At 34.9% G+C, this 1,153,433-nt stretch overlaps 1 protein-coding gene, 1 long non-coding RNA gene and 1 pseudogene across 2 annotated transcripts in view; 1 reads left to right on the top strand and 2 right to left on the bottom strand.

Moving 5' to 3' along the window:
* LOC134740248 (uncharacterized) overlaps positions 1-348 on the bottom strand; it is a 10,273-nt gene extending 9,925 nt beyond the window's left edge. Inside the window, exon 1 of the long non-coding RNA XR_010127570.1 lies at positions 68-348. This is a non-coding gene — a long non-coding RNA (uncharacterized LOC134740248). The remainder of the gene's footprint in view (positions 1-67) is intronic.
* Positions 349-223,693: 223,345 nt separating this feature from the next.
* LUZP2 (leucine zipper protein 2) lies at positions 223,694-785,968 on the top strand. Its single transcript, XM_063671046.1, has 12 exons — positions 223,694-224,701; positions 465,239-465,356; positions 468,193-468,263; positions 474,279-474,360; positions 499,068-499,130; positions 640,445-640,507; positions 648,952-649,014; positions 704,571-704,645; positions 711,057-711,224; positions 757,677-757,769; positions 784,519-784,596; positions 785,737-785,968. The coding sequence occupies exons 1-12, from the start codon at positions 224,640-224,642 to the stop codon at positions 785,839-785,841; spliced, it is 1,041 nt and encodes a 346-aa protein (XP_063527116.1). The 5' UTR covers positions 223,694-224,639; the 3' UTR covers positions 785,842-785,968.
* Positions 785,969-848,058: 62,090 nt separating this feature from the next.
* Positions 848,059-998,344, bottom strand: LOC129008616 (N-acylneuraminate-9-phosphatase-like; annotated as a pseudogene).
* Between the last annotated feature and the right edge of the window lie 155,089 nt (positions 998,345-1,153,433).

Below are 1,153,433 nucleotides of genomic sequence, written 5' to 3'. Positions count from 1 at the left end.
AAAGCCTGAGAATAAGACATTAATATTCTGAGTTGAAAAAAAAATCACGATAATCCTTTTTAAATACCTTCAGTATTCATTCAAATCTCTGTTTTTCTGAGGCCTAAGGAGAAGAGTTAGAAGTAGCATAATGCCTTAGATTCTCCCCAAACAAGACTCTTATAGGTAAGAGGCCCAGCAATGTTGCTGTTTTGTGAGGTTGCCAAGCAACCAACCCCCCTGCTCCACAGTGGAGCCTTCTGAATGCATTAGTGTCAAGATCAACTAGCCTGCAGAACAATTACAAAGACAAAAAATGAAGACAAGAAATGAAAATGTAGGTGAAGTACCCCATGGAGTAAAAGAGCATTTGGATGTTACAGAGAAAAACTGTAAAATACCTCTCCTTATATCTTTTCTTTTTTTGGAAGGTATTTTTATTTTTATTTTATTTTATTTTATTTTTTATTATACTTTAAGTTTTAGGGTACATGTGCACAACGTGCAGGTTTGTTACATATGTATACATGTGCCATGTTGGTGTGCTGCACCCATTTAAGATTAGGTATATCTCCTAGTGCTATCCCTCCCCACTCCACCCACCCCACAACAGGCCCCAGTGTGTGATGTTCCCCTTCCTGTGTCCATGTGTTTCATTGTTCAGTTCCCACCTATGAGTGAGAACATGCGGTGTTTGGTTTTTTGTCCTTATGATAGTTTGCCGAGAATGATGGTTTCCACCTTTATCCATGTCCCTACAAAGGACATGAACTCATCATTTTTTATGGCTGCATAGTATTCCATGGTGTATATGTGCCACATTTTCTTAATCCAGTCTATCATTGTTGGACATTTGGGTTGGTTCCAAGTCTTTGCTATTGTGAATAGTGCTGCAATAAACATATGTGTGCATGTGTCTTTATAGCAGCACGATTTATAATCCTTTGGGTATATACCCAGTAATGGGATGGCTGGGTCAAATGGTATTTCTAGTTCTAGATCCCTGAGGAATCGCCACACTGACTTCCACAATGGTTGAACTACTGTACAGTCCCACCAACAGTGTAAAAGTGTTCCTATTTCTCCACATCCTCTCTAGCACCTGTTGTTTCCTGACTTTGTAATGATCACCATTCTAACTGGTGTGACATGGTATCTCATTGTGGTTTTGATTTGCATTTCTCTGATGGCCAGTGATGATGAGCATTTTTTCATGTGTCTTTTGGCTGCATAAATGTCTTCTTTTGAGAAGTGTCTCTTCATATCCTTTGCCCACTTTTTGATGTGGTTGTTTGTTTTTTTCTTGTAAATTTGTTGGAGTTCATTGTAGATTCTGGATATTAGCCCTTTGTCAGATGAATAGATTGCAAAATTTTTTTCCCATTCTGTAGGTTACCTGTTCACTCTGATGGTAGTTTCTTTTGCTGTGCAGAAGCTCTTTAGTTTAATTAGATCCTATTTGTCAATTTTGGCTTTTTGTTGCCATTGCTTTTGGTGTTTTAGACATGAAGTCCTTGCCCATGCCTATGTCCTGAATGGTATTGCCTAGGTTTTCTTCTAGGGTTTTTATGGTTTTAGGTTTAACATTTAAGTCTTTAATCCATCTTGAATTAATTTTTGTATAAGGTATAAAGAAGGGATCCAGTTTCAGCTTTCTCCATATGGCTAGCCAGTTTTCCCAGCACCATTTATTAAATAGGGAATCCTTTCCCAATTTCTTGTTGTTGTCAGATTTGTCAAAGATCAGATAGTTGTAGATATGCGGCATTATTTCTGAAGGCTCTGTTCTGTTCCATTGGTCTGTATCTCTGTTTTGGTACCAGTACCATGCTGTTTTGGTTACTGTAGCCTTGTAGTATAGTTTGAAGTAAAGATCTCAATAAAGAAAACTTTATCAATTACAAAAGTCACAAGCATTGTTGGGCTATAAGGAAAATCGGTGATCTTTTTGTATTGCATCTGGCAACCTCTGGTGTGACAAAGAAGATATTTGGGTTTTGTTTTGCTTCTTTTAAAATGCAGTCTTGTATGTTGTAGAAACTTTGCAGAAATGATTTCTGTGATCATTAATATGGTTTAAAATGATATATTAAGGAAGAAACTAGTCTATGGATTAAACAGCCACTCTATTCCTTTGCTTCTTAAGTTTTTTAACCTCTCTGGTGCTATTAAGCAGGGGACCATGCACATCAAGTGACAGTAAAGTAAAAACCAATCATATCCAAAGTCTGAATCATATCCCAAGTCTTGTTTTATCTATAAAACAAGAAGTTTGGAAGAGATGTTCTCCAGGTTCCTTCCAGCCATTTTCCACTCTTCTAGCCTACTATAATTTCTCATTTTACATTTTCCAGAAGTACTTTTTTTCTCATACCAGTAGTTCTCAAACTGAAAGATGGTCTCCATTTAAAGATCATAAAACAAATTATCAAAATGTTCAGTGTTAATTTTTATTATTATAACCACAAAAATAAATAAATATTAATACATATTAGATATATGTAATAGCTCACTAGGGTTGCTATAATAAATTATTATATACTTGGTGGCTTAAAAATAACATATATTTATTTTTTCACAGTTTTGAGGTTGGAAGTCTAAAATCAATGTATTGACCTTGTTAGTTTCTTCTAAAGGCTTTAACAGAGAATGCATTTTACCCCTTTCTAATTGCTAATGGCTTTTACTATTCCTGGGTCCTTGTCTCGTAGATACATCACTCCAATCTTTACCTGCATCTTCACATAGCTTTCTAATTTGTGTCCTGATGTGTCTCAAATATCTTTATTCTTTCTTTTATTAGGATTCTGTTCTTTAGATTTACAGTACACCCTAAATCCAAGATGATCACATATCAAGATCCTTAATTATATCTGCAATGACTCTATTTCAAAATAAGGTTACATTCACAGGTATTGAGAGTTAAGGCTTGTAAATATGTTTCTGGGAGTAGAAAATTTACTACAGTATGATTTCCTTAATACTTTACTTTATTATACAATTTGTAGAAAAAAATCAGTATAAGAGAGAAGTACTAGCAAAACTAGCAGGCAATAAGCTTCATACTGATATTTTAATATGATAAACAATTTTGCTTTGCTTTAATATATAAACAATAAAGTCTCTGATGCTATTATATAGATAACTTATTTTTCTATTATGACTTCAACATGGTGCAGAGAATAAGGTTTCTAATAATTATATTTTAGGAAGTGATAGCTCATACTTTAAAATCTCCCAGAGAGCAGTTGTGAATGCTTGTATAAATTAGACAAATCTTGGTAACACTCTAAAACTGTCTTTTTCTATGATGAGAAGGTTAGCATTGCAACATATGTAATTGTCCATTGAGAACCAATAATAAATAAATGTCTGCATTGTTATCATGATCTATACAATTGATGGCCTAAAGCAAATTTTTAAATATGAAGAAAAAATCTGCATCTTTTTATACATTTAACATATCAAATTGTTCTCTTCGCTTTACAAATTCATGTGGTAGATATTATTATCCTTATTTTGGATGAAACTGAGGCATATAAAAATTATATAACTTGTACAAGATCTCAAAGCCTGTATTTGTCTTGAGTGCTATAGAACCAGATAGTTTTGTTTTGTTTAATTGGGTATACGTACACCTTTGTGGTATCTAGCTCAACTGTTGTAAAGTCATTGCCAATTGTATTGGTTAGGGATCTCCGAAGAGACAGAACCAATAGACTATATAGAGGATAGATAGAGAAATAGATGATAGATAGATAAGAAGGGATTTATTGAGGGAATTCTCTCATAAAATTATGAAAACTGAGAAATCCATTGATAGGTCGTCTGCAAGCTGGAGAACCAGGAAAGCCAGTAGCGTGGCTAAGTCCAAGTCTGAATGCTTCAGAACCAGGAAGGTGATGATCGAACTTTCAGTTTGAGGCCGAAGGCCTGAGAACTCTGCAGGCCACTGGTACAAGCTGTGGATACCAAAGGCCAGAGAACTTGGAGTTCTAATTCTCAACAGCAGGGAAGAAGAGAGTCTCAGCTCCAGAGACAGATGGAGAATTAGCCTTTCTGCTGCCTTTTTTGTTTTATTCAGTCTTTTCATTGTATCATAGCTCTCAGCTGATTGGATGGTGCCCACCCACATAGGCTGAAGGTCGGTCTTCTACTCAGTTTGCTGGTTCAAATGACAATCTCTTTTGGAAAGACCCTCACAGACATATCCAGATATAATGCTTTGCCAACTACTTGGGGGTACCTTAATACAGTCATTGACACCTAAAATTAACCATCACTTAAATCATGATATATCTTAATATGAATGTAATCATGAATGTAAAAGGCCCACATTCCCTATTATTGGATATATTTACAAAATTCTAGTATATAATTATTCTCTCTATAGATTATTATACAAATAAAAATACAGAATTAACAGTACATTTTATAGTGAATAAAAATTAAATAAAATTCATCTGTGGACATCATCAGGGGTCCATTGTTCTATTTTGGTGGCTTCCAAAGGCCAATGGGTCAATGGAGGATCACATGTTTTCACCGACCTTTTGCAAAACAAAATATTTTAAAAATGTTACACACATTTGGTTATTTTATAGAAGAAAAATTATTCACCGTGTTTAACAATTCACATTAATAAGTAGATTATTGCAAGTTGGAATCTTAACATGTAATATAAAAATCTAACATTTATTGACACTTATTTAAATGTAATATATACTTTAAGTGCTATTACTCATGAAGTCTTCACAACTAGTTATAAGATGTGGGGGCCGCCTTTTTGGACTATGAGAATTGGAGTCACACACCAGGAATCATAGAGTAGAGCTGCTATAATATCTGATGACATACCTCTAGAAATTTGTAAATGAGAAAAATAAATTTCTGCATGCATGATCTCTGTTAATTTCGTTATTGTTTTACTGCAGTCTAAACTTATCTTCCCTGACAAAAGTAGTTATCATTTATTTGACAAATAAAAAGCCTACGCAAAGAGTTGAAATGACGAAGCTCACACAGCTGATAAATACACAGGTGGGATGGAAATGCAGCTGTCTGTAATGTTGAGACAACAGCACATACAGTCTTCTAATGGTTTCCCATTCTGTGAAAATAAAAATAGAAAGGTAAATAATAAAAAGGCATGTTTCTAATGAGTGGAGTAATTTGTATAGGTTAATATTTCCTTTTCTCTGCATTTTCCAGTTAAAGCATCAATTAATTGGCTTACTATACAAGACCTATCATTGTTTAGAAAAAAATATATTTCATATGCATTATTTTTTATTTTTACATATCAACCTGAACAAATTTTAGTCCTACAATTTAAAACAAAAATGGATTTTTGTATTAGTAAAAATAACGTTGCTTCATATAAGCAAAATGTTTCAAATTTTTAGACAATGTCAGCAGTAAATTCAATCTTAAATATGTTTTACTTATTACTCAAGCTTTCAAGTAATTTAATGCTTTAGAAATGGTATTTTAACATTAATATTTTTAACACAAAAATAAACATCCAAAAAATTTTAGCAAATTATAAAAAATGTATTCTCTTCATTTTTTGCTGTCAAAACTGCTATAAAATTAGCAACTTCTCATTATTTTCATATTCTTATAAGTATTCTGCAATAGATCTTCTAGAAAAGAACTGAAGCTATATTCATGATATGTTTGAGTCTAGATCATTATTTCTTTGTACCTGAACTATTTTTTGGCATAGTTCACTAAGTTGCAATGATAATATGAATTTTTAAAATTAGACAAACAAAAATCTTTCTAGAGAGTGTTTTTATTGTTGATACCATTATAGTGACTAAGAGCATTACATTGAAGTGAAATGGATGTATATTTAACTCCAAGTGTACCAGCTGTTTGGCTTTGGGCAAAGTATTAAGATTCCATAAACCTTATTTTCTTCATCTGTAAAATTGTGATAATAGGACAGTTTACTACATAAGATTGCACTGTGTGAATTAAATGAGAAAAATACACAAAAAGTTTTTGTCCAGGAACTTAATAAGCTCCTAGGATGTGCAGAGGCCCAAGAAACAGGGAATTCAAGACAGGGAGACATGAAGGATAAATTCTAGGACGATGTAGGAAGAAAATCCGAGAACATCAGCTCTGAGGAGGATATTGTCAGCCACCCTTCCAGTTGGGAGTAGGCCAGAAGCCTGGGTGAGGTCTTCATGAGAATGTCATTGGTAGAATAACTGATACTTATGAAAATATTTCTATGTTGTTTACAGTTCTGAGGGAGAGTCTGGGGAGGCTGAATAATGCACATATAAAAACGTAGGAGAATGGGAAGTGAGGGTGATAGTCATATTCTGATCTTGGGTAGGGATGGGGGAGAAAGGAAAGCAGGACAATCTTTCAGATGTACAGCTTGAAGGAAGGTTGTGTGACGCCAGTGGGCTTGCTTGGGGGAAGCTATATAAAAATTAACCCAGAACTTTTGCTCCTACTGTGTCCGGAATTGGTGGGTTCTTTGTCTCACTGACTTCAAGAATGAAGCTGTGGACCCTTGCAGTGAGTGTTACAGTTCTTAAAGGCAGCGTGTCCAGAGTTTGTTCCTTCTGATGTTCAGATGTGTTCGGAGTTTCTTCCTTCTGGTGGGTTCAGTGGTCTCCCTGGCTCAGGAATGAAGCTGCAGACCTTCACGATGAGTGTTACAGCTCTTAAGGTGGTGCGTCTGGAATTGTTCATTCCTCCTGGTGAGTTCGTGGTGTTGCTGGCTTCAGGAGTGAAGCTGCAGACCTTTGCAGTGAGTGTTACAGCTCATAAAGGCAGTGCGGACCCAAAGAGTGAGCAGTAGCAAGATTTATTGCAAAGAGCAAAAGAACAAAGCTTCCACAGTGTGGAAGGGGACCCGGGTTGCCACTGGGGCTCAGCAGCCTGCTTTTATTCTCTTATCTGGCTCCACCCACATCCTGCGGATTGGTCCATTTTACAGAGAGCCGATTGGTCTGTTTTACAGAGAGCTGACTGGTCCACTTTGACAGGGTGCTGATTGGTGCGTTTACAATCCCTGAGCTAGACACAAAAGTTCTCCATGTCCCCACTAGATTAGCTAGATACAGAGTGTCGATTGGTGCATTCACAATCCCTTAGCTAGACATAAAGATTCTCCAAGTCCCCACCAGACTAACTAGATACAGAGTGCTGATTGCTGCATTCACAAACCCTGAGCTAGACACAGGGTGCTGATTGGTGTGTTTATAAACCTTGAGCCAGATACAGAATGCTGATTGGTGTATTTACAATCCCTTATCTAGACATACAGATTCTCCAAGTCCCCACCAGACTCAGGGGCCCAGCTGGCTTCACCCAGTGAATCCCACACCAGGCTGCGGGTGGAGCTGCCTGCCAGTCCCCTGCCCTGCGCCCACACTCCTCAGCCCTTGGGTGGTCTGATGGGACTGGGAGCCCTGCAGCAGGGGGTGGTGCTCGTCGGGGAGGCTTCAGCCACGCAGGAGCCCACGGTGGGTGGGGGAGGCTCAGGCATGGCGGGCTGCAGGTCTGGAGCCCTGCCCCACGGGGAGGCAGCTAAGGCCCAGCAAGAAGTGGAACACAGCAGCTGCTGGCCCAGGTGCTAAGCCCCTCACTGCCCAGGGCTTGCGGGCTGGCCGGCTGCTCTGAGTGTGGGGCCACAGACCCCACGCCCACCCAGAATTCGCGCTGGCCCTCAAGCGCCACGCACAGCTCCGGTTTCCACCGGCGCCTCTCCCTCCACACCTCCCTGCAAGCTGAGGGAGCCGGCTCAGGCCTTGGCCAGCCCAGACAGGTGCTCCCACAGTGCAGCAGCGGGCTGAAGGGCTCCTCAAGCGTGGCCAGAGTGGGTGCCAAAGCCGAGGAAGCACCGGGAGAGCGAGCAAAGGCTGCGAGGGCTGCCAGCACGCTGTCACCTCTCACTACTAGCATAGCTAGTAAATTGAAACTTCATATGATTTTTAAAAAGCAGAGAGAGAGTGTGTATTTAGTTAAATAACAAAGCCTGCTAGGTTGCTTTAATCTCAGCAGATACCATGTCTGGCACAAATAAAGGATAAAGAAGCCTAATTTGCTACATAAAGAATTAAAATGCGATATAGCAGCTGCTGAAATAACATGCGTAAATCACAACAGAGATACCAAAGAGATTAAAACCAATTGCGGGTGATAGAGAAACTTTTATGGTATAGATGCTTTGAAGCTAGGCCTTGGTATAGAAAAGTAGGATGGGTAGCAGGGCAGATAATCAGCATGTGCACAGGTAGCAATGAGGAAAGAGAGAGCAGGTGAGCGAAAGACCTAGATATAGTGAGAAGTAAGTAAATGATGGAATGAGAATAACACAGTAGATCGATTCCTGATTTTAAAAGACTTTGCTCCAGAACAATGAACTTTGCTTTAAGAAATGAAATGCTTTTAAGCTAGATAAAGTTATTCTCAAAACAGGTGTTTTAGAAAGACACTAACTTTTCTGACAGTGTTTAAATTGTATTGGGATATAAAGCATCATGAGTAGTAAAGGCAACAAAAATTAAAAACAGCGTGAAAAAAATATGTATTAGTTATTAGGATTACCCTAGCAAATTGCCACAAATAGTGGCTAAAAACAACAGAAATCTATTCTCTCACAGTGTTGGAAGCTAGCTGTCTGAAATAAAGGTGTCCATGGACCATGCTCCCAATGAAGGTTCTGGGGATGAATTCTTCCCTGTTTTGTTCTCACTTAGGCTGGTTCACAGCAATACCTGGCACCCATTGACATTACTCCAATCTCTGTGTCAGTCTTCACATGGCCTTCTCCCCTGGGTTTATTGTGTCTGTGTCTCTTCTCTTTTTTTGTAAGAACACTTAACATATTGGATGTAGGGCCTAATTTAGTCCAGTACAACTCAATCTTAACTTGATTACATCTGCAAAAACCTTATTTCTACATATGGTTATAGTCTAAAGTTCTGGGTGGACATAATATTGGGAGGAGTTTGCTATTCAACCTGCTGTAGTTGTCCCTATGTCTCTCCCAAAATTTATATCTGCTTATGTGCCAAATTTATTCTAATCCTAACATCCCTAATTTTTTAGCTAATTCCAAAATCTCACCTAAATATCATCAACTCAAAATGTTCCAAATATCATTAACTAAATAAATCTAAGTCATGTATGCTTGCCCAATTTCGTCTGCACTTAATGATATAACTATTTTTGTTACTAGTCATTGTTATTATAACTATATAAGTTAAATTGTCAATAATTAATAAAAAGAGTGCAAAAATAGATTTTTGGTGATTTATGTCCGGTGGGATAATACACTAAACACAAAGAGTATATGCCATGTAATTCCATTTATATAAAGTTCAAAGCTAAAAATACTAACCTGTACTGATAGAAGTCAGAAGAGTGGTTACTTCTTTGGGACAAGGCATAAAATGGAAATGATAAGAAATATAAGGGAGACTTCAGAAGTGAAGGAAATGTTTTTTTTTTATTTTGAGTTGGGTAATAGTTACAGAAGTGTGTACATTTGTAAAAATATACCAAGCTACATAATTAAGCTTTGTGCATTTTCAGAAGTTATTTAGAAATAAGTCAGCCAGGCACAGGGGTTCACGTCTGCAATCCCAGCACTTTGGGAGGCCATGACAGGCAGATACCTTGTGCCTAGGAGTTCAAGATCAGCCTCAGCAATATGGAAAAACTGTGTCTCCAACAACAAAAAAAAGAAAAATAGCCAGGTATGGTGGCACATGCCTGTAGTCCCAGATACTCAGGAGACTGAAGGGGGAGGATGACTTATCCCTGACGGTGGAGTTTTGCAGTGAGCTGAAATCATGCCACTGAACTTCATACTGGGTGACAGAGCCAGACCCTGTCAAAAAAAAGAAAAGAAAAGAAAAAAAAGAAAGGAAAAGAAAGAAAGAAAGTAATTTGAAGTAATAAATAAATTTTTAAAAGTATAAATTTTCAATATGAAAACTTTTCTTAATGCATTCAACAGACTCAATAAATAAGAGATGCATAAAAATTTATCAAGCAAACAGAGGAGAAGCCAGTGTAAATGACTGGTAGAAAGTCATACTCTAGAAAAATTATTCTTCATATTGCGTCACAAAGCCTTTATTTCCAGCAGAGAAAACATTATGTCTATGGTTTATTAAATGATAATCTCAGAACATCATTTATTAGAACCCAGTTCAAGTGCCATTTACTGATATTGGAACACATATTTATCTATTTTAAGTTAATATATTTTATTTCAGACATGTATGTCAGTTTAAAAAATTATTTCTCACTTAGATGATTTTTCATTAACCCACAAACTTTCTGCAGTGATAGTATTAAAATGAGAAAGTTTTCAGTCTATATACTAACATTATTCCATTAATATGTATGAGAAAAAAATCACTTAAAAAGTCTGACAGCATTTGCAATAAGTGATAGTGAGGATGTAAATATAAAGTTAGATCCTTAACTCTTAGTTCCTATGCTTTATTCCTTTTTAAAATTGATCTGATAACTTTATCTAATCAAGGGAGGCCAGGATTGAGATATAGGATAAAACTGGCCAATTCTATTAAATATATTTTGAAAACCTAACATTTATTCAAATATGTTTAATAAAGTAAACCCGGCTTTATAAAAAAAAAGTTACTTGTTAAGTGAGTTATTCAGTAAAATTTTTAAATAAGAAATTAATTTAAAATTTTAAAAAGTGTAAATATAAAGCTGTTAAGACAAAAATGGTAACGGTTAACTAAGATGATGCAATAAATTCTATGTGGAAAAAAATAAATTTTTTTAATTCCAAGATGATGAATAAGAGGGCTTTAGCTTGCATCAGCCACTTGGAAATAGCAAGATAGTGCATAAAGATCATTTCTGTGAAAAGAAAAAAGGGAATCCACCAGAATTGTTGCAGGGAAGCACAAAGAGATCCAACAAAAGGTTAAAAATCAACACAAAGAGATTTCTAAAGCAATTCAGGAAATGACAGAAGAAATAAATATCTTAACAGAAAAGATGAGCTTCTGGAATTAAAAAGTCAGAGTTTTCTAAACTCACTTAAGAAATTTCAAAATACAAATTAAAGCTTTATCAATAGACTAGAACAGGCAGAGGAAGGAATTGCAGAGCTTAAAGATTAATCTTTCAAACTCATCTAGTTAGGCAAACATAAAGAAAAATGAATTTTAAAAAATTTACAAAGTCATTAAGAAATATGGGATTATGTAAAATGAACAAATCTATGTATTATTGGCATTTTTGACAGAAGGAGGAAAAAGTAAACAATTTAGAAAACATATTTGAGGGAATAATTCAAGAAAATTTCCCTGATCTTGTTACAAAACTATACATCCATATACAAAAAAAAAATCTAGAGAACACCTTTGAGATATTATATATAATGAACATCACCAAGGAATATGGTCACCAGACTGTCCAAGATCAACATTGAAGAAAAAAGTTTAAAGGCATACATCGGATGATGCAAACTTTAAACCAACAATAGTAAAAAGGGACAGAGAAAGGTATTACATAATAATAAAATATTCAATTAAACAGGAAGACTTAACTATCTTAAATATATACTTACCAAAAACTGGAGCACCTAGATTCATAAAACAAGTACTTCTAGACCCCAAAAAACTTACAAAGCCACACAATAATAGTGAGGGATTTCAATACACTGGTAGTGTAAAACATATTACTGAGGAGGAAAACTAATGAAGAAATTCTAGACTTAAACTTGACACATGACCAATTGCACGTAATAAACATCTACACAATACTTAACCCGTCAATTGCAGAATATACATCTCGTCTGCACATGGAACATACTCCAAGGTCGACCGCATGGAACATAAAATGAATCTCAATAAATTAAAAAAAAATTGAAATTATACCACTTTACTCAAAGACCATAATGGAATTTAACTAGAAATCAATGCCAAGAAGATGTCTCAAAATCACACGATTATATGAAAATTAAGCAACTTGCTCCAGAGTGACTTTTGGGTAAACAACACAAGTAAGGAAGAAATGAAAAAGATTTTGAAATTAATGAAAACAGAGAAACAACATACCAACATCTCTGGGTAGTAATCATAGCAGTGTTAAGAAGAAAGTTTATAGTACTAAATATCTGTCACAAAAAAATAGATCTCAAATTAATTATCTAAGATTGTTTGTTTGTTTGTTTTATTATAATTTAAGTTCCAGGGTACATGTGCACAAAGTGCAGGTTTGTTACATACGCATACATGTGCCATGTTGGTGTGCTGTACCCATTAACTAGTCGTTTACATTAGGTATATCTCATAATGCTATCCCTCCCCTCTCCTCCACCCCACAACAGGTCCTGGTGTGTGATGTTCCCCTTCTTGTGTCCAAGTGTTCTCATTTTTCAATTCCCACCTATGAGTGAGAACATGCGGTGTTTGGTTTTTTGTCCCTGCAATAGTTTGCTGAGAATGATTGTTTCCAGCTTCATCCATGTTGCTACAAAGGACATGAACTCATCCTTTTTTATGGCTGCATAGTATTCCATGGTGTATATATGCCACATTTTCTTAATCCAGTCTATCATTGATAGACATTTGGGTTGGTTCCAAGTCTTTGTTATTGTGAACAGTGCTGCAGTAAACATACGTGTGCATGTGTCTTTATAGCAGCATGATTTATAATCCTTTGGGTATATACGCAGTAATTGGATGGCTGGATCAAATGGTATTTCTAGTTCTAGATCTTTGAGGAATCACCACACTGACTTCCACAATGGTTGAACTAGTTTACAGTCCCACCAATAGTGTAAAATAAAATAAATAAATAAATAAATAAAAAGTGTTCCTATTTCTCCACATCCTCTCCAACACCTGTTGTTTCCTGACTTTGTAATGATCGCCATTCTAACTGGTGTGAGATGGTATCTCATTGTGGTTTTGATTTGCATTTCTCTGATGGCCAGTGATGATAAGCATTTTTCCATATGCCTTTTGGCTGCATAAATGTCTTCTTTTGAGAAGTGTCTGTTCATATCCTTCACCCACTTCTTGATGGGGTTGTTTTTTTCTTGTAAATTTGATTGAGTTCATTGTAGATTCTGGATATGAGCTCTTTGTCAGATGAATAGATAGCAAAAATTTTCTCCCATTCTGTAGGTTGCCTCTTCACTCTGATGGTAGTTTCTTTTGCTGTGCAGAAGCTCTTTAGTTTAATTAGATCCCATTTGTCAATTTTGGCTTCTATTGCCATTGCTTTGGTGTTTTAGACATGAAGTCCTTGCCAATGCCTATGTCCTGAATGGTATTGCCTAGGTTTTCTTCTAGGGTTTTTATGGTTTTAGGTCTGACATTTAAGTCTTTAATCCATCTTGAATTAATTTTTGTATAAGGTGTAAGGAAGGGATCCAGTTTCAGCTTTCTATATATGGCTAGCCAGTGTTCACAGCAGCATTTATTAAACAGGGAATCATTTCCCCATATCTTGTTTTTCTCAGGTTTGCCAAAGATCAGATGGTTGTAGATGCGTGGTATTATCTCTGAGGGCTCTGTTCTGTTCCATTGATCTATATCTCTGTTTTGGTACAAGTACCATGCTGTTTTGGTTACTGTAGCCTTGTAGTATACTTTGAAATCAGGTAGCGTGATGCCTCCAGCTTTGTTCTTTTGGCCTAGGATTGACTTGGCAATGCGGGCTCTTTTTTGGTTCCGTATGAACTTTACAGTAGTTTTCCCCAATTCTATGAAGAAAGTCATTGGTAGCTTGATAAGGATGGCATTGAATCTATAAATTACCTTGGGCAGTATGGCCATTTTCATGATATTGATTCTTCCTATCCATGAGCATGGAATGTTCTTCCATTTGTTTGTGTCCTCTTTTATTTCCTTGAGCAGTGGTTTGTAGTTCTCCTTGAAGAGGTCCTTCACATCCCTTGTAAGTTGGATTCCTAGGTATTTTATTCTCTTTGAAGCAATTGTGAATGTGTGTTCACTCATAATTTGGCTCTCTGTCTGTTATTGGTGTAAAAGAATGCTTGTGATTTTTGCATATTGATTTTGTATCCTGAGACTTTGCTGAAGTTGCTTATCAGCTTAAGGAGATTTTGGGCTGAGACGATGGGGTTTTCTAAATATACAATCATGTCATCTGCAAACAGGACAATTTGACTTCCTCTTTTCCTAATTGAATACTCTTTATTTCTTTTTCCTGCCTGATTGCCCTAGCCAGAACTTCCAACACTACGTTGAATAGGAGTGGTGAGAGAGGGCATCCCTGTTTTGTGCCAGTTTTCAAAGGGAATGCTTCCAGTTTTTGCCCACTCAGTATGATATTGGCTGTGGATTTGTCATAAATAGCTCTTATTATTTTGAGATATATCCCATCAATACCTAATTTATTGAGAGTTTTTAGCATGAATGTTGTTGAATTTTGTCAAAGGCCTTTTCTGCATCTATTGAGATAATCATGTGGTTTTTGTCATTGGTTCTGTTTATATGCTGGATTATGTTTATTGATTCACATATGTTGAACCAGCCTTGCATCCCAGGGTTGAAGCCCACTTGATCATGGTGGATAAGCTTTTTGATGTGCTGCTGGATTCAGTTTGCCAGTATTTTATTGAGGATTTTTGCATCGATGTTCATCAGGGATATTGGTCTAAAATTCTCTTTTTTTGTTGTGTTTCTGCCAGGCTTTGGTATCAGGATGATGCTGGCCTCATGAAATGAGTTAGGGAGGATTCCCTCTTTTTCTATTGAGTGGAATAGTTTCAGAAGGAATGGTATCTGCTCCTCTTTGTACCTCTGGTAGAATTCAGCTGTGAATCCGTCTGGTCCTGGACTTTTTTTGTTTGGTAAGCTATTAATTATTTCCTGAATTTCAGAGCCTGTTATTGGTCTATTCAGAGATTCAGCTTCTTCCTGGTTTAGTCTTGAGAGGGTGTATGTGTCCAGGAATTTATCCATTTCTTCTAGATTTTCTAGTTTATTTGCATAGAGGTGTTTATAGTATTCTCTGATGGTAGTTTGTATTTCTGTGGAATCAGTGGTGATATCCCCTTTATCTTTTTTATTGTGTCTGTTTGATTCTTCTCTCTTTTCTTCTTTATTAGTCTTGCTAGCAGTCTATCAATTTTCTTAATCTTTTCAAAAAAACAGCTCCTGAATTCATTGATTTTTTGAAGGATTCTTTGTGGCTCTGTCTTCTTCAGTTCTGCTCTGATCTTAGTTATTTCTTGCCTTCTGCTAGCTTTTGAATGTATTTGCTCTTGCTTCTCACTTCTTTTAATTGTGATGTTAGGGTGTCAATTTTAGATCTTTCCTGCTTTCTCTTGTAGGCATTTAGTGCTATAAATTTCCCTCTACACACTGCTTTAAATGTGTCCCAGAGATTCTAGTATGTTATGTCTTTGTTCTCATAAAGATGGGGAAAAGCAGAGCAGAAAACCTGAAAATTCTAAAAATCAGAGGGCCTCTCCCCCTGCAATGAGCACAGCTCCTCACCAGCAATGGAACAAAGTTGGACAGAGAATGACTCTGACGAGTTGAGAGAAGAAAGTTTCAGATGATCAAACTTCTCTGAGCTAAAGGAGGAAGTTGAACCCATCACAAAGAAGCTGAAAACCTTGAAAAAAGATTAGATGAATGGCTAACTAGAATAACTAGTGTAGTTATTCCAGTTAATATGACCTTAAATGAACTAATGGAGCTGAATACCATGGCACGAGAACTACGTAACGAATGCACAAGCTTCAGTAGGTGATTTGATCAACTGGAAGAACGGATATCAGTGATTGAAGATCAAATGAATGAAATGAAGTGAGAAGAGAAGTTTAGAGAAAAAAAGAGTAAAATGAAGTGAACAAAGCCTCCAAGAAACATAGGACTAAGTGACAAGACCAAATCTATATCTGATTGGTGTACCTGAAAGTGACGGGGAGAATGGAACCAAGTTGGAATACACTCTGAAGGATATTATCCAGAAGAAATTCCCCAACCTAGCAAGTCAGGCCAACATTCAAATTCAGGAAATATGGAGAACACCACAAAGATATCCTCAAGAAGAGCAACTCCAAGACACATAATTATCAGATTCACCAAAGTTGAAATGAAGAAAAAAATGTTAAGGGCAGCCAGAGAGGAAGGTTGAGTTACCCACAGAGGGAAACCCATCAGACTAACAGCAGATCTCTCAGTAGAAACTCTACAAGCCAGAAGAGAGTGGGGGTCAATATTCAACATTCTTAAAGAAAAGAATTTTCAACCCAGAATTTCATATCCAGCCAAACTAAGCTTCATAAGTGAAGGAGAAATAAAATCCTTTACAGACAAGCAAATGCTGAGAGATTTTGTCACCACCAGGCCTGCCCTACAAGAGCTCCTGAAGGAAGCACTAAACATGGAAAGGAACAACCGGTACCAGCCACTGCAAAAATATGCCAAATTGTAAAGACCATTGATGCTAGGAAGAAAATGCATCAACTACTGGGCAAAATAACCAGCTAACATCATAATGACAGGATCAAATTCACACATAACAATATTAACCTGAAATGTACATGGGCTAACGCTCCAATTAAAAGACATAGACTGGCAAATTGGATAAAGAGTCAAGACCCATCAGTGTGCTGTAATCAGGAGACCCATCTCACGTGCAGAGACACACATAGGCTCAAAATAAAAGGATGGAAGAAGATCTACCAAGCAAATGGAAAACAAACAAAAAAAAAAGCAGGGGTTGCAATCCTAGTCTCTGATAAAACAGTCTTTAAACCAACAAAGATCAAAAAAGTCAAAGAAGGCCATTACATAATGGTAAAGAGATCAGTTCAACAAGAAAAGCTAACTATCCTAAATATATATGCACCCAATACAGGAGCACCCAGATTCATAAAGCAAGTCCTTAGAGACCTACAAAGAGACTTAGACTCCCACAGAATAATAATAGGAGACTTTAACACCCCACTGTCAACATTAGACAGATCAATGAGACAAAAAGTTAACAAGGATATCGAGGAATTGAACTCAGCTCTGCACCAAGCAGACCTAATAGACATCTACAGAACTCTCCACTTCAAATCAACAGAATATACATTCTTCTCAGCACCACATCGCACTTATTCCAAAATTGACCACATGGTTGGAAGTAAAGCACTCCTCAGCAAAGGTAAAAGAACAGAAACTATAACAAACTGTGTCTCAGACCACAGTGCAATCAAGCTAGAATTCAGGATTAAGAAACTCACTCAAAACTGCTCAACTTTTGAGAAGTGTCTGCTCATGTCCTTCGCCCACTTTTTGATGGGGTTGTTTGTTTTTTTCTTGTAAATTTGTTGGAGTTCATTGTAGATTCTGGATATTAGCCCTTTGTCAGATGAGTAGGTTGCGAAAATTTCCTCCCATTTTGTAGGTTGCCTGTTCACTCTGATGGTAGTTTCTTTTGCTGTGCAGAAGCTCTTGAGTTTAATTAGATCCCATTTGTCAGTTTTGGCTTTTGTTGCCATTGCTTTTGGTGTTTTAGACATGAAGTCCTTGCCCATGCCTATGTCCTGAATGGTAATGCCTAGGTTTTCTTCTAGGGTTTTTATGGTTTTACGTCTAACATTTAAGTCTTGAATTCATCTTGAATTGATTTTTGTATAAGGTGTAAGGAAGGGATCCAGTTTCAGCTTTCTACATATGGCTAGCCAGTTTTCCCAGCACCATTTATTAAATAGGGAATCCTTTCCCCATTTCTTGTTTTTGTCAGGTTTGTCAAAGATCAGAACAATGAGAACACATGGACACAGGAAGGGGAACATCACACTTCGGGGACTGTTGTGGGGTGGGGGGAGGGGGGAGGGATAGCATTGGGAGATATACCTAATGCTAGATGACGAGTTGGTGGGTGCAGCGCACCAGCATGGCACATGTATACATATGTAACTTACCTGCACATTGCGCACATGTACCATAAAACCTAAAGTATAATAAAAAAAAAAAAAAAACCAAATAAAGAAAATTCAAAGCTTAAAAAAAATAAAAATAAAAAAATAAAAATAAAAACAAAACAAAACAAAAAAAAAAACTGCTCAACTACATGGAAACTGAACAACCTGTTCCTGAAGGACTATTGGGTACGTAGTGAAAAGAAGGCAGAAAAAAAGATGTTCTTATCTAAGATTGTTATGTAGAGAAACTAAAAATCAAAAAGAAACCAACCCCAACGTTAGCAAAGGAAATAAAAAACTAAAATTAGAGAATAAGATCATGTAATTGAGACCAAAAAATCCATAAAAAGTATCAATGAAGTCAAAAATTTCTTTTTTGAAAAGGATAAATTGATAGATCATTAGCTATATTAACAAATAAAATAAAGAAGATCCAAATAAGCACAATCAGGAACAACAAAGGTGACATTACAACCAATCCCACAGAAATATAAAAGATCTTCATATACTATTAACAACACCTCTATTTACACAAACTAGAAAATCTAGAGAATAGGAAATAAATTTCTAAGATGGATTCACATCCAAATTTTACAAGATATACAAAAAAAGAGCTGGTACCAATTCTAGTGAAACTATTTCAAAAAATTAAGGAGGAAGGATTCCTACCAAACTCGTTCTATGAAACCAGCATCACTCTGACATGAAAACCTGAAGAGAAATAACAAAAAAAGAAAAAAACTACAGGTCAATATCTCTGATGAACATGGACACAAAAGTCCTCAACAAAATACTACCAAATCAAATCCAGTAGCACATCAAAAATTATTTCATAACAAATAGACTTTATTCCTGGGATGTAAGCTTAGTTCAACATTCTCAAATCAATAAATATGACTCACCACATAAACAGAATTAAAAACACGAACCATATTATCATCTCAATACTTGTGGAAAAAGCTTTTGATTGAATCCAACATTTCTTCATGTTAAAAACCCTCAACAAACTAGGCATTGAAGGAAAATACTCCAAAATAATAAAAGCCATTTATGACAAACCCATAGCCAATATCATACTGAATGGGCAATACCTGGAAGCGTTCCCCTCATTCACTGGAACAAGACAAGTATGCTCATCTTCACCACTTCTATTCAATGTACTACTAGAAGTCCTAGCCACAGCAATCAGTCAAGAGAAAGAAATAAAAGGCAACCAAATATGAAAAGAATTCAAACTATGTTCTTCACTGATGATATGATTTTATACATGGAAAACCCTACGATCTCCACCAAAGGCTCCTGGAACTGATAAAAGACTTCAGTAAAGTTTCTGGATACAAAAATCAATGCAAAAAAACCAGTTCTCTACAGCAATAACTTTCAAGCTAGGAGTCAAATAAAGAAAGCCACACACACACACACACACACACACACAACCTAGAAATACATCTAACCAAGGATCTACAAGAAGAGCTACAAAACACTGCTGAAAGAGTTCATAAATTACACAAATAAATGGAAAAAGATTTCATGCTCATGGATTGGGAGAATCAATATCATTAAAATGGTCACACTTCCCAAAGCAATCTACAGATTCAACGCTATTCATATCAAATTACCAATGTCATTTTTATAGAATTAGAAAAAAAACTCTTCTAAACTGTATGTGGAATCAAAAAGAGCTCGAATAACCAAAGCCTAAGCAAAACGAACAAAACTGGAGGCATCACATTACTGGAACCCAAACTAGTACTATAAGGCTATAATATCCAAAACGGCATGGTACCGGTCCAAAAACACATCAACCAATGAAATAAAATAGAGAATCTAGAAATCAAGTTGCACACCTACAGCTATCTGATCTTCCAGAAAGTCAACAAAAATAATCTATGGGGAAAGAATTTTCTATTCAAAAAATGATACTGGGAGAGCTGGCCCAGCTGTATGCAGAAAAATGAAGCTGGATCCTTACATTTTACCATATACAAAACATAACTCAAGATGGAGTAAAGATTTAAATGTAAGATATTAAACTATAAGAATCCTAGAAGAAAACCTAGGAAACACCATTCTGGGTATTGGCCTTGGGAAATAATTTATGGCTAAGTCTTTAAAAGCAACTGCTACAAAACAAGAATTGACCAGTGAAACCTAGTTAAACTAAAGAGCTTCTGCACATCAGAATAAATAGAGCAAATAGACAATTTATACAATGAGAGAAAATATTCACAAACTATGCATATGACAAATGTCTAATATCCAGAATTTATAACGAACTTAATTAAATAAGAAAAAAATTAATCTCATTAATTTGTGGGCAAAAGACAGCAGCAGACACTTTTCAAAAGAAGACATACAAGTGACTAACAAACATATGAAGAAATTCTCCACATCACTAATCACTAGAGAAATGCAAATCAAAACCACAAAAAAATAGCATCTCATACCCATCAGAACGACCAAGAAGTCAAAAAACACCAGATTCTGGCAAGGCTACAGAAGAAATTAAATGCTGATAAATTTCTGATGAGAACATAAATTAGCCACTGTGGAAAGCAATTTGGAGATTCTTATAGAGCTACCATTGAAACCAACAATCCCATTATTGAGTATATATATAAAAGAAAATAAATTATTCTACCAAAAGGACACCTGCACCCATATGTCTCTTACAGCTCTATTCACAATAGCAAAGACATATAAACAACTTTGGTATGCATCAATGGTGGATTCAATGAAGAAAATGTGTTTCATAACACCATGGAACACTATGCAGCCATAAAGAGAATGAAATCATGTTCTTTGCAGCAACATGGATGCAGCTGCAGGCCATTATCCTAAGTGTATTAACACAGGAGCAGAAAACCAAATACCACATATGCTCACTTATAAGTGGGAGCTGAACACTGGGTTCTTGTGGACTTGAAGATGTTAACAATAGCCACGAGAGAGCACTAGAGTAGGGAGAGAGGGAGAGGACAAGGGCTTAAAACCTTCCTATCTGGTACTGTGCTCACTCCTCAGCATCACACAATCTACCCATTCCAAGTGTTCACTTTTAGTCAATGATCAATTGTTCTGGGGCTTGTCAATAGAATGTGTTCACACTTAGAATGTTACATAATTATGGCAGTTGCCTTATAGTGGATGCAATAACTTGAGTAATATACTAAATAAAGATCCAGAATAATAAAATTTTGGAGGATCATATGAAAGTATAGTTAAAGTGGTTCAACTAAAAAACTAAAACAAGAATACACTTGTTTTCATCATTCCACAGAATTTATTTATTCTCAATGAGATATTTTCTATCTTCGTTTATTCTGTTTGCCACCTACAAGTTTCTGCAGCAGTATGTGTCTTTTTGCTGGATAATAGTTTCAGTTTTCTTTGTTCTTAAGTTTCATTAGAAATTTCATTGAGATAGTTAAATGTCGTTTTTGCCAATTTTCCCCTGAATTCAGCTAGCGTCTAAGAAGTGATACACACAAGGATAAAGCACTTGATAATTTCCTCTATCTAAGAACTGTGGTCTGCTAAATACTGATAGCTATAGTGAAAATGGAAAAGACCTGTAGCACTGGTTTTGAGACTTTAATGTATATCAGAGTGCCTGAGAAGATTGAATGTTAGTTTTAGTTCTCCAGCATATCCATCCATACCTCCTGTTTTCTTGCACCATTCCTGGCATTACTTGGTTTAGTTAGGGTCTTCTAGTGAACTGATGTTAAAATGAAATTATAGGTACAAGACAGACATTGAAGGAAATGGCTGTACAGATTAAGAACAGAGAGTCAAAGAGGGATAGGAAGCATTCAGACTAAGATGTAAGAGTGACCCCAGTGAGGGGGAGAGGTGATGAAGTATTTGATATAAAGAGTCTCAGACTGCAGCACAGTTCTAAAAATGCTTTCACAAAAGTATTACAGTGGGCCAAAATTGCCTGTTAAAGGTCTTGCATCTTGCAGAAATCTGCCTCCTTTAGTACACCTGCTCTACTCAGTCATTGGGTAGGAGTAGTCTTCATGCAAAAGTGAGTCCAGATGCAAAAGCAGAACAGTTGAGGCCATCAGTTAACCTTGCTCCTGCAGCAGGAGATCTGAGTGGAACATTTCCTTGGCCAACACAGCTTGTCAAAACACACATTTCTGGGCTCCACTCTGAAGTGTTCCTGATTTAGCAAGTCTGGAGGTGGGCCTTGGGATTTGCATTTTTAACAAATTGCATATACTGCAGATCCAGAGACCATATTATGAGAAATGATTATAAAAAAAATTCATTTGGTAACTTCTTATGATAGCTTGAGGTCGAGACTTAAATATATGTGCTAAAATAAACTCTTTTTGTACAAAAAGTTTCTGTGGAGCTTGACTTCAGCAAAATATTGAATAGTTCAATGAGTATGAATGTTAGTTTAGTAAAATGCATAAATTCTGCTGAGATGAGACTGCTTTAATAGCATTTGTCTGGTGCAAAAGAAAAAAGCTGGGACTTCTTTCTGGCTTTGTCTTACTTCTCAGCAAAGAAAACTCAAGTTTTCTTTGTTACATTTTAATAGTTAACATCCTGTATGTTGAAGCAATACATTGAAAATTCAAAATGCATACAGGAACCATGGATTGGAGTGAGATTATGCTTGGGGAAAGAAAAGTTATTTAATTCATAAAATCTGCTAATGATGCAGACCAAAATTCCAACGTATTGTATTCACAGCAGGTTAAAAAAACTGTCTCAAGTATTCTCTTGCATAAGAAAGAATTATAGGGAATAATTCAGATAATCAGTTATTATATTTAGGACTTTGGCAACAGGCAATGTAATTTTACTCAGCAATATTGGGGTAGAAAAAAAAAGACCTAGCATCTGAGACAAGAATGAGAACAAACAAGTTGAAAAACAATGAATCTTATCACCTATAAGGCAACATAGGTTCTCAGTGCTCCTCAACAGAAGATCGAGTCTCTTCTCACTGTTTAAACAAAAGGAATATTAAAGCAAGTGTGCAGTCTATCCCCAGAATCAGTGGGACACCCAATTGCTAGGTCCAGTAGAAGGAATTATACTAAGAATACTATCTCAGAACTAGAATTGAGGGAAAGAAGGAAGGAAATGTGCTAGTAATATTAATTCAACCTTATTAACAAGCAAATCAGACAGTAACAACTAGCAGAGGAGAAAAGTCCCCTGTAGAAAGGGACTGGGCTCTTAAAAGCTTTCACTAGAAGCAAATACATAAGCAAAAACTGAGAATATCCTACAATTAAGAAGAAGTTTCCTAAGACTAGAAGAAAATATAATAACAAAAAGATAACGAAAAAAATGCAAATTTTATTCAAGGAAGAGACCAAGCATCAACCAGATGTTATTCTTTTAATCACACAGTTTAAGGCTTATCAGTTTGTTCATTGTTTTTTTAGTGAATGTGTTTCAAAACTGTCTTCAAAACAAATTGCATATTTCCTGTGTATCATAACACAAAAACATGGGTAGTAAATGGTAAAGTTTTCACTATGGAATGTGGGAACACTATTCTTAGTTTTGATTTACTTCAGAAAGTCTAAGTGAAGAAACTTCTGCATTACGGCTTTATTTTTGTAAGTTTATATCCAAGTTCATTCATGTAAATAAGATGATATTTTAATACAGAAATATAAACAAAGTAAATTCAACTGAACTCTCACCATGAAGTTTTTAAATCTTGAAATTATGAAAAGCCAAAGACTGCTAAGAGCCATGAGTAGCTGAAGAGGAAACAGAGGATTCTTCCATAGGACTTACAGAAGGAGCCTGCCCATGCTGACACCTTGACTTAAGACTTCTAGTCTACCCTAATGTGACAGAATACACTTTTATTGTCTTAAACCACCTACTTTGTGGTACTTTGTTATGGAAGCCCCAAGAAACAAATACAGATTTTGGTATCAGTCATGGGTACTATTGTAACAAATACCTAAAGGTGGTTAATTGGTTCTGGCATTTGGTATTGGCAAAGACTGAAAGAATTTTGAGATGCATGCTGGAAAAAGTATATATTGCCTTGAAGAAATTATTGTCAGAAATATAGCCATTAATTTATATGAATAATATATGTATGAATAATATAATTTATATCAATAATATAACCAGCAATTTTGGTGAGGCCTCAGTAGGAACTGAAGATAGTAGGGAAAGCTCTTATTTTCTTGGGGACTACATACATCATCATGAACAGTATGTTTATAGAAATACAAACATTAAGGGTGCTGCTGGTGAGTTCTCAGAAAGAAATGAGTAGCATGTTATCGGACATTGGAGAAGAGGCAATCCTTGTTAAAAAAACTTTCAGAAAACTTGGTGGAATTAATATCCAGCATTGGGTAAAAATTAAAATTGGATATTTAGTTGACAAGATTTCCAACCAATCTGTGAAAAATATGTTCTGTTATCTCTTTGCTGCTATTAGTAAAATGTGAGCAGAAGGAGTTAAATTGAGGAATACCTTATTAAATAAAAAGAAACAAGAATTTGATGATTTGAAAAATCACCAGCCTATCCACATTACAAAAGATGTTAAAGCATACTCTACAGAGAATGCCTAGAATCTTCAGGGAGAGCATAATCCTGTTACAACTTTCTTTCAGACTTAGTCCCTAACATTTAAATCTTTAATCCATCTTGAATTATTTTTTGTTCAAGGTATAAGGAAAGGATCTAGTTTCAGCTTTCTGCATATGGCTAGCCAGTTTTCCCAGCACCATTTATCAAATAGAGAATCCTTTCCCCATTTCTTGTTTTTGTCAGGTTTGTCAAAGATCAGATGGTTGTAGATGTGTGGTATTATTTCTGAGGGCTCTGTTCTGTTCCATTGGTCTATATCTCTGTATTGGTACCAGTACTATGGTATTTTGGTTACTGTAGCCTTGTAGTATAGTTTGAAGTCAGGTAGCGTGATGCCTCCAGCTTTGTTCTTTTGGCTTAGGATTGTCTTGGCAATTGGGCCTCTTTTTTGGTTCCATATGAACTTTGAAGTAGTTTTTTCCAATTCTGTGAAGAAAGTCATTGGTAGCTTGATGGGGATGGCATTGAATCTATAAATTACCCTGGGCAGTATGGCCATTTTCACGATCTTGATTCTTCCTATCCATGAGCATGCAATGTTCTTCCATTTGTTTGTGTCCTCTTTTATTTTGTTGAGCAGTGGTTTGTAGTTCTCCTTGAAGAGGTCCTTCACATCCCTTGTGAGTTGGATTCCTAGGCATTTTATTCTCTTTGAAGCAATTGTGAATGTGTGTTCACTCATGATTTGGCTCTCTGTTTGTCTGTTATTGGTGTATAGGAATGCTTGTGATTTTTGCATATTAATGCCAGAAAGTAGAACAAATTATGCAACAACATTTTCACTGTAGAAAACATTAAGCAATCTCCACAAAACGGATTAACTAAAGGAGCATACACATACTTTTACTCTTGAAAACAAATGGCACTAACATTCTTACTAATGGTCAGCATTAACTCTGGAGATTATTTCCTTAATACTTGCCAAGACACTAACAATGAGGACTACAGACTTAGAAAAAATTATGCATTGACTAATAGGACTGAAGAGAGTTTAGAAAGCATTTAGTATACAACCGTTTCTCCTCTTATATTGTATATGAAAAAACAGAAGTTCAGAAACAGTAAGTGATATATCCAAGATGCAACAGTGAATTAGGGGCATGGCAAGAAAGAAACTGAAATCCATGACTTCAGGTGAGGCCTTTCCTTTTGAATAATATACTACGTTTGGAAGAACAAAAGCTTTGGAGAAAGTTGCTATCATAGGAATAGCCATCTAACATTCATAAAATAAAATGAGTAAAATACTGGAGTTGAATATGACTGTTTAAGAAATTAATAATGTTTGGCTAATAATAACACTACTGCCTTTATATACAACTTTATTGCAAAGGTGCCTCACATATATTCAAAGAGCTATATTTAACATAGTAAAAACATATTTATAGAAACTTTTAGGTACATAATTGTCAACAGTTTTTTAATAAGAAAATCTTGTAGAATATTTCTCTATGCCAATTTATGTGATCAAAAAAACTAATAACCTTTATTTGCATGTGGTATGCAAACAAACTTGAAATCTTACTTTGTATTTGCACATGGTATGCAAAAGACATAAACTGAATAAATTCCTAACCAATCAAATTAAAAATAGCCTTTAATTATGTCATGCACACTACTTCCTTTTACTTGCACATGAATGAAAAACTAAAATTTACAATAGCATTGTAAATGTCTCATTCAACGAAGAAAAATAAACAACAGTTGAATGATATAAATTGGAATCATTTCTGGAATAGAAACACATTATCATTGAAAGTTTAGGTAGAGCTAGGTAATTTATGAATGAATTTCTCATCTGCATTGTGGGTCAAAATGATTTGGGAATCTAGAATTTCATTTGCTTTTGTATCTTCTGGCACAATATTGAGATTCATTTTATTATTATTATTATACTTTAAGTTTTAGGGTACATGTGCACAATGTGCAGGTTAGTTACATATGTATACGTGTGCCATGCTGGTGTGCTGCACCCATTAACTTGCCATTTAGCATTAGGTATATCTCCTAATGCTATCCCTCCCTCCTCTCCCCACCCCACAGCAGTCCCCAGAGTGTGATGTTTCCCTTCCTGTGTCCATGTGTTCTCATTGTTCAATTCCCATCTATGAGTGAGAACATGCGGTGTTTGTTTTTTTGTCCTTGCGATAGTTTACCGAGAATGATGATTTCCAGTTTAATCCATGTCCCTTACAAAGGACATGAACTCATTTTTTTAACCCAAAATTTCATCCATTAAACATTTAAATATACTAAAATCTCTACTAAATTAAACATACCCCATATATATGCAAATGCAGGCACAGAAATCTTTCTGTTGAATCTGGTTTCTGCTCGATCTCTCTCCTTTTCACAGGCAGAAAGAGTGTTCATTTTATTTCCTAAGTCAGTGGTAATCTCAACCTTTTTTGTGGCTTTGATTGTCATCTATATACTAATTGCTCATAAATTTGATTTCCAGAATTTACCTCTGAGTTCCAAAACCAACCATCCAACCATTCTATTGATATTTCCACTCCAGCATCAAATATTTCCACTTCAAAGGCATATAAATGAAATGTTGTTTAACTAAACCACCTCCCTGAAAACCTGGTTCTCTTTCACTGTTTTCTGTATGACTCAATGCCACTGTACAAATTAAAAAGCCAGGAGTCAACTTTGAAATCTCCATATCTAATGTACCATAAAGTATTAGATACTTTAATTATTAAACATCTATCTGAATTTTTACTCCACTACTTCATTATTTTTTTCATTTTTTTCATCAGCCTTACTGACTTCACAGAATACTCCACTACTTTAATCCAAGAACTTGTCACCTCTCACCTAGATCATGGTACTATCATATTAAAAAAGTCTCGCTCGTTTACTCTACAGCCTAATCACCACAGTCTCCACAGCATTGCCAGCAATTTTTTTCTTTTCACTTAATAAATGCTGTTTTAAAAAAATGTGTGAACATATATGTAATTTTATTTAAATGTGTAATTATACCATATGATTTGTTTGACAGTCTATTTTTCTTTCTTTTTTGCTTTTCTCCATACTCCCTTTCTTATTCCATCTAAACCCACATCATTCCACTCTACTCATGTAGCCTATGTTAAAAAACTAGTACATATTGTACCCTTCCATATTGTTCTCTAAATATCTATACACATAAACATTCATGCATACTTTATAAGTATTTATATTTAATTTTAGTGTTCTTTTAAAATTTGCCATATTTAATTATTTTTTACATTTTTGCAGTTTCCTAAATAACATGTAAGTATTGCTACAAATAATTCATACATCTCTAACTCGTTATTCTCCATGACTACAAAACATTTCCTGGGTTAAGTGAGCAGGAATTTATTCAGGTTTTTTATTATTGACACACCTTCATGTTTTTCTACTTATTTTCTACATCTTCATGTTTTTCTACTTATTTTCTACATTGTGATTTTTTTCAAACCTGAATTCAATTATATCTACCTGAACTCAACCTCTGACCCCCAAAAATCTTACACAGAGAAACACAAGCCCTGTGTGTTTTACCTCTACCTACCTCTGAAGCCTCATTGACTCCTATACACCTTTGTACACTTTGAGTTACACACACATACAGACATACACATGCCTACACACACTTCACTTGGTCTCACTTTGTCTTCTTAAAGAATTGAGCTTTTTGTTACATATCAAGGGATCTTTTGTTTCATTTTTCTAAATAAGATCTTATCTAGTTAAATGTCCCCCAGAGCACCAAGCATCAGAGTATTGCAATTATTATTACTTATTATTAATGTAATGTTACATTAACTTGTGGTTTTTGTCATTGTCAGCCTCCTTGATTAAACTGTAATTTTCACAAATCCAGGAATCTTTTTCTTTTAGTTTTATATTTAACTTCTTTTTTTGCTTTTTGTTTTATTTATTTATTTATTTTATTATTATTATTTTTTTTGAGACAAAGTCTCACTCTGTCATCCAGGCTGGAGTGCAGTGGTGTGATCTCAGCTCACTGCAACCTCCCCTTCTTGGGTTCAAGCGATTCTCATGCTACAACCTCCTGAGTAGATGGGACTACAGGCGTGCACCACCACACCCAGCTAATTTTTGTATTTTTGGTACAGACAGGTTTTCACCATGTTGGCCAGGCTGATCTCAAATTCCTGACCTCAGGTGTTCTGCCCAACTCAGCCTCCCAAAGTCCTGGGATTACAGGAGTGAGCCACTGCGCCGGGCCATTTTAATTTCTTTACATCTCTAGTACTTAGTACAAACACTGAATATACTAGCAATCAGCATATTTGATGAATAAATTATAATAAATACTTAAAATAAACACAAAATAAGAATTAAAATATTATGACTACTGAAAATATAAATTAATATTTGAAGAAAAGTTAGAAGAAATAGATGTTTTAATATTATATTGAATATTATAAACATTTGCAATTACTAAACATAAATTTAATTTTGAAGTTTCTTAATAAAAAAAAGAAGCTTGAAAAAAAAATTAGTTCTTTAGACTAACCAAAGTGAACTTTATATTATAGTACTTAGATGTAAAATAAATATTTCTATTTGGTACTTAATGAGTTACAATTTTCTTGAAATTTTCCTTTTCTTATTACTCTTTTGGAATTAATATCCCTTGGAAATCAGGACAATAATCATAATTGCAACACTTATGAATCCTACTTGATGTCTGATATTGTTCTATGCACTTCACATATATTATAAACTCTTTACTTACCTCAAGGGACAAGTATATTATTTTCATTTTAATGATAATGATATGAAGGTACATAGAAATTAATGTGGCCAACTTCCTACAGCTAACAAGTAGAGAAGGCAGAATGTTTAATCTTCCAGTTAATAAAATTGAAAATAATAATAATAATAAACAGCATAGAAAAATCTAAAGAAGATTCTCAAATGGTTTATGTTCTATTTCTAATCTCCTCACTGCATATTTATTTTTCTGCTAAGCAGTTTAAGACACTGTTTCAGTATCTACTGCTGAATAACAGACCTTCCAAAACTTAATGGCATAAAACAATACTTTCTCATGATTTGGTGCAGTGACTGTGGATAGCTGAGTGGTTCTCAGTTCCTTGCTTCATCAGATGGAGTTGTTAATTCAGCTGCATTAAGGTGATAGCTGGACTAGACTGAAAGGTCCAAGAAGGCTTCACTTACAGAGCTATTCCACCAGGTCTTTCTACATGGGCGCTTGCTTCTTTACAGCCTGAAGGTCTCAGGAAAGTTGAAGTTCTTATGTGGCAGCTGGTTTCAAGAAAAGACTGAAAGTGAAAGCTGCCAGTCCTTGTAAGAGCTGAGCACGGACCTGAAGTGTCTATTGGAAGAACCGTGTCACAAGGTCAGTCTGGACTGCAGGCAAAGCCAGTCCAGATCCCATGGAAGGGAAAATGAACTTTTCAACTCAATGAAAGGGGCAGTGATTACATGTAGAGAAGAAGATAACTGTGTATGGCTATCTTCAGGGACTATAGCTCAGGTAAACACCTATACTTTATAATTATTTTTACATATTTATTTTCCTACTCTTTTGTGATAGTATTGGAAATAGTAGAATATGAAAAAGAAAGTATTATTAAAGAAAAGAAGTACAGAGGAGACTATGTAACCCAAACATTAGTATTTTAATGTGGAATTTGAAATGACCCTGAAAATCCTGATTTTTCTTTAGGTTTATACAAGGGCAAGGGAAATTGAACAACTTATGCCATGGACTAGGGGCAAGAAAGAGGAATCTGTGATTTTGGAGGACTGCTTGTAAGTCAATAAGGCTAAAAACAAATCAAAAGAAAACAAAAGCCAAGGTGCTTGATGAATATATGCAGGACAAGAATGGAAAGAAAAGGGAAGAACAAAATGTAAAGGACTTTGAGTGACAGACTGATTATCTAAACTTGACATTTTTGCCCAGAGCAAGCACTGGGCTTATTATATTAAACTCAGTAGAGGCAATATAACTAAGGGAGAATCATCAAGAGGTTACTTTGACTCACTCAGTGAAGCCCAAATTTTGTCAACTGTTTAATTGTTTTTTAAACACATATTTTCCTGGCCTTGAAATATTACGACAAATGTTTTGGGCAAGGATGTTATTGATAGTGCCAAACAAATTATTTTAGTTTAATTGTTTAGAAAAGTGTCATGCTTAGGGAAAGGCATTAAATGATTTTCCCAAGACTTCTAAAAATATATATCTTCCAATTAAAATAATATATTTAAAAAGCTCTATGGAATAAATGTTATTAGTACCATTAACTAATATAACTAATTTAGAGCCTAATATCTATTACATGAAATCAGGATGAAACAATATTTTCCCATCCCCTGTAAATACACTCAGTCAAACCAATCCTGAATAATAGCAGCAGTACATATATCACTAAAACCAGAGAATTTGAAAGGTGAGGAATTGACTAACTTATTTGACCCAATTTTCAACTTGTTTTTCATTGCCACCTTCAAACATCTGCAGCTTCCTTGCCTCTTTCAGTCTTCATAGAATTGAAGAGAGTTAGGGCCTTACTCTGGATTAGGCTTTGGCATGAGGGAAAGTCATTTATTAAAATTCTTATTTTTTAGTTTTCATTTTTATCCTCTGAAACTTTATTTCTCTTTTGGTTGCTTATGGTCTTTTGGTATGAATATGTGGTTATTATTATTCCCTTTTAATGAAGTCTTGTTTATTCAAATTTATTAACAATGCATTGCAGTTAACTATAATGTATGGATTGATATTAACTGTTTAATGTGTGATGTGGCATTTTAAAAATATGTTAGATTCCATATTTATATACATATGCTATAGCACATATATTTTATGTTTTCTATATTTATAATATGGTGTTTCTATGCTTTATTTTATGATAAAATTTGTTTTTTTATCCTATCCTCCCCAATTACTTTGGAGAGTAGTACATTGGACTTTTTTATTCAGCCAGTGCTTACTTTTACTTGAAAGAAAGGAGAAAAAAATAGATAAATGATACAATAAAGAGGGAAAGGCAGGTAGATAAAGGAGAAACAGGGAAAATGGAAAAGAAAGATGTTATGATCAATACATAAATTTCTATTGTTCAATTTATAAAATTAAGAAATATAACAAAATATTTTACTACCCTCTGTAAAATTCTAGATACTTCTTAATATTTTAAAATTCAAAATATTTTATCAGAACTAGAATAATTCCCTTCTTTTAGAAACGTTTGCTTCTTAAGATATTCTGATTTTTTCAGTCCTACATATTTGGCACAAATTCTTTCCACGACATATATCAACCTTCTTTTTACTGTCAAGTGATTATTTTCTTGCTAATATTGTTTTGTGTAATAGAAAATTGAAAAGGCAGCATATATTTTCCTGGATCCCCACAGCCCACAGCTGGTATCCATCATGCTCTGGATCCCCAAGTTGAATAATTGATGATATGTGGCCTATTTGATTTTGAAGAAATTATATTCTACATGTGGCCTATTTGCTTTTGCTTTAATAAAGCAAAGGGGAAATGTATTAAATTTTATTTGAGTTATTTGAAATATATAACTTGAATTTCTACTTATCATAATTTCTTAAAATGTAAGTGTAGCCCGGCAATTTAAGCATTACCATCAATGGAGAGCAGGCCTTGAATTTTAAGTATCTCTAAAGGTACTATACTTAAGTTTTGCTATTATTTTGGGGTTCAGAAATCATACACCTGACAAAGAGTATCTAGATTTCAGAGGTGTGAAATGCAGATACTGATAAATAGGTGCAATTCTGGAAAGCCTAGCAATTGCCACCCACTGTGCTGAGATAAATTTAAACAAAAGACAAATAAATCCTACTGGTCGTTGGCTAGCACAGTAACATAAATTGATCATTTCAATGATGCATGCTTTTATATAAGCATAAGAGTGACATAAGCATTTGTAAACAGCTCAAATTATTTGTCAACTGTTGAGAAATTTCAGCTAGGACTTAAAGGAGCACAACATAATCAAATCACTGTACAGCCATACATTGGTGACAAACTGAAAATTAAATTAGCCTGGCAAAGAATTGCTCAAAATTGTTAAGTCATCAAATCATCAAATCTCTTCCCAGCAGGGATTTGCTCTGAATAGCCCCATGCTTGCTATTCATTCTTCCAATTTATTATTCTATCATTTCCTCTTTATCCTGCTCCCCTATCAAAAATAATTTCTACCTAGAGCATATATGTGGGAAATCCATAACAAAGCAAGCAGGACACAGGGAAAAAACACAAAGCATGTTAAATTTATTCTGATTGCTCTTCTGTGTACAAAGCCCATGTATCTAGTCACATTTTCAAACTATACTTAAAAGCTTTTGCAAGCTTGTGTTGATATCTGAGAGTTACTTATAAATGAATCATATGTAAAAAGTTAAATTAAAATGGCATTCTATGTTTACAGAAGGCAAGGAGACCATTTTCTCTTCTCTCCTCTCACAAGGGTTTTCTTGGAGGCATAATGAATCCGAGCCCATATTTTAACATTTGGAATAGAGATACACCTCTCTAGGGATTAGGTCCATCATCAGTTTTTACAATGTAGAGATATCACCAAGGTCCAGGCCAGATGACTTCTAAAAATGTAAAAATGAACCTCTGGAATTAACTCATGAGATATACAGGTGACTGTGAACAAGGTGCAGTTCTTTGTCTGAAGAAGATAAGAAAAGTTGTTCCTTCTTGTGCTTTGCTTTATAAAACATGTCCAATTTTGTCTGAATTTCATTATCAGTTTCTCATGCTAACTTACATGCATATAAATCTGTTAATGTTTACTTGATAATAGTTTTTGTTCTTTCTCTCTTCTATATTGGTACAGAGAGGTTTTGTGTGTGTGTGTGTGTGTGTGTGTCTGTGTGTGTCTGTTGACAAGACTGTTTTATTTCCTCTGCAAAGCCAAAGGTGACATGACTCACAGAATTCCACATCAGTTAATTTTAAAAGTTGAACTTGGCCAGGCGCGGTGGCTCACACCTGTAATCCTAGCACTTTGGGAGGCTGAAGAGGGCTGATCACCTGAGGTCAGGAGTTCGAGACCAGCCTGACCAACACGGAGAAACCCCGTCTCTACTACAAATACCAAAAAAATTAGCTGGACGTGGTGGCACATGCCTGTAATCTCAGCTACTTGGGAGGCTGAGGCAGGAGAATCTCCTGAACCCAGGAGGTGGAGGTTGCAGTGAGTCGAGATGGCACCATTGCACTCCAGCCTGGGCAACAATAGCAAAACTCCATCTCCAAAAAAAAAAAAAATTGAACTTAAAGTTGGGGTAGTATAGCAAGTCCTCAGAAATTCTTAAGAAACAAATAATTCTGATAGATATATTGGTAGGACCCTTAGCTATAAATACATTCTAAAATAAGTCAGTAAGAAGACTACACAATCAGTTGAAACTTCAGATGGAGATTCAACATATTACATTCTTAAGGGCATTTTACCTAGATGATCTATAATCTACATTCTTACCTTCCATAATCTACCTTCTAGGAAATTTTCTCCTGAACTATGCAGCACTGTCCACTATTATTTATTGGAATTATTTATTCCTGTAACTGTCTCTTCTACATGATTCTAAAGTAGTGAAAGCCAAAATCTACCTACCTCTACACTCTGGATACTGAGAACCAAAACCACACCATACTGTACATTAACATGACCTTGCTATGCCACCATCTCCACTGACGTTTCTTTGCTCTTTCTGGACTGTCCTGGTAAAGCAAGTAGTTTGGTGGTTTATTATGGGAACTTCATGAAAGGGCTGCCATCTCTTCAATGGAAAACATTAATAAACAGTTTGTTTTCCACAGTTCTTTGAATTGCCTCAAGATCCTTACTTTGTGGTTTCCATTAATCCTGGACTGTTGTATCATAATTCTGAATCAATCCCAATCAAGCCTTTACTTTGAAAGATCCACATTATCAGCTTAAGGAGATTTTGGGCTGAGACAGTGGGGTTTTCTAGATATACAATCATGTCATCTGCAAACAGGGACAATTTGACTTCCTCTTTTCCTAATTGAATACCCTTTATTTCCTTCTTCTGCCTAATTGCCCTGGCCAGAACTTTCAACACCATGTTGAATAGGAGTGGTGAGAGAGGGCATCCCTGTCTTGTGCCACTTTTCAAAGGGAATGCTTCCAGTTTTTGCCCATTCAGTATGATATTGGCTGTGGGTTTGTCATAGATAGCGCTTATTATTTTGAGATACGTCCCATCAGTACCTAATTTATTGAGAGTTTTTAGCATGAAGTGTTGTTGAATTTTGTCAAAGGCCTTTTCTGCATCTATTGAGATCATCATGTGGTTTTTGTCTTTGGTTCTGTTTATATGCTGGATTACATTTATTGATTTGCATATATTGAACCAGCCTTGCATCCCAGGGATGAAGCCCACTTGAGCATGGTGGATAAGCTTTTTAATGTGCTGCTGGATTCAGTTTGCCAGTATTTTATTGAGGATTTTTGCCTCAATGTTCATCAAGGATATTGGTCTAAAATTCTCTTTTTTGGTTGTGTCTCTGTCCGGCTTTGGTATCAGGATGATGCTGGCCTCATAAAATGAGTTAGGGAGGATTTCCTCTTTTTCTATTGATTGGAATAGTTTCAGAAGGAATGGTACCAGCTCCTCCTTGTACCTCTGGTAGAATTCGGCTATGAATCCATCTGGTCCTGGACTCCCAAAAAAATCTTTGCAACCTACTCATCTGACAAAGGGCTAATATCCAGAATCTACAATGAACTCCAACAAATTTACAAGAAAAAAACAAACAGCCCAATCAAAAAGTAGGCAAAGGATATGAACAAACACTTCTCAAAAGAAGACATTTATGCAGCCAAAAGACACATGAAAAAATGCTCATCATCACTGGCCATCAGAGAAATGCAAATCAAAACCAAAATGAGATACCATCTCACACCAGTTAGAATGGTGATCATTAAAAAGTCAGGAAACAACAGGTGCTAGAGAGGATGTGGAGAAATAGGAACACTTTTACACTGTTGGTGGGACTGTCAACTAGTTCAACCATTGTGAAAGTCAGTGTGGCGATTCCTCAGGGATCTAGAACTAGAAATACCATTTGACCCAGCCATCCCATTACTGGGTATATACCCAAAGGAATATAAATAATGCTGCTATAAAGACACATGAACACGTATGTTTATTGCGGCACTATTCACAATAGCAAAGACTTGGAACAAACCCAAATGTCCAACAATGATAGACTGGATTAAGAAAATGTGGCACATATACACCATGGAATACTATGCAGCCATAAAAAATGATGAGTTCATGTCCTTTGTAGGGACATGGATGAAATTGGAAATCATCATTCTCAGTATAAGTATCGCAAGGACAAAAAACCAAACACCACATGTTCTCACTCATAGATGGGAATTGAACAATGAGAACACATGGACACAGGAAGGGGAACATCACACTCTGGGGACTGTTGTGGGGTGGGGGGAGGGGGGAGGGATAGCATTAGGAGATATACCTAATGCTAAATGGCGAGTTAATGGGTGCAGCACACCAGCATGGCACATGTATACATATGTAACTAACCTGCACATTGTGCACATGTACCCTAAAACTTAAAGTATAATAATAATAATAATAATAATAAAGATCCACATTAAATGAAACTTTTTTACTTCCAATTTGCAGCTAACTTTTGACCTTACAGTTTTCTTTTCTCTCTCCATGAGAAGTATTGTCAAAGCTTTGGGAGATACTGTTCTCAATCTATATATCTGTATCTATATTTAGATATTATCTTCCTTTTCAGCTGTTAAAATACATATCTAATGACTAGCATATCACATTATCAAAAATGTGCATTAAACAATTTTATGCTTCATAAGTGTACAATGATGATAATTATTATCATTCTGAGATCTTTCTATTAAGTATCATGGGACAGCTGAGAAAACCACAAAAGGAAAGATTTTTTGTAATTTCGTAGTAACATAGTAAACTTCACTATCACAGAAAAGTGAAGAGTTTCTTCAAGGAAGAGCAATGTGAGTACTAAACTCAAAACAGTATTCCTTTCACTCATATTTACATGAATTATAAATATTTTTCCAATGTAAAGGAAGAGGGGCAGATCTGACTCTGACCTGAAGGGCAGGCTTGATTCAGGAACAAATTACTTTTGTAATACAGATTTTATCAATTTTACTTCATACATTTTCTAATCTGTATAATGGGGGAAACTTACAGTACTCTTGAGAGGCTTTACGAATAAAAATATGTGAGTCATTTAGAATAGATCCTCATATACAGTGTAAATGTTTTATTAGTGTTACCTATTATTATGTGCCTTTTGTAATTTTATCTGTTTAATTTTGACCATTAAAGGTGCATTACTAATGTCTTTGTCTCCATTAAGAGGTGTGCAATGTCAAAAAATACACATCAAATTGTTAACACAGACTATCTGAGATGACTTTTATTTCTTCTACTACATTTCTAAGTCAAGGGTTTCTCCCTAAAATGCCCTTTTCCTTTCTTGTGAATTCTTGCCAACTCCATCATGATTACTTTAGCAATGTTAACAATTAAACACATTTGTGTATTACATGGAAATAGGTTAACTACTACCTAATTATTGGCATTTTATATTTATATATTTTTCCTGGGTGCTTTTATTCCTTTTGAAGACTGTAAGAAAAATTTTAAGACTTTGGAATAAGTAAAAGATATTTTGAATATCTCTACACTGGAATACTAGAGCGAGGTTTGCAGATTGAATATATAACCTTCAAAATTAACAAATAACATGAAATGTATGTGTATTGTTGCCTTAGGTTATTTTACAATGCTCTAGAAATTATAACTGAATAAAACTGAAAGTAAAGCAAACAAATTCTCTTCTATAGATAGACATTTAAATTCTGCCCATTAGAAGTTTTTTGATACCCCAACCCAAGAAAAAGCCAGTTACATGCCCATTTGCAAATTCATTTTAATATTAAAATAAATTTAATATTTAAAGATAAATATTTATATTTATCTATAAATATGCCTGTTGTTTGGATTTTACTTTGAATTATTTCTAACATTTGCAAGTTGTCTCGATTTATGACTTAAATACATTTTTAATACAAATTTATTTTATATCTGCATTAGTCATGATTTTGTGTGTGTGAAAATTATCCTTTAACAAAATTATTTTTAAAGTTAGTGTATCTAAGGAATCATTTGATTTTTTTCTTTTATTACCAGATCATTTTAAGAAAAAAATAAAAATTCTAAAATTATACAGTCATTTAAAAATTGCAATTAAAAAATTGTATTTTTAAGGCATAAGTATCAAAAATGATCAGACTGCTTCTACCAGGACAGATAACTGTTCAAAGAAGTTTCATTCTTTTTTTTTTATTTTTTTTTATTTTCTGGTATATTTTATTCAAAAAGACTTGTGAAATGGGGTAAGTAGGTTATTCAATGGCATGTTATAGCCACACATAATAAGCAACAAACCTACAGATGCAGAGTTTCTACAGGATCTTGATGACTATTTAAAATTAATCAGATATTTTGTTTTTACAAACTCAAAATATAAATTATAATAACATGTACTGAAATATATAATATTTATAACTTAATGTAATCCAACATTGTTTGTCATGGACAGCATTAAGCAGTCAGCTTAAATGATTATGTTCCCCAATATTTTTGCTGAAGAAAAAAACCAATTCCAAAACAAAATTAACAAAGACTGTATTATAGTTTAGATCTGTAACCCCACTCAAGTCTCATGTTCAATTGTAATCCTCAATGTTGGAGGTGGAGCATGGTGGGAGATGATTGGATCATGAGGATGGTTTCTAATGGTTTAACACCATCCCCCTGCGTGCTTTTCTCATGACAGTGAGTGAGTTATTGAGAGATCTGGTTGTTTGAAAGAGCGTGGTGCCTCCCTGTCTTCCTTCCTCCTGCTCTGACCTCATAAGATGAGCTTGCTTTCCCTTAGTCTTCGGCTGTGATTGCAAGTTTCCTGAGGCCTCCTCAGAGGTCAAGCAGATGGCCAGCATCATGCTTCCTGTAGGGCAGGGGTACCAAAGCCCCAGGCTACAGACAGGTTCTAGTCCATGGCCTATTAGTAATTGAGCAGCACAGCAGGAGGTGAGCTGCCGGTGAGTGAGCATTGCCACCTGAGCTCCGCCTCTGGTAATTTGAGTAGTAGCATTAGAATCTCATAGGAGTAGGAACCCTATTGTGAACTGTGCATGCGAGGGATCTAGGTTGCACACTCCCTATGAGAATCTAATTAATGCTTAATGATCTGAGGTGAAACAGTTTCATCCTGAAACCATCTGCCCCTGCATCTCTGCCTTCCCCGCAGGCCCCGCGTTTGTGGAAAAATTGTCTTCCATAAAACTGGTCCCTGATGCCAAAAAGGTTGGGAACCACTACTGTACAGTCTATGGAACCATGAGCCAATTAAAACTCTTTTCCTGGCTGGGTGCGGTGGTTCACGCGTGTAATCCCAGCACTTTCGGAGGCCGAGGGGGAGAATCACCTGAGGTGGGGAGTTGGAGACCAGCCTGACCAACATGGAGAAACTCCATCTCTACTAAAAATACAAAATTAGCCAGCCGTGGTGGCACATGCCTGTAATCCCAGCTACTTGGAGGGCTGAGGCAGGAGAATCGCTTGAACCTGGGAGGCGGAGGTTGCAGTAAGCCAAGATCATGCTATTGCACTCCAGCTTGGGCAACAAGAGCGAAACTCCATCTCAAAAAGAATAAATAAATACATATATAAATAATCTCTTTTCTTTATAAATTACCTAATCTCAGATATTTCTTTATAGCAGTGTGAGAACTAACTAATACAGACTGTTTATGTGTAAATCATGGCAAAGAGTTCCATCTGCCATCACCTTTATTTTAGTAGGGTTTCAAAAGTGATATAGAAAAGAATAAGTTTTTCAGAGTAAAAAAGAGAAAGACTGAAAGTCTCTGATTAATAAGCACTTCTATTAAGGGGGAATTTTGGAAGTGGGAGACCTTCTACTTGGTGTTCAGTTACATTGGAAGTCCTTGGTTGGCATCAACAGGGGAAGTGACAAGTTTGGAAACATTTCCAAAGAAAAGTCATGTTCATTGGTAAAGGCAGAAAGTTTTCTCTGGCTGACCGTATCTAGGAACCATATCCTGAAGTGGGGCTTATGGGGAGCTTCTGGTGGTAATAATAGCCCTGGGCAGATGGGGAGGGTGTTGCCTGGCAAGTGGCTGTTGATCCCTGTAAGTTTTTACCTTAGTTAAAGCCCTGTTTTTTTCTTTCTTGTTATGCATTTTGGTTAACTGTTCAATATGCTATTTTCAATGTTGTTTCTTGGCTTTATACATTACTATTTAAATTTTAATAAATATATATTCTGTGTTTTCCCAGATATGTGCTTTTATTGCAATAACAGCATCCTCTATGTTTTATATTATTAAGAGTAGAGATTGAAATCTCAATGGCTAATGAAGCTAAAAATTACTTCAGAGGCATGTGTGTGTGTATAGCTCAATACGTTAGTTATTTTAAAAATAAACCACACATAATTTAATTGCCTTATTACATTACTTTGGTATCATTTATTTCAATATTTCAAGTGTAACCTCTATTCCACCCATATTGTTGCTGCCATTTAAAGCAAACAATTGCATTTGTTTAGTTGTAAGGAGGGATTAATTAATTTACCAAGGAAGATTTTATGTTAATCCCTAGGACTGATTTTTCCAATAATACCTGTGTCTCTCTGCACAAAGGCATTAGTTCCACAACATAATCTTAAAACCCCTTAAAATTCTGATAAAAAGTTACATGAGAAGACAAAATCATATACACAATACGTAGTGATTAAATGTCCAAGTTTACAATGCCTGTTATGTTTTTGTTTCTTTTAATTTTTATCATGGGTAGAAAGAATAAAGAAAAATGATTTAATAAATAAGCAGAGCCTACAATTTTTGAAGAATTCTATAACATAAAGATGAAACCAAACCTGCCAGAAGCAATCCTTGGAGAAAAGATCTGCATGAAAACATAATCTTACACATTGAAAATATAAATTTAAAATTTACACATACAAGGTGAAAGAGGAAGTGGAGTTAAATAAGTGGTGATAAGGCATATGAGATGGCAGATGACCTCCATTAAGCCACAGACGTACAAATATATTGACAAAAGAGATTGCAAAACTCAAACTCTTACTGCCTCTTCAGAAACACATATTGTGATTCTTCACCAGGAATCATGCACCCAATTATTGCATGTCTCAGAAAAGCCACAAATATCAGCAGGAGAAAATGATCCAGAGAAATGTGGCCTGCTCATTACAAGAGCTGAACTGAAAATAACAGTGGACTGTAAATATTGATTTAATGCATACTCATTATTAAACAATATGCCTGTGGACATGCAATTATTGGTTTAGAGGAGTAGGCAGTGATAAATATGAATCTTTCATACTGGAAATCAAAGTGTTTACATTAACATTTGCCTCAGGGACCGTGGTATCTGTAGATCATCAATATGAAAATATACACTCTGAATCTGTTCACAAGAGAACTCTCAAAAAGAAGCCAGACTGTGTGCATAGCAGGCTAGAAATTTAATTTTTAAAAAAGGCACACATGAAGAGGAAAACATGTACTCTTACCCAAAGAACACGGAGAGGATTGATGTTCTGAGAAGTTACATGGGTTAGTTATTTGCTTGAAAACACGTACTTGCCAAAACACTAGGAATAACAGTGGATTTTTTTTTAATACAGGAAAGCATTTCAGCCTAAGAAATACGTAGATGAATAGAAGCTATTTCTGATTATGTAATACTAATAAGGCTATTGTATATTAAATGCAATTATACATCATAATTCCCTCTCCCCAGAATATAGCCACTACACACACACACACACACACACACACACACACACACACACACACACACACACAGAGAGAGAAAGAGAATGTGATGGAGCACCGGACTTTGCAGAGATAAAAACTTTTAAAATATATTTTGTGTTGGCTGCTGGTGGGAGGGGTTCTTAGAGTCGAGGGAGACATGGTTTTAAATTATATGTGTCAAATAATGTGGATTATGGAAAGTATTAGAACTTGCCTATACTAGCAGGTAAATAACAAAAAGTTTGCCAATAATACATACATAGATAAATTATATACAAAATATATAACTAAAATACAATATATAATTATATAAAATTATATAAATTATATCATATACAAATATAACATAAATTATATAATGTATCTATAACTAATATTTATATGTATATTCAATGCCTATATATTTGTATATCTAATATTATATATAATTTTTATATAATTATAAATATGATTGTATCTATATATTTATCGAATTATATCAATGTATAAATTTTATATCAAATATAAATTTATATATAGCATATATTAATATATAAACATATATAATATATAATTTATGTTATATGTGTAATATACAGATATAACATGTTTATGTGTTGTATATGTTTATATATTATATATAAAATTAGATATTTGATAGTAGATAAAATTAGCTTGTAATTCTCAGTTTCTGCGTAAAACTCTAAGTTAATTTGTTGAGATTCATTAGGCTAAAAATGGATATATCTAGGACTTACAAATGTTTTTCTATATTGCCTTATTATATATATTATATATTATATTTAGTAGTATATCTGAACAAATTGCAGCATTACCAAAAATATTTATAATAAAATATTTTCATATTATATATCTATTAAACTTCTTCCTAATTAATTAAAAATCTCATCAAGAAACCTATGAATATCATATTTTTCTGCATTAGTTGTTTTGTATTCTTCATATATTTCTCAAGTTCTACAGTTATGCAGATAGATCATCTTGTTATGCGAGTGTGTATACCATATCCTAGATCTATCCAAGATATAAATTATCAATAAATATCTGTCTTTCAATCTACAATCCAAGCATTTTATAATTATTTATTCATTACCTAAAACTGAAAATATAATTATTTGAGAATATAAATTATATTTGATAAATAACTGTTTCATTTAGTATTTCCAAGTCAAAATTATGATAAATACACTTGAGTTATTAAAACAACATTCCTAGTTGAAAACTTCAGGAAAAAATTAGGAAAGACTTTTCTTCTTCTAGAACCCTGATGTACTATCTGAAGCTCGTAATTCTGATTTTCTTCATTATTTAGTAACACAAATATTACCATAATTTTGACTAATGCCTGATATTGAGTGTTGACATTAAGTTCTATGACTATTTTCCTGTGATAGATGAATTGTCTGTGTTGCATAGAACAATATGCATACCAGGAAGCATGTATATTGGCCCCATGGAGCCCTGTTTGTTGGAGAAAATTCAGGTGTTTTCCCCATTGACCCATCATTTGGGAGCAGTGTGTAGTGATTGGTAGAGACAGAATCCAGAGAGGGGCCCTGACTCTCTATTTGTAGAACGTAATTGGGGAAGCACCAGCATGTGCCATGATGTGATAATAGCTATGATAAGACAGCAATGTAACATGACAGAATATTGGCTACAGCCTTAGCTGTTACCTCAGCATTTACAATTGAAAAGAGAGTCAGATTCTCTCTGGAATAATTAGGAGACAGAAAACCAAGCCTTGTGTTTGACCAAAATTGATTGCCTTAGGCATGGAGCCTGTTTTAATTAACTTTTTTAATAAGCCAATTTTTTTTTTTTCTGGGAAGCCAATCTTTAGGGGACTATTCTTGGATAATTTAAATGTACCACTCCACTCAAAAATATATGTAACATGTAATGTTCATCCATTTAGAATATTTTAGAGTATCCTTTGCATAGAGTCAAATGTTTCACGTGGTATAAAATCATTATTTCATTACATTAATTTAGTGATTACTAGATTAAGCTGGCAAATTACTTCCGTTTATGGCCATATAGTCATCTTTCACAGTGAATACCATGATTAAAAATTTGATGATGAGGAGAATCTTTCCACATTTGTTTTATTCTTCTTGCAATAGCCCATTCTTGTTATAAATACCCCAAGTATTTTAAAGACTGCAACCAGAGGTTCTATGTTCTATTCCTCCGGAATATACAATTGACTTAGTACTTACTGGTTCTCTTTAGCTATTGTGAATATACCTATTTATTCTTTAGTCCCTAATAACACAGAGAACAAATCTGGCAATAAGAAAGTTGAGGACTACATTTATTTTATCTTATTGTATTTTTTTTTTTAGTTCCCAGATATCTGTTCTTGTATTGCTGGTACACAGAAAGAAACTGTGAGCCTCTCTAAGCAGCATACTCCCTCTTTTGTTACCTCTTGAGGTGCCTCCAATTCATCATGTATATTCTGGGCCAAGTCTGTGTATAAAAAGAAAGATAGGAGATGGTACCAGGAAGAACAAATCACAGTTCTGTAATTTATTGGTTGTGTGACATTAAATGTGTCCCTTCACCATTTTGAACCATGGTTTTCTTACCTATAAAGTAAAAATAAGATCTACCTCTTGGGGTTTATGTGACAATTACATAAAGTGTGTGTGTCTGTGCATTTCTGAGCAGAATGACTGACAGTGCTACAGTACCTTAGTGGTACTAAGAAGAATGCTTATTGTTTTTTGTTTTGTTGTTGTTGTTTTTTTTTTCATGTATCACAAGTGCTTTTTTCATCTTTTTTTTTTCAAAGTACCTCATATAAAGGTATAGAATTAGGGATTTTTCAGGTAAAGTAAGAAATGCAACAGGCATTATGGGAAAAAATCCATATACCCACTTTTGATTTTTAGCCCAGGCACATCAGAACTGACTACATTTCTAATTAAACTTCAAGAAATAATGTTTACATTAAATAAGTCCATAAATCCAAAGCACTGGAAGATAATGTAAAACATTATTCATAATATTCAAAATGAAAATTTATAAGGCCAATATTTATCTATTGTCTTTTCTAAATAATGTTTTCAGAGACGGGATTTGTGCTCTTTTCATTTTGTTTTCTGGGCAAATATATTTGGAAAAATAAAATGGTTTCCTATATCTAATATTTAAAAACTAATAGAAATGAAATTCAAATGATTTCCCAACCAGTTGTCAATAGTCTTAGAAAGTCCCTTTAAATGTATTTTTCTTGTAAAATACATTTGACAAGATGTAAAAATATATTGTAAAATATATTTTTAATCTTCTGAGTGTTCATAATACTGATAAGCTAAATAGTATATAATTTTCAAAAACATTCAAGGATGTAAATTTGAAATTTTTTTACTTTTCCTGCTCCATTGTCGTTAGTCAAGAACTATTGAATCAAGACATATAGACACAGTACTTTAGTTTCCTGTGATTCCTATAATATCTTCTTCAATAATTATTTTGAAGGCTCTTTCTATTCTGTCTCCAACTTATTTTAGCCAGAATTCACATATAGTCACCAAAACACTCTATACTCTCATCTGTGTTATTATTCTATAAACTTGTTAAAATTCATGCTATTGTTTAATCATCCAAAAGGATGATAATTGCTGAGCGCAGTGGCTCACACCTATAATCCCAGCACTTTGGAAGGCTGAGGCAGGAGGATCACATTGAGACCATGAGTTCCATCTGGACCAGCTTGGGCAACATAACAAGACCTTGACTTTACAAAAAAATAATTAAAATATTAACCAGGCATGGTTAATGTTAATATACAGGTTAATATACAGGTTAATATACATGGTTAATATACAGGTTAATATACATGGTTAATATACAGGTGGTATATACCTGTAGCCCCAGCTTCTTGGAAGGCTAATGTAGAGGATCACATGAGCTCAGAAGTTTGAAGCTGCAGTGAGCTATGACCTTGCCACTGCACTCCACTCTTTAATTCTAATCCCCACATGTCAAGCGAAGGACCTGGAGGCAGGTGATTGCATCATAAGGGTGGTTTCCCTCATGCTGTTCTTGTGGTAGTGAGGGAATTCTCACAACATCTGATGGTTTTAAAAGTGGCAGTTTATCCTGTGCACTCTTCCTCCTGGCACCTTGTGAAGAAGGTGCTTGCTCCTCCTTCACCTTTTGCGATGATTGTAAGTTTCCTTCTCTCCAGCCATGTAGTTCTGTGAGTCAATTAAGCCTCCTTTGTTATAAATTATCCGGTCCCAGGTAGTATCTTTATAGCAGTGTGAAAATGAACTAATACAGAGAATTGGTAGCTGGAGTAAGGTACTGCTATGAAGACAAACCAAAAATATGGAATCAATTTTGGAACTGGGTAACAGGCAGAGGTTGGAACAGTTTGGAGGGCTTATAAGAGCATAGAAAGATGTGAGAAAGTTTGGAACTTCCTAGAGTTTTGCTAAATGGTTTTGAACAAAATTCTGATGGTGATATGGACAATGAAGTCCAGGCTGAGGTGGCCTCAGATGGAAATGAGGGAGCTTATTGGGCACTGGAGCAAAGGTCACTCTTGCTATGCTTTAGCAAAGAGAGTGATGGCATTTTGCCACTGGCCTAAAAATCTGTGGAACTTTGAACTTGAGAGAGATGATTTAGGATATCTGGCAGAAAAAAATTTCCAAGCAACCAAGCATTCAAGAGTAAGTTGATTTTTCTGAAGACATTCGGATATATACATACACAAATATATGGTTTAAAATCAGAACTTAGGTTTGAAAGGGAAGCAGAGCACAGAAGTTTGGAAAATTTGCAGCCTGGTCATGTGGTAGAAAAGAAAACCCTATTTTCTGGGGAGGAATTCAAGCAGCCTACAGAAATTTGCATAAGTAATGAGGAGCTGGATGTTAATAGCCAAGACAATGGGGAAATTTGTGATATTTGCAAATATCTGTGATATTTGTAGCAGCTCCTCCCATCACAGGCCCAGAGGTCTAGGAGAAAAAATGGCTTTGTGAGGAGGGCCCAGGACCTCACTGCTCTGTGCACCCCTAGGACATGGTGTCCTGCATCCTAGCTGCTCCAGCCACAGCTAAAAGGGGTCAAGGTACAGCTTGGGCCATTGCTTTAGAGGATGCAAGCCCCAAGCTTTGGTGGTTTCTATGTGGTATTGGTTCTGTGGGTGCGCAGAAGATGAGAGTTGAGCTTTTGGAAACTCCACCCAGATTTCAGAGGACATATGGAAACACCTGGATGTCCAGGCAGAAGTCAGTTGCAGGGGTGGGGCCCTCATGGACAACCTCTGCTAGTGCAGTGCAGAGAGGAAATGTGCAGTTGAAACCCACACAGAGAGTCCCCACTGGGGCACTGCCTGGTGGAGCTGTGAGAAGAGGGCCACCACCCTCCAGACTGCAGAAAGGTAGACCCACTGACAGCTTGCAACATATACCTAGAAAAGCCACAGGCACTCAACACCAGCCCTTGAAAGCAGCCTCAGGGGCTGTACCCTGCAGAGCCACAGAAGCAAAGCTGCCCAAGGCCATGGGAGCCCACCACTTGCAACAGCATGACCTGTAAAACAGGGAGTCAAAGCAAATTTGGGAGCTTGAAATTTTAGTGACTGCCCAGCCAGATTTCAGACTTGCGTGGGGCCTGTAGCCCCTTTGCTTTGGCCAATTTATCCCATTTGGAATGGGAACATTTACCTAATACCTATACACCAATTGTATATTGGAAGTAACTCATTTGGTTTTGATTCTTCAGACTCATAGGCAGAAGAAACTTGCCTTGTCTCAGATGATGCTTGGGACTTGGACTTTTGGGTTAATACTGGAATGAGTAAAGACACTGGGGGACTGTTGAGAAGGCATGATTGGTTTTGAAGTGGAAAAAGGACATGAGATTTTGGAGGGGCAAGGGACAGAATGATATGGTTTTGTCTGTGTTCCCACCCAAATCTCATCTTACATTTTATTCCCCATGTGTCAAGGGAAGGACCAGGAGGGAGGTCATTGGATCATGGGAGCAGTTTCCCCCATGCTGTTCTGGTGATAGTGAGGGAGAGCTCAGGAGATCTGATGGTTTTAAAAGTGGCAGTTTCCCCTGCACTGTCTGTCTCTCTTGGCCCATTGTGAAGAAGTTGTTTGCCTCCCCTTCATCTTCCGCCATGATTGTAAGTTTCCTGAGGCCTCTGCAGCCATGTGGAACTGTGATTCAATTATAATTCAATAATAGAATTCAATAATAGAACTGAGTTCTATTATTACTTCCTGGCATGTGTGCAAATTTCTCCGCAGTCAGACTGTTACTAAGGAAAGAAACCTAGATTTAATCAGCTGTATTTAATCATAAATCAGGAACATAAATTATGATATTATGTTCTTAATTTACTGTTCAAAACTTGCATTTCTTCACAACTGAGATTCTTGCTAAAGAAAAATAACACTAAATTTCTAAAATAAATTAATGCAATCAATTTTTCATATAGCAAGATGCTTCTTAAGCCTCTACACCTTGGTTAAGAGAGTAGAAACTAATCTATCTTTTAACTCAAATTTTAAACTAAAGTGGCTTGGAGTCTATTTTATTCCTCTCCCATTTCTTTTTTATCAATTGATTAATATTTAAGCCTTGTCCTAGCTCTGTTGCCACTTTCCTTTAATTAGTTGGCATATACTATGTGACAGGTATTATAAAGATATGTTCTTATTTATATTTTTATTTAATGTTCATGCAGTTTTGAAAGTGTGTTATAAATCCCCATTTTTAGATGTAGGAGAAAACTGAAGCTCAGAAAATGCTAAGTGCACTTTATGCAAATTAATAAGTGATGGATCTATAATTCAAATTTGTATTTCTAAAGGTCCTGGATTCCCCCATGGGATTGTGCCACAGTTGAAAATATCATGTTATTAATAACCATTTGCTATTCAAACTCTGCCCTACTAAAATCTTCTTCATATCACAGCCAATAATTTGCATACTCAGCAGAGAACAGTGGCTATTAATTAATCATATGTTATTCTGCCATGTATTGTACAGTACATTGTATGTGCTAACTCCAGAATAAATGCTTTTTTTTAAGAAATTCTAGAGAAGAGATAATTGTCACAAAGGTGCATAAGAATTTATGTCCTTAATGACAACTAAGGAAAATAAACTCTGTCAGATTATCTATACTCAGAATCAATTCCATCCCCTTTAGTTTTCTCCATTCTATCACAGAGTCTGGAAGTCTAAGAACTATAGTTTTCAAAATCTCTCTGCAGCGGAGTTTCAAGTTAGAGTGCACCAATGATAGGCTGTTTCACAAGGAAACGTGGGAGGCGGAAGTATTTCCTTTAGCAACAGCAGGCAGCCATGGGCTGTATCAAGGATGTGATTGTGTACCAGCTGCTGGGCCTTCCATGTGAATTTCACTTTCTGAGTGTTTCAGATCACTATGATCATTGTAGACAGCCTCCTGACCTATAACAGAAGCAACTTCCTGATTCTATTACCAAGTCTGAGCTAGTAGTGAGATACCTTGATCACTCCTCCAGCATTTTCAGTTGTTTTGCAAGTAGCTCATTTCCTGTGTGAAATCTCTCATAGTTTAAACATACTAGAAGGCTTTTGTTTTCCTGATTGTACTCTGACTGATATAGAAGACAAGAAAAGTGGCAAAATATAGTGTGTTAGTTGCCACTTATAAGAAGAAGCTTCAAGTCTAGAGAAAGAAACGTTTAACAATATTTTTATTTATTCAGTGGGCTTTATCAACTGAGAAATACTTCCTTAATGCATTCTGAGGTGGGACTTAATCTCTCTCCACACTAGACAAAATTATATAAATGTAACACCACCCACCATGACTTCATACCAGGACCACAAAACCTAACTACTTTCTAGACTCTCCATCAATTCCTCAACAGTTCTGTCCTCCAAGAGGTGGCAATTGTACTTTTCTTTGAATTTATGTCACCTCTATAACGGCTACATTGAAAAAAAGAAGAAAAAAATTATGTTTTAACATCACTATCTCCTGCCATTTTCCTTCTCATACTTGCTTCCTTATTTTCAATTATCTACCAACACTTGCCCAGCTCATATGATAAAACATTCATTCAAGGAGTAGGATACAATTAACTAAGGCCTTATCAAATTATTTATATAACGTCTCAATAAAAGACATTTGTACCAGGATAGACAAAGTGAAGAACTGTCACATTTCCCCCCCAAATCTTCAAAAAGTCATTTTCAAATAATAGAACATGATATATTAATTTCATTGAAGTAAATGTTTTTCTTCTAGCTATTTCTTAAGTGAGACAGGACTTTTGATGGTACTAATAGGCAGTTCCCAGGTTTCATTATTTACTTAAAGCATTTGTTATCTGCTATTATATTATTAGTTGTTACTATTATTATCTTTATTCTAAGGGATGTGTTTTTAACCCATTTCTAGCAAAGGTTATTCTGATTCATTTTTAACTTTGAAAGAGCTTTTATAAAATAATATGCTTTGTGTAGGAAAATCCAATTCAGTAGATCCTTTTCTCTCTTTAATGTGATGCACTTAATGTTGTGAAGCTTTCTATTATTTTCTCCTTACCTTTTGGGGGTAAAAACCAGGTCTGGAACGTGAAAAAAGGTAGACATCTAATTACTTCTATATACTTCAAAGGAACAGTAAGTTTACTTCTAAAGGAGCTGATAAAAGTTGTTCTGGCAAATAAGCTCTGACAGTTAATGGAACTAATTTACAAGTAAAGAGATGTGAGAAATAAATTGTTCCATGGGTATAGGAACTTTAAAATATTGGAGTCATGGAGGTAAACATCTAAAATTGCTCTATCTTCATATTAGAAAATAGCAATTTAGAAAATATCATTTATTTAAAGCTTAAGAAAAACATGTTCTATTCCCAGCATAAGACCGATGGGGATGGGGAAAGAACATACCCTATTAGACTCTCCTTTATATATCCAAGTACCTAGACAACTAGAATTCATTTAATCATATAAGCCCAAAATATAAATACCATCCTAGACATAAGGAAATCAGTGAATATGTCTGACTTGGGAATTTATTCATTGATCACATCTATTATTTTCTTGAAATGCTTTTTTTAATGGGGTTATGGGGTTATGAAAATGATAAGTAGTATTAAATAACCAAAAATGTATATTAAGGCAAGAGCCACACTTCGAGATGTCAGCCTATCTAGAAATTATGAATTGAACCAAAATATATTTTGTTTCCTTCTATTTCTCTATATCCATTAAGACTGAGATTTCCAATGATTAGAACAGGGATGTTGATGATTCTAAGAAATATACTGTGAAATTATTTTTGAAAACAATTAAGTTACTACTGGGAAAGAAAATCTCATTTAAGAAATATAAAGAAGTCCTATGTTCTATTCCCAGGATAACACAATATTAAATGACTTCTGAAAATGGGCTAAGACTGTATAGTAATTTTGAAAGGTAATTTACTTCTTAGATTCCTTAGGGTTTTTTTTTTTTTTTTTTTTTTTTTGAGACAAAGTCTTACTCTGTTGCCTAGGCTAGAGTGCAGTGGCACGATCTTGGCTCACTACAATCTCCACCTCCTGTGTTCAAGTGATTATCCTGACCTACCGAGTAGCTACCTACTGGAGTAGCTGGGATTACTTGAGTAGCTGGGAGTCGCCTAGCGAGTAGCTGGCACTACAGGCGCCCACCACTATGCCTGGATAATTTTTGTAATTTTAGTACGGATGGGATTGGGCCACGTTGACCAGGCTGTTCTCGGACTTCTGACCTCAGGTGATCCACCCCCTTCGTCCTCCCAGTGTGCTGGGATTATAGGCGTGAGCCACAGCACTCAGCCAAATATTTGTTAATAGGATACTTTTATCCAGTGTACCCAAAAAATTTCCAAAGGAAACCTGTCTATCCACAATTGGACATACTTATCTGAAGTTAATTTGATCTGATCCTTCCAAAATGATAGTATATAATACGAGAATAAGGAGCATAAACTTGAATTTTAAAAAACATTAATGTTTTTGAAAAATGAAATATTTTTAATTTTAAACACATTTTAAAGTATTCATTATTGTTATTATATTTAAGTAAGTATAGATTAGTTGATCAATCTATGATATTTTCTAAATTATGCAAATTTATATTTAACACCCTTCCAAAACACTTTGTTTCAATGCATTTTATGTTTAATAGCATTTATGACACTGCTTAACATACAGATATTCTTATTCTCTGTAAATTTATATTGAAAACAATTTTCTAGAACTATTAAAGTATTTTGTAAAAATATCTGTTGAAAAAATAGTGAGATCCTATCGTAAGAAATCAAAAACACAGTAGCAAATGACTTCTCTGAGGCACTGTAATGATGAATGGGTTGGCAGATTGTGTTCCTGAGATGGTTTCCAATGCTGGCAATACATTAGAGTTATCTGGTAAGCATCTAACAAATAAATATGTCTTTCAACTCAGATCTGATGAATACAAATATGTAGGGTGCAGTTTCCACGCATATGTATTGGTAATAAACTTTTTAAGCGATCTGATCTACCTGGTTTAAAAACAATACTTGAGTATCACAGGATTCAATTTTTTAAAAGACATATATGCATCAAATAGCTTTTACTCAGGTAAACAATCTACATGGAATAAGTCAAGTTTCAGGTGCATCACTGAGTTGCAGAATCCTGAATTGTTAAGATTAATATGAAATATAGTCTTTCCATTTCAGCCTAGTTATGAAGTGATTTGAATTCTAGCCCTTCGGGAAAATGAGCTCTATAGTTTCATTCTCACAATCCAGTATTCATATCTACATTCAGTAAAAGTTTACTGAACACCTTCTTGGGGGCAAGGCAATAGTCTCTTGAACTCCTTGACATCTTAGAGTTGTTGCTCTTTAAATTTTATCCCTTTCTCCTAGAATCCCCTCTACTCATCTCTTTTCTCGGCACTAAGCCTTTCAAAGAACTGATTACTTCAAGTGACTCATTTAATCTCAAAATTCCGTGTTCAATGATAAAAGTTGCGGAGCAGGACAAATACACACAGGTAGCAGCTCTGCCTCTCTGAGACATCTTTTAGCATGACCTGTGACCTGGGACCTGTCCAATCACTGCACAACAGAATGCAACAAAAAACAGTAGCTATTCTCAGGCTTTCTAAAAAAATATATTTAATTTTTATTGGACATAGTAGGTGTATATATTTATGAGACATTTTCTTACAAGCATAAATGCATAATAATCACGTAAAAGGAAATGAGGTATCCAGCACCTCAAGCATTTACCCTTTCTTTGTGTTATAAACAGTTCAATTATGCTCTTTTAGTTATTTTTAAATCCACAATTAAAGTATTGCTCACTGTAGTCACCTTGTTGTGCTATCAAATACTAGATTTTATTTATTCTATCTATCTAATGATATTTTCATACCCATTAACCATCTCCCACTTATACCTACTCTCACCCCCCAGTACTCTTCACAGCCTCTGGCAGCCATCATTCTACTCTCTAACTCCATGAGTTCAATTGTTTTAATTTTTAGCTCCCACAAATAAGTGAGAAAATGTGAAATTTGTGTTTCAGTACCTGGCTTATTTCACTTAACATAATGGTCTCCAGTTACATCCATATTGTTGCAATTGACAGAATTGCATTCTGTTTTATTGCTGAATAGTAATCCATTGTGTATGTGTACCACATTTTCTTTATCCATTCATCTGTTTATGGACACTTAGGTTGCTTCCAAATCTTATAATGAATTCTTGCTATTATGAATAGTGCTGCAATAAACACAGAAGTGCAGCATTCTCTTCAGTATACTGATTTTTTTTTTTTCTTTGAGAAGGAATCTCGCTCTGTGGCCCAGGCTGGAGTGCAGTGGTGTGATCTCGGCTCACTTCAACCTCCGCCTCCTGGGTTTAAGTGATTCTCCTGCCTCAGCCTCCTGAGTAGCTGGGACTACAGGTGCATGCCACCATGCCCAGCCAATTTTTGTATTTTCAGTAGAGACAGGGTTTCACCATGTTGGCCAGGATGATCTCGATCTCCGGACCTCATGATCCACCTGTCTCGGCCTCCCAAAGTGCTGGGATTACAGGTGTGAGCCACCACGCCCAGCCCATTCTAGCCTTTTCAATGCACTTGGAATGATTCTCATTCCCATTTGGCTAAGCCAGAACTCCCCTGCTTTTCTTCTATTTCCTGAGCTCCTAGAGCATGGGGAGGGTAGAAAAGGGGGTCATGATGCTGGGTTTAGTGGCTTTCAAACAGGGAGTAGAACAGTGTCTTACATAAGCCTTTTCTGTGAGTTCAAATGTAGGATCCAGAAGTTTGATGAGATGGAACAAGGCAGGTTTTTACTGGAGCAAGGAGGTGACTGGATGAGGAAGGTTATAACAAAGATAATGCTGCCAGTTCATTAACCTTACCACAGCTGCAAAATCAGGGTAAAGAGAGAGAAGGTCTCTAGCACTGTATGTCTCTAGCATGGGGTTCGTCTATTTTTTTTTTTTTTCACATAAAGAACCAAATAGTAAATGTAATTTGTTTTGGTGGATGTATGTACTTTGTTGTAACAACTGAACTCTGCCAGGGAGAAAGCAGCCATAGAATCGGTAAACAGATAGATGTGACTGTGTTCCAATAAAACTTTATTTATGAAAAAAAAAAGAAGCATTCAACAAGATTTGGCCCATGAAATGTGATTTGCCAGCCCCCGTTTTAGCCTGTGATTGGAGCTTGAAGACTTGGCAGAGGCCCAAGCAAGAACAAGGTCTTCTAGTGGACTCTGGATCTAAGAATAGGGATGACTACTTTCCATGTATAAGATATGATTCTGTTTTAGAAGAGTTGACAAGCTCATTGGGAGTATTACATACAATAGCCAAATGTACATTTGCTCAGGCAGGAAGTTATACATTTTAAAAGAAAGTCACAGAGAGCATATGCTATAGAAAGGAGCAAGATATCATTTTATATGCAGTGGTCAAGAAAGACTTTATGGAGTAGATGAGGTTTTACTAACATCTTAAATCACAAATAGAATTTGTGTAAATGTAGGGAGTGAAAAATCACATCAAGTGTGCAAGAATGTGAGCAAAGATGTGAAATTTTGAATCTAGTACCATTATTCCAAGGGACTATTAAAAAATTGGCTATTGGATGTAGTCAGTGTTTACGAGAAAATTGTCTTCTAGACTAAAGTTGTACAGGAAGCAGAATCTGTTAAACTTTTATCTCCAAGACAAGTAGAAACAAAGAGAAGGATTCCTTTTCCCTGGTGATCTATTCTGCAGACACTATAATTTACAGAATCAGAAGAAATAAGTACAAAGTCAAGCTTCCCTCTAATAAATCTGCCTGGACTATGTTGGCAGTGAAAGTTAGCACTTTTTCGTAGTGGACAGGATTTGTAATCTTCATCCCCTAGGACATTCTGCAACATAGAGACAATTCTGCACATCCCTTGTGGGACTTTGCATGATAATGAAGTAGAAAAAAAATAATGTTTTGCTTCCTGGATGCCTAGCTAGATTATAAAATAAAATCCAGAGCTGTATTCACTCCCTTATCTGTATTTTCAAGCTGTTCACAAATGGTAGGTTGAATTATGGTAAGTCTGTACATTCAATGCAATTGTATTGAAACAGGAATAATAGTTAGCTATTCAAATATACAGTGACTATGTTCTCTCAAAACATAATTCTCCAGTAGTAAGCAAAACAAAATTAAGAACTTTTTTTGGAAAATAAATAGCAGAGTAAGTTCCAGCATGAGATTTATTCTATAAACACTTTATCATATCATCCACAACTTTACTAGCAAGTTTTATATTCCTTCCCCATTCATTTTAAGTGTATGCTTAAGTCAGAAATGTAATCTATCTCAAAGGGAAAGAATCTGTGCAGGCTCTTTTAATAGTCCAACATCTTCTCCCTGAGGACTGAAAATTTAAATATGGAATTGCTACTCAACCCAAATTAACCTAAGTCAATCAACCTACAGTTTCTCTCTCCTATACTCTTCTTACTCTGACTACATTGTCTAGAGAAAGAAGAACTGATCAACAGGACTGATATGGCTGCACTTCAATTTTATGTTGATGTGTTAAAAAAATTATTCTGTGTTCTTTACAATAATTCAAAGGATAAACCATAAAGCAATACATTTCTGTCAAATAACCCATTTAAAGTGTTTACTTCAGCTACAACAGTAAATTTTAGCCCTTCATATGATGTAAACTTCCTTAACAGTTGCTTTTTATTAAGTGTATATCTGGAAAGAGCTTTTCTTGCATAATAAACTTTTTTCTTATAATAATTACAACCAAGTACTAGCTACACTTGCTATGTCAGATGTTTTGCTACATTTTATATGCTTTAATTTGTTTAATTGAAATAACAACCATATGTACCACATGTTAATTTGTTCTATGTTTTATTAAACTGAAGTACAAGGAGTCTTAACAATTCAAACCCAGTCCATTTGACATGAGAGCTTATGCTCTTAAACATTATTATTTTTATATACTATTATGTACATGAATATGTTTGTTGACATCACGTATATATGAAGATATTTGTTGCACAGCATATGTTCATTAAATTGAATTATTTAAGTATATTGAACATTTGTACTGGAAAATCAGTTCCTTGTAGAAAAATAATTTTTCAAGTTTTTAGGAAATATTTTATCTCCAAAAAAGCAAAAACAATAGTATTTAATCAATTGGTACTTACTAAATGCCAACTAAATGCAGATAATTTTGTATTAGGAAACCTTGGATCCCATGATTTCTGGAGGAAATAGACCCAGAACACTTAAGAGGCCCCATGTGTAGGCCCAAAGTGGGTTAGGAACTCCCTGAAATTGCATGAAAAGTTTTGAGTGGCTACATGTGCTTTTCTAAGTTGTGAGTTCAGGCTTTTATCACATTTTCAAAGAGCCAGTGACAACCAAAATTAATCACCACTGTTCTGAAGGAAATGGACTAAGGGGTTCTACTTTTGAACTAGGCCACTTAAGATGCCCAGTATAGTCAAGAGAAATCCTCCAAACATACCCAAAGTACTCACTAAGACCTATGGTTCACACAGGAATGGAACTTTCAATTTCTATTGTGTTGCAAATAACAAGTTTTCCCATAGTCTCTGTAATATGAATCAGTATTCTAGAACCTGGGTATAACCACCTCTTTAACTCTTTCCACTTTAAAGACTCAACTAACCCAACAACTACTTGACCAGGAATCATAGGGTGACAGGAAAACCACTGGCATCAACACAATTAGCACTGATGGTAGCTAGCCTCCCTGAACCTTGTGATAAAGATTCTTCCTTCTCTATTAAAAAAAAAAAAATTAGCTGGGCGTGGTGGCACGAGTCTGTAGTCCCAGCTACTTGGGAGGTTGAGGCAGGAGAATCGCTTGAACCCGGGAGGCAGAGATTGCAGTAAGCCAAGATCATGTCACTGCACTCCAGCCTGGTGACAGAGTGAGACGCCATCTCAAAAAAAAAAAAGATTCTTCTTGTGGTCAAAATAATTCCTATTGGATGAAAAGTTAATGAAAAATTGGAGTTTTGGGCCTCTCATTTTTAATTCATTAAATGAGTTTCTCTTCCCTCCCCCTCACAACCTTAGGTACAGAAGTTTTAAGACAAAACAATGTTAATGTGTTTGGCATTCTCTTTAAGATATTCCTTCATTTGTCACCATTCTCATGTTTATTTAGTCTGTGATTCACAGTGTGAATGAACAAGTGTTCAGAAAAAAAAAATTCTGGAGTTTCAGCCTGCATTCTTCATGGGTAGATGAAAAACAAAAGGATAATGCTATTTGAAAACCTGGCTTCCTACATTCCACTTCCAGGTCCATGTTCAAGTGCTCTTCCCATTTCCTTCCTCCTGCTCTTTTTATGTCGTGGTGATCAAAGGATTTCCAGAGCAGTGGTGGTGTATGCTTTAGCTTAAAGATATGCAAATCTTATTTAAAGGAAGCCTATTACTCCTATTGTTTGAAATGTCTCATTAGCAGCATTAAATTCACAGTTTAGCAGAATTATTTCAGGTACTTGAAGTACATGGAGTATTACACATGACAAATGGTTGTGTATACTTTATTTAGTTGTTTGACAATTCTATTATACAGTACTTTAATAAATGAAGTCTTTTGAAGGTTGACAATATAAGCATTACGTTGCTTTTCCTTGTAAGAAAAAGTATTCCTATTTATGTTTTGCCCTAATTTCTGGCGATGTGAAAAGTAAAAATGCATATATAATATTCACTTCTTCAATAACTCATTTTAGTTTGCAAGATAATGTTCAAATTATTATAATTAGAATATAAGGCCATGGGTCTAGTGCTTTGGAGGGCATCATTCCAGCTCTCCTCTGGTTATATCCTTACCCAAGTGATGAGAAATCTGTGTGGTAAAGGGGCTATAGTTTAGGAATATTTATGGGGCACCTGTTTTAGGGAGGTATGATTTGGCTTGTGGGCCAGGGTGGCCACAGGTGTCAGTGACAGGTTTTTTATTGTGCAAGGCTGAGCTAGGTGTGGCAAAAGAGGAGCGGCAGACCAAGGGGCCAGCTTTCTTCTGTCCCTGTCCTCCCACTCTCACTCTCCCAGGTGATCCTTCCTTTGTGATTCCACTTGCACTATATCTTCACCTTTGAGACTCTATTCCTCTTGTTAATTAATAAAAATAGCTACCTTTTATTTTTTCTGAGATATCTTTTATAACATTTCAGTCTCACTCTTGCTTGACATTCCTAGGTTGATAAGTATTTCAGCTTTATGTACTAAACACGTACGCATTAGTAACTGTTAGGACACAGAGAATTGAAATAACAACATCCATTGAGGGGGAAAGGAAAGCAGTGAGTCAAGGAAAGGTTTAGTGTTAAAGCCTGTGAACCAAGTCCAGTGCCAAATAAGTTCTTGCTATACTTATTTGAGTCTTACATTGATGCATTTAAAAAACATATTTTATATTCCTTATCATAATGCAAGGGATAAACCACAAAAGAAACCAATACATGGGGGTTAACATATATATATATATATATCATATGTGATCTAAATTAAACAAAGTAATATTTATTTTATGGCTACTAAAGGTAATGTTTAAAAATACATTAATGTAGAAGGTGTTGTCTATATTCATTCTAGAAAGCTGTATGTTCTCTTTAGAAAATCTACAAGTTTATTCCTTCATACTCAGCCATTACAGCATAAGCATGCTGAGACAGACCAATACAGATAAACTACACATTTAACTAGATATGACATTACTGAAACAAATAATGCAGCAAATAAAAAGGTATTATTGTAGGTGAATGGATAAGTAAACTGTATTACATCTAGATAATGGAATATTAGTCAGTGCTAGAAAGAAATGAGCTACCTACCATGTCATGGAAAGACATGGAGAGACCTTAAATATGTACTACTAAATGAAAAAAAAATCTGAAAAGCTGCCATACTGTATGATTCCAACTATATGGCACTCTGGAGAAGGCAAAACTGTGGAGACAAAAAAAAAAAATTAGTGGTTGCCAGTAGATGAGAGAGAAAAGGAGGGATATATAGGCTGAACCAGAGGATTTTTAGTGTAGTGAAAATACACTGTATGATACTATAATAATGGGTACATGTCATTATACACTTGTCCAAGACAATAGAATCTACAACACCAACAGTGAACTCAAATATTAAACTATAGACTTTGAGTGATTATGGTGTGTCAATGTAGGTTTATCATTTGTATTATAACAAATGTGCCGTTCTCTTGGGCATGTGTTGAAATTAGGGAGTATATGGAAAATCTATGTACCTTCCTCTAAATTTTGGTGTGAAACTAAACTGCTCTAAAAAATTACCTTAACACAAATATCAGTTTGTCCCTTATATAAAGATACAAGCATCTAATACCTAATTTTTAATTGACATAACAATGCATACAAAATTTAATCCTCTCTAAATGGTGTATTGTATAAATTTATTCTCAACTTTATAGAAAGAAAGGAATGCAGTTTCAATCCAGAAGCTCACTAAATATATTGTTACCTATAAGTTTTTATTCATTTTACTGAAGCAAGAGTGAGGAAATAGACAATCATATATTACACAAGTATACTCTAAAAGTTGGGAAAGTGAAGAGACTTAAAAGGAAGATAAGCTGGATACATTTTATTTATTTTAAGTAAGTAATTTTACTACTTTTAAGTAGTAAAATAGTGACACCTGTAGATTATGACATCTGTATAGTTTACGATGTACGCACACACATAGAGAGTAATCACTAAGAAATTTATACAAGGGATATATGCATAAATTAAAATGGAACTCTAAAAAATGTTCAAGTAATCCACAAGAAGGCAAAGAAAAATAAACAGTGCAATAAGCAATAGAGAATGAAAGATAAAATAGATAATAAAATGCCAGTCTTAATCTGTAATTTATGATTACATGATATATATTTATATACAATTATATATAAATATATGATTACATTAAATAGTCTAACAACACCAACTACAAAGTAGAGATTTCATAGAGTGGATAAAAACAGAACCTAATTCTATCATGTCTACATAAACTAAATTCAAACATAAAAATATAGGTGGGTTGAAAGGAAAAGGAAATAGAAAAATGACAAACATTATCAAAACAATCATGAGAAGCTGTATTTATGTTATATAATGTAGGCTTCAGGCAAAGAAAATTTCAAGAGACAAAAAGGTAATTACATAATGATAAAAGGATCAATACACCAAAAATCTCATTAGTTTTAAATGTCTATGCAGCAAACAACAGCTTCAAAATAAAGCAACAAATGTATAGAAATCAAAGGAGAAATAGATCCACATTTATATTTGGCTACTTCAAAATTACTTTTAGCAATTGACAGAACTACCTGACAGAAATGCCACAATGTTATAAAAAAATTAAATAACAAACAGGTGCCAACTGTCACTTATAGAACACTCCCAACTAACAACAATGGAATACATGTGCATTTGAAGCACTCACAGAACATTCACCAAAATAGAGCAGAAAACCTTAACAAAATGAAAAGAATAAAAATCATACAGAGCATGTTCTCTGAACATGATAGTATATGTCGGAAACAGTTACTCAGTAGGACTGTGTTGTTCAATTTTCATGAAGGGCTTGTTCTCATGACTGGCTTTTGGCTGGAACTTGGAACTAAGCTCTTGGAATATTGTAATAATAGTGGTTTGCATACTGAAGATCTTGAACATTCTGTACTAGTTTGTCTGAATAGTTCATATGTTCTACAGCCATTTCACACTGAATGCAACCAATCTTGTCTGAATAGTTCATATGTTGCAATTTATGGTGAAAATCTTCTTTCCTTATTAGAGTCTGGAGCTTGAGCAACTGTTTTAGTGCTATGTACCTACAAGCCTAAAAACAACTACCATGAAATTTCCTAGTACAAAACATTTACCAAGTGTTGTCATGATTTGTTGCTGGAAGAAGTAAGTTTTTCCAAATGAATGAAGTGGGGAAGACTTGGGAGTTTATGCTGGTTCCTACGGAATCTGAGGCCACATTTCTCATCACTACAGATAATGGTTTAGGGAATTTTGTTTTATTTTATACTTGTTTTACCTATCTCTAGCCTCATTATCATCATGTTTATGGGAACTCTGCTGATATTGGAACAGATGTTGGGGTCAGTAGTGGCTTTAGGAGAGATATGTAGGTTGTCATGGAGCCTAATTTTTGAAGCCACATAGAATGTGTTCTAAAGAGATTAAAAACTCATCTTTGAAGCAACCACCGCTACCATCAAATTCTGGTTTGTAGTACTCACAAATGCCTGTAGTATAAATGCAGCAACCAGGACTAATTTCAGCTACCAATGTGACATCAGTGAATGTGTGTTTGGGAAGAAACATGCAGTAGCACCTCATTTTAAGCTGTTTTCAGATACAGATACAAAAGACATAAACAATCTTGAGAGCATATATGATGGAATCATAGATTACAATAATTAGAAAGGGATAACTCAAGTTATCCCTTTTTTTTTGTAAAAGAATAATAACCTGTTTTTAAAAATTGTCTCACAAAATCCCTAAAAATTGAACAATTTTCTCCTGTGGGCCAGTATGAGCCAGTTCTACCACACACCATTGTAGAATCTCATTTCATTTCTAGAGTTGTAATTTCCAAACATTTCACTAAAGTAACATTAAGGGAATGAGAGGAGAGTAAATTAGTACTCAGTGGGTCTATAAATAAAGCCCAAAGAGGTATGATGCAATGAGGATCACTGGGGAGGGGTCCCTTCCCTTCCCTCCCCTCCCCTCCTTTCTTTCTTTCTCTTCCCCCCCTCCCTCCCTCCCTCCCTCTTTCCTTCCTTCCTTCCTTTCTCCTGCCTCAGCTTCTCAAGTAGCTGGGATAACAGGAGTGTTCCACCACCCCCAGCTAACTTCTGTATTTTTAGTAGGGATTCACCATGTTGGCCAGGCTGGTCTCGAACTTCTGATCTCAAGTGATCCGCCTGCCTCAACCTCGCAAATTGCTGAAAATTATAGGGAGGAGCCACCGTGCCTGGCCAGTATCTTAATTAATTTTGATTTTCATTCTCCCTTCCTGTCTTCCTCTCTCCTGTCATTCTCACTGTCTCCCTCCTTTCTTTCTCTCTCTCAACACTCATAATTTTACACTTTAATTTTAACACTCTTATAATTCCATATCAATATTGATGTTTATTTTAATGAAGAATTGCTATTTTAAAAGACAAGATTTCAAATTTGCACACCATTTTCTTGAGTGTCTTTTTCAACCAACATTGGGAAACATACTTTTCATTGGTCTAAAGTTTATCTATGAAATAATAAAACCATCTGAGAGTTATACATTAAAACATGCATTGTTTTGCTCTTTTATATAATAAAATTGACTTAGCTGAACCACCTGAATTGTTTTCTCTTAAGAAAAAACTAGGAAATTTACTAATGTCTTTACTGTATTTATTAAGGATAGATTCCAAAACAATTCATGATTTTAATAACAACTAAGATTCCTCAGGTTTCAATATCAAGAATATTTGTCATCCTCTTTATCTAACACTTAAGTTATTGATAACAATTCCCTTTTGCTCTGGCAAGAAAAAATACAAAAGCAAAACCAAAACCAAAACAAAGCAACAACCCTGCATTTCTTTTGCTTTAGAAAAAAACAAAAACAAAAAACACCTGCATTTCTTGCCTTCTTCAAGACTCATACAAGCTCTTATACAAGAATTACACAATAGCATGTATCTCACATATATATGTTATGAGTTCATCCTTTTTTGCATTAATTTTTTAAAATTTCACTTTTACTACTGTTGTATTAGATACAAACAAACAAATCATTTCAAGTTATTTTTTAATTGAGGCAGAATTCCACACATTGCTTTTCCTAAAGTCATGCAACTAAGTATGCGCTTCATCAACAGTTTTTAAAGGGTATACCTGGTCAGAGATAAAAATAAAAACAAGTCTTCATAAAAAGTTGGAATCTCCAACACAAATATCACCATGATATAAAAAAAATTCTGATTTTTAGAAAGCAATGTTTCTGTTGTCAGTAATGTAGGTCTGTATATTCTCTTCTTCAGATGACAGTAGAAGTTACAGAATGTTCAAAAGATAGTATGGCAATGTAAAATTAATATACAGATTTCTCCAAATTGCATGTCTGTTTTTCCTTTTTTTTTAATTTTTCGAATTATTTCTTAGGAAACAAAACACTGAAATCACAGAATGATTTGTTTTCAAGAAAACTGAAATAACATAACATAAAATGGTAGTGTTTTGTAAAAGTTTATATTATGTGCAAAATACCTACTCTAAAATTTAGTAAAATGGAAAGCAGATGACAATGAACTAGTATGAATACAGGAATTTTGTTTGTAATATGGGGGTTAGTGGTTAAGTACAAGGTTAGTAGTGCCAAGGCAAAGGCATTTTCCATCTAGATTTTACTTGCAAAGTGAAGCCACCTCTGTGGAGTCCCTCACCTCAGAGCCCGTGACAGCACTAACCAAATTAGCTTCTGCATGAATTAGGGGATAATAGACATAAGAATGGTTGACACTGGATGGAACCAATAACCAAAATGAAAGATATTTGCTGAAGATTATTTTCATCTAGAAATAGTTACTATTGAAATATCTTCTCACTATAATTAGGAATGTGCCTATAGTGGTCACTCATACATCATAAAAACAATCTGTGGAGGATTCATGCTTTCTTCCTCACCTCCCTTGCTCTTTTATTTTTAGTTGACAGTAGTAATTGCACATGTTTATAGGATAGAGAGTGGTATTTCAATACGTGTATACAATGTATAATGATCAAATTAGCGTAATTGGTATAACCATCACCTCAAACATTTATCACATTTTTGTGTTGTGAACACCCAAAATCCTGTCTTCTACCTCTTTGAAAGTATACAATAAATTATAGTTAACCATATTCATCCTACAGTTCTGCAAAACACCAGACTTCATTCTTCCTGTCTAGCCCTTCTTTTTTTTTTTTTTTTTTTTTTTTCTTTTTTCTGTGAGACAAGGTCTAGCTGTCACCCAGGCTGGAGTGCAGTAGCGCGATCTCAGCTCACTGCAACCTCCTCCTCCCGGGTCCAAGCAATTCATGCACCTCAGCCTCCCAAGTAGCTGGGACCACAGGCATGCACTACCACACCCAGTTAATTTTTGTATTTTTGTGGGGAGAGAGATGGGGTTTCATCATATTGGCAAGGCTGGTCTCAAACTCCAGACCTGAAGTGATCTACCTGCCTCGGCCTCCTAAAGTACTAGGATTACAGGCATGAGCCACCCCATCCTAGTGAGAGACAGGACTAGCTGGATTTCCTAGGCCGACTAAGAATTCCTAAGCCTAGCTGGGGAAGGTGACCACACCCACCTTTAAACACGGGGCTTGTAACTCAGCTCACACCCAACCAATCAGGTAGTAAAGAGGACTCACTAAAATACCAATTAGGCTAAAAGCAGGTGGTAAAGAAATAGTCAAATCATCTATTACCTGAAAGCACAGGGGGAGGGACAGTGATTGGGATATAAACCCAGGAATTTGAGCCAGCAGTGGAAACCCCTTTGGGTCCCCTCCCATTGTATGGGAGCTCTGTTTTCACTCTATTAAATCTTGCAACCGCACACTCTTCTGGTCTGGTTTGTTCTGGCTGGAGCTGAGCTATCGCTCTGTCCACCACTGCTGATTGCTGCCATTGCAGACCGGCCGCTGACTTCCACCCATATGGATTCAGCAGGGCGTCCGCTGCGCTCCTAATCCAGGGAGGCACCCATTGCCGCTCCTGATAGGGCTAGAGGCTCGCCATTGTTCCTGCGCAGCTAAGTGCCTGGGTTCACCCTAATTGCGCTGAACACTAGTCACTGTGTTCCACGGTTCTCTTTCGTGACCCAGTGCTTCTAATAGAGCTATAACACTCACTGAATGGCCCAAGATTCCATTCCTTGGAATCCGTGAGGCCAAGAACCCCAGGTCAGAGAACAAAAGGCTTGCCGCCATCTTGGGAGAGGCCCGCCCCATCTAGGGAGCTCTAAGAACAAAGACGCACCTGTAACACTAGCCTATAAAAATAAATAAATAAAGACAAAGAATAACAAATGCTGGTGAAGATGTGGAGATGTGTGTAACTGTTGGTGGAAATGTCAATTAGTACTGTCATTATGGAAGACAGTATGGAGGTTTTAGAAAAAACTAAATGTAGAACTACCATACAATCCAGCAACTCCACAAATAGGTATTTAACGAAAGGAAAGAAAATCTGTATATCAAAAGGATACCTGCACCCCCATGTTTAGTGCAGCACTATTCACAATAGTGAAGATATGAAATCAACTTAAATATCCATCAATCAATGAATGGATTAAAAAATATGGCATAAACACACACTGAAATACTATTCATCCATAAAAAAGAATGATATCCTGCCATTCATGGCAACACGAACAAGCCTAAGGACATTATGTTCAGCAAAATAAGTCAGGCACAGAAAGATAAATATTACATATTGTCACTCTTATGTGGGAACTCAAAAAAAGTTTAGAGTTCATGGAAGTAGAGAGCAGAACTGTGGGTATTGGAGACTGCGAAGGGTAGCAGATAGGGTAGGATAGAGAGATTAGTTAGCATATCTGTTTTCCTAATCAGTTTTTATCTGCCTATATTATACTTAAATCCTGAAAACAATTTATTTCATTTTGGCTCTATATATTTTTTATGTATTATTAATAGTAATTGTGGAATATCTGTTCTACTTACTTCAAATGACTGCTGCATCTGAGAACACCATGTATCAGTTAGGAACCTTGGAAAAGTTATAAACATTTATCAAGCATCATTTCTGTTCTCAGATCATTAAGCTTGATTAGCTTCCCCACCACTTCATAAAACAGCCATTATTGATTCCTGGCAATTTGTAAATTATCTTTCTAGTTCATGCCTGATCATCACCATGAAACTCAACCTTCTCAAAGCCAGATTCCTGACTGCAGATACTCAAATTCTTTTGTTCTTCAGGCATCCATCAAATTATTTGCTCTCAAAATCCCCTTATGAAGTTCATTTTTTTCCTACAATTAGAAACAGGAAGTAGCATTGCTATGTGTTAAACTGGATTTGGGAATTTTTTTAATAATAGTTTTTGTGGAAAATTTCCTATTCTGATTCTGGACTCTGCACATTTTGGAACCAGCACCCTCCAGTAAAAGTAGGGACTCTGGAGAGAGATTCAGATATCAGGGAGGAAGAATTTAACAAATTCCTAAGAGAATAGAACTATTAAATTCATTTGTATCTGTCCCATATTTATCATCACCTGTTCATTTGTTCATTCTTTATTTTTAAAATGTATTTGAGTAAAAGTTAGACTCAATATAATATACACATTTAAAGAATAGAATTCACCAAGTTTTGAAAGGTGAATACACTCAAGCAATCATCATCCTAATCAAGATACAACACATTCTCATCACTCTAAAATGTTCTGTCATAGCCCTTTGCTGATTTTCCTCACCCACTAAATAAAAAATGACTGCCCTTATTTCTATTATTAATATCTCCTGTTGTAGAATATCATGTGAAAATATCATACAATATATACTTTTTGAATTCATCTTCCTTGGTGCAGAATATTATTTTTATTAAACAAAATATTTTGAGATGCAAACATTTTGTTGCATTAAAATATCTTATTCTTTTATTTGTCATGCCATATTCCATTGTTTTGAATGTACCCATATTAGTCGGAATTCTCTAAAGGGACAGAACTAATAGGATTGATGTATATATGAAGGGGAGTTTATTAAGGAGTATTGACTCACATGATCACAAGGCAAAGTCCCAAAATGGGCCATCTGCAAGCTGAGGAGCAGGAAAGCCAGCCCGAGTTCCGAAACCTCAAAAGTAGGGATCCCCACAGTGCTGCCTTCAGTCTGTGGCCAAATAGCCAAGCGTCCCTGGAAAACCACTGGTGTAGGTCCAAGAGTCCAAAAGCTTAAGAACTTGGAGTCTGATGTTCAAGGGCAGAAAGCGTCCAGCATGGGAGGAAGATGAAGGCTGGAAGACTCAGCAAGTCCAGTCCTCCCACTTTATTCTGCCTGCTTTATTCTAGCTGTGCTGGCAGCTGATTAGATGGTGCCCACCAAGATTGAGGGTGAGTCTGCCTCTCCCAGTCCACTGACTCAAATGTTAATCTCCTTCTGTAACACCCTCACAGACACACCCAGGAACAAAACTTTGCATCCTTATATCCAATCAAGTTGACACTCAATATTAACCATCACAGTACTTAAACTTGTGTATTTATTCATTTGATGATGATAATGTAGTTTGTTTCTAATATTAGATTTTTACAAGTTAAACTGCCATAAATATTTTTGTGAAAATATTTTGATGCAAATATGTTTTTTTTTTTTTTTGTAGATGAATAAGACTTACTAAGTCATATGGTCAGTGTATGTTTAAATCCAAAAGAAACAAATTTTATCCACAGTATTCGTACCATTTTAACTCTGATAAACAATTTATTAGACATTCCTGTTGCTTCTTAATTGTGGTTTTATTCTGTATTTCCTTAATAACTGTCTTATTATCCATTTTTACATATTCTTTTTAAAAATACCTGTTCAAGTTTTTAAAATTATTTTTAGTTTTTGATTGGTATGTTTATCTTCTTAGATTATTTGAGTTGTAATTTTTACATGTATTCTGGATACAAATAGCTTTTAAAATATATATGCTGCAAGTATTTTTATCACTTTGTGATTTTCATTTTATTTGCAATTACTTTGAAGATGAAATTTTAAAAAATAAAGTTCTCGGCTAGGCGCGGTGGCTCACACCTGTAATCTCAGCACTTTGGGAGGCCAAGGCAGGTGGATCACGAGGTCAGGAGTCAAAACCAGCCTGGCCAATATGGTGAAACCCCATCTCTACTAAAAATACAAAAATTAGCCAGGCCCACCCCTGGTGGTGTGCACCTGTAATCCCAGCTACTCAAGAGGCTGAGGCAGAAGAATCACTTGAACCCGGGAGGTGGAGGTGGCAGTGAGCTGAGACTGTGCCACTGCACTCCAGTCTGGGCAACAGAGTGAGACTCTGTCTCTAAATAAATAAATAAATAAAGTTCTCGATCATTTTAATTATATGCTTATTGATTTTTGTTTGCCTACCCCAAAGTCACAAATTTTTTTCTGTTGTTTTTCTTGAAATTGTAAAATGTTACCTTTATATTGTGTTTACAGTAGATTTAGAATTTTTTTATGGTATGAGTCAAGATTTATTCCATTCACATGGATATTTAATAATCCTAGTACTATTATTTGTTAAACAGACTTTTCTTTTTCCACTTAATCACTTTGGCATTGTAAGTAGAGAATTAAGTATATCAGAGAAAAGGTTTGGTCTTGCCCAAAGACTCAAGGGTAACCACTAAGCCCTTGATACATACTACCAATGATAGTATCTTTGCTTACCTAGGGATACTACCTTTGTTTACCTGGTGAACTTAGACCATGCCAGATAGTCCATACAATGCGATTTATTGTGGAAGCCTTGGGACATATGGTATCATGTAGACCTTTAAAGTATTTAAAGACTAAAATTACTCCTGCAGATGGTCAGTCATGTATGCGTAAAATGACCTGTAATAAAATTTGTGGACATGAAGGCTTGGCTGAGCTTTTCTGTTTGACAAAACTTCATGCTGATAGAAGTAAGCACAGTCTCTATGTCTCCACTGGAAGAAGACCATTGAAAGCTTCCACGTGGAACTCTCTTGGACCCTGCCCTATGTACCTTTTCCCATTGCTGATTTATATCTGTGTCCTTTCATTGTCATAAACCATAACCCAGCGTATAACAGTTTTGCTAGCTTCTATGGGTCCGTGTAGAAAATTATTACATCTGAAGGCAGACTTGGGATCCACCCAAACTGTAAAACACTTATTTATAACTTTGAAAAATAATTGACTATAAATGCTGTCAGTTGGCTTCATTTTTTATTGATATTTTTTTTTTCTGTCTTCAGCTCACACTGTCTTGATTATTATAGGATAATCTACTTTTATACCAGTAATTATAAGCCCTACATGTTTGCCTTATAAAATAGTCTTAGGTAGGCAAGCTATTTTGCATTTCCATACATATCATTATCTAGTAAAAATTCTGCTGATATATTGAATGGGATTATGTTAAACCTAAAACCAATTTGGAGAAAATTGATATTTTAAAAATACTGAAATTTCTTATTCATGAACATGGATATCCTTCTGTTTATCTAGGTCTTTTTCACTTTTTCTCACCACTGCATTCTCACTTCTGACTCTTTCTAAATACATGTCTTTCTGTGTCATCTCTTTTTAATGAAGAAGCCACCATGAGTGCTCAAGAACTGTGTGAATACCAGGCTTTTGCTGCCAGGACAAAAGAGCTCAGACCTCAGGCTAAAGGCCTGACTGATCCACTGACCAGACAACTGGGGGCCTCTGTCCAAATCCAAAGTAATTTCTCAATATAAACTTTTTTTTAACCCTCCAGTAACCATTAAATATTAGGAAGAAGAAGAAATGGAAACAGGGACGGAAGAAAGGAAAGAAATGAAGAAAGAAAATATATTTTCTCTGCCACTTCACTATAACCTTTTAGAGAACAGAGTCTGTGTGTTTTACTGTTCTGTGTCAAATACAATCACACACACACACACACACACACACACACACACACACTATAAACACTCCAGAGCTATTAAATATAATCTGAAGTGAAATCACTAGTATATTATATTATAACTTTTATTTGTGCCCTTTATTTGTCATTTGCCAGGTTTTTAGTATATTTAATATTTTTTTAAAGTGCTACAATCATAGCCTTAATTCATGTAACAATTTAATGTAAGTTAATAGCAACTGTTACAACTTCGAGACTATGTAAAAAACATGTAGAAAACAGCCTCTAACATAATGTTGCAGGACTTTTCCTTAGTTCAGCTAAAGACAGGGTTCTTTATCCCACGGCCACAAAAATTCAGGCTCACAGGCAATTTGAACGGTAAGATAGGGTTTTATCGGGTGAAAAGGAAGAAAAAGGGGAAACAAGGACTCTCGCTAGGCCAGGATCCCCTGCTAGAGCGCTTCCCTCCTGCAGCTTGAATCCCAGGTTTCACCCAGGAGGAGGAGGAGCCCTGCTCCTGCCCACTGCAAAAGGGCATGTACTTCTGTGGCTCCAACCCAATGTGCAGGTTGCTCGGAGTTTCTCCAGGGACCCCCTCCCACCTGGTTGTCTCAGTAATTTAATTGACAAAATTTTTTAAACAGTAAGTGGCTATTCAGATTTTCCTTGAATGCTATAAAAAAATAAGATTTGACTGCCGAAACACATCTATCAGAAAATGACAGCTTATATTAGCAATACTTACAGAAAAGTTTATCACGCGTACATATTATATTTTCAATTGATTTTTACAAGTGAAAATGACATACTTCAAAATATTTTTAGATTGTTTAGCATTTAACCTTCACAACACATTTTTTCTTCATACGGTAGCAACAATTATTATTTACCTTTCTAGCTTTCAGCTTTTTAAAAACGGATGAAGTTAAATCCTATTAGCTTTAAATTATCGGCCTCCTGACATCCTCAGATCCTGTTCAAAGGTATAAAACCTCATTAATTTAAGACTGTTAGAAAAAACTCAAACTCTACCTAGTAAATGTCAAATCAATTAAAATTAGTGCTCATTGCTAAGCTTTTGACTTGTACATACATGAAAATATAAATGGATACATCTATGAAAAAAATTAGCACACAGAAAACTATAGCATATAATCTCGTAGAAGAGAGTCTCATTCTTCCTACACTTGTCTATTCTTTTGAATAATGGCATTATGCAGGAAAGAATTGTATTATGTAGTTTTATGTGAGCATGTTATTTTTATACATTTCTGGTAACCTTTCTATAAATGTTCATGTTAATTGTGTAGATCTTTATATCATATAGTAATGTCTAATCAGAAGCAACCACTATAGAAAGGGCACACAAAAATCAAGTAGACTATATGACTTGGTCAGTTGAAGTCAATCACCTTCTCTTGTCAAACACTCAGCGTTGGCACAATTAGCACATTAATAAAGTAGCTCTGTTGTCAAGTGTGGGGGATCGGCATAGGCCAAATTGCATGGAATTCTACATAGGAAGGTGGCTCTAGCTACTGCATGCTGGCTTACTGTCATCAACAGTATCAAATCTGAGTCCCTAAAATTGTGCCATCCCTCAAGAAAATCAACTGGTGACTTGGTGGAAAGTTGACCTCCCTCGTACCCAAGAAAAGGCAACAATTCATTCCTACAGAAATAGATACACAATCTTGTTGCCCATTTGGTATCAATCAGGACCACTAGTTGAGGAATTAGAGAGTATTTGATCCATTGGCATGAGAGCCCATAAAGCACCGTATAAAACCAAGAGGTACATTTCATACCAAACAATATATAAGAGTGGGCATATCACAAATCCCACAACCTAGAGCCAGCCAACTTCATAAATCTATGGAACTGCCTTTTGAAGCTAAAGATAAAGCACCTGTTTGGATTAATAGTGGGCTAGAATACTTTGCTCTACTCAAGAACTTAGAAAAAAATGTTAAATCGATAATTTTTATATAGTGCTATGTACAGGAACAAAAGTGGAAGCAGGCATGGCTCCACTTACCTTAATCATAGTGGCTCAGGGAATTTGTGCTTTCTGTTTCTGCAACTCTGAGTTCTGCAGGTTTCAAGGTCCTGTTTACCAAGGCATCATCAATTCTAAGACATTTTAATTTCTAATTAAACTTAGTTCTAGTTAAGTATCAATGAGGAAGAAACTATGCTAAATTAACTTGACATGCTATTGATTGTAAAATTTACCCAGATATTGATATAAAAATATATATCTTAATATTGTTGAAACACAGAATATTCTATAAGTTTTGTGAGTTTTATGATGTTTTATGAATAATATCATGATATCTCTGCTTTTTCTCAATTGCATATGTTTTCCTTAACTTTATGCTTTTGAGATATAGACAAATATATGTATGTCGATGCAATTTCTGCATTTTAATGTATAATTTTGTTGCATAAATAAACCAGTTTATTAATTCATTCTCCTATATAGGCAGAATTAGAAGGTTTTCAGTTTTTTTAATTATGAACTGTTCTGTAGTGAACATATTGTCCATGTCTTCTTTCACATATTAGTAAGAGTTGCGATTAAAAATAGTACTAGATTTAAGTTACATTTTCTAGTTGTCTATTGTTTCATAGTATGCAGAGAATATCCAGAAAGTAGGTACAACTTAGCTTTCCCTCATATTTTGCCATTGTTTGCCAAAAGTGGTTGTACCAACTTTGTTTCTCCCTAGATATATCAAAGATTTTCATTTTTCACATTTACATAAACACATAGTGTTAGCAATCTTATTGATATTTTTCAATCTGTTTTCTGTAAAATCATATCTCAGTGTGACTGTAATGTACATTTCTATTGTTACAGGTTGAATATTCTCTTATTTGCCTATTGACCAATTGAGTCTCTTTATTGTCATATTCTTTGCCCCTTCCCCTTTTGTACAAACAGCTCTAGATTTAAAGAGACTGTTATAGTTATCCAGCATTTCTAGAAGTTTGCACATATTTCTAGAATGTAATCTCTGCTGTCCTTTCTTACTCTTTTCCTACATAGCATTGTTACATATGCTAGTTTTATGAATATGTGAAAAGTAAAATTCTACAATGTGTAAAACAATATTGGTGATACATGGGAATTATGTAATATATTTTGGTCATGCTTTCAGCAAAGTGTAGATTTTAAATCTCAGAAAGGAGGAAGCATATAGTTTTATGGATCAGTAAATACCAATAGGTACTTTTACAATGAGTAAGATTTTCAACGAGTGTATCTACTATGCAGTTACATTATGATTGCTGATTTTGATCCCAGATAATCAAGTTTGAACACAAAGTATGATCTAGAAACAGCATGTAAAAGCAAAGGAAATGAACTCATCTAGGTGTCATTTCAGAACTGAGTATAGAACTCCTATACTTTGGTCCACCAGAATTTATCAAGGAAAAACCTTCAACCTTTACATTTTGTGATATGTGAAGAGAAAGCTGGAAAATAAGAACCTAATTCTCTCTCTCTCTCTCTCTCTCTCCACACACACACACACACACACAGAGGGCACAAAGTGATATTATGATATATGCATACAGTGTGGAATTATTAAGTCAAGTTAATTAGCATATTCATCATGTCAAATACTTATCTTTTTGTGGTAAGAACATTTGAAATTCACTTTTTTGGCAATTTTGCCATATATAATAACTATATATATATATAAATGTATAGATGACATATGTTATTCACTACAGAATTTTGGGAATCCAAATGATAATTTAAATGGGAATTTTATCTATGATGAATTTGTTGCAAATACAAAAGAGACTGTTTTTTAAAGTCCGAAGACATTGGTACTTAAAGGTTAAATGTGGAAATCATTTCACAAAAATTTATTTTATGTTTACCTTTATTGTATCTATTAGGAAAGCTTTCACATATATATATGTATGTGTATATATATATGTATGTGTGTGTATATATATATATATACGATTTCAACTATAGAAATCACTATCAAACATAGAAACCTGTTTTACCTGTGTTTTATCAGTAAATTATTTTTCGTTTTAAAAAGACGATGTTGAAATACTCATTCTTCAGTTTATATGTCTCAATGGTTGAAGGAAACTTTAAAAAATACTTTTCTTTAGGTTTTATTGAAAGTTTTGTAAATTGAACATTTTCACTCAATATTCCCATATTTGAATTCATTTTCTTAAAATTAACCTTTCTGTAGAATAAAGAGAAATATTTCCCACTGGCTCCATTTATAGCAGCTAGATGAATGTGTTGCTCAACATATTCTACCAGATTTTTCTCCAGAAATTTTCAATTGCCACATGGAAAGGATATTGTTTTGTGTCAAAATAAAAAAATAACAGGAGCTCAATACTCACAGAAAACATAGAGGCTACACTAATTGGCCACTGATAGGTAATCAATTTGCAATGACAGCTGTTACACAATTAATTAGCTCAACCGAAAAACATGAAGTCAAATGTTTATTTTCCTCTCTAAAAGGTAAAAAATATCCTGGCACAAAAGCACATTTTTAACAAATCCACCTTTATGAGAAAAGTAGGTAAAAAACATCACATCAATATCAAAACTTACTCTAAAAATTATCTGAGTTCTATTATATAGAAATTCATAATTTTCTTTGTACTTGATAATTTTCTGGCAACTGCCTGTAGTGATTATCTTTTCAGAAATGAGCTTTTATATAAGGTATTTCATAAGATTGATAATTACATGTTAATTCAAGACATGGACTACAAATATTTTCTAAAGCCAAAATGTTTAGTCTTAATTCTTCCCCAGAGCACCCTTTTGTTTATTATTGTATTATCATATTTACTGTAATTATTAAAGTGAAAAATTTGAAAATAAGGTTAGTTTTAGTATTAAAACTTGAGGTTTTAACCATAAATGTTTAAAACACCAGTTTGTTTCTATAGACTCTTTGGATAGGGTTGGAGACCTTGAAAACTTGGAGAAATGTTTTGCAATTTCTTCATCTCTTCCTCTACAATAACTTTCTGTTTCCTGAGTAAAATACCACAGTAGGTCAGATAGGCAGATGAAAATTATTCTGGCTGTGATTTTGTTTTCTTTTGTACCATATGGAGTAAAATGGTATCTATGAGACAGAGTGTGCACAAAAGATCCAGCTGCCATTTAATCAAATAGTTCACAGTGCAGGCCAATTAGGAGGATATTCAAAGCAATTCTAGCTACTTGGTTCACAGTTTTAAAATCAGGACTTACGGAAAATACAGTTGAGCAAAGCCAAACAAATTTTAAAACTTGTATAAGTTGAAGTCATTGCATCCATTGGTGCATTCAGAATTGGTAATTGCACATACAAGTAGCTATTCTGTACCAATGAGCATATGCTTGCAGAAGAAAATGTTCTAGTTAATGGAAAATAAAATTGCAGAGAAATGGTAACATCTGTCATTGAAGATTTAGCTCCCAGAATTAATACAGAATAAGCCTTTTAAAACTTTCCACTGCAACCTAAGCATATTTTCTATGTCCTAAAAATGTCCCCTACATTTAAATCTAAGTAAGAATGGCCAAGGACATGTATTATTGAGCATCTACTATATTCTTATTTCACAGGAATGTACCTGAAGCATACATGGATGGTATGTATATATTTATATATATATTGCCCACCCTAAGAAAGTAACATTATTAGAAAGGGAAATGTGTATTTATAACAATAATAAACAGATGATGAAGAGTGCTTTAGGGCAAAGGGCTCTAATGGAAAGATGAGATAACTTAGAGTTAGACAATCTAGGTTTGAACCTCATATTATTAGCAGTAACAATGTAAACTCAGACACGTTCTATAGACTGTCTCATGATCAGTTTCCTCTCTTGTATGTTAAGTAGATAATACTACCATGTCCACAAATGTCTATCAAGCATTCCTGTTGAGCAAAGTAGATGAGAGAAGATCTCTAGGGCTCAGAGAGACAAAAATACTCCATTTATGGCAGTATGAACTTCTACCATGTCCTCTGTTTAGGAAGTATAACTGTTGTAGGGATGAAAATTCAAACCTTTATCAATATAAGTAGCAAGCTCAACTACATTACTGTTTGGCTTCCTTGCCTTCCCCAGCTCCCCAGCTATTGTGTAAGTTACAGGAGGTCAGGAATCTTTGTCTATTTTGTTCACTGAAAAGAACCAAGAACTTGACACATAGTATTATTATCTCTTAAAGGAATGGATAAAAGTGTTAGCTGATGTTTAAGAGAATCCCTGTTTATCATCTTGGGCAGATTTTAGAAGTAAAGATCACACCATAGAATATTGTTTGCAACCATAATATGTTTGCAGTTTGGGTATGCAACTTATAAAACCAAGGCCAGTAGGACTATTCAGGAGTCCCCAAAACGAAAGGAACAGAGCCACTGCTAGAGATATAATCCTTATGGGAATGAGTAAGAATGTTGGATCCCCAGAGCAGAACTTAGGAGATACATAACAAGAGCACTGACTGTTCATCCAAAATAGGTTACTGTTGGATAAAGTAAAAGTCACATAGGATTCAAAGTGGTTAAACCGACATTATTTGTCATTGTTATATGTTAATTTGAATAGTACAAATTTCAAACTTTATCAGAATCCAGAAAAGGCCTAAGATTTTGGTTAGAGTTTGGATGGATAGAAGCGAAGAAAAAAAGGTTCTGATCATTTTATAATTAACAGAAGCCTGAGTGAAGACAAAAGCCAGGATAAGCTTGATAATTTGTAAGAAACTGTAACTAGAGCAAAAGAAGGCTGTCTCATAGCTTCTCTCCTTTTCTCTGTTACTTGTGTGCTGCAGGAAAGTCTACAAAGATGTTCTGGGCCATGAAAATTCAGACAACGATTTGGGAATGGAATTAGCATTGGAAAAAGTATTCCACAAAAGGATTGCCTTCCACAAGGGAAGAGTATACATGTGAATTAACTGAAATATCTTTATCCAGGTCCACAAATTCATAATTACTAACAGATAATATAACTAGACATTGAGTCATTAGGAAACACAGTGCTACTAAGGGTCATTGATCAGGGAAGTAAAATTATAAAAGCAATGTTTAATGAAGATTAATTGATGGTAATACCCAGCAGAAACACAATAAGTTGAAGAAAATGGGGATTTAGAGAAACAAGGCATACAGATAGGAAGGTTAGATACGCCAGGTGTGAAGAATTTAATCAAGCTGGGAGCAATAAAAAAAGAAAAAATAGGATATTATGAAAATACATAGGTTTAAGAAAATACCACTAGTTTTGTTATGTGACTAAATATAAAATAAAAAAGTATGAAAATAACTCCATTATTTTGGTTCTGAATAAAAAGAGGGTACATTTCCCCTAAAGAAATTCATAATTGAGAACGCTGACATCTGTTACACATCTATCATCTACATGGCATTAAAGAAAACATTTTGCATTTATTGTTTTACTTAATACCTACAGCAGCTCTTTGAGGCACACAATTTCCCTGTCACAGATAAAGAAACAGGCTTTTAGAGTTTGGATAATTGGGCCATTTTTTAATAAGAAATACATCTGGAGTAGCAGGATTGAAGCTCATATCGGTCTATCTCTAAAGCCCATATTTTACTCTAATATCATGCTACAAGATACCTTTTACTACCAAAACTTAATGTAAAAAAATAGGAAAGATAATAGTCAAGTTTGAGAAAGAATATTGGCAAAGGTTATTAAAAATTTTGAAGATATAAAGTTTTCAATATATAATCTCATATTAAATAAGTGGGAGTTAATATACATACATATATGATAAAGTGATAATTTGGTGGGCTGAAATTAATGGTTCTCCTTCCTATCATAACATAGAGGCTGTACCAATTAACGTTCCCACCAGCAGTGTATAAGCATTCTCTTTTCACCGCATCCAAACCAACATCTATTGTATTTTGACTATTTAATAATTACAATTCTGGCAGGAGTAAGGTGGTATCTCACTGTGGTTTTAATTTGCATTTCCCTGATGATGAGTGCTGTTGAACATTTTTTCGTGTGTTTGTTGGCCATTTGTGTATCTTCTTTGTGAAACGTCTATTCATGTCATTTGCCCACTTTTCAATGGGATTTTTTTTTTCTTGCTGACTTGAGTTTTTTATAGATTCCGGATATTAGTTCTGTGTCAGATTTATAGCTTGCAAATATTTTCTCCTCTTCTGTGATTTGTTTGTTTATGCTGATGATTATTTCTTTTGCTATGCAGGAGTTTTTTAGTTTAATTAGGTCCCATTGATTTTTGTTTCCATCGCAATTGCTTTTGGGGTCTTAGTCATAAATTTTTTGCCTAGACCATTATCCATAGAGCTTTTCCTAAGTTTTCTTCTAGAATTTATATGGTTTCATGTCATAGATTTAAGTCTTTCATTTATTGAGATGATTTTTGCATATGGTGACATGTAGGGATCCAGGTTCATTTTTCTACATGTGGCTATCCAGTTTTCCCAGCACCATTTATTGATTCTATTGTTAAATCAAAAATATTTCAGAAACAAGTTGTTTAATTTGCATGTATTTCTGTAGTTTTGATGATTCCTTTTGCAATTGATTTCTAGTTTTATTTCACTATGATCTGAGAAGATATGTGATATGATTTTTATTTTTTTAAATGCATTGAGACTCGTTTTGTGGCCTATCATATGGCCTATCTTAAACAACATTTCATGTGCTGATCTGAAGAATGTATATTCTGTAGTAGAGTATATTCTTGGGTAGGGAATTTTGTAAATATCTGTTAAGTTCAAATTGTTCTAGAATGCAGTTTATATCCATTGTTTTTTTGTTGACTTTCTGCCTCAATGATCTGTCTAGTGCTATCAGTGAAAAGTGTTGAAGTCTCTTACTATTATTGTGTTGCCGCCTATTCCTTTCTTAGGACTAGTATTTATTGTTTACTGAATCTGGAAGCTCCAGAGTTAGGTGCATATATATTTAGGACTGTAATATATTCTTATTGGATTGATCTTTTTATTATATAATGACCTTCTATGTCCTTTTACTTTTTAATGTTCTTGCTTTAAGGTCTGGTTTATCTGACATAAGAATAGTTATGGCCGGGCACGGTGGCTCACGCCTGTAATCCCAGCACTTTGGGAGGCCGAGGTGGGCGGATCACGAAGTCAGGAGATTGAGACCATCCTGGCTAACATGGTGAAACCCTGTCTCTACCAAAAATACAAAAAATTAGCCGGGCGTTGTGGCAGGCGCCTGTAGTCCTAGCTGCTCAGGAGGCTGAGGCAGGAGAATGGAGTGAACCCGGGAGGTGGAGGTTGCAGTGAGTCGAGATTGCACCACGGCACTCCAACCTGGGCGACAGATCGAGACTCTTGTCAAAAAAATAAAGAAGAATAGTTACTACTGCTTGCGTTTAGTATCCATTTGCACGGGACATCATTTTCTACTTCTGTACCTTGAGTCTGTACGAATCCCTAAATGTTAGGTAAGTATGTTGAAGACAGCAGATTTAATTTTGTGATTGTTTTAATCATTTCTGTAAATCTGTATCTTTTAATTGAAGCGTTTAGATCATTTATATTCAACATTAGTATTGAGATGTGAGGTACTGTTATAGCTGTTACGTTGATTGTTACCTAAAAATTTGTTTTCTTCATTGTGTTATAGTTTTATAATTCCTGTAAGTTTTATTATTTCAAGATGTTCTATTCTGTGCATATCAACCTTTTATTTTAAGATTTAGGACTTTTAAAACCATTTCTTATAATGCTGGTCTGGTAGTAACAATAACCTTCAGCATTTGCTTTTCTGAAAAATACTTTATATTTTCTTCATTTATGAAACTTAGTATTGCTGGATACAAAATTGTTGGTTGACTGTTATTCTCCTTAAGAAGGCCAAAGATAGAATCCCAATCCCTTCTGAGGTTGTAAAGTTTGTAAGGTTTCTACTGAGAAATCTTCTGTTAATCTGATAGGTTTTCCTTTACATGTTACCAGATATTTTTGTGTCACTACTCTTAGAATTATTTTCTTCAGGTTGACTTTAGATAGTCCAATATAATATATTGTGATGTCCTTGTAGATGTCTTTTTGCAATGAATTTCCCAGGACTTCTTTGAGCTTATTGTATTTGGATGTCTAAATCTTGCAAGACCAGGGAAGTTTTCCTCCATTATTCTCTCAAATAAGTTTTCCAAACTTTTTTCTCTTAGGAACAGCAACGGTTCTTTGGTTTGGCCATGTAACATAATCCCATGTTTCTTGGAGGCATTGTTCATTTATTTTAATTAATTCTTTTTTTATTTTTATTTGAGTGGGTTAATTCAAAAGCCTTGTCTTTGAGCTCAGATATTCTTTCTTCTACTTTGTGTAGTGCGTTGCTCAAACTTTCCACTGCATTTTGTAACTTTCTAAATGTGCCTTCCACTGTCAAGAGTTATGATTAGTTTTCCTTTAATATATTTGTCTCTTTAGAAAATTTTTTATTCATATCCTAAATTGGTTTTAAACTTTTTAAATGTTGGTTTTGATGTTTCTCTTGCATCCTTTGAATATCTTACTAATCAACTTTTTAAATTCTTTATGTGGTATTACAAAGACTCCATTTTGATTTGGATCCATTGCTCTAGAGCTGGTGTGATTTTTGGGGGGTGTTACAAAACCTTGTTTTATCATATTTTTCAAATTAATTTTCTGGTTTATTCTCGTTTGGATAGGCTATTTTAATTATTTTTGAATGTATTTGTGATTCAACTGTGTTTCTTTATTTTCATTTTTTTTCCCTTGAGGATATAACTTTAATGTTTACTGTTTATTGTACCTGATTTGGCTCTGGATACTTTCATGGGTGAAGACTCTGTATGAGTTCCTTGGTTATAGACAGTCTTTGTATGATGGCTTTCTCAGATGATAATTGTAGTGGCAATGTGCTCAGTGTGTGAGCAGGTTCACTGTCTCCTGTGGAGTTTGAGTGGCAGAAGTGTCCTGAAGCTTATCTCATTCCTCAGTGCTGTGCACATTTTTATTTACTCATTTTTCCTCCAGTGTTTAATTTACTAGGTTGAACAGTTCAGGCTTTAGGCCAGTAAGGAAGGTGTCCGTAGGTAAAGGCCATCTGTAGCTAAAGCAAGTAGGTGGCCAGATGCAGTGGCTCACGCTTGTAATCCCAGAATTTTGGGAGGCCAAAGCAGGCAGATCACCTGACGTAAAGAGTTCGAGACCAGCCTGGCCAACATGGTGAAACCCCATCACTACTAAAACTACAAAATATTTAGCTGGGCATGGTTGTGGGTGCCTATAATTCCAGCTACTCAGTAGGCTGAGGCAGGAGAATTGCTTGAATCCGGGAGGCAGAGGTTGCAGTGAGCTGAGATCGTGCCACTGCACTCCAGCCTGGGTGACAGAGCAAGACTCCATCTCAAAAATAAAAAAGGAAGGTAAATGCTAGGCAGGGGTCTCATCCCTGACAGATGTGGCTTGGAAGCTCTCAGTGAAATACACTGAAGTCTTTTCAGGGAGAAAGGAGACAGCCACCACAGCTCACCTGCCAGGCCAGCAGAAAAGTGATCCACCTTCCAGTCCCTCTCTTGACCCAGTTTTCCAGCCATTCAGATTAGACAGGCATCTCTTTTCCTCCGCAGGAATGCTGATGTTTAATGTAGCATTGAAACTCTACCTCTTGTACAAGCCTGAATCAGGAGGGCCCTCCCGCTGTGGGGATTCAGTCACACTGAAGTGTTCCAGTAAGGCTGTCTATAGGTGCACCCATGCCAAGTTCCTGTGGGAGAAGTCCCAGCTCTGTCTGCACTGGTGGGTGAGGGGAAGAAGAAATCCCCATCTCCAAGACCCTTTACAAGCACCAGGGTTGCCTGACTTTTGGAGTAGAGCAGTAGGTTTTCCTTGCTGAGCCTGGCACTGGCACTGTGCCTCTGCTGAAAGAAACCTCCCACAAGCAGAAAGTTTTGGGACTCGAGACCACACACCTGCATTATTTTGTCCCACAGGGTGCTCCTTTGATGTGGTGTACTCCATCTTCCCTTAGGAGTAGGAGTCCCTGAGGGACAGAGTACTGTGAATCCTGCTCCTCCTCTATGTCTAGCCAGCCAGTGGAACTGCCACACTCCAGGCTGCTGCTGAAGAATGTCTCTAAGGGGTCCAGTTACGTGACCTGTCATCAAGACTCCCAGCAGTGGATACAGCACCAGCTGTGAAGGGGGTAGCAGAGGAGTGAAATTGACTCTGTGAGATTCCTTGGTATAAACAGCCTTAGTGTGTGGGCTTTCTTAAATGCCAGTTATAGTAATAATGAACTATTCATGTGGACAGACTCAGGACCTCCTGGTTAGGCAGGGTGATTCAGGCAATGGTGATAGCTGAGATGATGAAAAAGTTTTCTCCTTCCTGAGCACTGTGCTATTCTGCCTGAAGATGTTGTAATGCAGTGGTCCCAACTTTTTTGGCACCAGGGACCTGTTTTGTGGAACACAATTTTTCCACAGACCGGGGGACGTGAATGGTTTCAGGATGAAACTATTCTACCTCAGATCATGAGGCATTCGATTCTCATAGGAGTGTGCAACTTAGATCCCTCACATGCACAGCTCACAATAGTGTTCGTGCTTCTGTGAGAATCTAATGCCACCACTGATCTAATAGGAGGTGGAGCTCAGGCAATAATACTTCACCTCCTTCTGTGAAGTCTGGTTCCTAACAGGCCAGGGACCTGTACCAGTCCATGTCCTGGGGGTTGGGGATCTCTGATGTAATAGACCTTATCAGTTGGCCTCCATCTAGGAGGTGATGCTTGCAATAAAGCACCAGCTGTGGTGGTAGTAATGGGATTTCTGTTTGCTTTGTGTTAGCCAAGGAAGGTGCTGTGGTGTCTCAGGCAATGAGTGGGGCCATAGAGTTCCCAAAAGCTTTTGTCCTTTGTGTGTAGCTACCAGGGTGAGTAGAGGGGCAAGAGCAGGTGGGGCCTGAGCCAGGCAAGACTTTTCTCTGGCTCTTCATGCGTGGCACAAGCAGTGGCTCCAGTGGGGATGGGTGGGCAGTTCTCTGCCCACTGAGGTAATGTTTCAGAGAGGAGCAGAGCTGCCTCTGTTGAAGCAGAAGAGTCTGCATGGGTAATAGGGAATAGCAGGGGGCAATTAGCCTCAGCCAGCTTCCATACACTTGGTAAGGCAGGTGTCACATCCACCGTGTTTCACTAGCAGCACCTAGCTAAGTTCCAGGAAGTCTGTAGTCAGAACTCAAAACTCCCACAGGTCATAGCTTTTCTTTCAGAGACAGAAACCATGGCTTTCAGGCCATGCCCCTCTCAGTCTACCAGTGAAGCAGGGGCACCCAGCTCCTGTGCCCATGGCTACAGCACACTTCTTACTTGCCTTTGGATTCTGGCCAAGGGGGGTGGTCCCTACTCAAAATTATATTGCAAATGTCAGTTGGAAGCTTTTCTCAACCTTTGACAACTGCCTGAGTTAGTTGGCAGATTTCTGCGAGCCCCCTGTGAGGTAAGATCAGGAATGACTTCCTTCTATACCTGCTGGAAATTGGGTTTGCATACAAAGCATGCCCCAGTGACACCGCTTCTTATATACTTCCTACCGCTAACTAAATCAGATCCAGCACTAGGTAGGGTTAAGGCCTAGATTGCCGGGTTCCCCAGTGGCAGTGTATACCCTGGAGGCAGTTTATTCCCTTCTCACATTCTGGAGTCTTAAAGTTTTCTGTCTGGTTCACAGCGTAGGCTTCAGCCTATCACTTCTTTCAAAAAGTCTGTGGTTGCCTTCGGTTTTCCTGTTAATTTTCTATGTCACTTCTTAGAAAAATATTCACAGCATGAATCTGTACACACTATTTTGACCTTCTAACTGGGAAAGGCATACTCACAATGTCTCCAATCCACTATCTTGGAAAAAAACAACCAACCAACCAACCAACGAAACAAACCAAAACTCTGCCCTTTGTTTTAACCACACTATATGTAAAGGTTTTTCTTTCTTAGCTTTCTTTTTTTTTTTTTTTTAAGTTTTGTGTGATCAACTCAATTATCTACTTGCATTTCTATTGCATTTCTATCAATAGTAGAATCTTCCCCAGAAAAATGATTGTCCCTTACACTATAATCTTATAATTAGTCTTTTCCAATCACTGTGATTATCTTTCTATTATGTGTTTTTATCTGTCTATAAAAATGTCATTACTTTTCAAATCACTGCCCCTAAATCATGGATATAACTTTGTTATTACTCTTTATTTTTATTTTTACAGGTATTGACCTGTACTCAGGAAAACTATTAGGCCATCTTTATATAGCTCACTAACAATCATTTTCATTTAACAGTAGGTTTTTACTTTAAAATATCCTCTTGGGAGGCCGGGGGGGCAGATCATTTGAGATCAAGAGTTCAAAACCATCCTGGCCAACATGGTGAAACCTCGTCTCTACTAAAAATATAAAATTAGCTAGGTGTGGTGGTGCATGCCTGTAATCCCAGCTACTCGGGAGGCTAAGGCAGAAGAATCGCTTGAGCCTGGGAAGTGGAGGTTGTAGTGAGCAGAGATTGTGCCATTGCACTCCTGCTTGGGCGACAGAGTGAAACTCCATCTCAAAAAATAAGCATAAATAAATAAAATAAAATATCCTGAGGGTTTTTTTTTTCAATGCCAATAAAACTCAATGCCTTTCTTTTTCCTGGACACACAGCTAAATTCCATTATGCATCCTCTTCTGCAGTTGGGTATGGCAATGTGATTGAATTCTAAATAGTAGACTATGAGAAAATTGATTGAGCCACTTACAGCCCTGGCTGGTGAAAACTTCTAAAATTTTAATATTCTTCCCAATCACTGATTCAATACAAACTTACACTTTGAAAGTACAAGCCACTTAAAGATGGCAACATGACAAATTGGAGGAGAATTGCCAGCTGAAGAATCATTTCTCCTTGCTGTGAGTAAAAAATACACATTCATTACATTTGAGCTATTATATATCTGAGGGTTGTTTCTACAGATACTGGCATTATCTTAATAGACAACTATTATTTTACATTAGAAAATAAAGCAAGCATCTTTCTTTGAAAATGAGCAGACATTTCCTAAATAATGATAGCGTCCAAGTTTTATACTAATCAAGGTTTAATTGGGCAACTATTTCTATTTCATATGTTTGTGTACATATATAAATTATGTATTCTGAATATTTATGATATATATTATATGTAGAACGTATCTAAAATAATATGATGCAGAATATGTAATATGGTAATATATTACATTCTGCATCATATATTATTTTATATAATGTATATGATATGTGGGTATCTATTTGTTTTGCATATATTTTACTAGATCTTATATGTGTATATATCTATATGCAATTAAATTTTTTTCATTAAGAGAGAGAAGAGAGAAAGAGAGAGAGAAAGCACAAGCATATGAGTACTTAAACATTGAGAAAAGGTGGTTTCTACTACAAAGTGGACAGAACAGAAGGAGTAGATGGAATTAGCATTTTTTAAGGCATGTATTAGGTTTGGGTGTTTTAAACTTTTATGTTTAATTGGTACAAGATATATTACAATATTGCAGTCATATTTTGCCAATGAGAAATGCAAAACAACGTATTTTCTTACCTGTGCGATACCACATTTTATTGATTAAATTATATTTAGAAACATTATGCAATTAGAAATTAGAAAGCTGTTTAAGTCTCAAGGTAAATGAAAATTAAAAAGATTGTTTAAATATTTTCCTGAAATTGTTTAAATATTTTCCTGAAACTCTTGAAGATTAATTTTTTATAAAGTACTATATTGAGATTCAAACAAATCCTTATTTGTCAGACACAGATCTTTCGTCTCAAATTTATCTTTGTCGCTTTAGAGATCTTTATATTTCAATTGTTGTTCATGTGCTTTTTGACTAATGACATTCAAAGGAAGCTGGAGTTTGCTCTATGTACAGGTTTCATATCAGGGACAAGGTTATAAGGGTCTTAAGAAAGCATTTGGCATCAAGACTACTAGACTATGAATAGTTAGAAAATACTTTAAGTGTAAAAGCACAGTCATATCTGTATAGATCTCCAATGAATAATTTAAACAAGCTTACTAATAATTTACAGAGCTGAATCATTTAAACACATCAGCAACCATTGGACATATGCATAATTCATTTTTATGGTTATGCTTTGTTTAAAAAATAGCCTTTTTTTTTTTTTTTTTTTTTGAGACAGAGTCTTGCTCTGTCACCCAGGCTGGAGTGCAGTGGCGCGATCTCGGCTCACTGCAAGCTCTGCCTCCCGAGTTCACGTCATTCTCCTGCCTCAGCCTCCAGAGTAGCTGGGACTACAGGTGCCCGCCACCACGCCCAGCTAATTTTTTAGTATTTTTAGTAGAGACAGTGTTTCACTGGGTTAGCCAGGATGGTCTCGATCTCCTGACCTCATGATCCACCCGCCTCAGCCTCCCAAAGTGCTGGGATTACAGGCATGAGCCACCATGCCCAGTCAAAAAATAGCTTTTAAGTGGGAATGTAATACCTCTATCTCTGTCAAATAAATTATTTATTATAATTTAATCCTAAGATTTTCAATAATGTGAGTATATTTCCAAAATCACATGTATCTTTACAAATTATATTATGAATATTCATTTTAAACAGAAAATGTCAAAAATTTTCAGGTGACTGATTGCCATCTTATGTTGCATTAGATTGGTGCAAAAATAATTTTGTTTTTTGTCTTTACTTTTAAAGGTGAAAACCACAATTGCATTACTTTTGCAGCAACTGATATGGTTTGGCTGTGTCCCCACCCAAATCTCATCTTGAATTTTAACTCCCACAATTCCTACTTGCTGTAGGAACAACCCAGTGGGGGTGATTGAATTATGGGGGCATGTCTTTCCTGAGCTGTTCTCATGAGGGTGAATGAGTCTGTCAAGATATAATGGTTTTAAAAATGGGAGTTTCCCTGCACAAGCTCTCTCTTTGCCTGCTGCCATTCATGTAAGATGTGACTTGCTCCTCCTTGCCTTACTTCATGATTGTGAGGGCTTTCCAGTCATATGGAACTGTAAGTCCAATAAACCTCAAATCTCTTTCTTTGTAAATTGCCCAGTCTCATGTATGTCTTTATCAGCAGCGTGAAAACAGACTAATACACCAATCTAATATTAAATCTGGAATAATTTATCTTCAGTTTTAATACAATAAATAAGTATAAAAAACAAGAAACTTATTCATTCTCAAGTTCTAATCTAAAGTAACTTTCAGAAAAATATAGTGGATATGTACTTTAATATATTATTTTAACATAACTTACACTTATTTTATGAAGATAACATTAATTCATTACATATTTGTCACTCTGGCTAGAATGTTGCTTCAGACAAAAATACAAGGCCCAGTGAACAACTTTATGCAAAAAAATGGAAAAATCTAAAGAAACTGAATAAATTACAGAATATACACAATCTACCAAAATTGAACCAAGGAGACATAGAAAACCTGAACGGACCAATAGTTAGTAATGAGATTGAATCAGTAATAAAAGTCTCTTCCCAATCCCCACAGAAAGTCCAGGATGGACCCATTGGATCCACAAGACTGGATGAATTCATTGCTAAATTCTACTCAGCTTTCAAAGAAGTACTAGCACCAGTTCTTCTCAAACCTTACCACAAAATTGAAAGTGAAGGGATTCTTCCAAGCTCATTCTATGAGGACAGCATTGCCCTAATAGCCACAGTAGATAAGGATGTAATAACAACAACAAAATACAGCCAATATGCTGATGAACATAGGTGAAAAAATTAACAAAATACTAGCAAACCACTTCCAACAGCACATCAAAAGTATTATAAACCATAATCAAGTGGCATTTATCCCAGGGATACAAGGATGGTTTAACATATGCAGAGCAATAAACATGATGCATCATATCAATAGAATGAAGGAAATATATGATCATTTCAATAGATGCAGAAAAAGCATTTGACAAAATTCAACATCCTTTTATAAATACAATTTTTGGTTAAGCATATATAGAAGAAACATACCTCAACACAATAAAAACCATAGATCACAAACCCACAGCTAACATGATACTGGGTAGGGAAAAGCTAAAATCTTTTACTAAGAACTAGAAGAACACAAGTATGCCTAATCTAATTATTCTTATGCAACATAATACTGGATGTTGTAGCCAGAGCAATTAGGCAAGAAAAAGAAATAAATGTCTTCAAATAGAAAAGGAGAAAGTGAAATTTTCTCTGTTTGCAGATGACATGATTTTTATATTAACAAAACCTAGACTCCCCAAAAATACTCATAGAAATGGAACATTTACTAAAGTTACAAAATACAAAATCACATTCAAAACTCAGTCATAATAATAATGAGCTAGCTGAAAAAGAAATCAGAACAGCAATTCCTTCTCCACTGACTACAAAAATATAAAATATCTAAGAATAAATTTAACAAAGAGGATAAAATATCTCTACAAGGAAAACTATAAAACACTGGTGAAATAAATTGAAGCAGACAAGAAAGATGGAAAGACATCTCTTGTTCATAAATTGGATGAATTAATATTGTAAAAATGACCATGCTAACCTAAGTGATCTATGGATTCAATGCAATCTCTATTAAAGTAACAATGGTATTTCTCACAAGAATAGACAAAAAGAATCTAAAATGTATTTGAAACTACAAAAGACTGTGAACAGCCAAAACAACTTTTCACAAAAAAGGAAACAGACTGAAACCTGGGAGAAAACATTTCCAAACCATTCATCTGAATAGACAAGAAACTCAAACAACTCGACAGCAAAAAATAAAATAACCTAATTGAAAATGGACACATGTTCTGAATAGACAACTCTCAAAAGAAGACATGGCCACAGTTATATGAAAAAATGTTCAGCATCACTAATCATCAGAGAAATGCAAATCAAAATAACAATGAGATATCATCTTAACACAGTTAGAATGGCCATTATTAAAAGGACAGAAAGTTACAAATGCAGGTTAGAATGCAGAGAAAGGGGAATTCTTATACACCATTAGTGGAACTGTAAATCAGTACAGTCATTATGGTATGCAGGTTCCTCACAAAACTAAAGATAGAACTGTCATATGATTCAGAAATCCCACTACTGAGTGCATATCCAAAGGAAATCAGTATATTGAAGAGATATTTGCACTATCATGTTTATTGTAGCACTATTCACAATATCCAAGATATGGAATCAACCTAATGTTCATCAATAGATGGAGGGCAAAGAAACTGTGACATATATACATAATACCAAACTATTAGCCATGGAAATAATGAAATCCTGTCATTCATGTAAACATGAATGATTCTGGAGGATGTTAAGTGAAATAATCCAGGCACGGAAATATAAAAAGCACATGTTCTCACTCATATGTATGTGGAAGTTAAAACAGTTGATCTTATAGAAGTAGAGAGTAGAATAGTGGTTACTAAAGGCTGGGAAAAATATGGGGAAGGGGATAGAAAGAGGTTGATTCATGGAAATAAAATTACAGCTAGACAGAAGGAATAAGTTCTAGTGTTCCAAAGCACTGTAGGGTGACTATGATTAACAATTTATTGTATATTTTCAAATAGCTAGAAGTGAGTATCTTGAATGTCCCCAACACAAAGAAATGATAAATGCTTGAAGTGAGGAATTTGCTAATTACCTTTATTTTATCGTTACATGTTGTACAGGAGTCAAAATACCACACTGAAAGGCCAGGTACAGTGATTCATGCCTTTAATCCCAGCACATTGGGAGCCTGAGGCAGGAGGATCACTTGAGCTCAGGAGTTCAAGACCAGACTGTTCAACATAAAGAAAGCCCATTTATATAAAAAAAAAATAAAAATAGCTGGGATCTTTGGCATGTGCCTGTAGTACCAGCTACTTGGGAGACTGAGGTGAGAGAATTGCTTGAGCCCAGAAGTTCGAGGCTGCAATGAACTATGATCACATCACTGCACTCAGCCTGGGCAACAGCATGAAACCTTGTTTCTAAGAACTATTTCTCTATTAATATATATCTTTTTATTGATATATATCACACCATACCTCAAAATATGTACAATTATTATGTTTGCATTAAAAATAATAATTAAAATCAATTAAAAATCTGACTTATATATTTAACTTGTGCTATTCTAAACTTCATCATACCTTTGCACTAATTTGAGTATATGCTAAATGCTCACACTGAATAAGTGATTAGATTCCAATAAAAAGATTAATAAGGGCTTCCCATTCACTCAGATTAATGTTCATGAAAAACAATGGAAATTAAGTATAAGGAAGGTATCACATCTTGTAACTTACCAGCAAGCCCAGGGTAAAATGCAGTATCGTTGACTATTAAAGTAATAAATCAATATACAATTAAGCTACACAACAGTAAAAATGTAAAAAAAAAAAACCCTATGATTTTTATTCTTATGATGTATATTTTGGGTACAATGTTTTATTTACTTTTAATCTTTGCAACTATCTCAACAGGAATATAAGATTATGTTCAGGTACAAAACTTTTTATTTTTTAAAACAAATAGTTATAATGCTATCATGTACAAGGCACTATTTATGCACTTCATAAATATGAATTTAATATTACTGCAACCTTCTATGTAGATATGATTGTCACCCACTTCTTGCAGATGGAATCTGAAGCAAAGAGAAAAAAATCTGCTCAAGCTTTCACCATTTTAAGTGGTGGAGCAAGAATTCAAATCTAGTCATCCTGGCTTTAAAGTAGGTATCAGCGTGGTTAAGATATTAACTAAGGACAAGCAGTTAATAATTTAAAAGAAAGAAATATTAATATGAGGTCTATTTGTAATATTGCCCTCAGACTCAGTCAAGAAAGTCCCGTGTCCTGACTTCCAAATTTCACAGGATTCTCTTATGGCCCTGCTTCTGTTGTATTCTTCTCCATGGAGAAATAAATCCATAGAGTAAAGGGCACATTTCACCTACGAGCTGTTCCCAAACCTCCGGGAGCCCCCACACCGGTACTCAAACCTACACGGTTCTGCACACAAGGTTCATACCTGCTTATATAGTCTGCTCAAGCCTCTTCCCCAGCTCCCAAAAGTTGATCACACCTACAGTGTGCAAAACCTTAGGCCCAAGGAATTACCAAAGCTGGCTTTTGAGGGTATGCAAATTGAGGTTGGATATGCAAGCTGAAAGACTTACAAATGTCCTCTTTAGGCCATTCCTGGTCAGTATGGACCAGACAACTAGGAAGAAATGGATGGGCCATGGCTTAGAGGCCTGCAATCAAGTCTTATGTTTTTTACCATGTCCCTGGGAAGAACACTATGGTTTCCAAGACTCAAAATTACAACCCAGGTCATTATGAAGACATTTGTCATGGTAGAAGGGAGACAACATTTTATTTATTGTCTTTTCTTGCCCTGTACTTGGAAACATTGGGGGTTCATCATTTTTGAAAAATACATTCCTATCCCTTATGATATACTATTTCTATAAATATAGTATAAAAGTATATGGATGAAAATAACAGAACACCCAATTTTAGTGTTAATATAGTTGAGGAAATAAATGCTTTACCTTATCCCCTCAACTATATTCTATTGGACAGGTATTTCATGAGTTAATGTCACGCAGGAGAGTCTCAAAGCTGAGAATGGAGATGCAAGCTCATGATCAAAAAATAATGAGGTAACCCTTGAGTCATTTAGCTGGTAGTGCATCTAAAAACAGTACACCTAACTGTAATCGACTTCAGCTTTCTCAGCCTTTCTTCAGCTACTACCATTGTCTCAAACCTTTTGTTAAGTGTAAGGAAACGCATTGATACAAGTTTCTTTGGAAGTTTTTAATTATTGATTTTGAAACTTTTCCTTCTGAAATACCTTCTATATATTTTTGGGTTTCATTATATTTTTATAAAAGGAAGCAAAAGTTTTTCTAGTGATGCCACCAGGTTAGAAATTTCTCTTATACTATGTCTCACAGTGAAGAAATAATATAACGATTGGTCCAAAAATGCTTCCAACTTCAAAATAAGCATAAGTGTTAAAAAATCAATATTATATTAGTTTCTATGTTAGCAGACAGATATGAAGACTAGAAAACAAATATACTAAGACTAACCTGAAAAACTAAGAAGGAAGATGCAATCATAAAATATCATAATTTCTTACCAAAAGAAGAACTTCCAATACAAAAATAGTTATTTTTTAATTAAAAGTCAAAATACTTCCATTTTAAAAATTGAGTTTCAAAAATCCTAGTCATGCATGAGTATAAACAACGTACTACTCTACAGATCCAACCAGAAGATGAGAGCTGTATGCCACGGGAAGAGGAAAAGCTAATACAGAAAAAAATTAGCAGCCTTTTATATTCCATTAAAAGCTTTGCTATGTGATGATTTCTGATAGCTTTTTTATTTGAAAATCATTATTTTATAACAGTGAAATGGAAGCACTTGTCATATCTAGCTAAGTCTCTTAAAAACATCCCAATCATATAGGGAGAAGCCAAACTGGAATGCTTAATTAGAATTCAACTTTTTGTGCCTTTTAAGTGTGCTTTTCAGCAGGTTGCTATTACAAGGTTCAGTTCAGCTGTCTAGTTAGAGACCACCGCACTGACATACAAGGACACCTGTCTTCTTAAATCTCAATCTTTGCAGCTCATCCTTTCCAGTAGGTCAGAAGATATTTAATTTATGATATACCTCCTCAAAAAACTCTCTGTTTTTTATCAAAAACAGGCAATGAATATTTATTGCCATTTGGCACTGCAAACAAAAAAAGAAGTAGAAAACCAACAAAACTGCCTAAATAACAATAAATTTCTGTAGGGGAAAGGGGAAACACAGTGTATCACTTCATGGCATGTGCATACAGTCCCCAGAATGAGGATGTTTAGGCAAACAGAAGATGATCTGCATGTTTCAGTTTTATGTCAAGTAAAAGACAAAAGAGAACAACTTATGTGGGCCATATTTGGTTATTCAAAGAAACATTTAGGAAAACAGAGGGTTGTAGAATTTTAACATCAATTTCTGAATTTCTTATTTACATTGTTTTATTGTGTAAGCTGTGATTAAATAATGCAAGAAACAATTAAAAAGTAAAAAATTTCAACAAATATTTGATTTGTTGTATGTAACAATATGACTAACATTTCACCACCACCATTACCCACCGAATGAATAAATTTGGAAACTGACTAGTCTCATCACAGCAACCTCAAAACTGATGTGGCTAAATGCTAATCAAAAGATGATTTTTGAAACATTTGTTTTCAGTGGTCAAAATAGATTTTTCTTCCAGTGTGAGATATTACACTTCATAGTAGCATGAACACACCTTGATGGCAACACTTAGAAGGTCTATTTATATGCTTGGAGAGAAAAGAATAGTTAACAGTATCAAATTTGTTTCTATAATTTTGTCAAAAATTCATTTAAAGATTTTTTTTTTTAGCTTCAAACAAAACTTTGATCCCATATTGGGATTTGCTAAATCTAACTCGAGAGAAAATGCAATAAGAATGAAATTTAGACGAGCTTCAAAGAGCAATTTATCAAGGAAAAAATGGAAAAAAAATAGAAATAAATGTACAAAGCAACACATTTCAAGAATCTGTACATTTGTCCTTGCGATAGTTTACTGAGAATGATGATTTCTAATTTCATCCATGTCCCTACAAAGGACATGAACTCATCCTTTTTTATGGCTGCATAGTATTCCATGGTGTATATATGCCACATTTTCTTAATCCAGTCTATCATTTTTGGACATTTGGGTTGGTTCCAAGTGTTTGCTATTGTGAATAGTGCCGCAATAAACATACGTGTGCATGTGTCTTTATAGCAGCATGATTTATAGCCCTTTGGGTATATATCCAGTAATGGGATGGCTGGGTCAAATGGTATTTCTAGTTCTAGATCCCTGAGGAATTGCCACACTGACTTCCACAATGGCTGAACTAGTTTACAGTCCCACCAACAGTGTAAAAGTGTTCCTATTTCTCCACATCCTCTCCAGCACCTGTTGTTTCCTGACTTTTTAATGATTGCCATTCTAACTGGTGTGAGATGGTATCTCATTGTGGTTTTGATTTGCATTTCTCTGACGGCCAGTGATGATGAGCATTTTTTCATGTGTCTCTGGGGACTGTTGTGGGGTGGGAGGAGGGGAGAGGGATAGCATTAGGAGTTATACCTAATGCTAAATGACGAGTTAATGGGTGCAGCACACCAGCATGGCACATGTATACATATATAACTAACCTGCACATTGTGCACATGTACTCTAAAACTTAAAGTAAAGTAATAATAAAAAAAAACAGAAAAAAAAGAATCTGTACATTGTTTTTTTTCTGTGGCTATTTAGCCTTTTGGCCTATTCTTGCTAGACAGCATATTTATGAATATTAATGTCTTATTTATGTCTACACCATTCAACAAATGATATCAGGGTAAACTTTCTGTGTGAATGCAAATGGATATGAGAATTGACGGTGCTGGCTACTGAGATAAAACAATAAGTATAGCATAACATTTCTTTCCAGAAATTAACAATTTTATCTGTATAATGATGTTGTTTTGATAGAGAAACAAGTATGGGGCACAGGATATCACCATTAAAAGATATGGACTCTGTTGTGTAGGAAAAATTCAGATTATGGGTTAGAGAGTCATCTCTGTACGAGGCCCATGGATTTCAGTGATTTTACATAATCACACTCAGTAAAGTTAACAATTTTCTCATAGTTTCCCTTATAAGTGTACCAACTAATAAGATCAACAGTTGTTTTGAGTTAGTTTGATTTTAGTATCAAGGTTACAGAAGTGGAAAGCAGATTTTGTTCATATCTGTATGTTTCTAATTCATCAATTTACATCATATGGTATCTTCACCTCGAGTTCCAGAATTTCTAAATCTAAATGTATATTCTACAATAATTCTTAATGTTCCATATTCTTAATTTTAATACTAATTTTGAAAAATAGCATTTATACAAGGTTTATTCTGTATAACATACTGCTCTCAAAATTTGTCACATATTAACTTATTAAATCCTTGTAAGATTTTATATTATATGAGGCAAGTAGTATAATTATGCACCAATTTACAGGTGTGGTCTTTATTATTGGAGTAATAAATCCCCACTTAATTAATTGATTGAATCATTTCCTTATCTACAATTGTTTAATATCTATTATGTTCTAGGCATTAAAATGGACAAGAGGGCACAACCCCCAATAAACCATTCTCTCTTTTCACAGAGCTTATAGTCCAGTAATGGAGCAGTGAAATTAACCAACAACTACAATATAGTTAGTTCTAATAAGTGTATATACAGACTACTTTACGGTCACCAAAAGGGCCCATCTAAGATGACAGTGATGGTCTTGAAACACTTTCTAGTGTATGAACCTCTGGTGGTTGATTGTATGTGTCAACTTCATTTCATCATGAGATTCTCAGTTTAAGTATTATTTCTGCATGTGTCTGTGAGAATGTTTCCAAATTAGATCAGCATTGGAATCAGTGGATTCAGTAGATTGCCTTCCCCAATGTGAGTAGACACCATCCAATCTGTGGAGGCCAGTAATAGAATTGAAAGGCCAAGAAAGCAGGAATTTGACTCTTCTTTCTGCCTGCCTGCTTGAGCTGAGACATCAGTTTTCTGCCCTTGGACTGTAATTTACACTGTTCACTCACCTGGTTCTCAGGCCTTCAGACTCAGACTGAATTACACCACAGGCTTTCCTACATCTCCAGCTAGCAGATTGCAGACTGTGGGACTTTTTGTCCTTTTTAATTATGTGAGCCAATTTCTCATAATTAAATCTTTATATATAAAATAAGATATATACATATCTCCTCAATGAAGTAATAGCTATGTTGAAAAGGGTTTATTTGGGCATCAAAAGTCATTCCAGGCAAAAGGAATACTGTCTATGAACATAATTTGATTATTTGCAAGCAGTCTTTGTATGTAGCCATTTGAATTTTTTATCATTTTATTTTGTTTTAAGTACTAGAACATATGTGCAGGATGTGCAGGTTTGTTACATAAGTAAATGTGTGCCATGATGGTTTACAGCACATATCAACCCATCAAATAGGTATTAAGCCCAGCATACATTAGCTGTTTATCCTGATATGCTCCCTCACCCTGCCCTCACCCACAGGCTCCAGTGTGTGTTGTTCCCCTCCCTGTGTCAATGTGTTCTCATTATTCAGCTCCCACTTATAAGAGAGAACATACAGTGTTTGGTTTTCTGTTTCTGTGTTAGTTTGCTGAGGATAATGGCTTCCAGATCCATCCATGTGGCTGTAAAGGAAATAATCTCATTCCTTTTTATGGCTGCATATTATTCCACGGAGTATATATATGACATTTTCTTTATTCAGTCTATCACTGTTGGGCATTTGGGTTGATTGCATGTCTTTGCTATTGTGAATAATGCTGCAATGAACATATGTGTGCATGTATCTTTATAATAGAATAACTTATATTCCTTTGGGATATACCCAGTAATGGGATTGCTTGGTCAAATAGTATTTTTGATTCTAGGTCTTTGAGGAATTGCCACACTGTCTTCCACAATGGTTGAACTAATTTATATTCCTACCAACAGTAAAAGCGTTCCCATTTCTCCACAGCCTCGCCAGCATCTGTTGACTCTTGACTTTTTAATTATCACCATTTTGACTGATGTGAGATGTTACCTCATTGTGGTTTTGATTTGCATTTCTCTAATAATCAGTAATGAGCTTTTTTTTTCACATTTGTTGGCCGCATGAATGTCTTCTTTTAAGAAGTGTCTGTTTTTGTCCTTTGCACAATTTTTAATGGGATTCTTTGTTTTATTCTTGTAAATTTGCTTAAGTTCCCTATAGATTCTGGATATTAGACTTTTGTCAGATGGATAGATTGCCAAAATTTTCTCCAATTCTGTATGTTGTCTGTTCACTGGGATGATAGTTTCTTTTGTTGTGCAGAAGCTCTTTAGATTAATTAGAACCCATTTGTCAATTTTACTTTTGTTGGAATTGCTTTTGATGTTTTCATTATGAAATCTTATCCTCTGTCTATGTCCTGAATGGTATTGCCTAGATTTTCTTCTAGAAATTTTACAGTTTTGGGTTTTACATTTAAGTCTTTAATCCATCTTGAGTTAATTTTTGTAAAAAGTGTAAGGAAGGGGTACAGTTTCAATTTTCTGCATATAGCTAGTCAGTTTTCCCAGTGCCGTGTATTAAATAAGGAATCTTTTCCCCATTGCTTGTTTTTGTCAAGTTAATTGAAGATTAGATGGTAGTAGATGGACTGTCTTATTTCTGAGTTTTCTATTCTGTTCTGTTAATCTGTGTCTTTTATTGTACCAGTACTAAGCTGTTTTTTACTGTAGCCTTGTAGTATAGTTTGAAGTCAGGTAGCATGATGCCTCCAGCTTTGTTCTTTTTGCTTAGGATTGTCTTGGCTATACAGGCTCTTTTTTGCTTTCACATAGATTTTAAAGTAGTTTTGTTGTTGTTGTTGTTGTTGTTATTGTTTGTTTTTGAGACAAGGTGTCACTCTTGTCATCCAGGCTGTAGTGCAGTGGTGCGTTCTCAGCACACTGCAACCTCCGCCCTCCAGGCTCAAGCGATCCTCCCACCTCAGCCTCCTGAGTATCAAGGATTACAGATGTGTGCCACCATGCCCAGCTAATTTTTGTATTTTAGTAGCAACTAATTTTTGTATTTTAGTAGAGATGAGGTTACACCATGTTGGCCAGGCTGGAAACAGTCTTTTTCTAATTCTGTGAAGAACGTAAATGGTAGCTTAATGGGAATAGCATTGAATATTTAAATTACTTTGGGAAGTATGGCCATTTCCACGATATTGATTCTTCCTATCCATAAGCATGGAATGTTTTTCCAATTGTTTGTTTCCACTCTGATTTCTATGAGCAGTGGTTTATAGTTCTCCTTAAAAATGTCCTTTGCTTCTCCCTTTAGCTGTATTCCTAGATATTTTATTTTCTTTGTAGCAATTGTGAATGGGAGTTTATTTATGATTTGGCTCTCTGCTTGTCTATTGTTGGTGTATAGAAATGCTTCTGATTCTTGCACATTGATTTTGTATCCTGAGACCTTGCTGAAGTTGCTTATCAGCTTAAGAAGCTTTTGGGCTAAGATGATGAGGTTTTCTAGATGTAGAATTATGTCATCTGCAAACAGTTAGTTTGACTTCTTCTCCTTCTAGTTGAATTCCCCTGATTTCTTTCTCTTGCTTAATTGTTCTGGCCAGAACTTCCAATATTATATTGAATAGGAGTGGAGAGGGCATCTTTGTCTTGTGTTGGTCTTTAAGGGGAATGCTTCCAGCTTTTGCTTGTTCAGTGTGATATTGGCTATGGGTTTGTCATAAATGGCTCTTATTATTTTGAGGTATGTTCCATCAATACCTAGTTTATTGAGTTTTTAATATGAAGGGATGTTAAATTTTATTGAAGGCGTTTTCTGCCTCTACTGAGATAATCATGTGGTTTTTGTCTTTAGTTCTGTTTATGCAATTAATTACATTTATTGATTTGGGTATGTTGAACCAGGCTTGCATCCCAGGGATGAAGCCAACTTGATTGTGATGGATAAGCTTTTTGATGTGCTGCTGGATTCAGTTTGCCAGTATTTTATTGAGGATTTTGCATCAACGTTCATCAGAGATATTGGCCTAAAGTTTCTTGTTGTTGTTGTTGTTGTATCTCTGCCAAGTTTTGGTATCAGGATAATGCTGGCTTCATAAAATGAGTTACAGAGGAGTACCTCTGTTTCAATCATTTGAAATCGTTTTAGAAGAAATGGTACTAGCTGTTTCTTGAAACTCTGGTAGAATTCAACTGTAAATTTGTCTGGTTCTGGGCTTTTTTTAGTTGGTAGGCTATTTATTACTGCCTCAATTTCAGAACTTGTTATTCATTTATTCAGGGATTCGACTTCTTCCTGGTTCAGTCAAGGAAAGGTGTAGTGTCCAGGAATTTATTCATTTCTTCTAGATTTTCTAGTTTGTTTGCATAAAGGTATTAATAGTATTCTTTGATGGTTGTTTTTATTTCTCTGGAGTCAGTGGTGATATCCCCTTTATCATTTTTTTTGTATCTATTTGATTCTTCTCTGTTTTCTTCTTTATTAGTCTAGCTTGCAGTCTACTTTATTAATTGAAAAAAACAGCTCATGGATTTATTGAATTTTTTTAATGCCTATCTCCTTCAGTTCCACTCTGATCTTAGTTATTTCTTGTCTTCTGCTAGCTTTGGCATTTGCATGCCCTTGGTTTTCTAGTTCTTTTAGTTGTGATGTTAGGGTGTCAGTTTCAGATCTTTCTGGCTTTTTGGTGTGAGCATTCAGTGGTACAAATTTCCCTCTTAACACTGCTTTAGCTGCACCCTGGAGATTCTAGTACATTGTCTCTTTTGTCTCTTTGTTCTCATTGGTTTCAAAAAACTTCTTTTTTTGAAGTTTTTTGCCTTAATTTCTGCCTTAATTTCATTATTTACCCAGGAGTCATTCAGGAGCAGGTTGTTCAATTTTCATGTAGTTTTGTTGTTTTGAGTGATTTTCTTAATCTCGAATTCTAATTTGATTATGCTGTGGTCTGAGAGACTGTTATAATTTCAGTTACTTTGCAATGCTGAGGAGTGTTTAACTTCCAATTATGTGATCAATTGTGGAATAAGTGCCATGTGGCACTGAAGAGTTCTGTAGATATTGATCAGGTCCACTTGGTCCAGAGCTGAGTTCAAGTCCTATATATCTTTGTTAATTTTCTGTCTTGATGATCTGTCTAATATTTAATGTAAGGTATTAAAGTCTCCCACTATTACACTGTGGGAGTCTAAGTCTCTTTGCAGGTCTCTAAGAATTTGTTTTATGAATCTGTGTTTTCCTGTATTGGAGGCATATATATTTAGGAGAGTTAGCTCTTCTTGTTGAATTGAACCCTTTCCCATTAGGTAATGCCCTTCTTTGTCTTTTTTGATCTCTGTGGGTTTAAAGTCTGTTTTGTCAGAAACTAAGATTGTAACCCCTGCCTTTTTTCTGCTTTTCATTTGCTTGGTAAATATTCCTCCATCCCTTTATTTTGAGCCTATGTGTGTCTTTGCATGTGAGATGGGTCTCTTGAATACACACACGGGTGGATCTTGACTCTTTATTCAATTTCTGAGTCTGTGTATTTTAATTGGGGCATTTAGCCCATTTACTTTTAAGGTTATATTGTTATGTGTGAATTTAATCCTGTCATCATGATGCTAGCTGGCTATTTTGCAGACTTGTTGATGTAGTTGCTTTCTATTGGCATTGGTCTCTATACTTCAGTATGTTTCTGTAGTAGCTGGTAATGGTTTTTCCTAATATTTAGTGCTTCCTTCGGGAGCTCTTTCAAGGAAGACCTGGTGGTGATAAATTCCCTTAGCATTTGCTTATCTGAAAAGGATTTTATTTCTCCCTTGCTTATGAATCTTAGTTTGGCTGAATATGAAATTCTGGGTTGGAAATTATTTTCTTCATGAATGTTGAATATTGGCCCCAATCTTTTCTGTCTTATAGAGTTTCTGCTGAGTGGTCTACTCTTAGCCTGATGGGCTTCACTTTGTAGGTAACCCTGCCTTTCTTTTTGGCTGCATTTAACATTTTTTCCTTCATTTCAACCTTGGGGAATCTGATGATTATGTGTCTTGGGGTTAATCTTCCTATGGAATATCTTACTGGCATTCTCTGGATTTTCTGAATTTGAATGTTGGCCTGTCTTGCTAGGTTGGGGAGTTCTGGATGATATCCTGAAGTATGTTTTCCCATTTGATTCCATTTTCCCCATCTCTTTCAGTTATCCTAATCAGTCATAGGTTCAGTCTTTTTACGTAATCTCAAGTTCTCAGAGGTTTTGTTTGTTCCTTTGCATTTCTTTTCCTCTGATCTTCTTGGCCTGTCTAATTTCAGCACGATAGTCTTCAAGTTTTCAAATTCTGTTCTCTACTTTGTCTATTCAGCTATTGATACTTGTGGTTGAATTGTAAAGTTCTCATGTAGTGTTTTTCATCTCCATTGTCTCATTTATGTTCCTGAACTGGATTTTCAGGTTAACAATTCCAGTAATGTTTTATCTTAGTTCTTAGTTTCTTTACATTTGGTTAGAAGATGCCCCTTTAGCTCAGTGAAGTTCATTATTACCCAACTTTGAAATCTATTTCTGTCAGTTCATCCATCTCAGCCTCAGCCCAGTTCTGTGCCCTTGATAGAGAGGTGTTGCAATAATTTGGAAGAGAAGAGGCACTCTGGCTTTTTGAGTTTTCAGCATCTTTTCGTTGATTTTTTCTGATTTTTGTGAATTTATCTAGCCTTAATCTTTGAGGATGTTGACTTTGAATGGGGTTTTATGGGGACTTTTTTGTTGATGCTGTTGTTGTTGCTTTCTGTTTGTTTCTCTTTTAATAGTCACTCCCTCTTCTGTAGAGCTGCTGCAGTTTGCTGGGGGTCCACTCAAGACCCTATTCACCTTGGTCCCTCCCACACCTGCGGATGTCACCATTGGAGGCTGCAGAATAGTAAATATGGCTGCTTGCCCCTTCCTCTGGGAGCTCTATCCCCAAGGGGCACCGACCTGATGCCCGTGGGAATGCTCCTGTATAAAGCGTCTGGAGACCCCTGTTGGGGATCTTACCCATTCAGGAGGCACTGGATCAGGGACCCACTTAATGAAGCACTCTGGCTGCTCCTTGACAGAAGGGGTGTGCTGTGCTGGGTGGGGGGGAATGCCACTGGTCAGGACTGTCCAGATTCCTCAGAGCCAGCAGGGGGAAAGACTAAGTCTGCCGATCTGCAGAGACCACAGCTGTTCCTCCCTGCAGGAGCTCTGTCCCGGGGAAATCAGAGTTCTGTTCATAAACCCCTAGCTCTAGGGAGTTGCTGAAATTCCTGTAGTGAGGCCCCATGCAGTGAGTAGAGATGGGTCTAGGTCTGGCCTAAAGAGGCAGTCTGGCCATGATCTGCCACAGCTGCTGTGCTGTGCTGTGGGGAATTCCTCCTGGGTCCAAACTTCTAAATCTCCCTGGCACCAGCAGGGGAAAATGGCAGACTGAAGCTGCAGTGATGGCAGCCAGTACTCTCCCCAGGAGCTCAGTCGTCTTAGGCATCAGGCAGCCACAGTGATGGCTACCACCCATTCCCTAGGGAGCTCAGTCATCTTACGCAGCAGGCAGCTGCAGTGATGGCAGCCACCTCTTGCGCTGAGAACTCAGTAGTCTTAAGCTGTCTCCAGCATAGCATCCACTGAGAATCTGCACAGCATTGTGTTTAGGACCCAAGGCCTTGGTGGCGTGGGTTCACGAGGGGATCTCCTGATCTGTGGGTTGCACAGATCCAAGGAAAAGGCATGGTTTCCCAAGCGGGGTAGCACAATCACTCACTGCCTCCCTTGGCTGGGTGGGAGCTCCTCTTGCCCCACCCAGCTCCAGGGTGGGCTTTTGTGCCACCCTGCTTTTCCTCTCTCTCTGGGGATCGCACCAATGGCCTAGCCAGTCCCAGTGAAAGAACCTGGATACCTCAGTTGCCAGTGCAGGATTCTCTCACTGTTTTCATTCTTCTTAGTGGGAGCCTCTGACCATAGCTCTTTCTGGTCAGCCATCCTGGCCAAGTCCAACCATAATTTGAATTTTTGATGAGTTAGGCATTTTAATCATATGCTCTAAAGATGGTAGAAGGAGTGGATCTTTAAACAATGAGACACCATGCTTGAAGAGTGGTTTCAAGATCGTAACGAAATAATAAAAGCAACAAACTTAGCACAGGTCCTGGAGAAGACAGTAAGTGATTAACAATTGTAGCCTTAGATCCGACTACTTTAACTTATACAGGAGGAGACTGTGTTTCTATAACTAGGGCAGCTGCTCTCAATTGTCTATGATACAATTAGATTGACCTGAAATCTTGAAAAAAACAAACAAACAAAAAAACAAAGAGACAGCCGAGGTAAATGACCAGCAGCCAAATTAAAAAGATTTTATTTCCTGTTTAATTCACAGCAAATTTCATGATATGATAAAAATTGTGTCTGCTTATTTAAAAAAAAGATATAATTAAACTTTAGTGTAAGTATATAATTATAATATTTAATTTTTGAGGGGAGAAAGGGAATTAGATCCTAAAGAAAGCTGGAAACACTGTAAAATGTCTCTATCAAAAAGGTCTTGCAAATTCCCATGTTGATTGTTCTCTAAACTGTTAATTTTGCAGCTTAATCTAGTTCTGTGTACATGTATGTCAATTCCCCCAAATGTCTCTTGCTACTAAAATTGTTACAAATATGCTGCTGCAGTTTAACAGACAGAACACGTTGTTTTGATTATAAGTTTACATAATTTATTTTTATAGTTTAATCCGTCCATTATCTAAACATTGTTTCACACCCAACACTTCAAATAGGCAAGGTAGCATAGTATTTAGAGTGCTAAATCTGGAGGCAGACGAACCTTGCCTTCTCTAATTCAGGCAATGCAGGTAATCCTAACACAGCCTTGCTTTCTAGGAACTATTACCAAAATGTTTGCCTTCTTGATTTATCAGGGTTGAAGGTAGTCTCAGTTCCTGTTTTAATTTTTTTCAGATGTGTGTCAGTCATCAGTTCTTGTGAGTCTCATTGTAGGAAACACATTTTACATATCTGATCGTATGAACTCCTTATCCTTTCAGCATTGTCACTAAACTTGGGGCCAGAAGGCAGCTCCTTTATGACTCTTTCTCTTTAGAGACTTACAGCACAAAAGCAGATTTCTAAATAAATCTCTTACTACTATCCTTCTCTTCTGTCTTAATCCATTAATATTGCAGAAGTCGATCAAAGAATTCGAATTCAAGTGGTACAAAATAGATACCCCTTCATTCTCTTTATGAAATATATATGGAGTCAGAGATTCATTGTTTTACTTTCACTTTTATATTCATAAAAAATTCAAAATGGTGGCCAGAATACTGTTCTAACGTATTATCTGAGAGTTTGAAATTAAATTCAATCCCTTCACTAGTTCTTTTGTAATATATGTTTTACATATAATTTAAAAAGTGGAAAACTAAAAGCTTTGAACCCATGTTCAAAGATTGAGATTTGTAAATTTAATTCTAAAAAGAGAAACGATATAAGTGCAAAATTTTAACAAACATTTCTGTAGCTTTCTAATATGCTAACAGTGACACACAGTCTAAGATTACATATACCAAAAAAAATGATTTTTATATGCTCTTGATATCTCCAGCATTATATACGTTTTTAAAGACACTATTTAAATTAATATAATCTCTTCAGAAAAAAAATGAGAAAATACTCAGCTAAGCCATATGGACACATATTATTATTGGTTCTGTATTTTGTATTTTTGTGTATGCATATGAAATGTGCTGCACACTTATTATAAGCTTATTTTTCAACTCAAAACAATGATAAACCTGTACATATTAATAGGAAACAACATAAATATATAAGATAATGGCATAGTGAATTATGGAGTATCAATAAAGAAAAATACAATATTAAAAATTACAGTTTCGCAGACACAGAGGAAAGTCTTATTCATTTTATAAAACAGAAATATACAAGGTGGCTGCAAATATGTAAACAGCATATGCATATGCATGTGTGAGTCTGTTTTCCATTGCTGTTGTAAAACATTACCACAACATAAGTCATCTAAAACAATATAAATTTATTACTTCCCAGTTCTGAAGATCAGAATTTCTACACCAGTCTCACTGGTTTAAAAGCATGGTAACCACAGGATTGTTTTCCTTACTGACATCTCTAGAGAGCATCAGCATTTAAGCTCATTCAAATTGTTGGCTGAAAACAGTTCCACATGGTTGTAGGACTAAGGTCTTCATTTCCTTGAAGGCTGTTTTCTGGAGATTGTTTCCAATCTCCAGAAGCTACCCACATTCCTTGTTTCATTGTCTCTTCTTCTTTCTTCAAAGGCAGAAACATGAATAGAGTCTTTCTCATCAACGAGAATTATAACATCTTTTAAAACCCTATAACATTATCTGGTCAAGAGTGTATTTTATAGCCAAACAAAATAGTGAATGAAATCTTATCCAGTCAAAGAAATAAAGAGCAAAGTACTATTTAACTACTTTTGCCTAAACTCTAACATTCTGTAAACTCATTGAGAGATTAACTATAATCCTGTCACAAAACTTTGTGAAGCAACACTTATGTATGCAGAAGCACAAAATAATGCTCAGAGATTATCTAACATTTGTGAAAAAAACAAAGAAATCCCTAAAATAGAAGAATGTATTTGGAGACTCGTTAAGTAAAACCCTACAGTCTCAGCGAAACTCAAAATCTTATCTGGATGTCTAATCATACTCAACGTTTCTTCCTGTATTATTTCTGCAGTTGCTAAAAAAAGGTTTATTGCTATGGATGTACTTAACATATTTTAGAAATTTGTATCCCCAGAGGTTGTACTAGCCATAAAAACCACAATTTCTAGAACTTAAATAATGTAGTCCACAGATAAAAGTAAACCACTGTCTCCTAGTTAATTATGTTTTGGCGTGAGACATCCTAATACCAGATCAGTTTAAATTATCTTTTTAAATGAGGGAATGAGGGAGAGAGAGATTACTTCAGGGAGAGATGAGAAGTAATTGTTTATCTGGAGCACATGTGGCCAGACACCAAAGAGAATAAGTCAACTAGCATAGTTAATTAATCACTATAAGACAAGATGTGAGCTGTTTAATGCAGAGTTCTTGGGCCGAAGATATAGGAGAGATTTATGTATTTTATTAAATATATACATATTTCTTCCCCAAAACGTGCTCACAGAAAAATGAGTGGCAAGAATCCTAAGCACATATCCCCCTGCAACAGAGGGAAACAGCAATCACTGAAGGGGCACAAAATCCTGCTTGGATTTTGTTTGTTTGTTTTTTGTTTTATTTTGTTTTAAACTGGACCAAAGCTTCATTATGGGATGAGAATACAGTTAGGAAAGCCAAAATTAACAGCTGATGCTGACAAGTTGGGCATTCAGCAGTGACAATAGATAGATCAGTTTGGAAGAGAAGAGTTCCATGCAGTTGAGATAATGTATCACTTCCATATTTGCCACCAGGGCTGCCTCATTCATTATCCCATTGCACAGTTACAGAATCTCCCAGACTAAATTGGCTGATGTCAACTGGAGGAGTAATCCTTTCCACTTAATTATGTAGTAACTTTGCCACAATGAATGTTCTCTACTAGGAAGAGTTATGATCCAAAGATGCATATCCTTTTGGCCAACTTTCATAGATCCATTCACATGCCTCTTTCACCAACTTTTTTGTCCCTAATCTAACTTTCCTTCTCTTTGGCTCTAGAACAATCAACTAAATCATTCTTTCCCATTCATGAATTCATATATATCATGAATTTTAGCTACTTTTTTTATACATGAGATGTACAATGAATTATGGTAACCAAGTACGTCTATAGGAAGACTTTTTCCTTACTATCTTCTTTAGTATCATCCACAGTAAGAGTTTTGTGATACAGCAGTTCATTTGTGGCTTGTACCTGCATATGGTAGATAATTCATGTCTGAACCAACTTTGAGATTTACTTCTTCTGAAAGAGAATTATAAGAGACATCTTATTATAAAATAGGTATGAGCTGAGGAAGAGACATTGACCCCAGGGTGATAGGTGACATAGGGAACGGAGCAACTTGTTCATGGAACTTCCTTATGACTTCCAGACGTGTTCAAGCTCAATTTCATATGTGCCACTTTTATTTTACAATCTATTGCAGTAGGGCTCATCAGACCTTATGAGTTGGTGGTAACACAACCCAGCTCACAATGGCCTATTCAGACTACATAGTCATTTGAGGTCTTAGGTCAGGCACTCCATCTCTATCAAAGTACAGTCTCATACAAGAGCAAAAATCCTTTTTTTCTACCTATCTTTTTCCTAGATCCATCATTTTCTCCATATTTTATTAACAATCTCCAGAAAACTCTGTGGCTGAGGATACTTGGCTGCCATTCTGATCTTGCTGAATATTGCATTAATTACACCCCAAATAATGCAGTAGCTTACAGGATATAAAACTACCTAAGAGTTGAAGATTCTCAAGTTTCTCTATACACATTCTCTACCATCTGAAGTTTCAAGGTCCCACTATTTCCCTACTACTTTTCTGATTTTGCCATTTTGTATATGCCCCAACTAAGAATCCATCTCTGATACCTTAACAATCTTCCATTAGGTTGTGTTTCTGGGTTTTTAGATCTATCTTATGTGAAGCTGCAGAAGATGAGTCTGTCTTTAAATGTTACGGATGAGGCTCTCCAATTCTCACACTTTGCTTTAAATTGTGAATCAGTAGGGCTGAGACTCTCATTTTGCTCTTCGGTGAATTAATTGCACTTATTAAAAATCACTAAATTCCAGACTACATGATAGTTACTAATCCTCCCATGCTTTTCAGTTTCCAGGGACATAAGCTAACCAGGCATTCCCTTTACACTTTATCTGATCTAAGCTCACTACAGGTAAACATCCTGGCAAATACATTGCTACAGCTTTCCAGGGACTTACAAAACTCCATTTACTACCAATAATAATACCCTCATTACCACTGTTTGTTGAATGATTTACTTCTTTAATCTTATCCTTAGAGTCTGTTTCATAGGGCCACAAATGGCATCAACTCTTTTATAATAAAGTTCCTAGAGACAGAGGTAAAGATAAGATTTTTTTTTAAGTTCTTTATAAACAGAGGTTCCTCGGGGGTGGGACAACTGAAAAACAAAACCATAAGTTAGAGAATAAAACAAAATAAGAAAGTAAAACAAACAAACAAACAACAACAACAAAAAAGAAAAAAATGCTGAGAAACAGTACAATGTCAGGAAATGCTTACCTTTGTCTTAATTCACAGGGGGAGATATCTGTAAATAAATTAACCACCAGTATTGTTCTCTCTGAAGGCGTGGAAGTCCCCTTTATGTACCTATAGCAATCAATCACTGGCTGTAGGTCATTCAAAGGAAGGAGGTCAGTGTAACTTCCAGGGTTAGAAAAAGCTCTAGTCAGTGAAGGGCAATCGTCTAGAGAAGGAAGTACACTGTGGGCCATCAGAAACTGACAGCAGCTGGGGAATGGGCATGCCAGCCAGGAAAGGAACTATTGGAAGTTTTAGCACAGGGTATACACGGGCAGAACCTCTGTCTCTTTCTGTCTCTCTCTCTCTATCTCTACCCTACCCTTTTATAAAAACCACGCACACACACACCCACAGACTTGCTTCTTGTTTTGAATAAGAGCCAGCTATTCTTTAGGCAGTAACAAATAAAATATAAATAAAATTACAAGAACTCACTGAGATACCAACTTAGTGGTATTAAATTTTGAAGTGTCTAGGAGACAAGTTCTGAAAGTGATATAGAGAAAGACACAAGGATAAGGTTTGAAGCAAGTACAAATTTGACCTTATCCTGCCCTCGCAGTGATTGACTGTCAAGAAGACTGGATCAGACAATTTAATAGGCCATCTTAAACTTTATTAGCTCTTTCTGAGAGTTCTATGCCAGATCTCCAACAAATAAACAGAAGTACAAGGAAAACCACATAGATAAATTCCCAGTACATCTTTGAGGCATTCTCGCATAAAACGGATATTTCAAAACATAACAGTGCTGAGTTAATCATTGAATGTAAAATGAAATATTAGATCGAATTATCCACATAGACTACATGCCCATAGTTGCCAAAAAGTTTAATGCTCTACTATAGGAGTCAGCAAGTTACAATCATAGGTTAAGTTCAGCTCATGACCTGGTTTGTTTTTGTTTTTTTTTTTCTTTTAACAACATGTGAGATAAGAATAATTTTTTACATTTCAAAAGGTTGTGAAAGAAGAAACTCAATACAGGATCTGGGACAGGACTGTATATGGCTTTGAAAGCCTAAAGTATTGGATATCTGGCCTTCATAGAGAGCATGTTTTGAGGCTGGTTCTATAATTCAGATATGATTCAGGTCTCTTTAAAAATTTCTTCCACCAAAATTTCTTTCACCATAAGAAAGCAGAGCATAAAACACTCTTTAGTAGCAGAACATAATCCATATCCTCAAGTTCTACTGATACTGCAGTTAGACCATGAGTAGTGAGAATAAATACTTTTATATGTTATTCCTTCTTGAATCTGTTATGTCCACAAATGCTCAATAAAATGTTATAAAAATGTGACACCCATAATTTCTGCATAGTCCATTGTTTGTCACACTTCTGAACGCAAAGGAATCATCTGGAATTTTTATTAAAATATGGATTTCTAAATTATATCCCAAGAAATTTCAAATGTGTTATATATTACGCAGATCACAGATATTGGCATTTTAAGCACTCCCTGGTGATCCTGATGCAGCTGGATCATAAACTGCAATTTGAAGACTACACACAGAATAGAAAGAACATAGGTTTTAAAGTCAGACAAATTTAGATTTAATGGTTTACTCTTTAAGTAAAACTGTAATTCGAGCCCATTGAATACCTAAATATTGTGTTTCAGCTACTCTTGTAAGTGTTGAGCAGTGAACAAATCCAAACAAAATCTCTACTCTCATGTCACTTACATGTGAATTGATATAAATAGATTTAAAGAAATTAAGTAAAATATATAGAATGTCAGTTCGATGAGTGCTCTGGAGTAGAAGAAATCAAAGAAATGTAAAAGGAACTGCTGGGGATGAGGCTGGGGAGGGAGATCTTAGTAAATTGTCATTCTGGCAAAGACCTGAAGAAGGTGAGAGAAACAAACGTCATAGAAATACCTAGAGCAAATAAGATCCCAGGTGAGAAAACAGCTAATATGGAGTTTGACACATTCAAGAAATAAAATGGTAAAGAAGTGGTAAGGATACAAAGGAACCTCAGATTGCTGTGTGAAGAATAAACTGTAGGGACTGTGTAAGCAGAATAATGGCCCCCCATGTGTCACCTTAAATAGCAAAGAGAATTTTAAAGATGCGATGAAGTTAAGGATCTGGAGATGTGGAGATTATCCTGGATTACCCAGGTGTGTCCAATGTAATCATAAGGGTACTTATAAGTGAATGATGGAGGCAGGAGGGTAGGAATCAAATAGAGATCTGAAGATGCTATGCTGTTGGCTTTGAGAATGGAGGAGGGAGCCACAGCCAAAAAATGAAGGTGACATTTGGAAGTTTCAAAAGGCAAGAAAAAAGATTCTTCCGTAAAGCACCAGGAGAGAGCGTGAGCCCTGCTGATGCCATGCTTTTAGCCCACTTAGACCTATTTTGACTTCTGGCCTTCAGAAATGCAGGATTAAAAATTTGTGTTTGTGTAAACCATGAAGCGTGTGACACTTTGCTACGGCAGCCACAGGAAAGTGGTGCAGGAAGTAAAGACATTAACATGGAAGATAAGTTGGGAGGTTATTGCATTAATTCACAAAATAATAAAGGATTGACTTAACATAATAACAAAAAATTGGTACAAAATTATTGAATTGTAGATACTCTCTGGTAATTTGAATGAAGGATCAAAATGATTTACAAATGAATTGCATGTTAGCTGTATGAGAAAGATGAAGGTCAATGATGACACTGAGTAAGATATGGGAAATAAGTTGTTGCCAATTATTAAAATGGAGAAAATGTGCAAGAAGCAGGTGGAGGACATGCTTCTTGCACATTGAAGTGAATATGTCAAATACTCCAAGTGAGTATGTCATCCAAGTGAGTATGTCAAATAACCATTCAAATCTGATTGCAGGGATAAAATCTGGGCTCGACAGATAAATTGGTAACCACTTTTAAATAGCATTTAAGGCCGGGACAGTGAAGAAAACCATCAAATGGAGTAAGTGCAGATAGAAACGAGATCCAAAACCTGAGCTGTGGGTCATTCCAGCTTTTGGATATCGTAAAAGTAGCAATGAATTGGCAAAGTAAACTAAGAAGCAGCAACACAGGAGCTAAGACTAATGAAACAGGTAACTGTGCTGCCAAGCCTGGTGAAGGATCTCAGAGAGCAAAAGTGAACAAGTGCATAGAATGTTCATGAGAAGTCAACGTGGGGACTGAGAATTAACTATTGGTTTTAGCAGTGTGTAGGTCAATGGGATCTCGGCAACGGTAATTCCAGTGAAATGTTAGGGAAAAAAAAAAATCTGATGAGAGTGGGTGTGAGCAGCTCTTTGCTAATTTTAAAACCATGGACACATTTTTTAACCTCTATAAATGTCAGCTTCCTCCTCCATAATATGAGATAGTTATTCATATGTTAAAACAATTTCTGTGAAGATTAAATGATATAGTGCTTACAAAGTATGTCTTAAAACTTCTGGCACATAGTGCTAAAAACATGTTAGCTATTTTCCTTTCCTTTCTGTCCTCCTACTATATTCCAGTGAAATAAATATCTTTTCTATTATGTATATTTCATAAAATGAATATGGAATAAAATGCAAATTCGTATAATCCAGATAAGAGGTACATTTACTCTACACTTTAAGACATCAACTTAATCAACTTATCTTCCATAGCTTGGTTCTTGGAAAGTCCAGTGACCGCTGAGGAATTTCTATAAATTTCCATGAGTTCACATTTTCAGAGTTACCACTGGTCTGAATATTTAGCTGTCTCTTGATCAGTTCATCCTATGGATAGTCATTCTCTGTATCAAGTATGGATGTGTTCAGCTGCAAATACTTTAAAATCCAACAAATAATGTCTTAACATTAAAAAAAAAATGTTTAACTCTCTTTGCGAGAAAATCAAGGGTAAGGATTCTAGCCCAGTAAAGAAGTGCAGTCATGACATAGGGAAGCAAACAAAAGCACACTAGACTTTAGCTTTATCATGGAGGTATTTGTTCTCAAGATTTTTACCTCGTAATCACAAAATGACTGCTGTGCCTCCAGACCAGATATTACGCAGACAGGAGAAAGCAGAGGAAAAAAAGGAAAAAATGAGCCTGTCAGCTGAATTTAGTATGTTTTTTACTGTTTATTTTTATTTGACATATGATAATTGTGCGTACATATTTATGGGTACATAGTAATATTTTGATATGTATAATGTATAGTGATTAGATCAGGATAATTAGCATATTCATCATCTCAAACATTTATCATTTCTTTGTGTTGGCAACATACAATATTCTCCTCTGAAAATATATAATCTTATTATTGCTAACTGTAGTCATCCTATGGTGGTATAGAACACCAGAACTTACTCCTCCTATCTAGTTTTAATTTTGCATCTTTTAAGAAAATCCCTGCCTGAAAGAACATTCTTGTAAGTAGATTTCTTTTTTTCCTTTTCTTTAATAACAGATTTTCCTAAATCTATTACCAGAGCAGATTACATGAGGCTGCAGATTAGACCAATGTTTACTAAGGTGTGTTGGATGTATAACTGGGCATAAAAAAAGATGGTTTTGCTTTTTTATCCAACTTGCTGCTCTGTGCCTTTTAGTTGAAGACCATAGCTGACATATCAAATAATTATGCTATGAATATGACTGCTTAAGCCTAAGCTATAGAAAACCATTCATTTCAAGGACTAGTTAGTAAATAATAGTTTGGGTGGTATTTTGTAACGTTTAAACTATAAAGTTAACATGAGAATGGCTAAATCTGAGGAACATTAGATTAGGCCATATTAGGCCATTCTAGAACTCCCTGGAGTCACAAGGGTGCAACCTCAGAGGCGCCCCGGCCATTACCAAGTAGGAAAGACCAGGTCTTGCAGATCCACAAAAGGGTTCACAGAGGAATATGGCAGAAATATGGAACTGAAGAAAGTGGTCTGAGAATTCAGCAAAGAAGATGTAAGCTACATAACTGTTCATGGGATCCAGGCTAAAGCTTAAGTAGGGTCCCCTCTGCCCTCCCCAAAAATCCTCTGCTTCCTTCTTTTTGCACTTTTTTGAAAGATCAGTCCATCTGTGGTCAAAGGATTTCTTTCTTGTCTCTGACTAGGTATTGTGCTATTGGTTTTAAAAGCAGGATCATGTTCTCTTAGGACCAGAATCAGCAGAGATGTCCATATTACCTGGGAGCTTGGAGTTTGGTCTGGGAGGCAGAGCTGAAAGTTATTTCTCCCTTCAAAAGCATCCTGGAGCATGGTTTCAGGAGCATCAATACCCTACATGCTATAGCCACTTCAAACAAACTACCATGTTGTTCCTGACGTCTTCAAATATAGTGCAAAACTGGATATTAGACTCTTCTAATAATCCACTTGATAATGTCAAAAACTTCAATGACAGTTTATTTTATTTTGTTTTATTTTATTTTATTTTATTTTATTTTATTTTATTTTTGAGACAGAGACTTACTCTGTCACCCAGGCTGGAGTGCAGTGGCACAATCTCAGCTCACTGCAGCCTCTACCTCCTGGGGTTAAAGCAATTCTCATACCTCAGCCTCCCACGTGGCTGGGATGATAGGCATGCACAACCACACCCGGCTAATTTTTGTATTTTTAGTAAAGGTGGGGTTTCACCATGTTTGCCATGCTGGTCTCGAACTCCTGGCCTCACATGATCTGCCTGCCTCAGCCTCCCAAAGTGCTGGGATTATAGGCGTGAGCCACTGCACCTGGCCTAGAATTTATTTTTAATGATGACTTTTGATATAATGGCTCCCTTGACCAAAACCTTATATTTTCAACTCCAAAACAAATAGACATACATATATACACATAAATATGAATATTCATGTATACACAACACAGACATACATGCACACACACACATGCACACACACACACATGCACACACACACACACGCACACACACCTCTATGTGACATCTAGAATAAAATTAATGTCGTTATTGTTGTTTTAGACATAGGGATTATGTAATTGAACACGCTTGGAAGTATATTGAAATTAACCAGGCTAATTGTTCTGCATAACACTCAATACAATTGTTATACAAATAAACTCATTTTAGTATACTGATACTGTTTGGCTCTGTGTCCCCACTCAAATCTCATCTCGAATTGTAATCCCCACATGCCAAGTGAGGGACCCAGTGGGATGTGATTAGATCATGGGGATGGTTATTCCCATGCTGTTCTTATGATAGTGAGGGAGTTATCATGCGGTCTGATGATTTTAAAAGCAGCAGTTTCCCCCGCACTCTGTTGCTCTTCTGCTGCATTGTGAAGAAAATGCTTGCTTCTTCTTTGCCTTCCACCACGATTGTAAATTTCCTGAGGCCTCCCCAGCCATGCAGAACCGTGACTCAATTAAACCTCTTTCCTTTATAAATTACTCAGTCCCCAGTAGTATCTTTATAGCAGTGTGAAAACGGACTAATGCATATACTCATGTAAATGTGTTGAAAGGAATATACCCTATGTTAAAAACAACAGCAAAAAACAAAACAAAACAACAACAACAAAAAAAAAACAGGCATCTCTGGAAGCCTAGACTGAAAGTTTAGTTCGTAGTTCTCCATAAGGCGCAATGAAGCCCTCCAACAACTGGAGACATTTGCTGATGTCTGGAGACACACTGGTCATCACAACTGAGCAGGGGTGAGGCACCACTGACGTCCAAAGGGTAGAGGCCAGGGCTTCTGCTCCCATTGCACAATGTGCAGGAAAGTTTCAACAACCAAGAACTAACCTACCCAAAATATCAACAGTGTGGAAGTTAAGAAACTGCTCTAGAAGGATATTTTGATTTTGGTCATTCGATTCAGTATCTTAGCACCTGCGACTGCTGGCTCTAAGCAGGCTTTTACAGAAAGTGACTTTGTTAAGGCTTTTGTTCTAACATCTCTTCTGATACTGTCTTTTTCAGAGCCAAACATTACAGAAATAAATTAGCTTAGTTTTCTGTTTTTGATTTTCATTTTGTTTTGTTTTATATCTCATTGGCTCACAACTGTAGTCATTGCCATGGAGCTAAAATCCAAATAAACCAATACTTTGCCTAATTCAGCTTTTTGTTGTTGACAGAAAATGTACTTGTTGCATTTAAGGAATTGCAACTCGGCCTGGGTGGGTTTTGAACATGTTTCTGTGTGTATGTGTGTGTGTGCATGCCAGTAACTTCTGCTTGCCGATTTGGATCTGCCTCCACCTTGTGCTACCTCCCTCTCTGCCCTGTTGTGCTGATTTGTATCAATTGCATTCAGGTTTTCTTGGAATTTCACCAATGGGATCCCAAAATGCAGTCTGTAAGGAGAAAGAGGAGTAAGGTTAATGCATTTCTTTCCCAACTCCTTCTGTGTAAAGTAAACCTTGAATCACATTACTTTGAGTGTCTCATCTCTTTCCTGATAGAGGTCAGAGTAATTCAGATTTTGAGTATCTGTGTGTCTGTGTGTATACAGTGCATAGCTTTTCCTTTATATTATGCCCATCAAAATGTTCTAACATAACCACAAGAAGTAGTCCCAAAGAGAAAAAAATGAAAATAAAAATACAAACAACAGTTCAAACACAATAGAGCAAGAAAGATAACAGTGCATGCAATCAGTTATATAACTCTTGTAATGCAAGTCTCAATTATCTTTGTTCTGTTAACATGTAAGCATTGGCAATATTTTTTCAAGTTAGAAAACTAAAATTAAACACAAACTATGAATATCTGCTTGTGGTAAAATTCGGCTCTGCTATATCATATTGCCCTTTTGTCCTATCATATACTTGACATATGTCTCCTTCAGTCCTTTCACAGCCTGCATCTGGAATAGCAGTAGCCTTCTAATTCACAATCCAATCTTCAACATTTCCATACTATCATATTCAGCAGTAAGTTGCTATTTTAAAACATCTAGTGGATTATTTATCTTCCCTGATAAAAATATTTTTTTTTCACATTTTCCTACTGAGTACTGCCTAATCTCCTCAATTTGATCAGCAAGGTTTTGTGTAATCTGACCTCAAACTTCCCTTCTTTGTCTGACACATACATGTGTCTTTATAAATATAGTCTATCCACATTAGACATGACAAACACAGTTTATAACACCTTGAGAAATGTCCACTGAACATTCAATTCTTTTTTTTGAGAGGGAGTCTTGCTCTGTTGCCCAGGCTGGAGTGCAGTGGTGTGATTGCGGTTCACTGCACTATCTGCCTCCTAGGTTCAAGCAGTTCTCCTGGCTCAGCCTCCCGAGTAGCTGAGACTACAGGCGCATGTCACCATGCCCTGCTAAGTTTTTGTATTTTTTGTAGAGACAGGGTTTCCCTATGTTAGCCAGGCTTGTCTCGATCTGCTGACCTCGTGATCCACCCGCCTCGGCCTTCCAAAGTCCTGGGGTTACAGATGTGAGCCATCGTGCCCAGTCACATTCAATTCTTAATAACCATAGTTATCTGTTAATGGTTCTTTCAAGTAAAAACGTTGTGAATTTTTCACAAGAAAATGTGGCTAGTCCACCTGGATGTGTTTCCATCATAGCCAGTTTGTAATATAAGTGTTTTATGCATACTTTCTGTTTTAATACACAAGTGTATATAAAAGAGTCAAGAATTAAGAAGATTAATATTTTTACTGCTTCTTAAGCAAAGCATAAGTGAAGTATACCATGACTATTAGTATAATCTGGTGCCATTATCGTGACTAAAGCTGAAGCACCAACAGTTTCCCCATTATTATTTTTATATCATCAGTGGAAATATAAGCATGGAGAAAAAGGCAATAATATCTTAATATTACCAACTTAGAGACCCCCCTTGCAAGATTCTCAGGGGTTGATTGACCAAAGAATATAACCCTGCTATAAAAGCTAAACAGATATTTGATTCTTCAAGCTGCTTCCTACTGTCTGCGAAATCATGGGTGGTTTCTAACAAAACTTAAGAAGTTACTAGTTGAGGAAAGTAAAAGTAGAACCATAATCCTTATGTTCTGGTCTTCCACCTTGTTTGCCCAAGGTTTTCATTGTATGTCTTCAATTCCATGTGTGCTTGTGGAAGTGGAACCAAGATATTGCTGCTCTCTCGAGCTTTAAGTTTTCCATCTGTGTTTGCACAGTGTTTTACATGGCATATGGGAGTTTCTGTCACACTGATTACAGTTATTCATTTGCATGTCTTTCTCCTTTGGTAGAAAGCGAGCTCCTGAAAGGTAGGAAGGTTGTTTGATTCATACTTTCACCCCAATACCTAGAGTTGGCACACAACAGATGTACAAAAATAAATAAGCAAACAAAAAATGAATTTAAAAGTTCCGGAGCATTGGAGTTTACAGCTGTGACTATGTTCTCATTGTAATTACTATAGAATGAAATAATAATGGTAGAAATCTTCTACTGAGGACTTACTATATTTCAAGCATGGTCCTAGGTCTTTGCATGGATCTCACTTAATTGTCACATGAATTCTTTGCATTCATAAATTGTTATTCCCAACTGCTCCCCATCTGCATTTTGTAGAAGCAAAAGTTGAGAATTAAAAGGTGAAGTGATTTTTTTTTAATCCTGCAATCACCCAATATTGGAGTCAGTATTCAGTTATATGGTATCTTAATGTCACAGACTTCACATATAAGAAGAAAAGCATTCTGGGTGTTTGTTTGTTGTTAGATGACATCACCATGCATGTTGATCTGACAGCATCAGGTGAATTTATTCCATGCTGGCAGGGGACTGCTAAACATTAGACAGCTGTAAGTTGATTTTCATGATTTTTCTATGGCTCTGACTTGTGTTCTTATGATTTTTATTGAAATGTATACATATATATATCTGTATGAAACCACCTTTATCCTGATCCTTTTAGCCTCTTTCTGAAAAGCATGTCTAAACTTGTGTCATGTAGCCTGTCTTGTAATATTTTGTTTGGGGATCTTACAGAATAACAGTCAGTGCTGAGGAAGAGAGAAAAAAAAAAGCCTGAAGAGTAGCATCTCAGCTCATTAATGGGAAATACAACCTGAATGAACTTTTCCTGCTCAGGAACTATGATGTTCTTATTCTCTACATACAATACGTTATCTTCTAGTAGTAGAATTCCCCAAGGTAAACTCATCAGAGAAACAAATAAGCCAGGATTCCACTTTTTGCTAACTGTAATGGGAATTATTCCTTCTCAATAACCATAAAATCTGAGGCCCTGATGCAGGCCATACCTTATCATCAGGGAGATACTTAAGTGGGCAGATTTTCTACCAGACATGTATTTAGTAACCCCAAGTTATAATAGTTTGGGAATAATATTTCTCTTAAGGTCAAAGAGAACCAGTGATCTTCTAGTAGACTGGCACAGAATTCCTTGCTAGCTTACAGAATGCTGAGGGTTATTTGTTTGTTTGTATATTTATTAGTTTTGATTCTTTGTTTTGTTTTTCCAAAAACTGTATTCTCCTTACTAGAGTATTGGCTTCCGTGACAAAGTTTATTCTTTCTACACTGCTGTCCTAAGATGACCACTCCCTCTATGTTCCCCTCACCCTTCTCAGCTGAAGCAATGCCGTGCGGATATTGTATGTTGTTGAGAATATATCTCACTAGCTTTCAGACTATGCAATGGCTTTTTGACCATGGCCCACAGTACCATATACATTGTACCTCATGACCCATTTAAAACAAACTTTCACGAAGAAACTTTTTCTCTTACTAAAAGTAATGGGTTCTGGCATTCTCATCTGTAGGATTTCTATGGGTCCATTGAATTGATTTTGTGATTCACGAATAAGTCTTTGCCCTCAATTTGAGACAATGATCTATTCTAGGGTTGTGGCTCTCACAGTGTGGGAATTTTTATTAATAATAGAATATTCCTGAACTTAAAAAGAAACATATTTACTGTAATAAAACCAAGAATTCACTGGTTCTAAAACTTTGTTATGCATTAGAATCACCTGGAAGGCTTAAAACCTGGATTACTGGACTCTACCTCCAGAGATTTGATTCAGCATATCTGCTGAGCAACTCAATAATTTTTATTTTAAACAAGTTTTCGGGTAATGCCAATGCTGCTGGTTCTAGGGATACCCTTTGGGAACCACCGGTCTAAATGGAAAAGCTTGGATTTCCTCCCACTAAGAGTTAATTTTATTAGATCCTTCCTGAGAGTTCTAAGGATGCCCCCTTTGTGGAAATCTAAGGTAAAAGTTTGCAAGACAATGCTCCCAAAATACCACTGAGAGATAAAGGCAGTAAATATAACACTCAAATTTGAGACATTCCCTCCACGTCCCTTAGGACAAAGAACAATGATGGTTGGGTAGCAGTAAAACATGATGGTTAAGAGGCCAGATCTTAAAGACAGATGAACCTGGGTTCAAAGCTACCACTTCTGCGTATAATGCTGGGCCTGTTGCTGAACTTCTCTAATTTAAAGCTTCATCATCTGTAAAGCAATATATTAATAGTACTTTATGCATCATATAAAATTTTGGTGAAAATTAAGTACATTATACATGAAGACCGAAACATTTGACTTATAATTTAGGATGTGAATAGCAGTCTTCTATTTAACATTCTGAAGTGCAACACTTGAAACCACTCAAACTCACACCCACATTATTAGCCCTTTCACCTAATGCATCTTTCCCTAGATTATCCAAAGATAAGTGCTTATTCACGAAAAAGAACCAATATTGATTGACTCAGGACTCAAATATGCCCCTTTACTATGCAGGTTTCTAAAACTTCTCCTGCCACCTGAATTTGTTTTTTCCGAAATAAGCCACTGTGCTACATAGACCCTGACTAGTAACAGAAGCAAAGGTTGCATGAAACAGCTGCCACCACGATATTCCAAGGGATTCTATTCTACTGCTGCAGAAATGTCTGAAGTATGTAGTTAGAACTGAGTCCCGTGTCTTGGGATCTGCTGCTTTCATAAATGCAGGTGCCTGCCCCAGGCTGTAAGGGTCATTGAGATTTGAGATTAAAACCACTTTCCTCTCAGTGCTGTGTTCCGTCACAGCTATATATCAGCAAGATGGGCCTATGTCCACAGCGTGCAACTCTTTAGATGCATTCAGCCAATACATTTCAGATTCATGGGATAATGAACCAAAACAGCCATTCAGTAAAATCCAAAACTAAAAGCCACCAGAAACCAAACCAAGATAAAATCACTTTTTAAAAAATCAGTGCATATATCTTTCATTAGTAATGATTTATCCACTTTCTCACTGTCTGAAAATAATGAAAGGAAATTAAAATCATCATTTTTTTGCCTCAAGGTGCTCACTGAGGAGATAAACACATATTAAATGTTTTTGAATTTAAGGATAGCCATTCTTTTCCACATTTGAATATTTCTAAAATCTAAATGAGGTTTTCAGTGTAGTAATGTTTATTTTCTCTGAAAGCAAAACCTGTTAATAAATCAGTGCTGTGTTTACAACTTGTGGCATATTGGAATCAAAACAAAGACAGAATTTCTCATGCAATATGAGGGCTTATGTAAAGGTCTGGTTGGATATTTTTAGATTATGTATCTAATGGAAGATAATTTTGAATAATATAAATCTTGAGAATTAAAAATGTACATACTTACTCCCGCTCAAACACACACACACATACAAACATGCATATTTTTAAGCATACCCAATACCACCACCATTACTACTGATACCACCACCAGCACTGTTACCATTCATAACTATGGGTCTTAAAGTGTTTTAATGTGTGTGGTGTCTATTTTTCATCTCTAAGAACCAATCTCTTTCAAAAGCATTGTTAATAAACATAGAATAATCTTTTAAGTATTTTGAAATAGGAATATGACAATAAATACCAGCAAAATCCTCATAAATTCTAAAATACAACATTAAGCATGTTAAGAAAATATAAAACTTGCCTCTGTACTTTTCAACTAGAATGTCTGTTTCTTGATACAAATAAATAAGTGTCACTAACGTGTGAAGTTTCAAAACTTAATTTTGAAATTTTAATTGCAGGACTGAAAATGAAAAATAAAAGTCTGTATATTTGTTTAGACTGAGAAGGTGAGAAAAACCAACTTTAAAAAAAAGCAATAGCTTTACAAATAAGCCTACATATACCTAAAAAACGATAGCAAAAAATGAATGATACTGTCTGAGAAACACTGTCATTTGTGAACAAAGGCTGGCATCTGGACTTGCTTTCAATCAGGCAGCTCTGAACTGTGCAAACTGTAGTCTTCTGTTGTGGTTTCAAATATCCATTTTCAAATGCATGCATAGTTTTAGAAATTTGCAGTGATTCTCTGAAATAGATGCAATAAATTTATCCGTACATTTTCAAATCTGTTACATCTATCAGAAAAAACTTTATCAGTAGAAGCATTTTCCTTTACAATATATCTATTATTTCTATCATATTCACATGTGTGATATTAAAAATGCTTATGAATGATGCTCAGTTTTCTATCAGAATAACTCATTCAATGTACATAATATGCAAAATGCATTAGATCTATTTACAGAAGTACAACAAATCAATGTAGTGCAGCCTGAGACTTTAGGTGTGGCATTAAGAGAGCTGAGTAGGATGACTCACTTATTTGTGTGACTTTACAAAATCACTTAAACCATGTAAGCCTTGGTTTTTTATCTCAAAACTGGAGATAATATCTACTTCATCAGATATTGAAAGTGTTTAATTAATAATCTATGCAATATGTCGTGTATGGCACCTGTTAAAACTCAACAACTTGTAACTACAAGCCTTTATTATAAATATGAAAAGAGTAGTAAAAGATACACATAGTATAAATTATATGTTTTGCTTATTTTAAAAATTATGTACATAAAAATCTCTATAAATTTAAATTGCAAATGCCCAAGGAGAGTGCATTAGAAAATGATCAATATCACTTTACAAAGAAATACACTAAAGAATTTTTTTTTTTTTTGAGACAAAGTCTTGCTCTATCATCCAGGTTGGAGTGCAGTGTTGTGATCTCGGCTCACTGCAACATCCGCCTCCTGGGTTCAAGCAATTCTCCTGCCTCAGCCTCCCGAGTAGCTGGGATTACAGGCACCTGCCACCACGCCCAGCTAATTTTTGTATTTTTAGTAGAGATGGGATTTCACCATATTGGCCAGGCTGGTCTTGAACTCCTGACCTCGTGATCCACCCGCCTCAGCCTCCAAAAGTGCTGGGATTACAGGTGTGAGCACATTTCTTGAATTCAATTAAAACCTGATTTTAAACTTTTGCTTTGTGTGGAACTTTGCCAGAGCACACATCATATGTGTCTTTTCAAGATACCAAAATTAGTATGTGCTATAAACCCATAAATTAAAAGTTATCTTCTAGTCTAAAAATTTCTGTGTTTTGGAAAAATTGGTTATTTTATGTAATGAAAATTGTACAGAAAATGTCTATGAGATAAGTGAAATCTAGGCGAACAAGTAGCCATGTAAACGACATATATATATACACATACACACATATATGTTATTTATATATGTATACGCACACATCTATTTGTCATTTTATATATGCGTGTGTCTGTGTGTGTGTTTTTTTGTGTGTGTGTTTGTGTATATGTATATATATGGTACACATATATAATCTTGACTGTGACTGTGGGCCTGATGAGGGAGGGAGCCAAGAGAACCAGAGTGAAGACAGCTCCCTGTCTTCTGCAGATTCGCAGTATATCAGGGAATTTTTAGAATTCTGGCTGGCTGAGTCTCCTGAGAGTTTCTTAGTAAGAGATACCAAGGAGATACTGAGAGTTTAAAAATATGCTTTTAATCTTCTATATCATATAAGCTTTGGCCAAAACTGGAGTTGATGTGAGAGAAGAGCATGATTTTTGTGGACTCAAGAGAATCTGTTGTTTTTACTATTTTCTAGTTCTTTCTGATTTTCCTCCCCACTATTTTTCCCATCCAAGAACTTATGTCAGTGTGATCTATATGAGGAAGAGAGACAGAGGGAGAGGGAGCGTTAAATAAATTACTAATATATCAGTACAATAATGTGAACACAAAACCTTCTGCCTTGGGAGTCTCCTTCAGAGGTGTCACAGCCAGCTTTGTGTAGAAGAGCATATGTTCCACACTCAGAAGGACCCGCAACTTGATTTATTGCTCTATCATTGCCATCTTGAAATTTTTAATACAATTATCTTTGAATTTGCATTTTTTCCCTGAAGTCGGATGAAGCAATAGGACATGCACATGCGCAGAGGAGATATGCACAGTATGTGTGACCCCCTACCCCGCTTTCCTGCTGCTTTCCTTTGCCTATGTAATTCATGATGCTCATAAGCCCAGAATTATACAAGACCCACAAGTCTTTGTGCGATACCCAAAGCCAGTTCAAAGTAAATGTGTTATGTTATACTTATGTAAGGAGTGGGGAAACTTGCTTCAAACCCAGGAAGAAAGCAATGTCATTCAAAGAAACAAGAATGACCAAATAACCCCGTCATAGCTATTCTTACTTACCTTCTTCTCCTGCATTAGACAATTAGTGGTGGAGAAATGATGACATAGAAAGAAAAGAGAAAGATTGGGCAAAATGTAGTTTATTTTCTTTTCAGTACTTCTTTATTCATTAGTAAGCTGAAGGTAGACAGTATTGGCAAATGTGACTTTATCGAGAATTAAAATAAAAACAGCTTATTTAAATGTGTGCATTTCTGCTGTTCTGGTAAGAAAAAAATACATATTCATGCAGGAGCTATGAAATATCAGTTATGTAATTTCACTGATTCTGCATATAAGGTAATTGTTCTTATTTAGAACTAGTATTTGAATTTTTAACATTAAAAAATCTAAAATTAAATGTAAGGCACTTTAAACTGATGTACAATATAAAAGTTAATGGTAAATTTCAGTACTATAATTTAAAAATTTAGTTTTTCTTTAATTAGAATACAGCTAAATAGAAATTTAAAAGTGAGGGGGAAGAGAGACGATAGAGAAAGAAAAATCATTCCATATTTTAATATCATTAACCACACATTTTCCTTGTTTGCGAACTCAGAGCCCTGCATTTTCATTTTGCACTGCCTCCTACAAGTTATGTAGCTAACCCTGTACAGAGTTAATGTAAAATGTAAAGAAGAGAGAAGAGAGAGGGCATTTTTCTTACATCAGCAAAGAGAGAAAGGGAGTACTATGCTATAACCCAAAACACTGTGAGAAAGGCTTTCTTATTACACCCTGGTTTAGAAAGTCCCTGGCTACTCTTACATATGGGTTCTCAAATGCAGTCTTCCGGACTATCTCATAATGTCTTCTACCTCTCACTGACATTGACTGGCTTAATGGATTTCCATATCCTACTGCAATATCCCATTCTGAATGTCATTGCTGCTTCAGTCCCTGGTCTGGAGAAACACTGCCTACCCTACAATTATAAGCTATTCCTTCTACTCAACCCATTACTATCAGTTGCATGTGAATCTCTGGCTGGGGTTCTTCTGGAAGAGGGCTGAGAAATTAGCTGGAAGAAAGGAATCTAGATTTAGTATCCACTTAGCTCTCATCCTGTTATCAGGGTGAGGTTAAAAAACTTAGGATATAGGTTCATTGCCCATTTGTTGTATATTATATCTAGGCCTTATCCATAATCATAATCAGTCGTCTTAAATGTGTTTCTTAAATCTCAAATGTCGTAAAAGGCAATGTGGAAATAACATGAGTTTGGAGGTCTCCCATCAATTGGAATCAAGATTCTACTGCTTATTGGATAAATTAACCACCCTCTGAATATGTTTCCTTATTAATACTCAGTTATATCAAATTTATATATTCATGTTACTTTTCTTAAAAAAGACAGAAAATTTGAATTGAAACAAATGATCAACAGTGATGGAACAATGACAATAAAAGTAAGTAGAAAAGATAATCAACTGCTGTGTGGATATTTGCCATTCTTTTGGCCATCCAATCTGAGTTTCAATCCAGAATTTGAATTTCTTTGTGACATCTAGGAAATCATCTAACACAAAGCCCTCTACTAAAACATAAAACATCGGATATTCACTCTCCTGGTATTCCTGAGAATAAGACCAATTAACATAACCCAGGGTCTCCCAACCACATGTATCCACCTCAAAATTTGAATAACATGCTGTTGATGAAAATAATTAGGAACTATCCAGAATCTTTTCTGCTGAGCCTGGCATCAGCAGCCCTAGCTTTATCAGGTTTCAGAAGCAAAAGTTGTGACCATTCCAAAGGTGGCATCATGGTCTACATCAGTAGAGTAAGTGCCAGTGTGCATGCCCAGTGGCAACAATAGTGGGGTCTACAATGGGGCCACACTGAACCATAATTTGGAGCTTTGTTCCTCTGCTGCATATGTTCCTACCTTGGTTCTAAGTCCTTCATAGAGATTCTGAGAGCTGCCTGATACCCTTTGAATAAATGTTCTACTTGTGTTAGCTAGATTTGTTTCCTGTTGCTTAAACTAATAACCCTGGCTGATGCAGCAGTTAATGTATATGTTCAGCTATTCCAGGGGGTCTTGACAAAAATGTAGAGATGATTATTAATATATTTCTGACAGAAGACTTTAATGCTCTACTTTGGAAAGGCCAACGAAACTTTACTGATGACTACACTCTGGAAAAAAAAGATAGTTTATTTTATATCAAGTAGAAGATATAACTACTGAGTCTGAATGTGCAAAATCATCTTTAAAGGGGTAAGGAGCCTAAGGGAAAGAGCGTCCTTTGCTTTACATCCGTATGGATTATATAAAAATCAACATAAAGTATGGCATTGTTATTCCTTAAAGATAATAACAAATCTAGGGCCAAGCTCACAGAAGAGTCTTAGGAAAGATTTTTTAAACTCAACTCTCTAAAGCTGAGAGGAATTAAAAGGATGGTGGGATTTTAGAATATGAATTCACCCATATCTCTTAATCTGTGCATCTAAAGCAGATTTACTCTAACAATACCAGGCTTGAACATCCTAGCCATTGCATGGAATTTATGTAACCACCTTTCGTGCCTCCTGCTCTGGCATTTCCTCTTCTTTCAGGATATTTCCTGAGATTTTTTGGTCTCAGAGTATTAGTTGGCTTGAGCTGTTATAACAAAATACTTTAGTCTTGGTAATGTATAAAAACAGGATTTTATTGCTCATAATTCTGAAGGCTGGGAAGTCTAAAATGAAGTCCCCAGCATAGTGGGTGTCTGATGAGAGCCCATTCCTCATGGGTGGCACCTTCTGTGGCAAAGGCAAAAAGGCTTCCTGAAGCCCCATTTATAAGAGCACCAATCTCATTTATGACCCAATTCACCCTCATGACTTAATTACCTCCTAAAGGTTCCACCTCTTAATTGTACCACAATTGGGATGAAGTTTCAACATCAGTTGTGGAGGGGACACAGTCATTCAGATTATACCACAGAGTATATGAAAATATCCTTGGCATATTCTTGGTATCACATTTTGCAAAACAATAAGGCTGATTTGGCTGATTATCTTAGAAAATAAGTCATAAAATGACATATTCGGAGCTATCAGTGCTTATAAGTCCCTTCCTAACACAAGATGATGTGTGTAGCATGAAACTTGGGCAAAAAGGAAAAGAAAGGATTGTGGGATTTTAAAAATGAGCCCACCCATAGCTCTTAATCTGGGCTTTTAAGGCAGATTGATTCTAAAAACACTAGCTGTGAGCACCCTAGCCATTTCATGACATTTGTTTAACCTTCTTTCTTGATCCTTGTTCTGGTTCTGCTCCTCTTTTGGGAGGAGCAGATTCTCTGAGATTCTTTGGTTTGCCTCTTCTTCATAGACTCAAGTGTACCCTTTGCACTTTAAGTAAGACATAGCTTTCCCTCTGCTTACAATTTTGAAATTTCTATGATTTAAAATGACACTTACTTTCCAATCATGTTTTTCTGACTTTTGCACTTTAGATTTTCACTTAGTCCTCACTCAGCACTTTCTGACTAAGCTACTTATCAATCCACAGCCAATTCCCCTTTCCTTTGCAAAGTACTAGGAGGGAGGGAACCAGATCCCATACTTAGCAGTAAAAAGCATTCAGCTGCAAGGAATACAATCTCCAACTAAAATAGGCCTGAAAAATAGATGCTATATTATTGAATATGAAATCTGTATGCAGAATGTTTCAGACTTTGTGCACTCAACTAACAGTATCAGGAATAAACTAGATATATCACATCATATCTATCCACAGTGTGGAAAGAAGGTTGGCAATATCTCTTCTCATATTTCCAATATTTCTGTCCCATCTCTAGGCATTACAGACTCACAAGGACAGGATCTCAAATAGGAAATAAGAGAACAGGGATTAAATGGACTTCTCTTTGTATGACTCTCCATTGCAAACAGGAAAGGAAATCTTTCTTAGATCTCTTAAAAAGACATTCCTTCATCTCACTTTGTGTCCTACCCCCTCTAGAAAAATCACTAGTAAATGCCATGGGACTGACCTCTTGGGACTCAAATGAGATCTGTATTCATTTAGCAAGAAAGACAATGCTGATTTAAAAAAAAAAAAAAGAAAAGAAAAAGACAGTACTGATTATCTTTTGGATAGGTGGCATGACTTCCTTAAGGTTGAGAGAAACAAATTCTTGCCAAAACAGTGCCAGAAATAATGATAAAAGTTTAGGAACATAATTCAAATTTCAGAAAATAGGTTGTATTTATTGTGACTAATGACGTAAATTGTAATGATTCAATCTTGAAAGTAGAGCTCTTTAACATCTGGGATAAATGTGTTTGTTCCTGCTTCTTTTCATCATATTCATTCCATAATATGAGGCAGGGGTTATCACAGCAGCAGCAGAGCTGAGACATCCACATGAAGGAGATGAATCATACCAGTGCATTTTTCTTCAGGCTCTTGGATCATGGCGGGTGAAGGGGGTGGGCACACATGTGGAGACGAATGAGCCAAAGGTAAATATAAACCTTGATGAGCCTGTGGAGATGTGGCCCACAGTAATAAGTGTTAAAGAAGACAGAGGGATTCTGCTGAAAACTATTCTGACGGAAACATGGAAAGTGCTACTGACTTGTTGGGATATCTGCTAAAATAGATGGCTTCAGGATAACATCTAAAATGGAATTTACCACAGTGCTGGAAGTCCTCAGTCAATACTAATGCCCATAACATAATTTGTAATTAATTACCTGTGCAAATGGGATTGGTTGGACAGAAGAAATTCCTACCCAGTGGAAACTTCTTTGTGATCTTTTACTCTTCTGGCATATTATCTGTTCCAAGAAATAATCTTAAAATTGAGTTACCAACCTTATTTTATCTTTAATAAATACATTTTAAAAATGTCAATGTAAAATGAACCAGGAATGTTAGCAGCAATCGATTTTTAGAGAGTATATCTGTAGCAGTATTAATAAAACACAAGAAAATCTTTCATTGACATTTTATGGGAAAGTCAGCCTTGTCTGATATGTTGATAAAGGTAAGCATTACACTTCCAAGAATATGTCTTCTGGTCACAGATAATTTTTTAGCACAAATAGGAATATTATCAAAGTTTTCAGATAAAAAATGACAACTTGTTGGAATTGCAGTGCATGCACATTAGGTATAAAGGAACTATATAATGCACTGATTTAAGAAATAGTTTCAATGGAAGTTATTATACTAATTAAGGATTTACATTAAACTTTTTAATATTAAAATTTCACTTAGGTACTACTAAAGAGAATATGAACAGGGCCCTGTGTAGTGAATTAAAGTTGGTTGGCTGTTTCTATGGTCAGTGGGAAAGCAGGTACTTGTGTTTCAGACCTGAGTTCGAGAATCTGTTGTCACTACCAATTGTGACCTCAGGAAAGGTACTCACACTGCAGAGCCTTACTTTGTTTTTCTTGGTAATAATATTAATTGTTTTTTAGATTTATAAAGATTAAATGCGGTCACACATTTGGAAGTTCCAAGCAGCACCTGAGAGTAGCCTCTCTTTAAGGACTATTTATTTCCTTATTTGTATTAGATTCAAAACTTATGATAACATTACCTTATGATTTTATGAGACTCTCTGTTGTATTTTGCATCACTCATATCAATTATTTTTGTATATAAATTTCTAATGTGAAATAATATTGTTTTTACTCTCCATCTGCATAATTGCTGCTGATACACAGAGACACAGGCACATGCATGTGCGTATACACTCACATACATCCCTCCCAGTAAAATATGGCATGCAATTCTACATTATGAAATTATCATCTGGGCTCGGTGGCTCATGCCTGTAATCCCAGCACTTTGGGAGGCTGAGGTGGGTGGGTCACCTGAGGTCAGGAGTTTGAGACTAGCCTTGCCAACATGGTGAAACCCCGTCTCTACTAAAAATACAAAAAATTGGCTGGGCATGATGGCGCAAGCCTGTAATCCCAGCTACTTGGGAGGTTGAGTCATGAGAATCAGTTGAACCTGGGAGGCAGAGGTTGTAGTGAGCCGAGATCATGCCACTGCACTCCAGCCTGGGGGACAGAACAAGACTCTGTCTCAAAAAAGAAAAAGAAAAAAAGAAGGAAAAAAAAAAGAAAGACATGATCATGGTTAGAGATGCCTACAGTGATATCTTTTTCTAGCTGTAAGTTGTCTCACATTATGCAAAAGGCAAAGTATGATTGAAATACACTGCTTTGTACAGGAATAACTAGTAGGCCTATGTTAAAAAAAAAGATGCTATTGAAAATACCAGACTAAGAAGATGAAGAGAACAAAAATAGACATGAATTGTGAGCCTCACCTTTGTTCTAGTCACTCTCTAGCTATTCAATTTCTCCAGCTAATGAACTAAAGAAGACATTTACATCAGTACGAGATGTAATTGGAGAACATTATGTCACCTGAAGCTGTGCAATGATGGTATTTGGTTCCTTCTGGAAAGCAGGGCTTAAACATTGATAAACATTTCCATAAAACACTGTATAAACATGCAGAGAGAGTGAAAGACCAAATATCAAACTGGGGACTTTTCCAGCATACAACTTAAAACTTTAGAAATGAAAAAGCTTTATTACCCAACTTTCTTTTCTTAAAAATACAATAACTGAAAGTCAGAGAATTTGAGTTATTTCTAAAATCAAACTGTTTTCAGAGCTCAAAGCTTAATCCTGTGTCTTTAAATCTGCTGTCCATTTTATTAACTATTAATAATGAAATTACAACTTAGCTTTTAGAAGAAATGTAAAGATAAGCTGTTTCAGAAGTAGAAACTGAAAAATGTAAAAAGGAAGCATGTTTTTTCATATGTACAGTACATTTTTGTGATTTCTTACTCTTTTTGTTGTTACATGGACAAAAATCTCCAATATGTAGGAATTAAGCTTCTCTTTAATTTTATGACACAGAAACATTAGTAATGTTGATAAATAAAAGGTTAAATTAGATGCACTTTTTGAGCCTCCAGATTGGAAATTTCTCGAGCAAATGTATATATTGTTAACGTATCTTTTCATTATTGTAGTGTGTATTGATGCACAGATAATTTTTGATCATGTTTTAATTTTATGTGTATAATTTGTTACCTTTAATTATAAAATATTGTTATCAAAATAATATATTCAATATATTAAGAAAACAAATCGCATCAGTGCCACTTATATATATAAATATGCATAGTTATACATAATTGATATGTTATAATTAAAAAGGCATTTGTGAGCCACTACTTAATTTAAGAAATAATATACTTCCAATAAGCGCCCTGATCCCATCTTTTCCTACTGACTTCTTCATCCAGAAAGTAGTCATTATCCTGAATTTGCTTTTTACTTTTTTAATCAATCTTTTTTCTCTTTAAAACAGATTTACTATACCTATATATCCATTAAAATTAAAAATCATTTTTTCTTATTTTTAAGTCTGTACAGAAATTGTTCTTTATTGTATAGATGAGTAGTTGTGCCTTGCCATTTTTACTCAACATTACCCAGCAGTATGTTTTTAAGATTCCTCTGCAGGGATATGTTACACGATACTAAAATGTAACTTGGTAACAGCAACACTCATGGTATATTTGCCAGCCAGAAGAAAAACATTTTATGAGTAATATTTTCTCTATGGAAGCTAAAGTCTCTAGTGTCTACTATTTCCATCTTTGTGTCCATGTTTACTCATTGTTTAGTTTGCACTTATAAGTAAATATATGCAGTATTTGGTTTTCTGCTTCTGAGTTAGTTCACTAACTAACTCAGCTCCATTCATACTGCTGCAAAAGACATGATTTCATTCTCTTTTATGGCTGTATAGTATTTCATGGTGTATATATATCATATTTTTTATCCAGTCAAATATTCACGAACACTTAACTCGATTCCATGACTTTGCTATTGTGAGTAGTGCTGCAATGAATGCACAATTGCAGGTGTCTTTTTTTATTTTTTTTGCAGGTGACTTTTTAATATAATGATTTCTTTTTCTTTGAGTAGATACCTAGTAGGAAGGTTGCTGAGTTAAATGGTGGTTATATTTTTAGTTCTTTGAGAAATTTCCATACTCTTTTCCATAGAGGTTGAACTAGTTTACATTCCAATCAACAATGTATAAGTATTTCCTTTTCTCCATATCCATACCAGCATCTGTTGTTTTTTGACTTTTTAGTAATAGTCATTCTGACTGGAGCAAGACAATATCTCATTGTGGCTTTAATATGCATTTATCTGATTATTAGTGATGTTGAGCATTTTTCATGTGCTTCTTGGCCACTTGTATTTCTTCTTTTGAGAAATATCTGTTTATGTCCTTTGTCTGGTTTTTAATGGGATTTTTTTTCTTGTTGGGTTGTTTGAGTTCTTTGCAGATTTGGTATATTATTCCTTTGTCAGAGGCAAAATTATTTTTATGATGACACCAAATGTGTGGGCAGGAAAAGTAAAAATGACAACAACAACAACAAAATTAAAAACAAAACCAGAAAAAAGTGAGACTACATCAAATTAAAAATTTTCATACCACAAAGGAAAGAGTTAACAAGATGAAAGGGCTACCTATGAAATGAGAGAAGCTATTTGCAAAGCATATATTCTATATCTGTTAAAGGGTTAAATCCCAAATATATAGGGAATTCATAAAACTTAATAGCAAACAAAGCCAATAACCAGAATAAAAAATGAGCAAAGGATCTCAGTAGACATTTTTCCAAAGAAGACTTTAAAATGGGCAATAGATATATTTAAAGGTACTCAACATCACCAAACATCAGGAACATGAAAATCAAAACCATGACATGCATAGATATCACTCACACCTGTTATTATAGCTGTTATCAAAAAGATAACAGATAACAAATACTGTTGAGGGTATGGAGAAGAGAGATCCCTGGTATGTTTTGGTGGGAATGTAAAATGTTACAGCCTTTACGGAAAATAGTTGACAGGTTTCTTTAAAAAACTAAAAATAGAACTATTGTGTGATCCAGGAATCCCATTACTTGGTATATAGACAAAGAAAGAAATCATTATCTCAAGATATGTCTGAACTCCCTTGTTCAATCTGGCATTATTTACAATGCCCAAGATATGAAAACAATGTTAAGCACCTGTTGACAGACAAATGAATAAAGGAAAGGAATGCTTATTCTTACACAAATAAATATTATTTTGTCTTAAATAGTAAAGGGAATTCTGTCACTTGTGACAAGATGAATGAGCCTGGAGGACATAAAATGTTATATTAAATGAAACAAAACAAACACAGAAAGACAAATACTGTATACTCTGACTGATATAAGGAATCTTAAAAAGTTCAGTTCAAAGAAACAGAGAGTAGAATGATGATTGCCAGGAACTGGAAGTGGAGGAAATGGGGTGATATTGAACAAAGAGTACAAACATTCAGTTGTAAGAGGAATGAGTTCTAGGGATTTAACTTGCAGCATGGTGATTATAACAAATAGTACTATATTGCCTACTTGAAGTTTGCTAAGAGAGTAGCTCATAAGTGTTCTCGCCACACACACACACACGGACTATGTGAAGTGCTGGGTGTGTTAATCAACTTGATTTTAGTGATCATTTCACAATGTACACATGTATCAAATTATCACATGTATACCTTTGAAATATACAATATTTATTTGTCAGTTATGCCTCAATAAAGCTGAAAAATAAGTAACCAGAAAACAATAACAACAATAACAGCAACAAAACAAAAAAGATGAGTGATACGAAAGAATTTGAAATTGAAACACAAAAGTATGTATATCTGCTGGCAGCAAGCAGGGATAAGATCCAGGGAGAAGATTTTGTAAATGCTTTCCAAATTTGGAAATGTTCTCTTTAGTTTCATGTGATTTGGGTCAGAAATTATATTTCTCCTAAACATTAGAATAATTTTATTTTATCACATGCATACTGTACATGCATAGAAAGTGAAGACAAGAATTGAAGCAATTTCCAAATGATTGATCCAAAAAAGTTTTTTCCTGAAAACAATTAGGCATTTCAGAGATTGTTACGGATGAATAGTCATTTACAAACTTCACTTTTTATTTGTGTGATGGTACACTAACTAAATTCCATTCTCACTTTCACTGTAACTACTTCACAATAACACACACTACATTCTGATTGCCTTTTAGGTGTCAGGCACCATTATTGGAGTAAGGAATAAGCAATGATGAAGAAGACAGAATCATCAATTGCCATTGCCCAAAACCAAGGAGATACTGCCTTACCTGTGTTTCACTGGAACTAGAAAGTTTTATCCTCAGTTTACCTAAACATTAATAAAGGATAATTTATAGTTAGATTTTAAGCTTGAAATATAAGCCTAATAGGCAAGCCACTAATTTGGCCTTCCTTAAAATTATGTTTTTGAAAATGTCTATATGGTTTATAAGCAAAGGGCCTACTATGTTGGGATGGTAGAGGGCATATGCTCCAGTGGAATCCCATTGTGGGCAGAACTTAAGCTACTCTTCTCTTGTCCTGAGTAATTCACCTCAGACTTCAAAATTGAAGGCCAAGAACTTATTATTTTTTCAAAAAGTTTCAATTAACTAGGCTGGCCCTCTTGCTGTTCTTAATAATGTAAACCTCTTTATACATCTTGTTTAATTATCATTGTATGAGGTTGGTTCAAACTAATTGTGGTTTATGCATTGTTGAAATTTGCCATTTGATATTGGAATACATTCTTAAATAAATATGGTTATGTTATTCATTTTAGTGGGCATTTCTAGCTTTATGTTTTTGGGAATTACTTTTTGCTGTTTATTTTATGTTTATTTTAGACTATGGAAATGATATTAGACAAAAAGCAAATTGAAGTGATTTTCTTATTCAAATTCAAAATGGATCGTAAAGTACCGGAGTCAATTCGCAACATCAACAACACATTTGGCTCAGGAACTGCTAATGAACATACAGTGCAATGGTGAGTCAAGAAGTTTTGCAAAGGAGATGAGAGCCTTGAAGATGAGGAGCATCTTCCTGGCCACTGGAAGTTGACAAGGACCAACGGATATGGGAGGGAGACAGGGAAGTGCTGGGTAGAAAAATGTGGGGTCCCTGATGAGGCTCCACCGTTGGGCCTGTGCCCACAGACCTAAGTGAGGACAGGTGCTCCTGTTATCGTGCTCAAATGTTGCATTTTCCAAGACCACCCTGGAGCTGCATGCCTCTGTCCTGTGCCTATAAAAACCCCAAGACCCTAGAGGGTACAGACACAAAGGGCTGGACGTCGAGAGGAACACACCGGCAGAAGAGCATACAGGCAGCTGGACATCGAGAGGAATGGAGGAGTGGAAGAGCACACTGACAGGCCCCAGCAGACACCAGCAGGCCATCTACCAGCGGAATGATGTGGACGCCCGAGGGGAACTGGCCAGGACAGTCAGAGAAGAGCCCGGCCACTGAATGGCCCAACTCCAGGGAAAAACCATCTTCCCCCTTCATCCCCCTCTGGCTCTTCATCCATCTGCTGAGAGCTCCTTCCACCATTCAATAAAACTTCACACTCGTTCTCCAAGCCCACGTGTTATCCAGATTTTCCAGCACACTAGTGGAAGAACCAGGGATACAGGAAACCCTTTGTCCTTGCTATAAAGGAGAGGGTCTAATTGAACTGATGAATGCAAGCTGCGTACAGACAGCAAAAGTAAAAGAGCACACTGTAACAAACGCCCTCTGGGGCTGTAAACATTCACCCCTAGACACTGTCCTGGGGTTAGAGCCCATGACCACAACCTGCCTGTCTGCATGCTCCCACTAGAGGTTTTAGCAGCAGAGTACCTAAGAAGCAAGACACACCCCCACTGCATGAGCTGTGAGGGGGATAAGGGAAATTTTCCTGTTTCACAATGGAGAGCAATCATGGAAGTTGATCCTCTTACTGCGAAGAACTCAACGTTGACAATTCTATGGTCATTCAGCATTTGAGGCAAATTGGTAAGGTGAAAATGCCTAATAAGTGGGTGGCTCATAAGCTGAGAGAAAATCCAAAACATTGTCCTTTTGAAGTGTCAACTTCTCTTATTCTATGCAACAACAACAAACCATTTCTCTATCAGATTGTATTGTGTGACTTAAAGTGGATTCTATACAACAACCAGCGACAGCCAGCACAGCGATTGGACCGACAAGAAGCTCCAAAGCACTTCCCAAAGCCAAAATCACACCAAAAAATGTGGTCACTTTTTGGTGGTCAGCTGCTGGTCTCATCCACTACAGCTTTCTGAATTCCAGCAAAACCGTTACATCTGAGAAGTGTGCTCAGCACATCCATGAGATGCACCGAAATCTGCAATGCCTGCAGCTGGCACTGGTCAACAGAAAGGGCCCAATTCTCCACCACAGTGCCCGACTGCACATCGCACAACCAGTGCTTCAAAACTTGAACAAATTGGGCTATGAAGTTTTTCCTCATTGCCATATTCACCTGACTTCTCACCAACCTACTACTACTTCTTCAAGTATCTCTGCAACTTTTTTTTTTTTGCAGAGAAAACGCTTCCACAACCAATGGATGCAGAGTGCTTTCCAAGAGTTTGTCCAGTCCCGAAGCAAGGATTTTTACGCTACAGGAATAAACAAACATTTCTTGTTGGCAAAAATGCAATGATTGTAATGATTTTTATTTTCATTAATAAATATTTGAGCCTATTTATGATGATTTAAAATTCATAACCTGAAACCGTAGTTACATTTGCACCAACCTAATATTATTATTAAGTGCACTGTGCAAGGCAAACATGCATTTAGACCTACTGCACTATACTTTACTTTGCAATTTCCACTTGGAGTGTCTATAATGTCCCTTTATTTTTCTTTTTTATTGGGCATTCATGTAATCACAAGGATGGGCCGTCTCTATTGCCCTAGAGTACCCTTTGAGCCTAAAAAGTGTGGTACATACAACAAACAGAATGAACTGCAGATAAAAATGGAGATACTCTGTATTTAAAGCTTGCTATTAAGAGGTCAGTAAATGGTTCGAGGGACTAATAATCTAGGCTTCAATAATAAGTGTGGTTCTGTAACATGAATTCTCTTCAGAGCCAGGATAATGCACAATGTGCCAGGACAAAGTCATCACATCTGTAGCTGATTAGATTAGCACAGGGTGTGAAAACAATAAAACAGGTTTCATCTGAGACCAGAAAGTGTTTGTGAGGTTCCAAACATGCAGAGAAACTCTAAAAAAGAGGATAGCAGTTATGAGAAAAGATTCCAAATAAACTTCTCCCTGAGTTACTTCTCCAAGTAACAAATACCATTTTTAAGAGCTAACATTTAAAAATATGATTAATATTATTGCTATTATCAACCACTATTACAAACAATACCTTACCACCTGCATTTTTTAAGGTCCTAATATGTACCAATCCACAATGCTTACCTCCCACATGCTGTTTTTTTCTAATCCATGGAACTAGTTCACAAAGTAGATATTATTATTCCAAATTAAGAAGCAGGAGAGGGGAGAGGGGAGAGGGGAGAGGGGAGAAGGGAGAGGGGAGAGGGGAGAGGGGAGAGGGGAGAGGGGAGAGGGGAGAGGGGAGAGGGGACTGACTTCACATCATTCAGATATTATCTCAGAAGAAATCTGCCTTTACTCAAAGACACATATTTTATGTGCAGTTGCATCATATTGCCTCATATACTGCCTGCCCAATTTTCTATATATTGCTTCCATCTACCACATGCATCAATGTCTATCACATTATCATTTATATTTAAAATTATTATTTTCTGAAATTATTTTTTAAACTGCTCATTATTGTTTTTACATAAGAATATAAGCTCCTTTAAGGCAGAGAGTATGTCAGTTTTGTTTGTTGCTGCATGTCTAGAGAATAGAGTGGCGCTTGGCACTTAGTTGGCCTTCAGGAAATATTTGGTGAGTGAATGAACAAGTGAATATCTAATGATAATCTGGTAAGTGGCAGAACCAGGATATAAGCAAACCCAGGTTTTCAGCAGCCCACGCTTACATGTTATTTCTACTACATTTCATAACCTCTTATATCAAAGTTATCAGGTTGTACACACCATGGCATCCAATTCCCCAATTACTGCAAAGACTTGTCTGACTGTAACAAACCCAGGCCTCCAGCTGTGAGAGAATTGCTACTAGCTTCTAGCTTTTATGTTGAAGGTGCAGTCACATCATTTAGGTGAATTTTATTCTTGGCAAGCAGGGAACTTATGACCTCTTTGAAATCTATGAGTTTGTAGCCCAGATTAGACAGTGCTGGAAACACAGCGAAGACACCAGTCTCTCTGTTGACACTTTCAGTGCTATAATTCTTGAACACCTAGGATTGGAGCTGATCAGTGATTGGGAAGTAACACCTTAAACAGAAATTTTAAAGTCATTAATGTTGTGCTGTAATTAATTACAAGTTTAATATAACTGAAAGGATAATGTAGTTATTAAAGTGGCTAACATAATTGTAAGTTGCATTAAAAAAACTGTACACTTCAGAACGTTTAGAATTTACTACAGTTTGCAGAAAACATCTGGGCCACTAGACTCATTCAGTCATGTATTCTTTTATTTCACAAATATTTATTGAGCAAATACTGTGTATTTTTATAACACCGTGAACTATGTACAGTTACAAGGACCACATATCAGAGGGAATGTTAATTAATAAATACGAAAGATTTGTTTTAATTTTCTGTCCCACATAGAATTATAAGAATCACCAAACAGTCCATATTAACAAAGTACTTGCATTGTGCATTTTAATAATTCTTCAAAAATTGTATTGTTTGTGTCTAATTTTGTGCAGTCATTTATCCATGACACTATTTGAAAGACTGACCAAAATTTATTCCACCCGATTTGCTGGTTTGCATATTTTTCATTTAGTTACAAAGTGTAACTTAAGTCTAGCTACCCATATCTGTTTTCTAGGCTTGGAGTTTTCCATTTAAATCTCCTTGTTCAACTTCAATAACAATTTTCCAGTAGAATGGACTAAGGAATCTGGAAAAAGTTAGTCTGGACTCACTTATCTCTAAGATCTGTCTTATCAACCTATCTCATCTGCTTTGTAAATATAATACCTGAGGTCCAGAATTACAATGTCACCAACAATTTGGGCGTGACCTCGACACTGTCTTTACTTCTATTCCCTCCCATTATCCCCATGTATAAAAAATATCCATTATCAAAATCAACTCAAATCCTGTCCTTTATTTCTCTCATGAGTATTAAATTAGTATTTCTAGAATTGACCTGAAGCAAGGCACCCAAGACCCTTCACAACCTGGCTCCAACGTAACTTTTCAGTTCCTTCTTTTGATGCTTTATTGTGACACTTTATAATTAGCCCCACAACCCTCACCCAAGCATACATGTGCATGGGCACACATACACAAACACACACAGTTTGTGCCTCCCTTAACATGTCATTCATTTTTATATCTCCTTAACTTCATTGCCATTCTGCTTGCTTAGGCCTGTCTAATGATCTCCTATTCATGCCTCAAGCTTGGCACAGATGTTTCCACATTGAAGGGACTTTTTCTAAACTAAGTATTCTTGTGGCAATCTGTGCATTTGTCTATTACAAAAGTTATCAAGTTTATTATAATTATAGTCTATTTTTCCTTTGCCTTTTTTAATGATACAATGTGTTTTTTTCTCATTGTAACTCTATAATACTTAGAAGACAGACTCGTATGTATCAGACAAGAAATGTCACAGGAGTGAATTAGATTTTAACACAAGGATGCTGTAATTCTTTCAACTACACATTGTTTTCAAGGAATTAAATGTGAAATGAATTTTAACTTAACAGCTATCACAAACATCAAAGAGTAAATGATTTAATTTTCTTAACATACCATCTTTGTCTTGTTTTATATTGGGAGCCAGAACAGATATTTTATTTTGGGAAATGTTTTCACCACAGAAATATCTATGTTTACCAATAAAACTTTACTTTTGTACGTATCTTGTTGCTTAATAAAAAGTAAGTGCTTACTGTATGATTATATCCAAAACAAGATTTGTTTTCAAAATCTTTGTGATAAATATATGAAGAAAAGCTATCTATCTCCATGAAGTTAAATTAATCAAATCAATGAACAGAAACATACTATATGCCCTAGAATTTTATAGGCTTAAATTTACATTTAAACTGTGAAAAGTAGTATAAAATTGTGAATTGATAAAGCACTCTAGATAAAGTTCCAAAGAAATTTGGAACAATTTGGAACTCCAGGCAAATTATAAATTTACGTGACTCCATTTCTATCCATATATTTCACCAAAGAGATAAAATTGGTTTGATTATGCTGTCCACATACTTCAGGTAAATGGTGTTTGGCATTTGAGGCTAGAGGCAGTAGCTACTCTTGCCCATCCTTAACTATAAACATGCTTTTCTTCACACAACATTTGATCCTGTCGCTCTCCTGATTATAGCTGCTCAATGCCTACTCATCAGCATACAGACATAAATGAAAACTCCTTAAGGTGATATAGGAAGCCTTTCAAAAAACGAATTCCTATCACCTGTCTAAAGTCATGTCCTGGCCATCTACAACTCACATGTTATGCATCAGCCATGTTCCACTGCATGTAGTGACACAATTCACTATTATTTCAGACCTTCATTCCTTGGTACATGCTATTATACCTACTTGGCCTTGCTTGACTTCCAGCAAATCAAATCTCATATTGGTCTTCTATTCCACATGAAGACTTTTCTATTACATTTATTTTAAAGTTTCATTAAGATAATAATCTTTATTTTTCATTAGTTTCCACATATTACTTTTTTTAAATGAACACCTTCTACATGCTAGCCATGACACTAGAAACAAGGGAAAGAGTGATGAATAAGATATATTTATGGCCCTTGATCTTAAGACACTCATCAGTAATACCAGATGAACATGTGCTATGTCAGGTAATGTCCCTCTAGTCAGGTTTGTGAACAGGTTTATGCTCATTACTAAAGCCAACACTTCTAAGTGATTCTTTTCCACTTAGTTAATAGTGTGAGAAAAGAAACTTTTGTTTTGGCCTATGGAAAAAGCAGTCACTTGTGGCATCTGCCTTATAAATGTCAAGACACTGAATATCACCCATCTGAAAGACAGATCATGATCATTCTTTTAGTCCTCGGCTTGGCAGAAATGTTTTTAATGTTCTTTGTGACAGATGACTCTATTTTGTCAATCTATGTGGGAGAAAATGGAGCCAGCATCAGTTTAGACAGCTAAGTTGTAAACATTGGAGAGCTTTTGGATCAAATATTTTAATATGATCACAGTGTGTCCCATGTCTGCCATTCACTAAAGTACTAACTCAGTGAGATTTTGTAATCTGTAAGTGGGGACCAAAAATACAATGATAAATTGAATTATCCACACATTAGCTGGAAGATACTTTTCACTATCCATGAAGATTTTTACAAAGTATATCAAGCAACTCTCTGGAATTGGATAAACAACCACTAAAGTAATTGTTACATATTTGTTACTTTTCTTTGCTTAGCAATAGCCTTTACTGCATTGTACTCTGTACCCCTAAATCACAGGAAAAGAATGCTTTATACTACCCATTACTGTGTGTGTGTTTTTTTTTGTTTTTTTTTTTTTTTTTTTTTTTTTTTAGTAATGGTGTATACCTGTTTTATTTGCAACAAACTCAAACAAAGTTACAATCCCTCACTTCATGGCAAGCCACATTTTATCAATCCAAGATTAAAAAGTCCAGAAAAATTAAAGTAGTTCAGCTTTTCAGTTTCTCAAATTAGCCACTCTACTTTTAGCTTTTATTTATAATCCCAATTTTTCTTACACAACACATTTTCTCTTAAAAAAAAAACTTTGGGGGAAAATAAGATAAAAAAGAACAAACTTGACTTAAACTTTGCTTGTGAAGTGTCTCAACCCTTGCAGGAAACTATAGTGAAAATTATCAGTATGAAGGTCAAAGCACTGTGTCCAAGCCCCTTTAGATAAGAGACTAGAAAGGTGTTGCAAAAAGATCCAGAAAGAAGTTGCTATTGCAAATATCTGCAGACTTTAGAGTAACAATGCCTTCAGTGGATACACCAATTGTATGTCAATATTGTGCACTGTAGACTAGGAGCATGGACACTATCCTCAGTCTATTTTGGGAACAGTTTCCAGAAGGTAATCAGTTCTGGTAGTACAAAGTTCTGGGTATCATATCCAAAGATATAATAATACACAGTTAAATGCATGACAATAGAAATTTAATTATATTTTATTGTTTCCCACATCAAGAGTGCACTGCAATATCTAAGAAAGACACTCCCATCCACCCTACAGTCTATAGGCCTGTAGATGGACAAATCCCCCTGTTTAATGACAAGGCATCAGGGCACTCCAATGGTCTGCTCTGAACTTAGTCTTTTATCAGAAGCCATTGCACATAGCTTTGACAGATTAATCTCTCTGTGTATCAAAGTTTATATTGAGAGGAGCAGCATGAAATAGGCAACAGAGCAAAGGTTTTAAGTTTAAGCAGTGGGAATATAATTCTTATGTAACCTTGGGCAACTCATTTAATTTGTTTGGGCCTTAGTTTCTACCTCTATAAGCTGGAATCATAATACCTAAGATCCCTTGAATTACAGAGAGGGTTTTATATGGTATAAAATATTTAAAATCATGGCATTTGTTGATTTTACAAAATATTAAATCTCTTATCTTTTTATTACAAACCATGGTCAGAAAATGAGATCATCTGCTAATATTAGGCAAGCTCTCTGAAAAAGTCTTTGAATCAAATGAGAAGAATTGTATGTGAATGGACACATTAAGATGACCATTTTTACAACTCATCTGTATGATGCACTTACTCAATTCCAGATTCCAAAGGAAAGTCCAGTTGATCACTTATGAATGTTGAGGGTAAAGGACTTTAAAGATATCTTTAAAAATCAACTTTTAAAATTAAAGATAAAGAGAAAACAGCTTTGGGGAAACATGACCTCTGCTTTTTATTTTTAAAGGAAAAGTGAAGCTAAAGGATTGCACTTTTGAGACATTTAAAAAGGAAATGACAAAAAAATTGTAAAATGTGAAATTATTATTTTTCAACCTTTTTATTCCTACCCCCAATGATCCTCAAATTAAAAATGTGGCTTGAATTAAGGCAGATCTGCTAAACTAACTTACTCCTGACTGAATTATTCTAGACTAATTATTCAAGATTTGCCATAACCATGAGAGAAACTATATCCTGATTTGCTATTACTTTAGACACACTAAATAAACTTTAAATTTTTGAATATATTGATTGTTTAAAAATGTTATTTTGCCAGTCTGCCAGAATTTCAAAGCAATCAGTGGTTACATTAATTGAAATACCAATATTCTTAAATGCAATCATTCTTAAGACAATTTGAGTTTGCAGTAAATAATTTCTTTGAACAATACTACTTATGTTTAACATAAAATATCTCACAACTTAAATCCAAGTCCCATATTTATCAGTGATTGACTTGATACATGGACTGTAGCACAAATGGAAAATCAGGTTACTCAAAAGACATTTGCCAGGCTTTTCTACTCTTGTGGTGAGTAAAATTCATGATTGTAAAATTCTACAATCTCTTTGTTCATTTCCCTCCATGACCTTTTACTAATATTTGTGGGAGTTTTTCCTATCACCTTTCTCTACCTTGCCCACCTATAAAGTAGACATACAAAAAAAAAAAATAAATAAAAAAACTGTTCCTGAGAAGCGGTGCAATCTTCTCAGCTTCTCTTTCTTGCTTAAAGAAAATTTGGGACTGAAGAGTGTGTTTTGTCTAAGTGAGTTCCCAGAGTTCTTATTATGGACTTATTATTTTTTCTTTACACACAACTAAGTGATTTTGTTTTTTTGTTTTTACTTTTTTCCTTGCCTTTTTGCCTTGTAATTCTCTCCCCTTCTTTTATTTATTAGAGGGATGCTTTAAGACTGTCCGACATCCGTTGAACAGTTACACCCTTAATTTAATATTTGTCTTGAGACTTCTTGACTCTCAGTTCCTCTCCATTTGATCATCTTTTAAGGGCTGCTAAGCGTCCTCATGGAAGAGTAGCTAGCTTCTCCCAAAACAAGCTGTCCAAAAGACCAAGACAGAAAGTGCTATTTGTTTTATGGCCTCCGAAGTCACACAGCATCATTTCTGCTGTATTATAATGGTAACACATGCTGCTTCTGATTTAATGTTGGAGAGTCTGAATACTAGGTGATATGGTTCAACTCTGAGCCCTCACCCAAATCTCATCTCAAATTGTAATCTCTATGTGTCAAGGGAGGGACCTGTAATCTCTATGTGTAGAGGCACGGAAGTGATTGTGTGTCTGGAATTGGTGGGTTCTTGGTCTCACTGACTTCAAGAATGAAGCCGCGGACCCTCGTGGTGAGTGTTACAGCTCTTAAGGTGGCACGTCTGGAGTCTGTTCCTTCTGATGTTTGGATGTGTTCAGAGTTTCCTCCTTCTGGTGGGTACGTGGTCTTGCTGGCTCAGGAGTGAAGCTGCAGACCTTCGCAGTGAGTGTTAACAGCTCTTAGGGCGGCGCGTCTGGAGTTGTTCCTTCCTCCTGGTGGGCTCGTGGCCTCGCTGGCTTCAGGAGTGAAGCTGCAGACCTTGGTAGTGAGTGTTACAGCTCATAAAAGCAGTGTGGACCCGAAGAGTGAGCAGTAGCAAGATTTACTGCAAAGAGCGAAAGAACAAACCTTCCACACTGTGGAAAGGGACCCGAGCGGGTTGCCACTGCTGACTCCGGCAGTCTGCTTTTATTCTCTTATCTGGCCCCACTCACATCCTGCTGATTGGTAGAGCCGAGTGGTCTGTTTTGACAGGGCGCTGATTGGTGCGTTTACAATCCCTGAGCTAGACACAAAAGTTCTCCACCTCCCCACCAGATTAGCTAGATACAGAGTGTGGACACAAAGGTTCTCCAAGGCCCCACCAGAGTAGCTAGATACAGAGTGTCGATTGGTGTATTTACAATCCCTGAGCTAGACGTAAAGGTTCTCCAAGGCCCCACCAGAGTAGCTAGATACAGAGTGTCGACTGGTGCATTCACAAACCCTGAGCTAGACACAGGGTGCCGATTGGTGTGTTTACAAACCTTGAGCTAGATAGAGTGCCGATTGGTGTATTTACAATCCCTGAGCTAGACACAAAGGTTCTCCACCTCCCCACCAGACTCTGCAGCCCTGCTGGCTTCACCCAGTGGATCCCGCGCTGGGGCTGCAGATGGAGCTGCCTGCCAGTACCGCCCTTGTGCCCGCACTCCTCAGCACTTGGGTGGTTGATGGGCCTGGGCTCCGTGGAGCAGGGGGTGGCGTTCATCGAGGGAGGTTCGGGCCGCACAGGAGCCTACGGAGGGGGTGGGAGGTTCAGGCATGGCGGGCTGCAGGTCCGGAGCCCAGTCCCACAGGAAGGCAGCTAAGGCCTGGCGAGAAATCTAGTGCAGCACTGGCGGGCTGGCACTGCTGGGGGACCCAGTACACCCTCCACAGCCGCTGGCCTGGGTGCTAAGCCCCTCATTGCCCGGGGCCGGCAGGGCCGGTCGGCTGCGAGTGCAGGGCCTGCCAGCTGCGACTGCAGGGCCCGCCAAGCCCACGCCCACCCGGAACTCCAGCTGGCCCGCAAGCACCGCGCGCAGCCCCGGTTCTTGCTCGCGCCTCTCCCTCCACACCTCCCTGCAAGCTGAGGGAGCGGGCTCCAGCCTTGGACAGTCCAGAAAGGAGCTCCCACAGTGCAGCGGTGGGCTGAAGGGCTCCTCACGTGCCGCCAAAGTGGGAGCCCAGGCAGAGGAGGCGCCCAGAGCGAGCGAGGGCTGTGAGGACTGCCAGCACGCTGTCACCTCTCAATTGGATCATGAGGGTGGTTTCCCCCATGCTGTTCTCATGATACTGAGTGAGTTTTCACCAGATCTGATGGTTTTATGAACATCTAGCATTTCCCCTGCTTGCACGTCTCTCTCCTGCTGCCATGTGAAGAGGTCGTTGCTTCAACTCTTTGCCTTCTGCCATGATTGTGAGTTTCCTGAGGCCTCTTCAGCTATGTGGAACTTTGAGTCAATTAAATCTCTTTTCTTTATAAATTACCCAGTCTCAAGCAGTGTGAGAATTGACTAACACACTAGGAGACAAGGATTATTTATGGCCATCTTGGTAGCTATCAGAAGGACTGATTTTGATGCTGGAAGAGTCTATTCCAAAACTATGTCCTTACAGACATAATTTCCTTGGCAAGGTTGTTCTGCTTCAGGAACATTGGATGAGAACGGCTCATCAAGAGTGATTTTGAATGCCAAATGTGGGCAGGATTGTACCATATGCAGGAATCTACACCAGCATATCAACAACTGATTTCTTCTCTACTGAGAGAAGAAAGTGCTGGCATTAGGCATTGAATGTATCAACATGACTCAAAGTGGCAAAAACAAAGTGGGATGGAGTTACTATCAAGAACCTAGTATTTGAAGGAAAAGAGATGAGAAAGGGTAACAGCTTACTGTCCACATCTAGCGAAGATGATTGTCTTGACACTTTGACAGTTTTATAGTCAAGGACCAAGGGAATTCTAAAGGCACACATAATTAGAGCATTTCAATTTATGTTAGTCCTGAGAAATCTGCCTTTTATTAAGAAACATGAGATTTGATAACATTTTTTATACAAACAGATTTTATACAACAGTGTAGTAAAGTTCTGTATTCTCTTGATTTTATGTCGATTATAGGTGCAATGTTATAGAAAAAAATTAAACTTTAATTTGTATATTTCTAAAATTATATGTTCCTACATGAGGTAATAGAGTTGATATGATTATTTGTAACATAAGGGTTATGATGGTCACCAAAATATCATCAATCTGAGTATAACTTAAACTTTATATGAGATGCCAACTAAGTGCTAAATGTTGGATTACTTTTTAATTCTTTATTTTAAATTCAGACAATTTTCACTGAAAGAAAGGCCTTCTGTATGCAAATGGCCTGAAGCTACTGATTTCAGAAATAATTTATCTCTTATGCCAAAATAAGAGGTGATAATGTGATATCAGATTATTTTTATTTTATTCTGATTCTGAGTAAAATAAAAAGCGTAAGACATGTATTTTTGAGTTCCAAACTTACAGAATTTCTAGGATACTTTCAGGATTCATGGAGAAATAGGACAGCTATTTAAGATGGGAGATTTACCACAGAATTAAAGATATATGACTGTAGTAAGCTTAGAAAGAGTGTTGTCGTGAGATATCAAAATCCCATAATCATTATGATTTTATATTTATTTCATAACATTTTAAACAAAAAGTTGTAACTACTTTAATGTTTTGAAATACATACGGGAAGTGTATTTCTCAGATAATACAAAACATTATTTACCACTTTAAAGTGGTATTTGTCTTGTGACAGTTACCTCTCCAGTGGCTAAAGGTGCAAGGGTTGGACACGGTGTGGAGTGGGCAGAGCAACTTGGACTCCCTTGTGTACAATGTAAAAACACTGGGCATTCATTAATAGAACAGAGAAAAGAATCTTAAGTTCATGGCTTTTATATCCCATCATATAATAGGTCTGAAGGGCTTATTTTTTGGAGACAACTGAGAGACATCAATGACTGTGACTGATAGTAGAGAGCAATAACAAATTTACAGAATTGATTATTTACATATTACCCTGGAAATATTATCAGAATATATTTTATTATGATAATACAGAGCAACATATTTGGTTTGGTATTTATTGAGCTATGTGGCAGATGGGATATGCATTTTTGTTCCCAGCCTGCACTTTTCCTTTCCCTGAAGTAACTAACACATGCTGTGACATGCTGTGACACCATTTTCTAAATACTGGCTTCTGATTACTTCCAAAAGTCATGAAATATTTTTGTGTTTAAGTTATTAAAAAAGTAATGGTATTTTTCCAAGACATGTTTTTGTAACGATTCATAATCTAGTCATTTAAGCATGTTTTGTTGAAAATAGAAACTCTTCGAAGACCCCAAATGTTTATAATATAGAGATCAGATCGGAGTATGGATTATTTATTTTAGTTAACTATTGCTGCATTCAAAACCTACCTCAAATGTAGTGGCTTCATAAACCATCATTTGTGTTTTGCTTATGAGTCTTAGTTTTGAGCTGGATTCAATGGACATAGTTTATCAGTGCTCTATGCTATGTTATTTGGGGTGGCCCAACTAGCCTAGAAGATCTGGTTCTAAGATCACTTACTTGCACGACTGGTAAATTGGTGCTGAGTGTTGATTTCTTTCCATCTAAGTATCACCCTAGATTGGATTTCTCATAGTATTATAGACAAGTTCCAAGAGAGATTGTCCCCAAATACAGGAAAGAGAAACTACCAGTTTCATAAGACCTTGGCCCAGAAACTGCCCTAGAATCAGTTTAATCATATTCTATTGATCAAGTAATCATACAGCCAAGGTACTAGGGGAGAAGATATAGACCCATCTCACAATAAGAGCAATCTCAAAGAATTTGGGGGCCATAGTGTAATGCTACCACATGACTCATTCATTTACTCACTAAGTTCATCATGACTATCCACTGCATTAGTTTTTAAATATTATATAAATCTTAATACTTCTTATTCTTAGAGTGTTTTAAAATTAATCTATTTGGGGCTATTCGTTGAATATAAGAAGAAAAATAAAGCCTGCTGTTGTATTCAACAAAATAACAATAAATTTTGTAATAATAATTTGGCAAATTTACATCAGGATGACTCTGTTAGTTTCTTATTGCTGAAAACAATGCAAGGTTTCATATTTTAGAGCTCTGAAGGCCAGAAGTCAAAATCAATCTCATTGAGCTAAAATTAAGTTATCAGGAGAGCCACCCTCCTTTTCAATGAATTTGAGAAAGAATCTGCTTCCATACTTTTGCAGCTCCTAGAGGTTGCCTACATTCCCTGCCTACTACAAGGCAGAAATGTAGCAACTTCCATTCTCTTTTTGACGCTCTCTCTCTGACTATGACCCCTGCTTCTATCATCTCCCGTCCTTTTTTACTTTGACCCTCGTGTTTTCTCTTAAAAAGACTCTTATGATTACATTAATTCCCTCAGTAGAATCCCCCATGCCAAGGTCTTCAACTGAATCAGATCTGCAAACTCCAATTTGCCATATAAGTTAGTATAGTGAAAGGATTTGGGGTCAAAATATGGACATTCTGTTGGGGTGGGGAGGTTAATTATACAGTCTAGCATAATGTTTTGCCCAAAACAAGTCATTAAAGCAATCAGATAAAAATTATTTTAGCATATCAAACACTGATATTAAAAGTAGAAAACAAAGATTATGTTTCATTTAGTCTTAAATTTTTTATATATAAACTTCTAATTTTTTTATGGTTGAGAAGCATTTACAACAAAAGCCTGAAGGGAAAGGATAACACACATAAAATATCTCAACTTTGGGATACTTTATCAAATCAGTGACAAAACACACGAAATACTAAATAAGATTAACTCATTTATTATTTTAACCAAAATATGAAAAATGTTCAAACATAAGCCAATGCTATAGAAGATGTTTGGGTCTATTTTTTATTATTCAAAATTTTGATTATATTGAAATTTTATGTTTTAGTTGCTCAGTAAAACTCTCACAAATAAACTCCTTTTAATGACATTTCTTTCATAAGCCAACAAATGCTCAAACATGTATAGGCAGTCACAATTCTAAACATTTTAATTTTTAATTTTATTACCAGCTTGTCTGTTACTAAAAGAAAGTTTTGGCAAAAATCATAATGTGATATTTCCTTCATTTATTAATTCACCTTACGGGAAGCAAATATGGCTTTTATTTGATCTTCAGGTATTTGTATTCAAATGTTTTTCAAAGAAATTCTAAGATCTCCAGTTGATACCAAACTCTATAATTACTATTTCTTCTCCAATGCATACATACCTATGATAAAGGTTGATTTATAAATTAGACACAGCAAGAAATTAATACAAATTAATAATAAACCAGAACAATTGTGCCAATATGCTGTAACAAAAGTTAGGTGAACATGGATTCCCTCTCTCTCTCAAAAAGTTATATGATTGTGTTCTTCCTCTCTTTATTTCAAAATATCTTATTGTAGTTTACTCACCTTTCTTGTGATTTGTCAACCTGATAACCAAGAGGTCTCCTAAATGACTAACAGGCAGGTAGCATCTATAGTGTGGATAGGCTGAACCAAGGGGTGATTACATTGCCAGCAGAACAGATTGGACAGTGTGAGATTTCATCATGTTACTCAGAATAACATGCAACTTACAACTTATGAATTGTCTATATCTGAAATTTTCCATTTAATATTTTTTAAATCATAGTTGACTTGAGGTAACTGAAACCACAAAAAACAAAACCACTGATAAGAAGGGAGCTACTGCACTGTCTGTCCCTAGAAAGATCTTTATAGAATTATTAATATAGTTCATTCTAGATCATTGTCTATGAACTTGTCTGTACCCTACTTGAAATTGCTGTGTATCTGATTACTCTACATCTACACAGATTGAATACGTGTTTCAATTAAGGCAAAATGATAATTTAGGCAGTTTTTTTTTATCTGCACTACTGTCTTGCCATTCTGCATCAATTTTCTTCAGAGTCCTCTGCACCCTAAAGTGTGAATAAATCCAAGAGCTTAAATTTACATTTCTCAGATATATTTGTGTTTTAAGATGAATCAAAAGATGTCCTCAGTGAATTTTAGTAAAACAACCAAGAACCAGCCCAATGATGTATTAGAATGTAAGAGGTAGAGATCGGGAAGTTTTGGGTGTGAGCAGAACCCCAGTCAAGATGCAGTGCTCTTGAATCATTTTAAAGGGATTAAGACTTTAAAAAAAGAACTCAGGCATGAGTGGTTACAGTGGTTATTTTTTCTTCCTCTTTTCTTACTGTCTTTTTCTGAAGGCAGGCCCAAATTTCATAGTCGCGCAGCTGTGTGGGCAGTGAAATCTCTAAGACAAACCTTGCTTTTCTCAGCAGTGGACAGGAAAAGGAGTTCTGTAAAGCTGGAGGTTGTGGGAGAAATTCTAATAGAAAAAAGACTGAATAAAGAAACCCTCAGTTCTGAGTATCAGCCAGCACAAAAACCTGGCTTACCCTTAGTTATGTCGGGGGTAGGGGACAGAGAGTCCCTGAGCAGCATAGCAAGTAATCCAGGACTTGTCGATGCAAAACATTTCCCATGAGTCAAAGTAAATCCTGAGTCACATATGTGCTGTTTTGTTACCTGCTGAACAAGCAGAACAAAGAAGAAAACATAGCATATTCCAAAAATATTAGCATACTTCAAACACTCAGTGTCTCATGACAATGCGTCTAAGACCAAATTAAAAATTGATAGACATTTAAACATTGTGACCAATTCTCTAAGGAATAGGAAATAAACATATCACTATCCTTAGACTATCTGAATGATAAGATTATTAGGCCAAATTTTAAAACAGCTATTATGATGTAAAAATAAGGTAACTTAAAAATAAGTATTTATTGTTATTTTAATTCAATCATTATTATTATTAAATATAGTAAGATAGTAAACACACTTTAAATGAGTGAAAATATAGAAGTGTTAAAAAGTGAAATATAAGAAAGAACCAAATGTAACTGTAAAAGTAATAAAATTACAATATCTAGGGAAAAAATCACTGCATGTACTCAATAGCAGAATAAAGATCAAAAAGTAAGAATGAAATAAAATATAGATAAATAAAAATTATTCAATCTTATAAAGAGAAAACAGCAAAGATTGAAAAGAACGTGCACAGACAGCCTCCGGGATAAGTGAGACATTATCAACAGGTCTGGTATTTGTGGTATGGCTATATCCCAGATGGAGAGAATAAAGAGATTGGTGCAGAAAAAATGTTTGAAGTAGAAAAAAAATTTCCCCAAATCTGTAAATTCCTATAAACTTAGGAATTCCAGAAGCTCAGGGAGTCTCAAATAGGATAAATGCACAAAAAAATTCCTAGATACATCATAATAAACTACTGAAAACAAAAAAGGAAGGAAAAGAAAACAAATCATATAAATATTTAGGGAAAATAACATATTACATGTAGGAAAGCAATGATTGAAATGACTGTTAATTTCTCACCAGAGATGGTTGGATGCAGACAACGGTGTTATGTCATCTTTAAAGTACTTAAAGAATATAACTTGCAATTCAGAACTCTAAATGTAACAAAAATATACTTCAGAAATTAAGCTGAAAAATTTTTTTTGATGAATGGAAAGTAAAAGAATTCTTCATTGCCAGACCTGTTGTAAAAGAAATACTAAAGGTACTTACTCAAGCAAAGGAAAATAATATCAGAAGGTCTTATAGGCAACATGGAATTGGATTTTGTATTTTCTTATTTCATTCAGCCACCCTATTTTGTTTATGTAACTAATGTAATTAATTTACATTCAAGTAACTATTGATATATAAGGATTGACTAACGCCATTCTGTTAATTATTTCTGTTTTTTGTTTGTATCCTTCATTCCTTTCTTCCTCTTTTTCATCTTTGTGATTTTGTTATTTTCCATACTGCTGCTTTTGTTTCTTTTTATTTAACATTTATATATCTCTTGTAGATTGTTTGCTTTGTGGTTATCATGAGGAATAAAAAATGATAAATGAATCAAAAGCAAGAGAATAGGAAAATGATATACCATGCAATTACTAATCAGAGGAAAGCTGGAGTGTCTATATTAACATCAGACAAAATAAGCTTCAAAAGAAGAAATATTACAAGGAATAAAGAAGGCCATAATACAATGATGAAACAGACAATTCACAGAGGACATTATAATCTTAAATATGAATGCATCTAACAGCAGTGATTCAAAATAGATGACAAAAATTCATAGACTTAGATGGAGAAATAGCCAAATTCACAGTATCTAACCAAATTCCCGTAAGAAAATTACATGTAAGTTATGTTATATGTATATATGTTAAGTAGACATTAACAACCTAATTCAAAACTCCCTGTGGAAGAGCCATAAAGTCACAATAGACAACTTCGAAAAGAAAAAAACAAAAAACTAATTTGGAAGATAAATGGAACACACTATAGAATCTACAAATAGAAGAACACAATAGATTTAATTAATTTTTGACAAAGATGCAAAGGCAGTTCAATGGATAAAGGACAATTTTTTCAACAATTAAATGATGTTGAAACATTTGAATATGTTTATTCAAAAAACAATGAACCCCAACATAAATATTGTACCTTATAATGAAATATTAACTCAAAATAGATCATAGACATAAGTGAACAACAAACAACTAAAAAACACCTGGGAGAATACATAGAAAAAATCTTTGTGACCTTGACTTAGGCAAAGAGTTCTTAGATAAAACATCAAAATCCACTAAATTAAAAAAAATTTGAGACATTGAACTTTATCAAAATCAAAAGCTTCTAATTTTTAAGAGACACCGTTAAGAAAAGTAAAAGACAAAGACATGTAACAGACTTTGGAAAATATTGGCAAGTCAAAAATCTCAACAGATATTTGTATCCAGAATATATAAGGAACCCACAAAGCTCAACAAGAAAACAAACAATCTAGTAAAAATGAGCCAAAGATTTGACCATATGACCATACAGATAGCAAATAAGCATGTGAATATATATCACTACATACCTAATAGAGTGGTTAATAAAACAAAACAAAAGAAAAAAACTGTATAAACAAGTGTTGACAAGGATATGTATGTTGATGCGGGGAATTAAAAAACCATACAGGTATCCTGAAAAACAGTTTGGTAGTTTCTTATGCAGTTAACCATATGCTTACCACACTTCCAAGCAATCCTATTTAGAGGTATTTACTTAATAGAATTGAAAAGTTATGTTCACCCAAAAACATGGACATGAAAGTTTATATGTGTATAGATATTCTATTCAAAATTACCCCAAACTGGAAATAAGCCAAATGTCACTCACCAGGGAATAAACAAAATGAGTTATATCAATAAAATAAAATACATTTGAACTGTTTGATCTATTACATAGCAATCAAAAAGAATAAACCATTGATGTATGCAATGGCATAGGTGGATCTCAATTATATTTTGCTAAGTAAAATAAGCCAAATTCAGTGGGATGCATGCTATATGCTTTCATTTATATGAAATTTTGGAGAAAAAAATGAAATTGTGGAGAGGCAGAATCAAAAAACAGAAAATAATCAGTGGCTGCTTTGTTAGATGTGGAGGGGAGTAGTTGACTAAAAAGGGGTAGCATTAGAGACTGTTTTTGGAAGGTGATGAAATATCTTTTTGGTTGTTTTTGGATACCAATAGGTGTTTTTTTTTTTTCTAAGCAAAAAACTATACACTAAAAAAAGTAAATTATACTGCATGCAATTTTTTTAACTGAAAAAAATACTATGTAGGTATCTTTGGAGGTAATAACATGATACTGCAACCCACATTCACTCAATCACTTCTATCCTTACCTGATCCATTGCAATCACAGTCTAAAACTTAAGGGGCAAAGCGGGAATGCCTACTCTAGGTAAAGAATGACAAAGGAGGAGAATGAATAGACCTGGGTATCAGATACTGAAATTATGGTTCCATGTATTAGAATTGGCCATAAGAAACAAACTGGGAAGGATGAGATTCAAGTCTTTCTTAAATGATAAAGTTATCTAAGGCTTACATATATATCTTCCAAAGTTTCTCAAACCTTGCCTTTTCAAGTTACTATGCTTCTCGTATATGCAGATTGCATTCTGACTCATATGTGCATCACTGCTTAGATTTGACATCTGTTTACTTGATTATTGAAAGCTTATTACATTTCAATTTTAAAGATCCAAATTTCTCTCCTGTAATCTGACATTCTGAAATTTTCTGGTCCCAAGTTTATGTTGATAGGTCCAAGAGCTCCATTCGAAACACAAGTCACTTCTGCTTTTGTTTATCTTTAACCTGTTTGTGATGGGTTATGGCCTTAGCTGTCTGCTTCACTTACTCATTTTGTCCAGCCGAGTAAAGTTTATTCGTGTATTTTCTTTTAAATGTGAACAAGTATGCATTTCACTAGCCTCGATCAATCATTTTGTCATTAATCCAAACTACTGTCCTCTGCTTTGGGTGATCATTTTCAGGCTGACAACTGCCTTGGGACAAAGGTATTTTCAGCTGTGATCTATGAGAGTGATTGGCAGGAACTGAAGTCTTGCATATCTCTGTTCCTTAATCACAGCACAAGGTGCACTTGGGAATGTCATCACCATCTGCAACAATCTTATTTGAGAAAAACTGCTGCTTAGCATGTCTTGCAATGCAGAGTCTGAAGAAAAAAATCAGTAACAAGATACATGGTTAAATAAAGTCAATAAAACAATAGAAAACACTCCATTTTTATAAATTAAATACCTTCTGACTATAAATTAGACAATGTTTTTCTTGTCTTTGTATACAAGGAAAGCGAATTTTTTAAGCAGAGAAGGTAACATAATATTAGAATTTAACTGTGTCTTTAAGTTGTGAGTAAAAGAAAACACAACCGAAAGAGGCTTAAATAGTAGAGGGAACTAACTAGTCCATGTGACTTGCATATTTAGAAGTATGATTACTGCAGCATCAGTATGATCCAGAACTGGTGACGTCCAAGAACCCAGTTTCATTCTTTCTACTGCTCTGCTTTCTTCATTGTCAGCTTTCTCCCCTTTGCTTCCATTGACGGCTCACATCAGCTGGGGCAGGACGTTGTTCTCTGTTCATATTCTGAGAAATTGCAAGAATCTCTTTCTTAAACATTAAATGAAAATTCCTGACTCCAACCCTCATTGGACAACGTAGGTGACAACTCTTAAGTCAGTCACTATGGCAGTTGATTGACTGGAGCCAGAGTTAGAAGCCCTTCCCTAAAGCACGAACAATCAAAAGGGGTAAGGGATTTTGCTGATTGGAAAGGCCAATCAATGCAATTACTGGAGCTAGGGATAGGTTCAGTGCCACCACTTATGTTTGCTACAAAAAGAAGATGGGTAGATGAATTGACAACTAATTGTTTACCATGTGCAAAGTGCATATAGTAGGTGTTAGGCAAATTTTTTTGTTAGATGAATAAATTATTAATTATAAATTAAAGACAATTCTAGGCTTGCCCGTGAGTAACATTATGGGCAAAACTCACTACTCAACTTCTATTTCCTCATCTTTAATGCGAACATATTAACTTCCATATAGAGTTGCTATGAGAATTGGAAGAGTTAATACATGCAAAAGTCCTTAGCCAATTAAAAAGTACTTTTTTTCTTTTTTTTTTTTTCTTTAAGAGATAGGGCTTGCTATGATGCCTAGGTTCTGGCTTCAAACTCCTGGGCTCAAGTCATCCTTTTGTCTCAGCTCAAGAATTAACTCCTATAATTCTTGAATTACAGAAATTACAGGCACACGCCATACAATTTTTGAAAGTATTTTTTTAAGTATCAAATGTTTTAAGTATCAAGATACCATTTAAAAAATAATTTGCACTATAACACAGCTTCAAATTTTGTTAAAATTGAAATATTTTCATTCAACAGATTTTACTTTTTAATGACAAAACTTTTAAATCTTAGTACTTGAAAGCCAAATGCTATAAAACAGAACAAAATATCAAATTAATTTTTAGAGATTTTCTACTTAAGTACTTGATGCACCAAAAATTCAAGAAATTTATGGCAAGCTCTGTATTTTTTTTTTTTTTTTGGTTAGAAATAAATAGTTCTGGGCAAACACATCAAGAACAAATAAGTTGTTGTTTTTTTAAAAAAGTATTGAAACTTGTATAAAATTAGTCCACTTATTGTTTTAAGTATTTTTATTGACTCTCTTTGTTCTTCTAGCTAACTTTTCTTTAATTTCTAAATCTAGATCTCGACTAAAAGTTGCAAAGTGCAAAAATAAAATCCTAGAAAAAAAATGGTTATCTCAGATCACAGGCAAATCATTATTGCAACGGTCATTTATATTTTTTACCAGTTTAAATAATCTTTAACTGACTACTATACTACTAAAAATAGATGAAGTAAGATTTACTTCCACATACACTCTGTGTGTGTGTATGTGTGTATACATATATATATACATACACACATATATATGAGTTAACATATATAAATTATATGTTAATATACATAAATACAAATGAGTTATATATATTTCAGTTATAAATACATAAGTTATATAGATTTGTTATATACAACATATTTTAGTTTTGTATTTGTGTATATCCATATACATATATAGAGATTTAATCAATCTTTAGTAAGTATTTCTTTAATCTCATCTTTTAAAAAGTATACATCTTAATTCATCTGCTCTTTTAGAATTGTGAGAGAGCACAATGTACCACCTCAAAATATAAAGTTGAGCTAAAGGCAATTTAGAAGAAGCAGCAGACGCAGAAAAGCTCTTTGGCTTTTGTACATATTTTTACAAGGACAGAAAGTACTCTGCCTTCACTCTCTACCAGGGAGAACAAAGGTTAACCACTGAAGACAACCGTTAGACTCTTATTGGCCTGGGGAATGGTACCAGAGCAATCTACCTTAACAGTCTTTACTAACTCCCATTTATCTGCCATTTATTTACCTTCCCACAACTTGCTGCCCCTAGAGACTTAAAGTCCATTTCCTTTGTCTTGTCACTTTTCTAAAAATGTACTTTTCTTTGTTACTATATAAACTGGAATTCAAAGCCACCTTTTTGAGAACTACTCATTTCCTGTTTCCCATTTATGCATGAAAGAAACATGTTAATAAACTTCTGTTTTTCTCTTGTTGATCTGTCTTTTGTTTCAGGGGTCTGTTACAACTTAGAACATATGAGGATTGAAAAAAAGATTTTTTTTCCGCTACAAAATCAATTTCTAAAAGAAAAGTTACACTGCATATAAATCATGATATTTCAGAATGAATAGGCAGTTTATTAGTTTGCTTATTCAGATACGTTTTCCTTCAACCAACCAACCAAACAAATAAGAGTGCACTGAATATACAAGAATTAAAAGCATGCTGATGTTCATTTCTCATAATTAGAATTCTAACTTTAATTTCACAACAGCGCTGATTACCAACGGCTTTGAGAATAAACTTGATGAGAACAGGCAGTTCAGGAAGCCTGATTAATTAACAAATATGAAAGTTTGTTGTTTTTTTTTTCTGTGATGATGTCTGAGATACTTGAACCACTGGATAGAAAAAAATAAAACATGCTTTGAGAGTCCAAGAAAAAAATACTCTGGGAGGCCGAGGCTGGCGGATCATTTGAGGTCAGGAGTTTGAAACCAGCCTGTCCAACAAGGTGAATCCCAGTCTCTATTAAAAATACAAAAATTAGCCGGTCATGGTGGCAGGCGCCTATAATCTCAGCTGCTTGGGTGCCTGAGGCAGAAGCTGAGGAGGAGAATTGCTTGAGCCCAGGAGGCGGAGGTTGCAGTGAGCAGAGATGGCACCATTGCACTCCATCCTGAGTGACAGAGAGACTGCATTTCAAAAAAAAAAAGAAGAATCCAAGAAAAAATGGTGTATGAAACTTAAGATAGCAAGTATATAGCAGCTCGTAACTTGAAAATCCAGTATTTTGGCTTTTTAAAAAATTAAAGGTGTTAAAAATATCAGCAAACAACTGTATAACTGAGAACTCTTCTATTTAGCATGATGATTGTCAAATTAAATTATAAGGAAAAGGTTTGCATCTCAGCACTAACTCTTACTAGCTATGTGAACTAGGGAAATGTACTACTTAACCTACCTGCATTTCTGTCTTCTCACCTAAAAATTAAAAAAAAAATCATACCTGCATGATAACTTTAGCAGGAAAATTATATAGCATCTATAAATAATTTTGTAACACAGACCCTGGAATATCCTGGGTGCTTACACAAGTAGTTGTTAAAATTTTAATGTTACATTAATAAATACAAATAACAAAGTATCTTTTTGCTAAAAATTCAGAAAATTTTTAAGAAAAAGACAAAAAGAAAAAAGATCTTGCAATATCTATACCGTAAGCTACGTTTCCTTAGCACATAAAAATTTCATGCTTTTTGAACTTCTATTATGCATCAAGGCTATAGACAGTAACGGGCGATTTGAAAAGTGGTAGCAAAAAACCTCCTCCCTCAAAGAACTCAATGTAATCTATAAACTAGATTTGTAAGTGTGAATACTCTAATTCATAATAATTGAAGCATTTGGTATGGAAAGATTAATTCTGATTGGACAATTTGGTATATAAATGCTTTTCAAAGCACTTAAGCAACTGGCTGAAGGGTATTTGTGATTGAACCACTCCTGTACTGAGCGCTGTGTTTTATTTACAAGAAAAATCAATATAAGAAGGCAAGTCTGTTCTTTTAAACCATTATAAAAGCTTCAGTCATCATATTCTTTAATGAGAAATATTTGTGATAGCTTTGACTGCATTTTCTATTCAACAGGGGGAAAGTACAGAAACATAGAAGACAGTTTATAACTCCAGTATATCCAGGCAGAATCTTAGTCTCATCCATATTATTTAAAAATTTCGATCTAATTATGCTTTGAAGATTTCCCATGTGGCGATGTAGTTCTTACCAATGTTGTTACGATGCATCATCTGCTGGTGCTAACACAAATTTGAAAATACTATTTGATGTTCAGAGAAGTTGCAACACTCACATTTTATTCCAAATCTACATGATGCTGATTTCAGAAGCGAAATATTATGATTTTTGAAATAAGTACATGCTTTAAAATGACAGCAAACAGATCTTGGAAGACTAGATAATAATTGTAGTACTTTACAATACCAGAATGTATAGAGGTTGACATGTTTTGTATTTTTTTAATATGAATTTCATTTACAAGAATTAAAATCATTGAATTATTCAAGTCATTCATTTTCAGCCATGTATGGCCTTGGACAAATACCAGTCTTCTTTTTATGTCTCAGTGATTCACTTATAAAATGAGGAAAATTTTGTCCTGTCTTCCTCCCTTGTGGAAGTTTTATAAAAATCAGAAGAGATTTTGGCATTAAATCAAGGTTGTCTACTACAATGATTGTCCTCTTTTGAGTCCTGAAGTCCTGAAGAAAGTTGTCCAAGGAGATGGGTGAAAATGGAGCCTATTAAGCCAGAATTTTATTATTATTTTTCTTTACTTTTTTGTGCCACCTCAATATGATAAAAATTTTCAAAAACATTTTCTTGTAAAAGTTTAGAAGTTTTGTTTATTATGTTTACCTTATATAAGTTCTGGGATTTATTTATGAATGATGTGTGATAGAGATGTAATTTTCTGTCATGTTTTCTATTGACAAATAATTTTATTAGCACTGTTTATTAAAGTGCATTATCTTCTGCTAATTTGTAAGGCTACCACTTTCCTATACAAGATTCCTTATATACTAGGTTTTTTCTAGGCTCCCTCTTCAGTTTCATCATTAAATTACTCTGTCTTTGTGACTACCCTCATACCCTTTTAACTCTTCTGGTTTTATAATTATTCTTAATGTTAAGTGCTGAGTCTTTTTTTTTAATCTTCATTAAAACTGGTGTGGCTTTTTGGTCTTTTAAATGTTTCTATGAATTCTAGAAGCAACTAGGTAAAATTTTTAATTAGAATTGCATGGAATTATTGATGAATTTGGGGAAAATCAGTTTCTTTGCTACATTGTTATCACACATATGAACATTGTATATCTTTCCATTTGTTCAGATCTTTTATTTTCTCTACTCATATTTTGTATTTTTCCACCGCAAAGTTCTCTTGTATTGCTATTGACAGTGATATATTTGCTTCTTGAATATGTAATAACATGTAGTTCAACAATTTATTCTGGATTTTTCCAGAACATATTATGTTCTTCACTTTTCAGTAACCATATTTATTTTGAGACTTTGGCTTCTATTAGTATATGTCAGAAATTACTGAGATTATATCATGGCATTTAGCTTCTTCTTTTATAATGTATTTATTTTAAACAGATAATATTTACAAAGAGTAAAATAGCCATAAAACTGATTAAAGACAAGCCATAGAAAATAAGTTTTCCCCTGATTCTGTTTTACAAGGCTGGTTTTATTATTATTCAGTTATGGTGAGTCTACAGAACAGGAGAGGACTGATATTAAAAGTCTAGTTTGTTTCTCACAGTTCTCAAGAGGAGAGGGCACACCACACCAGAGAAAGTCACACAGGGAAACTCCAAGGTAGGTCAAGAGGCAGAGGGAACAGGAGTAATGCATAGGCAAGAGCCTTTATTGTGATTTCCATGGGAAGGAGATGGGGTAAGCAGGTTTAGGATAGGCTAGTTTGAATAATTTCAGGGGACTTTTGTGAATAAAAATTGCCCCGAGTTGTCTAGTACTTAACCTTGGACTACTTAGGGTAGGGGAATAGTGGCCAAGAGTATAAAAGCCCCTAAGATAAAGTAGGTAGTTGGGGTATAGGCTCTGGATTGGTTGGTTTGCATATGAAAGGTGGGCTCACAGGAAAGTTATTTACTGGCTCTAGGAATTAGCTAGCCTTGGGAGGGGCTGTCTTTCCAGAGTCTGCAAAACCCTACATGACAAAGCATTAGAAATACAGAAAATATAAAGGCACAATTAATATTCTATCTCCCTTCTCTAACCACACAGTTCTCTTCTCAAGAAGTAAAAAATTAATAATTTTATTTTCAGAAATAATCTATATGTTTTTAAATATATGTAACTGTACATTCATTTGCACAATTGCATACTGTACATAATAATGCATTTTGCCTTTTAGTAAACAATATATATTGAGATTTTTGAAATATTGGTAAATCTAAATTAACTTATTCATTTTACTAGTTCTTCAGAATTCCATTAGATTGCTGTATTACAATTTTCTTGACCATGATTTTTGTTGAAGAACATATAGTTTATTTAAATATTTTATTATCATAAATAATCCTGCTTTATTTATTTTTTGTTTATTTCATGTAATTAACACATGTATAAGTCTTTATTTGAAAAGAAATAAAAATGCTTATTGAAAGTGTGATGCATTTGGAATAATGATATATATTGACAAACTGTCCTCCATAAGATTGCTCCAATTTATACTCCTAGGAAGTTTGAGAATGCCAGTTTCTCTCACTATCAGAGTCCCTAAAAAGTATTTATCAAAGTCTTTTTGTGTTTGTATGTATTCATATATACAGAACACATATGCATATATTGATATAGTGAGAGTTATTTCTTGGATATTTTATTTAGAATTTTTGTAATTATTATCAAAATATTTTCTATAATGTCTCTTTATCATAGTTTCCTTTTATGGTTTTGATATCAATATTCTAATCATTTCCTAAAATACTTTTCAGAATGTTCTGTCTTTTACATTTTTTGGAATATATAATATGAATTATTTGTTTCTTGAATATGTCATAGAATTTGACTTAAAATTTTTTGTGGCTTTTTTCTTAAATGTACAAGTTAGGATTCATAGACCTCACCTCTAATTTTTATCTATAGAATTCTACTTGTAGTGTGACTTTACAAAAGTTTTAATGATGTTGAAATTAAAAGTTTAGAATTATCTAAGCAGCCAATTCATTGTATTCATGATTTTTAAGAAAGATGTTTAAATTACAGAAATGAGTTCCCAATTAGAAATAGAGTATAATTGCTTTAACAAACAAACCTACAATCTCATAGTTTTTTACACAGAAAATGAAGAAGATTTTGGCATTGCAAATATACTCGTGGCATTAACTTTGACCCCCTAAGCATATTTTCCTTGGTGTACTCTTTCAATTTTTTTCCCAATAATTTATTGGTCTTTGGGAGATAGATGATACAACTGGCGTAGCCTCAGTCTGTCAGAAATATCTACAAGATATCAAAGAACACAACATTACAAGTAAGCATATTCTTTTTTTTACTTTTTTTTTTTTTCTTCTTCTTGGTTGTTTTGTTTTTGAGACGGAGTCTTGCTGTCGCCCAGGCTGGAGTGCAGTGGTGAGATCTCAGCTCACTTCAACCTCCGCTTCCCGGGTTCAAGCAATTCTCCTGCCTCAGCCTCCCGAGTAGTAGCTGGAACTACAGGCAGCTGCCACCAAGCCCAGTTAATTTTTGTATTTTTAGTAGAGATGGGGTTTTGCCATGTTGGCCAGGCTGGTCTTGAATTTCTGACCTCAGGTGATCTGCCCACCTTGGCCTCCCAAAGTGCAGGGAAGGCATACTCCTCTTAATATAGAAAGATAACGTTTATAATCCCTCCCTAGTTTGCTTTGGTTACAGACCTTTTTCCATTTCATCAGGGCTCAAGAGGAGCAACAAGCACCTGCATGGAGTGTATTCTTTACCTCCGTTCTTTTTTGTTTTTAAACATGAGTCCTAAATTTTGTTAATATATGAGGAAAAAAGCCCTTTCTGCAGATGACTGACAGCAGGAATGACTGATGTTATCCTTCATGTAACACTTTGTTCCCTGTCTTAAGTTAGCCTTCTCTTTGATACAGGTGCATTGACATAGCAATAGCTTTAACCCAATAAAGCTGTCACAGAGCTTTCAAAATATTTTACACTAGACCAAAACAAGAAAGTTTCAGGAATTGCCACAAAAAATCTCTTAAATAATAATTTTAAAATGCCTGTACTTGCACTATTGATATCTATTATAGTGTGATAACCAGAGGGATATAAATTATTTGTTCTTTTAATTTTTATTTAACTTTCTGCAGATAATAATATGAGGCTCCAAAGGGTTTACAATGATACCACTTAAAGACTGTGCACTTTTTGACCACCATAGCAGATATTCTTCTGAGTACACCACAGTTCCATTGGCATTATTGAGCTTTTTCCCACATGTCAGAAAACAGGGTGCTTAGCTGCATTCATAATCAAACATCAGCTGCGAAAAATGTTCTCTTTTCTGACAGTTCCATCATGAATATTACCTCTGCACACCAAGACCAGTCAAAATGATAGCGAGAATACATCAGATATAATTAAGCTTTGTATTTGAATACCTTTTTCTCAAGACTCTTTCCAGAGCATGACACTATATTTGTGGAAAGTTAATAGATACAAATTTATATTTAATGTGACATGTCATAGTTTATTTATTCTTTGATCCTCAAGTTATTTTCCCTAGACAGAGTGAATTTAGTAAGATATAAAAAGCAAACATTGGCCTTCTTTTGGAATTTAAATGGACTTAATGTGTGGTTAAACAGTGGATTAATTATGTAACAATTCCAGAGATCATTAATGAATGCATTGCTAGTGTGGGAATTTTTTAAAAAGAAAAGTGCTATACCAGTGCCAGTCAGGTTTACTTAGTTTGATTTTAAAAGCTAAGTTTCAAAATAGTTTGGGCACAAAATGTTGTCTTTATGAGAACATTTTTTTGTTTGCAGTTGTTTTCAGATGCCAAATTTCAAGGGCTGTTTACAGGCTCAATTTAGGGGTCAAGTACTTAATACCCAAACTGGTTAATTGCACCCATTATTACTCAGCCAATGAAATTATAGTAGCATACCCAAACAAGAAAGCACCACTGCAAATGAGTCCTCATAAATTTCTCCTAGGACCTCCTGCACTGAAAATGACATTATTTTTATTTTAATAAGTGGGATAAGTAGCAATTATAATAATATTTTCTTTTTCTTCATTTCCATTAGCACAAAGATTTTTTTTTTCGAATGTCACAAGTGAAAGGAGCCATTTGGCTCCGATTTGGCTCCGATTTCAGTACCAAGGGAGACCACTTCATTGGCTTTTAACAGAATTGGCTAGTCCAGAATGAGTGAGTGTATTCAGATCCACTGAGCCATGAAACCAAATGTGGTGCCACTTTGCTATTATATTACAAGGGAAAAAAACAGACTTTCAAATTTGTCTTCCTTTTAAAAGATTTGATTAATATATGTTTGTAAATAACTGTTTACGTAAGTAAAAGCAAGTGTTAATACTGGCTCAGAGTTTCTTGATTAAGCTATGCAAATAGCATCAATTTATGTAATTTCTATTGAACAGAAAGATATCTTGATAATCATTGAATCCAAACCCTTTGCTTTAAAGAAATAGAAAATGAGGCTGAGAGATAGAAAGGCACTTGCCCGTTGTCAAACAACTGAGACTCTACAAGCCTGCCATGTTTTGCTGCATCCTGTTTTCTGATACTGCAGTGCAGGCCTTTGAATTTCCTCTGTAACTGTGCCATGCAGTTCCTTATACCTAGAGCTCACCATGTCCCTTTCACCATTGCTTTCAAACGTCCTTTTAAAGGAAATTTTTCCTAGCTCTACTCTAATACCAAAAGGATATAATCTTTCCTTGCTCTGTATCCCCATAACCCATTGTTATCTAACCTTCAGGATCTAAAATAGATTCACTTTTTTTATTGTTATGTATGTGCTTGCCTTAACCCTTTTTTTCTACCTTCATTATGCCACAAGTTTTTTTGAGAGCAGAAAATTATTTTACTTAACTTTGATAGTCTATATTGTATCTAATATGTAATCCAGCCTGGGTGACGGAGTGAGACTCTGTCTCAAACAACAACAACAAATTGAATTCTCTAAAAACCTAAACATCTGGAGCCTACAGTCAGAAAGAATGCTGACTAAAGTTGAATCAATCTGATGGGAATATTAAGGCTATTTAATCCCCATCTAGTATATTATATTTACTGTGATACTGTATCATGTATGATGCCGTTGATTGCAAGTAATAGAAAACATGTTAAAATAGCTTATTATAAGGACATTTTATTATTTAAACAGAATATTCCAGGCAGTGTCATTTCATGGTTGTTTAACTGAGCAGCTCAATAAACCATTTAAAACTGCTTATTTCCAATGTACTATTTTGCCATTTGCTTTACACTTGTCCTCAAGGTTGCAAAATTGGAACTATATTTTCAGGTACTTCTTACAAAAATAGCAATATATGCCAGCAAACTGAGTCTATTAATCATCAATTCTTAAAAAATCCTCTCACTTTTCATTGGCTAGAATTCTATCATATGCTCCTTTTTAGTCTGTACCTACAGTGATGAATCAGAATCTTTTGGTTAGCTTAACATTAACAGGATTTATACCTGAGTTCCTTGAGGAAAAACTGGGTATTTTTTTGCAAGAAAAAAATAAAAGTAATTATTGAGAATACAATCAACAATGTTAGGGAGAACACTAAAAAAGAGCTGCTAAGGGATAAAACTTTTTATCGTAATATTCACATTTTAGTATCATCAAATAATTGATTAGAATAATTCAAATAATAAGTTCTATAAGCATGTTAAATATATATTCTTCCTAAATTTATGAATCTTCAAAATATATGTCCAATAATAATCTAGTTTCTACATTTAGTGAAGAGAGACTAAGCAGTTAGGAATCTGAGTGGAAAAATCACACTCAAAAAGTGCTTTTTTCTCTCTCCTCACTCAACGGCAATAAACACAGAAGACTTCTGGAACCAAATATGTGAAGGTTTCTCCTCATCAAAAAGCAAGCAATCAATTCTGCAGTGAACACAGCAGCTAGGTATCCTTCAACTCAATTCTGACACTATCTACCTGGAGATGGCAATATCATATCCCACAGGCTGAGGGCTCTGTCCTACAAGACCATCACTCATTTCTGATTCCAATCCCAAGTCCCAAGTTGGTTTATATGTGCTTCTGACCTATTGGATATAAATCTAGAATCACATGAACCCCTGTTCAGGTTTGATTAATTTGCAAGAGTAGATCACGGAACTCAGGGAAACACGTACTTATGTTTTCTAGTTTATTGCAAAGGATATTACAAAGGATATACATAAAGAGATATATGGGACTGGATATGGAAAATAGTGGGGAGTTTCCATATCCTCCCTGGGTGTGCTACCCTCCAGGAGCCTTCGCAGACATGTTCAGCTATCTGGAAGCTCTCCCCACCCTGTCATTTTGGGGGAATATGAAGGTTTTATTACTGAGGTATGATTGACAACCATGTAGAAATGTGACTGGACAAAAAGGGTATGGTGTAATACTAATAGATTGAATGGGGGAAACCCGGCAAGAGCTGTCTGTTCAGATACTTCTTTGCCACTTGGTATAGCATATCATTCTCCAGGGTTTGGGAAAGAACTTCTTCTGCAATGAAAGTCTTATGACATACAATCAGACAGTCAGGGAATTTGTTTATGACCAGCTCCAAGACAGAAAGGTATAAAAAGAGTCCTGCCTTGAGGACAAAAAGGAACTGGTAAAAGGCAGGCAGGAGAAGGTCAGAGAGAAACATTTTATTTTCTGAGGCCTGCTTCTCAGGTCTGAAGTACCTTAATATTATAACAAAAGACTGCAACAAGGGCTGTGGAAAACTGCCCTTGTTGCAGGCAAGAAACTGCATGCAAGAACTACATGCAAAAATCAATACAAGGGGTCTTCAACAAGTTCATGGAATATGTGCCTTATGAAAAAACTGCATGAATTTTAATTTTTTTTACTTCGATATAAACTCACACTAATTTGCTCTATCTGAAGAGGATCTAGTTTGAGGCACAAAGAAGGTTTAGACATTAGTTTGAAAAGAGACTTTATCAGAGTGTATTAGTCCATTTTCGCACTGCTGATAAAGACATACCTGAGACTGGGTAATTTATAAAGAAAACGAGGTTTAATGGACTCACAGTTCCACATGGGGAGGCCTCACAATCATGGTACAAGGTGAAAGGCACATCTTACATAGTGGTGGACAAGAGAGAATCAGAGAGATCTAAAAGCAGAAATCCCTTATAAAAACATCAGATCTCGTGAGATTAATCCACTACCAGGAAAACAGTATGGGGGAAACTGCCGTCATTATTCAATTATCTCCCACCGCGTTCCTCCCACAACACATGGGAATTATGGGAGGTACACTTCAAGACGAGATTTGGGTGGGGAGACACAGCAAAACCATATCACATGTTTGTGTTGCTCACACAAATCCTTTAAAATAGAAGCAAGAGCATGCATAAAATTCATGGTGAAGCTTGGATGGAAGAATGGTGAAATCACTGATTCTTTACAAAAAGCATATAAGGATAATGGCCCAGTTAAATCAGCAGTTTACAAATGAATAACTCATTTTAAGAAGGGAGAAGACCATGTCGAAGATGAAGCCCATAGCATCAGATCATCCACATCAATTTTCAAGGACAAAAAAATCTTGTTTATGCCCTAATTGTAGAGGACCAATGACTAATGGCACAAATCAGTTTCAGACAAGGGAAGTTTCAATGGCAAATTTCAGTGAGTGGGATCAAGCTCCTGAAGTACTTCTTCAAATAATGTAATAGGAGATAGAACCTGACTCTTAACAGTATGATCCTGAAGACAAAGCACAGTCAAAGCAATGGCTACCAAGAGATGAAAATAATCCAGTAAAAGCAAGAGCAGGTGAGTCAAGAACAAAGGTAATGGCAACAGTTTTGGGAGAATGCTCAAGGCATTGTGCTTATTGACTTTCTGGAGGGCCAAAGAACAATAACATCTGTTTATGAGAGTTTTTGAGAAAGTGAAAGCTTTAGCAGAAAAACATCCAGGAAAGCTTTAGTCTTTCTCCAGTACAACAATGTTCCTACTCATTAATCTCTCATCAAACAGAGGCAACTTGGAGAGATTTTTGATGGGAAATCATTAAGCTTCTGCCTTAAGTTCTGATTTGGCTCTGACTCCTTTTCATTTCCTAATCTTAAAAAAGTCTTTAAAGGGCTTCCATTTCTCTTCAGTTAGTAATGTAAAAAATATAGTATTAACATGTTTAAATTCCCAGGGCCCTCAGCTCTTTAGGGCCAGACTAAATGGCTGTTATCATCACTTACAAATGTGTCTTGATCTTATGGAGATTATGTTGAAAATTGTTTTTATTTTGTTTAAAATATTTATTTTACTTAATTGTTTTCATTCCAATTTTCCTTGAAATCCACTCGTGTGTATGTATGTGTACATAAAATATTACAAGAATAATATAGCACCCCTCCTCAACAATGACATACTTTTCTTTCCGATACCTTTCTTACCCATACCTTGTCTTTATTAGTTTGCTATATGTGTATTCATCTGAATGTGTTATATATAATTACTTTATATATTTATCTTTTTTCCAGATGAACTATTATATGATGTGTGTTTTTGTAGTCTGCTCTTTTCTTAAATAATTTTCTCGGTTTAATTATCTTAATACATTTTATCCATGTTAGTTGGTTGTTAATCCATCTGGAATTGTTATTTGTGGATAGTAAATATAAGAGTTACATTATTTTTATGACTGATTTTCTCGAACTATTTATTAAATTTTAATAACTTTATTTGTTTTCCTTTGATATGTATTATTTCTCCACAGTATATAATGCTAGCCATATCATATAGTATACCCATATCTAAAAGAGTATTTTTAAGAACTCCCTGTTGTATTGATTTCTCCATCTCAGAGATGGTAATTTTTCAATTCATGTAGCTTTACAATAAATCTCAATATTGACAAACCAAAGTGACTCACCTTCTTCAAAACTGTCCCCAAGAACTAGGAAAATCAATAATTGCATCTTCTATAATGCCTCTGATTGATATTTATATGTTTCTCCAAAATATTCACCCATATGTTAAAGTTATTTCTAAGGATTGCATTATTTTTCATTGTTATTATAAACAATACATTTTATATTTCTTTTTTTTTTTGGTTTTTACTGATATAAAGTATGTAGTTGATCTGTATGTTAATTTCACACATAGAAACTTTAAAAACTAAATAATGAAATCTAATCACTTTTCTATGGATTTTCTTATGCTGTGCTATCATAGCTTCTTCACATACAGTTTTGCTTGTTTTCCAGTCTTTAGATATTTTGGTTCTTTTCTTGTATTACTGACCCTGGTTACATCTTTGATTCATTGTCGTACTGAATAGGTGATATTGGGCTTTCTCTTTTTGTTCCTGATCCAAAAGTGAAAGTTTTGACTCTGTAGTTTGCATTTTTTTAAGATAATTCTTATCAAGTTAAGGTAGTTTCCTTTTTCTAAAGGTATTTATTATCAGTCTGAATTGATTTAAAGTTTTTAAGTATTTATTTTACTAATTTTTTATTGAATTACAAAATGCATATAACCACATTCATGCAATCATCACCTAGATCAAGAAACAGAACATTTAACCATACCCACAAAAGAACCCCTCATACTCTTTCAGTCACTTTATCTTTCCTTTCCCTCCTATAAAATAAAAGATGACTACTGTAATTTTCTAAAATCATAAATCAATAATGCCTGTTTTTAATCTTTATATAAATGGTAATAATATAGTAAATGTTTATTATATAAATATTACTATTAAATATATTTAATAATATATTAAATATATAATTAATTAATATATAATATATAAATAGACACATGCCAGAGGTACTCTTTTGTTTTAGATATCTAGTGCTCAGAATATATTTATGATAGCTACATTGTTATGTGTAGTTGTAATTATTCTAATTTCATTGATAAATAATATTCAGTGTTTTAAATACTATAAATTTATCCATTCTAGTGCTGATGGATGTTTGTGATTTTCTGATTTTGTATATCATGAATAATATTCCTCTGAATATTCATGTACTTATATTGTTGAGAACATGTGTACACTTACATTGGACACATTTCTTTTTTCATTTTTTTTCTTTGGTTTTGAGATGGAGTCTTGCTGTTGTAACCCAGCCTGTAGTGCAATGGTGTGATCGTGGCTCACTTTAGCCTCAACCTCCTGGACTCAAGTGATTCTGCTGCCTCAGCCTCCCAAGTAGCCAGGAATACAGATGAGTGCCACCATGCCCCAATGATCAATACAGTCCTAAGAATGAAAATGTTGAAACATAAAGTATGCATATGCTCAGCTTCAGTAGATATTGCCAAATAATTTTCCCAAATGTTTGCACCAACTTACTCATCCATCAGCTCTCTATGAGAGTAAAGATTGCTACATATTTTCACAAAAGTTAGTATCTACGTCCGCCCAGTTATGACATTTACTGAAGATTCCTTATGCCTAAGTAATGCTTCCAGGGGAAAAGTGAGTTCAGATGATCAGTTGATTTCTGTGGTACAACTCTCTCTAGACTGTAGCTCTTAGTATTTAAACTTAGACATTCAACAGCTTTCTGATTCTGTTAGAAGAGTTTAGTATTTTATCTGGCTTTTGTAGTTGTCTGCTCTCCATTCTGTGTGAAAGTGGATATGGCATGTTGGATTTTATTCAATTACTTATGTAAATACATTAAAAAGAACATGTGATTTTTCTTCCTTAATCTAGAGTTTCTAATGCTAAAATATATTTTTATTACCTCAATAAACCCGTTTTGATTATTATTAATTTTTTTTTGAGGTGGAGTCTTGCTCTGTCATCAGGCCGGAGTGTAGTGGTGTGATCTTGGCTCACTGCAACCTCCAACTCCCTGGTTCAAGCAATACTCCTGTCTCACTGTCTCAGCCTCCTGAGCAGCTGGGATTACAGGCACGTGCCACCACGTGCAGCTAATTTTTGTATTTTTAGTAGAGATGCGGTTTCACCATGTTGGCCAGGATGGTCTCAATCTCCTGACCTTGTGATCCACCTGCATTGGTTTCCCAAAGTGCTGGGATTACAGGTGTGAGCCACTGCAGCAGGCCTATCATTAATTTTTAATAAAATTTATCTTTATTTTATTTCTTCTACAATTTGTTGGGTTTATTGCTTTAATTACTTGTTTAACTTAGAATTTTGGTTTGCTAATATATAGCTTTTCTTTGTTTCAAATGTAAATATTTATATATACAAGTTTAGCTATAATCACCATCCATGTATCTCAAAGTATTAAAATTGAGTATTTGAATTAACTGAAATGTTAATATTTTAATATATATTGAATATCTATTGTGAATAATTTTTTCAACTCACAATATTTAGATTTGTGCTTATAATTTCAAAAATATATGGGGAGTTTTGTGTATGACATTACTGAATTCAAACATAGTTGAATCATGCTTAAAAACAAGATCTTTATAACACAACTTATGTGAATTCTTCTGAAGTTTGTTTTTGATCTAATATTTGGTTCATTGTTTAAAAATATTTCTTATGTGCTTGAGAAGAATATGTACTCTATATTTTGGATATGAATTTCTATATATTTTCTGCTTTGCAAATAGTGGTATTATTTAAGTCTTCCACACCTTATTATTTGTTACTCCTGAAGGCTGATTGTTTTTAAAATTTGCTTTGTGAGTTTGTGTTTGTTATTGTTTGTCTCTGTGTCCCCACCCGAATCCCATCGGGAATTGTAATCCCCATGTGTCGGAGGAGGGGCCTGGTAGGAAGTGATTGGATCATGAGGGTGGATTTCCCCCTTGCTTGTGCTCATGATAGTGAGTGAATTCTTACAAAATCTGATGGTTTTAAAGTGTACCACTTCCTGCTTCACTCTCTGTCTCTCTTGCCACCATATAAGATGTGCCTTGCTTACCATTTGCTTTCACCATGATTGTAAGTTTCCTGAGGCCTCCCCAGTCATGCAGAACTTTGAATCATTTAAACTTATTTTCTTCATAAATCACCCAGTCTTAGGTAGTTCTTTATAGCAGTGTGAGAATGAACTAATACATAATATTGGTGCTGGGAGTATGGCACTGCTATAAAGATACCTGAAAATGTGAAAGCAACTTTGGAACTGGGTAACGGACAGAGGTTGGAACAGTTTGTAGGGATCAGAAGAAGACAGGAAGATAAGGGAAAGTTTGGAACTTCCTAGAGACTTGTTGAATGGTTTTGACAATGAAGTCCAGGCTGATGGAGTCTCAGATGGAGATGAGGAACTTATTGGAAACTGGAGCAAAGGTCACTGTTGCTATGCTTTGGCCAAGACTGGTGACATTGTGTACCTCCTTTTAGGATCTGTGGAAGTTTACCTTGACAGAGATGATTTAGGGTATCTGGTGGAAGAAATTTCTAAGCAGCAAAGCATTCAAGTTATTGCCTGGCTGCTCCTAACAGTGTACAGCCATATGCATTTGAAAGAAATGATCTGAAATTGGAATTTATGTTTAAAAGGGAGGCAGAGCATAAAAGTTTGGAAAATTTGCAGCCTGACCATGCGGTAGAAAAGAAAACCCCATTTTCTGTGGAGAAATTAAAGCTGGTCACAGAAATTCGTATAAGTGAAGAGGAGCCAAATGTTAATATTCATGGCAATGGGGGAAAATTACTCTAGGGCATTTCAGAGATCTTCACAGCAACCTCTCCCATCACAGACCCAGAGACCTAGGAGGGAAAAGTGGTTTCCTGGGCTGTGCCCAGGACCCTGCTACTCTGTGCAGCCTTGGGACATGGCACTCTGTGTCCCAGTTCTCCAACTTTAGCCATGGCTAAAAGGGGCCAAGGTACAGCTCAGGCCATTGCTTCATAGAATGCAATCCCCAAGCCTTGGTGGCTTCCATGAGGTGTTGAGCCTTCAGGTGCACAGAAGGCAAGAGTTTGGGAACCTCTGCCTAGATTTCAGAGATGCATGGAAATGCCTGGATGTCCAGACAGAATTCTGCTGCAGGGATGGAGCCCTTATGGAGAACCTCTGTTAGAGCAGAGCAGAGGAAAAACATGGTATTGGAGCACCCATACAAAGTCCCTACTGGGACACTGCCTAGTGGAGGTGTGAGAAGAGGGCCAGCATCCTCCCAACTCTAGAATGGTAGATCCACTGACAGCTTGCACCATGCACCTGGAAAAGCCACAATCACTCAACATCAGCCTGTGAAAGCAGCCACAGGGGCTGTACCCTGCAGAGCCACAGTGGTAGGGCTGCCCAAGGTCGTAGGAGGTTACCCCTTGCATCAGCTTTCCCTGGATGTGAGACATGGAGTCAAATGAGATTAATTTGGAGCTTTAAGATTTAATGACTGCCTTGTTGGGTTTCAGACTTGCGTGGTTTCTGTAGCCTTTTTGTTTTGGCCAATTTATTCCATTTGGAATGGGAATATTTACCCACTGCCTGTACTCCCATTGTATTTTGGAAGAAACTAACTTGTTTTTTGATTTTACAGGTTTCATGGATGGAAGGGGCTTGTCTTGTATCAGATGAGACTTTGGAGTTGGAGTTTTTAAGTTAATGCTAGAATGAGTTAATACTTTGGGAGACTGTGGGAAAGGCATGATTAATTTTGAAATGTTCAAATGACATGAGATTTGAGAAGGGTAAGGGGGAGGATGATATGATTTGGCAGTGTGTGCCCAATCAAATCCCATTTTAAATTATAATCCCCATGTGTCTTAGGAGGGGTCTGATGGGAGGTGATTGGATTGTGGGAGCAGATTTCCCCCTTGCTGTTCTTGTAATAGTGAGTAAGTTCTCATGAGATCTGATGGTGTTAAAGTGTGGCACTTCCCACCTCACTCTCTCTGTCTCCTGCTGCCAGGTAAGACATGCCTTGCTTCCCCTTTGCTTTCTGCCATGATTGTAAGATTTCTGAGGACTCTCCAGCTATGTGGAGCTGTTAATCAATTAAACTCCTTTTCTTTATAAATTACCCAATCTCTGGCAGTTTTTTATAGAAATGGGAAAATGGATGAATATAGTGTTCATCTGAGCTTTCACTGTGAGAATTTTGTAAATATAAGGTCTTATCTGAGGATTTGTCTTTCCACACAGGGTGTGGACTGGCTTCTGTCAGAATTCAAAGTGTTACTATCAATCTGGTCTTAGATTTCCGATTAAATTATTTATATAAGATTGCATTTTTTATATTTTGCTCTGTATCAAATTACCATCAATCTTAGCAATTCTAAGCAAAAAATATTTATTATAATTTATTATTATAACATTTATAAATGTTGAAGTTTGTTTCTTGGTTGTGTGTCATAAATTTAGGAGCCCCTTAGCTAGGTGGTTCTGGCTCAGGATCTCTCATGAGGTTATGGATAAGCCATTAGTCAAAGATGTAGTCTTCCAAAGGCCTTAGTCGGGGTGGATGATCTGCTTCCCTCAAATGGCTATAAGGAGAAGACCTTGAATCCTTGCTAGCTGTTGGCAGGATGCTTCAGTTTGTCTTCACATGGACCTTTCCATAGGACTGTTTGATGTGTCCTCACAACATAGCAGGAGATTCCCCCATGATGAATGACTAAGAAGAGAGAGAACAAGAAGGAAGCTGAAATGAATTTTGTGACCTAGCCTCAAAAGGCATGCATTGCACTTCTGATATATCCTATTCATTATGAATGAGTCACTAAGCCTAGACCACAAGCAAATGAAGAGAATTAACTTCAGCTTCTAAAAAGAAGCAATATCCAATATTTTAGGGCCTATTTTAAATCCACCCCAGCAATTTTTACTGAATTTACACAGAATATAAATTAAACTTTGATGACTAATTAGGGGAGGTATTTAAAAATATTTCTTAGGGGAGACTTTTTTTTCCTACTCAGCCTCAGGGCACAGACAATCTATCTTTTTCTCCCTCTATAGAGGTGCAAGTATTTTATTAGTTCACCCTTTTCATTGAGACCTTCAAGGAGGAGGCTATATGAGGAAATGTCAGTTCCAAATTTCCTTTATGTAACTACAAGGCTATGATTTATTCTATCCACATGCTTAGCCAGTAAAACTGAAGCCGTCTGATCACTAAGACTGCGACATGGATTTAGGCCACCCAATGCATTTTTGCTCTAAGTTTTAGTCTATTTTTTACATTTTATCCCCTGGGAATTTTCCTTACTATTTTGAAAACAAAAGTATAAACTTAGAGATCTGTTTACTTTACATTAAACAGAATTTTTAGAATTTTGTTTTAAAAGATAGTACAGAGCAATCTTTTACTTCTAGAAATAGAAGTCTCTGAAAAGAGATTTACAGTCCAGACGTGCACTACATTTCAACTGGATTGCTAGGTACTACCAATGAATAATAAGATTTCAGCCACCCCTCTGGTAGTGATTCTCACAACCAGTACTATCTGTTCATTGTTTTCAAGAATACCTTTCTTCTGGTCTCTCTTTTGTTAATTATATTACCTTTGGTGATGCACCTTGTTGTTTCACTGGCTTCATGCTTTCTGATGCTGACTGACTCAAGCCTTCTTATCCCACCTTGTACCCGCAAAACACTTCTAAGTTGTCTTCTTAACCTTTCCTCATTCCCAAAGAGAAATTCTGGTGAAAGCTATTAATATAATATTTCCACTTATATAAATCCAGGAATTTCAGGTATCTATCAATCCATCTTTTTAGTTGTTATCTTTCTGATAATAAAACATTAATTCTGTTACTATTGAGCAAAACAACTTTAACTCAATAATTATCTGATTTTTAATATTAACTAAGCACTAAACTAGGCACTGGAAGAATAACTGTAGAAAAGAATCTAGCTCTGTTTTTCACAGAGCTCAAATTAGAAACAAAAGCATAATAGAAAAAGACTATTGGTGGCACAATGCACTAGAATAAACATGTGAATGGAACAATAATGAGAGGAGGGAACGTTTTATGTAAATTGAGAAAAGAGAGGAAAATAAGAGAGAATGCTTAGTAGAGACAAACTTTGAGCTAGGCCTTGAATAATGAAAAGAAGTTCTTTAGTTAAAAATGTGAGCTGATAGTGGCAAGAGGGATGTGTGAAATGGAACAAAGGAAAATACAGACAGAAAGGGAAAGTCTCTAGGCAGAGAAATATGAGCAAGGATGTGGAGACACATGAGCACAAGAAGCATTCAGACGACAGCTGAGATTCAGATGGCTGGAATGTAGGGCGCACAGTGGTAGAACGGCAGACGGGTTTGAGATTTTCACCCGGCTTTTATTATAAAATGGCAGGGATGAAAAATATTCAAAATAGTTCTTGCATAAATTAGTTTTTATTAAATAAATTCGTGAAAGATCCAGAAGTTTGACTGCAAAACTCTTTGATTTCTCAGCAAGGCTTTTAACCATTTCACTAGATTCATGAGTTTCTAAATTCTAGAAAAAGTAAGGGGTTTCTTAGACATATATCACTCTGTGAGTAAGAATTCCTTTAACAAGATGTTAGGTTTTATATGGAAAGTGTCCTTGGTGTGACTCCTCTGAGGATCAATTTTTCTCTTAACTCTATCTGTCTTAGTAAACTTAGCAAATTATAAGTTGACTAAACAAAAGAAACATTCAATTGATAAGAAATAATTTCCTGACTCTAGACATTTCCCCAAGCCATGTAATATTCATCTCTTAAGCAATCATAAATAAAACTTAATACATAAATTCAATTTCCTGGATCTCCTAAGAGAGCAAATGAAAGGGAGAAACAGGCTCTCATTAACATGATTCTCAAATAATGAGAATTTGAAATATGAACTTCGCATCAACTTTGTTTTAGTTTTTTCCTTTGCTATTTACTAATGCTGAAACCTTATGTAAGGCATTTAAATTATTTGTGCTTCAATTGCTTCACCTTATAATAAAGATGAAGGCAGGACACTTGGTTTGATTTGTTCACTGTGGTAGCTTCAACAAGTAGGACAGTATATGTTGTATAAGACCAATAATATTGAATGGATGAATGAATGATCTAACATGGTTGATTCAAGGATTGAATGAAGCAATGTGTATAAAGTTGTCTTCATTCAGTAAAGGTATATTTAAGTAAAAGAATAAGGCAACTGTAAAAACATGGAAAACAAGTAAGAAGCCTTACAATTAGTGAATATGTAAAAACCACAGTTTGAACAACAGCAGTAAATCTGGATGTGGGATGGCAGGAGTCTTTGAAACAGGAATTTTAAATAAAAAATTCCTTTTCTAAATCTGTTTTCTCTGAAAGTTGTCTTAGTTCTATCAGACAGAATTCTCCATTATGTAAGAGAGCTGGCTGCCTAATCCCAGACATAGATAGCTGCATGATCAGAGAGGGAAAAGGTTTTTTCTGTCAGCTCCAATAAGAAATAAAATTTTAAAAAATGTTGGAAAAGTATTCTGATTGGAATGAAGGCATATGTTTTTTATTATCTTAAGAAGGGCAAAGATTTTTCTGCAAAAAAACAAACAATAAAATATTAGCCAAAAAACACCCTTAAAGCAATGCTTGACACATATCAAATATTCAACATATATTATATTATATTGCCATTGTTTACAGTTAGCAGTGGGAACAATACAAGTTTTTGGAACTGGTAGTCAGAAAGTATAAATTTAAATTCCAGCTCTCATGGTAGAAAAATGTCCTCTGGAGCAATTGTGAATGGGAGTTCACTCATGATTTGGCTCTCTGTTTGTGTGTTATTGGTGTATAAGAATGCTTGTGATTTTTGCACATTGATTTGTATCCTGAGACTGCTGAAGTTGCTTATCAGCTTAAGGAGATTTTGGACTGAGACAATGGGGTTTTCTAAATATACAATCATGTCATCTGCAAACAGGGACAATTTGACTTCCTCTTTCCCTAATTGAATGCCCTTTATTTCTTTCTCCTGCTTGATTGCCCTGGCCAGAACTTCCAACACTATGTTGAATAGGAGTGGTGAGAGAGGGCATCCCTGTCTTGTGCCAGTTTTCAAAGGGAATGCTTCCAGTTTTTGCCCATTCAGTATGATATTGGCTGTGGGTTTGTCATAAATAGCTCTTATTATTTTGAGATATGTCCCATCAATATCTAATTTACTGAGAGTTTTTAGCATGAAGCGCTGTTGAATTTTGTCAGAGGCCTTTTCTGCATCTATTGAGATAATCATGGGGCTTTTGTTTTGTTATGTTTATATGCTGGATTACATTTATTGGTTTGCGTATGTTGAACCAGCCTTGCATCCCAGGGATGAAGCCCACTTGATCATGGTGGATAAGCTTTTTGATGTGCTGCTGGATTCGGTTTGCCAGTATTTTATTGAGGATTTTTGCATCTATGTTCTTCAGGGATATTGGTCTAAAATTCCCTTTTTTGGTTGTGTCTCTGCCTGGCTTTGGTATCAGGATGATGCTGGCCTCATAAAATGAGTTAGGGTGGATTCCCTCTTTTTCTATTGATTGGAATAGTTTCAGAAGGAATGGTACCAGCTCCTCGTTGTACCTCTGGTAGAATTCGGCTATGAATCTGTCTGGTCCTGGACTTTTTTTGGTTGGTAGTCTATTAATTATTGCCTCAATTTCAGAGCCTGTTATTGGTCTATTCAAGGATTCAACTTCTTCCTGGTTTAATCTTGGGAGGGTGTATGTGTCGAGGAATTTGTCCATTTCTTCTAGATTTTCTAGTTTATTTGTGTAGAGGTGTTTATAGTATTCTCTGATGGTAGTTTGTATTTCTGTGGGATCGGTGGTGATATCCCCTTTATCATTTTTTATTGTGTGTATTTGATTCTTCTCTCTTTTCTTCTTTATTAGTCTTGCTAGAGGTCAATCAATTTTGTTGATCTTTTCAAAAAACCAGATCCGGGATTCATTGATTTTTTTGAAGGGTTTTTTGTATCTCCATCTCCTTCAGTTCTGCTCTGATCTTAGTTATTTCTTGCCTTCTGCTAGCTTTTGAAAGTGTTTGCTCTTGCTTCTCTAGTTCTTTTAATTGTGATATTAGGGTGTCAATTTTAGGTCTTTTCTGCTTTCTCTTGTGGGTATTTAATGCTATAAGTTTCCTTCTACACACTTACAAGGGATGTGAAGGACCTCTTCAAGGAGAACTACAAACCACTGCTCAACGAAATAAAAAAGGACACAAACAAATGGAAGAACATTCCATGCTCATGGATAGGAAGAATCAATTTTGTGAAAATGGCCATATTGTCCAAGATAATTTATAGATTCAATGCCATCCCCATCAAGCTACCAATGACTTTCTTCATAGAATTGGAAAAAACTACTTTAAAGTTCATATGGAACCAAAAAGAGCCTGCATTGCCAAGATAATCCTAAGCCAAAAAAAGAAAGCTGGAGGCATCATGCTACCTGACTTCAATCTATACCAGAAGGCTACAGTAACCAAAGCAGTATGGTACTGGTACCAAAACAGAGATATAGACCAATGGAACAGAACAAAGCCCTCAGAAATAATATCACACATCTACAACCATCTGATCTTTGACAAACCTGGCAAAAACAAGAAATGGGGAAAGGATTCCCTATTTAATAAATGGTGCTAGGAAAACTGGGTAGCCATATATAGAAAGCTGAAACTGGATCCCTTCATTACACCTTATACAAAAATTAATTCAAGATGGATTAGAGACTTAAATGTTAGACCTAAAACCATAAAAGCCCTAGAAGAAAACTTAGGCAATACCATTCAGGCCGTAGGCATGGGCAAGAACTTCATGTCTAAAACGCCAAAAGCAATGGCAACAAAAGCCAAAATTGACAAATGGGATCTAATTAAGCTAAAGAGCTTCTGCACAGCAAAAGACACTACCATCAGATGAACAGGCAACCTACAGAATGGGAGAAAATTTTTGCAACCTACTCATCTGACAAAGGGCTAATACTCAGAATCTACAAAGAACTCAAACAAATTTACAAGAAAGAAACAAACAACCCCATCAAAAAGTGGGCAAAGTATATGAATAGACACTTCTCAAAAGAAGACATTTATGCAGCAAACAGACTCATGAAAAAATGCTCATCATCACTGGCCATCAGAGAAATGCAAATCAAAACCACAATGAGATACCATCTCACACCAGTTAGAATGGCAATCATTAAAAAGTCAGGAAACAACAGGTGCTGGAGAGGATGTGGAGAAATAGGAACACTTTTACACTGTTGGTGGACTATAAACTAGTTCAACCATTGTGGAAGACAGTGTGGCAATTCCTCAAGGATCTAGAACTAGAAATACCATTTGACCCAGCCATCCCATTGCTGGGTATATACCCAAAAGATTATAAATCATGCTGCTATAAAGGCACATGCACACATATGTTTATTGCAGCATTATTCACAATAGCAAAGACTTGGAACCAACCCAAATGTCCAACAATGATAGACTGGATTAAGAATATGTGGCACATATACACCATGGAATACTATACAGCCATAAAAAAGGATGAGTTCATATCGTTTGTAGGGACATGGATGAAGCTGGAGACCATCATTCTCAGCAAACTATCGCAAGAACAAAAAACCAAACACCGCATGTTCTCACTCACAGGCGTGAATTGAACAACGAGAACACTTGGACACAGGAAGGGGAACATTACACACCGGGGCCTGTTGTGGGGTGGGGGAAAGGGAGAGGGAAAGTGTTAGGAGATATGCTTAATGTAAGTGATGAGTTAATGGGTGCAGCACACCAACATGGCACATGTATACATATGTAACAACCTGCATGTTGTGCACATGTACCTTAGAACTTGAAGTATAATAAAAAAATAAATAAATATGAAAAATGTCTTCTGGTAAACTGATTTGTCCCTCTGAGTCACAAATTCTTTATGTATGAGCTAAGCATGGATAACAACACTAGCCCCCTGGGCTTTTGCTTTGGTAAAATGAGATAAAATTTGGATCTAGTATTTACCATAGTGCCTGACTTATGGTAGATAGTAAAAAAATGCCTGTTTCCTCCCCTGTCTTCTTCATAAGACTGTAGTTTTCTGTGAAATTCTGACATCGGCTGTTAGACCTTAGAGATAAAGGAATCCTCTTTCTAGCTCAGTTCCCCCATTCATAACCTGCCAAAGGTGATGACTAATTCCTTTCTGGTAAAACTGTTGTTTGGAGGAGAAATAAAGCACTATAAATGATAAAACTCTGAGAAGTTATATTTAATATTTAGAAATAGGGGATTATTAGGCTGAATTTTTTAAAATTGCGACATTTTAAAAGTTAACAATAACTCACCTATTGCCTGGAAAAAAACAAACTAAAAAAAAGCATCCTAATGTCATACAACTATTATCTGATTATATTTGCAATTGATAACACATTTTAATGTTATTATATAAATTACTTATGTTGCATAAGCCAGTGGTTATCAGGATGATAGCTACTCGGCGAAGAATAAAAGTAACTAGAAGTAAGTATATCTTAAAGAAAGTCAACTGTTGCTACTTCTGCTGGACTCAGGAAAATCTGTCTCCTCAAAGTGAGATGTGTTAGTAGGTTTTTGAGTATAATCAAGCCCTTCATCCCCTTTAATGTTTCTATTCACATGGTAGATTCTTAATATGTTTCTTTTTATATTTGTATTCATGCAACTTTGAATAATTATTCTTTACTTAGGCTAAAAGAAAAAAAAAAACCCTTTTCATAAAAAAAAAAAAAAAAATCCCAGCTGCCACAATAAGGGGAGGTCTAGAGACAGATTAATTGAACAGTACTTGGGGTGAGGTGGGATGGGAGAAGTTAAGACATTTTGTCAGAAAGAAGATCCAATTACACCCACTAAAACTCCCAGGAACTAATACTTCTAGTCTATGACATTCCTTTTTTTTTTTTGAGATAGAGTCTTGCTCTTGTCACCCAGGCTAGAGTGCAGTTATGTGATCTCGGCTCCCTGCAACCTCCTCCTTCCGGGTTCAAGCAATTCTCCTGCCTCAGCCTCCTCAGTAGCTGGGACTACAGACGTGTGCCACCATGCCCAGCTGATTTTTATATTTTTCGTAGAGATAAGGTTTTGCCATGTTGGCCAGGCTGGTCTTGAACTCCTGACCTCGGGTGATCCGTCCGCCTCAGCCTTCCAAAAAGCTGGGATTACAGGTGTGAACACACCACATCCGGCCTAGTTAATGAGATTCTTAAGGTAAAATGTTTAAGATCACATGTCATGATGAAGTGTTACTGAATGAGACCTTCAGAGAAGATTTGGGATTTTGAGAATATTCTGGAAGGTGAATGAGATGCTGAAGTTCTTATTGGATGAATGATGAGACTTTAGAAAGCAAATGATACTTTGCACAAAATTTTATGACCGAATTTGGTAAACCGTGGCAGAAAAATAAGGTGCATACTCTAGTTTGGATGATTTGATTTTATGATGTATTCCTCCAAGCCAGTCGTTGCTGCACAGTGACCCAATACCTCACCCCACATGCCAAGCACATCACTGTTTCCATGTGTTAGCCAGGTGTGTCCCTCTACCGGGAATGCATTTCACCCCTGCTTTTCGTATTAAAGTGACTTATTCTTCAAGATTTTATTTCCCCTTTCTGTGGATCACTAAAGGACAGAATGTCTGTCCAAAATTGGTAATAAATTCATTCTTTGCATTTCTATTTCATTTATTTGATAACTTTCTTATTTATGTTGTTTGTAGTACTTTTACATGGTATTTGTTTTTAATTAAAATTTTTATTTTGAGATTACTGTACATTCACAGGAAATTTTAATAAATAATACAACGAAATTGTGTGTACCATTATCCTAGTTTCTTCCAAAAGGCAACTTCTTGAGAAACTACAACATGAAAAAGTACAATATAAAGACTAAAATATTGGTATGAATACAGTGAAGATTCAGAACATTTCCATCCCCAGAAAAATCCCTCACATTGCTCTTTGATAGCCACACTCACTTTCCTCCCACCTGTTACCCCTGGAAAGCCCTTGGCAACCATAAATCTGTTCTCCATTTTGATAATCTTGTCATTTCAATGATGTTATATAAATGGAATCATACAACCTTTTGCAATTTGCTTTTTTCACTCTGTACTTTTTTGCAGGTTTATTCAAGATATTCAAGATATTGTGTGTATGAATAGTTTTTTTTAATATTTTTATTTTTTTTTTTTTTACTGAGTAGTATTCTATGGTGTAGATCTTCCACAGTTTAAACATTTATCTCTTGAAAAATGTCTGGGTTGTTGCCAGTTAAGTCTATTAAGCAGAAAACCCTTTCTTAAAAGTTTGTGCACAAGTTTTTATGTGAACCTAAGTCTTCATTTACCTGGAATAAATGTCTAGAATAAATGCAATTTCTGGGCCATACAGTAGTTGAACATTGAGTTTTTTTAACAACATGACAACTGTTTTCTAGACTCGCTATACCATTTCACATTTTCACCAGCAGTTCATGAGTGATTCATATTCTTTCGATCCTGCTAAGGGGTAGTCCAAGTGCAGTGGTGTTTACAACTAACTGATCACAACCAGTTACAGACTTCTTTGCCTTTCTCCACTCCCACTGCTTCATCTGACTAGCCTTAAAGTAAAATTACAAATACAAGTAAATATATCCTGCTAGGATTAGATTTTTGTACTTAAAAATTTTGGCAATTCTGATACGTATGTAGTAATATTTCATTACGTTTTCATTTGCATTTCTGTAATAGCCAATAATGTTGAGCATTTTTATGTGCTTATTTGCTATCCATATATTCTAGGGGACAAAGGTTTTTTCCTGTCTTTGGTCAATTTTCTAATTGAATTTTTTTTATTGTTGACTTTTGAGAGTCCTTTAAATATACTAGATACTAGTTTGTTGTGGTACTTGGTCTGCAAATATTTTCTTGCAGTCGGCATCTTGTCTTTTCATTTTCTTGACAAAAATTTCATAAAACAAAACTTGAAACAAAATTTTTACAAAGTCAACTTAGCCATTTTTTCTTTGTATATATGATGTTATTGATTTCAAGTCGAAGAGCTCTTGGCTTAATCTTAAATCCTAAAGATTTCCTATTTTTTTCAAAAACTTCCATAGGTTATGTTTTATACTGAAGTTCGTCGTCAATTTTTAGTTAATTTTTGTGAGTTTTGAGACTTTGACAAGGTTTATTTTGTGTCAATAGATGCCTAATTACACCAGCATCATTTGCTGAAAAGGGTATCTTTTCAATAATTATTTAATTTTGTCAAAAATAAGTTGGGCATATTTGTATATATCTATGTCTGTTTAATCCATTCTGCTTTTTCGAGCTATACCTCTAACTCTTCACCAACACCACACAGTCTTTATTACTATTGCTGTATAATGAAATTTGACATCAGGTAGTTCCCGTCCGCCCTTTGTTGTTGTCTTTCAAAAACTTTTTAGTTCTTCTAGTTTCTTTGCTTTTTAAATTAAATTTTATAATAATTTTTTCTATATCTATAGAAAGGTTGCTGAGATTCTAAAAGCCATTGTGTTAAACTTGGGTATTAGTTTGTAAATAACTTACATCTTCACTAGATTGTGTCTTCTAGTTCCTGAACACAATATATCTTTCTATTTACTTGTATCTTCTTCGATTTGTTTCATTTCTGTTTTGTAAATTTTAGTTTTGTAGTTCAGATCTGAACTCGGGTGCTGTGGTGCAACCATCAGTTCTCAAGTACCTATACGTATATATAATTTAAAACAGGAAAACAAAGAAAAAAATCCAGAAATTCACAAAAGAGAAACACTTTACTTAAAAGGGAAAAACAATTTAAATGACAGTGAATTTCTCATGAGAAGTTATAGGGACCTGAAAGAAGTAGAACAATATTTTTCAAGGGCTGAAATAATATCAATGCAAAACCAGAAACTTGTATCTAGAGAAAATATCCTTCAGAATCAAAGAGGAAATAAGGACATTCTGAAATGAAGAAAAATGAAAATTTCCTTTGCTGGTGCGATGACTAAAATAGGTTATTTAAATATAAAGGAAACAAAAAAGAAAAGGTCCTGAAATCTTAGAACAACAAAACAAAACATGCTAAACAATAATATGAATAAAAAAATAAACTCCCTTCTCCTCTTGTGTTTTCTAATTTATATTTGACAGGTGAAACAAAATTATATCACTTTTCATGTTTCAAAATGTATATATAGAAAATATTTAAGAAAATTATTATATATATGTATGGAGAGATAGTCCTCAGTGTGACTCCTCTGAGGATCAGTTTTCTTCCTGACTGTTCCTCTTAATATTAGCAAAGTCTAATACTTTTTTCTCTTGTGAGGCTGCCCCTTCCTAGTCTTGTTAGGCTTCTTCCCCCTGTGGTTATTGGCATTTGTGTGTTACCAACCTCTCCTGCTCCAAGTGTAGAATAAACTGGGCAAAAAGAAAACCCAGTGCACTCACCAGTCCATTGTTCCTTGGATCCCCAGGTCCCTATTTAGTTTGCCTTCTTCTCTCCATTTTTCAGATCCTTCTTATATTTGTTTTATATCTAATCTCTGCAATTTTTAGTTGTACTTAGAGAAATAGGAAAAAAAGTATATTTTACCAATTTTTTCAGGATATGTGAATGGTACTTCAAATTATGTATATGTGTATGTTTTTGAAAGCTAATGGTTACTCCACAGCCCCTGAGTTAATGGTTGTGGAGATCTTATTGGTTTTGATGATCTTCCCTTGCCCCTTGAGGACTGTTGACAAAGGTGTCGCTCTACAGTCACACCTTTGCTGCCAGATACTGTTTGTCTAATGATGAGTAAACATCTAACTCAAGCTGGGCCATTTGAAGTCCACTCCCTGAGAGATTTAAATAAAAGACAGGGGTATGTAAACAGGATGAGGGTAAAGATTTACATAGAGGGATTTAAAAAATGTAAAAAGATTGTTCTGATCTCCTTGCATAATAAGAGCTATTTAGAACTGAGTGTGGCTATATTCTCCCATGTAGGCTGAAGAGAGTGGCTCCTTATCTTTTTTCTGGTTCTCTCTTGTCTCTTACTTTGTACTGACAACAGAAGAGTAGCAGAGTTATAGGTGGAGTACTAGAAGGAGAATATTTTAGTATATTTTTCCCACAACTTTGACTCTCTACTCAGAATATACTTATAAACCTGGACCACCTCTGGGAATGGCTAACAGAAAACAGTACATTTAAAGATATCCATTACTTAAAAGCAATAGAAGAAGATTGCTGTTTATTCAGTCTGACAACAGTATTTGTTGTTCACTTAAGAGTGCAGTAATAGTGTAGATCCTTTAGAGCTATAAAATATTTACACAAAAAGGTTTCTAACTCATAATTTTAAATAGCTGCACCAGATATTTTTTGAAGGACTTTGACATTTAGACTTTTATCATTATTTACTTCATTCAGAGAAGAGAGGTTAAAGGTGCCTTTTGGAATTTGCAAGAAAGGGTGCTTATTCCTGCAAGTGTGATGGCTCTGGAAGATGAGAAATTGCTCTTCTGACAAAACATTTGGGAAGAATATAGATATCAAGATCCTGGAAGTCCTATGTAAGATAAGATTCTTAGTTAATGTGAACCTAAGTTGTTTCTTAAAATAAGAAAGTTAATTGACCAGAGGTGCTTTTAAAGCCTGTTTAGAAAATTATCTCTGCTTCTTTTTATTGTTTTTCTCAGTTTTTAACACCTCCTTAACACTTACAGCTACATGACTAACTTACTAAAAGCAATAGTGATAGTATTACTGCCCTGAAAACATTCAGAAAATAAAAGCTGAGAGGTAAAAAGAATAACACAAAACTTAGGGCAAAACATTTATGGAACATAACTTCATTGGCTCTCTATACTTTGTTTACTGTGATTTGATTTCCTTATGAAAATCACTTATACTGTAGGGTATAGTGGGATTGGCAGAATATTTGAAAAAGGATTAGAAAAAATGCCCTTATCTAGAAATAAAATTGAGGGGCACTTAAAATTTTAATCCTAACAACAATACATGTAATAGATCTCGTTTATTTTAAATAATTAAGTTAACAAGCAGATATAACTGATCAAAAAATAATTTATAGAACGGCAACTATGTGACCATATCAGAAAACGAGTTCTCCATATTCTTTGTATCTCCTAATCCCACAGACACCAGTAGAAAGTGCTAGTCAGTTCATTTACAGAGAATCTAGGTGTTTGAAAGAGATTTGGTGACTTGTCCAGTTCCATATTCAGCAAGCAGCACAATCAGGATCTGAACTCGTATCCAACTGTGAAATCTGTTTTATTAATCAAAGTGCTATATTGTGTCTCCCCCTTTCCGCCCATTCTTAATTTTTCATTCTCAACAAAGAGAGATTTAGGAGTTAATAGGTGGGTCACTTGTTCTTTTGTTTCTCTTTAATTCCAGTATTCTGAAATTCCCTAATCACCTTTTAGAAAAAAAAATTGAAGAATCAACAAAGGATAGTTGATCTTAAGTGTTGATCAAGAATAAGGAGCTGAATTTATCCATAAAATTTAAGCCACCATGCAATTTAAATAACTGAATCTATATACTTCTTCTTCACCCAAACTATAATTTTTAATCAAACAAGTTGAGCTTTAAAAGATGTATTCTTTACAAGCCTTGTATTTTGCTTGGCTATATAAGATATAGTGATGAAGTTAGTCCAGTTGATTGGAAACTAAACAGTGTGGTTTTGCCACCTTGTTCCAGGGCAATAATTTTAACAAAGTCAATAGAAACACACTCAATTCAATTGAACAGATATTAAATTTGCAAATAATATTTGTTCTCACACTGCTATAAAGAAATACCTAATACTGGGTAATTTATAAAGAAAAGAGATTCAATTGACTCACAGTTCTGCAGGCTGTACAGGAAGCATAGCTGCTTCTGCTCCTTCGGAAGCCTCAGGAAACTCACAGTCATGGTGGAAAGTGAAGGGAAAGCAGGCACTTCTTACATGGCCAGAACAGGAGGAAGAAGAGAGCAGGGAGGTACTACTCTTTTTAAACAACCAGATCTTATAAGAACTTGCTTACTATATAGTAACAAAGGGGGATAGTGCTAAACCATTCATGAGAACTCCACCCCCATGATCCAATCGCCTCCCACCAAGTCCCACCTCCAACACTGGGTATTACAGTTTGACATGAGATCTGGTGGGGACACAGATCCAAACCATATAACCCAGGCCTAGTCTTCCACAAGAAAAAACTCATATAGTAAATTGGGATTACATGCTGTTATACCAAGTGTTACAAATAAGAAACTACCAGATTTCATATCTGAGTAAGCTCACATCTGGTGGGAAGATTGAGGAGGAAGCAAGAAGGCTCCGTTTAGGAGATATCTGATGTGAGATTTGAAAAATGACTGTTTTAGCCTGTTTGAGCTGTCGTAGCAAAATACTATATACTGGGTGGTTTAAACTACAGACATTTATTTTCTCACAATTCTGGAGGCTGGAAGTCCAAGATTAGGATGCCAGGGTAAGGACTTTTTTTAGAATTGTAGACTGCCAATTTCTCATTGTATCCTCACGTGGACTTTCCTCTGTGTGTGTGCATGGAAAAAGAGAAAGAAAGAGATTGCTCTTCCTCCTCTAATAAGGGTATCAAACCCATTTTGAGTGTCTTGTCTTCATGATCTAATCTAAATCTAGTTTCCTCTCAAAAGATGCACTTCCAAATACCATCATATTGTGTGTAACGGCTTCAGCGTGTGAATTTGGGGGTGACACAAATATTCCGTTCAAAACAATGGTTGTGGTTTTAGCAAAAGTACAAGGGTTCATGGGATAATAGAGGACATTCTTGGCAGTGGGATAAACACAAGCAAAGACAGAGACATAGGAGAGGCTCCAAAATGAGGCATTGTTGACTATAGGTCTAGAGCAGGTGAACACGATGACTAGTGTAAAGTAAGACTGTGGTGAATGTGAGACTGAAGCTTTTGGGTATAATTTTTCAGGAAGTGTTGAGGAATGTCTTTGGCGTTTTGTTAGTTTGGAGATGGAGTAGCTCAACATTAAAAAAGTACAGAGTCACTTCTATAGAATAAACAAGACTCAACCAAGTGGGAATAATGCAGCATTTTCTAGGCCCATAAAGACTCAAAGCAGATTTGTTGTCTGGGGTGACACACGAGGTTCTTTTTCTCACGGCCATGGAGATCAAGTATGCAGACACACAAAGGGTGAGGTTAAGAGCAGATAATTAATAAGTGAAAGAAAGAGAATAGCTCACTGCTGCAGAGAGAGGTCCCAGAAAAATGGGTTGCTGATCTGAGGTGAAATGCAGGGGTTTTTATAGATGAGCTAGTGGGGAGGCAATGTCTGATCTACATAGGGTGCAAAAAACTGGTTAGGACCAGAAGTGCCATCTGCATAGGGCACAAATCTCTGTCAGTCCCCACCCCGATCTTTTATTATGCAGGCAGTTAGCTACTCCATGTTGCTTATTTCTTTCTTACTGTACACATGCTAACAAAAAATAAAGGAATGAGAATCCCTCATGGTGGACATGCCTGGCCCCCAGGTAGCCATTTTCTATTGGCGCAGCTGCCAGGATCTCCCCGTGTAAGCTTCCAACTTCCTTATCTATGTTTGCTGCTCAATCTCTCAGGCTGCTCTTTGTTAGAAAAGAGATGTTTTCTCGGGCCGCATTTTTGTCAGAAGGGAAGTTCTGCCGAGGACTCTTTTGCCCTCATTATCTGCCTAAATAATTTCTTTTCATGTCATGTACTAGCATGACCTTGACATTGATGTAGAGGGGTAAGGTATTAGGAAGAGTCAATGTCAAATGTTTAGGCAGCAGAAAGTGAGTATCTGAGTAGAGTTTATCTCAACAGAAGTGGTAAAAAGGGATATGTTCTAGAAATACTAAGACGTTAGAGTCTTCAGTCTTGACAAATGATTATATGGAGAAGACGGAGTAACTAGGTGCATTCATGAGCACTCTAAAAAAGCCATGAAAAGAAAACAATATGTGTAAAGAACCTGTTGTTCTTAGATTTGCTCCTGCAAGTGAAGGTTTATCATGATAATATACATGATAATAAGAAAGTCTGCAATCTAACAAATCTTTTTTGATCAGGCTGGAGCGCAGTGGTGCTATCACAGGTCACAAGAAACTCAAACTCCTGGGCTCAAGTGATTCTACTACCCAGCTAACTTGTTTTTTATTTCTATTTTTATTTTTTTTAGAGGCAGAGTCTTCCCATGTTGCCCAGCTACTCTTAACCTCCTGGCCTCACATGATCCTCCCTCCTCAGCCTCCCAACATTCTGGGACAACAGATGTATGCCACCTTGTCCGGCCCAGGAACTAACATCTAACGAGACTCCAGGGATTTTTATACTTTCAGGTTTTATCAAAACTGGAACATTCATGATCCAATGCTGTGCAAGAGGTCAAAATATCTTGACCTGATGCATCAGGAGGTTGTTGACATTCATTTTAGGACTCTGATTTAACATGACACAGACATTATGCTATTGCATGTCTTGGTGCAGCTTTTATTACAGTTGCCACTGCAAGCCAATGATCCTCGGCCCAAAATTACATCAGAAAATAAGGGAATCATTTTGTACTTCACCATCTTTGCTGTCACTTCTGCCTCCCAGGCGACTAGCCAGTAATACTTGTTAGAATAATTTTAGACTGAGAATAGTGGAGTCTCAAAAAATGAGGACTTGAGGTAGAAACTTATTTATTTCCTGTTAAAGACATTGGGGGTAAAACAGTCAAGAAGATGTTCTAAGGAAGCGATACTTCTCTCAGTGTGGCTTCTTTTCCCAGGGTCACATCATGGTTATAATACTTCAGCTATTGTGTTTAAATTCCAGGCGTCAGAAGGAAGAAATAAAAAAATGTTTAGAAGTTTTATGAATTTTTGTTTCTTCTTTTTGTTAGCCAGAACTTAGTAGTGATGCTAAGCTGCAAAAGAAATGTAATCATTTAGTGGGGTAGCAAGGTTCCTAATTAAAAATTGAGGTTTATTTATTTATTTATTTATTTACTAAGGAAGAAACATAACAGATATTGGGAGGCAAATTGTACATTCTGGCTAAATTTTATAATAGCTTGGTTATCATTGTGTTACATGTCCTACACTGGTCCAAGCTGTTATATTCGTTGTTAAGAGGTAAGCCGGCAAAAGATTTGTATATGCTCTTCCCTCACCTAGGGATATGGCCTGGCAGTTTTCCTCTGACAAAAACTGCAAGCAAAACAGGCATCATGATTGGTCCCCCCAGGACAGAACATTTTTAAAGAGCAGCTTTCGGATATAGTGAGCTGAGTAGTGACAGTAAATTGATGAGATCAATTTTGTGCTCATTAAGATTTTACTGATGGTGAGGCACAACTGCCCATAGTACTGTTTCTGCAGGCCAAATAAAATTACTGCAAACTAGGCTGTAATAAATATTATAATAGAAACTTGGAGATTTTGCAATCATAGTCTATTTCTCAAAAGGGACAGATGGCCTACTATGATATGTGTAGGCACAGAATTATTCACACTTTTATTCTAGCCATAGGCTTTTCCTGCACTTTCACCCCTGAAATCATCTTTAACAAGGACCCCACATTTACTTAAAAATGGCAAATGGTATTTAGTCAGAGGGTTTTAGCCTTGTTGCTTTCCAATGCACATTTCCACTTCAAAAATAATGTGATAAGGGTCAAAATCATAGCTCATCTGTGGCTTCAAATGAGCTAACAAGGAAAATGAGTTTCCTAGAGAAGAACTACGAAGCCATTTGTTTATTTCTTATCTAGGAACTCCTGTCAGAGAGGCTAATAATCAAGGCATTCTAGAGCGGGGAGGTACCATCCTCTCCCATAAGATTCTCTTGGACTATGTCAAAACTTGGAAACATCATCTGCAACAAATGAGTTGGCTGAGTGCATTAGGCTACACCCAGAAAGACACAGGAGCACTTGGAAGGAATTTCAGAATATCCTGGCAGATTTACACTTGAGGATTTTTGTTCGGAATTTATCTTTTTGATATAAATGTCACACAGATTTTATGTTACACACACACAAACACACACAGTGTACATATTCATTGTGTCTTCCAAACTTCTACTCTTTCTGAACACAAACTATTCACTACAGTAAGAGTGTCCAATGGTTACCATAAATGGCAACTCCTTTGTGCTTATGTTTAGGTTTACATCTATCAAATGAATAACTCAGCATGGGAATTCCTCATCTTAATTGTCAGTTAATCCAAATTCTACCCAAACTCTTGTTTTCAAAGCTCTACTTCTTTACTTCGCTGAATTTGACTTGTTGGTATGTTAATTTCTTCTCAGTATTCTTATCTCTCTTATTGTAAACTTTGTATGATTTACATTTTTCTTAATCTAGAGCAGGCACTTCCATACACTGGGAATACTGTCTAGTGCAAATGATGTTTTTAAGCGGAGGAGTGACAGTGGCATAAAAAATCAGAAGTATTCTGAAGATAATTACTTTACTTTTTCATCCATTCATTCATTTGACAAATATTAATTAAGCACTGACTGTGTGTTAGCAACAATTCTAGATGTAATAAGGCTTTTCAATCTTTTGAATCTTCTGCTAAAAATGGGACATATTAAATAACAAAAATGTAGGAATCTGACCTCCACATCTAGACTCTTCATTAATACTTATTTTAAATTTTACAATTAGTAAATATGTTATTAATCATCTAGTTTGTGGAAGGCACTGTGCTGAGTGATATAGAAAATTTAATACAAAATTTAAATCAGGGCTTCAAACTATTAAATCAGGGCTTCAAACTAGAAACGTAAGTCAAAAGGACTAACAAGAAAAGGCAGACAAAATAAGCTCCTAATATATAGCTTAACAAATAGCTTATTCTTAAGCTATATATTAAAGAGTCAAAGGCAGCAGAGATTATGTTATAATAGAAAGGAGAATTTGAAATGAGCTTTGAAGGAGAAGTAGAATTTCAAGAGATAAGTGGACGGAGGAGAGGTGAGCAGGGAGAAGAACATAAGCAAATATATGTTGGTGAAAATAACAGGGTATGCTTTTTGAAGGAGGCAAAATCTATCTGATTTGGCAGAGAAATTATACTAAGAGTAAAAGGCATGACTAGAAAAATGGCTCAGATTGGTTTATAGAAGTCTTTACATGTCTGGTAAAGCCATAGGAAGCTACTGAAGATTTTTAAGTAGAGGAGTATGAAGAAGAAAATAGGGATTTGAAAATATTAATCTAGCATATTTCCAAGTTCTATTCGTCAGATGTGAAGAAAGAAATCAAGAGTGGCAAAGCATAGGCTTTGCTTAAATATAGCTTAAGCCTATATATAGCTTAAGCCTATATATTTGATGATTAAAATCTACAGCTGATACTTTGTCTTCCAACTCAGGATCTATAGCAGAACTTTTCTCTGGGGTTCACAATCATTTGTTTCACTCCAGTTGTTTAGACAATTACCTTCACCTAGAAACAAACAAACAGCGCCTTCTTTGCCTCATGTTAATGCCTCTTCCTCCAGGCCTTCTCAGTTGCTGCTGAAACCTATGCCTGTAATTAAAATTCCAATGAATGGAAAAATTATTTTCAGTACGTTTGACAAGAAATAGGATGCATTACATCTCAGCCTAAGAAATTCAAACACTTCTTTTGTAAATAGAATAATATAACAAACACACAATGAAAACCAGTTTACATAGGGAATAGTATTGCTTTAACAATATGGACATTTGTAAAGAAGCTGCAGTATAATGGGGTATAAATATTTTATTGCTCAAGGAGGAAGAGGAGAATGTGTGGCTGGTGGTAGAAGCAGAATTGAGGGATAATCTATGGAATGTGCATTTTTTTTATGAACAATTTTCTTTACCTGTTTTTTAAACTTGTTAGAACTAAAGATTCTCATGCATTCAGACTACATTTAAAAATAGTCATTGCATAGAAAAAAATTTCAGGAAAAAACAAAGGCTAAGAACAATTATACCCATACTAATTAATTATTTACACAATAGATTGAAGTATCCAAAAATGCTATTTCATCACCTTTGTAGCTTTGTGTATGTGTACAAAGTAAACAAATTTGATTTCATCCAAACATGGTACAGTTTAAATTGCTTTCACATAATATTCTGTGAATAGACACTGCTGGGTCAGGTAGATGAATGTATTTTACCTAAAACTATCTCAACATACCAGTTCTTACAGTATAATTGTTTACTGTGTTTTCTGATGCCTGACTTCTTTTGATTGCCATTAATAAGACTCAACCATTCTCCAACTTGCCAGTGATTTATTGGATTCTTAGTCTTGTGTCATGGAAGTTGGATTTAAGGTAATGAACTAGCGGACAATGCTCTGTGCATCACAACCAGAGTCTCCTAATTAAATATTATCTCTGTTTCATTAGTCCTCTCAGGTTTTGAGGTATAATTGACAAAAAAAAATTGTATATATTCAAAGTGCGCAATGTAACGATGTGATATACATATACATTGTATAATGACTACCATAATCAAGTTAATTAACACACCATCACCATTCACAGTTGCTATTTGGTTGTGCATATGTGTTTGTGTGTGAGTCTGTGTGTGGTGAAGACACTTAAAATCTCACTTATCAAATGTCAAGCAAACAATACAGTACTGTTAACTAAAGTCACCATGCTGTACATTAGATCTCTAGAACATATCTCGTAACTAATGCTTGCACCTTTTAACCTACGTCTCCTCATTTCCATTACCCCAGCCTCTGGTAACCACCATTCTACTCTCTGCTTTTATTAGTTTGACTTTTTAATATTGCATCTACAAATAAGTTTGGATTCTTAGTCTTGTGTCATGGAAGTTGGATTTAAGGTAATGAGCTAGCAGACAATACTCCATGCATCACAACCAGATTCTCCTAATTAAATAGTATTTCTGTTTCTTGCAGAGTATTTGCCTTTCTGTGTTTGGCTTATTTCTCTTAGCATAATGTCCTCCACATTCATTTACATTGTCACAAAGGGCAAGACTTCCTTTTTTAATCACTGAATCATATTCTTTTGTGCACACACACACACACACACACACAAGTATACCACTTCACCATATTTTCTTTAACGCTTGGACAGCTAGGTGTTTCCATATATTGTCTATTGTGAATAATGCTGCAATAAACATGAGAGTACAGATGTGTCTTCAAGATACTTACTTCATTTTCTTTGGATGTATACCTGGAAATGCGATTGCTGGGTTGCATGGTTGTTCTATTTTTAATTTTTGAGGAACTTCCATACTATTTTCAATCATGCTTGTATCAATTTACATTTCCACTAACATGGTACAAAAGTTCCATTTCTCCATACCTTTACTAACACCTTTTCAATGTACAAAGGTTCATACATCAATGTATAAAGGTTTATACATCATGTTTAATGTACAATGTACAATCTATTTTCTTTTGGATAATAGCTATTGTAACTAGTGTGAGGTGATATCTCCTTGTGGTTTTAATTTGCATTTCCCTGATGATTTGTGATGTTAAGCCCTTTTCACATACCTATTGGCCATTTTAATATTTTCTTCGGAAACATATCTTTTCAGGCCTTTGGAGCACTTTTTGAGTTATTTTGTTTAATGTTTATTTTGTTTATTTGCTGTGCAGAAGTTTTTGTTTGTTTGTTTGTTTTTTAGTTTGATGCAGTATCACTTGCATATTTTTGCTTTTGTTGCCTGTACTTTTGTTGTTATATCCAATAAAATATTGCCAAGACCAATATCAAGGTGTTTTTCTCTGTTTACTGTTAGGAGTTTTTATGTTTTCAGACCTTATATTTAAGTCTTTGAAGTTAATTATTGTATATAATATTAGACAAGGATTCAATTTTATTCTTGTGCATGTGGATATTCAGTTTCCCTGGCATCATTTATTGAGAAGATTATCCTTTTCTTGTGTGTACTGTTTGTGCCCTTGTGAAAGATTAGCTGACCATATATGTGTGTATATATTTCTTAGCTCTCTACTCAGTTCCATTGAATGTGTATCATTTTTGTGCAAATACAATACAGTTTTGATTACTGTAACTTTGTAACATACTTTGAAATTAGAAAGTGTAATATCTCTAGCTTTGTTTTTCTTTCTTAAGATTGCTTTAGATATTGGGTTTCATTCAACTTTTATTATTTTTAAAATTATTTCAGTAGAAACCATTATTGGAATTTTAATAGGGATTGCACTGATTCCATGAATTGCTCTGTGTTATATGGACATTTTAACAATATTAATTTTCCAATCTATGAACATGGGATATCCTTCCATTTATGTCTCTTCTTTATCTTTTTTCATCAATTTTTGACAGCTTTCAGTGTACAAATCTTTCACCTTATTGGCTATCTGTATTCCCAATTTTTTATTCTTTTGTTATTGTAAATTAGATTGCTTTCTTAATTCATCTCTTGGAAAGTGTGTTGTCAGTAAATAGAAATAAAACTGAGTTCTGTATACTGATTTTGTATCCTGCAAGCTTACTGAATCTTTTTTTTTATTATTCTAACAGTTTTTTAGTGAGGTCTTTAGGGTTTTCCATAGACAAGATTATGTTATCTGCAAACAGAGCCAATTTAAATTCTTCCTTTCCAATTTGGATGCCTTTTCTTATTCTTTCCTTGTCTAATTACTCAGGCCAGGACTTCCAATCCTATATAGAGAGAGTAGAAATGGTGAGAGTGGAGACTCTAGTTTTGTTCTTGAACTTTGAGAAAAAGGTTGCAGCTTTTCACTGTTGAGTGTGATATCAGCTGTGGACTTTTCAAATATAATTTTTATTATATTGAAATACAGTCATGCTATATGTAATTTGTTAAGAATTTTTATCAGGAAAAAAGTTTGAATTTTATTAAATGCTTTTCTGAATCCATTGAAATGATCATATTATTTAAATCTTTCATTCTGTTAATGTTGTGTTGTGTATCTTATTTATTGATTTGCGCATGTTGAAACATTTTTGCATCCCAAGGATAAATCCTAGTTAATCATGGTAAATGATTCTTTCATGTGATGTTGAATTTGGTTTGCTAGTATTTTGTTGAGAATTTTTGCATTGATGTTCATCAGAGATAGCAGCCTGTAATTTCCTTTGCTTACAGTGTTCTTATCTGACTTTGGTTTTAGAATAATTCTGGTCACATAAAATGAGTTTAAACCTTTTCTTTCTCTTGAATTTTTTGAATAGTTTGAAAAAGATTGGTGTAAATTATTCTTTAATTGCTTGGTAAAATTTACCAGAAAAGCCATCTGGTCTCCAGCTTTAGTTGTTTGGAGGATTTTAATTACTGATTCAATCTTCTTACAGATTATTGGTCTGCATAGATTTTCTATTTCTTCATAATGTAATCTTTCAAGTTGTATGTTTCTAGGACTCTATACATTTCTTTTATATTATAATATTTGTTGGCATATAATTTTTATAGTATTCTTGAATGAGCCTTTGTATTTCTGTAGGATTAGTTGTAATGTCTCTTTTCCCATTTTATTTATTTGAATGCTCTCTTTTTTATTCATGATTAGTCTAGGTAAAGGTCTGTCTGTCCATTTTGATTATATTTTTATAAAAACAACTTTGAGTTGTTTTTATATTTTCCATTATCTTTCTAATTTCTAGTTCATTTATTTCTGATCTTCATTACTTTCTTTATTCTGCTGACTTTGGGGTTAATTTGTTTCTCTTTTCTTTGTTCCTTGAGATGTGATTTTAGGTTGTTTATTTGAGATTTTTGTTTTTTTCTTCTTTTTATTTTAATGTAGCATTCATTGCTATAAACTTCCCTCCTAGAACAGCCTTTGCTACATTTCATAAATTTTGGCATGTTGTGTTTGTTTGCCTCAAAATACATTTTTCATTTTCTATTTAAACTTTTAACCATAGGTTTTTCAAGAGTGTGCTATTTAATTTCCACACAATTGGAAATTTCCCAGTCTTCCTCTTGTTATTGATTTCTAGTTTTATACCATTATGGTCAGAAAAGATACTTGAGATGATTTCTATTTTCTTAAATTTGTTAATACTTGTTTTGTGGCCCAACATGTGATTTATTCTGAAGAATGTTCTGTGTGCACTTGAGAAAAATGTGAGTCTGCTGCTGTTGAAAGAAATTTTCTGTACATCTGTTAGGTACATTTGGTCTTTGGCATTCTACAAGTCTGCTGTTTTAATTTTTCTTTTCTGTCTGGATAAACTATTCACTTGTGAATATGCTTCAATGTCTCTGCCTAGATTTTTGTTTTTGTTTTTTTGAGACGGGGTCTTGCTATGTTGACAGGCTGGTCCCAAACTCCTGTCCTCAGTCAGTCCTTCTGCCTCCTGCTTCAGCCTCCCAACATGCTGGGATTATGGTTTCTGCTAAATTTTTAACCTTCCCCATAGTTATATCTATTGCTCTATTTGCCAGGCACCAAATTTAAGTGGCCCATCCTGATCAATCATTCTCTTTCAGCCATGTCTAACATAAAATATTATCTCTCTGTGTTAAAATTTAGAATAACCAATGTGAACAATATATTTGGGTGGGGTCCACCCCATTGCAGTTAACTATGAGGAAGAGGATTTAAGGGTGCAGCTCCAAGTATTCTAATATATAAGCTGTCCCCTTCTGAAGACATAGAGGGAACTAAGAAGGAGATATGGAGACGAGAAAGAAAGATCGAAACTGATTCGTGCAACATTTTTTTTTAGAGGTCATCTTATTTGCCAGACTTTTGTGAGTCTGGAATCCAACAGATATTTAATGTCTGTATTGCATTTGTCTAATGGTAGTGGCAGCTACAAAAGCACTGGAGTAGTGATAAAAAGGCACTGCTATTAGGTGAATTTCTGCCAATGAATAGTTCTGTGACCTTGACCGAATCAGCTGTCCACTCAGAAACCCACTTGTCTTATCCATAAAATAGGAACATTGAGTTGAATAAAAGCTTTAAGTCTCTTCTTCATCTAAAATTCAGAAAGCTTCTTTCTGATATTATTAATTTGTAAAATGAGAAGGTTTGCAAGGGTGGCATACTTCAGTGATGGTAAAAATATGTTTTTCAAATATAGTGAGTGTTATATAAATGCAAAGCAGTTACAGGCAGGTTTAGATAATGTTTAGTGCTTTGCTGTTAACTTTCATAAAACCACTACAACATTTGAGTGTTATCTTTTTTCCTTATACGTATATACTATTTTTTTTTAAAGAACTTGGTTTATGAGCATGTGTTTCCTAGAACAGGTCCAAAACATTTGTTCACTTTTCCTGGAAATAAAGACTTTTAAAATATAAATAAAAAGCTGATGCTATGTTGTTCTTCTTTTAAACTTATTTATTTTCATTTGCCTCTTTGATTTCCTGCTGCCCTACTAAAGTCTTGTGGAAACATAAGTCATGCTTTTTACTTTGTTGTACAAGCCTTCCTATTGTCTAGACACTCACTTTATCGCTGCTCTTGAAAAGTTTTCTATCTCTCTTCCTTTACATCTACACTCTTGGTTTCAGTTGATTAGTGCTATTGGAGCCCCTGAGTTGTACTTACAGGGAATAATAAAATGGACTAAAAATTCATGTAGAAGCCGAACTGGAGAAGTGAAAGGGTTTTGTTGTTGTTGTTGTTTTTTTTGCAATGGTCTTGGGTTTTGGCCTAGGAATATCTAGTATTTACTGCAATCTCCATCAGTAACTTCCTGTGTGATTAGACAGTTTCTTAACATTTATGAATTGCAAAGATCATATGAGAAAAATATTTTTAAAATTTACTTTTTTTGTAAAATTTAATAAAATCGTTATTACCTAGATTTCTTGGTGTATTTTGTATGTGATCAAAAATATGAAGTTGCACATTAGTTCTTTCAGTCCAATGCCCCTTGCCATATTTCACTTTTTCTCACTATCAATTATTTTATACATGAGGTAAATATATATGACATATATATTTGTTTACTTTCACTTGTCAGATTCTTTCATTGAGTTTCCAGGAACATAGATATATCTTGTTCATTGATAACATTCTAGCATTGAGGACAGTGAATAGAGCAAAGTATGATCTAAATGTACATGTTTTAAGGGAAAGCATGATATGTATTTGTATTGCAGTTATAATTTATCAAGATTATTACAGAAAATATCTAGATGTTAGAGTTTATGCTGACCTACATACATAAAATAAACACACAAAAATAACGAGGATCAGAAAAAGGCACTGCTAGTTCTTGAACTACAAGCATCCCATACTCACTGGTGTTTTAAAGTGTAGGCCAGTTTTAGAGTTGCAATGCAGAGAAAAATCAAACTAAAATTAAAAATAGAAATTTGGAGGAACAAGGCTTTTTTCCAGTTTTCCAATGGTTTTCCTCTGTAACTGTACCAATATATAAAATTAATGAACTGTTGCATTTTATAACTGGTAGGAACCAGGAAATCTTCAAGCCATTACTATTTTTATCAATACTGCTGAAGATTCATTTCTTGATTGAGCACTTACATCTAGTTAAACGAAGCTTATCATAGAAAGACTGCCTCCTTTTTGTCCTCTTTCAGTTTGCAGTATTATGACAGATATACTTAAACATTCATTTAACATGCATTCATTGTGTGGTTAAAAGTCTCTTTGGGGCCAGATATCATGATATATGTTTGAAACATAGAGAAAGAGCTCACAGTCTGGAGGAGGGACCAAATAAGCGAACTAGCAATTATTATACAGTCTAATATAAACAATAAAAATATACATACAAAATAATAAGGAGGCAGAATAAAGGGTGCATTTATCAGTAAAGGCTTAATGGATTATGTAATACATGAGCTTAATCTTAACAAATATATGAGATTTAATTAGGCTGCAAAAAAGTGCAGTGGTCAGTCAGAGAAACCTGAATATGTGAAGACAGAAAAGTATGAGTACACATGTTGTTTCATGATCCACAAGTAGTTCTGTAGACCTGAGAGATGTTTCATCCTGAGAGGACAGGTCATGAAGCTATAAAGGAGGACAAGATTAGCAGTTTAAAGCCTACAAGGTGCCAGACTGAACTCCAAGTTTATATTTCAGGCTGAGGACATGTAGGTGATAATATGATAAAACAGTATAGGGGATAGAATGAAGAAGGGAAAGCCAAGTAGTTACTGAGCTAGATTTTGAAAGAACAAGTAGATTCAAAAACAAAAACCACAGTTGAAATAGCATTTAGAATTGAACATAAAAATTTCAAAGACTCCATCTTGGAAGTACAGTATAAAACATGGTAAATGATGTAATATGTTGCCAAGATCCACCTTCCAGAATGAAGATGGGTCATGACAGCTATTTGGAGCGCTGATGGCTGACAACTCTCAGTTGTCAACCCCCTTGGGGATTTCTTCTAGTTCTGAAGTAAGCTGCTACCTTGGCTAAGGTCAAGTTTCCTATCCTATGTGTCCCGCATGCAAAGACTGATTGATAGGTAGAGTATAAAGGACCCTCCTAACTCAATATTGGAAAAAACCCTGAAAACCTATGAAGGGTCATACCATCTGTGTTCGTCTGTTTGTATTGGTATAAAGAAGTACCTGAGGCTTGGTAATTTATAAAGAAAAAAGGGTTATTTGGCTCATTGTTCTGCAAACTGTACACAAAGCATAGTGACAACAACTGCTTCTAGTGAGGGTCCTAGGAAACTTACAATCATGGTAGAAGCTGAAGGGGAGCCAGTGTGTCACATGGTGAGAGAGGGAGTAAGACAGCAAGAGGGGAGGTGGCAGGCCCTTTTAAACAACTAGATCTCATGTGAATTCATAGAGTAAGAACTCACTTATTATCACAGGATAGCACAAAACCATTCAAAAGGAATTAGCCCCCATGACAAAAACACCTCCTACTAGGTCCACCTCCAACACTGAAGTCAAATTTCAACATGAGATTTGGAGGAAAGAAAACATCCAAACCATATTATTTCATCCTTGCCCCCCTCCCAAATCTCACACTTTTCTCACATTGCAGGATACAATTATCCCTTCCTAATATTTCCCAAAAGTCTTAACTCATTCCAGCATCACTCAAAAGTCTAAAGTCCAAAGTCTCATCTGACATTCAAGGCAATTTTCTTCCACCCATGAGCCTGTGAAATCAAAGCAAGCTATTTACTTCCAAGATATAGTGGTAGTAGAGGCACTGGGTAGACATTCCGTTTCCAAATAGAGAAATCAGCCAAAAGAGAGAGTCAACAGACCTCGTACAAGTCCGAAACCCAGGAGGGAAGTCATTAAATTTTAAAGCTCCATAGTAATCTCGTTTGACTCCATGTCCCATATCCAGGGCACACTGGGGCAAGGGGTGAGCTTCCAAGGCATTGGGCAGGTCTGCACCGTGGCTTTATAGGGTACAGCCACCATAGCTACTCTCACAGGTTTAAGTTGAGTGCCTGCAGCTTTTCCAGGTGCAGAGTACAAGCTGTCTCCTATTCTCAAATCTGGAGGGCAATGGCCCCATTCCCACAACTCCACTAGGCAGTGCCCTGTTGGGATTCTGTGTGGATGCTCCAATTACACATTTCCTCCTGGTACTGTCCTAGGAGCATCTCACCACAGGGAGCCACCCTTGTAGCAGGTTTCTGCCTGGGTGCCCAGGCTTTCTGATACATCCACTTAAATCTAGGTGAAAGCTGCCAAGAACCTCCTTTACTCTTGCATTGTGCACACCTGCAGACTTAACAGCACATGGAAGTCACCAAAGCTTATAGCTTGTACCCTCAAGAGCAGTAGCCCAGGCTGTACCCATGGCCCTTTGAGCCATGGTTAGAGTTGAAGCAGCAGGGATGCAGGGAGAAGTGTCTTGATGCTGTGTAGGGCAGAGAGGCCCAAGGCCTGTTCCTCAAACCATTTCTTCCTCCTAGGCCTCTGGGCATGTGATGAGAAGTGCTGTTCTGAAGACTTCTGAAATTATTTCGAAGCATTATTCCCGTTGTCTTGGATGTTAGCACTTGGCTCCTTTTAGTCACACAAATCTCTCTAGCAAGTGATTACTCCACAGCCCTCTTGAATTTATCTCCTGAAAATGTTTTTTTCTAGAAAGAAAACTTCTAGAAGTTCTAGAAAGAGAACTACCACATGTCCAGGCTGCAAATTTTTCAGATATTTACACTCTGCTTTTCTTGTTTATATAAGTTCCAACTTTAAGTCATTTCTTTTTGCCCACATTTGATCATAAGCTGTTGTTAGAAGCAGCCATGCCATATCTTGAATGGTTTGCTGCTTAGAAATTTCCTCTGACATATACGCTAAGTAATAATTCTTCAGTTCACTGTTCCACAAAGTGCTGGGATATGGACACAATGCAGCCAAACTCTTTGCTAGGGCATAATAAGGATGACATTTACTCTAGTTCTGAATAAATTCATCATTTCCATCTAAGATTTCATCAGCCTGTCCTTCACTATTCATATTTCAATCAGTATTTTGGTCACAACCACTTTATAAGTCTCTAAGAATTTCCAAACTTTCTCTTATCTTCCGATGTCATCTTCTGAGACCCCCAAGTTCTTTCAACATCTGACTGTTACCTAGTTCCAAAGCTGCTCCCATATTTTCAAATATCTTTATAGCAACACTTCACCCCTTAGTACCAATTTTCTATGTTAGTTTGTGTTGTTATAAAGAAATACTTGAGGGTGGGTAATTTATTAAAATTTAAAAAAAAGAGGTTTATTTGGCTCACAGTTATGCAGATTGTACATGAAACATACTGCCAGCATCTGCCTCTGGTGAGGGCCTCAAGAAGCTTACAATCATGGCAGAAGGTGAAGGGAAGCTGGTATGTCACACTGTAAGAGGGAGTAAGAGAGCAAGGGAGGAGGTGCCAGGCTCTTTTAAACAACCAGATCTAGGCCAGGCAGGTGGCTTATGCCTGTAATCCCAGCATTTTAGCAGGCCAAAGCAGGCAGACTACCTGAGGTCAGGAGTTTGAGACCAATCTAGCCAACATGGTGAAACCCCTCTCTACTAAAAGTACAAAAATTAGCTTGGTGTGGTGGTACATGCCTGTAATCCCAGCTACTCTGGGGGCTGAGGCAGGAGAATTGCCTGAACCCAGGGGGCGGAGGTTGTGGTGAGCCGGGATCACACCACTGCAATCAAGAGGGAAACTCTGTCTCAAAACAAAAACAAACAAACAAACAAACAAAACAGAAAAAAAACAGCAGATCTAGTGTGAACTCACAGATTGAGAATTTACTCACTTCCATGAGGACTGTACCAAGTCATTCATGAGAGATCCACCCCCATGATCCAAACACCTCCCAGTAGGCACACTCCCAGCACCAGAGGTCATATTTCAACATGAGATTTGGAGGAGACAAAACATTCAAAACATATCAGTATCTTCAGAACTCCCCACAGGGTTCCATTAAACTGCATCACAGCTCTACTTCTCCCCCTGCTGAACCGTGCTCTCTGCCTTTCCTTTCATAATTTTAATTCTGAACATACTTTTTAATCAATCTGTTGCACCCTAACTTCCGTCTCAACGTTTGTATTTGGTGGTCATTTTGCTACAGTAACTTAGCATGTACCTCATATAAATCCAAACTTTGAGTTTAGGAAGCTTAAGCCCTAAAGAAAAATAAAGAATTAGTCAAGTGATACTGAAGTAAAGCCAGAAATAAAGAGTTTATTAAAAAACTGTCACTAAGGATCTAGAATGACATCTGTGTCTAACACCCTACTGGGTAAGGACATGTTGGTTCTCTTAGATTTTTCAATCACTGAAGGCATCTAATGAATTCCTATGAAGTATAGTATGCTGTTCTCACCTATGTACTATGGAGAACTGAACTAGCAGTGCCATTATGTTAGCTCTTAGGGAAAATGCTGTATAAATAGACTCAAGCAATCTTTGCTTTTTTAGTGTATTTCAGTGTTAATATTATATATATATATATATATATATATATATATATGAGTGATTTAAGATAAATTAGATTAATGCTAAGGCTTAGGATAATTGCTCACTAGGATTACTTCCCCTAGAGACAGAACTTAATTGCTGAAGGATTTAGGCAGTCGTTCTCATTTGCTTCTGGCATCACCATAGTTTTCTAGTACAATTTTCTGTGTGGAATTTATTTATTTCCTTTGAAAGAGATAGCTGTTATAGATCAGAAAGAGTATGGATCTTGTCTTGAAAAATGCCTAGTTTTGTGAGAAACTAAGTGGTATCTTTAAGTCAACTTTTGGCAGAGGTTTACATAATTATATGAGGTACATTAAATACTGCTTCAGGTGACAGAGAAGGCCCAGTAGATCTAAGCCATGACCGTGCCCTAACCATCTGATTGCATTAGTTGTATTTAAATCCTGGGTCCCTGCTTTGACTATGACTTCTAGAAATCATTTGGGCAGGCTCTTCATGAGAGAAACTGATATTTCCTTTCATAATACTGAATCTTGACTCTGTTGCTGTATTGTGCAACCCTCTTCTGTCTTGAAAATATTATGCTATTTGTCCAAGGCTGTTTGACCTTTGTCAACTTTCAGACCCCATGAGGCTACATGTAATAAGAATGGCTAATCTATAGTGAGTAATTTTTATATGTGCAAGAGCTTTACTTATTTTATTTAACCCCCACCACTTTATAAAGTTTATGATATTATTGTTCCTATTTTACCAATAAAGAAAGAAAGGCAAAGAGAAAGGGGTGAGTAATTTACTCAAGGTTACATGACAAACATATTTTAGAGCCAGAGTTTGATAGCAGTTGGCACCAGATTGTGAGCTTTTAGCTATAACTCTATGTTTATATTTAAACTATAAAATAAGCTACAAATACAAAGTCTTTATGATCAGTATAGTTTCTCTTTATGTACTTGCAGCTTACATGGGTGCTTAGTCAAAACTGCTCTGTGAGCTTTTAGAAAGGGCTAGGGATAGTGTTACCTGACTATACAGAAAAGTCAAGAAAATTAATATAATACCTTGATTTTATTTTCCAAAGTTAGGTGTTTTGACTGAACAGTCACCTTATACTATTTTTCCTTAAATAAATAACAGTGAGATCCTGCCTTTTGTTCATGTGACATCTTTTATCAAAGACTCTCAAAGAGTTCCCCAAGTGTTATATCACTATCTCAGCACCTCTTTATCATACAATCTGGGACTGCAGTAGATGGCAAATAATTGAAGCTCAGCAGTATTAGGTGATTTATGCAAGGTCGCAGACCCAGACCATCATAGATCATACACACACACACACACACACACACACACACACAAAGATTTGAGTTAATTTATTTTCAGTTCTCTTGCTGTATGATTTTAAATCAGACAAGATCCCTTCTCAATTACTGTCCTTGAACCAGAGTTGTACTCTCATTTAAACAGGTCCTAAGACAAAAAGTTAGGTCCTAGTTTGGTACCTCTCTGTGTGTTACAGTAATAACAGGAAAAATGCTTTATAATTGTGCTGTATTTAGTCACAATTTGGTCATTTATACTGCATCATCTGATCTCCCAGAAGTCTAGAAGGTAGTATAATTATTCTCATCTTTCAAGTACATGTACTGAGACGTCAAATAATGATTACTAGCTTAATTTAGTATTTAATACAGGTATTTTTAAAATTTATATCTCTTTATTTATAAAAATAAGGCAAAAAACATTCAGATATTAGGAACTAATAGTATCCCCATTCTACACATCAGGAAACTGTGGCTCTAGTAGTTTGCTGCAATTACAGGCAGCCTGTATTTTCCAATACTGTGCATTTAATCCCCATGCTGTGTGACCTGGGGTCCCTGATAGGAATTAGTGGAGGTAACTTTAGAGTGTGTTTCATCACCACATCACACACACATCACTATTATCGTCATTATCAGTGTCTTAGAATTCCTGAAATCAGACCCTGAGAGAAAGTGTTGTGTGTAGGTTTATTGGAAAGAGCTCTCAGGAGATATATCTGAAAGAATTGAGGAAGACAGATAGGACAGGAAGAGAAGGTGACCTGCAATGCAGCTGTAGCTGAAACCTCAGCAGGTCATTTTGGTGGGTTTTGTTGTTAAGAGATGGCCCTTCAGAGTTTTCCAATTAAGTAAGAAGGTTGAGCCTTTGTATCTGCACATGAGCCTCTCATTAAGAACAAGACAACCCCTAGAAGTGGGAATAACTTTGCACAAGGCAGTTCTCTGCAGTAGAGGAGAGTTCCCCTGAAAGAAATCATCGTTAGACAATGGCAACTGATATTTCCAGCAGAGATGGAGAATACATGGGCCTTGATGAAGGGTTCTCAGCAAAGCACAGTAGCGTCCATTACTATCAATAACATTCATTAGGCATGTACCCTGTATCAGGAACTACACTTGGAACATTACATGTATCCTCCCATTCAGCTGTTGAAACTTTAAGAGGTGAATATCAATATTGTCCTCATTTTGTAATTGATAAATTTGAGAATATTTGCCCATGACTACACAAGTGTGACTTGCACTCAATCACCAAAGTATGTTGCCTCCCTACACTCAAGTTCCTATTCAAAAGATAAGTAAAATTTGACAAGTACCTTAATTTCTCTGAAACTTTACAGATGTATCCTCATCTTAAAATTGGTTGTTGGACAGAATACAGGAAATTAACTGCAACATTAAATATAGAGAATTTTATATACTGCCTGACACATTGAATGCAGTTTATTTTTATACCTGTCTAACTCAAAGAGATTGTTTCTAGTTGTGCCTCCTTAAGACATAGTATTTTCTATCTAAAAATTGTAAAATGAAAATCTCCAATCAATTTAAAACAAAAAAGTGATACTCTATTAAATCAGTGACTTCGTGCATACTTCATGTTGTCTAAAACTACAAGATCACCTTTCATGCCTGAGATATAATTCTGGAAGAGGGCTTATGAACAGTAAATAGCCATTTCTCCTTTCCTACTGTTTCTATCCTATATAAAACTGAAATTATCTTAGCCTGAATGAGCAAATAACATAAACTCAAATTATTTAGCCACCCCTTATCCTGCATTAAGAACTTTCAATGTCACTTTGCGAAAAGGATTTTTTTCTGTCATTATCAGAAGTTTCTGAAATCCATTGCTTAAAAGAATGTGCTATTTCTCAAATTGAAATAGAGGATGAGAGATCTTTCAATTAATTAGGCAACTTTATTTTTCAGCTGTTTTTTTAAATGGTACTCAATACACATTAAAATTAGCAAAGGAAGAAAACTAGCAAGAGATTCTAGGCTCCATCTAGCATGTGAGATGCTACATCTTATCAATCCCTGGATTCTTCACCTTACCTAACAAAATGCCTAGCAGAGCTAGTTCTCAATTACAAATAAAGGGGGATGGTAATAAAAATTAGAATAATAAACTGGTATTCTATGTCCTGTATCAAAAGTTCCAGATAGCTTATCAGCATCCAGGGTGACCTTGGATGTCACCTACCTCCCTGTGCTTCATTTTTTTATTCACTATAATACTACTACTTGTTTTTATTTCCTACGTGCTTTGAGAGTTTCGGAGTGCTGCAACGACCAAGTTTTATTATTCAATTACATTTTTATACAATTGTAACCAAAAACTTATGCGATCAGTTCCTTTCAAAAAGGTACGTTCTCCATTTGAATCTGATTGATTTTGCAGTGAATGGCTGAGATCTCAGCATAAATCCATGTAGCTGTTTAGTGGGCAGCCTGATTTTCATAGACAACAGGAGAATGAAGTACAGTGGATGTGAGCTTAAGAGAAATTATTAAATGAAAAAAGAGAGACCTGAACCAAATACAGCCTTAAATGTTACATGGATTTTACAAGTTACCTTCCCCTTCAGAAGCTGAAGTGCTAAAATACAGTGAAGGAAAACGTGCCCCAGATAATTCCAATGAGGCAATGCATAGCATAGAAATCTCAATTTTTCTAACCTTAAAAAGCAAGAAAACATAAGTGAAAGTTTAGGGAGCCAGTATGGGAAATAAATTTGAAGAGCTGTTGAAAGTGAATGTAAACAAGATCTTCCATAAAAGATGCATCAAACCATTTGCTAACAGCAGAGGGGAGGCACAATAAAATTGGCAATAACCATTACTTTTGAATGTCACAGAAGGCAGAAAAATAAAGTAAAATCAACGTTAAAATGTAATCTGGAAAGACTAACAAACTGATGTTTGAAATAGGCTGGTCTGTTATACATTTATATACGTGGTCTCTTTGTACTCATTGTAGCCCATCCTTAAGCCAATATTGTGACCAGAGTAAAGAATATGCTAGTTAGCAGCCTTGAGGTGCACACTCACTTCTCAAACTAGGACTTAGTATCAGCCCAATTTATACCAAAACTGAGAAAAGACGAGGTGTTTCTCCAAAGGAAAATCAATGTGAATTTACAGCAGTAGGAAAATGGAGGTAGAGCAGGCAGGCAAAACAGCAAATGTCCACTAAGAATGAAAATGATTCCAAGATTTACATATGAGTATATAATACAAACATATATATAAATATATAAACATATATAGAGACACATATATATACACACATATGTGTCTTCACATACGGATTTATGTTTGTCTTTACATATGAATTTACATATAAACATATATGTATTGTACACTGTATATATTGTATACTTTCTTTAATGAATGTAATATCTACAGTCACTTATTTCCTACTCAGAAAAAGTATTGGAGCAACAAATATTTGATGGTCATTAACTCTACTCAAAATCATGTTCAGTTCAGAATTTTTGTTTTTTAATTTTTGTTTTGAGATGAAGTGTCACTATGTTGCCCAGGCTGGAGTGCAGGGGCTAGTCAAAATAGCAATCATAGCTCACTGCAGCCTCAAACTGCTTGCCTCAAGTAATCCTCCCCATCTTTACCTCCAGAGTAGCTGAGACACGTGCCACTGTACCCTACCAGTGAGCTTTTAATATGAAATTTCATATTTGATTTCAGTAGTATATAATGAGGCCTATTGTCTGTCTCATTTGATAAGATGTCATTTAGCCAATACGACTGAGAACTGTTAAATTTCTTGGTCTAGCTTTTTGGAAAAAAATGCCATAAACAATGGTAAAGTGCACGGCTAAAAGGGTCTTATGGAAAAGAAACAAGAAAGACTGAGACAAGTGGGAAATGGGAAATTGGGAACTTCCTAGCAATGGGAAGATAAAATAGCATACAATTTCAATGCTTTGGGTTTTTCACTACTATATTTTTCCCCAGAATCATCCAAAATAGTCGATTTTATTAAAATTGATAACAGACCGAGTGGGGAAAATGCTGTGTGAAGGTTTTTCACTGCAAAAATTTTAAGTTAGACAAGTTTAATTTATAACAATCAAAGCATTTATGATACTGATTCTTCCTACCTTTCCAGTCTTATTTCTCACATCCTATCACCCACTTAAACATGTCCTTCTAACCACTACTGCAGTATTCTTCACTTTAGAACATAAGGTCGTTGTAGTTTCTGAATTATAATAGTATAATAAAGACAAAATCGTTGCATTATTATCACATCTAATATTTATTGAGCACTTCCTATGTCCTTTTGTGTGAAGAAATTTAATCCTCATGGTAATTCTATGATACAGGTACTATTATTTTTTAGAGAATCATGTTAGTGTTTAAGGTCTTAAGATGGAAGAAGAATAAACAGCATTTATGGTTACTCAATCCTTGCCTGCTTTGAAGGCAAACTAGAATCATGATATACACTTGGTTGATGCCTGTGAATGTGGTCCTCAAATTTTCTTTATGTTGGTGATTGATGATGTTATATTGTATGCCTGGGTAACAATGGGACCCGATGTACCTGCTTGTCAGGAGTGCTTAGCAAGACTTATGATGTACATCTGGCATCTATGCTAAGATCCTGAGTTTCAGTAATCATGGCTGACTGCATAATGAAAAAGTGCCTATATGACCAGTCTACCATAAAAGCCTTAACCCTTGAGGCTCTGCCCTTCAATAGGCAGAGATTTCTCACTTGTATTTTGTAGTACTCTACTAGACAGAAAGTGGGTCTTACGAGACTCTGGAGAGGGAAGGAATTGAAAGCCTTCACCTTACCCATTTTAACTTTCATCAATAAATATCTTTTTCCTGTGGCTCTTACTTTTTGTTCTTTGCTGTGATAAATCTTAGCCATGAATACATAATTTACTGTGGAGGTCTGTGAGTCCTGGCAAATCAGTGAACTTGAAAATAGTCATAGAATGAACCACCAAAACAATATTTAATCCTCCTAGTAATTAAATAGTATAGATATTATTATCTTCCAGAAAATCGGGTTACTTCCCAAAGTCTTAGAACTAATGAGAGGAAATGTGCTATTCAAACAGAAGCAATTTGTTTCTAGAACCAGAGCTCTATTTTGTCTATGAATCAACGCTGACAGTCTGTTTAGCCTAGTAAACGCCCTCTTGTGTTATTTGATGTATACATGTGTTACTTTCGCCAAGAAAGTTCCTTAAATCCAAAAGTGGAATAGTATCTTTCACTTACCCTTTCATAGTAAATATACAATTATTTTGTAATTTCCTGTTTACATTAATTATAGCTTCACTGGAATCCTTTTATCATCAGTGATTGATGGAAAACAGAACAAGACCTTGTGTCTAAAATGAAAGAAAATCAATGAAATTATCTGAATTATTAATTAAATTACTTTGGTAGGACTATACGCATTTTCTAGTTCCTCTTGGGTGGTTTTTGGTAAGCTTTATTTTTATTTTTTCATGAATTATTCAATTTAATACAAGTTGTCAAATATATTAGTGTAATATACCCCACCATGTATTTAATATCTGTGAGAGCTATATTACTGTCTATTATCCATGACATTGGTATCACATATTTTCTATTTTGTATCCTTAAACTTGCTATGGATTTATCGATACTATTAAATTTTCCAAACAGTCATTTCTGGCTGTGTTTATTTTCTTTCTTTGATTCTATTTTCTATGTCATTGATTTTTGCTCTTACTCTTATTATTTCCTTTCCTGCAATTACTTTCAGTCCATTTTGCTCTTGTTTTCCAGCTTCTTATGATAAATATTAGACAACTCTTTTTAAATATCTATTATTTCTAATACAAGCATTTGTCTTTTAATCATCACTCTAATTGCATCATAGTTATTTACCTATTATATTGTCATTATCATCCAATTAGAAATCTTTTCCAATTTCATTATGATTTCTTCTTTGATTCATTGGTTATTTAAAATATCAGGAAATTAAGACATTAAGTTTTTAATATAATTCTGCTTGGGACAGAGTAACTATTTTGGAAGTTGCAATTTTTTTAAATGCATAGAGAGTTATATTATAAACATTTTTTCTGTTGTTAATGTTCCACTTGCACCTAAAAAAATGTGTTTACTGAATTTTGGGTGAGTTAGTCCATAAATGTTAATTATATCAGATTAGTTAATAGTATTTTTCAAATATTCTATATTCTAACTGATATTTTGTATAATTATATATTAATTATGAAAATAGCATTTTGAAATATCCATCTACAACTGCATTTGTTTTTGTTATTTTAACGGCCCCAAATTATTTATTATGTATTTTGAATTTTTGTGGGTATATAGTAGGTGTATATATTTACGGGGTACATGAGATGTCTTGATACAGGCATGCAATATGAAATAAGCACATCATGGAGAATGAGATATCCATCCCCTCAAGCATTTGTCCTTTGAGTTACAAACAATCTAATTACTCTCTTTAAGTTATTTAAAAATGTACAATTATTATTGACTGTAGTCACCTTGTTGTTCTGTCAGACAGTAGGTCTTATTCATTCTTTCTGCCTTTTCTTTTTTCACCCATTAATCATTCTCACCTTTCCCCACCAACTTTCCCACTACCCTACCCAGTCTCTGATAACCATCCTTCTACTCTGTATTTCCATGAGTTTAATTGTTTTGATTTTTAGATACAACAAATAAGTGAGAACGTGCAGTATTTGTCTTTCCGGCTGGCTTATTTCACTTAACACAATGATCTCCAGTTCCATACATGCTATTGCAAATGACTAGATATTCTTTTGTATGACTGAGTGTAACTCTATTATGTATATCTACCACATTTTCTTTATCCCATCGTCTGTTGATGGACACTTAGGTGGCTTCCAAATCTTAGCTTTTGTAAACAGTGCTGAAACAAACATAGGAGTGCAGATATCTCTTCGATATACTGATTTCCTTTTCATTGAATTCTCTGAGGATTTTCTTTTAAAATTTTGTTTTTAAGTGTATAGACAGTTAAGATTGTATGGCTTTCTGATAATTTAATATTTTTATCATTATAAATGTCCCTTTTTATCACAAGAAACATTGTGTCATGAAATCTTTTTTCCAGTTGTAATTTATCCATTCAATCTTTCTTATGGAAAGCTGCATTGCTTGTTTTCATGTGTAAAATATATCTTGTGTAGATAGACTTTAGTTGCACATTTATCTAATCTGACAGTCTCTCATTTTTAATTGGCACTCTTTATGTTAATTTAATTTAATTATTGATATGGGTTCATTTATATCTACTATTTTACCATTCACCTTCTATTTTCTTTATTCTGTTGCTCTGCTGTTCCTCTTTTATCAGTTTGGATCAATGTGTTTTTTTGTTGTTGTTGTTCTTTTTTCCCCCTCTACTTTGGAATATTTGCTGCATGTTTTTGCAATTTGTTTTAGTGTTTACTCTAGTGAGTATATTATACATTCACATTTTTCATATTCTGCCTAAGGTTCATGTTTTACAACTGTAACAGAACAAAGATTCTTTCAAGTGTAATTCAATTTATCCCTATTCTTTGTGTTACTGCTGTCTTATATTAGTTCTACATATTTAATACCAATAATATAATGTTTCTTTTTTATTTTTGTCTTTTAAAAAAAGGAAAAAGATGGCCAATATGTACTACTTTTTGAACTCCTTATTTTATTCTAGAAATTTGCATTGTCATGTATCACTCACCTTTAGCCTGAATATTAATTATCATCTGTGCAAGGGCAAATTTTGCTGTTAATAAACTCTTTCAGGTTTTATTTATTGGAAAATATCTTTATTTTATCCTTGTTCTTGGAGAATATTTTTGATCAATATAAACTTCTGGATTAAGTTTCACATTACTTTAAAGATTCTATTTTATTGTTTTTGTACTTCATTGTTTCTGTTGAGAATGTAGTTGTCATGAAAATTGCAAGTCCCTTGTATATAATATCCTTATTTAAGATTTTCCCTGAGACGATGGGGTTTTCTAGAAATACAATCATGTCATCTGCAAACAGGAACAATTTGACTTCCTCTTTTCCTAATTGAATACCCTTTATGTCCTTCTCCTGCCTGATTGCCCTGGCCAGAACTTCCAACACTATGTTGAATAGGAGTGGTGAGAGAGGTCATCCCAGTCTTGTGACAGTTTTCAAAGGGAATGCTGATAGACAACTTCAGCAAAGTCTCAGGATACAAAATCAATGTGCAAAAATCACAAGCATTCTTATACACCAATAACAGAAAAACAGAGAGCCAAATTATGAGTGAACTCCCATTCACAGTTGCTTCAAAGAGGATGAAATACCTAGGAATCCAATTTACAAGGGACGTGAAGGACCTCTTCAAGGAGAACTACAAACCACTGCTCAATGAAATAAAAGGATACAAACAAATGGAAGACCATTCCATGCTCATGGGTAGGAAGAATCAATATTGTAAAAATGGCCATACTGCCCAAGGTAATTTATAGATTCAATGCCATCTCCATCAAGCTACCAATGACTTTCTTCACAGAATTGGAAAAAACTACTTTAAAGTTCATATGGAACCAAAAAAGAGCCCACATTGCCAAGTCAATCCTAAGCCAAAAGAACAAAGTTGGAGGCATCACGCTACCTGACTTCAAACTATACTGCAAGGCTACGGTAACCAAAACATCATGGTACTGGTACCAAAACAGAAAATATAGATCAATGGAACAGAACAGAGCCCTCAGAAATAATGCTGCGTACGTACAACCATCTGATCTTTCACAAACCTGACAAAAACAAGAAATGGGGAAACGATTCCCTCTTTAATAAATGGTGCTGGGAAAACTGGCTAGCCATATGGAGAAAGCTGAAACTGGATCCCTTCCTTACACCTTATACAAAAATTAATTCAAGATGGATTAAAGACTTAAATGTTAGACCTAAAACCATAAAAACCCTAGAAGAAAACCTAGGCAATATCATTCAGGACATAGGCATGGACAAGGACTTCCTGTCTAAAACACTAAAAGCAATGGCAACAAAAGCCAAAGTTGACAAATGGGATCTAATTAAACTAAAGAGCTTCTGCACAGCAAAAGAAACTACCATCAGAGTGAACAGGCAACCTACAGAATGGGAGAAAATTTTTGCAATCTACTCATCTGACAAAGGGCTAATGATCCAGAATCTACAAAGAACTCAAATAAATTCACAAGAAAAAAACAAACAGTCCCATCAAAAAGTGGGCGAAGGATATGAACAGACACTTCTCAAAAGAAGACATTTATGCAGCCAAAAGACACATGAAAAAATGCTCATCATCACTGGCCATCAGAGAAATGCAAATCAAATCCACAATGAGATATCATCTCACACCAGTTAGAATGGTGATCATTACAAAATCAGGAAACAACAGGTGCTGGAGAGGATGTGGAGAAATAGGAACACTTTTACACTGTTGGTGGGACTGGAAACTAGTTCAACCATTGTGGAAGTCAGTGTGGTGATTCCTTAGGGATCTTGAACTAGAAATACTGTTTGACCCAGCCATCCCATTACTGGGTATATACCCAAAGGATTATAAATCATGCTGCTATAAAGACACATGCACACGTATGTTTATTGCGGCACTATTCACAATAGCAAAGACTTGGAACCAACCCAAATGTCCATCAATGATAGACTGGATTAAGAAAATGTGGCACATATACACTATGGAATACTATGCAGCCGTAAAAAATGATGAGTTCATGTCCTTTGTAAGGACATGGATGAAGCTGGAAACCATCATTCTCAGCAAACTATCGCAAGGACAAAAAACCAAACACCGCATGTTCTCACTCATAGGTGGGAATTGAACAATGAGAACACATGGACACAGGAAGGGGAACATCACACACTGGGGCCTGTTGTGGGGTGGGGGGAGGGGGGAGGGATAGCATTAACATGTTAAATGATGAGTTAATGGGTGCAGCACACCAACAAGGCACATGTATACATATGTAACTAAGCTGCATGTTGTGCACATGTACCCTAATAATTAAATAAAAAAAAGTTTTTCACTTTATCTTGTGTTTTCAGCAGTTTGATTATGATACGTTTAACTTTGAATCTGTTGTGCTCATTCCTGCTTAAGTTTGGTGAAACTTCTTGAAAATGAAAATTTATGTGTTTTAAGCATATTTGGTGTTTTTGTCAATATTTCTTTGTATAATTTGTAAGTCCTAATCTTTTCTTCTTATGTCCCTGGAAATTCAGACATGTGCTTATTAGACAAGTTGATATCATAATTGATTAAATCCCTATCCATATATTTCCTCAATTATTTTCTTTTTCCTTAAGATAGGATTATTTATATTTGTGTGTCTTTAACTTCATTCTTCAGTATTCATTCTTCAGTATTCAAGCTGTGCATTTTTAATTTCATATATTGTACTCTCCATTTCTAGAATTTTCATTTGTTTCTTTTTTTCTAGTTTCAATTTCTCAATGGTCTTTGTCTGCTAATTTAAAACTCTGTGTTACTCTGGGTTCTATTGTCATTAACTATTTTTTTGTTGATTATGAGTACAATCCATACTTCGTGTGTCTAATACTTTGATTGCATGCTTGACATTGTGCTGGCTACACTCTGGAGATTTGAATATACCGCTGTCTTTTAATGAATGTTAAATTCTCTTCTGTAGGCAGTTAAAATACTGAAACTTTTTTTGTGTTGTCAGACTTTAAAAATAAATCTTTTTATGGTAAGTCTATATCATTTGTGAGCTTAGTTCTAAGATACGGCTGTTACACTAAAGCATAGCTCTTATTCTAAAAGCCTGTGTTATCTCTTTTTAGTCTCAGCCAAATGCTTGAGGTGTTTGCAAAGTGTTCTTGAGGCTACTGTACTCTGGCTAAATGAGAATTACAGTATTTCATAGTAGTGGAAAAACTCTGGTACCGCTACTCTACTCTCAGCCTCACTGCAACCACAGGTTGACCAAACTAAGCCTTTCAGTGTCTTTCTTTCTGTTTGTACAGTGCAGTCTTTGGCCAGAGACTCATAGTGAACCCCCGTACATGTGTTTGTGGGGTTTCTGGAAAGTTTCTTCTTCTCTGTTACCTTTTCCCACAAATCCTGGGTACTCTAGCAATTCAAACTTCAGACTTCTGCCTCCTCAGCTCAGGAAGACTATTGTTTGCTTTGGACTTTACCTTCTAGTACCATGGTAGTCAATAATGGTCCTCTTTAGAAAGCTGGTATGAGCATGAGCTTTTTTTCTTTCTTTTTCCCCCGCGACCCTGTTATTTTTATTCTCCAATATTTGAAAAGTCACCATTTTTTTTTCAAAATTTTTGTTTATAGAAAGAGGGAAAATCTGGCACTAATTGTTTTTATTCATGCTCAGAAACAGAAATTATATTATTAATTATATTTGGAGCTGAATATAATGGTGGATAAGAGGTGGTCTTTGAAAATCATATCTAATGTCAGGTATAGTGAGCAAGAAGAAGCTATGCACTAAAAATTTTGGTTTAGTTGTAGTCCTATAATGATAAATAATTATAGAAGAAGGACTAAATTGGGTCTTAAATTTTTGTGCCAAGAGATTCACTGAGATACAGACAAACATATGTGGCAAAGGGAAGCCTACACTTAATCCCAGAAAAAAAGAGATGTTATTAATTTTAGAAGTTAGGTGGAATTTAAGTGATCCAGTGAATGAATCAGTTGGACAGATCAGATTCCTTTGTAAATATACTGGAAAATATGAAAATACTAAAAATGGAAAAAGAAAGGCTTGAAAACACAGGTATAAAAGGATTCACTGAAATTTCAATACCCTGGTGGAGTCCCAGTATGATTGTTCTCTGAAAGCAGATTTACAATGTATCTCCTGCCTCTGGATAAAAAGAACAATTTATGTGAAATATCAAGAATAAGGCAAAGCCATACAGATATTACTATGTTTGTCTCTTTCTTTTTCCAAGTGAATAGACCGAGTCCCAGGATACCTGACACATGGTGATGTTAGCAAAGAAAGAACATGGAACTCTTTCCCCAGCAATATGTATTTAAAAAAAGAGATCCTTTAGCCCATATTTCTTCCTAAAAAATTCCCATTCCAGAGCTCCTACATAAACTTCTAACCATCATGTAAACCAGCAGCATTACTTACAAAGAAGGTGGTAGGGAATTTAATGGGTCAAAGTCATTCAATGGAGATGGCTGAGCTCAAAACAATTAGTGATTGCCCTGTTATTAGCTACCTCCATGAGATCACATTTTTAGATTTCATATATGAGTAAGAACATGTTATATTTGTCCTTCTGTGCCTGGCTTATTTTACTTAACATAGTGTTCTCCAGTTTCATCTATGTTACAGAAAATGAAAAGATTGTATTCATTTTTATTGCTGAATGTGTGTATCACATTTATTTTATGCATTCATCTTTTGATTGACCTTTAGTTTGATTCCATATCTTGGCTATTGTGAACAGTGCCGCAGTAAAATGGAGTTGCAGATGTCCCTTCATTGGGAAGATATGAATGGAAAAGGGGTTGATTAACGTATATAAAAATACAGTTAAATGGAAGGGATAAGTTAAAGTATTCAACAGTACAATAGAGAAACTATAGTTAACAATAATTTATTTCATGTTTCAAAATAGCTAGAAGAGAAGATCTGGAATCTTCCCAACACAAAGAAATGATAAATGTTTGAGGTGATGGATATCCTAATCATCCTGATTTAATTACTACACATTACATGCTTATATCAAAATATCACATTTATCCCATAAATATGTACAGCTATTAAGTATTAATAAAAAATAAAAAATTTAAAAACTTGGAAGGTATTGTGTTTAACTTTTTCTATTTTTGTATGAAGCACAGTTACTAGTATTAGCCTATATTTCTTTTTTTTTGTTTTAGGAGGCAACTGGCTTTTAAATAATGAATAATTGGCCTTATGAGAAGAAACTTTCTTGTAAATAGTTTAAACTAGCAATGAGCAAACAGTGAATATGAAAAAAGGAAACAAATTTTTAATAAAACATGTAAATTATCATTTTTTTCTGTTCTTATTCTTTAATGCCCAGATCTACAGGTATCTGAATAAAATTAATAATTATCCTAGGAAATATATAAATAAGAGTATAATTTTATATACTACCCTTACTATCTTTAGTGCAAAGAAAAGTAAGAAATATTTATAGAGTGGTGGAAAACATAAAAATTTACTTGCAATATAATATTATCAGTGTAACTCAAGGCAATCTACCACAGGTCATGAAATTCAGAAAAGAAAGATCTCACCAAGTTTGCGGTGGCAGATGGACTCAAGAAATCATTCTAGAAAGAAGTGATGTCCTTGATGAGTCTTAAATGATTAAAGCAAATACCTGAGTACACTGAGTAAGACAACACTTCATAAAGAAGGAATAACATGAAAAATTATAAAGACTCATTAAGGGAAACTTCCATTAATGTGTTTACAGTGCAACATGAAAGTTAAACAGAGAAAAAAAGGAGGCATGTATCAGTTTTCTTATTTGAGAGTAATTTTCTAGGAGATTTAAGATTATAAAGTTATTTGCAGTTTAGATAGATTATACAAGGGGAATAATTTTGAGGAAAATCCATCTTAAAGTAAAAAGTACACTCCGAATCAAGAGATGGTTACCTCTAATTAAAGCCCAGATGACAGGTGTCATATAGAGGTGGGACAATTGTTATAAATAAATACTTAGGAAGTGAAATCTCTAGGGCTTGGTGATTGACTATATGTGGGAGAAGGTGGAGGTAAAAGTAATAGACAACTCTCAGGTTTAAACTTGGGTGACTGAGTTGACGGAAGTATAAGGAGATATACCGAAGAAGGGTCAGACAGAGGAAGAATGAGGAAGTGTTCAATGTGATTGAATTTGACTTTGAGGTACTCATATAGAACCCAGGTAAAGTCTCAGTGAGGAAGTCTAGCCTGGGGTAAATTTTAAGATCTATACCATAGTGAAGATTGTGAAAACCATAAAAAATAATAAGTTCAACTTGAGAAGAAAATATAGAATTTTAAAAGAGGACGATCAAGGATGAAACACTAGGGGACATGGGAGTTTAGACTATGAGGGCAGAAAAGAGAACAGAAATAAGAAAAAATGTATTACTGTGTGAGAAATGAAATAAGAGGGCCATTAAATTGTGGAAACATAACCTTTCTAACAAATATTGCTAGGAGAACTTGATATCCACATGCAAACAATGGAGCTGAGCCCCTCCTTCACAAATACACAAAAGTTGGATCACAGACCTATCTTTAAGATCTAAAACAATAAAAATCTTAGAAGAAAACAAAAGCATACATATTCATAACCTAGTGTTAGGCAAAGCTGTCTTAGATACGATCTCAGGAGCATAATCATAAGATTCAAAGTTGGTGAATTGAACTTTATCAAAATTAAAAATATTTGTGCTGCAAATGACACTAACAGGAAAGTGAAAAGACAATCCATGGATTAGGAAACATTTGCAAATCACATATCTAAGGGGGATTTGTACCCATTATATAGACAGAACTCTTACTAGGCAAAAATAAAACTCAAAAATTAATAGAAAAAATAATTTAATAAATGTATCTTCAAAAATGTGTATGAATAGCTAGTACGCACATGAAAATATGTTGATCATGATTATCAGATAAATGCCAATAAAAAATGAGATAAGACTTCACATCAGCTAAGATGGCTACAATAATAAAATGATAGATAAATAATTGCAACTAACAAGTTTAAGGTTGTAAAGAAATTGATACCTTCATATATTACTAATGAAAATGTAAAATGGTGCAGCTATCTTGAACAAGAGTTTGGCAGTTTCTCAAAATGTTAAATGTAGAGTTACCATATGATCCAGGAATTCCACTTCTAGGTATATATCCAAGAGAACTGAAAACAGATGTTCACACAGAAACTTTTATGTGAATGATCATAGCAGAGTTTTTCATAATAGTGAAAGTATGAAAACAACCATAATATCCATTAACTGATGGATGGATAAACAAAATGTGGTATACCCTTACAATGGAATATTATTCAGCAATAAAAACAAATTAAGTAATGATATATGCTATAATACAGATGAACTTTAAAACATGAATGTGAAAGAGAGTAGTCATATGAAACCAGATACAGTATGATTTAATTTATATGAAGTGTCAAGATTTGGATCAATCCATAAAGAGAGAAATTAGATTGGTGTCTTCGGGGGATTCAGGAGAAGGGATAAAGTGGGGACCAGTGAGTGATTACTCGTAGGTACAAGGTTTCTTCTGGGCATGATGAAAATGTTCTGGAATTATATAATGATGATGATTTCATAATCTTGTGGATGTGTTTAAAAGCACTAAATTACACACTTTAAAATGGTGAAGTTCTTAGTACCTGAATTAAATCTCAATAAAGCTGTTTTTAAAATAGCTTCTATATCTCCTAATCCTAGCACTTTATAGAGACTCAGCACGACTGCCTGGGTTTTCTTGATGTTCTTTATCAGACTTGGGTACAGTTACCACAAACAATGCTTGCTGACTCCAGTGTTAGGACTCAGCATAGGATAAGTAGTTTAAGATAAGTGAATTGCTATCTGTACTAATGTATCTTTAAAATTCATTTACCAATTCTCCAAAGCCACAAAATTTATTCTGAATTTAATTTTTTATGTGACAATGTGGACAGAATGTCATGGGTGATGGAGATTCCTGGTTTTGTAATTTTCCTAGAAGAAAAGACTTCTGCTGAGAGACACATCTGTACTTGAATTCAAAATAATACTTCAATTCTCTAAATCTGTGGGAGTTTCCAGAATCTCACTTACACCTTTCAAGATGTACTTCCCTACTATGTTGCTCTCATGCCCTTCCAAGTTAGATGTCTTTTGGGGAGATTTTTTCTTTCTTTTTGGCTTGCAGTAAATGCACAAAGGCCAACAAACTTTGTGGTCCTTTATAGATACCCAATATAGATACAGTGTAAAGAAAGTTCATTCTGATTTTTTTATTCATCGATATTAGATAATTTGATTGTTGTTTTATCCCTCTCTGTCATCATGTTTTGGAGACCTAGCCATGTAAATGTACATAGATGTCGTCAATCCATTTTAAATGTTCTTTATTATGCCACTGTATAAATATGCCAGAATGTATCTATTCCCAATTGATTTTCAAATATATCAAGGTATATTTGTTTCCAACATTTTCGCTATTAAAGTGTTACAAAGAACTTTCTTACCCATAAAAAAAAAAAAAAAGAAAGTAAAAAAACTTAGGTTGGGGAAAGTTTTTTCTTACATGTGTACAATGTTTTTCTCTCAAATAAGCATACATTTTGAAGTAATGCAGACTGAATTTGAATGCCATCGCCACTATATAAGTCTCTGAGTGACCTTGAGCAAGTTACTTAACTACTCTGAAACTGTCACCTTAACTGGAAAAGAGAAAAATAATAGAAATAACTACCACATTTGGTTTCTATGATTAGGACATGAGATAATGGATGCAAAGTTGTTATATAAAAAATGTGTTCTACAAATATGAGTGTTATTTCCTGGTGCACACATTTAAAAAAATTGCCAAGTAGCCTTATGTCTTTGTTGAGTATACAACTCAAGTAATCTCCTTCAAAGTGAGCAGGGAATCTATTGTTAGAAAACCCTGGCAGGAGCAAACTAGAGTTTATATTTTACTTGGAATCAGAGTTCTGTTTTAGAAAAGCGTGGTGTCATTTTTTTCCTTTTAAATGATATGCAATTCACATGTTAGTTTATTTGTATATGCTACTTATTAGGCATATACAAGATCAATAATGTTGTGGATCTTATTATTATTGCCCAAGGGGCTAATATTCACTTTTCAAAACTTATTACTCATCTAGTTTAGCAGCTCAAGATTTTGAAGCAAATCTGTTTTACATGCATGTCTTAACCTTCAATCCCATTTAAAAAAATAGTAAATTAGATGGTTAACCTTTTAGATTTGCATCCTCTTTAAAATAAATCTTTACAGCAAATGCATTTTTCCTACAAATGTCTTCGAAAATGAGATTGAAGAGGATGTATCATCTAAATTTTTCTGTAAATAGCTTGCCCCCGAAATAATTGGAACATGAACTGAAACCTCTAGATAGGAATTCCTGGACACAGCTGTCCATTATCTTTTGGGACTTTGGTGCACCTCACCCTTTACTGAACACAACTTTGTGTCAAACACTGGGCTAGGAGTGCTAGGTGTGATGTTTGAGGCAACAGTGGAATTTTTCTTAGGACTTAGTAGAACCAGTTTTTTTTTTTTTTTTTAATATGTATAGTCAGATTTTGATGATATTCAGTCTGCTCATATCTATAATAGTGATATTAACGTCTATTTCACTAGGATGGCTCTTGTGAAGATTAAATTAAATACTGTATGAAGAAGTGCTTTATACACAGTTATATAACCAGGATAATATCCAGATGGAATTCTCATTCTCTCTCTCTCTCTCTCTCTCTCTCTCACACACACACACACACACACACAAATACACACACATGAAATATCATCTTATAAATATCCTAGAATTGAATATCTCAGTAGCAGAGATAGTTGTTCTGTTTCTCAGAATTGCTTTTGCAAAATGGTGTTTTGGATTAGAATTGTGCTATTTAATTTTTCTAATTAAATTTTCTAAATAGAGCCTATTAAATATTGGACGTTTATGATAGAACATTTAAAAATATAGAAAACAAAATGACCTACAAAACCTCTACCTTCCAGTACCATCATTCCGAGCTGATTACTGTTAACGTTTTAATGATTTTTGTCCGCTCGGTCTCCTTGATGAGTTTCACCTGAGGAAAAGGACTCCTTCAGGTGTGTGAACTTGAGCCACTAGGTCCAACCCCTTTGGCAGGTGCTGGTACAGACGACTGAAATCGGAGGAAGATCAGAAATCTTCAAAACCCAGAGCAGCAGATGTCTTAACGGTCCCGAAACGTTCTTTGGTTCTTTGCAGTCAACATTCACGGGTTAAGAAGCTTGCAATGCCATGACGGGTTGAGGTTGCATTTCTGGACGCTGCTTACTCCCGCTTCCTTCCATCTGTTTCAGGCAAATCATTATGCAGTTCTAATTAGAACAATCTTCTAAACACTCTCTCCAGAGCGACGTTCTTCCAAACACGGTTTAAGCAGGCGAGAGACACCTGCCTAGGACCCTACGCGTCTAGAAGTCTCTCCCAGTGAATTGGGTCTCATCTCCTGCCGAGTACGCAAGTTCAATTACTGGCAGATTAGGTTTCTACTCTCCGTGCCCCGCCCCGCGCCATCCTGGGGAGCAGCGGGAATAAATGATCCGCCCCTGGCCGGTGCTCACCCGACTGGCCAGAGCGCAGCCCGGTGACCGAAGCGCGCGGGGCGATCGCGAGGCACCCCCTCCCTCTCCCCGCGCCGCCTCCAGCGCGAGTGACAGCGCGCCCTCCGGGCTCCGGAGCGGCGGCGCCGAACAATCCCGGGCAGGGCTCGCCTAGCCGGTGACATCACTCCTGAAGATACTCCTCGCTCCCAGCGCCTGCCTTCCCCAGGCGTCCGTCCGTGTGCCCGTCTCCGCCTTTCCGCCTCCGAAGAGCGCTCATCACTGGCTGGAGACAGAGCCGGGCACCAAGGAGCGACAGGATCCCGAGGAGAGAGAGAGAAGGCAGCGAGGCAAGGAGGACCCCGGCAGGCAGCAGCATGAAATTCAGCCCAGCGCACTACCTGCTGCCTCTCCTGCCCGCGCTGGTCCTCAGCACCAGGTGAGTCCAGGAGCGTGAGTGACCTGAGCCCAGGGGCGCTGCCGGGGCGAGGCTGGTCCTACTGTGGGTCACCAGTGGGGGCCAAGGCACTTCAGTTGTTTGCATCTCCCGCCTAAGCAAGAGGGACGCTGTATGGTTTGGGCTCTGAAATCCTTCTGAGACAGCAGAGCCCTTTCCTAGTTATCCCAGCCCCCTGGAGAAAGTCTTAGGATTGCTCTCAGTGAGGGATCAAAAGCTTTCTCTTCCGAAGGAGAGAAAAGACATTTTACCCTCCGGTCCTATTAGTATCCAAAAGGTAACACGCGGCAAAAGAACAAAATAAAGAACGGAAATAGACAAGGAGGGAATTGCCACCAGGCAGTGTCTTTACATTGGAGTTGTCTTAATAACCATAGAGCTTCTCCCTTCCCCCAAGTGTGCCTGATTTAAGGAAGAGGAAACCAGAGAAAACAGATTAATCCTGGAAGATGCTAAGACTTGTATAAAAGTTCCTGGACTCCTGAAATGGCCTGTTTCAACGTCTTGGATAAGCTTAGTGATAGGCGTTTTCTTTTGACTGTCTTGTGAACAGGTCTAATTAAAGAGCACAGAAGGCGATTAAAAGTTAGAAGACACTCTCAGAGTGCCGATGCAGAGACCCTAGTCAGAAACAATTAAGTACTGTACTCCATCACTGGCCATGGATGGGACTTTAAGCCCCATTACAGAGGAGCTATTTTTAGTGGAGATTTAAAATGCAGAGATTGAGAAGAGTTTTGTGACTCCCCACTGTTGATCAAGTCCCAAAGTTGTGATGGGTTTGCTTTTTTCTTCCTCAAGCACAGCACAAAGGTGGACTGTTTAGTTGCCCAGGACTGAGTTTTTATTCTGCATGCCCTTAGCATCATATTGGCAGCAACCTCTTTCCCTTGGCTACTATAAAATAAAATGACCCACACAGGATGAAGATCCTTTCAAGTCTACATGAATAGAAACATTATTTGATTGTGCATCTGATGGCAAATAAAGTGGGGATATAGGGTTGTTTCTAATTCTGAAATGGAAAAGGATGAAGAAAACTTACTCTCTCTTACAAATCAAGGCTGTAAAATTCTTGATTCCATTCCTAATCTACACACCTTTCAGGCCTGTGTAACCAAACTTTCCTTTTAGTGTAGAGACTATTTCATTTACCCTCAATAATTGATAAATTTAGTCTTTCCTTGCAAACAAAGCCCAGGTGACTTTTCCAGATTAAAATGAAATGTGAGTTTGATTCTTCATTTTCTCTAAGGTTTGCTTGTCACTTCAGCTCATAAAGTGCAGATGGTTTTAAAGAAAACCAGTTTGCTTCCCAGTGTTATAATTAGTTGCTCTAAATACAGAGCCCATTTTAATATTTGTGGTTAGCTCTCAACCATTCAATACAAATTATGCATCACAGTTATTCTTTAAATTCTTGCCATTCACTCTTATGTTGTGATTTAGTCCTCTAGAGAAAGGAAATTTTCTAACTTTGGACACTTAAGTAGATGCCAGTCAACATATGTATAAAATAGCAAATATTTAAACAATAGAAATCCAGCCCACAGTGATTTTAGACTGTGAACATCTCTAGAGTTCCAAAAGTTCATTTGCTTTTTAAGGATACTGTAATTAAATTGAATGAAAAAGCTCTATATTTTCTAGCTTCGAAAGTTTTAATGTTCAATATCTAATACAGGGTCCAAAAGCCATTATCTTTTCCTTTCATGAAAGTGTTGATTTTGATAGGGATAAATTTCTTTAAAAATAGTTAACACACTTATTACAACAAAAACTGGAATAATCATCTAGTTCACTTTAGCTTTGAAACTTCTGCAATGCTTGTGGTATGTGAAAACTATGGTTATTAAATTTTACCAGAAGAGAATGCTGGGCTTGAAAAAAATGAAATGTTCATAATAAGTAGCATATCTTATTAATGTGATTACTCTGTAGGAATTCATTTTACTGGATACCCAGAATACCCTGTGATATTGAACAAATATGAAAAGGAATGCGGTACTATCAGTGTCATTTTGCCAAGAAGAGAATGTGTTTTAAAGATCTCTAATAGAAGGCCATTCCGTGTATAATATTTATCTGTTCTTATAGGCACATGGTTAATGTGCAGATTAGAACCTAAACTGAGCAGCTTTGCAAGGACAGTTGTGTTAGTAGGGATGAGCTTATTATCCTGCTGGGAAAAGCTGAGTGGCTCAGCCATGGCCACCTGTGACAGTGGGTTTTCTGGCCAAAGACTTCTGTTAACTTAGTTTCTTAGTCAGTAGTCCTGTACGTGAAGCAAATGGTATTTCACATGTTTAGATAACGCGGGATGCATTAGCAGGTGGTGGTAATTGCTAGTTTTTCCTATAGCCTTTGGGTAATCTCACCTGTCTTTTATTGTCAAACTCTTTCAAAGTGTAGGGAATGCAGAACGGAGACTCTTAATACAAATATATATATATATATATATATATTTGTTTCATTATATCTTTCTCTGAGTGCATTGCCTTAATACTTTGCTATTTTATTTCCAATAGTTCTGAAGTTCAGTTGTATTTTAAAGTAATCTGTTCAGTGAAACAAATGCTGCAGGTGAAAAGGTAGTCTTTTGACTGTGTTGTGAACAGGTCTAATGGTATCTAGCCCACAACGACTATCCTGTCTTTTAAATCGAAATTTTTGAATAGAAAACAATCCTGCCTTTTAAATAGACGTTTTTGAATAGCTTTCTCTTTTTGTTTGTTCCTCCTCTTCACCTTTTCTGAAGCAACTTTAGATGCTGAAGCATAAAATCCCATAATTTAATCACAGCGAACATCAATGGCCCCCAATCAGAGTTAATGTATTTGTCCTGAAAGAAAGCTAAATGTTCACTTTACACAAAAGCCAAGCATTTTTCTCTGTTTTACTGGCGAACCCCATAGAGTTTTAAAAAACAAACAAAGAAAAAGAGCTGTTTAATTTCCTGGCATATGGTCTCTCCTGCATAGAAAATGCATATAAATTACCAAAAAAAAATCAAGTTAATGATATGAATAATGTAACTAATACAGAAACTCATTTAAACTGTACACAAATAAATGTGGTCAAAGAAAGCAAACATGTTGGTTTAATAGCTTTGGAGTAGAATGACTATACTTTTAAGATAGCCTTGTTGTATAGTATTAAATTGCTATTCCAAGGTAGGCAGTAATTCACTTCAGAAAGAAGCAGTATAGGTATTGAAAGTAATGGTAGGGTGAAAAATTCTTTAGAAGTTCTTGGTGAAAAGGGACCCATGGAGTGCTGGAGAAGGCTTGTGCTTTATTCTGCTGAACCTCTGTTCCTTTATGCTGTGGTTATACTCTTGATGCCTTTGGATTGTTAACTTTTAAATGACTTAATAAGGAGAGAGACATGGCAGGGGAGGAGTGAAGGTCTACTGACTTCTGGTGGTTTTCCATGAAGCAAGAACTTTGAGCAGATGATCGGTTATAGTCCTCCCAACAGGAGTCACCTTAGAGGTCTCTCCTGGACCCTCTGATCAGCAGTCACACTACATGTTTATTTTGGAATCTATTTTTAGATGATACTATATATTGAAGATGTCCCGGGCTATTTGTTACGTGAATTAAACTAACCTCAAGATCAACTTGATTTGTAGAATAAAGGACAAGAATCACAATAAACACAATGAGAACACACAACAAATATTTTTACCCACATAAATTTGATGCAAGAAGCAGTCTCACCTTAACTCTCCTGAAATATTTTGAGGCAACATGGGTTTTCTTCCTAAGTCCTGTGCACAGTGTCTGCCACACATGACATTTTACAGGATGCTACCTACATTCCTTTATTTGCGATAAAAATTGTACCTTCCATGTAAATGAGATAGAGGAATGGCTTTCTTAAAAAGATATTAACACACAAATATTTTGACTTCTCAAATTGCAGTTTTGCACCTTACTCACCTATTTCCAATAGCAGTTTTTAAAATGACTTAACTGGTGATTATCTTTGTGGATTAAATTTTCTCTGTGATTAATGATAGGGACATCTCAAATATTTGATTTGTCTGTACAGTTGTCCTTAACCAAACTCCATGTAATTGAAAGGAAGAACTTGACCTTCTAACCAGGAAGCAAAGATCACTGAAACCACTGAGGTATGCGTGGTTCTAATGAAATAATGTTTTGTTGTGTGTGTTATAAGAAACTATGTGTGCGGCTGTTTCTCAGTGCCTTCTAGAAGATTTGCTAAAATCCCTTTTACAAATGGTGCTAAATCATTTAAGTAACCTGATTAAACAGGTACTGTTTAAAATTATGGTTCCTTTTCTGAGAAATCCAAAAAGACTCTCTGAACTTGTCTTCATCCCTGTAGACACGTCTTTGATGTTTCATTATCATGCATTAAGAATGGGCCTGCTATCAGTCAGTTATTACATGAACCATCAGGGCAATAAAACAACAGATTAGTTACATATATCCATAATCTAGTCATATATACCAATAATGATATATAAAACAAAATTGGGTAAATAACAACAAAATTTTACACACATTTCTTTTTTTTTTTTTTGACCACACTCATATAACTTTTATTACAATATATTAATTGTTTGATTTCATTAGTAGTTACTGTTGTTAATCTCTTACTGTATCTAATTTACAAATTAAACTTTATCATAGGCATGTATGCATAGAAACATAGTATGTATAATGTTCTGAACTATCTGTGGCTTCAGGCATCCACTGGTGGTCTTCAAATGTATCCCCCAAGGTAAAGAAAGATGGTGACTAGTGTATATTTGAATTGTTTTTGAGATTACTACTTGATACCGAGCCTTTGCAGGTTTGGGGGTATCAAAATGAATGACAAGGTACTCATGGGGGAAGCGTGAATGAAGCAAAGAGTTAATAATGCCAATTAAGTGGTATCTGGGGCAACTTCTACTTTCCAAGGATATTGAGAAGAAAAATATTTTGTAATCAACCTCAATATCCTGCCGCACTTACTATATGTTATTAGGTAAACTTCTTATCCTCTCTATCCAGTTTTCTGATGTAGAACACAGACCTTCTCATAACACCTACTTGAGAAAGTAACAGCCTTCAATTGTAAGGACTGAATGAGTTCATCCATGGAAAGAATTTAGCATATTCCCTAAGTACTCAACAGAGTTTAGCCTGTACAGTTATTATGGTATTATTAATATTATTTTTATGAAATCTTTGTGATTGATTTGGTCATAGCAGAAAAAAGAAAAAATATAGATACAAATCAATTAGGTGACATGAAATTAACAAGAAGCATAGTCATCATCCAAAAGAAAAGAATGATTGGTAGAGAAGAGGGGAAGTCAGAGGTATAACGGGGGTTATTTAGTTATTAGGCTAGTTTTTTTCCAAAGTGTTTTGTTTGTTTGTTTGTTTTTGAGATGGAGTCTTGCTCTGTCGCCAGGCTGGAGCTCGGCACACTGCCATCTCCACCTCCTGGGTTCAAGCAATTCTGTGCCTCAGCCTCCTGAGTAGCTGACATTACAGGCACCTGCCACCATGCCCGGCTTATTTTTTTGTATTTTTAGTAAAGATGGGGTTTCACTGTCTTGGCCAGACTGGTCTTGAACCCATGACCTCATGATCCACCCGCCTCGACCTCCCAAAGTGCTGGGATTACAGGCATGAGCCACCATGCCCAGCCCCTCCAAAGTGTTTTTGATGGTGCTGTGTGCACTTTGGTGAACACCATGAAAATCTGGAATATTTAACTTAATGACTTAGAATGAGATTTAGCACAAAAGTGAATATTTGTCTGTTTGTATACCTAATTAAAATGTAATTGCTCTAAATTCTGATATGAAATCAAAGCTGTGAGTACAAGTGTCAATGAATAAAAGTGGAAGTTTTCAAACTATATAGGTAGGGTAGACTTGAAAGTTTGTATGACTTTATTTTCTACTTCTTCATTGATTTCATCATTTACCAGCAACATTTAAAAGGTACAAATGTTTAGAAAAATTAAAGGAATAAAAGATAGTATTGACTTTTTTTTTCTACTATGGAGAACAAATTAAGAACCACTGATATAGAGGAAGCCCGACTATTATAGTTTTAAAAATGATCATATGAAAGGGATCTTATACTAAGTCAGTTTTTAAATAGCTTTAGTGGTTGTTGAGCGTCAACTAGTTTGCACATACATTATCATAAACTTTCCTAGTTAGGTAATAACATTCTGCTATTACATGAAAAATATATTTCTCTTTGTTTTGCTATAGATTACTGTATGAATGTGAATGTGTTGACAATGACATCTATGAACTGAGTGGATCATAGAAAAGGGTGTAATTTACCACTAAGAGTAGATGAAAGGTACAGATCATGTCAAGCTTGCATCAGAGAAAGTGCAAATATTTACTAAGACGTCTAAGAACTTTGCTTCATGAGTAAGAAGACACAAGGTGAAGGTCACCCAAGTAAACAGTGTTCTCTGAGGATTCTTTCATAAACCCTAGGAGACATAATTATACTGTAGGTAGTGATTGCATTGCAATTATGTCTGAATTGTTTGGTGTTGTTTTCCAGTTTTTTAATCTCTTTAAGTGTACTTTAAAAAGCCTACTATTGGGAAACATACTGTGAACACAAGAATGTGTTCTAGTCCAAAGCCCTACAATTTAGAGGTGAGAAAACTGAAACCCAGGGTGACTGAGACTTGCCCAAGGTTGTAAAGGGAAACAAACTAGAACCCAGAACTTTCCACTATATTCATTATGTTCTGTTATGTGAATGTTCACTGTGACATAGCTATTCTGTAATTAAGCAACATGTGACTAGTTGGTACCTATGAAGAATCCAGAACTATTCTAGTTATTATGGAGTATAAAATAACTTAAAAACAAATTATTGCACCACATGTAATAATCATAGAACGACAGGCCATAAGACAAAGGGAATTACAGTAATAAGAAGTTGAACATTCTGTATTCAGTAGATTTTTGAAGAATGAGTGGCCTAAATAAGATACTAGGTCATTTTCAAAACTCAAAGCGTAGTCATTAATGAGTTCTCATCATTGCACGCCATTTACCTCCCATAAGATACATCTATAATGGTTCCTGCTGACCTTTAAGTTCTATTGTAAGGTGATATTTTTAGTGTCTTTGAGATCTTTCTATTGAAAGTATTTCCTATAACTATAGTTCTCAGACATTTGCTCATATAAATCTCACTTGATAAATCTATGCTGAAATTGTGGTATTTCCCAATGGGCAGCATGCTAACTATCTTGCAAAGATGTGTTCCTAAATATGTTCATACCTGGCTTTAATATAAGATTACATTACATCTTCTTTGGTTTACATTTCTCTACACTTTCGTCACAGCTTATGTGGTGATGTAGTTATAGATATATAACATTTTTAGGTTCAGATGGTTGTAGATTATTCCACCTGCACATGTTATAAGCTCTTTGCCTTTGCATATGTTCTTTAACCATTCTGAAACTTAATTTTCCTCTGTAAAAAGTAAAATAACAATATCTAACATTTAGGGCCATTAAGATTAAATAAAATGTATTTAAGTGTGTCTCAGGGCACAGAGCTGTGCCTTGTAGTCCCTCAGAAAATGCTAAGACGTGCTCATTATTACTACACATAGATATGACGATTTAATATGTTTATTCTATATAGAACACCTCAAGCAATCAACATGTAATTTAATAATATTTTTAAATTCAAAATAAATGAAGTCCTTAAATTAATTTCATAGTTCTAGACTAGTACAGCCAAAATTATAAAATTATAATTTATTTTCTAATAAGATTCTCTTGGGGCCAGGGAAAGTAGGGAACTAACCCAATGAATGGCTTTCATGAAGATGTGAAACATTACCCATTTCTGTGACAGAATGCATTTTAGAGAGTACCTGAAGAGAAAATGCTTTACTCTAATTTCTAATTCTCGCCGATAATTTAATAACTGAAAGTCACAAGCATTTGGCATCTCTTCTTCAGTTTCCTCTTTTTATTTTTTCCTTTCTTGCTTGAAAACGAATAAGACTGAAAGTGTGCAGTGACTCGCTGTCTTCCAAACTAGTTCTCAGAGCTGAGTTAAGGTATTGGTAAGGGCTAAATCAGATTCTGGGACATTCATCTCATGACACCTGTGGAGGATGTGACTTCTTCTGACTTCCTCCTGCCTGTCCTCCAGAGGGTTATGATGGTTTCTGACCTTCAGATTCTGATTCAAAACATACTGCTACCATCTAGAATCACTTACTCCATGAGTGCTGATAAATGGAGTCGGGGAGTTTAGGGGAGGAATGGAGATGACAAGAGGTGTTTGTCGTGTTGCATGGGGTTAAATCCAAAAGAATGTGAGCTCAAACAGAGACTCTGAATCAGACTTACTTGTTATATGAATTTAGAAATGTCAATGGACATCTCTTAGCCATATTTAACAGTGCCTCTCTCATAGATATGTCAAGAGGATTGAATAAGCTAATGTATAAAGAATAGCATCCAGCACAGAGAAATACAGCTCACTATATCGACAGTCTTACATTATCTAATTAAAATTTTACCCTACCAGATTGTACATGCATTTCAGCAAGAGAGATCATTGAGAAAAGCTCATGGGGCATAGGCAAGTTGGAATTGTTGATGAAGAGATTGTGGAGCTCATGCCTAACCTCCTTTATTACAAACTAAAAAACCAAATAAAATGGTATTTTTCCTTCAAGAACACAGATAATTTGGGGCCAATGTGGAAGCCAATTCTCTATTTTCTTAGCCAATTCCAGTTGGGAACACTAATTTAAATACCTATAAGGCTTTTAAGAGAAAAAAAATAAGGAAAGTCAGTATTACCTGACCTCATTTCTATCTGGTGCCTGAAGCTCCAAATTATGTTGCTATAATATGGTTAAATATTAAATACAGGTATAAAATAATTATTACAATTATATTTCCATATTATTTTAAAGAGGGTTCATTGTTCAAGTTTACCTACAGGTGGCAGGACTAAATGTGTAAATCATAAAACAAGGACAGCATAACATTAACAAGACAATTGACAAGTTGAAGGTCCTGGACTTCTAAAATTAAGTAATCCTATAATGGGATAAGTTTGGTTATGACCTGCAGAGAATGGTCCAGAAGAGGGACTAGGATGGTAGAAGGAAAGGAGAAACTTAGCACACTTGAGCTATTGGAATGTAGTGTGCATGGAAAGAGACTATAAGAGTGGAAGGGAAAGCCCCGATCACTGGCTTTTTCTTTATATATAATTTTCTGTTTTCTAATGCTTGTGGTCACTTATTTCCGGCCTTTGAAGTAAACTAAGCATTGGGCAGGAAAGGGTGGGAAAGTCTCTGAATTATAAAAGAAACAAGAAAATGCATGAAAAATTGGAGTAACATCTTAGGAAGACACAGATATGGGCTGAAGAAGCTTTATATTGTTGTAGCTTTTTCCTTCAGATGCCACAGAGAAAAAATGTGAGCTCCTTCTGCATGTACGTTCACATAAAAAAGTGAGGGGCAATTTTTTCTTTTTCTGACATGACAGTTTAGAAAGATATTGAAGTATATCAAATCCCTTTTGTGTGTTCTCTATATATCTTTATTTCAGTTGGCCATTTTATAGAATGATAACATACAGGTTAGACCAAGATTTCTGAGGACTAATCATGTCTCTAGAAGTGCTAGCTACTTACTCTTTGTCACTTAATCCTTACCTATGACAACACATTATATTCATATATGATTCATCACTAGGGACACCTAAGTTTTGCACTCATTAAATGACTGTCCCATATTCCCCCAGCTAAAAATTGGTCAGATCCTAGGTCATTATTCTGAGAATGGCTTTATGAATGAAACTATTGGGCTGCCTATATAGAATCTAATCTCTGTATAAATGTACAGTGAAGAAAAGTAATAATCAGTACTACAAATAAGAAAGCAGAAGCTAAACCATACTGGCAAAGGACTGCATGTTTTCAATAGGCGAGACAGAGTACATTAAAAATAATCTTAAAATAAATCAGCTAACATATTAATTAGTTTGAAAACCAGCAAAATAAAGCCTTTATTATAAATACAAAAGTTTGCCAGGTAATACATGTTCTCAATTTAGAGTTTCTCCAAGTATGCTCCTCATTCTAATTGAATGAGAATTACCTGTGATGGTCCTTAAAAAGACAGGTTTCAGTTCCCACCCTAGACATTGAATTTTCACTTTAATATGGAACTTCCTATATATATGAAAGCTTAGAAACCACAGCTCTAGTATTTCAGAACTATAAAGTCTAGTATACTTTCATCTCTTTGCCATTTACTCAACATGCAAATTGTAGCTGAAGTCAGGAGAATGGGAAGATATTGATGTTTTGGCAAAAATCACACCTTTACACATGTGTATAAATACATTTAGTAAATGAGGATCTCATTGTGCACCAGACGGCTTTTATCAGTCAATTTAAACGAAAATAATTATCTGCCTCACATACCTTTCTTTAAAGGGCTGAGAAAATGCTCAAATAAATTGTGTAAAATATTTACATGGATTAATCAGGGGGCGTAGTGTATTTAGAAAATATGTGACAAAAGGTGAAATGTCTGAGATAAACTACAAAGAATTCAAACTTAACTTTTTCTCCCTCCCTAGCTTTCATCACTGCAAGTTATATAATAAAGAGGCAAAAAAACCAAGACCTACACACGAAGCCATATAAACGCTTGTTCTAGGCTACTTGGGGCAGGAAATCTGAATTTTCAAAATGAGGAGAAGTAATATTTATGTGGTAAAAATTAAAGTTTTGATCATCTCTCTACTCCCCTTAAATGTTGGTTGGTTTTGCATGATGTTAAACATTTTTTTTCTAAGAAATGTGTGAATTAAATAGAATGTGCAACTATGCCAGTCATATTGCCCTAGTGCCTAACCTCTGTATCATTAGTTAATTCTCCTAGAGTGAAAAAAGAAACTCAAAAGATAATATAAATAATAATATAATATTTATAATAATATAAATGAATAATACTTAGCAATTATATAATACTATCAACCAGGTTAATCTTTACAATAAACCTTGAGGTGATTGCTGATGTTGCCCTAATTTTATAGATGTAGAAACTAAGGCACATGAGATTAGATTACTTGACTAACATTATAACTGGTAAGCAGTGGAGTCTAAATTCAAAGGCCAAGTGGCACTAGAACATACATTCTTAATCACTGTACTACAGTGCCTCCTAGGATGTAAAGTGAAGCTCTGGAATGGCCTTAAATTTTTGTGTTGGCTTCATTTGTGGGTTCTAATTGCATGCCCTTCCACAAATAAATAAGTAGCCAAAATTTTATATACAGTTAAAGAAGGAAGGCAAAATGTTACTTTTTCTCAGGTAAGCTCACAAAAGTGACAGAAGATCCTTTCTTTAAAGTTCTAACTAAAATATTTATTTTGTTTTTATGGTAAAAGAAAAATAATCATATATTAGCATGGTAATATCTTTATGTGTGGAGGTTGTTTTTTAAAAAATACCAGTGAACTACAGTTTTCTACTGCCTGACTCCAGATGTCTTCCAAGTGTTAATTGTGGGGCTTAGGAACAAATGTGTACGATCAGGCTGACCTGTGTTCTAATTATAGCTTGGTATCTTCTACTTGTGTGATTCTAGGTAGCTGTCTCCATTCCTCGGACTAATAATTTAATTTTTAAAAATAATTTATAACAGTAGCTAAAGGTTACTGCTTGTTTTCTACGTGTAAGAATTGTACTACAAATTTGTCTAAGGTTACTTTATTTAATGCTTTTCAGTGCCTTATGAAGTGCTTGCTTTACAAAATGAGACATTAAGGATTACAGAAGTTAACACATCTAAGGTCACAAAATTAAAAAGGGGTAGAGATGAGACTTGAGCCCATGATTTAATAGACATAAGACTCAGGATTCTAATTCAAGGTCAGAATCCTGAGACAATAAAAGTTAGCAATAAAATTTTTGATGGCCAGACATTTGGGAAGTAACTCAGAAACTAAGGAGCTGTTGGGACTACATGTAGACTGATGGGACAAAGAACTTGTGTCATACACACGTGACATGTGCGATGAGTGAGGGTTCAGTGCACGGTAGGTTCTTGCCCGCTGTTTGCATGCTGACCCTCAAGACATTCCATGTAGGAAATAGTATCACCTTTGGTTTTAAAGGTGTGAAAAGCAACAAACTCAACATTCATATTTGGTCTGTCTTGAGAGCCTTACCATATAATAATAGCAGCCAGATTTTCTTAGAAAGTCATTTGGCTGGAACTGTTCTTCCACTGGTAATCAGAAGATGGCACTGTGAAGTGTAGTACAGTCACAACTGCTCTAGAATTAACTCATTCATAGACTGATACATTTGCCTCGAAATTTGTGTCTAAAAACAGTATATAATATGTACTACATGATATATATATAGTATATATAATATATGGTATATATTATATATGGTATAGTATATATGATGTAGTGTATATTGTATATATGTAATATATAATGTATATATGTATTATGTAGCATATATTATATGCATATTTTAATAAATATATCACTCATAGACATCTTGCATTTTTCTGAATACTTATCCTTAAAAATACGGTTATATATAACATATATTATATGTTATATATACATAATATATAAATATATTCCGTAGTATATATTATATGCATATTTTAATAAATATTTTAAATATATTACTCATAGATACCTTGCATTTTTCTGAATACTTATCCTTGAAAGTAGGCTCATTTGGTAACACACTATTATTAGCTTGATTCCAGTGATCACCACAGCGTTTCCTCTATGTCTACCTTTCTCTCGAAGGAGCATAGACTTACAAATTTAATAATGTATACATTTCCCCTATATATTCTTTTACTCAAGTGACGTAACGTTAAGTCAATTCTCAAAGACAGCTTTGACAGGTAATGGGCAATATGTGAGGGAGACATAATACCTGGCATTTTTATAGTGTTTTAATTTTAATTGTTATACGCGCTCATAACTCCTCACAACATCTTATGTAGCAATTCGTAATAACCTCATTTTATAGATGAAGAGAATTTTAGTAATGGCAGCCAGGTAGCTTAAACCCAGGGCTCTGAATTCCACATTCACAATACCAAAGTTGCTTTGGAACCTTGAAAGTTGGGGTGCAAAGGAGGCAGATTTACCGAATGGCTAGCTCTTATGTCTTAAAGAAAGAAAACGAAAGAGCAGAGTGTACTGAGGATTTAAATTGTGATGCTACCCATTTTTATATTTGGAAGATGAAGCCACAGGTACCAGCCTGGCAGGACTAAAGAAGATGGTGCCTGTGCAATGTTTGGCATGTTTTGCCATACTGGCTTTGGTTCTATATTGGCTTGGGTGCATTTCATAAGTTCCTGTAAGTACCTACCTGTAACCCTTGCTACCTTAATCAGTTGAGATTCAGGTTTTTTGGAATGCGTCAGAAAATCCCAAATTACAATACCTTAAACAAGATATAAATTTATTTCTCTCACACACAAGGTATATAACAGGTAGGAAATCCAGGGCTGGCTGGTTCTCCATGGCCAGCAAGTGGGCAAACAGAGCTGCATTCTAACTTTCGTGGGCTTCAAGTACTTTAAACTTCATCAACACTTACTGTGTTAAATATATATACATATACCACATCTATATTATATAACATATTGTTTTGTGACTGTGTTGATATAAAGATTAAAATATTAATATTACTTATACACTTCAAGCTAAAAATTCATTTTTAAAAATTCTAATTTTAAAAAAAATTTAAAATATTTGTGGGCCAAAAAAGTATTGTGGACCATTGGCCATTGACTCTGTGCTGCTGTGCCAAGTGGATAAGTTAGCCATGTCAGCAAGGACCCCAGCTCCTGCCAGCTTGTTGCTCTGTTGAGGTCTTTGCCCTCATGATCCAAGGTGGCCACGAGAGCTCAAATCATCCTTCTAAATAGCAGCATGGAGGAAAGACACACTGTTTTCCTTTTATGAATACTCCCCATTTGCTGGTCTTAGTAGAGTAGCTAGTCCCATATAAAAGGGAGCCTGGGACTTGTAGCCTTCTTACCTCTGCCATATATTCAGGTAAGAATATATTGGAAGCTCTGTCATAGTGTCTGTGCCTTCCCTTCTGACTGTTTATGTAATTCGCTGCTATGTAAATCGATTCAGTTGCTACAAAGGAAGTTGTCTTTTTTGTGTATAGTAAGTCCTTATTTAATGTCATTCACAGATTTTTGGAAACCACAACTTATGTGAAATGATGTGTAGCAGGTTTCCTTCAAAGTCCTTTCTGATGTTGGTGACAAAAAATATCATTTTGTTATACGTGACAATTTATGGTGATGTGAAAGCTGGTGTCTGTCACTAGAATTTTTTTAATTAATTAAAAAATAAAAAAACAAAGTACAATGGCAAGTTTTTTGGATTAGAATCACTATTTCAGCTTACAGGGATGGTAAAAGTTCACATCAGTTGGATGTTTGCTAGGAGATAGGGACAGATAGGGACAGAACTAGGGAATAGCACTAAAATAGGAGTATTTATAAGTAATAATCTTTATGTTACTAGATATTTGCCAATGATGAAATAATATCAGTAAATGGTTAAACGTTGAACTTAGGGTATGCTTTCTGGAGGGGACTACTTTAAAGGCAAAGTTCATATGTATTGTATGATTTATATTGTGGTTTAGACATATGAAGTACTTAACTATGTGCTTAAATATTTACTAAATGATTAATTCCTTCCTTTGCTTTATTGCTCTTTCTTGAACTTTTTCTGATGAGTGGAAAGAAAACACTTAAATAATATGATATAGATGATTTTTAAAAATTTTAGTGAATTATGCTGTCTTAGCGAAGTGTATCTCTTATTTAGGCTAACCTCAGAATTACACTGTGATAATATGCACTAGTATCCACATATATTTATGTTTGGATCTTATATTTTCAGAGACTAGCATTTTCCAAAATTCTCTTCCTTAGAAGAAAACATCTGTCAGGGGGATAGTGAATAAAGAAAGTTGAAGGAATTTCTCTGTATTCTTTTGTCTAACTGGGAGAGGGATGCCATGATTACGATAACACAGTGATTACTAGATGATGTATATTAGGCTGAACAGGGGAAGAAGTGAAACCAAGATGGTGCTGGAGGCAAAGGAAAAAGTGAAAGTGCTGAAGAATGTGGTGGTGGTCACAGGCTGAAAAAACAAATAGCGGCGGTGGTAGAATATCGGTAGTATAAACCTTAAGAACCATATTAGAATTCTAACATTTCAGATCTCAGTGAGTCCTTAATATCTACTCCAAACCTTCATTTATTATAAATTGAGGCTCACAGATGTCAAATAACTCATCAAAGTGATACAAATATTTAATAGTACAAGTAAGACACGGGAAAAAAGCAAATAGAATAATACGTTACATATTTTATTGCTGAAGTAGCATCAGTCTTTCATAAAAATTGAGAGAACTTCATCATAATCATGAGGTTACCTAAGTATATAAAGTTTTTTGGAAAAATTACAAATGAATAATTATGGTGCTTTTTGTTTCAAATATCTAAATCATTCTTAACACAAATTTAAATGTTAAAGGAATGATTTTACATTGTTATTTGATCTCTAACACTTAATACAAAGTTCAACATTACTTTTTGTATACTAAATATAGCTTGGCTTGTTGAAATAGGTCTTTTAATTCCTGAATTTAATGGTTATTTTTTTCTTTCTTTTTTTTTTGGAGACGGAGTCTCACTCTGTTGCCCAGGCTGGAGTGCAGTGGCACGATCTCAGCTCACTGCAACCTCCGCCTCCTGGGTACAAGCAATTCTCCTGCCTCAGCCCCTCAAGTAGCTGGGACTACAGGCACACGCCGCCATGCCCAGCTAATTTTGTTGTTGTTGTACTTTTATTAGAGACCAGGTTTCACCATGTTGCCCAGGCTGGTCTCGAACTCCTGACCTCAGGTGATCCACCCGCCTCGGCCTCCCAGTGTTGGGATCACAGGCGTGAGCCACCGCGCCCAGCAAATGATTTTTTTCTATATGACATAGTTTTACTTTCAGTCTCTGTTTTTTCATTACTATTATTTTAAGAAAATAGATGGTATTGATGTTTTCTAATCATGTTTTCTTTCAAATCATGGAAACAAGCTAATATCACAAATTTCTCCTAAAAATAAAATAATTAAAATTGTATTTGCTGATATGCAAAATAGTTAAAAATTAAGTCCTCCTTGCCTGTTTTTGGATTCACAAAAGACTTGATCATATCTTAGCTAAAAACATCTATATTTGAAAGAAAAGCTACAGAGTCATATGATGGTTAGCCTTCATCCTTTAGCAGTCATTGGTAAGGTTTTATTTCATTTTTATGATCAGCCTAGCAAGAGAATGATATAGATGAGATTTGTCCTGGGATAATGACTATGTCTTAAACTATTTTCAGATATTATGAAAACATTAAAATAGCAATAGCCACTTTAAAATTGTGTTGCCGTTTTGACTGTCTCTTTAAATAATTAGAAGGGTAAATATTCTTTCTGAATATTCTTAGGATCTATATAATACATGACTCATATGGTTTTTCCTGTGTCTACTTTCTGACTGTCATTACTTATAGCTACAGTAAGTTGCAGGGCCATGCTTTGGGCACTATACTCTGATTCTAAAGCCTGGGGTGTGCCATGGAAGATCAGTCAATGAATTCCATTAATACCAAGCAATCACTAAATGCTGGTAGAAATGAATAAATTTCTCTTTGGAAGATCACCACCTTTTGTCTCTCTTTGACCTTTCAGAGTCTGAGTGTAGACAGTGTTTATCTCAAAGAAGTGATGAAAAGTTGACAGGCTGGGAAAATAAGAGTTGCCAAACAGAATGCTAAGTGGAGGACCACGTAAGCATGGAACAGATTTAATGTTTTGAAGTGTCCAAGTGTAGTGCATTCTGCAAGCATAGTTAGGATTACCTGGCTATGTTCTATAATAAGAAGCTGATCTGGCTGGGGACACAAGCAGACCTTTGGAAATTAAAATGTTTTAAAGATGAGTGGTGCGCCTAAACAGTGCCCACAAACAGAAGCATGTGGCATATCTCTGCCATTCAGCAAGGGGCTGTGGAAGAGGAGTCTTGATTGGTAGGAGAGAAATCCTCCACTGAATACAGAGAGTAACTAGTTGGTTGTATGTGTGTGTGTGTGTGTGTGTGTGTGTGTGTGTGTTTTCTTTTCTGGCAACTAAAAATTTCAAGACAAAGTGGCAGAGAAAAAGAGAGAGAGAGAGAAATAGATGGTGATGATCAGTCTTTGGTTCCTCATCCATGGTGAAACTGAGAGCATTCTAGCATAAGAATGGTTTCGGAATAAGTAATTTGCTTTACAATTCAGTGACCGTGAACAAATAAACTGTATCCACATCTCAGAGCAGCTGAGAAGGAGAGTAGCCCTGAGGCATTACAGCACAGAAGGAAGAAGGTATATTGTAGTATTAAGGGAAAACACATAACAAGATCGTGCCTCTCCTTCTATCAAGCCCGCTTGTCAATGGAATGATTATAAATTTCACTTTGTGGAGAATTGCAGGGTACCATCGTCATACAGAACCAACTGAATGTATGTTCTTTGTTTATGTAAATAAACTTTATTAACATAATTTTCTTAATTTATTAGTTTTTTTTCCTTTTGATATTCCCAAGTGTGAGAAAAGAAGGTTACGACAACACAGCAATAAGATTACGTGAATCTATTTATCAGGGCAATTGTTAAAAGAATTCTCCCCACTGGTGTTGAAGAAAGAAATATAGTAAGACTTAGTCCTTGAGGTGAAGGCTGTTCTGTAAAAGCGGCCTGGCTCAAGGAAAGCTAAATTCACAAAACTGCCGGTTGGTGCAGGATCAAGCTCTTTAGGGTAGGCGACTTTTTACATGACTTTAGGTCAGAGGTCCTAAAGAGGAGAGTAAATGAATTATTGTTAGTAAGACCAAAGGGTGTGCTGAACAATTGTTGTCATTAAAACCTCTGCTGATTTGAGCTCTTAGTGCTTGCAAGTGAAGGACGCTAGAAGGTCTATTATTTACCATTTCCCCGATTTCAGGGCAGAGTTTAGAACCGGAAAGTTCGTAATAACTTCTTGGAAATTAACCAAGTCCTCTGTTGTAGGAGTTACACATTCATCTAGAATGTTATTTTTATTTTTTTCCTGAGGCAGATTATAAAACCATATACCGTGCCTAGCATGTGTGAGGTAAGAGGAGGGAAGTGGTATTCTAGGGAGACTACACATCCTCTGTAACTTACTCTTTTTCTACAGAAGTTTAGTCTCCTGAGCTGAAAGACCGCATCTGTAAATGACACTTTTTACAACGAGCAAGAGGGATAACTTGGCAATTGGTTGGTTTATAGCAATTAAGGATACATAAATTAATTCAATTAATATTCACAAAGAACTTGATATCTATCAGGGAATATGCCAGGAAATAATGTTAAGTGATTGGGAGCCCAGATGCATTAAAAAAATATATCCTGCATAGAAGGAGAGGGAGACAACAAGTGCAAAGAGTAAAGTTTCCCAGCTCTGGGAATAGCTGTGTAAGGTGTCACAGAAGTAATGACTTTCCTATGGGTTTCAAAACGTAGAGGGAACTTTTTAGCCAAAAATTTTTGCTTGGGAAAACAAATTCCAGGAAGAGAATAGCAATGTGAAAGGTGCTAAAATAAAATAATAATAATGACAGAACTAATCATAGGCTCCCCAGTAGTGAACAAGCACTGACTAATATGTATGTAAAAACAGCAGGCTCTGTGCGTCAGGGTGGGTTTACCTCTGTGGTACAACCTGTGCTCCAGAGCTCCCGTAGGGACCGGGTAAAGCTGTTCTTCTGCTGGGACCACTTCCTTGCTGAAGTTTTTTGTCCTATCATGTTTTTTTCTTTCTTATGAAAGTTCTCATTTATCCCTGATAAATCAACTTTCCAAAGGAGGCCGTGATTATGCTCTGTTTCTGTGAAAACTGACCTGAGACAGAGGCTGATCCACCTGCACTTGAATCCCACTCTTCCACGTGACTAGTTATGTGATCTTGGATGGGCTGTTGAAAATTTCTCATAGTAGATTTTTTTTTTCAGTTTAATTGGGAAAATAATCAATCTTGAAGTCCTCTTTTGAAGATTAACAGCTTAACAGACTTTAAAGACCTGACACTTATACTTGATTAATATATGCTACTTTTCTTTACTGTTAATTTATGGAAATGAATGTAAAACCTAAAATTATTTGTATGGAATTTGGGTAGGACTTACATGAATATGAAATTATATGAGCACTTGTCAATCTGAAATAATTGAAATAATCAGAATCCAGTTTTAATGAGTTTATTCAAGTAAAAATCTGGGAATAGCCACCCAGGTTACAGGGACTCCAGAGAAATGGGATAAGTGCTCCAAAGCTAAAAGTTAAAGTTGTGCTTACACAGGAAGAAAACAAAGACATATAACAGGATTACAGCATTTTCTACACAAGGCTGATTTATGAGTGACAACATTTTAATTGGTTAAAGTTTGTTTTCTTTTTTGTGTGGCTGGTTTTCTTTAAAATTTAAAAGTGTATATTTAACATTCCATCTTAAGACAATATGACAGCATGAAGTTTTTGTGTGAGAAAGGTAAGAGAGAAGTTAATCTAAAATGAAGATCAACCCTGAAGAGGGAAGAGGTCTTTCCTGGTGCTGTTTAGTCATTTGCAATATTTTACAAAACAATGTAGGTAAAGAAGAAGGCAAATCTATAATTAGAGAAACAAAAATTACAGCTTCCTAGGTTACAGCTGCCTAGGTAACAGCTGCCTGTTTATGTGACTTATGTCCCATAATCACATTCCCTTAAGGCTATAAAATTTAGTTTCAACAGCTTAGATTGTGAGTTACTTATTTTTACATACTCAAGAAATAAACTCTGTGATACAATCTATGTGCCAAGCTCTCTATGTGGCTTTATTTCCAGGTTTGATAATTTCTTATTACCATCTGTTATTTTTGTCTTTGAATCTTTCCTAATACAAAATACAAAGATTTTTCTTTATCATATTCTTTGTGTTCTAAGTTGAAACATATGCATGAAATCTTATTTGAAATCTTAATTGAAACATGAATAAGATAATCTTATATCACCTGTCCAAAAACCTATTACTAAAGGTTAAAAATATTGTAGGTACAGGCCGGGCATGGTGGCTGACGCCTGTAATACCAGCACTTTGGGAGGCCGAGGTGGGCGGATCACGAGGTCAGGAGATGGAGACCATCCTGGCTAACACAGTGAAACCCCGTCTCTACTAAAAATACAAAAAAATTAGCCAAGCGTGGTGGCAGGCTCCTGTAGTCCCAGCTACTCGGGAGGCTGAGGCAGGAGAATGGCGTGAACCCAGGAGGCGGAGGTTGCAGTGAGCCGAGATCCCGCCACTGCACTCCAGCCTGGGCGACAGAGCGAGACTCCATCACAAAAAAAAATATATATATATTGTTGGTACATATTAAATTTTGTGTAAGTTTTTTATATTTAAAAAATGTTCTATTTATTTTTTTCATATATCTAAATAATGACTCCAAAAACATTAATCACTTCAATGAGGGCATCAGTCACATCACTGATCATGGTAAATTGTGGAGCCAATATCCATAGTTTGCTTTCTTAAAAATCCTTTTTGGAAGGTTGAATTTATCAGATAGTCTGAAGTGTTAAATGAGAGTTTAATCTTGACTTATTGAAAAATGACATCATTTTGCTTCCCATGGTTATTTTTATGTTGTGTCTGAAGAAAGAAAAATCCTTTTATGTTTCTAGTGTTTATGGTGTATAACAGGCTCTTTTTAATTATAGAAAATTCCTGTCTTTTAATCACTGAGAAAACAATTTTCCTCCCATAAAATAATACATTTTTTCATCATTTGGTTTTTAAAATGACATATTCCAGGGATTATTTTTGAAATATTGGATGCTTATCTAACACTATCCATTAAGTTTCTATTCATGTGGAAAATGAAGTGGAAATGTAGGAGAAATTATTTTTTTAGAGGGAGGGGATAAAAGGCCTATAATTAATCAGCTGTTATTAATGAATAAGATAACATTGAATTCAAACAAATAAAAAATTAGTTCTTATGTGTTAGGTATGACCTCATTTAATTAAGTTAGATAATTTATATAAATGAGATAATTTAACTTACTTAAAGCTTAGCCAAGTTAAGAGACTTTCTTCATCTAATCTATGAGTCAATGGTGAAATCAGAATTTAAGCTCAGAGCTGCATGAATCTAACATCTAGGTTTTTATAACTTTAGCCATGTTTGTTAAAGATCTTTGATTATTTTTTTTTAAAATCTGATATGCCTATTTTCCCCTTGTAACATTGTATATTTACAGTCTGGGCTAACAAGATAACGAGCTATTTGAGGGTGTTTTATCATTTCTATAAGTGTTAAATGAGAAATTTCTTTCTCCTTCTTAAAACAAATGGAAGAGAAACTGTTAAAAATTATTAAATAGTATAGTTACTTAGTGTCCTTAGTCTATAAATAGTTTTTAGAATGTTAAGATGATGACTGACATATCAGAAGATGATAGTGGGTTTTTATGCACATTTATTACGGTTGTTTTCTTCTTGATCTTTTCACTGTGCCTAGTTAAAAGTTAGTCAATAAACAGAACATGGCTTTGTGACCAAAAATTCTCTGAAAAAGAATTTGGAGGGAAGAGACTTTATTCCAGTGAAGAGTTTGCAAACTGGGAAGACTGTATAAAACAAAGGGGCATTCCAGAGAGCAAAGAGAGAGTTCAGCTTTTATAGAGAAAGTTTCTATTCAAGTTCCCAATCAAGTCTATTTATGCAAATGAAGGATTCAAACTTGCATAGTGCTGATTGATTCACATAGCTGAGTTCTGATTATTTTGATGCATATCCTACTCTATTCGTTGGTTCAGGTGACGTGAACAAGGACAGTCAGCTATGAAAGTCCCAAGTTAGGTAGACATGTGGGTTTTCTAGAACTGAGTACATGTGTGAGCTCTAGGTAGCAAATGGCCTTTGGGCTCTATTTTAAACTTAGACACTGTTATCCACTCAGGATTCATGTTGAGGGATTGGCTCTTTCACGTTTACAGTTTCATTACCCAGTTCGCTCTCACAGTCATACCATCCTCTTTATATTTTGACTACAAACCTTATTTTCTACTTTGGCTTCAGACCATTAGGATTGTATATAAGGACTGTTAATAGTACACCTCAACCCAGCTTTATCTAGAATGAGTCTTGAACTTTGGAGACTCCAGTACTTGAATGGAGAATACAGCAGGCCATCTGGAACTGTCTAGGAAATCGGATGTAGTTTTAGGGAGAAAGACAAAGTTTTGAATTTAAGATTCATTCCTTGAGATTTTATTGTTTAGTTATATTTATAATATTTTGTGCTGAAGTCAATTAAACAATTGAAGAAAATAAGTATGAGATCTCCAGAAATGAAATTGTATGGTGAACACATTAGAAGAGCAGGTCTACTATATCTTCCTCCAAAACGATCTTAGTGAAAAGTCCTTGGTAAAGAGTTTCACCTTTCATCCAGGATACAGCTTCAGTGAGGCAGTTCTACACATGTACTGGAATTTGCTGTCTTCTCATGTCTTGGTTAATTTGGAATTTATTTTATTTACTATTTTGATGCGAAAAATTGCACTTCAGATTTTAGTAAATTATTGCCTGTCAATATAGTTGCATTCTAATGATAATATGCATCTTTTTTAAAAAAGGCTTTTTTCAAAATAATTTTGGTTCATGATTAATTTGTGATTACACATAATTTTCTTAATTTTAGTTCAGACAATCTTTAGACATGAAGATACTTGTTGACAGCACAGTACCTTCGTTCCTCTCTAGTAACTCAATATAACAACATCAGCAAATATTGATATGAGTTATTATTATAAATTATTTATTTTCATAATCTGATTTCTTTTATTTCATTAATTTCCTTCGGTTTTTGTCTGATTTCAGAAGCTATATAGTTACGTGATTTTTAAAATGGCATAATAAAGCTTAAAATCCACAAGATCTTTAATTTTGGAGAATTTTGAATGGGAGAATTTTGAAGATTGACCTGTGTACTCTTAAAAGGGGAAGTCAGGTAGAAAGACAGCTGTCAAGAAGATGCAATGGAATTATTACCAACAGAATTGAATAAAACACATTTTACAAAAAAGTTAATATCTACTCTAAAACGCACTAGTGTATGACCAAAAAGCAGTATTTGGAAATGGAACTGTTATCAACAGGAAAAAAAGTGAAGGATTTAAAAAATGACTGGAATAAATACTTATGTCTGTAGTTGCATTTGGACACCATTTTGAAGGAATCACTTCCACAGAAACCAGATGTGATTTCTGTTTTTCTGTCTGGAGAAAGCACACATATAATGAAAAGGTTGTATAATTATTGCACTTGTACAGAAGAATCTCCTCATGTAAATTTAAATTTCAATAAGTTGCTGGATTAAACTTTAGCAAGGGAAAGGAAATTGCAAAACGTGGTCTTGTCTTTCATTCACATGTTTGTGTTACTATGTTAATTATCCTTTTTGGGGGCAGGAGAAGTACAATGAAGCGTAGGCCAGCATAAATGCTACTTATACAGGAACCAATAGCAGAGCCAGACTAGGCTTAGGAAACCTTAATGGTACATTTAGATAGATAATTGCCATAGTAGCGAAACAGTAGAAACTTATTTTTTGTCAGTGCAAAGCAGGTTTACTAATTACCAGTCCCAAGAGAGTACTCCCATTGCCTGGGGAATAGCAAAGATCATCCTTAGGCCAACCACCAAAAACTCAACCAAGGGTTTTCCAGGGTTGCAGACAAGTCAAGAGAGTGGATATGATGCCTCAGTCTGTACCATCATTAGCTCCAGAGGGAAATAGGACAATGCATGTTTTTAGTTCCCTAGATATGTGTTTCTGTACTTTAATATTTCTGTGAATGGGCGTTGCCATTTGGTATAATCTTTTAGGAAAACAGATTATGTGGCCGGGCGTGGTGGCTCACGCCTGTAATCCCAGCACTTTGGGAGGCCAAGGTGGGAGGATCACCTGAGGTCAGAAGTTCGAGACCAGCCTGGCCAACATGGTAAAACCCCTTCTCTACTAGAAATGCAAAAATTAGCCAGTCATGGTGGCATGGGCCTGTAATCCCAGCTGCTCAGGAGACTGAAGCAGGAGAATTGCTTGAACTTGGAAGGTGGAGATTGCAGTGAGCTGAGATCGTGCCATTGCACTTCAGCCTGGGTGACAGAGCGAGACTCCATCTCAAAAAAAAAAAAAAAAAAAAGTGTGGGTGGGGTGGGGGAAGACAACAGATTGTTTTAGAGTAATATAATTGTATCTGATGACCCCAGAGGAATTAAAAGAAGCAGGACTCTGTCCCTAAAGCAAGGTTTCTTACGGAGAAAAATTTTAAAGGCCTAGCATTTAAAAGTTAAGGAAGAAAAACTTGGTTACAAGCTTTGTATACTTGTAATATACCTACTGCATCAATCAGTATGTCATTGCTCACCTTACTTTTCACCGGGTAATGAGACAACTTTCGCAGAAGTTACCACATTTAGCTTAATTAAGAGGAAATATATTTAGGATTAGAAGTTTAATAACTAGATCCAGTGAAGCAGATAACAGTGAAGGGGCAGCTCCTTTGCAATTCAAAACAGATGGTGCCTTTCTTTTTCCATTCAGATTTCCTGTTTCGAAAAAAATGCATATCCATTGAATACCAGCAATGTTTATGACATAGAAGTTAAGACTTCTAAGTCATAAAACATGTTTATGGAGGAATGATGTTAGAAACGTTTCATAGCGAGCATGCATTTTTTTCTTTGACCACTGATTTGTAACCATCACCAAGTGAAATCCTGGAAATATATATATATATATTTTTCGAATCAGTGGAAAGAATTAGAAACTATAGGGAAACCTGTTTTGAATAGCTTAACATTTGGCAATAACTTACCAGGAGATTCTCTACAAATAAAAATGGCTACCTTTCGTAGGAGGATATATTGAGAGAGAACATATGGAGAGAAACTTAAATAAAGTGCTATGGTAGAAAGCTATAGAAGCAACTTGTTGTCCCTGATGCTTTCACAGTAGGACTTATCTTCTCTGTGTCTTTTTCTTTAAATTCATAACAATATTTAGCACCTTGTGTCAGAAGACAGGCATTTGGCATAAATAGTCACATAATTTCTGAAACTAATTCTAAAAACCACCTCTTTTTTAAGTTGCTGTCTTAGATTGCTGTTTTTTTTTTTGTTTTGTTTTTTGCTTTTTTGGGCATATTTTCCTGAAAGAAGCAAAATCTGTTTCATTCATCTAATTATGCAATGCAAAGATAGGAATATCGCTTTGGAGTCTAAGTGCATCTGTAAGCAAGTCTTGCATGTATGAACCAATAGAGGCTTCTCAGTTAGTCTGAAAGTCCTTTGAGGACAGGGTGTGAGTCTTAGGCTTCTTAGTATCCTGCATAGCTCATTGTTCAAAGCTCAGGCCATGTGCTGAATCAGTATGTAGTTTGATAAATTGTCAGGTTTTCTGCATTTGAGGTGACCTTTAAATCTTATTACCAATCCTAAAGCGCTCTATATTGGCTTTTATATAATCCACTCGGAAAGGGTGTGAAATTAAATATACAATCGTCTTTTTGACAATAAGAAACTTGTTATTTTAAATCCGATTTGGGGTATTGATGATACTCAGAATGACTATGAATAAAAAAGATTTACATAGTTAATATATTCTATAATTATGATTTGAAGTAGTCAGTAAAGACCCTTTAAAATGTTTAATCTTCCTACTTCCAATATCTACATTCAGAAAAACACTGTTCTAACACAAACTACCCCAAACTTCTGTGCCTTACCTCGTTCACTAACCCATATGGTAATATTAATGTGAAAATCTTCCCTTAAATTTCTCTCCATGAATTCATATTTGTTGTTTCAATGATTATTTTATCTCATGGTCTCAAAAAAATAATCCTTGACAAGTTATCCCGAGATAAACCTTCCCTGACTTGCTTTCTGTCAGCATCTGGTTCTACAGTGAGAATTCTTCTGGAATGTGCTTTTATTATATCCTATCATTTAATTGCTTTTCCGTGTAAGAAATCTAAATGTTCTTCACATTCTTTGTCTTTATATACGATGCTTAATTTTTCCCAGTCGGCTCAAATTTGGGGCACAAAGAAGTAGCTTATTTTTATTTAAAGTTTAATGTTAAAAGAAAAATATTTATAGGCAATGTAGAAAATGTAAAAAAATGCAAATAAAAATCCTCAACTCAATTATACCTTTATCATTTTTGGTAAATTCTTTATATACCAGAGATCATGTATAGTGACTTTTAATTATGTTTAGTGAATAAACCAATCCATGTTAATTCACTTAAAATATCAAGCTTCTTTTTTTACAAAAAAGAATACTTAGTTGATTTTCTTAATTCACAAATAAGAATCTATTATATATATATTAGATAAATATATACATTGGTAGTGGTTCTCATTTTGTCAGGTAGTACATTTAGATTGACTATTTAGCTCTAAATCACGATCCTGGTAACAGTAATCAAAGGTAAATGAGCCATAGGAGATAACAATCTTATTTTAATTGAGGTCTTACCTGATCTCTCTGGATAGGTAAAGACTCAATGATCTTGGCTTTTATTACAAGCCCACATCATTATGTTGTAATATATTAATTTTGATCCCAACAAAATATCTTTAATCTTAGGCCTTAGAGGCAGTGGGGCAATGAAACCTTAGATAAAAGCGAAATGTTATTTTTATATTTAAGTAAAGAAAAAATAAGGATTTCTTATTATATTCTCTCTGTGTCCAGCCTCTTTGAAAAACCTGAGGTCAGGTGAGGCCTAAGGGCAGTGAAAAGTTGAATTGATCTTCCCATTCATTTATCTCCTGAATGAGTCTGAATTTAATTTACCTTAAACAAAGATGTTGAACGGATGCTTGATATGGAATAAGAGTCTAGTCCTCAAATTAATTTTTGTGGATACTGGAAGTGTTTCAGAAATTGAGCTGGCCAGTTTTATCACTTTCTGTTAGATGACAAAGATGTTAAATGTTATATTTCATTACATAAAATAATAAAATAATGTATTAAAATATTTTTTAATAAAACAGTTTTTATTGCCTACACATTGTAATTCAAGACATAATCAGCTGCTAGTCTCTTGCACTGGTCATCTAAAGCTGGTAAAATGTGACTAAGGTAAAAATGAATAGTCTAATTATAGGAATGACATATCCTCATGAGAACGCAAGTTTTGGTAAAACATGCTGACTGCAAGAGCTTTCCTTTATAGATAAGTGCTCTTCTTTACAAAGATTCCATTATATTGACTCTGAGGCATCTAGTTGTAAAAGTTATTTTTCTTCTAATTCACAGCTCACATTTCTTAAAGGAAGTTTAGGTAATGACAAACCTTTCCCTGAAGTCTTTTGAAAACCATAGAAATTTTTACCAAGCAAGAGCACCGTTGTTTATAATTTAGTCCATTAACTCTTTTAGATCCCTTGACACAGTGTCTGTGGCAGAAGCAACCAATAGCACAGTTCTAACAAGGTGAAGTGATTCACTTAATTATGAGATATTGAATAGCAGTTTTTAAAAATGAGAGTAGTGTGCTAGGACACTGAGGCATATTTGAATGTTCTGTGCTTGAATGTCACCTTATTTAAATTCATTCCAAATCAATTTATAGGACCAAAATCCCATCATTACTACTTCCACTTCCTCTCCGTAAGTTATGAATGTGGCTTAAGGGGAATATACTACAGATGAAATGACAGAACAGTGGGACTTGGTCAACCTCTCTCTCACAATCACTACCTAAGACAGGCTAGGAGTGGGAAATGCAGGGAGGGAACTGGGAAAAGAATTAGAGAAACATTAAAGAAAGTAAACAAACATATTTGCCACTAATGGATTTCTCTTTCATTGATGTTCAGGACTATGATTCTCCAATTTTTTAGATGTTTTCCTCTCTCAGGGCCAGCTCTGCCTGTTGAATATTTTTCCTCACCAATATTGAGCATTTTGCTTTATTTATCATTTCTCATTATTTCCTACTCTGTCTGAAACACTCATTTTCCATATACATATTTTTCCGTATATTTATTTTTTTAAATAGTGCTAATTGGTTAAATCCTTCATGAGGAAGAACGTTAGGCACATGTGAAAATGATGCCACATTTTGTTTACAAATGTAGAGAAATTGCCTGCTTCACATAATCCTAGAAGGTATGTAGCAGGCTTACTTGATAACTCTATTTTCATAATAGTTTTGTTATAATGCTTTTTTGCAGCCATGACTTTAACTCTGAGCTAACTTCCAGGGAGAGGAATCAGTTTGTGAAAATATTGGCTTTCAGGTCTGGGAGCAAAGTTAAGTTAAATTGCTGTAACATGAAGAAAATGTATGTTGTCATAGGTAGGATCAGATTAAAGGTCCTTTAATGTGAGGCAGAGAAATTGGAATTTAGGTTGATATTAGTAAAACCAGGGAAAGATAATAACAATAGATTTTTAATATACTGCTTTTTTATGATTTTCACACAATTAGAATAAGATTTTCATCTGCAAATTCTCTAATATGTTCTATATATATATATACACACAGATATACACACACACAGTCCTCCTAAGCATAAGATATGTATTTAAGAAGGGCCTTTCGGAAATCCTATTTATGTTATCTTTTTTTGTGACATATGTTAGTTGAATATGTATAAAGTAAAAACTTGGATTTAAACAGGAAGGAAGTGGTTAGAATACAAGCAAGTAAGGGAGGTGCTTTGAAACTATGAAAGACAGTCTCACTTACTCTTTAATTTTGCTTTTGTGATACATCTATAGGATATTCTTATAATCCATGATTTTAGTGAAGACACCAGACCAAAATAGCATACATTACCAAATACTGAGGTAATTTCAATATTTTTTACTTAAAATTTGCTTTCTATGTTCATTCATTCTTTCTCTCTGCAGAGTATGAATGACATTTTAAGATAAATATCCGTCTGTTACTAAGCTTTCTGTTTCTCTTTCTGTTTTCTAAAGCAATCATTCTGCTATGAAGTGCTCCACTATCTGCGGGGCTCCAAAGTTAATAAATCAATTAGCACCAATGAATCATTTATATAACTCATGACACTAGCGGGCAAAAAATAAAAAGCTCAAGAGTGCATATTACTTCTGGTACTGACAAAGCATATCTAACTAAAACCTAATTCATTCAAATTTTATTCAGTTGTGATTCATTGACCAAATGTTATGATTTTGGCACAGTTAATGATTAAAGTACAGGATTAAACTTTGGATTTGGGATGCAATTGTTAATCCTACTCTACTCTTTTTTTTTTTTTTTTACAATGCAGTGTAATGTGGAAAGGCAACTGAGATATCAATTATAATTATCAATGTTTATTTAGTTGGGATCTATGATCACAAAATTATGTTTCTTTTCATTTAACTATGTTCCATGGGACGTTGTTAAAACATCTGATGTTTAAAGAGCATTCAGCCAGATTATTGTAATATGTGCTAGTGCTTGACAGTTACTATAATATATTAAATGCTCACGATTAACCTGAGTTTTCTTTCTATTTAAGAACCTGTCAAAGTTAAGTATACTTTTCCTTTTCTCTGTGCTAGACCTTTCTTTGATCTTTTTTTGGTCCTATTGATACAGAAGTTTCATTTCCACAATGGAGTTGGACCAGTCTACAGTTTACTCTGTCCCGTTGTTCTCATCACAAAGCAGCAATATTCAGAAAATACTTAGAGTTCATACTCTCTATTTGAAGGTAGCGCTCTAAGGGGTCTTAAACATGAACTATCCTAGCTTACTTGAAGAAGAGAGAGGTAATCCCAGAGATTTTTGCCCATTGTTAAACTCTGAGGAATCCAATTTTGATGCTTTGTATTATCTTTATTCCAATCCAAACAGTGAGTCAGTGGTGACCCTCCATTATAACTCAAAAACATTTGGGATTCTCTTAGCCAACTTTCTTTCCTTTTACATTGGGAAGAACTAGCATAATTGCCATTCAGATAGGCTTTTAGCAACATATTTTGAAGATATTTCTTTTTTGTTCCTCTCTCAATATGGTTTATCTTCTAAAAAGAGGCACATATGTTGATATACTTTGATGAAACAGAACAGACAATAGTGGGAACTTTTCTGATTGTCTCCATAAATATACAGATTGTAACGAATTCCTATAAGGGAAGTCAAAATGGCACTGATTTTGTTTGTTATAAATAGTTCGAAAGTAATTTTATTTATTAAAATATTGCAGTTCTAAGAGTCAAGAGTAAAGACATACAATCAGTTTCTCTCTGACAAGTAGTTGTACATCTGGATATGTTTTTAAATATTTCAGGCCATAGTAGGTTAATGCTAACTAAAGTGTGAGAATCTCCTTTTAGTATTGTTAAATAAGAATCTCTCTCTCTCACACACACACACAATTTGTTGGCACCTTCTAGAAATTTGTGTTCTTTCAGTTTCTTTATTCTTTAGTTCCACCCCTGCCTCCCACACACAAACCCCACTTAATCCAGCCTTGAGAAAATCAAACTTTACACTGAGCATGTTCTGTCTTATAAATTGGGTCACTCAACAGTCAGCTTCTGGGCTATCGCCTCATTTTCTTTGCAAATGCTTTACTCTCCTTTAAAGCTTAAAAATTTCCCAGAGAAGAGTCCTAAAAATCTTTCAGACCCAAAGCTCAGGATACAAATGGAGCTGAATACAGTGCGATTTATAATTGGTGGTACTAAAGCATTTGGTTTTGTGACCATAGACATCAGCATCTTAACAAGGAGGGAACTGCAAATTCACGGAGCTGGACATCCGTTCCTGGTTAGATGTCTTCGCAGAGGTCTTTCTAAATGACTATTATTGAGAATATGGTTCAATCCTCTATTCATAGTAGATGTAGGCATTTTTTTGATGAAGTATAAGCCTTCCCTTTTATAAAATTTCATGAATAATTGAAAATATAAAAGGAAGTAAATAATTCTTTATAGTCAAAAGCAGATTTCTCAGCATGTTTCAAGGGTTACTAGTTTCAGTAGACATTAATAGGCAATCAACAAACAAAATGATCCTCTTGAGAGAAGCACTGGCTTTAAAAAAAAAGTTAAACAAGTTTCCTTACTGCAGGAATTTCTATAATCTTGGATATACTCATGTACAAAAACCTCTAAAGAGTGGATAAATTTACAGAAATTACCAAATTAGTCACCAAAGAACACCTCAGGGGAGCAGGATTATTTGGATTATATTTTAGAAAGTGTTGTTGTAAATGCTGATGGCACATACTTTTTAAAATGGTGATTCTCACCAGGAGAAGCATCTCTTTTATTATTATTTTATTATTATTATACTTTAAGTTTTAGGGTACATGTGCACAAGGTACAGGTTTGTTACATATGTATACATGTGCCGGACATAGGTAGTGACTTGTCTGAGGACATGCTCATTCTTCATTAATCCTCATCAAAATATTCCAATTCATTTGCCTTTACCCTCTGATCATTTTCTATGGAGTGGCCATAACAAAGCAACTTGGAGATTCTGCTTTCTACAGAGATGAACTAAAATGTGTTGAGGACATCACCCACTTATTCAAGCTCCTAAATGCTGACAAACTATCTTACAACGCTTTTCTGGTTATGCTTCTCTAGCTGCTGAAAATCATTAAATAATTCATAATTGCTATTGGTATAAAATCCTGAAATATAGAAGTGTTATCTCATATTACTAATATTCTCTTTATTGAGTTCAGTGTTATATACATAGTAGGTGATCAGATGGTAGAATGCTGGGTTAAATCCAAATTAAGCTTCAAAACATCCTAACCAGTCTTCTTGGATTTAGCGCAAAACCTATCCTCTGTCTCACCCCTTCAAACTCGCAATGCAAATCAGGCACTTGCTGTCCTTTAATAATAACATAGTCATCCTCCACATCATAGAACTTATTCCAGTTTGTAAGTGTGTATTTGTTTATTGATATGCTTTCCCCCACCCTCTACTGGACAGTAAGTTGCATAAGACAGGATCTATGTCTGTTTTGATCATTTTGTCTTTATACAAAAAAACCTGGCATAGTAACAGGTGCATTGTAGCTATCAAATAATGAAAATTAATGAATAAATACATATATCCATGTATATATTTTCTTCATCTGGTTATTTCACTCATGAGATCAACTATGTAGCAACAAACCCATGAGATATTAGCTTTCCAAGGGGAAAACATAAGTACTAATCATGAGTACTAATCATGGTCCTCCTGAAAGTGTATGCTATAGAGAAAAAAATCTGTAAGTAGGGATTTCTGAGAAGGAATCACATTAGAGTATAAATACAAATATTTAGCATTTATCATTAGGAAGATACATTATTTCTGACAATAAATTGCTTTCTTCAAACAAATGCTAATATGTCCATGATCAGGGTTAGGAATCAATAAGAATAAGACATTTAAATACCTAATATTAAATTATAAGTAAATAAAAATATTTTGTTTAAGATCATTGGTGACACTCTAGCATTTCTCCACAAGCAGTGAAATTTCCCCCATTTAATAGAGCAAAAGAATATGATTGTTTTATTAAGTTAGCCTATAATACAAAATTAGATGTCAATCACTAAATATAGATATCCTGTCAAAAACTGTATAAACAAAATCTATCAAACATTTTAAAATTTTGGAAATTTTATCTTCTTTTTAATAATTAACAATATTTGATCTAATAGGTTATACAGGTTGTTAATAGATATCTCTATTTTATGATTAGGAATCCCCAAAGTATTCAGAGCAGAGAAGACAAATTTGGGGTTTTAAAGTTTGCCTTGAAAAGAAAATAAACACTTCGTTTTTAGATTAGACTTTAGTTATTGTGGAAGCTTTGGTGGAAATGTCCTATAAAACTTGGGTATTAACCTTCTTTAATTTTTGTGTTTTTTCTTTCCATTTTCTGATTGCAAATTTACATACTAGTTAACCTTTATTTAATTCATTCAAAAGCATTCGGATCCTAACATTAAAATATCCAAAAATTTTAAATGCAATGTACATGATTATGAATTCACTGAGGAGATTTACACTATTCTCATTAATTTGGGGATTCAGGGAAAGTTAAATGCATATTTTCACTATTAGCATATTTGACTTGACAGTTTTTCTGCTTGACATCTGTAATAGTTGTTAAGTCTACATTTGATTTTTGATTAAATTATCAGAAATATGCTAAGCTCCAAACTGATCATCATATATACATATACCCACACACATATATATGTATATACACACATACATATATGACATATAAATGTTATATTTTCTATAGTAAACATAAACACCCTGCTTTGATCTCACAAACTGTGTAGTTTATTCGATCTTATAAACTGTATCTCTCCTTTCTTTTCTACCAACTCCAATATGGCTTGTCTCAATTTCATTATACACAACTTTCAGTTTTTCAAGTTTGTCAGTTGTTTACATTTTGCCTTTTTATTTTCATTTTTTGATCTTCACATTGACATGTATCTCAGCAGCAGTTAACCTATTTGATTCCTTCTTTTTACTTTTTTTTTTTTTTGGTGGGGTTTAGGGTTGACTTTCATGACTCCATACTCTCCTGGTTTTGTCCCTAAATGGCTGGCTTCTCTCGTTTCACTGCTGGTTCCTCCTTTTCCATTTGGTCTTTCAGGTCTCGTCATTTTTCTTAGTTGAATTAATCCAATGAATCCAATTACATGGCTCCCTATAACATCTGTGTTCTAATTATTTCCAAATTTAATTTTACCTGAACCTTTCCCTTAGCCACAGATGGCTTATTACCTTAGCCTCTTTTATTATTATTATTATTTTTGTCAGTAGAATTAACTTTAATATTACCATAAAAAAGCAACTTCATAATGCAGTATGTTTCACATTACCTTTGCTTCTCTGTCCTTAAAATGAAGGGCAACATTAACAGTTTTAAAATATGAGAACCTGGTAGTGAGGACTAAACAATGTATATTCCAGTAATTGAAGTCGAATTTTATAGTTGGTCAAAAGTATGTCACTTTTATTTTAATTTTTAAGATGTTTAATTATAATAATTTTAATTGCCACATAAAAATTCTACATATTTGAGTACAGTGTGATATTTCAATATGTGAATATAATATGTAAATATCAAATCAAGATAATTAGCAAATATATCATGTCAAACATTTATCATTTCTTTGTGTTGACAACATTCAAAATTCATTCTCCTAGTTTTGAAGATATATAATAAATTGTTGCTTATCGTAGTCACCCTATAGTGCTATAGAAAATGAGAATGCATTTCTCCTATTCAGCTGTACTTGCGTATCTATTAGCCCACCTCTGGCTAACCTCCCTTTCCCCTTCCTTTCAAACTTCTAGTAACCACCATCCTACTCTCTACTTCTGTGAGCAGAACTTTTTTAGCTTTCACACATGAGTGAGAACACGTAGTATTTATCTTTCTATGCTGGCTTATTTTTTTTTTAACATACCACAAATTCTTAACATCTCAACTTGGATGCCCAAGAGAAATTTCAAAATTATCATGGCCAAAATATGTGGCCATTTCAGTAAATTAAAGTGACATATACACATGAGCTTAAGACAGAAACTTAGAAGTCATCCTTGGTAACTCTCTTTGCCTCATCCTTACCCTTATATTTAATCCATAAGTAAATCTCTTTAACCTAACTTCCCCAAATCGCTCCAATACATATAGTTCTCTTAATTCCAACTGCTACCACCATAATCCAAGCTGCTGCAATTTTGTTAAATGAAGAATTCTGTTTTTAATATTGATTATGAACACTATCAAACAACCAGAGCAGGAAAGAACATAGTAAAATTAACTTCATTATAACCACGTTCACTTTAATCATTATCAATATTTTGCCACTATTTTTTTATTTTTCCACCATTATTTGTGTACCACCCCTTTTTCTCCACTGGAATATTTTATACCGATTACTAGACATACTATGATTCTATTCATTAACACTTCAGAACTTCAAACAAAGCATAATGCAATTACAAATTTAAAAAATAAGAATAAATCATTTATATAATTTAATATATGAGCTGTGTTTAAGTTCTTTGATTGTCTGAGAAATATGATTATTGATTTATTTAAATCAAAGTCTAAACATTAAAATTATTTGACATTTGTTATTTATTCTTTAAATTGTAAGAGTTCCACCACAGCTCTTTGGTTTTCATCAAGATAAATTATTGAAGAAATAACTTCCAGTGAGATGCTAAGATCCTAAGAACCATCTCAATTATATGCACCATGAACACTTTTTCTCTCCCACTTCCATCCTTCATCAAAACACAAAAAACTCACTAAACTAGTATATACTTCTATTGCTGTACTTAATGTTTTATTATAACTTCTTTGCTTACATAGTAATTTCTGTAATATAGTATAAATTGCTTAGAAGGCAATTAAGGTGGGGTGGTGCTGGCATAACAGGCAGTTCAAATGTAATAACTGATCTCCTATAGTTTCAAGATGAATAATAGAGGACCTGACTCTGTTCTAGAAGTTAAAATATTAAGGTTTCCTAATTACATAAATACTTCAGATTATTTAGTCATGCCTTTGAGTTTTTAACTATAATTATATTACCAGGTAAATTATATAATAAAACCTTTCATCAAGAAATAACATCAGACAAATTTTGATAAATGTAAATCTTAATACAGTCTTAATTATGCTGACATTTTACTTTCTTAATAAAATTAGATTTCCTGAGGGCTACATCTTCTATAGTCAATTTGTTCTTTATATCTAACTTGAAAAATACTAACATCACCAGACAGAAAAGACAGTGCTGTATAATCAGAGCTTTCCATTTTAAATTCCAGAGTTCATATTGCCTGTATGTGTAGAATATGTATACTCAATGATTTTCTCCTGTCTGTGGATTTCCATTGGATACCCCCTCCCTCACAAACACCAAAAGCAAGATCTTTCCCTATGGCCTTGCCAGGTTGTTAATTATCTTTTAAGAAGCTTGATTCAATTCTGCGTGTGGGAAGTTCCACGCATTTTCTTTTGTCTTCTCAGACATTGATCAGCCATTCTAAAAGTATTGGATCTTTTTTAACTTTGTACTAAAGAGTTATATCCTACCCATTGAACTCCTTTATGTTGCTGTGAAATTGATATTTTCATATTCATGTATTTATTTACCAAAATAATACTTACATGGTTGTCTTTTCCTTGGTTTCACTTAAACGTGAAACCTCCAAGGTCCTAAATCATTTTATTTGTCTTTCAAACTGCTTTCTTAAATTTTTCTTCTGATGTACTTTCAAAAGAATATGCTTGGAATTGAAAATATTTTGTTCTCCTGATATAAAGCATGTGAAAATAAAACTTATCCTTGCTACTTCTGTTATATATCCTATTTATCTTTTCTCTCCTTTATTCTCTTAGGGGCCTTTACAAGAGTCTCTTTTAATACCTTATAAAAAGGTAATAATTTGCTTTTGTATGAATTCTTGTGCTGCTACTTACCAGCTATTTGAGACAGTTTATTTTAAATTATTTGTCTCATTCTCCGTGTGCACATATAGAAAATCCAGCATAGTATCTTCTCTGCTGAATATTAGGATATGTTAAATAATAGATGTATAACCCAGTCACTTAACATATCTGTGCTCCCTTCTCTATCTCCCTAACATGAGCCCCGTATCTTTCTGCTGCACTGTGTTATGAAAGCCACAAGGACAGTAATCACTCCTTAGTCTCCTTTAAAAACAGGCTCTTATTCAGATAAAATACAGCAATAAACTTTCTCTAAGTCTAAATAAATAAGCTTTGTAGAAATGATAAATAAATTGTTTCCCTTTGTATTTACAATTTGTTGAATCCAGGTCTCCAAATCTTTTCAGTGTCTTAATGCCAGGCAAATGTTGGAGTTTTCAGTTGTTTCATCAAGTTGAAGTTTAGAATAGATATGTTCCTGTTATTCCACCACTTTCTTGAACACTTCTGAGATAAGAAAAAACAAATTAAAATATGTATACATATACATGCATATAAAGAGAGATATATATGCATATATGTGCATATATAGAGAACACATAAATACGTGTATATTTCCATATAGAGAAAGCAACAAGCTCTTTCTATATATTTACATATAGAAAGATGACATACATTTCTCTACATATGGAAAGATATCTACATATAGAAATATTACATATACATTTCTCTATCTAGAAAGAGCACAAGCTATTTTGTAGGTATGTAAATATATAGAAAGCATATATAGAAAGCATATATATAGAGAGATGTATGTAAATATATAGAAAGCATATATATAGAGAGTAAACACATTGAAAAGGATAAAGTAAATAGTCTTCAGTAAGAAGATAATTTAGTATTGAATATGTTTCTAAACTTTCTTGCATGTAGGAAAAATAGAGATTCCACCTATAAATTCCTTAGCAGACTTATCAAAAGGAGAAACACATTATTTCTGAAGAGGAAGAGAATTTTCTACAGCATTTAGTTAGAAAAACAATTGTCATATAAGACCTTCTTTAGTTGTTTTGAATGATGCCGTGCATAATGTCCTTAATAAAATATTTATAACGATAATGTGACTATTTTGTGGTCCTTGGCAATGCAGGTCCTTGGCTGAAACTTTTAAAACTTGAACGTCTAAGAGCCCATTTAGAGATTTTCCGCCATAAACATAGAGGCCTATCTTGGAGATAATGTGGGTCGGGTTCCAGACCACTTCAATAAAATGAATATTGACATAAAGTAAAGCACATGAACGTTTTGCTTTCCCAGTACATATAGAAGTTATATTAATGCTCTACTATAGTCTATTAAGTGTGCAATATCATTATGTCTAAAATATCTAGGCTTAATTAAAAAATACTTCATTGCTTAAAAAAAAAAAAAGTAGTGATCATCTAGATTTTAGCAATTCCTAAATCCTGTTTTGCTAGTGGAAAGTTTTGCCTCAATGTTGGGGTAGCTGTGGCAATTTCTTAAAATAAAACAACAATAAAGTTTGTTTTGTCAGTTTACCATTGCTGTAACAAAAGACTTCTCTTTAACATGAAATACTATTTTATAGCATTTTACCCATAGTAAAACCTCTTTCAAAATTGGAGTTAACGATCTCAAACCCTGCCACTTCTTTAACAACCAAGTTTATGTAATATTCTAAATCCTTTGCCATCATCTCAACAATATTCATAGTATCTTTAACAGGAAAAGATTCCATCTCAAGAAATGACTTGCTTTGCTTACGTATCAGAAGCAACTTCATTCATTCATTCAAATTTTATCATAAAGGTGCAAATTCAGTTGCATCTTTAGATTCCACTTCTAATTTTAGTTTTCTTGCAGTTTCCACCACCTCTGACACACCTTCCTCCATTAAAGTCTTGAATTCCTCAAAGACATCCATGAGGGTTGGAATAAACTTTTCCCAAACTCCTGTAAATTTTGTAGTTTACAGGATTCCTGATAATTTGACCTCCCCACTGTGAATTACAAATGTTCTTAATGGCATCCAGAATAGTGAATCCTTTCAAGGTTTAAAATTTCCTTTGCTCATGTCTATCAGAGGAATCACTGTCTATGGCAATTATAGTCTTATAAAAAGTATTTATTAAATAATAAGACTCAAAAGTCAAAATTACTCCTTGATCCCTGGGCTATAGAATGAACATTGTGTTAGCAGACATAAAAGCAATGTTAATCTCCTTGTACATCTCCATCTGAGTTCTTGGGTGACCAGGCAGTAATATTTTGCAAGAAATCTTTTGTTCTGAACAGTAGTTCTCTACACAAGTCTTAACATATTCAGGAAACCATTCTGTAAACAGATGTGCTGTCATTTGGGCTTTATTTTTGTATTTTTAACATGCAGGCAGAGTAGATTTAGCATACCTCTTAAGGGCCATGAGATTTTTGAAATGGTCAGTGAACACTGGCTTCAACTTAAAGTCACAAGCTGCTTTAATTTCTAACAGGAGAGTCAGCCAGCCTTTTGAAGCTTTGAAGCCAAGCATTGATTTCTCTTCTCTAGCTATGAAAGTCCTCAGAAGCATTTTCTTCTAACAGAAGAATCTGTATTGAAAATCTGTTGTTTAGTGTAGCCACATTCATCAATGGTCTTGCTTAGATCTTCTGGATAACTTCCTGCACCTTCTCAATCAGCACTTGCTGCTTCACCTTGCACTTTTATGATATGGAGATGGCTTCTTTCCTTAAATCTTATGAACCAAACTCTGCTAGCTTTCGTCTGAAGCTTCAGCACCTCTCTCAGCCTTCATAGTATTGAAGAGAGTGAGGGCCTTGCTATGGATTAGATTTTGATTTAATGTTAATTTAAATTTGATTTAATGTTAATTTTGATTTAATGTTAATAGAACATTGTGGCTGGTTTGATCTTCTATCCAGATCATTAAAACTCTCCATTTCAGCAATAAGGTTGTTTCACTTTCTTATCATTTGTGTATTCACTGGAGTAGCATTTTTAATTTCCTTCAAGAACATTTCTTTTGCATTCACAACTTTGCTATCTCTTTGACACAAGTAGCCTTTCAGTCTAACTAGGCTTTTGACATGCCTTCCTTACTAAGCTTGCTTATTTTTAAGTTTCAATTTAAAGTGAGATGCATGGGACACTTCCTTTCATTTGAATATTTAGATGCCTTTGTTGGGTTACTAATTGGTCTAATTTCAATATTATTGCTTCTGAGGAAGAGGAAGGCCCAAGGAGGGGGAGAAACACAAGGGAACAGCTAGTTGGTCGAGCAGTCAGAAACCCACATTTGTTGGTTAATTTTGCATTCAGTCTTCCATGGTGTGGTTTGCGGCAACCCAAAATAATTACAATAGTAACATCAAAGACCACTGACTACAGATCACTATAATGGATATAATAATCATGAATAAGTTTGAAATATTATGAGAATTAACCAAAGTGTGACACAAACAGAAGTGAGCATATACTGTTGGTAAAATGGCACTGATAGTCTTGCTTGATGCATAGTTGCTACAAACTTTCAATTTTTTAAAAATGCAACACTTGTGAAGTGCAATAAATCAAAATGAAATAAAATGAGGTATTATTGTATTTGAGAATAAAACTGGTAACTTTGTACTAAGCTTCTTCAAACAAGTTAATATGTTGACATATACAAGCCTACTGATCTAAATACAATAAAACTCTTGAATCACATAAGAATGTTTAGAAATTCTTGTAGTGTTTTCTAAACAATCTTGAAACTATATAATGAACTGAATTCAAGATTTCTATACTAAAATGTATGTGCTATATTTAAATAAAACACATACGTATTCAAATCAAAGGTTCTTTTATTTTGTAGAACTATAGAACAGGGACTACTAATAGAGGCCCCTTTTTTATAGCTTTTTACCACTTCTGAAGCAAAACGTGTGTTAAATTTTGTACAGGTAATTTTAGAAATTAGTTTCAGTCTAGTCTGTGAAACTAAAATGAAAAGGCTTTTACAATTTTTTACGGATAACTTTTGCATATATTAATTATCATGACATTTTAATGCAAGAATCTGGATATTTGCTATGATAAAAACTAACAAAAATAGAGCTTTATGTTTAAATAAATGTTTTACCTTTTTATGTACATATGCTATATTTTACCGTCTTGCTTTCGTAAAAAAGAAATAAATAGGCTAAGCTTTGTTAGCTGGCAGAGACACAGTATTGAGCTATTTGTGTTGCTTGTTTTTCTTAAGACTAATTACTTATAATCAATGAGGTTTTTATAGGGCCACTTCTTCAAAGAGAAGGAACTAGTACATTTCCTCCATGAGCTCAAACATTACACAAACACACATGCACACACCGCAAGATGTGAATAGGCAATTCATAGATGAAGATATTAAAGCTGAAATTAAACTTATAAATATATACATAAACTTATTCAATCTGTAATGAAATGAAATGAAAGGAATGAAAGGAATAAGGTCATAATTTTTCAACTATTAAGATGAGAAAATTAAAATAGTAATAATGAACTACTAGATATACACCTGTAAAAGAATGGATTTGGACTACGTCACACTATATTAAAAATTAGCTCCAAATGTTAATAGGCATAAATATAAGTGATAAAACTATAAAATTATAAGAAGAAAACATGGAAATAAATCTTCATGACCTTGGATTAGGTACTGGTTTCTTAGGACATAAAAAGCATAAGTGAGAGTGACGGCTGTTGGGCACATACTTTCTTCCTGGGGTGATAAAATTTTCTAAATATTAATATACTAAATTGTACACTTTAAAAATGTTACTTTTTGGTATGTATATTTTATTTTAATAAAGTTGTTAGGCTAAAATGAACTATTCTACAAAATTTCTACAAAACTATTCTACAAAATACACACATATATATGTGTATTTATGTGTTTTATATGTGTGTGTGTGTGTGTGTGTATATATATATATAAAACTTTCAAAAAAGTAAGTCCATTTCTGGTAATTTATTTTGTAAAAATAATTGTGAGAAAGCAGACTCACATAAGTACAATATTTCACAGCACTTTTAGCAAATGAAAATAAATAGATCAAATATTTGTTAGTGGAAATTGATTAAATACATTGTGTTCTTCACATTCAAAGGACATAACAACTTCAAAAAATCAATAATTCTAAAGGTTCTCACCTAGATGGTGTCCATGATACATATTAAAGAAAGAAAACAATTTGAAGATTATATATAATTTTTCATTAAAAAATGAATGTATACAGTAGACATATAGACACGCATTTACCCACAATATCCGGAAGTATATGCCGTAGTCCGTTTATGGCGTTTATCTCAGTACAGTATTGGTTTTGTGAGGAGAAAATATTTCACTTTTTATGTCATCTGTTCTATACCTTTATTTTTAAAATTTGCACATATCTGCTTTCGTATAATTTAAAACATTGGATCTGGAACAAAAAATGTTCTTCTCTTGTTAGAACACAAGTCTTTGTTGTTCTAGAATTGATTATTCATATCTACCTGTAAGTCTTGTATTCCAATTATTTGTGATAATAGAATAGAGCTTTAATGGTGCTAATAAGTCCTTGTTGCCACAGATAATTTGAATGTATGTGTGCTATCTGTTATAATTATGAATAACTCTCTACTCTCAAAATTATTTTAGTTATGGTAATAAATTGTATGGTAATGCTAATTATAATAACTAAAATCCACATCCTGTCTGATCTTCTCTAAGTACAGATGTGTAAGGCAGGAGGATCAGATAGTTTAAGCAGTATCAAATCAAGCATACACTTTGCTTTTGTAAATACTCTCCTCCTCCCCTTACCAATTTTGAGGAAAATATGCCAGGAAGTAAATATTCCTGTATCACTCTCAAAAACTCATTGAATATTATTTAAGCTATCTATGGACATAAGGGGAAAAACAAGTAATCAATAGTGACAAAAGTACATATATATAGGAAGCAAGTCAATACATTTATTAGCCTACAATGCCTTTTAGCTGTTACTTAAGCCACCATTTTGTGGGAGAAATTATTACCTTAGTCACCAGCTAAATACCTAAACATTTAGAAACTAGCTTCTGAAAATTGCTCAATTCAGGTTCATTCATATAAATATGTTTAGAGCTGTATCTGACACATATTAAATGAATCAATAAATACTAGCTTCTGTCATTTTCTTTCATTGTCTCATCTTCATCACCATTAGTATGATATGTATATATACATATGTGTACAAAGACAACATATATATACATACATACGTGTGTGTGTGTGTGTGTGTGTGTGTGTATATATATATATATATATATATATGTATTCTCATTACATGAATTCCTTAACATTTCCCAAGTTAGGGTGATGTGTATGAAAAATTTAATAGAAACCTACCATAAATCTGAAAGTGTTATTAATATTACCATATGAAACTTGCATTGTGGGGAAAAATATACCATTTTGGATTTTCATATTTTTAAAGGAAACATAAAAGCATATCAAGGCACAAAACTAATTAAACCATGTCTCTCTTTACAATTACGACTCTTCAAATACGTTAGAAGCCCACAAGTAGGGGGGTGAAGTGTTATAGATTGAATGTTTGTTATGTCTCTCCCAAATTTACTTATTGAAACTCTATCCCTCCAATATGATGGTATTTGGAGATGGGGCTTTTGGGAGGCAATTAGGGTTAGATAAGGTCATTAGAGGGGATCCCTCATGATAGGATTAATACCCTAATAAGAATAGACTTTGGAGAGAGTGCTTGCTCTCTCTCTGTGCAGATGCAGCAAGAACCAAGACTAAGGCACCTACAAACAAGGAAGTGCCCTCTCACCTGGAACCAAGTCAGCCTGCAGCTTGATCCTGGACCACCCAGCATCCAGAATTGTGAGAAAATAAATTTCTGTTGTTTGAACCACTCAGTGTGTGGTATTTTATTATGGTAGCTTAAGCCGACTAATATAGCATACCAACTGTCCTTTAGAAGGATCCTAAAATAATTTTTACCTTGGTGCTAAGTTAACTCTGGAAAGATGGAAAATGGGGGAGGAGGTACTTGCAGACTAAAATTATTCAGCCACCAGCAGTATCTTTTATATGCTGATACTTATGGAATAATTGTTATGGATAATGGATGCAGTTATGACAGACTTTTAATAGAATCATATCCCTAAATAACACAAAACAAAAAAGAATTTGAAACAAAATAGACAAAACATAATTTAAATTGCTTAGCTATTCCAAAGATGTAAACATGACACTTTAAGAAATGAGGTGATGGCCGGCTGGGCGCAGTGGTTCACCTCTGTAATCCCAGCACTTTGGGAGGCTGAGGCGGGTGGATCACCTGAGGTCAGGAGTTCAAGACCAGCCTGGCCAATATGGTGAAACCCTGTCTCTACTAAAAATACAAAAATTAGCCAGGCGTGGTGGTGGGTGCCTGTAATCCCAGCTGCTCGGGAGGCTGAGGCAGGAGAATTGCTTAAACACGGGAGACAGAGGTTGCAGTGAGCCGAGATCGCGCCATTGCACTCCAGCCTGGGGGACAAGAGAGAGACTTTGTCTCAAGCAAAAAAAAAAAAAAAAAAAAAAAAAAAAAAAAAAAAAAAAAATGAGGTGATGGCATTCGCCTACAGCTTCTTCAGCCCGAAGGATTAGATATCGTATCATTGCTGGCTGCTTGAAGGAGAAATATTAAGTAAGTACATCTTAAACATAATTTGGCACTGTGTCCCTGACAGTTTACCTAGTGACTGTTGGCATCCTATATTCTATTTATAAACTTAATTTAGATCCACTGCCAGAACATCCTTGGGGCTGAGAAAAAGAAGTAGTCACTTTCTCACTTTTACCATCTTCATTTTCAGCCTAAACTTTAGGTTTAATGTGTATGGATGTTTTGTCAAATTTTCAGCTTGAGATTTCCACATGCATGTATATTTGTTCACAAAACAATTGATTATGTTGATTACTGAAGACATGGAAAGTATGCTTTGGATGCAGGTTGGAGGAAGAACATTAAGACTAAAAGCAAAACATTTATTATTCAAATGCTGCCTTATGCCACGTAATCTCAGATGTCAAGTGATTACTGATAATACACTGACAAGAATAATGATAAGAACCTAAGCTTTCAGGAAGACAAAGCATGAAGATAAGTACAGCCTAAAATTCCAAAAATTCTAAAATTAAGCAACTTTACCACCCTCGGCATAACTGTTTACTTCTATTTATATAAGAAAACAAACGCCTGTTAGTTTGTTGCCATAATAGGAAGTTTTGTTATTTATAATCACATATTTCTGAGACAGAATGGATTTATGTTTTTACGGAATTAATGGTGTATCAAAAAGATTAATTCTTATTGAACTTAGTGTCATAAACATGTCAGATGTCCATGCCAAAAAATGTTTCCCTAACAGTGATGCATATTGGAAAGAGAGTCTGCTAGGAAGCAAGAGATAACCTGAACATAAAATTAATAAGGGAAAGAGTGAGGACAGAGAAAATTAAAGATGAGATACAGCAAAGGAACTACAGTATTACTATCCCCACCCCCCCCCCCCCCATACACAAACCACGTGTTCTCTTTGGTAGAAGAGAAAGGTTCTGAGTTAAATTTCAGAATCATGGAGGAGCCCAGCACACATCAGAGAATAGAACATGTATGACAGTCACTGCTGGATTTCAGAAGTCATGAGGTTATACCCACACCTGATGCTTTAGACAAGATCAGCCCTTAAGACACAAGAAAAAGGGAAAGTATGTCTTCAGGAATTCTTATTTTTTTATATAACATATACTCAACTTAGTTATTACTGAATGTTAAATCAATTTGGGGAATTTTCCAGTGTGTGAAAAAAAAAGCTACTTCTTCCTATTATGAGGAGTGTATTGTGGCAGAGACAGTGGGATAGATCTTTAATTTTCATAATCAATGAAACAAAATAATATGGGTGAAAACTGGGGAAAAAGTCTTTATTTGAGTGCTAGCCATAATTATACAGATGATTTTGGCAGTATGCTAGTTTGCTAGTTTAACAATAAATGATAATCACTTTTATTCAGAAAAATAGATGTTCTTTCATGCTTTTGAATGACTGTGTCACTTTTTTGGTGACAATCAATGCAAAAGACTACATTTATTTATTAGTGACACTTCAGAAAATAAATCTGTAGCTATGTTTTCCAAAGTATTATGGGGTTTCTTTCCTTGAAATAATGAACAAAAAGAACAGCACACACACACACAGAAAAAGAAAACTAGAAAAATTTAGAATGGAATTGAAGGTGAAATGAGGACATGTGAAACACCAAGGTTTACTACAAGTAAATTAAAATAAATAAAAGAAGGAATCTTTATTACCGGTGTGTTCATAACACTTTGGGGAAAATGTTATATTAAATATTGGGGGAGATTTTGTTTATTTATTTTCAGATGTGCATATGTTTAATTGTAGGACAGATAACTATAGTAGGTGGTTTCAATTTGTATATGAGAGAACTGATTTTTTAAGAACCAGAAAATGTGTTTGGTTTATTTGAAATATAAATAATACATCTGCGAAAGGTATACCTTGACTTACTCCAGATAACTTAGCAACCCTGTGATATTTCTATGGGAGAACAACTATAGAACGTAGGTCCCTTGAAAGAATACTGTACCATTTTTAAAACTGAATGCAATTTTATTTTATTCTCAGATTGGTATGATTGTGTCTATGTGACCACGTCTCTGAAAAAAGCTATCTCAGACTATGTGCATTATCCCAAAACTTCGTGGTGGCTTCCCAAAAGATGCAGGGCTTCTCAACATTCCATTTGAAATATGGCCTCGAGACATAAAGATAGTTTGTATTGCTATGAGCGAGGAAACAGAGACAAATGGAATCAATGCCCAGCACTTTGGGAGGCCAAGGCGGGCAGATCACCTGAGGTCAGGAATTCAAGGCCAGCCTGGCCAACATAGTGAAATTCCGTCTCTACTAAAAATACAAAAATTAGCCAGGCACAGTGGTGAGTGACTGTAATCCCAGCTACTCAGGAGGCTGAGGCAGGAGAATCTCTTGAACTAAGGAGGTGGAAGTTTGCAGTGAGCCGAGATTGCACCATTGCACTCCAGCCTGGGTGACAGAGTAAGACTCTGTCTCAAAAAAAAAAAAAAAAAAAAAGATGGCTCAAGGGACTGAAATATTTCTAGGTAGCTATATTTAGGTATTGTTACAGTGTTTCACATAAAGATGAAGATATGTCCTGAGAAGTGCATCATTAAGCTGTTCGGTCATTGTATAACTGGCTCAAGTCTGGCTGCTTGCCGCTCAGAAGCTGAAAACCCAAGAAGTGAGGTGTGATGGGAAAAAAAGCAGCCTTATTCAACTGGTAGCAGTTGAGATATGGCCAGGCTCATGCCTTTAAAAGATCATTCCAACTTTTGGTGCTGAGGGAAGGGATCTAAGAAGGAAAACTTGGTGTGAGAAACAACTGGGAGTGATGCGGGAGTGTACAGGTCTGTGTGTCTTGTTCCGATGATCATCTTCAGTAATTGCCTGTCCGGTGGTCCGGTTTTAGGTCCCAGCATCTGTCATACCCTACTATGTGTCCATGAGTTCTCATCATTTAGCTCCCTAGTATAAGTAAGAATACGTGGAATTTGGTTTTCTGTTCTTATGTTAATTTGCTAAGGAAAATGGCCTCCAGTTCCATCCATGTCCATGCAAAGGACACGATCTCATTTTTTATGGCTGTGTAGTATTCGATGGTGTATACATACCATATTTCCTTTATTTTGTCTACCTCTGATAAGCATTAAGGTTAATTCCATGTCTTTACTATTGTGAATAGTGCTGCAATAAGCACTATTTGCCTGCATGTGTCTTTGTGGTAGAACAATTTCTATTCCTTTGGATATATACCCAGTAATGGGATTGCTAGGTCAAGTGGTAGTTCTGCTTTTTAGGTCTTTAAGGAATCGCCACACTGTTTTCCACAATGGCTGAACTAATTTATACTTCCACTAACAGTGTATACGCATCCCTTTTTCTCTGCAAACCAAACAGCACCTGTTATTTTTGGACTTTTTAATAGTAGTCATTCTGACTGGTGTGAGATGATATCTCATTGTGGTTTTGATTTGCATTTCTCTAATGATCAGTGATGTTGAATTTTTTAATGTGACTTTTGGACACATGTATGTCTTCTTTTGAAAAATGTCTGTTCATGTCCTTTGCCCACTCTTCAATGTTTTTTTTTTGTTGTTGCTGATTTAAGTTCTTAAGAGAAGTTGGATACTAGATTAGGTCTTTGCCAGATGCATACTTTGCAAATATTTTCTCACATTTTGTAGGTTGTCTGTTTACTCTCCTGAGAGTTTCTTTTGCTTTGCAGAAGCTCTTTAATTAGACACCATTTGTCAATTTTTGCTTTTGTTGCAATTAATTTTGAAGACTTTGTCATGAATTCTTTGCTCATTTTTATTTCCAGAATGGTATTGCCTAGGTTGTCTTCCAGGGTTTTTATGGTTTTTGGTTTTACATTTAAATATTTAATCTATCTTGAGTTGATTCTTGTATAATATGTGGTGTAAGAAAGGGGTCCAGCTTCAATCTTCTGCATGTGGCTAGCCAGCAGTCCCAGCATTATTTGCTGAATGGGGAGTGCTTTCCTTGTTGCTTGTTTTTTTTTTTTTTGACAGCTTTGTGAAAGATCAGATAGGTGTGCAGTCTTATTTCTGGGTTCTCTCTTCTGTTCCATTGGTCTGTGTGTCTGTTTTTGTACCAGTACCATGCTGTTTTGGTTGCTGTAGCACCATAGTACAGTTTGAAGTTGGGTAGTGTGATGCCTCCAGCTTTGTTGTTTTTGCTTAGGATTGCCTTTGTTATTAGGGCTCTTGTTTGGTTTCTTATGAATTTTAAAATAGTTATTTCTAATTCTATGAAGAATGTCATTGGTAGTTTGATAGGAATAGCAGTGAATTTGTAAATTGCTTTAGGCAGCATGGTCATATTAACAATATTGATTCTTCCTATACATGAGCATAGCTTTTTTATTTGTTTGTGTTATTTCTGATTTCTTTGAGCAGTGTTTTGCAGATCTCCTTGTAGAGATTTTTCACATCCCTGGTTAGCTGTATATCAAGGTATTTTATGCTTTTTTTGGCAATTGTGAAATGGGACTGCATTCATGATTTGGCTGTTGGCTTGCCTGTTGTTGGTGTATAGGAATGTTATGATTTTTGTACATTAATTTTTTATGTTGATACTTTTTGAAGTTGTTTATCAGCTTAAGGACCTTTTGGGCCAAGACTATGGGGTTTCTTTGATACGGGATTATATTGTCTACAAATAAGGATAGTTTGACTTCTTTTCTTCCTATTTGGATGCCCTTTATTTCTTTATCCTGCCTGATTGCTCTGGCCAAAACTTCCAAGACAATGTTGAATAAGAATGGTGAGAGAAGGAATCCCTGTCTGGTGCCAGTTTTCAAGGGAAATGCTTCCAGCTCCTCCCTGTTTAGTATGAGGATGACTGTGGGTTTGCCATAAATGGCTCCTATTATTTTGAAATGTGTTCCTTTGATGACTAGTTTCTTGAGGGTTTTTAACATAAAAAATTGAATTTTATCAAAAGCTTTTTTTTTGCACCTATTAACATGATCATGTGGGTATTGTTTTTAATTCTGTTTATGTGGTGTGAATCACATTTATTGATTTGCTTGTGTTGAACCAACTTTGCATCCCAGGGATAAAGCCTACTTTACTGTGGTGAATAAGCTTTCGACATGTTGCTGGATTCAGTTTGCCAGTATTTTGTTGAGGATTTTTGCGTCAATGTTCATCAAAGATATTGGCCAGAAGTTTTCTTTTATTGTTGTGTCTTTGCCAGGTTTTTGTATCAGAATGATGCTGGCCTCATAGAATGAGTTAGGGAGGAGTCCTTCCTCCTCAATTTTTTAAAATAGTTTCAGTAGGAATGGTACCAGCTCTTCTTTGTACGTCTGGTATACGATTCAGCTGTGAATCTGTCTGGTCCTGTTTTTTTTTTTTGGTTTTTTTGGGTTTTTTTGTGTGTGTGTTTTTGTTGTTGTTGTTGTTGTCATTGTTGGTGTTGTTGTCATTGTTGGTGTTGTTGGTGGTGGTGGTGGTGGTTGGTAGGCTATTTATTGCTGATTCAATTCCAGAACTCATCATTGGTCTGTTCAGGGATTCTTCAGTTTCTTTCTTTCTTGTTCAGTCTTCAGAGGGTGTATGTGCCCAGGAATTTATCAGTTTATTCTAGATTCCCTACTGTGTGTTCATAAAGGTGTTCATAAGATTCTCTGATGGTTATTTGTATTTCTGTCCAAAAACATTCTTTACAGAATTAGAAAAGAAAAAACTATCCTAAAATTCACGTGGAACTAAAAAAGAGTCCAAATTGCCAAAGCAATCCTAAACAAAAAGAAAAAGCTGGAGGCATTACACTACCTGACTTCAAGCTGTATTACAAGGCAGCAGTAACTAAATCAGCATGGTACTGGTGCAAAAACAGACACATAGACCAACTGAACAGGTTAGAGAACCCAAAAGTAAAGCTTCACACCTGCAACCAACTGATCTTTGACAAAGCCAACAATAACAAGCAATGGGTAAAGGACTATTTATTCAATAAATGATGATGAGATAACTAGTTAGTCATACGCAAAAGATTGAAATAGGACCGCTTCCTTTTACCATATGTAATACAAAAATCTACTTAAGGTGAATTAAAGACTTAAATGTAGAACTTAAAACTAATAAAAACCCTAGAAGAAAACATAGGAAATATCATTCTGGACACAGGCCCTGGTGAAACTTTCATGACAATTTCAAAAGCAATTGCAACAAAAGCAAACATTTACACGTGAGGCCTAATTAAACTAAAGACCACTGCACAGCCAAAGAAACTATCAACAGAGTAAACTGACAACCTACAAAGTGGGCGTAAATATTTGCAAACTATGCATCTGATAAAGGTCTAATATTCAGAATCGAAAGTAACTTAGATCAATAAGCCAAAAAAAGAATCTACCTCATTAAAAAATAGACAGACACTTCTCAGTAGAAGACATCTATGTGGCCAATAAGCATATTAAAAGATTCTCAACACCACTTATCATTGGAGAAGTGCACATTAATACCACAATGAGATATCATCTCATACAAGTCAGAAGGACAATTATTAAAAGGTCAAAAAATAATACATGCTGGCAAGGTTGCAGAGAAAAGGGAATGCATATACACTGCTGGTGGAAATGTAAATTAGTTCAGCTACTGTGAAAAGCAGCCTGGAGATTTCACAAGGAACTTAAAATAGAACTACCATTTGACCCAGCAATTTCATTACTGAGTATATCCCCAGAGGATTATAAATCATTCTACCATAAAGACACACACACGCATATGTTCATTGTAGTACTGTTCATAATAACAAATACATGGAATCAACCTAAGTGCCTCTCAATGGTGGGCTGGATAAAGAAAATGTGGTACATACATACCATGGAATACTATGCAGCCAGCAACAAAAAATGAGATCGTGTCCTTTGCAGCAACATGGATGGCGCTGGAATTAATGGATGAAGAGAATTAATGCAGGAAGAGAAAACCAAATAACACATGTTCTCACTTATAAGTGGGAGCTAAACATTGAGTACACAGGAACACAAAGAAGGGAACAATAGACACCAGTGACTACTTGAGGGTGGAGGGTGTGAGGATGATGAGAATTGAAAAACTACCTGTCAGGTACTATGCTTATTATCTGGGTGACAAAATTATCCTAGTGCAAAACTCCAGCGACACACAATTTATTCATGTAACAAACTTGCCCAGCTATCCCCTGAACCAAAAATAAAAGTTGCAAAGAAATAAATAAAATAAAAATAAGAAAATAGCATGAAAGGAGTTTTTAAAATATACTAAAATGTCTGTCAAAATTTTGTAAACTATAGAAACATGGAAAATGCCCAAAATTAAATATCAAATGATATGAGAGGTATTTCATATTCTAGAAGTAGATGTTTGCTAATTGGTTAATTTATTGTATATATTTCATGGTAAATATTTTTCTTCTCAATTTTAAAGGCCTAAAACATTAATGTATACTGCTATAGACTTTACAAATACTGTATACTTAGCCCATGTTAAATTTATTATAAAATTTGTTCTTTAATAAGAAATTAACCGTGGCTTACTGTAACTTTTTTTACTCTACACACTTTTAATTTTAATTTTTTGATTCTTTTGTTACAAAATTTAGTTTAAAATGCAAGCATATTGTACAGCTATACAGAAATTTTTTATATCCCTGATTTTATAACCTTTTCCTATTTTTCAGTTTATTATGTATTATTTACATTTTAAATTTTTAAATTAAATACAAAGACACTAACACAACATTGGCCTAGGCCCTCACTGGGTGAGGATTCTCAATATCACTGTCTCGCATCTTTATGTCTTGTCCTACTGGAAGGTCTCCATGGGCATCAGCACACACGGAGCTGTCCTCTCCTATGATAACATTGCCTTCTTCTGGAATACCTACTGAAGGGCCTGCCTGAGGTCATTTTACTTTTAACTTTTTTTAAAAAATAAGTCTATGGAGTACAATATAAAATAACACTAACAAGTATAATACAGCAAATACATAAACTAGTAGCATAGTCATTTATTATCAAGTGTTATGTACTATACATAACTGTATATGCAATACTTTTATACAAGCAGAAGCAAGTAGGTGTGTTTACATCAGCATCACCACAAACATGTAAGTAATGTGTTACACCATGAAGTTACAAAGGCTACATTTTCACTAGATGATAGGAATTATTCAGCTCCATTGTAATCTTATGAGACCGGCATCGTATATTCCATCTGTTATTGGCTAAAATGTCATTTTGTTGTGAATGACTATAGATAATTTTGAATGAGACAAATTGTATAAATTTAAATACCCCCAGCATTAACTAAAACCACCAAAATGTTCATGTTGCTTTCTATGGTCATTTATGGACATGAATTGGAAGATTCAGTAAAATATAAAGAAAGAAAATTACTGCTCTTTAGAATGCAGGAATAAGACCCGGCCATCATATCCTAGGCTAGAAAAACCTTGTTAGTACATATAAACAGGAGAAAACCCACCACCCTCTTCTGAAATGGAATTCTAAAAATATGTCGTGAGTGACTATTCTTAGAAATATTCCTACAATTATGTGAAATCTTTACATGGCTTGGGATTTGAGAACATGTATGAATCTGTTTTACTGTTGTATACAGTAACACATCAATCTCACTATAATGACTCAAATGTGCTAGCTCTTCTGATACTAATTGCTATAAATGACAGTGTGTTAGAAATATTTTAAAATAGAACCTGCCACATTTATGCATTAAAAACATAAAACTAAGGCATAATTTAAAGAATAATTTTGAAGTTTCATTTTTGTCTTACTTTTAACATTGTATCATGGTTTAGGTAAGAAATCAATTACACACATTAATTCAAGTTTGACTAAAGAAAGACTTATTCTATTAGCTGGATTGGTTGTTAGAACTGCTTAACAAAATATTATATTCTACAACTGAAAGAGTAATTAAATATCTTGGAGTTCAAATTTCTACCTGTTTTTTGAAGTATTTGAATGTATACCAGATGGCCAGGCAGCCCAATCACTTATAGAGGCAGGAAATATATTCCATTATTGAAAACTTCCAGATATTAGCAACTTGAATCTTTCTAATGGGTTAAAACAGGTCACCACTGTAGAGGTCCTTCCTCAATGGATCTATTTTTGTCTCTTGGAACAGGAATGAATGTACCTTATTCTCCGTGTAACATTCTTTTTCTTGTTGTCTAAATGTTTGCAATTGAAAGGAGCATTGACCTTCCAAATGGTTTAACTCTCCACCAAAAATGCATAATACTTGTCCAGGAACAGTGGTTTACACCTGTAATCCCAGCATTTTGGGAGGCTGAGGTGGGAGAATCACTTGAGCCCAGGAGTTCAAGGCTGCAGTGAGCTATGATAGATGGGGCCACTGCATTCCATCCTGGGCAAGAGAGCAAGATCCTGTCTCAAAAACAAACACACACACACACACAATGTATGTTTTTTATACTTTAATTACAGAATAACAGGTATGCTTGTATCTAAATTTGGAGGTCAATAAAATTTATACATTTAGAAGAGAGGAAAAAATATCTTCATGTATACTCAAATATTACATGAGTATACATTTATTCCTAAGAAAATAGTTTTTTAAGCCTATGTTTGGAAACTATAACGTATGTTAAATAACTTTTAGACAAAATAAAAGTCATAAAAATTTGAAATTTTAAAACTAAATGACCAAATGTAATATATACATACCACAAAATATTATTTGTTAATTTAAAGAATAAAGTACTGATATATGTTACAACATGGATGAAACTTGAACACATTATGCTAAGTGAAAGAAGCCAGTAATAGAAGACAATATATTGTATTATTCATTTTTGAAAATATCTACAATAGCCAAGTCCATAAAAATATAAAATGATTATTTGTTCAGCAGCAGTGGCTTGAGTGGGGGAAGGAGAATGGTGAATAACTGTTTAAGGGTACAGGGTTTCTTTTAGTGGTGTTGAAAATTTTATATAATTAGATTATGGTAATGATTGTGCAATTCTGATTATGCTAAATAATACCATTATACTTTAAATGAGTGAATATGATGGTGTGTGAAATGTATTTCAAAAATCTTTTTAAAAACCCAAATGACAAAAGCAACAAAAGCAAAATATATCAAAAGTTGACACAGTCCTAGTAATTCATAATTGGAAATATATAGGAAAATCAAACAAACAAACCTAAAATATAATAAAGGTATGGAAGAATAAAGTAGGCAATAGTAACAACAAAATAGGCTATTTTTAAAATTGCTAAGTTCCTACAAAAACATGCAATACTAGAATTAGCTCAAGGAGAAATAAAAGTCTTGAATAAATACATCTATAATTTTTAAAATAGGAATCACATATGTCACCTCCCTATACCCATTAAACACACACACAAACAGAACAACTACGACATAAACAAAACTCAGGCAACAGGCCCAACTGGCTCTACACATAAATTCTATAATACTGTACAAAAGTAATTCTTATATATGCCCCTCCAGAGAATAGAAAAAACACAAAAACTAATCAGTTTAATTTATGAGGCTAGTGTGATATGGTGGACAAAACATGATATAGAGACATGAAGAAAGAAAAACTGTGGCCTCTTTTCTGCCAAATGTAGATTCAGTATCTTAAATAATATATCAGCTAAACTTACAAAAAGTGTCAAATTATCACAATCAAATTAGTGTTTAACCTAGATATGTGAAGTTATTTTGTCATGTAAGTATATGTCATCTGCAGAAACATAATTTGATACATTTCAAAAATGTTTTAATGATAAAAATTCTCACAAAATTAAGAATAGAGGAACACTTCCTTAACTTGATAAAACTTTGTCAAAACATTATAACAAACATTAAATAAGCAAATATATAAGCCCACCATGATGGCTACTGTTTTATATAGTTTTAGAAGACACAGTCTTCTAAAGCTATAAATAAACAATATTATCTAGACTTTCAGTACTTTAAGAGAAGAAGTAAAGCTGTCATTATTTGCAGCTGAAAAGATCATCTACCTACAAATTCTAAAACAATAAACTATAAAACCTACTAAATGTATTCAGCAAAGTTGATAGATACAAGATCAGCTGGATATAAGAGCAATTCTCTATAACAGCAAACATAAAATGCAATAGAAATAATAAACCGCTCTCAATGGCAACATAAATCATAATATCTAGGAAATAATCAAATAAAACAAGAAAACAAAGCCCTCTGGGTAAACATTTAAATCCTGACAAGGACTATAAATGATATATATGCTGTTAGATAATATGACAGATAAAAAAGTCTTTTATACTAATAATCTATAAATTATATGAAATACCGATAAAAATTTCATTGGATTTTGGAAATTAATGCTTTATTTTAAATTATAAATAAATATGAAAATGAAGAAAAAAATTTAAATTATATATAAAAGAAAAATACCTAATTAAGATATCTAGCTACATTAAAGAAATGTGCCTTACCAGATGTTAAGACATACACGTACTGTAGACCTTGAGGTCACAATAATAACTGTTATGTTATTTTTGCAAAGACAATTGAGTCAATGGGAAAAATAGAGAATTTAGACAGTATGTCTGTATATATAATTATATGTATATACGTGTATATATACACACACATTTCTGTGTGTGTTGAATAATTCAAAACACAAGAAAGAAGGGACCAAAAACAATGTGAAAGTGATATTATTTATAAGTTTGTTAGAAAAAGTAGCTTATATGAAGATGAATAACACTGAATTCCTTTCTAATACAGCATAATAATTTAGAACCTACATAGATTAAAAACTAATGGGTAAAAAGTAAATGTAGAGGAATATTTTGTAATGTAAGGGCGTAAAATATTTCTTTAAGAAAAGCTGAAAAAAGGCTAAAGCAATTATGAGTATTTGACAGCTGATAGAATGGAAAAAGGTATTTTGAATGTTTAAAATCAATTAGAAATTTATGTCTAGAATAGAAGGGTACATATATAATACACATTGGCAAATCAGATAAATCATAGCCACAGGACCTATGAGCAAGAATCCATATAAAGCCACTTCTCAAATGATAAGCTGATGTTTAAAATAGGACCCTTCTCTCTTCCTTCTTAGGGGTTCAATTTTCCCTTAGAGTGAGTTTTGTTATAGACTAGAGACAGAGGAGAAAAAGCTCACTCTTGAGCCAAGCTATGGTACGTATCTGTGCCCACATCATCTTTGGCCTGTGTTTCTCCTTTATATTTTTATAATTAAAATTTTATTTTCATACATGCTTTACATGGGCAGGAAAATCTTTTTAGAGGCAACTTCCCTATTTGTGAGAAAAGATGACTAAAACTGCCATTTTCATGAGTTTCCTTGAGCTCTCTTGGGGCTAAAAAGACTTTGAAAGTATTTCTCTCTAAAGTTCCGCGAAAGAATGCCTTTGTGCAGCCTACGTGAGGGCTGGGAAACGGATTTTCCTCCTGGCACATTTTCTCTCTGCTGCACAGAAGACTGGGAGTTTGATATTTGCTTTTCTTTGTAAATGTGAAGCTGAAGAGCTGATGGCTGAGTTTTAGCTCCCATATCCCATCTACGGTGCTAACAGAGAAGATGTGAAAAGCATAATTTGAAAATTGCAACTTCAGAAAACTGAAATCTCCTAGGTAGACACAGTCCAATTTTCTAAGGAGCTGCTTTCTTCCCTCATTGTTCTAAGAATACATGTATGATATGATTTTAAACCTGTAGGGTACATTGCTGAACTAAAGAGAATATTGTCTTATATGTTCATAATAAAACATGTAATTTTATTAAATGTATTTAGCATGAAAGTAATAAAGTATTAGTTTTCATAATTATACATGCTAGTATTTAACATGATTTTCTGAAATATACTATGAGTTGCACATATAATTTTAAAACTTCAATTTACATTTTATAACATAATTATAAGAAAATTAATTTTTTGCCACTTTCAATGCAGCTTGTAAAATCCTTTGAAAATAATGCGTAATCTCTAGATGTCCTTTCTATCTACTGAGAAAATTCTCAGCATTTTTGTTAAAATGTTTCATGAGTGAATAGTCATTATTGTTTAATTCTGTGAAACCCCATTAAGACGTATGTGTTTGTGTGGTATAAGGCAGTAGACTTATCCTTGGTTATTTAATTTTTATTTTTTTGGTAAGGACTACCACATTAAAAATCTAGAAAGTGTACAACAGACTATATTGAAAATGGGTCAATTCTAAAGTTATCGCTAAAATTTATTTCATTCAAGTCCTGTAATGGTGGTGTGAACAGTAGCCCAATTAGAAAATTGGGAAGATGCAACTTTGCAAGTGGAAGATTAGGGGAACCATCCTTATAATCTTAGTCATAAATGTAGTAAGATATCAATACAATTTGGTTCCCCAAAAAGCTACTATGGTGTCTTGAGGCATGAAGACATGAAGTACTGCATTCATGTCAAAGGAAATAAAGCTCCTACTTGCCTGGCCAAACTATCATTGATGCACTGTGTAGATCTGATTGCTTGTTTGTAAGGCTGATAACCAAAACCGAGCCCAGTCAAGACCACGAGGCAATTTTAAACAGCTTATTTCGAGAAATATTTGATGAAAAAGCTGAGCATGTTTAGCCTAGAATATGGAAGATTTAGAAGTGATATGGAAGAAAGCCACAAGTATTAGAAGCTAGTATGTAGAAGTGGATTTTCCTCATCTGCAGAAGTGGAATAGTAAAGATATGTAACTCAGGACTTTTGTATGAAAAAATGATGACATAAAACACTTAAAGAGTTATCATGGAGTAAATCCTCAATAAATATGCTTGTTGTTTCTGTGCTTTTATAACAAACTTACAACTGCACGAAGGAAAAATCTCTAGCAAATTTCTGCAACACCTATCAGCCATCTTTATTATACAAATGCGCTGTGTTCACATTGCAGATGAAGTAATAAGCAGAAGTTTTAGAGAACTGGATTCAACCTCTCTCTGGTACCTCCACTATCTGTCACGGACTAGTTTAGTTGTTAGCACCTAATTACACAGAAGGATCAAACTCAGAGACATTACATGAAATAAATGCAGTGAGTCCAAAGATATTCATTCAAATAACTGGCTTCAATCATTGTTCTAAGAAATAAATGCTATCCAAGGCTGGGCATGGTGGCTTATGCCCGTAATCCCAGCATGTTGGGAGGCCAGGTGGGACGATCAGTTGAGTACAGGAGTTCAAGATCAGCTTGGGCAACATAGTGAGACCCTGTCTCTACAAATAAAGAATAAAAAAATTAGCTCGGCATAATGGTGTGCGCCTGTAGTCCCAGCTACTCAGGAGGCTAACTGGGAGGACTGCTTGAGCACAGGAGGTCAAGAATTTAGTGAGCCATGATCGTGCCACTGCACTCCAGCATGGGCAACAGAGCAAGATCCTGTCTCAAAAAAAAAAAAAAAAAAACGCTATCTGAAATTAGCTTCCTTTCCCCCTTTTGATCCTGTTTTTATGGTTGATTCACCTACCAGTTTGTATAATGTTTTGCAGTCTCTGCATGAGTGACTGATGATGCTTTTTCAACTGAAAAACACCTGAATTGTAGTTTCAGTGGCATCAGCTAAATACTAAAAGTTTTGTGGATATACTTCCACCCCTGCCATCTCACACAGGATTGAAAATTGGGGAAATAATCCTTCATTGTATATATGTTTTTATTATGTTGAAAGTTTTGTGAAGAACCACACCATTCACTTTCTTAATTTTCCATTGTGGCATATAATACTCTTATATTTAACAACTTAGTGAAACTGTGTCATAAAGGATGCGAAAATTATTATCTAATAGTTTCCCTCAAAGATCTGGTCCAGTGAGAGAAGCTAGGTTTACAAATATCTGTATGTCAAGGAAGATTCTGACATATTATATCAGAGAAAAATAACATTATAGAGATTTAGAAAAAGGAGAAACTGTATTTACTTGATGAAAAGAAAGACTTCATGAAGGATGTGGTATATATGAAGAAAAGAAATCAAGGAATGTGTAGAGTAAGTCAGAGCATGAGAGGTCATTCCAGAAAGGTAGAAGAGTATATGATATTCTCACCAAATGTTCTTCCCTGAGTAGACTACAGGTCATTTATTTGCCTGGAAAACTAATAGCATAGTGGCAATTATCAGATTTCTTCAATAATATTTAGGCCATGATGATCTCTGTCCTATACATATTTTCCAAAGCCCAGAAGGGTTTTTCTCCAACCCTATTTTTTGCCTCTTTCTTTCTTGCACCCTCAACACTAACTTACCCAGAAACACTCAAGCATACATGACACACACATAAGCTCTTTGGCCATATGGTACCAATTTCACTTCCCTAAATCTTCCAAGATCATTTTGGCCTCTGGGCTTTTCGATTGGTTAATCTGTCACCCTGCGATGTTCAGTATTTCATCCAGGCCATGCACTCTACCATTATTAATTAATTCCTCTCTTTCCATGTCTTATTCTAGCTACCACTTCTCTCAGAAAGCCTTCTCTCATGTCACATCTAATGAAGCTTCCAGGTATTTCCATACTATCCTGAATTTCCACAATAGCACATTGACTCCATTGTGTTACAGCTGATGACTTATCTTTATTTGCCTTCATACTGCAGGTGCTGTGACAACCTGAGTCCCATCTCTCTTGCCTCCAGAATTAAGCATTATGGTTGCTAAAAAATAAATAATAATATACATTATTGAATCAATGAATAGAAGAGTTAATATGTAATAGAGATGTCAGCATCTTGCCAAAATATGAATTAATAGAATGTAAAAATATCCTATTTAAGACCAGTGGCATAGGAGCAAGATGATTATGGTTTTAAGTAAAATTATTGCCATATGTAAAGCAGTTGCTTGGTTATGATTATACTTAGAATTTGACTGAATAGAGATCTCTTATGAATATCAGTGAAATAGAAGCAAATAGAAGGCATAAATGAGTGGACAAACTATCAGTAAGGAATGCAAATGGAAGGGAAAGAGTTATTTTGTATTAAATACTCAACAAAGACATAATAAAATTCCAAATCTTGATCAGAAAAAGTCAAAATCAAAACCTGAGAAGAAAACAAGGTTGTCACTTTATTTTATTCCATTAGGGGATATATCAAATTATCATGTCTATGTCTAAGTTACATCTAACATTTATAAGTAAATTTTCAAATAAATCTGTTGCATTTTTCATGGTAGTTTGTACTGCATATTTAGATAGTGCAATGGGTGAATCTGAATGTCAACCTTATGGGATCAGGGATATTCAGATAGCTAATAAAACACTATTATGCTTGATTATTCAGTATGTGCTGAGTCTGTTTCTCTTCTGCTGAAAGGAAAACTCAGGGGGGTTGGCATTTCATTCAAATAATTAAGCTGCCCCATGTGTGTCTGTGAGGGTGTTTGCAGAGGAGATTGGTGTGTGAGTTGGTAAACTTAGTGGGGGAAAATTTGCCCTCAATATGGACAGGCAACATTCAAACAGCTGGGAGTCGAGAACAAAAAAGTAGAGGAAGGGTGAATTCTTGCTCTCTCTTCTGGAACAGGGCCATCCTTCTTCTCCTGCTCTTGGATGTCAAAACTCCAGGTTCACCAGCTTTTAGACTCTGTTGCTCACACCACTTGTCCCCAGGATTCTAGGGATTTCAGCTTTAGACTGAGCCTAACACTGTCAACTGTCTTGGTTCTGAGGCCTTTCAACTTGAGCTGAGCCATGCTACTGGCTTTCCTGGTTCTCCAGCCTGCAGACAGTCTACAGGTGGGATTTTTTGGACTTTATAATAAAGTGAGCCAATTCTCCTAATCTTTTTTTTCATATATCTCTATACATGGCCTATTGGTTCTGTCTCTCTGGAGAACTCTGACTCAAACAGTTTTTAAACATTTGTGAAAAAAAATATGTTCATCACATTTGTAGATAGTATTAAATTAGATATGCTTACTGATATCCTGAAACACAGGCAAAAATGTCAAGACAGTCTTGCAAATTAGAAAATTAGTCACTGGTAGGATTTGAAAATTTTGTTTCTCCCAAAATTCTTGTTGAAACTTTATCTCTAGTTCAATAGTACTAGGAGGTGGGCCCTTTAGGAAGTGATTAAGTCATGAGAGCAGAGCACTGCTGGATGTCATTAGAGTCCTTACAAAAGTAATTGAGGAAGCAGCTTTGCTCTTTTTTGCTCTGATTCTTCTGCCACATGAGGACAGTGTTTGTCACTTTTGTCCTTTTGCCATGTGAGAGCAGACACCCCGTTGGATCAGAGAACAGCCCTCACCAGACATTGAATCTGATGATGGCTTGATCTTGGAATTTCCAATCCCCAGAGTGTAAGAAATAAATTTTTGTTGTTTATAAAATACCCAGGCTCTGATATTTTTTAGCAGCACAAATGGACTGAGACAGTTTCTATCTGGAATAAATTTTGGAAGGAACATGGTCATAATAGTAGACTTCAGAACAAGCAGTTCAACTATAGCATGTAAATAACTGGCTGAGCATATATTAGGACACTCCTGTAGATTACATTTGACCACTATTTGCATCATAATGTATAGAATTGAAATGTATTACAACACTTTAATCAGACCTTCTTTGAAAAAATATTTTTCTAAATAAAAATAAAAAATAAAAAACACTTAAGTAGATTTGTAAAAATTTTGTGTTAAATTACAAAATCCTGGAAACATATTAAAAATAAAAGAGAGAGAAGGAAAAAATCACCTCAAACTAAAACCTAACTGGTAAAAATAATGTTCATTCACAATAGAAAGTGAAGTGAAGATGGTTATCATAAATTTAGTTATCAGACTGGACCTTCTACCCACTTCAGTTGCTAAAAGACAACCGTAGATCTAGGGAGTTCTGAAAGCATTAACCTTGCTCATAAATATTCTCCCTTTTATGACTACCAATAAAGCGAGCGAGTTTATAAACAGACATTATAGGTAGACAGGAAGCATAATCAGAATATATTCTCACATATTTCTATGCCAAGTTACCTACAAGCGATTAAATTTTTTATGACAAACTGCTGTGATAACCTAAAGTACATAAAATAAGTTTAAATAAGTGACAGAAACTAAGCAATTATCTTGTGACTTTTCTGAAAAATGAATATGGAAAGTCAAAATTTTCTCCTTAGAGCAGAATAAATAAAAAATCAGAGTTACAGTGTGTTAGATGATAGTTGAATTTAGTGTGAGTAATGTTATATCTCTAAACTTATGGGAAGGGATAAACATTTGGATTTTACCATGTAAGTCACAACAAAATGCTTGGGAAACAGTGAAGAATGAGACACAGTAGTTGTCTCCAAGACCGGTGTTTTTTTAGGGAGGTAGACCCCTTAGGCTGACTCTTCAGGGAGGTAGATAAATCACGTACCTGTCGGGAGGTGGCAGGATAGGGGAGGGATAGCATTAAGAGAAATACCTAACGTAGATCATGAGTTGATGGGTGCAGCAAACCACCATGGCATGTGTATACCTGTGTAACAAACCTGCACGTTCTGCACATGCACCCCAGTGTGATGAGTGGTATGATTAAGGCTATGCAGACAGTCCTGCTGGACTACATAAGAGAAACTCTTAACCTGGTATGGGATGACAGGCCACAGTGAAGGATGGTAAAGCAGTTAGTCAAGAAACAGTTTCTGTGTTGAGTTACAATAGATGAAAAGGTTGTGTGGAGGTCCAGAGAAGTGATCCAATAAAATAAGCAAAATTTCTGATTATGATTCTACTTTTAAAACATATTGTATAAAGCAAATACAAATGACGCTTGATGTGAAGGGTTAAGTTGGGGCCAAACAATTAAATATGTGACATAGCATGATTTATTCTGAGAGCAAAGAACCCCATTAAAAGAATAAAGAAGGTGACAAGTTGAGCTTTATATTATGAAAAACTCACTATGGTTGTGTAAAGAAAACATGAGAGACAAGAAAAACAGGCAGCATGACAAGTCAGCTTCAACTCTAGGTACACTAAAGAACACGTAGGTAGTTTGAAAAATATAGAGTTCTTTGCCCCATCCCCAAAGACTATTTTAAATCATTTGGTATAGGGTTCTCTTTTAAATAGTTTGGTGTAGGATTCTGGAATAGGTATAATTAAAGGCTCTCCCATGCACTTCTCAAGCATAGCCACAGCTGAAAAATATTAATTTAAGGGCGTATTACAACAGTCCTGTTGAAAAACTGATGATGCCCTGAACTAAGATAACTAGTTAAGCTGGAGAGATCAAGACCCATTAAGACATAGTTTGCAGATTAATTGGTTATTGAGGATAGCATAGGAATGGAGTCCAGGATGCTACCTTGGGCACATCTATAACTGGCAAGAGTATTCCCTGAATCACAGAAAATAGGAAGAGTGTAGAGTTGGGCTATGAGCTTATTAGAACTATCTGGAGTAGAGACATTTTTCCAAAGGAAAAAATGAACTGCACAGCTCTAAAGGAAACACACTCACTTCAAATTTGACAAACAATGACTTCCAACTATACTACAAGGCTACAGTAACCAAAACAGCATGGTACTGGTACCAAAACAGAGATATAGATCAATGGAACAGAACAGAGCCCTCAGAAATAACGCCACGTATCTACAACTATCTGATCTTTGACAAACCTGAGAAAAACAAGCAATGGGGAAAGGATTCCCTGTTTAATAAATGGTGCTGGGAAAACTGGCTAGCCATATGGAGAAAGCTGAAACTGGATCCCTTCCTTACACCTTATACAAAAATTAATTCAAGATGGATTAAAGACTTCAACATTAGACCTAAAACCATAAAAACCCTAGAAGAAAACCTAGGCATTACCATTCAGGACATAGGCACGGGCAAGGACTTCATGTCTAAAACACCAAAAGCAATGGCAACAAAAGCCAAAATTGACAAATGGGATCTAATTAAACTAAAGAGCTTCTGCACAGCAAAAGAAACTACCATCAGAGTGAACAGGCAACCTACAAAATGGGAGAAAATTTTTGCAACCTACTCATCTGGCAAACGGCTAATATCCAGAATCTACAATGAACTCAAACAAATTTACAAGAAAAAAACAAACAACCCCATCAACAAGTGGGAGAAGGACATGAACAGACACTTATCAAAAGAAGACATTTAGGCAGCCAAAAAAAACATGAAAAAATGCTCACCATCACTGGCCATCAGAGAAATGCAAATCAAAACAACAATGAGATACCATCTCACACCAGTTAGAATGGCAATCATTAAAAAGTCAGGAAACAACAGGTGTTGGAGAGGATGTGGAGAAATAGGAACACTTTTACACTGTTGGTGGGACTGTAAACTAGTCCAACCATTGTGGAAGTCAGTGTGGCGATTCCTCAGGGATCTAGAACTAGAAATACCATTTGACCCAGCCATCCCATTACTGGGTATATACCCAAAGGACTATAAATCATGCTGCTATAAAGACACATGCACACGTATGTTTATTGTGGCACTATTCACAATAGCAAAGACTTGGAACCAACCCAAATGTCCATCAATGATAGACTGGATTAAGAAAATGTGGCACATATACACCATGGAATACTATGCAGCTATAAAAAATGATGAGTTCATGTCCTTTGTAGGGACATGGATGAAACTGGAAATCATCATTCTCAGTAAACTATCGCAAGGACAAAAAACCAAACACTGCATGTTCTCACTCATAAGTGGGAATTGAACAATGAGAACACATGGACACAGGCAGGGGAACATCACACTCTGGGGACTGTTGTGGGGTGGGGGGAGGGGGGAGGGATAGCATTAGGAGATATACTTAATGCTAAATGGCGAGTTAATGGGTGCAGCACACCAGCATGGCACATGTATACATATGTAACTTACCTGCACATTGTGCACATGTACCCTAAAACTTAAAGTATAATAATAATAAAATAAAATTAAAAAAAGAAAAATTCTAAAACCTTTTGTTGAAAGCCTATTATATATTTCAGGTACTTTGCTAGACTCTGGAGATATTCAGATGGATAGCACACATTCCCTGTCTTGAAAAGCTTATAACATTATTGGGAAAGCAGACATTTAATTAGGTCGTTTTAATATGTCATGTTAATTGACAATAATAATTGCAGGTATCATATCAAAGATATTTTAAAAACTGTATTACAGCCACAGGTTGACAAGTTTACTTTGTTTTCCACAGTGTCCTAATAACTTATGAGAAATATTTTATTAATTATTTGATAAAATTTTTAGGAAATTGGTATTAGAATCTCATTTCACAAATAAGGAAAATGAAGCCTAGCATCTCAGTACAAGAACTAGAATTCAAACTCTGCTTCTTTTCACTGTTCTTAAGAATTACGAGTTCAGGTCCTTTGCAGGGACATGGATAAAGCTGGAAACCATCATTCTCAGCAAACTAACACAAGAACAGAAAACCAAACACTGCATGTTCTCATGTTCTCACTCGTAAGTGGTAGTTGAACAGTGAGAACACATGGACACAGGGAGAGGAACATCACACACTGGGGCTGTCAGAGGGTGGCAGGATAGGGGAGGGATGGCATTAGGAGAAACGCCTAATGTAGATCATGGGTTGATGGGTGCAGCAAACCACCATGGCACGCGTATAGATACGTAACAAACCTGCACGTTCTGCACATGCACCCCAGAACTTAAAGTATAACAATAATAATAATAATAAAGAATTACGCTAAGGAAAGCACTTAGATGCAGATAAAAGCACTTAAAAATAGAAGTCTTAATTTTGTTTTGGAAGATGCATAAAATTTGCCAAATGAAGACAGGAAAGGCAGCCTAGAAAGATGCAAGAAAGTAGATTTTTTTATATGAAACAATTTGAATTATGTGTGGCTGGAAAGCAATGTAAGTGGGACAATGCTCAAAAATGTTGAGTGGAGATGTAAGGGAATGTTAGGCGATGAGGACTTTATGTGAGGTATCTACATTAGTTTGTGAAACTGAATAATGGAAAAAGTTTTAAAAACACAAAGAGTAACAGAGTGGGTACCAGAAAAAATTAAAAATATGGAAAATAAATATTTTCTTGTAAGCCTTTTGAAACGCAAAGAGTCATTGCCCTTATATATGTAAGTTGGAAGGGCTTCCCTTATACCACAATATAAAATGTGGTAAAGACCAGAGAATTGAAACTATAACATCTTATCTTATGGGTCAAGATTCTAGACTGTAACTTAATGATAATTTCTGAATGAAAGTGTTACTTGTTTGATAAGAAAGGCACCCCAAGGGATATAGTTCACTCTAATTTTTATTTCAATAGTAGATTCTGTTCCCAAAAATGAGTCCCAGGGCAAAAAAAAAAAAAAAAGAAAGAAAAGAAACCCAGGTATAAGAGAATTTTGAGATAGATATAAGTCTATCAGGGCAAGGACCCATTAAAAAGGGGCAATAAAGAAAAGTTATAGGCCGGGCGTGGTGGCTCATGTCTGTAATCCCAGCAATTTGGGAGGCTGAGGTGAGCAGATCACAAGGTCAGGAGAATGAGACTATCCTGGCTAAAATGGTGAAACCCTATCTCTACTAAAAAATACAAAAAAAAAAAAAATTATCCGGGCTTGGTGGCGGGTGCCTGTAAACCCAGCTACTCAGGAGGCTGAGGCAGGAGAATGGTGTGAACCTGGGAGGCAGAGCTTACAGCGAGCTGAGCCGAGATCACGCCACTGCACTCCAGCCTGGGCGACAGAGTCAGACTCCATCTCTCTCAAAAAAAAAAGAAAGGTTATAATTGATAACTGGATCATGAGATAAGCAATGATGAAAGTTTAAGATTGTAGGGCCTAGGAAGTAGATAAGCAACTAGGCTTCTTGCATTCCTGCAAATTACTTGCAAAAATGGCTTGAACAGAAGAAAGCTGACATGTTGACTGTAGCTGACGAATCAGCTTTGAATAAAACACTTGTGTTTGGAAAAGTGAAATGTGATGAAACTACATATGCAAATTGACTAGCTTCACCCACGCAGAGGACAAGGCATTCGGAAGCTATGAACAAGAATGGGTCTGACAATTTCCTCTTTCTATTTGAAACTGGAAATCATTAGGAAGTCAGAATAGTAAGTGAAGAATGTATGGAGACTAGCAAAACACAATTTATAAAACACGTTTATATTAAGAACCAAGCAGTTTCTTTCCATGAAAGAGGACAAAATATTGGCTTATGTTTTATGACATTGAGAATTTTCATGTAAAATCAATTTATTAAATATATGTTAATTGATTATTACTATTTGCAAGGGTTTTTAAATTCAAAATTTAATACAAAAGCAAACTTAAGAGACCCTGCTTTCATAGATCTTACATGTTAGTATGTTTTCATTTCTTCCACTGTAAATTAAGAATAAAATTACTATGTTATTGGTATAGTAAGTACGATTCTGTCAAATTTTGTATAGTTTAGTTACGTCATGCTTTCTTTATTTTGCAGTCCCTTCTATCCTTTTGATTGTCGATGCAGTCATATGTTAACATGGATTCCCAGTTGCTATTTTATGTCAACCTCAATTTTAGAGAAACTAATTCATCTTTCTTAGCATAGGAAATTGGGAGAAGATGAGGAAAAAAAATATAGTATGTGAACATAGAAACATTAAAAAAAACTAGCATAGCAATTAAGACAAATCGCTCCTGCTATATAATTTTGATCTTTATGTCTTCATTTTATTTTATTTTTATCACTTTATTAATTATGTGTTTTATAACTACACTGTAATTACAGGGATTTTTGAAGCAGAGTAATAATTAAATGAAATATATCTTAGTCTCAAGTCAACTCCACTTTTTTCTTAGAAGTGAAAATCAAAGCCTAGGAAAAGTAAGTTAGCTGCCCAAGATCAGAGTTATAGTTAAACCCAAGAAATATTTCAGTTCACTTGTCTCTTAGTTCACTGAACTGCCCCATTACCTGCTTGACACGCCTATGATTTTACTGCAAGATTTTAAAGTGTGTGGGCTTGATGTTGTTTGAATATATAATCCTCCTTCTCAAACACATGTATTCAAGTAAAAACCAAGCTTTGTATTCTAGCTGTGAACTCTTTGCATGCCCTCTAAAGGCTTTAAAATACAAACATCCCAGTTCTGAAAGTTTTTCTTCTATCTCTTTTAAAGAGTAAAACCAGTATTGTATGACCTCTGGTGATCTGGTTTTAGGATGTAAGCTCAAAATATATCACTAATATAGTTAAATTTGTTTTTAATGTAACTGAAATTTTAATTTAGGCCTATAGAAATAAGACAAATTACTATCACAAAAATAATGTTGTTCCTCTTGAACTATTAAGATAATGCAAAAATAATCTTAATGGAGCATACAGATTATTCATTTTTCAAGGTGATATTTTCAGGCACAGTTTGATGTGAAACCTTTCACTATAGTTTTATGTAAACCATCAAAAAGAACAGCACATTTGCATGCCCCAAGCCAGAAAGCCAAGTGAAATGGGGACAATTTTCCATAGCTGGTCAGTCTCATTTATCTAGAAGCTACTGTTGATAAAATGTTTGAGGGGAACAAGAGCTTTGCTTTTAGGTAACAAGCAGATCAACAATTATATTTGTAATCAGCAGAAAGTCTCTCACAGTTTTTTAAAAAATAACATTTGACCTAGTCAGCTAATAATATCCTCTGAGACTGAGTAAATAAGAGTCACTTTAAAATTTTTGTTACCACAGATAAACCTTGTTAGTTGATTCTTACGAGTTTGAGAAAGTATATATTTGAGATAAATTAGGTCGAGTAATCCAAAAAGGAATGGATCCCTTAAAGAACCCTGGAAAAACTGTACTAAAACCGTCTACTTCAGTGATCCCAGATCTGGGATAGACACAGGCATGGAGTAATTAATGGGGACATTGTATCCACAAAATACTATTTTTGTTTGTAGTGTGCTCTATTCCTAGTGAATTAGTAAGATCAATTCTTTAAATAACAAGGAATTCCACTCGTACCAAAAAATTGGGATTGTCACTGATGTACCAGGCAGATGAACATGAGGAAGGCTGGATGTAGTCACCCTCTGAACTTTGTGTCTAGGACTGGCTGTAATGAAGGCTTGCTGTATATGCTGGCCCCCAGAAAAGCAGGTGCATTAAATAGAAGAAATGGCCTCAAGACAGGAACTATTTTTGAATTGTCCTTTATATTTAATAAGACCCAAAAGAGAACCAAAACACACCTTGCAGACAGTGAGTGCAAATGAGAAAATTCTACTCAACATCCTATGAGCATATAAGGGACGTGAAGGTAAATATTTGCCTGGCAGGGACAAAACAAAGTCTAGTCTGAGAAAATTTATGATGGGCTAGAAGGAACACTTGTGTTCAATACCAAAAAAGCATCTGTTATGACCATTTATTCTTGATGAGAGCATTAAAATAAAGGAAATACAAAGCATTATCACATAGGTAATAAAATCTAGCTTTACTGAGTTAAAGGTGTGGTTCCAAAGGTTTCACTGTTTGCCACATAAATATTTTTAAATGACCAAACTGATAATATAGCTAGAAGAAGTTTTAATATCAAGAATACACAAGATTACAAATACATAGAAAAGAAAATGCCAACAGCAAGATAATACTAAAAAGTGCTTTATCACAAAACAAAAGTAAACAAAAAAGTAAAGACTTTATCTTCTTATAACTGAAAAGCAACAATCTAATATTAGGTGGTTTCTTTATAGCATTAAAACACAGAATATTTGTAAATTATGGTTTTTAAGGTAAAGAGTTTTTAAAGCAATAATTCTATAGCTAGTGAAATTGTTCAATAATATTTTAAAAATTGTATTAATAGTACAATTCAACTATCAGTATCCAGAAATATAATACAAAATAATTGTAATGTAAACGATAGAAAATATCCAGTTTTTAGCAACAATAATAAAAAAATTACAAGGCATGTACATATAGAAAAAATGCGGCCCATGCACACGAAAATAAAACAGGCAACAGAAACTGTTTTTCAAGGGGCCTAAATATTGTGCATAGAAGACAAAGACTTCATGAAAAGCTATTAGAAATATGTTAATATAACCAAAAGTAACTGTATTAAAAAATTAAAGAATAGTATGATGACCATAATTCATTAACTAATGACTAGCGATAAAGATGAAAACATTATTTATTTATTATTTATTTATTTATTCATTTTATTATTTATTTATTTATTTATTTATTTTTTGAGACGGAGTCTCACTCTGTCGCCAGGCTGGAGTGCAGTGGCGTGATCCGGCTTACTGCAACCTCCACCTCCCAGGTTCAAGCGACTTTCCTGCCTCAGCCTCCCTAGTAGCTGGGACTACAGGCACATGCCACCACGCCCAGCTAATTTGTGTGTGTGTGTGTATATATATACATATATATATATATATATACACATACATATATATATATACACATACATATATATGTGTATACATATATATATATACACATACATATATATGTGTATACATATATATACACACACACACAAATTAGCTGGGCTTTAGCCTGAGATCCTGTGTTTTCAGGAATTCGCTAGGTAATGTGTGTATATATATATATATATATACACACACACACATAGTTATATATAATGTATATATACATATTTATATATAATGTATATATACATATTTACATATATAATGTATATATAAATGAATATATATATATATATATTTTTTTTTTAGTAGAGACAGGGTTTCAACATGTTGGCCAGGATGGTCTTGATCTCTTGACCTTGTGATCTTCCTGTCTGCCTGCCTCGGTCTCCCAAAGTGCTGGGATTACAGGCGTGAGCCACTATGTCCAGCCAAAAAATTATTTTTTAAGACAAATGGCAATTTTGTAGTTGAAAGGTACAATTACCTAAATGAAATAAAATTGATTAGAGAGGCTAAAGAGTAGATTTGAAAAAAAAATCAGTAAAGTAAAAGTTAAATATAAACAGAGATAATACAATCTTAATAATAGAGAAGAAAAAAACATAGAGAAAAATAAACAGAGGCTTAATGAAATTTGGAGCATCAGTAAGTACACCAACATGCACATGATGAAAGTGCCAAAAAGTAAAATAAATGAACAGATTTTTTTAATAATTAATAGAAACCTCCCAAATGTGATGTAACCATTAGTGTATACATTAACTAAGTTCAATGAATTTCAAGTAGGATGAACTCAAATAGATCCAAACTCAGATACACCATAGTCAAAATACTGAAAGCCAAAGTTAAAGAGAAATTGAAACAGAGAGAGAAAAATGACTCATCATGTATATGGTAACCCCAATAAGATTAACAGAAGAATACTTCTTATCAGAAGCAATGGTGGCCAGGAAGCAGTATGAAAATACTTTCAAACTGTAGAATGAAAAAATATAGTACTCTCAAATAAGAATCTTGTATTCAACAAAGCTTCATTTCCAAAATGAAGATAAAATAAATGAGACTTTATATAAACAAAAACTGAGAAAATGTGTTGCTAGCAGATCTGCCTGAAAAAGAGATCCTAAAGGAAGTTCCTCAGCATGAAAGGAAGTGATACAATATAGGAATTATAATCCACACAAACACAAAAGAACACTGGTAAGAAGGTAAATATAAAAGACTGAATATTTACATATTTTCTTCTTTCTTCTCACCAACTTAATAAAATTGCATAAAATAAAACGTCTAAACAATCTAATCAAAAGGCACAGATTGTTGGACTGGATTTTGAAAAATTCAACTATATGCTTTCTACAGTAGACATTTTAGATTCCAAAATGCGAATAGTTTGGAATTAAAAAGATGGAATATGTTGCAAATTGCAATTGCAAAAAAGCACTAGGAGTTCGAGACAAGCCTGGCCAAGATGGCGAAACCCCGTCTCTACTAAAAACACAAAAATTAGCTGAGTGTGACGGTGCATGCCTATAATCCCAGCTACTCGAGAGGCTGAGACATGAGAATTGTTTGAACCCAGGAGGCGAAGGTTGCAGTAAGTCAAGATTGTGCCACTGCACTAGGCTGACAGAGTGAGACTCTGTCTCAGAAAAAAAAAAAAAAAAAAGGACTAGATTATTATATTAACATGAGACAAAATAGACTTTTTTAGGAGAATCACTGTAACATGAGATGAAGAATATTTAATAATGATAAAAAATTAATCTATTAGGCAGCTATAACAATGAAAAATATTTATGCACCTAAAAACAGAGCCCTAAAATTTATGAGGTAAAAATTGACAGAATTGAAGGGAGAACTTTGCAGTTTAGAAATATGCTCTAATGGGCAAAAGAAAATAAGCATAAAATAATAATAGGAAAATTACTATAATATAATTATTTCACCAGGATGAAAAGTATTACTCAAGCATTTACAAATAGGTTTTATTCTAAGTTATTATGCAAATGTTTCTTAAATTATTAAAAAGAGAGATTTGTAATATTTTCTGTGTCCAAAATTTAAACCTATATAAATTCAGCTGGAGGGGTAGGATGACTTTAAAGTTGTTAATTTTCTTTATTCGATGGAGATGGTAAATAGCCATTGCTTCTTTGAAATTTTGACCTAAGAGAAATAGTAATACATATGTTTTCTTTTAAATTTAATGACAGCCATAATTAGAATGAAAAGCAATGTGTAAACCTTAAGGGAAAAATAAATAAAATCAAATATAACGTGCATAGCAGTGGAGGTTTTAAAAAGACAAAACAAAACAGAAGTTAAAATTTCTAAAATCAATAAACAAAATGAAATAAAAGTATTAACTGTTATAATAAAAATAAAATAGTTAAATGTCATATGAAAAGACCTTTGGGTTAAAATATTCAACCTTATGCTTTCTTTAAGGGAGCCTGTTAAAGCATGATTAAGGTTAAATGCAAAAAGGAAATCTGCATTCGTATCTATATCTACATTTAATCTATCTATATAAATACCCTGTTATACAAAACAAAACACAAATGCAAAAATTAATTCAGCATATAGTATTTTCAAGAAGGAACTCAAAATAAAAATGATATATTAAATCCTTTTTATAATTGATAAGTAATCTAATGGTTATTTCTGAAATGTTATTGTTGATATAAATCACACAAATACCTTTTAAAATGTAGACTTCTATTCAGTAGGTCTAGGAAGGAGCCTGAGATCCTGTGTTTTCAGGAAGCCGCTAGGTAATGTTCATGCTGCTACTCTGACACCACATGTTGAATAGCAAACTTATATACAATTCTCTTTCATCAGATAACTCACTTCTCTACATGCCAATGAAAATAGGAAAATATGCAAACTAGTATATTATATAAAATGTAGCAGAAGAAAATAGTTGTTTGTAATGCTGATCATAGACATGTTTACTTATTTTCTTTTTCTAATTTCACATTCTATATCCAGACTATTAATTGCATACATATGCTGAAAAAATATTAGAATGTAGCTTATAAACAAACAATAGATGCTGAATGAGCATCTAAACTGCTGACATAACTACTTCACTTGGAAAAAGAAAAATAGAATAGTATAGGGAGTCAGTATAAATAATGACTTTTTAAAACAAATTTGAAATATTTATAAGTAATTATTTTATGGTTTTGGAAGACATCAAAATAAATGTTTTACCCTATCCACAAATATGATATTTTACACAAATTTTCACTCAGTGTTTCAAAATTTTCTCACATCATTTACATACTGACAAATTACTAAAGCATAACTAAAGTTACCACCCTGATACAACTCTATCTGGAGACTACTACACTTCTTAACAATGAGAAGAACATAACTTCTTTTTGTATCCAAATTACTCTTTATTCAGATATTTTGAAACATATCAGCTAAGGAAAAACAAACTAGGGCAAAATTCCATGTATATACTATTCTTATTGACTCATAGATGAGAAGACGGTGATAGTACATGGTTCATTCAATAACACTGAAGGATCCAGAAAGAGATGTGTTGATATTTCATAGAATTTTCTGAGATTTGAGGGGGGGAAGTTATTTTCTTAAAAGTTATCTTTTATATGCAAAAACAAATTTTTTGATGGGCCTGATATTTGCATCAGTCATGGCTCAGGCAATTTAACATGTAGTGTTTACTGTATTATTAAGGCATTAACCATTTATCGTAGATTTATTTATTTATTTCCTGTAACAAAAGTAGAAAAATGGCCTTCATGGTAAAATAGCTTGTACATCTTGATTCCAATTTTGAAGCTGACTCACTTTTTAAATTGAGAAATTTATTGAAGACTAATCCTCCATTTCAACACACTGGGGCATGTCCAGAAGAGAGTGAGCAGAATTACAGTCATCTTCAGCAACGGCTTTAATAAATAAATATTTCAATTTAAGAAATAGTACAGAAATTTACAGATGGAAGAATATGCAGCATCCACATATTCTTATGATTTGCAGTCTCTTTTCTATGGCGCTTTAACTTCCATAGATGTCATGTGTCTAAGACAGCTAATGGGGACACCAAGAGGTGGAGTTCTAAATTTTCCACCTACTTTTCATATATAAAATATTCTATGAATAAATGCTTTTAAACTTTTCTTTTCATAAATTAGAAAACTTAAGGCCAGAGAGGAAATGATTTATCTGAAATCATACAGCTAGCAGAGAAATGAAGGGTAATATGGAAAGCAAATACCTATTTTCAAATATTGAAAAAGTTAATGTGAAAGTAATAGAAGTTATTCAACGAAATATCCTAAGACAGCAATACTATGTAGATGGAAGATGAATGTTATAGAAAAATAGACTACTATTCCATAAAAATAATCTTGCAACTTAAGCTGCCTGAAGATCAGATGGGTTGCCACAAGAAGCAGCGATTTCTCCAGCTATAGGGATATTGAGAACAAATCCAGAAAGGCAGTGTTGCTGGTGATGCAGAGGAGATGAAAGCACTTGATCAAAGGAAAAATGGAGTGTCTCTTAAGAACATTCCAGCTCTAAGAGGTTGTAATTTATTAGGTATAAGTAAGTGACCTCCTTTAGTTTTTGCTTTCCTGGCTGTGGAAGATGTTGCTAAAAGCAAATTAGAATGTGTCCTTGTGCTCCTTGTCCGGACAGTTCTTTCAGGTTTTCCTCTGGTGAATACATTTTACCCTCCCACAATGTCCTAGGAAAAGGATGTACATATAAATATTAGTATCTTTATATTTTCCCTGCCTAAATCTTGTGTTTCTCATAGCAACTAAATTTAACTCGAATGCCATTTCCAAATTAGAGTTAGTGGATGCCTTGAAGGTTGTATTATTAACAATTCTCATATGTCATTTGAGTTCAAAAAGAAGAGTAAAATCCCTTAATCCAGTTATTAAGTGTCACTGATGTAAATCAATAAAGAAATTAATAGGTAATTTGGTGTGTGGAAAAAGCAACATGGTCAAATGACTTAATCGCTTAAGAATATCTAAAATTGCCTTAGAAATGTATTTAACTTTGTGATTTTTGAAGTTGAAAATTCTCTTTTTAATTTCTTGAGAAGAAACTACTGCTAGGTCTATTTGTATCTTCTGATTTTTACCAGGTTTAGGTTGGCTTTATCCACCTATTTACTTATATAGGAAAATTATAGCTTGTGATTACTATAATATTACATAACCCCAAACTTTCCTAGTAAGATAATGTACTTCTATGTCCTCTATTTGTGTTACTTTTTCTATATTTCTCTGTGAAATTGTGCAAGATTGTCTTATAATTTTATGTTAATAAGCAGGAAAAATTATGTACATTTTCACTCTGGATTCTCGAGATTTATGTGTATGTGAAGCGTAAAATAATCATTGGATGAAATAAAAAACCATAACCAAGAGCAGATATATGGGATGGAAACCCAATAAATAGTGATGTAATGATGTCAGGCCATCATGCTTACTCTGCTTAGAATAAGCATATAGTAAGATTTATTGTCAAATTCCAACCATTTTAAATAAACTGAATTATTTCAGTTTTTAGAACACTGTAAAAATTTATTTTATCCTTATTGATTTATTTAAGATATAATCTGCAGATTCAGTTTGTTAGTTTAGAATTTACCAACCTTCTTACTATTTCAATCATATTATATAAACTGTGATAGTAATACAGGTCTCAAGCAATTCAGTTTATATACTTTTTTTTGAACACAGAAGACATTTTACTCCAAAGACTCATTAGAGTTTGTTTTTGCCATGTCTAAATATGGAGTTCATTATTCTTTGTGTAAATATAGTACTACTCAAAGTAGAATGGAAAGGGAGAATTCTTTTTCTAATGTGACAATGCACAAACCATGGACAGCCAATTTTCTTTTCACAGTTTATCACCACATATGTAAAACTACTCTGTGCAAGGATAGTGGCGTACAAAAGCTGGAAACAAAACTGAGGGGTGAAGCCTGGAGACTGTGAGACAGCTTGATGTCTCTCTGCATCAGGGATTTTGGATTATAATATCCTCAGTGCCTAAACATTCATAATTTACACTGGGTAGTTCTTAAAAAGGTCTCATTGCTCATCTGCACAATAATTTTACATTATCTAAAGACAAAATATTGTTTTTCTGAAACTTGTAATGTGAAGAAAATTTTATTTTATTTTTCTGAGTAAAGAAGAAAAATCTGTTTTTTCATTCTGGATTCTGAGTGATTCAGTCCCAGAGATGCAACTGATCTTGAGAAATTCAAGCTTAGATATCACGCACAATTTTCATAAGTAGTTAATTCCAAATGAAAGGCTGTAATATTCTTTATTTGACTTCCAGCTGATATGTAAGCAGAAAACAGCATGAGACCATGATAGGTGGGTAAAAAATAAACAGATAAATGGAGGAAATTATTGTAAAGAAAAGAGAAATTGTTTTTTTCAAGTATAGCATTTAAAGCAGGAAGATACCAGAGTAACAAGCACTGGTATGCATTCAAATCAACACCTCATGTTTTGTAAATGCTCATTCTTTCACACTCCTCCAGCACCTAAGAGTCTCAAATATGCTTCTTCATGGTTCTTACAAGGATTGCAAAGCCAGTATATTAACTCAGAGCTTGTACATCACTGTCACCTGGATTTTCATTCCAGCTTTGCAAATTACTAGTTCTTTGCCCATTTCTAAACTTTTATTTAAAGTTTTAAAATGTCAACAATAATCAGGGCTTCTCAAAGTTTTCATGAGGAGTACCTTTTAAAAATGCATTTAAAGCACTTACTATAGAAAGAATACTGCAAATGGTCCTCAGTAGCTTTATTATTATTATCTGGCAGTTGCATATTATTATACTAATAGGAATTCTAGGTTTCCTCCATATTTAGAGTAGTTAAATTCTGGTACTTTACATACGCAGTGCCCCATTAGTGTGCTCTGTTAGGATTAGGAATTTGAAAGTGTTGAGAATTTTCATTAAATAATTCAGCATAAAATAAAAGACACATGGTACAAACCATCTAAGACAAAATAATTTTTGCTTCCTTATGAATATTCCCAAGGATACATATTCTCCAGGCCTAGAAACTTTAAAAAGCACACAGATTACCTGTTTCAATCTTTTATTACACAAGAGAATCTTTTTTAAAAATCTAACTGAATTCTGGTTTTATTTTTTAAATGTTTTTATTTTTTTAATTTTATTATTATTATACTTTAAGTTTTAGGGTACATGTGCGCAACGTGCAGGTTTGTTGCATATGTATACATGTGCCATGTTGGTGTGCTGCACGCATTAACTCGTCGTTTAGCATTAGGTATATCTCCTAATGCTATGTTTTAATTTGTGCTTGAGCTCTTTTATTTTTCTTTCCTTCTCTCTTTTGCTTATCTCTCCTTTCTTTCCTTCCTCTCTCCTTTGTTTAATCCCTTCCTTCTTCCTTTCCTTTCTCTTTCTTTCCTTCCTTTTCTCCTTCCTTCTTTCAATTTTCTTTCTTTCTTTCTTTCTTTCTTTCTTTCTTTCTTTCTTTCTTTCTTTCTTTTTCTTTCTTTCTTTCTTTTTCTTTTCCCTCCCTCCCTTCCCTCCTTCCTTCCTTCCTTCCCTCCCTCCCTCCTTCCTTCCTTCTTTTCTTCTTTCATCTCTCTCTCTCTCTCTCTCTGGTGTGTATGTATTTGTGTGTTTGTTAGTATATTTGTGTGACTATGTATGCGACTTAGAAACTAAACAAACACTTTGCTATCCAGGAAAATCAATAATGCTAAGAATAATGCAAAGAAAAATTGCACTATTCAAGTTAAACATGCAAGGGAGACTTTAATTAAAACTATTGCAATAGAGGAGAGATTGAACTGAACTCCCTCTAAAACAAAAGACAGGCATTTCTTAAGCACTGGGGTGAGTAAGTGAAAAAGTACTGGAGAGTGTTAGCAGGGAGATTGGTCAATGTAGTTAGATAATATGTGTTTGTTAAAGTTATACTATCCTCTCACAGAGACTGGGAGTTGGGGATTTTGTCTTTCTTGATCATTGCATTTCAAAACAACGGCTTCCAATTCTTTGGCAAAGACCTTGCTGAGTTGTAACATTGACTAGATACTGATAGAAAATTTATATCTTAAAAGGGAAGAGAAATAATTTAAAATTGCAAGTTTGTAAAGTAATCCTCTGAAAAAGGGGAGATCAAATGAATATAGTCAGAAAGAAGCTGATGTAATGTTTAGTCAATTTGAGGGGAGAGTTGAGGTTGTCTTGGTCACTACTTTATAGATTACTCTTTGCAAAGTAAAACAACTTGAAACATTTCTGTCATTTCCTCATAAACTTTTCTTCCCATTATTCTCTCTTACCTTTTTAAGCTTTGACCATTTCAAATTTCACTTCATTTTAAAATTCAGTTGACCAAATAGGAAACCAGATTTTATTAAAGGATGGCTATATTTAAAAAGAAAGAAAGAAAAAGGACAGAAGAAAGGAAGGAAGAGTAAATTTTCAGGGAGTTTTCTTAGTCCTTTCTAATTCTGTTTTTCTTATTGTCCATGAAGACTCTGTGTGTTTCCTTCTAGATATCTTTGGTCAGTTGTTGTTTCTTTCCCTATATTTGCCTGGTTGCTTCCCATGTTAGAGAACATTATTTGATCTACATATTTTAGGTGAAATTATCTGGCATTTATAACAACAAGCTCACTTAATGTGACATTATTGCCATATTTCACTGGCTTGGTCTTGATGTATTTATTCATGTTATCAGCATAGATTTAGAATGGAATGTGCATCAAGATTCATGATTCCTATGATATATTCTGCCAAATATTAGCAATTGCTATGTGTTTTTTCTTTTTCAAACACTATATTAAGCACTTTAGCTTGATAATCTATTTAATCCCTGAAGTCTTCAATGAAGCACATTCTCTTATTACTCATACACATGAGAAAATGAGATACTGAGATAAAAAGATCACATAGTTTTTTAACATGAGAGGCTGCATTCCAAATCAGGTTTCTTTTAACCATATTCCATGCTTCTAATCACGATACAACAACCACATCTTTGCTTCCCACCATTTTTGCCTTTCTCTCTTCTCTGCAGTGCTGCATCCCTTTTTATTTCCTTCTATTTTCCTCCATTTTTTTCTCTGTAACCTTTTTCTCTTTCCCTGTAATACTCTAGAAGTTGGAGATTTAAAGTTCATTTGGACAGATAGCCTGCATTCAAATAATTGAAAATCTTCATCTTTATTTTAGCACAATGTCATATATGTAATTTGTTACATATGTATGTAACAAAGTGAATCAATGAATGAAGTAAACGAACCTATACTTAACCTAAAAGGAGTTTAATTCCTCTATTACATTTTTCTAATTTAAAAAATGGACATCTGGCACAGTGGCTCATGCCTGTAATCCCAGCACTTTGGGATGCAGAGGCGGGTGGATCACGAAGTCAGGAGTTCGAGAGCAACCTGGCCAACATGGTGAAACCCCATCTCTACTAAAGATAACAAAAAAATTAGCTGGGCGTGATGGCACGTGCCTGTAACTCCAGCTACTCAGGAGGCTGAGGTAGGAGAATCACTTGAACCCAGGAAGTGAAGGTTGCAGTGAACGGAGATCATGCCATTGCACTCCAGCCTGGGCGACAGGGCGAGACTCCATCTCAAAAAAAAAAAAAAGGAAAAAATACTGTCTAACTTATCAAGCCATATTTGACACAGGTCAATTTTTTTCTATAATCTAAAATATTTAGTTGATATTACAAAAGTTAACTTATATAGTTAGGAGAGGTAGGGAATGAGTAATCAACAAATTTGAGGTTTTCATAAAGATTTGTTAAAGAAAAAACACGCATACAGACAGTGCCTAACTGCCAATGCCAAACATTCTATTTTTGGAGGTAATTGACAAAGTGAAAATTAAAAAATAGTTGTCCAAATAGACCAAGGATAGTAATCTCCTTTTATAATGAATTGTAGATAATTTTTAGAGTGTATATGTAAAAATAGAGGAATGGATAGAACAGTTGATATAAAAGGAAAATGTGGTAAATGCACTTAACCAAATTACTTGTTATATATATGAAACAGTTTGACATATTAGATATGAGTATTGCAATAAACTTATTTTTAACTTCCATGGCTATTTATAAATATAATTGAAATAAATATAGTATTTTTTAAAAGAATCATATATTCAATCAGAAGAAATTGATGGGACTGGTTAAAGAAAAACAACCTATAAGCAATGAATAGATGCTTTATCTTTTCACAGAACATTTAAGCATCCATGCTTTTGCTATTTATTTGCTTAAGTCGTTTTTACTTAAATTTGGCTCTTGAAATCATTAATAATTTTACTATGGTGAATGGTATAATTAATTGCTTATCTGAAAAAAAAATCAGCTGCTGCCTAAAATGATAACACTTCTGCTCTTTTTCAGAGTTTTATACAAATTAAAGTGTTATTCATTTGTAAGTACGAATTCTTATATTACTCATTTTTTAAAATTATGACTTCATGAAAACTGTAGTATACCTTATTCAAAGGCAAACATTATTTTATATATTTTAAAATGAACAGATATGTTAAGTTGGAGTTTTTCAAGGCTGTGGAATCAGAGCAATTTCTAGAAAAAACAGTCCTTTCAAGCAAATGCATTCTGTGTTACTCCCAATATACTAGAGGCATAACATGCCTTGTAAATTCTGTATTTCATGATTAGTTGTATTACTAGAGTTAAAAATAGAAGAAAGATGCAACAATACAGGATTAATGCTATATTTGAATTAAATTATCAAGTATCTGAATGTTTACTTTGTTGTGTCAGATGTAAAATAAAAAGAGGAAAAAGAAAGAAAAGAAAGACCCTCACTTTTAAGTAACACATAAGAAAAAATAAATGTAAATTCTGTGACAGGTATTATAATAGGTAATTTACTTATATGTATATACATGTTTATCCTAATTTACCCCCCCCCAGATTTATGAACTAGTAATTGCTATTACACGTACTTTATAGATAATGGAACTGAAATTCAGAGGTATTTTAATTCATGGTCGTGCTGTGATGATACAGTTAGTGTATCAGAAATTGCAGTTACAAGTAAGAAACTTAAAAAATCATGGCTTTAACAAATGGGGTTTTATTTTGCTCAAATGATGAAAAGTCTGGAGAAAGTCATTTCAGGCCCACGATGATGGCTTCATGATGCCATCAGCGTTCTGTACTTCTTTGTTTCTAAGAGCTCAGCCATCGCTCAGCATGTGTTTTTATGCTCAGAATAAAATCTTTCATACAATGTTTTCTTTCTAGGCTGGGAGAAAGAAAATGAAAAAACTCAAACGTGAATGCTGTTATTTTACTCTTTCATTTTAAAAAGCTTTTTCAGCTTACTTTTTAATTTTAGGAAGCTTTTTAAAATTACTTATTTCTTGAGGAGTAAGAAACTTCTTAAAATTAAGGAGCTTCTTCTTAATTTTAAGAAGCTTTCTCAGAAATCCTAGGCAATAACTTCCTTTTACATCTTACTGTCCAGAAATATTTCATATGGTTCATAATATACTTTTTGTTTTCATAATTTGCTATTAGCAACAGTATCATAATACTTTTATGATAAAGAAAAATGTGAAAGCATATTATTCAGATAACCAGAAATCTTATCCATAGTCATTAAGAGGCAAAGGTGGGATTTGAAACTTGGTTTGTCTAATTCCACATGCATGCATATGTTTATTGCAGCATCATCCACAATAGCAAAGATATGGAGTCACCCTAGATGCCCACTGATGGTGGGCTGGATTAAAAAAAAATGGAATACTACACACCCATGAAAAAGAAAGAAAATCATCCAAGTTTTCCTTTGCAGCAACATGGATGCAGCTGGAGGCCTTATCCTAAAAAAAATTAATGCAGAAACAGAAAACCAAATACTGTATGTTCTCACTGATAAGTGGAAGCTAAATATCGGGTACTCACTGACATAGAGAAAGAAACAATAGACTACTAGAAGGCTGAAGGAGGCAGGGGGACAAAGTTTTAAAAACTAACTATTGGGTACTATGCTCAGTGCTTTGGTGACTGGATCAATCACACCTCAAACCTCAGCATCATGCAATATACCCAGGTAACAAACCTGCACATATACCCCTGAATCTAAAATAAAAGTTGACATTATTTAAAAAAGAAAGAAACTTGATTTGTCTGATTTCTGCTCCAGAAATCTTAATCTCTATTTTATAGAAAAAATTTTCATTTTCTTGATATATAGCACCATTTAAAACCTTAAATATAATTAATACCATAGAGTGCTTTATTAATGCTATATTAAATGTTTGATTACATAAGTTTGAAAAAGATGCATATTCATTAAATCAATAGGAATTTAAAAAATCTTGAAAATATATATAAAAGTGTTGGCACACAGAGCATATAGGAATATTTTAATTTCTTACTTTATTTTTATTTTCCTTTATAACTAAAACCCACAATGTATTTGCAATTAATTTTAACTATTAGTTTTAAAAACTTATTAATTTTTCTTGAGTGAATTGCAATTTATTATAAATAGAACATATTTTGAAACTTCAAGACTAGGAGATATATACATTATAGATATGAGACAGTTGACTTCAGGTTTTGAATAATGTTAAATACTACTATAGCAATTTTTATTTCTGATGATTTCCATTCTTCTAATTTTATAGAGCATAGAAGCCCACCTCTGCACAATTGCAAAGGACCAAATTGTTGTAACTACTCAAATTGCTTATGGTTTTGACTTTTGATTCTTTGCTCTACAAATACCTATTCTATAAACCAATTTACTTGACTACTGATTTATAGTAGAAATAAAATAATTCTGTGATCATGATCATATGAATTGTAGTTCTTAATCCATGTCTCAAAGTCAAGTGGTTCAGATAATACATTGATTAGGTATATTGAGCAGTAGTTAAGAATCATCTGGAAATGAGTTGGTAATTTACACAGAATACAAAGATATATACATTAAAAACCTTAAAAAATTATCAAATCATACATTATATTTATTCATGTCCAATACTAACTGATGACATATTTTATACTAGGCAGTAGTCTTTTAACCTGATAAAGACTGTCTTTTTCCCAGAAACTGCTGAAAATATTTGCTGCAAAGTATATCTAAGCAAGAACTATGGTAATTATACTGTGTTCATGGAATTTACCTTAGTGGTCAGTATGAAACAGGGATAAAATAAGTGTGAATGAATTAGTAAACAAATTTAGTAAAATGAATTGGTTAAAGACTATTTAAATATCCAGGTTTTTTTATGATTCTTAAAAGAAGTACAGGATAGTCTAGCTGTTATTTTCTGTTTAATAGGATTAAGATATCCCTAGTTCCCTGATGTTTAATGATGTTACAGTGTAATCCACAGATGTTTATGCACACATCTGCAAGTCTTTTTTTAATTCAGTTCTCAGGGACCAGTTAACTTACTGAAAAGGAACTTCAGATTTTATTACATTCTGGTGCTGTTTAAGGACAACATTGTTTAAATCCTTTCTAATTGTTTCAAAAGTTGTAGATCAGGCAATTAGAAGTAAAGCAGCTGTGTATCAGTTGCCTACAATACTGAAAAGCTTCCTTTTCCTCCTCTGTTGCTGTCATATCAAATAAATAGGCTGAGAGTTTATCTGTGATAAACGCACTGTATTTAATACAATGGGACAGTCCCTTAATTTGAGCACCTAGCATAGTGTCAACCTAAATATTCTGCTGATTTAATTAGCAAAAGCTCCATGTTAATCACTTTGCAATTAAACTTTTGGAGTCTCACATTGAAAAAGGTATAATCCTTTCACAAAACAAAAAAAAATTAAAATGAGCTCAGTAATAAAGTAATTTGCATTTTTTTGCAAATGTGTTAAACAGTTGATGAATTATTCAATACTTAATGTTCATTCTGTAGACTTAATGAGCCTCTCTAATTTGACTTCCATACCACATTATAAATTTTATTCCATGTTTATGAATAGAAAAGTGTTCATTACCAAAAGGCATTCATCAATATACTGTATGTCATTAATAAGGAAAGCTCTTTTTTAATTTAGCAGGAAATTTTGTTCTAGCATTACAAACAGAATTTCTTCCACTATAAAAATAGTTTTATCTCTATTATTCATTTTACTGCCATATATATTATGAACCAAATATAAGAAAAACTATTTTGTTATAATGATTTGGGATTTTTTCCTAGATTGCATCTGTTGAACCATCTCATAGAATCCAGTTATACATATTTCTCAAAGCTCTGAGGCAGTTTTAGTCCACCTCAGTCTTGTACAGCATAATCTAAAGTTCTAGCAAGTTAGATCCCTGTATATAGAAAGCCTAGCACCACTATATTTCTTCAAAAGTAAAGAAAGAATTTCTCAATCTTTGGATGTATACCCTTTCACTGGCCAAAAAAAAAAAAAAAAAAAAAAAAACTCTCCCCACTTGCTATTGAATACAAGTCTGTCATAAAAAGAACAAACAAACAACAACAAAACAAACAAAAACAGTGATCCTAGTTTGTGCATCTCCAAGACTCTACATTTCATTTAAATGGCAACAGGTACACTAATAATCTAACGTCAATGGGAATATGCAAATATTTGCTGGCTGGGTGCGGTGGCTTACGCCTGTAATCCCAGCACCTTGGGAGGCCGAGGCAAGAGGATCACTTGAGGTCAGGAGTTTGAGATCAGGCTGTCCAACATGGCGAAACCCCATCTCGACTAAAAATACAAAAATTACCCGGGTGTGGTGTCGCTGTCCTGTAATCCCAGATACTCAGGAGGCTGAGGTGGGAGGATCGCTTCAACTCGGGAGGTGGAGGCATCAATGAGCCGAAGACATGCCACTGCACTCCAGCCTGGGTGACAGTGAGACTCTGTCTAAAATATAAATATAAATAATAAATATAAATATAAATGTGCTAACCTTCATTGAGAATTTATTATATACTTGATTTTATTTATATGCTTAATGCACATTTCTTATTTAACTCTCACAACAAAGTTAGCAGTTATGTGCTATCGAATCACCTCATTAAGAGGAAACAGAGGCTCAGAGAATTGATTCACGTTCCCTGATAGTCATCAGGTCACTGATGGAGCAAACACTTGGGCTTTGTTCAGCTTGACTCCAAAGCCCACGGTGGTCCTCCTAAGCACCGCTACCCGCTCTAAACCACGCTGGACATGCTTCCTTCTGCGCTGCAGCCATGATTCTATTTTGAATCATTTCATTTTGGGCTATACAAACTTTGTGCTCTTCTACCACCTAATGTTAGTGAAATGGGTCATAAAGAATAAGCAAGTTCTGATTTCTTCTAACTACAACAGTGAGAATTATGTGGTTATCTAACATAATTTGGTTATAGTTTATTTGTATGTAATAAAAATATTCTTTTTGCAAGAATCTTTTCCAGATGTGTCTGAGACAGACGGTTCTCACATTTTTTAAAAGGAGTGTGGCTCTCTGTAATCCCTAGCTGATTTTTTTTTGCTGAGGGAGACGTTTGAGAGATGAATAGAAATAAAAAACCTATTAAAGCCACAGCACATAGGATGTATGTCACACATTTTACTATAAAATTTAAACTTAAGATTTTCAAAAATGAATTAGACTAACCAAAATGTCTTCTACTTTCTCAACTTTGTATTTATGTAAAGTAAAAATGAAATAACTTTAAGAATATATCTCAAGTTTTTTCATACAATGGGAGCTCAATAAATATTTCCTCCTGCCCTCATTTAAAACCTTATAAGTGGTACCCAGCAGCAGTGTATACAGTTAGAGTTATGTTTTTTCTATGAAATGTGCAACTATCACTCATCACATAGGTCTAGAAGAAATGTGTGCCTGGTTCCGGCAGGTTTTTTTTTTTCTTTTTTTTTTTTTGCTACATTGGTAATTGGTCATTTAAAAATTTTTTGAACATGTGTCTCATCTTGTATGAAGAGTTATAAGTACGAAAATCACCCTAATTATGTCTCTTATAATGAGAGAATAAAAAGGAATATACACAACTAGGGTAGATACTCCAAGTGGATTTACATTTGGAACAAGGGTCTAGAAGAGAAAATAGGACAAATTCTATGCAGCAAACGATACGCAGCCATTTCTTAGACTAGATAGTAACAAGGTGCTTTCGTGGATTTTTTTGTAGTCAACTCTTCATTATCATTCAGCCCTTTTCTTGGTCTTTCATAGCGTTTTAGTAATGAATTACATATGGTTTTTGTAATGATTTACATATAATCATTCTAACATATATATGTACACATAATATCACATATCATTATATGTAATGTACATGAATATTATGTTCATATATATATTCATATATATGCATTCATTCTCCTGGGTCTATTTTAACTTACTGTAGTGTTCAAACAAGCCAGCATACAATGTGATTTCTTAGCCAGTTTGCCAGGAACCGACTTACACTCTGTCCCTTTATTCTCTGCTAGGCCAATGGGCTCTGTTCTTTTTACACAGGGATCTGGATTCTGAAAAGAAGGTCAACTTTAAGAGACAGTGTAGCATATTGGTTAAGAGCAGGGACACTGGGAGGTACCTGGGTTGTGTGAGGAAACTATTAGTAAGTAAATGCTATCATTTGTTGTCATAACGCAACTTTTAATATTCCAAATAACCAGACTATTTGGCACCCCATGCCCAACACACCCAAACCCTAATTCTAAATTTTGTTTCCCTCACAAGAGAAAGTAGACACTTTTCATCTTTCTCATATTCAGTCTTGTTTAGAAGAAAAATAAAGCAGGTTGTAATTTTAAGTGAAGTAACCAGGGGAAGTCGATGTATACCTTGCTTTTTTTTTTTTTTTTTTTTTGAGATGGAGTCTCGCTCTGTCGCCCAGGCTGGAGCCCAGTGGCGCGATGGCTTACTGCAAACTCCGCCTCCCGGGTTCACGCCATTCTCCTGCCTCAGCCTCCCGAGTAGCTGGGACTACAGGAGCCCACCACCACGCCCAGCTAATTTTTTGTATTTTTTTTGGTAGAGACGGGGTTTCACCATGTTGGCCAGGATGGTCTCGATCTCCTGACCTCGTGATCCGCCGGTCTTGGCCTCCCAAAGTGCTGGGATTACAGGCGTGATCCACCGCGCCTGACCTAACTGGCTTTTAAATTGTTTTTAATTTTGTTATTTTATTCTTTCATTAATTCAAATACATATCTGTATAGAGAGAATGCCTATCATATTCTAGACATTAACAATTAAAGATGAGTTAGTGAAAAAACAAAAATCCTGCCATCATTGCGGTAGCCTTATCGAGATACCAACCTCTGGACTTGTATGGACTGACCAAATGAAGCCTGCCAGCTTCTTTGTATCTGTTCTACCACCACACATAAACCTCATGTCTTCTGTGGTCTTCTCTTCAACCCCACCTCCACTCCACCTCAATCACTTAGTAGCCTAAATTCTGGCATAACTTCTAATTATCCTCCAGTATTTGTGATGTTTGAAAGTTGTTCTTTTTATTTAATTACCAGTTCTTGTGCTGAAATTGTCAACCATTTATTTCTGTTCACCAAAGAAGTAAACAGCTGGATACTTTCCATTCTGTAATTATATATCTGATCTATTGTTTCCCAAAGTGGTTAAATATAGATAAATGACTTCATACCTCACAATCAGAGAGCCCTCAGTAAAGTTTTGTTGCAGTATTGGGTTTTTCCCAGTTGTTTAGATCTCCTAAGATAAGTTACTAAATGAAACTATCTTTATATTGGTAATTTACTGTGCTCTGGCATGTGTGTGTATGTGAGCTCCTTGATGACAAGGTTGGTGGTGACATTAGTATCCATGGCACCTACCCTCCAGCCTGCAATTACACAAAGGTGAAAATGGCTTTAAAACAAGTACAACTTTTAAGGAAAATTTAGAGAATTCAAAAGTATGATTGAGAAGACCAAGAAAGTACATAAATACTTGATCCTAACTGGCCAGTAACTTCGCAACCACATTTAGAGTTCCAGATAGAAAAATAGCTACCACTAACAGAAAACTAAAATGAGCTAAGCACTTGTGTGCCTTCCACTTACATAATCTAACTTCATTCTTCTGAAAGCTCTGTGAAGTAGATGCTATCATTCCTGTTTATCAATGAGGAATTATTTTCTCACAGCCCAGGAAGTGGTAGGGCCTGGGTGAGGAGGTCGATGACTCCTACTTTCTGTGTTCAGCACCTACATGGAACACTTAGATGTTCTCTCTGGGTACCCTCAATGCCAAAAAATTACAAGGACAGCATAAACATAGGTAAATTTACTGAAAAATTGAGAAAATATGTGACTCTTTCCTCACCTCGTCTTCTATTCAGTGTTTATTTAACTGACTTGCATGTTTTTAAACACAGTAAGAGGACCTCATTATTGTTTTTAATGAAAAAGTTCTCAAGCATACATCCAATGAAGCTGTATTTGACTGGACCTGTCCAGCTGCCATCAGCCAGAATTCAGAACTGAGACTTGCTTGTAAATCAATAGCCAGTGTCAAGTCTGAAGTGAATTTTATATCTTTTAGTTTTGTGAGTCATCACTTTATGTTTCACTGACTTGCTTAAACCAACAGAAAATATTTTTCCAGCTTAGCTTTTTTTTTGTTTACTCTCATGTTTGCACTTCATATGCTGTTTTACTTATCACACTCTGTTTTAAATAAATGATATATATTTTTCTACTTTAAAATTTAGAATGTTAAAAAACAAACCAACCCACAACAAGAACAACAACAACCACTTCTGTTCTTTTGTGTTCCCTGGGTCTGCTGAAGAAAAAACATTTCTTAAGAGACTGATGAACATAGCAGTGACATACAGGTAAGGGGAGATCAAAACTCTGAATGAGCCACTCTCAGACAAACCTATGCCTATTTTATTTAAGGTTTTGTCTTACTCTTACAAGAAATTAAACCAATGTAATATGATTTCAGAATGATGACTCTAACACTGCATGTTAGATAGTTAATGAAGACAAAAATTAGCCAATTTATAATTAGTCTTGTTCAGGGGCAGAGAAATAAACCACAAGGAATTTATAAATGCACCTATACCTTTACCATGTATACTAAATTTTCCTTTCATTTTTTAAAATATGCCTCCAATCCAACAATATTAGCTCCAATCACTTTTCTTTCTCGATTACCATTTGTGGAGATGTAAAAGAGAGGCCAAACCACAGAGAATTGATGTGAGAAAGGAGGCAAAGTTTTAAAGCAGTTCTCTGTACTTTAAATAGAATAGCAAGTCAACAGAAGCGTGTATGTTCAATCATAGTCTGTAGAAACAAAGAATCTAAATTTTTCCTATTCAATTTCAAACACAAAATTACATATCACATTACGCCATCTCTCTCACCTTTGCTATCTGCTCTTGAAGCCATTATGCTTCTGTTTAGTTTTTCATTTTGTTGTGTTTTTTAGAGTTGTATTTTTTATCTTTAGAAAATTCACATACATATTTTCTTTCTACTAAGACACCTGAAGAGTTTAATTTTCTAAATAAATTCTAAGAAAAATATATCATTTTCTTAGAAATAACAAGACTCTTTTTCAGATGCATTCAGATTACCTCCCAATCAACTTATTATCTTAGTTTTTGTTACCTAAATTTCAAAGAAGTAATGACCATTAAAAAGTCATACATTTTAATAAAATAAACCTTGAATGTTGATTTTTCCCATGCTTAATAAAATACAAGTGACCTTATTTTGGATTATTAAGTTTAGTACTCCATTTTGAATTAGATGGAAAACTGTGAATGGGACAAGCAAGATGCCTTTAGTGTTAAAATTCAAATGCATGAAATTTACAGACAATAATTAATTGTCACTAGGAAACCCAATTCTGTATTATCTACATAGAAAGACTAAATTACAAAAATGTTTTTGGGGTCTATGACTTTTGTATTTATTTTCTAGAATATTATTAATGCCAGAACAGATTCTTCATTATTTAACTCATTATATTAATTTAAAGGCAAATTATATGTTAGGTTTGTAATATCAGCAGTTTCTACTCTTAGGTAGGTAGTATAAATAGAAATAAGAACACAGTTTTATTAACTGTCCCAAATAATTTTTTTAAAAATTACTAGGGAGGTTTTCCTCTGATGTAAGACAAACAATTTTTATTACGACTACTTTCCTTGCAGAAAATTGACTAAATGGGCAACAAATATACAGTCTAATTCTTTAATTTGTACCTTGTAATCCAATTAGCATAAACATAGATGTACGCAGGATCTCTACTCAGAATAAAATGTATTTTATCATAGCCCTGTCATTAACAATATGCACAAAATATTTTCCCAGTGAAAGGACCCAGAAAGCCTTGGAGAGAGATTCAGTGGGAGGTATTAATTTGGGATTGTACAAAGGAGAATACAGTGATGGTTTCACCCAAATATCTCAATTCAGAATTCCCTATCTGGAATTATTTTTATTATTTTTGCTAGGAACAATCACTCTTCCAAAGTGAGAGATGGGGGAGGGTTCAAGGAGCCCGAGAGGGCATGAGCACGATGTCTGAATGGAAAATTTTCATCTTAGCCTTCTGATTTTTAGAGAAAGTTTGTGATCAGCCCATGCCATGGGCTTTTCCATCCATAAATCCTAGCACTGGTGGCGATAGTCTCCTTCAGTTTCATGAAGCTAGCTGTGAAATACAATATGAAGGTTACTGGAAATTTTTTAGAGTTGTTTTGAAAACTTAAAACATCTTGTGATGACTACAATATTCAATAACTATTTTTTGAGTGCCTAGTAGGTGCCTAGCACTGGGATTAATATTGGAGACATAGAAACAACTATGGCACAATCTCTGCCTTTAAGAGTTTTTCAGTCTAGACAGTTTTTTTAAAAAAGTAAGTGAAATATATGTGTTTAAGGCAAACAGCTGTGGGGAGAGAGGGAAAAAACAAGGCATATTATACAGATGTGTCAGAGAGGGGTGGGTTTCAAAATGTTCCATGGATGCTGGACATTATAGATTCATTTTATTTTCCTTTTAGAAAATGGGGAGAGATCATCCAGTAGAGATGTTCACCCTTGACCACCCCTATTAGTTCAAGGTCTGATATGTAGAGAAAACCTGAATATGGGAGGATAGAGGATATCTTTTTATTTTAATTTTTAGCCATTTTATTATTTTGGTATTTTTTAATAAATCTATTTACATCTTTGTTCTTTCTTGTCTTAATTATATTTTTATTCTAGTCACTTACTTTACCTTGAAGGAAGAAAAATCACCTTATTAGATGACTCAACATTTATCCCTTAGTTTTCTGAGTCATCCTTGACTCATAGATCGTGCAGTTTACACAGAAGAGAAAGTCAGGCATTAAAGAAGTAAATGAGAGGCTCCTGTTGTCAGTGCATTATAAATCTTGCCATGAGCAATGACAGTTTCTCTGAAACTGAGATTGACCACAATGCATGGGCTGAGTGGTCACTTGTGTCTTCATTAAACTAGCCCTTTGAAAGCGTCAAGAGCAATGGATTTTTTTTAATTAAAAAATGATTGCAAAGAAATGTAGATAAAGGCAAAAGTACAGGTTTGGAAGAAAGAACCTGACTTCCTTGTCTGTCTCTAATGACCTTGGATAAAACATTTAAGCCAGCAGGGAAATAACTCAGCCTATTACCCATCTCTAAATTCCAAGCTTAGGCTCATTTAGAAACAAACAAAGGAATAATTTTTTTCAAAAAAAGATTATATTTTAAAATAATAATAGTAATACTAATATGAATAATAGCTTCTTTGTGTTGAGCATTTATGGGAGTCTAGGCCCTCCTTAATAACAATTTTACTTTTCTTATTGAAGTTTCACCATTCTGTGAGGGGACTACACTTATAGATGAAAAACTGAGGCCTAGAGAGATTAACTTTCCTAAAGTCTCAATAATTTAAAAAAAAAGAAGATCCTCACTTCATATTCCATGTTATTCTTGCTTCAAAATGCATGTAATGACTGTTTCATAGCCACCTTGGGTCTCAGCTAAGGTTCAAGTAGCAAACAACTCTGTTTCTCTTCTTGCTGGTGGGGTGTATTTCCAGGCTAACCTGGATGTCAATTATCAGTTTGGTAATTTATCCATCTCATTCTGCTCTTCCACTTCGTGTGAATGAATTTATACCCCCAGCAATCTCAGAGCTCACAATGTCATAGCTATTGGACATCCCCTCTGGCTGCTTTCTGGGAATGTTCTCTAGCTTTCTAATCATCCCTAGATCTCTAATTGATCACCAAAGACACCTGCATTTTCTGTTCCTGTCTTTGAGATCTCAGTCGCACCAGGTCTTCTGCTTCCTCCAGTGACCTATCACAAAATACCTCTTCTGTGTGGTTTCCCTAGCTACCCTGTTCCCACCTCGCAAAGTGGCTGTGAGAATAAGTGAGATGATGTGTATAAAAGTGCTTTAGAAATTTAACACCCTTAATTTCCTCCTCACTGAAAGAGGCTTGAATTAGATATTCTTTAAAGTTCCTGTGGCTCCATGACTTCATTATCTGTGATTTATTAACTTTCAATTTAAGTGCAAATTATTTCTGATATCAGACTTCTAATATCTTAGTTTATTGCTAAGGCAGATTCTAGCAGGCATTGTATAAACTGAATGGAGCATAGAATACACTCAAAGGAATTGAAAAGATTCTAACTTACTCCCAAACTGGTGCTTAGGTTACAATTTTTTTAAGGAATTCTTTTAATTTTCTTCAAGCCATGTGCAGTAGATACATAATTATAGGTTAGCATTAAAGAAGTCAGGCCACTGCTTGAAATAATATATAACGGAGAAATTCTCTCTTCTGATTCTGACCTTGACCTGTTGCCTCATTTCTTTTTCTTCAATTTGGCTTATAATTGGATGTTGAACAAGGACCTTTTCAGCTCATCTGATCCCAATCGGAACATTTTCAATTCTAACACTGAATCTTAGGCATGAAGTGACAGCAGCTATGTTCACAACCGAAGTAATTGGGGTTTGAAAAAAACAGTTGAGTGCTTTATCCTAAGTCTGATATTACAGTTATGGTTTCAATATATATGGACTATTTTTTGTGTAATGTGTGTGCATTTAAAATTGTTCTATTTTCTCTTTTGATTCACAAGTATAAAAACTTAACACTTCTGGTATGTGTACTTGGTATTCAACCTTTCTTCAAGACATGTGAATGTTTTATATAATATTATTACAGTAGAATCATCTCCTCACACCTTCGAATCAACACTTAAAGGTGCATAACTGTCGCAGTTTCTAAATTGTGACTTGTCATTCTTAATATGAAAATATAAATAATGCCTATACAAACATTTCTATTTCTTCACCAAGTATAGTGTTTTTAAATTATTTACTTTTTAAATTTACACATTACAGTTGTACATGTTTATGGAGTACAATTTGATGTCTTTGTGTATATCTGTGTTGTATAATAATCTAATCAGGGTAGTTAGTTTATCTATTACCTGATGCATTTATCATTTCTCTGCAATGAGAACATTCAAAAGCCTCTCTGCTAGCAATTTTGTTGCATATCCTCAATTAGAAATGGGATTGCTCATTTTTATTAGTGGTTTTAATTGAACTTTATAATAATGACACTATTATCACTTTTAGAGATACAGATAAAGTATAATGACTAATAATTTTTTACTAATCTGTAAAGATTTGTCCTCTTTTGCTTTGTAAAATGCCACTTAAAATATATCCATGGTGTTAAAAAATTAAGTGTGTTGCCTTAATACTAAACGTAGCTATCATTAAGGCAGCACTTCAAAAAGGTAGCAAATCCAGAATAGGAAGTACATTAATCATTTCCATGCCTTCTAAAATCAACCAGGATATATGTGTTTTTTTCCCCCCATGAATATCTTGTCCCTACCTTCCCTTATTTTCATCATAGATTGCACATGTGGAGTTTTGTAGTAACATCCCTCCTTTGATTTATGTACAGATCTGACATGTAAGAAATATTAAACGTAACTATTTTCTGAACACTGATGCTATTTGCACTAGCAAATAGCTTTACAAAATCCTGGCCGAGCAAGGTGGCTCACACCTGTACTCCCAGTGCTTTGGAGGCTGAGGAGGGAGATCACTTGAGCCCAGGAGGTTGAGGTTACAGTGAGCTATAGTTGTGCCACTGCACTACAGTGTGGGTGACAGAGCAAGCACCAATCCCTTAAAAAATAGTAATAATAAAATGTTTTTAAAACACAAAAACAATATCCTTAGTTCTTCATAATTGTCAGTGTTGCAATATTTTCATGTGGAAACATCCAAGTGGGTAAAAAGCAAGTTCATTAGGAATGTCACACACCAGTTGAAGGGCAGAGACATGCCCTTGGGTGGGAGAGCACTTGAGCCCAGGAGGTTGAGGTTACAGTGAGACTCTGGTCCACCCAAGACCAAAGCTCAAGCTCTTCCCATATCCCACCACAGAAGCCTTTCTGAAGTCAAGGATTATGTATTCATAGTTTTGGATAACAGTGGATTCAATTACCTTCTACTTCTCTAACTTCTGAAGTTATGATATCACAGTTATAATTGCTTTTTCTCTGTATTCCTTTGGGCAGACAAATGCAAATATTCCTTTGGGCAGACAAAGACAAATACAAATATGGTAGCAGAAAACGGCAGTAAGAATGGCCTTTAGAGTCAACTTTGCTCAAAGTCTGACTTTGCCTGTTAATTTGCTTATTGAAGCAGAATAAATGTGAAATCTTTAAAACCTAGAGCCTGGCCACAGTTTCAGATCAGTTTTATCACCTTGAGCAAATCATGTAACCTAGCAGAACTACTGTTTTGCCATCTGAAAAACTGTGATAATAATAGATAACATCTGAACACCACTCTATGAAGTTGAATACAGTCACCTCCACAAGGCAGGCTGTGCTCTGGGAAACAGAGTTACGGCATTCAATAAAATAAAAAGTAATAATAACTTCTTAAAATATGCATTTCTAAGATATTCACTAAAAATGTTTGGAGCAATTATTGTCCAAGGTATATTGTCCTTTAATTAAAAACAAATGCCAGCCAGGTTTTATTACAGTCCATCTCAGCCAAGGATGACTTTCCTGTAATAGACCTGTTATATTTTGTGCAGATTAACAAAGAGCCATTGGGGAAAATGAACTGTGCAGTGAGGGTGTTGGCAGGAAATGGAAAAACCCACCAGGGCACATTCTGTGTGTGGGTGCCTTTCAGATGACAGCACTTTTCACTGTGAGTTGTATTGGTTTTACTCTAAGCAAACACTAGCTACCTTAACTGGGATATTGTTCCAGAATCTTTAGATTTATCTGCCTGACAACAGGCATTCCTAATATGCCATGCTATAATTTTCTTGATGTTTCATTCAATTACAGCTACTCTTTTCATGAATCTTGGTGATTAGAATTTGAGGAACATTTCACATTTGAGTTGAGATTTTGATTTTTTCAGCAACCTGGTAGCAGGAGTACTGTCAGCATTAAAGTATTTGTAATACTTTATGCAATTGTTTATTTAAAAGATAGAATAAAAATGATATGAGCAAAAGCATGTGGCATGCTGATTAAGGGAAGTTGCCTGTTACATGATATTTTTCTAGTTACATTTTCCTCAGTTCTCATTGTCTCAATATAGTTGTTTACATTATGAATGACCTAATATATAACTGGAAGACTTTCCTCAGCCTTATTTATTTTCCCTGAATAGTCTTCTGAATGCTGAACCCTAACGTGAGATCCATTATGCAGCACAGCCTATGTGATCCTACTGATGTAATGGTTGTGTGTTGGAGAAAAGAAAAAAAAAAAAAACTTGTCTGAATGTCTGGGCATCACTCTCTTGATTGAAATGACATAAATTTATTGGCAATGAAGGTATTACTTAATGTTAGGAGAGATAGTAAAATATTTTATTTAAAATCATAGCCATATAATAACAGGGATAGGCAATGAAAACTAAAATTACAAAGAAAAAAGACCAGTCTTTAAGTACAGTGCTCTATAACTGTAAGAACAGAATCCATTACAGACATCTATTGGTGATGCACATAAGTCAAACAATAATCATTCCTTAATGTCCTCCTGAACAGACACAAAATGGTTTAGTTTATTCCTCAAATAAACTTCCACTTTTATCCTGTAAGACTTAATGAATATGCAATTGCTTTAATAGGCTAGTTTTCGTAGTTTCAAAATGTAATGGAAAAGATAGAATAGATATGGAATTCTCTTTGGGACAGCAGGCCTATGCAGAGTTCTAAAGGACAGCTTATACTCAGTAAGTGTCAGGGAGATGGTGGCGATGCTCTGCCAGTAAGACTTTCTGCACTATACACTGCTGTTAGATTAAACTTTCTAAAACTTGCCTGCCTCCCAGTTGCTTTCTAAATAAGGGCATTCAAGGTCTTTCATTGTATGATTCTCAAATTAATTTATAGACTTATTTTGCAACTCCCTTATTCCTACCATGTTCTTGTTTATTTTGACACCTTGATTCTTTCTTTCCCTGTACACTATACCTGCAATAGTTTACATTATTTATCTGTTCTCAATTTCCACACGTTAGGCCTTTAGGAGAGTGCTACTTCTCTCAAAAGCTTAGACAGTCCATTTTTGGCCCATAAGTAAAGATCAACTTTCCTCTGCTCCGAACTCCTTAGCACTGTATTCCCATCTTTGATATGGCATTTTATTACTCTCTATCATATATTGTAAATGTCTTACATTATAAATGTAAATTTTGATCACTAATTTTTGTCATTGTGTATTATTATTCCTGTTGTCTTTAGCTGAGTGGCACATTTTCCCAACAATAATTTATTATTAATATTACTCTTGATGATTAAGCTGCATAGTACTTCTCTAAGGCCTCTCATGAGATTTCTATCAGATGTCCACTGAAGGCTGTTCAAGAGAGCTCGACCTTACTCACATAGCTGTCAGTTGGCTGAGAACTCAGCTAAGCCTGGTGTCCGCAGTACTACAATTGGCTTTTCCTTTGGGGTGACCGATTTGTCTTGGCTTGCCCAGAACATCTCAAATTTAGCACTCAAAATCACATGTCCTGGCAACCCTCACAGTTTGGGACACAATTTGCTGGTTAGTCACCCACTGCAGCTTAGGCTTCCCGCAGCTTAGGCTTCCCACAGCTTAGAGTTTAAGTTCCTTAGAACAGTACCCACAGTGAGGATGTTCCAAGAGGCTCTTACAGAAGCTCCAAGGCTTTTTATTACCTAAATTTAGACATGACATGACATCTCTTCTGCTGTATTTTATTAATCAGACAAATTCCTAAGGCCAGCTTCAACTCAAGAGGAGAACTAGAGTCCACCTTGAGGGAATGACAAGGTCACATTTCAGGAGAGTAATTGGAAGGAGAGATATTGTTGCGGCCACCCTTGGAAGACACAGCCTGCCAAACCATGTATTACATAATCTTCCGGAGGGCAGGATTTACATAGCATTACATTGCTGTTGTATATACCTGCCAGAGTGACTTGCACTTAGTAAGCACTGGATAAGTGCTAAAAAATAAAGACAACAAAATTATCCTAAATGCGCTATCATTTCTTACTTGGATTAAAAAAATACGTTTTACTTGATTTGTGAAGGATTACTGCCTAATTTATGTGATTGAAAGTGAAAAATTTCAATCAAGACAGAGAGAAGGTTAAAGGGAAAATATCCTAGATAAAATCCATATTTGTTATTCCAAGATTAATGCTGAGCATTCTGGAATCTGTTAATGACTTCAGATCTTGGGCAGTGTTTTGACAGAATCATAGGTAGTATTTGGAAGGACAGTAACTAATAGTGCTCTTAAGAAACTCAGGCAGTATACTATCTATGCATCTACAACTACAGGAATCAATAAAAATTAGACTAACAGGGAGCTACCATTTTTGTTTCAGAATTTCAGAATTTTGTTTCACTCTTTTAATGCCCTGTGAAAAAGCATACTCTCAAGTTATTCAGGGATCGATACTTTGATGACCCAGTGAGACATGTCATCCCTGTAGATAAACAGGCTTTCTTACTTAACATACCTTGGAGGTTATTTTTCCAAATGAACTGTAATAAATCCAAGGCCAAATTCTATAAACAAAATAATATTTAGTTGTCAATGATTCACAATTATGTCATGTGTTAATATCTCCTAAGTAAATATTCATATGGAAACATAGGCCTTGATATTTTAACATAGAAAATTGGCATTCAATATAGTGGTTTTGGACACTTTTTTTTTGAGGCGGAGTCTTGCTCTGTTGCTCAGGCTGGAGTACACTGGTGTGATCTTGGCTTACTGCAACCTCCGCTTCCCAGGTTCAAGCAATTTTCCTTCCTCAGCCTCCTGTGTAGCTGGGATTACAGGCATGTGCTACCATGCCCGGCTAATTTTTTTGTATTTTTAGTAGACACAGGGTTTCACCATATTGGTCAGGCTGGTCTTGAACTCCTGACCATGTGATCCGCCCATCTTGGCCTCCCAAAGTGCTGGGATTACAGGCGGGAGCCACCATGCCCACTGACCACTCTTACAGATCCTTAGAAGGTATTTTTCAGGCCTGGGAATTGCAGTGCTTCTCAAATTCTTACACAGAGGCAATTTTAATCTTTGTCAATATATAAGTCCAACTCTATTAGATTCTGAAAAAAAAAAAAGTGGAGGTCACAGTTTGCAAGCAGCTCTGATGGTTTTTATTACATGGGCCAAAGCACAGAAGTTCAGCTCTGTTGACTATCGACATTAAGTATATTTTACAGATCCGGATACCCTCTAATTGCTTTAAAATGTCAGGTCTTCCAAGAAGGAGCGAAGGAGCAAAGGGGCACAGGCACTGGGGAACTAATTGGTATTGGGACATGAAGCTTTTCTAGGTTAGCAGTTTACATTAATCTCAGGTCAGTAGTAACTCAAATTCATTTTCTTCAGGGGCAAAGCGCTCTATGAGAAATCAGGACTGGATGCAGTCCGGGTTCTTCTGGATGGTATGTGCACATCAAAACCAAAGTGCAACTGTCAACTTTTTTACATTAGAGGTTATTCATCATTGAGATATTTAACTTCAATGTTCAAATATTGCATTTTAGGAAATGAGTTTATGCCTCCCCATAGCCAGTTACAAAAGCAAGATCATGGCTATTTATAAATAAATAAAGCTAGGATCAGAAGATTCCAGAGACCTCTGTAGAGATGATGCAGGACTGTAAAACAGCTTACTGCTTTGCCTATTCAATGAAGAGATGGCAAGTGAGACTGACACTGAAATGTAAGCCAGTCAATATTTATTGCTTTTGCTTTGAAGAAGCTTACAGTCAACATAGGACAAGGCTCTGCTCCTGCGGCACCCTGGCTCCAGACTGAGACATGGAGTCAATTTGAGAAGTTTGATTGTTAAGAATGTTGAGAAATTTTTAGTAACATATTTATCTCAGTTTATCTCAGTTTATCTAGGACAGCAAGTTCCACGTGCATATGGAAGTGTTACTCATACCTCCTCCTCTACATGCCAAAGTGACTCAGCTTTATCCATCTCATGGAGAATTTTTAAACTGCAGTAGTAGAACCTTATGGGATACTGGGAAATATCTCCCTTTTATCTGTTGCAGCTTCAAATGTTACAACACATAGGAATATAATCCCAAGGCACCAGCTTTATATTTCTCGAAGCGTCAATTCAGTAACCTCCCACCTATCTCGCACTTTACTTTTCCTCTCTATATCAAACAATATAGTACTTTTAAAACTATCTCCTATGTTTCTACAAATACTCATAGATAAGAAAGAATAAGATGTAAAATCAGCGTTCAAGTTTTGTGGGTAAATTAAGAAAAGATAAATGCTCCTGAAGAATAGGTAAAATTCATAGAGGGTGTTTCATTTGAACTAAACCTAATGAGAGATTTGTAGGACTTTTATGCAATAATAGGATCTAAGGAGGGTATTTCCAGTTTAGGGAACAGCAGCACTGTAAACAATGATAATAGAATAAAGTGAATATATAGACAAAAATACTGATTATTACTGAGACCAAGTGGTTTATTAGCAAGTTAGTGGAGTTTGGTTAAAGTAGACTGGTGCCTTACAACAGAGTGCCTAAAAAGACATCTAGATATTTAGTCAGGAATCCATAAAGACTGTGGCTGTAAGCAATAGGTTCTAATTCCGTGTTAATGAAAAACAGAATTTTTTGGTAGGATTTTAGTGCCTCAGAGAGTATAAAAAATACTACAGTTCTTGGCTCAGGAATCATCAAGAACCAGGTGATCTTCAAGGAGTGGAATGTAGGAACCAAAACTATATACAGTTACAGGAATGATCTGCTACTGATTGCTATGATATGCTGCAAACATTTAAGGTACACCTTTTCTGAATAAGTGGAACTCCAGCAATTTTTAATCTCTGTTTTTCAGCTAAAATGTCAAAATATGAAGAGGTTACGTCCAGTTGGTCTATGTGATCATGCTATGCTGTGATTAAGGAGAAATGGGACCATGGTTTATAGCTTGTTTTAGGGATGAAGTAGTAATTTCAATAAAAGAGTGCCATTATGAGTGCTATTAGAAAGATAAAATGGTTAGAGTCAAAAACAACACTTGTACATTACCAGGGAGTTATTAAGGGCAGACATAAAGTGAAGTGTAAAAATATTAAATAGGTATACTATATGTACAAGAATGTGTATAGACATATACATAAATCTATCTTTTTAAAATTTTAGTTATTAGCATTTGCCTTAACAGTTTATACAGTAAACTGTTCATATGTGCATTTGACTTTATTTTTCAATGCATACAGGAATCTCCGGCACGGTAATACACTCTATTGCTATACAGTAAGTTTCCCTCAAAGTAGTTCCATATGGGATAAAACACATTTTAATTTTCTCTAATCCAAACTCGTAGTCAGCGTACAGCCTATATATTCAAAGGTTCAGTGTTTCCCAAAGTATGTTGCATGCTGTGGTTTTAAAGATTGTTGAGTGCAGATAAAGTTGTGCATGCAAATGTAATCAGATTTTTGAAAAGAATAAGACATGATATGCTTCCAAAAGATAATAATTACTTTTTGTGACAAAAATTAGCTAAGCCTCAGACTCTAGATAAGTGATAGGATTGCCCTTGTAGCTCATGGTTAGATCCTATGATAAATAAAGCAATAAAAGTGCATTTTTCTTGCAGTGTTATTTTTGTTAAACTCCTGCGTCTGTTTCCCATCGGCCTTATATGGTATCATATTAGAAATCAGTTTAGAGTGTAAGGATTTATACTCACTTATTCTTTAGTCACATAAAAGATACTCATCACCAGCCACCATGGCTTATGCCTGTACTCCTAGCATTTTTGGAGGCCGAGGCGGGTGGAACACTTGAGGTCAGGAGCTCAATACCAGCCTTGCCAACATGGTGAACCCAGTCTCTACTAAAAATACAAAAATTAGCCAGGTGTGATGGCAGGTGTCTGTAATCCCAGTTGCTTGAGAGGCTGAGGCAGGAGAATCCCTTGAACCTGGGAGGCAGAGGTTGTGGTGAGCAGAGATTGCGCCATTGCACTCCAGCCTGGGTGACATAGTGAGACTCCATCTCACAAAAAAAAAAAAAAAAAAAAAAAAAAAAAAAAGAAAAGAGAGAGATTTTTCAAGCACCTGCTTTGTGCCCTGTAGATAACAAAATTGTTGGATTGTTCCCTGTAGATGACAGAATTGTTGGACCATCCCCTGGAAATGAGAAAAGGAAAGTGAGAGTTATTTCCCTCAAGAAGTGAGAGACAATTACATAAATAAGACTCATTAGTAAGATATAAGCAATCAAAATGTTTTTTGTACAAGCTTCTGTACAATAAGCATATAAAGAAAAATAAGAGCCTTACTGTGTCAGAAACTTTTATCTGTTGAAACTCCCTAAATGTAGGAGAGTTTCCTAAAACTAGGGGAAGAAAAGGCAGAAGGTGTAATAGAGGGCTTCTATAGAAGCTGCTGCATGATTTAGATTTTTAAGCAAAATCAGATGGATTAAAAAATATAAGTGCATCAGCAGGTTAGGTGCAAGTGAAGATGAGGAGGGACTAATGTGCAAATATCTATATCTCACTGTGTTCAGAAAAAACAAAAGTGATGCTTTCACATGGTCCCTGAAAATAAGCTAATCATATCCAGAGAAAAGAAATATTATTAATAAAGATGACTCCAAGGCATATTATTATGCCATCTTCAAAAATAAAAGCTTGCAATAGTCAGGAATCAGTCTAGTTTTGTGTCTATCTAAAGCAAATCTTTATGGCAAATGGAAAGGCTGCAGCTGTTGACAGCACAATGGGATGTCTTTGCTTCCAGAAAAACAATTCCAAAGATAGGCTTGTTGCCAACACTATAAGCCTGCTGACACCGGAAAGTCAGGGACAAATGAGAGGTTGGTGTAGTAATTATGGTGAAATCTCTGGGTCTATTCAAATGGCCAAATGTTTTGTTGTTGTTGTTTTCATTCTCTAAGCCATTCAGTACATGTGGGAACCTTTTTTTTAAGTCAGTAATGTAGGTAGATAACAGAGGGCAAAATTTCCTTGGTGCTGTACTAATTGGATTATGTACTGTGTGCTTAACTGTCAAATGCTGAACCTCCCTTGGAGCTAGAAAATGTTTTCTTCATCAACAAAGTGATGAAGACATGAAGATAGTCACGCTTTAGGTCTTGAGGCACTTGGGTTTAAGAAAAGATGCTGACAAAGAGATTCTAAAGAGAAACTACTTTTCTAGAGTCAAACCAGGAAGATGATTTGTTATATAAGTTATAGATCCTCAAGTGTGAAATGTATCAACATCCCAGTTCTGATTCAATTTATAAGTGAATTCCCACCATACCATCACTGCCCCGAGATCATCTGACCATCATTCTTGATAGTTTACTCTCCACTCATGCTCAAGTAGAATTCCTTCACATTTGGGCCAATTCAATTGTCAGAAAATTCTTACTTTATTTGCAATTGACAACCCTTGTATGTATCCTCCACATCTCCACCTATTTCCTAGTCATTTTTCTGCCACAGTATCTTCCTCAATTCAAATATAGCAAGCATAGATAATCAATCACACCTGTCCAAACTAAGCAACTAATGATCAATTGACCTTATTCATGTCTGTAGTATTTTGGTTGCCATTTTGTTTATTGTCTTTTCTTTCTCCTCAGTTACCATATTTCACAGTTTTTTCTGTGTTGCCTTTAAAATACAGAAACATCTGAGAGTCTCATCGAATAGCTGAGATATACTGAGATATTTGTCAATATATTCTTACTATTTTGGTGAAACTACTAAATTTGAAAAGTACATTAAAAAAACAAGATTTTTCTCATTCATATGGCTTGTGTAACATTGCAATTTTTCACGACTCAAAGTTCTTTGCATCTCATTTTCACACATAAGCATGGGTTACATTTTGCTGATGGGGAACACATTTCAGTGCTCTTCTTTGTTTTCAAGTAAACTCATATTATTAAAAACAGCAGCTATAAAATATTCCCCATAAAAGATATGTTAAATTTCTAACACCTGGTACCTGTGAATGTGACCTTACTTGAAAATAGGGTCTTCATGTAAATTAAGATGGGTCCTACTGAAGTAAAGTAGGCTCTTAATCCAATGACTGGTGTCTTTATTAAATGAGAGGATATATAATGTAGATTACAACACACACACACACACACACACACACACACACACACACACACAATGGGGTAACATCATGTGAAGTCACAGACACACAGAAGGAAAGAAGCCCTGTTGCAGCATAGGCTGAGATCAGGATTATGCAGCTGCAAGATGAGAAACACCAAGGAATGCTGGCCACCAACACAAGTTAGGAGAGAGAGCTTGATTTCAGATTTCTAGCCTCCAGAACTTTGAGAGAATACATTTCTGTTGTTTTAAGCCACCTAATTTGTTGTACTTTATTATGGAGCAATAGGAAACTAACAGAGGGGGCATGGAAATTTACAGGTTAAAGAAGTTTCGCTGCCATTTCTGGTTATTCCATAGAGAGGAAAGCTCAGAACTCAAAGACACCCTAATGCAAATTCTAGTAATTTCACTTGGAAGATTTGTATTTTTCAGCAAATTATCAAACTCTAACTAAAAATTAGCTCACTTCTGTTCATAAAGATCATGGTTGCTTCCTACCATTTTTAATATTAAGTAAGATTATGTGTCTTAAAGGCCTAGTGCTTTAGCTAGGCCTAAGGAAAGGTCGTATAAATGTAAGCACAGGAACAAAGAGAAGGATGTGCTCATGGTATGCATTTGCATTACCTATTGTACCTGTTTAAAAAGAAGGTAGACACTCTAGACTCAATGAAAAACAAAAAATCCAAAAAGTAAAATTACTGTGGTTATACAATGCCGTTGGCAGGATTTTCACCATGGTGTTACTCATATGAATATGCTACCTGAAAATAGCAAAACAGACTTCACAAATATAATTAAGAGTACTAATCAGTTCACTTTAAAAGAAAGATATTATTTAGATGATCCGATTGAACCCAATCTGATCAAATAAACCTTTCTCTTTGGTGAATAGCAGAGCTTTTCCTTAGGTGAAGACATAAAGGGAAGTCAGAAAGACTTAAAGTGGGAGAAAAAGTGAATATGTCATTCCTGACTTGAAGATGGAGAGGTACAAATATCAAAGACATGGAGATCTCAGTCCTACAAATTTGAGACACCAAATTCTACCCACAAATGGAATGAATTTGGAAATATATCCTTCTCAAACTACTCTTATTAATTTCTTATTGTTTATATTTTGAGGCCCTATACAGAAATGTCAGCTGCGTGGTACTCAATTTCTGATCTATAGAATTGTAGATAACAAATGTATGTTGTTTTAAGCCACTAAATTGGTGGAGTTAATAATTTTTTTAGGCAGAAGTAGAAAACTAACGCATATAACTATGTAAAGATAGAATAAAGATGGTAGTTCTGATTCTCTGTATTGGTTTCTTTTTACTTTACCAGCTTTCTTAATAGATTAAATCCACATTTTGAGTTGATTTAAACAAATACATTTCTAATGAAGTTGAATCTGAAAAGTCATGTATTATTTTATCAGGTAGCCTATTCAAATTAATTTGAATTTTCTCTGCCCAATGTATTTTCTGGAAACACTATTTTAAATTTTAAATTGTTTCAATGCATAATATGAGAAAAAATTAAATAAATTCCATTTACTGCTAGCATTTACCAGCAACCAAGACACAACACCTCAGAATCTCTTAGAATTTCTCTGACTTAACCAAGTATATTAATTCTCATTCATGACAGCAATACAAGACTATTTAGATATAGTTTATCACAAATAAACAGGTATATATATATATATATATACAAACACACATATATATGTACACATATATATACACACACACATATATATACACATATACATATATATGTATAAATCTCTTTCTTTTAAAGTGTATATATATATATATATATACACATCCCTATAAATATGGGGAAAAGAAAGAAATGCATTATGGGCACATGTGATCTTTAATAAAGTTAAAATTGGACCTAATCTGAATAAATTAAAATGCTAAGTGAGCATTTTCCTATTAGAAGATTTAGACTCAGAATTTTGAAAGGGAATTTTTGTCTCACAAATGCTTTATTTCAGATATCATGTGTTGAATTTTGAGAGTGACAATTTCATTCCCCTAACCTAGAACCAAGTAAAAAATATTAGCAGAAAATGCAAATATCAACTTATTTCTGTTATTATTATAGTATTATTATTGAAAACGCCAAACTGAAAAGCACCTTGGATGTATGGGCACAATCAGGTTCTTTTTCATTTCCTCTGTTTTCAAGCTTGCTCACCAATATGGCTTCCCATTGGATAACTTTTTTCTTTATTCCTGGAGGGAAGAAGTAAAGTGAGATTAAGGGAAGGTAGAAGTCTATTACTGTTATTTCACAAAGAATGAAAATTACTATTGTATGGAAGAATAACTATCTAGGGTAGAACAATGTAAGTGTTCATATTAAAATCTTTAACATTGGCAGAATATCTAAGTTTCATAATGTACACATGTTACTGTGATTTCCAAATTTCTAAAGTAAAATGTAGTTATTATCTATTTTTGTATAGCTTCTATATGGCTATGGCACATTCAGGTCCCAACAGTCTATAAAAAGCAGTATATTTGGTTTCAAATGGTATGAGAGGTAGCTTCTTTTAGGATAAACAATGTCCTGAGAATTAATGTGAAACCCCAAGATGAGGATAAAGTGGAGAGGCTATCAAGCTTTCAAGAGGTAAGATTTTCCATCCTGCCATTGCATCCGACTCCACAATGTATTATATCTAAACTTATTTCTGAGTGACCCAAAAAGGCTCAGCTTGACTCATTTTTTGAAGAGAAGACAATTTTCTAGGAGAAGGTTTAATTCATTAACTTCCATGTCAAAGGAATCTTTATGTAAGCCTTCCAGATGTTAATGTTCTTTTGAAATATTTGAATATCATCCAAGTGAGAACCAGAAATTTGACACAGAAATGACAACAGTAAATTCAGGAGAAATTTTATGTTTCTGAAAATGTAGAACACCATTTTTCTCATAACCGTACTTTTCCAAAAAAATATTTTATAAAATGGTAGAGATATAAAAGGGAAAAATTCAAATATCTAGATACATATAAATATAAGTATACAATCCTGTATGTAAATATGCATTGTTGTTCTGTGTCTACATTAGCCTAATAAAATGAAGGTGTGATCTAATTTACAAAATAATTTATTAGCAGAACATGTGGATAAGTATTGCTTCAAATATCTAAGTAAAGAATTTATGTTCTTGTCCAGCTTACATGATTTGTACAAAACCTTCTTGTGAGGCAGTACAAGAAAAAGATACAGGAATATAGGGTTTATAATCATGTAAAAAAGTCATATCCTGTTATTGTCATTTATTTTTATTATTGTGATATTATCCACATTACTATATTATATAACCTCTTCAGGCCTGAGTTTTAAAAATTTTAGGGTAAGATTCAAAAGATATTATCTACAGCACATTCAATTGTGGGCATAAATTTAGATCTGTATTTGCAAAATTCTGTGTAAATTACAATGCAATAATTGAATGTTAGTTTAGCTTTCCCTCCTTTAGGATCAAATAAAATTACAACTATCACTCTGACCACCCCCAGCATACTATATTCTGTGTTATTGTATTTTCTGCCATATCTTAACAGTGTAGTCTGCTTTTTTACTGAAATGTGAGTAGAAAGCATAAATTATTTGATTCATATTTTTATCCTTCATTGCCCACTGCATATAATCCTGCAAGCACATTACTATGAGATGCATAAATGTATTCATTCAGCAGATATTTCTTGAAGATATAATATGATCCAAGTTGTGATATGTGCTAATAATACAAGGTTAAGCAATGCAGAAGTCATTCTTTCTACTCCTGAGTTGAGAGCTTCAAGATATAATGAAACAAAAATAAATTAATAATAATATTAAAACACCATTTAGCTTTCTTTCCTAGTATGCAATTTTTTCCTCTGTGGAAAATATAAAATATAAATTACCTATTATTCTATTGAGAAAGTGAAGACACTAGAAAAAAAAACGGTGGCATAGAGTAAAAGCATAGGGACAACAGTATGGTCTCTGACACTGATTGACTGGGTTCCAATTTTAGCTCTGTCATTTACCATTTGTTTGACTTTGTCCGGTGTATTTAACTTTACAGTCTTTTAGTTATCTCAAAGTAATGAAATGAAGCAAACAAGGAGTAACCTTACATACTTCTCAGATTTTCAGTCATGAGAATGTTCACTTGTTTGACTTTTTTCTTCAAGAATTCCATGCACTAAGATTTAGATAGATCTTCTCCAAATACCCACTATGATTTGGTGGAAGCAGCACCCAGTTGGTGTGCTATGTCTAATATGCAAAAGAACTATTTTACAAGATTTAAAAAAATTCATAGTTATCTCTTTTGGGGGGAGTGGTTTGCTTATAGACATTCCATCATGATAAAGCTAGAAAGATCAAGATCTTCCAAACATGGCTGGATATAGGTAACATCATATGTGTAATAATAATAATTATTATTAATCACCCCCAAAACCTTTAAATTTGTCATTTTTGCAAAGAAGAAAGTAGGCCTCTTCTTTGTAAAAGTTTCCCAATGAGTTCTGATTATTAATAGTGACTTTGAAATTATATTTCACAGAGTGGCATCAGGGTTTTAGGACCATGCTGAGTTTTAGAGATTTCTGATGTAGATATTAATTTGAGCTATTTTACAGAAAGAGCTCCTTTTTAAAAGTAAACATGTTCTCTAATTAAACTCAAGAAATTAAATACAAATAAAAGAATGATGAAGATTCTGAAAATATTAACTTTATTACTCAAAACTTTTGAGGATATGTTATTTGGGGCATTACAATGCCTTGAATCTGAGCTCTTTAAAAACAAAACAAAAACCCTCAAATTTGTTTCCTTTTTAAAAAAGTGACAATAAAGTTATATAACACAATGAAGCTATCTCAATATTTTCTTTTCTTATGTTTATTTCTCTTAAGAATTATGACATAAAATAAAAATAATTATTTTATTGAACAGACATTGATAGTTTTCTTAGTTTTTTTCAACTTTATTGAAATAAAATTGACAAAATACTACTGTCTATGTTCAAGGTATTTAAAGTGAGATTTTGAATTTTGAATTCATTGTAAAATGATTTCCACAATCAAGATAATTAAAACATTTGTATACTTAAGATATGCTCTCTTAGGAAATTTCAAGTGTACATTACATTTTTATTATCATGCAATATGTTAGCTCTCAGAACTTATTTGTCTTATAACTTCAATTGTGTACCCTTTGACCAGCATCTCCCCATTTTTTTCACCCTTGACCCCTGATAACCACATTTCTACTCTCTTTTTCTGTTAATTCAAGTGTTTTAGATTACATATTAAGTGAGGTCATGCTGTATTAGTCTTTATATGTCTGACTTATTCCACTTAGCATAATGTCTTCCAGTTGCATTTATATTGTCACAAATGACAGAATCTTCATATTTTTATAGCTGAATAATACTCTACTGTGTACATATAGGTATACTTGTATATATTCATATGTATATATGCATATGTATACATATATATACCACACGTTTATGTGTATGTGTATGTGGGTACACACACATACACATACACATAAAGATGATCCCTGACTTATAGTGGTTCAACTTACAATTTTTGGACTTTATGGTACTGCAAAAGCAATGCACATTCAGTAGAAACTATACTTCAATATAGTATTATTATATATTACTATAAAACAGACTTTGGGTTAAATGATCTTGCCCAGCTGTAGGATAATGTAAGTGTTCTGAGCACATTTAAAGTAGGCTATGCTAAGCTATGAAGTTTTGTAAAAATGAATTTTTGTCTTGGATTATTTTCAGCTTAAGATGGGTTTATCCCCATTGTAAGTTGAGGAACATATAGGTGTGTGTGTCTATACAAACACAGACACTCACTATCATATGAGTGACAATTCTTTATTCATCAGTCTTTCCAAAGATGCTTAGGTGTTTTCATATCTTGGCTATTATGAATAGTGCTGCAGTGAACATAGGTGGGGGTGAGGATATCTCTGATATTTCTCTGAGTTAGTGATTTTATTTCCTTTGTATATATGCCCAGAAGTGGAGATGGTACATCATGTAATAGTTGTATTTTAAATTTTTGAGGAAACTTCATACTGTTTTTCATATTGGTTATACCAGTTTATACTTCCATCAACAATGTAAAGGTTCTTTTTTCTCCACATACTTGCCAAAACTCATTATATTTTGACTTTTTATTAATAACCTAAGGGATGTGAGGTAATAGCTCATTGATGTTTTGTTTTGCTTTTCCCTAATGATGACTGATATTGAGTAGATTTTTATGTATCTATTGGCCATTTGTATGTTTTCCTATGAAAAATTTGAGTTCAGGTTCTTTAATCATTCTTTATTTGGTTTTGTAGTTGTTTTGCTCCTGAATTGTACGACTTCCTTATATATTTTGGATGTTAATCCCTTACCAGTTAAATTATTTTTTTGTATTCTATAGGCTTCCATTTTATTTTGTTGAATGTTTCCTTTCTGTACAGAAACATTTTAGTTTAATGTACTTCCAATCATTTATTTTTTATTTTCTTGCCTAGGCTTTTGATGTCAAATCCAAAAAAAATTGCCAAAAACAATGTTAAGTAGCTTTTCTCCTATGTTTTCTTCTAATTATTTTATAGCTCCATGTCTTATGTTTCAACCTTTAATCCATTTTCAGATGATTTTGTGTGTGGTATAAGATGGGGATATTATTTCTTTTTTTTTTTTTTTTTTTTTGCATGTGGATATAGTTTTTCCAGCACCATTTATCGAAGAGACTATCTTTTATCCATTATGTAGTCCTGGCACCTTTGTCAAAAATTAAACATATATGCATGGCTTTACTCTGGACTTTTTAAAATATTCCATTGATGTATGTGTCTGCTTTTATGCCAGTGTGATACTGTTTTGATTTCTATCACATTTATATATAACTTGAAATCAGAAAGTATAGTGCCTTCAACTTTGTTATTCTTGTTAAAAATTTCTTTAAGGGTTCAGGTATGTTGTGATTCCATACAAAGTTTAGGATTTTTGTGCATGTGTGAAAAATACCATTGGAGCCTGATAAGGATCGCATTGGTTCTGTCGGGGTAGTATGGACTTTTTCATAGCATTGATTCTGTTTTTTCAAATTTCTCTTTTAATTAAAATATATATACTTAATTCATTGTGGTACATCTGTTGGTACATCTATCTCTATTTTTTTTTTTCATTTTTTATTTTAGTTTTTTTTTTGTTTTGAGACGGAGTCTCACTCTGTCACCCAGGCTGGAGTGCAGTGGTGCGATCTAGGCTCACTGCAAGCTCCGCCTCCCGGGTTTATGCCATTCTCCTGCCTCAGCCTCCCGAGTAGCTGGGACTACAGATGCCCGCCACCATGCCCAGCTAATTTTTTGTATTTTTAGTAGAGACGGGGTTTCACCGTGCTAGCCAGGAAGGTCTCGATCTCCTGACTTCATGATCCGCCCACTTCAGACTCCCAAAGTGCTGGGATTACAGGTGTGAGCCACTGTGCCTGGCCTCTATTTTATTTAATAGAGGTATTAAGGTACAGCCAGCAAAGAAAAAGTTTAATAATCTCTGTCCTGTATTCACCTTCCAACCCAACTGCAACATCCACTTAGAGAATTCACAGCATTGACTACCAATTTAACACAAAGTGAGTACAATTCTACAAGGCAGACACAGAAGGTCATCAGACACTGTACAATTATATGGCATAGAAATAGTGGTTTTAATAAAACTTTTGATTTCTGTTATGTTTAAAGTAATAATTTAATGAACCATGAATTGTAATGGTTTAGAAAATTATTTTGGGTAGACTTTTATTTCTTCTGGTAAAGATCAATGACAGGAACTAAAACAATAACAAACTCTCTTTAAATGTAGGCAATCCTGTGAATACATTTTGAAAGACATAAGCGAAGTAAGAAGAAAAAGTTAAGATTTTTAGAGTTAGGGCATGAACTGCTTCTCCAAGAAAGAGTTGTGATTGTAAGTTTAGTCAAGGAGAAATAACCTGAATTGAGAATGTTTAGTTTATACATATGCACGTGCACACAAATTGATTTTTTGTATACTTTTGTGAACCTTGATCAACAAATATTATAGTGATAAAACTAATACAAACTATAGACTTAAATTTTTTTAAAAAGTATTTCAGTATGATACAGTTATCTTCCAAATAATTAGATTATAGAACAGCAAAAATGTTGAGGAGGGAAAGTGGTCAAACTTCTTTCAGATTTTCATTTTTCAAATATATATATACAGGAGTTCTCCAACCAAATACTTTGGGTTTAGATATCTAGTGGTATTTGCTGCCATAGATGGAGGACTTTCATAGGTGATAGAGGAGATTATTAAAAATACAAAGTGGAGATGACTTCTGAAATGGTAACATAATATCCAGATAACATCAACTAGGAGGGCTCCCTACCATTCTACCCAGCCTCGACTTGTAGGTTGGAAACTATCCCATTTGTGATAGGCTTAGTAGACTACCGAGGCACTGACCACCATAGCCTCACTTAATGCATAAGGCAGAATTGTATGATACAAGCAAGCTTTAAAAAAAAATAGTGCTACCTTACTAGCCTAGTGCCTACTTGTAAAGGAGTCATTTTGAGAGATGAACCCCAATCCTAGCTCTGTAGCAGTGGTGTAGTGTGTTTGCCAAGTTGACAGATTGTGAAAGCAAAGAACTCTGAAACTCTCCACAATTGGAGAAGAAGCAGCTGCTTTCATTTGGAATAGTGTAGGAGGAAGGCTACAACTGAGTGCTCTAGGAAACATAAATTGTGGCAATTAATAAAAGGCTGGGGCGGTGGCTCACTTCCGTAATCCCAGCACTTTGGGAAGCTGAAGCAGATGGATCACCTGAGGTCAGGAATTCAAGACCAGCCTGGCCAACATACCGAAAAACCCTGTCTCTACTAAAAATACAAACAATTAGTGGGACATGGTGGCACGTGCCTGTAATCCCAGCTACTCGGAAGGCTGAGGCACAAGAATCGCTTTAACCCTGGGGGTAGAGGTTACAATGAGCTGAGATCACGCCACTGCACTCCAGACTGGACAATAGAGCAAGACTCTATCTCAAAAAAAAAAAAAAAAAAAGATGGTAGCATAATTTGAGCAACAAGTTAAATTGTAAACCAGCTAGAAATTCATCAGCGAACTAAGGAAAATGCATGGCAAAGAGCCTGCTGGAGGTCACAGCAAACCAAAAAGACTGGCATTAAAGATTATCCTTTTAAAGGGGCCCAGATTTCACTGGATCAGACTGTAGAGCCATTTATGCCCCAGGGAACTAAAAATATATAATGCAATCAGCTGGCAATTAGCCAAGGCTAACACCTGGGAGTAACAACAACTGAGGTAGACAACTTAACAGAAAAATCAAGAGACAGTCAAAAAAACAATCACTCAAATAAACTCACTGTCATTCCAACATAACTGTGTAAATACCCAAGTCTGCACTGACTGAAGAATGGCGTTAGAAGAGGAACGTGGTGGGGAAAAATAGACTTTGCTGGAATAGTCCAGCAAAGTTGCTAAACAAATAGAGACACAAATAATGGCATTCATCAGTTCTGGAGGTTGTGGGGGAAAATCAGTATCCAAAGTTGCTATAGTAAATTATTTTAAACATCTAGGACTGAACAAAACATTATGACACATGCAAAGAAACAGAAAAGGGTAACTTACACAGAAAAAAACTGTAGGCAGCAGAAACTGCCTTTTGAGAGGGCCCAGATGTCAGATTTAACAAACAAAGACATTTTCCATTAAGAAACTGTGATTAGAAAACATTGCTGAATAAGTAAACATTTGATGAATGATTGAATGAACAAGTGAATGAAGTCATCCAACCATGCATTTTGGCCCTACAAGATCCTTGTTTATGGTGGCTCAAAGAGAATATTCAAGAAAATAACACCCCACAGAATCCAGTGGTTCTAATTATGCTCTATGAGTGGTTCCACTTAAAGAGTAAACTTCTCTATTTTCATAGTTTTCAAGAATTCGCGGGCATGCCACGGTGGCTCAGGTCTTTGTCTATAATCCCAGCACTTTGGGAAGGTAAGGCAGGCAGTACACTTGAGGCCAGGAGTTCCAGACCAGCCTGTCCAACAAGGTGAAACCCTGTCTCTACTGAAAACACAAAATGAGCTGGGCGTGGGGGCAGGTGCCTGTAGTCCCAGCTACTCAAGAGACTGAGGCACAAGAATCATTTGAACCCAGGAGGTGAAGGTTGTAGTGAGTCGAAGTTGCACCATTGCACTCCAGCCTGGGCCAGGAAGAATAACTTTTAATGATATTTTGGGGATTTAAGACTCCTTTTTAATATGATTAAACCAGAGTTATACCTACATGATATGTTTTAGGTCTTAAATTGTTATAATGTCCCTTACATGACATAGCTTTGTTTTTTTTTGTTTTTTGTTTGTTTGTTTTGTTTTGTTTTGTTTTGTTTCGGCTATTTGCAGTAACATATAAGTGACTTTTATTTATATTACATTTCTAAATCTTGTGAAGTTAAAATGTTTATATTATTCATTCAAAAATATTCAACTTTTACTTTGTGCCGAGGTTGTGCTAGCTACTAAGACTGTAATGATGCCTATATTCACCCTCAAGCAACTCAAAGCTTAGGGGAGCAAAATAATAACAAAAATGCTTCTACAGTCCACTATTCAAAGGAATGTATATATCTAATTCATTTGATCTTCATAAAATTAACTGAGATAAGTACCATTTACCCCATTATGTATACATACATACAGCTATATAAGATATAAATATTTTGCACACTAATAAAAGCGTAAATATTCATGTCGCAATGTGATATACACTCTAATAGATATAGGTGATCTCAGATAGGGCTTGTTAGATTGTGTGAAAGATACATTGAGTCAGAGTTTGGCAATTATGGAACTAGGGTGGAAAGGGAGGCAGTTACTGGAAAGTAAAAATGGAACTTATGAGACTATGGAGATGGTTCTCTTCATCATAATCGTTCATCATCATCATCATCATCAACATCCCTGGCATTTATTGAGCTCTCCTTTAACACATGTCCTGCATGTTATTAAGTGCCAGATATTAACTATTTCACTCCTCACACTAAGCCAAGATATAGCTATCTCATTTATCACCGTTATACAAATAAGAAAAGGGATACAAAGAGACATAACTGTAATTTATATAAACTGACTCTCACAGGAGCATGACATATCTAGGAAGTGGTTGGAATATTAAAATAATCACAGGAGATAATATAAATGTAGTATTGAGTCAGACAATATGTGTTATGCCAAGAAGCTTAAACTTTGAAAAACATGTCATTAAACATGTCATTGATGACTTCAGGAAGAAGCATTTTAGGATTTATGTTTTCAAAAGATCATGTACTGAAAAAATGTGAGCAAGAGAGACCAATTAGGAGAAAATTGTGAGATTCTAAGGAAGAAAGGGAGTTGAAATAGTGAGTAGTTATGAAGCTAGAAAAAAATAAATTAAAATCCAATTAAATTTAGCATAGAATTGACAGATGTAATGATCATTTGGATGGCACAGGGTTAAAGGGAAAGAAAGAAAAATTAATGTGGATTACACAGTTTTACACTTGGACAAATCAGTGATGGGGTCATTATCAGAGAGAGAAAATGCAGTGGAGGAATAGGTTTGATGGAAGTTAATTTTAGTTTTGAAAATGTTGCATTTTAAATATTTGTGGTATAGGAATAAAACAAAATTCTAGAGTTGACCAAAGGTTTCTTTATTTGAAAAATTAGGACAAATCATGACTTTATAAATTGATACTCTTTGGAATGAAGAATCATTTTGCCATGATATGCTCCCATTAAATGTGATTTACCTTTAGTTTCTATTAAAATTATGTTTATATTGAAAGTAAACTGTCAAGTACCAGTTTTTTTCTTTCTGAAGTATGGTTTGGATTTAGATCTCAACTTAGCTCACACACTCTTACAATTTTGTGAATAGGGCTAGCCTCACCCTACTTTTAAAGATAATTCATGATTAGCAGAATATAAGTAGATGAACATTTGATTCATATGTTTTCTGCTGGGTATAAAGTGGATAATAACATTGTTCATAATCTAATCCATTTTCTTTACATGATTAGTTGTGTCTAATTTTCTCTGTGCAGACAGATTATAGGAGACATTTTAAGTCATATTCTTGTAAAGATAGATAAAGTGTCCATTGGACATGTTTCTTCAATTTTCTTCAGGGAGGTGCATCTTTTCCTTTCTCCAATAGACATCTACCCATTTTTGAAGTTCTTTCACTTGGTCTTTGCTTCCTGCTCTTAGGGAACCCTAGTGGTACTAACAAATGTTTAGCAAACAAGCAGTTACAGCATCTTTGTGAAGAATCCACAGGAAACAAATGTCCATGCCACCTCTTATGTAGAACTTCACAATAAACATTGAGAGACAAAATCTTCTTCAGTAGCTATTTCTCCCTCTCTAACTTCCTTTTGTTACCTGGAGACCCTTTCCTGTATCTCAACACCAAAACAGCTACTGGATAGTGAATCTACTTGCATTGTTGGTAGTGTTTTCCTGTCCTACAGACTCTAAGAACAAATGAAATTTCAGATACTTGGTAAAGGGGTGAATTCTATCTGACACAGAGGTGATGCTTTTATATTTGACCAGAAAAGGATGTTAAAACATACATAGATTGTACTTGTGAATGCAGGTGTGTGTGAATGTGCATGGGTGCACACACGCACTCTCATGCACAAACACACTTCTTTCTCTCTTTCTTTTCCTAATCTATTTAAAACTATCGTAGGTAATTTTAAAACCATAAAATAAAAAATGACATAGGGTAAAACAAAATAATGAGCATATGTAGTTAAATTTTAAAAGTCACTACATTTAACTTTTTTTTAATTTCAGCTTGGAATGTAGGAAAATTTTGTAATTAATAAGTCCCAGTTCAGATTCTTCTGGAAGAAATAAGACCTGGGCATGTTGAATTGGAAAGGTATGTGGGAGGAAGCAACAAAAGCCTAGAATTAGCTGAATCTACATTTCCTTGAAAAAAAATCCAAATATAGAAAATGTGATGACGAACAATAAGTATTAGTGACTTCAAATTTGAGAGATAACATGAAGTTATTATTTTTTAAAAACGAAGGAATGAAAGAGACATTAAAAGAGGATAATGCTCAGTCACTGGACTATCATTCAGAAAATCTTTCTTATTCTGCCAGAATAATTAGCTGTTTATTAAATCTTTCAAAAATGCCCTCTCTGCATATGCGAAATATCTGTGCATCTTAAATATCCAATGAAAACATTTTATCAGTGAATTTAGAGGTGATCCTAATCTACTAGGCACAGTTAACTGCCAACTCTTTGGTGTGTGTTCTATTTACATTTGTGGTAGGTTTCCATCAGCTGTGTTGATGAGCTTGTTTCTCTTGCTACTCTAAACTCATTCATTGTCCAGTACCATAGCACCTGTCATATGATTGACTTAATAAATCATAATAGATGCTTGGTGAATAGATTTTTGAATGGATTCTACCTTTAAAACCTCTTTCTTTAAAAATAGCTACTATATAGCTGTCTAAAAACAAAAATGAAGGAATTATATTTGAATCCTCGTTCTTCCTACCATCCAGTCCATTCCATTTTTGGTAAGTCTTCTCTATTCTAGAAAACATATTGTTAATCAACTTCTTTCCATCTCTGCTCTCCCTCCTACTGTGATTCAAACTATAACCATCTTTTTCTGAACTTCTGTATTACTTTAACTGATGCTCCTACTTTCACTCTTGAGCCACATATAATCTGCATACATTTTGAAATATTCAATTTGTATCATTTCATTTAACCCCCTAAAAAGAATTTGAAAAGGCTTTTTTTATCACTAGTAGTAAAATTTAAATTTCTACATCTGGAAAATAGGGCTCTGCATATTCAGTACGGCTTATCGCTCAGATGTTGCCTTTTACCAATTTCTTCTGTGTTCTCTCTATTGTAGCCACAGTGACCTTTCTATGTCTCAAATGCGTAAAAATTATTCCCGATTTAGATCTTTGTACTGCATTTTCCCTCTCTTGGGAAAACTCTTCCTTGAGAAGGACACATAGCTCAATCTTCTGTGTTTTCAGAAAGCCATTACCTGACCCACCTTAAAGTAGATTATCTTCCTGTTCCTGTCCATTACTATCTTTTGCTTTCTTTACCTTTGTACACATTATTATTTAAAATCACCTTGTTAATTTGATTACTTCTTTATAATTTCTATCTCAACCTCATAGACTTTATCTGCCTCATGCATATTTCTATCACAAGCATCCAGAACAGTGTTAATGGAATATAATCTTACTAGAGATTTATATGTTAAACCTCTTCCAGGTTCAAGAATTAAAATTTACAGCCTGTCATTAAGAAAAAAGGTTGAAATTTCAATTTTGAAATCACAGGTAATTTTGTTATTTATTTTAAAACATATTTTATGGATTTAGTTATTTAATTCAATCTTATTTTTAATTTTGAGGTAATTGTAAATATACATATATGCAGAAGTAATACAGAGAAATTCCATGTACCTTCACCCAGTTTCTCTAATAATGACATTTCATAAAACTGTGGTATCACAAGGATGTTAACACTGAGACCATCAAGATACAGAACAGTTTCATCATCACAATGATCCTTTTTTACTTTTTTATAGCCATACCCACTTACCTTACCTACGCATGCCAGTTCTTGATCCCTGGCAATCTCTAATCTCTTCTCAATGCCTACATTTTGGTCATTTAAATAATGCTTTATAAATACAATAATATAGTATGTAAGCTTTTGAATTTGGCCTTTTATTTTATCCAGTGTAATTCTCTGGAGACTCATCCAAATTGTTGGTTGAATCATAGTTTTTTCTTTTTATTGCTGAGAATTTGGATAAACCAGTTTGTTTAACCGTTCATCTGTTGAAAGATATATGTTTTCTTACCCAGTTTTGGAGTTATTACCGATACAAATGCTTTGAATATTTCTGAACAAGTTTCTATGTGAATATAAGTTTTCACTTATTTGGGATAGATGCCCAGGAATATGTAATTGTTGGTTGTACAGTAGTAGTAGCATGTTCAGTTTCAGCAGAATTTTCAAACAGTTTCCAGAGCAGTTGTAATATTTTACCTTTCCATCAACAATGTATTTGTGACCCAGCTTCTGCACATCCTTGCCATTTTGGATTTATACATGTCTCATATATATATATATATATATATTTATTATATATATAATTCAGCCATTCTGATGTATAGTGATACCTCATTATGCTTTGAATTTGCATTTCCCTGATGGATAATGATGAACATTTTGTCATGTGCTTAACTGCCATCTGTGTATCTTCACTAGTGAAGTGTCTTTTTGGGTCTTTCTTCTGTGCATTTCCTAGTTTGATTGCCTTTTTTTTTTTTTTTATTGTGGTGTTTTGAGAGCTCTTTATATACTCTTGGTACAAGTCCTTTGTGGCATATGTGGTTGGCAAATATTTTATACCAGTATATAGTTTCACCCCTATATACCAGTATATAGTTTTCACCTGTCTTCACCCCTTTAGCAGGGTCTTTCACAGAGGCAAAATTTTCAATATGTATGAAAGAGAACTTACCATTTTTTTCTTTTATGGATAATGGTTTTGGTGCCAATTCTCTGCGTAGCCATAGATGCAGAAGATTTCACCCCACTTTTTCCCTATGTTTTTGTTTGTTTATCCCAGAAGCTGTATTGTTTTACATGTTACACTTAAGTCTGTGACCCATTGTGAATTAATGTTTGAGTAAAGTATGGGCTTTAAGTCAACAATTTTTAATGTTTTTGTTGTTGTTTGGTGGTATTGTGTGTGTGTGGTATTTGGTGTGTGTATGTGTGTGTGTGTGTGTGTGTGTGTGTGTGCATGTGTATGTTAATGTTTTGACCATGGATGTTCAATTCCCTCAACACCATTTCTTGAAAAGACTACCTTTCCACCATAGAAATTCACTTTCACCTTTGTCAAAATGCGGTTGGACATATTTGTCTGTGTCTATTTCTGAGTTGTCTGTGGTGTTACACAGATCGATGTGTCTGTACTTCCACTAATACCACACATTATTTATTACGTAGCTGTATATTAAGTCTGGAAATCTGGTAGACTGATACCTCTGACCTTATTCTTATTTTCAATATCATTTGTTCTGGTTTACATCTCCTGCCTTTCCATATGCAGGTCTACATCTATAAAAATGTTCCTAAGATTTTGATAGGAATTTTGCTAAATCTATATATCAATTTGGAGAGAACTGCAATCTTTGGTTGAGGTTTGTTTTATGGCAAACAGCATGGTAAATCTTGGTATATATTCCATGGGCACTTGAAAAGAATGTATTCTGCTTTTGTTAGGTAAAATGTCATATAAATATTGATTAGTTCCTGTTGGCTAATGGCATTGAACTATTTTATATTCTTGTAAATTTTCTGTATACTAATTCTATCACTTGTTAAAACAGAGGTAGTAGATATTTTATCATATGCTCAGGTGTTCCTGATGTTCATGGTGAGGCTATGCTATTTTTTCATTCTATTTTCTTTGAGATAATTTCTATCAATCTTCATGTTCACTGATTTTTTCCCTCTGTACTTTCTATTCTGCATGAGCCTATTTGTTGAGTTTTAAACTTTGTTTTTTCTGTATTTTTATTTATAAAAATCCAATTTTTCCATATCCTAATTTGCGGTTACCTCCTCTCTTTTCATTTTTTTAGGGTGTGTTCATCATTATTCATTGAAGCATTTTAGTGATGACTTCTTTAAAATCTTTGTGAGATATTTCTAACATCTGTTATCTTCATGTTGGCATTAATTCTTTTTTTGATTCAGTTGAGATTTCAGTGATTCTTAGTATGATAGTGATTTGGTATTAAAACTTGGATAGTTGGGCCGGGGGCCATGGCTCACGCCTGTAATCCTAGCATTTTGTGAAGCCAAGGCGGGCGGATTGCCTGAGCTCAGGAGTTTGAGACCAGCCTGGGCAACACAGTGAAACCTCGTCTCTATTAAAATACAAAAAATTAGCTGGGCATAGTGGCGGGCACCTCCCAAGTCCTAGCTACTTGGGAGGCTGAGACAGGGTAATCTCTTGAACCTGGGAGGTGGAGGTTGCAGTGCAGTGAGCAGAGATTGAGCCACTGCACTCCAGCCTGGGTGACAGAGTAAGACTCTGCCTCCAAAAAAAAAATAATAATAATAATAACAATAATAAATAAATAAATAAATAAATAAAATAAAACACCTGGATCCTGGATATTTGGGGTATTATGTTATGAAACTCTTGTCTTATTTAAACCATTTGTTTTAACTGCCTTCCTCTGATGCTACTCTGGCATGGTAAGAGAAAATGCCTTATTACTACTGCCAGATAGTGGAAGAGGTACCAGTTTCCCAGCAGACCTCCATTGACACCCTATGGAAAAATAGAACTCCTCATTATTGCTGGGCATGTGTGAGGGTTTTCACTATCAATGTGGCCTACACTGATACCACTCAGGGGATGGGGGAATGTAGCCTTTTAACCTCTGGGCAGTGATGAAAGTCCCGAATCTCCACTAGGCCACATATGGAAGCAACACAGCCAAGAATAGGAGAAATGTTTCATTACTGCTGGATATGATGTAAGTCCAGGCTCCCCAGAAGGTCTTCACTAACACCTTGAGGAGAGGTTATCAGCACCCATAGGGGTGAAAGTCCCAACTCCCTACTTAGCCTTCTCTTATATCAGCATATTTCCAGTCTAGGGTGCCTCATGAGAGTGGAGGTCAGACCACCTACTGGGCCTTTGTTGGCATGAGTTGGAGTGGAGCCACCATTTTTTATTTGCTATGCTTGAGTAGAATTGAGAGGTGGTTGCCTATGTGTTTGACATTGCTAGGCTTTCCTCCTGTTTCTAATCCTTTGATAAGAGACAACATGCTTCTGTTGGAGCTTCTATTTGTCTATATATTACAAGTTTCTAAGTTGTATCTTCTTCAATTCCAAGTCTGAGACACATGAGACAAAAAGAAAGCTTAAACAATAGCATTTACTTCCTTGAATTCTAGATTCATCAGTCGGTCTGCTTCCCTCCCTTCACCTTTCAGAGTTTTGTGTTTGTTTTATATATAATGGCCAGGGCTTTTAGCTGTATTTACTGGGAGAAACAGGGACAAGGACATCTATTCCAATGTTTTGGAAACGGAATACACCTAATTTTATACCATTGATTATTGAGCATCCTTGGGTTATTTAAGCAATTTTTCATTTTATAAAATAAAAATTTCTCTGTGAAACTTGCCATAATGCTTCAGCTAGAAGTTTTCATTATATTACTGAAAAATTCTTATTTATTTATTTTTGTAATTCTAACCACTTAGCATTATTATTATTATTATTATTTTTTGAGGTAGGTCTTGCTTTTTTACCCAAGTTGCAGTGCAATGGCATGATCATAGCTCACTGTAACCTCAAACTCCTGGGCTCAGGCTATCCCCCTGCCTCAGCTTCCTGAGTAGCTGAGACTACAGATGTGCACCACCATGCCTGGCTAATTATTTTTTTTATTTCTTGTAGAGACAGTATCTTGCTATGTTGCCCAAGCTGGTCTCAAACTCCCGGCTTCATGCAATCCTCCTGCCTCAGCCTCCCAAAATACTGGGATTATGGGTGTATGTCACCCTGCCGAAGGCCAATTTAGCATTTTAAATGAGATTTCTTTTACATACATTTGTAGCATCTGTTCTACTAGACTCCCAGCTCCTTTAGAAAGGAGACCAGAATTTTCTTATCCTTAAAATACCTATCCCAGTGCCTTATACTTGAAAGACACTGGCACATTTTTTGAATAACTAAGTTATTTGGGCTTCCTGACATTTAATCTCATGAAAAGAATGCTAGCGCTTTTTAGACCACATTATAGGAAAAAGTAGTAGTATAAAAATTATAGTTAGTACAGTTATCCCTCAGTATTTATGTGTGATTGGTTCCAGTACCTTCCACAGAAACCAATATCAGAGGATGCTGAAGTCCCTGATATAAAATCATGTAGTATTTGCATATATCTATGTATATTATCTTCTATACTTTAAATCATCCCTAGATTACCTAATACCTAATACAGTGTAAATATTTGTTATACTGCATTGTTTAGGGAATAATGATAAGAAAAAAGTCTATACGTGTTCAGTACAGATGCAATTTTTTTAAATGTATTTTTTTAATCCTCTTCTAGTTGTATCCATGGGTATAGAACCTGCAGATAAGGAAGGCCAACTGTACATTCAAAATAGGTAGTAATTCTTAAAAATTGTTTAAGCATTTTGGATCTGTGCATGCTAACACAAGCATTATTTCTATTTCTATTCTTCTCTGTTTCTCATTTGGAAGGCTTGCCATTGTTTTCTCTAATGCCAGATGTACTTTGTGGATTCCAGTTTCAAGCTTAATTAAATAGATATATTTTAGTCAGTGAGTCTAAAGCCAAAATCTAATTATCTGTAATTCCACAGAAAACAGTCAACTGAAATAAAATTTTTAAGATGAGAATTTCATTCCATTATTTGTGTGCTTTCCCACTGTTAGGGAATAATATTTTACAGATTTTTGCCATAAAAATTGCAATAAGAATTTTTAACTCAACAAATGAAAGATCTTTTATTTTAAAATGTTATATTCAAATAAACTTTTTTTTTCAGTACAGGGTATTGAGACTCATTTTAAGTTTTGTCAAGGTATTATATCTTTCTACTTCTGAATTTTCTAATATTTAAAGAAGAGGCAATTCTCATACCTGCTCCTTTTTGCTCAGTGGTAATATTTGCACCTGAGGAAAATCACCTGAAGATAATTAGTAAGTTACCAGCTTCCTACACTGCTTACTTTTTAATGTCGTTCTGTAGGTCAAATACTGCAAAAGTACTTGGAAAATGTCAAAATCCTAAATTCAAATCCTAAATGTCAAAGTCACTAAATTCTTGTGCATTTAATTTCATCAGGTAACATACACTGTTTGAACATTTGATCTATCTGTGGACAGCTGCAAAGTAAGTCCTGTGAGAAACGCTCATAAGTACATGCTCCGAAATGGACATATGCACACACTCTCACACACATACACTCACAGTGGGAGTGGGGATGTTGAATTGCTACAATGTAAGTCAAAGCAATTAAGTCATGACTTGATTTACTAGTCAGTTCACATAAATCCAGATTTAATGTTCAGTGAGAACATACAAGATTATCATGCTTGCTCCTAAATGTTAAAAAATGTCCTTACCAGTTGAAAATAGCCTTCTACATGTTGATCCTCCCTGGGCACCTTTACCCCTTCCCTGGAGCTCTTCCCCTTAAAACTCCCATGGGTTAACACATATGTCATGAGAAGCTTCCATGAGCCTGCTCCCATGCTAAGGTAGCTACTAATCTGATACTGGTGCTTTGTTCTCCCTCTAAATTTTATCATCCTTAGAATAGAAAATGTCTCTTGAGCTTATTACACAGTGTCACAAATGAATGCATAAGCAAAATTAGTGCATTGAAGTTTAATTTATGACAGTTTCTGTGTTTGACTCTTAACATTTTATCTTGGTTAATTCCTTGTTTTTAGAAGACAAAAGGTTTGAGATTCAGAAAAAGACACTAACCTGCCAAGGTCACATACCAGTACTGCCTGTAGTCTGACTTTAAAGCCCTATGCTTGCAGCAATATCACATTGCATTTGTAGAGACAGGTAAATCTATTCTTTTTATGAAGTCAGTGAATTTTAATGACTCACTGAGCAGGTCCTATTAATCTCTGACTTGGTTCTTTCCATTGAAGAGCTCATCCCATGAGAACACTAGCAACAAAGATTCTCTTGTGGACCTAGCAATCAAATTCAAATGTCACTGAATTCCTAAATTCTCTCTGTCATTAATTGAAAAGCCTGAGATTCTTACTTGTGAAAGCTTTATGATTCTGTCTTCACTTTAGCTATTTTCTGTATCTGTATTATATTTTTCCGTAAGGTTTTACTATTTCAAATATTTTATGATTCTCATTATTCTCATAGAAGAATTACAAATAGAGTGATGCGGTATCTGCTTTCTCTTCCTCTTAATAGAACATTGTCTTCAAAACTCTTGTTCTTAACTGCCTCAATCTTGCTTAAGTTTGCAAAAAGAAAAATACATGTGAATTCATTCTGGTATGCCTTGTAGTCTCCTTTTCTTATTTTTTATAATTTCTCTTCTTTTTCTCTTTACATACAGTTTCTTGTTAACACTGCAAAACACTCCTTTCCACATACATCTTTTTTTAAAAAAACAAACAAACAAACAAAAAAACACAGTATCACTCTGTCACCCAGGCTGAGGCACAGTCTCAGCTCACTGCAGCCTCTGCTTCCTGGGCTCAAGCCATCCTTCCACCTCAGCATCCCAAGCAGCTGGGACTATAGGCATGTGCCACCAGGCCCAGATAATTTTTGTATTTCTTTTTTTTTTAATTTTATTATTATAAGCTATACTTTAAGTTTTAGGGTAGATGTGCACAACGTGCAGGTTTGTTACATATGTATACATGTGCCATGTTGGTGTGCTGTGCCCATTAACTCGTCATGTCATTTACATTAGGTATATCTCCTAATGCTATCCCTCCCCCCTCTCCCGACCCCACAACAGTCCCCGGTGTGTGATGTTCCCCTTCCTATGTCCATGTGTTCTCATTGTTCGATTCCCACCTATGAGTGAGAACATGAGGTGTTTGGTTTTTTGTCCTTGCGATCACCATGTTTCCTAGGCTGATCTCGAATTTCAGAGCTCAAGCAGTCTGTTTGCCTTGGCCGTGGCTTCCCAAAGTGCGGGATTTACAGGCCTGAGACACCACACCAGGCCTCCTCACAAACTTTAGTCAGGTAGATTTTTTAGGTTGGGAAACAACATGGTCTTATCACAATGATAATCTCGGGGTTTCAGCTCCAAGTTAAAAACTAACTAAACTTAGTTCTCAGTTTAAAATCTGACTAAAGTGCTTATTAACAGTTTAACTTTGGATAATAATTTTATCCAGCTGAGCCTCCATTTAGTCATCTGGTAATAAAAACTAGGAATAATAATACATCCCACTTCCTAGGATTATTTTGAAGACAGAGTTTGGAAATATATGTAATTTACTTGACCAAGTTTTTGAGAAAATAGTTGTTATCCTCTCCACACACACCTTTCACTTTACAAAACTGCCCATCTCTGTCCTCAAATAATTTTTAGGCAAACTGTCTTTTTTACTTTCTAAATATATGTGGAATTGTTTTAAAATCAGTATTGCACTTTAGAAGAAAATAGAAGCAAAACTGTTTTGCAAAGTTTTGGTGATGCAAATGTTACATTTCATCAATTTCCATTCCACCCCGATGGTATGGAGGAAAGAATGTCCAGGCTTCATACTGTAAATGTGCTTTAAAGAGAGAGAGAGAGAGAAAAGGACACACACACACCCACACACACACACACACACACACACAGATTGAGAGAGAGAAGCAGGCATTTACTGAACTCCCCAAAAACAACATAAAGTCTATTCCTTTTATTAATGAAAAGTCCAACCACATTCTCAGAATAGGCTGTACTCATAAAAACTCATGGGAAAAAGAAAAAAAAATTTACAAGACTTAAAGAGGCTTGCAAAACTCTTAAGCCAGTGGTGGCTTAAAATAATAAAATCAGGATTACTTGAGGAAGAATGTCAGTATGCTTACCTACTCATAGTAAAAGTATGTTATCTTTTTTAAGTTTTCTTTTTGTCATTTTTTTGATATGACACAGATTCATATAGAAGTTGAATGGAATTTTGCAGGCTTTTGTGAAAAGAACACAAGGATCTACTTTGTGTAGATGGTCCACTCCTTGTGAGCTGGAAATGTTTTATCACAGCTATGTCCCCATCACTTAGAAAATTGCCAAACATGCCAGGCACAGTGGCTCACGTTTGTAATCCCGGCATTACGAGTGTCCTGTGTGTATTTGGTGCTGGTAATAAAAATAGTAATGATTTTTTTTTGTCCTCAGAACTGATATTTTAGAGGCAGAGACAGAAAAATAAGTCCATTATTACAACAAAATGAAATAAAACTCTTATTCAAAAATAGCAGGTTAAACATTTGTTTATGTCTATTATTTCAAGAGCATATTAAATTGAAAGTTGAAGTATAAAACATATATAAAGTCATATATAAGAACTGAGATTTCCATAATTATTTCCCCGAAATGATTGTAAGGAATGAGGAAGGATAGGGAGATAAGAAAGCTCTTGGTAATGGCGAGAGGTTATTATAGGTGTGGATTATATGGTTCTAAGTTATGGAGGTGTAAATGTATAGTTAAAGAAACGTGTCCGGACTTTTGGAATAGGAAAGGCATACCTGCACTTTTATCCTAGTATGTTATTGGCTGTGTAGTCATGGATGGCTAACTTCTCTCTGAGCTCCATATGTGATAATATAAAGTGCTTTATGAAGTACCTCATACCTAGCTTTTCAAAAAGGATAGTATTATTATAATTGTGCTTATTTTTATTATTGTTATTATTAGGCTGTATTTGAGAAGTAAAATTGATAAGGAAGATGACAGACCATAGTAAAATGAAAAGATCAAGGATAGGATAGGAGAAATAGAATAAATATGAAGAAGGAATGAGAGAGAAGGAGCAATTGGTATGCATGGTGAGCACAGAAGGAAATCCTGTCATTCCCAAATGACATTGACATGGATGAAACTGGATGATGTAATGCTAAGTGAATTAAGCCAGACGCAGAAAGACAAATACTGCATAACCTCACTTATACATGAAAATTAAAATAATTAAACTTGTGAAAATAGAGTAGTATAGTGATTTCCAGGGGTGGGTTGGGGAAGGGGAAATGAGATTATGTTGGTTAAAGGGCACAAAATGTCACATATGCAAAATGAATAAATTCTGAAGAGCTAATGTACAGAATGGTTGCCATAGTTTCAGTATGTATTGTATACTTGAAATTCGATAAGAGGAGAGATTTTATGTGTTCTCATTTCAAAAAAAGGAAAGGAAGGGAAAGGAAAGGAAAGGAAGGAAGGAAGGGAGGAAGGATGGAAGGAAGGAAAAAAAGAAAAGCAGAAAAGAAAAATAAATGCTAACTATATAAGGTGAAACATATATTAATTAGCTTCATTGTGGTGATTTATTACTATGTATACATATAAAAAAATCAATTTGTACACCTTAAATATAATTCTACTTATTTTCAATTATATCTCCAATAAAGCTGAAAAATAAATTTAGAACATATTTAATAAATGGAATGTTTTCAGGAAATTACAAAGTTCAAATGCATTCTCTGTTTGCTGAGGTGAAGAAGAAAGTCCTTGAGGAAAAGTTTAAGAAATATTAGTTTGAAAAATGACTGTATTATCTAAAAAAAAAGAAAAAAAATCGAAGTTTTCCAACTCCAGAAACCAGAATCACAGCCTTCAATTGAAGTAGGGAATAACTAGACCCACAAAAGACATTGATAAAGAAAGAGAGAGAGTAGATTAGCTGAATGGCATGATATTCAAAGAATATATTTGTACAGTACAGTGGAAATGTGGACCAGCAGGAGTCCAGCATGTTTCCAGAAAACATCTTGGAAAAAATCAATGTTTCTAGTCCATTGGTCTTAGAGTGTATGGGGAGCAGGAACATAAATAGTTACCAACTAGAGATTTGTAATGTAAGGGCTGCCATTTACTAACTTTTTAACCTTAAATAATTTACTTAAGGTTTTCTGAGTCTCCGTGTTTTCTAGTATAAAGTGTCAACCTCAGAGGGTTATTTTCCTGATAAATGAGTCAATTTCCATGAAATGCCAAACAGAGAAGTGAATACTGGTGATTCATCAACAAATGGCAGCCATCTCAACTATCTTCTTCCAGTGAGAAAAGGTGGGAATGAAAATGGTCCTGGGGGAGAATCCGGTTTCAGCCAAGGCAAGGAGTATCAGGGAAGAGCCTATATTGTCTCAATTGTGCCATCCTATCACCTGCAAAACAAAAATGCAGAAACTATCATTGCAGCATCCTTAGCAAGCAGCAGGCTTTAAAACACCTACTTACAATCAGGAGGAAATAAATTAAACTGCTCAACTGTGAAGTCTTAAAATACATTCCCAAGTATAATTTCACAATGAATCACAATTACATTTTCCTCCTCTAGATATTCTGTCAATAGTTCCTATTGCCTCTTCTGCTGGTTGACTTTCATCAATGACAAGGTAGCCTTTCAGTCAGTTGTAAGGATGAGATGGGAGACCAGAAATCAATGAAACACATAGACTTTGTAAATGACATAGCCAATTTGATGATCTCCATCTAACTGTTACTGAACTTCAGCCAATTATTTGTAAGGAAAATACTATTGTGTATCAACTCTGAGGGCTAACATAACGATGAAGGCTAATCAATATCAAAATGACTTAAAATAAATATTGAGAAGATAGTATTTTTTTTCTGAACCTGATCAACATTAAACTAATTAATAGACATCATGAAATTGAGAATCTGCTTCACTTTATAATGGCTGAAAAAAATCAAGTCTTGCTTCATAGTCCAAAATGGTATGTCACAAAATACTACAGAAAGTACCATGCTACTCCATGTGACATTTGAAATGACATGTTCTGGTGTTCATTATATTAGGGATCTGCCAACTCTAATCGACAGGGCAAGTCTGTATGCTTTGGGATGCTTTTGGTCTTTATGTTATTAAACTAAAACAAAGAGAAAAAGTTAATAAACACTTTTGATTGAGTAGAAAGACAATAATAAATCAGCCTGTTTAAAACTCTTCTAATACAAGATGTGAGTACACAGATAATACAGGGAGATGCTCCTATAGTACAAAAATATGTAAGATGTTTCTTTATGAGAAATACACTTTGGAATTAATATTTAATACCTCAGAGCAGACATAGGCAAAGGTTTGTTAAATATATCCTAACAAGATTTGACCATAATCAGATAATTGAATATTGGGAAAATGTGCCCAGAAAAAGGAGAAGGTTTTTCAGCTATAAGAAGAAAGCTTATTGATGGCCAGAAATGTCAGTGCTCATTCAGGCACTGTTGTGGGGGACAAGGCTTTTTCTTTAGTATTAGCTTGTCTCCCCAGAATGGCAAGTCTATTGGTATACCAAAAATGGAGATCCAAATTCATTTTTAAAGAAATCAGATATTTAACTATTATAACCGACTTTCTTTCTGTGATCCCAGGATGGCCAAGAACATTCAGATAGCAATTTGCTTTACCATGTAGAGGCAGAACATGAAATCCAGATATTCGCTTGCAGTATGTGAATAACTAGTGTTCTGTTTGCAAAACCCACCTCTGAAAGGATTCTCAACTTGAATTTTCTCTGCAAAATGGAACCTCTCTGAAGTACTGACAATTCCAGTGTTTGAAGCTGCAGGCCTGAGAGACAGACTTTAGAATAAGGTAGCCTTACAGGGTAATGCCACATATGACACCCATTGGATGACAGGCAGTGTTTCTTGTCACTATTCAGAGCATTCTCTCCAGCTTACTCTTCTCCAAATGTAATACAGACAATGACACCCCCCCCTTCAATGTGTGCATATATTTAACTGACATTTACTAATTATTATCACATATTTTAAATAGGCTAATTATAATCAGAACTAGTCAGACAAATTAGACCCTGAAATATTTACTGTCTGGGGCATTTTTAGTCTTTGGCTCCATGTTGAGCTGGTGACAATTCATCCATGATGAAGCGGTTATAAAGTAAAATATTCTCTGGAAGGAGCAGTGTTGCATGGCACACTTTTTTTAAATGCATGCTTTTAAATTTTGGAACACAGATAATTCTTGGAAAATTATGACACATACACACACACCTGGGAAACATGTCTATCTATGCCTGTAGCTGATGTTTATCATTAAAAAACATGCTGGTCTTTGACTATTTATGCTGTTTTGCTTTGTTCAAAACATTGCAAAAATGTAACAATGTACTATGGATTGCCATTGAAATGAGAATTTGTTCCTTCTCTGTTATTTATAGAGGCCCACTCACAGATCTAAGACTTCAAATGAGATCACAGCTTTAATCCTTAAGGTGCTTTTCTTCTTTTCCCAAGTTAGGTGCAACTGAATCCTGATTTATTAGTTTCAAAAGCATTTTCTAAGTAATTACCTCGTACTGCTTGGTCCTTTATTTTATTTTATTTTTTTATTTTTTGAGATGGAGTCTCACTCTGTCTCCCAGGCTGGAGTGCAGTGGCGCCCTTTTGGCTCACTGCAATCTCTGCCTCCCAGGTTCAGGCGATTCTCTTGCCTCAGCCCCCTGAGTAGCTGGGATTAAAGCTGCATGACACCATGCCTAGCTCATTTTTGTATTTTTAGTAGAGTCAGGGTTTCACCGTGTTGGCCAGGCTGATCTGGAACTCCTGACCTCAAGTGATCTGCTCATTTTGCCCTCCCAAAATGCTGGGATTACAGGCATGAGGTCTCGTGCCCGGCCTGCTTGGTCCTTTATACAGGTGAATAAAGATAAGAGAATCTGTGTGTGTGAATACATACGTATACACATATATATATGAATGTAGCAGAATTAACATAAAAGATTATATCTATAAAATGTGCATAACATATAGTATAATATATATTAAAAAGTAATGTAATAAACAAGGTAGTTAATGTAAACTTTCTGTGATAAATTTATCTTATCAGCTGATAATACAAATTAGTTATTTTTATTTCTATAAATTTATGGGATACAAGTGCAATTTTATTACATACAAAGATTTATAGTGGTCAAGTCAGAGCTTTAAGGGTATCCATCATCCAAATAACATACAGTGTACCCATTAAATATTTGTTATTGCCCACTTCACCACTTTGTTACACTTCTGAGTTTCTATTGTCTATTATTACATACTCTACATTCATATGTACACATTATTTAGCTCCAAATTATGAATGAGAACATGCCATATTTGTCTTTCTGTGTCTGAATTGTTTCACTTATAATTCTGGCCTCCAGCACCATTTATATTGCTGTAAAATACATTTATTCTTTTTTACGGCTACACAGTATTCCATTGCATATATATATATATATATGCATTATATATTATACATTATATATATATTCCATTGCATATATATATATTCTATATATATATTCCATATATCATATATATATTCTATATATATATTCCATATATCATATATATTCCATATATAATTCCATATATCACATATATATTCCATATATCATATATATATTCCATATATATATTCCATATATCATATATATATTCCATATATATATTCCATATATCATATATATTCCATATATATATTCCATATATATTCCATATATCATATATATATTCCGTATATATATTCAATATATATATTCCATATATCATATATATATTCCGTATATATATTCCATATATATTCCACATATCATATATATATTCCATATATATATTCCATATATCATATACATATTCCATATATATATTCCGTATATATATTCCATATATATATTCCGTATATATATTCCATATATCATATATATATTCCATATATATATTCCATATATCATATATATATTCCGTATATATATTCCATATATCATATATATATTCCGTATATATATTCCATATATCATATATATATTCCGTATATATATTCCATATATCATATATATATTCCGTATATATATTCCATATATCATATATATATTGCATATATAATATATATTCCATTTATATATTCTATATATAATATATGTATTCCATATATATATTCCACATACAATATATGTATTCCATATATATTCCACATATAATATATGTATTCCATATATATTCCATATATTCCATATATTCCATATATATTCCATATATAATATATATATACATATATATTCCATATATAACATATATATTCATATATATTCCATGTATAATATATATATTCCATATATTCCATGTATAATATATATATTCCATATGTATATTCCATATATAATATATATATTCCATATGTATATTCCATATATAATATATATATTCCATGTATATTCCATATATAATATATATATTCCATATATAATACATAGATTCCATATATATTCCATATATAATACATAGATTCCATATATATTCCATATATAATACATAGATTCCATATATATTCCATATATAATACATAGATTCCATATATATTCCATATATAATACATAGATTCCATATATATTCCATATATAATACATAGATTCCATATATATTCCATATATAATACATAGATTCCATATATATTCCATATATAATACATAGATTCCATATATATTCCATATATAATACATAGATTCCATATATATTCCATATATAATACATAGATTCCATATATATTCCATATATAATACATAGATTCCATATATATTCCATATATAATACATAGATTCCATATATATTCCATATATAAAATGTATATTCCATATATATTCCGTATATATTATATATATTCCATATGTATTCCATATATATTCCATATATATTATATGTATTCCATATATATTCCATATATATTCCATATATATTATATGTATTCCATATATATTCCATATATATTATATATATTCCATATATATTCCATATATATTATATATATTCCATATATATTCCATATATATTATATATTCCATATATTCAATATATATTCCATATATAATATATATTCAATATATATTCCATATATAATATATATTCAATATATATTCCATATATAATATATATATTCCATATATATTCATATATATATATTCCATATATAATATATACATTCCATGTGTAATATACATATTCCATATGTATATTCCACATATAATATATATTCCATATATTATGTATACATTCCATATATATATTCCATAGATAATATATATATTCCATAGATAATATATATTCCATATATAATATTCCATATATAATATATATTCCATATATAATATTCCATATATAATAGATATTCCAGATATATTCCATATATAATATATATACAGATATATATTCCATATATATTCCATATATAATATACATATTCCATATGTATTCCATATATTATATATATATTCCATATGTATTCCGTATATAGTATATATATTCTATATGTATTCCGTATATAGTATATATATTCCATATGTATTCCGTATATAGTATATATATTCCGTATGTATTCCATATATAGTATATATATTCCATATGATTCCATATATAGTATATATATTCCATATGTATTCCATATATAGTATATATATTCCATATGTATTCCATATATATTCCATATGTAATATATGTATTCCATTGCATATATATATTCCATTGCATATATATATACCATATTTTCTGTATCTAATGATCCATTGATGAACACTGAGATTGATTCCATATCTTTGCTATTGTGAAGAGTACTGCAATAAACATAAAAGTGCAAGTGTCTTTTTGATAAAATGATTTATTTTCCTTTGGATAGATACCCAGTAGTGGGATTGCTGGATTGAATGTTAGTTCTATTTTTAGTTCCTTGAGCAATCTTCATACTGTTTGTCAGAGAGGCTGTATTAATTTATTTTCCCAAAATAGCATATAAGTGTTCCCTTTTCTTCACATCCTCACTAACATCTGTTATCTTTTGTCTTTTTAATAATAACCTTTCTGAGTTGGGTAAGGTAATGTACCATTGTGATTTTAATTTGCATTTCTCTGATGATTAGTGATGTTAAGTATGTTTTCATATACCTGTTGGTCATTTGTATGTCTTCTTTTGAAAAATGTCTATTTTTTTTTTTTTGCCAACTGTTTAATGGGATTACTTTTTTTGTTTTTACTGAGTTGTTGAAGTTTCTTATATATTACATATATTAGTTCCTTGTTGGGTATAGATTGTAAATATTTTCTTGCATCCTGTAAGTTGTCTGTTCACTCTGTTAATTATTTTTTTACTGTACAGAAGCTTTTTAGTTGAATTAAGTCCCACGTATCTGTTTTTATTTTTGTTTTTTGTGCTTTTCAGGTCTTAGTCATTAATTCTTTGCCTAGGCCAAGGTCCAGAAAAGTTGTTCCTATGTTTTCTTCTTGGACTTTTATATTTTCAGGACTTCCATTTGTCTTTAATTCATTTTAAGTTGATTTTTGTTTTTGGTGAGAAACAAGGGTCCAGTTTTATTCTTCTGCATAAAGCATTTCAATTTTCCTAGCATCATTTATTATAAAGGGTGTCTTTTCAACAATGTATGTTCTTGTGGACCTTGTCAAAGATTAGTTGGCTTTAAATATATTGCTTTATTTCTGGGTGCTATATTCTGTTTTATTAATCTGTGTGTCTACGTTAATGCCCAGTATCATACTGTTTAGGTTACTATAGCCTTGTAACATAATTTGAAGTCAGGTAATATGATGCCTCCAGCTTTGTTCTTTTTACTTATAATGGCTTTGGCTATTCAGACTATTTTTTTGTTCCATACTAACTTTAAAATTTTTTAAAATTCCATGAAAATGATGTTATTTTGATAGAGGTTGCACTGAAACTGTAGATCGCTTTGAGTAGTGTGGTTATTTTAATAAGATTATTTCTTCTGATCTATGAGCATAGGGTGTTTTTCATTTGTTGGTGTCACCTACAATTTTTTTTCATTAGTGTTTTATAAGTTTCTTTTTGCAGAGATCTTTCCTCTACTTGGTTAAATATATGTCTAGGTATCTTTTTGTAGCTATTGTAAATGGAATTGCCTTCTTGATTTCATTCTCAGCTAGATCATTGTTGGTGTATAGAAGTACTACTTATTTTTGTACATTGATTTTATATCCTGCAATTTTATCAAATTCATTTATTAAATCTAAAAAGTTTTCTGGTGCCCTCTTTAGGTTTTTCTAAATATGATGTCACATCATCAGGAAACATTGATAATTTGACTTTCTCTTCTGATTTGGAAGCTTTTTTTTTTTTTTTCCTCTTTCCTGATTGTTGTGGCTAGGATTTCCAGTACTGTGTTGAAAATGAGAGGTGAAAGTGGGCATTCTTGTCTTGTTCTAGATCTTAGAAAAAGTGTTTTCAGCTTTTCTCCATTACTATGATGTTGGCTATAGGTTTGTTGTATATGGCCATTATCATTTTGAGGTACTTTCCTTCAATGCCGAGTAGGTTCAGGTGTTTTTTTATTGTTTTTTTTTTTCTTTTTGTATCACGAGGTGGTGCTGAATTTTATCAAATGCTTTTTCTGTGTCTATAGAGAGATCAGATAGTTTTTATCCTTAATCTGTTTATGTGATACATAACATTTATTGATTTACATATGTTGAAATATCCTTGTATCCCTTCATTGTAATGTTACATTTTTGTTGTGCTATTAGTTCAGTTTGCTGGTATTTTATTGAGGATTTTCACACCTGTGTTTATCAGGGATATTGGTCTGTAGTTGTGTGTGTATGTGTCCTTGTCTGGTTGGGTCTCAGGGTGGTACTAGCCTCGTGGAATAAGCTAGAGATAATTTTCTTTTTCTTGATTTTTGGGAGCTTTACGATGCTTGGAATTAGTTCTTTGTATGTTTTGTAGAATGCAGCTGTGAATCTATCTAGTCCTGGCTTTTCTTTTTTGAGAGATATTTTATTACTGATTCAATCCTTCTAGTCATTAGTGATCTGTTCAGGTTTGGAGAATGCAAATTAATACGGAAAGAGGGCATATGAATATAATGTACTAATTACCAAACCTGATCAAACAGCCTGCTGCTGCTGCCAATTTCTGGCATTGGAAGTGACCCGCAATAAAAATGTAAGATGGATAGGCTTTTGCTTTTTACTATGGAAGTGGGGCATTTATAGGTATTTAGGATTTTATATTAGTTTTCAGAATAACTGTGTAACGTCATTTCACATTTGAGAATATGTTAATACTTACCAACTCACTAAACACCTGAAAGATAGGCATTTCACTACTGAATTTTTACATAAAATTAGAGGAACTTGTGTGGGTATCAGGACGCCCTTGTGTAAACTCAAAATAGAATATTTATTCATATATTTGGGTATAATGAGGGACATAAAACCTAGGCATCTGATAGCATTGTGAAAGAGCTTGCTATTTTCTGATCCAATATGTATTTTTTACACAAATAATTTGAAATAATCTAGAGCAAATGTCACCTAGAAAATTGAACAGAAGTCTAATAAAGTTTGCATACAGATGAAAAGGTTATTAATTTTTAACTAGCTTCCCCCATATCATTACAATCGGTGCACTGCAAGAAGTGAGTTCTATTATCAGCACAGGTATTACAAGTATGCTTTTTAATGTATGGCCTTAGGAATCCCACGTGGCAACCACAGAATTTTTCTTATGTAAATGTCCATTAATCAGCACATGAAAATTCCTGTCTGCTCATCAGGGCAACCCTAACAGCATCCCCAACAAACATTTAAAATAGATGTGCTCCAAAATCGCAAGTCCTCCCTAGCATATGTGAAAAACATAAACAATTACAGTGGACTGAACTTAATCTCAAAAGGAGACTGGATTGTTCCAACATATAAGGAAATGCAAAATATCACACAGAATATAAACGAAGCTGATGAGATAGCCTGAAGTTGTCAGATATATGTATCTTGCAGGCATTATGGGGATATTAGTACTCACCCAATCTTGTTTGAGAGAACACCATTTCAAACTCCTTTAACCAAGTAATGTATTAAGAAATGATATGTACTGCAACCAATGGATCTCAAAGGAGTAAAACATGTTGAGTTTCTGTTTGTTAAGGAAAGATGGGGCCTTGAAGAATGATAGGATATAGGAAGGAAATCTGAGCAACAGGAGTAAAAGATTATCTTGTTTTGACATGAATTGCCTTTTCTAGTCTGGGAGATTTTCTTGTTCCCTTGATGATGACCATATGTAAAATTACCTTCATATGTATGTGGCATTTTTCCACATTTATTTACACTTATCTTGCACTCATATGCAAAGGCATTCAGGAGTAGAGGACACATAAAACCATTCCACCCAAAAACAATGAAACAAACAGATCTGCCACAATGCTTTCAAGTATTTAAAAATAAAATGAGGATATATAGGTTATTTTGAACCAAATCCAAATATATAAAGGTTGATTTTAGCTGCCACTTTGTTCTTAGCAAAAGATACACAAGTTAGGCCATTGAAACAGTTTTAAATAATTTTCTAAAAGGTCACGTTCTCATGTGAGTTACCTAGCTACTCCATGAAAATCAATCATAATCTTTAAAACTTTACAATAATTGAGAAGAAAAAGCAGTTGAAAAAATGATGTGTTCTTCTTAGTTGTATTTTAGTATATTTTATCATTGCAAAGAAATTCTTGAAGATATAAGCTGAAAATTTTAGGCAAGTAATACAATTCAGAATAAAATATATTTAAAATAATCACAATTTACTTTTATAAAAAGTTTTATAGAGAAAATATATATTGTTAATGTTGACCTTTTATATATTTAAGTATGATGTTTTCTATCTCAAAATGAATGAATTAATATCTCAAGAGGTGGCTGCTTATATTTATACGAATATATAGCAACTACATGAATTTATTTTCTGCTCACAAAATGAATCATTAACTTTCTATAAAAGATATACATTAATACAATCTTATGCTTTGGAATCATCACTTTTGACATCCTTCAAATTTGAAAAAAATTATTAAAATATATATTTTTATTTTATTCTAACACACGTGTGTGTGTGTGTGTGTATAGTCTGTCTATTAAAGGACAATAAAGTCTAAACCTGTTTAACTATTAAAGCAAATAAATGAAGAGCTCAGACTCTGGAGACAGAATTATTGGGTTTTCTATAGCAATCAAACTTACTAGAAGTATGATCTTGGGCAAATTACTTAACCCTCTACTTCAGTCATCTTATATGTAAATGAATTTTTGTGATAATTATATGAGTTCATGTATGACTTAGAAAAAATAAATCTAAGAACTTAAAGGCAAAATATTGATGAAACAGGGCAATAAAAACAGCATAATTTTCAAAATGTGGCACAGATACCCTGGAAGTAGTATTCCATATTACAAGGGTGGTAATGTATACCATAATCAGATACAAACATTATGGTAGAGGTCCTAAACTGGTAGCTCCCATCTAGATTTGCTTTGTTTGGCTATCACAGAATTGGTCCACATAGTTTATTTTCATTGATGTAGTGGCTAATAATTACATATCAGAAGATAAGCCAAGATATGCCAGCTATCAATAACACAGAAAGATCAAGAATTTTCTTTCTGGTTTTTCAAGATCTCATTCCCTATTATTTCCCCCATACTGTAACTAAGTATCATCTTCAAGTTCTCCTAGTGTTTTGCATTACTGCTTTTTTAAAGTTAATTTTTTTCGGGATTTATAACTTCAAAAAAAAAAAAGTAAATGAGCAATAAACTGACGATAGAGCTGTTTGTTTCGCAGCTGATTCTGTTTACTCGTTTGCATTATGAGCCTGGTCAAGGCATTTGAGTTTGCAAGTGCAAGGTGAAAGGGCTTGAATTCACAAAATTAAAGGCGGTACTGGATTTTGTTATCATTTTTTAAAAACACAACATCAAATAGAATAATTGCTTTATTTATTTTCTGTGACTTGGAACAGATACAGGCTTCTCAGTATGAACCTAGTAAGCATGGATGATCTGTACTGGAGATGAGATGAACACACTTGTTACTCAGCTCAAAATAAATCAGTCTCTCATTTGATCTCTGTTAGTCATAATAATAACGTTAAACATAACCTAAAGATATCCTTGTTACCTTTTACCAGGAAGTGTGGGATGGGGGTGAGGGATGAGAAATTATTTAATGGGTACAATGTACAATATTAATGAGATGGTTACACTAAAAGTCCAGATTTCACCACTGGTCAACATACCCATGTAACAAAACTGCACTTTTGTACCCCTTAAATAAATACAAATAAAAAAAATTCTAAAAGATAATGAAATAATTCTACCAATTTCACTTTTTATTTTTGTAAATAAAAAGGAATATGACACTATTTATAATTTGTATAGGAGCATTACCAAAAAAATGCAAACACTTGATCTTATCTTGACATTAAAATGATAAACATAATTGGCATTAAAAATTGATTTTTGAACAATATGTTATAAGAAACGTGTAAGATTTTAAACCTCAAATCAGAAAAGAGTGTGTGTGTGTGTATTCACAAGTCATAAGAAATAAACACATTTCAATCTACATTAAAATATATTTTGCCACCAAACTAAAGACAGTCAAATGTCATTTTCAGTACATTTCTATGCAAAGTATGCTGTTTCTCCTTAAGTAATCAATTTAAATTAAATTAAACTAATGATAACTTCGTTAAAGATGTCAGAATACAGGCATTTCTATCTCACTGTCTTCTATAAAACAACTGAAAACGAAGTTATATATTTTAAAACCTCATCTTTAATGAAATTTGGAGAGAAAAGAAGCTGTCAGACCCTGTGAAACTTGAAACAAATCAACGCAGAGTGCAGGGGAAAACATTTGAGGCCCACAGACAGCGTTGACTAAAAGTGGATCTCAATGCCTTAAGAGGCCCCACAGCAATACTTTACTTGAAATACAAGGCCTGTGGTGCAGGTAGACTTTGCAAGCTGATCTAAGCACAAGGTGACTCTGCGGAATAACAGCAAAAGTGGAAGTGGGGAAAAATACTGCAGAGACATGCTATCCTTACATATTGTCGTTGTGGTGGCTTGAAGAAATCACACTGGGTGGCAATCTACTCTGGAACTTCTGATTATTGTCAGTCGAGAAAAAATAAATTGACTCAATTACCTGTAAAAACTAAATAACCTAAAATAAGTAGGGTTTGTCTGGGAACCAGGAAGATTTTTTTTATTTGTCCAATGGCACTACACACTGTAAGAGAACACTGATCATTATCTGCCTCATTTATGGTATGATGGCATTCTGAGTCATATCATCATCCCAAATTGGAGACAGTTTCAGCCACAGCATATTTATCAGTTCTTTATCAATACTACTTTTCAACAAATACCTACACTGGTAAAAGCATTCCCTATTCAAAACAATAAGTAATTAAATAGAATCAACCTGGAGCTAAGGCATAAATAGCATGCTACTTATAATACAGGGGTTAAGAGGGTGGATTCTGAACCTAGACTGCTTGGGCTCAAATCCAGAGCACTCTGTTATAAAATGAGTGATTTCTCTGCACATCAGTTTTTCCCATTGATAAAGTGGGGGCAAATATTAGCTCATATCATTGTGGGAGTATAAAATGTGATAATATATGTTAAGTACTTCAAACAATGACCACCACAGGGTGTTATTCATCCTTAGTTGATTTACACACGTAAATGCATATCATATTTTCTACATTGGCACAACTAACATTGTCCACAAGTAACATGAATCCAGCCCACAATCTTCACTTGCCTGGCATACTTTAAAAACTATTAAAATGGTCTCTACACTTCTTTCCTATCACCCTTCAAATAATTCATCAGAGCTCAGCTCACACACACATAACCAGAGACATAAGAAAATATAGAAAATAAAGCAAGATTAAAAATAAAATTTTTTACATGAGGTAATATGAAAGAACGGAGGGTAAACAGACATGAAATTTCAACAAATAAAAATGATATAAGCCAATTTTTGCATGTAAAAAAAGATGCTTCAATTGAATTTTAAATATAAAAATTATAGAATATATATTAAAAACTCTCAAAGTGTTAAGGTGATAAAATAGAAAGCTAAAAATATTGATTAATAGTTTAAAAAGGGAAAATCTTGATATTACATTAATATGTAATCTTTTGTATAAAATGCAAAATCTTAAAAATCTATAAAACAAAATTGTAGAGGATGAGCAGAGTGTTAGAAATATAAAAGTATTATAAAATTGTTGCAGGAAGTCAGGGACCCCGAACAGAGACCAGCTGGAGCCGAGGAAGAAGAACATAAATTGTGAAGATTTCATGGACATTTATCAGTTCCCAAAATTAATACTTTTATTATTTCTTATGCCTGTCTTTAATCTCTTAATCCTGTCATCTTTGTAAGCTGAGGATGTATGTCACCTCAGGACCCTGTGATGATTGAGTTAACTGTACAAATTGTTTATAAAACGTGTGGTTGAACAATATGAAATCAGTGCACCCTGAAAAAGAACAGAATAACAGCAATTTTCAGAGAACAAGGAAAGATAACCATAAGGTCTGACTGCCTGTGGGGTAGGGCAGAATAGAGCCATATTTTTCTTCTTGCAGAAAGCGAGTAGGAGAAATATCGCTGAATTCTTTTCCCATCAAGGAATAACCCTGGGGAAGGAATGCATTCCTGGGGGGAGGTTTATGAACGGCCGCTCTAGGAGTGTCTTCTTAGGCGATTGAGATAAGGACTGAAATATGCCCTGGTCTCCTGCAGTGCCCTCAGGCTTACTAGGATTGGGAAATTCCAGCCTGGTGAATTCTAGTCAGACCAGTTCTCTGCTCTTGCACCCTGTTTCCCGAAGATGTTTATCAAGACAGTGCACAGCGAGACACAGACCCTCATCAATAATTCTAATTTTGCCTTTTGCCTTGTGATCTTTTATTGCCCTTTGAAGCACGTGAGCCCTGTGACCTACTCCCTGTTTATACATCCCCTCCCCTTCTAAAATACCTAATGAAAACTTACTGGTGTTGCCGCTCAGGGTTGCCATCGTGGTCCTACCAATATGTGATGACACCCCTGGAGGCCCAGCTGTAAAATTTCTCTCTTTGTACTCTTTCTCTGTATTTTTCCAACTGGCCGACACTTAGGGAAAATAGAAAAGAACCTACACTGAAATGTTGGGGGCTGGTTCCCCTGATATAAAATCATTTTATTTAACTTAGCCCATGACAAAACAAAACTATATGAAAGTAACATTTTAAAAGATAGATCTCTAATATGTAATGTATTAACTTCTGGAACCTACAATCAAATATAGACTTCCTTTAAAATTGTCAATAAAAGAGTTATAAAATAGATTATACATTTAGCTACAAAAAATTAATTTCCCCAAATAGAAATTATACTAGAAATTTAATAAAAATTAAATTTCTAGCTACAGAAGAATAACATTATATATTGACTAAAAATATAGTTTTTAAAAAAAATCAAAATGCAAAAATCCAAATTCTAGGACACTTTAATTAAGAAAGTATTTAAAAAACTATATAGGGAAAAAGTTGTTTGACAAAATCATCCAAGCTGTAATTGCAAGCTAGAAAAAAATAAAAATTCAAAGTATACAGTATTTACTACATGGCTAAAGCAGGGCTTAGTTGATCATTTATAGCCTTAAAAGAAGGATTAACTTGGAATTTTTTTAAAATTATTCATTTTGTTAAGAAATTAGGGCATATTGTGAAAAGAAACAAATAATTTATGATAACGAAAGTGGAAATTAATGAGATATAAAGTAGAAATAATTAAAAATAATTTAAAAATAGGAACTGATTGTTTAAAAAATAAAATTAATAGATAAAACAAATCTTAATATAGTATTAGGGATGAGAATGGGAAATCAATCACAGATACTGAATCAAATAAATATTAACAAAGAAAAGACAATTAATTCTAATAAATTTATGAAAAACAGATAATTTTCCCAGAAAAAAAATTTTTAATAGTTAAAAAAAGATTTTAAAAATCTAAACACACCAAATGCCACAAGGAAAAAGAGAGAAAATTTTCAAAAACTTGTCAAAGACCTGTTATACTAAAAGCTCTAGACTCTTATCTTCTCTACAAATCTTCAGTCTTTTTGGACATTTCTTCATTTATTGAAATATGAAACTTTTTCTCTATAGCAAGAAATTAATTTTCAGTCATGTCACTAGTTGCTTATTTTAGTTAATATATATTTTTCACTAAAGTAGAATCATTTTGTTTCTCTATTTGTTTTCTTAATTTTGCATTCTACATTTTCATATTTCTTTCCTGTTTTTACCTCTGCATTTCTGTGATGGGTCATAGTGATTTTCTCATTAAATTTTTATAGCAACATTTTGTAATACATTATATTCTTCTATTGTGTTGTGTATTTTCCAGCTTCAATTTTTTTCAGCTCATAGATATGTAGTTCTCTCTATTTTATGTCTTCCCTTATATTTTATTTACCCTTTACTTGTCTGTTTATATTGTGTTTTGTTTGTTTGTTTTGAGACGGAGTTTCGCTCTTGTTGCCCAGGCTGTAGTGCAGTGGTGAGATCTCAGCTCACCACAACCTCCGCCTCCTGGGTTCAAGCAATTCTCCTGCCTCAGCCTCCTGAGTAGATGGAATTACAGGCGCCCGCCACCACACCTGGCTAATTTTGTATTTTTAGTAGAGACAGGGTTTCGCCACGTTGGTCAGGCTGGTCTCCAACTCACAACCTCATCTGATCCGCCCGCCTCAGCCTCTCAAAGTGCTGGGATTATAGGAGTGAGCCACTGTGCCCGGCCTTAATGTTTTGTTTTATATGAGTGGTTCTGCACAAACCATCTCTTTCCTCTACTGTGATATGTGTACATTCTCTCTCACTGCAGTTCCACTTTCTTGAATCCTCTCTACCTTCCTCTCCTCACTACCTTGTGTGTCCTTTCTTTTACACCTCAATGCAATCAGGGAGTGCAAGAGTTCACTTCCAGCTCTGTGAAGACTTTATTTAAAGGAATAGATCTGCTTTTTGTTCTGACATTCTGTTAAATGTCTTATTAAAAAGTTATCCATTGTTTTTGCTAATGTTGCTTATTGAAGACAGGTTCCTATCCTCCCATAGAGAAGAGGCATAAGAAAGTTATCTTTTTGACATCTGTATTTCAAAGAGATAATTCCCAAGTCCTTGAGAAAAACAACTCTGGGTTGTAAGTGTAAACCTCAAAGAGCTAAAGAAAGAATTTACAACTGGCGTTTTTCGAAAGTAAATGTTCTAAAAGGAGTCAAAAAGACTCCTGTGTATGTTTAGTCAAGCTGAGTGGAAAGTTAAGGGCATCCTGGTCGTTACTAACTATGTAAACAAATAAATATGCAATATTATACAGTACAAGAGATGACTGGTACCAAGCAGATGGCTAATTATGGGAAGCTGTGAATTTATATAAGGACCTCTGTCCCAAGAGAAAGACAATGAGCAAACATTAAATAGATGCAGTTGTGCGTCTAACAAATCTGATGGTTTGGTTTGAGCCCTTATATTTTTGTGAGATTTATCTGGTTAAATCAGGATTTACATGACTTCTTTCTGTCTATAAAAACATGGCATGTATACAAAAGATAAAATACTTGTATTTATTTAGATAAATGTTTGGCACATAAACTAAATTGTGAAAAATATCGTGTTGTTTGTATCAGTGGTGTAAAAGCATGTTAGAAAATGGTAGGATTGCCAGTTCATATTAAAATTCTTATTGAAATTTGCTTGAGGATTCATAGGATGTTGCGTAGATAAGCATTATGAGTTATGAAGATGACTGTAATAAACTATTAAATAATAGCACATTGTGAATTTTACTGTTTTTAAATTGCTGACTTTCCTAAATTTATTTCTAGCAAAATGAAACATAGTTTACAGAATTTCCTTTTTTATATAAAAGTGTACTGCTTGTCCTAAGGAAAGGTGGTGCTATAAAGTTTTAATATATATATGTATGTATGTATGTATATGTATGTGTATGTATATATACATATATGTATACATATATGTATGTATGTGTATGTATATATACATACATGTATACATATACATGTATGTATATATACATATATGTATGCATGTATGTGTATGTATATATACATATATGTATACACGCATGTGTATGTATATATACATAGATGTATACACGTATGTGTATGTATATATACATAGATGTATACACGTATGTGTAAGTATATATACATAGATGTATACACGTATGTGTATGTATATATACATAGATGTATACACGTATGTGTATGTATATATACATAGGTGTATACACGTATGTGTATGTATATATACATAGATGTATACACGTATGTGTATGTATATACATAGATGTATACATATGTGTATGTATATATACATAGATGTATACATATGTGTATGTGTGTATATACATAGATGTATACATATGTGTATGTGTGTATATACATAGATGTATACATATATGTGTATGTGTATATATACATAGATGTATACATGTATGTGTATATATACATAGATGTATACATATATGTGTATGTATTTATATACATAGATGTATACATATATGTGTATGTATTTATATACATAGATGTATACATATATGTGTATGTATTTATATACATAGATGTATACATATGTGTATGTATTTATATACATAGATGTATACATATGTGTATGTATTTATATACATAGATGTATACATATATGTGTATGTATTTATATACATAGATGTATACATATACATCTATGTATACATATATGTGTATGTATTTATATACATAGATGTATACATATACATCTATGTATACATATGTGTATGTATTTATATACATAGATGTATACATATGTATGTATGTATGTGTATGTATATATGTGTATATATATGTGTGTGTGTGTATATATATATATATATATATTTCACTTGCCTCAGCCTCCCAAGTAGCTAGGAGTACAGGTATGTGCCACCATGCCAGCCAATTTTTTTATTTTTTGTGGAGATGAGGATCTTACTGTTTTGCCCAGGTTAGTCTCAAATTTCTGGCCTCAAGAGATCCTCCCACCTCAGCCTCCCACAGTGCTAAGATTACAGACATGAGCCACCTTACCCTGCCAACATTTTCTAATTAGATTTTTTTCTAATGTCACCATGTTTTTCTTAGGGAAAAAAATCACTACTTAAATAATTCTAAAATATAATATGATATCAACCACTTGCAGTTGATATTTTTAACAATCTGAATCACCTTAATTTGCAACGTTACCATCTTTGCATAGGGACACACAATCCCTTAAGGGCATTAAAATAATGTGTAGTCTCAACGAACAATTTGACTTTTAAAATTGTGTGTTAATTTATGAAAAAGACAAGAAATGTAGTATCTGAGATTTTTAAAATATTACTGTTGGACATCAAAAGGTGATAAGATACATTTAGAAAAGTACCTCATCTAAATTGGTTGAAGAATTCATTCTTCAACTCCCTTCAAATTGAATATTTACTAATTAGAGAAAACTAGTAAAGCAACATTGACATATAAAAAGACATATTTTTCAAACTTCCGGATTAGTCTAATTAAAGGCCATCTTACTACTTCTAGCTTACAAATGCCATAAGTAGTATCATTCACAATGATTTATCTTTGAAAATCTGGGTTTTCTTGAAGATACATACTAATGCAGTGAATAAATAAATTGGCAAAAAATTGCAATTGTTATCTGGGATAACACATTTCAAAATGTCAAAATCAAATAGTTCTCAAATGAATTATTCAGTAGTTTTATAATCAAATAGAAGTTTATCATTATTATTATAATTTTTTGAGATCGGGTTTCAATCGGTCACCACGCTGGAGTGCAGTGGCACGATTTTGGCTCACTGTAACCTCCGCCTCCCTCAAGCGATTCTTCCGCCTCAGCTTCCTGAGTAGCTGGGACTACAGGTGCGTGCCATCACACCTAGCTGATTTTTGTATTTTTAGTAGAGACGGGGTTTCACTATGTTGGTCAGGATGGTCTCGATCTCTTGACCTCATGATCCACCAGCCTTGGCCTCCAAAAGTACTGGGATTACAGGTGTGAGCTACCTCGTCCAGCCAGAAGTTAATATTTTAAGACATAGGATTTTTAGCTAATAAACGTTCATCTTTAGCAGAGTTACACAACAATTAGACTGTTTTGTCACATTCTGCATTTCGTCCTGGGATCTCCTGATTTTTTTTTCAAAAGTTGTCTGTATTAAGGTTAACTCTTTACATTGTAAAACTCTATGAGTTTTGACAAATTCATTGTATCATGTGTATACCATTATAGTATCATACTTAATATCATGTCCCCCAAAATTATCATTTGTTCTACATGTTCAGTCCTCCTCCAACCCACTAAACTTCCCAATACATTTTTATTTGAATAACTCATTTCACATCTAGAAAGGTTTAGAAACTATCATGGGAAGTGGGGAAACTTAAATAATTTTATGTGAAAGCATAATATGCACAGACTTGAATTTAAATAGTTTATTTGGTTGACACAGTGGGGAGTGTCAAAGAAAAATTATTCTGCCATTTATTAAAGAGAATGTAAGGAAGACTTTATTATAGGGACTACTGCAATGAAATTTTGCAATAGGGGAGACAGACTGGGCTCAACTCTGCATGTAAGAGAAAGTGGGATTTTTTTGCCAAGTAGCAGGGTGGAAGTTATTGAATGGAAAACTACTAAGAGGAAATATCAGGGGTAAGGGAGGATTCTGGATAAATCAACTTGACAAGATTCTTGCTGGAGGCAGGTCAGGATGATCTGAGTGGGAGATTGTTGCTAAACTGAATTAGCAGGATTGTTGCCCTGGAAGATAAGACCTAAAGAGAGAGCCTATTTGAGAAAGGATGTAGAGGAGCCTGAATAAAGTAGAGTGAAGAAGAGGGTCTCTTTCAAGAGGCAGAAAAAATTGTGAAGGTTAAAATCTAGGCAAAACGTGATGAGAGCCTCAATTATCAGAGTTGAAAATAGAGTTTAAGACGAGATTAAGGCTGGGTGTGGCGGCTCATACTTGTAATCCCAGCACTGTAGGAGGCAGAGGGAGGCAGATCACTTGAGGTCAGGAGTTCAAGACCAGCCTGGCCAACATGGTGAAACCCTGTCTGTACTAAAAGTACAAAAAAAAAAAAAATTAGCTGGGCGTGGTAGTGCATCTGTCTGGGGGGTTGGGGGGTAGAGAAGAAACTAAGGAGTGGAAGAATTAAGAAATACTTCAAAAGTTAAACCAGGATGATTTCATGGCTGATTGAGACTGGAGAAAGCAAAATAAAATAAGAATTATTTGTGGAACAAGACCTAGGAGTCAATTCTTTCCAGAAGATCACAAAATAAGGCTACTTACCCCATGTAACTACTGTTAGGGAAATGTTAATTTCCTTGCCAATGTGCGGTACAGATTTTGTTTCCCCTTTAAAACTTCTTCCTGCTTCATGCCAACTGCATAAGGCCTACGCATCATTTAATTGAATTTGAATTACAGTGATTAATCAATAATAAGTTGTGTTACATTATCCCAAACAACCCCAAGCACTTGCTTTGTAAGGCTAGTAGGAGATGGTGGGTTAGTTGCATCATCTTTAATTCATATTTAATACACAAATTAGTCACTGCCTATTGAAAAAAAAGATACACCAAATATGAAATAGTTTGTACACTATCTTTATAAGAGTTTCTTCATAAAGACTTCCAGTATTGGGAAATTCTCTGTTTTCCATGACTACATGACTATGCATTTCATCCTGGGATAATTCTAATTAATAGAGTATTCTTCCTTTATTCGTAATGTAATGATGTTAATACAGTTGATGCCAGATCAGCCTAAACTTGAGAGCCACACAGAACAAATTATATTCTCTCTTTCACATGATACCGCTTCCAAATATTCAGGAAGTTTTCACATTTATCCTCCATGACTATTAATTGCTTCTGTAGGTTGAATAATCCCCATCCTAGGACTGAGTATTAAGGAGACTAATTTTTCTCTCTGCTGTTTTCCATTGAACGTGCTACAGTCAGTCTATCACACTTCTAGAAATTCACACTCTTTAGCCAGCACTCTCATTATCCTGTTTGAATGGAAATGATGCTTGACTCTTTCTTATGTTTCTTATAATGTCAATTGCTGGCAGCTGGATCTGCATGAACACTACTGTGTTGGAGCTTTCAGTAATGGCCTACAAGAACAGCATGAGGGAGAGTCCTTCAAAGTCTGCTTTCCCTAGAAATCAGTACAGCCCACTCTGATGCTGTTTACAACTGCGCAATGAAGAGCACATCCTCATCTGCTTTCCTCCTGTTCATGCTGCATCAAGCAGAATGATACACACACTCTCCTCCTTTCCAACCTCTCTTTTTTTTTTTTTTCGCAGCTACCCAACCGTAGCTAGAATAGATGCCTAAAATGATAACAAGTTTATTTGCTGTGGATCATTTGTTTTATGCACATGTTTACCCTCCATGTAGATCACAAAGCAAATGAAAGTGCAATCAAATGGAGGACTCAAGCAGGGGCGGGTATGCAACATCAACACTGATGCCAGTGTTGGAGGCAGCTAAGTTAACAAGTTGCAGATCACAGGAAACTCAATCAGAAATGAAGACAACGGACTTCTTAACTATGTTAGCATATACATTTCTTTATTTTTAAAATTAGTTTGTCTGGGGTTCTTAATTTTATTTGTTTGTTATTTGAATGGAATTTTGCTAGAACTAAGTACAAAGAGAACCACAAAATTGAAGGCCATAATTTTTGGCCAAGCGTTTCAGATAAAAAACAAGTGGGGAAAAAGTACAGCACGTATTCATATTTACTAGGCTGAAGTTTCAGCAGTGACTAATGTAAATCACTTTATAGATCCTGATTCCAATGCCCTTTTTGTTATTTTTCTTTGTGTCTTTTTGTCTAACTTAATTTAAATGTTTCTTTTACATTCCAATCCTGTTTGTGTAAAATATTAGTTATTGTGCAGCCTTCTGGCATTGTGTCTAATAATGACGTGAATTATCAGTTTACTATCAGACTGTTTTGCCTATTGCAAATTTGAGAAAGAAAGGAAATATGTTTTTAAAGAGAGAGACCACAGACAATACAGTCAGGTCTTTAACAATCCCCACCTCCCTTTCCATTGAAGACAAAGAGAAAAAGAGAAAGAGGGAGAGAAAGAGAGTTTTATTTTGAACATATTGTAGTCCAACTAACTCATTTGTTTGAAGGCCCTTTTCTATCAAATTAGAGCTTTGCATAATTATATGGTATTGAATTATGTGGTATTGAACATGCAGTCTTATAGCCACTCATGTTCCTTTAAAATATAGATTGTCATCAGTTTCTTGAATATAAAAGACACTAGAATTATACCATAGCAATGGGGAAACCTCTAACTCAAGAAGAGCACTTGACAGCTGTCATCCTCATGTTCAAATGTTTCTACAAATTTTGGATCCAAAACAAACAGAAGCATGCTGTGTCCAATTTATCTAATTAGCAGAGTACCTGCTAGTTTGCTGTTAACAATCTGCCAGTAATTTTTCTCTTAAAATAGCTTTCACAAAAAATTAAATATATGTCGTACTTGTTCATTTTCAGTTTCAATTGCAGTAATATCTAGCTTGTTATTATGGTGTTATAGTTACATCCTGAGTGAGTAATTATTATGTACACAGCTACAAAAAGTAAACTAAAATACTTAACTTGGACATATACGTTAAGTGTGTGTGTGTGTGTGTGTGTGTGTGTGTGTGTATCCTTAAAATAAAATGTACATAAAATCTCATTCACTTGTTTCATTAACCCTCGTGTAATCAAATAGGTCATTCATTTTAGGAATTGAAGTCTTCTGAACAATGACAGAAATAGGGGTCCTGGAGGATGGCAAACCTCTGTTCAAACCTCACTCTGACTCTCATGAGTTGTGTGGTCTTAGGTTGGTTACAGTTCTGAATTTCAGATTCTTTATAAAATTTGAATGTTGATAACACCAGCTTCAAAGTGTTGCTAACGTGATTATTTGACCAGATTTAAGGGCTTAGCCTAACTTCTCATAAGAACTCAATGAATGATGAATGTTGCTTTCTGTGTTTATGTACACTGAGCACAGGCACAGTGTGCATGTAAAAATGAGAAAGTAATACTGATATTAGATATTTGATTTCAAAAAACCAAATTCTTTATTTTCTACAAATGCTTATAAGAGTTATATTATTGTTCAAAATATAAGAGAGTTTTAAATTTAATATCGAAGAAATTCCAGACAACAAAGTTTAACACATGTGGTTTAGTTTACTTACCTAAACAAGAAGTCAGGAGAAATACTATTATTGACATTGGTTTAGTTGCTTAGTGACACTATCAGAGACTCAGAGTTTCCTATATTAATGCTTTACCATATTGGAATTTACTGCCCTGCTTTCCTAATTAATAGTCTCTTGATTGCAAGATGACTGCTTCTGCTGGAACCTCCATATCCATATTCAAGGAAGAAAGACTGGTTGAGTTTGGCAGGTATCAATGATTTTCATTCATTCCTCTTTAATCAAGAAAGCAAATTATTTCCCACAACTCCCCAAAAGACTGTTGCTGATGTCTCATTGTCCATAACTGTGTCCAGTAGTTTCTCCAAACTGCAAGGTAACTTGAAATGCAAATGTTTCGCTGGATAACATGCTTCCCATGTCACTGGTCTGTGTCAGCAGAAAAGAAGTGTGAAGGAATGAGCATCAAATGAGCTACTTTTAGTGCATGCCAGTCATCATGGGAAATGAAAGTATTTTATTAGACTTCCATACACTAATGTTATAATGTATAATTTATTGTTTTAATATTGAATTACACATGAGGAAGAAGCACTATTGACTTTTCATTGCTTGGAGACCTTGAATTTTAAATTCAGCTCCAGTAGAAGGATTATTTATTAAGAAGTTGGGATTTGCATGAGTCTTTATTTGGATGTTTCTCTTGTGCAACATCTTATTTTGTTCCACTCTTTCCACACACTCATTGTGACTTTACTTCTCTTTCTCAAATATGTCAAGCTCATCCTCATCACATGGCATTTGAAGCTGTTTCTTCAGTCTGAGAAGTTTCCTTCCATCCTCTTACATTATTCAATTAATTTAGCACCTACTTAATTCAAAACACCTTTCTGTATTTTTCTACCTTCAATCATTGCTGTTTTTTTTAAAAATTGGTACAGAATGTATTAACAAAAGTTATACAGAAAGAAAATTATCAAGACTGTGAATGCAGCCAGTATTTAAATAAATAACAACAAAAACAAAAAAAGAAAAAGAAAAGAAACTTCATGCTGAATACAAACCACAAAGATGAATAGCACTGGTTTTTCAAAAAGTGTTTATCTAGACAATAAATTAAAATCCTAAGGAAGTGCTGGAAATTATTTTCTTTCATGAGAAATAGTCTGTTCAACTTGATGAAATAAAGTGAAATGTAATGATATATGAAACATTTTACTAATTGGAAATCACTCACACATAGAGAAACAAATCAACACCACTTTGGGTATATGGTTTATACTCTTAGCTAACTTTCTCAAATAGAATTATTGATCTGCTTCTTTTTTGATTTGTTTAGTTTATCTCAAGGTTGATAGCCTTTATCAAGATTGCCTCTCATTTCTGAAATACTCAATTTAAAAATTTTTACCTGCTTCAGTTATTTTATTCTTTTGTTTTTATTATAGCATATTATCAAATAATTATATTTTAATATCACCCTCTCTCTTTTTGAATACCCTGGTATTCAAGAGCTATATAGTACCTACCATCCCTACCACCAATTATTTTAATGAAATAAGGTGCCTGGATGAAACTAATGATTTTACCAAGCCACCTGTATTCTTTTCTATCATTACTCACTGTAGTCTTACCTTTGAACTTTCTTTCTTCACCTGCTGTGCTAGCCCTGTTTTCCTTTAGCATGACTTTAATTCTGTAAAATTTTGATCTCTTTCTAAGTGTTAGATTCATGTTCACCACTGATGCAAAAAAATGCTGTTTAGATGCACATTGTCTTTATTTCGACATTCCTAAAGCTGGTCTTGCCTTATCTTTATAAACTTAGAGACCTCCCTGGCTCTTAAATTTCTACTATCGGCACATCTCTTCATGTAGGTATCCATGCATACAACCTGGTAATTATAAGTATCTCATCTCTTCTGTCTACCTTGACTGCAAATTGTTTCTAGTTTCTCAGACTTCTAGTTCTTACTCTCCTTTCCCCTAACCTATCTCTTACCCCTGTCTACCCTCTCTAATATATACTACGTATTTAGGGAATTTGTTGTAAAATTCAGCTGCTCGGGTGTGTCTAGCCAATGCCCTCTTTTCCTACTACCCATCCAATAAATTGTGTAAACATATTTAACATCTTGTGAAACTGATACATGAGCTATTTAACACATACATTCTGATTTATAGGCTTAATCTGAGATGGAGGATTTCTTCCAGGAGCCAAAGTACAAGTGGAACCATAAGCCACTGCACATGAATGAATCATGGCAAAGGAATCAGATTCAAGAGTAGGAGTCCACAGTGGAGGCTGTGAATCAGAATGGAGCAATGATCTTGAGAACTGTGTGGATACTAGAAAGGAAACGATAAGGGCTATATGCATACATTTAAATGACTATGTTACTAAATTGTTCTACTCTACAAACTCAGGTGAGCAGGAAATATTCCACAATTTATTAGATTGGTGCAAAAGTAATTGTGGTTTTTGCTATTAAAAGCAATGGCAAAACCCATAATTACTTTTGAACTAACCTAATATTTTATTTAATGGACCCCTCTAAATATTTTCTATCAAGCCAGTAAGGAATTAATTTTCAGTCCCTATCGGGATTTCCTTTTTCCAATAAGGGTATTCTAGTGCATGTGCTTCCTGTCCTGTAACTAATCTTCCCTAAGAAAAACAAACATAAAGCCTAAACTTCTGCTTAAATTAGGGAAAGACAAAACATGGAGAAAACATGCACAATTTAATACTTTGCCTTTTTTAAAAAGTAAAGGCAATAGACTTCCATTTTTTGGGCCTTACTCTCCCTATTGAGAAATAGTGGTGTTGGTGGATGGCCGGAGGGAGGCTCCTCAGTAGAATTTGTCCCATAAATGTTGAAGAACCTAACTAAGTGGGTAATGGTTTTCCAGGGATCCCAAAGAAGTAACTCTTTCACCTTCTTTGAAGAGGGTGATTTTTATTTATGCTGCTCATTCAAACTTGGAACATATTTTCAGTCTGTACAAGCCTCCTGAATGGTTAGGGAGTGAGGGAGGCTTTTAATCAATGAAGTCCACTTGAGTTTTAAATTTGTAATTTAAATTGGTCAGATGTGTAGGACCCCCCAGTGTGAATTTTAAGTCATTTTCTCTTTCTAACAAAGTTGTCACTGAAGCACTATTTAGGAGCATTCATGACATTGAAGTCTGAACTTTTCTGGTGTTCAAAGAGTCACTAATATATTTTTACTTTAGGTAATTTCCATCAATTCCCTTTTGGTACTGTGCCTTCAGTAATAGCGATAGGTGTTATAACCTGAGTCAGCAGTTTAATTTCTGGGGGCGAGGTGGTGGGACTGCAATTCCAATAAGAGACCATTTCTATCATAGGCAAAAGGGCATCCTCACATATAATCTCAAGTTGCTGATGGTTTTTCAAGATGGGATAATAGGATTATTATTAATTTCTGGCTTGCTGAAAGCTTGGGCCACTGTCTGTCCTTCTTCAGAATTAAGTTCATTTATTTTTAGAAATTTATAGTTAATGAATTATTAAAATCACCTCTAAGCTTTATACACACACAGACACAGACACACACATACACACAGACACACACACACACACACACACACAGAGATAACATTTTGATGTTTTCTTACTTCTGCTGATCATCCTATATCTGTTCCAAGCTATTAAGGCCTTCTTGAAACAATGTGAAATTCCATCCATTCAAAATACTTTGCTATTCCCCAAATTGTAGTGTTGTAGATGTGGTAATGTTTCCATATACAGATACATGCTGTACACGGATTTTTAGCCATCCCAGACAGCTTCCTCATGAACAGAAATGTGAGTCAAAAATATCTGGTGATCCAAAAATATCTATATTGTTATTTTATTTAAATTACCTAAAATCTACCTCTAGAACCATATCCCATCAAAAACTAGCAAAATTCTAATGATTTTCTAAAACATCAAGTTACATTTCTTATACCTTTGGGTGTCTTAGCACTATACCAACATACATGCATACACACACGCAGACACACACACATACTAATAACAGACAACTGATCATAGTAAAGTGGGCAACTATTTCATTTACATTTTCAAAGATTCCAAAGAGCCATCATACCAGTAATTGGAGGGAGATCTTCTGTGGTACAAAATTGAAATGGCAGAAGCCAGCTGTGGCAGAATCCAGATTCATGAGGCCAGAAGCAATGCATTCCAGAATGATAATGAACACTCACCAATTATCTCTTAGTGGTTTAAGAAATACTCAAAATTTCTTTGTAAAGGGCTGGAATTCCTACATAATCTCGTGAGATTTAGAGCTAACAAAATTTGTGTTTAACTGTTGAAGTAAAATAACCTGATATTTTTGACTCATATCTCTGCTCTTGAGGAGGCTGTTAAAGTGAGAGCTTGTTTCTTTGTAAGTTGGAGTTCTGGAAACTTTTGCATTAATATGCATCATAAGGTGTTCCTGGACTTCTTAAATGTATTACCTTAGGCAAATTTCTGAACTTTTCTAAGTCTCGATTTCTTCATTTCTTACAAAAATAAAAATAACTTGTGAAGTTCCCAGCACAGTTTCTACAGGTACTTAATAACTGTTAGTGCCTTCCCCTGCTTCTTCTTGTCATACACCAGGGCCATTACACCTTCAGGCTTTGGCCTCGGCTTTTTTCCTTTGTATTAATATTTTCCTTTCCTGTTCTGCTTTCCAACAATTCCAAGTTTATAAACCCAGGTGGATTTTGCTTCATTTATTTTGTAAACTGTGCTTCAGTAACATTACTCAGCTGATACTAACCAATGGGACCATAAACTATACTCTTGAAAAATAGGCAATTATGTTCAACCTGGCATCTTTTTATAGATTGCTTTCTATATGCAGCATATTAGTTCATTCCTTGAGAGCTCATTAGCTAATTGACAGTAGGAATTTTATCTTCTGCTAAAGTGCCCAGCACAGAGATGAACATTTAGCAAAGAGCTTAAACACATATGGACACAAATACAAATACACACACACAGAAACCAAAATACTTATTAGTTATATTCAATTCCATGTGCCTAAAGGGAGAAGGGGCAGGTGATTTTTGTTGAGTGCCTGTTCTATTACTGAGCCGGATAATTTGCATATGCTACATATTCAAATATTCCCAGTAACAAGGGAAAACAAGATTTGAAGAAGCAGAAAATTAAAAATTTTAATTAGCTGGTAACTAAAGTCATATAGTATTTGTGATGATTAATTTTAAATATCAACTTGACTAGGCCAGATATTTGGTCAAACATTTTTCTGTGTTTCTGTAAAGATATTTTTAGTTGAGATAAACATTTAAATCAGTAGACTTTGAAAAAAGCAGATTATTCTCCATAATGTGAGTAGGCCTCCTCCAATCAGTTGAAGGCTTTAATAGAAAAAGACTGAGGTCTCCTGAGGAAGAGGAAATTCTGCCAGCAGACTGCCTTTGGACTTGAATGAGAACTCTTCCCTATGTCTTCAGCCTGCAGTCTACCTTGTGAATTTTAGATGTGCAAAGCCTTTGCAATTTCCTCGGCCAGTTCTTTAATATTTTTCTCTTCTCTCTTTCTTTCTCTCTCTCTTTCTCTCTCTCTCTCTTTCTGTGTGTTTGTGTATATGTGTGTGTATGAGTGTATATATAGATATATGTGTGTACACATGTTGTGCATGTGTGTATATGTGTTTGTGTGTGTGTGTGCATATGTATATCTCCTGTTGGTTCTATTCTTCCAGAGAAAGCTAATCTCTTCTTTACCTGCAAAGAAGAGATTTGAACTGAAGTGTTTTTTGAAACCAAAGTTCAAGCTCTTTGAATTACACCTTCTGTCATAGAGATTCCTTTAAAACATCTCATTTTTTTGTGGGAGCTATGACTACACACAGCTATAATTTAAGAAGATACATGTTAAAATACTTATCAATTTTAACAAAGGGGTCATAAGAAGAAAGGTTATTCAAAATAGGAGAATTCAGTTCAGTAGAGAAGCCTCAATCTTAGATGGACTATGAAGAATGCTTAGGTTCACATATATGTAGAGAGAAATAATATTTCATTTGTAGGAAAACAGTGAGAAAAGATTAAATGTGAAAATCTATAGATAATATTTAAGAAACTATGTATATGTCCTCATGCAAAGTAAAAGACAAATGAAAAAACATTTACTTAAGTAGGAAATAATGCTAGAATAATATTCAGTATTCTAGATGAATGTTAATTGATACCTAAACTAAGAGATTCATAATAATCTCATAAGAAAGAGTTGCAGTGATTGATTTTTCATGAAAAATAATTCAGATGTCAACAATACCTTCACATTTATTCCTATATAATAAATAGTATTAAATATTTATGTTTTGAATGATGCAGTATGCATTTTGACAGTTTTTATGCCTGCTACATTATTTGATAGGTAGCAAATAATCTAGTATCAGAAACTTTAATAAGTAATAGGGTTCAAGCTAGTTGGTGGGAAAAGAGCAAAAATATCAAAAATTTAAGTAACTTTTATTGTATTATTTTTGCTACAATAGAAATAATGTTTAATATGGAAAATTTAGAATTGTGTCAAAGGTTAGAATTAAGGTGCTAAGTCAGAATGGTAGTAGCAGTGGTGGGGAACAAAATATGTGGGGCCTTAGTGACAAATAAGGAGCTGGTTTTTACTCTAAGATGATAAGCACTTATCTGAGAATAGACTCGCAGTGGGACAAGCGAAGGAGCAGAGGCCAGTTAGGAGGCTAGAGCAATATGGCAGGCAAGAATAGATGGTGTTGGCTTGGTCCTTGGTGGTAGTAGGGGATATTTGTCATCATGTTCTGGATATATTTTTTAAGTGGCTTTAATACTATTTTTTACCGAATTGAATGTTGGGAGTGAGACAGATAAGTCACAGGAAACCATAAGATTTCTCTTTCGGTCTGGGTAGTTAAAAGAAGTTTTCATTATACCCCCAAAAAAACGACTGTTGAGGGAAAAGCAGGCAGGTTGGCGGAAGGCAGAACATTCAGGGATTTGATTTTGGATATGAATGTTTTGTATGTCTATAGTACATCCCAGTGTTATGTAGGCACTTCCCTACATAAGTCTGAATTCAGTGAAGAGATCCTATTTATACTAATTTGCGTGTCTTTAGCTTAGCTATGGCATTTATAGCCCATGAGATTAGTTGAGATAGTCTAGAGCATAAGAGTGAACAGAATAGGGATGAATTCCTCTAGCTGATACCTGGGGCATTCCTACTGCACCTACCGCTGGGGTTGAGGATGTGAGAAGAAAATACAATAGAGGTTCAAAAGGAAAGCACACTGAGACAGAAAGAGGCACAAAAGTGATCGGTTCCCAGAAGGCAAGTGAAGAGTTTCAAGAAGAGAGTCTACAAATGTGTAGGATACTGCCCATGGGTTACAGTAAGATATAAACTGAAAACTGACCATTGGTTTTAGTAGTCAAGAGTTCACTAGCAACTTTAACAACATTTATTTCAAAAGAGCAGTGTGGATAAAAGTGCAAATTATGTAAGTCTAAAAGAATAGGAAAAATGTTATTGGACTATAGAAATTTAACTATGTTAATTGGAGTTTGAATAAAGACTTTTAAACAATTATAGTAATTTCTGGATATAATCTTATCTCTATTACTTAGTAATTATGTGTCGTTGAGCAAAATGTAGAAAGATATACATACAAAGAGGTCAGCGCCAAGATAGAAGCCAGACAATTCACACATCGTAACTGGAAGGATGACAATATACAGATACAGAAGCCAGTCGGTAAGAACTTATGAGAATTCCCTTAATTTCAGTGTCTACTTAATAGTCAATAAAATATCCCTAATATTTTATTTACATAAATAATTTCATATTTTGCACTATTATAAAATGTTCTGTTAAATATTCTGTTAGCTGAAACTTTGTCCTCACCCTTAGTAATTTCCTAGAAGTGATGATTTAACTAATTAAACAAATATTTTTTTCTTTTTTATTTTGTTTTGTTTGTTTGTTCATTTTGTTTTTCAGACAGGGTCTCACTCTCTGCCCAAACTCGAATGCAGTTGCGCGCGCTCTGCTCACTGCAACTTCCACCCCTGGGGTCAAGTGTTTCTCCTGCCTCAGCCTCTGTTTCCCAGGCTGGAGCACAGTGGCGCGATCTCGGCTCACTGCAACCTCCGCCTCCTGAATTCAAGCCATTCTCCTGCCTCAGCACCCCCAACCCAACCCCACCCACCCCTGAGTAGCTGGGATTACAGGCGTGCAACACGAGGCCTGGCTAAATTTTGTATTTTTAGTAGAGGCGGGGTTTCACCATCTTGGCCAGGCTAGTCTTGAGCTCCTGGCCTTAGGTGATCCACCCGCTTCGGCCTCCAAAAGTGCTGGGATTACAGGCATGAGCCACCGCGCCTGGCCTACTTTTTTTTCGTAACTTTTTGAATGTCATATGAGTTGAGAATTTAGTGGAAAGATTTTTTCCAAAAAAATAAAGATGTTCCTTGGCATTTACCCTATTTTTTCTCATTTTGTTTGGATTCTTAGACTAAGTTCCTATAATAAACATAAAATGAGCCAAAAAAAATAAATTTTAAAAATCTAGGCCGTACATAATCTTATTGCATTGAAAGCATAGTGTGTTGCAGAAAAAATAAGGTTTATGATTCATTTGGACATTAGTTGTTTTATTGTGAAGTGGCAATTAACCATGCAAAAGAAAAGATGCTTTCATTGAAACATCTTTGTTTCTATTTTACACTGGTGTAATTAAGACTTTGGGCTTATTTGTGCCAACAGAGACTTTTGTTACAAGACAAAAATTGGTCATTTGTTAAAGATATGAAAATGATTAGAATTAGAATTATACACGATTTTATTACTTCAAGCACCGTAAAACCCAGAAGGTTTAGAAACAGCTGTCTGTTTATATCCTGATGTAGTGATATCAAGATTTCAGCTTTTTAAAAATAGAGGTTTTTTTAAAAAATAACTAGAGGTGCAGGGAATATTTTGGATCATTTGGGAAATAAACTGCAATTGAGGGATTGATTGCATGGTGATTTTGAACATTCAGAGGCTAGAGATCATAATCTCTTTAGATTGTAGGTATTTAAGAGGGTATTATAAAAGGTAATAACATGAAAATTGGTAAAATAGTAGGTAAAATATTGTACAGTTCAGATCATAAAGAAATGCATGCAGAGTGGATTAATACCTTGTTGAGTTCATAGATTACATAGGACATCTCAAAAGAAAACAAATGTGTGGTCTGAAAAGCAGGAGGAAATTGTCAGTGTTTGGAATTTAGTGACCAGCCTGCTTGTCCACTGGAGTTTGCTGTATCTAAGTGATATTTTCATCCTGTGACTTTTTACAACCCTTTACTGTGTTTCTTACCAACCTCTGGGATAAGAACAGAAAAACTAACACTCTGTGAGTGCCTCCTAGATGTTGGGCATTTGGTAAGTGAGATATGAGTATGATAGCTCTGTTTTTCCCTAACTATTTCCCTCATTAAAGATTATCCTTGTTTTACAAATGAGGTTAGTGACACTCTGGAATATTAAAGGGTTTGCCCACTGTTACAAAATTGCGATTTGAACAAAGTTCTGTTGGACTTCAAAGTCTTTGTTCATTTCTCTGAGGGATGAAGGCAAATATCTAAGAACTTAATATAATTGTTTAAAAGTTTCTATCATTCATGAAACAGAAATAGGTAACTCAAAATGAAGTTAAATCTATTAGTATTAGATTCTCAATGCTGCTTAGGAGTGTCTTAACTGTCTAGGACAAATACATTGTCAAGTATTTATTGGCTACTAGATAATGTCAAAACAAATATCTCCATTGTATCAATTTTCTATTGCTATGTAATAAATTATCACAAATTTATATGCTTAAGAGGAAAAAAGACCCATGTGGCTAAGCAGAGTAAGTGAGGAATAAATGAGTTGGTAATCAGTTTAGATAGGTAGATAGAGGCTTTGTTACCTAAGCCCATATGAATTATTGTATCAGTTTTCTATTGCTTCTGTAACAAATTACCACAAACTTAGTGTCTTAAAAGAACACAAATTTGTTTTCTTACAGTTGTGTAGGTGAGAAGCCTGGCACATGTGTCACTGAGCTAAAATCAAGGTGTCGGCAGGGCCTTATTCCTTCCAGGAGGCTCTGGGAAAGAATCTTCTTCCAAGCTCCTTTAGGGTTTAGGTATATTAAGTTTTATGCTATTGTAGAACTGTGGTCCTTGTTTCCTTGATGGAAGTTGGCTGAGTGCCATTTTAAAGGGCACCTGTATTCCTCAGCTTAAGGCTCCTTTTCTCCAACTTTAAAGCCAGCAACAGCAGGCCAGGTCCTCTTTGCACTCCGAGCCCCTCTGGTCTCCTCCTCTGCATATCTCCCTCATCTCTCCTCAGCCGGAGAAAGTTTTCTGCCAGTAAATGCTCATATGATTAGATTGAGTTCACCTGGATAATTCAGGCTAATCTCTTTATCTTAATGTCTGTAACTTTATTGTGTTTGTAAAGTCCCTTTTGCCATGTAACTATTCACAGAGTCTGAGGATTAAGGTGTGGAAACTAAGAGCTGGGGGGCAGGATGGAGATAATATTCTGATAATAAAAGTCTTTGCTCCTCAGATATGATATCCTGGGACCTGACTTGATTTACATTATTTAGAAAGATATTAATATGTGGAGAAAAAACAAGAATAAAAGCAAGAAACCTACTTACAAGGCTATTCTAATAGTCATGTTGAGAGATAATGGAGGCATAATTTGGAATAGATGTTAGAAGTTATAGCAGTGCTTGAATTTAAGACATATTTTGAAGGGAGAACTGACAGGACAAACTGATATATTAAATGTGGATTATTAGAAAAAGTAGAGGCCAAATGACTTCTAAATTTGGACTGAGAAATTGAGTAAATGGTGTACTTTTAGAACTAGGATTCAACAACCCTTCATGCTAAAAACTCTCAATAAATTAAGTATTGATGGGACATATCTCAAAATAATAAGAGCTAGCTATGACAAAGCCACAGCCAATATCATACCGAATGGGCAAAAACTGGAAGAATTCCCTTTGAAAACTGGCACAAGACAGGGATGCCCTCTCTCACCACTCCTATTCAACATAGTGTTGGAAGTTCTGGCCAGAGCAATCAGGCAGGAGAAGGAAATAAAGGGTATTCGGTTAGGAAAACAGGAAGTCAAATTGTCCCTGTTTGCAGATGACATGATTGTATATCTAGAAAACCCCATCATCTCCGCCCAAAATCTCCTTAAGCTGATAAGCAACTTCAGCAAAGTCTCAGGATACAAAATCAATGTGCAAAAATCACAAGCATTCTTATACACCAATAACAGAAAAACAGAGAGCCAAATCATGAGTGAACTCCCATTCACAAATGCTTCAAAGAGAATAAAATACCTAGGAATCCAACTTACAAGGGATGTGAAGGACCTCTTCAAGGAGAACTACAAACCACTGCTCAATGAAATAAAAGAGGACACAAACAAATGGAAGACTATTCCATGCTCATGGGTAGGAAGAATCAATATCATGAAAATGGCCATACTGCCAAAGGTAATTTACAGATTCAATGCCATCTCCATCAAGCTACCAATGAATTTCTTCACAGAATTGGAAAAAAACTACTGTAAAGTTCATATGGAACCAAAAAAGAGCCCACATTGCCAAGCCAATCCTAAGCCAAAAGAACAAAGCTGGAGGCATCACGCCACCTGACTTCAAACTATACTACAAGCCTACAGTAACCAAAACAGCATGGTACTGGTACCAAAACAGAGATATAGACCAATGGAACAGAACAGAGCCCTCAGAAATAATGCTGCATATCTACAATTATCTGATCTTTGACAAACCTGACAAAAACAAACAATGGGGAAAGGATTCCCTATTTAATAAATGGTGCGGGGAAAACTGGCTAGCCATATGGAGAAAGCTGAAACTGGATCCCTTCCTTACACCTTATACAAAAATTAATTCAAGATGGATTAAAGACTTAAATGTTAGACCTGAAACCATAAAAACCCTAGAAGAAAACCTGGGCTATACCATTCAGGACATAGGCATGGGCAAGGACTTCATGTCTAAAACACCAAAAGCAATGGCAACAAAAGCCAAAATTGACAAATGGGATCTAATTAAACTAAAGAGCTTCTGCACAGCAAAAGAAACTACCATCAGAGTGAACAGGCAACCTACAGAATGGGAGAAAATTTTTGCAATCTACTCATCTGACAAAGGGCTAATATCCAGAATCTACAATGGACTCAAACAAATTTACAGGAAAAAAATAACCGCATCAAAAAGTCAGAGAATGATATGAACAGACACTTCTCAAAAGAAGACATTTATGCAGCCAAAAGACACATGAAAAAATGCTCATCATCACTGGCCATCAGAGAAATGCAGATGAAAACCACAATGAGATACCATCTCACACCAGTTAGAATGGCAATCATTAAAATTTTCAGGAAACAACAGGTGCTGGAGAGGATGTGGAGAAATAGGAACACTTTTACACTGTTGGTGGGACTGTAAACTAGTTCAACCATTGTGGAAGTCAGTGTGGCGATTCCTCAGGGATCTAGAACTAGAATTACCATTTAACCCAGCCATCCCATTACTGGGTATATACCCAAAGGACTATAAATCATGCTGCTATAAAGACACATGCACACGTATGTTTATTGTGGCACTATTCACAATAGCAAAGCCTTGGAACCAACCCAAATGTCCATCAATGATAGACTGGATTAAGAAAATGTGGCACATATACACCATGGAATACTATGCAGCCATAAAAAATGATGAGTTAATATCCTTTGTAGGGACATGGATGAAACTGGAAACCATCATTCTCAGAAAACTGTCTCAAGGACAAAAAACCAAACACCGCATGTTCTCACTCACAGGTGGGAATTGAACAATGAGAACACATGGACACAGGAAGGGGAACATCACACTGTGGGGACTATTGTGGGGTGGGGGGAGGGGGGAGGGATAGCATTAGGAGATATACCTAATGCTAAATGACAAGTTAATAGGTGCAGCACACCAGCATGGCACATGTATACATATGTAACAAACCTGCATGTTGTGCACATGTACCCTAAAACTTAAAGTATAATTAAAAAAAAAAAAGAACTAGGATTTAAATCTTTTCATATTCTAAACATAATTTTGGCAGCCCATTCAAGCCTATGGAACTGACAATATATTTTTAAATACATAAAATATGCATAAGATGAAAAAAAATTATTGAAATAAAATTATTGAAATATTTTTAAAATTGTGATGTTGTAATATGTGTGCTTCTTTATTAGTGTATTTCATATAATATGGTAGGAAGGATTGTAACATGGTCCCAAGAGTACTGCCCCCTGATATAAACCTCTTCTCCTTGAATATGAGCAGAATCTATGGAATATGATGAATGTCATTCCTGTGATGTGATTAGATTAGATTACATTACATTACATTAGATTAGATTAGATGGCAAAGGTGAGAGGGAGTTTTGCAGTTGTAATTAGGTCCATAATCAGTTCACTTTGAGTAATCAAAAAGATCCTAGGTGGACCGGGTCTAATCACACCCTTTGAAAGAGGATCTAAAGTTCAGAGACTGGAAGCAGCAGACACTCTCCTGCCAGCCTTAAAGAAGGAAGCGACCATGCATTCTACAACTGCAAGAAGGTGAATCGCGCCAATACCTTATGAACTTGGAAGAGGATCCAGAGGAACCTGGTTTGATGGCAATCTTGTAAACATAGGAGCCAGTAAAAGTGTGCCTGCTGGATGCAAATAGTGAAACAGTTAGGTGATTTTTCCAAACCTTATTGTTTTTTTAGTTAGACCACTTTCATAAAACAATGGGCTTCTTATGATAAAAGATATGAAATAATACTGCTTATATAATGACTTAAATTGCAAATTCATATGTTTGGGAGATGTGGGTCATAGTTTTATCAGAAATCTTGACACTTAAAATCTATATTCTTGTTTCTTGGAGAAATGTATTTTCTGCATGGGTGAGAGCCGTACATTGCTCAGTAATTTTACTCTCTCAAAAGAATTGAAGCCATATCATTATGAAAGAAGTATATGACCTTTAGAGATAACATTGACTTTAGCTACCAATTCATATATGCAGGTGGGTTTTAAACCAGAAATATTTGACATTGTTCTTTTTACGTTTTTTTTGAAACTTCATGCTCTAATACTCTAAAAATACAACATGTATTTTTACCTTATTTCTTCAGAAGTGTTCTTTTCTATCTATTAATACATTCAATAATAAAATGTTAAATATCAGGAGAAATGCAACTTGAGCTATTCTGCCTCATTGCTATGTGATTGCTAATTGGAAAAAGAATCCAATGTTGGCATACAAGGTAGAACAAAACTTGGTGAGGATTGTGCCAACTTAGAAATGCACTCAGCACCTGCTGCCTTTTTAAAACAATTATCATCTTTATTAGATTCTGTGGGATCTGTTCAACGGGCTGCAGACAGATGCTTGGATCAGATGTTGCACTTGCACAGCTGGGGCTGCAGAGTCAGCATGAACCTTTCTGCTCCATTCTTGTCTGCTTGTCAGCACAGCTGTAATTTTCAGTACATTGGATTTGAGTGTTTCTAGGACCACTGAGCTCAGTTTTTCTTTGTATTGAAATCCAATGTATTCTAGATATTCTATTCCTTGGTCGATGAAATATAGGTTCAGATTTCCCTATGATTTGGGTTTTAGCCATAACATTTTAAAATAAAGCTTTTATAAATATGGTGAAATAGTAACTATTCATGAACCTAGGTAGAGGGCATTTGCAGATTCATTATACTGTTCTGTTAACTTTTCTTTGAAGTTGGTTAATAAATTAAAAAATAATGTTAATGCTCTTGAGAGAAAGAGTAATGACTGAAGTAGACATATACCACAAAGGAGAGGGGAGGCAGCCTATTTCTAAGAGAAAACCTTAATTTATGGAATACCTGCTTTTTAATTCTCCACAGTAATTTAGGCAGATTTTCCACAATCACCAGATGCATTTGATAGTAAAGTGAGACAATGCCACCGACAGGCAAACAGGGAATTTCAAATCCTAAAGCAAGCAGAAAACCAACCATCACCAACAATTTCTGGGAAATGAAAATAAAAATTAGAACAATATATGAGAAGCATCATCATGATAAACCAAAATATAAATACTTAAACAAGCAGTTAGTAAGCAAATAAGAGACTTTAAAACAAGCACTATTCTTAGCTTCAGAGGCATGAGAAAACATCACATCCGTAAAACAACACAGTTTTCTGTGAAAAAAAAATCAAGAATTGTAGACCATGAAAATTTCTTAAATAATTATTTGAAAAATATATAAAGAAATATTAAAAGGCCTACACTTAAATGTATAGATTTCAAAATAAATAGACTGTATAAAAACATCTAAATACCTAAAGGAATTAAAATATAATATAATTTACAAAATAATGTCCTGACTAATATCTCTCCCATTAATTAACAAAAATGAAAAATGTTTGAGATAAGTGATGGATATTGAAATGGAAACATCATCCTATAAAGTTTTCTAAAGAAAAACAGAGAAAAACAGATAATGAGGACATAAAATATTCCAAAAATAATGTTTTTAAAATTTCCAATAATGAAGAAAAACCTTAATCTTCATAAATTAAGAATTCATACGTAGCTAAGCAAGATGATGATTATGACACATTTGTAGATAACAGGAAACATTTCTGAAAAATAAAATTATACAAAATCTTAAACATTTCTGGGAAAATAAAAAGAAAGTGGCTTCAGGAAAAAATATTTAATTACAATTATTTGTCAAAATGGTAATCCTTGGCAGAAGATAATGCTGAAGTATATGCAGTGGCAAGAAAAAATTATTTTTACCTGAAATTCTAAATCCACATCAAGATACAAGTGTGGGACAGATAATCCTTTAAATAAATACAAAAAAATCATTAAAATGATTAAGTTGTTTAGAAAAATAGGAAAGGGAAAAATCATCTAAACTAACTAAATAATAATAATATAAATAATAAAGTTTTAGTTTTGCGTTCCAAAGATAATCACTTTTAACATTTTGATGTATTTTATCTAGCCATCTACCTATGCATATATTTATGATATTAGTAATTATATTTTATAGGTAATGGATATGGTTTGGATCTGTGTCCCTGCCAAAATCTCATGTTAAATTGGAGGAGGGCTCTGGTGGGAGGGCATTAGATCATGGGGGCAAATTTTCCCCTTGATGTTCTCATGATAGTGAGTGAGTGCTCATGAGATCTGATAGTTTAAAAGTTTGTGGCGCTTCTCCTTTGTTCTCTCTTTCTCCTGTTCCATCATTGTAAGACATTTTTTCTTCCCTTTTGCTTTCCACCATGACTGCAAGTTTCCTGAGGCATCCCAACAATGCTTCCTGTATAGCCTGTGGAACTATGAGTCAATTAAACCTTTTTTCTTCATAAATTACCCAGTCTGAGGAAGTTCTTTATAGCAGTGTGAGAATGACTAATACAATAATTGCGTAATATGACTTTCTTCTCGAGATTATATTTTTTCCCATAGTAAATGCATTTTACAATTTTTAAAAATCTTTTATCTTTCAAATCTTTGTAATATCTAACTCTCATTTCTCTGAGTAGCTATGTAGTGGATATGATTTGGCCGTGTCCCCACCCAAATCTCATCTTAAATTGTAGTTCCCATAATCCCCATGTGTCCTGGAAGGGACCCAGTTGGAGGTAATTGAATATGGGGGCAGTTTCTCCTATGCTATTCTCCTGATAGTAAGTTCTTAGGAGATCTGATGGTTTTACATGAGGCTCCCCCCTTCACTCGGCTCTCATTCTTGTCTTTCCTGATGCCTTGTGAAGAAGGACATGTTTGTTTTCCTTTCCACCATGATTGTAAGTTCCCAAAGGCTTCCCCAGCCAAGTGGAACTGTGAGGATATTAAACCTCTTTTCTTTATAAATTACCCAGTCTTGGGTACGTCTTCACTGCAACATAAAAGTGAAGTAATACAGTAAATTGGTATCAGGTAGCACGGTGTTGCTATAAGGATACTAAAAAAATGTGGAAGCGATTTTGGAACTGAGTAACAGGCAGAGATTGGAACAGCTTGGAGAACTCAGAAGAACACAGGAAAATGTGGGGAAGTTTGGAACTTCCTAGAGACTTGGAGGGCTCAGAAGACAGGAAGATGTGGGAAAGTTTGGAACTTCCTAGAGACTTGTTAAATGGCTTTAGCAAAGAGAGTGGCAGCACTTTGCCCCTGCCCTAGAGATCTGTAGAACTTTGAATCTGAAAGAGATGATTTAGGGTATCATGTGTAAGAAATTTCTAAGCAGCAAAGCATTCAAGAGGAAACAGAGTATACAAGTTTGGAAAATTTGCAGCCTGACAATGAGATGAAGAACAAAAACCCATTTTCTGGAGAGAAATTCAAGCCAGCTGGAGAAATTTGAGGAGCCAAATGTTAATCACTATGACAAGGGGGAATATGTCTCCAGGGCATGTCAGAGACCTTCATGGCAGCACCCTCCTCCCCTACTCCATCACAGGTCTAAGGCCTAGGAGGGCAAAATGGCTTCCTGGGCCAGTCCCAGGGACCCCTGCTCTGTGCAGCCTCTGGACATGGTGTCCTGAATCCCAACTACTTCATTTCCAGCCATGCAAACGGGGACCAACATCCAGCTTACCTCATTGCTTCAGATGATAAAAGCCCTAAGCCTTGGCACTTATATGTGGTGTTGGGCCTGTGGGTGCACAGAAGTACAAAATTGAGGTTTGGGAACCTCCACCTAGATTTCAGAGGATGTATGGAAATGCCTGGATGTCCAGGCAGGAGTTTGCTGCAGGGGCAGAGCCCTCAAGGAGAACATCTACTAGGGCAATGCAGAAGGGAAACATGGGGTTGGAACTTCACACAGAGTCCCCATGGGGGCACTGCCTGGTGGAGCTATGAAAAGAGGTCCTCCATCCTCCAGACCCCAGAATGGTACATCCACTGATAGCTTGCACCATGTACCTGGAAAAGCCAAAGACACTCAACGTCAACCTGAGAAAGTAGCCAGGAGCATGGCTGTACCCCGAAAAGCCACAGGGCAGAGCTGCTCAAGACAGTGAGAGCCCACTTCTTGCGTCAGCATGATCTGGATATGAAACATGGAGTCAAAGGAGATCATTTTGAAACTTTAAGGTTTAATGACTGCCTTATTGGATTTTGGACTTGCATGGAGCCTGTAGCCCCTTTGTTTTGGCCAATTTCTCCAATTTGGAACGGGTGTATTTACCCATTGCATGTACTCCATTGTACCTAGACAGTAACTAACTTGCTTTTCATTTTACAGGCTCATAGGTGGAAAGGATTGCCTTGTCTCAGACAAAACTTTGGACTTGGACTTTTGAGTTAATGCTGGAATGAGTTAAGACTTTGGGAGAGTGTTGGAAGGACAGAATTGTATTTTGAAATGTGAGGACATGAGATTTGGGAGGGGTCAGGGGCAGAATAATATACTTTGGCTATGTCCCCATCCAAATCTCATCTTGAATTGTAGTTCTCATAATCCCCAAATGTCATGGGAGGGACCTGGTAATTGAATCATGGGGGCATTTCCCCCCATGCTATTCTCATGATAGTAAAAAATTTGTCATGCACTCTGATGGTTTTACACAAAGTTTCCCTCTTTGCTTGGCTCTCATTCTTCTCTCTCCTGCCAACTTGTGAAGAAGGACATGATTGCTTCGCCTTCTGCCATGATTGTAAATTTGCTGAGTACCACCTCCCCTGACACCATGTGGGACTGTGAGTCAATTAAACCTCTTCCCTTTATAAATTACCTAATCTCAGGTATTTCTTTATAGCAGTGTGAAAGTGAACTAATACAATAGTAATTCATTATAGTCTTATCATTTGTTAGCTCGTTTGCTTCCATTTTTTTTTACTAATACATGTGTGTAATTATCATTATACATATTTTTTCAAGTTATTTTTAGACAGATCTCTGAGTGTAATTTTACTGATGCAAGTAGTCTGATCATTTATCAAACATTTGAAACTCAGAAAATTATTTTCCAGAAGAATTTTACTAACTTACATTCAGAGAAAGTATGAAGTCTCCACAGTTCACAAACAGGAGGAGCTAGAAATGGGGGAAGGTCTGCTTAGAAAATGAGGTAGAAGCTGAACTCAGGAGCTGGGGAAATATGTTATTAATAAGGAAAATCAATCAAGGGGAACTATCAAAGGCTGAGAACTAGAGATAGAGATGGGGATTTGCAGGGAAAGAAAATCCTCTTAACTAGTGACAGAGCACAGAAGAAATACATGGGTGCCTGTAGTTAACTCCTTTCTCACCAGCTTTTAGTCATTGATTTTATAAGGAAAAAAATGAAAATTACCTGAAAAATACAGACAATCATTGAGGAGAAAATTATACTATATCCTTTATATTAGAGAAGTGAAAGTTTCTAAAGAAACATTTAATCATTGGAAAAGATAGGAAGAAACAAATAGATGAGACCTCCATTGAAAATAGCTCCTGAGATTCAAACGTGAAGTCAAAATGAATGCAGGAGCTATTCTCAGATGATTTCATTTTCTAGCATTATCTATAAAAGCTGTGAAATTAAGAGAAAGTTATATAATTGGATCTTTTTTTCTCACCTGGAAGAGAGGTTCCTCCAGAGATAGATTCAGAGTTTAATCATGGGAAGGGCAGTACCCACAGAAAGAGAGTTCATTATTAAAAGAAGTTTTTATCTTCAAAGTTTGGAAGTTAAGATGATTTTTAGTGTTATTACTAAACAGGGGATAAAGGACTGTTTTAGCCCAAAACCCAAAACTAAAGAAAAACCAGGATCTTGCTGAAAAATCTGGAAAAGAAGCAAAGCATGGTGGACAGAATATATCAACTGACTTATAATTCTGTTTTTATTTTTCTAGTCTCTCTCCGTTATTCTTATTCTTTTGCATTGTATATGTCAGCTAACCCTTTCATCCCATCATCAGTTTTCATGTGAAATAGTTTGTGAAAATATAATAACTTAGAGAAACATTCCTTAATAACAGTACAGTGATATATACCTGTTAAGCATTACTAATATTGCCCATGAAAACCTCCTGACTTTTCGTCTTATATTCAAAATACACAGTACTTCAACAGCCCAAATATACATTTTCTTTTTTTTTTCTTTATTTTTTTGAGACAGAGTCTCACTATGTCACCCAGGCTGGAGTGCAGTGGCACAATCTCGGATCATTGCAACCTCCACCTCCTGGATTGAAGCTATTCTCCTGCCTCAGTTTCTTGAGTAGCTGGGACTACAGACATGTGCCACCATGCTTGGCTAATTTTTTTTGTATTTGTAGTACAGACAGAGTTTCACCATGTTGGTCAGGCTGGTGACCACTCCATGGGCTACACCTTGACCTAACGTCTTTACGTGGGTGTTTGCGCTTACTTCGTGGCCTTCATCAGGGTTTGCTGAAGATGGCGGTATATAGGCTGAGCAAGGGGTGGTGAGGTTGATCGGGGTTTATCGATTACAGAACAGGCTCCTCTAGGGGGGTATGAAGCACCGCCAGGTCCTTTGAGTTTTAAGCTGTGGCTCGTAGTGTTCTGGCGAGCAGTTTTGTTGATTCAACTGTTAAAGTTTAGGGCTAAGCATAGTGGGGTATCTAATCCCAGTTTGGGTCTTAGCTATTGTGTGTTCAGATATATTAAAGCCACTTTCGTAGTTTATTTTGTATTAACTTAAGTTTTCTACAACTCAGGTAAATTTTAGCTTTATTGGGGGAAAAAAATCTAAAACACTCTCTACGCCGATCTCTATTAACTTGGGCTAATCGTGTGACCGCGGTGGTCACTCGGCTCTCATTCTTGTCTTTCCTGATGCCTTGTGAAGAAGGACATGTTTGTTTTCCTTTCCACCATGATTGTAAGTTCCCAAAGGCTTCCCCAGCCAAGTGGAACTGTGAGGATATTAAACCTCTTTTCTTTATAAATTACCCAGTCTTGGGTACGTCTTCACTGCAACATAAAAGTGAAGTAATACAGTAAATTGGTATCAGGTAGCACGGTGTTGCTATAAGGATACTAAAAAAATGTGGAAGCGATTTTGGAACTGAGTAACAGGCAGAGATTGGAACAGCTTGGAGAACTCAGAAGAACACAGGAAAATGTGGGGAAGTTTGGAACTTCCTAGAGACTTGGAGGGCTCAGAAGACAGGAAGATGTGGGAAAGTTTGGAACTTCCTAGAGACTTGTTAAATGGCTTTAGCAAAGAGAGTGGCAGCACTTTGCCCCTGCCCTAGAGATCTGTAGAACTTTGAATCTGAAAGAGATGATTTAGGGTATCATGTGTAAGAAATTTCTAAGCAGCAAAGCATTCAAGAGGAAACAGAGTATACAAGTTTGGAAAATTTGCAGCCTGACAATGAGATGAAGAACAAAAACCCATTTTCTGGAGAGAAATTCAAGCCAGCTGGAGAAATTTGAGGAGCCAAATGTTAATCACTATGACAAGGGGGAATATGTCTCCAGGGCATGTCAGAGACCTTCATGGCAGCACCCTCCTCCCCTACTCCATCACAGGTCTAAGGCCTAGGAGGGCAAAATGGCTTCCTGGGCCAGTCCCAGGGACCCCTGCTCTGTGCAGCCTCTGGACATGGTGTCCTGAATCCCAACTACTTCATTTCCAGCCATGCAAACGGGGACCAACATCCAGCTTACCTCATTGCTTCAGATGATAAAAGCCCTAAGCCTTGGCACTTATATGTGGTGTTGGGCCTGTGGGTGCACAGAAGTACAAAATTGAGGTTTGGGAACCTCCACCTAGATTTCAGAGGATGTATGGAAATGCCTGGATGTCCAGGCAGGAGTTTGCTGCAGGGGCAGAGCCCTCAAGGAGAACATCTACTAGGGCAATGCAGAAGGGAAACATGGGGTTGGAACTTCACACAGAGTCCCCATGGGGGCACTGCCTGGTGGAGCTATGAAAAGAGGTCCTCCATCCTCCAGACCCCAGAATGGTACATCCACTGATAGCTTGCACCGTGTACCTGGAAAAGCCAAAGACACTCAACGTCAACCTGAGAAAGTAGCCAGGAGCATGGCTGTACCCCGAAAAGCCACAGGGCAGAGCTGCTCAAGACAGTGAGAGCCCACTTCTTGCGTCAGCATGATCTGGATATGAAACATGGAGTCAAAGGAGATCATTTTGAAACTTTAAGGTTTAATGACTGCCTTATTGGATTTTGGACTTGCATGGAGCCTGTAGCCCCTTTGTTTTGGCCAATTTCTCCAATTTGGAACGGGTGTATTTACCCATTGCATGTACTCCATTGTACCTAGACAGTAACTAACTTGCTTTTCATTTTACAGGCTCATAGGTGGAAAGGATTGCCTTGTCTCAGATGAAACTTTGGACTTGGACTTTTGAGTTAATGCTGGAATGAGTTAAGACTTTGGGAGAGTGTTGGAAGGACAGAATTGTATTTTGAAATGTGAGGACATGAGATTTGGGAGGGGTCAGGGGCAGAATAATATACTTTGGCTATGTCCCCATCCAAATCTCATCTTGAATTGTAGTTCTCATAATCCCCAAATGTCATGGGAGGGACCTGGTAATTGAATCATGGGGGCATTTCCCCCCATGCTATTCTCATGATAGTAAAAAATTTGTCATGCACTCTGATGGTTTTACACAAAGTTTCCCTCTTTGCTTGGCTCTCATTCTTCTCTCTCCTGCCAACTTGTGAAGAAGGACATGATTGCTTCGCCTTCTGCCATGATTGTAAATTTGCTGAGTACCACCTCCCCTGACACCATGTGGGACTGTGAGTCAATTAAACCTCTTCCCTTTATAAATTACCTAATCTCAGGTATTTCTTTATAGCAGTGTGAAAGTGAACTAATACAATAGTAATTCATTATAGTCTTATCATTTGTTAGCTCGTTTGCTTCCATTTTTTTTTACTACTACATGTGTGTAATTATCATTATACATATTTTTTCAAGTTATTTTTAGACAGATCTCTGAGTGTAATTTTACTGATGCAAGTAGTCTGATCATTTATCAAACATTTGAAACTCAGAAAATTATTTTCCAGAAGAATTTTACTAACTTACATTCAGAGAAAGTATGAAGTCTCCACAGTTCACAAACAGGAGGAGCTAGAAATGGGGGAAGGTCTGCTTAGAAAATGAGGTAGAAGCTGAACTCAGGAGCTGGGGAAATATGTTATTAATAAGGAAAATCAATCAAGGGGAACTATCAAAGGCTGAGAACTAGAGATAGAGATGGGGATTTGCAGGGAAAGAAAATCCTCTTAACTAGTGACAGAGCACAGAAGAAATACATGGGTGCCTGTAGTTAACTCCTTTCTCACCAGCTTTTAGTCATTGATTTTATAAGGAAAAAAATGAAAATTACCTGAAAAATACAGACAATCATTGAGGAGAAAATTATACTATATCCTTTATATTAGAGAAGTGAAAGTTTCTAAAGAAACATTTAATCATTGGAAAAGATAGGAAGAAACAAATAGATGAGACCTCCATTGAAAATAGCTCCTGAGATTCAAACGTGAAGTCAAAATGAATGCAGGAGCTATTCTCAGACGATTTCATTTTCTAGCATTATCTATAAAAGCTGTGAAATTAAGAGAAAGTTATATAATTGGATCTTTTTTTCTCACCTGGAAGAGAGGTTCCTCCAGAGATAGATTCAGAGTTTAATCATGGGAAGGGCAGTACCCACAGAAAGAGAGTTCATTATTAAAAGAAGTTTTTATCTTCAAAGTTTGGAAGTTAAGATGATTTTTAGTGTTATTAATAAACAGGGGATGAAGGACTGTTTTAGCCCAAAACCCAAAACTAAAGAAAAACCAGGATCTTGCTGAAAAATCTGGAAAAGAAGCAAAGCATGGTGGACAGAATATATCAACTGACTTACAATTCTGTTTTTATTTTTCTAGTCTCTCTCCGTTATTCTTATTCTTTTGCATTGTATATGTCAGCTAACCCTTTCATCCCATCATCAGTTTTCATGTGAAATAGTTTGTGAAAATATAATAACTTAGAGAAACATTCCTTAATAACAGTACAGTGATATATACCTGTTAAGCATTACTAATATTGCCCATGAAAACCTCCTGACTTTTCGTCTTATATTCAAAATACACAGTACTTCAACAGCCCAAATATACATTTTCTTTTTTTTTTCTTTATTTTTTTGAGACAGAGTCTCACTATGTCACCCAGGCTGGAGTGCAGTGGCACAATCTCGGATCATTGCAACCTCCACCTCCTGGATTGAAGCTATTCTCCTGCCTCAGTTTCTTGAGTAGCTGGGACTACAGACATGTGCCACCATGCTTGGCTAATTTTTTTTGTATTTGTAGTACAGACAGAGTTTCACCATGTTGGTCAGGCTGGTCTCGAACTCCTGACCTCGTGATCCACCATTCTCAGCCTCCCAAACTGCTGGGATTACAGGCATGAGCTACCGCGTCCGGCCACATGTTCTTAAGTGTATAGATTTAAACATGCAATTTGAATGCAAATATGTTAAAGGGATTAAACTATGCACTCTGTGTAATCGGGAGCTGAGTGAGGAGAAAGCAGAGTTTGTACATTCAAAGAGCTGATGTTTATTCTTGAGATTTCTGACTTGGAATTCAGATTTCTAAGAACATTTAACTCCCAAAAATCCAAGGACATGAGCAAATATAGCAAGTGATAAATAGGCTTAGTCAAAAATATAAAATATACCATCTGGGTAAACAGAATTTTATGGACTCTTGGAATTCAGCAACAACTTGGAGAATGCTTCTATTTGCATTGCCATGGCAGAATTGACCCCTCAGCAACGCGAGTCCTCCAAAACTTAAGTCTTCTGACTCCTTTCAGAGAAATAAATTATCTAATGCAAAAACTGAAAGAATGAGGGTAATTCACATGATAGATATTTTCCTCTTGGAGTTTATTAATTCACTTTTATAAAAATGAGAACTATAGAGCAGTAAAACTGGCAGTAACTAATATCATTGACAGGATGGTAAGTGCTGTAATAAAGACTATAGCAGACTGGAAAGAAAATCTTGTCCTCAAAAGTTCACAGTGCCAGTTTGATTGCATTATTGCATAGTGCAAAGTGAAAGTGATTACATAGTGCATGTGAAAGTTTGATTGAATTATTACAGAAAAAGTGTGGTTTTCTTGCTTCTTTAATCTGGTTTCACATGCTGGTACTTATCTGGAATCTTTGTTTGGAAATAAAACAAACTAATCTCCAACACTGAAGCATAAAGGGAACTTAGGAGTTTCATTGAAGATTCCAGGGTAAATGTCTGCATTTCAGGAATGGCTAGATGCAGGAGGTCAAAGAATGTCCTTGGAATTTGATACATGTTTCTTTATGTATGATAGTTCCCCATATAGTTTTATTCTCAAAGTGGTTTTCTCTCTGTGGAGACAAATGACATGCTGAAAGGTCTAGAAACATATATTCAGAAACTAGCAACCCATGTAAAGAGAATACCATTTTACTCTACTATCACTTGAAAAACTTTGGGACAATGAGCAAATTGGGACCATGTATCCATCACGGAATGAATCATTGTGGCCAAAAGTATGAAATCCTCCAAATGATCAGCTTTCCACATGGCAAAGAGTCATACAAGAGTGACTTCCCTAAACAAAGGAACGTGCTTTTTTCCTAGAAGGGGAATAGATAAAACAAATGTCTATTACACTGCACATCTCTCGCTTTCTATTATTTATAAATAATTTAATTCTGAAACTCAACTTCTCTCATAAGAAATGAAATGTACAAAAAGTACATTAGAAGAAAATGGAGGCAAGGATCAAAGTGTGGCTTTACCCAAGTAAAATCTGAGTAAGTACTAGATTTTCCTGGACATTTAAATGTTGCTTACTTACCATTTTCCAAACATAGGTTTGAAAATGTTGCGGAAAATGTCAAACTTGCACTAGAATTTCTATATTTTTAATTAAACGGCTTTTTCCTTCAACCAGAAAGTTTGGGTTTAAGCACATAGTGAAATGAAATCTTACTAACCTGCTACTAGGCAGGCAGCAAGGTGCAACACCAAAAAAGGAAATCAAAAGAACCAAGTTAAAGACCCAGCTTTGACAGTAACTACCTTTGTGACATTGGAAAAATGTTCTTTTTACTTTAGCTTTCTCATCAGTAAAATTAGAAAATTAGCAAAAGCAATGTGTGTGCTCCCAGGTTTATCCGGAAGTGAAATGAGTAGTTTGTTCCTTCCTACAAATAAATTATTTTTTGTCTTCCAAATTAATTATTTATTATTCTTGTGCCTAGTTGTATTCAGTGTTACTCAAGCATACTTCATCACCCAGTACTTTTCTATCTTATTCCTGGAATAAAAAATAAATTCTGTCTGGGCCTGCTGAATGCTTTCCTAATTGGTATTAATGATTTGCTTTTAAATTAGTTGTGCATTTTTATAGAACTAACCTTTGGGGATTACAATTAATGCTACAATTATTTTAAACCATTAGAGGAAACTGCCAATGAATCTTTTCTATTTTTTTTTTCTTCTTTGTGTTCTGGGCTGTGAAAATGGTCACTCTCAGATATTTAAACATATTTAGATTTGTGCAGGAGAAGAGAGCACATTGTTTGGATTATTTTACACAGGCACAATTTATAGAAACTTACAGTAGCTAAACCTCATTGGTTTTCTTGATAGGATGTTCACGTGCAGTATTTGAAGAATTGTGCTTTTGTACTGTGACGCAAAATAGGCACCTGGTCTCTTTCTAGACTTTTCGAAGGTGCATTCTTTTGGCTTAGGTCATGAATCTTTAAAAATCCTGTCCTGAAGCAAAGAGAGGAGAAATAGAATTTCTATTGATTATGATCAAATTTCCTTTAACTATCTTTGGCTATGAACATTTCACTTCAAATAGCTAATGGTAGGACTCTAGGCATTTAGAGATGACAATAAATTGTATGTTTATCTGGCTACGTTCTGAATTTAAAAAAAACTAAAACATATTTCACTATGGCAATATATTTCCAATGAATAACTTCAGGTAAAAACAATGTAATAAGTTTACGTTGAAGGAGTATAATGTAGTCTAGTTAATGCTTCTTAGATAAGCTGCTTAATGTAGTCTAATTTTTAGTTAAAAATATAGTGTTCATAGAAGCAACACCTGAACTTGGAGTGAAAACAAGACTCAAGTTGAAGCTCTGGTATTGACGGCTCTGTGACCATGGATAAGTCACTTCATTCTCATTAGCATTAAGTATTTTTTTAAATGGCAATTATTTTATCTTTTCTTGTGTAAGGATGATTATGGTCGTAATAACAGTCACAGCCGCTACAAGTTAACCCTATAATGTTGTATTTCCCATTTTATGGATGAAATAAAGCTTCAAATAGTTAAATATTAAAGATTAGTTATATAAGTATATAAACTTAGGCCCGGTTGACTTCAGAATGTGAGTTTTGAACCTGTCTTATTTATCACATCAAATGGCAATTCTTTTAGTTGCATTTATATCACCTGCCAAATTGCCTTGGAGTTCTTTCTAATAGGCTGTTTTTTGAAAACACATAGACACACACATATTTGTCTCGGGGCAGATTTTTAAATATCTATATTGATAAATTTCTAACCAGTTTTGACTTCCAGAGTTTTTAATTAATTTACAAGAAACTCTATTAACATATATGTTATTTTTAATCCCCAAATTTTAGATTTTCTTTTATTTCATCAGAAAACCCAATTAAGTATTCATTTTAGTTTATGTAAAGTTGGTATTTAGATTTATATTTTCCTCAAAAAGAGAAACCTTTTCTAGAATTCCTGACAAAATAATCCAAATTTCTCCTACTGATTTTTAATTTGTTTCTATGTAGCTATCTGTAATTAATCCGATAATAATGTGAATGAATGTAGTTTCATAATGCATTTTTATTTTCTTTTAAAGCTAATTCTCTCTCATTATTATTCTTTCTCAAAGATGTCCTGAGTATTGTGTATATTTTTATCCTAATGAGCATTAGAATAATTTTTTGAATTATTTTCAAAAATTTTGGTAATTTTTGAATTATCAAATGGTAATTAATGTCAATTCAATTTATATTATTAATTTAGGTTTGATAGAAATGACATATTTTTGAGCCTCATTCCAAGAAAAAATTTGTATTTGCATACATTAAGAACTCTTCTATATCTGTGTAGATATTTTTCTTCCTATAGATCTTATTATTGTTTTACTTATTTACAGCAGTTTTAGCAATTTTTTGTAAATTTTATCTGAAGTTTTTCTCCTTGAACTGAAAATATTCCCCTCCCACAAATTTTTAATTGTCATAGCTGCCATTTTATTGATATATTAACATCTAAATTTTGTTCTTGTAAGTAACACTGCCTTGAACATATTTGCTAATGAAAACTTGATTTTAAAATAGTTGGTATTCAAATAGCTATAACAAAATGCTAGGTGTTAAAGTCTGAAGGATTTCTCTCTCTTTCTTGGCCAAATAATCTTTCACCTAATTATTTTTCTCTCTGTCACACACACACACACACACACTTTCACAAATATTTCAGATATTTGATACTGATTACAAGTAGACTCTGATGTTCCCCTCATGAATGTCTTATTCAAAGTGGGATAACTTTAACAGACACACAAGAGAGATGGCATTTTTATGCAAGAGAATCTATGAAGAGTCCCATTCCTTGAAGATTACATGAACCTAATTGAAACGTGTACTAAATCTTCCAAAACAGTATGGCCTTACCAATGACTGTAAAACATAAAGGTAGCCCATGTAATCAATAGGCTAAATGAGTATGGGATAAATATTTTAATTTAGTTTTCAAAGTAATATTCAGGGACATTTATTTCCTTTTTCTTTTTGCTTGCTCTCAGTAGGAAAAAAAAACCACTCAATTTGCCATGCATAGAGCTTATTAATAGACTGACAATAAATGTAGTGAAGGAATGGGCTTTTTGGCAAAATTACATTCCAGAACAGCTGCATTTGTAACTGAGAGATGTCTCTCGTAGGGTATGATTTATTACATGCTGTACAATTTAGTTCTACACAAGTATTGAACCCACTTACACAGTGCTAGGAAAGACTTATTATATATTTGGAATTGTGCTATGATCTCAACTTTTGTTTGCTTACTGAAGTAAATTTTCTACTGAAACATTTAGTTTCTTTGGAAGTAGTTACAAATTCACCAGTATTGTAAAATTAGTCTCCCTGAGTACAATATAGTACTAAACATCAAAAGATACTTAAAATTGTAATTTTTGTGTATTAGTTTATTTGCTATTATTTTGGGAAAGCCACAATAAATTAACTTTCATCTTTGGACAAGATAATTTATATTTATTACAAAGTTACTGTATACATTAACATTTGCTATTATATTTAATTCATTGTATTTAACTGTGTAAATTCAATTGCTCAGAAAACGTTTTTGAGATAAGGCTCCTTAAGATGAAGCACGTTCTCCAAGATTCCATTGAAAACCCCACTAGATACCATTAAAAAAAAAACCTACTGTCTTTGCTTTCTGCGTTCATTGAAATATGGTCGTGCATCTTTAGCTACAAGGATATATTCTGAGAAATGCATTGTCATGGGATTTTGTCCTTGTGCAAAAATCATAGACTGTACTTACACACACCTAGAAGGTATAGTCAACTACACACCTAAGCTATATGGTATATCCTATGCCTCCTAGGCTACAAACCTGTACAGCCATTGCTTTATTGAATACTTTACACCAGGGGTCCCCAATCCCTGGACCGCAGACCAGTACCAATCCGTGGCCTGTTAGGAACCAGGCTGCAAAGCAGGAGGTGATCAGTGGGCGAGTGAGAATTATTGCCTGAGCTCTGTCTTCCTTCAGATCAGCCGTGGCATTAGATTCTCATAAGAGCCTGAACGCTATTGTGAATGGCACATGCAAGGGATCTAAGTTGTGTGCTCCCTATGAGAATCTCACACCTGCTGATCTAAGGTGATACAGTTTAATACCAAAACCATCCTCCCAACATAACACCACCCCCACCCTTCCTCCATCCATGGAAAAATTGCCTTCCATGAAATCAATACCTGGTGCCAAAAAGGTTGGGGACCACTGCTTTAGGCAATTGTAACATGATGATAAGTATTTGTGAATATAAGCATAGAAAAGGTAGAGTAGAAATACAGTATTATAATATTATGGAACCATTGTCATATATCTGGTCTCTTGTTGACCAAAATGTCTTGTGGTACATGACTATATATCCTATTTTTGATTTCATGAAGTCCAATGTGGCTTCAGAAACCAGTCCATGTCCCTTCTCTACACCAGCTTTAGTCCTTACATCTGGTTCTAGAAGGGCCCTAGATGGTCCTTGCAGGGTGCAGGGGTGGTCATGGGTGTTAGGAGATTTATACTTTGATTTATTTCTTCAGCTAAACTTTCTCTCTTCTGTATTTGTAATTTAGAAGACACCTTCATTTTCTTTTCTTCCTAAGACTGAGAAACCCTGTCTTGAATGTTTTAGCTCAGGGTTTCCAAACTCAGCAATATTGACATTGGGCCAGATAATTATTTGTTGGGGGAGCCTGTCCAGTGCATTGTTGGATGTTTAACATATATGACATGTACACATGGTCAGCTGTATCAAAAATGATTTAGACATTACCAAATGTCCCCTGTAGGGCAAAATTGCCCACAGTTGAGGGCAAGGCATTAGCTCTTTCTTTTTAAAGCAAAGGTTCTTGAAATCTAGGATTATTTTATTGTTCTCACTTTCTTAACACATATTCATTTCCTAAACCATCTAAATTTGGTTTCTATGACTATGTTAGTACTGACATTTCTCATCAACATTGCCATTGAACTTCAAACTGATAAATCCCTTGAATGCCTCTGTCTTTTGAATTCTGAAGTATTTAACATTGCTAATCATCTTTCAATTAATGAAATTTTTTATACAGCCACAGTTTATAAGATAATTTAGGGATGAGAACTGCCATTTATCATTAATTTACTATGTATTGGTTACTGTCCTGGACATTGTTTTCTACATATTTTTAAGCTTTATAATAACTGTAGAGTGGGAATTAGTAGACTAATTTTACCATGGGCCTCTTGAAATCTACTTGACCTTTTCTCAGTTCAAATGCCTGTCATGGGTCCAGGCTCTCTGGTTCCACTTTCATTTCCTTTTGCCACTTTCAGGAGACAGCCTGTGACCTTCTGCTAGCCCCGACATCTCTTTCATCCTTTGGGTACTTTTATGTTCTGGTTACAGGATGAAATACAGTAACTTGATTTTCTCCTTCTATGAAGCTTTTCCAGACAAGTGTCCCAACTTTTCATTTTGTCACTTTACTGGGCATCACCGGGAGAATAACAACAACCAACGACACAAAAATAAGGTGAAGGAAAAAACTCTAAAGTAAATGGGAAGTCATGGCGATTGCTATGATCTTTGTTTTCCCACTAATTTAAGATATGGACAGTGATATTTCTTCCCCTCTATTATCTTATTTAGTGCATATTTAAAGAAGGTCACATGCTTATATGCAACCTTTGTCCCAAACTTTATTCCCCCATATTCCTAAACAACAAAATGTTACTGCCCATGGACACAGAGGAAAAAAAAAATCTGTGAGATTTCCTATCTGCATCTTTGTTTCTACTTCTTCCCCTTTTCTTCCTCTCCTGGCTGCTCCCTGCACATTTAACAATTCCATATGTAATATGAAATGGCATTTCGTCTTATGCCTTTTCCCCACAGATGGAGTTAGGTAAGAGGAATTTCAGAAATTTTAGATAGTCTTCCCTTTTTCCCAATGTGCAAGGAAACTATAATGTTGCAATTTTAACTTAAAAATCTAAACTCAGTTTTTACCTAGAAATGTTGTTTTGTAGCACATATATCACAGCCTGACTGCATTTTTAAACTAGTTTCTAGGCAGTTAGCCAATCTTTTGAAACCTGCCTCCTTAAAGTTAGAAATTGTGATACAGTCCTATCTTTACAGTAGATGTGACATTGAAGTTTAGAAAATTAGAGTGTGGTTCAGGTATGAGATAAATCAATGAACCCCTTGCAGTGGAATTGGGTTGTTTGAACACTAATTTTAAGCCATGGACCAATATCTAGGGGAAAATTAGACCCCATTTTCCTAACAGACATACAGAATCAAACACATTTGGCATTTCTAAACTTTGTAGTAGGATGCTTTAAAAATCTGTTTGCTATTAAGGGAACAGAAAAATCTTAATTTCCTTGAGAATTTTTATGGAAATTTTAGAGAACATAGATGATGTTGGGTTATTGGTACAAATTAGATGATCAAATTTTTGCTTATTTGTTAAATTTTAGAGGTTTCACATTATGCGTGTTTGTAAGTGCAGAACTGCTCAGCAGAAAATTAGCTTGCCATAGAGTACTTTCAAAATAGAACTGTCATGGTTAAAAATGGAATATTATTTCTTTGCTCAACCTCTATATTTGAATAAAATTTGCTGTACATTTGAATAAAGTAAGCTCTACATTTGAATAAAAATTGCTGTATTAATGCTCTCTAGTGAACATCAGTGGTAACAATAAGAAAAAACAATTTCACTATTTGAATGATACATTCAAGAAAAACCTGATCGGTCCTTATTATTACTATTAATATTTCTGCCCTACAAATCTCCTAATTATTTTTCATATTTCTTATTTTTTTATTTTTATTTATTTATTATTATTTTTTTTGAGACAGAGTCTTGCTCTGTTGCCCAGGCTGGAGTACAGTGGTGCGATCTCGGCTCACTGCAAACTCCCCTTTCCGTATTGAAGTGATTCTCATGCCTCAGCTTCCTGAGCATCTGGGATTACAGGTGTGTGCCACGACACCTGGCTAATTTTTGTATTTTTAGTAGAGACGGAGTTTCACCATGTTGGTCAGGCTAGTCTCGAACTCCTAACCTCAAGTGATCCGCCCACCTCAGCCTCCCAAAGTGCTGGGATTACAGGAGTGAGCCACCATGACCAGCCTCACATTTCTTAAAGCATAGAAAAATCAACACAATGCTAATTTCAGATTTTACTCTTCCTTATCTTGTGTGGCATAATTGAAAGAGAAGATTAGAAATCCATGAAATAGTATTAGATACTGAAAGAGCTTTAAAAGACAGGTAATTTTTATAGGCTGAAATTCTTTCTATAAAGCCCAAATGACTCCATTGATGTAGCTTCTGAAAAATCAAATAAATAATGTATACACGGTTAATTGAAGATACCCTCCTTCAACGGGTATTTTTACAAATTTCTTCTCCAAATCTCAAAGCATTAGTTAGAATATAATCCAAATGCCTCCAATAAAAGCTGTTTAACACTATCATTAAAGTGTAGCAATCCAGAGATTGTAACATAAATTAAAATGAGAAAAGTGAGAAAAAAGTGAATAAAACTGGCTGTTATAAATAGGATCAGATAATTTTTACTTAATGCAGAAATGGCACTAAACTTTTCTTAGTGGTATGTAATATACTAATATCCTTGATTGAGCCTCTCATAGTTTATTTTTGTTTGTTTTTGTTTGTTTGTTTGTGTTTGAGACAGAGTCTTGCTCTGTCACCCAAGCTGGAGTGCAGTGGTGTGATCTCAGCTCACCACAGCCTCCTCCTCCCAGGTACAAGTGAATCTCCTGCCTCAGCCTCCCAAGTAGCTGAGACTATAGTCACTCACCATCATGTCTGGCTAATGTTTTTATATTTTTAGTATAGACGGGGTTTCTCCATGTTGGCTAGGCTGGTTTCAAACTCCTGAACTCAGGTGATCAGCCCTCCTAGGCCTCCCAAAGTTCTAGAATTACAGGCGTGAGCCACCATGCCCAGCCAAGCCTCTCATAGCTTTTGCAGAACTTACAACTCCACAAAAAATTCTAAATAATAACATTTAAAAATTTCACGGTGAATACAAGCAATAGACTAATAAAATGTGTAGTTTTACCTTTTCTGCCTCCTAATGTATATATCAAATATATATATCATTTTTTGTCTATTTCCACTTTGACAATTGTTATGAAAATCTCCACCTGTAGCTGCCTGGCACTATTTTAACAGCCTCCCTCATGCTTCCACTCTATTTTCTTGGAACTATTCTTCACTTATAATCCATCAAAATCTTTGAAATCATAAATTTCTCTCTACATTAACATTTTTGCCCTTATAATAACAGAATAATTATGAAACAATAATAAAGTACCAATAATTTTCCTGTTCTTATAAAGCCCTGCATGACCCTGTTCTTGTCTGACCTTCCAACTCATCTTGTGCTACTTCTCTCTTCCTGTAGGTATGGTAGACCTTTTAATGTCCTTGAACACTCAAGATTGTTCTGATCTCAGAGCTTTTCACATATTCTTGTCTATCAGGAATTCCAAAGCCCCTGCTCTTTGCAAATTAGGCATTTCTATATTCTTTAAGATTCCTTATGTCACTTTTCTGCAACGTCTTCCCTGACCATTCTAGGTAGGTCTGTCTATATCTATCTTTTTCTCATTGTTCTTTATTCATTTTCTTTAGATTATTTATCACAATTTGTAAATATATATAAACATGTACATGTTACACGCATTCATACATATGTGTGTATATCTTTGTCTCTACCTAAAGAGAGAAATAGAGAAAGAAAGAGAGAGGGCGGGGTGTGGTGGCTCGCGCCTGTAATCCCAGCACTTTGGGAGGCCGAGGCAGGCCGATCACGAGGTCAGGAGATCGATACCATGATGAAACCCCGTCTCTACTAAAAATACAAAAAATTAGTCGGGCATGGTGGCGGGCGCCTGTAGTCCCAGCTACTCGGGAGGCTGAGGCAAGAGAATGGCGTGAACCTGGGAGGTGGAGCTTGCAGTGAGCCAAGATAGTGCCACTGCACTCCAGACTGGGTGACAGAGTGAGACTCCATCAAAAAAAAAGAAAGAAAGAAAGAGAAAAGGGAGGAAAGGAGAAAGGGGGGGAGGTGATTACTACGTAGCTATGTGTATTATTTTTTGTTGTTTTTGACTTTTTTTATTTGACCATTGCTAACTCCATAAAGGCAAGGACCATACTGGATATTTTAATCACTAAACTGTATCCAGTGTCCAGGACAATCAATGGCCAATAGTAACCATTCAATACATTTTTTTGTATTATCTGTGGATGAATGAATGAAAGGAATGAATAAAAGAATGCATGTCTGATTTACACCATTAAGCGATGATAAATCAACCCTTGGGAATTTCAATCCAAACCTTACTGCTATGCAAGGATGGGCTACAAACCCCAGCAGAATTTCCACATCCTTGTATAGCATTTCCTTAGTCTCTCCCTTTTGCTGTATTCCCAGTGCGCTTGTTATAAGTGTCCTACATCAAATATTTAATTAGACACTCTGAATTAAACACCTGTGAAAAGAAGGAAAAAAAGATTAAAAAAAAAAAAAACTGAGATTGTGTCTTGTGTTTTATGTTCCCAACTACTTCTAAGCTACTTAATAGCAGCCTTCAATTTTAGACATAATTTACTTTTAAGAAAAATATCCCAGGTATCTGACATTAAAGCAGGTCCTTAGGTAGATTCTCACTTTAATACATGCCTATTAACTTTGGAATGTATCAGAAGAGAACAAGGTTGTCTCAAAGGCATGACTTTCAGTCCCTCTGGAAAGCACAGCACGTCGCCCAATGTTAATTTAAGCTTGACAAATGAGAGGTGAGTTTATTTGTATGAGAGTTCATATCGTCATTGAGAAGCATTTATTCTTCCTTGAAAGGTTATTTTCTGCAAAGTAAGATATAGTGCTGCATCCAGGCATCCAAGCCTGCACCGCAAGAGAACAATCCTTGGCATTTAGACTAAGTGTTATGTCCTCTAGCTAGGAAATGAGTTGTGAGAGGTATTTGTCATTTCTAACTTCTGATTATAATAACATTGTCAGTAAGCTTATATGGAGACAGCCACTACTAAGCAGGTTTATTTTCACTGGGTCATAAAGTAAGATATGTGTAGAAAGAATTCAGGTAGTTCCTTAAAGAAACTTAAAGTCATAGGAATACAGTGAGCCTCATCAGTGTCAAGTAGATAAGAGCTCATATCTCAGCTCTGATCTTTGTTGCTTTATTTACTCATATATTAGAGCATACCTTTCTCATAATGTGTTAAAATTTTTCATGACATGTTAGGTATTCAACAAATGGTTACTTCAAGTGACAAAAACAATAATAATGTAAAGAAGTTACATTTCACAAAACACCATAGAACTGAGATATGAAAATGTAAAAATTTCAGTATATTTTCTTAATTATTTTTTATTTTATTTATTGTTTATTTAAAAAATATTAACTAGACCTTACTGTATGACAGACACTAAGCTAGGTACAAATTGTTGAATAAAACCACAGCAATGTTTTCCTTTTTGGAGTTACACTTTCTATTGCTTCCATTTTAAGATTTTTTAAATTAACTATTTTAAAAATCCTTTATTTTTAAAAGATATGGTAAGATTAATATTTAACTTTTCCAATATTATCATTCTCATTCCTTTTCAAGTGATACAATAGTTAGTATTTGTCCCCTACCTTTAAGAAAATCATGGGACTTGTAGGAAAAGTGCGAAATATAGGTTTCTCTCCAATGTGTTCCTGTTGGGACCTGTAATTACTCACTATGATCCTTACCTACTAAGACTTCAATCCTTAGTTCAGTTGTATCTGTCACTAGAATATAAACTCCTAGCTATAGGAATTGTGTCTGCCTTATTTGCTGTTACATACTCGTAATATACTCTCACTGGATAACTATTGAATGAATGGATTGCTGTTCACTGTGCTGAGTGATGAAGTGCTATTCCTTGGATACCCTGCCTTCTACCAGAAGATGCTGACAGGAGAAAAGCGAAATTAACATCCACATTCTTTGTAGGCATTGGCATTTACAAACAGTAGGTGATCAATTCATATCACTTGACTGGTAGTGGAGGAGCAAGGAGAAAAGGACAAAAGCTAAGGGAGAGAAAAAAATAAAAACTATAAAAGAAAATAAAAGGAGAAGCGTATCCCCTTCAGGCATACAAAAAGAAAGGCACAGAGTTGCTGATGTCCTTCTGGCAGAAAAGGAGCAAGGCTCATTACTTTCACACTTTCTAAAGTTGCTCCCAGCTTCCCTGGGCTGCTTCTGTAGCAGCACTAGACTTGCTTAGATGGCAAACATGTCAGAAGGTTTTTACATTTTTAAAAAAATATTGCCCAAGGTCCTCTCCACAAAGCATGATTAACAGTACCCTGAATGTGCTTCCTCAGTGGGAAGGCTTTGTCTAATCCAACCCAGACTTCTCAGTGTCCCAGCGTTCCTTTAACCACTTCATTTCCTACAAGAGGAAAGAAATGATCAATGGACTGAAGGTAGGTGTCTAAATGTCATACAGGGAATAGGAAAAAGATCTTCAGGTCCTCTATTTTCTGTCTGCAGAGATAAGTTAGATTTCTTCATTGTGATTGGAGATCATTAGCTGGAAAAATTTTGGTGTGGGGCCAGTAATAACAGTCCTTAATATTCAACACAATTATAATGACTGGCCAGATAATTCATACACCTGATCCCAAATACTACTAACAAATTCCTTATGAAATATATTATTATCTTCATTTTATACGTAGGGAATCAAGGCTCAGAATCTAAACGCAATTGACTTGCTCAAGGTCAACGGGTAACCTACCTGACTTCAAAGTCCATACATTTCCCACTTGTAAAAATGCTTCTCAAACTTTGGACTCCTGTAACAACAACTGTCATGAAAAACAAAGGAGCTGAACTTGAACATTCTTTATGAGTCTTTAATTTCCTTACTTCTCCAAGACCATGTTTCTAACTTTCTGTGATCTTGGGAGACTTCTCAAACATTCATTCATAGAGACATTCTAAGAAAGACGTAGGAGGTTAATAATTACACGTTAGAAGTGTAAGAGGAAATATTTCTTTTGAGCTTTTCAAATCTTAGGAATTCTCACTGTCTTATGGCTCCTGTAGTTTCTATTTATAATGTCCTTACCTTTCTTTCCTCATGCATAGGAGATAGTCGTAGGAACAAAATAGATATTAGATTTTCAGTATAACATATTGGTAAATTATCTAACATATCTGTTCTAATTGTACTCTTAAATGTATTTTGGATTCATCGATGCCTTTCCTTCATCGTAAAGAAATGAGCTATCTAGTTTACAATAAGGATAATTAGCTTCATTTTTAACACATCTTGAATTAATAGACTGGATATTTTTAATGCTTAATATGAAATGTTATAAACTTCACTTTTCTCTCTTCAAAATTCAATTTATTTTGTACTATACACTATTTACATTAGTTCAGCAAGCATCACAAATCTAATTTAATTAGATTTTATGGCATTTTCCAGGAATAAATTGCATTTTTGAAATAAAAAAATCACCCCAAGCTAACAGGTACTTTGGTTAAAATGCAAAACATCTACATTCATGCAGAAACATTTGTAGGTTTTCTTTAGCCAGAAAGAAGAGTTATTGTACTATCACAAATTATTTCCATTGATTTTCCTTATCTACATAACATTTTAAGAAGTTTATCTCAGAATAAACAAAGGTGTCTATCTCAGCACATCTGAAAAACAGTCGAGTTAATGACGATTGAAAATAGTTCTAAGATATTCCACCTTCAACAACTTTTACTGTAAACGTGGTAAAGACTGTGCAACTAATACATTATATGTTAAAAGAGTAGAGCAAGGCTGGGTGCCATGGCTCACACCTGTAATCCCAGCACTTTGGGAGACCTAGGTGGGCAAATCACTTGAGGACAGGGGTGTGAGACCAGCCTGGCCAACATGCTGAAACAGTGTCTCTACTAAAAATGCGAAAATTAGCTGGGTATGGTGGCAGGTGTCTGTAATCCTAGCTACCCGGGAGGCTGAGGCAGGAGAATGGCTTGGACCTGGGAGGCAAAGGTTGCAGTGAGCTGAGATCATGCCACTGCACTCCAGCCTGGGTTACAGAGCAAGACTCCACCTTGGGAAAAAAAAAAAAAAAAAAAGAAGCAAAAATGCAAATTCAGTAGGGTTCAGTATGTGTATATATAGATACACTGAACCCTACTGAATTTATATATATATGTGTGTGTGTATATATATGTGTATGTATTTATATACACACATATATATGTGTATGTGTGTGTATATATATATATATATTTTAAAATCCATATTAAGGAAGGTGTATGATGACTAAGAACTAAGAATAAGAATGTTAGTGGCCAGGTGCAGTGACTCATGCCTGTAATCCCAGCACGCTGGGAGGCCGAGGCAGGTGGATCACGAGATCAAGACATCGAGATCATCCTGGCCAACATGGTGAAACCCCGTCTCTACTAAAAATACAAAAATTAGCTGGGCTTGATGGTGCGTGCCTCTAGTTCCCGTACTCGGGAGGCTGAGGCAGGAGAATCACTTGAACTCAAGAGGCAGAGATTGCAGTGAGCCGAGATCAGCTTGGGCGACCGAGTGAGGCTGTCTCAAAGAAAAAATAAGAGAATGTTAGTGATTGTGGGAAAGCCAAGTATGTGCTCTCATTGAACATCATACCAGCTCGTAACTACTCAGGAGATGGCAGATTAAAGATCTTTCCAAGCTTTTCAGTTTTCCTTTTTTGGTTTTGTAACCAATATTTACAGAATTGTCTTCACTTATTGGAAGACAGGCCAGCAGGCTAGACAAAGAGAAGTGTTGAACCTTATGCTGCTTCATTTCACTACATTTTTTAGTCATTTCTAAACTTCTTGAGCACAGACTAAATTAAAGACTGTGAGTACTTAAAGGATTATTTTGGAGTTGAATTAATGACACAATTCTTCTCATACATCAGTAGGTAGTACAGAAGGTCAGCTTGACTGATTTAGGGGGCTTGTTTATTTAGGAATATTGATTTCCTAAAACTCCTCTGATAATCTGACAATTTACTGAAAACATGTTCATCTAATTTCACTTTATATTTCAACATTCATTTCTACTCTCTTTTAATGGTAATAATTTTAAGATGTCATTAATATAGATTCTTAAATTTGCATAATTTCTTCTCTTTTTACATCAGTCTTCAAAATTAGATGATAGCTTCCATACCATACTTTACATAGCATATGTAATCATGATACTCATTAATCCATCAATTCATTCATTAGAGACATTTACCTTTAACTAAGGAGATTTGGTTTATTTGTCCTCATGGACATAATTTATATTTCTCCTCAATGGCACCTACACATCACCTACTCAGCAGGAGTGCCTCTTGTACTTACCACTGCCCCTAAGCTGACTCAGCTCACTTCCTTTAATAGGTAGGTCTATTATGATAAATCTCAGTTCATGCTGTTTGTCTGAAGGTTCAACTGGCATTGCAAACACAGAAAACCAAAACAGAACCCACCATCCCTTTATTGTTACCTCCAATAAATATGTAAGATCCCATACTGAGCTCTTGATCTCAAGGGACAGCCTCACATAGCAATCATTAATTTTTCCTTATGTTCTATATCAAAATATTAGTCAAACCTTGTGAAATATACTGTATAATACCTCTCCTTTATTCTCCTCTCCTCAATTTCTACTGCTTCAATCTCAAGTCCAATCTTCAAAACTGCTCTTTATAATGTTTTCAATAGCCTTCTAATAGGCCTCCCAATCAGACCCCTTTTCCTTGTATTAAATTCATCACCTGATCATCAATCTGAGCTTTATGAATATTTAATTTGTTTGCATCACTTTACTGCTCAAAACTATTTTTTGATCCTAATTGCCCATAGGAAAAAAAATAAACTTTTTAACCTAGGCCTCTAGATGATCATTTTTCAATCTTATTTCATCTGAACTTCCCTTTACTTCCTTTAGCCTTCACAACAACTAATTTGCATATTTCCTTGGTTTCTCCCAAGCTCTTTCATGGATGTGCATTTTCTTGTAGTGTTCCTTCTGTCCTACAGATTTCTGCCTCCGGTTTCCTTAGGCCTAATCCAATTTTTGTGGCTGTGGCAGATAATGTTTCTTCTGTGCCCTGAGCACTCGTGATTCAAATGCACGCTGATGGTCTGCTGTAAGCTTCAGGGAGCTGAGTCCATAGGAACGGTGCTCAAACAATAACAGATAGAAATTGGAGGGAAAAGTATACTGGTTTTCTTGCCCTTATGGGAGGACAACTCTGAAGTGCCTGCTTTGCCACCCAGTTGAGGTCTCCAGCTGTCTTGCTCTCCATTTGCTCACAATGTCAATCTTCTCCTTAAGTCAACTTAATTGGTTTCCTTTTTCTTCCTGTCTCACTTCCCAGCTCCCCAACTAGGAATTTATGGGATCACCACTCAAATGATTCATATCAGATCCTGTATCAGGGCTAACATAAAGCAACAGTTATTCTTAAAAGTCACCTCCATGCAGCCTTCCTGGACTTTAGTAGCTGGGAGTGTTTTCGCTCATTTTGGATGCTTATGTGCTTCTCTTAAAGTGGATGCTTATGTGCTTATGTGCTTCTCTTAAAGTGTCACCACTTACTGTATTTTGCTCTGTGTGTGTGTGTGTGTGTGTGTGTGTTTTCCATATCTATCCAAGTTTTCTCTATGGGAGAGAGTTGTCTAATTGTTGGGTCACTAATTTGCTGCCTTTTCTCCTAGGATCCTGGCCTCTTGTCAGAGTTTCTAGGGCCTATCCTTAACTTAACCTTACATATCATCCAAAGCCAACTTTCTTACCAAAGCTGCCATTGAGAAAACCAAATTTCTCTGACTTTCTTTTGAAAAGCACTTTGCACATTACAGATTGATGCTGAGATGAATTCTAGGGGCATGGCAAGTGACTACCTGCAACTAAAAACAAACGTTAAAGTCCTTAGCTCTTCATGATCTTGCACCTGCCTAATTATTATCTCTTCTCATCTCTTACCTCTACCCCACATACACCCTCCTCACACAGCATACTGAAATGTTAGCATGACCCTGCAAACCTGCAGCTACCACATGTTCTTCCCATTGTTCCTCTGCATGTGCTATGTCTTCTGGCTATGACAAGGTGAACATTTACTCCTCTTCCACACTGTTACTAATATCAAACATTCTCCTCCTAGAAATCTCTGTAACTGCCCACCCAACAAAGCCTATTTGGGAATCTACTCATTCCACTCCTGCAGCATCCAGGTTATGCCTCACTCATTTCATTGATCATGATAAATGACTTCTTGTCATGGTTTTCCCATGAAATATCATAAACTAAGAAATATTTCAGGACAGAGATTATGCTGTGTTCACTAATGTGTCATTATTGCTACAACAACAATTGTTTATGTTATTTATGGTAGAGATAATACATGCTTGTTGAATGAATAAATAAATTGTTTCCTAAGAAATTTAACTGTGAGTCTTGGCCACCTATTGTCCTTCCTTACCTACTCCCAGATATTTTTGAAGAAGCATCAAATCATTATTAGATTATCCTATACTTAGTTGAACTAGAAATGAAGGGTATCATGCTTGATTGACACTCTTATATAGTGTTGTGATCACTCCTCCCAAATTTACGAAATCATTTCACTCTTCTTTCTTGAAGGACTAAGTAAGCCAAACATGCTGGCAATTACTGAGATGGGGAAATTCTATCTTAAGGTATATTTTCAGTATGCAGTAAAATACTGTGAATGGATATCTTATAACGCATTTGTAGTCATGCTTTTGATAGAATTTGAAGGAAAAAGTGAACTCTGCAAAAAAAAAAATTGGCTAAGTGGCTTACTTTATCATTTGTAGTGTATTGTGGCAGTTTCTAACGTTTTCTTCTCTAGGTCATATTCTCCATGTCACTGTAGTGACAACTAGTGCTTGGAGCATATTGCTCACAAGGCAGTGCCATGACATAAGCAATTCATAGCTATCTTTGGGATACTTCCATGCCAGTAATAGAATACAATAAAAAAGCCACTTTAAATATGTCCTCAGAAGACCCTGTCCCCCATTCGTACACTTAAACATCCCAGCAAATGCATCTTTTAAGATCACTCTCTTACTGTGTTTTTATTCTAAATGTGTAAGTATATCTGTTCAAATTTCATCTGCATTTGCCACACCATTCAATCTCTTCTATGCAGCCCACCTAAATAGCTTCACATTTGTTATTTATAAAGGGAATACCTACTAATTCTTAGGAGTTTTTTTCTCTCATGCTTGCGTCTGTTTCTGTTGGCAGTAGAAATTGTCCAGTGCTAATGAGAACAGCGATTTCCAAAATTCAGCCACTTTTAGGTGAATACTATATAATTCTTATTAACTTACCTATGCTTTAACTTTCTCACCTCATGACTGCCCTTCAACATTTTATGTTAAAGGTTTGACCCTGCTCATGCAGCTTCCCCAAGAGTTGCTTGTTAACATGAAAATTTATATTTGAAACTTCCCAGCAGACTTTTAGCAATCATTTGACCACTGGTCACCCAAAGACAACTTGGTCACTGGTGCCTCAAGGCGACCAGCATTGTTGTGCCACATAAAATGAAATATGATTAAGATTTTAAGTGTCTGAGATAGTATTAGGAAAGAAAAGAAAAACATTACACTACAGAGTTGTCCATGCAGCTAAATTTGGTCTGTTTTAAACAAAAATCTTTATATAGAGATCTCTGTTCTTACAGTAGTTTTAGGTTCCTAACATTTTGATTTAAAATGTCCTTATTCTATAAAATGGCACATGTATAAAATGATCATTGATTTTTAAATGCCTTTGTGTGACAAAATAAAAAAAATTTGAAACTTACACTGATGACTAAATATACTTTTTGGGAATTTTGTCAGTCTTTGAATTTCAAAAGTAGGGAAATCATTGTCATAGGCAAAAATCATTCTTGAGAAACAATGGATAAGGTAGAATTACATAGAATTTACTATGTGCTGGATGCTGCTTTAAATATGAGGAGTAAATAATTTAATCCTTGCAATAAACCTGTGAGAATGGTAACTTTATCAGGTCTATTTTACACATTAAGGTTTAGAGAGGTTGTATAACTTGTCCTAAGTCACAGAGCTGCTAAGAAGCAGAGACAGAGTTTGAACTGGTAGAGTTTAACTGTGATCATGATATCTTTCTTAAGCTCAAATGTTACAAAAGGCAGAACTTATTTGCAAACTTGGCACCCCTACTTGGAGTAACTGAGCCAGTTTAGTCTTGATTTACTCCACTCTATTTCCCGGCACCATTGACTTCCTCCACTCATGCTCAGGCATAACTGAGACTCAGTAACATCTGAATGCCTTTTCCCCAGAGCTGGTCTGAAGGTCTAAATATATTTGAATCAATCAGATTAGTGCTTGAGATAAGAAATCACTAAAAAGCTGGTAGGCATTAACATATTTTTTCAAAAGAAGAGCTTACCCAAGCCTCACTTCTCTAAGCTCTCTTCCTGGGCACAGCACCCACTTAGTTTTCCTCCTGGAGACAAGTTTCTGCTTGGAGCCTGGCTTCACTAAGTCTCTCTTTCTCTCTCTCTCTGTCTCTCTCTCGTCTCTGCCAAACAATGTCATTCTCCCCTTGGGCTAGTCAAGGTCAGGTATACTCTCTTTTTCAGGAAATTAAGCTTATAATGATAATAACAAGAGAAACATTCTAAAGAGAAACAACAAAAACAAGCATTCAATGATGTTTACAAAGTGTCACCTACTGTCTTACACTGTCTTAATGCTTTATATACATAATCTCATTTAGTCCTCACGAGAACCCAGTTACCATTGTGATCGTCATTTTACTAATAAGAGAAACAAATACAGAGAAATTAAGCACTTGCCCAATACTATGTAGCTAGAGAATTGTATGGTCAGGATTTACCCTCAGGAAGAGTGTTTTGGAAGCACTGGGCAACTACTGAGAGAAGGTCCAGAATAGCATTCTGTTATTTATTCTGTGCCTCTCCTGAAAGTCTGATAATTGGAGTTCAAGTAGACATTTGAGATTTTTGTCTTTGCATTATAATTGATTTTGACAAGTAGATCGCCGTCATAAGTATCATGATAAGAAGGCTACTATCCAACTCCCAGGTTATGACCTTTTCATTCCCTTTTTGATGGATGTCTTAAAATCTTATTTCAGGCCCAGAAACTGGAACCTACCACTTGCTGACACTTTTACCACTATTGACTCAATGGTCTCATAGATCACTGCATATAATTAGTACCTGGTTTCCTGCTTTGCTCATTTACTGAGAAATCTGCAGCCACATATGAGAGCCTTAATATCATTTATATTACTGGGAGTTCATCTCTCATGTGTCATCACAGCTCTTGGGTACCACACTTTGTAGCCATTCATACAATCTGAGGTAGGCTCTGCTATCCCATTCTCAAATCTAACCAATCTCCCAGCTAGAAGATCTAGTTAAAGATCTCAGCCCTCCCTCCCTCCCTGTATTGTCTTACTATAGTCAACATACTACCAGCGGTGAATCTGTACGAGTCTGTAGCAACTCAATTCTTGTCTCCTTGGAATAAGGAATTCAGCCAAGGGGTATAAGGCAGAGGGAGAGACTGAGGCAAGCTTTAGGGCAGGAGTGACAGTTTATTAAAACGTTTTAGAGGAGAAATGAAAGGAAATAAAGTACACTTGCGAGAGCCAAGTGTGTGACTTGAGAGATCCAAGCCCCGTCCAACCCTTGACTTGGGAATTTTTTATACATTGGCATGGTTCCAAGGTTTGCATTTTTTTCCCCCTAATTCTTCCCTTGGAGCAGGTTGTCCACATGTGCAGTGGCCTGCAAGCATTTGGAAGGGAAAGCATGCACAGTGAATTTACTGAAGTTGTATGCATCCTTACCTGAAGCACTTTTCTCTTACCAACTGAGCATTCTCAGAGAAGGGTCCTATACCCATTAAACTCTGTTATTTTGTCTCTTAGTGCGTATGCTTGAGCCTGCTCACCCAGCTCCTGAGTGCTTATTGGGAAGCAGCTGATCGCCAACTCCAGGTGCTATCTATTGGGAGACTGTTTTCTCCTGGCACCAGCTATGACCAATTTCTGTTTTAGACAGCCAGTTTAACAATTGCTTGACCATCACTTGATAGTGGCCTGACATTCCTGAGACTGGGTGGGGTGGGGGAGGCCTCTCTTGTCTTGCTCATGTCTGAATTTTACCTACTTTGACAGACCTTTATCTAACTTTATTTTGAATTTCTCCCATGTTATATACCTATAGATATACATTATTTTATCTTTGACAACTTAGAACTGAGTTATGTTCCTGACCCAAAATTGTTCTTTCTTAAGCATTCACTCCTTTTTCATAATGCTTTCCATTGCTACCTGATTTTTTTAAATATTTCTCTCTGTATCCTACATAGACCAATTCTTACTTCTCAACCCCTTTACTAATTTTCTTTCCAGAATTTTATAAACTGTAAAAATAAGGGTAGTGAGGATTCTTAGAGAATATCTAAGAAGGTCTGGAAAAGGTGTTTAACTATTTTCTCATACATGTATTTCTCTATTTTTAGCAAGGATGCTAAGACACTGGCCTAATGGGAGAAATAGATTGGATGAGAAATCACTTATCTTATCTCTGTGATATAGGATTCCCCTCATTATAATAACTATGTTTAATTTTTATAAGATTTTAGTTTTGTAGTGCATCATCATATTACATTAAATTAATAATCACATTATTATTTTTAATTAAAATGTCAGATACCTCAAACTTTTGGAAAAAAAATAAAAAGTCTCTTTTCCAAGGCCTTGCTACAAGTCTTCAAGGTAAGAAGGCTTTTAATGAATAGACTCTGCATACCAGGGTTTATTTGTTTGTTTAACAATTTGTTTTGTTTCTAGATTTTGTTTTAATTCCACTTTTACAAAAGCTCATAGAAGGTGATTTCCAGGGAAATTAATGAGACCTAAGCTCTGGATCCTCCTGTTGCACAAACTTATTTTACAGTCCTGAGAAGTATCCTATCAATGTGTTCACATGTTCTTGGATTTTTGTAATATTTGCAAGAGTAAAATATTTAAACTTCATTTGGTTAAGATTACAATTTATTTGCACTCTGATATCCTTCAAAGTTGCTTCCTTTTGTGTCTAATATTATTTTGTAATAGAATTTTGGTGATCCATCTAAAAGAAGAAGTTGAGTTGAGGCTATATATCGGAGTATGTGTATACAGCTCACAGTCAACTATGTTACTCTCTACCAACTGTGGTGAGAATAGTATACTCTTATCACCAACTGTACCAGCTTCTGGGGTATGATTGGAAGGTACAAGGCTAGTAGACTAACCAGGAACTGAACATGTTCTAGATGCTCAACAGCTAAAATTTCTCATAGTGGGAGAGAAATAATTTTTGAAAGGTACAGAACCAGAAAATGTAATTTGTAAACTGCTTCATTTAAGAGCACAAATTTTAAGATGATAATTCAGTTTTCATCAATGTTTAGATGTTGTTTTCTGCTTAACAACAACAACAACAACATAGATGTTGTTTTCTGTTTAAAAATAATGCAGTTTTCATAATTATAAACATAGATTTTCTTAAATTTTTAAATGGGAATGTCAGGAATTAGAATTTATCAGAATTTCTATGTTTTTTACAGGAAAAATCTGTAACAATACAACAAATAACATGTGTATTGCCACATGTTCTAAGAAGTCCATTGTTTCAGATCATGTTGTTCAGTATCTGATAAATTTTATCCTGAAGATATCTGGAAATCTCAGTCAAAATTGTAGAGAAGTTACCTACAATGCAGAGAAATTACCTCACAAAATTAGTGTTCCCTTAAAAAAATTTACATATTCATCTCTAAGTTAATATTAATAGCAAAAATAGTGGTATATTAAGTAATTTACTAATAAAATATTATCTACTTCTATAAATTTGAAAATGCTTGCGGTTAGTTTTGTAAAACTTGTGAATCATTTTTTTCTCTTTCAAATAAATACCCATTTTTCCCTCCTATTCTGTTTTTTTTTTTTTTCAATGTAACCCCTGTATTTCAAGACCCACCAAATCTGGACTTGCTCCTAAAATATACAGATAGGAAGGTAAAGTAAGTGTCTCCTTCAGGTATATAAAGCCTAGAATTTGGAATATGTAAGGATTTTATGGAATAAGATTTTTTTATGAGAACAATGTTATGAACAAATAAGAAAAAAGAGCAAAGAGTACCATTGTATTAGAAAGATGTACTGGTGGAAGGAGACTTAACAAGTTGTTATTTGGGAACTTGTATACCTTTGGAAAAATATTTATATGTGTGATGTCTGGCCCGAACACTCTTTGATGTTAACTCTATGGGTGGCAACCTGTGAGCTACCAAATGGGACTCTTTTACTCATGTATTTTTTGTGACTTGGGGTCATGATTCATAAGGCCAGCATTCACAAGAATAAACAGTTCAAAGATTCATTTAGTAGATTCATGACAGAATAGGAATATTCTTACCACACTAATTATGCAATTATTTTTATATAGGAAAAGTAACTAAAATATTATATGTTTTCCAAACTTCACAGATAAAATGATCTCATATAGATTATTTCTGAGTAGGTTATATTCATGCTTATGTGGCATTTTATGTTTTTTTTCTACTCTTATTTCTTGATATTTGCTATCACCCACTTATGCATCAGCTTCTTCAGGGATGGTGGAATTCTAAAGCAATCTAATATTTTACAGAGATCAAAAGAGTTTTGTAGTGAAGAAGTAATTGTTGTTACAGAGATTCACAGTTTACCCAAATGGCCCCAACTCATCCTATGCAGAAGCAAAAAGTGCTGAAAAATGGCCGTATCAGGTTCTATCTTCCTGTAACTTACTAATAAGTGCTGGCAAAACAAATAAGTCATAAGCAGGTGATACAAGTAAAAACAAGGAAAGCGGTAAACGCTATTCCAAGAATGTACGGTCTTTTTAGCATGAAATTAAGCTTTTCAAACCCAAGTTTTCAAAGAAAGAAAAGTAGCCAAAATATGAGTTTTCTGTTCACTGTAAAAAAAAAAAAGCGGACACTTTTTTGTTACACTGTAACATTAAGTGTAGTACCAAAAAATTGAAATAAATGTGATATCTCTGCAATATATTTAGTGGCATTATTTTACATTCAGCCCAGTTTCTTCATCATAAAAGTACATAGCTAAAAAGTCAACAAGTTTTTTCAGCCACATATTGTGCCATTTGGCTATATATTGAGAAAAAAATGATTTTTTTCTTACACTATACATAATTAAGTAGAAGTTGACACAAATTAAACTAAGTGTTACTCTTAATTCCTAATTTAGGAGAATATTAAATTACCTTAAAATTCATAAAACAAAGAAAATACATTTAAGGATAAAAACACACATGGCATTTTCCCTTCAAATAACTGCATATGGGAGTCTATTTGATTTTCACAGCTGCTATTTCATTTTTTTCTTTGACATTACCTCATTTTTGACTGACAAGTTTTTTTTATGTTTCTCCCTAGATTTTACAAAATGAGCCTAGATTATATGTTCTTCACTAAAAGTGAGCAAAAATATATTTTTGCTACCATACCAGGTACCATTGAAATAACTGATTAAGAATTCACAGTCTTGGCTTTCTCTTATTTAGTATATTGTTTTTTACAGTTTGATTTTTCTTCCGGTTTTCTTCATTCTTCTGTATTCCTGCATTTTTTATTTTTGTTCAATAATATCATTTTGTTGTTGTTTTTTTTAAGCGTAGTTTTCATACAGCATTGGGTGATTTATTGTACTACTATGCCACTAGAATGGCAATATTTTCTGTGAAATTTAACATAATAGATCATAGAGGCAGCTGATCTTTTTCACAGGACTATCTAAGGAATAAACCTTCATAAATGATAGGATAGAGTGTTTTAAAGATGATTACTTAAGAAGAATCAATATTTGGTTTAAGAGACTGAGTGACTGTTTTCCATATATTTTATCTTAATTAAAATAAATGATTATTGCTACAAATAAAAGGAAATTAAATCTATGTTTATTAAAAAGACACAAACAGGAAGTTTTATTTTCACACAAAGAAAGTTTAAAACTAAACAATAAAACAAGGAAAACTAGAGGTCTTTGTTTTTCATAAAAGAAACTATGCACTTCATTTATTAATCCTTTGAACAAAGACTTATTTTTTTCTGTACTGCATAGAAGCAGCTTAGACTTTAGTGGAGTATAGAACTTATCAAAGAAAAGCAGAGACAAAAGACACAATCACTGTACATTATGCCTATAAAATGGGAGTTGATACATGAATACATTTAAAAGCTGAATAGTAAAAATATAAAAGAGGTGTACAGATGGAGAAGATATAACAATGACCAATAATGGTACGAAATCATGCCTACCCTCTCCAGTTTCCAGAAAAAGTCAGTGTAGAGCAAACAGATTTGAAGAAAAAAAAGAAAAAAATTAAAAGGATTAACAATAACCCAAATATATTTAAGATGAGGAAAAAGAGATGCTTTCATACATATGATTGGTAGACATATAAAATGCAAAATTCAGAGAGCAATTTGGAAAAAAATAAAGTGACGATAAAATAAGGAAATCTCAATTATTTTTGTTTCTTTTCAAAACTTTAGATTTCACTCTAAGTAAAAGGCAATGGTTTTTAAATATTCTAAAAGCTCTAAGCTTCTTAAACCTTCTGACATTTTCACCTCCTACTTGCCCATTGCTCACTGCTTGGCCCATGTAGATCTCTTTGATATTCTTCCAATAAATTATGCGTTGTTCCAGTTCAAGGATTTATTTTGTTTTCTCACTTTAGAATGTTATTTCCCCATATATCTATCTGTTCAGCTAACTTCTTCACCTCCTTTGGTCTTTGCTTCAATCTTACTGTCTCAAAGAGACTCACCTGACTACCTTACTCAACACTGTAATGTCAGTCTTTTGTGTTTGTTGTTTTCAATGATTTATCTCAGGTGTCTAGAGCTCACTTTAGCAAATACTTACTGAATTAATAGAAGTACTTGGAAGACAGTGTGGTGATTCCTCAAGGATCTAGAACCAGAAATACCATTTGACCCAGCAATCCCATCACTAGCTATATACCCAAAAGATTATAAATCATTCTGCCATAAAGACACATGTGCACGTATGTTTATTGCAGCACTGTTCACAATAGCAAAGACTTAGAACCAACCCAAATCCTCATCAGTGATAAACTGAATAAAGAAAAGGTGGCATATATACACCATGGAATACTATGCAGCCATAAAAAAGAAAGACTTCGTGTCTTTTTTGGGGACATGGATGAAGCTGGAAACCATTATCCTCAGCAAACTAACACAGGAACAGAAAACCGAACACCGCAGGTTCTCACTCATAGTGGGAGTTGAACAATGAGAATACATGGACACAGGGAGGGGAACATCACACACTGGGGCCTCTCAGTGGGGGCGGTGTAGGGGCAAGGGGAGGGAGAGCATTAGGACAAATACCTAATGCATATGGGGATTAAAACATAGATGACAGGTTGATAAGTGCAGCAAACCACCATGGTACATGTATAAATATGTAACAAATCTGCATGTTCAGCACATGTATCCCAAAATTAAAAAAAGAAGAACTATGTCCAAAAAGTTTTCTCTATTTCAACATTGCCTAGCAATAAAAAAATATGGATACATTCTAAATGTCTATCAGTACAAGCCATTGTTATATCAATTCTAAGAAATATTATGCAAGATTTAAATAAATGTGGAACATTTATACATTCTTACATGAAATAATACCAAAGACATGTAGTTAAGTAACTAAAGCAAGTTTAGAATTAGTAAAATGTGATCTTTAAATTTTGTTCCTAATTGACATATAATAATTATACATATATAGGAGATACAGTGTGATGTTTTGATACATGTATACATTGTGTAATGATAAAATTATGGTACTTAGTGTATCATTTACCTCAAAAATTGGTTATTTCTTTCTGATGAGAACATTTAGAATTATCTCTTCTAATTATTTTGAAATATGCACTATATCTCTTCTAATTATTTTGAAATATGCACTATAATACTGTGGACTATACTCACCTTACTACACTATAGTACACCAGAACTTATCTGTCTATCTAACTGTAATTTTTTACACATTTTCTTAATTTGTGTGAAGAGATGGGAGTATCTTCCTTTCAACTTTATGCTTTCTAAAAATGTGGTCCAAATTAATATAGTCATTACCTTTTGGGAAAGGAGGCAAACTAAATGTGAAAGAGAATCTATACATTGTGTGAGTTATTTTCAACAAGAATACGATGATGTATGATTTTTAAATGCTAAAATAAATAATAAGATGAGTGATTTTGACAGGTTCAGAGGAGAGCCAAATTTCTTTGGGATGAGATAGCATTCGAGTGAAAATTTAAAATACGCATACACTTTTCTAAAAAAAAGCCTTTGAGGTGGGGAAAGAATGGGAAAATGGCATTTAAGATAGAAAGATATATTGGAATATAATATATGTTCAGAAGCAGAGATTACTTGGGATTGGTATATGTGTGGGTTCAAGAGGAACAGAAACTTCTTTTAGGACTGTGAAGAGCTTATATCCGGGAAAGACAGTAATAGACCTTGCACACAAGGCTTAGGATTTGATACTTTAGTTTGTGTTAAAGGAAAGCCATGGGGACAGTGGTCTTGGTATTTAAATAGGCCAGTGTCTTGCCAAATATGGTGTTTAAAGAAAATCAGACTGACCATTTGGGGAAGGACAAGACTAAATCCTTTTACCTATTTCAACCAGATGTGGTTAGAATTTGCTAAAAAATCTTCTGACAAGGATGTGTCTCTGAAGTTATTGAGTCACCAGACAAACAGAAAGGGTTACTGTAAACTCATTAAACAAAGATTTATGCTTATTTGTTATTTTTTTCCTTTATAGCTTATCATGCAATGTTAATTCAATTATCTTTACAATAGAATGTGAAAAAGCATAATATTGGGAGTTGCCACAATTACCTATACATAATCAAACTCCAATGCTTTCAAAAATTGTATCTTTCATCCCTCTCACATATAACTTTATTTCTCATTACTTCATAATAACATACTCATCCATTTTTTCTATTATATATTTAACAAAAATTACTGTGCACCTGCTATGAACTCTTGACTCTGGTAGGGGATTGGAATAAAATGACAAAAAGAAAAAAAAGGTATAATTTTGGAATTCAGTTGGGAAGATATGAAATGTGACAATGAAAAAACAAATCAGGTTTGATATGTTTTTTGAGCAATCTGAATACAGAAAACTAAAATAGAAAGTTTAGATTATAAGAATTTTTATAAACAACATTAAAAGAATCTTGAGAAAAAAAAAAAGCATGAGATTGTGTAAGTTGTAGATGATCTCTTTGATGAGATAATTCCCATACTGTTATCTAAAATACATGAGAGAACTAGCTGTGCATGGATGAAGAAAATCATTTCCAGATATATAAACAACAGTAAAGAACTTAAATAAAAGAAAAACCTGTTACCTTGGGTTTGGTAAAGATTAGCATGGCTAGAGTTACATAAACTAGGAGAAATGTATGGATTAAATATGAAATTAGGCAAGGTCTAAATGATTAAGGTCTGTTAAGGTCAAGGAAAAGACTTTGGATTTTGTTTTCCATGGATTGTGATGCCATCATGTACTATTAACAAATTAACAAAAGGAAACAAGTTAACAATTAACATTTCTGAAAGAAATTAACCAGGCTACTTGTGAAAAATTGATTGAAGGGAGTGTCATTATTGTAAGCAGAAAAGCCAGTTAGGAGGTTATGGCTTTATCCAAAGTGAATTACAGTGTAAATAGGCAAGTTAAGAGATCTATGTATATGAGGGAGCTTTACAAAGTTTGTAGAAAAATGGAATGACAAGATAAAAATAAGAAGTATAAACTTCATTTTTTAACACATACTCCATGAAGTTCAAGACACTGAAACTTCCTTTGAAAAAATTATTACAGTGTAAAAAATCTGACACAGCAGACTCTATCTTGCCTCTAACCTCACAAGCTAACTACCTTTGCCCATTTTTAGGCCTAGGCCAAGCTAACCATGGAAGAAATTTAGTTTGTAGTTTAATCTTAAAGCAAGGGTGATAATAGCTCCTTTCCAAAACTACCTCCCTCTTCATTTGGGAACCAAAACTGCCTTGGTAAAACTAACGAAAGATGACAAGATTAGAAATCTGAGAGGGGTCTGAATTCTGCTAATGCAGTTAAACAATAACCAGCCATTGTTTCTTAGTTGTCGTACTGCTCTAGAGTCATGTAGCTGGAGGTGATAAGATTTGCAGCTTCTCTGGTTTTTCCTACAGATAACATCACCATTATAAAGCCTAAGATTGGTCTTGAGATATTTTTCAGACTTTTGCATTCTGATAAACTGAATGACACCACTTGGATCCGTGACTCATACTAAGGAACTGACTCAGCTGGTCCTGTGACCCCCCCACCCAGAAGCTGACTCAATGCACAAAGACCGTTGTGATGCTCCTATGATTTAATCTCCAACCAATCAGGAACACTCATTCCCTAGACCCCTTCCTGCCAAATTGTCCTTAAAAAATCCTAGCCTCCAAGGCTGGGGAGGGAGGTGGATTTGAGAAATATCTCCTGTCCTTCCACTTGGCTGTCTTGTGATAATTAAACTCTTTCTTTTTTGCAACACTGCTGTCTCAGTGTATTGGCTTAACTGTGCAGTAGGCAAGAAGAACCACTGAGCTGTAAAACCACTTTTGTAACTAATAAAACCAGAAATTTAGCCGACCCTCCAAAAATGAAGGTGCTGAAATTTTATCCATATTAATGCAGTATTTTTACGTTATTAATTAAATGAAATACTTTGAGCATCCCAGAAAACTGTTGCCAGGACCTTTGTTCCTAACTGATGCACTTTTGCTTTGACCTGAACACTTCAACATTTTGGTAGCCGTTGCAATTATTGTGCTTTGTCTTCAGAATCATACTGGCAAAGCCATGTTTTATCTCCTTTTATAGTTCTTCAAAAAAGTGCTTCAAGATTTTAATCTCTCTTGTTTAAAATGTTCATTGAAAGCTTGGCTCTTGACTGCAATGGTTTTGGCATCCATTGCATAAAAATTTGCTCAACTTTAAATTTTTAGTCAGAATTGTGTAAGCTAGTGTTGGCTAGTGTTTCTGCTGTATAATTGTTGATTCTCTTCAATTAGGACACAAATAGAGAATTTTTTTCTCTAGCAACTTGATGCTGTGGTCTGCTGCTGCCAGCTTCATCCTCAACATCATCTCATCCCTTCTTAAAACTAGTTATCCAGGCCAGGATCACACCTGTAATCCTCTCATTTTGGAAGGCTGAGGCAGGTGAATTACTTGAGCTCAGGACTTTGAGACCAGCCTGGGCAACAACTGGAGATTCAGTCTCTACAAAAAAAAATATGAAAATTAGCTGATTGTGGTGGTGCACACCTGTAGTCCCAGTTATTTTAGAGGCTGAGATGAGAGGATCGATTGAGCCTGGGAGGTCAGGCTGCAATGAGCAGTGATTGCCCCATTGCACTCTATCCTGGGTAGCAGAGAAAGACAGTGTCTGAAAATAAATAAATGAAAACAAACCACAGAAACACACACACACATACACACACACACACACACAAAACAATAACTCTCTCTACTCATTTGCAAACTGCTGATTTCTTTGAAGCATTGTCCCCATAAGATTTCTATAAAGCATCAGTGATTTAACCATTCTTCCACCCAAGCTTCACCATAAATTTTATGTTTGTTCTTGCTTCAATTTTACTAGAATTCATGTTGCTTTGATAGGGGACCTTTTCAAACTGAGGTCAACAAATTTTTGGTGCAAAAACTTTTGAATTCCCTGCATAGTTTTTTTCATAATTCATATTTTTCATGAACTTTTTGAAGTTCCTTCATATTTGAAATACATTTTGGAATTAAAATTGACAGAAATTACAGATGCATTGAATAATAAAGGTAGAAAAATGAATATATCAGATATGAGTATCTTGTTTGAGAACTAGGAAGGTTGTTTTACTGATGAGATAAACAAGGAAAGCACACAGAAGTTTTTGGGGGGACATGGTAAGCCTAAGATATAGATGGAAATGTGATGGTAGATGGATATATAAACATGCAGCTGAGAACAATAGCCTTGGCTATATATATATATACACACACACACACATACACACACATACATATCATAATATATTTAGGTGCTATATATATATTTATACATGTAATTTATATATATATATATATCATATATAAATATATAATTTGGGAGTTAATAGAATAGAGATGATATTTCATAGGAATGTATGATGCCACCAAGAGAGAAAGCGTAGTTGAAATGAAGAGTTTTGAACACAAAGGAATTATAATATACAGAGTCTGTTTGGAGTAAGAGCCAACAAACAACAACAGAAGAGAGTAGGACCTGTCAGTGAGGAAGGATACAGCCAGGAAAAATTTTACTTTTCAAATTTGTACTTGTCACTCCCTCTCCCAAGAAAACTCTTTTTCAGATTACTCTGTGCTTATTTTCCTCAACTTTTTTTTTTTTTTTTTTTTTGAGATGGACTCCCATTCTGTAGCCTAGGCTGGAGTGCAGTGGTGCAATCTCTGCTCGCTGCAACCTCTGCCTCCCAGATTCAAGCAAGTCTCTTGCCTCAGCCTCCCCAGTAGCTGGGATTACAGGCACACACCACCATTCCCGGCAGATTATTTTGTATTTTTAGTAGAGACAGAGTTTCACCATGTTGGCCAGTCTGGTCTCAAACACCTGACCTCAGGTGATCTACCTGCCTTAGCCTCCCAAAATGCTGGGATTACAGGCATAAGCCACCATGCCCGGCTTATTTTCCTGAACTTTTTAGGTCATAGTTCAAGCATTAGCATCTTAGTGATACTTTCCTAGACCATTTAATTTCAAATCAACCACACCTAATACTGACACTTCCTATGCCTTTCTTTCTGTTTCTAGCACTTAGCAAAATCTAACATACATATTTTACTGAGTTATTTATAAAATATTCTGCTGCCATAAGAATATATGACCCAGGAAAGCAGAAATTGTATTTTTTTTAAATGCTATATCCCCCAAACTTAAAATTGGTGCTAAATATATTGACAACGTACCGTAATTTTGTTTTTTGTGAAGCTGAATGGAGCACTTTTATTGGACTATTGGATATTGATACAATATTAAAATAGTTTTATGAAAGAATGGGAGCTGGGGAAATGACTGTGCAATCATTTGGTTGGGGTTCATTCTGCCATTATAATCAGTGGAGGCACTAACTTTGACAGGAGTAAGAAAATATCTTTATAATAAAAATTAGAAGATATATATATGCTGAATGTAAGTAAGGATCGTAGATTTGACTTGAGGAAGATGAGGAATTTTCTTCATATCTTTAATTTCCCCAATGAGCTCTTCAACTTGGTGTGAGTAAAGCAAGAGTTAGGTTTGTGGAGAAAAAGAAGAAAAAAAATCCGATTTACCAGTCAATCCAGTGAATAATACTTAAAAGGAAAATGTGGTAGTATGGCTGTATTAGTCTGTTTTTGTGTTGTTACAAAGAAATACCAAAGGCTGAGTAATTTATAAAGAACAGAGGTTAAATCCTATTCTACCTGGTTATCATCCCTCCGTGGATCTCAGGAGCTTGGTTGGCAGAAGAAGCAGCAGAGACCAGGCAGTCCAGCTTTGCAAAGGCTCTTCGTGTGCTGTGACAGGCAGGCATCCGCCAGTCACCATCCCTGCTGCCCAGATGCCCAAGAGGAACGTCAGTTCAGCTGAAAGGGCAGTAAAGAAATAACTCAAGAGGAGATCTTCATGATTGTCCATTTAATCTACTCCTGCAAAAGTGGAAATGAAGCCAAAAAGGCAGCAGGAAAGGATAAATCTTCAGACAAAAGAGTGTAAAGGAGAAAAGGGGAAGAGCAAAGGGAAAATAGGCAAAAATGGCTAAGAAACTAAAAAAGATTTACCTGCAGAAAACGAAGAGAGTAAAACCACGGAGAACCCAGCATCTGATGAAGCCCAAGACAAAGAAACCAAATCTGATTAATATTATACATAGTGTCTCAACAGTGTTTCCTGTATTCCTTCTTGTACAGTCCAGAAGAATATTTTTATCAACTATTTTGTAAACACAAGTTTGTTAGTAGCTGTCATTTTTAGGAAGGAGGGAATCCTACCTCATCCCATTCTTCAAGTGATTTTTTTAAGAGGTGAAATTATTTGTCGATTGTTTACTTTTTGGTACAACCAGAAAATACTGTGGAATATTGAATTATGGGAGGCTTTGACCGTCTTAGGTGTCACCTTAACATTCCATAGAAGGGATTAGTTTTTATAACCTGTAATACAAAGCATACTAAATGGCAACATGGAGTCACAGTTCTGCATTTAATGTCTTGAACATTTTAAATTATTTCTATTCCCATGTTGTTTTTCAGTTGAATTGTTTCCTAAAGAAAACCACTGCTTGACCATGGCTCTCCCCGTCAGAATTGCGCACACTCTCTAACATCTTTGGTTTTGGTAGCTGTGTTTTCCTAATAACATTGTTAACGTGCTGTGAAATATTGAAAATCTGACTGTGTGGTGTATATACTATTCAGTTGTGAATTGTTGGTAGTCATGTAACAGCTTATCAACATGTGAAGATGCTGGAAATTGATAGTCTCTTAAGTAAAGTTGGACTCCAAATTTTAACCTGGAAAATCACTGGAATAACTTTAAAAAATAATTACAATTTGTGGCTTTTTAGACTTTTGCTATATGTGTTAAGAATTGTGTACAAATTGAAATGTCTGTGGATTGACCATCAACATAACCAATAAAATCTCAATTGTGAAAGAAGAAATAAAAAGAAAGGAAAGGAAAAGAAAAGAAAAGAGGTTTAATTAGCTCATGGTTCTTCAGGCTGCAGAGGAGACATGGCACTGGCATCTGCTCATCTTCTGGTGAGGCCTCAGTGAGCTTACAGTCATGGCAGAAGGCAAAGCAGGAGCAGACATTGTCATATGGTGAGAGCAGGAACCAGAGACAGAAGGGGGAGGCCCCAGACTCTTTGAAACAACCAAATTTTGAAGGAACTAAATGAGTGAGGCCTCACTTATCACCACGGGGATGGTGCTCCTACAAACTAATACCTCCCATCATGCCCCACCTCCAACATGGGGATTACATTTTAACAAGAGATTTGGAAGGCACAACCATTCAAATCATATCAATGGCCAAGTAGTGTGGATTTTCTATGTGAGTGTTGTCATTTCAGATTTAAAGTGTGAAGAGCCAATCGGTTTATATCAGTATCACTAATTTTGCTATGTTGCTTGAGTGTAATCAAAGAGAAGGTAATGCCTGTTCAGCTAGATGGATTTTGCTAGTTAAATGGGGAAAACTTAAGAGGGATGTTAAAAGCATGTACATATATATCCTTTCTTCACAAGTAATTATAATGGTAAAACTAAAACATGGAATCTGTGTTGGGCAAGGAGGCAAGTTAAGATAGAGGCGACTGAAAGACGGAAAAAGTTATGAATGTGAAGAATGATACCTTGCTATAAAGTCAAAGAATTGTGGCAGTGAAAAGACAAAATACATTATTTTCATGTACTCAATCCTCAGGCCATTATCTTACTGTTCATCATTTCTTTTTATCACATTTCTAGGAAGATTCCTCCTATTGGCCTCTGTATCAGTTCATAAGTTTGTAGTGTATCCAATTAACCTGGGAATATCCAAGCAAAACAACCAATGGTTGCAAAGTACATCTTAAAGGTCTGTGCATATATTATGGGTGGTCTGGGTAGACTCTTACTTCTGAAGGTTATTCGCAGAGACGTAGCAGTTTAATACAGAATCAGAGAGAAAGTGATGTGGAGTTTGGAAGGGAAACATCAAGCCTGAATAGCCTGATTCTAGATTTCATTCAGAACAAGGATGAAAAATACTACTAAAATAGACACAGTCAGGGAGTTTTCAGGATTCATTATGCTTGAGTAAAGTATGATTCACATGGCCAAGCACAGTGGCTCATGCCTGTAATCCCAGCACTTTGGGTGGCCGAGGCAGGTGGATCACCTGAGGTCAGGAGTTCAAGACCAGCCTGGCCAACATAGTGAAACTCTGTCTCTACTAAAAATACAAAAAAACTAGTTGAGTGTTGTGGTGTGTGCCTGTAATCCCACCTACTTGGGAGGCTGAGGCAGGAGAATCGCTTGAATCTGGGAGGTGGAGGTTGCAGTGAGCCGAGATCATGCCTTTGTACTCCAGCCTGGGCCAGAGTGAGACTCCAACTTAAAAAAAAAAAAAAACAAAAAACAAAAAACAAAAAAAAAACCAACCAGAATTATTCACAGAATATTTTAACATGTCTAACTATAAAGCTAAAACCATGGGAATAGCCACATAGATGTAAGGTATGCTTATGTAATTTGAATTATAGAAAAAAGAGTGATTTCATTTTCTAAACCAACTGACATTTTAGAACCAAAATAAAAATAAAATAAAAACAAGTCTTAATCTAGATAAGTGTCTGTCTAATCCACCAGCAACACACATATACACATTCATTCTCTCTCTCTCTCTCATATGTTAACACAGGAACACTAGATTATCAGGGATATTTCTCTGCTTTAGTGTCTTTGGAGGAGAAAGGGACAACATAGGAAGCAAACATGATATGGTCATTTTTGGACAAACACAGAGTTAAACTTCTATTTAACTATATTTTGCTAAAAAATAGCTTAATAATCAATGCAATATTGAACAATTTTCTCTTTTCTACAAATTAAAAATATTTCTTTCCTTAGCTACTTTTTCTCTTATGTATTAAAGCATTATCCAAATTATAATTTCCATGTGTATCTGGACAAGGGTCTTAAATATACTAAATCAGAAAAAAAAACAAAACAGGATTATGGAGGAGTAACATGCTTCAACATATTTTTGTGTGTATATGTGCCATGGCATTAATTAGTTTGCACTTACATTACCTTAGAGTCAGGAATATGTCAGTGAGTGGAATTTAAATTCTCTCATGTATATACACATATATGCAAGAATATATATATATATGAGAGAACTTAAATAAGTGCTCCGTGATATTACAACTGTTGTTACAGAACCATAAGTTCAAATTCATACATATACTAACATTTCAAAAAGCTATGTTTGCAAAATTGCTGTCTATCAAATTTTGTGTTGAATAGAGAGACATAAGGATCATCTAATTCTGTAAACTTTCTGAAAACAAAAAGTTAAAGCTGACTCTAAAGTAGCACTCATAGTACAGATATGACTTATCTGTAGTCCCAGGCTCTCTTCAAATACATTAAACTTGAAATAAAATCTTCAGGCAGATTTATTGCTTACATTATTTGATTACCACAAATGCCTTGGGCTCATACATCTTTAGAATGAGCAGCCATGTTTGTCTACAAATATGAACACACACACATACACACATTTACTTGAACAATAAATCTTGAAAGTAAAAGCTCTCAGTATACATCCAAGACTCTTTTGGGGTATTTTTTTTCATTCCTTTTTGTCTTGAAAAACAGTTGATTTAGTAAGAAAATCTTCACTTGAGCTCCAATACCAAAGATAGTAAAGTTTTTTAAAACCTATCTTCCTACAACTACTTTTGTTCTTTTTATATTTTTTATTTCTAAAAGGTTGTTCTTGCCTCTTTAAAAAGAAATCATGAAAGAGAAGTGAAAAGAGAAAAATGGAAGGAGAAAGTAAGAAGTTGTGTAGGGAAACATTTCAAAATCACCTTTTATTTGCCTTTAATTTTTTCTCCAACATTATTATTTGGTAGAAAACAAAATCAATCCAAATTTTAAGATTAACAGTCAAGTAATAAGATTTATGAAATTCCAGAACAGTATATAGTGTTCTAAGATGTGAGAATGGGGGATTTGGTTTCAATGCTGCTGAAATTAGACTTTCCTCTGTACATTTATTGATGCACATTGATAATAAAGAAAGCAGCTGTGCCTGTTGAAAACCACCATTTGAAGTAGCAATTTGGTGACAGAAGATGACATGTGAATTTCCCAGGCTTCAGAACAGAAAGTTGGGGACAGAAGTTGAACAACTGCAATTACCATATTGCAAATGACCTCTGCTAGTTGGAATGCTGCCCACAGCCACTACAACTCACCTTGATTAATAAACATTTCCTACAGTGCCTGGACTGCTAAAAAGTGACATTTTACATTTTCAAGATTGGCTATTAATTTAATCTATGTAAACATCACTCATAATCTGTGATACACATTACCATATTTCAAATAAAAATGACATGCAAATTGAAAATATGACAAACTGGCTACTCAAAATTCCAGCAATGGAAAATATGTGCTCATAGTGCTAAAAAAGAAAAAAAAAAAAAGATGTGTCTGAAGCTTCTCCCTGCCTATTTAGAAAGCATTGAGTGACAGCTTAAACTAGGGTTTGTAACGCCCAGGTTGAGACTACCTATGAGGGCGATGAAAAAATTTTCACTGTGAGCTGTGCAGTGACTTCTACTTGATGCTTCTTTCCCATATCAAGGAAGGAATAGTCATATTCTAAGGCGCATAAAATTACCTCGAAGCTGATGCCTCCGTTTTATAATGTGCTTTTAAGAAGAAGATAATAATGAAGATGATAATTACCATTTTTTCTCATATATTGGCTAGGTGTGGGGTGGATAAAAATGATAAAACTGTATAACATTTATTGAATGCCAGGAGCTTGTTACTTATGTTGTTATAACAGAAATGCCAGCTATGTGGGAAGTGACATCTTGTCTTTCACATGTATTTTTTAAAACTTTTTTAGTCTCTATCTCACTCCCTAGGAAGAAGCAAATCCAGTGTCTATTTCCTTTTAGTAGCACCCGCATTCCTTAAGGTCTTCCATCTCGGCTAATAACGTTGTTAAAATTCGTTTTTCCAACCAAATTCTGCATTCTGCCCTTGTTTCCATTCTCTCCCTGTGCGGCCTTCTCTCAGTTGTCTAATATCTCCTGTGTAGAGAGCCCAGATTAAAGTGCAGCCTAAACTACCACAAAATGGCTGTCGGAACTGATGGATAATGATGAGGGTGGGACGCGAAGGTGCAACTTGAAATCTCGTTTAAAATGTAATACTTTAGGAGCCAGCCTTATTTTTGAACGTTTCAATCTTAATCTACTGGTAGATATTTCCCATGTTCCAAGTTTCTTTTCATTAATATCTGGTTTTTCACCATTTGCTGAGTAATATATTTCCCTCCTCAGATCTCTTTATTTTTTATTCCCTTGTCTCTCATCCCCACCATAATAACTCCTTCAGGAAACCTCTCTTTTCTCCTTCTTGATTTCTGGAAATAAGTAAATCAATTAAAGCACCATTTGTTTCTATAGCACTGTGATCTGGGGTTCATCTTTACACATCCAAATAGTTAATCAAAGCATTTGCTTAAAAAAAAAAGAAAAAGAGAGATAAAGAAAAGAGAAGAAAAAATATATATAACTACTTACTTATTCTTCTTCCTTGTCCCATTTTACTAAAGTATTTACAACAGTCCTTTGATTTTTATATTTGAAATTTAGAAATATCTCTAAATTTCAAATATAAAAATGAGCCTCTAAGATGTTAATTATGCAGCCTAAGTCACAGAGCTACTAAGTTCCAAAGCTTATATTCCAATCTATTCTGTAAAGCCAGAGCTCACTCTTTCTCTCTCTCTCTCTCTCATTCTGTGTGTGCGTGTGTGTGCGTGTGTGTGCGTGTGTGTGAATGTGTGTGCGTGTGTGTGCATGTGTGTGCGTGTGTGTGTCTTTATAATATTTTAGGCCAAATGCACCATGAAGACTACCAGTCTTAAAGATATCGTGTGAAAAACACAGAAAAGCTTAACAGTTGTAAAATGTTGTTAAACGGACAACTAAAAAAAAAAAAATTAGGGAGTATTAATGTACTCCAGAGACACTAGAACTCTTAGATATGATGAGAATTGGCTCACATGATTCTGGCGTCTGAGAAGTCTCACAATCTGCCATGTACAAGCTGGAGAATCAAGAAATCCAGCGGTGTAATTTAGTCTGAGTCCAAAGGCAAGACAACCACAAGTACCAGAGTCCAAGGGCAGGAGAAGGTGGATCTCTCAGCTCAAAAAAAGAGAGTGAATTTGCCTTTCTGCCTTTTTGTTTTATTAGCCCTCAGTGAATTTGATGATACTCACCAACATTGGTAAGGGTTGTTATATATAAAGTTTCGGTACCGCAAAAGAAATAGGACTCGAATATAAAATTGTCTTTTTAATTCTCAGCAAGTCAAGGTACTTCTGTATAGAAGGGTGCACCCTTACAGATGGAATAATGGTGAGTACAAACTTGGACAAGGAAGGGGAAGTGGTTCTTATCTCTGACGCACATGGCCCCTGCTGCTGTGTCATTCCCCTATTGGCTAGGGTTAGACCGCACAGGCTAAACTAATTCTGATTGGCTAATTTAAAGAGAATGACAGGGTGAGTGCTTTGGCGGGAGTCAGGGCAGAGCAGGTAGCAGGTAATTGGAATGAGGGAGGAGCAGGTGATCAGAATACATCAGGATGGAGCAGGTAATCGAAAAAGTTGCTTTAGGAGGAAGTTAAGTTTAAAAGTAGAAGGCGAGAAATTGAACATACTGACATTAATTCTTTGAAAAGAAATTTGGAACTCATATCTAACAGGGTGAATATTCTTTACTCAGCCTAATGATTAAAATACTAATCTCTTCCACAAATAAACCTCATAGTCACACTCAATGATAATGTTTTATCAGCTATCTGGGCATCCCTTAGCTCAGTCAAATCAACACACAAAATCAACCATTAGAAAGAGTCATCTGGATTGATTAAATTCCCTCATTTATCAAAATTTTTATAGTCTTTTCTCCCCACATTTTTAACAAATGCCTCTTGTATATCATCATTGCCAATGTTGCCCTGAAAAGCAGACTCTTCAGTTTTGGTTCAATTCAACTTATGCTGGCAGACTCTCTGTGCTGGGGTTATACTAGGCACAGCGAGCATAGTGCAAAGGTAAAACACACTCTCACCGACCCACTTCTTGTAGGCCTATAAGAATCACCTGAAATGCTTATGAAAACCTGGATTTCTTGGTTTTTAACCACCACAAGAGATTCTTATTCAGAAGCCCAAAGTATAATTCAAGAATTCATATTTCTGCCAAATTCCCAGACAATGATGATACTGCCGGAACTCAGAACGCATGATGAATGACACTGCCCTAGAGGATGTTCTTTGCAATAATTAGGGTGAGTTCAGATGTAATTACCTAAAAGCCTGACAGAGAATTAAAATTAAAAACCCTGTATAAGATCACGTAACAAAAAGTCTGCATGTTGGAGCTTTTAGAGCTGGTCCGCAGCCCAGCTCTATCATTAATTACCAAAGCTGTTTTCATACTTTAAATTAACCAGCTCCATCAAGCTGTCACCTATCTTAGGGATTGGTGTGTCATGTTTCTGAAATGATTGTCACATCTAGAAATAGAAAGAGTTAAGCAAAGAAGAGGATTTTCAGGTCAGCAAAATATTTCCATCTTTATCTCTATTTGTGATAGAGAATAAAACATTCCTGAACATGTGGGAGACTTCTTCCTATCTTTTATGGTCTGGATTTATCACATGACATGAAGCTGAGAAATTATATATGTGGCATTTTCAAATAGTAATGTGTACAGTTTCTACCAGTAAGGGAGAAGAATAAGGCTAATGATTAGGTTACCAACTATATTCAGAATATTATAGAAAAATAAAAAGAGAATATATTTATTTAAATTGGGCCTACACATCATTCTCAAGGAGAGTGTATACAAAGACATGGGGTTATAAAAGAGTACAGAGTATTCAGGAAATGGAATAAAAGGTATTTTTAAAATACATGGATTTGATAGAACTGCAGAGTATATGGAAGGAAATTGTCAAGGACAAGCTAAAGAGAAAGGGCAAATGCAATTTCTGGCAATTGTATTTACATTTTGTAGTTATCATATGCCTATATTTAGTGCAAAATTATTGTTTAAGGCTATCATTGAGGAATTCCATTTCAAATTTTCCAGGAATAATTAGAAGAACTCTTTTTGGATATAAACTTTATTTTCTAATGGGATCTCAATAAATAATAATAATTTGATATAGCACATAACTCTACTGATAAAGAGGTATGCATATAGCCTTCCATTGCACCTTTATTCTCTCTGCAAGTGTCATCGTTTTTGTATTTGGGGCCTCAAAAGCAATCAAAAAAGAGAAACCAGGAATTGCAGAGATAATATAATCAGGTGGTTCTTTCTGTTCACCAGCAGCGAGTTAGTAGACAGGAGCTCATGGATGAAAAAGTTACTTTGGTGTCTGCCTTTCTCAGCTGTTTTTCAGATCCTTAGAACATGAGAAATTTAAATAAATATGAACCAGGATTCAATCCTCCTGTTATATCCTCCTACTTTGGAAAGTTATAGAAATGTGCTCCTCTGATGAGATCCTTTTTATTTGCCCCCAACTTAACTATAATTATCATTTGCTGGAACCATATCCACTTAACATTTTAATAAGGGCTTGTCAGTGTCTTCATTAGTGAAAGTGAAAATCAGTGGGGTGGAATTTCTGAACCACAGTGATATCCTCAAAGGAAAAAAATTGACATAAATGAGAGGTGGTGATTTTATTATTCTAAAGGTGCCTCTGGAGTTGCCCTCTGTAGAATCAGAGATATCATGTAGGTCTTAGAGCTTTTCCCCCTTGTTTTAGAGTTTTTCTCTGGCTAGATACAGTTTGCAGAATGGCAGAATCTGAAACCACTCAGCATAAAAGGCTTGCAAAATCAATATTGCTCCTATCAGTCACCAAGCAGAAGATTCACTTCACACATCAAACAGAATGCAAAGCCATGGATTCTTGTACTCCTAGTGAAATGGGTTTCTGTATAGATACATGAAGTTAATAAAAAACCTAACACATTGATCGTATATTGACAGGGCTATTTTTCTCTGTGATTAATGGTCTCAGATTCTGTGCCAATACAATAGCAAGCTCTTCTGAATTTTTCTACCACTTTCTGAAAGCAGCCTAGCCACAGTTTCTCTGGCATGAATTTCTTTAATCACAACAAATTTCTACTACTTGAATTATCCATTAAGAGTATTATATATCACAACCCCTATCTTGTAACCAGTGAACTTAATACATGTCTTCAGTGTAAATTTATCATTTTTTTTGCAATTATGTATTTGTTTCTATTATACTTTAAATGAAAAACTTTATGAAGTCAGGCACAATGTTTTAGTCATTTCTGGTATTCAAGCATAGCTCAAAAGCTGGCAAGAAGAAATAAGAGAAAGAGAAAGGAAGGAAAGAAGGAAGGAAGGATGGAAGGAAGGAAGGGAGGAAGGAAGGAAAGGAGGGAGGGAGGGGAGGGGAGGGGAGGAAGGAAAGAAGAGAGGGAGAAAAAAGAAAATACTGATGTGCTTAATCAGCTTTAATGAAGAAGAAATGCTAGCATCTAAAGGGGGAACTGGCTATAAAAGAGCTCCATATCCTTCAAGGGCAAGCCAGAATTCCAATTGTGCTTACATAACTGGTGGTATTTTATTTTCTTAATAAAGAGTTAGATAGTTGTTAACTTCTTTCACTTTGGTCATTAAGTAGCATTCATTACATTCCGGTGAGATCACCAGCAAGGGCAGCCTTTCTACTCGGTGAGCATTTAAACAATCTAGGTCAAATTGGGACCAGTATCTCTTCTCCTTGGATACACTGTACCTGCACATCACAGACTTCTAGACTCTCCGCAGCTATGTTTCTGAATCTACCATGGAAAAAACAAGTGTAAGCATTTTTGTTCCTTCTAGGGTAAATCATCACTGACTCTAAGAAACTCCAAGAATCATTTTATATCTGAAGATAACTTGGAAAACAAACAGTAGCTAAAAATCCTAAATGACGCTCTCCTTCTAGAGCAGAGGCTCTTTACAAGGAGACTTATAGCTTATTAGTAAGTGTCCATATTGTCATCAGGAGGTCTATTTCCAGCAGTGGGTTCTTGTGCCTTGTGAAATTTTATATAAAATATTTTAAGTATATAAATATGTGGATATTTTTCCGGGTAGAGAAATATATTCTTATATTTCATAAGAATATCATAGTGGCTGTTACCCCCAAATGTTGAACAATTGCTACCTGTGAACTACTGCAGTGGAGAGAAGCATTCAAACTCTAAAGTCAGGACGTGAGGCAAAATTTAGGCAAGTTGCTCCCTTAAATTTTCCTGAATCTTTCATACAAATAGAATGCCTCTTTTAATTAGTCTAATAGAGATAGCTTTAAAAAAAATAGTTATGACTGGGCTTGGTGTCTCATGCCTGTAATCCTAGCACTTTGGGAGGCCGAGGCAGGCAGACCACAAGGTCAGGAGTTCAAGACCAGCCTGGCCAACATGGTGAAACCCTGTCTCTACTAAAAAAAATATAAAACTTAGCCAGGCGTGGTGGCTGGTACCTGTAATCCCAGCTACTCAGGAGGCTGAGGCAGGAGAATCACTTGAACCCGGGAGGTGAAGGTTGCAGTGAGCCAAGATCGCACCACTGCACTGTAGCCTGGGTGACAAAATGAGACTCCATCTCAAGAAAAAAAAAGAAGTTACATGACCGCTATTGGGGAAATATAATTGAAAACAAAATCTCTCAACCCAGAAAATATCTGTACAAAGGTGGAAGAGTAAGAAGACAATTTTATTACTAAATGAATATTAAGCCAAAATGTGACCTGCATCACAGCCAATCCAGTGTAAGTTTGCAAAGACAGAAAGAAATCTTATATATATAGCCAAGCAGATACAATCTATCACAGCATCTCCTCAATGTAAACAATAACTTAGTCCTCAAGTAAGAGGACTTGAAGGCACCATTTGTTACATACCATAGTTTATTATAAATTCATTTGGTATTTGGTGTGACTGTGTTTGTTATTTAGCTTTGGCTTTATCCAAAGGAAAAATAAACTTCTCCTGTCTTTATGATGAGACAATTTTGTTAAATTAAATGAAGTACACTTGAAGTTAGGATTTTACTATCCCTCAGAAATAGGGAGATGGGAGTGCTATCCCCCAGGATGATTATGTCTCTAAAAAATGGATCCAAGGTCACTGAGAAAGAAATTCTTGGGTGTTAAAGTTGGCAAGAGACTTACTTAGCTTATATATATTTGTAAAAGACAGAGAAAGAGCTTAAAATTTTCTAAAGTAAATACTTTAAGCAAGAGGTAAGAGGGTCTGTTCCCTATTTTCAACAGAAAAAAATGACACCTCTTACTTTTAACTTCTATTTGACTTTACACTAAAAAAAATCTACTTTCATAAATTTTATCAATTTGTAAATTTAATCTATTAGTTCACAGATTGTAGAACTGAGGCCTAGAGAGCTACAATGACGTTCATAATATCTGACTAGCTGATTAGTGGCAAAATCTGTAACTCAAATTTTGATTTTTAAATATCTTATTTAATTAATATGCTAAAACATGCATCAGCACACCTTTCTCCCATGTTTAATACAGAAAGCATTGCTTTAATAAGGATTTTCTGGGCCTGGCGTGGTGGCTCACGCCTGTAATCCCAGCACTTTGGGAGGCCGAAGTGGGCGAATCACAAGGTCAGGAGGTCGAGACCATCCTGGCTAACATGGTGAAACCCCGTCTCTACTAAAAATACAAAAAATTAGCCGGGTGTGGAGGTGTGTGCCTGTAGTCCCAGCTGCTGGGGAGGCTGAGGCAGGAGAATGGTGTGAACCCGGGAGGCGGAGCTTGCAGTGAGCCGAGATTGCGCCACTGCACTCCAGCCTGGGCGACAGAGCGAGACTCCATCTCAAAATAAATAAATAAATAAAATAAAGATTTTCTTTTTTAGGTATAGACATCAGGGGAGTCATGCAGTGACTGCCTGGCTGTGAAAGATGATTAAGCGGATGGAGTAGTCTCACTCAACATATCTCTTCTTGAGCGTGTTTACTTTTAAAAATCTAGAAATTCCCTTTTTAGTTACTATTTAAAAATCGTAATTTCATTTCTTTATACACATACCATCACACATACAACACATAATTTTATATAAAGGCAGCATAGTTTTGTGCCTTATTTGTTTGCCTTTCTCTCTCATAAATTCCGTCTATTTACAGCCCTTCTCTGCTCTCTGTTAAATCATTCTCTTTCAAATTTCTCCCCTTACTAACATAATTCTATATAGGCATAAACATGCACAAACACGTATGTATATACTCATAGAACCTTATTCATTATGACTAGTTTTTATAAATGCATCAAACTTTTGATTCTTTTTCTTCTCTCTCAAAAGTGCCACATAGAAATTCCTCCAAGTCATGTCGTGTACTCTGATTGATGTATTATTTAACCATAGTATACCATACCATGTTGTCAAAGAAAATCAAAGCAGAATAGCAGTTAAAAAGGTAAAAACAAATAGTATTCAGGAACTATTGAAATAGGAGGAAAGAGACCTTGTTATAAACTATGCTTAATTTGGCTGGACTCAGTTGCTCACACCTGTAATCTCAGCACTTTGGGAGACTGAGGCAGGCAGATTGCTTGAGCTCAGGAGTTCAAGACCAGCTTAGACAACATAGTGAGACCCCATCTCTACAAAAAATACAAAAAATTAGCCAGGCATGGTGGCATGCACCTGTGGTCTCAGCTACTCAGCTACTCAGGAGGCTAAGGCATGAGGACAGCTTGAGCCCAGAAAGTCGAGGCTATATTACTCTACTGCACTTCAGCCTAAGTGACAGCGAGATCCTGCCTAAAAAAAAAAAAAAAAAAAAAAAAAAAAAAAAAAAAGTACTGAGATTAATTCCCAACACATCATCATCAAGTGAGGATTTGCAGCTAAGGAACAGGATGAGGATCTGTGATACAAAACTACTAGGAGAAAGTATCAGGGTTAAAAGGGATTCTGGCTAACCTACCAGGGCACTTAGATATGCCCTGGGTGATGTGGGGGATAAGAAATTTGATCAGATATGGAGGGTGATCAAATATTGAGGGTGGAGATTTTGGTTAATGACTTAGCAAGATTTTTTTTACGACTAGGCAATGCAGGCCATGGACGGATTACAATATTTGGGGCATAATTGAGAAAGGGGCTTAGAGGAGCCTGACTAAAATTTGGCCAAGAAGACAGTCTTTGTCAATGTATTCAACATAATTTATTCAGACCTCTTATTTTCTTTCCAAATATTTTTATCTATGATTAAAGCTGCTTTAAACTTATTGTATTAAGGGCTAGAACTTCTACAGATAGATTCCTAGGTATGGGATTGGTAGGGAAAGAGTTATATTTTTAACTTGAAACCATCTTGTCAAAAGTCCTCTAATGCCATAATCTTTGATTGTACATATGTTAGAGACCTTACTTCCCCAGAAGAGACTTTTCTAGACATCTTTACCTAGGGACACAACTAATTCTGCCACACATCTACAATGTCTCTGGGAGATTCTCTTAATTTGCATTAGCAGACCTTGAAAGAAAAATATACAAATGTCCTGGTGGTCACATTGAGTGTTGGCTCTGATACAAAGAAATGTGTCTGAAAAAGAGTGATTTCAGATAGCATAGAAATCACTTAAGAAAATTATTTATGGCTTTGTTCCAAGTCACAGAAATTTTATAGTTTTATGATTTTCTTGTGGGCAGGTATTGCAAATGTTTCCCAGGAAAAAACTACCTGTCATCATTTTAATACCCTAGGGAAACCGAATAGAAGTCACTCTTATTCAGTCTCCTTGATTGTGAATTAATAGGAATCTACACCTTGGAATGCCTTTGTCAACTAGGGGGAGAACAATTTAAATCTTTCTTTTTGATTTGTATTTGGATTGAAAATGTGCTTATATAGTGAGTCCTTCATATCTATGGGTCCAACCATCCAAAGATCAGAAATACGGCAAAAAATAGAAAATAAAAATTAATACAGGCCAGACACGGTGGCTCACCCTGCAATCCCAGCACTTTGAGAGGCCAAGGTGGCAAGATTACCTGAGGCCAGGATTTCGAGCTATAATGAACTAATATACACCACTACACTCTATCCTGGATGACAGAGTGAGAATCTGTTTTTTTTTTTTTTTTTTTCTGAGATGGAGTCTTGCTCTATCACCCAGGCTGGAGTGCAGTGGCATGATCTCTGCTCACTGCAACCTCCATCTCTTGGGTTCAAGTGATTCTCCTTCCTCAGCCTCCTGAGTAGCTGGGATTATAGGCGTGCAGCACCATGCCTGGGCAATTTTTTTTTTTTTTTTTTTTTTTTTTTTTTTTTTGTAGAGACAGGGTTTCACCATGTTGGCTAGGCTAGTCTTGAACTCCTGACCTTAGGTGATCTTCCCACCTTGGCCTGCCAAAGTGCTGGGATTACAGGCATGAGCCACCGTGCCTGGCCAAATCTGTCTTTTTAAAAAAAAGAAGAAAAAAATTACAACCATAAAAATAATACAAAAGTCAATACAGCATAAAAACTACTTACATAGCATTTACACATTGTATTTTATATTATAATGATGATTTAAAGTATATAAGACATATGTCAGGGGGTAGGAGGCAAGAGAAGGAAGAGCATTAGGACAAATGCCTAATGCATGCGGGGCTTAAAACCTCAGTGATGGGTTGATGGGTGCAGCAAACCACCATGGCACATGTATACCTATGTAACAAACCTGCGTGTTCTGTATCCCAGATTTTAAACTAAATAAAGTAAAATTTAAAAAGGAAAACAAAAAGAAAATATGTTTTTCTTTCTATTTGAAGAAATATATAATTTTTGAGTTGCATTGCCTCCTCATAGCCACATAACAAAATACACCTCCAGACATCTGAATCAATTGATCTGCTTGGGGTTGATGGGAAAGTGTATGCCAGAACAAAGATTTGGTATGGAGTAATATTAAACTGTTTATTCTGCCCATAATTAGAAATAGAAACCTTTGTTTTCTGAAATGCTTTCAGATAAATGATAGTAAAAATCTTCATCAGCATGGGCTGCATGCATCCCCCAACCCCTAACCCATACATTCATCTACAACAGCAGAAATGTGTGCATGGAGTTTATCTAAAATATTTGTAGCAGAATTTTGACATTCTCAAGAATCCTCCAATTTTCTGCCAAAATGATTCAATTATTCAAACATTAAGAGAAAAACATGCAACCTAAGGGACAGCCTGAGAAACTTGATAGCCTGGCTACTAGAGATGGAGTGCCCTTGGTGGCATCACCTTCTGTGCACCGCCCTGATGAAGTTTAGATCTCCACCTGAAAGACTGACACAGAAAGCTGAGCCTTTGCCATAGCATCAACAGTTTACACTGTCAGAAGAGCCTAGAGAGTCTACAGACCCCTCTGCACACTTTAACTAAAGAGTCTCAGCCCATCAGCCTTTTGAGAAACAGAATATCTCCTATCTTCTAAACATCTGAGAGACACAAGCAGGACCTGAGGAGTTGCTTAGGTAACTGACATTTACTTACCTCTGCTGACAATGCTGGTATATCTGGGCGTACGTGGACAGAATGAACAATGAAAAATGATGTGTAATCAATAAAAGTAAATGTTTGAAAAAAAAGACATGCATAAATTATATGCAAATACTAGTCATTTTATATAAGGCACTTGAGCATCTGCAGATTATGGTATCCAATTCAAGGAACAACTATATGTGTGTCTGTGTGTGTGTGCATATTTCTAAATATATCTTGGTCGGTGAAGAGCAATTTGTAGAGAAATCCATATTCTATAGAAAGTAATTCAAATTTCTGACCATGTCCTTCAAGAGTTTTCATGATTTGAACCTCACCAACTTCTCCAGATTCTACCTTACTTAAATGAGCTCAGGGAGTATCCTATATGCAACTTGGACTATATTGCTTGCTGATTTATAATTTGCATGAACACAGCACTTTCACATCTACATGGTCATTACTTATATTGTCACCTGTGCTTAGACTTCTTTCCCCTTTATGGTATTTAATCATCCTACGCATCATTCAAGGCCCAACACAAAGATATTTTCTTCCATGAAGTTTTCTGTGACTGTTTAACTTGATGGTGATTTCTTCTAATGTCTTACTCTTATCACATTTTGTCATATATTATCCTCATTTCAATCTTTGTTCTATATTACAGAAATAAAATTTTGAGCCAGTTAATTAGGGATAATTCATTGCTAACATTTATATATATTTTTTCAATGAGCCCTCCATGTAGAAGGATCCAATAAAATGTATACTACTTCGTTATTTATAGAGGGGCTGCATAATCTAGTATTTTTTCATCAATGATATCTAGGGTTGAAGACTATTTTCATCATTTACTATCTGTCTTTGGAAAAATTACTTAAATTATGAACCTACTTTCTTGCTTGTAGAATGTCCACTACACCTATATTTCTGAATGATTATGAGAATTAAATGATATTGTAAAATGTCTACCACACGTCTGATATATACTAGTATATAATATTAGATATTGTTTAAAAATAAAAAATAAAATGAAGCTATAGTTATGCTTGCTATAATAAATAATTATTTAAAAGTAGGCAGAAATGTTGAAGACAGGCTGAATGGAAGTTTGTGTTTCTACAATTATTGTTGTTTTTATTCTATTTCTTTGGGAAAACCAAATCTTGAGATGTCATGGCACTACTCCAGAGCTTTGAATTTTATGCAATTTCTATCCAAAGAAGGCGTTCAAAATACTCTTGGAGGATCTTTTCATTAAAGACAAAAAACAAAAACAATTCAAATGAAATTGAAACGTTGAAAGACTATTCCATGATAAGTGAGTCTATTGTATCTGCATTTAAAATAAACAGTTAGAAATATAAATTATGGCAGGACAGACCTCACAGGAGTGAAAAGAGTCAGGAAGGGTTCAAAGAATGAGGAGGACAAATCACAGGATACAGAAGCCTGTTTTTCAACACTTCTGCTAGTCCAAACAAGGACAATGTAAACATCAAATTAAATAGTAACTACTAGAAGCTGGGGGCGGTGGCTCAAGTCTGTAATCCCAGCACTTTGGGAGTCCAAGGCAGACGGATCACCTGAGGTCAAGAGTTCGAGACCAACTGGCCAACATGGTGAAACCCTATCTGTACTAAAAATACAAAAATGTTCTGGGCATGATGGCGGGCACCTGTAATCCCAGCTACTTGGGAGACTGAGGCAGGAGAATCTCTTGAATTCAGGAGGCGGAGTTTGCAGTGAGCTGACATTGCACCACTGCACTCCAGCCTGGGTGACAGAGTGAAACTACATCTCAAAAAAAATTTTTTTTAATATAAAATAATAATGATTACTAGAAAAAATGAAGAAGTACATGCTTTCAAAAACTCATTATTCTATAAAGGCTGTTGTGCAATCATTTAAAAAAAATAAAACTAATGATTAATTATAAAATAAAGAAGTGGAGTGAATATATGACATGCATATTAAGAAGAGGCATGAACTTTATAGTTCTAGGAGGAGATTTCATGGAAGAAGTGAAATGAAGTACTTTCTCTAACTAGATTGATAAACAGAGTAGGTAAAGGAATTCTAGGCTGATGTAACCATTTAAGCGAAGGTTAGTGGTAAAAATTTATCCAGCTAACCTACATTTATTAAGCATCTCACAATGTGCTATCAAATAAAAATAACGTAGTCTTAATTTTTTTTTCTTATTTTAAAAAACTTTTAGGTTCAGCAGTACATGTGGAGTTTTGTTACATAGGTGAACTCATGCCATGGGGGTTTGTTGTACAGATTATTTCATTACCCAGGTATTAGAATCCAATAGTTGTCTTTTTTTTTTTTTTTTGATACGGAGTATAGCCCTGTGGCCCAGGTGGAGGTCAGTGGCGCCATCTCGGCTCACTGCAAGCTCCGACCCCCGAGTTCACGCCATTCTCCTGCCTCAGCCTTCTGAGTAGCTGGGACTACAGGTGCCTGCCACCACGCCCGGCTAATTTTTTTTTGTTTTTTTTTTTAGTAGAGACAGGGTTTCACCGTGTTAGCCAGGATGGTCTTGATCTCCTGACCTCGTGATCCACCTGCCCCAGCCTCCGAAAGTGCTGAGATTACAGGCGTGAGCCACCGCCCCCGGCCCCCAATAGTTATCTTTTCTATTCCTCTCCCTCCTCCCTCCCTTCACCCTCCAGTAGACCCAAGTGTCTGTTTTCCCTTCTTTGTGTTCATGAGTTTTCAGCATTTACCTTCCACTTATAAACGAGAGCATGTGATATTTGGTTTTCTGTTCCTGTGTTAGTTTGCTAAGGATAATAGCCTCCAGCTCCATCCAAGTTCCCATAAAAGATATGATCTCATTCTTTTTTATGATCGCATAGTATTCTGCGGTGTTTTTGTACCACACTTTCGTTATCCAATCTGTCATAATGTAGTCTTAAGTAAGAAAATAATTTATTCAAAAAGCTATTGCAGTAGAAAGAACACTTCAACCATACAATCTTTAAGCATCCTAGAGTAAAGGCTTTCTTTTATAGAGATAAAGGAAACAGGGCTATCAAAAACTGGCTGTGGGGAAAAGAGTGAGCAGGTTGTGTGGCCGAACAATTGAACAGCAAATGTTTCTACACCATACGCCAATTAATTAATGGTGTAAAAGCTAATCTCAGACTGGTTGTTAAGGTGCTGTTCCATATTCCAATACTTCCTTAAGTTCATAATGCTTGTTGAAACCCAAGGTGAGACAGAGTTCACAGGCCTCAGAGAAGGCGAGAAGCTAGACCAAAAAGCTTGACCACTCTGGTCAAATGAAGCTAGCAGTCCTTTTGTGCAGATTAATCAGTGAAGCAAAAGTTTAGCTAATCATTATGAGACAAAGAGTGGGAATTTGGAGTGTCTGTGAGTGACATCATAACAGGTAAATAAGGATGTCATCCATGAATCTTATCTGGCTCATATGGCAAGGACAGCATTTTGCAGTATTGCATTTTTGGAGACAAAAGGTTTGGGGAATTTCTTAACCATTGGTGATTTCTGGAAGCACGGGGCTCAGATACAGTTCAACATTATAAGTACAAAAGAGTGTGCTAGTATCAAACAACATTTCTGCAGTCAAAGCATTCAATTTTGTGGTGAGACACATACATAAATAATAAAATATTATAATACTAAAGAGAGATGGAGAATACAGAAAACCTTGACAGAAGACTAAGGATTGAAGAGACTGACTTGATGTATTTGGAGATTTTGTGCTGTGAAATCAAGTGTTAAGGCTATACAGTGTGCAACGGTGTGTGGGAAGTTCTTAAATACTAGGAAGAATTTAAACAAATGATTCCTCAGGGAATTCATTTTAATCTTAGATCTAGTTTATTCACAGGAATTAAAATAGACAAAACACATTTAAATATTTTCAATAAATTCTCTTTGATAATTAATTAACTGAGCACAGGGTATATAAGAGGAAATAGAGGAAAGCTGAACAAAAGAAAATGAAGGAGAACAGAGATAGATTCAAGCCCCAGGGAAGATGGCCTTGACCTTGACATGGCCGAAGGGGCCACTGATATTTTGAACTGTAAGTTGATCCAGTTAGAATTTTAAGTTAAAAAGTATAATTTGAATTAAATGGATTAGAAAAGCAAAAAAATATAATTCATATAATGCTATTATATAAACATTCAAATAGTGAGAACCTGAACTAGGATAGTAAGATTGGGTAGAGTCAAATAAAAATGTTCAAATAATTAGAATTGGGGAAGAGATGGGATTTGATTGAGCAAATGTTTATCTTTGAGAGCTAAAGAAAATAATTAGTTAAATCATGGCCCCGAAATATCCATCTTTAGTGAAATTGAGCAAACTTGTCAGTCTTACTGCTGACCAATCTTCCTGCTGAAGGCAACAGAAAAAATTTACAAAATTCAAAATAATAATTCCTTTTAAGGCATTGGAGAACCATCAATGCACGATGTAACAAGTACTCAAATGGCCAATCTCTGAGAAATAAAATATAGAGAAGTTAACACAGCATTTGGCACTATGTAGTTCATTGTTTGCAAATACGCCCATAACTATTCTCCTTATATCCATATACACTTACTTTATGACTTTGAAGCTTTTCCCATCAAGAAGTGAAGTATATTTACCTGATTCTTGAATCTGGCCTGAACTTGTGACTTGCTTTGTAACTGATACTGTATGATTGACAGGATGTTATTCTAAATCTCAGCCTAAACCTGAAAAATACTCCCTGACTTCTGCTAATTCTCTTAGATCCCTGACCAACTGGTAGATGATCTTCTCTAGGCTAGCTTGCTGATAAAGCGAGATCCAGTTGCTTTCACTGCTAAACTGACAGCAATTCAACCATAGAAGTAGAGTCATTGGCTGACGAACAAAAGATCACAAATACAAGAATAAGCCCAACCAAGTGAGTGGCCCAGTTAAGCTCAGACTAACACACAGAATCATGAAGTAAATAAATGATAATAAAATACACAAATTATTAAATATTATGTAATTTATTGGCATTGAAATGCGAACAGTTAGATTATTTGAGTATTTACATATCTATTAAAGCATTGACTAACTAAATGATTTCCCACAAAGGATTTACAGGCCTCATTATTTTAGTTCTGAATTCTCCTCATTCAAGGAAGAAAGGTTACTAGTCTTACACAAATTCTTTCAGATAATAGAAAAAAAAATACTATCCAATTTGTTTCATGAGATAAGCATAACTTAGATACCAAGCTTTACAAGAATATGAGAGAGACATTTACAAATGATTTTTTCTATGAAAATAAGTGTAAAAATTATAAGCAAAATATTAGGAAACTGAATCTAGCAGAAGTATACTGAAATTATTTTGATAGTGTGAGATTAATTTAATGTAATCATTAATCATACATGTGAGATGGATCAATGCAATGAAGTACATTAATAGTATAAATGAAAAATGTATGTGATCACTTGTGCATTTATTAGACAAATTTTTGCTATACTGATATTACATTACAAATTACTCCAAAGCCTAATGACTTACAAAAACAAGCACTTATTTTTCAAGCTCATGTTGGGAGCTTACTGCAAGTGTTTCTGCTTCAGAGTATGGATCAAATTCAGACCTGTTCTCTTTTGTTTGTTTGTTTGTTTGTTTTGTTTTGTTTTGAGACAGAGTCTTTGTCGCCCAGGCTGGAGTGCAGTGGCGGGATCTCGGCTCACCACAAGCTCTGCCTCCCGGGTTCACGCCATTCTCCTGCTTTAGCCTCTCCGAGTAGCTGGGACTACAGGCGCCCGCCACCACGCCCGGCTCATTTTTTGTATTTTTAGTAGAGACAGAGTTTCACCGTGTTAGCCAGGAGGGTCTCAATCTCCTGACCTCGTGATCTGCCCGCCTCAGCCTCCCAAAGTGCTGAGATTACAAGCGTGAGCCAGACCTGTTCTCTTTATTTTCTTACTGAAGAAGCCTGAGTTGAAGCGGTTACCTACGGTTATTTTTTCACATGGCCAATAGCAGGAGAACAAGAAGCTAAGAAAAATAACATAAACGACGTTTAATGTCACTGATAAGCCATGTCCACTAGCGTGCCTTTGGAGTGTGACATGACCAAATGAATGACATATGGATTTCTATTCTGCTTATATTTGCAGCATGGTAAATGTGGGAAGGGAGAAAGGAATTGTTAGCAAATAATAACACCTGCCATAATGAAGCAAGCAACATTTTATAACATTCAAATTTTATTCATGATTAAATGATTAAGAAACTAGAAAGGGAGCATTTTACATCTGATAATGTAAAAGAAAAAGAATATTTACTACAAAAATCCAATAGGAAATACCATATTTGGGGTGAAATATTGAAAATTCTTTCTCCTACAATCTGGAATAAGACAAAGATGTTTATAGTATCAATTCTGTTGAGCACTGTAGAATAGGTTTTTAACTCTTGATAATAAATTAGGACATAAAAGAGAAACTATCATTCTTGCAGAAAGTATGATTGTGTGTATAGAAAATTCAAAAGATTCTAAATGTAAGTGAATGTAAGTGATGCACAAATGTAAGTTATTCACAAAAGGATTGTGCACTGAAAACTATACAATATTATTAAGATAAAATGTTACGATCTCTAAATAAATTGTAGTATACGAAATGTTTATGGAGCAGAAAACTCAACATTTTTAAAATGTCAATATAGTCACCCAAAACCCAAACAAGGTTTTATTTTTATTGAAACTGACAAACCAATTCTAAAATGTATATGGAAATGCATTTGACCGTGAATAGGCAAGACAATCTTGAAGAAAATAACAAAATTTAAATTTTTAGACTGTTGGGTATCTATATACTTTTATAAAGCTTTAATAAATAAGAAACAGTGACACTAACAAAATGTTAAATGAATATCTCAGTTTGATGGATTAAATAATATAGAAACAGACATCTTTTTATTGAGAAAATTTATTTATAAAAAATGGCACTGCAAAATATTGGGATTTAATTATATGTACCCGTGCAATACAGAAAAATACAATTCCAGGTTGTTTGCAGGTCTAAATTGTGAAAAGCGAAATAAGTAAATTAACTAATTACTTAATACACAGGCTTCCAGAAAATACAGTAAGCCAGCTTACATTTCTTAAACTAGGTCTAAAAAGGACAAATCCTGATATAAATATTAATTTGGTCTATATTTGTATTAGTCTGTTTTCATGCTGCTGATAAAGACATACCTGAGACTGGGTAATTTATATAGGAAAAAGGGTTTAGTGAACTTACAGTTCCACTGGATGGGGAGGCCTCACAATCATTGTGGAAGGCAAGGGGCAGCAAGTCACATCTTACATGGATGGCAGCAGGCAAAGAAAGAGATCCATCAGATCTCATGAGACTCATTCACTATCATGGGAACAACATGGGAAAAACCTGCCCCCATAATCCAACCACATCCCACCAGGTTCCTCCCACAACATGTAGGAATCATGGGAGTTACAATTCAAGATGAGATTTGGGAGGGGACACAGCCAAACCATATCAATACTTATATTATCAACAACTCTTCATTAAAAGATACCATTAAGAGATTGAAAATTCAGGGCCAGGCACAGTGGTTCATGCTTGTAATCCCAGCACTTTGGGAGGCCAAGGCAGGAGGATCATTTGAGGTCAGGAGTTCGAGACCAGCCTGGCCAACATGGTGAAACCCATCTCTACTGTAAATACAAAAATTAGCTGGACGTGGGGGTGCATGCCTGTAATCTCATCTACTTGGGAGGCTGAGGCAGGAGAATTGCTTGAACTCAGGACGTGGAGGTTGCAGTGAGCCGATATCATGCCACTGCATGACAACCTGGGCAACAGAGTGAGACCTCATATTAAAAAAAAAAAGAAAGAGAGAGAGAGAGAGATTCAAAATTCAAGCAGCAGAATAGGAAATTATTTTAATACATTTAATCATAAAAGGGCTTATGTGTGGAATGTATAAATACCTCCCACAAATCAATAACAAGCAATGGGCAAACTAATGGAAAAAGGGCAAAAGTCATGAGCGGGCATTTTATAAAGGATATATAAAAATCACCATTAGTAACATCCTCCCTTTATGAGTCACCAACCAGGGAAATTCAAATTATAGCTAAAATGAGACACTATTACAGCACTACTAGAGTTACTGAATTAAAAACAAGTACTAATGACACCAATGTGGATAAGAATATGAAGCAACTGGAATTCTCTACCTCTCCTACCCTGAAACTAATTTGAAAAATTTTTTGGCTGTTATTTGCTAAAGTAGAACATACGCGTGCTTTATGATGCAGCAATTCCATTCTTAGATATATACCCAGCATAAATGTGTTTATATGTTAACCACAAAGCATATGAAATATTCATTGCAGCATTACTCATAATATTCAAAAACTGGAAAAAGACACAAGTGTCTATCAACACTAGAAAAAATTGCTGTACAGTTATTCACCACTACACTATGCAGTATTAAAAATTAATAAACTGACTGGACACGGCGACCCATGCCTATAATCCCAGCACTTTGGGAGGCTGAGGCAGGAGAATTATTTGAAGCCCAGAGTTCAAGACCCTGCTGGAAAACATCATGAGACCCCCATCTCTACAAAAAATTTTAAAAACTTAGCCCTGAGTGTGGTGATGTGTGCCTATAGTTCCAGCTACTCAGGAGATTGAGGTGGGAGGATGACTTGTGATCAGGAGTTCGAGGCTGCAGTGAGGTATGATTACACCATTGCACTCCAGCCTGTGTGAGAGAGCAAGACCCTATCTCTGAAAAATGAAAAATAAAAAGTAATAAATAAAATTAAACTTTGGGTAAAATGTGAAAAATTTTTACAAACTTGATATCATATTAAATGAATCAAACAAAAGACATTTGATGTATATGATTTATATATATATTAATTTCAAACATAAGCAAACAATTTTAAGTCACAGAAGTCTGAATATTGGTTATATGTTGGGAGGAGGGTAAAGGTAATGAATGGGTGCCATCAAAGAAAAGCTTCTAAGGTTAGTTTTCTATCTCTTAAATTTCCGAGGTGTTTAGTTTGCAATACTTCAAGTGTGTCCGTGGGATTTTTGTTTTTCTACATGAATGCTGTATCTTAATACAGTTTATATTTGAAAACAATGGACTAAGAAAGAGTATCACTTGAAAATTACAAATATGGTACTCAGTGATGAAGCATAACTTTTTATTTTGAAGTCAAAGACAAGCCAGGGGTCATGGCTCACACCTGTAATCCCAGCATTTTGGGAGCCTGAGGAGGGCAGGTCGATTGAGCTCAGGAGTTCGAGATCAACCTGGGTAACATGGCAAAACCCCATCTCTACTAAGAATAGAAAAAATTTAGCTGGGGGTAGTGGCGTGTGTCTATTGTCCCAGCTAACTGGGAGGCTGAGGTGGGAGGATGGTTTGAGCCAAGAAGCAGAGGTTGCAGTGAGCTGAGATCATGCCACTGTACTCCAGCCTGGGTGGCAGAGCCAGACCCTGTCTCAAAAAATCAATCAATCAATTAATTAAATTAAATGAAGTCAAGGACAAGATAGAAGGTATTCTATCACCTCCTCTATTCGACATTGTTTTGAATGGCTTAGGCAACATGATTAGTAAACAAAAAGAAATAAAATTATAGCTATTAGAAAAAGATATGACTGTTATTGCTACCACTTTAAAAAGTCAACAGAATAAACTGAATAACTATGACAGCTAATAAAGATGTTCAATGAGGTATCTGGAAACAAAATAAACTTACAGACAGTGACTTTAAAGATGACTAGCAATATCTGTTTAGACAATTAAATGGAGAAACCCATCCACAACAGTAGCAGTAAGTCTAACAAAAAATGAGTAAATGTAAAGAATTTCCGTATTATAAAAATGTACTGGCATAATAAATGAGAGTATATTTCTGGATGGAAAGATGTGTGATTGTTATCTATTTCCCTAAATATAATTATCATGCAAATGCAATTTCAATTGAATTCCCTGCAGGAATTTACAGAAAATTGACATGCTTATTCTAAAATTCATTCAGAAGAAACAAAAGAGAACATTTGCCAATGAAACTGTGAACGAAAACAATGGGGGGATGAATCTAAGAAGTATCAAAATGTTGTACACAGTTTTAATAATTAAATCATGATATGTCATGAAGACAGCAAATGAATCTGAATACAGAATTTAAAAACATTTAGAAAAAATAATTTGTTACATCAAAAAGTGCCATATTAAAATCAGCAGGGGAAGTATTGTATCGAATCGTGTCAGGACAACTGGCTATGCATATTTAAATTATAGTCCCCCTTCTTACTATACATATATATTTGTATATATGTTTATATGTAGATACAAAAATCAATTGGGTAGTTGAGTAAAAATTAAAAATGGATACATTTTTATAACTGTACATAAACTTTTAAATAACATGGGTTGGAGAAACCTAAAAATAGTCCAGATGTCATAAAGAAAAAGGATTTATCTAAATAAATTATTTAAAAGAAATTGGAGAGGGGTAAATGTAAATACCAATAAGAGGTATGAAAAAAAACCCATAAAATGACAATGAACTAAAACCCATAGTGGACAAGGATCTTCCAAATAAGTTAGGAAAATGTAATAGGTTGGAATATGTGCCCCCAAATTTATGTGTTGAAATCCTAATCTCTAGTACATTAGATCTAACTTCACTTGGAGATAGTTTTTGCAGAGGTAATAAAGTTAAAATAAGGTCTTTAAGGCAGACTCTAAATCAATATGACTAGTGTTCTTATGTAAAGGGGAAATTTAGACACAAAGATACACTGGGAAGGAAGATGCTGTGAAGAGACATAAGGAGAAAACAGCCATTTGTAAGCTGATGAGAGAGGCCTAAGACAGATCCTTCTCTCACAGCCCTCACAGGAAACAGCCCTACCAACAACTTGATTTTGGATTTCTAGCCTCCAGAATTGTGAGACGAGATATCTATTGTTTGAGCTATCCAGTCTTAGTTACTTTGTTATGGAAGCCCTAGAAAACTAATAAGTAACTAACTCAAAATTTAAATTGGCAAAAGATATAAACAGATAATTCACAGAGAAAGAAATACAAGTGGTAATATTATGAAAATATAATCAATCTCTAATAAAGTAAATACAAATTACATCAGAAAGAGGGTATCATTTTTCACTCATGCCATTAGCAAATTTTCTTTTAAGAAAAAGGGAGATAAGACAATGTCTGGTTTAGGTGAAGGTGTGAAGAACATCAGAATATACTAAGAAAATTATAGGCTAGAATAGCTGATAGGCAATTTACCAGCACATATTGAAACTAACACAAAATATCTCATATACCCCATAAATACATGTACCTACTAAATACCAACAAAAATTAAAAATTTAAAAAAATAAATACAAGATACGGGCACTGAAGCCAGACCTCCCACCCTGCTCCCCCCAAAAAAAAATTAACATGTTGACTTTTAAAGAAATATTTACACTTTTAGAAACTTATATCACAGAAGTACTCAGGGAATTCTTTTGTGCCCACATATATACGCTTTATTAATTTTTAAGAGAGAAAGAAAAAATTGGAAACACCATAAATTATCAGTGGTAAAAATATATTCAAGTACAACCAAAATGGATAGTAACATATATAGACATGGAAAGTGCTCTAAGACATATGAAGCCAGTTACAGAACCTGAGTGTAGGAGGGTCATATTTACTTTTCATGTAAGCAAGAGAAAATTATTAGAAGATGAACATGCACTCATTTGTAAATGGAAGAAAAATCCAATAAAATGTTAGCCAACACTTTCATTATGGTTACTTCTGCAGTGTAATTTGGTTTCCTCTTACGTAAGGACCTTAAATGTTTGAATCTAAAGTAGTACTGTTAATTAACAATTCTGCCAACATTTTCCTGATAATTTGTGTCCTCTTCATGGTTCCCAATGTATTTACCAGAAAATAGAGAGATTTAAATTGGTTCTGTTTTCCTCATAACATTATTTGAAAATCAAATATGAAGATGAAATGAAATGATGTTATATATTATAAAAGGGAAATGTTATTTATAATTTAATTAAAAGTAAATTTATAGTAAATAAAGTCAACATTTATTTGTGTAATTGAGAAGAAAGAAGTAATATACAGTAAGTTCTTGAAGGACGCAGTGAACATTTAACTGATAAACTCATAGCCAAATCAGTATGTTCTTTCAAAATTGTGGTTAAGATATTAGGCTTTGGAGACTGACTGATATACCACTTTCTTAATAGCGTGTCCTTAGAAGTTATTTACTACTCTTGTGATTCAATTTCCGTGCCTATAAAATATAACACGTTATGCATGTCATTTCATTTACTCTTCAGAACAAATTCATGAGAAAAGCACTATTATTAACCCTATATATAATATGACAGCATATATAATAAGCTGTCAATACGTATAATCTACTATTATGAATTTTGGTCACTTAAGATGATTTTGGAGATGTGTTTCAGGAGAAACAAATTGGGGCATAAAGTAAGGTTATAAAATTGGAAGAAAATAAAAACATGCCTTGCTGTTTATTATTTAACTTTGCCAGTGAGACTGAATGGAAATTTGGGGCATTAATAATTGTCTGATTACTGGCTGATTACTGTTCATCAGTGAAATTCACAAGGCCAGCGAGAAATATTGTGGTTCTTAGCAATGGGCCATTCCAATTTCCTTTTAATGAGAAGAATGTGAAGAGTGCTAGAGACCTACATTTAGCAAATGAGAAAAAGAAAAAAATTGTAATAGAAGTCTATTCTAGATGAGATGCATGTGTTAATCATCAGTAAGGCCATTAGGAGATCTAGTTCCTTTATATTTCTGCAGAATGACTATAAATTCATCATTTTTCTTAGTAATAGAAATTATATATGTATATATTTTCAATTAATTACCTATCATGGGTTCAATGCTTTACACAAATTACTCTATTTAACACATGAAAATATGGGTAAGTTCACTGTTACATTTTACAGATTCTCAGCTAAAGCTGAGAGAATTTGAGCCATTTTCCCACAATTTTACAATTGAACTTGTCGACCCATCTTTCACTAAAAACACTGTTCTTCTTGACTTCCCTCTCAGTGAAGGGCTGTGTGCAAAAATTGCCTAAGCCAGCAACCTGGCATCATTACTAAATAGCTCCCTCCCACCCTTATTCCACAACATGCAGGCAAAAGAATTAAACACAAACACACACACACACACACACACACACACAGTTACACATACAGATACAGTACACTATTAATTCCATTTTGTATGTTTTGCTGAAATCAATCCAAGTTTCCCTGCTTCCCCTGCTTCTGCTCTAGTTAGGCCAGCATAATCTTCTGTCTGGACTATTGCAATGGTAACTTTCTTAACAGTCACCTGTTTTCCTGTTTTTTCCCCTCCTCCAATTCACTCCTGAGTTTTCAACTAGGGAAAATTTTTCAAAACATAAATCTGATCTTATCATTTACTGCCTAAAACCTCTCATTTACTTTCATTTGTTCTCAAAATAATGCCCAAATTCCTAATCATCACTTAACAGTCTTGTGAAATAAGTAGTCATTTCACATTTCAGCAGCAAATCTCCTACTCCCCAGTTAGAACTCCAAACCTTCTAAAATTTATTCACTTTTTGAAAAATTCAACATTTATTTTCTTTAGTATCTGTATGAGTCCATTTCACGCTACTGATAAAAGCATACCTGAGACTGGGTAATTTATATAGAAAAAGAGGTTTAGTGGATTCACAGTTCCATGTGGCTGGGGAGGCCTCCAAATCATGGAAGAAGATGAAAGGCATGTCTTACATGCAGCGGGGAAGACATAGATAGATGTCTAGGTCTATGTCATAGATATCTGGAGCATAGATAGTCCTCATTGGGAAATGAAACTTTTGTTATAAAATGGAGTTTTCAATTTTCCCCTTTTATATGAAATCGTGACAACAAAACCGTTTTAGTTATTGAGGTTTTAACTTCTCTAGATTTTACTAAAACTGTGAGTGTTAGTGATTATGAATGATGCCAAGTGGAACCATTTGGGGGGCTCTCATGCCTGTTCTTTCTGTGTTAGACAGGACTATGAAGAGCTAGAAAAGCAGCTGAAAGAAGTCTTTAAGGAGCGAAGCACCATTCTTCGTCAGCTGACAAAGACATCAAGAGAACTTGATGGAATTAAAGTCAATCTTCAGGTGAGATGAAAACTCATTTTCCGAGCAGTAAAAGAGGAGCAGTCATCTGATTTTCTGAGTGGATTGACATGCATTTTTAAATAGTTTTTAATGTGTTTCTGGGCTTGACCATGGTAGTTATTACTTACTATTATATGCGCCTTAAACAGAAATGTCATTTGAAATATAGTCTAGGAATCTGTGTTTAACAAATACAGAAATGGGAAAATTGTATTCTTGGCAGAGCCATCAATTCCTCAAGCTTCTAAGATCAGTTTGACCCCTGTGTTTTTCATATTATACAATGACAAAGTAATTATGATCAAGAGTTAAATAAATATAGGAATGACTCCTAGAAGAGAATTTTAAATTCCCCATGGGATAATTCTAAAGATTCTTTAATAAACCACATTACTGAAATAGGTAAATGCCTTTAAAAGGCAAGTGGCATCTGTAAAAAACATCTTAACATACTGAAGTCTTTAAAAAATTCTACATAGGGTAAAAATAGTTTCATAAATATTTGATAATATATTGCAATATTTGACATAAACATTGTATTTATTATCTCCTGTATGCTAAAAGCTTTGTATGTATTACATGGTTTAATAATTCTTGTAACATATCTATGAGGTAGATCCTATTGTGACATCCCTTGTTACACATGAGAGATAATGTTTAGGAAAGATATGTTATTTTTGAATGTTACAAAAGAAGCCAGAGTTTACATGTGGACAATCTGGCTCCAGAGACTATTAGTTACTGAACTGAACCATGTTTTTAAACCATGTGGAGTCGCTTCTGTCCACACTCTTCTCCTTAGCTTTCTAGTCCCATTAAGATGATAATAATGATAATGATGATGATGATGATGGTGGTGGTGGTGGTGGTGGTGGTGGTAATAGTAACCACTGAGGCTTATTGAACATGGTCAAGGTCCAGTGCTAGATACTCTTTCTACAATTTGTATTTAATTTTCACATGAAGACTATTAGTCACATTTCATAGGTGAGAAAACAGAATTAGAGAAAAGTTAATAAACTAAGGGCATGCAGATAGTTAAGGGACAGAGCTAGTATTTAAAGTCAATATCTAAGCTCTTCTTCCAGAAGATGTGTTACATATGGAGAAGATGGAAACAAGAGCAAAAAAAAAAAAATTATACACAACCCAGTAGGACACAGAGATGGAAGCAGAATGATAACAGTGCAGGAACCATCGTGTTATGATGGAAGCATGCACAGAACATTAGGGAAAACTCACAAGGATGAAAAGAAATACAGATTGATTTCTGGTGAAGCCAATGCCTGAATTTGTGGTTAAGTGAAAATTCACCAAGTGAATAAGACTGGGAAGAATACAAAGAAACCTGTACCTTCTCAGAGGCATAGAACACTTGACACATTGAGAATATTGAAAGCATATCGTGAAAGGCCCAGATGTGATCAGTATTTACAATATTCCCAGAATACTTAGCCTTTCTATGCCAGTAGCCAAAGTCAAGACATCTCATTACAGTCTAGAAAGTTGCTTGATGCCAATATACAATTTTATAGAGCTGCATTTGCTGAAAGGATAACAATCATACCACTAAACATAACTGCAGTTCTTAAAATGCCTTTTGCTTATTTTTTTGGCTGCCACTGTGCAAGGCTGATTTTGTGACTTGTGCCAGGTCATAAGACCATGATACACTTTGAAATTTAACTCCTGTGAATGATTTTTTTTTTACATTTTAATTCTTCTTTTTGCTTTCCTTGTATTTATGTGAAGCTACTGTTTCATATAAATAAGCTTGTTTATTGGTTGCTTCCCAATGATAACCTCAGCCAGTTGTAGTAGGGAAGACGTTTGTCTTGTAAAGTTCATCCCACTTCATCCCTATTATAATACTTATCATACTACATTAAAATTGTTGATTTCCAACATTAGATTAAAAAATGTGTGAAGGCAGGTACCATGACTTTGCATAGGTCTTTGCATGATTCGTAATAGATATTTGTTAAAGAAATATTAAGTAAACAAGTGTTTGCCCTTTTTGCTATTGTCAGTTCCCTCCCAGTCACAACTATTCTTTTGCAAACAATATTCTTGCCTCTCAGTTTCAACTTTTAATGCCAAGAATGACAGGTTACCATATTAATTAGTTTATTGAATATTAATAAGAAAGTTATTAGAGAAGGCTTAGTAGGATAGATTCTCTTGCAAGAAAAAGCTCAGGAGACTTTTCTGCTATAATTCATAGTCTCTGAATTCTGAATTTGCCGGAGTATATAAACACTAAGGACTGAAGTAGTATACACAATTTATTGTTAATATTCTGTCTATAGAGACCAGTTACAATTTTACATGGCCCTGTTTTTTTGTGTGTGTCTTAATGCATTACTCATAAACAAGAAATCAACAAAATCTAACAGGTGCATGCCCTTTGACTATTTTAATCTTGAATTGTGCTATTTCCTGGCTTATGCAGGAGGTTTGCTGTGTTCCCTAATATTTGTAGAAGCTGTGCCAGACCTAGTTTAACATGCCTGCAGAGAACACAGTAAACCTGCAAAGAATGAATAGAAGATATGTTTTATATTCACTTATAAAGAGACCTAGATATTTGGAAAGTAATTTCTCCTCCATCAAACCTCTAAAAGCCAAGACTGCCCAATTCGTTTTTCACCCACTGTGTAGCTGGTGTCATAAATTTCTGTTTACATCCTTAGAGCCGTGAGGACCATCATGGATTCATTTTTGATTCTTGTTCCAGGACATATGTGCAGTCCTATCTAGCACTCTAGAACCAAAGTTAAAGTGAGCCTCAATTTCTCACTTGAATAAAACTTCATTTTTCCACTTTTCTTATCAGTCCTTAAAAAACGATGAGCATTCTGCCAAAATTGATGTTCAGAAACTTCTGGAATTAGGACAGAAACAAAGGTAAGACTTTTCTTTTATTTTTTTCTTAGTTATTTCTGCCATAGTGTCAAGCAACATTCAGAAGCTTCACAAAATTGTTTTATTCTAAATGCATGAACCTATTTATCTTTTCACTTATACTTAAATGTGCATGCGATTCACTTGGAAATCTTGTACAAATGCAGATTCTTACACAACTGGGGTGGGCTTGAGATTCTGCGTTTCTAACAAGCTCTTTGGTGATGGTGGTGCTGATGCTTTTTGTCTGCAAATCACAATTTGAAGGTTAGGGAGCTATAATACTTTCCTCAGTTAGTAAGATGGACCCTAGTAAGTCTGCCAATCAATAGACAGATTTGATAATATTGACCTAAATGGACCATGTTTAATACAATCAAAACTTGATTATGGTAATAATGACGTGGTGGTAAGGAATGGAATTATCTTAACAACACAAGTAGAATCAGTACAATATTATTAGTATTGGTTTGCTTATTTTTGAGGGAAGCATATTATGAAATATACTTGTGTAAATTATGAAAAGCCATATGATTTTTAAATTGCTTTTCCAAGCCAAAAAAGAAAAACAAGTATTTTAATATAGAAATAACTTTACATCTGCTATGCACTTACTAGCAGCTCTTCTAGTAGATTTGTACATATTTTCTTGTTTCATCTTCACAACTACCTTGTGAAGTGGCTATTATTCCCATTTTGTAGATGGCAAATTGTTGCTCAGAGTGCTTAGTGGAATTGCTGAGAATCATGTTAATTGGAATTTAGATTTAAAATCTGCTCTGTCTTACCCTACAGCCCCACCTTTCCAGTTTGGCTCACTGATCACAATGCAAAAAACTGTTTTAAAGTTTACACACAAGATAGCATGTGGAGTAGATTCTAAGTCCCTTCTCATCAGCCTATATGTCCTCCATTGACCTTGGTTCTTAATTCAAAACTCTATTATTGACATGCATTTGGATTGAGCCAATGATATCTATTAAAAATATAAAATCAATTGTTTTACATTGACTCTTCTTATTTGTAGTGACATGTTTATTATTTCTTTAATGTGAAATTCTCTTCAAAGTCTAATATTAAGAAAAACTTGAAAAAAGCAATCTGAACATGTTTCCAAAACCATATTATTTTAGTGATTGCATTGGTTTGAAATAAATCATGCTCAATATTACACCAGTATTTGTGGCTCTGTGAAGTAATGATAGAGGACATAAGCAACATTTTGAATAGAAACAGTAGAATATTATTCAGTCAGAAAACAGAAAATCTTGTCATTTGTGACAACATGGATGAACCTGGAGGACATTATTTTAAGGTAAATACGCCAGGCACAGAAGGACAAATACCACCTAATCTCACTCTTATTTGGAATCTTAAAAAGTTGACGTAAAAGAACTGGAGACTAGAGTGGCAATTACCAGGGTCAGAGGTAGCTGGGGAGAGTGTTGGTGGTGAGATGTTGGCTAATGAATACTAAATTTCAGTTGGATAAGAGAAATAAGTTAGATGAAGCTAGTACGTGATGACTAGAGTTAATAATAAACTGTATTCTTTAAAAAAATAAAATTAAAAAATAACCCATCAAAAGAGACCAAGAGATGCTGAAAATGATTACTTTATTTTTATAGAGTATCTCAGGTTAGGAATGGAGAATATACAAAAATAGAAAAACAAAAATTGATTTCTGCACAATACATGTGCAGCACCCAGTGAGAGAGTGAGGAAGATACAGTGAGTTTGAGAAGATTAGAAAATAAATCTGTATGTAAAGACAAAAATAAAAATGGCTAAAGGATGGCACATACTGGGTTTCAGTGATAATAAATAGGGAATCCCTTTTAGGTAGCTCCATAAGAAATAATATAATTAAAGAAATCTTTTAGGGGAAATACTGTGTTTTTCCTGGCTTTTAGGGAAATTATTCTGTCAAACCCATTCAGGATAGAAAGAAAAACGTAGACCAGGGTGAGAAAACACTACTTAGAGACAAGGACAGGGAGATCTCAAGAGTTAAGACAATGGAGTAAAAGAAAATAAAGTCAGCCTTTCTTTATTACAGGAGGGACACAGATGAGGAGACAGGCTTCTGCATGATGTGAATGAAAACCTATTCTCTTAGTTTGCTGATATTTTCTTAAAATATCTATGGCTGATTCACATGACACCAAAAACACCACAAAAATCAGGAAAAAAATGTGAATAGGTGTTTAAGAATTTTAATCATCAAGTATACATGTGGTAAAGTATATAAACTACCAGATGATAGAACAAGTCTTTCAAAGAAAGGGTAAAATGGGGAATATTTTGGTCTTATCATAGTTTTATCTAAAATTAAAAACTTGTTTAAAATGCATAACTTGTATTATATATACAATCAAAGTTAGAATGGAAAACTCAATAAATTATAATAAAAGGTAACTTCTCAAAAGGATATAAGATATGATGCATTCGTTTTTTGCTGTTTACTTAAAAAGAGATAAAAATTGTGTGTATATTATGGTAAAAGAGACTGTGTATCTCATTTCAAAATCTGACTTATTAGTAAACATTAAAAGAGAAAAAATATCACCTTTGGTTATCAAAAATACTAATTTATTGCAAATTTAAACATCTTCTCTGAGTTTGAAAGAGTGCAGTGTGCTTGCCATTGCCATTTGGTCACATCCCCAGCTCTCAATTATTATCTTGTTTTCTGTTTGTCCTCAGATCCTTGTCATCTGGCTTCATCTGGATTAGTTATCCCTAGAAGCCATGCTTCTTTTATGTGACCCTGAAACCACTGGTCATAGCTAATGATTCAGAGGTGGCCACCAAAACAAAAACCAATCAATTAGTGTCTCCCTCTGGAACTGTAACGTAGAGGCAACTAATAAGTCTTTCTGTGTAGCTGGAGCTAGGATGTAAGTAAATTCAGGGGCTATGCTGTGGCCACATACAACTATGTGGAGAGAAAGCAGAGTGTCTTTCTAGCAAGACAGACAGAGAAAGGGGTGTGTTTGTGTGTGTGTGTGTGTGCACTTATGTGAGAGAAAGAGTGAGAAAATTAGAGTTGTGTTGGCTTGAGCGTCACGTTTCAGGAATATTTACACAGCCTTGATAATATTCATAGGAGAGTCCCCAGGTGGATGGAGAGATTTTAAACCATACCATGTCAGGACTGAGAATATATAACCACAACAAGGAGAATAAGGAATAGGACAGGACCCCCGAAATGTCTGCAAATTTGAAAATGTCCTTGAGCAAAAGAGAATAAAACCTTTTATTCTTTAAGGTGGTTGGTTGGTAGGTTCCCGGAAGGCACTTTTGGACTCAGTATACTAAGGCAGTTTACAATAACGTTCTCAAAAACTAAAAAAAAGCCTGGAATTGTGACAAGTTCTCGATCTGTGATGTTATTAAAATATAAGCTGATAGTCACTAGAAAGAAATGCCTTTCTGTAGAGTGATTAAAGTGAGGGTGTTTTTATAGCTATAATTTGGGATGAAAGAGGTGTGAAATAATGGCCCTTTAAAATTCCTTGTAACACAAAATGTTATGCTAAAATATTTCAGTATTTGAGCTATCTATCACAGGTGTCACTCAAGCCATGAATTTTTATAATTAAAGTTTCAGTTTAGTTCTGAAACTAAACAGAGCCCTAGAAAAGCAGATATAGATTGGCCAGTCTCAGTTGGTATTGGGAAGTGGTGCAGAGGCAAGTCAGGAATCATCTCCATAGGAGGATAACTTAGCAAGTCTGTGAAGCCGAAATCTATAGCTAGCTAAAGCACTAGAGCAGTGAGCATGTGAAGACATAAGCCTAGAAGGAAGGCAGAAGAAGAGATGAAGAGATATAGAAGACAAAAAGTCAACTTTACCTTTCTGCCTGATAGTGTTCTTTGGCAGGAAAATATTCAGAATTCTCTATCTTTTCCAGATTTTACAATTTGTTTTTTGTCCTGTTCCCTAGATTGCCTCTAGATGTCAGAAGGGGGATTTTTTTTGGAAGAAATATATAGATAGATACCTACTCCCACACATACATTACCTATCTATCTATATATATTTATAAAAACATTCATACATACTCATTGTTATTTTAATAAAACATACTTTATTATTTAATTTTAAGTGTTTTATGATCATCTTTTAAAAATAAAAATGAGAATTTTAAATTAAAATCGCTTAAAAATTTATTATTTTGTCATTTTAATTATAACTTTATTTTCAGTAAGAAATATAATTTTATTGTGTTTCACTCAGTGCTTGTTGAAGATTTGAGTGTTTGGGATAACATGTAGGTCCTTCCTTCCTTCCTTCCTTCCTTCTCAGTAGAGATAGTATAGTAACTCTTTATAGTTTGGGCATATAGACACTAAAACACAATTTCACTACCCCTCTGTGCATTTGTTATCTATCATAACATGATGTCATAGTTTGGTGTGGGGTTTACAAAAGTGTCTTGCACATTGTAAGCCTACAATATATGTAGGTATATATTATATTATACTACAAACACTCTATGGAAAATATCAGAAATAATAATGGAAGCCCACATTTTATATGTCCATATATGAAGTAAGTCTGATAAATGAAACCAGTTTGAGACAGTGATGGAAGCTGTCACTTAGAAGCCACTTCAAACACATTAAAAGCATCACCCAGGAAGGCATAAATCATCTGAAAACCAAAGTGACTGTAATTATTCTATAACTTGTTCTCACTATATTTTGATTTGTCAACCAAAGTCCAAAATGATTACAAAAAACAGACATACTTTCTTTCTCATTCTTGAAATTGGGACTGGGACATCAGTCTCAAGGCTAATTAATCTGGCAGCCCCATTAAGTCCTGCTGGGTGAAAGAGCAGCTTGTGGTTGTGTAGAACATCGTGGTCAGAGAATGAACATAAGGGTGTGGAGTGGTGTCAGTGGTTATTGCCATGACCTAACATTTGTTAAGTAATTCTTTTATAGGCATTCTGTTAAGTGCTTTGCTTACATTCTGTCATCTTAATATGAGCACAAACCTGTAAGTTAATTCTACCATTGTGCCCTTTTTTGGGATGAAGAAATTGAGTATGAGAGGGTGTGTCACTTGCCCAAATATCCAGAGCTAGTCTTTTGGCACAAGATTGGAAATTTTAAATTAGTTTAGGTGCTGGTAAGACTCAAACAGCTTTCTATTTTGTTGTTGCTATTGCCTTGAGAGAATTTCTGTAGCCAGGAATTGCCACACATACAAACACAAACAAGTACACTAGCCTTTATCTAATATCTGATCTATTTGAGGTGATAGCTTGAGTAAAAAAAAAAAAAAAAAAAAAAAATCAAGGCACAGAAAGATAATATGATGTGTTATAAATAAATAAATCCTAAATCCTTAAGCGAAATGCAAATTTAGGGAAATATCACTCTTTTTAAAAAGGGAGACAGGATCCTTATTTATGTACTACTGAGCTTGAGACACAATGAGTATATATGCATAGGCATGCATTTTTTAATTATCTTCATTAAATGAAGCAGGCCTTAAGTTAAAATAGGTTTCTTTTCCATGTTTTTACAAAAGATGTCAGGCCTTACAAAGGATGTATAAAGCACAATACTTCAGAATTAACTAATTAAGAGCATCAGAAGGGAACAGTAATTTTATCCTATCAGCAGGTCTATGGTGACTTTTTCTAACCAGCATGTTCGTACCCCAGTATGCTGTTAGTGAAATTATCTTTTCAACTTGAATTATGTATTGCTTTGATTTAACACATCATGTAGCTCACAGATGATTCAAACAGTGGAATTTTTATAAAGCATAATAGTAAGGTTATTTTAAAAAAAATCAACTTGCTTTAGTATTTGCATGGGAGAGAAAGCCTTTTATTACCAGAATCTGGACACATCCTGTGTGCTTAACTGTGGCTTTATGCAGTTCTAGTTGTCTATGTCCTAAATGTATACAGCAAAGCTTCCTTTTATAATGTACATAGGAAATAATGGAATTATATTATTTTCTTACTTATGCTCTGTTTTCTACTAAAATAGAGAAGAAATGAAGTCTCTTCAGGAGGCCCTGCAAAATCAGCTTAAGGAGACATCAGAGAAAGCAGAAAAACACCAGGCTACTGTAAGTGTGTTTCTTCTTTGTGCCCTTTGCTTTTGGGCTGGGACACTGTTACTTCCTTTTTCCAAAATCACTATGGAACAAACACACCTATAAAAAATAAAAGTGAAAAGACAATAAAAGAAGCATCAGTCAATGTGAACAGAATAGTACTTGGTCAGCATTCATTCCTGGAAAAGGTTAATGTTTTATTTCATTATTAGGGGGTCATCTAATTCCCAGCCTACTTTTAAGAATGAGAAACTAAAGGACAGAATGGGACAAGAGTTCTGGTGTTAGGGCTTCATCAGTGGCTCTCACATCGTGGGATGTCACTGACTGTGAAGTAAATTAAGCTAAGTGATAGTTAAGTCGCACCCCACATCCACTGAATAAGGATCTCTCAGGAGCAGGGCCATGGAATCTATTTAATCCATCCCATGGGTTATTCTAATGCACCCAAAAGTTGATGAATCAAACTCCTCTCCTGACAGCAAGAACTGTGAGAAATAAACTATGAAACAAACTTTCTCACCCGAAATGATGTTCCCTTGACCCCACCGTTTCAGCTGTTACTACGAATATTTACCATAGGCAGGAGGGATGGTGTTCCTGACAGCCATGCTGAAAACTAGGTTTCTACTGTATTCCCCAAAGCCACCTTACGCACCATGTATAGGGATTGGACCTTATATCTTGTTTTCAAGATCTGAGTCTGTTTTAAAATATAGTGTGTTAATTGAACATGTGAGGTATGGTAAGGTCAACAGATCAGGAAAAGACTCCCACTGAAAACATAGCTTATTTCTCACAGTTCTAGCTGCACACCATAGAGGGGCCACACGGAGAGGCACCCAGGCTGTTCATGAGGCAGAGGGAGAGGAGGAAACTGTGGGTAAGAGGCTTTATTGTGGTTTCTGAGGCAATGAACAAGTGAGGCAGGATAAGTGGGGTTGGGATTGGATAAATGGGCTTGGGATTGGCCAGTTTGAGTGATTTTTGGTTGGCTCTGGGGCATAGCAGCTGTCCTGACTTATAACCTATCCCTAAGGCGATTAGGGCAACTCCACAGTGGCCTGGGATAATAAAAGCGGGGCAGTTAGGAGTGTTGTTTTTCGATTGGTTGTTTGTATTTGAAAAGTGTGTCTCTGGGAGGAGGACTTCTCCCCTCTGAGACGTTGGAGCAGCAATGAGAGAGTTCAGAACTAAGGCAGGGTGGCTCAAGCATATGATTGGGTTGTTCAGAGCAAGGCTGATCCAGCACATCCATGAAGAACAAGTGTTAAAGCATCAAATTTACAAAAGCTAAAACTGTGGTGAAGCCTAAATCTCCATTTAGGTCAATTACCTGGAATCCTAGGCTCTCTAAACACAGCCGGCCTGCCTTTCTTTTACAAAACTTCCTTTAACAACCTTGATTAAAATGTAGAGTTTCGCCTCTGAAACTCAGTCCAGTCTGTCATCTGCAACAGCTGATTTCAGCAACAGCCTTTCTAATAATGATTGTTGACTTTTCAATATACAGAACTGTTTCATGTTAGGATTCACTGTTATCTGTTCTGTTCACCTGTTAGGACGGGCATGTTGGTTCATTGCTATGCCACGGCAACTCTCACTGCTCACCTGAAATGTGGCCTAGAGTCTGGCTCACTGGATACCAAATGTTACATAAAAGAATAGACATATTTTTAGTATCAGCTTGTTGATCCCTCCTCCCAACACCGGACCTAGCTTACTGAATCGTCCTAATTGCAATCACATTTCTGCCGTGACTAATCATATTTAATCTGGGTTTCTTCATAGCCTAATGACAGACAATGATAGAGCAGAATAGAAGTGCTCACACAGACTATTTTCTCTGGTTCTCATAATAAAACTACATTGTTTGTTTCTTTACTGAAAAAGAGTAATTCAAATAAGGTGTTTCTAGCTTGCATTTGCACAGCTATAAGCTAAGGCATGAACTCATAATTATTCCAGTAGATTATGCAAACTGTCTGAGATCCAAAAAGAAGAGAGTTATAACTTTTGAAAGAGCACAAACCAAATTTAGAATATCCAAGTATGACAAATGTCATGGACAAATAATGTAGACTGAGTCACCTTTGCCTTCATCTCAGCATGCTGGCAGTGCCTTCCTAATGGCTGAACACTGGATCTTGAGGGAAGGTTTCTCTTTTCCCCCAAAATTCTTCACTAAACCAGAAACTTCCTAAAGGAACTCGTAACTTACTATGTGCTTCAGAGTAAGAGTGTTTGGGATTTAAATTTCTAGTAGGCCATGTACTAATTCTGTAAATTTACTAGCTCATTACCAGACTTGATCAAGCTTTTTAACTTCTGCAATTTTCCTCATTATCACATTTAAGGGGTTACTCACATTACATTAATGTACATAATCTCTCTAAAATTATATCTGGCATGTAGTAGATAGTAGACATTAAACTAAAGTCATTCCCCTTCCTTCTGCACTTCCCATTTTAATTTCATCTTCATCAGCTAGCTGAATGAATATAAGCAAGTCATTTGATTTCTCTGAGGATTTTTCATTGTAAGAAGTATGTCAATGGTACTAATGTAACAGGTTATTTGGTGATTATATGAGATGATGCATGCACTGTGGAGCAGAAGATGTAATCAATTGTAAGCAACTTCTAAATTGTATCACATGATCATCATCATTATTAGTATTTTTTCTTCCTAACCATTTAAAACCTTTGTTATATGATAATATTGTGGTAAGAATTATCAGGGATGACAGAATGCATACCTAATAAAAGGAATATTAAAATAATATATTCAATTGTTCATACTTTAGGATGTTCTATTTCCTCAACTCTATTTACATTACTATTCAAAATAATTTTGTTTCGCAATTTCAGCATACTGCCACATAGATTTTCAATGGCTATTCTTAAAAGCTGGCATTGAAATGTTTGAGAGTGACCTCAGGTTCTCAGAGACTTACAAATGGTGTCTTTATGGGAATCAGACATATTACCTGTCTATCAGTGATCAGGGGCAACACAGTGATATTTTTACTGTTATTAAAAACTACTAGATGGTGAGGTTTTTCACCAAAAGCTTGCATTTTCGTAATTGCAGACTATTTCTTTTTTATTTGGTGTTCTTGTTAATTTCTTTTTTTATTTTCCATAGGTCATTAGGGTACAGGTGGTATTTGGTTACACGAGCAAATTCTTTAGTGGTGATTTGTGAGATTTTGGTGCACCCATCAGCCAAGCAGTAGACACTGCACCCTATTTGTAGTCTTTTATCCCTTGCCCCCCCACTCACACTTTCCCCCAAGTCCCCAAAGTCCATTGTATCATTCTTACACCTTTGCGTCCTCATAGCTTAGTTCCCACGTATCAGTGAGAACATACAATGTTTGGTTTTCCATTCCTGAGTTACTTCACTTAGAATAATAGTCTCCAATCTCATCCAGGTCTCTGCAAATGCTGTTAATTCATTCCTTTTTGTGGCTGAGTAGTATTCCATTACATATATATGGTTAATTCATAAATTCATATATATATGGTTAATTCATATATATATACCACCATTTCTTTATCCACTTGTTGATTGATGGGCATTTGGGTTGGTTCCACAGTTTTGCAATTGCGAATTTTGCACTATAAATATAAGTGTACAAGTATCTTTTTCATATAATGACTAATTTTCCTCTGGGTAGATACCCAGTAGTGGGATTATGGATCAAATGGTAGTTCTACTTTTACTTATTTAAGGAATCACCACGCTGTTTTACACAGTGTCGTACTAGCTTACATTCCCACCAGCAGTGTAGAAGTGTTCCCTGATCACTGCATTTATGCCAACATCTAGACTTTATTGATTTTTTGATTATGGCCATTCCTGCAGGAGTAAGGTGGTATCGCATTTTGATTTTGATTTGCATTTCCCTGATCATTAATGATATTGAGCATTTTTTCATATGTTTGTTTGCAGTTTGTATATCTTCTTTTGAGAATTATCTATTTATGTCCTTAGCCCACTTTTTGATGGGATTTTTTTAACTGATTTGCTTGAGTTTGTTGTAGATTTGGGATATTAGTCCTTTGCCAGATGTGCAGATTATGAAGATTTTCTTCCAATCTGTGTGTTGTGTGTTTACTCTGCTGACTGTTCCTTTTGCTGTGCAAGAGCTCTTTAATCTAATTAAGTCCCAACTATTTATCTTTGTTTTTATTGCATTTACTTTTCAGTTCTTTGTCATGAGAGCCTTGCCTAAGCCAATGTCAAGTAGGGTTTTTCCAGTGTTATCCACTAGAATTTTTATAGTTTCAAGTCTTAGATTTAAGTCCTTAATCTATCTTGAGTTGATTTTTGTATAAGGTGAGAGGTGAAGATTGTTTCATTCTCCTATATGTGGCTAGCCAATTATCCCAGCACCATTTTTTGAAAAGGGTGTCCTTTCCCCACTTCATATTTTTGTTTGCTTTGTCAAAGATCAGTTGACTGTAAGTATTAGGGTTTATTTCTGGGTTCACTATTATTTCCATCGGTCTATATGCCTGTTTGTATACCAGTACTATGCTGTTTTGGTGACTATGTGCTTATAGTTTGAAATCAGGTAGTGCGATACCTCCAGATTTGTTCTTTTTGCTCAGTCTTGCTTTGGCTATGAGGGCTCTTTTTTGTTTCCATATAAATTTTAGAGTTGTTTTTTTCTAATTCTGAGAAGAATGATGGTGGTATTTTAATGGGGATTGTGTCAAATTTGTAGATTGCTTTTGGCAGTATGGTCATTTTCACAATATTGATTCTACCCATCGAGGAGCGTGAGATATGTTTCCGTTTGTTTGTGTCATCTGTGATTTCTTTCAGAGGTGTTTTGTAGTTTTCCTTGTAGAAGTCTTTTGCCTCCTTGGTTAGGTATATTCCTGAGTATTTTACTTTTTTTGCAGCTATTGTAAAAGGGGTTGAATCCTTGATTTGATTCTCCACTTGGTCGCTGTTGGTGCAGAGAAGAGCTACTGATTTGTGTACAGTAATCTTCTATCCAGAAACTACTGAATTCTTTTATCAGTTCTAGGAGCTTTTCAGAGGATCTTTAGGGTTTTCAAGGTAAACGATAATATCATCAGCAAACAATGACAGTTTGACTTCCTCTTTACCAATTTGGATGCCATTTATTTCTTTCTCTTGTCTGATTGCCCTGGCTAGGACTTCCAGCACTATATTGAAAAGGAGTGGTGAAAGTGGACATCCTCGTCTTGTTCCAGTTCTTAGAGGGAATGCTTTTAACTTTTCCTCATTTAGTATTATGTTGGCTGTGGGTTTGTCATAGATGCCTTTTATTACATTGAGGTATGTCCCTTGTATGCCGATTTTGCTGAGAGTTTTAATCATAAAGGGATGCTGGGTTTTGGAGAATGCTTGTTCTGCATCTGTTGAGATGATCATGTGATTTTTGTTTTTAATTCTGTTTATGTGGTGTAACCCATTTATTGACTTGTGTATGTTAAACCATCCCTGTATCCCTGGTATAAAACCCACTTGATCATGGTAGATTATCTTTTTGATATGTTGGATTTGGTTAGTTCATATTTTGTTTAGGATTTTAGTGTCTATGTTCATGAAGGATATTGGTCTGTAGTTTTCTTTTTGGCTATGTCCTTTCCTGGTTTTGTTATTAGGGTGATGCTGGCTTCATAGAATAAATTAGGGAGGGTTCCTTCTTTTTCTATCTTGTGGCATAGTGCCAAAAGGATTGTTACCAATTCTTCTTTGAATGTCTGGTGGAATTCTGCTGTGAATCCGTCTGGTCCTAGACTTTTTTTGTTAGTAATTTTTTAATTACCTTTTCAATCTCGCCGTTTGTTATTGGTCTGTTTGGGGTTTCTAGTTCTTCCTGATTTAAGCTAGGAGGGTTGTATGTTTCCAGGAATTTATCCATCTCTTCTAGGTTTCCTAGTTTATGTGCATAAAGATGTTCATAGTAGCCTTGAGGGATCTTTTGTATTTCAGTGGTGTCAGTTGTAATATCTCCTGTTTCATTTCTTAGTGAGGTTGTTTGGATTTTCTCTCTTCTTTTCTTGGTTAATCTTGCTAATATTCTATCATTTTTATTTATCTTTTCAAAGAACCAGCTTTTTGTTTCATTTATCTTTTGTATTGGTTGTGTTTTGTTTCAGTTTCACTTAGCCTGCTCTGATCTTGGTTATTTCCTTTCTTCTTCTGGGTTTGGTTTTGGTTTGTTCTTGTTTCTCTAGTTCCTTGAGGTGTGACCTTAGAGTGTCAGTTTGTGCTCTTTCAGTCTTTCTGATGTAAGCATTTAGGGCTATGAACTTTCCTCATAGCACCACCTTTCCCATATCCCAGAGGTTTTGATAGGTTGTGTCGTTATTGTCGTTCATTTTGAAGATTTTTTAAATTTCCATCTTGATTTCATTTTTGACCCAATGCTCCTTCAGGAGCAGGTTATTTAATTTCCATGTATTTGCATGGTTTTGAAGGTTTCTTTTGGAGTCGATTTCCAGTTTTTTTCCACTGTGGTCTGAGAGAGTGTTTGATATAATTTCAATTTGTTTAAACTTATTGAGACTCGTTTTACGGCCTATCATATGGTCTATCTTGGAGAAATTTGCATGCGCTGTTGAATAGAATGCATATTCTAGGGTTGTTGGATGAAATGTTCTGTATATATCTGTTAAGTCCATTTGTTCCAAGGTATAGTTTAAATTCATTGTTTCTTTGTTGACATTCTGTCTTGACCTTTCTGGTACTGTCAGTGGAGTATTGAAGTCCTCTACTATTATTGTGTTGCTGTTTATCTCATTTGTTAGGTCTATCAGTAATTATTTTATAAATTTAGGAACTCCAGTGTTAGGTGCATATATGTTTACGATTGTGATATTTTCTTGTTGGACAAGGCCTTTTACCATTATATAATGTTCCACTTTGTCTCTTTTAACCACTGTTGCTTTCAAGTTTGTTTTGTCTGATATAAGAATAGCTACCCTTGCTTGCTTTTCGTGTCCATTTGCATGAAATGCCTTTTTCTACCACTTTAAGTTTATATGAGTTCTCATGTGTTAGGTGAGTCTCCTAAAGGCAGCAGGTAGTTAGTTAGTTGGCAAGTGTTTTTTGTTGTTGTTGTTTGATTTGTTTTGTTTTGTTTTGTTTTGTTTTGAGATGGAGTCTTGCTCTGTCACCCAGGCTGAAGTGCAGTGGCACAATCTTGGCTCACTGCAACCTCCACCTCCTGGGTTCAAGCGATTTTCCTATCTCAGCCTCCTGAGTAGCTGGCATTACAGGCACATGTCACCACACCCGGCTAATTTTTGTATTTTTAGTAGAGACAGGTTTTCGCCATGTTGGCCAGGATGGTATTGAACTCCTGACCTCAGGTGATCCACCCGCCTTGGCTTCCCAAAGTGCTGAGATTACAGGCATGAGCCACCACGCCCGGCCAGTTCTTATCCATTCTGCAGTTCCGCATCTTTTAAGTGGAGCATTTAGGCCATTTACCATCAATGTTCGTACTGAGATGTGAGGTACCATTTCAGTCGTTGTGCTATTATGTACTTGGTGTTTTTTGTTTTATGTTTTTGCTTTTTAAATTGCATTTTTGTTTTACAGGTCCTGTGTGATTTATGCTTTAAAGAGGTTCTGTTTTGATCATTTCCAGGATTTGTTTCAAGATTTAGCATTCCTTTTAGCAGTTCTTGAAGTGGTGGCTTGGTAGTGGCGAATTCGCTCAGTATTTGTTTGTCCAAAAAAGACTGTATCTTTCCTTCATTTATGATGCTTAGTTTCACTGGATACAAAATTCTTAGCTGATAATTGTTTTGTTTGAGAAGGATGAAGATAGGGCCCCAATCCTTCTAGCTTGTAGGGTTTCTGCTGAGAAATCTGCTGTTAAAGTAATAGGTTTTCCTTTGTAGGTTTTCTGGTGTTTTCGTCTCACAGCTCTTAAGATTCCTTCCTTCATCTTAACTTTAGATAACCTGATGACAACGTGCATAGTCAATGATCTTTTTGTGATGAATTTCCCACGTGTTCTTTGTGCTTCTTGTATTTGGATGTCTAGGTCTCTAGCAAGGCTGGGGAAGTTTTCTTCAATTATTCCCCCAAATATGTTTTCCAAACTTTTAGATTTATCTTCTTTCACAGGAACACTGATTATTCTTAGGTTTGGTTGTTCAACATAATCCCAGACTTCTTGGAGGCTTGGTTCATATTTTCTTATTCTTTTTTTCTTTGTCTTTGTTGGATTGAGTTAATTGGAAGACCTTGTCTTCAAACTCTGGATTTCTTTCTTCTGTGTGTTCAATTCTATTGTGAGACTTTCCAGAGCATTTGCATTTCTATAAGTATGTCCAGTGTTTCCTGAAGTTTTGATTGTTTTTTCTTTAAGCTATCTATTTCCTTGAATATTTCTCCCTTCGCTTCTTGTATCACTTTTTGAATTTCCTTGCATTGAGCTTTGCCTTTCTCTGGTGCCTCCCTGATTAGCTTAGTAACTAACTGCCTGAATTCTTTTTCAGGTAAATCAGGGATGTCTTCTTGGATCCATTGCTGATGAGCTAGTGTGAATTTTTGGGGGCGTTAAAGAGCCTTGCTTTGTCATATTACTAGTGTTGGTCTTCTGGTTCCTTCTCATTTGGTAGGCTCTGTCATAGAGAAGGTCTAGGGCTGAAAGCTATTGTTCAGATTCTTTTGTCCAATGAGGTGTTCCCTTGATGTGGTATTCTTCTTGTTTTCCTATGGATGTGGATTCCTGTGAGCCTAGCTGCAGTGATTGTGATGTCTCTTCTGGGTCTAGCCACCCAGCAAGTCTACCCAGCTCTGGGCCGGTACTGGGGGCTGACTGCACAGAGTCCTATGATGTGAGCCATCTATGGGTCTCTCAGCTGTGGATACCAGCAGCTGTTCTGGTGGAGGTGGCAGTTGGGGGTGAAATGCACTCTGTGAGGGTTCTTAGCTCTGGCGGTTTCATGTTCTATTTTTGTACTGGTTGGCCTCCTGCCAGGATGTGGCACTTTCCAGAGAGCATCAGCTGCGGTAGTATGGAGACGAACCAATGGTGAGCAGGGCCCTACAACTCCCAAGAGTATATGCCCTTTGTCTTCTGCTACCAGGCTACCAGTGTGGATAGGGAAGGACCATCAGGTTGCTGCAGGGCTAGGCATGTCTGAGCTCAGACTCTCCTTGGATGGGTCTTGCTGTGGCTGCTGTGGGGGATGGGGATGAGGTTCCCAGGTCACTGGAGTTGTGTACGTAAGAGGATTATGGCTACCTCTGCTGAGTCATGCAGGTTGTCGGGGAAGTGGAGAAAAGCCTGTAGTCACAGGCCTCACCCAGCTTCCACACAATCTGAAGGGCTGGTGTCACTCCCACCATGTTCCCTCTAACAGCCCTAAGTCTATTTCCAGGTGGTAGGCGAGCAGAGCTTAAGAACTTACCCCAGGCTACCTGCCTTCCAGCTTCGAAAGAAAAGGGCTTGGTTCTTCCCCTTCCTGTGGAGTCTGCAAGCAGGATTTGCACTCTTCCCCGAGTTCTGGCCAGGAGGCTTCTTATCCAATTCTAATTATTACAGAGTTCAACTGGAGACTTCTGACTTCCTGCGGTGTTTCCCCGTGACACCCCTCCTGAAGGTTCTCTGTGATGCCAGGCAGGAATGGGCTGCTTGGGGATGCAGTGAGCTCCCAGGGCCATTCCCACTGCTTCCTCTACCCCTATATTTGGCTCAGCTCTCTAAATTGACTCAGCTCCAGGTAAGGTTGGAAACCTTTCCTGCAAACTGCTCCTTCAGTTTCCCCAGTTGGGGTGTGTGTTCAGGAGCCAAGGGTCTCCCTTTCCCACTTCTGCAGTTTGGGTACTCAAAGTATTTGGGGTGTCTCCTAGGTTCTGCAGGAGCAGTTTGCTTCCTTCAGAGGGTCTGTCTATTCTTGTTAACTGCAATTTTTTTGTTTGTTTGTTTGTTTTTGAGACAGAGTCTCGCTCTGTGGTCAGGCTGGAGGGCAGTGGCACGATTTCGATTTCGGCTCCCTGCAACCTCCACCTCCCAGGTTCAAATAATTCTCCTGCCTCAGCCTCCCTAGTAGCTGGGACTACTGGTGCATGCCACCACGCCCAGCTAATTTTGTATTTTCAGAAGAGACGGGGTTTCACCATGTTGGCCAAGATGGTCTTGATCTCTTGACCTCGTGACCTGTCCCTCTTGGCCTCCCAAAGTGCTGGGGTTATAGGCATGAGCCACTGTACCCAGCTGACTTCTAAAAATAATTTAAAATTCACTTATCAGTATATATTTATATATGTAGGTATCTATAAATATACACACATACACACACATAAGGGAATATTTGTGTGTGTTTTTTTGTGAGGAAAATGAGAGAGGAAAAGAAGAATAATATATTTCAGCAAAAAAGTCTTCTTTATCCATTATACTTTTTAGAAAACTAAAACATTTTTTAAATTACATATAATTTGTAACCCTTCAATTAGAAATGGAAATCTTGATATAGTTAGTTGATATAAAGTAATACCAGAGGGCACATCTCACTCCTTTCTTGAAGTTGACAAATGTACATAGCCATACCCCCTTCTGAGGATGTAGTTAGAAAATGTATGTATTACTATAGAAACAGCTTACAGTAGAGGCCAACATTTCCAAGTAACCAACTTCAAAGGGAATCAGACCTGGGCTGGCACAAAGTGCAAATCAGAAGAGAGTACTTTGGTAGTCTTTGGTCTTTGCCATAAGAAGATAAAAGGAGATGAGAGAATGGAGAATGAAGAGCAGAAGTGAGTACATTTAAACAGCTTTGAAGTCAAAAGCCTTGTTTTCCCACTAGGAGCCTCTTCTTGTTATTTTGTTATAGGCCCCTGTGATGGCTAATATTAGGTGTCAACTTGACTGGATTGAAGGATACATAGATAGCTGGTTTAAGTATTGTTTCTGGGTGTGTCTGTGAGAGTGTTGCCAGAGGAGACTGCCATTTTAGTCAGTGGACTGGGACAGAAAGACCTACCCTCAATGTAGGCAGCACCATCAAATGAGCTGTCAGCACAGCTGGACCAAAGCAGGCAGAAGAAGGTAGGATAAGCTGGCTTACGGATACCTGCATACACAGATATGGACTGTTAAGTGATTTCAAAATTATTTTTAGAAGTTAATAGGAATAGACAGACCCTTGAGTCTTCTAACTTTCATCTCCTCCTGGGCTGGATGCCTCCTCCCATTTCTCCTGCCCTTGGACATCAGACTCCAAGTTCTTTGGCCTTTGGACTCTTGGACTTATACCAGCAGTTTGCCAGGGGCTCTCAGGCCATCAGCCACAGACTGAAGGCTGCACTATCAGCTTCCCAGCTTTTGAGGCTTTTGGATTCTGACTGAGCCGCTACTGCTTCTCTCTTCCCCAGCTTGCAGATGGCCTATCATGGGACTTTGCCTTGTGATCCTGTAAGCCAATTCTCCCTAATAAACTCCCTTTCATATATACATGTATCCTGTTAGTTCTGTCCCTCTGGAGAACCCTAATACAGTCCCTTAAAAGAATTATCTACCTGGAGTCTTCTAGACCAAGAGGCTGATAAAAACTTTATCTGACTTGTCAGAATACTCTGGCTGTTATTCAGAACCTGGGGAAGTGAACATCAGAACCAGAAAATAGATTGTTATCCCTTTCTTACCCAGATGAACATCCACTCTTTCACTTAATACTGGGGCATTTAATGAGACTTTTCTTAAAGACGCCACAGAGATCTCTCGGGTCTCCGTCTTGACTTCCACAGACTTAGTATCTTCCTAGGAGGACCTTTGTATATGGTGCAGTAACACAGGCATCCCTATGAATACTGCATCATTTGTATTATACTTGCCTCTTTATATCTTCCAATAGGGGAAAGAAAGAAGAATGAACACAATTTATAAAATCTGTTGTAAAAGCAAGGTTTTTTGACCATAGTACATCTTCATATTATAAAACACAGCTGATGTTAAACAAATTAAGAAAATAGAATCATCATTATAATTACTCAAATATTCTACCAGTTGGTAACTTATAATAACATATTCAAAAACCAATATGAAGACAAAATATTAAATAGGCTCACTTTGGAGTCATTCCTTGAGAAGGATATTTAAATAAACTGTATATTCAGTTGTTTGGCAACGTTTTTTATGAGTAGAAGTTAAAAATATCCCTCAACTTTCTCTTCTCTCTACTTAAGTCTTCCATACCTACTAGAACCATGTATTGTAGAAATGCATTTTAATCACATCCAGTACAATATACACATACATATATAAGTATATTAATGTTTCCGTATACTATCAACCGAGAAAAAGATAAGTGACATATACTAATCTTGTGCATGATATATATTCATACTTTCTACTCTAATCCTCTAATCTATTTTTAAATGATATTCTTTACTCTCTATACTTTTATAATCAAAATATATGGAAAGTGTCCATGTCTGATGCTATGATTTTACCAGAAACTTACAGCTTATCATTCATTCCATGAATACTTATTAATTCTCACTAAGAACTAGAAAATATGGAATAAACCATTTTATTTTTTGACTTATCATCATCAGAATCATTCATTAAATGCATATTTATATAGTTAATACCAAGATAAGGAACTGATGCCATTGCTAACTCATTCCCCCAAAATCAACTCTAAAAAATCATAGCAATTAAAGGAAAATATGAACTGAAGTATTAAAAAAGAAGCATGTGAAAAACCCAACAAACGAAATAATGAGTGATTCCTGGAAAGAAAGATGACTCACAGAAATGAATATATATGTCTTTGGAAGAGGTCGTTGTGATTAGCTGAGTCAGGGGGCTGCAGTAGGAGGCATGCAAGAGTAGGCTGAAGGTTATCTATAGATTCTGCTCTCCTTTTCTGCACTCTTCCTTGAGAGTATCACCTTCTGTCCCTTCCCCTCAGAAATCAATAGCAACAGCTCAGGCCTCTCCTGTCGTCATGGTAACATCAGTGCAGTACAAAAGCCCTGCTAGAATGAGAAGTAATGGGAGTGAGGAAGGGTGGAATCATAGTACCCACCCCATCTCCCTTAGATCCCCTAAGAGCATTCTGTGCTTTCAAAGTTTTCTGTCCTGGGTTTTTCATTTTCTCCCCAGGACAGCAGCCATCATTGGCCCTTTTCCTTTACCCATTGCCACACAGAGCAATTAAAAATTAAAAAAAAAAATCAGATAAGGGCTAAAATAACAAGATATTTGAGGTACAGAGCTACTAAAAATAAAGACTACACATTGGACTACATACATATTCTGAAGCAGAATTACTGGAGTAGGTAAACTAACAATTTAGTTAAGCATGTTAAATATACCCAAGGAGTTAACCCATACAGTAATAACACATAGAAAAACAAAACAAAAAATCATAAAAAAGCTACTTGATAATGTTAACTGTAGACAATAGCCAGTAGTTAATAGGTAAAATAAAGAATACACTAAATGGTGTAAGTATAGGAAAGAAAATAGTAATAATGACAAATTTATAGAAAGCATCAGGAAACGACAAAAAACTGAGACAGAAAATGTAAAATATGCATTAAAAGCTATGGAGAATCAGAGTAAAATTGCCAAGTATCTGAGTCACAAAATAAAAGCACACATATAAATAAATAGAAACTTTATCATGCCATCGTGAAATTGTAAAATATCAAAATAAAAGATACAATTACAAAATTTTCTGAAGGAAAGAATAGATCACCCACAAAAGGGCAATAATCAGATAGGTATCAGACTTCTTAAGAGTGTTAATGAGTTTAAGAAGACAATAAAGCAATGTTTTAGTACACTGCTTCTACATTGTTCTATACATATAAACTGGCATTCAAATGTTAAAGCATATAAAGCACGGAAGTGTTGCCAGAGAAAGCTCCATTTTGAAAATCTCCTGGAGGAAATACTGTACTCAAAAACAGAATAAACAGCAGACTGCAAGTGATGTGAGGACTAATAGTGAACAAATACCTTGGCAAATTTAGTTTTTCCTTTGGAAAACAGAGTCGAAGAGAGAAAAATATGATTGGGGTGAGGCAGTGCAACAAGGGGACATATAGTAAATAACCAAGACTATTATAAATTTTCTGTATTTTAACTTAGAAGCAATTATGGTGAGAACAAAATTAGAATGTGTAATATTGAAACTCACATGCAGAAAAACTTGATTTACTCCGTTAAAAAAATAAGATGGAAAAAATTAAATTAATTCATATAATAGGAAGGAAAAAAGGCAAAAAATTCAAGATGGCCAAAGTTCCAATGTATTAGAAATCATGAGAAATTAAAAGGGGTTAAATTTAATAATTTAATTTTTAAAATGAGACAGAATAACTAAAATTAAAAGAATAGGAAAATATATACAAATATTCTAAGTTAAAAAATCGAAAATATTGCATATGTAACATAAGCAAGATAGGAAAATACAGGAAAAAGAATATAAAGGAAAGAATTGGCCACAACATTAATGTCTGCCACATAGAATTTAAGAAACAGATATAATAAGGGAAGACACTATATACTCGCAAACAAAATAAAGTAAAACCATTATAAATGAATATATACCTAACAATGTAGCTTCAGTATTCATCAAGCTATATGTAATAGAACATGAACATAAGCAGATACATAGAATATCTTAAAAATACAATTGATAATTTTATTTTATTTTACATCCACTAGTTTGTTATAAAAGAGATAATGAAGGATACAGAGGAAGAGATGATAAAGGCAAGAAATAGGGGAAGGGGCAAGAAGCTTCCATGCGCTCCCTGGACATGCCACCCTCCAGTAATTTCCAGTGTTCATCCATGTAGGAACCCAGTCCTAGGTTTTTATGGAAGCTTCATTACTTCAGCTTTATGTCCCCCAGGGTATATGGCAAGATTCTCTTTAGAATGAGAGTTTTATGACCCACAAACAAGGCAGGGAAAGATTAGAGTCCCATTTAGTATGAGTTATTAAAATTGCTTGAGGGGCAGATGTACACGCCTTCTGTTTTACAGTACTAGGTAGATGAATTTGCCAATCAGATACAATGCTCATTCCCATAATACAAGCAGATAAAAGTGACCAAACTGCTTCACATGAAGTGTGTTCAAATGTATCAACTTTTATAATCCTATCCATTTTTACATTTTTAAGTTCTTGTCCCAGGAACTTCTCTTCTTCTCCTGCAGACCATTTTACCCTCTCTTGTGCTAAAGACTTTGGGCCCTCAACCAGGGATTAAGCCAAGGGACCCTGGCCTTTCTGTCAATCTTTGTCTTCATTAATCAGTATAGCCATTACCCCACACAATGCCAGGGATGGGTTTCTCATTGTAATCTTTAAAAATATTCTGACTTTTTAGATTTATTCAGACTGGGGAAAATAGAGCAAACTGGTTTGGGGCCCTTTAGTGTTGGGGGACCAGCCAAGTCTCCCTTTGATCTACTCAGCCTTTGATTGTGTTGTATTTAGACTTTTGTTTTAACCCATTAATTTCCATTTTATTCATTCAATATTTTAATAACCATCTAAGGATTTCCACCTTGTGAGATGAATCCCATGACTCTCTCTTCTCTTTTTCTTTGTGGTTTCACCTCATCAGTGTGTGTGTGTTTTTTTTTTTTTAATTTTTCATAGAGATGAGGTCTCCTTATGTTGCCCAGACTGGTCTTGAACTCCTGGCCTCAAGCAATCCTTCTACCTTGGCTGGCCAAAGTACTAGGATTATAGGTGTGAGCCATCATGCTCTGCCAATGTTTTCTTTATTCATCTTATTTGTTAATTATTTAAATTTTTTTAACTTTCTGGGATGAGTTCTTTCACTCTCCTCACTACTCTTCACTGTTCTCTGGTTAATTTACCTGATGTTTTATTACCATCTGTAGTGACCCATGAGGAGAAGTTGAGACAACAAATTTGATAAGGCTTCTCTGACTGTCTCTGTTTTGTATCAACAGGGTTATATGAGTGTTCATGAAAATGGGGCTCCCCTAACCACAGCACTTACCATGACCTGAGTAACAGGCATATTTAGCCAGTGAATATCCCTGACCTCATAAAAGCAATCCCATATGGCTTGCATATGAAGCATATCAACTGCTTCATCTGGGGTGCTCCAATTGACATTTATAGGTGGAGTCAGACAGTCCCCCTTCAGAACTTTACAGTGGCTTTTATCCACCCCACCAGACTGGCCATTTCTTCAGGAATAAATTCCTATGATATATACACATCTGCAATTATTCAGTAGTGAGCTGTAGGTCCTGCATCAATGCAAACATGTTCTTCTACTCTGCATCATTCAAAACCAAAGACACTGGCTGGGCTTGGTGGCTCACATCTGTAATCCCAGCACTTTGCCGGGGCAAGGTGGGTGGGTCGCCTGAGGTCAGGAGTTTAAGACCAGCCTGACCAACATGGTGAAACCCCGTCTCTAATACAAATACAAAATTTAGCTGGGCAAGGTGGCGGGGCTTTTAATCCCAGCTACTCGGGAGACTGAAGCAGAAGAATCACTTGAACCTGGGAGGAGGAGGTTGCAGTGAGCCAAGATCACGCCACTGCACTCCAGTCTGGGTGACAAGGGCAAAACTCTGTCTAAAAATAGAAACAAAAGCAAAAACAACAACAAAAAAAACACGCACACTACTCACAAATTATTTACTTTCACTATTCATTTTAGTAAAGGTACCTCAGAGAGCTGATGATACCAATGTACACAGTGAACAATTCCTTCACAGTATACTAAGTTTCAGTAGTTACTGGTTTTGCCCTTCTGCCACATTGACCACCTTTTTGGTGACCAAAGGTCTTAGAAGTGCTTTCTGTTTTCCTGACGTAATTTTCCCCTTTGTGGGTGGCTTTGAGGCTAGTGGCCTGAGCTCAGACAGACTCATATCTGAGCTTGGTTTACCCTAAAGGCCTGACTCAGCACTCTATTTAAATTCTATTTTAGCTATTATAGATAAAAATAACCAAGGATTTGAACATGTTGCTTTTCTCTTATTAGTTTCATAAACCAAAAATGAAATTCTAAGCCCCCGAATGGATTGAATGGACTCCCCTCTCAGCCAACAGGATTCCAAAGAAACCTGAAAAACTAGTTCAGGAAGGGGATGACAAACATGCCTCATTACACTCTTTTGGATTTTAGACACAACTGACTACCATTAACATTAAAACTGAGATCTTAAGACCAACAAACAGACTCTTTGTAGCAATTAAGACGCAATATTCCAACCTGACTCTAGTGCAACATCGCATGACAGATAAAGAAGGAAATCAAATTATTTTACATCAAAATATGTTTTATACCATATTTCAAAATGACTCTTTTTATCTGTAAAGAGTCTTTATTAATATAACTCAATCTTTCCCCTTCCAAGACCTCCAATCCTGAAGAGATTAACTGCGAGCCTCACACATTTTAAGGCCTGATAAGAGACATTTGCCGTCTATTCTCTGTAGAGTCAGCTTCTGTGGCGGCTTCATCTATATAATAAGAACCTTGGCTTTCACCACCCCCCTTATGTTAACCCCAAGCATTTCTTTCTGCTGGCTTCAACTGTAGGCAAAGCTTAACTGTTTTAACCAATTACCTATGACCTGAAAGCCACATCTTCTCCCACCTTTGAGATATCTTACATTTTCAGACAGAACCAATGTGTACCTCACATGTATCGATGTATTGATTGATTCCATATGTCTTCCTAAAATGTATAAAAGCAAGCTGTAACCTAACCACCTTACACACACGTTCTCAGGATCTCCTGAGACTGTGTCAGGAACCATTGTCCTCACAACTGTCTTCAAATAAATCTTCTCAAATATTTTACGAAGGTTAGCTTTTGTCGTCAACAGTTTGCATTTCCCTGTGCATCCATATCTAAATTCCACTGATAGCTTTTACCTTGAGTAACCAAATGCAGCACAACTGCCGCTCTATACCATGGGGGACCATGTGGCCACCCAGGAATCAAAGGTTCTTCACCCCCTGCTCTTTTATTATTTCTCTTTCCGAACCGTATGTTTCCCTGAGCCTAAGCAGTGCTAGCAAATCTCATTCCCCTGACACCAATTGTTTTGGGAAAAACTGTCAAACCATGTTTTTCTTCTGCTCCCATACCACAACAATTAACGCAGAAGACTTCAGTGACCAAATGTGTGGGGATTTGTTCCACTAAGAAGTAGCAGACACCAGCTGAGTCTCCTCCAATTTAATTCTGACACTACCTAGCTGAAGATAGTGTCAGATCCCACAGGTTGAAGGCTCAGTCACTAAGATTGCTTCCCCTGCTCAGACACCAGTCTCAAGTTGGGGCCTATAGAACTTCTGACCCACCAGCTTCAAGTTGAGGTTCCCATAACCACCTCCTTTGCTTTGATTAGTTTTCTGGAGTGCCTTACAGAACTCGAGGAAACATCTACATTTACTAGTTTATTATAAAGGCAATTAAAAAGTATACGAAGAGATAGATAAGACAAGATATAGGGGAAGGGGCATGGGGCTTCCATGCCATCCCTGGGTATGTGACCCACCAGGAACATCTACGTGCTTAGCTCAGGAGGGCCTGAGAACATGTGTTTGTGTGTATATCATGAAGCTCTACAATTGATAGTTTTAAACTATTAGTATATAGTGAGAAATCTCCAACAAACTGCCTATATTTCTTTACCACACCCAGTAGATTTACAGAAATGATATAAAATTAAATATGTATTGAAACATAAATGAAGTTCTATAAATTCAAAAATATTAGTAGCACATATGTTATTAAACTCCATTTTAATAAAAGTAAAAATAATTTTTATAAGCGGTCAAATAATTTCTTTTTTAAAAATGTGTTCTAATAACCATTGGATTAGTGAGAACTGATCAAACACATGGTCGTACTTGGCACTTAATAATAATGAAAATCATACATGTCAAAGTAATACTTAGTGGATAATGAATAGCTTTAAATGCATTTTCAGGTAAATGAAAGATAGATGACATTAATTCAAGAAGTTGGTTAAAAAGCAGAAGCTCAAACTCAATGTACTAAGGAAAGAGAATTATAAAGACTAGACAAAAAACAATAAACTGTGAAAGAAACAAAAATCCCCTAAATCCTTAGTTCTTTGAAAAGATTATGCTAAAGAGAAAAGGTTACGATAAAAATTGAATAAGAATAAAAGACTCAAATATTAATATGTCAAATGTCAAATAAGAAAAAGGCCATATTCACAATTTAAAGTATGATCAGCAACTGTCAACTAATTAATTTTAAGTTGTAAACAAAAGTCTTAGGTCATATTAATATAAAATTCCAAAATTTCTGCAATAAGAAATATAATACTTGAATAGACCAAAGCATTTGGAATTTTATTGTACTAAAAGGCATCTATTTCCCCAAATTCCAAAGAAGGATTTTAATGATGACTTTTACCTAATTTTCAATGACCAATTAATTCCTAATAAATGCAAGTATTTTCTGGAAAATAAATAACTCTCATCTCGTTATGTGGGTATATGCATTTATTATTGCAAATCAATTCATAACAATATGACTAAATAAACTTATAGACATATTTCATTAATGAATGTAGATGAAAAAATTCTGAACAAACGAAGCTAAGAGTATATTAACAAAATATACATCATGATCAATGAATGCAAATATGTCTTATCTCTTCAGGAAAATGTGTTCTATGTTTTGAATTAAAAGAGTGATATGGTCTAACTCAGAAACCATAAAGAGATGACAGAATCTTTAACTAATGTGGGAATGATTTGTGTGTGTGTGTGTGTATGTGTGTATGCATATGTGTGTGTACATGTGTTTGTGTGTATATCATGGATATTTTATTTTATAATGTGCATCTGGTTGATGGTGGAATCTAGGGAAAGATTAATATCACTGGGGTCAACATTTACAAATTTTGGTAAAGATTCAAAAAAAATCCTTTGTAATTTTTCTCCCTATTTGAAGATTCTAGGTTAAATAAGGATTAAATTAACACATATTTATAACTTTTTGATTATATAAATCATCCACTAATTATTTTCACTGAAAGAAAGACTATAGTTTTAATTGAAGTTTGGATAAGTAAGGGAGATTAAGATCACTGATGCTCTCTCTCAAATTGGGGCAAATTTTGGATTTGATTAGGGAAATATTGTTGTGCTATTTTAGATTTAAGAGAAGATAATCTTATGTATTGTCCTTGATTAAACATCAAATTACTATGGATTTTTTTCTATCAAGATAAGAGATTGTTTATTTATGCACATATGGTGCAAATGCCCACAACATTTGGTAAGCGTATAGTAAAATGCTTTGAAACATTGATTTATTTATCATTTTTTTCATTGATTGAAAAAAGATGATCTTCTTCATTGAATTTAAAAAAATATGAAAAAAGATGTATATCTGAAAAAATAAATTAAAAAACAGTATATCTTTCTTGATCTAATTCTGTTTAAAAACACTCTTTATGGAAATACAAACATTTATGTTTATTCCTAAGCAAATAATGAAATGGCAAATATTTCAAACCTGTGACCCTAATGGAAAACCCTAACAGACAGCAATGAAGAATGAGCTCTCAGGTGTGACCAGGATAATTAAAGATTTTAATGATTATTGAATGCATTTCCCTACTCTTGTTAATTTTTATGGCTTAACTTGTCCTGAGACATAATTAGTCTAAAGCAAGAGTTTTAGCTTCAAGCTTTGAATCTCATTAAAAATAAAGAATTGCTGTGTTCTTTCAATCTTATTCACAGTAAATACAATGTATTTTCTGTTTCTGAGAATTGTTTCATAACTATCAATAAGAATGCTTATTCTTTCAGGGGTGTTAAAATTCTGTTGGGATTCTAAACCCATGGCCTAAAATGCTAATACATTTTAAATGTCCAAAATATATTTTATGTCTTGAATATTTAAGTATTGCATTCTCAAGTTTTTCTGTCCTTGTTTAACATTTAATAATTATTGTCTTGACATAGTAGTGTATTTTCATTATACTTTAATTAAAGTTAATTGTTAAGTATGAAGAACATGTGTAGTACCCACATATGGGCATTTGGGGGAAATAATGGTATCAGTGAAAGAACAGGTTATTAATATAAGTAATATGGCTTTAAGTAGTTCGTGACATAACTAAAGACAAATCTGTACAAAGCAAAATTTTCTGGGGCTAATAAAATGCTTGTGTAGAAAAGAATGTAAAAGCTGTTTTGTGTGGGATACACTGTTACTCTGCATACGTGTTTAATTTTGAATGGGGTTAAGTTCTATTTGGTGTAAATCAAAAAGTATCTGAGACAGATCTCAATCAATTTCAAAGCTTATTTCACCAAGGTTAAGGACATGCCTGTGACATAGCCTCAGGAAGGCATGAGAACACGTGCCCCTGGTGGTTGGGCTACAGCTTGGTTTTATATGTTTTAGGGAGACATAAGACATCAGTGAATACATGTAAGATGTACATTGGTTTGGTCCAGAAAGGCAGGACAACTTGAAGTGGTGGGGAGCCAGTAACGTGGCAGAATATCCAGCTTCCAGGTCATAGTTGATTTCAAAGATTTTCTGATAGGCAATTGGCAAAGATATTCTGATGGGTAATTGGTTATCTAAGAGTTAGAATCAGTAGTAGGGAGTGTCTGGGTTAAGATAACTGGTTTTGTTATGGAGACCAAGGTTTTTATTATGCCGATAAAGCCTCCAGGTAGCAGGCTTTAGATCAAATAGATTAATTATCTTAAGGTCTCCGTTTTAATGTTAAATTCCCGTCATGGCCTGAACTTGTGTTTCAGGTTAACTTTGGAATGTCGTTGGCTGAGTGGAGTAGTCCATTCAGTTGATTAGGAGGACTTAGAATTTTACTTTTGGGTTACAGTGGTGATACCTTGGTTTTTCTATCAACTTGAACTATCTACCTAATGGACAATGAGGACTAGTGTTTTGGGGTTACTGTCAGTATTTTCAAAATTCAAGATTACTTTGAAAATTAATATGGCTAAAACAGTAGACATGTTAATTCTCAAGCTTCTCTTTCTGTATTATGTGTTCTTTTGCCGTAAAAAGTGTTTGGTTTGGGTTTTCTGCAACAACTGAGGAAATGGTAATGCCTGGAAACTTATACAGGCCTGAAAGAAGAAAGTGTTAACAGGTGTTGTAAAACTTCTGATGGATTTTATGGAAAGCCAAGCCCAGGAGTCAGATGTGATGAGGCTGTTAGGTGGTACTGGAACTATTGCAGCTCTTGAAGATGTCAGAAAGAGGAATCCATGGATTTTCATTCTTATAGTCCTCTAGATAAATGACTCAGCTGGCTTTCCATTGACTGTTTCTATTTCTGTAACAATTGACTTCCTCTGCATATTACTTATGCAACACTTGACTTAACACAGCCTTAATAGTATCTTATGACATCCTTAACTTATCTCAGCTGAGAACTAGCCAGTTTTCTCTAGAGGTTCCCAGTTCAAATCTCCCAAGGAAAATCCAACAGCCCAGATTTTATTTTAGAGTCAGAATTATTTAGTTATACTTATTCTTTACCCTGGACTTTCCATATCCTGTGTATTAATCTGTTCTTGCATTGTTATAAAGAAATACCTGATACTGGGTAATTTATAAAGAAAAAAGGTTTAATTGGCTCACAGTTCCACAGGCTATACAGGAAGCATAGCTGGGGAGGTCTCAGGGAGCTTTTACTCATGGCAGAAGGCAAAGCTGGAGTAGGCAGTTTCACATGGGCAGAACAGGAGGAAGAGAGAGAAGGGGGAGAGATGCTACATACTTTTAAACAATCATATCTCATAATAACTCTTACAAAAACAGCAGTAGGATGGTGCTAAACCATTAGAAACCACCCCCATGATCCAATCATCTGCCACTAGGCCCTAGCTCTAGCATTAAGGATTACATTTCAACATGAGATTAGGGTGGGAACGCAGACCCAAGACACATCATCCAGTAACTGGGAAATGATGATAATGGGAAAAATCATTCAAAGGATGATTGCTAATGCCAGCACTGTATCCAGGCTGTGGGCCACCCACCTCTGGGCTCCAGGCTGCAGAACCTATATACTGCTCTATGAGAGAAAAATCTATCTCATTTAAACCACCGTATTTAGGGATATGTCAGTTACAGTGACTTATTCTTCACCTTGATAAATTTAGTAATTGTTTACCTTCAACTGTGGTTACTACCATAACAAATTCACTAGCTACAATAAATTAACTGGTATTACATAAAATACATATGAATAAATCTCATAAAGTTGATTTTCTCATAATTTAGGTGAACTTTAACATAAAGTAATAGTATTTATTTTTCATAAGCATATACACAATAAATAAAATGTATAAAAATATGCATGAGACAAATATGTAAGTTCAGTATAGTGGTTACCTGGAGGGTGTGGGGGAAGAAAGGAATAGAAGTTAGCTGAAGCTTTAATAATAAATAATGATAAATAATAATATATTATTTATAAAAGAGTCTGAGGAAAATTGGGTAAAACATTCACATCTGGTTAACATGTAGGGTTAGCCCACAGGCATTTCACGTATTACTTCTTGTTCTTTTCTTCATCTTTGAAATGTTTCAGAACTAAATATTTTTTGAAGTTGTATATATGGTAAAAATTAACCTTCTTCCTAAATTTAATTTCCAACCCAATGACTCAGTCAATCTTCAGAGATCACCTGGATCATGAGTCTCTTTTATCATTTCAGGAAACTTCTAAGAATACATTGTTTAATGTATGAGGCTACTGAGCATTAGAAATATGACTAATCCAAACTGAGACGTACTGTAAGTGTAAAACACACATTGGAATCTAAAGGCATATAACAAAAAAAGAATGTAAATCATGTCATGAATAATCCATGTCCAAATAATATTTTGAATATATTGAATTAAGTGTATTATAAAAATTAAATTTACCCTGTGTCATTACTTTATTAAAAATGTGACTACAAGAAAATTGAAAATTGGATAAATTAAATGTTTCATCCACTGTCATAGTTATTTTCTTATTATAGGGAACTCTCAGTGACTATAAAGTCTCAGTGACTAGTGTACTCTCAGGGATTATAAAGATTATAAATTCTATAAAAGTCTTGACCACTTACTATGCTACCTTTTTTTACAAAGTATTCAGGGCAGGTAATGCTATTTTTAGGAAATACGGTTCCAATAAGTGGCATAAGGTGACAGATCCTGATGATATCTTGTTCAGAAGGAAACATCATGGTGTCTTTGGTAGACTATTCTTAATGTCCCATAGTTTTGAGGTAAGGGATATTATTATGTAATTGCTCTCACACTTGACAACAGGTCATAATTACCTGGAGTGTTTTAGAAATAGAGATTCCTAGGTTCAACTCTAGAATCTATTTTTTCTTTTTTTAAAGAACCACATTTTTAAAAGCAAATGAAGTTTATCCAGGTAAGAGAATCACAGTCATAAAGTGTAGGGTTTCTCAATTAAAAAAAAAATAATAAATAGTTTGTTAAATGAAAAAAGATATTTTAATATAATCAATGAATGTATGTATGAATTTAGTAATGAAGGTTTTGATTAAGGAACAGTGTAATTCTTTGTTCTTTTTCAATATTTGTTAATAAATAATTTATTATTTCTCAAATAATGAAAAAAATAATGAAAGCCATGGTAATGAGTTTGGAATGTGTCTACATAACAGTCTATTCATTTTCAGATTAACTTTTTAAAGACTGAAGTTGAAAGAAAGAGCAAAATGATCCGAGACCTCCAGAATGAGGTAAGATTTATTTCATCTTAGATACATTTTATATAAATCAAATAATATACATAAATGCACATACAAATTTGCCACTAGTTTGGAGTATTAAACACATGCATATTTAATTTTCAGTTATAAACTAATGTAGAGAAATTGTAAGGTTAAGAATTTCAAAAAGTAGATAATCCTTACATTTATATATATTTGATAATTTCATTAGTCCAAACTTCTCTAGTTCATTTTTCTTTCTAATTATATTTTGCTTAGGATGATATTAAAAATCAATTTTCATTTAATAAATTTACTTATTTGTTTAATAAATGACATTACAGGCACTGAAGAAGAAAGCTAGCTAGAAATTGTCTGCGTGCTAGAAAGGGCCAATCTAGAATGAAAAATGTGTTTAAGGATAATCTCAAAATAATGTAAATGTAAACATAAACAAGTTGTAATCATTTTCATGATAACCTTTAAAATGTAAGCATCCTATTAAATACTGCATACATTTTTCTCTTTTGATTCTTTATCTTGTTATACAACTACTTTGATTTTTTATAATTTCTCCATTACCTATTTCTACCCTTTCATTTCCTTTTAATTAAATGCAATTAATTAAGACCATTGAGCCATGACTAATTCACGATAAGTCTTCCTTGATCAATCTCACTAATTATGTTTTATTTTGAATCCCGATATTGATGGAAAATATCAACAGACCAGAGTTATCAGAATACTGGGTATAATGGATAATATTTATTTTGTTGGAGTGATTTAGGGCTCAGTGAGAAAGCCAGATTACTCAAATCAAAAAATGCTCACATACGATTTAAAACAAGGAAAACATTTTAAACAAGATTAAAGTCAGTTTTAAAATAGGATAGGGAGTACATTTATATATGCACATGCACATGTGCGTGCGTGCATACACACACAATCAGCAATATGAACCCAGTTGTATGATTATAAGAGAATTTCAACTTTATTTTTATCTTTATATAAGTAGCATCAGTTCACTTTTAATCTTAGATAACTTCTTAAAATCTAGAATTCAACTAGGGAGAAAGTTCTTTCAAAAAACCACTAGGCTGGGCACAGTGGCTCACAACTATAATCCCAGCACTTAGGGAGGCTGAGGTGGGAGGATCGCTTGAGCCCAGGAGTTTGAGACCATTCTGGACAACATGGTAAAACCTCATCTCTAAAAATAAATAAATAAATAAATAAATAAAAAATTAGCTGGGAGTGGTGGCTCACTTGTAGTCCCAGCTTCTTATGAGGCCAAGGCAGGAGGATTGCTTGAGCCTGAGAGGTCGAGGTTGCAGTGAACAGTGATCATGTCACTGCATTTCAGCCTGGGTGACAGAGCAAGACCCTGTCTCTATTAAAAATAAATTAAAAAAAATAAAAATTAGAACAACAACAAAAACCTACCAGGCTGGCTCATGCCTGTAATCCCAGTGCTTTGGGAGGCCAAGGCAGCAGGGTTGCTTAAGGCCAAGAGTTCCAAGTCAGCCTAAGCAACATAGTGAGATTCCATCTCTATCAAATAAATTAATAAATGCAAAACCATGAATTATTAATAACAAGTAACAAAATACTTTGTCTTGGGAGGTTATTTTTATAGTGAAATTGTACTTTGGTAACTACATAGGCTAGAATAATTCAGAAAGAAATACAACCCTACAGAAATAAGATCTGCTAAATATGAGTTTTATAATTAAATTTGCTACTATTCACTTTAATACTATTAAGAACTTATGAAATGAAAATTGATAACCAAAAAAGTTTTGGTCTTTTTATAAAACCTAATGGTGAACATATAATAGCAATTCAATGTTTTCAATTTTACTCCTTTATATCAATTTATTTAATTTTTAGTAAATAATCAGTACACATGTAGATATTAAGGCAGGTTTATTTAATGAAATAACTGGTGTATACACTGTACAGTGAAGTTATATGGGCACTTTATGGAATATTTTCAGTTCGGGCATAAGAAAAAACCAGGTAAATTGATTAAACAAAATACAGTGGTGAGGGATACAAATAAATTTCTGGAAGAAGTTTGAAATCCACTAAGTGGTTACTTTTGAGTGAGGGAATTAGGGAAGTCCCAAAAGATGAAGGCTAAGTCCGTCCTGTGCCTATTTTGTTGAGGGTTTTTTATCATAAAAGGATCCTGGATTTTATCAAATGCTTTTTCTGCATCTATTGAGATAACCATATGGGTTTTGTTTTTAATTCTGGTTATGTGATATACCACATTTATTGACCACATATGTTAACAAATGAGATAGACAGCAACACAATAATTTTTTCCTTTTTTTTTTTTTTTTTTTGAGACGGAGTCTCGCTCTGTTGCCCAGGCTGGAGTGCAGTGGCTTGATCTCGGCTCACTGCAAGCTCCGCCTCCCAGGTTCACGCCATTCTCTGGCCTCAGCCTCTGAGTAGCTGGGACTACAGATGCCCGCCACCACGCCTGGCTAAATTTTTGTATTTTTAGTAGAGACAGGGTTTCACTGTATTAGCCAGGATTGTCTCCATCTCCTGACCTGGTGATCCGCCTGCCTAGGCCTCCCAAAATGCTGGGATTACAGGCGTGAGCCACCGCACCTGGCCAATTTTTGCATTTTTTGTAGAGAAGGGGTTTCTCTATGTTGCCCAGGTGGGTCTTGCATTCTTGGGTTCAAGAAATCCACTCACCTCAGCCTCCTAAAATGCTGAGATTACAGGTGTAAACCACCATGCCCTACCAATCAGAGTATTTCAGGCACCTTTATTTCATCTATTTCCAGTTACCTATATCTTCTCATGGGTGCCACTTTTAACCCTGAATTGTACTGTTATGACTTACAAAAGCTCTATTGTGATTGATGTGGTCTCTGAGTTTCAGTTTTGGGCCCTCTGCTTTTCTCTTTATATTCTTTTTTATGAAACATTCAAGTCAAATCTGTTCTGCAACAATGTGTATTTCCTTGCATCAGATGATCATATTAACAATTAACAAGGGGTGAAATAATTTTAGCAAAGCTTTAAAAATCATTTTGTTTTTCTTTCCAATATGTTGAGTTTTGAAGCAGTCAGGCAGAAGACTTTTCAAATTTTAAAGAAATTGTTATCAATACAAGGACATAAGAAAAAGATTGAAAACGTACAAAAGGGCTTCCTTTTAGTGGTTGTAGTGATAGTTATTGCATTAAAACTCTTATGCTTTTTGCTGGGTAAGATGTGAATACACAAGTTTCTGTTAAGACTTTACCCCTGCATCGAAACAAGAGATTTAAGAAAAATCTGCATCAAATTTTAATTTTGATACTAGTGTGCTTTGTTAGAAGTCAATTCCCTCCAAGATCTACATCCCAAAGGAAGAACACTAAATCCTGAATATAAAGCTTCAAAGAATCAAATGACTATGATGTTTGAGATAAATGCTAAAAAAAATTGTATTTACACTTTTATTAGTTTCTTTACTGTTTTTCTTAGTCTCGCTTTGTTGCCCAGGCTACAGTGCAGTGGCATGATCTCAGCTCACTGCAACCTCCACCTCCTGGGTTCAAGTGATACCCCTGGCTCAGCCTCCTGAGTAGCTGGGACTACAGGCATGTGCCACCAAACCCAGCTAATTTCTATATTTTTAGTAGAGATGGGGTATCACCGTGTTGGCCAGGCTGGTCTCTAACTCCTGACCTCAGGTGTGATCCACCCACACCCACATCAGCCTCCCAAAGTGCTGGAATTACAGGTGTGAACCCCTATACCCAGTTTGTTATTTTTTTTTATTTTTTATTTTTTATGTTCTGGTAACAATGTTACAAAGTAAGTGGTCTTCCCCAATCCCATTTTCCCTCCAAAATTTGTATTTTTAGTGTGTAATTTGTAGAATATAAGATTTCCTATATGCAAAATTGGACTCATAATTCATATATCACCAGTTTTCCAGTAACTTTGTAATCTAAGTCTCTAGTTCTGATCTCTTGTGTAATCCTTCTGTTAAAAAGGTTAACTGAGATATAATACCATTTTCGAAGAGTTTATTTGAGCAAACAACAATGCATAAATTGGGCTGTTCTGAACTAGAAGTGGTTCAGGAGCTTCACTAAGGAAATACAGTGGAAGGTTTTTATGTGACTGAAATAGAAGTGAAGCAAAGAAAATATTTGCTTGGTTACCATTAGACAGTTGCTGTATTTGGTCTATCCCATTGGAAAATCTCTAGTTATAAAATTACAAGTTTGTTTCTTCTCTGTGGTTAAACTCAAGTTCTGTTTTTCTTTAATATAGGCATTTATTTACAATGGCCCACATTAAGTTTTTCATATGTTTGCAAATCAAGTAACGATAAGGTCACTTACAAAGCCCAACTGGTTTTGTCTGCTCAAGGATTCTTCAGGGCTTATCTCCATTTTAATTTACTTTAACACATCCTTGTGCTTTCAATGTTGATTTTGCATTTTGAGTTTGAATATTGTTTGGTTGCAAAAAATATACAATTTTGCACCAGAAAATAAATCAAAACAAGGAAACAAATGAAAAATTAAACCTCCCTTCTCTAACTTCCATACATATGGCAACTGCCTCATCATGTAGTCAATCTCGCATGCTTCAAAGTTCAGAATTTATTCTGACTTTCACTTTCAAAACACCCTTTCTACAGTATCATTTAATTTTTTTTGAATTTTATTTATTTTACCCCTAAGATAAAATCAATTTGTCTGTAATGGTCTGAGATATAAGACAGGCTCAAAAATGAGTAGGATAATATATAAGTCTAGGAAATATTAGGGAAATCAGGCACTGGGACAAGCATCTTTAATTAGTTGAAATTTTTTTTCTTTTTTTGAGACAGGGTCTCACTCTGTCGCCCTGGCTGGAGTGCAGTGGTGCCATCTCAGCTCACTGCAACCTCCACCTCCTGGGTTCAAACAATTCTCCTGCCTCAGCCTCCCAAGTAGCTGGGACTACAGGCATTATATTTTTAGTGGAGACAGGGTTTTGTCATGTTGGCCAGGCTGATCTTGAATTCCTGACCTCAGGTGATCCACCCGCTTTGGCCTCCCAAAGTGCTGGGATTACAGGCATAAGCCACTGCGCCCTGTCAAAATTTTTAAATAAAGGTGTTAGTTGGATAATGTTCAGGGCTTTTTAAAGAATTACATAGTTGGAAATACTTGATGGACACTAGTATTTAAACAGTCTGTGTTCAAGGGGTTAATATTTAAAATATGTAAGAAACTCAAGCAATTAAGTAGCAAATAAATAATCTGATAAAATGGGCAAAATATCTGCATAGACATTTATCAGAAGAAGATTTACAGATGCCCAACAGGTAAATAAAAAAAATATGCTCAACATCACTAATCATCAGGAAAATGCCAATTGAAGCTGTGATAAAATATCAACTCACCTCAGTTAAAAAGGCTAGTATCAAAAAGAGAAATAAGGAATGCTGGCAAGGATGTGGAGAAAGAACTGTTATACACTAGTGGTGGGACTTCAGTTAGTACAGCCACTATGAACAACAATATGAAAGTTTCTCAAAAAATTAAAAATAGAACTACCATATGAGCCAATAATATAACTACTTGGTATATATCCGAAGGAAATGAAATCAATATATTGAAGAGATGTCTGCACACTCATGTTTATTGCAGCACTATCACGATAGCTAAGATGTGGAATCAATGTATTTATAGATGAATGGATAAAAATGTGGTATATATAAACAATGAAATACTATTCAGCTATTAAAAAGAATGAAATTCTGTCATTTGTGCAAACATGGATGAACCTAGAAGACATTGTGTTAAGTGAAATTAGCCAAGCACAGAAGGACAAATACTGCATGATGTCATTCATATGAGAAATCTACAAAAGTTGATCTCAAAGAAGTAGAGAGAATAGTGGTTATCAGAAGCTGGAGAAAGTAGGGAGCAGAAGGAGATGGAAAAAGATTGGTCAACAGGTACAAAGTTAAAGTTAGGTAGGAGAAATAAGTTCTGTGTCTTATTGCATAGTAGGATCACTGTAGTCACCAGCAGTGTATTATGTATTTCAAAATAGTTAGAAAAGAGGATTTTGAATGTTCTCACCACAAGGAAATAACAACTGTTTGAGGTGATAGATATGCTAATTACTCTGATTTGATAATTACACAATCTGTATTTGTATTGAACATCACATTGCACCTGATAAATATGTACAATTGTGTGTCAATTAAAAACCTAATAAAACAAAAATAACTTTAAAAAATTTAAACTTATTTTTGATAAAATAATGAAAAACACATTCTGTCTTGAATTAGTCAGTAGATAGACATGGAAGAGAAGGGAAAGATGGAAGAGATGGGGCAGATTTTTTTTCCTTATTTTCTTCTATGGTGGTCTGTGGGTTTTTTTTTTTTATTATAATTGATTTGTTTCCTGGGACTTATTCGATAGCTCAAGGTAGGGATGAAATAGGGAATCACACTAAATCCTCTTTTTTTTTTTTTTTTTTTTTTTGAGACAGAGTCTCACTCTGTCACCCAGGCTGGAGTGCAGTGGCACCATCGTGGCTCACTGCAACCTCCACCTCCCGGGTTCAAGCAATTCTCCTGCCTCAGCCTCCTGAGTAGCTAGGACTATAGACATGCACCACCACGCCCGGCTAAATTTTTGTATTTTCAGTAGAGATGGGGTTTTGCCATATTGGCCAGGCTGGTCTCGAACTCCTGACTTCAAGTGATCTACCCACCTCAGGCTCCCAAAGTGCTGGGATTACAGGCGTGAGTGACTGCACCCAGACACTAAATTCTCAAAGTTCAGAATTTATTCTTTCACTTTCAAAACACCCTTTCAGTACTATCATTTGCAATTTTCTTGAATTTTAATTATTTTACTTCTAGGATAAAGTCAGTTTGTCTGTAATGGTCTGAGATATAAGAAAGGCTTGGGAATGAGTAGGATAATATATAAGTCTAGGAATTATTAGACAAATCAGGCACTGGGACAAATATCTTTAATTAGTTTAAATTAGGTCAGTAATCATAAAAGTGGGTTTTATGATTTCTGCTCAGTGGTGGAAATCAGAAATTAATCCAGCTACTCTATCTCGGTGGCATCCTTTTCCTTTTATTATTTCATGTCTCTGTTTTCCTCTCTTTCAAGTCTCTTAGTTATCTTTCTCATCTGTTTGTTATATGGACCATATAGTTTACTACAATTCTGGCTTATTAATATGTCTTCTTCAGCTCCTATTATCAACTGATTTAATGTCCTTTTATATTTTGTTTTGAGGTCATTGCTCTAAGTGCCTGGGAGAAAAATCTTGCACGATTCAATCACTGGCCAATATCTGGATTCCCAAGTAGTCCCAAATAGCCATTGACACATATCCAGGAATATGATGAATAAAACATGATTTTTAGGGTCAATGAAGCAATTACTATTCTTGGTTATGGCAAAATTTGTTCTTTTAAGAAAGGAATTTATTAGTTCCTATAGATATCTTACAAAATGGTTGGAAGAGCTAAAAATACAGCTTCTAGGTTGTACCTTAGAAAAATCTCTACAAACATACCACTGTTTTGTCTGTCTCGAGAAAGCACTACCTCTGCCTGAATCAGGAAGTTGCCAGCCTGCCTGCTGCCCTGCCACTGCAGGCTCCAGCACCACACACCCAGGCCCTTCTGCAACAGAGGATGGGTAACATTTAGCCTATTTTCTCAAGTAACAAATTCCTGTATCCACATATTGCACAGATCATGTCTGAATAGTAAAGCCTAAGTCATATCTGCCCTAGAGCTGCAATGAATTTTCAGATTTTGTTTATTTTTATTTGTCTGCCTTAATTTTTCACGGGAAATATAGATTTGATACTATAGAAAGCTTTCACATTGCAGAACCTAGTCCTCGTAAATTAGTAACCTGTGTATTAAAGGTAACTTTTCTTAATAAAGAGTTATAGTCCATGATAACCAGCTTTAGTATACAGTAGGTCATCATTGAATGCTATCAAATAAGTGAGAAACAAGTTCTGAGTACCGATGATGGAGTACTCAGTAGTGTGTGCATGTATGTTATAGTGTCTTATGTATATACATGGCATCTTATCTATTCATGTGATTTTTAACTTTGCATTTTTCAGAATTATTTTCTTAACGTGATGCAAATGCCTTGAAGTTAGAAACCCACCTTCCATAGCACATCATAATTCACATTTTTCACAAAGACAACACAGGGCCAGGAATTTGCATATATTGAGAATATATTAAGACCACATTCAAGTCTGTTTTTACTAGTACTAATGAATTACATGAATTAAGAAAAAGATACTACCTCCAAATTTGGAGATAAAAGCTTAATTACTGATATGGTTTGGCTGTGTCCCTACCGAAATCTCACCTTAATTTGTAACGATCCCCATGTGTCAAAGCGTGGGGGCCAGGTGGAGATAATTGAATCATGGGGGCAGTTTTCCCCATACTTTTCTCTGAGTAGTGAGTAAGTCTCATGAGATCTGATGGTTTTATAAATTAGAGTTACCCTGCACAAGCTCTTCCTGCCTGACCTGACACCGTGTAATACATGACTTTGCTCCTCATTCACCTACCTCCATGATTGACAGACCTCACCAGCCATGTGGAACTGTGAGTCAATGAAGCCTCTTTCCTTTATAAATTACCCAATCTCTGTTATGTCTTTATTAGCAGCATGAGAAGAGGACAATACAATTCCTAATTAGCAATATTCCTTCATAGGAATGCTTAAAGACTACAATATATAAAGATTAATATCTGAGAATCACTGGCCATCCTGAAATGATACAGAAAAACAGTATATGTGTCGTGTTTTTCAAGGACGAGGGCCTAGATTCTCAGAGGGAGTCCTTGACTGAAACAAACAAAAAAATAAACGTCAATAACCAATGATCTAGAGAAAACTCTAAATTTTAAGAAGAAAACTCACTTTGGTTCAACTCTCGTGGCTGTAAATCTTTCTAAAATAAATTATTCTACCTTCTTGCCTCAATAAACACACTGAAGTGAAGATGATGGGATATTTCGTAACATGATAGAGTGCTTCAGGGTCACCATTCTGAAAATGAGTTCTTATGCCTGCCTACAGATGAATAGGTGTAAAAGTTTGAGTCAAATATTTACTGAGTCCAGGACACACCCAAGAGGTTTTTAAGTTATTTAATTATAACTTTCTTTTTTTCACTTTATTCCTGGTTATTTGCCTCTCTTAAGTGATGATTTCTGTGAAATGTTGGTCAACTGATTTTTCTGGTTAATTTTGTATCCAGCATGTGAAGCTTCCTTTGAACTATCCATATAAGTTCTAAGGCTACTGTTAAAAAGTATTAAAAAGTATGTGTCTTAAAACAACAGGAATTTCCTGTCTCTCAATTCTGGAGGCTACAAGTCTGGATCCACAGTGTCAACAGGGCCTCTTCCTGGCTTCTAGTGTCTCCTGGCAATCCATGTCGCTCTTTGGCTTGTAGTGGTATCACTCCAATCTCTGCTTCAGTATTCGTATGCCTCTATGTGCCTCTTATTCATGTGCCTCTATGTCTTTGTGTGTCTTCTCCTCTTCTTATAACAATATCAGTTATTAGATTTTGAACCCACTCTAATCCAGTATGACCTTGTTTTAACAATTTCATGTGCAAAGAACTTATTTCCAAATAAGTTCATATTCTGAAGTTCTAGGTAGACATGAATTTTGGGGTGATACTATTAACCCGCTCCACCATCTTTGACATTCTGTGTATTCCTCATAAACGTGTAGTTTTTTTTTTTTGAAAGGCAAGGAGAAAGCATTTTATTAGGTATAAATCTATCAATGGAAGTATCCTAAAATTGCTTATTTATATGCATATGTAATATTTATCTGTGTATTTATTCCTGGAAAATATTACTTAATTCCAAATATTGTCCCAACATTGTGCTACATTCCAGAGGCATGCAAGTATTATTAAAATCAAATTAAGTAAAACAATCTCTAATCATGAGAAATGTAAAGAACATTTAATATTGTTACCGAGAAGTACAGATATCCTTGGTTCTTGTCTAACTTGGAAGGAAGAATTCAGCCAAGCGATGAATAGCAAACGTTAAGTAGCAGAGTTTATTGGAAGAAGATAAAGTACATTCCTAGAGAGGTGTGGAAAAATAGCTCCAGGCTGGTCTAGCTGAAAAAATAGTCATAACAGTGTTTACTTAGAGGTAGTACACTCTGAAGGACGAGACAGAGTGGACTGTTCAAAAGAATGAACCATCAGCAACCAGTGTTGTGAGACTTATTATGGGAATCTTACATAATTATTCACAAAGGGGTGTGAATTATTCATGGCTTGGGAGGTCCCTTAGGGTGCACATGTTCTGTGGTTGTACATGCTATTACACATGTCTCATGTCTCAGTAGCAGTTAAAATCTCCACCTAGGAGTCTGTTCTTTACTATTATAATCAGCAAAAGGCTACTCTCCAGTGAGTTTTGGAGGAGTGCACATGCTTGCCAGGAGGGAAAATCTCTAGCATGGTTATCTCCCACTAGGGCCTGTTAAGCCCCCTTCAGTGCCTGAGGACCCTAACCACAAAGCCACATGTAGCCAATGTAGCCATTGTCCTTTTTTCTGTCAGTGGGCAGCCTCTGTGATGGTTAATACTGAGTGTCAACTAGATTGGATTGAAGGATACAAAATATTGATCCTGGGTGTGTCTGTGAGGGTGTTGCCAAAGGAGGTTAACATTTGAGTCAGTGGGCTGGGAAAGGCAGACCCACCCTTAATCTGGGTGGGCACAATCTAATCAGCTGCCAGTGCAGCCAGAATATAAGCAGGTAGAAAAATGTGAAAAGAGAGACTGGCCTAGCCTCTCAACCTACATCTTTCTCCCGTGCTGAATGCTTCCTGCCCTCGAACATTAGACTTCAGATTCTTCAGTTCTGGAACTCGGACTCTTTGCTCCTCAGCCTGCAGATGGCCTATTATGGGGCCCTGTGATTGTGTGAGTTAATGAGTTAATACTTAATAAACTTCTCTCTCTCTCTCTCTCTCTCTCTCTCTATATATATATATATATATATACACACATATATATAAAGAATATATTCTTTATATATCTGTAGAGAGAATATATATATAAAGAATATATTCTTTATATATCTGTAGAGAGAATATATATATAAAGAATATATTCTTTATATATCTGTAGAGAGAATATATATATAAAGAATATATTCTTTATATATCTGTAGAGAGAATATATATATAAAGAATATATGTAGAATATATACAAAGAATATATATGTGTATATTCTTTTAGTTCTGTCCCTCTAGAGAATTGTGACTAATACAGCATCTCTAGAACTTCTTTTCCCAGGGGGATCCCTTGGCTGCTCATTTCTGGCTATCTACCTACTCTAGGAATATTACATAACAGGTGACATATTTGCCATACAATATAAAATACAATAATAATTATTAAAATTGCTCAAAACTACAGTAAAAATCATTGAAATGAGCGTTTTACAATATAACGTGGAAAGGGGGAAGATGACGACAATAACCCAGAAAAGTGTAATGTCTACTGAAGGCTTCATCTAAGGGGTAGCTTTTGAAAAGTATAATATAATTTGAATTTATGACTATTTGCTCACTACAAAGAAAGTAAATATGAAAATGTTGATACCTCACAAGTCCTCTTGTAGGTGAAGAAATTATTACTTGTTTATTAATGTGCACAAAGTTCATTTTGATAGTGCGTTGTAGTGGAATCCAATTTCAGGCCAGCTTACTTGCAAAGAAAATATTTTCAGTTCCCAAATCAATGCTGTAAGTATCTGTTATAAAAAGACATTGGGACAGCCAATCTAATTGTTACAGCCAAAGCATAATATAAAGAAACATAAACCTGAAAAGTTCTCTTAGCTGATACATCAGCTAACTTTCTACTTCTCAAGGGTGTTGTAGACTTTTTACTTAGTATTCCAGAGGTAAGGCAGGATTGCTGTCTTATGGAAGTTTGCAGCCTACTTTAATTTTCATTTTATTTACTGCTTTTCTCAATTAATTTCACTCAGTAATTTCCTGCAGCAGAATGTTGGCTAGGATAACACCATTGCATACAATCTTAGACGTGACTCAGTTGAAACCATGCTCCTTATACCCTGGTTGCATCTGGGTCACTTTTTCTGTTCTCTGATAGAGAGATAGCTAGTGTTCCCTGAACATGCTTCGAGTAAAGGAGAAAGTTTAGCTCTTTACTCTTATGCCTTTGGTAAACATTATTTTATGTACCTCAAAATGTGGTTAATTTAGTACAAGAGAAAACTATGCATGTTAGACATTTAGTACATATTAAGCTGTCACCAAATGGAAGCTATCATCATCCTCCATTATTGTTATTGGGTTCTGAGGTAAAATTAGTTTATCAATAAGCAGTGTTACGTACAGATAAATATTTGCTTAGAAATGGTTATAAAAATCAAACAACCAATCAAAAGCTTCTTAAGTTCCAAAAATCAGCCGATCAACAAGTTCATAACTTAGAACCATAAGTTAAACTTACCAATAAAAGTGCGAAGGTAAGACAGGACTCTATTTCTCACTTTTACACAGTCTCAATTCATCTCTTAAAGCATTTCTTTCCACATGTCAGACATGAAGACTAACAACTGTGCAATTTATATTTTAATTAGAAACAATAGCCTATGGAGAAAACCTTTTTAAATTGGACTAACAGAAAAATCCCAGAGAAGATACTGAATTGTTCACATTCCTGAGTCAACCACCATGGTCGGGGAAATGGACAGTTTAATTGCTAAGCCTGAGTCACATTTCTGCTCTTATGTTGGATGAAATTTACCCTACTCAAAACACAGATTTCCCACAGGAAAGAAGAGTTCATTATAGAAGAGTACCTGGACTGATAGGTAAATATATCCAGAAAACTATCAGATACTTTTACTACTCCCTGCCATCCTCGATTATTTTCTTAATATCCTTCAAATCATAGAATGCAGTAATAATGTAATCATTTCTGGTCCCCAGTCATATGTGATGTATTCACATTGCCATATATTTGTTAACAATGTCCCCTTGGCTATAATTTTACCATTGCTCCAAACATATTGAGGATCTTCACTCTTCATCTTTTATATTTACTTACTACATTCAGATACTCCATAAAATGGCACTAAAGAATCTCTAGTCATATGACAGTAGGTAAATGATCATCTCCATTTCTGTACCTGGAAGGAAATGGAAGAACTGCTTTCTTTCCAATCCTCAGAGATTCATCATTTCATTGTATGTACTTGACACCCACCTTTGTGCCTCATGTATCCAGCATTATGACTGGAACTGATGTGCCGATACAGCCTTCATTCCCAACAGGACATGGGTTCCATCCCCTTGGTGACACTGTAAGTAGTCTTTTTTTCTTCTTTCTTTTTCTTTTTTTTTTGAGACGGAGTCTCAATCTGTCGCCCAGGCTGGAGTGCAGTGGTGTGATCTCAGCTCACTGCAAGCTCCACCTCCCAGGCTCAAGCCATTCTCCTGCCTCAGCCTCCCAAGTAGCTGGGACTACAGGCACCCACCACCATGCCCAGGTAATTTTTTGTATTTTTAGTAGATTCGGGGTTTCACCATGTTAGCCAGGATGGTCTTGATCTCCTGACCTTGTGATCCACCTGCCTCGGCCTCCCAAAGTGCTGGGATTACAGGCGTGAGCCACCGCGCCCGGCCTGTAAGTAGTCTTTACTTAAGTATAGAGACTGGATTTGGGAAGTGTAAGGAGCTACAACTTGTTAGAGGAGTGAGAAAAGTAAATTCATGGGGGGATCCATTTAAACAAGTTGGAAAAATAGAAAGAATGCTGCTTTCATGATGGACAGAGAAGAAACAAATTCAAATAATATACTTAAGACTTACTATAAAAACTATAAAAATCAGATATGCATATATTATCCTAGTGGATTCCTAATGAAATCTAATGTATCAAAATTGGTAACTGTTTCAATGACAAAATAGTAAACATATTTGTACTAATCCCAAGTATAAAAGTTATACTCTTATTTAACTTCTATATAAAATTAATACAATTTTTGTACAACTTATAGTCTTATTCTAAAAGCCATGTGTCAGAAAAATTGGACACTTCATTTTATTTTCTTTACAGCAGTTACTAGTCTTTAATATTATAGTACATAATTCATTGATTTACTTGTTCATTTTCATTCTTCTCTTCTGTGGTTTTTATTTTTATTTTTTGGTGTGGTGATGAGTATACAACATGAAATCTCTCCCATTAATACATTTTAAAGTATATAATACACTATACAAGCACTGTTTTCTTAAAGTTACAAGAAAAAAGTCTTTTTTTAATATTACATCTTCTCCATGTTTTCTGTAATATAGTAGACACTTGATAAATATTTGTTGAGTGAATGATAAATATTCATTGAATAGGTTATATTTCTATAAGTATCATAAAATGGACCACTATCCATAGCTCATGGAAATGAGAGTTCTCAAAATGGTGAGAATTTTTTTCTAAATCAAACGTATAATAAGCTGGGCACAGTGGCTCATGCCTGGAATCCCAGCAGTTTTGGAGGCTGAGGTGAGAGGAATGCTTGAGTCCAAGAATTTGAGACTAGCCTGGGCAACATAGTGAGACCTCGTCTCTGCAAAAAAATAAAAAATAAAAAATAAAAAAAATCAGCTGGGCATCGTGATGCATGCCTGTAGTCCTAGGTATTCAGAGGCTGAGGTGAAGGGATCTCTTGAGCCTAAGAGATGAGACCACAATGAGTTGTGGTCACACCACTGCATTCCAGCCTAGGCAACAGAGCAAGATCCTTTCTGGAAAATGAATAAACAAACAAACAAACAAATAAAATTTATAAAATTTATAATAACCTTAAAAATCATAGAAATTAGAAAATCTCATATTGATTAGAACCAGCTAAAACTTGAATTCTTAGATTATTACATAAGGGGCTGAAAGGCAAGATATTTTACTCCTGGTTACTGCGACATGCTGCACTGAAAGAAAGGATAAAAGCATGTAAGAAACAAACAACCAATAAAGAAGAAAGAAACTAAATGAAGGAACATAAAAAGGAAGAAAGGAAGGAAAGATGAGAAAATAAACTTGAGAACGAAGAGTAGATTTTTTGCTAGCATTTAAGACTTATTTGCGGCATCATCTGGGAAAAGTCAAAACTTTTGTGAATATCACTGGTAAAATAAGAAGTTTGCATAAAATGATCCCCATGATTTTTTAATTTCAGCTTCACAATTCAAAAACTATAAATTCTTAGTCTGTAGAAAAAATAGCGCACCAACTGATAACATCAGTAATACCTGAGTACTAAACTCAATATAAATTCCAACTGAGTGGTCATTAGTATTTCAAACAAGTGACTCTAAAATGTGTTTGGATTTGCCTAGAGATTTTCTGAGCATTTCAGAAATGTGTGTGTGTGTATTTTTAAATGTCAAACTATGCTATTCTCTAGTACATGCCATAGAAAAATACACCACGAACAATTAACCAATATTATTTTAAGAAAGTTTCATCATTGCACCTATATTTACGTTAACTATGTTAACTTTAAAAAAGAAGTTGATTTTTTGAAAATAAAACATTATTTTCTGGGTTATTTCTAGCAAGTGTGCACATTCACAAAGCGTTGGAAATATTCTTGAAGCAATCACTTAAGCAGTTATCAACTATTTTCTCCCTCAGACATAAGAAAATGCCAGTGCTTAGAAGACAAAAAGTAAATGTCATGGGTAGTAAGAAAGTTGACATAGTTTGCAAAAATCTGTGTATCTATACCAGCTTTTCATCATACATGTCACACTTAACATTTGAAATACTTAAATGCTATCACTGAAATAGAAACATCAATACTGACCACCACAGTTGGGAGGGTAAAATGAGATAATAATTACAAGAATAACTATCATTGTGCCTCTCCTTGTTTTTCATAATAAATGTAAAGTGTTAGTTAATGGCTGGCCACAGGTTAAACATTACTCGTGGCATATTCTTTAATCAGCTCTTACATGGAAAATACATGTAGTAGGCTGAAAAGTAGCCCAGAGAAATCATGTCCTAATTCCTGAAACATGTCCATGCAAACGTATAAGGCAAAAATATATTTGTATATGTGATACAGTTAAGGATCTTGAGGTGATGAGATTAACCTGGATAATTTCAGTAGACCCTAAATGTAATCACAACTGTCTTTATAATAGAAACGCAGAGAGAGATTTGACACACACACATAGGGGAGGAATTGATATGAAGTCAGGGTGAGAGAAATCTGAAGATGCTGACTTTGATAACGGGAGGGATGTGAATGTGGGCGGAAATCCAAGGAATTACAACAGCCACAAGAAAGTGGAAAAGGCAAGGGACATATTCTCCCATAGGGCCTCCGGAGGGAGCTCAACACTGCTTGCTCCTGATTCTGGGCTGGTTACTTCTGACATTTGGCTTTCAATATTATTAAATAATAAATTTCTATTGTTTTGCATCACTCAATTTGTGGTAATTTAATTAGGAAACTAACACAGGTGGGGAAGAAGTAGGGCAGGTATTCAGGTTATCGTTAATATTAATTACTTAAGTGTGTTTCATGATGGTGGATTCCATTTCCAGCTATTAATTCTGAAACTGAACTGAAACTCTGGCAAGAATTCCCTTTTGACCATTGGATAGAATTTATAGATGACTGTAAAGCACCCTTGTGTTTTATCTTCAACCATTATTTATCACACTACTTCTGAGTCCTGAGCACCATGTTAAGCAGAGAGGAAATAAAATCAATTCGATCTTCCATGCCTTGTTTTCAACCTTTGCTTTGTGTGGAAAAGACCTCTTAAACATGTAATAAACTTATATGATAGTTGTATAATGTATACAAGGAGCCAAGCATCTTATTCATTTACTTCACACAAAAACTATTGAGCAGGAGATTTGCTAGCACTGGGATATATAACAACAACATGCCAATCGTGATGAAGGTGAGAATGATGGTTGAAGATGTTGATGATCGTAATAACAACAGCTAACACTTTACCAGTATTTACTCTGTGATACCAGACAGGTTCAGACTCCGTATTACCAAGAGTTTTACATGCGTTATGTCACTCAATTTGACATTTTTTTATCTGTTCATTTATCTGTTTTGTTTATCTGTTCATTTTTAATGGAATGTCTTCAGGTGTACAGAATTTAATCAGTCATTATCTGTGATTCTGTGGTTTATATCACATCTTCATCATATAATATTGGTTTTGCACAGTCTTTAATCTTTTGAAAAGTTATTTTTAAGAACACTAGTAAAGGCACCAACTTAAATGTGAGCTAGCTAGGCCTTGCCAAAAATCCCTTTTCAGCATCCTCATTCACAGTTTTTATGTGAAGAAATAGAAGGAAAGAGAAATAAAAGTCATATAGTCAATCATACAGTTGGAGTGTGATGCCAGACTGTGTAACACAAGAGCTAATATTCTCTTTTAACCAAATCTTGGAAAGTGGATTCAACTTACTATGTTCAATCTTTATTACTTTGCATTAAGCCTAACTGAAGACTTAAACTGACTACCTCTTTTTATTTTTATTTTATTATACTTTAAGTTCTAGGGTACATGTGCAGAATGTGCAGGTTTGTTACATAGGTATACATGTGCCATAGTGGTTTACTTTCTACCTCTTTCAAATGTAATTTCAACCATCAACTGAAACATTTCACCTTTTGTCCCCCTTTTCCTCCTCCTCTCTCCTGTAAATAATCTATTCATATTGACATCATCAAAATAGATTGACAATATGATATATGATAATATAATCATAGTTTTGGTTTAACCTCAGAGATATTTCTTACTGCACTATTTACCATTGTTGAAATATGTTGACTCTGCAGTAATTGGCCCCTCAAAACAATATTAGGTCCTTTCCTACCTTATGTTTGAAGGTTGCAGAAGGCAACACTAGATGGAGTAATTTTCTCCATCAGTCATGAAGACCTGTGTTTCATGATTTTTTATAGCCACAGGTAAGAGAAACTTTCATTTCCATTACCATTTTCCATTTTCTTTAAAAAATAGACCTTATAACACATCATGGTAATATTAGAAATCTAAAACTGATATTAAGAAATTGCAAACGAGCTGCTATTTTATAGAAGGGAAGTTTTTTTAATATACATTAGGAACCCTTCTGCCTCTAAAAACCACATGATTTAAATTTAGCATTTCACATTGACTTATAGTATCTTCCTTACCCAATACATTAAAAAAATTAGATGTCTTCCCCCATGATTTTGAAACTTTAATATGTATGAGAAGCACCTGGGGTTCTTATAAAAAATGAATATTCTGATTAAGGATGGGGCCTGAGAGTCTAACAAGTTCCCAAGTGATGCCAATAAAACCAATGCGTATGCCACAGTTTGGATAACAAGACTCTAAGTAAGTGCTTGTCAAATGCTGCTGAATGGGGAGGTGCTGACTGGCTACTAACAGTCATTCAGAGAGCTTCTTTAATATGTAGATTTCTAATAGCTGTTTAGAGATTCAGAATCAGGTGTGACTTGAGGGTGGCAATCTGTATTCCTTAAATTTAGGTGAAAGAGATTTTATTATACAACTGAAGAGTTCACAGAAAAGCCTGGCAATCTGTTGACTGAATAACTTTAAAGTGCTGGTGAAGGAAGTTTTCAAGAATAACCTTTGTAGCATTAGAAGTATGGTCAGAGTGCAGCTGTGAAGATACAGCACAGTCTATATTGGGCCTCACGCACATTTATTAGACAAGGAAGAGCAGAACCACTGATTAAATGGTGTGCTCAAACTCTGTACTATGAGCAAGAGATAATTTCCGAAGTACTAAATTTGGAGGTGCTGCCAGGACTCAATGATGGATTGCAAAGCAATCAATGGTCGTGGTATACTATAACAGAGATTTAATTTTATAACCACAGAAAATAGAACATCTGAAAAAAAAATTCAGATTGGTAAGTGCTGCTCTGAAACACATAAGCTCCTGGTCCCCTGCTATACAACTGTCTTGCTTTAATATTTTCTCACTTTCTCCTCTTCCTCTTCCTTCTCCTTTCCCTATTTTTCCTTTTCTATCACCACTATCACTACCCTTGAGGAACCCGGTGCCTATCAAATAGTAGGTACTCAGCAAGTACATGTTGACTAATTGCTAGCTTGATGTATTTTTACAATAAAAATAGCTCATCAAAAAGGAAATAAAAGCTCTGCCTCTGCCACTCTTATCCTAGAATGTTACCTGTGTAATTTTACTTCTTAATGACAATCCTTTTATATACATAATTTCAGTTATCTTTGTGCAATTCAGTGAATCAGTCAGAACACATTCTGAAATGAAATGGAAGGAAGAGATAAAGAAAACGAAATCTTAGGGGCTCTCCAAGTTGCTTACTTTCAAAGGGCCAGAAGAGACTAGAGAATAAATGAGGCACTCAAATTTTCCTCTCCTTTTCAGGTGCTTTTTTGATTACCTACTGTTCTCAACCCCCATAACTATAGACTTTGAAATAAATGTGACATCAACCACATAAATAACTGCCTCTTTTAATCTTTGTAACTATCACAAGCCCATGTCCATTGTTTAAGTTCACTATTCTTGTCAGAGCTGCAAGAAAATAAACTTCTCTTTGTATTCTTTATAAAGCATTTTGTTAAGTTGGTTGTTACAGCTCTCATATTTCCATGCATTTCTTCTTTTCTAGATAAGATTATGCCTTTGCTGACAGGATGGAAAACTGCTACTAGGGGCTTTCAATATAATTACACTTCATTTTTTTTTTCCTAACCAAGACAACACAATTTTATAAATTTGCTCACAACTCAAGCTTACCTGGTAAATGTATTTGCTAATTATAATTTAAAAATAAACCTATTTTGATTTTTAAGAGATAAAAGTTTTTTTAAATCTCAGTTATCAATTAATATTGCTTCTTCCAAGTAAGGTTCTAACATTTTCCAAATTAGAGGAACAAGATTTTATATCAAAATGATTACTCTGGTATGCATTTTAAATTATTTTATTTCATACATGAATCTGCAACCTTCAACTTTTGTGGAGAACTCTGATTTGTTCTTGTAGCAACTGAAAACTCCTTGTCAGAGCTGGAGAACTGATCCTTCTGTTTGCTCCAGCAGTGCACTACCCTTCTTATAACAAAAGTTATCACACTGCAATGCATTTCTCTGTTGAGGAGGGGAAGGAGTACTTATTTGTTCTGTTTATTCCAAGTTTTAAACAGCAGTGCATGATACATAGTAAGTTCTTACTGAGTAACCAAACGAATACCTAATCTGAGTTCTCAAGGTCTACCTTTGTTGTTGTTGTTGTTGTTGTTGTTGGGAAATGAAAGATGACACCTATTTGGGTAGAAAGTAGACCTCCTGAATTACTAAGAATTTCAGTTGAAACTAGTGCCATTTGTGCAGCTTCTGGGCCTTTCTTGTGTGGCTTCATTAAATACACCCCTAGACACTGAGTTTGGACTATTGATGCATCACTTCATGTTCAATATCTTGTGAATTAACAGACTATAGCATAACTGTTATGTAAACAGATACAGAACTTCCTTTTTTCAGTAATGTCAGAGGCAAACATTTTAAGAGTTAAATCCCTTAAATGAAAATAAAATTTATCTTGTTCATTCTACTTTGTTTTCTTTATATATAGCTAATAAGCTTAGATCTTATTATTTTTTATTACCATTAATGTTGAAAAATACTACCAACACTTATTTTACAATTAAGAATCATTAAAAATTTTTTTTGAAAAAAAATGGTGACAATACCCAATAAATTATAAGGGTATATTGTCATCAGTCTGTTTATTTAATGGTGTTGGTTCTATTAGAAGATTTTTGTAAATACTCTTTTCTTCCATCCTTTGGAAGCTGCTTATTGATTCTGTCACAAAAGGGTAAATCACTTACCTATTTCTTTTCAAAAACAAGATGTATTCATTGTCTAGCAATAATTACTCAGAATTTCCAATCTGTTTTGTTTTCATTTTTGTTTGTTTTGCAAGGGAAGTGTCTTTCCCAAATGCTATGGAATCCAATTCATGTTCACTCAAAGAGTGAGTCCTCCAGTAAAACAAGGCAATAGTGAATTGGTGACAATATGAAAGGAATACTTCTTGCCCTACGTGCTGCTAATTATAGCAAGGTAGAATCTGCATGAAAGTTTAATTTTGTGTCACTTCTATTTTCTAATGTATTATTATTGATGGGAACATATATTGTCTATGATTAGACATATAATGTGTATGATATACATTTATGCATATATGTTCTATGCCTAATCACATGCTGTACATATAAATACATACATTTGCATACATTAGAATTCACTTGGGATTAGCCTTTTGGGAAACTGATTAAACTTGATCCCAATATTCATTCCACAGCTCTGTGGAAGTGTGAAGCCGCATCCACATTTCTGTGGATCCATACCTTCTTCTCTGCAGTTACGCCATTTGTGCTTATTCCTCTTTGAAAGACATCTCTTCTGTGATGCCTTTTCAGACCTCTCATGCATAAGCTGATTGACTTTATCATCTGCTCCCATCACATTTAGTACACATATCTATATTGTGGCTTTCACCAGATTGCTGGCTAGTTTTTACTAATGAGGCTGTCTTATCTACTACACTAAGGAATTACTACACTCTAAGTTCTTCAGAGGAAAAAGGAGAGGAGGAAAGAAGAAACTAACAATCTAAGGCTTAAATACAAAATAGCAGGTGGATTTATGATTAATGGTGTGTTAGAAAGGTATGCCATCTTCGATTGCAAGTGTCAAAATGTGAATTATTAAATAAAGCATGGACCTTGCTTGGAAATGTTTAACTGAGTCATTTAAATAGCCTGTGACCTGTAAAGACATTGATATTTACTTGGGAATATTAATGACATATTTATAGAAGAGTCTGACATTTCATTAGGAAGTTTAATGAGCTTGACAAGATGACCCTGGTATTCAATTTCAATAATAAGATGTTATTATAATATGATTAAAATGAAGGAGAACAGAAAACTCAGTTAAGATAAATCATTATATCAAACAATACAATTATGGCTAGGATGCTACATATGTGTTATTATATAAACTGTTAGAGACAGAAGAGATTTCAGACAGCATTTTGCCCACACTTCTCTTTCACAGATGAAAAGTTCCAGGCTTCAAGAGGCTATGCTGACTCTGGGAAATTGCACCGTTTCTCCCTAAAAATACTTTGTTCCAAATTGGCACCAGTTATAACTAGCAGGAACTATAGATCTGACTTCCTACAAGCAGTCACCAAATGTAATTATTTGTTTGGACTTACAAGCTTTACATTTGACCCTTCAAGTGGTACCCAGGGTTGGGGCACCGAGTACGTCAATGTATTAACTCATCTTTGCTGGTGGGCACATTTGTCATCGGCTGGCACCTGGTATATGACTGCATTTTTAATTTAGGCTCTCACAAATCCCTCAAAGTTATGAAGGTGTTGTAAAATACATGTCTCAGGGAAACCTAAAACCAAGAAGCATGTTATATATTTTATAATTTTATTATTTTTAGGCTAACTTAATTTCCCATTTTATTATTCCCATAATAAAAATTTTATTATTTTTAGGCTAACTTAATTTCCCATGATTGCATGCAGGCATGTTTGATATAAAAATTATAAAATACAGGAACATAGAAAATAGTATGTTTTATTATTTTACTGTGGGAAAAAAGTAGTCAGAATTTATGGGCATATCTAATAAATATATTCCTGACCCTTCTATATAAATAATATGGGATGTTTTTCTTTCTACTTAGTATACATATGCAATTTTTCATGGTACCAAAAATTCTGTGTAAATATCATATTAACAACTGCCTATTTGTAACACCTTCCCCTAATGTGAAGAACAAAATATGTATATATTTGTATATATACAAATATATAATATATAAACATGTGTATATAATTATATAATATATAAAATATGTATTTGCATTATATTAAATATTAATAAATTGTAATATATGCATTTATATATTATATACCTTATAGATATATAATATATAAATATGTATATTATGTATTTGTGTGTGTGTATATATATATATATATATATATATATATGCCATTGTTTTGTGTTGTTTTATTTTCCCACCTTTGCTTTAATGATTAGAAAGACTGTCTTTATGCAGGAATGAATTAAATAGTTGCCTATGTTTTCTTTCAGGCATTTTTATAGGAAGCCAAATTTTCAATAAGAAAGTACTACATCAGTAAATAGAATGATGCTATCTGTGCATTCTTTAGTAGATATTGTACACTTGAAAAATAATAACTGCCACTAAAACAGCAGGATTGACAACTTTTCTTGCCCAATTCAGGCCCAGTTACCAATTCAATTGAGGAATGAGTGTTTGAGTTAATTGAATGTTTCTGTTTAGTCAAGTGACAAAATCTCTGTTCCCTGCTCCTTGATCTCCTGAAATGATTTAAAAAGACCTTATTATTTCAACAGCTACATTTGGGTACCCTTCTGAAACACTGGACAATTAACTTCTTTAATTTAAAATAAGCTTATTTAAATGTTTCAAATCATCTAGAGCCCGAAGCTGAACATTGAAGTATCAGTTGTGTTGTGCCATGACTCAAGCTAATGATGTTAAAAAAGATTGAGCTGATTGTAGACTGATTTTATAAGTTCAAAAATTTGGGGCAGCATATTCTTATTTCCTTCAGCTATAGCAAAGACATAATCATAAAATCTACTACAAAGATTTATTGTGAAAACTAAGAGGTCAGAATAGTCACTGGCACAATGTTAGAATCTCATTAATGTTAGCTATAATGATGATAATTATTATCATTGGTAATTAATAGTAAACTGGACAAAATTGTTTCCTATTGTCAGGTGATTGGTTTTCATTTATACCTAGTAAAGCAACCAGCAGAGGCAGTGATGGACTGTAGAGTTAAACTCAATTTCTATTTCTGCTATGTTTGTTTTCATTTAGTCACAACTTTCATGATTCTACCTCCAACACTCACCTCTATTTATTTTCTATGCAAGATTTTTTACTCTCCCGCATTAATTTTCTTTGTGGTATGTTAAAAACCAACAGAAGCATCAGGTTCATATATAATAGTTGTTCTTGTAATTCACAAAGCTAGGTCCTCAATGCAATACACATGATTATTATTTCTTTTTTGAAATCAGTTACACAATGTTGACCTATGCTAGTCTTGAATTTCTGGGTTCAAGGAATCCTGCCTCAGCATCTTGAGTCACTGGGACTACAGGTGTGTGTCACCAAGCCTTGCTGTCTTATCCTTTCTTAAAGCAAGTTTTCCATTTGAAAACTGCTAATTTCTTTGGGGCATTGTCCCCATAAACTTTTTTGTAAAACATCATTGGCTTGTGAAACTCAGATAAACATGCTGACCCATCTCTATTTAAATTCATGATCAATAATCTTAAGTGGGCCCTTACTACTTCTAAGCAATTCTGAAATTTTGTAAATTTAACAGTACCTTAATTCTTTCACTGTAACAGATGCCTATTTCTTTATTTTTTTATTTTTTTATTTTTTCTGAGACTGAGTCTCACTCGGTCGCCCAAGCTGGAGTGCAGTAGCACAATCTCGGTTCACTGCAACCTCTGCCTCCCAGGTTCAAGTGACTCTCCTGCCTCAGCCTCCTGAGTAGCTGGGACTACAGGTGTGCACCACCACACCCAGCTAATTTTTGTATTTTTAGTAGAGACGGGGTTTCACCATATTGGCCTGTCTAGTCTTGAACTCTTGACCTCGTGATCCACCCGCCTCGGCCTCCCAAAGTGCTGGAATTACAGGCGTGAGCCACCATGCCCAGCCCAGATGCCTATTTCATACCTTCTTCTTTGTCCTCAAACTGAAAATTCTGCCTTGCCTTCTAAAGCCACACTATCAGTTGATATTCCTGTGTATTAATCAGAATTATCCAGAGAAGCCAAAACAACTGGAAATATATATTCATATAAATATATTATAATATTCATAACATATATAAATACTATTTATTTTCAATAATTGCTTCCTTGATTATGGAGGCTGACAATTCCATAATCTATATGGCAAGCAGGCAAGCTGGAGACCCAGAGAAAAGCTAATACTGCAGTTCAGCTCTGAAGTCCATCTGCTGCTGAATTCCCTCTTGCTCTTGCTCTTGCTCCAGGAAAGTCTGTCTTTTGTTCTATTCAGGCCTTTGAGTGCTTGGACAAGGCCCACCCGCATTATGAAGTGCAATCTCTTTACTTACAAGCCACCAATTCAAATGCAAATCTCGTCAAAAAATGCCTTCATAGGAACATCCAGAATAATGTTTGATCAAACAGCTGGGCACTGTGGTCAGCCAAATTGATGCATAAACCTATCCATTAAACCCTGCTTTTTATTTCATCAAGAAAACAGAAGGCTTCCATGCTGCATAGTGTTCATGGACCCTTGGTGGTGTACATTTCACCCATTATTACTCTGCTGTGTGCCCAGGAATTAGTACGCTCTATGGACAACATCGATTTGTTCTTTCGTCATTTGGCTTTCATTTGAGTTTGCTAAATGCTAATCTTTGGCAACAGATGGAAGAGGGCTGGTAGTGAGGTCAATATACGTTTATCCTCTATATGTGGTTAACTAGGGATGCCAGGATTGTCAGCCAAAGTTCATAGCTTCTCTCAAGGTGTGTCTCTTTGTATAACTTTCTTCTCTTGAATTCATGTCTATTCCCTTCATTACTTAAGTAATCCAAGCTACTGGATTACCTCTTATAGTTTCTCTTTACTCCCTACATGTTAGCAAATAGTTTTTCAATTAAATTTGCTCAAATTGGTATTATTTTGATTGCTTCATCTGTTTCCTGATGGAGTCCTGATTAAATCATACAAAGTAATTTTTCACATGTTTCTAGCCACATCTACCAATCTATCATCATTGCTACCTGTCTTAGTCTATTCAGGCTGCCATAACAAAATGTTACAAACTGGGTGGCTTTTAAACAACAGAAATTGATTTCTCACAGTTCTGGAAGCTGGGAAGTCCAAGATCAAGATGCCAGCAGTGAGGTCTGATGAGGACTCACTTTCTGGCTCAAAGATGACACCTCTTGCTGTGTCCCCACATGGTGGAAGGAGCAAATGAGCTTCCTTGGGCTTCTTGTATAAAGGCACTATTCCCATTCATGAGGGCTCTATCCTCAGGATCTAATCATCTTTCAAAGGCTGCACCTTTTAATACCATGACATTGTGGGGTTAGAATTTCAACATGTAAATTTCGAGGGGATATAAACATTTCAACCATAGCACTACCCATTTACTCTGCTTTCTCAACTTATGCTGAATGAGTTATCCATGCTCTTATCTGAAGTCACTCTCCACTTGTGCTTTGAATTTATACTCCACTCATATGCAAGAATATCTAATAACCATTCCTTCTCTCATGTATCATAAATTTCACTCTCTCTTTCATAAATATATGCTGTTGTGTCACTCATCTTTGAAATATCAGCACTCTAGCCTACATTGCACACAGCTACTGCCTTTTTCTGTGTTCCTGTTTATAGTAAAATGCTTTGAAATACAGTATATTTTTATTCTCCAAATTCATATTTGCATTGAATGTGAATTTGAAAAAAAGATATTTTTTCTGTTTAAGATCAGTAATTCCCTACTGCCAAGTCAAAATGATAGTTCCCAGTTTTCATGTTAAATTATTAGCAGTATTTGAAACAGTTGGCTATGCTCACATTTTTTAAACGCTTGCTTTACTTGTCTTTCATAACTCCATATTTCTAGGGTATTTTTCTGTCTACCTCACTGATCATTCTTCTTTTATTATTATTATTATTTTTTTTTCTGAGACAGATTATTGCTCTGTCATCCAGCCTGGAGTGCAGTGGCACAATCTCAGCTCACTGCAACCTCTGCCTCCGAGGTTCAAGCAATTCTCCTGCCTCAGCCTCCTGAGTAGCTGGAATTACAGGCATGTACCACCACGCCCAGCTAATTTTTGTAGTTTTAGTAGAGTCGAGGTTTCACCATGTTGGCTAGGTTAGTCTGGTACTCCTGACCTCAGGTGATCCACCTGCCTCGACTTCCAAAATGCTGGGATTACAGACGTGAGCCACCACACACAGCCAATCCTTTTATTCATTGACTTTGTTAGATATTTCTTAAATTTTTAACTGTGTGTTGTTCAAGTGTTCCAGACCTCAGTCTTCAAACCTCTCACTTTTCCATTTATGCATACTGTAAAAGTGATCCTTTTTGTCTTAAGTTTGTGAGTGTCATTGACCAATGTGTACTTTTCCTATGTGTATATTCTGCTCAGACCACTCCAGATACGTATGTGCAAATGCTTACTCAATATATCTACTCGTATGTTTAAATGATATCTCAAACTAATGACATCCAACATCAGTGTCTCTGATTATCTCATATGTGGAAGTTACTGAGACAAAACACTTCGTAATCATTGTTGACACCTTTCTTTTTCTCATACCCCACATTTGAAATTCTTCTTAATGTTACAAAAGAAATAATAAAATATTACAGATGCAAGCTATCATGATGATTTTATGTGCTATCTACCATTTTCATTATTATTAATATTAGTTGAATGAGCAAATCTTATTCAAAGTCAGATAAATCTGAGGTATGTATTTGAATATCGTATTTTCAACAATTTTTCCCATTATAAATTTAGCTTTAAAGTTATACCTTTTATGGAATAGGAGAACATTCTGAGTGGAGCTCTGATGGAGTGGAGTGGATTTAGTACATGTACAGGATAATTTGTAGGAGTAGGTGATAAATATATGTTAACAGTATTAAATGTTTTGTTTCAATCCATATAACTTCTATTTAAGGTTTGTGAGAGTTTAAAAGCTTTTTTCTTTTTTTGAATATCACTACTTGCATGTAAAGCAGCTTGTATATTTTATTTTCATCTCTTCAACATGTTGTATGATTAATATAATTATAAACTAAATTTTTCATTGGCTATCAAAAAGGGTTAAATTAGTTCTTTGATTATTTTGAATAAATAACTTACCAGTTATTTTATTTTATAGTACAGAATGAAATTATTTAAGAAGCAACATTTTGATCTTTCCAAATTGTATACCTGTTATTTACAGAGTTTTGCAATTATCAGAAACATTTGAATAGAAGCTTAGAACTTTCTTTCTGTGGTCCAAATTTCAAACAGTGAAAGCAGTAAAAACAGTGAGCAGACTCTGATACTGTAAATGTCAAGAGTTTTCTCCATTTGCTCAGGCCCCTTTCTTAGTGACAGTCTTTTTTTTCTTTTTTTTTTTTTCCATTCAATCCAAATAGCAGCTTCTTTCTTCCTTTTCTTTTTAAACTTTGAAAGCTTTGAAATGGAATTCTTCATTTTAAAATTTTCCAATCATTTCTTCCGTGTATAGAAAAATGCATTTAGCTCTTGTGACCTACCTACTTTGCATTTCTATTTTCAAAGAAATATAACTTTATGGCCAGGCACGGCGGCTCATGTCTGTAATCCCAGCACTTTGGGAGGTGGAGGCGGGTGGGTCACGAGGTCAGGAAATTGAGACCATCCTGCCAGCATGGTGAAACCCTGTCTCTACTAAAACACAAAAAAATTAGCTGGGCATGGTGGTGCACACCTGTAGTCCCAGCTACTTGGGAGGCTGAGGCGGGGGAATCTCTTGAACCTGGGAGGCGGAGATTGCAATGAGCCAAGATTGCACCACTGCACTCCAGCCTGGTGACAGAGCGAGACTCTGTCTCAAAAAAACAACAACAACAAAAAAAACAAAAACAAAAAAAGAAATACAACTTTATGTAATATAATGAAACTGTTTTGTACCATTTATTGGACACGTACTCTATGTGGAGTGCTGTGTTAGTTTTTTTTGCGTACATTACCACATATATTTATAAGAACTTAGTACGGCAATGTTATAATCTCTGACCTACAGGAAAATGTAATGAAGTTCACTGAAGTTTGTATGCCTAATTTTACCCAAGTAGTAAAAAGGAGAGACTGGATTTGAGGCAAGGTTCATTGGGATTTAAAATCCAGATATACTACTAAACAAAAATCTTCTTTTGTGAATTTTTCTTATGCCCAGAATTTCTTCCCTCCCATTCACAATGAAAGCTCTACTGTTGTTGTTCCAATTCAATCCACACCCTGGTTCTCCCTGCATGAACTTGGTGTCAGGATTGGGATTTGTTCCTGATTCAGCCAAAGATGTACACGGGCTGGAATGGAGAGCTTCCCTTGAGGCAATTTCTATGACTTGTACTTTTTATTCCTTTTCCCCCATTTTCTCACCAAAAGATCTTCTAGCTTCCTGGAAAGCTGATTTATTTTCTAGATTCATTGTCTCTCTTCGCCATAACTGGTGAATGTCAGTTAGATCTGCATTTTAATTTTAGCCGAGTAAATTATTAACTGTGGATTCGTTTCTTCGTAGTACTTAGCTGTTTAGTAGAGGGTTTAGTGTCCCATATTCATCTAATTTCCATGCCGGAACAGGTCAGGTTACCTTTTCTGGAATTTCCCTGTATGATTGCTGATGAACTAATTCTTGTTATTCCAACCTTTCCTTGTGGCAAAGTTCAGTCTTAAAATATGGCACTATTCAGCTTTGTAGATGCATCATAAATGATATGTTTATTTGATGTACAGTTTTTTGTTGTGACTTATTTCTAAACAGTTCTGGGTAATCCCATGGGCCTGGATCTGCACTCTATGGGTCTTTCCTTCACAAATAAACACACTCTGTTAATGTCACCACCTGCAAACATCTGTGGATGTACTCTGCTCACAGATGGGTTTGCAGTGAAAAGACTTTTATGGATCCTCTTGATGCTCAGCTGTAAAAGAATAAAGAAAAGTCTGACTAAATCTTGCAAAAGAAAAATTGCACCAGACAAAATTAAACTGCTGTTTATCTGAGACTACCATGATAAGGGAGAGAGGACAGAACAAAGTTGACCTCAACTCTGCTGAAACAAAAGATAGGTGGCTTGTTAGTCATGAGGGAAATATTAAGGCAGTCTTGGTCAATGTCTTTGTCTGTAAGAGACTAGTAATTACTCATAAGTCTTTTTCTGTATCATTCCCTCAGTCTCACCTATTAAACAGCCCTTAGGCAAGAGCAGATGCTTTAACATGCTTTTGTTAGCTGTCTTGAGAGGTTTTATCTTTTTCAAACCTACTCACAAAATAGTTATATTTATATACATTTTTATCTTTTGTATTCTGACTACCTAATTATTATGTTCTGACTAACCAATTACTAATAGAAAATCAGAAAAGTAAGCTTTCTAATATTGAGTCTGAGAAGATGCAAGGATCTATTTTCCCTAACCTGACCTTGTGTTTCTCATTTCAAGTAACAGGTATATAAATATAATGCCTTTAAAATGTAAAATTCTCCAACTGATCCTAAATCGAACATTAAGGATCTAACTAACGAGCCTGGCCTTGTTAGCCTTGTCAGATCTCCTTATCTAACTTATACAGATTTTAGAAGGAATTGCCATTAAACCTTGACCAAGCAGAAAACAAAAATCCAAAGGTTCATTGCACAATGTAATACTCCACATATTCTACTGTGATATTCTACATATTCTACATACTTTGACATGGCATACTACTCTTTACGTACAGAGATGAGTTTCTTACTGTTTAAAGTTTGCATTCCAATAGTGGAGAATGAATGTATGCAGTCTCTGCTAATCTTTACACCTAATCCTGTTGGTGTCCAATAGTGTGTATTTTCAGAATGGCTGTGATTGCCATTCCTTGAAGTGGAATCAAGAGATATAGCAAACAAAAGGAAAATTAAAACCCCAGCCTCAGACTCCTAACCCATTGAAAATATTTAGCTTATTAAAACACATACGCTAAATGTTTTATATATTTTGATATCTAACACTTTAGAATGAGACAGAAGCTATGACTGTATAAATTGGTTATGGATTAAAATGATTTTGTGTGCCATAATTGGACAAATGAAAGGTGTCCTTTTGCTGATTGTGTCAGTTTTGCCTTTCTTTTATATATAATACAAATAATATTTTCTAATTTATTTTCTCATAAGTTTCTTCCAAGACTGAAATGAAGTGTGGTATTAAAAAATGTACTTGTAAATAAAAGATATAAGATACCATATAATCAATCAAATAGAAGAATAAATATGACATTCAAAATAACCTTGTTAACAAGGTAGTTAATTTTAAGAATTATAAGCTTTCATGTTTAAGTGAATTTGAGATCATTTGGCCATGAATAACATCTTAATTTGGTTATTTATTTGTGTTGAAGATAGAGGGCAGATGGAAGTTAAATACTGTTAAAACTCACTTGCAAAGTAGAATTCAAACATAGTTCCTTAACTTCTTAACCCATTTCACTTTCCAAAATGTTTCTGCTTTACTGATAAGATGGCTCATAATTATTTATGTTTGTTTCATAACCACTAACATAGTAATCATATGGACAATATACATGGTTTATTGATTAAAACATTATTATTAATGACCTTTTTTATTTTGTACAATTTGTCATTATTCTTATTATATATCAATGATTTTAGATCTTCAGAAACACTCTTCTTTCCTTTTTGTTTGTTTACTTTTTACTCCACCTAGAGAAAGATTGGCAAATGGTCAGCATTGCAATATTTATGTTTATGTTCAGAAAGTTCACTAATTATTCACTGACTATATCTGATTCCTACAGCATTAAAACAGTATGAGAAATAAGAAGAAAAGGAAAATAGCAATAATAATGAACAACTGTGAAGGGAATGCATTTTACAGAGTATTTTCAAGAGTTTTATTACATATGATTCTCCTAATATCCATGCAAAAAGTAAGGTACTGGGCTCATTTCATGATTAAGAAACAAAGTCCCTGAAAATTTATGGAAATTAGTACAAATCTCACAACTAAACCAGATGTAACTCCCAAACCTGAGCTTTTAACAAGGTTCTCCTCTGTTGCTTTGTCAGCATGTCAGTGTCCCACAGTTCCTCTCCTCTGTTTTTACAGTGTGCTTATGTAATTTGGGTTTAGTCTTGAGATTAGAGAGCTAAAGGAAAGCACAGAACCCTAGTCTATAGTAAGATGATATGACTTGCTATCAATCTCTTGTCTCCAAGTACTTCAGTGTTATGCACCTCACTGAGATATGCACGTGCCTGCCTAATCCTGACTGTCTATAGAGAGCACTGGTGTGTAGTAACTGTGATTTTGTTTCAGTGACTGCAAGTGGTTATGAACCAAACTCCCTACTCTACTGTCCAAGAACTTCTCAGGTGATCCGTTCTCTTCCACAGATGACAGTTTTACCTTTAGATACTGTATAAACTTATTTTGAGTGTTCTCAAATGTAGCATAAATTAATAATAAATAAATAAACAAACAACTTTGTTTTTTGAGTGCAAATTTGAATTTTGGACCCAGCCAGAATTTATCTGAAGCACAATTTGGTGAATAACCTTCTGAACAAGCAGGGGTATACGTTTTAGGGGTAAAATTGATCTGGGGCTTTCAAGACCTTAAGCAAATGGCATATGCAGAGCAAGTTCTATTCTTCTGAAATCACATGGTTTAGTCTTTTTGAATAACCCGATTAGAGTTTTCTATGTTTAGCATGTTCTACTTTCCTCTATTCTCCGCCACTCTTCCAATTATAGTGTGTTCTTGGTTTTGTTGGCAAGAGGCGTAACATTTTTATTAACCACAAACAACTTGTAATTGCCTTTTTCAATTTATATAGGTTGCTCATAAAAAAGTCATATAAACTACAACCATAATTTTGTATTGTAATAATAATCTCTGTGTGTGTGTGTGTGTGTGTGTGTGTGTGTGTGTGTGTGTGTGTGTGTGTGTGCCAGAGCGAGGGATAGAGGAAAAAAAGAGCCAAAGAGAAAAAAAAAAAGTAAAGTGAGAGAAGAGGTTCAGAAGGTTTATACCAGGGCTGGCTTGTGATAAGACTGCTGGTGAACTCTGGTCAGATTCTGTGTTCTTGTGGTCTAATTGGACCGAACATCTTTAAAAAATAAAAATGCAGATCATATAATAAGTATTTAAGTGAAGTATTGCTTCACACTTGACATGATTTAGATAGTACACAAGTTTTTTTTTGGTTTTGAAGTACAGATCTAGCAAAGCTTAGTTTAATGGATAATATAGATACACAGATAAAATAAATCCTCCTCATTAACAGCAGAAACTCTCTGCCTATTCATGTTTTATTTTGTGCAGTGAACTATCCTTACATGAAGGAAGGAGGGCTAGGTTTGGAGACAACAAAGCATGGTGGATAGGGGTTCAGGCTTTCCAGTCAGAACATCTATGTTTAAATTTCAGCTCATCATTCCCTAGCTGTGTGACCTTGTGCAAGTAATTCAAATACTGCCAGCCTCAATCCTGCATGAATAACAGGGAGAAAGTAAGAGTACTAAATCTGTAGGGATGTGGCCAGAATTAAATGAATTAATATGTATCAAACACGTAAGATAATAAGAACTGAATAACTGTTAGCCCTTATCACTATCACATTACGATATGTAATAATGAAGCATTCTGAATAGTCAAACACATGATATCCTGCAATGAGAGTGATTTGACTCAGGATTTATAATTAGGTTTGATTATCCAAGGGTCGTAGAAATTCTGAAAACCACAATTGATGTGATGCCAGGAAGATGATGAAGGCAATAACCTTTTCTTGAATACCTAATGTTTGGCAAACACTGTATGAATTTGCTTTTATGTCAATAATCTCATTTTTTCCTAGAAACAATTTTGCAAGGGACATAATTATCCCTCCCATTTCACATGTGAAGAAACTGTAACTCAAGGACTTTAAAAATCGTGTACAAGGTCAGAGAGCAAATGAGTATCAAAGCCAGATTCAAACCACAGAAAACTTGCCTCCTGGTGTTAAACCTGCCAGTCTACAGTAGAGATGCTCCCCATCTATTCATACAGGATAACTTAGGGGAAACGTATTTTGTCACTAGCATCTCAATTTCCTATTGCTAAGATAACAACAACTTTTAGGATTCATGGCAGAAAAATCCATGAAACAGCTGACATAGTTTAGGAGTTCTATTTATTGACAAAGTTCTTTTATAAATCTGCTGGCAAGATGCTAATATGGGTTATGGACAAAAGTTGAGTACACTTTACCAAGTTGCAATTTTTTCCTCATTTACTGTTTTCAAGACATTTAAAAACCTTCACTATTTGTGAGAGAAAATAATTAGAGTCTGTGTCTGACATGATACTAAGAAAAATACAAAATAAAAAGAGCTGAGAACAGGGCAAATTTTCCAAATATATAATAATCGAGTTTGGTTTTAATTTTCTTTTGTTTTATATTATTAAAAAGAAGTCCTTTTTTTGCTTCTGATGCTCTGTAAAATACACAAATACTGTGTTTTGTTTATTTGCTTGCTTATTTATTTATTTAAAATTTGAAATATAATTAGCTTCTTTCTTTGAAGCTAGGGGCATCTTATATTTCTTTTTCTTTTTTATTTATGTATTTATCTATTGGAAGATGGAATCTCACTCTTTTGCCCGGGTTGGAGTTCAGTGGCAAGATCATAGCTCACTACAGCCTTGGTTCTTCCACCTCATTCCCAAGTAGTTGGGACTAAAAGCACACACCACCATGCCAAGCTAATATTTTATTGCTTTTAGAGATAGAGGCACACTATGTTGCTCAGCATGGTCTCTAATTCCTGGCCTCAGGCCATCCTCCTACCTCAGCCTCCCAAGTCTTTGGGATGACAGGCGTGAGCCACTGCAATCCTTTTATGTTAGTTTAATTTGAAAAACTAACAATATATTTGTGCCACAAGGGGGAGGAGTCCCCTAAGCTCCCATCTGCCTTGTGTGCAATACCAAATCAGAGCACACAAGGGACATTTAGTCTAGAGATATCAGATGGAGAGTGCAGAATTATCTCTGCAGAATGGGGGTATAGGCTGTGGGAGACTAGGACTGTATCTTGCATGCTCAACTTCCTTCTTCTCCCTGCTTGCCATTAAGAGAGGAGAAGGGATTCCCTAGAGCCTGTGGGAGAGTTGACATAAGGGAAAGGAGCAGCTGCAGGTCTGGCTTTTGGAGTGGATTCAAGGTATATTTCCTGTAGAAACAATGCTGTGTACAGTGGGCAGTAGTGGCCAAAGAAGTGCCACTAGTGCAAGGAGTTCACGGCATAGTTAGATTTATTTTGGCTGGGTGAGCTTCCTTACTATGTGTTCAACATTGCTACTAAGAGAAAAGGAGTTTTTGAGGCACACGAAATTTACAAGCTCAGTTTTATTGTGGTGGTGGAAGCTTCACTCACTGTAGAGAAAGCTGTTTTATACCAGAAGCACTGTGTCTCACTGTCATTTTCTCTTTCTGCTCTTCCATCATCATTGTCATCATCTGAAAATAAGTAATGCTAAATAAAACTTTTGATGTTCTAGCACATTATTCATTATGTGCTGATGAATAGACATGAGCTCATTCAGTTATCAAAGGATTCCCACAGGTAGGAAAGTATTACCTTGATATAGAGAGAAAACTGAGTAACACATAGGAGGAAGAAACCAGTACAACTTCTACAGCTATTAAATTCAAAGGGGCCGGGTGTGGTGGCTCACACCAGTAATCCTAGCACTTTGAGATGCCAATGCAGGGGGATCACGAGGTCAGGAGTTCAAGACCAGCCTGGCCAACATGGTGAAACCTCGCCCCTACTAAAAATACAAAAATTAGCCAGGCGTGGTGGCAGGTGCCTGTAATCCCAGCTACTCAGAGGCTGAGGCTGGAGAATTGAACTTGGGAGGCGGAGGTTGTAGTGAGCCGAGACCACACCATTGCACTCCAGCCTGGGTGACAGAGCAAGACTCCGTTTCAAAAAAAAAAAAAAAGAAAAATGCAAACCAGGACCAGCAAAAGTGAGTTCAAGTATTAGGTCTGCTAAACACCAACTTCATAACTATACTAAACTCACCTAGCATCTTGAGCCTCAGTTTCCTCATCCAAAAAAGGTGATAAATAATGATAGCTATCTCCTAGTAATGTTGTAGATATTAAATCAAATATGGGGAAATGATTTAGTTCCAGGCAGTGGAAATTACTATCAGAATACAAAAGTAATATTTTAATAGTAGTAGTATTTTTTCTATCAGAAAGAATTAATCACAATTAATGTTCCCATAAGTTTAGGCATTGAGCATATCTTCCTGATTGATTGCTGCAGTAAACGATAATTTTAATAAAAGTGCTTAATTCTTTTAGCTAAAGGACGAAACAATCCTAAACATCATTGGAAGTAAAGCAAGGCAAAGTGTAGATTTGATCTCTTTAATTATATTTTAGAGCATTTCAGCAGCTCTCTCGGTCCTTTGTCTTCCTCCCCATAATTTGCTATCCACCTGCCCCCACCCTTGTTTTTTTTAGGGTTGAATGCTGGGAAGAGAGAATATTTCATTTTCCTTCTCCTACACACTCTCCATACATGGAAGTGAATATCTGAAGGTGATAACGGATAAGCTTTCTCTCTTGCAGAATTCTTGGCGATACTTAGTTGGGAAATTCTCGTGAAAGACTCCGTGGCCCCCTCCTCCTGCCTTGCCACGCTAGAGTGTGTGTCACATTGTGTAGGACTGTGGTGTCTGTGATGTGGCTTAGCATTCACTTGCAACTTGATAGAGTCAACAAAACCACCTGGGTATATGACACTGTCACTATCAAGAATTGCAAAACAGATTAGAGGCAGGACAACAGTCTGAGCAGAGGTTACTGAATTCTCTATATAAGCATGTTCAGAGACATAGTGAATGCCACGTCAACCTCCCACATTACATTTACATGCCTATCATTTAACTCAAAAAAAAAAAAAAAAAAAAAAAAAACAACTCAGGGAGGGCGAAAGTGGATTTGCTTTCCAGGTCATATCCTCACTTATCTTCCTCATGCATCTCTAATTTGTTGTGTCTAATGGGAGACTGAGCAGCGCTGGACAAAATTTTTTCTCTGGAACTTTATTTAAAACACACTAGAAAAATCATGTAAATTTTACTATAAGCCCAGGTTAAAAGTTAAGAAAACATAAGAAAGATAAACAAACTCCTCCTTCACATTTGCTTTCCCTAGAATTTTTTCTAAAACACTGCAAATGGCATTTTTTTTTATTCATTGTAACCTATTTTATTTATACACTTTTGTGGCAAATATGTGTCCAAAAGCTATTATGAATTCTATTTGCATTTGACACCAGAACAAACTATCGTAATTTGTAGCAAAAATGCAGAGTAGATTAACCTCCCTAAACTTCTTCCATTTCATGTTACATCATGAAGCCTGTTTTTGTTTCATTCTTAATTGTGCTTGGCTCAAAAGTGGAAATTTGCTAAGATGACCTTAATTTTTAAAACAATTTTCTCTAAGTGTTCAAGTATCATAAGGGAATGCGGATCCTGCTGAATCAACATATAACCCATCACTTTAAAGAGGTGCTGATAAAAGAATTTCTACAAATATTCTCAGCAGGGGTAAATTTTAAAATCATTGTCGGTGAGGGAGTATCATCTCCCTTTTCCAGGAATCGATCTGCGTGCCTCTGCAACCCCAACCCTCAATTCATTCTCAAAGCTTTCTGAATGTTCCATTAAAGACACATTTTATTCAGGTTTTCCAGTGGTCACATGTTCACTAATAATAATAATTTCCAGATTTTGGTGATGTATTGTGTTTGGAGGAAATCGTGTTAACCATTTGAAAGATATTTATTTATATGAATACTATAATATTATGAAATACACGACATTACCACTACTTTATTGTGATTATTATTTTATAAATGAGGCTTAGTATTGATCCAAGGAAACACAGTTAATGAAAAAGAGATCTAGGAAAATTCTTATCACGACTCCGTATTGCTTCACTAAGGAGATTTGGAAAATGCTACCTTGAATGTTTATTAAAATAAACTTTTAAGGATTTGGACAATAATGGTCTAATAGTATTATCATTTAGACAATAATAGTCTAGTATGGGATGTAGGCAAAACTTTCCTAACTTTATTTATTGTTTTTTCTTAATATAAGAAATAGTATAATCTAATGACAGCATCCTAGATTTTAGGGACATACCTGGCTCTACCACTTAATAGCTGTCCCAATTTTGAAAAATTACTGAACACTTATGAGATTGTTCTCTCATTTGCAAATGGGTTTAATAACATCTATCCCAAATTGTCTTTTTAACTAAAATTTTTTGAATAAAATATGTATGTACAAAGAGTACATATATGTACATATGTTTAATGATTTTCTGAAACTGAGGACGCTCATGTAATGTGCATGTATTCCAAACATTACCACATTACCAAAATCAGAAGTCTCCCTAATCCTCCCTTCAGTCATTACCCACCAAAGATAACCACTGTCTTTACTTCTAACAGAATAGTTTCATTTTGCCTGTTTTGAATTTTATTTAATTAGACTCATACAATATGCAGTCTTTTATATCTGACTCTTTTCACTCAGCATTTATATTTGTGTGATCCAGCCATATGGTTAGCTATGATATAGTTTGCTTGTTCTCATTGCTGCATAGCATTTTATCCTGTGTGTATACTATATTTACCCATTCCTCTGTTGATAGGTATTTGGGTAGCTTCTTCCAGTTTGGGACTATGAAAGATACTGCCATGAAGAACATTCTACTACATGAGTTTTGGTGACTGTATAGACACATTTATGTTGGGTTTCCAACATCAGTTTTAACAGATATCACTGCCACTGTTTTTTTTTTTAATTTAAAAAATTTGCTAAAATACACATAAGATAAAATTTACCTTGTATACCATTTTTAATTGCACAGTTCATAAATATCAAGTATATTCATAATGTTGTGAACCCATCACAATCATTCATTTTCATCATTTCTTACATCTTGTAAAACTGAAACTCTATGCCTATTGAACAGTTATTCACCATTCCCCATCTCCCCCAGGGCCCTGGCAACAACCACTCTTTTATTTGTCTCTATGATTTTGACTGTTTTGTGCACCTTGCTGTGGTTTGAATGTGTGAGTCTCTGTAAAATTCACATGTTGAAAATTAATACCCAGTATGATAGTTTTAAGAGTTGGGGCTTTTTGGACAGTGATTAAGTCATGAGTACTCCTCCTTCATTAATGGGATTAATTCTCTTATATAAAAGGTTGAATGGAGCATCCTCATCCTTTTTCTTTCTTCTACCAGACACTGAATCTCCTGGCTCCTTTACCTTAGACCTCCCAGCTTTTAGAACTGTGAGAAATAACTTTCTATCATTTATAAATTACCCAGTCTGTGGTATTTGTTATAGCATCAAAAACAGACTAAGACATATCTCATATGAGACAATATCATCAGGGTAAAACAGTAACCCACAGAATGGGAGAAAATATTTGCAAATTATATGTTTGACAAGGGATTAATGTGTAGAATGTAAAGAACTCTCTAAAACTCAACAACAACTAAAATCTGATATAAAAATGGACAAAATACGTGAATTGATATTTCCCCAAATAAGATATATAATGGCTAAGTAGCTGGTGAGAAGATGCTTGTCATTATGGGAATGCAAATCAAAACTATTATAAGATACTACTTCACACCCATTAGCCATCCCTTAGGATGGCTACTACCAAAAAACAAAAAACAACAACAGAAAACACATAAAATAACAAGCGTTAGCCAGGATGTGGAGAAATTGGAATCCTTGCACACTCTAAAGTAGTACAGCTGCTGTGGAAAATATTCTAAAAATAGAATTTCCAAATGATCCAAATTTTCTGCAAGCAGAGTCTCAAAAAGATATTCATAGCACCAACGTTTATAGCAGCGTTATTCACAGCAGCTAAAATGGGAAAGCAACCCAAGTGTCCATTGACCGATGAATAGATAAACAAAATGTGGTGTATCATACAATGGAATATTATTCAGCCTTAAAAAGAAAAGAAATTCTGACATATGGTATGACATGATGAAATTTGAGAACATTATGCTAAGTTAAATAAGCCAGTTATGAAAAGACAAATGTGGTATGATCCCATACTGTTTTTTATATGCACTAAATTAAACAAGATATAAAAGACTAGCATAGTGTATGGTAACTTATCAATAAGTGGCACAATAATTGGATTTATATGAAAGTATTTCTGCCTAATGTTGAAGATGAATTGGAAGAACTTATGGTAAGTGAGTTTTTCTTAGATATTGCTCAAACTGGAAACATCAGGAGATTAGAATAAGGCAGTGAGACATTGAAGTACAAACAAGCAAGTGCCATAAAGGAAAAAAAAAAAAAAGAAAACTAGGAATAATTGTTACTTTGCTCCTAACCCTTCTGAAACCAAATATATGGGTTTTGTGCTAGCAATTCTCTAATTTTCTGTGGACACTAAGTGTCTACAATTTATTTCAATTTTCACAGTAATTTATCCCTTAGATGCTCTGTGCCAGGAATGAGGCACAAAGACCAAATACATTTTTCTTATTATATCACAAAATCACTAAGACAAAAAGACAGGCCAAGTATTGGCAAATTGAGAAGGCAGTAGCCGTCTAGGAAATTTAGATAAATCCTATGTTTCTAGTTATTCCACCAAAGGTAGGAATGTTATAGAAATTTTAGGGGAGAAAACGTATCTTTTCCTAACCCATCCCAAAGTTCATAGCAGGTACCCCTATAATAAAAGACATATTAACAAGAGAAAAACACATCAATTCATTTAATAATTACTGACACAGGAGCCTTCCTAAACAAAGAACCAAAGAAAAAGAGAGGTTTGTTTACTTGTATGGACAGCCCTGCAGAAGTATGATTGGAAGACAAATGAGGATGATCTAATGGTAACAAACTGGGGTAAACTTAGTCCTGTTGTTCAGATTCATTTTAGCATCTCTGTATCTTAGAGAATAAAGATGTTCATTTCCTCCAGGTATAAGAGGGCTACTTCTGAAATGAATCTCATGACTTGTTTTAGAGAAAGGTCAGAAAATTCTTTTATAGCCTGCTTCAGGGGAGAAGGGAGGGTGAAGGTCAGAGGGACCTTCTTGCTTCTGCTTTCTCTTCAGATGCCAAGGTGACATATTTTGGTGTAGCATATTCTGAATCTTATGAGAAGAACCTTCTTTATCTATTTATTTATTTTTGAGATTGAGTCTCACTTTGTTGCCCAGGCTGGAGTGCAATGGTTCAATCTTGGCTCACTGCAACCTCTGCCTCCCAGGTTCAATCAATTCTCCTGTTTTACCCTCCTGAGTAGCTGGAAGTAGAGGCATGTGCCACCACATCCAGCTAACTTTATATATATATATATATTTTTAGTAGAGACAGGATGTATTAGACTTTTCATGCTTCTGATAAAGACACACCCAATACTGGGAAGAAAAAGAGGTTTAATCAACTTACAGTTCCACATGACTGGAGAGGCCTCACAATCATGGCAGAAGGCAAGGAGGAGCAAGTCACATCTTACATGGATGGCAGCAGGCAAAGAGAGAGCTTGTGCAGGCAAACTCCAATTTTTAAATGCCATGAGATCTGGTGAGACTTATTGACTATCATGAGAACAGCACAGGAAAGACCCAGCCCCATGATTCAATTACCTCCCACCAGGTTCTTCCCACAACAAATGGGAACTGTGGGAGTTACAACTCAATATGAGATTTGGGTGGGGACATAGCAAAACCATATCACAGGGTTTCACCATGTTGGCCAGGCTGGTCTCAAACTCCTGACATCAAGTGATCTGCCTGCCTCAGCCATTGTGCCTGGCCAGAAGCAACTTCTTTTACTTCATACTCTTTCCTTTGTCAACATTCTCTTGGATTTGCCCTAAAGATTTGTTCAGCAGAAATCTGCTTGTTGACTTACATAAGCTAAGCATCATAAATGGTACTGGAGGTTTTCAGCCTGAAAATGTCAGAAATAATCCCTGGAAGCATGTTAATCTTTGAAAATTAGAACCCTGAGTGGCCATTGAGATTTTCTAGCCCATCGTTTTCTCAACTGTTTGTTTTAGGTTGGATTTCCCCTGAGACAAAAATTAAAAACTAAGTAGTTTGGGAAAAGGAATGCATGGCAGCAGAGTAATGGAGAAGTAAGACAAGAAAGGGAAGGCAGCCAGTTGAGGATGATGTAGGTTAATCATTCTACAGAAATTTTTGGATGACATTGTAAGACTTCTCTTAAAAATTGGCTAGAGGCTTATTGCAGGGGTTTTAATTCCACATTTCTGTCCTGCAACATAAGCAAGAAAAGTGTGTCTTGGCAGAAAGCCTGTTGCAAAGAAATGCAGGAGCTAGATGTTGGCCTGACTTGCTTTGAAATACTAGGGTTGGAAGATACGAAGAGACCAGGAATATTACTTGTAAAAGTATATTATATTGATGTTAGCCTATAAAAAGTATTTAATGGTCAAAAATCTTGGGGATAAAAAGCCAGGTTACACTCCAGGACTTTTCTTATTTTATCATGGGTAAATGTGTAGCTTCAGGGTAGGAACATACAGTGATGCTCTGAAGTTGCAGCTTACCACTCGGTAAATGTTAATTGTTAAATATTCAGGAATTTTGTGAATCAGTTGTTAAGTTGAGGTAGCTTGAAATTGGGCATCGTAGTAATATTTACATCACGGAATTTGGTATGTGTTACTAATCAGCCTCCACTATTGCCAGAGTTTGTTTATTAGTGCATCACCAACATTGTGCACATTTTTGTAAACCATACTCACCATCAACCCTTAAGTTACTGAGACATTGTATAGGATCAGTGCTGTATGTGGGATTCACTAATAAAATCCAATTGCTTATTTTTACAAGTGAGGAGCATTAAGTTCATGTTGGTAGTAATTTATTCATAAACATAAAATTCTCACTCTAAAGAAAAAGGAGATTGGGAAGGTAAACTTGGAATTTGTATGTGAAATGAGGTAAGGCAATGTGGATTCAAATAGGTAGTTCCCAGTTATTTACAATCCTGTTGATAAAGTTCTCCTGTTATTTCTGTCAATTCTCTCAATAGTTTTTATTCTTTTTGTTTCCTGAAACAAGACTTTGGAACACAGAAGAGTTTACCTTAGACAATCTTTAACTATTAAAAGCCTTAGTTCTCTCCTCAGAAGGATAACTCTGATAAAATAATCTCCTTTTACCGATTTCTATGGAATCACATATAAGTTGGTTGGAGGATAGGGGTTGACAACAAAAACAACATCAAAAAATTAGAAAATGAAGTAGAAAGGGCTAGTTCATTAACATTTTTATTAATCACATCAGCGGGCAAACCAATTTATTTACTATCCCTAAAGGAAAATCCACCAAAAAAAAAAAAAGGAGAGATATGGTCTAGGTACTTTAGATTATGGTGCCCTCTGGTTATAGGTCATTACGAAGGAAGGAAAAAGTAATATCTCTTCCTTACCCATTGTATGGATCACGGCTGATTTTTAAAAGACAGGTTAAGGCCGGGTGCAGTAGCTCACGCCTGTAATCCCAGCACTTTGGGAGGGCAAGGTGGGCAATGGGCAGATCACCTGAGGTCAGGATTTCTGAAACCAACCTGACTAACATGGTGAAACACTGTCTCTACTAAAAATACAAATTAGCCAGGCGTAGTGGTGAGCGCCTGTAATCCCAGCTACTCAGGAGGCTGAGGCAGGAGAATCACTTGAACCCGGAGGCAGAGGCTGCAGTGAGCTGAGATCGCACCACTGCACTCCAGCCTGGGTGACAGAGTAAGACTCCATCACCAACAAAAAAAAAAAAAAAAAAAAAAAAAAAGTGAGGTCAAACAAATTATTTAACAAAGTTATACATAGCACAGGAGGCTACAGAAATAAAGACCCAGGGACAGCTGTATTTTTGTGCTCAGGTTCCACAAAGAATGAATAGTTGTGTAGAGATGTGATTGGACAAAAAAGTGAAAAGAGTGTAGCTTACGGTAATGAATCGGGGGTGTGTGGAGAGATTCAGCAAGTCCCATTTTCATTCAGATTCATGTTGGCCTCTCTGTGTAGCATTCATTCTTCCCAAGTAAGGGAAATAACTCCTCTAGAATGAGCGTCTTATGACCTACTTTTCAGGCAAGCAAGGTCAGAGAATGTTTTTATGGCCATGCTTCCCATAAAAAAGTGGAGGAAGGTCAGGGTGACCGTCTTGCTCTTTGGCTTTCTCAGTTGCCATAGTAACATATTTTGGGGGTCTTGTGCTCTGTACAGTGATAGAAATGAGATCAAAAGAGAATTAAAAGCATCACTATCCAATAGAATCCAAGTCATTTCTTAATTATTTTGGGGTGTGATTCTGTAGGAGGCTTACATTCTGCGTTGTCAAATTGCTGGGAATTGTGAAACAGTGATCACAATGGAAATAAAATGTAAATAATAGTAATAGAAATAAGAACAATAATGTATATTTTAGAGTTTATACAGCACTTTCAGTTATAAGATTACTTCCAATTTTAAATTGCTGAGTTAGTTGTTAATTTAAATAATTAATTTAAGCAGATGGCAACAATATAGGTGCTAGCATCATGTCCTTAAGCCCAACAACTTCCAATAATATTTTGGGTTTTAGACAGTGTAAATTCTAATAAAGTTTAACTCATGCTTTTGTGAAGGTCACTAACATGTTTTCTTTTATTTATTTAAGCTTCTGACTGGATTTGCAATGAACTCGATTCTGAAGGTTGGCAAATTCCAATACTTACACAACCTTTCCCGTAGATGTTATCTGATGAAATGAGGCTGAGAAAATTTAATCTTTTCTCTGCCAATCTGTATAATTGAAGAAACAGTTTTTCCAACTTCATATTCCAAAGCCCAATGTTGTATTCTCCAGTATAGATAAACTATAAGAATCAAAGTTAAATGTTTTATACTTTGATTTATTTAAAGTTCTTATATAGAATTATTTTATAGTGTACATTGCAGGAATAAACCTATCTGGCCCATAGGCTAATTGTAAAATTTAATTGTGCTTACTGTACAAGTTGGTCTCCACCTTCGGCACTACTCAACATGTAGTTAAATATCTATAGTCCTTAACCCCTGGTATACTGGAGTCACATGTAACAAATCCCAGCTATCAACTCTAAAATTAGGAAAAATATTTTTAGTTTAAATTCTATGTGTGTGTTTCAAGATTAGGTAAGTCATTATATAAAATGACAATAGCTATAATATAACCAATTCATCAAATACTATTAAAATATAAAAACCAATAGTTTACATCAATTTAGAATTACTGTGGCTTAAATTAGAGTTAAACATTTAAATAACTTATAGTTATTTAATTTTCTTTTGGAAGATAGGTGAAGTCAGTTCATTTGGAAAACACAAATTGTTAATATGCTATTAATATGTGGCCATTGTCATATTTTCATATTAAAAACATATGACATGGCTCACCTGGAAATGTGGAAATGTATAATATATAACAAAAGAGATCTGTATTCCAATGTGAGCTCTATAATTGATTAAATGTATGATTCTAAAAATGTTTCATATCACTTTGCCAAAACAAATAGTATAAATTAACAAATGAATAAATAATAAATAAACTGTATATTAGCTTGGGTAATTTTATTAATCTCAAGTTATTCACATGTGGAGTGGGAAGGGATAACCTGATTTTGCAGAATTCCTGCAGAAACAAACTTGTTGAAGTGTCACAGATGATCATTGAGTTAGTTTCCTTTTTACTGCATGCCCCTTCAGCATCCCATTCTATTCCTATTTCAGCATCTCACCTAAATCTGCCACCCCAGATTCCAAGGACATGTTTCCTCTTTCTTCATACCTCCTATAAGTGCAAGTCTCACTTTGCCTTAGTGTGAACATACTTTAAGTTTATGGAGAAATAGGCTTCATAAGAATGGCATAGCCAAGTCTTAAGGTATATAGGGAAGGAGTGAATAATGGAAGAAAAGTGTGTGAGAATTAACTTTCTGAAAATGAAGGAGTTTTTAAACCCTAATTTAAAAAATATTTTTAAATAACATTTATTTCTCTATTTTCACCTGTAATAAAGGATAAAATAGATTTTTTTCTTTATGCATTTGTGTGTTTGTGTTTGTGTTTGTGCCTTCGTGTGTGTGTGTGTTACATCATGAAGTGGTTGGATTTGCTTAGGAGACCACTATATAAACGAATTATGATGATACGAACGTATAAATGAAAATTTTACTCACTACTGAAAAATACTTGGCACATTACCTAGAATTTTCTTTATATAGTTTTATAATAGGGAAATATAGCTATTAAGTAATTATCTTATCATAATGCTGCAAAAGCATAGTGAAGTCCAGAGGTGTGTTTTCCCCACCGAATGACTGAGTTCCAGGTAGTTAACAGCCTTCTTTTTGTTTGTTTTACTGAAGTTACTGGTATCCATTTAATTTGTAGATTTCAGAATTGAGAACTATAGTTGTAAACCTGAGGAAGTCAAAGAAGAAATGAAATCAGTACACACACACACATATACATATATATGCACACGCAGGTAAATTTTATACATATATTTACCCAGATTACTGTGCATTTTTCCTGTCATATTTAGCATATAAGTTGAGCCATAGAATATTGCCATTTTTGTAGGTTAGAAAGAATAAAAGATTAACAATTACATATGGCTCAACCTAATTGAAGAAATAAACACATCTGTTGTCAAGGTTCTGTATAAAGACAATACCCACTCTTTCTGGAGGGCATTCCACATAACCTGGTTAATAAAATTTAAAATATTAGGCCATTTTATTTAATTGAAAAACGAGAATTTGTCCATTCAGTCTGACAAATATTATTGTCTATCATGTGAAACAGTATTTAACAGCACAGCTAATGTACCTGGTCTCATAAAGCTTACTTCCTCATGGGTGAGATAGAAGATACACAAGTAAGATAGGTGTATACTGTGTTGTAAGATAAAAGTGGTATGGACAAAAATAAAGCGGGGAACAAGGATTTACTGTCAAGAACAGAGTTAACAATTTTGAAAGATAATCTGGGAATTCCTCAAAAGAATAATTAGGTCATAAAGGAAGTGAAGGCTAAGCCATGAGACCATCTGTAGAAAAACAGCCTCATTATACTCCAAAGAGGTACCAAGTGTTGCTGTTTCTGTGTATGCTCAGTGTCACTGATTTGCCTTTATCCTGTGGAGATAGGTCAGTAGCAAGATTGTAGCTCCTACAGCTCCCATCAGGTCTTCTCTTTAACTTCTCTGAGTCCTCAACTGGGAGTTCATGACGAATAGTATCAGTGTCTTCTGCAGGTCACACTCACTGTTGAGGTTACAGAAAATAAGAAATAAACTTGGGCCTCAGTTTGTCCACCTGTGTTCCAGTTTGTTTTCATAGACTTCAGGTTGTTATTGAAGATTCTATCTTATCCTTGCTTCACTCTGTTTTGCTTCCAGTTTTTCTTACTGACTGCCAGCCCTTCTGCCCTACTGTGATTTGAGGCTAGCCACCAAATTTAGAAGTGATAGACTTCTGTAGATTTCTCCACTAGCCCTCAGAATCCTGAAAGGCTTAATCCACACAATACATTCCATATTCCATATCACTTTTACTGGTTTTGCTTTTTAAATTCAACATGAATACACAATCCCCATCCTTAATAGCCTCTGAAATGTAACATATCCAAACTGAATTTCTGATATTGCTTCTAGCACAGATTTGCTAGTTGCTGTCTTATCTGACATAGTTAATGTCAACTTTATCCTCCTTCTTGTTCAGCCAAAATTATGGAGTAATACTTTTTTTTTACTTTTATTTTAGTTTCAGGTGTACATGTGCAGGTTTGTTACATAGATAAATTATGTGTTGCAGAGGTTTGCTGTATAGATTATTTTGTCACTGAGGTAATAAACATAGTATCTAATAGGTAGTTTTTTTCAATCTTGATGGTTCTCTGAGGCACATCCCACATTCTATCTTTCTGGAAATTCTACTGCTCTACCTTTAAAATGTATTCAGTATGCAGCCTTCCAAGGCATTTCACTCTAGCCCAAACTATCTTGTCCTGCCTAGATTAGATAAGGTATCATGTCATTCCTAGATTAGATTAGATAAGATTATCTGTAGGAAGTAAGTATAGATAAAACAGAGAAGAAATCCAAGGGCTACCCTAGTTTTCAAAGGTCAGCGAATGGGGCCAAGGAAACTGAGAAGGAATAGCCAGAGGGTGGGGAGAAATTCAAGTGAGTATGGGAACCTGAGAAACTATGTAAAACAAACAAACAAAAAAGGTGGTTGAAGGAAGAGAAAGTGATCATTTGCCATCTCATCCTGTGATTGAAGAATTATTTCATCCACAATATGGGCTGTTGTGTTTCATCAGAGTTTCTCACCTGGATATAAAATAATGTATATTAGACCCTTTCCCTATGGCATTTGATGTTAGAAATGTATAAAATATGTATTTTTTATGTTATGAGGATGCATTGCAGAATGATGTTTGATGTAAACATAACATTTCACACAACAAACATTTTCATCCATATTTCTATGAATACCTCAATGATGTTCAATATCACCTTGAGATCCTTATTTATTGGAAACACAGGTCAGTCGAAAAGCTAACAGTGAATTAAGAGATACATGGGCCTGTCTTGTAAAAAAAAAAAAAAAAAAAAAAAAACTTCTTCAATTCCCCTTCCGCTTCTCAGCTCATTGTTTACTAGTAAATACATATTCTAACAACTCAAGCCACCTGAAATATCAATAACAATTTGCCAGTTGTTGTACACATAAAGAACTGATTCTAGACTGAGCTTTTATTTCCAGATTCCCCAGAAGAGCCACTTAACCTCTTTTTACCGTTTAAAAATAGGGCTAAATTATTCCTTAGCGCATGCCATAATGTAAATATTGGTAAGACAACATAAATAAAGCTATTTAAATGTCTTAGAAAAAGATGAAAATAGATTCTTCCTGTGAGTTTGGTGGACTAGGTATGAAGGGAGATATTATGTGTGTTTTGCTCTGTGTTTTTTGTTTGTTTTATTTTTTGGACTGCAAAAGAACCAAATGATATATTGTTGCCTAACCAAGGAATTAAGGAAAGTGGCAGCCACTGTCACAGAAAACTCTAGTAAATAGATGATGCTTTCATACAGGCTTGCTAGGCATATTCACATCTTAAAGATGCACATGGAATTATTAAGTTCAGAAAACCTGAGGATCTGGCTCCTTGGAAAACAACTTTCATTTTTGCCCTGGTTTGTGGTGCACTTAATACCACACCACTGGTGCCATATGCATGGGGGTCACTCTAGTCTTTTCCCTCTTTACTCACCATATTCAGTCTTTCTCTAAATTTTATCCACACTTCCTCTTAAGAATCTTGATAATTACTTTTGTCCACATTGATACTGTTTTATTTCAGACTGACACCATTCTGTCATGTTTAATTAGGTGATCGTCTCCCATCTGATCTCCTGAGAAAGAGTCTTATAATTCCCTATTCTTTCCTCAGTATGTACAGAATACAAATTCCTTCTTGTCTGGTACTTTTCTCTTCAGTTATATTCCTGCCACTTCCTAAATAGAGCCTGTATTAGGCTGTTGTTGCATTGCTGTAAAGAACTACCTAAGATGAAGTAATTTATAAAGAAAAGAGGTTTAATTGGCTCATGGTTCTGCAGTCTGTACAGGAAGTATAGTGGCATACTTCTATACAGGAAGTATAGTGCTTCTGCGGAGGCCTCAAGAAGCTTCCAGTCATGGCAGAAGGCAAAGTGGGAGCAGGCACATCACATGGCAAGAATGGGGCAAGAGAGAGAGACAGAGAGAGAGAGAGGGTCGGGGATGGTGCCACACACTTTGAAACTTCCAGATCTTGTGTGAACTCAGAGCAAGAGCTCACTTGTCAACAAGGGGATGGCCCAAGTCATTCATAAGGGATCCACCCCCATGATCCAAACATCTCCCACTAGGTCACACCTCCAAAATTGGAGATGACATTTCAACAGGAGATTTGGGTGAGAACAAATATCCAAACTGTATCAGAGCCTTTGCTTTGGACATGCTAAATTACTCAATGTGGTGATGCACCTCTAGCTTTTGAATGTTTATTCTCTGAGATGCCCCTCTCTTCTCCACCTTGGAGGCAGGATAGAATAGTGGTCAATGATCCCACAAACTTACGTTCAAATCCTAACCTTCCAGTACATGATGATGAGCAAAGTTCAGAACTTCCCTGTGCCTCAGTTTGTCATGTGCAAACTGGAAATAATAAAAACACCTTCTTCAGTGGCTGTCATGAGAATTAAGTAAGATTATTAATGTTTGTAAAGCACTTAACACAGTGCCTTGTACACAGGGAGCAATTGGTAGTGCTAGCTATTATTATTATATTTGCCCATTTCCAATTCATACATTGTGTAAGTTAAAACTTTCTTATTTATTTTCTATAGAAACTCTCCCACCATCTTTCTCTTCTTATCTTCAGGAGAATTAATAACTTCCTCCTTTGCCCTATCTTTTCCATTGTAGAGAATAATTCTGACACATAGTAGAAATTGTGTATGTATCTGCCTTTTTCACTGGACTGTGAAAAATTATTTCTTCATCCTTGTTTTTCTTGTGTAGATCCTAGAACATAAGAGGTACTTCATGAATATGTATCGAAGGGATGAATGAGTATTGAAGGGATGAATGACAAGTGAGATCAAGTGGTTTCTACCACTAAAAAAAAGAGAGATAAAAGAGAAGTCTTCATCTTTATTCCTAGAGACTATGTGTCTGGTCCTTGAGGGCTTTATGGAAGAGTCTTCCTTCTGATATACGTAAATGCTTTCTTTCCTTGTGCTGCGAAATGAATTTTCTATGGAGAACAGCTCTTTGTCTTTAAGTTTTACTTCTAGAGAAAGTCCTCCCCTTCTTGCAAATGGTTTCTTTATTGACCCACAGAGCTAAAGTTCCAGATGGCTTATGGTAGTTACAGCTTAGTATGCTCACAAGAAGATATTTAAATCCTAGTGTGTTCGATGTTTCTCAGTGTTATTAAAGAATTAATATGTGCCAGGCGCGGTGGCTCAGGCCTATAATCCCAGCACTTTGGGAGGCCAAGGAGGGTGGATCACGTGGTCAGGAGATCGAGACCATCCTAGCTAACACGGTGAAACCCCGTCTCTACTAAAAATACAAAAAATTAGCCAGGCGTGGCGGTGTGCGCCTGTAGTCCCAGCTACTCGGGAGGCTGAGGCAGGAGAATGGCATGAACCCGGGAGGTGGAGCTTGCAGTGAGCTGAGATCGCGCCAATGCACTCCAGCCTGGGCGACAGAGTGAGACTCCGTCTCCAAAAAAAAAAAAAGAATCAATATGAAAGCAAAATTGATTATTATATTACTATTAAGTAGAATGTCCTATACTATATTGATTTGCTAGGTTGAGAATGGGAAACTGAATCTGTGTTGTTAAAATATAGGTTTTAATTTAAAGTAGAAAGGTGTTCAATTCTTCATAATTAAACCCTCATACGCAAATTTTCCTAGAAATGAATCTATATCATTATTTTTGTAATGTAATTGCAAATGCAAGTTTATTACAAATTTAAATAACAGTACTGTGAATGAATCATCTATGTTAATTCTTATATGCAATATTGATCTTACTCTTTCTTTTTTTTATTTTTAATTTATTTATTTATTATTATTATACTTTAGGTTTTATGGTACATGTGCGCTCTTTCTAAAAATGTTTTTATATTGACTTTGATGCATATGGAAAGAAATTACAAAGTATATCTCAGATGATAATCAAAAGTTTAAGGAGTTTAGCTTTAGGCGTTTTGAAAAGTGGCCATGGAATTGGATGTTTTAATATCTAATACTTGTCTTTAGTGAGGAATTTTAAGAAGTTACCAATAAAAACCATTTACCTTAATAATATAACTCTCCAAGCCCCTGGTGTCATATAAATTAGAGTTGAAAGTAGACTGATTCTAGAAGATACTTGCTTTTTCCTGCCCAGCCTTTAGCCCCTTAAAGCAGTAGTATCTCTCTTGAAGTAGGAACAGATGGGTTGGGTTTGTTTTCAGCCTCCAGACCTCTCAGCCTCCACTTTGCTCAGAGAATCAACTTCCTTGGAAAGCTGACATATCTCTTCATCGTGGGTTTTCAAGTATAAAATGCTCTGAGTGTCATTAAAGTAGCTTGTCAAAATGTCCCTTATAAAAGAGAGTAGTGATCTCAGTCTCCATCCCAGAATGAGCAACAATCAGAGCCATAGGATGATGTTCAGACGTACTTAAACTGTTTAATCACTGAAGGAAGTGCAATGGAGCATGTGTCAGGTGGCAATGCTGAAGTCTCAATTCAGGAGTGGGTTTGGTTTGTATTAGTGCATCTCTTTCATCTCTTATCTTCTTTTTTTTTTTTTTTTTTTTTTTTTAAAAATGACTTCTATCACCCTGCTATTTTTGCATGATTGGTGACTTATGTAAACTTTATAAGACTTAGTTTTCTTTATATAAGAAGGACATTATATTTAGCTTTTATAATTATAAAAAATAATTTTGTGAATCTCCTAGTCCCATGCCTGGCCTGCAGTAAGCACACCCCACGTGGTAGTTAGAATGAGCTGAACAAGTCATTTTCCTCTGTGAGGCTTTTCTTCCTCTGTAATATGGTGACTGGACCATCTTATCTCTAAAACCTTTTTTTTCAGCTTTAATATTCTGTATCTCTCTGATAGTGTCACCTCAACAGTAAAAGTTTAGATTATAGCAATGCATGATAAATTAGGTGGTTAAAAAGTGTTTTTAAGCTGCTTAAAGCACAATTAGGATGTGAAAAAATATAGTCATGCTTATCCAAGATAAGAGCTCAAGTGAAATTTAGGGCACTTATGGAATTGAAATGTTGGAAAAATATTTTGATCTCATTTAATAATACCAATTATATATACTAACATATTAATATATAATACTGACCCAGCCAAATATTTATTTTAATTGATGCCATAAGGTCAGATATCTGGATTCAGGATTTTCTTTGTCATTCAGTAATCTGATAAGCACCATGTTAATAGATTTACAAACATTAGTTATTTCACTTAATTCTCATGACAGCCACTGAGGTAGGTACTATTATTGTTTCCACTTTGCTGATGACAAGTGACATATAAGACATATCGGTAACTCAGTTTTTGGAATGATTTTCACATTCTTTTTCTGGGTGGTATATTTGAAACTTTTTTTAGTATTTGATATTCAGTTTATTTACATTTTGGCCAAACCTAAGCAAGAAAGGATTCATTTTTTAATGTTCCATGACATATTTTAAGACATAACCCATTACCCTCAGGGATTAAATTTAGAAGGGTAAATTCTTAAAATAAATAATTTGAGAACAGTAAATGCAGTGGTTTTGTCCTGTGAAGTCAGACATCTGGATTCAGAGTAGGCATCATTCTTTGGTAATTTGATTATTAACAGTGCTCCTCTGAGGATCGTTTTCATCATCTGTAAAATGGAAATAATAATATACCAATTGCACCTGCTTTATTATGAGCAATAAATGAATGCTATCATTAATAACAACAAGTATGTGTCTAGAGATGCATCAAAGTGTAATAATAACTAAGATATTTCAGACCCGGTGCTAGAGAGATTTATGCAAAAACTCCAATTTGTATAATACTCTTGAAACTTATACCAAAAGTATATAATATTTCTAGTTGGCTCATGGTTGAGTTGGATAAGTATCTTATATAAAGGTGTATAACATCCCTAATTTACAAATGAGGAGCGTCTCAGAGAGGTACAAGAGCCCAATGAAAATTATACAGTTGATGAATGAGAGAGTTGGAATCTGAAATCCAAATTTCAACAGATCTGTTGGTCTTCAACGCCCACATATTTTCCAAATAATCTACAAAAATGAGGAATACAAGTTCTTGAAAAACAAAATTAATTTTCCAAATTCTCTGAGAGTGAGAATTTACTTTCCTCATAGTAGATGAATGAAATGAGGGATTGGTATTTTTTTCTAATCTATGGTTCAAGATGCAGATCTGTCCTCAGCAAAGACAAGACATGACAGTCATGTCCAATTGCACAGTGAAATGCAGTAAAAATAATTGTTCAGGAAATGGAATTACTAAGTGTATCACAATTTCTTGTACCAGTTACTTTTCTCTTTCCCAGGGGTAGCCTGTCATACACTGTGTAGTATTTTCGTGTATTATGAACATATCTTCCAGCTGATTTTTGCAAGTATGTAGATAATAAAATTTATTAGATTTTTATTGCTACTGGAAGATTACATATGCTTATGAATTAGTTCTTTAGAAATATAGCAAGCATGGGGCATCTTATAATCAAATAAAATATTTAGATACTAGGCTAGAAAATTCTCCAAGCTCTTTGAGTTGCAGCAACTTGATTTTTTTTAAAACAACTTTGGCTCTGTCTCTTTAAATAGATTGGCAAAATAAAGTAAGCTGTCAGTAGAAATGTTTTCAAAAAATATCTTTGCAGATGGATGACAAGATGGATGATCTGTCTTTTAGGCAGATAATGTTTAGGTTTCTTCCATCAAGAAGGAAGGCAACAAACGTGGTTTCCTCTGTAAGAAAGTTTAAATGAAAAATTTTCTTTCCTTTTATGAGAATGTTTAATTAAATTTATTAGCCCAGTTGAAAACTGCTGGGCACATTTTGTTTCTGTACCATAGCTAACAAATGGGTTTTTAGAAATTGGCATGGTCCTGGAAACTTGACATGTCACTTACTCTTCTGACATTAATAAGCAGTGTCCTAGAGGTGGAATGTGAAGCACGGCGGGGCTGCAATTCTAATAAATTATCTATGTTGAAAGCATGCGTATGAATCTTTACAAGCAAAAATAGGAGGCTTTAAACTTTCAATTTCTTTAAAAAAGTCAGAAGTTTGCAGAAATTATATGAAAAATTATGGGAAGTTTTACTTTGTCATTTATTTGTTTATTCAACAAATATTTACTGTGAGATTATTATATATCATGTTCTGTGTTATGCAAAGGACATTTCTTCTGCTTATCTATACAGGTTCAACTTAAACATCACTTTCACAGAGAAGCCTTCATGACCCCTTACTTGGCTTGATCCTCTGCCATATATTCTTATATATTTTTAACTCCTAATCATACATTTTATTGTTATTATTTACGTAATGTCCATCTTATCCAATTGTCTGTAAGTGTGCACAGACCAAAGGCCATATCTGTTCTGCTAATTACTTTAACTACAATGTTTGTAGAAGGAGCTCAATATTTTTTGAATACATTAAATAGGATCCATGAAAATGAGTTTTAAAAAACTTGAAATACTATTAATCTTATGGTTAATGATATTTTGTTTAAAAGTATAATAGATATACAGGGAAGACACAATCTGGGTGCCTGAGAATATCAGCACTTCATGGATTTGGTGACTCTGAGAAAACATTTGTTTGTTACTGAGAAGAAAAGGGAAGGGAGGCAAATATAATGGGAAGTGAAAGAAAGTCATCTAGCACAGCATGTTTGGAAAATTGCAAGCTGTAGCAGAGTGAGGTATAGCTTGCCAGGAAATGATTTTAGACAAGTGGTAGGAACCAGCTTTTGAAAAGCCCTCCATAATACCTAAGGGATTTTCATTTGTGTTTTTGTTGATGGGAAGATTTTGAGGAATTGTAAGCAAGAGAATGATAGGACTTGATTTCCATATGAGAAAAAACACTAGTAGTAGACCTTTGAGTGAACAGCTACTTGTAGCCTCAAATATCCACATTATATTCCTGGGATATTTGGATGACTTAGTGATTTAGACATTTCTGTTGACATATATGCCCAGAAATCTCTATGGGAATATACATTTATAATTATGCCTGAAGTTTAAAACTTTTCTGTTTTTTGAAATATATTTTTTACTGCTTTATCAATTCACAATTTGAATTAGTTTTCACGTTTTACATTTTACAGACCATAAAACATTCATGGTACACAGTGTGATTCCATTGGTTAATCAAATTTGTATCACCTGCCTGAAGACTGGATTTCCCATTCACACATTGATCAAAGATTTTTTTTCTCACAATAACTTATAATAGGCTAGTTATTTCTTAGGAAGCAATAGTATACATTGGAGAGTTAAGTTTTACAGTTGTGTACATTTAAATGTTTCTATAGTAATAATGTTTCCCACAATGAGGCTCTTCATTTTATGAGCAAAAGACACTAGGCACAGAAAATGAAAGTGACAATTCCTTACTTTATGTTATAGGCATTAAATTTCAATTATTCATGCATTTTATTCATTGGAGAGGAAAGCTATATGAAGGAGTCGTTGCAGTTGAGAGTGACAGTGAATCTAATTCACTCTTTGACATTTACTGAGTGTTTTATATACACAAGAAAAATAACAGTCTGCATGTACTCTCAAGGAATTTTTAGCCTAGTGAGACAAAAGAAAAAAATCTTTGAAATAAAGTGTGGAAATTGTTGTAATAGGTGAACGCATACAGTGACAAAAGAGCACTTAATCTGTGGACTTCAGATACCATTTCATCAGGGAGGTGGCAGTGGTGCCATGTCATAGGCACTCACAGGAGCTCATTATTCAGAGCCTGAAAGGAAACAACAGAGAAGAGCATGTTTGACACCATGGGCAAGTGAAAATCCATGTCACTTTTAAGGAAGCAATGAGGATGTATCTGTGTGGATGTGTATGGTGGGGAAAGACACTGGTTCAAGGAGTCTCAGGAAAGAAATAAGAAATGAGAACACGGAGTTAATTTTGAGCCAGAGTTCATGTAAATCCACCAGACAGTTCAGCATAAAGGATGCCCTTGTTTAGATTTGTTTTAGAAAGGGTAATTTGATACTCATGTGGAGATGGATTAAGGGGAACAGAAACTAGGGACGAGATCTGAAAAATAATAAATGTAGATAACTGACAGTAGGATTAGGGGAAAACATAAGGACTTGAAAGTCATGTCCAAGATGAATGACTCGCTGGAAAAGGAAATATGGAAAAATGGGGGCAAATATGATTCAGAGATTGCTCAAATCTTTGGATTTGGGTGTTATGATGTTATGTCACAATCCAAGACCATAGGACGTGTATTAAGACGAGCCAGCCTGATGACATGGAAGGCATAATATAGGAAAAAGACTTGGAAGTCACTTAGACAAGTCTCCTCTCCAGATGCTGTAGTCTTTTCTATGATGGAGAGACTTTTTTGATGTTCAACAGTCAGTGGTGACATCAGTGGATGATTTGAGCCTGGGCAACATATATGAACAGTCAGAATCATGTTTCACATTGCAGATAATCAGTGGATCTGAAAAGCAACAAATTGGAGTGTAGAATATTTTGGAATGTCTTTTTCAAGAGTGTTATTAGGAAAAATGATTTATCAAAATCACTGTCTCATATTTTAAGAATATGTAGTCTTATAAATTAGTAAAATTTAAAAAGCAAACATAACACAGATAGCATATAGTTTGCCTTATGTAACTGTCTTCTTGTGCGATAAGGGGCTATATACCAAATGTTTAGCTAGTTTAATTGTCCTATTAATTAGCATTTTTCTGATATGTGGTACCCACAAATACACATTCTTCAACATTAAAGTAGTGCCTAGAACAGAGTGCATATGCAGTTACTAATTGTAGAATGAATGGATGCATGTATAGATGAGTAAGTACATTCAGTTCTCCAGATGCTATCTTCAAATCAGTTAGTCAATAGCATTTTGAGTTCTAAACATTAACACCTTATTAATTTAAGATATATATCTATTAACTATTTTACCCACTTCATTATAGTTTCAGCCGATACTGAGCTTTATATTACCTTCTTATCACATTATTCTCTAACCCATCTTGACCCTAGATCTTGCCTCATGCTGTTAAGTAAGATTCATGTTAGTAAACATAACTTTGAGTAGTTTTTATGTGGAACTAGCTGATTTCTGTCTTCTATCAGTTACTGGCCTCCTTGGGGGTAAAATTACTTTCAGTGCAGACTTTCTTCTTGCACATTTTAAAAAGCATGATGAAAGATTTAAAAAAAATAACATGTTTTCAGATACTTTGAATGTAGAATTGAAAAATAGTCAAGAAAATGATGGGAACTGTAGATGAGGTATAAAAGGTATAGTAAACTTCAGTCCTTCCAAACCTTTTTCACTGGATGACACACATTAAAAATGACGTTATATGCCAGAAATATTTATATATGTGTATTTAAAAGCTTCTGATTTATTAATAATAGAAAAATAGAATATGAATTCTGTAGTAAAACTAACTTCTGTTCATAACCTCGTATAATGGTGATTTCGTTGTGTTACTATTGACAGTTTACTTAATATTACACAGGGTTTTTTTTTTGGCCTTTGAATAATTGGGTTAGGATATGTTCTTTGTGAAATTGTCATGAGAATTAAATGTAAAAGCATGTACAGATGCCTTGTGCAGTGTAGCATAGAGTGAATCTTCAGTGGATAATATTTCTCTACTGAAAGATTATTTCCCCTACTATAGAAGTCTAAAGTCAAATGATGGTCTTCTTTATTTTATTTTTCATTTCTGTGATCTGCTAATATTTATCACTGACTGTCATTTTCTCTTCCATCCTGAGCTGAATGGATCCTAAGAAGTTTTTGTTGCTACTTTTAGCCTTCTGAGAACCAGACATCCCATACATAGGTGAACCACTCTTAGATTTCCCTCTTTGCATATTTTGTATATATCCTTTTGTGACGTATTCTCATCACTAGTGTGTGGGTGTGGGTGTGTGTTCATTGTGTGTGCACATTAGGTGAAAGTCCCTCTTTAAATGACATTCATTTTAAGAGTCTTAGCTTTTAGTTTTTTTTTAATAAGTATGTCATTTACACATTTCCTCATTCTTTGTGATGGTTATTGTTCTTTTAGGGTCCTAAATTGCAGGAATCCAGTGCTCCCTTCACTTCCTTAATGATGTTTATTCGTGGATGACCTTTCTTGTCCAGGGTCTCAGCATTTCTGCCTCCCTGACTTGTTTACCTAGTGTTTGGATTTCCATCTAGGGTAGTATTTCTCAATATTGCTTTTCATTCATTTTGAGGTATAATTCTGTAACATAATTTAAAAAATAAATTCCTATATTTAGGTGAATGATGTTTTTAGTAGCATTAATGGTGGTTAATATGACATTCTTAATTATTGTTTGCCTATATGCAAGCTTTAAAATTTACACCACAAAATTCATTTTCTTCATTTTTTCTATAAGTGAAGAAAACTTGAAATTAAATATTACTCATTTGTTGCACAAATGTAGTAATAATCATTCATATATTCAGCAAATATTTGTATGTATTTCCAATACATATCAGGAACTATTATGGAGCTGGAAATACAATGAAGAACTAGCCAGACAATGTCTCTGTTCTCATGGGGCTTATATTATAACAAGAATTTCAGGTGTTGATAAATACAATGAAGCTAATACGGTAAAGTTATGTGATACACAACAGTCAGTGGGACCAGCTGTTGTAGCAGATTTCTCTAAAATGCAGCAACATTTTAGCTGAATCCCAAATAATGAAAAGTAGGTAAACATATTGAAATTTGTGGAATGAGTTTCAGGAAGAATTAAAAGCAAGTCCAAAGGCACTAAGGTTTCAAGTCTTGGTTTGTTTTAGGAATGTCTTTGTGACTGAAGAGTAGTGGACAAAAAGGGAATAGGAAATAAATGAATTCAGAAAAAAAAAAAAAAAAAAAGACAGATTTGGGCCATAGAAGACCTTGGAGGGCATAGAAATAAATTTTGACTTATATTGAGTGTAATACAAAATGTTCAAGAATTGTAAGCAGGCCTGTATTATAATCAGATTTACATTAACAAAATGATTCTATTCATTTGTGAAGAATAGATTATGGAGGGGGCAGTAGGGGAAGCAATAGGTCCAAGTTGGTGACTTCAGCAATATTCCAGGTGAGAAAGACTGTGCCTTAGGCTATGCCAGCAATAGTGAAGATGAAGAAAACTGACAATATTATTGAGATCGAATCCATAGTTACAAAGCAGATATCGAAGGGATATATAAAATAAATTAATGATTTTCACTAAGTTTGTAGGCTTAGAAAATGAGTGGTACGGCCAGGCATGGTGGCTCACGCCTGTAATCCCAGCACTTTGGGAGGTCGAGATGGGTGGATCAGAAAGTCAGGAGATCGAGACCATCCTGGCTAACATGGTGAAACCCCGTCTCTACTAAAAATGCAAAAAATTAGCCAGGTGTGGTGGCAGGCACCTGTAGTCCTAGCTACTGGGGAGGCTGAGGCAGGAGAATGGCGTGAACCCAGGAGGTGGAGGTTGCAGTGAGCCGAGATCACGCCACTGCACTCCAGCCTGGGCGACAGAGCGAGACACTGTCTAAAAAAAAAAAGAGTGGTACCTGGGCTTGGTGCGGTGGCTCATGCCTGTAATCCCAGCACTTTGGGAGGCCGAGACAGGTGGATCACCTGAGGTCGGGAGTTCGAGACCAACCTGACCAACATGGAGAAATCTCATCTCTACTAAATATACAAAAAAATTAGCCGGGCATGGTGGCACATGCCTGTAATCCCAGCTACTCGAGAGGCTGAGGCAGGAGAATACCTTGAACCCAGGAGGTGGAAGTTGCGGTGAGCCAAGATTACGCCATTGCACTCCAGCCTGGGCAAGAAGAGCAAAACTCCATCTCATTAAAAAAAAAAAAAAAAAAAAAATGAGTGGTACCATTTACTATGATAGGAAAATCTTGGAGGTACTTTTCTTAGGGAAAACATGTAATATTTGAGAAGGAACCGTCAAGACAACTAGGAAGATATTAGTTATGGTTTTTATTCTATCTTAATAAACAGTGAGCTAAGAAGTAAGTCACAAAATTACACTGATCTTAGAGTCATTATGTGAACTTGTTCACATGGTTGTAGAATTTGCTTCCAAATCTAAAGTCTTATAATATTAAAAATTGAATAAATTACAAATTCCCCCAATAAAGCCCTACAAATATTTATTTTATATAATCATCTGTTTCTTAGAAATTAAAAATATGCTTTTTCTGATATTTTAATGTGTGAGTTATGTGCTTTCAAAAATCTCATTTTGTGTTCATGCATGGTACCATGTTATTGAATAATAAATCACTATCAATTATTAACTAAAATTTTGACAAAATAAATTACAATCCATTTTACATTTTTATGCCAAATAAAATTTTTGCTTACTGTATATTATCCATTTGTTAATGAAACTATAGGCTCTATATTTCACATGAGCTTTATCTAGCGAAACAATGTTAGATCTGATGCTTGGAAAACATAAACACAAACATATATGCAGATCTACATTTGTGTATACAAATGTGTGTACACTATGTGTAAACACACCCACTTCAAGGCAGAATGTTTGTGTTTATTAATTTTATCCAAGATATTTAGTCTAAGGTGACATCTAGTTTTTCAGTCTATTTAATTCTAATGTAAATACTCAGTTTTTTAAAAAATTATGTTTCCATGAACTGTCTGTTAAAAACAGTGTGAGTGTACATTCTTACTATATTCTTACTCAATTAAATGAAACAATTTAGTAAGAAAACTTTTATTGTTACAATATAGCTTTCCCAAGATTATCCCAATATTGGTATCAACTCTCCCAAATTGAAAACCCAATCACTTTGTACTCCATTTTCTTCCTTTCCCCATTTTCCCCTCTTCTGATCTTCTCTCCTCCTGCTTTCCCCACTTGGTCTCTCAGAAAACTGCATTTAATTTGGTCTTCAGTGTCTTTGTACACAATGGTCTTTTTATAAACACACTAGATTTGACACTGTTCTTGGTCTTGAAATAACATTAGTCAAAACTATTGCAAATAAAGTATGAGTAGAGTCTCAAGGTGAAAGAAGGTAGACTTTTATTTTGTTCAAAAAATAAGGAGAACATTTAAGAAAAACTATAAATTTGTCTTGGGTGAGGACTTTTTCCATGCTCAAGAATTTTAAAATATGATAGTGTTTTATTTACTTATTTCACAGAAATCCCACAAGCTTCCCTCATCGCCCCCTGATTTTTCTCCCTCTTGAATGGGATCAATATTTTGGAAGACTGCTACATATTTTCAAATAGATTCCATTTTCCTTATTGATTAGAAAATTAGTTTGCAACTCCACTATTAGTAAAGTGAATTTTTAAAAATTATAATAAAAGTTGGCCGGGCACAGTGGCTCACGCCTGTAATCCCAGCACTTTGGGAGGCCAAGGCAGGCGGATCACGAGGTCAGGAGATGGAGACCACGGTGAAACCCCGTCTCTACTAAAAATACAAAAAATTAGCTGGGCGTGGTGGCAGGTGCCTGTAGTCCCAGCTACTCGGGAGGCTGAGGCGGGAGAATGGCGTGAACCCGGGAGACGGAGCTTGCAGTGAGCCGAGATCGCGCCACTGCACTCCAGCCTGGGTGACAGAGCGAGACTCCATCTCAAAAAAAAAAAAAAATTATAATAAAAGTTAATTTTAGGGAACAGTTTAGGACGTTTGGATCTTTCATTACATCTTGCTTGTGTTACTAAACTGATGCTCTGTAATTATTGTCTTATAGATCTTTACTGTGATATGGTAGTTGTGTCTCTGAGACTCAGGGGTGGCTTAAAAGAAAATGAAACCAAATTGACTGTCAGTGAATTGGGAGATTACACTACTCCTATTTTATCAACTGTCGTACAGAAGACACACACTATGTCAAGCCTTCCTCAGAGTTGTAAATTCACGGAACACTAGAAAGCTTTTCTTCTTAGAGAGTATTAAACTTTTTTTTTTTTTTTTTCCTAATTTCACTGCCCTTCCAAAACAGTGTTAACAGCACCCTCACCAGATGCCTGGTATATCAGCAGCAACTTATATAATAAAGCAAGACAAACCAATTTGCCACTGCAATATTCACTATTTTGATTCACTCTAAACACGTCCCTGCCCACAAATGGAAAGGTCTAGAGTTTCACCGAAGATATACTGCAGTGAATAGACCCAACTCTTAAATAATTGAACAGTAAAAATCACTCTAAGGCAGTAAATGAAAAATCTTTCTGAGAAGTTTACCTTGTTTATTTTAAAATTAAAGGCAGAAGAATACAGCATGATTTAAAGTAGAACTACAGAAAGCTGCAGTATTGTCAGTCCTAGGCCACCAAGATTTCTCATGCTGGTGTTTAAATGAGGAGTTCATAATATGAAACACAGAACAATTAAAAACATCCAGACATAAAAAAAAACTATCAACATCTCATAGAATCCTTCTCAATACAATTATAATGGCATTGGGTTTTCAATTTAAAAAATAAGACAGATACAAATTTCCAATAAGGATACAGCTATGCAAAAGAAATACATAGTGTCGGTTTTGTTACTTTCTAAAACCAATTATGTACAAGATTGAATGGCCAATTTTAAATCTATGCAGTATGGCATATTCAGTTGAGGGACCTTGGATTTGTGGCATTTAATTACCAATGAATGTAACTTTGCTAGGAGTTACAGTTACTTGTCAAACCAGAGTGGGTCAGAATTCAGGGGTTATCCCTAGGAACAAGACATATTTCTGCTTTCTTCAGGCCCAAGATAACTTACAATATCCTTTCAAAGTTTTATTTGTGGATAAACTACAAAAGATCACTAAGGAATCTTAAGAAATATTCTTTTTTATTATTAATTTATTACCAACATTTATGGAACACTGATGACACAATGAGGAGGGCAAAATTTCTACCTGAAAGGTCACTGCAATCTTGCTGTGAAATCAGATGTTAACTAAAAAATAGCATACGGTGCTATTCTTAAGGAACAGCACATTCAAAGGTCTTGAAACTTGAGGGAACATTTTAGGTGAAAAGAATTATAGCAGGACAATATGACTAAAATAGAAGGGGTGTGGGGGCATGATGGAAGTTGAGGCTGAAGAGGTAGGTGGAAACCAGACCAGGCAAGGGCTTGTGGTATATATTATCAACTTGTGGTATATATTTTCAACTTTGTCTTCGAATCAGTAATCTCTGAGGATGGGACCTGGGGCTCTGCATTTATAAAAACATTCCAGTAGTTCTTAACCATATTAATGTTTGAGAACACTGGCCCGTGAACAACTCTTAGTGACTGTCTTTAGAAGCCCAGGCTTCATTGTGGATAACCCATGATCATAAGGCACAACCAGAGAGGGATGGAAATGAATGTCACTCTAGACAACAGAAAATTTCCATAGAAATACATGCATTAGACTAGACCAAGCTAAATGACATTTAGAGTTGGCTGTAGGTCTGCAACTTACAGATTTTATCCCAGCTCCAGAAACTTTAGGAGACACACACACATGAAAAAGAATTAAAGAAGAAAAGTGTAGAAAAAACAATGAAAGATAGGTAAGTGAGCAATATTCTTGGGACTTCTTTTGAAGACGTCAAAGGATAAAACTTACCAGAAGGCCAGAATCTAAATAGTCACTTTTTCACTTTGGCTTTTCTATGAGGTCACATTTCCTTTTAATCTCTCACAATGATAGGGTATTTGGGTCATAACACATAAATATTACTGGAATGACTGATTTCATTAATGTTCAGACACAAGCAACTTAGAGCCTACTTTAGATAGTTTAAATCTATTTTAAATTGCATTTGTAAAAATTCACTATGTTTACTACCCATTGAACGTGCAAAAATTCCTGTGCAGAGAGAGTTAGAATTTAAAAAGTATAATAAAATTCTGATTAGTGATTGAGAAAAATCACAGATACCCCAGTTACTGATCTCCTGCACTACAGATACCTTGCACAGCTACTATCCCTGTGGCAGAAAAAAAAAAAAACCATATCTACTAATATTACCCGTGTTGCTCAGTGGATTTTTTTTAATCAACTTCTGAATGATGTGTCATAACCTGGGTGAATAACAAGGCAAAATTCGAAACTGTGATGTCTCAGTGCTGGCCCAGTCTAATATTCTGTAAGCTGGAGGTGGAGGAGTGGCAGCTTCTCAGAGACCTTCAAGCTGGGCTGGAAAAACTGTAGACAGGCATCAAGGTCAAGAGGGCCACAAAGAAAAGTCAATTTGCTTTTAGCTTCTTCTTAGTTGGCTGTGTGCAGTTTTAACTTAGGATTTCTAAAGAACCACAGGCAGGAGAGAAATGGAACTCTGAGATCTCTGCAGGTAGGAGAGAGACCAGGGAGTAACCCTGGGTTCCAGCTTAAAATCAAAGAGGGAGGACAAGGATGTTGATGTGTCCTCCTGTGCCTTTTTCAAATGGAGGCATTGGCATGATGAAACCCTGTTAGTTTCCTTCAGGAAAAACTAGCCAACTGCTGAGAGAAGAAAAGCTCTGCTGCCAACTATTTTATTCCCTCTGAAAAGATAAACAGGAGGAGGCAGATATGCCTGAATAACCGGCTTCAGAGAACAAACAAAAATGAAATGAAGGAATGACAAAGGAGAGAGGGGACTGAAATAAGACAGATGAAGGGAAGAGAGAATGCTTAGCAAGACCTTAGCCAAAAATAAAGAGTTCTGGGTGTGGGCAGGGATCATTACAAAATGAAGTCAGAAAAGAAGTAAATGAAAAACTCCAGAGTAGGAAAGTGCGTGTGCGCCCACACTTCCCCCCCCAGCCCACACACACAAAGAAGAGGAAGCACAGCTTTCTGCAAACACACAAACACAGAACTTTAATTTTTAAAGTTAGTATTTTGAAATTGCTCAACTTGTAGTGATATGTAACAAGTGCTCAAAGATTGTGGGAGAAATATATGTGATTATATATGTATATACCCATATATACATATGTAGTTACTCTGTTGCACAAAGAGGGTTAAAGCTGGAATCTTAACATTGATTGGCTATAGCCATTGCTGCATTGCTGTGATAAGAGTGTTGGAATAAATGGGTATCTATCAAGATAAACTGTTGATAAATTGCACAAATAAAATGTAAGGAAAATGTTAGATTGTTGTCTTTTTAAATTTTCCAGAGATAAACTTGAGTATGTTGTGAGGTTCTAGAGAGTATGTGTGTTACTTGACTGGGAAGTTGACTTTGAAAAGATTATTTCCTGATTTCTAGGTGACTGTGATTTGGTAAGTCGAGGGTTAACAGCTGACAATGCCTTCTTGCAAACCATGATTGTGGATAAAAGAAATTTGTATCTAGTTTTAAGTATTTTTCATCATAGTACTCCCTGCTGTCTGTGTTGGTCCATCCATGAGAGATAGGGTAACAGTGATGTTTAATGTGAAGTAGATTTAAAGACTTAGTGAAATAGTTAAAAACTTAAACACAAAAGAAGAAAATCTGATTTGTCAAGGATTATTGACACTACTTAAATAATTGAAATACAAATTTTGTCAGAGAAAAAAAATGCTTAAAGCCTTCATAATCACTTTAGTTTCTGAACTACTATCTAAACTATCAGAACTAGTATCTGTATCGAAACTACCATCACATAAATTTTCAAATTATATTTCGCATTTAAAGCACTTTGGTTCATCCTTCAGGTCTCATGTCAGTTGTCACTTCTTTCTCAAAAATTCCTGGTAGCCAACTTTCCTCCCCATTTTTGAGCTAAGTTTCCTTCTTTTTTATCTTTATTGTCTATATAATTCTCCTAATATAAAATATGCCGTATCAGGTTGTAAGTGGCTGTTTATTTGCTTATAATGCCAACTTGCCTGAAGGCCAAAAGCTAAGTAGGCCTCACTGGTCTGTCTCCAAAACGTGGCACTTTGAGTGACACACAAACGACACACAGAAAATATTTAATGAATGGCAATAGCTAATGTAGATAGAAAGCCTATTAAATGTCAGATATTATTATGAGATATTTAGATATATTAAATTACTTAATACAATAAGTCTATAAAATAGGTACTATTATTACCCCAATTTTAGAGACAAAAAAGTGGAGTTTAGTGATTTTTTTAGAATCTTGCTGCTTGTAAGAAGCAAGGCTGGCTGGGCGCGGTGGCTTACGCCTGTAATCCCAGCACTTTGGAAGGCCAAGGCAGGCAGATCATGAGGTCAGGAGATTGAGACCATCCTGGCTAACCTGGTGAAATCCCGTCTCTACTAAAAATACAAAAAATTAGCCGGGCGTGATGGTGGGCGCCTGTAGTCCCAGCTACTTGGGAGGCTGAGGCAGGAGAATGGCATGAACCCGGGAGGCGGCGCTTGCAGTGAGCCGAGATCCTGCCACTGCACTCCAGTCTGGGAGACAGAGCGAGACTCCCTCTCAAAAATAAAAATAAAAAAAAAAAAGAAGCAAGGCTAAGAGTCAAACTCTGCTTCCAGATCAGTGTTCCTAACGATTAAGTTGTACCATCTCTCAAATGAAAAACACAAACAGCTGACTATCTAGCAGTTATTGTATTATGTTGACCTTGTTTGTTTATAATCTCTAGCAGTAGAAACTTTTCAAGAACAACGTCTTGTTCATATCTCTTGTTCCATTGGAGCACAATGTCTAGCTCATGATTTGAGCTCTTTATGTCAAAGGGTAGAGATATTCAACTGTACACTTTGTCCAGGGAAGTTTTATACGGAGAGATACAGGCAATTCATGTAATCAGTATGTAGTCACTTCTGTAGGCCTTCTTCTTGAAAAGGATTAGGGTATTAAGTGACATTAACATTTTGGAAGCAAAAGCTCTTTTTAGAAAATCAGAATGAGATGCTTTTAAAGGAGCTTTGAAAGAAGGTACAGGCAGCATAGTACAAATAATCTTTAAAAAAGAAAGAAAAGAAAATGTATTAAATATATCATGAATGATCTTAACTATTCCAGAAACTTACAAAGTTACTAACTGTCTCTTAAAATTACATATAATGAAGAGCTTAAGAATAGGAGTCAAACACAAACTTGATTGCTATGAACGTTGCAGCATGCCATTTAGTGAATATCAGAAAGTGTTTAATTTATGTAGACTTAAAATATTATCCTTTAAACAAGGAAAGCAAAGCACACCAGCGGTAGTGAGAAGAGAAAATCTTTAAAAATGTTGGAAAGGCCAAAGTAAAAGAGACAGTTTCTGTTTTCTTTTTTTTCCTGTCTGCTAAAGGACTATTTGTAATAAATAAATCTCTCATACAAATGTTTGTGTATTTTGTGATTCTGATCTGTAGGATTCAAGGAAGAGACCAAGAGATCTCCAGTGGAAGATAGTCTCCATGAGGACCATGTCAATATACTTTTTGATATATCTCTAGTACCTAGAATAGTGGCAGATTTATATTAGATACAAAATAAATATGTGTAGAATTAATAAATGAATTCATGAGTAAAATATGAAAGTACCTATCCCCCAAAACTTTTACTTCTATAGAATTGGATATAATAAAGCAGGATACTTGCTATAATGGAAGAAAAGAGAAATCAAATCTATCTGTAAAATAATGAAATCCATTACTGAGAAAATGGACCTTGAAAAATGAATAGAACAAAATATGAGAAGAGATTTCATACTGGAAAATTTTGATGTTATCACTTGACTTGGCCTATATTTATTAAATGATTACATTATCTCCTATAACAGCCCTGATCATCAAGCAAGAAAGAAATAAAATAAAATAATAGTCTTACCTGCTTACAGGGGACTGATATGGTTTTAAGGTAATAAAGTAGATATTATTATAACTATAACAGGTTTTATTTTTCCAAGTGGGTGCGTTTTATTTCAAAAAAAGTTGCTTTATAAATATAAAATATATTATTACATACCAGAATGTAGCTTTCTATAATATCTTGTTAATGATCCACTCTTTTGTCATTCTGAAACAATGAAATATAACTTAGAAAATATGCAAAAATTACAAATCATGCAAAAATCACTAGTATCTTTAGTAACTAAAGTTTGAGACATACTTTAACAAAATTATATATATACATATATATAAATGTAGTTAGAAATAAAAAAATTAGAATATCTTTGTGTCTTTAAAAATGCCTTACTGTAAGTTCTAAAAGAGAAGTTTTCAAAATGTTCACAATAACATTAATGTCAGAGGTGAAGGAAGACAACATTTAATGGAATATATCTTTTATTTCATATTTTTATTCTAAATAAATAATAAATGGATGGATAGATAGATAAAATGGATACTTTTTACTTTAGTCCTCTGTATAATGAGTATGATTTATTACATAACTTAGAGGCCAGAGGTCTGGATTTCAATTCCATATTTAGTCTGACAAACTTTGTGGGTACTTTTGAACTAATCACCTAATCTTTTTGGGCTTCCCTGACTTCAAAATGATGTAAAATTAAGCAATTGATGAAGGGGTTTCCTGAATGACATTCTGTAAAAATCTACTTTGATTTTGTGTTTACAACCATAGTCAGCAAGAGATGAATGAATGCAATGGCATAGAATACTCTGAAAAAAATTATAGTTACTTAAAATAGAAAATAAAAGACCTACTGTCTAGAATGGTAATAACTGAACTCTGCTGTAAACTGATTTCTATCTCTGTAACAATTTTTCAAATTGGAGAACTGGGAAACACTCAGTAATGGTAGAACTCTGAAAGATAATATTCACCAAAACAACTGAGATTGCTAAAATCAAAATATCACTGCTATTAATTTTGCTGAGAAATAAATTGGTTTCTCATAAGTGTTGTTATTGTTTGTTGAGAAAAATATTTGTGCATTTTCTCTCTTGGGACTTTGCAACATTGTAAGAATTCCCCTCAGGCTGAGACTCACAGTCAGGTTTACAAGTTGAACATACCCAAGGAGAGATCTTTAGCCGTATCCCAGAGGTGGGTTCTCAACCTTAGCTGTCAATCAGAATTATCAGGTCAAATTTTATTAAAAAATGCTCATTCTTGAGCTCCACTCAGATTAATTGAATCAGAATTTCAGTGTAGTGGAGCTCAGACGACCATAGTTTTATACACATCATGTCCCCCACCCCTGCCACCACACACGCACACACACACACACACACACTTGATTCCATTGTGCAGACAAATAGAAAAACCTGCAAGCTGATTGCCTCCTCCTCATGTAAGCATTTAATGTATTCAGAGGAAAAGGTTGAATTTAGGTATAAATTGACCCAGCTTACTTCCTTCCCCAAACACAGGAAGGTGGAGACAGCTATTGTGTTCTACCTTAGCATTTTCCTTGTGGTGAGAAACATAGGAAAATGTCTGGGTTATTATCCCATAAAGAAGGAAAGCTCATTATTTGCATTAATAATGCTCATTTATAGTTCTTAAAAGTGCCACCTGTTTTATAATTACTAAAGTGTTAAATTTTATTGGAAGTTGGAATTTTTTTTTGTTTTTCTCTATATGGTATTTTTTTTTCTTTAAGTTCCAGTATATATGTGCAGAATGTGCAGGTTTTTTACATAGGTATACATGTGCTATGGTGGTTTGCTGCACCTATCAACCTGTCATCTAGGTTTGAAGCACCACATGCATTAGGTATTTGTCCTAATGCTCTCTCTCCCCTTGCCCCCCCACCCCCCCAACAAGCCCCAGGGTGTGTTGTTGCCTTCCCTGTGTCCACGTGTTCTCATTGTTCAATTCCCACTTATGAGTGAGAACATGCAATGCTTGGTTTTCTGTTCCTGTGTTAGTTTGATGAGAATGATGGCTTCCAGCTCCATCCGTGTCCCTGTAAAGGACATGATCTCATTCTTTTTATGCCTGCATAGTATTCCATGGTGTATATGTGCCACATTTTCTTTATCCAGTCTATCACTGATACACATTTGTGTTGGTTCGAAGTCTTTGCTATTGTAAATAGTGGTACAATAAGCATACATGTGCATGTGTCTTTATAGTAGAATGATTTATAATCCTTTGGGTATATACCCAGCAATGTGATTGCTGGGTCAAATGGTATTTCTGCTTCTAGATCCTTGAGAAATTGCTACACTATCTCCCACAGTGGTTGAACTAATTTGCACTCCCACCAACAGTGCAAAAGCATTCCTATTTCTCTACAACCTTGCCAGCATCTATTGTTTTCTGACTTTCATAATTGCCATTCTGACTGGTGTGAGATGGTATCTCATTGTGGTTTTGATTTGTATTTCTCTAATGACCAGTGATGATGAACTTTTTGTCATATGTTTGTTGGCTGCATAAACGTCTTCTTTTGAGAAGTGTCTTTTCAGATCCTTTGCCCACTTTTTGACAGGGTTGTTTGTTTATTTTCTTACAAATTTGTCTAAGTTCCTTGTAGATTCTGGATATTAGACCCCTGTCAGATGGTCAGATTGCAAAAATTTTCTCCCATTCTGTAGGTTGCCTGTTCACTCTACACTACAAGGCCACAGTAACTAAAATAACATGATACTGGTACCAAAACAGATATATAGACCAATGGAATAGAACGGAGACCTCAGAAATAACACCACACATCTATAACCATCTGATCTTCCACAAACCTGACAAAAACAAGGAATGGGGAAAGGATTCTCTATTTAATAAATGGTACTGAGAAAACTAGCCAGCCATATGCAGAAAACAGGAACTGGACCCTTTCCTTACACCTTATACAAAAACTAACTCAAGATAGATTAAAGACTTAAATGTAAAACCCAAAACCATAAAAACCCTAAAAGAAAACCTTGGCAATACCATTCAGCACATAGGCATGGGCAAAGAATTTATGACTAAAACACCAAAAGAAATTGCAACAAAAGCCAAAATTGACAAATTGGATCCAATTAAATTAAAGAGTTTCTGCACAGCAGAAGAAACTAGCATCAGAATGAATAGGCAACCTACAGAAAAGTTGGATTTTTTAAGCTATAGTATACTTTCATAATCTAATTCAAATATTTCAGATTACAGATAAGATAATTAAGAATTAGAGAGGAAAAATGGCTTGTATAATAATGTAAGAGACAAAAATAGACAGAGCTAGATGAAATTTCAAGTTTCCTGATGGCTATTTCATTTCACATTGTATTCTTGGCACAGAAGGGGCTGAGAAATGTTGTAATTATTAAGAAATTTGGTATTAGCAATCTCAGTCTCCTTAATTCCTTAATATAGAATGTAAATTCTTATAATATTTTTACATATTTACTGACAAAGTAATGTTTAATTTGTTAATGTTTATTTCTTTTAAGCTATCATAAATCTTACCATTTTCTGTTTGTCAAGCATTTTCATGAGTTATTAAGAAACTACTCGTAAAAAATTTGCTGCAAAATTCTGAAGGAAGATTAAAAAATTTAATCAAGTCATACTGATTTCCTGATGCAAATGCAGATGCCATGTGGTACCCAGTATTTCAGTGGTTAATAGCATAGACTATGGAGTCAAAGTCAGAAGAAATTCTGACTGTTTCACTTTCAAAGTTTGGGCTATAATGATCATGCATAAATCTCTTGACCTGAATTTTCTCATTAGCACATGTAAAGTAATGATAGTGATAACAATAACAGCAACAATATCTGATTTGAGCAAGTGAGAAAAATTCATAGATAAAAAATTCATAGCAAAAGTCTAGCTCTTTGTCAAGAATAGAGCAAGTACTCATTAAGTCATCACTGTTTTTAATATTATAAATAATTATCGAGTCTTTAAAATTTGCTTATCCCAAATGGGATTTAAAGGAATATTAAATAGAAAGAAAATGTAATTATTAAAAACAACCCTGATTTTCCAACTAGTGAAATTGAAATATATCAAATTTGGTAGAAATAAAGGAGGTTGAGGCTGGTTATATCAATTCAGCATATGAATATTGGAGGAGACACATTTAGTTTATAACAATCAATAAGAGGATAAATCAAAATCATGTGCCATTTGATAGCATACAGTGAGAAAAACACAGAGTGATCTCTCTGGTATTTATCTCAAAGTTGCATAACTTGAACCTTATCAAGAAGATACATCACAATAGCCAAAGATAAGAGCTACTATACAAAGGAACTGATTTGTAATCTTCAAAAATATCAAGGTTATGAAAGCCACACACACACAAGGGCCTAGAATGATTGAGGGAGACTAAATAATCTTGACAACCAAAAGCAAAATATAGTACTAGTCTGGAATATTTCACAATAATAAACATTGTTGAGACACATGAAAAGTTGAATAGGGTCCAAGTTTAGCTGGTAGCACTGTATCAATGTTGATTTCTTGATTTTGATGCTTGGATTAAAGTTGAGGAGATGCTTGTTAGCATGTTAACAAATCTCAAGTGGCTCAAGAAAAATACATATTTATTTTAATACTGGTTACTTTTCCTTACCCTTTAAAGTCTTTCAGTAGGTAATAACAAAAACAACAAAAACACAAGCTATTGACAACCTTGGAACTGTTCAAGAATGGTTGGTAGAATTTACGTCCTTCAATGTTCATCCCATGTAATTTCCTCTGTGTCCTACCCCCTTTCCCCAGTTCTCTGACATTTCTGACATATATTAGAATACATATGGTAATTATGTGCCACATTCAATATTTTTTATACTTTCCTTTTACAGAAATAAACATATAAAATTACAATTCATTGACTTGTTAAACTACGTTAAATAAGAGATTGATGTCTAAAAACACAAAACAGATTTCAAGGCTTACTTGGACAAGAGGTAGTTACTCAAGATGAATAGGATGTGGTCTAAAACCTCTGAACAGATAGAACCCAATGTGAGCCTTCAACTTTTTTTTCTTTTCACTGATTGTCTGAGCCCTCAAGAAGCTGCAGAATGCTGCGATCTTTAACTAAAATGATTCAGAATATGGATAACACTACAATTTTATGAGATAGTGTTTATGGCTATAGATGAAATGTATCAGAATGACAACAGTTCTGCATTTTTAAAATGACTTGTGGAAGAGTAATATCGAATTCAGGAAAACCAGTTGACCTGGAAAACATACAGTGGTTTCTTTCACATTGGATAGAATCAGGCTTTGAGGACAGAAAGACAGAATTATGAAGACTTCGATTTGTAAAGTTGTTTCAATTGTCATCATTACGGTGTCCTTCTCTGTAAAATGGATATATATTTGGGGTTGCTTTAAGGCTAAAAGACTTAGAGTGTGGAATCATTTTGGAATTTGTAGTTCTACATGCTTGATATACTATAATTCCCTTTACTGTCCCCCATCTTAGTATTGTACTTGCTAGTTACCACTGTACTGAGTTGGATCTTCACAATACTCTTGTGAATAGAAACCTGACTTCTCCCAGATAAACAAACTAGATTTCACAAATGGTTGCATGATTATTCTGTATAAGGACAATCTAATACAGGTAACGTGTATTAAATATGTATATATCAGGCACTGTTGTTAGCCCTTCATATTCTACAACTCTATTTGTTATATGTTACTATTTTTTCTCATTTAATATGTGGTCCAACTAAGGCTTAGAAGAAAGTTTAAGTAATTTTCCCAATATCACATTGCTGATATGTAGTACAGCCAAGATAAAATTACTTTTATCTGATACCCACAAATCAAGGAAATATTACACACTACTGGCTTTACTGTAAATAAATGGGTATACTTTGCCATTAATAGTCAGCAATAATTTGTTTTATGGCATCTAGTCTTTTAATAAAATATTCATATACATTCTCTTTCTGTACTTAATAACCTTGTGAAGGAGATGTGTCTCAGTTTATCTTAATTTTGTTTTCTAAAGATACATTTAGACTCAAATAAGTCACTTGTCCATGATTACAGATTAGCTGGTACATGGAAAATGTCGTCTGACTCTAAACACAGCGTTGTTTACATTGCACTTTTCTCTCTGCATATATTGATTATTAATGTTTTTCTTGCTAAAACCTCATATATTGTACGCTGTGGGAGTAATAACGTAGCATTTGACTATTGCCTTTAGGGAACAAGCTAAGAGCATTTAAGTTCATTTTCGTGTCTAATAATTTTAAGTTTTATTTGGCCTTCAGATGTTTTTAAAAAAGATTTTCCCCAAGTTATGAAATTAAGCAGTTTAAGTATGTATTTATTTTATATTTTCAATTGCATTCATATCTCATAGCATCATGAGATAGCATATCAGGGAATTTTTAATGTTTTGGGACCACTGGCACTTTGAGCATGATGAAAGATTTGGACTCTCTCCTTGAAAAAAAATGTATGTAAAGAAATGTTTTTTATACATACTCAGGTATTTTGAAGTCTTAATTCAGGCATTTTGAATTCTCTATGAAGCTCAAGTTTCATTCCCAAGTTAAGAACCACTTTCCTTTCACAGCCTTATCACCGTTGCTGCCACTAACTGTTAGCATTTACATTCTAGGCACTTTATACTTGGTATTTTATTATAATAACAGCCATATGAGATGGTTATAATTTCAATTCAAATTTATGTATGAGGAAATAAAGTTGTAGGTTGTATACTCATAAACATTTGTTCCCAAAATTACAATATCTGAGTTCTACCTGTAATAGTTTTTCATGTTTTGTACATATTCTTTCAAATAACTTTTAAAAAAGTTGACCCCAATTAGTATAGAAATGATTCTGTAGGAACCCCATATGTGTATTTCCCTACCCATGGAAAACTCTCCTTTATTGCAAGCATGGTTTTCAATCATTAGTCTGATTTCACTGATAGTATACTAGTTTTAGAACTAGGTCCATGCCAATGGTTGAATCTTTTTGTTCTATTTTTTAAATCATTTTTGTTAGAAAACAATCTATTTTGTATAGAGGTTAAAACTTCTAGATCGTAGTGACTGAGATAGCATAAAAATAGTGCTAAATATAATCAAGTCAATTTATCACATATTAATATTCAAAATTGCATGTGCTACTGAATTTAGTACTTTAATACAATTCAATATTGATGAGGAGAAAAATCGATAGCCTTTTATCTTTATGGAATCCTTTGTCACTGCTAAATGATCATTGCAAATGTTCCTGAAGAAAGCCTGATGACTTATCTCTTTATGGGCATCTTACTGTTAAAACACATTTCCGTTCAAAGAATATAGATAACCATGAAAATAGCAAAATAGTTAAGATACAGAACACTCTCGGGGTGCATTTGTCAAAGTTAAATTATAGCTGTCTCAGTTTATTCTTGTCTGCTCTTTCATAATCCAGAGGAGATAATCAAAATGATAGAGAGTTAGAATATAAATGGAAATAAAGCTTAACTCTCACTCTGATATTGATATGCAGTCTGGTAATGCAATTAGAATATTCCTGCACATAAGTAACACCCCAATATTTCTGTATTGATTATTCTCTCAAATATCATGGCATCTAGCCCTGGTCATATTTTGCCATGAAAAGGAAAAGTGGTTTGTGGCACCCCTTTAATAATACCAATTAATTGGCAAATAATACAAATTTTTTTAAATTTCATTTAACAGCGCCTTGTGTGGGGAAAATTCTCTGTATTTAAATGGCAATCTTATTTTTAAGCATCAAGGTCTAAGAGCTCAGGATCTGTAGACTGTATGCTTACTGATTATTTTAAACTCAATTAATACCTTTCTTTCTTACTCTCCTCAACCCTTTCTTCTTATGTCTATACCTCCCACTCTTAGGCTTAAAACATAGTAACATTTATCCCAGTCTAAGACAAATGTCAGCAGGTTCTGCAACAGAAATACACTAGAAAGAGGCATAGCCCTATATAGGAAACATTTGACACATACCAGATGGTTCTTTGACATCAGATAATCTCTTATTTTGTCTTTGTTCAGATTATAAAACGTCTGCAAGGATTGGAAAAAAAATCTTAATATACCATGCTTATGGTCCTCTTTTGTAGATGGGAAAGCACTAAATAAGTTTCTTAAATCTGTGGTTTTCAGTCCTGTCTGACAAAAGAATAATCTATGAAGCTTGTAAAATATATGTATACTCAGCCCTCTGCCCTAGAGATTCTGATCTACAGCTCTACTGAAAAAGTGAATTGGAATATCTGGAGATGGGGCTTAAGAATTATTTTTTAAGATCCACAAGTGATTCAAATGGGTAAAGTTAAATTGATAGGGGTAAGTAATATTCCAAGGTTACCAAAGTATTACATAAATGACAATACAGAAAGCATGTCTCTATATTTAGGGCACTAGATATTTAGGTCAAGCCTCATTTGATGTTCTTTTAATGCCTTGAGTTGTCAGCATCATTCTATCTAAGAAGAGCCACAAATTTACCATCTAAAATGTTCAATGCTAGCAAAAAGGCTCAACATTTCTCCAACTTTATAAGAGGCATTATATAACCTGAATATGATTGTTGAATTAAATAGAAGTATATGGATTATTTAAAATTAATCATTGAATTTAATATGCTATTGTATGTTCTCATTGTTAACCATGCAGTATGCAGTAATGAAATGACTTTGGAGTAGTGTTATGAACTATATGTTTCTGTCCCCCAAAATTCATATGTTAAAACCCTAATGTCCAATGGGATGGTATTAGGAGGTGAGGCCTTGGGAGGTAATTAGGTCTAGGTGGAGTAGTGAGAGTGAAGCTTCCATGGTGGAATTAGTGCCCTTATAAGAAGAAAAAGAGACTAAAAAGCTCTTTTGCTTTGTCTGCTATGTTAGGATAGAGCTAGAAGGTGGCTGCCTACAAGCAAAAAGATGGGTGCTTTCTAGACAGTGATCTGTGAGAACTCTGATCTTGGACTTTTCAGCCTCCAGAACATTGAGAAATAAATGTTTGTTGCTTACGACACCTGGTCTATGGTATTTTTGTTACACCAGCCCAAACTAGTTCAGGTGGTAAGGGTCTTTGTATGTAGCAGATATGGTAGGTAAGAATTCAAAGAAAGGTAAAGTGGTAGCAGGTAGGATTCTACTTCCTGCTGAGTGACAAATTATATATGCAATAAAATTTTTCTGTCTCAATACATTTAAATTTTCAGAAATTATACACATATAACTTTAAATGCCTTCCAATTTCTCAAGAAAGAAAATCAATTCCAAAGGGCAAACAAATAATTGAAATAAATTATTAAGTAAACAAAAATATCCTAGGAGCAAATGCCACATACAAGATTAACTGGCACATAGATATTCTAGGCCTTGGGACCTAGCAAGTTAGAGTTGCTAAATTTAACTCCCTGCCAAAAGGCTCTGTACTCACAGTGCAAGTGTAGACTGACAATGAGCAAAGGGACAGATAAGACATTTTTTCTGCCTCTACAGTGTCTCTCGATTACAACAAATGTTATAATGATGATAATAAAAATATCTCCCCTAAGATTTTGTAGCATATAAATATTAGCATAGTATGAGGAAACTCACATACATCACAATGAGCGTAAACAGACCAAAACATCCATTTTAATTATCTAAGGTATTGTTAATTAAGTTTAAAAATAGCAATATATAAATATGCAAAGATATTGAAAGTAAAAATATAAAAAAAGATATACTGACACTTATTTTTAAAAGTTGTGGCAATATATTAATATTAGACAAAATAATATTTAAGACAAAAATTATTATTAACACAGAGGTGCATTATTTAATATTAAAATTTTCAGTTATATTTATATTATTAGTTAATAATTTAAATATGTTCTATATTATAAGCAATATGTTATATAATACCTAATATATAATTTATTAAATAATTCGTATAGTAAATTAAATATATTACCTCCCAAGGTGATGTAATAGTTCTATACATATATGAATTAATAAAATAGTTTTGAGATTTATGAAGCAGAACAGCTGTTGGAGCTTGAAAGGCATTGCATGAATCTAGGTATTTAACAGGTCAGTTAGGGAAAAAAGTCTTTAGCAATGTATACTATATTAATTACACAACCAATAAGGTTAATTCAGTAAGCCAATGTTGACCTCTGAACTCAACAATTATACAATACACCCTCTTTTAAACTACAATATAAAATTGATAGCCTGCTGACAATGTTCTCTGACCCTTAAGCTAGAAATCAATAATATTTCTTTTTCTTGTGGCCTAGACGCAAATACTTCTAAATTACTCTTTGGTCAGGGAAGAAATAATAATAAAAATTTTAATTACCTAAACTTAACTATAATGAAAATATTACTTTAAGATTATATGTAATCTTATTATATATAATGTAGTTATAATAACAATTCAGTGGAAAAATAAATTTACATTGTTATATTAGAAAGAATAGCTAAATTATTAATGATCCAAAGATCTGAATTCAAAAGTTAGGGAAGAAAAGCAAATTAAACCCAAGCAAAGAAGTAATAGAGAAAAAAATTAATTGTTGAAACAGAAAGCAAGGAGTATAAATATCAATAAATTTAAAAGCCTAATAAAATATATTCTGAAGCTACTGAACAAAAGAAAAATGACTAAAATAAGTAACATTATTAATGAAAAAGAGGATGTAAGTAGAAATGCCAAAATAAATTTAAAATAAAAAACAAGAGAATACTATGAAAAAACTGTATAGCAATGTATCTTACAATTTATACAAATATGTATCTATTCATATAATTACCAAAACTGACTAAATAATACAGTGATTTAACAGAGCCATCAAACAAACAGAGTTATTAGTTAGAATGCTCCCAAGATAAAAAACAAAACAAAACAAAACAGGACCATTTGATTTTAGAAGTATGTTTTACCAAAACTTATTATAACAAATTTTCTTAATTTTATACAATTACTCAGAAAATAAATATTGGGTGATTTTCTGGTGCAACAATTTTAACCTAAAGTTAATATGAAAAATATGACAGTAATAGAAATGAAAATGATAGGCCAATCTTTCCCATTAATGTTGTAAAAATTGTAAACAAAATAATGTGAGCAAAATCTAGCAACATTTTAAAGTTATAATGGATTATAAACAACATCTATCAAGCATGTTGAAATAAAATAATATTAACCACAGTGGCATATTAAAAATGTGGACACACAATTGTAAAACAAGATAAAGAATAATATTTGCTAGCTTATACATCTATGGACAATAAAGAAGAGTGATATGGTTTGGCTGTGTCCCCACCCAAATCTCATCTTGAATTGTAACTCACACAATTCCCACATGTCATGGGAGGTGCCTGGTGAGAGGTGACTGAATTATGGGGTCGGGTGTTTCCTGCACTGTTCTCATGATAGTGAATAAGTCTCAAGAGATCTAATGGTTTTAAAAAAAGAGAGTTTCTCTGCACAAGCTCTCTCTCTCTTTGCCTGCCACCATCCATGTAAGATGTGACTTGCTCTGCATTATGTCCTCCACGATTGTGAGGCCTCCCCAGCCATGTGAAACTGTAAGTCTCTTTTTCTTCCCAATCTCTGGTATGTATTTATTAGCAGTGTGAAAATAAACTAATACAGTACATTGGTACCAATAGAGTGGGGCATTGCTAAAAACATACCCAGAAATGTGGAAGTGACTTTGGAACTGGGTAACAGGCAAAGGTTGGAACAATTTGGAGGGCTCAGAAGAAGACAAAAAAATGTGGGAAAGTTTGAAACTCCCTATAAACTTGTTGAATGGCTTTGCCCAAAAATGCAGATAATGATATGGACAATGAAATCCAGGCTGAGGTGGTCTCAGATGTAGATGAGGAACTTGTTGGGAACTGGAGCAAAGGTGGCTCTTGTTATGTTTTAACAAAGAGACTGGCAGCATTTTGCCCCTGCCCTAGAGATTTGTAGAACTTAGAACTTGAGAGAGATGATTTAGGGTTTCTGGCAGAAGAAATTTGTAAGCAGCAAAGCATTCAAGGGATGACTTGGACGCTGTTAATGGCATCAGTTTTATAAGGTAAGCAGAGTGTAAAAGTTCAGAATATTTGCACCCTGAAAATACAATAGAAAAGAAAATTCCATTTTCTGAGGAGAAATTCAAGCTTCCCACAGAAATTTGCATAAGTAACAAGGGGCCAAATGTTAATCCCCAAGACAATAGGAAAAATGTCTCCAGGGCATGTCACAGGTCTTAAAGGCAGCCCATCCCATCACAGGCCTGGAGGCTTAGGAGATAAACATGGTTTTGTGTGCCAGGCCCAGGGTCCCTGTGCTGTGTGCAGCCTAGGGACTTCGTGCCCTGTGTTCCAGCCACTCCAGTCATGGCTGAAAGAGGCCACTGTAGAGCTTGGGCCATGGATTCAGAGGGTGCAAGCCCCAAGTCTTGGCAGCTTCCATGTGATGTTGAACCTGCAAGTGCACAAAAGTTAAGAATTGGGGTTTGGGAACCTCTGTCTAGATTTCAGATGTATGGAAATGTCTGTATGCCCAGGCAGAAGTTTGCTGCAGGGGTGGGGCCCTCATGGAGAACCTCTGCTAGGGCAGTGAGGAAGGGGAATGTGGGGCCAGAGCCTCCACACAAAGTCCCTATTGCAGCACCACCTAGTGGAGCTGTGAGAAGAGGGCCACCATCCTCCAGACCTCAGATTGGTAGATCCACCGACAGCTTGCACCATGCATCTGGAAAAGCAGCAGACACTCAATGCCAGCCTGTGAAGGCAGCCAGGAGGAGGCTGTACCCTGTGAAGCAGAGGTGTGGAGCTGCCTAAGAACATGGGAACCCATCCCTTGCATCAGCATGATCTGGATATGAGACATTAAGTCAAAGGAGATCATTTTGGAGCTTTAAGATTTGACTGCCCTGCTGGATTTCAGACTTGCATGAGGCCTATAGCCTCTTTGTCTTGGACAATTTATCCTATTGTATCTTGGAAGTAACTAATCTGCTTTTGATTTTACTGGCTCATATGTGAAAGGGAATTGCTTTGTCTCAGATGAGACTTTGGACTGTAGACTTTTCAGTTAATGCTGAAATGAGCTAAGACTTTGGGGGACTATTGGGAACACATGATTGGTTTTGAAATATAAGGACATGAGGTTTGGGAGGGGCCAGAGGCAGAATGACGTGGTTTGGCTGTGTCCCCACCCAAATCTCATATTGAATTGTAACTCCCACAGTTCCCATGTGTCAAGGAAGGAACTCAGTCGGACGTGATTGAATTATGGGGGCGGGTCTTTCCTACACTGTTCTTGTGATGGTGAATGAGTTGCATGAAATCCAATGGTTTTAAAAAACAGGAGTTTTCCTGCACAAGCTCTCTCTCTCTTTACCTACCACCATTCATGTAAGACATGACCTGCTCTTCCTTGCCTTTCACCATGATTGTGAGTCCTCCCCAGACATGTGGAACCATAAGTCTATGAAGCCTCTTTTTCTTCCCAGTCTCAGGTATGTTTTTATCAGCAGTCTGGAAACAGACTAATACAAAGAGGGAAAATAAAGCTATTAACAAAATAGAACTAGATAGGAATTTACTTAACATGCTATAATATATTTATTAAAAGTTTTCAATAGACATTATATTTTTATGGTAAGTTATTAGATGTATCCATTCAATTCAGGCAAGGATCCCTATTATAACCACTTCTATTTAACAGTTAACTGAAGGGCTTAACCAGAACAGAGAGAAACATTAATTCAAGGATACAAAAGAAAAAAAATCACTATAATTTTGTTGATCATATGATGATCATAAAAACTCAGTTTACAAAAGCCAACAAGAAAAAAAATCAAATATAAAATACAGCTAAAATTAAGCTTAGAGGAAAATGTATAGCCTTTCATGAATATTGATAATATGTTTCCATTGTCAGAAGCTAAACATATACAGCAAGTCAAATCTGCCAAATAAAAGAAGAAAATAAGAAATAGAGAACTAAAAAATTTTGAAAACAAGCAATAGAAAAATTAAAGAACTTAAATTCTCAAGAACAATAATGAAAAAGACTTCACTAAATAAAATATTTTGAAAAAAATGCAAATACATTCACCTTTTAAAATAAAACAGAACAATTTCTCAAAAGACAGCTGACCAAAACTGATAGACGCAAAGAAAAAGAAAATGAAATAAAATACTTTAAAGTCTAGTATCTATTAAAGAGAATGAATCTGTAATTGAAACCTTACAAGCAAAATCCCAGGCTTTCATGGCTTCTGGGAATACATCACACATACCCAAAGTCTATGAGAGAACAGAAAAACAATGAAACAATTACTACATTATCAAGGGCAGACAAATAACCTTTTATTTCTATTGCAGCTACAATAATCCTGTTATTTAACAGTTCATCACATTAGTCTCTCTCTCTTTCTCTCCCTGTCCCTCTATGTGTGTGTGTATACATATAGAAGTATTTAATACACTCTCTCCATATATATACATATATACACATACATATGCATACATACGTGTATACACATACACGTATGTATACATACGTGTATACACATACACGTATGTATACATACGTGTATACACATACACCTATGTATACATACGTGTATACACATGCATATATGTATGCATACGTGTATACACATGCATATATGTATGCATACGTGTATACACATGCATATATGTATGCATACATGCATACACATATGTACATATATGTATGCATACATGCATAGACATATATGTACATATATGTATACATGCATATATACACGTATGCACATATGTGTGTACATACATATATACATATATGTACATATATACATACATATATATGCACATGTGTACATATATACATATATGTACATATATACATACATATATGCACATATGTACATATATGTATATATACACTCATATATAGTACATGTACAACACTCATATATATGCATACATACATGTATACACACATACATAGATACATTTCTAATTATTAATATTGTTCTTTTTCTCAGTTACTTGAAAACACATTACAGGTATAATATGCTATTTTCTAAATATTCCTGTGAATTTCCTTAAAACTGGGACACATAGCTACAGTAATCATCCAGATCATGAAATCAACATTGTATATGTTCATTTAATTCATAGGTCCCATTTAAACTTCACTATTTAGTCCAATAATATCTTTTTTTTTTTCTTTCTGCTTCAGGATCCAATCTAAGATCACACATTGCATATAGTTGGCATGTCTCTTTAGTTTTCTTCAGTATTGAGTGATTCCTCAGTTTTTTCAGTCTTTTTTGATCTTCATAGATTTACAGTACACAGACGTTTCATTCTAGAGGTAGTCCTCTCCATCTGAATCTGTCTAATGTTTTATCATGTCCATACTCAGGCCATGCCTTCTTGGGGAGAAAAACACAGAAATAATGCTGTGCTCTTTACTGGAGGCACATGATGTAGATTTTTCTCAACACTAGTGGTCTTTACCATTGTTGCCTGTTCATATTGGTATGTGCCTACCTTCTCCATTAAAAACTTACTATTCATCTTTGTAATTGAGAAATATAGGGTGGAGGGGGAAACAAGTATCCCAATCCACCAACCTTAGCATTCATTGATGAATATTGTCTGATCCTGCTACCTCCACAATTTTTGCCAAATATTGATTTTCTGTTTTAATCACGCTTTGTCTACAGATTAGTTGGCACTGTATTATAAAAAGGGCTTTACCTTCCTCATTTATTTATATTATTACCTAGTGGATTTATATTTAATCAAATATTTTTATTTGTTACTATCACCATTAATTTCAAAACTTAGGCTATCTCAGTTATGGTAAGTGGGAACTCATTTAAGCTGTCTTATTTGTTCTTGTTGCCATTGTGTTTAGAGTACTCCCTTAATTTCTGGTACACAGAAAAATTTAAGATCACTTTGACCTGTATCTGACTCAGCCTGAAGTCGGTAATTTCAGTAGGAGAGAGTATCTTGGGTTTCAGAGTGCTCATTGCTGCTGGGTGTCATTAGCTCTAGACCTTCTCAGCAAACAGGACTAATATATGATTGATATGATATGATATGATATGATAGATATGTTATTACTGCTACAGTTATATACCATTTATTTATCCATCAATTTATCTATCTATATTAAAACATAACACTTTCACACTGAAACCTACAGATCTAATCCAACTCCTTAGAGATATTTCTAGCAATTTCACTTTTCACATTTATAGATCCTATCCTTAACAGTAAAAATTTTATCTCCCTTTATCTTCACTACATTGATTTGTTTGCTCAATTTGCTAATATTTGACCAGTTATCTGTGCAGGATAGCCACTTCATTACCTCTGCTCTTGTCTCAATATCTTCAGCTCCCACCCTTCCACTCCTGCCTTCTTGCCCCTATACATTCTTAGCTGCCAGTTTGCTACTTACCCTTGAGCCCTACTGCCTTTCTTGTCTTTGGCCCTGCTGCCTTCTTAGTCTAGTTATGCTGTTTCTCTTTTGCTTGGCTGCATTTTTGCCCTATCACAGCCTCTGCATCTTTGTCCTCTGCCTTCTTGGTATCCAGCCTTACTTCTCCATCTTTGGCTTGTAGCCTATAGTTGCCTATTAGAGTTTGCCATCATTTTAGCCCTGACAATGGAAAGGGAATGAATGAAAGCAGAAACATTTCAATTCTTTTTATGAGACTAGCATAATTGACCACAAAACTCGACAAGGAGAAATCAGAAAAGTACAATTATAAGAAATAAACACAAAAACCATAATATCATCTCAATAAGTGCAGAAAAAGCATTTAATATAGGAGCATAGGAGCATACCTCAAAAACTAGGCACAGAAAGAGCATACCTCAAAATAATTAAGGCCATATATGACACACCCACAGCAAACCCCACAGCCTAAGTGGGGAAGGTATAAAGCCATCTCTCTACAAACATGAACAAGAAAATGATGCCAATTCTCACCACATTTTTTTTTGCTACTTAGCATTTTTTCATTTAAAAATATTATTAAAAATTAGTTTCTGTGACAGGATACTCATTTGATATATCTTTTTTATTATTATACTTTAAGTTCTGGTGTATACGTGCAGAACGTACAGCTTTATTACATAGGTATACACCTGCCATGGTGGTTTGCTGCACCCATCAACCTGTCAAATACATTAGGTATTTCTCCTAATGCTATCCCTCCCCTAGCCCTCCACCTATCAACAGGCCCTGGTGTGTGATGTTCCCCTCCCTGTGTCCATGTATTCTCATTGTTCAGCTCTCACTTATGAGTGAAAACATGTGGTGTTTGGTTTTCTGTTCCTGTGTTAGTTTGCTGAGAATTATGGTTTCCAGCTTAATCCATGTCCCTGCAAAGAACATGAACTCATTGTTTGTATGGCTGCATAGTATTCCATGGTGTATATGTGCCACATTTTCTTTATACAGTCTATCATTCATGGGCATTTGGGTTGGTTCCAAGTCTTTGCTATTGTGAGTAGTGCTGCAATAAACATTCGTGTGCATGTGTCTTTATAGTAGAATGATTTATCATCCTTTGGGTATGTACCTATAAATGGGATTGCTGGGTAAAATGGTATTTCTTGTTCTAGATCCTTGAGGAATCACCATGCTGTCTTCCACAATGTTTGAACTAATTTACATTCCCACCAACTGTATAAAAGCAATCCTATTTCTCCACATCCTCTCCAGCATCTGTTGTTTCCTGACATTTTGATGACTGCCATTTTAACTGGCATGAGTTGGCATCTCATTGTGGTTTTCATTTGCATTTCTCTCATGACCAGTGATGCTGAGCGTTTTCTTCATATATTTGTTGGCTGCATAAGTGTCTTCTTTTGAAAAGTGTCTGTTTATATGCTTTGCCCACTTTTTGATGGGGTTCTTTGTTTTTTTCTTGTAAATTTGTTTAAGTTCTTCGTAGATTCTGGATATTAGCCCTTTGTTAGATGGATAGATTGCAAAATTTTCCTCTCATTCTGTAGGTTGCCTGTTCACTTCGATGATAGTTTCTTGTGCTGTGCAGAAGCTCTTTAGTTTAATTAGATCCCATTTGTCAATTTTGGCTTTTGCTGCCATTGCTTTTGGTGTTTAATTCATGAAGTCGTTGCCCTTGCCTATGTCCTGAATGGTATTGCCTACGTTTTCTAGTAGGAGTTTTATGGTTTTAGGTCTTATGTTTAAGTGTTTATTCCACTTTGAGTTAATTTTTGTACAAGGTGTAAGGAAGGGGCCCAGTTTCAGTTTTCTGCATATGGCTAGCCAGTTTTTCCAGCACTATTCATTAAATAGGAAATCCATTCCCCATTGCTTGTTTTTGTCAGATTTGTCAAAGATCAGACAGTTGTAGATTTGTGGCGTTATTTCTGAGGCCTCTGTTCTGTTCCATTGGTCTATATATCTGTTTTGGTCCCATTACCATGCTGTTTTGGTTACTGTAGGCTTGTAGTACAGTTAGAAGTCAGGTAGCGTGATGCCTCCAGCTTTGTTCTTTTTGCTTAGGATTGTCTTGGCGATATGGGCTCTTTTTTATTCCATATGAAATTTAAAGTAGTTTTTTCTAATTCTGTGAAGAAAGTCAATGGTAGCTTGATGGAGATAGCATTGAATCTATAAATTACTTTGGGTCATATGTCCATTTTGATGATATTGATTCTTCCTATTCATGAGCATGGAATATTTTTCCATTTGTTTGTGTCCTCTTTGATTTCCTTGGGCAGTGGCTTGTAGTTCTCCTGGAAGAGGTTCTTCACATCCCTTGTAAGTTGTATTCCTAGGTATTTTAATCTCTTTGTAGCAATTGTGAATGGGAGTTCACTCATGATTTGGCTCTCTATTATTGGTGTATAGAAACGCTTGTGATTTTTGCACATTGACTTTTTATCCTTAGACTTTGCTGAAGTTGCTTATCAACTTAAGGACATTTTGGACTGAGATAATGGGGTTTTCTAAATATACAATCATGTCATCTGCAAACAGTGACAATTTGACTTCCTCTCCTCCTATTTGAATATCCTTTGTTTCTTTCTCTTGCCTAATTGCCCTGCCCAGAACTTCCAATATTCTCTTGAATAGAAGTGGTGAGAGAGGCAAATGTCTTGTGTCCATTTTCAAAGGGAATGATTCCAGCTTTTGCCCATTCATTATGGTATTGGCTGTGGGTTTGTGATAAATAGCTCTTATTATTTTGAGATACATTCCATCAATACCTAGTTTATTGAGGGTTTTTAGCATTGAATTTTGTTGAAGGCCCTTTCTGCATCTATTGAGATAATCATGTGGTTTCTGTCATTGGTTCTGTTTATGTGATGGATTATGTTTATTGATTTGTGTATATTAAACCAGCCTTGCATCCCAGGGATTTAGCCGACTTGATCATAGTGGATAAGCTTTTTGATGTGCTGCTGGATTCAGTTTGCCAGTATTTTATTGAGGATTTTCACATTAATGTTCATTAAGGATACTGGCCTAAAATTTTCTTTGTTTTTCTTTTGTTGTTGTTGTAACTCTGATAGGTTTTGGTATCAGGATGATGCTGGCCTCATAAAATGATTTAGGGAGTAGTTCCTCTTTTTCTATTGTGTGGAATAATTTCAGAAAAAAATGGTACCAGCTCCTCTTTGTACCTCTGATAGAATTTGGCTGTGAATCTGTCTCATCCTGGGCTTTTTTTTTTGGTTGGTAGGCTATTAATTACAGCCTGAATTTCAGAACTTCTTATTGGTCTATTCAGGGATTTGACTTCTTCCTCATTTCGTCTTGGGAGGGGGTAAGTGTCCAGGAATTTATCCATTTCTTTTAGATTTTCTAGCTTATTTGCATACAGGGGTTTATAGTATTCTCTGATGGTAGTTTATATTTCTGTGGGATCAGTGGTGATATCTCCTTTATCATTTTTTATTGTGTCTATTTGATTCTTCTCTTTTCTTATTAGTCTGGCTAGCAGTATGTCTATTTTGTTAATCTTTTCAAAACCAGCTTCTGGATTCATTGATTTTTTTAAAGATTTTTCATGTCACTATCTCCTTCAGTACTGCTCTTACTTATTTCTTGTCTTCTGCTAGCTTTTGAGTTTGCTTGCCCTTGCTTCTCTAGTTCTTTTCATTGTGATGCTAGGGTGTCAATTTTAGCCCTTTCTCGCTTTCTCCTGTGGGCATTTATTGATATAAATTTCCCTCTAAACACTGCTTTAGCTGTGTCCCAGAGATTCTGGTACGTTGTGTCCTTGTTCTCATTGGTTTCAAATAACTTATTTCTGCCTTCATTTTGTTATTTACCCAGTAGCATTCAGGATCAGGTTGTGCAGTTTCCATGTACTTGTGAAGTTTTGAGTGAGTTTCTTAATCTTGAGTTCTAATTTTATTGCACTGTGGTCTGAGAGACTGTTTGTTATGATTTCCCTTCTTTTGCATTTGCTGAGGAGGGTTTTACTTCCAATTATGTGGTCACTTTTAGAATAAGTGATGTGGTGCTGAGAAGAATGTATATTCTGTTGAGTTGGGGTGGAGAATTCTGTAGATATCTATTAGGTCTTCTTGGTCCAGAGCTGAGTTCAAGTCCTGAATATCTTTGTTAGTTTTCTGTTTTGTTGGTCTCTCTATTATTGTGTGGGAGTCTAAGTCTTTTTTTAGGTCTCTAAGAACTTGCTTTATGAATTTAGGTGCTCCTGTATTGGGTGTATATATATATATTTAGGATAGTTATCTCCTCTTGTTGCATTGATCCCTTTACAATTATGTAATGCCCTTCTTTGTCTTTTTTGGTCTTTATTGGTTTAAAGTCTGTTTCATCAGATATTAGAATTGCAAACCCCTACTTTTTTTTTCTTTCCATTTGCTTGGACAATATTCCTCCATCCCTTTATTTTGAACCTATGTGTGTCTTTGCATGTGAGATGGGTCTCCTGAATACAGCACACCGATTGGTCTTGACTCTTTATCCAATTTGGCAGTCTGTGTCTTTTAATTGGGGCATTTATCCCATTTACATTGAAGGTTGATATTGTTATGTGTGAATTTTATCCTGTCATTATGATGCTAGCTGATTATTTTGCCCATTAGTTGATACAGTTTCTTCATAGTGTTGATGGTCTTTACAATTTGGTATGTTTCTGCAGTGGCTGGTACCAGTTTTTCCTTTCCATATTTAGTGCTTCCTTCAGGAGCTCTTGTAACATGGGCCTAGTGGTGACAAAATCTCTCAGCAGTTGCTTGTCTGTAAAGGATTTAGTTTCTCCTTCACTTATGAAGCTTAGTTTTGCTGGATATAAAATTCTTCATTAAGTTGATCTTCAATCTCTGATATCTTTTCTTCTGCTTGATCGATTCAGCTATTGATACTTGTGTATGCTTCACGAAGTTTTTGTGCTGTGTTTTTCAGCTCCATCAGGTTATTTATGTTCTTCTATAAATTGGTTACTCTAGTTTGCAATTCTTCTAAACTTTTTTTAAAGTGCTTAGCTTCCTTGCATTGGGTTAGGACATGCTCCTTTAGCTTGGAGGAGTTTGTTATTACCCACCTTCTGAAGCCTACTTCTTTCAATTTGTCAAACTCATTCTGTATCCAGTTTTGTTCCCATGCTGGCAAGGAGTTGTGATCCTTTGGAGGAGAAGAGGCTTTCTGGTTTTTGGAATCTTCAGCCTTTTTACTCTGTTTTTTCCTCATCTTCATGGATTTATCTACCTTTGGTCTTTGCTGTTGGTGACCCACAGATGGGGTTTTGGTGTGGACATCCTTTTTGTTGATGTTGATGCTATTCCTTTCTGTTTGTTAGTTTTCCTTCTAACAGGCCCCTCAGCTACAGGTCTGTTGGAGTTTGCTGGAGGCACACTCCAGATCCTTTTTGCCTGGATATCACCAGTGGAGGCTGTAGAACAGCAAAGATTGCTGCCTGTTCCTCCCTCTGGAAGCTTTGTCTCAGAGGACTACCTGCCAGATGCCAGCCAGAGCTCTCCTGTATGAGGTGTCTGTTGACCCCTGCTGGGAGATGTCTCCTACTCAGGAGTCATGGGTGTCAGGGACCCATTTGAGGAGGCAGTCTGTCCCTTAGCAGAGCTCGAGCACTGTGCTGGGAGATCTGCTGCTCTCTTCGGAGCCAACAGGCAGGAATATTTAAGTCTGTTGAAGCTGCGCCCACAGCCGTCCCTTCATCCAGGTGCTCTGTCCCAGGGCAATGGAAGTTTTATCTATAAGTCCCTGACTGAGGCTGCTGCCTTTCTTTCAGTGATGCCCTGCCCAGAGAGGAGGAATCTAGAGAGGCAGTCTGGCTACAGCAGCTTTGCTGAGCTGCGGTGGGCTCCACCCAGTTCAAACTTCCCAGCAGCTTTGTTTACACTATGAGGGGAAAACCACCTACTCAAGCCTCGGTAATGGTGGACGCCCCTTCCATCAAGCTTGAGCATACCAGGTTGTCTTCAGACTGCTGTGCTGGCAGTGAGAATTTCAAGCCAGTGGATCTTAGCTTGCTGGGCTCCATAGGGGTGGGATCCGCTGAGCTAGGCCACTTGGCTCTCTGGCTTCAGCCCCCTTTCCAGGGCAGTGGATGATTCCGCCTCGCTGGCATTCCAGGCATCACTGAGATATGAAAAAAAAAAACTCCTGCAGCTAGCTTGTCAACTGCCCAAACAGCTGCCCCATTTTGTGCTTGAAACCCAGTGCCCTGGTGGTGTAGGCACCCGAGGGAATCTCCAGGTCTGCAGGTTGCAAAGCCCATGGGAAAAACGTAACATCTGGGCTGGAATGCACTGTTCCTCATGGCACAATCCGTCACAGCTTCCCTTGGCTAGGGGTGGGAGTTTCTTGACCCCTTTCACTTCCCAGGTGAGTTGATGCTTCACCCTGCTTTGGCTTGCCCTCTGTGAGCCACACCCACTGTCTAATCAGTCCCAATGAGATGAGCTGGGTACCTCAGTTGGAAATGGAGAAATCACCCACCTCTTGTGTTAATCTTTCTTGGAGCTATAGACCAGAGTTGTTCCTAGTTGGCCATCTTCCGTTCTTGCCACTTTTATTCAACATACTACTGAAAGTCCTAGCCAGAGCAATCAGACAAGAGAAAGAAAGAAAAAGGATCTAAATTAGAAAAGAGGAAGTCAAATTATCTCTGTTTGCTGTGAAATTAGACCTAGAAAACTCTAGAGACTCTTCCAAAAGACTCCTAGATGCAATCAATGAATTCAGTAAAATTTCAGGATACAAAATAAATCTATAAAAATCAGTAACATTTCTATACACCAATAACAAACAAGCTGAGAAACAACTCAAGAAAGCAATTCCATTTATAATACCTACAGAAAATATCTAGGCATATGTTTAACCCAGGAGGTGAAATATCTCTGTAAGGAAACTACTAAAACTCTAATGAGAGAAATTGTAGATTATGCAAACTAATGGAAAAGTATTTCAACCTCATGGACAGGAAGAATCAAATTGTTAAAATGGCAATAGTTTCCAAAGCAATTTACAAATTCAATAATATTTTTATCAAACTACCAAGATCATTCTTCACAGAATTAGAAAATACCATCTTAACATTTATATGGAACCAAAAAGAAGAGTTGGAACAACCAAAGCAATCCTAAACAAGAAGAACAAAGTGGAAGGCATCACATTACCTGATCTCAAATTATAACACAGGCTATAGTAATTAAAACAGCATGGTACTGGTGTAAAAATAGATAGAAAAATGGAGAAGAGAAAACTCAGAAATAAAGCTACATATCTACAGCAAACTAATCTTTGACAAAGTCAATTAGATCATACACAGCAGAAAGGACAACCTTTCAATAAATGGTGCTGGGAAAATTGGATTGTCATATGCAGAATAATGAAACTATGTATCTTACCATATACAAAAATTGACTCAAGATAGATTAAAGACTTAAATATAAAACTTGTAACTATTAAAATCCTAGGAAAGAAATCCAGGAAAACTCTTTTGGACATTGGTGTAGGCAAATAATTCATGACTAAGACCTCAAAAGCGCAAGTAAGTAAAACAAAAATAGACAAATGGAAGTTAATTTTACTAAAATCTTCTGCACCGCAAAAGAAAAAATAAACAGTGACACACACCTGCAGAATGAAAGAAAATATTTTCAAACTATGCGTCTAACAAGGACTAATATCTAGAATTTACAAGGAACTTAACAACAACAAACAATTCCATTTAAAAGGCAGCAAATGATATGAATAGACTTTTTTCAAAGTAGACATACAAATGGACAAAAAGCATATGAAAAAATGTTCAACATTACTAAACATCAAGAAATGTGAATTAAAACCAAAATGAGATACCATCTCACGCCAGTCAGAATGGCTATTATTAAAAAGTCAGTAAAAGTTATTGGCAGGGATGTGGAGAAAAGATAATGCTTATATGCTTTTATTGAGAATGTAAATTAGTATACCCTCTATAGAAAACTTAAAATATTTTGCAAAGAACTAAAAATAGAATTATCATTCGATCCAGCTACACAACTGTTGGATATCTACCCAAAGGGAATAAATCATTATATCAAAAAGATACTTGTACTCATATGTTTATCGCAGTACTATTCACAATAGCAAAGATATGGGTCAATAGAAGTGTCCATCAATGGATAATTGGATAAAGAAAATGTGTTATGTACACACAATGGAATACATAACTTAATGTCTTATCTTAAACCACAAATATAACGAAATTATGTATTTTGCAGCAACATTAATGGAACTAGAGGCCATTATCTTACCTGAAATAAGTCAGAAATAAAAAGTCAAATACTGCATGTTCTCACTTATAAGGGGGAGCTAAATAAAGTATATACATGGACACAGAGTGTGGAACATCAGTAGAGACTAAGAAGGGTGGGAGGGTGAGAAGGGGTTGAGGGATGAGAAATTACTTAGTGGTTACAACATTCATTATTCAGATGATGGTTACACAAAAGCTAGACCTCACCACTATGCAATATATCCATATAACAAACTGCCCTTGTACCTCTTTCGTTTATACGAATAATTAAAAGGACCATCCATTCTAAGCAGATTCCCATTTTGAAACCATAATTAGTTACCACTGTAATTTGTTTGTTTTCTTCATTGGAGATAACAAGATTGTACATTAATTTTCATATTCCTTAATTGTTTACAGTCCATGTATCCCCATTCCCCTACCCACAAGAATATAAGATTCATGGGGATATATATATATACACACATACACACACACACATATATATATATATATAAAATATATATGTTTTTCACAAAATTATGTCAAATACTGAGTATAGTGTATGATATATTATAGACATTTAATAAATATTTTTATATAAACAAGTAACATTAATTTGCTATTTAATTTAATTCTGTATAAATTCACAGTGCCACAATATTTTAGTCTCTTTAACCCAAATTATGTTGCTTGGAATCCTAGCAAAGCCCTTTTTCAGGTGCATATCCAAAATAGGTCTTTTTTTTTTTATTTTTAGGATTGCTGTGAATGTTAAATCAGTGCTAATATATGTAAAACACTTAGAGTAGTACCTGGTACAGTGTGAACACTTGAAAAAGTGAGCCATGGTTATTTACCATCTTGATCTGCAGTCAGAGGGTGAACTTACTTTAATTCCATTTGGCAGGTTTTTATCTTTTAAAGCCATTTTAGCATGCTTCCAGCCACCTCCACCCCCGATTTCTACCCCTTCGCTATAAGTATGACATTTTTTAAGCTAAGGTTTTCAATATACCTAACTGGTTTCCATGTAACCTTGCTTAGATGCAGTAATATTACAGTTATCTTCATTGGGGTGCACCCAGTTCATGTATTTTGAATCCAGAATTCACACATGGAATTCAAGTGCTTTCTTCAGCCCCTATAATTATATGCACATTCTTTTGTACAGTTTCTTTTTTTTTTATTTTTTAATCTGGGATGAGGACTCTCACAGCTATCATCACACTTACTAGGGTGTCTTTGGCATCCAATGACTAGAATTGTCCCCAGGGGGGAAAAAAAAGCACAAACTTTCACATATGCTGTGTCTAAAGTAGTTTCAGCAACTCCTCTGAGGATTCATTCTTCAGGGGTAATTGTTGAGCATATTTTAACAGCTTTTCCATAATAAAGCATCTTTTTCTTGACTTCCTGAAACTGAATTTTGTGATCTAAGCCTTGTTCTCATCACAGAATGGAAAACATAATTATTTTTCTGTTTTTCTTCTTCTTTCCTGATAAATTAATAGCCACTATATTGAGAGATGCTATTTCCCCTTCTTTAAAGGTAAAACTATTCTATTCCGACAGCACAGTGGTTTCCAAGGCAACCCAAGTAACTTACTTGGACACAGTTGTTCTTCTTTCTCACTGGGGGAGAAAGTTTCTAAGCAGCTGCTAACATCACACCTAGAGAAAATGGAATGTAAAATAATGTTACGTTTCTCTGTATTTCTATGGGCGTTGAGTCTCTCAGCAGGAGCATTTGGGACAATAAAAGAGCTATTGCCAAATGCAAAGAAACTTAATGATTCATAAAGAGTTATACAATATAAAATATAAACCATTGCCTTCTGAATGATAAGTCTGTGAACAATGTAGTTCTTTAGTAAAGAAGAACGTTTATATGCAAAGCAGGACAAGGTGTAGTTTCAGTGGTGCTGAGCTGGCACTATTTGAAGAAAGGGTGCAAACAACCAACAGCAGCAACAACAAATACAAGATATAAACAAAATCTTGCAAGATAGGCTCCATCAAAATCTGCATATTTATATTTGGGGATTATTCTTTAGTTTATCCCACCTCCATTTTGAAATCTAGTGTTCTTCAGAGATATAACACATTTAATCAATCATAACAGCTGAACTCAATCACATTTCTGCAGTTTGTTATCATTATTGATATATTGTATCTACCTCCACTCCAAGCCCACAAATTAGCCAGTATAGGGCAGGAAAGATTTGTTTACTCACCCATTACTAGGTTCATGGCTGAGGCACCCATAACAAAAGAGAAATTAATAGAAGAAGATGACTTAATATAAGTTATGTGACAATATAAGAATAGTATAGTATAACAATAGTTATATTGTCACATATAACTTATATTACGTCATTTTATTAATTCAAATTATAATTTAAATTTTAATAAGTTCATTAAGCATAAAATAATATTGAAAGAGTAAGAAATTGAGCTTTTCCCGACTTATTGTAGTAGCTCATCATTATTCATGAAGCCCAAATTTGTCATTCATTCTACACTGAAAAGAACCACCCCATTTCTCCCAGTTTAAACCATATACAAATATTAAGTCAAAATGAATCACAGATGTAAATGTAAGACCTGAAACTATACAATTTAAAAAATGGAGTAAATATTTGTGATTTTTATTGAGTCAACGGTTTCTTAGTTACATCACCAAAAGCACAGTTGACAAAAGAAAAATAGACAAACTGGATGGGTGGGACCAAAATGGCAACTAGAAGCATGGTGCTCGGAGGCTTCCATCGAAAAAACCATAATAAATGTGTGACTCCTTCACCAGCAATCAAGGTATCCAGATTCTGTCATCAAAATGGACTAGAAGGCTGGCATGACCCACGGAGAGAAGGAAGAGCAGTGTGGTGCGGCAGCCCACCTGTGAGCCACAAGGGACAGGGGAACCCCCTTCCCCCAGCCAAGGGAAGCAATGAGTGAGCCCACTATCCAGCAGGGGAAACTGCTTTTTCCACCGAACTGTGCAACCCATGGATCGGAAGATCCCACTCGTGAACCCAAGCCAATGGGGCCTAGTGTCCCAACCCCAGAACACGCTGTCTTACAGCCTCTCAGCGGGAAACTGCTTTAGCCTACTCAACTCCCAGAGGGAAGGGTGACAAGAAATAGCTGCAGCCACCTGCTCCCGAAGTCATTTAAGCTCCTGGGGGAGGGGTAGCAACCGGCACTGGGACTCACAACTGCCTAACTCCCCGTGCAGGGGAAGGGCAGCACCCATCTCTATAGCTCCAGGCTACGCTTTTCCCCTGCTGGAGCCAGGGAGTCATAAAGGCTTAGTCCCAAGACTTGTCCCCACAGTCCAACACACTGGCTGTCATCTGTCATCTGTGGTCAGAGTGCTCATCAGGTCAGACCCTGTCCCATCCTTCCTCACTGGGTGGGGCTTCCCTGCAGGAACTCCAGTAACTCCAGGCAGAGGCTCAGGGACAGAATCTGATCTCCCTGGGTCTGAGCCCCTAGTGGGAGGGATGGCTGCAGCCTCTGCAGACCTGCAGACTTAGCCTCTTCTACTGGTAGTTCTGAGGAATCTGGGCAGCCCAGATGTGTGGGTTTTCCCCCCAGTGAAGCACAGCCCCACCACCAAAGGACAAAGTGCTTCATTAAATGGGTCCTGTTCCCTGTGGCACCAAACTATGTGAGACCCTCCAACAGGGGTTGTCAGACATCCTATACAGGAGTGATCCTACTGGCCACAGGATGGGGCCTCAAGATCAGAGGTCTCAAAAGAAGGAGAAGACACCCATCTTTGCTATTCTCCAGCCTCTTTTAGTGACCTCTCGAGGCACTGGAGTGAATCAGATGAATAGGGCCTGAGGTGAACCCCCAGCAAATTGCAGCAGCCTATACAAAAGAAGGACCTGACTATTGAAAGAAAGACAAACAGGCAGAAAACAACAACAACAGCATCAACGACAACAAAAGGCCCCCCCAAAAACCCTATCCAAGGGTCAGCAGCCTCAAAGACTGAAGCTGGACAAACTCACAAAGATAAGACAGAATCAATTTAAAAAATGCTGAAAACCCAAAAGGCCAGAGTGCCTTTTCTCCTCCAAATGATTGCAACATTTTGCCATCAAGGGTGCAGAACTGGATGGAGGATCAGATGGATGAATTAACAGAAGTAGGCTTCAGAAGATGGTAACAAAACTATGCTGAGCTAAAGGAGCATGTTCTAACCCAATGCAAAGAAGCTAAGAACTTCGATAAAAGATTTGAGGAATTGCTAACTAGAATAACTAGAGAGGAATGTAAACGACCTGATGGATCTGAAAAACACAGCATGAGAACTTCTTGAAGCATATACAAGTATCAACAGACAAATCAACCAAGTGGAAGAAAGGATATCAGAGTTTGAAGACCACCTTGCTGAAATAAGACATGCAGACAAGAATAGGGAAAAAAGAATGAAAAGGAATGAACAAAGCCTTCAAGAAATATGGGACTTCATAAAAGGACCAAATCTACAATTGATCAGAGTACCAGAAAAAGATGGGAAGAATGTAAACAAGCTAGGAAATGTAAGGATGTAAGAATGTAAGGAAATGTAAGAATGCAAACAAGCTAGGAAACACACTTCAGGATATTATTCAGGAGAACTTCCCCAACCTAGCAAGACAGGTCAACATGCAAATTCAGAAAATACAGAGAACACCATTAAGGTACTCCACAAGATGACCAACCCCAAGGCACATAATTGCCAGGTCCGTCCCACATAGCCTGGCTGAGCAACAGATGAAAGGAGTACTCAGACACAGGTATGCAGTGTAAGAGCAGCTAGGGGACTGCCCACAACTAGTGGCCGAAGAATGAGCAGTCCCAAACAGCTGGAGCTGCTTGCTTTTATTCAGTACAGACATAATGCCACAAGCCTGGAGCAAACACAGCTTGCAGGTAATTAACATTATTGTTTCCCTTTTCAGGGAGCAGTCACAGTAGAATCGCTCCTGTATAGGCTGTCTGACAACCCCTGTTGGAGGTTCTCACATAGTTTGGTGTGAAAGGGAACAGGACCCATGATCAAAGGTCAGCTTCTGGTCAACATAAGTAAACAAGCCTGTTTATGATAAATTCCCCTACACTTCCTTGTACCTACTCCTTGCCCTCTGCCTCAGGGTCTGAGAACAGCTGCCTTCAGCTTATTCTCCCCCAAAGCTATGCAGTGGCTTCTGACCTTTCAGAAGGCCTGCTCTTTTCCCTGTAGTTTCTCCCACCACTCTGACTGATCTCCTACACATAATCATCAGATTGTCCAAGGTCAAAATGAAGGAAAAGCTGTGAGGTCAGCCAGAAACAAAGGCCACATCACCTACAAAGGGAAGCCCATCAGACTAACAGCAGAACTTTCAGCAGAAACTCTACAAACCAGAAGAGATTGGGGACCAAAATTCAACATTCTCAAAGAAAAGAATTTTCAACCCAGAATTTTATATCCAGACAAAATAAGCTTCATAAGCAAAGGAGAAATAAAATCCTACCCAGACAAGCAAGTGCTGAGGTATTTCATTATCACCAGGTGTGCCCTGCAAGAGCTCCTGAAGGAAGCACTTAATATGGAAAGAAAAAACTGGTATCAGCCACTGCAAAAACACACCAAAATACAAAGACCAATGACACTATGAAGAAAGTGCATCAACTAGTGTGTGGCATTATGATGAAAGGATCAAATTCACACATAACAATACTAGCCTTAAATATAAATGGGCTAAAAGTCCCAGTTAAAAGACACAGACTGGAAAACTGGATAAAGAGTCAAGATCCATCGGTGTGCTGTATTCAGGAGACCCACCTTTAATGCAAAGACACACATAGGCTCAAAATTATAGGATGGAGGAAAATTTAAGTAATAAAGAAAAAAATAAACTGGACTTCATCAGAATTAAATCATTTTATCTTTAAAGGAAACATAAAGTAGGAAGAAAACCTGCCAAGTGGAATAAACTATTTCAAATTGTATCTAATAAAGAACTTGAATTCAGAATATATAAAGAAATCTTCCAATTCAAAAATACAAATAACCAAAATAGCTATGGGCAATAAATAAAGATTTCTTCAAATAAGATTTTTTTTTAAGAAAACAATTAATAAGCACAAGGAAAGGTGCTAATGTAATTTTCAATAGAGAAATGCAGTTTGAAACCACATTGAGAAACCACTTTATACTCACAGGGAGAGCTGAGATTAGAAAGACAAACAACACTAGCTGTAGGTAAGGATGTGAGGAAATAGGAACCTTCATTTATTGCTGATGGAAATTTAAACTGGTGAGGCTGATTTGGAGAATAGTTCATCTGTTCCTCAAAATGTTAAATATAGAATAACCATAAGGCCCAACAACTCTATTCCTAAATATATATGCAAAAGAAATAAAAACCCATTTTCATACCAAAATGTGTACATGAATATTCATGGTGGCATTTTTCAAAATAGCCTAAAAGTGGAAGCAAACCAAATGTCCATCAACTGATAAATAGGCAAGCAAAATGTTGTTTGTCCATAAAATGAAATACTATTCAACAATAAAAAAGAAAAAAAGTAGACATGCTACAATATGGATGAACCTTGAAAACATGATCCAAGTGAAAGAATCCATTCATATAAGACCACATTTTTCATTACTCCATCCATATGAAATCCCCAGAGTAGGCAAATGCATACAGACAAAAAGTATATTTGAAGTTTCCAAATACTGGGGGAAAAGGGGGAATAGGAAATGACTGCTAATGAATACAGAGATTTTTTGGGGGGAAGGGGGATAGAACAATTCTAAAAGTAAATAATGATGAAAATTATTTAACTGAAAATGTACTAAAACCTGCTGAATTGTACTCTTTAAATGGTTAAACTTGATATTATATAAATTGCGTCTAAATAAAGCTGTTAAAAAACATGTCCCCAGAAAAATTGGAGAAAAACATTCATGTTCATTCTTTACTCAACCTCAGCAGCCTGATATTGCTAGTCCTTTTTGCACATAAAAGACTGAGTCCATTGAAGATTATTTATCTAAGATATCATAATTGAAGTTCATAATGATACCTCACATCTGAATTGTTGAATATTCTTTTAAGACAATTGAACAAATTGTAATTATAACAGAATTATTTTCTGAATTTTTAAAGTATATTTTAGTGGAAAAAATAATCAAAATTACTGTACAATGGGTAACTTAGAGGTAAGAAATAATGGTATATCACAAAATAATGATTTCACTTTAATTTCTCTATACTGTAATTAAGAAAACTAATAATTTTCAAATGTTTGTTCCCCAATAATGGTAATAGTGCTACTAATAATAAGTGTAATTATAGTGTACTTATGTGTTGGTTATTACACTAAGCCTGATACACATGTTTGAAGTATCTATGAAGTAGACTCTATAATGTCTTCATCAAGAAGGAGGATTATTGACATAGAACAATATTTAATGAAAAGCCAAATTAATAATCAATGACAAAGGCATTATAGAATTTTGAGCTCAAAGAGAAATAAGGGATTTTTTGTGCCTTTATAATTATAGTATTTATAGTGTTTATAATTGTGGCAAAATATTCAAACAGACTCAGAAATAAATAAATAAAGGCTGTGATAATCAACTTCAGGCAATAGATTTGTTTTTAAGTTAATCTAAGCATATAGCTCAATGATTACATTTGAACTTGTTTCTCTCTTTCCATTGCTGGGCCTGGCTTTCTGTGTGGTGACTCCATTCTCAGACAGGCTGCGTCCGCATGGTGGCAAGTTGTTTGGTCAGATACATTAGGTGATTCTTTTACATTCCATGTTAGTGAAAAAGAACAAAGGCCATTATGAATAAAGTCTGGAGATTCACACTAAGGATGAGTTTGCTCATAAATATTTGATTCTATCCATGGCAATGTGGTATGTGAATTGGTTTATGCTGCTTCATAAGTCCCACTCCTCAAGGTAGGGAGAACTAAGAGTCATGAAGATATGATATCACAATCTAAAATTGGAGCTGCTTCCACAAGAAAGGGAGTTGAATACAGGATCCATAAACAACAAATGTTTACTCTCCTTTATTTAAAAAGTTGATGTTCTCAGAATTGTAGGTTTGTTTGGCATCTCACAATTGCATATTGGTAGAACAAGAACTTGAATACAGAACTTTTCACCCCTGTCTTGTCTACTTCCTTTTATTCTATGTTTATTACTGTGAAGTATTGGTGCTGGTAGATATGGTCATGATGACTGCTGAGGCAAATGTCACACTAAGGTTAGTTTATAGCATGAGAGGAAAAGTCAATTTTCAGAGTCAGAACAAGTTGAGTTTGAATAACAGCTGTGCCATGTACCACTTTTGTGGCTTCAAAAATGTGGCTTATTCCCTGTCCGGTAATGTCAGCTGAAAACTGATGTTTCATGATTAGCATAATTTGTAGAATTTGGAAAGTGCTTAGTAACTGTTAACCACTATTTTTGTTTTTGTCAATACTATTGCCTCAGTTTTCTTATGTACAAGTAGGATAATCTAAATATTTGTTGAGAAGTTCAAGTAGTCTCATACAGATAAATAAATCCTTGTCCTGGTTAATTTGCCTATGGCAAAGATTTAGTAAATGATTTCTTAAGATTGAAATTTAAAGAGGCCAAGTTTTTTGCTGCTTCTTTTCAGTCCTTTTAAAAATCGCTGCCTTGCCTATCCAGCACAGGCTATACGCAGGAGTGGCATGGGTTAACATTATGGGATTACTAAAGTCACCTCCTGCTGCTAGTGTCTGTCTCACTCCCTCTCTCATTTATCCCTCAGATGGTTATTTGACAGCATTCCCCTTAAATGTCTTCACCAAATACATTTGTGTGTGTGTTGTGTGTATATGTTATATGTTTGTATATATATATGTGTGTGTATATATATATATTTCTATGTGTATATATATATATGCATGTATGTGTGTGTGTGTGTGTATATATATATATAATTTATTTTATTTTATTTTTTTGAGATGGAGTCTCACTCTGTTGCCCAGGCTGGAGTGCAGTGGCACGATCTTGGCTCACTGCAACCTCTCCCTCCCGGGTTCAAGCAATTCTCCTGCCTCAGCCTCTGGAGTAGCCAGGACTACAGATGTGCACCACCATGCCCAGCTAATTTTTGTATTTTTATTAGAGAGGGGTTTCACCATGTTTGCCAGGTTGGTCTCGAACTCTTGACCTCGAGTGATCCGTCCACCTCAGCCTCCCAAAGTGCTGAGATTACAGGCGTGAGCTACCTTTCCTGGCCTGCATTTCATATATATATATATATATGTACATGTATATACATATATATATACATACACACACGTATATATTTAATTTCTTTTTAATTGTCTCTAACATTCTTCTTTACAAATCTTCATGAACATTCCTTAGTCCACTTATCTCCACTAATATCTCTATAAAATGATACCTAAAGAGTTCAACATAGTATCTATGAGTATGGCTGACAGAAAAAGACTGAATAATCTCATGGGCATAATTTTCTAGAACTATCCCATCAGGGAGGAAAACGACATATTTCTTGTTGAAATCCACAGTGACTATCTCAATATGCTATTGGCCATGACAACCAGCCTGTATTAAGATTTTCTAAGGGGAAACTGCTCAAGTTTCTTTCAGAAACAAAATGACATCTGCAAATTTACTGACACATTTAGTAACATACATAAAACAACACTTTCTTTTGTAAAATAGCAATCCTATTTGAAAAAGGAAATGTGGTAGAAAAAGGTGATCAAATATTACAATGTGCAAAGCACTGTGCTACATGCAGAGAGGAACAGAACACAAAAAAATCTACTATCCCTCTTTAACATATATAGCAGATTTGTCTGCCAACATAGTGGGTAACATGATAAACTTAAGAAAGTTGTTTGGGACTTTGAAAATTCAGAAAGACTTCATAGAAATTGTGACATTTGTGCTAGACTTTGCAGACGTGGTAGGATTTTAATTAGTGCAGAAGTGTAGAATGGGAGGAAGTGGCAAAAATGTAATCACCAGGCTTGAGAAATATTCAGATTAATCAGAAAATGAGATAGCCACCATAACAGGAGTTCGGTGGGAAATGAGTCTGGAGATAAGACTGAGGCCATGTGGAGGTAAGCAGGGGCTGCTAATGGCATCCATTCCAGCCTTCAAAGCTGTTTCCCAGGAAATCAGGACACTGATAAAAGCTGAGTAATTCAACTTGACTTCAAAAAGCCTTTTGAAGCATTAGCAGGCAACCCAATCAAGTGATAGAGTATAAATTATGGACCAGAGTCTTTCTTCTTTTTCTTCAAGAGATAAATTAATAAAAGGGTGTACTTCCACCAGAGGAAAGAGGAAGGATTCCTTTTATGATCCCAGAGTAACTTCTTGCATTCTCATCTTATGGTAAGACAAGACTCCAGAGTAGGATTTTAGGTTTGGAGCCCCCCAGGGATATACAAGACATAATTTTTACCTGCGTGATGGTCTGGGTTAATAGTTATTCTTAAATTTTGCCATGTTGTTCCTTTTGCAACATTTCAAAAAGGCATTGGGTTTAGTGTCTATTTTGCCTCTGAAGTTGTTTCTCTGGCTGTCTTTCTCTCCCTTCTCTTTCTCCCAGTCATTTTGTTATTGATCACACTCTGCCTCTGGTTTTCTTGTTCAGAAACTGCTGCAGTTGACCTACCCTTGCCGTTGATGTTTATTTTAGGTGTGCCTTCAGGCTGCAAGCTCCTCGGAGTTCCTTTGGCTGGACTGTTTAACTCTCATGGAGACTTACACATGCTTTTGTTATTTTCAGAGGTCCTATGAAACAGGGTCTCACTGTTTCTAATTCTCCTTGTGTTTGCTTGTCAAGGAACTTGGGACAAGTTCACAGTAGAAAGTTCCTGGCAATTTGATGTTTTCATACTCAGAAGTTGTTTTCACACTTACACTTAGAGGGAGGAAAGACATCATTTGTTTCTCTACTTACCTATATGAGTAGTTGTCGAACTATGGTGCCAATGAATCAACTTAAGAGTTCTTTTTAAAATGTAAATTTGGTCCAATATTTCCTAATATTACAACTTATCAGTACTGATGTAAACATTTAGTTGAATATCAGTGTTAACAAAAACCTTGGATGATTTTTTAAAGGTGTTGTATTTTGAGAAATACATATATAGAATCTAAGTTTTCTTGTTCTGATCCATGGCCAGCATCTTCACAGTTCTCATTAGACCTTGTTCAGCCATCTCTTGAACAAAGCATTTCTTATTGTACCCCTCCTACACCTCTCAGACCACTGAAGAAAAAACCAGCATTTTTCACCTCAGAATATGGCTTGTTGATGTAAATATTGCTAAGGTGAAGACAATTAAGAAGCAGTAGAGGAAGGGCTGTTTCTATCCTCTCCTTCCTTTCCTGTGTAAAGACAGAGATATAAATTCTTCCTTACTGGAGACAACTCTTAGCTTTGATATGGCACAAAGGAAATCTACAAACAAACCTTACCTCATTAGTTCATTCCTGTGTATTTATCTTTCTACAATTTTCTGACTCTGGAAGCATAAGACTGCATTCCATATTCTTGTCACCTCTCTAAAATAATATTGTTCTTTGTTAAAGATGCTATATAAGCCTGAGTCCTAAGTCACTACTTTTGAGTTATCCATCATTAAATTTTCTCCTGTGTGATGTGCACTGCATGTGTTAATAAACTTGCTTGCTTTTCTCTTGCTAATCTGTCTTTTGTTGCAGGAGTCTGTCCAAAGTACAAACTTATGAGGGCTAAGAAGAAATTATATTTCCTCCCTGACACCATTCTCATAATTTAACAAAACAAAATAATCTATAGTGGAATACTAAAGATATTGTGACATCATAAGTACCTGCTTTGGGCCACATGTAGCAATTTTAACATAAATTAAAAATCTCCCCCAAAAGGATTTTATGCTTTAGTATTACTTGCTACAGGGAGTTCCAAGCCACATTTAAACATCTCTGCCTCCAACTCTTGCTATATAAAGACTCATCTCAAGCACATTTACATAATCCATATCAAAGACAATCAGGTATTAAAAATCAGGACTTCCTAATCAAAGCTTCTTCCTATATGTAACCAATAGTATGGAAGAACAACAAAATAGAATTGTAGAGAGAGAACAAGTAGACTTCCAAGAATATTCTCATTGTAATGAATATATTTTGGCTATGTATCTTTTGCATCTTTGCCAGGCATTTTTGGAACTTACCAGAGACTTTGCAAAGAAGGGAGAGATTTTGCACTCTGTGACAAGGTCTTCCTTCAGGAGTTTTGAAAGCCAGTGGGATGACTTAAGCAGATACACAATTAAAAACACTCTGCTTGATACATACCATCAAAGCAAATGAGAGGACATTTTAGATCACAGAAAGAAAAGTGGTATTGATGCTGAACAGGAACAAATAAATTAGACAGAGTGTTTGAAGCAGAAGAAGCAGAAGAGTACAGACATAGCCTCGTTTTATTGCACTTAGCTTCATTGAGCTTCACAGATACTGCATTTTTAAGTAATTGAAGGTTTGTGGAAACCTTCTGTCTGGTAAGTCTTTTATCACCACTTTTCCAACAGCATTTGCTCACTTTATATCCCTGTGTCACAGTTTGGGAATTCTCATATTATTTCAAACTTTTCCATTATTATTATTATTATTATCATTATTATTATTACCCTTATCATTATTTAGATGGAGTCTCACTGTGTTGCTGAGGCTGGAGTGCAGTGGTGTGAATTCAGCTCACTGTAACCTCTGCCTTCGGGGTTCAAGTGATTCTCCTGCCTCAGCCTCCCAAGTAGCTGGGATTACAGGCTCCATTATTGTTATATCTGTCATACTGATCTGTGCTTAGTGAACTTTGATGATATTATTGTAAATGTTTTGGGGAGCCATGAATTGTACACAGAGAAGATAGCAAACAATAAATAATGTTGTCTGTGATGGCCATTGCCCCATCTCGCTCCCTCTCATCAGGGGTCCCTATTACCAGAGACACAACAATATTGAAATTAGGCTAATTATAGTAATGCCCTACAATGAAAGAAAGAGTCGCAAGTCTCTTACTTTAAATCAAAAGCTAGGAATAAAAAATAAAAGGGTGTCAAATAGAGAGAAATACGTTATTTTTCCATTTTCAGCATCAGAATAATGGCTTATAGATTTTTCCTAAGTAAGTCACAGAACAGAGAGCACAAACACCTCCCCAAAGGACTGACTTTCTTTGCAAAAGAACATGAAGAAATTGAAGCCTAAGGACACTCTTTAATACAGTAAAGCTGTAGTTAAAAGAAAAGTGATTTAGAAAGAATTCTGATTTCATCAGAGATATAAGCTTATCTGTAGGCCTATAACATATAAAAACATATATTTACTACAACCATCTATATTTATTGTAACGTATATTTACTAATAAAGAAGGAAGGTGGGAGAAAAACTATATTGTAGGGTGTTTTATGTGGCAAAGTGATAAGGTTTATGCATAAATATTAGCCTAAATACTCTTGGCTCCTGGGAGATTTATAAACAAACTTTAAGAGAATGAGTTACAGACTAAGAACATGCATTTGAGACACCAAATTAGTGAGAAAAGTATTCTGTCTTATTTGTTCCATTACACATGTTAGACTCATTTGTTTCAGAAACTAGTTTCTTTAACCAATATGTAAATTATTTATACCTACACACATGTTAGAGTGTATTGATTGTTGTTGTACCATGACGCATATTAGTGGGAAATACGAAGACAAAACTGAGATAGGCTAAGAGCTAGACTTCTTGCATTAAATAGGTAGCCAAGTTGTGAATGTAAAGGAAAAGCTCTTACAGAAAATTAAAAGTGCTACTACAGCATGAATGATGAGACACTTCTCAAAAGAAGACATTTATGCAGCCAAAAAACACATGAAAAAATGCTCACCATCACTGGCCATCAGAGAAATGCAAATCAAAACCACAATGAGATACCATCTCACACCAGTTAGAATGGCAATCATTAAAAAGTCAGGAAACAACAGGTGCTGGGGAGGATGTGGAGAAATAGGAACACTTTTACACTGTTGGTGGGACTGTAAACTAATTCAACCCTTGTGGAAGTCAGTGTGGCGATTCCTCAGGGATCTAGAACTAGATATTCCATTCGACCCAGCCATCCCATTACTGGGTATATACCCAAAGGACTATGAATCATGCTGCTATAAAGACACATGCACACGTATGTTTATTGCGGCATTATTCACAATAGCAAAGACTTGGAACCAACCGAAATGTCCAACAATGATAGACTGGATTAAGAAAATGTGGCACATATACACCATGGAATACTATGCAGCCATAAAAAATGATGAGTTCACGTCCTTTGTAGGGACATGGATGAAATTGGAAATCATCATTCTCAGTAAACTATCGCAAGAACAAAAAACCAAACACCGCATATTCTCACTCATAGGTGGGAATTGAACAATGAGAACACATGGACACAGGAAGGGGAACATCACACTCTGGGGACTGTTGTGGGGTGGGGGGAGGGGGGAGGGATAGCACTGGGAGATATACCTAATGCTAGATGACGAGTTGGTGGGTGCAGCGCACCAGCATGGCACATGTATACATATGTAACTTACCTGCACATTGCGCACATGTACCATAAAACCTAAAGTTTAATAATAATAAATAATAATAAAAGAAGAAAGAAAAAAAAAAAAAAAAAAAAAAAGAAAGTGAAACAGCCTTATTGCTGATAGGGAGAAATTTTTAGTGGTCTGTATAGAAGATCTAACCTGTCAAAACATTCCCTTAAGCCAAAGCCTACTCTAAATCAAGGCCCTAACTCTCTTCAATTCTGTAAAGGCTGAGAAAGATAATGAAACTGTAAAGGAAAAGTTTGACCTATCAGGGGTGAGTTCATGAGGTTATTAAGGAAAGCTGAGAGAGTCCCAATATTTCTCCTCTTTCACCTCTTGCACAACCACATTGCCTAAGCCTTTCAATCATACAATTTTTGCCAGAATTCTGACTGCTTAGGAAATGTTTTGGAGAAACCATTAATAGCAGCTTCAGTGTAATCCTAAGTATTGTTTCTCTGCTTAGCCTCCTGAGTTCCCATGAGTCCTACCTGTTTTCCAATCATAGTTCTCCAGTCATTCTGTATCTATTGAAATCTATGAGCACACCAGTTCCTACACACACACACACTTTCTTGTGAGACTGACAGCATTATTTCTATTACTTGTGACTGAGAAATCTGTCTCTTAAATGTGTAATTCTCAGGTTTTAGAGTAAGGACTTGAGTAAAGAAACTTGCAATAAATCCTCCAAAAGTATCCTAAAGTCTCTGGGCTTTTGATGCTGCTAGCTTGAAAATTACTGAAGAAATTTGGTCTATTTTTATTTCTGCCACAGACTATTACTTATACAAAAGCCTTAAGGGGGTTTCTCTCGGCTAAATATTTTATTGAAAACACAAGATTCATTGTGTTATGATCTTCATCCTGATCATTTCGTTGTAAGAAGTCCAGTAGCTGTTGTTCTCTACTGATGTCCCTGATCATAAGCTAAATGTAAGGAGAACAATGGGGATATAAAATGTCCATTGGATGAATTTCTATATATTCAGTTAACCATTTTTTTGGTAGAACATTTTTTTGCTTACATATTTTATAGTAATATAAAATATTTGATAACTTTTTTCCTGGAATTCTCACTTTCTACATTATATTTAGGTCCATTCTTAAGAAGTGGCATCTCTGAAGTATCTGAATGCAATTTAAAATATTCAAATATTTCAAATATATTGTAAAGTTATTTTCCAAAATGTTTATCCAGATTTATAATTTTTTAGTAGTGTTTAAAAAATTTCTTTCAATATTCCATCACTTTTCCTGTATGTTTACTTAAATTTTTAAAAATGAATTTGATATAAATTTATATCTCTTTGAATTTGAATTACTTTTATCACTAATAAAGTTGTCAACCATCACAATTTCCTCTATGGAAATGGTTAATTAATGACCTTAAACCACTGACATAGTTTTCTTTCATCTGGTTTTCCAATCCTAGTTTTTGTAATTTTGTAATCTCTCCTACCAACTTGCTACCATCATCCAGTTATCACGTTTACCTGATTCCAGAAATCACTCTTCTGTACATTTTGCTGTAAACTTGAATTCATCCCCCCTGGCCACTTCAGTCTTGATTCAATTGTGAAAAAGGCTTTTCCAGGGACCCTGAGTTCTATTATAAGTTATGCAACTTCTGGTCTGCCTCTGAAGACTCCTTAGGCTGTCTTTAAGTCAGATTCTGAGATATCCTTCAGCAAAGAGCAAGGTTCTCCAAATGTATTTAATCACAGAATTGTTTGTGATGTTATTTCTATGAATCTTTCTTAGAGCCAGTATTCCCTATAACCTACAGTAAAAAAAAAAATGTTTACTAGCATCTGGAGAAAATATTTAATACAAAATTTGATAAAATCAATGGAAAAACATTTCTCTAAGAATGACTGACCCACATTTGGAATGAGCTATACGTACAACATGCCATGCAGTTACCTTAGGAAATAATTTCCCCAAACTATAATAGTATACAATGATGTCTGCGTAAGATTATCTTTCCAATTGTAATCTAACCTTGCTAAGGAACTAATGTAAACTATTAGTTCCATTTGACTCTGGTTGTATATGTAAAGTATATTCCTTTACTTGTCTCTCATTCCCCTCTATTTTCATCCCGACACGACCTGTTATCCCCATCCTCTGACTTCTCCCTGCATGTTATGTATATTGTCCAGGTTCTGATTTCCTTGTATGTGTCAGACACCATCCTTCTGAATATCTCTCTACATTGGGCTATCAATTTCTTATATTAGAGTAGTTATTCTTATCGGTGAATTTTTCTCAGTCTTTACTTACAATTACTGCAAATTCACCTTATATACCAGTGCTAGCCTAATTCAGTATTGTGCTGAAGGAGGTTTGTTCTTCTAATATGCTCTGCACAATGTTTGCTACTAATTATGGGTACTTATATCCATCTGGAATGATTTCACGCTGTATTTGCTTGCTCTATTTGCTGCAGTCTCAGCTGTATTACCTAATCTAAAAGCTTTGTTCCCTGCCCTGGTTGTAGCAGCTCAGTAGTGTAACTATTAAACCATTCAAGGGGATTAAAATATTTTGGAAGATTAAAGAGCGTATTTAAAATGTTACTTACCTATCACTTCTTCAATAGTCCCTCTTCCTGTGTGTTTTCATCCACCATTTTAAACTCAACAAATGGAGAGCAATGTAGGCATATGGAAGGAGTAGAAGCACATATGGATTTTTTTTAATCAAACAGCAAATCCAATATTTTAGGAAAATCCTACACCCTGTGGGTTTTAGTTTAAATTCCAGTATCAGTGACAGATGACTATATGGCATATGCGAAATTTTGCTTTTTTTATTTACAAAGCATTTGCACATTCTTTGTTTCCTCTTATTCCCACAGCAACATAGTCAAGAAGCATATATTACAGATGGAGAAACCAAGGCTTAGAAATGTCACAGTACAGATATGCCCGTGGTGACAGCTTGTAAATGGGAGACTTTAGACTAGAACATACATCTTGTGAATTCTGTTTTAGATTGTTCCCTCTATAACGCTCTATCAAATAAAAATTGAAAATGCCTTGATTTTGACTGTAAGGAGAAACTCTATTAGAAAAAAAATTTCTCTTGTTCTTGTCTAATCAGCAATGTACAGGTGCACACCACAGGAGCAGCTGGAAATGCAATTAAGACAGATGTGATAACAATTCATTCACAGACTCTAATGCTTTCAAACCCCAGTGCTAGTCTAAAAGTACAGATCACAGCAGGCAACACAAGAAGAATCAAATGTGGTCACAAAAATTGAGCAAGTTGTAAGTCTTGCAGAATTTTGAAAGTGAAATGGTATTTAGTAATTTCAAAATCCTACATCTATCATGAATTTCTTATGTAGTAAATATTTTTCAAATTTTTGAAATAATTAGAAGAAAATACATTCAGGATCACAGATCATTTATACATAATAAGCCCAGCACAAGTCAGAATGGTAGGGTGACAAAAATGTTGGTCTTTGGAGTCTGTGTGAATTGTTGCATTGGCATTATATGAAAAGCCTTGCTCAGTGTTTGGAGCAGCCATTCGCTAAGTATGACTTTCCTCCCTTTTTCCTTCAGATAACCCTTTGACTTCAGATATTATTTGATTCATTAAAAACAGCTTAGTGAACCTTCTCTGATAAATTGCAGGCACTGAGGAGAGATGTGTCAAAATAAACATCCTCATGGTCAGAGATGGCCAAGCTTAAACTGAATACTTGAGGCCATGCTTTCACACTCCTTATTATTTGGGAGACAATTACAAGAAGATGAGAAACAGCCCAGGGCCTGGGTTTAGATAATGATCTACATTGTATCTCTGCCTTTGAAAAGCTGTGTGACATTGAACAAGTCCCTTGACTTCTCTGAGTGTCAGTTTAGTTAACTTGTTTGTTAAATAGAAAAACTACATCTTGCTAGCTTTATCGCAGGGCTGTTAAGAAAATTGTATAAAATAGTAACTGTGAAACTTAACTGGTTTCAGTGATTCCGTAGATCTTCCTCTTGAGCTCTAACACCTGACAGGGATTAGCAACCATAGAAAAAAAAAGATCAACCAACCTGCAGATACTGTAGAATAACTATTAATGGGAAGAGATACGGTAAGATAGACTGTGAGATAATTAATTTCTCTCCATTTATTCTTCCAGCTTTACAGTGGTTTTAAAGCTTGTGTGTGCATAAGACTCACCTGGGAACAATGCTAAAATGAAGGTTTTTGGGCCACATGGCTAGAGATTCTCATTTGCCCAATATGGCCTGGGACCAAGATTCTGTTTTATTAACAAGTACCCTAGTTGCTTCCTGGGAAGGTGATTTGAGGGCCCCTGTCAGGTTCCAACCTGAGCTGGGGTCCAAGGGGAGTTGGTAAATGGGTGGCGGGTAGTTGAAAGAACACTCAGGGGGCTGTAGGCAGGTGAAACATGGCTTTATTATATGCCACCTCTCACAGTGTGGGTGATACATTTATGGACCTCACAGGCAATAGTGGCTCAGAGTCAGGTGATGAGCCCACCCATAACATGGTTACATAACTGATTATATAATGCACGGGACTGTATGCCTGCACTCCAATCCCACTGTGCCCTGCTGCACCGGATGTTTACCTCGGCCTATACTTGACCGCAGCACAGCCATTTCCCTAACAGCCCCAGTGTAAGAAATATTGACTAAGTCCTTCATCTGTGATACAAGTACTTTCTCAGCACATGGGTAAGTGCCTTGGAAACAACACAAGAGTTCTTAACTGATTCCTTGCAGACTCATGGAGTGTGGGGCACTTGTTGAACTAATGTTAGCTGCTGAAAAAGATGCTTCTCATGCGTTCTGCTAATTAACGTTATTACTGAAAATGTGTTATTTACCCCTTTTCATTTTCTATTTTAAGAGTTAAGATCCAGGTCCTCAATTGGGATGAGAAAAGAGTGATGAACTGTGGCAAAGATTGATAGTTTTTTCCCAAAATAGCTCTTCTCTCTATTCTAAAAAGATATTTTACTTTCGTCTGAGCAAATTATCATCCATGATAAATATTTCCCAGCATCCTTTGAAGCTTGCTGGGGCCATGATCCTAACTTCTGGCTACTGGTATATAAACAGAGGAGATGCTAGCCCCTTTCAGTTTGTATCCATAAAGGAAAATTATTTACACTCCTCTTTTTCTTCTATCCTTCCCTGATGGTAGCACATGGACATAGAGATGAGGGTATCATTGACCAAACAAGAACGGACAACATCATAGAGGTAGCAACACATCAAATGAGAAGGGGCCTGGTTCTTAACACCTTCAAGTAACAGAGTCACAACACCTGACTTTTATGTCAGAAATTCAGAAAAAGAAAGAAATTCCTATTTAGTGTAACACTCTGCTATTTGGGGTTTCTATCTCACATAGCTAGATCCAATTTATTCTAACTAATAAAAGCATCAAATAAACATCCAGGATTAGAAATATGCAATACTGTAATGTGAAGTGCAGAGCCCTAGCTATCATACTTGCAAAATGATCATTGTAATATTTCTTTCATAAGATTTTTAGGAGAAGTACAAGGGATAAATATGCATGAAAATTGTCTGATAAAAATTCCTGCAACTTTTCAAGTAAACAGCCTTATATTTATTTATACTACTAGTGAGTATTTTATAAATCATTATTCATGAGAGTAAGTCATTAACTGTCTGATAAAGATCTTACTATATCCTAAGGTACGTAGAGAAAGTTGGATGAGAAAAAAATCAACCTTCAACTCTAAGCTTTAAGACTCTTTTAAAAATATGTATCTTTTAATTTTATGTTTTAAATTTTTATGGGTACATAGTAGGTATATATATTTGTGGGGTACATGAGATGTTTTAACAGAGGCATGCAATGTAAAGTAATCACATCATGGAAAATGGGGTATCCACCTCCTCAAACATTTATCCTTTGTGTTACAAACAAACCAATTATACTCTCAGTTATTTTAAAATGTACAATTAATTTATTATTGATTATTCTCACCCTGTTGTATTATCAAATACTAAGTCTTATTCAATTTTTCTAACTATATTTTTGTACTCATTAACCATCCCCACCTCCCTCTCACATCACTCTGCCACCCCCAACTACTCTTCTCAGGCTGTGGTAAGCATCCTTCTACTGTCAATCTCCATGAGTTCAATTGTTTTAATTTTTAGTTCTCACAAATAAATGAGAACACGTGATATTTGTCTTTCAGTGCCTGGCTTATTTTACTTAATATAGTGACTTCCAGTACCATCCATGTTGCTGCAAATAACAGGATCTCATATTTTTTATGGCTAAACAGTACTCCATTATGTATATATACCACATTTTCGTTATCTCTTCATCTGTTGATGGACACTTAGGTTGTAATTTATCTTTTAGTCTTCCTACTTGGTAAGAGTAACCTACACATGATAGTTACAGTGTTATAATATTCTGTGGGGTTTTTTTGGTGAACTTACAATTACCAGTAAGTTTTGTACCTTCAGGTAATTATTGTACATTAATGCCCTTTTCTTTCAGATTGAAGAACTCTCTTTAGCATTTCTTGTAGGACAGGTCTGGTGTTGATGAAATCCCTCAGCTTTTATTTGTCTGGGAAAGTCTTTATTTCCCCTTCATATTTGAAAGATATTTTTCACTGGGTATATTTTCTAGGGTAAAAAGTTGTATTCTCTCAGCTCTTTAAGTATGTCATACCATTCTCTCCTATCCTGTAAGGTTTACCCTGAAAAATCTGCTGCCAGATGTATTGGAGCACCTTTGTGTGTTATTTGCTTCTTTTCTCTTGCTGCTTTTAGAATCCTTTTGTTTTCCTTGACCTTTGGGAGTTTGACTATTAAATACATTGTGATAGTCTTCTTCGGGTTAACTTTACTTAGTGTTCTATAACCTTCTTGTACTTAGCTATTAATATCGTTCCCTAAATTTGAGAAGTTCTCTGTTATTATCCCTTTTATTTTTTATTTTATTTTATTTTTAAGTTTTATTTTAGTTTCAGTTCCGGGACACATGTGCAGAAAGTACAGGTTTGTTACATAGGTATACCTGTGCCATGGTGCTTTGCTGCACTTATTGACCCGTCCTCTATGTTCCCTCCTTTTGCCCCCCACACCCTAACAGGCCCTGGTGTATGCTGTTCCCCTCCATCTGTCCATGTGTTCTCATTGTTCACCTCCCAATTTTGAGTGAGAATGTGTGGTGTTTGGTTTTCTGTTCCTGTGGTAGTTTGCTGAGGATGATAGCTTCCAGCTTCATCCATGTCCCTGCAAAAGACATGATCTAATTTATTTATTTATATTTTTATTTATTTATTTATTTTTGAGATGGAGTCTCATTCTGTCACCCAGGCTGGAGTACAGTGGCACAATCTCAGCTCACTGCAAGCTCTGTCTCCTGGGTTCACTCCATTAGCTGGGACTACAGGTGCCCACCACCACGCCCGGCTAATTTTTTGTATTTTTAGTAGAGACAGGGTTTCACTGTGTTAGCCAGGATGGTCTTTATCTCCTGACCTCGTGATCCACCCACCTAGGCCTCCCAAAGTACTGGGATTACAGGCGTGAGGCACCATGCCCGGCCAATCTCATTTATTTTTATGGCTGTGTAGTGTTCCATGGTGTATATGTACCACATTTTCTTTATCCAGTCCATCATTAATTGGCATTTTAGTTGGTTCCATGACTTTGCTATTGTAAACAGTGCTGCAGTAAGTATGCATGTACATATGTCTTTATAGTAGAATGATTTATATTCATTTTGCTATATACTCAATAATAGGATTGCTGTGCCAAATGGTATTTCTGGTTCTGGATCCTTGAGGAATCACCACATTGAATTCCACAAGAGTTGAACTAATTTACATTCCCACCAGCCATGTAAAAGCATTCCTATTTCTCCACAGCCTCACCAGCATCTACTGTTTCCTGACTTTTTAATAATTGCCATTCTGACTGGCTTGAGATGATATCTCATTCTGGTTTTGATTCGCATTTCTCTAATAAAAAGTGATGTTGAGCTTTTTTTCCATATGTTTGTTGGCCATTAATATGTTTTCTTTTGAGGAGTGTCTGTTCATATCCTTTGCCCTCTTTTTGATGGGGCTGGAAAGGGAGCCTCACAATATTTACTGGTGCCTTATTCTGTGGCTGAGCTTGTATCCAAGTTGCAAGACAAAGTCCTCTTTAATCTACCCTCTCTTCTCCTCATACAGAAGGAAGGTTCTCTTTTCAGCTCCTGAACTGTGCAACCTGTGGTTGAGAGAGGAATGGCACAAGCACTTTCACAGCTACCCCAGCTGGTGTCTCCAGTATGTCACATGCTCCCCATGTCCACCGTCTCTGAGCCCAGCTCAGCAATAGGGCTTGCCTAGGAGTTGTAGTCCTTGTGCCCTAGACTTCCTTTCCAATTTATTTAGAGCCCCAAAGCACTTTAGCCCATGGTGGGGATGCCTGCCAAAACTCAAGGTTAGACTGCTGGCATAGGCGATTCCCCTCTGGCTAGGACTGGTTTAATATTCCTCCCATGGGTAAACATCTGCTGAGTTCAGCCCAGTGTTGCTTTCTGCTGTGACAGGGCGGCACTGAGTTCAGTGCATTGTCTCACAATTGCTGCGCTCTCCCTCTCCCAAATTTACAGACTCTCTCCGCACCATGAGGCTGCTGCCAGGGCATGGGAGAGAGGTGGCATTGGTAATTCAACACTGTTTTTCCTACTTTTTCGGTGCCACTTTCAGTGATATGAAGTTAAAACTAGGTACTGTGAATGCTCACCTGATTTTTGGTAAGAAAGTGAATTTTTGTCTAGAGAGTTCCTAAATTGGTATCTTTGTTAGGGGGACAGTTGGTGGAGCATCCTGTTTGGCTATCTTGCTCTGTCCCTTTTCTAGAACTTGCATTTCTGAGTACTGAGGTGATACTCATGCTATTGGCCCAGATAACACATTTTGAGATCCACTGGCTTACAGGAAGAAAGTCTCTGTAGAATTTATTAGATAAGCAAACTTGCTGTGGGTTGAGATCTCTTAAGGCTGTAGGGTGTCTCCAATTCTCTACACGTGTTAGATTATAAATTCCTAGATGGTGAAGAATGTGTGTGTGTGTGTGTGTACGTGTGTGTTTGTGTTTTGGAACTCGGATGTTTTACCCAATGCTAGACACCTATTAGCTGCTTCAAATTTACTTGTTTATTTATTTTGTTCTCTTCTTCTTCCCTCTGGCACTATTGCAGGCAGTAATATGTCCTTTCAAATTTATCTGTACTATGGAAAGCACTTTGTGGACTCATAGCGTGGCAATAATTGCTGCACACATTCAATTTTGGGAAGAAGACAAGAATTCAATTTGTATGAACCTGGGCCTTGGAGACAGAAGATCTGATGTGGGTCAAGAACAGGGTTTGAAATTTGGCTTTGTTTTTTGGTTGCCATGTAAGCTTAAGAGATTCACTTAATCTGTCTATGTTATATGAATTTAATTATTTGTAGTAATCATAACTTATGAGGTTATTTCAAGTTTTAACAAGTCAGTGCATTTAAAGTGAAATTACGTTATTTTTAACTCAACTGAGATAGCTTTGGTTTAGCTGAAGGAAAGTAAGAGTCATGCTTGATAAAGATATTTTAATAAAAAGGAGAGACTGAGTAATTGCCAACAAAAAAAAAAAAGAGACAGAACATTCATCTTAGCAAGAGAAGTTTGATAATGAAATAGAGATGAAGTTAGGTCTGAGTTTTTCTCTGCATCTGCAAGGATGGATGAGTCATGTCTAAACGGGGACAATAGATGTATACCTTTGCATGAGATCTTTATGCTCAAAGTTAAGGCTCGTGACTTTGTCTACCTGAGATGTAAATGAGCCACTTGAGTAATCAGAGGAACTTGAAAGTATTCTGATTACTCAAATATTCAGAGAAAAGTAACATTTACTCACCACTTCTGGCTGGGAGCACAATGTTAGGAGTAGAAGTCCAAATGTTGGATCATATAATGAAAATAACCATCAAAAATTTCAACAGAAATACAAATTCAAATGGAATAAAGTGTTTGCTAATAGTCATGATATTTTCAATACAACAAAATATTTTTACAAGCGTAATATTAAAATTGCTGTGAATAGATTTTATAAAATTTTTATAAAGACCAAAAAAGAAAAATACAAACAATTCTATAAATCTTACTTTTTAAAAATATGTATACTTGTAAAAATATGTGCATATAAAATCATTTCTAATAACCTATTTATTTAATGTGTTTATTTGTTTTATTATAGCAAACAACAAAATGAATATTCATAGTTTTATTTGTTATCTGTTACTCAATTCATTATTTAATTAGATCTTAAATTCTTAGCTATGAATCTGCTCTTTTAGGAGCTTTCAGATAGCTCTCATTGGTATGAGGTCACTTCATGTAATTAAAGGCAGTTTTATTATAATTTTGTAAAAATATTTTTATTAATATCCACCTCTATATTCAGCCATAGTGATATCACTTCTCAATGAATACATATTTTACATGAGAGGTCCAACATACTTTAAATAGTGAATATGTTGTCTATTGTTCTGTAGGTTTTGAGATGAGAATTTTTTAAAGTTCACAAGGTTTGTATATTTATTTTTAGTAATCTTTTTAAAAAAATTTTGGAGAAGTTTTAGGTTCACAGAAAAATCAAGTACGGAGTTCTGATATGCTCCTTTCTCTCACACACTCACATCTTCTTCACTCAACATCCCACACCAGAGAGGTACAAGTGCTGCTATCAATAAACCAACAATGAAACGTCGTTATCACCCCCAAACCATAGTTTACATTAGGATATGCTCTTGGTGGTCTACATTCTGTACATCCTGTGTGTTTGGATTAATGTATAATGACATGTATCTATCATTGGATTAATGTATAATGACATGTATCCATCATTGTAGTATTATACAGAGTAGTCTCACTAACATAAAATTCCTTGCTATATCGATTCCTTCCTCCCTCTTAACCTTTGGTAAGTTTTGCTTTTCTCAAAATGTTGTATAGTTAGATTATAATAAGCATGTACCCTTTCAGATTGGCTTCTTTCAGTTAGTAATATGCATTTATAATCCATCCATGTCTTCTCATGACTAGGTAACTCATTGCTTTTTAGTGCAATGGGAGGAAGGAAGAAAGGAAGAAAGGAAGGAAAGGAAGAAGGGAGGAAGGGAGGGAGGGAGGGAGGGAATGAGAAGGGAGAGAGAGAGAAACAAAGAGAAAAGGAAGAAAGAAAATAAAGAAAAAGAAAGAAAAGAAAGAGAAAAGAAAGAAAAAGAAAGAGAAAGAAACAAAGAAAAAGAAAGAAGGAAAAAGAAAGAAAAAGGAAAGAAGGAAGGAAGGAAAGAAAATAAAAGAAAAGAAAAGAGAAAAAAGAAAAGAAAGAGAAAATATGTCTTCTAAGACCAGTGGGAAAATGTCTCAAGGAGGATCAACTGTGTCAAATGCTGATGATAAGACAAGAAAGACAAGAACCAAGGATTTCCCATGGATTTAACAATGAGGTCATTATTCAAAGTTAGCAAACTTTTTTTAAAGTACATTTTTTAATGGATACATACATGTGCAGAATCTCATACTAAATGTACGCTAAGAGCGTAGGAAGCAAATTCGGTCTCTTTTCACTATGACAAGACATGCCCCTTATTAGTGGAGTCAGATTTATGATAATAGTAAAACAAAATGTTTATTCTATCAATGCCCCAATCAACTCAAACTGACAATCAGCAGGGATAACTTACCTGTACTTGGAACAAAAAAGCAAATGATGAGCATATTCTTCTTACTGCCACTCCATGGGAATTTTCCAATGATGCTGGGATAAAAAATAACCCCTAAGTATTAAATAAATCATCTTTCTTTGAAATTTATAGCAGCTAAACTTTATTGTTTGGCTTGAACTGCAGTATGAAATTTTCATTAGCAATAATTTAAGAAGACATGTCTCACTACAGTCAATATTTGGCAAGCTTCAATTAATTCATAAACAATAAATTAGGTCTAAATATATTCTTGTAAGCAAGCATTTGTGTCCTTCAGTCATTATGTATGTTTTATTTACTGACTAGCAAATATTGAATGAAACAGTTTTTAAAGTTAATGGCATTTGTCTTAAATGACAGTTTGCTATGTCTTATGTACCTGTAGAACTTATAGTTGAATTTGGAAATATGTAAAACTCTTTATATCTTGTGCCTAAAGAGTGTTAACACACATGTTGGTAAAACTCCGTAAGTAGAATTTGGTTCTGTCACGAAGTGGAAAAAAGTGGGAGATCTGCTCTTAATTACTGTAGTCCCTCAACTGTGTTTCTAGAATGAAGTGGCTTTATTGATGCCAGAATTCCCAGTAGAATTGCAAAGAGAGGGTGGCAGGTGTTCAAGCCTTAACTGGGAAGATTGGGGTGAGAATATCTTCAGGAGTAATTACAGGTGAATTAACTGATCTTTCCTAATGATTTTACAGCAAATTTATTCCACACAATTGGAACTCTAAGGAAAAAGCTATTTTATAAACCATAAATTACTTTCGTTCCTGGTGGGATTGGACTGGCTGTTGAAAGTTACATGTATCTGGGATTAGACACTCACAGCCAAATTTTATGTGTATGTAATTTGGACCATAAACAGATTAAATAAAGGAAGCTACAAGTCTGTCATTTCTAAAATGGAGCTGATTAAGAAATTTACCTTATGGAACTGCACTGAGGATTTAATGAATTCTTATACAAAGCATACTGTAGAATACCTGGCACAAAGTAAACACTCCGTAAATGCTAGTTGAAACACAGACATACATTCGACACCTAGTCATTTTTTCTCCCTATGAAATACTGCCTAAAACTAAACTCACTTACCCTATATTGGAGTGAACTTTTCATAATTCATGTGAATTACATAACACATCTTATGGTCCTATATGGCTGGCCTCAATGCACCTTTTGAGTTTGATCTCTCATCGTTCATCAGTCCCTTATGCATGATTTCACTGAATATCCTGTAGAACTACAAGAACTAGAACTACTAGAACTAGTACAAACTTTTCCCCCTCTTGCCATTTCCTATTATTTGCCCAACTCCTTTATACATCTGAAGACAGCTCAGTGTCACTTCCTGAATAGGTGTCTCTCCAGAGACTTGTAGTTTTACTGTCAGGCTCCTTCATAGATTGTGAATGCCTTGAAGAAATGGGTTGTTTTTGCCCCATTCCCAGAACATAGAAGGTCTTTATAAATGTTGACAGGAATATGAGTTTTTTCTCACAAAATTGATTTTAGGGTGATTGTTATTCTGTATCTTTAGCTACATTTTTAACCTATCAGAATTAGAACTCTCTGATAAGGGAGGGGGATTATTAATAACGGAAGAAGCAGGTTCTCTTTCGAAGAGAAGTGCCTGTTTTAGAGGAAGAGCAAATCAGACAGAAGTATCATCATGTGAAATTACTTTTATGATAAACTCTTCTTTATCTATAAGAGAAATTAGAGGACTTATTAACTAGAAACTTGCCTGCAGTCTACTAAAATAATAATGCCTTATAAATTGTGATGTCAAAGCCCTCAACCTTCTTGGAAAGTTGTCCTAATCATCAAAAAATATGACTCTTCTTTATTTTTACAAAATTAAGTGAATTTTATTGTAATAATAAGAGCTAAAATTTATTGAGTGCTTACATTGTGCCAGCTTCTGATATACATGCTTTACTTATTTAATACAACCACCCCTTGAAGTTGATCATGATATTTTCCTCATTTTATGAAAGAGAAAACAAGGGCTCAAGATGTTACAAAATGTGTTGAAAGTCATAGAGATGATAGGAAATCATACCCAAGTCTAGTTGTCCTGATCCAAGAAGCCAGCCACTGTGCCATATTATATGCCTACTATTTGGAAAGTGATATTGTATGGGTGAGATGAGGCTAATTAACACATACAGAATATTTAATCAGTTTACTCAGTGTATTGAAATGTGTTGCAATTTTATATTACCTGACATCAGGAAAAGTCATCATCTCATGTTTCTCATGCCCCTAAATGGTAGTGCAATAGTCATGAAGCTGCGAGTAGTCTAAGAGATTATCTAAACGTGTTCCATTTTTTCACACACGTGGATGCTGTGTGTCTATGGGAGATAAGGAACTAACACTAGATATTTGAGCTGATTTGATTCTAAGTGAAGAATAGAAACTTCATAAAGCATGCTTAAAATTTTCTATAAAAGAGAACCAAGTTCATATTCTATTCCCTATCTGAGACAACTTCAACAAATATTTGAGCAGCTGTAAAATTTTTGTTACATCTGCGACCAATTTAAAATTTAAATTGGCAAGGTTTACACTCAACTGGGACATCTGCCACCAGTAGGATAATGCCATGGCTGTCTGGTGGCAGCTTTAGTTAATATTTATAGAATTAAATTATTATTCATGTGTGTTCAATTCTATATCTTTCTGTAAAAATATGACTATTAAAGTAGAAATTAATCTGTATGTATATTAAAAACAATTTATTTAAACAAAGGAATGATTTGAAAAATACTTTTTAGTAAAAATATTTGGTTTCAACTAATTATCTTTCTCATGACTTGCATATTATGTTTTTGTATAATTTTAAAGATAATATAGTTTAGTCTTTGACCGAAGGTATTTCAGTTGTCAGAAGCTCTGAATGTATTCTAGCTGGCTGATTCAGTTTGGTCTTTTTCTCTATTATTAACTCAAAACAATTCTATAAATAACTTCAGCTCCTTCCATGTTGGAAGTCTACTTTTTATTTCCATGTAGCTAAGAAAATATACAAATGCCATATATGTGTTTTTTCATTTTTCCCCTAGTTTCTCTACTGCCAATCCTTTCTAGTTGGGAGAAAAATTTATTTCCATTGTTTTACCTTTTTGCCTTTGATTTTATAAGAAGAACATTCTTTAAATTGTAAGGAGATATCAATTTTAAAATGCATTAGTCTGATTTATTAAACCTCTTAAGGGGAAGAAACCATAAATACTAAAGGAAATATATGTAACTCTGGAGACCACATCCTGATTCCTGAAACATTAAAAAGTGCAAAATTGTGCATCTAAGAATTGCTGAAATAAACACACATGGTTTATATCTAGTCTAGAATGCCATCCATTTTCCTAAGATTTCTTTAATAAGGGATGCTATAACCTGAAAGTTTGTGTTCCTCTCTCAAAGTTCCCTGCCTCCTAATACCATCACACTGGTGATTAGTTTTCTAACTTTGAGAGATGATTAGGTCACTAATGGAAAATGAAGTGGTGCTGAACGTGGGCATTTAGTGTCTCTTTAACAGAAAACTTCTTTTACCTGGTGAATGTCCTAATGCCTATTTGCCTGATCTGTGACCAGGGATTTCCTCCCATGGGAGCTGGTTATACTAGCAGGTGCCCTGTTGGCTCTTGTCTGACCTGTTTATGCCTGCCTGACCTCTTTCACTGTGCTGCTGGGAACGCTATGGACCTTGTGTTTTCCTGGCATCCTGGGGAAAACCCAGCCTGAGAAGCCCCTACTTTTTTTGATTTTGTTTTGTTTTCAGATTGAAGGCACAAATATAATACACCACCAAAGCATAAACAATTCAAAAGGTTTTCTACTTACATATCCTTGGCAGGGATGTGCAATGAATCTGGAGGACAATCTTCTGTTTCTAGGTCAAGACAGGAATGAATGGTCAGACAGAGAGACAGCAAGCACATGGCAACTGGCACTAATATATATACAAGCACGTGGCAACAGGTACTAATGTATATGTAAGTGAATAAAGTGTGGGTTATTTTAAGTTTGTTGGCAATAAATGATTTCTTTAAAGGAAGTATCAGAAAAGAAGGCAGCCCAGTCTGCTAGAAAGAAATGGTGCCTATAAGTTGTTATCTCTGGCCACTGACTTGAACCATTTGGGTGTTGTATACAACTGGAAACTGTGCCAAAGGTAACTGAGCCCCAGTTCTGATATGAGAAAGTTAAATTTGTATTCAAAATGGATGCAGAGGCAACATAAAATTATAAAAATTCGCTATCTTCTAACTCCTATTGCTCTCTTTAGCACAGGATATAAGATTTCCCATTGTAAAATGACATATTTCAAAGGGCAAATGTATTTTCTAGTCATTTGAAAAGCACATTTAAACTGAAACAAATGTGGATCTCAAGCCGTCATATAAAGTGGTGCACAGCCAGTTTTAGGAAGTTCTAAAATAGTAGATGCTTTCCACTGTGAGATGCAGCGATCTCTGGTTTTATTTTGGGTACTGCTGCAGGTGATTTTCTCTTGGTTTAAATTTAATTGCACTTTGGACAAATTAATGCATGTTTTCAGCTGCCTGGCCACAATGGTTTATTTTATTTAAGTCTACAAAATGTAATTAAACACATTTACATAATTTATTATATTTGGAAATTTTAAATGGTCCCAGATCATTACTTTCACCTTGAAAATTCATTGAGGCCTTATCATTCCACTTTATAATTAAACACAGTGATTTATAGCCTTCATTCAGTTGTCACAAGAACTGTATTCCTGTCTTATGACTGCAGATGCCTCCCCCTACTTGGTTCTTGCCTATTTTCTGAGCCTTATTCATAGGCTTTCTCTTTATTCTGTACAAAGTCCTTCCAATAAATTTGTTTATGCATGATTTTGTCATTATTGGGTATGATTATATTCCAATTAATATATAGTAAGATTATGAAAGTATGCTGGATTTATGATCATTTTGGTTTTACAGCCAAAAGTTTTTCGATTTGAGCTAATGTGTAAGCTATATTGCAAATATGATATTTTAAGTTTCCAGTCAAAAATCGAAACGAGATTAAGAGGATATAATTATATTAAATATTTTGTCATCCTCTGACTGAAATTCGAGTTTTATCACACATGCAGTGGGAAATATTACACGACATTTTTAGGCAGATCTGACACATATGCATGCTGAGTTCCCAAGAAGTTGTAGGAATATTTGTTTTTAAGCTAACCAACACCTGAACACCATTTGATATTGTTAGGCTTTGTGTCCCCCCACAAATCTCATCTTGAATTGTAATCCCCATAATCTCCATGTGTCAAGGGAGACACCAGGTGGAGGTAACTGAATCATGGGGGATGGTTCCCCCCATGTTGTTCTCATGATGGTAAGTTCTCAGGAGATCTGATGGTTTTGTAAGGGGCTCTTCCCACCTCATTCGGCACTGCTCCTTCCTGCCTCCTTGTGAAGAAGGTGCCTTGCTTCCCCTTCATCTTCAGCCATGATTGTAAGTTTCCTGAGGCCTCCCCAGCCATGCTGAACTGTGAGTCAGTTAAAACTCTTGCCTTTATAAATTACCCAGTTTCAGACAGTTCTTTATAGCATTATGAAAACACACTAATACACCATCCAATTGAGAGGTATTCCCTAAATAGGTGGTATGCAGGGTCTACCTTCCACTTACAGAAGCCAAAAGGGGATGGATATTTTCTCACTCACCCTGGTAAAATATGGCATTAGCCTAAAATATAAATTTGGTTACTTGAATGTTCTTCCTTGCTGTTCTTAACCGTAAGAAAGTGACAAAACTATGTGATTATGTAACATGTGGGTGGGGGGCAAAAATATTTAAGCATGACATCAAGCATGTACTGGAGGCATGTAACTAAAAAATCTAGGATATACTAGTACTAAGACAAGGCTTTATCAAGGTGAGGAGGTGATGCAAACATCATTACCAGGTTCCAGATTTTTCTCTCCATATTCAGGCCTTTTTTTTCTCAGTAAAATCTATTCTCAGATAAACTATGTGATCTGTTTCAATGCCTAAGTAATGTCAAATGATAATTGTTTCAGAAATAAAGAATGATCATTAATCATAAGTGAAAAGGTTAAACTGGTAATTGTCTGAGGACCAGAATTCCTTTTTCAGTGTCCTGTGCCACCATGTTTTTGAAGCACATGCCATCTGAGAACAATCTCAGTATGGTCTTTGAGGAGAGTTTCCCCTGTGCCCCACAGTTGGCTCAGCTGAGGCCGCTTGTAATTAATTATCCCCAAATTCTGGATACATTTCAAAATACTGAAATGTTCTAATTTTTAAACTCTGGCAATGACATTTAGCTTTATGGAAACATTTCTTTACACAGTTGCCCAGAATTACCAACTGCCAGAATAAATTATGGACACACATTATAATCACTGCCCATTTATGGATGGCCACAAAGATATCTATGTTGTGGAGTGACAGTCTTTCCTATGCTCATCCAGGTGCATTGTACAAGTATATCATAAATGCTTTAAGTAAAATGATGTTCATTTCTCTGCTTTAACACCTTAGAATTGGACAGAATAAACAAAAGGAAATTCAAATGAAATTTTATTTGCTATAATGAAGAAATAGTTGTTCTCTCCCACCCCCATGGAAATCAGTATATTCAGATGGAGATTAGATTACATGATATACGAATCTCCCTCTAAGAAGTGTATAATCTGTAACATACAATTGTGAATTAATAAATGAGCAAATATATTATATTTGCTCATTTATTAATTCACAATTGTATGTTACAGATTATACCCTAAAACTTAAAGTATAATAATAATAAAATAAAATAAAAAAAATAAAAAAATAAAAATAAAATAAATAAATAAATGAGCAAATATATTATAAAAATGTAACCAAGCATATATACAGGGAGAAAAGATACAAATTCTGTTAATACAGAGTTGATAACAAACCAATTATATGTAGTCATCAAAATAATTATTCTACTGTTTATTAAACTTAATTACATGACAAACAGAAGAAGCACATGACAATAATAACATGATTAATGCAAATTCTAGCAGAACCTTTTAAAAATCTAGAATATAGATGTTTTCAGATATTCTACCAGTATTCAGCTATGCAGATGCAATCTCTTAAACAAGTGGAATCACCATTTAAAACTAGTTATTTGCTGGGGATGACTGACTAGCAATCATTGATTATAATCAATCTTGTAGGCTTGATTTATGAATAAGAATTTTGCGGCTGTGAAAGCTGAAGTTAAGGAGGTGGGGGAGCATTAAAGAGGATCATCAAAAGTTCTCATACATGAATTCCTAATGTGTTAGTAACTCTACCTACTGGCATCAAAAAATGAACTGGTTGTTTGAGATAGTCACATAATCTGGATTTATTCATCCTTATCCTGAGATATATTATTTCATAGATGATGAGATTCACATGTTTAATAATGCACAATGAAAATTTGTGAAATAAGAAAATATATATGTACATATTTATATGAATATGCTAACAGAAATTTCTAAAATCACATATAGAAAAAATATAAAGCATTTTAGGGCCATTTACAGGAGTAGTAAAAGTTCTTACAACTCTCAATTATACCCAGTGATGTCTCGATTAGCACTTATTATAAAAATTAAAATGTATAATTCAATGTTAATACCATCCAGAAAAAGTTAAAATATATTAAGAATAGCCTATTTCTCTTCAATAAAGCATATATATAACTCTATTTGTTAATATTTCTATTCTCCAAAATATTCTGTTTATAGATAAGCCCTATGCTATTTCTAGTCAAGTGCTAATCTCTTGAATGAAGCTGAATTAGGTAGTCAACTACGAGATGTATCCTGAGAAACAAGTAATGTGTATATTTCATTTTTTTTTTTTTTTAGACGGAGTCTTGCTCTTTCACTTAGGCTGGAATGCAGGGGTGCAATCTCGGCTCACTGCAAGCTCTGCCTCCCTGGGTTCACACCATTCTCCTGCCTCAGCCTCCCAAGTAGCTGGGACAACAGGCGCCCGCCACCACGCCTGGCTAATTTTTTGTATTTTTGGTAGAGATGGGGTTTCACCATGTTAGCCAGGGTGGTCTTGATCTCCTGACCTTGTGATCTGCCCACTTCAGCCTCCCAAAGAGCTGGTATTTCATTTATTTTATAAATAAGAGCTATAGACTGAGGTCACAATCTTTTCAAGGGCTATTACATTCATTATTTTAAATAACATTTTTGAACATCTATCTTATGTTGTTAATTGAGGACATTTCTGAGTGTATAACAACGTAAGAATAATAGTTTTTAAACTTCAAAGAGATGACAGGTTAATGCATAAAAGAGTAATATGAAATATCACAGAATTCCTTGGCATTAAATGATGTTTTGCAAATACTGAACAGAATGATGTTTGTAAACTTTCCACTGGTTTTCAAGAGCCCCAAAACATTAGGAAAATGTACATCACCTAATTTTGTCACATATGTATAGCTGTTTTTCCTTTTCATTTCCAAGAAGCACAATGTAGACCAAGAGGTAGAAAAAATATTTTTGAAGATACATGTTTAAGATATTCAGCTTTTGTCAAATGAAGCAATAGGTCACAATAATGTCACAGAGACAGTGGATTGCCAGCTTAATCCTCAGCAATAACATAATACTCATTATCAGGCATTTATTCATTTATTTGTTCATGAGTGCTATCCATTCACATTCATTAAATAATAACTACAAGTTGAATAATGTTTTCAGCACTGGACACATAGAAAAATCAGACAGATTCGATTTTTTGTTTAGATGAAGAAGAAGGAGCAGAATACAAACAGCAAAAAAAAAAAATTCAAAACACACCGAAAAAAACAAAAGTAGCAAAACTCAGTACTCAGAAATTCTGCAGAGTATTTATATACACAGGCACACATACACACACACATTCACCCCCTATAATACCACTTTTATTATGCTATTTTGTATAGAAAACTCTTTAGGAATATTAAATTTTATTAAAATAACAACAGAGATCCTTGGAGAAGATTACACATAATACATCACCTAATAGCATGAAGGTTTTTATCTGCTTATCTTGTCTCCTAGTTTTAAATATACACATTTAAACTTTACACATTTAGAATCACAATATGGAAAGCATTTTATTTTGCATATTTTCAGTTAATATTACTATATTTCTTTAAAGGCCTGGCATATACTTTTTTCACTTCCATCTAATTTCGTGCTGACACACAAACACATGTACAAATACACACACACACACACACGGATTATTACTTTTTAAACTTTTGGTCATAGTTTTAGACATTTCCCTGCAAATTGTTTTCCTCTAAGAACAATTTAATATGAGCATCCATCCAGGAGACTAATTATAAATCTGCTTTACAATTAGTAGAGATTTTTGGTAGCTATATAATTTTGATTGTACATTCTGTGTTTCAATTGTTTATTCTCTTATCTGTAGCCCACTCTAACTCAGAAGGTGTGTTCTTTGAAAGCAGATAACTCCTGTTTTATATTTGTATTCTCAAGATTTAACACTGAGCCTAGCACAGAGAAGTCAATGAATATCTATGAGTGAATAGAATATGCATGAATAAATGAATCTTTTTAATGAATCTTTTTTAAAATAATTCATTTTTTTTTTGTGAGGGGGTTTCATTCTTGTTGCTCAGGCTGGAGTGCAATGACATGGTCTTGACTCACTACAACCTCTGCCTCCCGGGTTCAAGCAATTCCCCTGCCTCAGCCTCCCTAGTAGCTGGGATTACAGGTGCCTGCCACCACGCCCGGCTAATTTTTGTATTTTTAGTAGAGATGGGGTTTCACCATGTTAGTCAGCCTGGTATCGAATTCTTGACCTCAAGTGATTCACCCGCCTCGGCCTCCCAAAGTGTTGGGATTACAGGCATGAGCCACCATGCCCGGCCAAATAATTTTAACTTTTATTATAGATTAAAGGGTACATGTGCAGATTTGTTATATGGGTATATTGTGTGATGCTGAAGGTTAGTCTAGTATCCAGTAGTTTTTTTTTTTTTTCAGCCCATGCCTAACTCCCTCCCTCCCCTATCTAATAGTCCTTGGTATCTATTGTCCTTATCTTTATGTCTATGCGTATTCAATGTTTAACTCCCTCTTATACATGACAACATGTGACATTTGGTTTCCTGTTCCATTTAGCCACTGTGGAAAGCAGTTTGGAGCTTTCTAAAGGATGAATCTTTCCATTAAAAACAAATTATACCTTCTAGACTTTATGTATGATAGAGGTTAACTGGGGGCAATTGAGAATGGGATGTCTATTAGAATAAATAGGAAGATCACAAAAAACTTTCAGAAGCAAACAGTCACTACAATCAAAATAGTTATTAGACACAGAAAATGAAGAGGAGAAAACACAAACTAGGATAATGGCTGGTTCAAGTCAAGTTCTTGGGACTTACGAAAAAATAACCAGTCTAACTTAGTTACAGCAAAGTGTTTATATAGGCAAAAGACTGGTGAGAGATTCTCAAATTTTTAATCCCTTGAAAGTCAGTCTGTTTGTAATTTATAAAACTCCATGACAGATTTTCAGTGGGGTGGCATAAGATTCTCACCATATTTTAGGAAGTTTAGGAAGTTTACTCTGAAACAAATGTGCTAAGTAGGTTGAGTTACAGTGAACCTTAGAGTAAGCTAGAAAATTAGCTCTTCGAAGAACCCAGCAAGTGGGAGCCAAGCTGGAGGAAGAACAAGAGGATAAAAACTTTAGGAATGAATATATATATATATAAAAACTGCAAGAAAAACAAACAGAACTTTTTTTTTAAATTTATCCTTTTTTTTCATCTTTTATTTTAGATTCAGGGGATGCATGTGTAGGTTTGTTTCCTGTATATACTGCATGATTCTGAGGTTTGGAGCATGAATGCTATCACCCAGGTACTGAGTATAGTACCTAAGAGTTTTTAAACGCTTGCCTGCCTCCCTCACTCCCCACTCTTGTGGTCCTCATTTTCCATTGTTGCCATCTGTATATCCATGAGTACCCAATATTTAGCTCCCATTTATAAGTGAGAATATGTGGTATTTGATTTTCTGTTCCTGTGTTAATTTGTTTAGGATAACAATATCCAGTTGCATCTATTTTGCTGCAAAGGACAAGATTTCCTTCTTTTTAGGGCTGCATAGTATTCCATGGTGTATATGTACCACATTTTTTCTTTATTCAATCCACCATTGTTGGGCACCTAAGATGATGCCATGTCTTTGCTAATGTGCTGCAATGAACATGTGAGTGCTTGTGTCTTTTGGTAGAAAGATTTGTTTTGTTTTTTGGATCTTTGGCCAGTAATGGGATTGCTGAGTTGAATGGTAGTTCTCTTTTAAGTTCTTTGAGAAATCTTCAAACTGCTTTCCACAGTGGCTTCACCAATTTACATTCCCACCAATACTGTATGAGTGTGCCCTTTTCTCCACACCCTCATCAGCATCTGTTGTTTTTTGACTATTTAACTACAGCAATTCTGACTGGTGTGAAATGAGATCTCATTGTGATTTTGATTTGCATTTCTCTGAAGATTAGTGATGTTGAACATTTTTTCCATATTGAGAGATGACAACGTGCTAGCAGCCCTCACTGGCCTTCGGTGCCTCTTCGTCCTAGGTGTCCACTCTGACCATGCTCGAGGAGCCCTTCAGTCTGCCACTGCACTGTGGGGGCTCCTCTGTGGGCTGGCTGAGGCCGGAGCCAGCTCCCTCTGCTTGCAGGGAGGTGTGGAGGGAGAGGCGCCCCCAGAACCGGGGCTGTGCACTGCACTTGCGGGCCAGCACGAGTTCTGGGTGGGCGGGGCCTCAGCGGGCCCCACGCTCGGAGCAGCCGGCTGGTGCTGCTGGCTCTGGGCAATGAGGGGCTTAGCACCTGGGCCAGCAGCTGCAGAGGGGGCGCCGGGTCCCCAGCACCGCTGGCCCACCCACGCTGCGCTCGAATTCTCCCCAGGCCTCAGCCACTGCCCCACGGGGCAGGGCTGGGGACCTGCAGCCCACCATGCCCCAGCCTACCCACCCTGCCTCCACCCCCCCACCCCGTGGGATACCGCATGGCCGGAGCCGCCCTGACAGGCGCTGCCCGTGCTCTGCCATGCCTGGTCCCATCAACCGCCCAAGGGTTGAGAAGTGCAGGTGCACGCTACCGGACTGGCGGCCAGCTCCGCTGGTGGCCCCAGCACGGGATCCACTAGGGGAAGCCAGCTGGGCTCCTGAGTTGGGTGGGAACTTGGAGAACTTTTATGTCTAGCTGGAGGATTGTGTATGCACCAATCAGCACTCTGTGTCTAGCTCAAGGTTTGTAAACGCACCACTCAACACTCTGTATCTAGCGAATCTGGTGGGGACTTGGAGAAATTTTATGTCTAGATAAAGGATTGTAAATACACCAATCAGCACTCTTTGTGTAGCTCAAGGTTTGTAAATGCACCAATCAGCACTCTGTGTCTAGCTCAAGGTGTGTAAACGCACCAATCAGCACCCTGTGTCTAGCTCAAGGTTTGTAAATACACCAATCAGTGCTCTGTGTCTAGTTAACCTAGTGGGGACTTGGAGAACTTTTACCTCTGGCTAGAGAATTGTAAATACACCAATCAGCACTCTGTGTCTAGCTCAGGGATTGTAAACACACCAATCAGCACGCTGTCAAAATGGACCAATCAGCACTCTGTAAAATGGGCCAATCAGCTTTCTGTAAAATGGGCCAATCAGCAGGATGCAGGTTGGGTCAGATAAGGGAATAAAAGCAGGCTGCCCGGGTCAGTAGCAGCAACCGGCTCCTGTGGAAGCTTTGTAATTTTGCTCTTTGCAATAAATCTTGCTGCTGCTCACTCTTTGGGTCTGCATTGGTTTTATGAGCTGTAACACTCACTGTGAAGGTCCACAGCTTCACTCCTGAGGCCAGAGAGACCACGAACCCACCGGGAGGAATGAACAACTCTGGAAGGGAGGAACAAACAACTCCAGACGCACCACCTTAAGAGCTGTAACACTCACCGCAAAGGTCTGCAGCTTCACTCGTGAAGCCAGCGAGACCACGAACCCACCAGAAGGAAGAAACTCTGACCACATCCGAACATCAGAACGAAGAAACTCCGTACACACCATGTTTAAGAACCGTAACACTCAACCATGAGCGACCGTGGCTTTCTTCTTGAAGTCAGTGAGACGAAGAACCCACCAATTTTGGACACAATATAATTGTTGGTTGCCTGTATGACTTCTTTGTAAAATTGTTTATGTTTTTGTCCTTTTTTTAATGGGGTTACTTATTTTTTGCTTGCTCAATTGTTTTTCTTATAGATTCTCAAGCAGATTTTCATCTTTCTCCCCTTCCTTTTGCCTTGCCTTTAACATGGATTCCTCCCGTTTTTGGAAGAGAATGACATAGTGAAATTTGCAATTCAGAAAAAAATACATTGACAATTGAAATTTGTATAACACTCTATGATATGCATTTATATATAAATATGTTCAGTTTTAACAGATGCCTAGTAACATATAGTTGAATGGATCTAGGAGATTCTGCTATTGAGAAAAAAAAAACTGGAATGTATTTTCAAAATTGTACAACTCCTATTCATACACTTTTATATTTAGTATATCTGTGAGAAAATATCCATGAAGAGAAACGTAAGAGCTTACATAAATTGGAAGAGTCAAGCATATCTAAGGCATCCAGTTTACTTATGAGTGACAATTATTAAAAAAATCAGGTGTGTCAGATCCTTATATCTGTTTTCAGGTAATCTGGCCAAATAGTAGTAACATCATCCTTAAAAAATGAGTTTAAGGCTGGGCACGGTGGCTGACGCCTATAATTCTAGTACTTTGGGAGGCCAAGGTGGGCAGATCACGAGGTCAGGAGATCAAGACCATCCTGACTAATATGGTGAAACCCCGTCTCTACTAAACATACAAAATATTAGCTGGGCGTGGTGGTGGGCGCCTGTAGTCCCAGCTGCTCGGGAGCCTGAGGCAGGAGAATGGCGTGAACTTGGGAAGCGGAGCTTGCAGTGAGCCCAGATCGCGCCACTGCACTCCAGCCGGGGTGACAGAGCAAGACTCCGTCTCAGGAAAAAAAAAAAAAGAGTTTAAAACTAGGATGGGTCAGAGTGGTTGGTGCACATATACATATAAAACGTGACAATTTCTTGTGTAAAAATTAAGCTTTTTAAAAGACATTTCTAGTCTCATATGAATACTACAAATTTTTATTTGCTAGCGTTTTTGGGGTGAATGCCAAAAACCCTTGTGAGGTACCTGGAAATGGACTGGAATTCTGGAAAGAGTAGGTGGAAAATGAAGGCAGAATAGTACAGTTTTCTATTAGATGGGACCAATGTTAAACTCTGAATTAAGAGACATTTATCACATCATTTCCTGAGACAGAATACAAACAAACAAACAAACAAAAGATTGTCTTTTCTACCTGTTTAAGAGATTGGTAGTTTTACTAACTTATTTTTCTCTGAAAATAATATACGCATATTGGCAATTTTCTTTCACTGTATCTAAACTAGATAGTAATTATGTATGGCAGAGTGTGATCTTTTGTTTCAAAGGTAGGATATTTGAGTTGATATTGTACCACTTCCTACATTTGAAGTGGTACAATATCAATTCTAAATAGACTTCTAAATATACTAAATAGACTCTAGAAAAACAAGAAGGTAAAAAGAAAACGAACTGTGAGATTGTAAACAAAACCTGACTATATATTGATTATATTAAATTACATGTAAATACTTTAATTGAGAGAAAGATATCTCCAGACTATATAAAAATATACAATCAAATTATACTTGACAATTATTTAAAAATGCACTTTATATACAAAGTCACAAGAAAGATGAAAGTAAAATATGAAAATATATGCTATACAAACTGCAAGAGAAAAGGCTTTAGCATGTCTAATATCAGATAAATTAGCCGTGACAAAATAAATTACCAGAGAAAAAGAGAGGCATATTATAATGTTAAAAGGGGCAATCCTTTATTCTAAAAGACATAATTCTTAAATTTGTAAGCACCTAAAAAAAGCTTCAAATTTCATGAAGCAATAACTGACAGACTTAAAGGAATAGACAAATCCACAGTGACTGGGATATTTTAATATTCCTTTCGAGCTAATAGAACAAAGAGAAAATTCAGAGAAGATGTAGAAATTGGAAATCTAACGACTTTCAAGTTCTTTATATGTCAGTGCTGAAAATGAAAGTCTCTTTTATTATATATATTTAATGTTATTTCTAAATGAACTTCACCATCTTTGCCAATGATAGCTATTTCTATTGACTGATTTCCTCCTCCTTTGTCTTAAGGCTCTCATTTTCCTGATTCTTGTGTTTAATGATTTCGAATGAATGCTGAATTGTAGCTTTACATTATTGGGCACCTGGATTTTGTTATCTTCTAAGAGTATTACGTTCTAGTAGATAATAATTGTTTAGCTTGGTTATTTTGAGTTCTGTTTTTAAGCTTTATAAAGTTGGTCTAAATGAGCCTTTACAGGACTGTTTTGACCTTGCTTGTAAGACAGGCCTTTCTAGGGTTTTATTAAATATCTTAGTGGTTAAGTCTTTCCATTCTGGCTTGTTGGAAATTGAATGTCTAGGTGAGCTCTAGTAACTTTTCACCTTGCAGTTCTTTTCTGGTTGTTCTTTAGCTGGCCTTGCAGTATGTTAGTTTATGTATATGCAGATTTCCGTTCGTCTAAAGACATAAGGAAACATCCCTGAAAATCCTCTGTACTCTTTTTCTGCATTGCATTCTTAAATTAAGTTTAGCCCAAAGTTGTCTCCTTACACATTCTAAGTTTGGCCTAAAGGTTTCGCTATACATAGTAAAGTATAACCTAACTGATACGTTAAGCAGACTGTATCCTACACTTGTGCCAGCCACTGAGTTTTTGCCAGTCAAGAGAAGTCGACTGTTAAAACCATGTTCAAACACAGAAAACACCGATCTGTAACCAGTGCAGCTGTTTTTGTACCTCACTTTCATTTTCTGTATGTCATTTTGCTTTTTCTGCCCATAAATCTTTGATCGCATACCTGCAATGGAGTGTCTCTGAACTTAGTCTGGTTAAGGGGCTGCCTGATTTGCAAATCATTCTTTGCTCAAACTGTTAAATTTAATTTGTCTAAGATTTTCCTTTTAACATCTTCGAAGCCTCTGCTGTTTTGTAACATAAATTATACCTGATCACCTTTCTCTAATGTTAAACTCTTTTTTCTCAACTAATCAAAACTTCTGCTTTCTGCTTGGGTTTTTCTTCTGTATGGTACTTCATAAATTGCCTCCAGATAAAAACAAAACAAAACAAAACAAAAACAAACAAAAAAGAGCAACTGCAGGGATTTCTTGCCTATTTCTCCTCTCTTTAGTAAGACAGTCTGACAGTAGTGGTTGTCTACTGACTTAAACATTTGTTTTATTATATTCTGTCTAGTTATCTAGTTGTTTATGGCAAGAGGGCTTGTCTGAGGCCAGATGCTTCATATTGGCCAAAAGAGTTATTTTCTCAACTGATTTTTGACAAAGGCTCTTAAATATTTCAATGTACAAAGTAGCATTTCTTCAACAATTGGTGCACAAGTAACTGGATGTTTGCAATGAAAACTAAAAGTGAACCTTGACCCTTACCTCACTTCATTAAAAAAAAAAAAAAAAAAGTAACTTGAAGAGGATTATACAAAAGAGTATACCCCAAAACTATAAAACTTTAAGAAAACTATTTGAGAAAAAATTCTTCATGACTTTGAAGTAGGCAAACATTTCTTAGGGCACAGAAAGCGCTATTCCCAAAGACTTCTTGACCAAACTTTAGACAGATTCCTCTGGGTTTGCTTTTCAAATGGGCCTTTTCCTCAGGTCTTGTCTTACTTAGACTTGCCTAGTCCAGTTGTAGCTAAGTCAGTTTAGGGAGACTCCCCTCACCCTTGATATCTAAACCTGATCAAGTGGCTTTAAGAAAGGATTCTATTAGGCAGGTTTAGCAAGAATCCCTCTACCCATGATAGCTCCTATTAGTAATTTTCTATCCATTGACCTCCATAATTTTGCTCATTGGCTATAAATCCCCAGCTGTCTTTGCTATATTTTTGCTATATTTAGAGTTGAGCCCCATCTCTCTCCCTTATTTCAATAGCTTTGACATTTGTTTCCAAAGTCCTGAATCAAATCTTTCTTATCATTTTACAAGTAAACATGATAAATAGAACTTCAGTAAAATATAGTAGTGTAATATTTTGGTCTCCCTTAATAAATCAAACATAGGTTAATACTTGCAGCTTTATTTATCAAATTCTAGTAATGAGATAAGTTATTTAGTCCAAAGTGTTTTATTGTAAATCAAATTTAGGAAAATCATTTATATTAAACACAATTTTATTATTATTAAAACATCTAATAATAGTAATTAGGTTCACGAGTACATGTTCAGGGGTACATGTGCAGGTTTTTAATAAAAAATCAACTGGTAAACTCATGTCACAGAAGTTTGTTGTACAGATTATTTTGGCACCCAGGTACTAAGCCTTGTACCCAATAGTGATTTTTTCTGATCCTCTCCCTCCTGCCACCCTCTACACTCAGGTAGACCCCAGTGTCTGTTGTTCCCCTCTTTGTGTCCATGAAGCACAATATTCTAATAGAGACTCTGAGAAGTCCGGAGAAAATAAATCTTTTTTAACATTGTTCCACTCATATTATCATAGCATTAATCTTTTTTGGGGGAGTGGAGAGTAAATATTATTAAAGAAAGTTAAATGGTTCTATGGAACATCTTTATCAAAACTCTAGCTCCACTAATGGTGTGGAATGTTTAGCACTGCTTGCTACTCTATAAACTTGACAGACAAATCCTGATCACTGAAAAGCCTACTCCAAGTAATTAAGGAATAATCTATTCTGAGAAATCAGTGTGAGAAGCAGAGAAAACAGGTCAATGAAATAAATAGTGTACTAAAAATTAGTCTTTTGTTGTGTCTATTAATTATCATCTATGTTTCCTCCTCAGAAAAAAAATAAAATACTATCATTTTTGAAGGATAAAAGTTAGTATTTGCTATAATTTATATCATTCAGATCAACATTCAAAATTTCCCGTTAGTGTTAACAGCATTAATAAGTGAACAAATAATAATAACAAAAATAAATGAATACAAACATAGATACATAAATGAACAGAAGAAAGAAAAAATAGCTTTAAGTGGAGATGCAAATTTTAAATAGTATATACTACAGACACCAACTTTTAAATACGCTGTTTATTAATTCATAGTTATTTCTTAATTCTAATAATGTTTCTTAGGTGTGAGTGGTTTTGGCAGGACATAAATACTCCTATCAAATGTGCATCCCCTATTTTGTCTCCATTTTGAAGAGTTTTATTTTGCTACAACCTGAGCAACATTGCAGAGCCAGAACGTGTCAGTGTACATCCCTTTATTGGGGATACACATCTCTTCAAATATGGAATTAATGTATATTGGATTCTCTTTAAAAAAAGAACCCTAATATTGTACTTGTATGATCAGTGCAAATATTTGCAAAAATATGTTACTTGAACAAATCAGAATAACTTCCTCCCATTTGTGTAAAACATTTCATGGTATTGAAATTCTAACTGAGCTTTTTAGATTTCCAAATTTTAGCTAAAGAGGAAAAAACCAAGTATTCTTTCAGACTGGGACAACTGTACCCCCTCACTCCATGATAGGAAAACAAAATAAAAAACACTGTTCAAAATTAGCTTGGAATTCTAAGTGGGGAACTCTTAAACTTGATGTATCTGTTCATTCACTCTGCATTAAATGTTCATTTTGCTCCTGGTGCTTATCCAATTGGCCCTCCTTAGAGTCATTATGTATAATATGTACTTGTACCAGGACATTGTCTACTCCTCTAGAGTCAGTATGATGTCTGAATCCTGTGTGTTTCAGTTATCTGCTCTCCTTTAGCCTGCCCGTCTAAAGACAGTCTATGTACTTCAGCTATTGGGGTAAAAGAAAGAAAAGCCTGAGTGCAATAAGCCAGATATAATTAAGTAGCCATGAGGGGTTGGACTCAGATGGTTAATAAATGTCAGAGGGATAAAAATTTGAACTAGGTCAATTATGAGATATTTAAAGGGTAACAGATCTGTGTATACTCATTCAGAAAGAGTATACCTCTTTCTCATACAGAAAGAGTATATCTCTCAGGCCTGGAAGAAGAAAGGGCTTCTGAGAGTCAAGGAGTTCAACATACTGATTTCATTTATTTTTTATATATATCCAGTAATGGGGTTGCTGGATTACATAGTAATCAATTTTTAATTTTTTGAGACACTTCCATACTGTTTTCCATAATGGCTGTACTAATTTACATTCCCAGCAACTGTGCATAAGAGTTCCCCTTTCTCCACATCCTCATCAGTACTTGTTATTTTTTGTCTTTTGATAATAACCATCCTAACCTGAGTGTGGTAATATTTCATTGCATTTTCCTGATGATTAGTAATGTTTAACATTTTTAGTATATCTATTGGCATTTGTTTGTCTTCCTTTGAGAAATGTTTATTCAGATATTTTGCATTTTTTTTTTTTTTCTAGACAGAGTCTTGCTCTGCCACCCAGGCTGGAGTGCAGTGCCGTGATCTCGGCTCACTGCAAGCTCTGCCTCCTGGGTTCACACCATTCTCCTGCCTCAGCCTCCTGAGTAGCTGGGACTGCAGGCACCCGCCACAACGCCCAGCTAATTTTTTTGTATTTTCAGTAGAGACAGGATTTCACTGTGTTAGCCAGGATGGTCTTGATCTCCTGACCTCGTGATCCACCCGCCTCGGCCTCCCAGGGTGCTGGGATTACAGGCATGAGCCACCACGCCTGACCTATTTTGCCAATTTTTGATAAATCATATTATTTGCTTTTTGCTTTTGATATGTGTTCTTGGTTTGTTCTAGATAGTAACCTCTGTCAGCTGAGTAGTTTGCAAATACTTTCTCCCATCCTTCAGCTTGTCTCTTCACTGTATTGTTTTCTTCTGCTGTGCAGAAGTAGTAAATCCTTACCCATCAATAATAACCTTGACTATAAATAAACTAAATTATCTAATTAAAGTATATAAAGTGGTTAAATGGACTAAAAAAAGACTCAAATATATGCTGCTTATAAGAAACTTATTTCACCTATAAAGACATGCATAGACTGAAAGTGAAGGGATGGAAAAAGATATTCCATGCAAATGGAAACCAAAACAGATTAGAAGTAGCTATGCTTACATCAGAAAAATTAGACTTTCAGTAAAAAATGATTTAAAAAATGACAAATAAGTCCATTATATAACGATAACAGGGTCGTTACAGTAGGAGAATATAACTATTGCAATTACATATGCATCCTACACTGGAGCACCTTTATATGTATATATATAATAACAGATCTAAATGGAGATATTTATTGTGGTGTAAGAATAGTAGGGTACTTTAATACCCCACTTTCAGAACTAGACATATTATCCAAACAAAAAATGAACAAAGAAACAACAGAGTAAGGACAGGTGCGGTGGCTGATACCTGTAATCCCAGCACTTTGGGAGGCCGAGGCAGGCGGATCACCTGAGGTCAGAGTTCAAGACCAGCCTGGTCAACATAGTGAAACCTCATCTCTACTTAAAATACAAAAAAAATTAGCCAGGCATGGTGGTGCACATCTGTAATCCCAGCTACCTGAGAGGCTGAGGCAGGAGAATAGCTTCAACCTGGGAGGTGGAGGTTGCAGGGAGCTGAGATCATACCATTGCACTCCAGCCAGGAAAACGGAGTGAGACTTCGCTCAAAATAAATAAATAATAAAAAAGAAACATCAGAGTTAAACTGCGCTCTAGACCAAATGGACCTCATAGACATTGACAGAACATTTTGCCCAACAGCTATAGCATACACATGGAAAGTTCTCCAGTATAGACTGTATTTTAGGACAAAAACACAAAAAATAAAATTAAATTAACATTTTTTTTCAAAACCAAAATTATATCAATTATCTTTTCTCCCCACAATAGAATAAAACTAGAAATTACCTTTTTAAATGAATGTGTTAATGCTAATATGCCAAATTTTAATTGAATAAAAAACCATCTTTTACATTACAGATTTGATTCAGTTTTACACCAATCCATTACATTTTACGTTATGAAGGTCTAATTTTTGAACAGAACATACAGCAGTAATGTTGACATAGTTGAAGAAATTCTTAATATTTTGTCTCTTCTTTGCAATAAAACTATGTTTTCTTCCTCAGAATAAAAGCTTGAAAAACAAACTCTTGTCAGGAAACAAGCTCTGTGGCATTCACGCAGAAGAGGTGAGTAAATTTTTGCTTCTTCTAGCTTTAACCAGATAAAAACAGTATTATTGTCAGATTTTTGTTCAACTCAGACATCTGGTAACTCTTTTTCCTCATAATACAAATGCCAGTTTTTAAATAGAAAAATATAATATATTTTAAACCTTTTGGTATCTTTGTGTTTTAACATTGCAATAGCCAAAAGGAAAAAAAAAATTAACAAAGGCAGGTAATGGTCACATTTGTAGATTTTTTTTTTCTGGATTTCATCCTTATCTGGACTATCAGAACTTCCTTAATAGCAAATTACTGGAAGTCCATAAAATTTTCCTTTTTTTTTTCCCTCTCTTGTACTTTCTATGTGATGTCTACAAAGTTTTGCAATGGCAAGTGACTGTCAGAGTGAAGATTCCGGAGTTGACCATAAACCACACAAAATCAATACATTCATTGGTTCTATTTGCTGTGTAGTAAAATTGTCTCATATATTTCTCAGGGGGAAATATGTCATTCTGCTTAACATAGATTTAACTAAAATAATCATTTTTCTATATTTCTCATCTCCAAATCTATTCTTATGACTCTTAATGTGAAAATCTAGCTCATAGAAGCCTTAGTAATAGCAATGAAATAGGAATGATACTGTCATGATAAGTGATTGTTTATGACTCAAAGAGAGGAGACAAGAGTCACTGTTTTAGTTGCATCCTCCAAGAAGCACACACTAAGATATATTAGATGTGTGAGAAATATATTCAAGAAATAGCTTATGAATGATAAGGGACAGTCATGAGTGGCTTCATATCATGATGAATGTCTTATACCTAAGAAGTAGAGGGAAGGAAGGAAGTTTAGCTGCAATGAGAAAAGTTGCTTACACAAGTTAAAACAAGTTTACCCTTTGTCTCAGAGTTGTCTAGAAATAAGGCGAAGAGTTTCTAAAACAGCTCTATTTTCTTTAAATTATGGCATGACCATTGGTTCAAAAATATCTTTTTCTGCCACTATCCTCTTCCAGCAGGAAGGAAAGGGAAGATAACCTGGTGAAGCACAAGCATTGCTTTTCAGGAGTCCACACAGGAAATAGTCTCTTCTATCTCATTGTACCCTATTTGCTAAAACTAGCTCACATGCTGAGCTAAGTTGAAGAGAGTCTGGAAAATGTCACTAGGTCAGTGGTCCTGTGTCCAGCCCAAACTAAGATTTGTTAAAGAAGGTGAAAACTCTCCTTGAAAAACAAGAAAAAAATCATTAACACAAATACAAAAAAAAAAAAAATCATTAACACAAATACAAAATAACATGCAATGTAACAATCCATTTTATAATATCTTTCCTATAATATTATATATGGCATGAATAGAAATGTTTAATACAGAAAAACTAAAAGATGATGTTCCATAAGATGAAAAATTAGCCTAAATGGTTTGTAGATCTGATCTAGTGGAGTGTTTCATTTCTTTGTATTTTTCTATTTGAATACAAATGGACTTGTACATTGTTTATATTTTCTAGGTTTTGGAAATAGTATAAATGTGGTTTGTGCAGGTTGTGAGTATTACTCACAAGAGGGTAACCAGGTGGAATGATGTTTTGAATAAGAAATATCTAGATTGAAGTTATATTCTGATATGATTTATATGTGTTCAGAGTTCACATGACACTCATGTATGTGAAAGAGAGGAAGCTCCTATGAGAAATATCTGTGGTGCACAGAAGTAAAAATGGGCTTACCTTTATTGTTTAGTCTGTCAGTTCAAGAATAATTCATATTTTTTCTTCATCTCAATGCCTTTGAGAATATATTATCCCTGAATTGTTAGATACTTCATGTATTAGTGTTGCCTAATACTGAAATGTATTGTTATGCCTACTATTGAAATGTATTGTAATAGGTTCATTGCAATTTATTTGCTGTATGTCATTATGTATTTATGGAATAAATTTAGAGCTTAACATTCTTGGTAATGGGGCAGGCATGGGTTTTTGTCTGTCACAAAACAATTTCAAAACAATATGGTGGCAAATTTAATTATTTGATTCACCGTCACTACCAAAAACAAAATACTAATACATTTTCTTGGTTAGGAGCTAAAATGGAGATTGACTGTTAGATCAGTGACCCTCAACTGTCAGTATTCATAGAATAAAATATCTAAATCCCATTGACACCCAGAAGATTGCCATTGTTTTAATTTGCCAGAGGAGAACATTCACAAGGAAAGCTACTATAAGCACCATCTACCAAAATCATCACTCCTATTTTATCAAAGAAATGCTGTTTGAACATGAAATTATAGGAAGCAAAAATCTCAGACTGAAACATAATCTACTGAATGGGATAAAAATGTTGAGCTAAAATATCCTATCATGGCTGCCTACTTTTTCATCTTCCTTGTCTTTTTATATAGACAATGTTATCATTATTAGCAACTTTAATTTTGCTGTGAAATCTTCTTATGAAAACTTTATGACTCACAGTCACCAACATCTGGAACTGTATTTAAAATCACTAATTGTTTGAAGGTTGTCCTTTTGATAATTTTAGCTTTTCAAAATGTTGCTAACAAGTTAAATAAAACAATCTATGTGTTAGCTGGGTTTTGAATTAATATATATTATAAAAAAGAGATGTACCCACTCAGAATGCATTTATTTTTTGCATAATCTTTCCTGAAATCCTGAGACAGGAAGTTGCTTTTTTGTGGTTTGTTTGTTTGTTTGTTTGTTTGTTTTTGGTGAGACTGAGTCTCGCTCTGTTGCCCAGGCTGGAGTGCAGTGGCACGATCTAGGCTCACTGCAAGCTCCGCCTCCTGGGTTCATGCCATTCTTCTGCGTCAGCCTCCTGAGTAGCTGGGACTATCGGACTATTAGCCAGCCACCACACCCAGCTAATTTTTTGTATTTTTAGTAGAGACGGGATTTCACTGTGTTAGCCAGGATTGTCTTGATCTCCTGACCTCATGATCCACCTGCCTCGTCCTCCCAAAGTGCTGGGATTACAGGCATGAGCCACCGCACCCAGCCAGGATTTTGCTTTTAACTGAAGATTATAAGAGTGCTAGAAACAAAGAGATAAGTAACTGTGAGGAAAACCCCTAAAACATTTTTAAAATATATATATATATATAAATATATATATATATAATGATAGCAAAACTCAAAAAATCTAGTCATTCAAGGCCATCAAATGCAGAAGGTTTTATTGTAGTTCCTGAATGAATCATTGAATAATTGATGTTTTGATAATAATTCCAAGTTATGTGGAAAATTTTAAATGATATTCTGTACATTCAGAATATGCATTTTAATTTTGTTTTAAAAATGAACACCTCAAATAGTTAAAAGGCAACCATTCTGACACTTGAAAGATAGAGCATCAATTATGTGGAAGAATTGACATGCAGTTTGGAAAATCATGTGCACCATATGTGGTAGTAACCTCCCACTCTCCATTGATATTCATCAACATTAGTTTGAGGCGAAAAAAAAAAAAAAATGAAGAAAGTCTGTTTTCCTGAGAAACCTGGTTGTAAACGAGTGCTGGAGAGCAGATTGGAAAAGCAGGGAGAAAATGCCAATCAACTGCATTTGAAATTGTGAGAGATATAATAAGTTATTGTTTACTAAAATCAGCAGCACGAAATAATGATAACCATGTAAAGCAGAATTATCTTAGAGGGCCTCCCCAGACATGTGGAATTGTGAGTCAATTAAACTCTTTCCTTTGTAAATTGCGCAGTCTCAGGTATTTCTCTATAGCAGTGTGAGATCAGACTAATACAGTAAATTGGCACCACAGGGAATGGGTTGCTGCTGTAATGATACCTGAAAATGTGGAAGCGACTTCGGAACTGGCTAACAGGCAGAGGTTAGAACACTTTGGAGAGCTTAGAAAAAAACAAGAAGACGTGGGGTAGTTTGGAACTTCCTAGAGACTTGACAAATGATTTGACCAAAATGCTGATAATGATATGGACAGTGAAGTCCAGGCTGAGGTGGTCTCAGATGGAGATGAAGAAGTTGGGAACTGGAGCAAAGATGGCTGTTGCTATGCTGTAGCAAAGAGACTGTCAGCATTTTGCCCCTGCCCTAGCGTTCTATGGAACTTTGAACTTGTGAGAGATACTTTAGAGTATCTGGCGGAAGAAATTCCTAAGCAGCAAAGTGTTCAAGAGGAAGTGGAGCATGAAAGTTTGGAAAATTTGCATACTGACAATGCAATTAAAAAAAAAAGAAAGAAAACATTTTCTGGAGAGCAATTCAAGCCAAAGGCAGAAATTTGCATAAGTAATGAGGAGCCCAATGTTAATCACCAAGACAATGGGGAAAATGTCTCCAAGGGACGTGGAAACCTTATGGCAGCCCTTCCCATCATATGCCCAGAGGTCTAGGAGGGAAAAATGGTGTCATGGTCTGGGTCCAGGGCCTTCCTGCTCTGTGCAGCCTCTGGACATGATGCCCTGCATCCCACCTGCTTCAGCTCCAGCTGTGGCTAAAAGGGGCCATGGTACAGCTCAGACCATTAATTCAGAGGGTGCAAGCTCCAAGCCTTGGTGCCTTCCATGTGGTATTGAGCCTGTGGGCACACAGAAGTCAAGAATTGAGGTTTGGGAACCTCCGCCTACATTTCGGAGGATGTATGGAAATGTGTGGATGTCCAGGCAGAAATTTCCTGCAGGGGTGGAAGCCACATGGATAACCTCTTCTAGGGAAGTGCAGAAGGGAAATGTGGGTTTGGAGCTCCACACAGAGTCACCACCGCATCACTGCCTAGTGGAGCTGTGAGAAAAGAGAGCCACTGTCCTCCAGACTCCAGAATGGTAGATCTACTGACAACTTGCACCGTGCACCTGGAAAAGGCATGGGCACTCAATGCTAGCCCATGAAAGCAGCCAGGAGGGGGGCTGTACCTTGCAAATCCACAGAGTGCAGCTGCGCAAGGCTATGCAAGTCCACCTCGTACATCAGCATGACCTGGATGTGAGACATGGAGTCAAAGGAGATAATTTTGGAACTTTAAGGTTTAATGACTGCCCTATTGGCTTTCTGAATTGCATGGAGCCTGTGGCCCCTTTGTTTTGGCCAATTTCTTCGTTTGGAATGGGTATATTTACCCAATGCCTGTTCCCCCATTGTATCTAGGAAGTAACTAACTTGCTTTTATTTTACAGGCTCATAGGCAGAAGGGAATTGTGTTCTCAGATGAGATGTTGGACTTGGACTTCTGGGTTAAAGCTGGAATGAGTTAAGACTTTGGGGGACTGTTGGAAGGACTGTTTTGAAATATGAGGTTTGGGAGGGGCTGGAACAGAATGATATGGTTTGGCTTTTTGTTTCTACCCAAATCTCACCTTGATTTGTAATCCCATAATCTCCACATTTCATAGGAGGGACCTGGTGGGAGGTAATTGAATTTTGGAGGCAGTTTCTCCCATGCTGTTCGCTTGATAGTGAGTGAGTTCTCAGGAGATCCAATGGTTTTATAAGCATCTGGCATTTCCCCTGCTGTCACTCACTCTCTCTTCTGCCACCCTGTGAAGAGGTGCCTTCCACCATGATTGTAAGTGTCCTGAGGCCTCCCCAGCCATGCAGAACTCGGAGTCAATTAAGCTTCTTTCCTTTATAAGTTACAAAGTCTCAGGTATGTCCTTATAGCAGTGTGAGAACAGGCTAATACAGAGAGTAAATTAACATAATAAGACATAGATGCTGTACTTGAAATATTATTTTGAGTCACTTGGGAAGCTGTGTGAGGACAGACAGTGATGTAATAAATGTGATTCTGAAGTAGAAGAATAAAGTCAAGGTACTGAGGATTTAATGTGAGTTTTCATTCATAAAAGCCATTAGCAACTAGGTACGCTCAATCGTGTCTTTTTGTTCTTCTTATGCATCATGCATTTCACCTTCAGTATCCATATCAAAAGAAAGATGACTTTCTATGGAAATGAAACAAATCAATTACCCTGTGAGAAACCATAAATTCTTACTGCTGCTTTGTACAGAGTTAAGTGATACAGAATTATTAACATATCTCCCTCTTAACTTACCCTTCCTTTCGTTTCCTTTCATTTCCTTTCCTTTCCTTCCTTTTTCCTCTTTTTCCTCTCTTCCTTCCTCTCTTTCCTCCTCTTTCCTTCTTTTCCTCTCTCCCACTTCCTCTTTACCTCGCCCTTTCCCTCTCCTTCTCTTCCTGTCTCCTTTTCTTTTTTTAAATTTTATTTCATTTTGTTTTCTTTTTGTTCTTTCTTATTAACTTCCTGATTCAATAGATCATGAAATGCAGGTGACTTATAATAGAAATTTCTGTGAATAAACTGTGTTTCCAGTATTAGAACCTTGTAGTGGTGTATCATTGACAACAAATTCAAATTCAAGTTTCCACTTGAATCAATCATACTTATAGCATTGAACAATGATTGAAAAATTATTGTGCCATTATAACACAGCTCCCACTTCACAAATCAAGTACATTGCATAATTAGAAATATTCTGGGGCTGGGCATGGTGGCTCAAGTCTGTAATCCGAGCACTTTGGGATGCTGAGGTGGGAGATTGCCTGAGCTCAGGAGTTCGAGACAAGCTGGAAAACACAGTGAAACCCTGTCTCTACTAAAATACAAAAAATTAGTCTGGTATGCTGGTGTGTGCCTGTAGTCCCAGCTACTCAGGAGGCTGAGGCAGGAGAATTGCTTGAACCCAGGAGGCAGAGGTTGCAGTGAGCTGAGAATGTGCCACTGCACTCCAGCCTGGGCAACAGAGCAAGACTCCATCTCAAAAAAAAAAAAAATTCTGAATATTATAGAAAACTGAATCACAATAAACTTGCAGTTGGTTCAGTGGAAAACATATACATGCATTGTAAGCTTGGAAAATTATATTTCTACAATATAGGCAGACATTCTTTATTAAAAAGGGCTTTTATATCAACACAGTTTACTAGGATGTAATAGTGATATAAGGATCATGGGTTTATTACCTACTGTAGCCAGCTGCTTTTAAAATTTAATTTCATTGAGATAAAATTTAATTTTATTGAGATTTATCTAGTTTAAGTGTACAGTCTGATGGATTTGACCAATGTATAGATTCAAAACATAGAATTTTTTCATTACCCTCCAAAATGTCTTCTTGCTATATTACACTGAATCTTCACCCCCACCCTCAGCCCATGTCAACTACTAAACTGATTTCTGTCCCTATTTGTTTGCCTTTTAGAATGTTTTCCAAATGGAATTGTACAAAATATAGCTTCTAGTTACTGGATTCTTTCACATGGTATAATGCTTTTGAAATTTGTCCAGTTGTTCTATAATTCAGTACTTCATTTCTTTTTCATTGCTCACCAGTAGTCTAGGACTCCATGTCATGGATATACTACAATTTCTCTCTTCATTTCTTATTAAACATATATGCTTTATCTAGCTTTTGGCTATTATGAATAAAGATGCCATAAGCATTTTTGTATATGTTATAATTCCTCTTGGGTAATTACCTAGGACATATTGCAGTGTAATGCAATGTACATATGTTTAATTTTATCAGAAACTGCCAGTTTCCTCAAGTGATGATACTAATTTATAATTCCACTCAAATGCATTTTAAGTATCAATTTTTCCTTCATGTGATCATGCTAATCTATTTATTTGTCTGTGCATGTGTGTGTGTGTGTGTGTGTGTGTTGTTATTGGTTATTGGTGGTAGTGGTTTTCTTTTTCTGTTTGTTTTTCGCCTGAGTAAAGAATCAGGACCTATAATTTTAGGTACAGAAATACAATAATCTGAAGTCCTTATATTTAATGTTAGTAATTGGGACTGTCCTGAAAAATTCGAAATACATGATCATAATTCTGTGACTTAAGGGACCGTAATTAAATGTGGTAGTCAAAGCAAACTGCTGAGAAAGATTTTCTTTTTAAGTATTTTCCTATTAGTGATGGCCCTCTTTAAAAGTGTATTGCTCTAAAATACAAACAACATTCAGCTCAGCGTGTTAGTATTGTAGCAGCTTTTCTTGCTTCTGATCACATTTGCTTCTACCTGGACATATGTCAAATTCAAATTTATTTCCATTTAATTAAAAAAAAGTAATTGAAAATAAGTAGTAAAAAAACGAGGCATGCATATGTACAGATATAATTAGCGTCTAAAATTAGATTGTTGGCCATGCCTGGGTGACAGAAATTCTGTGTGTTTGGTTGTGGATTGGAGGAAGAACAATAATCAACTTTCTTTAAATAACATATTTTAAATAAGCTTTGGTTTTTCTCTTTCTGCCTAGGATGTCCAGAGGTCTGACTCTCAAAGCAGAGCTAAGGGTTTCTGTTTTACTTCTAAACTAGTTGGGCTGTGCTTTGCTTGGCTGCAAAATGTATTCCTGTGAAGTCTGAAAGTATTTTAATCTTCAAATTTGAAAATATAAATGAGTTACACAACTTATCCATGTTTTTGTCTTACAGTCAAAAAAAATCCAAGCCCAGCTGAAGGAGCTTCGTTATGGGAAGAAGGATTTATTATTTAAGGTGAGTCTCTTTTCTCTCTTTTTCCTGAAACTTGCTAGCCCAATACCTAAAATATCAAAAACATTATTTAACTTTAATTTATTTTATGGAATTTCTCATGAATTGGAGTTGCATTTGACTGCATTAGAAATACTTTCATTTTCTTGACAACTTAATTAATGGAGATAAGTGGAAATATTATTTCCTACATTCATTCTTAATCAAAAGCACGCCTCATTCCAGCAGGTTAGGAGTGTATAAAACAAATCCTGGTTCCCCAGAGTTCATGAGCTGCAGATATTAAGCTGAGAGACTTACGCAAAGGTAGATCATACAAGGACTTTTGAATCTTTTAAATTTATTTTTCAAATCAGAATTTTAGAAAGAAATGTTAGAAGACAATGAGACAGTTCAGTAATATTCAGTGTTTTACTTCTATGTAATATGCCAGTTGAATATAGATTAGTAATGCATCAACTTTCAGATATTACCAAGATCAGGACTTGTTGAAAATTTTTATGACTCAAAATATGAGACATATTATATGTAAACCTTGTTATTTCATGTTATTTTACATTTTATGAAATCAAGAGACCTGAATACAAAGGGACTGTGAAGTTGCATGAATTAGAATTCCTTTAATGTATACAATACCCACAAAAACTATTCTACTGTAGGACTTTTATTAACTCAAATAACAAAAGGGCCAGAAGCATGACAATGTTATGATTTATTTCATAGCTCAACAGTGTCAACAAGACTCAGGTTTGTTTTTCATTGTTCTCCACATCACTCCATATAACAACCCTCAACTTACTGACTTATTCTAAACCTTGGTTCCTCATAGAATCATGATGGTCGCTAAAGATATACGTATTGTGTCTTCATCAAACTATGTACACAATCAAAGCAAAAAAAGGAGGCATTTGTCTTTTAAGGTCATTATTTTTTATGAAGGAGGAGAGTTTTTTGAGAAGATTCTCCAAACTAGGTTATGCATCCATGCAAAGGTAAAACCTCAGCATTTTTAGCAATTTCAGATTCTATTGTGAAAGACTGTTTCTTTTACAGATAAGTAATAGAAAGGGAGTTGCTGTGGGAGGCAGCCAATAGTTTCTACTGTAATGTATTCATTCACTCATCCTGATGGCAGCACACTTATCTGATTTACCTACTAATATATCAGCAGTGCACAGTTTAAGTCTTGAATAAACATATGTTGATGATAGATAGATAGATAGATAGATAGATAGATAGATAGATGTGTCAAGGAAGTAGACAGTAGAAACTCAACTATATTAGGTTGGTGCAAGAGTAATTGAGGTTCTTGCCATTAAAAAAAATGGCAAAAACCACAATTACTTTTGCACCAACCTGACAGCACAAAAGTATCTATTACCACAGACATTCAGCCATGCACCTTTGAAAATGAGTCTACAAACTGGTGAACCTTGAGATGAATAGTAGATTCTATTTCACATACTTTCCCCTTAGGATATGTTCAATTTTGAATAGATTTTATTTCATTTTATTTTATTTTAGTTTATTTTTTATTAGTTTTTCTTTTTCTTTTTTTTTTTTAGTAAACGTAGACTTTGAAGAAGTAATGCTTGCTGTCAAAGCATTTACATTTCATCCTAAAAATAATGACACATGCTGGCACTTGCAAGGCATAATGATGAATTAGGTGCCCTTATTAATGCTTGAGAGCTGCCTTTAGCTTGGAAGAGGCTTTCAGCTGAAGTACAAATCCTTCACTAAAGATAGAGGTGAGATCTAACTGACTGTTAGTTGCCCAGAGACTTGAGTTACTTTATATCCTCCTTGATTCCATTTGGAGCTGATATATTCTCTAGAATACCTAATCTCCATTTTAGTGCTCTTTTTATTTATTTATTTATTTTTTTTTTTAATTATACTTTAAGTTCTAGGGTACATGTTCACAATGTGCAGGTTTGTTACATATGTATACATGTGCCTTGTTGGTGTGCTGCACCCATTAACTCGTCATTTACATTAGGTATATTTCCTAATTCAATCCCTCCCCCCTCCCGCCACCCTGTAACAGGCTGTGGTGTGTGATGTTCCCCTTACTGTGTCCGCGTGTTCTCACTGTTCAATTCCCACCTATGAGTGAGAACATGTGGTGTTTGGTTTTTTGTCTTTGAGATAGTTTGCTGAGAATGATAGTTTCAAGCTTCATCCATGTCGCTACAAAGGACATGAACTCATCCTTTTATATGGCTGCATAGTATTACATGGTGTATATGTGCCACATTTTCTTAATCCAGTCTATCATCGATGGATATTTGGGTTGGTTCCAAGTCTTTGCTATTGTGAATAGTGATGCCATAAACATATGTGTGTATGTGTCTTTATAACAGCATGATTTATGATCCTTTGGGTATATACCCAGTAATGGGATGGCTGGGTCAAATGGTATTTCTAGTTCTAGATCGTTGAGGAATCGCCACACTGTCTTCCACAATGGTTGAACTACTTGACAGTCCCACCAACAGTGTTAAAGTGTTCCTATTTCTCCACATCCTCTCAGCACCTGTTGTTTCCTGACTTTTTAATGATTGCCATTCTAACTGGTGTGACATGGTATCTCATTGTGGTTTTGATTTGCATTTCTCTGATGGCCAGTGATGATGAGCATTTTTTCATGTGACTGTTGGCTGCATAAGTGTCTTCTTTTGAGAAGTGTCTGTTCATATCCTTTGCCCAATTTTGATAGGGTTGTTTGTTTTTTTCTTGTAAATTTGTTTGAGTTCTTTGTAGATTCTGGATATTAGCCCTTTGTCAGATGAGTAGATTGCAAAAATTTTCTCCCATTCTGTAGGTTGCCTGTTCACTTTGATGGTAGTTTCTTTTGCTGTGCAGAAGCTTTTTAGTTTGATTAGATCCCATTTGTCAATTGTGACTTTTGTTGCCAATGCTTTTGGTGTTTTAGATATGAAGTCCTTGCCCATGCCTATGTCCTGAATGGTATTGCCTAGGTTTTTTTCTAGGATTTTTATGATTTTAGGTCTAACACTTAAGTCTTTAATCCATCTTGAATTAATTTTTGTATGAGGTGTAAGGAAGGGATCCAGTTTTAGCTTCCTACATATGGCTAGGCAATTTTCCCAGCACCATTTATTAAATAGGGAATCTTTTCCCCATTTCTTGTTTTTGTCAGGTTTGTCAAAGATCAGATGGTTGTAGATGTGTGGTATTATTTCTGAGGCCTCTGTTCTGTTCCATTGGTCTATATCTCTGTTTTGGTACCAGTACCATGCTGTTTTGGTTACTGTAGCCTTGTAGTATAATTTGAAGTCAGGTAGTGTGATGCCTCCAGCTTTGTTCTTTTGGCTTAGGATTGTCTTGGCAATGCAGGCTCTTTTTTGGTTCCATATGAACTTTAAAGTAGTTTTTTCCAATTCTATGAAGAAAGTCATTGGTAGCTTGCTGGGGATGGCATTGAATCTATAAATTACCTTGGGCAGTATAGCCATTTTCATGATATTGATTCTTCCTACCCATGAGCATGGAATTTTCTTCCATTTGTTTGTGTCCTCTTTTATTTCGTTGAGCAGTGGTTTGTAGTTCTCCTTGAAGAGGTCCTTCACATGCCTTGTAAGTTGGATTCCTAGGTATTGTATTCCCTTTGAAGCAATTGTGAATGGGAGTTCACTCATGATTTGGCTCTCTGTTTGTCCGTTATTGGTGTATAAGAATGCTTGTGATTTTTGGACATTGATTTTGCATCCTGAGACTTTGCTGAAGTTGCTTATCAGCTTAAGGAGATTTTGGGGTGAGACGATGGGGTTTTCTAGATATAAAATCATGTCATCTGCAAAGAGGGATAATTTGACTTCCTCTTTTCCTAATTGAATACCCTTTATTTCTTTCTCCTGCCTAATTGCCCTGGCCAGAACTTCCAACACTATGTTGAATAGGAGCGGTGAGAGAGGGCATCCCTGTCTTGTGCCAGTTTTCAAAGGGAATGCTTCCAGTTTTTGCCCATTCAGTATGATATTGGCTGTGGGTTTGCCACATGATTATCTCAATAGATGCAGAAAAAGCCTTTGACAAAATTCAACATCACTTCATGCTAAAAACTCTCAATAAATTATGTATTGATGGGACATATCTCAAAATAATAAGAGCTATTTATGACAAACCCACAGCCAATATCATGCTCTTTTTAGATTTGACAAATGTACTTCTTTTTAAAAAAAATCCTAAATATTATTTATTCATTGAAGAAAAATTTCAAAAAAGTGTCAAAAAATATAAAGCCGAACTTAAAATCCCATCACCAGAACAAATGCAAACAATATTTTGACATATTTCATATTTCTGTCTAGTTCCCTTTGTATGAATTATATCTGACTGGTGATTGATATATATACACATATATCTCCATTGCAATACATCTATATATATATATGTTCTTTATATATATTCATAATATATATTTCATATACTTATATATAATATATATTCTTTATACATATTCATAATCTATATATCTTTATATATATACTTTATATATATTCATAATTTGTCATTTAAATACACAAAGATAGCTTTTAATTTTATATAGATATACCAAAGGTTACTTAACCTTTCACTTATGTGTAGGTATGTTTATACACACATACATATATATAATGATTTAAATTTACATTATGATGAAAAATACTTTCTTATTTTTAACTTGAGTTATAGTTTTTAAGAAACATGTATCTAACTATCAAGTAGTTCATGAAAATTATTTTAAAATATTAATTATTGCTACCTAGTACAGGTGATGTTCAAAAGAAATATAATAGTTTACTCTCCCATCAGTACAATAATAACAAGAAAAATGTTGAATTTAAGAAGTATTTTGTACTGGATGTTTTATTGAAGAAACAGAAATAAATAATTGGTTAGCTAAGAAATTTTATGAATGAATAAGTGGTACACAACCATGACAAGTTCTGTTGCTTTAAGAGATTATAAAGTAAAATGATTATTTTGATTATAAATTTTATTATTGGATGGTTTAAAGATTTAAATTTTTAATAATTTTCTTTGCTTACTTTTTTGGGGAGATAGGGGTAAATTAAAAACAGTGTTTACGATACTCCCAAATCACAAAAAATTCAATCTATTGACTTCTCTGTTGAGATAGATAATGGCAGACATTTTGATAGTTTTGTGATTGTGTTTGTTGTTTATTGAATAAAAACAATTTTAAAATACCGTGTGTCATTCAATGTTTGAAATAAAATGGTGGCTTAGTTAAATTACTGCTTCAGGGAATTGGTAGTCCAGTTATTAAAAATATACTATAGTGATACATTTGGCCCTGTGTATTGGTAGTTTCTATATCCATACAACTGTGAATCAAAAACATTTGAACAAAATTTAATTCGGCAATCTCACTATTGGGTATCTACTCCCCAAAAAAGAAAGAATTAAATCAAAACTTATCTGCACTCACAGGTTTATCACAGTACTATTCACAGTAGGAAATATACAGAATCAATTGTAATATTCATCAACAGATAATGATAAAGAAATGTGGCATATGTACACATACGGAATGCTATTCAACTATAAAAAATGAAATCATGTCTCTTGCATCAATACAGGTGGAACTGGAGGCCATTATCTTAATTAAGTGAAACAACCCAGACACAGAAATAAAAAAAAAAAAAAACCCTGCATGTTCTCACTTAAAAATGGAAGCTAAATAATGTGTACACATGGACATAGAGTATGGAATGATGGATAATGAATACTCAGAAGGGTTGTGGGGAAGGAAGGGACTGGAAGATGAGAAATTATTTAATGTGTATCATGTACATTATATGAGTGATAGATACACTGAAAGCGCAGACATCACCACAATGCAATATATTCATGTAACAAAATTGCACTTACACCCCTTAAATGTATACAAATAAAAAATTTTTTAAAAACCCATAAAAATAATATATCCATTAAAAATAATACAGTAAAAATACAATATTTACATAGCACTTACATTGTATTAGGTATTGATATGGCTTTGATGACTGGAGGAACACCAGGGTTCTTGGTCTCCCACTGATAGGATTAACGACACGGACACAAGACACAGGTGGAGTTGTTTTAGGAATGAAAAGTTTAATAGGCAAGAAAGAAGAAAACAGCTCCCCCATACAGAGCCAGAGGGAGGGGGGCTCGGAACAAAGAGGAACCACATGTGCGGCAGAAAAGTGGCTGCTTATATTGGGATGCTGGAGGAGGCGGTGTTTTGTTTGCACAGGGCCCAGGGGATGGGTTTGACCAGGTGTGTCATTTACGTAGCTTCCAGCAACCTGGCCTTCCCACCTTAGTCCTTTCATGTGCAAATGAGGTTCGCCATGATGTTCTGAACACCTGGTGTTATCTGGAGGTGGCCATTACACTTGGCACAGGTGGCGACAAGGAGAAGATGGCGGGAATTGCCATGTTTTCCATGTTGGGTGGACCTAGTTTCTAATCACTGGCATTTGCATATTACCAGCTTGCCAGCCTGGCTTTTAAACCGCCTTTTTGTTAGAAAAGAAATGGTTTGGGGGCTACCTTTTATTACAGGAAAATTTCCACTGAGAACCTTTACCGTTACTTTCTCCCTAAAAATTATTTCTTAATAACTCCTATATTAGTATTATATGCAATCTAGACATTAAAACATATACAGGAAGATATGCATATATTCAATGTATATAATATGTCATTTTAAATATGAGATTTGAATGTCTACAGATTTTGGTGTCCGTGGAGTTCCTGGAATCAATTCCCTGTGTAACCAAAGGAGTACTGTATATATCTAGCGTTTTTACTTTACTCAGGTCTGTAATGTGTCACTTCATTTGATCCTCACCACAACCCCTATGAGACAGGAAAATTTATGTGATCTCTTTCACAGTGAAAGAATTGAAGTCTAGAGGAATTTGACATTTGTGGCCACTAACATGTTTACCCGTAAAGCATTTTTACTAGCAGAGTGAAGCTATTGCCATGGTTATTAATTATTTTTTTTTAAGTAGAGCTGACCTGTTGGTAATCATGAATTAAGTACATTTGCAGGGTTTTATAGTTAGTCCTTTGATAACTATCCCTATAGCATATGTTTATATCATTGGATCAAAATGCTGTCTTAATTGTTCTGGAATGTGTGATGATAGACTAGATGCACTCATTCCTGCTGAAATTCAGACACCACAGTGGCATGTGTCATCATTGTTATTTTCTCTAAATCTAGAGGTATTTAACTTAGTACCTCTATTGTCATCTGCTCTTGAAGAGAGGGGCATTGCAACCTGAATTTCCATGTATGTATAACAGAGTGTCAGATTATTTCCTGATGATTCCAGATATCTATAAGGGAATTTTGTAAAGTAGTTTTTCCTTAATTTTTAAACTCTTGAATAATTTAATTTTTGTGCATCTGTCTCATTAATTTAAACTTATGTCATCCACATGTTAAACTAATTTTTAATGAGCAAAATGCTTTTCAGTTCCGTTTACTTCTAACAAGTGTGAATTTATTTCCAGTTAAATGAGGTTTGGTGCCAAAATGTAGGCAACTTACAAATGAGGTGTGAGGGGTTAACAATATTATTTTCTTACATGATTCCAGAAGCTTGTCAAATCACACTCATTTGTGCATCAAACTAATTATATGAGTCAGACAGGGAAGATAATATTGTTATCTTATGGATTAGAAAACCAAGACCCAGAGAAGTTATAAAAGTTTTCTGAAATTATGGGACTAGCAAGTGGCACAGTTGTATCTTTTTTTTTTTTTTTTTTAAGAGGGAGTCTCGCTCCATTGCCCAGGCTGGAGTGCAGTGGCGCGATCTCGGCTCACTGAAAGCTCCACCTCCCGGGTTCATGCCATTCTCCTGCCTCAGCCTCCAAGTAGCTGGGACTACAGGCGCCCGCCACCACACCCAACTAATTTTTTGTATTTTTGGTAGAGACAGGGTTTCACGGTTTTAGCCAGGATGATCTCGATCTCCTGACCTCGTGATCCGCCCGCCTCGGCCTCCCAAAGTTCTGGGATGACAGGCGTGAGCCACTGCGCCCGGCCGGCACAGTTATATCTTAATCGAAGTATTTTGATTCCACGATATCGTATTTTTCCTAGCTTAATTTCTACTTTGTATTTTAAGGTGATTTACAGATTGTATCTTTTAGAAGTCATTTCTTCTAATGTACTCAAAGATCTGTGAAAGAAAAATCAAAATCTTCGGTCCCCAAACTCAATTTGCCAAAGGAAAAAGTCAAGCTTGAAAACTGAGTCACTCCAAACTGCCTCCCATTTTGTCTTGAAGCCATAGCTACAAAGACAGGTTTCGGCCAGGCGCGGTGGCTCACGCCTGTAATCCTGGCACTTTGGGAGGCCGAGGTGGGGGGATCACCTGAGGTCAGGAGATTGAGACCATCCTGGTGAACACGGTGAAACGTCGTCTCTATTAAAAATACAAAAATTAGTTGGGCTTGGTGGCGCATGCCTGTAGTCCCAACTACTTGGGAGGCTGAGGCAGGAGAATCACTTGAATCAGGGAGGCGGAGGTTTCGGCGAGCCAAGATCGCACCACTGCACTCCAGCCTGGCACAGAAGAGAAAAAAACGACAGGCTACAAACTTCCCCAGGGTGCTGCCTCTCAATGTGCTCACAAGATAATTCCTTGTGGGCCCCAAGGTCTTTATCCTAAAATGGTTGAAAGTCACCCTGACAATGTAAATGAACAGCTTATTTTCACACGTAAGGGACAAAAATAGGACTAGGAGTCATCTCTCAGCTCACTTGAGATGAGTTCATATTTTGCTGCTTCCTCTACTCTGTGTTTACTTTATCTTAAGTAAAAATGCAGATTCACTAAGAAGGAGGTGAATACCTCGTTGACTGTTATTCTACCGTCTTTTTCTTCGTGTAAAATATGGATTCAGTGAGGGCTGATCAAAGCCTCAAAAGAATGCAACTGCTTGCCCCCCACCCCCAGCCCCCACTCCCCGGCTTTTTCTTCTTTTAATTGAGACGGAGTCTCATTTTGTCGCCAGGCTGGAGTGCAGTGGCGTGATCTCGGCTCACTGCAACCTCCACCTCCCGCGTTCAAGTGATTCTCCTGCCTCAGCCTCCCAAGTAGCTGGGACTACAGGCACGTGCCACCACGCCCAGCTGATTTTTGTATTTTTAGTAGAGATGAGGTTTCACCATGTTGGCAAGGATGGTCTCGGTCTCCTGACCTCAGGTGATCTGTCCGCCCCCGCCTCCCAAAGTGCTGGGATTACAGGCGTGAGCCACCGCACCCAGCCCGCTTGCCCCTTTTATTTACTCTCCCCTTTTCACTTTCCTCTTTATTGCGCGTTCCTGCCCTTAGAATATTGAAATCTCCCAAATGCTGTTTGGAAGAAGCACAGATCACAGATGTTCCTGTGATTTTATGATCCTTTTTCCTGGACATTTACTCAACCTTGGCAAAATCCACCTGTAAATCAAAAAGTATATGAGACTGGTTTCAATTAATTTAGAAGTTTATTTTGCCAAGGTTAAGGACATACCTGTGACACAGCCTCAGAAAATTCTGAGAATGCGTGCTCAAGGTGGTTGGGCTACAGCTTGGTTTTATACATTTTAGGGAGATATAATACATACATGTAAGATGTTAATTGGTTCAGTTCAGAAAGGTGGAACAACTTGAAGCTTAGGCTAGGGAGATTATAGGTGGATTTAAAGATTTCCTGTTTGGAAATTGGTTAAAAGAGTTTATCTAAAGACCTGGAATCAACAGAAGTCAGTGTCAATGTTAAGATAAGGGGTTGTGGATACTAAATTTTTTAATATGCAGATGAAGCCTCTATGTAGCAGGATTCAGAGAGAATAGATTGTAAAAGTCTATCAGGCTTATGGTGCCAAACTCTTAGTTAATTCTCTCCTGGCTCAGAAAAAAAAATCTGGAAAGGGAAAAGGATTCTTTACAGAATATAGATTTTTTCCCACAATAGACAGCTTTGCATGGCCATTTCAAAATGTGTCAAAGAAATATATTTCGTGGTAAAATATTTTAATTTATTTCAGGGCCTACTATTTATCATGTTGGTATCTCATATTGCTACAAAGAGTCTGCTTTGCCATTCTTAAGGTTTCTATTTTAGTGGTAAATGCTGGACAGCTGTGCCTGGATTTCAACAGGAAGAGAGGATAATGAGGCATGTCTGACCCCCACCTTTTCATCTTGGCCTGAACTAATTTTTCAGGTTAATTTAGGAATGCCCTTGGCCAAAAGGAAAAGTCCATTCAATTGGTCAGTGGGCTTAGAGTTTTATTTTTGGTTCCTATACTCTACCAGTTTAAAAGAACCAACAGCTTAGAAGGAAATTCTGTGCATAAGAAACAAGAGAAAGTAAATTGACTTGTCAAGATCAACCCAACTTTGTAGGCTTATTCCTTGTATGCTTAAAGCACAAAAGCCTACTAACCTCACTTTTTTTTTTCATTATTCACTAGCTAATGGAGAGGAGATGCAGGTTTTAAAAGATCACACATTTCTTATCAGAAACAATGACAAGTGAAATTCTAATAAACATGAATTTTTTTCTCCAAAATGTGAGAATTCTTCAAATAGAATGACTAAAAGCATCGAAATTTATTTTTTAAATTATTTAAATTAGTTTTTTTATTTTAATTTTTTTATTTCAATAGGATTTTGAGGATCAGGTGGTGTTTGGTTACATGAATTAGTTTGTTAGTGGTGATTTCTGAGATTTTGGGTGCACCCATCACCCAAGCAGAGTACACTGTACCCAATGTGTAGTCATTTATCCCTCACCTCCCTCCCACTTTTTCTTTTGAGTCCCCAAAGTCCATTGTATTATTCTTATGCATTTGCATCCTCCTAGCTTAGCTTCCACTTATGAGTGAGAATATACGATGTTTGGTTTCCATTCCTGAGTTACTTCACTTAGAATAATGTTCTCCAAATCCATCCAGATTGCTGCAAATGCCATTATTTTGTTCCTTTTTACGGCTGATGAGTATCCCATGGTGTGTATGTGTGTGTGTGTGTGTGTGTATACACACATATGGAACAAGCCCAAAGGCCCATAAATCAATAAGTGCATAAAGACAATGTGATATATATGTGTGTGTATATATATATATACACATATGTGTGTGTGTTGCTACTATAAACATGTGTGTGCAAGTATCTTTTTTTGCATAATGACTTCTTTTCCTGTGGTTAGATACCCAGGGGTGAGATTGCTGGATCAAATGGTAGATCTACATTTAGTTCCTTTAAGGAATCTCCACACTGTTTCTCATAGTGGTTGTAGTAATTTACATTCACACCAGCAGTGTAAAAAGTGTTCCCTTTTCACCACATTCACACCAACAACTATTTTTTTTTATTTTTTGATTATGACCATTCTTGCAGGAATAAGGTAGTATCACAGTATCATATTATGGTTTTAATTTGTATTTCTCTGATTTTTAGAAATGTTGAGTATTTTATTTTTTTTCTTTTTTATTATTATTATTATTATACTTTAAGTTTTAGGGTACATGTGCACAACGTGCAGGTTTGTTACATATGTATACATGTGCCATGTTGGTGTGCTGCACCCATTAACTCATCATTTAGCACTAGGTATATCTCCTAATGCTATCCCTCCCCCCTCCCTCAACCCCACAACAGTCGCTGGTGTGTAATGTTCCCCTTCCTGTGTCCATGTGTTCTCATTGTTCAATTCCCACCTGTGAGTGAGAACATGCAGTGTTTGGTTTTTTGTCCTCGCGATAGTTTGCTGAGAATGATGGTTTCCAGCTTCATTCTTGTCCCTACGAAGGACATGAACTCATCCTTTTTTATGGCTGCATAGTATTCCATGGTGTATATGTGCCACATTTTCTTTTTTTTTTTTTTTTTTATTTTATTATTATACTTTAAGTTTTAGGGTACATGTACACAATGTGCAGGTTAGTTACATATGTATACATGTGCCATTCTGGTGTGCTGCACCCATTAACTCGTCATTTAGCATTAGGTATATCTCCTAATGCTATCCCTCCCTCTTCCCCCCACCCCACAACAGTCCCCAGAGTGTGATGTTCCCCTTCCTGTGTCCATGTGTTCTCATTATTCAATTCCCACCTATGAGTGAGAACATGTGGTGTTTCTTATATGTTTGTTGGCCATTTGTGTATCTCCTTTTGAGAATTTTCTATTCATGTTCTTTTAGCCAAATTTTGATGGGATCTTTTTTTCTTCTTTTTCTTGTTGATTTGTTTGAATTCCTCATAGATTCTGGATATTAATCCTTTGTCAAAAATACAGATTGTGAAGATATTTTCTTACTCTTTGGGTTATCTGTTTGCTAATTGTTTCTTTTGCTGTGCTGAAGCTTTTTATTTGAATTAAGTTCCATCTATTTATCTTTGTTTTTGTTGCATTTGCTTTTGGTTTCTTGGTCATGAAGTCTTTGCCTAAGCCAATGTCTAGAAGGGTTTTTCCAATGTTATCCTCTAGAACTTTTATGGCTTCAGGTCTTAGATTTAACTATTTGATCCATCTTGAGTTGATTTTTGTATACGGTGAGAGGATTATCCAGTTTCATTCTTCTATTATGTGGCTTATTTTTATATGAGGGTGTCCTTTCCCCACTTTATGTTTTGTTTGCTTTGTCGAAGATCAGTTGACTGTAAGTATTTGGCTTTATTTCTTAGTTTTCTATTCTGTTCCATTGGTCTATATAACTATTTTTATGTCAGTACCATGTTGTTTTGGTGACTATGGCCTTAGAGTATAGTTTGAAGTCAGGTAATGTGGTACCTCCAGATTTCTTCTTTTTGCTTAGTCTTGCTTTGGCTATGTGGGCTCCTTTTGGTTCCATATACATTTTAGAAATGTTTTTTTCTACTTTTGTGAAGAATGATGGTGGTATTTTGATGGAAATTACACTGAATTTGTCAGTTGCTTTTGGCAGTTATTGATTCTACCCATCCATGAGCAAGGGATGTCTTTTCATTTGTTTGTTTTGTCTTGATTTCTTTCAGCACTGCTTTGTAGTTTTCTTTGTAGAGACCTTTCACCTCCTTGGTTAGGTATATTCCTAAGTATTTTATTTTTCTTGCAGCTACTGTAAAAAAAGTTGAGTTCTTGATTTGTTTATCAGTTTGATCACTGTTGATGTATGGCAGAGCTACTGATTTGTGTACATTGATTTTGTCTCCTGAAACTTTGCTGAATTTAATTATCAGTTCTAGGAGCTTTTTGCAGGAGTCCTTAGGGTTTTTTATAAAATCATATCATCAGCAAACAGCAACAGTTTGACTTCCTCTTTACCAATTTGGATGCCCTTTCTTTCTTTCTCTTATCTGATTGCCCTAGCTAGAACTTCCAGTACTATGTTCAATAGAAATGGGGAAAGTAGACATCCTCGTTTTGTTCCAGTTCTCAGGAGGAATGCTTTCTACTTCTCCTTGTGTAGTACTGTGTTTGTTGTCATAGATGGCTTTTATTACATTAAGGTATGTTCCTTCTAGGCTGATTTTGCTTAGGGTTATAATCATAAAGGGATGCTGGATTTTGTCACTTTTTTTCTGTGTCTACTAAGATGATCATGTAATTTTTTAAAAAAATTCTCCCTGTGTAATGTATCACATTTATTAACTTGCATATGTTAAACCATCCCTGCATCCCTGGTATGAAGCCCAGTTTGTCATGGTGGATTATCTTTTTGAAATGCTGTTGGATTTGGTTAGCTAGTATTTTGTTAAGGATTTTTGCATCTGTGTTCATCAAGGATTTTGCTGTAGTTTTTTAAATTTTAGGTCCTTTTCTGGTTTTGGTATTACTGTGATACTGGATTCATAGAATGATTTAGAGTGGATTTCCTCTTTCTTAATCTTTTGGAATAGTGCAAATAAGATTGGTACCAATTCTTCTTTGAATGTCTTACAGAATTCAGCTGTGAATCTGTCTGGTCCTGGATTTTGTTGTGTTGTTTGCAATATTTTATTACAATTTCCGTTTCACTGCTTGTTATTGGTCTCTTCAGAGTTTCTATTTTTTCCTGGTTTAATCTCAGAAGGTTTTATATTTCCAGAAATTTAAATATTTCCTCTAGGTTTTCCAGTTTATGCATGTAAAGGTGTTCATAGTAGCCTTGAATGAATGATCTTTTGTATTTCTGTGGTATCAGTTATAATATATCCCCTTTCATTTCTAATTAAGCTTATTTGGATTGTCTCTCTTCTTGGTTAACCTTGCTAATGGTCTATCAATTTTGTTTATCTTTTCAAAGAATCAGCTTTTTGTTTTATTTATCTTTTGTATTGCTTGTTTTAATTTCATTTAAATCTGTTTTGTTCTTTGTTATTTCTTTTCTTCTGCTGGGTTCAAGTTTGATTTGTTCTTGTTTCTCTAGTTCCTTGAGGTGTGACCTTAGATTGTCTATTTGTGCTTTTTCAAACTTTTTTATGCAGGCATTTAATGCTATGAACTTTCCTCTTATTACTGCCTTTGCTGTATCCCAGAGGTTTTTGTTGGTTGTATCACTATTATCATTCAGTTCAAAGAATTTTTAAATTTCTATCTTGATATCATTGTTTACCCAGTGATCATTGAGGAGCAGGTTACTTAATTTCATTGCAATTGTATGGTATTGAGGGTTCCTTCTGGAGTTGATTTCCAGTTTCATTCCACTGTTGTCTGAGAGGGTACTTGACATAATTTTGATTTTCTTAAATTGACTGACACTTGTTTTGTGGCCTGTCATATGGTCTGTCTTGGAGAATGCTCACGTGCTGATGAATAGAGTATATATTCTGCAATAGTTTGGTACAATGTTCTGTAAATATCTGTTAAGTCCATTTGTTCTAGGGTATAGTTTAAGTCCATTTGTTATTTGTTGACTTTCTCTCCTGATGACCTGTCTAGTGCTGTCAGTGGGGTACTGAAGTGCTCTACTATTATTGTGCTGCTGTCTATATCATTTCTGAGGTATAGTACTTATCAGTAGTTATCATCTTATAAACTTGGGAGCTCCAGTGTTAGGTGCATATATATTTAGAATTGTGACATTTCCCTGTAGGGCAAGTCCTGTTATCATGAGATAATGTCTGTCTTTAATTTTTTCATTGCTGCTACTTTAAAGTTTTTTTGTCTGATATAAGAATAGCTACTGTTGTTCACTTTTGGTGTTCATTTGCATGAAATATCTTATTCCACCCCCTTACCTTAAGTTTATTTGAGTCTTTTTGTGTTGGGCAAGTCTCTTGAAGATAGTAGATACTTGGTTGGTGAATGTTTGTGTATTCTGCCATTCTATGCCTTTTAAGTGAAGCATTTAGGCCATTTACATTCAATGTTACTATTGAGATGTGAGGTACTATTCTAGTCATCATGCTATTTGTTGCCTGAATACCATTTTTTCATTGTCTTATTGTTTTATGAGTCCTGTGAAATTTATGCTTTAAGGAGGTTCTATTTTGATGTATTTTGAATATTTGTTTCAAGGTTTGGAGCTTCTTTTAGCAATTCTTATAGCACTGGCTTGGCATTGGCAAAATCGCTCAGTATTGTTTGTCTGAAAAAGGTTCATCTTTATTTATGAAGCTTAGTTTTTACTGGATACAAAATTCTTGGCTGATAATTGTTTTGTTTAAGGAGGCTAAAGATAGGACCCCCAATCCTTTCTAGGTTGTAGGGTTTCTGCTAAGAAATCTGTTGTTAATCTGATAGGTTTTCTTTTCTAGGTTACCTGATGCTTTTGCCTCATAGCTCCTGAAATACTTTCCTTCATCTCGACTTTAGATAACCTGATGACTATGTGCCTAGGTGATAATCTTTTTGCAGTGAGTTTCCCAGGTGTTCTTTGAGGTTCTTGTATTTTGATATCTAGATCTCTAGTAAGGTTGGGGAAATTTTCCTCAATTATTACCTTAAATATGTTTTCTAAACTTATAGATTTCTTTTCTTCCTCAGAAACACTAATTATTCTTAGGTTTGGTCATTTAATGTAATCCCAAACTTCTTGGAAGCTTTGTTCATTTTTTTAGAAATTCATGGCTGGGCACAGTGGCTCACGCCTGTAATCCCAGCACTTTGGGAAGCCAAGGTGGGTGGATCACAAGGTCAGAAGATAGAGACCATCCTGGCCAACATGGTGAAACCTGTCTCTACTAAAACTACAAAAATTAGCTGGGCATGGTGGTGTGTACCTGTAATCTCAGCTACTTGGGAGGCTGAAGCAGGAGAATCGCTTGAACACAGGAGGCAGAGGTTGTAGTGAACCGAGATCATGCCACTGCACTACAGCCTGATGACAGAGTGAGACTCTGTCTCAAAATAAAATAAAATAAAATAAAAAATTCTTTTTTATTTATCTTTGTTGGATTGGGTTAATTCAAAAGCTTTTACTTTGAGCTCTGAAGTTCTTTCTTCTTGTTGTTTGATTCTATTCCTGAAGGGATGGGTTGCCCCTCCACACCTGTGGGCGTTTCTCGTTAGGTGGAACGAGAGACTTGGAAAAGAAAGAGACAGACAAAGTATGGAGAAAGAAAAATAGGCCCAGGGGACCGGCGTTCAGCATACAGAGGACCCATATTCCTGAGACTTTCTAGTGTCTTTTGCATTTCTCTAAGTGTGTCCTTCACTTGCAGAAGCCATGGTTGTTTATATTTGTGCTATCTTTTTCTCTGGAGATTTCTTTGTCCATATCCTTAGATTTTTGTTTGTTTGTTTGTTTTAAATTTCTTTAAGTTAGTATTCACCTCTCTGGTACTTCCTTGAGTAGCTTAACAATTGACCTTCTGAATTCTTTTTCTGGAGCAATTCAGAGATTTTTGTCTTGGTTGGGATCCATTGCTGGTGAACTAGTGTGGTCTTTTGAGGGTGTTATAGAACCTTGTTTTGTCATATCACTGGAATTGTTTTCGTGTTTGTTTTTGTTTTTGTTTTTTCTTTCATTTGGATATACTATATCAGAAGGAAGATCTGGGGCTCAGGGGTTCCTGTTCAGATTATTTTGTCCCATGGGGTGCTCCATTAATGTGGTGTTCACCTCTTCCCATAGGGATGTGGCTTCCTGAGAGCTGAACTGCAGTGATTGTTATTTCTTTTCTGGTCTAGCCACCCACCAGAGCTACTGGGCTCCTGTCTGCTGTTGGGGAGTGTCTGTAAAGAGTCCTGTGATGTGATCCATCTTCAGGTCTCTCAGCCATGGATAGCAGCACCTTCTCCAATGGAGGTAGCAGTGAAGAGAAGTGGATTCTGTGAGGGTTCTTGGTTATAGTTTTGTTTATTACACTGGTTTTGTGTTGGTTGGCAGCCAGCCAGGAGACCAGGAGATGGCACATTCAAGAGAGCATCAGCTGCAGTAGTATATGGAGGATACAAGCTTGCCCTAGGGTCTCCTGGAGAATATTCAGGTGTCTCAGGCAGTGGGTGGGGCCATAGTGCTCCCATGAGGTTATGTACTTTGTCTTTGGCTACCACAGGGGGTAGAGAAAGACCTTCAGGTCAGGGGCAGGGTTAGGCATGTTTGAGCTCTGGCTCTTCTTGGGTGATTCTTGCTGCAGCTGCTATGAGGGATAGGGGTGTGGTTCTCAGGCCAATTGAATTATGTTCCCAGAAGAATTATAGCTGCCTCTGCTGTCATGCAGGCTGCCAGGGAAGTGGGGAAAAGTTGGCAGTGAAACCGGCCTCACCCAGCTCGCACACAGCTCAAAAGGCTGCTCTCACTCCCACCACGCCCCCTCAACATCATCAAATTTATATCCAGGCAGCAGGCAAGCAGGACTGAGAACTTGCCCCAGGCTACTGGCCTCCCCACTGAAAAGGCAATCAGGGTTTTCAGGTTTCACGCCTCCCTGCCTGCCGCAGCTTCTGTGTAGTGGCTGCACTTGCTGTTTGCCTCTCTTTCGGGTTCTGTCCAGGAAACTCTGCATTCAGTCAGAATTGTTACAAAGTACAGATGGACATTTCCTTCTCCCTATGGTCTTTTCCCAATTCCTCTGGCAGCCCTCCCCAAGGACCCCTGTAAGACCATGTCAGAAATGGCTTCCCTGGGGACTGAGTGTGCCCACAGGGCTCTTCCTGCTGCTTCCCCTACCCCTATATTTCACTCAGCTCACTAAATTTGTCTCAGCTCCAGGTGAGGTCAAATCATTCTCCCATGATCTGGACGTTCAGCTTCCCCAGTGAGGATGTGTGTTCAGGGGTGCACAATCCCCCTTTCACACTTTCACACTTTCGACGCTCAGAGTTTTTTGACTGTCTCCTGGAGCCTGCAGGAGTGATCTGCTTCGTTCGAAGCATCTGGGGATTCTCTTTGCTTTCCTGTTAGTTCCTGTGGTAGTTTGTGGAGGAAATTTTCATGATGTGAGTCTCCATACATAGCTCTGTTCATCTGAGTGGGAGCTGCAAGTTAGTCCTGCCTCCTATCCAACATTTTCGCTGGAATCTCAAAGTATTGAAATTTTAAAGAGAATTTGGGTAAAGAAACTAAGCTCAGAGTTTTAAAGTAACTTATTTATGACTACAAAACTTCAATATAAGTCTCCTGACTTCAGGTTTATTCATTTGTTCAAAAGCATTTATTGTGCATGTATTATCTATCAGGCACTGAGAAAATTGTTTTTTTCTATTTGACCATGATGCCTTCATGCTTTAGTAAGGGCTTCAGAGTCAATGGATGCATTTCAGGAAGATATTAATTCTGCAGAATTTGTTCATAATAATTATAGGTTTACATAAGGCCTTTTTTTGAGAAGAGTTTGTAAAATGTTTCAGATACTTAAATGGCTTGCATACTGTCATGCGCATCCGTGTGAAGAGACCACCAAACAGTCTGTGTGAGCAATAAATCTTTTTAATTACCTGGGTGCAGGGGGGGTTGAGTCCGAAAAGAGAGTCATCGAAGGGTGGTGGGATTATCATTAGTTCTTATAGGTTTGGGATAGGTGGTGGAGTTAGGAGCAATTTTTTGTGGGCAGGGGGTGGGTCTTACAAAATACGTTTTCAAGGGTAGGGAGAATATTACAAAGTACCTTCTTAAGGGCAGGGGGTGGGGGGAGGATATTACAATATACCTTCTCAAGGGTGGGGAGGGTGTGTTGTACAAAGTACATTCACAAGAGTGGGGGATTATCACCAAGTACATTATCACAAGGGCAGGGAGGGTGTATTGTCACAAAGTCAACTGATCAGTTAGGGTGGGGCAGGAACAAATCACAATGGTGGAATGTCATCAGTTAAAGCAGGAACTGGCTATTTTCACTTCTTTTGTGAAGATATGGATCTTCAGTTGCTTCAGGCCATCTGGATGTATAGGTGCAGGTCACAAGGGATATGATGGCTTAGCTTGGGCTCAGAGGCCTGACACATACATCCCAAGTTTAACAATTTAGAAACCATTGCTTTACATATTTCCCCTTACCTTCTGTCATTCTAAACACGTTTAGGTATTGATAAAAGGAGGTTTCTCTGGCTATCTTTGGGCGTAAAACACACTTGTTCCAAGTTTCTATTATTTCCCTTTCTTACTCTGTTCATTTATTTGAAAACTGAATGTGTTCCATAATTGCCAGGCTTGTGGTTTAGTATTAATTTTAAGAAAATATTTTTATAACTTTAATAACATACTTAAATTTTACCTTTCTTATTTTAAATTTTTCCATTCTCACCAAATTTTACCATTAAATCAGGGTTTGAAAAAAAAAGTTGTGACATATTACACAAGAAAACAAACATTTGAAATGTTATATGTCAGGATTTGTAAATACATTTAAAATTATGAATATATTTGTGTGTCCCCAATCTGACACCCTGTGCCTATTTCAGACCTTGCTAATAGGTTATATGATGCGCTTCTCCATTGTTTGTATCTAGCCTCAAACTCTTTCTCATTCTCATATTTGAAGTAGCTCCTAAAAGTCTGTCACAGTTGGTACTCAAGATACAACCTATTTGCCTTCTGAATGAGCTTTTAAATATTTAGTCTGTGGCCAGTCTTCCGCCTCCAGAGAGCTACTCTACCAGGATTTGTTTACTATTGTCTTACTATGGCAGTGAATACTGTTTGTTATTTTTGAAAAAAAGCTTTGTAGAGAAGTATATGTAAGCTAAATAATGTACAAGAATAAGGCACAAGTCAGGATGCTTGTGCAGAAAATCAAAACAAAGAGTAATTCTAGAACATTTCTCCTTGTTTCTAAGAGGGTGTGTTGAGCAATGAATTGCTGACCTTCTTTACATATTCTTTTCTTGTGCATCATGTTGCGTATGTTGTGTATGTATGTCTTGGCTTAGCAAGCTGTCCTCATAGTGAGAGGGGCCCTTAACTTTATGCTGAGTAGAGCTGATCTGCATATTTCCTTGCTTAAAGTAAATATAGAACAGTGATACAATCATGAGTACTTTGGGGAAAATCATTCCCTTTGTGAAATTGCCTGGGCTACTGGTATTTCAGTGAACTGGTTTCTTTAAATACTAAATGCTTTGATATTAAGTACCTTTTTAAAAATCACTTTTTCAGTTTGAGACATTTGTTTCTTCTGAGCACATAGGAAGTACAGCACATGTTTCTGATCAGATGACATTTTAGGTTCTAAAATTATGGATTAAAAATTATGGATTTTTGTAAAATTGCATTTGAGTGCCCTGGAATTACTTCTCAGAGATCTACTGCATCTTCAAGTAGCTCTCATCTCTATTAAAATATAAAACAGTTACAGTAGTATTGTTCTTCTAAAAAAATTTCATTAAGAAAGTAAAATAAAAAAGAATGATTAGTGAAAAAAATAGTAATTCACTAATGTACTTACAAGTCCTGATGTATATAATATTAAATGTTTTGTTATGTAACATGTCATAACATTTTTTTGAAATCATAAATTAATGGTAAAATTTGGAAAGAATGGTAAAATGGTTACCAAGTTATAAAATTTTATAATTTTTAAAAGTGCCTTTTTATATCTTTTATCCTAATGGTGATGCCAATATAATTTCAGAAGAAAAGAGCAAATTATTATTCTCCTTTGAGTACTTCTTCTTTGGGCAATATGTTTAGATGTTCTCTTTTTGTCATGAATGGAGACATTTCAAAAGCATATTTTTGAATTTATTTGATTTATTTCACTTTATTTCATTACTGTTCCTGAGTTGCCAGGGATTTTGTTAATCTAATAAAAGAGAAGAAGACATTTACCTTTTATGATATTGAATAGAAAGTTGCTACAATAGACACAGTTCAGAACAATTTTTTAAAAAGTTCACAAATTTTATAGTTGATGAAAAAAATTGTAGAGCTCATGGAACCAAGGGCTGAACCCGTAAGTGATATAAACTGGGAGTCTTTTACTAGTGACAACACTACCAATTAAATCATTATACTTGTACATATTTTTTAAAGAAAAGATTTATGGTACCTTAGCCCCTACCATTGTCATTTGGACATAACAAATCCCATTTGAGGAATAAGTCAGATTAATTTATTATATAAAGTTTCAAGGACTTAGAACCTTCACATTGGAAGGCCAGCAAATAGCTGCAATTTCAGTCTCTTACTTAATAGAGGCTTATCTCCTCAAAAACATTGCCTCTGATTGTAAATATCCAGTGTTTAAGGTTCACAAAAGAGTAAGGCAATTTTTTTTTCCTTATACAATAATGACTGTTGGAGAAGCCCCTCTCACTCCTGAGCATAGCTGTTTTATATACCTACCTGCTTCCCACGGAGATGCCAGCCCTCTCTCTATAAAATAATGTGTGTTTTTCCCCATGGTCCTCTTGTATTCACTTTTTCTATAGTCTTTGTTTCTATCTGTGTGGTGCAGGATTTGAGTGGGCAATGAAATCATTTCAGTACTCTGAACTCGTGCAGTTTAGTCAGAGGCCAAAATTCACAATAACCAACACATAGTTTTAATTTTTCATTCCAATCTCGACTCTTGTCAAGCTCACAATTAGCATATCTTCCCACCCTGCTTCAATCATTGCTACTACTCCTCCACAAATAGAAGTATAAAACTTCATTAAGGTTGCAAATACCTATATGGTATATATATTATGTCATGTGTGAAAACTGCTTTCGTATTTTTGGTAAATCCTTTTGTTCAGTCAGTGCCTCCTGCAATGAGAAACACACACACACACACACACACACACACACGAGTAAAAATAAGAAGCACTTACCTTGGGGTCTAGGACTGCATTACGTGCTTCAAGGGACAAAGAAAAGCAATTCTAAGAAAAACTATTTTACAACTTTGATTAATTGACATATAAAAGTTATTTATATTAAACAGAAGCATTGTCTACTGAATATTTTGTTCATTCCTTCTTGCTTAGTAGATGTAGCTTGATGTGGTCAAAATGAAATATAGTCGAAAAGAGGGGATCTAATTTCTTTATTAAGTCTTTCACTTACCTGTAAACTAAGCTTGAGTAAAGTCACTTTACTTGTTGGATATCAACTCCTGTCAGTAAAATATGAATGAGATGAAAAAAACACACACTTCCAAGTTAGGTAGCAGGATCAAATGAGATTGTATATGCAAATACATTGTACAAAATACTTTAGACATGCTGAATTATCAATGAATTGTTTCATTTTTTCCTCGGGGAAATTTATTTCACAAGAAATTACCAGCTTACTTTTTTAGAGTCTAAACAATTATTGGCCTTAGTCTCATTCAAGAAATACGTCATATGTGGCCGGGCGCTGTGGCTCACGCCTGTAATCCCAGCACTTTGGGAGGCCGAGGCGGGCGGATCAAGAGGTCAGGAGATCGAGACCATCCTGGCTAACATGGTGAAACCCCGTCTCTACTAAAAATACAAAAAATTAGCCGGTCGTGGTGGCTGGCACCAGTAGTTCCAGCCACACGGGAGGCTGAGGCAGGAGGATAGCGTGAACCCGGGAGGTGGAGCTTGCAGTGAGCCGAGATCGCACCACTGCACTCCAGCCTGGGCGACAGAGCGAGATTCCCTCTCAAACAAAAAAAGAAATACGTCGTTATGTTCTTAACTCAGAACCTCATACTTTTCATCGTCTGGAATATGTAAAACTACATTGCACACCTTTTTTTCTTCTTCAAGATATCTAGCCACCTTGGAAGCCAGGGAAGAATCAGTTTATCTTTTTTATTTTAGACAAATATATTTGTTTAATTTATTTATTAATAAGAACAAAAAAACCCAAATAACATTCTTGAGAAAACACAGGTTCTAAGTTTTAGTATTTTTGTGGAAATCAAGTACTAAAGGCATAGTATTGTTTTCAGAAATGAATTATTGGGATATATATTTTTTCTAATAAAGCTTTTAAATCTATTTTTTAATTAAAGAAAAGAAATAAATGCGGACACCAATAGCTAAATATGATTTTTTTAGCACAATTGCAGTTGACCATTTGTCTGGAAACAGAGATCTGAAAGAGTACATTGTCCTTTTCAACTGCCTTTAACATATATATCATTTGTGGGAAAAATAGTCAGAAATTCTTTAATCTTAGATGCATCAGACACCTTTGCTATAATAATTTGGTTTTATACTTTGTTCTATCTTGGGCAAATTTGATATGCTGATATACTGAAAATTTATTCATTAAAATATGTAAAATCTACTAAAATAATATTGAAAATAGTTCTGTGGATTTTTTTTTCTAATTGAGCAGAAACTATCTTAACTCAATGTTACACCACTTCCTCCTTCTTCATGTATTAAATTTGTTTTTAATTTAGATGGATTGAGGAAAATGATGATACCATATTAATATTTTCACTTATTTGGACCCTTTTATTTGCTTGTGGCTTGGATTTTAATGGTAGTCTGCAAGAGTACGGTAGCAATCAAACTCAGTCTTACGGGTTGCCTGTTCAATTCTGGCTGTTTCAATAACAATACTTAGGTTTAGCTACATGGAATGAAGATGCTTTGTTGGTATTTGACAATTTTAACACGTGTAGGAAAGCACCTGTATATCTTGCTGAAAGGAAATGCTGATTTAGTAGGTCTGGGAGAGGGCTTGAGATTCTACACTTCGAACAAGCCCCAACAAGGTGCTGAGTCTAATGGTCTAGCCACACTTTAAATCCGAAGGCCTAGCAATCTGATTAATCAGATTTGAAAGGTTTTTTTTTTCTCTCTCTCTCTCTTTTTTTTTTAATTTTAAAATTCTGTAGACACTGGTGTGGTAGGAAGAACCAGCATTTGGAAATCAAATTATCTCTGTTCTCTTTTACTCATTTCACTAGCTTCCTAGTATTTCCAATAGAAATATAGAAGTGTATGGACTTCTAGAACAGTGCACTCATACTTGTTTAACTTTTTTTGTTCACTCAGCACAGTTGACATTTTCTGGTAGGTGCAGGAAAAACAAAGTTGAATGACAAATTTTCAGATCCTCAGTCTAGTAAGGGAGAGGGTCTAGTTTGCAATCAATTTTAATACAACATGGTAAAAGTTTTATAAGTATTTCTACCACTCTCGGGAGAAGGGATCACTGAGGGGAGGATCAAAGTTCAGTAAACCTATTAGTACCTCCCTACTAGCTTTATGGAAGACTGAGTTGTATTAGACCTTGAAGGCATTGCACCAATGTTTGGTAGGGATTTACTAAATATTCATAGGAAGGAAGAAAGAAAAAAAGGAAGAAAAAATCCAGTGATTAAGTGAGGAATGCAGTATTTATTAAGAAAATCATCTAACAAAATGGACTGCCATTTGGACACGAATCACTATTTAATAAATTGTCATAGAAACTTGCTGAAATATGTGGTATATACAGAGACAGGCAAGATAAGAGATTTGGGAGATAGGCTGATGTCAAATCATAAGAGTCAGTGATGGTGATATTAACAAGGTTTGGAAAAAAATGTCAGTAATTTTATATATATAGTGCTTCTTTGTGTTGGTAGGAAAAAATGTTCAAGCTCCTGTTAGCTCGTAAATATGGACATCACCTTTCTTCTCAGATTTGCCCTTCTCTTCCTGTGGTTCCTGGGCATGACTTATCCTTTCAGCCAATGAGGGCTGGCCAGTGACAACTTGGCATCATGGAGGTGCTTCTGACTGATCAGCAAGTCCACTGGTTCTGGTTCTATTTTTTTTTTTTTTTCTTTTACTAGTTACCACCTTAAGTGTCTTTTGACTGTATGGTGAATACAGGAAAAAAGGAGAAAAGATGGGAGGATAATTATATAGAAATATTTTACCCAGAAAAACAGAGCCCCCACAAAAAACACACACATTGAAATCTACTACTTTCATATTTCTCTTAAATAAGCAATTTAATGAGAATGGAAACTATATTGCTGCTTAATGGAGTATAAAACTTTTCTAATTTAAAGTTATCTACTTGGCTGTGAAAGGAAAAGTAGACTCATATATTCAGGGTAGTAAGGAAAAAAAAATAGGAGCACTTTGATGGGTCTTCAATATTTTAGACACTCATTAAGCCTGTATTTTATTCACAAGTGGGCTCATTCTCTTTATCTTCAACCCATATAAAAGGCAGGAAGGTGTAACATTTAAAAGCAGAGATTCTGGATCCAAGCCTGCTGTGTTTAATACTTTGTCAATAACAGTATTAATTTGAGCAAGGTAAGTAAACCTTATGTTTCTCTTTTTTTCTCATCTGTAAGATGAAATTAATGATAGCTTCTATGTTATACAGCCATTTTGCGAATTAATGAGTTGATACAAATAAATTATCAACTTATAATAGCTTCTGGCACATATTAATTGCACAGTAATATTAGCTATTATTGTTCAAACAAAAGAGACAATTTTACTTTCTTTTGATCTTAATATTGCTAACCAATTCTTTTGGGTTCTAATAGAATCTTGAATTCAATCTAAGCTTTTCCTATTCTTGAGTGAGTTGCATAATCTCTGAGCTATTTTCCCAATTGCAAAATAGAAATCATCACTACTCTACAGAAGTGGTGTGTGTAGAGATAAGGTATGTGAATCTACAGCCTAATAGGCCCTCAGCAAATGTAGTTGCCTCCAACTTCTCTTTCACTTTTGTTTTGTTTTGTTTCGCATGTTTAGTATATGCAGACAGAAATAGAAAAAATAAAGTATTTTTCCCTCTTTTTCATTTTGCTCTCAGGCAAGCTGGAAATAGGATTGAGATTTACTGTTGTGTTTAGATAGAAGGGGCGTAAATAGAATTCTCAGGGTAACCCACTGGGCATAGCCATCATGAGTCCCCTCATTATCTGGAAAGTGTGGAAAGTCAATTTCTTTTCAGAATGTAAATATGAAAGTGCTATGACATCTAAAGGTTTTGGCTACCAATGCTTTATGCTTCATAACTCTAACAAATTTTAACTCATATCATAGTTAGGTTTTACTTATTTTTAATACTAAGTATGTTTTTCCAAAACATTAGTAGAGTTTTGTTGAAAGTTTTATAAAATATATCAGGTCATCATTGTTTATTTATGTCTCACCTCTTTAATGTGTCCATTTAGAGAAAAATATATAAATCACAAACTTTAAATACACAAATATAAAAAAGCAAAATTAGTCTGCAAGTTAGAGTTTATCAGCTGTGTCAAGCAGAAATTAATTCATTCAACAGATAAATTCAACAGATGAAGCAACTTCAGCGTGTCAGACACTGTGTTGGATACAATTCATATATCAGGAAGCAATTCAAATATAACAATACTTTCTACAGGGCATTTATAGTCTAATGTAGATAGGCAGAAACTTTGAGTAGTTTGGGTGGTATCCCACTCTCCAAAACACCATCATTTGTACTCTTATGTTTTCATAGTCTAACACCTCACATGCTCTGAATCCCCATCAGAAAGAAAAAATTCAATGTATTTAAATTTAACATATTTAAAAATTTAATGTATTTATTGTCAGCTATATTTAAGTATAATTTATGTTCAATAAAATCCATCATTTCAGTTGGACAATTTATTGAGTTTTGATTCATATATGTGTGTGTATATATATATATATATAGTGTGTTACTGTCACCACAATCAAGATATATAACTGTGCCATCATTTAAAAAAAAATGACCATGGAACAATTTGCAGTCAGTTCCCTCTCCATGCCCTGTTTTCTTTTACTATTGTTTTGCCTCTTCTAGAACATCATGAAATAAAAACACTTAGCATAATATGCTTGAGTTCATATATGTTGTTTGATATGTCAGTCATTTTTCCCTTTTTAATGATAATTTCATTTCATAAATAGATACAGCACAGTTTGTCTCCCTGTTAGTTAACTGATTGGCATTTTCTTGCTTTAGGTTTGGGACTATTATAAATACTGCTGCTATGAGGGCTCACACAGAGATCTTTGTACAAACACAAAATTTTATTTGGTTCTGGGGAAAAATTAGGAGTAGAATAGTTAGGGCATATGTTATTTTTTAAATTGTATAAAAAATTGCCAATTATCTTCTAATTGAAGGTACCGTTGCATTCCCACCAGCAATGTATGAAAAATCCACATGTCCTGCTTTCCTGGCAATACTTGATTTGGTCAGTCCTGAGTTTCAGTCTTTCTAGTGCATGAGTAGTGACGAGCGTATGGTTATAACCTACATTTCCCTGAGAATGATGTTGTTGAATACTTTTCATGTGCTTAGTTTTCATTTGTATATTCTCTTTAAGTGGCTGTTCACGTGTTTTGCTCCGTAATGAGAAAATGTGTTTTATTTTTATATTGGATTTTTTGTTTTCTAATAACTAAGTTATAATCATCCTTCATGTATTCTAAATACTGGCTCTTTATCAGGTATATATTTCACAAACTTTTTTTGCCAACGTGGCTTGGCTTTTCATTTTCTTAAATGTAGCTTTCAAAGGGAAAAAAAAACTTTTATTTTTGGTAAAGTCAAAATGTTAACTGTTTCTTTGATGTTAGAACTTTCTGTGTCTATTTAAAGGTCTTCTTCCAACACAAGGTCATAAAGTTTGTCCTTGTGTTTTCTTTTGGATGTTTCATATGTGTTGGCTATTGTGTTTACATCTATGATTTACCTGAATTTACATTTTATATAAAATGTGAGTTGATGGTTTCAGATTTTTCTTATTATTTAATGAGGTCAGTTACATCATAATTTATTTTTAACATAGTAATAATTGAGCTGAGAAGACCAACTGATGGTATAGTAAAATACCCTGAACTGTGTACAACTTCTTATGCCACTTATTTCATGGATGTCTGCATGAGAAGTCCATATAAAGCTCCTTTGATTGGAGTTGGATGGTAATTCTTTGTTCTTGCAGTTCAGGACATTATTTAAGCACTCTGAATATGACATGTAAAAAATCAGAAATTAATTCTGGGTTTGCCACTGAATAGAGTAATTTTTGAGCAAATTTTTCAACTTCAGGGTTTCAGCTTCTTCATCTGTTAGACTGGGGTAATTCATAGTTTTGTGCAAACCTAGCAGAGATGCAAATGCTTTATAAATGTAAGCCCTTTTTACAGTCTGTTTTTTATTTTTATTTTTTTTCTCTCTCTCTCTTTCGTTTTCTTCATTAGCTCTTTGGTTCAATTAGGAAAAAACTGTATTTGCCCAATTAATTCTCCTCTGTACTGCCATAGCACTCTGAGTGAAGTGTCCCATACTGGGATCTACTGTGGTTATTTGAGTGTCAGTCACCTTTTCCTAAAGGACTATAAGCTGCTATTCTGGGGGAAGTCCATCTAATAATAATTTATTCTAACTTATTTTATCAGTAAAATGTTCATGGCTGGGCATGGTGGCTCATGCCTGTAATCCCAGCACTTTGGGAGGCCAAGGTGGACAGATCACTTGAGGTCAGGAGTTCGAGACCAGCCTGGCCAACATGGTGAAACCTCGTCTCTGCTAAAAATATAAAAATTAGTTGGGTGTCATGGTGCATGCCTGTAATCCCAGCTACTTGGGGGGCTGAGGCATGAGAATCGCTTGAATGCAGGAGGCAGAAGTTGCAGTGAGCCGAGATTGGGCCACTGCACTCCAGCCTGGGCAACAGAGGGAGACTCCATCTCAAAAAAAAAAAAAAAAAAAAATCATTAAGTGCCACAGTCCATTAAGTATCTCACTTGTGTGCTGTGGACAAAATATAAGTAAGGTATGATATGGTTTCTGCTTTCAAGAAGTCCACATATAATAATGTCAAGTATTATTTTAAACGTACATAGCCAGGCAATGTGCAACTAACTCACAAACACATGATCACCTTTAATACTCACAATAACTATTTAAGGCAATGGTATCTGTATTTGTCTGCATTTTAGAATCATCTGAAGATGTTTAAAAATTTTTGAAGCCCAGGCGACACCCCAGACCATTAGATAAAAATGTCCAAGAAGGGGTCAAAGGCGTAAATATTTTTTGAAGCTCCTCAGTTAAATTAATGTGCAACAATTTTGGGAACCACCACTTTAAGGTCAGTTGTAATATTACCAACCTCAGTATTCAGATGAGGTAACCATGGCTCTGAGAGGTTAAGGCACTCTGACTCTAGGACCTCATGCTCCCAAACAATACATTATAAAACTTTCAATTAAATGAAAATTCTAAACATATGCATATAACTTTTGTATGCACAAATATATAGTTACACATAAAACATACTTATAAAATATGCAGAGAGAAAGAGAGACTGGAAATATGTGTGAGAATTGGTATCCAGTAGAGAGTAGAAAAAATGGAAAACCTAATATCACTTTTGGAGGTGTTTGGGGACATGTTGTTATTGTTGGGTTACTTAAGAAATATTTTGAAGAGAAGTTGAGATTTGAACTCAAGTTTGGAAAGAGAAGTAGCAATGCAGTTGCAAGGATTGGGGAAGGTTCTTTGGGAGCAGATGGAGTAACATGGTCAAACAACTCAAGGCATGAGAGAGCATGGGGAGTTTCAGTTTGAAAAATAATGAAAGGAGCTAGTGGTGACCTGGTGAAAGCTGAGACCTGGAGTCAGAGCTGAAAGATATGCCTAAGTTAAGTATTAGAATGCCTTCTGTTGCAGGATAAAGGCTTTAAACTGTGCTATTTTTTAAAAGCTGTGGTGAATTTAATTAAAGATTATTATGAATAGATTTATCTCCAATGCACATTATATACTCATACGTACATTTATGCATAGTTTTGAGTTTGAATACACTGAGGTAGAGTAGTGAGTGCCAATTCTCTTTAAATCTGTGCAGCGAAATTGTAAGTTCTTTGCAAGCTGGAAACCACATTTCATCATTACTTGCCAGATGCCACTGGCAAGAAGCACATTTCCCTGAATAGACTCCTATTTGCCAGTTCCAGAGATTAGCAATATAATTGGATGCCAAAATGCATCCTTTCCGCATCTTTCTCTGCTCCTCCCTGCTGTTTTCATAATGGCAAAACCTGAAAAAAATAAAGTTGGTGATCTTACTTATTCTGGAACTCAGAAGCCCACAATAAGATACAGAGAGATGTTTCCAACAGGAATGCACATTTATTTATAACCACACAGAAAAGTGATTGTAACATTTTTCTTCTGAATATTTTCTACATTCTTACATTCGTTGTGTTAACTCAGGATCTCTTCACCTCTTCTGAATCATGATAGGGCTCCCTGAATTCAGTCTTCTCCTCCAAGCTGTATTCCACACTATCAAAAGAAGGGTTTTCTGTTTAAATTTCAAATTTGCCTGTTTTTTTTTTTCCAGTCCTACCTTTATCTTTCTTTATCATCTTTTCAGTCTTTATAGAAATAGTTTCAACCTACTTAGTATAGCTTACAAGGTTCTCTATGAACAACCTCTATCTATATCTTCAGTCTTATCAGCACTGAACACTGGATAATAGAGGTGTCACATTTCTCATAGTTTTCCATTTCTTATATCTGTTGTTTCCTAATATTTGTGTTTTTTTCCTCCCATGTCTTTACAAGTGTTCTTCACATTACTAGTTCTTACAATTTTTAAAAAAGTTTTATTGAGATATACTTTATATAATATAAAATCAATCCATTTAAAATGTACAATTCTATGTTTTAATTATATTCGCAGGTTTGTGCAACCATCACTAGAATTCAATTTTAGAAAATTGTCTTCATCACAAAAAGATGTTCATATTCATTAGCAGTCACTGCCTGTTCCTCTTTTTCCCTAGACCCAGGGAAAAGATAGTCTAATTTTTGGCCCTGATGATTTTCATATTTTGGACTTTTCATATATAAGTAGAAACATACAATATTGGTGTTTTGTGACTAGCTTCTTTCACTTAGGGTAATATTTTCAAGGTTCATTCATGTTATATATTAATACTTCATTTTGTTTAAATGTCATATAATATTCCACTGGGTGGATGTACACATCTTGTTCATCCGTTTGTTAGAATATGGACATTAGGTTGCCTCTATTTTTTATATATAAATAGTGCCAAGACAATATATTTGGTTTTTGTTTTATTCAGTCTGATAACTGCTGCTTCCTGATTGTTTAGCCCATTCATATTTGATGCAATTATTGATATAATTAGATTTGTGTGTCATTTTTCTTTTTGTTTTTGATATGTCTCGTGAATATTTTGTTCCCCCGATGCTATTTTACTGTCTTTATTGTACAATGTGATGCTTTCTAATATAAAATTTTTAATTCTTTTTAATTATATGTTTTGAGCTGTGTTCTTAATGCTTCCTCTAAGGCTTATAATATACTTCTTAAACTATTAGATTCTACTTCAGATTTGTACTAATTTATTTCTAGTGAAGAATAGAAATCTTATACCTATATAGCTCCTTTGCCCCAATTCTTCTTTTTTTCTAATATTTTATGCATATCACGACCACGTAAGTTATCTTTTGTCTTGTAATGAAGCTGAGAGAATGTAGAGTAAGTGCATAATTTTAGAATGTGCTGTATTGACCTCATTTACAATTTCTACTTCTCCTTATTTCTTCCTGTGAATTCAAATTACAAATTATTGTCATTTTGTTACTCAAATTTGGCTATTTTTCCATGTCTTCTGTGTGCTATTATTGTCAAATATACTAGATTTCTATATATCACAATTACATATATATCCATATATTCATATACGCATACATAGGCATGTATAATGTGATGCAGTTATTTTTAAAGCAGACAGCAGGAGAGATATACAATTACAGTTAACCCTCGAACAATGTGGAAGTTAGGGGCACCAACCCCATGGATGGCCAAAAATCTGCATATAACTTTTGACTCCCTAAGTAGTTACTAGTAATAACCTACTATTGACTGAAAGCCTTACCAATAATATGAACAGTCAATTTACATATATTTTGTATATTACATGTATTAAAGACTGTATTTTTCTAATAAAGTAATTTTGAAAAATGAGCATATTATTAAGAAAGTCATAGGGAAGAGAAAATATATTTACCCTTATTCACTAAGTGGAAGTGGATCATCACAAAGGTCTTTCTCCTTGTCCTCTTCACATTGAATACTATAAGGAGGTGGAGGATGAGGAGTGGTTGGTCTTTCTGTCTCAGAGAGGCAGAGATGGAAGAGGAGGAAGAGGTAGAAAGGGAGGCAGTAGAGGCAGACACACTGAATAGCTTACATTAGAAAAATATCCACATAGAAGTGGACCTGTGAAGTTCAAACCAATGTTGTTCAAGTGTTAACTATATAATCTTTTATATATTACTTATTTTATTACTCTCACTGGTGCTCTTTTTTCCCCCCAGGTGTATTTGAATTATTGTCTTTCATCACTTGGTTTAGTCTAAATAAATTGTTTTAGTGTTTCTTCTGAAACACTAAAATAGAGCAGGCAGACCTGCTCACCACAAATTCTCAGTGTTTGTTCATCTGGGAATACCTTTTCTTTGGCCTTGATTTTTGAAAAATTTTCTGGATATAAAATCATTGGGTGACATCTGTTTTATCCTTCAATACTTTGAATATTTTAACACACTACTTCTGCTCTCCATTGTTTATCATGAGAAAGCAGCTGTTGTTATTCTTGGTGTGGTCTCTTGTCCATGCTAAGTTGTTTTCCTCTTGCTGCTTTCTAAATGTTCTTTTAATGATTGCCTTTCAACACTTTGACTGTGATATCTCTAAGCATCAATTCTTTGTGTTTCTCTTATGTGAAGATTGTTGATCTTGTTGGATATGTGTGAATTTTTCAACTATTATTTCTTAAAATATTTTCTGCTCCTTTCTTTCGGTATTCCGTAATTCATAAGTTAGTGTGCTTAATGGTGTCCCACATTTCTTTGAGGCATTGCTTATCTTCTTTGCTATGCGTAAGAAATGAGGCATTTCTTAATTCTTTTTTTTCCTGTTTCCTCAATTGTATTATCTCTATTCATCTATTATTAATTTTCCATATTATTTTTTCCTCCAGGTCAAATATAGTGTTGAGCGTCATGAGTGATTTTTTTTCATTCGTTTATTGTACTTTTAACTCCAAAATTTTCATATTGTCCTTTTCAGTAATGACAACTTCTTTATTGCTGTTCTCTATTTGCTAAGACATTGTCATCATACCTCCTTTTATTTACTTAAATATTATTTTCTTTAGTATTTTGAACATATTTATAATAACTCTTTTAAATTATTTATTTGCAATATCCACCATGGGGCTTTCTCAAAGGTAATTTATATGCCCTGCTACAATGCCATCTATATTTTAAATATGTATAGAGTCTGAAGAGCAGGGCAGGGTTAGCACCAGAATTGTTTCTTAAAGGCAGGCCCTGGGCCCTAAATTCCCTAAAGCATGCTCTTCACAGGCTAAAGTTATTGTTGTTGTTGTTGTTGTTTTAAAGTATATGATATGACAATAAGAAACACTTCTTAATCCTGCTGAATATAGGCAGTATAACTTATGGGTTTTTAGAACCTTGTGAATCCACTGCTTATAAAATTTCCTCTTCTCTGAATGAAAAACAGGGATGAGAAGATCCAGAAGTATTTCTTCCACATTGTTGACTCTTGGAGAATGAAGTAGCAGCTTCCTCTTGAAACTCTATCTATCTATCTATCTATCTATCTATCTATCTATCTAGATATATTTAGATAGATATATCAGCAGAACCATATAAACAGAGCCGATAGAAAATATATGTTTACATAAAAGCCAGTGGTGTAATTCCACCCCATAAATATATACACCTACTATGTACCCATAAAAATGAAAATAATTAAAACTAAAAAAAAAAAAAAAACTCAAAGAAAACTCAGTGCTGTATTTCCAGTGTGAATCCAAACATCTGAAAACTAGGAGAGCTAGTGGTATAAATCCCAGTGAAATGTCAGGAAAAGATATATGTTTTAGCTCAGAAGGCAGGCAAGATGCAAAAAGGGTAAATTCCTCTTTTCCACTCTTTGTTTTGTTTAGGGCTCAATGGATTGGATGATGTCTACCTAAATCCTCTCTTTCTTTCTTTTTATCTATTATCTATCTATCTATCTGCCCATCTATCTATCTATCTATGATCTAAATGATTTAGACCTAAATGATTTCTATGACAAACATAATTTCAAATTATATTTTTATTCTCTTCACTAACACCATTGGTTGTATTAGTTTAATTTAAGCAAGTAATTTAAGCAAGAAAATTTGTAAAACATTTTGAGTAAACTGATGTTGATGTTTCTTTTGTTCTTGGAATGTATGGAGTGTGTATTCTTTGCTATGCGTAAGTGAACGTGTGTGTTCTATTGAGTCATGTCAGAGTAAACATTATCTTCAATACAAACTATACTGTGTGCTTCCTCAGAGGCAGCGGTTTGTAATACTGGATTTGAATGAAATTTTATATATGGATATTTCGAAACACTGAAGCCAGTCTAAGTCACTTGAGATTCTGCCTCAGAAGGTTCGAGTTGGAGAGTGGATATTTTGATACACAATGACATTGATATAAGAATTAATGATTTAAATGTGTAGAACACACAGGTGAGAAATGATCAGAACTCTTTGAAATTAGTTTATGAACTTTTTTGAATTCTCTGACGAAGAAGAAATCGGCTTTTCTTCTTTCTTGCCTGAGATAAGCTTAATGTAACTCTTCTTTGTAACTCAAATGTTCCCCCCCATTTTTTTTTTTTTTTTTAGATGGAGTCTTTAAGCTATTTGGCCAAATTACTAGGAGGGGCAGTAATGGGTGGAAACCCATGATGGATGGGTAGATGGAGGCAGAGATGAATGGGTGGAAAGTTAGATAAGTAGATAGACGTATGAGTAAGTAAGTGGAGGAATGTATGGATAATAGAATATAGGGTAGTGGCTAGACAGATCAATTATGAATGGATGGGTTGACTAGGAGCTAAATTGATGAATGGTGAGACAAATAAATGGATGGATGGATGAAGGTATAAAAGACATACAGGAAAGAGGAAAACTAAATGTTAACACCTTCTTGCAATGTTTAATCTACCAAATTAACCCCCAAAAATGATTTCCTATGTTCAGTAAAAAATGTGTAGTTTAGAAGAGATTTAATTTATTAATTATCCAGTTGTGAATTCTTCATAATTAGATCATAGGAATGTCCACTAAGCCCGGTGGGGGCTAGGTAGAAAAATCAAAGTGACAGCTCCAAGCCAGGTGAAATAAATATTTGATCTCTATTTTGACAGATACAATTATAAGGCATGCAACCTCTCTAACTGTAAGGATAAGCTAGTGACATATGAGACAGACCAACAGAAATTTAGCAGTTCTTTTTGTCTTTAGAGAAGCAATACAGCTAATGAATTGCATTATAAAGACCATTTTTTGCTGAAACCGAAGTTATAGCTCAAACTTCCCGATAATTACCCCAAATAAAAAAAAATGCATCAGTTTTTTTGCTTTTGTTTTTATTCTTTTGCATTTACTGCCTCATTTAAGCTTGAGAACAACCCTTTGACATAGTGAAATATTTTAGTACTTTTTTTTGAGAAGGAAATCTCAGTGAGGAATTAGGTTAATTATCTTTCTAAGGTTTCTAAGATGATGATACATCTGTCACATGAAAGATCCATTAATCAAGACATTGATAAGAAAGTTTTTTAGTTTCTTTTTGTGTTATAGTGGTAGCTTAATAAAATATCTCAGCGGAAACCCCCAATTTGTCTTTCAACATTTTATTGTCCATTTTTGTCTTCCTTCAATAAGAGAGGGAAGATATAAGTTTCATGTCTCATTTCAGTTTACTCGCATTTGGGAGGCAATGAAGCCCTGAACAACATAATAACTGGGAATAAAATGTACATTATCTTATGTAGATTTGCAAGAATAGACTTAATTAGTGAATGCAGGGTATCAGGTGTATGGGTACCAACTGCCAAATACTATCAAAGCAACGTTGGGCCACACAGGCTTTTTAGCCTTTTCAAGTTTCTCTTGCCCTCCTTGTTAAATGATTATAAAAATATTATTTATTACTACAAATAAAATACTCAAATGTCAGCACGATTCTTGGCATATGATAAGTATTTCATAAACTTACAATGATACTATTATTCCTATTTTGTTGCAGTTGAAAAACTGAAGATTTGAGAAAATAAGGGCCTTGACCATTAGCTTAAAGCTAATAAATAGAAAAAGAACAATGCTTTTAAGTTATATTTTAGGATTATTTTTCTAATACCCCTAATTATAAGAATTTAATTAATTATAAGCACTTACGATTGTGTAAATGAATTAACAAAGTTTATGTGATTGTTCCATGTTTGTGCTTAGGAGCCAACTATACTTTATCCTCACTTGTGGCTTTAGTCATTACCCTAATTAGCTCAAGTAAAATATATTTAAACATATATATATATAAAGATTTATGCTACTGGAGATCAGTAGGTTTTCAATTAGCCTTTCCCTTCCAGTTGTACAATTTGGGAGGTAGTTTTTTGTTGCAGAGGAAGAAAATCTACATCTTTCTTGCCATTCTAAATGTAATAAAAGTATGTCAAAGTTGAAAACCCTTACAAAAACTTTACACCATCCTCGATCATAGCACATATTCTATTTACAATGGGAAATAATGATTAGTTCATTATATTCTCCAATGCAGCATACATTCTTGGAGGATGAGGTCTCTATTTTATGTATCATTATCCCTATCACAATTTGCATATTGACTGGCACATGGTAGATAATTGATACAGATTTTTGGAATTAACCTGAATTAATTTGAATACAAGTCATTATTTTGCTAACAATTCAACAGATGTATTTACTGGCAACTGAGGTTGAGGAGAATCATAGATTTGATAATAAGATGAACAAATATTAAATAATGTGGAAGCAGCTTTATTATAAAAAAAGAACATCTTTCTTTAATTGTAATATAAATTATTGTTGTTATCATCACCATCGTTATTTTTCCACCATCTACGTATCTTGATCACATTTAAAAGTGTTCCTAAATCATATTATAATATAAAAAGGATGCATTCAATCAACATTTTTTAGAGAATATAATGTTGGCACGTGTTTTTGCTGGCATCTATATGATTTATCAGTAAACAAAAGTTCCCTACTTTGGTAGAATTTATATTGAAGTGAATGGGATAAGCAATATTCAATAAATAGAAAAATAATATATGCAGTATATTAGAAATTTAAATGTTTAGGAAAAAGAAAAGGTAGAAAGGAATGGGGAATTGGGATTTCCAGGTGGGAAGTGAGGCAGTTTACAGTGCTAAGAGTCTAGAATCGACCTCTTTAAATGAGCAACAGGAGCCAAGAATTGAAAGAGGTGAGGAGTTTGAGAAGTGAGAGATTCCAAAATGTGGTCTTGAAATCATCAGTACCTGAGTTTTATTTTTATTTCCTTTAGTTCCTTTAGTTCAAAAAGTCTTTGACTTTTGTTTGCACACCTAAAAAGTAAGGAAAATAATACTATTTGTCCTACTGTTTGACTTATATAAATTGATCAGAACTTGCTGTGTAACACTAATTGTTATTTAATGCATGTTAAAAATAGAAATGTGCTAAGAAACCTACCTCATGTTATGTACAATTGCATGAGAGATGAGATATTGTCATGGGTTGAAGAGCTCTTTGGCCCATCTCTGTGGGCCTCACATTTCTAGGGCTTCAATATTTCCTAGAGTTATGTTTTCTCCTGTAAGCAAATTTGCCAAATTCTGTGTCATTTGGCTCCACTTATGAATTCAAGTGAAAATAACAAAAAAGTCTGTTGAGAAATAGACTACAGAAATGTATTAAAAATCTCTACTAAAATGCATTAAAATAAATTTAAGAAAAAATACACATTTAGGGTAGTAAGGAATTAACAAGCTGATATGTAGATGTTTCACTATCTGCTGCTTTCAACAAAATTCACTTTGATTTTTGGAATAAGCATCTAGTGCAGCTGCTGTACTTTGGCAGTGGCAAAATTAAACAATTGGCTTAATCCAGCCTTCAAATGGCAGAAAGATTGGCACAAATGGCCCTAAGGGGACCATGATATTCAAGCAGATTCACACAGGAAAAAAAAAAAAAATACCTGTGGGAAATATTTCCACTGACTTAATCCTGACATTTACAAAATTTTATGCTGGATTGTATCCACTGTCTCCTCAGCACACTTGTCATTAAAGTTAATAAACCACCAATTTCTGTGCCTGTTGGAAGGAAATGCAGCCATTGTCTGCCATGTCAATTAACTGTCAGAAAAAGGAGATTTAGAGGATGGACTGAAAAGGCTCCTAAAGGAACACTTCTTGGACTTAAAAGAGAGGAGTTGAAACCTCAAAACATTTAAGTAGATATAGAGTACTTGTAAATACAGAGACTTTTCAGTACAAATACAGAAACAAAAACTTAAAGTGCTTTGGAAGAATATAAGAATCCTGTTTTCTTTGTACAGTATGTGGCACCTACATCAAACTCATTCACTTGCTAATTTGTTCATCCAATATTGATTTAGAATCCACTATATACCTGGCACTATTCTGGTAATTATTTATTCAATGATTAGCAAAACAGACGCAAATCCCTATTGTCTAGTGAGAGAATGAGATATTAAACAGTCAGGTAAATGGATAAATGACAACTGTAATAAGTAGGGATGGAATTCAAACATTGTGTATTAATACAACCATACAAATAAATGGTTCAACTGTTAAAGCACTACTGTACAAACTGGTAAATAATCATCTTTTTTTTTCTTCCTGGCCCATTTTCTGGAACCCTTCACTTTCCCCTGCCACTCAGTAATAAATGGCAAACACCTGTTACAGCACAATGGCTTTGCCATAACACTCTGATAACCTTGCAGGACTCCACATAGGACAATAGCAAGGGTAACCTATAGTTTAACACAAGTCTTTGTACAGCGTTCTGTGTTCCTCCAGGGAAAAAAAGGAGGACAGGTATTTTGTTATGAGATGTTACAAAACTGTTTTTCTTCTACCTCCCTATCTCGCAGGAGATTGCCATGAAGCAATATTTTATCTGTCTCTTGTGTCAGTGAAGCATGAGACTTTCCACAGTGCACCTCTTCCCCTTCTTTGGGTACAGCTATAGACTAAAATTGTTTGGCTGTAATTTAGAGTTTGATCCATAATAGCAGAGAGGCCTACCACTTGTGTTGTCTGTCATCTGGCACCCCTGGTCTGATGTCATCCAGAGACTGGGAGTGTGGGTTGCCAACACCATGCTGATCTTCCTTATACAATCACTGTGAGTAATAAACTGTCCAAATATATTTGGACTCATTGCCTCCTTTCTGGCTGAATCTATGAGACTGTGTCAAGTCAGCTTAGGAGCCTCCACCATGCTGCTGCATGGGGACTGCTTAACTGCTTGAAACCTGTCAAAGCAGGAAACTAACAGGACCCTGCTCCAGCATTCAGGGAAGAGTAACATTCTATTGGTGTACATACACACCATACCAATCATTTTATATTTTGAATATCACAAGAGTGAAAGTACTAGGAAGAAAAATATGATATTCTACAAGATAGTATAACATAGATGCTAAAATTATATTCGTAGTGCAAAATGAATTTCTGTGGGAATTAGCATTTCAACTAGGATCTGAGGAATGAGTAGGAATGGACCAGAAAGAAAAGGTTACCAAATAATTTTCCACAACTTTAGGAAGAAGGGTCAGGTACATGTGAAGATGGTGAGGTATGTAAGAATATGTCTCATTCAATGAACTATAAAGAAGACCAAAGAGAAATTATATTGTACACTGGGTCAAAATATCTCCCTGGCAGCCTAGCAAAGCACTAGTACTTACACCCGTAAAGACGGAGTTCTGAGACTTCCCAAAAGGAACGCCCATATAATTTTGTTGTCTCACTATTTAAAAGACATATTGATAGTTTTAGTGAGGAATACAAAAAAAATTTGAAGACTTTTTTGTCTATAAATTTCATAAAGATAGGGATGTTGCTTTATGTTGTGTTGTATTTGTAACTGACCTTATACTGAGTGTTAAAAATATCTGGTAAATGAAGGTGTGAGAGAAGGAAAGAAGGAAACAAGGAACCAAGAGAGGGAGGAAAGGAAAAAGAGAGAGAAGGAGGTCTTTTATTTTAGAGGAGTGTAAATTTATAAAATGGCTGGGATATATTAGGCCTGCAGTAAATGCCTTTCAAAAGATTGAATGAGAGAGGAGAAAGATGTAATAAAAATTACATGTAATGAAAAATATAATAAAGAAATAAAAAGAATTTATAGTCTTAAATAATTAACCCTGATAATATATAAATTCCAAAGTACCAACACACACTTGTGATGTGACTTTATACAATCCTCCTGGAATAATTCACCTCTCGTTGGCTTGTTCAGGGGGATTTGAATAAAAAATGTGGGTGCATTCTAAACTAATTTCATGACCAGGGATATAAGGCAACATTATTATTGGCGTACCTTGGGTGGTGTGGATTGTGTAGACAAACTTAATGACCTCTAAAGATAATATTGTGACAAACTATTTAAAATCTCAAACTGAAGATAAGGGAGTTTGTGTTTTATTGTAAAGACAATAAGAAACCACTAAAGTTGTTTTGTCAAGAGGAAATGGGTTAAAATAAATTTTCATGAAAAACGAATATGTTGGATCATGCAGAATGACTTTGTGAAGGGGAAAGGAGAGACAGTGAGAGAGAGAAAATGCACAAAACTCAATGAGATAGTTGCAGCAATCTAGTCAAGGGTGGAAACAAATACCTAACTTTATTAGTCTTAAAAACAGCAAAGAATAAACAAATGGAATTTATGACAGAATGGACATGAGCATAAAACTACTTTTGACATTAGAACAGAGATCATGTGTGTGGGACATACAAGAATGACCCCTGAGAGCTGTCCACATTCTAATTCCTAGAACATGTGAATATGTGATTGGGTCAGTGCAAGCAGAGGTGGGATAATATGGCCACAAGCAAGGAATGCAGGCAGCCACTGTAGGCTGGGAAAGGCAAGGAATTGATTTTTCCCTGGAACCTGCAGAAGGAACCAGGATTGCTGACACCTTGACTTTAGTCCAGTAAGACATATTTTGGATTTCTTATTTCTAGAATTTCAAGGCAACACGTTTTCCATGTTTTAAGCCACTAAGCTTGATGATTTGTTACGGCAGCCATAGGAAACTAATATAATCTGCTATTGGAAATAATATAAAGAGTGAGAGAAGGTCCTGACTTCAATTTTATACATGCTGCTTTGGAGGAATCAGAAACATGTGCTGACTGAAAATATTTTTCAAAAAATAAAACATAATGGAGTTCTGTTCATGAAAAACGTGCAGATAGCACTGATAAATGAGTCATAGGTGTAACAGGAAATAAAGATTTTGGTGATTTCTTATGTTTGGGTAGAAAACAAGAAGGAAGAACAATAAGAGAAGGCTGGGAAGTAGTGAGAAAAAAATGAACAGGGATGAAAAATGAAAGAAAGTGGGATTTGGTAGAGAAATCTTAATGGGAAAATTACCAGAAGAGTTGATGATCAGCTATTTCACATGCTACACAAATTTCCAGGACAGTGAGGACAGTGGTTTTTCCATATTTGAAGAATCTCTAGTTTAAAGTGCTTTCCAATTCATGGAATTAAAAAAAATTAGAATACAAACACTAACATTTTTGCTAAAGTAATATTCCACAGAAGTCATAAAAATAATTGTTCCTTGGGGTAAGGTAGCATTACAATGGGAAACAATGTAAAGATGTTAAAAGTGTGCCACGGACTGAAGTTGTTTAATTTGTAGGTATACTAAGGGCCTGTCTTGTTGTCTTGTTCAGCTTGGCTTTTAAACAGTTGGAGTGAAAGTAGCCCAGTATAGTAAGTTTGGAGTCAGATAAATGTGGTACCAAAACCTAGCTGTTATCTTTCGCTTATTCTCTTTGATCCTAATTCTTTTTTAAATTGCAAATTGGCAAATTATACTTGTATATATGTATGAGATACAAAGTCGTGTTAGTATTTATGAATGCAATGTAGACTAATTAAATCAGGTTAGTTGACATGTCAATTTCTCTAAATATTTATAATTTTTTATAGTGAGAACATTTGAAATTACTCTTAGCAAATTTGATAGGTATCATAATATTTACTATATTCATCATATTGTGCAACAGACCTCCAAGAAAAAAAATTATATTCCTTCTAACTGAGGCTTTGTACCCTTTGGCTTCATCTTTCCATCCCCTCGATGCGTCCCAGCCTCTATTTACCACTGTCCAACTCTCTGCTTTGGGTTTGTTTCAGAGACTACATATAAGTGAGAACATGTGGTATTTGACTTCCTTACCCAGCTTATTTCACTTAGCATAATGCTCTCCAATTCCATCCGTGTTGTTACAAATGACAAAATTTATTTCTTTTTAAAGGCTGAATAATATTTCATTGTTTATATATAACACATTTTCTTTGATGGTGAACACAGGTTGATTTCTTAAATTGACTATTGTAAATAGTGCTGCAATAAACATGGGAATGCAGATATCTGTTTGACATACTGATTTCAAATCTCTTGGATAAATGCCCAGAAGCAGGATTGCTTGATCACACAGGAATTCTATTTTCAGTGTTTTGAGAAACCTCCATACGGTTTTCTTCAATGGCTGTACTAATTTACTCTGCCACCAACAGTGTGCCAGGATTCCCTTTTCACCACATTCCTGCCAATGTTTGTTATCTGTTAGATGAGGATAATTACTTATCTCTTAGGATTAATGAGAATATTTAGATGTTAATTCATGGTAACTGGCACATTTACCTGCTACATGCTGATAATTACATAATGGTGGTGATTATTTTATATAATCTCAGAAAAAGAGGCAGAGAAAATGAGAATAAAAGTCAAGTTAAAAGCATTATTAGGTAACAGGATGTATGTGGGAAAACCATAAATATAGTAATACAGAAACAGCAAGTTTTTTCACTTTATACCCAACCCAACATTAGTTAAGGTAGTATTAATTTTCATAATTGATCAGCAAACTACCTATGTAGTTTACAGGACCACATCTCATCCAGGATTTTAAAAGATGTATATGTGTATTGAGCTGATAATATCTGCCTAAGTAAGGAACAATCAGATAATCTTCATTTCTTTGAAATCTCTTTAAAATTAATAACTACAGGGTATATTATACTATGGGGCTATTCCTCCTAGCAATTACTACCTCTTAGAACACTTCAAGTAGACAAAGGCAAAATGGATTAATAGTAACTTTTGATAGAATTTTGTCCTCATGAAATCAATAAATTCTATAGTAAAGAAATATTAGATGCTTCTAGATTATATCTTAAAGCATTTTTTTTATTGTATTTCTTTACCTAGATAGTCAATCCAGGTTCATATATATCACAGAAATTTCTTGTTCTCAATGCACGGTATGAAAGGAAATGCCTGATATTCATTTTCATAAAGACAAACATATTTTATTTTTAATGATAAAGTAAAAGTTTCAGACATTTTCAGAAAGTACAATTTCTAGATGTGTAGTTCAGAGTCTAGAACCTATTAATTAAGATTTAAAAGCTATGTAGAGTATCAATAAAGTAGCTGAGAAGTCCCATTAAGATTCCCAAGATTAATATAAGGAACAAAAGCCTATATAGGAAGATGTCTAAACCAAATAATTCTCAAAGAGCAATCATCTAATTTCTAATAATAAAGAGTGGATGTGTGAAAATTGTCATTCTTCCTCTCTGCATAATTTTCACCATTTTTCTTTGTTATCAATTCTAGACATGTAATTCAAGTTTATGAATTGCATACTAAATGTTTGATGAAATTCACCTGGCCTAAAAGTAAATTTTAAAGAGATAGTTTTCTGCTGAAATCTCCATTTCTTCAGTTTTCTCCACAGAAAACTCTCTCTGCCAAGGGCGTTGATTCATATTCAAAGCTTCTCTGGAATATCTCTGTCTACAAAGAAAGAATATCAACAAAATTTGATAGCCATTGAAATCAATATGTTTGTGCTTTAATAACTCACAAAAAGGCTGAATAAATTATTTGTTTTTGAAACATTCTCTGGGTGAAATATAAAACATGAGATTATAAACTTTGAAAGCAATTTTGAGTAAAAGTTATAGGTTAACAAAATTTAGAAAGTGTCCGTCTAGTCATTAAAATGATTAATAAACTAGTATGATAATTTTACATATAAATTTTTTAATTAACACCTACTGTTTCGAAGAGAGGTTTAGGAAGAGAGTTTAAAGAAGGAACAATGTGAAATATATGTAGAATATTAAATGGCTCATTTAAAAAATAAATATTAGGAAATAAAATCACATGTTGTTTTGTCTACTCTGGTACATTGACTAGATGTGTCTATTACTATAGAAAGCACCCAAGGAATCATAAATTCCTTTAGATCGAGGGAACATTTAAAAATCATCTACTCAAAAATTCTTACGTTGCACCAGGGAATCTGAGATCAAACAGTAAGTGGCAAAGATCGTGCAATAACTGTGACTCATGGATCATTAATCTCTCCTGGAGTAATTTTTAGATATTCTTAAAGATAAATCAAGATAGTACACTTAGGTCTTCTAGGGGAAGTGGTTTTTTATTGTAGTTTTACTTGTTTTATCTGATAAATAATTATGTTGAACATATTCTCATGAGCATTTTTGTATCTTGAATATAACCATTTTACATATAAATAAACCACTTTTCATTTATTCAATTATTTGACCAATTTTTAAAAAATGTGGTTGTTTGTATTTTTAATTTATTTACTCCCTAAGTCTATTTAACTTTTTTTAATGGTTGTCTTCTTATTGTTGAGCTGTAAGTTTCATTTGTATATTTTGGATTCAAGTCCTTTCACTGATGTACATTTTCTCTTGTTTATGACTTGGCTTTTCATTCTCTCTGTAGTGTCTATTTAAGAACAACATTTTATATATAATAAAATTATATTTACATTTTTCTAATGTTTGGGGTTTTTGTCTATTTAAGAAACATTTGTCTATCTCAAAGTCACAGCAATTTTCTTCTAGAAGATTTATGTTTGAGCTTTTACATTTAGGTCTATAATTCATTTCTAATTTTTGTTTGTGAATAGTGTGAGGAAAAGATCAAGGTTGATTATATACATGCACACACACATTATGTTTATATATATAATGGATGATATATTATATATAAGTTATATAACATATTTTATACATTGTGAAATGTATATTTTATATGTGTATTATATTATATACATATATAATGTGTGTGCATGTGCAAAATATATATTTTACACTATATATTTTATATATAGTGGATATAATATATTCATTATATCAATTGATATATCCATTATATAATGTAAAAATATATATTTATATTATATAATGGATATATACATATATAATGTGTGTGCATGTGTAAAGTATGTCTAATATATATATTTTATATATAATATATGATAAAATCTCCAATTGCTTTCTCACTATTTATTAAATTTAGTATTTTTAATGCATTGAATTACAGTTTGTCTTTCTCAACAATCAAATAACTATGTATGTTTTCAACTGACTATATATTTGGGTCAATTTCTAGATTCTGTCCTGATCCATTGTCATATATGTCTATGCTTATGCCAACAACACACTGCCATTAATATAGCTTTAGAGTTAGTCTTAAAATCAGATAGCATTAGTCCTACAGCTAGTGCTTTTCTAAAGATGTTGGATACACATTTTAAAAATAGCTTGTCAAATTTACCAAAGTAATCCTGTGGGAATTACAGTCTGTTTGTATTTTATCTGTACATTAATTTAGGGAGACCAGACATCATAAGAATATTAAATCTCTCGTTCAATTGCAAAAATATTTTAATTCATAGACATTGTATATCTTTCTGTTTATTTAAAAGTTTTGTTATTAGTCTTAGTAATGTTTTGTAATTTTCAATACAAATGTTTTTAACATTCTTCATTAAATTTTTTCCTAACAAATCTGAATGCATTTTTTCTCTTTTTTTCATAGTCTTTTCTTTCTAGTATTCCAATGTACATATGCTGAAGTGTTTAATATTATTCTAATCATTTTTGAGGCCCTGTTGATGTTTCTTCAAACTTTTTTTCTCTTCACTGTTCTTCAGAATGAATCATTTCTATTAGTATCATGTCATATTTACTGGCCCTTTTTCTGCCATCTTCATTTTTTAATGTGCATCCAATTTCATTTTTCTTTTTAGAATTTTCATTTGCTTTTATAAATAACATCGTGCAACTTTTATGTTAAGATTTCCTCTTTTATCAAGAACACATTACCTATAAGTTCTTAATCCTATTTTAATAGCTGCCTTAAAGTGTTTTTCTGCTATATTTGACATATAGACTATCTAGATATTGGTTATAATCATCTACTCTTCAGTGTGACTTTGGATCATATATACATATATTAATAACTGGTGAGATTTTATGTTGCGATGGAGATTGTGGTTGATATATCACAGAGACTCTGGATTTTATCTTCTGAATATTTTTAATTGTTGTTCTAGAATGCTGTTAAAATACTGGTAATCAACTTGATTTGTGTATGGTTTGTTTTATTCTTTGCCTATTGCCAGTACTTAAAAACTTCAAGGTAGTACCCAAGCTCCTCTTATTTAATTGAGCTAAACCTCCAAAGATGTGTCCCCACCCCTCCCAAGTTCTGTCTAGGTTTGTTTTAGATTTTTTTAAGGTAAGTTCGAAATAGGCCTTATTCTAGGGCAGGGATCAAAAAACATCTGCTGTAAGTGAACACACAGTAAATATTTTAGTCTGAGCAGACCATATGGTTAACTACTGAATTCCACCATTGTAGCACAAAAGCAACTAGACAATACTTAAACAAATAAAGGTGGTTGTCTTTTAATAAAATTTGCATACAAAATCAGTCAGTAAGCAAGATTTTGACTGTGGGCTGTAGTTTGCCAACAACTCTTTAGTGCTTAGCTATTAATCTAAAGACTGCTGTTTTGATTGCCTGTGGTGTTAAGAGTTTATGGGTGTCTCTGGAGCTCTACTATCCTTCTACGGTGCTTAACCTTGAGTTTTTCTCTTCTCCTCTCAGCCGTGTAGAATTTGTTCTATTATTGCCCTTGTATAATTTATTACCCTGGTATGTGTAGACAACTCTCAGCCAAGGATGTACAGGAACACTCCTCCTGTTACCCAAGCTGATTTTTGGGAGCCGCACCCCTGCTCACTTCATATTTCTCTGATGCCCTGTTCCTCATATTGTAGCCATTTAATCTGTTCTAAACTCTGCTTTCTGCCTCAATAGCTCAGTGCAGCTACAGTGATCATCTTGGGCCATTGTTCTTTGCACCTTGGTTAAGAAATTGCCATCAGGCAGAAAACTGGTGCAGTCATGGGTCTTACCTGGTCAGTTTCCTATATTTCAAGGTTCATAGCCTGGCACAATTGGTTCATAGTTGTTTATAGGAGGAGGGCTAGTCCAATATTGATTACCCTGTCATCTCTGTCATGTCTAGAAGCAGATAATTTGAATCCTTTTTTTAAGTTATATTTTAGGTTTGAGAGTACATGTGAAGGTATGTTGCATAGGTAAACCCTTGTCCTGGTGGTTTGTTGTACATATTATTTTCTCACCCAGGTATTAATCCCAGTATCCAATAGTTATCTCTTCTGCTTCTCTCCCTCCTTTCTATCCCTCCTCCCCACTCAAGTAGACTCTAGTGTCTGTTGTTTCCTTCTTTGTGTTCCTAAGTTCTTATCATTTAGCTCCCACTTATAAGTGAGAACATGCAGTATTTGGTTTTCTGTTCCTGTGTTAGTTTGCTAAGGATAATAGCCTAGTCCTTCTTTAAATATCAAGAAATATAAATATCTAACTAGAATTTAAGAAAAAAATATTTCTTTACATTAACTGAAAATGCAGGGTTCATCGATTTCAGGCATGGTTTGAATGAGTTTTTCATGTCACTAAAGTGTGCTGTATATTTATTTCTTATTTTTTATGTTTTGTTTTATTCTATAGGACAGTATAGTCTCATGCTGTTCTCTTTTATCCCAGCAATAATGTATATTTGAGTTTAGGCCTAAACATCTTCATATTACTCTGCAAAGAGAAATAATATACTGTATCTTCCCTTAGATTAAGAAGAGAGACAGCTTTTATTCCAGAAAACATCAGTAAATATCTTCTAGTTTCTGCATAAAGTCATTTAAGTGCCTAAATCAATTTTCAATTATTTAACTAGAGAGTTAAGAGTTGAGATAGAGTGATTGCTTTAAGAAATTACGTCTCCATCTTTGCAACTGAGCATTGAGATCTCACCTAGCATGTATGGCTACAAAAGAATGTGAGGCAGAATGGATGAGAAAGAGTGGAGTTATTACTCACATTTTAGGAGGCCAGTCCATCTTATGACTTGTTCATCTGGTTTTCTGCATTTTGGTGGGAATACACACGTGTGCATGCACACACACACGCACACACTTTCTCTTTCTTGAGGAATTCTAGGAATTATCTTAGGAATTAAGATGAACGATGCATTTGTACTTTATGTTCTTAGAGCCTTAAAAATGGCTTACTGAGCTGAATTATAAAATCTGTTCGAATTTTATTTTAGAAACTACTACTTGGAAAACTCCTGCATCTTCTGTGTCTCTGGTAGGTTTACTATCTTTGATAATGAGAATTTTGGAGCCAACAGCATTACTTTTTACAAGCAGCTGCCAGAGGTCTTGGAACAAAATTTTCAGCTCAGCCAAGACAAATAAGTTTTATGGCTCCACTATCAGTGCTTTTTTTCTGCTGTTACATCCCCTACCCTACCTTTATATCACATTCATGCAGCATATTATCATATATTTTTTCCATAAACCTGATATGTCTTTAAGATTTTATTATTTTAATGTGAAATTGTCTCACATCCTTTTCAGAGAAAAGTAAGTTATAGTTTTATATTCTATAAACCTCAGTGAAATTTATCAGAGAAATTAAAATAAAGACAACTGGATAATTTTACCTAGAGGGAGAAGGATGAAGGAAGAATTTTTAAAAATTGTATCAAACAGTTATTTCAGAATCATTGAATTACAAATCCAATGTATGACTGATGAGTCAGAACTTCGCAAATTTAGCTAGTTGCCAAAATTTTATAAAATGATTCACTGAAATTTCGATAAAATGTAATCATCTAGCCTCACATCCTTTTTCTTTTCTGCTTCATCCAACTCAGTTATACCTTCATGTTTCCTAGAAGAAAACAGAGTTTGTGCACAGAACACACTACTGGTGCTATTCTTTAGAATCTAGCTCTACTTAAGGTCCATTCTGAGAAAAAATAACAAGTAACACCCCCTTGGAGCACTACACTCAGAGTAACTGAGCCAGAAATGAAACCAAGCTCCAGCTTTTTATGGTCTGTAAAAATTTGAGGTTCTACATTTTCGTAATTGTTAATAAAGTATATTAAGAATTTACATTAAGAATGTGGTACATATACACCACGGAATAGTAAGCAACCATAAAAAGAATGAAATTATGTCCTTTGCAGCAACATGGATGAAGATGGAGGCCATAATCCTAAGCACATTAATACAGGAACAGAAAACTAAATGCTACATGTTCTCACTTATAAGTAGGAGATAAGCATGGAGCGCACATAGACATAACTATGGGAACAATGGACACTGTTGTCTACTAGAGCAATTATCCTCAACCTTTGTGCCACCAGTGACCAGTTTCATGGAAGACCATTTTTCCACGTACCTGAGATGGGGTCGGGGAGGGGTTTCATGATTATTCAAGTGCATTACATTTGTCATTAGATTCTCATAAAGAGCATGCAGCCTAGATCCCTTTCATGCGTAGTTCACAGTAGGGTTCATGCCCCTATGAAAATCTAATGTTGCTGCTGACCTGACAGGAGGTGGAGTTCAGCTTTGCTCACTTGCCAGCTGCTTACCACCTTCTGTGCTGCCCAGTTCCTAACCAACTACGGAGCAGTACCGGTCTGTGGCGTAGGGACTGGGGACCACCATACTAGAGGGTGGAGGGAGGAGGTTGGGTTGAAAAACTACCTACTGGGTACGATAGTCACTATCAGCATGATGGGCTCTATATTGCAAACCTCAGCATCATGCAATATCCGCATGTAACAAATCTGCACATGCACTCCCTGTATCTAAAATAAGAGTTGAAATTAAAAAAATATGTATTATGAAAAAAAAATTGTGGCTACTCTGTATGATTTAATCCAGTACCTAATCCTTTCCAAACTAGAATCAAAGTATTACAATATGGGATGGTATCTACAAGTCCTTTAGTTACTTTTTCTTTTTCTTTTTGTCAAGTCTGGTTTCCCAAGATCTCTTGGCTGGATTTTTACCAGGTTTAATGAGTTCCTAGAAAAGGTAAATCATTAAAACCCTGGGCATGGCCATGTGAGGTGGCTAATGCTTGTAATCCCAGCTCTTTGGGAGGCTGAGACAGGCAGATCATCTGAGGTCAGAAGATCTAGACCAGCCTGGCCACCATGGCAAGACCCTGTTTTTACTAAAACAATACAAAAAGTAGCTGGATGTGGTGGCATGCACCTATAATCCCAACTACTTGAGAGGCTGAGGCACAAGAATAACTTGAACCCAGGAGGTGGAGTTGCAGTGAGCCGAGATCATGCCACTGCACTCCAGCCAGCCTGGGTGACAGCAGAGTGCAACTCCAAAAAATAAAAAAATAAAAAAACCCCAACAACTTGGGCATGAATGGCAATAAAACTTTCAAAGGCAAATTTGCTATTTTTGTTGGAATTTATTCTTCCTGCCCTGATACAAGCTTCCTGAATTGTTATTGATTGCCTTTATGATGAATTTATGACAAGTAATATAAACTATGTTACTTACCATATAGTCATGTATTACTATTGAACTGGTACTACTCTAAGTGTTTTACAGATATTGACTAATTTAATTGTCCCAATAAGCCTATAAGTTAAGTACTATTATTCATCTTTAAAGAAGAGGAAACTGAAGCATGGGGAGATTAAATATTTAAGTATTGAAAATTAATAAGTTGTAAAAACTAGTACTCCAATTTCAATGTGAACTCCAATGTTCATCTCCTACCATCTTTGTTTTGCTGTCTTTCTAAAGTGAAAGACAACAGTGTTGTCCTTATTATTTTTAAGTATGTTCCTTCAATACCTAATTTATTGAGAGTTTTGAACATGAAGGGATGCTGAGTTATATCAAAGGCCTTTTTCTGTGTCTATTGAGATAATCATGTGGGGTTTTTTTCTTTAGTTCTGTTTATGTGATGAATTACATTTGCTGATTTGTGTATGTTGAACCAGCCTTGGATCCTGGGTGTAAAGCCAACTTGATTGTGGTGGATAACCTTTTTGATGTGCTGCTGGATTCAGTTTGCCAGTATTTTATTGAGGGTTTTTTTCATTGGTGTTCATCAGAGATATTTGTCTGAAGTTTTCTTTTTTTGTTGTATGTCTGCCAGGTTTTGGTGTCAGAATGATGCTGACCTCATAAAATGCACTGGGGAGGAGTCCTTCCTTTTCAACTGTTTGTGATAGTTTTAGTAGAAATGATACCAGCTCTTCTTTGTACCTCTGGTAGAATTCACCTGTAAATCCGTCTGGTCCTGGGTTTTTGTTTTTTTTTAATTTTTGGTTGGTAGGCCATTTATTACTTCCTCAATTTTAGAACTCATTATTGGACCATTTATGGATTCAGTTTCTTCCTGGTTCAGTCTTGGGAGGATGTTTGTTTCCAGGAACTTATTCATTTCTTCTAAATTTTCTAGTTTACGTGCACAGAGGTGTTTATAGTATTCTCTGATTTTTTTTTTTTGTATTCCTGTGGAAGTCAGCAATGGTATCTCCATGATCATTTCTGATTGTGTCTTCTCTCTTTTCTTCTTTATTAGTCTAGCTATCATTCTATATATTTATTAGTTTGTTTTTTTTTTCAGAAAAACAGCTCCTGGGTTCATTGATTTTTTGAAGGTTATTTTGTGTCTGTAACTCCTTCAGTTCAGCTCTGATCTTGTCATTTCTTATCTTTTGCTAACTTTGGGGTTTGTTTGCTCTTGGTTCTCTAGTTCTTTAAGTTGTGTTGTTAGGTTGTTAATCTGAGATTCTTCTAGTTTTTTTGATATGGGCTTTTGGTGCTATAAATTTCCTTCTTAACATTACTATAGCTGCATCTCAGAGATTTTGGTACATTGTCTCATGGTTCTCATTAGTTTTAAATAACTTCTTCATTTTTGTCTTAATTTCATTATTTAGCCAGAAGTCATTCAGCAGCAGGTTGTTCAATTTCTATGTAGTTTTGTGGTTTTGAGTGAATTTCTTAGTCTTGAGTTCTGATTTGATTGTGCTGTGGTCTGGGAGATTGTTTGTTATGATTTTAGTTCTTTTGCATTTGCCGAGGAGTATTTTACTTCCAATTATGTGATCAATTTTAGAGTAAGTGCCATGCAGCAATGAGAACAATGTATATTCTGTTGTTTTTTAATGGAGAGTTCTGTAGATATCTACCAGGTCTGCTTAATCCAGAGCTGAGTTCAGTTCCTAATTATCTTTGTTAATTTTCTGTCTTGGTGATGTGTCTAATATTGTCAGTGAGGTGTTAATGTCTCCCACTATTATTGTGTGGGAGTATAAGTCTCTTTGTAGGTCTCTAAGAACTTACTTTAATAATCTGGGTGCTCCTGTATTAGGTGCATATATATTTAGAATAGTTAGCTCTTCTTGTGGAATTGAAACCTTTACCATTATGTAATGCCCTTCTTTATCTTTTTTGATCTTTGTTGGTTTAATGTCTGTTTTGTCAGAAACTAGGATTGTGACCTCTGCTTTTTTGTGTTTTTCATTTGCTTGGTAAATTTTCCTCCTTCCATTTATTTTGAACCTATGTGTGTCTTTGCACATGAGATGGGTCTCTTGAAGACAGCATATGGATGGGTCTTGACTCCTTATCAACGTTGCCATTCTGTTTCTTTTAATTGGGGCATTTAGCCCATTTACATTTAAGATTAATATTATTATATGTGAATTTGATTCTGTCATGATGCTGAAACTAGCATTTTCTTATACACGTTAAAAAAGGGAATTTTTGCATACATAGTTCTATGTATTTATGACGGATAATGTTTCTACTGATAAAATGAAATACATGTGATTTAAATATAATTTATAAATTCTCGTTTCTTTCAGCCTGTGAGTTTGGGTTTCTGTTTCACAAGAGAAGCTAATTAACCCATATAGATATGGTTTATCAGGAATACTGTTGTGATTAAATAAATTTTACCAGATATCTAAAAGATAAGAAGAAAATCATGCTTGGAATTTTTAAGACCTTACAATATAGATAAACTTACCATATTTGAGGTAAAATAAGGCCAGTTTATCCAAAGCATATTGAGCAAGGGGCAAGTGGTAGGAAAGAAAGATTGAGAAGGAGAAAATAACGTTGTGCATTATTTGTTATGGTAAAACATATTTTTAAATCAATGAATAAATAGGGAAAATGTGCATATGTGAGTTGCCTGGGGGTCAGTGATCTTGGCTGGGCTGAAGTATGACTCTAGAGATCCACCAGCTTGCTTATCCACCAGCAGTTTGACTGTAAGCTTGGTTTATTGTAAATATTTACAATATTAATATGTTGATTAATATAACCTCTCACATGCTCTGTTCTGTTTTCTAGCTTCACTTTCTTGATAGCAACTGTCACTATCTGATTTTATATATGTCTATTCTGTCTCTTTTTAAAGAGAAGGATGTCTTTTTCTTCATTATTCTACAATTAGTTCACAGACTGGTTTTTTATTTATATTAAAAATGAGTAATATTTGCTGAATTATAAAATTATTGAATAAATGTTGATACCTAATAAAATGGCAGCTTTCCTATAGAAAATTAAATGCATTTTATTATTCTTGCTCTCAGTGGATACCACAATCAACTGGAAGATGTAAACAATTTAAGAATATAAGTTTGTAGATTATTTAGAGAAAGTATTTGTTGTTGCTGTTGTTGTTGTGGTTGTTGTTTAAGTAATCTTGGCAATTCTCATGGCCCAGCACAGTGCCTGGCATAGTGAAGAACACAGAGATTAATCAAAGGATGAATGGATAAATGGAACAATAAGGGAATAAAGCAAAGTGGTGCAAATGCTATATGTATACAGATAATGGAACTTCCAACTCCACATTCCTAATTTGAACCTGGCTATTATGGTGTAGAATAAGTATTGCCATCTCTAGTTTAGAAAAGTCAAGAGCTTTGCCCAAGATCACATAGCTGGGAAGTGGTGGAGGAGGGATTTGAATATATAAATTCCAAATCTGAAGGTACTGCTTTTTTATTCTAATAGCACAATAATGATACTTGTAATGGTATGGAGGTATGGTACGATAGAGAAGTGTATGGGATTAAAACACAACAACAAAAATAGAGTACATATTAGTACATTTGTCTGCTTGAGCTGCCATAACAAAATACCATCGACTAATATAAAAATAAAAATCTATTATCTCTCAGTTCTGGATGCTAGAAGTCCCAGAGTAAGGTGTCCATATATTTAGTTTCTGGCAAAAGCTGTTCCTGGCTTGTAGACCATGCCTTCTCTGTCTGCCCTCATTTGGCCTATCCACCTGTGAACACAAATAAAAAACTCTGTTGTTTTTTCCTCTCCTTACATGAACATGTGTCCTGTGGAATTAGGGCCTCACTCTTGTGACTTCATTTAATTTTAATTACCCCCAAAGTGCTCTGTCTCCAAATACAGTGACAATAATGAGTTAAGGCTTCAACGTATAAATTTTGGGGGCATAAAATTCAGTCTATACCAACTAGAAATATAAGTGATGGATTTAAATCACAAGTATTCCTAGGGACTTGAGTTGGGTCCTTGAAATTAGATGTTTTGGTCTAGTGAAGCATTTAGTGCATATTCATCCAGAACTACCATTCTCTGAATATTAAATATTCTGCACATCAAATTATCATGATATACAGTATTTTTAAACTGAATTCTAAATGAATCTTACAGGACACTGTTTTTTTTTTCTTTTCTCTCTTTTTACAATTCTTTGGCAATATATGACAGACGCTTAAAGGTACAGAGGGAAATTGCAGAATTTATCTAAAAGATTTATCTCTTATTTTACAGGCGCAGCAGCTTACTGATCTGGAACAAAAATTAGCTGTAGCCAAAAATGAACTGGAGAAAGCAGCTCTTGACAGGGTAAGTCTACATTCATGAACTGTTACAACTTTAGTTTTAGCAAAAAAAAAAAAAAAAAGTTAAAGTATGCTCATTGCTTTTCTTAATTTATTAATGTGTTTCCAGATGCTGTGTATATAAGATAGTTACAGAATTCGGGAAGGTTTGATACCTTCTTTGGAATTCAATTATTTCTTTGTTTTTGCTGCTACAGTAAATTGATTGAAGGTTCAGTCTTGTGAGTTCATGGCTCCATTTTTCACCTCACTGGTATATTTATTCCATAATACCATGAATAAACATGCTTTAAAGCATCAACTAAGGCACTATATATTAACTCTGGGTGAATGAGTTAAGAAGCAAAAGGAAGTAATTATTGGCATCAAATTGTTATAACCAGTTTTTGAATGTGTGTCTTATAATTTATACTTATCTATATTTACTTGGAAACATGCACAAGAACACTGAATATAGCAATGTTTATATTAATAATAAATGGAAGTAATTTAACTGTTTACTGTAAGATAATTAATGCACCGATTTTTATATATTTCTATACTCAAATTTGGAAAAAATAATTAAAATATAATATTAACAAATATACATAAATGTATTTTATCAATATTGATATACGTATAACATATAATGTTCAGTGAGAAAAGCAGAATTATGTGTATAATATTTAACAATTGTTCAAATGCACAAAACACATTTTTAAAAATACATACAATGCAAAAAGATAATGTGTATGTAGAAATTTGATGTATATATAGAAAGATACAGTCATATAAAATTCATGGATACAATTGTGTTTGGGGAATAACAGTAAAATAACACCAGGGATGTTTACAAAGAGCACTTCTACTGTGCCATAAATATTTTATCCTCCAATAATTGTACATATACAAGCAATCTTTAATTCATACACCACATATATGTACATTTTATCCATTACATACATGCATTATATATGTATACATGTATACTTCCATTACATATATGCTTTACATATGTATGTATACATATATTAGATATAGGTAATAAATATATGTATGTTGCACATATGCCCATAATATGTATGTATATATATACTATGTTTAACATTATAGAAAATGATATCTATGTATTTTATTATCAAAATTTTGCTTTTAACACTTAATTCAGATAGATATTTACTTGATATTTATTATGTTGCTCTCTATCTGCTTCTATAGTTTTTAATTTTTTTTTAATTAAAGAAAATACTCTGATGTCAAGGGCTTTCTATTTTTGTGGTCACAGCTTAGTAACCATTTATTTGAGAAAATTAAGCAAGTAAGATGATTGCAATTATAAACTTATTTTGCAATAATTCATATATTTTGCAATAGTACACTGTATACATTTAGCAATTTTGTAAGGAAAAGAGCTTACCTTCTAACCATCAGTTTGTACCATAGTTGTTTTAGTATAAAATAGAGGGGAACTTGCCCCCTATTTTGTGAATTAGGTCAAATATGATTTGTCTTATTAAGGTCCCAGCATTACAAGATTAAAAAAAAATTATATAAAACAAATTTATACCAATTTAAGCTAATCTCTGAGCATGTCCAACTTATGCCACATATTACTTTTAAAAAATATATATAACTCATTATAACATTGATGGAATCAGAGAATCAGAGGCATATATAATCCTAAAGCTCAAGTAGGCCACCTTTGTTTTAGTCCTTTCTCTGCCATTCCTGTACAATCGCTGCAATATGGTTTAAATCCTAGAAAATCATTAGATTCCCATGATTCTGAAGCAGGCTGGTCTTCTCTGAGTTGTTACCCTCTCTGACTCTTGGAATATCCTTCGATATATTAAATGTTCTCCGATTTGACTTCACATAATCCTTTTACTCAGTCAACGACTAAATAGCTTTGAAATGCCTTTTTTGTGGCCATCCTATGCTAGGTATAAGAGAAAATAGAAAATACATGAGAGAAGGTATTGGGTCCCATATCTCTCACAATTTTGTTTAGCACTAACAATTAGGAAATAATTGTATGCTGAGACATGAGGCAACAGAAGCACAGAGAATGCATATGTATTTTGTAAGTACCTGTGGGTCATAGGGCACGGTATAGTCACAAAACACTTTATTTTGCAACTGGAATTTGGCCTGAGTCACAGAGCTCAGGGTTAGTGTAGAGTTGTTCTTCCATCTTTAGTTGTACATATGCTTACCCATTCAATGCTTTTCTCTTCCCAATTCCACCTCCCAACCCATGTCATTATGTCCCTAAATTTCAGGACGAGAGGCTGATGTTGCAGTGGTTAAATAATGGTCTCCAGAGATAGTCTACTTGTGTTCAAATCATTACTCTTTGACTGAATGACCATGTTCAAATTCCTCAAAATCTTTATGTCTCATTGGAAATAACAATAAACTTTATTTATAATGGTGATGAGAAAATTACACATAGCCAAAAATTACAGTACTAGGTACAATGCCTGGAAAACATTCATTAAGTAAGCTTAGAAGTTATTATTGTTACTGAATGAGATCACGGACTGCTTCTCTGTGATAACAATTTCCTCTTTAATCTTCAGATCTTGTCACACCTTTTAGTAACTATAAATGCCTTTCATGTTACTGGAGGCTGATTTTAACAAATCTCATGTAAGATACATATGAGGTTCATAAACTGTAGCCATAAAGTTAGATAGAAATGCTAGCTGACTTCAAAATGGATAAAAACTACGGTTTAATGAAATGGATTTTCACCTCTCTCCATCATCTTTGTATGAAGCTTTTAAAATACTTTTCGAGTATCTAGTTCCCAAGAATATAATATCTGGAATTCAAATAACCTTAAGTACTTCAGACATATTACGAAACACTCTTAACACTTCAACTTGATTCTTATGACATATTTAATGAAAGAAGTCTCAGTTTAGTATCTCAGTGTAAACAATAATAATATCAAGAGCTAAGAATCAGCCTTGAGTTTCCAATCAATTATTTATTTGGCAGTATCTTATGAATTATATATAGTTGGCCTCAGCTACTGGAATATAAAAGAAGCTTTATGCTAAGAAAAATCTCTCAAACTTTTACACTAAAAATGTTTGTATAGTATCTGTCCCTCACACCTGGGAAAGCATACATTATTACATCCGTATTACAGATGGCATAGGTAGGGTAGGTGACCTACACAGACTCCAATGACTGAATAATACAGAATGAGAAATCTTTTTGCAACCACACAGTGTCTGGCACATAGCAGGAATATAATAAGTACTTCTTAATTAAAAATAAAGACCTAGCCTAAATGAATAAACATTCTAGTCATCCTACATACATGGGACCTGAATATCACTGGGGCAGAGGTCCCAAAATATTGAATGACTTTCCCTGGCTCTCCGAACTGATTTCATGGCAGAAATAAAGTTACGGAGAAAGTGTTTGGCCTCACAGTCTCTCATGGTCTTTCCAAAGCTGGCAGTTCAGGACTTGGTGTCTTCACTTAAAAGAGTTAAGGTAACATGAAAAACATCTTGTAAAGTTTCATTTGTGTAGAGATTAGATATTAGGGGCACAGTTGTCTTTGCAAGGTATATCTTGTTGTCCCCAGACAGAATGCATTTTTTTCTGAGAAAAGTACTAACACACACCAAAAAAAATCTACCTCCTAAATCTTCCACCATCTTAAGATCACATATGAGAAATACTTTCTTATAAACTTTTCATATTATACAGTGTAAGTGGTAGTATTTTTTAATATATGAAATAATTTCTTGTCTAATATACAAGATAAAATGATAAATATTTCATTATTTTCTCTTGTAACAAAGCACTAACCTATATTCTCTGGAGAGTTTGCTTAATTTTTTATATAACAAGCATGTGTTGTGTTAGAAACTGATTATGCCACAGAAAGGATACCAGCCTTCAAAAAAGTTTGTTAAAAGTGAACATTAAACATATAAACAACAAGATAATTTGAAATGATGGTAAGGACTAAATAAGATATAAAGTTAGAAAATATAATAACAATTTTAGGAAAGAAGCATTCCTGGAAAGGGTGATAGGGGCTATTTCCATGAAAATAGTTTGTGAGCTGAGACATACATTTTAAGTGGCAATTTCTATATAGGTATTTGGAAGAAGGGTTCTGCAAGCAGAGGAAGCAGCATTTGTAAAGGCTCTAATATGGAAATGAGTTTGGGATGCTTGAGGGTCTATACACAAAGGATATTGTGATAAACAGGGCATTTTCATTAAGGAACTTGCATTTTACTATCACATTTTAAAACGAGTGGGAAAAGTGGTGTGCTGCAGGGAGCGGAAAGACAGAGCAAAAACAAGACTGGCTGTACATGGTTTACATCATATTTCATTAGGTGACAGCTTGTTTTAGCAAACTTCAAAGTAAACAGTAGCCTGCAGTTGAAAACCAATGACACCTAACAGTGTAAATAAAAGCGTAATGCCATCATGGTGTAAAATCATCCTCTAGGTTTTGCTCATGGAACTGAGTAGTATGAGTAATAGGCTCTGTTAAGTTAGAGGAACTTAATGGGCATTAGATAAGAGGTGGGCAATTCGGACCTGAGGGTTTCTTCCATTTTTAGACCATATAGGGTAACTCTGTGACCTTGTCATAGCATTTGTAAAATGTCATGGTACTGGTGGGGGTGTCTTTTAGCATGCTAATGCATTGTAATTAGTATATAATGAGCAGTGAGGATGACCAGCAGTCACCCGCATTGCCATCTAGGTTTTGGGCGTTTTGGCTGGCTTCTTGAGTGTAATCTGTTTTATCAGCAAGGTCTTTATGACCTATATCTTGTGTTGACCTCCTATCTCACCCTGTGATTTTGCATGCCTACCCTGGGAATGCAGCCCAGTAGGTCTAAGCCCAGCCCCTATTCAAGATGGAGTTGCTCTGGTTCAAACGCCCCTGACGCTGTTACCTAACAAGGCCCAGAAGAAATGAGAGTTTTATCAGAGACAAATTTGTTTTTACCATTATGTGGGGAAATTGAGTAGAGATATAGGCTAATCGGAGAAACACAAGAATCTACATTGCTATGGCAATGATTCTAAATATAGAAAGTTGATGCAGAAAGAAAGATGGCAAGTTTCATCAACAGAGTAAACAGAAAACCTATAGCACAGGTGGAAATATTTGCAGTGTGCATCTGACAAAGGTCTAATGTCCAGCATATACAAGGAATTTAAATTTATAAGAGAAAAACAAACAACCTTATTAAAAAATAGGCAAAGGACATGAACAGACACTTTTCAAAAGAAGACACACATGTGGCCAACAAGCATATGAAAAAAGCTCAATATCACTAATTGTTAGAGAAACGCAAATCAAAATCACTGTGAGATACCATCTCACACCAGTCAGAATGGCTGTTATTACAAAGTTAAAAAATAACAGATGGTTGTGAGGTTGCAGAGAAAAGGGAAGACTTATGTAGTTAGTGGGAGTGTAAATTAGTTCAACCATTGTGGAAAGCAGTATGGCGATTCCTCAAAGAGCTAAAAGCAGAACTATCATTTGACCCAGCCATCCCGTTACTGGGTATACACCAAGAGGAATATACATTTTTCTTCCATAAAGACACATGCATGTGAGTGATCATTGCAGCACTATTAACAATAACAAAGACATAGAATCAACCTAAAAGCCCTTCAATGACAGATTGGATAAATAATATGTGATACATATACACCATGGAATAGTATCCAGCCATAAAAAAGAATGAGGTCATGTCTTTTGCAGGAACATGGATGGAGCTGGAGGCTATTATCTTTAGAAAGCTAATGCAGGTACAGAAAACTAAATACCCACCACTCCCACAAGGGAGCTAAATGATGAGAACTTAAGAAGATAAAGAAGGAAACAACAGATACTGGGGTGTACTTGAGGGTGGAGGATGGGAGAAGGGAGAAGAGTAGAGAGGAGTAGAAAGGATAACTGCTGGGTACTGGGCCTAAGAACTGGGAGATGAAATAATCTGTACAACAAACCCTCATGACACAAATTTACCTATTTAACAAACCTTCATACGTACCCCCAAACCTAAAAGAAAAGTTAAATAAAGATGGTAACTTTCAAAAAAGGATATTTTCTACATCAGAGTAACCTAGAGTATATTTCCTTTCCTACAAACTATCATGGTGGAAATCATGTCAGTTCAAGAGAAAGTAATAAGACATACCTTTGTATTTCAGTGTTCAAAATATATCATGAAATGTATTAGCTCCTAGAAACAGACTGAGTGTGGATAAAAAAGTGTGTCATAATGAAATTTATGAATTAGGCAATTACATTTGAAAAGTGTATGTATTTTTGTGGGGAGTATAGGCTAGGAGGAAAGGGAGAATGCAAGCAGATAATTGATGAGCAGAGCTAAATGTAAATATGTTAATGCCTCTTTTTTTGTAGGAGTCACAGATGAAAGCAATGAAAGAGACTGTGCAGCTCTGCTTGACATCCGTTTTCCGTGATCAGCCTCCTCCCGCTTTGAGTTTAATCACGTCAAATCCAACTCAGATGTTACTCCCACCCAGGAATAGTGCCTCTAAGCTTCCAGATGCAGCGGCCAAAAGCAAGGTACCTACCTTTCATTTGCTCTTTGTAAAGTAACAGCAAGTAATGTGTTGTCTTTAAAGCCCAATGTATATAATCACCAGAGTGGATTCAAGTATGATAACAAATCCATTGAAAGATTAGGATGAAAATGGAAGGTAGTAACCCAGCTTGTAAAACCTCCATAGTCACTAGAAGAATGTTGGAAGGGAGCGTTTCTTTCGTAGAGAACCTAGCTGATTCTTAGGCAGAATCATCTAATTGTTTAACACAAAAACTAATAATGTTGGAATAAGTTAAAAGAGAATATCTTGTATTACATTGCAAAAAACATCACAGGTTTGATATGGGAAATATTTTCTTCTGGGTCGTAAGTATCTTCAGAAAGGTATATCATTTTTTTTTTTCTTAAGTCCACAACTCTCAACACTGGCCGCACATTAGAATCTTAGTGTAAATATTTTTAAAAGTGTGCTTAGGTGTATTTACATTAAAAAAGCCTTACTCCTGGGGTTTTTTCCCCAGACCTATTAAATTAGATTTTTTTTTTTTGAGTTACACTGCAGTTATCAGTAATTTTTCAAAGTCCCAGGGTATTTTAAGGTGCGTTCAAGTTTAAGGACAACTCATTTGAGCAAATCTTCCTCCAAATTCCCTCCACCAACCTACTTTAGACGAAACAAAGAACATTTAATGGTGCTTTTGTTTCAATCTTCAAAAACTTCAATTTGTAGGCCCTGCATACGTTGAAATAAATCCTGAGAGCCAGAAATAATCTTTGGAGAAAGGAGTTCTGTTTTGGGTAGTATGTTGGAAAGATCTGGTTCTCTGATCACTTGTCTGAGCATCACTTGTTATTAAAATGAGTGCTATGGATACCAGCCTGACTTCTAAATGCAAATCTCAAGGGTTGAGTGCAGAAAAACTTAAGAATCACTAATACAAATACCTAATGATGTGTTGCATCTGGCTTTCTTACTGCTTATTTCTGAGATTTCCTGTTTTTGAATTAAAGTGGGTAGATTAGGGAAATGCTATTTTCAGGATGGAGAGTCAAAATTAAGTAGAATGAAGTAAATCTTCTAATGTAGTTTTTATGTGTAACTAGTCAACTTATGAACTACAAAGATTTAGTCTGTATGAGATTCTTATGTAATATTGTTTCTCTTTTAAAAATTATTCAAAACAATGTATTTAACTATATTATATTATTGTCTGTGTTTTTATATGTAAATTATATATATATATATATAAAATTGTGAATTTTAAAAGCCACAGGTTCACGAAGGGAGGAGTACAAAATTGCAAGGGTTTACTAGAAAAAGGTTAAAAATAATTAATATATTAGTACCCCCACCATTTAAATTTATTGTTTTTATTATGGTGCATACCTGTTACATTCACTGTTAGAACTACAGCTTAAGTTTCTGCTGAGAGTCTTCAACGAAGTCCATCAGATACTCTTTTATCATTACCCTTTGTAAAATCGAGATGCTGGTTTCTCTCTAAGTTGAGTGAATTATTTCTTACCCTCCAGTTAGAATTATTTTTTCTTTCCTCAGTATTTGCTTTGACAGCTGAGTGTTTACTACTCTTGGCCCTTGGTCATCCTTGAATGTTATGTCTGCATATGTCTTCCTTCTTCAGAGACATGACTGTGCTTAGCTCATTGATCTGTTTAATGTTATTTAGTGTCCAGAATGATGTTTCTAGAAAATTCATTTGAAATACTTGTGGTATGCCCTTCTTCTTCTTATAAATTTTCTTTTAAATTTGAAATGACACTTGTTGTATGCCCTTCTTCTTCTTATAAATTTTCTTATAAATTCTTATAAATTTTACTTATTTGGAATTTAGAAAATTATATATTATTGTTTGTTTAGTGTTTTGTATTCAACTACATTGTTTTTCTTCTATGTACCAGTACTTTGCTGGTAACTAAGACAGCAAACTTCAAGTGACACAGCCCTCAACTTTTGGAGATTGCAGCCTAATTTTCTGTAAGAGACAAAAAGAAAACTGCAGGATTTGTTCTTAGTAGTAGATCAGGTCATCTTCTGTTTGTTTCCTTGTTTGTTTTCTAGATACCTGGATACAAATACACAGGAGATGATATATCTTTTGTGTCTTTGTTATGATATTATATATTTGTTATGTAGAAAATGATATTCTTTCAAATATATAAAAAGCCAAGGTAGAAACCAGTGGATCCGATCTGCATTTTGCATAAAACGACCCCAACTCCCCAACTAAAGTAGAAACAAATAAACCATATGACAATCTTCTGACCTATGTAGGAGAGGATGGTGACCTACTTTATGTCACCAACACTGAAAATAGGATTCGAAATGTTATTGAGTCATAAAATTGTCACTACCTAGTAACTAAATGGGAAGCGTGAAGGGAGGAAATCAAGAATAAAAGTCCTTGCATTCATTCACTATGATGTAAAGGGCAAGAGGAGGTTTTAAAAGGGAAGCCAAACTGGTTTGTTTTTAACCTGTTGTGTTTTGGGTTTCCGTCATAGAACCAAGTGCCCATATCCAGTAGATGATTATGTATTTAAATCTGTAACTGAGGGAGATATTAGATTAGATATCATCACAATGAATAGGGTTCAATATTGGAAATAAATCAAATTACCTGAAGAGACGGTATGGAGTGAAAAGAGATGAGGTCTGCAAAGACACTAGACATGAGAAGTAACATGAGTATGGTTTTGTGTGTAAGCTAACAGGTGGAATGCTTATGACAAAAGTGCATTTATTCCCATTATTTTGCTGAGATACTCTCTAATGTATATTTAAGCTGAGAGCCACGACTTTTCTATGCCTATTTTGCTATTGCAAAAAATACAGTGTGCATGTCATTGTGTATATTCAGAATGATAAATACTCCAGTGGTCTGTTGGAGCTGGTTCATATGTGCTTGCAAAAGTTGACTGTTAAATTTACAGAATTTGTACTATTTAACTGTTAAATACAGGCATTATTAAATATTATATTATATATACTTACAATTACACAAATTCTACCAATGGCAGTGTGGTAAATACCGAAGCTACTATATAGTGCTATAATCTATGCTGTTCAGGATATTGTATATTTTGGATCTGTATAATGGAAATACTATATAATAGTGTACTACTGCATATCTCTTTGCAATTTGTGTTCAATGACATCATGTTAGCAGATTGAAATTGGTAACATTTATACTGTAGAAATTGACTAACACTATAAATCAGTGTCCTCCTAACCCATAGAGCTAGTGAATAGCATGCCTGTGTGTGTGTGTGTGTGTGTGTGTGTGTGTGTGTGACATTTAAGATAGGATTACTTGGCATTATAGATAATATACAAAAAAAGTGACTAACATTTTTTCTACTGCTGTGTGGTAGAGCTAGATGCATAGTAGTGCTCAGAAAAGGCAAATTAATAAACAAGGCTTATGTAATTAATAGCATTCTGAAAAACTCATTTTGTATATCTATTGCAATACTACATTCATTTTTTATAAAATACATGCTTTATAGAATTTGGAAAAAATTAAGAGGAAGAACAGAAAACATATCACCAAGAATTCTACCACTTTTAGTTTAAAAAATATGAATTAATACACAGTAATGTGTTTGGTGTTTATATTTGCATAATAGAACATTTAAGAGGTAGGATTCATTAGTCAGACTAAGTAAAAATCTCTTTTCTGCTATTTTTTAATTTTAATAGCTTGATCAAATTACTTAACTTTTCTGAGATTCATCTTTCCTGGCTATTAAATGGAGATAATTACAGCACCAACCTTAGAAAGTTGTTCAGCAGATCAAATACGAAAGTTCACATAAAACATTAGCATATATTGTGGTGCCTGACGCACATAAAGCGGTCAATAAATACGTGAAACAAGTATTAGGCTCTCTTAAAGCCAGGATAACATGAAAACACTTGAAGAAAATTTTTAGTAGGATGTTACTTTAACTTTGAATAAAGCTACACTATTTACATTGTATTATTTTTCAAGTGTTAGAATACATTAATTCAAATAAGTGAAACTTCAGTTTTTTATCATAAAAGTATAGCAGAATCCTTACAATCCATTTAGTGTCAGGGATCATAATAATACATGTCAGAAAGAAAGGAGAGTGTTTAAAGACACTAGAAATGAAAAGCAATTCAGATAAACAATGCAGATAAACAGCAATGAAACCATGCTATGAAAACCCATATGTCACGCCATCCCAGGCTATTACTGTTTCTTTTCTTTTTCTTTTCGACTCACTGCCTTAGTTGCAGTTTATATTGTTGAAGGTCACAACTGTGGTATCTACTTAATTGGAAAAGGATGATTTGTTAATGTTTGTTTAAATGTGTTGTAAATGCCAAAGTCATTCCAGGGCAGGAGGCCCTGGAACGCATGTGGTTCTCTTTAGGAGCTTAAAGACATGCAAGTGAAAACTGCATATTTCTTAGTGCCTGGAAGTTTAGATAGATCAAGGTACATTTTTCTTTTCCTCTTTTCTGCCAAAAATCTGTTACAAAGTAGTTTTTTAAGAAACCTCAAAACAGTGCACCTGGAATCATCATAAGCCAAGGTGCTGAGCCTAGGCTGCATCTTCAAATTATTATGGGCTTCAAAAATGCTCACACCTGGGTGTCAATACTCCCGATTCTGATACAATTTAGCAGGAGTTTAGGCTAGTTTTGGAGATTATTCAAAAATCTCAGATGATTCTAATTTACAGCCAAGGTTGAACATGAGTAAGATCCTGATTTTAGAAATGAGAAAGGACTCTAAGAAGTAAGCTTGCGCTATCTCTCTACTTCTCTGCTTCTAGAAGAGATTTCTCAAATAATACAGAGGTGATCAATTTTAAACAGTTCTGTTTTTCCACCTGCTGTCTGTCAATCGCTAACCATTTAGTTATCTCCAACATCCCCTGAACAATCCTCCATGTGAAAGGATGCATGAGGGAGGTGAGATCTCACAGTATGCGTTAAAGCCAATATTTCCTCTTCAAACTCCTTTTAATATTCAAAGCTTATAATACCATTCTGGAAGAAAGAACATGAATAGCATTAGAAGGTAACATTTTTTTTCAATGGGAAACAAGAGAGTCTATGTCTAGATATCCCTAATCAAACTCTATTCCCTAGGTTTCTGCAAAGGAAATTGTAGTTCAGAGATAAAATCATGTTTCCTCACAACTTTCTAAAGGCATCACAGCCAATGTTCTTGTTACTTTATTATGAGACATGTTACTGAATGATAGAAGAATCTATGGATGTAAAATACCCATGACTATATGCAAAGAGTAATTTAATTAACTATATAAAATATGACTATGTAATGTGGTCCTTTATGAAATAGTGTTAAAGAAGACACGATTATGCATTTTATTATAAGATTCTCTTAACAGCCCTGATAAGCATCAGTATGACCTTAAACTTGAATATGTTTTTCCTGAATCATACATTTAATAACGATGTATTAAGTAATTTGAGTATACAAAGCATTGCTTAGGGATATATGTGCTATATTTCTTTTAGTTACTGTGACTATCTGTAAGGATAATATCTTTTTTACATTCAAGAAGCTGGATATCAGAGTTTTAGAAGGTTATCTTCTAGGCTTTTTGTATTGTGTTGTGTCCTCCAAGAAGACACAAAACAGAATTATATTTGCAAGAGGTTTATTTGGAAAAATGCCTGTGAGAGAAAATAGGGAGGCAGCCATAGGAGGCCGGAAGAGCCATCAGGCCCCAGGGCAGATCTGATTATTCTGGAGCAGTGAGGGAAGAAGGAGGATCTAGATATAAAAAGGCTTAGATTCCTGTGCAGTTAAGAAAAGAAAAGAAAAGAAAAGAAAAGAAAAGAAAAGAAAAACAACTTTGGCAAATGTCAATGGGAAGTCATTGCATAAAACCCACCCATCAGAAGAGTCCCCATATTTTATGGGAATGGGCTACCTTACTAGCCCTGTTGCATCACATGCTGGGGAAGTCACAGTTTAGCAAGTGGGGCTTTCAGTCAATTATGCTCCCCACAGTGGGAAATCTGAGAGGTTCCATGTTGGTGGACTGTATTTTGCTCATTATGCTGGAACAAATCTCACATTCCTAAAGACTGTCAGTTTCTTGCTAAACTATGGCTTCTATATCTCAGGGAAATATAATGTCTTTAAAATTTAGGATATCTTCATTATTTATTTTGTTTAATAGCTAAAGAAGCTAATGTTATGGGAGACTTACAGAATAGCAAAACTCTGACACTCATGATATCAATTCAAAGGTGTAGCATTAACTGCAGACAGTATAGCTTGCTTCCTATGTAGAGATAGAACAGACAAATATGGACTCTGTGAAAGCCATCCTGATGCTGACATTTTTTTCCTGTATCTTTCAGTCAGGAACAAAGCAAAATGAATTATATGAACAACTGGGATGTGGTGAAACTGAGCTTGTCAAATTTCTAGATGTCTAGCATTTGGGTTATATTCAAAGAGTATATGCTGGCCCATTTGTTCAAGTCACTAAGCTAAACAGTGTGAGGTTAAGATATTTGACTTATGTCATCCAACTAATAGAAAACAAGATTTAAACTAAGGTCTGGTAGTTCTAAAATCAGGTTTTTTTTTTTTTTCTATACTAGTATTGCTAATTATATGTGACATATACAAAACTATCTTTGGTGATACTCAACCTAGTTACTCTGATGTTTTCAAAATGTAAAGAGTTTGGTTCTCTAGAAAATGCAGGCTTTCAGTTCTTTATAAAAAGGAAGAATAATTGTTAGGCTTTAGAATTGTGTTCTTCTTTTCTCCATTCCTCCCTCACTTTCACTTTTCTTCCCTTTTTTCAATATTTATCAGGTCTCACGTTGTATTAAGACACACGGAAAAAAAAGGGAAGAAAATGTTACAAATCATATGTAATCCATCATATATAATATATATATATATATAAAATCCTTTCAATAATTTTATCTATTATATATGAAAAAATATATTACTTATATTTTAATAAAATTCTGAAATATTTTCTATTTTATTAAAAATACATTTAATTTAATGTATTTTTTTCAAATGTGAGACATATGAATGACTGCAAAGAATTCTGCTGAATATTCATATTTTTATGTGAACATAGACTTCTCTTCCCGTAGTTTTTATCTCACATAACTATCTTTTGCCCTGGGGTGCATGTACTTTGACATCTTAATATCAGTAAAACATTGCAGTAGATAATGAGGCAGACAGAGAGAAAGTGTGACAGTCTTAATTAAAATTGCTTAGAAATATATTGTAACGGTCTCTGTATTAGTCTGTTCTCATGCTGCTAATAAAGACATACTTGAGACTTGGTAATTTATAAAGAAAAGAGGTTTAATTGACTCACAGTTTCACGTGACTGGGGAGGCCTCACATTCATGGTGGAAGATGAAGGAAAAGCAAAGGGATGTCTTACACAGCAGCAGGCAAGAGAGCATGTGCGGGGGCGCTCCCTTTTATGAAACCATCAGATCTCCTGAGACTTACTATCATGAGAACAGCACATGAAAGACCTGCCCCCATGATTCAGTTACTTCTCACCAGGTCCCTGTCATGACACATGGGAATTATGGGAGCTACAATTCAAGATGAGATTTGGGACACCACCAAACCATATCATTCCACCCCTGACTCCTCCCAAATCTCATATCCTCACATTTCAAAACAAATCATGCCTTCCCAACAGTCCCCCAAAGTCTTAACTCATTTCAGCATTAGCTCAAAAGTCCACAGTCCAAAGTCTCACCTGAGACAAAGCAAGTCCCTTCCGCCTATATGCCTGTAAAATTGAAAGCATGTTAGATACTTTCTAGATACAAAAGGGGTACAGGCATTTGGTAAATACACCTATTCCAAATGGGAAAAATTGGCCAAAATGAATGGGATACAGGCCCCATGCAAGTACAAAATTCACCAGGGCAGTCAAATCTTAAAGCTCCAAAATGATCTCCTTTGAATCCATGTCTCAAGTTCAGGTCACACTGATGCAAGAGGTGGGCTCCCATGGCCTTGGGCAGCTCTGCCCCTGTGGATTTGCAGGGTATAGCCAGCCTCCTGGCTGCTTTAACAGGCTGGCATTGAGCATCTGTGACTTTTCCATGTGCATAGTGGAAGCTGCCGGTGGATCTAACATTCTGGGGTCTGGAGGATGGTGGCACTCTTCTCACAGCCCTACTAGGCAGTGCCTCAGTGGGGACTCTGTGTGGGGGATCCTGTGAAGTATCTGAGCCCAAGCTAAGCCATCATATCCCCTGTGACCTGCATGTATACGTCCAGATGGCCTGAAGCAACTGAAGACCCACAAAAGAAATGAAAATAGCCTTATCTGATGACATTCCACCATTGTGATTTGTTTCTGCCCCACCCTAACTGATCATTGTACTTTGTAATCTCCCCCACCCTTAAGAAGGTTCTTTGTAATCTCCCCCACCCTTAAGAAGATTCTTTGTAATTCTCCCCACCCTTGAGAATGTACTTTGTGAGATCCACCCCCTGCCCGCAAAACATTGCTCCTAATTCCATCACCTGTCTTCAAACCTATAAGAACTAATGATAATCCCACCACCCTTTGCTGATTCTCTTTTAGGACTCAGCCTCCCTGCACCCAGGTGAAATAAACAGCCCTGTTGCTCACACAAAGCCTGTTTGGTGGTCTCTTCACAACGGACGTGCATGAAAGATCCAACCCACATTTTCCTTCCACACTGCACTGGCAGAGGTTCTCCATGAGGGCCCACCCCTGCAACAAACTTCTGCCTGGACATTGAGGCATTTCCAAATACCCCCTGAAATCTAGGTGGAGGTTCCCAAAACTGAATTCTTGACTTCTGTTTACCCACAGGCCTAACACCACATGGAAGCCACCAAAGTTTGGGGCTTCACCATCTGAGGCAATGACCTGAGATGTATGTTGGCCCCTTTTAGCCACAGCTGGAGCTAAAACATTTGGGAGGCAGGACACCATGTTCAGAGGGTGCATAGAGCAGGGGGTACTAGGCCTGGCCCACAGAACCATTTTTCCCTCCTAGACCTCCAAGCCAGTGATGGGAGGACCTGTCATGAAAGTCTCTGACCTGCCCTGGAGACATTTTCCTTATTGTCTTGGTGATTAACATTTGATACTTTGTTATTCATGCAAATTTCTACAGCTGGCTTGAGTTTCTCCCCAGAAAATGAGATTTTCTTTTCCATTGCATTGTTAGGCTGCAAATTTTTCAAACTTTTATGCTCTGTCATCTCTTGAATGCTTTGCTGCTTAGAAATTTTCTCCACCGGATACCCCAAATCACCTCTCTCAAGTTCAAATTTCCACAGCAATCTAGGGCAGGGGCAAAATGCCACCAGTCTCTTTGCATAGCAAGAGTGACCTTTACTCCACTTCCCAACAAGTTTCTCATCCCCATCTGAGACTACCTCAGGCTGGATTTTATTGTCTACATCACTATCATCATTTTAGTCAAAGCCACTCAACAAACCATGGTAGTTTTATAAATATACAAACTAAATTGATTCATTATTTTCCTATCAGTTCCTAATCACTGGGCACCTAAATTGCAATTGTCATCTGTCTCCATTTAATCCTACTTTTAGGTGGGATCATTTAAAATATTGCCACACAGTCTCTGATATTCGTCCATCAATATATGGGTTCTATGCCCCCTTACTTACAATCTGGGCAAGTTTGTAATTATCTGACAATGCTAGCGAAATTACAGATTGTTCATCTCCCCTAAACCTAAATGAATGCACTCAAATTTTGCTACCTTTTCCGAGGTAGTTCAGGTTGCTTATATCTAGCATGTCTCAAAAGACTATTGAATGGGTTATCCTGAAGTTTTCCAACTGTTTAAACATGCACACACACATACAAACATGTATTTTACAATTTATATATACATATAACTTTATAATTTTTGTATATGTTTTATGAATTTTATATGTAAAATTTAAATGTAACTACTCCATTTTGTTTTTCAGCAAAGGTCAATTTGAGTCAAGAACAAATGTTTAGATTTTGAACATAATCTTGTCTTATTGATGGGGAAAATATATGACTAACCATTGGTAATATGTGGTTCAAATGTATATACTGCAAAATGATGAATTGAAAGGTAAATGCAAAGATGAAGACTGGAAAACCATTTATATGGGATTCCTTGGTTAATCCTAAGGAAAAATTACAAAACTTCCAATTAAAACAGCAACTGGTGAGAACATAGAAGCTGAAAGACAGTAAATACAGTTGGCATATATTTGGTGATCTTATTAGACAACCTGAGAGTTCAAGATTTTAAAAGACTCATTCGAGTTAGAAATATAAAGAATCTAAATAAAAGTCAAGAATACATATTTTTCAAATCCTTGCATAATTCTAGCTTTTTATTCTATGTATATTTTTAACCCCCACCCAATCATCACTCATAATGCTGGTGAACTTCTACTCCCCTTCCATGGGTTCATCTCAAATGTCAACTCTTTTTGACTACTTTCTTGAGTTTCTATTGTGTTTAAGCATTTATTTTTATTTATTTTTCCTTTTTTAATTTTTTATTTCCATAGGTTATTGGGGAACAGGTGGTGTTTGGTTACATCAGTAAGTTCTTTAGCAGTGATTTGTGAGATTTTGGTGCACCCATCAACAGAGCAGTATACACTGCACCCTATTTGTAGTCTTTTATCCTTTACCTGCTTCCTACCTTTCCACCTGAGTCCCCAAAGTCCTTTGTATCATTCGTATGCCTTTACATCCTCATAATTTAACTCCCACTTACGAGTGAGAACATACGATGTTTGGTTTTCCATTCCTGAGTTACTTCACTTAGAATAGTAGTCTCCATTCTCATCCAGGTTGCTGCGAATGCCATTAATTTATTCCTTTTTATGGCTGAGTAGTATTCCATCATATATATATATGTGTGTGTGTGTGTGTGTGTATATATATATATGTGTGTGTGTGTATATATATATATATATATTCCATCATATATATACATATATCTCTCACAGTTTCTTTATCCACTTGTTGATTGATGGGAATTTGGGTTAGTTCCACAGTTTGCAATTGCAAATTGTTCTTCTATAAATATGCGTGTGTAACTATCTTTTTCATTTAATGACTTTTTTCCTCTGTGTAGGTAGCCAGTAATGGAATTGCTGGATCAAGTGATAGTTATACTTTTAGTTCTTTAAGGAATTTCAACACTGTTTTCCATAGTGGTTGTACTAGTTTACATTCCCGCCAGCAGTGTAGTAGTGTTCCCTGTTCACTGCAACCACACAAACATCTATTATTTTTTGATTTTATGATTATGGCCATTCTTGCAGAAGTAAGGAGGTATTGCATTGTGGTTTTGATTCACATATCCCTGATCATTAGTGATACTGAGCACTTTTTCATATTTGTTGGCCATTTGTATATTTTCTTTTGAGAATTGTCTATTTATGTTCTTAGCCCACTTTTTGATGGGATTCTTTGTTTTTTCCTTCCTAATTTGTTTGAGTTCATTGTAGATTCTGGATATTAGTCCTTTGTCAGATTTATAGATTGTGAAGATTATCTCCCACTTTGTGAGTTATCTGTATACTCTGCTGACTGTTCCTTTTGTGAGGCAAAAGCTCTTATCTATTGTGGTTAAGCATTTTTATTGTATTTATATGGCATTTGTGAAAAATTTAACCTTGAGACTCTGCCCTAAATTCCCTGGCTAGCCTGTGAGCTCCTCATAAATACATACATTGACAAGTTTCCATTGCATCACCAGTACTCCAAAAACAGGCTGTAAGAAAATCACACTTAGTGTGATTGAATACTTAAATTGAACTACTAGAATTGGTGAACTAGTCCAGTAAACAGTAGGCAAACATTTATTATACTCTATTTTGGAAAAGATAATTGTGTGTGTATGTGTCTGTGTCTATGTGTGACGGGGGATGGGTGAACCATTTTACCATGATTTTCTTAGGACTATAAATATGATAAAATACAATAAGGTGGTATTGGCTGCTGGCTGTTTTAATGGAATTAGATTAATTGAATTACCTGAAGCATAAGCTCCATGAAAATAGGCAACTAAGTTTCTTTTGCTCACTAATATATACCAAACTTTCAAAACAATGTGATATACAGAAACTGTTCAATTAATATTTGTTGAATGAATAAATGAATTATTTAAAAGGACATGTCAGAGTTACTTCCTGGAGGCATTGCTCCCAATACCTAAAAATTTTCCGATGGAAATACAAATATTTATTTATTTTCCCTGTCATCTGCGTTTATAATTCATTTTGATGTATAATATTGCTTCCAAGACATTGTGACATACAAGTTGTACAATCTATTTGATGACTTCCCTATTGAATTTCTTGTATATCTGTGTTATTACATTTTATGTGAAGTAAAGCACAAATTTAAGCATATTTAATTTAAGTATACATAATGCCAGTTCACAATTCTGGAGCTTCTTGCTCCTTTATCCAGAAATCTTTTCACTATTTGAATTTGAAAATTACCTGAAGCGAAAAGATTCAAAATATACAATTACTTTTTAAGTTTCAAAGAAAATTCTCTGCTTCACAACAATATTTTATTTATGTTTACAACAAATTGAATTCAATATTCTATTGATATAAAATTATCTGAATTTTCAGGGAAATTGGACTCTTGCTAAAAATTAGAAACATGGTAAATTGTAAAGTTAGAATTTGGTATTACCATTATCTGTCTGGAAAACTACAATTCTTGTCTCTATGCCGCACTACATTGACTCACCTGGCCTGAAAACTTAGGTGATATATAATGGGAGAAAATCAATCCCAGTAAATCTGTTTTACTTTGTTTTCAATTATAAGGAATTAACAACTATTACATTAAAAAAAAGAGAAGGTTAAAATGTCATAATGTAAAAGCAGTCAATACCAAAACCCTATCAATGTCATTATTTGGGTTATTTACATCTTTCCTCTAGGTATTCTGCCTCTTGGGAAGTATATTAGGGAAATCATAGTTATTCCCAGTCTTGTTTTATCTTTTAGTAAAATATACTCTCATTTGCTTCTGTATCTCCCAGTTATTATTGGGTAGATAAAACTGTATGATTAATCGTATACACAGTTAGAAATACTATATATTCTTAATGAATTCACCCTTTACCATTATGCGATGCCTGTTTTGTGCCTTTTAATGTTTATTGTCCTGGTATCTATTTTGCCTAATTTTACGACAGCCACACCAGTTTTTACATCAATAATACTACATCCTTTTTAAATTATTATATTTTATTTTTAAGCTGTGTCTTTGTGCAAATGTTTTCTTCCATTCTGGGGGTTGTATTTTCACTTTATTGAAGACTTCATTTGCAGCACAGATGACACAAGTTTTTAAATTTGATGAAGTCCAATATATTTTTCCATTTCTTTTTTTGCGGGGGATGGGGAGGAATAGTCTCGCTCTGTTGCCCAGGCTGGAGCACAGTGGCGTGATCCTGGCTCACTGCAGCCTCTGCCTCCTGGGTTCAAGCGATTCTCCTGCCTCAGCCTCCTGAGTAGCTGGGATTACAGGAACATGCCAACACGCCTGGCTAATTTTTGTATTTTTAGTAAATATGGGGTTTCACCATGTTAGTCAGTCTGGTCTCGAACTGCTGACCTCATAATCTGCCTGCCTCAGCCTCCCAAAGTGCTGGGATTACAGGCTTGAGCCACTGCACCTGGCCCATTTTTTTTTTTTTTTTTTTTTTGGCACTTGTGCCATTGCTATGTTTAATAAGACTTTGCCTAGTGTGAGGTCGTAGATTATCTCCTGTTTTTCTATTCAGGTACTTAATTTTAACTCTTACATCTAGGCATATGATTTAATTTGAGTTCACTTCTATATGTTGTATTTGGTAGTGATCAAACTTCATTTGTCTGCATGTGGCATCTTGCTGTTTAAACATCATTTGTTGAAAAGACTTGTTTTATTTCACTGAATTGGCACGATGCCCTGTCTAAATACAGTTGATCATGATGCAAGGGACTGGACTCTCAATTCAGTTCCATTAATCTATATGCCTATCTATCTGAGCGTATTTGCAGTGACTGTGGTAGATTTGTAGTGTATTTTAAAATGAGGAAGTGGATTCCTCCAGCTTAGTTCTTTGTATTTAAAGTTTGCTTTGGCTATTCTTGGTCATTGCATTTTTCAAATAAGTTTGAGAACTACTTTCTCAATTTCTAGAAAAACAAATAAAGCTCAGATTTTAAAGGGATGACATTGAATCTTTAGATAACTTAGGGACTATTATCGTCTTAACAATATTAAATCTTTGAATATTCTCTTATTTTCAGGGTGGTAATTTAATCTTTAAAATGTCCTTGCTAGTGTATAAAATACAATTCTTACCACATTTTTAATAAATTGAATATATTGCTTTTCATTTCATCTACACTGCCATTGTCAGTCCTGTATGTAATATTCTATATTCTAGGTGTCATTCTAGGATTTCCCAATAAGCACCTTTGACTTAGCACAATCTACTTTGAAATTATATTATACTGTTATACATTACACAAATGAGAGTACCATAAAACGTTTTATTTTCATGTCATACATTTCAGTTGTATAACTGTTATAACCGCAAAAGACATTGATATAGGTTTTGCTTTGAAAAATGAATTACAGGCTGGATGTTTTGGCTCACACCTGTAATCTCAACACTTTCAGAGGCCGAGGCAGTTGAGCCTTGTCCTTGATCTCAATAGTATGAGACCAGCCTGGGCAACATGGCTCAATCCCATCTCTACACAAAATACAGAAATTAGCTGGGTGTGGTGGTACAGACCTGTAGTCCTAGCTACTCAGGAGGCTGAGGGAGAAGGATGGCTTCATCAAGGAGGGCAGAGATTGCAGTGAGCACAGATTGCACCACTACACTCCAGACTGGGTGACAGAACAAGACCTTGTCCCCAAAAAATAAAAATAAAAAGCTAATAACATATATTTATGTATATGAAATTGAGAAAAAATGCTCTTTTAAAGGGACTCATATTTATCATTTCTGGACTCATCTTTCATCAGTATAAATTTAACTTTCCACGTTACCTCATTTTTTTCTACTTGAAATTATTTCATTTTGCTTTTTAAAGTTTTTTTTTTCTGAATTTAGTAAGCTAGGTTGACAGATTTTTAAATTTAGTAGATTAAAAATGTCACCCCATTGCCTTCTAGCTGGCATAGCTCAGATAATAAATTATGTGATTATCTTTTCCTTTTTGCCTTATATTTAATATGTATTTTATCTCTGAATGCTTTAAATTTTGTTTTCTTTTTTCAATGGTTATCAGCATGCTCTAAATTCAATTCATAATTGAAAGGTCAATGGCTTGGTTTTCACTTGCTTTTTAGTTGTTTCCAGAATTTTCTAGAAAGTCAATTCCAACTCTGATAAGGGAGAAAAAAGTCATTCTAAGTTCAGTGTTAGTGCTACATGACCAATCTTTTTTTTCTACATTACTTATTATTTAAAAATCCAGTAAAATTTTTTATAATTCATTTTTATTTTTAATGTTATATTCTTCTATCTATAGGTTCTAATTCTTTTTTATATATTTTATTTTCTCTTTGTTATTGGTTTCCTCTGCATGTTGATTATAAAAATATTATCTATTATAATATATTTAACTACAAATTGTGTATCTGAGTTTTTTTCAGGTCATTTTTTATTGAGTGAATTTCTCCTGGTTATCTATCATATTTTTCTTCTTCTTGACATGTTACATTTTTTGACTGGTCATTATTTTATTTAAACTTGGATTTCATTGTTTTCTATTAAATAAATAATACATTTCTCTCTCACTCCCTGTTCATATTTCTTCTATCTTTCTCTCTCTCTCTCCAATTAACTACTTGTAAAACAGATTCAACTCTCAAGGCAATGTTTTTAAATTTTCTAGAATGGATCTAACGTAGCCTTCACTTCATGAATAATTCTTACATTCTATTAAATTACGAACCTTCTGGGGTTTCCACAAAATGCCACAGATTAGAACTCGGATTTTCCATTGTAATTGTCTTCCCACACTCTGCAACTTCTAAAAATTCACACTTTACAATTTATTTTATTATTATTATACTTTAAGTTTTAGGGTACATGTGCACAATGTGCAGGTTAGTTACATATGTATACGTGTACCATGCTGGTGTGCTGCACCCATTAACTCATCATTTAGCATTAGGTATATCTCCTAAAGCTATCCCTCCCCCCTCCCCCCACGCCACAACAGTCTCCAGAGTGTGATATTCCCCTTCCTGTGTCCATGTGTTCTCATTGTTCAATTCCCACCTATGAGTGAAAATATGCGGTGTTTGGTTTTTTGTTCTTGCGATAGTTTACTGAGAATGATGATTTCCAATTTCATCCATGTCCCTACAAAGGACATGAACTCATCCTTTTTTATGGCTGCATAGTATTCCATGGCGTATATGTGCCACATTTTCTTAATCCAGTCTATCATTGTTGGACATTTGGGTTGGTTCCAAGTCTTTGCTATTGTGAATAGTGCTGCAATAAACATACGTGTGCATGTGTCTTTATAGCAGCATGATTTATAATCCTTTGGGTATATACCCAGTAATGGGATGGCTGGGTCAAATGGTATTTCTAGTTCTAGATTGTTGAGGAATCGCCACACTGACTTCCACAATGGTTGAACTACTGTACGGTCCCACCAACAGTGTAAAAGTGTTCCTGTTTCTCCACATCCTCTCCAGCACCTGTTGTTTCCTGACTTTTTAATGATTGCCATTCTAACTGGTGTGAGATGCTATCTCATTGTGGTTTTGATTTGCATTTATCTGATGGCCAGTGATGATGAGCATTTTTTCATGTGTCTGTTGGCTGCATAAATGTCTTCTTTTGAGAAGTGTCTGTTCATATCCTTTGCCCAATTTTGATGGGGTTGTTTGTTTTTTTCTTGTAAATTTGTTTGAGCTCTTTGTAGATTCTGGATATTAGCCCTCTGTCAGATGAGTAGATTGCAAAAATTTTCTCCCATTCTGTAGGTTGCCTGTTCACTCTGATGGTAGTTTCTTTTGCTGTGCAGAAGCTCTTTAGTTTAATTAGATCCCATTTGTCAATTTTGGCTTTTGTTGCCATTGCTTTTGGTGTTTTAGACATGAAGTCCTTGCCCATGCCTATGTCCTGAATGGTATTGCCTAGATTTTCTTCTAGAGTTTTTATGGTTTTAGGTCCAACATGTAAGTCTTTAATCCATCTCGAATTAATTTTTGTATAAGGTGTAAGGAAGGGATCCAGTTTCAGCTTTCTACGTATGGCTAGCCAGTTTTCCGGGCACCATTTATTAAATAGGGAATCCTTTCCCCATTGCTTGTTTTTCTCAGGTTTGTCAAAGATCAGATAGTTGTAGATATGCATTGTATTTATTATAAAATATTTTTGTCATGTATAATTTTAGAAAATGTTATTAATATTTTATTGAGTAGTTGAGATCTATTTAGTCATGCTATATCCATATAAATTCTCACAAAACACTAAAAGAAACACTATTATCCTAATTTTTAAAAATAAACTTTTAGTTTGGAATACTTCTACACTCACAAAATGTTACGATAGTACAGAGAATTCCTGCGTAACGTTCACTCAGCTTCCCCTAATGTTAACATCTTATATAATCATGCTACCTATATCAAAACAAAGAAGTTAGCATTTGTACAATACTATTACCAAACTACGCACCCTATTTGAGTTTCATCAGTTTTTCTTACCACTATCCTTTTCCTATTTTAGGATCTAACCCAGGATTTCACATTGTGTTAAGTCATCCTGTCTCCTTAGTCCCCTCTGTTCTTTGACAGTTTTTCAGTTTTTCCTTGTTTTTCATGGCCTGATACATTTGAGCGGTAGTAGTGAGATATTTTATAAAGCATTCCCAATACAGATCTGTCAAATGCATTTTCATGCTTGGACTGGAGTTATAGATTTTTGTAAATAACACCACAGAGGTGTGGTACATTTGCCAACATCCCACCAGGAATACATGATATCTACATGTATTCCTAAATGCAGCTGTTAAACCTCATCTCTTGGTTAAAATAGTGTCTACTGAAAATTTATTCACAAAGTTACTATGATTCTTGTCCAATTATTTTTCATTTAGTATGTATTTACTTCAATAGCTTTAGTCGTATGAGTGGGTTTTGGTTACATGAATGAATTGTATAGTAGTGAAGTGTGAATTTCTTTTTTTTATTTTTTATTTTTTATTTTTATTTTTTTTGATACCGAGTCTCTCTTTGTCACCCAGGCTGGAGTGCAGTGGCGCAATCTCTGCTCACTGCAAGCTCTGCCTCCCGGGTTCACGCCATTCTCCTGCCTCAGCCTCCTGAGTAGCTGGGACTACAGGCACCCGCCACCATGCCTGGCCAATTTTTTGCATTTTTAGTAGAGACGGGGTTTCATCGTATTAGCCAGGATGGTCTCAATCTCCCGACCTCATGATCTGCCCACTTGGGCCTTCCAAAGTGCTGAGATTACAGGCGTGAGCCACCGTGCCTGGCCGTCAAGTGTGAAATTTTAATGCACCTGTCATCCAAGTAGTATATATTTTACCCAACATATAATTATTTATCCCTCACCCTTCTTCCAACCTTCCCCCTTCTGAGTCTCTAATGCCCATTGTACCACTCTCTATGCCTTTGTGTATTCATAGATTAGCTCTCAGCTACCATTGAGAACCTAAGGTATTTGATTTTCCATTTCTGGGTTACTTCACTTAGAGTGATGACCTCCAGTTTCACCCAAGTTGCTGCAAAATATATTATTCCATTCTTTTTAAGGCTGTGTAGTATTCCATGGTATATATACATATATATGTATATATATACACATACATATCATGGTGTGGGTGTACCTATATATGGTGCTGTATGTGTATATATATACAAACACACGTGTTACATATGTGTGTGTGTGTGTGTACCACATTTTCTTTATCCACTTATCAGTTGGTGTTCACTTAGTTTGGTTCCATAGCTTTGGAATTGTAAATTGTGCTGCTATAAACATACATATGCATGTGTCTTTTTCATATGATGACTTTTTTTCCTGTGGGTAGATACACAGTAGTGAGATTACTGGATTGAATGGTAGATCTACTTTTAGTTTTTTGAGAAATCTTCATACTGTTTTTCATAGAGGTTATATTAATTTTCATTCCCACCAGCAATGTATAAGCATCCCCTTTTCATCACATCCTTGCCAACATCATTTTTTTTTTGACTTTTTAATAATGGGCATTATGGCTGTGGTAAGGTGGTATCTCATTGTGGTTTTAATTTACATTTCCCTAATGATCAGTGATGTTGAGCATTTTTACATATGTTTGTTGGCCATTTGTATATCTTATTTTGAGAAGTATCTATTCATGCCACTTGCCCACTTTTCAATGGGATTATTTGTTTTTTCTTGCTGATTTAAGTTCCTTGTAGATTTTGGATTTTAGTCCTATGACTGAGGCATACTTTGCAAATATTTCTCCCACTCTGTGAGTTTTGCGTTTACTCTGATGATGATTTATTTTTCTATGAACAAGCTTTTTTAGTTTACCTATATCCCATTTATTTATTTTTGTTTTTGTTGCATTTCCCTTTGGAGTGTTAGTCATAAATTGTCCAGAAGAGTTTTTCCTAGATTTTCTTTTAGTGTTTTCGTGGTTTTAGGTTTAAGTCTTTATCTTGAGTTGAACTTTGTATTTGGTGACAGATAGGGAACCAATTTCATTCTTCTACATGTGGCTATCCAGTTTTCTTTGTACCATTTATTGAATAGGGTGTGGTTTCCCCAGTTTGTTTTCATATGCTTTGTGTCGAAGATTAGTTGGTTTTACATATTTGTCTCTATTTCTGGGTTTTCTTTTCTGTTTCCTTCATTTATGTATCTTTTATACCAGCACCAGGCTGTCTTGGTGACTATAGCCTTAACGCATATTTCAAGTCAGGTATTGTGTTACCTCCAATTTTGCTTGTTGTTGTTGTTATTGTTGTGTGTGTGTTTTGCTTAGGATTGCTCTGGCTATTCTGGCTCATTTTTGTTCCATGTGAATTTTAGGATTGTTTTTCCTAATCGTGTGAAAAATGATGTGGTAGATTGGTAGGAATTGCACTGCATCTGTAAATTGCTTTTGAAAGTATGTTTATCTTCATTATAATGATTCTTCAAATCCATGAGGATTGAATGTGTTTCCATTTGCTTGTGTCATCTATAATTTCTTTCAGAATTGTTTTGTAGTTCTTCTTGTAGAGATTTTGTACCTTCTTGGTTAAGTATATCCCTAGGTAGGTTTTTTTTTTGTTTTTGTTTCTGTTTTTTTTTTTTTTTTGCAGCTATTTTAAAAGGGATTGAGTTCTTGACTTCTTGATTTGATGTTCAGCTTGGTGGTTGTTGGTATATGGCATTGCTACTGATCTGTGTACATTGATACTTGAGACTTCTCTGAATTCATTGATCAAATCTAGGAGTCTTTTGGAGCTTCTGTTTCAAGACCCAGGAATTTTCATGTTAACTGAATGTGGAAGGCAGCTAGGATAGGAAGAGTATCATGATCAGCTTTAGTTGTATCTTTTATTATGTTGTTCTCAGCATTTGAAGAATGCAATATAGGGGAATATAGAGAGTCTGTGAAGGGCAGTGACAAAGAAGAATGGTGGAATTGGAGCCCATGGAGATCAGATATGAAGCTACTGCTGTCTAATGTGAATGACTCTGGGGTAGGACTAAAATTCAAAGTAAGGAGAGATGATTAAGCAGGCATTAATGAGACATTCATGTCTTCCACTCCAACTGTATTTTTCACCACTCTTCATCCTTCTCCAGGCATATTGCCTTCTTTTGGTTCATTAAGGTTAGAAATGTTTCCCCCTCCTCAGTCCAGTACCTATTGCGCTCTTTCATCCTGGAACGCTCTCCCTGGACTCTTTATCTGGGGAACCAATGCTCATCTATTAGGTCTCATTTTTAATGCCTTTGCTTGGGGGAAACTTGACCCCAGATAGATCAGCTAACTGTATTAATATGCTGTGTCCTCAAAGTATTGTAAAATTTTCTTTCATTATAATTATTCAAATTGTATCTAAATAAAGCTTTATGAAAGTACCTCTTTTACATGTAGTTCATCCACCAGACTGGGTATTCCATGAACACATGGACCATGTCTGTTTTGTCACATGCCACGTTCTGGCCATATCATGCTTACCCAATAAGTAGTTTGTGAAAAAATAAACAAATAAATGAAACATTTATTACTAGCCTGAAATGGAAGCGTATGTATAAGGCATTAGGGTTGTGGAGATACCAAGGCATTAGGTTGTGGAAATTAGGGAATGTGATTTATATCAGTTGTCCTTCATCATTTGGAATTTTGCAGACTAATAATTTTATAAAAGCAATGGGCTCTCTTCACCAAAAAAATCTATAATTTAGTATCAATGAACATCAGTTTAAGAAATCTCATTTTAAAGACTATTATTAGAAAATTATACAATCAAGCTTAGAGTGTGGGAAGATAAAAGTTATCTAGGAAATCTATGTTCCTAAATAAATAGTTCTGGACAGTGACTTACAGATTCTCTATATTTCTATTAAAATAAGATGAGAGGCTCATTCAGTATGATAATGGCTGTGGGTTTGTCATAAATAGCTCTCATTATTTTGAGATACATCCTATCAATACCTAGTTTATTGAGAGTTTCTGGCATGAAAGGCTGTTGAATTTTGTTGAAGGCCTTTTCTGCATCTATTGAGATAATCATGTGATTTTTGTCTTTGGTTCTGTTTATGTGATGGATTACATTTATTGATTTGCATATATTGAAACAGCCTTGAATCCCAGGGATGAAGCCAACTTGATCATGGTGGATAAGCTTTTTGATGTGCTGCTGGATTCGGTTTGCCAGCATTTTATTGAGGATTTTTGCATCAATGTTCATCAGGAATATTGGTCTAAAATTCTCTTTTTTTTTGTTGTATCTCTGCCAAGCTTTGGTATCAGAATGATGCTGGCCTCATAAAATGAGTTAGGGAGGATTCCTTCTTTTTCTATTGATTGGAATAGTTTCAGAAGGAATGGTACCAGCTCCTTTTTGTACCTCTGGTAGAATTTGGCTGTGAATCCATCTAGGCCCGGACTTTTTTGGGCAATAATTAATAGCCTCAATTTCAGAGCCTGTTATTGGTCTATTCAGGGATTCAGCTTCTTCCTGGTTTAGTCTTGGGAAGGTGTATGTGTCCAGGAATGTATCCATTTCTTCTAGATTTTCTAATTTATTTGCATAGAGATATTTATAGTATTCTCTGATAGTAGTTTTTATTTCTGTGGGATCAGTGTTAATATCCCCTTTATCATTTTTTTTGCATCTATTTGTTTCTTCTCTCTTTTCTTCTTTATGAATCTTGCTAGTGGTATATCAATTTTGTTGATCTTTTCAAAAAACCAGCTCCTGGATTGATTGATTTTTTGAAGAGTTTTTTGTGTTTCTATCTCCTTCAGTTCTGCTCTGATCTTAGTTATTTCTTGCCTTCTGCTAGCTTTTGAATGTGTTTGCTCTTGCTTCTCTAGTTATTTTAATTGTGATGTTAGGGTGTCAATTTTAGATCTTTCCTGCTTTCTCTTGTGGGCATTTAGTGCTATAAATTTCCCCCTACACACTGCTTTAAATGTGTCCCAGAGATTCTGGTATGTTGTGTCTTTGTTCTCAATGGTTTCAAAGAATATCCTTATTTCTACCTTCATTTCGTTATGTACCCAGTAGTCACTCAGGAGCAGGTTGTTCAGTTTCCATGTAGTTGAGCTGTTTTGAGTGAGTTTCTTAATCCTGAGTTCTAGTTTGATTGCACTGTTGTCTGAGAGACAGTTTGTTATAATTTCTGTTCTTTTACATCTGCTGAAGAGTGCTTTACTTCCAACTATGTGGTCAGTTTTGGAGTAAGTGCGATGTGGTGCTGAGAAGAATGTATATTCTGTTGATTTGGGGTGGAGAGTTCTGTAGATGTCTATTAGGTCTGCTTGGTGCAGAGCTGAGTTCAATTCCTGGATATCCTTGTTAACTTTCAGTCTCGTTGATCTGCATTCCCTTTGAAAACTAGTAAAAGACAGGGATGCCCTCTCTCACCACTCCTCTTCAACATTGTGTTGGAAGTTCTGGCCAGGGCAATCAGTCAAGAGAAAGAAATAAAGCATATTCAATTAGGAAAAGAGGAAGTCAAATTGTCCCTGTTTGCAGATGACATGATTGTATATTTAGAAAACCCCATCATCTCAGCCCAAAATCCCCTGAAGCTGATAAGCAACTTCAGCAAAGTCCTCAGGATACTAAATCAAGGTGCAAAAGTCACAAGCATTCCTATACACCAATAACAGACAAACAGAGAGCCAAATCATGAGTGAACTCCCATTCACAATTGCTTCAAAGAGAATAAAATACCTAGGAATCTAACTTACAAAGGATGTGAAGGACCTCTTCAAGGAGAACTACAAACCACTGCTCAACAAAATAAGAAGACACAAACAAATGGAAGAACATTCCATGCTCATGGATAGGAAGAATCAATATCATGAAAATGGCCATACTGCCCAAGGTAATTTATAGATTCAATGCCATCCCCATCAAGCTACCAATGACTTTCTTCACAGAATTGGAAAAAACTACTTTAAAGTTCATATGGAACCAAAAATAGCCCACATTGCCAAGTCAATCCTAAACCAAAAGAACAAAGCTGGAGGCATCACACTACCTGACTTCAAACTATACTACAAGGCTACAGTAACCAAAACAGCATGGTACTGGTACCAAAACAGAGATATAGAGCAGTGGAACAGAACAGAGCCCTCAGAAATAATACCACACATCTACAACCATCTGATCTTTGACAAACCTGATAAAAACAAAAAATGGGGAAAAGATTCCCTATTTAATAAATGGTGCTGGGAAAACTGGCTAGCCATATGTAGAAAGCTGAAATTGGATCCCTTCCTTATACCTTATACAAAAACTAATTCAAGAAGGATTAAAGACTTAAATGTTAGACCTAAAACCATAAAAACCCTAGAAGAAAACCTAGGCAATACCATTCAGGACATAGGCATAGGCAAGGACTTCATGACTAAAACACCAAAAGCAATGACAACAAAAGCCAAAATTGACAAATGGGATCAATTAAACTAAAGAGCTTCTGCACAGCAAAAGAAACTACCATCAGAGTGAACAGGCAACCTACAAAATTGGAGAAAATTCTTACAATCTACCCATCTGACAAAGGGCTAATATCCAGAATCTACAAATAATTTAAACAAATTTACAAGAAAAAATCAAACAACCCCATCAAAAATTGAGCAAAGGATATGAACAGACACTTCTCAAAAGAAGAAATTTATTCAGCCAACAGACACATGAAAAAATGCTCATCACTGTCCATCAGAAAAATGCAAATCAAAACCACAATGAGATATCATCTCACACCGGTTAGAATGGCAATCATTAAAAAGTCAGGAAACAACAGGTGCTGGAGAAGATGTGGAGAGCTAGGAACACTTTTACACTGTTGATGGGACTGTAAACTAGTTAAACCCTTGTGGAAGACAGTGTGGCAATTCCTCAAGGATCTAGAACTAGAAATACCATTTGACCCAACCATCCCATTACTGGGCATATACCGAAAGGATTATAAATCATGCTGCTATAAAGACACATGCACACATATGTTTATTGCGGCACTATTCACAATAGCAAAGACTTGGAACCAACCCAAATGTCCAACAATGATAGACTGGATTAAGAAAATGTGGCACATATACACCATGGAATTCTATGCAGCCATAAAAAATGATGAGTTCATGTCCTTTGTAGGGACATGGATGAAGCTGGAGGCCATCATTCTGACCAAACTATTGCAAGGACGGAAAACCAAACACTGCATGTTCTTAGTCATAGGTGGGAATTGAAGAATGAGAAAGCTTGGACACAGGGTGGGAAACATGACACACTGGAGCCTGTCATGGGGTGAGGGGAAGGGGGAAGGATAGCATTAGGAGATATACTTAATGTAAATAATGAGTTAATGGGTGCGGCACACCAACATGGCACATGTATACATATGTAACAAAGCTGCACTGTGTGCACATGTACCCTAGACCTTAAAGTATAATAAAAAATATAAAAATAAAATAAAATAAGATTAGAAGCAATCATTTGAAGTTATAGCAGAAAATTTTAGAATGTATATGAAAATTGAATGCTTAACATTTGGTATTTACAAACTACTTATCCTCTAGAGATAAATTATTAGATTGTGAATACTATTCTTTCTAATATGCTTCAGAGATGCTGTGTTTGGAAAGTAGAGTGTAAGAAATGTAGGTTAAAAGAACTTAAGCTTATTGCCTTAAAATGTGATTTTTTTTTCTAATTAATTTTTACAAATGTCCAGTATTAGCACTGACTAATTAAGGGGTGATTATTTGTGTGGCCTCTACTATTTACTTGCTTTGTTAAATTTGGACACATTTCTTAAACTCTGGGTTGTAGTTCCCTCATTTTTAAAAGGTAGCACGATTGGTTGCTATGATACAGTGTTCACAATGAACTTATATTTTTGTGACACATGACAAGAGTTCTGTGTATAACAACTATCATTGCTATCCACCCTATCCCCCGAGAAAAGAAGAAAAAGTAATTCAGAGGATTTTTTGTACTATTTCACCTTTTTAAACCAGTAAAATCTTGACCCTCTCCTAAATTAAATTAACTGTCCCAGATTTTAATTAAACATTTGCCTGTGTTCTTCCATTTGCAAATAATCACCTATGCATACAGATCACAACCATCCACAAACATAATGTCAAATGGGTTCCTGAATTATTACAGGATCTTAAATTTTTTAACAACACCATTGTATACAAGCAATATATTTACTGATCATTTCTCAGAAATTATTAGCAAAAGAAAATAAATTATTGCTAAATTAGCTCCTCTAATGTAAGCAAGGATTTATGTTATTTTGAAATATTAATATACACATTTATTAATAATGGGGTAATTCATAATACAGCTTAGTACAGTGATATTTATCTTCAAATCACTTTGGGAGTGCTAATGTTCTATTTCTTATGATTAATTTAGAATAATTCTCCTCTTGAATAATAATATGTGTCATCATTTACACTATTTATACTTTATTATCAACTTTGTTAGTTAAAAATTAAGTTTAGAAGCACCCATAAAGTTCTTCATTGTTCTTTTCTCTGCCTTCGTTATTTTTATTTTTAGTCTATATGAAATTTTACCTGAATCATCTGGCAATTGCTGAAGTTACCAGTATGAGCTCTGTAAGTTATTATTTCTACAGCTGTTGCAATGTTAAAAATTAGCATTTAGGTCAGGCACGGTGTCTCATGCCTGTAATCCCAGCACTTTGGGAGGCCAAGGCAGGTGGATCACAAAGTCAGGAGTTCAAGATCAGCCTGGCCAAGATGGTGAAACCCCGTCTCTACTAAAAATACAAAAACTTAGCCAGGCGTGGTGGTGGGTGCCTGTAATCCCAGCAACTCGGGAGGCTGAGGCAGAGAATTGCTTGAACCCGGGAGGCAGAGGTTGCAGTGAGCCGAGATCACACCACTGCACTCCAGCCTGGGCGAGAGAACGAAATTCCGTCTCAAAAAAAAAAAAAAAAAGTGTTTAGATGTAGATACCATCAATGTTTTCCACTGGCTAGTGGATAAAATCTAAGTTCCTCAGTTTGGAGGTCAAATCTATCAACTAGAATTTGATATAATATACTTTCCCTCAATTGGAACTTTCTACGTGGAGAATATTCATATCCTAGTTTTAACTAATTTAATTAATTTATTTATTTTTAATTAATTTTTAGTTTTGGAGTACTAGTAGGTGTGTATACTTACAGGTTATATGAGACATTTTGATACAAGCATGCAATGCATAATAGTCGCATCAGGGTAAATGGAGTATTCATCATTTCAAGCATTTATCATTTCTTTGTGTTATAAACATTCCAGTTATTGTCTTTCATTTATTTTTAAATGTGCAATAAATTATTGTTGACTGTAATCACCCTGTTGTGCTATCAAATACTAGCTCTTATTCATTATATTTAACTATATTTTTGTACCCATTACTCATCCCCACTCCCCATGTCCATTACCCTTCCCAGCTTATGGGAACCATCATTCTGAGTGTCCATCAACAGACAAATGGATGAAGAAAATGTGGTGTATATAATAATGAAGGATTATTCAGCCATAAAAAAGAATGAGATTTTTTCATCTGTAACAACATAGAACTGAAGAACATTATATTAAGTGAAATAAACCGAGCACAGAAAGACCATCTTTGCACGTTCTCATTTATTTCTGGGAGCTAAAAATTAAAACAATGGAACTCTATGTACTATTTTTAATTAGAAAGTAGAATCGTGTACCATTTTTTATTTCAGTAGAGTAGAATTATGTACCATTTTTAATTTGCATGATTTTTTTTTTTTTTTTTACTTTCTCTCCATTTTATATTAAGTTCGATTTGTGTCATTAGAAAATCCAGTTCATCCATAAGATAGTCCTAGGGTCTAGTTTCTAGCCTCAATTCCTCTGTCATATTCCTAAAATTTTTCTTGACTATAATTAATCTTGTTCTTACGCACAGTATTTTATATTTTTTAAATCATTTTTCTTATTTGGAAACAAACTGTACTATATCAGGCAAAAACTAAACAAAAGGCAACAAAGAACTTAAAAGATCATTAAGTGAAATAAGCCAGGCACGGAAAGACAAACATCACATGTTCTCACATATTTGTGGGATCTAAAAATCAAACAATTGAACTCATGGACATAGAGAGTAGAAAAATGGTTACCAGAAGCTGGGAAGGGTAGTGGGGACCTGGGGGCTAGGAGGAGACGGTTAATGGATACAAAAAGAAAATAGAAAGAATAAATAAGACCTACTATTTGATAGCACAAGAGGGTGACTATACTCAATAATAACTTAACATTTTTAAATAACTTAAAGGGTGTAAGAGGATTGTTTGTTACTCGAACGATAAATGCTTGAGGAGATGGGAACCGTATTCTCCATGATGTGCTTAGTTCACATTGCATGCCTGAATCAAAACGTCTCATGTACTGCATAAATATGTACATCTACTAGGTATGCACACAATTTTTAAAAATAAATTTAGAAGAAATAAAAAACAATACTTCAAATATCAACACTCTTAAAAAAAGAAATAAAGAATGTATAATTGACTGGGTGCGGTGGCTCACACCTGTAATCCCAGCACTGTGGGAGGCGAGGCAGGCAGATTACTTGAGATCAGTAGCTCAAGACCAGCCTGGCCAACATGGTGAAACCCCATCTCTATTAAAATAACAAAAATTAGCCTTGCATGGTGGTGGGCACCTGTAATCCCAGCTACTTGGGAGGCTGAGGCAGGAGAATCATTTGAACCTAGGAGGCGGAGGTTGCAATGAGCCAAGATTTAGCCACTGCCCTCCAGCCTGGATGACAGAGAGAGACTCTGTCTCAAAAAAAAAAAAAAAAAAGTATAATTATTTCAAGAAGGAAAAAAGTACCTTACATTTTATTTTTTCTCTCATAAAATTTGCTTTACATATACACATTTTTACAGGATACTATTGTATATGTTGTTTTGTGATACGTTTTATTTTATAGAAGTATAAACAATTGCCATGTCAATAGATATATTTTGTAACTACCAAGTAATTAATTATTTTTTGTTTTTATCTAAGGTGTGTACATAACATAATAATAAAACAAGCACACATAGATTTATCAACCAACATAACCACATGATTTGGGGCATTATCAAGATTACTGACATTAGATGGGTATTCATGCAAAATGCTTGTCCTAAATTTTGTGGTTATCATTCCCAAACTTTGTGTGTTTGCATATTTGTGTGCATTTTCTCCCACATACATTTGTCTTTAAGAAATATGGCTAGTTTTGATTATTCTGAATTTTATAGAATCAATAATATTCTCTAATTTTTGGAACTCACATTTTTCACTGAATATTTATTTCAAGGATATCTTTGTTACTGGTAGTCATAGTTCAATTAATTCTCATTAACAAATTAAAGTATGAGATAATACTGTAATTTATTTCTCTATTCTCCTATTGATAGAAAGGATAATTCAGCTTTTGCTCTTATTAGCAACGCAGCTAAAACCATTCTGTTTCATATCTCTACAACGATAGCCCAGAATATATAACTAGAAGTGAGTTGTACGATCAAAGGCCACGTGTCTATCAACATTAAATAATATTGACAATTTTTTTTTCCAAAAATAGTTATTTAAAATTTGTTTATATAAATATTGTGGATGACCACTCTTATTCCATTCCACATACGCACCAATACTTGTTATTTTAAGCATTAAATTTTGCTGATCTGCTATAGCATTGTAGCTCACTGGGTCTTAAGTTGCATTTTCTTAATTACATAAGAGATGAAGCTGTCATTTCCTAATTTAATACATAATTTGTTTTTCTCATTTTGAGATATGACTATTTATGTATTTACCATTTTCTTATTTAAATTTTTTCATTTACCTATTGATTTATAAGTATTATTTACAAATTCTAAATACTAATCTTTTGATTTGCCAACAACTACTCACAATTTGTATATATGGTGTGTGTTTGTGTATATGTGTGTTACTGTATATATATATATATATATATATATATATTTTTTTTTTTTTTTTTTTTTTTTTTGAGATGGAGTCTCACTCTGTCACCCAGGCTGGAGTGCAGTGGTATGATCTCAGCTCACTGCAACCTCCACCTCCCAAGTTCAAGCGATTCTTTGGCCTCAGCCTCCTGAGTAGCTGGGACTACAGGCACGCACCACCACACCTGGCTAATTTTTGTGTTTTTAGTAGAAACGGGGTGTCACCATATTGGCCAGGCTGCTCTTGAACTCCTGAACTTGTGATCTGCCTGCCTCAGCATCCCAAAGTGCTGGGATTACAAGTGTGAGCCACCGTGCCCAGCCTACTGTATTTTTGATACCTTTTGATAAATAGGTTTCCAATATTTCTTCAGTAAATATTGCAAAATTATATTTTTCTTGAAATTTCTCAGTTGCTTATGTGTTTTCCAATGGATTTAAAGTTTCTGTGGTATTGTCTTTACGTCTTTTAAACTTCAGCTGCAAACATTTTATGCCAAATTTCTCATTCCAAATAGCTTATTTGTGCCTATCAATATTGCTTGAAAGATGTATATTATATTGTTTTCAAATTGTTAATTTTTCTGTTTATACTTTTCATTCTAATTTTGTTTTCTATTCCCACAATTTGTCTCCCTCTCTTTACTATCAGCATTTTCTAATTTATTTGAGTTATTTTCCCAGCTTTTAAATTTCTTTTGCCTTTTGTTTTTCTTTGATATAAGCATTTAGAAATTATACATCTTCCTACAAAGGGTTACCTTAGCTACATTCCTAACATTTAACATATACCATTGTTATTAGAAATTCAGTTTACAAATTTTTAAAATCCCTTATTATTTCCTCTTGGATGTATGAATTACTTATAAATACATTTTTAAATTTACGAATATATGGTGGATTTTGTTAGGTTATATGACAAAGAACAACTAAAATTACCAATCAACTGATTTTAAAGTAGAAATAATACCCTAGATTTTCTGAATGGACCCAAAGTAATGACAAGGGACCTTAAAATTGGACAGGGAGGGCCAAATGAGGGCATCATGACTATGGACAGCATAGAGAGTTACAATGATGCTGGGTCTGCAAATAGAGGAAAGAAGCCATGAGCCAAAGGATGTGACTAGGCTCTAACAGCTGGAAAGGCCAGGGAGTGTATTCCTCCCTAGTGCCTCCAGAAACACACATAGTTTCTGGGCCACCTTGATTTTAGCCCATTGAGATTCATGTAAGACGTCCAACCAACAGAACTTTAGGATAATGAATTTGTGTTGTTTTAAACCACCTGTGTGTTTTCACAGTTGTGTTATAAGTTGTTGCAGCAGCAGTAGGAAACTAATAACGCTGGTATGACACCAAATTTAGCAACACCATGATTTTGGACAAGTGACTTAATCACTATGAGTTTCCTTTTTTTTCCTGCAAAAATGGGGATTCTAATACACCCTTGTTTATTCATATTTTAGTATTATTGACATGAAGATATAATTTTACTCTAATACTCTGATACTGATTTTACTCTGATACTCCCTCACTCAGAAATATCAGTAGATGTTGTTGAGTCTTTTATTTTATTTTATTTTATTTTCATGCCCTTAGAATCATGGAGAAGCTCTCATACCTGCCTTAATCTTCAGGAAATGCTTGTGAAGGAAAAGGTGATTGCTCTGGGCAAAGAGCATTGATAAAATTCATGATTGTAGTCAGGAAAGAAAACAAATTGGTAGAGAAATATCAAGCTGAATAAAAGCTCAGAAAGGATACTGTAGGGTTTATTCAGGAAATAATGAATTTCCATAGTTTGTTCCAAGGGGGCCTTATACAATACATTCATTTTTGATAATTGTGATGGTGCTTATCTTACTATATACCACTGTATATCCTGAAGTCAGATCAAAGAAAAATTTGAGAAAAATCCAAGATTTTGTTAAGAATCAAGACAGCTATTCAACTTTTAGGGAATTATTTGTTGGCTCTACTTTAGAAATAACTTTATTATACAGAATCCCATAAGAAGATTTGCTTTTCCCTCTTAACAATCATCTAACTTTGGCAAACATTCTGAAGATGGAGAGTTGGGAAGAAACAAAATGCCAGGAACATTTGAGCTACTCCAGGTTAAAGCCATTATTCCTGAAATACCATAAGGCTGGGGAATAGAGCAGTAACTAAGGTCAAATGGTGCATGTGTTTTCTCCAGAAACATATAAGAAGAACTTTAGCAGAATAAGGAACACAGAAATAGGAAGATATTAATTCAGCTTTGAAAACCGTATATTAACCAGATTTTCTTTTCAGAAATATTTATTTGCAGTCCAGCTATGTGCCCAGTATGCTAAGGAGAGCATGGATTTTGTTGTACAAGTAGTGAGCATTTAGATTTTTTAAATATTTGTATTGAATGCATAAAAATAAACATGTTAGAATCAAAGGATAAAAAAAGTCAACCTTTATTTTAGATACATGATGTACATGTGTAGGTTTGTTACATGGGAATATTGTGTGATGCTGAGGCTTGGGGTAGTGTTCCTGTCACCTGGGTAGAGAGCACAGTACCCAATAAGTAGTTTTTGAACACAACCTTCTCACATTCCTTCCAACTTCCAGTATCCACAGTGTATGGACATCCCATCTGTATGTCCATGTGTGCTCAGTGGTTAGCTCCTACTTGTAAGTGAAAACAAGTAGTATTTGGTTTTCTGTTCCCATGTTAGTTCACTTAGAATTATGGCCTCTGACTCCACCCATGTTGCTGCAAAGGACATAATTTTATTTCTTTTTTTATGGCAGTGTGGTGTACATGGTGTTCATGTACACATTTTCTTGATCCCATCCACCATTGGAAAACAGGCACCTGGGTCGATTCAAATCTTTGCTATTGTGAATGGTACCGCAATGAACATAGGAGTACCTGTGTCTTTTTGGTAGAATGATTTATCTTCCTTTAGGATCCATCCCCAGTAATGGGATTGCTGGGTCAAATGGTGGCTATATTGTAAGTTCTTTGAGAAACCTCCAGACTCCTTTCCACAGCGGCTGGACTAATTTACATTCCCACCAACAGTGTATAAGCATTCCCTTTTCTTCACAGCCTCACCACCATCTCTTGTTTTTTGACTTTTTAATAATTAGCCATTTTAATTGGTGTGTGAAATAGTTTTGTAGTTTTGATTTGCATTTCTCTGATGATTAATGATCCTGAGCATTTTTTTCACGTGTTTGTTGGCTACTTGCATATCTTCTTTTGAAATGTGTGTTCATGTCCTTTTCCCATTTTTAACAGGGTTATTTGTATTTTGCCTGTTGATTTAATTTCCCTATAGATTCTGGATATTAGGCCTTTATTGGATGCACAGTTTGCAAATATCTTCTTCCATTCTGTAGATTGTCTGTTTTGTTGATAGTTTCTTTTTCTATGCAGAAGCTCTTTAGTTAAATTAGATCTCACTTGTCTTTTTTGTTGTTTTTGCAATTGCTTTTTGGGACTTAGCCAAATTTATTTTCCAAGGGTAATGTCAAGAAGAGTATTTCCCAAGTTGTGTTCCTGGATTTTTAGTTTTAGTTCTTACATTTAAATATTTGATCCATTTTGTACATTGTGAATTTTTGTATATTGTGAAAGGTAGGGGTCCAGCTTCAATCTTCTACATATGGTTAGCCAGTTATCCCAGCTCCATTTATTGAATTGGGAGTCCTTCCCCCATTGAAAGTTTGTGTTGGCCTTGTCAAAGATGAAATGGTTGTAGGTGTCTGACTTTATTTCTGAGCCTTCTATTCCATTTAATTGGTCTACATGTCTGTTTTTGTACTAATACTAAGCTGTTTGACTACTGTGCCTTTGTAGTATACTTTCAGGTCAGGTAGTATGCTACCTTCAGTCTTGTTCTTTTTGCTTAGGATTTCTTTGGCTGTGTGGGCTCACTACATAAACAGAATTAAAAGCAGAAACCATATGATCATCTCAATCGACACAGATAAAGCTTCTGATAAAATCCAACGTTCTTTTATCATAAAAACCCTCAACAATTTAGGCAGCAAAGGAAGATACTTTGAAATAATAGGAGCCATCCTTGACAAATCCAAAACAACATCATACTGAAAATCAAAAAGCTTGAACCATTGCCCCTGAAAACTGGAACAACGCAAGGATGCTCATTCTCACTGCTTATATGCAACATAGTACTGGAAGCCCCAGTCAGAGCAATCAGGCAAGAGGAAGAAATGAAAGATATCCAAATAGAAAGAGAAGATGTCAAACTATTTTTCTTTACTGATAATATGAATCTGTACTTAGAAAATCATTAAAAAAATCTCCCAAAAGGCTTTTGTAACTGATAAACAACTTCAGCAAAGTTTCAGGATACAAATCAATGTACGAAAATCAGTAGCATTTCTACACATCAACAATGTCAAGGCTGAGAGTAAAATCAAGAATACAATCCCACTTACAAAAGCCAGAAAGAAAATGAAATACCAAGGAATACAGCTAACCAAGGAGGTGAAATATCTCTACAAGAAGAACTACAAAACACTGATGAAAAAAATCAGGTATGACACAAATAAATTGAAAAACCTTCCATGCTCATTGTTTGAAAGAATCAATATCAAAAATTGACCATAATGCCCAAAACAATGTACAGATTAAACACTATTCTTATCAAACTATCAACATCTAAGGACATTTCTGGGAGAATGGGTATTACAGTAAAATATACATCAATTTTATATCTTCATGTCGAGAATACTAAAATATGAAGGAAAAGATGTACTGGTGAGTCACATTTATTGGTTTACATATGTTGAACCAGCTTTGCACCCTAGGAATAAAGCCTACTTGATGATGGTATATTTACTTTTTTATCTGCTGCTGCACTCAGTTTGCTAATATTTTGTTGAGTCTTTTTACATCTATATTCATGAGGGATATTGGCCTACATTTTTTGTTGTCATTGTGTCTTTGCCATATTTTGATATCAGATGGATGTTGGCTTCATAGGATGAATTAGGATGGAGGCCCTCCTCCCCAACATTTTGGAATAGTTTCAGTAAGATTGGTATCCATTCTTCTTTGTATGTCTGCTAAAATTCAGCTGTGAATACATCTGATCTGGGACTTTTTTGCCAGATAGATTCTTTATTGCTGATTCAATTTTATAAGTTGATATTGGCTATTCATTTATTTAGAGTTTCAATATCTTTCTGATTAAATTATTGGGAAATTTCATGCTTCTAGAAATTTATCAATTTCTTCTGTATTTTCTAATTTGTGTGTATAGAGCTTTTCATAGTCCTTGAGGATGTTTTATATTTCTGTGGGATGAGTTGTAATATCTCCTTTGACATTTCTGATTGTGCTTATTGCAATGTTCTCTTTATTTTTCTTTGTTAATCTAGCTAGTGGTCTACCAATGATATTCATTTTTTTGAAGAACCAACTCTTGGTTTCATTGATCTCTTATATGGATTCTTGCATCTAAATTTCATTCACTTCTTCTCTAGTTTTAGTTATGTCTTTTATTCTGCTAGCTTTGGGGTTAGTTTGTTCTTTATTCGTAATTCCTTTAGGTGCAAAGTTAGATTGTTAATTTGAGATTCTTCTAACATCTTGATGGAGGCATTTAAGACTAAACTTTCCTCAACACTACTTTGTCTGCATCCCAGAGATCTGAGCAAGTTGTGTCCCAATTTTCATTAATTTCAAATGTGTTTTTTTTCCTGCCCTAATGTCAGTATTCAGTCAGGTGTTAATCAGGAGTAAGTTGTTTAATTTTCATGCATTGAGAGAGATATTCTTGCTATTGATTTCTATTTTATTGCACTGGGGTCCAGGAGTGTGCTTGGTATAATTTCATTTTTTAAAAAAATTTTCAAGGCTTGCTTTATTATTGAACATGTTGTCTCTCTTAGAATATGTTCTGTATACAGATGAGGATGTATATCCTGTAGTTGTTGAGTGGAGTATTGTGTAGATGTCTATTAGGTCTAATTAGTCAAGCATCAAGTTTTAGACTAGAATCTCTTTTATAGCTTTCTGCCTCAATGATCTGTCTAACTCTGTTAGTGGAGTGTTGAAGTCTCTCATGATTATTGTGTTTTGTCTACATTTTTTTTTAGGCCAAGAAGTATTTCTTTTCTAAATCTGAGTGCTTCAGTGTTGGGTGTGCATATATTTAGGATAGTTAAGGCTTCTTGTTGGATTGTATCCTTTAGCATTATGTAATGCCCTTAATTGTCCTTGTTAATTATTAATTGGTTTAAAGTCTGTTTTATGTGATCTAAGAATAGCTATTTCTGCTCTTTTTTGTTTCCCATTTGCTTGGTAGCTCTTATTCTACCCTTTGATTTTGAGTTTGTGAGTGTTGTTACACGTGAAATGAGTCTCCTGAAGACAACAAATGATTGGGTCTTGTCTTTTTATCTAGCCTGACACTCTGTATCTTTTAAATTGAATGGTTAGCCAATTTACATTCAAGGTTAATACTGATATGTGTGACTTTTGATTCTGTCATTGTGCTGTTAGCTGGTTGTCATGTAGATTTGATTGTGTAGTTGCTTTGTAGTGCCAGGGGGCCATGAGCTTAAGTGTGTTTTTGTGGTAGCAGGTGTAGTTTTTTTAAATCTATGTTTAGCACTCCCTTAAAGACCTCTGATAAGGCTATTCTAGTTAAAACATATTTCCTATCATATGCTTCTCTGAGAAAGATTTTTTTTCTCCTTTACCTATTAAGCTTATTTTGGTAGGATATAAAATTCTTGTTGGATTTTTTTTTTCTTCATGAATGCTGAATATAGGCCACCAGTCTTTTCTGGCTTGTGAAGTTTCTGCTGAGATTTCTGCTGCTAGCCTAATGGAGTTTCCTCTGTAGGTTACCTGCCCCTTCTCTCTAGCTGCCTTTAAGATTTTTTCTTTTGCCTTCACCTTGGTGAAATCTGATAACTACACACCTTGGGGACAGTCAACTTGTATGGTCTCTGGCTGAGGTTCTCTATATTACTTGGATATATATGTCAACCTCTCTAGCAAAATTAGGGAAATTTTCATGTGTTGAGAGAGATATTCTTGGTATTGATTTCTATTTTATTATTTTTATATTAATATTATTAAACATATTGTACAAGTTGCTTTTTCTCTCTCCTCTCCCAGGAATGCCAGTCATAGATTTTGTCCCTTTACATAATCCCATATTTCTCAGAAGTATTATCCATTTTTTAAATTCTTTAAAATTTTTTTCTGTCTGACATAATTTATTTGAAGAACCATTAGTAGAGCTTTGAGATTCTTTCCTCAGCTTGGTCTATTCTACTGTTAATACTTACAGTTGTATTATGAAATTCCTGTACCAGGCATACCCGCTACCACAAAAATATACTTAAGCTCATGGCCCACAGGCACTGTAAAACAACTGTGAAATCAAGTCTACATAACAACCAGCAACAACAGGATGAAAGAGGCAAAATCACACATATCACAAAATCACACAATTTTCTTTCAGCTCAAGAAGCTCAGTTTGGGTCTTTCTAAAAATAGCAATTTCATCTTTGTATTCTTAAATCTTTGTACTGAATTGGTTGGCTTTCTTGAACTGAGTTTCAACCTTCTCCTGGATCTCACTGAACTTCCTTGCCATCCAGATTCTGAATTCCAGTCTATCATTTCAGACAATTCAGACTGATTAAGAACCATTGCTGTGGAGCTAGTGAGCTCATTTGTAGGTAAGGGGACACTGGCTTTTTGAATTTCCAGAGTTCTTGCACTGACTATTTCTCATCTGGAAGGGCTAGTGGAAGGATCATGGGTGGACCACAGTCACACCCCCTCTATATGACATTATTTTATCTGTTAACAACCTATAAATATATAAAACTAACAGAAATTTCTAGAAGACCAAAATTAGTAAATCATAGAAGAATAAAATATTTGGCAAACTTAATTCAATAAATGCATATGAGCATTTGTATTCTCCAAACAGAACGTGATTTTCATGCCCATTAAATGTGTGTTTTATTTTCTCAAAGCAATTACTTGCTTGGCCATAAAGCAAGCTTTAATAAAATTAAAGTATATGTTAGCAAACTCTGTATATGCATAGTTCTCTGTAGAGAGCCACTTTTCTTTCTTTCCATTTTTTTTTTTTTTTGCCAATAGCACAGAATACCCCTGGGGAAGTCATTACATAAATCTGATTTCAAGAGGGAACTCAAGGTGAACAGTAACAAATTCTGTCAACCACTTTCACACAAGTAGAAAATCACAATACCTATTAAGGTGGAAGTCAAAGAACAAATAGATCAGAATCTGACAGCATAGGTTAAATAATTAGCTGTATAATCCAAATGCTATTTGATTCTCCTAACTCAGTGGACCTCTCAGTCTGTTTTTTCACCCAGAATATGGAGCTAATAATATCTGTCTCATAGATTTCAGTTGCAATATCCCAAGAGTTCTGTGATGTTTTAACCATCTTCTTTTTGTCAGCCTTAATGCTCAATGTGATGAGTTGTAGAGATGAAAGGAGCATTGTCTTTGCCTTTAAAGAAGTTGATGATCTCATTTTTGTCAGGACTCTAGGAAATTAAATGAAGTCGGTTAAACAAAATGACTATTCCAATCATTTCATTCATCTGCATGATCCTTACTATAGCCCATGGTTTGATTCCTGGAGAGTCCACTGCATGTGTAGAGTTTGGAAGAATTGTATCGCTACCAAAATTGGTCTTTGGTACCCATCATTTCTCAGTGTTTTAGCTCTTGACTGCCTCATTCTGGCATCTAGTTGCTACAGGCTATGTGCCCTTCATTTGTGTCCTTTCTCTCTGGAACCACTGCCCCTCATTACCTGTTGTCAGTTTTCTTAATACCATTGTTTATATTTTGTTCATTTTCTTCATGGTTTCAGGTGGCATAGAACAGTAGTCTTTCCTTATCTGCAGGGGATATTTTCCAAGACCTTCACTGGATGCCTGAAACTGGATAGTATTGAATCCTCTATATGCTGTATTTTTTCTATACATACTTATGATAAAGTTTAACTTATAAATTAGGTGCAGTAAGATATTAACAACAATAATTAATAATAAAATAGAACAATTAAAACAATATACTATAATAAAAGTTAAGTGAATGTGGTCTTTTTTTCTCTCTCTCTCTCTCTCAAAATATCATCATATTTTCAAACCTTGGTTGACCTCAGGTAAATGAAATCGTAGAAAGTGAAACCATATATAAGGGGTATTACTGTAAATGTGATTATTGTTACTTCATCTTGGTCAGAAATAAAATCCATCTCATTCTGTTTTAAGACAATTAAATAAAATGTTGCATTTAAAGTGCTCACCAATCAGCTTAAATATATGAATTGATTATATATATATATATATAAAGTGATATGTATCTTATATATGTAATATGTATTATTTTATACACAGACATACACAATTTATTATCACTTTGAAGACCCTTGTGGGTCCAGGATCAAAGGGATTTTTCTATGTTAGCCACTTTTACTCTCCTTGAGTATTCCTCAGTGCAGGGGTCCCCAGCCATGGACCGATACTGTTCCGCGGCCTGTTAGGAAGCCGGCCACACAGCAAGAGGTGAGCAGCAGGTGAGCAAGCATTACCACCTGAGCTCTGCCTCCTGTCAGATCAGCGACAGCATTAGATTCTCACAGGAGGGGAACCCCTATTGTGAACTGCGTGTGCGAGGGATCTGGGTTATGTGCTGTTTATGAAAATCTAATGTCTGATGATGTGAGGTGGAACAGTTTCATCCCGAAATCATTGTCTCCCCATTCATGGAAAAATTGTCTTCCATAAAACCAGTCCCTGGTGCCAAATGGTTGGGGACCACCACTTCAGTATATTTGCACTGCTAAGGAAAAAATGTCATATATCAATTTTTTTAAAATTTCCTTATGTTATATGTTAAAAATATGCACAAACTATAGAAAAAATCAAGTTAAATTAGAAAAAAAGCCACTTATGTAATATGCCTGCTATTTTTTTAATGGCACAAGAAAAAGACTAACATATTTCATTTATTCTGGAATTCTTGATTTTACAATTATTCTCTTAGGGATTTTTATTCTATCCATTTACAAAACAGTTAATTTAATTGAAGTTTTCATAATGTTTAACATGAATTTTGAGTACCATATAAAAGATGTAGGCTTCAACCTTTTTATCAGAAAAGCTAAGAGAAAGTTTGGGTATTCTAATGAGGGAATATTAAATTATTTTGCCTTGCATAGGAATATGAAATATAATCAAGAGCTAGGAAAATGAGTCTCTAGTACATTATAAATTACTGGAAGAAGTAGTTGTTTTTGTTTCCTATTGCTATTGTAACAAATACCACAAACTTGCTGACTTAAAACAACATAAATATTTTCTCTCATAAATCTAAAGGCTAGAAATCTGAAATCTGCCAGGACTATACTTCGTCTAGGGGTTCTAGGGGAGAATCCGTTCTATGCCTCTCACAGCTTCTGGTGGTTGTCTGGGGATACCTGGGCTTGTGGCTGTCTATATCTGCCCCCATTACCACCTTGCCTTCTATTCCATGTTTCTGTGTGAAATCTCCCTCTTCTTCTACCTTATAAGGACACTTGTGATAGCATTTAGGGCCAACATAATAATCCAGGATCCTATGGAGTGAAATCTGTTCTCCCAAAAGTAATATGTTGAAGCTATAACCACCACGGTATAGGGCCTTTGTGAAAGTAATTAATGTTAAATGAAGTCATAATGGTGGGAGCATGATCTGGTAGAATTAGTGTTCTGGTAAGAAACTAAACCAGTGAACTTGTTTCCTCTGTGCTGTGGGGATAGTTCTAAGATGGCCAGCTGCAAGCTCGGAGGACAGTCTTCATAAGAAACTGATCCTGCTGGACCTTGATTTGGGATTTCTAGCTTTTGGAACTGGGAGAAAATAGATTTCTGTTGTTTTAAGCCACTCATTCTGATTTTTCTGTTGTAGACCAAGCTGACTAATACACAGGGTAATCTACTCATCTTAATAGCCTTAATATCATCAAATCCTTTGTCATATGAAGTAGAACATTGACATATCTTTTGGGGACCTCCACATTCTACGATTTAGCCCAGTACACTGGTCAATCTCTTTTTAATCCACACCTCCCTAGAGTAAGAATCAAGTAAATCATACATCTTCAAGTGATAGCTGTGTAACAGATGCCTGACACTACTTCATATTCAATTTCTCCCTTCCTAAAAACAAACAAGCAAATGACAACAACAACAAAAGCAAAAAGCACACTGCAATTTAGGTACTTTTTACATCATGTGACAGAGCTGCAAAAAACAGAGGCTCTGCAAGGATATATATATCCTTGATTAAATTACTCCATCTTCCAGTAATTTATAATGTACTAAAGACTCATTTTCCTAGCTCTTGATTATATTTCATAATCCTTGATATTATATATATCATATATATCAGACAATATATACATATATAATATATATCAGACTATATATTATATACATATATAATATATATCAGACTATATATTATATACAGTGTGTGTATATATATATGTTACATTATGTAAAAAGTACATAAATTGCAGTGTGCTTTTTGCTTTTGTTGTTGCTGTCATTTGATTGTTCGTTTTTATAAAATGGGTCTCAGACTATATATTTATATAGTCTATACATATCTGATATATATATATATAGTTTGAGACTGTATTCCTTTCACTCCAAAATACATCATCTTTCCCTAAATTCAGTTATCATTCTGGTGTTAATTAACCAGTTTCAATGAGGTTTCTTTCCACAAGGAGCCATCTCACTGATGGCAAAGGCATGTATGAAGGATGACATTTATTATTTTTGAAAGCAAGCAGTTCATTAATTAAATATTATGTGTTTGTATTTAAAAAATTAACTTTTATGCTTTGGTGCTCACACTCGTGAAGAAATGTATATTTTCTTCCTATTGTTAAAAGTAATTAATATATGTACATGAATTAAAGCAAAATTAAGTGGAATAGCATTAGTATTGATAAAAAAAACCAGTAGCAAACCAGACAACCCAGTTCTGATAGATGAGCACAAGGGCAGCCTTTCATTAATTCATAGAATAAGACGTAAAGAATAACTAAAAAAAAAAAAAAATAGAAAGTTACACTGTCATTCTTTTCTCCTTGCTCTGTGTGAACTTTATAGTGAAGGAAGCCCCTTTTATCTTCCATCTAAAATATCAAAGACACACAAGAATAAATTATGGATAGATGATAATTAATTTACTTTCAATATATTCTTTGCCTCAGCCTTACTTTCAAAATCTGGGCACATTTTAATAAATGCACAATATTTGCATGAGAAAACATAATTAAGTGAGCATGAAAAGGATCCATCTGCTACATAGTTTTATTTTTAGGAATTTACTGAATATCTATGCTAAAATCAAATTTCCATCATTGCTGAGCCTGTTATTACTCTTTTGAGCTTTCATAACTGGTTGATGTTTTCCTTCTGGTAGTGTTTACGGTAAAACACTATCTCAGAACTTGTGTTGTCAGTTTCACTTTATTGATTTGATTCCCTGTATCATCCAGGCCTCTGTGGTTACATGCAAAAAATACTGATCTTTACCAATTTTAGTAAAGGAGATTTCTTGGTTGACCATTATAACTCATAGTATTAGCCAGAAGATGGGAGAAACAAGCCTGGGCACAGGCAGAAATAAACTTTGCTTCATTAGATTGGGTGGGACGCATGAATCACAAAAATGGTTTTATTGTAGAAACAACTTGTACAAGACACCCTGCTGAAATTAACATATCTAACCATTGGTAGACTGTCTTGAATCTGGTCAGCTAAGTTCCAAGGCTTCTAATGACCTAACTTGGATTATGTATGTGCACATATCTTGAATTGGTCAGGAAATTAAATGCACAAAACAATGCTTGGGATATACCATACCATGAGAGAAAAGTAATCCTCCAAAAAATAAAATGAGTCAATGATTATTAGGAAAGTAGAAGGAAAGATGAGCAGCTACTGAGGAGCAAATGGGAGCTCTTTGAGATACAGATCTGTTTCAGATATTTGATTCTAAACATAATACTGTTGTAGAGCGGATGCATAGTAAATGTTTGTTTGTTCATATTGTGAAATACAATTTAAATTGCTACATTTTAGAAAGATTTCTCTAGCAGTAAACATGTCCACTACCCTTGCTGCAGTACTGACCCTAATTTTACCTTCTCTTAATCCTAAAAAAATCATAAATAAATGGTGAAAAGGAAAAAGAAGGAAACAAAAAATTATGAATGAAAAATATGTACTAGCTTCCAAGATGAAACAATGAATAACGCATGATATCTTCCTTTAAGGAGCTCCGAGCCTATAATAGCCTGATGTTTGGATCAGTGATTAGAATGGTATGAGTTATGCAGACTGGTACCAAGAAGGTTAATGTTCACCAAAATGTTATCTATAAAACCCAAAATTGAAAATTTCAAAAATCATCAACTATAATATACATTTTTAAAAAACCTTATAATTTGTTAGACCTGTAAAGTATAGATACAAACCAGATATAGCATCATTTCATGTTATGTGTAAAAGCAGAATAAAAATGGCATGGATACAATAATTGTGACTGTGTAAGATATTCATGCATGTGGATATTAACAAAGACTGGGAGGGTAGCAGAAATAAAAGTAGATTTGCTAGAATAATGGATGTGTTTTGTTTTTTAATTTCCTTTAATGCCACTACATGTGAAAAGAAATTTACAAGGAAATTCTGGGACTATTTATTCTGTCATCTGATTGTTTAGAAACAAAATACATTGAAATTGTCCCTTGCCTGTTAGTGTGATTCAATCCATTCTTCATGATTTTGCAGCTGTGGTTCTGGCTGTGACTACCAGGGGAGACTTCCAGTATTACTGTTTATTTATTACTCTTGTTCTTTTTAACCTGCTTCCTCAAAGCATCTGCAAGTTGGTGGTTGTGGGAAGACAGGTGGTGGATGTTCAGTAGATCTTACCTAGAATAAATAGCTGTTTTGACTCTTGTTAAGAATGGTATTTTTTTAACACTGATATCCAATAATACTTACCTATTAGGAGTTGCAAGTGCTTTAAACTCTCTGTTAGGAATATAAAATTGCCCTTCTTGCTAAAAACATAGCTTTTCTTCAGTTTCTATATTTCAGAATTCTGTATTATGTAGAATTCTTCAAATGGCATAAATTTTAACCCTTGTTCAGAACATACAATTACTATTCAATCTCTTCCACCACCGGGATTGACATCTCAGTTCAGCTGTTGTTGCCATATACCTGGTCATTTTAATTGCTTCTGTATTAGTTTCCCCACTCTCATTTTCTACTGTTTCATTTTTGCCTATGTACTGTTGCCATATCATGCTGACAGGGGCTCTAGCCATATCATAACTCTGATTTGAAATATCCAAGGGACCCCCCCTTTGGGTATTTTTTTTTTTTTAAGTTAGAGCCTATGCAGGGCAAGAGTGCAGTGACACAATCACAGCTCACTGCAGCCTAGAATTTCTAGACTCAAGCCATCTTCCAGCTTTAGCCTCCTCTTTAGCGAGGATTATAGGTGTAAACTACCACATTAAAAAAAAATTGTAGAGACAGGAGACTCATGATGTTGTCCAGGCTGGTCTTGCACTCCTGACCTCAAGAGATCCTCCTGCTTCTGTCTCCCAACATGCTGGAAATACAGGCCTGAGGCACTGCACCCAGCCCCCCTTTGACAGCTAAATTAAGCATAAATTTTGTAGCTCAATTTTGGAGTCTCCTCTCTACTTTTTAGTATTTTTAATCATGCTTATTGCTCCTTCTACCCTATAGACCAACAAGCCAACAAATGAGTCTCATTCTTCTGTTTCTTAGCTTAAATGTTTTCCTTCACCTGAATGGCCTCCCTCATTCTTGCCATATTTATTCAGTGACCTACTTCAAAAATAACTCTCTTCAGTAGAACTTTTCTTATTACCCCAAATGGAATTGACTATCATTCTTTTAAAATATATACAAGTCTGTTCTGCCTCCCTGTACTTAATAAGCTTTATATTAGAGTTACTTATGTGAATAACAATCAGATTAGGTGAATTCTATGAAGACCCAAATGCTACCTTTGTCATCTTTGTATTCACCAAAGGCATCTGAAACAGAACACTGGTTTGTTCATTGGCTTGATTTAAAGGGCAACCCCAAAGCTTATTGAATAAATTTAATAGGATTAGAAAGAAGAACTTTTGTTCTCCTGTTTAATTATTTTTTAATCCTAGAGAAGTTAGAGGGGAGGTAAGACGTAGGATTCCTAAACAAAGGAAAGACAGGAAAGAAAAAGGGAGTATGGGAGGTGGAAAACACTAAATGCCTTCTGGATTCCACCCAATGAAGTTAAATTTCTTTAGGCATAAATTAAGAAGAATGTATTTACTTTTTATTTATTTATTTATCTATCTATTTATTTATTTATTTATTATTATACCCAGAGCCCGGCATTTGGGTGACTTTATATAGGATCAGTTTTAGTGAACTTAGTTACTTTATTTTCTATTGTTTTTCTAATATTCTAGTTGTTTTATTCATTTTCTTGTTTACATTTAATATTCTATCAGCTTTATTAACTATTCTTGGATTTTAGTTTTATAAAGATATTGTTTTTGTAAAAATGTTCTCCTGCTAAAGAAGGTACTTGCCTGTGAAAAACCAGGAGAGTGCTGTGTAGAAAGTAGTGCAGGTAAAAAAAAACCTGGGTGAGATTTGAGTACTCTCTCCAGACCGTGTCTTAGTTTTCCTCGACCCCTAATGGATAGAAACCTAATTTCTTCCTCTCCTGTGATGCAGTGTGATCGAAGTCTCAGACTCAGGCAAATTAGCATTTACTAGTTTATTTTGTTGCCCTAAAACAGTACCCTCATGGATTGAGGAGCTGAGTGTAACACCAATATTCAAATCAGCTCTTCCCAAGAAACACATACACATTTGAATGGATAATCTTAAACCTACCTATAGTGGTACTTCTATACAACAATTAGGGCATATCCTTCTCTGACCAGAACTAGGAAGCAGCTTTTTCTTTTCTTTTCTTTTTTTATTCTCTTCTTTTATTTTCAATTGTGTTTCTAGAGAGATGAATTCTAGAATAATATTTAGGGTTTCTGGAAATATAAAGCAGAGTTTGATTAGTTAGTAAAGCATCGGAGTTAATATAATCCACTATGTATATTATGAAGTGTTACAAATCATTTTCTTTCTATCGAGAAAATCAGGTTATTTTCTTATTCACGTATTATTTCTCCATATACTGGGGGTTAAAATAAAAAGAAAGGACAGGATATATACTTTGTGAGGGACTAGAATCCTTCAAATAAAATCTTACCATGGAAGAAATAAATATTTTCAGTAAGAAAATAATCCCAATGGACATCACTAATGCAAAATTAAATATAATTTATTTAATTTCAAAGTTAAGAATTTTTCAAGGTATATTTTATGGTCTCTGATATATACAAATTTCCATTTTATTGTTTTATTTTGATTGCAATGTTGCTATAATATTATATCATGTGTTACAATAACGATTTGGATCTTTTTGTTCAAACTATTTCTCTTGTATTTAGTGATTTCTTTCTTTCTATCTCTCTTCGTCTCTTTTAAGCCTCAACAAAGTGCTTCTGGAAACAATGAGAGCTCTCAAGTTGAGTCAACAAAGGAAGGAAGTCCAAGTACCACTGCCTGTGACTCTCAAGATGTAAGAAAAACTTAAGATGCTTTTTACAGTATTAGACATGAGAAAAAAGCATAAGCGTTTTAACAATTGTAACTCATGCCACCATGAAACTTACTACTTATATGTAATATCTACTATCTAAGGATTGTACTTTTAAATATAAGAAAGTAAATGTTCTTTATGTTCTTTCTTTTCTTTTTTTTTTTTTTTTCTTTTTGAGGCAGAGTCTTGCTTTGTCGCCCAGGCTGGAGTGCAGTGGCGCAATCTCGGCTCACTGCAAGCTCCACCTCCCGGGTTCACGCCATTCTCCTGCCTCAGCCTCCCGAGTAGCTTGGACTACAGGCGCCTGCCACCACGTCGGGCTAATTTTTTGTATTTTTGGTAGAGACAGGGTTTCACCATGTTAGCCAGGATGGTCTTGATCTCCTGACCTCGTGATCCTCCCGCCTCGGCCTCCCAAAGGGCTGGGATTACACGCATGAGCCGCTGTGCCTGGCCGTAAATGTTCTTTTGTTGTGAATCAGGTAAGTGTTCCATTAAGCATTGCAACCAGATTCTTAGGACAACTATGAATATGAGTTTTTAGACAGGTAAGTGGAGGACCACAGGCTAAGCAAGGTGATCATTCCCGCAGCTACGTGATAGAAAGCTGTTAAAATGTAAAAAAACAAAAGCCAACAAAAAACCTTATAGGATGTATTTCTCCATGTAAAGCAAATACACCCAGCATACAGAGACATCATGGTAGAGGAAGGGAGATTCATTTCCTTCAAATGATAGGAAATATGGAATTTGTTCAATGAGTCTTTTCACTCATTAAAAGTGCAATGGAATTTTATTTTTTTGAACTTTGGCAAAATTAAGCTAATGGATCTATTACATTTAGATTTGAGAACAGCAAATGACAACAATTGTGTTGGATAGATTCAAAATTAGGCTTTAATCCAACTTGAAAAGTGTCTGATGAAACTATTTATGCTGAAAGGAAATCAGGCTGCAGCTACAAAATATATAATAATGATAAGGAGGAATAGAAAAGTAAGTTAAACAAGTGATCTCTTTTTTCTCTTCTGGTTGCCAAAGTGGATTTAGAAAAATGAATTACTCTCCCAGCTACTCGGGAGGCTGAGTCAGGAGAATGGCGTGAACCCAGGAGGCAGAGCTTGCAGTGAGCCGAGATCACGCCACTGCACTCCTGCCTGGGCGACAGAGCGAGACTCCGTCTCAAAAAAAAAAAAAAGAAAAGAAAAACGAATTACTCAACAGTTTTGCCTTCAACTCTTTGTTTATTTAAACATGTATCCAAACTGTGCAATTTAGAACATAAAGTTAATAAGAAGTATAAATAAAATGCTTGAAATTCACTTCCAAAGGAGGAGAGAGTCAAAAAGACTTTGGGCAGAAAGGAAGATTTTTACTATAGTTTGAAGCATGGGTAGGTCTTTGACAATGAGCAAATTGGCAGAGGCAGGAAGCTATCACAGCAGTATGGCTAAAATACATAGTATACAAAATGGTAGGATATGTGCCTACAACAATCATTGAAGACTAGAGAGTGAGGGGCCCTGGATTTCCAAGCTAAGAAATTTAATTTGAACAAGGGAGCTAGTTCAGATTTTCAAATGTTTGTATTCAATCGAGTGATAAGACCATGGTGTTAATTTTAAGGGTGGTGTTTTTATTTCTTGATATCTATATTTGAAACTACATAAAAACATTTTCTCATTGGAGGCAAAATGGAAAACGTATTTGTGGTTTCCTAGGATTCCTTAAAGCAACATTCTGGTCTACTTTTCTTATTGAAGCCTCCTTCAAATCATAAATTGATTTATTCATATGTTATTTGTTTCTCTCTTCTACTTTTGTTGTTCTCCTTTGTCAGGGATAACTCTTCTGTCCTCAGTAAGTTCCAGAAGCAGATACTATCTTGTTCTGGTCTCAATCTGGACCTGGGGCTCTTCAAAAAGCTGCCTCCACCAGAACAAATATAAATGTTATTTCACTAACCTGACTTCTGTCCTCTAGACTTTTGTATTGGAGTCTCTACTCCTAAGAAGCTACACCTTTTAGTACATAGAGTGCTCAGTATTCAGAGCCTGCAGATTCAATTATAGATAATAAAGAAGAAAGTAATACAATGAGTGACATAAATCAGGTGTGAGTAATAGGAATTAGTGGGACATGCATGAACATCAGTTTTCAAATTCTAGACTAGTACTTCTTAGCTCTGTCTCCAGAATAGTGTCAGCCGAAGAGTACTTACAAAATACTGATGCCCACAACCCATTGCAGAAAAATTACCTCAGCACCTCAGTGGGTAAGGTCTAGACATTTGTTGTGTTTATTTTTTGATTTCTCCAGATGATTCAAATATATAGGTCATTTTTCACTAATAATAGATTTCCCATTCATAAGAACCATCTGTGGAGCTTTTAGAAAGTCAGATTCTGAGCAATTCATCTGGAAATTTTTAATAAATAAAACTAGAGAGACTGTTTTTTGCCTTGTCTAAATTTAGCCATAATATTCTGATTTGCGTTAAATATTGTGAAATGTATTGCTTCCATTTTAATGTAGCAATATCAAAATACTGACTCTACCAGCCTAGAGACTTAAGCTCCAATTTGCGTTGCTTTATTGAATGTCCAAACTGAATAAGAAGGCAGAACTTAATTTCATTTTTTTAAATCAAAAAATAAAATTCATTATCACATTTCTACCTTTATATTTTGTCTATTTTGGGGTGTGTTTTAGAATCTTAACCTATGCCTTTATATGACTTTCCTTTAATCAGATATTGAATGAATGCTATTTAGTTTTATACAAGGACAAAAACTAGGATATAATGTAGTTTTACTTTGTTTTTAATGTCCTTACTTAATAAAATTGATAGTAACTTTATTCCTATTTCTTGTTTTAACTTGATTTTCAGTTGTAATGAATTCAGAAATCCAAAAACCACTGAATTAGCAAATTTTAAAAATAATTAAAGTGAGATTAAATAGGAACCTGAATCTAGGCAATCACAGGAACAATTAGGAACAAACAATGAAAAGTCTGTTTCAAAGAGGGAGCCACAGGATTCTGCGATCAAATGAAGATGTAGGTATAAAGATGAAGTGTAACATGAGCCCCAAATGTATGTTTTATTGGCTAAAATAATTACATCATCATTATCAAGAAAGAAAACTAGAGTAGGAGATATTTTTGGTTAACTTTTTTCTATTTACTTCTGAACAGAAGAGATTGGTACTCTGTTAAAAATTAGAATGGGTGAAAGGCACAATGAAGCTAATTATTTTTGAAATATATAATTTTAAAAATAGCTTTATCGAGATGTAACTTACATGCCATAAAAATTCACCCATGTAAGTGTATGTTTCAATCATTCATCACGTTTGCCGAGTCTAGGCCTGTAATCCAGTTTCAGAACATTTTCATTTCCATAATATGATCCCACATGCCTTTTTTTTTTTTAATACAATGAGTCCCCATCCCCACACTAAGCCTCAGGCAACCACAAACATGGTTTATTTTTGTATTTGTTTGTACCTTTTTATTGCTGAAAAACATTTTATTGTGTGGTGTACCACATTTCTTTATCCATTCACCAGTTGATGTCTTTTGGATTATTTTTAATTTGTAGCTATTATGAAAAAATGATGCTATGAACATTTGCATAAACCACTTTGTATGGCAATGTTTTAACCTCTGTTGAGTAGACACCTAGATGTAGAATTGCTGGGTTTGATGATAAGTTTATGCTTATATTGAAAAATTGGTACATTCTTTCCCCCTTTGAACAAACATAAGTGGTGCTTCTCTATTCTCCCATCTTCACCATTAAAACCTCATGGTTCTCAGAAAGGTAAAATTCTCAGTAGTGAGGGCTCACCTCACCTTAAACTAAGCCTCTAGGAGTTTTCATATTTCGTGGTAGTCCATATTCGGCCTCCAGAAATTTATTAAAGATATTACATAAATATTCCCATCAACTACTGGCTTCAGCAGCTTTCACTTAGGTAGCTTGTCTGTGTTCTCTGTATTCACGGTCTCACCAGTTTTTGGGGTGGTAGTTTTTCTGTAACATTAATTCTTTGATACATCTAAGAAAAATTATTATCAGTCTGTTCAGCCTTTTGCTTGTTGTGAAGGTAGAAGTGGAGACTTCCAAGACCTTTATGTGTCAGAGCAGAACCTGAAGTCCTAATTTGTGTCTTCTGAAACACACAAGCTTTTATTTTCAATAAAGTTCAACTCATCATTTTATTCTTCATGCTTTTGATATATCTAAAGAATTATTTACCTGTTTAAGCACACTAATTTTTTTTTTCTTATGGTTTCTTATATAATGTGTGTGCTTTTATTTCTTACATTTAGATCAATATTCTTCAATTTTTTGTGTGTGTCTGTGGATGGTGTTAGGTAAGGTTTTGCATTTATTATTTGCATGTTGTTATTCAGTTGTCCTAGTCTTTATAACACATTTTTAAAGAATATCTTTTTTTAATTGAACTTCTTTAGTATCCTTGTCAAAAAATAACTGACCACAAACATGAGTTCATTTCTCAACTTTCAATTTTTTTATTGATTTATCCTTATGCTAATACCATATTTTCTTGTTTTGATTTTTATTGTTAATTTTAGTGGTTACCATAGTAGGTGTATATATTTATGGGATGAGATAAAAACATGAGATGTTTTTATACAGGTATCCTTGGTTACTGTAGCTTTACAATAAGTTTTGAAGTCTACAATTTAAAGTACTGTGACTTTGTTGTTCCTTTTCAAGATTGTATTGGCTATTCTGAGTCCCTTACATTTCTTTGCAAATAATAAGACCAAAACATTATCTTAATAATACTGGTTTTTTTTTTCAATCCATAAACATGGAATGTCTCTCCATTTTCTTAAATCTTTTTTTCTTTTTTGTTTGAGGCGGAGTCTCGCTGTGTCACCAGGCTGGAGTGCCCTGGCGCGATCTCAGCTCACTGCAACCTCTGCCTCCTGGGTTCAAGCGATTCTCCTGCCTCAGCCTCCTGAGTAGCTGGGACTACAGGTGCCTGCCACCATGACCAGCTAATTTTTGTATTTTTAGTAGAGACGGGCTTTCACCATGCTGGCCAGGATGGTCTCGATCTCTTGACCTTGTGATCCACCCTCCTCAGCCTCCCAAAGTGCTGGGATTACAGGCGTAAGCCACTGTGCCTGGCCTACTTTAATCTTTCAAAATTTCTTTCAGCAATGTTTTATAGTTTTTCAGGGTACAAGTCGTGCATTTCTTTTGTCTTTATTTTTCTTAAGTACTTTTCTGTTTTTCATAGTATTGCAAATGTAGTATTTTAATTGCATTTCCAGATTGTTAATTGCTATATATATAAATGCAAGTAATTTTTGTATATCGATCTATCAGATTGAGGAGTTTTAAGTGACTGTGAGCTCTGAGTAAAACTGTGATGAGATTTGCACATCACCTATAGGTAGTTGCAATGTTGATTTTAAGCAGTTATGATGCTACATCCAGAATAGAGGAGACAAATCTCTTATCTAATTTTGCTTATCAGTCTAGACTGATAAATTCTGCTTCATTTTAGAAATAACACTCTGAGGTTCAACAATGACGAATGGAAAGTATTTTCTAATGCTTGAGGTAGAAGGCTGAAGAAAAAAGTTAGAATTGAAGGTTTATGTTAATTTATGTTTCAACCAGTTTCCAGCTGTGTAATCATGAATATTTAACCCTTTTAAGACTGTTTTCTCTCCTCTGAAAAAGAGAGATAAATATCTGTTGCTTAATATAACTCATCCAAAGGATCCAGTGAGATAGCCCAGCTTAACAGTTAGCATATGACTAGCACAGCAAGCTCTCAATAATTACTACTTTCCATTCCCTTATGCAAAGCTATGCCTCTCACAAAAAACCTCAATAAGTATTTTGAATTATATACTTTAATTAATTTATCAAATGAAAAAACTTAAAATATGAGCAAAGCAACCTTAAATACTGTAATTGTATTTGTAATGTATTTGTAGTGAGTAGCCTTAATCATTGCTACTTTACACAGCAGAACCAGATGCAGCTAGTAGAAACAGCTATAAGAAGAATAATATTTTAGTCAAATATAAAAATGAACTCTTAATGAAAAGTATCTGAAACTAGAATTAGCAGTTGGTGGAAGTACTATAATATATAATGGAATAATGAAAAACAGCCATTCTGGAACATAGTCAGGAATTGAGGCATTCGTATGGAGGATAGACTGATCACGTTAGCATCTCTTTCAATTTCAGGATTCTATATTTATCAGCAACCTTACCTCCCTGACAGCTGATAGGACCCTATGCAGTCTCTCAGTAAATAGATAAGAAAGATTATTCATTTTGATTCCTGTTGGTCATACCTGAGACTGAGTAACACAGAAGAGAAAGCATGGGAACTACATAAAACCTAGATGTGTATACTGACTTTGCTGTTTCCTAACATTGTCACTCTGAGAAGGGACTGTGTATTCAGATCCCTTTATCAATATAAGGTAGATGAAGATTTTTCAAATTTTAGCATACTAAGAATCACCAAGTCAACTGGTAAAACTGCTTATGCTCAAGATCCATGTATTATTAATTCCCATGTATTATTAATCAGTTGGTCAGGGAAAGAGCCCAGGAATGTGTATTATTGTAATAATCTCACGTAGATTTTCTTCTGTCAATATTTCATGTTAAACACTTTGAGAAATTGCCAGGCGCCGTGGCTCATGCCTGTAATCCCGGCGCTTTGGGAGGCCAAGGCGGGTGGATCACGAGGTCAGGAGATCGAGACCATCTTGGCTAACATGGTGAAACCCCGTATCTACTAAAAATACAAAAAATTAGCTGGGCATGGTGGCAGGCGCCTGTAATCCCAGCTACTTGGGAGGCTGAGGCAGGGCAATCACTTGAACCTGGGAGGCAGAGGTTGCAGTCAGCTGAGATCGTGCCACTGCACTTTGAGAAATTTTGTTGTTCATTTATTGCAGGTTTATTATGATTATTATATAAATATATAGATATTAAATATGTCATGTTCAACCATATCATAGATATCCTTATTCCTTTTAAGAAGCAGCTGTGAAGTTTTAATACTCAAAGTCTCAAAATAGTCTATGGCCAAAGAATCAAACTTGGAATTATAAAACATGCTTATTTTTAGATATCTTTGTTGCTTTGTTCCACTTCCTGCCTGTGTTATGCCCTATGTAAACCAGGCAGGGTCACTTAGAAAATGGCCCTCGGATTCCTTGTTCCTTTTTAAAGAAGACTTAAGAAACTTAAAGTGGATCACTAAATTCTTAGCAGCACATTCGACTATCAGTTTGGGGTATGTACAAGTTACTCTAAAAGCTGCTTTGTTTAAAAGATGATACTGGAGTCACATTGAGAAAGCAAAGGATGTGTCTACTCCATCCCATTTTCCTGCAGCTTGCAAATCTGCCTCGTATTGTTTAATAGCATATCAAGAATTAAAGACATTGAACATTGTATTTTAATTTTCATTTAGGAATTAAGATTTAATACTCAATGTAAATGTGTTTTGCAATGTTTCTGACTCCTATAAGTAGCAAACATTTAATTTTTCTTACTGTGCTGAGGAAATGAAAAACAAGAATGGCTTATGTTTAGCACTGGGAGCACTAGCTCAATTTCCTGCCATTACATCTGCTTGCAAGTCCCTTACCAAAGGGAGTCTATTCAACAGAAAAATATTGCCTAGGGAAATGAGAAAAGAAAATGTGCAGAAAATAAATTCTAGAGCTGCAAGTGGAAAATTATGCCAGCTTTTTCATGTTAAAACAATTTTGGCTGAGATGTAAGAAATCTAGTTTGCTATTATATCTAACATGCATTTTGTGGCATTTGATGGTTTGGATGAGTTGTTGGTAGATCCAATGCTTGGTTAACATAATTTTCTAGGCAAGTCATGCCCTGCTGTAATTGGACTGAGAGACCACACAGCATTGTCATTCTGGGATACATTCCATCAGACCATCTAAAGAGGTTGGCTTCATTAGAAGCATTTTTTATTGTCCTACTGTGGTGTTTTTTTCAAGAAGAAGCAGGAATCCCTCCAAATAGTGTAGGAATGATAAGTAGTTTCCAATGGTCTTTGGAAAAATGTTATATTTTATTCATATAAATCTCCATGTTTACTTTTCTATAACACCTTAACTTAAGCATTCAAACATGTTAACCTAATTTGATTTATTTCCGTAAATAGTATGGAAAGCTTAAGAAAAATGGTTAATCTATTAATATGGTAAATGAAAATAACCCAGTAACTGTGTTAATATTTATTATAAAAATCATTGGCCAAACAATAACATGCAAACACAAAGCATAATCTGATAAATAATTATTTTACCCCTCCCATTTACCTGTGAGACACATAAGGACTTCCTTCTCTGGGTTTCCATTGTCCTTGCTGGATGAATGTATTTTGTCCGTTATCACAGTACACCTTGTATTTTGATTATTTGTATAAGGTTCTCATTTTGAATTAAATAATAAGTAATTTGAGGGCAAAGGCTATAAAAATATTTGTATTGTAAATTAAGGTTCAGAGAGGGAAGGTGACTTGCCCAGAGGAACCTGCTTGGGGGACATTGATGTCAGAACTTTCCTCCCTTCCAGTCGACCACTCCTGCCGTTGGCTCCATCAACTGAATTTGGAGTCATTGTCTTGATTTAATATTACATTCTCAATCTTTTAACTTCTTGCTTTTCAGTTTCTTAACTTATAAATATTAAACCAGCACTAAAACATTGTTCTATAATAACTGTGAAAAATCAATTTCCTACATAAATTGGCATCACAGAAAAATTCAGTCAAAAAGTATTGGTGGTTCTAAGTAGCATGGTACTCAATTTTACTTTTTTTCTCTTTTGTAATATTATAAAAATTTTGCTTGTTTTTAGCCTATAGCATGTCCCATCTCTTATTTAAATATGCAGAATGAACTGGATTTTTGTATTTGTCATAAATAGTTTTTGTTGGTAGAATTTCAGGTTTACCAGTTGTGTATTTGCATTAATTATTCTGAGTTATTTTAATCCTTTAGAGTAAGATCATAAGAGATATGACTAATCTCTTCAGTGAAGTTTAAAGAAGTGTTTAATAACAATAACAAAGTCATAGCAATTGGCAAGGTCAGCGATACAAAGTAAATGAAAATTTGACAAGGAATTTCTGAAAACTTCTTCCATCTGCTTTAATTCTTAAAGTTTTATTCTTTATTTCTGAGAGCAGGAATAGAGTATAATTAAAAATAAACAAAAAGCAAAAGAGGACATTATCTTTTTGTAATCATTTCAGTGATTATAAATTTAGTCATCATGCCCTTTTGAAAAAATCATTCTAAATATACTACTTTATTTCCATAAATAATTTCCAAATGGGTTATCTGCACTGAAGTCAAACACATGCATGTATCATAATGAAAACCTTCTGAAGCATTTGAATGCCTTAGTTAGATTAGATGGGCTGATTGATCTGATGTTTCTGCCTTGAGGGGGAAAAAAGAATAAAAGGCGTCCTTCAAGGTAAAAGTTACTCAAGGCAGGATGAATGCTTGATTACTGAGACTATTTTCTTTCCCTGTTAAATCATAAACACAAAAGGAGGAGAGGAAAAGAAACAAAGAACTGGGGGGAAAAACTCCAGCAATAAATTCTATGGCAATGTCAAGATTTTGTAATGATCAGAATTATTATGTTGACCACGGAAGTGTAAACTTAAAGTGAATATCAGTGCTTCTATTATGATAGGAATCAAACTATTGGCAATATAAAGAAATTTTGATTGAAGGAAAGGAAAGCTGAAAAAGGGTGGTGAAAGATAGAACCTAAATTGAGCACCTAATATATGCAAGATATTCTATTAGGAACCTTTGTATGTTTTTAAAAAATGTGATCAACTCTTCTGGCATCTGATTGAGGTAGGTATTATTTTGTCTAGCTTACAGGTAAAGAATCAGAACCTCAGTAAGTTGAACTAACTTTCCAAGTTAATACAACGAATGAAGGTAAAAAGAATTTGTCTTCATTCATTAGAGTTGCTATAACAAAATACCATAGACTGGGTGGTTTATAAACAACAGAAAATTTATTTTTCACAGTTCTAGAGGCTAGGGAATCCTCGTTCAAGGCACTGACAGATTTGGCGTTCAGTGAGGCCCACTTGCTTAGGGATAGTCATCTTCTCACTGTAATTTCACATGGCAGAAGAGGTAAGATGATGTCTCTGAAGCCTCTTTTATAAGGGCACCAGTACCATTCATGAGGCTCTACTCTCATGACCTAATCACCTCCCAAGGGCTACAACGCCTTATCCCATTACCTTGTGAGTTAGGATTTCAACGTATAAATTTTGGGGGACATAAATATTCAGATAGAAGCAAAATTCTAACCTAAGATGGACTATCTCCTTATTCACATTGCTGTGATTACCTTTATTATCTCATTTCACTGTGATATAAACATTTTGAAGGTAAATATCATTATCATCATTTAACAAATGAGATAAAATGAGGTTAAATTGGTATTTCCCACTTTGCCATAGGCAAATGCTGTTCTGTGATTAAGTTTTCAACAGTATAAATAAAAAGAAAAGTGATATAGAATAAAAAGCCATATAACAACATATTAGTGGATTTTCCATTAATCTTTTATCTTCTGTCTTATCCTCATCCTCCTCTTTTTCCCATTCCTCTTCTCGTTTCTTCCTCTTCTTTTTTCTATTTCTCCCTCTCTCTGTCTCAGGATAATTTATGTTGTCATTGGATCCTTTGTCTATTTTTCAAATTAAAATTTTTATCTGAAATATTGCTGAAATATAGACATCTATTTTTTGTTGATTTATTTTCTCCAATGTCAAAATTTAACATTGGCAATTTCATTGTTATTGGTGTCTAATTTTATTTTCCAATAAGATATCAAAGGCCAGGAACTTCAATGTTTATGAACTTACTCACATTATCACAAATAATAGGAAACAGAGTTGGGACTCAAATTCATTTGTACATGACTCCAAAGCTTATTCTTCCTGCCTTACTGTGGGACTCCTAATAATGACTAGAGACATCACAGGATTAGAGTCTCCTGCACTACGCTGTGATTGTGTGTTCTTTTGCACACACAGAGATTATGTAATTACCAAGGTTTGTCTCAACTAAATACTTTCGTTGTTACCATGATTGCTTTTGTGGTCATATGATAATATTGTGTCAGTTGGCAGTTTATTGCCAGAAATCACAGAAACAAATAGGTTATTCTAGAGGTGTTGGTGAAGATGTGTATCTCAGAGGCAGTGTTTAATCATTTTAATAGATGTATTTGTGGCTTATCCCACTTTATAATTTACAGACCCAGCTGTGTTTCTCCCTAGGTCTCCTGTATAATTGAATGGGTGAACCGCATATTGAAGCAGTTGAATTTGTGCATGCTTTCCTGATTAATTTGCATATTTTATTACATGAATTTCCAGATCTTGGGTACTTTACTAATTAGGTTGAATTTTACTTAATTGAGATGATGAAGGTATTTTGAAGACTTGTACTACTCTTTGTATTGTTTTAAATAATTCTCCAGACTAATATTTGATATTTTTTCTTTTTTTGACATAAAATGATTCTTTTGAATAATTAATCCATCATTCACTGCAACTTATTATATCTCTATCCATTCTTTCCCAAGTAAAATTATATTCTTTAATTATACATGCATAAAGAGAAATAATATCTGAACTTTTGCTTTAGTTCAAGAAAAAGAATTTGAGTTTGAAATTGATACGGAATGAAGACCTTAAGTTTTTAGGCACTTTTCACATTTAAATGTTATATTTTTATGAACCTGTATATTGCCCTATATGTCAGCTGTACACAGATAAGCAGTTATTATATAGATGGAAATATTCATTGGAAAGTGACGTATCAGTCACACCCCTCAAGAAAAGGGAAAAAGAAGAAAGGAAAAACAAAAAATGAAAAACAGAGGGAAGGGAGAAGAAGAAAAAGGAGGGAGACAGGAGAAAGGAAGGGAAAAAGGGATGGGGAAGAAGGGAGAGGAGGAGGAAGGGAGAGAGAGAGAGAGGTAGAAATAATGGATATAGAAATGATAAAGACGGAAATAGATAGTTACAACAATGGCCAAACAGATAGGTAGGCTTTGTTATTTTGAAACCAACCTCCAGGGCCAAGCACGGTGGCTCGTAATTGTAATCCCAGCACTCTGGGAGGCCTAGGTAGGCAGATCACTTGAGTACAGGAGTTTGAGAACAGCCTGGAAAAACATGTTGAAACTCTGTCTCTATAAAGAATACAAAAAAAGAAAAAAATATCTGCATGTGGTGGCATTTGCCAGTACTCCCAGATACTTGAAGGGCTGAGGTGGGAGGATCACTGGAGCCAGGGAGGTTGAGGCTACAGTGAGCTATCCTCATGCCAGTGCACTCAAGCCTATGTGACAGAGCAAGACCCTGTCAGAAAAAAAAGAAAGAAAGAAAGAAAGGAAGGAAGGAAGGAAGGAAGGAAGGAAGGAAGGAAGGAAGAAAGGAAGAAAGAAAGACAGGAAGAAAGAAAGGAAGGAAAGGAAACCAACAAAATGTCAAAGCACACCAATAAAGTTGTGTGTCCCTCTACAACTTTATCATTGTGCTATGACATTTGACAATACTGAGTTTAATATATTTTATTTTTGTCAGTTTTATATACATTTCTTGCTTTGTATTAGTGTAATATTATCTATATGATTTCATATTATATGCTACCAGATTAAGCATTTTTATATTAATAAACATTCTAAAAATGTCTTAATTACCACAAAATATTTTATTTTATCATAATTTAGTTAATCAGCATATTTTTGTTTGACCAATATCTTGTTTTATTTCTGTTATACAAATCACCATAATGAATACCTCTTAATGCCCAGTTTCTTTTCTTTTTTTGTTTGTTCATTTACTTTTGTTTTAAATTTTGTATTTTTTTTCAGAGAAAAAATATCCCAAATTAAAATAAAATTGGCCTTCTGTATCCCTGCGTTTTACATCTGTGGATTTAACCAACCATGGATCAAAAATATTTGGAAAAACATACAACAGAAAATAAAACAAAATTTAGTGTAACAACTATTTACATCACATTCCTATTATATTAGGTTCCATAATTAATCTAGAGATGATTTAAAGTATATGGGAGAGCATGTGTAGATTATATATAAATATAACATCATTTTATTTAAGGGACTTGAGCATCCATGGATTTTGGTATCTGTGTGGGATGATGGAAGAAATCTCCAGCTGATATTGAGGGATGTCTGTACACTGAATTGTGAAAATATTTAAAGCCATTTATCCATCTTAATACAATATTTTCCAAAATATCTGTGTGAATATATTTTCACACCAGCATTGTAAAAGAGAGAAAGGGAAAGAGAAGAGAGAGGAGTCTGCTTCAGCATGTTATAGCCAACAGTAAATGTATAGTTTTTGTTTATTGATATGTTTTATAAGAAAAATAGTTTATCATTTTAATTATTATTTATATTTTGTGTAATTAGATCATACCATTTTATTCAGTGTCATGTGGATGGCATAGCATTAATGCAAATGCATCTGAGTAAGTTAATGTAGAACCACATTTCTTCCAAAACTGAATGGACCACATTAATCATTAAACAACCACCATTGGTTAAATATATAATTTCAGAGAGTGGTCCACAATGATAAAAATACATTTGATTTATTGAACATGTAATGTGTATCAGGAGCTTTATTCCAGGTTCTTTGTCTTTATTTAACCCCACAAAAACTCCATGAATACAATTCAGTTTCCCTATTAAATAAATGGTAAACATGAAGAATAGGACAGTCAGACACAGAACAGGTGAAAAAACCAGACTCAATATTAAACTTTCTGAATGCAGATCCTGCACTTCTCACTGCCTAGGGACTCAATTTATCTTCAAATATCTTGTAAGATAAACATTATTACTTCAACTTTATACATTTTAAACATGAAGGAAATGTAGCCTAAATATATTCCCATGTCTCCCTGTTTACAAAGCACATATTCTTTCCACTAGGTTATACATTTTCAATTCACATACCATATAGTTTATTTTATTGTTTCTTATCATTCCACCTGTACTGATTTCCTTGATGAAAAAGAAACATATTATACAATTATTATTTTCTGATAATATCTATATTGGCATTCATATTTAAAACACCATTAATATGCAGTCTACAGAATTATGTTGACATTTAAATAGATGGTTTATATTAAATTATGTATCTACTGCTTTATATTTGCTTGTTAAATATAAATTTCCTGCATGATTAATTTCATTATCTCTTTCTTTATGTGTTAATGATGACTCATAAAATACATGAGCAGCATGTAAACTTCTTTTATTAACTATTCAAATTTTCAACAACTTCTCATGTAGACTTAAAAAAATAAAGCATTATTGTCAAGCATTAGAAGATATACTTAACTTGTGAAACTTGAAAACTAAATTGGCGTACCTACTCTATTTCATAAAATCTCATGGAATTTCAAATTTGGTGTAGGTCTCAGAGGTGACCGAACCCATCCATTTCATGAAAATAGCCTAAGATTGTGGCTGTTTTGGCTTAATATCAACATTTCCAGTTCATTTTATTTTGGACTGTCTCTCAATTTAAGACATGTTGTTCTTTCCATTGTCCCAATCTGCTCTCTCTCTTATCCTAGGCACATCACTCAAGGAACAGAATATGCCTAGCCCTTCTCCCTGCATGATAGCCCTTGAAACATTTGATAGTACGTCTTAATTCTCCATTTGTTGACATTTGTGACTTTGTGAATTTCTAATGTTCATCTGAAAGATAAAAATCTCAAAATCTCGGGATATTGAGATTTAATACGTTAGCATTTAAAACCATAATCATAACCAACTACTCAGACCAATCTCTAAATCAGTGCTTTGTTTGGAGATAACATTGACAGGCATAGTAAAAAAGAGAAACATGTTCTGACATCCTACAAAACATAATTCACTTAGTGAATTCTTTCTTAAATATTTGAGAACAAAATATGCATCTTAAACTATGGGAAAGCTGCTTGAAAGAGCCAAATGTTCTTGTTGTCAATGATGATTTTGGTCATGCATTGTCTCTGGGTTGTCCTCTACCATGTACCTGGGTCCCACAAAGCACCTGGCACACAGTCATCACCTGGTACATCTTTATTAAGGGCCGAGTGAATGAACCTTATTAACATTACCTGCCGTTGTCATAATTGCCTATAACATTAATCCTTATGTTCATCATTATCATTGCTGCTACAATATGTAATACAGAACACAGTGGGTTGAGTGGCACTGAAATAAGTGCATTAAATATATGTCCTTATTTATCCCTTACAAATATTGATGAGCAAACTTGTTCCTTGTTTTAAAAATATGAAAATTGAGATTGAGGAAAATTGAGTCATCCAAGGCCACAAAGCTAGTAGATTTAAGAATTTAAACATTGACTAAACATAGATTCTGTCACCTATGGGGTTTAACCTTATTCTTCTTTGTCATGAAATCTCTTATGTGAAACAGCACTTTTTGTCCGTTTCCAAGAGTCACAATTCCATTTCAGGTTTTGCCAGGAAGAATTAAAAGAATGAAATTTCAATAATTACTCCAGGTAGAGGAATCAGGTAAAGAATATATCAGTGTGACAGAACTTTTTGTGTTTGTGTATGTATTTAACAGTCATAATCAAAAGATAATCTATGAGTCAGAGAAGGTGACAGCAAAGATTCATTATTTTCATGCTCACTCATACACCTTCACTATGATTCATCAAAGTTAATCTGATGACTGAGTTCTATGACACATCTTATTTGTTTAACAAAACAGTCTCCAACCTTCTAATTTCATCCATCTTCTCTGTCTGCCTCTGCACTTACCATGCTTAGCACACAAATGGTAAGAGGAACAACAATGAAAATTTGGCAGAATCTTTTTCATGCTAACCATAAAAACCTTCCAGATTTCCAAATGAGCATTTGTTGGAAGGAGGATTTCTAGGGAAGCTAGTTCAGAGTGTTAAACAACATTTTGTCTTCTCGGGGGATTTTATTTCTTCTATTTTGTGACTGGAACAATCTCCCAACTCTTCCTATTAGTTATGCATTACCAAAGGGCTATTTGAAGATGAGGCAAATTTTCATTCACTCTGGCATTGTCCAGTGATGGTCTCAGTGGAAAGGGGAGGCATGAGAGTTGGTAGTATAAAATGATTGCATAGAGCTTTTCAACACAAGATTTATGATCTTTGGAGATTTATAACTTGAACTGCTTATTAAATGATACGTGGGCGTTTACAAAATAATGTTTTGTGATCGTTTGGAGCATAAACAAGCCTGAGCAAAAAGAGTTAAAGTTGTCCACTTGCTCATCAAGTTTGAAGAATAAGTAAAAACCTATGGCAATGACATTCGCTAAGGGGCTCTAAATGTAGCCATATGATGAGTGATCTTAAGTGTTATTTAGCTAAATTCATGCTTTATTCTATAGGCAATGGGAAATCACATATTTGTGTGGGGGAGATATATTTTCTTGTTTTGTTTAGATTGATTTTTATGCAGTGAGTTAGCATGATAAAATCCATTTTAGGAAGACATTTCCGGAGGCTGATCTGTTTGGGTTGGGAAAAGGTGAGGTTAGAGAGAGTTAAAAGTTTAATTCAACAATCCAGAGATGAAATAAAGGGGTAAATGCCATTATCTCTGAGAGAGAAAGGAAGACCATAACGTGCTGAATTGTTTTCATGAAAAATTGTTTACAGCTTACCCACAAAAAGGTTGTCTGTTTCTGTCATCTGCAAGTTTCATTTTCAAAGCTGACATAGCATGATCCTCAAAATCCTCTGAGTTGAGACATTGAACTTACATATGGCAATTAAAACTACAAAAGGTATCGTCCTTGTTGCTGTTTGTGGTGAGTACCTGTAAAGGGAAAACTCTGAAGGTTTATTATCCCTTGGGTTGAGATTCATTATCATTAAAGTAATAAAATTATATTTTTGGGATGGGAAGTTAATTATACTCTGATTACATGTAGTGTAGGTTTTAGGCACAGAGAGACGGAGGCATTTTAAAAAGGAACTTTAGAGAAGTGTTTGTTCATATCCTTTGGCCACTTTTTGATGAAGTTGTTTTTTTCTGTAAATTTGTTTAAGTTCTTTTTAGATTATGGATATTAGCCCTTTGTCAGATGAATAGATTGCAAAAATTTTCTCCCATTCTATAGGTTGCCTGTTCACTCTGATGATAGTTTTTTTTTGCTGTGCAGAAGCTCTTTAGTTTCATTAGGTCCCATTTGTCAATTTTGGCTTTTGTTGTCATTGTTTTTGGTGTTTTAGTCATGAAGTCTTTGGCCATGCCTAAGTCCTGAATGGTATGGCCTTTGTTTTCTTCTAGGGTTTTTATGGTTTTAGGTCTTACATTTAAGTTTTTAATCCAAGAAGACATTTATGTGGCCAAGAAACATGTCAAAAATGCTCATCATCATTGGTCATTAGAGAAATGCGAATCAAAACCACAATGGGATACCACCTCATGCCAGTTAGAATGGCAATCTTTAAAAAGTCAGGACACAACAGAGGCTGGAGAGGATATGGAGAAATAGGAACAGATTTACACTGTTGGTGGGAGTGTAAATTAGTTCAACCATTGTGAAAGACAGTGTGGAGATTCCTCAAGGATCTAGAACTAGAAATATCATTTGACCCAGCAATCCCATTACTGAGTATGTACCCAAAGGATTATAAATCATTCTGCTATAAAGACACATGCACACATATGCTTATTGCAGCACTGTTCTCAGTAGCAAAGTCTTAGAACCAACCCAAATGTCCATCAATGATAGACTGGATTAAGGAAATGTGGCACATATACACCATGGAATTCTATGCAGTCATAAAAAAGGATGAGTTCATGTCCTTTGCAGGAACATGGGTGAAGCTGGAAACCATCATTCTCAGCAAACTATCACAAGGACAGAAAGTCAAACACCACGTTCTCACTCATAAGTGGAAGTTGAACAATGAGAACACATGGACACAGGGAGGGGAACATCACACACTGGGGGCCTATTGGGGGCTGGGGTCTAGTGGGGAGGGATAGCATTAGGAGAAATACTTAATGTAGATGATGACTTTATGGGTGCAGCAAACCACAATGGCACGTGTATACCTATGTAACAAACGTGGACATTCTGTACATGTATCCCAGAAGTTAAAGTATGATAAAAAATAAAATATAATAAAATAAAATAAAAAGGGACTTTTATGTATTTTTCTTTCAGTTTTATAATTTAATTTAGTAATAGAGTCATGAAATAAACTTTGGAACTATAACTCCAAATATTTGAGTATTGAAACCTAACTTCTAACAAATGTTGCCAAGTTTCAACTTCTTGTCAGCCATATGAGAGAAGAAAAATGGTGCTGCCTTGACAAGTTCTGGAAGTGAGAGAGGGATTCTTATAAAAATCATATAGATTACAAATCTTTCACTGGAGGAAGAGTCATACTGATGACATATTTGAACAAGTATTGTATGTAATGATCGCTGTAGAGTGCTGTTCATAAATCTCTTTAGATTCCAACATAGAGAACGCATTGACTTCTTAGAAACGTAGACATGTTACTGCAGGATATTTACAATGTAATTGTCACTTAATAACTGCCAGATTCAGTATAAACATCTCTGCTTGAGCTACCTCAGAGTTCTTGAACTGTACCTACTCTAATCATCTCAGTATTTCCCATCTCAGCTTACCTCACAACTGCTACCTTTGATGCATCCCCCTCACTTACAGAATGTTTACTTCTGCTTTTTTGTCCTCATGACTGTATCTCAAAAAGCTTTATTCATCGCTCAAACCTCAGTTCAACCTTCATGAAGAAATCGATTGCCCTAATTAGCCATGAGTGATATTTTTCTTCTTTTCTGGATAATACAGCTCACTGATTCATCAGGCCCAAATGTGTACCAACCATTTACTTAGGGATCTTGGTAGTATATTGCAAAAAGCATTAATATTATGAGAAACGTTTTTTGGTTTTGTCACAAATTGTGTTGTTACCTGAGACTGCAACATGTGAGGTGCTATCAAAATCTAAAATATTATATAGTTAAATAATAAAATGGAAGAAAGAAATATAAATCTTTGAATGATCCCAAATTTGCAGCAAGAGACTTTGCCTCAATTGCAACAGCAATAACTTTATGACCTTGAGGATGTTATGTAGATCTGTTGATCTTGTTGTCCTCATTTGTAAAAAAGATAAAAATATCTGAGTATTGTTATGAGGATTGAATCACATGAAATATACATCAAATCAATTTCAGCATCTGGTACATAACAGATACCTGGTAAGTTATAGTGTACTAATTCATAAATTAACATTTCTTTATTTTCAATTTTCAAACCCCAGCTACACATACAACACCTGGAAATAATAACAGTTTTGATCATTTGAGCATGTTTTCCCAGTGAGTAATACACTGTATGTGTGTGTGGGTGTATAAACTAATATATACATAAAATAGCAGAAAATATATATTCTGAAAAAAATTAACAAAAGGAAAATAAAAAGTGACAGGATATACATGTCTATATTTCAATATTCAGTAGTTTCAATTCATTTTTATCAACTTATTCACTTATTATATCATATAGCTGGCAAACAATTATACTTGGAATGAAATAAAACATTAGTTCTTTAGTTGATTATACTATAAATTTTTTCTTCAATTTATAATTTTTTGCAGGAATTTCTTTTTTTTTTTTAATTTGTTGTTAGGAACTCTTATGTGAAACATCAAGGACGTTTCTTGACATGTGGCCATCTGAATGAGTGCAGTGGTGTCAAATCTTGTGTTAATTGCTTACTTCTTATTTATTTAAATAAATACATGAGCATTAACAGTTCTATTATTTTCTTTCTGTCATCCCTGTAATATGTGTTTGCATACCTATGCAAACATCCAAATGGGAGTCTACTCATTTAGGGATTGAGCTGAGTGAGGACTAAAGAGATTAGATAATAAAATCTTAAGTTGGGGACACTAAGAAACACAGAATTTTAAGAAATGAAAGAGTCAGCAGTATACATAGCAAAAAGAAGTTAAGGAGAAAGACAAATGGGGAAAAGATTTACTTATCCTTTCACCTAAATTTATCTTTATATTATGTTCACAAAATTATTTAAGTATTACCCATCCCCCAGAATTGTATTTATTTACAAATTATCTAGCGTCCACCTTCAAAAAATGTGGAGCCAGTAAATAGACTACAGTTTAATAATCAAAGCAAAGGCAAAGCAAAGATAAGATATTTATTATCTTGTCAGGTTCAACTGACAAACCAGGCCCATCTAGGTAATCTCCATTTCTATTAACTGAAAGCCAACCAACTACCTGATCATAGGAGTTATATTCCATCACATTCATAGGGTCTGCCTGTGAGAACCTATCAAGAGGAGGGTGTTATATAAGGTTTGCACACCAGTAGGTGAGAAACTTGGGGACCATCTTAGAATCCTGCCTGTCAAAATATCCCAGTTAAGTCCCTAACTAGCATTTGAAATTTTTAGAATATGTGTTGTAAAATAATTGTTTTTCCATAGATTAAAACATTTAAAGATCATATGCTTCAGATACATAATAAGTTCATATATAAGTTTGATAAAATGGCATTGTGAATGACTATGTATGGTGTGTGTGTGTGTGTGTGTGTGTGTTACTGAAGGCTAAAATTATAAATTGCATGACAAAACAAAAAAGAAAAAACTTTCCTGTTGCCCTTCAAACTTTCCTATTGCCCTTCAGTTCACATCTTGGAAAGCTTTCCTTCTTTGAATCACCTTTAGCTGTGACCTTGAAATTTTTTCTTGTGGCAGGGTCCAAAAATTCCACAGATGAAAAACAGAGCCCTATTCATGTAAACTGACATGAAACCATTCATGTAAAGCAGATGTGTATACCTTACGCTTTCAGCACAATTAACAATGGCCATGTCATGCAATTTTGTAAATTATAAATCTACTGAGGTGTGATCAATGTGTTTTATGAAACATACCTCTTTGTATCTTGATATCACTTAACACAGTTCTAATCTATAATAAACATGTAAACAGCAATTAAGTTGAAACAGAATTACCATCCTTAATTTATTTCACATATATTTATATGTCTATTTTATGTGTTAAATCACACATGATGAAAAAGCATATAAAGTTAAAAGTAATGGAAAGAAAAAAATATAACTGGTTTTAGGCACCTGAAATAATTAAACAAATGATTCTTGTGCATCTGAACTATGTCATGCAAATACAGTAAGCATATTTATTTTATGTTTTAAAATGTATAGAAATTGTCTGTGATGGATATTAATATCCTTATTTTTAGTTGATGAAATTAAAGCCCAAGGATATTGTGGAACTTCCCCTGATAGATAATTAGTAGGTGAAAGAACTGGGACTTGAACATAGATATGCCTGATCTCAAAGCCTGCGCTATCATCTTACAGAGGTTGCCACTGGATGTGACCTGCAGGCACTTTCCATCATTACACTTAAATCTCTCTGATACTCTTTTTAATATGTTCTTGTTTATGTATGTATTTATGCTTTCTCCACTAGCATATAACCTCCACTGACATCAAAGTCCTTGACTTTTTTTTATTGTTCTATTTTCAGTCAGTGCCTGGCTCATAATAGACAATCAGTAAATATTTGTGAAATGAATGATTAAAGTATGGAACTATTTTTGAAGCACAATTTGGCTTTTAGTGTTGAGGCAATTTAAGGATAAAAAAGGTAATTTATTAGATTGTCTAGATTTCATTTGTGTGGCCAAAAAGGGAAAAACAAAAATACATTTGCAGAAGCAAAAGTTATTGCAATAGTTTTCTATAAAATTATATTTACTCTTTAGATAACATTGGTTACTCTCTTTAGATCTTAGCCATAGTTGCAGTAAGTGCCTGTTTTCTCTCAGTGAGCCCACCTCTTACCCTGTAATGTAGTGTAGCTTTTTTAAATGAAGAGGTTTTCTTTAAGAATTAAATTATGTTGTTTCCAAGGGAGCTTCCCTAGAATTCCATTGGTTTAATTCTATATTCAGTGATTACCATTATAACCCCAATGTTTTATTGGATAAATCTTTAAATATATAAACACAATTTGGTGTCATCTTGAAACCTATATTTTCTCAAGTATTTTTTCTTTCCAAAGCAAAACATGAATATAGACAATTTGTTGCAGAATCAGGAGGACCAGAGAGACCTTGGGGTACAGCAGGATCTTTATTGAGTTCACTCACACCCAGCGGACTTAACATACAAACACTGGGCTCAAAACAAAGACAGTACTTGACTTTTATACACACTTTAAAAAGGCAGTGGGCTAGCTTGAAGCAAGCTTACAGTTACAGTGGTGCAAAAACAAGGGTACAGAGGCAGAACAATTAATTAAATTGTTAAAGTTTCATAACTAAGGATTACACTTGACCATTGCCAAGCAACCCAGATGTCTGTTATCTAGGTTTTGCTTTAAAGAGCCTTGCACTGGTTTATCTTATAACCTTCACTATGGTGCCTAGACAGCTGTAGTTCAGGCCCGCTCAGGCTTCTTATGACCTTCACTGTACTTTTTAGATAAAACAGAATACTTGAAGTTACTGGTTACAGAGAACAAGAATCTATGAACTCATATTATAAAACAAAGGAAAATTTGGTTTTCTTCTCCGTATGTGGAGGGAGTGCTGAGAGAGTCTCCGGAGCACATTCCTTTGTTTTCCTGGCTTCTTAGATAGTATTATCAAGATGTTCCCTGGGTCTGGGCTGTGCCCGTTGCTGCCTCTGGGACAAGTTAGCCTAATACAGGAAAGCTTATTTCTCTTTTTAATTTTATTTTTTTTCTTTCTTTAATTTCCTGCCTAAAATTTTTGTTATATTTTACCTTTATTGTTAAAAGAGGAGCATTAGTAAGAAATATTTTTGCAGCCCCTCTACTCAGCACTTTCTTCATTTCCTTTCCTTCTCTTCTCTCTACCTTTCCTCTTATTTTTCTATGTTTGGTAATTGCATCACTGTTGATTCTGTGACATAAAATAATGTCAGTGTCAACTAATCATAAATATTGTTTTGTCACCATTAATGATAGTAATAACAATAATCAAAGGAGGAGAAAGAAAAAAGGAATGATCACTATTTGTTAATCTATGCTGAATAACTGTTTATGTTTTCTAATTTTACCCTTAAATTAATTCCATAAAGAAGCAGACCCATTTTACAGCCAAAGAACCCGAAGCCCAGAGAAAAATAACTTGATCAAGGTCATCAATGGCTAAGTATCAGAGCTAAAACATAAAACAAAGTCTATTTCACTCCAAAGCACTTTTAACCAATAGTCAAAACTACCTTTATACTACAGTATTGGAAATGGGTCAAATTTGTCTTGCCTTCCTTCACAACAGTTCTCTGGAATTTTTGATGGTCTGTGTCCTGTTTGCAACAGAGTGAGGGAACTCTATGAGAAACCCATCATTTGTGTCTCATCAAATTGAGCTCTATTTCAGCAAAGGCTATAAGTTTAGTAAAAGGCTTTATTCAAGCACAAAACCTATTCAGTATAGTAATGTGGCCTTATCTCTGGTGCCTCTCTGAGACTCACTAACAATTTTATGAACCATCTTATGTAATTTCCACAATGCCTGTGAAGCACAGAAAGAGTAAATTTAAAGATACTATTCATTGTAAAATAAAAGTATCAGAAAAAGCTACAGCTGCCTTCTAGCCATAGAACATTTTCTTTAATGTTGAAATGTAGTAAGTTTTCATTATTCAGATGATCAAAGGCTTATCTCAAATAGTTGGTTGTGCTAGCATTAATGAAATATATTGCATAGCAAATCCCATAGTGTTTTCCTCATGACAATGACCTCAAGTGAAGCTTTACACATAAAGAATTTTAGGTCAAAGATATTCAAGATATCTGTACATTATATCTCCTTCTTAGAGATTTATAACATATTGTGCATTATGAAGTGAATATCAAATTTCATAGGTACATTTGAATTGCTAGCACGCTGATTAAAAATGCAAACCCCATATTTATAGGACAGAATTATCACCCTGGAGTGTTTTTTTAGCAGTCACCTCCTGTAATTATGTGATCAGATCATTCAAGATCAAAACTTTAAGATACTGTATAAGGTTTCTGAGAAGAACTACAATAAATACAACTGTTGAACGTTGAAATCAATTTTTCCCTAAACTTAAATGACATGAACTCCACTCTTACCAAATGCATTTTGGGAAATCCTACACTATGCAAATTACTTTCTGTATGAACCACATTTTTTGAGCTTGATTTCTTATAATTAGTTAATTTTTCAAAGGGTAAATGCAAGAATAATAAAAACAACAGCCAGTTGGTTTATTAGAGCAAAACAGAGTGATTATAATATTTCCAGAGAAATGTGAGGTTCCAATTACAAATCATACAACAAGAAATTTTTCCTTAGGCAGTGTAGAAGATTCCTCTATGTATATAAAGGAATACATAGTATTAGTATTTAGAATACTTAAAAAGTATTTAGAATTAGGTAGTTAAGAATTCAGCTATTGATTTTTAGTCTTATAGTGACAATCTCTCTTTTTCTGTATACTGTAGGCTTATTTAGAAGAACCAATTGTGTATAAATTGTGCCTAAATGTGGCCATACAAAGAAAGCAGGCATTTATGAAAATTCTAAAGTATTGAACTATTTCATGGCCAATATTTTTAAATTATTTATTATTTATTTAGAGATTATATATCGACCACTTTTTGGTAGGCATCTAGCTGTGATCTAGTGGAGATAAATGTTGCCCCTGTCTTAAAGTTATTCACAATATATTGGGGAGGCAGGCATGATTACACATATAAAAACAATGGTAAGTGTTAAAGTTGTTATAAGCATTACCTTTAGTGCAGGGAAGGGTGACTGAGTCTGTCTAGTAGTAGAAAAGATAAAATATGGCAGAAATGAGTAGCTGGTTTTCAGGGGCCTGCAGTGAAGGAAGTGGGGTAGCACACACATGGGCAGAGAAATATACAGATACATGGTTTGTGTTCATTTAAGAGCAATAGGTGTGAGAACAGAGGGAGCATAAAAAATAACCTTTAAAAGCTGAATTACAGTAGGTTTAATCTCCTATAAACCTGTTTATTTATCTTCTACTCAGAATTTTTAGAGTTTAAAGTCAACTTAGCTCTCTATCCCCTGGTTCATCATTTGGAAATAAACTTATTTTTTTGATGTCAGTGGGTCAGTGGTCATGAATTTTATATATAATTATATATAAATATAATAATTATATATATCCTTTTTTGAGACAGGATCTCACTCTGTAGCCTAGGTTGGAGTGCAGTGGCATGATCACAGCTCATTGCAGCCTCAACCTCCTGGGCACTTCAGAAGGTGATCTTCCCACTTCAGCCTCCCAGGTAGCTGGGACCACAGGCATGTGCCACCACACCCAGCTGCTTTTGTTTTTGTTTTTGTTTTTGTTTTTGTAAAGAGAATGTGTCACCATGTTGCCCAGGCTGGTCTCAAACTCCTGGGCTTAAGCAATCCACCCACCTCAGCCTTGCAAAGTGCTGTGATTACAAGTGTGAGCCATTTCACCTGGCCTAATGTTCACAAATTATTCAACTCTTAGGCTCTGTCTTGCACGTGGAAAAGATTATGAGAAATATAACAAATGCACACACAAATGCAGATTCTTACACTACATATGTTGCTGTTAATTTAAAAGTATGTATATAATAAAGAAGAAAGACAGGAAGAGAGGAAGGAGGAAAAGTATCAGTAAGTAAAAAAAGAAAGGGAGGAAGGAAGAGAGGAGGGATGGAGGGAAGGAGGAAGGGAGGGAGGAAGGGAAAGAAGAGGGAAGGAAGGAAGGAAGGAAGGGAGGGAGGAAGGGAGGGAGGAAGGGAAAGAAGAGGGAAGGAAGGAAGGAAGGGAAGGAGGGAGGAAGGGAAAAAGAGGGAAGAAAGGAAGGAAGGGAGGGAGGGAAGGAGGAAGGGAGGGAGGGAAGGAGGAAGGGAGGGAGGGAAGGAGGGAGGGAGGGAGGATTGAATATTTTAACCCTGGTTTAAATGGAAGTGAAGTCCAAGTGGAATCCTTTTTTTTTTTTTTTTAATTTATTTTTTTTCCATTGCTAACACTTCATCTTCCTTTAAACTGGTGAAGCTTATAAGTAAGATCAGATATTCTGGCCAGTAAAATGACTGAGATCTTAGTTCCAGAAATATTATCTTTTAAAAAAGATACTGAGGATTTTATGCAAGACAGATTGGTGGTCATATTACATTGCTTTCTAGCTTGATAGTTTTATAATCTTTTATTTCTTTTTAAATGTTTTACAGGAAAATAATTTTCCATTGGAATTGTACTTCTTTGTAGTAGCTGACTGCCGTAAGCACCGTTGTGATCCCCTAACCAGTCACAAATGTTTGCTCTTTCCTTGAAATCCCACTGCTGTGGTGGTGATTTTTGTCCCTAGCTTTTGCCTTTTCAGTATGGATCAAAGTGATAGAATCTTCTCAACAGGAAGAATTCAAGAGAGTGTTTCTAACCACCCCCCCCCCCACTTTCTTTCTTTAACTTCGTTGATGTATTTTCAATTGCTGCTTTTGTAGGAGGGCAGAACCTGTTCAATCAAGCACAAAGAAAGTCCCCCAAGTAATGCCACTGCAGAAACCAAGCCTATCCCACAGGTATGTGTTTGTTTTATTTTGATTATGTCAAAAAGCACTTATTGGATCCATTGTATTTATTTATTTTTATTTATTTATATTATTTTTAATTTTTATTTTTTTTTTTGAGACAGAGTCTCGCTCTATCTCCCAGGCTGGAGTGCAGTGGCGCAATCTCGGCTCACTGCAAACTCCACCTCCTGGGCTCACGTCATTCTCCTGCCTCAGCCTCCCGAGTAGCTGGGACTACAGGTGCCCGCCACCATGCCCAAATTTTTTGTATTTTTAGTAGAGACGGGGTTTCACCGTGTTAGCCAGGATGGTCTCGATCTCCTGACCTCGTGATCCTCCCACCTCAGCCTCCCAAAGCGCTGGATTACAGGCGTAAGCCACCACACCTGGCCGGATCCATGGTATTTAACACTCTTCTCTCTTGCTCTAGCTGGGGCAGGATGTTGTACTTGCTAGTACTATATATAAAGCCATGGTGCCCCTGGGCTTTTCCAAGGCTGCTCTGCTTTCTACTAAGCTTTTGGCTTGACTATATGAGGCCCTCAGAAGGTCAAGGGTGAAGGGAGTTCTCCCTCACTTGCACCCTCCCTCTCACAGACCAGGAAACAAAACAAAAATAAACAGGAATGATCAAACAGGCATGTATTTCTTTTTGTACAAAGGAGACTAAAGAGGATTTGAGGAAGCAGAGGAGGTGAAAAGAAGTACATATTGCTTACAAGAACAAACAAAATAAACACAAGTCAAGAGCTTAATTCTGAATTTTTATTTGTACTGTATTATACTTGACCAAAAATATTGTATCATTGACATTCTTAATATTTATTTCACTAAATACTGAAATGTGGAGTTAGATTTAACTTATTTTCAAACTTTGAGTTAGATTAAACAGAATTGAATGGTTTGGGCAAAGTTTTTTCAAAATAGTTTTTGAAATGTTTTGCTGTTTATAGACAAAATATTGTTATGTACTTTTGTGAAATATAATTAACATCTTCACATTTGTTTCATTTCTGCCCAGTGTTCATTTTCTCTAAGATATTTGTTGAGATCTATGAATTTCCATTCTTATTGTTAGACTTTTCAATTTTTACCTTAAAATGTGTTTATTTTGATTCTTCGAATTGTCTTTTCTGTATTGTTTCACAGAAATTGCAAATGCCTCCTTGCTCTGAATGTGAGGTGAAAAAAGCCCCAGAAAAACCATTGACCAGCTTTGAAGGGATGGCAGCTAGAGAAGAAAAAATATTGTAAATACTAAGAAACTGTGTTAAAAACGTCCATTTGCTATTGTCTTCATACTCTTTTTAGACCACAAGCTTGATGGAAATGCTAAGTTTCTAAAGCATGCAACTTTTTCACAATTTTATGTAACTTTATAAAGTAGCCTACACATTTTCAAAGATTCCAGACCAATTATAATCCTTAAGCAATAACCTCATTGAATTGAATATCCACAGTCAGAAATATTTTGTTGTCAACAGTAAATTGCCCCATATAAATTGGTCTGGTTTAACTCAAATGCTATCTAACATGTAATTCTCCCAGTTCATTTGGATATCTAGTACTTCTATGATATAGTTGTCAAAATCAACTGGAGGATAATAAAATATTGTGGGTTCTCAGCATTCTTAGAATCCAAATTACAACCATGTCAGTAAGGGTTTGGTCCACATGAGCCAACCTAAATACGTTGTTTTAGTATTCAGGAAAAAACCTGAAGTCATTTTTCCTCAAGGTTGGAATTTGTGCCAACCTAAATACGTTGTTTCTTTGATGGTGTTTATTGCTATTGGTATTATTTTGAACTAATAACAATTATTTTGTCTAAATAATGCTAAGACAATTCTGTCAAGAATTTTGTCAGCTAACATAATTCATTAAGTATGTTTGGCATCATGTGGACAAAATATTTGGATGAATAACTAAATTTCTGACACAGTTAAATATTTTGGCATTCTATAGACACATCTCCGATGTATGTCTACTGGAATTACTCCAAGTTAATAACCAAGTTTTCTGAAATACTTGGCAGGATTTTTGGTATGAAGTTGGGTAGTGGAATAGGGAATGAAGAGTGAGTTCTAAAATACAAATATGAAAGCAGGCAATATATATTACAAAACAGGGGTTTGATGAAAGTACAACAGCCATGTTGATTCAATAAACCCAGGTACATATTTTTTGAAAACCAATGTGTTATTGAAACAAATCAATGGCAGTGTTAATCCGTAAGAGTTCTGATTTTCTATAGGAATATCACTAATCAAATAAATGCACTCATGAATAATTGGAACATAGCTCACAAGTAAGAGGAATTGACCCTTGAATAATTCTCTGATTAATAGGTTCCATAGGGTATTCAAACTTGCAGACTCAGTTAATGACTACAGTTAAGTTGTCTGGACTGAAAAGTCATTTCTTTTGTTTAGAACCTTTTTGCAACTGTAGAAAGCATATTAAACCATTGATTTTACAGGATGGATCTGTCAAGCCACAACATATACATTTGGATCAGTGTATCTTAGGAGATAGTTAAAAAATGTATATTAAAGGAAATCTGTAATCAATAGATGAACTTTAAATTCTGAGATTTAATGGCATACCTCTGATCAAAATGGCATATTTAAAGAAATGTAAAGATTTGGAGAATTGGAAAATATCATTAGCTGTAAAAGTAATATTATAGTATATTTATATAGCACTTCTATTTTCAGAAAAGTTAAGTGTCATTCATTAGCAAAGACAGATCCCAATCACAATGGTTCAACTTAACGATTTTGGGATGATTCTGTGAAATCTTCATAATTTCTACATACTTTGAATTTTGAATTTTGTCATTTTTTGGAGGGCTAGTGATACATGGTCCATGAGATATTCAACATTTTATCATAAAATAGGGTTTGTGTTAGACAATTTGCCCAACTGTAGGATGAGGTATATGTTCTGAGCACATTTAAGCAGGTTTAAGTTAGGGTGGGCTATGATTTTCCATAGGTTAGGTATCTTAAATGCATTTTAGACTTACAATGTTTTCAACTTTTGATTTGTTTATCTGTATGTAACCCTATTGTAAGTCAAGGGGCATTTATATTTTTCATAAAACCGGCTGCCCAAGGAAAAAAGATAATTAGCTTTATGGATGATCTATAGAGCTTTCAGATGAAGTGACCAGGATAAAATAAAAGATCAAGGTCTGAGGTTTCTGCTCACTCCCTCATATTTCTAAAAATAATTTAATTATACAAACTAGAATACTGCTAGTCTCCCAAGTCCTGTTCCTTGTAATTTTCCCACTGTACTCAGTGGCCCTAACCATCTCCATAGGTTCATGACAGGGAAGCAGATCATTTAGTTTTAATTTATGTTCAGTCTCCCACCTCCACCCTGGGGTCCAACTTCCCTCGTATGACCTGCAGGTCCTATGGAAAGTTATTCACCATGTCATCTAGCACAGCATGTTTTGAAGCATCTTTGGAATGAAAAGAAAAGGAGAATCAGGCTGTTACTTTCTGAAATTGTTATGAGAGATAACATGTTGAAAAGTAAGAGCGCAGGTTGATATTTATCCTGTTTTTATCAAGCTTCATTTTAAAGTTGTTTGTGTTCTGTATATTCTAAATTATTTTTATTAATTCCTGGCTTGATCAAGTGGGCTTTGGATCCATATGATTTTTATTTTATTTTATTTTATTTTTTTAAATTTTTTTTCTGAGATGAAATCTCGCTCTTGTTGCCCAGTCTGGAGCACAATGGCGCAATCTCGGCTCACTGCAACTCTGCCTCCCAGGTTCAAGTGATTCTCCTGCCTAAGCTTCCCAAGTAGCTGGGATTACAGGTACCTGCCACCATGCCCAGCTAATTTTTATATTTTTAGTAGAGACAGGGTTTCACCATGTTGGCCAAGCTGGTCTCGAACTCCTGACCTCAGGCAATCCACCTGCCTCAGCCTCCTCCCAAAGTGCTGGGATTACAGGTGTGAGCCACCGTGCCCAGCCGGTGTATATTTTTCCTGTAAATATATATGGCAGTACACATCCAGCAAGGTTTACTGTGTTATATTCATTGCATCATTTGTTTAAAAAAAAAAGAAACTTGTAGCAGGAGACCTTTAAAAATATTTTTAGGAGTTCTTTTTAATAGCTAAGTTTGAGACTCTTTTTTAGTAAGTTCTGTGACTACCTTAATGAATGCATTTTATTTATCTCAATTTTTATTTGCTTTAAAATAGAATCAGATAAGTTTAAAATGTTTCTCTTACATTTGTGAATTTGTCTACGAGAGAGGGGCCATTTCTTACATATTTTAATTAACAACTAAATAAACAGACATTGTTTTAAGGGAATTAACACTTAAATCCCAACCATCCTCATATAGAATAAAATATCAACCTAAATGTTGACTATAGATAGTATAATCCTATTATGTACCTGTAATGATAAGCAGTGAAAGATTACTTACATTTTGAAAAATATGGAATTGATTCTTATCAAGAAAAAAGATATTTTCCAACAGAGTAACTTATTTTAATAGAGGTACAACCAGAACCAACAATAATTGTATTTCTCTATAGTTATTTTAAAATAGTAATCAATGCTATGTATTTGATGTATATGTTTCTAAGTTAGAAATTTCTTTTGGCTTTGTGTTTTCTTTTATGTGCATTAAATATGTAAACTGAACCCATTCCTAAAATGCATTAAACTTAAATGAATGCTGTGTCTATCCAATGCCAAAATGCTCAGAAGAAAAGTGAATAATTCAGTCATTCATCCGGATGTGGTTTTCTGTTTAATCTCAAATATGTGAATATTGAAAAAACTAGGTGGCTAACTTTTTTTCATTCATTATGCAAATGTTTAGCATCATAGTGCTGTTTCAGATACAGATCTGTTTCATAAAATATCCTCAATTACAAGTCTAAGAGAGTTATATGTAAAGAAAATGTACTATTTTAGATGAACAATGTGGATAGCTGAACTAAAACGATATTTGTGAACTTTGCTATAATGAAATCTTTTATTTTTATAGCTCAGGTATTGTAATTAGCACTAATTGCAGCAGAGACTGAAATAATTATTGACACCATAGAGTACCATAGAGTACGTTGAACTGGCCAGACGTAGAGAGTGAAGAAAACACATGCTGTTTACTTAGGAGACATTTTCTTAGTCGTGTGTATAGTCCTAAATTTCCCCAAACTATGTGTTCATTTGGATTGTGTTATATAATAACAGTCGAATGATGAAAAATAAAAAATGCTTAAAGATGGCCTATTTTTGTTCAATAAAGATTGTTACAAGAATACAATGTATATTATCTTACATAAACTAATTGAAAAAGCAGATATGAACATTAAAAATGGTACTTGCCTCCGTGTATCACAATCTAAGAACTTTTCTTAAATAACATCTTGAAATTTTCTTTAATCTTTCTTTGCCAATGCCCCCAAAATCTTTTATTTTGCAGGTGCTTTCTTTAAAAAAAAAAATAGAGTTCCACTGTGACAGGGATTTTGTCTTTTTTTAATTTAAATTTTTATTTTTAATTTATGAATTATTATTGTGATGTGTAATAGGTATAATGGGATCTATCTCTATATATGAACACACATGTAGTGGAATGATTATATCAAGCTAATTAACATATCCATCACCTCACAAATTAATCTCAAGTGCTTAGAGCTAGCTGCCTCATAGAAGATGCTCAAACATTTGTTGAATAAATTAATTTAGATGCTGAAGGAGCAAGGGAACAAGCAGGGGAGCAGCAAGGGAGCATGTATTGGCATGAGAACAGAGAACCATAATCAAAAATAAGCATTTTGTTTTGTTTGTTGTTTTGTTTTGTTCTTAGACTATCTTTTTTTTTTTTTACTTTTTCTTTCTTTTTTTCTAAAAGCTTTAACAATAGGCCTGTGGCTGGGATTTTCTAAGCAGAGTAGATAAGGCACTCCTGGGTAAATTTTGAAATGTAAGTCAATGCAATAGAAATATTTCACGTGGACTTTATGAGTCTTTAACTGATACCCACTTCTGACACACACTTGGACATGCACAGGTCACTTCTTTTAGCATTCGTTTCCTAATCTATTGGGTCTTAAGCAGTTGGCTTAAAACAGAGATTTTCTTCTACATTCTGAAGAGACCTAGCCCTTTAGTAAAAATAACTCTAGGGCTACCGAGAGGTAAATGAATATCAAAAGGATAGGCTCTGGATTCTTTTTGTTTGTTTGTTTGTTTTTTGAGACGGAGTCTCGCTCTGTCGCCCAGGCTGGAGTGCAGTGGCGAGATCTCCGTTCACGGCAAGCTCCGCCTCCCGGGTTCACGCCATTCTCCTGCCTCAGCCAACCGAGTAGCTGGGACTACAGGGCCCACCACCAAGCCCGGCTAATTTTTTTTGTATTTTTAATAGAGACGGGGTTTCATCGTGTTAACCAGGATGGTCTCGATCTCCTGAACTCATGATCCTCCGGTCTCGGCCTCCCAAAGTGCTGGGATTACAGGCGTGAGCCAACACGACCGGCCCAGGACTCTGGATTCTGTAATCCCTTCAACTAAAATAATTATTTTACATAATTTATTTGTCGGGCTTATATAATCTGCATATACTTTTATTGGAGAAAGAGAGTCCAAGTCTAAAGTGATTTGAAAGTCACAGATCAAGAGGATCTCTATGATCCCTCCTTCCCATTTGTTCATTCAGTCAGCCATTCAATCATTCAATAAATATTCTTTGAGATTCTGATATGTGCCTGGCATTCTACTTGTTAGAGGATCCAAATGTAAGCAAAAGTAATAGTTTTGAATACCAATATGTTTCAGTTACACCATTCATTCTTTTAGGTGATTTTTTAAAATTTATTAAATATTCTCAGGATTCGTTGAAATCGATATTACAGTTATCATTATTTCACGGTTTAGGAAATTGAGATAGAGAAGTAGTAATTAAATTACCCCCAAATCATACAGCTAGTAAGAGGAAGACGTGAGATATGGACCTGGAAATGAGTTACTGGAATCCATGCACTTAACAACTTCAACATGCAGCCTCTCCTGCAAAGGCCGGGGCCCTACCCTGATGGAACTTAAAGTTTAAAAAAAGAATCATGGTTTCAAAAAAAATATATATATATATATGTATAAAATAAAAAAATAAAAATAGGACTCAGAAAAACACTGAAAAAAAAGAGAGACAATGGTTAATGAAGGAAGCATACAGATAAATGCATTACTGTGACAAATACAAATGTGGGTTCTCTTTATAGCATACCATAGGGTAGAGGCAGGAGTATCTGAAAGTCTTAGCTGTGCAAAGGCTTGATGGAGAAAATGATACTAAGCTAAGATTAATAAAAATATGATATTTGTATAGATGTTCAAACCTTCAAAAAGGAAATTTTCTGGTATTAGATACTAGCTAACAATATTTGAAAGTGCAAACTTGAATTTGTACAATTAGATATTTGTTAACTGCTGAATGAGCCTGCTTTCCTGGGCCACATCTCTATCAAGGATGAGAACAAGAGAAGGCATGCTGTAGTGGGTCATGAGTAAAATGTGATGCTGACACTCTGTACATAAAAGCCACTAAGAATGACAAGTCTGGGTGATTTTGAGAAAGTGTAGGATAAGTAGTAACAGTATGGGTAAGGGGTTGGGAAGAGGAATAAATAATGAAGAGGAAATTTTAAATTCCGCATTTTAATCCCTGAAACAGATCTTGCTGAAGTAGATGGGTTATAAATAAAAATGAATTATTTACTAGATGTGTTTCCAGTCATTACTCATTGACCATGGAGGTACTTTAATGAATATTAGCCCAATTAATAACTACAAGTTTGAAAAAGTGTGAGATAGATGATAAATGTTCTTCAGATCATCAGAACTTGAGATCAGCTAGGTGTGTCCAAAAAGTAAATTAGATTATCAAGTTGACATAATTAACTCTAGTACCCTTGAAAAAGAATACGCCTTCTCATGTTTTATTCTCCTTGGAGGAAAAACAGGCTGTTTGTAAGTATTCAACTTAATATGAGTAAGGGAATAAGAAGGTGGTTGAGGTTTGGGGCAGTATAAACCCTGAGATACCCTCATTTTTTCCATGATGAATACATAGACTGGTTTTTGAATGAGGAATTAGGACAGATCTTTCTCTGTAACATTAAAAAACAGTCTGTCATTTCCTCTTTTATTATCACTTCATTTAGGGAGTTTGCCCCTAAAGGCTTTTTGGTTTTGGAGTCTCCAAATAAGTTTTAGATATTCCTATAATGCATTTGTTTTACCCAATGACATGGCATCTGTTAGCTGAAACCTAATAATTTTTCATGTATGTTCCTATGGACAAATATGTGCATTGTATGTGCTTGTGCATATTCTTGTTTGCATATGCCTATTGTAGGCATTATTATAGGGATTCTATACACATTTGTGCTCTCTGGCATCTGTGCACATTCTAATTTGTGGATGGGTAAATTTAGCGTATGAATAACCTCATATGTTCACATCTCTCCACATGGATGTACATGCCTTCATGATGTTCATCAATAGTAATTCATCAAAACATACTTACATTATACATACATGACACATACATCAGTTGAATACCTTTTTATACCCTGATTCCATTTACATGTTTCATAGTATTTTAACATAGGAATTCTAAGAGCATAGTAGATAACTGCATATTTATAGTTAAGTGAAAGTCCAATACCGTTGCAGTGAGCACACTGCTAATTCATGCTGTGCAAGTGAACACACCAAATTAGCATACCACTTCAGTTATTTGATAGGGTAGCCATCCTCAGTTGTCAAGTACACAGGCTTGGCTCATGTACCTCTTTATGTTTTCTCATCCATTTACACTTAGACGTAGACCAGACAGTGATATTTGGAACTATTTGCTGGATGCACTAAGGCAGGGGATTCCTTTTGGCATGGTTCTGCATGAATGGAACCTCAAATGGATTTTGTAGATTATCTGCATTGTTACCAAAACATTTTTTATTTGAGGAAAATGTTGCAAGTATTTATACTAGATAATAGCCACTGTGACTGTACCGGAACAAAGGTATTCTGATAGAGAAAAAAGAATGTAATCATAAGGTCCAGGAAAGAGAGGTATTTTATTTATCTTAACTGATAAGAAAAGAATGTTCTAATGACAGGTATTTGCTGTAGAATTTTCTAGGCCTAGCTTACCCTGAAATCAATACACTTTTGAAAGTCAGTGTCTGTTTATGAAGAAATACATTGCTAAGGTTTTCTCTTATTTTCTTTATAAAAAATAAAATGTTACTTTGCTCTCTGTGTTTTATTTGAAATTTGGGTTAATTACTTAATAAAATCCATGTTTATAATGTACAGAATAAAATACTAATTAATCCATGGTAGAATTACTAAGGTTAATGGGCTTTTAATTAAGATATGATGTGCTTTATGTAATTTTATTTTCCCGGATAAACTGAAGTTAGATATGTCTGTTTGATTCAAATTATCCAGTTTCTATCAACTCCAACTTTACCAGGTGACCTGGTACGTAATTATTGTTTTCCAACACATCATAGGATTTAATATCTCCTACTATTCCATGAAATATGAGTAAACAATGCAAACTCACAAGTCATTTTTTCTAAAGGTTGATGCAAGTACTTTACTTGAGCCAAAGGCTAGAGTGGGCATTGTGGTGGTAGACTTTTAAATGAAATACTCAGAAGACTTCCTGACTTGGCTCCCAATTTTGTGTCTTGAAATACACTATTTTAGGCCAGATTTCCTAAAGGTTACTTCGCTTCATACATATGTCTGAACCTTGAGGAGTGTACACATAACTGCCCGTAGAAGTGGTAAAATATGTTTATAAGCAGATGCTTTGGAGGTAGCCTGTTAGCATTACATTTTTTAATCAGCTTTTTATGTTTGTGTCCTCAATTAGCTAATCTCTGTGTGTTTCAGTGCTTCCATCAGTAGATTGGGAATAATAAGATAGCACACCTCAAGATAATAATAACTATTTCATTTAAATATTAAATAAGATTATATGAATAAGACACACAGTCAACATTTAATAAATGATAGTTATTTCTGTTTTAAGGGTATTTACACATAGAGAAATGCATTTGCAAATGCCTAATAAGAAAGTTATCATGCATTTGGAATTGGATATGTGTTCAATCTGTGTGTGTGTATGTGTGTGTGGGGGTGGGTGGGTGTGTGTTGGATGGTGTCTATATGTAGTGAGCAGGAGATATGATGTGTCTTATTTCTAAATAAACTATATTGTATCTAAAGAAAAAGACTGGAGTTATCTAGTTACCCTTATGTTGAACTCATATTTCTTAAGATTAATGAGCTAAGATATGATGATCATCCTTTTAAAAGCCCTGAGTAGTAGCATGAAGTGACTCTCCATTTATATACTCAATATTGTCACACTTTTTTTTTCTTCTAAAAACATCTAATTTTTGTCTCCTGTTGTGAGTCATAAATACTAATTAGGAGAGCAGAATTCTGTTTATTTCTTTCCCAAGATTTTATAAGAATGTTTTCATTTCCTTTACCTTCTGGCGTAAATCATTTTCTAGATTTTGTTTTCTTATCTAATCTTAAGTGATAATAAATAACATCTGTGGAAAAATGACAAATTGATTCATTCTTATTTGCAATGATATAATTTTAGTAAGATGTAGTATAGGCTATAATCTAAAGTGATTTGCAACAGTTCATTCTAGAAATTGAGTAGATATAGAAATAAAAAGTTATAAGATTCAATGACATTTTTATTAAACAGAAAAAAATTTATTCTAGTTTTTTTTTGCTTTCCAAGTTTTAAACACGTGTTGGTCTAGTACTAGTTTTACAGGGACCTTTAAAACACCAATAAAACATTAATGAAGACCAAGCCTCATTTCAGATTTTATGGTGGAAATAATTTTACACACATTCATTACTTTTTGAAATTAGATTTTGATTCTCAATAGGGAAATAGAAGCATTCATTTTCCTTTTCAATCTTTTTTCATCCCTACTTCAAAGCTTCGTGGACCTCTTTATGCCTTCCTTCTTTCCCATTTTTTCTTTTATTAAAGAAAAGTGTGTGAAAAAAGACTCCTTCCTGATATGCCCTGAAATTCTTTTTGAGAGTGTAAATGAGATAAGGTCTTTGTGGAACTGAAAGCTCCTAGAAAGTTTGAGATTTATATAACCAATATACTTTTTAAATACAAGGTTTTTACACTTTTGAACTACCCTAATAGTCTGCTCAACTGTCATTCTGTGACACCTTTGCCCCCGCAGTCTATTCACCACATAATGTCCATACTGATTCTTAAAAAAAAAAAAAAAAAAAAAAGTTACGTCATGACAATCCACTGTTTAAAATTATCAAATTGTTTCTAATCTCACTGAGAACTGTACTTAAAAAAATGAAATCCTCATCATGGCCTACCAGGCCCTACTGTGCTTGGCCTCCCTCTCTTGGCCTAATTTTCCGCCACTCTCCTAATGGTTTATTTTCCTCTAATTACACTGGCCTCCTTGCTGTCCCTTACATTTGCTGAAAAGCTCTTATATCAGGGTCTTAGTACTTGCTCTCTGACTGGGATGCTGTTTCTTTATTTATGCAGCTTACCCTTCTCTGTTCTCTACTGAAATGTCACTGCATAAGAAGGATTATTCTTGATTACTCTACTTAAAATGGTACCATATCCCCACCACTCTGCCTTTACTTTGTTTAAAATTACTTCGTGGCATTATATCATATATAATGATATGGCAACTTTTAGCAAAATAAATTCATTTTTACAGTAGATTGGTTTACCAGATTAAGAATGCAATCACCCCAATACTTCAGGTGACTTATCCAAGGTACATGATACCAGAACTGGGATACAGATTTGGAAGACAGTGTAGCCTTACTCATCTAATTTTTAATGTATACCCTGAACCTCATCTTAGCAGGGTTAGGATAACAAAAATAGAGTTCCTGGGCCATGCCCTAGAATCACTAAAACAGATTTTCTCATACTGGATCAAAGGAGTCTACTTTTTATAAGAATTAAGATGAACCTACACAAACTAGGTTTAAAAGCACTGAAGTATGCCTGACTTACTGCTTATATAACTACTATTAACATCTATAGCTGTCCAATTTTTCTCTTACATAAAATCTACCTTGTGAGGCAAATTTGACCTGTTCCAATGTTTTTCATTATAGTACACATGAGATATCATGACAGATTTTTCTACCACCTCCCAAATACTGAAGGATTTCAGCCTGTAGTGAAGCAAAGTTGCTTTTTTCCCCATTTCTGACTACTTCCTATACAGCAATCAGCATGCCAGACCAGACTCTCTCACCAAATTGGCAAGGTAATGGCTTTGTCTTCCCTCTCCGCTGGATGTATTAATATAATGAACATGGTAATTGATGGCTGATAGTACTAATAGTTATTCTAACAAGAATTATGTAATTGACTGTCATGCAGACTGACGGTAATAGGATCTCCATAATTTTAATTTCCATTAAAAGTAATGGCAAAAAACACAATTACTTTTGTACCAAACCTAATAGCCTCTTTTGGAAGCTATTGGTTTCATTATTTTTATGACATTGTTCCATTTCTTTTGAACTGTAATTTTATCTCCCTGCCTATCAGGATAAGCGGCTTTCGAGTTTGGTGATAGATTTTCGATGTGACTGGAACCTTCATACATCTTTTAGTAGAGAAACAAATCTATGGCTATAATTAGGAAAAGAGGGATAAAGGAGCTAGAAACTATTGGAGCTAGAACTTTGCCTCCACCATCGTCCAATAAATGATGTGAAGTAACAAATTTGTTATTATCAATGATTTTAGAAGAGGTTATAAAGTAACAATTTTCAATGAGTTTGCTCCTGAGTAGGTCATTAAGGAACCTGAACTTACCCATATCTAGATTATATTATAGTGTTAGCCTCAGGCCCTTACATGCTTTCAAAGATCAGAGAGGAAAGTTGGCCTGATTCAGTGAAGCTGCTATTTTGCATCCCTCAACAAGCAGCAAGAATTCAAGCATTTACTTTCATTTATTTTTTCTGAGTAATCTCTAAGTCAAGATAATAGCTTAAATTTGTAATAAGGAGATAGGAACTAAGGAAGCGAAATGCAAATCAGAATATTTCACTCTTTATTCTCAACTTTTCCATCACTTAGTCTCTAAACTTCTCACCAAGGTTCACAATGCCATACACGATCTGGCTTCTGGCTCAATAGCTGCATATCAGGTGCAAATATTTAAAAGTAAATAACATCAATTCTGCACAATTTCAGAAAAGGGGCAGAACCATTTTCCAAGTCATTTTATGAGGCCATTACAACAGTAATTCAAAAACAAGATGAAAACAATACAAAAAAGACAACTACAAACAAATGTCCCAAATTATTATAACCCAAACCCCCTAGAATATGTGAACAAATAAAATGTAACAATATATACAGACAAGAATATACCATGTTCAAATGGAGTTTACCTCAGATATACAGTGATGACTGACTATAAGAAAAGCAGCCAATTTAATCTTGTATACTAAAGTCTAAAAAGAAAAAAAAGAGGCCGGGCGCGGTGGCTCACGCCTGTAATCCCAGCACTTTGGAAGGCCGAGGCGGGTGGATCACGAGGTCAGGAAATCGAGACCATCCTGGCTAATACGGTGAAACCCCGTCTCTACTAAAAATACAAAAAAAATTAGCCGGGCATGGTAGTGGGGGCCTGTAGTCCCAGCTACTCGGGAGGCTGAGGCAGGAGAATGGCGTGAACCTGGGAGGCAGAGCTTGCAGTGAGCCGAGATCGTGCCACTGCCCTCCAGCCTGGGTGACAGAGCGAGACTCCGTCTAAAAAATAAAAAAAAAAAAAAAAATTATATCAATTGATACATAAAAGGCATTTCACAAAATACAATATCTATTTATGATAAAACTCTCAGCAACTAGGAATACAAGGAAATTATTTTATAGATAAATGTCATCTACAAAATGCTACAACGAACATCACACTTAATAATTAGGAAATTAACTGTTTATTCTAAATTTGGTAGCAAGAGAAGAATGTCCACATTTACCACTCTCATTTAACATTATACTGGAAATCTTCAACAGTCAAATAAAACAAAACAACAACAACAACAACAAAGTTAAGCAGATTAGAAAGAAAAAAATAATAGTGTCTCTATTTACACATATTATAAGTGTCTATGTAGGCAATCCTAACCAAATGAAACAACGACAAAAAAATCTCCTAATAATAAGTGAAAATTATAGAATACAATGTCAACACAGAAAAGTTAATTTTATTTTTGTATATGTAAATGGAAATAGAATGTTTAAAAAAACATTTCCAATGAAACCAAAATAAATTGGGCAACAATCTAAGAAAGTATGTATAGGATTTCTATGCCGGAAAGTGTAATGTCAATGAAAGAAAGTAAACAGCATTGAAGTACACAGAGAAACATACTCTGTTCAATGGTAAATCTCAATATAATAAAAATACCAATTTTCTCCAAATTCATTTATAAATCCATAGTTGTAGCCACATGTACCACAGTATCCATGACCAAATAAATTAGCTTCTCTCCCTGTTCAAAACCAGCAGCTAGAAATCCTATTTCCTTCCAAAACACAGAGGGATACAAACCTAACCTGACTGCATGGCAATGCCATGCCAGAGCTCACTAGTGCTTACAAAAATGCTATAACCTGATAAAATTAGCCTTCTCTTAGACAAATGTAGATTTATCACACCCTCTAACATTCTGATAGTCATCTCAAACTTCCTTTGAATTCCAAAGTGTTTTTGTTTCAACTTCCTTTCAGCTCTGTACATATGCAATATATCTGTCCTATCTTCTATATTGTCTTTATAATACACAATTCCCTTTCTTATATTTATTCCCAAGAGTAGCTTAAGAATTTTAAGGGTATGTAAGAATATGTGACATTTTATTAGCTGCTTATAGAAATAATTCTTTTTTAAGCATATTTTTATAAATTCACCCAGTGAAGGCAAGGGCACTGTTTGGCATGTAATATTCATTAATCATATGCTTGATGAAAGAGTGAAATAATATATATTATATGACTACTGACATCATGGAAAGGTAAATTTATTATGCAGCAACTCTTATGGGTCAAGTATCATTGATACTATTCACATTATCATTATGTTTTATTATTTACATTATTTGTACATATTATATTCTAACATTAATATCCTTAAAAATATTTGAAATGCATAGAGAGTAACTAACTTGTCCAATGTCACAATACCTGTAAATGACAGGACAGTAACTTGAATGCGGAACATCTTATTCCAATTTTCAGTTTAGTTTTAATGCAACTCAAAGTTTAACAGTGTATGTATTATTGACTGCTGTTCTTCCAATTCATCTGTATAATAAAATTTTATATCTTAAGAAAAACTTTAAATAAATACTTAAATTCTACTTGGAAAGTGATTTGATGATTTAGTATGGAATCATGGGGCTGATACACATTGCTATGTTGTGATTAAGGGTTATGTTAGAATGAGGGTCTTTAATCATGATAATTCCCCAAAGAGTAGCCTGAATGTCCTGAAACTGAAGGTCTAATAAGTGGGAGATGCTATAAATGTCATTTCACATGTGAGCCAATAAAAAGGCAGGTAATGATTAAACACTGTATTTTTAAAACTATGCTTAAGCTAATTTGTTGCAAATTATTGTCACTTTTTCTGAGAATTATTTTTAAGGAACTCATTCTTTTGAAAATTGCAGCTGAGAAAACGGTACGTGTGTGACATTACATTATTCATTTTTAAATTGAAGTTTTAAAGACGAATATTATTTGGGAAGAAAGTTATTAAAAGAAAATTGTTCTTCAGAGTAATTTCAGCCTGAATTTCATAGGTGTTTGTAAACAAAATGTTACTTCTGGATTGGACAACCATAGGCAAATAGGGTGCAGGCAAACAGAATCATAATGATTTATATTTATAAAGTGAGCCTCATTTACTTATTAATGTATTTCCTTGACTCTACATAGTCAGGATTTCTCATAACATACACACTTCAAATTCATAGACCAGATCATAGACCTAGGGAAATAAATGTGGATAAATTTCTAGGCCACAGATCAATAAAACGAAGTTCTGGGTAGATACTCCCTTATACTCAGTAGCTTTGGGTACTCAGAGAACTAAAGATTTTTGGCAACTGTCTAGTGCCTCATATTTGGTAGGTCAGCATCAACCAGGCAACTGCATGTCACAGAAGCTCTGTGAGTGAATCTATCAGAAAGACACTACTCAGCCCACACAGGCAAAATAAGCGAAGAGTTTATGTCTTGCCCTATCAGCAAACAGAAGGAAAAAGAAGTGCTAGCTCAGCAGCTAATTTCCTAAAGTAATGACATAAAAATAGCCCCAATGATAATAATGAATAAATAATATAAATGCTATTGTGTACTTGGCACAGTGCAACCATAACATCTCCATGACGGGGGTGCATTGTTTTCCAAATTTTACATATAATGGAAATAAGGGCACTGTGTACCTGACAATATTGAACATTACCTGAACCCTATTCTTCTGAAAAATTATAGTTATGAAATCCCCCACCATTGTGTGTTTCAGGAAATAGCTCTCCAGATGATTTGTATAATAGGTGGACACACTTTCTCATGACTCTCGTAAGATTCACAAATGACTCCACCTGTGACAAGGCAAAACATAGACCTCTCTCCTTTTGCCTGATCTGACAAATAGAGCCAGCTGAACCAGCTGAACACAGCAATAAATGTTTTCTCTTTAGTGACTGAAATTTCCCCTGCGAATCACTCTTCCTTTAACTTGTACACTCATTTCTATAAAAGGATAAGGCAAAACCACCCCCAGGAACACTGTTTCGGACATTGGATCCTCACCCTATTGCAATAGCCGTAGTAAAGTCAATTCCCTTAGGTTTTTTTGTTTGTTTTTGTCTTTGACATACTATGTTAATCTGTTCTCATGCTGTTATAAAGAACTACCTCGAAACCCAGGGCCCAGCTCTAGCTGGGCCCCTGCCAAGCCCCCAGCCTCTGTGCTGGGATGGAGCCTCCGGATTGAGGCTGGTAAAAGCTGAACTCAACAGCAGCAATGAGAGCACTCACGCCACTCTGTGTGTGCATTCAGCAGTGTGGCCACAGATGGGGGCCACTCTCTCAACCTCAGGTATCCCCAGGGCCCAGACCGCTACTGGGCACAGCCAGGCTGGCTACCAACTAGTTACCTGCCCCGTGGCTGGGGGACGGAGCAGCAGGTATCAGCTGGGCTAGGGTCAGGGTCAGGGGGCCACTGGTGCACAGCCTGGCACAGCCTGGCAGGCTTGAGGCCCAGGGTGCTGAGGGTGGTCACACATCCGTCAGCCACCTCCAGCTGTTCCAGGGCATTCTAGATGGGGTCCCGGGAGGGGGCAGGTTTTGGTGCCAATTTGAGTGTATAAAGTTTTAGGTAAATACAAAAAAAAAAAAAAAAAAAAAAAAAGAACTACCTGACACTGGGTAATTTATAAAAATAAGAGGGTTAATTGACTCACAGTTCCACGGGCTTAACAGAAATCATGACTGGAAGGCCTACAGGAAACTTACAATCATGATGGAATGTGAAGGGGAAGCAAGAACCTTCTTTATGGGCAACAGGAGAGAGAGTGAGTGAGCAGGGAAGTGCCATACACTTTTAAACCATCAGATGTCCTGAGAACTCACTCACTATAATGAGAACAGCAAGGGAGTATCCCACCCCCATGAGCCAATTACCTCCCACCAGGCCCCTCCTCCAACTCAACATGATATTTGCACAGGGACACAAATCCAAATCATATCACATACCTAATGTTATTTTTTCACTTTGATATGAATTATAATTCTATCTGCAGTTCTGTAGTATATCCCATTTAAGCCTTAAGTTATTCATTCTAAAGTCACAGAAACTGGGTGATCTGGTTTGGCCATGTCCCCACCAAAATCGCAATCTTGAATTGTACTGCACATAATCCCCAGGTGTTGTGGGAGGGACCTGGTGGGAGATAATTGAATCAGGAGCTAGATTACCCTAATGGTTTTCTGCTGATAGGAGTGAGTTCTCATGAGATCTGATGGTGTTATAAGGACCTTCCTCCTTCAATCAGCTCTCATTCTTCTCTCTTCTGCCACCGTGTGAAGACGGGTGTATTTGCTTCCTTTTCCACTATGATTGTAAGTTTCCTGAGGCTTTCCAAGCCCTGCGGAACTGTGAGTCATTTAATCCTCTTTCCTTTATAAATTACCCAGTTTCAGTTATTTCTTCATAGCAGCTTGAGAACGGAATAATACACTGGGTTCAAAGAAGTTCTGTAATTGTGGAAAAGTATTTCTCATTTCCAATAACTGTACAGAAGTTTTTTTTCTGAAATATGTCTGAGGAGGTTCCCAAGCCTCATCCCATCTGTAGATTGGTTCATTTCTCTAAAAACAGAGGCCATTAACTTCACATCTAATTTATGCATGAAAAAGAACAAAAGCTCTTAATCTTCAGATTTTGAATGATTGGTTAGTTGTCACAGAAACAGTAGATTTGAGTGCTGTGAAGGATTTTATTAGTGGTTCAATTGTTCATTAAAATCTATCATTATTACTTATAGGATGTGGTTTAAGAATAATTATAGCCTTTAAGTTTGGCCAACTGGCTTGAGTAAACTTATATGTTGTGCTTAGCAATACAAATAATGGTATCTGTTGTGTTCTGCATTAATAATTCAGTATAAAATAAGAAGTTCATCTTGGCTTGTGACCTAGCATAGGCTACATCCTGCATGTCACGGAGGAGGGATAGGATCATGCTCTCTGTGATTTACACTTTAATTATTGTTAACTAGGTAAAAGAAATATCAATAAATTACAATTTAGTCTCTGTAAGACAGCAGGCACTTTTCACAAGGGTTTCTCTTTAACTGGTACAGAACCAGAACTTAGAACATCTTATAAGTAGTAGTTTTGGCACCTAATGAAATCTTAATGTAACATCTTGTTTCTAGGACCCATAGAAATCAAGCTACAGAATCAGGTGAGTACCTTAATTATAAAACACCAGGAATGTGTAGAAGAAATCACAATTTTAATGGCAATGTCTTTAAAAAGTGTATTATTATACAACACAGAGTACCAACACCTTCTTACTATATTTTAATACCATGATATCTTTTAAGATACTAATTTTTAATTCAATTTAAAAATATTTTTCCTAATGTTATATGTAGGCCTCACCAAGGATCACTGGTCAAAGACCGTTTTAAAATTAAACAGGCAGCTGATTCCTATCTCATAAAGATGCATATGTATCAGAGGTCTAAAGTGGTTAGAATAGTACAAAATGATATGTTCTTATTATTACTTGCCCTTATAAATTGTTATTTAAAAATTTTAAATTCCAAGTTAACCTAATTCATTTTTTTCCATTAACTTATTTCAAATAGCAATATGTAATATAGCCAAAATACGCGTATTATTCAGCATACTGAAGCACAACAAAAATACTTTAAAATGTTAATTAATTTATTCACATACTTTCCATTGATTAATTCAACATCTACCTAACACTTGATAGATGCAAGTGATACAAAACACTTCTAACTGTCTATACACTTATGGAAATAATAGTCGCAATCTTTTGATCTCAGTGGTTTCATGGAGTTAACAATCTTTGGTGAATGTTAAGAAATAGGGAGGAACACACAGTCAACAAGACATAAGTTAAAAATAGCAGCTCAAAGAATGGTAAGCAGTATATGGAAACTGAAGTTGGAAATGCAGATAGGAAGTATGGGGGTGGAATCTGGTACAGTAGAATGAGTGAGTTGGAGAGCCCTAAAGATAAGAGTCCGAGGTTATGATGAATGCAATAATGCATGGCCATGTAGGCTGTTTATTATGACTTTTGGTCTTTTATTCTGAGTGAAATAGAAAACTGTAGATGTTTTTGAGCAAAGAGTTGCGTGATATAACCACATTTAAAATCATTACTTTGATTGCCTTCTCATTCTGTTATTTTCTTCAATGTGCAGAAGCTTTAAAGTTGGATCTGGTCCTACTTATCTATTTGGTCTTTTGAGAAGGCTATTGTAATAATCTAAGTGGTAGATTATAGTGAAACTTAATCTAGGCAGTAGTAAAACCTGCCAACACCTTTCGTTCTTTACTTTAAAAATGTATATATATATAAAATATTATAATGTATACACGTATATGTTCTTTATATAAAATCAATAATAAAACTTTTTGAGAAGTATACTTGTTCATGTTGAATATTTTTAAACAATAGAAGTCATCCAGATACAACTATATTAAGATATATGATCAAGCTGAATAAAATATAAAATAGGGAAATATGAATTACTATGAGTTAATGAATACAGTGCCCATATACATACATATGTACATATATATACATATATATATATATATATATTTCTTTTTTTCTGAAACAGAGTCTCACTCTTGTCATCCATGCTGGAGTGCAATAGTGTGATCACAGCTCACTGTAACCTCAAATTCCGGAGCTCTTCCTACCTCAGCCTCCAAAGTAGCTAGGACTATAGGTGTACACCACCACACTTAGCTAATATTCTAATATTTTATATTTGTTGCTGAGATGGGATTTCCCTGTGTTGACCACTCTGGTCTTGAACTCCTGGCCTCAAGAGATCCTCCTTCCTTAGCCTCCCAAAGTACTGATATTACAAGTATGAGCCACCATGCCTGGCCAGTGCCCATATCTCTTAGAGACCAATTTGGAAAATAATTTTAAAAGATTGAAAAAATAGATTTGTGAATATAATTTTGCTACATTTGCTTAAAATATGAAATATATCTTTATAATCATAGTTGTTGACCTTAAAATTAATTCTGATTACAATAATGTACTTTCTAATGTAAGTACATCTCAGTTATGTCTACGGACTGAATGTTTATGTCCCTCCAAAATTCATATGTTGAAATGTAATCCCCAACTTCATGGTGTTTAGAGGTAGGGCCTTTGAAAGGCAGTTTCTCTCCCTGTCTTTATATAGAGAATGTGTATGTGTGTGTGTGTGTGTGTGTATAATATAACACATAGCAAATGTGTAATACATATTTCTTTATGATACACATACAAATACATATGCTGTACTAGAAAATGGAAACATTTGCCAAGATTAGAGGACAACATACACTTTCTATGACAGCAAATACAACCAAAAACATTTACCACCCAATTTCTTAATAGATTTAAATGAATGCAGAGGCATATTTCTCAGCAGTACCACTGAAAACACATCCTAGTTTCCTCACCTCTTGCACAGATCCACTTCTAATTCTGTTCCACTACTCTAGTGCATTTTTAAAAATGTCGCTTCCACAAGACGTTCAAAAGAAGGGAGCAGAGTAATTTTGGGGGGATATTTCTTTAAAGGACTCAAATTAGTTTGTGTGCATGTATGTGGTATGTTCGTTTTTTTCCCTTTGAAGTATATTAGTAGAAAACAAATATGAGCACCTACTTTTAATCCTGGCTGTCAAAGTAGACACTTAGAACTTGTTGCAGTTTTTCTTGGCTCTATCCATGTTTATGTAAATAAGAAAACACTTTTTCCTACTGTTTTTCATAATATGAACTTGCTATAATTAAATGGATGAGTTAGGGAATTCAATTTGCAATATCTCTGCCAATATTAATTAAATCACAATCTGATTGATAAATTAAAGCTTTCAGAGATACATAATATATATCAGGAACAAAACAATTCTACTCTTTGTGTAGCTTTATGCTTTCTTTGCTTTGACAATGAGTGATAAAATATTAAGAAGGTTCAACCTATGCCAACAAAAATGTAATTGTGATAGGAAAGTGACATTAATTATTCTTATACAAAAGCTGGATGCAACCAAAATCTGTATAATGCAAGGTGTGGTTAGGTTTTATAATGTCCATTAAAAACATTTTTATTATGAAGTCCTTGAATCATTGTGAGTTCCATAATATCTCTATAGAAGGGATGTTCTCAGGGACATGGATCTATTTAGGAGAATTATTTTGTCTATCTTTTACAGAATAAATTTACTACATTTGATTAAGTCGTTTTAATTAGGATAAACTGACAAGAAACCTGATGGAGGTGGAAAAGTAAAAGCCTCCTGAGGTCGTGCTTTGCTGCAGCCTATGATATGTGGAAAAAATAATATAGTTATTGTAATACTGAAAAGCTTTACAGGTTTCAAAAACTCACATGACTTCAGCTGCTAAAGTGATAGAATACATGTGTAAATTTATGAGGGTTAAATTCAACAGGAAATAGTGAATATTTCAGATAACTGAATATTATGCACTCTAACGAGTGCAAATTAGTGGGTAAGATAAATTTTTGTTAACAAATGAGCATTCAATAAAAACTATGTTAAATATTATATATATTTTTACAAAATATTGTGAGAAAAAATAAGTAAAATATGTTTATTGGATTTGCCAGGTAGAATTTAGTCAATCATGCATTCTTTCTAATCTGCAAATCTCTAAATAAGTTGTTTCAACAACATAGTGTTTGTGTGTGCCGGCAAGAGTGAGCCTGTGTGCGTGTGTAATTATGTGTATATAGTTTGAAACCCGGTAATTGTGTGATAAATTTTATACATTCATACAGAGGTATATTTTAAAAATGTATTTGTGCCTTAGGTCTGATATTTGTTTTAAAAATATTTGGAAATTTCCAGGTTAGTACTTATTTTTCTTTAGTGATTGATGAATATGCCATTGTAAAGTTTACCTGTTGTGAACTTTATATCAAGCTTGTCCAACCCACCGCCCAGGACTGCTTTGAATGCAGCCCAATACAAATTTGTAAACTTTCTTAAAACATTATGAGATTTTTGTGATTTTTTTCTTTTTAGCTCATCAGCTATCATTAGCATTAGTGTATTTTTTGTGTAGCCCAAGACAATTCTTCTTCCAATATGGCCCAGGGAAGACAAAAGATTGAACACTCCTGCTTTAGATTGCTTCTAATTTCCATTTTTTTGGTCTAAAATTGAAATGCTAATACACCTTACGATACACATATCTTGCCTACTCATTTGTTTTGTACAGATTTCTAGAAATGAGATTTCAAATCATAGCATACATATTTTCAAAATTTTGAAAGATTTTACCAAATTATCTACTAATAAGTTTGCACTGATTTATATTTCCCATATATTTTATGTATTTTCTGTCCTGTTATCCCAACAGGATGTGAATCAGTAAAACTACTGATAATTTCATGAAAAATATTAGATTGTTTGAATTTATATATGTAAATTATAATAGTTAAGAATTTTTAAATAATTTTATTGGGCTTCTTGCTTGTATACTTCCTCCTATGTGAGTAATATAATTCAGTGATTTTTTTCATTTTTTGCCAGGAAGAGTCTGAAAATATATTCCTTCTTTGATTTAAAGACTTTCTTGTTGAACATTGAGTATATAATTTGCCATTTAGTTTGATTCTTGTAATCTTTAAATATGCTCATCCATGTAAAGTATAGAAACAACTTATGTAAAGTAATAATAAAACTTAAGACAACTAATTATAAGAATTAGGACACTCAACTACATTTCACGCATAGTTTTAATTGGAATGTACTGATGTACGTAAAACATAGGTGGGCTGTGGTGACTCATGCCTGTAATCTCAGCTCTTTGGGAGGCCCAGGAAGGAGGATTTCTTAAGGCCAGGAGTTCTAGACCAGCCTGGCCAACATAGTGATACATCATCTCTACCAAAAAAAAAAATTAATGGGCATACTGGAGCTTGCCTGTAGTCCTAGCTACTGGGGAAGCAGAGGCAGAATGATCACTTGAGCCCAGGTGCTACAGTGAGCTATGTACTCCAGCCTGGGCAACAGAGTGAGAACTTATCTCTAAAATAACAAATTAATTTTAAAAATAAATAATGAACAGGCCAGGCACAGTAGCTCACACCTGTAATCCCAGTGCTTTTGGAGGCCAAGTCAGGAGGATCTCTTGAGCACAGGAGTTCCAGACCAGCCTTGGCAAATGGCAAAGCTCCATCTCAAAAAATAAATAAAATAAATAATAAACTGTAAAGTATTCCCATTCTGTAATAAGAATATAACTGACGTATTTCTATATAGATCTTTCAAATTTTATCAACAGTATTCATAGACATTTTATAATTTTGTTTTTTAGAATTGAGGCATTCTCCTTTTATGTTTTGGATATAGTTATTTGAGATATTTACTGTGCATTCATAACTTCACAGTTTTGCAATTGTTTTTCTTGACTAGTTAGGGCAAACATACATTCTATACCTCAATATCTCATTTCCAATAGTTATATAAATTTTTTATTCTATTTTTTGTTGCATTCTTTAAAACCTTTAAAATACTGGTGAGAAGGGTTGATATAAAAGTCATTTTTCTGTTATTTTTGTTTGTTGGTACTTTCTTTACTAGATATACTTTTAAAGTGCTTACTCTCTTTTCTAGTTATAATCTATCATATTTTATTAAATGTATAAATGATACCTTGCTTTCAATATTATAATTGATATAAGGTTGATATTTAATATCTTTATAAAAATTAATGATCTACTATTAATAGATTGCAGATAATATGTATGGTTGAACTATAATTCATTTTACTCTCATGATTTAATAGGAAAAGTATTGTTGTTTTTCTTATTGTTCAGTTGTGTATGTTTGCATTTCTGAAGTAATTTCTAATGTCAAATTTTGTGTTTTTAACAGATTCACCAAGATATAATTCACATAACATGCAATTCACCATTTAAACTGTGTAATTCAATGGTTTTTGGTATATTCCTAGATAAATGTAGCAGTAACATCATCATCAATTTTAAAACATTTAATCACCTTAAAAAACAAAACAAAGAACTTTATTTCCTTTAACTATTAGCATTTCCCCTTCACCCCCATCTCGTACTTCATCTCCAAACACCTATTTTCTGTCTCCTTAGATTTTCCTATTGAAGATATTTTATATAAAGGTAATCATACAGTATGTAATCTTTTGTGATTGGTTTTCTTTGACTTAATAACATTTTCAAGGATTGTCCATGTTGTAGAATGCATCCATACTTCATTCCTTTTTATGGCCAAATAATATTCTATTGTATGGGCCCATACTACATTTTATTTATCCATTAATCAGCTGATGGACATGTCATTTGTTTCTATCTTTAGCTCTTATGTATCATGCAGTTTTAACTTTTATATATAAGTGATAGTGAAAGAATGTTTTATTTTCCCTTGGCTATGTATATAGGAGTAGAATTGCTGGGTCATATGATAGCTCTATCATGCTCGAGGACCTAAGAGACTCTTCTCCAACCTGTCTAGCATTTTGAATTCCCACCAGCAGTGATCAGCGGCTCTAATAGCCCCATATCATTATCAATCTGTTTAGTTTTGTTTTACTATCACTCACTCACTCTAGTGAGTGTGAAGTGGTATCTCATTGAGGTGTGAGTTGTATTTCTATCCATACTAATGATGTTAAGCAACTTTTCTCATGTGTGTCTGTGTGTTGTTGGTTTTTTTTTTTTTTTTTTTCATTTTATATCTTCTTTGAGAAATGTATGTTTAGATTCTTGGCCCATTGTTTAAAAATTGGGTTGTCTTTTCAGTATTCAGTTGTAAGTATTCTTTATGTATTCTGAACAAAAGTGCTCTATCATACATTTTACAATATTTTCTCCCGTTCTGTAGGTTATCTTTTCATTTTCTTGATATTGCCTTTGAGCATAAATTTAAATTTAAATTTTGATATTTATATAGACACTAAAACTTTCTCATGAGAATTACTTGTATAATACATATAGTTTTTCTTTTTACTCTTAACTTACCTTTGAATTTATATTCAAGTGCCTCTCTTTTAGACAACATATAGTTGTGTTACATTTTTATTCAGTTTGTTGTTATGGGTTGCTAAGGTTTTTAGTGTGTCCTTTCCAAAATTCAGGTGTTGACAATATGGTAGTATTAAGAAGTGAGGCCTTTAAGAAGTGATCAAGCCATAAGGACTCCGTCGTGAATGGGATTAGGTGTGCTTTGAAAAACACTTAACTGAAGAAAATAGTCTCTTTTGCTCTCCTGCCTTCTTCCATGTGAGGAAACAGTGTTCCTCCTGTCAGAGGATGCAGCATCAAGGCACCATGTAAGAAGAAGATTGCTACCCTCACTAGACAACTGGATCTGCTGGCACCTTGACTTTGTACTTCTCAGGCATCAGAACTGTGAGACACATTTCTGTTATTTTTAAATTGTCCAGTCTTAGGTATTCTGTTATAGCAGCACAGAAACATATGTTATGTTTAGAAAATTCAGAGGTACTATAAATATAGATAAGATTTTGCTTCAATCTTAGTCCTTTTATTTGTTTTTTAAATTCATCTAATTTCTTTTTTCCACATTTTTCTAATTTTGACTTAATTGCATCAATTGAGAATTTTTATCTTTCTTCTACCCTCGCTATTAGCTTATTAGCTATAAATTTTACACTATTTTCCAGCTATCGCTCTAGGATTTAAATAAAACATTCACCTTTATCTTACCACAGTCTACTTTTAAACTACATTACATCATTTAATATATGATGTAAGAACCTAATAATGTAGTTAATTTATTTTATCTTTTCATCCATTGAGTAAGATTTATCAAACTTCTAAATTTGGTATGACATAAATTCTCGAATATTTTTATATTAATTTGAAATGGTTGCATTATATTTTGAATACTTTTTTAATGAAAGAAAATATATATTTATATTGTTACATGTGTTTTTATTTCCAGTATTAAATTTCTTAATTCCTTTACATACATCAATGGTTCCAACTGATTTATATTTTTCAGTCTGAGATTCTTTCTTTAATATCTGTTAATGTGCAAATCTAATAGCAACATATTCCCTCAGCAGTGTTTGAATTAGTATTTTTTCAATTTTATTTGTGAATGCTATTTTTAATTGGAGAAAAATTCCATACTGACATTTTTTTCTTTAAGCAATCTAAAGAAATTTTGTTTCATTTCCCCTTGCATTGCTTTACATATGTGAGCAATAATTCTTACATTTGTCCCCTTGAACATAATTTATTTTTTTGATCTTATGGTATTCTTTTTATGATTGGATTCTAACAAACTGCATATGAACTGCCTTGGTATGGTTCTTTGTGCTTACCATATGTATTAGTCTGTTCTTGCATTGCTGTAAATAACTCCCTGAGACTGGATAATTTATAAAGAAAATTGGTTTAATTGACTTACAGCTCCACAGGCTGCGTAGGAATCATGGCTAGGAAAGCCTCAGGGAACTTATAATTATGGTAGAAGGCAAAGGGGAAGCAGGCACATCTTTACCTTGTACAGCAGGAGACAGACTCTGAAGGGGGAAGTGCTACACACTTTTAAACAACCAGATATTGTGAGAACCCTCTCACTATCATGAGAACAGCAAGGGAGAAGTTTACTCCCACGATCCAATCACCACCCACCAGGTCCCTTCTCCAACATTTGGGATTACAATTTGACATGTAATTTGTGGAAGGACACAGAGACAAACCATGTTATTCTGTCCCTGGCCCCTCCCAAATCCCATGTCCTTTTCACATTTTGAAACACAATCATGCCTTCCCAACAGTCCCCCAAAGTCTTAACGCATTCCAGCATTAACTCAAAAGTCCAAAGATCAGTCTCATCTGAGACAAGGCAAGTTCCTCCTACCTGTGAGCCTATAAAGTCAAAAATAACTTAGTTACTTCCAAGATACCATGGGGGTACAGGAATTGGGTAAATACACCAATTTTACAAGGGAAAAGTCAGCAAAAACAGAAGGGCTACAGACACCACACAAGTATAAAACCCAGCAGGGCAGTCATTAAATCTTAAATCTCCAAAATAATCTCCTTTGACTCCATGTTTCACATTCAGGACACACTGATGCAAAGGGTGGGCCCTCAAGGCCTTGAGCACCTCTGCCCCCATGGCTCTGTAGGGTATAGCTCCCTTGTCTGCTTACACTGACTGGAAAAGTGCTTGTGGCTTTTCCAGGTGCATAGTGCAAGCTATTGATGGACATATGATTCTGGGGTCTGGAGAATTGTGGCACTCTTCTCAAAGCTCCACTATGAAGTGCCCCAGTGGGAACTCTGTGGAGGCTCCAACCCCACATTTGCTGTCCACACTGCCCTAGCAGAGATTTTCCATGAGGGCTCCATCCCTGCAGAAGACTGCTGCCTGGACATCTAGGCATTTCCTTACATCCTCTAAAAGCTAGGTGGAGTCTTCCAAGCCTCAATTCTTGCCCTCTACACACCTGCAGGCTTAACCCCACATGAAAGCTGCCCAGACTTCTGGCTTGCACCTTCTCAGGCAGCAGCCTGATATGAATTTAGGGCCCTTTTAGTCATGGCTGGAGCTGGAACAGCAGGGACACAGGGAGCTCTGTCCTGAGGTTTCACAGGACAGCAGGGCCCTGCGTCTGGCAAAAAAACACAAAAAAATCTTTTTCCTCTTAGGCCACTGGGCCTGTGATGAGAGGGGCTGCCTTGAAGGTCTCTGAAATGGCTTTGAGGCATTTTCCCCACTGTCTTGGCTATTAACATTTGCCTTCTCTGCACTTTTGCACATTTTTACAGCTGGCATGAATTACTCCTCTGAAAATGAGTTTTTCTTTTCTTCGATGATCAGGCTGCAAACTTTGCACCCTTTTATGCCCTGCTTCTCTTTTAATTTAAGTTCCAGTTTCAGAGCATATCTTTGCTCATGCATATGACCACATGCTGTTAGAAGCATCCAGTTAACTTCTTGACTGCTTTGCTGCATAGAAATTTCTTCCGTCAGATACTCTAAATTATCACTCTCAAGTTCAAAGTTCCACAGATCCTACAGGAGAGGCACCATGCCACCAGTCTCTTTGCTAAAGCATAGCAAGAGTGACCTTTACTCCAGTTCCCAATAAGTTCCTCTTCTCCATCTGAGACCACCTCAGTCTGGGCTTCATTGTCCTTATCACTATCAACATTTTTATTACAACAATTTAACAAGTCTCTAGGAAGTCTCAAACTTTCCTTCGTCTTGCTGTCTTCTGAACCATCCAAACTGTTCCTACCTCTGCCCATTACCCAGTTCCAAAGGTGCTTCCATATTTTTAGGTATGTTTATACCAATACTCCTCTCCTGGTACTATTTTCTGTATTAGCTCTTGCTCGCATTGCTATAAATAACTACCTGAGACTGGATAATTTATAAAACAAAAAACAGTTTAATTGACTCATAGTTATGTAGGCTGTGCAGGAATCATGGCTGGTAAAGCCTCAGGAAACTTAAAATCATGGTGAAAGGTGAAGGGGAAACTGGCACATCTTCGTATGGTGGAACAGGTAAGGGGAAAGTGCAATACACTTTTAAAAAAACAAATCTCATGATAATTTACTCAGTATCATGAGAACAGAAAGGAGGAAGTCCACTGCTCTGATTCAATCACCTCCCACCAGACCCCACCTCCAACAATGGGGTTAACAATTTAATATGCAATTTGGATGGGGACACAGAGTCAATATCACCCTGCTTCAATTTTATTGAATATTTTTAGATTTGTGATTTTACGGTTTTTATCAAATTTGAAAAAAAGGTAAATGAATGTTATTTTTTCAGTTTTTTTGTTATTCTTGCTCTCAGTCATAACCTACTGTTACTCCAGTTACATATGTTTTATAGGGCCTAATATTACCTGACAAATGCTTTTTTAATTTTTTAATCTTTGAATTCACTAATCCTTTGTTCTGCAGAGTTCTATTCATTGGTAAGAACATCCAGTGAATAAAAACATGCATTTTTAAAGTAATTTCTTTTTATATTTGTTTCCTTTTTGCATATTACACTTCTCTTCTTTGTATGTTCATGTATTTAGTTGCATTCTTGAGCATATTTATGGTATGATTTAAAGGATGTGAACTAGTTGAGCCCTATAATCAGGATGTGACCATTCTGGGGTTTGGACCACCACTTCAGCTCCATGAGATGTGAACATCTTCTAGCCTTGTATATTCTAAGAATTGCTCATTTTAGAGAAATCCAGTAGTTGATATTTGATTGGCCTTGTGTAATCTTAATCTGTAAGTGTATAATGTGTAATTCAGCTAAAACTCAAGAGATATCATGAAAATATTTGGAGTTATTTCTCCCTGAAGCTTCCTCCTCTCTAGTATTTTTCTCTACAAATTCTAGTGCCTTTGAATGTTAATGTTTGTCACCTTACTTCAGCAAGACTGCCAAACTAATGTACCTCCCATTGAATAATAAAATGCCTACATTCAGAAAGACAGTAATAATAAATATCACACAATTTAATTTCATTCAATACTTTCTGTTGTCTAATGCCTAAACAATGGACATTTTCTATATTTTGCCTGTTTATTTCAATTGTTTAAGATGGGAGTATATGTTCTGCATTTGATATTTCTTCATAATTGATGTTTTGAAATTGTGCACAGGACCTTGTTTATTTATATTGGAGAAACTCTAGATTTTTTTTCTTTCTTCTGAAGAGGGTTAGTTTTGTGATGATATGCAGTTCATTTACTGGCTGGTCACCTTGAGCTTGTGTATACTTGGTTTTAAGTTTTGTTAAGATACATTACTAGAAGCCTAGATTGTTATCCAAGGCCCTCTATCTTGGGAAGATTCAACATGCAAATTGTAGTTCTCCTTGGACCTTTTAAGGGCTTGGTATTATTGTCCAATTTATTAAAACCTTTGTCTCATTTCTCATATTTTATACAATTTTGTGAGCACTTATAATGGGAGGGCTACTTCAGTATCGACTGTTGCAGGCTGAGCACAGTAACTCATGCCTGTAATCCTAGCATTTTGGGAAGCCAAGGCAGGAGGATCTGTTGAACCCAAGAGTTCAAGACCAGGCTATTAACATTTGCCTTCAGGCAACATGGTGAGACCTTGCCTCTATTAAAAGTGAAAATAATACTAAAATACAATTTTTAAGCGTCTAATATCAATTGTTCCATCATAGACAGAAATATAAATTAAGGCACAAGGTTTTGTGGTGGTTTGTTATGCAGTATTATTTTAGCAAGAGTGAACTAATTTCAGTTCCCATCCTATATACTATCACAATACAATATATTTTGTGTACCAGAGTATAAATTAAATTACATTGTAACCAATTATTTTGTTATTTTATGATCCCTACTAGACTTTACACTCTAAGCGGGCAGATAGTCTGTTTAAATTGCTCTCTATTACACCTCTACCAATTAGCATATTTATTGGCACAAAAATAAATCCTTAAAATTATGTGTTTTAATATTGAGAAACTAAAATATTTTTGTCAGTTTAGGCAAAGAGTAGCAACCAAAATCTTATAATTGTATCTCCCATAATAGCACAGAATGCTTTAAATATTAAATTATTGAAAAAGAGGTCAGTGCTGACAGTTAACCTCACTGTTCTCCTTTATGAACAAAAGGAATTTATCTCTCTCAGCCTTAGACCGTTTCAAATTTGCATAATCAAAAACAGCATGTTTAACACTTGCTGTTTCTAAAATAAAATCTCCACTTTTATATCAGTTATTCTGAAGATGTAAAATGAGTTCTAAACCAAGCTGGACAGAGAGAGTATCTATTGACTTATGAAATTTGGACAGGGAAAAGACACAATGAAAATCTTTGAAAAGCATTATTATAATAGAAATATTATTTTGCGTGATATGACAAGCCAACATTTCTAATGTCCAGCTAGGTATGTTAGTAAACCTTTCTGAGTGTGTTTCTTTTCTGTAAATTCAAAGTGGTTGAGATGACATACAAGGTTTCTTTCACCTCTAAAATGCTGTGACTATTAAGACAGTTTAATTTATTGCTAGTAACAAGTATCTAACCCTTTGGCTAAATAATTCATTCTTATTAGAACATATCTTGAGGTTAGAATTTTTGCACTTGGCCTAAACATTTTTCCTTATAAAGATCATATTCAGCCTCCCTTTGGAGTAGAAATTATTTTCTAATTCAATGTTTATACTAGTTTTTTTTATTTTAACTTTTATTTTAGATACAGGAGGTAACATGTGCAGATTTGTTACATAGGAGTATTGCGTAATACTAAGGTTTGGAATATGGATCCCATCACCAAGTTAGTAAGCATAGTACCTGATAGGTAGATTTTTAGCCCACCTTCCTCTCCCTTCACCCTCTAATAGTCCACAATGTCTACTGTTTCCACAGAACATGATTTCATTATTTTTATGCCTGCATAATATTTCACGGTATATATGTGCTACATTTTCTTTAACCAATCTACCACTGATGGACACCTGGGGTTGATTCCATGTCTTTGCTATTGTGAATAGTGCTGTGATGAACATGCAAGTGTGTGTGTCTTTTTGGTAGAATGATTTATTTCCTTTGGGGTAGATATCCAGTAATGGGATGGTTGTATCAAATGGTAGCTCTATTTTTAAGTCCTTTGCAGAATCTCCAGACTGCTTTATATAGTGGCTGGACTAATTTACATTTCTACCAAGAGTGTATAAGCATTCCCTTTTCTCCACAGCCTCACCAGCATCGGCTGTTTTCTGACGTTTTAGTAATCGTCATTCTGAGAGGTGTGAGATGATATCTCATTGCGGTTTTGATTTGCATTTCTCTGATGATGAGTAACGCTGAATATTTTTTCATGTTTGTTGAACACTTGTATATCTTCTCTTGAAAAGTGTCTGTTCATGTCCTTTTCCCATTTTTTAATGAGATTATCTGTTTTCCACATTTTGATGTGTTTAACCTGTCTATAGATTCTGGAAATTAGGCCTTTGACAGATGCATAGTTTGAATATCTTCTCCCATTTTATATTTCTCCCAAGATACTGGTATAAACATTAAAGAAGAAAATACTTTTTACTCAGTTGATAGTTTCTTTGGTTGTGAAGAAGCTCTTTAGTTTAAATAGGTCCCACTTATCTATTTTTTGTTGCTTTTGGAGACTTAGCCAAACATTCTTTTCCAAGGCTGATGTCGAGAAAAGTATTTCCTAGGTTGTCTTCCAGGACTTTTGAAGTTTGAGGTCTTACATTTAATCTGTAATCCATTTTGAGTTAATTTTTGTATATGGTGAAAAATAGTGGTCCAGCTTCAATCTTCTGAATATGGCTAGCCAGTAATCCCAGCATAATTTATTGAATCGGGAGTCCCTTCCCCATTGTTTCTTTGAGTCGGCCTTGTCAAAGATCAGAGTTTTGTAGGTGTGGCTTTATTTCCAAATCTTCTATTCTATTCCATTAGTCTATGTGTCTGCTGTTGGACCAGTACCAAGATGTATTGATTGCTGTGGCTTTATAGTATAGTTTGAGGTCAGGTAATGTGCTGCCTCCAGCTTTGCTCTTTTTGCTTAGGATTGCTTTGGTTGGTTTGGCTCTTTTTTTGGTTCCATATGAATTTTATAATCATTTTTTTCTAATTCTATGATAAATGCTATTAGTAGTTTGATAAAAATAATATTGAATCTGTAAATTGCTTGGGCAATATGGCCATTTTTATAATGCTGATTCTTTTGATACGGGAGCATTGAATGTTTTTCAATTTATTTGTGTCATATCTGATTTCTACCAGCAGTGTTTCGTAGTTTTTGTTGTAGAGATTTTTCTCCTACTTGGTTAGCTGTATTCCTAGCTACTTCATATTTTGGGGGGCTACTGTAAGTGTAATCATGTTCTTGATTTTACTCTCTGCCTGGACATTGTTGGTATATAGAAGTGCTACTAATTTTTGTACATTGATTTTGTACCCTGAAACTTTACTAAAGTTGTTTTTCAATTCTAGGAGCCTTTTGGCAGAGTCTCCAGGATGTTTTAGGTAAAGAATCATATTGTCAGCAAAGAGCGATAGTTTGACCTTTTTTTTTTTTCCTATTTGGAGGCCTTTTATTTTTTTCTCTTCCCTGATTGCTGTAGCTGTGAATTCCCATACTATGTTTAATAGGAGTGGTGAAAGTGGGCACACTTGTGTTGTCCTAGTTCTCAAGGGGAATGGTTTAAGCTTTTTGCCCATTCAATATAATGTTGGTTTTGGGTTTGTCACATATGGCTCTTACTTATTTTGAGGTGTGTTCCTTTGACGAACAGTCTGCTGAGAGTTTTTATCATGAGGGGATGTTGGGTATACTAGTATTTTTAAATTAATTTTATTATTCCTTAGGAAACCATTGTGGGTGTCAAGTAATTCCTCCTAAATAAAATTTATAACACATCAATTGTTCTAGAAGAATATGAAAATCTTATCAAGAAAAATCTGTTTTCCCAGTGCTCTTATAGTTCTCAAATATCACACACCATTAAAAATTATATCACTAGCACAATATTTGTATTTTACAAATCTAAAATTGAGCAGAGATTTTGCTTGCTTGCAAAATAGCATTTTTTTCTAATCAAAAGTTTGAGAAAATGGCTCCTTTTGTTATCTAAATTAATCAATATATGTCTGATAAATATATTAGTGATAGAATTCTTGAAATAAGCAATATATTTCCAGTTTGACTTTCTTGATCCTTGGTATATTTTATTCTAACTTTGTAATGAATACAAAAAATGACATTATCCCTGGAAACTGCCTTAAATAGGAAGAAATAATTTGATGTAAATCTATAGAACTACTTCTGAGGTTACATTTTGAGGTGATCTTAGCTAAAAGGAGATAGAGATGATAACAAAAATTTGCACTACTGTGATATATATGCTAATGATTTTTTTAGACAGACAAATAATAATTTAATATACAAAATGCATTATAAATTCAAATCCTTTCTGAAAATATACTTTTTAAATTTTATCTAAATATTATGCATCAGTACTACTTTGCCTTTATCCTTCTTTACCTATAAATATACTCATGCATATATGTATCAAATTAACGTTTGAATTCATAACTTATCACTGTGTATTATGACTTTGTTTCTATTAGGTTAACTATTGTTTGCATCTAAAAACTGCAAAGACCACAAAATGACTTTTTTTTATTTTAAAATAATTCAAACTTACAAAAAAGGTGCAAAAAATAGTTTAAATATTCATCTTACATAAGCATAGAATAATTATCGAAAGGAGATAACTGATGTTGACACAATACTATTCACACATCTACATGCCTCATTCAAATTTTACTAATTGTCCTGCTTAATGTCATTTTTCTGGTCCAGGATTTTATTCAGGGTCCCACACCTTAAGTATAGTTATTTGTCTCTTTAGCTTCCTCCTATCTAGGAAAGTTTGTAATTATTTTAAATCTATCATAACCTTGAAACTTTTGAAAAATGCTGGTCTAACATGTCTTAGAATGCCTCTCAGTTTGAGTTTTTCTGATAGTTATTCATGTTGAAATGTGTATTTGGCAAAGATGTCACTAAATATATTTTGAGGCCTTCTTAGTGCATCTTATCTGGAGGTACATAGTGCTGATATATCTCATTACAGAGGAAACCACCTTCAATTACTTGGTTGAGTTGATGGCCTCTAGGATTTTGAATTGTAAACTTAAAAATTTTCTATTTATGATCAAAAAGTATTTTATGAGAATATACTTGAAGAATATGTGGTTATCCTGTATATTATAATTTTTTTCTATCTTTCAAGGAGGTGTTTTTTAAATTGTGAATTTCTATATTATCATTTCACCTACTTTGATTAGTTAGAATTCTATGAAAAACAATCTTTTCTCTCCTATTTATCTATTATTCATGTATTTATTTATATCATTCTGGACTTGTAGATATTTATTTTTTATATTTCATAATTTGTTATTATAATTAACATGAATTTTATTTCTCAGTTTATTCCAGATAGGCATTTGGATCTCTTCCCCATTGGCTAACATGCTCCTTTGATATCTTTTTTTTTTTTTTTTAAAGCATGTTTTTACATTTCTAGTTCTAGAAGAGCTTCTAGGATAAACTTTTAATTTTCCTTCTCAGGTCTTGCAGTCAACAATTTCTTTAAGGAAATCGTCCGTTTAAAAAGTATTTTTTTTGTGTGACTGATATTTAGAAAACAGTATCTATGTCCTGACTGTGCTTGCTCATTGATACTTGTGTCTGTCTTTACTTTGAATCTCTCTCAGAAGAGAGGAGAACATACGTGTGAATAGACAGGCACAAATATACATATTTTTCTATATCAGCATGTGTATGTGTATTTTAAACCACGTGTTCATACTGATACCTCCAATTTAAATTCAACACTATACAGCTTACTAACCTGCTTTTCCTATCTGTAGCTCTTCTCCGATAGTGAGAAATGTGGCTTTTATTATTGATGATATTTAATTTGCTCAATCCTAGAATAAGCATATATTAGTTTTAGAATTGAAGATCAATATCTCTGTGATAAACAAATTTCCAACTAAAGTACAATATTTGTATAGTTTTTTTCTTATACCTTAGAATTTATAGCCAAAATACTCTTCTGCATGATGAAAGAAAGCTTATCTTGTAAAAAAAATTAAGATGAAACCTGTAAGATAGTTAATATATGAAAAGAGAAGAAGACAGTGTTCCAGGCAAGGGGACAATATGAGGTGGAGAGAAACTTTGTGAGTTTCAGAAACAGACAAACGGTCAGTATAGACTTTGTGAATCTTTTTGCAGTTCAATAAATTATATGTCCTGTAGAGACAGAATCTCCTAGTAATACAGGTAGAAGTGTGACAGTGACATTAAGATCACATACATTGTTTTATTTGAGGAGTTACAAATTATTTCAGCTTCTTTCTCTTATAGACATTCCTAAAGTAGAAATAATATGAACACTGAAAGAACATTGCCAGTCTGTAACTGGGAAAAGCCAGTGGAACACCCTCAAAATAGAAAAAAAAAATCTACCTACAAAATAGATCTTGTATTTGTCCACATTTCCTCCATACTCATTACCATCACCTTAATATCAATTTTTCAAGTGATCTTCCTGTTACTTGTGATGTTTTTCTGCTACCCTCAGACCTAGATAATTAGCAGAGTAGAAGTTAACTCCCTGATGCTTTTCTTTGTCATAAGCATGTCTTTTTAGCGAACAATGTTTTGAATTATGGTATTTATTTACTTATGAGACATGTGAGGCTAAACATCATTTGAGGCATCTAGAATAATAGGTTGAAATGCTTGAGGAAAATCAAATTATAATTCTATTGAAGGGCAGGAAGAGAAAATAATCAACTTTTAGATGGTAACTAACAAGTAATTAAAATAAACAAACACATTAATAAACTTGAATTCCTCTTGTTTAAAAAACTGTGAACAATCAAGTAAAGTTCTACTTTTTACTAAGCTTTTAACATAAAAGTAAGTGATGTGCGGCTTTTGTATTCCTTTGTGCCTACTCCTATACCAACTCAATCCCTGAGTTAAATTCACTATCACAACTTTGTTGTAAACTATCACGTGTTGAGTCCAGATCTCCTGTAATTGCTTCATCTTTCATGCTAAATTCTGGTTCTCCTCTCATTGACAGGTAGGCATGTTGGTTCTAATTTTAAGAAGTAATATTGAAGAAAAGGTTTTGAATTCAAGGATTCAGAGTAAATTATGCAAAACATTTTTTATAAATTCTGAGTCAAACAGGAGTGGGAACAAACATTAGAATGAATGATGACTAGTAATACTATTTTATGAAACACCTTGTTCTTAGCACTACGTAGGGAACGCCTCTCAACATGAAATAACACAGATTCCTTACAGTCAAGCATCGTTGACAGTTTCTGGTTATAGGGGTGTTTGAATCACCTGTGCTTGTTTTTCTTTCCTTGCCTTTTTAATTTCTTACTTAAACAGAGTAATTACTGGTACTAGCTATGGCCATTTTAGTTTGCTGTCTTAATTATGCTTTGGAGAGGTAAAAATATAATTAACTGGAAAAAGTGTTAATGTATTCATATTTTCCATGCCAGAATTTTGAGGTGCAAGACAAAGCCAATGGAAATGTCCAACTACTGCGTAAACTGAGTATAGTCCAAGGACCTCAAAATAAAGTGTGTTTTTTATTGACCCTGCAGATAGATCTTTGTATAGTGAAGGTTAACATACTCTTCTTAAAAGCGCTCTACTGGAAAGGAAGCTGTGTGTGTGTGTGCGCGCACGCACATGTGTGTGTGAGTTGTGAATTGTGAGTTTTCTTGGGAGGGTGTAAAGGAAGATAATATGCGGGCATATATTTGGTAAAAGGAGGTTTTCCCTTTTATCTGTAAAGAAGGGGATATCTCCTCAAGAGTCTTTCTTTTGTTGAAACCTGTGGGGGCTACCTTGACTAAGAAAAATGGGGCTGAATGACGTCTTAAATTGTTCCCGGAAGGCCTTGAGATGGCTTGTTCAAGCGTCTTTGGGACCTTCCAGATTCTTGTTACAAATTCAAATAGCACAAAACCCTTCAGAGAATTTGCTGGTTGCTCCACAATCCTTTTTTTCCCCCCGTAAAATTGCTGATGGTTATATTAGCTTAAAGAACTTGCTTAGAGAAAAATATTAATAACTGAATAAAAATGAAATTCTGTAGATTTTGATTTTACTGAATGGCACATAAGAGGTTATTTATTCTTTAAAAAAAGTGTTAATAGACACTTCAGATAATATATGGAAAATATATATTTTGTAAGTGAATTTGCAATTACACAATTAGTAAAACACATTGTAATGTAGTCCTTAATACATCAGATACCATTTTTGTATCTCTTTATATTTTTCAATAGTCCATCTAATGTATTCTAAATTTATTATTGTTTTCATCAAGTTGAAAATAATTTTGAATAAGCCCTTCTGTGTCCAAATAAATTGTAGGTCCTTGAACCTTCAAATGGCGATTGAAATAAAATAAAACTAGGCATTTAAGATTTTGGTTTCAATTTTCTGACTCAACCATGAAAGAAATATAACTTACATTTACATTTTTAGATAGTGTTTAAATTTACAATTTGCAATCCAACATAGAGGTAGTGTCATACAGAGAAAAGAATACTGAATTTGGAATCAGAGCTGATTTACGAACCGTCTCTACCATTCACTGCCTTTGGATAGGTTACTTACTTAAATTCTTTGGGTGACCGAGTCTCCTTTTGTAAAATGGCAATACTCCCTATTGCACAGGGTTATTGTGGCAATCAATGACAATGCACCTGAAAACATATTAGAAAACTTTTTAATGCTGTCAGAAAGTGGTAAAAGGACTTTATTTTTTCAGCATATGCATCTTTAGGAAAGCTGTAACATAGATACATTCTAAGATTTTTAAGCACGGTAGGTAAAAATGAATGAGCAGGCCTGGAATTTCTGCTTTATTTATTAGGGGATTCTAAAGTAAGAAATAATATGGTCAACTCTACTTGTAAGTGCTAATGGCAAATGTCGTGGCAGTCACAAATGGTCTATGCTACCAAAAGGATTCACATCTATGAAATATTTTAATCAGGCGGTATCTGGTTCATCTAAGAAAACTGAATGCTATAAAAACAATCAAATGAATAAAAATATATTTAAAATCTGAGACATTCACACTATTTAAATTTCAAAGTAAAAATCGTTCTATTTCATGATTTCATCCCCCAAACATTTTCTGAGGATTTGGCTTATGTTCTAAAGATAACTCCATTATTATCGTTGTTGCTATTAATCAGGATAGAGTATTTGTCACATAAGAAATATATTTATGGATAAAAATTACCTTAATTAAGCTGTGGCACCATGAAACAAATGAATCCCTATAAGGATTATGTAGGTAATTCCACACTTGAAATAATCCTATATTATGAAGAATGTTGGTTTTTGTTTTGTTCCTGCTTTATGTTTTTAGAGGATTTTTTGTTAGTTCTCCACTTTTTAAAATATAGCTTTTATTTCATCTTTATATACTCTGAGCATTTTGGGGAAAAATCATATCACATACATTCTGGAATTGTCATTCAAATCCTGCCTCTGTTACTGACTAGCTGTGAGACACTGGTCAATTCTTTCAACCTTGCTGGGATTCAATGTCCTCATCTGTGTGAATAGAGGATTTGAGTCAATAATCTTCCCAGGACTGCCAGAGCCAAAGTGATTATTACCTCTGTTTCACTGCAGTTGAAACTGATGCTCAAGAATAAAGTTCTTCATCCACTAGCCCATTTACTTTCCAACAGTGGAATTTAGAGAGATTTGTAACAGCTTTTTGTATTTTCCTTTTGATGTCTGTATCAGCATCTTTTTTTGAATGTTAACAAAAATATGAGCTCATATGGAGACTCTTTTTATTAGCTTTGTTTATGTAATTTTCTCAATGAAAATGTTCTTGCAAAATAGAAAATGAATTATCATTAATTCCAAGAATCAAATTTATGAAACATTTCATATATATTGTAATTAAGCAAGGTAGGTGGTTTTGTTCTCAGCTTGAAAATGAAAGAAAATGATTTTCAAGAGTTGTTAGGTTGTATTTATTTTACTAGAGTGTAAAAATTATTAGTTGTCCCTGATATCAAAGTATTGGAAGATATATAAACTTCAACCCAGATCTGTATGGAGGTTATGTATATATTGTATCATAAAAATTCTCCTAAGAAATTGGGTCAATAATATGTTCTATAAACTATGACTGTAATTTGTAGTTGGATTTTAGGAGAACTCCCATCCCATCCATCTCCCTCATTTGCCCCTAAGTTTTCTACTTTACATCATTTATTACTTTTTTCATCTTCCAGGGACCTTGTGTCAGCCATATAATGCCTAGTAGAAACAAAAAAGAGTTACTTGACATACCTAGTAATCACTAAAATGTGGCAAAACATGAAATTTCAGAGTGGTTAAGTCCAATGAAGCTGGTATTTTTCATTTGAATCTAGGTTCCAAGGCTTATTAGGTTTGTGGTCTTTATAAGTTAGATGAACTTTCTAAGCCTTAATAACCTTGCTTGTACAGCATTGATAATAAGAATAGCATCAGACTTCATGTTTTGATGGTTTGGTGAAATTAGTTAACTTTTCATGAGAAAATATTAGATACAAAGAGGTAGGTAATAATCTCAGGCATTTTTATATCACTGGAAGCATAAGTTTTTAAAATCTTCCACCTAATTTGAGCTTTCCATATTTATCTGAATAACAATTTATTCATTTGGTGATTCATATGATTTCTAAATTCTTCCCCTTCCTTTAGTTTCCTGACTTTGACCTTCTCTGATACCGTAGTCATACTTTAAACACTGGTCTCAAAATCTCTAATCCCAAATTGTAATCACACCTATACCTGCATTGATTCACTTTATAGCATGAGTTTGGAGTTCTCAGTGTTTGGACTACATCCAATATCTTACTGACCTAGCCATGATTTCCATGAAAGAAATGCTTGAGCCATTTCCTTTATACCATTTACTTTTATCATATTGATTCCATCTATAACTGCACAGAACTCTAGAAAATTGGGCCTGTGAGTTTACATTTGGATGAGAGAGATTGGAAATAAAATCCAGGACAAAGGTTACTTCTCAGTCAATATCCTGAACCATTGTTCAAAACGTGGGGAATGAAAGTACAAACTGCTGAGTTAACAGAAATTTCATCCACAAGATGGTGCACAGTGCTTATCTTTGTCGGTTCTCCATCTTGAACAAAAATATTAGATGTTATATTTTCACCAAATGAATATAATAATAGCTTTGTTAAACAACTTATTTAATGTCATGTGTTGTAATCTGTCATATTTTGTATTTCAAACTTGCTTATGTTTTGGACATTTAGTGTCATGTGCATGTGTGTGTGTACTCAGTTCCACAGTATAAGGATCTAACCCATATTACAAAAGAAAATATAGACCTGCAAAATTCGAGGGGAAAATGAGTGACATATATACTACAAGAAAAAAAGACTACTGTATTTCTGTGAGTATTTTGCCACAAGTGGAACAACAAGGATATATATTGACTATTGTGAAACAATCATTCAGTGTAAAGGAATATGGATTAATTTGTATATTCTTCATATGCTTCATTTATAATTAAGTCTGTTGAATAAACAGGGTGTGTACCTTGTGCTTCCTTCATAATGCTCTCACAAGCTTTCTATAAGTTCCCTTCACAGTTATCATTTAGATATGATTGACAACCTAGATTAGACCAGCAGTAGAGACATAGGTGTTATAGGCATCAAGTGCAAAGAGGATATATGATACAGCAGGAATAGCAACCATAGAAATGCAGCCAGTGGCTAATGTATGTTGGACCTGATCAAGCATGATCTCATTTATACCACTGTCATTAGATCAAGTATTGCTGGGTGTTGTGCAACATAACATCTTGATAGATCAGATGTCACCTGATTAGACATCTGAAGTCACATGGTAACTTAATAGACCATGGAAAGCTTTCCATCATTGTCTAAATCCAAATAAGCCAGAAACTACTGCTCCATAGAATAGTTATCTGTAAAGAATGATGTAGAATTTCTCCAAAATCCTGTGCTGTTATTACTCAATATAGCCCTGGAAAAGGCTCCACACAACACCCTTATTAATCATAGACCCTTCAAAAGCCATTATTGCCTCCTGGGTCAATACGGTTCACGTATTGGAATAACTTACCCAGAAGCCAGGACCTATTACTAAGAATTTTCTTGCTTTGATCCCTGCTTAAATGTGACAGTCTTTTGGGTCTCTTGGTAAATGGGCTTGAATAGCATGTCCATAAAGGACATACAGTCTTTCAAATCCAAAAAGTTTCACTAAGCATGGTGCTGTTTTTCACCTTAGATGATACAGCTATAAAATATATGTATAATATTTATATATTATATATATACAGACATATTTTTTAAGAAATTTTATCAATGTGGAAAAACCATTAATTTTCTCTGTATTTATTTTCCACCCTTCAGTACACATATGTCTTATCAATATATCTAGGCTAGTTATTACTTCTGTTTATCAGCTCTAATATATATGAAATGATCAATCTAATGAGTACATATAATATTAGGAATGGAGAAGGGATCAGTTTCCCTGTGGGATAGATTATGATGTAGTTGATACAGCTCTGTGGTAAGAAAATGAAGCTGTATTGCTGGATCTGCCAGCTACATGCAAACTGTTTCTGGTGTCCTTACTAAAATGCAGAAAATAAACAACACATTCCCAGATCAATACCTGAATATCAGGTGCCAGGGTGTGTGCTCATTTGTTCCATCAAAGAAATTACATCTGGAGCAGCAGTTTAAATTGAAGTTACCACAAGATTAAGTTTACAATAACCCACTTTCTCTAAGATCCATTTATCTTTGGCACAAGAAAATAAGCAAGTGGAATTGGGGTGTGATTGAAATCATTAACCCTACATAATTCAAGTTTGTGATTGTGGAACTAATCTCCTAGTCTTTCTAGGAAAACAACATGTCCTTTTTTGACATACAGTTTTATATTTTGCTGACAGATAACCAGTGTGGGGTTTCTGCCAGTTGCTGGGTTTGTCTCTTTCAACTATGCATGTAAGAATTGAGAAAATAATTATACTAAGGGTTTGGAGTTTCACTGTTCCCACTGTGAGATGGACCTGAGGCAACTCCATTAATTACTTAACTCTCATTACACCCTGCACTGAGGTTGGACCACAGTGGCAATTTTATTTTCAGGAATTAGTGTTAGTTCAGGTCAATATGTAAAATAATCTCTGAAAGTCTGGTTATTTGCCCTTTACCAACTCAAAATAACTCTACTATATAATGAAGATTCACTGGAGAAAAACTAGAAGGAAGATTTATAAAATATATTTTTGACAGGATTTCCCTGCACTTTTTTCAAAGGGACTCATCCTCCCTTTTTAAGTAATGGTATGACTGTGTAAACTGATTCAAGCCTGGAAAATAATCAAGGGACTAGAAGTCTCTACTCTGGCCATTAAAATAAGACCTGTGTTCACTAGACCATGAGTTTCCAAGTTAAAAAAAAATTAATAGACTGACCACTGATTTCAGTCCCAAGGACACCATAATAAATTAGCCAGAATCAAAAATCTCTGCAGTTCTATGCTGCCAGTTACAGTAACCACTACAAAATTTGTATTTGGCAGTTAAATGCAAGCTACTTTCCTCCTTCAACTCCAGGAATTCATTTGATGACAAGCATTTCTACTGTCACTCCTGGCCTGTAAAGAACAGCCATTGAGGAGTTCTTTAAGAATGCTAGCGCTCCACTTACCACTGTATGCTTTAAAGCTTCAGTGAAAAGATTGCCCTCCTCCAAGACACAAAGTTAGGGGTTGAGTAAACAGATGTTTCCTAATATATTCATCTATTAATCCATTCTCATACCGCTATAAAGAAGTACCCAAGACTGGGTAATTTATAACAGAAAGAGGTTTAATTGACTCACAGTTCTGCCTTGCTGGGGAGGCTTCAGGAAACTTACAATCATGGTGGAAGGCAAAGGAGAAGCAGGGCAGCAAAATGGAGAGTGCAAGCAGGGGAAATGACAGACACTTATGAAACCATTAGATCTCCTGAGACTCACTCATTATCACAAGAACAGCATGGGGGAAACCACCCCATGATTCAATTACCTCCAACTTGTCCCTCCTTTGACACGTGGGGTTAGGGGAATTACAATTCAAGGTGAGATTTGGGGGGGACACAAAGCCAAACCATATCAATCCACCTCAGGATCTCAATCTCAATATGCCTGTGGATACTTTCCTTTAAAATGAGACTGTCCAAAAACTTCTTGCAATGCTGGAGTTATTTTATATCTATGTTATTTACTGTGGTGACCACTAGTTAGAAAAGACTTGTAAGTCCTTATAATATGGCTAATACAATAAACAAATGAATTTAACTTAATTCTAATTAATTCAAATAACCACATGTATCCAATACCATCACATTGAAAAGCACAGATATATAGGTTAGTAAGAAAGTTCTGGCATCACAACTTCGTTTGGCATCAATTATATTTTTTTCTGTGTTTAAGCAGCCAACCAAGCGAACCGCTATAGGTCACCCAGCTACTTGAGCAAAGACACTGAAATCAGACACTGATTAGTGCAATTATATCAACAACTTTAGTTTGATCTAAGATTATATTAATCCTGATCCAGCACGCTTAGAATCCATTATGTCTTTGAATCTAGTTAAATCAAGAAACCAATTCCAGATTCCAATAATTAAAGTTCTATTTTCTAGGGACCACTTCTTCTGCTATAATAATAACTGTTTTAGTCAGACTCCAGTCAGGGAACCAGGATCACAGGGTCACTGTGAGTGTTACATAATGACACATTTATTTATAAGAATTAGTTTTTACAGAATTGTTTAAAGAGTTCTGGTAGGAGAAGTTGGAGATTCAGAGAAAGAGTAACTAACCTGATCTCCTTAAGCACAGGCTTGGATTGACAGAACTTCCCAGGAAATCTAATGAGCTAAGCTCATTCAGCTACTGAAATGGGACTGGATAGGGTGGACTTTGAAGAGGTGTATGAGAAGCTGTTGACTTTGGCTAACTCCATCTCTGTGGATCTGCATGTAAATGTCTGATTGTGGAATTGGGGCCGTTGTTCATTAACAAGGCCAAAAAATGGGTAGATGAGCTGGACACGAGCACAGAAGTGAAAGCACAGGCTAGGACCTGGTGAGAGCCCTTTGCATCTGACTGTCATGACATCTGGTAGTGAAAACCTGAGATTAATGACCACTGCTTTATCCATATCATCCACATCTTATGGTAGCTTCTATTTTGGCCAACTCCAAAATGAGAACCTACAGGGAAGTTATTCTGGAACATACAATTCCAAACTTAAGCAAGTTGACATTGGTAAAATACAGTACACTTCCCAATTTTATTACATACTTCTCAGATTAGCAACAATGTATCAGAAACAATATCTGTCCCAGAGTTTGGATGAGTAATTAATGGTAGTGATAGAATTTGAGGAAGGATCATGAGAGTGCAGTGCTAAAAACAGCAGGTCAGGTTTTTCTTTAAGATCATTGATATGGCACAGCTCTCTGCTCCCTGCTATGATGGGGGAGACAATACACAGTCTCTGTGTTGAAGAATTATGCCACCCTAATGGCACCGGCTAATAAACGAATACCACTAGTCTGAAAATACTTTACAAACTCATGATTATTGAAATCACCTCCTATAGCCATATTTTTTCTTAAACTCTCTTACTATAGCGTATTGAATTAGATATGTACCCTTAGTCAAGTTAGGCCAATGGCAGTCTCTCTTCTGGGTGATTGCAATTAGGACCAAGAGAGGATGTGTCATTTTCCCTGTGAATTGAAAACTCCAGAGCTGTTAGACATCACGATTTGTCCTGTGGGCCAGAATAGCAAAATAAATCAATCTAGCCTGAGTATGAGAAAAACAGGTCTAAAACTGATTTGCTGTGAGATGCAATGCCCAGAGAAAAAGAAATATTTTTCATCACTTATTCTTTAACTTCACTTTTTTGAGGTTTATTTCTGCTATGACATCATGCAAAACTCCATTTTTGTTGTTTTTATTTGTTTGTTTGTTTCTCAAATAACTCCCCTGATATGCTTAAGCCTAGTTTGAATTTATTTACATTAAAAATGTCCTAATATTGGACCCATATTTGAATTGCTCCAGATAGCAATACAATCTAGGAAGTAACCAGGAAATAATTCATCAATTTATTTCTTTTCTAGTGGGTTGGACAACAATATCTATTTCCCAGGATTGCCTGTGTATGATAGATTCGTGAAGAAAGATGGGTGATAAATGTTAAATACCAAAAAAAAAGGATTAAAATATTCCATGTCATTGAGTCAAAGTAACGTAGTAGCTAAAACAGCCCATTCTAGAGACAGATGGGTTTGGTCCACATCCTAATTCCTCCTTATGACATATGAAACCTTAGACAACTACTCTTTGGTTCTTATTTCTCTTATATGTAAAATGAGGATGATAATAGCACTAATATGATAGGGTGGTTGCTTTAATTGCTTGAGTTAATATATGTAATATATAAAATATATATTTTAATATTTAATATATGTTAAATAGTATTATTACTATCAATTATAGAAACTTGTACCCCCAATATGAGAGTATTTTTCATATTTGGTGGAATAAATTTATTAATTTTGATATAGTACCATTAGTAGAAAACTGTATATACATGCGGTTTCAGGCTCAGTATTTCACAAGAGATGATGGCATTTCTTGAGTTGGGCAAAAGCTACTTTTTTATATTTCTTGTGCTGGTTGCCAGTAATTTTCCTGCAAAGATAAAATCATAAATCCCTTCCTGGATCATAAGTCCCAATTATGCTGATACAAAAGTATTTGAAGATAGGAGAATATAAAAAATCATTTTCCAGTTTATTTACTGGACCGATCATGTTTCTTTGTTATCAATATTATATTGATATAATGCTTGAAATCTTTGATATTATCAAGTAGCAGAGGGAAATGTAGAAGGATTAGCAGTTAACCCTAAAAAGGACAAAATAGAGAGCAGTTTATTTCAAAGACATGTCATAGTAGGTGTCAAAGGAGAATTATATTCAAGCAGTGTATGATCTTTGGGTAGTTACATATAAGTCACATGTATGCTGAATAAACAGAAGCAATGAAATATTCACTCAAGACAATATAGTTATTTACATTGCTTGTAAATATTTACATTGCTTGAAAAATAATATCTGTACTATATTTACATTGCTTGAAAAATAATATTTACATTGCTTGATATTTACATTGTATTATAGTACAAATAATATCTGTACTATATCTCAAGTAATTTGACAGTTTGTTTTTAATTATCTGTAGTCTAGAAACCAGTGATGCTTCTAAATTCAATGATACACAATCATTTTTCCGTAACTCTGTTTTCCCATAAGCTAGTAATGTAGGTATGCCGTATGTCTGTAAATACTTCTAAGTTAGACCGACTTACTCAACAAAAGGCTTTTGTTATTTGTTGTAGTTCTACATTTCTATGTGCTTCTACAAACCCCATATTTTTATTGTGGCTTTGTCAATAACTCCATTTAAGTACTTAGCCCTCTTCCCTCTAGAAATGATAAAGTCTGAGAGACGTTACGAAAGGAAAGAACAGGTTAGCTCAGAATTATATATTTCAATTGTTTTCTAGAAACTCTAAAAGCAATGATGCACTTTTCATTTCCACAATACACTTTGCAAGACTCCTCTCCCATATGGGTCCTAGAGTCACTTTCCAGAAGTAGAAGGAGCTTTAGAGATTACACTAGAATTAAAAAACTGAGGCTGGAGTTTGGACCTAATTTAACACAAATCAGAAAGCTGTGACTAACCCCAGGCTTCTAGTTCCCATTCTGTGCCCTATTGTCACTGTTTTTCATTTTATTGCCTTCTCAATAATTAACCAAATTTGTTCACTTGTGATGGTATATTTAGAAAGATAAAGAAAAAAATATTCATTGATGTTATGCTGCTAATAAGTTTTCATTTAAATTGATGAGCTCATGGCTGCTTAATGCTGAAGGCTAGAAGTTCAGGATAAAGCTGTTAACAGTGTTTATTTCAATCAGAGACCTCTCCTTGGTTTATAGATTGGCCATCCTTTTCTTTTCTTTCTTTTTTTTTTTTTTTTTTTTTTTTGTTATCAGATGCTCCAGATGCTCTTTCCTCCATATTTATCTCTGTTCTAATCTCCTTTTCTTATAAGGACAATAGCTGTCTTACGACCCACTTTAGCAACTTCATTTAAACTTTACCTCCTAAAAATCTATGTTCAAATATGGTTACATTCTGAGGTACTAGGGGTTAGAACTTCAATGTATACATTTTGAAGAATGCAATCTAATATGACCTTCCTTTAAGGAAATTTCTTCATTGTTGTACATAGTAGTGATACTTACATTCTATTGATTAGAATTTAGTCACATGACTATACATATGTAGCCATATGGCTAACTATACAGATTTCTATTTCAAAGAAAGAGTAAACAGTTGTTAAAGTATGAACAAAAATCTCAATCATACTTATTCTGAAAAAAATCACAATTAGAACTAAGAGTATGGTCACCAATCTACAAAGAGCTTGCATACCTTATATGCCTATGAGAACCTTGGTTGCAAGAAAAACGTCTCTAATTTATTTAGAAAATAAAGGGTTGTGATCATATAGTGGTCAAGTACATTGCACTGTGAAAAATAAAGGGATTTTCTTGTGAGTATATGAGGGAAATCAAAAAAGCAAAGGAAAAATGAAAGATTCTGGCCTCAGAGAATGATATCTGAGAAGGTTTAGGAATGTAGATAGACATAACTGAGAACAAGTTCTCATGAGTTCAATATGCCACAAGTTGGATTGATCTGACCCAAGATTTTCAATATATTCAAAATTCAAATTTCTAGGTTAAAAATTCTGATTGTATAGAACATGAAAGACATCTATGTCTAAGTGAAGGGATGGCTGGAGACACTGAGAAAAGCAACACAAATGAATGCAATAATGGGTTACATAAGAAAACAAGGATTATTAATACAAAATCAAAATACTAAATATTCTGTCACTGGGGGCCTGGGATAGAGGAAATGGATGCTGGATGGGAACAAATATAAACTTACAAAATCACCACCCAAATCTAGAGATTCCAAAGTATGTATCTCTATAAACATGAGATAACCTAAATACTAAATCAAAATGTAAATGACCATTAGAATGAAACATGGCACATATACACCATGGAATACTATGCAGCCATTAAAAAGGATGAGTTCATGTCCTTTGCAGGGACATGGATGCAGCTGGAAACCATCATTCTCAGCAAACTAACACAGGAACACAAAACCAAACACCACATGTTCTCAACTCATAAGTGTGAGTTGAACAATGAGAACACATGGACACAAGGAGGGGAATATCCCACACTGGGGGTCTGTCGGTGGGTGGGGGGCTAGGGGAGGGATAGCATTAGGAGAAATACCTAATGTAGGTAATGGGTTAATGGGTGCAGCAAACCACCATGGCACGTGTATGCCTATGTAACAAACCTGCACGTTCTGCACATGTATCCCAGAACTCATAGTATAATTTTTAAAAATGAAAAATGAAGCTGATGAGAAAAGGAATTTAAACTTTGATCTGAGACTAATGAATGGGAACTAGATGCAAGAAAATAAAAATTATATTAAATGAATTTATAATTAAGTTACTTATTTAAATCAAAACATGCAAACATAAAGTACATTAATCAAATATATCAATTAAAATATTTTGAAAATTATAAATATAATGTGTAGAGTTGAGTCAAAGAGATTATTTCTAAGATATATAAAACCTATAAAATAAAAATAAATGGATTTACAGGGTAAAAAAGGAAAAGTCTATATAGTGAACAAACTGTGTACTCTGACCTCATTAAAATTGTATCTGACAAATCTAAAGTTTTTTTTCCCCAGAGATCGGTTTTATTTTATTCCTTTTTACAATTTTATGATTTTTTTGATATTTTTCAACATTTTTATTTTTCGTTTTCTTTTTTTTTTTTACTATTTTATATCACTCGAAGTCTGTGATTTTATTAGTATTCAGTTTTGGTGTCATGTATTCTACGGATTTGGACAAATGCATCATATGTGTCCACAATTACAGTATCACACACAGTATTTTCATTTCCCTGAAATCTACCGCACTCTGCCTGTTCATCCCTCACTACCCCCTAATCTCTGGCAACCACGGATCTTTTTACTGTCTCCATAGTTTTACTTTTCCCTGAGTGTCAATAGTTGGAATAATAGAGTATGTAGCTATTTCATATTGTCTTCTTTCACTTAATAATATCTGTTTAAGTTATCTCCATGTCTTTTTATGTCTTCATAGCCCATTTCTTTTTAGCACTGAATAATATAATGATGTAGATACACTATCATTTATCCAGTCATCAACTGAAGAACATGTTGGTTGATTCCAAGTTATGGCAATTATGCATAAAGCTGCTATAAGCATCCATGTGCTAATTTTTGTGTGGACATATATTTTCAACTCTTTTGATTAAATAGCAAGGAGTATAACTGCTGGTTTATATGTAAAAGTATGTTTACTTTTGTAAGAAACTATCAAGTTAACTACCGAAGTGGCCGGACTACTTTTCATTCTGACCAGTAATAAATAAGAATTCCTGCTACTCCACATCCTTAGCAGAATTTGGCATTGTCATTGGTCTGAATTTCGGCCTTTCTAAATGGTGCATAGTGGTCTCTCATTGTTTTAATCTTCATTTCTCTGATGACATATGTCAAGGAACATCTTTTCGCATGCTTATTTGCCATCTGTATACCTTCTCTGGCGAGGTGTTTTAAGGATTTCAGCCCATTTTTTAATCAGATTATCTTGTTGAATTTTAGAGTTTTTTTTTCATATTTTGGATAACAGTTGTTTATATATCTTTTGTAAATATTTTCTCTTAGTTTGTGACTTGTCTTTGATTCGTTTGACATTGTCTTTTGAAGAGAAGAAAATTTCGATTTAAATGAAATACAGCTTGTAAATATTTCTTCCATGGATTCTGTCTTTGGTGTCATATCCAAAAAGTCATCACCAAACCCAAGGTCATCAAATTTTCTCCTATGTTATTTTCTAGGTATTTTATAGGTTTACATTTTAAATTTAGGTCTGCCGTTCATTGTGTGTGTGTGTGTGTGTGTGTGTGTGTGTGTGTGTATATATTGAAATATATAAAGTCCATGTTTAGACTCTTTTTTTTTTGTATGTTCCAATGCCATTTTTTGAAAAGATTATCTTTTCTCTGTTCTTTCGCCTTTGCTTTTTTTGTCAAAAATCAGTTGGCGATTTTATGTTTGTTTATTTATGGACCCTTTATTCTTTTCTATTCACCTATATGTCTATACTTTCACCAATATCACACTGTCTTGACTACTGTTGTTTTATAGAAATTCTTAAAGTTGAGTAATGTCAGTACTCCAACTTTGTTCTTCCTTTTTAATATTGTGTTAGCTATTCTAAATATTTTTCCTATCTATATATTAAATTCCCAATACCTGCACTAATACTTTGTTGTACATTTCAGTGTGTCATGGCATATAATTCTTTTTATGCATTGTTAGATTTAATTTGCTAATATTTTGCTGAGAGGGTTTGCATCTATGTTCATGAGTGATATTGGTCTGTAGTTTTCTTTATACATACTGTCTTTGTCTGATTTCGATATAAAGGCAATGCCAGACTCACAGAATGAGTCTGAAAGTATTGTCTCAGATTCTAACTTCTGAAAAAGTTTGTAAAGAATTTGTATAATTTCTTTCTTACAACTACTTAGTAAATTCACCAGTGGACCCAACTAGGCCTGCTATTTTCCATTTTGGAAGGTTAATCATTTAATAGACATAGGTCTATTCAGATTGTCTATTTCTTCTTATGTTAGTTTTGGCAGATCATGTCTTTCAAGGAATTAGTCAATTTTATCTAGGTAACACATTTGTAGGCATAGCATTGTTTAGAGTGTTCTTTTATTGTCATTTTAATATCCATAGATTCTGCAGTGATGCTCCCTCTTTTATTTATAATATTAGTAATTGTGTCTGCACTGATTTTTCTTAGTTAGCATGCCTAGAGTTTTATCAATTTATTTATCTTCTTGAAGAACCAGCTTTTGGTTCTGTTGATTTTCTTTATTAATTTCCTGTTTTCAATTTTATTGATTTCTGCTTTAATTTTTATTCTTCTGATTACTTTGGATTTAATTTGCTTTTCTTTTTGTCATTTCCCAATGTGAAAGCTGTTTCCTGATCATAGTTACTTATTTTTAATAGCTGTATTTGATGCTATAAATTTCTTGTAAATATTGCCTTCACTGCATTGAACAAATTTTAATAAGTTGTGTTTTCATTTTCATTTTGTTTAAAACATATTTTACATTTCTCTTCATATTTCTTATTTCACCTCCATATGTTGTTTAGAAATATATTGTTTACTCTCCACATATTTTGGACTTTTTTATTTTTAGTGCATATAAATACTTATAATTTTATTTTATTTTTAATTTAATTTTAAGTTGTGGTATACATGTGCAGGATGTGCAGGTTTGTTTCATAGGTAAACGTGTGCCATGGTGGTTTGCTGCACCTATCAACCCATCACCTAGGTATTAAGCTCTGAATGCATTAGCTATTTATCCTGAAGCTCTCCCTCCCCACCACCACACTCCCAACCATGTGTGTGGTTCGCCTCCCTGTGTCCATGTTCTCACTGTTCAGCTCCCACTTATAAGTGAGAACATGTGTTGTTTGGTTTTCTGTTCTGTGTTAGCTTGCTGAGGATAGTGCCTTCCATTGGATTTTTCAATTACCTTTTTGTTGTTGTTACCTAGTTTAATTCCACTGAGATCTGAGGGCACATATCATATAATTTCTATTGTTTAAAATGTGTTAAGGTGTATTTTATCGCACAGAGTAAGGTCACCATTTTTCTCTCACCCAGAGCCTGGTAACTACCATATGACTTTTTGTCTCTAGGATTTTGACAACTCTAATTACCTCATAAAAATGCAATCATAACATTAATTGTCCTCTTTGGCTAGCTTATTTCACTCAATGTAACGTCCTCAAGATTCATTCATTTTGTAGCATATGTCAAAATTTTTTTCATTTTCAAAGATGAATATTATTTAATTGTACATACACATCACAATTTGCTTATCCATTTGTCTGTTGATGGACACTTGAGTTCCTTCCACGTTTTTGCTATTGTGAATAATGCAGTTATAAACACAGGTGAATGGAAATCTCTTCAAGACCCAGTTTTCAATTCATAGAGGTATACATTTAGAATTGGAATTGCTGCGTCACATAGAAATTATATTTTTAATATTTTAAGGAACATTTTCATGTTTTTCTGGCAATTACGCTATTTTACATTTTCACCAACAATGCATAAGTTCCAATTTCACTACATCCTTAAAAATTCTTGTTATTTTTTGGTTGTTCTTATATTAGCAATCCTAGTGAGTGAGAGGTTATAGACCATTGTAATTTTGATTTGCGTTTCTCTACTGATTGGTAATATTGAGCATCTTTTCACATGTTTATTGGTCTTTTGTGTATATTCTTTGAAGAAATGTCTATTCAAGTCTTTTACCCAATGTTTTATATGGCTTGTTTGTTTTTTTGCTGTTGAGTTTCAATTCTCCATATATTCTGGATGTCAATCCTTTACTAGATATATTATTTGAAAATATTTTCACCCATTCTTTGTGTTCCCTTTTTACTTTGTTGATATCTTTAGATGCGAGTTTTATAAAAATTTTCAAGAAGTCCAATCTGTCTATTCTTTCTTTCATTGCTTGTACCTGTGGTGTCATATCTAAGAAATCACTGCCAAATCCAAAGTCCTGTAGCTTTTGCCATATATTGTCTTCTAAGAGTTTTATAGTTTTAGATCTTATATTTAGGTCTTTGATCCACTTTAATTTTTATATATGATGTTAGGGCAGGATCCAACGTTGTTCTTTTACATATGGATATGCCATTTTCCCAGCACGATTTGTTGAAAAGGTTATACTTTTTCTTCTCTATTGAATGCTATTTTCAGTCTTGTCAAAATCATTTGATCATATATGTAAGGTTTTATTTTTGAGATTTCTATTCTATTTCATTGATCTCTATGTCTGCCTTTATGCAGTTACCACATTTTTTGGATTACTCTAGCTTTCAGTAAGTTTTGAATTCAGGAAGTGTTAGTCTTTCAGCTTTACTTTTTTTCAAGATAGTTTTGGCCCTTTGAGATTCCACATAAATTTTAGAAATGCCTTTTCCATTTCTGCAGAATATGTCTTTGGGAATTTTATAAATATTGCATTGAAACTGTAGATCTCTTTGAGTAGTATTGCCATCTTATTATTGTCACTCAATCCATGAACGTGGGATGTGTTTCCAATTATTTATGCCTTCATTAATTTCTTTCAGCAATGTTTTATAGCTTTTATTGTGCAAGTCTTCAGTTCATTGGTTAAGATAATTTACAAATAATTTATTTTTTGGATGCTATTTTAAATGGAAGTGTTATCATAAATTCCTTTTCAACATTATTGGTTGTTACTGTATAAAATGCAACTGAATCCTGCTACTTTGCTGAATACACTTATTAGTTATAATAATTTTTGCATGTGTGTATGTATACTCAATAGTTTTTTACATACAATATCAGAAATAATTTTATTCCATTCTTTTCAATTTGGTTGGCTTTTATTTCTTTTTCTTGTCAAATTGCTCAGCTAATACTTCTAATACTATGTTAAATAGAAGTAGCAAAATAAGCATTATTGCCTTATCTCTGATCTTAGAGAAAAAGCTTTGAATCATTCACCAGCATGTACGATATTCACCATGCGATTTTTATGTATTATTTTTATTTTGTTCAGGTAGTTTCCTTCTATTCCTAATTTGATGAGAGTTTTGATTATGAAAGAATGTCAATTTTTTCCAAGTACATTTTCTGCATTAATTAAAATAGACTTCTTAAAATCTTGTTAATATTGTGTATTACATTAATTTATTTTTATAACTTGAATCATTCTTGCATACTAAGAACAAATCTCACACTGTCATGGTGTATATTCCTGTTAATATGATGTTGAATTTGGTTTGCTAGTATTTTTAAATTTGTTTTTATTTTATTTATTTATTTTAATTGGCAAATAGTTATTGTGTATATTTACGGGGTACAATGTGATGTTTTTATCTATACGTACATTGTAGAAAGCACAAAGTGCTAGTTTTTTTTTGATAATTTTTGATTTATATTAACCAGGGGCATTGGACTATGTTTTTATTTTCTTGTAGTGCTTTTATTTGGCTTTGGTATCAGGACAACACTAACCTTACAAATAAATTTGAAAAAATTCTCTTTTTCTTCAATTTTTTCGAAGGCTTTGAGAAAGATTGATGTGTATTTTTTAAATGTTTGGGAGAATTCAACAGTGAAGTAATCAGATTCAGGGCTTTTCTTTATTGTGAGATCTTTTGTTATTGAATCAGTCTCCTTCCAGTTACAGGTCTATACTTATATTTTATGTCGTCATAATTTAGTCTAAGTAGGTTTCTTTTTTATTTTTATTTTTTTTCTTCGAGACAGAGTCTCACTCCTGTCACCCAGGCTGGAGTGCAATGGCACGATCTTGGCTCACTGCAACCTCCACCTCCCAAGTTCAAGCGGTTCTCCTGCCTCAGCCTACCAAGTAGCTGGGATTACAGACATACGCCACCACACTCAGCTAATTTTTGTATTTTTAGTAGAGACTAGGTTTCGCCATGTTGGCCAGGCTCGTCTCCAACTCCTGCCCTGAGGTGATTCCCTTGCCTTGGCCTCCCAAAGTGCTGGGATTACATGCGTGAGCCACTGCGTCTAAGTAGGTTTCTTGCTTCTAGAAATTTATCTGTTTATGTAGGTTAACCAGGTTTTTGGCCAACGATCTTCTATAGTACTTCAGTATGTTCCTTTTTATCCCTGTAGAATTGGGATTAGTCACTAATTTCATTTTTGATTTCAGAAATTTGAAACTTTTCTTTTTTGTTGGTTTATCTAGCTAAAAATTTGCCAATTTTGTTTGTATTTTTAAATAACCAACTTTTGTTTTCATTAGTGTTCATTAATCTCTGCTCTGGTTTTTATTAATTTCTTCTTCTAGCTTTGTGTGTAGTTTGTTATTCTTTTTCTAGTTCTTTAAGTTGTAAATTTAAATTGTTAATTTGGGATCTGTCTTGTTTTCTAAGGTGTTTATGGTTATAAATTTCTGCTAAGCACTGATTTGCTACATCTCATAACTTTTATGTTGTATTTTTGTTCTCAGCCATCTCTAAGTACTTTTACATTTTTCTTTGATTTCTATTTTAATTCATTGATTGTTTAAGAGTGTATGGGTTAATTTTCACATATCATTGATTTTTGCAGTTTCACTTCTGTTGTTATTTTCTGACCTTATTCATTGTGGTTGAACAAGATACTTTTCCTAATATCTATATTCTTACATTTATTGAGACTTAATTTATAATGTAACATATGGTCCATCCTGGAAAATGTTCCTTGTACACTTGAAAATAATAAATATAGTGTTATGTGGAATATAGTGCTTTTATGTACCTCTGTCCAGTTACTAATAAGCTCATCAAATATATATATATTTTTAATTTCTGTTACAGCATTTTCTGGTTTTGTTTTCAGTTTGTTTTTTATTTCTAGTATTTCTTTTCATTGTATTCTAGTATTTCCACCTCTCTTCTTACACTGTACATCTATTTTTTCATACTTTTTATTTATTAGGGAACTTAGTATATTAATCATACTTGTTTTCAGTCATTTGTCTGATATTTCCAATATCCTTGGCTTATTTGGTTTGGCTGTGTCCCCACTGAAGTCTTACCTTGAATTGTAGATCCCATAATCCTCACATGTCAGGAGAAAGACCTGGTGGTAGGTAATTGAATAATGGGGAAGGTTACCTCCATGCTGTTCTCGTGATAGTCAGTGAGTTCTCATGAGATCTGATGGTTTTATAAAGAGCATTTCCCCTGCACACATTCTTTTGCCTGCTGCCATGTAAGACATGCCTTTGCTCCTCCTTTGCCTTCCACCATGATTGTGAGGACTCCCCAGCCTTATGAATCTGTGAGTCCATTAAACCTTTTTCTTTATAAATTACCCAATCTCAGGTATGTTCTTATAGCAGCATGAGAATGAACTAATACAGTAAACTGGTACTTGGAGTGGAGTGCTGCTGTAAAGATACCCAAAAATGTGGAAGTGACTTTGGAACTAGGTAACAGGGAGTGTTTGGAACAGTTTGGAGGGCTCCAAAGAAGAAAGAAAAATAGGTGAAAGTTTGGAACTTCTTAGAGACTGGTTGAATAGCTTTGACAAAAATGCTGATAATGATATGGACAATGAAGTACAGACTGAGGTGGTCTCAGATGGGTATGAGAAAGTTGTTGGAAACTGGAATTCTGGCATGTATCAAAATGATTCCTTCCTCCTACCATTTGTTAGAAGGAGATGGGAATTTTTCTCCCATATTTACTGTGAGAACTTGGTCAAGCTCTTGAATATGATTCTGTCCTCCTACAGTTTTTAACTCTCAAACTTGTCCAACCTTTCCTCCAGTAATTTGACAATTACAGTTAAAGCTTTTCTATCCTGGTAGTGATTCTCCTGGAGGTTTCTACTCTGCTATGTGGTAATTCTCTGTTATCTATCTGGTGAGCATCTCAAATTTTTGTGCTTCCAGTTTGCCCTGTGACATCACTTATCTTATGGATTTTTATAAAACATATTGATTTATTTACTTTGTTCATCTTTTTACTTTTTATAAGGATGAAGAGGCAAAATTCAAGCTGTTTCCATGAAGAAGTAAAAATAGGAACTCAGTTCTATAATTTTTAAGAGTAAATAACTAACAGAAAAAAATAGCCACAAAATTTATATCATCCTATATTTTATCCTATGTAAAATTACAAACTCCATATTTCTCAAGCTATTTAATGTAGATATTCAACTTGTATTTGGTACCAGTTATATAACAACCAATATATAGTTGTTCCCCAGTGCCAGGTCAGAGGAGGCTTTGCTATTTGCATTGAGCATTAGGTATAGTTCTAAATAAGCCATGCTGCCTTCTGAGTGTCACCTTTTTAACAACAGTCTCTACCTTTTAGTTAGTCCTAAGCAATAAAAGCAGAGATCAGGCATGCTGTGCAATGGATGTTATGTTGAATAAAATGAATTAATTACACACTAATGCTGAATTTAAAACATTTTTGAGATAACAGGCTTTTTAAATATAAAGTGGAGACATAACAATAAATTGATGTTTAAATATGTCATTATTGTCTTTGATCCAAACACAAGTAACACAGGATTTTGATCAAAAATATAAGTTGTGTTGCCCCTGAATAATTTAATATTTTGAGTGGCATCTAGTACCAACACTTGCCCAATCTCTACATTCTGCTTTTTGACTTTTTAATTAAAAATACAAGTTAATAATCCCTACTATCTATTCACAAACACATTTGTGTGCATGTATGTGTGTGTGTGTGTCTTTTTAACAGCAGTATCTACCTTTTAGTTCATCTTAAGCAATAAAAGCAGACATCAGGCATGCTGTGCGATGGGTGTTATCCATTGTAAACATTTGAAACAAATATTTTAATTTCAGGTGTGTGTGTGTGTGTTTGTGTGTGTATACATGTAGGTATACATGTATATATGGATGAATGTATGTGTCTGTGTTCATGTTTATATATATATAAACACATGCATACACAGTCATGCATCACTTAATGAAGGGGATGTATTGTGAGAAATGTATTGTGAGGTATTTTTGCCATTTTGTGAACATTAGAGTGTACTTACACAACCCTTGATTCTATAGCCTACTACACATCTAGGCTATCCTTGAGTAGCATGTTACTGTACTGACTACTGTAAGTAACTGTAACACAATGGTAAGTATTTGTGTATCTAAACATATCTATCATAGAAAAAGATACAGTAAAAATAGGAGATTATAATACTATGGGACCACTGTTGAATATGTGGTCCGTTGTTGGCCAAAATGTCATTATGTGGCACATTACCATATGTATATATGGAAATGTAGTCTTATTCATTTTTCAGAATATCTGTTTTTTTCACTTGTTTCTTTGAAAATTATTTTCCCAAGCTTTATATTAAGTCTTAAACCTCTTCTGCTTCAGAATCTGTTTTTGAGAGACTATTGTGTGCTTCTGATTCACAGGCCTGGTCCCTGATTGGTGACCTAAAGTGGTTTTGTGGTAGTATCCTTCTAAAGCACGCAAATAAATAGATGAGATTATGCAACACTATTTATTTACTAAGATTCTATTTTCACTGATTGACATCTGAACCTATAGGAAATATGGTTTTATCTTCTCCCAACAGGGTGAGTCAAGTCTGTCACTTACATTCTCCCAAGTCAAATATCCTTTTTATCATATCAAAAGTAGGAAAATGATTTTCATTAATTAGAGCAGAGAGCCTAAAGCTTAATTCCTTGCTTCAATTTATCATGATTTGTATGTAGTTGAAAGGAAGCCAATTAATGTACTTTCTCTTTTTTCTCTTATTAATTAGTAGACATGCTGAAAACTTCTGTCAGAATTAAAATCTTTCTTAGATTATTTTTCTCCTTTTAACTTTCTGGAAATAATGGTAGAGATTTTTTCTTTGAAGTTAACTGGAATTGTCAACTTTTATACTAGCACCAACAGTCAAAAATTACACTATAGAAATAAAAGCTTTTCCATTAAGTATTATTTGAAGCCTTAGTACTGAGAAAGAAAAAATAATTCGTTGTTATGTCTATTCTCTGTCAGGTTTAGAAAACTATTTTAAGTGTTTGTTTTTTATTCCTTGATGTTCCTTCTGTAAAGGTAAAATAAACAACTAAAATCAATCATATTGAGGAAAGAACAAATATTAATTTTCTTGAGGGAACTCAAATATGTAATTATGATGAAACTAAATAATGTTTAAAATTTTCTATGTTTAAAGGGAGATATTGTGCCCAGACATTTTTTCCTGGAGATTTATGCAAGTCAGCTGCCATCTATAGCCAAGCGTTTGAAGCTTTAATTGGTCCTTATTATAGTTGGATCATAAAAGTAAAAAATAAAAATCTCAGTGAAAGACATTGGATGTTAAAAAAAATTGAACCTTTCAGCTGTCACATGCAATTTTCTGTAATCCATATGAAAATTCAGCATGTCTCTAATGCAAATATGTTGGTACATGGTTTCACTTCCAACAATATTAAGGAATTTAATAGGGACTAATGGAAAATAAAAGAATACTGCTACATGACTAGGAAGAGGTTTATATTAACCTTTTTTGGGAGTCATAAACCTCAATATAAAAGACAGAAATTATGTAGGATGTGTGCTAATACATACTGAGATGGAGATTTCCTCCTCTTTAAACAAGATAATTCATTTTCACTAGCTGAATCCTTAAAAGCTATTCTTTTTCTATTTTTATTTTAAAATCAGGGTGAGAAGGAAGTGAGATAATCCTTTAATCATGCAGGAGCTTTATTTATAGCATGCTCAGATGCTATTAGACAATATTAGACCTACATTAGACAATACAGTATCAGGGCTGAAAGAAAATTTATATTTCTTAATTCAAGATACAAATAAGTATATTAAATAGCTCTACCAACTTGCTATTCTAACTTTGGGCAATGAACCAGCAGCATGGACATCATCTAGGAGTTTGTTAAAAGTGTAAAATTGGCCGAGCATGGTGGCACACGCCTGTAATCCTAGCATTTTGGTAGGCCGAGATGGGTAAATCACTTGAGGTCAGGAGTTCAAAACCAGCCTGGCTAACATGGTGAAACCCCGTCTCTACTAAAAATACAAAAAAAAAAAAAAAAAGAAAGAAAATTAACCAGATGCACCTGTAATCCCAGCTGCTCAGGAGGCTGAGGCAGGAAAATCGCTTGAACTCGGCAGGCAGAGGTTGCAGTGAGCCGAGATCATGCCACTGCACTCCAGCCTGTGCAACAGAGCAAGATCCATCTCAAAAAAAAAAAAAAAAAGTAAAATGATACAACCTACTCTCACATTAGTTTTCAGAATCTTCATTTAAACAAGATCTTCAGGTGATGTATATACACATGGGAGTCTGAAAATTCTGTCCTAACAACATCTCCTCTAAATGCCAATCCAGGTCCAACATCTTCAGTTTCTGGGTAATTAATAAGGGTAACCTACTTTATACTGGATAACTTCAATGTTTATGATCTTCCTCATAAGAAGTGAAAAATCTGCTTCTTACATCCAATTAGACCAAATTCTTGTCCTAGGGCCGATCAAGGTGAGTTTTATTCCTTTTTCAGAATAGTCTATTACATACTTCAAAACTTGTTCTACATTCTTACCCTTCTCTTCCTCCAATTCCTTTAGTCAGTCCTCAATTTATAAAGTAATTATTCTCCTATGTTGGATGTTCTATCTAAACTCCATCCTGATGATTGGGAATCAGGTGTAATTTCTCAATTTCTCAATTTGAAATGCAGTATTCCAGTAATGAAAGCAGAATTGAGTGGCATTGTTGTCTCTCACATTCTGCACACATTTTCTCTATTAATTCTGCCTAAAGATTGCATTTACCATACTTGAAAGAGTGGGGACATAACATGAAGCGGTGGACTCATACTGAGTCTGTAATTGTCCGAGCCATGTCTCTATTTTTTCCTCTTTTTATTCAATGTATGTATGTCACATCAATTCTTGGATGCCCAAAACATAACTCTAAAAAGTTGAACATGCATTGCTACACACACTTTTTTCATATCTGAAGCAATTTTCCTATCAACTTACCATATTAGAGAATTTCATCTCAATTTAAATAATAATTTTTGTGTTATATATTATTTATTTGATGTAATGTCTTTTGAGAATAGATGGAATTCTCCACTATCATGCACATCTAAGGTATTAAGATTCTGGGCTGGGCGCGGTGGCTCAAGCCTGTAATCCCAGCACTTTGGAAGGCCGAGGCTGGTGGATCACCTGAGGTCAGGAGTTCAAAACCAGCCTGGCCAACATGGTGAAACCCGTCTTTACAAAAAGTACAAAAATAATTAGCTGGGCATGATGGGGACTGCCAGTAATTCCAGTTACTCAGGAGGTTGAGGCGGGAGAATCACTTGAACCCGGGAGGCGGAGGTTGCAGTGAGCTGAGATTGTGCCACTGCACTCCAGCCTGGGTGACAAAACAAGAGTCCATCTCAAAAAAAAAAAAAAAGATTCTGATTCACTTTCTTATGTCATTGTGTGCATGTGTATGTTTGTTGGATATAAATTTACTTTTTTAAGGCAAAAAATATGGTTTCTGTTTCTAAAATACGCAAAATAATTTCACCATGAAATTTCTTGATTGGCATGTGACTTAGTGTTTATTTCATGTTAACCAGATCCAGTTGCTCTGATAAATCTGTGTGTTTTAGAAAAATTTATTTTTAATAAATATCTATTTTTAAGCCAGGAGATAAACCTTACATTTGTGCATCCATGTGTAAGCGACCCTGCTTGGTATCATGGAGCCAAGATACTAAAAGATTAATAAAATAATTTGTAAAAACTCCATTCACAAACTAACAAATAATATATTTCCTCAAATTTTCTGGAATATACTACTGACTTGTATTAATGTAATCTGAATTTTCAGATATAAATACCAGTCAATGGTTGGTTGTTACAACTTAAAAGCAATCAGATTGGGAAGACCTTCAAAATATTTGTCATTAAATCATAAATAAAATTTTTCTTAGAATTGGACCGTGGTAAGTGGAGTGCCTTAACTTTTCTTAGTTCAAACTCTGCAAATTGACTCTAACGTTCATAATCATGCCCTTTTATGTGCTTTAAGTGGAGATACTGTTGGTCTATACTTTGTAAGAGAGCAGGTAACTCTAGCACAGAAGAAACTATATAACATGGAACTGGGTGGGAATTCAGTGGCACTATTCCATTTTTATCAATTCAGACTGCTTTCAATCTCCAGGTTGTACTCCAAGAGGATTGCAGCAGTAATAAAACATGGATGGTGCTGGCTTCTCTCTCTCTGCTCGCCACCTACAACAGCGTCGAAATAGGACTGACAGCCACAAGCCTCAGTCTTCTCCTTCTGGGTCTGTCTGTCCCCTTTCGTTAATAGAAGTAGGCGGACCTCCTTTCAAAGTTCAGTGAACATGGCTTTGACATCTTCTGCTAGTGTCATATGCTGTTATTGTGTAGATTTCCAAAGGAAGTAGCATTCTTCAGCCAATTTTCTACTGGCTGCACCACCTTTTGTTTCCTGGATTGCTTTTTCCCAATGTGAAGTCCTTAGATCAGTTATGCATGTATTGTAAGGATGAACCATTCCTTGCTGAGTTTAACTTGAACTTTCTCACAGATGATGTTAGCCTCTTCCTTTTAATAGTATTTTGATTGTAGGAGCTTTATCATCTTCAGCACGCCTCTCCGGCTCGCCCCCTAACACCACATGCGGCGGGCTTGTGACCCCTGAATTTACTTAAAACAAACAAACAAACAACCTTGCATTCCAATCACCTAACTTATTTAATTGAGATATAAAGCATTATAAAGGCCTAAAACACTACATGAGCTGACCTCATTACCTTTTAACTTTCTTCTATTTTTCTAACGTTCCCTCATATCCTCCTTACTCGAAAGGTGTCTTATAAATAACGGCTGCCCTGACCACCCAGATGCTTACCAACTCGATTTTCTTCTTATTTATTTATTTATTCAAATCTCTTAACTTCATCTAAATACTAAACTTTACTTACTTTCTTCATTTATTGCATGCACCCCACCACCACCCCCATACCGTCAAATGCACGCTAGTGAGTTTTTTCACATGTTATTCCCATAATTTAGACTGCCCCATGGCACTCTGCAGGCAGCCAAAAATGTTTGCCGGCTGAATGAATGTGTAACTTGTTTTTTCCTTAAACCCATCTGAGCTTGTTTATAGATTGAGAAAAACAGCACTTACTGTTTTTCAGTTTGCTCATTTATAGATTGAGAAAAACAACACTTACTTTATAGGATGTTTGTATGTGTGAAGTTCCCAATCCCACGTAAACCCTAACTATAGCTGCTTATATGACTTAGAACACATTTTTCTTCAGTCCACAATTCCCAATTGAACAAATTTTTGAAGATTATTAAGCAAAGCTCGTAATCTCTTTTTTCTTATTTCTTTTTAATAGTACCATTGCCAATAGTTGTAACAGTTGTTAGAGTTTTTCTAACTTATATAAATAATGTGTTAGATTTTGTCTTCTTTCTCTGTTTACTAGAAGTCGTATTTGAATTGATTGTTTTTGCTCATATGTTAATGATTAGAAGGTGATGAGAAATAGTGCTAGCTCTTACCTGGAGGACTAATGAACCTTGGAAAAATCTGCAGACATGAATGTAACAGCTTTTGACAGGACTTCTGCTCACTAGCTTTCCCTATATAGTCAATGATATTTATCTGAACAGATTGCCTGTCATATGCTAAAACAAACCAAAAGAAGAAAAAAGTGGGGGCAGGTAGTTAATTTATATGGGAATGTAGATCTAGAAACTACATTAGAAAGAAGGAAAAAAAAACTTTTCTCGGGTGTCTTGCATTTAAACAATCCCCTGTGTATCATGCAAAATCGATGGCTGTGTTCATTTTTTCTCTGCTAACTCCAGACTAAAATGACAGCCAATGAAAGTGAACCCCTCCTTTAGAAATAGCTAGAGGTTATACCCATCTAGAATGTTCAATACTTATTATTTTAGTAATACTGCCAGTGTTCATCTCCAGGACACCAACGTTATCTTAGAAAATTTAGTAAAAAGTGAACACGTATAAGAAAAAGTTTTGGTACAATAATCCATCCGAAAAGTAGATAGATATTAATAACAGGTTTATAAATAAGTAGAGATATATTTATTTATAAACTTATTGTAAGTAAGTATAGATATATTTATTTATAAACCTGTTATTATCAGGAATAAAGGAAGGAAGGAAAGAAAGGGAGGGAGGGAGGAAGAAGTTGGGAGGGAAGGAAGAAAGGAAAAAAAGAAAGGAAAAGAAGGAAGGAGGGAGGGAGAGAGGTGAGGGAGGAAAGGAAGAAAGGAGGGAAAAAGAAAGCAGCAAAATAAGGAAGGAAGGAAGGAGGGAAGGAGTGGGAGGGATAGAGGGGAGGGAGGGGAGGGAGGGGAGGAGGGAAGGGCATGATGAGAAGGAAAAGGAGGGAGGGAGGAGACAGTGAAAGCAAAACATTGTATTCGTTGTATCCATTGTATTCATTACTTGCAATGGGGATGTCTGAAAATTCATTTGTGTGAATGTATTTATATTTATAAAGGTTTTTTGTGTATTTGGGAGCTTCCAAGCACAAGAAACAAGAGTTAACCACTGCAGTGTCAAACTTCTCTTTACATAGTAAGCCAAAATTGTTGATAACATTTTCTTTGTTTCTGATCTTGTAGTACATTTTTGTATTGTGTTAGAGATTTTCATATTTTCTCATCTCTGCCAGATGTTCAGAATATTTATCTTTCCTATCACTGAATTATCAAAAGAAGAAAAAAGTATTATTAGTATCATGGCTAATGAGGATGAGTGTGGTAGTGGGAGAGAAGATAGAAAGGAGGTAACTCAAAGATGATGAAAATTTGTAAATTTAAAGGTCATTGTCAAGTACTAGTTTGACCTGAGCAAATATTCCTGCCAATTATTGCATTTTCATCCTTATTGAGAAAAAGCTTTCTGTCTTTTCTTGACAAAAATTCTGTTTTTTTTTTCTATTTTCTTTTTTCATTTTTAAACAAATGGACAGTTTATTTGCAGATTCTTCTTTGATAGATGGTATAATAAAACAAAATTGATAGACCTGGTCATTTTGTTTCTGTCCTATATTTCTTTTAGGGAGGTCTATTTTTCATCATTGTGATACATATACAAAATTTAAACCTGGCACCAATCTGTTGTGTATTGATAGGGAGTGAATAACTCAGGCACAAGCAGCATCAGCATCAAGAAATTTGCTAGAAAGTCAAGTTACCAGCATCCCTTCAGATGTACAGAATCACACTCTTTGTGAATGAGGTCATCCAATATCTTCCAGACAATCCTTAGGCATAGTGATATTTGAAAACCACTCCTCTAAACAGAGAATCTCAGAATTCTATTTCCATGGAAAACACCTGGAGTTTTAAGAAGAAATCAACAGTTGTGGGCATAAATCCTAAAGCACTGAATTTACTAAACCTGGTGTAGTGCCCAGCAATCTGCATTACTTCTATGTTACTCTAAAGTCTAAAGTCTGAAAACTAAGCTGAAGTTGCTCAAGATTAATCTTTAGTTATAGCAGCTATTTGCACTGGAGCTTCTCTAAAGTCCTGCATCTTTATTTCCATAAGTTGATCCTTATCAGAGTAAAACACAAGGAAACTAACAAGCAAACAATGCTATTACCTTACAGAAGAATGTTCAACATCTTCCCAGTGGCATGCTCCTCCTATCACAGTGTGTTCCGAGCTTACCTAACTAACCTCATCTTCAGCCACTTCTTGTACCCTGTGTGTATTCTCACCACTGTGTTATGAGCTTTCTTCACCTTCATATATTGATGTTTCTTTTGCACAGAATGGTCTTCTTCCCTAATCTTCCTGTTAAGTATCTGTGTACTACTCAAATGTCACCTTTCTTTTTCAAATAATTCCCTGAATATTTCTTTTATAGCAGAAATGATTATTTATTCCCAGATCACTTTATATATATTTCAGAAACTATATGGATAAATATTTCATATTGTGTTGTAAGAAATTTTGAATATCACATGTTTTTGGAAACACTAAGAAAACTCCGTTAGACTATGTTGGTAGGAAGTTTTTGAGGACCGGGTACAGATCTCACTTATCATTCTGACTACCTCTTATAACCCCTATTACACATTAGGGTCACAATAAATACTTTTCCAAATGTTTTGTTCAACTTTGTTTCAACAGATAAAGTGAAATCACATATATAGAAAACATTTGAAAAGTTGAAGATTCTGAGTTGAGGTTCAATCTCAATTCGCCAACTAAGGGACTTTGAATGAGTTCTAAGCCTCTCTGGACTTTATATCACTCATCTGTTAAAAAAAAAAAAAAAAAAAAAAAAAGGCCAGAATATAGTAAGTTTCCATCATTCAAAAACATAAACATAAGTTTTCTTCTTTAAAGGTAATCTTATGTGAACCTTACTTGAAATTCTATCACATAATATAATAAAAGCTAAACTCTTCCAGTTGAAGAGGGAGATTGAGGAGGACAAAACCTTCCAGGAAAAATGAAAGGATATGTACCCAAAACTAATATATGTATGATTATTTCTATAGGTATTATGAGAGGCAAAACTCTAGTATGTGTTATAAAATCAGGATTAAGCATCTTATTTCTACCATGTCTATCTTATATTAACATAACCTTTTTATTTTATAATATGTCACTAACTTTTTAATATTTAGAAAGTTGAGAGGAGACTAATTTGTGGGAAAACTCAATCTCCCATGTGGAATGGCCTTGCGGCAATTAAATTGTTTCTTTACTGCAACACCATGGTCTCAGTGAATTGGCTTTGCCTGTGCAATGGGCAAGAAGAACCCATTGTGTGATTACAAATTTGAACTCTCATCTGGGATTTGCCCTTTTAGACACCTACCCACAGTTTGTCAGCCTCCCACTGGTAGAACAGACCTGGAGGTAAACTCTTGTGGCCATTTATTGTTTTTGAGGCCCTCTTCTGGCACCATCTCTATTGGTGAGGTGCTGTTGACCCATAGTGCCTGGGCCTAATTGCAATGGAGAAATATTTTTTTAAAATAATGTTCATCTTAACAGATGTGAGGTGATATTTCGTTGCAGTTTTGATTTTCATTTTGCTAATGATTAGTGTTTCGAGAATATTTTATATACATGTTGGCAATTTGTATGTTTTATATTAGAGAAATATTTCTTCAAGTTCTTTACCCATTTTTTTAAATCAGGAAGATCTTTCATTAAAGTCTTTAATTCACTTTGAGTTTATTTTTGTGCATGGTATAAGATATAGGTCTAATTATATTCCTTTGCATGTGAATATCTAGTTTTCCAAACATTATTTGTTGAAGAAACTATCTATTACCTATTGTGTAGCCTTGGCACCCATGTTGAATATTACTTGACCAACCCTTTCCTTTCCCAGGAAGAAGTTAGGAGATGGGGGTTATCTCCTACTTGTTTCATGATGAGCCAGAGAGAAGGACTATGGAAAGTGAGTGCTCCACACTGTGGCTTTTGTTCTCAGTGGCCATCAGCCTGGTACCCTTCCTGTTAATGCTTAGATTCAGGCAAGACAAAAATCATTTTATTGGGAAATGCTTCAAAAAGTCTTAATGTTGGAAATATATTTTAGTCTCCTGTTTTCCTTCCTGGGAAAAAGACATGAGCTAGGAATTTTCCTCTAATTGCAGTACACTTATTTGGAGGGAGGGACTATGATACGTGATTGCCACAGATTTTTTACAGGCTTTGATGTTGCTAATTTTTTTTGTTTGTTTACTTGTTTTTTGAGACAGCATCTCACTTTGTCATTCAGTCTGGAATGCAGTGGTGTGATCTCAGCTGCCTGTAGCCTGGACATCCCCAAGCTCAGGTGATCCTCCCACCTCAGCCTCCCAAGTAGCTGGGACTACAGGCACACACCACCATGCTCGGCTATTTTTCTTTGCATTTTTTTTCTCTATAGAGATGGGGTTTTGCCATGTTGCCCAGGCTGATCTTGAACTCCTGGGCTCAAGCGATCTGCCTGCTTTGGTCTCCCAAAGTGCTAGACTTACAGGCATGAGCCACCACACCCAGCCTGATGTTGCTGATTTTATGTTCACCTGAGGTACATAAGCTTCTTAACTGGTTTCTGGATTTTGTATAAAGAAAATTGGTCCTTGTACTAACGTAGAGTTTGTGTCTCCATTGGGAGTGGAGGGTATCAGGCATCTTGTTCTGTCATCTTACTGGTGTCATTTTTATAATAGAAACCCTTATTCAACTTCACTCCACGTTAGTATTCATTTAAATATTAATTATTTTAGTTAATTAGTTCTTTATGTATGTAAAGCTAGTTACCTAGTCATTATGGTCACTGAGCCACTAATGCTAGCATGGCTACTCTATTCCTGCACTTTTGCACCAATGAACTAAGTTGGTTGTTTTCAAAAATGTGTATGCCATTTGTGTTTTTTATTGTAATTATATAATTAATTTAAATATAATATTTTTGTGAAAAGAAAGTTAGTTATACTATAATATGAAAAAATAAGATGCTAAAATAATTTTGTTCAGTTGTGAAAAAGACAATTTTATAATTTTAAAATCGTGAAAGTATACATTTTTTTCTGTAGAAATATGACTATTTTGTTTTATTATTTGACTTATTATTTTACTTGATTTTGTATAGATTCTGTGTGGATTTCTGTACAAATCCATAATATGTATACATATTTATAGCATACATGTAATATTTTGATACAATTACACACTGTATAATTATCAAATCAGGGTATTTATGAATTCATCATCTTAAATATTTACGGTTTCTTTGTGTTTGGATCATTTTAAATCTTCTAGCTATTTTGAAATATAAAATAAATTACTGTGAACTATATTCACCATAATCGGTTATCAAATACTAGAACTTATTCCTTCTTTCTAACTATGTGTTTGTACCCATTAACCAGCTTCTCTCCATGCCTATCCCATCCCAAATCCTTTAAAGCCTCGAACAACCACCATTCTTCTTTCTACCCCCATAATGTCAACATTTTTGTCTGCTGCATATGAGTGAGAACATGCAACATTTTTCTGTCTGTGCCTGGCTTATTTCACTTACCATAATGACTTCCAGTTTCATTCATGTTTCTACAAATGATAAAATTATATCATTTTTGTCTGAATGGTATTTTATTGTGTATATAGATAACAGTTTAAAAAATCCATACATTCATTGATGAACATTTAGGTTGATTCCATATCTTGGCTATTGAGACTAGTGCTATAATAAAGATGGGGCTGCAGATATCCCTCTGATAAAACTGGTTTTCTCTCCTTTAGATAAATGCCTGTTAGGATTGCTGGATCATATAGCAGTTCTATTTTTAGTTCTCTGAGAAACCTTCATACTAGTTTTCATAATGGCTGTACTAATTTACATGCTCACTGACAGTATATAAGAGTTTCCTTTTTGCCACATCCTTACCAACATTTATTATTGTTTGTCTTTGTGATAATAGCCATTCTAACTGGGATAAGAGATATCTCATTATAGTTTTGAGTTGCATTTCCCTGATGATTAGTAATGTTGTGCTTTTCTGTTGTACAGGCAGATTTTTTCTTAATATGTTAAATTATTCATTCATTTAAGAACTCAAAGGTATATTTATTGTGATATAAAATATCAGTTAGTATACTTACTTGAAATATCTTTTGTCTAAATCAAACCAAATAAGTGTAAATAAATGTACCTGTGTGTATTAAAAGTTAAAATGTTATATATTTATGGATACATATATCTTCTGTAGATCGCTAAAATAGATCCCTATGTATCTATATATGAAATAGATAACTGTGTCTATGTTTATTTATCTATGTTTTGAAATGATTCTCTATGATAAATGACTTTTCCTATTAACTGCCCTACTACTTGTCCTGGTGACATTTAAGAAAATCCTCTGTGGTATATTAAGTGAGGGGCATCTTTAAACCACTAAGTGTTAATCATCAAACCAAAGAAATGTAACTCACTGTCATCCATTATACCACAAAATCAGGGGAGAAAAAAATAGATATCACTTGATTTAGATAGCAATAACTCATTTTTAAGGAGTCACATAAATTAGATAAGTTGGTATACATAGCCACATGTAATGTTAGTAAAATTTAAAATGTTATATCCAGAATGATATCAATTTGGCTAACAGTCTAGTAGAATGTTTTGCATTTTTTAGAGGATGTCTGGGTTTGCAAAATGTTTTATGAATGATTCACTGTAGATGCAAAGAGAGCAATGTCTATTCAAGAAATAAAGATAGTGATTAATTTGATCAGTTTTCGAAGAACAGAAAAATAATTTATAAGCAGGTTTTTTTTCTTATTTTTTAAATTTTAAATTTTTGTAGGTTCATAGTAGATGTATAGATTTGTGGGATACCTGAGATATTTTGAAATAAGCATGGAATGTCAAATAATCACATCATGAAGAACTGGGTATCCATTCCCTCAAGTATTTATTCTTTCTGTTAGCAAACAATCCAATTAAATTCTTTTAGTTATCATTTTTTATTCTTCAACTTTTATTTTAAGTTCCAGGGTACATGTGCAGGATGTGCAGGTTTGTTACATAGGTAAACGTGTGCTATGGTGGTTTGCTAGACAGATCAACCCATCACCTCGGTATGAAGCCCAGCATGCATTAGCTATTGTACCTAATGCTCTCTCTACCCCAGCCCTCCCAAACAGGACCCAATGTGTGTTGTTCCCTGCAGCTGTGTCCATATCTTCTCACTGCTCAGCTTGCACTTACATGTGAGAGAATGCATTGTTTGGTGTTCTGCTCCTGTATTAGTTTGCTGAGGATATTGGCGTCCAGTTCCATTCATGTCACTGCAAAAAAAAAAACAAAAAAAAAAAACATGCTCTTATTGCTTTTCATGACTGCATAGTATTTCATGAGTATATATGTCACATTTTCTTTATCATTGATGGGCATTCTATCATTGATGAGCATTTGTGTTGATTCCACATCTTTGCTATTGTGAATGGTGCTACAATGAGCATATGTGTGCATGTATTTTTATAATAGAATGATTTGTAATCCTTTGGGTATATACCAAGTAGCGAGATTCCTGGGCCAAATGGTATTTCTGCTTCTTGGATACTTGAAGAATTGCCACACTATCTTCCACAATGGTTGAACTGATTTACATTCCCACCAATAGTGTAAAAATGTTCCTTTTTCTTCACAACCTCCCCAGCATCAGTTGTTTCCTGACTTTTTAATAATTGCCATTCTGACTGGCATGATATGATATCTCAATGTAGTTTTTATTTGCATTTCTGTAATGATCAGTGCATTGAACTTGTTTTCATATATTTATTGGCTGCATGAGTGTCTTATTTTGAGAAGTATCTGTTCATGTTTTTAGCCCACTATTTATTGGGGTTTTTTTTTTTGTAAATTTGTTTAAGTTCCTTGTACACTCTAAATATTGGACCTTTGTCAGATGGATAGATTGCAAAAATTTTCTCCCATTGTAGGTTGTCTGTTGGCTCCGATGATGGTTTCTTTTGCTGTGCAAAAGCTCTTTAGTTTAATTAGATCCCATTTGTCAATTTTTGCTTTTGTTGCAATTGCTTTCAGTGAGTTCATTATACAATCTTTGCCTGTGCCTATGTCCTGAATGATTTTGTACAGCACAATTTTAGTTATTTGAAGGTGTACAATTAAGTTATTATTGACTGTAGTCACTGTTGTGCAATCAAGTAGTATGTCTTAGTCATTCTATTTTTTGTACCCATTAACCATTCTCACCTCCCCCTAATTCCCCTACTACTCTTCCTAGCCTCTGATAACCATTCTTCTACTCTCTATTCCCATGAGTTCAATTATTTTGATATTTAGATCCCACAAATAAGTAAGAGCATGCGATGTTTGTCTTTCTGTGCCTGGCTTATTTCACTTAACATAATGATCTCCAGTTCCATGCATGTTGTTACAAATAACAGCATCTTGTTTTTTTTGTTTTTTTTTTCTGAATAGTATTCCCTTGTGTGTATGTACCACATTTTCTTTTTTCATTTATCTGTTTATGGACACTTAGATTGCTTCCAAATCTCAGCTATTGTGAACAGTGCTGCAAAAAATAGAAGAGTACAGATATTTTTTTCACTATACTGATTTTCTTTCTTTTGGGTATATACACTGCTGTGGAATTGCTGGATCGTATGGTAGCTATATTTTTAGTTTTTAGAGGGACTACCAAACTGTTCTCCATAGTGTTTGTACTAATTAACATTCCCCCCGACAGGACATGAGTGTTCTATTTTTCTCCACAAACTTACCAGCTTTTGTTATTGCTTGTCTTTTGGATATAAGCCATTTTAACTGGGATGTGATGGTATCTCATTATAGTTTTGATTTGCCTGATTTATGTGACGATCAGTGATGTTGGGAACCTTTTGATATGCCTTTTTGCCATTTGTATGTCTTCTTTTGAGAAATGTCTATTCAAATCTTTTGCCCATTTTTAATCGGATTATTAATTTTTTTCTTATAGAGTGGCTTGAGGTCCTTATACATTCTGGTTATTAATCCCTTGTCACATGTTTGGCTTGCATATATTTCCTCCCATCCTGTGGGTTGCCTCTTCACTTCATTGATTGTTTTCCTTGGCTGTGCAGAAGCTTTTTAACTTGATGTAATCCCATTTTCCCATTTTTTCTTTGGTTGCCTGTGCTTGTAGAGTATTGCTCAAGAAACTTTTGCCCAGATCAATGTCCTGGAGACTTTTCCCAATGTTTTCTTGTAGTAGTTTCATAGCCTGAGGTCTTAGATTAAAGTCTCTAATAAGTTTTGATTTGATTTTTGTATATGGTGAGAGATAGGGGTCTAGTTTCATCGTTCTTCTGCATATGAATATCCCATTTTCCCATCACCATTTATTGAAGAGATTCTTATTTTCCCAGCATATGTTTCTGGCACCTTTGTTGAAAATGAGTTTAGTATAGGTATGTAGATTTGTTTCCAGGTTCTCTATTCTGTTGCATTGTATCTGTTTTTATGCCCGTACCATATTGTTTTGGTTACTGTAGCTCTGAAGTATAATTTGAACTCAGGTAATGTGATTCCTCTAGTTCTGTTCTTCTTGCTTAGGATATCTTTGACTATTCTGTGTCTTTTGTAGTCCCATATAAATTTTAGGATTTTGTTTACTATTTTTGTAAAGAATGTCATTGGAATTTTTTTAGGGATTAAATTGTATCTGTAGATTGCTTTGGGTAATATGGACATTTTAACAATATTGATTCTTCCTATCCATGCCTATAGAGTATTTTTACATTGTTTGGTGTCCTCTTCAATTTTTTCATCAATGTTTTATAATTTTACTATAGGGATCTTCCACTTCTTTGGTTAATTCCTAGTTATTTAATTTTATGTGTGGCTATTATAAATGGAATTATTTTAATTTTTCCTGATTTTTAACATTTTGTATTTTAAATTGTTATATTTTTTTACTAAATTGACCCCTTTATCATTATATAGTGACCTTCTTTGTCTCTTCTTATAGTCTTTGTCTTTTGTCTAAGTACAGTGACTCTTGCTTTTTCTTGTTTGTTTGTTTCCAATGGCATGAAGTATCTTTTTCCATTGCTTTAATTTTAGTCTCTGTGTGTTTTAGAAGTGAAGGGTGTTTCTTGCAGGTGACAGATCAATGGGTCTTCTTTTGTTTATTCATTTAGCCACTCTGTCTTTTGATTGGAGAGTTTAGTCCACTTACATTCAATGTTGTTATTAATAAGTAAGGACTTACTCCTGCCATTTTGTTACTTGTTTTCTTGTTGTTTTGTGGTGTTCTCCTCTTTATTTTTTTTTTCCTGTCTTCCCATAGTGAAGGTAATTTTACCCTGTGATATAATTTAGTTACTTGCTTTTTAAATTTTTGTTTATCTAGTGTAATGTTTTTTGGTTTGAAGTTACCATGAGGCTTGCAAATACTATTATTTGCAAAATAACCCATTATTTTCACCCAATAAAAACTTAACACTGAATAAACAAATAAACAAAACGAAAACTAAGAAAACTGTACACCTTAACTTCACCCTCTCACTTTTTTACTTCTTGTTGTTTCTATTTACGTATTATTGTATTGCGTATATCTTGCAAAGTTGTTGTAGTTACTATTTTTGATGGTCCATTGATTACTCTTTTTACTTAGGATAAGAGTAGTTTACACACCACAGTTATAGTATTATAATATTCTGTGTTTTTCTGTGTACTTACTATTACCAGTGAGTTTTGTACCTTTGGTGTGATTACTTATTGCTCATTAACATCTTTTCTTTCTCACTGAAGTACTCTCTTTTAGCATATCTTGTAGAACAGGTCTGGTGTTTATGAAATCCCTCGGCTTTTGTTTGTCTGGTAAAGTCTTTTTTTCTCCATGTTTGAAGGATATTTTGTCCAGATATGCTATTCTAGGGTAAAAGTTTTTTCCTTCGGCATCTTAAGTATGTCATGCCACTGTCTCCTGGCCTGTAAGATTTCCACTGAAAAGTCTGCGGCCAGATGTACTGAAGCTCCATTGTATGTTATTTGTTTCTTTTCTCTTGCTGCTTTTAGGATCTTTTCTTTATTCTTGACCTTTGAGAGTTTTATTATTAAATGCCTTGAAGTAGCCTTCTTCGGGTTAACTCTGCTTGGTGTTCTGTAACCTCCTTGTATTGGTTATTGATAGCTTTCACTAAGTTTAGAAAGTTATCCATTATTATCTTTTCGAATAAAATTTCTACCTCAACTTTTTCTCTACCTCCTCTTTAAGGCCAACAACTCAGATTGTCTTTTGGAGGCTATTTTCTAGATCCTACTGGTGTGCTTCATTGTTTTCTATTCTTTATGTTTTGTCTCCTTTAGCTGTATATTTTCCAATAGCCTGTGTCCAAGTCCACTAATTCTTTCTTCTGCTTTATTAATTCTGTTAAAGGACTCTGATGCATTCTTCAATTTGCCAATTGCATTTTTTCAGCTCCAGTATGCCTGTTTGATACTTTTTATTTCAATCTCTTTGTCAAATTTATCTGATATAATTGTGAATTTCTTCTCTGTGTTATCTTAATTTTCTGTGTGTGTTTCCTCAACACAGCTATTTTGAGTTCTCTGGAAGGATACATAACTGTTTCTGCAGGATTTATCCCTTGTTTCTTATTTAGTTCATTTGGTGAGGTCATGTTTTCCTGGATGGTGCTGATGCTACTTGATGTTCTTTAGTGTCTGGGCATTGAATATTTTAGTATTTATTGTAGTATTTATTTTCTGAGCTTGTTTGTCCCTGTTCTTCTTGGGAAGGCTTTCCAGATATTTGAAAGGATTTGGGGGTTGTTATGTAAACTGTATCTGCTTTAGAAAGCTCAGTAATGCTGCAGGTGTTGCAGACTCTTAGAGGTATCTTCTTGATTGTCTTGGACAAAATTGAGTTGAATTCTCTGGATTACCGAGTGGAGACTCTTTTTTTCTTCTCTTATTTTATCCCCTCAAAACAGTCTCTCTCTCTGTTATGAGTCACCTAAATCTGGGGATGGAGTGACACAAGCACTCCTGTGACCACCACCACTATGACAGCATTGGGTCAGGCCTAAAGCCAGCACAGCCCTGGGTCTTGCCCAAGGCCTGCTGTAACCACTCCCTGGCTACTGCCTATGATCACTCAAGCTCCCTGGGCTCTAGAATCAGCAGCTGGCAAATCTAGCCAGGCTGTTTCCTTCACTTCAGGGTGATGAGATCCCTCACCCCTGCATGGGTCCTTAAGTGCCATCCAGGAACTAGGGACTAGAGTAAAAATCCTTAAAATTACCCCTGATGTTTTGTTGTACTGCAGCTGAACTAGCACTTAAATTACAAGATGGAGTCCTTCGCAATCTTTCCTCCCTTTTCCAAAGGCAGAGGAGCCTCACTCCATAACCACCATCACCACAGACCCACATGGAATTCTGACAGACTACCACTGATCGTCTTTCATTGCCCAAGGTCTGTTAAGTTAGCTTGTGATGAATGCTGCCTAGCCTAAATCTCACCCTTCAACGTAATAGGCAAGTCTAGAGTTTCTACGCAAGAGTGAAGTCCCAAAACCAGTGACTCCAAGAGCCGCTTGGTGCTCTACCCCACCCTGTGGACATCCTAAAGTACCTAAAGTGAAGACAAGACAATGTCCCCTTTACTTTTCCCTCTGCTTTTCTCAAGCAGAAGGAATTTTACCCCATAGCCACCACACTGTTAATGTGCTGAGTCACACTTGAGCCAACAAGTTACATAGGCTTACACAAGGCCCTCAACATAGTACTCAGGTATCAGTGTTGGTTATTCAGGGATCAAGCGTTCTTCAGGTAGTAGGTAATGAAAGCCGCCAGGAGAGTGGGTCTTTTCTTTGAAGGCATTGAAGACAGTGGGTTCTCTTCTGGACCAGGGTATGTCTAGAATGTTGCCTGGGAGCTACAGTCTGGAATAAGGCCTCACAACTCTGACCAGTACCCTATCCTCCTGTGGCTGAGCTCATATCCAAGATGCAATACAAAGTCCTCCATAATCTTCCCTTTCCTCTCTTCAAGCAGAAAGAAGGTGTCTCTTTTGGAGCTACAATCTGTGCCACCTGGGGTTAGGAGAGGGGTGATACCAGCACTTTCTTAGCTTCTCCAGCTGATGTCTCAGTGGGTCACATGCACCGTACTCCCCACCCCCTTCCAGTATATTTTTTCTCTGCCCCATTCAACCATGGACTCCACTAAGATTTTCAGTCCTTCTGGCCTATATTGTCTTTCAAGTTTACTTAGAGACCCAGACCCAAAGCAGATTGGCCCTTGGTAGTGAGGTTTGCAGGAACTCAAGTTCATACTTCTGGTTTTAGCAATTCACCTTTGGCTGTAGCTGGTTTAAATGCTCCCTCTTTGGGTGAGCCTCAGGTGAGTTTCCTCTGTTTGTTTGTTTTTTGTTTGTTTGTTTGTTTGTTTCCTGCTAACAGGACAACATTGAGTTCAATGTCTCATAATTGCTATGTTCTCCTTCCCCTAGCACACAGATGCTTTTCACACCATGATGGGGGTGACTGGGGGATGGCATTGGCAATTAAACACTATTTTTTTTAAAAGTGAAAGCAAGTTTTTTAAGAAAGTAAAGGAATAAAAGAATGGGTACTCCATGGGCTGAGTAGCCAATTAAAGACTAGTGTTTTTTAATCTTTTCATTTCCTCTTTCAGTGACACTTTGTTAAAACCAGATACTATGAGGGTTCACCTGATTTTTGTTTCTCATGGAGGTGTTTCTTCTTTGTAGATTGTTGTTAAATTTGTGGCTTTTTATGAGTGGTGAAGAGACAATCAGTGGGGCCTTCTATTTTTGCCATCTTGCTCCACCTGTATAAGCAGTTTTTTTGTTTGCTTTTTTTTTTTTTTTTTTTGAGACAGAGTCTCGCTCTGTCGCCCAGGCTGGAGTGCAGTGGCACAATCTCGGCTCACTGAAACCTCTGCCTCCTTGGTTCAAGTGATTCCCCTGCCTCAGCCTCCTGAATAGCTGGGACTACAGGCGCATGCCATCACCCCCGGCTAATTTTGTGTATTTTTAGTAGAGACGGGGTTTCACCTTGTTAGCCTGGATGGTCTCGATCTCCTGACCTCATGATCTGCCTCCCTCGGCCTCCCAAAGTACTGGGATTCCAAGTGTGAGCCACCACGCCTGGCCAAGCAGGTCTTTAAATAAGGATTTAAACATGTCATTTGTGTATTAAAAATATTTTTCAAATAAGATAACTAATAAAATAGGAAAGTAGTTTGAAAAAATATGTTCATATTATGAAATCTATTTAATTTAAAGAAAATGCTAAAAATAATTATTTATATGCAATCTAAAATAAGCCTTCAAAAATTTTGTTATTTATATACCTAACGATTTTTTTTTTTCTGGACACTGTTAGAAATGTGGTCTCTCTAGGAAATTATTATTTAGTTAAGATCTAAAAACAGTTTACAGACATTTCAGATTAAAATATGCTTTTTCCAGTGTGGTATGTTAAATTATGGTTTATATCCACCAGAAATTCACACAATATCATGCTAAAGGAAAGAGTCTGATTTTGAGTCTGTCTCCACAGAACTTATTGTATTTCTATATATGAAAAATGAAGTAAAAGATTTTAAGTACCCCAAATTTTGCCTAGTATTTGGTAGATTTCAGTCCCTTATAAGTATTTCTCTTCATACAAAATGCACTTAACATTCAAATGTTTAGGCTTGAATAACTCTTTAATATCTGTGGCCATGACAAGGGATGTGAAGGACCTCTTCAAGGAGAACTACAAACCACTGCTCAATGAAATAAAAGAGGATACAAACAAATGGAAGAACATTCCATACTCATGGATAGGAAGAATCAATATCATGAAAATGGCCATACTGCCCAAGGTAATTTATAGATTCAATGCCATCCCCATCAAGCTACCAATGACTTTCTTCACAGAATTAGAAAAAACTACTTTAAAGTTCATATGGAACCAAAAAAGAGCCCACATTGACAAGTCAATCCTAAGCCAAAAGAACAAAGCTGGTGGCATCATGCTACCTGACTTCAAACTGTACTACAAGGCTACAGTAATCAAAACAGCATGGTACTGGTACCAAAACAGAGATATAGACCAATGGAACAGAACAGAGCCCTCAGAAATAATGCTGCATATCTACAACTATCTGATCTTTGACAAACCTGACAAAAACAAGAAATGAGGAAAGGATTCCCTATTTAATAAATGGTGCTGGGAAAACTGGCTAGCCATATGTAGAAAGCTGAAACTGGATCCCTTCCTTACACCTTATACAAAAATTAATTCAAGATGGATTAAAGACTTACGTGTTAGACCTAAAACCATCAAAACCCTAGAAGAAAACCTAGGCAATACCATTCAGGACATAGGCATGGGCAAGGACTTCATGTCTAAAACACCAAAAGCAATGGCAACAAAAGCCAAAATTGACAAATGGGATCTAATTAAACTAAAGAGCTTCTGCACAGCAAAAGAAACCACCATCAGAGTGAACAGGCAACCTACAGAATGGGAGAAAATTTTTGCAACCTACTCATCTGACAAAGGGCTAATATCCAGAATCTACAATAAACTCCAACAAATTTACCAGAAAAAAACAAACAACCCCATCAAAAAGTGGGCGAAGGACATGAACAGACACTTCTCAAAAGAAGACATTTATGCAGCCAAAAAACACATGAAAAAATGCTCATCATCACTAGCCATCAGAGAAATGCAAATCAAAAGCACAATGAGATACCATCTCACACCAGTTAGAATGGCGATCATTAAAAAGTCAGGAAACAACAGGTGCTGGAGAGGATGTGCAGAAATAGGAACACTTTTACGCTGTTGGTGGGACTGGAAACTAGTTCAACCATTGTGGAAGTCAGTGTGGCGATTCCTCAGGGATCTAGAACCAGAAATACCATTTGACCCAGCCATCCCATTACTGGGTATATACCCAAAGGATTATAAATCATGCTGCTATAAAGACACATGCACACATATGTTTATTGTGGCACTATTCACAGTAGCAAAGGCTTGGAACCAACCCAAATGTCCAACAATGATAGACTGGATTAAGAAAATGTGGCACATATACACCATGGAATGCTATGCAGCCATAAAAAATGGTGAGTTCATATCCTTTGTAGGGACATGGATGAAGCTGGAAACCATCATTCTCAGCAAACTATCGCAAGGACCAAAAACCAAACACCACATGTTCTCACTCATAGGTGGGAATTGAACAATGGGAACACATGGACATAGGAAGGGGAACATTACACAACGGGGACTGTCCTGGGGTGAGGGGAGTGGGGAGGGATAGCATTACCTAATACCTAATGCTAAATGATGAGTTAATGGGTGCAGCACACCAACATGGCACATGTATACATATGTAACAAATCTGCACATTGTGCACATGTACCCTAAAACTTAAAGTATAATAATAATTTAAAAAAGAAAAAGAAAAAAAAGTAGTATAAGAAAAGGAAATCAAACAAAGTCAAACATTTTAAGTGTAGCTCTTGGTGCACTTCAGAAAAAATATTAAATTGAAGCTGTAGTTTATTCTCATCATTGTGATTTTTTAGCTTTCAAAATTAAATTCATAATATTATAATTCTGAATTCCTATGTATGTATATGTTAAGAATCCTTTAATGGGACTGACTTTCAAAAAAAAAGTGTGTGTTTGTGTGTACGTGTTTGATTTTAATAATAATTGATGAAGCATAAATGTATGTCAAAGTCTGCCACATTTTTTTTTGTTGCCCGGCCAGTAACAGCCAGTCTCCTTAGAAAGATTTGAATGCCAGGTTCTTAATTTTTAAATCATATTAGAATTGTTTATGTGGTTTTTACGTTTAGCAAAAAAATCATTAACCTTTTGTGAAAGAAAAATTACTACAGTAAGCTTTTTTGTTTTTGCTTTGACTTCCCTTTTCACTAAAGTGGCATCTCCTTTGCTATTTCTTAATGATAATTTAGGTTTTATATCTTGTTGAATTAATAAAGGAAATTATTCTTAAGTGATCTTCAAACTGTCGTTTCAGAGAGGCAGTCTGCATGCATGGTCCCTCTTGTTTGGAAATGAGGGCACTGAGACCCAGAGTCAACACAGAGTTTCCTACAAGTTCTTTATTGTCTGAGATTGAAACCCAAATAAAGCAAGGATTTCTTTATTTCTTACGGCTCAGCAACTCTCAAAATAAGAGAGTTTCTCTGAAAACTCTTTGGCACATAAAATATAAATAAAGACAAAAACGTAAGCATTCTATCCAGTTATGAAAATTTTCAGTAAAGCTTGACAGTAATTTCTTTTTCTTAAAAAATGGGAATTGCTGGAAGATAATATAACACTAGCATTTTCTCCCCTTTATTTTTGTTTAACTCCGAAGCAATAGTTTTGTGTAGTAAAATATACTTACTGTCTTAGAGAAATAATCCTTGAGAATTAGGATACTTTACGTGTGTTTCCAGGCCTTGGTCAAGTGCCGCTGACTCTGAAAGCCAGAACCAATCCTATTCATTAATTGATTCATTCATTCAAAGACAGGCTGTCACTCTGTCGTCAGGCTGGAGTGCAGTGGCATAATTATAGCTCAATGCAGTGTCAGACTTCTGGGCTCAAGTGATTCTCCCACCTCAGCCTCTTGAGTAGCTAGGATTACAGGTACAATCACCCATGGCTAATTTTACTTGTTTTAACTTTTTGTAGAGACAGGTTTTTGCTGTGTTGCCCAGGCTGTTCTTAAACTCCTGGCCTCAAGTGATCCTCTCATCTCAGCATCTCAAAGATCTGGGATTACAGGCATGAGCAATTCTGCCTGGACCAAAATACTCTTAATGTGATAGAAAGATTTTATTTCTAAATTTGAAGGACTGTGAGACAAACTATAGATTGCAGTAAAATCACAGCAATGTTATTAGAACAATTTTCCTCTCCATCCAAGTTTTGCTTTGACTTTGAATCAGTGTGAACCCCATTGTAGTTATTGGCTTGCATTATCTTCATGAAGACTCTAATACAGCTGTGCACATAGCAATTGCTTGGAAATCTTGGTTTTGTTATGTTTGGAACTGCTTTTTTTAAGTATTTCTTAGTAGCTTTTCTTATATGAAAAATATGTTAATGTATGAATATCAATGATATTGCATACTGTATTAGTATGGCTTGCAGAAATGCCTGTCCTTCTCCCTTAGACTACAAGACAGACTGGAGAGACTTAAGTTTTATAAGACTTAGATTTAAATATTTGCTCTATGATAAGCCAGTAGTACACCTTTCAAAAGTCACTTTCCTGAGCCTTTTTTCCTTCATCAGTATAATGCCAACAATATTATACTCCTCATTTCATATACTTACTGCAAAGATTAAATAATATAGAAATTATATCAACCTTGAAGTGTTTAGGGAGCACATTTAAATCTCACAATACCTCTATGGGATGAGTATTACTTGCTTTTTATTTGTACAAATTTATTAGGTACGAGAAAATTTTTATAACATGTATATAGCACATACTAAGTAAGGAGATTTAGGATGTCCATCATGAGGTACAATATATTTTTGTTAAGTATAGTTATCCTACACTGCTATTGTGTTAGGGTTCTCTAGAGGGACATAAATAATAGTATACCTATGTTAAGTTTATTAAGAAATATTAACTCACACGATCACAAGGTCCCAAAAGCTGAGGAGCAAGGAAGCCAGTCCAAGTGTCAAAGCTGAAGGACATGGAGTCAAATGTTTGAGTGCAGGAAGCATCCAGCATGGGAGAAAGATGTAGGTTGGGAGGCTAAACCAGTCTAATCTTTTCACATTCTTCTGCCTGCTTTTTATTCTGGCTGCACTGGCAGCTGATTCAATTGTGCCCACACAGATTAAGGGTGGGTCTGCTTTTCCAGTCCACTGACCCAAATGTTAATCTCCTTTGACAACACCCTTATAGACACACCCAGGATCAATACTTTGCACCCTTCAATCCAATCAAGTTGATACTCAGTATCAACCGTCACAGCTATGAAACATTAAACTCATTTTTTTCTATCTTTCTGTGTGTTTGTGCCCTTTAACCCACTTATCTTTATCCTACTCTCTCCCCAAGACTCATCCTTCCAAGTCTCTGTTGTCTGTTTCCACTCTCTACCTCCACATGTTCAAAATATTTGGCTCCCACATACAAGTGAGAACGTTCAATATTTATTTTTTTATGCCTGAATTATTTCACTGAAGATAGCGGCCTTCAGTTCCATCCATGTTGCTGCAAGTGAAATTGTTCCACTATTTTATGGCAGACTAGTATTCCACTGTGTATATGTACTACATTTTTAAATCTATTTATTCATTGATGAACACTTAGGCTGATTTCATGTCTTTGCTCTTGTGAATAGTGCTGCAATAAACATGCAAGTGAAGGTATCCCTGTGATATGTTGATTTCTTTTCCTTGGGGAAGATACCTAGTGTTGGGCTCCTGGATCTATTAGTAATTCTGTGTTTAGTTTTTTGAGAAATCTCCATACTGTTTTCCACAGTGGCTGTAATACCCTACATTCCCAACAACAGCGTGTATAAGTTCTCTTTCTCTGCATTATAATCAACATCTGTTACTTTTGGCCTCTTTAACTAAAGTCATTCTGATGGAGGAAAATGATATCTCTGTGGTTTTGATTTGCATGTCTCTTATGATTGCTGATGTTGAGCACTTTTTATATACCTGATGGCTGTTGTATGTCATCTTTTGAGAAATGTCTATTCACATCCCTTGGCCACTTTTTAATGGGATCTTTATTTTTTTTTTCCTGTTGAGTTGTTTGAGCTCCTTATATAGTCTGGATATTAGTCCCCTGTTGCATATATAGTTTGCAACTATGTTCTCCCATTCAACAGGTTTTCTGTTTACTGTTGATTATTTCTTTGGTCCACAGTGGCTTTTCAGTTTCAGTCCCATTTGTCTGTTTTTGTTTTTGTTACCTGTCTTTTGAGGTTTTAGTCATAAGTTGATTGCCTATATCAATATCCATGAGAGTTTTCCCTAGGTTTTCTTCTAGTATTTTAAATTTTAGGTCATACATTTAAGTCTTTAATCCATTTTGGGTTGATTTTTATATATGGTGAGTGACAGGGCTTTAGTTTCATTCTTCTGCATGTGGCTATCCAATTTTCCTAGCACCATTTATTAAAGAAGGAGTTCTTTTTCTAAAGTAAGTTCTTGTGAGCTTTGTAGAAGATCAGTTGGCTGTGGCTTTATTTCTTGGTTCTGTATTCTGTTCTATCGGTCTATGTGTCTATTTTTGCACCAGTGCCATTCTATGGTGGTAATGATAGCCTTGCTTTATATTTTGAAGTCAGATAATGTGATGCCTCCAGCTTTGTTCTTTTTATGTGCGTGTGTAATTTATTTTTATTTTCTTCTATTTTTATTATAATTTTTATTTTAAGTTCAGGGGTACATGTGCAGGGTTGCTATATAGGTAAACCGCATGTCATATAGGTTTGGTGTACAGATTATTTTGTCACTCAGGTAATAAGTACAGTACCTAATAGGTATTTTTTTTAAATCTCTGCTCCTGCCACCCTCCACCCTCAAGTATGCCCTGATGTCTCTTGTTCTCCTCTTTGTGTGCATATGTGCTCATTGTTTAGCTACCATTCATAAGTGAGAACATGTAGCATTTGGCTTTCTGTTCTTGTGTTTGGTTAGGATAATGGCCTCCAGCTCCATTCATGTTGCTGCAAAGGACATGATCTAGTTCTATTTTATGGCTGTGTAGTACTCCATGGTGTAGAGGTACCATTTTTTAAAATCCAGTCTGTCATTGCTGGGCATTTAGGATGATTTCATGTCTTGTTATTGTGAATAGTGTGACAAGGAATATTCATGTGCATGTATATTTATGGTAATTTATATTCTTCTGGGTATATAGCCAGTAATGGGATTGCTGAGTTGTAATGCTTATAGCTATTTGAGGAACTGTCATACTGCTTTCCATAATGGTTGAACTAATTTACACTCACTCCAACAGTGTATAAGCATTCCCTTTTCTGTGTAACCGCACCAGAATCTGTTATTTTTGACTTTTTAATAATAATAGCCATTCTGACCAGTGTGAAATTGTATCTAATTGTGGTTTTGATTTGCATTTCTCTAAAGATTAGTGATGTAAAACATTTTTCATATACTTGTTGGCCACATATATGTCTTTTTTAAAAGTGTCTGTTCATGGGTTTTGCCCATTTTTTAAATGAAATTGTTTGTTCTCTGCTTGTAAATTTGTTTAAGCTCCTTGTAGGTTCTGGATATTAGATCTCTGTCAGATGCATAGTTTGCAAACATTTTCTTCTATTCTGCAGTATGTATGATGCCTCTGTTTTTTTTTTTAGTATACTTTAAGTTTTAGGGTACATGTGTACAATGTGCAGGTTAGTTACATATGTATACATGTTGGTGTGCTGCACCCAGTAACTCCTCATTTAACATTAGGTATATCTCCAAATGCTAGCCCTCCCCACTCCCCCCACCCCACAACAGGCCCTAGTGTGTGATGTTCCCCTTCCTGTGTCCATGTGTTCTCATAGTTCAGTTCCCACCTATGAGTAAGAACATGTGGTGTTTGGTTTTTTGTCCTTGCGACAGTTTGCTGAGAATGATGGTTTCCAGCTTCATCCATGACCCTACAAAGGTCATGAACTCATCCTTTTTTATGGCTGCATAGTATTCCATGGTGTATATGTGCCACATTTTCTTAATCCAGTCTATCATTGTTGGACATTTGGGTTGGTTCCAAGTCTTTGCTATTGTGAATAGTGCCACAATAAACATACGTGCGCATGTGTCTTAATAGCAGCATGATTTATAATCCTTTGGGTATATACCCAGTAATGGGATGGCTGGGTCAAATGGGACAAATGGTATTTCTGGTTCTAGATCCTTGAGAAATAGCCACACTGACTTCCACAATGGTTGAACTAGTTTACAGTCCCACAGAACAGTGTAAAAGTGTTCCTATTTCTCCACATTCTCTCCAGCACCTGTTGTTTCCTGACTTTTTAATGATCGCCATTCTAACTGGTGTGAGATGGTATCTCATTGTGCTTTTGATTTGCATTTCTCTGATGGCCAGTGATGATGAGCATTTTTTTTGTGTGTCTGTTGGCTGCATAAATGTCTTCTTTTGAGAGGTGTCTATTCATATCCTTCACCTGCTTGTTGATGAGGTTGGTTGTTTTTTTCTTGTAAATTTGTTGGAGTTCATTGTAGATTCTGGATATTAGCCCTTTGTCAGATGAGTAGATTGCAAAAATTTTCTCCCATTCTGTAGGTTGCCTGTTCACTCTGATGGTAGTTTCTTTTGCTGTGCAGAAGCTGTTTAGTTTATTTAGATCCCATTTGTCAATTTTGGCTTTTGTTGCCATTGCTTTTGGTGTTTTAGACATGAAGTGCTTGCCCATGCCTATGTCCTGAATGGTATTGCCTAGGTTTTCTTCTAGGGTTTTTACAGTTTTAGGTCTAACATTTAAGTTTTTAATCCATCTTGAATTAATTTTTGTATAAGGTGTAAGGAAGGGATCCAGTTTCAGCCTTCTACATATGGCTAGCCAGTTTTCCCAGCACCATTTATTGAATAGGGAATCCTTTCCCCATTGCTTGTTTTTGTCAGGTTTGTCAAAGATCAGATGGTTGTAGACATGCGGCATTATTTCTGAGGGCTCTGTTCTATTCCATTGGTCTATATCTCTGTTTTGGTACCAGTACCATGCTGTTTTGGTTACTGTAGCCTTGTAGTGTAGTTTGAAGTCAGGTAGCATGATGCCACCAGCTTTGTTCTTTTGGCTTAGGATTGACTTGGCAATGCAGGCTGTTTTGTGTTCCATATGAACTTTAAAGTAGTTTTTTCCAATTCTGTGAAGAAAGTCATTGGTAGCTTGATGGGGATGGCATTGAATCTATAAATTACCCTGGGCAGTATAGCCAGTTTCATCATATTGATTCTTCCTACCCATGAGCATGGAATGTTTTTCCATTTGTTTGTGTCCTTTGTTGATAGTTTTTGTTTTTTTTGTGCAGTGCAGAAGCTCTTTAATTTAAATGAATTTTACTTCTCAATTTTTGTTTTTGTTGCAATTACTTTTGGCATCTTTGTCATAAACTTTTGTCAAGTCCTATGTCTGGGATGGTATTTCCTAAGTTTTCTTGCAGCATTTTTTATAGTTTTATTACTTACATTTAAGTCATTAATACATCTTAAGTTGTCTTTTGTATATGTTGTAAGGAAGGAGTCCAGCTTCAATCTTCTGCGTAGAGCCAGCCAGTTATCCCAGATTTCTGGGATCTCTATTCTGTTCCATAGATCTACGTGTCTGTTTGTGTACCATTAACATGCTCTTTTGGTTACTGTATCCTTGTAATATAATTTGCAATCAGGTAATGTGATGCCTCCAGCTTTGTTTTAACAATATTAATTCTTCCTATCCATGAGTGTGGTATACCTTTCCATCCATTTTTGTCATCTCTGATTTCCTTGAGCAGTATTTTTAATTCTCCTTTTAGAGATCTTTTACCTCATTGGTTAGCTATATTCCTAGATACTTTTTTACTTTTTGTGGCAGTTGTGAATGGGATTGTATCCCTGATTTGGCTTTGAGCTTAGACATTGTTGGTGTATAGGAATGCTGCTGATTTTTATACTTTTATTTTGTTTAATGAAACTTTTCTCTAGCTGTTTATCAGATCAAGGACATTTTAGGCAGACTATGGGGTGTTCTAAATATAGGATGACGTCATATGCAAACAAGGATAGTCTGACTTTCTCCCTTCCAATTTGGATGCCTTTTATTTCTTTCTCTTGTCTGATTGCTCTGGCCAGGACTTCTAGTACTGTGTTGAATAGGAGTGGTGATAGAAGGCATCCTCGTCTTTTTCCATTTTTCAAGAGGAATGCTTCCAGCTTTTGTCCATTCTGTATGATGTTAGCTGTGAGTTTTTCATAGATGTCTCGTATTATTTTGAAGTATGTTCCTTCAATGCCCATCAAAAATCTCATCCACCATAATCAGGTGGATTTATCCTTGGAATGCAAGGTTGTTTCCATTTACACAAATCAATAAATGTGATTATTATATAAACAGAATTAAAAACAACACATAATTATCTTGGTAGATGCAGAAAAGCCTTTTGATAAATTTCAACATCTGTTGATGTTAAAAACCCTCAAACAACTAACCAGCTTTGTTCTTTTGCTCAGGATTTATTTGGCTGTTCAATATCTTTTTTGGTTCCCTATGAATTTTAGAATAGGTTTATCTAATTCTGTGAAAAATGGCATTGGTATTTTGATAAAGATTAAATTGAATCCTTAGATTGTCTTGAACAACATTGTCCTTTTTATTATGTCAATCTTTCTATTCCATGAGCCTGAATTGTATCAAATGGTTTTTCTGTATCTATTGAGATAATAATATTTTTTCCTTATTCTGTTTATGTGATATGTCATATTTTTGATTGTATATGTTGAACTCTCCTTGAGTCCATGGTACAAATCCTACCTGATCATGATGTATTATCTTCTGATGTGCTGTTTTATTTGGTTTGCTAATAGTTTGTTTAGGATTTTTGTGTTTCTGTTGATCAGGGATATTGGCCTGTAGTTTTCTTTTTTGTTGTGTCCTCATCTGGGTTTGGTATCTAGGATAATGCTGACTTTGTCAAATAAGTGAGGGAGAATTCCCCCCTCTTTTATTTTTGAAAATAATTTCAGGAGGCTTGTTGTTAATTCTTAGTTGTATTTTTGGTATAATTTGTGAATTAATCTGGTCCTGGGCTTTTCTTTGTTGTGAGACTCTTTATTGCTGTTTCAAATCACTAGTCATTACTGTTTTTTCATATTTTCTATTTATTCTTCATCTAATCTTGGTAAGTTCTATGGTTCCAGGAGTGGATCCATTTCTTCTAGATTTTCCAGTTGTATAATTGTTAATAATAGTCTCTCATAATCTTTTGCATTTCTGAGGTATCAGTTGTAATGTCTCGTTTTTCATTTCGGATTTAATTCAGATCTCCTTTGCTTGCTAAGTCTAGTGAGTGCTTTATCAGTTTGTTTAATCTTTTCGCAAAACCAGCTTTTTATTTTATTAATCTTTTGTCTTGAATTTACTTTATATCTTATATAGTTATGCTCAGATCTTTATTATTTCTTTTCTTTTGTTAACTTTGCGATAAGTTTGCTCTTGCTTTTCTAGACTCTTGAGACATTTTGTTGGATTGTTAATTTGTAAACTTTCCCCTTTTTGTGTAAGCATTTATTGCTATAAACGTCCCTCCTAGCACTGTTTTTGCTTTATCCTACGTGTTTTTGTATGTTGTGTTTTCATTGTCATTTGTTTCAAATATTTTTTTTATTTTCATCTCAGCTTTTTCATTGACACAATGGTCATTCAGGAGCATGTTGTATAACATATATATATAAAAACATATATATAACTATATATAAAAAACCATATATATAATATATATAATCATATATATGGTTTCCAAAGTTTTTACTAGTATTAATTTTTGGTTTTCTTTTATTATAGACTGAGAAGATACTTGATTAAATTTTAATTTTAAAAAATCCTCTTAGAGTTGTTTGGTGGCCAAACATATGGGCTATGCTGGAGAATGTTTCATGTTCATATACATTCTTTAAATCAGAACATGAAACATTCTCCAGGATAGCCCATGTATTAGGCATATGGGCTGTAATATGGACTAGCATATGTATGAATGCATGTGGTTTTTAGATAGAATGTTTCATAATGTTTCTTTGATCCATTTGATCTAAAGTCCAGTTTATATCCAATTTTTTTATTAATTTGCTGACTATATGATCTGTCTAAGGCTGAAAATGGGATGGTGAAATCCCCTACTAGTTGATTTCAATATCATTACATAATGACTACATTTTTTTGCTATTCTTAAGTTAAAATCTATATATCTAATACAAGGATAGCTACTCCTGCTCACTTTTGGTTTCCATTTTCATGCAATATCTTCTTCCATCCCTTTCTTTCACTCTATACGTATCTTCACTGGTAAAGTGAGGGTTTTTCGTTTTGTTTATAAGTAGCATATAGTTGGAGCATTTTTTAATCCATTTTGCCATTCCATATCTTTTAAGTCCATAATTTAACTTGTTTACATTCAAGATTATTATTGATATGTAAGACTTTGTTTCTGTTACATTATTAATTGTTTTGTTTTGTATATTCTTTATTCCCATCCTTTTTTTCTAATGTTTCATGATTGTGGTTTGGTGTATTCCTGTAGTGTTATCATTTGAGTAGCTTCTATTCCTCATTTGTATGATTGCTTTCATAGTGTAGTTTGTATACTTGTTTTCATGATGATAAATGTCATCTTTTGCTGCTAGGTTTAGGACTCTCTTGAACATTTATTTTAGGGCCAGTCTAGTGGTAATGAATTCCCTCAACATTTCATCATCTGGGAATTATTTTATTTTTTCTTTGTTTATGAAGAAGAATTTGGTTGGATATAGTATACATTGGGGATAGTTCTTTTATTTTAGGACTTTGAATATATTATCCCACTCTCTTATGGTCTGTGAGGTTTCTGCTGAGAAATTTGCTGTTTGACTGATAAGATTTCTTTTATAGGTAATTAGGCACCCTTCTTTTGTTGATTTTGGGATTTGCTCTTTATCTTTGACTTTACACAGTCTTATTATAATGTGCTCTGCAGAAGACATTTTTGCATTGTATCTATCTGGGGGTCATTGAGCCTTCTGTGTGTGAATGTCTAAATCTCTTGCTAGACTTGGGAAGTTCTCGTCTATTATTTCACTGAATAGGTAGGTTTTCTAATCACTTCTTTGTTTCCACTTCCTTAAGGATACCAATAATTGATAAATTTGGTCACTTTATGTTATCTCAAATGTCATAAAGGTTTTGCTTATTCTTTTTTCTTTCTTTCTTTTTCTTTCTTTGTTTTTTTCTTTTTTAGAAGGAGTTTCACTCTTGTTGCCCAGGCTGGAGTGCCAGGGTGCAATCTCGGCTTACTGAAACCTCCGCCTCCCAGATTTCCTACCTCAGCTTCCCGAGTAGCTAGGAGTACAGGCACCTGCCACCATAACTGGCTAATTTTTGTATTTTTAGTGGAGATGAGGTTTCACCACGTTGGCCAGGCTGGTCTCGAACTCCTGAGCTCAGGTGATCCACCCCCCTCGGCCTCCCAAAGTGCTGGGATTACAGATATGAGCCATCGCGCCAGCCCTCTTTATTTTTTTCTGACTGAATTATTTCAGAATATCTGTCTTCAAGTTCTGAGATTTGTTTTTCTATCTAATCCAGCCTATTGTTGAAGATTTTAAGCCTTTTCCCATTTAGAAAAAAAAAGTACAACTCACTACCAGTACTCATTAAATTTTACATAAACATACTCTTTGAGGCTGAAGCAAATCCAACTGATTTTCAATGTGAAAATAAAATATAAAAACTGTTCTCGGAGTTATTTCATCAGAACCTCTTTTTTTTTTTTTTTCTTTTGACAGTCTTGCTCTGTCGTGCAGGGTGGAGTGCAGTGGCGCCATCTCAGCTCACTACAACCTCTGCCTCACAGGTTCAAGCGATTCTCATGTCTCAACTTCCCGATTATCTGTGATTACAGGTGTGCACCATCACACCCAGCTAATTTTTATATTTTTTAGTAGAGAGGGTTTTCACCATGTAGGTCAGGCTGGTCTTGAACTCATGAGCTCAAGTGATCTGTCTACCATCATCTCTCAAAGTGCTGGGATTACAGGTGTGAGCCACCACACCCTGTCCTCTGGTTGTTTTTTAAACTACCTGTCTTTTTATTAGATTTCTCAGTCACATCCTAAGTTTTCTATTTTTCTGTATTTTTCCTCATAATTATCTTGTATCTCACTGAGTTTTTAAAAATAAATATTTTGAATTCTTTATCCTGAATTTTGAAAATGTGTTTTTGTTTAAGATCTGTTGCTGGAGAATTATTTTCTTTCTTTGAAAGTGTCATAATCTTCTGCTTCTTAATGTTTTCTCTTCCTTCACATTGATATCTTCACATCTGATGTAATAGTCATTTTTTATTTTTGAATTTTCCGTTATAGGGAAAGACTTTTTCTTTTTCTTTCTTTTTCTCTCTCTCTCTTTTTTTTTTTCTTTTTTTTAGAATGTGCAGGTTTGTTACATAGGTAAACACGATGTGCCATGGTGGTTTGCTTCACCTATCAACCAGTTACCGAGGTATTAAGCCCCACATGCATTAGCTATTTGTCCTGATGCTCTCCCTCCCCTTACCACCTGACAGGCTCCAGTGTGTGTTGTTCCCCTCCCTATGTTTATGTGTTTTCATTGTTCACCTCCCACTTATGGGTGAGAACACGCAGTGTTTGGTCTAATATCCAGAATTTACAAGGAACTTAAACAAATTTATAAGAAAAAAAACAAAAACAACCTCATCAAAAAGTGGGCAAAGAACATGATCAGATACTTCTCAAAAGAAGACTTTTCTTTGAAGATTTATCTGTGCTGATGGTTAGGTGGGGTACTTGACTTTGATTCTGTGTGTGTGTAATCTCTGTATCATTTTGTTGGCTGTAAATAGCATTAGTGGTCTCTGTGAATTTCTCAGTGTGCTAGGGTCTGATTAATAGTGGAGGCTGTTTTAAAGTTGTGCTGGGGATGGGGATGTCAGGTAGGCCAGTCTTCAGGCCTCAGCTATGGCAGAGGTGGGCTGTGTATGCCTATCTTTGTGCCACAGGACAATATACACTGGCACTGGTATTGGCTGTTAGTAGTCGGCTGATTCTTGGGCTTCCTGGTGGCTTTCTTGGATGCTTATAGTGAAAGTAGCAGATCTACTGGGCCAGTGGGTTCTCATGCCCTTCTCACCCAGTGTGGCATGGGTGATGGCAGTAGCAGTGGTGGGATGATTCTATAGGTTTCAAATGTTGTATATTGATATTTGCAATGACTGCTATGAGCTGGGTGGGAATGTGTTTAGGCCTGCAGTTGCTACTTACAAGTAGTTGTCAGCTGAGGTGCAGCAGCCAGGTGTTTAGGTTTAACCTCAGGCCCCTCAGAGGAGTGCTTATGTGCCTCTGATTATGGATTTGGTTGGGCAATTCCCAGGACCCCAGGCTATGTGCTCTGTTTTGCGGGGAAGGGAAAAGCCGCTCTGGGTGGACTAGGCCTCAGGCACCCTAATGATAAGAGTAGGTTCCAGCCCCATTGGACAGGAGATGGGTGATTCTCAGGCCCCAGCAGAGGGCTCAGGTGAGGGGCAGTAGCAGCCATGAAGAAGCCCTATTACTGGAGAAGGTGGGACCATTCACCTTTTCCGCAGCCTGAGATATGGGTGGGGAACATATTTTTTCTTTATATTTCAGCCTCTCGTATGGTGATCGTAGCCTGCACTTAACTTCTACACCAAATCAGGCTGCAGGAGTCTCTGCCCAGCTCATAACCAAGTCCCAGCAGCAACTCACATCCTCATCTCAAATCCCAGCAGCACTTGCTTCCTGGCACTGGCCAGTGTTGCCCATGCCTCTCTTGCTTCGTAGCCCTGGCTACAGAATGCTCCGAGCTCATTCCAAGCTTGTTCTTCTGTCTCAACAATTGACAGCACAACTTTTCGTATTGCCCCTGTCCCAGTGCCACTGGATCCCAGGACAGCATGTAGTTTGCTAATAGCCAGGTTTGAAAATGATGTTTTGCTTTACCTGTTTTGGTCTGGTCTCAGAATGGATGTAGGGCCCATTACAAGCTCCCTCCCTGGGGAAGTTCTGTCCCACCATCTCCTGGCAGCGTTCTATTTCAGTTTCAGAGGTTGGGAGGGTGAAGCAGTTTTCCTGCAGCCAAGATTGCATGATTCCATGGTGGTAAGTCTCTTAATTTGGGTAAGCATTACTCTTATCTCCAGTTTATAGTAAGGAAATTGAGAGAATACTTAAAATGCCCAGGATCACACAGTGGCTAATTCAGAGACTTAGGCTTTGAAGACAGGACGTCTGGTTTTATATTCTGTGCTTTTAACCCCTATGCTATACAGATTGCCTAGCACAGAGTTCATGACCATTAAATACTTAAAACTCTCTCTTCCACTGACTTGGTTCATACACTAGACAACAAATTAATTTTAGGATGCATATTTAAAAATTCCTGTCACCAAATTTTAATAATCTGTGATCCCTTCTTGCTAATTAAAATCCAAAGCTGTTTAGCTTTCTGGCTATGGTATAAATCACCTCCTTTAATATTTTTCATCACATTTTTATCTCTTCTTCTACAGAAGCCATCCCTGGGTGATTTTAGTCTTTTTTCCACATCTTGTTCGAATGCTTTAAATATTTATAATTTTACTTTTTATTTAAAATTTAAAGTAACTTTTTTTCCTCTTTGATCTCATGATAATACACATTCTCCCAGTTTTATTTCTATCTCTATTATCAGGTTTTATTTTTTTTCCTGACCCCTACTGCACTGGCCTTCTAAATGTTGAAGTTTTTCCACCTGTACTAGATCTGTACATGTCTACATATTCATTTACATTACATCAGGAAAGCCAATATCTATCTGATAAAAATGCATATAACCAGAATTGGCACCACTGTTATTTCAGGACACAGAGTAGATTTAAGGACTCACTGCTGAAGCCATCACCCCCTTGTATTGCATGCCTTCTCTTTCACTGTATGTTTTATTCTCAATGATGTTTACACATTCACCTTCCTGTGCTTACCAGCTCTCTCTATATATACACCTTTTTATAGTCTCTTAGCTTCGTTTTGTACCACTCCCATTGCTAAAGGATTCAGTTTTTTTGAGTTAGCTCAGATTTTTAAGACAGTAGACATTTATGTTATGTGACACTTTCTATGATCTGGCAGCTGCCTCCATCTATAGCCTCATTTTGAGTTATGTACTCCCAGGGTCACTGTATTCTATCACATTGCTCACTTTCTGGTACTAAACTGCCTCCAGACTTATCCCACCTCAGTTCCTCTGTTCCTGTTTTTGTTTGTTTGTTTGTTTTTCCTTCTGGAATAGCCTCTGCTCTAATTTTGCATGGCTAACACTTTCTCATCTAAAATAACACATTTCTTGACCATTTGATCTACTAAACCCTTTCAAAGACATTTCAAATTCCTCTAGTTTGTGTACAACATTTATAATTATCAAAATGTATGTTAACTGTTCATTTATTTGATTTCCTTTTTAGTACATATTTCCTCCCATCAATACCAGAGCTCAAAGGTCATGGCAAGAAAGACAGATTTTTTTCTTTCATGATTATATCTGCAACACATTCTGCTCAATGTTTGACCACGTTATTTTATTTTTAATATGAGTTAGCACTATTTAATAAAATATTAAACTAGACACATCTCCAAATCTCCAGATTTTTTAATCATTTTAGTAAAAGTAAATATAGAATTTTTGTTTTTAAAATGCTCCCACTTAAACAAATTTCTATGAGCTGGGAAGATACAGAAATGTCCTGTTCATATCTTCCTGCAGGGAAGATTAGCTATCAGTATTTTGAAAACTGTCCTCATTTGTAGAGGGCCACTCTAGCCAAGGCAATACTCTTCTCAAGGCAGCCCACATTTGGTAATCAAGGTGCGACGTTAAAGATGCCTGGCCATTTTTTGATTTTCTCTTCATTTCATTCTCAAGTATTGGTCCCTAATAGATAACTTACACTACTTCTCCTTTCTAAACCTAAAAGAGTTGGTACAGGAAGTAGTTCAAGATGAAATTTGAGAGTAGAATCATTCACCACTAGCATGGCATTAAGGAACATACCACTGGTGGTAGGTAGTTCAAAGTTGAAGTCAAATTGTTAAAATAATGTTGTGATGAATTGAAATTATCCCAGTAGGAGAAAATGCTCAGGTAAATGTAATACTTCAGGCATTGAAGAGTTATATAAACAAAAATAGCAATAAATTAACTGATTAAGTGGCTACTGCGAAGCACCAATGATGCTCTACAGAAGACATGAAACATATGAGGGCAATAAACAGGCAATTGAAAGCCAGGTGTAAAAAAAAAGCATCATTTAGTTGCATATGAAGAAACCTAATCTCCTGCAGAGAAAAAGTAGAGAAGGCCAAAAATCAAACACAGGAATTTGTATTCTGAAAAAATAAACATGAAATAAAATTAAATGCCCAACAAAGTCAGCTTTAATATTCCAAACTTATGTCCCTCTCGGGGAAATGCTAGGCTATTGAATATGACATAGAGATATAGAGAACAGCCCTGAAAATTTTGACTCCTTAAATTTTTAACCTACAAAAGTCTTCATTCTTCTCTAGTGAAAGCCAGCACGTTTTCCTTCTTAGTTAACAATACAGAACCTTTTCTTCCACAAAGAAATAACTGAACCCATACCCTCTCCATTCCTGGTCACAAGTCAGGTCAATAAATAATGTTATGTAGCATTAGGCCCTGGCATGGAGTGGGCTGGTTCTGATAGGAAAGTTAAAAATTGTACCTCAAAAAAGCCACTGTAATACACATGATAATATATTCTCAAAATGCTTGATCAACGGAGTTGGAACATAACATTAGATAAGAAGATTATTAATTTGGTTGCACTGTCCCAAGATTCCCTAGACTCTGGCAAGAAACCTAGAAAATGGTGTGAATCTATTATTAGGATCACTTCTAGAATGGAACAAGTGGCTTACACTGAGAAAAGATGAAATTTTGGAATATCCATTAGTGGAGCAGAAAGCTAATGGAGCTACTTATATTAGAATAAATGTACCATGCATGTTCTGGAAGAATTAATAGATGTTGTATTCCATGACAAGTCGTAGGTTATACATTATTTACCAAAACCATTTAATATGTTGGTGAGAAGGTACAAGCATCACTAGGAATTCACTGATGTTTCTCTTCTGTAGGTCAAGACTATTGGGTGGACTAATTTTTAGCCTACAAAGGTCTTAGATACTAGATAAATTGGCTCCCTGAGAGCAATGAAGGTAATAGAATCAAGCTCCCTCTCAATAGAGGGAAGGGGGCATCACTTAATCACACACTTCAGGTGAATACAATTATTGCAATTCCCAGGAAGGTGAGAGTGTGAGTCAAGAGGTCATGGACCACAGAGAATTACAGAGAAATATAATGGACACGACATCCTGAGGGGAAAATAGATTGGTAGCATGAAGCGTGTTCCTCTTATTGTGCCAGTAAAAAATAATCAAGTATTAATAACCAATAGCTTGATAGTAGTTAACTCAATAAGAATGATCTTAATATAGTCATTGGATCTTGGGCCTAAAGAACCAGCTCAATCCTGAGTAAGTATTGGACCCAAGATCAATGATGGAAATATGTCTATGTCCCTAGGAGATAGAAACTTGTTAGACTAAGTATACATTATAATGAATTCCTCAGTTATTTCTCCAAGGAATTTAGTATCATTTATCTGCTAATTGCACAAAGGGGAAGAGGGAATATTTAGACATCGTAATTAATGTTGGACGTGAGGATGGAGTTGAATTTGAAACTCAGAAACTCAAAGTGTCAACATGGTATCTCTCTGAAAGTGGAGTCATATGAGATTCAGGTAATAAATGGAATCCTAGACAAGTATGCTTTGTAAAGGGTTTACTTGGTTTGTAAACCCACCTATTGGCCATTTTCCTCATCCATAAATATACAATTGGTTTTGACATATTTGGTAGGTGATGCAACCCAAACATTTCTCTCTTTTTCTTTTGAAAAAGACCTATCATAGCAGGGAAGGGCAAATAAAAGGCTCTGAATCTACTTCCTGTAACCAAGATAGCAAATCAAATGCAATATTTTATCTCTCAGAGCATGACAGAGTTGGTATTACTCTTAAAGATATAACTATGGTGGTCCACACTTAATTCCTGAGTCTGCTTGTATAGAAAACAGAGTATTACTAAAAGATGAATGCAGATCACTTCAAGTTCACCAAAATAGTAGCTTTGATTGCAGCAGCCTTATATTAACATGGCTAGGACAGATTACTATGACTTCAAGTATATATCATGTGGCCACTAATATGGCAAACTCATCATTTTCTACTCTAATCAATAATGAGGAACAGAATGAGTGTGACCTTTCATAGAAAAGACAACAGTATTTTTCCTCTTGGCCGTGATAACTCTCCTACCTTCCTTTGCAGTATACTTTGAAAAAGTCTAAACAGTGTGGGTATTCTGAAAAATAACACACATACTTATTGCATTGATAATATTATGTTAATATGGCCTGATGAGCAAGATATAGCTAACAAGCTGAAGGTCTTGTTATGACTCAAATACTCAGGTGTGTAGGAGAGAACCATACTGATATATTTAGGAGCCCCAAAAGGTCAGAGGCATGTCAGAACATCCCATATAAATGACAGACATTTTTGTGTTATTTGTATAACACGTATTTGTGTTATTTGTATTTTAGTATTTTACACCTTCTACTACAAAGAAGAAAGCACAATGCTTGTTAGAGTTTTTTAGGTTTTGTGGAAAATATATTCCACATATTTGGATATTATTCTGGCCCATATACTGGGTGAAATAAAAGGCTTCCAACTTTGGGTGTGGCTTGGAAAAATAAAATAATATTCAGTAGTTCCAGACTGTGATGCAAGTAGTCCTAAATGTTATGCCATACAAGCTGGCATATGACATATGATTTAATATATTCCATGTGGAGTTTGTGGTAAATGCCCATGAGAAAATTATAATGCTGACCCATGCGGTGTTCTAGACAAAGCCATGCCATCTGGAGTGAGAAGAATAATACCTGTTTTTTTGTTTTTTTGTTTTTTTGTTTTTTTTTTTTTTTGGCAAAACAGTTCCTGTTATGCTATAAAGAGCTGGCAGAGACTTAACTCCTGAAACACCAAATGGCTATTTGGCCAGAACCACTCATAAACTTTTGTGGCTGAGCCAGTAACTGTTGTAAGAAGGAGGCATTATACCTGAGATTGTGTGCACACACATGACCAAAGGGTTTCAGCAAACTATATGAGTAGGTAACCCAGACCCCCATGGGACTTACCACTCCTACCAATGTTCATTCCTCAATCTGTACTTACAACTTATAGGTAATCTCAAGTATCCCCCTGGTGGAAATAAGCCTGAACTGATTTTATAGATAAGTCAATTCCATACATGAGTGCAAACTGAAAAACACATATCCACACTAAAGATGGCCTTGAAAGATGGTGGAAAGGAAAATTCTTTCCAATGGGCAGAGGTTCAAACATTGCATTTGTCTTTCAACCGTGTGTGAAAAGAGAAACTTACCCAAATTTAGAATATATGCTCACTCATATTCATGGAAAATGACTTGCTTGGCTAGTCAGGGGGCTAAACAAAAGTATTTGAAGATTATAAATAAGTAGGTGCAGGAAATTGGCATATGGATAGATATACGGGCTTGGGCACAAAGTATAAAAATCTTTGTATCCTATATGAATGCCCATAATAGAGCATCTACTGTGATAGAGGCACTAAATACCCAAATAGATGGAATGATCTGTCCTGGTGGTATCAGCTACAGTGCCCATGGCCACTCCAGTAATAGCATAATAGGAAACTGAACCAACTGACCAAAATGGTGGAGACTGAAGAGATACATGAGCCTAAAAGCATTAATTCCTATTATCAAGGCTAATTTAGTTACCACTGCTTCCACATGTTTAACAACTACTGGCTAGTAGACACCAGTGCTGAGCCTCTGATACAGAACTTCTCTTTGATATGACTAATCAGCCACTTGGTTTCAAGTTGATTATATGGGTCTCTTAATAGTTCTCATAAATCCAGAGTTTTTTTTTTTCCTCAGGAATAGAAATGTATTCCATATATGACTATAACTTTCTTTCTCATGGGCTTCTAGGTAGCACCACTATCTGAAGATTTATTTAGTCTTTGATCCACTGCTTGAGATCTGATATAATATTGCTCCAGATCAAGGAGGCATTTTACAGCAAAGGGGGTCTGTGAGACAGCCCATGATCATGGGATCTGTTGGTCATATCACATGTCAACCAAAACCAGATGACCTGATAAAACATTGTAACAACCTGCTAAAGTCAAAGCTCAACCACCATATCAGAGGCAGTACTTTTTAAGGATGGGTTGACACTACAAGGATGCATATACACATTAAAGGAAAGATATATGGTGCTGTCTCCCCAGTGCAGAAAATATATGGATTCTGGAACCACCAGGTGTTTGTAGTAATGCCCCACACTCCATAATTTGCTGCGAACCATGTGAGGTCATTGTACTCCCATCCGTGCAACTCTGGTTGTGTAATACTAGAAATGCCATTCCCTAATGAAAGAAAGATTTTGCTAGAGGCTACGTGTTAATCTGGATTATAATCTATGGCTCCTGCTTGGACATTTTGCATCAGTGGATTAGCAAGCAAGACAAGAAACTACTTCTTAGTAAAGGTAATGGATTTTATTAATCAGAAGGAAGCAGGGCTGCAATTTCATAGTAGGGGCAAGGAGGAATGCGTGTGTGAGACTCAAATGATTCCCGTTGCTGTCTCTTTATACCTTTATATTCATTCATGACTGTAAATGAAGAGGTACAGTCATGCCAGCTTGAGAAGTGTATGGTAGACAGGGCTTCAAATACCTTGGGGATAAAGAACTTCAAAAGGTGTTTGCTGACTAAGGGGGATCTAAAATGGAGAATACAAGAGGGAAATGTGTGTGTCAATTGAAGCACTGAGAAAACTTCTAGTCACCTTTTTATAACCTTTCTTTTTTATGTTTTCTCTCAGGAAGAGGACCAAAAACCCTAGAGGATCAGATATTCAAATATATAGAGAAAAGTGGATTTGAGTAGACTTTCTTATGCTGACCATATCTATGTTCAAGAAAGTAGTTGCTGTCCAAAGGTGGGGAGAGAATTAAGCAGACAGTATATAGGTGTGTGCTCCCCAGGGTCATTCTATTCAGGGGATAATCACTTCCCTCAATGTTATGTACTTCTCAGGGGAGCTTGCAGACAGTGATTTAGAGAGGCAGAGGTATAAAGCCCTGCCATTTCAGCCTGTCTCAGGACAACTCTTAACAGACAATATTCACTCCAGAAATCCTTTAGTGGTTTTTGAAGGCTTGGTTTAGTCTGTTTCAAAACTCAGCTTCTTCTTGTTTGATCCTGTTTTCACACTATTTGTAGATTCAATGTCTAATAGCATCCTATAGCCAATCTCCATCTCATGGTTAGATTCTGGAAAAAACAACATACAATAGTATGCTACTTCTTTTGGATAAATTGGATGAGTAGCCTTCTGCTAAAAGAAACAAATAGATGTCTCTTTATATAAAAGGTTATTAAACTTGAGATCATGGTTGGATCTTAGAAGGTCAGGGGAATTCTAACCTATTTCAGGTAAGTGGTGTATAGATTTATGTTGTGGTGATTTACCTGTGTTTACTGCATGTTAATTTTTTCCAAGAATAGGAAGCACGTATATTTACAAGAAGGAATACATAATTTTTACTCAATTGTCAAACTGTATGTGATTAAAAGAAGTTTGATTTACTGCCATATATGCAGAAAGTATATTTTTTCATGATCTTAAGTATCTAACTGCTTCAGAGTTGACAGATAATAATTTAAACAGTTGAACATTTGTTCTATATATGTTCCAATAAATTAATAACATTTTTATTAACACTATGTGCAGATATAGAATTGAGGATAAAATGTTAATGAGCTGAGGGAAGTGTAAGAAAAGATGGTGAATAAACCTACTTCAGAAACTTCCAGTAGAGATGTTTACCATATGGTTTTATTTATATTATTTTATCTCTGGGGATACACAGTATTTTTTTGACAAATAAGAAAAAGATATGTTTTTTGATGTAGTCAGGAAGCATTTTGAAAGCATTTTCTGGCTTATAATGCCAAAATTGAATTTGCTTCATATATTTGAGAATACAAGAGGCTAATTTATTGGTAATTTTATTAACAAGTTACAGAATGTAAATTATATTCATTATGTTATTGAAGCTATTTCAAGATGTCTGAGGGTTTGGCAGTTAGTTTCATACCCTGTAGCTTCATGGACTTAGTAATTAATCAGCTTTGACTGCTCCAGATGTAACTGACTTTGAAGAATAATCTCACAAAAGATCACATGCACGCAGATGCATTAGTTGTTTAGCATTATTGTTTTTAAGATTTAAATAATCTTTGAGTCTTTATTTAAATTATTAAAATAAGTATAAATGTATTTTTATGCAAAGATTAGAATTTGCATAAGGATTAGAATTTCTTTGTTCAGTCTACTATTTTCCAATAGAAAGTAATAGTTACGGTATACTAATATGAATAACATTTTTAATTAACATGCAAAGAATGCTAGAATTAATTTCAGTGATGCAGCACTGTAATGACATTCAATAAAAGAAACAAACAAGGAAACTACTGAAGGTTAGAGATACATATTTTCCAATTATTCTGACCATCTTCTATTCTTTCAAAAGAGGTGTGCTTCACTGATATTTGAATGTAAAAAGCTATGTTTAAATTGAAGAAGTTTCTAGAAATCTTGTCAGTAGCATTGTCCTAAGAAAATACTTAAATATAACCCAAACATACATAACATTGAGTGAAATAAATCCAGAATTTCAAAAATAGTAAAACATATCTAGCAATAAGGATCCTGAAAGGTGGCTATCTTCTCCCTTTATTATAGACAGACAAATAAAATCAACTCAAAAAAGTCAATTTTAATAGTAAAAAAAAAAAAAATCTGTCAGTAGAAGTTTGTTCCAGCTGTAGAGGAAAAACAGTTAATTTTCAAGGAGCCGATTATGGAATTTCCACAATATGGTGTGGGCTACCTCACATACAGGCCAGCCTGGGGAATCATGGGCTGACATCACAGAAAAGAATGTATTCTTCCAAGGAAAGATAAAACGTATCTTTGTATTCTGGGATGGCCTCACTTTATCTTTATAACATCTTCAGTTGTAGATAGCAGGAAAGAGGCAGTAATAAAAGGTAATGATTCACACATTTTAGCGCTATTTTACAGTTGGGAAGCCTGAGACTTCTTGAGCAGATGTGCTGACCCAGTGCAGCATTGTATTCCAACCAGGCAAGTCAATGGCAAAGGCAAGACAACAGCCCAGCTTCCAGCATTCTGTCCTAACTAAAGCCCTAACCAATTATTTCCTCCTCCAGTATCCACCATCAAAAATACTACTTACGTCTCTAGTTTTTAAAATCTATTTTATAGTGTGAAATGTTTATTTTTATTCTGTATTGTGTGTAGTGTTAGATGCTTTCACATGTTGTATTTAATCACTATGAGATCCTGAATAGATTATGGTTATTGTCCCTATTACTCAGACAAAAAAACAAATAGACAAACAAAAGTTAGATCCACAGCCAGAAAAGCATTATTTGTAGAAGTATAGGGATGGCATACAGATCTGACTCAGGGTCCTTTTCTCCTGAATATAAAAATCTGCCACTTTACGTCCATTTATATATACAAATTAAGGGATACTCATTTTGAACTGCTATCTTGTCCTGGGAAATTAAACATTATAAACATTGTAAAATAATCTATTTCTAGTAATGATTTTTACACAAAGGTCTATTTTATCCTCTATTAAATAGTGTGTGTGTGTGCATATTTGCATGCTATATAATTATTATTATTATTAGAGACAGTCTGTCACCTAGATTGGAGTGCAGTGACATGATCTTGGCTCACCGCAACCTCTGCCTCCCAGGTTCAAGCAATTCTCCTGCCTCCGCTTTCCAGGTTGCTGAGATGATAGGCACACACCACCGTGTCCAGTTAATTTTTGTATTTTTAGTAGAGATGGGGTTTCAGCATGTTGGCAAAGCTGGTGTGGTCCATCTGGTTCGGCCTACCAAAATGCTGGGATTACAGGTATATGCCACTGTGCCCAGCTGCTATATTATTTTTTTATTTCCATTTTGGCATTTCCCTATCCTTATATTTCAACCAGCTGTGTCCCTTTTAATCTATATAGCAATTTTTTTATGCATTTAACATCCTTTATTTGTAATTGGAACATTTAGGTGACAACTAAATTTAGTCACTGATATACCTTTTTCCATCTTTTTTGTTGGACCACTTAAAAGACATATTACATTTTCACTGTATTTCTTTTAAAGTTACATACTCATTTACTATTTTGTCTGGTGGTTACACAAAGGTTCAAACTTGTATCTTTATCTTATGAAACTCTAATGTTGAGTGATATTATTCTCTTCTTCCTGCACAAGAAAAATATTTTTACCTGCTTTCTAACATCTATGCTATTTTTCATGTAATTTATATCTATAGTATTTAAACCCTAGTAGATATTACTATTTATATTATATGTAGTCAATAGTCATTTAGATTTTCTCATATATTTAGCCTTTCATTGATGTTATATTATTTTCTGTATCTCTGAAATTTCATTTGAAATTACAACCCTCTGCTGGAGAAATATCCTTTAGTAGTTCCCTTGGTGCAGGTTTGCTGGTTGCAAAAACTCTATTTTTTTTTAACATTTCTAAAACTGTATTTTGTTCTTGATGTACATTTGCATTAAATGTTAAATTCTAGGCTAGCAGTTTTGTTTTCTAAGCACTTCAAAGGTATCATGGCATTATCTATTGGACTCCACCGATTATGTTGTAAAGTCATCTGCAACTCTACTCATTGCTCTTATAAATGTATTATCCACTTATTTTATCACCACTTTTGACATTTTTTTCTTTGTCTTTGTGCTCACTAATATATCATAATGTTGTGTTTTAATGTGGATTTATTTTTATTTACAATTCGCATTAGGTTTCTTTATTTTGTGGATTCCTATCTTATATCAGATTCTGAAAGTTTTTAACAAATATTTCTTGCAATGTTTTCTATCTTCATAATCACTTTCCCCTCTTTCCAGGACTCAAATTGCTTATGTTGGATACATTCATTGTGTATAACTTTCTAACCATTACTCATCTAATTACGACACAATAGCCAACCAGTGAGAAAAAAACTTTACCGTGATTTTCATACTACTTGAAAATTGATGTCATTAGACCTTAAATTTTCTTACCACAAACAAATGATAAGTATATGAGGTGATTGATATATTACTTTCATTTAATTATTTTGCCATGTATCAAAATATCATCAAATATATCAAAATATCATGTTGTACACCATAAATGTGTACAATTGTAATTGTGTGGTGTACCTTAGTGAAGTTTGGGGAGAAAAAGTGTTGCTAAAACTGTTGGACCTCTTTGAGGAACAATAAAAGTAACAGCCTCCTAGAAGTTTCCTTCTTAGTTTTTAACTTTTTGGTTTTCTTTATTTTTGATAGATCAAATATCATGGGACTAAGTGATGTTAAAAACAGGTTGATTAAACTCTTCAATTATCTGATGAGAAAAAAATTCTAGCAAGATCAAATGGGATGGGAAATGCTTTCTAAGCATTTCATGAAGAAGCTGGAGTTTGAGGTTCAATCTCTACAGTGATAAGCTCTAATCCAGTAATTATCTAAAATCCCATGTGCTTTCCTAAATACTTATTCTGAATTGATAGACCTGAAGATCACCTTGGTAAGACAAGATTTTGAGCCTCTTTGGATTCAGTTTCTGCCTTTTTATTGGCGGTCAGTTAACTAGTTAGCATTTATTAATTGTCTTTTGTTTGTACCAGAGTCTTTTCTAGGTTTATAATGTTTATTGGTGATTATCTAAGCTTAGAGTAGAATAAATAAATAGGGTGTGTTCTCTGGATATAAATAAAGTAGTATCACCAAATATGTTTGGCAGAATTCCCAGAAATGGAAAAGTTTACATGTAAAAGTGTGGAAAGCCTTTGAAATATTGTCTGGGTGTTCATAATCCAAAGCATGGAAAAATAGTCACTTAATTCTCCAGTAGTGGGGTTTTGTTTCTCAGATTTTAGTTAGATATTTTCACATTTAAATTTTATTTATACATTTAATAATTTTTATTGAGTGCCTACTCTCTGCCAGACAACAAATGAAGAAATATGTATGTGCTTATTGTTAACATATTAATAGATTTTACAGATCAAAAGTGAAAGGGCCTTTTCTAACCATTTTTACTAATTTTCTGATGAGAAATAAAGGTCTCTGTAGGCATTGATGCAATGGATAAGGCTTTCAGAATTCTTGAAAGGGCTCTATTAGGTATGGTTATGTTATAACTTGACCTATTTTTCCAGTTCTGTCTCTTCACAAAGGCCTTTTATTTTCTGCATTTGATTGCAGAAAGGTTGTAACTTTGATAATATCCTTTACCTTGATTTATTCTTTGTTAGGAATACTAAAGAGGTTGTAGCTCTTAGTTACCTGCCGATATCCTAAAAAATGTCAAGTTCCTTGTAATTAATTAATTACCCTCTGTGGCACATAAAAAAAAAAATGTGTGTGTGTGTGTGTGTGTGTGTGTGTGTTTAAATGATCAGAGAAAGTGCATAGAAATAACCCATTTAAAAAAAAGAAAAAAAAAAAGCTTAAGAAGTCAGGTGGGCTCTTTATTAGGCCATAAAGAAGCTAAAGGCTTTGTTTAGATACATCAAGAAAAATATAAAGCAGATGTAAAGTTGGGTAATATAGTTTAGCAAATTGATCGTTTCCTTAAGGATGTCAAGGATAAATGTTGCCAGATTTTTTGACATGCTTGACCAACTCTTTTGGCTTATTAAATTTATGTTTGTTTATTTATTAAGAGATAGCCAGAATACTAGTAATTTGAAAAGTTAATTGAGGCCAGAATAACCACAGTGCTAAGGCTTAGAAAACTTACAGTCTAATTATGAAGTTTACAATGAATGTTAAGGATTAATATATAGTTGAGGTCATACAAGTTAGAAGACCGAAAAAAAAAAAAAAAGAAAAGAAAACAGAAAAGGCTTATGTGTAAAAGCTACAATTGCCAAAATATTGGTTACATTTTTATTGTCCAAAATAATGAGAGGTATCCGTTACGAATATACGAATTAAATGTAGCTCCTACCTTCAAGTATAATATAATAGATTAAGTTGATAAGCAGCCATAACTGATATCATGGCACTAATAATCAAATAACACTGGGTTTTTGACAGATAATGACTCACATTCTCATGTAATTGTCACAGTTACTCTGTAGAATAAGTATCATTATGGTCTACACTGGTGGGATCCTGCACAAAATGCATTTCCCTTTCTTGTGGCCTGCCTATTTAATGGAAAAGGATTGTTAAATCCAATCTCAACAACTATGTTTCTTGATTTAGGGTTGGCCATGTGACTAAGTTCTGAACAATGATATCTAACTGAAAATCTGTTAGTAAGAGTGGGTTGCACCGCATATTCTCACTCATAGGTGGGAATTGAACAATGAGAACACATGGACACAGGAAGGGGAACATCACACTTCAGGGACTGTTGTGGGTTGGGGGGAGGGGGGAGGGATAACATTGGGAGATATACCTAATGCTAGATGACGAGTTGGTGGGTGCAGTGCACCAGCATGGCACATGTATACATATGTAACTTACTGCACATTGGGCACATGTACAAAAAAAAAAAAAGAAAAAAAAAAAGAAACTAGTATGTTAATTGTCTACATTTTGAAGTGACAAATATTTATAATGTAGACAAAGAATGTTATATTTGTATTTTTTACATCAAAAATATATTAAGAAATAAAATAGCTTTTTGAAGCAGTTTAAAAAAAAAAAAAAAAAAGAGTGGGTTGCAGTCTTGAAAAGTTTTGTTTTCCTGATAAAAGGGAAGAGCCATCGCTGGTACCCATAACCCTCGTGAGAAAATCTGGAGATTCAGCAGCCATCTTGTGACTATTAAAGGACAAAAGGAAGACAAATGCCAGTTCACTAAGGATGGTGGGGAAAAAATAAAGTTGCAGGCTGTATTTCTTCTGACACCATATGGCATTTGAATAAACAATGGCAAATATTCCTAACGAGAAAAATGCATCTGCATTTGTTTAAGCAGCTGTTACTTAGATATTTTGTTACTTGTAGCTAAATACATTTCTGACAAACAATAAATTGTCTGACTTTTGATGTTATGTTGTTCACTATGGCCTTAAGTGGAGGCTGTAATAATATAGCCTCCAAGGTTGTTCCCATCTTTATTTTGTTTAGATATACTTAACCTCATTTTGTTGGAGTGAATGTGTAATGAGTTTGGGGATGATACTCTGGTCTCCTTCCATTAAGACCCTTTTTTTCATTTGTTTACATTTATTTCTGGGTTTCCACATGGTAGTCTAAGATTCTTAGAATTTTTAAAAATAATCAAAAAATTTAATCTCAGGCTTTTGGCTAACTATATTTTTAGTGTATATGTGTGTATTTCGTATACTTTTATTTCATATCCTAAAGAATTTGAGACTTATTTTTTTTAGATGGAGTTTTGCTCTTGTTGCCCAGGCTTGAGTGCAATGGTACAATCTCTTCTCACCATAACATCTGCCTCCCGGGCTCAAAGGATTCTTCTGCCTCAGCCTCCCGAGTAGCTTGGGTTACAGGCATGAGCCACCATGCCTGGCTAATTTTGTATTTTTAGTAGAGAAGGGGTTTCTCCATGTTGGTCAGGCTGGTCTTGAACTCCCAACCTCAGGTTATCCTCCCGTCTCAGTCTCCCAAAGTGCTGGGATTACAGTCGTGAGCCACCGCGCCTGGCCTGAGACTATTTAAAAGAAATATATACAGTAAAAAAGACAAATACACATTTAAAAAAGACAAATACACATGTAAAGTACAAAATTAGGAGCCTAGAGAGTTACAGGTGAGTGGTAGAGAATAAACTGCAAATATGCAAGTCACATGTTTACAAAAGGTTCTTAACATTGAGCTCTAAATATGGTTTTCATAGATAGTATTTATTGAATGCGTACTATGTACCAGACATTTGCTCTATAGAATGAAGCCCAGCCTACTTTCTTCCAAAACACACATGAGCAGTCCAGTTTCCAAGAGACAGTTCATTCTTAGATTCAGCCAGTGCTAGGAAACTGACCATATCACAGTTAATTTCCCACTTAAAATTAGAGGTTTATTTCAATTTAACCATAATTTAGGTCATGTGTGATCTTTTGGGAAGTATTCAAGTGGATTAAAAGTTATGGGTAGTGTTATATATTCTATACATCAATATGTGTGTGTGTGTGTGTAAAATCTATTCAGTAGGTGTCTAAATCTCCATTTTACAGTGCTATCAAGAAAAAGATTCTGGTTTTGTCTGGCCTAGATTCCTTTTTCATATAATGCTGAAGTCCTTTTTGGCTGCTCAGAATTCAATCTCTATACCACCTGTGCAAAGATTCTTAAAATTCTTATGTCAGAAATGCTACCACTATTTGCTTTATCAAAAATTTTGCAAACAGGTAATGTAAACCATACAATGTCTTCTTTTCTAATGATTGTTTTATTTCAGGTCTTTAGCATTTCAGCATAAATTTTATAATTGACTGAGAAATTACTAAAACATAATCTGCAGGGACTTGAACTATGAAAAAATTTGAGAAAATTGACATATTAACAACATTTAGTCACCTGATATAAGAACATATTATTTAGTTTTAAAAAATGTTTTCCGGGAATGTTATATAGATTACTGTTTACAGAAAACGTACACTTATTGTCACATATATTTCAAAGTATTTCACATTTGGAAGAACTACACTTAGATGTTATTAAAATTAAGATTTCTGGATGTTTCATTACTGTTATAAAAATGCCATTACAATTTACTGTTATAAAAATGCAATAAAATTTTAAATTAAAATATTTCTTTTTTGTAACTACAAAAATAATAAATTTATTGACGAAAAACCATAAAGCACAAAATATTTTTTAAAGTGCTTATAACTCTTCTCACCCAGAAATCATTATGATGTACAACATTCTATACATAGGCAACTTCAACAAAGTCTCAGGATACAAAATCAATGTGCAAAAATCACAAGCATTCTTATACACCAATAACAGACAAACGGAGAACCAAATCATGTGTGAACTCCCATTCACAATTGCTTCAAAGAGAATAAAATACCTAGGAATCCAACTTACAAGGGATGTGAAGGACCTCTTCAAGGAGAACTACAAACCACTGCTCAATGAAATAAAAGAGGATACAAACCAATGGATGAACATTCCATGCTCATGGGTAGGAAGAATCAATATCGTGAAAATGGCCATACTGCCCAACGTAATTTATAGATTCAATGCCATCTCCATCAAGCTACCAATGACTTTCTTCACAGAATTGGAAAAAACTACTTTAAAGTTCATATGGAACCAAAAAAGAGCCCACATTGTCAAGTCAATCCTAAGCCAAAAGAATAAAGCTGGAGGCATCATGCTACCTGACTTCAAACTATACTACAAGGCTACAGTAACCAAAACAGCATGGTACTGGTACCAAAACAGAGATGTAGACCAATGGAACAGAACAGAGCCCTCAGAAATAATGCCACATATCTACAACTATCTGATCTTTGACAAACCTGACAAAAACAAGCAATGGGGAAAGGATTCCCTATTTAATAAATGGTGCTGGGAAAACTGGCTAGCCATATATAGAAAGCTGAAACTGGATCCCTTCCTTACACCTTACACAGAAATTAATTCAAGATGGATTAAAGACTTAAATGTTAGGCCTAAAACCATAAAAACCCTAGAAGAAAACCTAGGCAATACCATTCAGGACATAGGCATGGGCAAGGACTTCATGACTAAAACACCAAAAGCAATGGCAACAAAAGCCAAAATTGACAAATGGGATCTAATTAAACTAAAGAGCTTCTTCACAGCAAAAGAAACTACCAGAGTGAACAGGCAACCTACAGAATGGGGGAAAATTTTTGCAATCTACTCATCTGACAAAGGGCTGATACCCAGAATCTACAATGAACTCAAACAAATTTACAAGAAACAAACAACCCCATCAACAAGTGGGCGAAGGATCTGAACAGACACTTCTCAAAAGAAGACATTTATGCAGCCAAAAGACACATGAAAAAATGCTCATCATCCCTGGCCATCAGAGAAATGCAAATCAAAAGCACAATGAGATACCATCTCACACCAGTTAGAATGGCAATCATTAAAAAGTCAGGAAACAACAGGTGCTGGAGAGGATGTGGAGAAATAGGAACACTTTTACACTGTTGGTGGGACTGTAAACTAGTTCAACCATTGTGGAAGTCAGTGTGGCTTTTCCTCAGGGATCTAGAACTAGAAATACCATTTGACCCAGCCATCCCATTACTGAGTATATACCCAAAAGATTATAAATCATGCTGCTATAAAGACACATGCACACGTATGTTTATTGCGGCAATATTCACAATAGCAAAGACTTGGAACAAAGCCAAATGTCCAACAACGATAGACTGGATTAAGAAAATATGGCATATATACACCATGGAATACTATGCAGCCATAAAAAAGGATGAGTTCATGTCCTTTGTAGGGTCATGGATGAAGCTGGAAACCATCATTCTCAGCAAACTATTGCAAGGACCAAAAACCAAACACCACATGTTCCCACTCATAGGTGGGAATTGAACAATGAGAACACATGGACACAGGAACGGGAACATCACACACCGGGGACTCTTGTGGGGTTGGGGGAGGGGGAAGGGATCGCATTAGGAGATATACCTAATGTTAAATGACGAGTTAATGGGTGCGGCACACCAACAGGGCACATGTATATATATGTAACAAACCTGCACGTTGTGCACATGTACCCTAAAACTTAAAGTATAATAAAAAAAAAAAATAAATTAAAAAAAAACATTCTGTACATATAAGATCTAAATGTGCTTTTCCAAGAAAATTCTCATACTATGCATGCTAATTTTTAGTCTCCTTTTTAAAACTTGTAGTTCTGTTATGTTGAATGTTCTATGTTATACATTTCTTTAATTGTTATATACTTGCAGTTAGCATTTGTATATTTGCCTTGTATAAGTCAAACTTGGTAAACTCATGATATTTTGCATAGTTTTGTAGAATTTATCACATTTTTTACAAAGATGACCAAAACCTCATGAATAAAGCGTGTTACCTCTTTATTTCCAATTTATATAACTTTTATTTCTGTATTTGCCTTATAATAATAACTAGAAAATTCATTACAATGTGAAAATAAGTTGCAAGATTAGGGCAGACATTTTTACCTTCTAATCTTAAGGGAAAAAGCATTTAGTTTTTCACTGTTTAGTTTGATGTAAGTTGTAGAGTTTTTAACTATATGCCCTGTACAAGCCTCATGATATTCTCATCTATTCCTAATTTTCTGATAATTTTTATGAACAACAGATGTCAAATTTGTCAAATTCCTTTTCTGTATATACTGAGGCAATCATGCAGGTTTTTAAAAATTTTTTGTTAGTTAATGAAATAAATTATTTTGGTTATATTTTTGTGTTAAAACAATCTTTCCATCCAGGGATAGACCTAATTTGGTCATTATATATGTCTACTAAAGAATTTATCTAATTGTTGGACACAATTGTTGGACACAATTTATCTAATAAATTAGATAAATTATCCAACAATTGAATAAATTAGCATACATAAGGAATTTACTTAGTATATATACATCTCCTCACAAGGTGGAGAGAGAGGACTCATTGTAGATCCTTCTAGTCCTCTCTCTCCATCTCGATATTGGAATTTTTTCTTTTCTAATCTTTTCTTTCCCTGATGAGTCTGGTGGCTAGAGAATAATACATTTTATTAATTTTTCAAAGAAAAATCTTTTGCTATCATAAAGTGTCTTCTATTATTATCTTCTATTTTATTGCTTTCTTACCTCATCTTTATCAGTTATTTTACTCTACTAGCTTTGGATTTCAACTGCTATTCTTCTGGTTTCTTAATAAAGAGGCTTAGGTTATTAAGTTAATTAATTTCTTCTTTTATAATACAGCTAATAGTTATTGAATGCCATAAATTTTTCCATTTTCATTATTTTGCTGAATCAAACAAATTTTATATGTATTTTTTAAAATTTCCATTTATCGTAAAATAATTCCAAATATTCTCCTTCTATGAATCCATGGTTTATTGGAAGTGTATTGCTTAGTTACAGTGTATTGGTATTTTTCAAATACTTTTCTATCACTGTTTTATTATTTAATTGTATCATGGTCACAAAATATACTTTACATTAGTCAAATCGGTTTAAATTTATTTCACTTATTTTGTGGTCCCAGAATATCACCTATCTTATTAAAAGTTGTATGTTAACTTGATAACAATGAGTATTCTGCCATTTTGAGGGTGGTGTTCTATAAACGTCAATTATATCACATTGTTGACAGATTTTTCAATATTTTATATCCTTTTGGATTTGCTGTCTACCTTTTTATCAATTTGTAGAAGTGTTTAATCTCTCAAAATTATTAACAGAATACTTACAAGTATTCTATTGTCTATTCTTAAAATTATCTATTTGTTTTTCATTCTGCAGGTTTTTCAGCTCTGTCAGTGTTTTACTTAAGTTTTTTAAGTTCAGTACTTCTTGAAAATATTGAAAGATAGAAAATTCTATTGTCTAGTCTTATAATTGTCTATTATTTGATTTAGTTCCATAAGTTTTTCACTTTAAGTTTTTTATTCATGTTCTGTAAAGCTCTGTTATGTAGAAATGCTGTGTCCTGGAACTATCAAAGTCTTTAGTAATGTGTAACAACTCTCTTTGACCTTGGTTTAATTCCTTTCTCTGCCATCTACTTCTGATATTGATATAATCACTCCAGCTTTTTTGCTTAGTATTATCGTGGTATGCTATTTCCCATCATTTTATCTTTAATTCCTTTACTTTCTCTTTTAATCAGATTTCTTATCAGCAACATATCGTTAGATTTTGTTTTTTAAATAAGCTCTCAATTTATGATTTTTAATTGGGGATATAGAACAGTTACATTTAATTCAATTATGTATAAAGCCTGGTTTAAATGTATTTTCTTGTTTTCTATTTGTCCCATTTCTGCTTTATTCAATTTTTTTGCTTTATTTTATTTGAGCATTCTTATATCTTATCTTCTTTATTAGCCTACTAGCTATATTCCTTTGTTTTGCTAATGTTTACCTTAGCGTTTCTAATGAAAATCTTTATCATAGTTTTTATTCTGTAATATTAAACCATTTCACATAGGGTACAAGAATAGTCATTTTCTTCTCCTAGTTTTTATTGTCATTGTTATATATTCAAATTCTGTATGTCTTATTAAACCTCACACTATATTGTTATTATTTTTGCCTCTAATAATTATCTGTTAGAGACTTAAATAGTACAACAATTACATTTACTGAAATAACAATTTCCAGTACTCTTCATTTATTTACATAGATCCAAGTTTCCATCTTGTACAAATTCCCTTCTGCCTAAAAGACTATATTATTTTTTAAAGTCTAGTTCTGGTGATGATTTTTTTTTTATCTTTTGCATGTCTGAAAAACCCATTAATTGAATCATTGGGTTTGAAATAAAATTTCCTTTGGTATGAAAGTCTAAGTTGACTCTGACTCTTTGAGCAATTTAATGATATTAATCATTCCTTTTTGGCATGTATTGTTTTCTTCGGTAAATCTGTCATTATTATTTTTGTTTCTCTGCACATAATAAATCATTTATTGTAGCTGTTTTAAAGATATTTTTAAAGCATTACTGGTTTCAATTTATTTGACTAAGATATTCTTAGATATAGTTTTTATCATTTTAATGAACTTGGTGGGTTATTTTAGCTTATATAATCTGTGAATTTATAGTTTTATCAAGTTTGAAAAATTTTCAACCGATATTTTTTAAATGTTTTTTTCTATCTCCTATCTCTCTTCCCTAGTTTGAAGATTCAAGTTTCAAGTTTATTAGGTTGCTTAAAATTATCCTACAACTTAAGACAATATTGTTTGTTAGTTTTTTTAATCTTATGGCTCTTTATATCACTTGTTGCTGTTTCATCAAGTTCATTAACGATATTTTATTCTACAGTATCTAATCTGTTGTCATTTTGAGTATTCCACAAATTTGTTTAACACATGCATTCTATTTTTTGTCTATAATACTTCAATTGGAGTTCTTTGTTTTGTTTTGTTTTTCACTTTCTGTCTTAGTTCATTTGGGCTTCTATAACAAAATACCACAAACTGAGTGGTTTATAAACAACAAAAATTTATTTCTCATAGTTCTGGAAGTTGGGAAGTCCAAGGTTAAGAAGCTGACAAATGTAGTGTCAGGTGAAGATTTATTTTCTTATTTATTGTTGGCTCCTTCTAGCTGTGCTCTCCCACTGTAGAAGAAAGGGTCTTGGGCCTCTTTTAAAGGGGTCCTAATTCCATTCATGAGGGCCCTGCCTCCATGACCCAATCATGTCTGAAAGCTCCCACCTCCTAACTTGGTCACATTTGGCATTAAGGCTTCAACTTATGAATTTTGGGGAAAGAAACATTCAGAGCATAGCATTCAAAAATATAGCAAATTCTATATTTCTCTTTGTCACACTTACGCTTTTTTCTGCCTTCTTGAATATATTGATTATAATTACATCAGCTGTTCTAGTACTATTTTCTATTAAATCTATCATTTATCATGTCTTTGGTTCTATTGACTTATTTTTTTCTCATTATGCCTCATGTTTTTCTGATTCTTTTACGTCTTATAATTTTTTACTGTATGTCAAGTCTTATGATTTTTACCTTTTTAGGTACTAGATAACATTTTTCCACCTTTAAATTTTGCAATCTTTTTTGTGAGATGGTGTTAAATAATTTATTCATAGTAAAATTAACATTAATACAGTAATGTAAGCATGTATTATTAAAGGCAAGGTAAGAATAAAAGAGATTGTTGATTAGATGACTATATTCTATAAGTCAATCAATAAAAGTTAAGACTCAAAAACATAGCTAGAAAAATGGGAAACAGAGAGAAAGAGAAAAATAAAAAAAAACATTATTAGGAGTAAGAATATCTGCAGGAATAGCAGAATATAAAATGTTGATTTTATATTATTTGTATCTGTAATGCTACATATGACTTATTAATTACAAAATTATACCTATCACGGCAGTATCTAAATTCCTCAATAAAATACAAAAACCACACTTTCTTTGACGTGATGGCATTTGTGGTTATACAAATTGTGGGTATACATTCTGGTTGATATCAGTCAGTGACAACAGTAAAAACATAGGTATCAAGATAGAATAATTTCCAAAATGCAAAAGTAACAGAATTGAACATAGATTTGACTATTCTTTTGAAGTCTGAACTTCTCATAAAATGTGGAAGCAGTTTTCAAGAGTTATATAGTAAAGGGAATAGTAATTCTCAAAGACAAGAAAACTTGAGGGCATGAAAACTGGAGACACAAAGGTAACAATTTTGAAGATAAGAAAAATATCTGTATAAAAATACTTTGCACAAACTCTGATGAGCTATATATAAAATTCCATAACATAATATATAGGAACCAGAAGATGGAGGTTCTATTTCTTTTCCTGATATCAGCTTACTACATGATTAGAAAAATAATTTAGTTTCCATATCTATAAATATAGTATGTTCAATTTTCCACAATACTCTAAAATGTTAGGAATATAAACACTAGAAAATAGTTACCAACTATGGACTAGGAAAGCAAAGAAAGATAAATTATTATGATCCCTATTTTTTTCATTAAATTATAAATTTATTTCCAGATCTGGTCTAAGTATACATGAAACCAGTAGTAGAAAAGCAATAATTTCATAGTTAGATGCTAAAATATTTAAAAATTAATTTTAACAATTGCAATCACTTACTGGGAATCTGCTAAGTACTGTTACATAATACATTTATGCTCAATTGATGTTTAATATAATATTTTGGATTTGTGTTTACACATTGTACAGATAACAAAATAGTTCTGTGAAACCTTGTGATCAGGTAGACTAGCTGTTTAGTGTATATATCATAAGAAACAGAAGCATAAGCATAAACTTCATAATTATATTCATAAATAGCAATAAAAACAAACAAAACCAAACAAAAGAAGGCAAAAATGAATGACTAGTATTGTCTAAAGAGCCATTTGGTGCTCTTTTGACTTCTTTTCCCAAGAGCTCCTTATTACATGTCATATGTTAGCATTTTTATTTCCTTGGCTAGGAACAACTTGAAATGAGGTGACAGCAACTCTTAAGAGAATTGCCTGTGTGTTTTGCTGAAATTTAAATGTAATGCTACTTAACTTTTCAGGTATCCTGGGAATATTCATGTTTCTCCATATTTCTACTTGCTTCAATCAATATTCTGTTAAGTATAATGGTTTTGTGAGCTCAGTCATAAAATTTGATTTCTAGGTTTTCTATCATGCTGCATCATTAAAATACAAACAGCCACTTTATACAACTTACTAGAAAACATTAGGCAAAAATTTCTTTTTATGATAGAGAGTGAAGTCAATCTTGCAAATCTTGCTAGATATTATCTAATATTAACTTTAATGAAAATCAATTCTCCTCACCACTAGTAGATCATCAAGGATCTCTTATGGGTTTAGTTGAGCTTGCTCAAAGAGAAGCTCTTGACAGTATTGCATAAATTTTGATATGCCTAAGCTGCAAAGATCATATTTAGAAAGCAAGGTGAAGTTTGATTAAAAGCAGCTAAGTACTGTTCAGTAAATTGGTCTTGGCTCTATGCAAAATAATTCATCAGAATTTATGTGGTTTAGAGAGATACGGAGGCAGCTGGTATTTTGATTTCAGACATTATAATATTTCAAACTCACTGGAAGTTACAAATGATCTAAGATATAATAATATCATATGAAATGCATTTTTACTAAAAATTTAAACTGAATCTTCCCAATAAGAGCTTGAGGAAATTTATAAAAGGACATACTCAGTAAGATGGATAAACTAGAAACAAAATTCAGTGTACGGAGGATAAAGGGGTTGTTATCTCCAAAAACTAGACCCATGTGATGACTACATCCAGTGTTAATTTTATTCCTGATCCATTTTCAAGTTGAGGTTAAATAAAAAATATATATATATAAAATTTATATGTATAACACCACATCATATTATATATTTATATTTCATTTTATAGATGCATATATTTTTGTACATATATTAATTTTTCTCTTTATAATTATTAAAGTTGGAATTTATTTGTTTAATATTTTAATATTTACTAAACATAGGTCATTATGTTCTCATTGAATTCTCGGAACAAACTTGTGTGTTAGGTATTCTTATATTCTCTGTTTTATAGTAAAACAAATAGAGCTTTCAAGAGGTTAAAGAAAACTGCCCAAAGTCATACAGTTGTATATGCCAGAAACAGGTCACAAATTTAGATGTGTCTAACTCTGTAATTTGAGAATAAGTTTGTCAGAAGATAAGAGCCAGCAGCCCCTAGGGCTTCATGATATGATGACTCTATAAAAGGTCATTAAATTACATAATGGGCTATGATTACAACAATTTTATTGCTATTATTATATTTTGGGGCAAGATGGTTTTAGACAACTAGTGGTATAAATTTCAAATGTTTAAGTCTTGTGTTTACTAACATTGCAATTACGCATATAACACCAATTTCTGTACATGAAAGTGAAACAAAATACATAGATTACTGTAAGCCTCAGTGTCCACATATTTAAAACTGTAACAATAATAACTACTTCCATGTGTTTTGGAATGTTTACAGAAGAAAATATGTGTAAATCTTCTAACATAGTTACTCATATACTCTGACGTTCAATAAATAACTAGATCTCTTTCCAGTTTCCTCCACTATTTGTGAATAAAGAAATTCCTTGCATGAAAATCATTTCCAGAGTTAGTCGACAACATAGGCCAGAAATGATTAACCACAACTGATTGATTTTTTTTCTGACTTTATTGATAGTATTGATTTTATCCATCATAAATTTCTAATAAACAAATGTCTCAGTGGTGTTATATATCTTCGTATGCTAAAACTACATTTTCTAGGACCACTTTTCCTATATATTTGCAGATTAGAAGTGGGAAAAAGAAGAACTGGGACCAGATTAGAAAAACCCAAGAAAAACAGCAGTCATTGCTATTGGAAGCTAATCACAATCAGAGACAATTATAATCTCACTTATTTTCCATGGATCCTAGCTTTCCTCTCACCTCTACCATATATACATATACATATATATGTATATATATATATATATAAAAAATATAAAAAGGATATTTGAGTTGAACGTGGTAGCTCATGACTGTAATCGCAGCACTGTGGGATGCTAAGGAAGGAGTATCACTTAAGTTCAATAGTTTGAAACCAGCCTGAGAAACACAGTGAGACCCTGTCTCTACAAATAAAAAATAAAAATAGCTGAGCACCTACTCAGAAGGCTGGTGAGGAAGGAGGATTCCTTAATCCCCAAAGTTTGAAACTACAGTGAACTATGATGGCACCACTGCACTCCAGGCTGGGTGACAGAGTGATACTCAGTCTCTTAAAAAAAAAAAGAAGGATATTTTTAGGAGGAGTTCTTTATTTTTATTTCCCCAAAATATGAGCCAATAGGAATATTTCATTTAGGTATTGAATTGGCTAAAAGAGAGAAAGAAGAGAAAAATAAACATAATTTATAGGTATACATTTCCTGCAAGGTGAGCCATTCATCAAATAGATGAATTTACCAGGAATGATTCACATCTTATTAATAAGAACCTATATTTGTGCTTTTAAGTTATTTCTTTGTAATGATGGTGAACATTTTAAGAAAACCAATAAAAAATTAATGACTGGGGCAGAAAATCTAAAACTTCTATTTCAAAGAGGAAGAGGAAAATGATTCTGTTTTCTAGAAGGGATTCAGTTTACTTTTTCTTATTTGTACATTATGTTTCATGGTATTTTATATAGATAGATGGCATCACAGTGTATCATAATAGAATTGATATATAGGGCTGAGAGTTATAAGTGTATGTTCTCTTAAAGTGCAGAATTCCTATTTTCGTGAACCACATGAACTATATATAGTTTATTCATGAAATGTAATCTGAGTGGCTCAGGAAAGCATGGCAAATTTCTGATCTTTGAAAGTTTGGCTTTTAGAAGGACAGGTAATTTATTATGTCTATGTATGTCTATGTGACTTCATTGATAGCATAAATCACTCTTTCCCATATCTCTTCTCTTAACCCCTACTCTGATTCACATATACCATGAAGTGTCAGGTGAAGTTTTAGATGTGATGAAAGAAAGAAAGAGGAAGGAAAGAAGGAAGGAAGGAAAGAAGGAAGGAAAGGAAGGAAGGAAAGAAGGAAGGAAGGAAAGAAGGAAAGAAAGAAGGAAGGGAGGAAAGAAAGAAGGAAGGAAGGAAAGAAGGAAGGAAAGAGAAGGAAGGAAGGAAAGACAGAAGTAAAGAAGGAAAGAAAGAAGGAAGGAAAGAAGGAAGGAAAGAAAAAGAAGGAAACAAGAGGGAGGGAGGGAGGAAGGAAGGAAGGGGGAGGGAGGGAGGGAGGAAGGGGGAGGGAGGGAGGGAGGAAGAGACGGAGGAAGGGAGAAAGAGAAGGAGGGAGGAAAGAAGGAAGGAAGGCAAGCAGCCAAGAAAGAAGAAAAGGAAAGGAAAGGAAAAGGAGAGGAAGAAAGGGAGGGAGGGAAGAAAGAGGAGAAGGAGGGAAGGAAGGGAAAAAGGAAAGAAAAGGCAGGCAGGCAGGAAGGAAGGAAGGGAGGAAGGGAGGAGGAAGAGAGAGAAAATATTTAATCTTGAAATTAGTTTAAGGGTGCTGTATATCTGATTAGCAAGGAATTCATATTGATTATGTTTGAAACATTTATTTATCCTAAGATGTTCAACTAATTCAAGTAGTTAAGATTGTCTACAAAGGTGAAATGATGCAGTTTTATGATTAGAGGTTTTAAAAGAATCATTCAGCTAGCCTTGGCCTTAGAATATCAAGTTTGACTTATCTCTATTTGCAAATGAATGAAAGGTTTGTGAAACAAATCAGCAGAGACAGGGCTAGGGTGCTTTCTTAGAAGGCCAATACATGAATTTAGCAAAAATAAAATAAAAAATTATTGAATAAGAAAATCTTATTTTCTCCTATATGCTTGTGGGTGATCAGGAAACATTTTAGGAAATAATAAATCCTTGTGATATAGGTGCTATTTTGTTTTAGACAGTCAATGGAACAAAAACAGATGCGGGCCCAAAGTTAAGGGCCCGCATAATTTTTTTTTTTCCCAAAATGTGACTCTTATTATTCAAAATCTACCAGCTCCACTAACACTCTACTCCCATCCCAGGGGTCCACAAATACAGCATGAGACAAACCCTACCTCTACTTTAATAGTAATATATGGGAAAAGACAGAGACAAAGATATTTGCAGATGGAGATTGATTACTGTTTAGGAAGGGTTAGGGAATCTTGCAATACAAAGGAAGAGGTGGAATTCCAACAAGATTTAAAAAAATAAAAATAGAGGGGCCTATTTATCCTGATTTATCTGGGACTGAATGTTTCTGATATTTGGGATTTTCAATGCTTAAAGGAGAAAATTTTCAGGCCAATTGAGATTATTGGTTACCCTAACGGGGAGAGATGGAGAAAAATTAAAATATGCAAAAGTTTCATTTAAGCCACTTGCTGAAGTCTTAAATATTTTTGAGTTGGGCTCAAGAGTTTTAGGAATTAAGGCCATCACTCATATTTAGGAGTGAAAATATAGATGAAGAACACAGTCCTTCCCCAACTTCCTTACCAATTCTTTGTCGCCCAGGCTGGAGTGCAGTGGCTTGATCTTGGCTCACTGCAACCTCCGCCTCCCGGGTTCAAACAATTCTCCTGCCTCAGCCTCCCAAGTAGCTGGGACTACAGGCATGTGCCACCACATCCAGCTAATTTTTTTTTTTTTTTTTTTTTTTTTTTTTTTGTATTTCTAGTAGAGACAGGGTTTCACCATGATGCTCAGACTGGTCTCGAACTCCTGACCTCCCAAAGTGCTAGGATTACAGGTGTGAGCCCACATGTCCAGCCTGAACAAAAACTTGTTTATCAATAACTCCTTAAACTTTCTTAGGTTCCCACTAGGTATTTGCTTTGAGAAAACCTGTATGTATGAACATATAATAATTATAGGAATATAATCATATTGTATTATTTTATGTAACTACAAAATCTTCCCTTATCCATACTTCATTTTAATAATAAATATACATTTAATAGCTATGTAAATGTTAATGATATTAATATAACTCTTCAACATAATTTTGTCTTTCGGTTATATCCAGCCTTATGTGTTTTTTATTTTTAATAATAGATGATTCATTAATTAATATCTTCTTACAACATAGCATGTTGTGTCTGTTGAGTTAAAATCCACAATAAATTTCTGGGGTTGGATCACAATGTATTTACACATGTATATCTTTATGACTACAGTACAGTGACTTTTTACTTTACTACTTTCAAAAGTTTATACCAGTTTCAAATGCTAACTTATGAGTCAACTGAATTTGTAATTCAATTTTACTGAAACTTTGTTAGTAATGCATACATTGATATTTTTCCTAAAATTTTCCTAGTGTAAAAATAGAACCTCAAGGTTATTTTAATAAACATTTCTTTGATCACTCCCAAGAGTGAACAGTTCTTAACGTGTATCTACATTTTGTTTTTTGTAATTGCTTCTTTGCATTCATTTAAGTTTTAAAATTGCCATACCAAATGTGAAAGGTTACATTTAGGCATTGTCTTTTTTTGGTAGTTATGCATTTAATGCAAGGCTAAAAAAGAAAAAAAATTGTTTGGCATTTCTACTTGTAACACTGTTACAGTCGTTAGGATAAATGGCATATCATGTCACAGTGAGTGATATTTGATAAATGATGGGGACAGTTGGAGAAAAAAACTATTTAAATTTTGTTTAGAGCTTCAATGATGGCAGATGCTCATTTCCTCAAGCTGTCTTATTGACTAAATTTGAAATGACTAGCAGGTAAAATAAAATTAAAGAACAAAATTGTGATAAATGAACATTTAAAAGGCAAAGTCAAGGATATACGCATGCAATGATTCCCTTGAAACATTCCTTTTAAATAGACAGAATATAATTCTCCTGAACTTCATAAGTAATATAGAATTTGGCTTTAGAGTGTAATTGATTGCACTGTTTACAGGAAAACATGAATTAAGAGAGAAGAAAATAAGGATGAGACATAAAAAGGAGCAGAATTATGGAATTATGCTATAAGAATGATAAGGAGAGACATTGAGCTGTTAAGAATATTATAAGCCATCCATTTATAATTTCTCCTTGTTTTTCTATATCGTGAGAGCAAAAATGACTAATACTTATGTAAGAATTAATAAATAACATATCTGGATTAGGAATGCCTAAGAGTTGACTAGTGTGCAGTATAATTTTTATTTGGCCAAAATTAAATGCCCTCTTTCTCTTGAATTAAGTAGAAGACAATATAATAGAAGGCAAACACAGAATAAATATTCTGAAGGAGTGGGCCAGTTATGTCCCCTTGGTTGTGTTTCCTAGTTCGGTTGATTCAACACCCCCTGTAAAGTCCTGCATTGAGGCCAACTCATGGTACTTAATACTTTGGAACTATCTCCACCTGTGCAGGAAATTTTTGTCTTCTAGCTAATATGGATGAAGATGTTTCTTCTGTCACCTGGCCTGGCAAATTGGCACTTTTAATACATTTTTGTATAGTTGGAAAAAATAGTTCTGAGTATTAATAAATGTGTGTCCTGACACCTTTTGCTTGTAATGATTTTCAAGGTTGAGTGGAGATGGATGTTATGAGAACTCAGTTATCCTTCTAGATGATCTAAACTTTCGGTCTGTTGTAGTCATGAAGAACCAACTTCAAATCTCAACTTCACCATCTCCCAGTTGGTGTGGATTCTTACAAGTGGCTTAATATTTCTGGGTCTCATTATTCCCCATATATAAAACTTGCATAAAACACTGTGTGCCATCAATAGGAGGATAAAAATGAGTTCTCTGTTAGAAATATTTTAGGGAATAAAGCTTGATTCCTGGGAGAAAAGTAGCTCCTGTAATGTAGTGTTTTGTTTCCTTGAATTTATGTTGCTTTAAATAGTGGTAGTGGTGGAGGTGGTGTATATTCTGAGGACAGTTGCTCTCTGTGGATATGTACTGTAGTATCAAAAAGTCCTTTCCTTAGTATGAGGCTCATAGTATTTTAGAAAAGTATGAAAAACAGCAGATGCAACCTCTTACTACACAGATAAAAAGATGAAGGGCCAGGGAGGGAAAAGATTTTCCGTAGATACCAAGTAAGTGAGGCCCAAACTCAGTTATTCTGATTTTCCAAGGATACATGTGTACTCTCAAAATTACTTCTTGTCAGTCAATTCTAAAATTGCTAGTTACAGAATGAGGTACTTCAGGTAATCAACATTTAGTGTCCGAAATATTTCATCTGCTCTTATCATTTGTCTGTGTTTTCTGGATGATTGCGTTAATGTTCAATTTACTTTGACTATGCGATTATACCTACATTTGGAAGGTTAGTTAATGATTCTAACAAATTCTGGAAACAATCTTAATAATAGGCTAGTCCACTGGAGATCAAACATCGCTAAACATAATGCAAGGAGAGAAAGAGATATGTACATATCTCCTATGTATATTTTTTTGAGAGAGAAAGGCACATATAAGTTTATATGTATATGCCCCAACATAAATGTGCTCAGAATATGAATTCACACACAAACATGTTTAGTATTGCAATCTGATTTTCTTTTGTAATTCTGATTCATGAAATTTTCCAGATTTCTATTTATTTAGTTTTTTAAAAAATTTCTTTTATTGTAAGTTCCAGGATACATGTGCAGGACATGTAGGTTTGTTACTTAAGTAAACATGTGTCATGGTGGTTTGCTGCACCTATCAACCCCAGATACTTTAAGTATTCTTGAAAAATACCTGTAATGGTTGTATAATTAAGCATTTTAATGTATCATATTATTAAGAATTTTTTGTCATCATACATTTTTTTCTCCTAAATTTCATGATTAAAATTAGCATCTGAAGAAAGACGGCTTCATATAAATTTCAATAGTATTTTTTAAAATTGCGTATGTGTTGCCTTTTTAGGATAAATTTATAGGAGAATTATCCTCTCTATGTATAGAACTTGTTAAGTTATCATGACAGACACATTGTCAAAATGGTAAACTACATTTAAATGCAGCATGCAGAGATATATTAATAAAAAGTAAATAATATTTTGAAAGTAATTAGCTTAAATACCATAATGGATTTCTATTACTATCAGAATAAAATGCACAATTCTAAACATAATGTAGACATGCATTACCTGAGTTATCTGGATAAGTTCAATATAATCACAAGAGTTCATATAAGACAAAGGCAGAAGGGTCAGAGTCAGATGAGATATGATTACAGAAGGAGAGGTCAGAGAGAGAGAGAGAGAGAAAGTTAACAGTGGTACATTGCTAGTTTTGAAAATGTAAGATGGGGCTATAAGCAGAGTAATGCAGATGCCCTCTAAACCTAGAAATGGCAAGAAAATAGATTTTCCTCAGAAGTCTCCAGAAGCAATGCAGCCCTGCTGACACCTTAATTTGAATTCTGTAAGACTCATTTTAGATTTCTGATTTCAATAAATTTTTTATAATAAACTTACGTTATTTTAAGCCATTACATTTGTGCTACTTTGTCAAAGCACTGATATAAAACTCATAAAAAATGCTTATTTAAATATTATGTTTTATATATTTTGTATAAATATATATAACATAGTATATACACTCTCCTTGGAATGAATGAATGTACAGATAGGCATAGGTAGATGAATAGATGGATAGAAAAATGTAAATACATACATATGCACAGATAGTCACACATTTATACAGATGTATGTGTTTATATATAAAAGATATATTGATAATTAGAATGTTATTAACAAAACTTCAACTTTCTTTGGCAAGGCCACATGCTCACTTATAGAACTACGCACTTTCTATTCATCCCTGCCATGTTTCCATGTGATTATATTACAGACTATGTGATACGGTTTGCCTCTGTCCCCACCCAAATCTCATTTGAATTGTAATTCCCACAATTCCCGCATGTCATGGGAGGAACCCAATAGGAGGTGATTGAATTATGGGAGTTTGTCTTTCCTGCACTGTTCTTGTAATACTAAATGAGTCTCGCAAGATCTGATGGTTTCAAAAATGGGAGTTTCCCTGCAAAGCTCTTTCTTTGCCTCCTGCCTATAAGACATGCCTTGCTCCTCCTTGCCTTCCACCGTGATTATGAGGCCTCTCAGCCATGTGGAACTGTAAGTCCATTAAACCTCTTTCTTTTATAAATTGCTCAGTCTTGGGTATGTCTTTATCAGCAGAGTTAAACTGGACTAATACAGTACATTGGTACCAGAAGTGGTGTGTTGTTGAAAGGATACCAGAAAACGTGGAAGCGACTTTGGAGCTGGGTAACAGGCAGAGATTGGAACAGTTTGGAGGGCTCCTAAGAAGACAGAAAGATGTGGGGAAGTTTGGAACTTTCTAGATACTTGTTGCATGGCTTTGACGAAAATGTTGATAGTGATATGAACAATAAGGTCCAGGCTGAGGTGGTCTCAGATGGAGATGAGGAATTTGTTGGGAGCTGGAGCAAAAATAACCCTTGTTACGTTTTAGCAAAGAGACTGGTGGCACTTTGTTCCCACCCTAGAGTTTTGTGAAACTTTGAACTTTAGAGAATTGATTTAGGATATCTGGTGGAAGAAATTTCTAAGCAGCAAAGCATTCAAGATGTGACTTGGGTGCTATTAAAGGCATTCAGTTTTATAAGGGAACACAATAGAGAACACAAAGATAAAACTATGTATCTACAGCCAGCTGATCTTTGACAAAGTCGACAAAAACATACACTGAGGAAAGACACCTTATTCAATAAATGCTGCTGAAATATTGGATAGCCATATGCAGAATAAAACTGGACCCCTATCTCTTACCACACATAAAAATGAACTCAAGATTGATTAAAGACTTAAATATAGGACCTGAAACTATAAAAATACTACAGGAAAACCTAGAAAAAAATGATTCTGAATGCCCTAAGCAAAGAATTTATTACTAAGATCTGAAAAATGAAACAAAGACAAAAATAGACAAATGGGACTTAAACTAAAATTCTTCTTCACAGCCAAAAAAATAAACAACAGAGTGAACACATATATGTAGAATGGGAGAAAATATTTGTGGACTGCACCCAACAAAGGAATAATTCCAAGAACTACAAGGATTTCAAACAACTCAACAACAAAAAATAAATAACCCTATTAAAAAGTGGGCAAAGGACATCAACAGACATTTTACAAAAGAAGACAAATAAATGGCCATTAAACATGTGAAACAACATCTCAACATCGTTAATCATCAGAGAAATGCACATTAAAGCCACAGTGTGATAATGAGATACCATCTTACATCACTCAGAATGGCTAATATTAAAAATTTAATAAATAACAGACATGGGCGAGAATGCAGAGAAAACACTTACACACTACTGGTGGGAATATGCATTATTACAACCTCTATGGAAAACAGTATAGAGATTTCTCAAATAACTAAAGTAGAACTACTATTCAATCCAGCAATCCCACTAATAGCAATATTCACAATAGCAAAGATATGGAATCTGTGTCCATTAAAAGATAATTAGATTTAAAAATGTGGTAGATATATACAATAGAACACTATTCAGCCATTAAAAATATGTATTTTGTAGCAACGTGGATAATACTGGAGGCCATTATCTTAAGTGTAATAACTCAAAAACAAAAAGTAAAATACTACATGTTTAATTTTATAAGTGGGAACTAAAAAACATGTACACATGGTCATAGAGAATGGAATAATAGACAGTGGAGATTCAGAAGAGTGGAAGCAGGGGAGAAGGGTGAGGGATGAGGAATTACTTAATGGCTACACTGTGCACTATTTGGATGTTGGCTATACCAAACACCCAGTCTTTAGCACTATGTAATAGGTCCATGTAGAAAATGACACTTGGACTCCCTAAATCTCTAACAAATAAGATACCAAGGCAGAAGCTGAAAGGTAACGTGTCAAAATGCTACCAATGATTATCTCTTGATTATATAAAAATGTGTTCTCCAAAAAATATTTTTATACATTTTGTACAGTGAGAAATTACATCATCCTGTCCCTAGAGCCAAGTCACACTGACCTTTCATCTTTTTATTCAAACATGCCCAATACTCTCTCATCTCAGTGAATTTTTCCCTATTTGCTCTTATCAGTACTGATACTCTTCTAAGTTTTCACATGGATGACTTCTCTGTGTTCTGTATCTTAGCTCAAGACTGTATTTGGGCATGTAGAAGTCTTCCTGGAGCTCTGATCATCTGACAGAGCCTACATTTGCTCCGTCTCCTTTCAGAAACTCTCCATTAATTCACAGTTATATTTGCTTATATTCAGTGGCACTTAATTACCATTGAAAGTTAGTCTACATGTCTATTACATTTCTCACTACTAGAATCAAAGCTTCATCAGAGTATGTTTATCAGTTTTGTCCATTACTGCATCACCACACCTAGAACAATATATCTGGTACACAGTAATTACTCAAAAAAATGATAATTTAAAGGTAATAATAAATGTATGGAGCAACGTCATCTGCTCAAACAGCTATTACGGTAGGACATGTAGAGCTGAACTTAACATATATGTATCTCAGAACCATCTAGATAAGGCACTTACAGGAAATGAGGTTTAGTTTCCCTACGTTCATAATTGAATTTCCCATATGGTTGCTACGCTTAACTTGCTCAGAGGGGAATTATTCTATTAAAGAAATACATGTTCTTACATTATAATTTTTGAAGGTCAAGATATCATCTAATCAATAAATTTATGTGATGTACAATTATTCCTTTTTTTTCACAAAGTCAGTATTAAACTAGTGGTTCATCGAAAATGCAATGCTGAAAAATATTTGAAGAAATATTGTACACAATGAAATCAACCAGAAGAGTAGCATAAGCTAGCTTCCCCTTATATCCAAAGCTAAAAAAAAAAAAATTGTCATGATATCTGGGTTGCGGCTTGAGTAAAAGTCCAGTGCTTGACTGAAGACTTTCCAGTATTATGCATTTTATACAGTGGTCCTTTCTGGGGTATCCACATCCACATTATGTTTTTCAGAACTAAGGGGCTGTTTACAACTCTATTTGTATAGTTATGTGACTTCTCAAGCATTTGATTGAAAAATCACCAATCTGATTGTTATCACATGTTTATTAAGAGTACCTGTTTGTAGTCTAGTTTATGACCAGAAGTGTAAAGATAATTGAAAAAAAACACAAAGTATCATAAAAAAACAGTATTATATATATTCATTTTTAAAAATAATATTCCCTAGAAAAATTGTTTCCTTCTGAAAATACGCATGGTCACAATAATAGGACATCAATTGTTAGTTCTGCTATTTCTCCAATTTTTTTGTTTTTCAGAATTATGGCAGTCACGTAATTAAAATTTATCTGAGTGTATTTCATATATTTTTAATCTGACACAGCTTGTATTTTTTTAGTTAAATAGTGTGTGTATGTGTGTTTGTGTGTTTGTATATTTGCATATGTGAATGAATATTTCTTTAAATATATGTCTATTTGATGTCCACAATAGGGAAGAAAACCTAGCATATGTGTTCTTTGAAATTCTGATGATAGCATTATTATCTTGTTATTTTTTATATTTCAGAATGTTCTTTACTAGTTGATTTATATATCACATTTTTTCATATCTACATATTTCATAATAGCCAGAATTAAATTTTCCATCACATTTATATTTAAAGTTTAAAGGGACCAGATACATGAGATATACATCAAATTGTATATTTAAAAATACATCTTGAATTATTTTTCTTTGCAGCTAATCAAATTTTAACAGCCTCTGACCTAAACTAAAATTATTCTGTTTTGGCTTATTTTCTGTTTTTTTAAATTATTTTTAGCTATTATATTTTCAAATATTTCTATAATTAATTTATGAGAGTATTATTTTATCTCCATCTGTAACAGTAATCACGATTTAAGGTTCTTTTGACTTTACCAGAATTAATAAAGTATTTTGCCTTGTTTTCATTTTGACTGTCATATTCGCATCTACTTTCAATGCGGCTTTTGGATGTTGTACTTTTCTTTGAATAATCTTCCCATATTCTTTTCCCACTTTTCAATTGAGCCATCTGCTTTCTCTTCTTAATATCGGTGTTCTCTTTGTATCATTGCAAATAACCCTTTTTCTATCAACAAGAATATAAATTTTTTCAGGCCTATTACTTATCTATTTACTATATTTATTTTTTGCCAAATGAATATGTAAAATTTTAATAGTTATATCAGCCTGACTTTTCCTTTATAAATTCTAGATTTCTTATTCTAATAAGCAATAAACCTCCAAGTAAGGCATTCTATTTGGTTAATGTTCTATTATTTGTTTGAGTTCAGATATCACAGAAGGAGGAATATTTGGCCTGCATTTGGAAATATGAGTAGATTTTCAGAGACACCCCAGGAAATTGAAGCAATTCCTTCAAAAATACTGAAATACTAAAGAATATGGAAACATCCCATACTTCCATGCCTTTGTTCATATCATACACTTAATCTAATAACTTTCAAAGATTCAGACCAGGTGTTGTCAACTAAACTGTGCCTTTTCTATGGCTCTAGGTAGGACTAAAACCATTTGTCTACTTTGAGCTGGTAAAATATACAAATATTTATCCAGGCTCTCCACATGTGATATTTTGATATTGTGTGCTTGTGTTTCTACCACCATCTTTACTACTCCCTAACAACTCCATTTCCATTAGGTTGTAGTTCATTGAAAGCAGGGTATTATCTTATTAATGTTTGTCTTCTATAATTAAACACGGGCATATCGTAGGTAGTCAGCAAATGCTATTGGAAACAAATCGATGATAGTATATTTATGGAATTTAGACTAACTTAAGTCACAATGTAAGAGACAGGCTGAATGGAGCTGTTACTAAGGGCCTTGGCTTCCATTCTAAGGAATTTAGGTTTGATCTCCAGACAATCAGATGGTGGGTGGGGCTATAGAGCTCCTGAAATTATGTCCTCTGTCTTCAGCTACCAGCGTAGATAGAGAAAGACCATCAGTTAGGGGCAGGGTTAGGTGTGTCTGAGCTCAGGCTCCCCTTGGGTGGGGCTTGTTGGAGCTGCTGTGGTATGGGGTTTCGTTCCCAGGCCAACGTAATTATGTTTCCAGGGAGATTATGGCTGCCTCTTCTGTGTCACACAGGTCACCAAGGAAGTGGTGGAAAGCCAGCAGCCACGGGTATCACCCTGCTGTCATGCATTCCACAGCCCAAAAGTCTCGTCTCCCTTCCACCATGACCCCACAATATCACCAAGTTTATTTTCAGGCAGCAGGTGAGCAGGGCTGAGAATGTGCCCCAGGCTACAAGTTTCTGAGCCAAGAAAGCAAGCTGACTCACAGTTCCTTGGCTGTCCCACAAAGGTTGTGGCAATACACCTCCTTCAAAGGGTCTATGGATTTTCTCAGCTTTCCTGGTATGTTCCTGCAGCATTTTTTGGAGCAAAATTTCACGATGTGGGTCTCCACGCACTATTCTGTTTGTCCAAGTGGGATCTGCAGTTAGTCCTACCTCCTACTTGCCATTTTCCCTTACTATCACCTCCATAGAAATTTTATTCAAAATCCAGTTCTGCTATGATGTTTGTTATTATTTTTTTTCTTCTGCTAGCTTTGCGGTTAGTTTGTTCTTGTTTTTTTTGGTTCTCGTAGTTAATTTAGTTTCCCATTAGTTTGAGATCATTCTAAAGTTTTGAGGTAGGCATTTAGTGCTATAAACTTTTCTCATAAGACTGCTTTTGCTGCCTCTTTTAGATTTTGGTATGTTGTGTTTCTGTTTTCTTTTGTGTGAAAGATTTTTTTATTTCTACCTTAATTTTGTTGTCTACCCCAACGTCATTCAGATCAAGTTGTTTAATCTTCGTGTATTAGTGTAATTTTGAGATATCTTATTGGTATTAATTCCTATTTATTCCATTATAGTCCAAGAATATGTTTAGTTATGGGTACACCAAAATCTCAGAAATCACTACTGAAGAACACATCCATGTAACCAAAAATCACCTATACTCCAAAAACTATTGAAATGAAAAAAAGAGAATAAATCAGAGAAAAATAAAAGATGTTTATCTCTTCATTTTCTGGATTGCTTTGGAAGTTTCTTTGTGTTGATTTTCAACCTTGTGTTGGATCTTGTGGAGCTTCCTTACAATCCATGCTTTGAATCCCTCATCTGTCATCTCTGAGTTTCCATTTTTGTTAGAAACCATTGCTGGAGAGCTAGTGTAAACCTTTTATGGTGCTACTACATTCAAATTTTTATGAGCAGAATCCTTGTGCTCTTATGTACTGGGGCTTCACTCACTTTTATCAACCAGATACTCTCACAGGGACCGTTTGCTCATATTTTCCTCCCTGGAATCTAGAATATCCTTCACAATTTTGGTAGATTCCTGTTTTCCTTCTTGAATTAAAGCCCACAGAGTTGATCTTTGTGCACCATCTTGCTATTTCCAAGTGGCTGAGGCATGCTAAAAGCCTCTTATCTGCCATCTTGGAACAAAACAATAACAACATGCTTTTTCTTTATCAAATTCAGAAAATAGAATGAGAGCAGCTACAGAAAAAGATTAAAAATGTCCTTGTCCCACTGTTGCTACAATGTGCACTTACATGTGAGTAAACGTGAGTTTTTTTTTGAGATTTTGTCTGATTCATTTTTTATAGTGCCAGTGCCTAAGATAGCATCCAACCCATACTGATTTTAAGAAATCAGTATGTGTTAAATCACTGAAAGACCACTGAATTGAGAGACAGGACATTAGGGTCAAAATTAGGAAGGCAGACTCTTAATGTATTGGAAGATCTCTGTTCTTGAAATGAAGAAATACCCACTCTAATTGAAGGTTTGCTCTGAGTTTCCTTTGTCTCATTATTTTCACTTCTATTTATTTATTACTCCTTTCATCTGAGCAAATGTCACAAGACAATCTAATAACTGTTTCATTTTGATCATGAAAATACATGCAATTACTGCTGAAAAATTATTCTTTTTAAGTACAGCCACTGATATGGTTTGGCTCTGTGTCCTCCACCCAAATATCATTTTGAATTGTAATAATCCCCATGTGTCAAGAGTGGGACTATGTGGAGGTAAATGAATCCTGGGGGTGGTTGCCCCCATGCTGTTCTTCTGACAGTGAGTTCTCATGAAATTGGATGGTTTTATAAGCATCTCACATTTTCCCTGCCGGCACTCATTCTCTCTCCTGCCGCCCCTTGAAGAAGTGCCTTCTGGCATGATTGTAAGTGTTCTAAGGCCCCCCCCCAGCCATGTGGAACTGTGAATCAAATAACCTATTTTCTTCACAAATTACCCAGTCTTAGGTATTTCTTCACAGCACTGTGAGAACAGACTAATTCAGCCATGTAACCCCAGTGTATTATCCATAGGAGAGACAAGTGGATTAACCACAGGTAGGAGATACTTTTACCACCTAAAACCTGCATCAATATTGAGTCACCTATGTGTCCTTCTTCTCACCTTTGAGGTAGGATGAGTGGAGGAAAATCATTAGGCCTACCACTTCAATGAAGAGATGTGGTCAACAAGGACTTTAAATGCTCAGAGAATGGAATAGATGCATTGTCAATGCCATTTCAGTGGTCGATAAGACTTTATGTTGCTGATCACTCCAAAATTTTTCTCTTCTTTTATTGTCCTCCAGTGGTATAATATTCTTTGATTTTCTTTGAACATATGAGGCATGAGCAGCCTCCTTCCAGGTGCTTTACTGTGCCTGTAAAACCTGCTCTTGAATATTCATACAGCAAACTCCCTCATCTCACTCAAGACTTTTACTTCATGAATTTTACTTGGCCGTTACATTCAGAAATTAGCCAGGAACTAGTCTGAAGGTTTGATTATAAATATCTCTATTTCAGTATTTAGTGTTATTAATCATAGGGAATGGAATTAGGACAGAATACATTTTAAACAATAGTGGACTGCTCAAGCTAATGCCATTCATATTATCAAAAAAAAAAGCCTCGGGAGAATTTAAAGGATCTAAAGAAAAATTTCCCTTCCCTTCCCTTCCCTTCCCTTCCCTTCCCTTTCCTCCCCTCCCCTCCCCTCCCTTCCCCTTCCATCCCCTCTGCTTCCCTTTCCTCCCTTCCCCTCCCCTCCCTTCCCCTTCCATCCCCTCCCCTTCCCTTCCCTCCCATCCCCTCCCCTTCCCTTCCCTTCCTTCCCCTCCCATTCCCTTCCTTCCCTTCCCATCCCCTTCCCTCTTCTTTCCTTTCTTTCTTTCCTTCTCTTTCCCTGTGTCTCACTGTATAAAAGTAAAAAGAAGTGTTCACATTAGGCTGTGTGTTATGGCCCAAAATATTGGTCATTCTGTCAAGCCAGTTGCATTTCCATACCCAGGGTAAAACCATACCCAAAAATGACAGAAATATTTCTAGAGAAATTTAGAAAACTATGTCTGCTTAACAAATGATGCAATGGTTTGTCTGTAAATAGTCACATAATTAATACCAAGAAATGACCTAAGAAAAAGCTTCTGAAAGTGTAGAGGTAATAACAAACATGCCATCCAATACTCCCATAATTTGTTTACGCTAATAATAAAATGAAAGCAGTTGCCCAGATAAATATCTCAGAAAAATAACCAAAACCCATTAACTTCCAACCCAAGTATGCTCCTTAATTGAGGATGGATAGCCCTGTCTAGTTCAGGAAAAGAAGAAAAAGTATCAGGCTGGTTGTCTAGCATTAGCCACAGAAGCCTTGTGTTGAAAAAAAAAAATTCTAATATTGTGGCAAAACTTGCATGAAATCATTCAAAGGAAAATAATAAACTGTCTTCTGACATAAGTAGCTGCATAAATCCTAAGACTAAGCCCGATCTTAATGTAGAGTGAGAACAAAAGGCAACTTTATGTCTTGTAAGTTTTGGCATATTTTTTCTCATTTTTAAGCACAGAAATTGCCTATTTTAAATATATTTAGGTGCTTCATATATATATATATATATATATACACACACACACACACACACATATACACATATATATATAAAATATGAATTGTATTCATTTCCCTCTAAAGAATATGAATTTATTCATAGAAGGATTGATGACACCTTTGACAGGGCTAGATGGTTCAGCTTCTAGCATAAAAGAAAAAACCTGAGAGAGAAACAGTGACCACTACCTACCCCAGCCAACTAATCGTGTTTTTCAGAGGCACTCTTTAACTTTGATATTACCTGGGACAATTGTGTTTTTGAATAATGACTCTGTCTCTTTCATTTTTATGTTCTAAAATCCCATTCTGTGTGTGCACTTAAAACATCTGTGCCCTTTGTTTTCAATGAACAATGAAGAATTCATTTGGGTTCACCACAATGCCTAGCAATTCATTTGGTTTGCCTTTCAAGGTGAAGTGATGTATACACTTTGTACTTCCAACAGTATAAGAGGATCCAACCTTAATGAATGAATGTTCAGTGGTAGATAAGGGTTATTATGATCCAAAGCCATCTCTTGGGCTGCAGCCTTCATCTACAACTGTCAGGAAATTTTCCAAACCATAGCAAACTTATCTTGTGAAAAAACAGAAAACCCTTCTGAAATATTTATCTTTACAATACATTCTATAATACGTTATGTTCCAGTTATTTTACCTTTCTCTCATATAATTTAGGAATCCTTAGCAAGAATAGTAAGAAAAGATGCACAGAGAACAAAAAGAAAAGTTGAGGTAAATGAAAGCAAATGGTAGAATTTGTAGATAGTTGATTTTGCAGGGTACTTTGAAAAAAATAAGGGAAGCCGAACAAAAAAACTCAGACGATGAATATGTTCTTATACCTTGAAGAACAGGGGACTGAGAACTGTTGAAGAGAGGCTGAGTGAAGTCATTCATCCATTCATCTATTTGTCCTCCCAAAAATGTTTATTGTAATCCTATTAATAAGATGCCTAGTCAGGTACCTATTAAACACTGAAGATGAGTAGATAAATCTGACTGCTATAATCCCTAACCTCATGGAGTTTAGTCTAGTTGAAATACATGGACAGTACATAAATAATTAAACAAATAGTAAAATAAATGCAATTGTAACTTAATGATTCAGTCCCAAGCATTTCCAGCATGCGCTGATGCACTCTGAGATAGAGTCATCTTAGATGGCGCTGACATAACGGTGCATTTTTAGAGACTAATTGGGATAGCTGCCTTGTGCCCACATGTGATTTCCCTCTTGTGCAACTTTGCTGATAGATTAGTTTGTTAGGCATTTCAACATTGAATATTCAAATTTATTCATTTCTCTCTGAACTACATTCATTCATTTCTCTCTGAACTACAGAATGAAAAATTTTAGAGCTACCACAAAAGAAGAAGACTTGAAAACCCTCTACATTATACTGAAGAACAATAACTAATTGTATTTTTAATTCATAGTCTTCATTATGGCTAGCACCAGTCTAGTAATTTTGAGACATTCTTGAAAACCTAGCATTAATATCTTTTTCCACAGATTTACATTGATTTATGAAACTGATGCTCCAATATTTAAATGTATTCAATTTGATTTCAAGTATTTTGAGAGTCAAAAATTTATCACCAAATTAAATTATATTATGTATGGGAAATAGAGCAAGATTAGATAAATTTGTAAAGCATAAAATGATAACTATTCTAATTTAAAAGTGATCTTCTACTAGTGACAAACCTAAAACAAAGGGGAGCATTTCTAGGTTGTATTGGAATCCCACGTGGAGGGAAGCATTCATTTTTAAATGGAAGTGTGTTTATTATGAAGTTGAGTCCTGTCTACGAAGACTTTTACTTGGAAATTCTCATATGTAAGTGGTAGGATTTCTGGAGTGTTTAGCTAGCATAACATTTTTAATAATGCTCAAAACTATGTAAAGGAGCCTATAACTGCTAGAGTCAGTGAGCTGAGCCAAAGCTGAACAGCTCTGGATTTCATTGCCAAACAGTTTTAGAAAGATGACATGCATTGCATTTATAAGTGACTCTTTGCAGTGATAGTACCACTTGGCTAGTAGTTATCTATTAGAAAATTATGTTTCAAAATAAGTTTATTTTGTTACATTTGAACAAAATAGAAATCCAAAATTTAACTGAAATAAATAATAAATAATTTAAAAACAAAAAGATTGTCTAATATTAGAAATCACTTTTTAAGTCTCAACTTTATGTGTGAAAAGGGGACAACATCTGTACTGTTTGGAGCCTCATGTTTTCAACTACTGTACACATTCTCTTACTCCAGACATAATAATGACCATTACTGAACGCTTACTATGTGGCAGGCCATTTCTATTTTCCATATACTGATACATTAAATACTTATAGAAATCCTCGGGAGTGGATATTATTATTGTCTCCATTTTATAGATGAGAGGACTGCATTATAGAGAGGTAAATAACTGGGGCAAGGTTGTACAACTCCTAAGAAGCCACTGAATGCTTATGTACCTGTGCTTTCCAGCTCTGGAAGCTGTATTTTTAACTACCCTTCTAGTCTGAATACCTTCTCGTCACCATAACTTTACCAATGGATTTATCCCTGAATCTGTCTTTAGGTACTGCATGGGCACATTTCAAGTTTCAATTCAGATGTAATATCTCCCATGAATTTTCTTACATTTGTCCCACTATTAACTGGGTAAGAAACCACACATATGGGCCGCTACAGTCTCAGGGTTAATAGCACTCATCACACTAGATTTTTAATTACCCTTTTCACCTCTTTGTCTTTCCTACTAGCTTGAAATACTTAAGGAAAGACTTCTTATATTCCCAATAAATGTTTACTGAATGTATAAATGAGTATGAAAGAACTGTAAGTAAAAATTGTGTAAAACTACTTTTAAAACCATAAACATCATAGATGATTATTTCATTCCATGATAAGTGTATTCTATGGCAAAATAGCATCTCAGAGAGGGTTGTTTTTTCAATGTAAATAAAATGGTGAAATAAAAATTAAAAAAGAAAGAAAATTATTCAAAAAGGGAAAACACTGATTTATGTTTGCTGCAGGGTATTTTTAAAATTGAAAATGGCATTTATAAAACAAAGGACAGAAAAAAATTCAATTTTGCTTGAACTAAAGCATAATACTCTTGATTTTTACAACTGAAAGCATTGACAGTGACTTATCATCCTGACTTGACAAGGAATAATTGAAGAAATCTTAAAGAATCATGACTTAACTCTCTTTGATGGTATTAAAATCAAAATTGTTATGGGTGGCACTCAATATGAGAACACATGACATAAAATACAAAAAATATAGAAAATAGGTCTCAACTGAATAAATTTTTATGGCAAAGAATATTATGTCATATGGGGAGAAGTTTCTGATTAAAAAATAAAGAGTGGGCAGAATGCAGTGGCTCAGGCCTATAAACCTAGCACGTTGGGAAGCAGAGGCAGGCAGATCACAAGGTCAGGAGATGGAGGCCATCCTAGCTAACATGGTGAAACCCCATCTCTACTAAAAATACAAAAAATTAGCTGGGTGTGGTGGCATGTGCCTGTAATCCCAGCTACTCGGGAGGCTGAGGCAGGAGAATCGCTTGAACTCGGGAGGCGGCAGAGGTTCCAGTGAGCCAAAAGCGAGATTCCATCTCAAAAAAAAAAAAAAAACCAAGAGTGATAGAACAGGACAAATCAATTATATTTGTATTTCTGAAGGCAATGAATGGTCAATTCCTTGCTTGGATCTATGTGGTTAGAGAGAAATACCTGTGTTCCTAGAAGTGCACAGGAGCATGCAAAGAGAATTGACAAGGCCTCATTCCAAAGACCAATGGATTAATTAGTTGTGATTGCATCTAAATTACTATTAAGAATCAAGAGACCATGAAAAAAAGCATAGCGTACTAAAAACTTTTTTTTTCTCAAATAAGACAGCCTAAATATGGATCCACCTTCTTATTGACAGAATACCCTAACACTGGTTATTGAACAGCCCCCTAATTTTTACCATGCAGGTAGTTACAACCTTCTAATAAAATTATCATGGAAATTGAAGGAAATCATGTATGTCAACTTGCACATTAGACATACATAATAGACATCTTCAGTAGGCTTATTACAACTATTATTAATTGCAAAACAATGAGGATGATCTCAAGTCTTAGCCAAAGTGTCAATTATTTCATTTTCTAAGTAGGCAAATGTATTTACCATACATACAGATATATTTAAAACAACTGATGATAAGAAATTGGTTCACATGATTGTGGAGGTTGGCAAGTCCCAAAATCTGCAGTGTTAGTCAGCAAGCTGGAGACTAAGCAGAAGCTGGTAATTTAGCTCCAGTTTGCACCCAAAGACCTAAGAATTATGAGAGCTGTTGGTGCTGTTTCAGTTGAAAGATCTTGGAGGCACAAGACCCAGGAAGAGTCATTGCTTCAGTTTGTGTTTGATGGTAGGAAAATGCCAATGTCCCAGCCAAATACCATCAGGCAGGAAGAATTTTCTTATTCAGGGTAGGGTCAACCCATATGTTCTATGCAGACCTTCAACTGATCAGATGAGGCCCATCCACATTAGAGAGGATTATATAATTTGGATATTTGTCCTCACCCAAATCTCATGTTAAAATGTAATCCCCAATGTTGGAGGTGGGGCCTGGTGGGAGATATCTGGGTCATGAGGGTGGATTCCTCATGGATTGGTGCTGTCCTAACGACAGTGAGTGAGTTCTCATAAGATCAGGTTATTGTAAAGTGTGGCACCTCCCCTTTCTCTTGCTCCTGCTCTTGCCATGTGAGATGCCTGCATCCCCTTAATATTTTGCTGTGACTGTAAGCCTCCTGAGGCCCTCAGCAGAAGCCAAGCAGATGACAATGCCATGCTTCCTATACAGCCTGCAGAACCATGAGCCAATTAAATCTCTTTTCTTTACGAATTACAAATTACCTAATCTTAGGTATTTCGTTATAGCACTGCAAGAACAGCCTAACACAGAGGTCAATCTGCTTTGCTCAGTCTACAGATTTCAATATTAATCTCATCCAAAACACCCTCATGAAAACACCCAGAGTAATGTATGGCCAATTATCTGGGTACAGTGTGGCCCAGTCAACTTGACACACATAATTAACCATCATAGCAAATATCATGATTTTCCTTAGGACCACGTGTAATAGCTTAGGTTTTTACTCACAGGAAAAATAAGCCTGTCTCAAAGCAATTACTCTGAAGCCAAGCATTTATGACATATACAAAAGGCTATCTTTGTCTTTGTCTCTTTTCTATGTGTTTATCTTTTCCTGATAATAAGGTTATCATAAAACATTTCTAGTAAGAAAACTAGAAAGGGAAGAAGTTTCTACTGCCGTTATTTTAAACAATATTTTACATGCAGATTCTGGGAGGATTAATCATCACCAATGTCAAATAATCTAAAAATAGCATTTCCCTTTTTAAAAGGCATTATACCTTACTATTTACTGTGTCAAAATTTATGCTCAACTCTCTTGCAATATCATCTCAGATAACCTGCAGTGTCCCTCCTAACCATTATCATGGTTAGAAAATGAGGCTACCAGGATTCAAGCTCTGATTTATAAACTTAAAAGTATTTCTTGCCCTTTTCAAAATATCTAACTCCTTTCTTAACAATAATCAAATATCATTTCAGTTTTCACTGATTACAAATTGCATATATCACAAAATAAGTTTGACTTTACAGCATATTCTAATCAATTCTATTTAGTTGGCTATACTAATGCAATCATTATCATTGTTACCTAAGATAAGGTTGTAATTTGTCTCAGCAGGTGATTAACTATGCAATTGTTTTAGCCTTGATTCTCATTGCTAATTTTTTTAATCACCAAATACCCAAAACAATAGAACATTAACTGTTCTCTGTGAGTCATAAAATGTTGTTTCCTAACAAATTTATTTAATTCAGATTATACATTTATCAATTTACAGATTTGAGATGGACTGGGGAGAACAGAATAACTCTATTTTCAACAATGTTCACCCTCAATTTTAACAGTGATTAAAAACTTTATAACAATAGCACTTGCCCTAAGGAGCACCAGCACCTAATACCTGGGTACCCATGGTGAAAATCATCCTGCTTACTAAGAGAAGTAAATTGGATAAATAGGCTACATCTTTGAATGTTATGGTTTAATTAAAAGGCAGCGTATTTATGAGTGGCATTGAGATAGCTGAGAAACATAAAGTGAAACGTTTATTATTCATTCCCTGTCAATGTATCAACATAGATATCAAAAGAAGATAGTTTTTCTCAATTTCATAGAGAATAATCTAGGTTCACAGAAGATTTAATGCTTTGACCAAAGAAATGCATAACTGAGAAAAGTCTTAACATGTTCAAATGCCTATTAAGAAAACAATAACACTAATTGCCAGGTTCAGGTGTTGGAGATACAGAAGTCAACATGAAAAATTTCTTGATTTCACAGAGCTTAGATTTTGATGAGGAAGGTGAGAAATAAAAAAGAGAACACATAAATAATTGTAATACTTCAGAGTGATAGATACTATAAATAAGTCAGCAATATAGGAGAGAGTATGATGAAGATAGTGCTTGTAATTTATATAGTTAAGTCATATGTTTCACAAGTGACATTTAAACATTACATAAGTTAAAGAACATGTCATGCAAAGGACTGGGAAAGGTCATTTAGACTAAGCTCCTGTATTGGAAATGAGGTGGAGATATTCAAGGAATTGCAAGAAGAAAAGTGTGGCTGGACCAGAATGTGAAAGAGGAAGAGTGATAGGATATGAAGTCAGAGTAAGAGGCTGTCATCTGATCATACCTGGTCTTGGAGGAATTTCAGACAGAGTGAGCTGGAGTATGCCATAATATGATTTTAGTTGTTAAAGCATTGCTGTTACTATAGTGTGAAGAATAGATTCACACTTAGAATAGGGAAAAAACGCAATTTTTATTTTTTGCTTTTCTTTGGTTGGGCTAACAGGTTTTATTATTAAAAACTTATCTTACACACTTCATAGGTTTTAAGTAAGTTTATACATGCATGTTTATTCAATTTTAAGGAGTTTTTATACATACATTTAAAATGTCTGTTTAAACTCGTTTAGGAATATAAGAAATATTGCTTTCACTGGCGTTTTAGATGGTAGGAAGCCATAGATACAAGGCAGTAACACACACTCAGAAAAAAAACACCCACTAGATCTTCTGGTTTCTAGATAGTCTTTTTAGTCAAAAAGGATTTTATTTTCTATTTTGTAGCCAATACCAATCACTCAGGCCAGTAGAATTGCTGCCTTTTCTGTAACTTGGGTTAGCAGCATATATGAGAAATATCGCATGACCACGACTGTCTTTTGTAGTGGAAGGATTTACCTCTAGAGTACTGGGTCTTCTAAACTCAAGTAGTTCATCTTATAAGAACAAGTAGCAACCTATCTTAAGTGTATAGTGGCAATGGCTACTCCTATATCCACTTCTTGACTTGTGCATATGTGTTTGTAGCCACAGGAGAGGCTATGCCATATATTGTCTACATATTTAAGTCATATGTCCTATTCTATTGAATAATTTGGTCTTCTTAGACAATTTCTTCCATTTCTGGTCTGAGCCATGCAAGATATAGACCTCCTTAAGGATTTCGTGATAATGAGAGATGAACAGAAATACATCTCTGTTAATAAAATATGTGGGTTTTGGAAGCCATATTTTCAGCCATGTATTTCTCAAAGCCCCATTTTATTTCTCAGTAGCCAACTCTTTCCTCACCTTTGCTGTATTTTAATAAGATAACTATAAATTGTGAGCACTTAATTGGTTCTGCAATCCTAACACCTTTATATTCAGGCCTTTGGACTACCAAGATATATCTTCTCTGTACCTGCAGAAAATAGGAGACTTTTAAAAACCTCCTATACAGACTTTTTTATTTTCCTCTTGTGTCTTGAGTTGGATAGTAAATATTTTATTTATCTTCTGTGTTGTGCTCATTTTCTGTTTTTTCAATAGAAGCCACACCCAATGCTACTTTTCTCCTAATGTCCATTTCCTCATTTCCCAGATCCTTGACCTCTACTCACACCACTTTTTATCCATGCCCAGGGAAAATGTGTGTAATCATAGTGCCACCACAAACTGTGGTTTATCAGGGTCTCAATTCATCTTGTAGGAAAGATACACATGACTTCATCAATAATATGATCAACCCAACCCCAGGTTTCTATTTTTAAAATTTATTATTTAGATTACCTCCCAGAGCCAACTACTATGTCAATTAGGATCCTCCCGTCAAAAAATAGTTGTACATCCAAGAAAATAATAGAAGAGAGCTTAATCAGAAGACTTGAGAACAGGAAGAAGACAAGGATGCTCACTCTTACCACTCGTATTCAACATAGTACTGGAAGTCTTAGCCAGAGCAATCAGGCAAGAGAAATAAATAAAGGTAACCAAGTAGGAAGAGAGGAAGTCAAACTATCTCTTATGGCATGCAATATGATTCTGTACCTAGAAAATCCCATAGTCTCTCCTGAAAGTCTCCTGGAATTGATTTTTTTAAAACTTCAGTAAAATTTCAGGATACAAATTCAATGTACAAAAGCCAGTAGTGCCAATAACATCCAAGCTGAGAGCCAAATTAAGAATGCAATTCCATTTGTAATAGCCACAAAAAGAAATAAACTACCTAAGAATACAGCTAATAGGAGAAAAAGCTCTGCAATTAAAATTAGAAAGCACTCCTGAAAAAAATCAAAGACAACAAGAACAAATGAAAAAACATTTCATGTTCATGAATACAAAGAATCAATGTTAAAATGGCCATACTGCTCAAAACAATTTACAGATCCCCTGTTATCCTATCAAATAAGCAATGGAATTTTTAATTTTTAAAATTAGGAAAAGCTATTCTAAAATGTATATAGAGCCAAATGAGCTCAAATAGCTAAAGCAAACCCTATTTAAAAAAAAAAAAAAAAAAAAAAGCCAGAGGCATCACACTGCATGACTTCAAACTGTAAGGCTACAGTAACCAAAACAGCATCGTACTGGTAAAAAAGCAGACACATAAACCAATGATACAAAACAGAGAGCTCAGAAATAATCCCACATGCCTACAATTATCTAATCTTCAACAAAGTCATTAATAAAATGCAATGGGAAAAGAATTCTCTATTCAATACATGGTGCTGGGATAACTGGCTAGCCATATGCAGAAGGTTGCATCTGGACACCTTCATATTACCATATACAAAAATCAACTCAAGATGGATTAATGGCTGAAATATAATACATAAAACTATAAAAACCCTAGAAGAAAACCTAGGAATACCATTCTGGACACAGGCTTTGGCAAAGATTTCACGGCAAAACCTCCAAAAGCAATTACAACAAAACCAAAAATGGACAAGTGGGATCTAATTAAACTAACAAGATTCTGCACTGCAAAAGAAACTGTCAACAGCGTAAACAGACAACCTACAGAATGGGAGAAAATATTTGCAAACTACGCCTCCGATAAAGATCTAATATTCAGAATATATAAGGAACATAGACAAATCAACAAGAAAAAAAAAACAACCCTATTTAAAAATAGTCAAAGGACATAAACAGGCACTTCTCAAAAGAATATATACAAGTGGCCAACAAGAATATGAAAAATTGCTCAACATCAGTAATCATAAGAGAAATACAAATCAAAATCACCATGAGATACCATCTCACATCAGTCAGAATGGCTATTATTAAAAAGTAAGAAAAAAGATGTTGGCCAGTTTGTGGGAAAAAAAGAACATTTATACACTGAGGGTGGGGATTCAGATTAGTGAAGCTACTGTGGGAAAAGAAGTTAGGAGATTTCTGAAAGAGCTAAAAACAGAACTACCATCCAACCCAGCAATCTCATTACTGGGTGTATGCTTGAAAGACTATAAAACATTCTACCAAAAACAAGCAAACAAATAGACAAAAAAATCCACATGCACTTTAAGTTCATCTCAGCACTATTCACAATAGCAAAGACAGGGCATCAACCTAGATACTCATCGATGTTGGACTCGATTAAGAAAATATGGTACATGTACACCCTGGAGTATATGAAGCCATAAAAAACTGAAGTAATGTCCTTTGCGGCATCATGGATGCAGCTGGAGGCCATTAACCTAAGCAAATTAACATAGGAACACAAAACCAAATACGAAACATGTTCTTACTAATAAGTGGGGCTGAACACTGAGTACACATGGACACCACGGCCTACTTGAGTGGGGAAGGTGAGAGAAGAGTGAGAGTCAAAAAACTATCTACTGGGTACTGTGCGCACTACCTGTGTGAGAAAAGTATTTGCACACCAAACCCCAAAGACACGCAATTTACTCACGTAGGAAACCTCCACATGTTCACTATGAACCTAAAATAAAAGTAGAAAAAAGAGACAATGATTCAAAAAATCATACAGCCTGCATTCAGCATAGTCATCTTTCCCTCCAGCACATACAATTGTCCACCTGGCAATACTGACAAGAATGTGGCATCCTATAGATTTATGTTCTGAAGTTTCAGATATAGACCCACACCTACTAAGTCTATTTGTTCTCAAACTCTGAAACTTAAAGTTGAGGTATCTCAACATGGATACGGCTTTGTTGATCTGAAGCTTCACAGGCACTCTGTACGAACAGCTTTCCTAGGTGATAAGCAAGCTTTAGAGTCATTTAAATGGGAAAATATTTTGTTCTATCTCTTGAAAAGCAAACAGGCCACTTGGGCACTAAAATTACATTAACTCACTAAATGTCATGGCTGTATTAACTACTGCCCAGGCAGCAAATTGGAAATATACCATCAGAGAGAAAGCTATTTCTCTCAGTCACTAATTATGCCAGACTTTTTACTTTGCTATTACGGGGATATAAAGGCATCATGATGGGGAAAAATTTGGAGACTAAGACACCTTGCCAAACACATTTTTTATTTGTTGTAGATCTTGATAACCTTGTAGGAATTTTTTGAAGGAAAATTCAATGTTATTCTCAAAAGATTATTTATTATAATTTTGGTAAGAATACATAAGATCTACCCTTTAACAAAATTTTAAGCGTACAATAAACTATAGCATATTTAATGATGGAAGCTCTACACTCATTAAATAGCTACTCCTCATTTTTCTTTTCTATCCAGACCCTGGCAAACACCATTCCAGTCTTTGATTCTATGTATTTGAATATTTTAAACACCTCATATAAGTAGACTTGTACAGTATTTTTGTTTCTGTGACTGATTTACATCACTTAACATAATGACCTCAAGGTGCGGCCACGCTCCCACATATTGCAAAATTTCTTCTTTTTAAAGGCTGAACACTCTTCCATTGTAGGTGTACACACATTTTTTAATCCACTTACCAGTTAACAGACATTTAGATTCTTTCCACACATTGGTTAATGGAAATAGTGCTAAAGTGAACACAGCAATGCTGATATCTGTTTGAGATTCTGTTTTTAATTATTTTGAATACATCCCAAGAAGTAGGATTGTTCTATTTTTAGTAATTTGAGGATCATCAATATTGTTTTTCATAGTGGATGCATCATTTTGCATTTCTATCAACAGTCTGTAAGGGTTCCAACATCTTTACCAACACTTGTCCTTAAAAAAAAATTATTAGCTATTCTGACAATGTAAAGTGCTTTCTCACTGCAGTTTTTATTTGCATTTCTCTTATGATTATTGATGTTGAGTATATTTTTCTATACCTGTTGATCATTTGTACGTCTTCTATGAAAAAAAAAGTCTGTTTAAGTCCTTTACCCATGCTTTAAAATTTGGTTATTAGTTAGTATGCAATAGAGTTGTAGGAATCTTTTTACATGTTTTAGAAATTAACCCATAAGCAGACATGTTTTGTGAACATTTTTTCCCATTCTGTAGGTCACTTTTTCATGCTTTTTTATTTTTTTCTTGATATGCAGCAGCTTTTTAGCTTGATGCAGTCTCAATTGTATACTTTGCTTTTTTTGCCTGTGTCTTTGGTATCATATTCATGAAATCATTGAAAAAACCAATATGGGTTGAAAATTCTGGCAAATATGTTACCTCAATATCCGGTTTGTGTTTGGCTATCTAGCTTAGATAATGAGTTCCAGTATTAATTCCTCTAGTAAAGGGCAGATTGCTCTCTCTCTCCAAACCCACACACCCAGTCATAAGGTCAGCCTGATTTGAAGATAAACCTCCTTGCAGTAAAGGTTTTTCACGTTCTTTGTTTCAAATTTCATGCCTGCTTGCTATAAACCGTGCAGTTGCCACACTGCTCCTCTGACACTTATGGACCTTAATGAAGGCAAGTGGTCCAAGTCTATGCTTCCTTCCTGCCTGAGCTCCCTGAGCTCCAAGTGTCTGGCCTTCGGGCGTGCTATGTACCCTCCAGGACCTATAAGTGATAAAATCTTTATTTCCATCTTGTGTCACTCAATCATTTAAGGGATGCTCTTCATCTTAAAGCTCCTATATTAAAACACAATGTCAGAAAGCATTTTCCATATTTTTCTTCAAGGAGTTTTATAGTTTTATGTCTAAGGTGTAAGTCTTTGATCCATTTTGAGTTTATTTTTCTGTTCAGTTTCATACATTTGAATGTGGATATCCAGTTTTCATAGGACTACCTGTTGAAAAGAGTTTCCTTCTCCTATTGTGTGTTCTTGGTATCCTTGTAGAAGAACAACTGAGAGTGTATGAATGGCTCTCTATACTGTTCTATTAGTCCATATGTCCTCATTCTAGTACTAGACTGTTGTAAACACTATGGATTTTAAGATTTTTTTTTATATTAGTAAGTCCGATGCCTCCAGCTCTGTTCTTCTTTCTCAAGAATGATTTGATTATTTGTTTGTTTTTTTTTTGTGGTTGCATATGAGTTTAGAATTGGTTTTTCTATTTCCTTTTTAAAAAGCCATTAATGTTTTTATAGAAATTGCAAGGAATTTGTAGATGACCTTGGGGAACATGGACATGTTTAACAATGTTACTCTTTCCAATCTATGAACAAAGATTTTTTAATTTGTTTTTGTGTTATTTAATCACCTTCATCAATGTTTGGTAGTTTTCAATGCACAAGTATTTCATCTTCTCAGCTAAATTTATTTCTATATATTGAATTCTTTTTTGCTTTATTGTAAATGGGATTTTTTAAATTCCCTTTTCAGATAGTTGCTAGTGTATAGAAATGCAATTGATCTTTGCATGTTTATTTGATATTCTAAAAATGTGCTGTATTTGTTTGTTACATCTGCTTTTTAATGGAGTTTTTAGTGTTTTCTATATGTAAGATCAAGTCTTCCGCAAGCACTTTACTTCTTCTTTTGCAATTGCCTTTTATTGTTTATTTTTCTTGCCTAAGTGGTCTAGCTAAAACTTCCATGATTATGTTTAATAGAGGTGGGAAGAGTGAGAATCCTTGCTTTACTCCTAATATTGGAAGACAAGCATTCAGTTTTTCACCATAGACTGTGATGTTAGCTGTGAGATTTTTATATATGGCTCTTCTTTTAAAGTAGTTTCTTTCTATACATAGCTTGTTGAGAGTTTTTTTTTTTTTATCATGAAATGGTGTTAAATTTTGTTAAATGCTTCTTCTGATCTATTGAGATAATAATACAAGTTTTAACTTTCTTTCTGCTAGCGTAATGCATTCATTGATTGATTTTTAGAAGTTGAACCACCTTTGTGCCCAAGGAATTAATCACACTTGGTAATTGTACATAATCCTTACAATCTGCTGTTCGATTTAACTTGCTGGTATTTTGCTGAAGATTTTTGCATCTATATTAACAAGGAGTATTGAACCACAGTCTTATTTTCTTGGAATATTTTTGACTGGCTTTAGTATCAATGAAATGCTGGCCTTATAAAATTACTTTTAAATCATTCTTTATTTTTTAAGAGACTTTATCTCTTCATTTTTGAAGAACAGTTTTGCTATATATATTATAATTGGTAGGTTTGTTGGCAGTTTTAAAAAAATATATGTTTTCGGCATCTTGAATATACTCCCTGTGGCCTGTAAGGTTTCTTTTATAAATTCACTAATAATCTAATAAGACTTTTCTCATATGTGGCAAGTTGTTTTTCTCTTATGGCTTTCAAAATTATCTCTCTTTCTTTGATTTTTGACAATTTGATTATAATTTGTCTCAGTGGGGATTCCTTTAGGCTTATTTTATTTTGTGCCCTTCAGGCTTCTAGCATCTGGATTTCCATTTCCTCCACCAGATTTGGAAAATGTTTGTTTATTATTTCCTTGTATATGTTTTCTAGTCCTTTCTCTTATCACCTACTATAAATTCCATTATGCAAAGATTGATCTACTTTACGATGTTCTTTAATTCTTTTAAGCTTTTTTCACTCTATTTCTATTTTTGCTGCTCTTATTATTTTTAGTGACATATCTTTGAGTTACTGATTTTTTTTCTACTTGATCTAGTTTGTTGTTGAACATTTCTAGTGGATTTTCAGTTGAATTATTTTGATCTTCAGTTGCATTTCTTTTGGTACTTTTATACTATTTTTTATCTCCTTCATTAAATTCAGACTCTGTTTATATATTGTTTCCCAGACCTTAGTGAGCATCTTCATGATGTTTATTTTGAATCATTTTCAAATAAATAAATTGTATCCATTTCATTAAGGTAAGTTTCTGAATATTTATCTTATTCCTTTGTTTGGAGCATATTTGCTTATTTCTTCTTCTTCCTTTACTCTCTGTGCTGATGTTTGAATATTAGCTAAAACATCCTCCTCTCCCAATCTTTAGAGACTGGTTTTGTAAAGGAAAAGACCAATCAGCTTGGCCAGAAACTTTATAGGCCTCTCAACCCTTCATCCTAGTCCAATCTACTTTGTCTTTTTACACCCCACATAGATATCTAAAGTATGCCAAATCCTTTCACTGCACTAGTGAAAGTAATACTGAAGCTAGTTCTGTGGCTGCTACAAAAGCTGGGCCAATGGATGCTCCATCCATCACTTTTACTCTTTAGAGAGAAGCTGGGAGCTAGTTTTTCCTGTTCTTTTTTTTTTTTTTTTTTTTCTTAAATCTGCCTACTCTGTATTGGTCTGGGCAGAGGGGCTGTCAATTGTAAGCTAAAATCTGTGTTCCTGTTCTCATTAGCCTCCAAATGATTAGATTATTCCAAGTGTCATCAGCACTTTGAGACAAGCAATAGAGAAACTAGTTCTTTGGGTGGTCCTCAGAAAAGCTGAGGGCTTGTAAATGCAGAAACTCTCTTTCTCTTTCAAGAGGGAAGATGGTTGCTGAAATATTTCCTCTGCTGAGTAGTCAGAAGTAGTTATGGTGACTACCAACCCAAGACATTGTCTTTGTTCTCTCCAAGGCAATTTTATTGTGCTGATTAAGTTATTGTTCTAAGACTGGCAAGTCAGAAGCCAGTAGTCTGGGGAGCTCATGCAGAAGAGTTGAGGTTCTGGACACATGGGTCAACTTTTTCCATCCCTTAGGAGAACCTGGGAGCTTAAAAGTCTCTTCTCAATTATATGGCACTATGTCAATGGCAAGGATTCTGGATAGAAGGTGTCCTGAGTCATTCTACTGGCTTTAATAAGTCTGGTTTTGTGTTTTCCTGGGGTGCAGATTCTTTCCTTTCAATCCTTTTCTGGATTTCTCACAAAGGGAATTTGTTCATAATTTGTTGTTGCATCAGTGTATTTATGGGAGAAAGTAAGTTTAGGGCTTTCTTCTCCACTATTTTGCTGATACAGCTCAAAATAAAATATTTCCGTAATCTAGTAATAATATCAATTAATTCATAATTACCTATATGTCTTCTATTGTTTGCCTAACACTGTTCTCTTCCAACTTTTAATGTATAGAAACTCTTATATACGTCACTTAAAGAAAAATTTTAACTGACTTTCAAAATATTTAGGAAAAATATGTGTTGCATTGGCAAACAAAAAGATCCCACACTAACTAATTGTATCATTCTATTTTCATATTACTATGAAGAAATACACGAGACTGGGAATTTTATCAATAAAAAGAGGTTTAATTGACTCACTGTTCCATATGGCTGGGGAGGCCTCACAATCATGGTGGAAGGCAGAGGGGGGGAGCAAAGGCACATCTTACATGGCAGCAAGCAAGAGCGTGTGCAGGTGAACTGCCCTTTATAAAACCATCAGATCTTGTGAGACTCATTCTCTGTCAAAAGAACAGCATCGGAAAAACTTACACTCATGATTCAATTACCTCCCACCAGGTCCCTCTAATGACACACGGGGATTATGGGAGGTACAATTCAAGATGAGATTTGGGTGGGGACACAGCCAAACCATATCATTAGTTTAAACAGCAAAAGACATTTTAAAGAGTATATAAAATAGTATGCCATATTTCCGGGAGGTCAAGGTGCAGCCATGAGAAGTTTTCAAATTATACCATGCAAATATTGCTGAAAAGACCCTATTCAACCACTCAAGGTAGAGATGCAGCAGCTCACAGCAGGCACTGGGCATGAACATCTCTGCCATGCTATATCCCAAAGTGAAATATCTTCTCTACCACCTTCACTAAAGAAATGAATTAAATAAAAACCTTACTTTTTACATTGTTACTCCATGAAGATAAGGTAAGAACTACAGAAAAAAGATTTTATATTCATGGCATTTGATTACAAAAATTTCAGTGCTTGAAGTGACAGAAGTATTTAGATGTGTTTAGAGATTGTGTGTATTGAAAAAGTACAGAAGCTACATCTCCTTTTTCCTCTAGGAGTACAAAATAGTTTAAATTCTGAGTATAAATTCCTTCTTTACATTTATAAGTCCTAAAGTAAGAGAATACAGAGACTACAGTCTTGGGGGCAGATTAAAAGCTGCAGAAGTCATCTAGCACAATAGGTGGTGCTTAGCAATGAAAAACAAGGCTAACACAAACAGTAGCTAGTATTTAAGAATACATGTAGTGAATCAGCCATGTTTCTCAACTGGAGATCTTATTAAAATGAAGATTCTGATAGAGTAGACCTGCAATGGAACCTAAGACATACATTTCTAACTAGCTTCCAGGTGATGGGTTTGCTGCAGTCTCTCAAAACACACATGGAGTAGTATGATTTATAGTACAGTCATGCACAGCTTAATGACATTTTGTTAAATTAAGGGACACATCTACAATGGTGATCCCATAGGATTACAATGGAGCTACCTTATACAGATATACTGTTTCATATTTTTTATACTGTTTTTAACTCTACTATTTCTGTGATTAGGCACACAAATACTTACCAATATGTATTGCAACTGCCTACAGTATTTAGCACAATAACATGTTGTATAAGTTTGTAACCCAGGAGCAACAGCCTACACATTAAAGCCTAGGTATACAGTAGGCTATATCACCTAGGTTTGTGTAAGTACACTGTATGATGTTTACACAATGATGAAATTGCCTGAGGACACATTTCTCAGAGCATGTTCCTATTGTTAAGGAAAACACTAATTTATATGTTACTGAAAGGTGATAATATTCTAGAAATAAGTGATTCAATGGTTAAGTTGACTTGTAAAATTTTTGTTTAAATTTCATCGAAAAGACTTAATTCTTACAGATTTTTCAGAGTCTTTAATCTTTAATAAGGTAAGACACATGGAGACCTCCCAGAGCATGGAGTAAAGGAGGGAAGTTTTTTGTAGTGTATATAAGTTTACTTTTTCAGTTTAACTATATGTATACATGTATGTATGTTTGTGTATATATATATTTATGTGTGTGTATGTGTGTGTGTGGAGAAAGAGAGAGAGACAGAGAGAGAGAGAAGAAAAAGAAAGAGATACTTATTATAAAAATTGATTTATGCAATTAAGGAAACTGACAAGTCCCAAAATCTGCAAGGTGAGATAATAAGGAGAGCCAATGATATAATTCCAATTTGAAGGCTGGAAACTCAGGAAGAACCAATATTTCTGTGTGAATCCAAAGGCAGAAAAAATTCATATGTCCTAGCTTGCAGGCCATGGGTAGAATAAATTCCCCTTACTTCCTTTTTTTTTATTCTAGGCCTTTGACTGCTTGGTAAGGCTCAACTACGTTAGGGAGGGCCATCTGCTTTACCCAATCTACTAATAAGTTTAAACACTAAACTTATACAAAAACACCCTCACAGAAACACCCAGAATATTTAACCAAATATCTGTGCTGCCAAAGACATAGTCAAATTGACACATAACATCAACCATTAAAGTTTTCATACCAATTAGTTGTGCAACTGTGGGCAACCATTGCATACATTTGAGCATAATTTTCTATGTTGTGTAATGATGGAATAAATGATAATTACAATTTCCCCTCTTAAGTTATGCTTTTCAATGTTGTCAAAATGTTAAGATCATGAGCAATTTGAAGGAAGCTGAGCAAAAATCAAGTGATCTATAAGATTATTTTGCCATATTTTCCCAAAGCTCTGTTGTTGAAATTAACAGTGTAAAACTTTATTGAAATTTTATATACTGATTTTACATGTTTCATCTTTTCACTCCTATAGGATAAAATAAATCAGAGTTTCATGGCACAGATTTTATTTTTCATCTTAGATAGTAGGAAACCGAAGACGCAGTTGTGTAAGGAATCTCTCCAAACTATAAAAGATGTAGTGCAGACTATACTTTCAATTTACAACATCCTGACCTATACAGACAGGTTGCCATTTCTGTTCTCAAAAAATTGAATTCTCTCTCAATGATACTCTTTTATCTATTACTTAGAAAAAAATAGTTTGCCTTTCTTTGTTAGTTCTACTTTTATCTTTTTATTTTCTCTAATGTTTTGTGCAAACCTACATTTTTTTTCTTTTTTTTTCTTTTATTATTATTATTATTATTATTATTATACTTTAGGTTTTATGGTACATGTGCGCAATGTGCAGGTAAGTTACATATGTATACATGTGCCATGCTGGTGCGCTGCACCCACCAACTCGTCATCTAGCATTAGGTATATCTCCCAATGCTATCCCTCCCCCCTCCCCCCACCCCACAACAGTCCCCAGAGTGTGATGTTCCCCTTCCTGTGTCCATGTGTTCTCATTGTTCAATTCCCACCTATGAGTGAGAATATGCGGTGTTTGGTTTTTTGTTCTTGCGATAGTTTACTGAGAATGATGATTTCCAATTTCATCCATGTCCCTACAAAGGACGTGAACTCATCATTTTTTATGGCTGCATAGTATTCCATGGTGTATATATGCCACATTTTCTTAATCCAGTCTATCATTGTTGGACATTTGGGTTGGTTCCAAGTCTTTGCTATTGTGAATAATGCCGCAATAAACATACGTGTGCATGTGTCTTTATAGCAGCATGATTTATAGTCCTTTGGGTATATACCCAGTAATGGGATGGCTGGGTCGAATGGAATTTCTAGTTCTAGATCCCTGAGGAATTGCCACACTGACTTCCACAAGGGTTGAACTAGTTTACAGTCCCACCAACAGTGTAAAAGTGTTCCTATTTCTCCACATCCTCTCCAGCACCTGTTGTTTCCTGACTTTTTAATGATTGCCATTCTAACTGGTGTGAGATGGTATCTCATTGTGGTTTTGATTTGCATTTCTCTGATGGCCAGTGATGGTGAGCATTTTTTCATGTGTTTTTTGGCTGCATAAATGTCTTCTTTTGAGAAGTGTCTGTTCATGTCCTTCGCCCACTTTTTGATGGGGTTGTTTGTTTTTTTCTTGTAAATTTGTTGGAGTTCATTGTAGATTCTGGATATTAGTCCTTTGTCAGATGAGTAGGTTGCGAAAATTTTCTCCCATTTTGTAGGTTGCCTGTTCACTCTGATGGTAGTTTCTTTTGCTGTGCAGAAGCTCTTGAGTTTAATTAGATCCCATTTGTCAATTTTGGCTTTTGTTGCCATTGCTTTTGGTGTTTTAGACATGAAGTCCTTCTTTATTCGGTTTTATTCCTTTTCAGAGTAATTTTGTTATTCTAGATGATATGAACACCAAGCAAGACATAATTATAAATGTTTCAAATAACATCCAAAAATTTTTGGCATTAGTAATTCACTCTTCATCTATTTTTCCCCACAACATAAATTTTTATAAATATGCCAATAATTGTGAAGGATAGCACTTCTTATTAGCAGTAGTAAAATATTTTAAAAAGCCCTAGTGTAACAGTGTGTTAGTGTCAAATAGGACTATTTTCCAGCCCAAATGGAGACCCTACCTCTGAGACAAGACAATTTATTCATATTGCTAAGAGTCAACAATAAGTATATAACACCTAGTCTGATCCACATCACAACTTGCAAAGTCTTCATAAAAATTAAATGCAAATCATCAGCATATCAAAATTAACAGCACTGATAGATGTAACAAATTTTACAAACACTGAAAACTCACTAATTGAAATAAAAATGGAAAGTTTTAACCTTGGCAAAATAAGCCAATGAGTATGTTTTTTCATTTCAGTTTGATCAGTTTCAAACACTCTAATGTTGGCCTAAGTTGACCATTGCTTGCATGGTTATTTGTAAGATAATTAGGTTCAGCTTTGAACATGTAAAACAATAAATGCCTCCTGAAGCACAGATCAAAATTTGCTTCTGCAGGTTAGCTGCTTTTGAGCTTAGAGTTTTTGATATGAACTTATTTTTTTAATGTATATGTTTATAACTTTCTCAGCTCAAGTGCTTATAAGTTTTGCAAATTTAAACTTTTTACAGAGGAATAATATGGGAATGACTGTGAAAGGATATGAGGCTGATTTGAAATGCTGTACTTTAGAATTTTGCTCTCACTTTGCCATCTGAGAACATGTCCCACACCAAAATCAACAGTACTCAAGATCAATCCATTTTTTGGATACACTTACCTCATTTCCTGTCATAATTTCTTATCCTCACAGTCTATCCTTCCTGTTAAGAAATTTCTTCAAGTTACAGAAAATGTAGTGCAGAATACACTTTGACTTATACTATTCTGACCTAGTCCAAGCAGTCTTAACCAGTTAAAAGAAAGTGTAAAAGACTTTTTTAAGGGTAAAATTCATTTATTCATTTATTTAATCAATACTTATTGAGCACCTTCTTTATGCCGGCCTTCAAAGAAACAGATAAATATATGAATTCTCATGAGGTTTCTTGAGCAGTACTTTTCAAACTTTACTGTGCAAATTAATAAACTAGGGATCTTGTTAAAATGCAGATATTGATTCCGTAGATATGGGTGGTTTTGTGATTTTGATTTTCTTTTTTTATTATACTTTAAGTTCTAGGGCACATGTGCACAAAGTGCATGTTTGTTACATATGTATACGTGTGCCATGTTGGTGTGCTGCACCCATTAACTGGTCATTTAACATTAGGTATATCTCCTAATGCTATCCCTCCCCCTTCCCCCCACCCCATGATAGGCCCTGGTGTGTCGTGTTCCCCACCCTTTGTCCGTGTGTTCTCATTGTTCAGTTCCCACCTATGAGTGAGAACATGTGGTGTTTGGTTTTCTGTTCTTGGCAATAGATAGCTCAGAATGATGGTTTACAGCTTCATCTATGTCCCTACAAAGGACATGAACTCATCATTTTTTATGGCTGCATAGTATTACATGGTGTATATGTGCCACATTTTCTTAATCCAGTCTATCATTGTTGGACATTTGGCTTGGTTCCAAGTCTTTGCTATTATGAATAGTGCCACAATAAACATACTTGTGCATGTGTCTTTATAGCAGCATGATTTATAATCCTCTGGGTATATGCCCAGTAATAGGATGGCTAGGTCAAATGGTATTTCTAGTTCTAGATCCTTGAGGAATTGCCACACTGTCTTCCACAATGGTTGAACTAGTTTACAGTCCCACCAACAGTGTAAAAGCGTCCCTATTTCTCCACATCTTCTCCATCACCCGTTGTTTCCTGACTTTTTAATGATCGCCATTCTAACTGGTGTGAGATGGTATCTCATTGTGGTTTTGATTTGCATTTCTCTGATGGCCAGTGATGATGAGCATTTTTTCATGTGTCTGTTGGCTGCATAAATGTCTTCTTTTGAGAAGTGTCTGTTCATATCTTTTGCCCACTTTTTGATGGGTTTGTTTGATTTTTTCTTGTAAATTTGTTTGAGTTCATTGTAGATTCTGGATATTAGCCCTTTGTCAGATGGGTAGATTCCAAAAATGTTCTCCCATTCTGTAGGTTTCCTGTTCACTCTGATGGTAGTTTCTTTTGCTATGCAGAAGCTCTTTAGTTTAATTAGATGCCATTTGACAATTTGGGCTTTTGTTGCCATTGCTTTTGGTATTTTAGTCATGAAATCCTTGCCCATGCCTATGTCCTGAATGGTATTGCCTAGGTTTTCTTCTAGGGTTTTTATGGTTTTAGTTCTAACAGTTAAGTCTTTAATCCATCTTGAATTAATTTGTGTATAAGGTGTAAGGAAGGGATCCAGTTTCAGCTTTCTACATATGACTAGCCAATTTTCCCAGCACCATTTATTAAATAGGGAATCCTTTCCCCATTTCTTGTTTTTGTCAGGTTTGTCAAAAATCAGTTGGGTGTGATATTATTTCCAAGGGCTCTATTATGTTCCATTGGTCTATATCTCTGTTTTGGTACCAGTATCATTCTGTTTTTATTACTGTAGCCTTGTAGTATAGTTTGAAGTCAGGTAGTGTGATGCCTCCAACTTTGTTCTTTTGGCTTAGGATTATCTTGGCAATGCAGGCTTTTTTGATTCCATATGAACTTTGAAGTAGTTTTTTCCAATTCTGTGAATAAACTCATTGGTAGCTTGATGAGGATGGCATTGAATCTATAAATTACCTTGGGCAGTATGGCCATTTTCACAATATTATACTTCCTATCCATGAGCATAGAATGTTCTTCCATTTGTTTGTGTCCTCTTTTATTTTGTTGAGCAGTGGTTTGTAATTCTCCTCAAAGAGGTCCTTCACATCCCTTGTAAGTTGGATTCCTAGGTATTTTATTCTCTTTGAAGCTAATCTGAATTGTTTTCTTACTTTAGTCCAACCCCATAAGATTAATCTGCTGAACATAACTATTTTTGAAGACCATGTATTCCTCAAAAAGTACTAGTTTTTCTACATTGTCTTTATTAAAAAGCCCTAACATACTGAAGTAACATTTTGAACATTTTACAAGCAACACAGCCTACTTTTCTAAATGTATCATCTATCAATTCTATTCAAGTAGTTAAAGTTTCAGCAACACCAAACCTCTTCATTGATACAAACTGTATTTCTAATACCCATAACTCTCCTGTTATTCCCTTCCACAGTGTTATTCTCACTGGTATTTCCACCTCCAAAAACCCAACTTTATCCTTCAAATGCTACATTCTTCACTGAAGCCATCTCATTCTGCCCAAAACAAAACTAATTTACCCCTTCTCTGTTTACCCCCAAATGCTTTGTTTCTCTGTTACTAAATAATTACTGTCTCTTGAGACCAAGCATATTGTAAGTCAAAGGAAACTGATATATATTACAGGAAATAGATAAGCTCTGGCATATAAAAAGTATTTTTTATTGTTTGTTGATTTTTTTTTTTAATATTCAGCTGAAGTCCCTTGATTATTCCATTCAAGGATATGCTAAATGCAGGACTACGGCAGCATATTGTGTGACTCGAAAAATCTCCAAGGTATTCTCAAACTTACATTTTCATCATCCCAACTAGAACTCTTTCTTTTTTTTAATTTTTATCGATACATAACTTTGGCGATATTTATGGGGGTACGTGTGATATTTTGATACATGCATACAATGTATAATGATCAAATCAGGGTAATTTGGATATTTTTCATCTCAAATATTTATCATTTCTTTTTGTTGGGAATATTTCAGATTTTCTCATCTACATTTTTAAAGATATGTAATAAATTCTTTGTACTTATAGTTTCCTTACTATGCTATCCAAAATTCAAAATTATTTTTTCCATTTGACTATATTTTTGTACTCACTAACCAACCTTTCTTTGTCCCTTTCAGCCTCTAGTAACCATCATTTTACTTACTACCTCCATGAGTTACACTTTTTTTAACTCCCACATGTAAGTGAGAGGATGGCATACTTGTCTTTCTGTGCTTGGCTTATTTTACTTAACATGATGTTCTCCAGTTACATCCATGTTTCAGCAAGTGACAGAATTTTATTCTTTTTATGGCTGAATAATATTCTATATATATAAAATATGTAGATATATATAGATATAGATATATAGATATATAGAGAGATATAGATGTCTATATTTATATAGATATATCTATATCTCTATATCTCTCTATATAATATATATATATCTGTATGTGTATATATGTATGTATACTTTTAAAACATTTATTGATCTGCTGATGGACACTTAGGTTGATTCTATACTTTAGCTATTGTAAGTAGTGCTGCAATAAACATGGAAGTGCAGATACCTCTTAGATATATTATTTTTCTTTTTTTTGAAATATATACCCAGGAGTGAGATTGCCAGATTACATGATAGTTTTACTTTTAGGTTTTTTTTTTTTTTGAGAAACTACCATATTGTTTTTCAAGATAGCTGTACTAATTTACATTCCTACCGACAGTGTACTAGCATTCACCTTTCTCTGAATTCTTCACAGCTTCTGTTATTTTCTGTCTTTTTGATAATAGCCATTTAACCTGGGATGAGATGATATTTCATTGTAATTTTGACTTGGATTTTCCTGATAATTAGTGATTTTGAGCACTTTTGTATACCTGTCAGCCATTAATACTTCTTCTTTTAAGAAATATCCATTCAGATCACTTGTAATTTTCAAATCAGATTACTGTGCTTTTTTTTTTTTTTTTTGGCTATTGAGTTGTTTCAGTTCCTTATAAATCCTGGTTATTAATCCTTTGTCAGATGAATATTTTTCTCCCATTCAGTAGGTTGTCTCTTTATGTTGTTGATTTCTTCCTTTGCTGTGTAGATGCGTTTTAGCTTGATATAATTCCATTTTCTATTTTTGCTTTTGTTGTCTATGCTTTTGAGGTCTTATTCAAAAAACCTTTTTGAGATTAACGTTCTGAAGCATTTTTCCAATGTTTTCTTCTAGTAGTTTATAGTTTCAGGTCTTACATGTACATTATTTCTGGGTGGCGTGGGCTATGTGGATTCAAACTGTCTCAAGACTTCATTTTTAGAAGTCATATTGCATTTTTAACAGGGACTAGATTTCTGCTGAAAATTATTATTAGCAACATTTCAGGGAACTGCAGAGCAACAAGATATCAAAGTAGTCAATTAGAATAATAAACCAAATCAAACGTCACAATTAAACCTTTATTAGTTTACAGTAACTGTATAAGCAAGATGCAAAAAGAGGCCTCGGCTCTACAGTTTTCCACATTTCTCATGGAACGACAGCTGGTAAGGTCAGGTAAAGAGGAACACATGGAGGAAATGATGGACCCAAAATAATCTGTACGTCAAGAATGCCCTGGGCTCTTTCCTGGGAGGATCTGGTCCCAGGCAGTATATTTAGCATTGGTCAGGGTCTTGCAGGTGAGACACTTTTTCCTGTTTCAGCGTTTTCTAATGGCAATGGCAATCCACGTTTGTAGGCCCAGTCTAAGATGATGTCTGAATCTCTAGGAGAATTCATCCTGTGAGTCTAAGAATTAATTAGTTGCACATATGCTTGATCTGGAATGGAAGACAATTCAGTCTTCACATTTAGCTGACAAGAGTGTTCTGTTCTTCAATTTTGTTCTCCTTCTGGTAAGTATTCACATGCGTAACCAAAAGCTTATCAGAAGCAGAGCCATTTTTTTATCTAAGTGCCTAATCTCCATCAGGACAGGGAGGACTTGGTTTATAAGCCAGTCCAAGGCTTGCCATTGGAAGAACTAAACAACCAGACCATTAGCCATAGTCCATAAGTCAATGAAAATGTAATATGGCTCACTGCTGGATGGCCTGGGTAGTCATTCCTACCATATGAAGCTCTGCCTATTATGTTGAACATCTTTACTGTGCTCTGTAAGGGACAGCTCTATCTGAGGTTGGATTACTTTGAGTAGACAGTAGCGCTAGACACCATTAGTCAGATTGCTTCATGGTACTCTACATACCCTACCAAAATTACCCTAAATTAAAGCAATTTCCTCAGGACATGTGGGCAAAGGCAAGCAGAACTGCACATATGCAAAGCATCCAATGCAGTCATTTATTCAGTATTGGGGGCCATAACAATGGGGGTTTGTAGGCACCCAGTTGAATTAATTCATATCTGGTCTCAGTAAGAGTCCAGGTTGTGGTAGCTTCAGATGTAACACTGGAGAGTAGTATCTGTTTTCACCTCTTCCTGGTGCCAGGGGATGGTGGGATCGCAGTCAACCATGTACTGGCATCCAACAAGCCCAAGAAATGCAATTCTTTCCTATCTCCTCCTTGAACCCTGACTTTGACATAGGGACTTTGGTATTGCCTGCAGACAAAGGAACATTGGCCTACTCTTATTACTTTTTTTAGTCTTATTAATTTTTAAGAGCTGAAAAGTCTGGGTAAAAGTCGACAGAGTTCTCTGATTCATCTCCAAACTCATTTGGAATGGTGTAGGGAATAGCACTGAGACAGCCATAGAGACCATCATCCCAACGACTCTAGAGTGACTGTCCCTTGGGATATATAAGTTAGAAGTGTGTGTGTGTGCGCGTGCATGCATGTGTGTAAAGGGCATGATGGGGAACAGAGAGAAAATGAAGGCAGGTGTGTAAATCACAAGAAAAGGATTATAAGAAGCCTGTGGTAGCATGAATAAACACTGGCTTTCTTACACAGAAGTAGGCATGCACAAAAAAAATAGGCTCAGTATGTATAGCAGAGATATTAAGCTACCATAAGGACATTGTTAAGCTGTGATGCCAACATTACTGTTGTGAGCTTTACATACTAATACATTTAAAGTTTAATAAACATTTGATATGTGAAAACAGGCATAAAATAAATGAAAATGGGCACTGAACTTTGGGAGATATCACAGAATTAGCCGGAAGCTTTTGAATACTATGTAGAGATGAGTAGAATTATCTACTGCTTCTGGTGAAACTTTCTCTGTTTTTTTTTTTTTTACAGTTTGCAAATTTATCATAGTCTTTTGAAATATATTGAAACTTTTCCAAATTATTCTTCATTATAGAGCTGGACACTTTTATCAATCAAAATCTGTATCCTTGTCTGGAGCCATCCTCTGACACTTTCTTGAGACAAATAATATAGTCACAGTTAAAGTGAGAGAGAACTCTACCACTCTCCTCCAGTGATTTCTCTTTAAAAACTTCTCTGAAGACTTAATTTATTGTAACTCCATGTCCATTGGTGCTTAGTCAACTTTGTTGTGATATTTACTATTTCAGTAATGATGACTCAGTGAATGCACAAATGAATGGGATTTACATTTTATATGGCTATAAAACTTTTCATTTTTATTACTGCCTATATAAGATGTAATCAATCCTTTGTCAAACCATCCATTTGAATTTGAGGTCACTACACATTTAGAGGTTAATTTTTCCAGTACGCCTCAGCATCAAAGGGAAGTTAACTTACTGATAATTTTGCCCCTGTTTTTTAGCCTTTTGAAGACAACACATGCTCTAATCTGTTCATGTTATTGTTTCCCAAACTGGTTTGCATGTCCAGCTACGAAGGATGATATCCCAGTGATATATGATATTGCAGATATGAGCTATGCTTAATGCTAATAAAAATGGAAATATAAATGCTTTTACTCTATCAGGATATTAAGACTGCCACAAAGGCTTCACTTATTTCGTTGCTTTTGATAAATGAAGTCCAGGAAAATGTTTTGGAACCATAAACAATGTATATTGACAAGCTGAGTCAAGGATGGTGGCAAATTTCATTATTTTCAAGCATTCATTTTGACTATTAATCATTTATTTTCTTTTGCAGTTACCTAAAGTATTCAGCACTTACCCTAAATGTTGGCAAGATTCTAAACTCTGAGCACAGGGGCAAATGTTTGAAAACAACATGAAAATAAAACAACAATACGGTGATAATATTGTCCTGACCATGCTTTTTTGATCTTGGGAAGACAGTAGCTCTCAATAAATATTTGAAATATTGGAGTTGGAAACCAGAGAAAATATCTTATTATTTTGTTTAAATTTGGAAATGAGATCTCTCTATGTTGCTCAGACTAACCTCAAACTCCTGAGCTCAAGGGATTCACCTTCCTGAGCTTTCCATATAGCTGGGATTGCAAGTGCACACCGCCATATCCAGAATGACATCTTAAATATTTGAAGACAGTATTTCTCAAAATCTGTAGATGAAAAAAAAATCTAAAACACAGTTTCCTAGAATGTAGTTTTATGAGCCCCACTTGAGCACGTTTAAACTAGATTTTCTTGGAAATTGCAGTCAGGGAGGTCTACACTTTTTATTGAGATCGTCTGGAGAGTTTCCAACCTCCAAATTGAGAAACACTGTCCACATTAAGTTATACTGGGAGAATCACCCAAGTCAGATACCTTGAGAGGAAAGTTAATAGCTGTGGATCTGCTCTGATTGAGGCAAGTTTGGAAGTCAGAGTATGATCTGCTCAGCTGCCTCCTCAGTTCATGGTGCCCTTACTTAGCCCTTAAGGATCCTTAGGCCACACTTGATAAAGCACTACTCACCTCCCTCAATTATTCTATATTTAGGTACAATTGCCATAAGTCCGAAACTGCTTTAGGCAAAGGAGGTAAAAAAGTGATCAAGACTAAAATCATCCTTGTGTGTTTTTGTTTTTTGTTTTTCTGTTTGTTTGTTTTTTTATCTAACTAGTGTGTCAGATGGTGACTCATGTTAGGGCTAAGAACAAATCAGGAAGAGAAATTGGGAATTTTGGAATTGGAAGAGTGCACTGCAAATAGGCTAGACTTTGTAGAGTTTACCTTAAAAATGCTTTGATTTTTCTCAGCTAGTTAGAGAGAAAGGTCATCAGCTGAGAATGATGGATGGGGGTTGTTCCTGGGAGTTTGGGAAAAGAGAAGAAATTAGAAATAGTCACCTAGGAGAATAGGAGAGAAAGCAGAAATGGCACTTACTGCATGGTCACTGGGCAACATAAAACCACATTTGAGGTTAGTGATCATAGATTTAAAGTGCAGCTCATCGGCATTGTTTTCCAGACGTGTTCAGCTGCAGTATTGCGATCTCCAAATATAGAAAAAATTTGATTTTACGAGTATTGTCATCTTGCCAGGGGATTGAAAAAAATAATAATTTAGAATGAAATGTAAGAAACTGATTATAATCAATGTTTGTGGGGGTTTTAGCTGGAGATAGTGTGTAACAGGGATGTATACTGTACAAGTAAGTAGAGGCTTCTCATTTATCTGAAGTTTGTAAGCACAGATGTTCCTGAAATACATCTTTTACTCATTTTTGTAGGAGAAAAGTAACAGTTTTATTTCTTTAAAATGTGGAATGTCATATCTGCTTTGTTCCCCCCAACACTCTGCATACATCTCTATCAATACAGTCACAGCATCGTTTTAGTTAATTATCTCTGTGCCTGTCTCCCCAACCCCAATAACCTGCTGAGATCATAAAAGGGAAGGCAATTGCCTTCTTCCTCAGGCACAGAGCCTAGTACATAATAAAGGCTCAAACATAAAATATTTTGATTTTACTTGCTTTGAACAATGTCACCATCTTGTAAACCTTAAAATATTGTCATTATATTTTTTGAAATTGCACATTATGCTTAATAATGTGATTACTTTCTGACCTTTACCTATGAACTAGTTGAAATTAATAGATGAAAAACAGGAACTTACCTGGAAATGCTAATTTTGCATATCTCTTCTTTAATATCTGTCCACATAAGTAATATTTTGGTTATCTTTTCAGGTTGCTTTTTCAAAATTTTGGTGTCAAGGGAAATAAATATTGAAATTTTCATAAATTAAGAAGAGAGTATTTACTATAGGCAATGATTATATATCATGAGAATTAAGGAAGAGAATATAAAATATAGTTAACTTTTTTTTTCCAATTGGAAAGCCATCAGAATTCAAGCTAGTTTCTTAACCTTATATAAACAGGGAGTTCTTTCCTTTCTGCTTCTCACTGATATTATTTTTCATAGTACTTTCTCAGCATATTAAGTGTTTTTGGTTTTGTTTTTACATATTTTTACGGTCTATGGCTCAGATAGGTTGTCCTTTTTATTTTTGGCTTCATTGTTCTAAATAACCCAACTACATCATCCAGATTCCTGTTTATCAACAGGCTCCATGTTTCGATTGACTCCTCATTTGGTGAGTTTTCCACACCTAAATGAATGAGCTGGGAAGTGAGTCAAGACCTGTGGGTCGATGTTATCAAAAGAAATTATGACTTCTTTTGAGAAACGATTATTCAGATCTTTTGCCCACTGTTTGATCTGGGGGCTGGGGGGAGGTGAGGATGGTTAATGGGTACAAAAACTAGAAAATAATGCATAAGACCTACTATTTGATAGTGCAATAGGGTAACAATAGTCAATAATAACTTGATTGCACATTTTAAAATAACTTAAAGAGTGTAATGGGATTGTTTGTAACTTGAAGGAGAAATGTGAAAACACATTATGTACTCCATAAATATATGCACCTTCCATGTACCCACAAAAATTAAAAATAATAATGAAAAAAGAAATTATGATTAAGAGAGGCATTGAGTGACATCTGTTAATCACGCTTTCAAATGATCATGTATCATTGGCTGACAAGTATCACTCCACAGCTACCTCTGAATTTATTTGTTGCACCTCTGAATTACTGCAACAAATAAAATGCAAGATGTTTCTACAAAAAGTTCTGGAGACTTATAATTAAACTTGGAGCATCACAAAGCATTTATCATAAATGCACTATTTCATTTACTAAATCTACTGTATATCAGCCACTCTGCTAGGTACCTTTCACATATTTTATTTTTATTTACAGTAGGATTTGTTCAATTCAAGTCTTTGTTTACAGCATTTAATGGGCTTAGGTGGGGCTAAGAGCAGTGGACATGAAATAAATAACGGATACAATAGCTGGCCTCAATAAATGTAGTTTTGATAATTCAATCGAATGTTATAATATTGATTCCTGAAAAGATAAGATGATAGAGCAATAGAAGACAAATACTAAATTCAGTTCTACACCCTTTTATTGACCTATGATTAATATAAGTCTTCACCAATGGAGTTCCTAATCATGGTTATACTTGTGCTGAAGAGGTGAAAGATGTGGGAAGGATGTTCTAGATGGAGAAATTGAGCAGAGACAAAAGCATGGAGGTGGGGATGAATGTTATACAGCAGAATAACACGAGGATGAAGACATCATTGTGATCAAACTATTTTCATATTATCTGCTCAGTTATTCGTAGAAAGTTTCAGATGGAAGTTACAATAGCAAAAGTGCAAATAAACAGGGGAGAATATGACAGCAATCTGTTTCACCATCTGTATTTCTTTTGTAACTAAAATCAAATGTAAAACAACTGCTTTTGTAAATCTCAAACCTGAAGAAATACCATGTAAATGAGTTTCTGTATTATGTGGACACTGATGATGAAGGGTAAAAAATACATGGATTTATTAATTTCTGTGATTAAATTATCATCAGGAACATTGCATTGAATTTACTATTGGTGTTTTATTTTAAATAGTGTAATATTGAATAATGAGTTTAATCTCACATTTCTTCCAATGTGGGTGCAAATGTGATCAACTTAATGGCAAAATTCAAATAATTGTTGAATTTGTAAAAAATATCAATATGCTAATTGCTCCAATTTTGACATTCATTAGGCACATCAATTTTTGGAATAGTAGTTTTCGTAATTTTGCATAATGATTCTATTTGTCAGAAATAAATACAGTACTGGAAAATTATGCATCCTTTGCATCTATTTTAGTCTTTTATCTGAAACCTTTTTTATAGACCCAAGAGAAGCTTGCTTTCTTTGTAATTTTAAATATATGTTGCTTATGATGGGTCTGAGATCATCTATAGATAGATCATTTGACTGCCAGAAATAAATACTGGAAAAACACAGGCTAGGATTTTGCTTTAGTCTTTTATGAGTAGCCTTTCTCCTAAACCAAAGAGAAGCAGGTTTTCTTTATAATTTTAAATATATATTGCAGAGGATGAATCTGAGATCATTTATACATACTTTTTGTTTGTGTTCTGAAGCACAGAAGAAATAGCTGTTCTTTGAACCCTGAGGATTATTACTGAAAAAAATTCTGAATATTAACCAGAATTTCTTACTCCTAACTCCATCTTCACGGGAAATTAAGGTGATAAGAAATATGAGTAAGAGATGGCATTGGAAAGAAGAGTATAACAACAGGGGTTTATGTGCAAATTTGCCTACTTTTTCAAAAAAGAAAATGTAAGAGATAGAAGAAAAAATAATTGTCAAAATGTATTTCCACTTATAAAGTTTTTTCGTATTAGAAAACAGAGTCTGGAAGTCCCATCCTATTTACTAAAATAATTTTCAATAAGCATCTTCAGAATTGATTGAACTAATAAGTGAGTATTTCTAGAATGAAAACATGGCCCATAAATATCATTTTAAATATGACTGCTACTGCTGTCTATCTACGGTTAGAAAAAAAAATTATTTTAAGCCATATATATCACAATACGAAATATACTTTGAGAAAATAGTCTGTGTTTCAGATACTACAGTATTTTACTAAAAATGTGTTTGTATGTTGAAGGTGGTTTTTTGTTGTTGTTTTGTTTTGTTATTTCAAAACACTACTTATGCACAGGTCATGACCCTAGGGTAAGGATTTCGTAGAAAGCCTGTCTGTCATTTTCAGTTTAAATTATCTGAATATAAAAATGAAGTATTAACTGTTTTAGAAGCTAGTACTATAAAATATCTAGTCCTGAGTGTAAACTCAAGAAAAGGGATCATTGGGGAATGATGCACCTCATTGTGTAAGAGGTAATCTGGGCATTTGTAACCAGTCTATGGCTCTGTAATGCCAGTGAATTGTAATCAGTGTATTGACTTTCACTGGAACTAGTCAAGTAATTATTTAAAAAAATGGAAATATTTATGGTATTATGAGGCTCAAAAGAGTAAAAAAAAATCTGTTTAATCTGTTTTTATAACATACTATATTCTCCATGAGCATATTATATATATAAAGCCTGTCAAAATATAGTACTAAAAAAGAATTTATTTTGTTAAAATAAATGACGCTAGTATCAAACTATGCACTTTCTTAACGTGCAATATTTACAGAAATTCACGTAAAAAGCAAAGAACAATAAAACCTCTGCCAAAGTATTGCTTGCATAATTGTGCGCCCAACCCCCTCCCCCCCCACACACAAAGGTATCTCAGAAAGATGCCTTTATGTTTGAGATGCCATAGTTTTATATTAAGACCACAGTGACATAGGGTGCTGAAGAAACATTTTCAGAATTGGCAGTAAGCCATTTACAGGCCTTGGGTTTTTTCAGTTTGCTGAGTGTGAGGCAATCTCAGATCCCAATATTTCTGACCACACTCAACTTCCTGATAAGTACTCTACTTTCTCCACTGCCGGCCATGGGTAAGCAGTGCAGGACAGCACAGCGAGTGCTCTCTATACCCTGACAGCTCCAGATATGTCAAGAAAACAACACACCAATATTGAAAAGACATCTGCACTTACATGCATATTGCAGCACTATATGACAATACCTAAAATATGGAATAAAACTAAATGCCCATTAAGAGATGAATGAATAAAAAAAATGTGGTATATATGCACAAAAGAATATTATTAAGCCATAAAAAAGAATGAAATTTGGTCATTCTCAGCAATATGGATGGAAATGGAAGTAATTATCAGACATTACATTTATACTAATCTGATTAACAAACAACAATTGAGCACTTGCTCTGAATCAAGTCCTATACTAATCTTTTGGAGTAGGTAAATGAATAAGACATATTTCTAATTTCATGGAGCAATCTGAGTTTGGATAAATTAACATATAAATAAACCATAACAAAGTGATTAAAGTAAAACAAGAAACAAGAACATATGTCTTAGGAAGGATGGAGTAATTATTTGAACCTGGAATGGAAGAGTACTTTCAGGAAGGTATAGTGGAAGAGGTTTTATATTATCTGACATTTGGAGGAATAATAGCAGTTTTCCTGGCAGACAGAGAGGAAAAGGACATTTCTGGGTAAGGAATCATATTTGCAAATGTACATTATATAATCCACTAACAGCTGCTCTGCTAATTGAAGAAAGAGAGAGACAATCATCTCTTTCTCTCTCTCTCTCTCAATTGTGTGTGTATATATATATAATTAAAAATGGTATCTATAGATATAATTGAGAATGATATCTATAGCTATTACTGAGATATATCAAGACAGAATAATATAGGGAATAGAGCAGTGTCTCAAAAAAAGAAAAAACAGTGAATTCTGTTTGGGTTTAAAGAAATAACAAAATCTGGAAATGAGTTGTATGAATCACAGTCATGGCAGAAAACAAATTACACACCCAAATTAGGCAATTCACAGAGAGTTGGTATTAGAAAAAAAAAAAAAAAAAAAACACTATTTTCAAAGGTGTGTGAAGGAGAAAGGAAAACCACAAGGGCTATTCACTACATCAGGGCCAGTATCAGCATGAGGTAGATACCATTACAGCTCCTGTGGGTAAAGGAGGAAGCAGTTATCTGCCTGGACATTTAGATCTGTGAGTAGAAGGATTGCAGTCTTTGAGCACAGAAATACAGCTTCCTAAGGAGATCCAACAGGGGAGGAGGCTATGGGAATAAATAAACTGGCCTTGTTATTTTCACTTAGTTCTAGCTACTGTCACTTCTCTCCATGGGTCAAAGCAAACAGAACCAGAAGCCTGCAAGTGATTATTGTCATCCACCCTAGGCACCAAGCAGAACAGAAAAGACTGGAAGGTTTATCTGAAAAGATAAGTAGAAGACATCCAGTCCAGGGCTCAACTTCTGCCTTTAGGATTTATTGCATACATTGAAGTTGAAAATTGCCCAATCATCTGCTTTTTTTCTAGAAATATATTAACAATAAATTCATAAAATACTAGAGGTAGTATATGCATATATTTTCATATGCCATAAAAATATCAGAAGACACGTACATTTGTTTATTCATTTATCACAGAGGCAAAACAAACTAATTGAAACTCTTGCAGGGTTTCATGGACCCAGCTTTGGAATCAACTCATTCTATTCTTATCACTCAGTTATTAGGCCCCTTTCAAATTGCAAGGTACCAGATTTTCTGTAAACAGACCATTTCCTACTACTTAGATAAACAGTAATCATTACTGGCATAGTTCTAAGTTTTACAGGAGTATGAAACATAAAATGTCAAGAAAATATTGTGAAATTTCTTTAGTCATAATCTCATCTAAATTGTGAATATTATATTTTGTATGCTATAGACACAGCAGTATCAAAAACTTGTGTTCAAATGTTATCAGTTACTTAGTGCCATAAGTACCTCAGTGGCTTATGATAGGAGAAAGCAAAGCAATCATTTGTCAGAAGTTATATGACCTAGAAAGCCTTTGCTATGAAAATACAATTTCACAAGATGACTATGGGCACAAATATTAGAAACCTCTTTTGTGAACATGAGTTTTGATAGAAAGAATTCACCCAAGAAAATAATTTGTTCATTTTCTTGAATCTGTGTTTTGATAATTGTCATGAATTATTCTGTGTTATGCACTAAAGTTGATTTGAACAAAATCTACAAACAAGGAAATATATGGGGCCCATAGTGTAAGCAATTTTTGAAGAGCTCATTTTTCTTTGTATTGTTGCTAAAATAATAATCATTATTAAAAATAAATATATTCAAATAATATATTTATTTTTAATATTTAAATAGGCTGTTTTTAAGTTTTTAAGTATACAGGTATTGAACCAGAGGCCATGCTGTAGAGAGAATTTAGGAGAGAGAAGCTCAGGTTTCTAGATGTAAGAAGGCTAAATTGCTTAGAGTTATCATAGAATCACTAAATTCCCAAAGTTTTCTTGTTCTCTAGTAATATGATATGTATAAAACGTCTTGAATTACTAGATTTTTTATCATAGACTAACTCAGTAATAAACCTTATAATTCCAGAACTAAGAAGAAACAACAACTACTACCATTGCACTTTAATTTTTATTAATTAGTAAATTTCCAGTATCCATAGATGTTTGCTCCAATTAGCAAGTGATATCGGGGGAAACCAGCCCCCGATATGTCACGTGCGTCTTTTTCTATTTTCCCTAAGTGTCAGCTGGTCTGAGAAATAAAAGGAAAGAGTACAAAAGAGAGAAATTTTAAAGTTGGATATCCAGGGGAGACATCACATGTCGGTAGGTTCCGTGATGCCCCTCAAGCCGCAAAACCAGCGAGTTTTTATTGGTGATTTTCAAAAGGGGAGGGAGTGTATGAATAGGGTGTGGGTCACAGAGAGCACATGCTTCACAAGGTAATAAACTATCACAAGGCAAATGGAGGCAGAGTGAGATCACAGACCGGGGTGAAATTAAAATTGCTGATGAAGTTTGGGGCATGCATTGTCATTGATAACATTTTATCAGGAGACACAGTTTGAGAGCAGACAACCGGTCTGACCAAAATTTATTAGGCGGGAATTTCCTCGTCCTAATAAGCCTGGGAGCGCTATGGGAGACCCAGGCTTATTTCTTCCCTTATCTACAACTGTAAAAGACAGAGGTTCCCAAAGCGGCCGTTTCAGAGGCCTCCTCCTGGGAACCCATTCTCTTTCTCAGGGATGTTCCTTGCTGAGAAAAAGAATTCAGCGATATTTCTCCTATTTGCTTTTGAAAGAAGAGAAATATGGCTCTGTTCCACCCAGCTCACAGGCGGCCAGACTTTAAGGTTATCTCCCTTGTTCCCTGAACATCGCTGTTATCCTGTTCTTTTTTCAAGGTGCCCAGATTTCATATTGGTTAAACAATTTGTGCAGTTAACACAATCATCACAGTGTCCTGAGGTGACATACATCCTCAGCTTACTAAAATGACGGGATTAAGAGATTAAAGACAGGCATAGGAAATCACAAGAGTATTGATTGGGGAAGTGGTAAGTGTCCATGAAATCTTCACAATTTATGTTCAGAGATTGCAGTAAAGACAGGCGTGAGAAATTATAAAAGTATTAATTTGGGGAACTAATAAATATCCATGAAATCTTCACAATTTATGTTCTTCTGCCATGGCTTCAGCTGGTACCTCTGTTTGGGGTCCCTGACTTCCCCCAACAAAGTATATAACTTAAGTGGGAACATATGAAAGCAGAATCAACAGCTTGCTTCCGTACTTTACTATGTGATCACTCATATGAGCCTTAAAGCAATTTAAGGAGGTAGGGAAGTAATTCAGGTGTGATTATCCTCCTTTTTCTGATATGGAAAAGCTGGTCATAGAGCAGGCTAAAGGAAATCCTACTCCTAAGACTTATTATTATTTTGATTTTTACATTGTATTCGTATTATTCCCATTAAATTATACTACTTCTGTGGAAAGAATTTTAAAAGTTGGTGAGGTCATTCTGACACAATGACAAAAGTCATTTTATATAAATGCAAAATACCTAATATAATTAAAATATATCTATTAAATCCTTATTTTGTACCACACACTGTTTTAAAAGCTTTATATTTTTTATCATATCTAATACTTATAACAACTCTATAAAGTTGATCTTATCACTACATTTATTCACTGATTTGCAAATATTTCAATAGTTAAAGCACTTTGGAATGATTACATGTATTCTAAATGATTTATCCACAATAATAAGGAATAAGGAAATAAGGTTATTTAAATTCCTTTACATCTTTAAGATAATTATACATTATAAATCATAGAAATGTACAGTGTTAAAATTATTTTAATTACCTTAAGGAATCATAGGATTTGTCTATGTACTGCTTTAAATTATAAAATGTGTAAATACAAAGCCATTTTTAGTTTTTAATAAAGAAATTACTACTTTGCAAGCAGTATCTTTATAGATTTTAAAATAAGCAATATGTGGGCTTTTTTAATCCTTATGATTGTGTCACATTGATACTTAGGTATTTTAACTTTCATGTATACTCCTGAAAGAGACTGAGTCATGCAAGGTACATTAAATTATAATATTAAAAAAAAGATTGGCGATAATAGATTCATTTGTGACTTGTTTCTTTTTCAAATTTAGGATTATCAAGAAAACAATCCACATAGGAGATGGTTATAGAACTAGTAACATAAGCAAGGATTTAGATTTCTGGGTACTTACTTGTACAACAGAAACATCATTTAAAAATTAACTTTTGTTGAACACCTCCCAGTATGGAACTTTAGAATTAATCAGTGTTAAAGAGAAAGGAGATTTGGGATTTGAAGGCACTTTAGTCTGCTATATCATATTCTCAAACTGTGTTCATATACTAGAAGTTCAAAACTTATGAATACAACCAATTATCATTGCTTTCAATATTGCCTCTTCAGACAAGACCTTCATTTATAGCCTGGAATACTGAAATAGACTCCTAAAAATGTTCCTGCTTCACCATTTGATCTTCTTTAGTAAATATTTTAAACTTCACCCAGATGCATAAAATTTAAATTAAATTATGTTCAAAATCATCCAAAGACTCCACTTCACAATGAATGATTTCACATCTGTCCCTTGATTTCATTCTGTATCACTCCTTTTCTGAATAGTCACACAAACCTTTCTGAAATTCAAATTAGGCAGAGTCCAGTCTTCTTTCTGAGCAATTTATATGACTGGAATATATTGTTTCCTTGAATAGTCACATGGGTTGTTTGCAATTTTATGTATATCTCTTCAAACATCACTTTTATGGAGGCATTTATCCGGAATAAGCCAGAAATATGGGCGAATAGAATTTTGGGACAACCTCTCTAGCACTTTTTCTTTCTGAGATTACTTCCTTTTTCCAGCAACTATAAACGCTGTGACTCAATACCCTTCCTACGGTTCTGTAATGCCAGTGAGTCATAGTCAGTATGTTTACTTTCACTGGAATAAGTCAAGTAATTGTTAAAAAATGGAAATATTTATGGTATTATGAGGCTCAAAAGAGTAGGAAAATCTGTTTATAAAATGTACTGTGTTCTCCATGAGCATATTCTATAAGTAAAATATAGTACTAAAAATAATTCATGTTGTCAAAATAAATAATGCTAGTATCAAACTATGCACTTTCTTAACTTGTAATACTTGTAGAAATTCACATAAATATTGCTTGTATAATTGTATTCCCCCACCCATACACACTCAGAAAGATGCCTTTATGTTTGAGGTGCCATAGTTTTATTCTAAGACCACAGCGACTTAGGATTTTGAAGAAAATTCATTTTCGGGATAAGCAGTAAGCCATTTACTGGCCTTGGAATTTGTCAGTTTGGAGAGTATGAGAGAATCTCAGATCCAAGGATTTCTGTACGCATTCAGCTTCCTGATAAGTACCCTCCTCTCTCCACTGCCGGCCATAGGTACTTACAGGGATTAAAAGAATAGATTGCTTCTTCTCAACACTGAGCTTTAAACTTTCTAAATATCAACTTTTCTTTTTTTTTCAACTCTATTTTAGTTTTGGGGGGTACATGTGCAGTTTTTTACATGGGTAAATTGCGTGTCACTGAGATTTGGTGTACAAATGATCCTGTTAACCCATGTAGTGAGCACAGTACCTCATAGGTAGTTTTTCAACTCTTGCCTCCTCTCCACCTTCTTCACTTCTAGTAGTCCCTGATCTCTATTTTTCTCATCTTTATGTCCATGTATGCTCAATGTGTAGCTCCCACTTACTAGTGAGAACATGCAGTATTTGTTTTTCCGTTCCTGCATTAATTTGCTTAGGACAATGACCTCCAGCTGCATCCACGTTTCTGCAAAGGATATGATTTTTTTTATGGTTACATTGTATTCCATGGTGTATATATACCACATATTCTTCATCCAGTCCACTGTTGATGGACATCCAGGTTGATTCCATGTCTTTGCTTTTGTAGATACTACAGCAATGAATCTATGAGTGCATGTGTGTTTTTGGTAGAACAATTTATTTTCCTTTGGGTATACACCCAGTAGTAGGATTGCTGGGTTGAATTGTAGTTTACCAGTTTATAATTATCTTTGCAAAAATCTAGAAAATAATTTGTAGTTATCACACATGTTTCATTCAGACTTTGTAATAATGTACTTTTTCTGACAATAACCAAAAAAAAAACCCCACAAATTTCAAGGCAAAACTATCTCTACGTTCATGAAGAATAACCTGCAGTTCACTGTGAGAAAGAAGATTCATTTATAAAAGGTGTCTGTGGCCTCTTTCTCCTCCTTCCTCTCCTCCTTATCCTCCTTTTTGTGTAATACAGAAGTGAGCTGGTAAGCTAGGTCTCCTCCAGCCTACGTTTAAAGTACACTTTACATGAAGGCGCACCTCCTTCATTTAAAATCTCATCATTTCTACTCAGATTGGTATTTTTATATGTATGTTTCTATGTTAATAGTCCATTATCTGAATGTCCAATTTAATAATATGTTTTCCATTGAGATTTTTGTTTTTAAGATTGAGGAACCAAAAACTAGTTCAAAGAAGAAATGAAAATTTCCCATGTTCCTAATCTCAGAATTAACTGTCTTAAACACTTCAATTTTCTTGCTCCCAACTTTATTTGAATCATCCTTTGAAAAAATACAATGGAAATACATGAATAAAATAGCTTTCTTTAAAAATAATGGCTTATTACAAACAAAGCTAAACATATCTTTTGACTATTACTGGCTCAATATTGTTTCTTTATTCAGTACTTGTCAGAGGCAAATCCAATCCCTTTAGATAGAATAAAGTGCTAATCAACTTGCATCACTTAAAAGCATTTTTTTGCATTGTGAAGAAGTAGAGAGTAGAGATGTTTTCTTGTTCTCGTTTGTAGCTTTCAAACCCAGCAAGGCACTGGGCCTTAGCTAGATCTTCATACTTTTAATTGTACCAAAGTAGACAAAATGAGGTAATGAGTTCTGAAGTATAAGGAATGAAATTATCAAGAGTTTCCAAATTGGTATTTATTAACTTATATTTTATGAAATATTTTTAGATAAAATAATATGCAGTGGGAATTTAAAAGGTGAAAAAAAGTTCTTAGTTTTCCTCTGATGTTTAAAAAATTTAGTTGCTTTCCTGAAACTAAAAATACTTGCCTTCCTGAAGTAAAACATTTGTTCCAGAGGTAAGATTTAAGTTTTAGCATTAGAAAAATATTATATTAGACAAAATGAGATTTTAGCAATTTTTTAAGTACATGAACAAGTTTTGAAGCAAATATCTGTCCTTGCAGGAAGAAGGAATAATCAGTGAATTATATATTTCTGAAAAAAATTGGCAGTTTATACTTCAGAAATAATTTTTCAAACCCTTGATTAAATGATGCAATTTTGTTTGTTGTTTTCAGTTTTATAAAGCTTAAAATCTTTCAGTTTCATTAAATTACAGGTAAACCCAATGTATTGATAGGCAATCAATATATGCTTAATTTATACTTAGAAATCAATCTGCATAATTTGCAAGCAACCATGTTTCTAGGATTATTTTGGGTTGGCATTGGGAAAAAACTTCAGAAAATAGCAATTATTAATAATGCTATTGTAATTTAATTCCATGAAGAAGATTGATATCAACACAGGAAAAGTAAAAGGAGATACTATTAGTTATTTTGTGTTCATAGCTCTTCAGAATTAACTAATCTATGCTCATATATCAACTATATAAAGATTGAAGAAAAGAAATCAGTTAGTTTCAAACAAAGCAGGGTAACAGAAATTTTATTTGGCATATACACATATGTCTATATGGAAGTAGTGGTTGAAATACTTTTGGGTAGACCAAAACCATCTCACCAACAGCAAAGCTGCCCTGCAGATTTGCAGCTGACCAGAAATCTAGGTCTTAACCTCAATTAAATCAAGGAAATGTAAAGTTTCCTTGAAGATTTATATGGCTATATTCCTTCTTGGATCTTCAGCACATTAAATGACAAAAGTAATCTTACTGAAATTGCCTGTGGTATCATTTTGATTGAAAGTTCTTCAGCATTTCAATGTGTGTTACAGCCTTGCCAATTACAACCTAATTGGATATGGATTAATCTAGAAGAAAAAGCCCAAGCAGAAACATCTCATCCAGATAAGAGAACTTTGATGAAATGTGTCCCAAGGATAGAATTGCTTGGTGTCTGTTAAATGACAGTATTAATAGAAAAGCAGAAATTTATTAAATTGGATGAGATAAATTAATAGTGGTGTCGATCGTATTTTGCTATACAACAAGTGAACATAAAATTTTCAGAGGCTTACAATACACATTTACTTTTACCTCGTGGATCTTTGGATTAGTTGACGTGTGATTGAGACAGACTATGGTTCTCTTTCAGGCTGTGAGTTGAATTCAGATTTTCTCAATATATCTTATGCTCTTGACCAGGCCAAAAGCAGCTAAGCCATGTTCTTCTCATGGCAGATTGGGACACCAAAGCTAAGCACATTTCCAGCCCCTGTTCCTGTCAGTTCCTCTAACATTCTCTTGGCCGTAGCATGTTACATGACCAAAGCCAACATCAATGAATTGGGGAAGTAAAACTCTACTCACAAAGGAAGGGCAAATAAGTGAATATTTGTTGAACAATAGTACATGTCATCATATTTATTAAGCAAATGAACTCAAAATAGTAAAATAGCTTTCTTCAATGTCAAATTATACAAAAACCTAAACCTACACTAGCTTCACTGCTCCTCTTGGGACTATTGCTGCATAGAAAGAATATTTAAGTGTAGGGTGAGAAAGGGAAAAGAAGGTGTTAATGAATCAGTAAAGAGAAATTGCTTCTGACTTCACAAAAATGAATTTATGACAAGTATAAGTTAATTGTGTTTATAATTACTGATTCTGTTCAATTACTATGAATATTATTATTGATGCTACTGTGGAGAAAACCACTAGATGTAGAGAAATATTCAGTATTTTCTCTAAGAATAATAAAAGCTGAAATTAATGCATGGGAACACAGCATACCAGAATAAAGACTACATTTCCCAACACCCCTTGCTGATAGGTTTGGTCAAGTATCAAGTTCTTGCCAATGAAGTGTAAGCAGTAAAGATTAGAGGAATTTCACAGAAACTTTCTGAAAATTTAGCAGACACATGCAAGGCAGAACATCCATAAATGAGAGCCCAAAGCAGGATGAAATGATTGGATTCATTGCAAAGGTTATATTCTAAATAAAACACAGGAATGAAATCTGTTTTTTATTGTTGTTCTTCTTGTTTTGTTTTGTTTTAAACTTGATATTGGTTACTTGAGAAACTAATGCCATCCTGATTTTACAAACAGCAAAACACACACAAAATGATATGGTATAGGCTGGGTGCGGTGGCTCACACCTGCAATCCCAACACTTTGGGAAGCCAAGGGGGGCGGATCACTTGAGGTCAAGAGTTGACACCTTCTCCCAAAGGCTTTATAATCTAACCAGGAAACACTGTCCATAGTTGTAACTAAAAATCATGAGATACAAACTCAACCTAGTTCTACATGATTAGAAGATTTAATCAATTTAAGCTGAAATCATTGTTTAGGGCTTTATTGCATATTTGCAGAGATGAAAGGAATTAAAAGCACTCACAATTAACAGTAATATAAATATGTAACCAACTCTGAAATAGTTAAACAGTGCTAGATCAGCTTAGAGGAGTGTAAGATTTAGTTTCTAAGCAATCATTTAAGACCAATTTATCTTATATTATTTGTTATACACCTTAGTATAGATATATCTGCAATATGTCAATAATAATATTACACAGAAAAATTCACGGGAAAGCAAGCAGTAAACTGTTAGTCTAAAATTTATAAGTCACCAAAAGGCATATTTTATTTAGAATATGAAATTCCAGCCATGTTTAAATAGTTAACACCACTGTCAAAAGTTTTATTAAAAAATACCAAAGATATGTGCTCTTGAATTTTAACATCATTCTTTGAATTTGTATAATTCATCAATCATAGGAATGTTTATTTATATAGCTCATTAATGTTCAACAAAAAGCCTAGCTCTTAGTAAGGTCTTGAAAGAAATCAGCAATCATACACTACCCAAACATATTCAAAAACAAAGCAAGAAAAGAGCAGGATAAAGACATTACTGAAAGGAAGTGTACAATGTATATTAAAAACTTGATTTTTTTTCCTAGATTGTATTTCCAGGGAAGTGAGGTTAGATTCCGTATGTGAAACATGGCATGGATTTTATATTTTAATAAACACATATACATGCATATATATACATCCATTATATATACATATAAGGATTCATATACACAAACAAATTAATTTAATTCTGAAAGGAGGGCTTTGAGATCATTGTTCCCATTCTGTAAATTGGAAAGTCTAAACATAGGTTAAACTGTGGCATTACTTGCCCGGGATAGAAGCAGGATATAACTTTGGCAGCTTGACTCCATCCAGTGACCTAGCACGTACCTAATATAGTACAATTTATAATGTCGAGGCATAGTAAAATGTCTCTTAATCCCTATAACAATAAAACATTGCTCCTATATAAAATAATGATTGTAAGACTAAAAGTAAACAAAGCATGTTATTTGCAGAGCAGCTCTAGTATAGAGGGAATATAAACTTTAGATATAGAATAAGACAATCTATATTTAAAATCTAATTTTACGACTTATTAACATTGTGGCATCAGGGTGATTTACTGAAGAGCAAAACCTAGCATTTTGTGAGAGTTTGCCACTTGTGAAATTCCAGTTTAAGATTTGTATCTGTCATATTATGTAATCCTCATTAAAAAAAATCTGAGGTTGATAATATTGTTATTTTCTTTTCATCCATGGGAAAACTGAGAGTTAGAGAAAAAAAGAACTTTCAAGGTCACCCTAGGGAGTGGCAGGGGCAAGATTTAGATCTTACTCCAGAGACGCAGCTTTTAGCTACTCTGACAGAGTTTCTCATCTTGGCCTGTGGACCTCATTTCTCTTATATGTTAAATGAGGATCAGAATCTCCAAATTTATGATTATTACGAAGATCAATGGACAGACTTAATATACTGCATTCCAAATACATAATGTGGCATGAGAGATCTTGCAAGTTAAAAGCTCTGCAAAGGAACCTATATTCTTGCCTGCCGCCAGTTCTGCATAATTGCTTATTCCTTGAATTGGAAACAGAAATGAAGTGCTCATTATCCAAGAGTGTAGAGAAAGGCCCTGGGATGGCAGGGCTACTTTTTACAAGACATTGTTGCAGGACCTCCCTGGCCTTTCTCTGGATTTACTGGAAATCAAGTTGAGGACTAGCCAAATTGTTGAGAAATTAACCAACTGAAAAAGCACATTCTTCTCTATTTCTAGTTATGTCTGTATTTACAGAGCTGCACTTTAGTCGAAGAAACATTGTGCATGAGAGCAACTAGGCTCCAGGTAATTTGTAGTACTTGCTCAGAGTAACACAGAATACTAACACATTGTTAGAACACCCTGACTAAGGCATCAACAGCCTGAGTTTCACAAGATAATCAACTTTGGGTATATTAAAATATAATAATATATGTGTATGTATACATTTATATGCATATACTACTGCATATATATTAAAAAGATATACATATAGAAACAAGACTATTAGATTTCAAGTAATATGAAAGTATTAGAAACATCCATCAGGTTCTGTACTTACTCAGGAACTTCTTACAACCTCCAAGGGGACGATATGGGAATTGTCAGAGCTTATGGGTTAACAGCATGGGCTTTGGAATTCCAGAAAGTGGAGAAATGATTCTCAGCTTGGGCATTTATCAATTACTTAACCTTCTAATCTTTATAGTTCCTGTAGCAAATCGATGTAAGCAATGTCTGTTTTGTAGAGTTGTTGGAGAAGAAGTTGTGGTATAAAAATTGACATATGTGAATAACATGTGCCAGTTATTTAATTTTGTACTTGATTTTGGTGAATGCACAATAAATAGTATATTTTATTATTAGAAGTTTTTTATTTAGGAATATCAATTCTTTTAAAAGTAAAATAATAGCAGAATTACATTAACGTATTTGAATTAATAAGAATTAATAAAAGAAATAGTAATGCATTGTTGAATAATGGGTACTTTTTGTAATTGCACTTATGATCTGATGTTTTTAATCTAATGTATGTGATAAGATATGTCTAACACCAATTCTGAGGTCATAGGCTAGTTAATAGTAAGAATAACTTATCAGTCATTTGAAGCAAAATTAGTAAGTCACAGTCACATCTGCATTTTAAAATTATTAGACATAGTCAATAGAAACTCTTCAATTTCATCTTGGCTCAAATTTTCAATTAGAAGAAATATACATAATTAAAATATTACTCGATTTTTTTAACCCAGGTAAACATTCTGATTATCCTTTAGGAGAGAGCAGATTAAACGGTTAAGAATATTCATAGTCCTTTCTCTAAACCTTGAGTTTTATAAAGTTGCCACATGTAAGTATCAAATGAAATCAAAATGTGTTGTCACTATTTTTGTCATATATTTAAAAGGTCAACTTACTGGCCAGTAATGTTAGCTCTGCTGAGGCACTGTATTATAGAGGTTAAGTGCACTGGCTCTAGAGACTTACCTCTCTAATGAGGATGATAAAAATAATTACAACTACCTCTTAGAGTTTATATTCTAGCATACAGTAAACACTAAAAAATGATAGCTGCTGTAAACTTTAAAGTCATCTTTAACCCTTTTAATTCTTTCACACCCCATCATGATTCCATTAGCACATTTATCAACTACAGTTTCAAAATATATCACATCATTGAATCCATCTCATCACACCCATTGCTAACACTCTATCTAATTTATGTTTCTCTCTCACCTTGACTACTAACTAATTGGACAGCTAATTACTCTTCCTGCTGCTGCTCTTAGCTGTAAAGTCTATTTCCACACAGTAATTATAATATTAGTTCAATATGTGAATCAAATTATCTGATTTCAATACTAAACTTCCTTCTAGACAACCTATTTAAAAAAATCTAAAATGTTTACGTGCAGTGGTTCTATATGACCTTCCCCTTGCCCAATCTTTTCCAGGTTCATTGACCCTCAAAACTGTCCAGCACAGTCTGTTTCCATAGACTCTTCCTGGAGGCTTCTTTGCCTAAACATATATAATGCCCATCTCCTCACTACCTTTTAGTGCTTTCTCTTTATTTATTTTGCTTTTATTTAAAGTGTTCATCATTACTCATGCTTCACTATGTATTTTTCTGCTGTCTATCTTTGCCTCCAGGATAAACACTCCATGGAGCCAGCAAGTTAGCTTTGATAATCAATGTCCTACCTATGCCTAGAGATGTGCCTGGCAAATTGCCTATTATATACAAGCATCGAATGAATGAGTGGTATGAGCTAGACACTATGTTAGGTGACTTAAATATATTATCTCACTTAATCTTCAAAATAGTCCTAAAATGTGGTCTCATTCTTGTCAATATAACATCTTACAAAATAGAGCCAACAAAAGGAAATTAATTTCTGGGAGGCAAGTAACGTCTTACTGTGACTCAGAATATAAACCCAAATTTTAATGACTCCAGAGTGTCCACTATTTTCATTTTGCTGTGCTTCTTTTCTAATCTTTCTAAATATCTAGAAGTCAAGAAAATCCGTGACAAGCCATTATTTTACATCCTAACACCTGGGTCAGTGTAAGATCTCCATTAGGCACTATTTACAGTTTTGCAAGGAGTTCATCATCCAGCCATTAATATCAAATGACAGTACTGTTTGGTTTTGTTAATATGGCGTCTATCTTATTCACTCCACTGAAATACACGATGCAAATACTTCTTTTAAAAACTTTTGTGCAAATTTTGAGTCTGAGAACTTCAGTATTCGTATTTTTCCATAACCTTACGAAATTTGAGGCTGACTCAGTACTCTAGGGCTTTTCTTCAGATAAAACTGAGAGTTTGCTCTGAAAATATCCTCTTGGAATATGGCCACCTTGCCTTTGCCCCACTGAGTATAGAGATACTTCTACTTCAGTTTTTGTCATTATATTCCATAAAGTCTTTTCATTCCAAACAAAATCAGGACACAGAATTGTGACTTTCTTATTAACAGCTGATTGCTTCACAGTAGACTTATTTTCAGAAACATCCAAGTATGTAATCCTCTATTATTGAATGAGCACTTTTACTTTAAGATAATAGTTACATAGTGTGAGAAATGTTGACGTGGTTTGATAAAAAATTAGCACTCATCCAGGAGATGGGTTGCGAAGCTAATGTGAGTGCCTCACGGGACTGGTATATCCATATACATAACTTTTCCATTATTTTCTATTGAAATGTGTAGTAAGATAACTAATTTAAATATGTTTCACTGAAACTAGAATTTGTAAACATCCATTGTGTGTAGGATTGGTTTTCATAAATTAATTTTTGTAAACTGTTTTGATAAATTTAGCCGATGTTCAGTACCATGAGAATATACATTACCTATGTGCACCGTGTATTTTGATAAGGTCAAACGACTATTTCCTAAGCAAGTGATTATTGAATTTGGAGGAAATGAGTTCTAATATAGAAGAAATTTGATTGATTATGGAATTGTGAGAAATTGTCATTTAATATATGAACAATAATTGTACAGAAAAAATCTGAATATACTACAAGGATCTAATGACAAATGTGAAGATTAAGGTTCAAAAGTCATTTTGATCAAAAGGAAAAAATCAGTATAATTAAAGTTAAACGTTGGTCAAAAATTATTTTAGATTTGTGTCTAATTATTCTGTTTATAAATAGAACAAATTCCACTGACCCCTGTATTTAAGCTAGATACAGGCTTGAACTGTTACTAAGTGAATAAGAGGGGTTTTTTTTTTTAGTTTTTAAAGTTGGAATTAGAAAAATATGCCATGTTTACTTCTGATTGCAAAGTATGTAATCATTTTTTTAAGTTGGATGGGCTACAACCATTACACATTCTAAGAAAACTCATAATATGTTCTTCAAACTACTTCCACAGCCTCATGATAGATTACTGCAAAGAAATCATGCAATCTTTCAAAATTTATGTAAACAAGGAAATAATGAAATATTACATACAATCTCTTAAATTAATAAGTCTTACACATTTGTAATAAAATAACCAAATGAAATTGCAAAAGGCATATATCACTATGAAAGTAACATATGCTCTATATTTTGACAATTAATAACAGCAGCCATAATTTAACATAATTAAAGACTATCTATTGCTTTTGATCACACTCAATAAACGCAGTATGAACAAAATTTTCAATGTACACTTTTCACAAGATAGTAAATTAGTTAAATAGTTTTTTCATAATGAGTTGTGGTACTGTGGTGTGAATCAACTCAAAACAGCTAAAAATTCAGCAGTTATTCCCCAATAATTATAAACTAAGCTTTGCCTATGGCTGCCAGAGAGAGCAGACAAAATAGTTCTAAACTAAACATCCATGAAGCAGTGGCAATGAACCCAGTAACTAGTGTGAAACTTTGGAATATAAGGTGTTTTTTTTTCCCCCGCCATATATAAACACACACACACACACAAACACACACACACACATACACACACTCTCTCTCTCTCCTGTGGGCTGAGAGCTACTATCAAGGCATATTCTTGCCAGAATATTGGATTCTAAAAGCTTCTAGGTTTAGCAAGGTTGTGACTGTCTGGTTTGTTTACACTGGTCTAAGACCAATGACAATTACGAACTTCTTCTAAGATAAGAATTCCCCCATCTGGACTATAACTAATGCTGTTCAAGTGAAGAAATGGAATGGTGGTTGGTAGGTACTGGTGCTGGCTTCATTTTTCCTCAAGTCCCAAACTCATCGGAGTCTTAAAAAAGTTTAAGTGTTTTTTTGTTTGTTTGTTTTTGTTATATTTGCATCACAACTACCCTGTTGTGAATATTTTCAAGAGGAAATCAAAACGGGTCAGCTAACTTCAGCAAACCTATTTAAAAGGATTAAATAAGAAACTTAGATTATCTACCTCTAAGATGCTTTCCAACTTGAAACAATTCTATGGAGCTAACCCAAATAAAGGCTCCACAATTTTCTATCAGTATATCTTAAATAACAGAAAGGCACTTGTTGAATATGTTATGAAGTGTTTCTTAAACAAGATTGTACAGAGATTTGTTGAAACAAGGTGTTGCTTCAGCCTCAAAGCCAGAAATTTCTTGTTCAATAATTATTCGATGAGGCTAAAGAATTTTTTTTTTAGTATTCTCCAGACAAATATTTCAATCAATTAAACTTGAAAATGATTAATCTAAGCTGTATATGCCAGCCATGAGACTACTGAAATTCAAAAGATTTGCCTACAGTATCATCCTTTTAATATAGTTTTGTGTCAGCCTTTAAGGGGTAAAAGTGGGCTCATATAAAAGAAGAAAATATTTGTTTGCTTGAATGTTTATTTGGTACTACGATCTTTGTATACAGAAGGTAAAACTCTGATGGTGATATAGGGGGATGGAGGGGATGTGAGAGAAAGCACATTTGTCTGTAAAAATCATCAGAAGTTGACAGAAAATTTCGATGAGAGCCAGAACAAAGCAAAGATACCTAGTTTTAGTTGATAAAATATGAATGGAGAAACTGAAGTATTCTGAAACAATAAGCCAGCATTGTGGTGACTATTTCTGAGATGTATGTCATGACAATTGTATGTTTTATAAACAAAAGCTTTTAAAAGAATGTGTGCTATGTTTAATTAATAAGAATTAATAAGCATAGAAAATTCACCTGGTCCAGGTAATTTGATGAATTGGGTAGTAAGGTGAGTTAGTTAAAGTGATCAAATAGGTTGAGTTTAAAGAAAATGGCAGATAAGAGGAAATAAACAACTAGAAAATTTTCTTTCAAGTTTAGAATATAAATTATCCGGAAAATTTTATTCAGAGGCACTAATATAGGATTTTTCTTTTTCTTTTTTTAATGCCTTGTATTCTTCTGGGGACATAAGCACATTTAAATCACAGATGGCTCCTCTCTTCCAACATAAATTTCTAAGTATAATCAAATGAGGGAAGGAGAGTGCTCCCCCAAATTTGCAGGCAACACCATGTCAAAAATGAAAATAAAAAATGGATGAACTGTGATGTGTAAGTTGACTTTAAGTGGAGTACAGGTTGTTTAAAGGATACTGTTTATATTTTCCATTGCAAGTATTTGCATTTAGAAGCAATCACTAAAACAAATGTACTTTAATACACATTTGTAAAAACGTTTTAATAACAATAAATACATATAGATTTCCAGTTAGCGTGCATTCTCTAACTCAGTGAAAACAGATTTCTTCAGTGGTTGAAAACACGTAAAATAGACAAAATTTTATTTGTTTATACCCATTTTGCATTTTTCTATAAATTTCCAAATACCTTAGCACTGTGCATCAAGCAATAATTGTTTTTAAAATAAAATAAGTTATTGAATTAATGAATTAATAGATTTAATAATGTTCAAATTGTAAATAATTCAATTTTCTTTATTAATAAACTTTACATAAAGAGTAAGACATTTTGTAATTTTTTAGTTTTATTTTTAATTGATACATAATAATTGTACATATTTGTGGGGGTAAAGGTGATGTTTCTATACACGTGAACACCATTCAATCATCAAATTGCAGTAATTAGCAAATCCATTATCTCAAATATCATTTTTCTGTAGTGAGAACATTTAAGACCTTCTCTTTTAGGCTACTTTGAAGTATACAATACATTATCGTTAACTATGGTGACCTTACTGTGCAGTAGAACACCAGAACTTATTCCTCCTAGCTAACCATAACTTTGTACATGTAGGTTGATCAACTTCTTCAACTTTCTCTCCCTTCCTTACCATTCCCAGATTCTAGTAACCAAAATTCTACCTCTACCGCTCTGAAATAAACTTTTTTGGATTCCATATATGAGTAAAATCATGTGGTATTTGTCTTTCTGTATCTGGCTGATTTCATATAACATATGTTCTACAGGTTAATCCATGCCTTTGCAAATGACAGGATTGCCTTCTTTTTTATGGCTGAATAATATTCTCTTTTGTATACATACAATGAAATACTATTTTTCTTATCTATTTATTTGTTGTTGGACACTTAAATTGAGTCCTATGTCTCTCTGTCATAACATGTATCACATAAAATTGTAATTTTATTTCATACGTGTATTTGTACCTCTCTAATATATTAAAAAAATTTTTGAGCATCTGTGTTATGGCTTGCACTGTGTCAAGTCCTGAAGATTTCATAGTAATAAATATTAATGTGGTTCCTGGCTTTACTGAACCAAGAGGCTACATAGCTCTACATGTGATGTGTGTTTCGAAAAGGGACGTATACAGTGTTAAGGAAGTTTTGGACTCACAGGATACAAGTTAGGTCTCTTGTGTGTATTTGTGGGTGTGTGTGTGTGTATTACTTATTAGGATCTATACATTTCCTGTAATATAAAGAATAATTTGACAACATTTTAATAAATGAATGCAAAGCTCAAAGCCTATCTCTTCCTACCTTTTTTTAATGAATATTTTTTCTTAAATAAATTTCTGAAGCAAACCTGTATTGAATATCCTTAGCTTTTGCCTTTTTTCTTTTTTCAATTAAAAAATAGCTAATTAGCATTCATAAACCGTATGTCTAAGGCCTGTTAAACCCCCGCAATCATAAATAGAGAATGTTTAAAAAGCTCTATACATTTTGCTCAGTTAAAATTCCACCAAAAGTCTCTAATGTCATACCATAGATCCACACCACAAATTAACTCTTTTTAACTATAACTATATATTTTTTTCTTATTCTGTTGGCAATTTTCAGATTGCCTTGTTGCTTATTGAAACAGTTGCACAATATCTTTTCTGACATGGCCATCTCTTGCAAAAGAAATATTTTTGTTATTCTGGGTTTAATGATAAATAGAGAAAAAATAAATAGAACATACTATCATATTAGGAATAAAATCTGGCCTTGACTATAAGCTGTTGCTCACGCTATTTACGATAGGCCTCTGTAAGTCACAAGTTAAAGACAAAGAATTTGAGAAATTAATTTAAAAAAACTGAAACGTCTAACATATTATAAATCATAAGAGTTTGTGAATTCCAAAGTTTACTGTGGTAGCATGCTTTCTTCTCATTAGGATATGAGAGTAATAATTTAGATATTCAGACCATGACTATGGAAATAGAATGCTACAATAGAAATAAGAAAGCACTTTGAGACTAAAAGGTACACTCTACTTCAAACCCAAACATTTATAATTAGGATTATAAAATCACTTATTTTCTCTGGGTCTTAGCTTTCTCATGCATTAAATGAGTACAATAGTTAGTGTTGTGTCTTGTTATTTACTGACTGTCAGTACTGGCTAGTGCTTGATTCAATGTGATTATAGAAATAAAAGTCATCAAGAGAACACATGTTGGAGTTGTGATAAATAATTTAGATAGATTGTTTCTACTTGATCTTCTAGTGTCTCCTTGTGTGTTTGGTATTCATTTGTGGAGTGATTGCATTTGGTAGGTAGCCTGTGGACACAAAATAGAATGACACAATATTATCACCTAGAGATGGGCTTACACCAGCATTTACTAGAGCCATACAATTTATTGGGTCTTGATGGGAACAGTCAGAAACTGAAATTTCTTTTTATTAAAAAAAAAATTTAATGTGGGGTCTCACTATGTTGCCAATGTTGGTCTAGAACTCCTGAGCTAAATGATTCTCCCACCTCAGCCTCCCAAAGTGCTGGGGTTACAGGTGTGAGCCACTGCAGTTGGCCAGAAACTGAAATTTTGTAAAAATATCTATCAAGGATTTTACTAACCTTAAATCATCTTTTAAATGCCAGACATTCTTCTAGATATCAAAGGATTCACCATCTATTTGCAGGGACAACCATGCACACATGGATTGTCTATGTAATTTACTCTGTGTATAATAGATTTGTGAATAAAGTGATGATACTACACTGCACGGAATAACAAGTTCTGCCAGAAGAAGAGAAAAATGGTATCAGGGAATATTTTATAGAGAAGGAGACATCTGAACAAAATCCTTAAAAATGAGAAGACTTTTGCCAGAAAGTTAAAGCAGACAGGAGGGAGGATATTCGACAGAAAAGCAACAGTGTGAGCGAATTCAGAGATGTATAAAGAAGCATGATAAAGTTGGGGAAAAAATTGTCTCAGAATCCTCCAGAGTTAGTCAACCATTCACCCAAATGCCTAAAGCACTTTGTTCCTATAGCCATGAAGCTAATTCTGGCTATCAGCCGTTCAGGGTCTTCAAGGCTGGGGCAATTGCTGATAAACCTAGTTCTGAATCTAGCGGATGGTATATATCCAACAGGAAATTGTTGAATCAAAGTATAAGGGAAAAAATGCGTATGTAAACTGTGCTTTGTGTGGGACAAGTTGAGCCAAATTGTGATGGGCTTTAAGTATTAGTGAGCAGTTTGGCTTTTATTTAAATCTGGAAAGAGAAGCCAGCAATCAAGGAAATTTAACTAGGGGGAACAACACAGGTTCAATGTTCTTGAGTTTCAAAAGTTGAAAAGACCTTTTCTCTAGCCTCATAACAAGACCAATTCATCCCAGTAAAATAAATGAGAGTTTTTTCTTTTGTAAAAACAAACAAACTTAAACTGGTCTTGTGCAGATATTAGATTATTCAATAAATATTGTTAGCTTTCTTTTTTTTTTTAATATTGTTAGCTTTCTACAGTTAGAAATAAGTAAATACTGTAAGCCTTTTCCCCACAACTTTCTACCAGTTTATTCTGAAACCAAATCTATGGCCAAATTCTGCTACAAATTCAGTCATTTATTAAAATGAAACAAACAGGAATAAATGTTTAAAAATGGAAGCATAAAACAATGCTTCCTCTTCTGTAAACTTAGTGAAGCTCCACCTCTCTGCCCTTTTATGCATTCCATCAGCACCTTATGTAAAACATTTACCAGAAACAAATACAATAATAGTCTAGAGGCAGGATTCAATTTGCTGAGACCAGCTCGGTCAGGGGGACCCTAACCCAGCAGCGCTAGAGGAATTAAAGACACACACATAGAAATATAGAGGTGTGAAGTGGGAAATCAGGGGTCTCACAGCCTTCAGAGCTGAGAACCCCAAACAGAGATTTACCCACATATTTATTAACAGCAAACCAGTCATTAGCATTGTTTCTATAGATATTAAATTAACTAAAAGTATCCCTTATAGGAAACGAAGGGATGGGCCGAATTAAAGGAATAGGCTGGGCTAGTTAACTGCAGCAGGAACATTCTCTTAAGACACAGATTGCTCATGCTATTGTTTGTGGCTTAAGAATGCCTTTAAGCAGTTTTCTGCCCTGGTTGGGCCAGGTGTTCCTTGCCCTCATTCCCGTAAACCCACAACCTTCCAGTGCGGGCATTAGGGCCATTATGAACATGTTACAGTGCTGCAGAGATTTTGTTTATGGCCAGTTTTGGAGCCAGTTTATGGCCAGATTTTGGGGGGCTTGCTTCCAACATCAATTAGTCAACTACCTGCAGTCAGGCATCCAAGTAGCATCTGAATTAGCAAGTGGAAAGATGATTTAATAGAACCTAAGCTTAGAAAATCTTTCTTAGGAGTATAAAATCTGACTTTTCTAGATTTTTATATCCTATACATATAAGGCAGGAATGCCTTTCTATATTTTTAGTAAATATATATTTTTCAAATACCACTATTTTTACCAGTGGAAAAAAAATCATTTCTATCAGCCATTTCTCATTAATAAACCATTTGATGCAGACTTCAAATAAACAGGGCTTACACCTTGTTATAGTTGCCTCTGGAGTGTTGAGTTTTGATTGATACTAATTCCTGTCTACCTCATTAATCTTCCTCTACTTCCCCACAAAAAATCCAACTTTCAATGCATATTCTTGTTAACAATAATTGACCAGTCCTCCTAAGGTGTGGTTTTGAACAAATACATGCACACTAACTTGTCCCATTGTCTTTTTCGAAGTAGTAGATTATAGATGAGAGAATAGTAAATGCCTATTTATTATGTTCATTACTGTGCTAACCACTCTTCATATCTCTGTGAGATCTCTGTTCTCTTATCCTCAGGAAAATTCCTTATTTTGTCTAGTCACTTCCATGTATTTTAACAATTCATCATGGATGTTAAATATTAGAAAATATCTATCATTAAAACTTTAATATTTCATTCAATTTAAATCTGTTCCTTTTTGCCTAGCTGAACATTGACCTCCCAATTTAGAACTATTGCAAAGATGGCAGCAGGGTTTGGGGGATAAACTGTTACTTCATCAGGCCATCACCTTGCTTCTTTCACTTTCTCTTTTCTAGACTTTACGTTTTTCTATCTCTTTCAGAGTTAGTAGGGAGTGGGCAGAGTATAAGCAAAAATAAGACAAGAAGGCACTGTCTAACTACTTGTAGTGTTATGACCTAACACTGGTAAGTTTCTGTGTGGCCAATATTCACATACATTTAGTCTCTCACTCTCTCTCTCGCTCTCTCTCTCCCTCTCTTCCTCTTTCTCTCTCTCCCCCTCCTCTCATATTTACAAAAAACACTTTAATTAGATTATTTGGAAACTCCTCTTACTTCTCAATCCTACACATGCCCTCTGGGGATTTTTGCATTATGCTATTCTCTGGGATGGATAATACAGCCACCAACTGGCTTTGAACAACTCTTCTGAGACTCTTGACATATGTCTCATATATACCTCTTGAGTGTATGTTTGTTTTTTCTTAGGGGAGACATTCCATTTGACCATGGTCATTTTAAGTTTCCCTCTAACTTGCGGAAAAATTGGCATTCTTACCTCTCTAAACCTCCAAAGGATAAGCAGCTAAGTTTCCACTCAAACTCTCCCTTTGCTTTGCATTTAGTGGCATTTACTTCTATATTTTGTATGTATTGCTTGTTCATTGGAAACCAAATGTTATCTATCATGAACACTGAAAATAAAACTAGGTACTCCTTTCTCCTACAGCTTAGTGTATTAATTGAGATGATTTTTGTATTCTTCTCTCATTGTCCGAACTTTTCAATTCTTGGAAACTCTTATCCAGGTGTCTTGATTGCTAATTATGCTGATTTCTCAAAAGAGTCACCAGTTCTTCAATAGAGAGCCTTAACAGACTCTGTGTTAAGAGCCTTACAGACTGTGTGTGCTGTAAGACTTTTCTGAATCCAAAACCTTAAAACCTATACTTTGATATTTCCATCAATCTTAACCAACTGAAAAACAGCCTCTGATATCTAGAATCTGTCCTGGTAATATCAGATAGAATTTACTGTTTTCCTACTGAACATAAACATCTGTGCAGAACATCATTTTCAAACAAGACCATTCTGTCACCACGATAGATTAAGACGAAACAAGACCAACTTGGAACATGTCTGAAAAGAAACAAAAACATGAACATTATTCAAACCACAAGATACAATATATTTCCCTCTCTCAGCTAAACTGAATAGCTGCCATTTCTTTATCAATTACAATTTTAATTTCAGTCTATGCTCTCTTCCTATATAAGATTATTGAAATACTCAGTTGCATAATTACGCTCACTACCTGAAATCCTCCAATCCAGAACAAAGCTCCTCTTCCTCAAATCCTTCCACAAATAACATAATACCAGCCCAAACCCTGTAATAAATCATTTCTAACATCCTCTTATTGAGAAACCCCATGGTTCCTCATGTTGTGTGTGCTGCCTCTCACATAATTAACTTGTGCAATTACAAGTTTGTTTTTTCTGATCTTTGCCTAGAAGGTTGTGGCATTGTTATATCTTTATTCTTATGCATCCAAATATGGCCCCACCCCACAGCCCACCCCCACAGCTCACACCACAAACCCTATATTGAAAGGCCTGTCTTCAACTAAACTTCGAATTCTCAATAAATTCAAATCTTACCTTTCTACCTCTGAGACACGATCGGAGCTAGACCAAGTGGTGTTCTCCATGTAAACAACACATTCAGCTTTCTGTTATCTACAGGTTGTGTAGTGGATATGTGACCCCCTTCTGTAACAGGTATTCTGGTAGGCCCATAATAAAACTAACACATATAATTTAAGTAGAATGGAGTAAGATCTAGTTAACACTTTATCTCAAAAATTTCTTTTGTGTGATCATGTTTGTTTATGGAAATGCACAATTGTTAAATTTACATATATAATATTTATAAAAACACAATTCAAGTTTTTAGAATTAATCTTCTTCCACAGAGCAGTCTAATGATCTAAATTGTTCGTATCATGGGCATTTTGTTGTTGTTGTTGTTGTTTTGTTTTTTGAGATGGAGTCTCGCTCTGTCGCCCAGGCTGGAGTGCAGTGGTGCAATCTCGGCTCACTGCAAACTCAGCCTCCTGGGTTCACGCCAGTCTCCTGCCTCAGCCACCAGAGTAGCTGGGACTACAGGCACCCACCACCACATCCAGGTAATTTTTTCTATTTTTTAGTAGAGATGGGGTTTCACCATGTTAGCCAGGATGGTCTCGATCTGCTGACCTCGTGATCGGCCGCCTAGGCCTCCCAAAGTGCTGGGATCACAGGTGTGAGCCACTGCACCCGGCCATCATGGGCATTTTTAAAACCTTACAATGGCTTCCAATTGCACTTAAAATATAATCCTATTTCTTACTTTAGTCTACAAGACCATAAATGATGTGACGCTTGCCTGTCTATTCTCACCTCCTGATACTTCTACTTGTTTCTGAGTTTGGTCCCACTGGCCATCTTTTGTCTCCTAATGTGTATAAAATTTAGTCCTTTCCTCATCTCTGGCACATACTACTTCCTCTTCATGAAAATCTCCTCCCCAAAGTTGTTTTACAGATTTTTTTTTATTCAGGGATGTTTAGTGGACTTTTCTGTCTTCCTATAATACCAGTATGCAAATATTACCTTGGAGATTTTATTTAATTAGCATATTTTGCCACTTATTTCATTTTTTAAAAAATTTTAAGCACATTAAAAAATAAATTATCTCACTGGGTTTCTGTAAAGTTACATTGTAAGGTAATATGACAGTTGGATCAAATTTACCAAACTGTGCACCCAGGGAGCCTTGGTGAAAGACCAAGGTTAAAAGTTGATTTTCAGGCAGGGCACAGTGGTTCATGCCTGTAATCCCAGCACTTTGGGAGGCTGAGGCAGGCAGATCACTTGAGGTCAGGAATTTGAGACCAGCCTGGCCAACATGGTAAAATCCCATCTCTACTAAAAATACAAAAAATAGCTGGTTCTGGTGGCATGCACCTGTAATCCCAGCTACTTGGGAGGCTGAGGCAGGAGAATTGCTTGAACGCAGAAGGTGGAAGCTGCATGAGCTGAGATCATGCCACTGCACTCCAGGCTAGGCAACAGAGACTCTGTCTCAAAAAAAAAAAGTTGATTTTTATTTGTAACATCTGCCTTCAATCTTAATTTCTTTGCATGTTAAAAAATAATGAACTAAAGATATGTTCAGAGAAACTGCAATTCTTCAATTTTATTTACTTTTTTAAACCAGTTTTTATGTGATAATCTTAGATATTACCATAAAAATTTATCATAAGTGATTTTTGATTGAGGAGAAATTAACAAATTAAATCTGGTGATGTAACTGTAAATTAGGTTCAGTCAGTTATTTTTTTCTGTTAAAATATAGTCATATTACAGATCTAATATTTTATAAATTTCTAAAGTACAAATTTGAGCATCTAGATTATACTTAAGACATACTTATTTCTGGGTTGACCATGTGGTGTAACATAAAAGTAGAATAAAAATGATGATGAAAATGCTGTCTATTCTTCCTTTTTATACAATTGCTCCTAATAAAACAAATTGGGTGCCACTTCTCTTGAAAAGCATTGATTAGAATATTATATAGAGTATATAAATTATCATTCCAAGGAAATAATCAAAGCAATTTTCACTGATCTGTCTGTCTCTTCATTAGTATGCTTTGTATATTCTAAAACTTGAAAGTTATTGAGTGTCATTTTATTCTGTACAAGATACAAAACCATTAATGAAGATGAATAGTTGATAATAACATTTTCATTTTAAGTTTTGTATAAAGCAAAGGAATGTTTGTCATGGGACACTGGATGTCTATTTTCCTGTTTCAACTATAATAAAACTATTTCATAAAGAAAACAAAGGACATGATGAAACAATTTTTTAGGAGAGCTGGAATTTTGAAAGGTTATTTAAAACATTGTAGACACAAATTTATTTCCAAGATGATTGCATGAGTCTTAAAGCTCTTGAGTAAAAGTCCAAGTAGGATGAATATTTGAGTTCTAAGTGATCGCAAATTTCAATTTTTATGTCATAGAATTATTGACTAAATTGTTATAATTTTCTATCAACATTTTATTATTTTTCTTGGTGCATTTCCTTGCCTGCTTAAATAATTTATCTGCATTAAAATTTTTTAGATTTGTGAGTTTCCATATAGATTATATTAAACAAAAATTAAAGAGAGAAGGGATTTGGGTATATGTTTGGGCATTGCCATTAACTTGTAGTGTAATCTTTGGGATACTAGTTCACTTATTTTGGCTGTAGTCTCCTAATCTGTATATAAGAATGTTAAGCTTGCACTAGTTCTAATATTCCATGTAAATTGTTGTTTCAAAATGGCAACTAGCAATAATAATATGTGTAATGATTACTTGATAAGTTTATATTTTAAATATTTATTTATATATAGACTAGTAATTTGAGTTTCAGTTAAAAATAAAATATTAACAGTGGCTAACACACATAATCCTATAAAAATTAAGATATTTTTAAGCACAATATCATTGTAAAGATTCTGATGGGTAGGTACCATATGACCTCTGTTTCATAGGTGACATGTTAATTTGGTTAAAATCCCTCAGTTAGTAAGTGATAGGTTTGGTATTTGGAACCAATGAGCAATGCTGTCAACTGAAATATGATATTATTTTATTCATTTAATATGTGTTTATGGTTTAACCTCTTATGATACAAGGCACTGTACCAGGTATAGCAGTGAAAAAAACAGACCAAGTTCCTTTTTTTGTGTAGCTCACTATATAATACAGGGAACATATAGATTACAAATACTCAATAATATTTAGCTCTTCTCCTATCCTGGCACTTGGAAGACTGCACTGACTAGGTGCTTTGGAGTTGGGCCCACTATGTGACTGGCTCTGGGGAAGGAAATAAAAAATAAGAAGTGTTGCACATGCCTTCTTAGGCAGTGATAAGCTTTAAGGTTTCTACAGGCTCTTCCTTTTTGTGTCAAGTTGATCTAGGGGGCTTTTTTGTTACAGATTTTACATCTTAAAAGGGATAGTCTGTATCACCTTGGGTCTGTGAGTGGTCATCTGAATGAGAGCTCTCCCATAGGCCCCTTAAGCCACAGTGAATATGTGATATGGGTGAGAAATATGCTTTTACAGACACTGAGATTTTATGATACTGATTATTGTCACATTATCTAGACAGTCTTGACAAAACAACAGAGATTAAAGAATTTATGAGTATTGTTAACGGGGCTAAGAACCTAGAGTTTGTTTTCTGAAGAAATTGTATTTAAAATGAGACCTGAATTACAAATAGAAGTTAGCTTAACAAATGGGAAAAGTAAGTATAGATTTGTATTCCAGGTGAAGGAAAATTAAATGGGTAAATCATGGAGACAAGAGTAGGGTAAAATAAAAATAAGATAGGCATTTAAAAATATTACTCTACTAGCAATCCGGGAAATGGATTGCAGAGAGAAAATCTGAATGAACTATATCAATTAAATTATATCAGTACTTCAAGTAGGAAATTATTAAGCTAGTACAAATATACAATCAGTCAATAGGAATAAAAGCTGAGAGATTTGATAAATATTTGACAGATGAAAGAAAGACCACTTGGTTATTGGTGGGTTCAAAAGTTTTTTGGGGAGAGGGATTATACACATGTGATGTTCAAATTTCTAGTTAAGGCAATTGGTTGTTTTTTGGAAAAGTTTACCTAAAATAAATTAACACTGGAGAAAAGAAGTTCAGGAATATGAAGTAGAGAAGTATGTTCCAAATTGTGGTCCACTGAGTGACATCCAAGCAAAGACGTTAAAGCCTTTTGCTTTGTTTTGCTTTGATTTTTCATAATGGGAAGAAGTTAAATATGTTTAGATTCAAATAGAGATGAATCTAATAGTGAAAAAAAATTTTGAAAAAATAGAAGAGTTATAATAAGTGGACAAAAAATAAAGATAATTCCTGATATCCTAGTAATATAAAGTGTGCTGATCAATTCTATTATATTGTCGCACTTCTCTGGAAGATGTTGAGGCATCTCCACAATTATGTTTCTCTATAATTAATATAAGAGAATACCCATAATGTATCTTCTTTGATCATTAATCATCAGAGAAAACAGCTTTTTTCTGTCCAAAAATACATACAATTTTTTTCATCTTTCCTGAAAAATGTCTTCTCTGTTGTTTTATAATCACTTTTTAATCCAGCTTAATCTTCATGGGTTCAAGTATTTCAGCACACTGTGGTCTCTCTTTTCTAAATTTCAATCTCGGTATTTTTATTCCTTTGGCCATAAGTTCCTAGATTTTGTATCTAATTACTTTTAAACTTTTTCTTGTCCAAGCTTTATTGCCTTGCAGTCTGTGTCTTGTAAATGATCTTTGTCTTACAACCTCAAAAGGTTTACCATATGAGTCCTAAACTAAATTATGATGAACATGAAAATGATCTCATAAAATGAAGTCAACTGCTTTCATTCAGCCAACTGTTATAGAAACAACATATGCCCTTCCTCATGCTGTTTATAAATTAGAGATATGCATGTGCATTCAACATAAGAATGATTCAACAATAAGACAAAACATAACATCCTAATTGCTATGCCATATGTAAAAGTTGCCATGGAAATATAGGTGAGAATAACTGGTATTTAAAAAGAAGAATAAAATTTGGCCCTAAAAGACCGTATGCTGTTAAATTAAGACTACTACTTTTGTAACGTTGGGCAAGTTTTGTTATTGTTGATGTTTTGTTGTTGTTTTTTGTTAGTTTTGTATTTTTAATTATGTCTGTGTTTTATTTTCTTTCTTACTAGATAGGAACAATGGTAATAAATAATACATATTTCAATCAAAGTGAAAATCTAGTAAAATAATTATGCAAAACTGTATACATTACATATAAAAACTGTAAATCGCTTTTCAAATGTTACTTTTAATTTTAATTCATGTGGCAGAACACAGTTCATAAAAGAAAAAGATTTTGAGACGTAGAGATAATGAAAGTGTCTGAAATGAAGGAAGCTCCAGGCTTTAAAAATATGTGTCCTTGGTAAAGGTTATTTAGGACTTGGTCAAGGCATGGTTGTACAGTGCCAACACTTACACAGGTGGCTCAGTTGACGTGGAGTATGCAGTGCACAAATGGGCCACAGTATATGAGAAATACATCACATCTCTTAAGCCAACTTAAGATTATCCTTATTTTTTTAACCAGTGATTCCATAATTGTTCTAAGTTTGTTGTTGTTGTTGTTGTTGATGTTTTACATCAGGTAGAATTGAGTGGAACTCCAATTTGACTCAATATATTCCAGGTCCAAAGTCATATACTAGTCTGATCCAATGGCATTTTCTTGGTAATTATCTGGCTTAAGAACATTTTCTCTTTAATTCAAATGAAGTTATAAGAAGATTAAATAAAAAACACTACCCTTCTGGCCATTATATATATTACACTATGTGCTAAAGTGTTAGAGATCAAACATAGTTTTTAAAAGTTTTCAATTCTCCTGGAATTTAGTATCTATTGGTAAAAACAAAGACACGTACAAATAATTGTAGGACAATATGGAAAATGCTTAAAAATCAATATACTGCAAAATTCATAGGAAGTATACAGAAGAGATGAGTTCTTACAGAGCAAGGATTGTCTCTGTCTAGTGCACTTAATGAGAACTTTACAAAAGATGGAGATTCATAATTGAGTTCTGAATAAAATAGTAATTCAGCAAACAATTCAGGGGAGACAAAATCATCAGTATCCTGCCTTTCTGTATGTCCTCTGTCCTGTTTCTTGTTATTGATACTGTGTGTGATGTTGTGCTTATTTACTATTTATTAAGCCATTTTTTTGCAAGAATTAGTGCACTGAGTGCTTTCCAATTCTTGTATTGGACCCTCACCATAGTCCTATAATTACTCACTTTGTTATTAAGCAAAATGAGGTTAAAAAGTTAAACACCTTTTGATCAGACAATTGGAAAGAATCAGATTAAACTTCAGTTTAACAGAACAGTTAGCAGACAATTGGACTTTGTTTATGCAGTATGTCTTTAGGGTTCCGAAGTTGCAGTCTTTATTCTTTGTTCTGTTATGATTTTCCAAAGTCCTCTTTCTTTATTTAGGATACTTTGCAAACTTTTGCCAGGACAATTTTTTTTTCTTCAGAAGGATAATATAGTAATGTTCAAACCTCTGGATGAGAACACTTAATGGACTGCAGAAGATAATTTTATTTATTTTGTTTCCTTTATCATTAAAACTGAATGGTCTAGAAAGCTTAATATACTCCTAACAGAATATAGGCTCAGAAACAAAAGACACACATTGTATTCTTAGACAAACTAAATGGCATTTTGAAAAAATGAATATTCTGTTAACATTCTCATGCATTGCAAGCACTTGAGATATTTTGTCTTGCAGTTTTCAGTTCTCCTGGAATCTAATGTCTAAAGCTCATGGAAAAATATAAGCCAACATTTTATTTTACAGACTCTAATGTAAGAGGATTAGATCTCATTTAAGATGATGTGTAAAATTATTTCAGCCCTGAACATCTCCATAATATTAATTGAAAACATGAAAAGGGAAACAATATTTTAGATAATGATTGAAAAATAGTTACCATCCAAAATTATAATCTAGAAAGAAGAGTTTACCCAGTAGTGTAAAAAAAAAGTGTTCATTATCAAGAGAGGAAGCCCAAAAGCAAAGTCAAGTGCACATAAGAGATGCATGGCTGACCAGACTGACTTCTGGATGGTCTAGAATGAACATATATCCATAAAGTAAAATATTGGTGAAAATAACTACAGTTATAATGATGAAACACAAAAGTTAATCCAAGATTCTTTGGTTATTTGGTACCATTTCTGTTCTCATTTTCTACTTCATTTAAAACAAAAATTGAGGCATAACATACATAAAGTGCACCAATATTAAATGTACAGTCTGCTGATTTTTTTTTTTTTTTTGAGACAGAATCTTGCTCTGTTGACCAAGCTGGAGTGCAATGGCATGGTCTTGGCTCACTGCAACCTCTGCCGCCTCCTGGGTTCCAACCATTCTCCTGCCTCAGCTTCCTGAGTAGCTGGGATTATAGGTGACCACCACCACACCCGGCTAATTTTTGTATTTTTAGTAGAGACAAGGTTTCACCCTGTTGGATAGGCTGTTCTCGAACTCTTGACCTCAGGTGATCTGCTCTCCTCGGCCGCCCAAAATGCTGGGATTACAGGCATGAGCCACCGCGCCCAGCCATATAGATGTTATTTTTATTACGTCATTAATGCTTTGAAAGTTATAGATTATATTTTTATATTAGTGTTATTCTTAAATTTAATGTTAATATTTAATATCTAAAATTTGTCTGCATTTCTACCTTCCTTCACGACATGGTAAGAATTTTAAAATATGTTGACTACAATCACTTCTTTCTATCTCATGTATTGTTGCCTTTCAATATTTTGCTTTCCCCTTAGTGGGATTTTCTACTACTTTTTTTGACATCATCATCATTATCATCAACATGATCATCTTCATCATGATTTTTGTTTGCAATTTGTTAACATTTAAACGCATGCCTTTCTGATACCAGAAATAAAACTCTTTATATATATATATATATATATATATATATAATATATATATTTTATCATACGTTAAGTTCTAGGGTACGTGTGCACAACATGCAGGTTTGTTACATATGTATACATGTGCCATGTTGTGCTGCACCCATTAACTCGTCATTTACATTAGGTATATCTCCTAATGCTATCCCTCCCCCCTCCCCCCTCCCCCCACCCCACGACAGGCCCCGGGATGTGATGTTCCCCTTCCTGTATCCAAGTGTTCTCATTGTTCAATTCCCACCTATGAGTGAGAGCATACAGTGTTTGCCTTTTTGTCCTTGCGATAGTTTGCTGAGAATGATGGTTTCCAGCTTCATCCATGACCCTACAAAGGACATGAACTCATCATTTTTTATGGCTGCGTAGTATTCCATGGTGTATATGTGCCACATTTTCTTAATCCAGTCTATCATTGTTGGACATTTGGGTTGGTTCCAAGTCTCTGCTATTGTGAGTAGTGCCACAATAAACATACGTGTGCATGTGTCTTTATAGCAGCACGATTTATGTTCCTTTGCATATATACCTAGTAATGGGATGGCTGGGTCAAATGGTATTTCTAGTTCTAGATCCCTGAAGAATCGCCACACTGACTTCCACAGTGGTTGAACTAGTTTACAGTCCCACCAACAGTGTAAAAGTGTTCCTATTTCTCCACATCCTCTCCAGCACCTGTTGTTTACTGATTTTTTAATGATTGCCATTCTAACTAGTGTGAGATGATATCTCACTGTGGTTTTGATTTGCATTTCTCTGATGGCCAGTGATGATGAGCATTTTTTCATGTGTCTGTTGGCTGCATAAATGTCTTCTTTTGAGAAGTGTCTGTTCATATCCTTTGCTCACTTTTTGATGGGGTTGTCTTTTTTTTTTTCTTGTAAATTTGTTTGAGTTCTTTGAAGATTCTGGATATGAGCTCTTTGTCAGATGAGCAGATTGCAAAATTTTTCTCCCGTTCTGTAGGTTGCTTGTTTACTCTGATGTAGAGACACAAAAACTCCTTCAAAAAATCAATTAATACAGGAGCTCATTTTTTTGAAAAGATCAACAAAATTCATAGACCACTAGCGAGACTAATAAATAAGAAAAGAGAGAAGAATCAAATAGACACAATAAAAAATGATAAAGGGGATATCACCCCCTATCCCACAGAAGTACAAACTACCATCAGAGAATACTATAAACACCTCTATGCAAATAAACTAGAAAATCTAGAAGAAATGGATAAATTCCTGGACACATACACCCTCCCAAGACTAAACCAGGAGGAAGTTGAATCTCTTAATAGACCAATAACAGGCTCTGAAATTGAGGTAATAATTAACAGCTTACCAACCAAAAAAAGCCCAGGACCAGATGGATTCACAGCCTAATTCTACCAGAGGTACAAGGAGGAGCTGGTACCATTCCTTCTGAAACTATTCCAATCAATAGAAAAAGAGGGAATCCTCCCTAACTCATTTTATGAGGCCAGCATCATCCTGATACCAAAGCCTGGCAGAGACAAAACAAAAAAAGAGAATGTTAGACCAATATCCCTGATGAACATCGATGCAAAAATCCTCAATAAAATACTGGCAAACCGAATCCAGCAGCACATCAAAAAGCTTATCCACCATGATCAAGTGGGTTTCATCCCTGGGATGCAAGACCTGTTCAACATACGCAAATCAATAAGCAGAACAAAAGACAAAAACCACATGATTATCTCAATAGATGCAGAAAAGACCTTCGACAAAATTCAACAGCCCTTCATGCTAAAAACTCTCAATAAATTAGGTATTGGTGGGACGTATCTAAAAATAATAAGGGCTATTTATAACAAACCCACAGTGAATATCACACAGAAATAAAACTCTTAACCTATACTCTTCATTCTCTCTCTGGGTATATAGAGACAGAAGAAAGATCACAAATATTTGGAAAGAGAATCCTGCTTTAACGTGGATTTACTATCTGAGAGATGAAGTGGATTCAGTTTCAAGAGAACAAAGAGTTTAGGGTAACTGTAGAGAAAATAATGAGTTGCAGAGAAAAACAACTCAGAATATAGGTTTTGTATGTACCATTGCGATGGGGTTCTATGCTTAAAGAATGTGGCTCAAGGCCAGGTACTGTGGCTCACACCTGTAATTCCAGTATTTTGGAAGGCTAAATCAGGAGATTACTTAAGCTCAGGAGTTTGAGGCCAGCCTGAGTAACATAGCGAGATCCCATCTCTACAAAGACAAAAATGATTAGCCATTAGTGGTGATGCGCTCCTGTAGTCCTAGCTACTTGGGAGACTGAGGTAGGAGGATGGCCTGAGCCCAAGAGGTTGAGGATGCAGTGAGCCACGATCACACCACTGCATTCCAGCCTTAGTAAAAGAGACCCTGTCTCAAAAATAAAAATAAAAAAATGGGGTGTGAGCCACTGGGATGATCTTTTTTATAGTATGTGCATACCTCAGAGATATGGTAGGCATGATTCAAGACCACAACAATAATGCAAATATCACAATAAAGTGAATCATATTTTTTTAAATTTCCAGTTTATATAAAAATTATGTTTACACTATACTTCAGTTTATGAAGAGTTCAATAGCATTTTGTCTGAAAAAAACAATGTACATGCCATAATTAAAAATGGTTTATTGCCAAAAATATTAGCAATCATCTTACCCTACAGCAAATTATAAGTATCTTGCTAGTGGTGGGTCTTGCCTCAGTGTAGCTGGATGTAGACAGATCTTGGTGGTGGTTGCTGAAGGTTAGGGTGGCTGTGGCAATTTCTTAAAATAAGACAACAATGAAGTTTGCTGCACTAACTCTTCATTTCCCAAAAATAATTCTCTGTAGCATGTGATGCTGTCTGATAGCATTTTACCCACAGTAGAACTTATTTCAAAATTGGAGTCAATCATCTCAAACCTTGCTGCTGCTTTGTCAACTAAGTTTACGTAATATTGTAAACCATTTGTTCTGATTTCAACAATATTCACAGCATCTTCACCAGGGGAAGATTTCATATCAAGAAACTGAATTTTGTGCTCATCCTTATCTGTTTAAGTTTGGTCATGACATTCTATCACTTATATCTTCAGGCTCAACTTCTAATTTTAATTATCTTGCTATTTTCACCACATCTGTGATGACTTCCTCCACTGAAGTCTTGAATCCCTCAAATTCATCCATGAGGTTTAAAATCAATTTTCTTTCAAACTGTTGTTAATATTAACATTTTTACCTACTCCCATGAATCAAAGATGTTCTTAATGGCATCTAGAATGATGATGTTTTTTCTCAAGGTTTTCAATGGACTCACCCAAATCCATCAGAGGAATCACTATCTAAAGTAGTTGTAGTCTTATGGAATGTATTATAATAAGAATTGAAAGTCAAAATGACTCCTTGAAACGTGGGCTGCAGAATGGATGTTGGGTTAGCAGGCACAAAAACAACATTCATATCCTTGAACATTTCTATCAGAGTTCTTGGGTACCCAGTTGCATTGTTAATGAACAGTAATATTTTGAAAATAATATATATTTTTGAGCAGTAGGTCTCCACAGTGGGCCTAAAGTATTCAGTAAATCATACTAGAAAAGAGGTGCTGTCATTCAGGCTTTGCTTTTCCATATATAGGGCACAAACAGAGTACATTTAGCATAATTCATAAGGGCTATGGACTTTTTTGGAGTGGCAAATGAGTACTGGCTTCAATTTAATGTCACCAGCTGCATTTAGCCCCTAACAAGAGAGTCACCTTGTCCTTTGAAGCTTTGAAGCTTTGAAGCCAGACATGGACTTTGCCTCTCTCAAAATACATGTCCAGATGGCCTCTTCTTCCAATAGAAACCTGTTTTGTCTACATTAAAAATCTGTTGTTCCATGGAGCAACCTCCATCCATTAGCTAGAGTTCTTGGGTAACTTACTGTAGCTTCTATATCAGAACTTGCTACTTCACCTTGCACTTTTATGTTATAGAGACAGCGTCTTTCATTAAACCTCATGAACCAAGTTCTGCCACATTCAAATTTTCCTTTTGCAACTTATTCACCTCTCTCAGCCTTCACAGAAATGAAGAGAATTATGGCCTTGCTCTGGAATAGGCTTTGGCTTAAGGTAATGCTGGGTATGAATTGATATTCTATTTGAACCACTAGAACTTTCAACATGTTAGTAATAAGTGGTTTCTGATTATTTGCATGTTCACTGAAGTAACACTTTTAATTCCCTTCAATAACTTTTTATTCTACATTCACAACTTGGCTAAATGTTTGGTGCAAGAGGGCTGGCTTTCAGCCTATTTTGGCTTTAGATACACCTTCCTCACTAAACTTAATTATTTCTAGCTTTTGATATAAAGTGAGAGACATGCAATTCTTTCATTCACTTGAACAAGTAGGGGCTATCGTGGCATTATAAACTGACCTAATTTTAATATTGTTGTTTCTCAGGGAATAGGAAGGGCCAAGGAGAGGAAGAGAGTTGGGGAAACGGCTGGCTGGTGGAGCAGACAGAACACACACAATTTAGTTTACCAATTAACTTCACGATCTTATAAAGTCATGGTTCATGGTGCCTTAAAGCAATTACAATAGTAACAAAGATCACTAATTAACGATCACCATAGCAGGTATTATAATAATAATAAAAAATTTGAAATATTGTTAGAATAACCAAGTGGGTTTGTGAAAAGTACCTATACAAGTGAAGCTCAATAAAGTGAAGCATAATAAAGCAAGGTATGCCTGCAATTTGCACTGCAGTCATTAATTTTTTATTTTAATTTTTATTAATGCATAATAGATGCACAATTTATTGGGTACATGTGATAATTTGATACATTTATATAATTTGTAGAGATCAAATCATTATAATTGTATATAACAACATTATATAATTATAAAGATCAAATCAACATAATTTGTAATTTACATTCTCCATCATAGTACACCTTAAATCTTTGCCCGTTCTTAAATTAGAAACATTAAATTATTATCTTCTAACTATCTTGATACTTACAATATATTATTGTTAACTACAGTTACCCTATTGGTTCATTAAGCACTAGGTTTTATTTCATCTATGAAACTGTATGTTTGTACCCATTAATCAACCTGTCTTCTCTTCTTTCCCCCTGCATTTCCTGGCCTCTGGCAACCACTATTATACTGTCTATTTCAAGAGATCTACCTTTTTAGCTTCCTCATACGAGTGAGAACATGTCTGCCCTTGGCTTTTTTCACTTAATGAAATCCAGTTTCTACATGTTTCTGCAAATAACAGGGTTTCATTGTTTCTTTAAGGCTGACTAATATTCCATTGTATACTCCATTTTCATTATCCATTCATCCATTGATGAACCCTAAGGTTGACTCCATATTTTGGCTATTTTAAATAGTACTGCAATAAACATAGAAGTGCAGGTATCTACTCAATATACCAATTTCATTTATTTTAGGTGTATACCAGGCAGTTGGATTGCCGAATCATATGGTAGTTCTGTTTTTAGGTTTATGAAGAACCTCCGTACAGTTGTCCATAGCGGTTATACTAATTTACATAACCCACCACAGTACAAAGGTTTTCCTTTCTCCAGATTCTCACTTGTTATTTCCATTCTTTTTGATAAAAGCAATTTTAACTGGGGTAAGGTCATATCTCATTGTGGTTATGATTTGCATTTCTCTGATGTTTCGTGACATTGATTCTTTCATATACCTGGTGGCCATTTGTATATCTGCTTTTGAGCAAAGTCTTTTCAGATTATTTACCCATATTGTAATTAGATTTTTGTGCTTTTATTTTTTACTATTGAGTTGTTTCAATTCCTTATATATTCCTTATTAATCCCTTGTCAGATGAATAGTTTGCAGTATTTGTTTCTTATTCTATAGATTGTCTTTCTAGTTTGTTGATTTTCTGTGCAGAAGCTCTTTAGCTTGATGCAATTTCATTTCCATTTTTGCTTTTGTTCCCTATGTTTTTCAGGTCTTATTCAAAAAATGTTTTGCCAGACAAATGTCTTGCAGCATTTCTCCAATGTTTTCTTCTGGCAGTTTCATAGTTTCTGATCTTACATGTAAGCTCTTTCAGAATAGCCTGTCTTGAAGCCATGTGGATTCAAATTGTCCCAAAGCATTATTTTTAGGAGAAGTAATATTAACAGGGACTAGATTTTCTGATGAAAATTGTTCTTATCATCTTTCTGGGGAACCATGGAGCCACAAGATGTCAAAGTGGGCAGTTAAGACAAAGAACAAAATCAAAATTTGCAATCAAACCTTTATGTATTTAAAGCCAGAGTATAAGCAAGATGAAATAAAGAGGCTTCAGCTCTGCAATTTTTTATATCTCCCATGGAACTGCATCTGGTGGGGTCAGGTAAACAGCAACACCTGGGGGAAATAATAGACCAAACATAATCTGTAGTCCAAGGATGTCCTGGACTCTGCTGGAAGTATCAGATCCTAGGCAGTATTTTTAGCATTAGCCAACGTCTGACAGGTGAGACAATTTTTCATCCTGTTTCAGCATTTTCTAATGGCAATGGCAATCATGTGTGTAGGCCCAGTCTAGGTGGCGTCTGAATCCTTAGGAGACTTCCTCTTGCTGATCTAGGAATTAGTTAGTTGCACATACGCTTGATCTGGGATGGAAAACAATTCAGGTTCTGCATTTTACTGACAAGAATGTTCTGTTCTTTGGTTTTGTTCCTTTTCATCAGTGTAGGGGCTTTTTCTGGTAAGTATTCACAGGGTAACAAAAAGCTTATCAGGAGCAGAAACCATTTTTTATTTAAATGCCTCATCCCAATGGAGTGGCTTGATTTATAGCCAGTCTGAGGCTTGTCCCTGGACCTACTAAACAGTCAGACCATAAGCCATAGTCCACGGATTAGTGAAAATGCAGCATGGCTCACTGTAGGGTGGCTTGGATAGTCATTCATATCATATGAAACTCTGCTTATTGTTTTGAACATGTTTTACTGTGCTCTGTAAGTGACAGATCTGTCTCAAGTAGGATTATTTTGAGAAGAGAATAGCACTAGGTAACATTAGTCAGGTTGCTTCAAAGTATTCCACATTCCCTACTAATATGGCCCTAAATTATAGCAATTCTCTCAGGACTTGGGGGCAAGATTATTACTATTATTACTGTTTTATTACTATTGAGTTATTTGAGCTCCCTATATATTCTGGTTATTAATCCCAGATGAATCAGATTGGTAGTTTGCAAATATTTTCTCCCATTCTGCATGTTGTCTCTTAATTTTGTTGATTATTTCCTTTGTTGTGTGGAAGTTTTTTATCTCAATGTAATCCCAATTTGTCTTTTTTCTTTAGTTACTTGTGTTTTGAAGTCACACTCAAAAGATCTTTGCCCAGAATAATGTCCTACATTATTTCCCCAATGCTGTATTCTAGTAATTTCGTAGTTTCAGGTCTTTATTTATTTAATTCAATTTCATTTGATTGTTTTGTATATGGTAAGAGAGAGAGGCCTAGTTTCATTCTTCTGCAACTGGTTACCCAGTTTTCCCAAGAACATTTATTGAAGAGGCTATCTTTTCCCCACTATATATCCTTGGAACCTGTGCCAAAAGTGAGTTTACTATAACTGTGTGGATTTATTTCTGAGTTCTCCATTAATTTCCATTGGCATATGTGTCTGTCTTTATGACAGTACCATGCAATTTGGTTACTGTAGCTTTGTAGTATATTTTAAAATCACTTAGTTTGATGTGTTCAGCTTTGTTCTTTTTGCTCAGAATTGTTTTGGTTATCTAGTCTTTTGTCATTCCATATACATTTTAGAATTTATTTTTCTACTTCTGCAAAAATTGTCATTGATATTTTGACAGAAATTGCCTTGAATCTGTAAATTTAATTTGGCAGAATTGTCACTTTAACAATATCAATTATTTCAATTCATAAGCCTGTAATATATTTTCTTTTTTGGTATTCTTTTCAATTTCTCTCATCAGTGTTTTATAGTTTTGCTTATATAGATCTTTCATTTCTTTGGTTAAATTGATTCCTAGGCATTTTATATTCTTTATAGCTACTGTATATGAGATTACTTACTTGATTCCTTTTTCAAATTGTTCACTGTTGACATATCTAAATACTACTGATTTTTGTATGTTGCTTTTATATTCTGCAAATTAATGAAATTTGTTTATCAGTGCCAACAGATTTTGTTTGTTTGTGTGTTTTTTATGGAGTCTTTAAGTTTTTCTAAGTATAAGATCATGTCATTTTCAAGAAGGGCTAATTTGGCTTCTTTCCTTCCAATTTGGATGCCCTTTCTTTCTCTTGCTTAATTGTCCTGGCCAGGATTTCCAGTAGTATGTTGCAGAAGTGTGATAAAAGTGAACATCATTGTCTTGTTCCAGATCTTGGAGGAAAGGATTTCAAATTTTTTTTCCTGTTCAATGAGATATTAGCCATGGCTTTGTCATATATGGTCTTTGTTTTTATGAGGTATTTCCTTCTATTACCCTAGTTTGTCAAAAAAAAATTTTTAATCACAAAGGGATGTTGAATTTTATCCAATGTTTCCACAGCTTCTATTGAAATAATTATATATTTTTGTTCTTAAACCTGTTAATGTGATTTGTCTTGTTTATTGATTTGTGTATGTTGAACAATCCTTATATTCCTGGAATGAGTCCCGCTTGATCACAGCAAATGATATTTTTAACGTGCTATTGAATTCCATTAGCTATTATTTTGTTGAGAATTTCTGCATCTATGTTTATCATTGATATTAATCTGCAGTTTTCTTTTTTTGTTGCATCACTGTCTGGTTTTGGCATCAGGGTAATGCTAACCTCATAGAATGCATTTTAAAGTATTTCTTCTTTAATTTTTTTCCAGTAATTTCAATAGAATTGATAATAGTTTTTTAAAAATATTTGGCAGATTTTAGCAGTGAAGCCATCATGTCCTGGGCTTTTCTTTGATATAAGAATTTTTATTCATGCTTTGATTTCATTATTCATTCCAGGTTTATGGAAGTTTTTTTTAAATATCCCTGCTATTATTATTTTATGGTTTATCTATTCCATTAACTATTAATGCTTGCTTTATATAGTTGGGAGCTCCAGTGTTGTGTGCATAGATATTTATTATTGTTATATTCTCATGACAAATTGACTGTTTTATCTTTATGTAGTGACATTCTTCGTCTCTATTTTCAGTATTTTATTTATAGTCTATTTTTTCTGATATAAGTATAGCTACTTCTGATTTTTCTGGTCTCTATTTACGTGGAATATCTTTTTCTGTCCCTTCACTTCCTTTTTCTGTGTGTCTTTATGGGAGATGTCATCTTCTCATAGGCACTATATAGTTGGGTCTTGTTTCTTAATCCATTCAGCCACTTTATCTCTTTTAATTGAATTATTGAGTACAATTATATTCAGTGTTATTATTGATGAGGAAAAACTTATTACTGCTGTTTCATTGCCACTTATCTGAATGTTTCATAGCTACTCTCTTTCTTCCTTTTTTTCAGTCTTACATTTGCCTAAGTAATTTTTATGGTAGTATGTTTTATTTCATAACATTTTTTATTTTTAGTGAATCTATTATATTTTTGTACTGGGGTTACCATGAGTCTTGCAAAAAATCTTTTATATATAACTCATTATTTTAAAGAGATTATAACTTCTCTTAGGTCACAAAGAAAATAGAAACAAATAACAATCGAATAAAAGAAAAAGAAACCTCTACAATTTAACTCCATCCCCTCTACCATGTTTTGACTTTTTGTTGTCTCGATTTACACATTTTTATATTGTGTATTGCTTCTTGGGTTGTTATAGGTATTTTTTTTTCATAGATTTGTCTTTTAAACTTCATACTAGGATTATGAGTGGATTGCACACCACAATTACAGTGTTAGAGTATTCTGGGTTTTCTGTGTATATTTTACCAATGGGTTTTATACCATATGTTTTCTTTTTGCATGCTAGTGGTTCTTTTTAATCAGATTAAAGAAATTCACTTAGAATTTCTTGTAAGACAGAGCTGGTGTTAGTGAATTCTCTGTTTTTTTTTTTTTTTTTTTTTGGTCTGGGAAATAGTTGATATCTCCATATTTGAAGAATAGCTGTGCTGAAAACAGCATGCTTGGAGGGCATTTTTTTTTTCCTTTCAGTATCTTAAAAAAGGTTTTTCCATTCTATTCTGACCTGTATACTTTCTATTTAGAAGTCTCTTGCCAAATAAAGTAGAGCTCCTTTACATGTTATTCGCTTATTTTCCCCTGCTGCTTTTAGGGTCCTCTCTTTGCCACTGGCCTTTTAGAGTTTGATCATTGTGTCTTATGTTGGTCTTACTGAGATTGAAACTGTTGTATGTTTTCTGACCTTCCTGTACCTACATATTTATCTCTTTCTCGAGTTTTTGATCATTTTCTGTTGTTATTTGTTTGAATAAGCTTTATATTTCTTCCTTACTCATGTTCTACTCACTTTTAAACAACAATAATTTTAGATTTCATCTATTGAGGTAATTTTTTATATCTTGTAGATAATCTTTGTTTCTTTTCATTCTTTTTTCTTTTTCCTTCTCTGATTACATTTTCAAATAGCCTGTCTTTTAGGTCATTAATTATTTCCTCTGCTTTATCCAGTCTGCTGTTGTCTCTAATGCATTTTTCAGTTTGTCAAACCTATTTATTTCAAGATTCCTGTTTGATTATTTTATTATTTCAATCTTTTCATTAATTTCTATGATTATTAATTTCTGAATTGCTTCTCTGTGTTATCGTCAAGGTCACTGATTTCCTTAAAACTGCTATTTTGAATTCTTCATCAGGGAGCTAATAACATATTGCCATCTTGTTAGGGTCAGTTACTGTTTCTAGTTTTGTCAGTTTAAGGAGGTCATGGTTTTCTGTTTGCATTGTTTCTTGTGAATGTACATCTAGTCTTTGCATTGAAAGTCTTTGCATTAGTTATTTATTCTAGTCTTCTCTATCTGGCTTGTTTTTTTTTTTTATGTTTGCTTGGAGATTCTTTTTTATTTACCTGTTGGTTACTTTTTTCTATAAGATCACTGCCTCCTCAATGGCATTTGATGATGCTTTAGGCTGAGCTGTGCCTCAATTCTAGAAAAAAAAAAAAAAAAAAAATCAGAGTGTTATCTGTCCCAATTGGAGATGTCTCAAAGGGGATATCACAGTAGTGTGGGAGGGCTGGCTAGGGGTTTGTGGCCAGGGGACCTGTGGAACACACCTTCTACAGTGTGGTGCTGCTTTGGCATCTCCTTACGCCAAGTTAGAGCAGAGTTTCCAGGGCTGGGGATGGTGGATCTACTTTTTTCCACGTCCTTGGTGCTGTACATATTGGGGACAGGGACATTGTGGATATAAAAGTCCAATTTTCTTATCTTTTGCTTGGAGATTTTTCACTTCACTGTGGCTCAGGAAACTCTCCCATCCTCGTGTTTGAGTTCCGGGATATGACTAGTGATAATCTCACCACGGTATGTTTGTTTCTGATTTCCCGTTAGGGTGGGTGATACCAATCCTTTTTGGCCAACATTTTTGAACTGGACATCCCAATAATTTCTTAATATCTAACGTAGTCTATGTTCTCAAGTAACTGTTATGCATATTTCTATAATCAATGTTACTAATTTATAAAAATTGTTCTAATTAAACATTCTGTTTTGTGGCAAGAGAGAAACTTGGTTCATGTTTTAACATTAAAAAAAAAATCCAAAGAAAAGTCAAAGACACACGTAAAGAAATCAGTATAAATACTTTTTGATAAATGAAAATAGTTTTATAGTATGGCTATAAAGCTCCTTCACATATTCTGAAGACAAGTGTTTACAAGGAAAAATCAATCAGCTCAATTAAAACTACATAGCTTAAGTTTAGTAAGTTATTTATTCTCTTTTAGAGGATAGTTATAGTATGATTTTGATGTTCTTGGATATTACATGTAGTAAATTCTGCATCTGGGAATAGAATTGTTGAATAAGTGTACAGAAAAGAGGTATTTTATGTCACTATACAAACTTATATAAAATTTAGTTTTAAAAATATAAGCAGCTATAAAATAAATTATACATCACACTCTGAGTATATTTCCATAGCCTTTAACATCTTAATCATTAAAGAAAATAAAAATCTCTCAATTATCACTGTTGAGAAGTTTCTAAAGAAAGTTCCTAGAAAAAAATAGACAATTTCTGTAGCTGGAGTGTAATTTATGCTGTTTAGAAATATTTGTCTCAGTTTTAAATGTTTAAACTAAGTATTGAAGTATTGTTTTAAATGTTTAAACTAAATATTGAAGTATTGTTATTATTATTCTGTTAGAGACCCAGAATAATAATAACAATCATTCCCTTCCAATTATATGCACCTGTTTCTCATCTTCAAATACAATAGTAATAACAATAAATCTTAATAATCTTTGACTAAGAAGTTGCTCTTTGCCTGCCAGAGTTGTAACTTATTTAGCTCTCACAATGACCCAGTTAGTGGTATTCTGCTCATGGAGATAAGAATTGAAGCACAGTTAACAAACTGAAAAGTATTTAATGACATTAGTGAAATGAACCATTGATAAAGGTAAAGGTTTACTTGTACCATAAAAATAACTTGGATTCCAGAAGGTGATTGTGAACATTTAGTTAATTGTTTAAAATTTGATCGATACACTTTGAAGTTGTTAATAGCAGTAATTGTACAAGTGATAATGAAAATAGTAATGCCAGTAGATTCTTAACAACATAAACATTTCTAATTTTTCTTACATGGGCTTTTTGTATTGCTCTATTTTAACCTGAGAGAAACATGAACTTTATTGTCATAGATACATTTTTTTCACATTTCATAGTGTAGTTGTTATATTCTTGACATGGTCATCAGCTGACTTTTAAATAAGGTGTGGTATGTCTATGGCAAGAAAACAGCATTTCAATGGATGAATTTAAGCCAAAAATTTTTGGGGGGTTCCAAAATCAAAAGACTTCATCAATTGAACTGAACAGTTCAAGAGCTTTATTTATTTATTTATTTTAATTCCCAAGTCACTGCTGTTTGTAAAGACATCCGTAATCTACCTGACCTTGCTCCATTAATGATGTTCAGACTCCTACCACTGGAAAGGCAGCCAGTCACTGCAAGTGTGGTCATTGTTCTCACACTTCTCAACTCCCAGGTGCATGTATATACTATTTAAATAGAGTCTTATCCAGGGTGCCACTTACTATAAATGGCTTTCTAGTTAGGCAGAGATAGCAGAACCACAGCTCTGCTCCTTAAACCGCAACAGTCACAGTCAGATCCTATCAGAGGACATGACTTGAAATTTTCACATGGACTAGCCAATTCTAAGAGTTTCTAAAATTAAATTTATTATTTAAAATCCATTATTTCATAGAAGCCCTCAATGTTTCTTGAACATAAATTTATTTTAGCTTGAATTACTATTTCTTGAGCCTCCTTAATCTAAGGTGGAAGAAACAAAACAGATTAGTCAGGTCTTATTGCCTGTAAGAATGTGCTTCATAGTTGACCTACTGCTTCTAGTAATAAGGAGGACATTTTAGAGAAAATAGATTTATTTTTCTACCATTGTGTGTCATTGATATGAATTGATTCTGTTTGTTATTCAGTATGATCTATCAGTTAGTACTTCTTAACTTAATCAAGTCTGATTAAGATTTTACAAATATTTTAATGTGAATGGTATTAACTCATCATGTTTCCAATGTGATGTGGTGAATTATCAAATGTGTATTAATTAGTAAGTTTAAGTAAGTGAATTTATTAAGTATTATCTAAACCAATAGTTAATATCCTTCTTCAGATTGGAAACAATGAATTATCTCTCGTTGGCTTAATATCTTTCAAAGATTCATTGTGTCAATCTGAGTCCTCCATGAAGGAGACACTAAAACAGATTTAGATTTACAGAAGATTTATTAAAAGGTAACACCTGTGAAAGATAGAGGAGGAAGCGGTATAAGCAGGAAAAGCTTTCAAACAACAATGATAATCTGACGACAGTGAAAGAAGTCAGGGAGAAAGAAAGATCAGGAAGAACAATCCTCACAGTGCTGTACAACACAGAGAAACTTTCAGTCATATTAACGGCAAGCTCTAGCCTAAAAATTGCCCCTACAGGAGTCTTACCTTGAGCATAATGGCCAGACCCTGTCACTCCATGTACACTTGTGGTAGGCAGATAATGATCCCCCAAATATACCCACATCCTAATTCTCAAAACTTCTGAACATGTCATGTTACATAGTAAAGGAAAATTAAAATTGCTGGTGGAATTAAAGATTCTAATCAGGTGACCTAAAAATAGGCAGATTATTTTGTATTATCTGAGTGTTAACAATATAACCACAATTGTCCTTAAAAGGAGGCTCCAGAAAAACAGAAAACTCTCAAGTATAAGATTGTCAATATGTAGGAACAGGGAAATAGTCTGTGGGCTCTTGTTCAGAATTAACTTTGGAAATTTTAAGCAGCAGGTTTATGTACATTATCTTGTTTCTACTCTCTCACCAAATTTTTCCCTTTTTTTCTTCTTTCTTTTTTTATCTATGACCCTTCACAAACACAAAAGAAATGATACTTCTGTGCTATTCTGTTTACTATGGAAATGTCCTCCTCAATTTAGATTAATGCTTCTAAATGTGATGCAATAAAGTGACTTCATTTTTGATGTTAGATCAATGGCACATTTCACACCCTACACTTTCTTCTTTCCCTCTTGCCTCAGATATAGGAAATCCAAAAAGAAACATTGAAAATGCTTTCCTTGGCACCAGCAGAGAAGGTCAAACCATGTAAACTCAGGCAGTAAGCAAGAGAAACTCTTACCCAATCCTAACCCCTAAACACAATAAATACCAAAGCTACAAGCCCTTCCCATTGCCTAAGCCATTTAAGGCCAGCAATGGCTGCTTGCCTCTCCCAAGAAAACATATATAAATGCCAAAACATAATTATTCAAAGTCTTAAGTTAGTCTCCACCATCAACCAGGCATTCTCCAGTTACCCTGAGGCCACCTGAAAAAGGAAAAAAATGTAGAAACATTAATGTTCCCTTTTTTAGAGAAGTTTAACAATGTTCACTTATTAAATACTCTTTGGGTTATATCATAGACAGGGCTCTCTATTTTTGAATGTCTACTTAATGTGTCCTAGAATAGAGTAATTACTTAGATTAGAAGGATTCAAAATCAGACAGGATCTAGTAAGTAACAGCATGAGAAACAGGTCATTAGAATTTCAGATGAAATGCTAGGAAAATATTTGACTTAGCACAAGATCTAAGCTGGAATTTGTAAATACTGATGCTTTTAAAATTTGAGAGTGTTATATCAATACAACTGTTAATATAAATTTAGGTAACTTAATTTGGAATAAGAAATACATCTCTACAAATTACCAATGGCAAAATCTTGGCAAATACTATGAGCACAGAAACATTTAGGAAAATAACAATGTTCTATTAATTATCTTCATTACTGATGCATACTCAATATGTTACACTGTTTTTTAATGCTTTTTCTTCAGAGAGAAGAAAAAGAAGTATATTTTTCTCTAGCATGATGAACCAATATTTGCTAGATTTTGTTGTTGATGCATAAGAAAGCTATCACATACATGACTAGTTTTTAGAAATGCTGTGTAAATGATTGGATTGTTATTAATGTTGGAAATTCTCTACCAAGTTTCTTTTATGAATGAGTTGTACTTACTTAGAATAACTTTCAGCAAGCTGACTTCTGCCTCCTGGTTTTTGAAAGCTGCTTTGTTTTTATTTTACTATCTTAGTCCTTGCAGCATTGAGCACTGATGTTTATTTTCTATGAACCTTCTTTCCTGCAACCTTGTGTCCCAAAGTGGATAACCTGACACAGTGGATGGTTGGCAATGCTGTTCTGAGAAACCATTAATACATGGGAGGAGCAACCAATAACTTAGTTACATATGGGTAGAAGTGTTAGCCATATAATTATTTCTCAGACTCAAATTAAATATTCATTCCTAAACCACCATGCACAAGACATTTAATAGAAAACATCAGTCAGTGTAAAAAGAGTCATCTGTCTGAAACAGTTATTACTATGGACTGAATGTGTCTTTCCAAAATTCATATGTTGAAACTCTAAAGTCCATTGTGATGATATCTGGAGATGGGGCCTTTGGAAGATAATTAGATTGTGATCATGGAGCTTCTTGATGGGATTCATATTATTATAAGTCGAGAAAGGAGAGAGCTTGCTTCTTCTCTGCTCTCTGCCTTGTGAAAATACATTAAGAAGACAGCCATTAGAAAACCAGAAAGACCCTCACCAAATATTGAATCTGCTGTAAGTTTTATTTTGGACTTCTAGCCTCTAAAACTATGAGAAATAAATGCTTGCTGTCTAAGCCATTGAGTATATGGTATATATGTTATAATAGCCTGAAGTAAGACAATTATATCACCTATTTAAAAATTTTACAAAAATATATGACTATGTCAATAATTGCTAAGACCCCTTCAAATGCCTTAGAAACAGCTCATAGAAGTGTGAGGTTTTGGAACTTAAATTCCAAATATTTCAATTGAAGTGAATTCTTTATTGATTTAAGAGTACATTTAAAAAGTCACTTCTTAGGTAATACTATTGCTCTTATTCTTAATTTTCTCTTACAACATTCCATACTACATGTCCTCAGAAACATATGCAGTGACAAATATATTATTTACAGTAAAGGAACAGGCTGATTTCCAGTCTGTCTCTGGTATTCTTTTTTTTTTCCAACATTTTTTAAAAACATTCAAACATATATGGAAGTTAATATAAGATTATAATTGTATATATATGACCACATGTATTTTATGATTATACTCCTCACTTAGATTTATAATTAACATTTTAGTAAACAATTTATCTCATCTCTTTATACATCCATCAAATATAAGTATATTGGAAAGAAACTTGAGATATTAGTATATTCTCTTGAAACACGTCACTAATTAGAATTCACTATGTTTTGTAGTTTTTTTTTGAGACCAAATTTACTTAAGTTGGAATGAAGAAATTAACATTTCTATTGAGTGGGTTTGACAATTACATACACTGAACTCAAACTATTATCAAAGTAAGAATGTTGTATCACCCTAAATAGTTCTCTCTTGTCCCTACTTAGTCAGTCTCCATCCTCAGTCAGTAAGGGTAACCATTTTCATTTTTTTGTGTGTGATTATTTTTCTGCTATGAATTAGTTTTACCTAATGGAAATGCAAATACACAATATGTACTTTTTGTTTGTGATCGCACTTAGCATATATTTTTGAAATTTATTTTTGTTGTTGCATGTACAATGAGCTCCTTTTAATTGCTCAGTAAAATTCCACTGTAAATACATATCACTGTTTACATATCAATTCTCTTGTTGTTTGACAACAACATTATTTTTGCTTTGTGACTATTATGAGTAAAGCTACTATCAACATTTTTGTACAAGTTTTCACTTAACCATATATTTTCATTTATGTTAAGTAAATACCTGCCAGCGGATTTGCTGGGTCATAGGAAAAATGTATGTTTAGTTTTGTAATGAACTACTAGGCTAATTCTCAAACTATGTACATTTATCTTTCCAATAGCAATGTATAAGAATTGCTGTTGTTTCATATTCTTTCAACTATTTGTTATTATGAGTTTGTTAAAGGCCATAATAGGGTATAGAATTGCGTAACATGATGATTTAATGTGCAATCCCTGATGTCTAATAATGTTGAGTACTTTTTTATTTGAATAATAACTATTTAGATTTATTATAATTTGTTAGTTCAATTTTTGCCCATTGTATTGGGTTTTCTCTATATGACTTAATTATAGAGGTTTATAGACACTTTCATACATCCTGGATATTAACAATTTGTGATATATGTTTTGCAAATATGTTGCCTACCTACTAGTCATGAAAATATTTTTCAATGTTTTCCACTACAAACTTTATACAATTATCTTTTATATTTAGACTCATGAACCATCTAAATAATTTTGTGCATTGTATGCAGTATCTGTCAAAAATTTTTGATGTTTGTTTAATTTCCTATGTGGAGGGATGTTCAGTTATTCCAGCAACATTTGTTGAAAAGACTTACTTTTCTTATGAAATATCTTAACTGCTTTGATTAAAAAAAAAAAGACGACTATTTAAGTATGCCTGTTTATTTGCTTTTTTCTGTTTCATGAATTCATTTGTTTATTTTTTTACCTCATATTAATTATTGCAGCATTATAGTTATTTGTATATTTAGCTGCTGTAATCCCTCTAACATTTCTCTTTTCAAGCTGGCTTTGAACATTTTGAATAGATCATCCAGGAAAGAACACTGGTATTCAGCAGAGAAGTGCCAGGAAATATCAAAATCAAGAAAGGAGAGGGAAGTGAGTAGCCTGCATAGCTGGAATCTGCTGGGAGCCTGAGAAATCTCACAATGTGAAGAAAGGTTAAGTGAGAGAATCCCAGTGGTCCACATTTTCACCGTGGACTCTTGCAATCAGAGGCACCTGAGATCCCCTCAACCTTCATGGACCCTGAAACATAAAGAGTTGCCTAGAGACGACATGACAGTTCTGCTCCAGAGAAGGAGCTAATGCTGGGTTCCCCACAATTTCCAAGTCCTAAGCAATTATAGCATGTCGCCATTTTGAGAGCCCAATCGCCAACTGACTGCTTCCCACCATGGGTTACAACAATGCCTACATCTCCATCTCCCTTGATTCCCACTGATATGCCTTAATTGCAGACACTACCATGGCTAGCTACTGCTGACCAGGATGAAGCGTGAGCAAAATACAGGCTACTGCTGCCAGGGCCAGAGGGCAAGTGAAGTATCGGCTGTCACTGCCAATGCTAAAGCATGAACCACACATGAGCTCCTGATGCCAGGGCTGAAACATGAACAAAGCACACGTTCCTCATTTGCTTGCATATGGTTCCTGCCACTGAATGCAACAATGCTGATATAGTTTGAATTTGTGTCCCCCCAAAATCTCATGTTGAATGTAACCTTCAATGATGGAGGTGGGGCTTGGTGGGAGGTGATTGGATCATGGGGGTTGTTTCTAATGGCTTAACACCATCTCCCAAGTGTTTTTCTCATGATAGAGGTCTCATGAGATCAGGTTATTTAAAAGTGTGTGACACTCACCCTTTCATTCTTCCTCCTACTCCAGCTACTGACTCTCCCTTTGCCTTCTGCCACGATTGTAAGTTTCCTGAAGGCTCCTCATAAGCCATCATGCTTCCTGTATGGCTTGCAGAACCATGAGCCAACTAAACTTCTTTTTTTTTTACAAGCTACACAGTCTGAACTGTTTCTTTATAGCAGTGCAAGAGTTGACTAATACAGAAAATTGGTACCAAGGACTGGAGGTTGCTAAGATGTGGCAACACCTTTGGAGTTGGCACATAAAACTCATTTCAGGGACCTGAGGCTGGGCTAACTGATACTGCTGCTACAACCACATCTGGCACCTACCTAGATGTACTATTTTTTGGCTGAAACCTCTTTTTTCTTTTTTTTTTTTTTTTGACAGAGTATCGCTGTGTCACCAAGCTGGAGTTCAGTGGCACGATCTCGGCTCACTGCAATCTCTGCCTCCCAGGTTCAAGTTATTCTCCTGCCTTAGCCTCCCGAGTAGCTAGGACCACAGGCTTGTGCCACCACGCCCGGCTAATTTTTGTATTTTTCAGTAGAGATGGGGTTTCACCATGTTGGCCAGGGTGATCTTGAACTCCTGACCTTGTGATCCGCCCACCTCAGCCTCCCAAAATGCTGGGATTACAGGCATGAGCCACTGTGCCCAGCCCTAAACCACTTTGTTTTTCGGTTTTTTTTTTGTTTGTTTTTTTTTTACAAGCTACACATTCTCAGATATTTCCTTATAGCAGAGCAAGAGTTGATTAATACAGAAAATTGATACCAAGGACTGGAGATTGCGAAGATGTGGCAACACCTTTGGAGTTGGCATATAAGAACTCATTTCAGGGACCTGAGGCTGGGCCAACTGACACTGCTGCTATAACCACATCTGGCACCTACCTAGATGTACAATTTGGGCCTGGGCCTGGAGACTGCCTTGCCTAGCCCATCATAGACACTACCAACATGAATGTGCACCTCTCAGGACCCAGAGAGTTACCTGTCACTACTACTGCCAAAACCCAACCCCTTCTGTTGCCCAGAAGCTTGAGAACTCAGCCACCTGGAGGGCCCACCAATGCTACTACCAAGAATCAGCTGGAGGCACAATAATTAACCTGTCTGAATCTGCTTACACTGTTGCCAGTGTACACCATCCTGGGACCCAAGGGCAGGCACATTCACCCCACTGGTGCCACCATGGTAGTTCGGTTACTGACTCACCTTGTGTCCCAGTTCCCAGTAAAACTTCACCACAGCCTTCATTAATAATGATGCCATAAGCCATCAAGGAAATTTCAGTCACAAAGGATGATGTTTACAGCTGGAGAAATTATATTGAGACTACATTACTGCACACACACACAATCAAAGTGAAGTGCCCTAATCAACCAACTGCATATATTCAACTTGAGGAAAAAGTTTTTCCCTACAACATCAAATTCATAAATTGGAAGAAGCAACTGTTAAAACAGGTGCACAGATATCAATGTAAAGACAAGAAAACATGAAAAATCAAATTTGTCATCTCCAGAACACAAAATTCTTCAGAAATAGATCTCGATCAGAAAGAAATTTATAAAACCCTAGAAAAAATAATTCAAAATATTGACTTTAAAGATCAGTGAGATACAAGAGAATACAGAAAAATACTACAAAGAATTCAGGAGGACAATTCAGGATGTATATGAGAACTGTACCAATGGGAGAGATATAATAATAAAGAACTAAAGAGAAATTCTGAAACAAAACAAGTCATTGAATAAAATTAAAAATATACATGAAACCTCCAATTATAGAGAAGAACAAGAAATAATCTCAGAATTTGAAGACAGGGGTTTTGAAACAATTCAGCCAGACACAAATGAGGGGGGAAAAAATAAGCAAATCCTATGTGACATATAGTACACATAAGGTGACCAAATATTTGAGTTTTCTGAGTCCCAAAAGGCCGAGAGAAAGTAAAATGATTCAAAACCATCTGTTTAATGAAATAATATAGGAATTTTCCAAGTTTAGCAAAAGATTTAGATGTTCAGCTACACGAAGCTCAGACAGTTTCAAGCAAATACAATTCAAAAAGGTCTTCTCCATGACACTTTTTAATTAAGATGTCAAAGGTAAAAGACAAAGAGAGAAATCTAAAAAGGACAAAAGCAAATGGCTAGTCACTTGTAAAGAAATCCCCATCAAACTAACAGAATTTCTCAGCAGAAACCTTATAGGCCAGGAGACAATAGGATGTTATATTCAAAGTGCTAGAAGAAAGAAAGAAACAAACAACAACAACAAACACTGCCAGCTATACCCACGTAAGTTATCTTATGTAAATGAAGTGTAAATAAAGTCTTTCCAAGACAGGCAAAAGCTGAGAAAAATTATTGCTGCTAGACTGACCCTAAAATAAATGCTTAAGAAAGTTCTATGCCCAGAAGTGAGAGAACAAGATCTACCACCATGAAACATTTGAAAATATAAGAACCACAGGTAGAGGGAACATACAAAGAAAAGACTCAAAAGTTAACAATACAGTAAACCACAATGCTAAAATGATACACAATAAGAGAGAAAGAAAAGAACAAAGGATATACAAAAGAGCAGAAATCAGTTAATAAAATGACAGGAGTAAAACCCCATATATGGATAGTAACCTTAAATATAATGAATTAAACTTTCCACTTAAAAGATATAAATAGGCTGAATGGATAAAACTACATAATTCAACTATATGCTGCCTACAGTAAACTCATCTCACCTGTAAGGACAAATACGGGCTGAAAGTGAAAGAAAGAAAAGCAATAGTTCATGCAAATGGAAACCAATAGTGATCAGAAGTAGCTATACTTGTATTGGACAAAACACAGTTTAAGTGAAACACTCTAAAAATAGACAAAGAAGGCAATTTTATAATGATAGAAGAAACAATTCAGCAAGAGGTTGTAACAATTCTAAACATGTATGTATCCAACAACAGAGCATCCAGGTGTATAAACCTACATCTAATATTATATTTAATTTTGTTGCACTGTAGATGTTAAATATTGCAGTTTAGAATTGTGCTGCATATTCTCATCTTTGCAATAAAAAATATGTGAGCTTCAATACAATAATAGTATGGTATTCAACACCCCACTCTTAGCATTAAGCAAATCATGTAGACAGAAAATTAATAAGAAAACATTGGATTTAAAATGCATATTTGACTCAATGGACCTAATAGACTTGTACAGAATATTTAACTCAATATCTGCAGAAAATACATTTTTTCTCATGAGCAAATAGAATATTCTTCAGGATATAACATATCTTAGGCTAATACTGAAGTCTAAACAAATTTTTTAGAAATTTTAAATTATATCAAGTATCTTTTGCAACCACAATGGAATACAACTAGAAACCAATGACAAGAAAAAATTCAGAAAATACACAAACACATGAAAGTTAAACAATATGTTCCTGAATGACCATCATATCAATATGATAATTAAGAAGAAAATCAAAATATTCTTTGAAACAAATGAAAATTAAAACACAGCATGCTAAAATGTGTGAGATTCAGCAAAAGCAGTGCTAAGAGGGAAGGTGATAGCAGTAACTACCTACATCATAAAAGTAGAAGGATTTCAAATAAACAATTTAATCATGGACTTTAAGAAAGTATAAAAGAAAAAACAAAGAGAATACCAAAGTATTAAAAGATAAAAAATGAAGATCACAGCAGAGCTAAATGAAATAAAGTCAAAAAATAATATAAAGTATTAACAAAAGAAAAACTGGAGTTTTCTTGAAAACATAAACAAAATCAATAAACCACTTACTAGATTAACCAAAGAAAAAGAGAGAAATCCCAAATAAACAATATTAGAAATGAAAAGAAGCCATTAAATACAAAAGATCATTAGAGACTATTATGAACAACTCTATACCAACAAACTAACAAACCTAAAAAAAATGGATAAATTCCTGAACACATACACTCTACCAAGATTGATTCAGAAGGTATAGAACAGACCAATAACAAATAATGAGCAATAAAAAAGGCTTTCAACAAACAAAAGTTTAGGACTGAATGGCTTCACTGTTGAAATCTTCAAAACCTTCAAATCTGCTAACACTGTTGCCAGTGTACACCATCCTGGGACCTCAGAACTAACACCAATTCTCCTTAAAGTATTTTAAAAAGTGGAAGAGTAAAAAATTTTCTGTAATTGATTCTGCAAGGCCATTTTACTCTGACAGCAAAATCAGAGAAGGATGCAACAACAACACAGAAAAAATTGCCAGGAAATATTCCTAAAGAACATAGATGCAAAAATCCTCAACAAAACACGATCATGTCATCTGCAAAAAGAGACAATTTGACTTCCTCTCTTCCTATTTGAATACACTTTATTTCTTTCTCTTTCCTGATTGCCCCAGCCAGAACTTCCAATACTATGTTGAATAGGAGTGGTGAGAGAAGGCATCCTTGTCTTGTGCTTGTTTTCAAAGGGAATGATTCCAGCTTTTGACCATTCGGTAAGATATTAGCTGTGAATTTGTCAAAAATAGCTCTTCTTATTTTAAAATATGTTCCATCAGTACCATGTTTATAGAGAGTTTTTTGCATGAAGAGGTGTTGAATTTTATCGAAGGCCTGTTCTGCATCTGTTGAGATAATTACGTGGTTTTTGTCATTGGCTCTGTTTATGTGATGGATTACGTTTATTGATTTGCTTATGTTGAACCAGCCTTGCATCTCAGGGATGAAGCCAACTTGATTGTTGTGAATAAGCTTTTTGATGTGCTGCTGGATTTGGTTTGCCAGTATTTTTATTGAGGATATTCTCCGGGATGTTCATCAGGGATACTAGTCTGAAATTTTCTTTTTTTGTTGTGTCTCTGCCAGGATTTTGTATCAGGATGATGCTGGCCTCATAGAATGAGTTAGGGGGGAGTTGCTGTTTTTCTTATGCAATAGTTTTTCTTATGTTTTTCTATTTGCAATAGTTTCAGAAGGCATGGTACCAGCTCCTCTTTGTAGCTCTGGTGAATCCGTCTCATCCTGGGCTTTTTTTGGTTGGTAGGCTATTAATTACTGCCTCGATTTCAGAACCTGTTATTGGTCTATTTAGGGATTCGACTTCTTCCTGGTTTAGTCTTAGGAGGGTGTATGTGTCCAAGAATTTATCCATTTCTTCTCGAATTTCTAGTTGATTTGTGTAGAGGTGTTTATAATATTCTCTGACAGTAGTTTGTATTTCTGTGAGATCAGTGCTGATATCCCCTTTATCATAATTTACTGTCTCTTTTTGATTCTTCTATATTTTCTTCTTTATTAGTCGGGCAAGCGGTCTATTTTGTTAATCCTTTCAAAAAAACAGCTTCTGGATTCATTGATTTTTGAAAGGTTTTTTGTGTCTCTATCTCCTTCAGTCTGCTCTGATCTTAGTTATTTCTTGTCTTCTGCTAGCTTTTGAATTTGCTCTTGCTTTTCTAGTTCTTTTAGTTGTGATGTTGGGGTGTTGATTTTAGATATTTCCCACTTTCTCCTGTGGGTATTTAGTGTGATATCATGAAAATGGCCATACTGCCCAAAGTAATATATAGATTCAATGCTCTCCCCATCAAGCTACCATTGACTTTCTTCACAGAATTAGAAAAAAAAAACTACTTTAAATTTCATATGGACCCAAAAGAACCTGTATAGCCGAGATAATCCTAAGCCAAAAGAACAAAGCTGGAGGCATCACGCTACCTAACTGCAAACTATACTACAAGGCTACAGTAACCAAAACAGCATGGTACTGCTACCAAAACAGATATATAAACCAATGGAACAGAATGGAGGCCTCAGAAATAATGCCACACATCTATAACCATCTGATCTTTGACAAACCTGACAAAAACAAGTAATAGGGAAAGGATTACCTATTTAATAAATGGTGTTGGGAAAACTGGATAGCCACATGCAGAAAACTGAAACTGGATCCCTTCCTTACACCTTATACAAAAATCAACTCAAGATGGATTAAAGACTTAAACGTAATATCTAAAACCATAAAAATCTTAGAAGAAAACCTAGGCAATACCATTCAGGACATAGGCATGGACAAAGACTTCATGACTAAAACACCAAAAGTAATGGCAACAAAAGCCAAAATTGACAAATGGGATCTGATTAAATTAAAGAGCTTCTGCACAGCCAAAGAGACTCATCAGAGTGAACAGGCCACCTACAGAATGGGAGAAGATTTTTGCAATCTATCAATCTGACAAAGGGCTAATATCCAGAATCTACAAGGAACTTAAACAAATTTACAAGAAAAAAACACAACTCTATCAAAAATTGGGTGAAGGACATGAACAGACACTTCCAAAAGAAGACGTTTCTGTGGCCACAAACATGTGAAAGAAAGCTGGTCATTCGAGAAATGCAAATCAAAACCACAGTGAGGTACTATCTCACATCAATTTGAATGGCGATCATTAAAAAGTCAGAAAACAACAGATGCTGAAGAGGATGTGGAGAAATAGGAATGCTTTACACTGTTGGTGGGAGTGTAAACTAGTTCAACCATTGTGGAAGACAGTGTGACAATCCCTCAAGGATCTAGAACCAGAAATACCATTTGACTCAGCTATCCCATTACTGGGTATATACCCAAAGGATTATAAATCATTCTACTAAAAAGACACATGGACATGTACATTTATTGCAATACTACTCACAATAGCAAAGACTTGGAACCAACCCAAATGCCCATCAATGCTAGACTGGATAAAGAATATGTGGCACATATACACCATGGAATACTATGCAGCCATAAAAAAAAGATGAGCTCATGTCCTTTGCAGAGACATGGATGAAGCTGGAAATCATCATTCTCAGCAAACTAACACAGGAACAGTAAACCAAACACCGCATGTTCCCACTCACATAACTGGGAGTTGAACCATGAGAACACATGGACACAGGGAGGGGACCATCACACACAGGAGCCTGTTGAGGGGGTGCGAGGCTGGAGAGGGATAGCATTAGGAGAAATACCTAATGTAGATGACAGGTTGATGGGTGCAGGAAACCACCATGACATGCGCATACCTATGTAACAAACCTGCATGTTCTGCACATGTATCCCAGAACTCACAGTATAATAATAATAATAAAAACAAGAGAAAAAAAAGCAATATCCCCTGATTAAGTAGGATTTATCCCAGATATGCAAGGATTCCATCAATATACATATCAATAAACATGATACATTACATCAGTAGAGTGAATAACAAATTGATGCAGAGAAAGCATTTGATAAAATTCAACATCTCTTCAAGATAACAACTCCCAACAAACTAGGCAAAGAAGAAATATACATTAACATAACAAAGGCCCCATATGACAAACAGACAGCTAAACATATACTGAATGGACTTAATGGAAAGAAGCTGGAAGACTTTCCTCTAAAAACTGAACCAAGACACAGATTTCCACTTTCACCACTTCTATTCAACACAGTACTGAACATCCAGAGCAATCAGGAAAGAGAAAAAAATAAAAGGCATGAAAATTGGAAAATAGGAAGTCACATTAACCTAATTTGCTGATGATATGATCTTATATCTAGAAAAAACTATAAATATCCCCACAAAACTCTTAGATATGATTAATAAATTCAGTAAAGTTGCAGGATACAAAACCAATATACAACAGTTAGTTGCATTTCTATATACCAACAATGAATTAACCAATAAAGAAATCAAGAAGGCAATCCAATTTATATTAATCTACAAGCAAAATAAAATACCTAGGAATAAATTTAACCAAGAAGGTGAATAATCTCTACAAGGAAAACTGTAAAGTACTGATGAAAGGAATTGAAGAGGCGCAAACAAAAGAAAAGACATACTATGCTCATGGATTTAAAAAATTTATAATGCTGGGCACAGTGGCCTATGCCTGTAATACCATACTTTGGGAGGCTAAGGAAGGAGGATTGCTTTAGCCAACAATTCACAACCAGCCTGGGCAACATACTAAGATTCCATCTTTACAAAAAATAAAGTTAAAAAATGAGACAGCTGTGGTGGTGCATACCTGTAGTCCTAGTTACTCAGGAGGTTGGTTGAGAGGATCTCTTGACCCCAGGAGATCAAAGATGCAGTGAGTCATGATAATGACAGTGCACTCTATCCTAAGTGACAGAGTGAGACCTTCTCTCAAAAAACAAATGAAAAACTAATATCGTTAAAATGACCATACAGAACAAAGCAACCTACAGATTCAATGCAATCGATATCAAAATATCAATGTCATTTTACACAGAATTAGAAAAAACAATCCTGAAATTTATATGGAACTAAAAAAGAGCCAAAATAGCCAAAGCAATCTTAAGTAAAAATAACAAAGCTGGAGGCATCGCACTGCCTGACTTCAAAGTATACCATGACCAAAACAGCATGGTACTGGTATTAGAGTAGACAAATACATCAGTGGAGCAGAGAACACAGAAATAAAGCCACATAACTAGAGTCAACTAATCTTTGACAAAGTCAACAAAAGTGGATGATATTGTTTAGCTCAGTGTCCCCACCCAAATCTCATATTGAATTGTAATCCCCATGTTTTGGAGGAGGAACCTTGTGGGAGGTGATTGAATCATGGGGGAGGACTTTCCTCTTGCTGTTCTCGTGATAGAGAATGGGTTCTCATGAGATCTGGTTGTTTGAAAGCATGTGGTACTTCCCTCTCTCTCTCTCTCTCTCTCTCCTTCCACCATGTGAAAAAGGTGCTTGCTTTTCCTGCCCCTTCAGTGATGATTGTGTCTCTACACAAATCTCGTCTTGAATTGTAGTCTCCGATGTTGGAGTTGGAGCCTAGTGGGAGGTTATTAAGTCATGGGAGCAGATTTCTCATGAATGTTTTAGTACCATCCCTTTGGTACTGAACTCATGAGAGTGAGTGAGTTCTCTTGAGATCTGGTCATTTAAAAGTGTGCGGCACCTTCCTTCCCCCTCTTGCTCCCGCTCTTGCCATGTGATGTGCCTGCTCCCCCTTCAGCTTTCACCATGATTGTAAGTTTCCTGAGGCCTCTTTACAAGCCCAGTAGATGCCAGCATCATGCTTCCTGTACAAACTGCAGAACTGTGAGCCAATCAAACCTCTTTTCTTTATAAATTACCTAGTGTCAGCTACTTCTTTATAGCAATGTGAGAATGGCTTAATAGAGATGGATTGGACTTAAACGTAAGACCTGAGACAATAAAATTTATTAGAAGAAAATATAGGGAAAACACTTCAGGAAATTGGTCTAAGCAAAGAATTAATGACCAAGATGCCAAAAGCACATGAATAGACATTTCTCAGATGAAGACATACAAAGGCTAACGAATGTATGAAAAAATGTCAATTGGGACTGTATTAAACCAAAAAGCATCTGCCCAGCAAAGACCACAACAAAAAAAGTGAAGATACAACCTGTTGCATGGAAGAAAATATTTGCAAACTATTAATCCAATAGAAAACTAATATTCATAATTTATAAGGAACTCAATTAACTCTACAGTAATTTTTTAAAATCTCATTAAAAAGTAAAAAAATGGGCAAAGGACATGAATAGACATTTCTCAGAAACAGACATAAAAAGGTTAATGAGTATATGAAAAAGATGTCAAATGGGACTGTATTAAACCAAAAAGCATCTGCTCAGCAAAGAACAAAACCAAAAGAGTGAAGAGACAACCTTTTGCATGGAAGAAAATATTTGCAAACTACTAATCCAACATAAAACTAATATTCATAATTTATAAGAAACTCAACAACAATTTTTTAAAAATCTCATTAAAAAGTAAAAAGTGGGCAAAGGACATGAATAGAGATTTCTCAGAAACAGACATAAAAAGAGGATAACGAGTATATGAAAAAATGTTCAACACTGTTAATCATCACAAAACAAAACAAAAACCACAGTGAGATAACATCTTTCTCTATCAGAATGGTTATTATTAAAAAGATAAAAAATAATAGATGCTGACACGGATGCAAAGAAAAGGAAATGCTTATACATTGGTGGTGGTAATGTAACTTAGTATAGTCACTATGGGGAACACATGGAGATTCCTCAAAAACTAAAAATTGAACTATTATACAATCTAGCAATCTCATTGCTAGTTGTTTGTGAAAGAAAGAAAAAGAGAGAAAGAGAAAGAACAAAAGAAAGAAAGGAAGGAAGGAAGAAAAGGAAGGAAGGAAGGAAAGAAGGAGAGAGAGAAAGAAAAAGAAGAAAGAACAAATGAAGGAAAGAAGAGAAAGAAAGAGAAAGAAAAGAAAAAAGAGAGAAAGAAAGAGGGAGGGAGAAAGAGGGAGGGAGGAAGGAAGGAAGGAAGGAATCAGTATTTCAAATAGTTACCTTCATTGCATGTTTGTTTCAGCACTATTCACAATAGGAAAGATATGTAATTAACTTAAGCATTCATCATCAGACAACTAGACAAAGAAAATGTGGTATATATACAAAATGGAATACTGTTTAACCATAAAAAGTGAAATCATGCCATTCTGAGCAACACATATGGAACTAGAGGTCATTATATGAAGTGAAAATAGCCAGGCACAAAAACAAATATTGCAATGTTTTCACTTCTAGGTAGGATCTAAAAAAGTTTATCTCATGGAGATTTTTAAAAAAATAGAATAAAAAATACCAGAGGTTGGGAAGGGTGGTGAGTGGGAGAAGGCATGAAGAAAGAATGGCTAATTTGTAAAAAAAAATACAAACATTAGAACTTTTATCTTCTAATGGTTGGGACCACTGTAGGGTGATTACAGTTGGCAACAATGTATTATATGTTTCTAAGTAGCTAGAAGAGGGGACTTGAAATGTTTCCAACTCATAGAAATGATAAACACTCAAGGTGATGGAAACCTCAAATACCCTGACTTGCTCATTACACACATGCTTATGCAACAAATACTCACGTGTAACCCATAAATATGTACAACATTACGTATCAGTTTAAAAAATTATTGGTTACAATTATTATGTCATACCCTGGTCCCAGCAATGAAGATACAGTGGGGAAGCTAAATAGGCTAGATCCCCTCCCTCAGGGAATTACAGTTTAATAAAGAAAAGAAGCATTTCCCAAATAAAGACATAGCCAACTAATGACATAACTGTGAGGTATCATTCATACTGTTATAGAATGAAATATATTATAAAATAAAAATACAAAGATTACTTTGAATACTCTAGATCCTTTAAATTTTTATATGTGTTTTAAGAGTTGTCCATTTTTATAAAAAGCAGTCTTGGATTATGATTGGGATCGCATTTAATCCATAGATAAATTAAAACTAGTGAACCTCACGATCCAGAAAAAAATGGCATGTTTCTCCTTCTATTTCCATGTTGTTTGGTTTCTTCTAAGCAGTGTTTTTCAATGTGAAGGTCTTGCATGTATTGATGAATTTATTCCATGTTAACAGTTTTACAAGTACCGTATTATATTTTTAAGTTAGTTTTCCAAGTTTTGTGTTTTAATGTACAAATTGCTATTTATTTTTGTATATTTATCTTACATCTGTCACCTTAATAATTCACTCATAAGCTCTATTAGTATTTTGTGAATTCTAGAAGATTTGAATTTTGGCATCTGAAAATTTAGATAATTTTGCATTGTCCTTCCTGATTTTTATATTTTAATCATTTTTTTTGCTTTATTGCAAAAAAGAAAACTCCTAGAACAATTCTGGGCTGCAATATTTAACTCCCACAGTGCAACAAAATTAAGTATGACTAGATATAGGCTTGTCATATTTTTGCATTATCTGTTTAAGAACATTTTCTTATATATCTAGTTGACAAATAACTTGTATTATAAATAGATTTTGATCATTATAAACTGTTTTCTGCATTTATCGAGCATCTGATTTTTAAAAATTCTGTTAGTATGGTGAATCACAGTGATTGATTTCTGAATGTTATAGAAACTTTGCATTCTTGGAATAAATAAAATTTTGCAATGAAATATTCTTATGTAGTGGTGCAATCAATTTGCTAATATACTTACAACATTTTGTTTCTGTGTTCATGAGGGAAATTTTAAATTTTATCTTACTTTGTTTTAATTTATGTTTTTGGTAATAGCTAAACCTATTTTCTTCTCGTATTTTCAGAAACATACTTTTGTAAGATTTGTTCTATTTCTTTCTTGTTTAATAGAATTTCCTAATAAAACTATCTGAGCTTTAGGTATTTTTATAGGAATATTTTCATAATTGATTCAAATTTTAAATAGATGTAAGGAAAATTTTTTCTGCTTCATCTTGTGTCTGATTCAGTAAGTTGCACTTTTTAAGGATTTTTCCCCATTTAAGTTGTCAAATTTATTGGTTTTAAGTTGTAACTATTATTTCTTTATGATTGTTTTATTTTCCATACTATCTGTAATGATGATTCCTCTTTATACCTCTTGATATCAGTAGTCTGTTTTATTTTTCACTTTTTAATTTCCTCTCCTCTAATCTTCAGTTTTTAATTTCTTCTCCTCTAATCTAGCAAGGTGTTTATCAATATTGTTGATTTTTTTCACAGTACCAATTTTTGGACTTTGCTAATATTTTTACTGTTTTTTACTTTATTAATTTCTGTTTTATCTTTGTTATTTTTTCCTAATGCTTACATTTGGCATATTTTGGTATTGTTTTTAAAATCTAAATGTAGAATTTTAGTTTATTGTGTATCTGTCTGTTCTAACACAAGCATTTAAAGCTATACATTTCCTCAAATCATTGCTTTCACTGCATTCCACAGATTTTGATATATTTTATATTCATTGTTTTCAGTTTAAAATCTATAATTTTATTTGTAATTAATTAGTTGATTCATGATTTATTTGGAAATTTGTTGTTTATCAAATACAGGGAGGCTCTCTACATATGTTTGTAAATTTTAATTTAAATCTATTGAGATGAGAGAATATATTCTGCGTGATTTCAAAGATTTTACATTTAATATATTTTTTAAGGACCACTATATAATGTATATGTGAACATACTGTTTACATTTCAAAATAATACGTACTCTGGCATTGCTGGATAAATATAGAGCTGTATGATTATCATGTAGGTCAAGGTAGTTGTCTTTACTAATATTTCATCAGGTTATTTTAACAATTGTAGTGAAACAAGTGTAAAATTCTATTATTGGTAAATTTTCTCTCCATATGAATTCCACATTTTTGCTTCATATTTCTTGAAGTTCTTTTATTAGACCAAACAGTTTTTTGCTTTTTTTGTCACTGTGATTAATTGATCTTTTCAATTGTTGAGAAAAGGCCATCTTTTCCTTTAGTAGTATATTTTTTCTCAAAGTCTATATTATCTGATATTAATGTGCTACTCTATCATTTGATTATTGACCTTTGCATTGTAAAACATTTTCAAGCACATATTTTCAAATGACAATATTATTGTTGTTATATTACACATCTTTTAGATAGCATTAAGGTAGACCTTTGCTTTTCTTTTGAACTTATGTTGAAAAACTCTATCTTTAGGTGGAATGTTTTGTCCAATGATATTTACTGTACTCAGTTGTGATGATTAATTTTGTGTAATCATTTGGCTAAGTTATGGCACCCAGTTATTTAATTAAACACTAATCTAAGTGTTGCAGTGAAGGTATTTTTAGATGTGTTTAACACCAACTATGATTTGATTTAAGAAAGAGTTTAGGGTTGAAATTATGGTTAGGTTCATTCAATCAGTTGAAGTCCTTAAGAACAAAAACTAAAATTTTGTTGAGAAGAAATTCTGCCTTAAAATGGCATTTCTTGGGAGGCCGAGGCAGGCAGATCACGAGGTCAGGAGTTCGAGACCAGCCTGACCAACACGGTGAAACTCAATCTCTACTAAAAACACAAAAATTAGCCCAGTGTGGTGGTGCACATCTGTAATCCCAGCTACTCAGGAGGCTGCGGCAGGAGAATCGCTTGAACCCAGGTAGCGGAGGTTGCAGTGAGCCGAGATCGTGCCACTGAACTCCAGCCTAGGCAATAGAGTGAGACTGTCTCAAAAAAAAAAAAAAATGGCATCTCAACTTTTACCAGTTTCCGGCCCATGGGCCTACCCAATGGATTTTGTACTTGCCAGCCCCCATAACTGCATGACCAATATTTTAAAATAAATTACTTTATCTATATCTATTAACATCATTATATAAGTATAGAAATCTATAAGTAGATGCAAATACATGTATATTCTATTTGGCTCTGTTTCTCTGAAGAACTATATTTATACGATTAGATTAAGATTTACCATTTTATTACTGGTTTTCTTTTTTACCCTTTAAAATTGTCCTTTTTTTGAACCTTAGATTATTCAAATAATTTCTAGAATTTAATATAATTTGTACATGGAGTATTTAGCTACAAGTTTTGGAAAATTATTTACTGGTTTCTCTGGGGACATATATTTTATTAATATTTGCAGCTTATTTATAATGAATGTTCTATTATTTCATATAAAATTTGGAACTTTGCCTGTATATAGGCCTATTTACAATCATACCATGTTATGTTATAATTTTTATATGTAGCATATGTAATAATTATATACCTTACAATTTTACAGTGTGATTTTTGCTTTACTTCAAAATTCAAATGTATTTTTAAATAAATTAAGATGGAAAATAGTATTTTATATTTACTCAGATTTTTATGTCATGCTCAATGTTTTTATTTCTCAATAATTATGCTTAGCATTCCATTATTGGAACACAGTCTTCTGGTATCCATATTTTCTAATAAGCATTGGACATTCATTGGATTTGTTTCCTCTATGTAACATGTCATCTTTTCTTGGTTGGATTTCAAAATATTCTTATTGTCTTATTTTCAGCAGTTTGACTATGGCATGTATTATCCTTCTCATAATTTTCTGGTCTTTTAGAATGTGTAAATATCTACCTTTCTCCATATTGGGGAAATTTTGAGCTGCAATGTCTTCAAACATACGTTATTATTTTCCAGTTTCTCTGCTCTCTCCTTCTGGCACTCCAATTACAGATATGTAAGAACTTTTGATATTGTCTTACAGATCCCTGAGGTTCTATTCATTATTTTTAATCTTTTTATCTCCTGTAGAGAAAATAGTGAGGCATTCTCAGTAGATGAAGCAGTTTGTAACAAATAAGGCACAGAAACACACAAATGAAGATTGCGTGTCAAGGGTACATAAAATAAATAAGCCTCTATGCCTGGTGCGTAGGCTGCATGAACTAGGCTTAGAGGCTTATTTATTTTAAATTAGAGTAACAGGAGAGGAAGCCAAAGAGGTGGGAAAGGACTGGGTCACTAATGGTCTTCATACCAGAATAAAATTTTTCTAAGAGTCACTGAATCATTACAGGCAGAGCATTTCCAAGTTCAATTATCTCGATCCAAATCTATTTCTTACTCTTTCACTTCAGTATTCTCCAAAGCTCTTTTTGCCAGAGTCATTTTGATGTGTAAAAGTCTTTATAATTCTTGCTAACCTTTTGTATACATGCTTGTTGATTCATAAAATGACACTGAAAACCATCATTTGCAACATTTCCAGATTATAGTTTCATAACTATCTTTACTACTTGGCATATATTGTTTTTGTTAAGTGAATTTCCCCCAAATTCCATGATGCCTAATTTAAAATACAGTATCCTTAAATATTATTATTATTTTCTATTTTCATTTTTATTTTTTGAGGGGGTATTTTACTCTTGTTACCCAGGCTGGAGTACAGTGAAGCGATCTTGGCTCACTGCAACCTCCACCTCCGAGGTTCAAGCCATTCTCCTGCCTCAGCCTCCCAAGTAGCTGGGATTACAGGCATGCACCCACCACATCTGGCTAATTTTGTATTTTTGGTAGAGACAGGGTTTCACCTTTGTGCCAGGCTGGTCTCAAACTCCTGACCTCGGGTGATCCACCCACCTTGGCCTCCCAAAGTGCTGGGATTACAGGTGTGAGCCACCGTGCCCAGCTCATCCTTTAATATTAATTCAATTTTTAAAAATTTTCCATATGTTTTGTCAGTTTCTTTAGAAGCAGGTATTGAGTCAGTGATTTTAGTATAAGGGATTTCGTGAAAGGGTGCTCTCAAAAGAAAGGGGATGAGGGAAGCAGGAGAGGGCAAGGAGCAGATTTAAGCAATATGGGACCTCAGCTAGTGTCTTATCCCATTGGCAACTCTTGAGCTTTACTTGCACCACAGGTTTGGCTACATCTTCAGATAAGGAGGTTGAAAATTTTACTTTCTCATACTCAGTTATTGATTATGGGCTGCTAAAATGTCTGGAATAGGAAACAAATGAATGTCAGCTGTGTACACTCACTGCATCTGCGAAGTGGATATACTCTTTTGCTAGTAGAAATCTAAGCTAGAAAACAACCTGTGTCCACTACTCTCTAATATATCCTGAAAAGCAAATTACTGAAAATTATATAATAGCCTCATTTTATTATGTTACAATCTGTTTTTATCAGATATATTCTTAGATTGAGAAAGTTCTTTTTTAAAAATAATATTCCTGACCATATGATCCAGCAATAGCATGCCTTACTTGTTACCCAAATAAGTTGAAAAGAGACCGTAAATGCATATTACTAAGTGAAATAAGACAATTTGAAAGGATATATTCTGTATTATTCCAACTACTGACAAAACTATAGATATTAAAAGGATCAGTGTTTTCTAGAGGTTAAGGAAGAGAGAGAAACGAACACTTGAACCACAGAGGATTTTTAGGGCACCTTCATGATAGATACACCACCATAAGTGAATCCTAGTGCAAACTATGGGCATTGGCTGAAAATTATATATAAATGTGTTTTCACAGATTGTAACAATGGTACCACTCTGGTACCACTATGTTGATAGTTGGCAAAGCTGTGCATATGTGGTAACAGGGAGTATTTGGGAAATATCTATATCTTCTACTCAATTTTAGTGTGAATAATCTAAAACTGCTTTAAAAATAAAGTCTCTTTAAAAGCAATAAATAAAAATCAAAATTTTCCTAAGATAAAAATCAGCTCTAGAATTTCTCTATAATAGTGCCATTTGCCAAAGTCAAATTCTTATCTCTGCATCTTTCTATTCTTTCACTGAAAACAAGTTTACGTTGACAAATATTATAAAACGAAACACATTTGCAGATAATATATCTGTGGATTAATACCAAAAAGTTATTTTTTCCATATGGTATGACAAGCTCTACACTTGTATTGACTCATTATGTGCTATACAAATCAGATATGACAGATCTTCGATTTTATAGTTCCACTTGTGATTCCTACATTCCTATGGAAGACATCTCTCTTCAGTCACTGCACTGGGGTTCTCCAAGACCTTGGATTTGTTTTCAGTACAGCAATTCAGACAGGCAGTCTCAATTATGTTTGACTCAGATTTGAAAGCTGTTTGACATGTATGCATTTTAACGTTTAATGTGAATCATTTTAACATGATTTAATTTCCTAAAGCTACTGCTTCGAAAATAGAGTTTAGATCTACTTTGCTGGAAAGTCAGCCCACAAGAAAAAAAAAAAAAAAAAAAAAACCTAAAGATTTTAAAACAAAACAAAAATCCTATAAAAGTCTAATTATTTGGGTTCAACACAGATAAGCTCTTGGTTGACGAATACATAAATTATTATTTTAGTAAGTCAGGTACAATACATTTTAAAAGGAAAAAAAAAGTTGGGCCTCAAATACAAATTTTTCCCAACTTTAAATGTTGTCCTAGGCAAGTTTTAAATGTGGAAATAAAATAAGCTGTCAAAATGTTCTGCAGAGGATCAGATTACTGATATTTACACCATATATAAGTAATATTTACACCACCATTTAACATTTACACCACGTTTTCTTGAAAGCAAGGAAACATGTCTGATTCAAGGGTACAATGAAGGAAGCAGTAAAGGAATACTCTAGTCATAATCCTGGAAGCAAAGGGAAGAAACATATACTCATCTGTGTAATTATATTATCTGACATGTATTCCTGAACTTATCTTACAGATAGCTTTTCAGCTGTAATGTGGGGCTGATGATGATAGTTATCACACGGAGTTGTTGTGAGCATTACATGGGTGAGCAGGGTGCTTGATACATAATAAATACTTAATAAATGTAACTTGCTAAACCTAAAGCCCATATCCTTATCTCAGCTTATCAGAGATAATTAACTGATTTAATCCTTTTAGTGACTGTGATTCAATTCCCTGTTCAGTCTGCATGGCATTAGTTGTCAACTCTCTAATATAAACTCATATTCCTCCAGCAGAAAAATCTAGAGAGACAGATTACATGTCTTTGCCTACTGAGTCAATAATATATGCTTTATTTTACTCTACAGCATTTATGAACAGATATTTTGTAATCTATAATATGGTCGTTATATATTCCTGATTTTCTAGATTTTCTCAAATTTTAACAAGCTTCAGGGTTTTTTTGTCTTTTATGGAAAATTAAGAATTCTATAAACAAAATGTATATTTTTTCTAAGGCTATTTACCCAAATATACTCATAAAAATGTATTCAATAATTTTCACAAATTAATTTACTACTTTGATATATTAGTGCAAGCAACACAGAGGAATTTTACTTTACCGAGCAAGTTAAAGATGCATATAATTCTCCTTAACATTTATCATTGTTCTCATTAAAGCACCCAGGTATATCTTTAAGAAAAGTGTTCCAAATTATGGTAGTCTAGGCTTAGTCTAATAGAATCAAAGTTGTTTGTTCGAGTATTAACATGTGATCTAAATTAGGACAGCTAGAGTTAAGTATAGTAGTTCTGCTCCAAGTATTCAGATGGAAATGTTCTCATTTAACTGAACAAAAGATGGTAGGGTAAAAAGCTAGAACTAACAAAGACAAACACTGCTATTTTGTAGTTAGAGCTTTCCTAAGAATAAAACCAACATATAAAAGAGTAGAGTCAAGAGAAAGAGATTGTAAGATTCTAAGTGCATAATTTGAATCCTTTAAACCAGTACTTCTTTCAAATAAATTAGCCCATAAATTTGTAGTTACATGGGCCAACGATATTTTTATTTCTTTAAATCAATTTAAACTTGAATTCTGTCATTTGCCAGCAAAAGTTCTGACCAATATAAGGGCAAAATAAACACAGCTATCATAATGCTTTTAAATTATTCTATGATGTTAACCTAAATGTATAATCCTCCTTAAAAGCTACATATGAATGATTTATTGAACCTTTATTATGCCAGGCATTCTTATAGGGGTTAGCAACAAAAAGGTGAATAAAATAGTTTCTTTTTAAATTATGGAAGGTCATTGCAAGTCATTACCATACCTGAATTTCATTTTTAAAAGGGATGACTCACACTGTACTTAGATGAGATCAGAATTAGATATAATATTTTGAATGATTTTTCTATGTTTGTTGCATGTAGAAAATCTTAGTGAAGGAAAATAATGGAAGTAGTTCGGACTAATGGTCAGACCATGTTAAGTCACTCTGCTGATTCATCTATGGCATTTTATTAGTATATTATATTTATAATTGAATAACATTATTAAATAATATTAATGACTTTTAATTTTAATAATTTAAGTACTTAGTACTGATTTTAATTGGTTTACATCAACTTGGTGCTTTCCATGTCTTCACAATTCTGTTGTGCCTTTTATTCTTTTTTTCTAAAGAAGTATGCTGCGATTTACCTTTTACTTTATATTTATATTTAGTTTTTAATTGAGAATGATATTTGTACATATGTATAGGGTACATGTGATATTTTGATACATGCATAGACTGTGTAATGATCAAATCAGGGTATTTGCAGCATCCATCAACTCAAGTATTTATCCTTTCTATGTGTTGGGAACATTTCAAGCCCTATCTTCTAGCTATTTTGAAACATTTAATAATCGTTAATCATAGTCACCCTACTCTGCTACAGAACATTAGAACATATTTATTCTATTTAACTGTATGTTGGTACTCATTAACCAACTTCTTTTTATCTGCCCCTCACACCTCATTCCTATCCTCTGGTATCAATCATTATACCCTCTTCCTCAATGAGATCATTCTAGTTCTCTTACAAATGAGTACATGCGATATTTGCCAGTCTGTGCCTGGCTTATTTCACTTAACATAATGCTCTTCAGTTTTATCTATGCTGCTGCAAATGACATAATTTTATTATTTTGGCCAAATAGTATTACATTATGTGGGTATACTACATTTTTATCATCCATTCATTTGTTGATAAACACTTAGGTTAATTTAATATCTTTGCTCCTGTGAGTAGTGCTGCAATAAACATGGAAGTGAAGGTTGTCTTTTTTGGCATACTGATGACTTTTCCTTGGATAAATTTCCAGTATTGAGGTTACAGTATCATGGGATAGTTCTACTTTTCGCTTTTTGAAAAATCTTCACACTGTTGTCTATAGTGGCTGTACTACACTGTGTTTCACTCACTTACCGTTTCTGTACATTAGGCAGCCAAACTGGGCTTAAGGCCGGTCCTGGCTGTGCAGGCGACTTAACTTCCTTCTCCTTTTTTTTTGCTGGAGGTGTTTCCAGTCACTTCTCTGTTGAATTTCAGTGGTTTTTCTTAGATGGTCTGTTCAAAGCATGATTCTCTTCTTACTATTTTGGTTCTTCTTTGATGAGGAGAGGAGGACGGAAGCCTCAAGTCAGCCATCTTGAAGCCACTCCCATCTTCTGTGTCTTTTACATGGATATGCCATTTGTTTCATATCTTTTTAACCCATTTAACTGAGTTTACTTTATGGTTGTATTCTTTTTAACTTACAGTTCTCAGAAAATATTTTTTAAGTGAATAAATAAATATCAAGGGAATTATGATATATTCAAGGTAACCTCACTATATAGAAGTTTGTGATATATAGAAAAAATAAAAATGTTTAAATGATTTAAAGAAGTTAAGCATACCAGGAAGAAATATTGAGGAAGTTGCTAGAAATGGGAAGTTAGACCAAGAGAGTAGGTATAGTTCTAGATGTGGATTCATGAGTCATTTGCAGCGAAGTAATAAGGAAGTAGTGAAAAAGGCAAGAATTGCTTTGGGGCAGACACTGAGAAAAGTCAGGAAACACAGTAAGAGGCGAAAACTTTGGTCAAATTAAATAAGTTCATTTTAGCCTATATATTCAGGTGCAGTGTTTAGTAAAGTTGATAAAATATCTTCTATAAGTCAATTCTGAATGCTAAATATACCTTTATTATTTAATTCTTTGCGTAAGAGATGTAAAAATAATGATAAATGCAAGATATATATCTCTTATTATGGATGAGAAAATGGAGGCTCAGAATGATAAGTAATTTCCCCAAGGTTATAAAAGACAAAAGTAGAACTTCAATTCACATTGGGCAAATTCCAAATTATATCTTATGAAATTTTTTAACACTCATTTTCTATGGTATGATTTCATCTGTGAGTGGCTTTGTATTCCCATAAATGGAGGGCACACTATTATAGTTTCCATGCATTTTTCAATGGCTCTGATAAGCCTTTCTGTAAAGACGTCTATTTAATTTTGCCTGATGCAGTTTTCCCCAAATGTGCCTGCTCATGGACACTTTCTGAATAATATCTGCTGCACTACAACAAGCGACTTCCAACAGTGGATAGCCTGCATTGACATCTTTAGGGAATGAAATTTTCTATTCTGGCACAGATACTTCACAAGGGGGTCATTGTAGCCAGCTTTTTTGAATAGTAAGTATTCATTTATATATAGAGAGAGAAAAATGAGGTCTCAAATAATGCTGAGCTATACTTATTTGAGAACTGACTTTTCTGAATAGGCAAAAACAGACTTAGCTAGGTCTTATATTCTGGCTGATATAAAATAAAATGATTTAAAATGCATGTCTCACCATCCCCAGCATTCAAAAAATACTAGCTTCTTTTCTTATTAGAGAAGTTAATTTGATAATTATGTCAGTTTTCACAGTCTCAGTGAGTGATATGGTTTGACTGTGTCTCAATACAAATCTCATCTTGAATTGTAGGTCCTATAATCCCCATGGGATGTAGGAGGGACCAGGTGGAGATAATCGAATCATGGGGGTGGATTCACCTGTTTTCCTGATAGAGTTTTCCTGATAGAAAACTGTTTTCCTGATAGAGTTCATTCTCACAAATGGATGTGTTTGCTTCCCCTTCTGCCATGATTGTAAGTTTCCTGATGCCTCCCATCCAAGCTGAACTGTGAGTTAATTAAACCTCTTTCCTTTATAAATTACCCAATCTCAGGTATGTCTTTATTAGCAAGGTGAGAACAAACATCGTAAATTGGTACCACAAAGAGTGGGGTGCTGCTGTAAAGATACCTGAAAATGTGGAAGCCACATTGGAACTGGGTAATAGGCAGAGGTTAGAACCATTTGTAGGACTCAGAAGAAAACAGGAAAACGTGGAAAGCTGGGAACTTCCTAGAGACTTGGAGGGCTCAGAAGACAGAAAGATCTGGGAAAGTGTGAGACTTCCTAGATACTTGTCGAATAGCTTTGACCAAAATGCTGATAGTAATATGGACAATAAAGTCCAGGCTGAGGTGGTCTCAGATGGAGATGAGGTACTTCTTGGGAATTGGAGTAAAGATCGCTCTTGCTATGCAAAGACACTGATGGCATTTTGCCCCTGCCCTAGAGCTCTGAGGAACTTTGAACTTGAAATAAATAATTTGGGGCATCTGGTGGAAGAAATTTCTAAGAAGCAAAGTGTTCAAGAGGAAGCAGAGCATTAAAGTGTAGAAAATTTGCAGGCTCTCAATGTGACAGAAAAGAAAAACCCATTTTCTGGGGAGAAATTTAAGCCCACTGCAGAAATTGCATAAGTAATGAGGATCCAAATGTTAATCACCAACACAATAGACAAAATGTCTCCTGAGCATGTTAGAGACCTTCGAGGCAGACCCTCCCATCACAGGCCCAGAGGCCTAGGAGGGAAAACTTGTTTTCTGAGCAGCCCAGGGCCACCCCCTGCTCTGTGCATCCTCAGGACTTGGTGTTCTGCATCCCAGCTGCTTCTCCTCCAGCCATGGCTAAAAGGGGCCAAGGTACAGCTCAGGCCATTTGTTAAAAGGGTGCAACCCCAAGCCTATGCAGCTTCCATGTGGTGTTGGGCCTGTGGGTACACAAAAGTCAAGAATTGAAGTTGGGGAATCTATGCCTAGATTTCAGAGGATGTATGGAAATACCTGGATGTCCAGGCAAAGGTGTGCTGCAGGGGTAGAACCCTCCAGTAGAATCTCTGCTAGTGCAGTTCAGAAGGGATATATGGGGTTGGAGCCTCCACACAAAGTCCCCACTGGGGCACTGCCTAGTAGATCTGTGAGAAGAAGGCCACTGTCCTCCAAATGCCAGAATGGTAGATCCACCAACAGCTTGCACCTTGTACCTGTAAAAGCCACAGACAGTGCCAGCCTGTGAAAGCAGCCAGGAAGGGGGGCTGTACTCTGCAAAGCCACAAGGTTGGAACTGCCCAAGGCTGTAGGAGTCAAACTCTGGCATCAGCATGACATGGATGTGAGACATGTCAAAGGAGATCATTTTGGAACTTTAAGGTTAATAACTGCTCTACTGGATTTTGGACTTGCATGAGGCTTGTAGCCCCTCTGATTTGGACAATTTCTTCCATTTGCAATGGATGTATTTACCCAATGCCTGTATTGCCATTGTATCTAGGAAGTAACCAATATGCTTTTGATTTTACAGGCTCATAAGTGGAAGGGACTTGCCTTGCCTCAAATGAGACTTTGGACTTGGACTTTTGAGTTAATGCTAGAATGAGTTAAGACTTTTGGGGACTGTTGGAAGGGCATGATTGTGTTTTGAATTGTGAGGACATGAGATTTTGGAGGAGCCAGCAGCAGAAAAATATGGTTTGGTTGTGTCCCCACCCAAATATCATCTTGAATTATAGTTTCCATAATCCCCACATGTCATGGGAGGGACCAATAGAGATAATTGAATCATGGAGCTGTTTTCCCCCATCCTGTTCTTTTGATAGTGAGTTCTCACCAGATCTGTTGGTTTTATCAAGGGCTCCCCCCTTTGTTGGGCACGCATATTTCTCCTTGCCACCACCACGTGAAGAAGGATGTGTTTGCTTCTCCTTCTGCCGTGACTGTAAATTTCCTGAGGTCTACCAGTCATGCTGAACTGTGAGTCAATTAAACCTCTTTCCTTTATAAACTACCCAGTCTCAGGTATGTTTTTATTAGCAGCAAGAGAATGGAACAATACAGTGAGTTTCCTTCTGATATGAATGCCTGTCTCCAATGCTAAGATACATCTTTTTTAAAACATTCTCTTTTCAACATTCTTAAAGCATCACATGGAAGTGAATTCTTGGAGATATTTTTATTAAATATGAATAAATATGTATATATTTGTATATGTACATATATATACATATAGATTTAATAAATTGCAATTGAAAGTTTTTAGTTTGAGAGAGAATCTTCTCACTGCACTAAAAGAGGATTCCATCAAACATTCCCATTTTGCAGATAGAGACCTGCAGAGTCGGAAACTTCAGATGTTTGTCTGTACTTACAGAAATAAATTGGCAGACGTTTTCTGAGTCAATAAACCCAAATAGGTTTCCAACTTAAGTCTTTTCTAATTCAGGTAATCCTCACCAAAACATGAAGATATGGGTACTATTGTTGTCTCCATTTTAAAGATAGGAAAACTGAGAGGTATATTAAAATACCTAAAATATGTTGCTATTAAAGAAATGATCTAGTATGAAAATTCAGAAAATGTGGCTCCATAAATTAATTTTTATACAAGGTGTAAGGAAGGGATCCAGTTTCATCTTTCTGCATATGGCTAGCCAGTTTTCCCAGCACCATTTATTAAATAGGGAATCCTTTCCCCATTGCTTGTTTTTGTCAGGTTTTCAAAGATCAGATAGTTATAGATATGCGGCATTATTTGTGAGGGCTTTGTTCTGTTCCATTGGTCTATATCTCTGTTTTGGTACCAGTACCATGCTGTTTTGGTTACTGTAGCCTTGTAGTATAGTCTGAAGTCAGGTAGTGTGATGCCTCCAGCTTTGTTCTTTTGGTGTAGGATTGACTTGGCAATGTGGGCTCTTTTTTGGTTCCATATGAACTTTAAAGTAGTATTTTCCAATTCTGTGAAGAAAGTCATTGGTAGCTTGATGGGGATGGCATTGAATCTATAAATTACCTTGGGCAGTATGGCCATTTTCACGATATTGATTCTTCCTACCCATGAGCATGGAATATTCTTCCATTTGTTTGTATCCTCATTTATTTCATTGAGCAGTGGTTTGTAGTTCTCCTTGAAGAGGTCCTTCACATCCCTTGTAAGTTGGATTCCTAAGTATTTTATTCTCTTTGAAGCAATTGTGAATGGGAGTTCACTCATGATTTGGCTCTCTGTTTGTCTGTTATTGGTGTATAAGAATGCGTGTGATTTTTGCACGTTGATTTTGTATCCTGAGACTTTGCTGAAGTTGCTTATCAGCTTGAGGAGATTTTGTGCTGAGATGATGGGGTTTTCTAAATATACAATCATGTCATCTGCAAACAGGGACAATTTGACTTCCTCTTTTCCTAACTGAGTACCCTTTATTTCCTTCTCCTGCCTGATTGCCCTGGCCAGAAATTCCAACACTATGTTGAATAGGAGTGGTGAGAGAGGGCATCGCTGTCTTGTGCCACTTTTCAAAGGGAATGCTTCCAGTTTTTGCCCATTCAGTATGATATTGGCTGTGGGTTTGTCATAGATAACTCTTATTATTTTGAGATACATCCCATCAATACCTAATTTATTGAGACTTAAATGTTAGACCTAATACCATAAAAACCCTAAAAGAAAGCCTAGGCAATACCATTCAGGACACAGGCATGGACACAGGCATGAAGTTTTAGACTTCATGTCTAAAACACCAAAAACAATGGCAACAAAAGCCAAAATTGACAAATGGGATGTAATTAAACTCAAGAGCTTCTGCACAGCAAAAGAAACTACCATCAGAGTGAACAGGCAACCTACAGAATGGGAGAACGTTTTTGCAATCTACTCATCTGACAAAGGGCTAATATCCAGAATCTACAATGAACTCAAACAAATTTACAAGAAAAAAACAAACCACCCCATCAAAAAGTGGGCAAAGGATATGAACAGACACTTCTCAAAAGAAGACATTTATGCAGCCAAAAAACACATGAAAAAATGCTCATTATCACTGGCCATCAGATAAATGCAAATCAAAACCACAATGAGATACCATCTCACACCAGTTAGGATGGTGATCATTAAAAAGTCAGGAAACTTTTTATCATTAAAAAGTCAAGAAACAGGTGCTGGAGAGGATGTGGAGAAATAGGAACACTTTTACACTGTTGGTGGGACTATAAACTAGTTCAACCATTGTGGAAGTCAGTGTGGCGATTCCTCAGGGATCTAGAACTAGAAATACCATTTGACCCAGCCATCCCATTACTGGGTATATACCCAAAGGATTATAAATCATGCTGCTATAAATACACATGCACACATATGTTTATAGTGGCACTATTCACAGTAGCAAAGACTTGGAACCAACCCAAATGTCCAACAATGATAGACTGGATTAAGAAAATGTGGCACATATACACCATGGAATACTATGCAGCCATGAAATATGATGAGTTCATGTCCTTTGTAGGGACATGGATGAAACTGGAAACCATCATTCTCAGCAAACTAGCGCAAGCACAAAAAACCAAACACCGCATGTTCTCACTCGTAGGTGGGAATTGAACAATGAGAACACATGAACACAGGAAGGGGAACATCACACTCTGGGGACTGTTGTGGGTGGGCGGAGGGGGGAAGGATAGCATTAAGAGATAAACCTAATGCTAAATGATGAGTTAATGGGTGCAGCACACCAACATGGCACATGTGTACATATGTAACAAACCTGCACATTTTGCACATGTACCCTAAAACTTAAAGTATAATAATAATCAAAATAAAAAAAAGAAAAAAGAAAATGTGGCTCCATAATGTACACTTTTAGTCACTACACAGTAAAACCATGATTTTACCCATCACCTTTTTGTCCTGTGGTATTAGAACAAAGAAGCTGATATAAAGATCTATTTAGCTTAAAATTATTAAGATTGCTCATGATAGTTTCTGGCAGCCTTTTAAGAGAGGGTGTTGCTTTGTTTGACTCAAAGTAGTTTAATTATATAAGCAGAGTAGAATAATTTTTAAACAGGAGTATATGGTGGTTTTCTCATGCTGATTCATGAGAGTTGCTAGTCTCAAATCATCACTTAGCCTCTGCAAAATTTCCAGCCATCAAACAAATATATTCATTATAACGATTTACTTTGTGAACCTTATAGAGTCAGAAACAGAGCCACAGATATTTCTAAAATATTTTTAAAACTAGTCACGGTGGTGCACACCAGTAGTCCCAGTTACTTGTAAGCCTGAGGCAGGTGGACTGCTTGAGGCCAGGAGTTTGAGGCTATAGTGTTCTATGAACATGCATGTCAATAGCCACTGTACTCTAGCCTGGGCAACATAGCAAGACCCCATCTCCAAAATAAATTTAAAAATACAAAATAATTTTTAAATGCTTAAAAATATTTTAAGTTGATAGAAAAACAACCATTTAAAGTCAGAGATGCACTTAATCAAAAATTTTATTTAACCAAAGTTCTGTTCCATCTCTGCTGGCCCTTTTCTCATCTCTCACAACTCAGAAAGATTTGCAGGGTTAGTAATTTTGAGTCACCTTGATTTGCAGCCCATATTTCTCACTTTGTAGCTCTGGGTAATTTGTTCATTTTCTTTGATTTTCAATCTTTTCACTTACAAAATTCAAGTTTTTATACTTTCTTTACCAGATATTTTGGGGACTAATTGGAATCATCTATGTAAAATATCTAACTGCTATAAAATCTGTTCCTAGGGCTGGTCTCAGGTAAGCTTCAATATATGCTAGCTCTTTCTCAAGTCATTTTGGAAAATTAATATTTGACCATCAATTGAGATAAGCATGTGCAAAATCTTTTATTAATAATATTCATATATATGTTCATAAATTAGGTTACACTCAATTACACCTTTTTTATTTTGCTTGATGAATCAGTAAGATTCTATAAAAATATTTTAAATTTTAAAATATTTCTTGCTAAAAATAAGGCTGACCACAATCATGGTAAATAAACCTTCACATAATTTGTAATATAGCAAGGAGTTTCAAAAATACATTCTCAATTAAGAATACTTTTTCCTTTTCAAAATAAGTCATTGAAGGATATCTAGAAATATAATAATGTTTGTTTCTGGGTTTAATGTTTATTCTGGGGGTAAAGTATAGTGAAAACTCTATTAAAAATATGTATTGATATCACCTTTGTAAATAAACCAAAAAATAGAAAAACAAAATTAAGATGCCAAAAGGCACAAGTTGAATTTTAGGTTTCAGTTTCTGTTTCCAAGCTGAAGTAAAAGTTAATGATTTAGCACACTGTGGTGTTATAATGTATATTTGTTTTTGTCCATGATTCCTGGATTATAACTCCCTCAGCCCTTGATACAGTCTTTTGTTATAATGTTGTGTGTGTTAGGCCTCATGGGAAGGTCCTTCACTTTCTCCTGCCTTCCTTTGACTCTCATGTTTCCCCTCCTTTCTGATTGTGGGTCTTAAGATTTTCCCATGGGAGAGTCGCACCCTATAGGAGAAGTAATACTGATGTCATGAAGCTTTCATAAAAAACCCAGGAGGAAGGATTTAGTGAGCTTCCAGATAGCTGAACACGTGGAGGTTCCTGGAGGGTGGTACACCCAGGGAGGGCATGGAAGCTCTATGTCTCTTCCCCCACACCTTGCCCTATGTGTCTCTTCATCTGTGTTCTTTGCAATATCCTTTAAAATAAATGGGTAAATGTTTAAGTGTTTCCCTGAGTTCTATGAACTGCTCCGGCAAATTAATCAAACCCAGAGAGGGTGTCATGGGAACTGCCATGCACGTCTGTGTGAAGAGACCACCAAACAGGCTTTGTGTGAGCAATAAACCTTTTTAATCACCTGGGTGCAAGTGGGCCGAGTCCAAAAAGAGGGTCAGCAACGGGTGGTGGGATTATCATTAGTTCTTATAGGTTTGGGATAGGCAGTGGAGTTAGGAGCAAATTTTGTGGGCAGGATGTGGATCTTACACAGTACATTCTCAAGGGTGGGGAGAATATTTCAAAGTATCTTCTTAAGGGTCGGGGAGAATATTACAAAGTACCTTCTCAAGAATGGGGAGGGTGTATTGTCAAAAAGTCAATTGATCAGTTAGGGTGGGGCAGGAACAAATCACAATGGTGGAATCTCATCACTTAAGGCAGGAACTGGCTATTTTCACTTCTTTTGTGGATCTTCAGTTGCTTCAGGTCATCTAGATGTATACTGCAGGTCACAGGGGAAATGATGGCTTAGCTTGGGCTCAGAGGCCTGACATACCTGTCTTCTTATATTAATAAGAAAAATAAAACAAAATAGTGGTGAAGTGTGTTGGGGCAGCAAAAATTTTTTGGGGGTGGTATGGAGAGATAATGGATGATGTTTCTCAGGGCTGCTTTGAGTGGGATTAGGGGCAGTGTGGGAATCTACAGCGGGAGAGATTAAACTGAAGAAAGATTTTGGGGTAGGGAGTGATATTGTGGGGTGGTTAGATGGAGCATTTGTCATATAGAATGATTGGTGATGGCCTGGATGTGGTTTTGTAAGAACTGAGAAACTAAACGGAAGACACAAGGTCTGAATAAGAGAAGGAGAAAAACAGGTATTAAAGGACTAAGAATGGGAGGACCCAGGATATCCAATTAGAGAGTGCCCAAGGGGGTTCAGCATAATTATTTCATTGGTTGGCAAGTTTTGGGGCTCTATCCTTGAGTTTTTTTTATGTTGTCGTATATTAGGCCAGATTGATTTAGGTAAAAACAACACTCTTCATTTAAAAATATACAGTCTTCCTTTCGCAGCAGTGAGTAAGTCGAGGCCTCATCAATTTTGGAGGAAAGAGAAATGCAAAGCCAGCAATTGTTTGTTAAAGAAGGATTAGAAACAGCTAGGAGAGAGTGAGTGAGATTGATAGTGTGGTGGAGATAGCTGGGGAGAGGTAGAGGGTGGAGAATAAGAGTGAGTATAAAAGTAAAGAATAGGACTTCATCAGGGTGAAACTTTTGGAAGGTACACTGTCAGCAAAGATCATCTATCCACTCCAAGAAGGAGTCAACAGTGTCAGATTGGGGATAGTACCAGGAGATATCTGCTATGATGGTTTGGAGGAAAAGTGTAAACTAGCAGTGTAAACAGGGGCAGGGCATTTATAAGTAGTTGAGAATGGTGAATAGGAGTATGACTAGACAGAAGATAGTAGGGATGACAAGTATTTGGGACACAGTCCAAGTAGTGGGGATGACTGCATAAAGCCCTGTTGTAAACAGTAGGGTAAGGAAGAAGAAACCTGATTAAAATGAAAGGATCTATTAGGCTTATAAGGGTTACTATTATCCTTTAAGAATGCGAGTGAGTTTAAGGGAAGTAGGAGAGAGTACTTGCAACTTCCAGGAGGAAGAGGAGAAATCAGGCTGCTGGCTGACAGGCACAGCTTTACTCTGGAACAATGAACATAATGGTGGGGGGGGGGGTCCTGCTGATGAACAGCCATTGGGGTGCTATAGATGACTAAGTGGGGTCTAATCCACCAAGGTTGTAGAGTTTGAGGGGTCAGATTCTTAAGAAATGACCATCCAGCTAGGATGTTTTCATATGGCTGGGAATCTGGAGTAGGCAAGAGGAGATTAGCAGCCTGGCAAATTTCCTGTCTAGCCTGCTGGAGGACTGGAAGATAGTCGCCTAGAGGGCTGGTGTCTGTGACAAGGTTGGGGCCGAGCAAGAAAGTACATCCATATAAAAGTTCAAATGGACTGTACCCTGTAGCATCTCAAGGACAAGCTCTAATTCTGAGAAGGGCAAGAGGTAAAAGTACTGTCCAGTCCTTTTTAAGTTGGAGGCTGAGCTTGGTGAGGTGTGTCTTTAAAAGACCATTAGTCCATTCTACCCTGCCTGAAGATTGAGGACGGTAAGGGGTATGAAGGTTCCGCTGAATACCAAGAGGCTGAGAAACTGCTTGGGCAATTTGACTAATGAAGGCCAGCCCATTTTCAGACTGTATAGAGGTGGGAAGGTCAATCCAAGGAATTATGTCTGACAGAAGGGAAGAAATGACCGCAGTGGCCTTCTCAGACCCTGTATGAAAGGCCTCTACCCATACAGTGAACGTGGCTACCCCAGACCAAGAGGTATTTTAGTTTCCTGACTCGGGGCATGTGAGCAAAGTCAATTTGCCAGTCCTGGGCAAGAGCAAGTCCCCGAGTTTGATGTATAGGGAAGGGAGGGGGCCTGAACAATCCCTGAAGAGTAGTAGAATAGTAGATGGAACACTGAGAAGTGATTTCCTTGAGGATAGGTTTCCATGATGGAAAGGGAATGAGATGTTCTAAGAGACAGGCTAGCCGTTTGTAACCTACATGGAAGAGGTTATGAAATTATGACAGAATAGAAAGAGCCTGTGAGGCTGGAAGGAGATATTTTCCTTGGTCTAAGAATGACTTGCCTTGTGTGGGAAGAGATTGATAGGTGGAAGTTTCAGTGGGAGAGTAGGTGGGAGTGACTGATGAGAAGGAGAAAAAATGGCTATGAGGGACAGAAGTTGGAAAGCTAACTGCTTTTTTAGCTACCTTATCAGCATAAGCGTTGCCCTGAGTGATGGGATCTGATGCCTTTTGATGGCCCTTGCAGTGAATGACTCCAGCTTCCTTTGGAAGTAAAGCAGCCTTGAGAAGAGTTTTTATTAAAGAGGCATTAATGATGGAGGACCCTTTTGTAGTGAGGAAATCTCTTTCTGTCCATATAACAGCATGGTGGTGCAGGGATATGGAAGGCACATTTATAGTCTGTGTAAATATTGACATGTAGTCCCTTTGCAAGAGTGAGGGCCCGAGTTAAGGCAATGAGTTCAGCTTGCTGAGAGGTAGTGGAGAGGGGAAGAGTGGTAGCCTCAATGATAGATGTGGAATATACTATAGCATAGCCTGCCTTTGCTGGTGAGTGTCGATTAGGCCTGGTGGAACTGACATCAATAAAACAAGTGTGATCAGGGTGAGGAACAGGAAAGAAGGAAATACGGGGAAAAGGAGTGAATGCCAGGTGGATCAGAGAGATACAGTCACGGGGGTCAGATGTAGTATCAGGAATAATGTGGGAGGCCGGATTGAAGTCTGGGCCAGGAACAATGGTAATTGTGGGACACTCCACGAAAAGTGAGTATAGCTGAAGGAGCCGGGGGGCAGAAAGTGTATGTGTCAAGTGTGAAGAAGAAAATAGATTTGGGAAGTTATGAGAACTGTAGAGAGTGAGTTGAGCACAGTTTGTGATTTTGACGGCCTCTAAAACTAGTAAAGCAGTGGCAGTCACCGCACACAGACATGAGGGCTAGGCTAAAACAGTAAGTTCAAGTTGTTTGGACAGAAAGGCTACAAGGTGCAGTCCCGGCTCTTGTGTAAGAATTCTGACTGCACAGTCCTGTACTTTGGCTATGTGTAATGAAAAGGGTTAGGATGAGTTAGGGAGAGCTAGTGTGGGAGCAGCTTCTAGGGCATTTTTCTTGACTTTATATCACTGAACAAAATAGATAATTATCTCTGCAATTATGAAGCTGATATTCCATAAAAGGAAGAAATCTATAAATAATAATGCTAAAAATATGCAAATTATAAAGGAAGATTGAAAGTAAAGACATAAGTTAATCTAAAATAAAATTATTTTATATATTTATATATCTATGGAGAGATTGTATAATTATATATGATAACACATTAGTTTATAAGCAGGAAAAAAACCCTAAAATATTTTAAATAAGAAAGATCACACTCTATATTGATTACTTTAGAAATCATCTTAATTGTTTTTCAAGGAGAGTTTGGCCTCTGGAGTCCTAGAGCCCAGCAAGTCTAATATTGTAATTGATGTGGAACCACAAGCTTGTGACCTTCCATTTATGCCTTTTTAAGAACTGTCTCATGGCATTTGAAGAAGAAACAGAACTAACCTATGTCTTCAATTATACAAAATCTTCAGAAATTTATCCTAAGATTTGGATGGATTGCAAAATTCTTCAACATTTGTTGCAAACACCAGGCAAATAAATTACTTCTTTGTCTTTTTTTACTGCCTGAGCACTTGTCCTCTAGATTTCTCTCATAACCCAAGTTTTATAACCAAAATCTCCACTCAAATATCACCTTCTCAGGAACATTTTTGCCACTATATTAAATGCAGCCCCTTTTCTTTGGTATTTTATGTCATGTTGCCTTTTATTTGCTTTTTAGCACAGAAACTTATTTATTTATTTAATTTATTTATTGCTTATTTTATTTATTATTTATTTTTGTTTATTTTCTTGTTTATTGCTCCCATCCCCCTTGAGCCCAAATTCAGCTACCTGACAGACGATCTTCTGTCTGGCTCACTCACAGATAAAGCTCCAGGTTTGGCATAGTTGCCGGTACAGAGTACCTGTTCAATAATCCTCTGTTGAATGAATGATGAGTGCCTGTAATTGTCCATGGTTAAAATATGAAGGAAGAGTTATACTTTAGTGGAATTATCATTTCAAAATTAAATGAAATTAAAGGAATTAACTTTTGGTGTAGGAAGAAAATGACTTAGTTTAGTCGTTAAGCCTGAATTGGTTGAGGATTTCAAATTCTGGCTTTGTCACTCACTAAGCATGTGTACTTAAGAAATTGACATAAATTCTTTCTGCCTAAGTTTCCTTATCTATATAATGGTAATAATTGTAATACCTTAATTTTATAGAACGATTATAATTCTTATTCTTATGATTGCACCTGTTAATATTATAAAAGGAATGGGATAGCAATTCCAATACAGTCATTAAAAATTGTGGCTAAAGATGTAATGGATATATTGTAAAGCAACTGCTCATATCTTCAATTAAACCAGCGTTGTCCTATATATTATAGCTATTTTTAGAGACCCATTGAGGTTCATGATATTATACAAAAAAAGAAAGAATGATGACATACAGGTAGGCCATATCACAGCTACTGAGTATAGGGCTGCTGACATCCATATTCAATGGAAGTTATCTAGAGTATCTGCAACACACTTATATCTGGTGTCCCTCAGTTCTTTACTATGATCCTACTGATATCAGGTGTCAGAAAGAAAGTCTGTACAACACAAATGTTCAATGTACTTTCCATTCTTTAATCTAAATTTATTAAGAAAAATGTTTTTACTGCCTGGGTGAATAGTGTGAGTTAAATTTTATCTATACACATTATGTGATAGCACTTTAAAAATTCTTCTTAGCTCACCCATTTAGCAGAGTTTATATTAAACTTGTTCCGCTTTGTGAAAATAAATATTCCTTATTGTACTTAGTGAAATACTCTCATTTTACCTATGTGGAATTTCTCAGGAATCAACTGTGTCCATTAAGTTATCTCATAAACACAGAGATCAGACTCAAGGCTATCATAAAAAAAAAAATGAAGTCTCAAAAAAGAAAACTCATCCAAAAAGTAGGCATTTTTTTCAAGACCTGAGAAAATCCAAAGGCTTAGGAAAAAAGTGATCTTGGAATTTGATATGTTTTTCAAATGCAACAGTATATGAAGAGAGAATTTTTATATAGAATGTCCTGTGTTGAATATTTCAGTCCATCTGTTATAGGTTGAATAATGTGGCCTCAAAATTCCATGTGAAGCCCTAAGCCCCAGAATATGACCTTATTAAGAAACATGGTTGTTGCAGGTATGATTAGTTAAGATGAGTTCATTAAAGCAAAACCTTTGCCCAATATGACCAGTGCTCTTATAAAAGTGGAAATTTGTAAAGAGATAAACACACACACACACACACACAAACACACACACACACACACACACAAACACACACACATTGGGACAGAGTCCTGTGAAGATGAAAGTAGAGATCAAGGTGACGCTTCTGTAAGCCAAGAAATCCCAAAAATTTTCTTCAAACCACCATAGGCTAAAGGAGAAGCATAAAACAGATCCTTCCTCACAACCATGAGAAATAACCAATCCTGATGACTCCTTGATCTTGAGCTTCTGGCCTCTACAACAGTAATATGCGAAATGTTTGTTGCTTAAATCACAGTTTTTGTTGTGGTACTTTGTAATGGCAGCCCTAGAAAGCTAATAATCCATCCTAATGAACAGTGCTTAAAATATGAGATTTGGCAACCATCCTAGCTATAGACAGAAAAGCAGTCTATGTGGCATATGTCCTAGAATGGACCTTCATAATGTTTTTTTCTTATTGGGCCAAATTGTCTCTATCACTGATTGATTCCTGGTTCTAAAGCAGTGACCTAGGACTTTTACTCTAATATATCCATCAAGCCTAGCTAACAGTTACTGAGTAACTATTACTTGCAAGTTAGTGCTCTAGGTTCTTTCTCCTTTATATTTAGGCACATTTTCTTCCTTAAGCAAACAAACAAACAAAAAACTGACATTAGTTAGCAAGACAAATGTAGACAATGCCTTTAGTTTGAGAAAGAAAATATACTTTATATCTGAGGAATATGAGCCTTCTAAAGGGCTCCTACCTCATCAGGCTCAGAAAGGCATGAGAGACAACAGTCACCTGCCACTTTCTTCCTTGTGCTATGTAATCATCTCTTGAAGCTGCTTGTTATGTGAACTGTAGATTGACTGCTGCCCATAAAGCTATAAATGAACCTAATTGTGTGTGTTTTAAAAAAAAATTATTTATTTTGAGACAGAGTCTCTGTCACCCAAGCTGGAGTGCAGTGGCACTATTTCAGGTCAGTGCAACTTCCACCTCCCAGGTCCAAGTGATTCTCATGCCCCAGTCTACTGAGTAGCTGGGATTACAGGCGCCCACTACCATGCCCAGCTAATTTTTGTATTTTTAGTAGAGATTGGGTTTTACCATGTTGGCTGATCTCAAACTCCTGACCTCAGGTGATCCTCCTGCCCCAACCTCCCAAACCGCTGGGATTACAGGTATGAGCCACCAAGTCCGGCCCCAATGAACCTGATTGTTAACAGAAAATTCAACCTCTGTAAAATATTTCAAAGAGGTTTATTCTGAGCAAGTATGAATGACCATGGACCAGAGAAAGCATGCCCAGGGCAACTGGGTTACTGTTCTTTTAATACATTTTAGGAAGACAGGAGTTCTAGGCAAAGACAGAAACCAGTACATGAAAGGTATACATTGATTTGGCACAAAAAGGCATAACATATTCAAGGGGAGGTGGGAAGGGCTTGTATAAGTCATAGGTGGGCTTTGGGGATTCTTTAGTTGACTATTGATTGAGAAAGTTAAGCTATTTTCTAAAGATTGAAATAAACAGATAAAAAAAACAGATAAAGACAATTTTCTCTAATTTTAATGGGGACTGGGTTTCGTCGGTCAAACTCTGAGGCTTCTTTATATGCATTTAGGGTTCCACAGAAAAGAATGTGACAAGCAATGATCTAGACAATACTGAAGATTTTCTAAGTCTTATATTGTATATTTATATAATTCTAAAGGTATAATGGAGCTGGTTTTATCTTCTCTTTGCAGATGAGAATAAATAATCCACTGAAAATACACACTAAACATCTGAATTATTTCCCTTGAATGAGAAAACCATCCTGGAAGTCAGGTTTAAACAAAAAGAGTATTATGTAAAGATAATTTCTAAAATACTTTCAAGTGTTATATATTACAGTCTTTCCTCTAAATAGGAAAGACGTATGTCCTTGAACATTTTTGTCATCATTGTTGTAAAATGCAAAATGAGGGGCCTTGTTATTCAGAACGATGTGTCAGGTGTTTCTATTTTCATAAAACCAGATTTATTCGAAATTTTTGTACCCAAAGGGACACTGATAGTCTCGTTTATTAGCACAATTAACAATTATTAGCATGAAGGGCGATTTTCTTACCTTTCAGATACTGATTCAAATCAATACTGGTGGGTAAAACATTCACAGCATTATCAAAACTGGTACTGTAAGGACTTTCTAGAAACCAACTGTGTGGATTATTGAATGCTTTCAAAGAATTATATCCTTTATTTTAACATACTTATCACCCTGTGTTCCATAAAAATTTATAATAAAAACCTTTAGACATATAGGATATTTGAAAGAACCATGCATACACCACATGTAATCTACAATAAATACTTTGCTATATGTGATTTAACATATAACTATCCTTCTAGCCATTTCTCTATTCATTCATTCATCTGTGATATTTGTGGATGGACTTATTCTATCTTCATATTTTGGATGCATTTCGACCCTAGTTATAGCCTCAGTATACCTCACTTCTAAATACTTCAGTGTGTATAGCAATGAACAGTTTTATATACATATATATTTATTTTTATTGGTGGAGGTAAAATTAGTGAAATGAACAAATAATAAGTATGCTATTTGATCAGTTTTGAAAAATGAGTATACATGTATAACTATCAAAATATTGAACATCATCATCACCCCAAGAAAAAGTATCTTTGGCCCTTGCCAATGAGTTCTTACTTCTCTCAAGACCAGCAAGATTTAGCAACTGTTATAACAATTTTCACAATGATTAATTTAGCATATTCTAAAGATTTATTTCACTTGAAATAATGTTTTTGACTCTCCTTAATATTGTTTCATGTATCAATAGTTTGTTCTTTTCGTTGGTAAGTAATATTTATTTTATGAATATATCACACTTGGTTTTTGTTTTGCTTTGTATTGCATTCTGTTGATGAATATTTGAACTTTTTTAAATTGTCAGCTATCATGAATAAAGATTCTATGAAAATTTTTGTGGAATTCTTTTGGCAGACATATGTATTCTTCCGAGCATGGGTGAATATGAAGTTATGTGTTTAGTTTTATAAGAAACTTTCATGAAATTTTTAGTGGCTGCAATATTTTACATGGCCACCCATCAACCACATAAGAGAGTTCTTATTACTTGCCCTGCACACTAAAATTTGATGTGGCCAATATTTTAAATGTGAGCCCTTCTGCTATTGGCATTATAGCTTTAATTTTCAAGTCACTGATGACTACTGATGTTGAGTACATTTAATAAGTTTATCGTCATTCATACATCTTGCTTTATAAAGTGTTCAATTATTTGACCATATTTCTATTAGTTATATTTCACTTATTAAGTTAGAGAAATTCTTTGTATGTTGTGGATACCAATTCCTTGTTTCTCTCTGTCACTCTCACACATACGTATACATATGCAAATATATATGTGCATACGTGCAACTATATATCTTCACACACATTGAGAATATTTTTTTTCTGAGCCTATAAATTGCATGTTTATTTTCTCAATGGTGTATTTTGATAAGTATTTAATTATTTTGGCATGTTTTCAAACATTAATTTGCTTTTTATGTGTATATTTATTTCTGGGCTCTGTGTACTCTTCCTTAATCTCTCCATCTATTCATGCTAATACGAGGATCATGTCTTCTTGATAATTGAAACTTTAGAATAGTCTTAAAATCAGAGAGTATACGTTCCAATTTCCCAGGGTCCATTTCTCATGATTTCTTTGGAAATTCAAGCTAATTCATTTGTATTTCTTTTAAATTTTGGAGCCAGGTTGTCAATTTCTACTAAAAATAACAATGTGATTTTAAATGAGATTGGTGTGTGTGCATGTGTGTGTTTATGTGCTTATTAGGCAAAATTTTGTTTTAAAAATATTAAGTCTTCCAATCCATAAGCAGGATACATCATTAATCCAATTATCTTGGTATGCTTTAATTTTCATTAGCAACATTTTGAAGTTGTTAATGTAGATAACATGCTCACTAATTAGTAAATTTACTCCCTTGAATTTCATTTTTGATGGTATAATTATACATGTCTTAAGATTTCATTTTCTAATAATTTGCTTATAATAAAAACAAATTCAGTAGATTATTGAACACTCTCCTTGTATGTTCTTACTAAATTTACTTACGTTTACTAGTTTTTTTGTAGATGCCTTAGGATTTTGTGCATAAGCAATCATGTAATTTGCAAATACAGACACTTAAATTATTTTTCACCCTTAAGATGTATACTTGAGTTTATCTTAAAGTTATTTTTACTTTAATTCTTCTAAAAGAAAATACGGTAAGAAAAACAAAAAGAAGTGAAAAATAAGTAATGATGCCTTGGGAAAAGCGTGTTAGAACATTCAAAGCTTCAGAGATGAAAGCATTGTTAGAAGAGGTAAAATCCGTAAAAGATACAGACAAGTAAAAGGAATAAACGATTGAAAGGAAAACAAGCACACAGTAGTGGAAGTGCGTAAGAGATAAAAGTGCATTTGAATGTAAATTCCATCTAGAATATAAAAAAGTAGGTCATATTCTAACCTACTTATTTTTGGTATTCTTGATAAAAATCTAGAGTAAATGAAGAAATATCTTATGGAAAATGTTTAACTAAAAAAAATAAGGCATATGAAAAGATACTCGATATCATATGTCATTAGGGAAATTAAAACAACTAGATATTACTAAACACCAATTAAAAGGGCCAAAATAACAATGACAATACCAAATGCTAGTACAAATGTAAGATAACAGGAACTCTTCATTTATTTCTGATAAGGATGCAAAATGGTACAACCACTTTGGAAGACAGTTTTGCAGTATCTTACAAAATTAAACATCATCTTAACATATGATCTGGTAATCTGCTCCTTGGAGAATGGAAGAAAGATCCAGACTCTAATAAATTGGGAAGAATATGTCCACACAAAACCTGTACGCAGATGTTTATAACAGCTTTAGTCTTATTTGCCCAAACTTGGAAGCATCCAAGATGCTCTTTAGTCTGTGAATAAATAAACTGGAGTACATTCACAGAATGGAATATTATTCAGTGCTAAAAGCACATGAGCTATTAAGCAATTAAAAAACAAGGAGTAACCTTAAATGCATGTTACTAAGTGAAAGAAAATAATCTGAAAAATATGCGTACCATATAATTCTAACCATATAATATTCATTAAAGGCAAAAATATGGAGACAGTAAGATTGGTGGTTCCCAGAGATTTGAGGAGAGGGAGGGATGAACAGGCAGAACACAGAGGAATTTTACAGTCAATGAAACAACTGTTCCATATGATACTCTATTAGTAGATATATGTCATACATTTGTCAAAACTCATAGAATGTACAACACCTAATGTGAAACCTAGTGTAAATTATAGACTTTGAGTTATTGTATGTCAATGTAGGTTTACAGATTATAACAAATATACCACTCTAATGCAAGGATGTCACTAGTGGGGGAAGCTGTGCAAGTGTAAAGGATGTGGGTATATAGGAATATTGCACTTTCCACTTAATATTACTGTGAACACAAAACTACTCTACAGAATAAAAAGTCAATAATAGTAATAATAATGAAGATTCAAATCTATAATTAAGCAGGAACAGTTTTCAAACATTTTTTATTTATTTATTATTATTATACTTCAGGTTTTAGGGTACATGTGCACAATGTGCAGGTTAGTTACATATGTATACATGTGCCATGCTGGTGCGCTGCACCCACTAAGTCGTCATCTAGCATCAGATATATCTCCCAATGCTATCCCTCCCCCCTCCCCCCACCCCACAACAGTCCCCAGAGTGTGATGTTCCCCTTCCTGTGTCCATGTGTTCTCATTGTTCAATTCCCACCTATGAGTGAGAATATGCGGTGTTTGGTTTTCTGTTCTTGTGATAGTTTTCTGAAAATGATGATTTCCAATTTCATCCATGTCCCTACAAAGGACATGAACTCATCATTTTTTATGGCTGCATAGTATTCCATGGTGTATATGTGCCACATTTTCAAAATATTAATATTAAATTATGTCCTTGGAAAATTACTTTTAAGTTACTCAGAGTTCAACTAGAAAAATAAACTTTTGGAAACACGATCAAAAAGTTACCTCCAAGCAAGGAAATTAAGCTACGTAAGACTACTTCTCAGCCTATAGAGGAATATAGAAGGAAGTTCAGGAAAATTTTACCTAACTACTAGACATCCAGAAGATGTTCTCAACCATGCATTTTACTTAGGAGTAGTGTAGACAGAGGCTAAGGATGTATAAAATGAATCATGCAATATGCCAAATAGTCAGTAAACTTTAATGTTACAATTAAAAATTTTAAAAAATAATAAATCAAAACCAAAAATGTATTGCATAAAATATTGTGCTCGCAGTTTAACGTTTTCATATGTAGGATGATCAAAACATAATTACAACCTTCTAGTGCCAACTTTCTATAGGAATCATTCTAACTTTAAACTTTAAGATATTGACATTACTATTATCCATACCATTAATGTAAAAAAGTAAAAACCACTGGCTCTTCTTGGAGCCAGAAAGTCTTTGTTTTAAATCTCAGCCCAGCATGTAACACTGCTGAGCGAACTCATGTAAATTATTTGATTTTGATTTCACTTTCTGCATTAAATTTCAATTTCTGCACTTTCTGCATTAAATTTCAATTTCTGCACTTTCTGCATTGATTTCACTTTCATTAAAAAATTGAAAATAGAATATGCTGAAAATAGAATATGCTTTACAGAGTTTTGTTGTTGTTTTGGGGTAGTGAGTGAGTGTGGTTCAGTTAACTATCTTTATGGTACAGGGCCGTAAAGGGTACACAAGATGTAACCTGTAAGTGTTGAGTTATTCTTATTTCTCTTCTGAAATTCAGGATGTTTTCCCTAGACTCTGGATCTTTTTTCCATTCTCCAGTGAATCCTCTGTATCCTATTAGAATTGCATTGGTTTCCTGTGTCTTGGTCATTCACAGATTGCTTTCATAGAGTACCAAAATAGTTTCTATTTTAATTTTACATTTTGGCAACCCACATGCAATCCAGTAGAGACAGTTGGGGCAAGCAGAAGATTCTGTTCTCAAAATGTTTCCTTAGTAGAAATGCCAGAGTTAAAGTGCGTAAAGAGGCATAAAAGAATTATTTTAGGTAGCAAGCAGGAAAGTGAGGAAATTTCCAAATTTAACTGATCTACCCGCACAATAGATCTGACCTAACTACTGCTGAATGTTGAAAATATACTTGTTTTTCATTTTTAAAGAAATAAGATAATACTATGGAGAGTTATAATGATTGTTTCCCAATAAATGTTTCATACTCTTTTAGGTGATAGCAATATTTTTAGAGTAGTTGGCAAAAAGATGAACAAAGGATTGTTTGCAAAATTACCTGCTGTACTAAGAGCAGAATAAAGATGACTTATGGAGCAGGAAAATAATCTCTTAAGGTTGTGCTTTACACAATATTCAATTTGAAATGTAAAGATATCTTTTTTTTTTCCTAGAGACAGGATCTTGCTTTGTTTATATATATGTATAAATATATATCTATATATTTATTATACTTTAAGTTCTAGGGTACATGTGCACAACATGCAGGTTTGTTACATATGTATACATGTGCCATGTTGGTGTGCTGCACCCATTAACTCGTCATTTACATTAGGTTTATCTCCTAATGCTATCCCTCCACCCTCCTTCCACCCCACAACAGGCCCCAGTATGTGATGTTCCCCTTTCTGTGTCCAAGTGTTCTCATTGTTCAATTCCCACCAACCCAAATGTCCAACAATGATTGACTGGATTAAGAAAATGTGGCACATATATACCATGGAATACTACGTAGCCATAAAAAATGATGAGTTCATGTCCTTTGTAGGGACATGGATGAAGCTGGAAACCATCATTCTCAGCAAACTATCGCAAGGACAAAAAACCAAACACTGCATATTCTCACTCATAGGATCTTGCTTTGTAACCTAGGCTGGAGTGCAGTGGTGCAATCATAGCTTATTGCAGCCTTGAACTCCTGGGCTAAAGTGATCCTCCGGCCTCAGCCTCCTGAGTAGCTGGGACTACATGTGTGTGCCACCATGTCCAGCTAATCTTTTTGTAGAGACAGGATCTCACTATATTACCCAGGCTGGTCTCGAACTCTTGGCCTCAAGTGATCTTCCTGCCTCAGCCTCCTAAAATGGTGAGATTACAGGTGTGAGACATCACACCTGGCCAAGATTTCTTAATATAAACTTTCTATAAATATAATGTCTACATGTAAAAGTAATTACATAATTTAAATTATTAATGATAGCATTGTTGACACAGGGTTTTGTTGACATCAAGCATTTCTCTTTTAGTATGTCACTTCAGCACTTTTTCATAAGGGATGTGAAAAAAAGATTTTTGAAGTTTTTGATAATACAAGACTATCACAAGTAAATTGGCTTTGTTCCATTAAAAATTACTTCGTTTCTATGCTTGTGTCCATCTTAGCTTTCACTTCAACTTTTAAAAACTTATAAATAATAAACAGTAACTTAGTCCTTAAAAATATTCATATTTGAAGCCTGAATAAACTTTTTATTGTCAGAATATAAGCTCCATTTGAGCAGGAATATAATCTGTTTTTCTCAAAAGTGTATTTTCAGTGCCTAAAAGAATGCTTAGCAGTTGGGTGCAGTGACTCACGCCTGTAACCCTGGCACTTTGGGAGACTGAGGCAGGTGAATTGCTTGAAGTCAGGAGTTTGAGACCAGTCTGCCCAACATAGTGAAACCCCATCTTTACTAAAAATGCAAAAAAAAAAAAAAAATAGCCGGATGTGGTGGTGTGCTCCTGTAATCCCAGCTACTCAGGAGGCTGAGATTGGAGAACTGCTTGAACCAGTGGGGTTGAGGTTGCAGTGAGCAGAGATCGTGCCACTGCACTCCAACCTGGGTGACAGAGAGAGACTCTGTCAAAAAAAAAAAAAAAAAAGTATAGTAAATGCTCAGTAAATAATTGGTAAGTACATTATTAAATGCTTTAAAAGTGAATACCATCCAAATATCAGAAATACACCCGAAAAGGGAAGTAATAAATAATATAGAAAAAAGAGAAATTTCAGGAGAATTGAAATCTGGGTTTGAGCAACTTCTAAAGTACTGGTTTCTAAAACTGAAGAACTTCACAAAGCTAGTGTCACAAAATCCTCCTGTATTATTCATAGAGATTTGATGAGTCCCAGAGTAAACATCTGGTTTGAAGACTGCATTGGGTCATGAATATCACCCAGGACATGAAAGGTAGAAAATATCTTTGAAAACGTGTCTCTCCTGCCTTAGGCAGATTCTAGTACAGATGAACTGACAGTAACAGGAGGACTTCTCCCTCCCTTGTGAAATTTTCAAAGTATATGATCAATTAGAATTATTTTAAAGCTTTGTTTGCCATTTATTCCACCTTTCATTGACCATTTCTAAAATGTAATAATTTTATCGCTGACTTTTCCTTTCTTATAAGTCACCACTCCACGTGGAGAAAAATTTGCCCTAAATGATCTTACTCTCTTCACTTGTACTCTGAGAAAAGGCTTTAGGGTTCAGCATGATCACTCATTATAGAGCTTGGGTCTGGGATCACTGTAATTTGTCATATTAAAAATACTAATGGAAGGCAAGTACTGCCTAAATAGTGGAACACCATACTTCTTAGTGATGTCTTATGTGACCACAGCAGACTGTCAAAGATGTCGTTTTACAAATTTTCTTGGTAGTGTTTCTTGCATACGTAGTACGTGGGTTTTTTTATGGTTCTTTAGAGTCTTTCCTCAATCCGTACGTGCCACGAGGACAGGCTCTCATGCCTCTGATATTGGTCAATGTTGTATCATCAATGCCTGTCATACTTCCTGATATATAATACATGGTCACATCTTTTGTTGATGTTTTTGAATCAATATGTAAGGTTAGTGTTAGGACTAAGGGGTGCCAGGGTAGGTGTTGGTGATACAGAGATGGATTAGAATATCTTTGTAATCAGGGAGCCCTCCGGAGAATGAAGGAAAGAGATGCATGTGATTATTCTATTAGTTGGTAAAACCTATCAGTGGTCCTAAACAGCCCAGTGCTATGGCAACACAAAGGAAGACCATACAAACACATGTGAAAAAGAACATCCCTGCTGTTATATGCCTGAGTTTAACATAGCTAGAAAAAACTTTATTCTCCATTCCATTTTCTTCCTTTTCTTTTCCTCACCCATCCTCTTCCTTTTCCCTTTACTCTAACAGCAGTCCCAAGAAAACCACCAATGTATATTTCCTCCAAAGAAAGAGAAATTCAGTTACTATAAGAACAATAATCGGCTGGGCGGGGCGGCTCACGCCTGTAATTCCAGCACTTTGGGAAGCCAAGGTGGGTGGATGACAGGGTCAGGAGTTCGAGACCAGCCTGGCCAATAAGGTGAAACCCCGTCTCTATTAAAAATACAAAAAATTAGCCGGGCGTGGTGGGGTGCGACTGTAGTCCCAGCTACTCAGGAGGCTGAGGCAGGAGAATCACTTGAACCCAGGAGGCGGAGGTTGCAGTGAGCCAAGATCGCACCACCACACTCCAGCCTGGGTGACAGAGTGAGACTCCGCCTCAAAAAAAAGAACAAAAAAAAGAACAATAATCACCGTCATTCATCAAACTGTCATAACAATCATATACTAATCCTAGAAAGTGTGAAAATGAAGATCCTACATAGAGTGCCTGGCACATTAACTTCTACATCTTAACATTGTTTTATGTTTCATCACTTGGGATTTTATTTGGAAAATCCTCTTTTGTTCAACGTTATATGATGTTTAATTTTTAACTTAGGGCATTGCTTTGAAAGTGTGAACAACATTTTCTATGCAGATACATTAACTGCATGTTCATTGAATTCATTGAATTCAAACTGAGGGTTAAATTGCATTCCTGTTCTATCCAGGGCTAATGCTTCGGTTTTATATCTTGGAAATATTATCAAAATGTACTTTTTCTTTATTTATTCATTATTTATTTTTGTATGTATTTGTTATTACAATGTATATATTTCAAAATCTCCTAGTATTTCACAGGATAGTAGCAATAGTATGTAATTTTAGTCTTTTTAGTAATAATGAATCATTTAAAATAGAACTAAGAAAGATTATTTTATTATATTGTAAGGTTTCTTTTATGTATACATTTCTAAGTCATGAGAAAGGCTGATGTGGTGGTTCATGCATTTCTCTTTTTGATTTTGTTCCATTTTGTATCCCAAACTTTTCATGATTTCCTATTTTTTTCTAATTTTCTGCTTGATACCTGTTCTCCAAAAATATTTCCAAGAAGTTTTAATGTTTCCAAGAGGTTTAATTGTATTCTATGATCAAATACAGTTGAGAAATGTTACATATTATGTGTCTTTCTTGGAAATTTACAGGGCATATTTATATATTAAAGGTTCCTAAGAGTCTTGTAGTAAATATCTTTATTTATATTTCTTTAATCGGTGATTCCAAATAGTCTACCAAATCCCTATGCTGTTAATGCTGCTGCTGTTGTTGCTGTTTCATGCATGTTACTTATTAACATCTCAAGGAATAAACATTTACAAAGACTTATTTATAATCTACATTTCTTCTTTTGCAAGAATTCAGCTGAATAGATGAGTTAAATAAGTATCTGTTTTATACATGCATTTTCCTCAAATACTAGTTCTCATATGATTGTTGACTTTCTATATTTCTAATTTAAAATTGAAGTTGGACTGGGTGATTTAGAGTATAGAAAGTCTCTCTAGGGCATGGGCAGTATAAGGAAAATTTGGAGCAAAAATTCTTTATGATTACAGTGAACAACAATTTCATTTTTCTCATTTAAATGAAAAATCTTGAAGTCATTTTTGATGCCTCTTTTTCCCTCATATCCCATTGCCAATTGTCACAATTTGTTTTGACCATTGCTTATACATAAATCTAGAATCTAGAACTATCAAACAACTTTTGCCACTTTTACTTTGACTAGTGTCCCAGCCATGATCATCTTTTACTTAAATTATTGTAATAGCTTTCTAGCTCACTAACTAATTCCTCTGCTACTCCCTAACCACGCAATATACAGTCATCCAAATATCCAAGGAACTCTGTTAAAATGTAATTGAGATTGTTTCCTTCCTCTGCTTGAAACCTTCTAATAAGTTCCCTTCTCTCTAAAATTAAGACAAAGTCCTTAAAGTGATTTAAAATGCTAACTACATGATTTACCTTCAGCTACCTCTCATTTTGCATTCCTTTTTATCCTTCTTCCTTACTGCTCTGTCCCTGCCACATTGGCTAGCCCATGATTTTTGTAACTTGGCAGGCCTGCCTATGCTTTAGGGCTTTTGAGATTCCCTCTACCTACAGTGCTTTTCATCCAGCTCTCTCCATTGTCATCTTGCTCATATCTCTTAAGTCTCTTTTCAAATGCCATGAGCTCTAAAATGATCAGCCTTTTGTTCCAGCTATCCTATTTCTAGAACGCATTGTTAAACAAAAAATAGCATTCACATAAATACCGTATTAAAATATAATGGATTAAAAATACTGTATATACTAATATTACTATATATTACTAGTATTACATAATGCTAGTATATGTATATATATGTGTGTGTACTACTATATATAAAGTAGAGCTTTACTATACACCTAAAACTTTACTATACACTGTATATCATGTAGAAAACATTTAATACATAATTATTTTATATTTATGTTACACTTCTATATGTAATATAGAGAAATAAAAATATTAATAAGTCATCAACAATAGAAGCATAGTTTAATACAATGATTTAATGATTGATGATGTGCAGATTCCAAAATGTCCATTATTAAGATAATATGACAATATAAAATATAAAATAAATAAAAAATCCAACAAAACATCTGTTTTCTTGTCTCTGAACCCCTTAAAATAAGTGTCTCTCTCTCTCTCTTTTTTTTTCATTTACATACTCAGTTTCTGGCACATGTTAGGGTCTCAATGTAGTATCAGTTACTGAAGAATATTGCAAATCATAAACAAAATAATATTTATATAAATTAATAAATTGATAAAGAACAGTCATGAACAAAATAATTATATCAATTAAGCTGTTAAATTTCAATTTTTGTTAAAGTATTTTTTCAATTAAAAAAGCTCATTACAAGGTGACATAGTTTTTGCGTTTTTTTTTAACTTTTATTTTAGGCTCAGGGTACATGTGCAGGTTTGTTATATAGGTGAATTGCGTGTCTCAAGGGTTTGGTATACAGATTATTTTGTCACACAGGTAATAAGTACGGTACCTGATAGAAAATTTTTTTGATTCTTTTCCTCCTCCCACTTTCCACCCTCAACTAGGGCCTGGTATCTGTTGTTTGCTTCTTTGCGTTCATGTGTTCTCAAAGTTTAGCTCACATTTATAGGTGAGAACATGAGTATTTAGTTTTCTGTTCTTGCATTAGTTCACGTAGGATAACGGACTCCAGTTCCTTTCATGTTACTGCAAAGAACATAATCTCATTCTTTTTATGGCTGCATAGAATTCCAAGATGTATATGTACCACATTTTCTTTTGCTGTCTACCATTGATGGGCATTTAGGTTGATTTAATGTCTTTGCTATTGTGAATTGTGCTGCAATGAACATATATGCATGCCTCCACCTATGGGAGAATGTTTTATATTCCTTTGCGTATGTAACCAATAATAAAATCTCTGGGTCAAATGATAATTCTGTTTTAAGTTATTTGCAAAATCACCATTCTGCTTTCCACAAGGGCTGAACTAATTTATATTTGTGCCAGCAATGTAAAAGCATTCTCTTTTTTTAACCCCCCACCAGCATTTGTTATTTTTTGACTTTTTAAATAATAGCCATTCTTACTGGTGTGAAATGATATATCATTGTGGGTTTTGATTTGCATTTTTCTAATTATCAGTGATATTGAGCTTTTAGTCATATGTTTGTTGGTCGTATGTATGTCTTCTTTTTAAAAGTGTCTGTTCATGTCCTTTGCCCACTTTTTAATGGGATTGTTTGGTTTTTGTTTGTTAATTTGTTTAAGTTCCTTATAGATTCTGGATATTGGATCTTTGTCAGATGTATAGTTTGCAAATATTTTTTCCCATTCTGTAGGTTGTTGTTTTACTCTTTTGACAGTTGTTGATTTTTGGTTTTTGGTGTTTTGTTTTGTTTTTGCTGTGCAGAAGCTCTTTAGTTTAGGTTCCACTTATCTATTTTTGTTTTTGGCACAGTTGCTTTTTGCATCTTTGTCATTAAAACTTTGACAGGGCCTATATCCAGAAGGTTATATCCTACATTACTTTCCAGGGTTTTTATAGTGTTATGTTTTACGTTTAACTCTTTTTCTTTTTCTTTTCTTTTTTTTTTTTTTTTTTTTGGAGATGGAGTCTTTCTCTGTCCCACAGGCTGTAGTGCAGTGACTTGATCTTGGCTCACGGCAACCTCCACCTCCTGGGTTCAAGCAATTCTCCTGCCTCAGCCTCCTGAGTAGCTGGGACTACAGGCAAGCACCACCATGCCTGGCTAATTTTTTTGTATTTTTAGTAGAGACGGGGTTTCACTATGTTGGCCAGGCTGGTCTCGAACTCCTGACCTCATGATCCACCCTTCTCAGCCTCCCAAAGTGCTGGGATTACAGACGTGAGCCACTGTGCCCAGCCACATTTAACTCTTTAATCCATCCTGATTTTTCTATATGGTGTAAAGAAGAATTCCAGTTTCAGTCTTCTGCCTATGGCTAGCCAGTTATCCCAGTACCATTTATTGAATAGGGAGTCCTTTCCCCATTGCTTGTTATTGTTCCATTTGCCTCAGTGATTTGCTTGTTTTCTTGACATTTGTCAGATGGTTGTGCATGTATGGCATCATTTCTGCCCTCTCTATTTTGTTCCATCATTCTAAGTGTCTTTTTTTTTTTTTTTTTTTTTTTCCAGTAACATGCTGTTTCGGTTACTGCAGTCTTATAGTATAGTTTGAAGTCAGGTAACATGATATCTTCAGGTTTGTTCTATTTGCTTAGGATTGTCTTGGCCATTTGGTTCTTTATTTTTGATTCCATATGCATTTTAAAGTAGTTTTTTTTTTCTAATTCTGTGAAGAATGTCATTGGTATTGTGATAGAAATAGCATCAAATGCTTAGCTGTGTCCCAGACATTCTGGTGTGCTGTATCTTTGTTCTCATTAGTTTCAAAGAATTTGTTGATTTTGGCCTTAATTTCAGTGTTTACCAAAACGTTATTCAGATATTGGTTGATTAATTTACATATAATTGTATCATTTTGGTGATTTTTAAAAATATTCATTTATATTTTTATTATGGTGTGGTCCAAGAGTGTGTTTTCTAAGATTTTGGTTCTTTTGAATTTGCAAAGGACTGTTTTGTGGCCAATTTTTTGTTCAGTTTTAGAATATATGTTATGAGGTGATGAAGAGAATGTATATTCTGTTGGTTTTGGGTGGAGATTTATGTAGACATCTGTTAGGCCCATTTGTTCAAGTGTTGAGTTCAGGTTCTGAATACATTTGTTAGTTTTCTGCCTCATTGATCTGTCTAATACTGTGAATTGGGTGTTGAAGTCTCCCACTATTATTGTGTGGTTATCTAAGTCTCTTCATAGGTCTAAACTTGCTTTATGAATCTGGGTGCTCCTATGTTGGGCACATATATATTTAGGATAGTTATGTCTTCTTGTGGAATTTAACCCTTTACCATTATGTAATTCCCGTCTTTGTCTTTTTTGATCATTGTTGGTTTAAAGTCTGTTTTGTCTGAAATTAGAATAACAGTCTCTTTTTTTTTGTTTTTATCCATCTCTTTACTTTAAATTAATTAGGAGTCACTGCATGTGAGATGGGTCTCTTGAAGACAGCGTAAGTTAGTTGGGTCTTGCTTCTTTATCTAACTGGCCAGTCTGTGTCTTTTTGTTGGGACATTTACCCCATTTACATTCAAGGTTAACAATAATATGTTCTGATTTGATCCTGTCAATCGTGTTATTAACTGGTTATTACAGAGACTTGCTTGTGTGCTTGCTTTATAGTGTCAATGGTCTCTATACTTGTGTGATTTGTGGTGGCAGGTAGTAGTCTTTCTTTTCTACATTTAGCACTCCTTTAAGTATCGTTTTAAGGCAGCTCTAGTGTTGGTGAATTCCCTTAGAATTTGCTTGTCTGAAAAGGATCTGATTTCTACTTTTTTAAAATGAAGATTAGTTTGGTTGGATGTGAAATTCTGGATTAGAATTTCTTTCTTTAAGAATGCTGAATATAGGCCCCCAATCTCTCCTGGCTTATAGGGTCTCTGCTGAAGGGTCTGCTGTTAGCCTGATGGGTTCCCCTTTGGAGGTGACCTGTCCCTTCTTTCCACCTGCCTATAATATTTCTTCTTTCATGTCCACCTTGGAGAATCCAATGATAATGTGTCTTGGGGATGGCTGTTTTGTATAGTATCTTGCAGGAGTTCTCTACATTTCCTGAATTTCAATATTGGCCTCTCTAGTGATGTTGGGGAAATTTTCATGGACAATATTCTCAAATACGTTTTCCAAGTTGCTTGTTTGCTTTCCCTCTCTTTCTGGAATGCCAGTGAGTCATTGATTTGGTCTCTTTACATAATCCCATATTTCTCTGAGGTTTGGTTCATTCTTTTTATTCTTTTTCCTTTGTTTTTATCTGACTGAGATAGTTTAGAGAACCATTCTTTGAGCTCTGAGATTCTTTCCTTAGCTTGGTCTATTCTGCTGTTAATATTTGCAGTTGTATTACGACATTCTTGAAGTGGGTTTTTCAGATCTATCAGACGTATTTGGTTCATTCTTAAATTGGCCATTTCACCTTTTATCTCTTATATCATTTGATTGTCATCCTTAGATTCCTTGGATTGGGTCTTGACTTTCTCCTGAATTTTGCTGATCTTTGTTTCTACCCATATTCTGAATTCCATGTCTGTAATTTTAGCCATTTAAACCTAGTTAATAACCTTTGCTGTGGAACTTGTGTGATTGTTTGGCAGAAAGAAGACACTCTGGCTTTTTGAGTTGCCAGAGTTTTACACTAGTTCTTTCTCATCTGTATGGGCCGATATTCCTTTAACTGTGGGGTAATTTGAGTACAGTCAGTTTATTTCTTTTCTGGATGTTTTTAGAAGGTCATGGCTTCATGCAAGTTCTTTATTTGTAGCAGAATTCTTGTCCTTGATTTCAAGGGGGGCTATGATTAGCAAAGTACTTTTGGTGTTGAAGTTTGAGCTATGATCCAGTAGATGGTGGATAATAGCCAGTTGGTAGGCTCTTCATCACCAGGCTCCTCTGTAGGAGCTGTGCTCTCTCTCAGTGCTCTGAAAGCATGTGCTCTTCTCCCACTGAAGAGCTGGCTGCAGATCTTGGCTTGGCACTCCCAGGCTGCACACTGCAGCCCTTGGCCTTGCTCAGGTTTTATGTTCCTTCCCTAGTGCGGAGACAGCATGGGAAGGAACCTTAGCAGTAGCTATGGCCAAGAGCCTTTCCCTTGTCTCTTAGGGATCCACCCCAGAGAAAAGCAGAGCCACTATCCATCAGTGTGATTGGCTACATTGTGGGCCCAAGCCAGGGGGCCCCGCCTGGTGACAAGCAGGGCAAGGCAGAGGGCTTGTGCTAGTGACAGAAATGCCTCCTCTCCTGAGGGCAGCTGTGGCTTGCTAGAGGTGTGGGTAAAGCACTCAGGGTCTTTGCTGCTTCCCCAGTTCTCCGACTGCATCAAGGGCAGTACCATTGCAGTGGCAGGAGCAAAGGGGCTTTTGTTTGCCTCTGGGAGCTCCTTCTCAGAGAAATGCAGCACTACTAATGAGGATGTTCAACCATCAGGTGGGAAAGTTATGCTGCTGGCCTGAGCCAGGGCCCTGCTTCTTGAAGAGCGCATGGCTGGGGGCTCACAAGGAAGGAGAGACTGTAAGGTTACTGAGGCTTGCTGGAAGCATGAGTAAAGCCCTCAGGCTCTTTGTTCCTTCCCCAGAATTTCTGCAGTGACAGTGGCAGAGAGATTATCCATTGCCTCTGGGAGCCACTCCCCAGGGAAACACAGAGCTACACCAGAGGGAATGCTCAGCTGGTGATAGAGCAGGTTGCTCTGCTGTCGCAACAGGGTGGGGTTCTGCCTGGTGAAGATTGTGGGGTGTGCTCTTACAGAAAAAAAGGGACGGGCTTCTCTCTACATGGTGGCTGCAGTGTGCTGGAGGTGCCAGCTTAGTGACCAGGCCATTTGTTTCTTCCCCAACCAAGGGCAGTAAAGGAGGTTACCACGGCAGCTGCAATGGCAGAGGGGCTGTGTGGGTTGTCCCCGGAATTTCCTCCCCAGAGAAAGGCAGAGTCACTACAGACTAAAGTGTTCAGACAGGGGCAGGGTGGTTGTTCTGGGGGCCCAGGTCGAGAGGCCTTGCCCAGTGAGGAATAACAGGGACAGGGACCCATGTGGGAAATAGTCTGACTTCTTTCTCATAAGGGAGCTGCACTGTGCTGGAGGTCCACATTAGTTCTTAATCACTTTGCTACCTCCTGAGTCTGCTGAGCCTGAGGGAAGTGGTAGCAGAGGCTTTGGAGCAGCAAAAATGTCAGGGCTGCTTGCTCCCTCTGTGAGCTCGGACCCGGGGAAGTGCAGGGCTGAAACTGACCTGAGACTGCAGGTGGGGTTGGGATCCCAGATGGTGAGTCCCTGCTCGGGGAGGATTAGCGGTGGTAGGGACCCACATAGAAAACAGTCTGGCCACTTTTTTTATAAGGCAGTTGCTCTATGCTGGAAGCCTGCATTAGTCCATAATCACTGCACTTCCTCCTGAGCCTGAGGGCAGCAGAAGCTGGGGCTGCAGAGCCACAAAAATGGCGGACCAGCCTGCTACATCTGGGCTCCATCTCAGGGAAGTGAAGAGATGCTCCCAGCCTGAGAGCTCAAGCTAGGCTGGGGTGGCTGTGCTAGGGTCCTATGCCAGTGGGACTTGTTCACCACGGTGCCATGGAGGCAAGGCCTGCGGTCTATCTGCTGCTCAGCCCTGTGGATTCAGCCCCTTTCTTGGGGGCATGCAAGGGAGCCTGGCTTCCTCCATTGACAGAGCTGCAGCTGCTGGTGCCAGGGTGCCCAGGGAAACAAAGCCCCCAGGACTCTGCATTTGCCTAAGCAGTGGCTCTGCCCAGACTCCCTAGCTCTCTGTGTGAGTCTGGAGGCTCCAGTGGGTGAGTGGGGTCACAGGGAATCATCTGGGCTCCGGGTTGCAAAGGTCCGTGGCAGAAGTATGGGTCCTTGGGGACTCTCACTCACTCACATTTCCCCATAGTGGGGAGCCTCCTGTTTCTGCACCACTTCCGGGTGGGTGGTTGTTCTGTCTTGCTCTTCTCTGTTCCCCATGAGTCAAGCTGCTTCCTTGATGTATCCTAATGTTTCCACCCGGATTTTCCAATTGAAGAGCTGGTGTTTACTGGCCACTCTTTCTTCTGTCCATGAGAGCAGCACACTCTAGCTGCTTTCTAGTCAGCCATCTTAGAAGAAGTTTAAGTTTCCAAGGTGAAATAGTTTTTAAAAAAACAAGTTCAAAACCGTACATGTATAAATATATATACACATGTATAGATGCATGTATATATACTTTTGTAAAAACAACATGAACACATATATACATATACAGTCATGTGTTGCCTAACAACAGGGATACACTCTGAGAAATGCATCAGTAGGTGATTTAATCATTGTATGAACATTGTAGAGTGTACTTCCAAAAATCTCAGTGGTATAAGACTACTACACACCTAAGCTCTATGGTATGGCCTATTGCTCCTAGGGTACCAACCTGTACGGCATCTTCTGTACTCAATACTATAGACGTTTGTAACTCAATGGTTAAATATGTGTATATCTAAACATAGAAAAGGTACAGAAAAAATTGTGTATAAAAGAAAAAAATTGTACACCTTTATAGAGCACTTACTGTGAACAGAACTTGCAGGACCCGAAGGTGGTCTGGGCGAGTCAGTGAGTGAGTGATGAGTGAATGTGAAGGCCTAGGGCATTACTGTACCCTGTAGTAAATTTAATAAAACCTGTACACCTAGGCTACGCTAAATATATTTTAAAATATTTTTCTTTCTTGAGAAACAAATTACCCCTATTTAACTATAACTTTTAAGTTTTGTAAACATTTTAATTATTTGACCCTTTATAATAAAACTTAGCTTAAAACACAAACACATTCTACAACTATACAAAAATATTTTCTTTCTTTAGCTGCCTACTGTGTTTTCTATTTATTATTATTATGTGTTTACATTTTAAACTTTTCGTTAAAATCTAAGACACCAGCACACACATTAATCTAGGCATACACAGGATCAGGATCATCGAAAAACGTTACTAGGCAATAGGAATTTTGCAACTCCACTATAATTTTATGGGGCGACTGTTGTATATGAGGCCCATTGTTGATCAAAAAGTCATTATTTGGGCATGTATGTAGATACATACATGAGGACCATGACAGAAGTGTTGTGTAGAATCAAAAATTACATTTTAATCATTACTAGGAAATTAGAAACATTAAACATGTTATATTCAGAATAAGCACAGGTTTAATGAAGTACATATTTTATATATACATTCCCATCCATTGTATTTCACAAGCCTGACATTGAAAAAAATGATTTAACTGCTTACAGAATTTTAATAAATATTTTACGTGATAATTATTATTGGTATTATTGGTAGTTGAAATTCTCATGAAGCTATCATTTCTATTTTCTAGCTTCTAATACTTGAGAATAATTCAGTTACAAATTTTGAAGCAAGATGACTCTTTAGTAACAAACATTTGTTAAAGATGAAATTTTTTTCCCCAATTTCTAATGAATAAAGTTTTTTTGTTTTAAAATGAATACACTGTATGTGAAACATGGGCCAGGTATGTCAAATGTAGGTATAAACATAGAAAATAACATTTAAATTATGGTGATTAAGTTTCATTTAACACAATAAAACTAAGCTTCTAGATTTATGAGCTAATACTAACTCTGTAGCTGAAACCTGATATCAAACTGACATAAAAAGCTATTCTACTGATTATGTGTATCCAATTATAACCACATTGTCCATTCATTATACTCATGTCCGTTTACTAAGATTTACATTTTTCCATGGATTACTAGTAATGATTGTGGCCAATATGATTGAAATGAATCAAGCCTATCATGTGGAATCATGTTAGCTCTCAAAGTAACATATAAGTTTCGCGTGACAGTACATCAAGAAGAAAAAAAATTCTGTCCTCAAAAGTTTTGCTACCCTCTCACTTATGTCAACAAATTCTGTCATTTTTGAGGCTGTATTTGGGTGCAAACAGGATAACTGAATGATCTCTAAGTGTTTAAAATGATAAAGAATTTAGTTTTAAAAATTTATTATGGAATAGTTGAGGAGCCAAAGATGAAGAGAAAATCCAGGAATGATAAACAGTAGGAAGCCACTATCGTTCCTAGTCTTGAGAAACTGAGGGAGGAAGTTGTGTTACTAGAAACCAGGTCTGGCGTCTCCTGTGTGAACCTGGATTTATAGCAGGATTTGCATTGTGTTTTAAATGGTGGTGTGGTGAAAATGGGAGCAGAGTATAGAGAGGGGAGTGCACATGAAGCCGGAGTAGGTAAAATGAAGTAGCTGAGAGCAAGCTACCTGTTGTTTGGGAGAAGACAGTAAATGATTAGATGAAAACAGGTATTTAGTAGTTGAAAATTTTTTAAAAAGTAAATATATTTCATTTGTCCAATCACTTATTCATTCAACAAACATTCGTTGAGTGCCTATATCATAGTAAGTGCTGTGCTAAGAAAGGAAATCAATTGACTCTTAGTCTCTCTTAGCATATAGTGCTTAGAGCTTCATAGAAGAAACTGAAATGGTAACATCAATTTTAGTATATTATGATAAAGTAATGTAAGTATTTAGGATGGTATATTGGAGCTCAGGAAAATGAAAACTAAACCAGAATGAAAATCAAAAAGGGAAGTGATTTTTAATCTTGATTTAAAAATATTAACATGATATCGCTGAAAGACACATGCTGAGAGTTATGCATAGTCATGGAGGTGTGAGAAAGTACATTTTGTCAGTGAGTTCGTGGGATTTCCGCAAGTTTAGAATGTCTAAGGCAAAGCATTCTTACAGTATTGGATAAAGCTAGCAAGGTCAGCAGAACCCTATGGTCTAAACTTCCTTGAGTATTTTGCTTTAGGGAAGCCCTAGACATGACCAACTATCTTCATCATTTAGAACAACTGCATGGATTGTAATGCATGTTATTGTGGAAAATGAAAATGACCCCTAACACTTGGAAACTTTATTCAATATTAACTGCCCCCCCCCCCACCAAAGCTCATGCAAATGATGATTTCTTTAATAGCCCCTACCGATCAGCTTCATGACTATGCTGCTCCCACTACTTTGGGATCCGATAAAACTTTTTGTTAGATTAGAAATACTGTGTATTCTTTGATACTTTTATTATTGAGAATTGAATTTTATTATTCTTCCCATTAGTCTGGGTAAATTCTATAAACTGCTTTTATCAATAAAATGCTGAGGAAGAAGGGTCGTGTGTTTAGAGACCAGACGTTTAAAAACTGGCAACTTCAATTTTCCATCTCTATGAGCCCTCTCTAGAAGGACTGACCTATTCTTGAAGAAGTCTGCCTACCCTGAATACAGCGTGTGTAAACACTCTGATCAAGAAATACAGATTATCCAAGTCTTCTGGCCATCCCTGCAAAGGCAACAACTGTGTGAATATAGCCACCTAGGGTCTTCCCAGCGACACCATTTTCCAGCTGAATTCAATCAGGCAACTTTAATCAACACCATGTAGTAGTTAAACCCATCTAGCACAGCCCAGCCTGAATTCCCCAGCCCCCTACCCCAAGCAAAATACTAGACATAATAAACACATGTTTTAAGGCACTATGTGTTTGGAATTATTTGTTACATATCAAGATTAATCAGAAGAGTTGCCTAAATAAAAACTTGAAGAACTTAACTAGATAAAAATCCTATATGGTGGCAACTCTTAATTTTTTTAGCCTTTGGTTTTCCAAAGAAAATGGTTTTCCAAATGCCAAGCCTTGTTATTATTATTATTTTTTTCTGCCAGAAGCAAAATTTAGAAATGGGTTGCCTTATGTTGTTGATTGGTGTCTGGCAGTTGCAGATTGTAAAACATGATGAGGATGTGCTAAGGACACAGGTTAAGGGACATCATGGAGCAAATATTCAAATAGTGACTGTTGGAGACTGCATGCATTAGTGGGAAGAGAAAGGTAGGAAGTACACGTAACTTAAGAATGCTATGATAATGTGAGAAATAGAAAAAGGCAAGGAAAATAGATTAGGGCTAAAGAAATAAGCTTCAAGGTCTTCAAATCTGGCAATGACCAAGTGAGGTGGCTCACACCTGTAATCCCAGTGCTTTGGGAAGCCAAGATGGGAGGATTGCTTGAGGCCAGGAGTTCAAGAATTGTCTGGCCAACATAGGAAAAATAAAAATAAATCAGCTCGGCATGGTGGCACACGCCTATAATACTAGCTACTTGGGAGGATAAGATGGGAGGATCCCTAGAGTCCAAGAGTGTGAGGCTGCTGTGACACGGCACTCCAGCCTGGGCAACAGAGCAAGACCTTGTCTATAAATAGATGAATAAATCAGGCAAAAAATTCTGTGAGCCAGTTCCCATAAGAATTCTGCCATAGTCAGAAAACCTACACCTAGCTGGCTTTAGCTCTATAAGGACAATGAAACTATGTATGGTTTGGTGAAAAGGAAAGGAGAGGAGTGGGAGAAGGATTTCTTTTCATTTAAAAATGAAAATGTAGAAATGTGTGAAATGGTAACAAAAAGTAATATGAGAGCTTTTCTTCCTAGAACAAGCAAGAAAAATAGTATGAAACCACCCTAAAATAACCTATTAAATTAATCGCGTTTAGTAGGGCTAGTTGGATATATTCTTTAAAATATATTTTAGACTACTTTTGTTTGTGGAATGCTAAAATACCTTTTGACATAGAGAAAGGTCTCTGCATGGAGAGAATACCTTCTGCTAAGTTACATGCCACTGTGCTTACATATCTTTTTACTCAAAGCCGAATTTCTGGAAACAATAGACCATTCACTATTGTCCATAAAGGTTCCTATGCCTTTGTGATTTGTACCTGAGCTACTGCAAAAGGTGCTTCTTCCACATTCCAGAGTCTTACTCCAAGAACAGCATCTTCCAAGAGTCTTGAGAATATCTTTCTATTTATCATGTATGTATGTATGCATGTAAGTATGTATGTATGTATCGATCTATCTAATAACCAAAGGCTCGTTTTCACATGTGAATGATTGAATGATTATATTTTGCTCATAGTTATATTAAAATGTATAATAACCATGTAGCTAAATCTTTTACATAGTGAAGAATGTGCCTTATCTCTGGTTGGATTTAAAAAAATGCCAGAACTTTTTAAAAGGCGGTATCCATGTAGTATGTAAGCAGAATACTCAAAACAAATTAACTAATAAGTCATTTAAAATAATCACTCAATTAATCTATATTTATTTCCAAATATACATTTTCCCCTTTCTTCTTAGTAATAAGAACATGAATATCATTAATAAGATCTATATATCCCAAACTCCAACACTTAGGTGTGATTCTGTGACTAACTTATGTCCAGTACAATATAAAATGTAATTGACATTTGCAAACTCTAGGAAATTTCTTCAAAGGTCAAGGACATTTTTTTTCTTCTGTCTTTTGTTCTTTCCTCTGGTGAATTGTGAGCATAATATTGGAAGTGGTTCATGTGGTAAATTTAGAAATAGAATCCATGTACAATAGATTAAGAAAAATAGAAAGAACCCGACTCTCTGACTGAGTAGAATCCTATTCCAGCCTCTGAGATGCTACCAAATTGCACCTGATAGATGAATAAGTATTTTAAAGTCACACCTACTTATTTCTTTTTGTCACTCATAGCTAAACATTAGCCTATGTAGTATATATTAATATGTTGTATGTTTTCGTACTACAATTGTTTTGCTAGAATTTGAAGATGATACTATTAACCACTATTATTTTCTTTAGTAGTTTATAGAAGTATGTTTTTTAATAAAAATTATATTACTCCTTAAACATTATTTTAAATATTACCAATGATTGAATAAACATTCGTATAGATCATGAAACAGACACCAGTATCCAATTGACTGCTATGATTTGCCAGCCTCGGGATGGCTCTGTAATTGATCGAAGACATAGCATGGTAGCTTCTTAATTAAAAATAAGCCCTTCTTGAAGGAAATGTTATGAAACTGACAAGCGGAACCTAATGTTAGAGACAGAGGTTAGGACTTACGTCTCTATTTTTTGATTAAGACTAGGTTCCGAATGTAAGTAAAAGGATACTTGCATTTTCCATTGGATAGTTATTCCTGAAATTAAAATGTTAAGTCCACTCAAACTAAATTTTGTACCCTTTTCATTCATTGCTAGCATAGGATTAGCCAAAGAACCAAAAGATACGATAATTTGTACTTGCAGAGATATACTTCATATTCATAACTGAAATTTTTGAAATCGAAATTGTAAAGTTGAATAAAGTATTATTATTGTTTATTGTCTGATAGGTAAGGGATTTTTACCAGTGGACATTTAAAAAACAAACAGGAAACCTCTATTGTCTGAGAGATAAAATACATTTATTTGTATTTTTTACATTTAAATGCGTTGTTTTTTAAATAAATCATTTTGGTTATCTATTGTCATAGAAGAAAACAACCCAAATATAAAGACTTAGATCAACAATAATGTATTAGGTCTCATGTATTGACTGAGCTCAGCTGATTGTTCTTTTGTTCCAAGTCACATCAGTCAGAATCATTATGTGACAGTATTCAGCAGGGCTGAGAGTGTAAGGTAAGTTCTCATCATATATCTGCCAATAGGTGCTTATTTTTGGCTTGGGAACTTCAGTTCTCTACATTGATTCTGTTCAACTCTTTCTATATAATCTGAGTTCTAACAGCATATACCCAAAAAGTTCAAGTCTTTCAAAGTTTAGACACAGAACTGACATATCTACGTGTGTGTGTGTGTGTGTGTGTGTTTGTGTGTGTGTATGTAACTTTTATGTTCAGTGGTACAAGTGCAGGTTTGTTGCATAGGCAAACTTGTGTCAAGGGGTTTGTTGTACAGATTATTTCATCACCCCGGTATTAAGCCTAGTGCCCATTGGTTATTGTTTTCTAATTGTCTACCTCCTTCCCAAAAGGCTCCACTGTGTGTTAATCCCCTCTATGTTTCTATACGTTCTCATCATTTAGATCCCACTTATAAGTGAGTGAAAAGATTGCCAACTAGAAGACGCTAGGGTTCCTCATGGAGAGGAATGGAAGGGGTGAATAAATCCAACGCTTTCAACTGAAACATCCCGGTACTTGCATTGGGACTAATCAAGAATATGATAAAACCTCTTAATGGGTTGAGTGGCATATGCATCCTAAGAAACATCTAAAAATTAATGTGCCAAAATTCACCCTCTGAAAAAAAAATATATATATTTTCTCCATTTACAAAATATGCTTACTCTTTTCTTTGGGAGTTTCATCCCATCATGGGATCATGCTTCAACCCCAAGATCTTGTAATCTGCTTTACAGTTCCAAAAGTGGATGGGGTTTGGTTCTGCTCTTAGTCTAAAAATCTGCGAATTGGAATGACAAGCTATCTATCTGAAAAAGACATAACAAGCAATGCTGAAACAAGAACAGGCTAGCCACCATCAACAGTCCCCTTCAAAAGGTTAGAGGAGGAATGTAAGGCAAAGGGCAATCATATCTCTGAGACGATTCTGAAAACCAGTCAGGCATACATTACCGACTATGCTGACTCCAGGAGCAGTGAGTATTCTCTAATTAGAGCCTTTTGGGGAACTGTTCCTTACTTTATTGTTCTGCGTGGCTCTTGGTTTTGTCTTTTGCGTTTGGGACCATGCTTTCTGTGGCATCCTTCTTTGTCCATGAGATGTGGCCTGTGTTTTCAGTTGAGTAGTTTTCTCAACCTATTTCTTATCTACGGAAATTTGAGGTCCCAGAATTTCAATTTTGTGACTATTTTAGTCCAAACTGAGGCAGTTCTCTTAAAAATGTTATAGACTTCTTATGTAACAAAGTATCATTTGCCTATTAGGCAAGGCTTTGAGCCAGCCACAAGTCTATCTGAGGCATCCACATTATTTATTCTGTGCTATGAAATTTATATAAGTACTTTTTGTCTAGAAGAGAACATCTGAGAAGTGACAACATAAATTATTAAAAGATATTAACAAGTGTTTTATAGTCACACCCTGTGCCCACAATTTACTGTCAGTGCTCTAGATTTGGTCTTTGCCTTTCACACATTTCTTTTGCTGACTGAACTACTTAGCTTGTCCTGACATTATCTACATTTATCATCTATCTATCTCTATCTATCTTTACATACCGGTATTTCTCTTTTTTGGAAATTATGCTTCCAAACTTAACAGTTTTCTGCATGCTTCTACAATAGGCTAATAGCATTCTGCCTGTAGATCTCCTTAACTAATTCACAATTTTAATAGGTAATATTTCTATTTTCCAAGTTGCCAATGGTCTCACTAATTGATATGTGAATAATAATCAAAATAATTTTAACTACCCCATACTGAAAAGACTCAATTAGATATTTTTACATCAATTGTCTATTCTAGTGCCAGTCACACAGCCCTTACTTATGTTTTAGTTGCTCTAATTACTAAAGCTCAAAATCTGTATTCTGGCATTCCCAACTGATTCAATCAAGATTAAATGTCATTATGTCACCACTATTTCTCTATGCTTTATGAGAATCCTCTGTTACAGTTAGACTGGTATATTCTCTAGACAACAACTTACCTTTGGCTTTCACGTGTATTCTTTTCCCATCTAAAAATTTCTGCCTGCTACTCTTATAATCTATTAATAGATACAGTCCCCTCCAAGCCTTCTAAAACTCTACCAGCATACATTAAACTCTATTATTTTCTGTAATCACACAATAACTAGTTGAGGGACAGTAGTTAGGTGACTTTACATTTAAAATTGATCATTTTCTGTTTTGTAAAATAAATAATAATAATTGTACTACAAGTTACAAGGGTGCTATGGAGATTCTGATTGCATCTGAAGGTGAATTGCAAGCTGCAGAGGAATAATAAACCACATTATAATTCTTACATACTAATCTTATTATACCATGAGATGGCATGAAAAAAGGATACCAATAATTTATTGATCCATACAAAATTATGAGAATTTCATTTATAAAATGTTAGTATATGAATGATTATTTCAGTTGGAAATAGTATATGTTGAGCTATACATTAAGCTGTATTCCACCAAAACAACATTTGAACAGAAATTTTCTTCCTCCTCATTGTAGTGTTAGCAGCTCTTATATGTTCACAGAAATAGAAAACCCTTTATTATAGAGAGGAATTTTAGCCAGATTATGCAAGATGTTCAACATGAGCCCTAATACAGTCTGGGAAAAACAACAACAACAACAACAACAACAAAATAGTTCTCTAATACTGTTATCAAACTAACACCATACCATTAAAAAATGAGAATTCACTGCAGTCAGCAATGAAAAAAAAGGCACCTTAATCCATATATTTTGGTTATGAACAGTGGTCCCCAAAGAGATTACTGCAGTACACACAAACATTAATTGTATTTCATGTGGCTGAGCTTTACACGTTTTCCATGCATTTAATTCTAATAGGAGAAATAGGTCAAAAATCATTGTGGACAGGCTACACAAGCTTTCATGATACTGTTATTAGGGTAGCTACTATTTTCATTTAATTATCTACTAATCTCTCTAAATATAACTAGTGTGTCTTTGAGGGAAGCACTGTACTGTTACATGAAATTTCTCCCCTGTACTCTTTAAGATCTATTTGAAATGTCATGAATCAAAACTAGAGTTATGTCTCAGTCAAACAGGCTTTTTATTTTATTTTAACTCTCTTCCTATCATCAATTACTAATAGAGTGGTACTTCAGCAGCAAACGTAAAATTTCCTAAACATACTTAGGATTGATGCAGAGTTATCAGTCAGGAGTAAAAGTAGCTTGCCTTCTATAGAGGTATTAAAATTTCTAAAGACATATGATAACTTTCATCTTTATAATAATCCCATTTAAGCTAATATGCAAATGTAAAATCATCTAGAATTTACAACTGAGAACCTGAAACTCAATAAGATTAAATTTTTACTCAATAACTCAGGCTATTAAGACTCAGAACCAACCTTAAACATTGAGAATCCTTACAGCACTCTTGTGAGGTGTAGTATAATCATTATCAGGTTTTTAAAAATGTCAGTGGTTAAAAACATACGTTTAAGAGTGAGATCCACTTGGATTCACTTCTTGTCTCTAGCAGTTACTAGTCTATGTCTTGGATGAAGTTTCTCTTCATTTTCATGTGACATCTACTTTCAGGGCAAAAATACCCACTAGAATGAATGGTAAAATGATAAAATGAGGTAGTGCTCCTAAAACCAAATTTACATATTATTTTATAAAAGATGTTAGTTTTGTTATGGAGAATGGTCTGAGCAAAATAAATAAATAAATAAATAATTCAAAATATAAAAGTTATTTATCATCATGATGTTATTTATTATGATAGTTCACTAATTCCTGGTAATCTTTTCAAAGTAGTATGCATCCATTTAATACTCATAAGGAAATTTAGAAAATTCTTGCTGAAAGTGGTTAACTGATGCTACTTGTTATAAATTTCAAGAGACTACAACACAGAAAAGAGGAAAAGAAAGAAGAAATTTGTGCTGTATCTTTATTGTACTAGAAATCATGATAGATATGATTACATCCGTTATCTTCTATGATTCATTCAAATTTGTAAGGTAGTTATTATCTTCATTTTAAACAGAAAGGAAACAATCGTTCATATGATAAAGTTAAAATTCAAGACAAATATTTCTTGATTTACTTGCGTGTTTGGCAAATAAATGACATTATAAAAAGAGACAAAAAATTGTGGAAAGGGAATTGAAGAACCAGAAGAGGACAATGAATGAGTCATATAAGAGAGAAACCTCTCATTATCACTGGCATTTTATTGATTAATTTAACAAGGAAGAGTGATAACTCCTGCATTCATTACTCTCTGATCCATCTGAGGCTCAGTTTCCTCACAGGCACAATCATAATAGACAAAATAAGAATTTATACTCCCTATATTAGTCCTTTCTTGCATTGCTCTAAATAAATGCCTGAGATTCATTAATTTATAATGAAAAGAGTTTTAATTGGCTTTTGGTTCTTCAGGCTGTTCAGGAAGCATAGCAGAATCTACTTGGCTTCTGGGGAGATCTCAGGAAACTTATAATCATGGAGGAACTTGAAGGGTGAGCAGGCACATCACATGGCGAAAGCAGGAACAGAAGAGAGCAGGATGAGGGAGTGCTTTAAATTAAATAACCAGATCTCCCAAGAACTCATTCACTACTGCAAGGACAGTACCAACATGATGCTACTAAATTGTTGAAAAGAAATCCACCCCCATGGTCCAATCACCCCTCTCCAACCTTGGGAATTACAATTCAACATGAGATTTAGATGAGGACTCAGATCCAAACCCTATCATTCCATGATCTTGAAGGTTTATGACATTTACTAAAAATCACTAATGGCTTGCTTGGGTGCAATGGCACATGTCTGTAATCCCAGCACTTTGAAAGGCCCAGGCAAGAGGATCACTTGAGCCCAGGAGTTTGAGATCAGCCTGGGCAACATAGTCTCTACAAATATTAATTAATTAGGAAAGAAATAAGAAAAAAATGAAGGAAGGAAGGGAGGGAGGGAAGGAAGGGAAGGAAGGAAACACTGGTGACTTGTTCATAAAGAGTATTTCTAACTCAAATGTTTCCAGTGCTGTCTCTCAACTACAGAGGACAGTATTACCTGACTATTTTTTTTTCTGGCATAATGTTGTCTCCTCAAGTTTTCTAAAATGCCTTCTCTGAATTTGTTACCCACCATTATTCACATGCATCCTTATCTTTTATTTGCCATCCACCTGAGGAAAAATCATTCCACAGTCTAAAAGAAAAGCTAATGAGACCTCCTAGGCTTCCTAGGGAAACTATGGGATATTTTCTATGAATCAGCAAATACTAAGCTCTCCTCTTTGATGCTGAACCAATAACAGATTTACATAGAGTGAAAGGCTGGTCCATACACTGTGCCACAAAAGAAGGTGTTAGAGTTTTTGGTGTTAAGAGAATTTCACTTCTTGTCCATCTCCTAAAGGGCCTACTGGAAATTGTCATGCACACAAGCTGATGGGTTTAGCTTAAAAACAAATCAGTGAAACTAGGAGAGGAGAATTGAATCGTGAATAATAAATATTTGATTATCTCATTGTTTAATATTCAGATGACACTTTAAATATTTCAGCTGAGTTAGATAAACTCAAAAATAAATTTGTCCTAACAGGTTATGAAATGATATCTAATGTAGTTTTTATTTGCATTTCACTGATAATTAAGGATGTTGAGCATAATCTCATATACCTGTTGAGCATTTGCATATTTTTCTTAATAAATTTCTATTTGAGTCCTGTATTCATTTTTTAATTGGATTATATCTTGATTTTCAACTTTTTTGTTTTTACTGTTGAGTTGGAGTTTCATATATATTTTGGATATTAACCCCATAGGTATATGGTTTGCAAATATCTTCTCTCATTCTGTAAGTGTATTAGTCCATTTTCATGCTGCTGATAAGGACATACCTGAGACTGGGAAATTTACAAAAGAAAGAGGTTTATTGGACTTACAGTTCACATGACTGGGGAAGCCTCACAATCATGGTGGAAGGCAAGGAGGAACAAGTCACATCTTACATGGATGGCAGCAGGCAAAGAGAGAGCTTGTAAAGAGAAACTCTCAATTTAAAATGATCAGATCTCATGAGACCCATTCACTATCACAAGAACAGCATGGGAAGGACCTGCCTTCATGATTCAATCATCTCCCATCAGGTCCTTCCTGCAACATGTGGGAATTATGGGAGCTGCAAAATGAGATTTGGGTGGGGACAGAGAGCTAAACTATATCATTCCACCACTGGCCCCTTCCATATCTGATATTTTCACACTTCAAAGCCAATTTTGCCTTCCCAACAGGCCCCTTTTAAGTCTTAAATAGTTTCAGATTTAACTCAAAATTCTACAGTCTAAAGTCACATCCAAGACAAGGCAAGGCAAGTCACTTCCACCTATGAGCCTGTAAAATCAAAAGAAAGTTAGTTACTCTCTAGATACAATGAAAGCACAGGCATTGGGTAAATACGGCCATTCCAAATGGGAGAAATTGGCCAAAACAAAGGAGCTACAGGCTCCACACAATTCCAAAATCCAGCAGGGCAGTCAAATCTTAAAGCTCCAAAATGATCTCCTTTGCGTCCATGTCCCACATCCAGGTCATGCTGATGCAAGAGGTGGGTTACCATAGTCTTGGGCAGCTCTGCCCTGTGGCTTTGCAGGGTACAGCCTCCTTCCTGGCCACCCTCATGGGCTAGCATTGAATGTCTGTGGCTTTTCCAGTTGCATGGTGCAAGCTGAGAGTGGGTCTACCATTCTGGGGTCTGTAGGATGGCGGCCCTCTTCTCACAGCTCCACTAGGTGGTACCCCAGTAGGGACTCTGTATGGGTGATCCCACTCCACATTTTCCTTCTGCACTGCCCTAGCAGAGGTTCTCTATGAAAAACCAAGAAGAGCCCACATTGCCAAGTCTATCCTAAGCCAAAAGAACAAAGCTGGAGGCATCACGCTACCTGACTTCAAACTATGCTACAAGGCTACAGTAACCAAAACAGCATGGTACTGGTGCCAAAACAGACATATAGACCAATGGAACAGAACAGAGCCCTCAGCAATAATATCACACATCTACAACCATCTGATCTTTGACAAACCTGAGAAAAACAAGAAATGGGGAAAGGATTCCCTATTTAATAAATGGTGCTGGGAAAACTGGCTAGCCATATGGAGAAAGCTGAAACTGGACCCCTTCCTTACACCTTATACAAAAATTAATTCAAGATGGATTAAAGACTTAAATGTTAGACCTAAAACCATAAAAACCCTTGAAGAAAACCTAGGCAATACCATTCAGGCCATAGGCATGGGCAAGGACTTCATGTCTAAAACACCAAAAGCAATGGCAACAAAAGCCAAAATTGACAAATGGATCTAATTAAACTAAAGAGCTTCTTCACAGCAAAAGAAACTACCATCAGAGTGAACAGGCAACCTACAGAATGGAAAAAAATTTTTGCAACCTACTCATCTGACAAAGGGCTAATATCCAGAATCTACAAAGAACTCAAACAAATTTACAAGAAAAAAACAACCCCATCAAAAAGTGGGCAAAGGATATGAACAGACACTTCTCAAAAGAAGACATTTATGCAGCCAACAGACACATGAAAAATTCCTCATCATTACTGGCCATCAGAGAAATGCAAATCAAAACCACAATGAGATACCATCTCACACCAGTTGGAGTGGTGATCATTAAAAAGTCAGGAAACAACAGGTGCTGGAGAGGATGTGGAGAAATAGGAACACTTTTACACTGTTGGTGGGACTGTAAACTAGTTCAACCATTGTGGAAGACTGTGGCAATTCCTCAAGGATTTAAAACTAGAAATACCATTTGACCCAGCCATCCCATTACTGGGTATATACCCAAAGGATTATAAATCATGCTGCTATAAAGACACATGCACATGTATGTTTATTGCGGCACTATTCACAATAGCAAAGACTTGGAACCAACCCAAATGTCCGTCAATGATAGACTGGATTAAGAAATTGTGGCATGGATACACCATGGAATACCATGCAGCCATAAAAAAGGATGAGTTCCTGTCATTTATAGTGACATGGATGAAGCTGGAAACCATCATTCTCAGCAAACTATCACAAGGACAAAAAACCAAACACTGCATGATCTCACTCATAGGTGGGAATTGAACAATGAGAACACATGGACACAGGAAGGGGAACATCACACACCACGGCCTGTTGTAGGGTGGAGGAAGAGGGGAGTGATAGCATTAGGAGATATACCTAATGTACATGACGAGTTAATGGGTGCAGCACACCAACATGGCACATGTATACATATGTAACAAACCTGCAGTATTGTGCTCATGTGCCCTAGAACTTAAAGTATATATAAAAAAAAAAAACCTCAAAAACAAAAACACAAAACAAAACAAAACAAAACAAAAAAAAGAAAAACCCACCCCTATAGCAATCTTTTGCCTGGGTATCCAGGCGTTTACATACGTCTTCTGAAGTCTAGACGAAGGTTCCCAGACCTCAATTCCTGACTTCTGTGCTCTGGCAGGCTCAACGCCACATGGAAGCTGCCAAGGCTTGGGGCTCGCGCTCTCTGAAGCCATGACCAGAGCTGTACCTTGGCCCCTTTCAGCCACTGCTGGAGCAGGTGGGAAGCAGAGACCAAGTCTCTGTGCTGCACACAGTAGGGAAACCCTGGGCCTGGCCCACAAAACCACTTTTTCCTCCTAGACCTCTGGGCCTGTTATGGGAGGGAGTGCCCTGAAGACCTCTGACATGTCCTGGAGACATTTTCCCCATTATCTTGAGGATTTACATTCAGCTCCTCATTACTTATGCAGATTTCTGCAGCAGACTTGAATTTCTCCTCAGGAAATGGGATTTTCTTTTCTATCTCATTTTCAGGCTGCAAACTGTCCAAACTTTTATGCTCTGCTTCCCTTTTCAAACTGAATGTCTTTAACAGCACCCAAGTCGCCTCTAGAATGCTTTGCTGCTTAGAAATTTCTTCACCAGATAGCCTAAATCATCTCTCTCAAGTTCAAAGTTCCACACATCTCTAGGGCAGGGGCAAAATGCCACCAGTCTCTTTGCTAAAACATAACAAAACATAAAACACCTTTGCTCCAGTTCCCCACAAGTTCCTCACCTCTGTCTGAGACCACCTCAGCCTGGATATCATTGTCCATATAATTATCACCATTTTGGTTAAAGCCATTCAACAGGTCTCTAGGGATTTCCAAATTGTCCCTATTTTTCTGTCTTTTTCTGAGCCCTACAAACTGTTCCAACTTCTGCCTGTTACCCAGTTCCAAAGTCACTTCCACATTATTGGGTATCTTTTCAGCAGTGCCCCACTCTAGTGGTACAAATTTACTATATTAGTGCATTTTCAAACTGCTGTTAAAGACATACCCAAGAGTAGGCAATTTACAAAGTAACAAGGTTTATTGGACTTATAGTTCCACATGACTGGGGAGGCCTCACAATCATGGCAGAAGGCAAGGAGGAGAAAGTCACATCTTATGTGGATGGCAGCAGGCAAAGAGAGAGTTTGTGCAGAGAAACTTTCGTTTTTAAAACCACTAGATCTCATGAGACCTATCCACTATCATAAGAACAGCACGGGAAAGACCTGCTCCCATGATTCAGTCATCTCCCACCAGGTCCTTCCCTCAGTGTGTGTAAATTATGGGAGCAACAAGATGGGATTTGGATGGGGACACTGAACCAAGCCGTATCACTAGTCTACCTTTTCACTCTATTTCCTTTGCTCTGCAGAGATTTTCGGTTTGATGTAGTCCTGTTTGTCTATTTTTCTTTTTGTTGCATGTACTTTTGGTATCATATTCAAGGAATAATTGCCAAGATCAATAACAGAAAGCTTTTCTCCTATGTTTTATTCTTGGCAATTTATAGCTTCAGGACTTATATTTAATTCTTTATATGTTGAGTTGGTTTTGTGTATGGTATATGGTATAAGATAAATGTTTAATTTCATTCTTTTGCCTGTGGATATCCACTTTTCTCAAAACCATTTGTTACAGATTATTCATTCCCCATTGTGCATTTCTGACACCCTTGTCAAGGATCAGTTGACTTTATACATGGGACTTCATTTCCGAGCTCTCCAGTTTCTTCCATTAGTGTATATGTCTGCTTTTATGCCAACATACAGTTGTATGACAGTTCACAAGCATTGGCAAGAATGTGGAAAATTAGAACCCTTGCACACTGTTGGTGGGAACACAAAATGGTGCAGTTGCTATGGAAAATTATATAAAAATTAGGTAAAAATATAATTACTGTATGATCCAGCAATCCTACTTCTGGATATATATCCAAAATAATTAAAATTAGGATCTTAAAGAGATTTTCACACTCTGCCAATGGCAGCTGCCTAACTTAATATCACAAATAAATGGTGGTGTTGGAATTCATGTCTATCTCAATCAAATCCCTTGTATTTTCCACAGCATCCTTCTCTCTATATAATGTCAGACAGAGAAATCCAATATGAATTTGGAAGAACAAACATCATTCATTATGTAAGAATACGATCAAAAGCTGCTTACTCTGCTTTTGTCTTAAATGGTTCGGCTCCTCAATGAGTAGCCACTCAATATCTCTAAGATAGGTAGAAAGACAAATAACCTCCCATCATGAGTTTTGCCTCCTTTTCTCTTTTAGGAAAATAAATAATTGGCTAAGCATGTGATTATGGAGAAACAATATGTATAACACAATGTAGGCTTTGGGGCCTTAATTTGAAATGTGGCAAGGTCTTTAAGCTTGCACAGTTTGCATCTTCATAGATAACATAAATAATAAGACTTATCTCATTTTCTTGTAGTGTGGACTAAATAAGATGAAGCTTCTAAATGGCCCCATGCAATAAGTATTTGATAGCAATTTTTTATTTTATTATTATTATTATTTTAGAGACAAGGTATCACTCTGTCACCTAGGCTGGAGTGCAGTGACTTCATCATAGCTCACTGCAGCCCTAAACTCCTGGCTCAAGCAATCCTCCTGCCACAACCCCCTGAGTAGCTAGCACTACAGGAGCATACCATCATACCCAACTAATATTTTGTTTTTATTTTTGTAGAGACAGGGTTTGCTATGTTGTCCAGGCTGCTCTCAAACTACTGGCCTCAAGTGACTCTTCTGCCTCAGCTTCCCAAAGTGCTGAGATTACAGGCATGAGCCACCATGTCCAGCCTCAAACTCTTTAAATAATATATTTTCACCTTTTATGTAACTGCTAACCACTAAGATCTGGAATTTAACTAAGAAAGTTCTTGATTTTACATATTGAAATAAATTTTTCTAGTGTTGTAAAATCATTGGTGCAGTAATGTGATTTTCCTTTTTCTCAGAGAAGTACTGTGGGACACAGTAGTGGTCTTGCCACTTCTGTTAATATTTGCCTCGTTCTGCATGTGCCATTTCATTGGAACAGTATTCCTTAATCTCTGTTTCAAAGTCTGCCTCTGGCCTTGACTTCTGCTGTCCTTACTTTTCAAACTGGAACTGAACTTGCCTAATTTCTCAGGGCTAAATTTGTAAAGCCTATTCCCCTAGATCATAGCCCTGGAGTATTGACATTACCAAGCAAAACTTATTCAACCATACCAAACTTATTCATTACTTCTTCTTGAACTTCCCCTGCCACCTGATATCTCACTATCTATCCTGCTATATGACTAGGAATTAATTATGATTAACAATTAACAATTGTGACCTCAAGCTTTGGAGTCAGACTGATCAGAGTTATTATAGATAATTATTAGTCATATAATTTGAGGAGTGGTATAACCTATCCGAAAGTGTGATTGCTCCTGTGTGGAAGGTAAATAGTAATAATATAGATTCCAGAGTGTTGTTTATGGATTAAGTGTAAAAAATATAGCAACTAGCACAGTCTTAAGTATGAATTAAATGCTCAATAAATTGTGGTTTTGGCTATGATAGCAATGACGTTGCCGTTGATAATGCTTATAATTATTACCGGACATTATTTCCCATTGCCTCATCTGGATTTAAAAAAAAAGATACATAATAATTGTACATATTTATGGTGTACATGTGATATTTTGATACTTGCATACAATGTGTAATGGCCATATAAGAGTATTTAAGATAGCCATCATCTAGAACATTTATTATTTAATTGCATTGAGAACATTTCAAATCTCTTCAAGCTATTTTGAAATATGCAATATATTGTTAATATAGTCACTGTGCTATGCTACTGAACACTAGGACTTATTCCCTCGGTCTAACTGTGTTTGTACCCATTAGCCAATCTCTCTTAATACCCCCTGCCCACCTCTTTGCAGACTCTGGTAATTATCATTCTACTCCTAACCTCCGTGAGACAACTTTTTAAGCTTCTGGACATGAATGAGAATATCCAGCAACTCCACTGCTGGGAATTTATCTAAAGGCAAGAAAATTGGTATATTAAAGGGATAACTTTGATGGTTATTGCAACACTATTCACATTAGCCAAGATATGAGATCAAACTAAAGCATCCATCAATGGATGAATGGATAAAGAAAACATAGTATGTAACTGCACATTCTCACCTATAAGTGACAGCTAGACAATAGATACACACAGGCATAAAGATGGGAACAACAGACACTGGGGGCTCGAAAATGGGGGAGGGAGGAAGGAGGAAAGGGTTGAATAACCGTTGGGTACTATGTTCACTATGTGAGGGATGAGTTCAATAGAAGCCCAAACTCCAGAATTCTACAATATCTATATGTAACAAAATTGCACATGTTCTTCCTGAATCTAAAATAATTTTTTTAAAAAGAAAAAAAGGAAATGTGGTAAATTTAAAGAATGGAATACTATCTAGCAATAAAAAGAATGGATTTCTGTCATTTGCAACAACATGGATGAATCTGGAGGGTATTGTGTTAAGTGAAATGAGCTAGGCACAGAAAAGCAAATATCACCTGGATATTTAAATTAGTCCTTTTAAAATAGTTATTTCCTAGCCTCACACTTTCCAGTGCTTTCACTTTTATTCAATGAATTGCAAGAAATGCAAGCCAACATACACCAAACTGATTATTTAGGGAATTTCCATTTTATTAAGCTCAACATATGCTTATTATAAAGGGCATGTGAAATAAAGAAAAGGGAAATGTATTTATAATACTGACACTTACATATAAATACATTAATGTTCATAATGCTTTACCATACATTTAAAATTGTTCTTCATGCAAATAGCCTCACTAATCTTCCTGCATCCTAAATCTCTTTTTTCACCTGAACTTTCTAACCTCCGCATACTACAGTAGTCTTCCCCTTATCTGCAATTTTACTCTCTGCAGTTTCAGTTACCCACAGTTAATTATGGTCCAAAAAATGCAAATGAAAAATGCCAGTTACAAACAATTCATAAGTTTTTAATTGCAAGTCATTCTGAGTAGTGGAGCATGATGAAATCTTGAACCATCCCACTTCTTTCTGTCTGAGACGTATATCATCCTTTTTCAGATTGACTGTTGTGATATTGCAGTACTTACATTCAAGTTCAATAGTAGCCTAATGCTTTATCGTATTGCCTGCATTTTTCACTTCACTTTATCCCATTATGTAGGGATTTTATCATCTCATATCAACACCAGAAGAACAGTACATACAGTATAATGAGATAGCTTCAGAGAGAGACCACATTCATATACCTTTCATTATACTGTATTGTTATAACTGTTCTATTTTACTATCAATTATTGTTTTTAATATTTTAATGGGTCTAATTTATAAATTAAACTTTATCATAGGTGTATTCATAGTGTGTAAAAGATTAGGCACTATCAAAGTCTTCAGGCATTCACTGAGGGTCTTGGAAAGTATCCCCCACAGATAAGGGGGATACTGTATATCAATACCAAATGTAGAACTCAAGATGTAGCTGTGAAAAATAGTAAATTGAAAAGTAAATTCTGATATATTCCCAATGCTTGCCATTAAGAAAACTAAAAAAGATTTTTCTTTTTTTTTTTCAGTGTGACCTAGCTAATTCATTGGAATGTGTGTTAATTCTTGCCCAGGAATTTATTTAAAGATGGCAGTGTATTTGAATAGATGTACGTAAAATTGCTCGCAAAAAGATGTCTGTCTGCCACACTGGCATAAAATAGTATAAAATATTATACAGAGAGCCATTTCCTCTACAATCCATATCTTTGACATATGCAAATCTTTTTTGATATAGCACTGCTCCTTTTCCTCCTCTTACTAGTCACATTCATTCTATTACCACCCAAAGTCTAATATGATGAGAAATGCATTATGGGAATTCAGTTACTTCATCCACCAGTTGATTCCTACACATCTTTTAGGTAGGGACTTAAAATATCTCTTCCCCAGGGAAATTATAATTTTATTCCTGTAGTCCCCCCACTTTTTTTGTTCTACACTTGGATGTTGATCACATGCTTAACATGTATCCTTCTCACTGGGCTGTAAGCTCCCAGAGGATAGGAATGCATTCATTCTTGGTCACTTCTCTGTGGCTAGCACTGATAGCAATGCGCATTGTGAAATGGGCTTTCAGTAAACTTGAGGAATATATGGATGAATGATGAAATGAATTAATACATTTCTTTTGGGGTCTAATCTATACTTCTGTTGTTCAGGGTTTGTGAGATCCAGCTTCTTTGATATTTTTATGGCACTTAAATTTTCAGTGAAGATAAGTGGAGACAGTGATATTTTTATCTTGGAAAATATTTATAGAGGGTCTGCCATGTACAAACTCTATACACCATATAGTGTAGTGCATAAAAGCACAGGGTTTTGTATCATATAAATGTGAGTTTAATTCTTACATCTGTCATATACTAGCTTTCTGCGTGTTGTCAAATTACTCAACATTCCTGATTTTGTTTGTTTTTCTGTAAACCTAAGATCATAATACCAACTTCTTACTAAGATTGCTGAGAATATTTAATAATATTATGCATCTGATGTCCTTAGCAAAATGCCTGGCCCACAGCAAACAGTAAATATATGTCAGATCTCATTTCTCATTTTGATGAATAATTTCTTTGATGTTTAACCAGATTTTGGGAGGTATTATTGTCCCATTTCAGAGGACAATGCTGGACACTGCAGTTCAGAGAGTTGGATAAATTTGTCAAATATGATATAGCTGACAGTTGCAAAAGTCAAATTTTCAAAGGTCTTTGTTGGTCCCAAATTCAGTGTGTTTACCCTTACCAAGTGTTCTGTTTCATCAACAAGAAAATTAAAAACATACCTCCTTTAGAATGGAAAAATATTACTCTTAATCCTGCATCCCTAAAATGTAAGTCACTACATAGTGCTCTGTTAGCAAGATATTTAGTTATGTTTTTTAAATTCTTCATTCTGAACAACTACAAAAAAATGTATTCTAGAATATATTTAAAATCGAGCCATTTTTGAAAACCAGACAAATAAATATCACTTCCAGATGAGAAAAAGCTTAAAAATCTGTTTATAAAATCAATTATAGGACACTAAAATGGAACTGATGATAGATACGGCACTCCAAGGAGCTGAATGACAAGCTTATGTGGACAGGAAGATCATTTTGACCTTGAAACTCTATTATCAGATTAATCGATCACTGACTAAAGAACTAAGTTGAGACATTTTTAATGAATTGATTATTTTTTCCGTTACTTGAAATGCTCTTTTATGATACTCCAAGACTAAAATTATAGAGCAATTGAACAATTGTTAGTACACATACACACACACACCACATTATCAGATTATGGGCAATTTTATTTAAATTTTTTTCAAGCAAAGAAGTTCAGCTGTTTTTCCCCACTATAAATATGAAAATAGAATATCTCGCTTCTTCAATGTATGTCCTATTTCTCAATCTTCTCTACTGATTAAGTCCATTATTTTTATGGAACTAAAAAGTCTATTGGTGGTGGCGGCCTCTGTCTGTGCATTTGATCCTGAACATAAAAACCACATCAAAACAAATGGTCTTGCCAATCTTGCACCACAGTATTTGACCAAAAGATAAAATAAAAAGGGATATACCAGAACCCTGCAAACAATACATATACATATATGTGTGTGCACCTTCTTTTAATACACATGAAGCAGAGGAAGATTAAAAAAACAACAAACAGCTCACAGCAGAATTATTTGCCTTCATTCTGAAACTGTGTATAAAAAATAAAACTTGTTAGTAGTGGCAAATATCTCTATAAAATTGTTTATATGTATTTTCATTGTCTATATTTATAAAAATGAGTTATTTTACATAAAAAGAGTAAAATATTTTCACAATCTGTGTTACTGATTTAATGTACTGTGACTTTGACACTATTTTTCCTTGTGACATTGAAATTATGAGATCTTCCCATTTTGGTGGGAAGCAGAAGAAATTGTGTAGCTGTGTGTCTCTGGATCCCCTCACTTTGACTCACCCTAATACACTACTACATTTGCCATCTTTGGGCCCCTATTTGCTTAATTCTGTTTATGGGTAATTAATGGCCCATCTCTTCTCTTCCTTGGTTCTTTCTCTCTCCTTAACTGCTATGTTCTGACGATCCCTACTTCCATTCTGAGAGAAGCTGCCCTCTTTGGGCTTCGGGGCCTTGTGGCTTTGCTCCATGCAACTACATGCTCTATACACCTCCCTACCATTCTTGGACCAATTAGGAAGTGGATGTGGCTATTTTCCATCTCATCGTTTTCAGATATCTTTTTCTGTTTCATTACATATCAACCACATCTTGATATATTTTCTTCTTAATTTGGGTTAGACTCAATGCTTCATCATTCTGCACTATCTTCCTTATGGTGCAAAGTTTTCTAACTCTTCATTTGTCTGCTGAAAGTCTGCTCAAGGGGAAGCTAATTATGTATTCTTCAATGCCTCAAATCAGGAAAGTGATCATCTTGGAGGGTAGTTTGACTCATTATTAATTTATAACTAAAAATCAGGTAATTTTAAACACTTCCTGAAAAACATATTGCTCTATTGTCTATTTTATCTCTAACTTCCCATGATGTCTATTTCTAGTGAGTGGAGCGTATCCGTATTGTGGGGGTAGTGTCTTCTAGTTGCAGGCCATAGGTTGGTGCAGTGTTTAAAGATAATTTTAAATAAAAAAATCAAGCCAGCTAAATATCAGGCTTTTGTTATTATTAGTATTCTCTCACGAGTCTAAACAATGTCAGTAATAAAATATTTCTCCTACTGAGACAGATTTTCCCCACTACCGCCTATTCCCTCTCAGAAAACCACTAGCAATTTAAAACCTTTTTCAAATTTGTCAAACACCTGAACACTCATCTCAGCAATTATAGCAGTTGACTTCACCTCTCATTCTGTAGAGGAATATTATTATTGTAGCTAACCTATACAGTTCAGTTATGTCAGTGGTTGTATTAATTAATTTACCTGTATTATTTCATTTAATCTTTGCTATTAATCTTTGACTTACATTCTATTGTTATACCCATTTTATAGCTAAAAATAATTGATGCACCATGAGTTGATGTACCTTGCTGAGGATCAAACAATTCCTAGATATTAAAGCCCAAGTGTGAACTTTCAGTGCCTGATGTCAGAACTGTAGTTCTTAAACATTATGTTCTACCTTTCTTAGCCCATTTGTTCTGAAAACCTTTAATTGATCTCCATCAAATCTTCAAACCTGCCAGCATCTAAACCTATAGACTTGTCTATTTCTCCTGTGATAGGAGAAAAAGCTTTTCAACTCTTATATATGACCAATTCCTCTACCTGTGCCCAGAAGGAATGCCCATCTAATTTTCCCTCATCCTCGGTAATCATGGACCAACCATTGTCTTTAATTTTTTTTTTTTTTTTTTTTGAGACAGAGTCTCGCTGTTTCTCCCAGGCTGGAGTGCAGTGGCGCAATCTCCGCTCACTGCAAACTCTGCCTCCTGGGTTCCTGCCATTCTCCTGCCTCAGCCTCTGGAGTAGCTGGGACTACAGGTGCCTGCCACCACGTCAGGCTAATTTTTTTTTGTGTGTGTGTGTGTGTGTGTGTGTGTGTGTGTGTGTTTTAGTAGAGACAGGGTTTCACCGTGTTAGCCAGGATGGTCTTGATCTCCTGACCTCGTGATCCACCCACCTCGGCCTCCCAAAGTGCTGGGATTACAGGTGTGAGCCACCACACCCAGCGATTGTCTTTAATTTAAGGTCTCTTTCTAGCATACAGATCTTCAGTTCTTATTGCATCATTACTCTTGAGAATGATTGAAAACTTTTAAAAACTGTATTCTTTATAAAAGATCATAAAACATTATGTTTAATTTTGAATATGTAAACTGTGATTTCATCCTATATGCTAGCTGTGATTACATCAGATTGGTTAGACAATTATTGTTACTCAAATTTAAACAGAGTCGCAAGTAAATATGTTGGCTTAAAAATATGTATAACTAATCTCTGTATTGATGCAAATGTTACACAGATTTTATATTTTGTTCTGTGAATTGGAATAAATGACATTATTCCATTCAAACAGGAAGCAGCAGCTCTAAGTTAGTATTTAGGATGGACGTGGAAGAAAAAGAGATATCCCAGAGTTGATCAGGACTCAGCTATTAGACAAAATGTAGCAACAAAGCTTATAAAGAATTTATTTCTTGTGGAAACTGGGTCTGGAAGGAGAAAAGACATAAAATTGTGTGGAGCACAGCAGTGGCAGAGCATGGAAGACCTCCTTTCTCCATGGTGGGATAGCCCTTGCTATACATAGAAATGTTTATTTTCCAATGACCAAAGATAAAGGTGGCTCTGTATCGTGACTCACCACTGAAATGATGAATATTTAGAAAAGCTTTTGTCAGGTATTTTTGAAATAATGAAGCTATTTACAAAAATATGAAAAATAAAAAATGTAACAAAAAGGCTAAATAGCATGACCAGAAGACTGGCAGATCTGAAAAAATCTATAGTTTGTATTTATTAAATATAATGTTAAAAATAATATGTTGATAAGTATAATGTAGGTATTGATACACATTCAGCCCTGATTTTTTGTAATGGTGAAACACCAGAGACAACTGAAATATTCATCAACAGGAAAATAATTAAAGAAATTAGAGTACATTCATACTATGGGACACTTTTCAGCCATTAAAAATAAATAGTTAGATGTGGAAGATTGTATTAGTGTTTAAAATGTTCCCTGCTTATTCTAAAATACTTACTTGCCGTACTGATGGCAAACTTGGTTGTAAGCCTTGCTTTGGCAATGAAATGTGAGGAGAAATATCGTGTGCCTCTTCACAAAGAGGCTTCAAGAGTCAGTGCATCCTGACTCTATTTTTTCTATGAAGACACCATCGTCACAGATTTGGCTTGCTCCATCACACTGAGTCCCACAGTAGAATTTAAGGAGTAGAGTAGTAGCTCCTCCTAGGAGGATGCAGCATGAGTGAGAAAGAAACCGGTGTAAGTATAAGTCAATTAGATTCTGAGATTATAGAGTCATTTGTTATTAGCAAAGCACAACTCATCCTAGGCTGACTGATAATGAAGATTTGTGTGTACATACATGATAATCTATACTGTTGAGTAGTGGTGGAATGTAAAGTGTTATACATGCTGGTTAGGTCTTGCAAATCCTCAGGAATATTATACAATTTTCCTCCATGACATCATGCCTAGCATGTGTCTTGTTGGGTTATGCTATGAGTAGCCCTAGTTATAGGCCTGCTAAATCAGAGAAGAGAAGTAAGTCCTGAAGAGCGCAGATACTGCTTTGTGGGAGATAGGCCTCCACATTTTTTTCCATCATAGAGCAGATGGTTGCTACTACTTAATAGTGAGGGTTGTGCCATATCTAGATTCAGAAGGTTCCAAAGATTCATGGAAATGAAAATCTTCACAGGCACCCACACAGATGTTTCCACCCTATGAACTAAGGATTTTTTCAAGCCGGCCCCTGACCTTGTCAAAAACAGACACCTGTTTTATTTCCTTGATGTTCAGTCTCTCTGACTTGAATCCTGTGCTTGGACTTTTCCCATCTACCCACAAGGGATGATGAAATCTTACTAAAGAGGCCTTCACATTTCATATCTTGATTTTCACTCTCTGTTACCATGAGCTGTTCATTATCTTTCCGTGGTGTGTTGAATACATGATACGTTTTATCTGTTAATTTATCCCTTTCTTTTGGTATACTAGTACATTCATGGCACAAGTGTTGCGAAAATTTTTTTAAACAGCTGGACTACTACCTTGTCCACAGGATATGAGCTTTCTTTAGAGGGTGATGAAAATGTTTTTAAATTAGTTTATCCTTATTGCGACACAACTACATGAATATAAAAATGTTGAATTTTGTGTTTTGAAATGATAAATTATAAAACACGTGATTTATATCTCAATAAATCTGCTTAGTAGACTTAGAAAAACATGCTTTATAAAAATGATCATGATCTAAATGTAATGATATTCTATTACACATTAAGTACTTATGTCTTCCAAATATTGTCCAATATTTTTCCTCAGAAAATATGTATTTTATGTGAAGGTCCAATATGCTTTTTTAATAAGCTTTTTGAGTTATATTTTATTTTTAATTCACACACAATTATTGTTATATTTATCAGGTACAGTGTGATGCTACAATACATGTTTACAATGGGTGATGATTAAATTAGGGTAATTAGCATATCTATTACCATAAACTTTTATCATTCCTTTGTGTAAGAAACATTCAAAATCCTCTTTTCTAGCTATTCTGAAATATATATCTTACTGTTGACTAAAGTCGCCGTACTATGCAAGGAAGCAATAGGACTCATTCCTCATATTTAACTGTGGCTTTGAACCTGTTGATCAACCTTTCTCTCTCTTCCTCCTACCTATGCTTCCGGGCCTCTGGTAAACACAATTCTACTAATTACTTTATGACATCAATTTTTTAAAATTCCACATATGAGTGAGATTATGCTGCATTTGTCTTTCTGTGCCAAGCTTATTTCACTTAATATGCTTTAGTTTAAAAAGTGATATATACAATTTAATATAATTTAGTGTATTGCATCATTTATATCCTTTTTCCATTAGACATTGAGGTCTTCGATGTCAAGTATTTTACCTTATTTCTTTATATGTGGTTCATGAAATACTCAATGAATGCTTGATAGATGAATAACTGAAACAAACTTTAATGGTGACATTTTTGGTACATTCAGAGGCCAGTGTAGAGATGCAGAGAGATGTTCTTGAGAGTGGGTTGCTTCAAGTATCATCATATAAGAGATCATCTTCTGTAATGGTGTGGATAGGTACTTAATGTTGCCTGAAAAAGTAAAATACTCATTCAAATGCAGAAAGATTACATTGTTATGACTGACTTTCAAAAGAGAAAATTTGTATAGCATGACATGTTTCTCATAGGCAACCACTGTTCCCCTCACAACAAGCCTGATCACTTGTACACTTACTGTAATACTATTATTCAGTTTGATAGGATCTAGAAAAAAAAGACAAACTGACAGCATACCTAATTTAAGTTCATGAAGAAAGGCACGCATATCAGTATGAGCAAGCCTGTGCTTAAGTTGATGAATACTAGTGAAGTGTTATGCTACTTAAGGTGCCTCTTGATTTTAATGTCAAACTGCCTTCAACCTTTCCTATCCAAATTCCTTAAATTATTTTGTTTAATAGAAAATGCCAAACAGTTTATGTTAAAACTCTCTGCTAATTATGCTTAGGTTCAAGAATGGTTCGAACAAATATCAAGCTAAAATCATCTAACCAGTGGTAAAGATAACACAACTCAGTTGTTCCATTTTTCAAGTTAGCCACATCCAAAAATTGTTCTGCAATAAATGACATACAACAGTCGTTAAAAAAAAAGGGAATGATATTTGTTATACCAAACTGTTTCTAATGAGGAATCAGATTTGGACTGGAATCAATATAAACTTGGCCTGATCATGAAACAAATATTTGAATCAGGCCTGTCCTCTCTAAGAATTGTTCCATTTTTCCATTTCAAACCATGTTATCCCTTGAGCAAACAGTAAGTAATGGGAGTTTCTTCCTACTATAACTTTTACATTCATATATGTGTAGAAACAACTAATTTAATTGTCACTCAATAGCATGCTAAATGTTAAGAAATTATTTGGCTTGTGATTTTTCTTCAAGTGGCTTAAATACAATTTCCTCTTTTTTTTTTTTTTTTTTTTTGAGATTTTGCTTCACTTCAGTGAAGCCCTTCATTGTTCCAACCAAACAAAATTTTTTTGAGATTTTGCTTCACTTCAGTATTCCAACCAAATACTCTATTAATAAAAAGGACTAATTTATTTTACTAGACTCAAATTCAGTAAAACACTAAGGAATATGATGGCATAGATATGGATATGAAAGAAATATGGATTTTGAAAATTATAAGTGGGTATGTGTACAGCTTATGTATTACACTATCATATATATTCAGGTTTGATTGTGGGTATTAAGCTAATTTATTTTTTCTTTCTAAACTTTTATTTTATGTTAAGGAGATATATATGCAGGTTTATTACATGTTTAATAGATCTTTCTCCATCCCTTTATTTTGAACCTGTGCATGTCACTGCATGTGAGATAGATCTCTTGAAAACAGGATGCAGTTGGACCTTGCTTCTTTACCCAACCTGCTACTCTGTGTCTTTTAAGATGGGTGTTTAGCCTACTTAAATTCAAGGTTAATACTGATGTGAGAACTTGAGCTAGTCATTTTGCTGTTGCCATAATGTTATGTACACTTGATTGTACAATTATTTCATAGTGTCAGTGGGCCGTATACTTAAGTATGTTTTTGTATGGGCAGATATCCTTCTTTCATTTCCATGTTTAGGATTCCCTAAAGGACCTCTTGTAATGCAGGTCTGGTGGTAACAAATTCCTTTAACATTTGTCTGAAAGACATGTTATTTCTTTTTTGCTTCTGAAGCTTAGTTTTGCTGCATATGAAATTCTTGGCTAGAATTTCTTTTTTTTAAGGGTGCTGAAAATAGTCCCCTAATCTCTTCTGTCTTGTAAGGTTTGTGCTGAAAGTTCTACTGTTAGTCTGATGAGGTTTCGTTTGTACATGACCTCCCTCTTCTCTAGCTGCTTCTAAGATTTTTTTTTATTATTATACTTTAAGTTTTAGGGTGCATGTGCACAACATGCAGGTTAGTTACATATGTATACATGTGCCATGCTGGTGTGCTGCACCCAGTAACTCGTCATTTAACATTAGGTATATCTCCAAATGCTATCCCTCCCCCCTCCCCCCACCCCACAACAGGCCCTGGTGTGTGATATTCCCCTTCCTGTGTCCATGTGTTCTCATTGTTCAATTCCCACCTATGAGTGAGACTATGCAGTGTTTGGTTTTTTGTCCTTGCAATAGTTTGCTGAGAATGATGGTTTCCAGCTTCATCCATGTCCCTACAAAGGACATGAACTCATCATTTTTTATGGCTGCATAGTATTCCATGGTGTATATGTGCCACATTTTCTTGATCCAATCTATCATTGTTGGACATTTGGGTTGGTTCCAAGTCTTTGCTATTGTGTGTGAATAGTGCCACAATAAACATACGTGTGCATGTGTCTTTATAGCAGCATGATTTATAATCCTTTGGGTATATACCCAGTAATGGGATGGCTGAGTCAAATGGTATTTCTAGTTTTAGATCCCTGAGGAATCGCCACACTGACTTCCACAATGATTTTTATTTTGCATTGAATTTGGAGAATCTGATGACAATGTATCTTGGAGATGGTCTTTTGTGTATCCCTAAGGGGTTCTCTGAATTTTCTAAATTTGCATGTCAATTTCTCAGGCTAGGTTGGGAAAATTTTCATGGAAAATATCCATAAATATGTTTTCCAAGTTGTTTGTTCTCTCTCCATCTCTTTCAGGAAGGTCAGTGAATCATATGTTTTGTCTCTTTACATAATCCCATATTTCTCAGAAGTTTTGTTCACCTCTTGGTTCTTTGTTGTTTATATATATATATATATATATTTGTCTGCACATGTTGATTCAAAGGAGTCAGCTTTGAGATCTGAGATTCTATTCTTGGCTTGGTCTATTTTGTTGTTAATTTTTCCAATTGTATTCTGAAATTCCTGTAGTAAATTTTTCACTTCAAGAGGTTCAATTTTATTCTTTCTTAAAATGGCTGTGTTGTCTTTCAACTCTTGGTCTGTTTTACTGTGTTCCTTGAATTTTTCCTGTATGTTGATGAGCCTTCTTGCCATCCATATTTTAAATTCTATGTCTGCAATTTCAGCAATTTTAGTCTGGTTAAGAACCATTGCTGGGGAGCTAGTATGATTGTTTAGAGGTAAAAAGCCACTCTTACTTTTAGAGGTTTCCAGAATTCTGCTATGTTTTTCTTATCTGTGTGGGTGATTTTTCTTTAATTCTTGAAGTTGCTGTAGTTCAGGTGGGGCTTTTTGCTTTTATATTCTTTGATACTGGCATAAGTTGGGTTTAATCAATTGGCTTGGTTTCTTTATGCTTTCTGGGGGGCACAGCTCAGTTCAGTGATCCTGGGCTACAAGATCTAATCCTGGGATCCCAGGACCAAGCTTGTGGCCTTATTCTCTGGCTTCTCGAGGTTAAGTACTCACTGCACTGAAGGGGCCAAGGTGTTCCCAGTCTACTGACAACAACACTCTGACAGAGACTTGCAGCAAAAGTACTCTGGTGGGGTGGCAGTAGGCCCCTGCTCATGTATGCACCTGTGGGGTGGTAAAGGTTCCATTAGTGTCTATGTGCTCGTGGGGTGGTGGGGGGAAGTTATGGGCTAGTGTGCGCTGGCAGAGGAAGACTGCAGGTGAGTGTACTCTGGAAGGGGAAGGCTGTGGGCAGGTATTTGCTTGTAGGGGGTGCATGTTGGCAGGGGTCCCTCTGCAAAAGTGCTTTGATGGTTACTCGGGATCTGCTGGTGAAAGATCTATGCTAGCGGCTGCTGGCAAATTGAGGCTGCACTGCACCTGAGTGTGGCCGGGTTTGAACCCTGGTAATGGCTGGCACTCAGATCAGACTGGCCCTATCCCCTGCTCAAGAGAGCTCTGTTCTCTCCAGATTCAGCAGCCAACAAAGGCTAGAACCACCTAAAGAGAATGGGCAGCCTTGAGGGATGGGTCCCTATGGCTGTGCTCCAGTGCAGCCACTTCCATTCCAAACCCTCTCGGCTACATACAAGTTGACATTCTGTCTCTACCAACTCTCAGAGGAGTTCTCCCTGTCAGCTCAGTTGTCCATGGGTGTTGTGGGTTCTCCCACAGTGAGGATCCTGGAGGTTCATGACAAGAGTGGGCCACTCCATGCTTATTTCACTCACTTCTTCTCTAGGAGCTGCTTAGGGCCAGGAATGAGTCCTGGTGTTCAGCATCCCTGTGCAGGGTTCTCAGCTTCCTCCCCTTTCAGCCCAGGGTCTGTATTCCCACTCTGTCCACTCTCAATGCCTTCTTCCTGGGTATCTGTTTGGAGTGTGTTGGTCTACTTGGTGGTCTTGTCTCTCATGATGAGAGAAGCTATTGAAGCTAAAATTTAAAAAATATATTCTATGTGGAAAAAAATGTATGTGGCATTGGGATGAACATAATTTTTGACATTATTTAACATATAGCTTCCTTAAGGACTCTAATTTTTTAAAACAATTTTAGAATACTAAATTTTAAAAAGCAGAATATCAAACTGCAAACAAATATGACTATGGAATTGAAGACAGTTCAATTATGGGGGTGTTCTGTAAAAAATTTCAAAAGGAGAAGAATTTGGGTCTGGAACTTGAAGGTCATGTTCAACTTGAAAATGTACAGTGAAGGAAAAAAATTAGGTATTCTAGGCTAGTCATTACAAGTGAGGAAATGCAAACAGAATAAGAAAATTGTTGAAAATTATACTCATAATTATGATTAATGTCAGCTGATCCTTATTGACCACTTCCTTATTTTTTCCAAAACACTTTCTAAGTGCATTACTTCCATTATCTCAGTATTCTTATCAATTCTATGGGCCAGGTACTGTTATTATTTTCCTTTCGATGATTAGGACTCATGTGCTTGAATGGTCAGATCACATGCTAGTAAATGATAGAGCCAAGGTTTCAGGTCAGGCATGTATAACTGCAGAACTCATTCTCATTCCAACAATGTATTCTACATTCTTATTTTAATCATATAAATATAGGTTTTGAGGTAAGAATACCTTTCTTGAGAATATACTTAAAATAATTAATCTTACTAAGACACTAATAAAACTGGTAAATAGTATTTTCTTGTATTATAATGTATGGACTACTTATTTTAGAACCTTTATATGAAATAAGATGATGAAGAACCAGAATTATGTTTTACTCATCTCTGTTTAACACTTACATCTTCCAGGATATTATCTTTCACAAAAAAAGTTGAGAAATTCTGTTGGATTTTATGCACTTATCAAATACAATGCTTCTAATGTGAAAATAACATTTGGAGAAGAGTCAGTGTTTTTGAAAAGGATGCCCACGGAATTGATATTATTATGCCAGACAATTAAAAGTCAAAGTTTTTTAAAATAGGACCTAATATGATAATATAGCTAAAATATTAAATCTTTAATTAGAATAACCAAGTTATAGTCTCTAAGAATACCTAAAGAATCAAACTTGAGAAGCTACAGACTGGGTGGTCACTAACTTCCGATCCACATAATTTTAGAATTACTCTTTAATGAAAACTACCTTTGATTTGATAAAGGAAGAAAATTTTATAATTTGATAGGACTGTTTCAAAATATTTAGAAAAAAATCTGAGGATATAAAGAGGAACAAGACAACTATTTTGCCAGTGTATATCATATATCAAATAATATTCAGAAGTTAATAGTGGACTCAATAGTCTTAGAGATCAATATGATCCTGGTGATTTAATACACAGCATTAACAAAACAAAACAAAACAAAACAAAGCACATATGACAAAAAAGATACTTGGCTTAAAAACAAAATAAGCATTTTCTTGTATCAGAAGCAGGAAAGATTTAAAGTAGAAGATTGCTCTTTACTAAACTTTACCAAAATCAGGGGCAGACTGGAATTCAGATTCAGATAACTATAAGAACAAAAAATGCTTAGACAACATACAACTGGAGCCAAGTTCATAGGTTAAAATGAAGACTATGTTGGGACTTTGCTACTTATAAAATAATCCCCAATACTCCCAAGTTTCATGCCTGGTAACAACTCATGCATTTGATAAATTTTCAGCATTTAATTTGTATCTGAGATGAGCTACTATCTTGTTAGAATGAATATCTGATAGGCACAATATATCCCATAAAAAGAGCCCTAAAACTCTAATGTAAAATATGTATTTTGACTATAGAAACTCAGGATCAAGCTACTGTAACACATACTCACTCAACAGGTATAAGTAAGCATAGTGGAAGGAGACATAGGAATTAAGGGATCAAACAGAAAACTAAGGGATCAAGCTAAAACTTCCTTTAAACTATTTTCATTTTCATTTCATATATATATATGAAAATGACATACATATTTCATATATATACGAAAATTATTTTTAAAATGACAGTAAATAAATTAACCAGACATGGTGGCAGGTGCCTGTAATCCTAGGTACTCGGGAGGCTGAGGCAGGAGACTAGCTTGAATCTGGGAGGCGGAGGTGGCAGTGAGCCAAAGTTGCGCTACTGCACTCCAGCCTCGGTGACAAGAGTGAAACTCCATCTCAAAAATAAATAAATAAATATTAAAAACTAAAATAAATCAGACATAGATTTACTGCAAGGAAAATCAGTTTTATGGACTGAGTTAACAAGATTTAAAAATAATACTTAGGAAGCTCAAAGACACAAATGAAATAATAACATTCAAAACAGAAGAATAATGAATATAAACCAGGAAGAAGATGAATCTCTGAATAGACCAATAACAGGATCTGAAATTGTGGCAATAATCAATAGCTTACCAACCAAAAAGAGTCCAGGACCAGATGGATTCACAGCCGAATTCTACCAGAGGTACAAGGAGGAACTCGTACCATTTCTTCTGAAATTATTCCAATCAATAGAAAAAGAGGGAATCCTCCCTAACTCATTTTATGAGGCCAGCATCATCCTGATACCAAAGCCGGACAGAGACACAACCAAAAAAGAGAATTTTAGACCAATATCCTTGATGAACATTGATGCAAAAATCCTCAATAAAATACTGGCAAACCAAATCCAGCAGCACATCCAAAAGCTTATCCACCATCATCAAGTGGGCTTCATCCCTGGGATGCAAGGCTGGTTCAATATACGCAAATCAATAAATGTAATCCAGCATATAAACAGAAGCAAAGACAAAAACCATATGATTATCTCAATGGATGCAGAAAAGGCCTTTGACAAAATTCAACAATGCTTCATGCTAAAAACTCTCAATAAATTAGGTATTGATGGGACGTATCTCAAAATAATAAGAGCTGTCTATGACAAACCCACGGCTAATATCATACTGAATGGGCGAAAACTGGAAGCATTCCCTTTGAAAAGTGGCACAAGACAGGGATGCCCTCTCTCACCACTCCTATTCAACATAGTGTTGGAAGTTCTGGCCAGGGCAATTAGGCAGGAGAAGGAAATCAAGGGTATTCAATTAGGAAAAGAGGAAGTCAAATTGTCCCTGTTTGAAGATGACATGATAGTATATCTAGAAAACCCCATTGTCTCAGCCCAAAATCTCCTTAAGCTGATAAGCAACTTCAGAAAAAGTCAAGGGATATAAAATCAATGTACAAGAATCACACGCATTCTTATACACCAATAACAGACAAACAGAGAGCCAAATCATGAGTGAACTCCCATTCACAATTGCTTCAAAGAGAATAAAATACTTAGGAATCCAACTTACAAGGGATGTGAAGGACCTCTTCAAGGAGAATTACAAACTACTGCTCAATGAAATAATAAGAGGATACAAACAAATGGAAGAACATTCCATGTTCTTGGGTAGGAAGGATCAATATCATGAAAATGGCCATACTGCCCAAGGTAATTTATAGATTCAATGCCATCCCCATCAAGCTACCAATGACTTTCTTCACAGAATTGGAAAAAACTACTTTAAAGTTCATATGGAACCAAAAAAGAGCCTGCATCGCCAAGTCAATCCTAAGCCAAAAGAACAAAGCTGGAGGCATCACACTACCTGACTTCAAACTATACTACAAGGCTACAGTAACAAAAACAGCATGGTACTGGTAGCATAACAGAGATATAGATCAATGGAACAGAACAGAGCCCTCAGAAATAACGCCGCATATCTACAACTATCTGATCTTTGACAAACCTGAGAAAAACAAGCAATGGGGAAAGGATTCCCTATTTAATAAATAGTGCTGGGAAAACTGGCTAGCCATATGGAGAAAGCTGAAACTGGATCCCTTCCTTACACCTTATACAAAAATTAATTCAAGATGGATTAAAGACTTAAACGTTAGACCTAAAACCATAAAAACTCTAGAAGAAAACCTAGGCATTACCATTCAGGGCATAGGCATGGGCAAGGACTTCATGTCTAAAACACCAAAAGCAATGGCAACAAAAGTCAAAATTGACAAATGGGATCTAATTAAACTAAAGAGCTTCTGCACAGCAAAAGAAACTACCATCAGAGTGAACAGGCAACCTACAAAATGGGAGAAAATTTTTGCAACCTACTCATCTGACAAAGGGCTAATATTCAGAATCTACGATGAACTCCAACAAATTTACAAGAAAAAAACAAACAACCCCATCAAAAAGTGGGCAAAGGATATGAACAGACACTTCTCAAAAGAAGACATTTATGCAGCCAAAAGACACATGAAAAAATGCTCATCATCACTGGCCATCAGAGAAATGCAAATCAAAACCACAATGAGATACCATCTCACACCAGTTAGGATGGTGATCATTAAAAAGTCAGGAAACTTTTTATCATTAAAAAGTCAAGAAACAGGTGCTGGAGAGGATGTGGAGAAATAGGAACACTTTTACACTGTTGGTGGGACTGTAAACTAGTTCAACCATTGTGGAAGTCAAGTGTGGCGATTCCTCAGGGATCTAGAACTAGAAATACCATTTGACCCAGCCATCCCATTACTGGATATATACCCAAAGGACTATAAATCACGCTGCTATAAAGACACATGCGCACATATGTTTATTGCGGCACTATTCACAATAGCAAAGACTTGGAACCATCCCAAATGTCCAACAATGATAGAATGGATTAAGAAAATGTGGCATATATACACCATGGAATACTATGCAGCCATAAAAAATGATGAGTTCATGTCCTTTGTAGGGACATGGATGAAATTGGAAAGCATCATTCTCAGTAAACTATCGCAAGGACAAAAAACCAAACACCGCATGTTCTCACTCATAGATGGGAATTGAACAATGAGAACACATGGACACAGGAAGGGGAACTTCACACTCTGGGGAGTGTTGTGGGGTGGGGGGAGGGGGGAGGAATAGCATTAGGAGATATACCTAATGCTAAATGACCAGTTACTGGGTACAGCACACCAGCATGGCACATGTATACATATGTAACTAACCTGCACATTGTGCACATGTACCCTAAAACTTAAAGTGTAATAATAAGAAATAAATAAATAAATAAATAAAAATGGGGAAAAGTAAAAAAAAAAAAAAAAGACACATTTCCAGAGTGAAAAAAATATGGCTAGGTCCTATAAAAAACAATACTGAGATTTGGGGGAAAATATGGCTATTGAAATAATAGAAAATAAAACCATATGTGAAGTGAATTGTGCCTAGCTATGGTTGAGAGAGAAAGTATATCATGGAGGAAAATACTGAAGGATTTGTTAAGAAATATACACAGAGACACAAACATATGCATGTACTCACTTTTGCCACCTTGAAATAACTTTTTATTATGTCATATTTATGGAATTGAACCAACAACACTTCTATCCCAACAAATCCCCAATAAATACGAAATGCAGAACTGTTATCCATAGGCTTAACATTCTGGATTGAAATAATAAACATTATGGATTGGAACATATTTCCCCAGAATATGCTTTAAAACTATCCTGGTGGGAAAAAAATAAAATTTTTAAATGATTCTTGGGAAATAAACCGCAAAAATGATAGGAAACTTCTTCTAAACCATTGAATAGTTTTTTTTAACAGCTAATTTGAACTATAACATTATATTTTAACTAGAAATAAAGATGTAGTTGTTTACAGCAGTAAATATTTGGCAAGCTTCGATTAATGCAAAAATAATAAACCAAGTGCAAATGTATTCCTCTAGCAAGTTAAATCTTATTTTCTTGCCATACCCTGTTTTCCAACTGGCAGGATTAAACATAAGATTATTGTTTAAACATCACATTGTATGTCTTACACAGCTAGCATTTCTTTTTCCTGTGGAGTTCTTCCTCGTTAGTATCGTGGTGAGTATCCCCGCCTGTCTTTTTCCTGTGAATGTGAAAATATGTACCATGTTTTTGTATTCTGGGCCAAAGAGAAGAAATTATAATTTTGATTTTTAAAAAGAAATGGCCAGGCGCAGTGCCTCATGCCTGTAATCATAGCACATTGAGAGCCTGAGGCAGGAGCACAGCTTGAGGCCAGGAGTTTGAGCAACAGAGCAAGACCCCATCTCAACAAAATTTATTTTAAAAGATAGGCATGGTGATGTGTGTCTGTACTCCTACGTACTCTAGAGGCTGAGGTGGGAGGATTGCTTGAGCCTAGGCATTCGAGGTTATGGTGAGCTATGATTAAGCCACTGTACTCCAGCTTGGGTGACACAGCCATGCCCTGTCACTTTTAAAGAAAACTAATAATATAAGAAAAAAAAACCAAAAAAATCTTTGTCGTTTTCCTTAAGTTGAGAGAAGAGAAATCTGTTTTCAATCTCAGAGATCACTGTCTTTGGTAATTGTGTAGTTCAGGGTGAGAATACCAACAGCAGTAATTCTGATGAAATTACATCAGTTTTTCTCACCCAGTGTAGCATCCTAAAGATAAAGCCAGAAGCTAAGCTGCAGTGAGGCTGTGATTGGGCGTAGAAGCGGGAGCACTGGGACCTTACATTACACACACGAGAGATCATAACCACGTGAAAAGGCAAAAAGCATGTGTTTGCAACATCTGATAACTTCACGGCCTTTAATATATGTATATATGTATATGTGCATGGACTGTGTTTCCAGTACACCTTTCAGCCAAAACAGATCCACAGTAGTTGAGTTCAAGTACATAACAAGCGAACGTCTGGTACAATTCTTATTTATGTGTATGGGATTTTTCCCTTTGAGGTTGCTTTGTTTTGTCTTACAAAGGTGAAAATTGTTTGCAAGTGAAGTGAGAAGTTCATATTTCTTTGGCTTTTTTGTGTTTTTAAAAGTTACTCCTTTTAGGGAGCTGGTCTGATGACTTGCTTAGCTTGGAAATCCTTGTTTTCAGTGTGTCGAGTCAAAATGTGTTTATGTGAGCTGTCACTGTGGGGAATCAATTGCTTTGTCATATAGCTGGTTATGAACTAGTAACATGTTTGGGAAGTCCTACTGATGTTCCTTTGGAAGAAAAATTCTGCTGGTTTTAACAACTGTTCTTTTGCTGTGCATGGTATCCAAGTTAGTTGAAACGCAGACCCTGAGATCTGTTTGAGTTTAGGGTCATTTTTAGAAGGGGCAGTTTAAAGCACAATGTCTCACATGGGACAAAGTTCCAAAATGCCAAATTCTTATTTTTTAAAAAGCTAGTTCTATAAAATACTTGTATTATGGGTGAGGAGGAAACAGAATTGAGTCAATTGGAAAGACTATCCAACTTAACATGAAACTTGTCACCAGGAGATAGCATTAGCTGCCCAGGATGCTGCTATATATATATATATATATATGTGTGTATATATATATATATATATATATTTGAAAAAATCAAAACAAACTCATTTATATCTGTGTATTTTTTAAAGCTACAATCTGTTCAATGTTTTTACAAATCTGTTTATATGACATTGTTAAAATAAAGTTGGTCTTTTGACGAGAGGGAGGATGTCACGGTCAGTTGTAATTTTGCCTTCACAAGGCAACTGGGGTGGGGGGTGGGGGTAGTGTGCCTCCTTGACATTTCGTTCAAGTTATAGATTCAATGGAGCTATGTCTTGTTTTAAGTTGCTTTAATGCATTGTATTAGATCTTCAAACAGAATAAAGGTTGTTTTGAAACTTCAAAAAAAAAAAAAAAGAAATTACTAACCTTTCCTAATGATTTCACAACATACTATTTTTCATAGCTTCCCTTCTAAGAACAATTATGTTTTTTTAAAGCATGATTCCTTAATTACCTGCCTAGGGGGTTGAATTATCTGGTGAAAACTGCAGTCTTCTGGAAATGAAAACTCATTTATGATTAAATCATTGTATAAACATGCTTTGTTTATTGAGAGTCAAGTCATTTCTTCTCTTACACTGTAGACCTAAAGAACTTGGCTTTATTATCTTTTCTCAAAAAGGAGAATTTTAAAAGACATAGTTGATGGAGAAGAGCCTGGGCTTTAGCAATAATTAGTCAGAACTTAAAGCTCAGCTTTTCAACTTAGCATTTGTGTGGTAATGGAGAAATAAAATCAACTGTTCAATCCTCACACTTATCATCTACAAAACTCGGGTTAAAATATTTGCCTTGCAGAGTATATATGACCATCAGATAAAATAATGTATTAAAATACTGTGTACTGCCTAGGTATGTTACCCCTTATCAAAATGTGCGTTCCACATTGCACAAAAACTCAAAAACACAAAAACATTGAGCGTGCAACAATAAGCATTTATATTTGCTCACAAGTCTATGCATCTTCAAAACAGATGTTATCTGGGCTATACATGATTGAACTCAGGCTTATTCAGGAGTGTGTGGTTAGTTGGCAGGAAAATGAGGGATAACTTGGTCTCAGATGCTTTTAGTTTGGATGACTTGGCTCTGCTCCATGTGGTTCCATCATCCAGCATGCTATCTGGTACATGTTCTCCTAGTGATGGTGGTGCTAATGGGAGGGATGTGGGGTCCAAGAATGAAGGTAGAGGTGCACAAGGCCTCTTGAGCCTGGACTTGAGCTGGTACACAATTATTTCTGCTGCTTTCTGTTGGCCAACACAAGTCACAGGGCCAGCTCTAATTTGAAGTGTGGAGAAATAGACTCCACTTCTTAGGACGGTTTGCAAATTTCACTAAAAGGGGCATAGATACAGACGGAAAGATTCAGGTCCATACTTGCAATCAATCTATTAGAATCTCTTCGAAAGGAAACAATCATAAGCAGAATAATTCTATTATCTCTATATAAACACTACGCATAAATTAACTGCTATATCGCTTCAAAAGGACAATACTGGATACATAACTGAATTCAGAATGTAGAGTACTGGTCTTTTTAATGGTGTACATAATGAGGTTATTTCCACTTAATGCTTTCAAAAATTTGCTTTCGTCTGGCATAAAGACTCTCCTGTGTATCTCCCACTAGTCTACCTCTCCAGTCTTCCCTTATCCCTCTCACCAGTCCCTCATGTAAATCCACACTGAACTTATTACAGGAATTGGGCACTTATTCTCTCCTCTCTTCAGTCTATTTGTTTAATCTGGCAGATATCTTCACATAAACTCTCGGGTAAAGCATATACTAGTTGGACACTTAAACATATCTTATGCTTCTTTCAGAGCTTAAGATCTTTATGTCAGCTTCCTCCACTAGATCATGAGCTCCTGCAGGAGAATTTTCCCCATTATTTCCACGGCCCCACTTCCTGGAACATAGAAGAACTTAATAAATGTTTGATGAAGAAAGAAATGTGTCTTTCACAAAATTATCATCGGTAGTAAATGGTGTCTCATAGATTTATTTATTTATTTATTTATTTATTTATTTATTTATTATTTATTCCCCACCAGGGCAGAGCACGGTGATAAAGATAATACAACAGTAACAAAAGTAGATAGCAGATTCTATTGCCAAGATTTCAGTTATAGTGGGAAAAAGATGGATCTAGAGATAAATAGCATCAAGTACTATTTTTCACAGCAAATTCAAATTTGGTAGTCAACCTAGAGTATTCAATATCCAGAAAGTTTTCTCCAGTAGAATAAAATAACAGTAGATCTTGACTATAACTATTTTAAACTTTATTTTCATTACATTTTCTTTATATGAAAGTGATTGGACAATGTAGTATACAAGATTCCCTCCAAATGTAAGAAGTAAATGAATACTAAACACATTAAACACACTACCAATTTTAAATATAAGGTTTTGATATTTACTCATAAATATGATCCTAAGAGTGGACTAGAAAAGTATAGAGCCAAAAAATTATATTGGGGTATAGCTGTGATAATAAGGACACATAGTCATCAAAGCAAATGGTGGCAATTTAATAACACAATAGACAGTTAATACATGCAAACTTAATAAAAAGGCAATCAATGTGACATTTAAAAGATCCAATTATATGATTTATAATTTTATATGAATGTTACTCAAATGATTGGCTAGAAATAGCTATTTCCCAAATGATATTTATGGAAGATATACCCAGAATTAGTACTATTTCTTTGCTTGTTAAGGTTACCAAATGGAATAATTGTTAGTAAACTAAGCAGATGCTTAATGGTGACTGGTAGACAATTCATCTAATCAATTTTGTAACCCTAATTTATGAATAAAGATTTTGTGATAAATAAAGTGGTGTTGAACCCTAAGGGCTCATCAGAATTGCATCAAGGCAGCTTTCATACATCAGTTAAACATAGTGAGGTACTGGAAACTCCTTATTCACTGACATCAACAGATAAGATTATTCATTTAGAGAGTAATATAAGTAATTATTTTATCTGGAATAAATCATTGTAAAAAATATTATTCCTGAATATACAATTTTAAGATATTTTGTTATGACAAAACTGTACATAAAAATAAAATAAAATAAAATATAAATATAAATAAAAATCTTCATGAAAAGATTTATATGCATTTTATACATTTAAGGTTATTTAAAAGAAGAGCAAAAGTATTATAATTATAATCATACATTAATTCACTTCTCTAACAGAGATCTTAATGTCAAGAGAAAAATTAAAATTCCGTTTACTGAGATATGTACAACACATTTGATATCTCCATCCCTAAAATAATATATTTGTAGACAAATCTTTAAATATTTCTGTTTAATGGTAATACTTTGAATGCATTTGTATTAAGGAGACAAACTAGGACATTTTACCTTGAGTAGCCAGTGATATGAATATTTTTTACTATATTTGCCATTTGAGATATATTATCCTCTAGCTGAGGTTACAACCATTCCATAATGTATTTAATTCATTCATTCAATAACTCTTGTTGAATGCCTGATTTTTCCTGTTCACTGAGAATATCCCTAAGAATTAAAAAAGAAAAAAAATGAGGGAAATTATAGTTCTTAAATATAACAGGCAGCTAGTTCAGTTAACATGGAAGAAATGTGACCACCATCATAGAGTATGTCCCTAAATAATACAATGCCCTGGGTCATTTATTACATTGCAATGGATTTTTACAATCCCCTGTGGGTTTTTAGGAGTGCCCAACAGGTCAGGGAAATGAATATGTCTTAATACCATTTCATTGTATTTAAGACAAGGTGTTTTCATTTATATTTTCAAGAAGTTGTATGTAGATTAAGATAGCAGAGGTTGTATATTTTTCAATTGTTGTCAAGGGAAGTAATAAAACACACACTGTCACTCTGAGACTGTACATTTCCAGGTTCTTTCTTAGTATAGGACTCATTGTTCAGCAAGTATTTGCTAAGCACAAATTACAAGTGGAGTACTGTCTCTCATATTAGAAACTCAAAGAAAAATCAATGTGAGCTTTCAGTTTAACTGGGGGAGAAGGTGCAAAATGCAAATAGCAACAACAATAAAAATACCTATTCAAATCGCAACTCTTCTGTATTTATTTCTTTTTTTATGTTTTACCAACAGCATCTTTAATATCATTTTACATTGACATATATATTATGTTTTTAATTGTTTTAATATTAAATCTAATTCTGAAATTTGTAGATATATATATATATATAGCAACTCTGTTGCTGTATTAAACTCTATTAGAATAAGAACATAAATATGTGAAGAAAATTACTCATAATCATCTAAGTTAATTAAGTGGAGATTTTTATTTGCACATTTGGCATTCTAGTCCTTAAACATATGCTTGTTCAATCTTTTACCTCTAATTTCCAAATATAATTACAGATAGAATTTTATTTTTCAGATGCTTATGCAATCTTATGATACTTAACAAACCAGTGTTTTTTCTTCATTTTTAATGAAATTATATGTATCCCAATAAACATATGTATAGACATTTATGTACAGTTTTTTTGGTTTTTGAAAAGAGGATTATAACCCTTATGTTTGTATACAACTTGATGTTCTCATATATCAATGTAATAATAAGAGCAGTACTTATAGATATAATCAATATTTAATTAGTGTATATGTTTTCTTTGTATACACAAACACATGCATGCATTTAAAACTAAATGGCTTAAATTGTTTATCCCAGTTTGTACCACACCCTACCCTAGCATGTAAGATCTGTAAGTGCAGATGGCCCTAATATTTATATTTCTATATCTAGGTCCTAACACAATATGTGGCTTATAGTGAGGACCAATAGAATATCTGAGTGAATTAATGAAGGTATGAATTATTTTCTTATCATAGATAGCACCAATACTGTTTTCATCCAGTTAAGGCTAGAAAGTAAAAACTCAACTCACTTATTCTGTTTAGATTCTGCCAGTTTTGTTTTTAGAGAAGAGCTTTTTGGGGGTTTTTATTCTGATGATATGATAGTTTTATTACCAAGAACTGATAAAATACTTAAAATTTTTTAAATACCAAGGATTTATGCTTTCTTAACAGATAACACCCTCAAGATGTGAAATGTAAAATATACATATAAAACTAAGTTAAATTTCTAATTTAAAATTGTGTTCCATTTATTCACTTATTTATAGATTGCTATCACATTCCACAAAAATTAAACCCTTTACAACTCCCTCAATCTTTCATGCGAGAACATTGCAATTAGCATGGAATTTAGGAAAAAAAATCTGGGTTTCCCCGTATTTTTTAGACTCTTGATTTAATAATAACTTATATGTTGCCTTCATTAAAAACTTGGAGTATTTATCACCTCTGCATTTTTATTTATTAATGCATAAATGCCTTACATATTAGCGCTGCATAATATTAAAATGTACTGCAATAGGTTCATTATAACTGAATCATTTGCTCTAGGTACCCATTTATTTATTTAATGAGTAGATTTAGAGTTCGATATTCCTGAAGAAAGAAAGTTACTCTTTCACTTCTAAGAAATTTGGAGGTAAATTTCATTCATCAGTTCAAGTAGTTATGGTTAGTAACTCCGAAATATGGTGCAGTGGGTAAAATTATGAAGACATATAATCCAAATCTTTCATTGTAATGGAAATAAATGAGGCCAAATATGTAATTTATAGAAGATAAAATTTATAAATCCCTCTGAACTGACCTGATATTGTCATTTTTAAAAGTTTGCTGTGGTGGCATATTAAAAGGATCAGCAACTAGTATTGTCATTATCATCACTATTATTTTATGAAAGAAAATATTATTTTAATATGATAAAGATAAAAAAGAAATAATTTCAAACTATAAGATGGATCCCTATTTGAAATAAATAAGTCTGTGAAGAAGTGCCATAACTTCTTTATTATAGTATTTTTTAAGGGGAAAAGTCTGTAACTGTTAATAGGCAATTCAGTGAACTGAATTTAGACACAGTAACCTAGAAATATTTAAATCTCTTAAAATCCATCTATATTAATGCCTCTGGTGTTTGAAGATTATCACTAAAGAACTTTATAGAAAACAATGTGAAAAACTCAAAGGAACAAACAAAATATTGGTTGGGTTTAAATCCACATTTAATAAAAAGACAGGCCTTTATTCAGAATGTAGATATTTTTATTTTATTGTGTCTCTTTCCTTATCAAATGCTGAGATAAGATCTGTTCACCAGCAAACTGAAGATTAAAAGCAGCAATATGAAATAACCTAGTCTGGAGTATGCTTTGCAGAACCACTTTCAATATACAGTTGGCAAGTGACAATGAGGGATAATGCAGAAAAATAGAACCAAAAGTTTTAAATATGACACAAATGCTCAAGAAATCTAGCTGCCTATCATTATTTAATGTTGAAACAAAAGTCCAGGTATTGTAATCCATTCTGAATGAATCATTGAGTGATATTTTCAAATTTTTTGAATTACTTTGTAAAATTCGTCATTAAAGGAAGTTGTAAATAATAAAATAAATCATTTTTAGTGCACTTCACCTTACACAAACAAAAAAATCTGGCTTCGTTTTTGCCTAGTCTGGGTGGGAGTTTTTTGTAGTTTTGTTAAATTTTATTTTATAATTATTTTTGATTAGACAAATTTGAGACAATAGCACTGAGAGTTTTCATACACTCCACAGCTAGTTTCCTTTATTATTGACAGCTTACATTTGTATGATTCTTTAGTCACAGTTAATAAATCCATATTGATACATCATTATTAACTAAAGTCCATACTTTGTTCAACATTTTTAAATGTTTATCAAATATGTCTTTTCTGTTCCAGGAGCTACTTCAGGATACCTTATTACATTTTTTTTTAATCATATAACCTAAGGCACCTATTGGCTGTAATACCATCTCAAATTTTTCTTATTTGTTATGACATTTTTGAGAAGCACTGGCCAGGTCTTTTAGATGACTCTATAGTTAGAATTTAACAATTAAACTTTAATATCTCAATTAGCATTTTAAAATAAACTTTACATTTAACAAACTCAATGGAAAACATTAAATTAGACTTTTCATATTTCATATAAAAATCATTTATAAGTATTGGCACACAAAATAATTAGGTAAACCTGTTTTACACTTAAGACATTACAATATCCAATTTTCTGAGTGTGCAAGTTATGGCTGGGAGATGAGGAATCGTATATATGCCTACATGTATTTGTTAACTCCCATTTCCTAATGAGCATTTCTATGCTTAAAAGAAAAATATCAGAGATGGTTTGAAAACACTGGAATTCATTCTCTTTTTCTGCACAACTATCCTGGTTCAAAGAGTCTTGGGCAGCAGATTGATAGAGCAAGTAGGTGATGAAAATCAAATTTGCACGGTTAAAGAGAGATGACAGTATTGGTTCTTGCGCTAACATGGGAAACTCAGATATAATAGTCCTTTAAGCCAGGAATTATCCCAGAGATAAAATTAGTGTAAATGACAGAGAGCCTGGATCTAGAATCTCATTTTGTTGAATAACTTTTGAGTCACATCTCTTAGTTCTCTCTTTTTGACAGGAAGGGAAGAGCTGATATTAAAGCAGAAGTGAAAATCCTCCTATTTGGGGCTTCCCTTTCAAATGCCAGCAATCCACCAGAGAGATGCAATGCTGATGTTTGGTCTTCCTAGGAATTGTCTTTGGTGCTTCACTTTACTAAACATGTCAAGGAAAACAGGAGTCCTATTTATGGAAAGGGAAAGCATTTACTAGTTTGTAAGAAACAGGAATTCCTGCATCTTTGGGCTGGAGTTGAATTATTTCATCCAGAAGAGTCTCAGCTGTGGTTTCCTTTTATGATCCCCAGACTCCTTAATTAAATTCCTGATTGAATAGATGTGGAAATGTAGATGGATTACAACAGAGATTTCTCTGGAGAATGTCCTATTCAATATTAGAACTATGCAATGGTGAATCATTGAAAATCTGTTTACATCGATAATTAGAGTTGCTTTCAGCATTGGACAGTGATTTAAGAATTATGGCATCTTTGTAACAAAGCCTCAAACACTGTAAACTATACTTAGGTGATAGGGTTTAAAACCTTCTAATATAATATATGATTACATCACTGTGTACTCATTGTAGAATCAATGGGAGAGTCAAGACGCCTCAAAGTATTGCCGAATAATAACATTTCAAATAATGAATGAACTTCCTCAGTAGAGCCTCCTATTTTACTCACTCACCATTTTTTACATGACTGTAGCAAACTATTTTTATTTAATGTTTATATTTCCCTATAGTGAAGAATCAGGATCTGTGACCTTTGAAGTTTAAATGCAGATAACACTGAAGTTCTTATATCAGTATGTTTGAAATTAAAATTGCCCAGAAAAATTGGGATTTTGTGATTATCTCATATGATTCACCTGTAGCTCTATCAATTAGTATTCAATAAACTTTTCTGGCTGTGAAATTTGTATTAAATATATGTATAAAGAACAGTCATGGTAGCTCATGTCTGTAATCCCAACACTTTGGGAAGCTGAGTTGGGTAGATTGCTTGAGCCAAGAAGCTTAAGACCTGCTTGGGCAACATGGAAAGACCTTGCCTCCACAAAAAATACACAAATTATCTGGGCATGGTGTCACCTGCCTGTAGTCCAAGCTACTTGGGAGGCAGAGGTGGGAGGATGGCTTGAACCCAGGAGGTGGAGGTTGCCATGAGATCGCGCCACTGCATTCCAGCCCGGGTAACAGAGTGAGACTCTGTTTCAAATAAATAAATATGTAAAATTATGTTTATTTGGCCTTCTTCACAAATGCTAATCTCTTAGTGAGCAAACACACATAACATCTTGAGACTCTAACAGATTTCTTCCCCTCCTGTTCCATTTTTCATTTTGATCTAGGCTTTTGTGTTTTTTTTTTTTTTCTGTTTTTCATTACTCCATTGTCAGTGAATTGACTTGTTCTCAGCCTTACCTCTTCCTTGTTGCAATATGCCCAGTACAGCTCTAGCCACTGTCTTTACACAGTTATGTCAAATGCAGGGAAGAAGTGAGAAGTCAAATGTCTTTTATGGTTCTTTCTTTTGTCAAGGAGAAAATTCTGTTCACTAATGTTCTCTATAGAGTTTCTGTTGCATCTCATTGGCCAGAACTGGATTATATGTCCATGGATTGTAAGAACTTTGCTTACTCATCTGAAGGGAATAGTTGTTGGGAAAGAAAAAAAACAGTGGCTGCTCAAATTATGTGTTTTGAGGGAAGATAACTTATCTGATTTCTTAGCCTCATATCACTAATGCCAAGGCTTTTAATAAACATGTTATATTAATGAACAAATATGTCATGCAATAGGTAGCAAAACTTATCAAAGCAGTATTCAAGAATATCTGACCAAGAGTATCACATGTATCCTCTGCTTTTGAAAATGATCTCACAGAGCATCTTTAGTATGACTTTTAAGTCATCTCACACCGAGTTGAGTAGAGGAAGAACTACGACTCAAAATGTTCTTCCTAAGATTAGATTAAGCCCTTGGTTTATCTGTACAAGGATAGAGAACTAAATGGAAGAATTGACCAAAGTGATTATAAATTTATTCAGCATATCTCACAAAATCTGCCAGTAGACCTGATGGTCCCTAACAGAGACACATGACTATCAGTGACTTTATCCACACTTGATAGGGCCCTTTCAGGGATCCTCTGAACCTTAAGCCAAATTCTGTGTCAAGAAAACACATCTCTTTCCAAGAGTTGAGTGGGAAGACTAATGTGGAAGTAGAGTCAGTGTCCAAGCATTCAGGGCCACTAATTGTAACTACCAACAAGCCAGAAAGCAATATTTACCCAAACTGGCAAATAAATATTCAGCAGGAAACTTCTTGAATAGAAATTTCAATTTTTGGATCAATATAATAATTTCCTGATCTGAATTTCTTTGAATGTAAAATAACAATAGAGTTTTAAAATTATCACTTCTAAATAAAATAAATCATAAATGCTACTTCCTATTTTTTTTTACTTTCACTGCTTACTTTCTTATATACACTAATTTGCCTATTTACATTCATATGCAAAAATGAGCTGAAGACTAGCATTAAATATTCCTGAGAAAATGTTTATTTTTTTATCATCAGGTTGTGTAATACTGTGTAATTGGCTTATCTTTCCTGTGTCTCAGTATAACAGCCTTGGAGATGTGCCCATCAGATCTCACTTTACTGGGTCCTCCTTACCTGCCAGTCAGTGACTGAGCCAATTTCCAAACTCTGTATCACTTCTTCTTTTCTTGGACCACTTCAAGTGGTCCAAGCTCTGCAGGCAGGATTGAGTTCCTGGACATTGAAATTGTGCATTTGCAAAGGGACCCGCATTTGATAAAATGTTCTGCTCTCAACTTCTTAAAATTATTATTCTTATTTTTTTTTTTTGAGATGGAGTTTCACACTGTCACCCAGGCTGGAGTTTTAATTGTGCAATCTTGGGTCACTGCAACCTCCGCCTCCCAGGTTCAAACAGTTCTCCTGCCTCAGCCGCCCAAGTAGCTGGGATTACAGGTGCCCGCCACCACGCCCGGGTATTTTTTTGTATTTTTAGTAGAGACGGGCTTTCACCATGTTGGTCAGGCAGGTCTCAAACTCATGACCTCATGATCTGCCCACCTCAGCCCCCCAAAGTGCTGGGATTACAGGCGTGAGACACTGCACCTGGCCTTAAAATTCTTAATAATTATATCGTTGAACTTATTTATGTTAGGTAAGTGAAGGCCTATGGGACAATGAAGCATGCATGTCCCCTCCTTAAGGAATCCCATTATATCCTTTCGTATGCATGTTACTTTTCTGTATTAATCAAACCTTTAAAGTTAAACGTATAAAAGAAGGCAAAGGAAAGATAGGGCAAATCATAGCTCTTGTTTTTATTGCTTCTTTCTTGTAAATGAGAAAACATTCTGGTAGAACATGCAGGTATCAAGAAGTAAAATAAAAAGTTAAATTGGTTTTGTGCAGTGCTTCCACTCTTCCTCTGGGAACAAATTGCATATACATATGCAAGCTACAAAAATAGGAATTGTGTAATTGCAGTGATTTTGTATACAAATTACGAGCTCTTACATTACCCTTTGAAACTGGCACTGCACCAAATAAATATGAATGGTAATGCTAATTATTTAAATTTTATTTTTCCATAAGTACAACCACATTAAATAGAAAATTAAACAAAATAAAGAAAACTTTATAGCATGTTGAGAGAGGATGTGGGAGAAAAAAATGCTTTATATATTGGTTTGTTTAATGGCTCATTTTTCTTAAACAAGGGGCCCCACATTTCGATCTTGCAATGGACCCTACATATTATAGAGGTGGTTTTGTTTACATATTTAGATGTGCTGGCCCCCAAAGGGAGAACACTCCTATAAGAGGATACAACGAAGCTTCCATTGAGCTACATGGTATGGCAGCCACAAAGGAACTTTGAATTATTGACATCCAGTGATCATCAGGTGAGAAGGAGAGTTACTATCTTCTCAAGGGTGATTGACACTAATTACAGGCTACGACATTTATATGATGGGGACAAGCAGAGATATGTGTAGAACCAAGGGGATCCACTTGGGCCTCTCTAGGCATTTCCTTGCTCATTGTGACTATGAAAGGAGACTTGGAGCAATCACCTCCTGAGAAGAGTAGCAAGTCTCAGTTAACTCAGGAATGAAAGTTTGCTCTATAGTACCAGATCAGCCATAAAGCTCTGCCACGGGGATAGCTGATGCTGAGAATTATTTGGAATAGATAATGGAGGAAGGAAATAAAGGTTATTTTTCATAGCGCCAAGATTAATAGCAACTACTAGTGCTGTAATTCGTCTTCTTTCCTCACGTCTTAAGTTTTTTCTGAAGAAGATCGTTTCATGGGAACTATGGACAAGCAGCTCTCTGAACATACATGGATCTGTGCAGTGCCAGAGATGAACTGTAGAAGCCACGGAATGCACTCTCACATTTACACTCAGCAGGACATTTCGTGAGGAGAACAACTGACTGACAGCCTTCAGCTACGACATTCTGCTAATGTCACACTTTCTTTGGGCTGCTTCCAGCCAATGTCTGAGCACAAAAGGAGTATAAGATGAGTCCTTCCGGCCTAAGACTGGACTTTCCTAATTGGCCACTTTTTCTTGGAGAAATCTCATTGGCCTGTCCAACAGTTTATCGTAACCATGGTACAGGACTTTTTTACCCATATCTCCCTTCTTCCCTCTCCCTTCCTCCATCCCTCCCTTTCTTCCTTCATTCACCTTCCTTCCCTCTTTCACAAACATCATAGCTGATCTTGAGCTTAAGTCACTCAGTACCTTCTTCTGTTCCTTCTTTCTCTTCACAAGTTTTTTCTTTAAAAAATCTCTTGTACATCTAATCCTATTTGGCACTACATTGACTGAGGACTCAAATGAACAAATTCAGTTACATCTTTAAAAATAGTGGTCAAGTGACAGCATCTATAATATAACTATGTGTAAAACTTATTGGTACATTTGTTGTGTAGATTAATATATTTACTCCTTAAAACACCATGATGATATAGCTACTAATACCAATTTTAAAACAAGAGAGTTTGAGCTCAGAGAGGTTAATTAAACTTCCAAGCTTACGTAGATTATAAATGAACCGTGATTCAAACATAAGGATATACATCCCACAGTCTGTTTGATTACTACTCACTCCTATGAGACAATTCACAGCAATGACAGTGCAACTATAAAAAGAGGGTGTCGCCAGGTGCTGTGGCTCACGCCTGTAATCCCAGAACTTTGGGAGGCTGAGGCTGTTGGATTACCTGAGGTCAAGAGTTTGAGACCAGCCTGGCAAATATGGTGAAACCCCATCTCTACTAAAAATTAAAAAAAAAAAAATTAGCTAGGCATGGTGGTGGGCGCCTGTAATCCCAGCTACTTGGGAGGCTGAGGCAAGAGTATCGCTTGAACCTGGGAGGTGGAAGTTGCAGTTAGCCTAGATCGCACCATTGCACTCCAGCCTGGGCAACAGAGTGAGAAAAAAAAAAAAAAAAAAAAAAAAATCCATCACTGACTTTGCTGCTCCTTTCTGCCTTATATGCTTTCTCCTCCTTTCCTCAAATTCTTAATTCCATAGTTCCACAGTATCCTTGGTTGCTGGCTATCTGATCATTTGACCCTCTCTATTACTGTGTTCTCTAAATTGCTTCTCACATCATTTATTATTCCTTGCTTTAGATTTTTAACATTCTATTTTGCTCTGTCTTCTGATATTCGTGACCTCTTTGCCAGTGCCCACACATAATATTATTGATCCACTTTCTTGTTCCAAAGTTTATCTTTTCTGGTCGCTTCAATGCCTTATCCATATTTTGGTTTAGTTGTGTAGAATATAATTTAACTGTTTTACAAGTACTGTGACTTATCTGAATTAGATGGTATATTGAATTGTTTTGCAACAATTTATTCTTAGATTTATTTGGGAAGAATTTTTAAAGTTCTAATATGTGGCATTAACTGTTCTGATGCTTCAGTTAGAACTGTGAGTAAAGTGAGATCTTTGCTCTCAAGAAATTTCTGGGCAAGAGACCATTGAAGAAATGTTTTTAATGCTTGCTCGTGCAGTTTTTTTCTATATTTTCTTTCTTGATTCTGACCCAAAAGTCCTATAAATTAAGCAGAAAATTGGTCGGACCAATATTTACAGGTAGGTAAATATTAAGGCCCATAGTATCTAAATTATTACCAAGAGCCACAAAACATTCTTGGTAGTCCCCAGAAGTACACTTTTTAAAATTTATTTTTTGTTGTTGTTCATTTATTACATGTTGTTCGAAGTTTAATTGACTTGGAGGAACACCATTGCTCAAAGTATCTTTAGCAAGGGTCCTGGACATTGATAGCTCTAATCACAGTTATCATATTAATAATTTTTCTTATAGCATATACTTGTGTCATTGGGTTAAAAAGTTCATTCTGTCATTCTGATATCTATAGTGATAGAACAAGACACAATCATTTGGAGTGTAGGTGTCAGGCAACAATGGGGCACATGTTTCCAATTCTGGTTCTATGATAATTCTCTCCAAATATTTAGACGACATTTCAGGCCTGTTTGAATTGCTGTTCCATTGTTATCTTCTATCAATACTGGAGACATTACCACAGACATTTCTCAGAAAGAAAATCAACAGTTTCAGTTTATTTTCCAAATGCTTTGAGCCTTGTAAAAGAAAATGATGCCAAGAGATTGTCCCTTAATTTTAAGACCCTTGTGTAATTTAATGTAAAATTTGTGCATCTTTAAAAAATTAATTTACACTTAAAACATCAACATATTCCACTAGTTTTTAATGAACACAATCATTTTTGATTTTATTCATTTGTTAGAAGTTTCATTTTGTCTCCAGTTAAATGAGTTTCAGCCCTAACGGATAGGTACCTTGAAGAAAAGGTTTGAAAAGTCTTTGGGGAGTATTTTCTTATATAACACCTTGTATTTTGAACAAGCTTTGAGGTTGTCAAAACACATGTACCCTAAAACTCAAAGTATAATTAAAAAAAAAAACATTTCTCTTTTCCTGTTATCATTGTGTTTCGGAATAATCCTGTGAGGCATATAGGGCATGCAGCTTTGTCCCTATCTCATAAAAGAGATAATCAAAGTCCACAGACGTCAAAAGAGTTCCCTAAGTCATGGGGTTGCTCCATGACAGAGTTTTATTCTAAACTTAGTCTTTCAACTTCATTTCACATTTTTTCTAATGTATATTTCTACTTTTTTTCTTAATAGATGGATTTATAAAGTATAAACTCAAGTACAGACATGCACCTTTGAAAATGTGTTAAAACTATATATCTTCAAAAAATACAGTGCTGCAAACAAATATTTGACAATATGGAAAATATACATAATGTCCATTTGTAACTGACCCCATTTTATATGTAAAAATATGACCCTTATGTGATACAGTCTAAATGGAGTTGAAGAGATATGCCATTTATCCAGATCCCCACCTCTCTGTCTTCCTCTTTGTCTCTGTCTCTCTTTCTCTCACTCAGTCTCTCTCTCTCTCTCTCTCTCTCTCACACACACACACACACACACACACACACATTTATGGTTAACATTATCTATTTTAAAAACCTATTGTAAGGATTTGGAGTATATTTTACTGGCTAGAAAACAGATTTATCAAAGACGTTTGTTTGGACATGGCAAAATGGCTCCCTTGGTATCTTGGTGCCATGTTCAAAACTCAAAGCCAGTTGTTATTTTTCAAAAGAATAGAAATAGTAACAATGAGTTATTCAAAAGATTTTAAGAGAGCATAGTCCAGTTGACATATTTTACAAATTAAAACTTCCAGCATGTTTTAGAGATTTATATAAAATCAAAAAGTTTCAATCTAAATATCTCATAGCTTATCTATTCAATGACTTATTCATTCCACACATATTTACTGAATACATCGTATCTCTTAAGCACCAATAAGTAATTTTTCTAGTTGACCTGCAGAATAGTCTCACAAGCAAAAGTTCTTTATCTGGAGTCAATGGAATCTTTTAATCCCCACTGACACTTTTGTTCATAAAATTTCACAAGTGTATCATAAGTATATATTTTCATTTCCTGTAGGAAGAGCTGTATAATCTGTCAGATTTTAAAGAATCTGTAACCCCAAGATTGTTAAGAAACACTGCTTTGTAGATTGATCCTCACCCTCCCATCTGCCATTCCAAGTAGCTTCCTCCAGTGGAAGGAACAATATTCCATACCTATCTCTAGGGAATAAAACGTGCTTATTTTGTTTCTACCTTTTTCTTTAGCTCCTGCTCTTTCTATTGGTTTGAAATTTGGAACAGATAATTGTGTTAGTACAAATTTGGTTAAAGGTCTTCTTTGAATATGTACTTTTTTTAGTTTTATGCTATGAAATGTTACTGAAATTTTATCACCAATTCAAATTTCGAAAATCAAATGTTATGACATATCTTGACATTACTAGTGTAATCCGTGATGAGAAACATGTTAAAAATATAAAAATATAAAATACATTTATAAAAATATAAAATATAAATATATATATAAAATATAAATATATATATTTATATAAATATATATATAAAATATAAATATATATATAAAATATAAATATATATATTTATGTCCTACCCACCTTTGTACCCATTAAAGACCTTGCAAATGGATCATGGCATTCTTGTTCACTGAGCTAGGACCCAGTCTCAGAATGTTTTCTTTCCATGGAGAATTATATTTACCTTTTAAAATGAATGAGTCGGTTCTCAAGACCTAACATTTTTGTATCATTGCATGTGCTGTAGCTATATATTTGTATATATTTACATCCAGTCTTCATCTTCTGGAAAGCACCTCCACCAGGCTTTACTCACATTGCCTATGAATGGCAGTTAATCATATTAGTTTATGATTATGTAAAAATTTGGGGGAAATATGGTTCAAAAGTGAAGAACTATTAGAGTTTGGAACACAAGTGGGACTTTTACGGTGTTAATCAGGCCAAAGTTATGTAAGTTTAGATTCACCATAGAATATGTTTCATTGCACCTGTGAAGGCAAGTTGAATGCTACAGTGCCTGCTTCCCCTGCCAATATTACCCTCCACACATTGATCCACTGATGGCTGGCATTCCTTTGAGAAGGAGCACACATGCTAACATTTCATGTTTAGGGTTGAAAAACATCCTTAAGTGAAATATGTACAGCACCAGTGGAGCTGTTACCAGTCTTGTAGAGGAAAACACGTGATTGGCAAAATTGCCTGTGCCATATTTATAGCCTAGGGAATACAGAAATCAATTTAAAAATATTTTTCTATTAGCACATAAATTCTCACTTTAAATTGAATTAAACTGTTGAGCATTAAATTAAATTAAACTGTTGAGCATCATTTAAATATCCCAAGCAAACTAAATGGCCAACATTAGGAAGGTCTAGTCTATCCTAGAGGTTTTTTTTTTAGATTTAAATAAATATGATGCATAATTACATAATAATTTCACATATTTATGGCATACATTTGGTATTTTGATACAAGTAATTTAGTATGTGTGGCATTTAAAAATATCCTTAAGCATTATGGAAGTATTGCCCAGGTACTTAGCACAAACACAGAAAACCACTTATAACTAATGAAAATATAGATAAATTACAGTGCTGATTTGTGTATTAAATATTGAGTATTATTACCAACAAAATCAAAAGAAATGGCAGTGAAAAAACAGCAAATTCACTCATTAAACAATTTTCTTTAGTTTTCCTTTCTATCTGCTTTACCTTACTAGTGGTGCCAGCTGCAATTTCAGAAAACAAGAGCATGTTATTTTTCTCTTCTGAATAACATACTTTGTCTGAAAGTATTTTAAGTGTTATATAAGGATTCATTTTAAAACCGTATTTGTGAAATTATTCTATTTAATTCATTTATTTGCATAACTATTCTTAAGGCACATGAATATTTTTTAACCTAGTAAAATAGGACAAGAAGCTGTGTACCTCTGAATGTAATGAAATAAATACTAAAACAAACAGTTTTTAGTAGAGCAATTTTTTTTTTCAAAAGCAAAGAAAAAACTCTTCAAAAAATATGTACCTTATCAAAGCAAATTTAAAAGTCATGAAAGAAGAAGAATCTGAAATTACACTTTGTAGAATTCTCGCACTATTGGCCAACACCTCTAGTTTTTTTCCTAGAATGTGACAGAAGAGATCTACTTGAAGAAAGACTTCTTATGTCATAAAAGTACTGAGTCAAAGAGGAACCAATATCTCAATATATTCTTTATCTCAGAAGTTTCCATGAAGTCAGAATCTCTAAATTGGAAGGATCCTGAAAGGTCCTATAATTCAGCCACTTGCAAGATGTAGAGCCCAGTAGTACATTTATAGCCTTTGCTTGTAAATAAATGGCAGTGTTTTGGAGAATGCTGTATCACAATCAAGCCATTTTCTCCTTACCTAGGTCTGAGTTTTGGAAGATCCTTCTGTCTTTTCTGGTGAAAACTGATTTTACAGATATTCACAGATAATATAGGTTCATGTCAATGAATAAAGTGAGCATGTATTATCCCTGCAGTCTTCATCTTTTTCTTCTCCTCCTTCCCCCTCCCCATATGCTTTCTTCTATGTTTTTTGTTTGTTTGTTTCTCTTCTTTCATCTGTCTTTCATCTTCAGGTACCTACTCTTTAGTCTATGCTCAATTTCGCTAACACACTTGTGAAGGAGAATTTAAATGAATGGTGTACCTGCTTTCCATGCACAGGAGTGTTTGTGTTTTCAGTAGAGGAAAGAAATCACATCATGGCTAACCATAGAATTAAAGGCAGATGAGAAAAGTAGAAATAGAGGGGTGGTGTACTTAAGAAAGTTATGGTGATCATGTCAATTTCCTGAATTTATGTCACTCAGCCAGCCTTTGAAAGACAAAGCCAATCTTAAAATCCAACTACCAATGCCTTTTTCTTTTTCTTCTGGATTTCATTATCTCTCCTTTGTAATCTGCCACTTTACAGTCTGCATATCTCTCTCAAACTTTTTCACCCACATTAACAACTATAAGTATTAAAATTTACTGAAGTTGCAAATATTCAAGCGTAGTCATGGATACATTCTTGATGTGTAAAATTTGTATTTTATATATTGTTAAACAGTTTTCTGATATCAGCTCTTCCTGCATTCAACCAAGCAATCCATATGCCACCATAACAATATACTACCCAAGGGCTAAGACTGATCCTTATTAAAAAGAACAGAAAAAAAAACCTCGAAGAAAAATTATTTTATAACTTAATGGTATCTTCTCAAGCATTCTATTTTGAATGTATTACAAAAATATAACATCTTCTTCTAAATATTTTATGTATCATCTTCTGAATATTTTGTCAATTATCGCCTTTTGGGGAAACGTAACTTGGTATCTTTTGGAAGTCGGATGATCTGGGTCCCACTTTATCTCATTTGATTATTTAAAAAATGAGATAGTCAAATCTCTAAAACTGGGTGGGCATCGATGTCCTTGTCTATAAAGAGTTTGATAAATATATGCACTTCAATGTAATTTGAGAGGCTCAATGAGACTGTATGGGTATTTACATTAAAAAACTATTTTTTTCTACTCATTTGCAAGACAATTTATTAAGCTATATATTTGAGATTCACCTTCTCCACTCCCAGTGAATTTCCATGCATTTTTCAAAAAGGTCATTTGTCAACAAATTTTCAGACCACTTTTCAAAGTCTAAAACTATTTTCTTTTTCATGATACATGTTGCACCTTCTTAACTCTGGACCTTGTACTTTTTAATCTCTGAGATATGTCAAACTATATCACAGATTAATTTCTTTCCTTTAGCTATATAGCTCTCCTTATAAGCTAAGAGAGAGCAATTTACTTATTTCATTTGAGATAAAACTTTTGTTTTGTTTATTTAAATGTTTTAGAGGCAAAGTTTTTCAAGGCCATTCATGAGAGGACTCAGCTCATATTCTCTATAAGCATTAGGTTATCAAAAACTTTTATTTATAACTTCTTAAAAGTGAGATTATCACTGAAATATTTGTCTAAAAATTTGTGTGTGTCTATTCATGTTAAAGAACAAATAGATATTGAGAGCAAGGACTAAATGCAATTCTTTAAATTAACTGCAACTTTTAAGGTTTGTCTAGAGAAAGAAGTGTGAAAATTACATTTTTCTTTTCAACTGCTAACATTTTTTTCTGGGAATAACAAACAGAAATGCTCTGATTTTGATTACATACACAAGGAGCTTTTTCTATAATATTTGGTTTCTTTTGGGGGCCTATCTTAAGCAAACTTAATATGGTTATTTGCTGATTATGTATATATTAAAATGTGTAAAACCTTAAGAAAAATGAGAAAAGTACCCAGTTGGAAACTTACTATAGCTTATGAGAATAGCATAAGGGAGTTGAAATTGTTGGGGAGTATAAATTATATTTAAAATAAAAAATTAAAGCTTAAAGTAATTTGAGAAAGAGGAGAAGGGGTCATCTAGGTGGGGAATTGGGGAGTGGTAACTGAGGCAGAGTCAATGGCATAAAGAAATGCTCAGAGACATGAGAGAAAATGGAGAGCTTGGATTTGACAAATATTGCAAGTTATCAGTGGTGACCTGGCAGAACTTGACAGATATTGGGGATTTTTGCATGACAGGCTATAAGATCTTAAACTTTACTAATCATCAGTGGTGCTAGCTTTCTGACTTTAATCAAAATTTAATATGGATACAACAAATTTAATGAGATTTATCTGACCACAACTGCATCTATGCAAATTTCTTACTTGGGAGCAGTGGTATTAAAAGCAGCAAGGAAAGAACTTTTTCTCTCAAAACTTTTCAGTGAAATCTTAAGTCCTTTGCAACCTGGGAAACATATTTTAGCAGAATTGCCAGATGCCACTGGCAAGAAGCATATTTCTATGAATAGACTCCCATTTACCAGTTTCAAAGATTTAGAAACATATTCAGATGTCAATATGCATCTCTTCCTCATCTTTCTGTGATCCTTCCTGCTGTTTTAATAATAGGAAAATTCCAAAGCAATGGAACAGATGATCTTACTTTCACAATTCTGAAATCCAGAATCAAGAGATATTTCAATAATAGTTGCATATTTATTTATGGTGATAAAAGTTGAAATAAATATTTAATTCCAAATATTCTTCTTTCCCATAACCACTCTACTTTTCCAGACCTTATCACCTCTTCTGAATCATTGCAGGAGTCTGCCACACAGGTTCCCCTGCTTTGGTCTTCTTCTCTTTCTTGTCTTCCATACTGTAGACTGAGTAGTTATCCATCCAAAATGCAAATATTCCCTTTCTTCCCCTCTAATCCTTCATGTCTTCCCAATACTTACAGGTTTAAGACCAATCTCTTTAGCATAGCATAAGAAGCTCTCCATAAATCATTCCCTGGCCTCCTTTCCAGACTTATCAGTGGTAAAAATGTTAGTTCATGAAAGTCCTGTATTGTGTGTCTGTCTTCATTTTTTGTTTTGCATCCTAAATACATATCTGCATACAAGAAATGGGTTTCCAAGACTGTTATCAGACTAGGTACAAAGCACACTTTAGCCTAATATTCATGAAATCTTGAAACCAGAACAGAGAAATGAGCTCCAGAATTGCCTCTAGAAAAGAAGACTTTTGATTCTCAAACAGTTATTCTTATCTTGTGGAGGGGAAGAACGTTCATTTATCATACAGAGAAGAGGAGGCTGGGGAAAAAAGGGAATAAAGATGAATCTCTAAAAACAGAGAGATTTAATACTGTAATTCTGATGAAAAGATAAAGGCCAGTGGATTTTAGCCTCTCAATCCACCTACTCACAAAAACTCCCTTCCTTCCCTAATGAGAAGTTGTGAGAAGAGGATCCAGAAATATATCTTCGACAGTATTGACTCCTAGAAAATAGAAGAGGAGAAGAATTCTTTATAAAACCGTAAGAAGAACAATGTGTAAAGAAATCTAAGCTTTTTGTTTTCTTTGATAGATGTCAGTTATAAAATGCACTATTTCTCACTTCACTGACACTTGTGATATTATTTTTAATTATTCGCACTTTGAATATTTTGTTTATACTGAATTTTTGTCTAGTTTTGCAAAATATAAGATTTGCATTCTGCAATGTCTACTTAAAATATTTATGTGTTCTTCATGAGTAAGCCATGGAAACATTCTACTAAATGAAAACTACATTGTAGGATTTCTCTGAAGCAATGGTTCTCAGTTCTGGCTGTGCACCAAAATTCGTGTGAAGATACAAAAAATATTCTAACGTTCAAATTTTCTGATTATTCTGCAATGAAATGTTTAATTTGGAGCCTAACTATGTATCTTCCTCAAATTTCCCAGATAACCTTTTTTTTCTTGTGGCCACATTGCTTTGAGTATTCATTTAAGTAAATAGATATGAACTGATGAACATTGAAAAAATTATTTGAAATTCATTTTATTTTTTTAAAAAAATATAACTAAAAGAAATCAAGCTTCTCTGCCCTCTTGTCTGAGATAAGCTTAATGTCACTCCCTCTTCTTTCTCAAGTGTCTGCTATAAATTGATGCCTAACTCTTAATCAGCCTTAATAATGTTGGCTGAGTGGGTTGATAGATGGGTTAGATGGATGACTGGCTAGACAAATGCTGGATGATGGCTGAATCAGTAAATACATGGATATACAATTTTACAGATGCATAGATAATGCATTGGAGTTATGCAAATAAGTGGAAGATGAAGGGTTAATGGAAAACTTTACAAGTTGCTGAATTGATGATTGACAAAACTAGTAAAGAAATGGATGAATGAGTACAGAATGACTAAAAGAAGTGAAGTAATGAACTTTCTAGGATGTTGCAATGTCTACTCTACGAAATTGACCCAGACTAAATTTTTTAAATGTTTGATTATTTACGCTCAGTAAAACAATTTCAGTTTGAAGAAGTTTGCTTATTATCTGGTTGTGAATTATAGGTCATAATACAGGAACAAGCTAACTGCTGTAGGGGCTGCAGAAGATAAAGTTGATGTAACAAAAGAACTGGCTGATAAACATTTTGACCCTCTTTTGACAACTATAGCTTCAAAGCAGGTAACCTCTCTAATTGTAAGAAAAAAGTAGTGGCAGATGAAGCATGCCAGGGGAAATCAAGCAGACCCTTCAGAAGTCTGTTGGGAAGCAATAAAGCCAATAAATAGAGATATAATTATAAAGAACTATTTGTACTGAAACCAAAATCACAGCTCTAAACTGAACAAGATTATTCCAAAGCAAAAAGAGCGATTTGTTGTGTGTCAGTCTCTTAGGCATGAAAGGATACAGAGATTGCTGTCAGGCTTTGCAGAGTGCATGATAAGCTAGAGACAATTTTATGTGAATTATGTGTGTTTTAAGTTCTATGTTCAGAAATAGACCATGGTCTACTCAGCTGAAAGTATTTGTCTGATATAGATCAAGTTTGTGTTCAGAGCCTATAAGGCAAACATATTTAGTATTAAATTCATTTTTAACCACTGAAAAAGTAAATTTAAAGTATTCAAGTGCATGAAAACCAATTGCTCTGCTATAGCTCATATCTTGTTTCTAATTTTATTTACATTCCCTTCCTCTATTTTTTTCAGTGGTTTACATATTTAATTAAAAAATATTCAAATATGTTATATGTAAAAAATGCAGATTGTGAGAGTACAACTTTGTAAGATTTGACAAATGTCTAAATCCAAATAAACACTAAAACAACTAGGTTATAAAGCATTTCCATCATCCCAGAGTCACCCACTTTTCTGATTCTATCACCATGGCTTAGTGTTCCCTGTTCTAGAATATTCATATGAATGAGCTCATTAAATATAATGTCTTTTGGGCCTATATTATTTCATTTAGTATAATATTTCTGAGATTCATCAGTTTTGTTGTGTGTTCCAGTAGGTCATTATAATTAATGAAAATATTATTATGTTCCCCTGCATAAGCACAATTTAGGTTTCCATTCACTGTATCATATGTTTTTAACAGTTTAATTAATTTAAAAAATTCCTGCCTTGGTTAGGATGTGTTTTATGTTTGTCAGTTGTGTTATACTTACAGAGTCTAATTTGTTTCTCAAATACAAGCATTGTCTGTCAAACAAATGGAATGGCATTATTACTCCCACTTTATAAGTGAGAATTGAAATAAGCAAGAACAAATATCTCTTTCAGGCCAAATACCTGGACACAGAACCAGAGCCATAACTCATGTTTCTTTACTCTTCCTTAAAATCTGTTTCTATAAGATCCAAGGATACAAGTTTATTAGATTATAGAAATAAGTCTTAGTGACCTACAAAAGCAATTATGTTAATAAGATGATCGATGTGTTAGCTTAATTATAACTTTCTATAATGTATACTAAGATTAAAAAATCACATTCTACCCCATAAACATACACAATTACTGTTTGTCCAGTAAAAATACTGAAAAAAGAAACAAAAGAAAAAATGTTTAAAGATATGAAACAAAAACAAACAAAAAACCAAAAATCTGCTTTTAGGATAATAGTATAATTTATACACTTTGGTATTTCCTTGTCCAATCAATAAATGTGGTATATTAAATCCATAATTTTCATTTATTTCTTAAAACATGTGTTTCAATTTATTAGTCTCTTTAAGTAGTATGAAATTCATAATTTAGTGGTCTTAAGCCAGATTTCACACCCCCTTTTTAAAATGTATATACTGAAGAACTTTGTACTTGGTCATATGTACATATACCCTTACTCCAATAAATAAGTCTTGGTTGGTAGACTTTCATTCTCTGAAATTTCTTTTTTTATGGTTAAGATAGTAAACTTTATTTTATGTGTATTTTACTATAATTTTTTGCTTTGTGTTATTCTGTTTTTTTTTTCCTTTTTTGTTTTATTTTATTTTACTTTACATTCTGGGATACTTGTGCTGAATGTGCAGGTTTGTTACATAGATATACATGTGCCATGGTGGTTTGCTGCACCTGTCAGAAAATTCTTTAAATCTTAATGTTTAACCTGAGCTATAGTTGAAAATAAAAGTGTAACGTTTATGTAATTGACATTGTTGATGTTTAAACATATTTTTTCCTTACAAAGAATGGAGAAAGACTTTTTTTTTCCAGTTATTTGGGATATTCTAAGTCCAAAACACAATATAAAATGTGAAAATAAGAGAAATCAGTGATGCTTATTTAGCACATTTAATTAATGTTTAGTTAGTTATTTTGTATTTATCATCTTATTTAATCATCACACCAGATCTGTAATTTAGGTAAAGCTTTGGTATTAGCCTATTAGTCCTGGATCTGCCACATAACTGTATTTGACTCAGGCCATTCAAATGACGGGAGCTTGCAAAGGCTCACTTTCCTCCAGTTCAAAATTGTTATAATAAAAATTATTTGCCATATAACTGTTTCAAAAATTGAAAATCATAACGCTTGAACATCTTGTGATAGATACTCCTTAAAATGTGTTGGTATTTGTAAATTCAATAAATAAAGAAAATATTGTCTTCTTACATTTATCCTGGACCTTTTTCTAATACATTTAATTCTATCCATTTCAATAATGATGATTGGAAAGGCAAATGAAAGTGATTCATGTAATTGTTTAAAGTGAATTTATAATTATTAGACCAATTTTTGTTATTCTTATGGGGGTTTTGACCAATTTTCTACTTTTTAAGAACGACACTTTTGAAAAAATATATATATTTAAAATTCATTTTTGCACTTGATATAATTTTTTCAATGAACTTTTTTGATCCAATAGCACAAGCAGTGAGTTAGTTTCTTGCAGAATCAAACAAACTTCCACCACTCTCTAATTAGGTAAAATGCTATTAATTTAAACAAATTCTAAAACCCTACTGTACTGACTCTAATCCGATACCAATTTTAGTTAAAATGAGAAGTGGCTGCAGGTTTGTGTATCATATCCAAAAGTGGAAAGAAAATTCTTGGCCTATAGGATGCATATGTATATATATATATATATATATATATATATATATATATATATATATATTTTAGAGATGGAATCTTGCTGTGTTGTCTAGGCTGGTCTCTAACTCCTGGCCTCAAAAGATCCTCCTATCTTGGCTTCAGCATGTGTGTTCATTTTTAATGGTCATAATTTGTATATTAATCGAATTAAAATAGGTAATTCGTAGATATTTGCGTACTTGAGTCATTTTGTTAACAATTCAAATACATATTGAAAATAAATTGAGAAGAGTTATACATTTCAAAAATAAGTTAACTAGATATGAAATAATTTGATAGCACTCTAATTTTAGTAGTATATGAAACTATGTATTATTATATAATTATAATTATTTTTATATTTAATGTCTATGTAGTACTAACTCACTGCTTATGTTTTGACAACTATTTTTGAGACAATGTTTCAAAACCTTACAGTTGTCTTCTATGGCATGCTACAGTGTAACAATCAACTAAATATATCAGTTCATTCAACTAAATATTTATAAAGTGCCTTTTATGTGCTAGACACTGTTGTAGGTTTAATGACATGTTAGCGAATAAAAAAGCAGGATCTCTTACTTGATCTATCTTATATTCAAGTGGATGGATAGGCAATGATTCATAACCAAACAGATGAAAACAAAACTTATTTCTATGATATATTAGAAAGTTAAGTGTTATAGAAAAAAGGCAGTGTAATAAGATAAGGATAGCTAGGGCCGGACGCAGTGGCTCACCCTGTAATCCCAGCACTTTGGGAGGCCAAGGCGGGTGGATCACGAGGTCAGGAGATCGAGACCATCCTGGCTAACACAGTGAAGCCCGGTCTCTACTAATAAATACAAAAAATTAGCCGAGCGTGATGGCAGGCCCCTGTGGTCCCAGCTACTCAGGAGGCTGAGGCAGAAGAATGGCGTGAATCCGGGAGGAGGCGGAGCTTGCAGCGAGCCAAATCGCACCACTGCATTCCAGTCTGGGCAACAGTGCGAAAAAAAAAAGATATAAGGATAGTTAGATACCGTAAGAGAGGAGAGAAGGGCAAGTAGCAGTATTAAATAGAATGGAGCAGGCGTCCTAGGTCAGGTAATGTTAGAGCCTGAAATTAAAAGGATGAATTCATATCCTATGCAGGGACATGGATGAAGTTAGAAACCATCATTCTCAGCAAACTGTCACAAGAACAGAAAACCAAACACCTTATGTTCTCACTCAGAAGTGGGATTTGAACAACGTGAACACATGGACACAGGGAGGGGAATATCACACACTGGGGCCTGTCGGGGGGTCGGGGGCTAGGGGAGGGATAGCATCAGGAGAAATACCTAATGTAGGTGACGGGTTGGTGGGTGCAGCAAACCACCATGGCACGTGTATACCTATGTAACAAGCCCGGATGTTCTGCACATGTGCCCCAGATCTTAAAGTAAAACAATAATAATAAACAGAAATGAGACAGTAGAGAGAAATAAGGATGGATTTTGGGGACATTAAGACCTGGATTATAGTTGTGTTTTATAACTTACTAGATATCTTTCTTAGCCTCCATTAACCCCATTAATATAGTAAAAATTTGAATACTTACTTTGTAGTGCTGTTGTAAAATAACGATATTTGTAAACTGCTCGAAATACGACTTGCATACAATAAAGACCCAATATGTGTTTTTTTAAAAAATGGGTACATAATAAATGATTAATCATGTAAGACATTGAATATTAGCATAGATTCAAAAGTTCTTTGACCATCTCAATAAGGTGCCCAACATTTCTGAGGCCCCAGATATTTCAGAGAGTTTTGGATTCTATTTTGATTGTTAAATCTTATATAAACTGACTCCAAATTTAAATCCAATGAATAAACAATAACTTACTTTGAGCAACATACCAGAAGAACATACTGAGGAAAAAAGAATTTAAATAAAATATCTTTTTGAATAATGAGGAATTTGAAAACTTAATATTTGGTATTGTAGTTACCTACTGACTTAGAGATTTTTGTTGTTGTTGTTAAGCAACAAGAATAATTGAAAGGATTTTTGCAACAAACATTTAGTGTAGCTATTGTACTTTAGCAGAGTCACTCAAAAAATTGTCTCCATCCAGGCTTCCAAGGGTGAAAGGGTTCATTCAAATACAGAGGACCATTACACTCAATCATACTCAGCTAGATAAAAATGCCTATTGGAAATATTCACCACTTAGTAATCATGACACCTATAAAATTTTGTCATGTGTTTTGTTCCCTAGCTCCTCAGCATGGTTGTTCCTAGTATTAATAAACCGTCAATTCCTGTGCCTGACAGAATGAAGTGCAGCTATTTTCTGTCAGGTCAATTATGTGATGGGCTATAATGGCTCCAAAAGGAGCATTCTTTCGTCTGCTAAGTAGTGGATTCAGGCTCTCCCAAGTGCTCAACTAGGCAGAATGTCCCTACTGATAAAGACGGAGGCTTTTCAAATACAAATTGGAAAATGATATTTCTGGGTGATTGGAACAGGATACAGAATCTCATATATTTTTTTTCCTAGAAGTGTGAACAGTAGAGTACTTGGCATCAGCAGCAGAGTAATTTATTTTTTCATTAGTCATCTCTAACTGGATTAATGGTTTTTAAAACAAAAGCAGATTATATTGTGATGGAGCATATTATCTAGTGAGAGAGATGGGCAATAAACAATAATACAGGTGAAGAGACATACCAAAACTGTGATAAGGAGGACTGAAATTTAACTGTATGTGCCAGTATAGCATTGAGAATGCTTAAAATATTGAAATTCTTCTGTAGCAGTTGATAAATAGGTATTACTTGAGTCATCCTGACCCATTCCCTTGAATCCTCCTAAAATAACCATGATCTGAAAACTAAATTGTCAATAACTCTCTATAAAGAGAGAATCTTCTGACCCTCCTTATGCATAAGGCTAGCATTGGTTCTTGGTTGTTGACTGTTTTCACAGAACTTGCTATACATTTTAATAACACACTTAGTTAAAATACTTGGAAGATGATATGGTTTGGCTGTCTCCCCACCCAAATCTTATCTTGAATTCTTACATGTTGTTGGAGGGACCCAGTGGGAGGTAACTGAATCATGGGGACAGGTCTTTCCTGTGCTGTTCTCATGATAGTAAATAAGTCTCACAAGATCTGATATTTTTATAAGAAGGAGTTTCCCTGCATGAGCTCTCTTTGCCTGCTGTCATCCTTGTAAGACATCACTTGCTCCTCCTTGCCTTCCACCATGATTGTGAGGTCTCCCCATCTGTGTGGAACTCTAAGTCCATTAAACCTCTTTTTCTTCCCAGTCTTGTGTATGTCTTTATCAGCAGCATGAAAACAGACTAATACAGAAGAACAATATAATTACCCTTCTAAATAATTATAAAATTGTGTCATAAATAATTATTTTTAAATATAAAAATTATGTTGTATAAATAATCATATTTATCTAAACATAAAAATTGTTTTACAAGTAATTATAAAAACATAGCATTAAAATTAAAAGATAAACATTATAAAACATAAACATTAGAAATTAAAAGAAACATAATTCCAATGCCAAAATTATGTCAAGATAATAAGAGATCTATATCTTTGGAAAAATAGAATTTTAGCTGAAATTTAAAGAATGAGTGAGAGCTAGCCAAGTAAATATTCCTGATTGAGAATGGAAAATGCGGTGACACTGCAGGTTAAAGCCTTCTTGGCAGAAGAAGCATGGGCACAGTCAATGAACCAAAGACAAAAGTGGCTTTATTGTAAATAGTTACTACCTAGAGTAAGGCACATAAAAAAATCAATGTAGTTGTGATTCTGACATATCCTAAGTTTAACTTCGTTGCTGTGAAAATTCAATACAAAAGTCAACTGTTTCGTGATTGGTTGGTACACAACATCTTTGGTGTTGAATTTCTTTTTCTTTTTCTTTTTTTTTTTTTTTGAGACAGAGTTTCGCTCTTGTTGCCCAGGCTGGAGTGCAATGGCATAATCTCGGCTCACTGCAACCTCCACCTCCCAGGTTCAAATGGTTCTCCTGCCTCAGCCTCCCAAGTAGCTGTGATTGAAGGCGTGTACCACCACGCCCGGCTAATTTTGTATTTTTAGTAGAGATGGGGTTTCTCCATATTGGTCAGGCTGGTCTCGAACTCCTGACCTCAGGTGATCCACCCGCCTCAGCCTCCCAAAGTGCTAGGATTACAGGCATGAGCCACTGCGCCCGGCTGGTGTTGAATTTTTAATTTGGTATGGCATACTCAGTCCCAAAAATTGTTGAAGAGAATAGATTTTTTTTGAAGCAAACAGATCATCCATCTAAGAACAGGGACACCATTTGGATCAATGTAGTTCCTCTGACAATAAATTCCAATAAATGTGAAGTTTTTGAGACTTGAAGTGCAATGTTAAAAATATATTTTGGTGTACTAATACGCACAAAACATATTCATAGGTATAGTGGTGAATACAAAAATATTCAAGAAGCCTACATGATGCAGGACTCCAAAAATCAGGGCTTTTATCATATTTTGGATTGTATTTGGTGTCTCTTTTCTAACTAAATAGAGAATTATACTAAATGCAGGTGTACAGAAATAAATAGGACAGAGTAAACAAAGTCTGTCTGCTTAAATAGTAGGCAACTTATAAAATGCTTTCCATTTAATAGCTTTTTAACAAAGATCTGTTGAAAAACTGAATGAAGGAGGATGAATGTAATGAAGGGAGTATATTTACCAACTATAGTTAATAGTAAATAAATTTGAAATTAATGGTATATATTGTGATGGAACTTCACACAGATGAATCTCCGACTTATGATTTTGTTTAGTCAGGCTTTTCTGGAGAATGTATAATGTTCTTTGAAGGAAATATATTTAAAGGGTCTATATATTTAGAATATATATATATATATATATATATATAGAATATACATTTATATATTTAGAATCAATAATAATTGCTAAGCACTCTTCCTTTGTAGGAATATCACACAATTTGTTTATATAATAATAAGCTGATGGACATTTGAGTTGTTTTCAGTTTGGGACTATTAGAAACAAACCTTCAGCCAGGTGCGGTGGCTCATACCTGTAATCCCAGGATTTTGGGAGGCCGAGGTGGGTGGATCACTTGAGGTTAGGAGTTCGAGACCAGCATGACCAACATGGTGAAACCCTATCTCTACTAAAAATACAAAAATTAGCTGGGCGTGGTGATGGGTAATCCCAGCTACTCAGGAGGCTGAGGCAACAGAATCACTTAAACCTTGGAGGCAGAGGTTTCTGTGAGCAGAGACCACATTATTGCACTCCAGAATGGGCAACAAGAGTGAAACTCCAGCTCAAAAGAAAGAAAGGAAGGAAGGGAGAAAGGGAGGGAGGGAGGGAGGAAGGGAGGAAGGAAGGAAGGAAGGGAGGGAGGGAGGAAGAGAGGGAGGAAGGGAAGAAGGAAGGAAGGAGGGAAGGAAGGAGAAAGAGAGAGAGAAAGAGAAAGAGAGAGAGAAAGAAAGAAAAGAAAATAAAGAAAGAAAGAAAGATTCTATAATCAATAATTTATACGTCTTTGTATAGACATATGTTTCCTTTTCACTTGGGTAAATACCTAGTTGTGAAATTACTGTTTCCCAAAGTGGTTGGACCATTTTACATTCCTGTTATCTGAGTACTAGTATCCCAGTTTCTCTACATCCTCATCAGCACTTAGCTTGGTTATCTTTTTGAATTGTACTCCTTCTGATGGGTATATAGTAATATTTAATTGTGGTTTAATTCATAGTTACCTGATGACTAATGATGTTGAACAGTGTTGTGTGTGTGCTTACTGACCATTCATATATCTTCTTTGGTGAATTCTCTGTCCAAACATTTTCCCACTTTTTAAAAAGTTCGGTTATTTGCATTTTTACTGTTGACTATTGAGATTTCTGTATATATGCTAGATGAAAATCTTTTGTCAGGTATCTACTTTGCAGTAATTTTTTTCTGACCTTTGGCTTATATTTCCTTTCTGTTCTCAGTGTCTTTTGAAGAATGAAAGTTTTTAATCTGATGTATACTCTTTCAGTTTGTTCTTTTGGAATTGTGCATTTGCTATCATATTTAAGTAATCTTTGTGTCTCCCAAGGTAAAAATAATCGTTTCAGGTATACATTCTTTTAGAAGTACTATAATTTCAGTTTTAATATTTAGCTTGGTAATCCACTCTGAATTAATTTTTGTTCATGATGCAAACATATAGGCTCGCTCTTTTTTTCATTTTGATATCCAATCTTTCCAGCACTACTTAGGGAACCATTTGTTCTCCATGTGTATTTCTGTTGTTCAGCCTCTTGAAAAAAAAAAAAAGTAGTACAACTATGTGTGAATTTACCTCTAGACTCTCTATTCTGTTTCACTGATCTATTTATAGAAGTTAAATTTGAGTTTTAAGAAGCACATGTAATTGGAACATATTTAAGTCACTAAAATAAGTTGGTGTCTAGCCAAGGGCAGAGAGGTGAATACAAATGACCTAAGAAGCTGTAGTTAATCCAGTACCTCAGCTGTTGAAGAATCCTTGTGATTTTTTATAGAGTAGTGTAAGAAGAGCCACAAAAGAAGGCAGATAAATAGGAAAAACAAAACAAAAACAAGAAATAAACATTCAGATAAGTAGAACACAATAGATGAAGAACAAAGTTTTCTGCAGTAACTGCCCATAGAAAGCAATTTTGACAAAAAGGAGATTTTTCAGCAGTGCCACATACTACCCAAAGGCTCAAGCAGGTCAGGCCTGGGACAATTAATAGGTTTCTTAGCCCTTGAAAAGAGTTTGATTAAAGGTACTTACTATTTCATGAGAGGAATAAATTATTGCAATATGAATTATAATACACATTTTAATTCCCAAACTACAGAAATCACAAATGGAGCCTGTTGGGTTAGACAGTCTTAGAAAGCAGAGGGGTGTGAGGTAGATGTTAAATGCTCAAGGACAACTTGGTTAACTTGATAAATCCACTGGAGGCCACTGTACCGAATACATAATATACACATGTCTACATTATACAGAAATATACAAACAAGCACATTGTTCTTTATTTATATCTTCCTCACAATTATGTTAGGTGACTGTAACCTGTCATAATACACTAGCAAGCCAAATGGGATATTTACAAGACCAGTCCTTACCCAGGGTTTCAAATGATATACCGCATATCTATAAGCTGGTGATATTTGCCTTAAAAAGATTTAAGTCAGCTAATTTTCACTATATTCCAAGAGCCTTCAAATTAATTATCATAAAGTACACAAGGGTGTGAGGCCATTTCCACTAGCTGTTGTGGCCTCCTTAGAACACTATAATAAAGTACAACATTTAGTCATAGTAACTAATAAAATTTTATTGTCAGAAATGGAAAGTCAGGGGTTTATATGCATTTCCTTAGATTTCCTCATGTCTTTGTAGTCAGTCCACTTCTACCACTCCCAAACTTTGGCAATCACAGGTCTTGCTTCTGTCCCTATAGTTCTGCCTTTTCTGGCAAATCATGTAAATGGAATCATGTGATAATAGTCTTCTGTATATCGCTGATTTCACTTAACATAATGTGTTCAAGATTTATCCGCATTTTTGCAAGTATTATATACACAATTTAATAAAGTAATGTTAGATTAAGTTTTCAGGTCAGACACAAATCTGATCTTTTACAAATATTAAGCTATACTTTTGTGTTTCATTCTACTGGAAAAATTATCCAAATTAATTGGTATCTCTGTGAGTTAGAAATTTTTAGAGAAACAGAACCAACAGGAAGTGTATATATATGTGTGTGTGTGTGTGTGTGTGTGTATCTTCATTTTAAGAAATTGGCTTACACATTGTGGAGGCTTGGTGAACCCCAAATCTGCAGTGTAGGGAGGCAGGCTGAAGACCTAGGAAAGAATTGCAGTTTGAACAGAAGGGCAGTCTTCTGACAAAATGTTTTCTTTCACAGAGAACATCAGTCTGTGTTCTATTGAAAGCTTCAACTGAATGGATGAAACTCATCCACATTACACAAGACAATGTGCTTAACTCAAAGTCTACGGATTTAAATGTTGATGTGCAAAGTTAACCAGCATAGTATTTCTGTTAGATTAAAATTTATGTATTAACCTATGCCACTTTAAAGTTGTAAAATAGACCAGTCAATTAAAAAAATGAGCTCAGCACTGCACTCAGGACCAGTAAACACTTGCTTTATTTCTAATTTCAGATAATTTTTCTAAGATAACATAATTGTTATTGCTCTTATAAAGTCAGTAAAATTTATAGCAAAGAGAAATAAGTTATTCTTAGAGAAGTTTTTTTTTTCTTAACGAAGATTGTGAACTGTTTCTGATGTCTACCTTTTATGATGCCAATGCTCCTTTGTTCTGTTTTATGAATAATGTTCCATGTGAATAGACTCCTCAGACATTTTCAGGCTCATTTATAACTTTTGGCTATATGGTGAAGGATCCAGGTACTCATTAGAACTATAAACGACTCTATAGGCAAGGGTACCACAGGGGTTGTTGGAAAGTCCTAATATAATTACCAAGACAGGGAAGGAGATATTGAACAAAAGGATCATATAGATGTGTGAACTTTGAAAATGACTTTCCTTCTGGGAACTTTCTAATTTAAATGAGTATACCATGTATATGAGCTATAAATTATTTTTTCCTGTCTACATATTTTATTTTCTTTACTATTAAGCTTCTATAAACTTAATCCAAGTGTGATTGTTATTTTTATGTGTAATTTAGCTAGATGATAGTACCAGTTATTCAACCAAACACTATTCTAGTTGTTGGCAAAGATATTTTGTTTATATGGTTAATATCTACAATAATTTGATCTTTTTATTCATTTTTATATTCGTAATTGATAAATTAAAATGCAAACGGTTACAGTATACATGGTATTTTCATATATGTATACTTCAAGTAAAGATTACTCTTAATAGTATATGTGTGACTAAATCCCATTAGTTAAAAAAAAAAAGTGAAAAACTAAGGTTTCACCAGAGAAGAAATTCTGCTTCAAGACCATAGCTTAAAATGTTTTCATTAGTGCTTTATAGTTTTCCTTGTAAGATCTTTCATATCTTTAGGTAAATGTATTCTTAGTTATTTTATTTTTTTTGTAGGTACTGTAAGTGGGATTGCTTACTTGATATTTTTCAGCTAGTTTGTTATTCATGTATTGAAACACTTCTAATTTTTGTATGTTGAATTTCTATTCTGCAATTTTACTGAATCCATTTAACAGTTCTGAGTTTTTTGGTAGAGTCTTTTGGTTTTTCTGTATATATTATAATAAAATCACGTCAAACAGGGACAATTTTACTTCCTCCTTTCCAGTCTCTTTCTCTTGCCTGATGGTTCTTTCACGGACTTCTAGTACTATGTTCAATAAGAATGTGGGAATGGACATCCTTGTTCTGTTTTAGTTCTTACAGGAAAACTTTTCAGCTTGTCCTCCTTCAGGGTAATATTCGTTACGTGTTTGTCATACGATCCAGCAATCCCATTACTGGGTATTTATCCAATGGAAAGAAAATCAAAGAGATATCTGCACCTGTTTCTTAGTTCATTTAGTATTGCTATTAAGAAATATGTGAGGCTGAGTAATTTGTAAATGAAAGAGGTTGATTTAGCTGACGGTTCTGCTGGCTGTAGTATAAGAAGCATTGCAGGTGAAATAAGCCAGGAAGCATCTGTTTCTGGTGAGGGATTCAGACTGCTTCCACTCATGGCAGAAAGGAAAGGAGAGCCAGAAAGTGCAGAGATCCCACGGAGAGAGAGAAAGCAATAGTGTGGTTGGGGGAGGGAGGCCCTTTTTAACAACCAGCTCTCACAGGATCTAATAGAGCAAGAACTCATTTATCCCATCCCCAACGTCACCAGGGAGGGCATTAATGTATTCATAAAGGAATAGATTATGCTTCCCCAAAATGCTTCCCATTAGGCACCACCTCAAACCTTGAGATAAAATTTGAACACACGTTTTAGGGGGACAAACGCCCAAATATAGAACCCCCCATGTTTATTGCAACACTATCCACCATAGCCAATAGATGGAATCAAACTATGTGTCCAACAACAGAAGAATGAATAAAGAAAATGTGTTATGTATGCACAATGGAATGCTGCTCAACCACAAAAAAAGAATAAAATCTTGTCATTCACAAGAGCATGAGTTATCCTGGAAGACATTACGTTAAATGAAACAAGCCAGAAACAGAAAGTTAAAAACAACATGTTCTCACTCACATGTGTAAGCTAAAAAAGTTGATCTCATTCAAGTAAACATGAGACCAGAGATTACTAGAGGCTGGGAAGTGGGGGAATGGGAGGATAGGGAGATATTTGTTAAAGAATACAGAATTACAGCTAACTGAGAGGAAAATCCCAGTGTTCTGTGGTGCTTGTATATACTATACTATATATTTTCAAATAGTGAGAAGAGAGGGTAATGAATGTCCTCAGCACATAAATTATAAATGTTTGAGATGATTGATATGCTAATTACTCTGATCCGAACCTTATACATTGCATGTATGAAAACATTCTGTGTATCCCACAAATACATACAATTGTTATGTCAATTAAAATAATAATTTTTAAAGAATGTAACATCAGCTCCTGCCTATGAGTTTTTGGCCTTTGAACTTGTCCTATAATTTCAAACTTTTAAGCACCTAAGTTGCTTTTTATATTTTAGGAGATTATTACCCAATAAATGAAGAGCATAAAAGTGTTCTAAAACATTTACTTATGCAAAAATGAAAATTAAAGCATCAGCTTTCTGCTGCAAGTTTTATTTATTTGGCACTATGCTGTGCACCTTACCCAAAATGTTGAGGAGGTGGCACAAAATACTTGCCATGTTTGTTGACTCACATTCACAGCTTCTCCAGAATATCTAAGCCCACAAAGAAAGTACATCAAGAAGATTTGATAATTATAAGAAATAATACTTTCATGCTCCAACAACTTACAAAATGTGTGAGTGAACCCCTTCAGGTTTTCAAAAACTTCTGGATGAAAGCAAAACCTAAGACTACAGTATAAATATCAATTTTGGGAAAAAAGTCATAGGTACTAAGATTTATAAAGTACCTATTCTATAATTTGTAATTATAAATATATTAGGACTGTTATTTTTCATATACACATACATAAACATATTGCATATGTACGTGTGTATATATTTATCTTATATATGCTGAATATATATATGCTGAATAATTTGTTGAAAATATCTACAAGTCATTTGGATATTAATCATAACACTGTTAACAAATGGAATTGCACACTTCTGTGCCATAAACCATCTTTAAGTAGGTATTAGTGTTTAAATTGTTAACATATAATTACTGTAGAAAGTAAAAATAGACAATTGTTTGATAAATCTAAATATTAGAATATTTTATCTGTTTCTGCAAATGAGATGGAAATGTTTGTTACTTTGAAATAAATCCAAATACTCACACTAGAAGAATCCTTAAACTTTAATCTAATTCAAAGTACCTGTTTTACAAATTAGTTAACTGAAGTCACCCAATGAGTGGTTGAGATTCTATCACAACTTAGTTCTGACTTTGAGAATATTAATCACTACCAAAACGACTTCTGAGAAATTTAACGTAGGCCTAAAATAATACATTAAGATTCTTATTTTTCTTCCTAATCTTCAATTCTTGTGAGAACATCATAAAAAACACAGATCTTATCCAGAGATAAATGCACCCATCTTTATACGTACATTTATTATATTATATTATATTATATTATATTATATCATATTATATTGTATTATATATCCATCTTAAGTCTATCCATAAACTCCCACCATCCAGTTAAAAAAATGTGAGAGAGACGTAAGAGTTATCTTTATTTTCCCCAATTAACCAGACACAAGTTATTTCAAATTACTCAATCACAACACAAAGTAAGTACCGAGAAAATTGGAGAATTCTTAGAGAAGATGAGATCAACTAATTAAAAAAATACTAAGCTGGACAACTGCTATGTAGAAGGCAATGGTCAGTCTCACCTAAAGTCGGTTATTGAAAAAGGAGGTAGAGCAAATCTCCTCATCCCCAAACACATAACAACAACAACAAAAACGGTCTCTTGAAGAAAAAAAATTAATAAAAAGTATAGTAAGAAAATATTCATTATTTTATATATTCTGTATGTGTCCGTAAAAGTAGCATATATATACACACTACTTTAATAACAGTGATTTCGTCTACAAAAATCTGTATTACATACAATTATTACATTTGAGAAAAAGTCAATTTGTCTATTCTTTTTCCCATAGGAGACCTATATAATGTTAATCTATTAAAATAAAATTCATTTTGAATAGCACATTAACCAGATGTTATGCTAAGCTGTATCTGCATAATTTTAAAACTAAATTGGCTCCTTACATGTATGTTATTCGAGATCAATTCTCTAAATCTTAATCACAAGACATTGCCATTGACAGGACCAGGTGTTGCATCAAGAAATCTGGGGGTTAAAGTAAATTTTGATTTTAATGTGTGTGTGTGTGTGTGTGTGTGTGTAACAAAAATTACTGACTTTCATCTCCTTAAAAAATAATAAAGTGGTAAGTAGAGATGATCTGTGCATGTGTGCTATGTATATCAAGTATTAATCATAGCATATACACCAGAATGCATGCGCTTAGTAAATGCTTATACAAAAGCTGAGTCATATATGATAGCACCTCAATCCTAGCTTTGTTCTTTCAACAATGAAATAACACTATTTCTTTGCTTCATTAGCTTCCTGAGATGAATAGTCTTATACATTAAATCCCTCTAATAGTCTGAATGGTTTTCAACATTTTAATCACTCATTCTATTAAATGTTAAGCATACATCTCCAAATATGTTCATAAATTTTAAATTGTTAACTATGTACCTATATCTTGTAGTGATCAAAGGCACCAACTCTGGAGTTAGATTGCCTTGATTTAAATCAAGTTTCAGCCACTTTCTAGCTTTATGAACTTAGGTAAGTTATTTTATCAGTATGTATCACTGTTAATATTAAATGAAGAGGTGGGTAATAGTATCTACTTCATATGGTTGTTGTAAAGATGGAATAATTTAATATATATCAAGTTCTTATAATATGGTACATATTCAAATACTGAGGGGTATTATTAGTATTTTATTGTGGTTATTGCTATAATATTACATTATATGTCCCCAAATAGTAAAGAAAAATAAATTGCGCACACACATACATATATATACACACACACAGACACTGAGAGAAAGAAAGAAAGAAAGAAAGAAAGAAAGAAAGAAAGAAAGAAAGAAAGAAAGAAAGGAAGAAAGAGAAAGAAAGAAAGAAAAGAGAGAGAAGGAAGGGAGGGATGAAAGAGAAAGAAGAGGAAAAGGAGAAAGAGAACAAAAAGGAGGTAATCTAACATTTTCTTCCACAAACCCATCTTGTTACTTCTAAGGTGATTGCAAACTAGTTTGGAGATCACAACACATAGTTTTCCTAATTCTAATTATTAGGTTAAAACACATGTGTGCATTGTTATTAGTCCCAACCTGTATGAGGAGTGATGTGTTATTAACAGTCAAAATAACAACCTTTTGCATATGGAAGTTTCTCCTAGAATTATGCAATCTTGCTTCTCTTTTGCCAACTACAAACCTGTTGCAAGTCCTGGCCTTACTGCTATGCCCCTTAAGGTCTTTTAATCAGACTGTTACTGACTTACACTCCTGATAAATGTGTCACCAAAATTATCTAATCTTGGGAAAATGTTATGCTCCCTTATTATAACTTAGAGGCCAGTATGCTTGTAGTAAACCAAGATTATCTGGATCTGTTTACAACTACACGTTTGGAGAGTAAGATATACTTTATCTTCTGGATCTTACCTGCCACAGTGCCCAGTTGTCTCTCCAAGCAGGAGAGATGCCATAAGGAATCGTGGTGAACATTGAGTATCCTGATATTTAGCTTTTATTGCTTCACACTATTCACCTCAATCTCTCACTGTTTAATTGTAAGATGAATTAGTGGAGAATTTAGGTATTATTCAAAGTCTGTGCTTCCTCCCTCAGTTTAGCCCAATATTAATCAACATTGACTTTTTAGTCACATTTATCATTGGTTTATTTTTACGAAAAGATTTATTAAATATCTATTATGTATCAGACACTGCTAGATGTTTAAGATACAATGGTGAGGAAAATGTTCCAGTCCCTCATATCAAAAACTATAGAACTTCCTTTTACTTGTATGTTTTCCCATTCTCTAGTCTGGATAAGAAAGAATGAAATAGATTGCTCTCATTGAGGTATGAGAAAAGCTTGTGCTTGTTCAACCTACTGTGTGTGACTTGGGAGTAAACTGTTAAAATATGATAACTTTATCTTTGGTCTAAAAAGAACCATGAGTTTGGACTACATTATATCGACCCCTAGAAGGACTGATTTTCTTGAATTGAATTGTGATCTTGGTTTGAGAGAATTTTATTTTAGAATTTATTTCTTGAAATAGTTTTACTCATCTTATGTCTTAGGTATCCTTTCTATTCTTTGGTAAAAAGAGTTGTAGAGCAGGGTGTGTTTTACTTTGGACTTGGCTGCAAGGAAGGTTGCAATTAAAGTTATTGCTTAGCCAACAAATATATTTTCAATAATATGACTTTGTTATCAGCGCAACTTTCTGCTCTCCTCTACTGCCATCTTTGTGCCCTCACCCTCATGGTCGTACCTCATATGTTTGTGTCTTTTCTAGACCTATTTATTTATGATTTTAAGGTCTTGTTTTTGAAATTATATTTATAAAACGAGGTAGGCTTTATGATATAATCTATGAACATCCTATAAATTCATCAGGATTTTGCATTTTTAGTTCACTTGTTTGACTGAAAACAAATAAAATAACAACTCTAATTTACTTATTTGACTGAAAACAAATAAAATAACAACTCTAATTAATAAAATCCCTTGGCCTTCATAAGTCTTCTGTTGGTTTAACATCTTCAAATTTTGTTCTCTTAATATGTGTTTTCATGACTTTAATGCAAGAATTAATGCAAGTAGATGACTCTTTTAGCAACAGGATTAAATCTATCACAATGTGGGCATTATCTAAATTCCAGAAATCACCTTGGCTTAATCTTTTTGTAATATTCCAGTCTCAAAATCTCTTAGCTAGTTTACACCAAGTTCACTGAGGCACTGAACAATTTAAATAATGAAAATCTGGCAGCTGTTGGCTTCATTGCTTTAAGGACACATTTGCTATTCCTATTGAAATCTATTCTTTCTCTCAGGGCACAAGCATTCCTCATTGCTTACCTTGACTTTTTTGTGATATGTTAACAGTAAGTAAAGAAAACTAGAAGTCATATTTGTTTTCACTTTTCAAATATTTATTTGTTTACTAAGTATCAGTTGCTAAGTGTTTCACAAGTGCTTCCTAATTTAATTTGCATAATAATTCACTGTCCTCATTTTACAAAAGTGGGATTTAGAGTCATAGAGAGGTTAATGAGTTGCCCAAATTATATATACCCGAGTAAGCAAGAAAAGTCAATATTTAACTGCCAGCTTTCTCCTTCCAAAGTACATCTCCCACCAACTCCTGTCTGCTGTCTCCCAAAATATAAAACAAGAATACACAGAAGAAATAATCAGCATCTGCGGGGGCTGGGCATGGTGGCTCACACCTGTAATCCCAGCACTTTGGGAGGCCAAGGCAGGTGGATCACTTGAGGCCAAGAGTTCGAGACCAGCCTGGCCAACATGGTGAAACCCCATCTCTGCTAAAAATACAAAAATAAACTGGGAATGGTGGTGCTCGCCTGTATTTCCAGCTATTCTGGAGGCTGACGCAAGAGAATTGCTTGAGCCTGGGAGGTGGAGGTTGCAGTGAACCAAGATGGCGTCACTGCACTCCAGCCTGGGTGACAAAGCAAGACTGTCTCAAAAAATAAGAAAAAAGAAAATCAGCATCTCAGGAATTAGCATTTTTATAAATAGAGAAAAGAGGAATGTTTATTTATATAAAGAGTTTTTAGGAAGGTTGAATCTCAGCTGTACAATGGAAAATGTGAGATTCAAACATAGTTACCATATACTCCCCATGCGGGAGTTCTCATCTATGCCAATGAAAGATTGAAACTTGCTTGGTTCTAAATGGTCTGCACAGACGAGTTCTCATTAGCTGAACTCCGATTGGCTGGGTCAGCTAAGCTCTGAGTGTTTGGTTTTCAACAGCGAAACCAGAAGTCTCTGTAAGATGTTTCTTTTAATATCTGTGTTTGAAAGGGTGCGTGATGGGGCGGCTTTTGGTCACAGCTTATTTTGACTTGCACAACAAAGACTGGTTTGGCCAGATTGTAGAAAAAAGGTCCTATGGTATATCTACAACATATTTCTGTGAACATAGAGTACATGATCAGTCTCTCACCCAGCCGTGGCCACCAGTTTCTTTTATAATTTTGATCACCTCAGTTAGCTGCAGGGAGTTCATTTTGTCTGTAGGCTGAGGGCATACTTTGATACTTGCCAGCTATGAAAATGAAGTCTAACTTAAATTTTTATTTCATGGATTATGTTTTAGTGTTGTATCTAAAAACCCATTATCAAATACAAGGCCACACAGTTTCTCTTTCGTTTTCTTTCATACTTTGCAGTTTCGCATTTGCTACTTAGGTCTATGATCTATTTTGAGTCAATCTGTGCGAAAGCTGTAAAGTCTGTTTCCAGGTTCAATTTTTTGACTATGAATGGCCAATTGTTCGAACATCATTTGTTGAAAAGATTATTCTTTCTTCCTTGGATTGTCTTTGCATCTTTATCAAAGGTCAGCTAGGTGTATGTATGTGGATATATTTCTGGGCTATTTTGCTCCACTGATCTATGTGTCTATACTTTCACCAATATCATGCTAACTTATCTACAGTAGATTCATAGTATCATTTGAAATTGGGTAGTATGTATCCTCCAACTTTATTCCTCAGGCATGTCTTTTTATGGTGATGCAGAAGTGGTATAGACAAATGTAAGCATAAGCACATTTAAAAGTGTTTGCCTACATTACTCTGATTATATCTTACTTGCCAACAAAAGTTGAGTGGCCAAATTCAGGAACAATAGAAGGAAAAATGTACAGCACCTCTTCATGGAAAATAAAAATACTTTTAATCATATATTCTGAAAGAGATGGTTTCAAAGAAAGATGAAAAAGTACATCAATTAAATCTATCACATTCTAGTCTTTTTACAACTTTATTTCCTTTACAGCACTTAAGGTTATCTAAAATTATATCTGAATATTTATTTATTTATTTATGACAGGGTCTCACTCTGTTGCCCAGGCTGAAGTGCAGTGGCGTGATCCCAGCTCACTGCAACCTCCGCTTCCCGGGTTCAAATAATTCTCCTGCTTCAGCCTCCCGAGTAGCTGGGTCTACAGGTGGGCACCACCACGCCCAGTTAATTTTTGTATTTTTAGTGGAGATGGGGTTTCACCATGGTAGCCAGGCTGGTCTCAAAATCCTGACCTCAAGTGATCCGCCCATCTCGGCTTCCCAAAGTGCTGGGATTACAGGCATGAGTCACTGTGCCCAGCCTTTCCCTAAATATTTATATGTAATTTTGTGTCTTTCCACATACAATTTAAGTGTAAAAGCCCAGGTGGGTGGATCACCTTAGGTCAGGACTTTGAGCTACTTGGGAGGGTGACATAGAAGGATCACTTGAACCCGGGAGGCAGAGGTTGCAGTGAGCCGAGATCATGCCACTGCATTCCAGCCCGGGTAACAGAGCAAGATTCCATCTCAAAAATCAGAGTAATAATAATAATAGTAATAACAATTTAAGTATAAAGTGAGAGAATTGTCTTTTTATCATTATAACTCTAGTGCACAGAAAAATAATTGTTCTACATTCAAAATTAAGTAAATGTTGCCTAAAAAAATTAATTTGTTTTTATAATATATTATAGAATTTATAAAACATTTCACAGTGTTGACATGAGGAACGTAAACTGTAACTAATGGCTGACTCTGTTTCTGGGCTGTGACAAGGAAAGTGACCAAAGACAATTTATTTTTAGAAAAGGCAGGGAAAAAGGAAGTGTAACTTATGACACCAAATTAAATGACTTATTTTCTCATTTTTTTTTTCTGAAATACTCTATAGCTTCTCATACTGTGGACACAATTGCCTCATGGAAATTCTTCTATTCCTTTTTATCTGGGCTATCTCACTGATAATCCACTTATGCTTCCATATACTCATCCACAGGCTCCTCATCATACTCTTTTTATATGACTTGTGAATTTCATAACATTACTTTATTCTGTTTTTTTTCTGCACCTTCTACTTGAGTGACCACATTCATACACATAGCTTCTACTATGCTTTTTATAACACATTTATTAATTCTGTACCTAGCAACCTAGCTTATTTCTCAATCCCAGATGTATTTCTATTTGAAAGCTGGTTACCTGCACGTGAATATAACACCTGCATCCTAAATTTTCAGCCCACCTTATTGTCTTGATTCCACAATTTTTTATGGTAATCATGATTTTTAGCTCATCTTCCTCACCCTTGTGCCCTCTCATTTACACTAACATTATATCAATTGTGGAACCCTATAAATTCCAGCACTGTAATATCTTTGCTGGATGTTTCATCTTGTAATTTGCTCTATGATCTCAGTTTGGGCCCTTAAAACACACCTCTCTCATACACTCCAACACAGCTTCTGAATTGTCAGCCTGCTTGCCTCACTCTCAGGTCAGAAGTGATGATTAAATTAGAAAACTCTAAAAGTGTCTCAATAATTACTGATTAAATAACAAACTCCTTAAACTGTCATTTAAATCATTCTGTGACATCCTGTTTATAATGTTTCTAGTCTTCTCTGTGACTATTTCTACTATCATTTTTGTAAGAGCAAGAAGGGGAATTCTGGTTTGTGGATAGTGTTAGTTATACATGTATCCAGTTTGAATATTGTCCTCAATCTGCACATCTATGTGATGTGCTCTTTTTAACATGTATACTATACTTTATTAAACAGTTAAAGTAGACAGTCATCATAGAGAAGATAAAAGGGGATATGTAAATTAAAGTATTTCTACTTTCTTATATTTCTCAGAAATAAGTTAAAGTTATGAATTAAATTAAACTCTAATAAAACCCTAATGTCTTTAAATATTTTATATTTATTTCTAAAAGAAAGAAAAGCAATTTTTTTCATGCTAAATTACTAAAATTCCAAAAGAATCAAACAAAATTCAAAGAAATTAAAATACAGTGGCAAGGACCAAATTAAAAATGTTATTACTAAACCAAATATACTACCCATGAGAGCAATAAAAGAAATTATAAAATACGCGATATTTACCAAGAAAAATATTAAATAATTTCAAAATTTATAAATAACATAACAGTATTGAAGGAGTATTAAACAAGACCTGAGTAAATATGAAATCTGTAAATTCATGTTGATGGATGTTAAATTTTATGAAGACATCAATTCTACTTCAATTAATCTGTAAATTCAGTGCACTGGTACTAGATAAATTACTTTTAAAAATTATTTGCTGTGTCTAGTTAAGCTGGCCATAGTCATGGTTCAGCAATTCCATTCTTAAGTGGAAGGTGAAAAGAAAAAACATGTTCAACTTCAACAGAACATACGGAAAATATTAAAAAAATTGACAAGTAAACAAACTTAGAAAATGAAAATGTTTGATGCTAGAATACTAGGGAACAGATATGCACATACACTCTAAATTGATACAACCACTTTTGAGAACAAAATTTTAAAAAATTGTATTGGTACTTTTTCATATATGTCTGGACTACAGCATAAGAATGTCAATTATAGCAATGTTTGAAATAAAAGAAATTTGAAAGAAATTTAATGTCTTCCAGTGGGAAAAGAAATGCATAAATTTATTTTTGTTTATTTGCCTAATGATACCATATACATAATTTGAAATTAGTGAAACCTATACATATATGTATAAGTATAAATGTATATACACACACACAATGAAAAATCGCAAATACATAAGTTTGAAAAAGAAGTTATAGAATAAATATAGTATAAGATTTAAACACATATTGAAGACACATTTTTAGGATTCAAATTTCTCTGTGAAATTTGAATCTGTGGGCACAGAAAAATCCGCATATATTGTAAAATAAAAGAATGGGAGTGTTAAGCCAGTCCAGAGCTAAAGAAAGTTATATGTGAGAGGAGTCTGTGATAACAGTTCCCTCGTACCTTTCAAGAGTTTCTGGTCTTTTTTAGTACAGTGAATGTTCGAGTCCAAAGAAGCTTCTGGAATTTATATGAGGCCCATAAACCTCAGCCATAAAGCCAGGAAGAAATGCTGTGGTCAGATCACAAAAGGCAAAAACTGTAGTTTAAAGAGTTCATGGCTCACCTCTTTCCATTATAATTATGTGATGTTTTTACTTTCCTTAGTTGTGTACTCTTTAAGAATGCTATATCTGGGTTTTAAATGTATTTAACTCAAAATGCTATAAAAACATTGAAATATTCCAGAATAATTTTTGGCGTGTCATTTAAAAGAACATCAGTATATTTCCTATGGTGTAATTTGCCTCTTTTTAAAAATTTATTTAATATTTCCATCTGCTAGTCACTGTTGAAAGAAATAGAGGTAACATATCAAAATTAGTACCTGCCCTAAAATAAATGACAAACTAAGGAGAGGGAAGGTGTACAAAAACATAGAAACAAAAAAATTTGAAAATGCATGATATTGTTGAGTTTTATAAAGGACATCAACTGAGGAAATGTGACAGATGGTATCATATAGGCTGGAAGGCAGCAAACAAGAATGATCAGGTATATATCATCAAGAAGGTGAGACTTGGGCTGAGACATGGATACTAATTGGACGATAGCTATGTGAATCACTGCAAAAAGTGTATTCTAGATAGCAGGAACAGAGTCTCAGAGCTGTGATTTAAATTGCCATATTTGAGAAAGAGAAACATGTCTAAAAAAAGGAAAATGTGGTCAGAATATGGTCAGTAGATACAAGTGGGAAGAAGTAATGTTAGAGAAGTATTTGCCATCTGGTTGTATAGGATCTTTTTGGTAAGAGTTTGCATTTTACTTTAATATTAATAGCAAAGCCGCTTGGAAGTATTTGTCGACTGGTTGTGGGAAGAGGAAGGCAAATCAAAAGGAAAGGGAATAAACTGTAAGATCCAGCATAGATTAAAATGTAGAGGGTTTACAGCATGCCTACATCAGGAGGCATTTGATTCTAGTGAACCTCAATGTTTACAGTGACCTGTAGATTCAAAACAAGTGTACCAAGCAGTATAAAATGAATATTTACTTACACCGTATTGTTTAATGTATTTTCAGATCCTGCTTTTTTGACAGGGAAGCTTAGACTAAATAATGTATGATGTTTGTTTTCAGCATCTAAGTGTGGTGATACATTACTTCTGAAAATGTGTGCTGAATTAAGATAAATTAATTAAGGCAAAATATCCCTTATGACTGTTATACTATTTGATCTGTTTTGGTGTACAAACAGCCAAAATTTGAGTAAAGAGAACGTGTGATCCTTGGACAAAAATAAAGTAACCACTGTGGTGGCACCATGCCTGATCTGAGAATTTAACATCTGCAGTTCAAAGCCACATAAGCTTTGCTTCCTGTCCAAGCCATGCCTGACCCTTATCACATCAACTATCTCCCTCTGCATTATACCACAGATATATGTAAAATAAAGAATATGTTTAAACTGCCCCCTGCCAGCTGGCTGCGTTCACTCCTAACCCAGTAATCTGTGACTTTCTGGACTCCTGTGAGAGAAAAGAGAAGGTTCAGCCAAGATGATATCCACAGAAAGAATAATTTGATATATTGCTTTTTTTTTTTTTTTTTTTTTATGTTTCTCTGACAGTAGAATAGCTTATAACTTTCTTTCACTGCCATAAAGGGAAATAATATATATAGACAGCATATATACACATACAAATATAGTGTGTTAAATCATTTATTGAGAAAACAATCTTTTGAATACTTCTATATCAGAAACAGAGCTACGTGCTAGTTATATAAGGTTGAAAAAAATAAAGAAATGGTTATATGTATTTCTATGTTTATTAATTAAAATACACAAATAATTAGGGATACGTTTTATAAAGGTAACAAATTGAATATGAAAAACAACCAAGGTGTCTGTGCTACCCATTTCAGTATACCTCTCTTCTTGCCATGTTTTACTACCCCTCCACCCCAGTGTTTTCAGATGCTTATGCTCTTAGACAACTTAGTGACACAAAATCAATATGTAAAAGCATGTCTGTCCAATTTTTAATACATGCCTAGTGACAATCGTAGCTACTTCTACTCCAACAGTTTTTAGTTTCTTGAAAACTCACCAAATCTGAGATTTATTAAACAGTTATCCTAGCATAACAAAAGACAACCTCATCTTAAAATAAATATACTGTCAGGGACTGGGAAAGACCTGTGTCATCATTTCAGTACTCCAGAAACTGGCTGTTTAAATGAGGGGATTCAGAAAAAGGAGATAGTAGAGGGTATTTTGAGATATTTATCCTTCACACATATTAAACAGGGCTATAAACAGAGATCATCTCTTACTGTCTCTGGTTATGCAGGAGACTTAGTCCCAGGAACTAAGCCACTAAGCCAGTCCTCTGTAGCCCTAAGGCCACAACTTCTATCCCTGAATGGATGTTAATGAGCCATCGAAATTGTCCCCATACTCAGGAGTTTTCCCCCTGTGGCTTTATGTTTCTCTTCACCTAGAATTTCACTTTCATTTTAGCTTAGAATTATATCTGTGGTTATATTTGATCAGCATTTCTAAATATTTCTAATTGTTGGAGCTGGGTGAGAGAGAAGAGCACAAGAGATTGTTTACCTTACTATATTCTGCCTTGCTGCCTAAACCAGAATTTACTCCTGGGAAAACACTTAGTTGTGGTTTTTCCTATATAAAATGCTGTCATCATGCCAGATATACAGTTGCTTGAAAAGAGCAAACAAGTTGTTAGATATGAAAATGTGGAAATTTTATCTTTTATGTGAAAATAGTTAGGATTAACATTATCATTTACAAGCACATCAAATTAACTCCTGTCTCCCAGAAAGACTCAGAGAAAATGGAAGACAAGAAGTATCGAAGTTTGATTAGAGATAAAAACATTACAATGCATGCAGAATGTGAGTGGGGTTCTGGATCATCTAAATAAGAGAACACAGATTGATAAGGGAAGAGTTTCATTAAGATAAGTTAGGCCGTTGTTTAACAGAAATTTGGCAGCTTTCTAAGAGGGATATTTTCTACTTCAGAATGAGCCTCGAGTACATCAATCTGTCTATCAGTATTATGATTGAAATCCTTATGCTAACACAAAAGGAAAGTAAGATAAATGTGACTTTCTGTCCAAAATATACTTAGCATCACACATTTCAGAATATTATGTATGGACTATACTGTTTTCATTTAAAAAATTCAATGCCTCTTTGTTTTTTATAGGAATCACAGTTAATACTCTGAAGGTGAATATATAACTCTGCCTAAAATTATTTTTTATTTTCAAACTTCCCCATGTGTCTAATCACGTTAATCCAACTCAACTGTTATTTCCAGCCTATTAAACTGACTCTAAGCTTCCAGATGCAATAGCAAACAGCAAGGTGCATTTTTATGGCTTTAAAAAGTGAAATCATGTAATGCATTTCTTTGACAGTTCACTTTATAAAATTATTTTAGTGGAACTAAGAAGGATTTCAAATTGATTGAGAGATTAGGAGAAATACGGAAGATAATACTAACCCAGTTTTTAAAGTCTCCATAGTAACTTGGAGAAAGTTGAAAAGCAGTGATATGGTTGGCTGTGTCCCCACCCAAATCTCATCTTGAATTATAGCTCCAATAATCCCCAGGTGTTGTGGGAGGGACCCACTGGGAAGTAATTGAATCATGGGGGTGAGTTTTTCCTGTGCTGTTCTCATGATAGTGAATAAGTCTCATGAGTTATGATGGTTTTACAAAGGGCAGCTCCTCCGCACATGCGCTATTGCCCACCACCATGCAAGATGTGACTTTGCTCCTCCTTCACCTTCTGCTATGACAGTGAGGCCTCCCCAGTCATGTGAAGCTGTGAGTCCATTAAACCTCCTTTTCCTTACAAAGTATGCAGTCTCAGATATTTCTTCATAGCAGTATGAAAATGGACTAATACAAGCATTTTCTGTTTTGTATCATTGAGTCTGGTTATATGATTCCCTTTTCTATTAATGAGCCTTGTTATATGATTGTTTGATACATATATAAATTTATAAGTAACTTAAAGAAACTAAACCATCACTATTGTGTTCAAATACATACCATATGATTGATATATAAGCCAACAATCTTTCCTAGTATTAAACATTGACTTTTAATATGCATATTCAGCTTTTGTTTATATAACTTCTTATTTTTTAACCCTGGGTGCACTTCAGAATCATGTGGGAACCTTGCATAAACTTTTGATATCTGAGCTCAATACCATTCCCGAAAAATCAGGTTCTTTGGGGTTTGGCATCAATTGCCAGTATTTTTTAAATGTTCTCAGAGTTACCTTTATGTGCATCTAAGATTAAATGAAAGTTTTCTCTGAAATTCAGTACTATCCTACTTAAAAGGACAAAGATGAATTTCAGTTCTGTGGTTATTTCAATTAGTAGGGCCTTTAATTTGTGGACTCCAAAATCAACAAGTCCTTAAATGAGCCATATCGACATGAATTAAAGTGAGGTCATATAATATTTCTCAAAGAGTGCTATCCTGGTCACCTGCCTTGAAAGCAACTAGGGTATGCATTTTAAAATAAAGATTTAAACAGACATAACCTTAACGTTTAAAATCAAAATTCACAGGCTAGCTCAGAAAAAAAACAGAAACAGTTGTGCAAGTTCACACTAATGTGTTCCAGCTAAGGCTTTGTTTTAATTTCCAAGGTTTCTTGTGTTTAGAGAATGGAAATAGGGAAGCAATGCAGATTAGAGAGATATGATTTTTAATACAGAAATAATTTTTTAAAAATTAGAGAAAAATAATGGCTTCTAATACTCACTTTTTCTGTAATTACTTAAATTGACTGCATATAATTGGATTCTATAATGTTACCACGAAATTTTATATTTCAAAATATTTCTCTATAAAAATATTTTAAAACTATCCATTTTAATTTCATCATATAACTTTGTTAGATCATGTATCATATTAAAGAAACCCTAGAAAACATCTTTTTAAGCCAGATTTATTTTTCTTTTTCTGGTATATGTTCTTTATTAGTTTATCTATCTTAAAAACCTCTTACTTAAAAATCATGCAATTATTACCAAGCCAGCATGTTTCTCATTAGGAAATAATTTCTGTGAATTGTTCATTCATTTGATAAAGGCTTTCTTAATGTTTTCTAAATGTCTTCTATAGTCTAGACACTAGGCACTCAGATTAATAATGAGATTATTACAAGGTAGATATGGACAAGGTAACTATCTTTTTTAATAAAAAATTAAGAACAAAGTAAACACAGAAATCTTAAATATTCTAAAGTAATTTGAAGGGAAGGTTAATTAGTTTAAGACACAGAATATGAGAGGAAACTTACATAAGATTTGGTGGTTAAAGTTGCTACCACTGAGGAGGTAACAACTGAGCAGAGACCTGAAGCCTGAGAAGGAGCTGGGCAAGAATAGAAGCCGAAAAGGCAATAGAATATGAGGGTCTTTGACACAGAGAAAAAGTCTTGGGGATGAGATATCAATCTGTAAGAATTCTGTGTATAGATGGGTAGTAGAGATTCTATATGTGGATGAGACAGCTCTGAAAGCAAGCTTATAGATTAGAGGGATGCAATGGTCCAGGGCAGAACTTTCAGGATTTGCTGTATTTTAAGGCCAAGAGGAGGAGGAAGAATCAGAGAAGCAAGAGATCAGAAGAGCCAGTCTTAGAAGCCTACAAGAAAAATCATTCATGGAAAAAGTGGGTAACAAAGGTGAGGCTTGCTGACAAGACAATTAAGGGGTGGGCCAATGATGTATTTAAAACATGGAGGTCTTTGGTAACTTTTGGAAGAACTGTTTAAATGAGTGCTTTAGTGTATATGCATCTTTTTTAAAAACAAAATAGTATTTGCTTTATTAACAGTACCCAACCAGGTATCTAAGTCAGTATCATCTTTATATTCATTTACCAGTTCTTCTACCCACTAAAGATAGCAGAGCATAGTGATGTTTGGAACTTAGTAATTATATGGAAATAGTTGCAAATGTTTATGTCTGAGTTATGTAGGACAAAGGTATCTACTACATATAATTGTGAAACATTATTTTATTATTGCAAATATACACAACCTAAATCTATCATTTTAACCATTTTTACGTGTATGGTTCTGTAGTATTTAGTATATTCACTTTGTTGTGCAAGCATTACCAACATCCATTTACAGAATGCTTTCATCATTTCAAACTTAAACTCTGTGCCTGTTAAACTACAGAATAAGAATGAATAATTTTGATTAGCTATTTGATCTATGAGAGAGTGATAGGCTCCTACCATGAATATTATACTTCAAGAATATTATGCTGTGAAAGAAACTGAAGCTCATATAATTTAAACTGCTTTCCAAATTTTATGCACTAACAAGTGGCAGAATTGATATTTGCATGTATAATTACCTAAACCTCAAGTTTTTTCCTCTATGTATCATGTATGTGAAATAGAATGAGAGAAAAATCAAAGATAGCAAATCAGTCTATTTTACCTCTACTTCCGACTGCGAAAAAAAAGTAACAATCAGGCGGGCATGGTGGCTCATGCCTGTAATCCTAGCACTTTGCGAGGCTGAGGTGGGCAGGTCTCCTGAGAGCAGGAGTTCAAGATGAGCCTGGGCAACATGGTAAAACCCCATTTCTACCAAAAATACATAAAATTAGCTCAGCGTGGTGGCGCATGCCTGTGGTCCCAGCTACCCAGGAGGCTGCAGTGGGAGGATCGCTTGAGCCTGGGAGGCAGAGGTTGCAGTGAGCCAAGACTGTGCCACTGCAATCCAGCCTGGGTGACAGAGTGAGACTCCCACTCTCAAAAACAAAACAAAACAAAACAAAGCAACAATTGAGTTAAAAAAAGAAAAGTTAAAATGTCCAGAATTAAAAGGTCAATAACTAAGCCCTCTGTCGTTGTGAATATGATTTCAGTTATTTACAACTTATTTCTAGGGCTAACATTTGGAAAAACATAGGATATATTAATCTCTACTAAGAATCTGATGCATTTTTGGTATAATAATATACGGTCTCATTTTATTTTTCAGTCTCAACTTAAGACCTCTCTTTAGAAGCAAATAGGAAGTGCCCTCTGTGTGCATCCATGCACTGTGTATTAGTCTACTCGTTCCTATAGCAGAGTATCACAGACTGGGTGGCTTAAACCGCAGAATCACATTTTCTCACAGTTCTGGAAGCTAGAAGTCCAAGATTAAGGTATCAATTACGTTGGCGTCCTCTGAGGCCACACTCCTTGGTTTGTATCTTATCCTTCTGTCCTCACGTGATCTTCCCTCCGTGCATCTGTGTCCTCATGTCTCATAAACACAACAGTAATGTTGGATTAAGGCCTACCATCATAACT

This window comes from Pongo pygmaeus, chromosome 9 (genome assembly GCF_028885625.2).
Source record: "Pongo pygmaeus isolate AG05252 chromosome 9, NHGRI_mPonPyg2-v2.0_pri, whole genome shotgun sequence".
NCBI classification, from domain to species: Eukaryota; Metazoa; Chordata; class Mammalia; order Primates; family Hominidae; genus Pongo; species Pongo pygmaeus.
This window is presented reverse-complemented; position numbering and strand designations above follow the sequence as displayed.

Bases quoted from the DNA above. Each gene is read 5' to 3' on its own strand.
- LUZP2 (XM_063671046.1), top strand. From the start codon at position 224,640: ATGAAATTCAGCCCAGCGCACTACCTGCTGCCTCTCCTGCCCGCGCTG. The intron at 474,361-499,067 runs GTAAGTGTGTTT...ATTCATTTTCAG, and splicing joins CAGAAAAACACCAGGCTACT to ATTAACTTTTTAAAGACTGA. The intron at 649,015-704,570 runs GTGAGTCTCTTT...CTTATTTTACAG, and splicing joins AGAAGGATTTATTATTTAAG to GCGCAGCAGCTTACTGATCT.